Source organism: Schistocerca americana, chromosome 4 (assembly GCF_021461395.2).
Source record: "Schistocerca americana isolate TAMUIC-IGC-003095 chromosome 4, iqSchAmer2.1, whole genome shotgun sequence".
NCBI classification, from domain to species: domain Eukaryota; kingdom Metazoa; phylum Arthropoda; class Insecta; order Orthoptera; family Acrididae; genus Schistocerca; species Schistocerca americana.
In genome coordinates this window covers 281061148-282214580 of record NC_060122.1, presented here as the reverse complement: position 1 = coordinate 282214580, position 1153433 = coordinate 281061148, and the positions used below count along the sequence as shown (strand labels likewise).

Below are 1153433 nucleotides of genomic sequence, written 5' to 3'. Positions count from 1 at the left end.
TGTTGCTATGGACGCTTTTATATATGTGCTCTTTTTTGTTATTTTTCATTTTGTGTCTGTGTTACCTTCATTCTGTGAATTACAATGAAGAGCCAAAGAAACTGGTACACCTGCCTAATATCTTGTAGGGCCCCCGCAAGCATGCAGAAGTGCCCCAACACAATGTGACATGGACTCGGCTAATGTCTGAAGTACTGCTGGAGGGAAATGACACCATGAATTCTGTAGGGCTGTCCATAAATCCATAAGAGAACAAAGGGGAGGAGGTCTCTTCTGAACAGTATATTGCAAGGCATCCCAGATATGCTCAATAATATTCATCTCTGGGGAGTTTGATGGCCAACGGAAGAGTTCAAACTCAGAAGAGTGTTCCTGGAGCCATTCTGTAGCAATTCTGGACGTGCGGGGTGTCACATTGTCCTGCTGGACATTTCCCCAAGTCTGCCCGAATGCACAATGGACATGAATGGATGTAGGTGATCAGACAGGATGCTTACATACATGGCACCTGCCAGAGTTGTATCTAGATGTATCAGGGGTCCCATGTCACTCCGACTGCACACACCCCACACCATTACAGAGCCTCCTCCAGCTTGAACAGTCCCCTGCTGCCATGCAGAGTCCATGGATTCATGAGGTTGCCTCCATACCCGTATACGTCCATCTGCTCGATATGACACGAGACTCTTCTGACCAGGCAACATGTTTCCAGTCATCAACAGTCCAATGTCAGTGTTGACGGTTGCACTTCTGTTACATTGAACAGTTCTCTTCAGTCATTGTTAGTCCCATTTGTGCAGGATCTTTTTCCAGCCGCAACAATGTCACAGATTTGATGTTTTACCTGATTCTTGATATTCATGGTATACTCGTGAAATGGCGCTACGGGAAAATCCCCAATTCATCACTACCTCAGAGATGCTGTGTCCCATCGCTCATGCACTGACTATAACACCACAGTCAACCACACTTAAATCTTGATAACCTGCCATTGTAGCTGCAGTAACCAATCTGACAACTGCGCCAGACACTTGTTGTCTTACATAGGCACTGCCAACCACTTTGCCATGTTCTGCCTGTTTACATATCTCTGTATTTGAATACCTATACCAGTTTCTTTGCTGCTTCAGTATAGTAAAAGTTTGTTATTTAGATTCAAACTGGTATTGCATTTTCATTTAAAGCTCAAACCATAACTTTTTTTTGCTATTGAAAGGAAAATTTCATGTGGTGCTTCAATAACTTGTTTTCCTGCTGAAAAATACCTGTAGAGTTTTATACAGTTTAAAAAATTTCCTATTCCAACAAAAATCTCTGTTGGTTTATTGTTCAATGCTGGTTGAGCTGTTGTTAGACGATGGTCCTGAAGCAAAGGTCGCAATGAGTTATTACTGAGGACATTGTGTGACACAACACACTGCAGCAGGTTGACATTGTCTTTCTCACTGAAAATGTGAATCCATACTTACTTCTACAGAACACAACAGGTGTAATATTCAGATAAGACTGCAGAGCACAGGGTGAAGATTGTGTTGTGTTGGCAGTCACTTGCTGAGATGTGATAAAGCTGATGGTGCCAACTTTACTAAACTTGGACTCGATAACTATAATAACAATATACAATGTTTGACATGTCTTACTGTGTGTTTCTGTTTTCTTCTTACTCTTCTGAGCTGTCTTTACATCTCCCCATTTAAATCTCCCCCACCCCCCACCCCTGAGTTATGATCCCTAGGTGGGGAACCACTGCATTGTGCTAACATCCACAAGACCCAAGGCCTTGCTGCTATTCAACACTATGTTTCCCAATGCCCCACTGACTCCAAACCTACAACCTACTCCTGGTCACCATAATGAACTATATCCTCTTCCACAATCACGTCTCTTTTAAAGGCATCACCTACAAATATATCCACAGTACAGCAATGGAAATCCCCAGGGCACCATCCTATGCCAGTTTGTTCATGGACCATCTAGAGGAATCCTTCCTAACCACCCAGAATCTCAAACACTTCACCTGGCTGAGATTCTTTGATGACATCTTTGTGAGCTGGATTGAGGCTAAGAACACACTTTCTGCATTCCTCCAGAACCTCAACACCTTCTGCCCCATTCAATTTGCCTGGTCCTTCTCAACCAAACAAGCCACCTTCCTCAATATTCACCTCCACATTTGGGATGGCTGCATCAGTATCTCCACCAAATGACACCTACCAACCAACAGCAGAGGCCTTTACAGACTGAAATTATCCTCCCAATCTTGAACAGAAATAGATCTCTAGTGCCTACAATGGAGCACTCTCTTCACGATTAACTACCACCAAAGACCTGAGCAACTGAGTCACATTCTCCTCCTGGATTCTGACTACCTCTCATTGTACTTGAAATGAGTAATATTCTATACACTATCCTTCCCCACACCCACCACCTCAGCCCCCACTGAACCTACGCAGTATCCTTGTCCATCTTACTCCAATCCTGACACCAACAACTTGCCTCATGGCTCACATCCCTGCAATAGACCTAGATACAAGTGTCCCAGACATCCTCCTACCACCATCTACTCCATTACAGTCACAGGTACCATCTATCCCATCAAAGGCTGGCGGGGCACCTGTAAAAGCAGTCATGTAATCTGCAAACTAAGATGTAATCACTATGCTGCTTTCTATTATGCGGGCATGACAACCAACAAGCTGTCTGTGTGTATGAGTGGCCACTGACAAACTGTGACCAGGAGGTAGCTGGAGCACTCAGTTGCTGAACATCCTGCCCAACACAATGCGCATCAGTTCAATGACTGCTTCACAGAATGCGCCATCTGGATCCTACCTACCAATACCAACTTTTGTTAATTGTGCAGGCGGGAACTCTCCTTGGAATATATTCTATAAGTACATTTTGTAACCCTCCTGGCCCCATCCTTTCCTAGTTCCTACCCTTCACCTAACTATCCCCTTCCCAACTCCCATTCCAGCACTACACAGTTTTCTATTCCACCAGCATGTTCACTAGTCCTTTTCCCCCCTCTGCCCCTGGTCTCCACCCCAACCCCATGTCAAACTTTCTGAGTGCACACAGCAGCACAGCCCAATTCCATCATGTCCCTACATGCTCCACAAGCAGTGCTACACCTTCCTGCATCCCTACCCTGCTATACCTCCCCCTCCCGGTCCATACTTCATCCTTAACCACTCCAACCAAAGATTGCTTCTTGTATCAAACACAGCTGCTGTATGCAGACGAGCCTCAACTGCCAGAGACAGTTATTATTTGTGTGTGAGTTGTGTTTATGTGAATTTGGTTTGTCTTCTTTGTTGGAAGAAGGCCGTTTAACAGAAAAATCAATTGTGTTGCAGTCTTTTTGTTGCATGTGCCTTCAACTCAACATCTCCTCTATATGGCGAAAACTTTATTATTATTATTATTATTATTATTATTATTAATGCTGAAATGTATCTGTGATACCTGTACCAGAGGTACCTCAATCACTGTCCTCTCCTGTGGATCCTGTCTCATCTGCAGATTGCAAGTGGTGTGTCAATGGTAAATTAAGGTATTCTGTACAGGTTGGTGGGGACTCAGGATGTTGTACTGATCCACCTAAACAACAAGTTGGAGGTGTCATCTTTCACTGAAACTGAAACTGTTCCAGTGGGACTCACTTCACCTGTTGTGGGGAAACCTGTTTTGTCCGGTGTCGAGGAGGCATTAATTATCAGCAGTTCAAATATATGGCAAATGATAGTATCCCATAGGAAAACAGCAACAAGGGACAGTAAAGGACACCAGATGCCCTCAGTGTGTATGCCTGGGGGCCCCATTCAGCATGTTGAAGAGGCTTTTCCAGCAGCCATTGAGCGAATAGGGTGCAACAAAATGCAGATTGTGGTGCACATTGGAACATGTAATGCCTGTCATCTGAGCTCTGAAGTCATTCTTGGGTCATTCCAGTGACTGGCAGAGACCAGCCTTGCACGTGGAGTTTCAACAAATCTCATAATTTGCAGCATTGTTGCCAGAACTGATCATGGTCCTTTAGGTTCTGAGTTGAGTGGAAGGACTGAACCAGAGACTTCAAAAGTGCTGTGAAAAGCTTGGCTGCAACTTCTTGGACTTGTGCCATGGGGTTGAGAACTGTAGGGTCTCACTAAATAGGTCAGATGTGCACTACACATCAGAGGCTGCTACTCAGGTAGCTGACGGTGTGTGGGGTGCACATGAGAATGTTTTTAGGTTAGGTAACTCTCAATCCAATTCAGATAATGAAATCTGTAGGAAACCCAGAAGTATCAGTGTAAGATCAAAAGAAATGCCTCCCACAGATGAGAGCCTTAAAATCCTCATGGTAAACTGCTGAAGCATTTGCAAATACTAGGCACAGAAAGCTGATTGAAACCTGAAATTGATAGCAGTTAGAGTCTTGGGGAAAATTTTAAGTGTATATCAAAAGGATTAGCAAACGTGTAATGGGTGATATATCTGTCGCAGTAGACAAGAAACTCAAATCCACCAAGATACAAACTGAAGCTGCATGTGAGATTCTTTGGGCATGACTCAGTATAAGGGGTGGGCATAAGTGGTTACTGGATCCTTCTACTGTTCACCAGACTCATCTTCTGATGTAACCAAAAATTTTAGAGAAACCTCATTTCACTTGTACATAAGTTCCCCAATCATTCTGTAATCATTAGTGGGGACTTTAATCATCCAACAATTAATTGGGAAAATATCAGTTTTGTTAGTGGTTCACCTGATAAGACATCCTATGAAACTTTACTAAATCCTTCTGTGAAAACTACCTAGAACAGACAGTTATGTTGCTGGAGAACTGCAGAATACTTGTGGACTACTTCAAAGAAATACATAACTGTCATCCACCAAGAGAAGAATTCCATTTTGATAATGTAATCTGAATACAACTAGACTCAAAGCCACACACAACAGAGGAAATCAGAGAAATCATAAAAAACTTAAAAATAACAAAGCGTCAGGATTAGACAATACAGTTGCTCTAGTGACAACATTATTCTATGTCTAATAGAGATTATTAATGAACTTTGGATAACAAACATCTTACCATCAGAATGGACAACACCGTTAATACATCCACTACACAGAAAAGGAAAGAAAACTGACCATAATAATTATAGAGGGATATCCTCTTTCCAGTGACATATCAGATCTTGTCCACGGCAAGCTGAAGGAATGCTCAAAAATTAAAGGAACTTCAACAAATACAACACCACTATTAAAATTTATGAAGGAATGTCAAAACCTTTTGAGATAAATCAGGAGTAAGACAGAGAGATAGTTTATCACCCCTAATTATTTTAATGCACATTAAAGAAGGTAGTGGGAGAATTAAGGAAATCCATCAATCCATTTGAGTGAGGCAGGGTTGTGAAGCGGAAGCATTAAAGGTGCAAGAAAACTAATTAATGAGTTGACATTGTAGGCAGTCTAAGAAATTAACAGGTAGTGACCACCAGACACTAAGAATATTAAATGATCTCAGGGAGATCTCTTTGTGAACTATTGCAAGAGTCATCTACTTCATTTCAGTAACATAAGTTAATGACTGAATTGTGTATTAGTAAACTATGGGACAGTTGTTGCAGTTGTGTTGCTGCCCAGAAGCTAGTGATCACAAAAATAAATGTAAAAAGTTACTTAGAATGTTGCAGATTGTGCCAATATAGGTCTGTGGTACAACAGAAGGATTTATGGATGGATGTGTCATGCTATACTCCTAATAAATGATATTTGTGTGATTGTGTCATAGTGACAAATATATTTTGGTAGAGAAGATCTCATGGTATGGGGCTGTTTTTGCTGTTTAGGACTTCTGTTATAAGTTTTGCTTGAAGAGAGTGTCAGCACAGTATTATGCTTCCCTTACTTTGTCAGTGGTGTGGAATGAACCTTTCCTAGAGCTGCATGATTTCTTGTTCCAGGCCATAAACCAAAGACCATGTAATTGTGCTGTGAAGTAGTCTTGTGGATTTCTGAATTGCCCTGTTCAAAGACTGACCAAAATTTCATTGAACGTGCTCAAGGTGAAATAGGGCTTTGGTGATGTGCCAGATCATGCATCCAGAAATGAGGCAACAACAATGCATCTGAAAATATGGAAATGAATTGTGCCTTCACTGTACCATAAACTAATTAAAAGCCTTTCTTGAAGAATAAATTCTCCAATAATATTAAAACAAGGGCCTCCATCCTATTATTTACTGCTCAGCATTGTGAAGTGGGTACTTGGCTGGGGTGGCAGCATTGTGATGTTTACACACAAACCCGGAGGGGAGACAGTAACAGCATATACTCCAGCACCCTTACCTAGAGCACATTACAGGCTACTCATCTGTATGCACAAGTGAATGAAGTGCCTATCTAGCTCAAGAGGAGAGACATTACATAAAATATATCACATTCTTGCTGCTCACAATGCGTCATTTTGAGTATCCATAAAACTGGCTTCCTTGGTGGTGCCACTATTTTCCATGGCTGTGTCAATTGGTTCGTCATCTGCTGTTCGAGTCACGAACAATGCCATGTCTTCTTTTGACTCTGTGCTGACTGATTTTATTATATTTTCACTTTCACCATTCGTCAAACGATCTCTCCTCCAGTAGACATCACACACATTTTGGCCATTGCCACAACAACAGCACAAAATTGACTGCATGATCTAGTATTTAGTATTGTTGGCTAGCAACATAGATGCCCTGGCTTCACTTCACAGTGACCATCGAATATTTTTCTTTGGTGAAAATGTCTGGGAGGAGGTCCACTCAACTGAAAAGCAGCTTGACTATAAAAGCAATAAAATTAATGCTCAGTTCAGTGAAATAGTGTTACCTTGAAAACCTTGTATCAGGCCAGGTGGTAGACATGTTGTAAGATTAAGGACTGTTTCTATACAATTTAGATCTAATGGTGGCTAACAGTTGGAATAGAACCAGTTTTTTGAAAAATTTAATAAGTGAAAAAAAGAGGGATAGAATGGTGTGCCTTAAAAATACCAAAAGTTCAGCTTTCTATGTATCTATGTATTTTAAAATTTTTTGTCCATTTCCACATGAAAGTTCACCATTTTCTTGTTATCGTCAAATAGAGGAAGTGTATATGAAATGAAGCTCTGCATTCTCAGTAATAAAATGTCATCTGGCAATGTTTCATGGCAGCACTCTTCACATGCTGTCATTTTGCACAGTTATTTACAGTGTAGTATGTGTGAATTGATAGTTGCCTAAATAAGCCAGTGGCTACTTTAATTCTGATGCTTCTTTTTGCAGTCAGCACACAATGACCTTTTCATTCTGGCACCTTTTAAAGTGAAATTCCATAGATGGAACAGCCTTTTTGAGAGTTTCATTGCTAGTCTGGAAAAACAGTTCTCTACAACAAAAAGCATGAAATTTTTACAAAGACAATATCACCTTTTATTGTTCATAACTTCAAAGAAATTGCTGTGTAGTAACACCTTTATCTTCACTATAAATGAAATAGTATAACGAAAAGGATAGTTGCTACTCACCATATAGTGGAGATGCTGAGTCACAGAAATGAACAACAAAAAGGCTGTCACACAAAGCTTTCAGCCAACAGGGCCTTTGCCAGAATTAGAGAACATACACACACTTATGCAAACACTCCAGCTGCAAGAGACAGTGTTTATGTGTGCATGAGTTGCATTTGTGTGAGTGGTGCAGTTGTGTATGTTGTTTAATTTTGGCAAAGACCTTGTGGCCAAAAGCTAATTGTGTGACCGTCCTTGCAAAGTATGCCTCATGCAATCTTATTCCAGTTTTTGCTCTTCAAATAGCTTGTAAGTGTATGTCCTTCTGTTCAAAAAAATGGCTCTGAGCACTATGGGACTCAACATCTTAGGTCATAAGTCCCCTAGAACTTAGAACTACTTAAACCTAACTAACCTAAGGACATCCCACACACCCATGCCTGAGGCAGGATTCGAACCTGCGACCGTAGCAGTCCCACGGTTCCGGACTGCAGCGCCAGAACTGCACGGCCACCGTGGCCGGCTGTCCTTCTGTTGTCTCACATTTATTGACACATCTGTTGTCACTATTATATGTGTATTTGTATGCGTATGAGCACTTACAGAGATAAATAGTTACTAAATTTGAATTATTTTTTTTTTCAGAAAGTGGATAACATGTACAAAATTGTATTAACAGTGGCACAAAGGGAGCCACAAGTTACAGCATCAGCAGATATAACCAGTGTTTTTGAAACATTAGACCATTGTCTTCCCATTCTTGATGACCTGCTGAAGGGAGTCAATGAGTTTTTTGAAAGGAGAAGAATTTTGTTTCCAAGGCAACTATATCAATTTCTTATGTAGTTCATATTTTCAGCCTTACATTTTATTTTGCTGTGTCACTTCTAAAGAACAAAATATTCTAGAAAACAGTTTATGTGTTTCTTTTGATTATATTTGAAAGAAGTGAATCATAAATTGTACTATTTGTTGTGGATTTAAAGACAAAAATATAAACAAAAGTACGTTAGTCAATTCCGTGGTAATTTATCTCCACCACTGTAATTAAATCTATTTCTGTCAAGTAAATAACACAACTCACCATTCCATATTAGGTAAAATATTCTTTGTTTAGATTTCCTGATCACATTTTTATAACTAGTTCCCATTGAGGAAAGCCAACAGCCAATGATAGCCAACAGTAAATCAGTGTCAGTTGCGAGCAAGCACTGAATATAGGAAATTTGTTCCCAAATCAGCAGTTATCTGATGAACTGTAATATGCAAAATGTTTTATACAATATTCCTCTTTGATATGTTATTGTAATAATTGTTGAGTCAGAGGTCTCTGATCTGTCAGAATCAGTCAATGTTGTACTAATGTGTCATACAAGGTTGGTGCATTATCATTTAATTGAACATTCTTACTAGTTGGTTTTGTAAACAGCAGCAGGACTTATCTAGTCCCATATCATATTCATCACTAATGTTGATACAGAAAATGAACTGCAAAATGCTGTTAATTCCTGGTAACACCATATTGATGTCTAGAGCAGCAGTAAGACTAGATTTTGTGCTAAAACTACTGGGATATCTTGATTTCTAGGTTATGCAGCTTTAAAATTTCTTTGTCTCAAAGAGTACCATTACTCTTTACATAGTTTTCTAAATATGTCGTATCAATACACTGTAGACAGATACTCTTTATGTGCAGGATGTATATTCCTAATTCAATGTTCTTTCAACATGTAATAGTTCATTATGGTGCAACCAGTACCAGAGGGGTTGAGACCTATTCTTCCAGTTGTTAGGTTATACTACTTTAAAATTTCTGTGGCTCAGAAAGTACCATTACTTTTGACATAGTTTTCTAAATATGTCACATCACTATATCATGGACTGATACGCTTTTTGTGCAGGACTTACATTCCTGATTCAGTGTTCTTCCTTCGTATAGCAGTACATTGTACAGCTTCTAACAGAGGGAGGAGGTCCTGTGCTTCCTACTGTCAGGATTGCGCAGCTACTCTCCCACCCAGGTATTGCAGGTTTGATAGAGGATGGAGAGTTCTGGAACCAGTCAACAAAATGCCAAACAGCTGAGCTCACTGTCTGATGGCAGTGGCCCTTACAGGTTCACTGGTTCTGGCAGCAGCATTACTGAATTGCTGCTCCGGTGGCCACAAATGCCACAAATTTGACATTCACGTGGTAGGCTGAAAATGAATGAAGGCTGTCCAGCTGATGCCGGAGGATCCAGCAGCATGCAGGCTGTCTGGTTATGGCTGCCAGCTCGAACATGCCTGGTGGCTGGGGTGTGTATAGATAGCACTGTTTGGCTGCTGCAGGTGTAGCAACATGTAGTAAAGTTGATCCAACATTGACTCAACACCACCCTGACAGTCAAATTGCTGGAAGGCTCCTGTGTTATGGGCAATCAGCTGCTTTGGAGATGTCAGCTATGGAGTAACACCCTGTGGCAGGCACTGAAAGTATGACTTGCTTTATTGTTGCAACATTCACAAGGACCACAAGAGATGGCAGAACTTGATAGGTTTTTTTTATGGTTCTGAATGCAATTTATGGATATTTTAACTCTTTCACAGATTAGCGATGCCCAGCACACAATTATTGACCATGCTTAATAGCATTGTACAGCACAGTGACTGCTCATTTATAAATTGTATAGACCTTCCACAAATTTTTATGTGGTGTTGAGATAGGGTAGAGAGTGTAGCTTCCTTACGATGTTGGAGAATTGGGTAAGCATGGCTAGGTAAGGGTTTGGCACACCTGGAATTCTTGAGCTGGTCAGCACTGCTGCTTAAACTATCAGCTGCTTCTGCAGGCATCATTAGATGTAATTAAAAACCATTAACTTCCAGGTTTGCAGTGCACTTGTGGGATGCATGTTGTTAAGGCTAAACAGTCAGTAGCAGTCAACCTCTATGGCATATGTTGAACCCCTGTAGCTTTAGAATTGCCCTGATAAGCAGAGTTGTGTGTATTGACCTCTATTATGCTAGTGGCTCACAGGCCTTCTATGGAGCCTATAAATTCTGCCACAAACGATCACAATGATATAAGTGATCTCTTGTAGAGTGTTCACCCCAGTCGAAGATACGAGTGCAAGATTCCAGCCTTTCTATGTAATCTTCTGTAATAAGTCAGAGTAAATGTAAATAAGAGGACTCAGTGGTGTGTTGTGATACACAGATGAAGCAAATTATGAAATTGTCTCCTTTTTGTATACTGAATGATTTAGAAGGCATAATAAGTGATTTGAAAGTAGTACAAAGATTATGGAAAGAAATGTATTTTTTATGATTGTGAGAGAAGAAGAGCTTGTGATTTTAAGATGTTCTATTTTTATGTCAAGAAAGCTTTGGAAAATACAGTTCAAAGAATATTATGATTTAAAATCTGTGAGTTCAGGAAGCTTGGAGAATACTGTATACGGACTGAGTTACACAAAACACATCACTGTACCTGTAGAGAAGTATCATATTGATGTATAATGCTCCAACATACTATTGAGTTATGCCGAGAATGGGAAAATTACAGTGTTGCTGAGTTGTACTAGTAGTACAAGATCTTCCTGTAGATGCATTCAAATGAATAACGCATGACTAGTTTGTACCTACCCATTCTGTGAGTTGCAGAAATTCATTAATTGTCATATAACATTGTAATATCAGTAGGTGACTGTAGGTTGTAAATATTATCTAGTGTACTATGAGACGAGTATATGTAAAACCTGGTGCCTCTATTTTGTTATTTAACTGTCCTGTAGTAGCTTAACATATAAAGACTAGTTTTATTTGCTTGGTATTTTACCCATACACATTAAATGTAAGAGGTATGGCCCAATTCTAATGTCATGTAAAGGCCATGCTATGTACTACACATGTACAGGATGCACACAAACAGGGAGAGAATATGCCTTCATGCCAGGTTGTGTTAATTGTTCAGGACTCTATCCAGCTTGGAGCAAAGAATATTGTATTTATGAAACGGAGAAGAAAATCCATAAAATTGCGGTAACAAAGGAGGTATTATATGGTACTACTAAATAGAAATTCAAAGCTTATAAATTGGCAATTCAATGTATTTACACAGAAATCAGCAGCAGAAACCTCGAAAGCCATATGATCATTGTCCTCTTGTCCTAACAGAAGAATAAGATGAAGAGCAAATTCCAGATGATGTTCACTTTAAAGACTGCTTGGGGCAACCATCTACCTCTAACCAAACCTTCAAAATAACTTAGTTATCTCATCTTAGTAGAAAGGAAAAGTACAAGGCAAAACAAAATTTCGCTAATAAGATTGCTCACATAATCCACTGAGACCTACATTGATTCAGTTTTCATGTGTCAGAAGTAAAACACTGAGAATACATCCCTAGTTCCAGTACAAGAAAAGAATTGACTTGTGTGTATATATAACCATAGATCATCAAGATTAACAGCTATGAAGCCATTTGGCATAAATTATTCTATAACTGCTACTAGTAGTACAAGATATTTCTGTAGATGCATTCAAATGAATAACACATGACTAGTTTTTGCCTACCCATTCTGTGAGTTGCATAAATTCATTATTGTCATAGAACATTGTAATATCAGTAGCTGAGTGTAGATTGTAAATATTATCTAGTGTACTACGTGTTCGACATAACACATTTATAACCTATGTCCTGGGTAGTGAATGTGTTGTCAAGCAAAACATAACAGCTGCATGAATATTAGGGACACTGAATATGCTAGACTCATATATAGAGCAGAAACCACAGTGAGAGTTGCAAAACTAAATGCAACAGTGGAATGTACAGTGTATTCCTGCCTTCAATGTGTGTGTGTGTGTGTGTGTGTGTGTGTGTGTGTGTGTGTGTGTGTGAGGGGGGAGGGGGATTGCTACATTTATTTGAATAGGGCATTAAGGGCATTAAGGAGAAGAGCAGATCATCTAAAGTCTGCAGAATCAGAGAAACAAAACTGAAGAAAAAAAAAGAATCTGTAAAACTTTGGAAAGTCCTAATAATAAACTTAGCCACCACTAATTATGGAAAAAGAATAGAAAACAGAACTCAGCTGATAGCTGATCTACTCTTAAATTTAGAACAGGAAAAAGTTATTGATATTTATGTGACAAAAATGTTGCCAGGCATGAAGAAGAGACTAGTCTACTAAAGATGGTTGTGTAATGTAAATGGAGAGAAAAAAATCTACTCACCAAGCAGCAGTAGGAGAACACACATACAAAAGGATTTAACTTTCACAAGCTTTCAGAGCTAGTGGCTCTTCCTTCTGTTGGAAGAGTTGAAGGGAAAGGAATTGGAGTGAAGGAAAAGGACTGGGGAGATTTAGGGAAAGGGGTACAGTTCAGAAAAGTCACCCAGAACACTGGGTCAGGGACGACTTATCAGACGGGATGAGTAGGAAAGTACTTCCTTCTCGTCCCATCCAGTAAGTCTCCCTAATCCTTGGAATCTAGGTGACATTTCTGAACTGTACCCCTTTCCCTAAACCTCTCCAGTCCTTTTCCTTCACTCCTCTTCCTTCCTTTCAACTCTTATGCCAGAAGAAGGAGCCACTGTATCCAATAGCTTATAAAAGTTAAATCCTTCTGTATGTGTGTTCCCCTGCAGCTGCTTGGTGAGTAAATTTTTTTATCTGTCCATTTACATTATATTATCAGTAAAAGATGGTTGTGTGTAGCACTACATACAATACTGTATAAAGATTATTTCATGCTAAGTTGTTCAGATTCTTTCATTTGAGACATGTGCAAAATTTGTACATCTGACTTGTCAGTGTGAAGAAATTCAATGATGAAATGAATAGTTTCTCAAAGAAACATGTTTATTGGTATTGTATTTCCTGCAAAGGTACTTCTGTTATTACACAGCTTTTTAATTAGCATTTTGATCTATGGGTAAACTGGCAAATATAGGAAATACTACATTTATATCAACAAAAATAATCAATTTTTAAAAATATAAGTAATTGGTGAAATAAAAAGTCTACTCACCAAGCAGTGGCAGGAGAACTCACATATAAAATGTATTACAGTTTGCTAGCTTTTGCAGTCAACGGCTCCTTCTTCTCGCAGAAGGGTTGAAGGGGAAGCAAGGAGGCTGAATGAAAAGTACTGGTGAGGTTTGGGAAAAGGGGTAGAGTTCAGAAAATTCACCCAGAACTACAGGTTGGGGGAGACTTGCTGAACAGGATAAGAAGGATGCAAGAAAGACATAAAGAGTTGTTTTCATGTATAATGAATTAGGAATGAGACATGGGCAGAAAAAGTCAAACAAGTGAGAAAGGCATAATGTTGATTTTATCATTTAACCACTGCTTACACAATTTATTCAATATGGACATGGGAGATATCGATGAGATGATGTGCAGCACCGCATTTGGACTGTTGGTCAAAATTGGATGTACTTTCTTCCAGTCTAAATTAGTTCCTCGTTAGTGCATTAATGTACTACCAAGTTTCACTGCCATACAATAATTACATCCTACACTGGACATCAATGAGTAGCTGCAGTTTAATTGTAAGTAACTGGTACACCAGTATACTCAGATCACAAGCAGACCCATCATAACATGAACAGTCTGAAGAATAGCCTGTCTAATGCACAGTTAACTTCAGTACAACATTTGGCCTTTGAAAGGAACACATGGCTGGCAGACAGAAATGAGAGTGAGTCTGTGGCTATTTGACCTTCAATGAGGTTGCTTGTGAGCCCATGTGATATGCTGGCTGGAGATGCTGCTCATAACAACCCTGAGAGGTGATAATGTAATATGTAATGGGGCATATCAATAGGATGGCATCACCTGTTGATAGGTCTTGCAGGATTACAAGTACAGTAATATTTACACCTGGATGTGCTTCTACCATTATTCACTTAGATAGAAGAAAATGGCTATTATCTTGGAGGTTGGAACTATGTAACTAACAAAATCTGTGGTTCTGGTGTAATTTAAGGTCTGAAATTTGTTTGTGTTCTTCCTAAACAGTATTAGAGTATGAACTGCCTAGTTAAAAATAGGTGATTTTTTTCTTATTCCTTATGATGACTTTGGCCACGGGAGTGTGCATTTGTGTGTGTGTGATTGTGTCATGAATGTGTGTACTATTGCTAGAAAAAGAGTTAGTGCTCAAAAGCTAGTGTGAATGCTGTTTTCTGTTATGTCTTCCTCTACTCCATGAATCAATCCACTGTAGGTGAGTGGTTGCCTCACTTGTATTTTATGTATTGCTCCATTCTATGCTTTGCTATGGTAAAGAAATTCATATGCATTTATTTTGTTGCAGGTTATTTTTCTTATCAAATGATGAGTTGGTGGAACTGATTTCTGAATCAAATGACCGGGAGGTGGTTGAACGTTATATAAACAGGCTTTTCTGTGGATTGAAGACATTGATTTTTGATAAACATTTGAACATTGAAGCTATGCAGAGTGCGGAAGGCGAGACTGTAAAATTAATAGAAATCATACCAACAACCAGTGCTGGAAGTAATGTTGACATTTGGCTTACAGCTGTAAGTTTGCACAACATAATATTATAGAACAGGGTGGATGAAATTAAACATATCATAAAAAGTAATTTGGTGGAAATCTGCATACAGCCATCATAAGATACTATAAATGAATTGCAAAAATATACCATGAGAAACAAAGAAAAATACATAGCATATCAATGATGTGACTCATACCAAATGCTCTCAAATCAGGAGAGTACTATCAATGTCATAGATTAGCAATAAATACCAATAAAGCAACCTGAACTGAAAACACAAACAAAATGTCTAGTGGATGGCATTAATCAAATGACTACCTGTACTTGCCCACTCTTTATGCATATTGTATTCTTTCTAACGTAAAAATACAACATGCTAACTGTAAAGCTTTAGTGAAGGTCCAGTACAAAATATAAGAAACAGAATAATAAAAAAAAGAAATGCAAACAATTCCTTGCATATTTTCTACAGTACATGAAAATATATGAAAAACGATTGCATTGTATGGTCATGAGTAAAAAGAAATAAAATCACAAAACTAAGACATAATGCATCTATACATTTTTATCCTTATCAGTATTATATGAGGAATTGATGGGACTGTTTTGTCATGAGAGTATGCAACGACTGCTGTCTTTAGTTTATATGGTGATGCTAGCAATTGTTTTCTTGGCTTTCAGTTTATGCTATTTCATTCTTTTACATTAACTGATGATTGTTGTGTCTGTATACATCTGCAACTACAACCATAATACACAGACTGCTGTGAAGAACATGTCAGAGGCTAATTCCCATTGCATCTCATATTAGTGTTTGTTCCCTTTCCATTCTCATGTTGAGCAAAGGAAGAATGACTGTGCAAATACTGCTATAATTATTCTAATCTTGTCTTTTCAGTCCCCACTGTCATTACAGGTAGGGAACTGTAATATATTCCCAGAGTCCTGTATTAATACTTGTTTTTTAAATTTTGCACTTCAGCGGTAGTGGGATGGTCGATGTCCATCTTGAAGCATATGGCAGTTCAGGTTTTCCAGAATTACTCTTCTTCCTTTTATACATTTGGTCCCCTCTGCTGTTCCTATCTGGTATGGAATCCAAATATTTTGTAGTCCATCTCTTTTGTAGATTGACTTCATTTCCCTAGTATCCTACTTGCGAACCGAAGAGTGCCACAACCTTACCTACAATTGAGTCTATGTTGTCTTTCCGTTTCATATCCCCGTAAACCGTTACAACCATGTGTTCATATAAGTTGACACATTCCAATTGTGACTCATTGATGTGGTGGTCATAGTGAAAAAGTACCACTTGATTGTACACGTGTCACCACAGAACGAAAATGTACCATGACAACAACAGCTATCAAGACTTTTGTGGCTTTGTTTACCAATAAAATGTTACTAAACCATCTTTTCTTTGGTATTGTGCCAATAATAAATTGTAGTTAGTAGCATTCTTCACCAGCAATCCTTAATGTCCAAGGAGTTCAACAAGATTCAGCATGAATAAAATAACATTAATAATTTATCAAGTGGACTTCTTCGTATTATGGTATTTTGTCAGATACAATAATGTAATACTCCCACCATCATAACTATAAAGTTATTGGCCAGGAAGAAAAACAGAGTTTTCGTAGTCTGATGACATAATAAATTCCTGCGGGGTGCAGTCCTTCAGTTGTTAAACTAGTTCTTCAATTGTAAAACTGTGGCCAAAATATTAACTTCCACTGGTGTCAAGTGGTAGATGACCTTGAAAGCCCTCCTTAAGTTCCCAGTTGAACGAGGACTGACCAGTAACAGTAGCAGCTCCAAGCCAGTGTGCAATTGCTTACGGTTGACTAAAGCATAAAACATGGATTTGTCACAATAGAAACTTCCTAAGCATTTATTCCACCACTCCAGATTGACTCAAGCACCAGACGACATTGCAAAACTCTTGGAAGATGTTACACACATATACTGATAGAAAAAAAAGAAAGAAATCATTCACAATTCTATGGAAGAAAATTAACATTAAATAAATGTGCCTCAGCTGTAAGATAATAATTAATGTGAGAGACTTATCCTAATCTGAAAAAGCAGTAAAAAGTAATGAAAGGACTCCAAACTCATTCATTTTGCAGTGTTGTGATGGTATGAGACGTGAATTACTTTCTGATGTCATCTTAAGACTGTGTTTGGCAGGTCAAATCCAGAAGATAGCTTAATTGCTCAATGTTCTCCATTACCTAATTCCTTTTTGAATGGGAGTTCAGAAAGAAGTGGCAATCTTAATCATAGTGTTTGACTCATGACATAGATTAGAGTCTCATCGATTTCTTTTGGTGGTGCAAAGTCAATTAAATTCAAAAAAATTCACAAGTGACAGTAGTATGAGTATGAATCATTGCTACACAGCTGTTTGTAATTGAAATGTCCCTCTGCAATCATAGTCACTGATAAACTAGAGTGACATCCTAAGATTTTGTCATTTAAGATGTAAATGTTAACTGTCTGCCATATGTTTTCATTTTTCATCCTGAGCCTCTTTGGCACCCCCTTTCCTCTCTCCCATAAACCAATAGAAGAAATCATATATGGAGATTTTGATTCTACATTTATCCTTGATAATGAGGACCACATAGAAATGTGTCAACAAGGATCTTCGCTACCCCTCCTCCTCACAACATGTGGGTCCCACTTGTCCTGGCATCTTCACACCATACCCTCCCTCTTCTCTGAGGAAGAAACAACTAGTTCTGAAAGCTAGGATAGTGCATTACTCTTAAATGTGTATGTTGGCATTATTTGTGTTTCCCCTGGAGGTAAGTACTGGATAGCAATTTAGTACATCAGGATAGATGCTGAACGGTTTTTGAGTGTTGCATTGTTTGGTGTTGTGGAAACAGCATGATATTTCTGAGAGGCATCTGATCCCTGTTTTCAGGTGCAACTGTGGTGAGCTGTAGTGGCGAGCCTATTTTTGCAATGGTTCACTAGAATAGCAAAAGCACTGGACAGTGGAACTATAATGTCATCGCAGTTGACATTGATACCCATAGCTCCCTACCAGAGAAATGAGTCCCAGACTCCACATATGTGATACGGAGAAAGCCCTGCTGAATAGCATGCATTGCAGTATACGGGCAAAGATGTTGCTGTCCTGACTTCTACCCCTCAGTAGGGTTATACAGTTGAATTTTCTTATGTGCCTTAGTGCCACCAGTGCAGGTTGCTGTAATAGATTTTATGTTGGTTTAGCTGTAAAGTATATGCCATTTAATAAGCACTGGAACACTGTGTGGGGCAAAGATGCAATATAGATGTGTCTGCTCCAAAAAGAGATTTGTACAAAGAGAAAGATGAACTTATATCTGTATTCTAATGTTTCCTTAAGCCTATACCAAATTTTCCACTCTTCAACCACCTGTCTCCTCCCACCTGTGATTCTGGGTGGATGTGTTGCTTGTCTGTTGGGCAGGTATGTGTTTTTGTGTAAAATCTTTTACAATATAACCTTTGGAAAGAGAGGCAGTTTCTTTCACTTCTAAGCTACTTATCCCGAAAATGATACCTAGATACACCACAGCCTGCAATCTTTGTATAGAATGGTGACATTATTTGTGAATAGAATGGTGACATTATTTATGAATAGAATGGTGACATTATTTATGATTGTATTATACTGTAATCATTTACTACGGAGAGGAACGGCACAGCCTTTTCTTCAAGAAAGAATATGTAAATATTATTCTGTTAAAAGGAAAACTAATATATCAATCAATTTAGACTTTTTCAGTAGTAATTGTAGTGAGAGACTATGGAGGTGTGAACTTAGATGTGTGAATTGCTGCTGATGAAAGCATCCACCAGCCACACACCTTGAAATAATCCACATTATTCACATCTCCTTAAGGTGCCAGTATGTAAGCAGCAGTATATTTCCATGCTTTGCCTTGCTGAAGTTCAATGTCTCTGTTGACTAAGTCATTTGGTGTGTGTTTTAACTGCTTCCATAGTATTGGAATTCCAGAAGGTAGAGTTGAATGAAAAGATCTTGGTGTCTCTGAAATTTGCGGTATGTCCTGCATCATTGTTAACAAAAGCACATTTTTCTGGCTGCCATAGTTTGATGGGTCATTTGTGTTCATTGAATTTGTCTAACAGTGCGATATGTCTGACCATTTTATGATTTCCCACTCACAAACAGTATCTTTTATATTTCTGATCTTCTTAGATCTAAATAATCAGTTTTAGACCCCATCATTGTTTGCATTTTTGTTGAGGGACAGAAGACACTTTTTTTTGTGATGTTTGAAGAAAATGCTGATCTAGAATCAAATGCTGCCAACATAATGCAGGGAAGCCATCCTAGTGGAGTTCTGTGTATCTTCTGGCTGCTCTTGATGTTTAATATGTGCTGATCAACATGGATGATGAAGCTGCTTTTTTTGAGTATCTGATTCAGATAAAAATATAACAGATGTGGCAAAGGTCTGTCGATAATCTCCTTGGATCTGAGATAACTCATTAGGATTTCTAATGACAGGTAGTAGCTCATAAATACAGGTCAGTGTATGTTGTTTTACAAAATGAACTTTTGCCCAAGCAGCTATCTTCTTTCTGTGAGTTGTGACGTCCAGAAAAGAGAGGTCTATTTTCTCCACTTCCAAGGTAAAACAAATCCTAGGTTTGAGAGAGTTACAAGTTTTCTAAAAAATGGAGGAAATGTTGCAGTTCAATGTGCTCATACAACAAAGGTATCATATAGACATATTTAAATCATTCAGGCCTGGGAATTGATATTTGAAGTGTTTGACCCATGAAGTCTTTCATAAAAATCTTTGTTGCTATGAGAGACAGAGGCCTATTCATAGCAACACTGCCAATTTGCTCAAAATTTTGGTGTTCAGTATAGGTGAATATCTGAAGAGACATATGATGTCCACTTTCAGTTTAGTTCTTATGAGTTCTTACCGACATCCCGACTCAGCAGCATTAGTGGCAGAACAACTGAGAGAAAATTTGGAATACATTTCACATAAATTTTCTCAGCATGTTATAGTCTTAGGTGGAGATTTCAATTTACCAGATATAGACTGGGACACTCAGATGTTTAGGACGGGTGGTCGGGACAGAGCATCGAGTGACATTATACTGAGTGCACTATCCGAAAATTACCTCGAGCAATTAAACAGAGAACCGACTCGTGGAGATAACATCTTGGACCTACTGATAACAAACAGACCCGAACTTTTCGACTCTGTATGTACAGATCAGGGAATCAGTGATCATAAGGCCGTTGCAGCATCCCTGAATATGGAAGTTAATAGGAATATAAAAAAAGGGAGGAAGGTTTATCTGTTTAGCAAGAGTAATAGAAGGCAGATTTCAGACTGCCTAACAAATCAAAACGAAAATTTCTGTTCCGACACTGACAATGTTGAGTGTTTATGGAAAAAGTTCAAGGCAATCGTAAAATGCGTTTTAGACAGGTACGTGCCGAGTAAAACTGTGAGGGACGGGAAAAATCCACCGTGGTACAACAACAAAGTTAGGAAACTACTGCGAAAGCAAAGAGAGCTCCACTCCAAGTTTAAACGCAGCCAAAACCTCTCAGACAAACAGAAGCTAAACGATGTCAAAGTTAGCGTAAGGAGGGCTATGCGTGAAGCGTTCAGCGAATTCGAAAGTAAAATTCTATGTACCGACTTGACAGAAAATCCTAGGAAGTTCTGGTCTTACGTTAAATCAGTAAGTGGCTCGAAACAGCATATCCAGACACTACGGGATGATGATGGCATTGAAACAGAGGATGACACGCGTAAAGCTGAAATACTAAACACCTTTTTCCAAAGCTGTTTCACAGAGGAAGACCGCACTGCAGTTCCTTCTCTAAATCCTCGCACAAACGAAAAAATGGCTGACATCGAAATAAGTGTCCAAGGAATAGAAAAGCAACTGGAATCACTCAATAGAGGAAAGTCCACTAGACCTGACGGGATACCAATTCGATTCTACACAGAGTACGCGAAAGAACTTGCCCCCCTTCTAACAGTCGTGTACCGCAAGTCTCTAGAGGAACGGAGGGTTCCAAATGATTGGAAAAGAGCACAGATAGTCCCAGTCTTCAAGAAGGGTCGTCAAGCAGATGCGCAAAACTATAGACCTATATCTCTGACGTCGATCTGTTGTAGAATTTTAGAACATGTTTTTTGCTCGAGTATCATGTCGTTTTTGGAAACCCAGAATCTACTATGTGGGAATCAACATGGATTCCGGAAACAGCGATCGTGTGAGACCCAACTCGCTTTATTTGTTCATGGGATCCAGAAAATATTAGAGACAGGCTCCCAGGTAGATGCTATTTTTCTTGACTTCCGGAAGGCATTCGATACAGTTCCGCACTGTCGCCTGATAAACAAAGTAAGAGCCTACGGAATATCAGACCAGCTGTGTGGCTGGATTGAAGAGTTTTTAGCAAACAGAACACAGCATGTTGTTATCAATGGAGAGACGTCTACAGACGTTAAAGTAACCTCTGGCGTGCCACAGGGGATTGTTATGGGACCATTGCTTTTCACAATATATATAAATGACCTAGTAGATAGTGTCGGAAGTTCCATGCGGCTTTTCGCGGATGATGCTGTAGTATACAGAGAAGTTGCAGCATTAGAAAATTGTAGCGAAATGAAGGAAGATCTGCAGCGGATAGGCACTTGGTGCAGGGAGTGGCAACTGATCCTTAACATAGACAAATGTAATGTATTGCGAATACATAGAAAGAAGGATCCTTTATTGTATGATTATATGATAGCGGAACAAACACTGGTAGCAGTTACTTCTGTAAAATATCTGGGAGTATGCATGCGGAACGATTTGAAGTGGAATGATTATATAAAATTAATTGTTGGTAAGGCGGGTACCAGGTTGAGATTCATTGGGAGAGTGCTTAGAAAATGTAGTCCATCAACAAAGGAGGTGGCTTACAAAACACTCGTTCGACCTATACTTGAGTATTGCTCATCAGTGTGGGATCTGTACCAGATCGATCTGACGGAGGAGATAGAGAAGATCCAAAGAAGAGCGGCGCGTTTCGTCACAGGGTTATTTGGTAACCGTGATAGCGTTACGGAGATGTTTAATAAACTCAAGTGGCAGACTCTGCAAGAGAGGCGCTCTGCATCGCGGTGTAGCTTGCTCGCCAGGTTTCGAGAGGGTGCGTTTGTGGATGAGGTATTGAATATATTGCTTCCCCCTACTTATACCTCCCGAGGAGATCACGAATGTAAAATTAGAGAGATTAGAGCGCGCACGGAGGCTTTCAGACAGTCCTTCTTCCCGCGAACCATACGCGACTGGAACAGGAAAGGGGGGTAATGACAGTGGCACGTAAAGTGCCCTCCGCCACACACCGTTGGATGGCTTGCAGAGTATAAATGTAGATGTAGATGTAGACCATTGCTTTTCACAATATATATAAATGACCTAGCAGATAGTGTCGGAAGTTCCATGCGGCTTTTCGCGGATGATGCTGTAGTATACAGAGAAGTTGCAGCATTAGAATATTGTAGCGAAATGCAGGAAGATCTGCAGCGGATAGGCACTTGGTGCAGGGAGTGGCAACTGACCCTTAACATAGACAAATGTAATGTATTGCGAATACATAGAAAGAAGGATCCTTTATTGTATGATTATATGATAGCGGAACAAACACTGGTAGCAGTTACTTCTGTAAAATATCTGGGAGTATGCGTGCGGAACGATTTGAAGTGGAATGATCATATAAAATTAATTGTTGGTAAGGCGGGTACCAGGTTGAGATTCATTGGGAGAGTGCTTAGAAAATGTAGTCCATCAACAAAGGAGGTGGCTTACAAAACACTCGTTCGACCTATACTTGAGTATTGCTCATCAGTGTGGGATCTGTACCAGATCGGTTTGACGGAGGAGATAGAGAAGATCCAAAGAAGAGCGGCACGTTTCGTCACAGGGTTATTTGGTAACCGTGATAGCGTTACGGAGATGTTTAATAAACTCAAGTGGCAGACTCTGCAAGAGAGGCGCTCTGCATCGCGGTGTAGCTTGCTCGCCAGGTTTCGAGAGGGTGCGTTTGTGGATGAGGTATTGAATATATTGCTTCCCCCTACTTATACCTCCCGAGGAGATCATGAATGTAAAATTAGTGGTATTAGAGCGCGCACGGAGGCTTTCAGACAGTCGTTCTTCCCGCGAACCATACGCGACTGGAACAGGAAAGGGAGGTAATGACAGTGGCACGTAAAGTGCCCTCCGCCACACACCGTTGGGTGGCTTGCTGAGTATAAATGTAGATGTAGTTGTAGATGTAGCTGCAATGTGCAGCATGCCAGGGGAGTTGCATGCACTATAAGAAATCCCTATTGTGCCTCCAAACTGAAATAAGACAGAGGAACCTATGCTAAAATCCCACCAAAGGGGCAAGTAAACAACCTAAATGTTGGTAGATGGTTCATCTACTAAGGGGAGCAGTGTCCACTATAGCATTTATGCCCTTATGTGCATGTTTTAATTTTAAACAAGCAGCCAGTGAAGTTCAATGATTGAGGAAAACTACATGTGAACAGGCCTTGGAAGACCAGACGATACCAACCAACTGCCGTGACATCCTCTGCTGACAAACTTCACTGGATGCAGATATGGAGGGGCACATGGTCAGCACTCAACTCTCCACACAGTCCTGTCCTTTGCCACACTCTTCTCATAATTGTTTCCTATCGTTATACTATCCAACATCTGGTATCTTCTGTGTCCTCTTCTTCTCATCATTCCTTCCACAGTATTCATTAGTAATCAAACTCTTCTCATCCTGTTGCCAAGCCAATTGTGTTTTCTCTTCTGGATTATCTTTAAAATTTCTCTCTTTTTTCCCCAATCTTCTCAACACTTTCTCATTTCTCTCTTTGTCTGCCTATTTTATCCCTTCCATCCTCCTCCAAATCCACATCTCAAATGCTTTGATTCTTCTTTCTTCCTCTGTTCTCAGCTTCCATGTCTCAGCTCTTATAATGCCACACTACATATGAAGCACTCTGCCAGTTTCCTCCTCATATCTCTGCCCATGCACCCACATAGAAGCCTTCTTTCCTTGTTAAATGCATCCTTCACAATTGCTGTAGGTGTTTTCACCTCCTTATTACATCTCATGTCATCCATAATAATGCTTCCCATGTATTTAAAAGTACTAACTGTTTCTATATCTTCCTGTCCTAACATTGTAGTGGTTCTCACTTTTCTTGCACTTATCACCATACATTTTGTCTTTTTCTTATTAATTCTCATTCCAAATACCTCACTGGTCTTATTTAGTTCTTTTAACATTCCAATCACATTTCTTTAGCTCTTTGCCAATAACACCATATCATCCACAAACTGAATCCTCCTGCAACTGACCTACACTCCTCTAATCTGTTTCAAACATTTCTGAACAATACGTTCCAAATCTACAGGGTGTTCCAAAATAATGTATACACTCTTCGAAACTGAACCTCTCTTTAACGAAAGGGACGAGAAATACAATTTTAGTGGTGTTAGGTGCCTCATGGTCCAACTTAAAGTGGTGAATGTTGAAACTGGTGTCCGTACATCGCAATACACCATCAAAAATGACTTATGACTAAACTACATGCTAGCTTTGTTGTTTCCAATTGAATAGCATCACAGGCTTGCTCAATTTGCTCTCTAAGATCACCCAGTGTGTGTGGTCTCGCAGCATTAACTGTGTTCTTGAGGGTACCCCGCAGAAAGAAGTCTAGAGGAGTTAAATCTGTAGATTGAGCAGGATACTCTACACTCACTCAGTGTCCTATCCACCTGCCAGGGAATCTATGATTGAGAAATGCCCTCACATCCAGGTGAAAGTAAGGTTGTGGCCCATCCTGTTGAAAGTAATAATCTTCATTTCCAATCGCAATGCTAAGACCAGGAGTTATCATTTCCAACGTTTCCAAGTACGAGTGTCCTGTGACAGTGTTGTCAAAGAAGTACGGCCCGATTAACCCACTGGATGACAGAGCACACCAAACCATTACTCCTGGTAGATTAATGTGCCTTTGCTTGGTTACGTATGAATCCTTCCTGGCCCGGTACATGCAATTATGGCAGTTAATTGTTCCATCAAGTTTAAACGTTGGTTCATCTGACCAAAGAATTTGATCTTGGAAATGTTGCACTTCTTCACATCTATTAATGAAGCACTCACAAAATCTGCTTTGCCTATCAGGATCATCCTCATTTAGAGCATGGAGAAGTCTTGGATTGTAAGGCTTAAAGTTCTGAGACCACAAAATTCTATGAACACTTCTTCTGCAGATCCCCGTCTCATGAGATCAATGCCTAACAGATTTCTCAGGGATCATGTGTATGCCTGGATTGCTGAATCAACACTCTCATTGTCTGTTGAACTTCTCTTTCATCTAGTATGTCCCTTCTTCATATTGTGCACCCTTCCTTCGACTTCAAACTTATCTCTGATTCTTGTAATTGTTACTCTTGTCAGTGGTGGTGTTCCAAATTCAATTCTCTCATGTCGGTATACCACACTCACATTCTCTGTTCTGCAATAACACTTTAGCACCCATTTCTGTTGTTCAAATGATAATGTCATGTTTGCTGACAATCCTGGAACAAAAGAAAACATTGTTATGTTTTTCACTGTCTTCTAAATTATTTCCCATATAAATTGCATTTCTGTCTCCTTTAATTAAAGAGATATTCTGTTTTAAAGAATGTATACATTATTTTGGAACACCCTGTATGTTTAAGGGTATTGGGGTGAGGCAGCAGCATTGTGTCACTCCCCTTCCAAATGTGCTTTCCTCTGTCATCTCATTCCCAATCTGTACTTGTATTTTCTCTTTTAGGTAAAGGTTTTTAATCAGGCTTCTATCCCTCCAGTGGATGCAATTCTTCCTTAGAATGTCCATTAATTTATTCCACTGCACTCTATCAAAGGCTTTCTACATGTCAATGAAAACAGTATAAACTTCTATTCCTCTTTCAATGTATCTGTTGCATACAATTTTAAACAGCCCAATTGCCTCTCTTGTACCTTTCCGTCTTCTAAATACATACTTTCCTCTGCAGTACTTTTTTCTGGTCTTCCATGAAGTCTTCTATTTATCATCCTTAATAAAACTTTTGCTGCATGAGGAATCAAAATTAGAGTTGTAAAATCCTCACATTTCTTGGCATTGCTTTACTTCTCAATTGGTATTATTACTGCCGACAGAAAGTCATCTTGCCATTTATCTTTTCCTTATATCTTATTACATAGGTATGATAATTCTTTCACATCACTACTCCCAAGGTGCTTAATCAACTCTTCTGGTAATTCATCAGTTCTTTGTCTTGCTTAAAGCTTTTTCTACTTAATCTTCCAAAAACCAGCATCCCTTGTTTTCTTGTATAATTCTCATCTCTTCTTCTAATTCAGTAACTTATGGTTTTTGATCAGCCTCATATAGGCACCCTACATATCCTTGCCAGCTTCCCAACTCATACTCTGCTTTATGAACCATAGTACCAACACTTCTTTCTATTTCCAACCTTTCCCTTCTTGTCTTTTCTTCACAGACTAGGTCAGCAGCTAACCTATAAATAATTTCATATTTTCCTTCCTTTTCTAATTTTTCTTTTTCTTTACATCTGTCTTTCATCCATGTCTTCCTTGTCTGGTCTGTTCCTTCTTTAATTCATTATTCAGCTTTCTGTATGTTCTTTTTCCTTCCTCAGTTCCTACTGACTTTCATTTCCTTCTTCTTTCCATCTTATCCACCACTGTCTTTGTTGACCATAATTTCCTTACTTTTTTGAAGTTCCTTATGCCTACAATTTCTTCTGTGGATTCCTTAAGGTTTTGTCTCATCGTCTTCCATTCCTCATTCGCACTCTCTTCATTTGGCCGTCTCTCCCAATTGGCATAAATGCTCTGGCATTCTTTAGGCAGATTTTGTACCTATTCCGATTTATGATATGTATTAGATATCCTTGTATATCTTTGTCTTCTGTGGTCTTCAAACAATGTTTCCAATCACAAGAGAATTTTCTTTGCAGAAATTAATGAGCCTTTCACTCCTGTTGTTCCTATTATCCAATTCAAAGTTTTGCTCTTCTTTTCCCTCTGCTACCACTGCATACAATGATGCAAGCATTTCTTGTTTTGTTATCCATAATTTCTTCAATCTTTTCATGATATTCCTCAACTTCTCATCAGCGTGTTGACTTGGTGGCATGTGTATCTGAATTAAAGTGTCATTCTTTGTCTCACCTCTTTAATCTCGTCATCAGTCTTTCGGTACGTTTTTCATCAGCCGCTTTCCTATCACAATTGCTATGCCATAGTGGCCACTTTTCTTCCTGCCTCAGTAAAACAATTTGAACTCTCCACTATCCAACTCTCCTTTTCTCTGCCCTCTCACTTCACACATATATAATACATTCAGTCTATTCTTTATCATTTCCTGTTTGGCACTTTACAATTTGAGAGCCTACAATAGTGTGAGCACATTCCAAGTGCCAGTCCTTGACTTCCCCTCCTTCTTCCTACTTATTTCCTCTTTTCTTCTTCTACATCAACATCTACATTACATCTGCATAGATACTCCACAAGCCAGTATACGGTGCATGGTGAAGGGTACCCTGCACCACTATTTGTCATTTCCTTTCCTGTTCCACTTGCAAATAGAGCAACAGAAAAACAACTGTCTGTATGGCTCCATATGAGCCCTAATTTCTCATATCTTACCTACATGGTCCTTACGCACAATGTATGATGGCAGCAGTTGAATCATTTGGCAGTCAGCCTCAAATGCCAGTTCTCTAAATTTACTCAATAGTGTTTCTTAAAAAGAATGTTGCCTTCCCTCCAGGAATTCCCATTTTAGTTGCCGAAGCAACTTCATAACACTTAGGTGTTGTTCGAATGTACTGGTAACTAATCTAACAGCCCGCCTCTAAATTTCTTTGATGTCTTCTTTCTATTGACCTGGTATGGATCCTAAACACTCAAGCACTACTCAAGTGTAGGTCACACCAGTGTCCTATATGTGGTCTCCTTCACAGATGAATCACTCATTCCTAAAATTCTCCCAACAAATCAAAGTTCCCTACAACAGTTCTCATATGCTTGTTCCACCTCATGTCGCTTTGCCCAGATATTTGAATGACTTGAGTGTGTTGAGCAGGACACTGGTAATACATTACAGGTTTGATCTCCCAACTCATCTGCATTAACTTACATTTTTCCACATTTAGGGCTAGCTGCCATTCATCACACCAACTGGAAATTTTGTCTAAGTTGTCTTGTATCTTCCAACAGTCTCTCAACCGTACTCCACAGCATCATCAGCAAACAATCACAGATTGCTGCCCATCCTGTCAGCCAAATAATATGTGTATAAAGAGAACAACAGCAGTTCTATAACACTCCCTTGGGCACTCCTGATTATACCCCTGTCTCTGATGAACACCCCCCATCAAGGACAACATACTGGGTTCTATATTCAAGAAGTCTTCGAGCCACTCACATATCTGTGAACTTATTCCAGATGCTCATACCTTCATTAACAGCCTGCAATGAGGCACTGTGTGAAGTGCTTTCCAGAAATCTAGAAATATTGAATCTGCCTGTTGCCTGTTCATCCATAGTTCTCAGTATATCAAGTGAGAAAAGGACAAGCTAAGTTTCACACGAGCGATGCATTCTAAAACCATGCTGACTTGTGCACATAAGCTTCTCAGTGCCAAGAAAGTTTATTATATTTGAACTGAAAATATGTTCAAGGATTCTGCAGCAAACAGAAGAAGATTTTGCAGATCTGTTTTTTCACCTTTATTATATACTGGAGTCACCTGAGCTTTTTTCAGTCACTTGGGAATGTCCATTGGGCAAGGGATTCACTATAAATGCAAGTTAAGTAAGGGTCCAATGCCATAAAGTACTCTTTATAAAATCAAACTGGGATTCCTTTCAAATCTTTTAGTTGTTTCTGTATGCCAGTGTGCTTATTACTGTGTCATCCACATGGGAGCCTGTCCAATGTTCAAATGATGGTATATTTTATGATCCTCCTCCAGTGCTTCTGTATTTGATTTCAATGTAATCCTCTCTGAGAGATCTGATTGACGGGAAATTTTGTGTGTACATTCTTTTACGAAGAGAACCATACCATGTGTTTCCTGGGGAAAAAGTAATGTGATAGTATCTCATTCCTTTCCACATAGGCAGATGGCTGCCCAGCTGAATTCAGTTGCTCAATATGAGTCAGATGCTGTTTGTAGCTGCCTCTCTGAGAACAGATGATGGAGGTTCCCCTTTCCATCCTTAACGTCCAACCAAAGTCCTTCCTCTCCACTGTCTCCTGTGTTAGAGATATAATTGTAAAATGAAAGACACCCTAGGCCTCAAAACCTAATACCTTTGGGGTCAAAGCAGTCACAGTTCAATGAGAAAGAGAATGCACAGCTTCCTTGAGATATGCAAAACACAGCTGGAGGCACTCATTGATGATTAGATCCTTTAGATCTGTGAAACTGTGGGGATGTTTATTGCTTGCTGCTCCAAAAACCCCAGGCACTTTGTACAGGATTACAGTTGGGTTATTTAGTGGTCAGTCAAGGTGTGATAGTGTCCCTGAGTGTTAGTCAAAGCAGGAATGTATGTGTGCTACCGTGTGAACATTACTTATCCTCTTGCAAGACAGGAGTGTCCACATCATACTCATTGTGAAGATCTAGAAGAAAAGGCAACATTTGCTCATACAGAATGTTGAAATAAACATCCTGGCTCATATCTGATGGTGAGTAAATGAGCGCCTGCATGTGCAATAACATTAGCTGCACTCACTTGTATGCCTGTTTGGGTAGACACAGCTCATGATGTGCACTCCACTTTCCCCCCTCTCATGCTGTCCCAATGCATGATGTGTCAGCATACACAGCATTGCTGCTGAGCAGTGCATATAGAAGGACAAAGTTAGAAGTGCACATTTGTGCATCATGGTATTGAAGTAGCTACCTTATACAACACGTACATAATGCAATAAATAGTGTGGAAGTACAGATTAAACACGCTGAAGAATGTTAAAGCATTGTATTTATTACTTTGTATCATATCACCTGGTACATATCAAACAAGCATTTTCTCAAACATGATAAAGACTAGAAGTCAAAGAGTGAAAACCTTCTTCAGACAGTAAATATTTTTCCCTAATTCCAGTATTATGCATCAAATAAATAAATATCTTGTACTACATGCCTTCTGAAGTAGTCTGTGTTCATCCTCAGGGTTCAAGCTAACTCCACACCTTTCATCAAAATTGGTTCAGTGGGTTAGTTGTGAAAATTAAACATACATAGTTATTTCCACATTTATAATATCAGTGTGGATAAAACTTTCAATTACAATGTTTTTTTCCCTTGATCTGATTTTGATGAAATAACACCTGCACATTGTCCCATGCATTATGGGATGCACTAGCTCCAGAGTAACGTGCAAAGTGTTGTTCGCTCTTAGCCTGAGTAATTTTCACAGTTTCACAATTTTTTGCTATTGATGTGTTGTCAATTTATCACACTTTTTAAAAATAGGTTTTGAATTCATAAGTATTGCTTCTTTGCATCAGTAACGTAGGGTGTAATGGAAAATACCTAAAGAGTGTTTTAGATAAAACTTTAAATCATAATGTCTATTTTTTTACGTGATCTGATTTTTACAAAATAAAGCCTATATGGTGTCCCAAGCTAAGCTCAAGTTACCTTTGAAACCCCATGAAAATTCATCTAATAGTTTTGGAGATTAGTTCATTCAAATGGGTGTCTGTATATGTGTGGATGGATATGTGTGCGTGTGTGTGTGTGTGTGTGTGTGTGTGTGTGTGTGTGTGTGTGTGTGTGTGTGTGTGCGAGTGTATACCCGTCCTTTTTTCCCCCTCAGGTAAGTCTTTCCGCTCCCGGGATTGGAATGACTCCTTACCCTCTCCCTTAAAACCCACATCCTTTCATCTTTCCCTCTCCTTCCCTCTTTCCTGATGAGGCAACAGTTTGTTGCGAAAGCTAGAATTTTGTGTGTATGTTTGTGTTTGTTTGTGTGTCTTTCGACCTGCCAGTGCTTTCGTTTGGTAAGTCACATCATCTTTGTTTTTTGATAAATGAAGAAACGGATAGATATGGCAGTTTTAGGTAAAATTTTAAGTAACAATATCACTTTCCATGATCTGATTCTGATGAACTAAAGCCTATATGGTGCCCCAGGCTATACTCAAGATATTTGCAAAAAGACTGTGAAAATTCATCCAGCAGTTTTGGAGAAGTGTGTTCAACCTGACAAACAAACAGACAGACACAACAGTTTTACAGATTCTTGCTACATGTAATCTGAATGAGTGTGCCCAAGTCATGCTTTGAGAAGCACCCTCAAAATAAAATGTCACATAAACCACTGTGACCTGAACTTTCCTCCATTGAGTGTGTGTTAAATGCCTCACTAGTCAGTGCAATTAGCACCCTGGATTATTTGTAAAGAAAACTCTTTCTTGACATACCACACTATGAGCTTCCAGTCAACTGCTGTCTTGTTTCTGTGTTGTTTGACTACTGAAGACAATGCAACTTTATGTCTTGCTGTGAGCAATAGCCATTTGCTAGGTACCTTCCTCCAAATATCCATTGTAAGCAGTTCCCTCGAGAATCTTCATTTGGAAACTGTTTGAAATAACTTACATTCACTGACAGAAATTTCTGTTGCAGTTGAAACCTGTAATCATTGATAATGTGAAATAACTTACTTGGTTGTAGGTTGAAGTTTCGGTGTGGCATGAACAGAATTGAAGACTCATAATCTGAAATTGCTTATTTTAGTAGTCAAGCAGTTCAATGACTAACACAACATGCTTGACTTAAATTGTTCATGAGTTTATGTTTATTCACATCATCAGACTTTTTTATTGGAGTGATGACCAGTCTCCATCTGGTAAATTTTGCAAAACTCTCCAACTAATTTTCATTCAAAACAATGTCATTAAACAACTAACTAAAGCACTCTTACTTCTCGACATTATAAACAACAGTAGCATGTAGTGATTGCTCATCTGAACAGTCCATTCTTGTTGTCTATACTTATTTCACTTTTATATAACATTAGTTTGCAGTCTACTGAATTCACTCTCAATAAGATAATCATAATAAGCCATTAACAGAGGTTCAGTAATTAGTGATAGCAAGCCTATTTATCTTTTGCATCACAGTTCATCAAAGTAATACAACACATGAGTCCTATTCACTATAGAATAGTTAATAAGTTACTAGCCACAAACGAGCTGTAATAAACATTACTGCTAGTAATGAGTCATTGTTTCCATTAAAATAAATACCACAAAATTGTAAAAGTGGTCATGATTGTAAGCACACTTTCACAGAGCTGTTAGATTGATTATAATGGTATGTGGACTCTCAGTAGATGTTACTGAGTGTGCTGCTGGCATGAACACATGGTACATATATCTTACTGTAAACATAATAATCAATTATTGACCATATAATGTAAATTGATAGATAAAAAATCTACTCACCAAGTGGTGGCAGGGGAACATACACACAAATGGGTTTAACATCTACAAGCTTTCAGAGCCAGTGGCTCTTCCTTCTGGTAGAAGAATTGAAGAGGAAGGAAGAGTGATGAAGGAAAAGGACTGGAGAGGTTTAGGGAAAAGGGGTACAGTTCAGAAATGTCACCTAGAATCCCAGGGCCAGAGAGACTTACTCTGTGGGATGATAAGCAAAGATTTATTGTCGGGGACTGCACTGGACAAGATTTGAAACCCTGAGAGCTTAAAAGTGGAAGACAGGATAATATGCAACACAGAGATTACTACTAAAAAACTGTGCACAAGTTAATAAGAGTGAGGAGCTAAGTCCATTGTATGTAACAGAGGTGAGAGAGGGGATGGTGAAAAATAGACAGGTTGGAAAATGAAAGATGTAGAAAACTAAAATGGAGTGAAGAAAAAAATAGTACTGAGACGGAAAAAATTAACGTAAATTAAGGCCAGGTGGGTGGCGAGAACCAAGGACGTGTTGTAGTCCTAGTGTACAGCAGTAAACCACCACTCTGACTTCAGCCTTTACTGGACATAATTACCCCAACAGTCTAGTTCAAAAAGCAGATTTCCCAGTCATCACATCCAATCGTCGTGCTGCTGAGCCCTCCAAAAAAACAAATTCGGAGCACACCACTTGTTACCCAGTATTATCCTGGTCTTGAATGTATTAATCAGCTACTTCAACTAGGCCATGTCTTCCTAAAATCATGCCCTGAAATGAGATCCATTCTATCTGAGATTTTGCTCACCACACCTAGAATAGCTTTTGTCGTCCTCCCAATCTCTGCAATATCTTTTTCAGATGCAATGCTCCTTCTGTACCCATCTCCCTACCTTATGGCTACTACCCTTGCAACTGTCCCCACTGCAAGACTTGGCCCTATGCTCCTTCCTACCGCCACCTATTCCAGCCCTGTAACTGGCAAAACAGGGATAGCCACCTGTGAAATGACACATGTCATATTGTTCGGCCTTTTACATCAGCATGGCAGTTATCAATCAGGGTGGATGGACAGATGCAGAGGGTGTATACAGGCAACACACCATATCTTGTTGCAGAACATGCTGTACAACATGACAGATACGACCTTGGTTCCTGTTTCACCATATGCATTAACGGATTCTTTCCTCAGACACCAGTGTCTCAGAACCCAGCGGGTGGGAACTAGCACTACAACATGTCCTTGGTTCTCACCACCTACCTGGCCTGAATTTAATTTTTTCCATCTCAGTACTACTCCTTTCTTTGCTCCATTTTAGTTTTCTACATCTTTCATTTCCTGACCTGTCTATTTTTTACTGTCCCCTCTCCCACCTCTGTTACATACAGTGGACTTAGCTTTTCACTCTTAATTACTTGTGAACAATGTTTTAGTAGTAATCTCTGTCTTCTACATTATCCTGCCTTCCACTTTCAAGCTCTCAGGGTTTCAAATCTTGTCCCTTACAGTCTCCAACAATCAGTCTTTCCTTCTTGTCACATCTACTAAGTCTCCTCAGACCTGGGATTCTAGGTGACATTTCTGAACTGTAACCCTTTGCCTAGACCTATCCAGGTGTTTTCCGTCACCCCTCTTCCTTCCCCTTCAACTCTTCTACCAGAAGAAAGAACCACTGGCTCCGAAAGCTTGTAAATGCTCAATCCGTTTGTGTGTGTGTGTTCCCCTATCACCACTTGGTGAGGATTTTTATCTACCCACTTACATTATAGATCTTATTGTGTCAGAAGCTACCCACTGACTGATGCATAGGTCTTATTCTTGTGATTTCTGGGCACAGACTGAAAATTTTTGGGAAAGGAGGGTTACTTATAAACTTTTGTAATGATATTTTTTGATCTTGGAAATAACATTGCATTCCATATTGGGAATGAAGCTGAATAATGTTGACTTACCATGATATTTTGTTTGACAACCATTCATCCATCTTCAGTTGAGTGCTTTGAACTGGGGATTGCTAGTTCACGTCACTATCTTTATACCAAAAATTGGTGCAAAAATGCAGGTGCAAAGGCAGCTGCTATGTGCGTGACCCCTTGTCAAGTTTCACACCCTCTTCGAATATTGTTCCACCTATAGCACACAGCCACCTGTGTAATGTGATACTGCTTATGCATTCATGGAGTTAAAATTCAGATGTCAGAGTTTTGACTTAGAAGTGTCATTGCTCATAAAATGTTTTCTTTTGGAAGAAATTAAATAAACCACCAGATCCCATGCCTTATACAGTTCAAAGCCACTATGACAATTAATAGGATCTCATACCAAATGTATTTCCACTGATCCCTTAATAAATAAATCCCAGAATGATCTCATCGAGATCAAGATTTCTGTGGCAGAATAATCCATGGAATGTCCTGTGGAGAAATAATGCTCAGCTATGGGTGACTTACTGCACTGCAAAAGGCGAGTGTGGTAATATGTTCAGTGCATATTTCATGTAGTGTGCATGTGTCTGACCAACCTAGGCTTTGTCAAACTGGCAAGAGATTCTGTAGATTACAGTCTTCTGCAGTCCAAGATCATCCTTTGCTGAACTGAGAAGAGCGCAAGTCTATGTAGGTGGGTACAAGATTACTTTGACATGACGTTTCCTTAAGATTCTTCCTAATTTCGACGATATATTGCCTATGTATGGGAGGAAAGCCCTGATGGGATACAATGCTACAATGGACTAGAGTATTGTGGATGTTGGGTGGGTGATGGAATACCACTTTAGGAGGAAATGGAAGTATCTTGGTTAGGATGTACCTCATTTTAGGCTATGATAATAGGCAATCAAAGCCCTGGAAAAGGATGTGGTTCAGTTGTTCCAGGCCAGGCTGGTACTGGGTGATGAAGGGGACACTCTTTTGTGGCTGGTACTCTGGCGATTTCTGGCGACTAGAGGGAGCAGTGTGGTGCTGGTCTGCCAGGCTCACACTCCCACTTTATTATTGAGCTTACGTGGAGTTGTGTTGCCGATCTTCTTTTCAGGATAGCCGGCTGCGATTGTCTGCCCAACTTCTTCTCCGAAGATAAGATGCTGTTTGGGAGGAATTTTTTATACTCTTAAAATAACTCCATACACTCAGGATACTTTTAAACAAATCTTGCTATATTTTCACTTCCACAAACAAGACACCATATAAATGATTCATTTTTTGTAAGCCCAACAATGACCGGTCCGACAGATACTCTTACGTACTTTATAACAAATACAATCTAGAAAGCTCTAGCAAATCCACCATCCGGACCTCATGAAAGTAAGTGAATAAGTAAGTGTCTTTTCTTTTCTTTAACAACATTCATCTGTTCTCAATAATGACTGACGTAGCTTTGCCACGGAGTCTGGTGCATTTGCTCCTTGTGCTGGGCATGTAACTTCTGAAGCGAGCACTGCGACTACCTGCTCTCGCTGATCGACCATCCGATACACGCCAGTCCTGCACACACATAATTGTGGCGCAGTAGACACAGTTTCACTTTCACCCACTCATCTTTAAAATAATGCGTGTTTGAGATGGTGGAAATATGGGTGTCTCTAGAATTTACCCCAAAATTTTTGAGGGACTACATATCCCTCCCCTTAGCTCAAACACCCAATATTTTATACATGTTTATAATGTACATCAATATCGTATTCATATAACACTAATTTATAGTTCAATCAGTTTTCATGACATTTCTTTTAACAATTGTGTACTTAATCTATAGCTCTCCTTTTTTTCCACTTTACTACTATTATAAAACTTGAGCCTTTTGATCAATATTGGAGTCAGCTCTTTCAAAATCTAAAATTTGTGAGGACATGAATGTTTTTGTTTTCTGTTCCCTTTTCCAATCGTAAATTCAAGTGTGCATGACCTATGGATATTCTGTTGTTTGCTCTTACTTTGCTTACTGCTTTTTCTAAGTATGTATTTATACCTTACTTATTACAATCTGGAGGAACTCTGGGTAAATAAAGGTGCTCTTTTTGAGCCTTGTAACTTCACACAACAAATAACAATGCAAGTGGAAAAGAGAATTCAAGCATACCAGAATAATCTCTACAAAATGTGTGACTTTTGTCACGATACTGCCCTTTTCCTTTTAGGCGCAGTACACATACCTTACATACGAGTTGATACCATAAATGCACTTCCTCCTTCCATTTTGATAGATATGCCCCTGTAAACAAATTCCTAATACGCTCTGGTACAGGTCAATCCCCTTCTTGGTGCCCCTGCCCTTTTTGGGTCTGTCTGCCTCCCCTTTTCCATCCAATCAATGCTGGGTGTGTCCTCCTTCTCCTTCCTGTGTCGGCTTCTCAATACTTTCTTTAACCCCTTAGAGTCCTCTCTTACTCTTCCAGTCCCAAGATTCCAATAGACACCACACTTGGAGGGAAACATTCCACGTGGGAAAAATATATCTAAAAACAAAGATGATGTGACTTACCAAACGAAAGCACTGGCAGGTTGATAGACACACAAACATACACACAAAATTCAAGCTTTCGCAACCAATGGTTGCTTCATCAGGAAAGAGGGAAGGAGAGGGAAAGACGAAAGGATGTGGGTTTTAAGGGAGAGGGACATTTTCTTGCTTGTGACGGTGTATGTGCGGATGGATATGTGTGTGTGTGCGAGTGTATACCTGTCCTTTTTCCCCCCTAAGGTAAGTCTTTCCGCTCCCGGGATTGGAATGACTCCTTACCCTCTCCCTTTCGTTTGGTAAGTTACATCATCTTTGTTTTTAGATATATTTTTCCCACGTGGAATGTTTCCCTCTATAATATTCACATCTTTGTTTATATATATATTAAAAAAACACCACACTTGGTAGCATATATAGATACATCCCTGTACATACCTGTACGTGATGTGGAACTGTCACCTCACATAACCATGTGCGCATACCCATCATTATATGCACAATTTTCACCCTCCAACACATGATGGTTCTCACACACATTGTCTTTTCTGTTTGTGTCTTTGTGTTTCATTGTGTGTATGCGTGTGGGTAGTTGTGTAGCCTGACTCTTCGGACTGCTTATTTAAAATAAGATGAAGGTTATAGAAAATCACAGAAATTGTGGACTTCAGAATTAGAAGTGTATGCATATGGAAAGAGGGAAAGATAGACTGGTACTCAGATGAGAAGTAAGAAAGAAAGAGATAGAAATGGTTGCTAAGATCAAAGAAGTGAAAGAAGATAGCCCCAAAGACAGGAAACCCTTCCCACCCCCCTACTTTGTCGGTACTTGAGTGAGAAGACGGAGGAGGTATGATGTTAAACATCTCCTGCAGAACAGACATTTTCACCTTCACATTTGAAGTCCCCGAAGAAAGATCTTAGCAACTCCTATGGAACAGCAAATGGTGAAGAATCAGTCACACTTGTATGCGAGGGTTGTCTGAAAGGTGGGGTGTGTTAGTAATGTTAGCCATGTTTGTGAGTACAATACACACCACTTTCAAAATTTATGTGAACTCTCCCCATTCACTTCACATCCACAAAAGGTATAAAACATTCAGTAGTAAGTATAAAATCCCCGCCCCCCTCCCCTCCCCCATGAACCATGGACCTTGCCGTTGGTGGGGAGGCTTGCGTGCCTCAGCGATACAGATAGCCATACCATAGGTGCAACCACAATGGAGGGGTATCTGTTGAGAGGCCAGACAAACATGTGGGGCAGCAGCCTTTTCAGTTGTTGCAGGGGCAACAGTCTGGATGATTGACTGATCTGGCCCTGTAAAACTAACCAAAACGGCCTTGCTTTGCTGGTACTGTGAATGGCTGAAAGCAAGGGGAAACTACAGCCGTAATTTTTCCCGAGAGCATGCATCTTTGCTGTATGGTTAAATGATGATGGCGTCCTCTTGGGTAAAATATTTCGGAGGTAAAATAGTCCCCCATTCGGATCTCCGGGCGGGGACTACTCAGGAGGACATATAGAAAGAAAACTGGCATTCTACGGATTGGAGTGTGGAATGTCAGATCCCTTAATCGGGCAGGTAGGTTAGAAAATTTAAAAAGGGAAATGGATAGGTTGAAGTTAGATATAGTGGGAATTAGTGAAGTTCAGTGGCAGGGGGAACAAGACTTTTGGTCAGGCGAATACAGGCTTATAAATAAAAAATCAAATAGGGGTAATGCAGGAGTAGGTTTAATAATGAATAAAAAAATAGGAGTGCGGGTAAGTTACTACAAACAGCATAGTGAATGCATTATTGTGGTGAAGACAGACACGAAGCCCACGCCTACTACAGTAGTACAAGTTTATATGCCAACTAGCTCTGTAGATGGCGAAGAAATTGAAGGAATGTATGATGAAATAAAAGAAATTATTCAGATAGTGAAGGGAGACGAAAATTTAATAGCCAAGGGTGACTGGAATTCGTCAGTAGGAAAAAGGAGAGAAGGAAATGTAGTAGGTGTATATGGATTGGGGGTAAGAAATGAAAGAGGAAGTCGCCTGGTAGAATTTTGCGCAGAGCTCAATTTAATCATAGCTAACACATGGTTCAAGAATCATAAAAGAAGGTTGTATACATGGAAGAAGCCTGGAGATACTGACAGGTTTCAGATAGATTTTATAATGGTAAGACTGACATTTAGGAACCAGGTTTTAAATTGTAAGACATTTCCAGGGGCAGATGTGGACTCTGACCACAATCTGTTGGTTATGAACCGTAGATTCAAACTGAAAACACTGCAAAAAGGTGGGAATTTAAGGAAGTGGGACCTGGATAAAATGAAAGAACCAGAGGTTGTAGAGAGCTTCAGGGAGAGCATTAGGGAATGATTGACAGGAATGGGGGAAAGAAATACAGTAGAAAAAGAATGGGTAGCTCTGAGGGATGAAGTAGTGAAGGCAGCAGAGGATCAAGTAGGTAAAAAGACGAGGGCTAGTAGAAATCCTTGGGTAACAGAAAAAATATTGAATTTAACTGATGAAAGGAGAAAATATAAAAATGCAGTAAATGAAGCAGGCAAAAAGGAATAAAAACGTCTCAAAAATAAGATCCACAGGAAGTGCAAACTGGCTAAGCAGAGATGGCCAGAGGACAAATGTAAGGATGTAGAGGCTTATCTCACTAGGGGTAAGATAGATACTGCCTACAGATAAATTAAAGAGACCTTTGGAGAAAAGAGAACCACTTGTATGATTATCAAGAGCTCAGGTGGAAAGCCAGTTCTAAGGGAAAGCAGAAAGGTGTAAGGAGTATATAGAGGGTCTATACAAGGGCGATGTACTTGAGGACAATATTATGGAAATGGAAGAGGATGTAGATGAAAATGAAATGGGAGATATGATACTGCGTGAAGAGTTTGACAGAGCACTGAAAGACCTGAGTCAAAACAAGGCCCCGGGAGTAGACAACATTCCATTAGAACTACTGACAGCCTTGGGAGAGCCAGTTCTGACAAAACTCTACCACCTGGTGAGTCAGATATATGAGACAGGCGAAATACCCTCAGGCTTCAAGAAGAATATAATAATTCCAATCCCAAAGAAAGCAGGTGTTGACAGATGTGAAAATTTCTGAACTATCAGTTTAATAAGTCACGGCTGCAAAATACTAACGCGAATTCTTTACAGACGAGTGGAAAAACTAGTAGATGCTGACCTTGGGGAAGATCAGTTTGGATTCCATAGAAATATCAGAACTTGTGAGGCAATACTGACCCTATGACTTATCTTAGAAGCTAGATTAAGGAAAGGCAAACCTATGTTTCTAGTATTTGTAGACTTAGAGAAAGCTTTTGACAATGTTGACTGGAATACTCTCTTTCAAATTCTGAAGGTGGCATGGGTAAAATACAGGGAGTGAAAGGTTATTTACAATTTGTACAGAAACCAGATGGCAGTTATAAGAGTCGAGGGACATGAAAGGGAAGCAGTGGTTGGGAAGGGAGTGAGACGGGGTTGTAGCCTCTCCCCGATGTTATTCAATCTGTATATTGAGCAAGCAGTAAAGGAAACAAAAGAAAGTTTCGGATTAGGAATTAAAATCCATGGAGAAGAAATAAAAACTTTGAGGTTCGCCCATGACATTGTAATTGTGTCAGAGACAGCAAAGGGCTTGGAAGAGCAGTTGAACAGAATGGATAATGCCTTGAAAGGAGGATATAAGATGAATATCAACAAAAGCAAAACAAGGATATTGGAATGTAGTTGAATTAAGTCGGGTGATGCTGAAGGAATTAGATTAGGAAATGAGACACTTAAAGTAGTAAAGGAATTTTGCTATTTGGGGAGCGAAATGACTGATGATGGTCGAAGAAGAGAGGATATAAAATGCAAACTGGCAATGGCAAGGAAAGCATTTCTGAAGAAGAGAAATTTGTTAACATTGAGTGTAGATTTAATTGTCAGAAAGTTGTTTCTGAAAGTATTTGTATGGAGTGTAGCCATGTATGGAAATGAAACATGGACAATAAATAGTTTGGACAAGAGGAGAATAGAAGCTTTTGAAATGTGGTGCTACAGAAGAATGCCGAAGATTAGATGGGTAGATAACATAACTAATGAGGAGGTATTGAATAGGACTGGGGAGAAGAGTGGTGCAATTTGACTAGAAGAAGGGATCAGTTGGTAGGACATGTTCTGAGGCATCAAGGGATCACCAATTTAGTATTGGAGGGCAGCATGGAGGGTAAAAATCATAGAGGGAGACCAAGAGATGAATACACTAAGCAGATTCAGAAGGATGTAGGTTGCAGTAGGTACTAGAAGATGAAGAAGCTTGCACAAGATAGAGTAGCATGGAGAGCTGCATCAAACCAGTCTCAGGACTGAAGACCACAACAACAAGTAGAAAATATGTATCACATCATCACAAATATATAAATATTCATATTATATCATATCCTTAAATATTTTAGGCCCGAATCAGACCTAACTGTACGTTGGTTGGCTAGGCAAAAATATGACCTAAATATACACAGATGGCGGGAGAGACTGGCTGGTTAGGCAATAATTTGACCTAACAATCTGCGGAGCCTGCGTCAGCTGCTGTTGACACTACAATTGAGACCATAGGACAAGTCACAAAGTCCAGCAATGGCACCCCTGGAATAACTGAGAAGGATGTCATAAAATGTTCCAGCAGGTATATATTTTTTTATCCGTTGCCATCCGTGAATACCTCTGCACAGTGGTTCGTATGGAAAACTGGTAAAGAGATTATGTTCAAAGACTACTTTTGGCAAAAATAAAACCTAACTATGATTGGATTCGAGATCCTTGAAGGCTTACACCTCAAAAAACTATCCAATTTCCTGGTTTCCCACCTCCGGAAAGGCAACTCACTCACCCTCCACAAGCATTCCAGCAAACCTCAACCTCCTCTCATTGCACACAAACCCAGTGACTCCCATCTACTCAGTCTCCCACTTCCAGCTCCACTCCCCCCAAAACCTCAAAATTCTAATCAACACAATCTGGAACCACGACATCCAAATTCAGTAGTTAACCTTTCATCCAAATCTCTCTCCCAATCCGAAACCTCTGTCCTATCCAAAGGCCTCACCTTCAGCCCTACTCCCAGATTCAACCAAACAGCCCTTGTCAAAGATTTATTGTCCTTCACCTGTACTCTCTGCTGGAAATATCACTTTGCCATGAAGAAAAATAACCCTGATCCTACTCCTAATGATCCAACTCCCCAAGACACTATCCAAATTGAACCCTCCCTGGAACAGTTCCGTCCTCCATCACAGCCGGACCCACCTCCTCTTTCTCAAAATCACCCTCTCCAAACCTTCCAGAAATTTCTCACTTCCAACCTTGCCTCTCAAGCCTTCTTGAAAAACCTTAATCCTATTCCCAACATCACCACAGCTGAAGCCCAGGCTATCCGTGATCTGAAGGCTGACTGGTCCATCGTCATCCTTCCGGCGGACAAGGTTTCCACGACCGTGGTACTTGATCGTCGGGAGTATGTGGCTGAGGGACTATGTCAGCTTTCGGACAAAACTACATACAAAGTTTGCCAAGATAATCCCATTCCTGATGTCCAGGCAGAGCTTCAAGGAAACCTCCGAACCTTAGGCCCCCTACAAAACCTTTCAGCTGACTCCATCAACCTCCTGACCCCACTGACACCACGCACCCCTACCTTCTACCTACTTCCTAAAATTCACAAACCCAAACATCCCGGCCACCCCATTGTAGCTGTTTACCAAGCGCCCACAGAACGTATCTCTGCCTACGTAGATCAACGCCTTCAACCCATTACATGCAGTCTCCCATCCTTCATCAAAGACACCAACCACTTTCTCGAATGCCTGAAATCCTTACCCAATCTTACCATCCTTGTAACCATTCATGCCACTTCCTTATACACAACTATCCTGCACGTCCAGGGCCTCGCTGCGATGGAGCACTTCCTTTCACGCCGATCACCTGCCACCCTACCTAAAACCTTTTTCCTCATTACCTTAGCCAGCTTCATCCTAACTCACAACTTCTTCACTTTCGAAGGACAGACATACCAACAATTAAAGTGAACAGCCATGGGTACCAGGATGGCCCCCTCGTACACCAACCTATTTATGGGTCACTTAGAGGAAGCCTTCTTGGTTACCCAGTCCTGCCAACCCAAAGTTTGGTACAGATTTATTGATGACATCTTCATGATCTGGACTCACAGTGAAGAAGAACTCCAGAATTTCCTCTCCAACCTCAACACCTTTGTTTCCATCAGATTCACCTGGTCCTACTCCAAATCCCATGCCACTTTCCTCGACATTGACCTCCATCTGTCCAGTGGCCAGCTTCACACATCCGTCCACATCAAACCCACCAACAAGAAACAGTACCTCCATTATGACAGCTGCCACCCATTCCATATCAGACAGTCCCTTCCCTACAGCCTAGGTCTTCGTGGCAAACGAATCTGCTCCAGTCCTGAATCCCTGAACCATTACACCAACAACCTGAAAACAGCTTTCGCATCCCGCAACTACCCTCCCGACCTGGTGCAGAAGCAAAAAACCAGAACCACTTCCTCATCCCCCCAATCCCAGAACATCCCACAGAAGAATCCCAAAAGTGCCCCACTTCTGACAGGATACTTTCCGGGACTGGATCAGACTCTGAATGTGGCTCTCCAGCAGGGATACGACTTCCTCAAATCCTGCCCCGAAATGAGATCCATCCTTCACGAAATCCTCCCCACTCCACCAAGAGTGTCTTTCCGCTGTCCACCTAACCTTTGTAACCTCTTGGTTCATCCCTATGAAATCCCCAAACCACCTTCCCTACCCTCTGGCTCCTACCCTTGTAACTGCCCCCGGTGTAAAACCTGTCCCATACACCCTTCCACCACCACCTAATCCAGTCCTGTAACTCGGAAGGTGTACACAATCAAAGGCAGAGCCATGTGTGACAGCACCCACGTGATTTACCAACTGACCTACCTACACTGTGAAGCTTTCTATGTGGGAGTGACCAGCAACAAACTGTCCATTTGCATGAATGGACACAGGCAGATAGTGTTTGTTGGTAATGAGGATCACCTTGTGGCTAAACATGTCTTGGTGCCAGCACATCTTGGCACAGTGTTACACCATCCGGGTTATCTGGACACTTCCCACTGACACCAACCTATCAGAACTCCGGAGATGGCAACTTGCCCTTCAGTATATCCTCCCTTCCCGTTACCCACCAGGCCTCAACCTCCACTAATTTCAAGTTGCTGCCTCTCATACCTCACCTGTCATTCAATAACATCTTCGCCTCTGTACGTCCGCCTCAACTGACATCTCTACCCAAACTCTTTGCCTTTACATATGTCTGCTGGTGTCTGTTATGTGCGGATGGATATGTGTGTGTGTGCGAGTGTATACCCGTCCCTTTTTCCCCCCAAGATAAGTCTTTCCGCTCCCGGGATTGGAATGACTCCTTACCCTCTCCCTTAAAACCCACATCCTTTTGTCTTTCCCTCTCCTTTCCTCTTTCCTGATGAAACAACCGTGTATTGCGAAAGCTTGAAATTTGTGTGTGTGTTTGTGTTTGTTATTGTTTCTATCAACGTACCAACACTTCCGTTTGGTGTGTGTGAGTTGTAAACTGTGGTTGGTCTTATCCATGCATAATTCGGTTACTAAGCACATACTTCTACGGAGTGGAATTTTAATCACTTTAACCTTTGCCTGTAATTCCTATTTGTCCATCATGTTGGAACTAAATCACATTCATTCACCGTCTTAAGTAAGACTCTTGTATGGTCCTCCCTGCCTGAAACCTCTCCTAGACTTCTTGATCATGGCTATGATAACATTGTGACTACTCCCTTTATCTCTACCGACAATGTTGACAAGTTAGGCCTATCTTTAACTAAAGGCCTTGGATAAAAATATGTAAACACCATGAGAAATGCATGCTTCAACATAAACGCAGATGCTAGCCGAGCCTGCAGGTTGTGCCGATATTTGAACATGAACAGTATCTGTGTGATGTCCTTAATATGTTGCAAGTGTCTGTCATTATCAAAACATTGTTCTGTACAGTTGTGAATGCATTAAATCAGACCTCTGTGATTTCAAACATGAGCAAATGGTTGGTGCTCGCCGGGTGGGAGCTTCTGTAACCAAGATAGCCAAAGTGTTTGGTGTTTTGAGAAGCACTATTTCAAATATTTATATCACATACAGGGAAAGAAGAAACAAAATCATCATCCGCTAAGTCACAATGTGAGTGAAAGTGTGTGTTGAGTGATAGGGACAGATAATCATTGAAGAGGATTGTGATGAAAAATAGGAGGACTACCACTGCAGAAGTCATTGCAGAACTGAATGAAGGACCTGCAAACCATGCCAGCACCAAAACAACATGAAAGGCGCTTCATAAATGGGAATTGCAGGATGAGCTGGAACTCAGAAACCACTCATCTTTGATGCACATGCCCTTAACAGGAAAATGTGAAGCCAAAGCCATAAAACATGGGCTGTGGGGTAATCGAAGACTGTCAGATGAGTCTTGTTTCACACTGTTGCCAATAGCTGGCCAAATTTGCACTTCAAGAGTCAAGAATGGTGGGAGTTCAGTGATGATTTGGGTAGCTGTATCTCAGTATTCTATAGGCCTCATGATTTCTCTGCAAGATCGCAACACTGCCAAATATGATGTAATCATTTTGGCTGATCAGGTCACAAGGGTAAATTGTTGCATCTCCCCTGGCCACCACAGTCCCCAGATCTCAATGTTGTTGAACCTTTGTGGTCTCCTTTGGAGAGAATGGTGCATGATAACTACCCATCTCCATCATTATTACCCGAACGTATCACCTTTTTACAGGAAAAATGGTGTAAGGACCTGTATTTATTGATTCTGAGGTGACTGGACATGTGTTTTGAATACTGACAGTTTTCCTACACTGTATTAGGCATGGTAATGTGTTGGATTTTCGGTTTTTCCATATTTTTGTCCACCCCCTGTTAAGGATAGTCTTAGGAGAATGTGTTCAGAGCTTCTTCACAAGACAGACTGTCCATGATGCCTGCACTGAATCTGTAGATGGCCCAGTCAATACTCAATAGTAAAAGTCACCTCCAAGTAATATTGCATTACAAGGGTGCTTCTACACTACTGAGTGAAGGCTTTCTTTGATAGATTCAACTGTTGTATTGGAATCAGATGGACGGTAAAAAAATCTAATGACTGATTTGAGTGAACATAATGTAGTTAGTCATATCCACCTAACTTTGCAGTCAGACTTTATTTCAAACTTGCCAGATGTAATTAATATCTCAAACCTTTGCCACAAGGATCACTTCCTGTGGAAGACCCAGGTGCAACACCTGCCCAATCCATCCATCCAACACTTCCTATTCCAGTCCTGTCACAGGGTTATCTTACCCTATCAGGGGACAGGCCATCTGTGAAAGCAGCCATGCTGCAATCATTGTACAGCTTTTTATATTGATGTGACTACTAAGCAGCTGTCCATCAGGATGAATGAACACCTCTATGGGGGATGCTTCGGGATGAAATTTGGATACTAAAATGTGTTTGATTTGGTTGGAATCTACAAACTCTTTCTATTTACATCCCACAAAATATGAGGCATTATCTGTTAACATGACTTCTGGTTTTCCTACTCCTGCAAAATAATCCTCTTTAATTCATCTTATAATTGAACTGGCTGTAACTTTCTGTATAGCATACAGTTTCACATATTTTTATGAAAATATCATACGGGCCTACTATATATTTTACTCCCCCTTTACCTCTTTGATAGGGTCCCGCCACATCTAATGATACCTTTTCTACAGGTTTCTTAATCACAATGGGATGTAGTTCTGTCTGTTTGGAGATGTTAGAATGTTTTACTTTCTGGCAACCAGTACACTGTCTTACCACCTGTAGTACTCTTCGTCTAAGGGGAAACAACAATATTTAGCTATTTTATCAGTGCATTTTGCAATGCCATAATGGCCCCAACCATTGTGTGTGTAAAAGATAAAATCATCCACATATTCCTCTGGCAAACACATGTGCCATTGTTCTAGTTTGGGAGGGTTACTATTGAACAGCACACCTTTGTGAATAGCAAAAAAACTTTTTAATTTTTCATCTCTGTTATGTGTAAGTTTTGCTCTTACCTTATTCCAGCGTGTGTCTTGCTGCTGTAATTGCTCCAAATGTTTACACATGTGGACACAGTATGGCCAGAGTCTTTTGTCCTCCATCAGCGTAGCTCTTATTTCACCTTACTGCTCTAAAAGATCGCTGAATTAAGCCTTGTGGTAGTTAAGAAAGAGCATCAGCTATTGAATTTTGATTTCCTTTTGTGTATACTATTTCAAAGTCGAATTCTTGAAGATACATACACCATCTGGCTATCAGTCAGTGTAGCAACTTACAATTTAACAAAAATGACAGGGACTGATTGTCGCAATACACTGTTGTGTGTTTACCCGAAAGGAAATATTGAAACTTTTTAAAGGACCAAATTACAGTCGAACCCTCTAACTCCATGACTGAATATGAATGTTCAGTTTCAGATAAGGTGTGACTGGTGAAGCTAATTACTTTAGGGATGAGATTTCCTTCTTCTTCTACCACTTGAAAAAGGCATGCACCCAGACCGTGAGAAGACACGTCGGTGCATAAACAAAAAACTTTTTTCATGCCTGGTTGGAGATAAAATATTAGCATTAATTAAGGCTCGCTTAATGTTTTCGAAATTGGTTTGACATTGCTTGTCCCATACCCAAGGGTATGAAAAGGTCTGTTTTTCCAGAGAAGATTGAGTAAAGCATCACTGTTCACAGTGATGAATTCAGGGGGTGGCCCGGGGGGGAAAGTACCCCCCCAGAAATTGGAAACTGCCCCCCCCCCTCCCCCCCCCCCCCCCCCCCCCCCCGAGAAATTCATATCTATAGTTGTGGTGAAACATAAAAATTATCAACTGGTCTGTTAAGTTGTACTGTTGTGACAAAATTTAAACTACGCCAGCTGCTGTTGCTAACGAAGTTTGGAGTCAACTATGGAGAAGTCGTGGTGACATGTAGTTTTTACAAGCAAAATGAATGTGTAACACAATAGGTGGCGGCTGGGTCCCTATAGTTTGGTTTTGTTACTTATCAGTTTGGTTTGGATCACTTAGCGTAAATTGTTCTGTTTTTATTATTATTGTTATTGCCAACACCAACAAATTAGCAGTTGCTGTATAATAAGTGTGTGGTAAAGCTAAGCACTGGAAGGTGTGCTGGCAACGCTGATTGTGGAATAAGTCAGCCTTTCCTCTCTCATGTCTTCCCTCAGCGCACCTCCAATTGGCCTAACATGTAAGCCCACCCTTGCTGCGAACTTTATTCTTACCCGCCACTTGTATCTATCCTTTATTTGCCCTTAGAATAAACCTGATGTCGTAAAACACGTTCCTGGGTATTGCTACGGAAATGGAAGTAGCATCTGACATTATAAAAGATTGTTTTAATTTTTTATTGCATTACTGGGAATATTTCCAAGATTTAATAGCAATATAGATTTTTCCTAATCAATGAGTCCAAAGCTCAAACCAAATATCTGTGTACACATGACAATGATTTTCACAGTGTCAATGGGGATATACAATTTTTGCCTAAAGAAGCGGTACATTCCACCATGAGTGGGACGTTTGGCAACACTGCTCTACAAGTATAATCTAAGCTTTCATTGTTGTATAAAAACTCAATGCATTGTTGAAACAGTTGTAACAGTCAGTTGACAGGTTACTATGGAAGTGTGATGTGATTATGTAGTGTACTACATGCAGTCTTCATCAGTTTATAACATAAAAAGAAGTGATAGTGCTGAAATACAATGTCAAAACAATAAACTTTAATTTCTTTCTTTTCTAATAAAAGACAGTGTGTGGTAAAAGACAAAGACGAGTGTGAGTATACTGAAAGAAGTGCTCGTGATTGTGATGATGAATTGTGTAGGTCTACCAAGTCTTCAGTTTCCCTTCCACAGTTAGCAAACGATAAATGTGCTAATTCTGGGGGACTGATGACCACAGATGTTAAGTCCCATAGTGCTCAGAGCCATTTTGCTATTTCTGGCCCATCCGTAAATTGCAGTTCTAAACAAAGTATTGAACGCAAGATTAAGTATCAGCAAAAATGGGAGTGTAAGTACAATTGGTTGTACTTTGATCACAAGCAGGGTGGGACTTTCTGCAAATTGTGTGAAACGCATTTAAAAAATATCGAAGCTCTACAGGAGTAGTGTTCATTTCTGTACCTTTAACTAAATTTAGAAAAGCTACCGGAAGCACGGGAAAACTAGGAAAGCATGCCAACTCAGAAAAACATGCAAGAGCCATTGCACTTGAAAATTGTAGGTTACAGGGATTAAGCACTCCAATTCATACACAGATATTTAAACAAAACAAAAATGTAAAAGCTTTAAACTGCCAAGCATTGTCATCGTTAATTCGAAGTCAGTATTTCCTTGGTAAGGAAGACATACTCCACACAACAAAATATGAACCTCTAATTCATAAGGTGGTACTGAAAAGCAACATTAATCTTGAAAAGTGGTTAAAATTTCAGAGCAAAAGGTCCACATATCTTAGTAAGTATACTGCGTCAGAACTGTTGACTTGTTTGGGAAAGTCTTTAGCCTTTCGAGATGAAACACTTCTCCATGACAAATATTTTTCATTAATAGCAGACGAATCTACAAATGTTTCCAACCAAAGTGAACTGTCTTTAGTAGTTCGATATGTTGCACCGTCTCCATCGTTTGAAATGAAGGAAAGGTTTTTATGTCTTGTTGAGTTGAAAAGCACTTCAGCTGAATCCATATTTACAGCAATTGATACTGAACTAAAGAAAAGAAAACTTTCTTATGATAGATTATTTTCTTATTCTTTTGACAGTGCTGCTAATTTTAGTGGTTCTATCTCAGGAGTCCGCGCTTGGTTGTCAGAGAGGAAGGGCCATAAGCTGCCATACATTCACTGTAGAGCACATGTTTTGTCAATTGCTGCCACCAACTCTAGGAATAAACACCCCATTATAAAATGCACATTACATGTTGTTAAAGACATTTACAAAGTTTTTCATGGTACTTCCAAATGAGAAAATGTTTTGCATGAAATTCAGTGTGCTTTAGAGCAACCTGTTTTAAAAATACCCAAGCTGTTGACATCTGATGGTTAAGTACCTATCACACAGTTCATGCTATTTTACTAACCTACAAGTCCATTATAATGGCATGTGAACATATACACAAGGATGGCATGGATTTAACAAGTTTAGCTGGAGGAATCTTGTTAGAAATGATGAATTCCAATTTCATTGTAGGTTTAGTGATTTTAGACGATATGTTAAATGCAGTCTCAAACATATGTAAAGTTTTGCAGAGACAATCAGTTAAAATTTCGCAAATCCCTCTACTTGTTTCCGGAACTCTGGAACATTTAAGACACATCAATTGTCTTTGTGACTGCGATGGACATTAAAAAACTGCAGGAGGACACAACAGAAGTTAAAGGTGTGCTATTCATGAGTGTAGAGGAGTAGATTCAAGCTATGAAAAGTGCAAGGAAATTTGTTAAAAGTATGATTGATGAAATTGAGCAACGGTTTGATGAGAAGACAATAAAAGTGATAGAACTAAGTGCATATTTTGAAAGTTTTAAAAAATTTCTAGAGTTTAGCAATAATTATTGTAAGGAACTGTGCTTGATTTTGGGACTTACAAAAGTTGACGCTGTTATTGCAGACTTGCATTCTTTTAGGTACGTTGTTAGTAATAAATTAGATGATATGTCTTCTGATGTTGCTTCTTTCATTCTGAGAGCCGACATCAGCTACAAAGCACTACGGACAATCACTGAATGTGTACTGTGCATTCCCATTTCGACTTGCAGTTTGGAAAGGTCATTTAGTACAATGAACAGGGTGATGATAAAATTAAGGAATAGGATGGGTCAGGAAACGCTCCAAGCTTGTGCGAAGATTTCAACTGAAGGGGACGATGAGCCAACAGAAGGAGTTATTGAAGACATCATCAAGAGATATGCTGTAAAAGAGCCTCAACGTATTAGTTTGATGTAAATGTGAGTTTTTTTGCATGCAATAAAATTATTTTATTATTTAATATAATTAATAAGTGCTGCTGCATCTTTAGAACACTATCACTTAAATTATAAGCCTATAACTTTGTTGTCCCCCCCCCGCACTGTCAAGCTATATATCCCCCCCGGGGGAAAGTGGCTGTATTCATCACTGACTGTTCATAAGTTGGTTGGGGATGAATTTCCTGAAAAATGACACTAGGCCTAAGTATACCTTTAATTATTTCTTGTTTGTCGGAACAGGGCATTTCCTAATGGCATCAAGTTTTTTAGGATCTGGCAATATGCCTTCCGTAGAGATTATTGTGTCCTAAAAATTTTACCTTATCTCCTCCGAAATTACATTTCTGTTACATTGCTGTTACTCCATATTCGGAAAATGGCTCAATACTTGTTCAATTAATTTTAAATGTTCTATCCAAGTGGGTGTAGCAACTAAAAGGTTGTCCACTATACTGTTACCTTTCTCAAAAGTTTGGCCCCTAGTACTCTGTCAAGTGCAGAGATAAATACCTGCACTTACATTCAGTCCAAACGGTAATACTTGAAATTCGAAGCTCCAACCCCACATACAAAAGTGGTACACTTCCGACTTTCTTCATGTAGTTTTATTTGCCAACATGAAGACTGGAGGTCGATTATAGTAAGAAATTTAGCATTGTGCAATTTCATAAGCTGTTCCTCTAAATTATCTGGACATGTTTGGACTGGTACAATAATCTTATTAATGTTATGTGTGCCAAAGACCAAGCACACGTTGCCATCTGGCTTACTCACAGCCAAGATAGGACTACAATTAGGGGAAAATGATGTTTGTACTATGTTCCATCCAAGCATTCTGTAATCTCTTTTCTTACTGCTTCCCTCTTTGTCCATGATATAGAGTATGAGCTAGAACAAAAAGTTTCGTGAGAATACACTTCCATTTTGTATTTGAAATCCTTAATAATAGGTGGTTGGTTTTCAAATACATTTACATAAGCAAGTATCAGTTCCCTAAGTTCCACTTGCTGTTCTTCAGAAAGGGACTTTGATTCACTCGCTTTTGTGCTTATTGTGTCAATGTTTATTTCTTCTGCTGATGACTGTTCATTATTGTATGTGTTGACAAACATAACTATGGGATTTACCAATTGAACTTCAAAATCATGAGTGACTTCAGTTTTACATTTATTAGAACTTCCCCTGATTAGGTCTCTTACAAATAATTGGTTATTTACAGTGAAATGACATTGGTCTTTTCTACAAAAAATGAGTTGCGTGAGCAAACGTTTCAATTAAGCTTTATTCCTAGAAACTCCTGTAGCATATTAATAAACTGTCAGAACTGTATGCTTAAATCATTTTACCAATCAAATCACTAAATCATTTTAGCAATCAAATCACTGATAATTTATTTTACTAATAAACTACATCATGTCAGAAATTCCCATAATAAAATCATATGCGAGAAAATGTCATCACCGAATAATTGACCCTATCAGCCTGCTGGCCTGAAGGAAAATTACAGGTACCAAACTAAACATTTTACTTGCTCCCTCCATTTTACACATAGTATATAGAAAGATTAAGCCTCAGTTGTTCTTCTATCAAGTTACAGAACAACATTTTTCAGCCATAACTTTGTGACACCAAAAACATATCAAACTGAATACAGTTGTCTTCAAAATGATTGTGTGCTTAATAGACCAAACACAATGAAATGAAATGAAACAACCATCTCCTTTGATATTGAATAACCACTGGTACCTTACATAGATAACTCCTCTCCTTCCTCATAATTCTTTCACAATAAAATAACTTCTCCTTGTGCAAATTATATAATACCCTCCTCAGTATTATCTCAGAAACGTCAGAGCACATGAGAATTCATAATCTTCTACACTCAACTGCAACAAAAATCTTATAAAGAAATTATTCATTTTTTCCTCATAATTTATTCAAGACTGGTAAACAGTTCAAGAATTTATTCAAGACTGGTAAACAATTTATGTCTTGCCCCTATTATCAGTAACAGTGAACCATTTACTTATAAAGAGGGCATTTCCTTAAATTATATATGAGTTGTACAAAGATTAGTTATGAAATTTATACCTCAGAAATAACATATTTGCATTTTTTCTGTTGTGGACAAGTGAGTTATTGATTTATAGGTTACAACAGCTCCAAAATCTGTGATGTCAGAGAAAATTCAAATTTCAGGCTTGTTGTTGATTGCCATTAACTACAATATAAGTTACTTCGACTTCATCTTCAGGTGAGCGATTGAAGACTGAAGAAGGCTTCCCCCATCCCACAGTATGTTAGCACACTGTGTGTATTCTTTGCATGCATTAAGGTAATGATGGCTGACTGACCAGGCCACCTTTGGGCAGTGTTCTTGGTGGTGGATTTGCAGAACTTGGGTTTGTCTCACTGTGCTGATCAATGTGCTGTGTCTTCTTTGTCCTTAGTAAATCATGGAAATGATGGGCCTCCATGCATTATTCAACTGATAACTGCTGTAACAGTTTGTCACATTTTCTGTCATGCACATTTCCTTGGATTCTTTAATTATAGAGTCCCAAAATGGCATCATTTTGACAAAAATTACTGTTTTATCACACACTGTTGAATGTCTGCTGCAGATACAATGTTAAGCAATAGCAGAGTTGGTTGTTTGCACAATGGCAGTGCAGCATTGATGTTTAGTGCAGTCTGCATGGTCTGGCCTCTGTAAGCCATACCGCACTGGCAAGGAATTTTGTAGATTCTAGCCTTCTGCAATGACAGATTGTACTTCACTGATCCCCTGAAGTATGGAAATTTGATGCTGAGTGGAAAACCACTTTAGCTTGAAATTTCTGGAGGGTTTTGGCGATTGTGAATGAAATATTGCCAAGAAAGGAAGAAGGAAGAAAAGCAATGGATTTAGTTCTCCATTTGTGTGGCCATAGTGTCCGTAGTTGCTTTATAATTCTAAAAGGTATTTTTGTTCTGTTGTTTCAACTACAAATATGTGTAATTTTTTTCATCAGATGTGTTTCACTTTATTGGTGCTCCTTCATATGATTTATGTAAACATTCTGCTGCCTTGTTGACCATTAGTGGGTAAACGCTCACATCATATTCATAACTTGACTGATTTTATGAATAGATTGGGAGCTGTTTGTCTAATCAATTCAGACTGTTTAGTTAGTTTTGATGTAGTATCCCTCTGCAGAGTCCTTGGGCAATTTTTTTCCTTCATCTATTTCATCTTCAACCAAGAATGTTTTGAACAACCTGACGAGGTCATCATGGATAGCCCTCTTTCTCCACTGGTGGCAAACTCTTTTTTTTTTTTTTTTTTTTTTTTTTTTTTTTTTTTTTTTTTTTTTTTTTTTTTTTTTTTTTTGCTGGCTTTGAAGAGAGAGCGCTGGAATCAGCAACCCTTAAACCAACTGTATTTTATACACTGATCAGCCAAAACATTATGACCACACTGACCTACTATCAATATAAATCCATCCAGGCAATAGCAGTGTCATCTGTCAAGGAATCACTGCTGGTCAGACACACACATGGTAGTACTGTCTGTATGTAGAATGGGGAAGATGTGGGATCTATATGAGTTTGACCAATCTGAGTTTGACTGAGGGCAGATTATGACAGCTCAGAAGCTCAGCACAAACATTTCAGAAACTGCACAACTTGTCGGGTGTTCTAGGAGTGCAGTGGTGAGTGTCTTCAACACATGATGAAACCAGCGTGAAATCATGTCCAGATGTCGTGGGGTTGGGCAGCCAACCGTCAAACACATGCCAGACATCATAGGCTGGGCAGAGTAATAAAACAGGAAACATGTGAATAATGATGGAACTAACATCAGACTTTAATGCTGGCCGGAGTACAAGTGAATCAGAGCACACAGTGCACCAAACACTCCTAACAAGTAACCTCTGCAGTCAACCATCCGTGCTTGTGCCAAAGTTAAGATCACAACCTTGGCAACTGTGACTGAAATGGGCACATGACCATTGGCATAGGATGTTGGCTTAGTGTTGGAGCATTACATGGTCTGATGATTCCTGATACCTTCATCATCATGCCAATGTGAGGGTGCAAATCTGTCATCTTCCAGGGGAACAGTTCCTTGACATCTATACTGTGGGACAGAGACAAGGTGGTAGTGGCTCCATTAAGCTCTTGGAAACATTCACGTGGGTGTATACGGGTCCAGTGGAGCTTGTGCAAGGTGACCAAGATGGCTGAGGAGTACTATACACTGGTTGCAGTCCACCACATCATGGCCGCTTCATGACGATCATGTTTCCCGATGACAGTGGCATTTATCAACAATATAATGCACTATGCCACAAGGCCAGGAGTCTGATGGAGTGGTTCAAGTAACACAGTGGTAAGACCCAATAGATCTGCTGGCCCCCAGCTCACCAGATCTGAACCTGATTGAACACATACTGGATATGACTGAATGAGGTATCAGAGCTCATCACTCCTCTCCTGACCTGCCAAGGCCTCATTGCTACCATGCCATGATAAGCTGCTGCTGTTTTCCATGCCAAAGGTGGACATACTGGCTATTAGGTAGGTGGTCACAACATTCTGGCTGATCAGTATAGGTGGCAGTCCTATAATTTGCTCTCATGGAGGAAATAAATTAACTGAGTTTGACATCTCAACTCCATAAGAGCATTCAGTTCACTATGGAAATAGGAAGATAGTTGTCTATCTTTCCTGATTCTTTCTGTTAGACAGAAGAATTATGGCTCTTTGTGGCATTCAGTTGATTGTGGACCCACTAATACGGACTTTTATTTGCAGTCATCAAGTTGTCACCACTAGTTGCAAATCATGAGTGTGCTCAAAATACTTGGAAACAGTGTACATTGTCTCAGGCCTGATTTGTTTGCCTAAAGGACTCGCCAATCAGAAGGCAGTGTTCAGAGAATATGGATGTTCCAGACAGCAGATTAAAAGGGCACAGTATTTTAAAGGCGTAAACCAAGAAGTGTATAAAGAAGATAGCACTTGAGCTAAATTCCTAGGTTTTCTTCTGTTTGTTGGCAGTGCTTCATTCAAGATAGCCAGAATCCTCCATAAATTTCAAGCTAAAGTGATTTTTCCAGGCAGATTTTAATATTCCAGACTTCATGGATTCAGTGAAGTGTGATTTGTCATTGCAGAAGGCCAGAATCTACAAATTACCTTGCCATGCATGCTGTGGAAGAAAAGTGCACTGAACATCATTTCTGCATTCACCCTATACAAACAATGAAATCTGTTATTGCTCATATCATATCTACACTGGACATTCCATGAAATACATTAAAACAATAATTTTGGCCTGAGCAACATCATTTTCAGACTCTATTATTAAACAGTTAATGGAAATATACATGGCAGAAAATCTAATGAACAATTCATGGAAATATACTTGGTGGAAAATCTAATGAACCGCAATAGTGACTACCAGTTGGGTAGTGAATGGAACCCCAGTATTTCCATGATTTGTTCCAGATGTAGGACACAGAGTACACTGACAACCCTGAGGACTGCTGAGTTCAGAATTCACCACTGGGGCCAATGTCTGGAGGTAAAGGGGTCGTCTTCCACTGCTGTATTAATGCATGTGCAGAATACTCGTGTCATGCTAGTAAACTGCATGACAGAGAAATATTCTTCAGTTTTCAATGGTGCACGAGAAGGTGAATGTGAAGGTGAAATATAATGAAGACCAGCTGCAAGCCTGAAACTTCTGTGAATATTCAGTGTGGTTGGAAGATTTTAAAATTCACATTATGTCATGTCATATGGCACCTATGACACTGCTTAAATTAATTGAAATTGACAGCAAGAGGGCTGGACTGCTTGTACCAGTTATACACTAATGGGATCCTGGCATTGTGAGCTCCCACAGTGTTGCCGCTGTTGCTGCCCAAAGCATGGAACCTACTAAAAAAATAGAGAAAGAATTTATTTTCAGCTGTATTCACTTCCCATAGTTATAAAATTATGAGAAAGAAAGACTGGTCAGTACTTGGCTTCTGAGCAAAGTTCTTAGTGTTGACAACAGACACCCTCTCCTATCTTTCAGAGACATTGGTCCAGCAAAGAGTGAAAAGTTTGAGAAATATATAAAGCAGAAGCATAGCATCTGTGTAAAATTGTAAGATTGATTGTGTGTTATTTTGTTATGGACTACTCAAATAACTTGACACCATTTCCATTTCACAGCTGCAGACACAAATGGTGAAGACAATGAAACAATTGATAAAGGACAATATTGATCCTCCTGATAAATTATCACCACAGGAATTACTTAATAGTGCTCCAGGGCAGATTGCCCTTGTTGTTAGCAGGCTAATGTGGACCAGTAAAGTACATACTTGCCTGGAGGCACATCGTAAACTCCAAGAGCACTTGATAGCCATACAGGTGTGTATTAATTAATGTCTGGGGTGTTTTTACTGTAATGTGTTTTGTGTATGAGAAATTCACTAAAGGTGCATAACAATGTTTCATTCTGACAGTGTATTAATTCTGTAAATATTAGCAGTTCCAGTCTACTGTAATATATTTGCCTATTTTTGAAGTCTCCTGACAAATGATTAGGATAGTAATTATTGTATTCAAAGGTTGTAATTTTTTTTATATCATTCTTTCTGGACATGCTCCAAACCTACAAGAATCATCTCATTTTTGGGCCTATGAAATGAAAACTGAATCTAATGTAATCTAATCTAAGTCAGTTATGTGGTGTTCATTCAATGTATTTTTCTACTTTTTAATTGTAGCATTTACGTATTTAGCCAAAATCACTAAAGGCAGTGACAAAACATTACATAACCTTTGAAAAAAAATCTACTCACCAAACGACTGCATGGGAACACACCAATAAAGGATTTAACATTTACAAGCTTTTGGAGCCAGTGGCTTCTTCTTCTGGCAGAAGAGTTGAAGAGGAAGGATGTGGGATGAAGGTAAAGGGCTGGTGAGGTTTAGGGAAAGCGGCGCAATTCAGAAAAGTGACCCAGAACCCCGGGTTGGGACAGATTTACCAGATGGTATGAGAAGGAAAGACTAATTGTTTGGGACAGCACTGGATGATATTTGAAGACCTGAGAGCTTAAAGGTGGAAGACAAGGCAATATGCAAAACAGAGATTACTACTAAAACATTGTGCACGAGTTAATAAGAGCGAAAAGCAAGATGCGTTGTATGTAACAGTGGTGGGAGGGGAATGGCAAAAAATAGACAGGTCAGAAAATGAATGCTGTAGAAAACTAAAATGGAGAGAAGAAAGAAGTAGTTACTGTGAATAAATGCTGAGACAGAAGGAATTAATGTAAATTAAGGCCAGGTGGGTGATGAGAACCAGGGACATGTTGTAGTGGTAGTTCCCACACACGGAGTTCTGAGAAACTGGTGTCTGGGGGAAGAATCCAGATGGTGGATATACTGAAACAGGCACCAAGATCATGACAGTCATATTGTACAGCACGCTCTGCAACAATATATTGTGTGTTGCTGTATGCACCCTCTGCCTGTGCCCATTCATCGTGACTGATAACTGGGTGGTAGTCATGCCAATGTAAAAGGATGAACAGTGTCTACACAGGGAGCATATGCAGACAAGGGAGAAAAATTCCTGGGTTTTTCGCAAATTTCCCAGTTAAAAATACAGTTTCTCCTGGGTGAAAACACTTTTTCTGTGTTAGGTGACAGTATTTTTTCCTCGGATCTGTAATATGTATCATTTCTTTGAATGGTTATGGTTGTATACACAGAATAGAGTTTTCCAGCATTATAGAAAATGAAACTAAGGGAGAAAAACATATTTTGGGGAGATCTTTGATGTGCAGCAACATTTACACTGCATACTTTTATATTACAAAAGTGTAAATTTGAATTCCTTCAAAAAGTGCATGTTACTTTCTGAAGCATTGAAATCGAGATTGCGTTGCACTTTTGTAAGGCAGTCATAGCTCATATGTGATCTGGCCAGCCAATAACAGTGGATGTTCAGAACATAGGACATGTGATGTAGTCAGCCAATACCAAAATCACCGCTAACACACAAACAGGAAAAGTTAATGACTTAAATTACTTTTCATAGTGTTGCTACAAGAAAAGCAAAGCTTTCACATATAATATAGGTCTCTAAGATTAGTACGCTGCAAGAGAAGCTAATCTTTCATGCAAGAGAAGCTAATCTTTCACATATAATGTTTATCTTTTTTGTGTGTATTAGTCTTTAAGATATATCACACAAATGTGCCAGCAAAATTTTTAATAACAACATAAATGTCTGATCTTCTGGGCTCATCATCAACAAGTTGATTTTTAAATGAGAATCAAATGCTCTGTGATTTAAGAAATTCATCATACATTCTCACAAACAACTCAACATGCGTAAAAGGAAATGTACTTTGAAAGTAATGCTTTTCAAAACATCATTCACAATATTTTCCTGCAACCTGATAGAAACAGGTTTGTTTCTGCAGTTACCAGAGAATGCCAGACAGGTGCCATCGCACTTGCACAGCTACAATGATGTAGAAGGCCCATATGTTCGTACATGTAAAACATTAAAAGATCTTACATTATATCATAAAAGAAACAAAACATCAGGGGATACTCAAAGATCATCAGAATTTTGTGAACCATACTAAAATGTGCACACTTGAAGTGCACATTTGTATGTCCAGATTCCAAGTGAAGTAGGCCTCAAACTGATATTAAGCTATTCAGTGTGGTTTTCGGGATCTAAATTTTCTTGCAGTACCAGTACTGTATTATCTCATATTTGTTTCTTTGTTATGGTATAATGCCATACATCCTATGAGATGAAATCATGCGCTTGAAATGCAGCAAACAGTTGAAACTAGCGAGTAGTGTGGAATTAGACACTTTGTTCCAAATACACTGACTGCCTCAGTAGCAAGATTAATAAAATTCAAAGTTCTTTAGCAAACCGACAAAAATAACTTCATTGTTCTGCAAGGTGATTAATGCTTGACTGTCAGAAAGGTGGGAATAAAATAAAATCTGAAACTAATAATATATATTAGCCTTCTGAAAATATGTGAATATATTTTCATTCACTTGATAGCTCTTGGCCACAGAAATCCATTTTGTTTTCATTTGACGTAAGAGCAGTAAACAAAGAGAAAACAGCAAAATCACTAAATGTGAACATGGGTCACTTGAAGACTACCCACTTCCCCCCTATAACTCAGGCTGCTCTGTGCATCAGCCCCAGATCTACGATATTTCTGAACTGGGGCAATACTAGATATTGCCAAATTCTTATTCTTGAAGGAAAAACCTTGTATCACAAAGCTCTTTGCATCCAGCACATGTTGGCCTATCAATTATTCATATGATTTTGAAATGCATCCCTATTGGTTTTTTAACATTTTTGCACACATTCTAAGTTGATATCTGAATGAATTATAAGTTGACTTGTGAATGCATGCATAGTGTGCATGATGACTGTCAGGGGAATCCTCGTTACATCTACAAATAAACTTTCCTGGAGACAAAATGGGCTATATGAGTGGAGCGGAGTAAAGGTCAACGGATGAATGCCAATCACTGTCTGACTTTATGTTTGATTGGGTTTGCAAATGATCTGTGTTAATAATAATTACTGGCGGAATCCACAGATTCAGTCTACCAGAGTGGAGATAAATGACTAACAGGAATAACAAAGGATTATGTATTATCTTCTCTGTGTATCCAAGAAAATGAAATTTTGACAAAAATTGTTTGACCAGATTGCTGTACTAGTAAGGGCCATTGCACAGTTCCCAGTTAGCAGCCACTTGAGTTGTATTCTGGAGGTAGTGCAGAAAACACGTTGTGCGAACATGTAACAACACGTAACCAGAGAATAATCGTGGGATAACTAAACTGGTAATTCTGGCAGGTGTAGTGTAGTGAACTGGTGAAGAAGTTTTGACAATGGGAAGAATAGTTACAGAATTAGTGATGACAAGATTGTTAAAATGAGGAAGGAGGAGAAATTGAGACATCACCCAAATTATGGAAGACTATGACAATTCCAAATTTATAAAAAAAATTTTGTACTACTACATTTCAATCTCATGCTTGAGAAACTGGAGCATTTGTATGAAATGTGACTCTTTTTCCCAATGTAAAGCTTTCTGCTTGTAGCAGGCCTAAGAGGCATTTGCTATTGGTACTTCGAGAATTATATTCTGTCACGTTATAAAACTGACCATTTGTGCCAAAAAAGTCTCATTTTTTGATGTGTGTTACAATTTCTGCAATATTAGAATGGCCAGTTTCATTTTATCTAGCAGACAGTGACAAAATAGACATAATCAGCTCTAGAAACCACTCCAGTCTTGGGTCCTATTTGTACTAACAGCTTTTTCAGTATTACACAATGATTTTTCATGTAGCAAAATGTCTGAAAAAACTTTGATGAGGTAATAGATTCTTTCACACAAAGGAAAGCACACCATGTAAAGCTGTAGCGAAATTTGAGAGAAAAAAAATGCTAGGGGCTAAGGATTGAAGAAATTTGTACAGTCTTGCTCGTCTCTTGTCCTTGATGGTTTTATGTATCCTTCTTTAATTTTATGTCACGCAGAACAGCAAATTATTAGCTAATCGGCAATAAGGAGTGAAAATTTTCTGAAGAGTTCTTGTTCTCCCAATTACAAATAATCCCATCCAGTATTAATTGCTGTGGGGCAAGATGTCAAACCAGCTGACATGGAACAGGAGAGGCACCACAGGACATTTTAATTTCCACTGTCCTGAATGTAGTTTGGTGGCATTCATTACAAAATATACATGTTTCAGTTCCACAGAGCAAAATACAGTGACATGCAATAGAAGAATGCTATGTGAAGAGGCATGGCACTGCACTTTGGCACATATAATGTGTCTTAACATTTCCTTGAACACATGCACTATGTGATCAAAAGTATCTAGACACTGGCTGAAAAGGACTTACGAGTTTGTGGCACCCTCCATTGGTAATGCTGGAATTCAGTATGGTGGTGGCCCAACAATAGCCTTGATGACAGCTTCCACTCTCACAGGTATATGTTCAATCAGGTGCTGGAAGGTTTCTTGAGGAATGGCAGCACATTCTTCATGGAATAATGCACTGACGAAAGGTATCGATGTCGGTCGGTGAGGCCTGGCATGAAGTCAGCATTCCAAAACATCCCAAAGGTGCTCTGTAGGGTTCAGGTCAGAACTCTGTGTAGACCAGTCCATTACAGAGATGTTACTGTCATGTAACCAGTCTGCCACAGGCCATGCATTATGAACATGTGCTCGATCCTGTTGAAAGATGCAATCGCCTTCCTTGAATGCTCTCTAACAGTGGGAAGCAAGAAGGTGCTTAAAACATCAATGTAGGCCTGTGCTGTGATACTGTCATGCAAAACAATAAGGGGTGCAAGCCCCCTCCATGAGAAACATGGCCACACCATAACACCACTACTTCCAAATTTTACTGTTGGCACCATACATGCTGGCAGATGACGTTCACCAGGCATTCGCCATACCCACACCCTGCCATCAGATCACCACATTGTGTACTGATTTGTCACTCCACACATTATTTTTCCACTGTTCAATTGTCCAATGTTTACACTCCTTATGCCAGGCAAGGCTTTGTTTAACATTTACTAGCATGATTTGTGACTTATGAGCAGCATGTGGACATAAGTGTGTAACTGGCCTTTGGTGAGGATGAGATCAGCATCACAGAAAGTGGCTTGGGATTTAGAATAGGACCATTTGAAATTTAATTGGGAGATGGTATTTAGAGATTGCAGGAATTTTAACAGATCAGCATGACCCTGAGTCCATACAGCAAAGATGTCATCAATGTATCTAAACCAAACCAGGAGCTGAAGGCTTACAGATCCCAGGAAAGCCCCCTCCATACAGCAAAGATGTCATCAATGTATCTAAACCAAACCAGGAGCTGAAGGCTTACAGATCCCAGGAAAGCCCCCTCCAAGTGACCAATGAAAAGGTTGGCATAGGAAGGAGCCATCCTGGTTCCCATCAAACCTACTAACAAAGCACAGTACTTACTTGCACGTAATGGACAATACCTTTAGATTCCAACCAAAGATGCTCAATAACTTCATGTCTCGCAGTGAACTCTTCTTTCTCAGCAACTTCCTAATATGTTTGTTGTACCAAGGTGGATCCTTTCCCTCCCTTATATTTTTGCTAGGCACATATTTCTCTAGCTCATGGTGGGCAAAACCTTTAAATTCTGACCAAACATGCTCAATAGCTTTGTGTCCCACGGTGAAGGCTTGGAGCTGACTATGAAGATATTTATTAATGACACTTTTATTTGCTTTTCCAAACAAGAAAACTCTATGCTGTGTATTTGGTTTTTCTGCAACTTCCACTGACATGGAAACCACAGTGACATTATGGTTGCTAATACCTTCTTCTAGATTAACTTCCTCAAAAAGATCAGGTCTGTTTGTCGTCAAGATATCTAAGATGTTCCCATCTCGAGTTGGTTTCCTAACCAATTACTCAAGGTTGTATGTTGAGAGTGCTTCTAGAATAACTTCACATGAGCCTTTGCTTCTGCCCCCTGTGATAAACGTGTAATTTTCCCAGTCAATGGCCACCAGATTAAAATCTTGACATATAACTAACGGATAATTTGGATATTTATTTCCCATGTGCTCAAGACTTTCCCTGAAACATTCTGCGATGTTTGACGCAGGTGCTGGTTGTCTATAAAAACATCCTTATACAATGGTCACTTCTTGTCTGATTGACAGCTTTATCCAGACCCAGTATCAACCTCAACTGCATTTAAACAGCTTCTAATGTTTTTCGGATGACAAGAGACAGTGTGGTATTGGGTTGCAAGGCACACACATCTCTCAATTCAATTACCTTGCACATTGTGTGTAGCCGATCCTCTTCTCTGGGTAATCAGCTACTTTGATCTCCCAAAAGCTTCTTCTCCGAAGACTATGGCTGGTTAAAGGGATTTATTAAAATACTTCTCTATCCTTGAAATAATTTTGGTACTTGAAAAATACTTTTCAGTTCAATCACTATATATTTTCAACTTTCACAGACAATAACTTCTGCAAGCTAACTTATTCTTTAAACATTAGACTCATTTGCACATACTCAAATAGCATACATGTATCTTGCTTCGTTCACAGTCAAGACCTGAAGTAATTCAAAAGTCTCTAGTCACAAGCAAGACCAGTACATGAATGAACCTAGAAGTCTATATTCAATTGTTCATTAGTCTTTTTACAATCAACAGAGACACTAAAGAGCACAGAATACTACATAAAGTTTCCATGTTCTTCTTCACCTGTGCACGGAGACTCTGTGGACTGTACAGCAGGCACTTGTCTGTGGTAACGGGTGTGTGTGTGGTAAGCAATGCGCAGCAGGGCGTCTTCATTTCTCCCACTAACCTCTGAAACATCAGGTGTTTGAAACAGTGGAAGGCCTAGTGGTTCTAGAATTTACTCCGAAATTCTAGAAGCACTAGAAGCTTTTAACTGCAATGAACACAAAACCTCCAATAGCATCAGTCCTATCCTTCCTAAACATTGTCCAAATCCAAGTTCAAAATATCACTGCTGTTTATGTCTGGTTTCAACCAGCTTTCAGTACCTGATACAATATTGGCATTACTACTGTTTATTTCGGAGAGTAACTCAGAGATCTTGCTACAGACGCTTCGAGATTTAGCATATTTAAATCCTTTGGAATGACCTGTTTAGGTGAACTAACAATTTTTACAGTTGGCAAACCCACATCAGTGTCATGAACTGGTAATTTCTCAGGCCAATGGTTTGTTTCCCATGGGGAGGAACCTAATCTAAAAAACCCTGATATGCACGCCACAACAACTGGGCTACCCATGCAGCTGCTTCCTGTGGGTAGTGCACTCCTGATCTATCGAGGGGCGTCTTACAACCTTCCTCCCCGTAGTGTAGGTCGAGGAATCTACAACCATTTTCCTCACAGGGTTGACGTAGCCTCTGGTTTAGATTCTCCACTCGACTCCAAACCATCGGACCCTGGTCTACCCTGGGTATAATACCAAAGCAGGAATTATATCAAAATGTTAGAAGTAGTCACAATCAAGCTATAGTAGCCCATTACAAACAGTATTGTAAGGTGCTTAAAAATGTTATTAGGAAGGCAAAGAGTATGTGGTGCACAAATAGAATAGTTAAATCACAGGATAAAATTAAAACCATATGGTCAGTTGTGCAGGAAGTGTCTGGTCAACAGCGCAAGGTTCATGATATAAAGTCAGTTCATAGCAAAAATATTTCTGTTACTGATAAATCAGATATATGTACAGTATTTAACAGTTATTTTCTGAGAATTGCTGGTGAATTAAATAAAAATTTAGTTTCTACAGGGAATCATAAAACTTTCTTGATAAATGCATTTCTGAGATTGATGTCTGAAATACTCCTCTGTGATACAGACTAGGGGGAGATTGAGTCAATAATTAAATCACTGAAGACCAAGGACTCTCATGGATATGATGGAGTGCCTAGCAGAATAAAAGTACTGTGCTACACATGTTAGCCCTGTATTTAGCCATATTTGTAATTTTTCCTTTAGAAATGGTCAGTTTCCTGAATGATTAAAGTACTCAGTAGTAAAGCCACTTTATAAAAAGGGAGAAAGTGATAATGTAGACAATTTTAGACCTATTTCTGTGTCATCACTGTTTGCCAAAGTTATTGAAAAAGCTGTATATGTAAGGATAATTGATCATTTTGTATCACATGATTTGCTATCAAATGTACAGTTCAGCTTTAGAGGTCATTTAACAACTGAAAATGCTATATTCTCTTTTCTCTGTGAGGTACTGGATGGCTTAAACAAAAGGTTTCAAATGCTAGGCATATATTTTGATTTACCTAAGGCATTTGTTTGTGTTGGCCACAAAATACTGCTCCAGATGTTGGACCATTACGGAATACAGGGAGTAGCTCACAATTAGTTCATCTCTTACTTTATCAACAGACAGCAAAATGTCATTATTCACAGTGTTGAGAATGGCTGTGATGTGTGATCTGAGTGGGGTATAGTCAAGTGGGGGGTGCCCTAGGGATCATCATTGGGGCCACTCCTGTTCCTTATTTATATAAATGATATGCCCTCTAGTATTACGGGTAACTCTAAAATATTTCTGTTTGCTGATGACACTAGCTTGGTAGTGAAGGATGTTGTGTGCAACATTGGTCCCTTTTCAAATAGAGCAATTCATGGCTTGTAGAAAATAAACTAACACTAAATCACAGTATGACTCAGTTTTTACAGTTTCTAACACCCAATTCAACAAAACCTGACATTTTAATTTCACAGAATGGGCATATGATTAGTGAAACAGAACAGTTAAAATTTATAGGTGTTCAATTAGACAGTAAATTGTCATGGAAAGTTCATGTTCAGGATCTTGTTCAAAGTCTTAATGCTGCCATTTTTACTATTCGAACGGTATCACAAGTGAGTGATCGTTGCCACAAAAATTAGTCTACTTTGCCTATTTTCATTTGCTTATGTCATATGATATTATATTTTGGGGTAACTCTTCCCAATCTAAAAGGATATTTTTGTCTCAGAAACAGGCGGTTGGGGCAATAAGTGGTGTAAGTTCATGAATTCCTTGTCGACTCCTGTTCACGAGCGTGAGTATATTGACATTGGCCTCTCAATATATGTATTCCTTACTGTCATTTCTTGTTAACGATATTAGCTTATTCCCAAGAATAAGCAGCTTTCACTTAGTTAAAACCTGGCAGAAATCAAACCTGCATTTGGATTGGACTTCCTTAACTCTTATGCAGGAGGGTGTGCAGTACACTGCTGCATCTATTTTCAATAAGCTACCGCTCGAATGCAAGAATCTTAGCAGTAATCCATGCGCTTTCAAATTGAAACTGAAGAGCTAACTCATGGGTCATTCCTATTCTGTCGAGGAGTTCCTTGAAAAATTAAGCTGATTCTTGTAGTATTGTTGATTGCATTTACTTAAACTTACGGATTGAGATTGTTTGGGTTCATAAATATTTTGTTTTTATCTGTTCTTTTATGTTGTAATTTCATGTACTGACATGTTCCATGACCTTGGACTTTTGCTCCTCAAATTGGTCCTATGGAACTTGTAAATAAAAATAAATATATAACAAGGCACATGTCTCTATGAACAGCCTGAATGATACTGAATTACTCTGATGGCCAGCAGTAACCCAAGTTCTGCTCTGACAGAACACATATGGGAGCAGCTCAGATGTCAACTTCATGCTAGTACCCAGGGTACCAAGGAGAAGTTATAACAGTTGTGGGCCACATTGCCTCAGGACGGGATCCAATAGTTTTATGTCATCCTTCTCAACCAAACCAGTACTTTTCCAGCCCAGAGGGGTTCAACATCATACTGATAAGTGGGTTCGTACAACAAGTTCTTTGTAAATTTGACTCAATATTTAATCTCTGCAATAACAATACATAAACTCTCCACCAGTGACATTTCAATTCTTTTCCTCCTGCCCATCTGGGTGCTTCACTTTTTTGTCAGGCAGTTTATTTTTCGTTCTTAGTACACTCTTTGATGAACAAAAAGGGAAAATAAATGCTTTGCTGGACACAGATCTCACAATAACCATGTTTTTTGGATGAACCTGTGTTTTTATAGTTTGTGGATGCAACACCTCAACTATAAAATGTTCTTGTATGTTGTCATTCCAAATTCATGTTTTAGATTCATATATAATTTTCTACTCTTTTTGTTCTAGGGTCAAATGGATATATTGACAGTTGCTGTGACTGAAAATCTTACGAGACTCAAAATGCTGAATCTTCATTGTCTAATCATTCAGACATTACAGCAAAGAGATATAATTCAGCAGCTCCTGGATATAGGTGTTACATCAGATTCAGACTTCCTATGGATAGCACAAATAAGGTTGGTGTGCCATTGTTCACCAGTTTGATTTACAATTGTAATAATTGTTTGTATAACAGAGTTCAACTGAACATTTTGATGTAAGTAAATTTGCATACAAGGAACAAATAGTAAAAGTATGAGAGGTAGTTACACTTAATGGTCATAGTACGTCATGGATGTGTAATGTTACACTAAACATGTAATATATAACATGTGGACTCAAATTTCAAAACCACTAGACATTCACTTCAGAATAAAGTCTTTAAATTACTAGAAGAGAGTGATCCATTCTCCCTTATTAAATACATTAAGTCCCAGTTGTTTCATCTAACACACATAACCTGGATCTATTTGCACCTTTCTTGAAAGTCATACATAATTAATACATTATTTTAAAGCTAATATTCATTCTTTACCCATTCAAAAAGGCTGCTGTAATTCTCTTGTCAGTGGTAGTGTTACTACATGCTGGACCTGATGCTTGCTTCCTGGACCCCACATGTAACTCTAAGCTGTGCCTATTCCAACAACACTGAGGTAAGCTAACATAAATAATAGCCAGTCTCACCTCACAATATTGTTGTCAAATGATGCCTAAACTGAGGATGCCTCCATGCCAGCCTTTAACCCACTGTGTTCCATCCATTCTCATCTTCAGCTAGTTACTGCCTCTGCTAGCTGTTGTATGGACTGCGCCTAGTCCTGATGGTCACAGAGCCTAAAATGGTGCCTTCCAGCTGGTGACTAGTGCAAGCTGACATCAACCAACTCTGGGGTGCCTCCAAAGCATGCACCTCACTCCAATATTCAAACAATTAAGTATTATGAGTTTTAACCAATGCCAAGACAGGAAATCGTGGGAACAACTGAAATAGTGCATCACTTCACTACAATTTGCATTTATTGTAATACTTGATAACAGATCAATGAAATGTCGCATGTCACACTTGACAGATAGTAGCACTAAAACAATAATAAACATCTGGTTCAGTTTTCTGGACTTTAGTTAAAGTTAAACAGGGGAACACCCTTGAAGTTCTCCCATAAATACAAATATGTGTGCATGCACACAAAAGAACTGGTTATGAAACAGTCACTTACAACATCAAGACAGGCACACTCCATATAAAAAGATAATAATTAGCAAGTTTACACATTGACTAGAACGTTAAAATGAATAACAGGAAAGTACACCATCCACATCACCTTACGGTGACAGTTAACCTCCAATAAGTTCCTTTCTTTATGATATGATATTAACTACAGCTCAATAGTAATAAAAAATTTAATATGTATATATATATATATATATAATAGAGGGAAACATTCCACGTGGGAAAAATATATCTAAAAACAAAGATGATGTGACTTACCAAACGAAAGTGCTGGCAGGTCGATAGACACACAAACAAACACAAACATACACACAAAATTCAAGCTTTCGCAACCAACGGTTGCTTCATCAGGAAAGAGGGAAGGAGAAGGAAAGACAAAAGGATGTGGGTTTTAAGGGAGAGGGTAAGGAGTCATTCCAATCCCGGGAGCAGAAAGACTTACCTTAGGGGGAAAAAAGGACAGGTATACACTCGCACACACACACATATCCATCCGCACATACACAGACACAAGCTTGTGTCTGTGTATGTGTGGATGGATATGTGTGTGTGTGTGCGAGTGTATACCTGTCCTTTTCTCCCCCTAAGGTAAGTCTTTCCGCTCCTGGGATTGGAATGACTCCTTACCCTATGTGCTAGCTGTGCACCAAGGCATGTTTAGCCACAGGGTGATCCTCATTACCAACAAACGCTGTCTGCCTGTGTCCATTCATACAAACAGACAGTTTGTTGCTGGTCATTCCCACATAGAAAGCTTCACAGTGTAGGCAGGTCAGTTGGTAAATCACGTGGGTGCTTTCACATGTGGCTCTGCCTTTGATCGTGTACACCTTCCGTGTTACAGGATTGGAGTAGGTGGTGGTGTGATGGTGTATGGGACAGGTTTTACACCAGGAGAGGTTACAAGGGTAGGAGCCAGAGGGTAGGGAAGGTGGTTTGGGGATTTCATAGGGATGAACCAAGAGGTTACGAAGGTTAGGTGTACAGCGGAAAGACACTCTTGGTGGAGTGGGGAGGATTTCATGAAGGATGGATCTCATTTCAGGGCAGGATTTGAGGAAGTCGTATCCCTGCTGGAGAGCCACATTCAGAGTCTGATCCAGTCCCGGAAAGTATCCTGTCACAAGTGCCTCATCGAACCCCTGCACTCGCCAATAATATTGGACTCTAAATGCTGACGAACCCTTGGTGAAAGTTTACGCTTAATGATCAAGTCTCTTAATTCACCTGAGGTAGCTTGTACACGCAAGGCCTCAGAAAGAATTACACTAAGAAGCCCCTTACATAACGGATACAACAGACATTACACAAGCACTTGGGGAAAGTGCAGGGCAATAGTATGTATTTCAAGGCTAACAGTAAGCCACAAAACTGTTTGAACTTGACTTAAGTCATCAATCATTAACTCTGAAATCCCTTGCAATAAATTCATAATAGGATTGGGCAATTTTGCAAATACCTCTGATCCCTGACCCTTAAACACGTGACTACTAAAACCCTGATTATTGTTACCCAGGAAAGCCAAACTCTTGTCACCTTCATCATGAACATCTTCCAATCCTAATACACTGGCCTTAACCTGCAGTTCCTTTACTCTTTGGGTAACTTGGCTAACCGATCCCTGCTGTTCTTCATTCATAGTCAATAATTGTAAGTCCTGTAAACGAGATTGCCAATAGCACAACTGGGCCTGCAACCGTCCCCTCTGTCTTGAGGTAACATGAGTTCCATGAAGAAAATTAATATTCTGATTTAATTCATAGACAGCACTGCTAATGACATGTAGGGCATTTGCTGACCTGCTCAATCAGTTCACTGGAAATGACTACTGGATTGTTCAGTGCACCACGCAACCTAATGAAAAGTCCGCCACCATACCCTGCATATGCTGCTGACAAATGAGCAATTCGTAGACTATCTTATCCTTCTTTAAGAAGGTCAGACCAGGGCAGTCATGTTGCCCCATCACAACACATGTCAAATTTACAAGTGACATATGAAATTGAAACTCTGTACAGTAAATGCAAGACAGTGAAGCAAATCTAAACCTCCCCCCTTAACTAGGAATGGAAGCAACCACGCTCTGCTACCATTGGGACACACGCACCTCCTTCCAATATTTAAACAATTAAATATTATAAGTTTAGATTAACCAATGCAGAGATAGGAAATCATGGGAACAACTGAAATAGCACATCACTTCACTGCAATTTGTATTTATTGTAAAACTTGATAACAGACCAAGAGAATGTCACATTACACTTGACAGATAATAGCACTAGAACAATAATAAACACCTGATTCAGTTTTCTGCACTTTAGTTAAAGTTCAACAGGGGAACACACTTTAAGTTCTCCCACAAATGTAAGTATGTGTGTAGGCACATTAAAGAACTGGTTATGAAACAGTCGCATATAACATCAAGGCAGGCACACTCCATGTAAAGAGAAAATAATTAGCAAGCTTACACATTGACTAGAACATTAAAATGAATAACAGGAAAGTGCACCATCCACAACACCTTACGGCAACAGTTAACCTCCAATAAATTCCTTTCTTTACGATATGACATTAAGTACAGTTCAATAGTAATAAAAAATTTAGATTCCACCTATATATCTATAAATATATATATCTAAAAACAAAGATGATGTGACTTACCAAACGAAAGTGCTTGCGGGTCGATAGACACACAAACAAACACAAACATACACACAAAATTCAAGCTTTCACAACAAGCGGTTGCTTCATCAGGAAAGAGGGAAGGAGAGGGAAAGACGAAAGGATGTGGATCTTAAGGGAGAGGGTAAGGAGTCATTCCAATCCCGGGAGCGGAAAGACTTACCTTAGGGGGAAAAAGGACAGGTATACACTCGCACACACACACATATCCATCAGCACATACACAGACACAAGCAGACAACTGGGAAAGGTCTTTAAATATGTCTGCTTGTGTCTGTATATGTGTGGATGGATATGTGTGTGTGTGCGAGTGTATACCCGTCCTTTTTTCCCCCTAAGGTAAGTCTTTCCACTCCCGGGATTGGAATGACTCCTTACCCTCTCCCTTAAAACCCACATCCTTTCGTCTTTCCCTCTCCTTCCCTCTTCCCTGATGAGGCAACAGTTTGTTGTGAAAGCTTGAATTTTGTGTGTATGTTTGTGTCTGTTTGTGTGTCTCTCGACCTGCCAACACTTTCATTTGGTAAGTCACATCATCTTTGTTTTTAGATATATTTTTCCTACATGGAATGTTTCCCTCTATTATAACCAATCTATAAATATATATACGCACATAAGCACAATTAAAAACTGGTGGAAAAAACAATAAATTGGAAACTGACAAATCTATACTGAAAGGAGCCACGCTCCATCTAAACCCCCAAAAATGGCAACTTAATGGCTAGAGTAACAAATTAAGAGTAACATGCTTATAGATTGACTAGAATAAAGGAAAAAATAACACGTACATGACTTCTGATGGCCAACTAACTGTGTTGGGCTATTGATTAGTGATTAATTTAAAATAGCCACAACATACGCTAACCAGGTTAGCAGCATATTTAAAGACAAGTGTCAAACAAGAACCTTGGTCAGAAGGTAATCAAAACTAGCAGGATTCCCTTACACAGCAGATGTGCCAACACATCTATTCATACCCCAGAATCAACTAGTGCAACATAAATCATTGACACATTTCAGATTCTACTTAGCCATTTAACACATGTCGTGAGAAGGAAAAGGAAGAATCCAGCTAATTAATTGAAAGTCACTACTTGGATCCAGTATTAGACGACGTGCTAGAAATCAACAGACAAAGGTGAGAGTCAAGTTTACACTCGCAAACAGCACACCCAGAACATGAGCATAAGGTGATCATTAAATAAACTGCTCCTTGTTCAGTCATTTACACACCAATGAAAGAAATAATCTTCGCCAAATTACTGTACATGCTGGGAGGCCCAGTTGCTTGCAAATAACACAAAATAATGCTCAAAATGTCTTACTTTAAGTCCGATGACATCTGTAGGATAGGAGTTTCAATGGACAACCAGGCCTCAACCCCTTTGATCCATCTGCAACCAGGACAGTAAAATTGGTTGCTATCATGGCCTTAATGATGCAACATACCTGACACTTTCATGCCAAACATCAACAAAATGGCATGGCCTCTTGTACACTCCTAGACGTCCACGATTAGAGTTCCTACTGCAGACTGACATGGTCTCACAAACACATCATTCAGCCTGCCTCAGCAATGCCACAGCACCCCCTGGCTAGGGTTAGGGAACAACAGAGCACGAAGGGGGAATTTCAAAAGGAACACACTCCAGACAAGGAGGAAATGCAGAGAACCAACCGTGACATTTCATCACAGTTCAGCCTCGATGCCAGCCTTTAACCCAATTTTTGCCATCCTTTCTCATCTTCAGTTAGTTACTGCCTATGCTAGCTGTTGTATGGACTGTGCCTAGTCCTGATTCTGACAGAGCCTGAACTGGTGCCTTCCACCTTTTCCAATTTTCATGGAATACAGTTGCATTTATGAGCAAAATACTTCAGTACAAAATTAAGGTCTTATGTAGTGTTTTCATGGGATTAACAGTTCAGCTTCGAAACTGTGTTTAGAAATATGTTCTGGCTGTATAATATTGGGAATTCCATTTCTGATTTCAGGTGTCAGTGTTATTGTTTTAGAAAGATCAAGAGATGATACGTAACAAAGGTTTAATTAACATTTATTGATTAAATGTTCATTGTTAGTATCTTATGTAACATTATGTACATAAGATAGGCTGGTTATCTTCTTGCACCTCACTATTGTAAACTTCTTGAGCATTGGGATCTTGGTCTGTTGTAATGCCGCTACTATCAGGTGCAAGTGTTTCAGTGTCTTCTTCTTGCATTGCAGTAGCGGTGCAGGGTAAATCAGATCTGGAGGTCAGAGTTTAAGGTGAAATTTGTGAGGGTTAACAAGGGCATAAACAGGAGCGAGTGCAGAGGGGAACAAGAGAAACTTATATTGGAAATTGTGCTTTAGATGCATGCAGTGGAACTTACTGTGGCATAGTGCCCCTTGTACTCAGTCCACATCTGTAAAGTGATTCAGTGTAGACGATATGGGTATTATGCCAGGGAATGTGATGAGTGCACATTGTTAGCAGTCAGGCAGAGGCACTGAGTTGTATCAAGAGTTGTTATGATAGTCATAAGATGAAGTGTGACTGTGTTTATCCTACTGTGTTTATGCTAGTGTGTTAGATAAAGGGCTTTACAGTGAGTGAATCATAGGCATGGGTTGTTACCACTTAGAAGCAGTTCAGTCTTTATTAGATTAAGTAGCTTAGATGAGAGCAGATAATACAGGTTGTGAAGATTGTTAGCTGCTTTGAAGGAGGACAGAGCCTTGTCCAGTTTAATGGTACTCATTTTAGATGCTGCTACAATTATCCTAGTTGATACTTTTTCAGGAAAAGCAGGAGAGGATGTCGTAACAGGAGACGATGTCATAGCCTTTGTGGATAACCTGTTGACACCCTCAAAACTGGGTTTTTGGACAGACAGACATTTGTTGCAGATGGCCAAATTATGTTTAACAGAGGACACAAAAACTTGTGTAATGCACCACGAGCACCTGAAAAAGGCTCAGACATTGATATGATAAAGAGAGGTTCTGCACAACAATATAGAAGGCAGAATAGCTGTAGGTACTATTGCAAGCATTTAAATGCAGTCAGGGAAATTCCATTAAATGTTTCATGGATGGAACAAAACATGCTCAATGTCAATACCTATGCGTTAATATGCAGTGACAATTCACTTCTGCAGGAAGCAGATCAGAAGGTACTGGAGGCATTTTTATGGTGGTTGCTACCTGATGTGTCAAGGAAAGCATGCATGGATTTTCCAGGGAACTTAGCTGGAGCTGCAGACACAGATGGCTATAGATGAAATAGATGGGTTAACTCAACTCTGTGATAGAAATATGTTTTTGGCTGGCAAAAAGTGTTATCGTTGTGGTTGTTAGTACCACATATGTTGAAGTTGTTATCAACCACAGAATAGAAAATATAGTCAAGTTGGACATTGAGGCTGTGACTATAGACAAAGTAAAGACAAGAAGAACAAGTAAAATGGGATTAACAAGCCATTAAATGGCAATGGGAGGCCCAGGTCTGCCAGGCAGTGCTCCCAGTAAATTTTAACACTACAGAAATGTATGCAGAGGTGAATTTTGCTTGATTGGCATAGTGGGCAGTAGCAAACACAATTTTTTATTGAGCACAGATGTGCACATGTCTGTGGCAATTTTGAAAAGGTACGGTTAAACCATGCATGGTATATATTATGTGGAGTAGGGGATAATGAATTGCTTTCACTGAATTCAGTAACATTAAATTACAGATGGGAGCAAAATATTTCTGGCAGTATATGGACGTTTTTCTCCTTGTATTTGATAGTCCGTGCACAATCCTAGTGTTAGATTTCCTAATAATCATCATGCTAAAATTTACCTAGGAATACTTGTAGTAGAACTTGGTGGAACATTGTTCCATCTGGGGAAAGCATTGTCAGTGACATACTGCTGCAAGTCTGGATGAAAGCTGACCAATTAAGCTGCATGCAAGAGCATTAAGGACCTGGCCCCTTGATGAAGCACCACATGGTACAGAGAAATTGCTATGGATGAGTGTAAGATCAGAGCTACCTTTAAACGTGTTGTGGGTGATTGAAGATGGAAGGAAGGAACTTTAGGGTTTAACATCCCATTGACATCAGGACCATTAGAGATGGGTGTGAGATTGAGACACTGGGAGAAAATGATGAGTTAGATAAGGCATCGTGTTTTGTGTGCAAGAGTATTGTACACATACAGGAGATAGATGGTGAGCATGTATTGCCCATTCCTCTTAGCTGTATTTAAGTAATGTTTATGTAATGAATGTATTAACAGAAGTCAGCAAACACTAATGATGTTTACGTAGCTCTAGATACTTGACTAGTATATGATGGTACATCAGAAAAAAAAGAAGAAGAAGAAGAAGGGGAAAAAAAGCAGAGGTGGAGAGGGGGGGCAAGGAAGGAGAGTGGAGAGAGAATGGGTTGTGGGATACTGCCTTGATTGTTAATCTTCCTTTACAGTAAAAGTATGTAAATAGACAGTCCTTCAGTGGTGGAGGGAGGAGGTCATTACAAAAATATTAATGGAGTTAATTATTTAATGGGACTAATGTATAAACATTCTTAGGTTCTGAACATATTGCTTTAATCATGAATTATGCTTGTTAGCAGAAACATTGTAAGATGCCTGGGGGATAAAACAACAAAAATGACTGGTATTTCTCATTTAATGACTGAGTTACGAAAGGTTGCCAGAAAAAGAAAGAAAAACCATTTAAGTATGCATATTAGCAGTAAGCCTAGAACTTAGCAAAATATGTATAGTGCAAGTTGCTTTTGTCAGTCCATTAAGAGGTCACACACATTGGGAAACCACTAATTTTAGACTGTGATGAATAATTGAACCTAACGGTTTGATTAGAGCAATAGAATCTCTCTCTTCCATGGTTCATGGTCTGTAGTAATGTATGTTACTGTGTGTACCCGAGTCTTGGTGAAGTTATAGGTCAGGATGGCCACTTGCTCTGGTAACTGATTGGAGAATCTAGTAAACCTCACATATGTTTTACACTTAAGTTAAGAACTAGTGTTTGTATTCTTCTACATGTTAAATGCAAACATGTGAAGAAGCTATAAAAACGTATCAGTAAGGCAACCCAGAGATTCATTTCCTTATCATTGACATATCTACCTCCTTAGCTTAATGTCCAAGTCATTCTGTAGTAGTGTCTCCAACTACAGAGACCTGAAAAACCCGAGCTTGATGCTGCCACCTTTTCACTCCTGTCTGCAACTGCTCAGGTACCAAGAAACGGAGAATGTAAAATTGCACACCATCTGTGATCTGAGTATGAACTTCTAAGTAAGTATGTTGTGACCCACATCAGATTATGCCACTTGGAATACTGTGCAAGGTAATGCAAACTTAGAACCAGGGCTATGTTTATCATTTTATAGATTCCAAAAAATGACAAGATCCAAGTATGTTCTGATTATCAAATACTTTAAATTTTGGGCTGCAGTGTTCACAAATAATACATCATATCAACAGTGTACTCATTTATTGACACTTCGCCATTGCAGGCAAAATAAACCAAAGTCTACTATCAACAGGTTCATCACTCAGTTCAAATGTATGGAGCATGAACACATGAAATCCACTGTTTAAACAGGCTGTTACAAGTTTAGATGAGTGACGCTGATCAAGCAATTGGCATTAATGATTTCTAGTGCCAAAACAGATTATTTTCATGAGCAATACATGACCAATCACAATGTGGTTGTTTGTAGATTCGGCAGTATGAAATTCAAACAGAAAGTATCTATGGTCTCAATATTTGATCAACAAATCAATTATATATCTACCTCTCCCCCCACCCCCCCCCCTCTCTCTCTCTCTTCTCTCTCTATATCTCTCTCTCTCTCTCTCTCTCTCTCTCTCTCTCTCTCTCTCTCTCTCTCTCTCTCTCTCACACACACACACACACACACATACATACGCTTTTAACACTTACACAGATAATTGTTCAGTACAAGTTACTTACCCATAACCATCCCAACACAGCTGAGTGCTATTCTCAAGACATGACAGACTATTTTGGAATCTCATTCTCAAATAAATTGTCAATACTGATATGAAATACACAACTTCGGTGACAAGAATTTTAATTATTTTGACAAATTTACTGTAAATTGCTTCCTGTAGCTACAGCTCATGCATCACAGAAGCTAAGCCATGACTCATCTATAATTTCACATTGCACTTGCCATAGGGATAACTTGTCGATATCAGCATGCAGGATAGGCAGTGACAGTACAATATGCTTACAAAATGCAACCTTAATTTGATTAAAATATATACAAATCTGTACAGGAAAGGGAAATGATGTAAACTACAACCAAGTTGACTTTGAATCCTAATATACTGAGAGTTACTAATATTAAATGCTTTTTTGAAAAGGGATGAAGATTGTTTTGAAATAGGATTGACTTAGATATGAGTTAGCTACACGCATGGCTCTCTCAGTTATAGGGGTGCCATGTGTATTGGAAAGGGAAAAAAAGGAGGATGTATAATTTGATCACAACTACTGTTGCAAAGTACAATTTGGTCACAAGTACTGTTGCAGTTCCTGTAATTCAGATTATTCAGTGAGCAATGCATTATCATGAATGCATATATGTGTGTATTCATTATGTTTATTAACTTTTACTAGTATACTATTTTTCCTTTGGAGTCTCTTGTGTAGTAAAAACAGTAACACATGACACGTGACATGTTGGATGTATTGTAATTACAAAACATCAAACTGAAGAGAGATCACTATGGAAGACATCCACAAGCTTTCCTTAACAACTGCAATTAATAGATGAACTTTAAGGACATACCATGCCAGTGACATTTATTTTAACCTTCTGTGCTTAATCCAACATTAGGTTCGTGTGTTAGTGTTGCACAATTAGGTGCATGAATGTTAATGAAATGGACTTTTTTTCGTGACCGCTGGACTAGTTCCAAGCATGTTACACAAATGTCTTTTTATAAACACTCTCCACACATCCGTCTCTTACATTTCAAGCAGTATTTCTTTGTAGGACACTAGAAGTGGATTAGTTGCACACATATATTTTAAATGTCAAATATATCACCTTGGGTCATTTCCTTGTGGTCCTAGAAACATCTCTTTATTTTTGTTTATTTTTTTTTACACAATTAATCTACCAGATCAATTCCAATTTTTTGCCATTAAAGAGACATTTGGAGAAAAGAGAGCCACTTGTATGAATATCAAGAGCTTAGATGGAAACCCAGTTCTAAGCAAAGAAGGGAAAGCAGAAAGGTGGAAGGAGTATATAGAGGTTCTATACAAGGGTGATGTACTTGAGGACAATATTATGGAAAGGGAAGAGGATGTAGATGAAGATGAAATGGGAGATACGATACTGCGTGAAGAGTTTGACAGAGCACTGAAAGACTTGAGTCGAAACAAGGCCCCGGGAGTAGACAACATTCCATTAAAACTACTGACGGCCTTGGGAGAGCCAGTCCTGACAAAACTCTACCGTCTGGTGTGCAAGATGTATGGTACAGGCGAAATACCCTCAGACTTCAAGAAGAATATAATAATTCCAATCCCAAAGAAAGCAGGTGTTGACAGATGTGAAAATTACCAAACTATCAGTTTAATATGTCACAGCTACAAAATACTAACACAAATTCTTTACAGACGAATGGAAAAATTGGTAGAAGCTGACCTCGGGGAAGATCAGTTTCGATTCCATAGAAATATTGGAACACGTGAGGCAATACTGACCGTACGTATTATCTTAGAAGAAAGATTAAGGAAAGGCAAACCTACGTTTCTAGCATTTGTAGACTTAGAGAAATCTTCTGACAATGTTGACTGGAATACTCTCTTTCAAATTCTGAAAGTGGCAGGGTAAAATACAGGGGGCGAAAGGCTATTTACAATTTGTACAGAAACCAGATGGCAGTTATAATAGTCAAGGGGAATGAAAGAGAAGCAGTGGTTGGGAAGGGAGTGAGACAGGGTTGTAGCCTATCCCCGATATTCAGTCTGTATATTGAGTAAGCAGTAAAGGAAGCAAAAAAAAAATTCGGAGTAGGTATTAAAATCCATGGAGAAGAAATAAAAACTTTGAGGTTCGCCAATGACACCGTAATTCTGTCAGGGACAGTAAAGGACATGGAAGAGCAGTTGAACGGAATGGACAGTGTCTTGAAAGGAGGATATAAGATGAACATCAACAAAAGCAAAACGAGAATAATGGAATGTAGTCGAATTAAGTCGGGTGATGCTGAGGGAATTAGATTAGGAAATGAGACACTTAAAGTAGTAAAGGAGTTTTGCTATTTGGGAAGCAAAATAACTGATGATGGTTGAAGTAGAGAGGATATAAAATGTAGACTGGCAATGGCAAGGAAAGCGTTTGTGAAGAAGAGAAATTTGTTAACATCGAGTATAGATTTAAGTGTCAGGAAGTCGTTTCTGAATGTATTTGTATCGAGTGTAGCCATGTATGGAAATGAAACATGGACGATAAATAGTTTGGACAAGAAGAGAATAGAAGCTTTCGAAATGTGGTGCTACAGAAGAATGCTGAAGATTAGATGGGTAGATCACAGAACTAATGAGGAGGTACTGAGCAGAATTGAGGAGAAGAGGAGTTTGTGGCACAACTTGACAAGAAGAGGGGACCAGTTGGTAGGACATGTTCTGAGGCATCAAGGAGTCACAAATTTAGCATTGCATGGCAAAAATTGTAGAGGGAGGCCAGTAGATGAATACACTATGGAGATTCAGAAGGATGTAGGATGCAGTAAGTGCTGGGAGATGAAGAAACTTGCACAGAATAGGGTAACATGGAGAGCTGCATTAAACCAGTCTCAACACTGAAGACCACAACAACAACAACATCTTATTTTAGATCAATTCCATAGTAAAATGTAGATGAACAAGATGCAGCCATATTACCAACTTCAGAGGAGCTGGATCTACTTTCCACATCAATCACCCCTTCTACCAATTCAGTGTTGTGTTCAGTTTGCGATGCGGTGGTTATATAATGAAGAAGAAGTGTGGTTGCAGAGTTCTCACACGAAATGTGCATATACAAATGTTGGTTAAAAAAATGTTATTGCAAATTTTGGCTCTCACGTAAGTCTCAGGGGATGATTTCCACACTTGGTGCATTAGTACACTTCCACACACACGCATTTGTTACAGTTTTTTAATTAATTATTCACTCAGACACAAGTACAGATTATACTAGGGAACAAAAAATAGGAGATTATTATAGCAAAAATCTCTTTTTCATGACACAGTTCAATCACTATTTATTGGCATTGTCCTTTTCTTTCACACAATGAAATTAGCACTGGTGAGACAGTTTACAGGTTTTTTTAAATAATAATTTGACTCAGAGCTCCCAATAGCAGTAATGTAGGCTGCTATAATCTAAAGTTATTCAATCAATTCGAACAGAACCACAAGTCCCACTGTCATCTTTGTTCTAACAGTTTTGGCGTGAAATCACAGACCACCACATGTTCACTTACGACGATGTGTACCTCGTAAATCATACTCACACAAATAATCATAGCAGTTCTAGTTCACCAAATATATGCTTGCACATTTTCACTATTAAACAATACTCATTGTCTCAATAAATCGGTGCAAAAAATTCTTACTCAAATGGCCACATGGGCCACCCTCACAGGGGGCTTGCTCGCCACCCACCCTCCGAAATTACTGACCAATGACAATTTTTTTTTTTTTTTTCATCTATCATTCCTTTCCCAGATGGTGGAAGGCAGGCATATGGAGAGCCTATTGCTCTTTGGTGCCTTATCTTAGCTTATGTTGTTCTGTTGGGACAACATTTATTTGTTGGGCTCGGGAAATTTTCTCTTTAGGTTCCTGTTAATTCCTTTGTTTTCTGGTGAGAGGAAGTGACGACCCTGGCATTTACCCAAGTGCTAAGGGAAACCTCCTGAAAACCTTAGCAATGGTCCTTGTGTTTGCTGTTGTTATCTTCTGCCTTTGTTCTTCTACTTACTATATGTGTTAATCTTCTATGAGGTGGCTGATTAGGTTCGCTCTGTTGTTGTTGTCATTGCTCTCATCATTGTAAGCAATGCATTCTTTTATTGTTTTAGGTGGGAAAGCACTGGACGTATAAACGCTTTATAAGTGTGGATTAGAGTGTCATTGTTGGCACCATTTACTCTGCCCCTTATAAGTTTGATGAGCTTACATCTATTGTTTGCTTTATGGGTAATTTTATGAGTGTGCGGGATCCATGACATCATGTAATCAAGGGTCGTTCCTAGGTATGTAGCTGTGTCTTGTGGTTTGATGGTCTCTCCCCATAGGCTTATTTTGAGTTTTTGTTGTTGTTGTTCTCTCCGTCTTGAGAATTGTTTGTGGTTGAATAGTACCAGCTGTGTTTTTTGGGTGTTTGGTTTTATTCGCCATTTTTTGAGCCATGTTTCTAATTGCGTGATGCAATTGTTGTTCTTCCAATTGATCTCCTCTATTGTTTGTGCTTGGCACCTGTATCATCAGTGTAGAGGGCCAGCTCTTCATTCCAACTTGTTGGGTGCGGTATATCTGAAGTATATAGACTGTATAGGAGAGGTGACAGAATTGCTATTATCACCACAAAAAACCTGACCCAAAAAATTCAGATATTGAAAGGCATGGTTCTGAATATCAACATGCATTAACTTGTGACAAGTACTGCTGGGGGACAACTGTCACCCACGCACTTAATTGAGGGTTAAGAAGTGAATATGAATGATTGACCAGTCTCTTAATCCATATCTTCATGTGAGGATCTTGATCCATATTGTGTGTTCTTTGGTAATGAAGAGTAATATTTTTATTTTTTATTTTTTCATGTTTCACTGTCTGTTCAGTAGCCCAAAAATTGAAGAGAAAGAGAACAACACTGATGCTAAAGTTCTGCAGTGGAGCTCCTAATTTGTGTTGGTGTTTTCTAAAAGTTCACTAAAGGAGTCCAGACCTGGTGGCAATTCCCACTGCACTTCCTCTGTTTATATGTTTGTTAGACTTCCAGTGATTACTTCTTAGTCAGATGTTAATATGGTGGTAGTTTTTTCCATTACATGTACTGTTATCTGTGGGATTAACTTACACACATCCTATTTATAAATAGATTGCTAATTACTTCATTTTTCATAGTAAAATTATTATGAACTTCACTAACTATGTAATTCATGTGTACATAGCACTATCGGAACTTATGCTGTAATATTATGTCAAGTCATTGTCAAAACTAAAATGTTGATAATTATTTCTGTTAAATATAGGTACTACTGGCAAAACGATGTTATAATTAACTGCTTGGCTGCCGTTATAAAATATTGTTATGAGTATCTGGGAAATTCCTCTCGTCTTGTGGTTACTCCTTTGACAGAGAGAAGTTACAGAGCATTACTTATTGGTTATACACAACACTTATTTGGTGCAACAATAGGAGCAACAGGTACTGGAAAGACTGAAATAATAAGAAACCTAGCAAAAGAAATAGCAGTACATCACATAGTATTTAACTGTACTGGATCTTTGGATGCTGCATCAGTGACAAAAGTAAGTATTCTGAAAGTCCCATGGCCATTTTTGCTTTTATATTCTATTAATATTTAACCACCTGATTGGTGGACTGATAGCAGGATTACTTGAACATTACAGTTGTTGTTAACAGTAACTGCAAGCATTACCAAATGTGATAATGGTTAAATTTCTTGTTTTAAATTATGTGTACATTTTTAACGAAAGGAGATCTTGAAATAAAAATAGTCTTAACAAATGAGTTTCACTATAAATTTAGGGTGAGTTTGGTTTCTTGCTTCTATCACTCATGGTCACAAAACTTTATAGCCAAAATTTTAACAGTATTCAAAAATCACTCTATAGCATTCATTATAAGCTTGCACTTGCAAATGAGAAATTTCATTTAGAGCCACAGAAGTGCAGCCTGTTATTAATGCAATACAGTTGTACAACTTTTAATACATTTGAAGTCATCATAATATAAACTTTTGTTGAAGATTTAATCATTATAAAACATTCTTGTGACTTTTGCTGCACCTCTCATATACGTTGACTGTGCTACATGAAGTCACTTGCCAGACACCCTTCATCAACATGATCATACACCTTGTTCCTAAACCATATTACTGTCCAGTGGTGACAGTATCGAAACTCATACTAGCTGTGTGGCAGTTTAGAGGGAACTGCCTTGGCCAAACATAAGAATCCAAAGTACACGTGCAGGATACAAAATAAAAAAAATTGTAAGTAACTCTTTTTTTGTGTAGTGCCAGTTGCAGATAGCTTTATCCTGGAGCACTTATAAGAAAATTGGCATGAATAAAAGTTTTTTAGGTAAGAATGGAAGCTGTAGGCAATTAACAATCCTATTCTTAAGTTGAAATCCCTAATAAACATTATGTTTCTTTCTTTTTTTCTTTTTATTTGTTCCTGTAGCTCATAAAATACAAATACATTTTTTGATTATCACAAAGTGAATAAGAAAATGAGTAGTCTTGGATAGAATATCCCATGTGATTGTACCTTTTCATATTGATTGAAACTGTTAGACCTAAGTATTTTTATAAGGTGACTGACTCCAATTGTTACTGATTAATAATGTAGTGATAGGATACTACATCATTTTCTTTTTGTGAAGTGCACACTTTTACATTTCTGAAAATTTAAAGCAAGTTGCCAGTCCTTGCAGCACTTTTAAATCTTTTCAAGATCTACCTGAAAATTTGTGCAGCTCTTTATCAGACAATGCTTTGTTATAATCACATCATCTGCAGAATGTCTAAGGTTACTACTATTAATATACAACATGAACAGCAGGGATCACTAGATATTTTCCTGGGTGTCACCCGACATTACTTCTGCACCTGATGATAAATCTTCATTGAAGATAACATGCTGCATCCTTCCAAGAAATCTTCAACCTAGTCATAAATTTAACTTGATACTTCATATGATCATACTTTCATTAATACATGGAGGTGTGGTACTAATTGTGAGTCAAATATATTTTGGAAGTCGAGAATACAGTATCTACCACACTGCCTCGATTCACGAGTTTCAGGATATGTTGTGATAAAAGTATGAGCTGGGTTTTACATAATCAGTGTACTTAGAACACATTTGGCATGGAGGAAATCATTCTTTACAAAATATCTGATTACACTTAGCTCAGAATATGTTCTAAGATTCTGCAACAAATGGATGCCAAAGATATTGGATGGTAGTTCTGTGAGTCAATTCTGTATCCTTCCTGTAGGCAGTTGTGATCTTTACTTTCCTTGAACTATTAGGCTGACTTTTTGTTCAAGAAATCTATGGTGTACTATTATTAATAGAGTGGTTAACTCAGTGCAGTTTGATATGGAATGTGATGTGCATTTCACAAGGCCCAAGTGCTGAATTCAGTTTTAGTCATTTCAACAGTTTGTTAACACTACTAACACTAATATTTATATCACTTATCTTTGCAGTGATGAGAGGTTTCGATTTAGCTAGTACTTCTGGATAAGTCTTTGTAAAGGAAAATCTGAAATTTGAATTCAGCGTATTTACTTTTGCTTTATTACTCTCAACTTCAGTTCCTGTCTCATCCATGAGTGTCTGGACGCTGCCTGCCTGTCTGTCTGTCTGTCTATCTGTTAGTACCACTAACAGCATTTACATCTGACAAGAATTTCTTTTGACCAATTGCAAACTAAGAGGCATTTTTCAAGACCTAAAAGCTGGACCCCCTCACTTGGTAAAGGTGTATTGATATTTATGTGATCTGGACTCATACTAGAAATGAACTCATCCTCTCGATGCAACAACTTTCCCATCTCAAATTCACAAGTCCTTTTGTGTAGCAAAAGTCACCTATCATGATGTTGGTCCCTACCTCATTGAAGTTTATGTTAGTTCAACAGTTACTATAAAACCAACCAATAAACAAAAATAACTACACTCTGATAGCTGGCAGCACTTCTATGATAAACAATCCCTTCCTTCCAGCCTAGGTAGCCACAGAAAAAGTATCCATCCCATCAGTGAATTCATCAACACCTACACCAAAAACCTCTTGCACAGAAATTTATTTGCTGTGTGTTGTTTTTTAAAAGACCAAATGTTCACCATTGACTGTACATTCATTAGAATGTCCATTATTGCAATTTCGATCTTTAGGTCATTTTCAAGCGATTAACAGGTGCAGAAATTACAGCATTAGTCAGGATTTAAAGAATGAAAGTGATGTGAGCCTCCGTAGCTTGCGACAGACTTTGTCACATACACTACCATTATGTGACAGATAGGATAACAATGCATGAAACTAAACACATGCTTACTGGATGTTCAGCAAGCATGATTTTAATTTCCTGTATGTTTATCTTATCTGTTACATAGAGATGGTGTATGTGACAAGGCTGTGTTTCCAGCACCTGTTAACTACTTGAAAATGACCAAAAGGGCAAAATTGCAGTAGTGGCCTTGTAATTAATGTACAGTGAATGGCAAACATGAAGTCTTTTAAAACACTGCCCACTACTTTCCTGTTCTGCAATCCATTATATCCCTGATCTTCTTTACATTACTCTGTCATGTGCAGTATCGATAATGATTATACACTGATCAGCCAGAACATTATGACCACTGATCTACAGTCGATATATACTCATCTAGGCAATAGCAGTGCCATGTGGTGAGGGATGACTGCTAGTCAGACACATGCACAGTGCATGTAGTATCAATGAAAGTATTGCCCATGTATAGAATGGGGAAGGTGCACGATCTATCTGAGTTTGGCTGAGGGCAAATTGTAATGGCCTGAAGGCTTGGCATGAGCTCTTCAGAAACTGTGTGATGTGTTGGGTCTTTAAGGAGTGCTGTGGTGAGTGTCATCAACATGTGGCAAACCCAAGGTGAAGCCACATCCAGTTGTCACAGGGTTGGATGGCCACCCCTCAATATAGATGTCGGACATTGTAGGCTAGGCAGACTGGTAAAACAGGACAGGTGGCGAGCTGTGACAGAACTAACATCAGAATTTAATACTAGACAGAGTACATGTGTGTCTGAACACACAGTGCACTGAACTCTCCTAACGGTGGGACTCCGCAGCTGATAACCTATTCATGTGCCGATGTTAACACCACCACATCGGCAACTACAACTGAAATTAGCATGTGGCCATCAGTGCTGGACATTGGTGCAGTGGCAGAGGCATTGCATGGTTTGATTAATCTCAATACCTTCTTAATCAAGTTGATGGGAGTGCGTGAATCTGTCATCTTCCAGGGGAACAGCTCCTTGACACCTGTACTGCGGGACAGAGACAATTTGGTGGCAGCACTATTATACTCTGGGGAACATTCATGTGGATGTGGGTCCAGAGGAGCTTGTGCAAGGAACCATGCTGGCCAAGGATTATTGTACACTGGTTGCAGACCTTGTGCATCCCTTCATGATGACCATGTTTCTTGGTGGCAGTGACATTTTTCAGCAAGATAATGGGCCATTTCAGAAGACAAGGAGTGTGATGGAGGCGTTTGAGGAACACAGTGGCGAGTTGCAGTTGATGTGCTGGCCCCGTAACTTGTCAGTTCTGAACCCAACTGAACACAGATGGGGTATCAAAGAATGTGGCTTCAGAGCTCATTGACCCCACACAGGAGTTTATGGAAATCAGGTGACTTGTTTGTGCAGATGTGGTGCCAACTCCCTCCAGTGACTTACCAAGGCCTCATTACTTCCATGCCGTAACACGTAGCTATTGTTATCTGTGCCAGAGGTGGTCATACCTGTTATTAGGTGCGTGGTCATAATGTTCTGGCTGATCAATGAATGCATAGAGTATCTGTAATTCATCAGTCTTGTTTTAAACAATGGAAAATCCACAATGTAAAAATAATGGTCTTATGAAAAGGATAGATTGCTACTCACCATATCAGGATATCCTGAGATTCAGACAGGCACAATGAATTGGCTGCTTTACTTTTTAGCTTTCAGCAAAAGGCCTCCTTATGAAGTAGAAAACACACAAACATTCACACAAGCAAAACTCACTCACCCATGAACACTATGGCTGGACTGAGTCATTACTGCACCTGATGGGAGCAGCAATCAGGTGGTGCAGATAAGGAGGTGGCATGAGGAGGGGGGAGGGGGGGTATAGCAGGGTGGGGTGTGGGAAGGTGTAGTGTTGCTAGTGGGAATGGGAGTGTGCAGGGACATGGTAGGGCAGCTATGTGCAGTCAGATAGCTTTCTTTTGGGAGGAGTGGGGCGTGGAAATGAAGAGAAGTAGAGAAGGGGAAAAGGATTAGTGGGTAAATTGGTGAAATAGCAAGCTGTGTTGTGCTAGAGGGAGACCAGAGAAGAAGACAGGTAAGGTAAGTGGAGGGCAGGGTTTAGCAAAGGTTGTGGCTGGGGGGGGGGGAGGTAAAAAAGCATCTCACTTGCATGATTCAGCTGGTGTCAGTAGGAAGGATCAAGAAGGAGCACACTGATTACAGCGTAGTTTGAAGACAAGATGACTGCTCTTGTGGGATAGAAAATGCCTATGACTGGACTGGAGTATGTGGTGGTGAGAGGATGTATGGGACAGTTCTTAGATCTAGGCGTATTGCAAGGATATGACTCATATATTCATATATACAGTGGAATACCACTGTAGGAGTCATGGGAAGGATATTCCTCATTTCAGGGAATGATGACAGGTAGTCAAAACCCTGTTGGAAAATGTGATTCAGTTGTCCCAGTACTGAGTCATGAGGGAAGTGCTCCTGTATAACCAGTCAGTGGGTATGTGGGAGGTGATAGATGACTGGAGAGGCAAGGCATGTGAGATCTGTTTATGTACAAATTTGGGAGGATTGTTTTGGTCTGTGAAGGGCTCAGTACATACAGAGAGAGACTGCTTCTAACTGCAGATGTGATGATCATGGGTGGCTACTCTGTATCAAAGGAACTTCTTGATGTGGAATGGGTGGCAGCTATTGAAGTGGAGGTATTGTCCTGGAGTGGAGAGTATCCTGCCCACTATCCCTCCCATCCCTCCCACATGGTACTCCACTGCCCACCAAACCTACAAAATGTCCTTGTACATCCTTACAGTCCAGTCACAGGCCTCTCCTATCCCATCAGAGGTGGGAGCATCTGTGAAAGTAGTTATGTGTTGTACAAACTAAGCTGCAGCCACTGTACTGCTTTCCACATGGGCATGACAACTAACAGCTGTCTGTCCACATGAATGGCCGAACTAACAGCTGTCTGTCCACATGAATGGCCGCTGACAAACTGTGACCAAAAGGCAGCTGGATGAACTTGCTGCTGAACATGCTGCCCAACAGATTCAGTGACTACTTTGCAGCTTGGTCATTTGGATCCTTCTTACCAATGATAGCTTTTATGAACTGCATAGATGGGAGTTCTCACAGTGGCCAGAGAGTAGTCGTGTATGTGTTTGTTGTACTTGTGTGAATGTGGGTTTTCTATTTCAGAAAAAGACCTTTCAGTCAAAAGATAAAATTTATGGCAGTCTTTTGTTGATCATTTCTGTGATTCAGTCTTTTATTATTTGTATTTATTTAGTTTAGATTTATTTATCAATTGCCCCATGTCATCTTGCAAATCTGATGCTAGTGTTGTTTTAATCTTTCTCAAATTTCCTCTATTGCCTTAATCTCACTTAACAAATCCGCTTTCATTTTCATAGTTTTCATTAATTTGTATGACAGTTCATCTATTAGTTTCACAGCTATTTGTACTTATAGTATTATACGAGGGTTGGAACTTAAATAGTGGCAACTATTTATTCACAACCGATACAAAAGAGTTACATGTTTGCACCTGTTATTGTCCTTCAAAGTAATCACTAGCGTTGTGTAGAACCCATTGCCAGCAATGTTGAAGGCATAGTATACTGTTAGCAGAGCCTGTTCTGTTGATGGTGCGAATGGAGCGGTCTACTGCCTAAAGAATCTCTGGAACAGTTCTGAAGTGAATGCCACGAACTGATTCCTTTACCTTTGGAATCAAATCAAAGTCACAAGGACTTAAGTCTGGGTAGTATTGTGGATGGTACAGTACTTTCCAGTCCCATCGACCAAAAAGAGTAGCCACAGCTTGCGCGGTATGTGCCCACGCATTGTCGTGCAAAATGATGGGTGGGTTGCGCAGAAAGTATTGCCGCTTCTTTTGCAAAGCTGGTTGCAGATGATGCTCCAAAAATGCACAGTAATAATGTGCATTGATGGTCTGACATGGAGGAATGTAATGTGTTAGCATAACACCATCACAGTTATAGATGAGAATCACCATAACTTTCACCATACAGGGGCTCTGATGCCCTTTTGACTTTCGCGGCGACCCATAATGATGCCATTTGTTGGATTGGTGTTTCAATTTTGGATTGTATGATGTGGCCCATGTCTCATCCAGTGTTATGATATGGCGTAAGAAAGCCTCTCCTTTGTGCTCATAGCACTCCAAGTGCGTCTTAGCAGCGTCATAACGCATCCATTTCTACATTTCCATCAAGCCATGTGGAACCCTTTGTAATACAATTTTTTGCATGCCCAGGCCTTCCTTCAGAATGTGAAGGACAGTCATATGTGCTAATCTGGTTTCGTGGGTGAGCTCACAAATCGTATGGCGTTGATCACTGTCCACTAATGTGGCAACAGCATGCACTTCTTCTTCAGAGATGCTAGGATGACCTGCCTGATTCATGTTTGCCACAGTGTGCCGACCTTAGTTGAAGGCTTTTACCCAACATGCCACTGTTCTGTATCACAATGCTGATTCCCCACATGCCTCTTGAAGTCCTTGATGACACTGTCATCCTGTATCGCCTTTGGCACATTCAATCTTGATCCAACTCTGTTCTTCCTGTTTCAAAAACATAGTGACACAATTACGTTAGACCACTTGCTCACAAGTGACTGTAATTCCCTCAATTGTGAACACACTGGTGATGTGGAACGGGTGAGTTCATTTGCTCAGAGATTAGGTAGGTATGTCAACAACGTGTGGTATCAGTGACAATAGTACATTCCATTGCATAGTGTCTCCACATTTGTGATGCCACTATTTTTAAGTTCAAACTAATGTATAAATGTTCCTCTCCCCATCCTCCCCAATAATTTGTGTAAATAATTTTCTTCAACTTAAATTTTTGTTGGTAATAATATCCTAAATGCTTTACCCAAATTTAATACAGTAAGAATCAGGGCATCCATTCAGCGTTGTGGTTCATTTAGAAAATTTATGGCATTGTAATTTAGTCCCTGTTTCATTTACACCAAAGAGAGTTGTGCAGAAGGGTTTGAGTAATGCTACCAAGCACAGGATCTACATAGTAAGGCTGTACTCTGCTCCTTGACAATAAGCCTACCCTAAGCATGTATGGACAAATGGATATGAGAGGTATCTGTTACATGGGAAGCTATGTGTTTCTAGAATGTTCTAGAAGCTTCATGGCATATGTAAACACTCCATAAAACAATAAATGTTTGATGTGGCATAGCGATAGGGAAATCCCAGTTGGAGATCTGTTGGCTCAGGTACTGAGGCATTGAATTATGTGATGAAGTTTAATTAACTTTCAAGTTAATTAACATTTCTTTATTCCTATAGTAAGCCACGAAATGTAGAAAAATGACTTAGTATGTTGCTCGGCACCAAAGCATCCAAGTTATTGAACAACTAAAGTGAGCTGATATTCGAGTTCTGTCCCACTCAGGTTAGTGGCAGTTAGAAACTGAGCATCATACCAGTAACTGTGGTAGCTATTTTTAAGCCTGTTTGCTCCAAGCACCATTGAGGAGACACAACATGTTATCTTGGATGGAGAGTAGGTGTAAATTCACATGTGCTACAGAGAAGTGTGTTGGCACCTATGTTGTTCATGTTGTGTATTTATGACCTGGCTGACAATATCAATAGTAATCCCAGATGTTTTGCAGTTGATGCAGCTAACTACAACAAAGTGGTGTCTGAGAAAAGCTGTCTAAATATTCAGTCCTTTTTTGATAATACAGGGTGCGTCAAAAAAATGTATACACACTTTGAAGCGTCATAGAAAATTTATTTCCCATTCTACAAAGTTAAATTTCTGGAAATGGAAAGCTTAAAGTCCAATTGGAAAAATAAATGTGCTTTGCAAATGTGATTAATGTTCAAACTGGTGGCCTTCAGCATCAATACATTTCTGAGTACGAGTCACCACTGATTCTGTACATTGTACCAAAGTGTCCAATGAGATTTCTGCGCACAACACCTGAATCTCATTCCAAAGTGTGTCCAGGTTACGTGATTTACGTTTGTACACCTCATCTCTTTTACTGTGCCCCATAAGAAGAAATCCAGTGGCGTGAGGTCTGGAGAGCATGCAGGAAACTCCATTGGTCCCCTGTGTCCTATCCACTGGCCAGGCACATTGTGATCCAGGTATTCTCGTACGTCACTATGATAGTGTGCCGGGGTGCCATCTTGTTGGAAATAAAACTCATCATTACCATATAATGCATGAATGGCAAGGCATATGGAGTCAGCAAGCACTGTTAGGTACGTTTCTCCAGTAACAGTACCTTTAAAGCAGAAAGGCCCAATGAGTCCCCTTGCAGACAAACCACACCACACATTTACACCAGGCAAATTCACAGCCTTTTCAACTGTAATGTGAGGATTATCTTCAGCTCAGCACACACAATTGTGCCTATTGACAGTTCCATTGAGTTTGAATTGGGCTTCATCTGACCAAATTATGCTACCCATAAGTCCCGGTTCACATCTCACCATCTCCTGAACCCATTCAGAAAATTCTAACCTTCGATCTGGATTGTCGTCACTTAGCTGTTGCACCAGCCTTGGAATGTACACACGTAACTTGCCTTTCTTCAGAATGTGTAGCGCACTACTAGCACTTACATTACTCTCACATGCCGCTTGCTTGGAGATTTTTGAGGCAAACGCTGAAACAGTTACAAGACCGCAGTTGTGGAATCATCACTTATACCTGCACAAGGTTGCCCTGATCGACCTTTATGCACATCACACACTATTCCATGAATTTCGAATTTGTCTCGTAGACGTGTAATTGTTAACCTTGAAGGTGGTTCTGTACCATACTCACTTCTCCACTGTCTTCGAACCGCAGCTACATTCTCAAACTTCCAGTACCACTTATCTGCTTCCGCACTTCAAAGCTTAAACGCACGTCCGGCATGTTGCAGTTACTTGCTTTCCACTGCTGCCACCTGTTGAAGAAACATAACATTGCTTTCTCACAGATATTTAACCTTGTAGAATGGGAAATAAATTGTATATGACAGTTCAGATTGTGTATACATTTTTTTTGACACACCCTGTATTTCAAAGGGATGCTGATATCGGAAATGTGCTTTTATGTTCAGTATTGCAAAAATGTGTACTTTACAGGACACAAATATGGATTACACAATAAGTACAATGTCAATGTGTCCCAATTGTAACTGATCAACTCAGGGGAGGTGGGAGTCAGATATGAATGTGTAGATACATTGCCCCTCACTCATTCGCTTCACACATGGCATGGTTTGTCACCGGAATGCTTCTGAACAGAGGCTACTTCCATAACTGATTGCCAGAAGCATCCAGTCTGACCAAAGCATTAGACATTCTATCCCACTTATTCCAGTGTGTTTTCCTAGGCATTTTTTATTGTAATTTCATCTGAAAGACAGACTAGCAAAAATAATGTAGTTACAGTGACAAGAGCTACTAGCAAAACGAAATACTGCACCTTGGGCAAAACCAAATCAAAGCAACTGCATTTGGTTGTCACCATCATAACACCAAAGGCCTCGTGAACAAGCAGGATGTGCTACTCAAATCTACACAGGAAAATGAAAGACTGAAAGGATCGATTGAATATTGATGTTCAGAGATGGATTGTTTACCACAGTAAAATATCCTGCAATGATTAAAGGGCAGAACAACTCAAACTGCATCACCAGAGTTCCCCAAGGCCACTCCAAAGAACAATGAGTCCCAAAGACCATTTACTCTGCACTTCACAGGTGGCAGTTACTGAGGTGGTTGATTTACGTTCAGCCATAGATAGCTTTTTGGGGGAAAAAATGAAGTGGCTGAGATGTGCTGTTGGAGGACTGCATCTATTGAGAGTGAGACCATATGCTAATGCTGATTTAAGGTCTTTGTAAGCTCCCACCATGTTGCCAGATGACTGTACCTGATGATTGCCTAAAGTTTGTTTCCTGGCCAATGCGTCAGTCAGAGAGGCTTGAATTACTACGACCATTGACTGGCTATGATGGTAGAAACTGATAGTTCCTAAAAACAGGCGTAATTCACAAAATGACACTGGCAGAGGTAGATCATGAATGCAGTCAACCCACTCCCGAGGGGAGCATATACCTCGATGGAGACGGTGTACCCCACAAAAGTGACAGCAGTGCATCAAAGTGGTGACTTAATATAATTGATCTCGACTCAGTTATGTGTCAATAGGTCCTGTATAGTGGCCAGGTGGAGTCCGTGTTCTCCATCAGAAGAGGAAAAAATGAGTATGTCCTCGAGGTATGCGTAACAATATGTGCAGTTAACAAAAGTGAGTCTATAAAATGGTGCCAAGTTTGGGCCGTGTTTATGAGACCATAAGGCATGTAACAAAATTTGTACAGGCCGAAGGGTATGATCAATGCTGTCTTTGGTATGTTACACGATTCCATGGGTATCTGTAAATATTCCTTGCGGCAGTCTAAGAAATTGAAGATATGTGCTCCACTAAGTACTTGCATGAAGTCAAGTATATAGGGTATAGGATAATAGCCTTATAAACTCTGTGCATTGAGACAGTTGATAGTTGCTGCAGAGGTGCATGGTGCCATCCTTTTCAGGAACTAAATGTATGGGTGAAGACCAGTTACTGTCTGATGGATGGACAATACCTGCCTGCAGAAGTTCCTCCACTGCGGCCTTACCAAGGCGTAGTTTATGTGGTAGCAGTTGGTGCGCTTTGTAACGTACTGGTGGCACGTCTGTTGTGACAGTTTTTTTTGTCATTCCATTCATGATAGCGTTCAGCTAGGCTGGAAAATTCGCTTGGGGGCTGTTGTGAAAGAGAATCAGTAGCACAAAAGAGTCACTAACCTGATGTGCTGGGGGGAGCTGTCCGCATTGTTGGTGACAAAGTTCCATGAGGTGTGTCTCCAATGTCAGGGGTTGGTGGTGTCAAAGTTCCACATGATGTGATGTGGGTGATGGGGGGTGGCAGTGTTGGCAGGCATTGTACGAGGCATCGTGCCTCAGCAAGGGCTTGTGTAGCTGATGATATGGTGCTGTTCAGTTCAGCATTGCAAGCGCAGAGATAATTGACTGCAGAGCACTCAGACTGAAGCTGGGCGATGGAAATTGTGAGGATGTCTGCCAATGAAGAGCATTTGATGAGAGCCATGTCAAAATTATCTGGAAGCTGAGAGGGAGGGGGAGCCGAGGAGGAAACTGAACACACAATGTGAGTAGATGAGGTGTGGTGCAATAATGTGGCCAACTGTAAGTCTGGAGACAGACCTATGTGAAAGAGGAAGTCAATGCTTAATACTGGGTCTTCTATGTCAGCCATGTAGAAGGACCAAGTGGAACATTTGCCAGGTATGGGTTCAATAGTTAATTCAGCAACACCGTTGACACAAAGTGGCAATTTATTTGCTGCTCAAAGAAACAGGTGTTGTGTCCTTTACAATAAATGAGGGAGGTATGACACTATTGTGTGCTCTGGTGTCGATGAGAAAATACCAGTGCAAACCTAAGTCCAAGGTGCACAGACGTCCTTGTGAGGTGGGGGATCTGACATGATGCGATGTCTTTGGGTGCCCTTCCATGTACCCGCAAGCTGTGGCACCCACTGCGGCCCCTCGTGCGGCATTTGGGAATGCGCAAAGTGGGCAGCAGTTGCAAGCGGCATCCCTGTAAGTGGAGTGGAACCAGCATATGCGTGAGTCAGCTGTACTTGTCCCGCCAGCCGAAGCATCAGGTGAGGGGAAGGTGAGGTGGGCAGGCGCTAGCGGTTCACTAAACACACAGAACGAGTGCTGTCATTCGCAATACTGTGTATGTCCAACATTTTGTCCACAAAGGGAAACCACATCAGTGGGTTGTCCAGTTGTGATGGCAGCAGCTTCAGAAAATGACCAGGGACCAGTGCTTGCGGGGTTGTAGGAAAGGCATGAATTGTACAGGAATCCTGCACAGTGTTCACTGACATGAACTGTGCCTCAGTGACAGGTGATGTGGTGTGTCGGATGTCCGGTAGTTGTGCAGGCGAGACGTGATATCCAGTCCTTGTAGGTGGGAAATCTGTACGGGCGCACAACAAGCACGGCACAGTAGGCACGGAAGGATCAATGGCTGATGCAGACAAAATCTCGAGCACAGGCGTTAAATCATGATTGAGCACCGAGGACAGGGTGGAACTGTGGCAGGTGAATCGCCTGAGGTGTGCACAGGGTGGCAGGGCGGATAGGCCTATACATGGCCTATACATGGCGTAGATGTCCCATCGACTGGCACAGAGGGAGACACATTAAATAACGGGCTGCTCTGAGGAGGGGGTGGCCATGCGTGGGGACCATAAAACTGGGCAGCCGGATGGTCTCCTGTTTTAGAGGCCAGAAAGATAGTACAGTCTTCTTTATATGGCAGTTTACTGGAACACAACCTCTTTGCTGCAGCTATCAGAGTAAATGTAAAGTAGAGACCAGTATTCTTATCTGACAGCATGATAATAGCTCATTACTTATTGACGTTGATGATTAATTTGTCTGTGAGTAATTCAACTAATTGTTGATACTCCCCATGCTAACAGCACATGAGCTTTAGCTTCACTGTGATGTGACAGTGGCACAGGTTTGCAAAACTAATTTCCGCCACTAACCTAAACAGTGATGCTATATTAGTATATAATTTAGAGCAATGTGTTCAGAAGTCATTCTGAGCTATGTTAAAGAGTAATCACTTCATAATAACCTATTTCATGTAATTGGCTCTTTATAATTTAAAAATGAAGTTATACTCAGAGTGGTACTGTACATAACTGGAAATGCTAATTTACAATATTCTTTGATGAGCAGCAGTTCTTCTCCATTTCAAAAAGAGGGAATTACTGCCTCTTTTTTCCCATTAACCGACATCTACCCTTACTCAACTCTATAATGATGAACTTATGGTGTATTATTCTCATTAAAATTACATCCCCTAAAAAGTATGTGAACCCAACCAGAAAACTGAAAAAATTACCACAACACACATGTCAGTTTTTGTATCTTCTTCATCTATCACTTTGTCTATTGTAGTGAAGCAAACATCAGAAATTGTTTGGGGATTGGTGAAACTTAATACAAGGTTGATTCTCACAGCAGATAAACTCTGCACCGTAGCCTGTTTCATTCACTTATAGTGATACTATCATTGATAACTATTCTCTGCACCAGAATTTCTCTAATCAAGACCACCAGTTTTACCAGTATATAGTTATTTAACTGTTTAGGGCACTTCATTGCATGTTGGCTCTTTCCTAGAGGTCAATAGTCATTAGACTAAAAAAACGAAGTAGGTATAAACATAAATCTGCCATTTATGAGTCAACTACAACCCACTAAGAATCGTTACCATGCTGCTGTTCTCTTAGTCCTATCTCCTTAAGTTACTCAAAAGAAAACATATAGTATACTCATATACATATCGTGTATCTCAGTTGTGATTAAACAAACTCAAACATTTCTGATCTCCCTCTGTGCCATGAATAGGTCTCCAGAACACACTTCCATTTTCAATTTATTAGTATATTATTTATTTATTTAGCCTGATTTGATTAGGCCCATCAGGCCCTCTCTTACATCGGACTAAGGTTTCACACTTACAGTATCCTTTTTGATATCATAGTTAACTAAGAAATAACAATTTTAATCTGACAAATAGTGTTAAAATGATTTGGGTGTTGTTAGAGACAATGTGAGTAAATAGTAATGTTTATAAACTGATATTAGCAGTACTTCCACTACTGCTGCTGCTGCTACTAATAATGATGATGATAATAATAATAATTATACTATGTCAATGCCAATAATAATAATAATAATAATAATAATAATGATCCCCGTGGAAGCCCGGGAAAAGAATAGGCCTCCGGTATGTTCTGCCAGTCGTAAAAGGCGACGAAAAGAACAAACCACTAATAGGGCTAACCCCCCTTTTAGTGTGATTAGTTGGTTCAGGACAGAACTAAAGAAGCCTCGGACAAGCGCCGTCATGGTCGGGGATGACGCTTGAACCCTATGCCCGCCCACAATGGTAACGACACTGCTAGCCAACTGGAAAATGATTCAAATCCAAATAGAGGTGTTTTGCAGGGTATGCTTCCTGCAACCACCCTAGAAGGAAAACAAAGACAGAGGATGAGATGGTCAGATGAAGTTAATCGACACCTCATGTTCTGTTATTACCAAGCAACAAACCTAGGAACCAACACAACTGGATACAGATCACAAGTATACACAACATTTATTACCAGATACTCAGAATTAAAATTTTTAACAGAACAACGACTAGCTGATCAGATCCGTGTAATAATAAAAAATAACAGGATACCCCAGTCAGAATTAGAAAACATCAAACAACAAGTACAACAAATACTGGAACAAAATAATGTGCAATCAGAAGAAGACGAAAATACAGTAATGGACTCAAACATCCCAGAGCAAACAAACAAAGAACAACACGCACCAATTAAACAATCAGAGGAAAACGAAATCTTAAGACAGCCACCAGAACAAGCACAAATAGAACACGAAGTGACACAAATGTTAGATATAGAAGAAAAATTTCAGCTAACATATATAGAATACAAAGACACAAATACAGACATTAGACCATTCTTGCATAGACCACCAAATAACCCACAAGTCGAAACAACAATAAAAACTATCAACACAATCATACACAACAAAATAAATGAAAACACAACTATGGAAGAGTTACAACTACTGGTTTATATAGGAGCACTCACTACACTAAATATACACACTAGGCAAAGATCAGAACCAACCAACACACAGAAGAAACCCACAAAACCAGCATGGCAACACAGGCTATAGATCAAAATAGGAAAACTGAGAAAAGACATCGGACAGCTAACACAATTTATAAGAAATGAAATCTCGGAAAAAAACGAAAAAGGTTAGCTAAAACCTCACAACAAGAAGCGACAGAGCAATTAGACAAAAAGAAGCAGAAATTACAAGCATTAGCCAAACGACTCAGAAGATACAAAAAATGTGAAAATAGAAGGAAACAAAACCAAACATTCAACACAAACCAAAAGAAATTTTACCAGACAATAGATAACACACACATTAAAATAAACAATCCACCAAACATAACAGACATGGAACACTTCTGGAGCAACATATGGTCAAACCCAGTACAACATAACAGGCATGCACGATGGATAAAAGCAGAAACAGACACATACAAGATGAACCACAAATGCCTGAAGTGATAATTTTGCAACATGAAGTCACCCAAGCAATTAATTCTACTCACAATTGGAAAGCCCCTGGAAATGATAAAATAGCAAATTTCTGGTTAAAGAAGTTCACCCCAACACATTCACATCTAACTAAATTATTTAACAGTTACATTGCAGACCCATACACATTCCCTGATACACTTACACACGGAATAACATATCTGAAACCTAAAGATCAAGCATACACAGCGAACCCAGCTAAATATCGCCCCATAACATGCCTACCAATAATATACAAAATATTAACTTCATTCATTAAACAGAAATTAATGACACATACAACACAGAACAAAATTATAAATGAAGAACAAAAAGGCTGTTGCAAAGGAGCACGAGGATGTAAAGAGCAACTGATAATAGATGCAGAGGTGACATATCAAGCTAAAACTAAACAAAGGTCGCTACACTACGCATACATTGATTACCAAAAAGCTTTTGATAGTGTACCCCACTCATGGTTACTACAAATATTGGAAATATACAAAGCAGATCCTAAATTGATACAGTTCCTAAACATAGTAATGAAAAATTGGAAAACCACACTTAATATCCAAACAAATTCAAATAATATCACATCACAGATTAAGTGTGGAATATACCAAGGAGACTCATTAAGTCCTTTCTGGTTCTGCCTTGCTCTGAACCCACTATCCAACATGCTAAATAATACAAATTATGGATACAATATTACTGGAACATACCCACACAAAATCACACATTTGCTATACATGGATGATATAAAACTACTGGCAGCAACAAATCAACAACTCAACCAATTACTAAAGATAACAGAAGGATTCAGCAATGATATAAGTATGGCTTTTGGAACAGACAAATGTAAGAGAAATAGCATAGTCAAGGGAAAACACACTAAACAAGAAGATTACATATTGGATAACCACAGCGACTGCATAGAAGCAATGGAAAAAACGGATGCCTATAAATATCTAGGATACAGACAAAAAATAGGAATAGATAATACAAATATTAAAGAAGAACTAAAAGAAAAATATGGACAAAGACTAACAAAAATACTGAAAACAGAATTGACAGCAAGAGACAAGACAAAAGCTATAAATACTTATGCCATACCAATATTGACCTACTCATTTGGAGTAGTGAAATGGAGTAACACAGACCTAGAAGCACTCAATACACTTACACGATCACAATGCCACAAATATAGAATACATCACATACATTCAGCAACAGAAAGATTCAAATTAAGCAGAAAGGAAGGAGGAAGGGGATTTATCGACATAAAAAACCTACATTATGGACAGGTAGACAATTTAAGAAAATTCTTTCTAGAACGAGCAGAAACTAGCAAAATACACAAGGCAATCACTCATATAAATACATCGGCTACACCACTGCAATTTCATAACCACTTCTACAACCCTTTAGATCACATAACATCAACAGATACGAAGAAAGTAAATTGGAAAAAGAAAACACTTCATGGCAAGCACCCGTATCATCTAACACAGCCACACATCGATCAAGACACATCCAACACATGGCTAAGAAAAGGCAATATATACAGTGAGACAGAAGGATTCATGATTGCAATACAGGATCAAACAATAAACACCAGGTATTACAGCAAGCATATTATTAAAGATCCCAATACCACAACGGATAAATGCAGACTTTGTAAACAACAAATAGAAACAGTAGATCACATCACAAGCAGACGTACAATACTAGCAAATACAGAATACCCCAGAAGACATGACAATGTCGCAAAAATAATACATCAACAGATTGCCTTACAACATAAACTTTTAAAACAACACGTTCCTACATACAAGTATACACCAAAAAATGTACTGGAGAATGATGAATACAAATTATACTGGAACAGAACCATTATAACAGATAAAACAACGCCACATAACAAACCTGACATCATACTCACCAATAAAAAGAAGAAATTAACACAACTAATCGAAATATCCATACCCAATACAACAAATATACAAAAGAAAACAGGAGAAAAAATTGAAAAATACATCCAACTGGCTGAGGAAGTGAAAGACATGTGGTATCAGGATGAAGTTGACATCATACCAATTATACTATCAACTACAGGAGTCATACCACACAATATCCACCAGTACATCAATGCAATACAGCTACATCCAAACATATATATACAACTACAGAAATCCGTAATTATTGATACATGTTCAATTACCCGAAAGTTCCTAAATGCAATATAACACATACCGTACAGTTAAAAGGAAGTGACGCTTGATCAAGGTCCGCATCACTCCATTTTTAATCGGACTTAACGTCTGAGAAAGTGAAGGAAATAATAATGATAGGGGCAGATATAAAAAGCTAAGAATACTAGGAAATGAGGAAGATATGCTTGGAAAGAGGAGTTAAGAGAGGTAATGAGTGTGTACAGAGACAATGGTAATCATTACTGTTGCTTCAGTAGGTATGTCATTTACTGTTTCTGAAGGTGGAGTTGTTATTCAGTTCTAGTATGTTGTTGTTGTTGTGGTCTTCAGTCTGGAGACTGGTTTGATGCAGTTGTCCATGTTACTCTATCCTGTGCAAGCTTCTTCATCTTCGAGTAACTACTGTAACCTACATCCTTCTGAATCTGTTTAGTGTATTCATGTTTTAGTCTCCCTCTACAATTTTTACAGTCTGCGCTTCCATCCAATAATAAATTGATGATTCCTTGATGCCTTAGAACGTGTCCTACCAACTAATCCCTTCTTCTAGTCAAGTTGTGCCACAAATACCTCTTCTCCTTAATTCTATTCAGTACCCCCTCATTAGTCACATGATCTACCCATCTAATCTTCAACATTCTTCTGTAGCATCACATTTCAAAAGCTTCTATTCTCTTCTTGCCCAAACTGTTTATTGTCCATGTCTCACTTCCACACATGGCTACACTCCATACAAATACTTTCAGAAAAGATTTCCTGACACTTAAATCTATACTCAATGTTAATGAATTTCTCTTCTTCAGAAACACTTTTCTTGCCATTGCCAGTCTACATTTTATATCCTCTCTACTTTGGCCATCATTAGTTATTTTGCTCCCCAAATAGCAAAACTCATCTACTACTTTAAGTGACTCATTTCCTAATTTAATTCCCTCAGCATCACCTGATTCGACTGTGTTCCATCATCTCTGAATGTCATCTGCATCAACCAGGATAGCTGTGAATTTGAAGATGAAATGTGATCAAAGAGTTGAACACCACACATATAACGAACACAGGTATTCATATCCAGTGCCAGGTGCCATGAGCTTTCCTGAGAAAGACATTGGAGGATTACATCACACTAATCAGTGATTGAAAGTATAAGTGCTTGTAGGAGTTTTTTTCAGTTCAAGAGGGAAGATTCTTTTATATTTTTCTAGGGCTTGGAGAATTTCTCATGCCTTTTTGCACATTGCAGTTAGGTGCTCAGTCCAATTTAGATTTTCATCTATTATTACTCCTACAGTCTTTGCTGAAGGACACATGCTGATATTGGTTCCATTTAGAATTAAACGTTATAGGATTTCCCAAATTTTCAGGCTAGTTGGCCTAGAATGACCAAACAGTACTGCTTCAGTTTTGGATGGGTTGAGCCGTAACCCTATATTCTGTTCCCATTTTGATAATGCACACAGGTTGTTGTTGACAGTTGTCTGCAGGCGTACTGATTTTGGACTTAGATACAACTGAAGGTCATCAAAGTATGATGGTTGGGAATTAAATGGTGCCACCTATTTATTCACAACTGATACAAAAGAGTTACATATTTGCACCTTTTACTGTCCTTCAGAGTAGTCACCAGCTTTGTTTAGAACCCTTTGCCAGCAATGTGGAAGACGTAGTATTCCGTTAGCATAGCCTATTCTGTTGATGGTGCGAATGGAGCAGTCTACTGCCTATCGAATCTCTGGAACAGTTCTGAAGCCAATGCTATGAAGTGGTTCCTTCATCTTCAGAATCAAATCAAAGTTACAAAAACTTAAGTTCAGGGAGTATGGTAAATGAATGCCGTGTGGCTAGGGCCTCCCGTCGTGTAGACCATTCACCTGTTGCAAGTCTTTTGAGTTGACACCTCTTTGGCGACTTGCGTGTCGATGGGGATGAAATGATGATGATAAGGACAACACAACACCCAGTCCCTGAGCAGAGAAAATCTCCGACCCAGCCGGGAATCGAAACCGGGCCGTTGGGTATGACATTCCGTTGCACTGATCATTCAGCTACCAGGGGCAGATAGGGAGTATGGTGGATGGTACAGTACTTCCCAGCCCCATCAACTGAACAGAGCAGCCACAACTTGTGCTGTGTGCATCCATGCATTGTCATGCAGAATGATGGGTGGGTTGTGCAGAAAGTGTCGCCGCTTCTTTCGCAAAGCTGGTCGCATGTGATGCTCCAAAAACAAACAGTGACACTGCACATTGACAGTCTGCTGAGGAGGAATGTAATGTGTTAGGATAACACCATCACAGTCATACGTGAGACCATAACTTTCACCATACTGGGACTCTTGACCCACTTTCAACTTTTGCAGCGACCCATAATGAGGCCACTCATTGGATTGGCGTTTCAGTTTTGGTTCATACGATGTGGCCCATGTGTCATTCATTGTTACGATATAGCATAAGAAAGCCTCTCCTTTGCACTTATAGCGCTCCAAGTGCATCTGAGCGGTGTTGTAGCGCATCCATTTCTGCAATTCCATCAAGTCATGCGGAACCCATCGTGATGCAATTTTTTGCATGCCCAGGCATTCCTTCAGGAAGCAAAGCACAGTTGTATGTGTTAATCTGGTTCTGTGGGAGAGCTTATGAATCGTATGGCATCAATCGCTGTCAACTAATGCGGCAACAGCATGCACTTCTTCTTCAGAGATGCTAGGATGACCTGCCCAATGCATGTCTGCCACAATTTTCCCAACCTTTGTTTAAGTCTTTTACCTGATGTGCCACTGTTATGTACGGCAATGCTGATTCCCCGCATGCCTCTTGAAGACCTTGACGATACTGTCGTGCTGTATGACCTCTGGCACATTCAATCTTGAACCAACTCTGTTGTTCCTTTTTCAAAAATGTAGTGACACCGTTACGTTAGACCGCTCGCTCACGAGTGACTGTGTTTCCTTTGATTGTGTGCATGCCAGTGACGTGGGATGGGCAAGTCCATTTGCTTGGAGGTAAGGTAGGTATGTTGACAATATGTGCTATCAGTGACAATAGTAGATTCCATTGCATAGTGTCTCCACAGCAGTGTTGCCACTGTTTAAGTTCCAACCTATGTACATGTGGTATTTGCAGTAGGACAAAACAGATGACACATTGTGAGGTACAATGGAAATGCTGAACGCAGGGGATACCTGATACTACTTACCCTCACTGTGGCTTTATGGTGTCAGAAATGACACATTGCTGGTGACACATCAGGTATGAGCAAAATCGTAGCATTTCTATTGGCAACAAATTTAGGCTCCAATGTTTCGCAAATAAGATGTCGGAGTTGACAGTCTGGAAGGCTTTGTTTGAATCTAAGCAGCATCTATGGCAAGCTCCAGCTCTTCTATTACCTTTATTAAACCTAACATTGTGCTACAATATTTACAGAAACATGACTGGTATTAGCCTAGTGGTTTGTAGGTATGTAGTTTGTTGGCCGGTTGTGGGCTATGTTTTATATGTCCTTGGATAGTGCAAGAAGAATGCAAATGAATCAGCAATCGAAAGATGCTGTGGCAATGTCCCTATTAGGTAGTGATTTAACTGGTCATTGTTTCCAGGCATTGGGGTAAACACTTGGAGTTAAAGGCTTGGTTGAAGGTGTTTCTTAGAGTGGGCAGTAGTGGGGTCAATGGGGTCAATAATAAGCTTCGTCATTTTGACTGTTACCTCGACATTTCCAGTAGATGCTGATCTGATATACGCAATGGCTCTTTTGAAAGTATTGCAAGTAACATGATTTAGATAGAATTTTTTGTAGTTATAGTCATTTACCCTCATCAAGTAATCAACAAGCCTCTGTTTCGTTTGTGGCCCAGTTGTGATTGTAAGTGATGTGACATAGTGATTCAGTCCTTTAGCTAGGACTTTGGATTCAGCTCATCTTTTACTTTGCCTATACCAAAACCACACAGGCTTTGGCCTATTTCAGTTGTCGGCTGATGTATGGGCAGGCCTGAGTTTAGTGTTTCTCATAGCTTGACTGACCTGTAAGCAATTTGATTTTCAGGCATAAGACATAGTTTGTATGACCAGTGTGCAGCATCTCTGAGATTCATGAGCTGTTTTAGTAATTCAGTTAGACAAGGTGCAGGTTTACTTCTTAATTTTCTGGTTTTTAAGGGAGCATATTTGTCATGTAGTTGAGCAGTTTTGTCCGTATATCCTTGAAGTTTTTCATTTATGTCTCAGAAGGGAATAGAAGATGTACCCCAACCATTTTTTGCACCTCAGTTTTAAGTTCAGATAAATTAATAAGAAGGTATGTGTTAAAATATGTTTTGCTATGCACAGTCTTAAATCTTGAGTACTGAATATATCCATTCTTCTGGTTATAGGGTCAGATAGTACCGTTACTTTGGTGTGTCTCATTTTATTTCCAAAAAGGGTCCATTATACAATGGACAATCTTGCATATTGCCTTTTCAGTCTTTGAACTTTTCTATTGGTTCTTAGCACTGTAGGAAACCACCCATTTATGCCATTCCTTCAAAGCTTACTGTCATATGTGTAACTGATGCATCTTCAGGAGTAATACATACCAAAATGGGCCAAGCCTCAAGATTTATTTTTCATATTTACTTTAGTTTTTTGATAGATTACAAATTTTAAAATAATGATGACAGAATGTATAAGTATGCTCCCAAGAAAAAAGTGTGAGTAAGTTATTGAGAATTTCTTCCTCTTGAGTGTTCAAAATTTCTTCCTCACTCAACATATGTGACAGATTTGTAACAGAATTACAGAAAACTGTGAAGCCTGATGAGCATATGCAGAAAATTATGTCACTGCAACCATATTGGTTCAGGCATTCACAACATCAGCTCTTATGTTCACTAATTTTCTTTCCAAAATAAGTATAGGAATTGATAGCAAGTAGCAGGTCTAGTCAATGGGCAGATTGCGAAATGTCCAGATGTTGTTCTCATATGAACTGAATCAAGTTTTCAAGCAATAGATGGCTTGTGTGTTGAGAAAATAGTGCCTCAGCCTGTACTTGGGCAAGGTCTCTATAACACGAAGTTACAGCCCAAGCTGTGCTAAGGCTTGGACTCCAAAGTGTTAAATAAGTCTACATTATCTGCCTTTAATTGCACAAGAGCGTCTTTCCCCCAAGTCATTATTCTCTTTTCTGCTTGTCTGTGTAGCAATTCATTGATGTTATTTGCCCCTGGGTCAAGGAGTAGGGAATAATCCACAGGTGGCAGGATTGTGTACTCTTACCCTCCCACACATCACCATTAAAGTTCTCATTCTTTGCACAAATTTTGAAAACTTTGAGAGGAGTAAGAATGAAACTCCTTTATAATTAACGCTAAGCTACACATGAATTGAAGTAAACAGCATTAGTGCATAAATAAACATGATAGTACATGAATGATTAGTCAGTACACATCGTGCCCTTGAAATAAGAGTTCCTTGGCAATTAGTCCATGATTACACAAGTAACATTTCCTCATGAATCCTTGAACCAGTAAATTAGTATTTCCTTCCTTCCCTCCCATGCAAAGGAGGCAGTGCCAAATGTAGTTAGGCCAACAATGGGTAATGTTTTAGTCCTATTTTAAATGTTTTTCTCACTTCTCTACCTGAAGAAGAAATGAGCTCCCATAACTGATAAAAGCCTATCTGTAAAATGACGTATAAATAGGTTACATGCATGTATTGTATCATAATGTAATTAATTTGTATATGTGAAGTGAACAAAGATAAGTTAAAACTACAAAAAAAAAAAAAAAACTGTAGTAACAGAAATCAGTTAATGAAAAATGAAAAGTTTTAAAACTTAAGAAATGTATGTTCATAGTATAAGTGATGGATGGAATGTCAGACATAGGCATAAGCTATCCTGTTATATGTTATTGTAACTCAATAATCGTATGAATTTTCGTTGGAAACCAAACTCCATGTAAAGGAGTGAATTTTAATGACAAACAATTTGTACAATGTTTTGGATGGCAATGTGAGTCTTTCAACATTGTGGACAGTAAGTGTTGTGCCATTAACATAGGTGTGCAATGAAGTAATCTCTGAGTATTGTGTCTCACCACACCTGATACATTAATAAGTGATCTATAGTTGTTCGAGCCACTACTTACCTTGTCGATGGATGCTGTTGGCTAGGGTTCTCTTCGCTAAAAATGCAAGTACAACAGATAATAGTGGAGATGTTCTGCCACAGCGTCAGATTTTGAACAACAAGCGCACACACACTGCACTCAGAATGAAGACAAATGCCACGGCAATTCTTTAATATTGAATGGTGAAAGTGTGACTCTCAATGTGAAATGAAGAAATGAGTGCACGCACATACAATGGTAGCAACTAGCATGTTGACCATTAGTGACTTGTGCTTAGCCCCAAACCTACTAGTGTGCAGGCAAAAAACCTGGCAGTGAGGCCAAAGCAATCTGAACATTTTTGTCAGCGCATTACATTCGAATATGTAAATTCGAATATGTAATGAACTATCATATTATGTAAGTAACCTTTTAATTTCCTGTAGAACTCGAACATACATAGGATAAGCTGACATATCCATTCCCTTAAATAAAAGAGAAGCTGACAAAGGGTATCAACCCCTATTGGCAAATGTAAATATAAGTTATATACCTGCAAAAACACTGTACGTCTCCATACTATGTCAACCTAAAGTGTGCGGGAAATTGTGTAGGTACATAATGAAAGACCCCCCCCCATATGGTAAACTTAAAATTTATTAAAAAATGAAACAGTAATAATGACAGAATCAAAGACCAAATGTTGGCAAAGACAAAAATTATGAATGTGCAATAAGGTGCATACAAATGAACAAAAAGAACATTCACTTTTTCATACATGATTTTTGTTTCACTATCTCGTATGTAAAATGATGGTTAAGATGTATTGCTCAGAGTATGATGTGCTTTGAGTGTTTTGTTTTATATGTGATTTTTAATAAGAGTAGACTTAATAACAGTGTTAAGTATTTTTACTGAAGTGAAGTGAAGGCCAAGTTGGGGTGAATTCCTTCATGTTTTATATCATCTTGAGAGGCACTGTGTTCCGTGGAGTTTGCTGCCACCATCTATAATTGAAATGTAGGAAAGGGAGGCCACGGACATATTTTCACACGATTACCAAGAATCAGAAGCTTTCAGAGGATGACAAATATAATTTAAATATATATAGTGATGGACACAGAAGAAAGAAAAGAGGAACAATGCAAGGTGAAGTGAATGAATAATAGCACAATTTCGTACACACAGAAAATTTAATAATAATGGAATTGCACTGTCCTTTAATTTTTCCATTTTAATGATGTACGTATCCATTTTTTATTATTGTAATACAGGTAGCAGATGGATGTAATAGAAGTATCTGATACATAACATATTATAGAGAACATACGAAAAATATCCACTATAAAAATCATAATCTATACATATATCAGGAAATGGCATTCAGATTTTCATATCTGTGGAACATAATGTCACAACAGAAATAATACAACTACAACATTACATCACTAAACTATAGAGATAATTATAGAAAGAATGTAAATTACTGGAATTTATAAATTTAAAGTTAAGATCTATACAATCAAACCTTCAAAAGAGAAGAGAAAAAATTTCAGAGCCTAAGTGTACAACGAGTGAGCCGACTCAAGAAACTCACAATGATGGGCGCAGACAAGATGAATATACTCAATCATGAGTAGGCATATTGTACAAAATCAATCAGCCACATCAACCAGAGTACCTACAGATGTGTTGACTCATAAAAGAACAAAATAATGGAAAAATGAATCCAAACTACACCAGGTACAAACCAGCAAAAAATGCTTTGACACAACAAAATGAATAAAGTTCGTAATCCTATCAGTAAGTTCAATCATATGCAAAGGCTAACTGTGAAAAGCATCTACCTTCAATCAGTGGTTGTACGCTCTCCTTGAGTACACACTCCCCCAGTTGCGATGACCAGGGGTACCCAAAACAGAGTCCACAACTCAAGATCCAATCAGATACAATACTGCAATACTCAGAATAAATTCAGGTAAAGATAGTCATAAATTAGCTTTGAATGATGATACAAGCCAGTAGCTTGGGAACCAAAATCAGAGTACGAAAGCAGACATGTATACATCTTATTATATTGTCCGTATTAGTAAATTCCTTCCACAGTAACTTAACATACACAAAGAGCCAGAAAATTCATTTACAGCTGATAAAAAAAAAATACGTACTGAGTTGAAGTTACATAATGATTGGAGAGTCAATCCCCCCCCCCCCCCCCCCCCCCTCCAAAACAAAAAGAGACCAAAAAAAAATGCATTTATGGTGAATAACACTGTCTTTAGCAGTTTTGGATAACAATTAACTAATATCAGTCACAATACACATTCCATTTCAGCTTTCTCCTTAGAGTTATAGAGTTATCATCACATTCTCCAACAATTAGGTAACGTCCTGTCTAGCATTCACATCATATCCTGAAATGTTGTTTTTTGTATAAATATGTTGTTCAATACCTCCTTCACATCACACTTGATATGTTCTCCTTGGATATTTTCCATAGTCAGTTATGTGGGATTTATGTCAGGAGCAATTAAAAATTGTTCACATATGAAACATTAATAAACAGAGTAAAATGCAATAAAAATGGACTAATAGGGTAATACACACAGAAATGCTCAGATACTATTCCTAATTTCTACAGTCCAAATTACGAATATTTTCCCATTTTAAAATTGCAAAAGGATCTACTCATGTAGTCTCATGTGATATATGTATTAAATTCTAAAGAACAAATCTATTGCAGAGCATAATTAAATAATGTATCATAGATTTCAACCCACTCAACAGATAAGACAAAACTTTAAAAATCACAACATCTTACGTACTAAATTCCAGACAAACAAAATGAAGTTATATAGTCTTATGAATCTATAGTTAGATTTAAGTTCAGTCAATGGATAAAATAGAACTCTAAAAATCACATCATCTTACACACTAAATTCATGGCAATGGAAAAAAGAACAAACAAACAAAAATCAGATACTTATGGATCATGTATATCAACACTTTCGCTTTCACCAACACAAGATCTCGTAATTCAAATTTAGAAAATCTACCTTTACAATCCTGTCTCTACTTCCTCCTATCCCCCTGTTTTTTCATCATCTGCCTCAATCAATAGATAAAACTACATGATCTTACACATTAAATTCATGGCAAATAAAACACAATCACATAGTGTGATAAATCTACAAACCAAGTGAATACTTCCTTCTAAACTAGGTGTCATTAAGCATCCATGTTCATATATCTTGACCTCTATACTAAATGTTAACAGTACTTGACATTTAACATATTTGCTTTGCTTAGCGGTAGCTCCTCTTATCTTTACATGTGCAATGGAGATTTCCACAAGATTCTTACTATACCAGATCTCATCTCTAAATTGTTCAGATATACAACAAATCAGGTTACCTGTATCAATCAAACAGTTGCCTTCCCACTGATCAATCTTAATCTTAATGTAAAGACATCGAAAATCTGAATTATCATCTCTGTTATTAGACACTTCGTGTAAAAGATCACTTTCAATTTCATCAAATTCTATGTATACACTCCTTTTGCAGAGTTTCATCAACTTTATTGGTATCATAACATTACTTTGGTTACACATGCTGTCAGGTAAATATTGAAGACACTGAATGGAGTCCATAGCACAATAAACATCATGCATTACAGAAGGAACACAAAATACCTTACTGTCAAAAGCACAATTTCTACTTAGATCTTCTTTCACTTCATTCCGCCAATTTGGATACAGATTTTGACTAACGACAGCTAAATTATTCCAGAATTATTCCAGAATTACCATCAATTTGGTCCCAAACAAATTTCAAAAAATTTTCTCCTTTATTTTCTCGGCTTACAGATAACTCACATTTACTGTTTGAATCATTACTCTGCATGACATTATTGAAAAATTGCTTTGACTGGACTGGTATTCCATGACTCTCACTTACATCACCACAAACATCACTTACCTTACCTGTATTCGCAAATAACTCTGAAACTTCATTATTCTTAAACTCCACAAAAACCTAATACTCACCACCACCACCATCATCATCATCACCACCATCACAATATTCTTCCAAACCTACTTCACCAATAGCATCATTAACAACACAAGTCTCATTACCATCAAAGTCACACACATCACCTACATTCATTTGCAATAAGCTACCAGTCTCAAACTTACCAACCTCAGTCATTTCACAGTTCTAATTCAATCTACATAAAAAGAAAATACTACCTAATTCAGATCCAATACAGTTATTACCTGTTTTACGTATATCAACAACACTGTTTTTTGATCAAGAGAAGAAATCATTAGTACACACTATGTCAAAATTCTCATTACTCTCACATTCTGGTATATTATTAGTATCTACATCATTATAATTAAACATAGTATTCCAATCCTTTTCATCAAAACATAAATGAGAAATCTGACGTTCCATTGTTCAACTTCAGATACCTGTGCTACATTGCTAGTACTATTATTATTGTCTAAATGTACGTGTAAATTGGGGGGTCCTGTACTTCTTGTGTCTCCTCGCCCCAAAACTGTGGACAACCGTTTTCCCAATAGTTGCCTCTATGATTGTTTCTCCTATTATATTTCCCATGGTTATCCCCAATATTCCTGTTTTGTTGAGATTCAAAATTTCTGTCTCTATTACCATTTTGACCCTGATTAAGTTACCAGTATTTCTGTTTCTGTAGTTGTTACCATTTTGGTCTCTCATCATTTCAGTTATTATGTACATGTTTCTTTCTGCTGTCCTATCCAGCCTGTCAACTCCAACACCTGAGCAATTACCAACTGGGGTTACAGGTAACTACAATAACATAAATACAACAGAAAATTACTCGTGTTCTATCAACTATTTTTGTTGACGAAGGTTTGATGAGATATCGACAGTTTCCTACATCTGGTGGCAGAAGTTTCGAATTCCATGTTCTACCTTTTGGACTGAACATTGGCACAGGCATGTTTATATCTGCATTCGACAAGGTCTTAGGACCAGAATTATTTAGCAAAGTCACTATTTATGTAGACAACATGCTAATAGCCACCTCGGTTAGAGCATATCAGGCTGATTGAACAGGTAGTTCAATGATTTGCAGAATACAGAGTAACAGCCAATTTTTAAAAAAAAGTCTAGTTTTGGCAAGGAACAAGTCAAATTTTTACGACAAGTTATGTCAGAACAAGGTACCTAACCTGATCTGAAAAAAACTTGATGTACCCAATTGTCCATCTCCAAGGCATCAAAAACAAATAAAAGCTTATTTAGGACTAGCATCCTTTTTTCATAAATTTGTACCACAGAAACTGATGAACAGTGATGCATTACTCAACTTGCTACGAAAAAATAGGCCTTGGCTATGGGATGATAAGTGTCAGGAGGACATTAATAACATTAAGTAGACATTAGTCAATGTAAACATTCTTAGCCACCCTGACATGTCCAAGGATTTTTGTCTATGCACAGATGCCTCATCACAGGGGCTGGGGGCATGCTTATTCCAGATGCGAGAAGAAGAAGGTAAAGAACTACCCAAGGTCATCAATTTTGCTAGTCAAACATTATCAGAAGCAAGAAGATCTTACTCTGTGTCGGAATTGAAATGTTTAGCTGTAATATGGGCATTTAAAAAGTTTGGATATTTTTTGTGGTGTAAGAATACCAAAGTTTACTGTGACCTTCAGTCACTGTAATTTCTTTTAACATGAAAACTATTGCACTTTACATCATTTCTGTTAAAGGAAGTCAAATGTTATTCCAAATGTCGTATCTAGGTTACCATTAGGTTTAGAGGTATTCATTGAACAGAACAAGATGCAGAAATCAAAACATTATTAATGCAAGCTACAGCACAACAGTCTGATTACCATACTTTTGTAAGCAAATCAAAATTATACAACAGCAAGAGCACAGTTGAAATCAAGTCATGCAACACTTTAAGCAAAATGAAGGTATGTAAATGGTATTAGGAGTACAAGGGCATTTTATTTCATAGGAAACATGAAAAACCTGATCAATGGCATATGTGTGTATTCCTGAAGATTATATTGATGAATTTATAAGACTCACACATGAAATATTGTGACATTGTTTTGTTGTTGTTGTTGTGGTCTTCAGTCCTGAGACTGGTTTGATGCAGCTCTCCATGCTACTCTATCCTGTGCAAGCTTTTTCACCTCCCAGTACTTACTGCAACCTACATCCTTCTGAATCTGCTTAGTGTATTCATCTCTTGGTCTCCCTCTACGATTTTTACCCTCCACGCTGCCCTCCAATACTAAATTGGTGATCCCTTGATGCCTCAGAACATGTCCTACCAACCGATCCCTTCTTCTGGTCAAGTTGCGCCACAAACTTCTCTTCTCCCCAATCCTATTCAATACTTCCTCATTAGTTATGTGATCTACCCATCTAATCTTCAGCATTCTTCTGTAGCACCACATTTCGAAAGCTTCTATTCTCTTCTTGTCCAAACTATTTATCGTCCATGTTTCACTTCCATACTTTCAGAAATGACTTCCTAACACTTAAATCAATACTGGATGTTAACAAATTTCTCTTCTTCAGAAACGCTTTCCTTGCCATTGCCAGCCTAGATTTTATATCCTCTCTACTTCGACCATCATCAGTTATTTTGCTCCCCAAATAGCAAAACTCCTTTACTACTTCAAGTGCCTCATTTCCTAATCTAATTCCCTCAGCATCACCCGACTTAATTAGACTACATTCCATTATCCTTGTTTTGCTTTTGTTGATGTTCATCTTATATCCTCCTTTCAAGACACTGTCCATTCCGTTCAACTGCTCTTCCAAGTCCTTTGCTGTCTCTGACAGAATTACAATGTCATCAGCAAACCTCAAAGTTTTTACTTCTTCTCCATGAATTTTAATACCTACTCCGAATTTTTCTTTTGTTTTCTTTACTGCTTGCTCAATATACAGATTGAACAACATCGGGGAGAGGCTACAACCCTGTCTTACTCCCTTCCCAACCACTGCTTCCCTTTCATATCCCTCGACTCTTATAACTGCCATCTGGTTTCTGTACAAATTGTAAATAGCCTTTCGCTCCCTGTATTTTACCCCTGCCACCTTTAGAATTTGAAAGAGAGTATTCCAGTCAACATTGTCAAAAGCTTTCTCTAAGTCTACAAATGCTAGAAATGTAGGTTTGCCTTTCCTTAATCTTTCTTCTAAGATAAGTCGTAAGGTCAGTATTGCCTCACGTGTTCCAGTGTTTCTACGGAATCCAAACTGATCTTCCCCGAGGTTGGCTTCTACTAGTTTTTCCATTCGTCTGTAAAGAATTCGTGTTAGTATTTTGCAGCTGTGACTTATTAAGCTGATAGTTCGGTAATTTTCACATCTGTCAACACCTGCTTTCTTTGGGATTGGAATTATTATATTCTTCTTGAAGTCTGAGGGTATTTCGCCTGTTTCATACATCTTGTCAGGACTGGCTCTCCCACGGCCGTCAGTAGTTCCAATGGAATATTGTCTACTCCGGGGACCTTGTTTCGACTCAGGTCTTTCAGTGCTCTGTCAAACTCTTCACGCAGTATCATATCTCCCATTTCATCTTCATCTACATCCTCTTCATTTCCATAATATTGTCCTCAAGTACATCGCCCTTGTATTGACCCTCTATATACTCCTTCCACCTTTCTGCTTTCCCTTCTTTGCTTAGAACTGGGTTTCCATCTGAGCTCTTGATATTCATACAAGTCGTTCTCTTATCTCCAAAGGTCTCTTTAATTTTCCTGTAGGCGTTATCTATCTTACCCCTAGTGAGATAGGCCTCTACATCCTTACATTTGTCCTCTAGCCATCCCTGCTTAGCCATTTTGCACTTCCTGTCGATCTCATTTTTGAGACGTTTGTATTCCTTTTTGCCTGTTTCACTTACTGCATTTTTATATTTTCTCCTTTCATCAATTAAATTCAATATTTCTTCTGTTACCCAAGAATTTCTACTAGCCCTCATCTTTTTACCTACTTGATCCTCTGCTGCCTTCACTACTTCATCCCTCAAAGCTACCCATTCTTCTTCTACTGTATTTATTTCCCCCATTCCTGTCAATTGCTCCCTTATGCTCTCCCTGAATCTCTGTACAACCTCTGGTTCTTTTAGTTTATCCAGGTCCTATCTCCTTAAATTCCCACCTTTTTGCAGTTTCTTCAGTTTTAATCTACAGGTCATAACCAATAGATTGTGGTCAGAGTCCACATCTGCCCCTGGAAATGTCTTAAAATTTAAAACCTGGTTCCTAAATCTCTGTCTTACCATTATATAATCTATCTGATACCTTTTAGTATCTCCAGGGTTCTTCCATGTATACAACCTTCTTTCATGATTCTTAAACCAAGTGTTAGTTATGATTATGTTGTGCTCTGTGCAAAATTCTACCAGGCGGCTTCCTCCTTCATTTCTGTCCCCCAATCCATATTCACCTACTATGTTTCCTTCTCTCCCTTTTCCTACACTCAAATTCCAGTCACCCATGACTATTAAATTTTCATCTCCCTTCACAATCTGAATAATTTATTTTATTTCATCATACATTTCTTCAATTTCTTCGTCATCTGCAGAGCTAGTTGGCATATAAACTTGTACTACTGTAGTAGGTGTGGGCTTTGTATCTATCTTGGCCACAATAATGCGTTCACTATGCTGTTGGTAGTAGCTTACCCGCATTCCTATTCTTTTATTCATTATTAAACCTACTCCTGCATTACCCCTATTTGATTTTGTGTTTATAACCCTGTAGTCACCTGACCAGAAGTCTTGTTCCTCCTGCCACCGAACTTCACTAATTCCCACTATATCTAACTTCAACCTATCCATTTCCCTTTTTCAATTTTCTAACCTACATTCCACGCTCCGATCCGTAGAACGCCAGTTTTCTTTCTCCTGATAACGACATCCTCTTGAGTAGTCCCCGCTCGGAGATCCGAATGGGGGACTATTTTACCTCCGGAATATTTTACCCAAGAGGACGCCATCATCATGTAATCATACAGTAAAGCTGCATGCCCTCGGGAAAAATTACGGCTGTAGTTTCCCCTTGCTTTCAGCCGTTCGCAGTACCAGCACAGCAAGGCCGTTTTGGTTATTGTTACAAGGCCAGATCAGTCAATCATCCAGACTGTTGCCCTTGCAACTACTGAAAAGGCTGCTGCCCCTCTTCAGGAACCACACATTTGTCTGGCCTCTCAACAGATACCCCTCCGTTGTGGTTGCACCTACGGTACGGCTATCTGTATCGCTGAGGCACGCAAGCCTCCCCACCAACGGCAAGGTCCATGGTTCATGTCATTGTGACATTATGGAGTAGCAAATGTACTGAAAAAATTGCAACACTTTGTACATATATCAGTAGGTCCCTTAGTTCTTAGACAGTAGATGTATTTAAGTTAGGTACTTGTACATATCGCCTCTGCCAGTCTGTTGTGTATGTGCACAGGTCAATGCCTCCTCTCCTACTACTGTCTTCAGTGCATATTGCTGAGCATGCGGAGCTGAGCCATAAGTTAATTCTGTTTATACTTTCGTGGTGTAATACTTCTCATTCCTGTTGATTTTATGCTTATGTGTATAAATCAAAAGAATTACTTATACCTTTACAAAAAAAATGATGTTAGAGGAAGGTGACTCGTTATAATTGTAAGTGGGATTGGCCTAGGGATGGACAAGGATATTCTGTAGGTTGGGTGTGCAGCGGACACTAACTTTAGATGATATGGGTATGATTTTGTGTACAACATCACTCATATTAGCACAGGATGGAATATAATCCGAGTCCTGGTGAAAGATGTAGCTGTACTTTTCAAGGCCAGAGTGATACTGGGCGATTAGAGGAATGCTGGTTGGTGGATGTTTAACAGGGTTATTGGTGTCAGAGGAGGGGATAGTGTGGGAGATCTATTTATGGATGAGCTGGATAGAATATTGCCTATAAGCAAAGGCTCTGGTAAGGTTATCAGTATATGTAGACAACTCCTGATTTCCATTGCAGATGGTGCATCCATTGGTGGTGAAGCTGTCAGGAAGAGACCCTTTGACATAACATGGATGACAGCTCTCAAAGTGGGGTTGGTGGGTGGTGCATTGAATACGTACAGATGTTCTTATGGAACCATCTGAGAGGTTATGATCAACGTTCATGAAGGTGGCTTTTTGAGTTCAGAATGATTGAGTGAAAGAGATTTGGGAGTAGGTGTTAAGGTTATGAAGGAAGAAGCAAAAGTTGTGCCTGTCATGAGCCCAGATCATGAAAATGTTACCAATGAGTGTGAACAAGACAAGAATTTTAGGTGTTGGTTGGATGGGAAAGATTCCTTCAAATGAACCAGAAATAAGTTGAGTTAGGCTGGTGCCGTACAAGTACTCAGGGTAGTACCTTGGATCTGTTTATAGATCTGGCATTTGAAAGTGAAATAACTGTGAATCAGTGTGTAGTTGGGTAGGAATATTAGGAGATCTGTAATGGATTTGTATTAGTAGGTCATTGGAAAAGGTAGTGTTCCATAGCCACAAGGCCATGAGAATGGGGGACGTTGGTGTATAATGACATCACATTCACTGTAACCAACAAGGAGTATGGTGGTCATGGAACAAGAACAATGGAAAGGTGGCGAAGGAAGAGTGCAGTGTCTTGAATGTAGGACTGGAGTTCTGCACAATAGTTTGGAGCCGTTGGTCAACAAATCCAGACGTTCATTCAGTGGGAGCATTGTACCCAGTCACAATGGGATGACCAGAGCTGGTACATGTTGGGCAGGGTTTATTGGAGTTTAGGGTGTAGATAAAAGGCAGGAGTGTGAAGGATTGCTGTTGTGAGGCAGTGATGGGATGGCGAGGCATGGCGACTCGAGTGCACCGAGAATTCCTCGAGCCTCTAGTTCTCCAGCAATATTCGAGAAGCTCATAAGAAACAGCTTGGCGGTGTGTGCTGCTGCACGCCGCTGTTGTTTTATTAATTGAATACCACCGCTAGACAAACATGCTCGCTGCTTGCTGTGCTCGTAACTAGTATGTCTCAGGTTTCATTTGACTAAAGTTGTTTTTCAAATCAATATGGACATTCAAAAACGAACATCATGGTACTGGCAATACTTTACGGAGGGTGGGGATAATGTTACTTGCAACATTTGTTCTTAAAACCACCATAATGTATCAAAAAATACAATGGGCATGATTAGACATCTTAAACTGCACAATTTATCGAGCAATAAAACAGTGATATCCGTGGATACAGAGGCTCATTCTTCCAATAGTGCGAGGCAGACAATATATCCAGGTACATATGGTACAAATGGTGAATTCCATGCAAAAGTTCAGATAGTGTCCGAAGCAGTCTGCCATGCTTAAAAAACATTGATTTTTTCTTAATCATACTCCGATAACATACAACATACCACAAAATCAAACCCATACTATCCTAGCTTTTGCACGATTTTATATGTAATTTTATTGGACTAGCTGTCGAGCATAATGTATCCCCTTGCAGGAGCCCTGATCTAAATCTTACGTTTCTCTTCATAGAGGGAAGTAAATGGCAACAACAGCTAGATGAAGCACTATAGTTCAATTCTTTTATCTTGGTGGTTCGCGCATGCCCGCCCAGACGTGGGAGATTGCTGCGTTGCCAGTTGTATGCGCCAAGAGAAGCAGTGCCATAGTATAGTTCGCAAACCTATGTTTAGGGGGGAGCACGCAGTTTATGAAGTAAAGCCACCACGGCCGCATCAACCCTTTCGCTGCTACAGAGACGTGCTCCCCACATTCTGCGCTGTGCGCGATTTTGTCATCACTGCTTTGCTCACCTGTGCAAACACATGGTGTTTCGACTGCTTTGACACACTTTATCATTCAATTTCACAAAAACTATTTGGCTCAAAAATATGATTTTTACACATCTTGTTGACTGCTACCTTCCCCCCATAAATGACTTAATTTTGTTTCGATGTTCAATGCAGTTACTGTGCAGCATTAGATGTAGTAAACCATTGCATGAAAGTCTGAAGAGTTTGCAGAGGTAAAAGTCCATAGCGTGTACTTTCTGTATGGTCGATTTTAGTTGCCACTAGAAATTTAAAAAAATTACATTCAAATGAATAAAATTAATGAAGTAAGAGACTTCAATATTATTTTTAAATAAAGAAAATATTAGGCACCAAACAAGGTTTGAAATCTGAACCTTTCGTTTAGCAGCCATACACTATAACCATTACGCTAACACAGCTCATCATTTATGAGACCTCATGGAGGTCTTCAAAACATAATGCAAAACACCGACAAACACTGTTGGTATGACTATGAATTACTCATGTTTTGTCGAAGTACAATAGGAAATGAACAATTACCGCTGTTCTTTATTGCGAAAAAGTGGTTAGTGAGAATGATACAGACACCTTTCCTTGCTATCGCCTGAATTAGGAGGCTTATTGCTTGTTTGGTTTAATTAATTAATAGAATATGAAGCAGTTGGTATAAAGAATGCTTTTTCCAAACTTTCTATAAAAGAAAGTCTGCTATCAAGATATTGCTTTTGTTCAATTACTTTATTTGTGACTGAATGTTTCTAAAACTGGTGACACTTGTCCGTGCTGTGCACTGTAGTCGAGCTCTGGCAACGTCGTTCTCTGTTCATTGGCTGACTGTGTTTTGTGATGTCAGATGCGCAGAACGAACCTAAACTCAGCCGCCGTTGTAAATGACGCTGACTTCAGTGGCCATGATAACAGATGATTTTTAACCGCTTTCAGTCATCAAGGACACTGGTTTTCGATGTTTTGTTTCACTGTCGGACCCACAATACTCGATACCAAATCGAAAAAAGTTGCGTCTCATGATGGAGGACGATTACCATAAACAGAAAGAGGCTGTAAACTTGGCCGTGGAACACTCTACTTTTGTTTCTTTAACAACCGATATTTGGACCTCACTCAATAGTGAGGCATATATTGCTGTAACTGGTCATTTAATTAACAATAATTGGTGCCTGAAAGCTTTAGCTCTCGAGACATTCCGTTTCCCGGAAAAGCATACAGCGCTAAATATTAGTGAGGCATTAGATAATGTGATTTCAAAATGGAACATTGAAAACAAAGTTGTAAGCATCACAACTGACAATGCCAGTAACATGACAGCAGCCGTTCAACTTATTCACAGTGGCAACATTTAGATGCAACATGTGCCTTGTTTAGCACACACCATCAATTTAGTTGTGAAAAGTTCTTTGAACAGCAACAGTGAGCTCTGCATAATGTGGGAAAAGGCCAGAGAAATTGTTAGCCATTTTAAAACATGTTGCAATGCTAATGAAAAACTCCATGAGATCCAGGATCTAATGAAAAAACCTGTTCATAAATTGATTCAGGAAACTGAAACCCAATGGAACAATATGTTTTATATGCTACAACATCTAGTGCAGCAAAAGAAATGCAGTGCAGCCTGTTTATCATTTTAGTATTCAGGTGTAGAGAACCTCACAGCTGACGAGTGGCGAATTTTGAACTAATGTTTATGTTTACTGGAGTCATTTGAAGTGGTAACAAGTGAAATTTCAACTGAAAACTATACCTCTCTTTCGAAAGCTATTCCAATAATCAGACAGCTAATCCTAACCATATGCAATGGGAAGTGGGCTATCACGACAGCGCAAGAGCTAGAGCAACATCTGCACAACTCACTAATATCCTGGCTACAATTAATATAAACAAACAAAGTACATGCCTTTGCCACAGGTCTTGACCCAAGATTCTAAACGTTACCATTTACGAATCTCATTCATTCAAAACATGCCGTTGCAAGCCTAATTGCAGAGTGCACAAATGTGGTAGAGACCGTACAATCTAATCATTTGCCTGCTAATGACACTAGCCATGAGTACCATTTCGTACAAAATGCCAGGAGTTCCTTATGGGCTTCTTTCGATGAAGAGGTTTCCAGTAAAAATCTAATGAAAAGCAGTTGTGATAGCATAGACCTGAAGGTACAACAATATTTGGAAGAACCGTACCTATAACGCACAGATAATCCTTTACACTACTGGAAAAAAAAAATAAAAACAACTACCCAGGTCTAGCTGTCGTGGCAAAATAAGTCTTGTAATACCTGCAACTTCTGTTCCCAGTGAAAGAATATTTTCGAAAACAGGACTACTTACAAACAAACAAAGAAGCAGACTAAAAGGCCAATTGGTTAATAAGATCATATTTCCAAACAAAAATCGACGGCAGTGCAGCAATGGGATGTAAAAATGCCTTCTGCTGAACAACTTTTGTTTCCCTTCTTTCTTCAGTAAGGTCTAGATTGGTTTTTATGTTATGTACAGCTGCGTGTTCTAGAGAAATCTTGTTGGATTTACTAGTGATCAATTTAGGAAAGGAAGGTGAGCGCACATTGGAAGTGAAGAATTCTTATAAGGTAACCAGGGGATGTCTGTGGAAGGGGGAAGGGGAGGAGGTTCACCGTTGTTGGGGTGTTGGGACAGTTTAACACATTTTTTTTTTTGGGGGGGGGGGGGGGGGAGGATTTGATTGGCTGCTGCAGTGGGATGTGTGGGAAAGAACTGTTTCCACTGCATAGAAAGGTAAAGGAAAGAAGGCCCTTTGCAAGTTAAGTATTGTTGAATTTAGGTTTTTGGCTAGAGGGGAAGCCTTTTGAAAGTGCTGAGACTTCTGCAGGGGTCAGAGTTTTGTCAGACATGTTGCCATCTGTGTTATGGACCCTTCTCTCTTCAGTCAACATCACTCCATCCCCATCTCCAGATCATCTGCTTCCTTCTGCCTGCACCACAAGCCCGCCCCCCCCCCCCCCCCCCCCATGGAGGCACTCTCTCTCCTCCTCCCTCTCTCTCCCTCCTTCTCTCTCTCCCTCCCTTGCTCCCCCTTATCTCTCTCTCTCACCCTCCCTCTCTCTCCCTTCCTCCCTCCCTCCCTCTCTCCCCCTTTTTTCCACCCCTCCCCCTTACCATCTCCCCTGTTTCTCTCTGTCTCCCTCTTGATCACCTCCTTCCTCTCCCTTTTTCCCTTCTCTCTCCCATCCTCTTCCTTTCTCTGTCTCTTATATGCTCTATGTTCTGAATCCCTTTTCTGTTATTCGGCAGCTGTGCTGAGTCATCTGCAGAAGATCTACCCCCCTCCTTGCCCCAAGCATCCGTCCCTACCCTGTACCTTTTCCCCACCTCCATCTGTCCAGGCAGTTGCTGTTAATAATCGATAGTCAATAATCACCCTTGCTGCAATCACAAATCCACAGATGTGTATGTTTGGGTGTCTGTGTGGTTGTATGTTTGTATGTGTGTGCTCTTGAAAAAAAAGGGGGGGGGGGGTGGTTAGGTTGCCTCTCCTTATTTAAGTATTTTTCCATTCTGGAGGTTCTATGATTATGTATTATCAAGCTGAATTGAGGTCTCCAGCAGCAGCATGTTGTCACAGGAGGACATCAAATGTAATAGCACCAATACCCACAGAATTGTTTCAACAACCTTAACCAGTAATTGCTTTATTTCAGTAGTTTATTATTGAATTGTAGCACACTTTCTCATTTATGCCCAACTTTGAGTGTACCCTGTACCTTCACATATCCTGGCCCCATAAATGAGTAAGTGTGAGAACGATTTATCTACTTAAGTAATCAATAAGCTGGTGCAAGACCACAGCCACTTAGTCACCTAGTTCATACCACATCACGACATAACTTATTGAACATTAAGTATACGTAAAATCTTATCAGTCAATAACCTGGAATAAAGGTCCTACAAGGCTAATTAAAATAACTCAGACTCTCACTTTGGGAATACTTCGAATATAACAAGAATCTATTGGAAAGGAGCTTTTCTTCAGTGCTAATACCATACACTGGTGAGCAATAAGGATGAAAGTAACTTACACGTGATGTGTCATCGTCAAGTAACATAGCTTGGTGAAACTTGGACCATGCATAACAAGAAATGCTACAGTACACTACACTACATACAGAAGGTAACAGAAAGAAATAAGCAATCTGATGAACATGAATGAGTCTTATTTTTAAAGATAATAACTACAGTAATATTATTGTGATGGTCCCCTGGACATTACAAAAGGTAAGACATGGTACTTGATAGGGTTTTTGTTCACCACGGATGGAAATGCTCTGAAATGTGCTCCCAGGCTGGCCATGATGTTGATAAGTTCATATTGTAGGGCATTCCATTCCCCCACCAGCACTGTTGTCACCTGATAGGATCATTGGTGCATGTGGACATGCTGCAAATACATTTCCCCAATGCATCCCATACATGTTCAGTGGGATTTAAGTTGGGGTAATGGGCAGGCAAGTCCAGTTGCTGAGGATCCTCTCATTCCAAGAGCTCCTCAACCTGCACAGTTTGATGTGGCCATCAATTTTATGTGGCCATCAATCAGTGTCAAATCACAAAAAGGTTTAAAACCAATAGGCCAGAAAGTAAGATTCAAGCTGGGAAACAAACTCAAATTACGAAATGGTTCAAGGCAAAAAGGAATGAAGCACAAATTTTGGAAGCTCCAAAAATACTGAAAGACAAACAAGCTGCTGTACGTGTGTCATCCAGAACAAGGAAAGCTCCAGAGAGGAGCAGTGATTTTTTATGCCTGGCACCAGGGAAATCACTTCAGCACCATCCAGATCCAGTGCCATCAAGAATGTAACTATGGATGTAAGTACACAATATCAAAGTGACAAAGAAATGTACAAGCCCAGTGAGCAAGCTGATCAGCTGCTACAGATGAATCCAGACCTACTCTTTTGTGAGGATGGCTCATTATTGAATATTAGATCTTTAAAAAATAAAACTGATGATCTTAGTAGTAACTATATAATGCATTGTAATATAAATGGTTTAAGTGCTGAATACTCATGTGACAGAAGCTCTAAGTTAGATGAACTACAAGTTTTTTATCTGAATTTCTAAATGTTAATGTAATTTGTTTATATGAACACTGGCTTAGTAGTGAGACCATAAAAATCTTAAATAAAATTGAAAACTTCAAGGTAGCTACCAGCTTTGGTAGGATAAATAAGTCATGAGGAGGTTCATGCACACTCATTCATTCTGATTTAGACTACCATGTAAGATGTGACTTCAGTTGTTTTAATGAAGAATGTTGAGGGCTGCTGTGTTGAATTAAAGGACTTAAATGTCGTTATAATATCAATTTATAGAATCCCAGGGAAGGTGACAACATGAGCATTTCCTATGTAAATTTCAGCGTTTGTTAGACTACCTCAGTAAAGAAAAGAGGAACAAAATTGTAGTTGCTGCTGATTTCAACATCAATGTGTTGAATGAAACATGTGAGGTATTAAAATTTACAGACTTAATAAAAAATATGACTTCAAATTAAATTTTTCTGAATCTACAAGAGAAAATGCTCAGTCAGCTACATGAATTGACAATATTTTAACAAATTACATATTTGAAGATGGATATAAAGTTTGTCTATATCTAGGAATTTCTTACATTCAGAGTTCTTCATTGAGCTACCCAGAGCAGGCAGAGAAGTCCCATGTAAAAAAGCTTATGTAAAAAGGATCTTCACCCAAGAAACTTTGACTCTGTTCCATGATAAGCTGAAGGAGACAGAATGGCACTTTGATAAAAATATTTCATGCACAGCAAGTTTTGAAGCATTTCTAAGGGATTTTCTAAGTGTTTTCAATGAAATGTTTCCACAAAAAACTTATTTTAATAAAATCACAAAATTAAAATGGATCACTAAAGGTATAAAAATCCCCAGTGCTAAGAAAAGGCAGCTACATAAGGAACTAAAACATAATAAAAAAAATTGAATTTATTGAGTATGTTAAACGATACAAAAGTACATTTAAGAAAGTTGTGAAAGCAGCAAAGCAAATGACAAATAATAAATTAATCTTAAAACATGAGAATAAATCAAAGGCAGTGTGGTCAGTTGTAAAACACGAATTAGGTATCAAAGCCTCTAGACATGGAATTAGTACAATTAAGCTTGAAGACAAGATCATTGTAAATCTGGCTCAAATTTCAGAATGCTTCAATGAGTTCTTCATTAATGTAGTGAAACCAGAGGTTAATGTTACAGATTATGAGAACAGTGTATGTTCCTTTGGACTAAATCTTAATTCTGAATGCCTCACAAAATTCAAAACAGCTTTAACAATAGATGTAGAAAAAATTATATTAAAACTAAAAAACAAAAATTCTGCAGGTTGGAATGGAGTACCATCAAAAGTTCTTAAATTTGTGTGTAAAATAATAGGATACCCACTATCTAAAATAATAAACCAATCCTTTGAATAAGGAAGCTTCCCAGAGGTGCTGAAGTATGCAGAAGTAAAACCGTTGCTCAAAAAAGGGTCAAGAGAGGATATGGGGAACTATCATCCCATCTCTCTCCTTCCAGTCCTATCAAAAATATTTGAAAATGCTGCTGCTATGCAGATTCGAAATTTTATGGAGAAATATGATATTATTACGGAAATCCAATTTGGTTTCCAGCGTGGCAAAAGTACTACTGATGCAATTAACAAGTTTATCGACAAGATCAGGAATCTTTTGCGATCTCACAAAAGCCTTTGACTTTGTAAATCATGCAAAGCTCATCTATAAGCTTGACAAGTATGGGATCAAGGGTAATGTTCTAAATTGACTTACTTCATTCTTATCAAATAGGAAACAAAGAGTGAGTGTCTCATAAAATGGAGCAAAGCAAATTACTATTCAAAATGGAAAACAGTAGCCCAAGGTGTCCCTCAAGGCTTGATTCTAGGGCCTATTTTGGTTTTGTTCTATGTTAATGATTTACCGAACAATATAAATGCTTCATTGATTTTATTTGCAGATGACACATCTGTATTAATCAAAAACCAGGAGCCAGAAAACATCCCTCTTTACATAATAAACACAACGAACAAACTAGAAACATGGTTTCAACTGAATGGATTCAGACTGAACATCCACAAAACCCACATGGTCCAGTTCAGAATAAAACAGTCAAAGCCCCAAGAAATGAAAATAGCTCATAAAAATCAGGATATAAAAGAAGTAGATTCTGTGAAGTTTTTAGGGTTAAACCTAGATAAAAAATTTAAATTGGAATAAACGTGTTGACTACCTGTTAAACAAATTATGTAGCTTTGCATTTGCTATGCAAATATTAGCTGATGCAACAGATGTGACTACAAGGAAAATTGCATACCACAGATACTTTCAATCAATTGTAAGGTATAGTATTATTTTTTGGGGACATTCAAGCAATATATTGTGCATACTAAAGTTACAGAAAAGAATAATAAGGAACATGTGTACTGCCCATCCAAGGACATCATGTCGCCCACTATTGGAAAAACAACAGTTATTAACAGTTCCCTCCTTATACATCTATGATATTATCATCTTTCTGCATAGCAATTTAGAGTTATTCGAGAAAAACTGTTTCAATCACTCTTATAACACAAGAAACAAAGACAATTTTATGCTTCCCACTCATCGCTTAAACCTATATGCGCAGTCTCCTGAGTATATGGCAATGAAAATTCAAGCTAAAAGGAAAGAATGTTCTGAGTATGGACCTAGAGACACTGAAAACAAAGTTATATGATATACTTTTCAAACGCTGCTACTACACTGTTGAGTAGTTCGTGAAAGATGAACTGAACATTTGAGCAGGATAAATTTACATATAGTCTTGTGTGTATATGTAGCTGTCCTTCACAAAAGGGAGGAAAGAAAAATAAAAGTTTATATTAATGTTAAATTCTTTGTAACAATTAGGCCTAAGTTGTGTTATCCATTTTTTTAACGTGTCTCCTGTACACTAATCATATGATTAGAAATTGTATGTTATGAGATGAATAAAACACTATTCACTAATCGCTATTGTCATCCATAAAAATGAGCTCAGGATTTATTGCACCCTTTTAAAAGACAGACTTGGGGAAGGAGTACAGCGTCATAACAATACTGATCAGTGTGTGTACTGTGTTCCAAGGTATGGAGGTCAGTACCTTCATGCAACTTTATGCTTCCTCACAACATGATGCCTAGACCACAGGAACGATAATGTTCAATAGTGTTCCTGGGTACACTATGTTTTCCCCCCTCTCACTATGTGAGGGTACATAAAAAATCGCTACTCAGACAGGATTTACTCATATCCAAGAACAGCATATGACTTCACTCCTCATTAGTCCAGTCACTATAGTCTGGGTACCATTGCAGTCAGTGCTACTGATGTATTGGTGTCGGTACAACACAATGTGCTGGTCATCAGACAGAATGTGATTGTCACACATTTTTGCTGTTGCTGTGCCACTGTCCAGGTGAGATTCTGTGCCTTGTAGTCTTGTTGACTGTGGCTGCAATTGGACTCACTATTTGATGTGAAGCCTTTATTGCCTGTTGCACAAAGTAGTGGACACCTGCCACTGTAGTTGACTGTGGTTGACAAAATCCTCTCCTTTGCACTGAAGTGCCTGTGGTTCAAAGTACTCCCTACACACAGGAAACAATGCTGTGAGCAATAGCAAACCCCAGGCTACGTTTGTCACACTTCATCCTTCTTCCAGCTTCCCAATATTTCTTTTCCATGTGATGTCATCCAGACATTGTCTCTGGACCATGTTGCAATGAGGAATACCACCACAGTGCTCTGTAACCTACCTGCTGATTGTCACACACTTTTTTAGCCTGTATCTTCTCCTGGCTTATGTTGCAGGGTGAGCCCCATTTGGTGCTATCATCATGGTGACCTCACACCATGTGAGATCCAATTTCTGGTGCACAACTTGAAGAATTCTGGCAACAACTTCTCCCATCCTCTTTTATTTCCAAGAAGTTATGTTACTTTATCTGTCTCATCTGCAAGTATACGGAGAGGTGTATATACACTTATATTGTAGTCTACAGTCCAGACACTATTTTGATGCAACTCTCCATGCTTCTCTCTCCTGTGCAAGCCTCTTCATCTCCGAATAACTACCGCAACCTGCATCCTTCTGAATCTGCATAGTGCTCTACGATTTTTGCCCTCCACGCTTCCCACCAATACTAAATTGGTGATTCCTTGATGCCTCAGAATGTGTCCTACCAACCGATCCCTTCATCTAGTCAAGTTGTCCCATGAATCCCTCTTCTCCCCAATTCTATTCAGTACCTCCTCATTAGTTACATGATCTACCCAATAATCTTCATCATTCTTCTGTAGCACCACATTTCAAAAGCTTCTATTCTCTTCTTGTCTAAACTGTTTATCGTCCATGTTTCACTTCCATACATGACTACACTCCATAAAAATTCTTTCAGAAAGGACTTCCTGACACTTAAATCTGTACTTGATGTTAACAAATTTCTCTTCTTCAGAAACGCTTTTCTTGCCATTGCCAATCTACATTGTATATCCTCTCTACTTTGACCATCATCAGTTATTTTGCTTCCCAAATAGCAAAACTCATTTAATTCTTTAAGTATCTCATTTCCTAATCTAATTCCCTCTGCACCTGATCTAACTTGACTACATTCTATTATCCTTTTTTTCTTTTGTTGATGTTTATCTTATTTCTCCTTTCAAGATGCTGTCCATTCCGTTCAGCTGCTCTTCCAAGTCCTTTGCTGTCTCGGACAGAATTACAATGTCATAGGCAAACATGAAGGCTTTTATTTCTTCTCCCTGGACTTCAATTTCTACTCCAAATTTTTCCTTTATTTCCTTTACTGCTTGCTCAATATACAGATTGAACAGCATCAGGGATAGGGTACAACCCTGTCTCACTCCCTTCTCAACCACTGCTTCCCCAAAGTGCTCCTCAACTCTTGTAACTGTCATCTCGTTTCTGTATACATAGCCTTTCTCCCCCTTTATTTTTCCGCTGCCATCTTTAGAATTTGAAAGAGAGTATTCCAGTCAACAATGCTAAAAGCTTTCTCTAAGTCTACAAATGCTATAAACATAGGCTTGCCTTTCCTTAAGCTATCTTCTATGAGAAGTTGTAGGGTCAGTATTGCCTCGCATCTTCGTACATTTCTCCAGCATCCAAACTGATCTTCAATGAGGTCCACTTGTACCAGTTTTTCTATTCTTCTGTAACGGATTTGTGTTAGTATTTTGCAGCCGTGACTTATGATAGTTCAGTAATTTTCACACCTGTCAGCACCTGCTTTCTTTGGAATTGAAATTGTTATTTTCTTATTGAAGTCTGCGGGGATTTCACCTGTCTCAAACATCTTGCTTGCCAGATGGAAGAGTTTTGTCATGACTGGCTCTCCCAAGCTATCAGCATTAATAATGGAATACTGTCTTCTGCTGGGGCCTTGTTTCAACTTAGGTCTTTCACTGCTTTGTCAAATTCTTCATACAGTATCATATCTCCCTTCTCCTCTTCCTCTCTCTCCTCTTCCATTTCCATAATATTTCCCTCAAGTACATCTCCCTTGTAAGATCCTCTAGATACTCCTTCCATTTTTCTGCTTTGTCTTCTTTGCTTAGGACTGGTTTTCCATCTGAGCTCTTGATATTCGTACAGATGGTTCTCTTTTCTCCAAAAGTCTCCTTAATTGTCCTGTAGTATCTATCTTACTCCTAGCGACATAGCTTCTACATCCTCAAATTTGTCCTCTAGCCATTCCTGCATAGCCATTTTGCACTTCCTGTCGATCTCATTTTTCAGACATTTGTATTCACCTTCACCTGCTTTATTTATTGCGTTTTTGTATTTTCTTCTTTAATTGATTAAATTCAATATCTCTTGTGTTACCCAAGGATTTCTACTAGGCCTCATCTTTTTACCTACATGATCCTCTGCTACCTTCACTATTTGATCTCTCAAAGCTAACCATTCTTCTTCTACTGTATTCCTTTCTCCTGTTCTTGTCAATTGTCCCCTCCCTCTGTAACCCTCTACAACCTCTGGTTCTTTCAGTTTATCTAGGTCCCATCTCCTTAAATTCCTTCCTTTTTGCAGTTTCTTCAATTTTAATCTGCACTTCATATCCAATAAATTGAGGTCAGAGGCCACATCTGCCCCTAGAAATGTCTTACAACTTATAATCTGGTTCCTAAATCTGAGTCTTACAATTATACAATCAATCTGAAACCTTTCAGTGTCTCCAGGTCTCTTCCACATATACAAACATTTTTCATTATTCTTAAACCAAGTGTTAGCTGTGATTAAATTACTCTCTGTGCAAAATTCTAGCAGGCAGCTTCCTCGTTCATTCCTTTCCCTCAGACCACTACTTTTCCTTCTCTTCCTTTTTCTGCTATCGAATTCCAGTCCCACATGACAATCAATTTTTCAGCTCCATTAGCTATCTGAAAAATTTCTTTTATCTCCTCAATCTCTGTGGAGTCAATTGGCATATAAACTTGTACTGCTGTGATGGGTGTGGGCTTCATGTCTGTCTTGGCTACAATAATGCATTCACTATGCTGTTCATGGTGTAACTCATCTGCATTCCTAATTTTTTAATCATTATTAAACCTACTGTTGCATTATGCTTAATTGATTTTGTATTTATAACCCTGTATTCACCTGATTAGAAGCCCTGTTTCTCCTGCCAATGAACTTCACTTTTTCCCACTATTTCTGTTATCCCATTTATATATATCAAAAGGTCCTAATACCAAGAAGGAGTTGTGTGAGATGACCAGAGATTAGCATGTGTGTTTCTATGTCTGAAAGATGATGTCTATTCAAATTTTGGTGGAGCTGAATAAGAGTTGCACTAGTAGTGCCTCTGTGAGGATGCAAATCAGGTTTGCTTTAAATATGCCCTGCATTGGTCGTGAGTGTTAGTTACCTTTGAGACTGGGCATAGTGAGTTTATGGTAGTCAAGATGATGAAGACACCTTAATCAACAGCTCACTGTGTTTGAACGAGGTCATGAAATAGGGCTACGAGAAACTGATTCCTTCTGCAATAGTGCAGATAGACATGGCAGGATTGTACCCACTGTACATGAGTGCTGGCAGCAGAAGTCGCACAAGGTACTTTCACAAGAAGACCAGGCTTCAGATGGACACATTGCACTACCAAGAGGGATAACTGTCATATTAGACTTATGGATGTGATATATCATGTTGCTTCTGTAGCAGCAATTGTAGCAGCAGGGGCACCACAATGACACAACAAATCAGTTACTTCAATGACAGCTCCAAGTCAGAAACCCTGTAGCATGCAGTTCACTGATCCCAAACCATCACCATTTGTGACTTCACTGTTGTGCTGCCATTCATGAACAGCATTCAATGGGGTGTTTTGCAAAAGCATAACACTTTCCCACATACTGCTGAAGTAATTCAAAATTCTCCACAGTGTATTGACATGTTGCCTTCGCCTTCTCAAGCAGCAGATCTGTCTCCAGTTAAGAACATATGGGACATCATTGGACAACAGCTCCAGCTTCATCCACAAACAGCATTAATCATCCTTGTATTATGATTAGTTGCAACAGGCATTGAACTCCATCCCATAAACTGACATACAGCACCTGTATGACACTATTCGTGTATGTCTGCATGCTTGCATGCAACCTTCTGGCAATTACACCAGTTATTAAGGTATCAGCATTTCACATTTGGATTGGCTTTTCTTGGGCTTGTGAACTTGCAACGTCAAATCATTTAATGTTACCTAGACAAATGTATTCCCTAAATTTTATTACTCTACATTAATTATTTCTTGGTATTGGGACTTTTTTCACTTCATACTAGATATCATGCATACTTTTAGACACTAGCAAAATAATACAGTCTTCTCATATGGAAATTGTTGTCTCACTCAAAGTGCGTTTAGTGAAACGTAACCACTTTGATGCATCTACCATATTTATGCAAATCGATCACCATGCAAATAGCTCTTTACTTATTTTACTTATTTATTTATTTATTGTTCTGTTGGGACCAAATTAAGGAGAAGTCTCCATGGTCATGGAACGAGTCAATACATGAAATTATAACACGATAGTAGAAACAGATAAAATGAAATATAAAAAAACATATTCAGGTGACAAGTCGTAAGTTTAAATAAAGAAAATCATCAATGTAACACTGGAATTTGCTTAATTTTTTAGCTCTTCCAGCAGCTCCTCGACAGAATAGAAGGAGTGAGCCATGAGGAAACTCTTCAGTTTAGACTTAAAAGAGTTTGGGCTACTGCTAAGATTTTTGAGTTCTTGTGGTAGTTTATTGAAAATGGATGCAGCAGAATACTGCACTCCTTCCTGCACAAGAGTCAAGGAAGTGCATTCCACATGCAGATTTGATTTCTGCCTAGTATTAACTGAGTGAAAGCTGGTAATTCTTGGGAATAGGCTAATATTGCTAACAACAAATGATATTAAAGAAAATATATACTGTGAAGGCAATGTCAGAATTCCCAGACTATTGAATAGGGGTCGACAAGAGGTTCTCAAACTTACACCACATATAGCTTGAACAGCCTGTTTTTGAGCCAAAAATACCCTTTTTGAATCAGAAGAATTACCCCAAAAAATAATACCATATGACATAAGCGTATGAAAATATGCGAAGTAGACTACTTTTTGTGTTGAACTGTCACTTATTTCAGATACTGTTCTAATGGTAAATAAAGCGGCATTTAGTTTCTGAACAAGATCCTGGACATGGGCTTTCCACAACAGCTTACTATCTATCCAAACACCTAGGAACTTGAACAGTTCTGTCTCGCTTATAATATGCCCATTCTGTCTGATCAAAATATCAGTTCTTGTTGAATTGTGAGTTAGAAACTGCAAAAACTGAGTCTTACTGTGATTTAGCATCAAATTATTTTCCACAAGCCATGAACTTATTTCATGAACTACATTATTTGATACTGTTTCAATATTACACACAAGATCCTTCACTACCAAGCTGGTGTCATCAGCAAACAGAAATATTTTTGAATCATCTGTAATACTAGAAGGCATATCATTTATATAAATAAGAAACAGCAGTGTCCCCAGCATCGACCCTTGGGGAATGCCCCACTTAACAGTGCCCCTTTGGGACTGAACATCACAACCACTCTCAATATTGCTGAGAATTACCTTCTGCTTTCTGTTCTTAAAGTAAGAGGCGAACCAATTGTAAGCTACTCCATAATGGTCCACCTTCTGCAGTAATATTTTGTGGTCAACACAGTCAAAAGCCTTCGTTATATCAAAGAAAACACCTAGTGTTCACAACCTTTTATTTAATCCATCCAAAACCTCACAGAGAAGGGAGAATATAGTATTTTCAGTTGTTAAACCATTTCTAAAACCAAACTACATGTGACAGCAAATTATGTCAATTTAAATGCTCCAGTAACTTTGTATATACTACCTTCTCGATAACTTTAGCAAACATCGATGGCATTGAAATATGTCTAAAATTGTCAACATTATCCCTGTCTCCCTTTTTGTAAAGTGGCTTCACTACCGAGTACTTTAATCCGTCAGGAAACCGACCACTGCTAAAGGAAAAGTTACAGATATGGCTAAGTACTGGGCTAACATACATAGAACAATACTTCAGTATTTTGCTAGATACCCTGTCATTTCCATGAGAGTTCTTGGTCTTTAGTGATTTAATTATTAACTCAATTTCCCTCTTGTCAGTATCATGGACGAGCATTTCAGGTAACAGTCTCGGAACACTTTTTCTAAGAGTGCTATATGATTCCCTGTTGGGGCTAGGTTTCTATTTAGTTCACCTGCTATATTCAGAAACTGATTATTAAGTACTGTACATATATGCAACTTATCAGTAACATGGACATTCCCACTATGCACTGATTGTATATCCTTGACCTGTCTCTGCAGACCAGCCACTTCCTTTACAACTGACCATATGGTTTTAATTTTATCCTGAGACTTAGCTATTCTATCTGCATACCACATACTTTTTGCCTTCCTAAAACATTTTTAAGCACCTTACAATACTGTTTGTAATGGGCTGCTGCATTTAGATTTTGCCTGTTTCTAACATTTTTATATAATTGCCCCTTTGTTCTACAAGATATTCTTATCCCTCTAGTCAGCCACCCAGGCTGCCTGTTTGTACTAGTACCCTGTTTTGAATGTTCTAACGGAAAGCAACTTTCAAAGAGCACGAGAAAAGTCTTGAGAAAAGCATTATATTTATCACCTACTGTATCAGTGCTATAAACATCTTGCCACTCTTGTTCCTAAGGTTTACAAAGGTCTCTACAGCAACTGGATCAGATTTCCTAAACAGTTGATAACTATATTTAACATGTGTTGCAGTGCAAAAATCTTTTAGAGTTAAAATTTGTGCATCATGATCTGAAAGGCCATTCACCTTTTTGCTAACAGAATGCCCTTCTAGTAATGACGCTAATGAGAGATTCAGCTACTTATAGATATGTCTTACAGCGTCAACATCTGAGCATTATGTTCATTCCAATCTGACTGTTGCACAGATTTTGTGAATACTAATTTCCACTACTACTCCAAACACTGATTCTATCTCTGTATAGGTTTCAGAAAGATGTGTTTGAAAATCATCCTGAGCTGCATTAAAGAGAAACTTGCTTCATAATAATCTGTTCCATTTGAATCATTCATTTCATTTAAAAATTTAATGACAAAGTAAGTTTATAGTATACTTTGATAGGCAGGATTTCCTCTCCATTTAATAGGTGATAGGATTCCCCCTTCGTTTTTCATCAACTACATATATCCTTACTTGGCTTTTAAAGCCATACTTACAGTTAATTGTTTTCATTATAATTCCTTGCAATATGTAGAGAAACATTTAAATTTAACTTAAACAGAAATGTAACTTTGAAACAAAAATAGTGAATTTGTTTGTTGAGCTGTAGGAGTAATTGATAGTATGCTGTGAATAAAGATAACTGTTTTGTACTTTTTTGTTTCTGAAATTATGTGTTCACCTGTCATCACACTACATTAAACCTTGCAACTTTTATCACTGTATCATCTTTCTGAATCCTTAACATCACCATTTGGTGTGTCCTGTAACATGCTTTTCCTTTTGTACTAAAAATGGTTTACAAACCAATTAAGCACATTACTCACTAAAGTGTGTGTATCTATATTGGCAGAAGAGATTCTCTGTATTTTGGTTAAATAAAAATGTGAGGGTGCCACTTTTATTCGGAATGAGCTCCTATCTCATGGTTAAACTGTTACAGATTAAGTGTTTACAATTCATCAGGCTGACCATAACAATCTAAGAAGCAAATTTTGGTGTACCTGTGTATAGGACAATGCAAAAGACTTTAAAGAATTTTGTGACCACAGGAGTGACTTATGAGCTAACAGATTTCTAATTTCTGAGTTCCACTTGGAGCTATAGAAGTAGATGTTTTCTGTTACTGTTTAGTATTTACTGAAATTTACTGAAAATTATTACTGTAAATGGTTTATGATTGATAGTACAGGGTGGCATATGGGAGACAGACACTTTTTAAATATGAATACTTCGTCAATCTTAAAATTAATGTATGTTTATCAACATTAAATCCAAGCTTACTACTTACCTTTTAATGTAAGCCAGAATTATTTGCGAAAAATAATGTTGTCAAGCTGATGTCCATTGTTTCAAATGCACAATTCCCCAAATCCTCCTTTACACAGATCATTGTCTCTTCAGAGATGGCAGCAATTTCTTGAATGATTGCATTCTTCAGCTGGTCAAAATTTCTTAGTTTGTGGTTAAAGACATAGCTCTTGATGTATTGCCACAGAAAAGAGTCACCCGCCAATAAGTCTAAGAGATCTGGGAGGCCAAGAAACATTGCCAAAACGTTAGATAATCTGTCCAGGAAACGTGTCGAAGAAATGCCATTGAAGTGTTCATGGTGTGTGATGTATGGCCTTCCTGTTAGACCCAAACACATTTTAAAGTGCCGACTGTCGGCAAGACTCACCGGAGGAGAAACACCCCTCTGAAGATGTCCAGCGAAGCACTGGACGAAACGTTAGGAGCTGAAGAGTTTCATGGACCACGACCTTACATCCCGCAAGGTTTACCAGAAGATATGTCATCCGGTCGTGAAAGCCTTCATACTATGATTCTTCACTGTCTCAGTTTGGGTTTCAAGGATGTTTCAAGCATATGAAAGTACTGAGTGGAATTATCAGAGACTGTGGCTTGGTTTTCTTTGTGAAAAAAAAGAAGAAAAAATCATCCAATAATGATGAAAGAGGCAAGAGCACACCAGACTCTGACTTTTTTGGCAGTGTAAAGGACACTGGTGGATAAGATGTGGATGCTCAGAAGCCCAGTAATGCAGATTCTGTTTTAAATGAAAATTATCTTCATCACTCATCAATAAAACCACATTATCACTTAAAATCACTTTTATCCTACAAGCAAAGTCTTCAGGTACAGCAAAATCATTTGGCTTTGTTTTTGCATAATAATGGAATTTTAATGTATGCAAAATTCATCTAAGAAATTCACATCTGATTCCTGGCTCACTAGCGTGACATCTAGCTGGTCATACTGGACATCTGACTATCACTTTACTGGGCATCTGGCATCATTGCACCATGTCTTAGGCTTGTATGCTTCTTATCCATTATTTTCCCAGTGAAGTGTCCACCCATCTGTGGCCTGTGTTATGGCTCAGAACAACTCTGTGTTGATTGAGATTAAACTGTATACAAAACATTTTCTGCCTAGTTGTAAAAGACTGTCGTAGATGAATAAACGGTATTGCAAGTCCCACTGCTCCATTGTAATTGAAACAGCATCTTGTGTGGAAAGGAACCATCCCCACCATGATGTTTTCCCATCACCGCATTCTCAGAACTACGCAGTTCAAAGCTGACTGTCTTCTGTGTGTCACCCTGTACCACTACTAACACTTCTTCTTCCATAAGACATGTAGTTTGTCAGATCTGTAGTTTTGCTCCAGAAAGGTGACACTTGTGACAAAAGAAAATGAACAGACATAAAATTATTGAATCCTAAACTCACATTCAATTGAGTTGTGTGATTAGCCATGAATTGGGTTATTACATTTTATTTTTTTATACACCTCACTATTTACTGGGTGTATAGTTTTCCTTTGTTATTGGTCATTAATGTCAGTATCTCCAGTGTAAAATAATAAGCTGATCACCTAAAGTTTTAGTGTTTTAACAGGTGTATCTCTGGAAAAAACTTATATTTCTGGGTTTGAACTGTAAGCTTTGTATTTGTGGTGTTTTACTTATCTGCTAAGCCATCAAACTGCATCTCAGCAAAGTGTATTTTTTGTGTTTTGTGACTGTCTTTTTAGATATAGTTATTTTCAGATGTTATTGACAATGGGACTTTGATATTTGGTGTTAACCAACTGAAATTGTACTTCATGTATGTTGTCAGTAAGATGCCAACACTACCATAGTACACAAATCACTCTGACAAAAACTCGAATTCACAGTTGTCCTTTAGATTGATTTATGTGTGAAATCATTGCTTGCACTGTAGTGTAATCTGTCTAATACTTCAAAATAACACATCTATAGTACAGTCCTGAAACTTGAATTTCACTGAAGCAGAATCTGTGTAGCACTCTTGCAAACAGAATTTACTGGATGTTATATGACCAAGGACACTTTTTTAGGATTTTTGTTGCTCATATTCATTAAGATAACCATCAGCAATGTTATTAGATTCCATTTAATACTCTGATATTCTTCTTTCAGTTTTTCAAGGGTGTGGCAGTATCAGGTGCTTGGATATGTTTGGATAACTATAACACAATTGCTGTAGAAGTAATATCTGTTCTGGCTCAGCACACAAGTGCAGTTATCCATGCTCTTCAATCAAATATGAAAGCGGTCATTTTTGAAGGTCTTGAACTTCCTTTGAAAACCACTGGATTTCTGTGCATTACTGTGGATGTACAGTGTGAAACATGCTCTGCATTACCTGCAAACTTGAGGGTATTGTATGATTTGTAATGCCTCATATTAACTTTTAGTATCTGAGATTTGTAAATAAGTGTCTATGAAAAATTGTAGTTGTAATTTATGTTCTTATCTTTCAGTAAACTAATGAATACTTTTACAGGTTTCACACATAGCTGTATAATTTATATTGTTGGAGCGTGAATTATTTGTTTCTTGTAATTTTCAGTCCCAAATAATTTATGATAATAGAGTACTTGAAGACTGTGAAGCATACAGCTCAAATTTCATAAGAAGATATTCGAGTAACTTATGTTTTCAGTTTCATACTCCTTACTAATGCTGTGCTGGTAGAAATTCATGAACACTGTTAAAGCCTTTTTGAAAAGATACAATGTTGTCTTCTTTGTCTGTCTGTGTTGTGAATTAGTTGAGTGGGGTACAGAGATCTTAATTTTTTACAAATGTATTAGTTGTAAATTAAGTGGAATAAATTTCAGTACATACCATAGCATCATTCATAGTTACGGTTGTGAACTAACAACATTTCTTCACTTCTCAATCCTTTCCTTAATACTCGAGAGAGAGAAATCTGAAACTGCAAAACATGAAGGTTTTCTACCATTCCTCATTTTCCTCTATTCATTGTGCTTGTAGCTTTGTTATCTGTTTTCAGTGATATTTGCTGAATTTATCTCTAAGATTCGTACATAACTTTTATTTTATTTACATTTCCTTGTCTTGTATTGATCAGTTTTTTGCTTTGTCATCCCCATTGTTTCATCATGTTCTTTTTTCTGTTTCTGTTTATTTTTCTTATTTACATAGTATTCACAACATAAGTTAATATACACTTATGCATTGACCCAAATGCTATAGATGTATGTTTAGAAGTGAAAAAGTGATTATTAGGACATAGAAACTTTAGGTAATCAACATCACTGAAAAAATTATCTTAATAAAACTCATATGTATTCATTAGCGAACACCTGGTGACCTTAAAATTTAAAGATTGATGCTAGTGCTTTGTAGACACTCACTGCACTATATGCTACAATGTTATTGCAACAAGCAGATAACGTTTACGAAACCTCCAGGCCATCCATTAATGCATATCTGTTCTTTTATTGTCACATTGCATGAATCAAATTCCATAGATCCATGGAAAGGGAACTCAGATTCAAAGATGTATGTTTTATGGTAAACTGACATTGGCAGCAGGAGAGTGATTTATGAATTTCAGAAATGTAATCTTCTTACTAGAGAACTTTTATTTGCCAAGATCGCAATAAATACATACATAGATAACTAGTTTCATCAATTTAAACTGCCATTTTCAAATTTGAAAAAGTAATAAAATTTTCTTTTTTAAATATTGAATCAGTCTAATAATCAATATTCTTTATGGAAAATCCAATATCACTATAACAAACAGAACATGCCAGAGGTGTTGAAGAAGATGCACCAGTGTAATGCAATATATTGTGCAATAAAAAATTTGTGGTACAAACTCAGAAAAATTCTGACAAAATAAATGGACTGTAGGTTATTAGGGTGTAATACCAGATGGCAGCAGTCTTTTACACAGTAACATAAGACTATAATACATACATACTGTGCTTGTCTGTATTATACATCCAAAGATGACATTAGTCTAAAAGTGGAATTTAAAACAATTGGAGTGCAGTTTCTTATGTTAAAAAACAGGAAATGACAGTGCTGATCAGCTGCGGCAAGAGTATAACTTAGGAGCATTGCAACATATAATGCAAGTTAATCAGAACATTTTTCAAAACAATATATAAACTTTGACAAAATTCTATGATTAAAAGCAAGAAATAAAGGTGTACTACACTGTGGAGCCTTTCAGGAGGTGGTTTGCCTCAGTTGTTGAGACAATATTGTCCTATATTTGAGCATAACATATACAAACATTTGCAGTGTTTTTACATACATCAATAGAACAGCAGTAAAATACAAATAGTATTCATGCTTTTTGACGAGTTCCATACAGTATGGAGCACACCTATGATCCAAACCTGCCAACGGAGGGCTACAGATTTACAGAGAATATGCCTATACAACATAACAATATGAGAGAGGGAAAGTTGCTACTCACCATATAGTGAAGATGCTGAGCCATGATAGGCACAATAAAAAGATTCACACAATCATAGCTTTGTTGCCCATTAAGGCCCTTGTCAGCAGTAGACACAACAGACACACACACACACACACACACACACACACACACACACACAAATGCGTGCAAGTGCCCACACACACACACACACACACACACACACACACACACACACACACACACACACAATGCAAGCGCAACTTGCACACATATCTGCAGTCTCAGAGAGCTGAAACTACACTGCGAGCAGCAACACCAGTGCATGATGGGAGTGGCGACTGGGTGGGGGTAAGGAGGAGGCTGGGGCGGGGAGAGGTAGTATGGTGGGAGTGGCGGACAGTGAAGTGTTGCAGTTTAGACGGAGGGTAGGAGAGAAGGTGCAGAGTGGGGAGGGGGTAAGTAGCGGAAATGAGAGAAATAAAAATAAAGGAAATTAAAAGACTGGGTGTGGCGGTGAAATGACAGCTGTGTAGTGCTGGAAAGGGAACAGGGAGGGGGCTGCATGGGTGAGGACAGTGACTAACAAAGCTTGAGGCCAGGAGGGTTATGGGAACGTAGGATGTATTGCAGGGAAAGTTTCCACCTGCGCAATTCAGAAAATCTGGTGTTGGTGGGCTGTGAAGCAGTCGTTGAGATGAGGGGTGTCATGTTTGGCAGCATGTTCAGCTACAGGGTGGTCCACTTGTTTTTTTGCCACAGTTTGTCGGTGGCCATTCATATGGACAGAAGCTTGTTGGTTGTCATGCCTACATAGAATGCAGCACAGTGGTTTCAGCTTAGCTTGTAAATCACATGACTGGTTTCACAGGTAGCCCTGCCTTTGATGTGACAGGTGATGTTAGTGACCGGACTGGAGTAGGTGGTGGTAGGAGGATGTATGGGACAGGTCTTGCATCGAGGTCTATTACAGGGGTATGAGTCATGAGGTAAGCGATTAGGAGCAGGGGTTGTGTAAGGATAGACAAGTACACTCCTGGAAATTGAAATAAGAACACCGTGAATTCATTGTCCCAGGAAGGGGAAACTTTATTGACACATTCCTGGGGTCAGATACATCACATGATCACACTGACAGAACCACAGGCACATAGACACAGGCAACAGAGCATGCACAATGTCGGCACTAGTACAGTGTATATCCACCTTTCGCAGCAATGCAGGCTGCTATTCTCCCATGGAGACGATCGTAGAGATGCTGGATGTAGTCCTGTGGAACGGCTTGCCATGCCATTTCCACCTGGCGCCTCAGTTGGACCAGCGTTCGTGCTGGACGTGCAGACCGCGTGAGACGACGCTTCCCCCAGTCCCAAACATGCTCAATGGGGGACAGATCCGGAGATCTTGCTGGCCAGGGTAGTTGACTTACACCTTCTAGAGCACGTTGGGTGGCACGGGATACATGCGGACGTGCATTGTCCTGTTGGAACAGCAAGTTCCCTTGCCGGTCTAGGAATGGTAGAACGATGGGTTCGATGACGGTTTGGATGTACCGTGCACTATTCAGTGTCCCCTCGACGATCACCAGTGGTGTATGGCCAGTGTAGGAGATCGCTCCCCACACCATGATGCCTGGTGTTAGCCCTGTGTGCCTCGGTCGTATGCAGTCCTGATTGTGGCGCTCACCTGCACGGCGCCAAACACGCATACGACCATCATTGGCACCAAGGCAGAAGCGACTCTCATCGCTGAAGACGACACGTCTCCATTCGTCCCTCCATTCACGCCTGTCGTGACACCACTGGAGGCGGGCTGCACGATGTTGGGGCGTGAGCGGAAGATGGCCTAACGGTGTGCGGGACCGTAGCCCAGCTTCATGGAGACGGTTGCGAATGGTCCTCGCCGATACCCCAGGAGCAACAGTGTCCCTAATTTGCTGGGAAGTGGCGGTGCGACCCCCTACGGCACTGCGTAGGGTCCTACGGTCTTGGCGTGCATCCGTGCGTCGCTGCGGTCCGGTCCCAGGTCGACGGGTACGTGCACCTTCCGCCGACCACTGGCGACAACATCGATCTACTGTGGAGACCTCACGCCCCACGTGTTGAGCAATTCGGCGGTACGTCCACCCGGCCTCCCGCATGCCCACTATACGCCCTCGCTCAAAGTCCGTCAACTGCACATACGGTTCACGTCCACGCTGTCGCGGCATGCTACCAGTGTTAAAGACTGCGATGGAGCTCCGTATGCCACGGCAAACTGGCTGACACTGACGGCGGCGGTGCACAAATGCTGCGCAGCTAGCGCCATTCGACGGCCAACACCGCGGTTCCTGGTGTGTCCGCTGTGCCGTGCGTGTGATCATTGCTTGTACAGCCCTCTCGCAGTGTCCGGAGCAAGTATGGTGGGTCTGACACACCGGTGTCAATGTGTTCTTTTTTCCATTTCCAGGAGTGTATATTGTGTACCACCATCTGAAATTCCACCGTCTCAGCCATCCAGTTTGTCCCTAGGCAGACTATGTAAGTCTGCCTAGATTTTATAGAGCTGTGGTGACAGTATACAACTTTGTCTGACTCCTTTTTTCACATCAAAAAACTCAAGAGTATTCTCCATCCACCTATTTGGTTGCAGTATGACTGTTAATGAAGACCATTTACTAATGATATTAGGTGTTCTGGAACTGAAAATTCATTGAGCACATGGAAAAATTGTCCCTCATGATGTAATCAAAGGAATTTTGTATAATCTAGACAACAAATGCAGACAGGGGCACAAAAATAAAAAAGATGCAGTTATCTGTGGCAAATTCCTGTGTCCCTCTCAGGCACCTATACCTGTCACAAAACCAGCAGAAATCTAAGATTGCAGAAATTTCTTTAGCTATTGACTAATAATATACAGGGAAACTCTGCTAGCATGCGATATTAATGCTGTGGCTCATTAACTGGAGCATGTATCTTCTTTCGTGAAGAGGAATTGGAACAGATGTAGTCCAGTCTTTAGGCCATTCACCACTGTTTCATGCCATATTACACATTAATTGCAAAGCACGTATGCCTTCCTCCATATATCAGTCAGCATTTCTCTGGAAATGCCATCTATACCTGAGGCTTTTTTGCTTTCAAAAGCTTTATGGCAGGTTCGATTTCACTGAATTGAGTATTAGGTTCTCTTCCTCAGTGTTATTTCCTTTGCAATACAAGGTTTCATAGTGTTGTTTTCCACCTAAATATTGACTCAATAAGAATATGTTATGACATAAATAAACTACAGTTCACTATTTTCAAAAAGAGTTATTTGGAAATCCTTAATATCTTAACCAAACCAAAAAGACTACCTAAAGGAAGAGTGAGGAGAGGACACTGGAAGACATGCAGGAGCAACATAGAGGCATGTAGCTTAATATGATAATGCATGTAAAAGCCAGTAGTAGTTCTTTATACATTAGTGAATGTCAAATTCCAGATGATGATGATGACCTATACATTAACATCTCTTTCCCTGTGTGCCTCAGCCCAATCTACCTTTTGTATGTACGGTAGTGTTTTAGTAAAACTTATAGAGGGAGACCAAGGCTTGAATCTTGACTATAGTAAGCAGCTGCAAATGAATGTAGTTTTTGGTAGTTATACATAGATGGAGAGAGTTGCACGGGATAGAGTAGTGTGATGAGCTGCATCAAACCACTCTTCAGACTAAACAACAACAACTACAACAATAACAGTGATAACACAGCTGAAAGAGTTTTGTGCGGGAGTAGGATGGCTTTGATGTATGTTAAACTTTCAGTGTTATCCTCCGCAAACAGCAAAAATCTGGAAGTGTTAGTTAATATGTTACAAAAATTAATTTGCAGCCAGGGTGAGTGAGTTGGTCATGACAATTGTGGTATGAAATACAGGAGTGTGAAGGCTTATGGTACCAAAACTTGTGAGACAACTTATCTGAAATGTACCTTGTGAATATGGTCAGGGAATTGTAACAGCAACATTCTTTGACAGATGAGTTTGAGGGCTATGTTAACTTTGTTTTGTTTTCCTACCATTCATACATAGACTAATAACATGGCTTTCTTTATGTAAGAATACTGGTAATTTTTCCAGTCATATGTATATTAATTTTGTTGTGGGCATCACAGTCTAATAGCATTAAACAATAGTGTGTTAGGACACATTCAGACTACTTAATATATTGAATTTAATTGTAAGTGAAAATTGTAATTCAGGTATTACTAATTTTTCAGGTTTTCCTCCGAGGTGTAGCAACAGTTATTCCTGAATGGTCACAAATTGCACAAATATTGTTATTTTCGTATGGCTATAAGGAAGCAGGAAGTTTGGCACTGAAGTTAACAACTGTGTATAAGTTGTGTGATGAAATATTTTCATCACAAAAACATTATGACTTTGGTTTGTATTTCTGTCTAGTATAATGCAGTAATCTTTGAAATATCAACTTATTTGCTATTTTTGTATAAATTAGGTGTGATGTTTATGAAACATCTGTTGTTTCCTGTAACTGTTGTTAACTTTGCATTATAGGTTACAGATGTTACCCTATGAGCTTTGTCAATAATATTAATTAGTGAGTCTAATTGAAATGACTATATAGGTGAATGCTGATGACAGTTTTCCCTGTTTATGTCTTTTTATTTTTTTCTGGCATCATGTGAAAAAAATGAAGGAACAGAAGTGCCACAGGATGACAATTATGTGCCTGATGTAAGGATGTCACTGCTGAAATTTGTGTCACATAGAAGATATGTGGCATGAGATATATGTCTGTCTCAGCTGCTGAAACTAGTGGTTTTTTACTGGACAGAGGTGTCTAGTGTTTATGTAGGTCAAAAATGTTCTGTTTACTGCATCAGTGCAGCATATCTTGAATGTAATATTTAATGAAAGGGCGTTACTGTAAGTCTATTCTACCAAACTGGTCTACAGTTGTTTGACTCATTTCTCCTATGTGTACAATACTTCAACACCATTAATTTACTTGTATCAGGCCATCAGTTTCTGTTAGCAGACAAACAACATTAAAAGTGTCATATAAAAGAGAAATGCAGTTGATGAACCTAATAAATTTGAGACAGGTTTGATAACCTGTACTTACCTCTAGTTGGGGAATGTGCAATAAAGTGGCCAGTTTAAGGGAAACTGAATTTTTACCAACCATTGTTTAGTGACACGAGTTTGCCACTTAAATTTTTTGGATCTACTCATCTAACATTTCACACTGATGAAAAAATATGTATTGAATAGGACCTATAATAATTTTTCTGAAACCTTGTATAGTGGCCACTATCTGAAGCTTATGGGGTGAAGTGACCAGTACACACATATGTACTCCAAAAGTGAATAGCAAACCTCTTTCTACTTGCCATCTTCCTTTAAGTGCAAATACAATTGTGTCCTTAGTCTGCAGTGTTAATGATTCATCTACATTACAGATGCACTGTCTTAAGAATATCAGAGAACTTGTCTGTGCTGGCCTTATTAAAAACTAATTGGTAATCCATTTAGGTAGGTTACCAGATATTAATATTAGAATCTTGTTTTTGCTTGCCATCTCCAACTCTTTGCTAAAATGATGTAATATTTTGTGCCAACTGGAATGCCAATCTGTAAATTCATAAAATCACTTTTCCATTTCAAAAACATAATTGAGATTTCTTGTTCTTGTTTTTTGCTGAAGACACTCCATAAGCTTCCCATGATTTTTTTTTTTTGCCACCTATTGCATCACTATTTTTTTCCCTAGAGCTCTTCTTAATAATCATCAAAAAGATATAGAATGACAGACAATAGCTGTGTATGTGAAGGGATTAGAAGTAAATCAGTAGTATAATGTGTAATATGTGGAAGTAACTAGTTGATTTGTGTTAAGTACCTCAGTTACTTTTCTCAATGATTAGTGCAGCCACTTTTCTCAATTGGATGCTATGTCAGCATTAATGGTTGACAGACTATCAAACTGAAAGAAATAACAAGAAACTGTGAATGTAAGCAACAAGATGTTGTTTAAACATTGATATCGTAAAAAGTATTACATTATGTATGTGATTGTAAGACAAGTCTTTTTTCAAAATTCGTCATTCAAAAAATATGAGGTCATCTTATATTCACAGGTTAAACTATTGCTGCTGATGTTAACATTTTTATGTTGTTTAATAGAGTATATAGGGGTCATCTTTCATTTACAAATGAAGCTTTGCATATTGACATCCATGCATATTTATTTTGAAGAATTTGGAGGGACAAATGATACTTGTATTCGAACAGGTTTAACATTTTCTGATACTCTATAGTGCTCGATACAGTATCGACATTGCTTGAACAATAATGTGACATCTGACATGTGCCGTGCTAGTGCAAAGGATATACGAGAAACTATGAACTAGTCACTACAGCAGTCTATTGCTCTGCTTAAAATTTGACAATTTTGTGAAGCACAGGAGAAAATCGCACTAAATTCTGTCATCTTACAAACTGTTGTTGCATTTGAACCGGTTTCTGATAAAAATTCTCATACATTTATGGATATCATGTATGAACATCACTGTTGATTTTTAACTAAAAGGTAACATGCAAAAATGGATGTGTTGTCCTTCAAAAAATATTACTTTATTCTGAACCCAGATCAGTATTTTATTTGATTATGAGAGACTGTAATGATTCACTAAGTGTGTTGTAAATGAGAAATTCAGTCATGGTTCACATATTAGAATACTGGGTAAATACATCACCAGCTTTTAATCAGCTTTAGAACATGATGGTGACATTCAGGTGAAACAAGAAGGAAAGTTAATGCAGAATGAAATGTCTGACAAATTAAATCATTTGTATTAAACTGACTGTAATTATTGTGAGAATAAATTACAGCAGCAAGACACACCCGTAGAGATAGAGTAGTACCGTAGGACATCAGTAGATTACGGGAGGAGCAGATGTTTGAGAACTGGACTGAACAATGATTATGAACTTGTATTTATCTATTAGTTGCTGCTGTTATGTATATTGGAGTCTGTGCTTCACAGTTGCTCAAGCAAAGCACTACAGAAGGGTTGGAGAGGGATTACTCATACCAGCTTGGCTGAGATCTAGATGAGAATGGGGAGGGCAGTAACTGAGTGTGGGAGTGCAGTAATGAGTGGTCAGCACATTACATCATGTTTCCGGCCACAGGCATGTACACCATGTACCTGGGCTTTTAAGAGCATCTACCAAATTAGAGCTGCAGTTTGCCTGAGTCCATTTATAGTCGGAAGGAATTGAATTTGAAATTAGACAAAGACTCGGAACATTAGTAATCATTTCTGCAGGAGACAGTAGAAGTCTACATAGTGGCCAGTGGTGTACTTACATGCTCCATGCAGTAATGTTGTTGATGGTTACCATTACATATGACAGGAATGAAAGAGAGTGTGTCAACTGCTGTTTCTATGTAGCCAATGAGATAGCGGCTGCCAGATGATATATTTGGAAGCAGGTGATATTGTAACATTATCACATCAGTACAGAAGTGAAATCCAATATGTAAACAATAAAAACAACTGTATTCTCTGGTCCCACAGTAACTATAACATATTCAAAAGAAACAACCAAGTATTTGTGACAAAGAAGACACAAATTTCACAGCTGTTCAGTTAGGATGATGATAATGAATAAAAATAGTCTCACCACAGATGACAGGGTTAGTAAGCAAAAATGTAGAAAAGAAAATGATACACAAATTATTGTAAACCATTTATTTTCACTTATTTTTCCTTGTTTTATCAAAATGTAGACAACCAATAAATGGTATAAGTTTAGAATAGGTATAATGTTAACTTTTTAGTCAGATACTTTATGTCCGTAGAACAGTAGTTTGTAATTTTGATTGGTCAGAATATGTTAAAAACATTTTTCTCAAGTAACCCCTTGAAAAAAAGAGGAGGTCTTATAATCGAGGTCATCTTAAACTGGGGTACGTATGGTGCTGTGTGTTTAAGTGATGTGGCAAGAATAATATGATGACTTATCTTACATCAGATATCTGAAATTCAGAAAAGTTTGTATGAAAAAATAATGGGACAAGCTTCCTCTGTCAAACTCACTGATTATAATGAAGGTGTATTAGAAATAGTTTGTCCAATTCTCGATAGTCAGCAACAGTGTCCAGAGTAAAAAAATATGCAGTGACCACTTTTCTCACCCTGGCCAATTTACCCTTACTTCCCATACTGCCAATAGACATACAAAAGTAAAAGTGACACACTGCGTAACTTTCAGAACTAACAGTTCCTTTCGTAGAGAGAAGAGAGGGATATGCTACTAAAGGTTAAAAGCAAGGGACATTTGACTCAGATTTCAGAATGAGAGGGTCAAAACTTCCACATCATGCATGACCTTTCTGTTTATTCTTCTGTGCTACGAACTCTATTCACAATAAATTTTGCAGACAGTATCCAAATATGGTACTAGATGCATGTCATGGTACCACACATAGCTCAGTAGGTATGACATCATTAAGATTGAGATGCATGAAAAACTGCTGCATTGTGCGTGAGATTTCAATTTATTACTTCTTTGCTGCTAACTCTACTTGCAACACATTTTGGAGATAATATCCACATTTTCTGGTGAATTTACCTACAAAATTACATCACTGTATGGTTCATAGATCTGGAGATATGACATCCTAAACACTGGGAAACATGAAAAACTGCTGCATCATGCATGATGTTTCAGTTTATTACATCTTTGCTACACAATGTCATAAACATTGAGATGTGTGAAGAAAAATGCTGTATCCAGCATGAAGTTTTATTGAATTTATTCTTCACTGCTAAAAGTCTTCTGCATTTGAATCAACTCGAGAAAATCCCTGACACTTGGCAGCACTTTTGACTGTTTCCAACTGCAAAGCATAAACAGCTTTATTCAAAGACAATAGCCGTCTATAGAGCTATGAAGAGACATTGCCATAGAGATGTATACAAAATCATGTTGTAAACATGCAAAGTGACTGTGCCCTGTACAAAAACTGTCTGGTATCTTTGTGTGACTGTTTCATAATTCCAAATGTGTTTTCATGAATATATGAAAACAATTCTTTAATATTATACCACAAACACAATTCGTTTTTTGTTTTTATTTCTAATAGAAACTCATCAAAATGAATACCCAGGCAATCCATATAGTTATATATTTAAAAGGTTGCTTATTTGGCATACTCTTCATCATTTGTATTGTTTCTCAGAAAACATTTTAGGTGTTTGTATGCAAAACTTTTCATTTTTCAGACCTTGAACAGATTTATTTGTTATCCAGAGCAAACTTATATCAGGCATTCTCAGATCTGTTTTACTTTGTTTTTGGTTTTATAATGTCTTTCAAAGCAACTATCAGGGATGTCTAGATTTTTTTCATGTCTATCCCAACCCTCAAGTGCGGTAATGATGGAATTATATTCTCTCTTCATTTGAGGAGTAAAGGAGCTCATCCTTTGTGTGGGACCACTGTTGTTGTGCTAGTTAAAATGTTAAACAGAACATCATAGAATTACCATGATTTGAAAACTGTTGTTAATGTCTAAGGAGTTATGTATTGCTGTTTCACATTGTCTGATCCCGAAGACATGCTACTTTCCTTGATGTTGATTTCTTCCTTTCTGGGGGACAGTTAAACACTTCTGCTCACAATAAACCTACTAACAAGCAACAGTACTTAATTTTGAGAATTGCCATCCTTTCTGTATGAACCATTCCCTCCCATACAGCCTTGGCAACCAAGATGCACACTCATTACAGCTATGTACCGTTGTTTTCACCTTTTCATCTATATCTACATTTACATCATTACTCTGCAATTCACAATTAAGTGCCTGGCAGAAGGTTCATTGAACCACCATCAAACTATTTCTCTTGAAAAATATGCCGAAATAACAAGCAATTAAATCTTTCCATGTGAGCTTTGATTTCTCTTACTTTCTTATGATGATCATTTCTTCCTATGTAGGTAAACAGCACCAAAATATTTTCACACTCTGTGGAAAAAGTTGGCGATTAAATGTTCATGAGAAAACAATGCTGCAGCAAAAATCGTCCTTGCTTTAATGTTTTCCACCCCTATTCACACTTCATGACCATGGAATCTTCTTCTCTAGTTTGTGATAATACAGAACAAGCTGCCCTGCTATGAAGTTTTTCAATCTTGGCTGTCAATCGTGTCTAATGCAGGTCCTGCACGAGGCAGCACAACTCAAGAAGAGGGTGGACAAGTGTAGTGTAAGCAGTCTCTTTAGTAAACAGTTGCATTTTGTAAGAGTTCTCTGAATAAATTGCAGTCTTTGGTTTGCTTTCCCCACAACATTATCTAGGTGATCATTCCAGTTTAAGTTATTTGTAACTGTAATCCATAAGTGTTTTGTTGAATTTACAGCCTTTAGATTCTCTGTTTTATCCTGTAACCAAAATTTTTGCAGATGTTTTGTAGTATGACTTCACACTTCTCATTATTTAAGAGTTTTGTCTGGATGTATTTACTCCACCAGCCTAGTTGAAAAGCAGATTTCGTGGACCATCACACCCAATCCTTTTACTGCTGTTCCTTCCAAAAATTGACTTAGGTGTGCACGTCTTGTTACTCAAATGTACCATGGTCATGAATGTATTAATCAACTGTCCATGGCTCGTGATCTTGCGGTAGCGTTCTCACTTCCCGAGCATTCGGTCGGGGGTTCGATTCCTGGCAGGGTCAGGGATTTTTCCCTGCCTTGAGATGACTGGGTGTTGTGTGTCTTTCATCATCATTTCATCCTCATTCACTCGCAAGTTGCTGTTGTGGCGTTAAAGAACTTGTGGAGCAGCGGTCGAACTGCCCCACAAGGGGTCTCCCAGCCACCAATGCCTTACGCTGATTACCATTATTTATTAATCAACTATTTTGACATGGTTATGACTTCCTAAAATCATGCCTTCAATTTAGGTCCAATTAAGTTGATATTTTTCCCACCACACTTGGGATAGCTGGCCTTCTATATTGGTATGGCAACCACCAAGTTATCAGTGAGGATGAATGGGCATAGACAGAGGGTGTATACTGGCAGGACACAATATGATAGACCTTTGTTACTTAGGAATCAGATAAACCAAAAATTGAGTTAATTTGTACTAGCTATTTGGTCCCTGCCAAATTACATTGAAAACTCTACCGCTTGACCTGAATTTTGGATAATTCATCCTAGTTCCATATCTTATTCTTTATCCAAACTACACCAAGCGCCAAAGAAACTGATATAGGCTTGTGTATTCAAGTGCAGAGATATGTAAACAGGCAAAATATGGCACTGCGGTCGGCAGTGCCTATATAAGACAACAAGTGTCTGGCACAGTTGTTAGATTGGTTACTGCTTCTACAATGTCAGCTTATCAAGATTTAAATAAGTTTGAACATAGTGCTACTGATGAAGTGGGGATTTTCCCATACAACCATTTCACGAGTGCACATTGAATATAAGGAATTCGGTAAAACATCAAATCACCAAAATTGCTGCACCAGAAAAAGTTACTGCAAGAATGAGACCAATGATGACTGAAGAGAATCATTCAACATGACAGAAGTGCAACCCTTCTGCAAATTGCTGCAGCTTTCAATGATGTGTCAGGGTGCAAACCGTTCAACGAAACATAATTGATATGGGCCCATTCGTATACCTTTGATGACTGCACGACACAAAGATTTACAACTCACCTGGGCCTGTCAACACAGACACTGGACTGTTTATGACCGGAAACATTTGCCTGGTCGTTTTATTTATTCACTTTTGCAAATCGATTTCAACTGATTAACAGCCATAATCGGTGCTTTCAACCAATATGTGCCCTGAGCAGTAATACTGTCTTAAGCAGAGGTAAAACTTTACGTTTGACCTCTGAATAGTGAAAAAGTGAATAAATAAAACATTATTTTGTGACTGGTTGCTGCATATTTGGTAATTTTATTGTTTACGGTCACTGCACAACTTGGGAACTGCATGGAGCCCACCATTCACATTGTGTTGTGGCAATTCTGTGTGCTTGCGGGGGCCCTACATGATATTAGACAATGTAAAACTGTAGTGCTATGGTATTTTCCATTATACGTTTCACTTAATGTTTCTCAATAATTTACTGTCCTGTAGTTTTGCAACAATGGCCTGATCACTTGCTTCCTGGTCGCATGTCACCTTCACAGCGTCAAATGCAATGGCAGAGGAAAAGATGCACTTCGTCAGCAGACGGCACACAATCTGTGACACACAACAATCCAGAGAGCTCTGTGTCTCTGTTTGTATGTGAATAGTGAATGTGTTTTTCCTTTTTACATCTACATTTACAACTATACTCTGCAAACCACCATGAAGTGCATGGCAGAGGATGCATCCCATTGTACCAGTTATTAGAGTTTCTTCCCATTCCATTCAGTTTGAAGAGCAAGAAGAATGACTGTTTCAATGTTTCTGTGCATGCAGGAATTATGCTAATCTTATCCTCACAATCCCTATGTGACCAATACCATGCGGGTTATCATATGTTTGTAGAGTCATCATTTAAAGCTAGTTCTTGAATTTTGTTAATAGACTTTCTTGGGATATTTAAGAGTCTTCCAGAGATATGTAAGAATATCCAAGAGTCTTCCAATTCAGTTCCTTCAGTGTATCTGTAACGCTCTCCCATGGACCAAACAAATCTGTGATCTTTTGTGGTACCCTTCTGTGTATACATTCAATATCTCCTGTTAGTCCTATTTGATATGGATCCCACAGACTTGAGTAATATTCTAGAGCTGATCATACAAGTGATTTGTAAGCAGTCTCCTATGTAGACTGATTGCACTTTCCCAGTATTCTACCAATAAACCAAAGTCAACCACCTGATTTACAAATGACTGAGCCCATGTGATCATTCCAGTTCATATTGCAACCAAGTGTTACAACCAAATATTTGTACAAGTTGGACAATTCGAACAGTGATTAACTGATATTATAGTCATAGGATAATACATTTTTTCACTTTGTGAAGTGCCCAATAATACATTTGTGAACATATAAAGCAAGCTGTCAGTCTTTACATCCCTTTGTAATTTTATCCAGATCTGACTGAATATTTATGCAGCTTCTTTCAGACAGTACTTTCTACCACTGTGGGACTATAAGAAGCAGCGTAACTTCAGATTGCAAGAAAAATCCACACCTCTCTCACATCAGTTAACTTACTTGATATGCACAGCTGATCTTCTTCTCTAGATAGCTGGCTACATGGATCTCTAAAACCTCCTTCTTCAAAGAATAATGCTGGTTATAGGAATTTATCAGAGTCTCTCTCTCTCTCTCTCTACTCTTAAAATAAGCGGATACTCACAGAATACTTTTAGTTTAGGGTTTGCAAGTCAACCGATTCATCTAGCATTAGATTTGATTGTTGTTGTTGTTGTTGTTGTTGTTGTTGTGGTCTTCAGTCCTGAGACTGGTTTGATGCAGCTCTCCATGCTACTCTATCCTGCGCAAGCTGCTTCATGTCCCAGTATGTACTGCAGTCTACATCCTTCTGAATCTGCTTAGTGTATTCATCTCTTGGTCTCCCGCTATGATATTTACCCTCCACGCTGCCCTTCAATACTAAATTGGTGATCCCTTAATGCCTCAGAACACGTCCCTTCTTCTAGTCAAGTTGTGCCACAAACTCCTCTTCTCCCCAATTCTATTTAATATCTCTTCATTAGTTCTGTGATCTACCCATCTAATCTTCAGCATTCTTCTGTAGCACCACATTTCAAAAGTTTCTATTCTCTTCATGTTTCATTTCCATACATGGCTACACTCCATACAAATACTTTCAGAAACGACTTCCTGACACTTAAATCTATACTCGATGTTAACAAATTTCTCTTCTTCAGAAACGCCTTCCTTGCCATTGCCAGTCTACATTTTATATCCTCTCTACTTCGACCATCATCAGTTATTTTGCTCCACAAATAGCAAAACTCCTTTACTACTTTAAGTGTCTCATTTCCTAATCTAATTCCCTCAGCATCAGCCGAGTTAACTTGACTACATTCCATTATCCTCGTTTCGCTTTTGTTGATGTTCACCTTATATCCTTCTTTCAAGACACTTCCATTCCCTTCAACTGCTCTTCCAAATCCTTTGCTGTCTCTGACAGAATTACAATGTCATTGGTGAACCTTAAAGTTTTAATTTCTTCTCCATGGAATTTAATACCTACTCCAAATTTTTCTTTCGTTTACTTTACTGCTTGCACAATATACAGATTGAATGACATTGGGGAGCAGCTACAACCCTGTCCCACTCCCTTCCCAACCACTGCTTCACTTTCATGTCCCTCGACAATTATAACTTCCATCTGGTTTCTGTACAAATTGTAAATAGCCTTTCGCTTCCTGTATTTTACCCCTGCCACCTTCAGAATTTGAAAGAGGGTATTCTAGTCAACATTGTCAAAAGCTTTCTCCAAGTCTACAAATGCTAGAAATGTAGGTTTGCCTTTCCTTAATCTATTTTCTAAGATACGTCATAGGGTCAGTATTGCCTCATGTGTTCCAACATTTCTACGGAATCCATTTCCTGTAACAAAGTGTTTGAAGTCACGCTGGTACGTTCTGCTGCTGTGTGTTTCCATTCCATGATTAATGTGATTTGAAGAGACATAGTAAAATGAGCTCTAACATGGAAATTAAGCATTTCCGGACACATGTCCACATAACATCTTTTCTTTATTTGTGTGTGAGGAATGTTTCCTGAAAGTTTGGCCGTACCTTTTTGTAACACCCCGTATGCTTATTCATGGAAAGAAAAGACAGGCGTATTGCACCTGTGTACAAGAAAATATAAGTGCTTCTTCTCTTGCTGCTGGAATTCTACAAATTTATCATCGTTTCTTGAACAAGTTATTATTATTATTATTATTATCAGTGGTGGTGGTAGTGGTAGTAGTAGCTGTTATTGTTGTTTTATTTGATGCATTTTGATTAATTTGTTTAAATTATTGTTTTATTTGATGCATTTTGTTTCATTTGTTTAAATTATTGTTTATTGTACTATTTTGTCTCCCTAAAATAACTGTAGAGTCTCCCCAAACTTTACAACCACGCTACGCCACTGATATTCACCTACTACGTTTCCTTCTCTTCCTTTTCCTACTATCGAATTCCAGTCACCCATGACTATTAAATTTTACGTCTCCCTTCACTATCTGAATAATTTCTTTTATCTCATACATTTCATCAATTAATCTACAGTTCATAACCAAGAGATTGTGTTGGGAGTCCTCATCTGTTCCTGGAAATGCCTTACGATTTAAAACCTGGTTCCTAAATCTCTGCCTTACCATTATATAATCTATCTGATACCTTATAGTATCTCCAGGCTTCTTCCATGTATACAACCTTCTTTCCTGATTTTTGAACCAAGTGTTAGCTATGATTAAGTTATGCTCTGTGCAAAATTCTACCAGGCGGCTCCCGCTTTCATTTCTTAACCCCAATCCATATTCTCCTACTTCGTTTCCTTCTCTTCCTTTTCCTACTACCGAATTCCAGTCACCCATGACTATTAATGTACTGACATCAATACTTTAATTGGTTTGTGCTGATCAAGTACAAGCTATGCCTAAGATGGCGGCTCGAGTAAAAGTTAAACAAGTGTCCTTCGAGAAAAACATAAATTTTGCAATGAAAAGAAATCATGTGAAAACTGTAAGGTCGAAATTACGAAACTGAATGAACACATAACGAGCTTACAGTTCATAATCGGCAGTTTGAAAATGGATATTTCGAAAACACAACAATAAAATGGTGAACACGCTAACACTTGTGCGAGATAGTTCGTCCGTTACGGAAAAGTGGTCAAATGTAAAGCACAATAATAGCAATACCAAAGTGCGAAAGTTACGCAAGCTTTGTGCACGAAAACACATTTCAAGTACTTTCAACCGCCGATAGTGAAAATGCAACTTAAAGTTCGCATGAACGATGGGCAAAGCAAAAAGGCGCTGTGACTAAGGTAAGAGAAGAAAATTCATCGACGCAAACAAGCGTGAATGAGGTTAATGTAAATGTGCCAACCAAAAATTGTGACGAAGTGTTTAGTGAATCAATAGAAAACGCTTCGCACATTATGAACTCCAATAACAGCAAACTGTTTGTGTTTTCAGACAGCCAAGGTCGTGGTCTTGCGATTAAACTAAAAGAAACAACTAAAACATATTCATGTGGTATAGTGAAAGCGGGGAGCCCCACTTAGAGAAATTTAAAAAAATGACTGCATCTGCAGAGGCAAAAAATCTGCACGATAAACACTTCGTTGTACTTCTGGGAGGCGCAAACGACATCTACAAAAAGATGGCGGCAAGTAGTAGTGAAACAGTTCTTAGCTCGTGTAAAAATACTTCTTTAGTCGATAAAAAGTGTAGAAAGTGCGAAAAACTGTTGAAAACTGAAATTACATGCAACGAATACAACAATTCGTTTCCTTTTTGATGTGCAAAAATTGACTCATCAGTGAAAGAAAACAATGAATTTACTACAAGCTGGAACTGTATTTAGTGCTGCCTTAAAAACTCAGGCAAAATTACAAACGCAAAAAGATGTGACTGTAAGTGCCAATTCTCAGCATTAGTGGAAGATTTATTAAGTGATATCAGTGTTTAAAAGCTGAGGTTACATTACTACATAAAAAGGTAAACGAAATTAATCGGCAGCGCCTGTTGAACGAGAAGTAGGCCTAAATCAAAAACCAAGGAGTGCCTTCCGACTATCATGACTCAAATCAGGTATCAGATTCTTGACGAAATACCGATAGCGGAAGTTGCAGCATTGAAACCCGTGCAAACTAAAAATAACCATTCAAACTGTAAAAAAATTGCCAGTGATAATTTCAAAAAACGTCAAGTCCCAAACACATGTATTAATGCTAACTTAGTGAGTGAACATAAACAAAATGTTCAGTGTAACGACAGTGAAATCCGTGAAAGAAATGACAGTGTAATCTACGAAAGTGTGTGCAAGAAACTGTTCCAAACCGGCAGTAGAAGAAGCGAGAAGTACAAGAAGGGCCGGATTCTTATATATGGAGACAGTCATGGTGGCGAAATAGCTCAAAACATCGCAAATAGCCCATCCAAGGTGACTTCACAGCTGTGGCTCACATTCAACCTTGTGCACCTCTTTCTGCTGTAGTGAAGCCGTGTGTGCAAGATAGTGAATCGTTCTCAGTAAATGGTTATGTCGTTATCATTGGTGGTAGAAATGATGTGGCTAAAAACGAAGCAAATGACGCTATCAAGCACATGAAAGCAACACTCGGTAAGTTGACCAGGACTAAAGTAATTGTCGTTAACATTCCACAGAGACATGATCTATTAGACCAATCTATTGTGAACTTGGAAGTGCATAAAACAAATGCTAGGCTTAAAACAATATGTAACAAATTTCGCAATGCGCCTTTGGTAAACGTCAGAACCCTAGATAGAAACCTGCACACAACTCATGGTATGCATGTGAACAAGAGAGGTAAAAAGATTGTGAGTAAATTTATTATTGATGAAATCAGATGAAACATCACACAAAGTAGTGTAAATAAGTGCAATGCTATAGAATGGCACAACCCACCCAAACAGGACTTGCCACACAAAGAGCTACAGCTGACAAACCAGGGAAACTTGTAAACCCTCCTGGACAGCCTGGTAGCTCTAAATCTCCCTGTACGGTCCAGCAGGAGAAACTTAGCCCTAATATCATACATCGGAACCCTTGTACTCTTAAAAACAACCAGTCTGTTAGGGTGACACGTCCATCAAGTGTTCAACAATCCAAACTCACTTTCAAATTAATTCAGCAGAACTTTCAGAGCCTTGGTAATAAGCACAACGTGTTGGATACCATTGCAGCAATTGATAACCCTGATGTTTTAGTTATAAGTGAACACTGGTACACAGATGAGCTAATTAGTGTATGTAAGCCACTCTCCATCATCTTTTTTTTTGCCTTCAGTAGAAAAGAGAAACGTGGTGGTGGGGTAGCTATCTTTGCAGCCAGTGGTAGTAATTATAGTCTAATAGATGTAAGTGCTTTCAGCATTGAGGGTGTAATAGAACTAGCTGCAATTAATTTTAAGTGGGAGAAAGAGAACTTAATTATCATAGGCCAATGCAGACCTCCCATCTGGTAGCCCAGATAGTTTCTTCGATGTTATTATGACCAGCTTGTTGACATTGACAGTAAACACTGCAATAAAAATGGCTGGGTTAACATAATACTAACTGGAGATATAAACGTTGACTTGCTGTCCAATGACTCTGTATCTAAAAAAACTAATGCTAATACTAGCTCAATTTAACTTAACATTTCTGATAAACGAGCCCACTAGACAAATCTAAACTTACTGATATCAAATATGGAGTGCCTCAAGGTTCTGTCTTGGGATCCTTTCTTTTCTTGAATTATTTTACTGATATACGTACAGTGTTGTTCTCCTAACTGTACAAAAATATTGTATGCAGATGACACATCAATAGTGTGTAAACCAAAGACTATGAGAGTCTGGAGGTGCTGTGCAACAGTGTAACTAATGAAATAGTCAAAATATATCTAAAAACAAAGATGATGTGACTTACCAAATGAAAGTGCTGGCAGGTCGACAGACACACAAACAAACATACACATAAAATTCAAGCTTTCACAACAAACTGTTGCCTCATCAGGAAAGAGGGAAGGAGAGGGAAAGACGAAAGGATGTGGGTTTTAAGGGAACGTGGAATGTTTCCCTCTGTTATAACCATATCATTAATGAAATAGTCAAGTATTTTAATGAAAGCCATCTAAATGTAAGTGATTCAAAGACTGCATTGATGGAATTTAACACAAGGAAACAAATAGAATTTGACATGAAATTATCCATAGGAAATGACATTGTAAAAAAGGAAAAATGGACAAGGTTCTTGGGAATTACAATCCAATGTAAAATGGGACATGCATATCGATTCCTTAGCATGTAAGCTGTCAAAGAGTGTGTGTCACTATAAATGTGATTAGCAAATATTGTAAGGACATGTGTGTACTAAAAACTGCTTACCATGGCCTATTCTCATCAAATTTAAACTATGCTGTAGAAATATGGGGTGCAACAACTGAAGCCAACCTAAGCACATTATTAATACTACAGAAAAAAGTTATCAGAATTATTTGTGGTGCAAACATCGAGAATCATGTCGGAATCTGTTCCCAAAATTAGGTGTGCTTACCATTATAGGTGTATACATATTGAAAGTTTATTGCTTGTGAAAACAATAAATCCAAATTTCAGCTGTGACGTACACCAGTACGATAAAAGGCAAAAGTTCAGATACCATGTAAATAGCCTCATAACAGCTTTATATGAAAAAAAAAAGCGCTTCATGCTGGTCTGAAGCTAGCCAATTCCCTACCAAAAAGTCTCACAACCCTTCCTACTAACAAATTAAAAGATCAGCTAAAAAGAATTATAATTGAAAACCCTTTTTATTCCCTAGACGAGTATTATATCTGTATTAAAAGTGCTTCATAAATATGTCAAGCTCATAGTTTTAAGTAACCTACAACTAATATAATGTTGATAACTACAATATTTGTAATATTGTGATTGTATACTACCAAATGTAAAATGCATCAAAATGTAAAATTTATTAATACAAACAAATCTTTAGTTTGTAATTTATAAACTGACGTACTCAGAAGAATAATCTGTATGATGTCCTGAAACTGTATTATTTCTAGGGATTGTATTTGAATATTCGATGTTGAATAAATATTATTATTATTATTATTATTATGAAACACCAAGTGCAACGCGCGATCTTAAACAGTGTCTGAGGAACCTCACTCACAGTAACGTAATAATGATCAATATTCCACATCGCTATGATCTTGTAAGATGGTCATGTGTTAACAGGGAAATAAAAAGTTCCAACAATCAGTCTGCAAAAATCTGCAGACATTTTAAACACATGAAATGCGTTGATATAAGCAATACTGGATGTAGATTCCACACGCAACACGGACTTCACCTGAATTGCATGGGGAAAGGATATCTGGCAAACCTGATAACCAAGGTAATAAAAAACAACCAAAATAAATTAAAAAACAAGACGATAATTGCATCGCCATTGCCTGACTCCATAACCAAAACACGTCGAGGTAAAAGCATTAGAACCATCGTCAGCACCAGCAAAACAAGTAGAAAAAGATGAAATGTTAACAGAAAGAACAGTGGACAGCGATTTCAACGACAAAAGAACTATAGTTCCTCATCATCTAAATATTATTTGAGGCGAAAACAAGAAAAACGAGAAGACTGAAAGTTCACAAAAAAACAGAGCAGTAGTGGCAGAACCAACATTTGAAGTGTCAGACAGCATCACCATCGACAACAACAATGAGAAGGCTGTTGAGCAGAAGAAATGATGAGCCTCCTCCTCAACTCAATGATTTTTTATGTGTGGGCCTGAAGAAAAAGAAGGGACAACAGTAGATAGTGTCAACTGTCTTCTCCTTCCTGTCTCAAGACAGACTCTAGTGTCAGGTACCAGTACTAATAGAATGAAAAAGCAAGAGGAAGGCATCTGTTTCTTTCATCAAAATATAAGGGACCTCTTAAACAAAACAGATCAACTTCTTATTAACATTAATGAAAAGGACAGTGTAAATAATGCTCAGATGTTGTGCTTAACTGAGCACCATCAAAATATAAGGGACCTCTTAAAGAAAACAGATCAACTTCTTATTAACATTAATGAAAAGGACAGTGTAAATAATGCTCAGATGTTGTGCTTAACTGAGCACCATGTTACTGGTAAATGTGCCTTGCCATCTATACTAAGTTATAGTTTAGTAACATACTACTGTAGGGAAAGTAAAGACAAAGTTGGAGTAGCAAATTTATGTTAAGGGTAGTGTAGCATACAGAGCGATAGATATTAAGAAATATTGTGTGGAACAACAATTTGAGGCATGTGCAACAGAAATAATAACTGAATTCTACACGATAATAGTGTTGGCTGTCTACAGAGTTCCTTCAGGTGACACATAAACTTTTCTACATTTAGTGGAACTCCTTCTGTCAGGGTTACTTTCAAAAGCAAAGGATATTGTAGTTTTAGGTGATTTCAATATAAACTTTATGACAGAAAATAAGAATAAAATTGACTTTGAGATTATGATGACCATACATCATCTGACATCAGTAATAAACTTCCCAACAAGAATTACATCCAAGTCCCAAACTATGATTGATAACATTTCTTTAGATGTAAGTAGACATCAGAATTATACTGTCAGGCAGGTTATAAGTGGGCTTTCAAACCATGTTGGACAAATTCTCACTCTTTATGATGTTAATCTGTTCAAAAAAGAATTTCCTCAATGGAAATTCATAAGAGTAGTGAATGAAGAGGCAAAAGAAACTTTCAACCATAGGTTGCAGCAAATGGATTGGTCTTTAGTATATAGCCATGATAATGTTGATACTAAATTTAACTGTTTTATAAATGAATTCTGTGCTCTTTTTGAAGAAATATGTCCCAAGAAATGGGTCAGAAACAGTGCTTCCAATTGTGTAAGTAAGCCTTGGATGACAAAAGGTATAAAACAGTCATGCAAAACCAAAAGGGAAACTTATGCCGCAATAAGATTATGTAAAGATGTAGAAAGATGGGTACACTATAGATTATACTGTAAAATTTTAAAGAAACTAATACAGAAACCAAAAGCCCTTTATTATGAGAAGAAAATAGATAAATCTAATAATAAAATAAAAACAATTTGGAGCATTGTAAAAAACAAAACAGGAAGAGATACAACAAGCAAAGAAGATGTAAATAAAATCAGATATGATGGTTCCCTAGTAGATAACCCCAAAACTGTGACTGAGTTTTTTAATAAACACTTCCTATCAGTAACTCAACAGATTGGTTGCAAGCCCAATGTTGATGAAGCTATAACTCTTTGCCAAGCAGTACATTCAAACACAATTTCAGAAATGCACCTTAATCCTGTCACTGTAGAAGAAATTCGAAAAATCATCATGTCTCTAAAAAGTAAGGACTCTGCAGGGGTTGATAATATATCTAGTAATTTATTAAAATATTCTAGTGTGTGGATAAGGGACGTTCTCTGTCATATTTTCAATGCTTTCCGTCAGAAAAGTGTTGTTCACAGTAGACTTAAGTATGCTACTGTGAAGTCCCTATCCAAAAAGGGTGATAAAGCTGAACTAACTAACTATCGACCTATCTCTTTGCTGATGGCTTTCTCCAAAAATCTAGAAAAGCTAATACATGTAAGAATTACTGATCATCTCATGAAGAACGGAGTTCTCAGCAAGAGCCAATTTGGCTTTCAAAAGGGCCGTTCAACAGAAGACGGAGTCTATGCACTTGCAAATGAAGTCCTAGAAACCCTTAATGAAAAAATGCTATCACTTGGTGTCTTCTGTGATTTATCCAAAGCGTTGACTGTGTTGATCACCAGATTGTCTAGCAAAAAGCAAAATTAGTAGGAATAAGTGATGTTGCAGGCAATTGGCTACTGTCATACTTCCAAGACAGAAAACAAAAAGTTGTCTTGAACAGCTCGGCTGGAGTATGTGATGTTTCCTTACATTCTGAATGGAGTTCCATTACATGTGGAGTGCCTCAGGGCTCAATTCTTGGGCCACTATTATTGCTGATTTTTATAAATGATCTACCATCAAACACAAGCCTGCCGTGAACATTTACATTATTTGCTGATGATACCACAATTTTTATGAGGAGTAGAACAGACAGTAATCTTGAGGAACTCAATAATCACATACTCTCAGATGTGGTTAATTGGTTCAAGGTGAATGGTCTCTCATTAAATTGCACTAAGACTAGCTTTATTCAGTTCTGTACAAAAACAGAAAAAGAGAGAGAGATAAGTGTGACATGCGGTAATCAGCGAATAGAAAAAATGGAAACAACAAAATTTCTTGGACTGCACATTGACAAGAAAATGAACTGGTCTTCACATATTATAGAGCTCTGTAAGAGGCTCAGCTGTGCTACATATGCTTTACGGGTTGTCAGTACATGTGTTGAACCTAACACTGCAAAAGTGGCATACTACAGCTATTTACACTCACTCATTGAATACGGCATTATTTTTTGGGTCAGCAAGCCTCTAGAAAGGAAAGCATTAATTGCACAGAAGCGAGCTTTAAGAATTATATGTGGATTGTGCCCAAAAGTCTCGTGTAGAAATAGCTTTCAAAAATTTAGAATATACACAACTACATGCCAACGTATCTTTTCTCTCATGTGTTTTGTTTGTAAAAATATAGAGATATTTCAACCAAACAGTAATTATCATGAGCATAACACATGGAGGAAGAATGACATACACAGCGAGCATAGAAATTTGAGCTTAACGTCCACTACACTGGAACAAAACTCTTCAATGCTCTTCCTTCTGAAATAAAGATGGATTCATAACAAGGGTAAGTTTAAGAAAGCACTAAAAATATTTCTGCTAGAAAAAGCTTTTTACAGTCCAGATGAATTTTTAACTAAATAAATTGTAAAATTTTAATATTTATTTATTTATTTATTTTTTGCCCATGGAATCCAGCTGAGAGTATTGGGTGTGCCATACAATAGGCTATTAACATCAAACTTGATTTCGTTATATATAAATGCAACAAATAATTAAAAAGAAATAGTCCATAATCATACAAAGGTATTACATGTTTCTCATTATATGTACACACAAATCCAAACAACAAACAGAAATGACAATTTTTAAAGGTACATTTCAGTAACGATATAACATATTTAAACACCATCTTAGTATTCACTGAAACTGTATATACATTTCTCTGTGAGATATAGTATCAAATGATTTTTAAAACATTTTAGGTCTGTTTCTTTTTTAATGATTTTGGGGAGTTTGCCTGCTTCTTCTGGGGCAGTCATAGACAGTTTTATATTTCTGTTTATCATCTAGTAATTTTCATTTCCTCTTGTACCGTGTTTGTGTACATCTTTATTTAGGAGGTTTTTATCGCTTGACCTTGCCGCCATTATGCTTTGGTATATCTACAGTGAATTTACTGTCATAATATTATAGTGTACAAAAGCTTGCCTACAGGTCTGTCTTGGTGGTATTTTTGCAATTCATCTCACTACCCTTTTCTGAGTTGTGAATATTCTTTTTAGGTAGCCAGCTTGTGCACTTCCCCATATATGAACTGAATAAGACAAATGTGGGAAGACAAGTCCATAATGCATTGATTTGAGGACTTTACCATCCACAGTCTTAGCTGTTTTATGCATGATGAAGATCTGTGTGTTTATCTTTTTACACAGTGGATCTATGTGCCCCCCCATGCCAAATGTTTGTTTATTATAGTTCCTAGAAAATTTGTGCTGGTTACTTCTTTAACAGTCTTTCCATTTATATTAACATTTATATTATAGTTTTCACTATGCTTGGTCTGAAATACTACATTCATTGTTTTAGACTGATTCATAAACAGGTTGTTTAGTGTTAAATATTTATTTGCATTTTCGATAGTCAGGAGTGCTTCCCTCTCAAGCTCCTCCTTTGTGTCAGCTGTGCAAATGATTGTTGTGTCATCAGCATACATTATAAGTTTCTGATTTATATAGCTAGGGAAGTCATTTACGAAGAGTATAAATAGTATTGGTCCAAGCACAGACCCTTGCGGCACACCGTGTTTAACTGTTTGTAATTCTGATCTGTAGTTTGTTATACTTCCCCCACTAGTATGTCTGATTTCTGTGCATTGTTTCCTATTTGTAATGTATGATTTAAGTATGTCATAGCATTTTCCTCTAATTCCATACTGATATAATTTCATCATTAAATTTGAGTGGTTCACACAATCAAATGCCTTAGATAGGTCCATAAAAATCCCACAAGTCTTTTGTTGCCCGTCAAGTAAATTAAGAATGTGCTCAATTATATCTGTTGATGCTGTTTGTGTTGACTTCCCTCCTTTGAAACCATGTTAAGATGAATGCAGTATACTGTACTTTGTTATAAAACTTACAATTCTATTCTATATTATCATTTCATAGATTTTAGCAAATGTTGAGATCAATGATATTGGCCTGTAATTTCCTAATACATCCCTGTTCCCTTTCTTAAATATTGGCTTCACTTTACTTACTTTCAGTGAATCTGAAAATATACCTTCTTCTATCGCAGCATTCAGCATGTGTGTCAATGGTTTTAATATACATTCCCTGCATTCCTTTATGAGATGTGATGTGACACAATCCAAGCCAGATGAATGTTTAATTTTAAGTTGTTTTATTAGGTTTGACACTTCTGTATTTGTTGTAGGTATGAAAACCATAGTATGATTTGTATGTGTGGGTTCAACAATTTACTTACTGCATTTGTTTTATTTTGTCTAATTAATTTGTCTGCTACAGTAATATAATATCTGTTAAAAGTATTGGCTATTTCTAGAGGGTTTGTGTTGCTTTTCCCACTCATCAGTGGGCAGATGTCCTCTGCCCGATTTGTTACTTTTCCTCTCTCTTCATTAATGAACGACCATAAACCTTTTGAGTAGTTATTTCCCTTATGTATAGACATCTTGATGAATGATGCTTTAGTTTCTCTGATAAAACTACAGTACTCTTTCTTTTTTATTTTATACAGTGTGTTGTAGGCCTCAGTATTTTTTTGTTTGGAGAGGTCATAATACACTCTCACATTATTTCTGGCATGGATTACTTCCCCAGTCACCCAGCTTTACTTTTTTTGTTGCTGTTTGACAAGCCTTTTACTAACAGGACATGTAACATCATAATAATAATTGAATAAAGAAAAAAACTGGTTCCATTTGTTGTTTGCATCTTTAGCTGCATATATTGTTTCCCAGTCTTCTGCCTCAAACATCTTTTTTAGCAGATTTATGTTATGTGGATAGTTCTGTCTTCTCATCTCCCATATCTTCTCCACTGAATCACTAGTCTTTATATTTATGTCTATCATGATTGGAAAATGGTCTGCTAATATGGAGTTTATTATCTGTGTGTCACAATAGCATGTAGGAATATTTGTTATTACATGATCAATTATAGTTTAACTATGCTTTGTTACTCTGGTTGGTTTATCTATTTTTATTTTTAGATTGTATATGCATGCTTAGTATTGTCTGTATTTTTACTCGTGTCTATGTTCAGATCTCCTATAATGATCAAATAAGCATATGTTTTTGAGAGGTGCTGGATTATATCTTCCAGTTGTTCAAAGAAGATTTTAATTGCACCATTTGGTAATCGATACAAACCTAATATTATATAGTACAAGTTGACATAATGCCACTAAGAATGTTATTTAACTTGAGCTCTGTATCTGTGTGTGTTCTGTATCTGTTTTCTGTAGTGCTTTAATGTATTTTCTTTTTACTGTATTGCTGCTCAAAGAATTCACTGTATAAATTTTTATTTAATTAATATAATAGAGGGAAACATTCCACGTGGGAAAAATAGATCTAAAAACAAAGATGATGTGACTTACCAAACGAAAGCGCTGGCAGGGCGATAGACACACAAACAAACACAAACATACACACAAAATTCAGGCTTTCGCAACAAACTGTTGCCTCATCAGGAAAGAGGGAAGGAGAGGGAAAGACGAAAGGATGTGGGTTTTAAGGGAGAGGGTAAGGAGTCATTCCAATCCCGGGAGCAGAAAGACTTACCTTAGGGGGGAAAAAGGACAGGTGCGAGTGTCTTTGTTTTTAGATATATTTTTATATAATTATGTACTCAAATGTCTGTATATCCTATAAGATTATCATATTGTATTTGTAAAAAAACTGACTCATTCCGCGTCCTTGTGAACCCAACACAGTTGGACCTATGGAACATGAAATAAATCAGATCAAATCAACAGTTCGACAGACTCAAATGCTCCTTGTGTCCTGAGGTACTTCATTTGGTGAGAACACATGTTCTACATTTTTCATCTGCTTTACATGTAATTACTGACATTTGTGACCCCATGTGTCTTATATTAAATTACTTATCTCAGCATCATCTACGTAGTTTTGGAGGTTTTTAAATGTTAATATGAATCACCCTTTAAACATACACTTTCCAATTGAACTAATTCTAGAGATAGTACTATCTATATACAATGTAGCTGTTTTTATTTTTTCTTAGATGTCATGAGAATAGAGCAGCATCATTCATTGGTACCCATAACAAGAGATAAAGTAAACTCAACAGTAGTATATTTTCACAAAAAACTTTGTTAGTCTGAACTTCATTAAACAGAATAAGCTGTTTTTTTGCTGCATTGAAATTTGTTTAAGTGAGAGTCTGCTGTATCCTGTGGCAGACCAAGATCAGGGCAGGATTTGAGGAAGTCGTATCCCTGCTGGAGAGCCACATTCAGAGTCTGATCCAGTCCCGGAAAGTATCCTGTCACAAGTGGGAACTTTTGTGGTTCTTCTGTGGGATGTTCTGGGTTTGAGAGGATGAGGAAGTGGCTCTGGTTATTTGCTTCTGTACCAGGTCGGGAGGGTAGTTGCGGGAAGCGAAAGCTGTTTTCAGGTTGTTGGTGTAATGGTTCAGGGATTCGGGACTGGAGCAGATTCGTTTGCCATGAAGACCTAGGATGTAAGGAAGGGACCGTTTGATGTGGAATGGGTGGCAGCTGTCATAATGGACGTACTGTTGCTTGTTGGTGGGTTTGATGTGGACGGACGTGTGAAGCTGGCCATTGGACAGATGGAGGTCAACGTCAAGGAAAGGGGAATGGGATTTGGAGTAGGACCATGTGAATCTAATGGAACCAAAGGAGTTGAGATTGGAGAGGAAATTATGGAGTTCTTCTTCACTGTGAGTCCAGATCATGGAGATGTCATCAATAAATCTGTACCAAACTTTGGGTTCGCAGGCCTGGGTAACCAAGAAGGCTTCCTCTAAGGGCCCATGAACAGGTTGGCGTACAAGGGGGCCATCCTGGTACCCATGGCTGTTCCCTTTAATTGTTGGTATGTCTGGCCTTCGAAAGTGAAGTAGTTGTGGGTCAGGATGAAGCTGGCTAAGGTGATGAGGAAAGAGATTTTAGGTAGGATGGCAGGTGATCGGCGTGAAAGGAAGTGCTCCATTGCAGCGAGGCCCTGGACGTGTGGAATATTTGTGTATAAGGAAGTGGCATCAATGGTTTCCAGGGGTAACAGACTGGGTAAGGATTCCAGGCGTTCAAGAAAGTGGTTGGTGTCTTTGATGAAGTATAGGAGACTGCATGTAATGGGTTGAAGGTGTTGATCTACGTAGGCAGAGATACGTTCTGTGGGGGCTTGGTAACCAGCTACAATGGAGCGGCCAGGATGATTGGGTTTGTGAATTTTAGGAAGAAGGTAGAAGGTAGGGGTGCAGGGTGTTGGTGGGGTCAGGAGGTTGATTGAGTCAGGTGAAAGGTTTTGTAGGGGGCTTAAGTTTCTGAGGATTCCTTGAAGCTCTGACTGGACACCACAAATGGGATTACCTTGGCAAACTTTGTATGTAGTGTTGTCTGGAAGCTGACGCAGTCCCTCAGCCACATACTCCCGACGATCAAGTACCACCGTTGTGGAACCCTTGTCCACCGGAAGAGTAACGATGGATCCTTCAGATCACGGATAGCCTGGGCTTCAGCAGTGGTGATGTTGGGTGCAGGATTAAGGTTTTTTTAAGAAGGATTGAGAGGCAAGGTTGGAAGTCAGAAATTCCTGGAAGGTTTGGAGAGGTCTCTGCCCAAACTCTCTTCGTTTACAAATGTCTGCTTGTGACTGTGTATGTGCGGATGGATATGTGTGTGTGTGTGTGTGTGTGAGTGTATACCTATCCTTTTTTCCCCCTAAGGTAAGTCTTTCCGCTCCCGGGATTGGAATGAATCCTTACCCTCTCCCTTAAAACCCACATCCTTTCGTCTTTCCCTCTCCTTCCCCCTTTCCTGATGAAGCAACCGTTGGTTGCGAAAGCTTGAATTTTGTGTGTATGTTTGTGGTTGTTTGTGTATCTATCAACCTGGCAGCGCTTTCGTTTGGTAAGTCACATCATCTTTGTTTTTAGACATTTTCCCACGTGGAATGTTTCCCTCTATTTATATATATATATATATATATATATATATATATATATATATATATATATATATATAAAAAACAAAGATGATGTGACTTACCATACGAAAGCGCTGGCACATCGATAGACACACAAACATACACACAAAATTCTATCTTTCGCAACCAACGGTTGCTTCGTCAGGAAAGTGGGAAGGAGAGGGAAAGATGAAAGGATGTGGGTTTTAAGGGAGAGGGTAAGGAGTCATTCCAATCCCGGGTGCGGAAAGACTTACCTTAGGGGGAAAAAAGGATGGGTATACACTCGCACACACACACATATCCATCCACACATATACAGACACTAGCAGACACATACAGAGGCAAAGAGGCCCCAAACTCTTTGCCTCTGTATATGTCTGCTTGTGTCTGTATATGTGTGGATGGATAAGTGTGTGTGTGTGAGTGTATACCCGTCCTTTTTCCCCCTAAGGTAAGTCTTTCTGCTCCCGGGATTGGAATGACTCCTTACCCTCTCCCTTAAAACCCACACCCTTTCGTCTTTCCCTCTCCTTCCCTCTTTCCTGACGAAGCAACCATTGGTTACGAAAGCTAGAATTTTAATTGTATGTTTGTGTTTGTTTGTGTGTCTATCGATGTGCCAGTGCTTTCGTTTAGTAAGTCACATCATCTTTGTTTTTAGATATATTTTTCCCACGTGGAATGTTTCTCTCTATTATATTCATATCATTAATATGAACCCAACAATTACGTTTGTTATTGTCTCTGTTGCATTTCGAAATCTTTTCTGTCGTCTTATTTTTTCTGTCGTCTTATTTTCCCTTTTTGTTTTTGCCAGTAGTTTCACTTTGTATTCACCTTCTCCTTTTTACCGCAATCTACTATACAATTTTATCCCGCCTATATATACTCAATAATACGTCACCCACTTCCAAACCACAACGAAAAAAATTTTTTCCGCTTTCAACAATACCGCTGCTATATAATCCACCGTTTCTAGTTGAAAAACAGTTCCTTTCACCTATCAAACAACCATTTCGGCTAGTTCTGATAACTTTCGCTTTATTTCCATTTCCGTTTTTCCCACATCACTGATAATTTTTAGCCGCTTCCCACAGGTTTTAACGTCATTATTTCTTCGCCAGACAATTGTTAGCCTCATTTTCATAATCTGCCACCAGAAAACCACTCCTTTTAATACATTGACACGCAGTTATTTCGAAATTTTCCCGAATTTTTCCATCCTTTAACGTTTTTGGCGTCAACACAACCACCTAACCTTTTAGCACATCGTTGTCTACCAACCCAACCAACACTTTTTCGTCTTTTTTCACAACAGATCTCCAGTTACTTTCTAGTTCACCTTTATCTCTCCCCATATATTTTTATTTTCATTTTCATTTCAACCTCATGTTACACTTTCCACCTTCTAATACCATGTCACCCTTACAACACCCCCACAATGACCCCATTAAGTTTTATTTACATTCCCTCTGCAAACATGCCTTCACCCTAGCCAGATAACGCTCGCATATTTTATTTTCTCAGGCTTGTCTGATATTTGGCATTACCCCCAAAGGCCTCACACTTAAAGTTCCCATCTCTGGCTGCAACCCTTCTTTCCATCAGTCCATATACCAGTTCCAAACTGAACAATCCATTGCCCTCACCCACCTAATCCTTCACCTACACAGCCCCAAACTCTTTGCCTCTGTATATGTCTGCTTGTGTCTGTATATGTGTGGATGGATATGTGTGTGTGTGTGCAAGTGTATACCCGTCCTTTTTTCCTCCTAAGGTAAGTCTTTCCGCTCCCGGGATTGGAATGACTCCTTACCCTCTCCCTTAAAACCCACATCCTTTCGTCTTTCCCTCTCCTTCCCTCTTTCCTGACGAAGCAACCGTTGGTTGCGAAAGCTAGAATTTTGTGTGTATGTTTGTGTTTGTTTGTGTGTCTGTCGACCTGCCAGCACTTTCATTTGGTAAGTCACATCATCTTTGTTTTTAGATATATTTTTCCTACGTGGAATGTTTCCCTCTGTTATATATATATATATATATATATATATATATATATATATATATATATATGTGTGTGTGTGTGTGTGTGTGGATGGATATGTGTGTGTGTGCGAGTGTATACCCGTCCTTTTTTCCCCCTAAGGTAAGTCTTTCCGCTCCCGGGATATATATATATATATATATATATATATATATATATATATATATATATATATATATATATATATATATATATCTGTGTGTGTGTGTGTGTGTGTGTGTGTGTGTGTGCGATGTAGAACCATTACAGTAAACAACAATGTGTGCATATTTTCCAATGTACACATACCTTCCCCCCACAAAACTTGATGGTTCTCAGCTTTTTACAGGTTTCTAGTCAGTAGTTTATTGTTTGCATACCCGTGTATCTTTGTGTGTATGCTGATGTGTGTTTGTGCAGCCTGATCCTTCAGCCTTCTTATCTGAAGATAAGTTGTAGGTTATTGGAAACCACAGAAACCAGGAAGGAATTCTGTAATAGAAGTAGATGATATGGGAAAGAAATAGATAGGTCCTCAAATGAGAAGTGAGAAAGGTTGGGGGGTGGGGGGGGGGGGGGGGGGAATGTGGTTGTTAAGCTCGAAGAAGAGATAGAAGGTAGCCCCAAATACAGGAAACCCTTAAACCCTTCACCCCCACCCCCCCCCACCCCCAACCCCCCACTCCCTTTCCCTGGACCCCTAACTTGCCGATACTTGAGTGAGAAGCCGGGAAGGTATGTTGTTAAATCGTCTCCATTCCCACCTTCACCTTTGAGGTCCCCGAAGAAAATCTTAGCAACCCTATGAAAATGGCAAATGGTGAAGAATCAGACACACTTGTTTGTGAGGGTTGTTTGAAAGGTTTGATGTGTGTTTTGTGTTAGTCCTGATTTATCTGTTAGTGTAAATCGTGCTTTTACCTACACTACCCGCCCCCTTTCAAAATCGATACAAACGCTCCCATCTATGTCACATCCCATAAAAGGTATAAATTATTCTGTATGAAGTATAAAATTATATATTCAATTATCACAGTAATTTAACTAGTCATATAATACTATGTTTTCCAAAAATATAATATTCCATTAAGTTTACGAGGAAAATTATGCTTCAATTACTTTAACTCGATCACCTACAATCAGTGTGAGAATGGTATTCTCATGAATTCGGAAATTATTTCAAAAGTTATGTGCTAGGTATGGTTCTCCCTATTTACTTAGGACTAGGATTACCAGGCAGCTTACATGAAAATTATTTTTTGGAATCATTCATATTAATAGATTTACTGACGTTGACTTCACCCAGACCTCTTCCCACAGATCTGCACTGATTCTGGTGAATCAATTACTTACAAAGACTAATTCTGGCAAAAATAAAACCTAACTATACATGAAGAGTGGGAGAGACTGGCTGGCTAGATAGATTTAGTCTATCTTGCCTCAGCATTAATGTGCGCACCAATTTCCATCTCATGTCACTGCCAAGCAAGTCAAAATAAGTTTGGGGAAGACAGGGCGAGTCATGAGGACAGGTAGGGGCACCCCTGGAATAACCGAGGACAACGCAATCAAAATTCGTAGCAGGCACAACTGACTTAACAGCCAAGGAGATGCAGTCACGTACCAGGAGCAGTTTTGGGTGACGTAATCACAATTACTGGCTGGTATGTTTCTCTAATAAACGGTAAACGGGGGATGACAGAATAGTATAAGAAGTAGGGGGGTAGTGTAAGAAGTTGGGGGAATTCGGTGCAGGAAAATTTTATTACTGAAGAAACACTGAAAACAACTCGGGATCCGATGGTCGTCACTCCACCCCTTAACACAGAATGTTATCATCCTTGGGAGAAAGATGCGACTCCACCCGGATCCCATGGATCTGACATTAACCTCACTTGAGCAAGTGCAGACCAGTCCTTCTCATTAAATTTTGTGTGGAAGTCTCCCCACAGCAAAACAATCACCATTTTACTAAGTAACACAACATCAGGTAAAGTTATTCTATTTTCTACTGTATCCTGGATAAATCTGAATCCTTTACCACAAGTCGCCTATAACATTGCTGGTATTATTAAGTTTGGAAGAAGCAATAGTTGAAACGTTTCTGGTCACTCTCGTGACAACTCTTCGATGTATCATTTCTTCAAATTGTTCCTCCAAGCTACACACACTTTTAATATCAAAGATGCATATATTCTCTTTGAAATTGCATCCTACATTATTTACTTGTGTGTTAATGCCTGCAATTTGCAATTGGACTATTGGCACTAATTCCATAGACTGATTTACACTCTCTTTCAAAGTAATCATTTCCTGTCTTACATTATTGTATTTAACATTACACACATTTTCACAAGATTTTAACTTTTCGTTAAGATCGGGTTCTTCGTTATTATATTTGACGTCACATTCAGTCTCCAAAGTAACTATCCTTTGCATCGATTACTAGATTCTTTGTTTTGAGCATATATTTTGACAGGCAACAAACCTATACTTGTTTTTGAATATCTAAAGTTGTATTCTGAGGTGTTAATCTAGAATTCATTGAGTTTATTAAGTCTAGGTTTTTATTCAAAATCTCATCTCAAGCATCCAATTTAAAATTTATTGAGTTTATCACCGTGTATTTCTCTACTTAAATTAGTGCTCTGTGCATCGAGTTTTTCACTTAAAGTTGCACTTAATTCATTTCTCAAAGAAGCAACCTGGTCATCTATTTTATCATTTAATTGAGTATTTACTGAGTCTAAGAGTTTCAGCATTTAAAGTTGTATTTAGTTCCTTTCTTAAGGAAGTATTTTGAGCAGTTAGTTCCTTTCCTAAAGCTGCTGAATCTGCAATTTGGTTATCTATTTTATCATTTAAAGTCTTGATCAAATTTACTAGTTCAGACCAGTCTGCCACCTCATTACTCACTTTCATTGCCATGGCTACTTCTGAAGTTTCCCCAGTTCTCTGTGTATTATTCATATTTCTCTTAGTTTTTGATCTAGTGATCATTTAATGAATTAACTCTAAGTATTATAACTACAGTAATACAGTCTAGTGGTATGTTTCCTTGACTTTATACTCGAACAATTAATGTTTTTTGCTCATCCAGCGTAGAGTTTTAGGCTGCTTCAGTGAGCAGGTGTGGAATGATCACCTGTGAACAGTAACTGGTGCCGGTGGTGTCGGTTGCTGCTCTCCACGTTGGCGTCGGTGTGCAGATGTTGAATCAGCGCTGGTTAGCAGCAACTGGTGCCGGTGGTATCAGATGTTGTCTCCACATCTGTGTCCCCTCGATGCAAGTGAGAGCTGTTCGCTCCCCACACTGGATCGTCTTAGTTGAATTATATTTCATCGTATCTCCTATTAGTCTAATATGCCGAGGTCTTCTTTCTGTTTTATTAACGTTATTACTTTTGAACATCTTTCACTGTGTTGCATTCACAATTTTTTTTATTTAATTTCTGGACTTAATCCAATTACGTAAAACAGTTCTCTTGTATTGTTATACCTGGTTGCTATGGCAACACATCATATCTTCTGCTTCAATTTCCTCTCAAAATTCCCATTTTTTTCGAGTCCTTTTCACTGACCGCCACGTTCTAACACTGTAGATGACCCGAAGCAGTATGAAGTTGGATTGCAAAATTCGCACCTCTCTCGCATCTGATCGTCTTCCCTGGATTACTAGCTTGGTTGGTCTCCAAAACCTTCTTCTCTGAAGAATACTGCTGGTTAACAGGAATTTATAAGACACTCTCTCTCTCTCTCTCTCTCTCTCTCTCTCTCTCTCTCTCTCTCTGCTTTTGAAGTAATTTAGTACATGAAGAATACTTTTAGTTCAGTCTTGATGTATTTCAATTTCCACAAATAACATGTTCACCATTTCTCACATCAATATTCAAATGTATACAAGTCAACCAATTCGTCTCGTGTTAGACTCGATAAAATACGTCTGCAATAAAGTTGGTTTAACAACCACATAATTTATGAACTTGTCTTGCCTCTATCGAATTCAATACATCAATTACAATTAACAGTGTTTCAACCGTTCTTCTTTTTTCTTGTTACAATAGTAAACGACATTAACACTCCTTGTTCCTACAATACGGCTTCTGTGGCGTGAGTGGCAAACACTTGTCGATGCTGTTTGACCATCGCGACTACCTTGTGCTCGTGACTCCTTTCCAGCCTGCACGTGCAAACATGTGTTGCACAGTATGTACATTCTCTCACACTTATTTTTAAAATATCAAGTGCTTGAAATGGTAGAAGGGTGAGTGGTTCTAGAATTTATGAGGAAATTCTCGAATCACTACAATTTGTATAATCAATCTCTTATCAAGGGAACATTTCCATACTGGGTAAAATATACTGAAGTCAAGCCTCTTTACAAGAAGGAGGGTAAAGGGATACTGTCAAACTATTGATCAGTTTCACTTTTGAGGGATTTTCCAAAAATATTTAGAAAGGCTGTGTTCAAGCATCTTCTTAAGCATCTGACTGCAAATAATATAGTGTCCAAGTCACAATTTGGGTTCCTTAAGGATTCTGGTATTGAGGAGGCTGTTTGCACATAGAATGAGAATGTACTTAATTCATAAGATAACAAATTAGAGGCCGCTGGCATTTTTTGTAACCTGTCAAAAGCCTTTTACTGTGTGCATCACAGCATTCTCTTAAGTAATCAAATTTCAAATTTTCACTGTCATTAATAAATGGTTTAAACTGAATTATCTATCCTTAAACTTTGAGAAGACCATTATATGCTGCTCAGAACCTGTAAGACATTTCCTTCCAGCATGTATACAGCACGCTAAGACATGCAGATCAAAGTGATTGATAGGGTTAAATTTCTAGATTACAACTCAATAATAAATTTGGTTGGGAATTGCATACTATAGAATTGCTGAAGCACCTAAACACGTCTGTATTTGCAATGTGAATGATGTCAGGTGTAGGAGATATAAATATAAAAATCTTGCATACTTCACTTACTTTCGTTGTATAATTTCATAGGGGATCATATTCTGGGGTAACTCGTCCACCTGAGCTAAAGTGTGTAATAAGATTCATTTGTAGTGAAAATTCAATAACATCGTGTAGAAACCTGTTCAAGGAACTGGTTATTCTAACCATTGCTTGACATTATATTTATTCCGTAATGAAATTTGTTGCAAATAATATGTCTCTATTTCCAACAAATAGCTCAATACATAGTATCAATAGAAAGAGTAAGTGCAGTCTAGATGAAGACCTAAAATCACTTACCTTGGTCAAAAAAGGGGTCCAATATTCAGGAACATCCATTTTCAATAAATACTTGGTTTCGGGTAAACAAAATTTAAACAGAGTTTGAAAGACTTTTTGATAGGCAACTCCTTCTATACTATAGATGAATATCTTCACAGGGATTGCAAGACCAACTTCAGTAAAAAAAGTCTGTTATATTTCAGTTTTGACATCACTTGGTCACAATGATCAAGATTAGGCATTTTGTTTGTGGTAACTTTATTATAAATGCATAACTGTGTTTCTTTTTGACAACATATTAATTCTGTAAACATTATCAGTTCCAGTTTACTATAATGTATTCACATGTTTTGGCAATCTCCTGACAAATGATCAAGGAACTCAGTATTAAATTCCAATGTTTCATGTTCTTTTTTATGTTATACTTTCTCACTTGTTCCACACCCATGAGAATGGTCTCATTTTTTGGATCTATGGAATGAAAGCTGAATCTAATCTAATCTAATTATGAGATGCCACTGCAGGTCACTGTCCATTTGTAATGAAAGGGAAAGTACTCATCCAACAATTCCATCTTCTGTGTAAATGTCAAACTACTACAAATTTTGCAAATGTATAATTTGAAATTTATAGAGCTGATAGGTTTGTATATAATGTCAAACTATTGAAAATTTTATGGTAGATGACCAACTTCAGTAAAAAAGTCTGTTAGATTTCAGTTTTGATATCACTGTGCCATAAATGCCATAGTTCCGCAGTTTGGCCAGCAATGTGGTCATATCAGCGCAGTCAAATGCTTTTTGTACGTCTAGAAAGATGGCACATCCTTTATTGTCTATTGGCTTCTTCAATTAAGTTAGATGCTGCTTGTAAAGGTGGTTGACCCCTTGACAAACCCATACTGTCCCTTACAAGTCACTTTTTGGTTTCCAGGAAGTTTCTGATTTTTACATGTATTACTTCTCTCAAAGATTTCCGATTTTAGTGGAAGAACAGATATGGGTCAAAAGTTTTCTATTTGATTTCTGTTTCCCCTGATAAAAGTGATTCAATTTCGTGAATACAATTCTTAAGAGTGTCCAGACTAAGACCATTTTACCCTGCTGCATGAGAATTCTGCAAGCTACTCACTATTTTAATTATTTCTTCTTCACTTGTTGGTGTCAAAATGTACTTCCTGACACTGGCGATCCTTTGAATTTATATTTGGGATTTTTGAGCTGATTGTTTATGCTGGAACCAACAGAGGCAAAATAATTGTTAAATAGATCTGCTATCTTATTCTGATTAGTTTCTATTGTACTGTTTATAAACAAGTGATTTTCTATTTTATATTTTCCAGATTTACCCATTTCTCTATTTACTAGTTGCCATGATTATTTGAGTTTTGAAAGACATTTTCAAAATGTTTCTGTTTTTCAGAATTTAGGAGGTCTGTATAGTATTTCTAATGCTTTTTGAACTCTTCTTTAATTTTTTATTGCTCAAGTCATTTAACATAGCATACCCGCACTATCTTAGATTTTTCTACCCTCACTGACTGAACTTGATTTCCAGTTTTGGGCTACAACATGTGACTGAATTCCCTTTTTTATTAATGGACAGGCTTGGTTGAGAATTTAGTATAATTTATTTGAGAATTTGCCATAATGCGTTGTTATAATATTGTTCCAATCTACTGTGCTTAGCATATTATTCAGATGAGCTATATTTTGGTCTGTATTCATCCTAACATATTTATAGCAGCTGTGTGTGGGGGCCTGTTTTATGTTCACACCTTGTTCTACAGCATGATCGTCTGACAAAGCACTTATAACAACAGTAGATGTAAGAACATAAAGACGAATACCAATGATTATGCTATCTATTGCAGACTGGCATGTTTCTGTCTCCCTGGTTGCAGTGTTTATCATGTATCACAATATATTCAAGCAGAGTATATTTCAGTATTCCAGTGTATAACTTATCTGCTAATACATTAAAGTAGAAACCTCCTATAATTACTAACTTACTCATATGTGACATAAAACTATTCTCTATCACGTCACAAAACTTCGTTGAAAAAACTTCAGTTTCCAATTGGGGTCTATATAAAAATACCATCACTTGATATCTTTATACATGCTGGACATAATTCAGTTCTCCCTTCTAATGAATACTTACTTATATTTACAGAATTAATGAATATTTACTTAATTTACAGGATTAAAATTGTTTTTCTAACAGTTATTTCTCAGTACAATCTCCCCTGCAACACCCTTACAGCCTTTTCAGACTTTCTCTGACAACCTTGTTGTTTATTCATCTATAGGTCATTAAAAATGACAGACATACCAACTTAATTGAAAAAGGAAACAGTTTTTAGAAAATTAACAAATTTAAGCATTTTCAACAACATATTATCAAAAAATACTCTTTAAGGTCACTTATTAGTGAATCTGCTTTATAAATTCGAATTTTTTTCCCATCTTAAATCAATATTTAGAGTTTTGTGCACAAACTGGTGGTTAAATGAATCGATTCGGACATCAGAAACAAAAACAAATTTAAATATATATCAGTATGTGAAGCATCTTGGAGACAGAGACTGCAAAAGGTTTGCAAATGTGTTGGAAAATGTGCCTTATGGAAGTACTGTAAAAATTGAAAAGTTAGTGTGTGTTGGTCATGTCCAAAAGAGGATGGGCACACCTTTTTGTAAGCTAATAAATCATATGAAGGGGAAAAAGCTAAGTGATGGCAAACAAATTGGTGGTCTTGGTCATCTTACTAAGAAAGAGGTGGACAAGCTGCAGCTCTATTATGGTGTAGCCATAAGAAGGAATCGAGACAATATTAAGGTCATGAAGAAAGCGGTATGTTCTACCTGCTTCTGTGGATGAGCATCCAAAACATGCTCTCTTCGACAGTGGTGTAGACACATGGTGTGGATACAAAAAAGCAATAGCAAATGGTGAGACTTATGTACACTATCACTCCCTGACATTTGAGATATTGGAAGCAATTAAGCCCATAAACTATTAAGCCACTAAACTATTGTCATGGTGCTTACATGGTAAGACACAAAATGTTAATGAATGTTTCAACCATGTGTTTATTGATTTCAATACCATGAGATTAGGTGTATTAGATGCAGTTGTTTGCTTTAATGATGGGGCAGTTAGCAGATGTGATGTTTTAGAGTTGTTGGGAGTAACTCCTGGTTTCAATATGAGACAAGCACTGATGGCAATTGATTCCTTGAAAATAGGAAGGAAAAAATGGGTTCTCGAGTTTTAAGCATCTAAGAAAAGTAGTTAATAAGTCTATAGACTTCAAACAAGGACAGGCGGGAAAAATTTTAAATTACTGAAGGACATAAATGTTTATATAATAAAGTTTATATCAAAGCTATTCTGATTATTCTTATACCAAAATACTCATCCTTAAAACACTTTCATTGTCCTAAAATTTCTTTGTATTCAGAGTTCACATTATGTAGTTAGACCCTCATAAACTTTATGAAAATTCTTACTGTTTTTCCAGCTGTTCCCTGGCAAGTTACCTTAACACTACTCATTTATATCACACCACTGATCACTGCCCACATTACACTCAAACATACCCTTCATTACACTACACTACACTTCACAGTACAATATAGCAATGCACTACCAACACATACTTGGCTGGCAATCATTGCCATTTGCCAGCATATATCTGAATCTATGAAGCACTTCTTTAGAAGAAAGTGTGTAACTGAAGTAGATGCAGTGAATATATCAAAATGAATTAGTGTATTTATGAATTACACTCTATTGAGTCTAGAAGTAATAAGTTTGATTTAACATCTTTCAAAATAAGTCCAAATACCTGATGCACTGACATCATATGGAGGTGCACAGGGTCTGAGCTTATTTCCCTTTTTGAGAGTTGACAATACGGGCTGGTATTGGCATAGACTTTATTTTCAGCCATTGGAGTTATCCTGTATAGTTATCAATTTATATGAGCATGTCAGCTTCTTTTAACACATTTGTACATAAGTTTCCTTTGCTAACAAAGTGCTTGCTGTAACCGCATAATCCCATTGTTGTCATTCAGCATCTACCCAATGTTTAGCTTGCGAAGCTTGCACGCAGCTCAGTATCCATTATCGTCCCAGTTTGTGCTCACATGTTCAATGTGAGGCCCAGAGTGTCCATGTCATGCATTTTCACTGCAAAATGGAAATGAAAATGAGTCTGTGGCATCGTTGGCTGGGAGGCACCTAGCTGGGGAAGTTCGGCCGCCAAGTGCAAGTCTTATTTCAGTTGATGCCACATTGGGTGACTTGCACGCTGGTGATGATGATGAAATAATGATGAGGACAACACAGCACCCAGTCTCTGAGTGGAGAAAATCTCCAACCCATCCGGGAATTGAACCTGGGCCCGCTTGCATGGGAGATGAGCATATTACCACCCAGTTTAGCAAGTGGACGTTCACTGCAAAAATTTGTGAAGCTCGTGTTCAGCGGCGTGATCCCTCATGAAATCTTCTGTCCAGTGTCAACTGGTTTCCATATCAGTGGCCCAAGGAATTTATTTCATCTCATCACTCTCACTTATTCAGTGGGGTCGCCAGCCATACATAGGACATCCGTTGACAAGGTAAGTTTCTTGCTGCCTTTACAACATTGTCAAGCATGGAAAATTCATGTTTTTACAACACTGTCAAGCACAGAAAATTCATGTTACATGAAGTATTACCGTCTTTAGTTTATTGTGCCCACACCCACGTATATCACTTGCACACTTAACACTTTGCAGCCACATTTGGTATATTTTTTAGTGTCTTTCACACAGTTGCATTACATAAAGTTTCTGTCATGTCTTTTCCACATACTATACACATAACATAAAAAAATACAAATACAATTACAAAATACACTTATCCTATTCATTTGCTGACATGCCATTATTGTAGCTTATATACATTATAGTCTGCTTGTCGTTTTGTTTTAGTACATTTTTTTAAATTACGCTTTTGTTACATTGTTCGATTCCAATTATATGAGTACACATATTAGTCTCATTTGGTTATACATTCTTCCTGTAACTTTCATACAGTAATAGATTCTGTTTTCCTTTATGGTATAAATAGACATACATTTCATTTCAATTTACAATGACTTTTTGTCGGAGCATATTTATTAATTCCAAGGAATTAAATAAGTAAACAATAGATACCACATGCCACTCAGAGAACTACGCATGGCCTCACATCTCTAGCTTTTCTCAGGAAGGATCTACATACTACAGGGTTGAGGAAATTCCATAGAGGGCATTTATATGCTCAGTTACATGTCATTACTAAACTGTGATCTCAAGAGCAAAATAATTGTTATTTATAAAGACAACTCAAATCTGGCAATACTGATCATATCAAATACTTATTCAGTGTTTAAAAGTGCAGCTCAGTATTTACTTGTGATTTTCATTGTATCAAGGATAACCATTTAATATGCTGAGGTATACAGAGTTGTATCATCAATACTATATGTTACGTACAATGAGCATAAAATAGTGTTTATATAAGTAACAAACATGCATAAAAATTTAAATGTAAATCAGGTGTGTGATGATTTCACGGATAGTCAAGGCTTACAATAGTTTGGTTTCAACCCCCCCTTGATTATTTGGTAGTGCTCAACCTTAGTTCAGCATCGTGATATGTGATGTACTGCAACTGTTTTTCTCTTCACATACTTTCACACTATCACATTCATACGTATCATAAACTTATAACTATATTTATCTTGCTCTGCAGTCCTTCTTATTTTTATATTGTACCTAACACACTACAAGCATTTATGTTTCTTCACTTTAGGATGTGTTGATGCATCATTCCCTGGAAGAAAAACCTAATACTAACTTAAAAGTAAATCTTCATAGATAAGTGTACAGTGGCTTGATGGCTACTAATACCATTTCCATACATTCAAACATGTATTCATTCAATTCAGTGTGGAGTCATGCTATCACAAAACTTATTTAGTGGCATATGGATGTCTTAACTTACCTTGTAAATCTGAAAAATAAAGTGTATTATAGGCATAGTGTGCTCTCGTATTCAGTTTGCCATTTATACTGGACTCGCTTGTTTACCTGCAGCAAAACTTTCGTGGCCCATCAAATATAATTAATGTGTGTACTTTCATTACTTGAATTTGTAAATATTGTACATATGTAGATATAATATATATAGTAGTGTAACTTCAAGATGTAGTTTAGGGTCTGTTTCCATGTATATGATTCATTAGCTTATGTTTAAACGTGTGTATTGTGTAGATAGTCGTAGTTGCATTATAGACTCTCCCTTAATTTTCTTTGTTTCCACAAAAATCAGTAAGAATAAATAATAATAATAATAATAGAAACAAGAGTTGGATTACACCAGCTACAAAATCTCTTGCAAACATAAAAGAATACTCCACATGTTATGTAAACAAAGTAGTGACTCCCCCCCAACTAACAGAATACTATAAAAACTACACATGTATCCTAAGAATAGTGATAAGACAAGCAAAAAGGATGCAGAATGATGAGTTCATTAACAAATCCAGCAATAAAGTAAAAACAATGTGGAATATCTTAAAAAGGGAAAGAGGGGAAATGAAAGCTTCACACACTGACATAGAAATCAAACTCAACAATGAATCTATATCTAATCCTGAAGTTGAGGTGAACTCTTTCAACAATTTCCTTTATGAGCATAGCTGAAAAATTGGTCCAAAATAATCCTAACACAAATTACCAACCAGCAAACCAAAAATATCACACATGTGCAGAGTCAATTTTCATTATCAAATGATGTTGCAAAAGCCCTCAGAGAGTTAAAAAATTCATATTCAGCTGGAATTGATGGTATCCCAGCAGCTGTAATCAAAAAATGTGAACGCACAATTGCTGAGCCATTAACTCACCTCTGTGACTGTTCTTTCCAGGCAGGTATCTTCCCTGAAGCTCTGAAACGTTCTAAAGTAATACCTGTCTTCAAAAAAGGTGATAATAAAGATATGAATAACTACAGGCCTATCTCAATTTCATCCTGCTTTTCTAAAGTTTTTGAAAAAATAATGTACAAAAAAAATGATTGACTTCATTGGAAAAAAAAAAGATTTACTAAGTTTAGCTCAACATGGGTTCAGAAGCAACAGATCTACTGAAACTGCAGTATATGATTGCATAAATACGCTAAGAACTGTTAGATAGAAAACAACCCATAACAGGCATATTTCTGGATCTGTCAAAGGCTTTTGACACTGTTGACCACAAAATATTACTGGAAAAATTAGAGCACTATGGTATCAGAGGAATTGCAAACAACTGGATTGCTACATTCCTAACCAATCAGATGAAGAGAGTCAGCATGAGATATACTAATAGACAAAGCAACTCAATAACCAAAATACTATTAAGTAATAAAACTGTAAAGGAAGGTGTTCCACAGGGCTCAGTATTGGGACCCCTACTTTTCCTCCTGTATATTAATGACTTGAGCCTGAATGTTGATGCACACAAAACAATAATATTTGCTGATGACACAACTGTACTCCTCAAAGGGGGGAATACAGAGGCTGTGCAAAAAGCTGTGAACCTGGCCACTGAACAACTCAGCAACTGGGCTAAAATCAACAGATTAACTATCAACACCAAAAAGACAGCTTCCATGAACATTCACACAACAAAAAATGCAAATTCCTCTCAGCCATTTGTCACTGTAAATAACCAGTCAATAGATACCGACACTGTTTTCAAATTCCTGGGTCTGTGGGTGCAAGATAACCTGAAATGAAATGCACATACAGGAAAGGTAAATGCCAGGATTTGTACTGGCTGTTATGCATTGAGTGTACTGAAAACATGTGCTAGCCTGAAAACATTAACCAGTGCGTACTACGCCTACATACAAGCCCACCTAAAATATTGTGTAATATTCTGGGGAAATTCTCCAACTGCTCTGAGCACATTCAGAATCCAGAAGAGAGCAATGAGGATTATTACTGGGAGCAAATCCAGAGACTCCTGCAAACCCATCTTCAAAAAGTTGGAAATCCTTACACTGCCTTGCCTCTACATTCTTGAGACTCTAAAATTTTTCAGAAACCACATAGTGCCAACTGACTCCAAAGTCGTAAAAAATAATGAAATACATGAACACAACACTAGGAAAAATGCAAACCTGCATCTTATACGTACAAACACTCAACTGTGTAAAAAGGGAGCTTTCCACGTGGGCCTCCAACTGTTCGACAATCTTCCCACTAGTATTAAGTCCATCAGAGACAACATAAAATTTAGCAAAGCCGTGAATTCATATTTGTTGTGTCACTGTTTAGTAATCTTTCTGTTTGTGTTAAATTGAAGACATTGAACAATATAATACATTAGGATACTATAGGCCTATGTTAATATATGCTAACAATGTTAAATGATATTTTCCGACATCTGCAACACACTGCGTACCATCAGACCACATGGAATAAATAAATAAATAAATAAATATGCAATAGGCTCTACAAATGGTAGTGCAGGCTATAACTCATAGGGTTTGTTTGTTTTGGGTGCTCCAGCACTCTCAGCTGTCTGTCTGGTGTGCACGCGTTTGCGGTTTATTGACTAGTTTGCTACCCAATGAGCATATGCTGCGATGTGCTGCATCGAACTGATACCACTTATGTTGCAGTGAGATGTGTATTGCATTGCCTGCTACTGTGCATTTCACAAGTTCATGTATTTGTTTACAACTGAGTCACGCACAAGGCAAAGCACTGTATTTAGAGTATCGTCATATCTAGGCACTTAAAAGTAAAATTCTTCCTTGTTACATAAATTCATCTTAACATTTACACATTAGACATATAGGAAAAAACACAAACAAAAATTTCCCTTATCAACTAAAACATAACTTCTGTAATGTGATTTTCCAGCATCCTAAATTGAATATTATTATACATATATACAACTTAGAGGGTATGCCTAATTCGATAATATCTAATAAAGGAATTATCAATCAAGTTTGTGCCCCCACTCTCCTCCGATGGGCCTACAGTGACCGGTTAAAGTTTTCTGGCAATGCAGTGGCATCGGTCTCTCAGTTAGGCATAACTTCCACTATATGTACTGTCGGTGTTTGATTACACCAAAGAGTATCCTGGGAAGCTCTCAACTGAAATTTCTTTGCCTTTGCATGTTATTCGGCATATTTGTGTTATTTTGATGTCAGTGGATTATTTGACTGGTTTGGTATTGTTTTGCGCTTGCCAAGCAATTGGCTGATTATTGCCAGTAGCTTGTGTCTATACATATTGTATAGGCTGGCCATACGCTGCTTGCCCATTGTAGTTGTTTTTATTAAATTTTTGCCCATTTCTTTTATATCTACTTTTGAATTTATGGCTTTCCCCATTGCCATCGTGATTACCATTACTGTTACCATAGGTCTGTGTGGAGTAAGGTTGCCATCCATGTTGTATTATGAATCTATTGTTTACATGTTGGTCCATAAATCTTTGTGGCACTATCTGCAAATTAACAGGCTTGGGTTGTACTGGTTTCTCTTTGTATATCAAGTCAATTGAGTCCAGTACAGGTAGGAAGTATTTGGGGTCGTGTTCTGGAATGGTAATGAGTTTTTCCCTAATGTGAGCAGGAAGATGCCTCTTTAAAATTTTCAGCACATCTGTTTGATATACTGGGTTCATCCAGTATCCGATTTTATTCAAATATTTTTTGAAATAGCCCCTTAAGCTTCCATGTTTGCTATTGAATGGAGCTGGGTTGAAAATGCTTCACATCTGAGCCTCTCTCGTATGGCCTCAGACCAATATTTATCCAGAAAGGCTCTCTCAAACTGTTCATAGTAGCGGCAATGTTCTGCCATGTCTGTAGCATATAGCAGAATGTCACCCTGAGTGTATCCAACAGCACATCTAATTTTCTGGGATTCATTCCAGGTTTGAAGTAAGACATTTCAAAATGCTCTGATAAAGAAGATGGGGCCTGCTCTTTTTCCTTCGGAGGTAAATGTAAGAAATTGTCAGTGCCTAAGTAATCCCACATCTGCAAGTAATGTTGACAAACATGCTGCGCTGTCAGTGTCACGTGTGTTTATGTTTGTTGTGTAGCACATGGCAACAGTGCTTGTTCAACAGTTATAGCTGCTGGTAAGTGTTGCTGCATTCTCTATCCTTCGCTGTTTTCCTTTGATGGGCAACTCACATATTGTGGGTAACCAGTGAAAGTATCTAACTTCTCTAAAAGCATGGATTTGTTTTCTGTCAAGTGTTTTTTTGAAGTGGCTGTAGTTTTAGCAACCTTTCCTCTACATCCTTCAAACCTGAAACTATTTTAGCTGGAAGTTGAATTTCTTTCTCTTTTAGAGCTGCTTCTACAGTATCTACATAAGTTTTGCTGACACTACCTTTTCAGCAAGGATGCTGCCCTTATCCAGCATCCCAGCTTCAGCTTCTTCAGTTATTTCCTATACATCTGCACGTAACTTATCTCTCTGTTTTTTTTGGCAAATTTTGACTCCAAACTTTACTGGTCTACTCTTAGACCCAACTTTTGTACTTCTGTAGGTAAGTTTTGCATATGTCTACCTGGGATGGCATCTACTGAATTTGAGAATATGCTTGACTAATGTTTTGTAACTCACCTGCAAGTTGTCCCATTTATTGTCTATGGATGACTTTTTCTGTTAACATATTTATATTGCGGGACATGTCAGTAATTATAATGAGATTTTCACTCTGCAGCAGAGTGTGTGCTGATATGAAACTTTGTGGCAGATTAAAACTGTGTGCCAGACCGAGTTCGAGTCTCAGTCTGGCACACAATTTTAATCTGCCAGGAAGTTTCATGACGGTAATTATTTCTTGTTTTAGTAGTTTACCTAGCATTGTCAACTTCCCAGATAGTTCATCCGATAATTCACTTTGTATGGTTTTAATCACCTCCCTGAACTGGTGACTAGTACTATTCCTGAAATTGTGAAATTCCTGATTTTGATGTATAAACTGTTGTCTTATACCCTTAAGTTGTTGTGTTACACATTGCTGAAATCCTGTTGATTTGTAAACTGCTGTGTTACAATTTTTGGAAATTGCTGTTGTTTTGTAAAATGTTGTGTTGTTAGTTGCATGAGTTGTGTCAAATTGTGTGTCTCATAGTATTTACATTGCTTTTGTGAACTGTTTCCTGTTCTTGTGTTCATGACATCATGAAGAAATAATCAAAGGAATTTTGACTGTCACTTCAGTTTTGCTATTTGGAAAAATGATTCCTGGTGTGAACTGAGGAATAGTCTCATCGAGTATCATAAAAGTGACATCATGTTTAGTTATATTACCAGTGTCATCATTTTTTGATAGTGGAATGCCAACCTCTTTGTTTTGGTTGTCATTGGCCAGTTCACAAGGTGGCGCATTAACTGCAACTTTTGCCAAGCTCGGATTTCCGACACCTTGGCATATTGCATTTTGTAATGAATTTTCAACACTGGCCATTTCCTTTAACGCCAATGTGAATAGTTCTTAACAAAATTATGAGCAAAATTTTTCAAAAATGAAATTTTTTTGTATCAGTACTTTTCTACCAGATTTATCTGTGGGTTCACTAATGAATCCGATTATTCTCTGACACGGTCTCATGGAATTTGAATGACTTATCTTGCACTTTAATGATAACTTTATACAATTTTTTGTCTTTTCTGTAGAAATGTACTTTCTGTAAAGGATATTAATTGGAAGGAAATGAGATTATCTACTGGAAGAGAGGTGGCATCAAGCCCATAAGCATACATTGTAGCAGCTGCCTCCCTGTACTGTTGAAATCAGCATTCCTGGTGCATCTCATTTGTAGGCAGAATTTAATTTTTATCTGCAGTTTCTAGTTTTTATTGGTCCCAATCTCATGGATATGTAACAAATACAACAAAAGTCTCATTAGTTTCTTGTAACAATAAAATGAATTAGTAGTTATCTCAAAAAATTATTTTATCTCAACAATTGAAAGGTCTGTTCATATTCTGCTTTGCACAGACCTTTAAATGGTCACCATTGAATAATGTCATATGAGTGGGGAGACAAAATAATGGAGACAGTTTAATAATTGCTGCTTGAATAATTAAAAAAAAAATTGGAAAGAATAATTGAAAAAATTGGAATTTACACATATCCTGAGTGAACCTTAACTGGTATTAATATCAATAGCCTTCAGTGTCAATACATTTAAGATCAATATTCATTATTTAAAATTACAAAGTTCTTCTCATTAGTTCCATGTGCATACAGCTGATTTTGGCAATGCTGAATCACCCCTCCACTGCTCACACAAATTCCTTTCATCTGCTTCAAACCTCCTCATGTGGGATTCTCAGTGCGGGCAAAATGATGAACATACAAACAAAGATGATGTGACTTACCAAATGAAAGTGCTGGCAGGTCGACAGACACACAAACGAACACAAACATACACACAAAATTCAAGCTTTCGCAACAAACTGTTGCCTCATCAGGAAAGAGAGAAGGAGAGGGAAAGACGAAAGGATGTGGGTTTTAAGGGAGAGGGCAAGGAGTCATTCCAATCCCGGGAGTGGAAAGACTTACCTTAGGGGAAAAAAAGGACGGGTATACACTCGCACACACACACACATATCCATCCACACATATACAGACACAAGCAGACATATTTAAAGACAAAGAGTTTGGGCAGAGATGTCAGTCGAGGCAGAAGTGCAGAGGCAAAGATGATGTTGAATGACAGGTGAGGTATGAGTGGCAGCAACTTGAAATTAGCGGCAATTGAGGCCAAGTGGATAACGGGAAGAGAGGATATATTGAAGAGCAAGTTCCCATCTCCGGAGTTCGGATAGGTTGGTGTTAGTGGGAAGTATCCAGATAACCCGGACGGTGTAACACTGTGCCAAGATGTGCTGGCCATGCACCAAGGCACGTTTAGCCACAGGGTGATCCTCATTACCAACAAACACTGTCTGCCTGTGTCCATTCATGCGAATGGACAGTTTGTTGCTGGTCATTCCCACATAGAATGCATCACAGTGTAGGCAGGTCAGTTGGTAGATCACGTGGGTGGTTTCACACGTGGTTCTGCCTTTGATCGTGTACACCTTCCGGGTTACAGGACTGGAGTAGGTGGTGGTGGGAGGGTGCATGTGACAGGTTTTACACCGGGGGTGGTTACAAGGGTAGGAGCCAGAGGGTAGGGAAGGTGGTTTGGGGATTTCATAGGGATGAACTAAGAGGTTACGAAGGTTAGGTGGACAGCGGAAAGACACTCTTGGTGGAGTGGGGAGGATTTCATAAAGGATGGATCTCATTTCAGGGCAGGATTTGAGGAAGTCGTATCCCTGCTGGAGAGCCACATTCAGAATCTGATCCAGTCCCGGAAAGTATCCTGTCACAAGTTGGGCACTTTTGTGGTTCTTCTGTGGGAGGTTCTGGGTTTGAGAGGATGAGGAAGTGGCTCTGGTTATTTGCTTCTGTACCAGGTCGGGAGGGTAGTTGCGGGATGCGAAAGCTGTTGTCAGGTTGTTGGTGTAATGCTTCAGGAATTCCGGACTGGAGCAGATTCGTGTGCCACGAAGACCTATGCTGTAGGGAAGGGACCGTTTGATGTGGAATGGGTGGCAGCTGTCGTAATGGCGGTACTGTTGTTTGTTGGTGGGTTTGATGTGGACGGACGTGTGAAGTTGGCCATTGGACAGGTGGAAGTCAACATCAAGGAAAGTGGCATGGGATTTGGAGTAGGACCAGGTGAATCTGATGGAACCAAAGGAGTTGAGGTTGGAGAGGAAATTCTGGAGTTCTTCTTCACTGTGAGTCCAGATCATCAAGATGTCAGCAAAAAATCTGTACCAAACTTTGGGTTGGCAGGCCTGGGTAACCAAGAAGGCTTCCTCTAAGCGACCCATGAATAGGTTGGCGTACGTAGGGGCCATCCTGTTACCCATGGCTGTTCCCTTTAATTGTTGGTATGTCTGGTCATCAAAAGTGAAGAAGTTGTGGGGCAGGATGAAGCTGGCTAAGGTAATGAGGAAAGAGGTTTTAGGTAGGGTGGCAGGTGATCGGCGTGAAAGGAAGTGCTCCATCGCAGCGAGGCCCTGGACGTGCAGGATATTTGTGTATAAGGAAGTGGCATCAATGGTTACAAGGATGGTTTCTGGGGGTAACGGATTGGGTAAGGATTCCAGGCGTTCGAGAAAGTAGTTGGTGTCTTTGATGAAGGATGGGAGACTGCATGTAATGGGTTGAAGGTGTTGATCTACGTAGGCAGAGATACGTTCCGTGGGGGCTTGGTAACCAGCTACAATGGGGCGGCCGGGATGATTGGGTTTGTGAATTTTAGGAAGAAGGTAGAAGGTAGGGGTGCGGGGTGTCGGTGGGGTCAGGAGGTTGATGGAGTCAGGTGAAAGGTTTTGTAGGGGGCCTAAGGTTCTGAGGATTCCTTGAAGCTCCGCCTGGACATCAGGAATGGGATTACCTTGGCAAACTTTGTATGTGGTGGTGTCTGAAAGCTGATGCAGTCCCTCAGCCACATACTCCCGATGATCAAGTACCACGGTCGTGGAACCCTTGCCCACCGGAAGAATGACGATGGACCGGTCAGCCTTCAGACCACGGATAGCCTGGGCTTCAGCAGAGGTGATGTTGGGAGTAGGATTAAGGTTTTTAAAGAAGGACTGAGAGGCAAGGCTGGAAGTCAGAAATTCTTGGAAGGTTTGGAGAGGATGATTTTGAGGAAGAGGAGGTGGGTCCCGCTATGACGGAGGACGGAACTGTTCCAGGCAGGGTTCAATTTGGATAGTGTCTTGGGGAGTTGGATCATTAGGGGTAGGATTAGGATCACTTTTCTTCGTGGCAAAGTGATACTTCCAGCAGAGAGAACGAGTGTAGGACAGTAAATCTTTGACGAGGGCTGTTTGGTTGAATCTGGGAGTGGGGCTGAAGGTGAGGCCTTTGGATAGGACAGAGGTTTCGGATTGGGAGAGAGGTTTGGAGGAAAGGTTAACTACTGAATTAGGGTGTTGTGGTACCAGATTGTGTTGATTGGAATTTTGAGGTTTTGGAGGGAGTGGAGCTGGAAGTGGGAGATTGAGTAGATGGGAGAGACTGGGTTTGTGTGCAATGAGAGGTGGTTGAGGTTTGCTGGAAAGGTTGTGAAGGGTGAGTGAGTTGCCTTTCCGGAGGTGGGAAACCAGGAGATTGGATAGTTTTTTGAGGTGAAGGGTGGCATGCTGTTCTAATTTGCGGTTGGCCTGTAGGAGGATGCTCTGAATAGCCGGTGTGGATGTGGGAGAGGAAAGATTGAGGACTTTTATTAAGGATAGGAGTTGATGGGTGTGTTCATTGGCTGAGTTGATGTGTAGGTGAAGGATTAGGTGGGTGAGGGCAATGGATTGTTCAGTTTGGAACTGGTATAGGGACTGATGGAAAGAAGGGTTGCAGCCAGAGATAGGAACTTTAAGTGTGAGGCCTTTGGGGTTTATGCCAAATGTCAGACAAGCCTGAGAAAATAAGATATGCGAGCGTAATCTGGCTAGGGTGAAGGCATGATTGCGGAGGGAACGTAAATAAAACTTAATGGGGTCGTTGTGGGGGTGTTGTGAGGGTGACATGGTATTAGAAGGTGGAAAGTTTAACATGAGGTTGAAATGAAAATGAAAGATAAAAATATATGGGGAGAGATAAAGGTGAACTAGAAAGCAACTGGAGATCTGGTATGAAAAGAGGCGAAAAAGTGTTAGTTAAGTTGATCCTGTGGTGAACTTGGGTTGGTAGACAGCGATGTGCATAAATGTTAGGTGGTTGTGTTGCCGCTAAAACACGTTAAAGGACGGAGAAATTCGGGAAAATTTCGAAAAAAACGTATTAAAAGGAGTGGTGTTGTGGTGAAAGATTACGAAAATGGGGCTAACAATTGTCTGACGAAGAAATAATGACGTTAAAACCTGTGGGGAGCGGCTAAAATGATCAGTGATGTGCGAAAAACGGAAGTGGAAATAAAGTGAAAGTTATTAGAACTAGCGGAAATGGTTGTTTAATACGTGAAAGCAGCTGTTATTGAACTAGAAACGGTGGATTTTATGGCAGCGGTAGTGTTGAAAGTGGACAATAAAACGGACAATAAACACTACTACATTTTCATTTCAACCTCATGTTAAACTTTCCACCTTCTAATACCATGTCACCCTCACAACACCCCCACAACGACCCCATTAAGTTTTATTTACATTCCCTCCGCAATCATGCCTTCACCCTAGCCAGATTACGCTCGCATATTTTATTTTCTCAGGCTTGTCTGACATTTGGCATAAACCCCAAAGGCCTCACACTTAAAGTTCCCATCTCTGGCTGCAACCCTTCTTTCCATCAGTCCCTATACCAGTTCCAAACTGAACAATCCATTGCCCTCACCCACCTAATCCTTCACCTACACATCAACTCAGCCAATGAACACACCCATCAACTCCTATCCTTAATAAAAGTCCTCAATCTTTCCTCTCCCACATCCACACCGGCTGTTCAGAGCATCCTCCTACAGGCCAACCGCAAATTAGAACAGCATGCCACCCTTCACCTCAAAAAACTATCCAATCTCCTGGTTTCCCACCTCCGGAAAGGCAACTCACTCACCCTTCACAACCTTTCCAGCAAACCTCAACCACCTCTCATTGCACACAAACCCAGTCTCTCCCATCTACTCAATCTCCCACTTCCAGCTCCACTCCCTCCAAAACCTCAAAATTCCAATCAACACAATCTGGTACCACAAAACCCTAATTCAGTAGTTAACCTTTCCTCCAAACCTCTCTCCCAATCCGAAACCTCTGTCCTATCCAAAGGCCTCACCTTCAGCCCCACTCCCAGATTCAACCAAACAGCCCTCGTCAAAGATTTACTGTCCTACACTCGTTCTCTCTGCTGGAAGTATCACTTTGCCACGAAGAAAAGTGATCCTAATCCTACCCCTAATGATCCAACTCCCCAAGACACTATCCAAATTGAACCCTGCCTGGAACAGTTCCGTCCTCCGTCACAGCGGGACCCACCTCCTCTTCCTCAAAATCACCCTCTCCAAACCTTCCAGGAATTTCTGACTTCCAGCCTTGCCTCTCAGTCCTTCTTAAAAAACCTTAATCCTACTCCCAACATCACCTCTGCTGAAGCCCAGGCTATCCGTGATCTGAAGGCTGACCGGTCCATCATCATTCTTCCGGCAGACAAGGGTTCCACGTCCGTGGTACTTGATCGTCGGGAGTATGTGGCTGAGGGACTGCATCAGCTTTCAGACACCACCACATACAAAGTTTGCCAAGGTAATCCCATTCCTGATGTCCAGGCGGAGCTTCAAGGAATCCTCAGAACCTTAGGCCCCCTACAAAACCTTTCACCTGACTCCATCAACCTCCTGACCCCACCGACACCCCGCACCCCTACCTTCTACCTTCTTCCTAATATTCACAAACCCAATCATCCCGGCCACCCCATTGTAGCTGGTTACCAAGCCCCCACGGAACGTATCTCTGCCTACATAGATCAACACCTTCAACCCATTACATGCAGTCTCCCATCCTTCATCAAAGACACCAACCACTTTCTCGAACGCCTGGAATCCTTACCCAATCCGTTACCCCCAGAAACCATCCTTGTAACCATTGATGCCACTTCCTTATACACAAATATCCTGCACGTCCAGGGCCTCGCTGCGATGGAGCACTTCCTTTCACGCCGATCACCTGCCACCCTACCTAAAACCTCTTTCCTCATTACCTTAGCCAGCTTCATCCTGACCCACAACTTCTTCACTTTTGAAGACCAGACATACCAACAATTAAAGGGAACAGCCATGGGTACCAGGATGGCCCCCTCGTACGCCAACCTATTCATGGGTCGCTTAGAGGAAGCCTTCTTGGTTACCCAGGCCTGCCAACCCAAAGTTTGGTAAAGATTTATTGATGACATCTTCATGATCTGGACTCACAGTGAAGAAGAACTCCAGAATTTCCTCTCCAACCTCAACTCCTTTGGTTCCATCAGATTCACCTGGTCCTACTCCAAATCCCATGCCACTTTCCTTGATGTTGACCTCCACCTGTCCAATGGCCAGCTTCATACGTCCGTCCACATCAAACCCACCAACAAACAACAGTACCTCCATTACGACAGCTGCCACCCATTCCACATCAAACGGTCCCTTCCCTACAGCCTAGGTCTTCGTGGCAAACGAATCTGCTCCAGTCCGGAATCCCTGAAGCAGTACACCAACAACCTGACAACAGCTTTCGCATCCCGCAACTACCCTCCCGACCTGGTACAGAAGCAAATAACCAGAGCCACTTCCTCATCCTCTCAAACCCAGAACCTCCCACAGAAGAACCACAAAAGTGCCCCACTTGTGACAGGATACTTTCCGGGACTGGATCAGATTCTGAATGTGGCTCTCCAGCAGGGATACGACTTCCTCAAATCCTGCCCTGAAATGAGATCCATCCTTCATGAAATCCTCCCCACTCCACCAAGAGTGTCTTTCCGCCGTCCACCTAACCTTCGTAACCTCTTAGTTCATCCCTATGGAATCCCCAAACCACCTTCCCTACCCTCTGGCTCCTACCCTTGTAACCACCCCCGGTGTAAAGCCTGTCCCATGCACCCTCCCACCACCACCTACTCCAGTCCTGTAACCCGGAAGGTGTACACGATCAAAGGCAGAGCCACGTGTGAAAGCACCCACGTGATCTACCAACTGACCTGCCTACACTGTGATGCATTCTATGTGGGAATGACCAGCAACAAACTGTCCATTCGCATGAATGGACACAGGCAGACAGTGTTTGTTGGTAATGAGGATCACCCTGTGGCTAAACATGCCTTGGTGCATGGCCAGCACATCTTGGCACAGTGTTGCACCGTCCGGATTATCTGGATACTTCCCACTAACACCAACCTATCCGAACTCCGGAGATGGGAACTTGCTCTTCAATATATCCTCTCTTCCCGTTATCCACTTGGCCTCAATCTCCGCTAATTTCAAGTTGCCGCCACTCATACCTCATCTGTCATTCAACATCATCTTTGCCTCTGCACTTCTGCCTCGACTGACATCTCTGCCCAAACTCTTTGTCTTTAAATATGTCTGCTTGTGTCTGTATATGTGTGGATGGATATGTGTGTGTGTGTGCGAGTGTATACCCGTCCTTTTTTTCCCCTAAGGTAAGTCTTTCCACTCCCGGGATTGGAATGACTCCTTGCCCTCTCCCTTAAAACCCACATCCTTTCGTCTTTCCCTCTCCTTCTCTCTTTCCTGATGAGGCAACAGTTTGTTGCAAAAGCTTGAATTTTGTGTTTATGTTTGTGTTCGTTTGTGTGTCTGTCGACCTGCCAGCACTTTCATTTGGTAAGTCACATCATCTTTGTTTTTAGATATATTTTTCCTACGTGGAATGTTTCCCTCTATATATATATATATATATATATATATATATATATATATATATATATATATATATATATATATATATATATATGAATAAAGTTGCCTTCCTAATAAGTTTTACAACACCTTTTAATTTGCAGTTGAAATACCCATTTCTAAAGAAAATTGGCACAGCGGAGCTTGTCAAAGGTCCGCCCGCTACCACTTATAGAGACAACACAGTTGAACGTACAGAAATTAATCAACTGATGAGTGTGTCTATTCTCTTTGTATAAAAAAAATTATCTCTGGCACAAAGCCATTCGTTAATTCACATTTTGTTTTAGATGTATAAAAAGTAAAGAATGAAGAAAAAATAGAAAATGATATGATCCATTACACTGTCCACTATATCTGACTTCAAATGCAGGGCACCGGGGTTCAATCCTTGTAATTTAGATTGGAAATTAGTGGATCATTCAACATATGAGTAGTGAAAAGTTAACAGTCATACTGTTGGAGTGTTTCATAAATGAAATTGTGACCTTTCAGTGACTACTACAAACTACAGATGGATGCCCATTTTTGTATAATTGATTGTGTCCATTTTGTTAGTCATGCTACAAAACTATTTAAGTGTCATATTTGCATGGCACCAATTGTCAGCAAAAAAACCTGAATATGTCAACAACGCTGTGAAGCACACTACTGTAAGCAGCAAAATGCATAAATGCTGTGTTATATGCTGTAGCCATTTTTAATGCTCTTAAAAACTGATATTCATGGGCCAATGTGTTTATTAATTTTATACTGCCTTACACATTTTGTCATTACACCATTCTCAAAGACTCTACAAAAGAAATGCATTAAACGGTATTGGTGAAAATACATTGGTACAATCACATAAAATGTGCATCATGAAAATGGAAGAAGCAAGCCCTCAGTGAAAAAAAAACCTGATAAAATACATAAAATGCACATTGCAAAAATGAAGGAAAATAGATCTCAGCAAACACTAAGTCACACAACTGAAACGGAATTTCTCTCTCCTAAACTACTGGTTCAAATGGCTCCAAGCATTATGGGACTTAACAGCTGAGGTCATCAGTCCCCTAGAACTTAGAACTACTTAAACCTAACTAACCTAAGGACATTACACACATCCATGCCTGAGGCAGGATTCGAAACTGCAACCGGAGCGGTTGCGCGGTTCCAGACTGAAGCACCTAGAACTGCCCGGCCACACTGGCCGGCTCCTAAACTACTGTCACACATCTTTCAATAAGAATCACTTTAGAGCCATCCCAGATCATTTAGTAATAGTCACTACATCAAAACATAAATGCAACACATTTATTAATTCTAGGCACCTGTCAGTACTTTACAAAGCCATGTCATGTGAGAGGCTTTTGAAACTGTCGTTATTTATATTCCCTTCTATTTGCCACTAGATAGTACAGTAGGGATGCATTTGCTAATTATGTTGAGCTGTTTGTGACAGCATTTTCATTTAATCATATTCATTTAATTGAATTTCAACTTGTTTAACTTGGGAAGTGACATCATTGTGAAAAGTGGGTGTGGAAGTACCAGCTTGTTTTCATCCCAGAATTATGGACTGGAATTTACAATATTCCTTCTTGTACTGTACAAACCTTATTGATGTATCAAGGGTATTCATTGACTAGAGGACATTTCCTGCAGTGCTGCCCTGGCATGCTATTCTAACATGATAATGCTTACCACAAGGTCTCTCACCTTTTATCTTTATTTGCACACCATGCATTATTATTTGTCCCATGACCTCACTGTTCACCTAGAATGTCTCCAGTTGAAAATCTGTGGACCATATTTCTCATATTTTAGTCTGTCAAAACATGTGCCAATTTGCGCCAGTGATTGAGTAGTCATAATAAAGTAATCACAGGTCCTGCCCCAGATATATATTCCAAGAAAGTTTATAATTAAGGGTATATTCTGTAGGACTCACTTATTTCATTTTATTTATACTCTTGTACAAAGAGGCTTTAACACCAATAATTTTCTTATAACAACTCTTGTGCAGTACAAAAAGTAATAAGTGCATTTTCAGTTGTAAGTAACACATCTTTCACCATAGTAGATTATAACTGGATACTACAGATTTACAGTCAGTAATTCAAAAAACAGTGTAACAATTGACATATGTCAAAATGTATAAGTTCTACGTGGTGCTACATTGTCTATTCCCCAGCTTGATGTTCTGTTTTCACTTACCTATGAAAATGTCAGATACAGTCTACTTGAAGCGAAGTTTCATTGATAGTGTACTGCAGGTCTTCTATAATTATTTTACCTCAGGAATTTATGAGGAATAATTGTATTCTAATTAGAATGTATTTCATTTGAAACATATTGTTATTTGTCTACAGGTCTGTGTGCCCTGCGAACAACTTTATTACTAGCTCAGCAACAAAAAATAAATTTCCCTGATGAAGAAGAGAATATACTGCTTGTAGAAGCATTGAAAACAGAAAATAGTTCAAAGCTGCTTCCAAGAGATGTATATTTATTTGAAGATATTATTAGAAACATTTTTGGTGACGTGACACAAAAACCAGTTTCTGATTGTATACTAAATGCAGCATCTGAGGTGAGAAGTCTCATAAGTCTTTCTTGAAACTAAGAAAGAAAAAAAAATAGTAAGCTGAAGTGTCAGTTCTTCCAATAAATCTATGATTGGGAAAATTTCTTCCTTCAGGCCTGTAAGATGCTAAATCTTCAGAGCTGTGATGTTTTTATGAAGAAGCTTGTGCAGATGTACAGTACAATGCAAGTGCACAATGGAGTTATATTAATTGGAGAATCTCTCACTGGAAAGAGCAGCATGATTAAAGTAAGCCTACAAAGCTTTTGATACAAAAGTCTTTTTTACATGGTGATTAAGAAGGGTACGTGATATTTCAGATAGTACATATAAACTGCAGCTCTTATTTTTCTCTTTGCTTGTTACTGATAGTCTGAAGTTTACCAGTGATGATAATTATTTGCATAAATGGACTGCTTTGACCATATTTTCACAAATGATATGACAACTGTAGTGATATTTCTGCTTGGCCAAATTTCACAAATCTAACATTTCCACTCAGCACGTTGAAGAGGCTATTCCAGCTGCTACTGAGGGAGGAGGATGCAACCACCTGCAGATTTTGCTGCACATTGGAACAAATTATACCAGTCATTTCAACTCTGAGGTCATACTTTGATGGTTCCAGTGACTAGCAGAGTGGGTTGAGAATACCAGCCTTGCTCATGGAGTTGCAATGGAGTTCACAATCTGCAGCATTATTCCCAGAACATATAGTGGCCCTCTGGGTCTTGATTGTATGGAAGGCTTGAACCAGAGTCTCTGAGGCTTCTGTGATGAGCTAGGCTGTGACTTAGTGGACTTGCACCATAGGGTTGAGAGATGCAGGGCTACCTAAGCAAGTCAGATATTCACCACATGTCAGAGGCAGCTACCCAAGTAACTGTGTGTGTGTGTGTGTGTGTGTGTGTGTGTGTGTGTGTGTGTGTGTGTGTGTGTGTGTGTGTATGTGTGTGTGTGTGTGTGTGAGAGAGAGAGAGAGAGAGAGAGAGAGAGAGAGAGAGAGAGATTATTAGTATTCTAATCGTTAACAGCCAAAGCGTTCATACAAAGTGCCTCCTCAAAATCAGTGAAGCTCAGGTAATACTAGGTACAGAAAGCTTTTTGAAACTCAAAACCACTTAGATAACAGTTGAAGCTGCATGCGCAATTGTTTGGACAAGAGTCAGTGTCAAGGTTGGGCAAAATATTATAACAACATTCTTTTGACCACCAGATTCTCCTCCTGATGTAACCAGAAACCCTCAGTTCATAGAAGCCACAGTTGCCTGAGACAGTTGTGTGTGTGTGTGTGTGTGTGTGTGTGTGTGTGTGTGTGCCTATTGTTGATGAAGGTGAATGGCCGAAAGATTTAATTTTGAGAGTCTTTTTGGTGTGCCTATCTGCGACTCAGAATCTCCACTATATGGTGAGTAGCAACTTTCCTTCTCGTAATACTTTTACATCATGCATAACAATATTTAAATACAAGTGAACAACATCTAAGAGGTTGTTGTTGCATTCAGAATTCACAAGGCAACATTTCTGTGACAAGGTCTTTTTTATTAATGTTCATCAGAAATAAATCATTTATGTTTACAACTTTTGTGCTGGGCTAGTACTCCCTTTAACTTTTAAACTCATGGTGTAGTCTTTGTTTCATAAATAAGTAGCAGACTGTGTTACATGCCAGGACTGAAAAAACAGTATACATATATGCAATCTGATGGTGTGCATGAACTACTACCATCATTTAATTTAACTCAAGTATTTGTAGTTCCAGATTGCTAAAAAAAGGAATAGAGAACTTCACTCTTGTGTTTAAAACTCAAGTAACCATAACTATGTTTAGGTACACCTCTCTCACTTCTACCAGAAGATGGTCTATGAATCTACAGGGAGCTATGATAAGGAATGGAAAGAAGTATTTATCATCTCCTGCTGAAATACAATATTTGAACATCACTCAGTAATTGACCAAATTCTCTGTGAATGCTTCTTTGTGTTTTGTGACAAACTCTTTACTCAGTGCTCCATTAAATTTTGGGAATGCAGCCGCATAAATTCTGCTTCTTCAGGATTTCTGCTTCTGCAGAATTTATGCGGCTGCATTCCCGAAATTTAATGGAGCAGTCTTTGCGCCGCGAAAACCTGAAGATTCACATCTTTACTCAGTATCTGCAGCATTATAGATAAAATTCTAACATCAATGTGTTGTCCAAGTTTATTAGTGTCTCTTGCTTAAAAGTACCTATCATGATTGTACTTCAGTGTACTTAATTTATAATTTTCCCAGTAGGATACACCTCTTGTGTACTATAATATCAGTATATGTAAATACAAAAGTTGTGTCAAAAGAAATTTTCATACAAGGACATTCAGCATGAGCATATCCATAGAACTGTTCATTTTTTATGGTATTCACAGATTTCCTATACTAAAGATCGTATTTTATCTTATATATAACCATAATGTAGATTTTTGTGTATATGTTGCAAATAGTTACCTAGTGTGTAGATATCTTCCTGTAGTTAGTTCATTTTCTTTCCTTCCATGTAAATATTTCCTTATGTTAGTTGTCCTTTGTTCTATTTGTTTTATTCTTGTTAGTGTAGGCCTCAGTATTTATTTTAATAATCAATTTATATTCTTAATTTTTCGGGTATACTCTACTTGGTGTACAGACACTAATGTTAGCTGAGTGCCTGATGTCTTAAGCAGCATGTTGGATACATTTTGTCTTCATACACGCACTGAGGTCACTGTCCAGTGATGCAAATTTCTACTGCACTTGCGCATTGCCTCTCATCATAATGCTACATCACTTATTTCTCCCCACCACATTTATCAATTTGTGGTTGGAAAGTGTATATATTTTAGAAGTGAATTCACAGCATCACAATTAAACTCCACTTATTACTTATTTCACAACTTGCTTTTGTCAGTGAACAAAATCTTAACTAATGACTTATCTTATTTTTAGCTACACATATATAATCAACAACAGAGAAACTTAACTTAAAACTAAGTGAGCATCTTTCGTAATTTCTAGTGAAATATTTTCACTATACTTAAGCACAATAACTTCATGAGTCTGTTTAACCTTTCATCAAACCCAAAAATGTACAAATTACTTTAGACCCTCATCCTTTCCACTTATAGGGTAAGCTATTCTATACGATCCTGGATGAGGAATTAATGTAATTAAAAATGGGTCAGTGTATAAGAGTTGCCACTTGTGGTTAAGTTTTCCAAGTTTGGTAGACTTTGGGTGCATTCACAACAGTACTTCTTGCCCTATATGGTATTGTACATTGTGCCCTAATCTTCTGTTGTAAGCCCATATTCTCTGCTTGGCCTTTTCTGCTACATTAATCAAGGTTTGGCATATTTTTCTGCAGATGATGTATCTCACTTGGGTGTTTTCGGTAGTGGTTTTTCCCACTTGTCCATACTTCATTTCTTAAACATTAATGCAGTAGGTGCAATACCTGTCAAAGTATGTGGTAAGTTATTAATGATTTGCTGAAGTTGTGAAATAACTTGATCCATTTTGTATGTTTCTGTGGTGTATAGCAGCATATAAATCTATTAAATTCCTTACTCGTTCTTTCTATTGGGGTTTACTTCATGGTGGAATCATGATGCGAGTATATGTTTTATTTTATTTCTGCTCATTAATTCCTTCCTTCATTACCTGTGGAGTATGATGCATTATCAGTTTACAGTATCTGCAACTTAATAACAGAACTGGCAGACACTGACTTCACTGCATACAACTTAACATACTTGGAAAAAAATAATATAAGGCAATAAAGAATAGAAGCTTTCAAAATGTGGTGCTACAGAAGAATGCTTAAGATAAGATGGGTAGATCACATAACTAATGAGGAGGTACTGAATAGAATTGGGGAGAAGAGAAGTTTGTGGCACAACTTGACAAAAAGAAGGGACCGATTGGTAGGACATATTCTGAGGCATCAAGGGATCACAAATTTAGCATTGGAGGGCAGTGTGGAGTGTAAAAATTGTAGAGGGAGACCAAGAGATGAATACACTAAGCAGATCCAGAAGGATGTAGGTTGCAGTAAGTTCTGGGAGATGAAGAAGCTTGCACAGGATAGAGTAGCATGGAGAGCTGCATCAAACCAATCTCAGGACTGAAGACCACAACAACAACAAGGCAATAAAATACTTAATCCTCTTTTCCTTTTGGATAACGACTGGCAACGTCCAATGATACTAATTCTAAAGGTTTTGTGCGAACTACTGGATGTAGTTCAAGTAATTTTGATTTGTTGGAGTGTTCGGTCTTCTGACAAGTAGTACATTTTCAAATAATTTGGAGGATTCGGCACTGCCTGTTATGAAAGTAGCAGTACGCGTTTATCTTATAGTATAAAACTTTTTTAAGTTATTATCGTCATCTGCTTCACATAGTTTGAGTCGTACCTTTTTCCAGTGCGGATCTTCTTGCAATTGTGCAAGGTTATTACACATTTTTATATAATAGGGTTGGTGTGTTTTGTCTTGCGTAAGTGGGACATGGATTTTAGAATTCTATTTGGTGAGTTCTAAAAATTTGTTTAACCCTAGGGATAGCCTCAACAAGGGGCAAGAATTTTGTTTTGTTTGTCTTTAATATACACTACCTCAAAACTGAATTCCTGCAAGTAAAGACACCCCCTGGCTGTCCTGTGCAGCAGTTTTCAAATCAAGAGAAAAGAAAGTGTTTAGTGGTCACAGTAGACTTTGGTGTATTTCCTCACAAATAATATTCAATTTTTTTTTTAAAAAAAGACCACAATATAGAGAGAGCTTTGAGCTCCATTACTAAATCTGATTGCTTACATTCAGTAACAGTTCTGCTTGCAAAGATGGTTATCTTGGGTATTTGTGGTCCATCTGTCTGTGATTAGGAATAGGCATGCTTCCAGACCCTGCGAAGATGCATCAGTGCTTAAACAAAACTCTTGTGACATGTCCAGGTGATGCATTGATTAGGGCTTCTTTCATGTTTTCAAAGTTTGTTTGACACTGATTGGTCCATATCCATGAGTTATTCTTCTGTAACAAGTTTAACAGGGCATCACTTTTCAGCAACTGGTCAGGAATAAATTTTCTAAAGAAAGACACTAAGCTCAGATAACCTTTGAGTTGTTTTTTCTTCTGAGGCACGAGTAAATGACTGATTGCATCTAGTTACACTGGAACTGGCAAAATATCTTGGAGTGATATGATGTGTCCTAGGAATCTGGCCTTTTCCTTCCTAAATTCAGACTTCTTTAAATTTGATGTAATACCATATTCTGACAATTGGTATAGTACATGTTCCAAAAGTCACAAATGCTCTTTCCAGGCAAATGTTGCTGTTAGAAAGTTATCTATGTAGACAGTGACATTATCAAGTAGTTCTAGACCTAAAACTTTGCCTAATGAGCTAATGAAGACTCCTGCACTCACATTTAACCCAAAAGTCAAGACACTAAATTCATAGCTACTGTCCGCACATACAAAGGCTGCTTACTCCTTGTTTCCTTCAGGAGAATAGACAGACAGGAGGTACCATCCACTACTGCAGTTGCATTGTTCAGCAACACATGGGTATGCTCCACATATGCAGGTGCAGATGATATTGATGTTGACAGTGCCCATTGCATTTTATACTCCCCTCCCTCTCCACCTGAACGTCCAGTGGTAATCATTGGATAGGCATTTCAGCTCTCTATTGTGCCTGACTGTACCTGATAGTTAGCAATTAGTGGGTCCTATGTGATATCAATACCACTGGTTAAACTGTTCTGCAATTTTTCTTATGCTAACTTTAAACCTGATTCAGTCCCAGCAATTAATTCATTTTCATTCTCCTTGACTACCTCTCTGACCCCTTCTACATAGGTCTTCTGCTCTTATACTACCTTCTGTTCTAGTACTCCTAAATCGGGTCTCTCCATTAAATTGTTTACATCCTTATTAATTCTTTCTTGGTTTTTCTGTACAAACTTACTGCTCAGTTTTAAATTATTCAGTTCTATGGACAGTTCCTGTACTTCCTCAGGCAAATCTTTACATATAGTTTGCAGCTTGGTAATGGTATCTTGGGCCTCCATTCCACTTGTATTAATTTGTGAGTGAGTCACCTGCTTTTTAACCTGTGTCACTCACATTTTTCAGCTTATCTTTCATTTCCTCCTGTGCCTTGTCAACATATGATACATTTTTACCTAGATTATCTATCTCCATAGACAGGCCTGTGAATAACTCCACTTTTAACTCATTTTCCATTTTGGACAACTTACATATTAAATGATTTGACATGTCAGTGTGCAACTTTTTACTTAAGTCATCAAATTTTTCCATTTGTTCGTTTGAAAGTTTCTCAAATTTTTGTGTCACATGATTCATTAAGTCATTAAATGTTTGTGTTTGTTTTTTTGAAGAATCTTCAACTTTTTGTGTTAAATTATTAAATTTTTGTGTTAGATCCACTAAAGTTTTGTATTTGTTCATTAATTTTTTGTGTTTGTTCATGCCTAAAATCATTAAGAGTTTTCATCATCCATTTCATAAGTTGTATCAATGTTGGGCTTTAATTTAGAACACCTACTGAGTTGTATCTGATTACATTTGGATCCGTTTCACCCAAAACAAATTTTAGACCTACTAGAATCTGGACTATTGCACCTTTCACTAGTCTTATGTGAAAAAATGCTTCCCGGTCGTATTTGTGAACTTATTTTGTCTACTGTAAGTAAAGTCATGTCATTAATCACGACTCTGCTAACCTCAGTCATAGGTGAGCTTAAATAATACTCACGGTTGTTGTCTGACTCACCAACATGTTCCTCCTCATTATGATTTGTTATCACATTAGTTGTGGCAAAATTTTGTGCTTGTACATTAATTACTGAATTGGTGACAATGGTTTTATCTGCTGTATCCATTTCTGTCCTTGTGAATATCTCTTTATCAATTAACTCTGAGAAAAGTTTCTACATTACAATATTGTGAAAAGGAAAGTTGCTATTCACCAACTAGTGGGGATGCTAAGTTGCAGTTAGGCACAACAAAAAGACAGTCGCAACAAATATAGCTGCAGTTGGGAGGTTAGACGGATGGCAGTGGAGAGATGGGGAGGGGGGGGGGGGGGGGGGTGTTAGCAGAAAAGGAGAGAAGTAAAAAGACTGGGTGCAATGGAGGAATGAGAGCTGTGTAGCGCTGGAACGGGAACAGAGAAGGGGCTGGATGGGAGAGAACAATGAGTAGGGAAAGTTGAGGCCAGGAAGGTTATGAGAACATAGGATATATTGCAGGGAAAGGTCCTGCCTGCGCAATTCAGAAAAGCTGATGTTGCTGGGGTGGTTCCATATGGCACAGGCTGTGAAGCAGTCATTGTAATGAAAGATGTCATGTTTGGATGTGTGGTCAGCAACAGGGTGGTCCACTTGTTTCTTGGCTACAGTTTGCTGGTGGTCATTCATGCGGACAGACAGCTTGTGGGTTGTTGTGCCCACATAGAATGTAGCACAGTGGTTGCAGCTTAGCTCACATGACTAGTTTCACAGGTATCCCTGCCTTTGATGGGATAGGTGATGTCTGTGACCAGACTGGAGTAGTTGGTAGTGGGAGGATGTGTAGGACAGGTCTTGCATTTAGGTCTATTACTGGGGTACGAGCCATTAAGTAAAAGCTTGGGAGCAGAGGTTGTGTAGAGATGGACAAATACAGGGTGTTACAAAAAGGTACGGCCAAACTTTCAGGAAACATTCCTCACACACAAATAAAGAAAAGATGTTATGTGGACATGTGTCCAAAAACGCTTAATTTCCATGTTGGAGCTCATTTTAGTTTCGTCAGTATGTACTGTACTTCCTCGATTCACCGCCAGTTGGCCCAATTGAAGGAAGGTAATGTTGACTTTGGTGCTTGTGTTGACATGCGACTCATTGCTCTACAGTACTAGCATCAAGCACATCAGTATGTAGCATCAACAGGTTAGTGTTCATCACGAACGTGGTTTTGCAGTCAGTGCAATGTTTACAAATGCAGAGTTGGCAGATGCCCATTTGATGTATGGATTAGCACGGGGCAATAGCTGTGGCATGGTACGTTTGTATAGAGACAGATTTCCAGAACGAAGGTGTCCCGACAGGAAGACGTTCAAGCAATTGATTGGCGTCTTAGGGAGCACGGAACATTCCAGCCTATGACTCGCGACTGGGGAAGACCTAGAACGATGAGGACACTTGCAATGGACGATGCAATTCTTCATGCAGTTGACAATAACCCTAATTTCAGCGTCAGAGAAGTTGCTGCTGTACAAGGTAACGTTGACCACGTCACTGGAGAGTGCTAAGGGAAAACTAGTTGTTTCTGTACCATGTACAGCGTGTGCAGGCACTATAAGCAGCTGATTGGCCTCCATGGGTACACTTCTGCGAATGGTTCATCCAACAATGTGTCAATCCTCATTTCAGTGCAAATGTTATGGATGAGGCTTCATTCCAACGCGATTGAATTGCAAATTTTCATAATCAACATGTGTGGGCTGACGAGAATCCACACACAATTGTGCAATCACGTCATCAACTCAGATTTTCTGTGAACATTTGGGCAGGCATTGTTGGTGATGTCTTGATTGGGCCCCATGTTCTTCCACTTACGCTCAATGGAGCACGTTATCATAATTTCATACGGGATACTCTACCTGTGCTGCTAGAACATGTGCCTTTACAAGTACGACACAACATGTGGTTCATGCACAATGGAGCTCCTGCACATTTCAGTCAAAGTGTTCGTACGCTTCTCAACAACAGATTCGGTGACCGATGGATTGGTAGGGGCGGACCAATTCTATGGCCTCCATGCTCTCCTGACCTCAAACCTCTTGACTTTCATTTATGGGGGCATTTGAAAGCTCTTGTCTACATAACCCCGGTACCAAACGTAGAGACTCTTTGTGCTCATATTGTGGACGGCTGTGATACAATACGCCATTCTCCAGGGCGGCATCAGCGCATCAGGGATTCCATGCGATGGAGGGTGGATGCATGTATCCTCGCTAACGGAGGACATTTTGAACATTTACTGTAACAAAGTGTTTGAAGTCACGCTGGTACGTTCTGTTGCTTTGTGTTTCCATTCCATGATTAATGTGATTTGAAGAGAAGTAATAAAATGAGCTCTAACATGGAAAGTAAGTGTTTCCGGACACATGTCCACATAACATATTTTCTTTCTTTGTGTGTTTCCTGAAAGTTTGGCCATACCTTTTTGTGACACCCTGTATACTGCATACATTCTGTGGATGGCGGAATACCATGGTACATGGTAGGAGGGGTGGGAAGGTTAGTGGGCACACAATTCTCATTTCAGGGCACGACAAGAGGTAATCGAAACCCGTGTGTTATTGAGATATGAGGGGAATCCTCTTCTGTGGCCAGACAGTGGGACTTGGTGAGGTGGTGGGGGACTGGAAAGGTAAGGCACAGGAGATCGGTTTTGTACAAGGTTGGGAGGATAATTACAGTTTGTGAATGCTTCAGTCAGACCTTCGGTGTATTTTGAGAGGGACTGTTCACCATGAGTGGCTAGGCTGTAAGGAAGGGACTTGTTGGTATGGAATGGGTGGCATCTATCAAAGTGGTGGTATTTCTGGTGGTTAGTAGGTTTGATATGGATGGAGGCACTGCTGAAGCAATATTTGAGGTGGCTTTTTGGGTTGAGTATGACCAGGCAAAACAAATGGGGGAGAAGTTGTTGAGGTTCTGGAGGAATGCGGGTAGGGTGCCATCACTCTCAATCCAGAACACAAAGATATCATCAATGAATCTGAACCAGGTGAGGAGTTTAGGATTCTGGGTGTTTAGGAAGGATTACTCTAGATGGCCCATGAGTAGGTGCCATGCAGGTGGCCATAGCCGTAGGTAATGCCTCCAAAGGAGAAGTAATTAGTTGGTCATGGCGACTAGGAAGGAGGTTGTTGATTTGGAATCTGTCAGGCATTGGGAAAGGTGGTGTTCAATAGTGGTAAAGCCGTAGGCATTAGGGATGTTAGTGTAAAGGGAGGTGGCATCAATAGTGATGAGCAGGGCACCATGTTGTAAAGTGACAGGAACTGTGAAGAGTCAGTTGAGGAAATGGTTGGTATCTTTTATATAGGAGGGTAGGTACTGGGCAATAGATTGAAGGTGCTGGTCTATGAGAGCAGAGATTCTGTCAATGGGGACATAGCAACTGACCACAGTGGGGTGTCCCCAGTGGCTGGTCCTACTCAACCCAACAAGCCACCTTCCTAGATGTTGACCTCCACCTCAAAGATGGCTACATCAGTACCTTTGTCCATATCAAACCTATTAACCACCAGAAGTACTTCCACTTTGACAGCTGCCACCTATTCCATACCAACAAGTTATTCCATACAGCCTAGCCACCTATGGTCGTCGCATCTGTAGTGATGAGCAGTTCCTCTCAAAATATACTGAGGGTCTCACTGAAGCTTTCACAAACTGTAATTATCCTCCCAACCTTGTACAAAACAAATATCCTGTGCCTTACTTTTTCCAGTCTCCCACCACCTCACATAGTCCCACTGTCTGGCTGGCCACAGACGAGCAGTCTCCTTGTAACTCACCACCCAGGTTTGGTCCAACTGATTTACATTCTCCGCCAGGGTTTCAACTACCTCTTGTCATGCCCTACAATGAGAAATGTCCTGCCCCTATCCTTCCTGCCCCCCCCCCCCCCCCCCCCCCCCCACAGTGGTATTCTGCCATCCACCAAACCTACACAATATACTTTTCCATCCCCACACAACACCTGCTCCCAACCCCTTACCTCATGGCTCATGCCCTGTAATAGATCTAGATGTAAGACCTGTGCTATACATCCTCCCATCACCACTAACTCCAGTCTGGTCACCTATCCCATCAAAGGCAGAGCTACATGGAGAACCAGTCATGTGATCTACAAGCTAAGCTGCAACCACTGTGCTGCATTCTGTGTGATCATGGCAACCAACAAACTGTCTGTCCACATGAATGACCACTGACAAACTGTGGCCAAAAAACAAGTGGAACATCCTGTTGCTGAGCACACTGCCAAACATGACACCCTTCATTTCAATAACTGCTTCACAGTCTGTACCATTTAGTTCCTTCCCAATAACACCAGCTTTGCTGAATTAGGCGGATGGGAGCTGTACCTGCAATATATCATATGTTCCCGTGACCCTCCTGGCCTCAACCTTTTTTTGTCCTCTCCCATCCAGCCCCTTCTCTGTTCCCATTCCAGCACTACACAACCCTCATTCCTCCATTGCACCTAGTCTTTTTACTCTCTCCTTTTTTGCTATCCCCCCTCCCAGCCCCCCCCCCCCCCTCCTCCCTCTTGGCTGCCCACAATCTAACCTCCTAACTGCACATAGCTGCCCTACCCTCTTTCCACCTCATCCCTGCTCATTCTCCAACAGCCCGTCACTGTCCGCCATCCTTACCCTACTATCTCTTCTGATCCCTGCTCAGCCTCCTCCTTAACCCCACCTAGTCACCACTCCCATCGTGTACTGATGTTGCTGCTCAGAGTGTGGCTTCAGTTGCTTGAGACTGCAGTCACATGCATGTGAGTTGCGTCTGTGTGAGTGTGTATGTGTGTGTTTGTCGTTGAACTTTGACAAAGGCCTTACTGGATGAAAGCTATATTTGTGACAGTCTTTTTGTTGTACCTATCTGCAACTCAGCATCACTGCTATATGGTGAATAGCAACTTTCCTTTTCACAATACTGTTACATTCCATTGTGGATTTTCCATTGTTTGATTTTCTAAATTATCCTGTAATGTTAAACCAGGATTCAGGCACACTGCTTTGGAAGAAATTAAAATAACAGAAGAGCCCCACAAAATGCTTAAGAATGCACAGAAGAATAAGATTTGCTTATTTCATCAGAAAGTCAGAGTATTGAGTAACAGGATAGGAAAGCTTGTCTGTTTGGAAAATTTAGAGAACTCTGACAAAATAGGCATCTTTTGCCTGTCTGAGCAGCACATTACCACAGGGCTATATAAGTTACATGTAAAAGATTACTCTATTGCAGCTTGCTCATGCAGAACTAGTATGGGAAAAGGAGGAGTTTTTGCATATACACTCCTGGAAATGGAAAAAAGAACACATTGACACCGGTGTGTCAGACCCACCATACTTGCTCCGGACACTGCGAGAGGGCTGTACAAGCAATGATCACACGCACGGCACAGCGGACGCACCAGGAACCGCGGTGTTGGCCGTCGAATGGCGCTAGCTGCGCAGCATTTGTGCACCGCCGCCGTCAGTGTCAGCCAGTTTGCCGTGGCAGTCTTTAACACTGGTAGCATGCCGCGACTGCGTGGACGTGAACCGTATGTGCAGTTGACGGACGTTGAGCGAGGGCGTATAGTGGGCATGCGGGAGGCCGGGTGGATGTACCGCCGAATTGCTCAACACGTGGGGCGTGAGGTCTCCACAGTACATCGATGTTGTCGCCAGTGGTCGGCGGAAGGTGCACGTGCCCGTCGACCTGGGACCGGACCGCAGCGACGCACGGATGCACGCCAAGACCGTAGGATCCTACGCAGTGCCGCAGTGCCGCAGTGCCGCCACTTCCCAGCAAATTAGGGACACTGTTGCTCCTGGGGTATCGGCGAGGACCATTTGCAACCGTCTCCATGAAGCTGGGCTACGGTCCCGCACACCGTTAGGCCATCTTCCACTCACGCCCCAACATCGTGCAGCCCGCCTCCAGTGGTGTCGCGACAGTCGTGAATGGAGGGACGAATGGAGACGTGTCGTCTTCAGCGATAAGAGTCGCTTCTGCCTTGGTGCCAATGATGGTCGTATGCGTGTTTGGCGCCGTGCAGGTGAGTGCCACAATCAGGACTGCATACGACCGAGGCACACAGGGCCAACACCCGGCATCATGGTGTGGGGAGCGATCTCCTACAGTGGCCGTACACCACTGGTGATCATCGAGGGGACACTGAATAGTGCACGGTACATCCAAACCGTCATCGAACCCATCGTTCTACCATTCCTAGACCGGCGAGGGAACTTGCTGTTCCAACAGGACAATGCATGTCCGCATGTATCCCGTGCCACCCAACCTGCTCTAGAAGGTGTAAGTCAACTACCCTGGCCAGCAAGATCTCCGGATCTGTCCCCCATTGAGCATGTTTGGGACTGGATGAAGCGTCGTCTCACGCGGTCTGCACGTCCAGCACGAACGCTGGTCCAACTGAGGCGCCAGGTGGAAATGGCATGGCAAGCCGTTCCACAGGACTACATCCAGCACCTCTACGATCGTCTCCATGGGAGAATAGCAGCCTGCATTGCTGCGAAAGGTGGATATACACTGTACTAGTGCCGACATTGTGCATGCTCTGTTTCCTGTGTCTATGTGCCTGTGGTTCTGTCAGTGTGATCATGTGATGTATCTGACCCCAGGAATGTGCCAATAAAGTTTCCCCTTCCTGGGACAATGAATTCACGGTGTTCTTATTTCAATTTCCAGGAGTGTATTTAGACAGAACACAAAGTCAAAAACACTGAGACAAGTAGGTTTTGCAGTGATCAACACAAAGAAGAATGTGCTTGTGAAGTAATATTGAAAAATAGTTCACTATTAATTGTAACTATGTAGATCCCTACTGGGAAATTTTGAACTGTTTATGAGAATCTGGATTCCTTACTGTGCTATATGTCAGACAGCTACTTAAAGGATTCTGATAGGAAAGATGATCTGGAAACTTTATTTAGATCCTACAATTTGATCTCAGTAATTAGCTCTCCAGCATGAGTGGATAAAGGCAGTAGAACCCTAATTGATCATGTTTTCTTTGGTGAAGCTCAGAGGAAGAAAGTAACTGTTCACCCAGTAACAACTGCTCTCTCAGATCATGATGCACAATTGTAAATCAATTGGAATAATTAATGACTCCAGCACAAATGTTTCTAAGAACAGTTTACAGGAGCTGAACTGGGATGAAATTTATAATGAACCATATGCTAATGTGAAATTTAATCTGTTCCATGATAAATTCATATCATTGTTTGAAAACAGGTTTCCACATGAGCTAATCATAAAGAACACTAAATAGCTATGTAAAAATGCATGGATCATTAGAGGGATTAATGTATTTTGTGAAAGGAGAAGGAAGATGTAGCCTGTGGCAAGAACAAGTGGTGATGCTGCAGTAATTGCACACTCCAGAAACTACACACAGTTACTAAGAAAGGTATAAAAAAAAAAAAAGAAAAAAACACCCAGGAACATGCACATAATGTCAAAAAATGGTAATTCCAACAACAGACTTAATGCCATAAGATATGTAGTGAAATGAGAGACAGGACAATCAGCCACAGAACAGAATAACTTCATGATTACACTGAATGGAAGGGCTATAAAAAGGGCTATAAATGATGATTCAGCAGTAGCAAATGCATCTACTAACCATTTCTTAAATACAGTAGAAAGAATAGGGACAAACAGCACAAGAGGTAACTCACAGCAGTATGTTGGAAAAGGTATTGTCATAGAATTCACTCATGTGAATGTATCACCAACTTTTCTTTCTGAAATTAAGAGAATTGTACATTCTCTCAGAAATAAAAGCTTATCTTGTTTGATGCTATTTCCAGTAGAGTACTAAAGATTTTTTCCCATATAAAAAGCCCAGTTTTATATGAAATATGTAACACATCACTAATTCAAGGCATTGCCATTGTTCAGCCTCTCTTCAAGAGAGGTGATAAGAGAGATATGAATAACTACTGACCTTTTTCACTGCTGACAAAATTTTCCAAAATTTTTGAGGTGATATATTCTATAGTATCTCACCTTAGCAGCAACAATATCTGCAGAAAATTGCAGTTTGGGTTTCAGAAGGGTTGCTCTACTCAGGATGTCATTTACTTGTTCACTCATGAGATTTTACAATCATTAAATAATAAAATAGTGCTGGTTGGTATTTTCTGTGACCTATCTAAGGCATCTGACTGTGTGGTTCACAGTATTCTCCTAAGTAAATTATTTTATGGGAGTGATGATACAGCCAACCAATGGATACTGTTGTATCTCACAAAAAGCAGAAAGTTGTTCTTAGTAACTTGACTAATACAGTTTGGGGCCATAATTCTGACTGGGGACAGATCACTTGTGGAGCTCCCCAAGAATCAGTCTTTGGTTCACTATTGTTCCTAATGTCTGTAAACAATCTTCCTTCTGATATAAAAAAAGTGCATATGACACTAGTATTGTAATCAGGTGACACTAATACTGTAATCAGTCCAAGGATATGTAAAGAAGCAGAAGAAATGGTAAACAAAGCTATTGAAAGTATGATTGACCAGTTTCCTGTGAATGGTCTGACCCCCAGTTTTTTAAAAAGACTCAACATATTCAGCTCTGGACATCTAGGAGTACTACACAATGATAATTGTAATACATGCTGAGGAAATAATAAATGTGGTGGAAACTTCAAAGTTCTTAGGTATCCATATTGATGATAATTTAAATTGGAAAAAGCACATTTTGGAACACCTAAAACAAATTAGATCAGCCACATTTGCACTTATAATCATGTCAAATCATGGTGAGAGATATATTACTAAGTTGACATATTTTACAATTTCCATTCAGTAGTGTCGTGGAATAATGTTCTGAAGTAACTCATCTTTAAGAAAGAAAGTCTTCATTGTGCAAAAATGTACTGTAAGAATAATATGTGGTGCTCACTCACAATCATCCTGTAGACATCTGTTTAAGGAGTTGGGCACTATGACTACTGCTTCACAGTATATTTAGTCCCTCAAGCAGTTTGTTGTAAATAATCCACTATGGTTCAAAAGGGACAATGATGAACATAAATACAAATCAGAAAGAAAAATGACATTCATTACTCCACATAAAGGTTGTCTATCACAAAAAGATGTGCACAATGCCATAACAAAACTTTGTGATATAAAATGCCTGATAGAAACCAAAGTAAAATTTGAAAACAAACTAAGAAAATTTCTCCTTGACAACTCCTTCCATTCTATGCAAGAATATCTATTATTGAAATGTGAAAAGTAAGTGGCTAGGTCTTACTAACTCACAACATCTTTGTACAGTATCCATTTTCTTTTTGGGGAAGGAAAGAAACCATGCACATGTTCAAAACCCACTGAAGAGCCAAAGAAACCGGTATACCTGCCTAATATTGTGTAGAGTCTTCACGAGCATGCAGAAGTGTCGCAGCATGATGTGTCATGGGCTGGACTAATGTTGGAAATAGGACTGGAGGCAACTGACACCATGAATCCTGCAGGGCTGTCCTTAAATCCAGAAGAGTATGAGGGGATGGAGATCTCTTCTGAACAGCACTTTGCAAGACATCCCAGATATGCTCAATAATGTTCGTGTGCGCAGAGTTTCATGAGCAGTGGAAGTGTTTAAACTGAGAAGAGTGTTCCTGGAGCCACTCTGTAGCAATTCTGGATGTGTGAGGTGTTGCATTGTCGTGTTGGATTTGCCCAAGACTGTTGGAATGTACAAAGAACATGAATGGATACAGGTGATCAGACAGGATGCTTAGGTACATGTCACCTGTCAGAGCCATATCTAGACATATCAGGGGTTGCATATCACACCAACTGCACACACCCCACACCATTACAGACCCTCCACCAGCTTCATCAATCCCTTGCTGACATGCAGGGTCCATGGATTCTAGAAGTTGTCTCCATACCCGTACATGTCCAACCGCTCGATACAATTTGAAACAAGACTCGTCCAACCAGACAACATGTTTCCAGTCATCAACAATAGAATGTCAGTGTTGATGAGTCTAGGCCAGGCATAGAGATTTGTGTTATGCAGCCATCAGGGGTACATGAGTGGGCCTTCAGCTCTGAAAGCCCATATCGATGATGTTTCATTGAATGGTTCTCAGCTGACTCTTGTTGATGGCCCAGCATCATTGAAGTATGCAGAAGTTTGTGGAAGGGTTGCTCTTCTGTCACACTGAATGATTCTCTTCAGTTGTCATTGGTCTCATTCTTGCAGGATCTTTTTCCAGCCACAGCAATGTCAGATATTTGATGTTTTACCGGATTCCTGATATTCATGGTTCACTCATGAAATGGTCGTATGGGAAAATCCCCACTTCATCACTACCTCGGAGATACTGTGTCCCATCACTTGCTTTCTGACTATAACACCAAGTTCAAACCCACTTAAATCTTGATAACCTGCCATTGTAGCAGCAGTAAACAACCTAACAACTGTGCCAGATACTTGTTGTCTTATATAGGCATTGCTGATTGCAGTGCCATAAGCTGCCTGTTTACATATCACTGTATTTGAAAATGCAGGCTCATACCAGTTCCTTTGGCACTTCAGTGTCTAACCATGCACACAAATTAGCTTGTAATGTAAATGTAAAGTGACTTGTCCACATCACTAAGGTCTCTCATGCAAAGTGATCTGTGGAACTTTAAACTAACTACCTAACTACCACAGAACCCAAAGAAATTCTGGTCACGTGTGAAGACTGTTGGTGGCGCCAAAGTTAGTGCCCACATGTGAGGGGAAATGGCACAGGATATCTGTTTCTGGAGATCCCCCCACATACCCAATCCTCCAACCACCCCCAAAAACCAGCCACAAAGGAGTGTCCCCTTCATCACCCAGGACTGCCCTGAACGGGAACAACTGAACTAAATCCTCTGCCATGGCTTAGATTACCTATCATCATGCCCTATAATGTGGCAACTCCTCCTTTCTCCATCTTTTGTCTACAGAAGTAGGAGGCTAACTTAAATTCTGTAAAGTTTAACATATCTATATCAGTTGTCACATGATGTTCAGAGAGGCAGATTATATTAACTGGGTTCGATGACTCTAATTTTTCAATGCACATAAGTAGTTCATTAATTTTACTTCTAAGCCATTCACTATTTTGATGCACTAAAGATAGTTGGCATTTCACATTTACCAAGATGAAATTTGGTGGAAATAAAATTTCTGCCTATTGCTATAAATTTTTAACCAACAGCTGTGTTCACTCATCCATTGTGCTAGGATAATGCTGTTCAATTTCTTTATCAAACTGAAGGTTTGTTTCAATCTTTACTTCTCTCAGAACTTGACTTTGTTCTATCCTATCCATCCTAAAAAATGTGCTGCTCCAACACCTATGACCACTGGTATATTACTGTTCATGGCAGTGCCTGCCCCCCTTACATTTCCTGCTATTAGCCCAGCCAGTTTACCCTTCCCTTTCCTGTTGAGGTGTAGGCCATGTTTGGTATAATCCCACCTACTGAGAGAATCAACAGGAACCAAACCAATATGTGATCCCACACCCGACCCAAGCAGCCATTCCAACTCCAAATTAACTCTACTGACAGAAGAGTTTAAATGAGGTCGGTTATGGCATCTCAGAACAGACACAAACTCAACACCAGTATATCTTGTTGCTGATGCAGCCTTTGCCAGGTCACACTCTATATTGTACCCAGGATATCTGTCAGTACTATTGCCCGGCCCACCCAGAATAACCACGGTGTCTTCCTTGGTAAAATCCTTTGTCACCTGACCCAGACCAGCACTTGGTTTAAAAAAAAATTGTGATCTGGTATTCTGATCCTAACTGGTCCTGCAAAAGTTGGCCTACACCTCTGGCATGTGAACTACCTAACCACAAAACTTTCTTTCTCTTTGCTGACTTCCCTACATTCTTATTCAACTTTCTACTGAAAGTTTGTTGTGCCCTCTCTACACCACCAGAAAATATAAACATGTCTTGCTTCTAGCAGGTCCAACACATGAATTACTTAAAAGTCTAATCTCAGTTCTTCATTTGTTCTTAACAATCATCACACTCACTAAACCAGCAAAGAATAGCATGAGTACTTCTCTACACATACACTGAAACTCTATGGAGCATACAACAGGTACTTGTCAGCCTCCATTCGGCCGCCGCAACCACATTTTGCTCGTGACTGTTTTTAGACCTGCACACACAAACATGCAATGCGCAGTAGGTCAGATTCATCTCTCTCACACATCTATTTAAATTATCGTGGGTTCGAGATGGAGGAAGGCCAAGTGGTTCTAGAATTTATGTGGAAATTCTTGAAGTAGTATTTATCCCCCCCCCCCCCCCACTCAGATTGAACACACTCTATTTTATATACCATCATTATGTACATTCATTTCACATATAATAACATTTCGTATTTCAACAGTATACCTTGTTCTTTTAATAACCATGAATACCCATCTTCTTATTATTTATCTATTCCTTATTTTTTCCACTTTACTCAAATTATAAAACATGAATATTTCAATCAATGTTGGAGTTAGCTCTTTCAGTATCTAAAAATTGTGAGGGCCAATTTTTTTTTTTTCATTTTCTTTTCATTTTTTCTGCTCTTTATCCAATCATAAATTCCAGGTGTTCATGACACTTGAGTACTTTATTCTAGTTCCTTGTACTATTTTTTCCTTCATACATGTTAGTATCACTATTTATAGTAGTCTGTAGTCTGGGGGAGCTCTGGGAAAAATAAAACTGTCTCCTTTTCAACCCTTGTAAACTCACATATAACATGATAAAGCTAGTCGTATATAGAATTCAAACTTACCAGAATAATTCCTATTAAATGTGGGACTTCTGTTACAATACTGTCCTTTTCCTCTAGGATCAGGTTGACCCTATGAGTGCACTTCCTCCTTCTGTTGTGGTAGGTATACCCCTTTATAAAACATCCCTATTCATTAGGCCACAGGTCGTCCTATCTCTATGTAGGTACACCTGCCCTATATCCTTAGCAAATGCCAGGTACTCTAAAGCTTTCTTGAATGACAAGAGACAGTGCTGTTTTGGGTTGCACGACTCACATGTCTCTTCCAGTTGACTCACGCATTGTGCGTGCAGCCGATCCTCTTCTTCAGGTCATCAGCTACATCGCTCTCATGGTTTAATTCTTCTCCGAAGACTGTATCAGGTTAAAGGGAAGAACATTAATCAACTCTCTATTCTTGAAATACATCATGTACTCGTAGAATCTTTTCAGTTCAACAACAATATATTTTCAACTCTCATCCCCAAAATAAGAATTATTCCGTACAAGCTCCAGCAAGCCAACTGGTTCCAAGATAATCTCAGCATCGACAAAACACCCATACAAATACATATGTGCTGACTCATGCAGTGTGAAAACATGAAGTAAGAGTCTCTATACAATACACACTTCATCTGTCTCTGTAATAATCCTCATGACACCACAAACCATGGAACATTATACAAACACTCTTTGACTTTTTGATATAAATTCCAAGGCACTGCTGGTAACCGCTTGTCGGGGCCGCTCGTCTGACAGAGCTCCTGGCTTCTCTTGACAGCTGTCCCTCCTGCACACACAGATATGTGTGGTGCAGTAAAAAGGCTCTCTCACCCTCATCATTAAAATATGGGGTGTTTGAGATGGTGGAGAGCTAAGTGTTTCTACTATTTACCCCGAAATTCTCGAAGCAGTACATATCCCCCCCCTTAGCTCGAAAACATTATATTTTACACATATTCATCATGTACATTAATATCTGTCACAACACTAATTTATATTTCATCAATATAGAATATATCTCTTTTAGTCCTTGTGTACTTAATTTCTAGATTTTCCTTTTCTTGGTTTTGTTTTTTCGACAATAACTATCTGAGCATGTCACCCGATGTAGGAGTTAGTACTTTTACATCTAGGAATTGTGCGGACAACATTTTTGGTTTCCAATCACAAACTCCAAGTGATGTAGACTTTTGATTTACCCTTTCTGTAGTATAATTCTCTAAACTATATTTCTTCAGTCTCATTTCCTATAGTAACATATGGTCGGGAGGAAACTCTGGTGAAAAAAATGAACGTTTTCTTTCAGGCACTCATAACTCCTAATAATGCTGTTGATGTAAAGAAACCAAACTTACCGGAATAATCCCTATAAAACTGTGTGACTTCTATCACGATACTGTCCTTCCCTTTAGGCACAGTACCTATACTTTACCTCCAGGTTACTCCTATGGATGCACTACCTTCTTCCGTTTTGGTAGGTGTGCCCCTTACTTATTCTTATATTCTATGGTACAGGTCAATCAATCCCCTTCTTGGTTCCTCTGCCTGCACAGTATAGGTCAGCCTCTCTTCGGTCTGCCTATCTGCCCTTTTCTTTATTCAATAAAAGCTGGGTGTGCCCTCCTTATCCTTTGTGAGAAGGCAAAATTCAATTCTACTTCACACTTCACTCTTACCTCTGGGTACCTTATTTGATCCCCTAGAGTCCTCCACTACTATTCAACTTCTACGCTTTCAGCAAACCTCATATTTATATATAACTCAATATATCATACCTTTCTTTGTTCTATACTTGTCCCACTAACCTACAAATCATCAGAACAAATATTCAACTGATGTTCCTAAATATTTATCACCACTAGTTCCTCCCTGGCTTATGCTAATTAGTTCTTCCTTAGTTTCTAATCTTCTTCATTTCTCACACTTCCTCGTGCAATATAGAACCGTCTCTGTTCTTATACCTATGTATAAATATATAAGAAACGAAAAAAGAAAAAAAAGAGGCGATGCAGAACTGTCATATATCAACCATACAACATGTGCATCTACCCAGATGTACATATGTCTTTATTCCCTTGCATCCCTCGGTGGTTCTGACATCACTTAAGGTTTCTAGCTTGTAATTTTCATGTTTGTATCTAAGAGTAATTTTGTGTGTATGTCGCTGTGTGTTTGTGCAGCCTGATTCTTCAGCCTACTTATTTGAAATAAGTTGAAGGTTATAGGAAACCACGGAGAATGAGAAGGACTTCAGTGATAGAAGTATATGCATATGTAAAGAGGGAGAGAGAGACTGGTACTCAGATGAGAAGTAATAAAGGAAAAAATAGAGATAGTTCCTAAGATCGAAGGAGAAAATGAAGATAGCCTGACAGACAGGAAAACCCTTCCCACCCCCCTTCCCCAGGATCCCTACTTCACCAGTACTTGAGTGAGAAGCCGGAGGAGGTATGATGTTAAACATCTGCTGCAGAATGGACGCTCTCACCTCCATCTTTGAAGCCCCCAAAGAAAAATCTTAGCAACACCTATGGAACAGCAAATATGGTGAGTTTGGATGTGTGTGTGTGTGTGTGTGTGTGTGTGTGTGTGTGTTTGTGTGTGTGTGTGTGTGTGTGTGTGTAGTGTTGGTCATGTCTTTACCTACTTTCAAGATTGATACAGACCCTCCCATCTACATCACATCTCATTAAAGGTATAAATGTTCTATAGAAATAGAAAATAATACATTAGGACAAGATAGTTATTTCATTATTCACTTCATATTATATTATTCTTAAATATAATGCTCTATTCTCTTCCTTCCATCTTAAAGTCACTCTGTTTACACAGTATCATCATGATATACTTTCTACCAGAATATTATTCTGTTCGTGCCATTTTATGTTTAGCGATCATTGTTTATTCGTGATTCTATTAAATTAATCACAATCTTGTAGTCATATTTGGTCATTTAAATACTAACATGATAGGATAGTTTAAGAGGTTATGAATAGATTACAGAATAGTTGAAGATCTGAAGGGAATTTGGTGTAGGAAAACTAATGTGGAAGTAACACTGAAAACAACTCGGGAACAGACGGTCGTCACTCCGCCCATTAACACAGAATGTTAATGTGCCTGGGGAATATATGTGACCCTGCCCGGATGCCATGGTTCTGATAACTTCACTTGAGCAAGCACAGATCAGTATGTGTCATTAAATTTTGTGTGAAAAATTCCCAACAGCAAAATAATCACCACTTTACTAGGTAACACAACATCAGGTAAAGTTATTCTGTTTTTTACTCTATCCTGGATAAATTTGAATCCTTTCCACAAATTATCCATACATCTCCTGGTATTGTTAAGTTCAGAAAACAAATTTGGAGACATGTTGTCAGAGGTTACTCTCGTGGCCACTTTTTGGTCTATCATTTCCTCTACCTGTTCCTCCATCCTTATATTTAGGATGTCTGAAGTTGCCAGTTTTTCTTTAAAATTTCTCTCTACATCATCAACTCGAGTGTTGACACCTGCAATTTGTGATTTGACAATAGGGATCATCCTGTCCTGTCTTTCTATGCTGTCTTTTAAGGCATGCAGCCTTTGCTTTACTGCATCGAATGTAACATTGCATACATTTTGAAATGATCCATTTTTTTCAACAAGTCCAATTTCTACATTATTACATTTATCTTCAATGTTAAATTCTAATTTTTTAGTTAAATCCTGAAATTGCTCATCCTGTCTTTGGTTAAACTCAGTAAATAGTTGTTCAGTGTGAGTATTCAAAGAACTGGTGAGTTCATTCTCTAAATCTAATTTCAGATTTTCTGCCTTATTATTTAAAGAGTCAAATTCAGTCTTTATCAAAACTATATTAACTGCTTGACTGTTCAAGGTTTTGCTTTGGCTACTTAAAACCTCACTCTAAGCATCTAATTTGATGTTCAATTGTGTATTTACTGAATCTAACTTAAGACTTTGATCACTTAGTTCTTGGTTTGAAGAGGCATTTTTAGCATTTAAATCTGTTCTTTGATCATCTAACTTAGCATTTAGTTCTTTTCTTAAAGAAGCATTTTGATAACTTTGTTCTTTTCTTAGAGCTGCTGAATCTGCTGTCTGGGCTTTAAGTAAATTCACTACCTCGGACCAGTCTGGTGCCTCCTTACTCACTGTCATAGCCATGACTGGTTCTGAAATTTCCTCTGTTTTTTGACTGCTATCCATATCCCTATTAATTTTCGGTGTAGTGATCATCTAAAACAACTTCCCATCTAAATGTACTAGCTACAGTACTATAGTCCTTGAAAAGTTTCTTCTTTTTTATTTTTTTTAAATTGTCTACTCGAACAATTATTGTTGTTTGCTCACCTAGCGTGGAGTTTTATGCTGTGTTGGCAAGCAGGTGTAGAATCGGCACCAGTGAATAGTACAGGTGCCGGCAGCATGGAACGTAGGTTGCGGCATCAGCGAGCGGACACGAAGTCAGCAACAGTGAACAGCAGCCATTACAGTCAGCAACGGTGGTGGGTTACTGCATTGGTGGCAGTTTACTGCATCAGCGTCATTGGTTGGTTACTGCTTTGACATCGGTGGCTGGTTACTGCGGGTGCAAGAATTGCTTTCTCCCCACATCCAAATCTCCTTAATCGAAAAGTTGAGATCTTCCCTTCGTTCTTTCGATGTTATTATCTTCTCCTGTCTTATATTGTGTTGCACTCAGAACTTTTTTCCTTTGGTTCAGTAGACACAATGCAGTTACTCGAAACAGTTTCTCAGTCTTGTTATGCCTGGTTGCTATGGCAATCAAATATCTTCTTCCCATCTTTGGCTTACAATTTCGCTTTTTTCTTTGAGTCCTGTCATTTGGTCACCACATTCTAATGCTTTCTTCGATGACAAGAGACACTGCTGTGTTGGGTTGCATGACTCACATGTCTCTTCCAGTCAACTCGTGCGTTGTGCGTGCAGCTGATCCTCTTCTTTGGGTCATCAGCTATGTCACTCTCATGGTTTAATTCTTCTCTGAAGACTGTATCAGGTTAAAGGGAGTAATATTAACCAACTCTCTATTCTTGAAATAAATCATGTACCCGTAGAATCTTTTCAGTTCAACAGCAATATATTTTCAACTCTCATCTCCAAATTAACAATTATTCTGTACAAGCTCCAGCAAGCCAACTGGTTCCAAGATAAATGTCAGAATTGACAAAACACCCATACAAATACATACTTGCTGCCTCATGCAGAGCCATGACATGAAGTAAGAGTCTCTATACATTACAAACTTCATCTGTCTCTGTAACAATCCTCATGACACCACAAACACGGAACATTATACAAACACTCTTTGACTTTTTGATATAAATTCCAAGGCAGTGCTGGTAACCACTTGTCGGGGCCACTCATGAGATGCAGCTCCTGGCTTCTCATGACAGCTGTCCCTCCTGCACACGCAGATATGTGTGGCGCAGTAAAGAGGCTCTCTCACCCTCATCATGCAAATATCGGGTGTTCAAGATGGTGGAGAGCCGAGTGTTTCTAGAATTTACCCTGAAATTCTCAAAGCACTACAGTACATCCCCTTTATCCTTTATGAATAGGCCTCATGGTTCATTGCCCTAGTATGCATCTCTGTGTACACTATAATTAAGTATTTCCTGGTAAAAATAAAATCTATTTTACACTTCACTCTCACTTCTTAGTACCTCCCCTAGTACCCTAGAGTCCTCTTCCACTTCTCAAGTTCTATAATATTAGTAGATACTATGTCTACACATAACGATCAAGTCCCACTACTCTATGACTCATCACTTCATCAGAGTGTTTGCTACCCTGACCTTTCTTAAATGATTATCATGATTAACTGCAACCTTGCTTATCACTGTTTTATAATTATTCCACAAGCTCTCCTGCTCCTATCTCTGTCAGTGCATGAGTTGATTGCTTCCATTCTTTCTTCATATATACATTTACCTCTGTATAAATGTGTATATACACAAAAAAAAAAGAAAAAAAAGGAACGATGTAGAACTGTCACTTAAAAAACAATGTGTACACATATCTTTTTCCCCTTCAACGCTTGGTGGTTCTTACATCCTTACATCCTTTCATTCTGTAACTTCATTGTTTGTGTATTCGTATTTCTTTGTGCATATGCAGAAGTGTTTTCTTGTAGTCTGATTCTTTGTCCTTCTTATCTGAAGACAAGTTGTAGGTTATTGTAAACCATGGAAACTAGGAACGACTTCTGTGATATAAGTAGATGAATATGGAAAGAGGGAAAAATAGATGGGTCCTCAAACAAGAAGTAAGAAAGGAAAAAAGGTAGATGGGGTTGCTAAGATCGAAAAAGAGAAAGAAGACAGCCCCAAAGACAGGAAACCCTCCCAACATCCCTTCCCCAGGGTTCCTAGCTCGCCAGTACTTGAGTGAGAAGCCAGAGGGGGTATGGTGTTAAATCATCTCCTACAGAATGGACATTTCCCACCTTCACCCTTGAGATCCTTGAAGAAAATCTTAGCAACCCTATGAAAATGGTGAAGAATCATGCACACTTGTTTGTGAGGGTTGTTTGAAAGGTGTGATGAGTGTTTTGTGTTAGTCATGATTTATCTGTTGTGCCAGGTATGGTTCTCCCTAATTACTTGGAACTATGTGACCAAAATAGGATTACAAGGTAGCTTTCAAGAAAACCATTTTTGGAATCATTGTAATTATGATTCATATTAATAGAATATACAAATTTAATGATGTTGATTTCACCCAGACTTCTGCCTAAATATTTGCACAGAAAACTGGTGAAGAGATTACTTACAAGGACTAATTCAGGCAAAAATAAAACCTAACTATACATGGAGACCACATCAGCTGCTGTCAACACTACAATCGAAACTGTGCGAGAAAATGGCTGGTTAAACAGATTTAATCTATATTATTTCAGGGATAGTATGCATACCAGTTCTCACCTCATGTTGATGCCTAGTAAAGTCAGGATAAGTTGGGGCTAGCCGGGACGAGTCTTGAGGACTGGTAGGGGCACCCCTGGAATATCTGAGGAAGACACAATCAAGATTCCTAGTGGACACAACCCTCTAACAACCGAGGATGATGCAGTCAAAGTTCCTAGCAGGCACAACCCTCTAATAACCAAGGATGACGCAGTCACATACCAGGAGCAATATTGGATCACATAATCACAATTTCTCTCTGGTATGTTTCTCTAATAACCTCTAAGCGTGGGATGATAGAATAGTGTAAGAAGTTGGGGGAATTTGGTGAAGGAAAATTTTATTACAGAAGAAACACCAAAAACAACTCGGGATCCGACAGTCATCACTCTGCCTGTTAACACAGAACGTTAATGTCCCTGGGAGATAGATGACTCCACCCAGATCCCATGGCTCTGATAGTAACTTCACACTGAGTAAGTGCATACCAATACTTCTCTTTACATTTGTTTGGACATTTTTCCCTTTGCAAAACAATCACCACTTGACTACGTAACACCACATTAGGTGAAGTTATTCTGTGTTCTACTCTATCTTGGATAAGTTTGAATTCTCTCCATAGGTCATCCATACCTCTCTTGCTATCACTAAGTTCAGAAGATAAAATTGGTGATATGTTCCCAGATGTTTCTTTCTCTTAAACTTTCCAATCTATTAGTTCTTCCACCTGTCCCTCCAAACTATTTATATTTATAATGTCGGAGTTCACTAGTTTCTCTCTGAAATTTCTTTCCACAATATCTACTCATGCATTCACACCTGTAATTTGCGATTGGATAATTGGTATCAACTTCTCTTGATTATCGACGCTCTCTCTTACAGTATGTAATCTCTGCTTTACAGCATCAAACTTAACACTGCATACATTTTCAAATGATCTTAATTTTTCATTGATTTTGGTTTCTACCTTATTACATTTTTCCTCAATGTCAAATTCTAACCTTGTTACTAAATCTTGCATTTGATCATTCTGTTTCTGACTAAAGTCAGTGAATAGTTGATTTATATGAACGTTTAAAGAACTCGTTAATTCTTTCTTTAAATCTAATTTCAAATTTTCAGCTTTACTATTTTGTGTCTCAAATTCAGTCTGTAGTAAACCTATATTTGTTGTTTGACTATTCGAGGTTTCACTCTGGTCATTTAGAACTTAATTTTGAGCTTTTAAACTAGAATATACCAAACCTATATCTTTCCTTAGAGTTTTGTTCTGAGCATTTAATCTAGAATTTAAAGTTTCACTAAATTATTTTCTTAAAGCTGCTGAATCTGCCCTCTGAGCATCTAGTTCTTCACTTAAAGTCACAATTTGAGCATTTGAAGCTGCACTTCGTGCTTTAATTAAATTTGCTATCTCAGTCCAGTCTGTTATTTCTCTACTGATTCTCATAGCCATGGCTTGTTCTGAAGTTTCTCCAACTAACTGTACGTTTTCCATGGTTTTACCTATCTTAGATCTAGTAAGCATTAAAAAAAATTCTAAGTATAATAAATACACAAATATAGCCTATTGAACAGTTTCTTCAACTTTATACTCAAACAGTCATTGTTTTATGCTTACCCGGTCTAGAGTTTTAGGCTGTGTTGGTGAGCGGGTGTGGCATCAGCCCCAGTGAACAGCAACTAGTGCTGGTGTCGTCGGTTGCTGGTTTCTGCATCGGCATCAGCGTGATGTAGAATCAGCACCGGTCAACAGCAATTGGTCTGGTTGGCGTCAGTTGTTGGTTTCTACGTGGGCATCACTGCGATGTGTGTGAGAGCTGTAAACTCCCCACACTGTATCTTCTTACTTGAATTATTCTCATTGTATATCTTCTTAGTCAAATATGTTGAGGTCTTCTTTCTCTTCTTTTAATGTCATTACTTCCTTACATATTTCCCTTTGCTGCATTCACAAATTTTCTTTTTCATTTGATTTCTTGGCTAAATCAAGTTCCTCGTAACGGTTTTCTTGTCTTGTTATACACAGTTGCTATGGCAACATGCAACATCCAGTTTTCTTGTTTTCATCTCTAATTCCCATTTTTTTGGGTCCTCTTTCACCGGTCACCACATTCTAATGCTTTTTGAAGCTAGAACGTGTGGAGTAAATATACAAACTTTATGTTTTCACCAATTAACGATGTATTGGATTATGCAGAATAACATTCTCACATTTCACATGTACATACGTCCATCTTCTCATATTTCACTCATATTTGGAGCTTTAGATACACATTAAATTAACATTCATAAGTGAGTTGGTTTAAGAACCACTCGGAATTTATGAATATTACTTGCTTCTAGCAAGTCCAACACATCAATTACTTAAAAGTCTAATCTCATTTCTTTATTTGTTCTTAACAATCATCACAGTCATTAAACCAGCAAAGAGTAGCACAGGCTCTTCTCTACACATACACTGAAACACTATGGATCGCACAGCAGGTACTTGTCGACTGCTGCTTGGCCACTGCGTCCACATTTTGCTCGTGACTGTTTTTATACCTGCACATAAAAACATGCAATGCGCAGTAGGTCAGATTCATCTCACTCACACTTCTATTTAAAATATCGTGGGTTTGAGATGGAGGAAGGCCAAGTGGTTCTAGAATTTACATGGAAATTCTTGAAGTACTACAACATCCGACCCATTTCTTAAAAAGATTTAATCCAGCTTTGCCAAAAATTGGGAAGATTCCAAGAATACCGAATTTGCTGTGGGGTACCTTCTAGGGGAAGCCTCAGAATGGGGAGCAGTAAATATTGAGAAATTTTCTTCTTGGGGAAACTTTCAAAAGAAATTTAAAGAGAAGTACTGGTCTGACAGTGCTCAGGAAAAGTTAATATTAGATCTATGGGACCCAAAACATTCTAATAATACTTGGGGTACTATAATGAAATATTTCAATTGGCATTTAAAATGAGCAGGGAAAAAAATGGTAAATATAATGTAAAGGATGTAAAATTGTAGATCCCCCAGGGACATTAACATTCTAAGTTGACGGGCGGAGTAATGACCATCGCATCCCAAGTTGTTTACGGTGTTTTTTCCAAATAGTTTCCTGCATTGACTTCCTTTAAAATCTAGAACTATTCTGTAATCTTATTGCCTAGAATACTGGATATAACTATGAAATGGAGAACAACTTAAGAGAATCACAGAAAAAAGTGATATCTAGACGAAAGAAACTAAACAGAGTATTGTATTTGTGGAAAATATAACAAGATGTCACTAGCAAAACAACTGTTATACCATAGTGTATAGATTTTCAATTTTGTATAGAGTATTTGATACCTTTTATGAGATGTGTTGTAGATTGGAGGGTTGGTATAAATTTTGATAGGGGTGGGTATTGTAGCTAAAAGCATGATTTACGAGAACAGATAAATCATGATTAACACAAAACACCCATCATACCCTTCAAACAACCCTTACATCAGGTGTGCCTGATTTTTCATCATTTGCCATTTCCATAGGATTGCTAGGATTTCCTTCGGGGACCTCAAAGGGTGAAGGTGGGACAAGTCCATTCTGTAGGAGACAATTTAACACCAAACCTCCTCTGGCATCTCACTCAAGTACCTGAATGGTAGGGATCCTTGGGAAGGGGGCTGAGAAGGGTTTCCTGTCTTTGGGGCTGTCTTCTTTCTCTTCTTTGATCTTAGCATCCATATCTATTTTTTTTTTCCTTTCTTACTTCTCATTTGAGGACCTGTCTATTTTTTCCCTCTTTCCATATGCACAAATTTCTATCGCTGAAGTCCTTCCTTATTTCCATGGTTACTAAAAACCTAAATCTTAACTTGAGATAAGAAGGCTGAAGAATCAGACTACACAAACACACATCCACATATACATAAATATACACTTCTACACAACCATTAAATCACATAAGAGGAAGCCTGTCATGATACATCATGACAGGCTTCCTCTTATGTGATTTAACTGCCAGGTGTTGTAGGGAAAATGTGTGTACATATGGAAATATGCACACATATATAGGAAGCTATGACGATTCTACATTGAATATGCATAAGAAGAGGTGTACATATATAATGAACAACTATGAAGTAATAATGAGTAATGGATAAATAAGAGAGAGGTATGAACAAAGAAAGAAAACGTAAGTAGGAGCAGAATTAGTCATCTTGATCATTAAGAAATGTCAATGTAATAACTACTCTGATGAATTGAAGGATAGTGAGATGTAAATAGTATATGTAGACATAGTATCAATTGAAAATAGAGAAGTTGATAAGTAGAGGAAGACTCTAGGAAGTAAATGATACAGTAAAGAATGAATGTGAAGTTTAAAATAGATTTATATTTTTACCAGAAGATACTTAGTTATGGTGTACATAGAAATATATGCCAGGCTAATGAACCATGAGGCCTACTCAGAAAGGATAAGGGGGGCATACTAGGCATTCACTAAGTATAAAGGGCATGCGTACCTGCATGGAGATAGGACTATCAGTGACCTAAAACAAAGGAATGTTTTGTAAGGGGCATACCTACCAGAATGGAAAGAGGAAGTCGTCTCATATGGTCAACCCACAAGCAAGGAATAGGTGCTGATCCTAGGAGAAGGGAACAGTATCATGACAAAAGTCACAAATTTTATAGGGATTATTCTGGGAAGTGTGAATTCTATGAACAACTATCATTATTGTGTTTTGTGGAACTAAATAAGAGTCAAAAGATCACTTTCATTCCATTCAGAGTTCCTCCAAGCTACAAATAATGAAAATAGTACATACTAAGAAAAACATAGTACAAAAGATAAGAATAGAAAATAGTTTGTTCGCGTTTCATAAGCACCTGGAGTTTACGATTTTTTTTTTTTGTGGTGGGTGGAGGGGTGGGGGTTGGGGGGGGGGGGGGGGGTGCGAGGAAATAAAGAAAAGGAAAAGAGTCCTCATAATTCCTGAAAATTTGTAAAGCTGACTAAAACCATGAGTAAACGCTCATGTCTTAATGACAAAGTAAAATAAGAAAAGAGTTGAGGAACGGTATGCAAAAGATTATTCAAGATAGGACAGACAATTGTTATGGAAAGCAAAGATATGTACATTAACATATGTAAGAAATGTATACTGTTAAGACATGAAATGTTATTATTAGTGATATTATTTGCATAATGATTATGTATAAAATATCACGTGTTCGTTCTGAGGGGTCCCCATGTTCTAACATTCTGATGACTGTGACTGTGGATCTGGTTTATATCAGCTTATTCCCCCAAACCACCTTCCACTTCTTTATGGGGTGACTTACTTGAAATTTGCAGCCACTCTTCTTTACTGAATAGCTGGCTGCTGGAAACCCTCTTGACTTCTTCTCCGTCGAATAATACTAGGTAAAGGAATTTTCAGACTCTTTCTACTTATGAAATATGTAGACATACAAAATTTACTTTTCATCAACTATTGATGTATTTTACCTGCAGACACAATAAAAATTTCACTTTCCACATGAATATGTAACTTCGTGCGACTCTCTCGTACAGTCGGACATTAGAAACAAATTGAGTTACAGTTAAAAGAAAGTTTGCTTGGGTACCATGACCTTCATAACACGAATCATAAAATGAGTCTTGCCTCTAACAAAGTTGCATCAAGAGTCTACAAGAGTACTTTTCAACTGTTCTTGTTTTAATAACAATATTCAGTGAAAAAATAAGCACAGAGCTGCATATAAACTCTATGGTTCTTCCTTACACACTCACTAAAACATCTATGGATTGCGCGACAGGTACTTGTTGGTGCCGTCCAACCGCCGCATCTCCTTTCTTCCCGCAACTGATTTTAAACCTGCACACACAAACATGTGACGCACAGTAGGTAGGATTCTACCATCCCACACTCATATCTAGAATATAGTGTGTTCGAGACGGTAGAAGGCTGAGTGGTTCTAGAATTTACACAGATATTGTTGAATCACTACAGTGTGCTTGTTTGTGTAAATATGTGTGTGTGTGTGTGTGTGTGTGTGTGTGTGTGTGTGTGTGTGTGCGCGTGTGTTTGTTGTGTTTGTCTACAACTCGATGTGTCATCTTTGTGTTGAGTCACAGTCTATCCATTTCCTAATATTGTTAATATTCCAGCCTGGAGTTTCCATTGTTTAAGTGTAAATAAAACAAATTACATGTGGTTTGGGAAAATAAGTCAAAATGTAAATCTTGCTCTGGTGTTGGCTGACAAAGCCATAGACAGAATGACATCACAAAAATCACTGGGGTTCATGTTGATGAAAACTTTTAATGATGAAGTAATAAAACTTGGACAGAAACTCAATTCAGCCTGTTTTCTCTTAGAAATCTTGAAAATGTTTGTACCTCGGAGGGTGCTGGGGTTGCATACTTTGGCTGTTTTCAATCTCCGAGAACATATATAATAATATTTTATGGTTTCACACTTGCTGCCTAAAATAAATCTTTTGTTACAGAAGAGGGCTGTCCAAATACCAATATACAGTCCTCCACAGACACACTGCAAACCCATATTCAAAATGCTTAAAATAATAACAATATTTTGTTTTATGTTTATGTAAATGTGTTTTATATGTGACTGTGGATCTGGTTTATATCAGCTTATTCCCCCAAACCACCTTCCACTTCTTTATGGGGTGACTTACTTGAAATTTGCAGCCACTCTTCTTTACTGAATAGCTGGCTGCTGGAAACCCTCTTGACTTCTTCTCCGTCGAATAATACTAGGTAAAGGAATTTTCAGACTCTTTCTACTTATGAAATATGTAGACATACAAACTTTACTTTTCATCAACTATTGATGTATTTTACCTGCAGACACAATAAAAATTTCACTTTCCACATGAATATGTAACTTCGTGCGACTCTCTCGTACAGTCGGACATTAGAAACAAATTGAGTTACAGTTAAAAGAAAGTTTGCTTGGGTACCATGACCTTCATAACATGAATCATAAAATGAGTCTTGCCTCTAACAAAGTTGCATCAAGAGTCTACAAGAGTACTTTTCAACTGTTCTTGTTTTAATAACAATATTCAGTGAAAAAATAAGCACAGAGCTGCATATAAACTCTATGGTTCTTCCTTACACACTCACTAAAACATCTATGGATTGCGCGACAGGTACTTGTTGGTGCCGTCCAACCGCCGCATCTCCTTTCTTCCCGCAACTGATTTTAAACCTGCACACACAAACATGTGACGCACAGTAGGTAGGATTCTACCATCCCACACTCATATCTAGAATATAGTGTGTTCGAGACGGTAGAAGGCTGAGTGGTTCTAGAATTTACACAGATATTGTTGAATCACTACAGTGTGCTTGTTTGTGTAAATATGTGTGTGTGTGTGTGTGTGTGTGTGTGTGTGTGTGTGTGTGTGTGTGTGTGTGTGTGTGCGCGTGTGTTTGTTGTGTTTGTCTACAACTCGATGTGTCATCTTTGGGTTGAGTCACAGTCTATCCATTTCCTAATATTGTTAATATTCCAGCCTGTAGTTTCCATTGTTTAAGTGTAAATAAAACAAATTACATGTGGTTTGGGAAAATAAGTCAAGCCTTGGAAGATATTTCATTTTATGTTTATGTAAATGTGTTTTATATGTGACTGTGGATCTGGTTTATATCAGCTTATTCCCCCAAACCACCTTCCACTTCTTTATGGGGTGACTTACTTGAAATTTGCAGCCACTCTTCTTTACTGAATAGCTGGCTGGAAGATGTGTAATGTACATTTCTGAGACTTTACAGAAGTTACCATAGCCTTGTGCGCAGACTAATTCATAGTAAATTGGATTTTGTGATTTATTTACTGTAGTACATATCATAACTAACATATTGTGTTACATCTACTTTTCCCTTTCAAGAGGAGTATATATTGTCTGCATTTATTGTAAATTAGCTCCTTTCTCGAGGTTGTTAGCAACTATAACTATAAGTGATCTCAAAAAGTTTTAGGAATCTAGTAATTTTTACTAAATATGTTTTGTTTTCTTAACAGAAGTTTCATTCTGTATATTTTTGTCAGTTCTAATAGGAAATTAGTAATTTTTCAACTCAGCAGATTAAAAGATAGACTGTAGACTTAGTTAAAGTTATTTGTCCACTCTCCTGTAAAACAGTGCAATGTAGACAATGAATAGCCACAATGCAGCCCTGCTGTTGATGCTGTTCTTGAACACAGGATGAGTTAGTTAATAGCCTAGTATAAAGCTGAAAGTGATTACAGTGATGAACCAGTCCTAGGCAAGAGCGGAGGGGCCAGGTCTTCCCAAGGTGGGGGGTACTGTAGTGCCTTTATCAAGTTTTAGTAGAACTTGGAATAATTCATGAGAAGCCACAGCATAGCATAGCATCAAGCTACAGCTGAGCAGTAAACATAATGTGGCATCATATGGGCCATAGTAACAGCTAAACAAATTATTGTGGAATGGGTCTGCTGTACTCAGTGGAAAACTGCATCGCACAGCAGCAATAGGCAGAGCAGGCAGGATGGAGTCACCACACCAGAGCAAGACCCTTGTTAAAAGCTATGTGACTGTGTGCAGGATTTTAGTGTAACAGAGCCATATAAATAGTAGTGGATTTTGAGGCAGAGGCATTTTGTGTCCAGCAGCACCACCACACCTCCAGGGCCATGCCAGACAACAAGACAATTGGGCATTGCCCACTGCAGCCATTGGCTCGCAACTGAGCTGGGCCGGCCTCCTCCTGCACTGAGTATGCGTGCAGGACATGGCAGTGCAGCACTGATGACCTGTTGTATAAATCCTGCCAGGAGTAGCAAGTTGTGTCCTGCACGAAACAATCTTCCTTCACTTTTGCAATGGTTGTCGCTGGGCATGAGCCACTTAAGTGTAGTTCTCTGTGACTGCAGAATGCTTTTGAAGCACAACATGGAGTGTCACTCATATCAAGGCTCTGGGCCGCTGTCAATTAATTGACTGTCACTCTGCCTGATGTCACCATCACTGGGTGCTGACGCTGTTCTTTCTTGACTGGGTGGAAGCTGCCACTTGTGAGCCTTCACTGGCCTGGGCCGCTGGAGTGGGACATGTCTACCTCACATTTACTAACAATGTATTGCACATCTGAAGGTAGTAAAATATTGTTTCTGGATCATCAGTGTGTCTACTGTGTCCCACCAGCCTGTCACCATCACCACTCACCCTACCAAGTGCCTTGAATACTCATCAATAGCGACAAAACCACAATGTAAATATCCTATTAACCTATCAGTTTGAAATATGCATACATTTTCCCCAAAAATCTCAGTGCTATCAATTTCAGTTTTTAACCAGCTTCTTGCACTTAGTATTATGTGACCTTCACTGCTTTTCAGGAATGTTTCAATTTTTTGCATTTTTTTTGTGAATGCTTCAGCAGTTAACTACTAGGATTTTAACACTCTTGCCTGCAGGGGGCATTTTTTAGTATCTTTCATCTATACTTCTAAGTCTTCTACAGCTGTCATTGTCTAGACTGGATGAAGAGTAAGATGATCTAAAAGGTGCTTGTGCTCACCCCAGACACAGTTGCTACCAGAATCAGTTCTGACCCATTATGGGGACCATACAGTTCTCAATCCTGTGTTACAAGTTCAGGCAGTCACAGTACCTTTAATGTCTCTGGTTCAGTTTCTCCACTTGACTCAGAAAAAGGGGGCCACAATCAGTTTTGGGGACTATGCTGGAAACTGCGAGCTTTCTTGGAACTCTGTGTGCAATGTTGGTGTTCTCAACATTCTCTGCCAGTTGCTTCAATGATCTAAGTATGACCTAAGACCCTAGATGACAGGCATCATTTGTTCCAACATACACCACAATCTGCAGTTGGCTGTAACTTGTTCCCTCAGTGGCTGCCAGAATAGTCTCTTCGACAAGTTGAGCAAAGCCTGTAGGGGTACAAACTGAGTGCACCTTGTTTTCATTCCTGTTCATTGCTGCCATTTTCTGAAGGGATACACTTATATGCCATATGTTTGAACTGCCAACAAATAAGTGATGCCTATCCTTTTTGCATTTGCCTCCTCTTGACACGTGACAGCACTGATATCCCAATAACAGGTTAAGTGAGTCCCACTGGCTCAGTTTCACTTTCAGTGACAGGCAGCAACTCAAAATTGTTGGTTAGGGGGATCAGCATAACACTCTGAGGCTTCCCTGATCTCTTGATCTCTGTCTATTACATACAGAATGTTTAGATCTACCATTTACGCATCACATGAAGTGAAGTGGATTAGTTATGACAGATCCCAGACCTTTGACAAAGGAGTCAGAATACACAGGAGAAGATAGAATTTGAGGTACCTTTTGTAGCACATACATGACTCTCAGGAGCTCTTCCAACACTCCAATGCCAACTTTTGAAAGTAGGCAGACGATTTTCAACTGCTTACAAACATCAACTAACTCATCCTTTATTCAAGAACAGCTTTAACAGTGGGCTGCATTGTGACTATGCATTATCTACATTAAAATTATAAGGCTACTTTTCATATACTTTAAGCTCTATCAACTTTGTGTTTCCTTAATATTTGCACTACAATATTCCTCCTGTGGTTGTCATCGCCTTGGAATCCCTCCTCATATGGCTTAATCTCACGACATCTCTCAAGGGCCCCTTTTCCTAATCATTACATCAAATACTATGAAATGTGTGTGACTGCTAGGTGTGTTGCCATGCTTATACATTTGTGACTTCTGTCTCTTCATTCCACATTTACGAAGTATAAATGACAGTCTTTCTTTCTCAATAAATTATGCTTAACATATCAGTCTTAACAGTATATGGTCTTTCTCCATTAAACTCTTATGCATGGAATCCCATCTGTCTGTCCAGTGATTTCTTAACCCGTTAATTTGGAACAACTGTCAGAACTTGTTCTTGGGACAACAGTCGATGGGACTCATACCAAGCAGAATTAGCAGGGAATAATGAATGCATACAGACAAGGCCAACATGAATGGTCACTGGTTGGCTGGACCTGTTGGAGTGTGTCACAAAGACGCTGAAGAAACTGAACTGGCAGACTCTTTGAAGACAGATGTAAACTATCCTGAGAAAGCCTACTTAAAAAGATTCAAGAACCAGTTTTAAATGAAGGCTCTATACTACAACCCCCTACATATCACTCACATAGAGATTGTGAGGACAAAATCAGATTAATTACAGCACACACAGAGCCTTGTAAATGATCATTCTTTCTGTGCTCTATAAGTGACTGGATCAGGAAAAAAACCTAATCACTGGTGCAATGGGATGTACCCTCTGCAATGTACTTCACAGTGGTCTGGAAGGTATAGAGGTAGATGTTTGGAAGGTATGGAGGTAGTAGTAGATCACAGGATGAACACATACAGGTCATGTATCTGATCATGTAATGGTAGTACAGGGTGTTTCAAAAAGGACTTTACAACTTTGAAAATTAGTATAAATTAATTCGCAGTACCTACAGAGGTTATTGTAGTGTCAATTTGTGTGGAGATGGTGAGGCTATGCTACCAACTACTTATTTGTGAAGGCTAATATTTAATGAAAAAAATATAATTACAGATAATGACTGGAATCTGAGAATGAGAGGTAATATGTGATTCTCAACCTATGTTTGGTATTCAGTGGCACCAAATTAACAAAGTTTAAGTGATTTTGTTTCAGTAACATTTTGTGTTTTGATCAGCGTAAAAGAATAATGTTATGAGGTTATAGATATCTCAGCTTTATTCTTCTGGATGTAGTATTTATTTCACATCTCTACTTTATCAGCTTCATACGCAGCTTCAACGTCCACAGTAACGTCAGTGCCAACTGTAGTTCAAGATTTAAACGAAAATACAGTTTCAGCAAAAGTTCCAGTGTCAATTGGAACATCACTTACAAAACCAGACTCAGCATCAAAACTGGCAGCATCTCCAACATCCACTGAATCATCAGCTTCAGAAACACCTCCAGCATCCACTGAAACAGCAGCTACAACTACAGATACAAGAAGTATGGTGGCACGTCCAGGGGTAAGAAATACAAGGAGCAGGAAACGTGTAATTCTTAAGGATTTTTGGTACCCAGCCTCAGCAAGGAACAGCCATTAACATTGGGAAACATGAGTACAAACTCCTCTCAATCTAATTTCAATAATTTAAAAATAATGAACCTTAACATACAATGCATTAAAAATAATATATTAGAACTTGAGATTGCAGTAAGTGAAGCTAGTATAGATTGTATTTGCATTCAAGAACATTGGTGCATGAGTTATGAACTAGAAAATATTTGCATTTCCCCATACAAATTAGTAACCCATTTCTGCAGGAAGGAAACAAGACATGGTGGTGTTTGCATTTATGTAAAACCTGGAGTAAAGGTTAAAAATATGACTGTAACTGAATCCTTGAATGAAGAAAAACATTTTGTGGCTGCAGAAATACAGTTGAATATGCAAAAGAGTAAATTAATAATAATGTCAGTGTACAGATCACCATGTGGTGATCCTGAAATTTTTAGAAATAAGTTAGAGGCATTGCTCAAAATATTACATCATAAAAAATCAACAGTAATTATAAGTGGAGATTTTAATGTCAACTTATTGACTGAAGGTGCATCCAAAGATCAGTTCCTGAATGTTTTACATAGCTTTAATTTGTATCCACATATAACTAACCCTACAAGAATAACAAACTCTTCAAAAAGTCTCATAGATAATATCTTCACAAATATAGATGTCATAGATATAGATGTAATAAATGTTGACCTAGGAATATCTGATCACAATGCACTTATCCTTAAATTTCCCATAGCCCCTGTGACCAAAAATACTTCATGCCAAATGTACAAAAGAACCTTCTCCACAAATAGTTGCAGTCACTTCATAAATACACTGACTAACCAATCATGGGCAGAAGTACTGATACAAACTAGCACAAACACTGCATATAATGTTTTTTCTTCCCTGTTTATGTTGAATTTTGAAATGTGTTTTCCTAAGAAACTTGTCAAAACAAACACATATGGACATACACATGCTAACTCCTGGATCACAACAGGTATTAGAAATTCCTCCAGGACCATGAAAATGCTTAACTATAGACTGAAAAGTTGGACTGACCCCAAATTTAAAGAATATGTAACAAATTACAAAAAAATGTATAGAAAAGTAATTACAAAAGCAAAATTACTAAGTAATGATAAATTAATAAGAAAATCAGGCAATAAATCAAAAACTATTTGGGAAATTGTGAAAAGGGAAACAGGTAAGGGCCTCAAGGATCAGGAAATAGTACTCAGAAATAGTGAAAATATTGAATTAAAAGATGAAACTCTCTCAAATTACATTAACAATTACTTTTTAAGTGTACCAGTGTCATTAAATAAAAACTTTACTAAACATGAGAAATTACCAGCCCCAAAAGTAGACAGTAGTATGTTGTTAACTCCCACAAATGATAACGAAATATTAAAGGTGAAAAAGAGTCTAAAATCAAAAATGTCTGCAGGTGTGGATGAATTGCCTGTGTCAATAATAAAAAAAGTTGCCCAACAAATTATAAAGCCCCTGGTACATATTGCCAATTTGTCTTTCAGCGAAGGTGTGTTTCCTGAGAGGTTGAAAATCTCTAACGTTAGACCTCTGTTTAAAAAAGGAGATCCATACAAGGTAGAAAATTATAAACCAATATCCCTTCTCCAATCATTTTCAAAAATTCTAGAGAAATTAATGAAAACCAGACTCATAAATTACTTAGATGCTCACAAACTTCTAAACTGCAATCAACATGGCTTTCGCTCGGGCTACAGCACAGAATCAGCTATCCATGCCTATACCAAAGAGATTGTCAGGAGTCTCGACACTAAAAAATGTGTAGTGGGAATTAACTTAGATTTGTCTAAAGCTTTTGATACAGTAAATCACAAAATTCTGTTAAACAAGATGGAGGCAATAGGTGTAAGGGGAGATGTGAAGCAGTGGTTCGAATCTTACCTTCAAGATAGAACTCAGGTGCTAGAAATCATCGCAGAGCATAAAAATCAGAAAATCAAGTGGGTCTCATATGCAAAGCAATTGGAAATAGGTGTCCCACAGGGCAGTGTTCTTGGTCCCTTATTATTCTTGCTTTATATAAATGACATAAAAAAATCCTAATATTTCTACCAAAATAATGTTGTTCGCAGATGACACTAGCATAATTGTAAGTGATGATAAAAAATCATTAACCACCACAACTGATATAGTCCTGAAATATATTCAACATTGGTTTAATGCTAATGAGTTAACACTTAATCTAAGTAAAACAAATTATATACAGTATGGCAAAGCAACTCAAGATATGGACCTCCAGTTAAAACTAATGAATAAGAAGATAGAGAGTGTACAATCCACAAAGTTTTGGGCATGCACATTGATCAAAACTTAAGCTGGAAAGACCATCTCAAGTTTGTATAAAGCGTTTTTGTACTTATTTGCTGCGCTTAGCTTTTAAATAGTTTTTCTGGGAAAACCTAGCGTAGTTTTCGCGTCTCGTATTTCAGTGAGTGTTTCTTGATTATCAGAGTAGCTCATCAGAAGATTATCTTGGGAATTTGTCACCGTATAGAGTAGGGTAAACATAGTCATGTGTAGGGACTGTGGTTATTGTGAGCGGACGCAAGGAGAATTGGCCACTCTTCGGGGGCAGGTGGAGGCTTTGTCTGTTAGGCTCATCGAGCTCGAGGCGCAGGCGTCGGCTCGTAGTGGCGTTGGGGCAACTGTGGTGAGACCTATGCCTACTTCGGTGGCCTTGGAATCACATGGAACCCCTGATGTCGCTGCGTCTTCCGGCAGTGAGCATCTTACCGGTCAGCCATCACTCCAGGGTGAATGGCGGACAGTGGTGGGCTCGTGCGTGCCTGGCCGAAAGGCAAAGGTGGGATCTGGCCGCGTGGCAGCTGCCTTACCCCTTTCCAACAGGTACGGGGTGCTTCCTAGTGGTGATGACATCGTTTCCGAGCCACCACAGGATGCCTCGCCTGTTGGGCCAGTGGCCGATTCTCCGGCAAGGTCCCGACAGTCACAGAGGGCGGGCCTATTAGTTATAGGGAGCTCCAACGTTAGGCGGGTTATGGAGCCCCTCAGGAAAATAGCAGGTAGGTCGGGGAAGAATGCCAGTGTGCACTCGGTGTGCTTGCCGGGGGGTCTCGTCCGTAATGTGGAGGAGGCCCTTCCGGCAGCTATTGAACGCACTGGGTGTGACTGGCTGCAGATAGTAGCACATGTCGGAACAAATGACGCCTGCCGTTTGGGTTCTGAGGCCATCCTTGGTTCCTTCCGGCGGCTGGCTGATTTGGTGAAGACAACCAGCATCGCACGCGGAGTGCAAGCTGAGCTTAATATCTGCAGCATAGTGCCCAGAGTCGATCGCGGTCCTCTGGTTTGGAGCCGTGTGGAGGGTCTAAACCAGAGGCTCAGACGACTCTGCGACTATAATGGTTGCAAATTCATCGACCTCCGTTATTGGGTGGAGAACTGTAGGGCCCCCCTAGACAGGTCAGGCGTGCACTACACACCGGAAGCAGCTACTAGGGTAGCAGAGTACGTGTGGCGTGCACACGGGGGTTTTTTAGGTTAGAGGGACCCCCCCTTGGGCGAAACGATAAAATACCTGACGGCTTACCAGAGAGGACATTATCATCGTTGATAAAGAACGTCCGTCCTCAGAGACCAAAAACAGGAAAAGTTAACGTAATATTGGTAAACTGCAGGAGTATCCAGGGCAAGGTTCCTGAATTAGTATCTCTTATTGAAGGAAATAGTGCGCATATAGTATTAGGAACGGAAAGTTGGTTAAAACCGGAAGTGAACAGTAACGAAATCCTAGACACAGAATGGAATATATACCGCAAGGATAGGATAAACGACAATGGTGGATGAGTATTTATAGCAGTAAAGAATTCAATAATATCCAGTCAAGTTATTAGCGAATGCGAATGTGAAATAATCTGGGTTAAGTTAAGTATCAAAGGTGGGTCAGATATGATAGTCGGATGCTTCTATAGACCACCTGCATCAGCAACCGTAGTAGTTGAGCGCCTCAGAGAGAACCTGCAGAACGTCGTGAAGAAGTTTCGTGATCATACTATTGTAATAGGGGGAGACTTCAATCTACCAGGTATAGAATGGGATAGTCACACAATCAGAACTGGAGCCAGGGACAGAGACTCTTGTGACATTATCCTGACTGCCTTGTCCGAGAATTACTTCGAGCAGATAGTTAGAGAACCAACTCGTGAAGCTAACGTTTTAGACCTCATAGCAACAAATAGACCGGAACTTTTCGACTCCGTGAATGTAGAAGAGGGTATCAGTGATCATAAGTCAGTGGTTGCATCAATGACTACAAGTGTAATAAGAAATGCCAAGAAAGGAAGGAAAATATATTTGCTTAACAAGAGTGATAGGGCACAAATCGCAGAATACCTGAGTGACCACCATCAAACGTTCATTTCTGAGGAAGAGGATGTGGAACAAAAATGGAAAAAATTCAGAAACATCGTCCAGTACGCCTTAGATAAGTTCGTACCGACTAAGGTCCAAAGCGAGGGGAAAGATCCACCGTGGTATAACAATCATGTACGAAAGGTACTACGGAAGCAAAGAAAGCTTCATCATAGGTTTAAGAGTAGTCGAATCATAGCTGATAAGGAAAAGCTGAACGAAGCGAAAAAGAGCGTAAAGAGAGCAATGAGAGAAGCATTCAATGAATTTGAACATAAAACATTGGCAAACAATCTAAACAAGAACCCTAAAAAGTTTTGGTCATATGTAAAATCGGTAAGCGGATCTAAATCCCCTATTCAGTCACTCGTTGACCACGATGGCACCGAAACAGAGGACGACTGAAGAAAGGCAGAAATACTGAATTTAGTGTTCCGAAACTGTTTCACTGCAGAAAATCGTAACACGGTCCCTGACTTCAGCCGTCGCACGGACGCCAAAATGGAAAATATTGAAATAAACGATATCGGAATTGAAAAACAACTGCTATCACTTAGTAGTGGAAAAGCATCCGGACCAGACGAGATACCCTTAAGATTCTACAGTGATTATGCTAAAGAACTTGCCCCCTTTCTATCAGCAATTTATCGTAGATCGCTGGAAGAACGTAAAGTACCTAGCGACTGGAAGAAAGCGCAGGTCGTTCCCATTTTCAAGAAGGGTCATAAATCAGATGCGAATAATTATAGGCCTATTTCGCTTACGTCAATCTGTTGTAGAATAATGGAACATGTTTTGTGTTCTCGTATTATGACATTCTTAGATAATACAAATCTCCTTCATCATAACCAACATGGATTCCGCAAACAGAGATCATGTGAAACTCAGCTCGCCCTATTTGCCCAAGAAATTCACAGTGCCGTAGACACTGGCGAGCAGATTGATGCCGTATTCCTGGACTTCAGGAAGGCATTTGATATGGTTCCGCACTTACGTTTAGTGAAAAAAATACGAGCTTACGGAATATCGGACCAGGTTTGTGATTGGATTCAGGATTTCCTAGAAGAAAGAACACAACATGTCATTCTTAACGGTTCAAAATCTGCAGATGTAGAGGTAATTTCGGGAGTACCGCAGGGAAGCGTGATAGGACCTTTATTGTTTACAATATACATAAATGACTTAGTTGACAACATCGGTAGCTCCGTGAGGCTATTTGCAGATGACACGGTTGTCTACAAGAAAGTAGCAACATCAGAAGACTCGTACGTACTCCAGGAGGACCTGCAGAGGATTAATGCATGGTGCGACAGCTGGCAGCTTTCCCTAAACGTAGATAAATGTAATATAATGCGCATACATAGGGGCAGAAATCCATTCCAGTACGATTATGCCATAGGTGGTAAATCATTGGAAGCGGTAACGACCGTAAAATACTTAGGAGTTACTATCCGGAGCGATCTGAAGTGGAATGATCACATAAAACAAATAGTGGGAAAAGCAGGCGCCAGGTTGAGATTCATAGGAAGAATTCTAAGAAAATGTGACTCATCGACGAAAGAAGTAGCTTACAAAACGCTTGTTCGTCCGATTCTTGAGTATTGCTCATCAGTATGGGACCCTTACCAGGTTGGATTAATAGAAGAGATAGACATGATCCAGCGAAAAGCAGCGCGATTCGTCATGGGGACATTTAGTCAGCGCGAGAGCGTTACGGAGATGCTGAACAAGCTCCAGTGGCGGACACTTCAAGAAAGGCGTTACGCAATACGGAGAGGTTTATTATCGAAATTACGAGAGAGCACATTCCGGGAAGAGATGGGCAACATATTACTACCGCCCACATATATCTCGCGTAATGATCACAACGAAAAGATCCGAGAAATTAGAGCAAATACGGAGACTTACAAGCAGTCGTTCTTCCCACGCACAATTCGTGAATGGAACAGGGAAGGGGGGATCAGATAGTGGTACAATAAGTACCCTCCGCCACACACCGTAAGGTGGCTCGCGGAGTATAGATGTAGATGTAGATGTAGATGTACTTATCCCACAGGCTCAATTTGCCATGTTTTGCATTGAGGATATTATCTAGAGTATGCAGCACAGACTGTGCTAGACTAGTGTATTTTGCTTACTTTCAGTCCATTGTGTCTTATGGCATAGTGTTCTGGGGTAAAACTAAATCAAGCTTAACAGATATCTTCAAATTTCAGAAAACAGCTATACGAATCATAACACATAACTCTCCAAGAACTCATTGTAGGCCCCTTTTCAAAGAACTGCAAATACTCACAATACCATCACTGTATATTTTTAAAAGCATTCTGTGTACAAGAGCACATATGAAAAATCTACATACAAATGAGGACTGCCATAATTATAATACCAGAACTCGTAAGAATTTGTATGTAGAAAAGGTAAGGACAACACAAACCCAAAAGCATGTAAGTTATTTTGGAATAAAACTCTACAATGCTCTGCCAGTGTACATGAGGGCAATAATAGATGAAGTAAAATTTAAGACTGAGCTTAAAAATTACTTTTTAAGCAAAACTTTCTATGACGTAGATGAGTACTTCGATTGTATGTAAATTTATTGCCAAAAATTTTAATTTATATGTCTAAATTTATACTTTTAAAAAATGCCTTGAAAGTGATATTCTATTATTATGTCTGTAGTACTTGTACTAGTATGATAACTTTGTTGTGAGAATTCCTACATCATGTAAATGATGTACAGGAAGATAATAAAATGAAATGAAATGAATGAAATGAAATGAAATTTATCATGATGAATTTTATACCATTTAATTTTTTGTGGGAGGTAAATGAATACAATATATTAGAGCAACATTGTATTCAATGACATTACAGCCACTTTGTTATGTTATGAATAGTGATTTATTCATCTTATAACATACATATAGTTATCATAAAAGCACAGTACAGCAGACATGTTAACTACACTGATTAACAACTGTTTATAACATACACAAACCTTCTAAAAGTGACACAGATGTTCTCAAAAATACCCATGTTGTTGTATTTAATAATGAAAGCCTATGTTAATAATAAAAACTATTATTATCAACAACTGCATCAAGACATATTTGGTGTCATGCGTATGAATGAAACAACTGAAAGCAAATTTTGACACATTTGATTGGACAGAATGAAGACATATAATTTATGATACACAAATCTATTTATTCATTATGGGTAATTTGACTGGGCAGAATGAATACATAATGTATAGTACATACATCTATTTATTTGTTCTGTGTAATTTTTTTACTGCAGGCTCTAGCACAAACAGTTGTTCAAATTTCTAATGAATCTGGCAAAAATGTTGATGTGGAAATAAGGATAATCAACCCAAAGTCATTAACAATTGAACAGTTATATGGCCATACTAACCCAGTTACATACAGATGGGAAGATGGAACTATTTCTGCAATGTTTAGGTATGTGTGTTCCATAAATGGACTCAAAATTATAGTTGTTGCTACTTTCTCTTTTAGTATTACACATAACCATAATATTTTATCCATATATCTCCTTTACCATACCCTGTTATAGTAGACAAGATACCAATGCATTTTTCCACCTGAAGTGAAGGAATGTAAGGGAACCTTGATGAATGTTTCATTTGTCTAGTGAGATATATCAGATCATCATCTGTTTTGAGAAGATTACCAACAGTTGCCACATTATACTATGAGGGCCAATGAGGAAGGAATGATCTCTTGTTTATTTCTCTTCTAATAAAAGAGAGAAATTTTTACAGAACAAAGTTACAGCATTCTTGGATAATTCTTCATTTTTTAATGTATTGTCTTTCATTTTCAGAGTTTTTTACCATTTTCAGGCAATGGTGTAACTTACTACCTCTGCTCTCTTCCATTGAAGAGTTTTTTATGTGGACTTCCCATCTTCAAAGTGACAGTCCAGTGAGCTTCCATTGGTCTAGGCATATCACAGTCTAATGTACTAAGTCTGGGCTCAGTTGTAGAAAAAGCAAGACTCCTCATTCAAGTTTAACTGATTTACAAGCTGGTTTATTGACACTTGTCATTCGATGGCCTTGAGTTTTGGGTGTGTAAATGATTAGCAGCTGCTCAGAGATGGGGCATGTAATGTTCTGCAACCACCTGCTCATAGTCTTTAATGGAACTTGCAGTGTCACTGTGCTCAGCAGACTATCATTATTTCCATAATATCATCCTCATTAGATCCATTAAGCATCACTCCCCCTCAAATTGAGCACATGGGGTGGATGGCATTGACCCAGTTTTGCCTGGTCTTGTATCAAGAATGCACTGCAAATGACAGATGCAGTGCAATCTCCATCAGGCTGGCAAACTTTGAAGGCACCTGTGCTGATGGTGGGGTGTTGATTGTCAGAAGCCCCCAAAAGAGACTGTGCTGCTGGTGCATTGGCAGTGGCAACATGGAGGCTGTAGAGGCTGCTGCTGGTCAGAGCTAGGAGACATGCCAGGCTGGGATAGTTGGCTGTAGAACTTATGGTGGTTGTGCCAGCAGCCACTGAAGTTCAAAAGGTGGACATGGCAGTGGCAACAATGGCATGGCTGTGGTGGTGGTTATGGCAGGTGATGGTTGTACCTGACACCAGGCATGCTTTGTGTCATCTCAAAGAACCTCTGTCTGACTCAGTGGTGAACATGTGGTGACCAAGCATTTGAGTGACAACTGCTTCACGACAGTCTAAGTGCTAACCAAAGGTTCAGGCTCAGAATGGTGCTTTTCTGTAGAACACCCTGCTGTGGTGCTAAACAGTCATCTGAGGTGCTGGTCTTTGTAGGAGTGGTAAGATTGTGGTCACCAACCATGTGGCCACATTGCAGGAAAGTCCATTGGTTTTGCCCTGTAAATACTGAGAAATATGAATGTACAGGCAACTGCCATACACACCTGTTCATTGTTCTCCATTCATTGGATGATGGGAGGAATAGCATGGTAAGTAAATGTTTATTGTTGCTCTGGGCACAAAATGACTGAAAGTCTAGGGTTATGAATTATGACCCTTTGTTGGGTACTATTGCTTGCAAAAACCCTTCAGTAGAAAAAATATTAGAAATTACTGACATCACAGCCTACATAAGATTACTACGCAACAGTACCACTAAAGGAAATTTGAAGATGGTGTCATCTGCTAGCAGTCACATTTCATTTAAGAATGAGGCTGCAAAATTGATGCTGTGTCTCCTGTAAGGTTCAGTGGTGTTTGGCTGTGGTGAAAATATCTAAATTGAGTCTAATTGTTGATGGATGCATTCAGAGCAAAAGTGAACACATTGTATGGTTTCAGCATTTGTGCTCAGACAGTAGATTTGGTGCTAGCAAAATTTATTCTAGCAATTCCCACATGTATCTGTGGAGAAGCTGTAGAATCTGGAAGTGAAGTGGTGGCTGTATGATCATCCAGTGTTATTTTCCTTCTGACCTTAACTGAAGCTGAGGTCAGGTAGTAGCAGATGGCAAAAAAGGCCCAAAAAGCTGAGTTGGTGGTTCTATGAAATTGCTCTTGCTACCTGCAAGTAACAATGCACATTATGTAGGCCACAGGTGGACCCCTAACTGTCAAAGTGATTACCCATGACACAGTGACTGTGAAACCTAGCACAGATTGGGCAAGTTCCTCAGCCAGTTAGAAGAAGAAACTGTTGGCATGCTTGATAATATGTTACCATTCTCATGTTTGACAGTAAACTGGAACAGAATTTGATAATGGTATTGGCTTAAGAGTATTAATCACTGCAGTCTTTAGGACATCCTCTTGGACAACTGATTCTTTGGACTTATAACCAGTGCAGAAAACTGTAGTATCTGGACATAGAATGGTTGCAGTATGACCATGCAATATTTCTTTCCTCCTGACCTTAAAATATATATGTTATTTCAATGACAGCATGTAATGTAGTCAGATTGTGTGAGATAAATGAATAGTAATTTACAGGGAGATGACAAAAAATTCTTTTGAATAGTTCTAAATGACTGTAGTTCCCCACAAAGGAAAAAATCATTAACTGTACAAATATGTTTATCAGAAGATATTATCAACTGTGACGGTGCCTTCCAGCTAGATAGGCATGAGACCCACTCATTTCTTTAATTTATTCATTTAGAAGATATTTTATGCCCACTGACACATCCAGCGAATATCAGTATTTTTCAGTTTCAACTGTGAAATTTAACTCTTTGAGCCACAGTTTTACTAATGAGTATAAATGTTATAACGTTGGTACCAGTGTGCCCCAGATGGAATAGTTTTTGACAGACGACAATTCACAAGATGCCAATCACCAGTTTATGAGGGTACAAAAATTTTGCATAGTTGAATTTGGGATATTTACATTCTACATCAGAGTTGTGAACTCTTCTATAGCCTGGTTGTCACATGTAAATGAGTAATCATATGGCTTATTGATGCTGTACTAAAGCATATGCTACACTGAAGTATAGGTCTTGGAGTATGTCATGGAGTTTCCAACACTGCATAGTCACTGAAGGGGCCCTTTGGAGATGGCAGCAGTGAGAATAACCTTGGAAAGTGTATATCAAAGAAAAGATGTACTGATAAAATGAGGAGGAGTCCACTTTGTTAGAGTCTTACTACATATCCACAATGAAAGTGCACTTGTGAAAGCTCCTCCAATGAATGAAAACTGTTGTACAGCTCAGTGAAAATTCATTGGATGAAGTGAGTAGAAAAATAAACTAATTAATATATTACAAGGGAATATAATTCAAGAACAACTTTTCGTGATTTCGTCACACAGAACCTTCTCACATGGCAGCCCCAGAGTTAGATACAAATTTGGATCAAATTGAAACTCAAATTACAAGATGAAAGTAACTGTGAATAATCTTGATGTGGGAATTTAATATGTTATTGTATCAAGAATTTAGAACATTTTTATATTCATGAGCCCTGTCACATCGTAATCTGGAGTTAGATACAAAAGCAAGAAGTTTGAGTTGAGGAATACAATAGAAAATGAAAATTACAAAGAAGAAGTTTACTGCAAGAATTTATTACCCTTTTGCATCCAGACTTTGATCCTATTACAGGCTTAAGACTGAAGATTATTTCATTATTTGTGGAAGGCAACTGAGTACAAAAAACATCTCTGTGTGTCTGAGAACTTTGATACAGTAAGCAACCTTAGACAAGTGCACCCAGTAAGAAAACTAAAGACTTACCAATATCTTTTTGGTGGAAAGTACAATCTAATATTGTACTTAAGGTCTCATCTGAAGTGATTTAAGAGCTTACTTAACATATATACTGGAAATCTATGATTATGTGCTGTAGTTTATGTGTATTTAATATTTAGGCCTATAGCTCAGAAGGAAAAGTGATATAAATGTTTACTTATTGCCTCAAGAAGTTATTAAGTGCTGTATTTCTGAAATGAAAATAATTTTAAATATGTGTTATTTGTAAAGAAGAAATACAAATGAAATTTTCTTTATAACATAAATCAACAACTGGCTGAAAGAAGTAAAAGAAGACATTGCAGAAATGAACATTATACCAGAGACAGTTTACAACAGAATGGAATATAGGAATGCCGTCAACAAAATACAGGGATTCAAAGACCGAACGCAATCAAAGAAGACGGGAACAACCTGGTCGCAAGAACGTAAAGAAGCCCACTCAGAAAAAATGAAGAAGTACTGGGAAGAACGCAAGAAAAAGCACAAGAAATGACTGATGCTTAGCGTAGTCCAAAGTTGACTGTAACGAATAATAATAATAATAATAATAAATCAACAAGCTCTTGTCAGGAAACTAAACAAGATGGTAAAAACACCATTAAAAGTTATCAAACACGTAACAGTTGTGAAGAACATTTAAAATATAATAACACAATTATACATATTTGTCAAGAATATTTTATTCTTACATTGCTTGTGGAAACCAAATAACAGAAGATCTGCATGCATTACAAGATCTGTGACTGTGAGCTCAATGTGCCAGAAGATTAGTTTGTAGAAGAAGCAGTAAAGTATGCAATAGCGACACTCTGTCAAATGTAATGAAGATTGGTGGCTTGCAACCCACAATAGACTTTTCCATATAAAGTGGTCAGGCACCATTGTCAGCAGTCAAAGCAGCAACTACACTATAAGCATCTAGACAATAAATAGCAATGGCGACCAGAGTCAAGTTGGCAATGCAGGCAATATGCAGAGGCAACAGCTGGATGTAGATGCTATTGGTGTCTTGCAAACTATATTCAGCAGCGGCAATTTTATTAAAATGTGATGAGTTTGGACCTTTTAAGATACAATATAATGTGAAGTTATTTCTCAGTTAATTTTGTTGGTTGTAAGAGTGGAGTACTTACATGAACACCCAGTTACAAAGTCAATTTGTCAAACACTGTTCAGTTAGAAAGAAAACTATTGGAGCGAATTTAATTTGTTAACAAAGGATATGAGAAAATAGAAAATAATTTATTATCATATAGTGTAAAATACCAATTTTGTGACTTTTATGTTTATATCTGCTAGGAGTTTTACACAGGGGCTCTTAGAAGGGAAAATATTATTTTACGAACAATGGTGCAGATGATTGCACACAATCAACAAAATTAATACAAGTAATTTCACAGTAGGCAGCACATATGAACGAAATATTTTCTCACATGGAACAAAAGAAGCAGATATGAACAAAAAATATAAACAAATAGGTGACAAACATTCTCAAATAGATAACAGAATGACATTTTCGTTGGAGCTATCCAAGATAGTGATTATGTGTGCATAAGGTGTGCCTGCTTCTGTGATTGTGTCTGTTTTCTTTCCTGAAGAAGACTTTAGCCAAAAGCTAAATGTGTGACAGTTTTTTCATTGTGCCTGCCTGCAAGCCAGTGTATCTCCTTTATAGTAAGCAGTGATCTAAGTATTTCGTAGATTTAATTAACTAAACAACAAACTTGGCTAAGGGTTTATACCATTCTCTACTCATTGGTACTACTGTTAGGTAGTGTGGGTTTTTTTAAAAAAGGAATTTTATACTGCTGTGAATTTACTGAAGGTTAGGGGTGGTCTATATATGAGGGGCATTCAATAATTAGAGAGACCAACTTATGTAGAAATGAAACAGTTTGTAGGAGGAATTTTGTGCTTTTATGACTTAAGGTTGGGCATCACTGGGATGAACTGTGAATAAAAGACAGATACGAATTGGTTTTTCTTACATATAAGCTCAATATTGCATTATTTCAGTGATTTCCTGCCAACTTGATGTTTCCACATTAGTTAAACAACATTCAGTAATCAGTTTTTTGCTTTATGAGGATAAAATATTTTCTTGAATGATTTTATAGTATGCTGAAAGTTTTGTGAACAGTGAAAATTGTTATAAAAAATGTTCACTTGAAATACTCATTGATGACATTATTCATGACGATCAACAAGTTACAGTTGAACATATTGCAAAAACAGTTGCAGTAAATGTTGGTGCAGTTCATAACATTAGCAGAAAAAAACTCAGATTCAGCAAAACAAGTGCAAGGTGGGTCATGAAAGAGTTAAAACAACTACACAATGAAACAAGGCTCAGATGTGTACAGACTTCAAAAAACACTACAAAAGGGAAGGTGATTCTTTTCTCAGGGTGTATATGTCCCGGGACAACTGGGAGATCCAGGAAAAACCCAGGAATTTTTTCATCTGGGAGAAAACGGGAAAACCCTGGGAATTGTGTAGAATTCTGGAAATTTTTCATTGTTGTAGTTTTCAGTTAATTTTTTGTAATTTTGGCTGGTGAGAACTGATACTCTAACAGAGGATATTACTGTATCCTGCTACTGCAGAATAATTCTCCAGTAACAAAATGTGAACGAGAGAAAAAAAGGAAATGGAAATGAAACTTAAGTTGCAAGGGAAATGCACCATATACAACAACAAAACACAGTGCTCAGACGAGTGTCTGCCAACAGCAAAGTGTGTCAAAGGCTTTAGAAAGACTATGCAATGCTTCATAAGTTCATAACAACAAATTGCCTCCGATGAGCGTGACGTGACAACTAATTAGATCCGTTTGAGGAGTTGCAGGCAGGCTCTAGGACATGCGCAGTTTCATCTGGTTACATAAGTGTGGCTGGGTGCCACTATCTAGTATTGTCCTACTTTGGCAATATCGTAGATCTGGGGCTGATGCACAGAGCAGATTGAGTTGTGGGTCGTCTCCACGTGACCTGTGTTTACGTTCAGTGGTTTTGTTATTTCCTCCTTGTTTCTTACTCTCACGTTAAATGAAAACAAAACAGATGTTTGTGGCCGGGAGCTTGCAAATGATTTAAAATACGTTCACATAATTACAGAAGGCTAAAATATGTTATTAGTTTCAGATTTTATGTCCACCTTTCTGACAGTCAAACATTAATCGTCTTGCAGAACAGTGAAGTTATTTTTGTCGGTTTGCTAAAGAGATTTGGCTTTTATTAAATCTTTTCTGCTGAGGCACTCAATTTATTTGAAACAAAGTGTTTATTTCACACTGTTGGCTGGTTTCAACTGTCCGCTGCATTTCAAATGCACGTATGGCATTATGCCACAATAAAGAACCAAACATGAGATAATACAGTACTGGTACTCCAAGAAAATTTGCATTTGAATCTGGACATACGACTGTGCACTTTACGCCGAATTATGCATTTTAGTATGGTTCACGAAATTCCGATGCTCTTGAAGTATCCTCTGATGTCTTATTTCTTTTATGTCATAATGTAAGATCTTTTAATGTTTTACACGAAGGAACATTGGGTTACCTGTGTCATCATAGCTGCGCAAGCGTGCTGACATCCATTATCTGGTGCTCTCTGGCAACTGCTGAAACGAACCTATTTCTAATAGGTTGCGGGAAAATGTTGCGATTGGCGGTTTGAAAAGCATTGCATTCAAAGTAAATTTCAGTTTATGCAAGATGAACTATGTGCGAGAATGTACGATGAATTTCTTAAATCACAAAAACATTTGACTCTCATTTAAAAATCAACTTTATGAGGACGACCATCTAGAAGAATTTCAAGCCTGGAAGATCAGACATTTACATCATTATTAAAAATTTACTTGCACATTTGTGTGATGTATCTTAAAGTGTAACATGTGCAGAATAGATCAACATTATGTGTGGAAGCTTAGCTTCTCTTCCAGCTTATTAATATTCTTATGTGAATGCTATGTATATAAATGTAAACCATTAACTTTCCTTATTTGTGTGTTCACGCTACTTAAGAGTGATCTTGCTATTGACTGACTGCATCACCTGTCTTACGCTGTCGTCAGCTGGCGAGATCACGTGACATGAGTTGTGACAGGCAATCTCGATTTCAATGCTTCGGAAAGCGACATGCGGTGTTTGTTGGAATTCAGATTTATACTTTCATAATATGAAAATGTGCAGTGTACATGTTGCTGCACATCAAAGGTCTTTCAAAACGTGTTTTTCGCCCCTGAGTTTTGTGCCGGGAAGTTCTAAGTCAGTATATAAAACCATAAAAGTCAATGGATTGATGAGTTTTACTGTGCTGAGGAAGAGTATACTGTCACTTAACAGAGGAAAAGTGTATTTTCACCTGGGAGAAAGTGGATTTTTAACCAGGAAATCCGCGAATTTTTTTCCTTGTCCACGTATACACCCTGTTTTCTAAACAAGATTCTAATGTGTGATTAACTGATAATAATTGCTGTGACTCTCTACTGAGTGTCAACTACAGGTATTTATCCAACAAGTCTATGTGAGAAATGCATTCACTGTCTGTTAGTGTGGTAAACAAATCCTCTTGCCACAAAAGTAGTGAGGAACCCACAAAAGACTACAAATTCTCTGTGGCCTTAAAACCACCAAGAGATAGAGTTTTCAACTACTTTTGCGAATGACTTCCAGTGACATACTTCATGAACTACCCGTTACTGGTGTGATAAAAATAACTCCTGCAGCTTCCTCTCTAGTTCATCCTTTATTTCCTCCTTAACAGGTGCGGGACCGAACAGACTCAGAAGAAACAGTGAAGCAGATGGGAGCAGTTGTATTTGAATTTTAACAAATGTGTTCTACATAAAACCTGTTGAATCCTCTGCAAAAGATGTCTGTACCTTGAAAAGAAATGGCTTGAGATATCAGGCTAATATTATCCTAGACCAAGAGCTCAAATGTGATAAAAGCATCCAGATCAAAAGTATTTCTCATGTTGCAGAGGTGAGAGGCTTGGACACCCTAGTTTGCATGGATATGTTTCATTTCACCAAAGATATTGAAGAAAAGTTATAGGCTTCTATCAACCATTGAATCACCAGCTTCTGTGACACTCCTGCCACTGGGTTTGAAGTAACTTCAATCTAGGGAATTAGAGCTGTTAATGTTTTTATAGCCACACCCTGGCTTACACTATGCAAATATCCTCTTCTCTGACATAAGCAACACTGTCTTCTGTTAAATGGATTATTTTGCTAAGAAAGAGTGTGAAAAAGTCAGTCGATAAAGGCAATTTCCAGTCAAGGTCTGGACCCTAAAAAGAATTTGATGCTGGATACAGATAATGAGTTCATTGTCTGTTGCCTTGGTGGTAAACTGTTTGTTTATGTAAGCAGTGGAATTACTTGCTGTATGATCCTGATGCAGGACAGCCTGCTGCTTGTTTTGATTTTTCAGAGATAAGAAATGAATGAAAATATGATTTGTAGACTGTTATGATGTACTTTGTGAACTATCTTACAAGTTTCATTTCACTGTCATGAATACCTTATATCCCTGAGACAAAGCAACTTCTTTTAAAACTTTCATCAGACAATTTTAGAGCTGCTGATCTGACCTCATTATTTATGGACAAGTGAATTATGACATTTTGTGATAGTGAATCTGTTAACAGTTGCCTGTGTGGAGGATTGTCACACTCAGATTGACAATGGCAGCTTAAACCTTTTAAATCTGCCATCTTGTAAGCCTGGACATGACTACACATTTCTACTTAATGGTATAAGCTGACAATAAATCACAAATTTCAGCGGGATTCAAGATCCTGGGATCATCTAAAGTCTCAGTTTACATAACAATCAGAAAATATTGGTAGAAATCCAGGAGAAAAATGATGAGTATTTCTGCTCAGGTAAATTTACTTTAAAAGCTGAAAAGTAATGCTGAAGATGAGACAGGTAAATTTCCCTCTCCAGAGCTTTAGCCAGAGACTGCAGAATCTGGTGAAACTACAAGCTGAGATGTGGCTGCAAGCAGTAATTGGAACTGCTTGTGATGTTTGGCTTCCTGCTGCTATTGATACTAGGGTGCAACTGTTGCTGATGATATTGAAACAGTTGTTGCTATCTGTGTTGTAGTTCTGGGTCCATAAGCACATCACAAGCCCAAAAATTCATCTTGTCAAAGCTATATCATAGCAAGCTGAATTTATTGAACTCAGTAAACATGCAATTACAAAGTACTGGGAAACTTGTGCTAGGGGATTTAATATTACACAGTTGTGAGCGTCCAAGAATGTCCTGTCTCATCAATAGCTGGCAGGAGCAGAGTACAGATTGTAGTTCAAATCAGAAGTCAATAGGCAGAGTGTGGTGGTATCTACACTACTGGCCATTAAAATTGCTACACCATGAAGATGATGTGCTACAGGCATGAAATTTAACCAACAGGAAGATAAGATGATGCTGTGATATGCAAATGATTAGCTTTTCAGAGCATTCACACAAGGTTGGCTCTGGCGGTGACACCTACAATTTGCTGACATGAGGAAAGCTTCCAACCGATTTCTCATACACAAACAGCAGTTGACTGGCATTGCCTGGTGTAATGTTGTTGTGATGCCTCATGTAAGGAGGAGAAACACATACCATCACGATTCCGACTTTGATAGAGGTCGGATTGTAGCCTATCACGATTGTGGTTTATCGTATCGTGACATTGCTGCTCTCGTTGCTCAAGATCCAATGACCATTAACAGAATATGGAATCGGTGGGTTCTTGAGGGTAATACAAAATGCCGTACTGGATCCCAATGGCCTCGTATCACTAGCAGTCGAGATGACAGGCATCTTATCCACATGGCTGTAACGGATCATGCAGCCATGTCTCGATCCCTGAATCAACAGATGGGGACATTTGCAAGACAACAGCCATCTGCACGAACAGTTCGATGACATCTGCAACACAATGGATTATCAGCTTGGAGACCACGGCTGCGGTTACCCTTGATGCTGCATCACAGACAGGAGTGCCTGCAATGATGTACTCAATGACGAACCTGGGTGCACTAATGGCAAAACATCATTTTTACGGATGAATCCAGGTTCTGTTTACAGTATCATGATGGTCGCATCCATGTTTGGCAACATCACAGTGAACGCACATTGGAAGCATGTATTTGCCATCGCCATACTGGAGTATCACCCAGCGTGATGGTATGGGGTGCCATTGGTTACACGTCTCAGTCACCTCTTGTTCCCATTGACGACACTTTGAACAGTAGACATTACATTTCAGATGTGTTATGACCCGTGGCTCTATCCTTCATTCGATCCCTGTGAAACCCTACATTTCACCAGGATAAAGCACAATCGCATGCTGCAGGTCCTGTATGGGCCTTTCTGGATACAGAAAATGTTCGGCTGCTGCCCTGTCCAGCACATTCTGCAGATCTCTCACCAACTGAAAACTTGTGGTCAATGGTGGCCAAGCAACTGGCTCATCATGATACGCCAGTCGCTACTCTTGATGACCTGTGGTATCATTGTGAAGCTGCATGGCCAGCTGTACCTGTACACACCATCCAAGTTCTGTTTGACTCAATGCCCAGGTGTATCATGGCCGTTATTACAGTCAGAGGTGGTTGTTCTGGTTACTGATTTCTCAGGATCTATGCACCCAAACTGCATGAAAATGTAATCACATGTCAGTTTTAGTATAATATATTTGTACAATGAATACCTGTTTATCATCTGCCTTTCTTCTTGGTGTAGCAATTTTAATGGCCAGTAGTGTAAGATGAGAGCTTTAAGGTAGGTAATGACAATGGCATGCAGATTTCATTTAAATGCTGTCTATGGCAGCTCAGATATAGGCAGTGGTTGGTAAGTCAGGGTGTATACGCCCCAGGACAACCGGGAGATCCGGGAAAAACCCGGGAATTTTTCATCCAGAAGAAAATCGGTAAAAATCTGGGTATTTTTTAGAATTCCGGGAATTTTTCATTGTTTTAGTTTTCAGTTAAATTTTCGTAATTTTGATGGGTAAGAACCGATACTATAACAAAGGATGTTACTGTATCCTGCTACTGCAGAATAATACTTCAACAATAAAACATAAACGAGAAAAAAAAAACGAAAATAACTTAATTTGCAAAGGAAATGCGCCATATACGACGATGACACACAGTGCTCATACAAGCATCTGCTAACATCAAAATGTGCCAAAGGCTTTAGGAAGACCATGCAGTCACAACTGTTTACATTAGATTCATTTTAGATTTACGAGCGGGCTCATGCGTATGCGCAGTTGAGCCGCGTTTGAGTTGTAGATTCTCTCACTTCTGGCTACAGGAATGTGGCTGTTGGTTGTGCAAGCAGTCACAGCAAGCAGCTAGATGCTACTGGGAAAAGGATGCGCCAAATTCATATTCCAGAGGAAAAGAACTTGTTTCACAAAGCGCCTGGCGTCCAGCGGACATTTATTCATATGATTTTGAAACACTTCCCTGTTGGTTTTTAACTTTTTGAACACATTTTAAGTTGATTTCTGAATGAATCATAAATTTATTTTTGATTGCGTGATGTCTCTGTCAGGAGAATACTCGTCGCATCTAGAAATAAACTTTCCACAGACAAAAGGGGACGGGGCTATACGAGCTGAGCGGAGTAAAGCTGAATGGATGAATGCCAATAGCTGTCTGATTATGTGGTTGATTGGGTTTGCGAATGATCAGCATTGTTACAATTACTAGCAAAATCTATAGATTCAGACTACCAGAATGGAAATAAACCACTGACAGGAATAACAGTGTATGCAAGAAAATGAAATTTTGACAGAAAATTTTAGGCCAGATCACTATACTAGTAAGGAGCAGTTGTACAGTCCCCAGCTAGCAGCCGCATAAGTTCTATTTTGGAAGTAAAGCGGCAAACGTGTTGTACGAAAACGTAATAGCACCTAACAGGAAAATACTCGCCTGATAACTAAACCTGTGATTCTGGCAAGGTTAATGAAGTTAATCGGCGAACAAATTTTGACAATGGTAGGAATAGCTACAGAATTGATGACAAGATTGCTTGTTAGAACAAGGAAGGAGAAGAAATGGGGAAATCACACAAATTATGGAAGAATAAGACGATTCCAAATTTATATAAAAATTTCGCAATATTACTTTTGGATCTCATGCTTGAGAAACTGATGCGTATCAATGAATTAGGACACTTTTTTCTAACATAAAGCTTTTTGCTTGTAGTAGGCCTAATAGCCATTTGATATTGATACTTCATGAATTATATTCTGTTGTGTTACAAAAATGGCCGTTTGTGCGAAAACAGTTTTATTTATTTGGTGTGTGTTACAAAATTGCTACAACATTAGAAAGGCCTATTTTGTTTTATGTAGCAGACAGTGACAAAAAACAAGCAATCAGATTGAGAAACCACACCAGTCTTGGATATTACTTGTGTTAACAGATTTTTCAGTATTAGATAACAACATTTCGATTATTCATGTAGCTAAACATTTGACAAACCTTGATGAGGTAATAGATTGTTTCGCAGAAAGGAAAGCATGCATGTAAAGCTGTAGTAAGATGAGAGAGAAAAAATGCTAGGAGCTAAGGACTGAAGAAATGTGTAATGTCTTGCTTATCTCTTGTCTTTATTGGTTTTATGTATCCCATATTTAATTTTATATCACACAAAACAGCAAGTTATTAGCTCATAGGCAATAAATAGTTCAAATTTTATGAAGAGTTCTTGTTCTCTCAATTACAAATAATCCCATCTGCTATTAATGAGTTTTTTTTTAAGAGGGGCAGGCTGTCAAACTGGCCAACTGGGAGTAGGAGAGGCACCACAGGACGTTTCATTTTCCACTCTCCTGAATATAGTTTGATGACTCCATTACAAAATACACACATTTCAACTCCACAGAGTGTAAGACCAAATAATACATCTTAACATTTCCTCGAACACATGTTTTATGTTTCAGACTTTTCAGAATGATATGTGCTACAAGATGAACAAATTTTTGAAAATTCGATTTTTTTAGTATTGACCCGGTTCGCAAATATCGTAGATCCGGGGCTGATGCACAGAGCAGTCTGAGTTACAGTGAGGAAGTGTGTAGTCTCCAAGTGACCCGTGTTTACGTATAGTCATTTTGCTGTTTCCCCCTCGTTTACTCTCATGTCAAATGAAAACAAAACGGATATCTGTGGCCGGGAGCTATCAAGTGAATTAAAATGCATTCATGTAATTACGCAAGGCTGAAATGTGCCATTAGTTTCAGATTTAATTTATTTCCATGTTTCTGACAGTCAAGCATTAATCGCCTTGCAGAACAATGAAGTTATTTTTGTCTGTTTGCTAAAGAAATTTGACTTTTATAAACATTTTCCACAGAGGCAGTCAATGTATTTGAAACGAAATGTTTAATTCCACAGTACTGGCTAGTTTCAGCTGTTCACTGCATTTCAAGTGCATGTTTTAATCTTCTAGCAGATATGGCATTTTGCCATAATAAAGAACGAAACATGATATAATACAGTACTGGTGCTCCAAGAAAATTTACATCCCGAAACCCACACTGAAAAGCTTAATGTCAGGTCGAGATCTACTTCATTGGGAATCTGGACATACGAATGTGCACTTAAGTATGCACTTTAAATGTGCTCATTTTAGTATGGTTCACGAAATTCCGATGCTCTTGGAGTATCCTCTGATGTCTTGGTTCTTTTATGACATAATGTATGTTCTGTTAATATTTTACACTTACATACATACAGGTTTCCTACATCATGGTAGTTGCGCGAGCGCGGTGTCGCCTATTACTGTGCGCTCTGGCAACTGCTGAAACGAACCTATTTCTTAACAGGTTGTGGGAAAATATTGCAAATGGTAGTTTGAAAAGTATTACTTTCAAAGTAAATTTCTTTTACGTAAGTTGAACTTGTGCAAGAATGTACCATGAATTTATTAAATCACAGAGCATTTGACTCTCATTTAAAAATCAACTCTTTGATGACCAGCCATTTAGAAGAATTTTGAACCCAGAAGATCAGACATTTATGCCATTATGAAAAATTTTACTGGCTCATTTGTGTGATATATCTTAAGTGTAACACGCGCAAAAAAGATCAAAATTATATGGGAAAGCTTAACTTCTCTTGCAGCTTATTAACCTTAGAGACCAATATTATATGTGGAAGCTTTGCTTTTATTGTAGCAACACCATGTATATTAATTTAAACTATTAACTTTCCCTGTTTGTGTGTTCGTGCTACTTAACAGTGATGTTGCTGTTGGCTGACTACATCACGTGTTCTAGGCTCTGAATATCCACTGCCATCAGCTGGTGAGATCACATGGCATGAGCTATGACTGGTTTTCAAATGCGCATTGCAATCTTGATTTCAATGATTCGGAAAGTAACATGCGGTAGAATTCCAATGTATACTTTCGTAATATGAAAATACGCAGCTGACATGTTGCTGCACATCAAAGATGTTTCCAAACGTGTCTTTTCTCCCAAGTTTCGTTTTCTAAAGTGCTGGGAAATTCTACGCTCATGTATAAAACCATAACCATTCAAAGGATTGATACGGGAAAATATACTGTCACTTAACACAGAAAATACATATTTTCATCTGGGAGAAAGTGTATTTTTAACTGGGAAATCTGGGAAAAATCCGGGGATTTTTTTTCCTTGTCCACTTATACACGCTGTCAGTGGAGAGGGGCAGTGCCACTTGAACTGCACATGTAGTGACACCATTGAACATCAGTACTCAGCATGGAATCTTTTAATATTAGATCCACTATATACATCTCTTTTGTAAGTACAATAAAGTTTCCCAGTACCCGGCAATGAATTACAGCCTGCCACTTACTTTACGTACAACTGAGTCTAAAGGATCATTTCACTACAAATCTCTACACATTGTTCCTGTCACATATTTGTCTCATGTGACTGCAATTGTGAGTCATTAATTCTGCAGTCAAACAATACAACACTTTTACATTTTTTTAAAGTGCACAACTTTGTGAATAGGCTTAATTCTTGTAACGTCTTTTTTGATTTTCGGTAATTTAATTGATTTATTCTAGCTGAAGTATTATTTTTGCCATGAGTGAGAAGTGCCTGACTTGCCGTAGAATTGTTAGTTCCGGGGTTTGGTGTGATGGTTGCAGTAGTTTTTTTCACTGGGGGGACTGCAGTGGCGTGGGTGTTGGGAAAGTGGATCAGGCTCATCAGTGGTTATGTAGGATTTGCAGCAGAGATAGGAAGATAGTGGAACAGGAGGGGAAAATTGCTGCCCTTCAGGCTGAGCTGGATCAGGCTAGGGAAGATCTGGACAGGTTAAGGAGGGAGAAGGGCAAAGAGAGGTAGGAAGTGGCAACAGGTAGCAGAAGGAACAGGCCTAGAACTAAGTCTGACAGTTTTTTGGTGAATGTCAAAAATAAGTTTGACCTGTTGCTTCAGTTAGAAACTGATGAGCCTCAAGCAGAGGTAGGTGTAGACAGGACACAACAAACTTTCAATAGGAAATTGAAAAAGAATGTAGGAAAGTCATTGAAAAGGAAGAAAGTTTTGTTGTTAGGCAGTTCTCATGCCAGAGGTGTAGGCCAACTTCTGCAGGAGGAATTAGGACCAGAATACCAGGTCACAAATTTTTTCAAACCAAGTGCTAGTCTGGATCCTGTGACAGAGGATTTAGGTTCACTCTGTAAAGGATTTACCAGGGAAGACACCGTGGTTATTGTGGGAGGGCCAGGGAACAACATCGACAGAGATCCTGGATACAGTATAGAGTGTGACCTGGTAAAGATTGCGTCGGCATCGAGACACACCAATGTTGAGTTTGTATCTGTCCTGAGACGCCATGACCGGCCTCATTTGGACTCTTCTGTTGGGAGAGTTAATTTGGAGTTGGAACGGCTGCTTGGGTCGGGTGCGGGGACTCATATTGGTGTGGTTCCTGTTGATTATCTCAATAGGTGGGACTATACCAGGCACGGCCTACATCTCAACAGGAAAGGGAAGGGGAAACTGGCTGGGGTAATAGCAGGAAATTTAAGGGGGGGAGGCACTGCCATGAATGGTAAAATACCAGTGGTTACAGGTGTTGGAGCAGTACCTTTTTTAGGATAGGTAAGACAGAAAGATGTCAAGTTCTACGAGAGGTCAGGATTGAAACAAATCTTCAGTTTAGGAAAGAAATTAAACAGCACAATTCTAGCACATTGGATCACCAATCACAGCTATCAATTATAAATTTTCACCAATCACCAGAAATTTTATCTCCACCAAGTTGTATCTCAGTCCTAGGTAATTGCATTGATGAAATAAAGTCACCCAACCCAGTTGACATAATCTGCCTCTCTGAACACCATGTGACCACTGATATAGAAACTAGGCCTAAGCACAATGAGAAACTCAGACAGGAGAGTACTGCAAATGTTAGAATAAGGAAAGGTTCTCATAAAAGTATAATTAAAAATAATGTAAGTATATTTCATCAAAATATTGGGAGTTTAAAGAATAAAGTAGATGAGCTTCTGGTTTGTTTAGAAGATTTAGAAGCTGAGAATGAAATAGATATACTATGCCTGTCTGAGCATCACATTGTTACTGATATGGATAAGGTAAATGTAAGTGGTTATAAGCTCTCTGCACATGTAAAGAGAGAAAATATGGAGAAAGGAGGAGTTGCCATATATGTCAAAAGTTATCATTGTGCAAAAAGTATAGAAACAAAAAAGTTTTGTGTAGAGAAACATATAGAAGCATGTGCCTGTGAGCTTAAATTAAATAAAGGCACATTTATATTTGTAAATGTATATAGGTCCCCATCAGGAAATTTTCATCTATTTCTGAAAAATTTGGACTCCTTGTTGTGCTATCTGTCAGACAGGGGGAAGCAAACTATTATTTGTGGGGACTTCAATGTAGATTCTCTGAAAGAGGGTAATAGGAAAAATGACCTTGAAGTATTACTCGGTTCTTTCAATTTGACACCCGTCATTGATTTTCCTACTCGGGTGGTAAAGGATAGCAGCTCACTGATAGATAACTTCTTTATAGACCAAGATAAGTTTAACCAGATAAATGCTCAGCCTGTTGAGAATGGTCTTTCTGATCATGGTGCACACCTAGTTACAATATATGACATAGCTCCATTCAGCAATACTAAACAGTCCTCCAAAGTAGTACGTTCAGTCAACGATTTAACAATTGCAAATTTCAGGGAAAGCCTACAGCAGTTAGACTGGGATGAGGTGTACTGTGAACCTGATGCCAATTTAAAATATAATTTATTTCATGACATTTTTGTAAATGCATTTGAAAATTGCTTCCCCAAAAAAATAGTTAAATATATTCGTAAGAAACCTTGTAACAAACCATGGCTTACTAAGGGTATAAAAATATCTTGTAACCGGAAAAGGGAAATGTATCTGACGGCAAGAAAGAGTAGTGACCCAGAAACTATCAAAAATTATAAAAACTACTGTGTTATATTAAGAAAAGTTATTAAAAAATCCAGGAGTATGTGTATCATGTCTGAAATCAGCAACTCTGATAATAAAATTAAAACAATTTGGAATATTATTAAAAGAGAAACAGGTCAACTAAGAGCACAGGAAGACAGTATTACCATCAAATTGAATGAAAACTTTACGAACAAAAAGTCACAAGTTGAATATATTTTTAATAATCATTTTCTAAATGTTGTGGATATAGTAGGATCCAGGTGTTCATTAGAAGATACTAGGCTGTTAATGGAAGAGGCCATACCTATGCAATTTGATACAATTGAAATCTCACCCACTTCTCCCTCTGAAATTAGGAAAATAATAAACTTACTTAAAAGCAAAAACTCACATGGAATTGATGGCATTTCCAGCAAAATACTAAAAGCTTGTTCTCAACAGATAAGTAAGATTCTCAGCCACCTGTGTAATAGCTCTCTGGAACAGGGCATTTTCCCTGATAGACTGAAATATGCTATTGTTATACCTTTGCATAAAAAGGGGGATAGATCTGATGTCAACAATTACCGTCCAATCTCCCTTCTAACAGCTTTATCCAAAATTTTTGAGAAAGTAATGTATTCAAGAGTAGCTTCACATATCTGTAAAAATGAAGTACTAACAAAATGTCAGTTTGGTTTCCAGAAAGGTTTTTCAACAGAAAATGCCATATATGCTTTCACCAATCAAATTTTGAATGATCTGAATAACTGAACACCACCCATTGGGATTTTTTGTGATCTCTCAAAGGCTTTTGGTTGTGTAAATCATGAAATTCTGCTAGACAAGCTCAAGTATTGTGGCATGAGTGGGACAGTGCACAAATGGTTTAATTCGTACCTAACTGGAAGAGTGCAGAAAGTTGAAATAAGTAGTTCTCGTAACACGCAAAGATCAGCACATTCCTCAAACTGGGGAACTATCAAGAATGGGGTTCCACAAGGGTCAGTCTTGGGCCCTTTGTTGTTCTTATTATATATTAATGACCTGCCATTCTATATTCATGAAGAGGCAAAGTTAGTTCTCTTTGCTGATGATACAAGTATAGTAATCACACCTGAGAAACAAGAATTAACTGATGAAATTGTCAATACTGTCTTTCAGAAAATTACTAAGTGGTTCCTTGTAAACGGACTCTCACTGAATTTTGATAAGACACAGTACATACAGTTCCGTACAGTGAATGGTATGACGCCATTAATAAATATAGACCTTAATCAGAAGCATATAGCTAAGGTAGAATATTCCAAATTTTTAGGTATGTCCATTGATGAGAGATTAAATTGGAAGAAACACATTGATGGTCTGCTGAAACGTTTGAGTTCAGCTACTTATGCAATAAGGGTCATTGCAAATTTTGGTGATAAACATCTTAGTAAATTAGCTTACTACGCCTATTTTCACTCATTGCTTTCATATGGCATCATATTTTGGGGTAATTCATCACTGAGGAAGAAAGTATTTATTGCATAAAAGCGTGTAATCAGAATAATAGCTGGAGTCCACCCAAGATCATCCTGCAGACATTTATTTAAGGATCTAGGGATATTCACAGTAGCTTCTCAGTATATATACTCTCTTATGAAATTTGTTATTAACAACCAAACCCAATTCAAAAGTAATAGCAGTGTGCATAACTACAATACCAGGAGAAAGGACGATCTTCACTATTCAAGATTAAATCTAACTTTGGCACAGAAAGGGGTGAATTATACTGGCACTAAAGTCTTTGGTCACTTACCAAATAGTATCAAAAGTCTGACAGATAACCAACAAGTATTTAAGAAGAAATTAAAAGAATTTCTGAATGACAACTCCTTCTATTCCATAGAGGAATTTTTAGTTATAAATTAAGAATAAAAAATTTAAAAAAATAAATAAAAAAATAAAAAAAATAAAAAATAAAGAAAAACAAAAAACACAAAAAATAAAGTTGTTATATTAACTTAAGTATGTTGTTAAATTAACCTAATTATGTCATGTATTGGAAAATTCGACTCGTTCCACATCATTACGAAATATCGTATTCATGATCCATGGAACTAGTATTAATCTAATCTAATCTAATCTAATCTCTGTATTAAAAGATAGGTACCAGTCTGTGCAGTATATCTACATCTACATAAATACTCTGCAAGCCACTGTAAGGGGCATGGCAGACGGTACCCTGTACCACTACTTGTCATTTCCCATCTGGTTCCACTCGCAAATACAGCGAGGGAAAAACGACTGTCTGTGCACTTCCATATGAGCCCTAATTTCTCGTATCTTATTTTCATGGCCCTTACGCATGATGTGTGTTGGCAGGAATAGAACTGTTCGGCAATCAGCTTCAAATGCCGGTTCTCTAAATTTTCTCCATAGTGTTTCCATAAAAGAGTGCTGACTTCCCTCCAGGGATTCCCATTTGCATTCCCAAAGCATCTCCGTAACACTCACATTTTGTTCATACCTACTGGTAACAGATCTAGCAGTCCTTCTCCTAACTGCTCCGATTTCTTCCTTCAATCTGACCTGGTACGGATCCAAAACACTTGAGCAATACTCATGAATAGGTTGCACCAGAATCCTGTATGTGGTCTCCTTTACAGGTGGACCACTCTTTTCTAAAACTCTCCCAGTAAATTGAAGTTGACCATTTGCCTTCTGTACCACAGTTTTCACATTCTTGTTCCACTTCAAATCGCTTTGCAATGTTGCACCCAGATATCTGAACGGCTTGACTGTGTCAAGCTAGACATTAGTAATACTGTATCTGAACATTTAAGATTAGTCCCTCCCACTCATCTGCATTAACTTACATTTTTCCTCACTTAGGGCTAGCTGCCATTTGTCTAAGTCATCTTGTATCTTCCTACAGTCACTCAACTTTGACCCCTTTCCGTACTCCATGGCATCATCAACAAGCAACCATAGACTCCTGCCCACCCTGTCCACCAAATCATTTATGCATATAGAGAACAATAGTGGTCCTATCACATTTCCTGGAGACACTACTGACGATATCCTTGCCCCTGATGAACACTTGCAGTCGAGAATAACATATTGGGTTCTATTATTTAAGAAGTCTTCAAGCCACTCACACATCTGTGAACTTATTCCATGTGCTCATACCTTTGTTAACAGCCTGCAATGGGGCACTGTGTCAAAATCTTCCTGGAAATCTAGAAAGAGGAAATCTGCCTGTTGTCCTTCCTCAATAGTTCTCAGTAGATCATGTGAGAAAAGGGCAAGCTGAGTTTTGCACGAGCAATACTTTCTAAAACCGTGCTGATTCAGGGACATAAGCAGCTTAGCCTTAAGAAAGTTTATTATATTCAAACTGAGAATGTGTTCAAGGGTTGTGCAACAAACAGAACTTACGTATATTGGTCTGTAATTTTGTAGGTCCATTCTTTTACCCTTCTTATATACTGGAGTCACCTGCTCTTTTTTCCAGTGGCTTGTGACTTAGTGCTGTAGTGTACTCTTTGTAAAATTGAACTGGTATTCCGTCCAGACCTGATGATTTATTTGTTTTCAAATATTTAAGTTGGTTCTTTACACAGGTATGCTTACTACTATATTGTCCATACAGGAGTCTGTCCCATGGTCAAATGACGGTATGTTTGTACAGTTCTCCTGCATGAATGACTTCTTAAATGCAAGATTTAAAACTCTTTTTTTTGTTTTGCTATCTTCAACTGCCACACCGCACTGGTCAACAATGGACTTGGAAGCCTTAGAATCACTTAGTGATTTTACATATGACCAGAATTTTCTTTAGTTCTCTGCCAGATCTTCTGCTAAGGTGTGATGGTGTTAGTCATTATATGCATCTTGCAAAGATCTTTCCACAGATGCACAGATCTCTACTAACCTTTGCTTGTCTTCACTTCTTGGCAGATTAAAACTGTGTGCAGACTGAGACTCAAACTCAGGTCCTGAGTTCGAATCTCCATCTGGCACAACATTTTAATCTGCCAAGTTTCACATTAATGCATACTCTGCTGCAGGGTGAAAATTTCATTCTTTCGCTTGTTGCTATTTGTGTGTCCCCTTTTGAACCCAGAGTACAACAGCCTCTGCTTCCTCAGCATCTTACAAATTTCATTATTAAACCTTGATGGGTCTTTTCCATACTTTATCCACTTACTAGGTATATAGCTCTCCAAACCATGATTTACAGTCTACTTAAACTTTACCCATAATTCCTTCACATCCCTCTTATTGGTACTTAGTGATGCCAGTTCACTGTCTAAATAAGATGTTAATAACTGCTAATCTGCTCTGTCTAGCAGAAACACTCTGCTAGCCTTCTTGACTGATTTATTAACTTTTGTAATCATAGTTGCTATAATGACATCATGATTGCTAATCCCTGTTCTTGATAAGGTCTGGCCTGTCTGTAGCTACTAGGTCTGTGATATTTCCATTGCATGTGGGCTGCCATGCTAGCTGCTCAAGACAATTGTTACTCCCCATAATGAAACCATAGACATCCAAGACTACACTTGGCAGGTGAAAGTCACCTCCAACTAGTATTGCATGATCTGAGTATTTACCTGCTATTGACCATAGATTTTCTTTTAATGACTCTAGAACTGCCACAGTGGAATCTGATGGCTGATGATAACATCCAACAATTAACTTAGTTTCACTTGTACCTGGTACACATGACCAGACAACTTCACTGTCACATTAAACTTTGACCTCCATAGAGACAATATATTGGTAAACTGGGCGGCCTCTAATCTGTCTTTCCAATATTTGTCCCATGACTTGCTAAATATCTCAGAGCTTTCCACTTTGGGTTGCAGCCAGCTCTCGGTCCCAATAATAATTTGAGCATGAGAACTTTCTTGGAGGGCAATAAATTTTGGAACTTTATTACAAATACTTTGATAGTCTACTGATAAAATTGTGACAGTTGAGGTGTCTTTATTTTGATTTCCATATGACTTCCCTTGCTGCAAATTGAGTGGCAAGTGTTCATCAGAGCACCTCCAACTACCGCCTTGCCTAAAAAACCCTCATGAGCACTCCTCAAGTACTTTGCTACCTGAATAGCTGCTTCCTTTGTACAGTGCACCCTTGGCCTATCAAGGGAAGTCCTACAAATCCCCACATGATAATACAGATTCAGAAATCTGCGGCCAAGACCATCACAGATTCAATGAAGCCTTTGGTTGAGACCCTCCACTAGTCTCCAAAATGAAGGACCCCAATCAACTCTGGGAATGATGCTGGAAATTGTGAGCTCTGTTTGCTTCCAGTAGGCAAGGCCAGCAGTGTTCATCACCTCCACCAGCCATCTGTATGAATGGAGGATCGCCTCAGAACCTGTGCAACAGTCATCGTTGGTGTCGATGTGAGCCACAACTTGCAGACGACTGCACCCTGCACACTCGATGGCCACCAGCAAGTCTGCTTCCACATCTTAGATGAGGCCCTCTGGTAGACATATAAAGTTCACATTGGCTTTCTTTCCCAAGTTGATATTATTGCAACCTTTAGCAGATGGAATTATCATGTAGATAACTCCATTACATGCGGAAAAAAGAGCCTGAGATTTAGTACTGGTTGCTATATCACACTTCTTAGGAGTGTTGTGGCCTTTGAATGGTGTCATAATCTCTTGATTTTCCTCTCTGAAGGCACATCTGCCTACCTGTATATTTATGATTTGTTTTCAACCTTTTGTAGGTTTTATTTCTTCAGAAGCTTCGAGGCAGAGATAACAAAACTGGTGTTCAACAATTGGCTTGTGTGAAGTGAAGATATGGTGTTTTAAGCACCCCTCCCTCCACACAAACAAACACACACACACACACACACACACACACACACACACACACACACACACACACACACACACAAACACAAACAGAATGCCTTATTTGTGAGTATAAGCCAATACATACAGCCTTGGCAGTTTAGGAGACCATGTGTGCAGATTCTTTACCACATTGTCTAGTAAAGGAGAATTCTTTGGACTCTGACACATGTGTGACAATACTCTCAGTGCGCTATATGAGGTGGAGCAGAGAACATCTTTGTCAATCTTCGATGGCTGACCTGAAGTGATTGATAGGTGTCCATTTGAAATATCATGTAGTGAAGTTTACGATGACTGGCTGCAATCCCAAAATCTCTTAAACATTTAATTCGCTGGGAAAATTTTAAATTTCACGTCAAATGCCTTTATGGGGAGGAGATTGCCTCACATGTAAGAAGTTTCAAAGTTTCAACAAGCTATGTGACAAGAGAGAATAACTTTTAAGTTCTCTAAGTTTTTTAAAGAGACTTAGGGACCATGGCATAATACCAGAATTTGGCAGAGTGACACATTTTATTAAAACTTCCACTACACAGAAGATAACAGAGAAGGCTAGTCGTGTATTATTAAGGAGAGCATTTGTTATAATACGAGACAAAGGCTGGATACCATTTTAGAACAGCTGAAAATTTAGTACTTATTTCTCCTGTATCACGGGATTGGGTTGGTGGAGTGATTTCAGCCAAGTTTGATTGGGTATATAAGGATGCAAGTTTTTGGTAGATGTCAAAATTTGATCATTTGGTACTGCAGCTGCCATCACCGCAGGGAATAACTGCATGACGTTCCATTGTTAACTTCGCAGAGAAGAATTTGGATGATGCTACAGGGTCAGTTTTGGGTAAAGGACTCAATTTTCTTCCTACACCAAGAGCACTACCTTTGGTAGTGTGAGTGGTGTTGAAGAAGCTGTGCGACACCTGCCTATGGATGCTGCCAAAGAAATAAGAAGGGAAACTTAGCATGCTCTCATGAAAGCTTCTCCTCAATGTACTGATGTAACCTGTGAAGAAAGGGCTCCAGTATGAAATCTCCAAGAGGATCCGGACGTAGTGGTGCTGTAGGCTGATAAAGGTAACTTAACTGTTCTGTTACCTCATGGTTCATGTTTGGAGAAGATGTATGGTGTACATAGTGATACTATGTACAGGGAGATTCATCATGATCGTACAGCATGTGTGCAACAGAAGACGTGTACACTCCTGAATTCTTCCTCGTTGCTTTCAGAGACCATCAAGTGGTTATGACCACATTGCAGTGTACCATCAAGACTTAAGGAAGTCCTTCCTTAAGTGCACCAAGAAGGTCTTCCTTTAAAGCCTGTAGTGAGTGATATTGACCCCCCCACATTCGCTATGTGATCAAAAGTATCCAGACACCTGGCTGAAAATGACTTACAAGTTTGTGGTGCCCTTCTTTGGTAATGCTGGAATTCAGTATGGTGTTGGCCCACCTGTAGCCTTGATGACAGCTTCCACTCTCATGGGCATACATTCAATCATGTGCTGGAAGGTTTCTTGGGGAATGGCAGCCCATTCTTCATGGAATGCTGCACTGAGGAGAGGTATTGATGTTGGTCGGTGAGGCCTGGCATGAAGTCGGGATTCCAAAACATCCCAAAGGTGTTCTATAGGATTCAGATGAGGACTCTGTTCAGGCCAGTCAGTTACACAGATGTTTTGCCGTGTAACCACTCAGCTGTGAATTATGAACAGGTGCTTGATCATGTTGAAATATGCAGTCGCCTACCCCGAACTGCTCTTCAACCGTGGGAAGCAAGAAGATGCTTAAAACATCAGTGTAGGTCTGTGCCATTATAGTGCCATGCAAAACAACAAGGGGTGCAAGACCCCTCCATGGAAAGCATGACCACACCATAACACCACTGCCTCTGAATTTTTCTGTTGGCACTACACACGCTGGCAGATGACGTTCACCAGGCATTCGCCGTACCCACACCCTATCATCAGATTGCCACATCGTGTACCATGATTCGTCACTCCACACAATGTTTTCCCACTGCTCAGTCATCCAATGTTTATGCTCCGTACACAAAGAGAGCCATCGTTTGGCATTTACAGGCATGATGTGTGGCTTATGAACAGCTGCTCAACCATGAAATCCAAGTTTTGACCTAGGAATGTTTAGGAGTGTAGAAATCTCACATACATACAAACTTATGAAACAAATGACACTCAATCACCTGACCACATTCAAAGTCCGTGATCTCCGTGGTGTGCCCCATTCTGCTCTCTCACGATGTCTAATGATTACTGACGTTGCTGATATGGGGTACCTGGCAGTAGGTGGCAGAATAATCCACCTAATATGAAAAATGTATGTTTTTGGTGGTGTCCAGATACTTTTGATCACCTAGTGTGCATTTAGCCAAACATCTTGATTGCTTGCTGAGACCATTGGTTGGCAAATGTCCACATCATGTACAGAACTCTGCTGCTGAATTTATCAACAGACTTTTAGTGAGTTTTGATGTTAAATCTCTTTTTACAATATGATTCCTTGGTACTAATTGATAAGCAGTTTCAGTCGGACATCACTGCTTTGTTTCTGTATGCTCTTTCCTTTATGTTTAACCAACAATATTTTGAACATGTGCCAGTGCTTGACCATTTTTATTTCTTCATTTGTTGTCCTCGGTGTCAACGTACTGTGTTGCTATACTGGCTGAAAAATTGTGTTTGTAATTTGGACACTGACTACGGTAGATAATGTAGCCGACAGGTACACAGTTGCATTTCACAGATGTTTACTTTCACTTTTCACAACCCCCCATATACACATTTAATATGGCCAGTGCACTATTGTTTAACTTTCCATAAGCCTCATTAATAGTTGGCAAGTGAACATCCACATATTGTTACAATAGTTTACTGTTGGATATCTATATGCAGTAAAAACATAACCACAAGGTTCACAGTTCTTGAAGAATAGAAAAGTACATATGGGGCAGGTACTGTCACTATTTTAACACATGGCCTAATTGTGTAACACTTATTTCACTATTAAGTTGATGCATTGTTGTTGTTCTAACCAGCACAGGTTCCTCGTCTGAAAGTTGGCCATGAGCTAACTGTCTTGTGACCAAAAATGGGGCCCTTATATATTCTCACAATAATAGGTACTGAAACTACACATTGTTCAATGCTTAATTTACAAAAATTACAATAAAACTTAACTCTTTAAATTAACTGAATACATTGAAAAATTTGTTCCTTTTTAACAGTTTCTCCTACTACAAGGATTAAGCCAACTTATTTATTAAAATCATGAAATTAACAAATATAGCTACACAAACAATACTTTTGATGATGAAACAGTTAATTACTTTGGAGTTAATTAAGGGCTGACTTTGCTAACATGTTTTCGAAGATTACCAAATAGATAATTTAAGATTACTAGCATTTCATCTTCCAAATGTTTACAATTATTACAGAATTTATATTTGTTTATAAGTCAACAATAGGATTTAAGTTACAAAAACAATCGCTGATTTCACCCTATAACAAAAGATACTTGCTAGGCATAGTTAAAATAAATTAGAAAATCAATTACATTCATAAAACAAAGCACAAGATTAGATCCTGTGTTATATTCTTTAAAACTAAGGGCCAACCTTTCTCTTTTATGAAAATGCAGATTATATTCACGTATGTTAATAGCAAATAGTTAAAAGTGAGAAAATTAATTTTTAGGAGGCAGATGGCAAAACAAGGGGGTGGGGGGGTGGGGGTGGGGGGGAAGTAAAAATATCCCAGCTTGCTTTGTCACAAGTAGACTGTCAGCATCAACATGGACAGACCCTTGTCTCCCCTGGTGGCTAACATATTTTTGGAGGATTTTGAGGACAGAGCACTTGAATCTGCAGTTCTTAAACCAACTGTTCTTCGGAGGTATGTGTATGATACTTACATAATGTGGCCCCACAGGGGAGATAGGTTAATGGAGATTTTACATCTTAACTCCATTCATGAGAACATTCAATTTGCTATGGAATTAGAGAAAGATGGTTGTCTCCCATTCCTGGATATTTTAGTCAGAGGCAAGAGTGAAGACTCTCTGGGACACACTGTTTACTGTAAGCCCACTCACACTGATTTGTGATTGCTCTATTAAAGCTGCCATCACCTTTTTCAAACCATGAGAGTACTTAAAACCCTTGTATACAATGTGAGTTGCAGATAGTTTACCTAAAGAGCTTGCACATTCCAGGCCAGTGTTCAGTTACAATGGATACTCGGCCTGGCAAATTAACAGGTCATTCTTAGCTGAAACCAAGGACCAGGAAGTGTATAAAGAGGAAAACTTTGTGACCTCCGCTCTCCTTCTTTCTCTCTCTTGCTTCATCATCATTGTCCTCAGCTGTCCAAACCTAACAGGATTTGCCCATTAAATAAACCACAAATGTCATGAGATATGTCCAAATTTTTCATAACAAAATATCACACTTTCACTTCACTGCACTAATTTCACAACACTATTAGTTGAGAAGCCCATTTTTTTAACTAACTGCACAAGGCAGGGATGGCAGCCAGTTCAGATGAAAAAAATGACCAAGGCAGTGGCTGCCACTGAGCTGTTCAGGCTGCTAAAGACAGCTCAGTCATCTTCTTCAGCTCTTCATCATTCGAAGATTTTGGTACTGCTGCTCATTGATCAGTGATTCCAAATTTTAAACAGGCCGATTATAATGCCGGGTTATCTAATAGTTTGGCTGATTGGGACATCTCTGTTTCCCAATAGTGCATCTTCTGGCACTCTTTGGTGTCAGCATTGGATCTTTGACACTTCATGTTTATCAACAAGTTGTTGCATGTGCTAAAATAATCTGTTCTAATATTCCTTTACAATTATTCAATGATAATATCTGAAATTAATTCAATAAAAGATATCCTCATTATTAATGAATTTCAGCACTGTACCTTCCACTGTTCTAAATTACTTTGGTGAACCATTCCAGTATTTCCATCATTCTCATGTTTACATGATGCTCGTCCTCCCATTTCCCACTGTACTGATGATTATTTTACCAGAACAATCATAAAAATATCTTAATGTAGTTTGTGTCCAGATTCACTAAAGTTGATAATGAATTCACCGATGTGATCTTTTGCAGGTCATCTTCTCATCAATGATGATCTCCTTTCCTTTTTCTATATACATGTTCCTTCTTATCATTCCTGTCCTTTTTCTCTTTAGAACCACTACACACACATATGTAATTATTTTTCATCTTAATACTATTATTAATAACACATTCTTCACAATGTATAAAAATCTAAGAAAAATATTTACAGATTTTAAATCAATTCTTCATTGTTCTGAGTAACACTCTTGAAGTCCATCAGCATTTCTTCTCTTCTTAACAGAAAATCTGTGATCCAATTAACTGTATACTACCAATATACAACAGCATTCATGATATGCTTGTGTCCTACTTGTGTGGCTCCATTCCACTAATGGTGTCCCAGTATCAAATTCCTTCTTTATTCTTCTTTCTTGCAGTTTATTTCCAAATTACTGTCCATCTCTTCTTACTGAAAGTACTTCTTAATTTCTGTATGGCGAAACAGACACTTTATGGTATCTGAGTCACAATCAGCTAATATGCAACTCCTTTCATGTGGTATCTGCATTATCTTGTATGGCCTTGTATACAAATACTCCCACTTTTTGTTAAGTTTCTTCTTGCTGGATGGTTTTGGATGATTTCTTAATAGTGTTTTCTAACCAACTGTATATGTGATTACTATCTTTACACTTTTGTCAAACTTTGCTTTCCATAGTTTAGCCTGATGCTGGAGGTTCTCATAAACTTTTTGCAGAATGTCCCCTTGCATATGATCATCTTCTTGAATTCTGGGCCAGTTCCCTAACCAATGTTGAGATTCATTTCTTCCATGCATTATTTGATTTGGTGAATATCCAGTAGAACCATGTGGTAGGTCATTGTAGATCCTTTCAAATTCTGGCAGCCAATCAATCCATTGGTAGTGTCACTGTGGTACACGTGCACGCAGAAATCAGTTTAATTCTCAAAATAGTCTCTCGATCAGATTCCCACAAGGATAGAACTGCGATATGTATATATGTTTGATATGGTGTTCCTTCATAGTCCTTTTCCACAATCCACTAGTATAATATGCTGCATTATCAGTTAGAATAATTTTTGTTTTTCCATAGTCAGTAATGAAGTTGATGATGAACTTCCTTAACATTGTCCAGACATTTAGACTCTGCAAAGGATATAATTTGACATATTTTGAAAAAAATGCGTTTCTTCAGAATATTATTCACTACCCACTCTAGGTTCGGATAATAGCAATATTGACCCAACTTAGTTTTGCATTTAGAAGCCACTTCAGCTGAGTATACTAAAGTAATGGTTCTATATAAACTTTTGGGACACAAACTTTCCAGCTATCATCATTATTTTCTTTCCTAAATAATACCTCAGATTGTAAAGTATATTGATATTTGGCATTAGTAGGATTTTTATGTTTGACTTTATCCCTAATAGTCTTCCAACGTAGGTCTTCTTCTTGCAACTGTGGCAGCTTTCGACACAGTTCTGAAACTTGTCCTTCACAGTAATTTACTGATACATCCATTATTCTAAAATTTAAAGACAGCTCATCCTCTTCTTCATTCACTCTCCTTTTTGGTAATCGAGAGAAAGCATCAGAAATTATGTTGTCTTTTCCCCTTATGTATTGCAAAGAAATGTTGTATTCTTGTAACAACAGGGCCCATCAGTTTAACTTTGAATGAAACATTTGACCCATCAAGATATTGGATAAAGCGTTATGATCACAGTATATTGTAATCCTCTTCTCATAAACAAAATATCTGAACTTCTTGAGTCCACAAATTCTGTGGTACAGTATGCTCTCTTGCATTTAGGCAGTGTTCTTCTTGCAAACCCTATAATTTTAGTGATGTTCCTGTCATGCGGATCATCTATTTGAAACAATGTGGCACCTAAGCCTATTTCTGAGGCATCTGTTGCAATACTAAAGTATTGTTCAACTTTTGGATGGTGTAGGAGTTGTGCATTAGTCAAAGCGCAACAGATTTTATCAAATGCTTGGCTGCATTCCTGGGTCCATTCCCAAGTAACATTCTTTCATGATAGTTGTAATAAGCAATCTTGGCTAATTATTTGATCTGGCAGAAATCGACGGAAGAATGAAGTGAGGCCCAAAAAAGACTTTAATTCTTTTTTACTTCTAGGATACGGGCACTCTTTGATGGCATTCATCTTCTTGGGGTCGGGCATAATTCTGTCCGGTGTAATTATGTGTTGGAGAAACTTTAGTTGATTATTGGTGAATTTTGACTTTGTTAGATTCGCCGTCACTCTGAGAACTTCATGAATACTTTCTCTAACAAATCAAGATGCTCCTCCCAAGTCGTAGTTGCCATCAAAAGGTCATCTACTTACACAGTAACTCTGTCAAGTAGATCTCATCCTAGTATGGTATCTAATGCAAAAATAAACACTTCTCTGCTGATGTTTAAGCTGGCATAACCGTGAATTGATAGCTTCTTCCAAGAAAGGTAAAAGCAGCATACTTCCGTGATTCAGGTGATATTCTCGTCTGCCAATAGGAACTCCTCATATCCAGGGATGTCAAAAAGCTGGTACCATTAAACTTATAAATAAGTTCTTTTTGAGTTCTCTGGTCTCGTTTGTACTGAAAAAATAGTGTTAATTTCCCTGGTGTCAAGAACCAGTCTTACATCACCATTCAACTTCAAGACAGCCAAGAGAGGGCTCAAATATGGAGAATTAGAGGGCTCTATTATTCCCCACTCTAACATCTTAGTGATTTCTTCTTTTACTGCCTCTCTCTTACACCATGGAACAGAGTAGGAAGTGTGACAAAAAGCTTCATGAGGATATGTTTGAATATCTAACTCAAACTCCTAGATGATTCCTGGACGTTTACTAAATTCTGGTGCATAATTAGTTAACAAGCAGAGTGTCTTCCCTCTGATCTGACATCAGATATTTGGATTCAGAGGCTTTGTCTCATATTGTGTCTTGATCTATCTCTTCTTCAAAAGATTCAAAAAAATAAATTTCATTTGCTATATCACACTTAACACCAATATAGCTAACCATTTGCTTTATACAACATCACTCCGGGACTACTTGGCCCTTCATCATAGGAATTGTTATGATCTTGCTTCCGGTGTCCAGCATACACATTCCTTCCTTTAAATTAATTACTGCTCCAGCTCCACACAAAGAATCCAAACTTCAAACATAAAGCATAGCCATTTTTGAAATGATCAGGAAGGTAATTTCTATAGAAGCCCCCTGCATCATAATGTTGACTCGTGCCTGTTTTGAGACTCTCTGTGCTTCCGCACCAAATGCACCAGATACAGTGCATCCAGTAACAGGAAACGTTAACACTCTCCCTTCTCAGCTGATCTCTTTGTAACAATCTTGCATCATTATGATAATGATTGCACCTGTGTCGATCAAGACTTCAGTATCAATACCATTTACTACTGCTTGCACCACAGCTTGTAAAATTTGGCCACATTTGTTGGAAATGTTCAGCACTTCTTCACTCAACTCTTCCCTTAAGTCCAAATCATTAATATATCTCAATACTTTTATTGAAAAAGATGCCTGCCCTCCTTTTCATCCCCAGTCATCCTAGGAAGGCTTTTGGAGACTGGTTTCAGTTTAACCTTTTGGAAGATGTCTTCATCAGTGGTTCATTAACTTCAACTATACGAACATTTTAGTTCCCTCCATAATTATGGTGGTCTGTCATTTATTGGTATCGGTCTTTGTGGTTGTGATGCTGGTGTGGCTCCTTGCAGATGATCTGCCCACAGTTGTATCCTATCAGGAACTTCTTCTGGATACCTATCACGTCTGGGTTTATGACTAGGCTTTCCTGTATTGATATACGAGTAATTTATGCGATTACCATTATTCCCACAGATTTTCTTAGTATAATAAGCACCGTGTTTATATTGATTTCATTGTTAGTTTTATGATAGCCATAAGACGTCATTTGCTTTCTTTCTGGTAGTGTAGGCTTAGCTTTCCTAACTCTGTTGTCATCATTACAACCACCACCATGATTATTAATACCCACATCATTACACTGTGTACCAGACTATTGATTATTATTCCAAACTTTGGCATCTTCCAAAATCATATCAATAGAATCAACTAGAGATGAAAATTTTTCCACATCACAATCAGGAACATTTGTCAGTTTTTCATGAATATGAGTTGACAAACTTACATTTGGAATGCTTATAACTTCCCGATGTGAGATAAGCTCGCTCCAGTATCTCATTTTGTTAATGTATTTTTCGAAAGACTGTTGCAGTGAGCTGCACTTACTGTTATAATATTCGTGCTGGTACACTTCCTTACACAGCCGTTCCTTCCTCTTGGACCAGTATTTTGACAGGAAAAGCTGGCCAAATTCTGCGCAAGTACTACAGTTCTCGCTTGCTTCTGCAGCCCACAGTGCTGCTTCACCTGTGATTTTGGATACGATGAACTGGAGCTTATATTGTTCCAACCAACTACGTGGGAAAGTACGCTTGAAGTTATTTATGAAAATTTTTGGATGGATGTTGTCCTTTTCTGTCGAAAAGGTCGGAAACTGCCTGATTTTAAATATGCTGATTTCAACTTTTAGGGACAATAGATACCCTTTCTGTTCAAATGGATCATGTTCATCTCGTTACCTTCATAGAATTTGTCAGGTACCACGGCATCATAGTTACATTTACTCTCACTGCAGTGTCAACTGCTTTCCGATTTGTCAACTGAATGGTTATCATCAGTCAAAACATTTTGTTATGACCTCTGAACTAACTCGGACATTTTAAAGTTAGTGTCCCTTTGCCCCTTTGGCAATTCTTCAATTACCCTTCCTTTAATTGCCTGAAATTCATCTGTAAACAATTTCACAAGTTCGTCATGTTCTGATTGTTTCCTTTCGATAAGCTCAGATCGTTTCACATCGAGGGCATTATTAAATTTCTCCTCGATTTCCTTATTTTTAACCTCAATCATTTCATTAAGATCTTCCTCCAATTTTGAAGTCAGTTCCTTTAAACACTTGTCAATACCCTTACAGGTATCTTTTTCAAAATCTGTCATTTTTGCAGGCAGATTCTTGATCTGCACACTGGTTTTCAGACAACTACTTTCGCAATTACCAACTCTGTTTGATAAATTGATATGCCCTTATGAAGTAGTATCACATTCATTGTCTACTTCATTGATTTTTCCCACAAGTTCAAAATGTAAATCATTGATATTCTTAGATACCTTTGTTTCAAATTCTTCGAACTTAGCATTTAATTGTCCATCTCAGTTAAAGTGGTAATTTCTCAAACTTCTCATTTAGGGAACTCATTTCCATTTTCAGTGAACCCATGTCTGTGTTCAGTGAATCCACATGTGTTTTCAATGAACTCATGTCTATTTTCAGTGAAGTCATGTCTGTGTTTAGTGCCACCAACAAATCCAATATCTTGATGTCCCTGTCTGTTATCACACCAGTGGGTACCTTTACTTCACTTGGGCCACCAGCTGTTGTAACTGTCTTCCTATCTGTTTCAGTATCATGCACATCACTTTCACCCAAACCTTGTGCTTGTGGTACTCTCTCCCCCACATCTGATATTTCATAGCTCCCCCTCTTAGCTCATGCAATGTCTGTCCCACATTTAGTTCCTGAAAAGCCTCACCCTGTTTCATTATCACTATACCCTACATCCATATTTTTCATACTCTTATTCAAACCTCTTTCTCTTTGAGTAAACATTTTCACAAATTAAATCTTCCAACACACTGCTGCTAGCGAAGTTGTGACAACACACACAAATGAATACAATAACAGGTTTCAGTTCACTACTCTACTCGTAACTGTGGTCCGCATTTCAGTAGCGAGTACTCATTTGGTCGGTCCGTGCGAAGTTGAACGTTATGACCAGATGTCTCCTGTGCTGCAATGTACTCAGGTCCCATGTTGGGTGCCAGATGTGACCTCCCCTCTCCTTCTTTCTCTCTCTTGCTCCATCATCGTCATTTTCTTCTTTTCTCCTCAGCTGTTGAAACCCTCTTCCTTCTTCCTTCTTTCTTCATCGTACCATGGCTATATCTCAGGGGTTTTGACAAAAGGGAGAGAGAAGGGGGCACATATGTGGTACACTACATCATCATCATGATATGTGAGTGTCAGCCTTATCTCCGTTTTGGGAAAATTGATGACTAAAGCTGAAACATTTCTCTATAAAAGTAAGTGCTCACTTTTTCAAAAGGTGAAAATTGTAGTGTAGCCTATAATTTTTATTGATCTACTAAATTGAAGGAATACGACACAGTTTACAAAGTTCCAACTTTGGATGAAGTTTATTGATCCCAAGGAGCTGAAACAAAACTCATCCATTCCTAATGTCATTCACAATGAGAGTAGTTAGTTTTCTGGTGTGCATGTAGTGGTCATCAATAATTGAAATGATCATTCCAGTAATCCCATTACAATTTGTTTATTGGTTACTAACCAATGTATCACTCAATTGACTATTCTGTGATTAATATATGTTGTATTCAAACAGTAAGTATATGTCGTATTCAAACAGTAAATCAAACCCCATTTTTCTGTAAGCACCAAGAATGATTACTATAACTTTCAATAATAATTATTCAATAATTATTCAATAATTATTCAATAATTATTCAATAATTCAATAATAATTATTACCAAGTTAATGTCAAGAAATTATGGGGAGTATCAATTAATCCTTCACATGACTATAACTGTGCGATAGCCTACTGCATATCTCGTACTTCGCACCGTTATTTCAAAGTCAATGTGCGATCTGTTTATAACAAAGTTTGGCCGTGGCTCTCTAGAATGTTTTCCAAACCAACTCCGGATAATGGATTATCAGTTTTAGGTCAATTCTTTAAAATTAAAGAGGACCAACATTCGATTACAACTTGTCTGCGCACTTGAGCAACTCAGAAGTTATTATCTTTTTCAAAGAAAAAAAAAAAAAAAAAATCATGCATAACGCAGCATTGTGATCTGCTATGTCAAAAAAAAAAAAAAAAAAGAACTCTTTACCTATTGATTCTTACACAGTGTCAATCGCTCAGCAAAGATTGCATTACAAGAAAATCTCAACTTGAGATGATGTCACGCATTACTACCTGTTTTGACTCTCCTACTCTCACGTGACACAAAGTATATCTGACTTTAATGGACATCCTGACAAGATTATTGCTTAAAAATTTCATGGGCTACTCGGATGATTACCCATGTAACGCTACAACGTGGCAGCAAAGTCCCTAGGTTTTCTTCCTTTCGTTGCAAATATTTCCTTCAAAATAGCAATAATCCTTAGTAATTATCAGGTGAAAGTGATTTTCCACCCACCATCTAAGATTTTGGACCTGCTGGGATCGGTGAAGGATAATTCATTATTGCAGAATGTGGGAATTTACAAAATACCTTGCCAATGCAGTATGGTCTATATAGGACAAACAAAACGCATAGTGGAGGAATGTTGCACAGAACATAAATGTTGCACTTGCCTTCTGCAACCCAGCAAGTCTGCAGTTGTGAAACATTGTATCTCCAACATACATTTAATAGAATATGATAAAACATTAAGTATGGCCACAGCAACATCATTTTGGGGCTTCATTATAAAAGAATCCATTGAAACACGCATCACGGAAAATCTGATGAAAATTGACAGCGGCTGCCTGCTGGATAATGCATGGAATCCCATCACCTCAGAGATTTGCTCCAGACAAAGATGCCAGAATACTCTGATGAGTGCAGCCAGTGCCAATGCTTAAGACAGCTGATCCTGGAAGTTCCACCAGCCAGGGCACTGCAACCGGGCAGTGTTGTGGTCCTGCTGTCACTGTGACACTAATGCATGCACGACAATACTATCAGTGCGCTATATAAGGCAGAGCGGAAAATGTCTTTGTCAGTCTTTCATGGCTCACCTGAAGATGACTGGCAGGTGTCCAGTTGAAATATCGTGCAGTGTAGTTTACAACAGCTGGCTGCAATCCCAAAATCTCTTCGAACATCATTACTAATCATTTCTGCCTTTGACTCCCTTTTTATTACTGTTCAATTTTTTTTTTAGATTACAGTTATATGCTATATTGTTATTAATGCCAGACTAGTAATAGTAGTACCCCCCCCCCCCCCCCCCCCCCCCGTGCTATCTACATCCTCTTCCCTCAGTCCCTTTTCCATTTTATTTTCATTTAATTCTCTTGATTCTTTTACAGATATTGTTTATTAACCAAGAATCATCACACCTGTACACACACTGCATTAATATCTCTAATTTTTATGTATCTTTTCCTAATTCCATTTTATAACAATTTTTATGAACATCACTTTTGCAACAAGCATTGCTATATTTGCACTCCATGGCATTAGCACTAATGGTTTATTGCCAGTTTATCACTATTAATCTTTTTTACAATATCAGTAACTTAATTATGACACTATAATTTACTACTTTTTTTTGTTTTTTTGTATTCTCACCCTAATTTCAATTTTATTTATGTGTTTGGGACCTGTCAGTTCTCATAGTTCTTTATTTCCCTCTCCTGCCACTTGATGGATCTTCTTTCTGAGCACTTATACTGGATGCTGCTTTACCTTTTGTGGCATGTTGCCTGCCCATACCACTCAGTACCACACCATCACATCCACCTGTTCCACAGCACGTGACCACCTTGCAGCTGACTACACGAGTTCCTCCTTCTATTGTTCAATTTTAGTGCTTTCAAATTTTACTTAGTTTTTCACTTACATAGTTTGAGGCACCCATACATTTCATTTCCCTTTCTGGGTTTCCACTTTTCTAACTGTCTAACTTGATTGCACTTTCTTGGTTATGTTTCTAAGTGAATAAGCACTGGTAGTTACTTTTTTTAAATTCTATGTATACTACACAGATGTATGCTATATTTCCTCCCATATTTCAGTAATTTTGTACACCTGAAGATGGGAATATAGTTTTCTCAAAACCAGTCATGTTTATAATAAAACAAAACCACAACTGAAGTGGATATTTCCAGTCTTATCATGTGGCCCAGTTGTGGCTGTTCTGTAAACAAAATGCTATACTAATCATTTAAAGTGATTCAACTGTGACCTTTCTTTAGAAACATTGACATAATCTCTGGTAGCATGTGTAAGTTCCATGACTTCATGATATATCTATGATATAATTTGACCAACTAAGTAAAATGTCAGACAGCGTAAGGATAACTCAACATGATGATTATAATGATGGAGGAAATAGTCAAAATCTTGGGAGTGCATATAAAACTGATTGAGAAGAACTCCATAAAGCATTTATTCAATAAAAAATGTGTTTATCATTAAAACTTGTAATTTCTTATCTTGAAATTATTTTAATCACAAACAGTTGCAGTGTGTGTCAAATGAAATTCAGTTTCATATTTGTAATTCCATAATAAAATTTACTGTATTTTCCAGGGAATTTTGTAATCTGTCTGATGACACTCAGAAATGGATTGTACTTGATGGGCCACTTGATGCACTGTGGATGGAAAGTATGAACAGTGTTGTAGATTGCAACAAGAATTTTTGCTTGATTTCTGGTGAAGTCATTACTGTGAATCCAAACATATCTGTAATTTTTGAAGTTGGAGATCTCTTCCAGGTATTCGAAGCTACCTTCTTATAAACATCATAGATATTTGAAACAGTGACATGAGACAACTGTTCATTGTTGAAGGTGTGATTGGAAAGTTTTAAGAATGAATCCACTACTGCTTACTGGTTTGGCAGGCAGGAACACAGAGCATGGAGAGTGAGTCATTGCCTTGTCCTTGAATGCCCTCTGACAGGAAACTGTGTTTCCTTTATGCAGTTTGTTGTGGCAGATGGTTGAGAGTGGGTATGTTGGACTTGTTGCCAGATTCTGTCTGCATGAAAATAGACGTAAAAATGGAGCAATGATTTTGTGTGAAATTTTGTTTTAAAACCAGAAAATCAGCTTCTGTGACTTATGAACTATTAAAAACCGTTTTTCGAGATAATTGTATGAGTCAGTCAAATATTTTTGCCTGGTTCAACAGATTTAAAAATGGCTGTGAATCATTTGAAGATGAACCATGGGGCGGCTGTCCTTCCACCTCAAAAACAAATGAAAATGTTGTGAAAGTTCATGACTTAGTGCACTGTAATTGTAGACCTACAACTAGGGAGATGGCTGATGAACTTAATTTAAATTTCTATGCAGCTCAGTCAATTTTAACTGAAGATCTGAACATGCATTGAGTGTCCACAAAATTCCAAAAGTGTTGTCAATTGACCAGAGGCACTACCGACTTGAAGTGTGCCAAGAACTGATTAATCGGACTAATGCCATGCGGGGTAGCTGCTCGGTCTAAGGCATCTTGTCATGGTCCGCGCGGCTCTTCCCATCGGACGTTTAAGTCCTCTCTTTGGCATGAGTGTGTGTGTTGTCCATAGTGTAAGGTAGTTTAAGTTAGATTAATTAGTGCGTAAGCTTACGGACCGGTGACCTAAGCAGTTTGGTCCCATAAGATCTTCCCACAAATTTACAATTTACAATTGGACTAAAAATGACTCATATTTGTTAAATAGGATAATTACAGGTGATGAGTTGTGGGTACATGGATATGATTCTGAAACCAAAGTGCAGTCTTACCAGTGGAAGACTCCAGGTTCACCACGACCGAAAAACGCACGGCAGAGTCGGTCGAAGGTGAAGACAATGTTGGTGATTTTTTTCAATTCTACCAGTATTGTGCATCATGAATTTACCCCTGGAAGACATACAACTAACCACGAATACCACAAATGTGTCCTTGAGTGTTTGCTCAAAAAGGTGCAGAAGAAAAGGTCTGCATTGTGGAAAGACAGGAGTTGGCTGCTATAACATGACATTGGCTCATTGTGCTTTCTCCATCATTGAATTTTCGACCAAATTCAAAATTCCTGTTTCCACAATTGCCATATTCCCCTGATTTGGCCCCTGTGGACTCCTACCCATTTCCTAAACTGAAATTTTCACTGAAAGGGAAGCGATTTGGCTCGATTGAAGACTACCAGGCAAATACGCAGAGCGTCCTTAACGCACTTCAGGAAAAAAATTTCCAGGAATGATTCCAAAAGTGGAAACACCATTGAAGTCAGTGTGTTCAGTCAGAAGGGGAATATTTTGAAGGAGATGCATCACAGTGGCATGTAAATACAACCATTGTACAATTACAAGCCCATTCTTAAAACTTTCCAATCACACTTCGTATATGTGTGTTGTTGGATGGTAGCAGATGGTCACACAAACAAAACTTTAAACTCTAAGGGGCAATCAAGAAGTTTCCATCTGAGAACATTACTGCAGCATGTCTGCAATCCAGTGTGACTGTGATGTAGATATATAAGCACCAACAACCAGGCAAGGGAGTAATGTGGCATTCGTGCCTTCCCAGCATGCGTGCGATAAATGCGGAAATATGACCTTTGTCAACATTATTACCAAATGCACTCAAACAGGACCAACATGCTGTTATTCTTTTCTTAGCTGCTGAGAGAGAAACACTGGTAGACACCCATCAGGGGATGTAGAATATGTATGGGGCAGCATGTCTGTCCAAAACCACCATCGTAGAATAATGTGCTAATTTCTGTGTTGATTGTGATTCAACACAAGACATTGTTTGATCTGGGAGATCATCCTCATCCATTATGGCCACAATAAGTGGTAGGCTGATGATGCAGTTAGGGTGGACCAGTGCTTAACCATTCGTTTGATAGCAAAGGATCTTGACATGACCTTTGGTACCAACACATTATCTGTTAGGAGTTAGTCTACCATAATGTCTGTAGCCAGTGGACACCTGATGTGTTGAATACTAAACACCCCGCAGGCTACATGATGAAATGGTTTACTTGATCCACTTTATAGAGCCCTCTGACATGACTAATGGTAGATGCACTAACAAATGATTGAGGTAGATCAAGATTCTGATTAGATCCTTCAATCTGATGGCAAAACTTTTTTTTTTTGAGCTCTACCTATGACATTTTACTAACACTAATTCTCTTATTTTAAAATCAGGAATCACGGCTTTTATACAGGGTGTGTCAACAAGAATAATCCAATTTTAAAAAAAGCACAATTATTATGTTATTTGAGATACGTTTGTTGGAAAGAGCAAACTCTCAAGTTATACATGGTTCCTGCTAGGTAGCAGCAGTGCGTGCCCACTTCAGGTCTAGTACAACTGGTGTTGGGACAACAGAAAGCATTTTGTGTTCTAATTTTTGTGCAGTTCATCTCAGTAATAACTGTTCAGTGTCACTTTTGTACTAGATATGGTGCAGATACTTGTACAGCACAGAGCATTATGCAACGGCATGAACAATTCTGAGAAACAGATTGTTTGTGTAAAGGCAAATCACTGGTTCATCCCCAAGTGTCTGACTCAGACATCAAATGCTTCTGCCATAGTTTCACAAGGAGTCCACAAAAATCCATTTGCCAAGAAGTTTTGACAGCTCAACATACCCCCTATGTCTGACTGGCATTTGTTGCATTGACATTTACACATGATACCATACAAAATTCAGCTACTGCAAGCCCTTTGTGAAGGTGACAAACAACAACATGTGGTGTTCTATAATTTTGTTCTTGGCAAGATGGAGGATGACAGTTTTCTTCCACGCTTAGTGTTTAGAGCCGAGGCAACACTCCACTTAAATGGAAAGATGAACCGTCGTAATCTGTGAATATGGGGTGTGGAACAGTCATTTCATGGGAAAAGCTGTATGGTCCATTTTCTTTGTCGAGAACATTGTTACAGGAAGCACATATCTTGATATGCTTGAGAACTTTCTTTTCCCACAGTTGGAGACTGATTCGAATGACTTTATTTACGAGCAGTATGGGGTTCCACCACACTGGCATCTGGAAGTGCAGGAGTTTTTAAATCAAAGAATTACTGAACAATGGAGCAGTCACACTGGACCAAATTATTCAGACTTACATTAGTGGCCTCCAAGGTCACTGGACCTGACTATATGTGATTATTTCTTGTGGGAATTTATAAAAGACTGTTTAGGTGCCTCCATTATGAACAACTGAGACATCGCATAACACCAGCTGTGGAAGCTGTAACTCAAGACATGCTCGCTGTGGCATTGGAAAAATTTGAATACTGCACTGACATATTCTGTGAATCTCAGGAGGGGCATATTGAACACCTGTGAAACGGTATGAAAAAAACTTTTTGAGTTTCCCGTTCATCTTCTTCCCAGTGGACCTCATGCTGCTACAAGTTACCTCCTCCACTGTATTCTGTCGTTTGCTGCTATCTGCCATCCTTCCACATCTATTGATGCTTGGTTTAAATCTTCATGGGGCCATCCCTCCAATGCTTCTTGGGTCTCCCTGGGGATCTCTTTCCTGTAGATGTGAAATCCAGGAGATTCCAAGGCACATCTGTGATTTTCCATCCAGGCCACATGGCCAGCCCACTGCATTCGTTTGGCTTTGACAGTTCCTGCTGTGTTGGGCTGCTGGTATAGTTCCTCAAGCTCTTGGTTGTGTCTGATCCTCCCTTCCCCTGTGTCTGTGTCCAGAACTGGACTGAAGATCTTCCAAAGCACTTTTCTCTCATAATGATGAGCTTATGGAAGTCCTGTTTCTGGACACTCCATGTCTCACAGTCATATAGAACAACAGGCTGGATCAGGGTTCTGTACAGTTGAATCTTGAACCATCTGGACAGATATCAGAACTGAAGCAGTAGTGCTAGGCTGTGGTAAGATTGGTTTCCTGCTTATATTCTGGCATTGATCTCTGCTTCACATGACGAGTTCTCAGTGAAAAGTACCCCTAGATATTTAAATTCATGCACTCTCTTGTAGGACTGGTCTCTGACCTGCAGTGATTGTAGATGACCAGCAGTCTGACTTAGACCATGCGTCATGACTAGGTACTCTGTCTTGGCTTTGCTTATGTTTAGCCCAAATTTGCTGGCAGCTTCCTTTAGTGCTCTGGTCATTTGCTCCAACTCCTCTTCAGACCTAAAGAGTAAACAGATTTTGTCCACATAGGCCAAGTATGCCAGTCTCTTTCCTTTGATTTCAATCCCTTCATTCTCTTGGAAGGTCTTGTGTACAATCTTATCAAGGGCAAAGTTGAACAGGATAGAGGACAACCCATCTCCTTGCCTGCATCCTGTCTCAACTTCAAATTTCTCAGATACACGATTTCCCATTTTCATCTTTGCACGCGTTTTGCTCAGACAGATCTTTATCATATTGATGAGTTCCTCTGCCATACCAAACTCCCTTAAACAGCTGAGCAGGCTCTTGTGATGTATACAATCACAGTCCTTCTTAAAATCAGTGAATAAAATATGCAAAGTTTTAAGTACTGGAAAGCATGCAGATACAAGACACAAGATTTTATTTCTATCTGATAATCATGGATGACACTGTGCTAGTTTATTAAAACAGACACTTCCACCAAGATATTCTGTGATGGCCATTGTCAAACCAAATGCACAGTTGAAATATGTTGTTAATAAGATTGAAGAAAAGTTAAAGGATTTCAGTAAATTTGACTGTGTTATTGTGCTGGCTGGAACAAATGATGTAGTATCTGATATCAAAATTACCATCGCACTGTGAACATGATACTCACAAAATCTACGAACACTTAAGTTATTCTGTCTACAGTACCCTACAGATATGACAGGGCAGCCTGGAACAACAAAATACACAAAATGAACACTTTCATGATGGAATATTCTAATGGTTTTGGTGACAAGAAAAGCGGTGAAAAGCTGAATTGCAAACTTCATGCATCTCTTACTACAGTTGACTTACTTGAAGCTTTTAGCTGATCCTCTTCTCTGGATATGTGACTGCGTCAAACTCCACAATTTCTTCTCCAAAGAAATAATGCTGATTAGAGGAACTCACAAATACTGTCTCTCTCACTAGAAATAACTTGGTAACCTCACACTTTCAGTTCAGTTCAGGTATATTTTCATTTCCATAAGTTTCACATAAACATACAAATTCTTGTAAGTAGACTATGATGACACTCGTTAGATACAATTAAACATAATCACAGTTGCCTGGTTTTAAAAACCAAATAATTTATAGACGTCCCCTGCGTATTGCTTCGTTCAGTGCTAAGATATGAAGTAAGTTAAAAGTCTATATTCAGAATCATTTTTTTGTCTTTTTCTTTTTTTACAGCAACCACATTCATTAACACATCAACGAATACTACTTAATTATTCTTTGTGCTTTTCATCATGGCTTCTGTGGCGCTGGTGGCAAACACTTGTCAGTGCCGTTCGTCTGACACAGATCCTGACTTCCCACATAACCATCAGTCCTGCACACACAGACACTTGCACAATAAATAGTCTCTCTCTCACATACTCATCTTTAAACTTTAAAATATTGAGTGTTCAAGGTGGCAGAAGGTCGAGTGGTTCAGGAATTTACATGTAAATTCTTGAAGCACTACATATCCCCCTCCTCAGGTCGAAGAAGTGGTATTTTATACATAACATTTATGTACATTAATATCGTACCTAATAATAATCCACATTTGAAACTAATAATTTGCTGCATATATTTATATACATAAATTCCTTTCCCCCCCCCCCCCCCCCCCCCCCCCCCCATAAATCTTTGTACTCTATAAAGCAGACTTCTGATTGTTGTCTTTCCAGTAATTCTTTACTCTACTTTGTTTTTAGAACAAAAGCCTCTATTTATGATATCATTCCACATTACTCTTACTTATAAATGAGGAGGACTTTCTCTTCAGCTCCAATCATAAATTCCAGGTGTCATGGACATTTAAATATTTCATCCTGTATTCTAATTTTTTTGTACTATTTTTCCTCAGTATAGACTAGTATCATTATTATAGTAGTTTGTATTCTGGAGGAACTCTGGGCAAATGAAATTGTTCATTCTGACACTCATGAAACATAATAATGCTAGTGGTATATAAAATTCAAGCTTACCAGAATAATCCCTATAAAATGTGACTTCTGTCACAATATTGTCCATTTCCCCTTTTGGAACAGTACCTATATGTTACATATGGGTTGATGCTATCAGTACACTCCCTCCTTCCGTTTCTGTTGGTACGCCCCTCTTGATTCCTATTTTCCTATGGTACAGGCCAATCCCCTTCTTGTTGCCCCTATCTGCATGGTATAATTCAGCCTTACTTAGGTCTGCCTACCTACCCTTTTATATCCACTACTAGCTGGGTGCATTCCCTTATCCTTTATGAGTAGGCCTCATAGGTCATTTCCCTAGTACACACCTTTATGTACACTATAATTAAGTATTGTCTGGAAACTAAATCTGTTTCACACTTAACACTCACTTCTTAATACTTCATTTAATCCCCTAGAGTCCTCCAATATGCTTCCACTCCTACACTTCCAATATATATATAATACTTATGCTATACTTGTCCCACTATCCTACAAATTGTCAGAACAAATGTTCAACTGACATTTGTGAATAATTATAACAATTAGTTTCTCCCTGGCTTATGCTCATTAGTTCATCCTTGGCTTATGCTCATTAGTTCCTCCTCGGCTTATGCTCTCCTTAACTACTCACACTTCCTTCTTATGTATCCCTGATGTGGAATTATCATAGTTTTTATATCCTCTTGTACATATGTGATACAGAATCGTCATTGTTGTTATACATATATTTCCTATGTATACATATTAATAAATATCTATATAATTTTCTCAAGTAACTAGGCGATGTAGAACTGTCACAATAAACTGCCATGTGTGCATATTTCCCTATGTGCACATTCTTCCCCCCTACAACACTTGATGGTCCTTACATCATTTTTATCTGTACTTTCATTATTTGTGTCTTCGTGTTTCATTGTGTGTATGCATGAGTGTGTCTGTGTATCCTGATTCTTCAGCCTACTTATATGAAATAAGTTGAAGGTTGTTGGAAACCATGAGGGAAAGATAGACTGGTACTGAGTTGAGAAGTAAGAAAGGAAAAAGTAGAAATGGTTGCTAAGAGAAAGAAAATAACCCCAAAGACAGGAAACCCTTCCCACTCACCTTCCCCAACATCCCTACTTCGCCAGTACTTGAGAGAGAAGCCGGAGGAGGTATGGTGTTAAACATCTCCTACAGAATGATGGACATTCTCACCTTCACCTTTGACCCCCCTCCCCCAAAAAAGAAAAAACATCTTAGCAAACCCTATGGAATGGCAAATGGTGAAGAAGCAGTCACACTTGTTTGTGAGGGTCATTTGGAAGGTGTGGTGTGTGTTCTGTGTTTGCCATGTTTGTACTTACACTACCTACCCCTTCCAAAAACTAATATAAACCCTCCCCTACACATCACATCTCATAAAGTTAAAATTAATTATCATTTTATCACAAATGTGTAATGATCCAAAAAAATCCCATTTTCTATTAATGTAATATTATTTACAGTTTCTTAATCTGCATCCAGGTTTGCATAGACCCAACTGACATAATCTGCCTCTCTGAACATCATGTGACCACTGGTAAAGAACTTAAGTGTTACAGGGTTTAGGTTAGCCTCTCACTTTTGTAGATCAGAAATGGAGAAAGGAGGAGTTGTCACATTAATCAGGAACTGTCATAAATTTAAGAACATAGACGTTCATAAATTTTGCCTAGAACAACATATGGAAGCATGTGCAACAGAAGTAGAATTTCACAAAAAATCCTTCATAATATTAAGAGTATATTAAGCACCTGCAGGTAATTTTAATCTGTTCGTAAACCACCTTGAAGCTGTACTGGCCCATTTAACAACCAAAAACAAAGAAATAGTGGTTGGTGGTGATTTCAATGTAGATTTCTTTAAAGACTCTCCCAATAAGAACTTATTTGAGTTAGTAAGACTATCATTCAACTTAATTCCCACTGTAAAGTTCCCCAGTAGGGTAGACAATTGCTCACAAACAGCCATTGATAATATCTTTATAGAAAAGTCCAATGATCAAAATTATATTACAAAACCAATAGTCAATGGCCTCTTAGACCTTGACATGCAGTTCCTTCTGTTAAATGTTAATACTGAACAGGGTATAAAATCTGTTAAATCTGAGCTCAAGAGGGTAATCAATAAGCCACAAATTGATTATTTTAGGACACTCCTCAGAGACATTCACTGGACTTATGTTTACAGTGCTCATGACATGAATGAAAAATATAACATTTTTGCTAATAAAGTGCTTACCTTATTTGAACACTGTTTCCCCCCCAAAACTTACCAAGGTTAGAGCAAAGTCTACAAAGAAGCCATGGATTACTCAAGGAATAGGGGTATCTTGTAAAACAAAAAGAAAACTGTATCTCTCAATCCGAAACAGTTCCGATGTTGATGCTATACTGCAAAATATTAAAGACTGTAATACACACATCAATGCAAATGTATTACAAGGAAAAGATAGTCATATCAGACAACAAAATAAAGACAATATGGGATATAGTGAAGGAGGAGACTGGTAGAACCAGACATGAAGAGGAACAAATAGCATTAAGAGTAAGTGATACATTGGTGACAGATGTGTATAGTGTTGCAGAACTTTTGAACAAACATTTTATAATTGTTACTGAAGAGATGGAGTTGTCAGGTTCAGTAGATGCTGCTATGGAATACCTCAGACCAGACATTTCAAGTAACTTCCATAATATGAATTTGACCCTCACTACCCCAGCAAAAATAATGTCCATCACAAAAACTTTGAAATCAAAAACATCTAATGGGTATGATGAAATATCAACAAAGTAAATTAAAGCTTATGATTCTGAGCTAAGTAACATATTAAGCTATCTGTGTAACCAGTCGTTTATCAGTGGAATATTTCCTGAATGGTTGAAATATGGTGAAGTTAAGCCACAGTTTAAGAAGGGAGATAAAGAAATAGCATCAAATTTCCATCCAATTTCACTGTTGCCAGCATTCTCAAAAATTTTCTAAAAAGTAATGTACAATCAGCTTTATAACCACCTTATCTCAAATAACGTACTGTCAAAGTCACATTTTGGGTTTCTAAAGGGTTCTGATATTGAGAAGGCTATCTACACTTACAGTGAAAATGTGCTTAATTCATTAGACAAAAAATTGCAGGCAACTGGTATATTTTGTGATCTGTCAAAGGCATTTGACTGTGTAAATCACAATATCCTTTTAAATAAATTAGAATATTATAGTGTAACAGGAAATACTGCAAAATGGTTCAAATCTTATATCTCTTGCAGGAAACAAAGGGTGTTATTAAGAAAGAGACATGTATCAAGCTATGAGGCATCATCCAACTGGGAACTAATTACATGTGGAGTCCCACAAGGTTCCATTTTGGGGCCCTTATTTTTTCTTGTGTATGTCAATGACATTTCATCAGTAACATTACCAGATGCCAAGTTCGTTTTGTTTGCCGATGATACAAACATTGCAATAAATAGCATATCAAGTGTAGTCTTAGAAAGATCAGGTAATAAAGTATTTGTGGACATTAATTACTGGTTCCTAGCGAATTCTTTGTCAGTAAACTTTGTAAAAACACACTACATGCAGTTCAGAACTTGTAAGGGGTGTCCCACAAGTATATGCCTAACATACGATGACAAGCAGATAGAAGAAGTGGACAGTGTTAAATTCTTTGGGATTACAGCTTGATAAGACATTCAACTAGGAGGAGCACACCACAGAACTGCTGAAGCATCTTAACAAATCTCTATTTGCAAGGCGAATTGAGTCAGACATAGGGGATATAAAAATGAAAAAGCTGGCATACTATGCTTACTTTCATTCCAAAGTGTTATATGGGATTAGTTTTTGGGGTAATTCATCAAGCCAAGCTAAAGTTTTCCAGGCACAAAAATGTGCAATAAGAGTTATAAGTGGTGTGAACTCAAGAACATCCTGCAGAAGCCTGTTTAGGGAACTAGGGATACTAACTACTGCTTCCCAATATATTTATCCCTTCATTAAAAATATATCACTTTTTCAATCTTACAGCTCAATTCATGGAATAAATACTAGAAATAAGAATAAAGGGTTTAAAACCACTTAGTCTTGCACAAAAATGTGTGCATTATTCAGGAACACACATTTTCAATAACTTGCCAGCAGCCATAAAAATGTTAACAACCAATGAAATCCAGTTTAAGAAAAGCCTAAAGGATTTATTGGTGGCCAATTCCTTCTACTCCATTGATGAATTTCTCAGTAGAACCAACTGATTCGTGTGTGTATATATATAGGTACAATATAACTTCTGCACAATTTCAGTGCAGTAATGTGTTCATTGTAAATGTGTGTGTGTGTGTGTGTGTGTGTGTGTGTGTGTGTGTGTGTGTGTGTGTGTAAGTACAATCTAACTTCTGCACCATTTCAGTGCAGTAATGTGTTTATTGTAAATAAGTATTGTAGTAGTTGTATTACACATTATTACCTTATAAAAAAGAAAGAAAACTTTTTTATTTTAAGTTCAGTGCACTAGTATTTGTAAAATGACTCTTTCATATGGTGCTCATTAAAAAATGATGATCATTCCACTTGGGACCTGTGGAATGGTACATTACCTTATTTGTTTTAGTTGTAAATATTTGTCATGTATTATTGTTTTTCAGACATGTTCTACATCCTGGAGGACCTCCTCACTACGGATCAATTGGAATGAAAGTAAAATCCATCCATTACTTTCAAAGAATAGCTTAGGCAAAAATAAGACCTAACTATACACTGATGGTGGGAGAGACTGGCTGGCTAGGCAAAAGTAGGACCTAACTATATGCAAATGGTGGGAAAGACTAGCTGCCTAGGCATTACAATCGAGACCACCGATGACTAGAGCAGAGTGTGAAGGTCACTTAAATACTTATCGGGCATGATCGTCTAACAGCTGAGTACTGAGAACATAGACTGTTTTGGATGTAACTGCAGATATATCAAATTGGGATCCAATTGCTTCTAATAAGCATATTATTAAACCAGTAATAAGAGCTTCAGTCCTGACTTGATATAACAACAAAATTTATTGAGTTGATGATGTAGCATGCAACAGAAGCCCATGTGACATATTTGAGACAACGAGTGGTGATACGATCACTTATTGCTATTACTACAAGGATCAGTATGGCCTTGATATCAATGACTTGCAGCAGCCATTGCCTGTCAGCCAAGTAAAAAAAAAAAAAGGATGCAGAATCAAGAGAAAACTGAACAACTTATATGTCTCATACCTGACTTGTGCTTCATGACTGGACTTACTAATGAAGTGAGAAATGATTTTAGAGTGATGAAAGATCTTGCAACATACACATGTGTAACACCAAATCAAATACAGGCATCGGGTGATGTTATCACACGTCCACATGGGTGTGTTTTTCTAAAGGTGGATAATATTATAGTATAAGAATTCAAGAATAGATTACAGGATAATTTAAGATTTGAAGGGAATTCGGTGCATGAAAAAATGGCACAGAAGAAACAACGAAAACAACTTGGGATCTGATGGACGTCAGTCTGCCCATTAACACAGAACGTTAATGTCCCTGGGGGATATAGAGCTTTATGCCTTTTACATTGTATTTTCCATTTTCTGATCCTGTTATAGGATCTACTAAAAGCAAGGCTTTGGAATGTATTACCCCTTGTACTTGGTAAGGTCCTTCATACTTTTGGAAAAATTTATGTGTCTCCTTCTTCAGGGCAGAACTCTGAAGATGCTGTATTAGAGAACTAGCTCATCAACCTTGTATTGAGGTTCAATAGCTTTCTCATTATGTCTACTTACTCGTTGTTGTGCCCTTTCAACTAAGTTCTTAGAAACTATTGTCTGATTAAGTTGGTAATCAACAGTAGTTCGTTCCAGCCAAGTAAAACATTTAATAAGGGGTTCTCCCACAAAGGGTTTACCTATTACTTCCAAAGGTGTTAATCCAGTTGATAAATGTGGTAATTCATTTAAAATAAGTTCAAGGTCTTTAACTTTCATTGCCCATGATGTATGTATTTCATAGCAGTAGGTGCAGCATAATTTCCCAATTTCTTTCATAATTGTTTCACACAGGTTAGGAGATGGATTATAGTTGGAGATTAATACTTGATGAATATCTTCCCAAGATAGGAGTTCTTTAAAATCATTACTAACAAACTGAGGTCCATTATTGGTGAGACACCATTTTGGTTTTCCTACATCCAGAAAGTATTGTGGCAGACAGTGGATCACGGTTAGTGTATTTGCTTTCTTAATTGGATACAATTTAACATACTTCAACCAACACTCCATGAGGACAAGAATGTATGACAATCCTCCCTTTCCTTACAGAATTGGTACAAAGAAATCTGCTGCTGTAAGATCGTGTAATTCTTTAGGTCTGATTGGAAACATTTTGTATTTAACATGAGTGTTGCTTATTTTTACCTTCTGACAGATTTTGCAAGTCCTAATTGAAGATGATACCTTCTGTTTTAGCTTCTTAAAATAATAAAAATTATTCATATGAGCTATACATTTCCTTATTCCAAAGTGTCCATATCCCGTATGAACATACCACACAATCTCATCATCCATTAACTTCAGAATACATATGCGCCAATGTTGAGATTTTATACTGTGTCTCCAAAATAAATTATGCCCTATAATTTTACACCTACCTACTTGATTAAGAGGTAAGGAATTCTTGTTACACATAGCATATATTTCTCTAAAGTAGGTATCATGATGGATGTTTTCGGTTATTCTTCGAGCCATATCTTGCACCCTATTATGTGGATATTCTACTGTCAAAAAATTAATTGCAAAAATTACGCCATCCCTTCCATATGTTTTAACTCTTTAATGTGTACAGGTAACCTAGACAAAGCGTCAGGTATAATGTTTTCAGAAGCTTTTATATACTGTATTTTAATGTCATATTCCTGTAGGAACAACATCCACTGCATTAATCTACTATGTAATAAGCAACTACTCATTAAAAAGGATAGGGCTTGGTGATCCATATATACAGGGTGACACACGGGAGGTGGACGGTTTTTAATGAAATAATACTCAGCCAACTTTAAAATTAATGCATATTTATTTTACAGAATCAAAGCTCATTATTTGCCATTTTAGTTAACAAAGTTATTTGTGAAAAATAATGTCATCAAGGTGATGTCCATCATTTCGAATGCAGGACTCAGGTCTCTTCTCAAAATCCTCCATCATGCGGACTAAAATCTCTGCAGGGATGGCAGCAATTTCTTGAATGATTGCATTCTTCAACTTGTCCAAATTTCATGGTTTGTGGTTATAGACAGAGTTCTTAAGGTACCCCCACAGAAAAAAGTCACACACTGACAAATTGGGAGACCTGGGAGGCCAAGGAACATTGCCAAAATGTGAGATAATACGGCCAGGAAACATGCATCTAAGAACTGTCATTGAACTGTTTGCGTTGTGTGATGTTGTTCCATCCTGCTGGAACCAAATGCATTTTAAAGGGATTCATCATCTTCTTAGTTCTCGTTTCGAGAATGTTTCAAGCATATGAATGTAATGAACCGAACTAACAGTAACTGTGGACCGTTATCTCCAAAAAAATAAAGTCCAATAATGCCAACAGAGCCAAGAGCACACCAGACTGTTACTTTTTGTGAGTGTAGAGGGCACTGGTGGATAAGGTGTGGATGCTCTGGAGCCCAGTAATGTAGGTTTTGCTTATTCACGGTCCCATTTAAATGAAAATGAGCTTCATCACTCATCAATAAAATTTCATTTTCATTTGATCTGAAAATCACTTGCATTCTGTAAGTGAAGTCTTCTCGTACAGCAAAATCAGTTTCCTGAAGTTATTGGACAATGAGCATTTCTTTTAATGATTTCCAGGCCAAATCCTGTATCATTTCTGTGACACTCTCTCCCATATTTCGTGATAATAAAAAATGTGCTGCCTTTCTTTGAACTTTTTTTATGTACTCTGTCATTCCTGTCTGGTAAAGATCCCACACTGTGCAGCAGTATTCTAAAAGAGGATGGACAAGTGTAGTGTAGGCAGTCTCCTTAGTAGGTCATGTGGATGACCTCACACTTTTTGTTATTTTGGGTCAACTGCCACTTTTTGCACCATTCAGATATTTTTTCTAAATCGTTTTGCAGTTTGTTTTGATCTTCCGATGACTTTATTAGTCGATAAATGACAGCGTCATCTGCAAACAACCGAAGATGGCTGCTCAGATTGTCTCCCAAATTGTTTATATAGATAAGGAACAGCAAAGGGCCTATAACATTACCTTGGGGAATGCCCAAAATCACTTCTGTTGAACTCTATGACTTTCCATCAATTACAAGAACTGTGACCCCTCTGACAGGAAATTGCAAATCCAGTCACATAACTGAGATGATATTCCATAAGCACGCAATTTCACTATGAGCTGCTTGTGTGGTACAGTGTCAAAAGCCTTGTGGTACAGGAAATCCAGGAATATGGAAATCCAGGAATATGGAATCGATCAGAAATCCCTTGTCAATAGCACTCAGCACTTCATGTGAATAAAGAGTTAGTTGTGTTTCACAGGAATGATGTTTTCTAAACCCATGTTGACTGCGTGTCAATAGACCATTTCCTTCGAGGTAATTCATAATGTTCGAACACAATATATGTTCTAAAATCCTGCTGCATATTGACGTTAATGACATGGGGCTGTAATTTAGTGGATTACTCCTACTACCTTTCTTGAATATTGGTGTGTCCTGTGTAGCTTTCCAGTCTTTGGGTACAGATCTTTCATCAAGCAAACAGTTGTATATGATTTTTAAGTATGGAGGTAATGCATCAGCATACTCAGAAAGAAACCTAATTTGTATACAGTCTGTACCAGAAGACTTGCTTTTATTAAGTGATTTTAGTTGCTTCACTTCTCCGAGGATATTTACTTCTAGGTTACTCATGTTGGCAGCTGTTCTTGATTCAAATTCTGGAATGTTTACTTCATCTTCTCTTGTGAAGGCATTTTGGAAGGCTGTGTTTAGTAACTCTGCTTTGGCAGCACTGTCTTCTATAGTATCTCCATTGTTATCATGCAGAGAAAGTATTGATTGTTTCTTGCTACTAACATACTTCACATACTTCACATACAACCAGAATATCTTTGGATTTTCTACCAGGTTGCGAGACAAAGTTTGACTGCGGAAACTGTTATAGATGTCTCGCATTGAACTCCGCGCTAAATTTTGAGCATCTGTAGAGGATTGCCAATCTTGAGGATTTTGCATCTGTTTAAATTTGGCATGTTTATTTCGTTGTTTCTGCAACAGTGTTCTAACCCTTTTTGTGTACCAAGGAGGATTAGCTCTCTCATTTGATAGTTTATTTGGTATAAATCTCTCAATTGCTGCTGATACTATCTCTCTTAATTTAAGCCACATCTGGTCTACACTTATATTATTAATTTAGAATGAGTGGAGATTGTCTGTCAGGAAGGTGTCAAGTAATTTTTATCTGCTTTTTTGAATAGGTATATTTTTCGCAAATTTTTTGATGATTTGGGGATTACAATATTCAGTCTCATTATGACAACCCTGTGTTCACTAATCCCTATATTAGTTTTGATGCTCATTATTAACTCAGGATTATTTGTTATTAAGAGGTCAAGTGTGTTTTCAGAACCGTTTACTATTCGCGTGGGTTCATGAACTAATTGCTCTAAATAATTTTCAGAGAATGTGTTTAGCACAATTTCGGATAATATTTTATGCATACCTCCAGAATTAAACATGTATTTTCGTCAACATATCGAGGGTAAATTAAGGTCACCATCAACTATTATCGTATGAGTTGGGTATGTGTTTGAAATCAAACTCAAGTTTTCTTTGAACCTTTCAGCAACTGTGTCATCTGAAATGGGAGGTCAGTAGAAGGATTCAATTATTATTTTATTCTGGTTGCCTACAATGACCTCTGCCCATACTAACTCAAACTACTTCTGACACCAACAAACAAGCCACCGCCAACCGTGTTTAGCCCATATTTTTGGAACACCATTAGGTTCTTCGCATAAATTTTGGCTGAGCTTATATCCAGCTTTAGCCAGCTTTCAGTACCTACAACAATTTGAGCATCAGCGCTTTCTATTAGCACTTGGAGCTCTGGTACTTTCCTAACACAGCTATGACAATTTACAACTCTTATACCAATGGTTCCTGTATCTATGTTCTTCCTGGGTTCAGCCTGCACTCTTTGTGACTGAAGCCCTTCTTGTGTTTTCCCGATACCCTCAAACCTAAAAAACCACCAGGTCCACACCACACAGCCCTTGATACCCATGTAGCCACCTTCTGCGTATAGTGGACACCTCACCTATTCAGCTGCACCGAAAACCCAACCACCCTTTGCCGCAAGTCGAGGAATCTGCAGCCTACACGGTCGCAGAACTGGCTGAGTCTCTGATTCAGACCCTCCACTCGGCTCTGTACCAGAGGTCCGCAATTGGTCCTGTCGACTATGCTGCAAATGGTCAGATCTGCTTTTATCTTGCAAGCGAGAATGGCTGTCTTTACCACTTCTGTTAGCTGCTCGAAACCAGAGAGAATTTCTTCTGATCCAAAGTGACACTCATCATTGGTACTGATGTGAGCAACCACCTGCAGTTGGCAGCACCCCATGCTCTTTATGGCATCCGGCAGGACCCTTTCCACATCTGGAATGACTCCACCCGGTACGCACATGGAGTGCACACTGGTTTTCTTACCCTCCTTGCCAAAGTCCCTAAGGGGCCCCATAAAGCGCCTAACATTGGAACTCCCAACTATCAATAATCCCACCCTTTGTGACTGCCCGGATCTTGCAGGCTGAATGGTTTCCTCTGGAACAGGACTGGTGACAGCATCCAGCTTAGCGGCAGTGTCAGCCACAGACAGCACTTGGAACCTGTTTGTCAGACAAACCGAGGAGGCATTACGTGCGGCCGCCTGGGAAGTCTTTCGCCGCCTGCTTCGCCCTGGGATGACTTTCCAATTGGCCACAGGTGAGGGGTCAGCCTCAGTGCGAGCAGTAACTGGGGTTTGTCACTGGTGAGGACTGATTGGAGGACTCTGGCGTGCTGGACGTCCATTGGATCCCAACGGCCTGCCCAAAACAGTGACGCCCATCCACTGCAGCCTCAAGCTGTAACAGAAGCCACCACAGCCTGAAACTGAGAGTGAAGTTTCACCAACTCGGCTCGCATCCACACAAAACAATCGCAGTCCCTGTCCATATTGAAGACCATGGGAAACTAAACTATTCAGATGAATGGACTATCGGCATGTGCTGCACAACTCTCCTGTAGACCCTGACAAAAACGCACGAACTGTGTCTAGTAATATGCAGATATTCAAAAACGTAACTACTGAAGAACTCAAGTGAAACTAAATAATTTGCCCCTGATTAGGAACTTTTAATATATCACAAAATCAGTTTACTTTCTGACACAAACAAAAACGTGAGAACTGTGGCTATTAGATGTTAAAGTTATATGCAGATACTCAAGAAACTAAACTATTAAAGCACACAGATGATACCTGGTTAGGAACTCTTAAATGACACAAAAGTGTTTACTTCCCTGTTACTGCATCTGTCTCAGTTGGCTACTGCTGCCTGACTGACTGGCTGACTTATTCTTTGTGCTTTTCATCTCAGCTTCTGTGGTGCTGACGGCAAACACTTGTCGGTGCTGCTTGTCTCACACAGCTCCTGTCTTCCCACGATAAACGTCAATCCTGCACACACTGCAGTAAATAGGCTCTCTCTCACATACTCATCCTTTAAAAAGTCTTGTGCTCAAGGCAGCAGAAGGTCAAGTGGTTCCAGAATTTATGTGTAAATTCTCGAAGCACTACAGTATGTTGCCCAGTACATTCATGCTAAGGTACTGGATGTAAATCTCTTTTTAAGGAGGACTGATTATACAAAGCATAGGCTACATTTGGTGCTGAAAGGGAAGGAAAAACTATGAAGGAACTTTCATTATTCAGCCATGATTCAGCCCACCATACCATCATTGATCTCTGTTAATTGCTTGCAACAGGCAGATCAGTCACTCAAGGAAACTATATGCTTACAATATGGGAAAATATCAGAAGGCGAAACCAAAAAATTGATGGTAAATATGCATACCATGGAATGAACAAGTGACAAGGAAGCAACACAGAAGACAGTATCACCACCGTATACGAAAATAACAGAAGAAGAAACCAAAAAGTTACAGTAAATATGCCTTCAGTGAAATGAACAAATGGCAGGGAACCAGCACAAAAGACAATATCAGCATGTAAAAAGACTGAGGAGGAAGCCATACCAGAGTGGACAGAAGTTAAAATCAACATGGCGAAGCAGCAGGCAGAAGTTAGCATGCAAACAACATATGAACAATATTTTATGGTCCAATCCACTGCAGAAGGAAACAACCAAGAAGAAGTTCAGGACCACCAGGAGGTGAAAATTCAGGTCAGAAATGAAAAGCCTAGAGCCTACTCTTCAAAGAAGTAACCAAGCAAGAAACATACCTCACATAGAACTGAATAATTCTTTAATTCTCTTTTATCAGGTCCTTTTGAATGGTTTACTCAAGGAGATTTCTATCTTGTATATAACTGAACACTGGCTACAAGAACTACAAAAATATGCAGTTGGGATTTCAGACTTCCAGTTGGTCAGCAGCTTTTGCAGGGAAACATACAGAGGGGGTGGAACATGTATACATGTAAGAACAGGTATTAAATCAAAGGTAATTAGGCTTATAAATGTCTGCTATATTGAAAAAGAGTTTGGATATTGTGTATGTGAACTAACAGATAGTAAAATTACAATTCCATGTATATATGGGGCCCTATCTGGCAATTTTGAATTATTCTCTGAAAATCTGGAAAGTCTTCTGAACTATCTAAACAGTCAGTCAAAATACAAAATTGTGCTTGGGGATTTCAATATTAATTTCAAGTAGAACTGTAAAAATTGCAAAAATTTGTTAATATGCTAAAAACATACAATATGTACATGTGCTTAGAAGATACCACCAGATACAGCAACAAAGGTGAAAGTACTGTAGATCTAATATTCATTGACAAATCAAAATGTGGCTTTAAATCTGAGGTATTGGATACAGTTTTCTCTGATCACCAAGCAGTTGAATTGACTTTAGAGAAATCTCATGAGAAAGCAACAACAGGTGATATATTGAGAGAAGGTTAGTTAATGATGACAGCATTAGGGTCTTTAATTCAATGTTAAAAATTGTGAACTGGGACATGGAAAGCAATAGTTCTGTAGATATAAAATTCAACAAGTTCTTTTCATATTATAAATACCACTATATTTCATTCCCTCTGAAGAGAATGAAAATAAACAAAAAATCAAATTCATGGATAACAAGTGAAATCAAAGAGTCATCAGAAAGTCTTAGAATGCTATATAAGTGTGCAAAGCAAAATACTATCTTGAAACCATATGCCAAGCGTTAAATGAAAAAGCACAGGGAAGTTATAATTGCTGCATAAAGGAAGCACAATGATTCATATATCAGAAAGGGTAACAACAAAATGAAATCTATGTGGAAAGTTATTAATAATCATACAGGCAAACATGAAAGTGCAAGTAAAAAAATCATTATAAAACACAAAAATGAAACTGTTGACGATCCACTTCTAATAGCTAATATATTTAATGATCATTATATTAATGTAGCCCAAAACCTGATCACCACTAAATATAATCCAAACACAAAGGTAACAATGAGTGGTGACAAATTTGACATTAAAAATTTTAGACCTCTATCATTATTACTGTATTTTCTAAAATAATTGAAAGAGTGATGTATGACAGATTGCTAGACTTCCTGAACAAAAATGCACAGAATGGTTTCAGAAAAGGCAAATATACACAAATAACTCTCTTCAGTTTCCCAAAACTTGTTTACAGAGCTATTGAGGACAAGGAACAGATCTGTGGGTTGTTTTTGGACCTTTCCAAAGCATTCAGTCTTATAAATCACAATCTACTGCTGTTAAAACTGTACAATTATGGTGTCAGTGGTATTTCCTGCAAGTGGTTCAAGTCATATTTAACTGATAGGAAACAAAGATACAAATTTCTCAGGATGGAAATGTGTACCATTCTGAATACAAAAATGTTAATTATGGGGTGCCCCAGTGCTCAGTATTGGAACCATTGTTTTTCTTTGAACACCATGTGACGATTGGTATAGGAACTAGGCCTAAACACAATGAGAAACTCAGACAGGAGAGTACTGTAAATGTTAGAATAAGGAAAGGTTCTCATAAAAGTATAATTAAAAATAATGTAAGCATATTTCATCAAAATATTGGGAGTTTAAAGATTAAATAGATGAGCTTCTGGTTTGTTTAGAAGATTTAGAAGCTGAGGATGAAATAGATATACTATGCCTGTCTGAGCATCACATTGTTACTGATATGGATAAGGAAAATGTAAGTGGATATGAGCTCTTGGCACATGTAATGAGAGAAAATATGGAGAAAAGAGGAGTTGCCATATACCGTATTTACTCGAATCTACGCCGCACTCGAATCTAAGCCGCACCTGAAAAATGAGACTCGAAATAAAGGAAAAAAAAATCCCGAATCTAAGCCGCACCTGAAATTTGAGACTCGAAATTCAAGGGGAGAGAAAAGTTTTAGGCCGCACCTCCAAAACGAAACAAAGTTGGTCCATTGCGATATGAGACACAATTTAGTTCGAATGAATGACGATACAGCTACAGTAGTTCGGTTCGAGTCGTAACCTTAGCAGTTAAGCTTTGCCACGTGGCCATTGCTATGCGTCAGGCGCTCCGTCCGTATTTATACGGGCACCCTTCCTTTTTCACGTGCTTCGTCTGGTTTGAATCGATTGCTTATTTTGCTTTGATCTGATAAGTGCCGTTTTCTTTGCTATAGGTGTTTGCGTCACTCTTAAGCTGAAAATGCATTACTGCACTGTGTCATGCATTGTTTGTCGCATTCTGATAGTGCGTGTTTACGGCCTGTCGCGACTCGCGGCATGGCTTGCTTCTGTGCGCGCTACCGCCGCGCAAAAAAAAAAAAAAAAAAAAAAAAAAAAAAAAAAAAAAAAAAAAAAAAAAAAAAAAAGAAGAGAGAGAGAGAGAGAGAGAGAGGAATCGTCTCATTAGCGAAACAATGGCAAGAGACGTTACTTACACTGCTGCTTTCTTTGATAATGATCAACAAGAATCAAATAATAGACTGCGAGACTGCGTATGATAGAACATGTTCTGAACGAGGGTTAGGCGAAAATTTTCTCCGTTTGAAAATCTTTGCGGCCGCTTCTTTATTACATCAAATTCTGCACAGAAATTAGAGTCATCTTAGATTTAAAAATCTAGTCACTTGCCGTGCTTCATTTCTGACTGTATCACTATTAGGCATAAGAATAATACGTGTATAAACATGACACGATACGTATATTCTTCCGCGTTTGCTGTTGTCTCACTCTAGTTTCGTAGTTTATTAGGCAGACAGGATTTAAATGAGATAGCAGCAAACACGAAAGAATACATGGCAAAATGTTTATATTCGTATTATTCTTATGGTGAAGAGAATACTGTATGTGATTCAAATTTCATCAGGTTCCTATTAGCAACCATCTCTTCTCACAGATAGGAAAAAATTCAGAACGTAGAGTTGGCCATATTGACAAACATCCCAAACAGTCTTGCCAGTCAGATTTTCGTAGTACACTGAAGTTGTGCTACATTCGAAGATGAACAATACGGAATTTGTATTTACTTCGTTGGATAATGTATGAAAATGCAGTGGTCGAAACTCGCGGCGGAGAAAAAAAGCTCGTCTTCCACTTTAAAAAAAAAAAAATTATTTACTGACGCAGAGGTTTTGGCGCCAGTATTTATCATTGTGCCTACAAAGCATGCCCACGTAGCGCTACATATATTCGACGGTAGAAGTTAGTTGTGGTGGCACGTACCAACATTTTTCATAACTTCCGCTTGCTTTGCACTCGATTCTAAGCCGCAGGCGGTTTTTTGGATTACGAAAACCGGAAAAAAAGTGCGGCTTAGATTCGAGTAAATACGGTATGTCAAAAGTTATCATTGTGCAAAAAGTATAGAAACAAAAAAGTTTTGTGTAGAGAAACATATAGAAGCATGTGCCTGTGAGCTTAAACTAAATAAAGGCACATTTATAATTGTAACTGTATATAGGTCCCCATCGGGAAATTTTCATCTGTTTCTGAAAATTTTGGACTCCTTGTTGTGCTATCTGTCAGACAGGGGGAAGCAAATTATTATTTGTGGGGACTTCAATGTAGATTCTCTAAAAGAGGGTAATAGGAAAAATGATCTTGAAGTATTGCTCGGTTCTTTCAATTTGACACCCGTTATTGATTTACCTACTTGGGTGGTAAAGGATAGCAGCTCACTGATAGATAACTTCTTTATAGACCAAGATAAGTTTAACCAGATAAATGCTCAGCCTGTTGAGAATGGTCTTTCTGATCATGGTGCACACCTAGTTACAATATATGACATAGCTCCATTCAGCAGTACTAAACAGTCCTCCAAAGTAGTACGTTCAGCCAACATTTTAACAATTGCAAATTTCAGGGAAAGCCTACAGCAGTTAGACTGGGATGAGGTGTGCCATGAACCTGATGCCAATTTAAAATATAATTTATTTCATGATACTTTTGTAAATGAATTTGAAAACTGCTTCCCCAAGAAAATAGTTAAATATACTCGTAAGAAACCATGTAACAAACCATGGCTTACTAAGGGTATAAAAATATCTTGTAACTGGAAAAGGGAAATGTATCTGACAGCAAGGAATAGTAGTGACCCAGAAACTAACAAACATTATAAAAACTACTGTGCTATATTAAGAAAAGTTATTAAAAAATCCAGAAGTATGTGTATCATGTCTGAAATCAGCAGCTCTGATAATAAAATTAAAACAATTTGGAATATTATTAAAAGAGAAACAGGTCAACCAAGAGCACAGGAAGACAGTATTACCATAAAATTGAATGAAAACTTTATGAACAAAAAGTGAGAAGTTGAAAATATTTTTAATAATCATTTTATAAATGTTGTGGATATAGTAGGATCCAGGTGTTCATTAGAAGATGCTAGGCTGTTAATGGAAGAGGCCATACCTATGCAATTTGATACAATTGAAATCTCACCCACTTCTCCCTCTGAAATTAGGAAAATAATAAACTTGCTTAAAAGCAAAAACTCACATGGAATTGATGGCATTTCCAGCAAAATACTAAAAGCTTGTTCTCAACAGATAAGTAAGATTCTCAGCCACCTGTGTAATAGCTCTCTGGAACAGGGCATTTTCCCTGATAGACTGAAATATGCTATTGTTATACCTTTGCATAAAAAGGGGATAGATCTGCTGTCAACAATTACTTTCCAATCTCTCTTCTAACAGCTTTATCCAAAGTTTTTGAGAAATTAATTTATTCAAGAGTAGCTTAACATATCTGTAAAAATGAAGTACTAACAAAATGTCAGTTTGGTTTCCAGAAAGGTTTTTCAACAGAAAATGCCATATATGCTTTCACCAATCAAATTTTGAATGATCTGAATAACTGAACACCACCCATTGGGATTTTTTGTGATCTCTCAAAGGCTTTTGGTTGTGTAAATCATGAAATTCTGCTAGACAAGCTCAAGTATTGTGGCATGAGTGGGACAGTGCACAAATGGTTTAATTCGTACCTAACTGGAAGAGTGCAGAAAGTTGAAATAAGTAGTTCTCATAATATGCAAAGATCAGCACATTCCTCAAACTGGGGAACTATCAAGGATGAGGTACCACAAGGGTCGGTCTTGGGTCCTTTGTTGTTCTTAATATATATTAATGACTTGCCATTCTATATTCATGGCGAGGTAAAGTTAGTTCTCTTTGCTGATGATACAAGTATAGTAATCACACCTGACAAGCAAGAATTAACTGATGAAATTGTCAATAATGTCTTTCAGAAAATTACTAAGTGGTTCCTTGTGAACGGACTCTCACTGAATTTTGATAAGGCACAATACATACAGTTCAGTACAGTAAATGGTATGACGCCATTAATAAATATAGACCTTAATCAGAAGCATATAGCTAAGGTAGAATATTCAAAATTTTTAGTTATGTCCATTGATGAGAGGTTAAATTGGAAGAAACAAATTGATGATCTGCTGAAACGTTTGAGTTCAGCTACTTATGCAATAAGGGTCATTGCAAATTTTGGTGATAAACATCTTAGTAAATTAGCTTACTACGCCTATTTTCACTCATTGCTTTCATATGGCATCATATTTTGGGGTAATTCATCACTGAGGTATAAAGTATTTATTGCACAAAAGCGTGTAATCAGAATAATAGCTGGAGTCCACCCAAGATCATCCTGCAGACATTTATTTAAGGATCTAGGGATATTCACAGTAGCTTCTCGGTATATATCCTTATGAAATTTGTTATTAACAACCAAACCCAATTCAAAAGTAATACCAGTGTGCATAAGTACAATACTAGGAGAAAGGATGATCTTCACTATTCAAGATTAAATCTAACTTTGGCACACAAGGGGTGAATTATACTTCCACTAAAGTCTTTGGTCACTTACCAAGTAGTATCAGAAGTCTGACAGATACCCAACAAGTATTTAAGAAGGAATTAAAATAATTTCTGAATGACAACTCCTCCTACTCCATAGAGGAATTTTTAGATATAAATTAAGAAAAAAAAGAAAAAAAAAACAAACAAAAATTTTTTTAAAAAAACAATAAAATAGTTATTATATTAACTTAATTATGTTGTTAAATTAACTTAATTATGTCATATATTGGAAAATTTGACTCTTTCCACATCATTACGAAATATCGTATTCATGATCCATGGAACTAGTGTTAATCTAATCTAATCTAATCTAATGACCTACCTCAACAGTTTTCATCAGCTGATTCCATATTATTTGCTGATGATACCAGTTTCATTATAAAACGGAAGAATGATTATGAGATGCAGCAAAAAATTGATAAAACAGCGGAAGTGGCAGAAAAATAGTTTAAACACAACTGTCTAGTCATCAATCACAAGAAAACTGTGTGGATGAACTTCAACCATACAAGGAACAAAAGTAGGACAAATGTTAAATTCACAGTATCGAATAGCCAAATTCAACAAAAGAATCACATAAATTTTTTAGGATTATGGGTGGATTAGCATCTAAGATGGCAGAAATATGTAGAAATGCTTAACAAAAAAATTAAGCAAGTACTATTACATATTAAGAGTGCTTAAAGATTGCTGCAATACTGAAACAGTGTTAAGTGCTTATTACACATACATGCATAGCCTACTGAAGTATGGAATAGTGTTCTGGGGAAATACCTCTTTTGCAAAGCAGTATTTTAAGCTCCAAAAGAAAGCTTTAAGATTAATAAGTGATGTTGTATACAGAGCAGCATATAGAGGTATCTTTAAGGAATTAAAAATCATGACTTTACCATCTATATTTATATTTGAAAGCATATGCTTCATTAAAAACCATCAAGTTTCACCTTTGAATAGTGAGATCCACCATTATCAAACAAGGAACAGGGATGTGCACGGAAAATCAATATATCAGGACAGTGCTGTTTATGAATCAAAAATATGCCAAACAGAAATACATTCAAAAAAGAACTAAAAATTCTACTAACAAACAACAGCTTCTACAGCATTAATGAATACCTGGAACTTTGTTCAAATCTGTAGATCTACTTCATAACTCTCTAAACAAAAATACATAGTAATAAACCATACCTAGATAAAACCAAACTTCTTTCATTTATGTATGTATGTAATTGTGCACCTAGCTTTTGTGCTGTATGTTACTATGCCTAGTTAACTAAAGTACTGGTATTTAATAGTTTACTAAAATCAACTGAGGGGTTACGCAAGATTTTCCTCTATGTGTATATATGTAAGCAGAATAATGTTTTTGTTATAAAGATGTGTACATGATGCAAATATGTAATATTTTATGCTGTTCTATACTTTGTCAAGTCCAATATCATGAATATGATACTATGGGTGCTAAATAAATAAATAAAATAAAATAAATAAATCTTTACCATATTCACCCAGTTTCTCAGTGAGCTGCTAAAGACTGACCTGGCTAGAAACCTCCCTGTCACTGACTAAATGCCATGTGTGAGGCAACTGGACAGGATCTGTAACATTTTTCAGATGTCAGGAGACAGTGTGGTATTGAGTTGCAAGGCTCACACATCTCTCATATCAGTTAACTTGCATGTTGTATGTAGCCAATCCTCTTCTCTGGGTAATCAGCTACGTCGATCTTCCAAGACTATAGCTGGTTAGAGGAATTTATTAAACTACTGCCCTATTCTTGAAATAATTTGGGTACTCGTACATTACTTTTCAGTTCAGTCACTTTATATTTTCAACTTTCACAGACAATAACCTCTGCAAGCTAACATATTCCTTGCTTCGTTCATAGCCAAGACATGAAGTAATTCAAAAGTCTCTAGTCTCAATCAAGTCCAATACATGAATCGACATAGAAATCTATATTCAGTTCTTCATTAGTCTCTTTACAATCAACTCAGACGCTAAAGAGCACAGAATAATACATAAATTTTTCTTGTTCTTCTCTACCCATACACGGAAACCCTGTCGACCATACAGCTGGTACTTGTCTACCACCATTCAGCCACTGGGTCCATCTTTTTCTCATAACTTTTTTTTGACCTGCACATACAAATAGGCAATGCACAGTAGGGCACATTCGCTTCTCCCACTCACCTCTAAAATATCAGGTGTTCGAAATGGTGGAGGGCCAAGTGGTTCTAGAATTTACTCCAAAATTCAATTCTCGAAGCACTACATATGCCCCCCCTCCCCCCCTCCCCCCTTAAATCGAACTCACAATATTTTATACAATCATTACCTAAATTAATATCATATACTGTTCTAATGGTATACATACCAACATAGATCTTTTTGCTCATTTAGAATAAACTCTTGATAATCTTTCATTTATTCTATTGTCACTCTATTTTGACATCAAACTCGATTATTTGATGGTGACCTGGTTAAGTTTTCCTAATATGTAGGATTCATTAGGATTCTGTTTCCAGTATCTACGTTTCCAGTATCTACTTCATGCCTACATACATCAATATATAGTGTGCTAACTTATGTTATAAGAGTCCCACTATCCTACAAGTCATCAGAATATTTGTTAGACTGACCTCTCTGGCTTATGTTCTCTTTCCTTATTCACGCTTCCTATTTAGGTATACTCAATGTAAAATTATCATAGTTTTTATATCCTTGTGTACCCATGTGATGTAGAATTGTCATTGTTCTTATACATATATTTCCTATATATACATATTAATAAATATCTACATGATAGTTTTTCCAAGTAACTAGGCATTGTAGAACTGTCATAATAATCAACCACGAGTGCATATTTCTCTATGTGCGCATTCTTTCCCCCTACAACACTTGATGGTTCTCACATCCTTTTAATCTGTACTTTCATTGTTTGCACCTTTGTGTTATGGTGTGTGCATGTGGAAGTGTGTTTCTGTAGCCTGATTCTTCGGCCTACTTATATGAAATAAATTGAAGGTTATTGGAATTCATGGAAACTAAGAAGGACTTCAGCAATAGAAGTATATGCATATGGAAAGAGGGAAAGATAGACTGATACTCAGATCGGAAGTAAGAAAGGAAAAAGTGGAAATGGTTGCTAAGATTGAAGAAGAGAAAGAAGATAGCCCCAATGACAGGAAATCCTTCCCATCCCCCTGCCCCGGATCCCTTCTTCTCCGGTACTTGAGTGAGAAGCCAGAGGAGGTATGATGTTAAACTTCTCCTACAGAACGAACATTCTCACCTTCACCTTTGAAGTCCCCGAAGAAAAATCTTAGCAGCCCCTATGGAATGGCAAATGGTGAAGAATCAGTCACACTTGTATACGAGGATTGTCTGAAAGGTGTGGTGTGTGTTTAGTGTTAGTCATGCTTGTACTTACACTACCCACCCCTTCCAAAACTAATACAAACCCTCCCATCCACTCACAAAACGTATAAAGTGTTATATAAAAAATAGAAAATTATACACTACGATAACATAGCTGGTTAGTCATTCAGTTTATACCATACTTTTATACACACATAAAAATTCTGTATTCAATTTATGTCATCTCAACATCACTCAGTTTAAATAGTACCATCATATTATACTTTCCATTAATATAACATTCTATTCATTTCACTTCATGTCTAGAGATCACTTTTCATCTGTTTTTCTCTTAAATTGGTCTCAATCTTATAGTCATATCCAGTTTCCTGCATACTAAAATTATAGGATAGTTAATGAATTCAAGAACAGAGTAGAGAATAGTTTAAGGTTTGAAGGGAATTAGGTGCTGGAAAAATAGTACAGAAGAAACACAGAAAACAGTTAGGGATCCGACAGTTGACACTCCACTTGTTAACACAGAAAGTTAATGTCCCTGGGGGACATACAATTTTATGTCTTTTACCTTGTATTTTCCTTTACTGATCCTGTTTAAGATCTACCAAAACTAAGGCTTTGGGATGTACCACCATTTGCACTTGGTAACGTCCCTCATACTTTTGAAAAAAATTGTGTTCTTTCTTCAGGGCAGAGCTCTGAAGATGCTGTTTTACTAGAACTAGGTCATTAATGTTATACTGAGGTTTCACAGCCTTCTCGTTACATTTACTAACTCGTTGTTGTGCTCTTTCAACCAAGTTCCTAGAAACTTTTGTTTGGTTATGTTGGTAATCTGCAGTAGGTTGTTCTGGCCAAGTAAAACATTTAATAAGGAGTTCTCCCATGAAAAGTTTACCTGTTACTTCCAAAAGTGTTAATACATTTGATAAATGTGGTAATTTATTTAAAATAAGCGCAAAGTCTTTAACTTTCATTGTCCATGACGTATGTTTTTCGTGGCAGTATGCACGGCATACTTCCCAATTTTTTTCATAACTCTTTCACACTGGTTGGAAGGCGGATTATAGTTGGAAATTAATACTTGACGAATGTCTTCCCATGCTAAGAATTCTTCAAAGTCGTTACTAAAAATTGTGATCCATTATCGGAGAGGAATTGTTTTGGTTTGCCTACCTCGAGAAAGTATTGTTGCAAACAGTGGATCACTGTTGGTGTATTTGTTTTCTTAATAGGATACAACTTAGCATACTTAGACCAACACCCTATGAGGACAAAAATGTATAATACTCCTCCCTTCCGTTTTGGCATTGGTCCAAAGGAATCTGCTTCTGTAAGATCATGTAATGCCTGAGGAGTGATTGGATACATTTTGTATCTAACATGATTGTTACTCTCTTTTACTTTATGACACCTTTCATAAGTTCTAATTAAAGATGCTACCTTATGTCCTAGCTTCTTGAAATAATAAAACTTGTTCATGTGTGCTATACACTTTTTTATTCCAAATTGTCCATACCCTGTATGGACATACCACACAATTTCGTCCTCCATCAACCACCGTTGAGATGTTATACTGTCTCTCCAAAATAAATTATTCCGTATAACCTTCCATTTCTCTGCTTGATTAGGAGGTAAAGACTTTCTAATACACATAGCATATATTTCTGTGAAGTAGGCATCATGGTGAGTGTTGAGCCATTTCTTGTACCCTGTTGTGTGGATATTCTACTGTCATAAAATTAATTGCAAAAATTACGCCAGATATTTCTGTACATTTTAACTCTTTCATATCTACAGGTAATCTAGCCAAAGTGTCAGGTACAATATTTTCGGAACCTTTTACATACTGTATTTTAATGCCATATTCCTGTAGGAACAACATCCACCACATTAATCTACTATCTAATAAGCAACTACGCGTTAAAAAAGGATCTCTGACCCCCATACTAATGTTTGGAATTTTTGGATACTCCATACTACTGCTAATAGTTCTTTCACATGGCTGTATTGTTTAATTCATGTTTGTTAACACTTCAGCTAGCAAAAGCTATAGTTCAGTGATTTGTACTTTCCAGACCCCACTCCCCTTGAAAAAGTTCTGTTGCTGTACCATAGTGTGACACATCTGTTGAAATTTTAAATGGCTCACCCATAACCGGATGGTGATTCTACCAGTCTTTTTTCACATTTTCAAATGCATCATTGGCCTCTTAGTCCCAAACCCACGGTATTCCCTTCCTTAATAAACGTAAGAATCTTGGGTCATTCAGCTCACGATTCATATACATCTTTTATACTGTCCGGCCATGCCAATGAATCCCTTTAATTGTCTTATGTTTTTAGGTGGTAGACATTCCTTAATAGCTTCTATGCATTCTGACTCTTGTCTGATCCCTTGCACCCCTACAATATGCCCTAAAACTTTAACTCTTGCCTCGCAAAGTTTTGGATACTTTTACTGTAATACCTTTTTCTTTAAACCTTTTCAGGGTTTTACACAAGGTCAGGCAATGCTCTTCCCAGGTGGATGAGATTATGAGTATTTCATCCATGTATATTATTAAATCCTTTAACATCTACCTTCCGATGTAGAAACATGGATACCGAGATATTTAGTTTTGTATCCCACCTGGAAGGTGTTGCGTGGGTCTCCTCCTGAAATCTGACAAAGAGGTTGAAAGAAAGGAAGTGAGTAGGAGCAGGTGAGGTAAAGCACATCAGTACTGCGAGTAAAGTAAAAGAGGTTTTTTACTGGTGTATGGACACATACAACTGACTACGTATCTTTGTGTAGATGAGCATGTAGGTGTGCAGCAAAAGTCCAGATAAGAAAGTCTCAATAGCAAGTTAAGCTAAAGCAGTTGTTCTCAGCCATCTGCTCTTCATGAACTGGGCAAAATTGGAGCAGCGCTCGTAGAGCTGCACAGTCTCGGCTAGAGGGCGTTGTGGTCAGCAAAGATTTTCCACTCTCGTAGTGCCAACCTACACTGTGGAATCAGAACTACCAATACCACATCCCTCCCCCCTCCTCCTGAAACTGCACACCATCATGGAATAGGGCTTCCGACAGCCGGTGGAGAGACCCAGGGGCAGCGCAACTGAGGGGGCAGGCATGAGAGCTGCCAGGGCGTGCTGCACACCCACATCCCTGAATTGCTCGTGAGGGGTGAGGAAAATGCCCCGTTGAAAACCTGCCCAGGACACGCACCACCACTGGGTATACTTGGATGAGTAGGTGGACCAACAACCTCCATGAGTGACATTGACAGCTGTGGTAGAGTGACGGCAGCCTCAGTGTCCATTAGTTCCGGCACCGTGGAGGAACACAGTGGCAGTGGCAACGGCAGCAGCCGGAAGTGGGACCGTGGCGGCATCAAGAGTTGTTCGCCCAGTGCAGGAGACTGGATCAGCGCGGAGGCAGGAGCGCCCGCAGTAGAGTGGTGGTACCACCGGTGGAGTTGTGGGCTGAGGCGGCAGAAGCTGCAAGGCATCCAGTACTGCCGGAAAAGAACCAGTGTCAGAAAACTGAGGACGGCAAGAATGGATCTGGTTCCAGTGTCGCTTGACAGTGCCGGAGGGACCAGAAATCAAAAGCAAGGCACGGCCAATCTGGAAAACAGTGTGCTCCTACTCCCAGTTCTGCCTGCCAGAGAAAATGCGATAGAACATCAAAGCATGCAGCACCAAGCCAGAACGAGGTGAAGCAGTGGGTGCGCACAGAAGTTGGAGCAATAGCTGCAGGAGCTACTGATGGTCACGGCCATGTAGCAATTCTGCTGGGGAAAGGGTGCCACGGGGCTGGGAGCGATAGGAGGCAAGGAAATTCCATGTCACGCACTCATGAGAGTGCAGCATGTGCAGCTTGTTCATCTGCGATTTAAAGGTACACACAAAGCATTCAGCCTCAGTGTTTGACTGGGGGTGGAATGGGGCTGAGGTCAGATGGAAAATGCCATTAGCAGCACAGAACACTTCAAACTTGGATGAAGCAAATTGGGGACCATTGTCTGAGACAATAACTTCAGGAAAGCCCTCAATGCAAAAAACAGATGTCAAAGTCCGAATAGTACTGGCAGATGTAGTAGAAGACATAGGCACAACAAAAGGGAAATTGCTCTATGCATCAATAACAATCAACCAGCGGGTGTCCCAGAAAGGACCTGCAAAATCAATATGAATTCACTGCCAAGGTGCAGTAGGAGTCATCCACGCAAAGAAGCACTGGTGGGGAACAGATTGATGCTCTGCAGAAGAGCGACAATTAGCAAGCAAATTCTCAATTTGTTTATCAATACCAACCTAAGTGCAGTGATGAAACACTAATTGCTTCATCCGCACTATACCCCAATGACCAGCCTGCAGTAATTGGAGAATTTCTGACTGCAACAAATGAGGTACAACCACATGAGACTGATCATTGTCAGTTCGTAACAAAATAACACTGTGGTGTACAGGCAAGTTGTGACATTGCACAAAGTAATGTCGCACAAGGGGATCATGAACCTGCATAGTGGATGGAGGCTATTGAGTATGAAATACTGCAAAAGAATCTGCAAAGAAGCACCGGTGGCTGTCGTGGAAGCAGTGCGACGAAAATCCACCAGACAACCATCAGCTAATTCCTTATCCTGCAAATCAATAAACATGCATGGCAAGTGGAAAGAATCAAACTCATCGTCAGGACCAATAGGGAGACGAGACAAAGCATCGGCACTGCCATACTGGGCCATAGGCAGAAACAAAATTTTGTAATTGTGGTTAGACAAAAACATACACAAATGTTGTAACTTTTGTGCAGTACAGGCTGGAACTGTATGTGATTTGTGAAACAACTACGTTAAAGACTTATGGTCAGTGACCAAATAGAACTTGCAACAGTAAAGAAAATCATGAAACTTGGCCACTCAATAGACAATAGCTAAAGCTTCTTTCTCAATTTGAGAATAGTTTTGCTGGGCATAATTGAGCAACTTAGACACAAAAGCGATCAGGTGATTGACAGAATTAATGCATTGCAAGAGAACCGCTCCAATGCCATGAGAAGATGCATTGACAGCGCAGCAGAGACAGGTTCAATGACACCACTGTCTTGCAAATGCTTGAGTTTAGCAGCTACGGTGTCGTGCAGTGCGTGAGGTACAAGGCGTGTGCGCCGGAAAATAGGCAAGGCATTGTCTTTAACTACAACCTGCAGTGTAAAGTCTGTGGCACAAACAAGGCCATCAGAAAAGAGTTCAGCAAAATCATCGCATAATGTGGCAACACTGTCTGGATGGTCACTAGCTTTGATGCAAAAGTACATTGTCCTGAATTGCGAGGCCAAATGTTCAATTGCGTCCATGCCAAAAATGTTCGTAGCATCACTAGAGTGGAGCACATGGAAAGACACTGTACGTGTTGTTGCACCATACATGGCTTGCAAACTACACACACCGAGCGCTGAGATTTCCTGTCCAGTAAATGCAGTCAGCATGGAATGTGAACGACAAAGTGGGGGTGAACCAAACAACTCATATGTTGATCTGTTCAGTAAAGAAACGGATGCATGTGAACAGGACATCCACAAATGTTCAGAGTCACAAAAAGTTTCCTCGTATCATGTTGAATGCAAGAGAAAGTGTCTGGCAAAACTTGTTTATTCACACGACAAGCTTTAGAAGTGTGGAAAGCATAAGGCTGTAAATAAATGGCATTAATGCCCATAGGCTGATGATGTGAATCATGATCATGGTGGTTGCCATTGTGGTGATGCCCATGCGAGTCACGCGAATAGGAGACAGGTTGTGAATTAGAGTTTCACTTACTACACAGCTTGCACATCTCCTTTCTTATTACAAAGATAACACTGTGCTTGATGGGATGGGCAACTGCCCTGTGGGTGGGCAAAAAAGCGGTTTGGACATGATTTCAGTTTCTTAGTGGGTGCCTGGCTTGAAACTTGTTTACTTGCATACGAGAGGCGTCACATGGCTCGCTGTGCCGGGGCAGGGTGGGAGGGCATAGTACACACACCCAGTGTCATGTCGAATGTGGAAGTAGCCATATCTAAGGTATCCTGTTTGTCTAGCCAGTCCACTACTGCCTGCAAAGATGGGTTTTTAAATCGTGAGATCTGTTTGTGGATGCGGTGGTCCACCACATTCTGCACAATAGTGCCTCTGATCATGATATCCACATATGTGCATCCACAGGAGCAATTAAAGTCACAATCAGATGTTAGTCCCTGAAGGTCTGTTAACCAAGATTTAGTAGACCATGCCGGAGATGAAAGATATTGTAGGGTGGAGTACCACATTTACACTGTCACGGAAGTGTGTGTTCAATGCATCAATCACTTCATCGTAAGTTTTAGTTTATGGGCAGGTGGTGGGAAACAATTATATGAGCACATTGTATAATACACTGCACATATTGTCAATGAAAAATGCAAGCCACTCTGTACCTGGTATGTTGTATGCTGCGAAGTGTGCCTCAAGCTGGGCAATGTATTGTGGCCAGCCTTCAACATCCGGATTGAAGGTACGAAATGGCAGCATCGGAGGCGTCGGCATCAGTGGTACAGGCGGAGGCATCGGAGTCACTGTAGTAGTTGCAGTTTGTAGTGTGACCAGTCCATTTACAACAGCAAGCAGCTGCGTCATTTGCTGAGCCTGACACTGTAAAAGATTGGACAGTGAAGCCTGTTCCAATGGCGAAGCCGTCATTGATACAAACTTAAATCTTATAGCGAAGGGTGGAAGCACTCATACACTGATTCACACAGGGAAATTGACAAAGTTAAAGCAGTACCGACCAAAAAACACATAGAGAAAAAAAAAACAGCATCCTCGTCGGCAATTGTTTTGTATCCCACCTGGAAGGCGGCGCATGGGTCTGCTCCTGAAATCTGACAAAGAGGGCCAATGAAAGGAAGCAAGTAGGAGCAGGTGAGGTAAAGCACCTAAGTACTTCAAGTAAAGTAAAAGAGGTTTCTTACTGGTGTATGGGCATATGCAACTGATTACGTATCTTTGTACAGATGAGCTTGTAGGTCTGCAGCCAAAGTCCAGATAAGGAAGTCTCAAGAGCAAGTTAAGCTAAAGTTATGGTTCTTGGCTGCCTACTCTTCATGAACTGGCTGAAATAGGAGCAGCGCTCATAGATCCGCACAGTGTCAGCTAGACGGTGCTGTGGTCAGCAAAGGTCTTCCTCTCTTGTAGTGCCAACCTATGCTGTGGCATTGGCACTATCAATACCACATTTAGTCCAAATGGTAACACATTAGGATGGTGTGATTTCCCATCAAATAGAGATGCTGTAGTTTCTTTGATTCAGGGTGTAACCTAATTTGCCAATATCCAGCAGTCAGGTCCATTGTGCTGAAATACTTTGCTTTCTCAAATTTTGGGATTGGGGAGTGTTCGGGATATGGCATGGGAAATCTATTTTTGGACTAGGTCTGGGAAGACCTTCAGCATACTGTGCAGTGGATTTTTCCTCTCTGCAGATATGCTGTATGAGCAGGATTTTTTGATGTGGAAGGGGTGGCACCTGTCAAAATGCAGGTACTGTTGGTGGTTGGTACATTTAACTGAACAGTGTGGAAAGAGGTGTGGTTGGTGCCACCAGAGAGGAAGAGGTTAATGTCCAGGAACGTGGTATGCTGTCTTGAGGAGAACCAGGTGGAGCAGCTGGGAAAGAAGATGTTGAGGTTGTGAAGGAATGAGGATGGAGTGGCTTGGCCCTGAGTCCAGATCATGGAGATATCATCAAAGTACCTGAACGAGACCAGAGGTTTGGGGTTTTGGAAGGCTAGGAAGACTTCCTCTAGATGACTCATAAACAGGTTAGTGTTTGAGAGTGAAATGCTGTGCCCATGGCCGTGCTGCAGATTTGTTTGTATGGATTTCCTTCAGAGGAGAAGTAGCTGTGTGTCAGGATATAGTTAGTAAGATGTATGAGGAATGAGGTAGTGGATGTGGAGACTGAAGGACTTTGGGAGAGGTAGTGTTCAATAGCAAGAAGACCATGGGCATGAGGGATGTTGCTGTAAAAGGATGTGATGTCAACAGTAAGAAGTAGGGCTCCAAGAGATAAAAGGGAGGGGATGATGGAGATTTGGTAAAGAAAGTAGCTATTATGTTTGATGTGAGCAGCTAGATTTTGGGCAATTGGTTGGACATGTTTGTCAGCGAGGGACAAAATTCTTTCAGTGGGAGCACAATGACCAGCTACAAAGGGCAGTCCTAGAATCTTGGGTTTGTGGATTTTGGGGAGCACGTAGAAGGTGGGTGTATGGGTTGTCATAGACTTGGGCAGGGAAATAGGTTCAGAGTGGGGTGAGGGTTTCTTGGAAGGGTCTAAGGCTTTTAGCAAGAATTGGAGGTTATGATTCCAAAATGGTGTCACTGTGGTAGAGTTTATAGGTGGAGGAGTCAGACAATTTTCATAGGCTTTCCACCAGGTAGTCACTGGGATTCATAATGACAGTGGTGCAGGGATCAGGAGAAGGAGAGTAAGTCTTTGATAAGTCCAACATGGTTAAATTTTGGTGTAGGGCTGCAGGTGAGACTTCTGAATTGCACTGAAATTCCTTTAGGGTTGGGGCTTTAGGTGGAGAGGTTAACAATATAGTTCTGGAATTATTTTGGCTCTGGATTTAGTGAAGTGTTAGTAGGGAGTTTTGGGAATGTGGCAAGTTGGAAAGGTCAGTTAGGCAGGGTCTGGGTGATATGGAGTGTTGATGAGAGGAAAACTGTGAGTGGGATAAGGGTTGGATAGTGATGGCCCCAGGTGGCTGTAGGATGTCAGCAGGCTGGATAACTTATGGAGGTGGTGTTAGAATGCTCTTCCAGGTGGTGGAGTGCAAGGGATTCAGTTTCAGAGATATGATGTATGTAGTAGGGATTGCACAGCAGCAGTATCTTGCAGAGGGACCAGAGGTTGTTCTGAGATGCCTGTGCCATAGAGATGTGTTTCTGCAGTACCAAATTTGCGAAGGACAAGGACTGATGAAAGCTGAAAAGGTGAAAGTCATTGTGAAAGGAGGGATGGGATCCAGAAAATGGAATTTTTATGGTTAGGCTGTTAGGGAGGGTTCCATAGTTTATGCACCATTTAAGGAAGAGGATGTGAAACTGGATTTTAGCCAGGGAAAGGGATACTTTTCTCAACTTGTGCTGAAAGATTGAGCAGGGGCCCATTGTGGCATGGAGGATGTAGCAGAAACAGGAAATGACATAGGAAATGGGCTAAAGAAGGCTTTAGGTAGGTGTGGAGTGAGCTGGTTAACAGAAATACGCATAAAAATATGTACAGATATGTAAAAATAATTAAAAATATGTGTTAATGGTAACATGGGAAAAACGATGGAATGGGTGAAGTATGGGAGTTTGCATGTTGGGTTAAGGGAAAAGAGAGGGGTATTTGTTAGGTTCTACCTCATCAAAGACAGAGACGTCTGTGAAAGCAGCCATTATATACCAACCAACAATCATTGCACAGATATAACAACCAAACAGCTGATCACTAGGATGGGCAACCACTGCCAAACCATGACCAAGGGAAAAGCAGACCCCTTGTTGCACAACATTTAGCTGAATATAACATGATTTATTTTGTAGGTGCTTTATAACACAAGACATCTGGATCTCCCCTTCATCACCAGCTTTCCTCAATTGGGCAGATGAGAATTATCCTTGGAGTACATCCTCCACACCTGAAATCATCCTGGGCTCAGTGTATTTTCCCCATACTCTTCATTCAACAGTTTCTAACCCCTCTGTTGTATTACCTCCTCACAATTCATGTCCCCTCAACCCCATTGTGCACAGCTCTCTACCAACACATCAACTGGTCTTTTCCCTTTCTCTGGTCCTCTCCTTTTCTGCTTCTCATTCCTCATCCCCTCCCTTCGTTACAGCCTCATGATACTGTCCTTAGCAGCTTTGTCCTGCTGCTATCTGATCCCTGCAAACACTGACAGATATTGCTGATTTCTCTCCTGTGACCCGTATCCTGCTGTCCCTCCACCTTCTCCACCCCACTCTGGATTGACGCTTCTCTTCAAAGCGAGTTGTATTCTGGCCAGAGTGGGCAGAGGTAGCAGTCATGAGTGCCTGAAGTGTGCTTGATTGTGTGATGTACATGTGTTTTCCTTTCTGAAGAAGGCTTGCCAAAAACTCAATGCAACAATCTCTTCGTCATGCATGTCTGCTACTCCCCGTGCTGTCTTTGTGGTGAGTAGCAATCTAGCCTTTCCATGACACACACACACACACACACACACACACACACACACACACACACACACACACACCAATCAGTCCCAGTTAGTCTAATGCAATATTTGCTTTAGTGTCATGTATTAACAGGAACAGTAAAACACGAAGAAGAACCAGTACTTCAGCAGTGACAGCATCTCTCTTGCCTCACACTGACTACTACCACTACTTCCATCACGCAACAGTGCTTCTCAGTTGATGCTGAAATACTAGATTATTCTTTGTGTTTTGTTCTCCAAATTAATTAATATCAGTAAAACAAATATTGCACTAGACTAATGTGGGACCACTCTATCAAATGGTCATGTAAAATTCCAATTTAAAAATCATTTTACTCGTAAAGGGAAACAAACTGAGACCTTCTCTTGAAACTGGGATTCACACAAGAGATGTAATGATCAGTATTTGTTTGGACTGACTCAAGCTATACAATGCGAGAATGAAATTGCAGATACCTGCCAGTTCCATTCAGCACTACTTCAGGCATTAGTCAAAACCATGGCAATGTGCCACACACACACACACACACACACACACTGAAGAGCCAAAGAAACTGGTACACTTGCCTAATATTGTATAGGGCCCCTGCTAGCTCGCAGAAGTGCCACAACATGACATTGCAGTGGTTTTGATTAATGCCTGAAGTAGTGCTGAAGGGAATTGACACCATGAATTCTGCAGGGCCGTCTGTAAATCCATAAGAGCACGAGGGGTTGCAGATCTCAGCTGAACAGCATGTAGCAAGGCATCCCCTCATGCTCAATAATGCTTAGCTCTGAGGAGTTTATTGGCCAGTGGAAGTGTTTAAACTCAGAAGAGTGTTCCTGGAGCCACTCTGTAGTAATGCTGGACATTCGGGGTGTCACATTGTCCCGTTGGAATTACCCAAGTCCATTGGATGCACAATGGACAGTAATGAATGTAGGTGATCAGACATGATGCTTACATACATGTCACCTGTCAGAGTTGTATCTGGATGTATCAGGTGTCCCATATTACTTCAACTGCACATGCCCATAAAATATAACTTTCTATTTATATTACTTGAAAGAATGTTAAATCTTGTTAAATAGAGAGAATATTTTATAATTGGGATGACTTCTATTGGTAGTAAATAGTAACTTTTATTAGTTAAGTTAGCAACATGAGATTTACCTTTTGTAGTTTCTGTAGCAAAAGTTCTGGAAGCAGTCATTCAGCGGTAAATATATCATTTTTGGTTTGTATGATGTCTAGCTTTTAAAGAGCAAGGTAAAACTTTGCAAAGAAAAGTATTTTTTCTTATTAGTGTCCAGAAGTGGGGTCGACTAATGATGAAATATAGAATATCTGAGACACTGGAGATCTAACTACGAAATAATTTTGCGAAAACCCTTTTTTTTTTTTTATTTTTTTTTTTTTCAACAATTCAGGTTATTATTTAGAAAAATTATTTCATACATTTACAAGTTTCATGGCAGACATCTTCTGCAAAGAAAACACAATGGAATTTGCCAACTTACAGCAAAAATTAGTTATCATTAATAAAGTTTAATATTTCCTGTTTAGAACTTAGAATGCTCATCAGCAGAGCAAATCCTTGTGGGAAATAATAATATCACAGTAACTGCGATGAATAATACGTCATAAGACAAAAATAATAATTAACTATTAAGAAATAGTGCTCACTACAGCTAAAATGTCTGATAAGATAGAATCTGATAGTTCAAGAGGCTAACAGAAAAGCACTAGAACAATAGAGGGCGCAAAATCGGTCCCACATCATAATTTATAGTAGTAACAGAGATGTTAATACCATTCTGATCACAGTAAATTTGGCATTAAGATCAGACAATCAGCGTTACCTGATTGATGCAGTTAACACAAAATATGTCTTTCCTTTGATATAAATAATTAATTATTTCTACTGAGTCACGAGAGGCATTATTTCACACCCACACTGTTACAGAGCCTCCATCAGCTTGAGCAGTCCCCTGCTGACACACAGGATCCATGGATTCAAGAGTTTGTCACCATACCTGCACATGTCCATCCTCTTAATGCAATTTGAAATGATACTCATCCGACCATAAACATGTTTCCAGTCATCAACAGTCCAATGTCAGTGTCGAAGGTCCCAGTCAAGTTGTAAAGCTTTGTGTTGTGCAGTCATCAAGGGCACATAAGTGGGCCTTTGGCTCCAAAAGCACAAATTGATGATGTTTCGTTGAATGGTTCCCACGCTGACCCTTGTTGATGGCCCAGCATTGAAATCTGTAGCAATTTGTGGAAGGATTGCCACATTGAACAATTCTCTTCATTTGTTGTTGCTCCCGTTCTTGCAGGATCTTTTCCTGGCTGCAGCGATGTCAGAGATTTTATGTTTTACAGGATTCCTGATATTCACGGTACATTCGTGAAGTGATCGTATGGGAAAATCACCACTTCATCACTACCTCGGAGATGCTGTGTTCAATCACTCATATGCTGATTATAGCACTACATTAAAACACATTTAAATATTGATAACCTGCCATTCTAGCAGCAGTAACTGATCTAACAACTGCACCAGACACTTGTGTTATATAGACGTTTCCAACTGCAGAGCCATATTCTGCCTGCTTACATATGTCTGTATTTGAATAAACATGTCTATACCAGTTTCTTTTGCACTTCCATTATGAATTACAGCACAAAGGAATTACAGAACTTGGTTGTGAGTGAGCATTGATTCAAACCAATGGGGAAAGTTGAAAATGGTATCCGAGCAGTTGTGATGACCACTGTGTCTGGATGGCTCAGTGATCAGAACATCTACCTAGTAAGCAGGAGACCCAGGTTCAAATCCTTGTCTGGCACAAATTTTCAACTTTCCCCATTGATTACAATCAGTGTTTGATTGCAACCAATGTTAGTAATTCCTATATCTGTCAATATACGTTGTTGATCCCATAGTCAAGAACAACCTGTTTATTTATCCTCAGCTGTTTTGTCAAAAATACTTCATTTTTTCCCAATTTTCATGTAATTTTTTTTCTTTAAATGAAGTTTAGTCTCTTACACAAAATTTTGTTGTGTTCTGCTCATAACTACCACTATGAGAGTGAGTTTCTTGCTGTCACACTTCAGTTCTTAGGTACTGCACCATAACTTTTCTGCAGTCTTGTTTTCTTTCTCGTTATTCCCTGCCTCTTTTCTGTCTTGCAGGTTTCATGTTATTCAACATGGTTGCCATATATGAAGTGTTACCTATGTTCTGCCTTAGGTGCTTTGTAGTTAGTTTAGGAATGTGAGCTGAAAAGATACAGGAACCATAATACAATCACTTGAGGTCCCTTTCTTTTAGATACAGTGCTTAGGCACTGTGCTTATCCTTGTCATTGGCTTCATCTCCAATGGCTGAGATCTTAAGGTTGAAAACACAGGTCCAAACTATCTGAGGACTATACAAAATAAGAGAGATTACTTCTTGTCGAAACAAAATATATTGACTCAATATTACAACAGGAAACAGTTCTTGTAATGCTATTTGCTCATAAAACATTAACATTCAATACATTAACTGAGCAATCTTTTCACATCACAGGATAGAGGCAGGATGAATCCCTCTACTGTCCTCGTGGTGTTACTGTTCATTGTCACCAACCTTAGAATTCTTTGGAGCGCTGCATGTCTCTAAGAAACGGCACATCTCCATGAATCATCCACTAACCCAACAAGTGTCATATGGTAGGAACCAGCTTCTTTGGAGAAATGCAGTGTCCAGCTTATCAATTCCAAGCACCTAAAAATGAATTTTTGGACAATATGTGTATACACATTTATTTATCAACTAGTGAAATTTCTTGTTGCAGATGACAAAGATTATTTTTTAGTAAGAGAGACATCTGTTAACTTATCATTATTATGAAGTAACTTGTTATACTTCAGAATAGTGTTCATGGTCCTTTGGAAATCTACCACCATTTGTACCCACATATATCTGTTAGTGCAGTGTGTGCGGCGCAGGTGCCCTATTCATTTGTTAATTTGTTATTTACTTGTCCAGATTAGGAGATGTGTGAATTTCAAGGTGGCAATGTGTTTCATTCCTTCCCATCTTACAAATTCTTTGAATAAGTTGCTAACAAACTGAACATCATTGTCTGCTTATGTTGTCTCCCCAGATTTTGAAAATAATCCTTTAGACAGTTTATAATGGTGATTGTATTTGCAGTTTTTAAGACCTTTGTCTTTCCTTGTCCTCAGAACAGACAGGTCCCTGTCATTGTGAAGTCTGAGTGACCTATCCTTCCATTTTAACCTCACCAAGCAATCATTTTTGTCTCTCCAAGGAAGAATCTGGTAGTTCTGAAAGGCTGGAGAGTCCCTCCCAAGGATTACCACCTTACCAAAGGCACCTTCTGAAGCATCCCAGCTTGAGGCACTTTCACAGTAAGTCAGTTGATTACACTCAAAAATCAATTTATTGACACAAGCACTTTATGTTCAAAAATATAAGTTCTCCAATCCATTACCAGTTCAAAACAAATAAGAAAATTCATTATTGAAAATAAAAGAATGAGTTCTTTGACGACATAAAGTTCTTCGAAAACAACACAAGTAAATCTCTGTGTGAAGTTTGGCCGACTTCAGCCAGTACACCTGCAGAGCTGGAGCAATGATCCATATAGCAATGCTACGTTGCGGGTTGGCAGCATTGCAGAAGACCTGGGAAACATGCCACTGTGAGTACCAGACAGGAGGATTGTGTGCTTTGATGAGGTCAAGTGCTCTGCCAGAGGTAGCATAGATACTAGCAGGGTCATCCAAGCAAGAGTTGTCTCAACAGAGGTGCCAAACAATGTGTGTCCTACAGCATTGAGTAGGGAGGGCTCCAGAGGTGTGATGGAGCTAGATTACATAAAGGAGACAAGCCCGAAATAAAATCATGCAAGTTGCGATACCTAAAGGTGGCAGTCCCATTATGTGCTTTAACCCATGCTGTACTCTTGACACAGCTGGGGTATTGCAAAGTTTTTTGAAGGTTCACAAAAGCTTCAAGTACAGGACTGGTTCAACAGAGATAGTTAAATCAATTACTGAAAGAAAGAAAAATAGACATTGCAGTAATAATACACTAAAAGGAAGAAAAGATTTGAAAGAGTATTGGATTGCTTACAGTGGTGCTCTACAAAGGAAATGAGCCAGTAGAGTGCACCATTATCAAGATTTATGATTTATTACACGCTAGTAACCATAAAATGAAGAATTTCATTGAAGATATATGTGTTTATAGAGGAAGTGACATGGATAGGGACCATTTCCTTTTACGCAATAGGATGGAGCTACTGTCAAAATGGAAGAAAACGAAGAAACTTAAAAAAACCGCAACCCAAGTTGTTGAAAGTACACTTCCTGTTGGAATTTAGTGTTACGAAAAAGACAGCACAGACTCCAAGAAAAGCTTACATCACTACCAATCAATAAAGACAAGTTATAGAATGAAATGTTATTAAAGGACTGCATCATCAAAGCATCTTCAGAAGCACTTTTTAAAAGGAAGGAAATAGACAGGAAAAGATGACTCAGAATTTTGAATGCAGGAATTAAAGAGGCCATTAAAGGAAAACAGGTACCATATTTACTTGAATCTAAGCCACACTCAAATCTAAGCCACACCTGAAAAATGAGACTCAAAAACAAGGAAAAAAAATTTTCCTGAATCGAAACTGCACTTGGAATTCGAGGCTCAAAATTCAAGGGGCGAGAAAGGTTTTAGACCACACCTCCAAATTGAAACAAAGTTGGTCATTTGGGACATGAGACACAGTTTAGGTCAAATGGCTGAAGATACAGGTACAGTAGTTTGGTTCGAGTTGTAAGCTTGGCATTTAAGCTTCACCAGGTAGACATTGCTATGCATCAGGTGCTCCATCCATATTTATATGGGTATCCTTCCTTTTTCGTGTTTCTTCATCTGGTTTGAATCGATTGCTTATTATCCTTTGATCTGATAAGTGCTGTTCTCTTTGTTATATGTGTTTACGTTACTCTAAGCTGAAGATGCATTATTGTACTGTGTCATGCATTGTTTGTCGCATTCTGATAATGAGTGTTTGTGACCAGTCACCACTCGTGGTATGGCTTGCTTTTGTGTGCGCTACCACCACTTACAATAAAAAAAAAGAAATGAATTATCTCATAGTGAAACAATGGCAAGAGACTGCTATTTGTTGTTACACTGCTGCTTTTTTTGATAATGATCAACAAGGTCCAAATAATAGATTGCGTATGATAGAAGATGTTCTGAACGAGAGTTTAGCAAAAATTTTTCTCTGTTTGAAAATCTTTGCAGATGACTCTTTACTACATTACATTCTGCACAGAAATTAGAGTCATCTTGGATTTAAAAATCTAGTCAGTTGGCATGCTTCATTTCTGACTGTGTCACTATTCAGCATAAGAATAATATGAATATAAACATGACGTGATATGTATATTCTTCCGCATTTGCTGTTGTCTCTCTCTAGTTTTGTAGTTTATTAGGCAGACAGGATTTAAATGAGATAGCAGCAAACATGAAAGAATACGTGGCATAATGTTTACATTCATATTATTCTTATGGTGAAGAGAACACTGCATGTGATTCACAATTCATAATAGTTCCTATTAGCAACCATCTCTGGTCACAGGTAGGAAAAAATTCAGAATGTAGAGTTGGTCATATTGACATACATCCCAATCAGTCTTGCCAGTCAGATTTTCGTAGTAGATTTTTAGTGATCAGTTCAAGTGCAGAGTGTGATGTTGTCTTCAGTCCGTAGACTGGTTTGAGGCAACTCTCCAATCTTTTCTATCCTGTGCAATGCAGAGTAGCAACACTTATAAAATAACAATGAAAATAACTTACAAATTAAACGCTGAAATTTAAAACAAAATTTTATTAGGTTTGTAATACATTTTATATGAAATGTTTAAAATGTCAGTCATGATTCTGAATCACTATCACTTGATTCTTTGTTGCTCATTTCTTCTTACAGAGCATCGTCCTCCATACCATCTAGTGCATGAGGTATAAAACATTTTTTAGATGTTTGTTGCACAGTCTGATTTGGAACACACTTCCATGCATCATAAATCCATTGGCACACTTGCAACAAACTTGCGTATTTTACATGTCCTGTTGGCGTCAGTTGTCTGTCGCTTTTCAAAAGCCAGTCTGTGTACATGCGTTTAAGCTTATCCTTAAATGGTTTATTCAAACAGATGTTAAGTGGTTGCAGAATTGACATCATCCCACTTGGAATTACTGCCAAGTTCATTTTGCTTTCCTCTAATTTTCATTTTACTGCAGGTGTTGTATGGCCTGCATATGCGTCTAATAGCAACAGACTGCGTAAACCGAGCAATAACTCCCCTCTTGAATTTGGCCTTATAATGAAAGCACTTCATTGTGGTTCACTAATATCAGCAAACACTTCTCAAAATTCCACAAAGCAATTGGTGCCGCTACGTGAAATCTTAATGAGCCCCAGCATATCAACTCATTCAACAATCCTAAAGCCTTGTGCATTGTTGGTATTTTTGTGTAAAGAAATTTATTTTTGTTGCTACATATATTTGGAAGGCTGCTACATTTGAATATTAACAATACGGAATTTCTATTACTTCATTGGATATTGGATAATGTATGAAAATGCAGTGGTCAAAACTCAGGGTGGAGAAAAAAGCTCATCTTCTACCCCCCCCCCCTCCCCCCCCCCCTCCTTTTTTGTTGACTCAGAGGTTTTGGCAGCAGTATTTATCTTTGTGCCTGCAAAGCATGCCTGTATAGCACTAATAGCACTACATATATTTGATGGCAGATGTTAGTTGTGGCGGCACCTACCAACATTTTTCAAATCTTCTGCTTATTTTGCACTCGATTCTAAGCCACAGGTATTTTTATGGATTTCGAAAACTGGAAAAAAGAGCAGCTTAGATTCAAGTAAATTCAGTAGCTTATTTGAAGTTTCTACAAATGACAACATCAGAGAGTTGCGAAACATACAAAATAAAAAGGAAGACTGCTCATCAAACAGCATGCAAGGCAGACCAAGACACTTTAGTTGTGTCTTAGAACACAACATACATGGTATACAGCAAGGCACACACAGACTCATGAAAGGCCTGAATAAGGAAGAAGAAGAGATTGCCTCACTGAACTTCATACACAGTGGCAATGGATAAACAATTAAAGGGACTTAGGCGTCTTGCAATAGTCTCTGAAACATTGGAATTTTATAGTTGACAATGCGGTCACAAACACATAAGGATTGTATTGACAATAAAGCAATAGATACGATTACTATGGAGGTGATACAAGGGGATTTGAAAGGTATGAAGAACAGTAAAGGTACTGGAATGGTTGGGATAAATGCCATAATAATTAATTAAAGGAATTTATCACTAGATGAAAGACTTCTAATTAATAAATGAATGTAGTAAGAATTGCAAGATCCCAGACCCTTGGTGCAAAGCAGAAGTAGTTTCTCTCTTCAAGAAAGATTAATGCAGTTACCATAAAAACTACTGTGGCATCAGTCTTACAGAGTCTGACTGCAAACTATACTCGAAAATAGTCAATAACCACAAGAAGAATATCACAGAGGCTGTTATTTCTGGGGAATAAAATAGATTTAGATCAGGTTGTTCATTCATGGACAATGTGTTTGTAATTAAGAACGTTATAGAAAAACACAGAGAAGTTAATTTATAAACTCATACAACCTTTCTAGAGCTCAAGAAGGCTTTTGATCATGTGAGCCATGACAGCCTATTGAAGATTATGCCTGAATGTAGACATCCATATCACCTAACAGAGGTAGTGAAAAGATGTTGTAAGAACACTTGCATTGTAGTAAACACAGGTATAAATCTATTAGAAAAAATAGCTATTAACCAGGCAATTAGATAAGGGTGTTGAGAATTGCCTCCTCATTTTAATGTTTATATTGACTTCTTTCTTCTTTGAGAATTGTAAGAGCAATAGAAAATGCTGCATCAAAAATCTCATGCAAGCACTTATTCAAGCAACTACATATCCTTCCACTACCATCTCTGTACATTTTACAAGTAAGGAAAATCTTAGAAAATAGCAACTATCTTGTGTCAACCAACCTGTATAACACAAGGAGAAAGCAGGACATACATATTCAACAAGCACACACAACACTAAAACAGAATGGACCACTGCAAACAGGGAACAGACTATACAATAAGCTACCTACAAACATTAAAACAATAAAAGACACTTCAAAATTTAAAACTGCTGTCCATAAATATTTATTGCAAAAATGTTATTATAGTATAGATGAATATCTCGAAACATAAAAATTTATTGCCAACGTTAAATATAATGTATGGAAGGTGAACCTTCAGTTGTGATAATATTAACCCTAAATCAATGTAAATATTCTTGTATGATTTAAAAACATGTACTGTAAATCACAATGACTTGTCCAATATCATATTGTATACCTTGTACAACAAATGATCAAAAGTACCAATAAAAATGTAATGTAATGTAATGTAATTAATGGAGATTTAAAGTAAACAAAGCAGTTAAGATAGTGAGTGATGTGTACCTGATTGCGCTCCTGTTTGCAGATATTTTTGTTACTCAAAGAATGAAGATGACCTGCAAAGATCAGTATACTGACTGATTGAAATATGCAAATAATACAGTTTGAAACTTTCTAGTAAAAGGAAAATAACCAATCAGTTAAAAAATTGTTTTAGATAATGCATTTTTAGAACAAGTTTCTCACATGTCTTACTTAGCCTCTGATAGAAGTTTTTATTTTGACTCAGATATGGAAAACAAAATACACAAATTCCAAGCTGTTTGTGCTACCATTAACAAAACTTTGAGTCATATAGTTAAAAAAAGACGTCACTATGAAATTCTATAACGTGATGGCAGTTCCTGTCCTATCCAATGGAAGTGAAGGCTGCATTACCACAAAGAAACAAAGTAAATTCAGCCAATAGAAATGAGGTTCTTGCAGAGTATGAAGGGCTACACAAGAAGAGGCATGACTAGAAATGAAGATATTACAACATAATTACATTTTTTCAGGATCAGTGAAAAATTTGGAAGTTTCATGAAAATGAAAGACAACATCTCATGGAATGCCAGGTGATGATCATGATGATCAAACTAGGATTACATATGTACTTTTAGATATGTCTGTCAGAAGCACAAACATTTCTCTTGATGGTAAGCACTGGTCAGTAATTCTGCCTTAGGATCTTATATTTTTATCTAGAAAAATATCCATTGAAACAAATTTTTGTTTGCAATGAAGATGTTGTCAGAGGTAGATGGCATAAAAATAAAAAAGCTAGCACACATCACTTACTTTCATTTCATAATGTCATATGGGGCTATTATTATTATTATTATTATCAAGCAAAAATAAAGCTTCTACAGGCCTAAAGCATGTAATATGAATTATTTGTGCTGTGAAATCAGGAACACCATTCAGTGGCCTATTCTAGAAACGGGATACTAACTACTTCCTCTTGATACACTCCTGGAAATGGAAAAAAGAACACATTGACACCGGTGTGTCAGACCCACCATACTTGCTCCGGACACTGCGAGAGGGCTGTACAAGCAATGATCACACGCACGGCACAGCGGACACACCAGGAACCGCCTTGTTGGCCGTCGAATGGCGCTAGCTGCGCAGCATTTGTGCACCGCCGCCGTCAGTGTCAGCCAGTTTGCCGTGGCATACGGAGCTCCATCGCAGTCTTTAACACTGGTAGCATGCCGCGACAGCGTGGACGTGAACCGTATGTGCAGTTGACGGACTTTGAGCGAGGGCGTATAGTGGGCATGCGGGAGGCCGGGTGGACGTACCGCCGAATTGCTCAACACGTGGGGCGTGAGGTCTCCACAGTACATCGATGTTGTCGCCAGTGGTCGGCAGAAGGTGCACGTGCCCGTCGACCTGGGACCGGACCGCAGCGACGCACGGATGCACGCCAAGACCGTAGGATCCTACACAGTGCCGGAGGGGACCGCACCGCCACTTCCCAGCAAATTAGGGACACTGTTGCTCCTGGGGTATTGGCGAGGACCATTCGCAACCGTCTCCATGAAGCTGGGCTACGGTCCCGCACACCGTTAGGCCGTCTTCCGCTCACGCCCCAACATCGTGCAGCCCGCCTCCAGTGGTGTCGCGACAGGCGTGAATGCAGGGACGAATGGAGACGTGTCGTCTTCAGCGATGAGAGTCGCTTCTGCCTTGGTGCCAATGATGGTCGTATGCGTGTTTGGCGCCGTGCAGGTGAGCACCACAATCAGGACTGCATACGACCGAGGCACACAGGGCCAACACCCGGCATCATGGTGTGGGGAGCGATCTCCTACACTGGCCGTACACCACTGGTGATCGTCGAGGGGACACTGAATAGTGCACGGTACATCCAAACCGTCATCGAACCCATCGTTCTACCATTCCTAGACCGGCAAGGGAACTTGCTGTTCCAACAGGACAATGCACGTTCGCATGTATCCCGTGCCACCCAACGTGCTCTAGAAGGTGTAAGTCAACTACCCTGGCCAGCAAGATCTCCGGATCTGTCCCCCATTGAGCATGTTTGGGACTGGATGAAGCGTCGTCTCACGCGGTCTGCACGTCCAGCACGAACGCTGATCCAACTGAGGCGCCAGGCGGAAATGGCATGGCAAGCCGTTCCACAGGACTACATCCAGCATCTCTACGATCGTCTCCATGGGAGAATAGCAGCCTGCATTGCTGCGAAATGTGGATATACACTGTACTAGTGCCGACATTGTGCATGCTCTGTTGCCTGTGTCTATGTGCCTGTGGTTCTGTCAGTGTTATCATGTGATGTATCTGACCCCAGGAATGTGTCAATAGAGTTTCCCCTTCCTGGGACAATGAATTCACGGTGTTCTTATTTCAATTTCCAGGAGTGTACATTTATTCCTTAAATGCCTGAGGAACCCTGCATTCCCTGTGTATTTATTTATAGCTGTGCCTGAGACTTCAAATGCATATAATTTATTTTTGACTTAGAAAGCTTTTTTTTTACACAAACTTAAAGTAATATGATTGGGGACATGAACGAAGAATTTGGTTGTTTCATTGATGGGACAGAGCCATGTTGTAAAATGCAACTAACACTAAGGTCCATGAGCACAGCACACAGCATATGGCCTTGTGCTTTGTTTGTGGTCGTGGCACAATATGGTCTCAATATTAGCTGTACACATTTGAAGTGAAATTTTAAACTGTTAGGAATAAGCAGGATTCACAGTGTAAAAATTTGCTCGACTCCACCTTTTCCTATCAAAATTTCTGTTTCTGTGATGCTACATTGAATAGAAGTATCCTCTGTGAGTGAGATAATGCATGACACTCTTGATCAGAATTATGTTTTGCCTCACTTTCAGAAGGAGTTTCCAAAGAGCAAGTTAAAGCCTTATGTTCTTGAGCCACAGCCAGTCTCATCACACAATATTCATTGGATTTTTGAGATAGCATAGTTGTCAGTCTTTGAGTCATTCCCGTGTATCCTGATCATTTCATAACCAGTTTAAAGCCAACAAAGCCCAACCTACTACTGAAATTAAAGTTTGCACATAACAGAGGTCTCTTGTTTATTGCCTTTATGTGGTTTTTGCACTTGAAACTGAACATTTTTCTGTCTGCTACTTTGTGCCACAACCTATGCTTGTTACAATTTCATCATATGTGACTAAAGTAGTGCCAGTGGGTAATTTATTAGAACAATCAAAAAGTATAGCTAACAAGGGTTAGATGCATTCCATCCACCACAGACAAGAACTATGGCTCAACTTATCCAATCTCATGCACAAAATCATCAGAAGGTTATCACTAAGAGTGTTGTTCAAAGTACTGAACAGTAATAATAAGTTACGTAGATACCTCTGAAGATGAACTAGTCTGACTTCAAAGTAGTCATGGAAAAATGTGTAAATATAATGATAAAAAAAATTGGCTTGTGGAGTTTCATTTACTTTTTCTTCATTGAAAATAGCAGTCACAGTAACAGTGTTTTTCTGCATAGTTGTCTCCACAATAAAATGTAGACTGTGTTCCAGCCTTAAGAATTCATATTTGAGTATTAAAACATACATGCAAAATTTGAATGTCACCCATTTACAGGCAATAATTCAGCTTATTATCAGTACTGAAAATAATGTATTTTCATAACAATAGAGAAAAACTAACTCTTAGACAGCTTAAATTATGATGAAATTAATATTAATTGATTATTTTTGCAGGCTTCACCTTCAGTAGTGACACGTTGTGGATTAATTCATATTGACCATAAAGAATTTGGTTACAAACCACTTGTAGATTCTTGGATAGAAAGGCAGAATCCTCGATGGATGGCAGACAATGAGAAGCTATTTGCTGATATGTTTGACTGGCTGGTTCCTCCGTGTATGAAGTTTTTGCATAATGAAGCTACCCACATCCTGATGCATTTAGGTGAAACACAGCTTGTTAAGTGAGTTTCAATCAGAATATGACAAAACATAATTTGATTTGGATTGTAAAGCGCTATTTAATTTGAGTGATGTTTTTGTGCTTCCAGCATTTGACTCATTAGGAAGGTCATAATGTAATTTGGTCAGTACTTTTCTTTTCCTAGGATTAATCTATCACTTTGACTTGAAATGAGTGTTATTATCAATCTTTATGAAAGCTGAAATGAAAATCATGGGCTAAGAATCAAACTTTTCCAGTTGTGGATAATGGTCTTACCAGATGAGCTATCCAGGCATGACTCATGGTCCATGTATGTCTTCCATATGGGAGAACTGCAGGAAAGAATTACAGCATCAGCAAAGTGCTTGTTTCCAGAATGAAGAGAAGTTTGTGAGAGATTAAAACTTTTCTAGGTTAGGCTTTGAACCCAGTTGATGTTCCTGCATCTGTAACCTTACTTGCCCAAAGTGTCAAAGGTTCACAAGCAGGATTGCGATCTCACTGTGTTAACAGCACTGACCACCACTCAAAAACTTTTTCTCTTCATTAACAGCTGTTTGAATCAATTAGGCAGTTTTAAGGAATTTTATCACATTAGCTGACCTTGGTCAGAGATCATAAAATATTTTCATAAAAAAGTGATGGAACAAGAAATTACTTACTTTTCTTATTACTGTGTGAATGTTTACATGAAAAGAAAATATTTGTCATACACAAAATGTTTAACAAGTGAAACATATTTATCACAATCATGTCCCTTGTGGCTACATAACGTAGGGCTACTCTTAGAGAATCACAGTTTGAAAAACCATCCATCATTTACGTTGTATCAAACTTTATGCTGCATACAAATTTAGTGGGGCTTCAATATTTATAAAGATGAGCAATGAGGTACACTAAGATTGTGATAACTGTAAAGTCTCTTAACAGATCTAGAATTTGGAAAAGAAAAAGTAATCATCACCATAGAATTACTGTAGCACGTCACTGATCTAAGCTTGCATTGACAAAAATCAGAAAAATTAAAACAGTGTAACAAAACTTTTTAAATGTCTCTTATAGTCCAGCCAGGAAAAATTTTTCACTGCACTTGTGTTTTTTGGATCCTATTCTATTCCATCTTGGGTAACATTGAATCCCAGAAGTTTATCTCTTGACAACTGAATGTTGGTAGTGATGCCTGCATTCTTTAATATTTCAGTACACAGTGCAGTAGATCCATGTGCCATTCTCAGTTTGGAATAGGAGACAATAACCACCAGTGCACTTAATGATTCTAACAATAGCTCATGTCCCAAAGCTTTCTTCTAGTGTAGCAATAAATACTGCAGCACTGACATTTAAGCCAAATGGAGGATGCAAAATTGATAATTGCATTTAGCAGACATGACTATTGTGCATTTTCAGGACTTTTCCTGTAATGGTATCTGCCAACAGGATGATAGACATTCTATGCAGGACAAACATTTCACTCTTAAATTTTTGCAGTTACACTTTGAGATTTTCAGGTCACATTGTGGCTAGAAGTAGCACTCTGTTTATAGCCCTTGCACCTAGTCTCACTCGTGCATCTTGCATGTTTCTTTGCTGAGTGTTGCATATTGAATAGCTTATTGGGCTATGCATATAGCCTATGTTAATGTCCATGGATGATTCCAGGTTTCTCTTCAAATACAACAGTGTAGCAGCATGACATTGTATAAATCCACTTTGCTTGCTTCGTCTAAACATGATTTATCCAAAACTTTGTTCTGACTGATGCCACTCTTGTAACTTTTGTCATTTCATTTTATGACACTTCTTATTTGGTGCCTGCTACCATAGGCTGCACTTGTCCACAAAATCTTTCATGCTCTGGTGTAATTTCTGTCAAGCTGATTTGTGTCTCTTCCTTGTCCACACAAAAAATAAGTTTCTCTGTGGTAAAATCGATCTTGGCTCCATATTCACAAAAAAATTGATGCTGAGTATACAGTCAACAAGAAGATTTACACAACCAGGATTGATCTTCAGTTCCAACCAGATGTAATAAGTTTATGGGCTATTGATATCACAGGCTTTGTTTTCACACCATTTGTCCCAACTCTCTTTACATTTCTAATTTCAAGCGACAGAACTGCTTTGTCTCTCTTTACCTTGAAAAATAATTCAGATGAAAACAATTAATTCTGCACTTGCAGCAGTTATGGTTAATGATATTACACCATGCACCTTCAGAGGTACTGTCTTGTTATTTGTCTTATGCTGTTCTTTTTGCTTCATGCTGCCCAGTATTTAGTAGTTCAGGTATCAGTTCTATAGTGTTCTACCCTATTAGATTCAAACTCTGCTAGATCCTTAACTAAGAAAGCAGGACAAAACTGATTTTAGTTTGTCAGTGGTATTTTTCCAACAAGTTGTTGTGGGTTATTTGCTGGAATACTGTTTCTTCTTTGTTTGTTCTCCTGAGTCTATTGTTGCCTTTGTCTGTTACCATTTGGTAATTGATTTTGTTTTTAAACTGGATGGTATGATTTTGCCTGTTTTGTCAGATACATTGGGAATAACCATTTCCATCTTTGTTATTATGTTTGTAGTGTATCCTTAGCAGGTGACTGTTTTCCCTTGGCACACTGCTGTAGTATGGTGTCTTATAATTTTCAGCAAGTGTACTGTGCACTTTGATCATTTCTTGTCTTGTTGTTCATGTATTGTGGTGACCTGTAGTGGCCCTTGATTTTTCATCAAACATCAATACAATCCAAATAGGACATGAAAGTCTTTTGATTATAATCCAGAACTGCCAGATTTCTATTGTAAATTTCATCTTCAGAATTTTAATAATGTGAACTTCTGCTACCAAAATTATAACTTATTGAGATGCTTCTGAAAGTATTGTGTATGATTTCCAGTGTCAGCATCCAAAATTTCAGGATTAAAAATTATTTTTGCACCTATTCCCGCACGTCTTCACTCCAGTATGTATTGAGAAAGCCTCATTTGAGCTAATTACAATTTTAAATATGTTCCTACAATTTTTATTTCCCATACAACTGCATCACCTTACATATAACACTAGTGCAGCCCATTCTTGAGCACTGCTTGAGAGTCTGGGATCTCCACCAGGCAGATTAAAGCCAGACATCAAAGCAATTCATAGCTGTTCTGCTAGATTTGTGACTGATGGGTTCGATGTACAAGTGAGTCTTTCAAAGATGCATTGTAAACACAAATGGGAATCCCTGGAGGGAAGATAATGTTCTTTTTGTGTAACACTAATGAAAAAATTTAGAGAACTGGCTTTGCTGCTAACTGCAGAATGATTCTACCACTGCCAGTGTACATTTGGTGTAAGGACAGCAAAGACAATATAAGAGAAATTAGGTATCTTATGGAAGAATACAGACAGCCTCTTTTCCCTCACTCCATTTGCAAGTGGATCAGACAAGGAAATGGCTAGTTGTGTTACAAGGTACCCTCCAACATGCACCATGTGGCTTGTGGAGTTTGTATGTAGATGTAGATGTAACTGCCTACTGATTTTATCCTTGACATTTCAGTCCAGATAATTGTACGTGTAGCCTACCAGCGAGCTGGATAAGACTTTTGTGGACAATATGCTCTCCATCTGTTTCTACTATTATAAATGTTTCTCTTTTTATAACTTGCAAAGTTAAAGCTTTGTGGTGAAAGTTTACATATATTTGGTTGAGCCACCTTATTCTGGTATGTCCAACAAGTTTCCTACAGTGTACTGTCATTTCCAAGTAATGTCTAGGAGTTCTAATATCTTGCATCCTTTGCACATGCCCAAACCATTTCAGCTGTGCAGTGAGTGGGTAGTTTCTAATGCAGTCATTTATAACTCAGTCTCATTTTTTCTTTTGCATAACATATTGTAAAAATTGCTTTTTGCACGCTTGTAGTATACTAATGCCATGGTTGTCACAGGGTATGATTTGAATATTATTTGTTCGGCGTTTATGGAAATTACTGTATCCCACACTGGACTTTCTGCTTGTTAGAAGAGCATGGAACCTTGCCACAATCTCTTTGGGCTTCTAACTTAGCACTGCCCTGGTTGTTACAATAATTCCATTACAACTTAAGTTTTCTACATTCTGCTCATTCATTGCTACTAATGTGTACTTATTGAATTTGTTAGTCCAGCAATCTAATTTCCTTTAAACCACTTGCTCTGTCCCTCCCCAGATGGGAGTATCATCTGCAAAAAATAAAGATTCAAATTTTCATATTCTACTGCTTCAATTTCTTTAATAATTACATCTATGAATATTGTGAAAAGTAGGGAAGAAAGTACACTACCATGTTGTATGCTTTTTTTTTGTTGAGAACCAGTCAGATCTATCATTTCCTACTTGTACTCAATTTTTGCAGTATTTATACAGCAGTTGGAGATCTTTTGCATTAGAGAACTTGAAACTCTAGTTTATGCAGACTCTCCCGTATTTTGCTCCTAGGAAAACCATCATAGTTTTTTTCTATTTCTAAAAAAAATGGTTATCAGATCTTTTCCTTTTTCCTAGCACTTTTTCATTAGTTGTTCAATGGCATAAACTAGATCAGTTGTCCTCTGTTGCCTCCGATAGCATGTCTATCTTCTTCAAAGTGATGTCTTGTCATTATTCTTAGTCTCTTCCATCTGATCATTTGTAATATCTTCAGATGGTGTGGTAATAATGTAATTTTTCCCTGCCCCCATTCTTGAACACTGATATGACCATTCCTTTCTTCCAGTCATCTGGTGTCATATTATCTTTCCTTTTTTTCACCATCAACATCATCATTATCCTTTTTGTCTGATCTCCCACTCTTTGATATTCCATATTCGCTTTAGAGTTCTCTTCTGGATTTTATATGAGTTTTTCCCAACTCTTATCCTTCTTTTCCTTGACAATTCTCTTTGCTAATAATTTCTTATCTCTCTGTTTTTACTCTATTTCAACTACTTTTCTGTTGTCTTACATCTGTTTTTTTTTCTCAGCATTTTTATCTTTCTTTGCTTGATTTTGATCTTTAATAGCTGCATTTACGTTTTCATTCAACTAGTTTCTTTCTTGTTTACTCATCCTCTCATTTTGCCACACACTTCAGCTTCACAATTCATTAATGTTGTTTTGAACAAGTTCCATTCCTGGGTAAATTATTGATCTTGAAAAGCTTCTTTATTTTCCTTGTCTTTTAGTTTCGACTCCTTTATTCTTGGTGCATTGTGTGTACTTGGTGTTCATGCTGCCTGTTGGCACTATCTAAACATTCACTGAGAATAACTTTTGCATCACTCACTTTTCTCCAATTTGTCCATCTGTCAACTCATAGTCAGTAACTGTTTTAGATATTCCGTCCCATCTTACTTAGTTTTTTATGGCTGCCTTTTTTTCTTGAAGAAGGGTTTTTTTACTATACAGTTATTTCTGGCACAGAAATCTAGGACATTCTCACCTTCAATATTCCTTTCCCCATATCTGAAGGCCCCCATCACTTCTTTATAGCCAGATCCATCAACTCCAACTTGGGCATTTAGATCCCCCGTTATCATAATATTGTCCTCTTGTAGTTGGTCTACGAAACTGTTGAGGAACTTTCTTTTCTCATCATCATTAAATCCTTTCTGTGGAGCATATGAGGTGGGTTCCATAAGTAATGTGGCCAACTTTTTCCTTATGTGGAAGTACACCACAGTACTTTCTAACCTAATGAGCTAGTGTGAGCTTCAAAATGTTCCAGTTTCAGCCAGTTCTGAGATGCTGAGAGTCAGGGCATGTGTTCCTGTGAACTCCATTTTGCGTTTATGTAACACATGATGGTGGATGTTCTATGAAGCAGAATTACACTATAAAATTTCACACTAAATCTGCCACTGAAATTTTTCCATTAATTCCACAGCCCTTTTGGACTGATTGATTGTCCAAAACACAATTTATGTTATGGCCCAAGCCTTTCAAGGAGGTCTGAGAGGAGGTCGCCGATGAACCTTGAATTTCCATCAGCCTTCCTAATCAACAAAAATGTGATGTGTTTGCGTGATTTTTTGAATTCTGACCATCAGTTGAGTCATCAGTTGATAATAGGAACTCTAAACATGATGAAAACAACCATTTATAGCATTGTAGCCAAAGACTTCAACTTGAAAAAGGTATATGCCAAAGTGGTGCCTAAAAATGTTGCCTGATGAACAAAATTATGTGAGAGTGCTCTGGTACCAAGAACTATTGGAAATATCTGAAAATGATCCTGATTTTAAAACTCCTTTGTCTTTACTGATGAGTCATGGATTTTTGAGTATGACCTTGAGATGGAAATACATATTTCTGAGTGGCAAATCCCAGAATCCCCCCCCCCCAAAGAAGGAATGAAGGAATGCATGAGTAACTGCATGATCAAAATATCGAAATGATGCTTATTGTTCACTTTATGTCAGAGGCTTCATCCACCATGATGTATATGTACCGGAACCGCTGTGAATATTGGGAAAAAAGACCTCCAGGTGTGAAACACCATCTCCAGAACTGTATCAACGCAGCAGGGTGCTGTTTCAAAAATGTTTGACCAGTTGTTTGAATATGTTCAATAATTGATATTTTATGAATTTGGACACATTGCTTATGGAACCCAGTTTGCATTCCTGAATTACTGTCAGACTGTTATTGCCTCATTTCACTCTGGCTTTGATGATTCTTTCACATACATATGCAATATCTACCTTGGCTTCAGTACCTTCATGCATCACAAAACCACTCCATTCCTTGCTTCCATCTTGTTAGTATTCTAGTGTAACTTGTAACCTTTCCTCAGTTTCTTTGATGTCACTTCAAGACTGTGACAAAAGTTATTTGGATGAGCAAGTGAACACCATGGGATTTCCTTTTGCCTGCCAAATAGGTATTGAAATTTCTGTAGCACAACATTCTGTGTGATAGCATATAAGGAACCAGATAATGTTCTGCCCTCTTAGTATTCTGACTCATCACAGGTGAAGTTGGAACATAATTATGCCTTACATTCATGTTGGAGCCAATACTCAAGTGAAAATCTGGAAGTGATTCCAAACATAGAACTCTGTTCTCTTGACAGCATCCTCTGTTCACATTCCCATGTTTGCTTCTTCAGTTCTGTAAGTACTTCACATGCTGTCCCCATATCAATGCATATTTGAGGAACAAAATCTCTTTTCTCCTCAACCTTTGCAGTTACTTTGTGAGCTTGCAAACCTATTTCAGTTTACACCTCAGTCAGGCCATGCCCCACAGCTGGTTGCATGATTTCTAGCTTTTGTGAAACTTTGTTGAACCTTTGTTCATTCTTGACACTGAACTCCTGATATTTCAATGATAGCACTCCTTGCTTTGCTGCCTGTTGCAACATCTCATGTTAGCTTCCATAAGAAAATTTTTCATGCAGTGTCTTCTCCATCTGCTTATCTTTTTCATTCACTTATTTAAAAAAATTATTGGCCCAGTTTATCTAAAACTTTATTAACATTTTCCTAAATTTCCACAATCCTTGGTTATTTTTACAGACATCCAGTTTAAAAAAAAAATTATAGACAGTTTTTCCACTTTTCTACAATCACTGTTAATTTCTCCAGAGATGTGATTTTTTCTGTAATTTCACACAATTTATCCATTTGCCAGGATTAATGTATTGAGTATTTGTAACATTTTGTTAGCTTTCATTAGGGTTCAGATTTCCATGTTTTCAACTTCAATGCTTGCTAACTGGTACTCAGTCATTTCTACCCATAAAAAACGCTGCCCTGAGATATGCTGATTGTCCTGCCTCTAAAATCCAAAAAATGTATTTTAGCATGGTTGCAAAATGTAATGGAAATCTTCAAACTTCATTGACTACACCATTAGTGTAATGATATTGCATTTTGCCATTGCTGAAAAGTGTTCTGATTTGCTCTACTATATTGCATTTGGTGCATTTAATGTTAATTCTACTCACTCCTTGTACTCCCTGTCCTCTGAAATTTTGCAAAGTGGCTGCTTTGCATGCAAAAAGCTGGTACTCTATTTAAAATTACTGTAAAATTGATAGATGACAGTGGTGGGGAGCAGAGCTGCCAGCTTGAACTCGCTGTACCATATCCTCCTGCAGCTGATAGTTGTATGCACACTATTTGTATACTTACTGACTGTCAACAACGTCTTTGCAGGCAGTAGGGAGGGCAGTGCTGCTGCTGCTGCTGCTGCTGTAGTGACACTGATGTGTTACAATATCATAATCAGAAATTATATGCTAAGACATGCACTCAATCACACACATGTTGAAAAGTAACATATTATCTAAATAAGCGGAGAAAACGGTAGCAGTTTAGCACAAATGAATTTTTGGTAACACACTATACCACTGACGGAAGAATTCCTGTTATTCTGAATCACTTTCACTGTTGTCTATGAAGCCACAACAGTTACATTTGAATTGCAACCATAATCACCTGTGTAGTCACTGGAATTGTTGTCAGACTGTAATGTAATAATAAGTTGTTCTGTGTTGTTTATTCTACATTACTTTTCGCTATACAGTCCTTTGTTTACCTTATGACATTATGCTAACCTGATGATGAAGTTTGACTTATAGTGCCCTTTGTCATTCTTTTCATTTCTGCCTGGAAAGTATCAATCTAATACTCTGTAACTGCATAACTTTTTATAGAATGGGGTTTCATGTACTCATCGTACAAATGTGCAGATCCATATTCGCTATCATCCTGGGTTTCTCTGTATAAACTGTGAAATTTAAGTTAAATTAATGTCAAAATCAAAGTTGATTTGAGTAAGCTACTTATTAACATCTTGAGAAATATTAGAATAGTTCACAACATACTTACACGAAGCAGCTACGTGCTTACTACTCAAACACCAAAACGAGACTGCCACCTCTGCCAATATGGCTGACACTATATATACCTTTTAAACAATTCCGAACAATCCTCAGCATTGTTTAAAATGGTTTTTTGATTAAATAACAATTAAAATAAGCATTTAAAAACTGATAATAAGTATATAAATGTATGTTTGCTCCTGTACAGCAAGTACATTACTTAGTCTGTGTCTGTGATTTGATTCGAGCATAACTTCTTGAATACATAATTACAATAATGTATTTACATACTTTATTAATTACTAGAGGCTCCATTCATAGAAAGTATTCCTATCATTTACATTGCTTCTGTACTTTAACATAATTGCAATGTAATAGTTAGTTTTGTTGCTATAATTTTTTCGGGCATATTACATATTGACATTTTGTTTACATGTGTGATCCCGTATTAGACTGGAGAATGTACATTTTAAGTGGGTTTTTATTGACTGTTATGTTTCAACATCCCCAAAAGGATTTGTGCAACTGAAAGTAGGAACAAAACCTTTTCTAACAAATCTACATAACAGTACACATTTTAATTGGAAGAACAATCATTTTACTTATGGTATGAGATAAATCCTGTGTTTGGTTAAATATGTAAATTAATATGAAGCATTATGCAAAAATTATTACGCAATACTACAAGGAAAGAACAAATAATTTCTTAACTGTATGAGATAACATGCAACTTTGAGTCTCAAAACTAGTATAAAATTCCTAAGTGTAAATTCACTAATCTCACTACATAAAATATCAGGTTACAGTACACAGGCTGTCTCAAGGCTGTTTGGTTTATCCGAGACAATATTGTAACAAAGTGTAGATTAATTCTTGAAACATAATTCTTTACAGTATGCAGACTGTCTTGTAAAAAATCTTGAGGATTGCAGTACGCAGACTGCTTTATGGATAATCTTGAGATTTGCAATATGCTGACTGCTTTGTAGAATGAAATGTCTGACCAATGACCAATCTTACTATTTTTCATTTGGCAAGACACTTCTGATGCTTCATGTACGTTCTTACAAACATATAATGATTACTTCCAATACAATACAGTCACTGCCTCTTCCTTCACAGTATGTGTCAATACATAGTGGTGTTGAGACATCAAGAGTGTGGTTGCATACTGCTAATATTCTCAGTGAGTCATTCCTTATGACAATTATAAGGCATTATACATGAAACAAATGTCAGATGTTAGTGTGAGTGAGTCATTCCTCACGACAATTATATGTTTAAATGAATATATTTACATGACAGAGCATACTTGCATATAAGTAAGTGTTCACAACTTTGAGTGCTAGTATATGGCAGAAAAATAGATAAGTATGTGTTCACAACTTTTAGTGCTAGTATATAGTAGAAAAAATTCATAAATAAATGTTTACCACTTGGGTGACAACACACAACAAAATCAGACATAAATAAATAATATAGTATGACAGAGCATAGTTACATTTAATAACACAGGAACACTAGCTTGTTTCCCGGATCCTCCTATAAAATAGGCTTTAGTCACTTAATTAAAGCTGACACAGTAAATGCGGAGGGCCTCAACAATACAGACATATACATATGGATAGAGAGGTGGACAGTTTGGTGTTCTGCTGAGAAGTAAGAAATGAAATTGAAGATTTGGAATGTTGGCGCTGAAGAAGGAAAGATGACAGACCCCAAAGATTGGAATACCCCCCCACCACCTCCCCAGGACACGTACTGTTCTAGTACTTCACTGTGGTGCCGGAGGGAGAAGTGTGCGCGGCATACCCTACAGAACAGACTTGCCACAGCTTCACCTTCCCAGTCCCTGAAAATTAACACCCAACACTCCCTATTAACTGATCAACAAAGGGTAAACAATAGCACTCTGCGAGACAAGGTAACTGGAAATTTTAACATTAAGTTCAAAGTTCCTCTGATATCTATATCAGACTCAACATAATTGATACATAAACATGAATATATAGAAATAAGGGACACAAGTATCATATCAAGTTATTGCATATTCCATATTAATAAATAAACAAAGTAGAATGTCTCTTTGGACCAATCATATAAGTGTGACGACGTGCACCTCATGATGAGAAATTCCTTTCACATCAATGTATTTGCTAAATACCAGAAAGTTAAGTGTGGAAATGACAAAGACAATGATGTAACAAATTTTAAATTAAGTTTGATACATGTCTGAGATATACAAGTTTAATTTTCTGGATTCTCATTCAAGTATCATATATGTTCTCTTCTCAACTGACAAGGCATATGAAAAGTATTAGTTTTTTTATATATAAAAGTCCAAGGACTATTTCATAAAGTATATGCAACAGAATTATTTCAAGTGGCAGCTTATATAAATAAACAGAAGTAAGTTTGAGAATACCTTGACAATGAGTGATTACAGAGAATTATGTTGCATGTGACAGTATATCATGATATAATATATTCTAATATGTTGCTAGTTCTCACTTTGTTCCTATAAGTTGTAAATTTAATTAAAGTAAATATATTTCTTTTGAAAGGGAGAGAACATTGATAATGAGTGGTTACTGAGAACCATGTTGCATGTGACAGTATAACATTGTACAAAATTTTATGTAAGTCTAGTTTCCAATCAATTTAATACAATATGTTCCTTAGTCAAAGGAAGCAAATTTTGGCAAAAAACAGTGTTCATGTCCTAATCCACCTAACTGTCTATTGCATTCATTTACTCATTAAAAAAAGTAATTAACCCAGATTCAATTTTCATACCAGACAAGAATTAGTTGTCAGCTTTGCACTCATCAACTTTCGTGGATAAATCGTGTCAGTTTTCAACTGTTAAATTACATCAAGACATAACCACTATATCACCTGAGTGACCAATGTTCTTACTTCCTTAGAAGGTAACTGAACTTGAGTATTTCTGGTCAGGAAACTACAAGGATGGATGGAAGGATTTACCCACAACAACTGTCAAAAACATCATGTCCTTGTAACTTATATGTAGTTATTTATGTAGTTATTTCTAAAATTTTCTTTTGCATCATCTAGCTGTGACAGTGAGCCACATGGCCATATGTATCCATACAATCCAAATTTGGGCGCTAATGACCATAGAAGTTTTGCGCCCTAAAACCACAAAAAAAAAAAAAAAAAAAAAAAAAAAAAAAAAAAAAAAAAAAAAAAAAAAAAAAAAAAAAAAAACAATCCAAATTTCATTGGAAATTTAAGTAACAACAGGTTCTCCCCAGAACAGATACTGCACATTCATCAGTTGATATACTTCTTGTTGATCATCACCTCATTAGACATGATGTAGCAACAACAGATGAGACAACATAGGTTGAGACAAGGGCTGGAGTACCACAGGTTACATTTGAACGGATCAAGAGTTGAGACAAAATAGTTAGTTCAGTTATTCGAAAGGTATGATATATACTTTTCCTTGCCAGGTAATAAATAATGAATAATCCAGATTCCATTTGAGAACAGATGTCTGCAAGAATAACAGCTCTACTTGTGAATATCAATTATCATGAGCTTCAGACAAGCATCAAATTTTTACTCATTACATGGTATTTGTTTGTGACCATTGGCATACAAGTGATATAACAACATAAAATTAAATCAGTTATCATTGAGTATTTAAATATCAGACTACAGGCTAAAATTTGCCTAGAGAAGTCTCAGATTAAAATATTTAGAACCCAAATGGATTTGCCTATAAACACATGGAGAGAAGAATTATATGCTTGCTGCAATCTGCAGTGTCTCTTAGCAAACATTTTGTAATACATGAGGTATATCTATAACTAAGCAGTTTTCAGATTTGTGTAGATATAACATTAAAAGTAATATGCATAACATCGTAAATTTACCGGGTGATCAAAAAGTCAGTATAAATTTGAAAAGTTAATAAACCATGGAATAATGTAGATAGAGAGGTAAAAATTGACACACATGCTTGGAATGACATGGGGTTTTATTAGAACACTCTCACACACACACACACACACACACACACACACACACACACACACACACACAAATCCGGAGTTCACAAAATGTTCAACAGATGGCACTGGCGCTGGACACCAAAAAATCAATGACTGCGCATGACAATTGTGTTACAGAATCGCATCATCCCCAGCATGGCTGATAAACACCTATTGGAATGTACGATGTTTATGCAGGATGGCGCTCCACCCCATATTGCTAGACGCGTGAAAGATCTCTTGCGCGCGTCGTTTGGTGATGATCGTGTGCTCAGCTGCCACTTTCGTCATGCTTGACCTCCCAGGTCCCCAGACCTCAGTCAATGCGATTATTGGCTTTGGGGTTACCTGAAGTCGCAAGTGTATCATGATCGACTGACATCTCTAGGGAAGACAACATCCGACGCCAATGCCTCACCATAACTCCGGACACGCTTTACAGTGCTGTTCACAACATTATTCCTCGACTACAGCTATTGTTGAGGAATGATGGTGGACATTTCCTGTAAAGAACATCATCTTTGCTTTGTCTTACTTTGTTATGCTAATTATTGCTATTCTGATCAGATGAAGCACCATCTGTTGGACATTTTTTGAACGTTTGTATTTTTTTGGTTCTAATAAAAGCCCATGTCATTCCAAGCATGTGTGTCAGTTTTTACCTCTCTATCTACATCATTCCGTGATTTATTCAGTTTTCAAATTTATACTGTAGATAGTATAGTTTACACTGATACCAGACAAGTAGCAAATATTATCTCTGTTTCATTGTATTAAAGGTAAGAAAATTATTTAAACAACTTTTAAAATGACTGACCATAATGTCCATTTAGGCATTAGAAATAACATTAAAAGAAAAATTGTATGAATTTCAGAACCTGGGAATCAGAAACTCTTCTGCCCCATTACTTTTGCCAAGTATTCAATAATTCCATTGAGTAATAGAGACAAGATCATAACATAGAGTATTTTCATATTTAACAGCCAATCAGTATTGTTACATTTTCTAGCCAGCCATAGCAAAAAAAATTTTGGAGATGACCAATATTTCTTTTTGTTTGTCAACCTTTTACAAAGTTATCAGCATAATGAGAATATAAAGTCACCACCACAATGAGATTATCCATATATTCATTAAGCAGTGACGTATCAATTTCTTGGATGGTATGGATAGTGGAAGGTAATTAGTTTGTACAGAAAAGTAAGAGAAAATGTGACATGAAAAAGAAAATAGTCACACCAGCTCAGAGCCTTGGGTTCGCCACCCCCAAATAACAAAAAGAGATTGCAACCTCCTGAGGAATAACAGTTCTTGTGATGTTATATGAGTGATCAAGGCTGTCTGTATAATTTCAGCTGTGTAACATTCCTGAGTCCATATAAACTGTTAGACTTAGAATATACAGGTCCGTATGCATTTGTATGTGGGTTTTCAACAATTTCATATGGTCCTATATAAATATAAAAAATTTCTTTATTTCTATGTTTAATGCTTTAGATTTGGTATAACTTTTTGTCGAAACTAAATCTCCAACTTTGAATTCTGTGTTTTTTATTTGTTTGTCATTCCATTTCTTTCTTATTTCATAATAACCTTTCATGGTCATTCTAACTACTTCCTCTCTTTCAGTTGCTATTATACTTTTATGTGCTGGAAACACTGTAAGTTATTAGATTATGTAAGGTGGTTTTTGGTCAAACATGATCTCATAAGGAGAGTATCCAGTGGGAGTATGTTGTAAGCTATTCATAATATCTTTAAAATCATTGATATCATTTAACCAATTGGTATGATCTTTCTGACAGTAAGTTCTATATAGTCTTCCAATTTCTCTCATATACCATTCAGTTGGGTTACATTTAGGTGAAAAGGATGATATTAAGATATGTCTGGTGTTATATTCTTCTAAAAATTCCTTTCAAAATTTTGAAGTAAATTGTCTCCCACTATCAGATAAAATTGCTTTTGGTATACCGGTACCTATTTTAATAAAGTAATCTTTCACAAATTTAGTAGCTATTTTCTTGCTAGTTGCTTTCTTTAAAGGATAAAATTTCACATATTTAGAAAATAAATCCACAATGACAAAAATATATTGAAACCCTCCTTTAGCTCTTGGAAGTTGACCATACAAATCTAACTGCACCAAGTCCAACTGATTATGTCATACCACATTTTGTAAAAGTCCTTTTTTGGTTTTGTTTCTAACTTTTCTTCTTTGACATCTATCACAATGAGCAAGTAAGGTCCTAAGTCTCCTAGACAAATTATGAAAATATATACATTCATGTATCTTTTGAATACATTTCAATGCACCACAGTGTCTGAAGCTTTCATGTGTGTATTTTATCAAAGTATTTGTATGAGAATCTGGCCAGCAAACTTTCCGAGTGTCACTGTCTGGGCTGTGTCTATAAAATAGAGTACCTTTGAAGACCTGGTGGTACATTTGTACTTTCTCACGCCCTTTCTTCCCTAGATAACTCGAAACAAGCTTCCAATGATCACCACCATTTTGATATCTTCTCAATTGATTACAGATTTTCCTAATTTCACTTTCCTTTTTGACATCTTTAAAATACATTATTTTAAATTTTCTCCATTAACCATTGTTTTCACTATGATTTCCATTCCCCACTGCCATTCTTAGAGGACATCAGCAATTACATTGACCTTTGCATTTAGAAAATGAACTGTATATTTGAACTGCTGTAAGAACATTGACCACCTGGTAGTTCTCCCATGATACAATTTGCACTCTTGTAGGTACGTTAATGCTTTATGATCTGTATAAAATTTGACTTAATGCCCAAACAAATAATTTTTAAATTTTTTGAATCCCCATACAATTGTCAAATCTCATTTTCAGTTATCGCGTAATTTCTCTCATCTTTTTGTAAGGTTCTACTTGAAAATGCTATAGAATGATGTTCTATTTCCCCATTAACTTCCTTTTCTTGGAATAAGTGTACCTCCAGCCTATAATCACAACTGCCTGTCATCAAACGAAATGATAATGATAAATCAGGTCTATAAAGTATTTCACTTTCTACCAACTCTTTCTTAATTTTGTCAAAAGCTAATTGGCATTCATCAGACCAATCCCACAATGCACTGTCCCAAATTTTTCATATCAACTTCATTATCTGAGTACACACTTTGAAAAATTTCACTTAATACTTTACACTTTTGATCACCATACTGACATTTGCTACAATAGTCACTAACTACACTTAATACTTTATCACTAATCAGATCTTCTTTGTCATTTTCACCAATACATTCAGACATGACATCACTAACATCAACTGGCAACATTAAACTATCAGCCCCCAGGCGCTCGCCATTCAGGTGCCGGGTACGGGCTTGGTGACCCCGGGGTTCCTGAGCTGGGGACTGATAAGTGCCGCCAGTCCCCTGCCACCGTAAGCTCTGAGCATACTTCAGCAACCATGGTGCGGCGTGGCAGTAGAATGTTGTGTGTCTCAGGGAATGGGGATCTTGGCTTGACCGCCCAGATCGCGAGGATGGAATAAACGTCTATAAACAACCCCTCAATCTCAAGGTGTGCTGCGCGCTGATGAGATGCATGGCTGTTGAGGCGGAACAGTCGTTAGCAGGCAACCTCTGGGGAACCTGCCGCACCTCAGTTATATAAGGCTTACCTAGGCATGCGGGGCTCTGTCTAGGTGGACTTCTAGATCCCTGGTTGCTCCTGGGACCGAGATGGATCCTTCAGAGTCCTCTTTTCTTCCTCCCAGCGGAAAGGGTGGGCTGCTGGAAGGTTCTAACACCCATTCTCTTAAGAGGGCTCGTGCAGTCAGTCCCACTGACTCCGGCACTTCTTTGACAAGACCAGTCTTAGGTAACAGAATGCATTCTGGTAATCCGAATGTGTTTCTCATTGTGAAACAGAAGGAGGGTCGTTTCGAGAAGGTTTCAACCTTCTATATACAAAAGGGTTTGGATGGAATCTGTGGCTCCTTAAAATCGGTGAAGCACTTACATAATGGGACCCTGCTAGTGGAAACTTCCACTTCCCAGCAAGCAACTAACCTCCAATCTGCTAAATGCCTTGGAGAGTATGCCATAGACACTAAACTGCACAGCACCTTGAACTACAGCAAAGATGTTGTGACATGCCGGGATCTAGTTGACATTCCCAAGGAAGAACTGCAACCTGAGTGGGCTCTGGAAGTTATCGTTGATGTCCAACATATCATGAAGAGAGTTGATGGCAATCTTGTCAAATCCGACTCCTTTATTCTGACCTTCAGTAGCACCAAACTTCCTGAACATGTTAAAGCTGGCTTCCTTCGCCTTAGTGCGAGGCCTTATTTCCCAACCCCAATGCGCTGTTTTAAATGCCAGTGTTTTGCGCATACCAGCTTAGGATGTAAAGGTGAAGTGACTTGTGGCAACTGTGGTAAGGCTGCTCATGAAGGAGTTGGTTGCTCGTCTCCAGCCAAATGTATCAATTGCTCTGTTAAGCACCCTGTTTGGTGTAGGGACTGCCAAATATTTTTAGAGGAGCGCAAAGTCCAGGAAGTAAAAACAACCAAGCATATCCCCTATGGTGAGGCGAAAATGATCTATAAGCCGATGCAACCTCCCACATTTGCTATGTATTTTGCATCCCTGGTTCAGACGCCTACTCCAAAAGTCGATGCCTCAATGCAGACCGAGGTGGTGAGTGTTGGCACTAATACCTGCAGCTGCCAGTGCACTTGCAATGCAGCCAGTGTTTCAGAGCCAGTAGCCCCTACTCGAACGGCAGACAAAGGTACAGTGGCAAACTTGGGCCAGCCCATGGCGCCTCCAACAGCTGAGGATGTTCCGAAGCCTAGTACAGCCATTACCACTCCCACTTTGGCTCCCCCAAAGCCCACCAAACTGCAGAAAGCTCCCATACAGCAGCCACAGTGGGTCAAATCCCATGGTAAACCGCCTGACCATTCAGATGTTGTTTTATGTGAGGCTTCATCTGACTCTTCCCCAGAGTTGATGGAATTCGATGTATGTGTGGGGCAATCATCTCGCCCCACACCTGCCCCTCCACATGCTGCAGTCTCCCTGCCCTGTAGGAGAGACAGGATGAAGGTGCTATCCCAATCATAGATGGTTCCCATCCTTCAGTGGAACTTGTAAGGGTTCAGGACGCATGTGGAGGAACTTCGTCTACTCTCTCAGGGTAGACCACTCTGTCTCTGTCTCCAAGAGACTTATTTCCAGCCATCATTTGTTTGAGTATAATGGAATAAGTTGAAGTAAATCAGGAAAGAACATTTTGAGGTTTTTACTAATAAAGTTTCCTGTTTGCTTGTCCAAGTAAACCAGTCAAGAACTTTTAGAGATTTTTTCTAATGATGTTTCCTCTTTATACATTATAATGTAGATATTTACATAAAATATGCAGCTTACATCCATTTGTTAGGGTACCATTTCTTCCCTCCATCTCTCTATATCCATTTCTTCTGCAATCCCTTTTGTCCATTTCCACTTCTTCCCTCTTTAATCTTGAGCTTCGTTTATTGCTATTGCGAAAAAATTAAATTCCCTAAAAATGATTGGATAAATCCCCCCCCCCCCCCTACCCTCCCTTTTGTCCATCTTGCTGTGAAGATAGTAGCTTCAGTAACATTAACTCACATAGGTTTAATCTGCAAGTAGGTAGGATTATGAAGTTCGGATGATTCAGATTCTGTAATTGTATTCTAATCATGAGCCAATAAGCCAGAAATACAACTTTCCTGTTTTCTATCAAAACTGACTCCATTTATTATAGTATTATGTGAAAATCTGGAATAAATTGTTTAGGAACTTTTCAAAGATTTTGCTAACAACTTCAAACACTGACTTCACTTTATGCAATAGTTTAGATAGCCTCCCAAGCTTTTCTCTAACTTCATCATTTATTGATCTGGAATAAATTCTGAAATATTCTTTTGAAATTTTATATGATAACATCCTGCACATCAAATGTTACGGAGCTATATGTATACCTTTTCACCTTCATAATAAGAAATATTGTTGAAAAACATATTTTTGTTCACAGGACAATGTCTGAAATTATAGAGATGCTTATGGATGATGCTTTAGTTCTGAATGGTAATAACAATAACTATGTAAGGTTTTGGTTGCAAGCAGCATTTGTCTTTGGTGGCTCTTGGACATTCGCAAGTGTACTTGATGATGAAGGAAGAGTAATGTTTGATGAATTTTACAAAGGCATTTGGAAAGGTAATATGTCCTCAACAATTTTTTGTCCTTTGATTTCTTTCAATCGTGCTGTGCACCAAACTACACACTGATGAGCCAAAGTAAAATGACCCCTGCCATCCACAGGATTGCATGCCGCCTGGTGGCATTGCAAGCACATGGTGTGGAAAGGGATGTGCAGGGTGGTTATAATTATCTTTCACTCATTAGGGCCCTGTTGATGGATAACTATTTAAAATATGGTATCGAACCGTGTAGGAATGATGTCCAGACATGTGCTGCAGAATTTGTATTGTTAGTGGTGTTAGTCTCATGACTTGCCACTAGGCACTGGTACTGATACAGCAACAAAGGATTGAAGTGCAAGCATCACTGTGCATTGCAATTGCAGATAGTCAACACTCATCTGGACAAGGTAAGCAGGGCTGTATTAGTAAAGCTGTTGTATTAAAACAATGGCAATAGTACTGCACTGTCTGTGAATACTGACGCATTAAAGGAATATTGACAGGTCCTCTTTCTGCACCAGAATTGAAGAATGATTCAGAAGTTCAAATTAATTGGCAGTTTGGGAATCGCTCCTGGAAGAAGCCAACAGCTAATTGTGCCACATATTTTTATTGAAGAAGTTACTGTTGTCATCAGCGAGAATGCTGGATGCAATGTGCCATCTTCAAGCAGTGCAAGAACTGTGTCATGACAGCTAAAAGCACTTCAAACCATTGTGAAACGATGTTTGTAGTGTGGTTCCTGCAGATGGTCATCACAATGAGCAACATTTGTCAAATGGGATGTAGACATGGTACACAACTGACAAATGTTACCCTTTTATATCAAAATTAAAATGTGTTCGTTTCAATGGTTTATTCTCTATTTCCCTTCTGTATGTCCTTACAAATGTTTGCAAAAAGTTACATTGTCCTACAATCCCTCATTTTTCATGGGGGATCTCTTGCACAGCAGGGTGAATGGAAAATTGTTACTGATGATCTGGAATACAAATGGTTACATCCACTGACATAAACAACTTTTACAAAGAGCAAAATCAAGTAGGAAAATCCCGGCTGAAATAATGACAGTAGCTTTCAGCCTCAAGACAACACACACACAAACACACACACACACACACACACACACACACACACACACACATTTGTACAGTGACAGGTTAAGCACAGGAACGAAGAAAAAGAAAAGGATGGACATGATTAAAGTAATGCCTTAGAAAATTGTAACTGAGGAAAACAGCACTGGATTTTGGGGTGGAAGAAAAGCTATTAGGCAAAATCAAACAGTTCAGAATCCCAAATGGAATAAAATCATATTATGAACAGGATTTATTGCTACTCACAGTACAGAGGAGACACTGAGTCACAGACAGCCATGGCAAAAAGACTGCTAAACATGTGAGCTTTCAGAGAAAAGGTCTTCTTCTAAAGTAGACAACACACACCCATGTTTGATACCTTTCCTGTCAGAATGGCATCTAGCAACAGGATAATTGCCAATCTCACAAGCTCAGAACTATCCCACTATCATTTCAGGAGCATGATAATGATCTTGAACTAACAGTGATGCCTTAGCCACTAAATATGTCTCACGTAAGCCTGATGGAATATACCTGGTACACTTGTGGGTGGCAGATCCACATATACAAACAACCAACCAAAAATTGCGTAACACATGAATAGATGTCTGGTGCCATCACATCTATGTCATGCAGAATTGCTGCTATATTGTGTTCCAGACTTGGCTCAACAATTTATTAAGCAGGTGGTCATAATAGTTTGGCTCATCAATGTATATGGAAATACAATGTTCCACTGTCACTATACTCACTTGAGACCTTAATAGTGACATTGACAGTAATGAGTGCATATATAGTATCACCCAGTGCTTACCTTCTTGTTGGAAATAATGGAAATGAATTGGAAGGAAAGAATCTAAACAGTCGTATGTTGTTGCTATGTAAATCACTAAAAGTGTGTTATATTTAATATCATCATCCATGAAAAATATGATGAACTCCATCATTATGATACTTTATACCAGTCTAATATGATAAGATGTGAATTCTCACTGTTACAGTCATTTGAACATGATGGTTTATTGAAACCAGTGTAAGAAACTCATGTAATTCATACAGCACGTAAACTGATATTGGACTGCATTATTCTTTTTCTGTATTTTTTATTTTCACCATTGTTGTGTCTTTGTATTCCAAAAGGAACTAGAGGCAAAAAACAGAGGAAGTATGTGTCTGCAGTAGTAAATTTAAAGATAATATCCACAAAAAAGCTACTTTCGGCAACCAAAGAACAACTACAAACATTTACCACTCTATATGATATATACGTGCTTTGATCTGCTACAGTCGTCTGTATAGTCACCATGGAGAAACAGCTCAATTAAATAACGATATTTATGCTCTAAAACATTACCTCTATACTGATTATGATTGACTTTGAGTGTTTTGCCTCTTAGTTACATGTTCTGTAGATGATAATCATAATAAACTTGATGATGTGGAATGTGTCAACTAAACAAAGATAGAACACATAAGTTGAAAACATATTTATATTGCTACATTCTGGCCATTTACAATCTTTTTCTATATATAGCAGCATCTACTCATAATAAGTGGTATGCTCAAATACTTAATGAAATTAGATCTACCGTCTTCCCGGCTACAATGCTCTGGCTTGACAAGTATTGTTCACCTTTAAGGATATTAGCAATGCTCTCCTGTTGAAATTCTATCTTGAATAATTAATCATTGAGTTATACTATGACTTAACAACATGCTTATCCAGTTACATAACGTAGAATAATAACAGCAGTTTTCATAATAATTCATATTTTTATGAAAACTCATGGTAAAAACCAAACCTTGTGACTGATAGTTCCAGTCAAATGCTGTGTACAAAAATGTAAAAATAAATGAAGCCTTTTGTCTTGACAATGGACTTAGTAATGTTGTTCAGTATATTAAAACTTCGAGGAAGATTTTAATACTTTGGGAAGTCATTCAGCATTTTTTAAGATAAATTTGATTTTTTTCCAGATTCATGCTACACTATTCTTTAAAATATAACTAACTGTATAATAATTTACCTTTATTATTTTGTTAATATTATTTACATTTTACTCCCTTCACTGGACCACATTAGTCAGTTTCATAGAAATGGTTTCTCAGTTTCCAGCTACCTCAGTACTCGCTCATTTTGACAGGCCTTTCTTTCTTCATATGAAATCATCATTTCCATTATTTATTTGTTTCTCTTTGTCTCCCCTCTGGTTTGTTTGTTTCTCTGTTCCTTGATTTTGTCTGTTTTGTTTTTTAAGTCATTAATAGTAACTTGTAGTTTCTCTATATCTTCCTTGATTTCCATCATCCATTTAATGTTATTCTTACTGTTCCATAATTTTTGTATTACTTTCCAGATGAGAGTGTTTTCTGGCCTCCTGATCAGTTGTCCATAAAACGAAATGAATTTTTTCCTGAGTATGCTCATTACTGGTTCCATTTCCTTGATCAAGGTTGCATTAGGAGCTAGTCATGACTGTCCAACTTTTTGGCAGTTATTGTTTATTTGATTTGATTTGATTTATTTCGTGTTCCATAGGTCAACTGTGTTGAATACACAAGGACGTGGAACGAGTCAGTTTTTTACAAATACAGTCTGATAATCTTATAGCATATACAGAAATTTGAGTACATAATTATATAAAAACTTATACAGTAAATTCTTTGGGCAGCAAAATAGAAAAAGAAAATACATATTTTCTTAGAATTATTAAAACACTACAGAAAACAGATACGGAGCACACACAGATACAGATCTCAGGTTAAATAAAATTCGTAGTGGCATTATGTCAACTTGTATTATATAATATTAAAATACTACAATTTATTTAGTTAAAAATTCATCTAGACTGTAAAAAGCTTTTTCTAGCAGAAATATTTTTAGTGCTTTCTTAAACTTGCTGTTGTTATGAATCTTTGTCTTTATTTCGGGAGGAAGAGCATTGAAGAGTTTTGCTCCAGTGTAATGGACACCCTTTTGTGCCAAGCTCAAATTTCTGAGTTCACTGTGTATGTCATTCTTCCTCCGTGTGTTATGCTCATGATAATTACTATTTGGTTGAAATATATCTATATTTTTACAAACAAAACACATGAGAGAAAAAATATATTGGCATGTAGTTGTGTATATTTTAAGATTACGAAAACTATTTCTACAAGAGTCTCTTGGGCGCAATCTACATATAATTCTTAAAGCTCGCTTCTGTGCAATGAACACTTTCCTTGCTAATGGCTGGTTGCCCCAAAAAATAATTCCGTACTCAATGAGACAATGAAAATAGCCATAATAGGCCACTTTTGCAGTGTTAGGTTCAACACATGTAGTGACAACCCGTAAAGCATAGGTAGCAGAGCTAAGCCTCTTACAGAGATCAATAATATGTGAAGACCAGTTCATTTTCTTGTCAATGTGCACTCCAAGAAATTTTGTTGTTTCCATTCTGACTATTGGTTGATTACCACATGTCACACTTATCTCTCTCTCTTTTTCTGTTTTTGTACAGAATTGAATAAAGCTGGTCTTACTGGAATTTAATGAGAGACCATTCACCTTGAACCAATTAACCATATCTGAGAGTATGTGATTACTGAGTTCCTCAAGATTGTTGTCTGTTCTACTGCTCATAAAAATTGTGGTATCATCAGCAAATAATGTAAATTTACACGGCAGGCTTGTACATGATGGTAGATCATTTATAAAAATCAGGAATAATAGTGGCCCAAGAATTGAGCCCTGGGGCACTCCACATGTAATGGAACGCCATTCAGAATCTGAGGAAGTGTCACATACTCCACCCGAGCTATTCAACACAACTTTTTGTTTTCTGTCTTGGAGGTACGACTGTAGCCAATTGCCTGCAACACCACTTATGCCTACTAATTTTGCTTTTTGCAAGAGAATCTGGTGAGATCAACACAGTCAAACGCTTTGGATAAATCGCAGAAGACACCAAGTGCTAGCATTTTTTCATTAAAGGTTTCTAGAACTTCATTTGCAAGTGCGTAGACTGCGTCTTCTGTTGAACGGCCCTTTTGAAAGCCAAACTGGCTTTTACTGAGAACTCCATTCTTCATGAGATGATCAGTAATTCTTACATGTATTAGCTTTTCTAGAATTTTGGAGAAAGCTGTCAGCAAAGAGATAGGTCGATAGTTAGTTAGTTCAGCTTTATCCTCCTTTTTGTACAGGGGCTTCACAATGGCATACTTAAGTCTACTGGGAACAACACCTTTCTGAAGGGAAGCATTGAAAATATGACAGAGAATGTCCCTTATCCACACACAAGAATATTTCAATAAATTACTAGATATATTATCAACCCCTGCAGAATTCGTACTTTTTAGAGACATGATGATTTTTTGAATTTCTTCTACAGTGACAGGATTAAGGTGCATTTCTGAAATTGTGTTAGAATATACAGCTTGACAAAGAGTTACAGCTTCATCAACATCGGGCTTGCAACCAATCTGTTGAGATACTGATAGGAAGTGTTTATTAAAAATCTCAGCCACCCTTTTGGGGTTATCTATTAGGATACCTTCATATCTGATATTATTTATATCTTCTTTACTTGTTGCATCTCTTCCTGTTTCTTTTTTTACAATGCTCCAAATTGCTTTTATTTTATTATTAGAATTATCTATTTTCTTCTCATAATAAAGGGCTTTTGATTTCTGTATTAGTTTCTTCAAAATTTTACAGTATATTCTATAGTGTTCCCATTTTTCTACATCTTTACAGAATCTTATTGCAGCATAAGTTTCCCTTTTGGTTTTACATGACTGTTTTATACCTTTTGTAATCCAAGGCTTGCTTACAGAATTGGAAGCACTGTTTCTGACCCATTTCTTGGGAAATATTTCTTCAAAAAGAGCACAGAATTCATTTATAAAACAGTTAAATTTAGTATCAACATCATCATGGCTATATACTAAAGACCAATCCATTTGCTGCAACCTGTGGTTGAAAGTTCCTTTCGCCTTTTCATTAATTACTCTTATGACTTTCCATCGAGGAAATTCTTTTTTGAACAGATTAACGCCATAAATAGTGAGAATTTGTCCATCATGATCTGAAAGCCCACTTATAACCTGCCTGACAATATAATTCTGATGTCTATTTACATCTAAAAAAACGTTGTCTATCATAGTTTGGCACTCGGATGTAATTCTTGTTGGGAAATTTATTACTGAAGTCAGATTGAGTAAGGTCATCACAATCTCAAAGTCTATTTTATTCTTATTTTCTGTCAAAAAGTTTATATTAAAATCACCTAATACTACAATATCCTTCGCTTTTGAAAGTAACCATGACAGAAGGAGTTCCATTGAATGCAGAAAAGTTTTTATGTCACCTGAAGGAGCCCTGTAGACAGCCAACACTATTATTGGATAGAATTTAGTTGTTATTTCTGTGGCACATGCCTCAAATTGTTGTTCCACACAATATTTCTTAATATCTATAGCTTTGTATGCTACACTATCCTTAACATAAATTGCTACTCCACCTTTATCTTTACTTTCCCTACAGTAGTATGTTACTAAAGTATAACTTGCTATAGATGGCAAGGCACATTTATCAGTAACATGGTGCTCAGTTAAGCACAAAATCTGGGCATTATTTATACTGTCCTTTTCACTAATGTTAATAAGGAGTTGATCTATTTTGTTTAAGAGGCCCCTTATATTTTGATGAAAGAAAGAGATGCCTTCCTCTTGCTTTTTCATTCTATTAGTGCTGTTACCTGACTGAGAATCCATTGGAGCCTGCCTTGAGACAGGAGAGAGGAGACACCTGACACTACCTACTGTTGTCCCTTCTTTTTCTTCGGGCCCACACATAAAAAATCGTTGAGATGAGAAGGAGGCTCAGCATTTCTTCTGTCCAACAGCCTTCTATTTGTTGTTGTTGATGGTGGTGCTGTTTCTGACACTTCAAATGTTGGTTCTACCACTACTGCTGTGTTTCCTTGTGAACTTGGAGTCTTCTCGTTTTTGTTATTTTCGTCTAAAATAATACTTGGCTGATGAGGAACAGTAGTTCTTTTGTTGTTGAAATCGATGTCCACTGTTCTTTCTGTTAAAATTTGGTCTTTTTTTACATGTTTTGCTGCTGCTGATGAAGTTTCTAATGAATTTTTTTGAAGTGTTTTCGTAATGGAGTCAGGCGATGGCAATGCAATTATCGTTTTGGTTTTGAATTTGTTTTGGTGGTTTTTTATTACCCTGGTTATCAGGCTTGTCAGATATTCTTTCCCCAAGCCATTCAGGTGAAGTCCGTGTTGCGTGTGGAATCTACGTCCAATACTGCTTTATATCAACGCACTTCACATTTTTAAAATGTTTGCAGATTTTTGCAAACTGACTGTTGGCACTTTCTATTTTCCTGTTAACACATGACCATCTTACAAGATCATAGCGATGCGGAATATTGACAAGTATTACGTTAGTGTGAGTGAGGTTCCTCAGACACTGTTTAAGATCGCACGTTGCACTCAATGTTTCATTTTTGTAGACATCGTTTGCGCCTCCCATAAGTACAACGAAGTCTTTATCATGCAGATTTTTTGCCTCTGCGGATTCGGTCATTTTTTTAATTTCGCTAAGTGGGGCTCCCGGTTTCACTATACCACACGAAAATGTTTCAGTTGTTTCTTTTAGTTTACTAGGAAGTCCACGACCATGGCTGTCTGAAAACACAAACAGTTTCCTGTTATTGGAGTTCACAATTTGCAAATCGTTTTGTATTGTTTTACCACACACTTCGACACAATTTTTGGTCGGCACATTTATATTGACCTCCTTCACAGTTGTTTGCGTCAGTAAATTTTCTTCTCTTACCTTATTCCCCAAAGTGCCATTTTGCTTTTCCCAACGTTCATGCGAACTGTAAGTTGCATTTTCACTATCGGCGATCGAAAGTGCTTGAAATGTGTTTTCGTGCACAAAGCTTGCGTAACTTTCGCAGGTTTTCCGAATTTGCACTTTGGACTTGCTGTTTTTGCACTTTACATTTGACCACTTTTCCGTAACGGACGAACTATCTCGCACAAGTTTTAGCGTGTTCAGTTCACTATTTTCTTGTTGTATTTTCGAAATGTCCGTTTTCAAACTGCCGATTATGAACTGTAAGCTCGTTATGCGTTCATTCAGTTTCTTGATTTCGTCTTTACAATTTTCACACGATTTCTTTTTTACGGCAAAATTTAAGTTTTTCTGGAAGGACACTTGCTTAACTTTTACTGTAGCCGCCATCTTAAAAGTTGGTTCCTCTTCATCACACTCTCCTGATTATTCTTCTATCTGTCTTGAGTATTCCGTATACCTTCATCCCAAAAGACAACTTCAAACATTGACTGGAAAATCTCTCTCTCTCTTCTCTCTCCTCTGCCTCTCTCTCCAAATTTCTGTGTATGCGTTGTTGCCTTCTTCTTCTTTTTGATGTGCTGCTCAAAAACTCAACAACAGATCATTTCTCTTCACACTACTACATGAGAGAATTATCTTCTTTCATAAGCTGATGGTACAGCCAAGTGCTAGATAATGTCATATCTAGCCAAAAGAATGCAAGAAGTTCTACTTCATAATTCAACCAATTTAGTTCAGAGACATTATTCTGATTAGGGAGAAATCACATATGGGATTCCCCAAGGTTCAGTTATAGGTCCACTGTTGTTCCTCATATGTATATATATATATATATATATATAAATATATATATATATATATATATATATATATATAAAAAATGGCCTACCATCTCATATAAAACAAACAGAATTTGCTCTTTTTGTGTATGAAACTAGTATTGTTATCAACCCAAGCATACTTCAGCAACAGAAGAAATGGCAAAACAGATTTCTCCAAAGTAGCATTGTTTTTTGTGAACGGTCCCCCTTCAATTTTAAAAGGACACAACATATTTCTTTCTTCATATCTAGAGGTATAACACCAGTGATACATGTAACATGTGGTGGGGAAATAATAACTAGGGAAGGAATAACAAAATTCATGGATGTCCATATTGATGAGAATTTTAACTGGAAAATGATGTAACTCCAAAGGTAGTTGAGCCACATTTACACTGAGAATCATTGCAAATCTTGGGAGAGACAAATCAGTAAGCTAATGTATTTTGTGTTGTTTCATTCAATAATGTCATATGGAATAAAGTTGCGGGGTAATTCATCTTTAAGAAAGAAGGTCTTCATTGAACAAGAATGTGCTGCAAGAATAATGTGTGATGCTCACCCATGATTATCTTGTAGACATTTGTTTTGAGATTTACGTATTTTGACTTCTGCTTCACAGTATATTTTTTCCATCGTGAAGTAAATGATCCAGTGCAGTTTAAAAGGAACAATGATGTACATAATAACAATACTAGTAGAAAAATTATTTTTGTTATGCTGCATTATTCATCTAATGTTGTCTTTAAATAGGGTGCATGATGGAGCAACCAAGATTTTTATTGTGTACCAAGTGATTTGAAGTGTGTGGCAGACAGCAAAGAAAAATTTGAAAACAAACTGAAAAATAATTCTCCTTGACAACTCCTTCTGTGTCATACAAGATTTTTTTGTTGCAATGTGTAAAAGGTGGCAGGGAGGAGTTACTAAATTACATCTGTATGTCCTTAAAAAATAAACACTTGCAGATGATTCATAAAACTTGAAAATAAGGAACTGACTAAATAACTATGTTAATGCACCTTGCCACTTGATCACTTTGCGTCATCAGGCAACTGGCCACTATGCCCATCTGGATACCATCAAGCTAAATGTTCTCTGAATACAAAATTGCATAACTTAGGCAATCCATAAACATAAACATATGCACATGGTTTTGAAGACTAAAATATAATGTTTTACCAGCATTGTATGAATTAGCTGTCAAATTTTTTTGGCGGAGGTTGGGGGGGGGGGGGGACACTTTCGGTGTTGTTATCTGCCTTACATCAGAAAAAATTTTCACTGCGGAGGAGTGCAAGTATCAAGTATCTATGTCTCAAAAGTCAATGACAAAGACAAAGAAGTCTCCTTGAATAATTTTAAATGTTCACAACTAGGCGGCAACAATCTCCAAGAGAATAAAATGGAGCAGCCACTGCACCTGTCCTGGTCATTACAGCTATCCTAACACTATAATCTGTACTGATATATAGCTGGTGTGTAGGGCTTTTATAAAGTTTGACCTAACACATATGAAATTCAGGCAGTGAAAATGGCTTTCCATGTGGATTAGTGTAACAGAAATTCTCAAATTTTCAGCTGAATGACCATAGAAATAATAAATGTAGTATATCATAAAAATCTGCTTGAAAAATTCCTACAAACAATTTTTATGATAGAATCTGTAAATACTTTGAATAACCTGCATGTTGATTCTGAAGATAACATTAGACTACTACAAGCCAGCATAAATTTGCTTATGTAATCATTCTACCCACTGTCCATTTAAGAGAAGAATATAAAGAATCACAATATGTGATACAACCACTTTGTTATTATTTATGGAGTATAGATGTAGATATTTATATAGACAATTGTTTTTAATAAATTGAGCTTGATGAGGAAATTATTTTTGAGAAAGCTTTTAAATTTTAATTACTTTTGCTCAGTTTTCTTAGACTTTTTAAGTCTGAGCACAACAAAAATATTACTCTTATTATCAGTGAAAAAATTTTGGTATAAATTTTGTATAGTATCCTTTATCTGAAATAAGGATTGGACAAAAATATGGACACACCAAACACATAATACATTACTATGCCTAATAAGCAATAGGAAGCTTGTTGGCATTCAAAACTGCTTCCAGTCATCATGGTGTAGATAAATATGGCTGCTACTTGGTTTCCAAGGGAACCTTATAACATTCTTTCTCCAAAACAGTGGCAAGTTCAGGTAACGATGGTGGACATGGAAAGAAATTACACACTCTTCTCTGGTGGCTGTGGTGGCCAGAGGAGATATGATAGTTGTCATCTTGGGACCTTGTTTACTATTGGGCTACAAACATTGTACCATGAGGTTGACCTGATCAGCAAGAATGTTCACATAATCCTTAGCAGTAATGCAACTTTGCAGATGAAACATGAGGCTCTTGCAATACCATGATATGGCTGTTCAAACTGTCAACAAATCCGTACTATGTTTCACTTTTGGGGCATAAAGTTCATCAGTAATTGGAAACAATGTGAAGCAAAATGCATCCAACCAAATTGCTTTCTTCCATAACTCCTTGGTCCAGGTTTTGTTGCCACCAACGCTCACCATGTAACTTCATTTCTATTTGCAGAAAGTTGAGGGCAGTAAGAAAGCTGTAACCTTCATTCAAACTATGAAATCATGTAACTGCCCTTTAAAGAACTCTTCTGTATTTTAGTATGAAGGCTTTCACGACCGGATGACATATCTTCTGGTAAACCTTCCGGGATGTAAGGTCGTGGTCCATGCTGAAGAGTTTCATGGACCACGACCTTACATCCCGGAAGGTTTACCAGAAGATCTTCTGTATTTTGTTGCTTTTAAGAAACATTTACATACATTGGGTGGTCAGATCTCATGTTAACCATAACACGAAAGAGTGTCACATTTCTCTTCAGCTTCATTCAACTTTTTCTGGGTATTGATATTGTAGGCTGGACTTCTTCCTCTCTGCCTTCCAACAAGCCCCCAAACCAAGATGCCAAAGCATAAGCAGCCCCTTCAAGGCACAGGGAGTTGCTCAGTCACCATCCGCTTTGTCGATTTCCTGTTCCCACACTCCTTGTGTGATGTATTCACTTACATCAACATAAAACATGCACAGTGGAGATTCTCTAGATACTAACTACCTAAAGAAAGTTTTTAAATGTACATCGTTCATCTGATTGTGAGGAATATTCAGAATAGACTATTACACCACAAATCCCCACATTAAGATTGGAGATGACATGTAAATTATCTTAATAATTAATTACAGCTTTACTATAACACTACATTTGTAATAAATCATTAACACTTTTAAAATAAATGTCTCATGAGCCTGAACTTGATTTTTTCACTAAGCAAAACGTGAATGATCATACAGTTTATATCAGTCAGTTTCAATTTATATTCTCTTGGTTTACCAGTGATAAGATCATAGTTTGCATTCTCATTTTTTGATAAACATTCATTATTCAGTTTAATTGAGAAAGGGTATCATATCCTTTTGATATCTTCATTTGTTCTTGATATACCTTCTTTAAATTAACAGAAGATGTTGACTTAAAAACCACGGTGTTTTCTTTATTACATTCTAGTAAACAGTTTTCTCTTTATCTATTTTATTACATTATTATTAACAGCCAATGACTTTGCTTATACATCTTTGCATTGTCGAAACCTGTGAGAAGATTCTTTCATTATTTCATTATTCTTAATCAGTAGTAGTCACATATGATTAGCTCCTAACAACCAAATCGTCTCAATTTTATTGAGACGAAGAAGGTTTAATCTTTTTTTACCATAAGGAGATGCATGCTGATATTTTACTCAGTTCCACAATTCCAAAACCCAGTTTTGTGGTAAGTCAACAATACATGGAAACAAAGGCTCAAATCATCAGTCATAGTCCGTGTAAGTACATTTGGTTTTGACTACTTTGGAAAACACTTCAACAGTGTGACTAACTGTCACTGTACAGTTTCATCCTTATGCAAGAATTGCACTTGCATCTCATCCTTTGGGCTGATGCTGTGAACTTACAATGTCATGTTTGTGATGTTGGTTTCCTTCTCTTAATTGTTCTGTGTAAAGAAATGGTGCTGGCCTTTCTATCTGTGGATTTTCCTGACCTAAGCATAGTCCATCCCTCCTACAGGTCTGCCTAACCTTTACTCCCCAAAAAACAAAACAAAAAAACATACAAAATTGGGGCCATCCCACCTTAAAATTTGAAATTGTTTGCACAGCTTATGATCCTTGCTTCTATAATTCACTGCATCAACATTTCTCTGTAGCCTAGTAATTTTTACCTGGCTAATTAAAACATATATATCCTTTCTTTATGCTTTTTACAGTACCATAACTCACATATATGTTATGAGAGTATTTTATTGTTCTCAGTGTTACTTCCTGCTTACCTTATAATATCATGGAGAAATACAGACAAATGTAGGCCTACCTTTGATTTATTATTTTTCTTTTCAGTTATATGGGCGTATACGAGCTACATATATTAAAGCATGTAGGCCAAGATCCTATGAGGCAAACCTCTTTGTTAGCTGTAGATCTCTATTTCTTCTTTTTTCATTCTTGTGATGTATGAAACATTTACTTAGCAGCCCACCAGTTTTTGTTTCTTATGTTAAAAATCACAATATATCCATAATTCTTCTTCTTCTTCTTCTTCTTCTTCTTGTGATCGGCCTCTGTAGGACCACGGGTACCCCTTCATGGACTGCATTTTCCTCTTCTTCTCCCAGAACCTCTTCATTCTATCTCTTCTTCTCTCCCACTCTTCTTCCAAGATCTTTAGTTTCCATTTCTCCTGGCGGCCATGCTGGTGACATTCTAATATTTTCCTGTATTCTTCTCTGTCATTGATCTCCGGCATATTTGTCAGTGTATATTTGTTCCTTCAATTTTTCTTTCCTTCAACCTTGATCCCCAATTCCAACCTGTCCCTCCAAAGTTGAACAACCCACTTGGTTCCTGTCTTTCCCCTTGTCCTCCCTGTTGTTTCCCACACTCTCTTCGTCATTCTGTCTATACTCCTCCTAACTACATGCCCAGAAAACCTTGCCCTTTTGAGTCTGATTTACCCAGATATTGTTCTCATGTTCCAGTACAATTCTTCCCTAGGTCTTCACATCCATCTCTCTCCACCTCTTTTGGGACCTATTATTTTTCTCAGTATTTTTCTCTCTTCTTTCTCTAGTTGTTCTGCCCCATTTCTTCCTAGTGTCATCGTCTCAGCAACATATAATACTGCATTCCTCAGTGTTGTCTTGTAGTGGCTTACCTTTGCCTCTGTGGATATTTTCTTTTTATTGTATATCTCTCTCGTCATGCAGAAGGCTGACCTCATCTTCTTTATCCTCTCTGTTATTCTCCCTGCTCCTGTTCGTTCCTGTTATAAATTCTTCCAGGTGTTTAAATTTGTCCACCATTTGCACAGTGCCTTCTGGTATTTCCCAGTCTGCAGTGGTGTTTAATGTCTTTGTCATGTTATAGGGGATCCTCAGTCCCACCTTTATGGCTACCTTACTTAAGTTGTCGAGTTGTGTCTTTGCGTCTTTTTCCGTCCCACTTACCATTGCTATGTCATCTGCAAATGCTAGGCAGTCCACTTGAGCCCTGTTGTCCTTTTTGTCCCCCACATGGGTCTTTGGTATTCCCATTTCCTCATTTATTGTTCTCCACTGCCTGATCTTTTCGTCCAGTGCTATATTGAACAACAATGGTGACAATCCATCTCCCTGTTTAACACCAATCTTGATCTCAAATTCTTCTGACAGTGCTCCTCTGAATCTCACCCTTGCTTTTGTGTCTGTCAGAATTTCTGTTATGAGTTCTTGTGTAGTTCCTTCAAGTCCTCTGTTCTTCAGGATCAAAACAAGAGTCTGTCTGTTGATGGAGTCATACGCCTTTGTGAAGTCCACGAAGGTTATTATTTTTTGTTTTTGTTTTTTAAGGCCCTATGTTCTATCAGTTGCTTCAGGATAAATATCTGTTCTACATAACCTCTTCCCTTCCTGAATCCCACTTGGTAGTCGCCAGCTGTACATTCTACCTGTTCTTCTACTCTCCTGAGCAATAGTTTTGAGAGCACCTTGTATCTGACCTCTAGTACCAATATTCCTCTGTAGTTATTTGCATCTCTGTTGTCCCCCTTCTTGTGTATTGGTACTACAATTGCATTCTTCCATCCTTCTGGCAACTTCTTTGTTCTCCATATCTGGTGAATTATGTTGGTCATGTTGTCTATTGCTTTGTTGCCTCCCCACTTTATCATCTCAGCTGCTATACCATCATCTCCAGTTGCAGCAATTGCACACTCTCCTGAGATAACATAAGTCTTTTAGATTAATTTCACTCCTCTTCTGTTATACAAGTAATCTATGTTTTCTTATTGATGATAATGCTAATGTGGTGTATTGTGGCCTCAGCAAAACAGTTCATGTTCCTTGCCATCCCATTTATGCTTTCTTGTCACCTTCCACTTTTTGTGTTACTATTGCCAACCTTCCTTCTCTCGCTGTGTAATTGATGTTACTAACAAGTGTGTCATAATACCCACAGCCTTCTCACCCAGGTATCCAAAAGAAAGAAACAATTGCCTTCATCAATATGTCTTTTGTGCATTACCCTTTGCCATCCCTCAGCTCTGTGAAATGTACTTATTTGATTACAAGTATCTCTGTACATATTTAACACATTATATGACCAAACCACCCATATAAAATATATACAAAATGCAAACATTGTTTATAAGAGAAAGTCAAGGGTAGAAAATCCCATTTACTCAGATAGAGCTTACAATCGTTATTTCATTAGGAGTACTCTTTATGTATAAAGAACAGGCTTTGCCTTCTACTTTCATGATGTAAGGTAGAACAATAAGAGAGGGTTATAAATTATAGACAATAGGATAATTGAAGAGGAAGAAATTGCTCCCTGGGAAACTAAATAAGAAGTAATGAAGCAATTAATTCAGAACCTCATGGTCATGAGTTCACCTAATCTGCAAAGTAGCAGAGTCTCCTGAGTGTTAATGTGTATATGACATCTTTTTTCCTCTCTTTACTTAACTAAAAGTAGTACATAAATTTTATTATCTGCTAACATCATTCAGTTCAATCTACACTCTCTTAACATTTCAATTTCTAGTGATGCTAAGAACCCACATAAAGGGTGCCATATGCATCACAAAAATAAATCTTCAATACTTCTAATATTCGTTTAATATTTAGCTCTAGTAATGTGAATACTTGTCAGTGCATTAATGCTCAAGTTTTTATTTTTTTATTTTTTAACATTGAGTTTATGCTCTATCAATTGACCAATAATTACAGTTAACACATAGCTTTCAACTAGAGCAGACAAAAATGAATGGATCTCAGTAATATTCCTTAAATTCTGGAAATACTTAAACTTTTGATTTAAATTGTGTATGAGATCTGTTCAAATAATTCCAGAACATCCATAATTTCGTGCCAATGGTGTGCTGGAGTGAAATGCTGTTGGCATCCCTGCACATGCATGAGTTTAATATGTAATGGCTGGAAGTTTCATTGTTGTATGTCTGTTAGTTATTGCTCAGTCCTATTGTTGTGTCACATGGACTGTGAATTTAGAGATGGCAGAGTTAGAGGAGTAATGCGTGTGCATTAAATTTGGCATGAAACTCAGGAAAACGTTTACAGAGACACAGTGAATGATGCAGTAAGCCTTCTTTGATGAGTGCTTAAGCCATGCTCAGTGTTAAAAATGGTTCATGCAGTTTAAAAATGCTCATGTCAGCAAAATTGTGCATACCAATTGAAGACAGAAGAGTTATCATTTCAGTTAGATCATGTCATGAAACCCTGACACAGCATCTTGGAATGCATCATGTTGCCACCAAGTCTGTCCCACTGCTCATGAGTCAAGTCCACCAAGACCTTTGCCTCGCAATCTATGAGGAGCTTTTGGATCATGCAAATGAGAATGAGAGGTTCTGTAAGGAAATCATAACTGGTGATGAGACTTGGGTCCAGAGTTACAATGTTGAAACCAAGGCTCAATTTTCATAATGGGTGAGGAAAGGTTTTACAAGACCAAAAACAGCTTGTCTGGTCAGGTAAAATATCAAAGCCATGCTGATAGCTTTCTTTGACTTTGGAGGATTAGTTCATTATGAATTCATGCCACAGGGAGAGACTGTTAATCGATGGTACTATCAGGACATGTTGCAATGCTTGCAAGAGAATGTGAGAAGGAATTGGCCTGAGATGTGGCAAGACAATTCATGGCTCTTGTATCACAACAACATATAACGTTCTTAGGGGTTTCACAGCTTAAGTCCTGAAACAGTAACTGTAAAAAAATAACTATAAAGTTATTTTTTTAAATAATTAATCCTGTTTTTTATTTCTACTGAACATTTATTATAATTTAAAATTAATTAAAAGCATCTTTACAAATCTGAAACAAGTTGTAATATACTTCCAATAATGAAATAAATCATGCACAACAAGCTACATGCTTTCTGTCTAAAATCCAAAACCAGACACAATCCTCGGCATTGTTTAGAACCATTTTTCAATTAGCACTCCGTCGTCAGGCCACAAGTGGCCCATCGGGATCATCCGACTGCCGTGTCATCCTCAGCTGAGGATGCGGATAGGAGGGGCATGTGGTCATCACACCGCTCTCCCAGTCATTATAATGGTTTTCTTTGACCGGATCCGCTACTATTCGGTCGAGTAGCTCCTCAATTGGCATCACGACGCTGAGTGCACCCCGAAAAATGGCAACAGCGCATGACGGCCCCGATGGTCACCCATCCAAGTGCCGGCCACGCCCGACAGCGCTTATCTTCGGTGATTTGATGGGAACCGGTGTATCCACTGCGGCAAGGCCGTTGCATTTTTTTTTTTTCTACAATTAATTAACAATTAAAGCTCTCAGCCTAAAACAAATGCTACATTTTAAAGATTACATAGATTCTTATATATTAAATATATGAGTGAATTCTAATCTTTATATAAGTTGAAGCAAGTATAAACACTTAGGTATCAAATGTTAACAATACACTTGCTATATTTACTATTTACAGGAGATTCATATCGTATAAAACGTTCCTACCAATTAACAGACTTCTACACATTAGTGCAATTAACATTCTGTAATCATTTCCTTCATAACTTTTTCACAAGTACATATTTCCATATACCTCTATGTCAGAAACTACTGTTTATGGTTAATATTTATGCACTATTAATTGGACTGTCACATTTCAAACACACCTGCACATTCATCCCTGTGGGTGCATCGCTATTGCACAAAAAACAGATCACTGTGCTGCCTCATCCTCTATACTCTCCAGACCTGGCCCCTGCAGACTTTTTTTATTTCCAAAGTTGAAGACCCTATGGAAAGGATGAATATTTGCAATGGTAGACAAGATAAAAAAATCCGAAGCCCTGCTTCATGCAGTTCAGTGAGCGATATACCAAGACAGTTGCTGGAAATGTATACAGCATTGAGAGCAGTTTATCAATCATAGAGGAGAGTATTTTGAAGGAGGCCATACACAATAAGTAAAAGGTAACCACAGAAAAGTTTTGTGGACAAAGTTCCAGAATTTTAGAACAGACATTGTAAATATATAAATTTTTGCATCTTTTCATTTAAGAATTAATAATAATAATAATAATAATAATAATAATAGTAATTACAATTATTAAATCAGTAACACTTAATTATTAACTTATGAAGCAAACAAAAGCCTTTTCCATTCAGACACAGATTATTTGAGTATCATTACAATTGCAATGCCTCTATGTGTACTCAATTAGAAGGTCACCTAACCACCACTGGGTTTTGGGCTCTAAAAATATATCAAATGTTTATCTCCCCTCAATGTGTTAAACAACGCATTTCTCACTGTTGGGTTCAGAACAGCTACGTACCGTAAGATGGCTGATATAGTACAGAGTCATCCATCAACCTTACTTTCCCAATAAACATTAAATGACCTGTTAATTTACATAATTTGTATTCATGGCTTAATAATCCATCTATATCCATATTCCTGTGCTTGTTGCCATAAAACTTAAAATTTTGTGAATTGTCCCACATTTTTAACAAGATTTTGGGGAGATGTTTTTAATGTGGCAACTGGGTGGCTGGCTCACCCAAGTTTTTTGTAAGTGGTCAGCCAGTCACGTTTCCCTGTACTGTTCTTTTAGCTCTTCCGTATTTTGTTTTCCCTCTGTTTTAATTTCTCGGTTAGCTATCTTGCCTCCTCACTGGTTTTAGTGCATGTGAAAATGCCTGTGCAATAGACTAATTCCGTAGTCATTTCATGTGCATGCATGTACGACAGTTTCTGTTCTTATACATTCGTTTATTTTAATCATTGTTAGAGCACTGATAACCTTGCAATTGAGCACCCATAAGATCCTCAAACCACACACACACACACACACACACACACACACACACACAAAACTTAAAATATTATATCCTTGAATATCTCCACTCATAGTTCTACTTTCCAGAGCTACAGAGCTATACTGCAGTCAAAACTGACACTTTCCTTGTAAAACTCATTATTGACTTAAGCTTACTTTAAATATTCACTTGCTTTCCAAAACTATTGCCATGAAATTTAAATTTAGTGTGGTAATTTTAATATCTTTATGAATAAGCCTACCTTCTTAACATGTGGCAAAATCATAAATCAGTCTGTCATTTAACAGACAACATAAATATCTTTCATTCATAGGTTTATGATAATTGTATACTCACTGTGACACGTAAATTTTATTTGGCTTTCTATGGTACTCCACTAAGAACTAGGTGTGCTACAGATTTATCTTTAAATTGTACTTTCTTTCCCACTAATGCAGTTTTCCATCCCTCCAAATTAGTTAAAGCATTACTCTCACTAACTACTTCATTAAATTCTACAGGGTGTTTCAGAAGTAATGGTCAATATTCAGAGATATGACAGGAACGATCATTCAAAACAAAAATTTCAAGTAAACATGGGCTCTATAACGCATACCTTAAGAGCTGTGAGCAATTCTTGATCTTTGATACTGTGAAACAAATCTCTTCTACTGCAAGTTCTTTGCTTTCCATATTTTGGGAAGTGGTATTATGGACTAAAATAAGAAAAAAATGTCCAGTAAACATGTGCTCTAAAATGCATACCTTAAAGGTTACAAGCACTTGATCATTAGAAGAGCTGTGTTTCAAAGTAACAAAGATGAACAAGTGCTCTTAGCTCTTAAAGAATACATTTTAGAACACATGTTTTCTGCACTTTTTTTCTTGTTTTGGTCCATACTACCATTTCCCAAAATATGAAAAGCAAAGAACTTGCAGTAGAAGAGATTTGTTTCACAGTATTGAAGATCAAGAATTGCTTATAGCTCTTACAGTATGTGTTTTAGAGCCCATGTTTACTTGACTTTTTTGTTTCAAATGATCATTCCTGTCATATCCCTGAATATTGACCATCACTTCTGAAACATCCTTTATACAATGTTCAGGTGTCTCTACATATCCATGTGTATCTGAGATTTGGTTACTTATACTTTTGCCTTCCAAAACAGAAGATTTGTCTAGCTCAGTATGTAACTTCTTAGTTAAATTTACTAAATGTGTTTCTATATTGGAGATTTTATGTTTCTGGAGAGTTTACGTTTTAGCTAACTCTTCCCTTTGTGTTTTTAATTTGTAGTACTGTTTGACAGCTCGTCTAAATGTTCTAACTTTTCCAGTTTTTCTAATACTTTGTTTAAAGTATTTTCCATGATGCTTCTAGTAATTGGTGTCTAGTAATATTAATACTCTCTACTCTTAAGGACTTTGATATTCTATGATTTTGTATTGAAACAAACACAAAAAGTCAGTCATACATTTATCTAAAACACTTCTGCAACTAATTACTCCAAAAAAGTTTTCCTCTTGGGGCTGGTACAGCTCACCTAATGAGTTGCACTGCTAACCACCAAACTGCTGATACATCATGTGTGTGTATGCAGTGATGTCTTGATGAGTGACTATGTAGCTGCTACTGTAGTCACCTGCCTGGCTGCTACCTTTCAAAGTGAAGTTTTCTACTTGGAGCTGCACTGCTAACTGCACCACATGACTTATGCATCATTTGTGTGTGCAGAAATGTTTTGATGAGCCACTATATACCTGTTACTATCACCAGGTGACTGGCTGCCACCATGCAAAGTGAAACTGCACTGCTGTTGTGTTGGTTGACTGCCATGTAGGTGCTGCTCTCAGCAGTCACAACTGACCTAGTAGACTTGTTCTTATGTTATTTCTTGAAAGTCTTCTTTTATTACCACTATCACAAAGGACCTCTTATTTCAGCCCCTCTTATCTGAATCCTTCACCTTGGAAGCCAAAACGAAGTGTTAAAAGGCTCTCGTTGTATGTTAACTGATCCAACAACTTCACTAATGATCTGTCACCTGATGTTGTTCATGAGCTTTTACCTTGACCATTTTCTTGTAGTTACCTTCTCATAGTTTCTTTGTGCTGTGTGACTTGCTTTCTGTTACAGAGGAACATGGGCTGTAAGAGAGCTCTACAATTTTCAGCTACAAAATGACACAAATATCCTTTACAGAGCTCTTCTGTATTATTTTGCTGTTATGAAACATTTCTGTGCATTGGGTGAACAAATCTCATATTAACTAGAACAATATTTTCATAGTGAATCACATAACATCCCAGAATAGTGTGACATTTCCCTTAAGCTTCATTCAACTGTTTCTTGGAACAACTTGTTAACATCACAGATCCCCACTCTAAGATGAAAGATGATGTGTAAATTATCTTAATTAACTACTTACAACTTTACTATAACATTGTGCTTTTTAGTAAATTGTTAACATTACTAAAATAAATTTGTTGTGAGACTATACTGGATTTCTTCACTCAACAAAACCTGAATGATCATACATCTTGTCAGTCAGTTTCAGTTTATACTTTCTTGGTTTACAAGTGATGAGTATCATAGTTTACATTCTCATTTTATGATAAATATTTATTATTCAGATTAATTGATAAAGGGTACTGCATCCTTTTGGTATCTTCTTTCTTTGTTAATGTAACTTCTTTAAATTGATAGCAAATATTAATTTAAATGCCAAGTTGTTTTCAATGTTTCATGCTAGTAAACATTTCTCTCATCATACATTTTATTACAGTATTATTAACAGCCAGCTACTTTTCTTATAAATCATTGCATTATTAAAACCCAGGTGAAGTTTTCGTCATGACTGATCAGGCTCTATCATGATATTATTCTTAATCAACATTAGTCACATATGATTCTCAAGAGGCTATCACTCTAAACAATATTTTTAAAGAAACATCTTTCATCTGATTGCGTAAAGGTGTTTGTTACACCACAGATGGTATTAGACTATATAGACTATATGAAAAAGAAAGCTTTGTGCCATTGAGAAGAAACTATAGCAAGATTGATGGACAGTGGTGTGAAAGACTTACAATCTAACATTTGTACGCTTGCCTGAAGAAAGCTGTTTGCTGCTGGAGATTGGGATGCAGATACCATAAATGAAGCAGAAGCTATCCAATATCATTGCAGTCAGATCCAAGGGACTTGCTAATGTCACCATATCAGAGGCATTTACTTTGTTTTTGTGATTTTTTTTTAAAAAAAAAAATTTACTATATCCATTGTTTATAAGAGGTTAAAAAGATTGTGGGAGTTTGGAAAAGAACATTTTTTGGTACTATTTAATCCCAACTCGTGGACAAGGAGCAGACTGTATTTAAAGGATAAGGTGTATGGGTTTCACTGTAGTCTAAAAGTAACATAATGCGCTCTTATTAAAAAAAAAAAAATTGGGAAGTCTCTCTGAACATTATGGATCTAAAAGACCTACATGAACTGTGATGCTGCAGCAAATACCATAAAGAAATCAATCTCAGGAAAACTGAAGAGTCTTAACATGTCAATAGCTTGCATAAACCAGTGACCACTTTCAAGTAGTAAGTGAGGCCAGTGCCTTTCTGAGGACTTTTAATATTTTCTCTGAAGTAAAATACCACACAAATACAAAATAAACATATGTTGACCTGCAACTGTTAACTTGCTAGATTTACAATGTTAATCAGTTCTATGAAGGACTACCCAGATTCCTGCTGGTATAAATTATAACTTCACTCCAGTTGGGTTAATTGCTTAAATAGCACATGACATCATTGCAGGAAGTCTGCAGTGATTGCTAAACAAGTGTGATGCTGATAACAGTTGATAATTATTCGATAGTCAAAAGTATTTCTTCCATGCTTTTATGGTCAACACATGGTAATTAATCAGTCTACAGCATGGCACTTTGAGTCAGTCTTTCAATTACCCATGAAAATACTGTATTTCTACTTGATGTCTACAGAGATATTCAGTGGAAGAGAAGCAGTGGCCAAGAATGGAGTGTGACAGGGTTTAGCTTATCCTATCCTATAGGTTATTGAATGTGTATGTTGAGCCCTTTGTGAAGGGAACCAAGTAGAAGTTTGGAAAGAGAAGAGGGAGAAGAATTTAAAACTTTGAGTTTGTCGATGATAAAATAGTTGTGTCAACGATGCACTTGGAACAGCAGTTGAATGGAATGGATAGTGTCTTGAAAAGAGGTCAAAAGCTGACTATAAATTAAAGGAGAAGAGATGCACCTAGATACATATTTGTATCAGATTGCTGCAGGCTTGGTACAAGGAAAAGCAGAGTGGCTACAAACATAAACTGGAATGACGTCTCATGTCATAGGTCTCAGTGAATACTGCATTGACCAGCTCTTTGAGTTATGTACTTCGACAACAGATGTAAATACACAAGATTGCAGTTCTTACACTCCTCAGGCAAACAACAGGAAAATTCATTATCCATTTGGAGGTGGTACTAGTAACATTTGGTAGAAATAACTGGGGAATGACTGTATGTAAAGATTTCAATACAGATTTCATCTTGAATAGGGCCAGTTAAAAGAATTTTGAGATATTGATGTTACAAATTTGACTTCCCCGAGACAGTATGATTTACTACAAGAACAGGTGGACATAGTACAAAAGTGATTGATAATTTATTTCTGAGCCCAATTACCTTTAATGAAATACATGTGAGCCCATAATAAATGGTTTATCTGACTGCAAAATTCAAATAACAGCAATAATACATCCCCATCAATGGGTTTCAATTAAGAAAGAAAAATTAAATTTTACAGAACTGTAAATACTGACTGAGTTACACTATTCTGGAAACAAACAGTGGATGAGAAATTTAACTATGAATCTGGTTTTTCTTTGCATAGATCAGTGGAAATTATTGTAGAAAGCAAGAGAAACAGTGGCTAAACAGAATGCTGGTCTGAGCTGCTGGAGATGGCAGTCATGTGTATGTGAGGTGTGCTTGCTTGTGTTAATCAATGTTACTGTGTTCTTTTTCTTATGAAGGCATGTCTGCTTGTGTCTGTGTATGTGCGGTTGGATATGGGTGTGTGTGCGAGTGTATACCTGTCCTTTTCTCCCCCTAAGGTAAGTCTTTCCGCTCCCGGGATTGGAATGACTCCTTACCCTCTCCCTTAAAACCCACATCCTTTCATCTTTCCCTCTCCTTCCCTCTTTCCTGACGAAGCAACTGTGGGTTTCAAAAGCTTGAATTTTGTATGTATGTTTGTGTTTGTTTGTGTGTCTATCGACCTGCCAGTGCTTTCGTTTGGTAAGTCACATCATCTTTGTTTTTAGATATATTTTTCCCACGTGGAATGTTTCCCTCTTCATCAGGAAAGAGGGAAGGAGAGGGAAAGACGAAAGGATGTGGGTTTTAAGGGAGTCATTCCAATCCTGGGAGTGGAAAGACTTACCTTAGGGGGAGAAAAGGACAGGTGTACACTCGCGTGCACACACACACACACACACATATCCATCCACACATCCTTTCGTCTTTCCCTCTCCTTCCCTCTTTCTTGATGAAGCAACCATTGGTTGCGAAAGCTTGAATTTTGTGTATATGTTTGTGTTTGTTTGTGTGTCTATCAACATGCCAGCACTTTCATTTGGTAAGTTACATCATCTTTGTTTTTAGATATATTTTTCCCATATATGTATATATTCTTCCACTTTTCAGCTTCCCCTTCTTTCCTTACTATTGGGCTGCCATCCGAACTCTTGTTATTCATACAGTTGCTTCTTTTTTATTCTGAATATCTGTTTTATGTTCTTGTAGGTAGCATCTATCTCTCCCCTAGTTTTATATGCTTCTACAGCCTTGCATTTGTCCTCTAGCCATTTACTGCTTAGCTATTTTGCACTTTCTGTCTATCTCATTTTTAAGACATTAGTATTCTCCTCCACTCGCTTCATTTTGCTGCATTTCGACAGTTTTTCCTTCCATCAATTAACTTCACTGTCTTATCCAGGGATTTCTGCTAGGCCTTGCCTTTTTACCATTGCGATCCTCTGGTGCATTCCCGTTTTCATCTCTCAATTCTTAGAAGTAAAAATTATTGTCATATAGACTGTGAATCCCTCTCTAGGATTCAAAATGTTTTATACCCTGATGCAGAAGTGTATAACAAGTTGCTGATGGACATTAAATGCAGAAATCAAAAAATCCTCAAATGTTCAGAAACAAAGTTTAGGAATACCTCATTAGTCTCTATTTCTACAATTTGTTACAATTTTTGTACCCTAGGCTGTAAATTCTGTATACTATTAATATTTGTATTTCATTGCTGGCTATCTCCTGGTGCTCAGTGTTCCTGTAGAGGAAGAAAGCTATAAGAGTAATCGCAGGAATTACAAGCAAAGTATCATGTCAAAAGCATTTTAAAGAAAGACTTCAACATCTTGACTGTACATTCCCTTTATATTACAACATGTCTTTTTTCCAAATTAGCTTGCATAATAGCTATCCATTCCCATGAAACTAGAAACAGAAGTACTAGATGTGGAATTTACAAGACCCTGCAAAATCCGAAGTAGTTTTAAACACACAAGATTGTAGCTATGTAACAAGCTACTGCCATCAATGACAAATTTACCAAATGATACTTTCAAGCAGCACCTCCATAAATTGTTAGTTGATAAGTGTTTCAATAGTATTAAGGAATTTGAATAAACACAGTAAATCTTCTTATTCCCATGTATTGTTCAAACCCACCACTTATTGTAATAATTAAGGTAAGAAGTGAATAGTGGCATATGGGGTGGGGCAGGTAAATAATGAAAACTGATTCATAATTGCTGCTTGAATAATCAAAAAATGAATTGGAAAGAATAACTGAAAGAAATTGAACCATAGACATATCCTGGATGAACTTTAACTGGTACTATTATCAACAGACCTTGAATTTCAATACATTTAAGATCAATACTGCTCATTTAAAGTTACCTACTTATTCTCATTAGTTCCATTGGGCATGGAGCTGATTATGACAATGCTGTTACTGGATCACCCCTCCACTGCTCGTGCAAATTCCTCATGTCTGCTTCAAATCTCCTGATGCAGGATTCTTGTTGTGTGTGAAATGATGAACAGACAGGTGCCAAGGCATAAATATATACATGGATAATCTTGGCTTCTTAATAACTTTAATATACAGTTGGAATACATGTTTTTAAACAATACTGGCATGGTGGAGCTAGCCATACGTCCCCCCACTACCACTTACAGAAACAAACAGTTGGAGATACAGAAATTAATCAAGTGAAGAGCGTATCTCTTCTCTTTTTTTGTATGAAAATATTATCTCTGGCACAAAGCAGTTCATTAATTCATGTTTGGATTTACATGTACTGTGCACCAACATAATTTGCAGGTGCAAAGTGTCTGAGATTATTTCTTTTTTTGTGGGTTGATAACCTCAGGCCGGTTTGGGCCTAGCCTTTATTTTTGGCCATTGGAGCTATCCTATATTCTAACACTTTAGATGACAAGAATCAATGTGTAGTTGGATTCACACCTCTGTCACATCAGTTCACTTACTTGATAAGCACTGCCAAGTTTCTTCTCTGGATTGCTGGCTACGTCAATCTCCAAAAACTTTTTCTCCAAAGAGTACTGCTGGTTAAGGGAATTTACCAGACTCTCTCGCTCTCTCTCTCTCTCTCTCTCTCTCTCTCTCTCTCTCTCTCTATATATATATATATATATATATATATATATATATATATATATATCTAAAAAGAAAGATGATGAAACTTACCAAACAAAAGCGCTGGCAGGTCGATAGACACACAAACAAACACAAACATACACACAAAATTCTAGCTTTCGCAACCAATGGTTGCCTCGTCAGGAAAGAGGGAAGGAGAAGGAAAGACAAAAGGATATGGGTTTTAAGGGAGAGGGTAAGGAGTCATTCCAATCCCGGGATTGGAATGACTCCTTACCCTCTCCCTTAAAACCCATATCCTTTTGTCTTTCCTTCTCCTTCCCTCTTTCCTGACGAGGCAACCATTGGTTGCGAAAGCTAGAATTTTGTGTGTATGTTTGTGTTTGTTTGTGTGTCTATCGACCTGCCAGCGCTTTTGTTTGGTAAGTTTCATCATCTTTCTTTTTAGATATATTTTTCCCACGTGGAATGTTTCCCTCTATTATATTCATATATATATATATATATATATATATATATATATATATATATATATATATATATATATATATATATATGTATATATCTCCTAATGAAAAAAGTGGATACTCACAGAATACTTTTAGTTTAGTCTTGGTGTATTTCAACTTGCACAAAGGACAAATTCATGATTGAAAGTATGCAAATCAACCAATTCATCTTGTATTAGACTCGATTAAATACATGTACAATAGCATTAGTTTAACAACCACATACTTTATGAACATATCTTTCTTCTAGCAAGTCTAACACATGAATTACTTTAAAGTCTAATTTCATTTCTTAATTTGTCCTTAACAATCATCACAGTCACTAAAAGCACAGAATAAACTCTCCTTGTTCTTCTCTACACATACACTGAAACTCTGTGGATCGTACAGCAGGTACTTGTTGGCCGCCGTTTGGCCACCACGTCCACAATTTGCTTGTGCCTGTTTTTAGACCTGCACACACAAACATGCAATGTGCAGTAGGTTGGATTCATCTCTCTCTCACTTCTGTTTAAAATACCATGTGTTCGAGATGGAGGAAGGCCAAGTGGTTCTAGAATTTATACAGAAATTCTCAAAGCACTACAGTATGGTTTCTATTTATATGCGCAAGTCAGCTTCTTTTAACACATACACACATAAGTTTTCTTTTATAACAAAGTGCTTACTGTAACTGCATAGTCCATTTGTTGTCAATCAGTATCTGCCCAGCATTCAGCTTGTGAAGCATGTGCACACAGCACAACAGACATTATTGTCCCAGCTCACACTCACATGTTTCATACTAGACCAGAGTGTCAATGTTGTGCAGTTACAGTAGCTTTCACTGCACAAATTCATGAAGTTCATGTTCAGCAATATGATCCTTTGTGAAATCATCGATGCTGTGACAACTGGTTTCCATATCAGTGGACCGAGGAATTTATTTTATCTTGTTGTTCTCACTTATTCAGTGGGGACACCAGCTGTACATCCAACATCCGTCAACAAGGTAAGTTTCTTGCCACTTTTATGACATTGTAGATCACAGAAAATTCATATTTTTTATGATGTTGTCAAGCACAGAAAGTTCATGTTATATGAAGTATTGTCATCTTTAGTTTATAGTGCTCACACCAATGTATATCATACGCACACTTAACACTTTGCAGTGAGGTTTTTTATGTTTTTGCACTCTGTTTTTGAGCATATTTCATACAATTATGTTACATAAAATTTCTGTTGTGTTCTTAACACATACTATACACATAACATAAAAAAATATAAATACAATTACGAAATACGATTATCCTATTCATTTGTTGGCATGCCATTATCATCATCTATATACATTGTATTTTGCAACATATTCTCTTCCCTTTCCATTGCTCATTGTTTTGTTTTAGTAGATATTGTCAAATTACAATTTCGTTACATTGTTTAATTCCAATTATATGAGTACACATATTACTCTCATTCTTTACATAACATTCATACAGTAGATCCTGTTTTCCTTTATGACATAAGTTGGTGTATGTTTCATTTCGATTTACAGTGACTTCTTGTCGAAGCATATTTATCAGTTCCAAAGAATTAAAGGAGTAAACAGTAGTCGTTGCAATAGATACTACATGCTGCTCAGATAAATACTTATGGCCTCGCCTCTCTAACATTCTCCAGGAAGGATCTGCACACTACCAGGGTTGAGGAAATTCCAAGGAATGGAATAAATGTGCTCAGTTACATCTTGTTACTAAACTTAACTGTGATCCCAAGAACAAAATACTTTGTTGTTTACAAACACAACTCAAATCTGGTGATACTGATCATATCAAATACTTATTCAGTCTTTAAAAGTGCAACGCAGTATTTATTTGCTATCTTCATTGTGTAAAGGATAACCATTTCATATTCTGAGGTTTACAGAGTTGTATCAACAATACAACATGTTACGTACAACAAGTGTAAAACAGTGTTTACATGAGTAACAAATTTGCATACAAATTTCAATATAAATCAGGTGTTTGACTCTTTCAGGGGTAGTCAGCACTCACAGCAGTTAGGTTTCAACCCTTTGATTATTTGGTAGCGCTCAACCTTAGTTCAGCATCTTGATATGTGAATTACTGCAACTGTTTTCTTCTTGCCATACATACACACTATCACATTCATACATATCATAAACTTATAACTGTATTTGTCTTGCTGTGTGGGCCTTCTTATTTTTATGTGGTACCTAAAACTCTACAAGCATTTATCTTTCTTCACTTTAGGACAGGTTGATGCATCGTTGCAGACTTTATCATCATCAGCATTTCCTTCCAGTGGTCTGGGTAGGAACTTTGTGAACGATATACCTCCATTGGTTTCTGTTCTGAAATAGCTTTTCCCTCTCCACTACATCCCATGTTACTTCTCTCCTTCTGTCCATCTCTTTCTAGGCCATCCAACTGGTCTTCTTCCTGGTACCTCCGTCTCCAAATTCTGGCGTGGAGTTCGATTTGGGTGCATTCCTTCACATGACCAAACCGCTCCAATCTCAAAGTACTCGTTCTCTCCTCTGTAGTCAATGTCACCTGCTGGTCTCTCCTTACATAATCATTCCTGACTTTGTCTCTTCTAGTTTTTTGTAGAGCTGACCTAAGGAACTTAATTTCACATGCTTGTATTTGACTCTCTTCTCTCTTATTTATGACACAGGCCTCTAGACTATACAACATGACTGGCAGGAGATAAGTTTTATACATGGTCTGTTTGGCTCTTTGAGGGACTTCCTTGTCCCAGATTAGGTTTCATACTTGGTGGAAGAAGCTAGATCGTTTTGTTATTCTGTTTAAGACTTCTAGTTTGGAACTTCCATCGTATGATATGATGCTACCCAGATAATTGAAGCTTTTCACACATTCAACCTTCTCCCCCTCCAGTTGATGTGACAAGGTATGGTTGTCCTGGTCATCTTCATTGACACTATCTTGTTACTACTCACAGCTAACTTGAATTTTTAAAATTTTGTGTTCCAGTAATCTAGTCTCATGTGAACCTCCATTTCCATCTCTCCGAAATGGCGATGTCATCAGCAAAAACAAAAGTGTTGAGATCTTCATTTTCTTCTTCCTTGATTTCTTTCATGATTGTGTCCATAAGTGTAATGACAAGTAAAGGGGAGAGTGAACTGCCTTGCTGAACACCTCTGTTTGTCTTAAACCATTTTGATCTTCCACCTCCTATTTGTACACTGTTCTCATGACCATCATACAGCATCTGGACATTTTAATTAATGACTCAGGAACATTATTTTTTTCTCAAGCATTCCCATATATTATCCCTTGGTACAGTGTCATATGATTTTTCCAAATCCGCAAATACTACTATCAAGTCCTTTCCTTTTCCCAATATTTCTCCATTAACTGATGGAGGGAGAAAATGAGATCTATTGTTCCCCTATTACTTCTGAACGCATCCTGTTGTTCCTCTAATTGGTGTTCTAGAATTTTCTGCAATCTTATTTCTATGACCTTTTCCATTATGTTAAGGTAGTGTGATAACAGTGTGATTCCTCAGTAGTTGGCGCATTTCTTTCTACTACCTTCCTTGAACAGTGGTATTATAATTCCTTTTTTCCATTCATCTGACACTTTGTTTTCTTTTCATATCACCCCCAGCACCCAGTGTAACCATTGTATTCCATGGATTCCTGTAGCTTTAATCATATCTGCCGTCAGCTCATCTACTCCGGCCACCTTCCCACTTTTCATCTGTTTCAGGGAGTTCTCAGTTTCTAACCAAGAGATTGGTGCCAGCTTTTCCTCTAATTCAATGACTTTGGTGTCACATTCTTGTGCACCTTCCCCATTCAGTAATATTTCAAAATATTTCTTCATCTCTTCTCTGATAACTTCTATGTCCTTGATAATATCCCCATCCTCTGTTTTAATCATTTTTATGTTTTCTCTGTCAGATCTTTTAGTTTTCAATAACCAATATAGCAGTTTTTGGTTCCCTTTGCTATACTGCTCTAGTTTCTGGGTGAATATTTCCCAACTCTTCTCCTTTTCTTTTTTCACAATTCTCTTTGCTTGGAGTTTCTTTTGTCGGTATTCCTTTTCCAGTGTTGCCATCTTGTGTTCATCTTTTGGTACCAGCTCCTGGTTCTGATTTCTTTTTTCAAATTCCATGTTTTTACTTAACATTAACTTAAAACTAAATCTTCATAAATAAATGTATAGTGACTCAGTGGCTACTAATAGTTTTTCATATGTTCAACCATGTATTCATTCTCTTTGGTGTGCAGTCATGCTATCACAAAACTTTTTTAATGTCATGTGTGCATCTCTACTTGCCTTATAACTCTGAAAGACATAGTGTATTATAGGCATGGTGTGACCTCTTATTCTTATTCAGTTTACCATTTATATTGTATTCATTTGTTTACCTGCAGCAAGACTTTCTGGTCCATCAAATATAATTAGTGCATGTACTTAAAATACTTAAATTTGTAAATATTGTGTGTATATAGATATAATGTATATGGTAGTGTAACTTCAGTAAATATGTCATAGTTTAGGGTCCCTTTCTGTGTACATAATCTCTTAGTTTATCTTTGTATGTGTGTATTGTATAGATAGTCACAGTTGTAGTATAGACTCTCCCTTAATTTTCTGTGTCCCTGTTTATGCAATAGGGTTTACAAGTACTAGTGAAGCCTATGGCTCATAAGGCTTGTTTGTTTTTGTTGCTCCAACACTTCCAGCTGTGTCTGTCTGACATGCAAGAGCTTCGCTGCATCACTCTGATACCACTTATGCCATGGTGAGTGGGCTACCATGTATTTCACAAGCTCATTTGTGTTTAAAACTGGGTCATGCACAAGATGAAGCATTGTATTTAGAGTATCATCATCTTTAATCACATAAAAGTAAAATTCTTCCTTGTTACATCCAAACATCTTATTGTTTACACATTTAACATATAAGAAAACAATAAAAACAAAGAATTTTCCTTATCAACCAACATTTAAATACTGGAATGTGATTTCCAACATCCTAAATCTAATATTATTATACATTATACAACTTAGAGAGTATACCTGCTTTGATTGTATCTGATAAAACAAGTGCCGATCAATCTCGTGCCCCCACTCTCCTCCATGGTCACAGAATTGGGGCCTACTATGACTGGTTCATGTTTTCTGGCATTGTGGTGGCATTGGTCTCTGAGTTATGCGTAACTTCCGCTATATGGACTGTTGGTGTTTGATTATGTCTTGTGAGGCTCTCAACTGAAATTCTCTTTGCTTTGCGTGTTATTTGGCATATATGCATTATTTTTCTGGCCGAATTCCACTGTTTGTGGATTATTCAGCTGTCTGGTATTGTTTTGCATTTGCCAAGTGATCAGATGATTATTGCCTGTATCTGCACAAATTGTACAGGCCGGCCATTTGCTACTTGCTATTGTAGCTGTGTTTGTTAAATTTTTGCCCATTTCTTTTACATTTGCTGTTGAATTTACGGATGTTGGTGTTGTGATTACCATTACCATTTCAATTGTTCTGTGTGGTTAAGGTTGCCATCTGTATTGCATTATCTGTGTATTAACAGACTTGTACTGGTCTCTCTTCGTATATCAAATCTATTGAGTCCAGTACAGATTGAAAGTATTCAGTGTCATGTTCCGGACTGGTAATGAGTTTTTCCCTAATGTGGGCAGGAAGATGGCTCTTTAAAATCTTCAGCATGTCTACTTGAGATACTGGGTTCATCCAGTATTAGGTTTTATTCAAAGATTTTTCTAAATACCCCTTTAAGGTTCCATGTTTGCTAGTGAACGGAGCTGAGTTGAATACTTCATGTCTAAGTCTCTCTTGTATGGTCTCAGACCAATATTTATCCAGAAAGACTCTCTCAAACTATTCATAGTAGTGGCAATGTTCTGCCATGTCCATAGCCCATAGCAAAACGTCACCCTCCATGTATCCAACAACAAATCTAATTTTCTGGTCTTTCGTCCAGGTATGAGATAAAACATTTTGATGTGCTCTGATAAAGGCCATGGGGCATGTTCTTTTCCCTCCAGAGGTAAATATCGGAAATTGTCAAAGCCTAAGTAATCCCTCATCTGCAAGTAATGTTGACAAATACCTCATGCTGTCAGTGTCAGGTATGTTTATGTTTGCTTGTGGCATAGCACATGGCAATTGTGCCTGCTTGACACTTACAGCTGCTGGCAAGTGCTGCTGCATTCTGCATCCTTCACTATGTTCCTTCCGTGGGCAACCCACATATTGTGGTAACCAGTCTAAAAGCATTGGTTTGTTTTCTGTCAAATGTTGTTTTGAAATGTCAGTAGTTTTAGCAACACTGCCTTGTAACCTTTCCTCGGATTCCTTGAGACCTGAATCTATTTTAGCTGTAAGTTGACTTTCTTTCTCTTTTAGAGCTTCTTCTGCAGTATCTATATAAATTTTGCAATCTGACACTACCTTTTCATCAAGGGTGCTGCCCTTATCCAGCATCCTGGCTTCAGCTTTTCAGTTATTTCCTTTACATCTGCACATAGTTTATCTCTCTGTTTTTCGACAAATTTTGTCTTTTAACCAAACTGGTCTACTCTTCGACTTAACTTTTATACTTCTGTAGGTAAGTTTTTGCATACATCTTGCACCTTACTGACTGCATCCATCACAATTTGTACCTATGCATCCATTTGGGATTTCGTTCTCCTGAATTTGAGAATATGCTTCACTAAGGTTTTTTAACTCACCTGCAATTTGTTCCTGTTTATTGTCTATGGATGATACTTTTTCCATTAACAAATCTATACTGTGGGATATGTCAATAATTATTTCTTGTTGTAGTTGCTTACCTAGCTCTATCAACTTTCTGGATAGTTTGTCCAGTAATTCAGTGCATATAATTTTGCTCACCTCACTAAAATTTTTACTAATACTATTCTCCAAATCATTAAATTCCTGATTTTGCAGTGTAAACTGTTGTCCTATATCCATAATTTGTTGTGTTATGCTTTCATGAAATTCCTGTTGCCTCGTAAACTGTTGTGTTACACTTTCCTGAAAGTCCTTTTTTGTAAACTGTTGTGTTATTAGTTGTATGAGTTGTGTGAAACTGTGTGTGTCACTAGTATTTACATCATTTTTATGAACTGTTTCCTGTTCTTGCATTCACAATGTTGTGAGCTAATAATCAAAGGAATTTGCTGTCACATGCTTCAGTTTCACTATTTGGAAAAATGTTTACTGGTGAGAACTGACAAATTGTCTCACTGAGTGTCATAAAAGTGACATTGTGATTAATTATATTACCAGTGTTATCATTTTTTGATAGCCATCGCCCAGTTCACAAGTTGGCACATTGCCTCCAACTGTTGCCAAGCTCAGATTTCTGACAGCTTGGCATTTTACATTTTGTAATGGATTTTCAACAATAGCCATTTCCTTTGACCCCATGATGAATAGTTTTTAACAAAATTGTGAACAAAATTTTTCAAAAAGGAAAGTTTGTATGTACTGGTACTTTTCAACTAAAGTAGATTTATCTGCATATTCAGTAATGAACCTGATTATTCTGTGACACAGTCTTACTGAATTTGATGACTTATCTTCTTGCATGTTAATGTTGGCTTTATACAAATTTTTGTCTTTTGTTTAGAAATGCGCTTTCTGTAAAGGATATTAATTGGTTAGGAAACTATTTACTGCCAGAGAGACAGTGCCAAGCACAGCCATATAAGCATACAGCGTAGGAGCTTCCTACATTAACTGCTGAAATCAGCATTCCAGCACATCTTGTATGTAGGCAGAATTTTAATTTTAATTTGCTCATTCAATGTTTTTTTCAAAATAAATGATTTATCTCATTTTTTTTTATCTCAACAATTGAAAGATCTGTTCATATTCTGCTTGGCACCCTCCTTTAAACCGTTGCCATTGAATAGTGTCATATGAATGGGGGGGCAAATAATGTAATGGAAACTCATTAATAATTTGCTGCTTGAATAAGCAAAAAAATTAATTGGAGAGAATAATTGAAAGAATATGGATGGTACACATATCCTGGGTGAACATTAACTGGTACTAATAGCAACAGACTTCAAGGGCTATACATTTAAGATCAATACTAATCATATAAAGTTATGTACTCATTCTCATTAGTTTCATTGGGCATAGAGCTGATTATGACAATGCTGTTACCAGATCGCCCCTCTGCTGCTCATGCAAATTCCTCTTGTCTGCTTCAAACCTCATGATGAAGGATTCTCGGTGCAGGCAAAATGATGAACAGATGACTGTAATTGGCATAAATATATATATGAAAAAATTTGCATTCATGATAACTTTTATAACACTTTTTAATATGCGGTTGGAGTACACATTTTCAAACAAAATTGGCATGGCGGAGATAGTCATATGTCCACCCGTTACCACTTATACAAACAAACAGGTAAACATACAGAAATTAATCAGCTGAAGGATGTATTCTTCCCTTTTTTGTATGAAAACATTATCTTTGGCACAAAGAAATTTGTTAATTCATGTCTGGCTTTATGTGTATAAAAATCAGAGAATGAAGAAAAAAAAGAAAGAAAAAATAATATGATCCATTACAGAAGGAAATTAAAAAAAAATATTTTTTATTCCTGAAACTGTGAAGTGCCTGCAAAAAACTACAGAATCATATAACAGAGTGTATACAGTCCTCCTTACCAGTTCCAAGTGTGCCACATCAATATGACAGTACTAAGCAAATTTCTGGTGACAGGGTAGTAAAATATTAAACCTGATGTAAAACTGGAAATTTAAAATTGTCTACTTTGGTTAATGACAAATAAATAAATATTAAAATTAAAATACCAAGAAAGATAGAAAATGATGAAATATTACTTACCGCGTGTTTTCAGTATATTATGAAGAACTTTTGATAAAATTTGTAGATAATTTGGTGGCTTACTCAGTGCAGCGTTTTGACACACAGCTACAAATTCTGGCAGCAACAATAGCTTTAAACATGCTGGGTATTGAGTCTGACTGATCTTTGATCACATATATGGATTAGTCATACTATGATGCTTTGGTTCAGTCCCAGAATTCATCATAGTTGTTGGTGTGTGGTAGTGAGCCAGACTATCAATTAGCCATGACCATATGTATTGCATTGAGATATTTGGAGAACCAGGGCAACTGTATCATTGTATCAAGATGAGTCAGAACAGCAAGGCCAGGATGCATCTTGCATATGTCATGGAGGCTTGGAAGCTAAGACACAGCCACTAGAATTAACAGCCAGAAATGTGTCGAGTGCACTGCCATTGGCAAACCTCTTTCTGCTGCCATGTCAAGGGGAGCCTCAACAGTAGATGCTATACTGACAGTCACTGGACCTCCAGACATCATTACATGGTCTGTGTGGATTCTGGTCTTGCTGCAAACAGGCCTGTTTCCTGACTCAAGGTCTGTGATGTGGCTGCACAGTCCTTCAAGGTCACAATGTGATGTGTCTGCACAGTCCTTCAAGGTCACAACAAACTGTTTGGTTGTTCTTCCGCTAGCTTTATGAGGCTGTTGAGATCCTGCATGGAATTGAGCATGGTCATCCTGAACTCGTTGACCCCATACTCTGATTCTCATGTTGGGATTCTAGCCAACATGAGCAGCAGGCATTATATGTCTTATAAATGTGAGAGTTTTTGTGTAAGTTTGTTACTCCGTCATGCCGAAACATCTGGGCGAATTTGGAAGAAATCTGGAATGGAATTAGCTTATACCCTGGATTAACACATTAGCTTCATTTAAAAGTGTGTAGTAGAATCTATTATTGATTTGAAGAATATAACACAGAATGTGGAACAGTAATTACCAAATTAAAAATTGGTTATTTTCTTTCTTTATTGAGTTGGTACGTTTGTTAATCCTTCATGCTGAATTGGCTGGATGAATCTGGATGCATGCTGGAATGGAAATAGTCAATACCCTGAATTAACACATGCACTAACTTTCATTCCAAAACAATCACTTTTCCTGTGGGCTGACTATTGATGTGGGGTGGTTAACATGACTCAGAAGCTATCCATGAAAGATAACAACCGAATTAAGTTTAGGACAGAGATATTGGCACCCAAAAGTCTGAGAATAGCCCTGCAGGAGGTGGTAAAACTTCACTTTCTCTGTAGAATAAGAACAAAAACTGAATTGTTATACAGTTCTTACCGTAGACTAATTGGGATGATTTATACATGAGTATTAGTTGCTCTTTTTACAGTTCATCAGCATATTTGTATTCAGAGACATACATTCCTTGTAACTGTAATACTGTTTTGCATAAAGTACTGATAATTAAAATTACAACATTATGTAGGGTAACAAATAATGACAATTTATTATTGTTCATAAACAGTCTTGTATGAAGGAAATGTTAGTAAATTTGAGGTTGATTCTGTGAGATACAGAGTGTAAAATGTAGTAGGCAGAACTGGTATCTCTGCAGCAATAATGGTTCTAGTGTGGCTGGGTATTGCGTTAAACTGAGCTTACATGACACATATGGGTCTGTCATTGCATGCTCATTCAGCTACATGCCAGGGTTTTCTGTTATGGTTCAAGTTTAAGATGCAGATTGCTAGTTTCTGCTAGTTGCAAATATTTCAGTGCTGGAGAGGAGTTGTATGTGTAATATATTTACTAGTATTACTTACATTGTGAATTTCACAAAGAAAGAGTGGCTGAATCACTAGGGTGAAGAATGTGTAAGGCATTTACAGTATGATGAATTAAAGCATTTAGGAATTGTTAAACTGGTAAGAGAGAGAGAGAGAGAGAGAGAGAGAGAGAGAGAGAGAGGGAGTGTGTGTGCACGCGCGCCTGTGTGTGTGTGTGTGTGTGTGTGTGTGTGTGTGTGTGTGTGTGTGTGTCTGTGTGTGTGTGTGTGTGTGTGTGTGTGGAGGGCGGGTGCGATTATAGGTGGCAATCAAGCCTTGGCTAAAGTTAACCATTACATGTTGCAGTACTTACGCAGAGATGAGCTGACTTTTGTTGGGTGGTGTAGCATAGAGAACTACATCAAACCACTCTTTGAAACTGAACAGTCAGTTTAGTTTGTAATTATGTATGAAATATTTTGGAATTTAATATCATGACTTTAGGTAAATTTCATTATCAAATTTGTGTGTATTTCATTGTAGTCTACATTCCCTTTGTATGACATAATGCATTGTTTTACATTGCTGGCCAAAGCTATGTACAAATGCATCATTATACACATCCACCCAGACAACTTCTATTGAGTAAAGCTAGGATGTAGCCAGTATTTTGTCAATTGGGGGGATGGGATCCAATATGTTAAAGTGCACCTTAAGAAGTCTCATGTTTTTCATTTATTCTGAAACATTCCTTAAAGAACGATAAACCACTTTATTCCAAAATAATCTTAGAGTTTTCACCAATCGGAGATATAATTTGATTACTTAGGAGTGTTGCATTTAGTGAAACAGTAAGAAGCAGTCATGGTCCAATCTCCCTTCACCTTCCGAGGTCATTTTACACTCTTCTTCTTTCAATCTGGATTTGAGCTGAGGAAGTGATCAGGAATGTACAAGTGCTAATTTTTTTGGGACACTGTGATTATTTCCAACAAGGCTTTTGGAATAAAGGTACCTGTGTTCAACAGAGAAGACAGAATAATTTTTAATGGCTAAGATGGCCTTACTCTTTACCAGATTTCCTCATTTAAGTATGCATCTCTCAGTTCTTGCAATGTAAGAAAGATCATGTTTTGCATCAAAGAATGTCACAGCAGACAAATGGATGAGACTAAATGAGGAGAATTTGGATTATTATTTATCGCATGGCATTGCCTATCAATACTGGGAGACTCCAAAGAGATGCTCGGCATGCCTTCGATTCACCGATGTCCATTTAAGCAGAAGGGCTGCATCTTCAAAGGAATTGGAGTCTCTCAGGTAAGAAATATTTCAGAAGGAACTGGCTGTGGCCTATAATAAGGGACCAATCCTGGTGTTCACCTAAATTAAAAATGGGAAACCACAGAAAACCATTTTCAAGATTGCTGGCAGATGGGTTGCACCATCTCTCCTCCCTAATCCAGAGATTCCTAGCTCACCAGACTACCTCAAAGCAGTGGAGAATTTGAAAAAAGTGGTTTTTGTACATTGTTTGAAAATAAAGTAAAATGCATCACAACAAATATTTGAATTCTGACATGTTTTTTCCTAGTGCATGTTCAGTCATTTGATAATACATGAAAGCAAACATATATTAAGATTTAATTATGCATCGAATAGCTAGCTTCAATTATTATAGTATTACAAAAGTGTAAACAGATCCTGAATGAAAGGACAAGGGAGGAATGCAGTGTGTAGTCAGCTCAGACAAATTCAAGCAGCCCGCTGAGAAAATCTTTTATAAATGATCAAACTATAGAATGTGCTGTCGCCACATACCCCTCCCCCATTCCACAAACTCCTCCCCATCATTCCACATTCCATATTGGAACTGTTTTTCATAACTGAGTACCGCTCTTGTGAACAAATTGGGCAATATTTTGCCATTTAGGCTATTAATAATAGAATATTGAACAATTTAATCACCACTTAAGTGATATTTTTGTTGGTCAACACAATTTTTGGCTGGCTCAGATGAATCCAAGTGTACTTTTATACACTGATTTTAATCTAATGTTATTTTTAATGATATTTACCTCTCCAACGCCTTGTGAAATACTGAGATATGGCAACCACAGAGTTCTACCAGCCTCCAAATGATGTCACCAGTGCTGACATTTAACTGCTGTAGATATGTAATTAGGCTATTATAGTAGTGCCTACATGTTTTTAACTTACCTTAATGCTAGTCGAAGAATCAGAATCAGATTTCCTCTCCTTTCTTTTTAGAAATACATCCATAATAGAAAATATCTTGACAGTACATAACACAACAAAATAAATGGTAGCACTTATATTAAACTCAACTGCAGGTAAGAACTGAACTGATTAACAAAACAACTACTGAACTCAAGCAAGGCCAGCAACTGCTGTTAGTAAAAATAGAGATGGGCAATAACCAGTAGTGCTATGGATGTATACATTGTCAAATTTATCATTTCCCTTGCTGACTGTTGATAGTGCATATCCCTTTTTCACTGTATGACTGAAAATCGAAATGTTTTTCAATTTCAGTACACAGGAGCTAACTCGTGTGCAATTTCATCTAGGTGATAAGGGAGGGTCCGGAACCCCTGCCACCCCCCCCCTCCCCTGCCCTCCCCTCTTTGCCTCTTTGGCTGTGTCCTTGCGTAAAGATTACATTATTCATGTCAAGCACACAGGCATGTAACACATATCTTTGGAAGTAATAATTGTGTTTCTTTTGCAATCTTTTTGTGACATATGTGAAAACACTTTAATACATGTGTAAAAGCCATCATCACCTACATTTTAATATAAAACAAACCTTAATAACTATTTGCAGTATATATAAGTTCATCTTAAGCCCCTAGCATAAATTTATGTATGAGAACGGAATGTAGATGCACTATGAGTATTAGTGTTACTTTTGATCTTTTTCCTGCACTAGTTCTGTGACTAAGGGACTAGTGTGCATCCCCCCTCCCCCATCAACTGTGTTACATTTTCTCCTTTTTTCTGATTTTTCTCTATTTGTTTCCTGGCTCATTCTTTTGAATAAGACACTGAGTGAAAAGTTATCGAAGCTAGGGAAGATTTGATATCTGCTGCACACTTTTAAGTTCATCAGAAAAACAGCTCAGTGTTTGATAATTAGCAAACTGATGCTTCTCTTTTGTCCTCCATAGAATAAGTGCTGAAATTTGTAGAATAATTCTTTTCTGTGTGAAAGATTAAAACTGTCAATAGCAATTGCAGACTTTTCTCACTACCGTACGCGAAATACATGTCTTAAACAAACACTTTCCTGTATAGGATTGGAAAGTGATCACCCAGTTCCAAGGTCTCTGGAGATAGTTGACATATCAATACCAAAGGAAGGATTATTAATTGATCTAGTATACACATTTAAAGGCAAAGGAGCATGGAATTATTGGAGTGAAGTTGTCAGAACAGCAGAAATCAAGGAAAGAATTAGCCTCCAACAGACTCTAATACCAACTATGGATTCCGTGAGGTAAGCAGAAACCATATAACTAACAAAAACAGTCATTATTCCTCATGACAGACACAGTACATGCCTATTACAATAAGTAGGCTGTGAAATATTTTTTAAAAAATCTAGATTTGTATCCATTTTCACCATCATTACCATAATTATCAGGATACCTTAGCTGATAGAGAAAGCATGCTATACCCCATATTATCTGAAAACTTGAAAATTTTAAGAAACAAATGTTTGTATCCAGTAGAACTGACACTAACCAATTTTTTTAATACAAACTCAGAAAAATTGTTAATGTATTTCACTTACTGACATCAGGATTACATGGTCACCAGACAGCTCATTGTGTGACGTTTCAAAGACACTGTCCTGTTAGGAACCATCATATGGAGAACAGATAGAACTAATTCTGTTAAAATATAAATGACTATATCTGTTATCTTTTCCATTATGTTTATCAAGAGAGGTAAAACTAATAACTGGAGCCTGCTTTGAAACAGTATGTATTTGAGAAATATGAAAATGATTCAATAGTGCACAATTACAGCATCATTTGTAAATCTTTCAATTCTGTTACATATATAAAGTACTTGTGAACTGCTGAAACATAGTTATGTAGCCCAATAAACACAAATTATTTGGTAATGTTGGAAATTGGAAGAAATTATAAAAGTACATTCGGAATTCTGCTGTGATTTGTTCTTCATATTTTATTGTTGGAAATCATCACAAGTGTGACTAGGAATATCTAAAAGAAATACTGCATCTACATAATAATCCGTTACATTAGAGTGCATGATAATGTTACCAAAGTGCTTGGAGAAATTAAATATTAATTCATGGAGCAAAGGAAAAATGTTCACATACTTTTGAGTGAATTTAGAGAATGAGTGTTAATGATAGGGTGGGAAACAATACTATTTCCTGAGTTGTATATTTAATATCAGGATATAAGTGCAAGATGGCAGAGCTTAGGGGACATATGGAAACATTACTCTCACTCCACCTGTGAGTGAAGTAAATCAAGGAATGACTAACAGTTACTTGAAGTGAGTCTTATCACATACAGTACAACAATTCATGAGGCATATGTGATGAGACATGGTACACTTCTCATTTATTGAACACATTTCATTTACTGAAGACATTTCACAAGAACACTTTACATTAATTATGAGTCCAGTATTAGTGTGAGCACAGATTCTTTTGTTGTGTGACAGACCTGATCATTGTTGCAGTTGCTAATAGATACAGCATCTTCCCACCCCTCTATCACCCCTCCCCCAAGATGGTATATGGGGTCAGAATCAGCTGACTTGGACAGATCTGACATGGAAAAAGGGACAATACATCAAATATGATGGGTTGATGTTTGTCTTTCTCATTGCCCTTTGGAAGCAAAGTTTGGCTCTGAAAAGCTACATGTGAATCTGCCTCCCAGCTCCATGATGATATCTTAAGGAGCAACGAGGTCTAGAAGCTTTGATCATCAGAATTGGCAGATTCAGCCAAGGAGTCAGTGAAAGATGCAGCTGCCTGCTGTGGAGGTGGTGCAGCATGCCAATCTATAAAACCTGCAGAGTACGCGTGATTGCATGATTGTCAGTGCTGTTGCTGCTGCTAGTGAGGGAAGATGATGATGGTAATAGATGAGAAATCTGTTGTCTGAGTCAAAGAATATAATGAAAGAGTGTTCCTGAGAAGTGTGTAATGTATGGCAACTAGTCTTTGTGACTTCAGCATTGGTGGCCATGCCTTGACTGACCATGGTAGGTACCTAATTTGGCTGCTGGCTGGATGTTTGCACCCATACTACAGTACACATATGGAAACAATGTCAATATGATACTCATGCTGATACTAATTCATGGTGAGCCTGCTAGAGGATTGTCCATGGCTGTCTGTCATGTAAGATTTTGTGGATTATTCCCAGTGACCAATGTGGCCCTGTAAGCACTTCAGATATTGTTACGGCATCCTCTGTGAATGCTGAGTACATCACTGATGTAATTCTCTCCTTGAAAGTGGAGACCGTCCACTCTACTCCCACCACTGGATTACGGTTGTAAGGGAAATGGATGCTACATTGTTGACAAAACTCTGTTCTGGAGACAGAAATGAATTAAGGGCCATGATCAATTACTATTGCCTTTGATAGACATTTTATGGTGAAGACTTTGAGTTAATCCCTTAATTGTGGTCTTTGCTTCTGTAGAATGCCTCTGCTTGATGTGGATTGGGACCGTTACTTGCTACTACTGCCGAAGGTAGACTTTTGCTGGCAAAGACTTGAATAAATGCCTTAAATGTGGTGTGTACCATTGTAAAATGTGTTTCACTCACATATGAAAATTTAATCCATCACTACAAGTCACATGGTTTTCAATGTAAACTCAGTCCCAAGGATGAATGAACCCACAGTGAGAAAACTTTTGTGGGAGAGGTTTGTTGAGGAGCACAATCCAAACATGAGTGGGCCATCTTCTCCTTATCTATTTTGTATGACTAATCAGGCTTTCCCAGGAGTTTTGCTCATTGTATGGCCAGATCACATTTCATGCATTACTCAAAATATCTTTGAGACAACTGCTCAACATTTTCAGGTGATGGCTTTTTGTTACATGTCTGGGCCAAGTGGATAAATCTGCAGTAGCAGAACACTGCCTTTCTACCAGACACTACATGGTTTATGAAGAGACAGAGATTGTATTTGCAGTTTCATCATTCTGGAACTGTGTGAAGCAATACAAATCTGTGCTGCATGTAGCATAATAATTATGGGCTCAGGAATTTAACTAAGTACAGCTGCACCTGCGTTTGCCAGAAAAATATGAAATTCAGATGGGTTACACCACAACACAGAGGAGGTTTGACTTAGAAACAATTTTTGTTTGACTCCAGGCCACAGCGACATTCAATGGCAACACTGGTTACCTGGCGCATATGCGGAACACAACATCTTGACTCCCACTCTGAAAACACTTCTGTCATCTATCTACAAGCTACTCTTATCATACATGCTGGACTTCCAAATAATGGCTCTGTACAGACATCACAGCATGGACACCACAGTTGTTACTTGCGAGCAGTAATAAATAACCACTAGCTGACAATGTCCAGCAGTTTCATTGAGGAAATATTGTGGAACACACAAAACATTATGCTATAGCAAAAGTGGGACCATTATATATTACTGACCAAGAAATATGGCATCTGGCAAGAACTTTCATTTGGATGGCACCACAATACCACAAATGTAGCAAAGGAAGCAGCTTATTGCAAGTAATTAGTCGAACAAACACCCAGTATGACTCATTTTTCGTGCCATGTAGTAGCACAACATGTTGAACTGTTCAGCAGTGCCATAAAGCAATGTAGCCTTTCAACACCAGATCAACTTGTGCTTGTAGGTGGCTGTCTAACCAGCTGAACTTCACTCAATTCAAGACTTGCAGAAGTGTATCAGCTGTCTTATCTCTGGTGCAATTGTGGAGAAAGTAACAGAAAATTTTTCCAACATGTGGCATGCCAATAAGTCATTCTTAAAACACACAACCACCTATTTTTCAGAAATGTGATGTGAACCAGCCAGAAGCCTAGAGAGTCAATCAGCATTTGTGTGTTGCCTTGTAGGTTCATATCCAATGTGATACATAATAATAATTAGGACAGATGTCACCACTGTAAGCGATGAGCTTTCTTATCTGGTAAGAAATATTGAGTACTGAACAACACCATCATAAGTTTGTGGTCCATCATGAGATGAAAATTGGTACAATTTACATTGGCATGGAATTTTTGTGCAGTATAAATAATTGTCAGGGCCTGTTTTTGTATTTTTATATGATTCAGCTGGGTGAATTTTAAGTCCTGGACACGTATGCAGTGCAGTGTTCAGAACTATACTGTTCATGGTGGGAGAAGACTACCCCGATGCCATGTTGAGACAAGCACACTTTGGTATGAATGGATTCCATGGGAAGTACAAGACTATCAAGGTGTAGACAGTAATTCTTACTTGAGGATGTGGAATGCTTTGTCACACTCTTCTGAGCAAACGAACTCTTTTCCCTTCCTTTGGAGTACATTGTGAAGCTGTGATATCTGTGCTATATTCGCAGTGGACGTACTATAATATTTTAGTTTTCACACTAAGGATTGCAGTTTCAACAGACTGCAAGGAGGGCAGTCAATGGTATGTGCATGCTGTCTGGTGAGAAGAATACTCATTTTACCAACTTTGGAACCTAGATATTCTGCAGTTTGTTGGAAAAATTACATTTCCTTAAATTGTATTTGAGGCTTATATTCTACAGTACAGTGAATAGCATGTGAGTGTTCTGCAGATGTTCACGTATGTAAGCACGTTCTAGATAAAAGATGTTGCCAAAAGATGGTTGTAGCACAGGAAGTTGCAAATTCAAGTCTCTGGTATTGATATAAACTGAATGGAGTCTTTAAAACTAAAGACTATTGAGATTTCAGATGCAATGGAGCTGTCAATTATTACTGGACAGACTGAACATAGTGAAGCATTTGCTCCAGTTTAGTCTGGAAAATAAAACTTGGGATGAGTGATGGAAATGTGTCTAAAACTTGAGAATTGACTGTCTTGCAGTCCACACACAATTGGAGGAAACCATTTGCCATTTTCTTAACAATAAATACTAAAGGAGACACTCGGGAGCTAGATGAGACATACGATAATATTTCATTCCCGTGTGCAGAATTTCCACTCTAAATCTGACACAGAGGATGTGAAGTAGAGGTCGGGCTTGGACAAAATAGGTAACGGCTGTTGGCTTGACATGAACATTAACCTGTATATCTTTTTGCTTGGCTTAACTCAGAGGACAACAGGTCTCAGAACTTTTTACATATTTCATTAAATACTTGGACTGAAATCTGGTAGATGCTTAAGAGGATTTTCTAGTTAACTGAGAATCCAAACTGAGTTAAAGCACCTAGACAAAACATATGGTCTGTATTTAATAAACTAAAGAGTGAAAATAAATTTGTGTCACTAAATTATACTTCAACTTAAAATGTTCCTTTTATTAATAGCTCATGTGCACCATATGTCATAACTTTATCATGAAATAGTTTAATAACAGTGTTTATGTATTCTAGTTCATAACTGATGCAAATGATTCTGTGTCCACTTGAAATACTATTGTTTCATATACGATTTGAAACATTATGTACCACATAATTGTGCATACTGTGGAAAATGTAGAGTGTTTTCCAGTGATTTTTAGTCTTAGACATATTACAAAATAGTAAAATGCAAAATCTTATTTCCCTAAAAATTTTCAATTATATTTTTATAGTCCAATCATCCATTCCATGCAATAAATCTCTTTGCTATCTATGTTATAACTTGCAGCCTAGAGTTCTTCCATTACATACCAAGGCATGACCCCTCCCCCAGAATGTTCAGTGTTTTCTGTCATCCATCTCCTATTATCCTCAATCTACACTTCATTGTTGCACTGCCTGACCTAACTAGTCTGCCTTTATTCTTATGTTGACACACATCTTACTACCAGGTTGCCTCCATAATTTACAATATCTTGTTTCATCCTGACAATGAAATTGAAGATATTCCCGCTGTTCCATCTCTAGACAATCCTCCAGACCTTTATTTAAGGTATCCAGACTATGAATGTTAATAATTCATTTGCATTTGAATGACCCCATTATAAAAATTTCTTTTCTAGCCTGGTAAGGCAAGTAGGGAATTAAACTTTTCACTATGTGACTTTTCATTTATCCAATCATCTAAATATTTTGATCTTGAGAAGTGCAGCACTATATATTTCTTAAACCTTACCAACTTATGCTACTCTTGTTGTTAGGAAAGTTCCAGGACAGTTTTTTTTTTACTTTTATTTCTGAGCTTGCAATACTAATAAGGAACAAATGTTGTTTTTATGTTACCTGGTGTGTGTACGTCCTTGAAATGGACTTGGCCATTTGAAAATTTATGTACCACTTAACTGTGTACTAGGTGGAAAATTTATAGTGTTTCCCAGTGATTTTTAGTCTATTTTTTGTCTTGGACATATTACAAAATAGTACAATGCAAAATCTTATTTCCCGAAAAATTTTCTGCACAAACTCACTAAGTGGAAGGCTGTGCTTAGCAACACACTGAACAGGTATGTGTGGCAATGGAAATGGATTAATAATTACTTGAATAATGGGGAAAAAGGAGTGGAAAGAATAATTGAAAGAAATTTTCAGGGTAATTTATGAATCTCTGCTCAATCCTGGGTGACTTTAACTGATACCAATATAAACAGACCTTTAATGTCAGTACACTCGAGGTCAATAAATATAAATTGCAATATGGACTGCTTCACATTAATTCCATTGTGTTTAGTCTTGATTGTGACAATGTCGATGCAGGAATGCTCCTCCGAATACCGTATAAATTATTCTTTACCATACCAAACCTCTTGATTCAGGATCTTGGTGGCAAGTGAAATGATGTACAGATAGTAGTTGACCTCTTAACCATGTTAATAATATTCCTTTTCTAATAACATTTTATACTACTTTTAATGAATGTTTAAAATACACTTCTTTAACAATGCTGGTAAGATGGATCCAATCATATGTCCATAAGCTACTGCTTTCCGAAACAAAAAGATGAAGATACATGTCTTAATAAATTGAAGAGCGTATTTCTTTCTTTGTTTCATACCAATATTTAATAATGTATCAAAATATTATACTTGCCATAAAACAACCCATTAATTTACCTTTGGTGGTGTCTGTAACTGATTCAGTTTACATGTTGTTGTTGTTGTTGTTGTTGTTGTGGTCTTCAGTCCAGAGACAGGTCTGATGCAGCTCTCCATGCTATTCTATCCTCTGCAAGCTTCTTCATCTCTGAACAACTACCACAGCTTGCATCCTTCTGAATCTCCTTAGAGTATTCTTCTCTTGGTCTCCATCTATGATTTTTACCCTCCACGCTTCCCTGCAGCACTAAATTGGTGATCCCTTTATGCCTCAGAAAAAGTCCTACCAACCATTCCCTTCTTTTTGTCAAGTTGTACCACAAATTCCTCTTCTCCCCAATTTATTCAGTACCTCCTCATTTGTTATGTGATCTACCGATTTAACCTTGAGCATGCTGCTGTAGCACCACATTCGGAAGCTTCTACTCTTTTCTTGTCCAAACTGTTTATTGTCCTTGTTTCACTTCCGTACATACCTCACTCCATACAAGTACTTTCAGGAAAGACTTCCTGACAGTTAAACCCATATTCGATGTTAACAAATTTCTCTTCATCTGAAACTCTTTCCTTGCCATAACTAGTCTACATTTTATATCATCTCTACTTCGACCATCATCAGTTATTTTGCTCCCCAGATTACTACTTTAAGTGTCTCATTTCCTAATCTAATACCCTCAGCAGCAATTTAATTTGACTATATTCCATTATCCTTGTTTTGCTTTTGTTGATATTCATCTTAAATCCTTCTTTCAAGACACTGTCCATTCCATACAGCTGCTCTTCCAGGTCCTTTGCTGCCTCTGACAGAATTACAGTGTCGTCGGCAAATTTCAAAGTTTTATTTTTTCTCCATGGATTTTAACTCCTACTCCAAATTTTTATTTTGTTTTCTTTACTGCTTGCTCAATATACATATTGAATAACATTGGGGATAGGCTACAATGCTGTCTCACTCCCTTCTCAACCACTGCTTCCTTTTTATGCCCCTCAACTCTTATGACTGCCATCTGGTCTCTGTACAAATTGTAAATAGCCTTTTGCTCCCTGTATTTGACCCCTGGCACCTTCAGAATCTGAAAGAGAGTATTCCAGTCAAGATTTTCAAAAGCTTTCTCTAAGTCTACAAATGTTAGAAATGTAGGTTTGCCTTTTCTTGACCTATCTTCGAAGATAAGTCCTAGGGTCAGTATTGCCTTGAGTGTTCCCACATTTCTATGGAATCCAAACTGATCTTCCCTGAGGTCAGCTTCTACCTGTTTTTCCATTCATTTGTAAAGAATTCGTGTTAATTCCTTGCAGTTGTGACTTATTAAATTGATAGTTTGGTAATTTTCACACCTGTTGACACCTATTTTCTTTGGGATTGGAATTATTGTGTTCTTATTGAAGTCTATAGGTATTTTGCTTGTCTCATACATCTTGCTCACCAGATGGTAGAGTTTTGTCATGACTGGCTCTCCAAAGGCTATCAGTAGTTTTAATTGAATGTTGTCTACTCCCAGGACCTTGTTTCGACTTAGGTCATTCAGTGCCCTGTCAAATTCTTCACACAGTATCACATCTTCCATTTCATCTTCATCTACATCCTCTTCCATTTCCATAATATTTCCCTCAAGTACACTGCCCTTGTATAGAGCCTCAGTATACTCCTTACACCTCTCTGCTTTCCCTTCTTTGCTTAGAACAGGTTTTCCATCTGAGCTCTTGATATTCATACAGGTGGTTCTCTTTTCTCAAGAGGTCGCTTTAATTTTCCTGTAGGTACTATCTATCTTACCCCACGCTGCTACATCCTTACATTTGTCCTCTAGCCATCCCTGTTTAGCCATTTTGCACTTCCTGTCAATCTCATTTTTGAGATGTTTGTATTCCTTTTTGCCTACTTCATGTACTGCACTTTTATATTTTCTCCTTTCATCGATTAAATTCAATATTTCTTCTGTTACCCAAGGATTTCTACTAGCCCTCGTCTTTTTACCTATGTGATCGTCTGCTGCCTTCACTACTTCATCCCTCAGAGCTACCCATTCTTCTTCTACTGTATTTCTTTCCCCCATTCTTGTCACATATTCCCTAATGCTCTTCCTGAAATTCTCTACAATCTCTGGTTCTGTCAGTTGATCTAGTCCCCGTCTCCTTAAATTCCCACCTTTTTTCTATTTTTTCAGTTTTAATCTACAGTTCATAACCAATAGACTGTGGTCAGAGTCGACATCTGCCCCTGGAAATGTCTTACAATTTAAAACACAGTTCCTAAATCTCTGTCTTACCATTATATAATCTATCTGAGACCTTCCAGTGTCTCCAGAAACACACACACACACACACACACACACACAGATATATATATATATATATATATATATATATATATATATATATATATATATATATATATATATATATATATATATATATATATATAAAAAAAAACAAAGATGATGTGACTTACCAAATGAAAGCGCTGGCACGTCGATAGACACACTAACATACACACAAAATTCTAGCTTTCACAACAAACTGTTGCCTCATCAGGAAAGAGGGAACGAGAGGGAAAGACAAAAGGATGTGGGTTTTAAGGGAGAGGGTAAGGAGTCATTCCAGTCCCGGGAGCGGAAAGACTTACCTTAGGGGGAAAAAAGGACAGGTATACACTAGCACACACACACACATATCCATCCGCACATACACAGACACAAGCAGACATTTGTAAAGGCAAAGAGTTTGGGCAGAGATGTCAGTCGAGGCGGAAGTACAGAGGCAAAGATGTTGTTGAAAGACAGGTGGGTATGAGCGGCGGCAAATTGAAATTAGAAATTAGCAGAGATTGAGGCCGGGTGGATAACGAGAAGAGAGGATATACTGAAGGGCAAGTTCCCATCTCCGGAGTTCTGACAGGTTGGTGTTAGTGGGAAGTATCCAGATACCCCGGAAGGTGTAACACTGTGCCAAGATGTGCTGGCCATGCACCAAGGCATGTTTAGCCACAGGGTGATCCTCATTACCAACAAACACTGTCTGCCTGTGTCCATTCATGCGAATGGACAGTTTGTTGCTGGTCATTCCCACATAGAAAGCTTCACAGTGTAGGCAGGTCAGTTGGTAAATCACGTGGGTGCTTTCACACGTGGCTCTGCCTTTGATCGTGTACACCTTCCGGGTTACAGGACTGGAGTAAGTGGTAGTGGGAGGGTGCATGGGACAGGTTTTACACCGGGGGCAGTTACGAGGGTAGGAGCCAGAGGGAATGGAAGGTGGTTTGGGGATTTCATAGGGATGAACTAAGAGGTTACGAAGGTTAGGTGGATGACGGAAAGACACTCTTGGTGGAGTGGGGAGGATTTCATGAAGGATGGATCTCATTTCAGGGCAGGATTTGAGGAAGTCGTATCCCTGCTGGAGAGCCACATTCAGAGTCTGATCCAGTCCCGGAAAGTATCCTGTCACGAGTGGGGCACTTTTGGGGTTCTTCTGTGGGAGGTTCTGGGTTTGAGGAGATGAGGAAGTGGCTCTGGTTATTTGCTTCTGTACCAGGTCGGGAGGGTAGTTGCGATATGCGAAAGCTGTTTTCAGGTTTTTGGTGTAATGGTTCAGGGATTCCGGACTGGAGCAGATTCGTTTGCCATGAAGACCTAGACTGTAGTGAAGGGACCGTTTGATGTGGAATGGGTGGCAGCTGTCATAATGGAGGTACTGTTGCTTGTTGGTGGGTTTGGTGTGGACGGACATGTGAAACTGGCCATTAGACAGGTGGAGGTCAACATCAAGGAAAGTGGCATGGGATTTGGAGTAGGACCAGGTGAATCTGACGGAACCAAAGGAGTTGAAGTTGGAGAGGAAATTCTGGAGTTCTTCTTCACTGTGAGTCCAGATCATGAAAATATCATCAATAAATCTGTACCAAACTTTGGGTTGGCAGGCCTGGGTAACCAAGAAGGCTTCCCCTAAGCGACTCATGAACAGGTTGGCATATGAGGGGGCCATCCTGGTATTCATGGCTGTTCCCTTTAATTGTTGGTATGTCTGGCCTTCAAAAGTGAAGAAGTTGTGGGTCAGGATGAAGCTGGCTAAGGTTTTAGGTAGGGTGGCAGGTGATTGGCGTGAAAGGAAGTGCTCCATCGCAGCGAGGCCCTGGATGTGTGGAATATTTGTGTATAAGGAAGTGGCATCAATGGTTACAAGGATGGTTTCCAGGGGTAACAGACTGGGTAAGGATTCCAGGCATTCGAGAAAGTGGTTGTGTCTTTGATGAAGGATGGGAGACTGCATGTAATGGGTTGAAGGTGTTGATCTACATAGGCAGAGATACGATCTGTGGGGGCTTGGTATCCAGCTACAGTGGGACGTCCGGGATGATTGGGTGTGTGAATTTTAGGAAGAAGGTAGAAGGTAGGGGTGCGGGGTGTTGGTGGGATCAGGAGGTTGATGGAGTCAGGCGAAAGGTTTTGTAGGGGGCCTAAGGTTCTGAGGATTCCTTGAAGCTCCGCCTGGACATCGGAAATGGGATTACCTTGGCAAACTTTGTATGTGGTCCAGAATGAGATTTTCACTCTGCAGCGGAGTGTGCGCTGATATGAAACTTCCTGGCAGATTAAAACTGTGTGCCCGACCGAGACTCGAACTCGGGACCTTTGCCTTTCGCGGGCAAGTGCTCTACCATCTGAGCTACCGAAGCACGACTCACGCCCGGTACTCACAGCTTTACTTCTGCCAGTATCTCGTCTCCTACCTTCCAAACTTTACAGAAGCTTTCATGAAGGATGGATCTCATTTCAGGGCAGGATTTGAGGAAGTCGTATCCCTGCTGGAGAGCCACATTCAGAGTCTGATCCAGTCCCGGAAAGTATCCTGTCACGAGTGGGGTAAAGTTTGGAAGGTAGGAGACGAGATACTGGCAGAAGTAAAGCTGTGAGTACCGGGCGTGAGTCGTGCTTCGGTAGCTCAGATGGTAGAGCACTTGCCCGCGAAAGGCAAAGGTCCCGAGTTCGAGTCTCGGTCGGGCACACAGTTTTAATCTGCCAGGAAGTTTTGTATGTGGTGTTGTCTGAAAGCTGATGCAGTCCCTCAGCCACATACTTCCGACGATCAAGTACCACGGTCGTGGAACCCTTGTCTGCCGGAAGAATGACGATGGATCGGTCTGCCTTCAGATCACAGATAGCCTGGGCTTCAGCAGTGGTGATGTTGGGAGTATGGTTAAGGTTTTTTAAGAAGGATTGAGAGGCAAGGCTGGAAGTCAGAAATTCCTCGAAGGTTTGGAGAGGGTGATTTTGAGGAAGAGGAGGTGGGTCCCACTGTGACGGGGGATGGAACTGTTCCAGGCAGGGTTCAATTTGGATAGTGTCCTGGGGAGTTGGATCATTAGGAGTAGGATTAGGATTATTTTTCTTTGTGGCAAAGTGATACTTCCAGCAGAGAGTACGAGAGTAGGACAGTAAATCGTTGACAACGGCTGTTTGGTTGAATCTGGGAGTGGGGCTGAAGGTGAGGCCTTTGGATAGGACAGAGGTTTCGGATTGGGAGAGAGGTTTGGAGGAAAGGTCAACTACTGAATTAGGGTGTTGTGGTTCCAGATTGTGTTGATTGGAATTTTGAGGTTTTGGAGGGAGTGGAGCTGGAAGTGGGAGATTGAGTAGATGGGAGAGACTGGGTTTGTGTGCAATGAGAGGTGGTTGGGGTTTGCTGGAAAGGTTGTGAAGGGTGAGTGAGTTGCCTTTCCGGAGGTGGGAAACCAGGAGATTGGATAGTTTTTTGAGGTGGAGGGTGGCATCCTGTTCTAATTTGCGGTTGGCCTGTAGGAGGATGCTTTGAACAGCCGGTGTGGATGTGGGAGAGGAAAGATTAAGGACCTTTATTACGGATATGAGTTGACGGGTGTGTTCATTGGCTAAGTTGATGTGTAGGTGAAGGATTAGGTGGGTGAGGGCAATGGATTGTTCAGTTTGGAACTGGTATAGGGACTGATGGAAAGAAGGGTTGCCGCCAGAGATGGGAACTTTAAGTGTGAGGCCTTTGTGGGTTATGGCAAATGTCAGACAAGCCTGAGAAAATAAAATATGGGAGTGTAATCTGGCTAGGGCGAAGGCATGTTTACGGAGGGAATGTACAGAAAACTTAATGGGGTCGTTGTGGGGATGGTGTGAAGGTGACATGGTATTAGAAGGTGGAAAGTGTACCATGAGACTGAAATGAAAATGAAAATAAAAATATAAAAATATAAATATATGGGGAGAGATAAAGGTGAACTGGAAAGCAACTGGAGATCTGGTGTGAAGAAAGGTGAAAAAGTGTTGGTTATAGCTGGGGTTGTTGATTCTGTGGTGAACTTGGGTTGGTAGACAACGATGTGCACAAAGGTTAGGTGGTTGTGTTGCCGTCAAAACACGTTAAAGGGTGGAGCAACGCGGGAAAATTTCGAAAAAATTGTGTGCAAATGTATTAAAAGGAGTGGTTTTGTGGTGGCAGATTATGAAAATGAGGCGAACAATTGTCTGACGAAGAACTAATGACGTTAAAACCTGTGAGAAGCGGCTAAAAAAGATCAGTGACATGGGAAAAACAGAAATGGAAAAAAAGGCGACAGTTATTAGAACTAACCGAAATGGCTGTTTAATAGCTGAAAAGAACTGTTTGTGAACTGGAAATGGTGGATTTTATAGCAGCGGTAGTGTTGAAAGCGGAAAAAATTGTTTGGTTCTGGTTTGGAAGTGAGTTATGTATTATTGAGTATATATAGGCGGGATAAAATTGTATGGCAGATTCCTAATCCTACTCCTAATGATCCAACTCCCCAAGACACTATTCAATTTGGACACTACCTGGAAGAGTTCTGTCCTCCGTCACAGCGGGACCCACCTCCTCTTCCTCAATATCGCCCTCTCCAAACCTTCGAGGAATTTCTGACTTCCAGCCTTGCCTCTCAATCCTTCTTAAAAAACTTTAATCCTACTCCCAACATCACCACTGCTGAAGCCCAGGCTATCCGTGATCTGAAGGCTGACTGGTCCATCGTCATTCTTCCGGCTGACAAGGGTTCCACGACCGTGGTACTTGATCGTCGGGAGTATGTGGCTGAGGGACTGCGTCAGCTTTCAGACAACACCACATACAAAGTTTGCCAAGGTAATCCCATTCCCGATGTCCAGGTGGAGCTTCAAGAAATCCTCAGAACCTTAGGCCCCCTACAAAACCTTTCACCTGACTCCATCAACCTCCTGACCCCACCAACAACCCACACCCCTACCTTCTACCTTCTTCCTAAAATTCACACACCCAATCATCCCAGCTGTCCCATTGTAGCTGGTTACCAAACCCCCACAGAACGTGTCTCTGCCTATGTAGATCAACACCTTCAACCCATTACATGCAGTCTCCCATCCTTCATCAAAGACACAACCACTTTCTCGAATGCCTGGAATCCTTACCCAGTCTGTTACCCCCGGAAACCATCCTTGTAACCATTGATCCCACTTCCTTATGCACCAATATTCCGCACATCCAGGGCCTTGCTGTGATGGAGCACTTCCTTTCACGCCAATCACCTGCCACCCTACCTAAAACCTCTACCTAAAACCTTAGCCAGCTTCATCCTGACCCACAACTTCTTCACTTTTGAAGGTCAGACATACCAACAATTAAAGTGAACAGCCATGGGTACAAGGATGGCCCCCTTGTATGCCAACCTATTCATGGGTTGCCTAGAGGAAGCCTTCTTGGTTACCCAGGCCTGCCAACCCAAAGTTTGGTACAGATTTATTGATGACATTTTCATGATCTGGACTCACAGTGAAGAAGAACTCCAAAATTTCCTCTCCAACCTCAACTCCTTTGGTTCCATCAGATTCACCTGGTCCTACTCCAAATCCCATGCCACTTTCCTTGATGTTGACCTCCACCTGTCTAATGGCCAGCTTCACACGTCCGTCCACATCAAACCCACCAACAAGCAACAGTACCTCTACTATGACAGCTGCCACCCTTTCCACATCAAACGGTCCCTTCCCTACAGCCTAGGTCTTCATGGCAAATGAATCTGCTCCAGTCCGAAATCCCTGAACCATTACACCAAAAACCTGAAAACAGCTTTCGCATCCCGCAACTACCCTCCCGACCTGGAACAGAAGCAAATAACCAGAGCCACTTCCTCATCTCCTCATACCCAGAACCTGCCACAGAAGAACCCCAAAAGTGCCCCACTTGTGACAGGATACTTTCCGGGACTGGATCAGACTCAGAATATGGCTCTCCAGCAGGGATACGACTTCCTCAAATCCAGCCCTGAAATGAGATCCATCCTTCATGAAATCCTCCCCACTCCACCAAGAGTGTCTTTCCGCCATCCACCTAACCTTCGTAACCTCTTAGTTCATCCCTATGAAATCCCCAAACCACCTTCCATACCCTCTGGCTCCTACCCTTGTAACCGCCCCCGGTGTAAAACCTGTCCCATGCACCCTCCCACCACCACTTACTCCAGTCCTGTAACCCGGAAGGTGTACACAATCAAAGGCAGAGTCGCATGTGAAAGCACCCACGTGATTTACCAACTGACCTGCCTACACTGTGAAGCTTTCTATGTGGGAATGACCAGCAACAAACTGTCCATTCACATGAATGGACACAGGCAGACAGTGTTTGTTGGTAATGAGGATCACCCTGTGGCTAAACATGCCTTGGTGCACGGCCAGCACATCTTGGCACAGTGTTACACCGTCCGGGGTATCTGGATACTTCCCACTAACACCAACCTGTCAGAACTCCGGAGATGGGAACTTGCCCTTCAGTATATCCTCTCTTCTCGTTATCCACCCGGCCTCAATCTCCGCTAATTTCTAATTTCAATTTGCCGCCGCTCATACCTCACCTGTCTTTCAACAACATCTTTGCCTCTGTACTTCCGCCTCGACTGACATCTCTGCCCAAACTCTTTGCCTTTACAAATGTCTGCTTGTGTCTGTGTATGTGCGGATGGATATGTGTGTGTGTGCTAGTGTATACCTGTCCTTTTTTCCCCCTAAGGTAAGTCTTTCCGCTCCCGGGATTGGAATGACTGCTTACCCTCTCCCTGAAAACCCACATCCTTTCGTCTTTCCCTCTCCTCCCCTCTTTCCTGACGAAGCATCCGTTGGTTGTGAAAGCTTGAATTTTGTGTGTATGTTTGTGTTTGTGGGAAAAATATATCTAAAAACAAAGATGATGTGACTTACCAAGCGAAAGCGCTGGCACGTCGATAAACACACAAACATACACGCAAAATTCAAGCTTTCGCAACAAACTGTTGCCTCAGTGGGAAAGAGGGAAGGAGAGGGAAAGACGAAAGGATGTGGGTTTTAAGGGAGAGGATAAGGAGTCATTCCAATCCCGGGAGTGGAAAGACTTACCTTAGGGGGAAAAAAGGACGGGTATACACTCGCACACACACACATATCCATCCACACATATACAGACACAAGCAGACATTGTTTTATAGGAGCAGTAATTTCTTCCATCCTGCAAGGCATCTAAAAATATACATCTGCTAATCATCAAGATTGGTATGTTGCATTGTATTCTTCTTCCATTGTGAGGAAGAGTGTTCAGGGCACCAATATAGTTTCAACAAGAATTCGTGCTTTAATTCCAATACTGCAAGTAGGAATTATCTCTCTTTATGTAAATATCATGCCGATTCATACTCTTTGTGTTAGCTATTAGCTGTTGAGCTGTCTCCCATCACTATTATTCCAAAATCAACCAACAGACCTAACACGATTTCCACCCAGATTTATGGAATTATCAGTAGTGATTCTTACTGCTTGACAATGCAAGACCCCATACCGCTTTATCTGTTACCGCATGTCTGGCCAGACATTCTGTTATTGTGACCTCACCTCCACCATATTTACCTGGCCTCTTGATTTCTGATTTTTTCTTCTTTCTGCAAATGGAAAGGTCATTGAAAGGAAAGCTTCATCTAGATATCACAGACATCCAATGGGCTGTGACAAATTGGTGTTTAGACAACCACGGGGACTATTTTGCTAGGAGTTAGGATAATTACTTGGTAAGTGCAATTTTATATTATTACGAAGACCAGTACTGGAACTTCTCTGACAAACGGTGTATAATAGTGATGATTTAATAATTGTAGCACTAAGTTTTCCTGTTTAATAGATAAGCAGTATTACTTTTCAAACTTTTAAATTTTTCTTCAAAGCCACTTCATGACTTCACTCTTTTGAGTGTGTAGTTCCCCTCCTGTTGCATTTTCTTCCAAATCTACTTTTTAACTGTCATCCCATCAATTTGATGATGATTTTCAAAAATCTCTAAGAAAATAATTTTCAGTTTTTAATGTTGGGAACCACTTTGTTAAATTTCTCCCTGTCTCCATCCAAAATTTCACTAGAAATTCTTTTTATTATTTGTTTTCTAACTATGTCTTTAGTCTTTTCCAATTCATCCCAAATTTTCCTAAATTCCTCTTCTGTTATCTATTAAATGAGTTTTGTCTTTTGTGTTATGTTACACTGTGTCATTCAGTCATGCTTCTAATCTTGTAAAAGAGGAATCTGAAATAATTATCCCATCTAATTGCTGCAATAGGCCAACACATTTAATCTTACAAGGAACTGCTTTAGTGTGTGTTCGCAAGTTCAGTGTTTAGTGAGGCTCATTCAAAAATGTTGTGTTAATAATTATGGCAGAAAAAATATAATCTGCTTATGACTCACCATGTACTCTGGAGGGTGGAGAGAAAATGAGTGTCTGGTATATGCAGAGATCAAACTTCTGTGTGGTGTACGTATTACAGTTTACAAAATGGACATTACCAACATTCAAGAAATGTTCAAAGCAAATCGTTAACTTGCACCATGAACACCAAATGAAAAATCGCATGCCTTAGTGCTCACGAGGGAACCTCCCCATCGCACCCCCCTCAGATTTAATTCTAAGTTGGCACAGTGGATAGACCTTGAAAAACTGAACACAGGTCAATCGAGAAAACAGGAAGAAGTTGTGTGGAACTATGAAATAATAAGCAAAATATACAAACTGAGTAGTCCATGCGCAAAATAAGCAATATCAAGGAGAAGGTGGGTGCAGGAGCATCTTGGTTCTGTGGTTAGCGTGAGCAGATGCAGAGCGAGAGGTCCTTGGTCCAAGTCTTCCCTTGGGTGGAAATTTCAATTTTTTGTTTTCAGTTTATGTCACAAACTCTTATGTTTTCATCACTTTTTTGGGAGTGATTTTCACATCCACAAGGAAACCTAAATCGGGAAAGGTAGAAGAATCTTTTTACCCATTCGCCAAGCGTACAAGTTAGGTGGGTCGACAACATATTCCTGTCAGGTGACGCACATGCCGTCACCAGTGTCGTATAGAATATATCAGACGTGTTTTCCTGTGGAGGAATCGTTTGACCTATGACCTTGCGATCAAATGTTTTCGGTTCCCATTGAAGAGGCACGTCCTTTCGTCGACTAATCGCACAGTTTTGTGGTGCGGTCGCAAAACACAGACACTAAACTTACTACAGTGAACAGAGACGTCAATGAACGAATGGACAGATCACAACTTTGCGAAAATAAAGAAAGTAATACTTTCACTCGGGGGAAGACTTGAACCAAGGACCTCTTGTTCCACAGCTGCTCACGCTAACCACGGGACCAACGCGCTCCTGAGCTCACGCTATCCTTGATGTTGCTTATCTTGCGCATGGACTACTCAGTTTGTAAATTTTACTTATTTTTTCATAGTTCCACACAACTTCTTCCTGTTTTCTCAATTGATCTGTGTTCAGTTTTTCAAGGCCTATCCACTGTGCCAACTTATAACTAAATCTGAGGGGGGTGCGATGGGGAGGTTCCCTTGTCAGAAAGGTTTTGCACCATCAAGATTGAAGGCAATTTACATGTGAGCTACAAACCATGCAGGACATTCAGCTAGGTATCCACTCTTAAAAAATGCTTATTGTATTGTGTTGGTGTAAAGGGGTGATGATAACTGATGCAACATTATAGCACGCAACTAAATTTGAAACAGTCTGTCATGAAACTTATTGTAAAATTGGCTATCCTTTAAGGTGTAGCTGAGAATAGTGTGATAATATGTTTTATAGACACAGAAAAAACAACATTCAGAGGCTGAATTTGTTCAGTGGTTTCAGGTGTATAAACTGCAATGTCACACACTTTTCAGGAGGGATTTATTGTTCTAAAGGAGTATGATTTTTATATTCAACCAGGAATCAAGCGAAAGCAAGTTATTTTCACCAGCTATAGGCCAAAAGTAGTGCTCATATCATAGTCCACACTCTTGCTTGCTCTGACATAAATATTCCATACTGCCCTTGCAAAATCAGGTACATGAAAAAGAATCATAGGGGACAGAGCACCTATAACTTCTTGCACCACAATAAATAACTTTCCAGCCAATTTACCATCCAGATTAACAATTGGCATAATTATATGCAAATGCATTAAGGCATTGATGTTAGCTGACCTTCATACAGCTCTCTTTGTACCACTAATTTCCAGGGTTCCTTTCATACACATTTCCTCTTCAAATCCCAAATCCCAGAATTTTTAAAAATCTTACTGAACAATGTGATAAGTTTATTTATGTCATCTATACATCTTTTAGCCAATTCTGCAGTTTTATGTGCATTGTCAAGTTGACACTTTATTTGAAATTGTGTTATTTTATGTCCTCCAGTTCTGTAGCCCCGATTGAAGTTATGTAACCATCCACTGTTTCCCTTGATATCACTGTAATCCATACCATGCACAATTTAATGGACATGATATAGTAGGTCACTATCATACACATCCCATAAATTGTATCTAGCATCCTTGAAATGCACAAACACCCATTGTTGTAACAAGTGTGCCTTGTCCTCCTATGAGTATCTGCAGTTTTTTTCATGCACTATGTGGTCATATTGTGCAGACTTACTTGAAATTTGATCATAAATGTTTTTACTATGCTGTCTATGATCTTCCATCTACATAATTATGTTTAGTGTCCACTCCTTGGACAACAATTGCCCTTTACTATGTTTCACTGGAGACAGGATTTGTGGCTCCCTGTCTGACAAGGATGATGAACTACATGGTTGGACACCTGTTTCAGCATCATTTTCACTTCTTAAGTGCCTATCTTCATCACTGTATACCTCATGTATGTTGTCTGCACAGTTGAGTGACAACACACATCCCACTGATTCACTTGCAGAAACACTAATATTTCATCTGCCACTTCTTTCTCACTCAGTAAAATCCATTGGGTTCCTTTCTAATGAAATGTCAATTTCAGCAACTGCTGTTTTAGATATAATGCAAAATTTGCTTTGTTTATCATTGCCATTGTTCTTTTTTTTATCAACACCACTAGCCCTGTAGCGCTGTTGAGAGTTACTCATTGACTAAGCAGTTAAGCTATGCTCCATAGCCTCATGCTGGGCTCACCATAGGATACCTCCAGTCCTGCCCCCTGTTGCCATTAGCAACCTACATTGTGCTTACATGACAGACAATGTATGGAGTGTCAGATGCCATAAATATCATTGCCCATTGTGCTTACATGGCAGACAATATATGGAGTGTCAGATGCCATAAATATCGTTGGCCTTTTCTGACCTCAGACACAAGGGGTTCCTAGTTAGATTCTGAAATTTACAGTTCAATTCTAGCAAATTCCTGCTCAGCAGACTCTTGGAATTGTCTCAAGTTAGTGGTCACTTCAGTAAATTGCACTACATCCCACCTAACTAAATTCCATTTTTTACTCACTTATGAATCTAATTTTCCATTTATGATTTATACTTGTTCATTTAATGAAATTATTCTTGGAATCAGTTCAGTCTTTACTTGGCCTGATTCTGTAATATATTCCTCATATTTTCAAGCTTGCTGATGTGTTTAAACTTGTTTCTTTCAATTAATAATCATTTTTCTTATTTCAACATTTATTTATTCAGTTTTGTAATTATTTTTACAAGCATATATTTATTTAATTTCATCATCATTTTTTCAGTTTTTAGCATCTATACTTTCAGCATTAATGTGTAAGTCATCAAATAATGGAAAATCCAGGATGTAATAATGACAGTTTTCTGAAAAGGATAAACTGATACTCACAATTAGAGGAGATATTAAGTCACAGAGAGGTACAAAAAAAGTCTGCTAAAAATGTGAGCTTTTAACCAAAAGGCCTTCTTCTAAAGTAGACAACACACACATTCATGCAAGCACAACTCATAAACACATGACCACTGTGTCTGGCCTCTGTGGCCAGAGCCAGTGGCCATGTGTGTATGAGTTGTGCTTGCTTGAATGTGTGTTTTTTTATCTATGTTAGAAGAAGGTCTTTTAACTGAAAGCTCACATGTTTAGCAGTCTTTTTGTTAGGCCTGTCTGTGATCCAGTGTCTCCTCTATAATGTGAGTAGCAGTCCATACTTTTCATAATATTAAAATCATTCATAGCATGAAGTTGTAAAAGGCAACAAAACCACTGAATTTAAGATGAATAAGGTGTGTCCCAACAATTGTGGCATGAAACTGAAAAGTTGTCATGATGGTCACTCTATTGGCAAAAGATTATGAATTAGTCCCCCATTTGGATGTACTGAAGGCATCTCCCAAATGGGAGGTAACCATGAGAAAAGATTGAGTAACAAACATCAAGGTAACATTCTATGACTCAGAGTGTGCAGTGTCAGAAGTTTGAACTTAGTAAGAAAGCTAGGAAATCTGAAAAGGAAAAAAGGATATGTTTACTACTTAATCTAAGTTAAGCTAACCTCCCCTATGAAATTTCATATCTGTCCAACCATAAAACCTAACCAACCACAGCAGATATAAAAATCCCTAATACAAAATACTTTGCATACCATGTTTCAACTAACCAATTGAACAGTGTACAAAACTCTGCAAAATATCGACAGGTGTACTAGCCCACTACATCTGCATGAGGAATCATAGGAAATACACTGCAGCATGTATAGATACGTAATATTTTTATCACTTTTATCTAACAGCAGTCACATCCTTAGAACAACTAGCAAATTTCACTTTGTTGCATACTCTTACTTATTCACTTATTGTTCCCTGTATCATGAAAACCACATAAAACTCAGGCACTTGTGTCCTTACCTTTCATTTATTAAATCTATACAAACAATACACAGCAGAACTTAGCTAGATTCAAATGCTGAACGTGGGCATATGATATTTTCAATATCTTATGAACAAGTAACATGTTCATAAGATATTGAAAATATCACATGCCAATGTTCAGCATTTTGAATTGGTTAGTTAATTCTGTAGTGTTGGTTCTGATTGTTACTGTATTTGTATTTTCTGCCTGTAAAAATACCTGCAAGACATAGTCACAAATGGCTAGATGGATGTTAATTTGCATTTTACCATTTGAGCAATTTAATTATGGACATGACATTTCTCATATATTTTGCTAACTAAGCATAAATGTAAGTAGTAATCATGGTAGTTATGGTATTTATTATATTAAGTTATTATCACAAGATATCATTTTTCTGTTAGAGAAATGGCCACTTTTGTGTTGTTATGAACACAGGATTGTTAAAGATAACATGGTTTTAAAAGATTATAGTATGAAGAATAAGAGACTGCTACATGGAAATGCAGATAGGACATTGTATAACAGACAACTGGGTGCCTTGAGGACATTGCTACACATATTTCATGTAGAACATGGACTTTCCTTAGGTGTATATTCTAGCCTCATATCTTTTTATCATGTCTTTAAAGCCCAATCTCTTTTTCTTTGCTATTTGATGAATCTACAAGAAACGCTATCTTCTGGTGTGGAATACATATTATTTTAAATGGGTCTTCCTAACTGTGAAAAAATGTACTCATCTTTTTCTTTAGGTGGGGACTTGGATGTACATATTTGACTAGCACTATATTGTCCACATGAAAATTTCGCGGAATTAGTTTATGATTATGTTCCCGTACCTTACAGTATTTTGTTTCATTCTTTTGCGGAAACATGATGGATAACAATTTCAATTGTTATTATGAAACTGTGAGTTTTCCTCCTAAATATAGTTACCTCTTTTTTGTTTGATTTATCCCAGGCTGTCAATAAATATCAATAAATGTTTCACCATTGTCCATCCAAGATACCATATTTATTACCTTACATGATTGGGTAGCCTACATACCAATACCTTAACCAAATGAGTCTCCTCTACAGGATCATCCAAGTATTTAGATTTAGTTAGGGGCCACTCAGTGTACTTATTATAGCCACCCCAACTATGATTATAGTACCTGGGGTCTAGCAAATTCAGCATTAACTTTTCTGATGGACTTTTCAGCCAATATTTCAATTTTAAATTTCTCCTGAAAATCATCCCATAGGGGGAATTCTTTTTGATGAATAGTTCCCCATTCAGTGGCACCCCTTCCAAATAACTTAGGCAAAATCAAATTCTTGTCTGAATCATCACACTGCTTTCATAGGGATTTAGAATACACCCCTAAAAAGATAGGTAGCATGAACATCAGTTTCCAGTTTAAGTTTTGAAAGTAGTTTGGATAAGTCCATTCCACACCCCAGGTTCAATTCCACCATTAACTCTACCAGACACTTCTCCTTTTTTTTTGTTCAGTTCATCCCAGTGTTACTGAAATTCACCCTCAGTTCTACCTATCTCTGCCATGGAATCAGATGATTCAGATATATCTTGTACTTTTTCTTCAATTAAGTCACTGACTCACTCTTCCAAAGCTGCCACAGTAGACTCTGCGATGGCAATTACATCACAACCTTTACTGCAGTTGTATGTGTGTGAGTTGTGTTTTCGTGAGTGAGTGAGTGTGTGTGTGTGTGTGTGTGTGTGTGTGTGGTCTATTTTTGATGAAGACCATATTGGCTGAAAACTAATGTGTGACAGTCTTTTTGTTGTGCCTATCTGTGACTCAGCATCTCCACTATACAGTGAGTGCAAGTTCCCTTTTCATAATTTGTTACATTCCATCCTGGATTTTACATTGTTTGATAATATTTAATTCAATTTTTATATCTGAGATCTTTTTACACACTTTCAAAAATTCCTGTTTAGCAAAATGTTTACTCTCTTTCAGATCCTTATTTACATACTTCTTCTGCTCACTAACTTCATGCCTCTTCTAGTCACATTGTTTAGTTAAGTCAGAATGTAACTCCTGTGCTAGAGCAGATATTATGGCTTGTAATTTGGAAACCTCATTGTTAATTTCTACTTTTTCTCTTTGAGGCTCAGTAATATGTCCTTCAAGTTTCCGTACCTGCTTATCTATTAAATCAGTGCTAGTAATTTCTAGTTTATTGTTTAATTTGGCAATTATTTGTTCCTTTGTCTTACTCAATGTCTTTTTGAAATTAATATCATGAGCTTTTACTCATACCACTAATTCAGTTTTAGTTCCTTCTAGCTTGGTATCTAGTTTATTTAGTTTAGTGTCTATTTGCCTAATAAACTCTTTGCTCCAGCTTGTCAAAGATTACTCCATATAATCCTCGACGATTCTTTTCACTATAGGAATACAATCACAGTAATAAGAGATTTATGATTAATCATAGTATGTTCTCAACTGTTAAAGTACTGGGAAAACTTTGTTGAAAAAGTGTAAGAACTCTGATTTTCAAACCCACTCCTGGCTACCAACACAGTACATACACCACCACCACTACAATCAGTGAGTATCACCTTGGATTAAATAGGGCTCACCAAATAATACTTGAGCAACTTGCTGCATCACAATGCCAATGGGTTATTGGATAATTTCCCTATACGAATTGTGATGCTGTAGGAATTAGCATGGTTGAAGGTACCAATGCCGTAGATGGATGCGTAGCAGACATGATTAGCGTTAGCTGCTGGGGAAACATCATGGACATGATGACCCAATTACAGCCCTTAGAAGTTAGAGTTGCTGATTTTCCAACTAGTGGGTGTATTACATTCTGTTTTGACATAATTGTAGTCAGTGGAGCTAATGATTGCGCATAACTATGAATTTTTTTGTTCCTTTTCACTACAGTGCTGCTACTGACTTGTGCAGTGTGATATAATCTTGGATGTTGACCCCATTACGAAGGGCAATAGCTCTGTTTAAGAAAACTTTTTCTGATGTTACTGATTATTAATTTAATTTCTTTTCACCTCAATCATGTTGATTTTCCAGAATATAAATATCCTATTTTTGAGTCGATGTAAGTTGATTCCTGACAGTTTCAGTGGACAGGTGCAGCAGAATTGCAGGCCCATCTCAAACAAGTATGTAATGGGATTATGTAAATGTCTTTATGGAGTACCTCAGTGTTGCCAGAGCCCTCTAGGCAGCTACTGTATTTGATTGTAGTAATTATCACTTCACAGTTGAAAGGTAGCAACAGTGCTGTGAGCAGTCAGGGAGCTTCTTACGCTGTCTCAGCTATAGGTTCTGTGCTTGGTTGTCAAGATGAAGCATTTCATTTTTTGTGGAGTCGAGTATGAGTTTAGGTTATGTTCTTATATGCTGTTAAATTCTGAACCAATACCTCTTGATTTATCGTTCTCCTACATCATGTAATTCTTCTGATGGATGCCTTCTTGTCTGCTGCAGCGGTACCTGTGCTGAAAATCCAGAAGTACTTTTCCATTTCTTCCACTTTCTACCGATTTAATAGAAAGCACTCCTAATCATATAAAATTATATTGATCCATCAGTTACAATATACAAACACTTCATTCAGTGTTCACCTTTGAACATGATTTATGACATCACATGCTCTCAGTACAACATGATTGATGGTTCTCTTTAGAATAACTGCTCAGCTTGATCTCTTGTTCCCATAATGTATGCCAAATGTCATGGTACTCATTGCTGAAATGCATTTGATGTGTGTCTGAGCTGAGGTGAGACTGCAGGGAAATAAATAGCCCAAACAGCACATACAGCAAAGCATGATACAGCTGCTATTGCCATATCTTCTCAAAGAAATGCTGCATCCATTCCAGAAACCATTTACATGCACAGATAACAAAAGGTTATCCATGCAGTATGCAATTCTAAATGAATTAACTAAAAGAAAATGTACTTTCTTGAGTGGCGATTATTCATCGGAACTGTAGACGTTCTGCAACACATCCCTTTACCAAAGTAAAATGTTACAACACACTCCATTGATGAATTTCTTAATAGAACATAGATCTGATACATGTATATGTTATTAATAATATCAAATAAAGCAAGTGTTTCACAAAGTATGGCCTCTGTACGTATTCAGTGCTCTTATGTGATAAATATAAATAACTGCTGCAAACTGCTTTCTGTCTGATAATATATGGCTACTGTAACCAATGAATTAACTTTTGCATCTCTGTGTACATACATTTTGAAGTTTGTAACAAATTATCATTACCAATTAAGTGGAAAAATCTTTCAGGTTTTTTTATTTATTCCACACCATTGTGGGCCAGTTCACTTAAGATCTATTGAAAGAACATTCACATATCACTTTCTCTCTCTCTCTCTCTCTCTCTCTCTCTCTCTCTCTCTCTCGCTCTCTCTCTCTCTCTCTCACCATATATTCTAGTTTTATGACATGTGCATCTTTGGAGGTCTCTGTGTATGTATGGAACAAAATACAAATTTATTCTAATCTTCTTCACTTTGGTTTGCTGATTGCATTATCAGCATCTCTAGTCTAGAAATCACAACTGTAAAAGTAACACATTTTTCTTGTCTGTGTGTTACAACTATTAAGGTCTTTGACTGATTTCATAAGGTGGTTTACTAAGTCCCATATTTCACAACACCTTACATCCTAGAATTAAAAGTCTGGTCATGTTGTGCTGTGGTAGTGCCATCTGTGGTTTTGTTACTCAGCCTTAACTTGTGACAAGTGCTACGAATGATACATACAGAATACGTTTTAATAACTTAGCCTAGCAATGTTTTTTGGCACTATTTCTTTGAATTTAATTTTAGCTCAAGTATTTAATAGTTTGTTGTTCTCATTCTAAATTGAAACTTTAAGTAAAAGTCATATATTTAGTGATATATGATATTGCTGATTTTATTAAAGACAGGACAATGAATACAAAGAAAGAATTACATGATATTAACATACCTTGTATTTTAGAAACTTTATGAAGAGCAAACGAGAAAAGTAACTTTGAAATTCTTTTTGTTTCAGAATGCATTACTTTATGGAGTTACATATAAATCACAAAGTGCCAATGTTGCTTGTGGGTCCTGCAGGGACTGGTAAAAGTTTTCTCTATCAGAATATGCTGCTATTTAAATTGCCCAAGGATGACTATGCTGTGGACTTCATAACATTATCTTCCAAGATAACAGCAAATGAACTTCAGGTAATGGTAGTGAGTGTGTATAAGATGCACTATATTTACAACAAAATATGAGTACTGGATAAGAGGAGAATACATGCCATCAATAGGCTGAAATTAATTAGTCATAGGAAATCAAATAAATTGCACCCAGCAGTATTACATTCAGATACAGTAAGCATGAAGGGATTCACGGATTTCTATGTTATCCTTTTTATTACATAGTGACACACATACTACTGATGCTTACAGGCCTTTTATCTCTAATTGAAATAAGTAATCCACTCCTCCCTCACAACATTTGTTCATTTTCACTATCTGTATGGTTCACTCTTTTAATAAGTTGTGAGAGGAGTAAGATTTACAATAAACTTTTTACTTACCTACTTTTCTCATAGTTGGATCCAGTCCTTCACGTATAGGGGCTGATTCTTGAAGTTGTAATTTTTGACATTATAGGTTCTCATGCTTCCAGTTGACATAATAAGTTTTAAAGTAAGCATTTTCAGATAATTTATTCTCTCATATTTCTCTGTATCACACTGTCTATTGAATTTTCACATTAGCAAAGCCAAAATTACATTGTTATTCCAAATTACAAAAACATGTCCAATCACATCAGAAGCATGGCCACTACTACTTCTCTCTGCAGTAATAACAGTATTCCAAAGGGCTTACAAATTGTCTTGACAAATGAATTTATATTAATTTATATTACTATTTTATAAATGAATCCAAAAATAAATGTAATAAATAGGATCAGATTGCATAATTAATAACAGAAATTTTAAGTGTGTCAAATATTTTGTAATGTCAAATATTTTAAAAAAATAATTTTTTTTTTACATTGGCAGCTAGTACAGACCTGTGGAACATACTGTCACAAGACAAATAATACAAAGTTAAAACTACAACATTACAACACTAAACTAAAGAAATAAGTGTAGAGATGATGTAAATTACTAGAATTACAAATTTCAACTTCACATAAGGTCACACTTTTAAAATCTTAAAAAGAGAAGAGAAAAAATTCAGAGCCTAAATGTACTATGAGTGAGGCAACTCGAAAAAACTCACAACGATGAGTATAGACCAGAAGAATATACTCATCATGAGTAGGAATATATCACAAAACCAATCAGCCACAGAAACCAGAGTATTTAAGGATATGTTGATTCATGAAAGGACAAAATAATAAAAAAAAATATTAGAGCCTAAGCTTACGATATGGGTACCAACCCATGAATCCAAACCACATTGCGTACAGAGCAGCAAAAAATGTTTCGACACAACAAAATGAATAAAGTTCATAATCATATCAATAATTTCAATCATATGTAAAGAGTAATTATAGGAAGCATCTAGCCTCAATCAATAGTTGTACACTCTTCTTGAGCACACATACACAGTCACGATGACCAGGGGTTCCCAAATCAGAGTTAAGCATGAATTTGCCAACAACTCAAGCTCCATTCAGATACAATATTGCAATACTCAGTATAAATACAGGTAATCAGAGTTATAAATAGCTTTGAGCGGTGCCATAATCGAGTAGCTTGAGTACCAAAATCAGTGTATGAAATGAGACATGTGTACATCTTGTTATACTGTCTATACTAGTAATGTCTTCCAGTCTATTTGCTAATTGTTCATACAAACTAACCTACATACATAGTGGCCTAGAAGATTCATTTACAATTGAAAAAAAAATGCTCTGATTTAAAGTTACATAATGTATTGGGAATTTAAACCCCCAACTTGAAAAAACATACATTTATGTGGATTAACACCATCCATGCCAGTGATGTGTTCCATGAATTCTTCATACAGGATGATTTCTTGTCTAATAATTTACAAACCTCTGTCACAACTCTGATGTAGTTGACAGATGCTTGAGTACATTAACCAGTGCCTGTGATCTCTTGTATCTTGGCTGGTCCAGCAGGGTACAGCTGTACAGTAGTGTGGGAGTGGATCTATCCACACCTTTCAGTTTCCTCCCTAGATTTCTCATCACACGGTCCAACAGATAGGTAACTTCCTGTCTAGCATTCACATCAAATCCTAAACATTGTTTTGTGTACTAAATATTCTGTTCAATACCTTCATGACATCACATGGCATATACTGTCTATATTTATATTGCAAAAGCAAGAATATAGGATTTATGTCAGATAGGATTAAAAAGCGTTCATATATGAAACTCTAATAAACAGAGTTAAATGCAATGGGAAAATGAACTAGTAAGGTGATAAAACACAAATCTATTACAAAACATAATTCAGTAGTTGTATGAACTTATAAATATAGTATGTCATAGACTTGAACTCAGTCAATATATAAGACAGAACATTAGAAATCACATGATGTTACATACTAAATTCCTGACCAACAAAACACAATTATATAGTCACATGAATCTGCAAACACATTGTATATTTTCTTCCAGACTAGGGATCATTATGCATCCATGTTCGAAGGTCTTGATACTAAAAGTTAAATGTACTTGACATTTTACAAACTTGCTTTGCTTACCAGTAGCTCCTCTTGTCTTCACACGTACAATGGACATTGTCACAAAATTCTCACAATAGCTGATCTTGTCTCTAAATTATTCAGATATACTTCAGATTGGACTACCTGTTCAACCAAACAGTTACCTTCCCACTGATCAATGCTAATCTTAATATAAGGACACCAAAAATCTGAATCATCTTCTCTGTTGTTAGATACTTCATGTAAAAGATCACTTTCAGTTTCATCAAATGCTACATCCACACTGTCTTTACATGGTTTTATCAACTGTACTGGTATCGTAGCATTACTTTGTTACTCATGTTATCAGGTAAAGACTGAACACAATGAATCGATTCCACTGCACAACTAACATAACTTATTACAGAAGGAACACAAAATATATCACTGTCAAATTTACACTTCCTGCTTAGATCTTCTTTCACTTCATTCCACCAATTTGGGTATAAATTTTGACTAACCACAGCTAACTTATTCGAGAATGCACATTTATCTATGTTATCATAAATCCGGTGCCAAAAAAACTTCAAAAAGTTTTCACCTTTGTTATCTAGGCACACAGATAACTCACCTTTACTGCTTAGATCATTACTCTGCACTACATTAATGAAAAACTGTTTTGACTGGACTGATATTCCATGACTCACACTTACAGCATAACATACATGATTTACCTTACCTGTATTGTCCACATCATTCACAAGTAACTCTGAAACTTTTTAATCTTAAACTCCACAAATACCTGATACTCATCATTATCATATTCCTCCAAAATTCCTAATCATCAACATCTCTAACAATACAAGTTTCATCTCTATCAAAGCCACTTACCTCACCTACTTTCATTTGCAATAAGGTACCAGTCTCAGACTTACCAGCCCAAGTTATTTCACAGTTCTCATTCACATCTGCATAAAAAATACCACCTAGTCCACATCAAATTCAGTCAGCACCAGATTTACATACATCAATAACACTGTTTTATGACTAAGAGAAGAATTCATTAGTACATACTGCATCAAAATTCTCACTATTCTCACATTCTGGTTTATGATTAGCACCTACATCACCATAATTAAACAAAATGCCCCAAAACTTCTGATCAAAACATAAACAATAAAGCTGATATTCCTTCTGTTCAGTTTGAGGTACATGTGCCATATCATTAACACCGTTATTATTGTGTAATTGCAAGTGTAACTTGGGTTTCCTGTGCTTGTTGTTTTTCCCCTCCCCCAAAACTGTGGACCTTCATGAAGTGAACTGTCATTTCCTGAGTAGTTACCTTTATGTTTGTGTGTTGTATTAAAATGCCCATGGTTAGCTGTGTTACCCTGCTGGTGTTCAAAATTTCTCTCTCTATTGACACTTTGATCCTGATAGAAGTTACCATTATCTCTGTTTCTGAGTCGTGTGAAGTTAGCACCCCTTTTTCGAGAAATATACATTTTTTTCAGAGTTCTTGATAGATATGGCATAGTTCTAGAGTTCTTTGTACAAAATTTCAATAGTTCTGCAGAATTTAGCGAAGAAAACAACAATATTCGAAAAAATTTTCGTATCGAAAACGTTCTTTGGCAATTTCCGCAAAATGTAAATAAGTACAAGAGTTCTGAGCACAGTTCTGAATAGAGCTCCAAGAGTTCTTTCGAAAATCCAAGTAACATTTTTTTGTGCAGCTAATAGTTTACGAGATAATTGCATTTTAATGAGAAAATCTTTTCACTTACTGTGAAGTTGGCACCCTTTTTTTCAGAAATATATTTTTTTTTCAGAGTTCTTGATAGATATGGCATAGTTCTAGAGTTCTTTGTACAAAATTTCAATAGTTCTGCAGAATTTAGCGAAGAAAACAACAAAATTCGAAAAAATTTTCGTATCGAAAACGTTCTTTGGCAATTTCCGCAATATGTAAATAAGTACAAGAGTTCTGAGCACAGTTCTGAACAGAGCTCCAAGAGTTCTTTCGAAAATCCAAGTAACATTTTTTTGTGCAGCTAATAGTTTACGAGATAATTGCATTTTAATGAGAAAATCTTTTCACTTACTGTGAAGTTGGCACCCTTTTTTTTAGAAATATATATTTTTTTCAGAGTTCTTGATAGATATGGCATAGTTCTGGAGTTCTTTGTACAAAATTTCAATAGTTCTGCAGAATTTAGCGAAGAAAACAACAAAATTCGAAAAAAATTTCGTATCGAAAACGTTCTTTGGCAATTTCCGCAAAATGTAAATAAGTACAAGAGTTCAGAACACAGTTCTGAACAGAGCTCCAAGAGTTCTTTCGAAAATCCAAGTAACATTTTTTTGTGCAGCTAATAGTTTACGAGATAATTGCATTTTAATGAGAAAATCTTTTCACTTACTGTGAAGTTGGCACCCTTTTTTTCAGAAATATATTTTTTTTCAGAGTTCTTGATAGATATGGCATAGTTCTAGAGTTCTTTGTACAAAATTTCAATAGTTCTGCAGAATTTAGCGAAGAAAACAACAAAATTCGAAAAAATTTTCGTATCGAAAACGTTCTTTGGCAATTTCCGCAAAATGTAAATAAGTACAAGAGTTCTGAGCACAGTTCTGAACAGAGCTCCAAGAGTTCTTTCGAAAATCCAAGTAACATTTTTTTGTGCAGCTAATAGTTTACGAGATAATTGCATTTTAATGAGAAAATCTTTTCACTTACTGTGAAGTTGGCACCCTTTTTTTCAGAAATATATATTTTTTTCAGAGTTCTTGATAGATATGGCATAGTTCTGGAGTTCTTTGTACAAAATTTCAATAGTTCTGCAGAATTTAGCGAAGAAAACAACAAAATTCGAAAAAAATTTCGTATCGAAAACATTTTTTGTCAATTTTCGTAAAAATTAAACTTGTACAACAGTTTTGAGGACAGTTCTGAACAGAACCCCAAGAGCTCTATCGAAAATCCCAACAACATTTTTCTATGGCGATAATGGTTTGAGATAAATTGATTTAATATGGGACACACTTTCTTTACGGAAAATATAAATATATTCGTACAACAGTTCTGATGACAGTTCTGGACACCACGTGAAGAGTTCTATCGAAAATCCTAGTGAAATTTTTTTGTGCAGGTAATAGTTTAAGAGGTAATTGCAACTTAATTAAGAATTCCTTAAGAGCTCCTACTGTGAAGCTGGCACCCTTTTTTTCACAAATGTATACTTTTTTCAGATTTCTTGATAGATATGCCATAGTTCTAGAGTTCTTTGTACAAAATTTCAATAGTTCTGCAGAATTTAGCGACGAAAACAATATTCGAAAAAATTTTCGTATCGAAAATATTCTTTGTCAATTTTCGCAAATTGTAAATAAGTACAACAGTTCTGAGCACAGTTCTGAACAGAACTCCAAGAGTTCTATCGAAAACCCAAGTAACATTTTTTTGCGCAGCTAATAGTTTACGAGATAATTGCAATTTAAGGAGAAAATCTTTTCACTTTCTGTGAAGTTGGCACCCTTTTTTTCACAAATGTATACTTTTTTCTGATTTCTTGATAGATATGCCATAGTTCTAGAGTTCTTTGTACAAAATTTCAATAGTTCTGCAGAATTTAGCGACGAAAACAATATTCGAAAAAATTTTCGTATCGAAAACATTCTTCGTCAATTTTCGCAAATTGTAAATAAGTACAACAGTTCTGAGCACAGTTCTGAACAGAACTCCAAGAGTTCTATCGAAAACCCAAGTAACATTTTTTTGTGCAGCTAATAGTTTACGAGATAATTGCAATTTAAGGAGAAAATCTTTTCACTTACTGTGAAGTTGGCACCCTTTTTTACAGAAATGTATATTATTTTCAGAGTTCTTGATATATATGGCATAGTTCTAGAGTTCTTTGTACAAAATTTCAATAGTTCTGCAGAATTTAACGAAGAAAACAACAATACTCGAAAAAAATTTCGTATAGCAAACATTCGTTATTAATTTTCGCAAAAAGTAAATTCGGACAACAGTTCTGAGGGCAGTTCTGAACAGAACCCCAATAGTTCTATAGAATATCCTAATTACAATTTTTTGTGCAGCTAACACGTTACGATATAATTGCAATTTAATTAGGGAACCTCTTCACTTACTGTGAAGTTGGAATCCTTTTCTTCAGAAATATATATATATTTTCAGAGTTCTCGATAGAAATGTCATAGTTCTAGAGTTATTTGTACAAAATTTGAATAGTCCTGCATAATTTAGCGAAAAAAACAACAATACTCGAAAAATTTTTCGTATCGAATACATTCTTTGTCAATTTTCGCAAAAAGTAAATTCGTACAACAGTTCTGAACAGAACACCAAGAGCTCTATCGAAAATCCTAATAACATCTTTTTGTGGCGATGATAGTTTATACGGTAACTGCTTTGATGTTAGACCCACTTTCTCGACAGAAAAAGTAAATTCGTTCAACAGTTTTGATGAACAGTTCTGGTTAACACGTCAAGACTTCTATCTATAATCATAATAACATTTTTTGTGGTTGTAATAGTTTGTATGGTAATTGATTAATTGTGGGGCACTCTTACTCAAAAAAAAAAAATTATGTCTGTTCGTATGCTCTGATGCCAGCTCTGGATAGCATTGTAAGAGTTCTATCGAAAAAACTAGTAACATATTCTGTGCAGGTAATTGTTTACGTAGTAACTGCCATTATTAAGGAATGCTTATGAGCATTTCCCGTGAAGTTTGAACTCCTTTTACGATAACTATAAATTTTTTTCACAGTTCTTGATATATATGCAATAGTTCTAGATTTCCCTGCTCAAAACACGAATAGTTCTACAGAATTTCGGGAAGAAAACAATAACACGGCAAAATTTTGGTATGGTAAAAAATTATTTGTCAGTTTGGAAAAAATAAACTTGTATAACAGATTTGTTGGCAGTTCTGGATAGCACCGGAAGAGTTGCATTGGAAATGATAAGAACATTTTTGTGGTGATAATAGTTTATACAATAATTGTATTAATCTGATACTCACTTTATCTAATATAGCAAAATTCGTAGAATAGTTCTGATGACAGTTCTGAATATCACCCACAGAGTTCTACCAAAAACTATAATAACATTATTTGTGACGATGACATTATATGAGATAATTAATGTGGGACTCACTTTTGTCATGTAAAAGTAATAAATTCGTACAAAAGATCTGACGGCATTTCTTAATACGACCCTAAGAGTTCTACCGACAACTGTAATAACATTTTTTGTGGGGATAACAGTTAATGAGATAATAGCATTTTCGAGAGACCTACTTGGTCTACATTATAATAAATTGGCACAACCCTTTTGCTGCCAGTTCTGGATAGCACCGAAAGAGTTCTTTTAAAAACCCTCATAACATTTTTATGGTGCCAGTAGATTATGAAATAGATTGTGTGTTCACTCTGCAGTGGGTGTGCGCCGATGTGAAACTTACTGGCAGATAAAAACTGTGTGCCGGACCGGGTCTCTAACCCCAGGCTGTGACCAAAGAATATCGTCACAATATCCTTTCGTCCAGGAGTGCTCCTTCTGCAATTTTCGTAGGACAACTTCTACGAAATTGGGAACGCAGGAGATGAAGTACTGCTGGAAGTACAGCTATGAGTACGATCGTAAATTCTCACTTTTATTTTGGAAAACCGAAAATCGAAAACCGGATGTATATTCCTCTAAATACAAAAAGTCTAAATGTTCAGCACTATACAAATGCCAGTATACCTTCTTAAGACTGACTGTAGTAACTGTAGGTGGAAGCGTGGGATGTGCACGCTTAGATGATTCAAGGAGAGAAGGCTCGTCAGTGCAAAACAAACAGATGGCTGAGAGAGCAGATACATTCACATGCGCCACTAACCAGATGGTGTCACACCTGTCGAGAATCGCACCAGAGGTACAATGAGCTGTGGTGGAGTGCTGTTGGCGTGGTTACTATGCAACTTACTTGATGGGCATCAATACACCGTTGTATTAATGTACAATACTTGAGAAACAATGTCATTCACACACTCCGAGTTCCTTATCACTCAGTACTAGACTAAATTACCAGCCTGGTGATAAGCAGCCTATGTACCTCACCGACTACACATCTTCGTGTTATAAGAAAAAAAAGAGAAAAATACCAAGGGACACAAAATATGAATTCGGATAAACCGGAAATCCGGATTATTGAGGACCAAATAAACGAGGTTCTTATTTACAAATTTCGAACTTCTTATTAACTTTAATACTGTATCCCCTCAACATTATAACACCTCTATCAGTCATGTATTGAATTAGGATTTAAACATACTACTTAGTTCGTTTGTACGATATATTCAGTAAATATACTTACGTTTCTATACATTGTAAAGACTTTTAACTCTCGCTGTAGTGTAACTCATCAAACTTCCACACTTCCTTTCTAACTAGAACAAATGTTTGCAACAATATTAACGACATCAATTTCAAATTTATTCGTTACACACAGCACATGTTTTTATGTATCCTAGCGGCTTGTGATGTTGCAATATAACTTTCATCCATGAGGGTCATGGGCATATTTTTAGCTGTTAGTGGGTCCTGGATGTCATGAGAGTTCAAAACAATTACTGTTTTACGTGATAAAATTAATCTGGTTCTTCCTGATTCTAAAAATATACACTTCATGTGTGCCTTTCATTGTTGTATGTATGAGTCAGTATCGACACTAATGCTCTCTTGATGAGATATGAGCCGATTGCTCGTTTTTATCCACTGTGCCCTTTCGTATTTCATTTCAGCGATTAGTTTATTTGTTTATCAACGTAGTAAGTAGTACAAAGCTAATCCAGAATGAAAACTGCACTTAAATTCTGTTTGAACTGTTTAATAGTCAGTGTCCGCTGTCTGAACGTCAAATATCAGATTAATACACTGCGCCTGGTTGCGTTATTTTATAGGAATTTTATTATTTTAAGTGGGAAGTACTAGATAATGTTGAAGAAATTCGAAGCGTATTGTTCGAAGAGCATAATATTATTCGAAATTTACCTGTACCAATAGGTGCAGCCAAAGCAGCATTTGTGATGCTGTAATTACCTCATAGATAACGATATTTGTCTATTGTAGTTTTGTATTCCAATCAGAATTTTGAGAGCATCAAAGCCTCATTTCAGCGTGAGAGAGGGGTAAAATCAATAGATGATATTGAATTGAAAGCCTTCATCAGTCTCTTGTTTTTAATTGTTGTTAACAAAAGTAACAGATAAAGCCTGGAAGATCTGTGTGGAACTGATGGTGATGGCATTGAAAAATTTCACCTCGCAAACGAACATAAAACGTTTCAAATTTATTCTGGAGAGCCTTAGATTTTACAGTCGCGCTATTCGTGATGAAAGGAGACAATTAGACAAGCTAACAGCTATTCGGGAAATATTTACTGTGTTTGTACGCAACTACCACAAATCTTACACCCTTGGAGAAAATGTTACAGTAGGCAAGAAGCTGGAAGGATTCTGTGGAAGGTACAGTTTTCGCCAATATGTATCAATCAAAACAAACGAGTATGGATTCTTAAGTGTGGATTCTTAAGTATTTTACCTGTACAATTTGGAAATATACGCTGTGTTGCAACCAGACGGATTTACCAACTGAGCAATAAACAATTTGATGTTGTTCTGTGACTGTGTAAACCTATATATCAGTCAGGTCGAAATGTGAAAGCGGACAACTAGTTTACTAGTACTGGAATGATAATAGAGCTATGAAGGGAGAGTTTTTCTTTTGTTGGCATGATGAAGAAAAACAAGTGTGGAGATTTCTCTAGAGTTTGCTATCAGTAAAAGAAGGGCTGCCCACATTTCCTTTTTTGGCTTCCACAAGACTGAACTCTAGTTTCCTCCGTACCTAAAAGGGGAAGTGAGTGATCCAGGCATCATGTTTGCATGAAGATAATTCGATAGATGCTGACATTGTAGATAAACGGAAGCCATCCACCGTAAATTTTAAAATAGCGTTAAGTGTAGTATTTTCACAGCGGATAATCCGAATGCTTTGTACAACGCTGCAAGAAATGTGCGCCGCTGGTCAATGGTTGTATTTTTGTAATGATCAGTACAGTTGGAATCTATGCACAAGTGATTTATTGTGGCAACAGGAAGAATTGTATCAAAAGGAAAGGGTTCCTGAATCAGCTTTGTTATACAATGTTGTTTTCTTCGCTAAATTCTGCATAACTATTGAAATTTTGTACCGAGAACTCTATAACTATGACTTATCTATCAAGAACTCTGAAAAAAATATATATTTCGAAAAAAAGGGTGCCAGCTTCACAGTAGGAGCTCTTATGGGGTTCTTAATTAAGTTGCAATTACCTCTTAAACTATTACCTGCACTAAAAAATTCTACTAGGAATTTCGATAGAACTCTTCACGTGGTGTCCAGAACTGTCATCAGAACTGTTGTGCGAATATATTTATATTTTCTGTAGAGAAAGTGTGTCCCACATTAAATCAATTTATCACAAACTATTATCGCCATAGAAAAATGTTATTAGGATTTTCGATAGAGCTCTTGGGGTTCTGCTCAGAACTGTCCTCAGAACTGTTGTACCAGTTTAATTTTTGCGAAAATTGACAAAAAATGATTTCGATAGAAAAAGTTTTTCGAGTATTGTTGTTTTCTTCCCTAAATTCTGCAGAACTACTGAAATTTTGTACAAAGAACTCTAGAACTATGGCATACCTGTCAAGAACTGTGAAAGAAATATACATTTCTGAAGAAAAGGGTGCCAACTTCACAGTAAATGAAAAGATTTTCTCCTTAAATTGCAATTATTTCGTAAACTATTAGCTGCACAAAAAAATGTTGATTGGGTTTTCGATAGAACTCTTGGAGTTCTGTTCAGAACTGTGCTCAGAACTGTTGTACTTATTTACAATTTGCGAAAATTGACGAAGAATGTTTTCGATACGAAAATTTTTTCGAATATTGTTTACGTCTCTAAATTTTGCAGAACTATTGAAATTTTTTACAAAGAACTCTAGAACTATGGCATATCTATCAAGAAATCTGAAAAAAGTATACATTTCTGAAAAAAAGGGTGCCAACTTCACAGTAAGTGAAAAGATTTTCTCCTTAAATTGCAATTATCTCGTAAACTATTAGCTGCACAAAAAAAATGTTAATAGGGTTTTCGATAGAACTCTTGGAGTTCTGTTCAGAACTGTGCTCAGAACTGTTGTACTTATTTACAATTTGCGAAAATTGATGAAGAATGTCTTCGATACGAAAATTTTTTCGAATATTGTTTTCGTCACTAAATTTTGCAGAACTATTGAAATTTTGTACAAAGAACTCTAGAACTATGGCATATCTATCAAGAAATCTGAAAAAAGTATACATTTGTGAAAAAAAGGGTGCCAACTTCACAGTAAGTGAAAAGATTTTCTCATTAAAATGCAATTATCTCGTAAACTATTAGCTGCACAAAAAAATGTTACTTGGATTTTCGAAAGAACTCTTGGAGCTCTGTTCAGAACTGTGTTCTGAACTCTTGTACTTATTTACATTTTGCGGAAATTGCCAAAGAACGTTTTCGATACGAAAATTTTTTCGAGTATTGTTGTTTTCGTCGCTAAATTCTGCAGAACTATTGAAATTTTGTACAAAGAACTCTAGAACTATGCCATATCTATCGAGAACTCTGAAAAAAATATATCTTTCTGAAAAAAAGGGTGCCAACTTCACAGTAAGTGAAAAGATTTTCTCATTAAAATGCGATTATCTCGTGAACTATTAGCTGCACGAAAAAACGTTACTTGGATTTTCGAAAGAACTCTTGGAGCTCTGTTCAGAACTGTGCTCAGAACTCTTGTACTTATTTACATTTTGCGGAAATTGCCAAAGAACGTTTTCGATACGAAAATTTTTTCGAATATTGTTGTTTTCTTCGCTAAATTCTGCAGAACTATTGAAATTTTGTACAAAGAACTCTAGAACTATGCCATATCTATCAAGAACTCTGAAAAAAATGTATATTTCTCGAAAAAGGGGTGCTAACTTCACACGACTCTGTTTCTGTAATTATTTCTATTGTAATTTCTATCATTCTGATTATTATGGTACGTATTTCTTTCTACTGCCCTATTCAGCCTGTCAATATATCGTACAAATTTTTCAAGACAATCATCAGGTCCATGTACTAGATCCCACTTCAAACTTTCTGGTAACCTCCTTTTAAGTGCATCAATCAAGGTCATTTTGTCAAATGGTTTGTCAAGGTGTGTTAATTTTTTAAGTTGATTCTTACAAAACTCTTTCAAAGTACCTCCATATTCCTATAATTGGGTCCATTCCAAAATTCAATTTTCATTCTCCCCTGTTCAGCTTCCGACCAAAACTTATTTAACCCTGTTCCGCTTCTGACCAAAATTTATTTAAAAAAAAACTTTTCTTTAAACTTTGATATGTTTCCCACTGACTTAATTTAAACATATCCATGATAGAGCATTGCCTTCAAGACATATTTTAACAAATTCAATATATTGATTGTCATTCATGCCTGATAAAAACTGTCTCTACAGTGATGCAGAATATCCACTGGATGTAAATTGTCTGATGGAAAAGTTTTGATTGGAGTGTTGGACCACACAATATCATTGTTTGCACACAGACTTTGGTTCTTACACATTTCCTGAACTGCCGAAATTTTTTGTTCTGAAACATTTAGGTTAGTTTACGTATTGTTTTCAACATTTAAAATTTTTTGGTCTAAACTGATGATGTTTTGTTCCATTTTTTCTGCTACAGCCTTCTGTTCATCGCTGATCTCATTAACATTCTTTGATTTCCTTGCTGATTTGACTACTAGCTCATTTTCCAAAACAATAAAGTTATTTTCTAAACATCAACCTTTCATTCACACTTTCTAACCCCTCTGACAACCTATTTTTATCTCTGTATCTTGATTACAAAGTTGGTCCATTTGATATTGTACCCTGTCCATTTTATTATTGTTTTGAGTTTTCATGAAATTTAATTGTCCTTGTAGTAAAGTAAATTTGCTGTCATTATCTGTTCTTATTTCAGTTAACTGATCATTAACTGCACTAAATCTGCTATTTTTATCTGTTCTTATTTCAGTTAGTTGATCATTAACTGCACTAAATTTGTTATTAGCTGTCTTAATTCCCTCTAGTTTTGTCAAAATGAACTACAAAATATCAGTTTTTACTGTTTCTTTGCTGACTACAATTTCACTTGGCTCGGACATGTCCTGACTGGATCGTACACTTTCACTTCTACATCACTTTTACCCTTGTCTCTATTCATATTGTTAACAAGCACAAGTCCACAAACAAACTAACTTCACAAATAGTTTGTACTTATCTTTCTTTTTTGATGTCCCTGGTTGTAGTTGTAAAGTCCTCTTTCATTCGACTCAGTCCATTATTGTTGGTAGCACCTCTTTGCTGTTGATACTATTTACTTTGTTGGGCAGCCCTCGGTCTTCTTTCTTCATGTGATCAGATATCCATTCATATATTAACTGCAAATGACACAAATCACTCTCCCTTCATCTGCAACAGACAAAACTTAATTATTAGTCATTGATCCCAAACAACGCCACCACTTGTAATCTACCCCTCCATCACATCATTTGTTGATTGTCGCCGTCTTTATGGTTAACTCTTTTAATAAGTTTTGAGAGAAGTAAGATTTACAATAACCTTTTTACTTATCTTCTTTTCTCATAGTTGGCTCCAGTTCTTCACGTTTAGGGGCTGATTCTTGAAGTTGAAATTTTTGAAATTTAGGTTATCATGGTTCCAATTGACATAATAAGTTTCAAAGTAAGCATGTTCAGAGTTTTTGTTTTCTTCATGATAATTTATTCTCTCACATTTTCTGTATCACACTGTCTATTAAATGTTCACCTTAACAAAGCTGAAATTACGTTGTTATTTCAAATTACAAAAACATGTCTGATCACATCAGAAGCATGCCCACTATTACTTCACTCTGCAGTAATAACAGTATTCCAAAGGGTTTGCAAATTATCTTGACAAATGACTTTCTATTAATTTATATTATTATTTTGTAAATGAATAGCAAAATAAATGTAATAAATAGGGTTAGATTGCATAATTAATAATGGAAACTTTAAGTGTGCCAAATATTTTATAATTTCAAATATATATTTTTTTTTTATAAAAGTAATTTTTGCTTTACATTGAGACCTATTACATATCAATTGTAACAAAGAAAATTAATTAATTTCCTTTTACAGATTTTAGCCTGAAATATAATACATTGTGTACAAAATCATATGAAATTCTTTTTGGAAAAACAGCTGAAATAATATTAACTATTCAAAATTCATGGATATTTCTGGTATCAATTGCTTCTGTAGAGGAAAAGTAATACTAGAGGAGGGTCTCCATATACAAGTATTTAAGAAAAAAAAAGTTAACCATACTGAGATGTATAGCATTTTGTTGGTACCAATTTGCGGATTCCTTATTCAAAGGAAGTTTAGTCTCAGAATTTCTAAATGTGAACTCTATTTTTTCCTAAGAATTATTTACATAAGTGCAGTATGTTATTGAATGTTCTTTTTTGTGTGACAAGTAACAAAATAGTTTCTTAAATTTTCCAACTCTTATCTCTTCTTCACTGCAGTACATCTACAGCAGTAATTTTATTGAATGACAGTGGCACTAAAACAGTGTAAATGACCAATTTTGGCCATTGGGCCATTTTAAAGTGTTTCACAACTTACCAACAGGGGCCCTTTTGTCAAATAGGACACTTGTACATACTAAAAGGCTCCTGTTATTCTGTTCTGAACACATGGGACTTAGTCTAAGCACCGAAACTAGTTATGTACCATTTTTTATTGCAACTAGATATGCAGTTCAGTAAATGAAAAAACAAAGGAATATACAATACTTCACTCTTGAGAACCTCTTGCAGGTAGGTATTTTATGTCATTTTTGTCACTTTTGTCAACTGCCAATCAATTTGTCTAATAACTATTTAGTAATACAGGTGAATTGTTTCTTAACTTGTAAGTGTAATGTTCACTGCAGCTGGATGTTGGTCATCTGCCTCTAGTCTCCTGAGCCTGTTATTTAGCAAATTTGTGTAAAGCACATTTTATAAAAGACAGTATACACCCACAAACATAGATTTTAGACACAAGAAGAGATATAAATCCAAGTTGCTCTTTGCATACCTGCTTGTACTTGATCTTAAGTCTGTATTTCCGAGGAAAGTCCAACCCAAGTTATATCACATTTCAGTCTATTACAAGTAGAATAATACCACAGGCAATTTAACAACACCCTCCCTCTCCCTCACCAACCTCATCATTGCACTTCCCACACAGTGATCACCAGAGGAGACAATGAAGATAGTCTGTCGCCCAGAGGAGCAGCCAGAAAAGAAGGCAGCAGTTCATTGTCCATGGGCATCAGTGTAGAAGGCTGATGGAAAACAAGGCTCAATAATAGCTGATTGGAACCACAGATCAGACATCTGCCAAGGACAAAGAAAAAAGTGGCAGCTAACTAGGCTAGTGGAGACAAAGTTGGGTTAGACAGCACCGCAGAATTCCATAGGTGGAGGCCACACTACACTTCATGGACCTGTGGCAATGGAGATTGTCCCACAGATCTGTCTGGGAGGTTTAGCATCTGTATAGTCCAAAGAACATTGTGTACATACAACCCTTAGTTGGAACCCTTTTAATAAATTCTCAAATTAATGTGCATCAAATGTAGGAACTTCTGTGAGTGAAATTCCAATAACTATAGTGACAGTACAATTGAACCACACTTCAAACATCTATGAGCTAATAAGCACCACTATTCTAGCCACAGTTGGGCTAATTGGGTCCTACCAACTGCCTTGTCATCCATCAGCCAGTGAAGTCATATGGATGCAGTATGGGAGGGTAGTGGCCATTGTTGGATAACAGACCTGGTGCCACTACCACACAGCATGTAGCTCCTCAACTGGTATCACAAGGGTGAGTGTAGCTCCTCAACTGATATCACAAGGGTGAGTGTCATATTTGCACGATATTTCGATGGTGTAACTTGCTGTCATCTTCAGGTGCTACCCGAGAATGATCCTTGGGTGGATCGCCCCCAGGGGCTCAGCATTCATTTGCTGGGTACGGGCTTGGCGACCCCGGGGTTCCTGAGCTGGGGACTGGTAAGCGCCGCCAGTCCCCTGTCACCGTAACCTCTAAGCATACTTCAACGACCACCGTGCGGCGCGGCGGTGGAATGTTGTGTGTCTCAGGGAATGGGGATCTTGGCTTGACCGCCCGGATCGCGAGGATGGAATAAACCTCTATAAAAAAACCCTCAATCTCAAGGTGTGCTGCGCGCTGATGAGATGCATGGCTGTTGAGGTGGAACAGTCGATAGCGGGCAACCTCTGGGGAACCTGCCGCACCTCAGTTGTATAAGGCTTACCTAGGCACGTGGGGCTCTGTCTAGGTGGACTTCTAGTTCCCTAGCTGCTCGTGGGACCGAGATGGATCCTTCGAAATTCTCTTTTCTCCCTCCCAGCGGAAAGGGTGGGCCGCTGGAAGGTTCTAACACCCAGTCTCTTAAGAGGGCCCGTGCCGTCAGTCCCCCTGACTCCGGCGCTTCTTTGAAAAGTCCTGTCTTAGGTAACAGAATGCATTCTGGTAATCCGAATGTGTTTCTCATTGTGAAACGGAAGGAGGGTAGTTTCGAGAAGGTTTCGCCCTTCTATATACAAAAGGGATTGGAGGGAATCTGTGGCTCCTTAAAATCGGTGAAGCGCTTACGTAATGGGACCTTGCTAGTGGAAACGTCCACTTCCCAGCAAGCAACTAACCTCCAATCTGCTAAATGCCTTGGAGAGTATGCCATAGACACCGAACTGCACAGCACCTTGAACTATAGCAAAGGTGTGACATGCCGGGATCTAGCTGATATTCCCAAGGAAGAACTGCAACGTGAGTGGGCTCCGGAAGGTATCGTTGATGTCCAACACATCATGAAGAGGGTTTATGGCACTCTTGTCAAATCCGACTCCTTTATTCTGACCTTCAGTAGCACAACACTTCCTGAACATGTTAAAGCTGGCTTCCTTCGCCTTAGTGTGAGGCCTTATTTCCCGGCCCCAATGCGCTGTTTCAAATGCCAGCGTTTTGGGCATACCACGTTAGGCTGTAAAGGCGATGCGACTTGTGGAAACTGTGGTCAGGCTGCTCATGAAGGAGTTGGTTGCTCGTCTCCGGCTAAATGTCTTAATTGCTCTGGGAACCACCCTGTTTGGAGTAGGGACTGCCGCATATTTTTAGAGGAACGCAAGGTCCAGGAAATAAAAACAACCAAGCGTATCCCCTATGGTGAGGCCAAGAAGATTTATAAGTCGATGCAACCTCCCACATTTGCTACATCTTTTGCATCCCTGGTACAGAAGCCTACTCCAAAAGTCGATGCCTCAACGCAGACTGAGGTGGTGAGTGTTGGCACTAACACCTGTAGCTGTCAGTGCACTTTCAACGCAGCCAATGTTCCAGAGCCAGTAGCCCCTACTCGAACGGCAGACAAAAGTACAGTGGCGGACTTGGTCCAGCCCCTCGCACCTCCAACAGCTGAGGTTGTCCCCAAGCCCAGTGCGCCACTTACCACTCCCACATCCGCTCCCCCAAAGTCCACCAAGCCACAGAAAGCTACTATGCAGCAGCACCAGTGGGTCAAATCCCGTGGTAAACCATCTGACCATGCGGATGTTGTTTTACGCGAGGCTTCATCTGACTCTTCCCCAGAGTTGATGGAGTACGATGTATGTGTGGGGCAATCATCTCGTCCCACGCCTGCCCCTCCACCTGCTGCGGTCTCCCCACCCCGTCGGAGAGACAGGATGAAGGTGCTACCCCCAACATAGATGGCTCCCATACTCCAGTGGAACTTGCAAGGGTTCAGGACGCATGTGGAGGAACTTCGTCTACTTTCTCAGGGTAGACCACTGTGTCTCTGTCTCCAGGAGACGTATTTCCATCCATCATACTCCCCTGAGATACGAGGCTATACACTCCACAAAAAGGACGACCTGCGTGGAGAGAGAGTTAGAGGAGGCGTTGGTATTTTCGTCAGGACGGACTACCATTCCTCGCCTCTCTCACTTACGACGACTCTACAGGCCGTCGCTGTGTCCGTGCACGAGCGTCATCCATTGACTGTATGTTCACTTTACTTGCCCCCACATGATGCTCTTGATGAAGCGGCCCTCACCGACCTTCTTACACAGCTCCCCCAGCCATTCATTATTTGTGGTGATTTTAATGCCCACAATGTGCTTTGGGGCTCTGCAATTACCTGTCCCTGGGGTAGAGCAATTGAGAGGCTTCTCCTGTCATCCTGTGCCTACTTGCTCAATGGAGGACAGAGTACTCATTTCTGCACGGCGACTGGGTCGTTCTCTGCCATTGATCTCTCGCTTTGCTCTCCAGCTCTTGCCGCTAGTGCTCACTGGGAAGTGGTCGCTGACTTGCACGGCAGTGATCATTTCCCGATCTGGATTCACCTGCCAGATGGCGTGGGCCCCAAAAGGAGACCACCACGATGGGTACTCAGTGGAGCTGACTGGACACTTTATAGCCAGTTGGCCCAATTCGAACACTGTGCGAATGTTGAGGTGTGGGTGGATCATATTACCAAAACGGTCCACCATGCCGCTGCGGCATCCATTCCACAGTCCACAGGCCACCGGAAAAAGCCACCTGTGCCTTGGTGGAGTGACGAATGCCGCTCTGCAATCAGGACCAGGCATGCGGCTCTGCGGCGGTTCAAGTGTTGGCCAACTGCTGAGAATCTTGCAGCCTTTCGGGTGGCGAGGGCGAGATGTCGCCGCATTATTCGTGAGAGCAAGAAGAGGTCGTGGCAAAAGTTCGTGAACACCATTAATCGTTCCACCAAAAGTTCCATTGTGTGGGAGACCATTAGGAGAATTTCTGGCAGAGGAGGGAGGTGCCCCATAGCTGCTGTAATGAATAACGGCACTCTCCACACAGATCCGCGAGACATTGCCCAGACTATGGCAGCATATTTTGCGACAGTTACTGCCACAACTAGTCAGGATCCAGGTTTCCAGCGCCATAGAGCGGTTGCTGAGAGGTGTAGTCTGAACTTCCAGCTCACCTCTCATGAAGTTTACAACTGCCCTTTTTCTATGTGGGAGCTGGATTCTGCATTGTCTGGAGCTCGTGACACTTCCCCTGGTCACGACAGGATCCATTACAGTATGCTATGGCACCTCACAATGCGCAACAAAGAAATCCTCCTCGCACTTTTTAATGCCATTTGGGCGTCGGGTCACTTTCCTGACGCGTGGCGTGAGGCAGTTTTAATCCCTTTTTTAAAACCTGGGAAAGACCGCTCGAGCCCAAGTAGCTACCGTAGTATTGCCCTCACTAGTTGCATAGGGAAGACCTTGGAGCGGATGGTCAACCGCCGCCTTGTCTGGATGTTAGAATCCCGGCAACTACTTAGTCGCTATCAGTGTGGCTTCAGGAGGTTTCGTTCCACCTTCGATAACCTTGCCCTCCTGGAGGCGGCTATCCAACAAGCTTTCCTACGCCGTCATCACCTTATAGGCGTATTTTTCGACATCGAGAAGGCCTACGATACCACTTGGCGGCGTCTCATCCTGGAGCAGCTTCACGAATGGGGTTTTCGTGGTTGTCTTCCTCTTTTTATTCAGTCTTTCCTCTCGCCACGATATTTTAGATACCGAATTGGTGACGTCCTGTCTGATTGCTTTGAGCAGGAGAACGGTGTCCCTCAGTGTAGCATTTTAAGTGTGACTCTGTTTGCCATCGCTATTAATCGCATTACGTCCATGGTGAAAAGTCCTGTCCAGTGTTCTTTGTTTGTGGATGATTTCTCTTTGTTCTGCTCTTCTTCAAGCCTTGCAACGACAACTCGTCAGTTGCAACTTACGATTAGGCGTTTGGATGACTGGGCGCTGAAGAGTGGATTTAAGTTTTCCACCGAGAAGTCTGTATGTGTTCTTTTTAACCGTTCTCGTTCGATTTTCACCTTTCCTGAGTTGCGCTTGAGGGACACTATTCTTTCTTTTAAAAACACGGTGAGATTTCTGGGGCTCATTTTTGACTTGAGGCTCACGTGGTTACCTCATCTTAAAGACCTGAAACGGCGGTCGCTTCAGGCTTTAAGCATTTTAAAATGTCTTAGCCACAGTACATGGGGAGCTGACAGGACTTGTCTGCTCCATTTTTACAGGGCGTTTGTGCGATCTCGGCTCGATTATGGGTGCACGGTGTATGGGTCTGCGAGGCCTTCGTACTTAAAGATTTTGGGCGTTGTCCACCATGAAGGGCTGCGGTTGGCCACTGGGGCATTCCGAACTAGCCCCATACCAAGCCTCTGTGTAGAGGCTGGTGAACCGCCACTTCATATGCGGCGACGGCTACTTACGGTACGCCAGGCGTATAAAACTTTGTCCACACCGTACACACCTGCATACCATACCGTTGCTCAGCCTCCTCTGGCATGGTTATTTCATAACCGGCAACGTGCGACGCAGCCCTATGGGATTCGCGCACAGGATTGCCTCGCTGCAATGTCTATGGCTGGTCTTCGTGTTTTACGTCACGGTTGGAGCAGATCTCCACCTTGGCTCCTCCGGAGACCCAAACTTATTTTAGATTTGACTCGTTTTAAGAAGGATGGCACGCCAGATTTTACATTCCAGTCACTTTTTTTTAACATTTTAGATGTGCATCACGGTTTCACTGTCGTTTACACTGATGGCTCCAAACAGGAGAATTTCCTTGGCTGTTCTGTGGTGTTCCCTGACCATGTTACCCGGATTCGCCTCCCTGCTGAATATACCGTTTTCGCAGCGGAGCTCCACGCGATCCTGACGGCACTGGAGCAGATGCATCGTGTTTGGGGCGATCGATTTCTTCTCTGCTCCGATTCTCTTAGTGCCTTACAATCGCTGCAGAACCTGTACCCGACTGAAGAGATGGTCCAGCTGATACATAGCCAACTGTACTTGCTCCAACAGCGGGGTAAAGAGGTATCCTTCTGCTGGGTGCCTGGTCATGTCGGCATCTGGGGCAATGAACAGGCTGATAGGGCTGCCAAGGAGGCCTGCAGAGAGCAGGATGTGGTCCAGTGTCCTATCCCCTTGCAGTCAGTCATCGCTGCACTCCACAGGAAGTGCATGGAGTTGTGGGAGGACGAATGGCTGGCGGTGACGGCCAATAAACTGCGGTCGGTAAAGTCAACCACTCGGCCGTGGCGTTCCTCCTGTCGGTTGCTCAGGCGGGAAGAGGTGGCCCTCACACGTCTTCGGATCGGGCACTGTCCTCTGACGCATAGCTATTTATTACGGCGGGAGGATCCTCCGTTTTGTGATGCTTGTGGCGTGCACATCTCTGTGTATTGCAGAGTGGCTGACACCTCCCTTTTTTTCCTTGCGGTCAGCCGGCCACTTCCATCTGCTACATTGTTTTACCCCCTCTCTCGTTTTCTTCCTGTGTTGTCCATGTTTTACTGCTGACGCCCTGCTTCATCCCACGCTTCGGTGTGGGTGAGCACATCTTTTCCGATGATTGTTTCCCGTGTTTTATGTTCCGTTTTATGTAAATATTCTGAGCTTTTTTTTTTTTCCTTGACACCCGTCTCACTATGATACTGAACGGGCGCTGAAGACCTTGCTGTCGTGCGCCCACAAAACCCCTCTACCCTACCCCCCTTGGGTGGATCAAGTCCAGTATTTATGCCTGTAAAGTACTGGGCCCTCCCTGGTTGGTCTGCAATACATCGGGTGTTCACTCCATAGTCTGTGCCTGCCAGACACAGCTCCCATGCTTCTCCTTGGTGTTCCCACTACTGTCCATGCCCGGCTCGGCCACTCTCTGGGGTCACAGTGCTCTGTAGTGTCTGGTGCTCTATATCATCAGCAAAGACATTAATTATCAATGTGTGGTAAAGTGCGGACAAATGAAAAAAAAATCATTCATTTTTCTTTGTACATGTTTCATTTCTCACTCTCTCATATGTAGAAGTTCTGGTAAGATGTGCAGTTTGGAGAACTGCAAAATCAAAGAAGTATTAAGTATTTTTTATTGAAGTGAAGTGGAACCAAGTAAGGAGTATTTTCTTATTTCTGACATGCACTGGTGTCCTTGAAGTCTACTGCCTGCATCTACAATTGAAATGTAAGGGAGGAAGTCCGATTTGCCAAAAATTGTACAGGCACAAATTTGTAGTAATGCAATTGTAATGTACCTTAAATTATTTTTTTTTTTCATTCATATGTATTATTATTTTTTTTATTATAACAGAATGTGTACAGTGGTCAACATGAGTTACAAGTAGCTTGATAAGACCACCTTAAAAGTACTCAGCAAGGGCCTCAACTGTGCAATGACACCTAGGAACATACCTGTTGCAACTTTCATCAGTGCAGTTTAGTAGGTGACCAACAGGCTGCTATCCAGTTTGGCTGTAGAGATCCATAGAGAGACATGCAGGACACTCTCCTAGACCAAGCCATCCAAATCCAAGATCTCAAGTGATAAAGGTTGGCACTCAGGCAACTCTGGGAGGATGACAGCATTGGGGTGATGCCAGCAGACAAGGGAACTCCATAGTCACCCTACAGAAGACAGAGTGTCACAGAAAAGTGCAACAACTTCTGGAGGATCCTTCATACAAACAAACAAGTGACCCCACGGACAAAGTGTACAAAATGACCAGGGCCCTGCTAGAGGAGATGGGCCTGCCTGAACAAGTCATCCAACAGCTGCTTTCCAAAGCGCCAATACCATCTAGACAGTATGGACTCCACAAAGTTCACAAAAATGGCATTTCTCTTCGACAAATTGTTAGCAACATCGGCACTGCCACCTATCCTACCTAAAGAAGATGCTGGCACCACACTTGGGCAAATGTGTGCACCACATTTGTAATTCAGTGGACTTCCTACAATGACTGATGCCGCTACACATTGTGGACTCTGACATAATGATCAGTTATGATGTTGTGGCTCTTCACATGAGTACCACTGAATGACTTACTTGATCTTATTGGAGAGTGGTTTGATGGAGCTCTCCTCACCTTATTCTGGCATGTACTAACCTCAGTATTCAGTATTCAGTTTCAGTTTCAGCACAGAAGTATGGAGTGCTCAGAACTCGTACTTCCTATATGGGGGTCAATTTTATGAGCAAATGGAAGGGGTGGCAATGAGCAGCCCTCTATTTCCAGTGGTTGACAACCTAATCATGGAAAGATTTCAAGGGGAGGCACTAACATCCGCCACATATCAACCCAAGTCGTTTTTTTAGATATGTGGATGATACCTTTGTCATTTGGCCCCATGGCAGGGAGAAGCTAGATGATTTTCTGGAACATCTGAATTCCTGCCACCTGAATATAACATTCACAATGGAACTGGAGAAGGATGGACAACTCCCATTCCTGGATGTATTAATCAAGAGGAAGGCTGATGGCACATTTGGGCACAGTGTGTACAGTGCAAACTGACACACACTAACTTATACCTACAAGTCATCAGCTGCCACCATCCAGCACAGAAGTATGGAGTGCTCAAAACTCTAGTCCACAGACCATATACTCTGTCACACCCCAAAAGTTTCACGATAGAAAAAGAACACTTACAGTCAGTGTTCACCAAGAATGGATTCTCATCTAGAGACATCCAGAAGGCACTTTGACCCACCCAGGCTAATACGGGATCCAGTAGAAGAACCAGAAGAGACGAAGAGTGTGGCATACTTGCCATATGCTGGACCAATCTCTGCTAAGATCAGCAGAATACCTATGAAACATGATATCAAGAGCATATTTTGCTCGCCCACTAAGATTGGGACAATGTTGGGGAATGTAAATGACGACCAGGGGTTATGGAAGCCAGGCATTCACAATACACCATGTGAATGTGGGATGTCATACATTGGCCAGACAACCAGGACTGTGGACATCAGGTGTAAAGAACACCAGAGGCACACCAGACTCAGACAGGCAACGAAATCAGCCATAGCAGAACACTGTCTATATCTCGGTTACTCGGTGAACTTCAATGACACCAAGATTGTCACACAGACCCCTAGATATTGGGACAGTGACATGAAAGAGTCTATTGAGATCAAGACCATGGAGAATCTCAAAATTGTGATACTGGTTACGAGCTCAGCACAGCCTGGGATCTGGCTCTTGAACTTCTGAAAACTCAATGCAAAACACATCGAGATTTCACAAGTAACAGGAGTGGTGCCCAAGAAAAAAGCCAGGAGACAGAGCAACAGACACTACTGATTTGTCCTGAGACTCCTTAGATGATGGCCAGCCACATGGAGATCAAAAATGGGCCTTCAAAATCTAAGTGGATACACTTCCATGGCTCCACAGCATCAGCCAGAGAGAAAAGTGCCAGTCAGGTGCAGCTTATGCCAGATGTGCAGACCATTGATGGACCACATCTGCAATGACGGAGTCAATATTTGATCAGACTGCATGTTATCATGCCAAACTATTCATCTGGTATATCCCCTGTAGGCCGTATGCAGGAGGTACAGCACTCATTGCACCATAAAGGAGGAATTAAGAGGTGGTAGTGGTCCTTCTAACAGACACACCAGAGTACACCTTGATTTCAGTGTAGCTGATGGTGCAATGTTAAATAACTGTGAAATTTGGTCCCAAGCATAATGTCCTGCCATCCGCATTGTATAAAGTCAACAATGTGACATAACATTGGTTTCTTGTGGGTGTTAGTCACAACATAAGGTGATGTTATGGGAAAGGTGGAAATGACCAAATCCAGATCAGTATATCAAGCAGGAAGCATACCAATTTATATTGGTTGAAGTCTGGGTTTGGTCACATGGTGAATTGGGACTGCTTGTTTGTGTCTGCATGTAATGTCCCTGTTTGATAGTGGACAGAATAATGAAAATTAGACAAATACTGTACCCAGTGCTGGAGGTGGTTTGGTCTGGTAAGCAATGATTGGGCTCAAAGACAATGAACAACCTAAGATTATGCATGACAATGTGAATTTTCTAAGTAAATGAATGAGTCAAAATTTTGAACTGTGTAAATAATAGTGACGGCCTTCTTCTCAATTAGAGAATAGTGTTGCTGAGAAACAGACTAAGTTTAGAAACACATGTCATAGTATACTTGGTGCTGTCAAAGTATTTATGCTACAGGACTCTGCTAATAATGAGTGAGGATGTCTCCATTGTTATTACCAGAGGCAAAGCAGGAGCATACGTCATACACAGTGCCCACTCAAGGCAGTCTTTCAAATCCTAGAAAGCTTGTTACTAGCAATGTATCCACTCAAAACATATTCTTTGGTGCTGTAGATGGTTCAGTGGTTAAGAGTTGTGCTAGATTTGCAATAAATGTTTCATAATAAGAGATCTTTGACATTCATGAGAGGCTGCATATTATCAATTGCCACAACATAATACTTCATTGGTTGTAGTCCATTTACTGAGAGTTTAAACCCCAAATATGGAAAGGAAGGTTGCGTAAAAGAATGCTTACACATGTTGCAATTAAGTGCTCTTGTTGCCAGTCTTTGGAACAAGAGCTCAAGGCTGTGAAGCTGATGCTCTGGCATTGCACCTGTGACCAAAACAAAATACCATTGAGGTATGCAGCACAGTTAGGAATGCACTGTATTAATTGAACCACAAAATGCTGAAATACACCAAGAACTGAAGAGTTCCCATTTATAATGCTACCATTTGTTGTGGTAAAGGCCAGTGACATGTTGAGCCCTACGTAAATTTGGGTGCTTCATCCAAACAGATATAAAAATACATCTCTGGATTGTGAGTTGTAACTGAATAAAATGGCATGGCATAATTTAGTGCAGAATTCATCCAGGATTGATGAAGGGTAAATTTCCACTTCAGCTTGTGTGTTGATTGTTGGTGTGAAATCACCAGGAAATCTTAAGGTGCCATTGCTGTTGTATACTGTTAACAAGGAAGTGGCCCATTGTCTACTGAGAATAGATGTTAACACATCTTCATGAGTGAACTTACCCAACTGTGTTTTGAGAGTGTCCTCATGAGCCAAGAGCACTGGTTGGGCTTTGAATAAACACAGTAAGAGTGACATGAGTTTTGAAATCAGTGATAAGTGGCCTTTTTACCACAGTCAGTTTTTGAGCTGACACAAGGCCCTTTGAATAGCATGATGTGCAAAGTTTCAAGTATCATAAATCCAAAAATGTGGAAAGAGTCTACCCCAAAATCATTGTTCGGGCCAAGGACCACCAGAAAATTTACTAAACAAGTTACTTGGTTATGAGTAAGTACAAATGGATAATATCCTAGAAAAGGCACATTGTGACATCCAAAGGTCAAAACATGTTTCTTGGCTCTCAGCAATGGAGGCAAACCTAAACTTAAGTAAGTATATTGGTTTAGCAATGACACATAACGCTTGTGTCCAAATGTGACCTCACAGGATGTTTGTTAGTGAGTGCCTCAAGTATATTTCTGGTTTGGATTTGAGAAGCCACCACTTTTTTAGGTTGCTCACTCGCTTTGTTTATTTCCATAGGTTAGGACACACTGGAACTGCTGTAATACACTTTTTGCAAGTGTCCTGCACCTATGTCATGTTATGCACCAGTGGGGGCACAAGCTATATGCATGGTGAAGGAAACAATGTTTGAATCTGGGCAATGGTGTGGAAGTCCCCTGTCAACAGAGGTGTGGTTTTTCACAAGGTCATTCAGGCTGTGCAGTAGTTTTGGCCCCCACTGGAGGTGGTGTGACATCACGCATAGCCGGTGTTGGAGAACTGACTGCTGCCACATTTAATTTGATTGAAAATGAACTCTCAGCTGTTTGGCCAGTTTTTTGGGCTTGAGCTATTTTGTGTAACTTCCATCTGAGGTGGATCTGATTTCTTCAATATGTAGTTCATCACTTTCAAGCCACGTGTAACTGAGCTACAATGTCCTTGATAAGACAGTCCATGAAGTCTTGTCCACACAGAATTTAAAATTTCATTCCTACTTAACATCTGTAGGTTAATGGCCTAGGCCATATTTGTTCAAACATATTTTGGGTTTGCATCCAGTTGTCATTCAGTACATTCCACAATATTTAACCTGCCATCTGCTAGTCATCCTCAGGTGAGCCACTGAAGACTGATGTAGGTGGCCTCCATTTTGTGGTATATATTGCACTGTGAGTACTCCACACTTGTCAAAACCAAGTTGACTGATGTAGGTGGCCTCCATTTTGTGGTATATATTGCACTGTGAGTACTCCACACTTGTCAAAACCAAGTTGACTGATAGACATCACTACCCAGCAGCAGGAGACTCACTGGTGGAACAGTGGGGCTCAGCTGTCCATTGCATTACGACTCGGTGTGGCCATTGTCACACTCTGACATCTTCAATTACAGCAAACCATGGAGATGATAGGATTCCAGACACTGTCCAATTAGTAGCTGCTATCAAGCTCATCATCATTTTTCCAGGTGTATTTCCATGGATTCTTTGATAATGGACTCCCAAAATGATGTTGCTGTGGTCAGAATAACTGTTTTATCACCCTCCATTGAATGTCCAATGGAAATACAATGTTCAGACCAGCAGGTTTGCTTGGCTGGAAAAGGTGAGTGCAGCATTAATGATCAGAGCAGCACTTTTTCTCAGTCGTGTGGTCTGAGCTATGTAAGGGAAGGAGAGGGGAAGACGAAAGGAAGTGGGTTTTAAGGGAGAGGGTAAGGAGTCATTCCAATCCCGGGAGCGGAAAGACTTACCTTAGGGGGAAAAAAGGACAGGTATACACTCGCACACACGCACATATCCATCCACACATACAGACACAAGCAGACATATTTAAAGACAAAGAGTTTGGGCAGAGATGTCAGTCGAGGCAGAAGTGTAGAGGCAAAGAAGTTGTTGAAAGACAGGTGAGGTATGAGTGGCGGCAACTTGAAATTAGCGGAGATTGAGGCCTGGCGGATGACGAGAAGAGAGGATATACTGAAGGGCAAGTTCCCATCTCCGGAGTTCGGATAGGTTGGTGTTGGTGGGAAGTATCCAGATAACCCGGACGGTGTAACACTGTGCCAAGATGTGCTGGCTGTGCACCAAGGCATGTTTAGCCACAGGGTGATCCTCATTACCAACAAACACTGTCTGCCTGTGTCCATTCATGCGAATGGACAGTTTGTTGCTGGTCATTCCCACATAGAATGCATCACAGTGTAGGCAGGTCAGTTGGTAAATCACGTGGGTGCTTTCACACGTGGCTCTGCCTCTGATCGTGTACACCTTCCGGGTTACAGGACTGGAGTAGGTGGTGGTGGGAGGGTGCATGGGACAGGTTTTGCATCGGGGGCGGTTACAAGGATAGGAGCCAGAGGGTAGGGAAGGTGGTTTGGGGATTTCATAGGGATGAACTAACAGGTTACGAAGGTTAGGTGGACGGCGGAAAGACACTCTTGGCGGAGTGGGGAGGATTTCATGAAGGATGGATCTCATTTCAGGGCAGGATTTGAGGAAGTCGTATCCCTGCTGGAGAGCCGCATTCAGAGTCTGGTCCAGTCCCGGAAAGTATCCTGTCACAAGTGGGGCACTTTTGTGGTTCTTCTGTGGGGGATTTTGGGTTTGAGGGGACGAGGAAGTGGCTCTGGTTATTTGCTCCCGGGATTGGAATGACTCCTTACCCTCTCCCTTAAAACCCACTTCCTTTCGTCTTCCCCTCTCCTTCCCTCTTTCCTGACGAGGCAACAGTTTGTTGCGAAAGCTTGAATTTTGTGTGTATGTTTGTGTTTGTTTGTGTGTCTATCGACCTGCCAGCGCTTTTGTTCGGTAAGTCACCTCATCTTTGTTTTTTACATATAATTTTTCCCACGTGGAATGTTTCCTTCCATTATACTGATATCATTAATTTGAATCCAACAATCACGTTTGTTATTGTCACTGTTGCATTTCGAAATCTTTTCTGTCGTCTTATTTTCCTCTTTCTGTTTTTGCCAGTAGTTTCACTTTGTATTCACCTTCTCCTTTTTACCGTAATCTGCTATACTATTTTATCCCGCCTATATATATACTCAATAATACGTAACCCACTTCCAAACCATAACCAAAAAAATTTTTTTGCCGCTTTCAGCACTACCGCCGCTATAATATCCACCGTTTCTAGTTCACAAACAGCTCCTTTCACCTTTTAAACAACCATTTCGGCCAGTTCTAATAACTTTCGCTTTATTTCCATTTCCGTTTTTCCCACATCACTGATCATTTTTAGCCGCTTCCCACAGGTTTTAACGCCATTATTTCTTCGTCAGACAATTGTTAGCCTCATTTTCATAATCTGCCACCACAATACCACTCCTTTTAATATACTACACGCAGTTTTTTCGAAATTTTCCCGAATTTCTCCGTCCTTTAACGTGTTTTGGCGGCAACACAACCAACTAACCTTTATGCACATCGTTGTCTACCAACCCAAGTCCAACATAGCCCAGCTGTAACCAACACCTTTTCGCCTTTTTTCATTCCAGATCTCCAGTTTCTTTCCGGTTCACCTTTATCTCTCCCCATATATTTTTATTTTCATTTTCATTTCACCTCATGTTACACTTTCCACCTTCTAATACCATGTCACCCTCACAACACCCCCACAATGACCCCATTAAGTTTTATTTACATTCCCTCCGCAAACATGCCTTCGCCCTAGCCAGATTACGCTCGCATATTTTATTTTCTCAGGCTTGTCTGACATTTGGCATTACCCCCAAAGGCCTCACACTCAAAGTTCCCATCTCTGGCTGCAACCCTTCCTTCCATCAGTCCCTATACCAGTTCCAAACTGAACAATCCATTGCCCTCACCCACCTAATCCTTCACCTACACATCAACTCAGCCAATGAACACACCCGTCAACTCCTATCCTTAATAAAAGTCCTTAATCTTTCCTCACCCACATCCACACCGGCTGTTCAGAGCATCCTCCTACAGGCCAACCGTAAATTAGAACAGCATGCCACCCTCCACCTCAAAAAACTATCCAATCTCCTGGTTTCCCACCTCCGGAAAGGCAACTCACTCACCCTTCACAACCTTTCCAGCAAACCTCAACCTCCTCTCATTGCACACAAACCCAGTCTCTCCCATCTACTCAATCTCCCACTTCCAGCTCCACTCCCTCCAAAACCTCAAAATTCCGATCAACACAATCTGGAACCACAACACCCTAATTCAGTAGTTAACCTTTCCTCCAAACCTCTCTCCCAACCCGAAACCTCTGTCCTATCCAAAGGCCTCACCTTCAGCCCCACTCCCAGATTCAACCAAACAGCCCTCGTCAAAGATTTACTGTCCTACACTCGTACTCTCTGCTGGAAGTATCACTTTGCCACGAAGAAAAATGATCCTAATCCTACTCCTAATGATCCGACTCCTCAAGACACCATCCAAATTGAACCCTGCTTGGAACAGTTCCGTCCTCCGTCAGAGTGGGACCCACCTCCTCTTCCTCAAAATCACCCTCTCCAAACCTTCCAGGAATTTCTGACTTCCAGCCTTGCATCTCAATCCTTCTTAAAAAACCTTAATCCTACACCCAACATCACCACTGCTGAAGCCCAGGCTATCCGTGATCTGAAGGCTGACCGATCCATCGTCATTCTTCCGGCGGACAAGGGTTCCACGACCGTGGTACTTGATCGTCGGGAGTATGTGGCTGAGGGACTGCGTCAGCTTTCAGACAACACCACATACAAAGTTTGCCAAGGTAACCCCATTCCCGATGTCCAGGCGGAGCTTCAAGGAATCCTCAGAACCTTAGGCCCCCTGCAAAACCTTTCACCTGACTCCATCAACCTTCTGACCCCACCGACACCCCGCACCCCTACCTTCTACCTTCTTCCTAAAATCCACAAACCCAATCATCCCGGCCGCCCCATTGTAGCTGGTTACCAAGCCCCCACAGAGCGTATCTCTGCCTACGTAGATCAACACCTTCAACCCATTACATGCAGTCTCCCATCCTTCATCAAGCACACCAACCACTTCCTTGAACGCCTGGAATCCTTACCCAATCTGTTACCCCCGGAAACCATCCTTGTAACCATTGATGCCACGTCCTTATACACAAATATTCCGCACGTCCAGGGCCTCGCTGCGATGGAGCATTTCCTTTCACGCCGAGCACCTGCCACCCTACCTAAAACCTCTTTCCTCATCACCTTAGCCAGCTTCATCCTGACCCACAACTTCTTCACTTTTGAGGGCCAGACATACCAACAATTAAAGGGAACAGCCATGGGCACCAGGATGGCCCCCTCGTACGCCAACCTATTCATGGGTCGCTTAGAGGAAGCCTTCTTGGTTACCCAAGTCTGCCAACCCAAAGTTTGGTACAGATTTATTGATGACATCTTCATGATCTGGACTCACAGTGAAGAAGAACTCCAGAATTTCCTCTCCAACCTCAACTCCTTTGGTTCCATCACTTTCACCTGGTCCTACTCCAAATCCCATGCCACTTTCCTTGACGTTGACCTCCACCTGTCCAATGGCCAACTTCACACGTCCGTCCACATCAAACCCACCAACAAGCAACAGTACCTCCATTATGACAGCTGCCACCCATTCCACATCAAACGGTCCCTTCCCTACAGCCTAGGTCTTCGTGGCAAATGAATCTGCTCCAGTCCGGAATCCCTGAGTCATTACACCAACAACCTGAAAACAGCTTTCGCATCCCGCAACTACCCTCCCGACCTGGTACAGAAGCAAATAACCAGAGCCACTTCCTCGTCCCCTCAAACCCAAAATCCCCCACAGAAGAACCACAAAAGTGCCCCACTTGTGACAGGATACTTTCCGGGACTGGACCAGACTCTGAATGCGGCTCTCCAGCAGGGATACGACTTCCTCAAATCCTGCCCTGAAATGAGATCCATCCTTCATGAAATCCTCCCCACTCCGCCAAGAGTGTCTTTCCGCCGTCCACCTAACCTTCGTAACCTGTTAGTTCATCCCTATGAAATCCCCAAACCACCTTCCCTACCCTCTGGCTCCTATCCTTGTAACCGCCCCCGATGCAAAACCTGTCCCATGCACCCTCCCACCACCACCTACTCCAGTCCTGTAACCCGGAAGGTGTACACGATCAGAGGCAGAGCCACGTGTGAAAGCACCCACGTGATTTACCAACTGACCTGCCTACACTGTGATGCATTCTATGTGGGAATGACCAGCAACAAACTGTCCATTCGCATGAATGGACACAGGCAGACAGTGTTTGTTGGTAATGAGGATCACCCTGTGGCTAAACATGCCTTGGTGCACAGCCAGCACATCTTGGCACAGTGTTACACCGTCCGGGTTATCTGGATACTTCCCACCAACACCAACCTATCCGAACTCCGGAGATGGGAACTTGCCCTTCAGTATATCCTCTCTTCTCGTCATCCGCCAGGCCTCAATCTCCGCTAATTTCAAGTTGCCGCCACTCATACCTCGCCTGTCTTTCAACAACTTCTTTGCCTCTACACTTCTGCCTCGAATGACATCTCTGCCCAAACTCTTTGTCTTTAAATATGTCTGCTTGTGTCTGTATGTGTGGATGGATATGTGCGTGTGTGCGAGTGTATACCTGTCCTTTTTTCCCCCTAAGGTAAGTCTTTCCGCTCCCGGGATTGGAATGACTCCTTACCCTCTCCCTTAAAACCCACTTCCTTTCGTCTTCCCCTCTCCTTCCCTCTTTCCTGATGAGGCAACAGTTTGTTGCGAAAGCTTGAATTTTGTGTGTATGTTTGTGTTTGTTTGTGTGTCTATCGACCTGCCAGCGCTTTTGTTCGGTAAGTCACCTCATCTTTGTTTTTTACATATATAAAAAACAAAGATGATGTGACTTACCAAATGAATGCGCTGGCAGGTCGATAGACACACAAACAAACACAAACATACACACAAAATTCAAGCTTCCTGCTTCGTCAGCAAAGAGGGAAGGAGAGGGAAAGACGAAAGGATGTGGGTTTTATGGGAGAGGGTAAGGAGTCATTCCAATCCCGGGAGCGGAAAGACTTACCTTAGGGGGAAAAGGGGACAGGTATACACTCGCACACACACACATATCCATCCGCACATATACAGACACAAGCAGACATATTTATTGTGTCTGTCTACCAGTACTTTCTCATTTGGTAAGTCACAGTATCTTTTTTAATATATTTTTCCCATGTGGAATGTTTCTTTCTGGGAAACATTCCAGGTGGGAAAAATATATCTAAAAACAAAGATAATTTAACTTACCAAACGAAAGCATTGGTATGTTGATAGAGACACTGACAAACACAAACACAAAAAAATATATGAAGTTTATTTATTATTTCGTCACCATTAGTGTAGTACCCCTATATGTACAGAACTGAATATATTGTGTCTCCTTAAGAAAGAGGGTAAACTGTAAATGTCATGTGACTAGGGCCTCCTGTCAGGTAGGCCATTCGCCAGGTGCAAGTCTTTCGATTTGATGCCACTTCGGTGACTTGTGTCTTGATGGGGATGAAATGATGATGATTAGGACAAAATAACACCCAGTCCCTGACCAGAGAAATCTCCGACCCAGCCGGGAATCAAACCTAGGCCCTTCGAATTGACAATCTGTCGCACTGACCACTCAGCTACTGTGGGGGGTGGGGGGGGGGACAAAATGGAGGGTGAGACCATTTGTAGAAAATCAGTCAATGACACTTTTAAGAACCTCATTTACCATTTCTTCTGTTTCTGTGTATATGCTTGAATTGATTACAGTGCTAGTGTCATCTGCAAAATAGAACTAATTCTGTGTGTTGTATATTAATCAGATGATCATTCATGTACATGAGGAACAATAGTGGACCTAAGTTTGAGGCTCGGGGAATCCCCTATATGACTTCTTCTTAGACAAAATAATGTCCCTGTGCTACATTGACTTAGTTGCTAAGTACAAATTTTTGCATTCTTTTGGTTAGATCTGATGTTATACATTGATGGGCTATACCATCAACCAGTCCCCTAAAACTTATCTCAGGGAATACTGTGATGCACACAGTCAATTGCCTTAGATAGGTCGCAGAAAACACCAACCAGTGTTATCTAATTATTTAAGGTCTGTAGAATATGGTGAGTGAACATGTAAATGGCATCCTCAGTAGAGAAACTTTTCTGAAATCAAAACTATGAGTAGCTGAGAATTTAATTGTTGCTTGAATGAGGTTATATTCTAGAATACATCACAATCTCAAAAATTTTGGAAAATGGTGTCAACAGTGACACATGTTAGTAGTTGTTGGCATCTCTTGTGTCACCCTCCTTAAATAGGACTGACAATGGCATGTTTCAGTCTCTCTGTAAAAATGCCTTGAGTTAGTGATGCATTACATATTTCATATAAAACCAAGCTTCTTATATGAGAATAAATCTTTTGTGCACTTCCATACTGATGTTATCTTCTTCTGCGACTGGTTGTCTTCTCTCTCATTTCATACATTCCATATAGCATTAATTAAGTCTGCTTTTGGAATTAATGACTTCTGACATGTTCATGTTCCTCAATTTTTTTAGACTTTTCTTATTAATTTTGGGTACTATTTGTAGTGTGCAGCTACTGTAGGATCCTTACTTGTTCTTGCCAACAGATGCTTACCCTTTTCATTTCACAAGATACTTTAATCCCTATAGTACACCATGGTTTTCTATATGGATGTTTAATGCCCTTTATGGTTATCTTATGTGGAAATCCATTTTCAAATAATGATAGGAATTTATCATGGAACAGATTAAATTTTATGTTAGCATTTGGATCATTTTAAATTCATCCCAGGTCATCTCTTGTAAATTATTCTTAAAAACGTATGTCCGGGAGTCATTAATTACTCTTAACTGATTTCCACTGAGGAGTGTTCACACTGTAGGACTTTACATTACGTATCCTAACTGATTTTCTCTGCCTCGTGATGACTGGGTGTTGTGTGATGTCCTTAGGTTAGTTAGGTTTAAGTAGTCCTACGTTCTAGGGGACTGATGACCATCGCTGTTAAGTCCCATAGTGCTCAGAGCCATTTGAACCATTTTGAACCTATCCTAACTAACTGTGCATTATGATCAGTGAGAGCATTGGTACTGGGTAAACAGTTATTTTCTTGTTTTTAGCTTCCCAAAGAAAACATTATCAACTGGAATCCTACTGTATGGTGATGGAAAGTCAGTTATTGAGATCAAATTGTAGGATCCAAATAAAGTTTCCAGATCATTTCTCATATCAGGATCCTTTAAATAATTGACATTGAAGCCAGTGCAGACTATTAACTGTTTTCTGCTATCTGACAGTAGCATAATAAGGAATCAAGATTACTCAGTGGGGATCTGTATACAGTTACATTTAAAAGAACTATTTTTCAGTATTAATTCACCACACACTTCTGTGTCCTGATCACTACAAAATCTATTTGTCTCAACATTTGCGAACTTGTGTTCTGTCTTTATATATGTAACAACTCCATCAGTTATCCTATGTCAGTTATTTGTGTAAGTGTCTTCCTGTCATATGTGTCTTACTACCCCATGCAATCCTACTCCAGTAGATTGTAGTTGCCATGATGTGGTCTGCAGAATAGAAGGGTATCAGTGATAGAAATGTTTGAATGTGCAAACACGGAGGATAGAATTGGCATTTCTAGTGGAGAAGTTGGAAAATAAAAAGTAAGACGGAAGTTACATTAGGTTTGAAGAAAGAAAGACAGAGCCCCAAAGATAGAATCCCATACCATCCCTCTACCCAGGCTCCCTTCCCTGATGGGTTCTTGATTGAGAGCTGGAAGATGAAGTGTGGTTGGCACACCCTATAGAATGAACTTGTCTCAGCTTTACCCAGACAGGCCCTGAAAATTGATCCTAACATAACCCTATTGTAAGGATTGTGGTATGGAGTAATAACAAACTGCCGTTCCTCCAGCAGTCCTCATAACAAGTAAATCAGTCTATTGTCATCATCCTCGTAAGCTGCTACTAGCTTATAATATGTAACCTTAAATTAAAAAAATCAGGCAAAACCAAATTATACTATTTCATAGCATAGAAAAGATATAAAATTGCCATTTTCTGTAACATACATAATACATGCTTTACTTGCAGACCTAGAATTTTCAAGTATCATAACTGTAACAGATTTTGTTGATGGTATCTGAATTTATAAGAGAAATCTTGTAAGTTACTCTGTAAAGGAATAGTAATCATCACCCTGTCACTTTTCACCTAAAATTATGGTATGAGAGTGTTGGATATAATTAAGATAAGGATCAGGACTAGAAAGAGAAGGAGAAACTGTTTCAAAGAAAATGATTGAAATACTAAAACAGCTAACTCAGACACCTAACAGCTGTAAATCTGTGCAAAGGTCACAGATTCACTTGGCGGTTTCAATTTCTTTAACATGTCAATATTATACAATCCCTTTTTTTTACCATTGTCTGGTTCTCCTAAATATGTCACTTTTGGGTGAGGGAGACCCAACACTTTGACGGGTCCTCTGTACTGTGAAAAAAATTTGCTTGTTTGTTTACTCAAATTTGAACTAGGATGGGAGTCCATAACCAACACAAGGTCATCACCCTGAAATGCTGGTGTAATTCCTTGTAACCTTAACAGGTGAAATTGTGCACAGAGAATGGAGTCATCCACAAATACGTAAACCTATTAGCCTCTGTGGGGACAATTTGTACCAATGTTTCATTTTCATATGTTTATTTAACAACAAAGTTATGCATTAATCATTGTAGAAGGATCTGAATAAATAACGCAAAATTGGCAAGAAAGAATAAAGTAGTTGTTTTGATGAGCAATTGCTGCTCAGGTTCATGCAATATATTAAAATGAAAATAATTGTAACAAGAAGATATAATACTATGTGATAGAATAAGTACATACTGAACTGTGTAATGTATTTGGTTTAAATATTTGTATATTGTGACAAGTGCTTGTAAATGTTTGGCGGTAAGGTATATGGATGTTAATTTGACAAGAGCAGTGTGTCACATGACAAAATGCAGGACAAAGATGAAAGGTAGAGATCATGGTCTTTTGTGTGCTGGTGAGCTAGAACAGCCTGGGCACACACGTGTTTTAGTTCAGAAGTAGGATCACACCTATAAGATTATTCAGAAGCTAGTCATCAGTTTATCAGTTTTTGACCTGTGAACATAGTGGAATTTACAGAGACGGTGATGTGGTGAACTGTTTGTTGCATGCAACTGTGATGCTGAAACTATTTTGAGATTCTATTGGAACATTGTGTGTAGGACCATCATTCACAGCTAAGCTTGTTTCATGAATAAAATAATTATATAAATCCAACATGTGCTAAACATACATTAATATCCTTAATTCTTGATTTCACTGCTCAGTTTACTCTTATGCACCTGTATTTCTCTGACTGACGTCATAAGCCATTTCACTGACTGACCTCATAAGCCGCCTTAATAAACATTAAAATAATTAATGGAATATCTCATGTAAAGCCGTGAAACAAATATTAATGAAGAGATAGAGGGGCTGGCCAGTACTTACCTCAGCTCAGTACAGATGATAGATACACAAAACAGAACAGAAAATTTATGTTTCCTAGCTTTCGCAACTTTGTTCCTTTGTCAGGGAGGAGAGACGGGAAAAATAGGGGAAGAAGGGAAAGTGGATTCAGTTACTCACAACCCAGGTTATGAAGCAACATGGGAAAGGTAAACCTCTGTAACATCCTTGTCAAACCCTACAATATTCCCAGACCACCTTCTCTACCCAGCAGTTCCTACCCCTGTAACCGACCCCGCTGCAAAACATGCCCCATGCATCCCCACACAACCACCTACTCCAGCCCTGCTACTGGTAAAACATACACAATTCAAGGCAGGGCCACATGTGAAACAACACATGTCATTTATCAGCTGACATGCCTGCACTGCACAGCCTTTTACATTGGTATGATGACAACTAAACTGGCTGAGTGCATGAACGGGCACAGACGAACTGTCTGCCTAGGAGATGCCCAATACCCAGTAGCAGAGCAAGCCCTCCAGCATAATTCTAGGGACCTAGGAACATGCTACACCGTACGTGCCACTTGGCTTCCCCCACTCAACACCAGTCCCTCGGAATTGCGGAGATGGGAACTTGCACTCCAACACATCCTTTCATCGCGCCATCCCCCTAGACTGAACCTACATCAACCAACCTCACTCCCATTATTCTTCAGTCTTCTCCTATTTACCTTTCCTCTTTAGCCATTCATGCATCTTTTCATCCTACATAGTTGTGTTTGTCTTTATACTATATACCTCTTTGCTTCTGTATGCTACCCCTTTGGTTTGAAGCTGGCACAGTACTTACAGTAGAATATCTTTGGCTTCCCTCTGACACCCACATTTGCCTTTCCCCTATTGCTTCATAACCTGGGTTGTGAGTAACTGAATCCACTTTCCCTTGTTCCCCTTTTTTCCTCTCTCTCCTCCCTGATGAAGGAACAAAGTTCCAAAATCTAGGAAACACAAATTTTCTGTTCTGTTTTGTGTATATATCAACTGTAATGAGCTGAGGTAAGTACTTAATAAACATTATTCATTTGTGTAAGGGCATAAAGCAATGGTGTGCAATGAAACCCCTGTGCAGATGAGCCATTTAACAGGTTGTGCACTCACCCCCTGCTGGATTGCTAGCAGCATGAGTTACCGCTAACCATTGATATCATTGCATGCTTTTTCATTGTTGTCCTGTATCCTAAATTGTGCTTGTTTCTGGAGATTTGACTCAACAATATCATGTAATTCTTCCTACTTAATTTTATTAAAAGTGGCCACTTGAATAACTTTAAAGAGTGGTTCACCAATAAAAGTTGTATTCATACTCTCTGCCAGTGATAAACCTGTGGACATATGTGATAACTGATTCAAAATAGTTTGGAATTCAGGAATCTTCTGAACCCATGTAGTATGCCATATCAAATAATATGTTCTACACAGATGCCCAGTCTCTTTCACTACCCAATCACCAGGGTAGATTCAGGATTATATTTTGAAATGCCTACATGTATCACTCTCTTCCTCACAAAGTGTTCTTTAAAGTCTGTGATTAATTGTCCATAAGTAGATGACAAGGCCTACCTTCATCTTTAAAATAGTTCCTTATACATTTGATTTCTGTGTGTGAGTTGGCTTGTTTAATGGCATATAGTTTTATTTATTTGGACCAACATTGTATTAGTACAAAGATGTAAGTTACCCATCCTTGACCAGTAGGTGATTTTCCAAAATATCAGCCAAAGTTAAAGCATGTAACCCTTTTTGTGGCCTCATACTGGGCGTGCTGGTCATGCAGTGACAGGTGGGCCAGTGGTTTGTGAGTGGAACAGAGCGACGACGATGATATCTCCGTTGGGCATGGCGAACACACGAAGCCTGTTCAGGTTGACATCGAGTGAGAGGGGAACACATTTCACCAGGTGGCAGGGATTGGCAGAGGTTGCGTCACAAGCACCGGATGAAGGGAAACACACGACAAACAGTGTATCATCATGTAGTATTATAGAGATATTGTGGATAATGTACGGGGAACAGGCACAAACATCTCGAGCGAGGGCACGTTCAAGATGGGGAATGGGGGGGGGGGGGGGGGGGGGGGAGGCCATGAGAAACCTCGACAGGGTGAGGCAGGTGACATGTGAGAGGTCAAAGGGATCGGCAAAGGGCCCGGTGGCGAGGGCATGATCGTAGGTAAGCTCAATGTGAGGAGCATGGGGTCACTCGGTGGAGTGCGTGAGACCGGAGTAGGGAGCGAGGTCAGAGGAGAGCTCGGCAAATGGAGCTGGAGGTCACTCAATTGAGTGTGTAAGTCAGACCTGGAGAGAGTGGTCGGAGGGTCGTGAGCCACAACAGTGAGTGGCATGGTCGTGGCCTGAAGGGGGGTAGAAGAAGGCTTGACATGAGCTGGCTTAAGTCTGTTGAGAGAGACTGTGACAGCTGAATCTTTCATCTGAATGTCATAGGTGTTGGCTGAGCACCGGAGAACTCGGTACGGGCTGGTATAAGGAGGTTGGAGGGGAGCACGGACAGTGTCATCTTGGAGCATGACATACTCGCAATTGTCCAGAGATTTCGGGACATGAACCTTAGGGTGGGAATGGCTGGCGGGCAGAGTGATGTGGAAGTTGTTGAAGTGGCACCTGATGCGGTCCACGAAGGAAGAGAAGCAGAAGGGCTCATGAGTTCACCAGGGAGAGCAATGTTCTGGCCATATACGAACTCTGTTATTATGCCTTTGAGGTCCTCTTTATAGATCGCATCAATGATGAGTAGCACCAGGGGAATGGCCTCTGTCCAAAGAGAGTCATGGCATCGAAGAGCCGCCTTGAAAGTACAGTGCCAGCACTTAACTAGCCCATTACCTTGCAGGCGATATGCTGTCGTATGGATGTGCCGGATGCTGCAAATGTTATAAATCTTGTTGAACAGGGCTGACTCATATTGTCTGCCCTGGTCAGTCGTGATTATAGCTGGACATCTGAAATGCGATACCCATGACTCAACGAAAGCTCGAGCAACAGTTTCTGCCATAATATTGGGGAGGGGGACAGCTTCGACCCAGCGAGTTGTTCAGTCAATAGACGAGAGAACGTAACGAGAGCTGTTAGTGGGGGGTAGAGGGCCGACGATGTCAATATGAATATGCTGGAAACGCCCAGGAGAGATCAAAAAGGTGCTGGGGGGGGGGGGGGGGGGATGAAGTGTGCTTGTGTACTTTGCATCATTGGCATGTGACACAGCAGTGTGTCCATTGCTGGCAATCCTTGTTGACATTTCTCCACACAATGCGCTCCGCTACGAGGCGGGTGGACGCACTAACACCAGGGAGGGCTAAATCATGCAATGCATTGAAGACGGCTCGACAGAGTGTGGTTGGGATGAGGGGGGTGTAACGTGCCCATACTTTCGTCACACTAGATCTCACCAGAAATGTCAGGGAAGGTGGTGCGGACGAAATGTAGTAAAGAGGTAGAGTCTGAGATCAGCTTTTGTGTGTCCTCATTGGCAGGTTGGTAGTTAGGCAGTTGAGAGAGGTCTAACAGTGAATGGATGTCGTCGACTCATGAAAGGAAATCAGCAAATCTATCATCAGCACCCTTTATGTGTCTGACATCAGTGGTGAGCTGAGATATGAATTCCATGTATCTGAAGCGGTGAGGAGGCAGGTCCGCTGGCGGATTTGTAATGGCTGCAGCCAGGGGTTTGTGGTGCATTAAAACATAGAAAGTGCATCCCTCAACGTCAGTCTTAAAATGCTTGATCACTTCATAGACTGCGAGCAACTCCCTGTCAAACGTGGAATATTTCTGTTCACCTCTTTACACAAGCAAGGCTTACAAAGAAGTAACTATTGCGGAAGAAAGTAAAGATAATCTTAGCTTAGTGTCCAAAGACGATGCTCTGAGTCTAGAGATAAGCATATATCAATGCTGGTGTCGACCTCATCGGCACCACAATGTAAACAATTTATTGTCATTTCTTCTCTGTTTTACACATAATGTTATCTTTGTATATTTTTGACTACAATCGTGGGTAAACAGATCTATCTAACTTCATAGCTCAATGACAGATTACAGTATATGTAGCTTGCTTTGAAATCAGATAACAAGTTCAGTTAGTCAATAAATGATATTTTTATGCAACCAATTTTCAACTGTTTTTAAAATCATTCACATTCTGGCATTTGCTGCTTTGCTCCTTGGCCTTCAAGGCATTAACAACCCATGACACCCAAAGATCAAGTGCTCTGGCATAGCAGGTGGAGTGTTTTACTTAACGTCGCAATGTGTGGAACTGACATGACTTACAAATCACCAGCACACTCATAAAACAAGAGTGTGCACTGTGGGTTGTCCTACACTTAACAACTACCTAAGGCTACATTAGCAACCTGCAAGAACATCTCTTGTCAGTCTAAGAGGATAAAAGAGGAACATGTTGTTCCATCCTATGTTATGGTACACAGTTTGATAGTGTGTGTAACTCCACCATCCTAACAATTTACTATAGCCAAAGACAACACAGAGTACTGACAGCCACAGTGGACAATAATGCAGAGGATAGATGAGTTTCACAGTTCCATCAGTGAGGATGCTGCCTCTGAGTAGTGTGGTCTGCCTGTCAACATGAGTTTGACGCCTGTATAGAATACTTACAGTGTGCAGTATATGGTGGAATGAAGGACATCTTTATAAGTCTTTGATGGCTCACGTGAGGATGACTGGCAGCTACCTGGATGAAATATCACGGAATGTATTGAATGATGAACAACTGCAAGCCCAAAATTTGGTTGAGAACTCTGTTCATTGGGAAAATTGTAAAATTTACATTAGTTCCCAAATGTTTAATTGGGACCTTTTCTTCACTGCCAAAATTCCAATCTGGCTGGAATCATATGTTTCTTCTTTAAAAAAACATTCTCTCAATGAAGGATAGATTCTAGGCATCTCAGGTTATTCTGGATTCATAAAAAGTTCTAGTTTTTGTATCAGATGATACAGTTTGTTATTTCCTAACAAGAACATAGCCTTTTGTCTTTTTGTATTGGAAATTCGAAAACACCAAAAATATAACTGCAGTTGTCAGCAGTAAGTGCCCCCCTCCTTACGATTATTTATTAAGTGGTTGAAAGGCTGTAAACATGGGTGGTGTGGGAGACATTACTATTTCATTTGATAGCACTGCTTGTAATATAGCTGTCATTAGCTACTGATAACTGCGCAAAGTTTATTTAGAAGCTGTTCTAAACATTCTATGGTTCAAAATCCACACTGTCGCCCAATTGCAAAATTGTTCAAAATCATATTTGCACATCACAGGTCCCTGTGCATCATCACTTTTATAAAAGGTAGTCTACACTTGCAAACACTGAGCTTATTCAGAATAATAGATATATGGAGAAGATGCCACTAAGGGTGGTGTAAGCTATCTGAAGTCCATATGCCCAAGGAAAGTCTGATCCAAGCACTGCCAGGTTTCTATCTACTACAAATAGATTTCAACAGAACAACACAATAGGAAATATAACAACACTTATAATGTGCACTCTAATATTTGCATCAACACTGGTTTAGGCCAGCCCTCAGCTGTCTTATTTTCTTGAGTCTGGTGTGATCCCATCAGAGCCATCACAGCATGTGCCTGACGATCAGCAGCAAACTAGTAGTGGTACTACAGCAATTGACGGCAATGTTGCACCAACTACTCAGTTTCTATTGTTACATCAGGTGGCACCACTACAGCACATACATTTATTTTTTTTGTATTTAAATGACATACTATTTCATTTTTTCACTTCTACCCAAGCTGCAATATGGCTTGAACCATCTAAGTGACTTGTGGTTTCCAGAAATGGCATGTTGGAGGAAGATATATATATATCAGTTTCAGAGAGTGTGTATTGTTAATGATGGATGCACTCCAAGCCTATAAAATTGTAACACCATGAAGGTGGCATACAGCAAATGTCAAGGTAGCACGAAGAGTACTAAATGTTTGGATATGCAAATGCTTAATATTTCAGCAGAACCACACAAATAAGTAAAAGTAACGTCATTTATGTTCTGTATACAAGGAAAAATTATGCAGTTTATATCCCATTAAGAAATCACATTTGAATGTCAGTTGTTTATCAGATCAATGTATGCCTGAAATAAGAAGGAGAAATAGCTACCAGCATTTCTCAGAATTCATCATCTACAGCATAGTTCCTTATTGAGAATGAGGTATATTATTGTATGATATTGAGTCTTGCATTATTTGAGATCTCATGACAGTAAGATGGTTATGAAACTGATGGCTTCAGAAGACTCATACTCAATGCCATGCAGGACCTCAATGGCCCAATATGGTTATCACCCAAGAAAGGAGACATTGTTCACTCAGCCATGCAGATTGTTCAGTCATGTCACATATCTCGAGGCAAGGAATAGGCTTGTTTGCTGTAAGTAAAATATTTGCATGGACAGTACAGTGATGTCTGGAGCACCACTGACTGTCATTACAGCTACATTTGTTGCTGCTTCCCTTGGTGGGACACCAGAGAGAGGAAAGCCAGCAGTAGTTTGCCCAATGACCATTGTTGCTACTTCTCTTGAAATGACAGCAGAGAGAGACATGACAACAATGGTGTAACCAGTGAGAATACAGGACACTGCAGTGGCACAGGGTTGTTGGCACAGGGTTGTCTTTTCAGATGAGTCATGTTTCTGTTTTAAACATTGCAATAAACATTTTTGTGTGAGCAGACTCCAGGGAGAATTAATGCTGCCAGATTGCATTCATCACTGTTGTATGTGCAAGCATCTGGTGTGATGCTGTGGAATGCCACTGGATACAGAACATAATCACCTTTGAGTCAAAAAGCCAGTAATGTAGATAGCAGTCATTACATTTGTGATGTGTTAAGTTCAGTGGCTGTGCCCTGTCTCTGATTTGTGAGTTGCTAATACACATTTTATTGTAAATAAGTACTTAGAAATGTAACTCATCCATGACTGGCTATGAAACGTAACAGTCCAATCAAAACTAATAAAAACATATAAATTTTAACCATAAACAGTAGTTTCTGACATAGAGGTGTATGGAAATATATACTTGTGAAAAAGTTACAAAGGAAATAATTACGGAATCTTAATTACACTAATGTGTAGAAGTCTTTATTGGTAGGAACATTTTATATGATATGAATCTTCTGTAATTAGTAAAGATAACAAGTGCATTGTTGACATTTGATACCTAAGCATTTATACTTGCTTCAACTTATATAGAGATTAGAATTCGCTCATGTGTTGAATATATAAGAATCTAGGTAATCAATGAAATGTGCAATTTGTTTTAGGATGAGAGTTTTAATTGTTAATTAATGAAATAATAATTTTAAACAATGCCAAGGATTGTTCAGGATAGTTAACAAATTATAAATAGTGACTGCCATGTTGGCTTAGTCAGTCAGTCTTGTTTCGGGTTTTGAGCAGTGAGCATGTAGCTGCTCCTTTTGTGTTGTAAGCATTGCTTGTCTTTGTAATATACGTTAATTTTGTTTTGAAAGTATAATAAATGTGTTTAAAAAACATAATACAAGATTGATTTTTTAATTTTAACTTTCACGAAGTTAAAATTCTTTACAGTTTCTGAGAACTCAGGACTTCATCTGCAACAGATCTGCAGAAAGGAAGAGTACACAAAAACCCCAGTATAAATGCTTAACCTAAGAATAGTTATGTTTTATAGTTATGTTATAGCTAGCAGAGCCCTGAGTAGCCACATGTGCCTACTGTGCTGAGTATTGACAGAGTTTGTCGAAGATTATCAGTGCTAGTCACAGCTGCATGAGTGCTTGTACAGCATGCCATGCGGCCAACACAGCCACATAAGGGCTTGTTCACAGCCATGTGGATTTCATGTGACTGCACTCACTTCCACATGGGCTTCAAATTTGCAGTGTGAGCATGCATAATGCACTTCACTTCACAGAGTGCTGGGCAAAATTTATGTGAATGGTGAATAAAGACTACAGACATAAATTATTATCTGTTATTTATGAATAACAAATATTATTTGAAACAGTATTTATTTACACAAACAAAAACATTCATCATCTGTAAATAAATGGCGTTCATAACAAAATATAAATCTGAAATGCACTGCCATTTATTGCTCCAGTTCTTTGTAATTTATTAAAAGTATGCACTTCTTGTTTCTTTTAGATTAGTGTTCACTACAACTGGTTTTTTATTTTTTTATTTTATTTCATTTTATTTTACTTATTTTTTTTACACCTCACCAGAAATGTCTGATTTTTGCAGATTTTCCAGTGTGACACAGACGTGGTCTGCACCCATATAATGCACTTCTTAATTTTTCTTTAATCATAGTAATGGTATATAACTTTCAGCTCACAATCTTCATCCGCAAAAATTGAGAAAACATCAGTTCTGCTGCAGGTTTTGGCAAATAATTCATTGTGATTCCACTTTAAATTCAATTGCTCACCATAATATCATTGAAAACGCATGATCCAATTTCTTACACATCTCTTTGGCTATTACACTGTCCAGTCACATTTACATGAGCCTGAGTAACCATCTTTTGCAGTGCAGGAAGAGAGTCAATGATATTCTGGAAGGTACTGACAGTGATGTAGAACCATTCCAACTCCAGTGCTGTGCCCATCTGTACTAGGTTTCTTAGCTGAGTATCCAGCCCAACTGAGGTGGTCCCACAGATTCTTGATTGGGCATGAATATGGGAAGTTTGATGGAATTTTTGTCCATTTGCTCAGTAGTCAGAAAATAAGGGATTTTTTACAAAGCCGTGAACCCATTGGAACTTCCACATCCATCTTGGAAGTTACATGTGAGAAAATGATTTCTGCTTTTGGTTGATTGGTTTATTGGGGCAGGAGGGTGTGTGAGGAACCAAACAACAAGGTCATCAGTTCCTCGATCCAAGACTGGTGTATGCAGAAGTAGTGACATCCTCCCACCTCTGCAGAGACTTATGCAGCCAGTTAGTGAGGAGAACACCATTTTGGCATGTACTCCAAAATAAGGTGCAACTTGACTTAGCATTTTCATCATTGTTATAGGTGAAAGATGTTATAAGCAACAGAGAAACTCATAGCACCAACTGGGCATTGAACAGTAAGCCTTTAGTTTCATAGTCTCGAACGCAAGCCACTGAGCCACAAAGGGACATTTGTGGACAAACGATTAATAATTTATCTATCAAACAAAAACTGCACTGAACCATGGGAACAAATACTAATTCTGTACAAGATGTAAACAAAGAAACTATTGTGGCATTATATGTTATACATTATTAAAGTTATAGAAAATTAATTTGTGAATAAATTTGTTTTAAATGAACTATTTATTTTAAGTATTATCCAGATAGAGATTTATTCAAATAACACCCATCTCTTTTCACCACACACCTTATGCTTCCTTTCTCTCTCCATTCATATTATCAATTATAACAAGTCTTATTAGTTCATTTGCTCAGTTTACTCATAAAGAGCTATTGTGTAGCTGGATTGAAGTTCTTTTTGTTAATTACAAACAGAGTTAGCTATTATAGTCCATTGTCATGCTCTTCAATTAAAATCTCATGATTTATTCTTTTCAAAATGTATCTCAATGTCCAGGTAATTTTAATAGCTGACTGAAATCAAGCATTATTTCATCAGCTATTCTTTTACATGCATATATATTTCCACAGCTAAAACAATGATCTTCAATAACATTCAACTAAAAATAAATTGTAATAGTAAATGCATTTGAATGATTTCTGGCACCATTAATGTGGCTACACTGTGACGAAGCTGTGTAGAGTCTGTGTTGCCTTATCCAGGTGGCAGGACACTGCAGCTGTTGCACATCACATGATCAGCGACAAAAGCGTGATACCTAGTGAGTGAACTGCTAGGCATGTGCTTTCACACGCATGCGTGAGTGATGTAGATGAGCATTAGTCATGTGGATTCACCATGCAGATCCAGTGCTTTTTTGGCTACTGTGTGGTATATTTTCATATAGTGATACTGAAACATTAACTTTCAAGAGGCTGCTAAATATCAGTAAATAATTATGTATCACAATATCTTCATAAATATTATAATTACCCAGTGCAAGATGACCTTGTCTGTAAGACAACAATTTTTGTGAGGAGCTCTGGGGGAATATTGTATCTTTAACTCATTACGTCTAATCAAAATTACAAACTTTATTACTGATATAAAATATTTGCCTAACTAACATTGTGTCTATTATAAACTTATGCCACTGATTACTTAAATTTTAATAATACAAGGAGAAATAAAATATATGAAATAAAATGGTTTATATTAATTTTTATCTTTGCTTCCTCATTTTCTTACTATCTAAACTAGTAGTTTGTAGTAACATTGTTTTTAATAATAACCATCATCACTATATTTTGAGGCTTACTAGTATTTCTTCCTTCCTGACACTCCTCTCATAGTATGACATCTTTTGAGCCATCCACCATACTTGCAATACTTTCTGAATACTTTCATAACTGATTTGCTGGACATTCTGCCCCAGGCAGTAAAGATCCACTGCCTTGGCATGTATATTGAGGGTTTCTTTGAGATCACTCCCTGGAGTGAGAATATGGACCCCTTGACAAAGTCACTCACTGTAGTACTGTCATGGATGAACCTTAAAAGATCTTTTCACAACACCATCAATTATTTCAAGTAGTGTGAGGTACTGGCACCAGTAATTGTTATCAGGTTTGTCATGTTCTTTGCTGTCAGATTATTAACTTACTGGCTTAGATATCCCTCGAAAAAACCCAGCACCAATCATTTGCTTCTGTTAATCAAGGAGCATGGTGACGTGTCCCAAATGATCTTCAACCAGTCTATCATCAGGTCATTTGTAATCATCCCTTTTCTTAGCATCTAAAAATAAAAGGGAACTTTTCATTTGGCATCATTTTCGTGTGAAGAATCACATATGGTGGCAGCCTCCTTCCATCTGCTAGTGCATTACTGTTACACTTGCCTTTTCATTGTCTAAACTTCTTATAGGAACACTTTTAATGCCCTTTACAAAAACAGTAATATTTGATGGCACATCAAAGTAAACCAGTGTCTGATTGCATTCAAACCAGCAGATGTTATTCAGTGCCTCCAGTTTTCTGAGTGGCTGTTCACTGAGATAAAAATAAATGGCATGGGCATGGATCTGTTCTTTATGTCTGATGAAGTCTGATTTCACCTGAGTGGTTATGTCAGCTCACAGATTCACAGGTTCTGGGCAGTGCAGATTCTGCACAACTTCCATGAAATCCCATTACTTGATCAGAAGATTAGGGTTTGGTGTGCAGTGCCTGCATGCCACAGTAATGCTCCCATCTGCTTTCATCAGATGCTGACTTTGATGCATTACATTGCCAATATTGAGAAACCATTTGTGGCAACATTAACAGAAAAAGAAAAGGCCTAAAGTTACTTCCAACAGGATGGAGCAACTGCCCATGCATCTGGTCAAACCCTGGAGAACATTTACATAATCATCATGCCTGATGATGATGTTCACAGGGGTCAGCCCCTCAGGTCAAAAAGCCAAATAATGGTTTATCACACTCAATGATGTTACTTCCTACAACACAGGAAGAAGTCTACAAAGCAGCCAGCAAACTGAAAAACAAAAACTCAGCTGGTCTGGATGAAGTCCCCATTTTTATAATTAAGGACTGTGTCAAGAGCCTACTTCCACCTTTAGTTGATATTATAAATCAATCTTTCAAGCAGGGCTACTTTCCAGACTATTTAAAATATGCTAAATTGCTACCTCTCTCCAAAAAAGGTGATGCAGGAAAAATTGAAAATTATAGGTCAATTTCTCTTCTCTCATGCTTTGCAAAAATATTAGAAACTATTATGAAAGATAGGCTAATGAATTATTTAAATAAATAAAACTTACTGTCTGTTGACCAGTTTGGATTTCGATCAGGGAAAAGCACAGAATCAACAACAGCACACCTCACAACACACATTCTAGAAGCATTGAATAAAGAGAAATACACAACAGGTATATTTCTTGATCTAACTAAAGCATTTGATATGGTAGACCACAACATATTGTTAAATAAGTTAGATGAACTTGGAATAAGGGAACTTGTGAAAAAGCGGTTCCAGTCATATCCAAAATATAGAAAACAGATAACTGAAATCTCACATATTTCAAGTTGCTCAAACTATATTGCAAAGTATACTTCAGACCCAAATTATGTAAATATAGGCGTCCCATAGAGTAGTGTCCTTGGTGTCCTTGGCCCAATACTATTCCTCATTTACACAAATGACTTCCCACAGAGCATCAAGCATGGAGTAACAACATTGTTTGCTTTTAACTTCTACGTCTGCAAAAAACCACACTATAACGTCTTTAAGTTAAACGATTAAACTATAGAATGTGCAGACTACACAAAATTTCTTGGTATGCATGTTGACAGTCAGTTAAAGTGGGAAGAACATATTAAAATACTTAGTAACAGAATCGCTACAGCATGCTATGCTCTTAGAATTCTGACTACGGTGTGTGATACTACATGTGTCAGATCTGTATATTTTTCTTATATCCACTCTTTTATTACAAAAATATTCAAATAGTTTTCAAATTACAGAAAAGAGCAATTCATATAATAACCAGGAGTGGCAGTAGGGCTCACTGCCTTGAACATTTCCAAAAGCTGGAAATCCTAACTGTCCCCTGTGAATACATTTTTCAAAGTATTATGTATGTAAAAAAAAAAATATTGACTGCTATGTTAAAAATTCCTTAGTACACAGCTATGAAACTAGAAACCAATATAATTTGCATCTAGACAGGAAAAATAAAGTTAAAACTCAGCAGAGCTTGTTGTACAATGCCGTTAAATTATCTAATAAATTACCTCAAAATATAAAAGATATTGACACAATTGGACAGTTCAAAACAAAACTAAAAAAAAAAAATTATTACATAAAAGTTATTACACAGTAATGGACTATCTAAATTAAGACATGTAGTGTAATTAAAGTAGCCTGCATTGTAAGACATGAGGAAATAAATATAATATAAAATTGAGAATTGTACAGTACTATAAGAAAATTGCAAAAGGATGTAAAACTAATGTAAGATACCTTAAAATGTGTGTAAATATTAATTTTATGTGTATAAATTGTAGATATATTGTATTTTATATGATTTTGCTGACAAAATCCACACAATGTAAATTGTTATATGGATTAATAAAGAAATCAATCAATCAGTCTGGTCACAGCTCTAGCTGGCCACCCAGATCCCTGATGTCAGTGTGCAGGCCCCCAAGTCTAAGGTGTAAGGCAACAATCCTTATAGTCTTCCAAAACTGCAGCAGAACATTGTGGATGAGATTGCAGCAATTCCAGTGTCCAGATTTGATCCACCTTCATCAACTTGCTGACCGGGACCCAAAAGTCCTGGTCACTTTTAACATCTGCTGTAGTCAGGTTAGTACTGCATTTGCTTTCCACTGCTCTGTTTCTTTGTACCCTGGACCAATGTTCTCCAGGCCAGTTTTATTTGCCCCATCCCGTATGATGCTGACATGCAAGTAATTTTTCATCATACATCTTGAAAAGTCACTGAGATAGAGTTTTTCTGCATGACAATGTAAGCTCTGGCCATCCTCATGCACCACCCAGTGTTTGCTTTGAGTTCCATGATGCATGCAGTTAAAAAATATTTCTCCAGAGGCTTCATGCAGATAGTTTCTTGAATAATCAGCAAGCCTTAATTTTGTTTTTCTTGCCCATATTGAATGACCTGCTGCTCCAATTCATGAAACCTTCCATGCATTGGTCCCTCCTTCTGTAACTTATTCCTTATCTGGTGCTACCTAATGATGTTCACATTTATGACTCCAAATTTTCTTACTGCTGTGCAACTGTTAGTGGCCTCTGCTTCATGAATCAATAATAAATTTAAATTAGCACTCTGTAGTCTGCATGAACCAACTACAAACTCATAGGTCCTTGTTTTTCAACAAGTCACTACTGTAATTGATATCTGTTATCAGTTGCTAAAATTTATATTTCTTAGAGTATTGACAAAATAACCAAACTGAATGACAACAATACATCATCGTCTCGGATCCCTTTACAGCTGAAATCAGCAGAGATCATACAACTTCAGATTAACACTGTAGCCAGCCTTGAAAATAAACAATCTATAGAGCAACAGCAGCTTTAGTGACAATGTTGAGGCTAATGTTTCATTTGTTGTGCTGTTTTTCAAGTGTTCCCTATAAACATATTTTTATTTTCCTTAATTTGTCTCCTGGGCTAAAATCTATATCAGGGCTACAGTCAGTCATGTAGGTGTAGGTTGGTAATGCATCAGTTGCACGGGGGCCCTGGGATGATACTTCCACCTAACCAGTGAGAGGTGAGAAAAGTGGAAATGTATTTCTATATACAAGGAGCAATGAAATTTACAATCTTGGTTGTCACAAATATTTGGTTGTTTCTTTGGGGTGGTTTGCAATTTCAGAGGTGGAGGTTAGGGTGGGATCTATTAGGATAGCTTAAATGGCTGTGAATCACTCACCTACAAATATAATCTAGTTTGTCACAAATATTTGGTTGGTTGTCATAAATATTTGGCTCTTTCTTCTGAATATGTTGTCATTCCTAAGACTGTGGTTACAGTGCAACATAAGAAAGCGGCTATTTTTTTCTGAATGCGCAGAAGGTTTTACGTCTACTAAGGAACATGACAGTATTCCTTCATGTCTTACTTCCAAACATGGCATCTGATTCTTGCTTTCGTATTGGCTGCATAGAACCAGCAACTGACAGATACACCTCCTTTAATTGCTCTCATATCTTATGGTGACTGTTGACAACATCGCTACAAAAACATTTCAGTGTGCTATTGGCTCCTATCTAGACTTTTAAATGTGTACTATTGCTAAAATTCAGTCATAACCACAAATGGATTCATTCAAACTGCCGTATAAAAATGTTAGATGTTCATAAAAAGCCAAGGTACATGGTACACATTCCCATTGTTGTCAGCACAATGAAATTCACTGCCCACTCAGTACACCCCTCCCAACCCACCACTCCCCTCCCCACATTCTTAGTAATTCTTAACCTAGCTGGCATCACTGATCCCTTTCCGGCCCTTCTGAATTCTTCAAAATAAATCTGACTTTGCTGTATGTGACCTCAGTTGCCAAAGCATCATCTGCAAAAGTAAAATGACCCTTATTTTTTTGGATAATGAGTTCAGGAAAAAGCCTTGTTTTATATTTGGGTAAATAAGACAATGAAAAAAAGGTTTTTCATAAGCTTGATGGAATAATAGTACATAAAGTTGGTAAACCTGTTCAACTTGTAACCATTCACATTCCGTATTCCTGAGAGCTCTCCTTCAAGATGGTAGGTATCGAACACGATGTGTGAAAATATGATTGAATGTCAGTTCACACTGTAGAATCATGCTACATTTAACTAATTGTGACAGTTTAAGAAATCAAAATTAATAATTTTGATAACAGTTGTTCAGAACAATGCATGTTACTGAATAATATCCAGTTGATATGATGTAAGAACATTTTGTACTTCAGTTAAATTAACTATATAGCTGTGCAGAATTTAAAGATGAAAGTATCTTTCACAAGAACTGTCACTGGCAGGTAAAATAGCTCAGTGAAACTAGAATCATACTTAGAAAGAACTGATACAATTCAGAATGTAACTGAAGAAAGTGCACAATAAGACAATCAGAAATGACGCATTTATTCAAAGACAATAATTACACTGAAGTCACTGTGATCTGTGATGATCCCCACAACATTACAAAAGGCAGAACATGGCTCTTAATAGGTTGTGTGATCACCATGGATGACAATACGTACCATGAAATGTGCTCCAGTGCTGGTCACGATGTTCGTAAGGAGTTCTTGTGGTAAACCAGATCAGTTGACAACTGCTGGGGGGATGGGGGGTTGCAAGTATGTTTGTTTGGTGAATATCCTCTCATTTAATGAGCTCTTCCAATTGCATTATTCAGTGCAGTGCCACATTGTCACTAATTAGAATGAAGTCAGGGTCAAATGTATGCCTGAAAAAAATGCACACAATAACATTGTCACAATAACATTGACTGGTGTGTGTTCCATGTTCAAAGATTTTGTCAATACTCCATTGCAATGTTTTGCCTCCCCACACTAAAATACGTGGATCACCAAAATGATCATTCTTGCATTATGTCGTTCTACTTCTTGTCATACGAGGGGATGTAACGCACCCAGGAACATTGATGAATATGATCATTTTGGTGATCCTGGTGGTATGGTGTTGGAGGTATAATGTTCTGTAGGTATACTCACCTCCATATCTTTGAACATGATATGCTCAACAGTCAACATTATTGTACTCCTTCCTCATGTGCACCTTTTTAGGGGTAAATTTGGCCAGGCCTTCATTTTTGTGAATGACAGTGCATGATGGTATCAAACTACAAAAGTGGAGGAGCTCTTGGAATGAAAGAATATTCAGTGAATGGATAGGTTTGCCCATTTCCCCAAGTTAAATCATGTCAAGTACAGGTGAGGTGCAGTAGGGAGATGTATTACAGCATGTCCACATGCACTGGGGGACCATTCAGTAGATCTCAACTGCAGTGATTGGAGGGGTGAAATAGAATGCGTTACCACAAGAACTTCTTACCAAACTTGTGGCCAGCAGGGAAGCACGTTGTAGAGAATACACTGCTGCATGTGGTGATCACATACCCTATGAAGAGCCATGTCCCATCTTTTGTGATGTCCGGGGTATAACTTTCTTAGGGGTTGTTTTACTCATTGTATCAGCCAATCTGTTGCAGCATAAGTCCTGGAGACAGTTTCTGTAAAATTCCGACTTCAGAAGAGTTAAAATTAAAAATCATCTTGCATAATGTTATTTAAAATACATTTATTATATTTTCAAAACATAGTTAAAGTATTATTACAAAGGCAAACAATAGTTACAATACAAGAGGAGCAGTTACATGCTCACTGTTCAAAAACTAAAACTGGACTGACCCCCAATGCCAACATGACAGCCATTATTTACAATTTCTAAACAATCCCGAACAATCCTCAGCATTGTTTAAAGTCAATTTTTGATTAATTAACAATTAAAATTAACATATAAAAACTGAAAATACATATATATGTATGTATGTCTGCTCAGAACAGTAAGTACACTATGATATTAGTATATGTCTGTTATTCCATTCGAGAATAAACTCTCAAATAAGGAATTACAATAATACATTTATATTTTTTTGTTGATTACTGGAGACTCCCTTCACAGGAATTATTCCCTTCATTTACAGAGCTTCTACACTTTGAACTGAAACAAATTCAACAGTTATTTTCTCAGTTACAAGTTTTTCTAGACGAGTTACATGTTTTGTTTACATGAGCAATCCTGAATTATACTGGCAATTGTTCATTTTAAAAGGGCCTTAATGGACTGGTATGTTTCAAGGGGAACATCGTAAATCATTGTGACATAAGTATAGTTATTGTCTTTCAATGAAAATGTCATTCCTGTTTGTCACATTGTGTATTCCTTTCAGTTGTCTTCTTCACCATACTGTAGCAATTCTTTCTATGTATGATCCAAGTGTCATTGAGGTGTTTTACATACCAGTGTCACATCACTCAAAAGTTACTTTCTGCCTTGTGTTTTGGACTGCAGTTTCTATAGTAAAATGCAATTTTTATTTTCTCAACAAACAGTGTATATTTAAAAGATCTGTGTACTAGTATAAAAAGGAGCTATTAAGTATGTCATTATATAGCATTCAACAAATCATATTGTTGTACTGAATGGGTTTAATAATATAGCTTCAAGCTAAACACCAACAATTTCATTAGAAATAATGAGTATACGGCAACTGGAACAATATTCTTCCAGATTATAAATTTGATAATGTAAACCAATATTGTGTAGATTTGAATATAACAGAAAAGGTCTGGCAGAATGTAAGTAATTGAGGAGTAAAATAGTGCACTCAACGAATAACAGGAGCAATGTATTGTTAACAGGCACACACAAGAGAGAATGAAAACTTGCTTACTTTCAGAATCAAACCTTTCTCAAGCTATATTTCAAACACACATTCATGCACACAGACTCATGCACACAGACACACACACTCACACACACACACACACACACACACACACACACACACACACACACACACACACACACACACACCTGTGCCCCTACGTAGTGTCGACTGGATAAACAGTGCCATGATTGCAGTTGGCAAGTTGAGTGAATGGGATGTGTGTTCGGTCAGTTGTGTAGAGATAGTGAGAGGGAGAGAGGGGTGGGGGGTGGGGGAGCAGTGGGCAGAAAGAGGGGTTGGGGTGGATAACTAGGTGCTCAGAGGGAGGCCACTGGATTGCTGGTCAGGCACACAGGATGGTGAAGTTGCAGGTGCACTGTTTAGGCATGAGAAGCACAGGTGATGAAGCCAGTGGGGAGCACTCAAGCTCAAGACAGAACTGATTCAGAAAGCTAGTTTGTTTTCTTTCAGTGATTCAATTATTCTGCTATTCAGTGGGTGGTCTACCTTACTCTTAAATTATTTAATTGCATAGATTGGAAAATCTTACACTCATTTTCCCTATACGCAGAAGTACCAGAAATTAACAAACACATTCACAGAATATTTGGTACAACAAGGCACTTTAACAAAAAACCATGTGGCCTTATTTGGTCATTAGTTATTTGAGATTCACTCATTAATATGGCACCTCAGAAACTTGTTTTTAATAATCCTGTCCTGCCAGATAATGCTGCAGATAAATTGAAATGGATTATCACTTGCAAGTTGCACTATAAGTGAAAACTTAAGAAAATCTAAAATTCGTTAACTATGTCAATTGCAGCAAAACAGAAATTTCATCCTAAAACATTGTAAAAAGTCCCAGCTACTGTGACTTATTTTTAAACCTGACTTTGGTATCACTGTCATCATCCTAGCAATTCCTCAAATTAAACCAGATAACAAATGGGTTGTGTTTATGATCTACATTCCCATTAGATGAATTTCTGCTGCCCTCTCAGAAGAAATTTTGTGGTATCTAACCATCAAAAATAACATTTCAGACCGCTTTTTGGATTAGCTGCCTATAGGAGAGTATATAAAGTTTATTATTTAATTGTGTAAAGTTTTACAATAAAATTTATGAGAACAACAACATATTGTAACTATAATTAAATATGTTTACAGACAAAAGCAAGATAGGAAAATGAATGTAACAACTGGTCTAATTTTAGTTTAACTCACACACAATATTTCCCACACAAGCAGCCTGGAAATGACAGTTTCAAATAATCTTACTGGATTATTGGTTTACACCTACATTTTAGTTAATGAAGCTACTTATAAAGCAATGGAAACTCCAGGGAGGAATATCAACAATGTAGGACAAGATAGATTGCTACTTATAATAATGAAGACATGCCAAGTTGCAGATGTGCAGATTTAAAAGACACTAACATATAGCTTTCAGCCACAGCCTTCGTCAGTAAAGAGATAGACACACACAACACACACATACACATGCGCACACACACAAGCAAGCACACCTCACGCACCATGAGATGCTGGATTTGGCGGTCATGTGTGTGTGAGGCACACTTGCTTTTTGTGTGTGTGTGTGTGTGTGTGTGTGTGTGTGTGTGTGTGTGAATGTTTTGTGTGTGTCTCTCTGTACTGACAAAGGCTGTGACCGAAAGCTATATGTGAGTGTCTTTTAAGCGTGCCTGTCTGCAACATGACGTGTCTCCATTATGGAAAGTAGCAATCTATCTTTTCCTACATTGCTGAGACTACTTATAACATCTTTATAATGTAGTTGTATTGAAGTATTACTTTCAATTTTCTGCTAATCCAAAGTGTTGAGGCTGTTTTCTTACATGGAGATTCAAAGGCTGTTTTTCACCAATTTAAGATTTTAAAATGATGTTTCTACACTGTTGTTTGTATCCACAAGTGGCAACTATACTCTTACACCATAGAACAATGAATACTCTTCTCTGTCATGTGACTACTCTAAACAACCCAAAGATAACAAGTATGTAGCATGACCCACACAACACTACTGCAGATATGACAGAACAAACTATAAGGAAATTTCAGCTATGCATGTTGCATAATAGATCAGATTTGATTAACTAACTGTCACGAAAACCCCAACATGAAAAACACTTCTGTGAGGGTTACTGTGTATGTAGATCTCAAACTTTAATGTCTATGTAGTTTCAAAGATGACTTTGGATGGCAAGTGATAGTGTATTATCATTGTTTTATGGATCTGCAGATGAACATAAGCAAGAACTTCACAAAATCTGTCATACAGCATCACTTAGCTGAAACTTCTTTGTTTTATAAAATCTTTCCTTAGGTACTTCTGCTTTAAAATTCCTCTTTCTCTTTCTGGCACTTAAGATGTACTTTTGGGTGGTCCATAACAGTCCAGTGTAGAAAAACAGTTGTTATTCAACAACAATAACAGGTACAGCGGTCTCAACAGTATGTGTCTTGTATCGTATAATGCTAAAATAGGGATGTTGACAAATTTGTGAAGTGAATTCCAATTGATGATAGTATAATTATTTTGATAAAAAAATTTCATAAGTGTATGTTCCAATTTTTCTTTAAAGTGCTTTTCACTATTTGACTTTGACTTTCCTGATAAAATTAGCATGTACTTGCACGACCTCTCTATTTCATCACCAGTCAGGAAGCTACTTTTCAGGCATTATGGATCTTCCAAAACTGACAGAATACTTAATAAAGGACATTGTGTCAGAGGTATAATTTTATTTAACAGAACTCTAAATTATTAATAAAAACAGTCACTGTAGTTCACAGTTGGTAGCAAAGCCATAAGAGTATAAATGGAGAGATCTTTTTCATTGACTACATACCAATTAGTTTGGAAATCAGTGTGCCTGAACTATCCAGTTCAATAATCAGAGCACAAGAAGATTAATTATACCTTTCTTAGTTTGAAATAGTTGTAAGATCTAAACTATTTTCTTGAGGAAGTTAAGTATTATCTGTTATACTATTAAAAAAATCCTAAGATACTGTGTTGTTCTTCTCTATACATTTTAACTAATTTGCATCATGCCCAAAAACATGACATTATTTAAGAAAAATTATTTCCACCATGCAAATGAAATCAGGAATAAGTAAAATGTCATACTCCTTCTCCACGGCTAAAGATACACAATCCGACGCTGCAATACATGTCTATGCTAATTTACAGAAGGTCAAGCTATAAAACCTTCACTATATTTAGATAAGAATTTGAAGAATAGTGTATGAAGTGTCTTAAATTAAGTGGTATTTTTTGATGCAAAAATACTTGGGTGACAATGTAATAACATGCGAAACAATATTGTAAGCTTAAAATTAACTTTGTTTGAAGCTTAATCACATACTTATCTTTCCACAGTCCATAGTAGTTTCAAAAATGGTGAAGGAAACAAAAGGCAAATTTAGTGCACCAGATAGTAAAAGGATGGTCATTTTAATAGACAACATGAATGTTGTAGATCCTGAGCCACTTGGTGCACAGCCTCCTCTGGAACTTTTGAGATATTTCCTGGAGTATGAATTCTGGTAAGAAATGTCCTTTAAGGAAGCTCGTACAGTTAAACTTCATATCTTAAAAGTGCACTGACTGGATTAATTGGTCATTTTTCTGTACTGATCTCATACCGGTGTCAAATCCTATGTCTTGACCCATTACTGCAGTTTGATGTTTCCTCTTTCATTTTACCTCATTGTTATTTAGCCAGAGTAGTTGATGAAAAACCATGACCCTGTGGCATAATTGTTTGATTATTATCATTTAAAGTAGAGTTTTAATTAATAAATGAAAAGCTCTAGTTTGCTTTTGTTCTAAAATATTACTTTTATTGTGTTGACTGGTTTTTGGCTTACAAGGCCACCTTCAGACATTTATTGACTATTGTCACCAAAGAAGTTATTTGTAATATATTCTGATCAATGTAGACATTAACAGGGTGCAAGAGTTGGTGGTTGTCATAGCCATCCAAGGTAAATCACTTCAGCAACAAAGTGTGTGAGCATTGCTGTATGTAGGCATTGACAAATAATTTGTTAAAAGTGACCTTGCACATCAACAGGAGTTTTGCATACTGTAAGTTGAAAACTCTAAAGATACAGGTATTTATAAGACACAGAAACTGAACAGATGAACCAAAACGGATACAAACTAGAATCACGTTACTGTTGATATAATATAAAGAAAGATACTCAAAAAGGAAATAAAGTTCCAGGTCAAAGACTTAAATGAGTACTTCACTGAGAAGCTCTTTGAGTGTTATACTTCAGTAATAGACTTGGAAGTATGTAACTAAATGGTTACAACAGTGCACAGCCCAGAAAACCCAATGTTTTAATCTTCATTAAGAAGGTAGAGATGCTATTAAAGTACATAGTAGATATAACTAGAAAGTGATTGTACATGAAGATGTGAATATTAATTTCATCTTAGACAGTTCTGTTCAATGACCTCTAGAGTTGCTGTTATTTATTTCACATGTGCTACTGTTTGACAATCATAAGCACATCAGGTGAAAGCTTCCAAGTGACAGTAAACATAAATACAACTCAGGGATAAGGTCTTAGGCATACTCCAGCTGGGTGACTGCTGAATACAAGGCAGAATGAGCCAGTAGATGAGTATTTCCTTTCTTCCCTCCCAAACAAAGAAGGCTGTGCAAGCATAGTTAGTTGTATTTTGAATGTTTTTCTCCCTCCTCTATCTAAGGAAGAAATGAGCTCCCATAAGTGATAAAAGCCTATCTATAAAATGCAGTGTAAATGTATCATATGCTTTTACTGTATCATAATAATGTGTTATGTAATTAATTTCTGTAAGTCATGTGAATGAAGATAAGTTAAAACTAACAAACAAACTGCAGTAACAGAACTGAGTTAATGAAAAATTTGTGACGTTTTTAAACTTAAGAAATCTATTTTCATAGAATAAGTGATGGATGGAATGTCAGCAATTTTCATTAACTGGGTTCTGTTACTACAGTTTGTTTGTTAGTTCTAACTTAACTTCGTTCACATCACATATTCAAATTAATTACACAGCTCATTACAAGCATATGATGTATTTATACTTAATTTTTGTCACTTATGGGAGCTTCTTTCTTCCTTAGGTACAGGATGGAGAAAAACATTTGAAATCGGACTAAACATTACCCATTGTTGGCCTAACTATGGTTGGTGCCGCCTTCTTTGTTTGGGAGGGAAGAAAGGAAATACTCATCTACTGGTTCAAGGATCTTAAGAGGGAATGTTACTCGTGTAGTCATGGACTAGTTCCCAAGGAACTTTTATTTCATGGAAGTGATGTGTACTAAGTAATCATTCATGTACTATCGTATTGTTAATGCACTAGTGCAGTTTATTTCCATTCACATATAGCTTAGTGTTAAATATGAAGTTTCAACTGTCATAGACTTATCTTTCTCACATACTTGGAAATGTCGTTATTTATGCTTTCATGTGACATGATAAAAATATAAATGGTTTTTGTAAAAGTCACATGCTTAAATGCTTACATGTAATCTGCATCAAATAGGTACTGGTAAATGTCACAGCTATATACTGCAACAATGCATATATTCATTTTTCATTTGCCTTATGACCTTTGTATAATTATCCTTATAACTAAATTGTTTAGTCGAGCTGTGGCCCAGTTCTTCATTTGGTACCTGCTACTCTTGACCTAATCCTCTTGTTCTGCACCATGACAATGCACTGGTCACTGAAAGAAAAAACTTAAAACTAACTTAAAATTGATTGCATTACATAGCTTGGTGGCCACTGATATATTTGATTATTGCTTATGTCCACAGATATTTCCATTCTTTGTTTAAATTCATAGAAATTCATTTGTTCTGTTACCCATTATGATCATTTACTCTGCAAAGAAAATTATTTGACATCTCTCATGGTATTTTGTCATTAGTTCTTAGCTTACATGTCTCATATAATGCTTCCTTTTGGTTGTAAATATGTTGTACATAGCTTAGTATTTAATTAAATCTCTGTGTACATATATCAATAGGTTCCTTAGTTTTTAGACAGTAAATGTATTTTTAAGGTATTTTCATTTACTTTGTATTTAGTTTAGGTACATATTGCATTCCTATTTTGGTTGTGCCTTTTACCAGTATATCATGCATGCACACAAGTCAATGCCTCCTCTCCTTCTAGTGACGTCAGCGTGTAGTGATTAGCATGCGACAGTTGAGCCTCAACATTTATACCTTTGCTTGGCATGAAGCAGTGTGTTACTTCTCATTACTGTTAATTTTTATGCCTAAGTGTACAAATCAAAAGAATTACTTATGTCTATACACATTACTTTATCTTAAAATATACTCCAGAAGAAAAATTACACTTAGAATTATGTACACTATGTACAATTAAATTGTGATTTAAAAAAAAAAAAAAAAAAATGTTACCACACTTAATCATTCTATAAAGGCTTTTATATATTTGTGAGGGTGGAGACCCTTGTCTCTCCCTGATTCCTCGTAGGCTAATCTGTACATCTCAGGGTATGGTATTTTGGAAATTACATATGATCCTGGATAGAGTTATTGCCACTTCTTATTCAGTTTGCCAAATTTTGCCAATTTAAGATGCAACTGTAAGAGGACTCACTGCCCTTCAAAAAATTGTGTTACGTGTTTCACTTTCTTGTTATAAATTTTCCTTCTATACTTGCCCCTGTTTTCTAGCATAAACATGGCTTGTTAGATTTTATCTTGTAGTGTCATTTCTGTAGTGGGTACCTTTGGTATGGGCGACTCACACTCATTCGTTTGTTGTGTTCAGAACATCAATTTGTTAGGTGTGAAACCTGTTGAAGAATGTGGAAGGTTCTTGACAACTTGCATGAAAGGAGTTACATGTTCTACCCATAGGGTGTGTTTGTCAGGGGTGTATGTCCTAATAAACCAGTTAAATTCTTTAAAGACTCTTTCTATGGGGCTTGCATCTGGGTGAAAATGGGTTACTAATACATGCTTTATAGGTCATAACTTGTTTGCACTTTAGTGCAATGAAATATGAAGCATTATCAGTTAGTGGTACCTCTGGTTTACCTACTCTTCTCAAATAGTCTCCTTCAATCCTCTTTGTGATATTTGTGGCTGTTGCATTTTTAATGGCATTATTATGATATGTTTCGAGGAAACTATCATATAGTGCTACAATGTATCTTATTCCACCTATACTTCTTGGATATGGACCAGCTATGCCCAGGGATACTGTATCTAGAGGGTTTTTGTGAGCATTGGGTGTAGCTCAGTATGTTTTGACACATTGGACTGTTTTGATTTTTGAGATATTGCACACTTTCTTAATACCTGCAGCAATCGGCTTTTCAAATATTGAAACTAATAAAGTATACCAAATTTTGCAATACATTTGCTCACTCAATAATGTCCCCATACTTCATGTGTATGTCTTATAAATTTGTTGTCTTCAGGAATACACACACACACACACACACACACACACACACACACACACACCATTGTTCAGATTTTTCATGTTTCCTATTAACAAAACGCCCTTCTACTCCTGATACCATTTACTTACCTTTCCACCTTCAGCTTGCATAAGGTTTTGCATGACTTTACTCCATCTATGATCTTGCTGTTGCATAATTTTCATTTGCTTGCAAAACTTATGGTAAAGAGATTGTTGTGCTGTACCTTGCATTAATAACATTTTGATTTCTGCTTCTTGCTCTGTTAATTCACTAAATTCCACTAAACATTGAGGTAGCCTAGACAAGGCATCTGCAATAACATTTTGTCTTCTTTTAATGTAAATGATTTCGAAATTGAATTCTTGTAAATACAGACACCACCTAGCTAATCTACTATGCAATAGTTTACATGTTAAAAGAAATGACAGTGACTGACGGTCACAGTAAACTTTGGTATTCTTGCCCCACAAAAAATATTTGAACTTTTTAAATGTCCATGTTACAGCTAAACTTTCCAATTCTGACACAGAGTAAGATCTTTCTGCTTCTGATAATGTCTGACTAGCAAAACTGGTGGCCTTAAGTACTTCTTCACCTTCTTCTTCTTGCATCTGGAACAAACATGCCTCCAGCCCTTGAGATGAGGCATCTGTGCATAGACAAAAATCCTTGCACATGTGAGAGTGGCTCAGAATTTTTGCATAGACTAATGCCTGCTTAATGTTATTAAAGTCCTCTTGACACTTATCATCCCATAACCAAAGCTTATTTTTTCGTAACAAGTTGAGCAATGCATCACTGTTCATCAGTTGTTGTGGATTTTTGTTTTTTTTTATCCTTTGGAGCTGGACACCCCCTATGTATGGCATAAAGTTTTTTTGGCTCAGGTAATATACCTTGTTCTGTCACAACATGTCCTAAAAGTTTGACTTGCTCCTTTCCAAAACTAGACTTTTTTAAACTGGCTGTTACTCCGTAATCTACAAATCGTTGAAGAACCTATTCAATGAGCCTGATATGTTCTAACCAAGTGGGTGGAGCTATTAGCATGTCATTTACATAAACAGTGACTTTACTAAGCAATTCTAGTCCTAAAACCTTGTCCAATGCAGATATAAACATGCCTGCACTAATGTTCAATACAAAAGGTAGAATACAGAATTCGTAATTTCTGCCACCATAAACAAGTATTGTATATTTTCTACTTTCTTAGTGGAGCTTTATTTGCTGGCAGGACATCTTGAGATTAAGTATACTGAAATATTTCATATTGTAAAACTTTAGAAGCTGTTCGTCCAAGTTGTCTGTTCTTATGTGTACTGGTACTATAATCTTACTGATACCTCTAGCATCAAGAACTAATCTTACAGAACCATCTGGTTAGCTTACTGGTAATATTGGACTACAACAGTGTGAAAATGTAGGTTCTATAATTCCCCATTTAATCATATGATTGATCTCTTCCCTTACTGCCTCTAATTTTTCCCATGAGTAGGATATGACATTACACAAAATGTCTCTTGTGTATAGACTTCAAACTTATATTCATAGTCTTTGATTACTCCTAGATGCTTACTGAAAACATTGGCAGACTTAAATAACAAGTTAAAAATTTATTGTCATTACATCTCATTTAGTACCTGTGATGTGCTTAGTTTCTTCTCTACCATTTCGTAACTAACCTCAGTGTTTGCTTCTTGCTCAGTATCAAATTTTTTTGTGAAATATACAGCTGGAAAGGAATATTGTGCTACTGCATTTGACTCTGGTTTGTTTTTGTTACTTTCATCACGTGTTTTGACTAAGTCAATAGAAAAGATGTGATCCTTAATATAAAAGTGGCATTTACCATTACCTATGTCAATCTGTGTTTTGTAAGTTCTAAACATGTCTATGCCAATAAGGCAATTAATTATAAGTTTGTCAATTAAAAGAAAGTTGCACTTCACTCTAAAATGTTCAATTTGTAATGGAAAAAGTGCCTGATGCTTAACCAATTTAGTCTTACTGCCTTTAGCAGTTTGCACCTTGCAATTTTGGACAAGAAATGTTGGCAATTTGCCTCTCTTCTTCAATTCATAAAAAATGCATTTTGCATTAGGTTGGTAGTTGAACTTGTATCTAAAGTTAAGTGTATGACAATATTAAATATTTTCACCTTAATGACTCCTTGTATTTGTTCTTCCTTGACTTTATCCACTACATGTAATTCATGCTGATACAAATCATCCTTGATGTCACCTTGTTTGTCAAACCTTATGAAACATGTTTGTAGTTTTGCTTTCCCCCCACTCCCTGAGAGGTCAATTGCCTGTGGCTTAACTACGACTGGTTGGTGTTTTCTGACAGCGTATCGTGACTTAGCTCATTACTTGGAGTAATTTCAGTGAGTTGCACTGTGTGTGTACTTCACCAACTTGTGTTGTTAGCTGCTGTGCAGTTTTTCTGGTGTCCAAAAGTTGGCAGTTGTACAGCGTAAGGCATGGCATTGTTTCCATGCATCGGCCACTGCTGTGGCTGACTGTTTCTACTCATGTTTGGCATAGGGCCTTGTGATGGTGAACTGTAATTCACTCATGCATTGAAATTGCCCCTGTTATTTTGAAAATTTCTTTTAAATTGTTTGGTTTTTTCATTCCCATTACCGTACTCATTACATCTGGGTATGTAACATTGCTTTTGTGTGTACCATATTTGCTGTTTGTTTAGATCATGTTCTACTGACTTATTTACATAAGTATGTTGTTGTTGTGCCTGATTTTCTGTTGCTCTATTTGGTAAAGCTCTTTCCTCATCAATTAAGTTGATAGAATGAAGCACTGATAGAAAATATTCAGTGTCGTGCTCTGGCATTGAGACTAATTTTTCTCTAATGTGTGATGGTGAACGACTTTTCAAAATTTCTAACACACGTACCTGTGATACTGGGTTCATCCAGTAGCACGTCTTGTTCAGATATTTTTCAAAGTATCCACGAAGAGTACTGTATTTGTTCTTGAACAGTGTAGGGTTGAAATCCTTTGTGTCTGAGTCTTTGTTGAACCACCCCAGACCAGTATTTGTCGAGAAAATATCATTCAAACTGGATATAAGTGCTGCAATGTTTGGCCACTTCAGTTGCCCATAAAAGCACATCACTTTGCATACATCCCAAGACAAATCTGATTTTCTGTTTCCATCCAGTTGCGTGGAAATACATGATGAAAAGCACTGATAAATAGTACAGGATCCATTCTTTTACCTTCATAGTGAATGTGGGAAACTGTCACTGTCTCAGCAAACCTTCATCTGCAGAAATAGTTGATAGACATGCAGTATTTTAGGTTGTATTTATTGTGTCATTGTAGTTACCTGTAATTCTGGATGTTAATTGTTCAGGTGCCGGTATTGTGGGTATGTTTATATTTGGTACTCTACAACTGTCACTTGTACCTGCAGTGGGACTTGGGACAATTTGTGGATAAATACTGACATGTTGTGGTTTGTTCACTGTAGCCTGTGTATTATTTACATACATATTTCGAGATCGTCATATTTTCTTCTAAAAGATTGCGGATCCTATCTTCCATGGCTTGTAGATTAATGTTTACCTTGTTCACGATTTCATTTCATTTTTTCTGAATACCCTATTCTACTACATCTGAGTATATCTTACAATTGGTTACTAACTTCTCTCCAACGATATTATCCTTATCTAATGTTCCTGCTTCAGCTTGACTAATAATACCAATCAGATTTTCATTGATCTTCTCTGTCTTCTTCTTAGCACATGCAGAGTCAACTTCTAATGTTGCTACCCTTAAAGTAACCTCTTCTACAGCTAGAGGCACACTTTCATAGTCTTTATTTAGTTTGTTAATGACAGTGGTCAAAACCAACTGGTTTTTTGTGGCTTCAGTGTTTGTGTTTGCATCTGTGATTTTCTTTAACTGCTGCTCTACTAGATCATGATGGTCATTTAAAGAATCTGCCTTCTGTTTTACCTCCGTAATGTTACTGTTAACTTCAGAAAGTACTTCATGCTTTACCTGGTTTTTCATATCATTCAATTTTTCTTTGATTTCAGTGTGAAAATTTTTGGCTAAGTCAATGGACTTCTGTGAGACCGTGTCTTGCAAATCATTGAATACTTGTTTTTGTTCTTGATTCATTGTATTTACATCTTGTGTAACAGTGTCTTGTTGCTGTTTACCATGTTCATATCTTGTTTCATATCACTGAAATTTGTATTGATACTGTCTAATTTCATGTTTATGTAGATAATAACTGCCATAGCAGAGAGTTAGTTGTACTATTGTGGTTGCTGCCAGCAGTACTTTCAAAGTTAATGTTTGTGTTGCAAACAAGTGATGTTTGTAACGTGTTGTCAAAATTCATATTTAAATCGCTCTCCAATGCTTCATTCATGAGTGGTATGTTGCACTGGGTGATGTGTGATATTGTCTCATCAATTTGTGTTGTCAAGGTTGTTCTGCTGTGGATCGTTGCTATCATTTGTCACACCTGCGACACTCATCTCTGATCTACTTAAACTTTCTGGAGTAGGCGTGCATGACACCTGAACTTCAATTGTTTGATCACACAGTTCTACGCCATCTTGGTTGATTGCATTTTCACTATCACTATCAACAATGGACATATATTTTTCTGCCATGTTGCATGAATAAGCAAAAAGTAGAAATTTCACAAAAATGTTAAAATTTCATATGCTAATTATTACACTTGATAAACGTAATTTATGTAATGTCAAAGCTTGTATCTATTATGATGTGCAAACTATTGTGTCACAGTTCTTTATGTTTTATTGGCAATGAGTATCACACTGAAAAATTTCTGTAAAATTTTCACAAATTAAATTAAAGGAAGGGAATAATGAGGAAAAGGTTTTTGTGTTCATCAAAACGGGTGATACCACCTGTAATGATGCAAGCAACTTGTGTAGCCATCCTACCTATGCTGCACCTAACAAAACAGCTTACTATGGAAAATTTTATGTGACCTGGGTCCAATTTTTATTCCTTTCCAAAATGTCACCTCAATTTTTGCCTTTTTGCAATACCTGCTCCCCATCATGGTTCATGCAAACAAAAAACAAAGACAATTAGTTTTATGACTCATAACAATGTCATAGAAATTTCATCTTCTAACAATAATTAACAAACACTACTCATGACCGGTGCCCTGAAGTCCTGGCAAACAGGTCAACAGTTGTGTTGAAGTAATAAAAAATGAAAAATAAATAATAAATTACTATTTCTTAAATATTATTGATAATGCCTATGAAGACACATTTTTGTGACATACAATACAATTGCATTATTGGAAATGTTCTGCGCTTATTTGAATTTTTTTTCTTGCTATCGGACTTTGCTGACATTTAAATTGTAGTTACGGGCAGTGGACACCGGGTATACTGGCACTCGCCCTAATCAAGAAAATCCTCCTTATATGATCTTCACTTCACTTCAAGAAATAAAAAAATACTTGATACTGTATTTCATGTTATTCATGCACACATATGATACATAAAACACATAATACTTCATATTTAAAAACGCGCATCTTCATCGTCCTTCTACATATGAGAGACAGTGTGTAAAAACAAAAAACTGTAGAAATAATTGAATGAATGTTTTTTTGTTTTTCTGCACCTTACAGCACATTAATAATTAACATATTTGCCAAATCTTCAGGTTGACTGGTGTTTCAATTCTTTCTTTTTTAATAAATATTATTAACTTTACGATATCCTAGGGGTCTTCCATCAAGTACTTATACATACCTCACTGGTAAAACTAATGGCCTAAAAATTATACACAAACATTAAAAACTAGAAATTATTTTTAAGAAGAAGAAAAAGCCAATAAGCTGGTTCCCATGAATAATCAATTCTGTACACAACTTCTGTATTAAGTTTCCACCATTTTGTGATTACATCCTCTCTAAGTCTCTGATTTTATGTTCAGTACAGCTCCCTTTTTATTTGATTTTAAATTGTACCATACACTGTGGCACTCACATTTTGTATATTTCATTCAATAACTGATATCATTATAGTGGGATTGACTTACACAATACATGAAAATAAATTGATATAAGGCATCTCTAGTTCCATCTTAGAAACACACTGCACTTATTTGTCACAGTTTTAGTTCATGCACTTTAAACATTGATCAAAAAATGAAAGTTTTGATTTCATCTGTTTATATGATCACATGTTTGATACACTGTGAATGTAAAAATTAATAATCTAATCTACTTTCTTTTTCACAGGTATGACTACGAAGATTCAAGCAAAATTACTTTAAATGATGTTATGTTCGTAGCTGCACAACAAAATGATGGAGCCAACAAACACAAGATATCTTCTCGTGTGCTACATCATTTCAATGTACTTTCAATTAACACTTTTAATGAAAGCACACTGTCTAGAATATTTTCAAATATTCTTCTCATTGCTCTCAAGGTATCAGAAAACAGCTGGTATGAATGTAATGGACAAAATGTTGATTGTTGACTCAATATAGACTTCTTCACTAATCTGTATAATGAAATGTAATAGAAATTGTCTATTATTTTTGTTACAGCAAAACGGTTTTACACAAGAAGTGTGGCCTACTGTGCAGAATATGATTGCAGCTACCATTGATATATGGCAAACAGCAAAATCGTGTCTCTTTGCTACTCCCAAAACACCCCATTACATATTTGATATGATGGACATCTCAAAAGTCATGTATGGTTGTTCTATGGTAAAAAGGCCTCCTACAGCTGAAAGGAACACATTTTATGGAAAGTAAGTGATTAGAGAGATGCATATTGTCAAATCGGCTTCTTAATAGAGGGTCAAAATGGTGAGACCTCCTGATTAAATTGATGATGGTTAGACTATGTCACAGAACATGTATAACCTCCAACAGGCATGACAGTTAAACACCTTTTGACACACACAGTCCATCTACAATGTGCAGTTGATGTGTATGCTATGTGTAAAGCATTTATTGGAAGAGCACACCAAATTTGCTAACAAGAGGAAACCCCAAGGTTTGGCATGGGTCTGTCTTCTGTTTGAGGAATATGACTAAAAGTGCTAAGTGTCTTAAATAAGTTTTACTTACTTATTTAACCCCTGTTGGAAGTGATGACAGGGAATTCTTAGCTGTTCCTTCAGCTGGTCCATAGTCAGTTACTGTATATTACTCATTTCAGATCATTCATATTAACTGTGCCATGTTTTTATGATATTTTCAATATTAACTAAATTATTTTTATGTTCTGTTGTTTCCACATCTAATTTACTAAGTGATTTATTTCATATGACCTCTTAGATATCAATATATTATAATTATTTTTAATTATTATTATATTAATGAAAACATATGGGCATAGTTCAGTAACATTTTCTTATACGTCATGTTTGTTTGAATTGTAAGTCTTGGTATACTATATTAGAAAGAAAATAAAATGGATATAATTGAAGCTTAACTCATCTGAGGAATGAATACATGAAAACTCAAATTCTATTGCACAGGGCAATATCTTCTTTGCAGAACAGTAAATTATATAATGACACATATCTTCTATAGTTTGAAGTTAGTGAACAAGGGCCTAAGTATCTGAAGATATTACCAAGGAAAAGGTAAAATTAGAGATAGAGCTGTCAAGTTGCTTGTTATTTGAGATACCCATTCCACTCTGCTCAATAAGTATCTCATATCACTCCATAAAGTAATTCTAAAATAGTTCTGTTTCAAGTAACTTAACGATAGTACATCAGGTTGAGTTATCTCATGTAGTAGAGTTAAGTTACAGCCTTCCACAAATGGCATCTGATATGTGTTTACTTTGACTATAAGTGACTTCAAGTAAAGCAATGATGATTATGAGGTCAAGAGCTCAAAATCAGTTTGATCCAAATAGTTCAGTGCACACTCGGCAATGTGATGCTCATAGGTTGTATTTAATGACTCATTTATATAAGCATTAAGCTGCTTTTCATAGCTAATGACAACTTATATACTAACATGTATCTACACAAAATGCATTAAGTTTGACTTTCTAACAGGCTTGAATGTGGACAGCGTAAATGTCTAAACTGCATTTTTTCACAACATGTATTTCTGCAAAATGCAGAGATATTTACCTTTCAATTCTAATCATTATAATTACAAAATATTTTTTTTAAATGAATGTGAATGCATATTTCATATAATATGTTAAGTATGAGTAGTTCCATCCCATCAATTAGTCTGTAGTTACCTGAACAATAAACTTGTAATTTCCATAACCAGAAATTATGAGTGTAATTAAAGGCTTGTGTCTTAAGTTCAATATCTTGCATTTTATGACATATGCAATAAACTTCTTAAGTGAAATGAAAACAAATTTAGTGTAATCAGTATATTGTATCCATCTAGAAACAGTAGTAAGGTATAACAGAGTAATGCTGAAGCAAATCAGGCTATAGGAATGGGACATAAATAAAGATAAGATGAAGAAAGGATGTGATACTAGAAATAAGGATTCAAAAGCTCTAGCGCATGCCACATACATAACACACAAAGTTCTTGTGCTACCCTGAGTGAAATAGTCTTTCTGACATGGTATAAATTCGTCGAGGATGTGTATATAACTAGCTTCAAAGAATTATACTTTACATATTTAGGTCTTGTTAACAGCGTTGCCTGTGTTAAGTGCTTGAGTTTTAATATATACAATGGAACAAGAAAAGAATTTGTTCTCTCATGAACACATCATGCATCAGTAAGCTCTTAGCGCAATATAGTTTATGAGGTGCTTTCTTCAGCTGCTTAATTATCACAAACTATAATACTTTTGTACTCTACTGTTAATGTATAATGTCCATTAAGCTAACTGTTCTGCCTCAGTGTAAACTTCATCACATTCAAAGAAACCCCTCTCATCTGCATGAACTATCCTCCCTGAAGTGATTGGTATAGTCTGTAGAGTTCAACATTATCATTTTGTCTGATAAGTAATCCAATTTTTTTGGTTCTGTACAAACCAGTTCTTTCTTTGCCCAGTGGAATCCTACCTTTTCTTTTATAATCCAATCATGCCCAGAATAAGATTCTTATTCAAATCTGAAATAACAAGCTAGCCCTGAATGAAAGTTATATCATTAATTTTAACTCTAATTGCAGATAATTCTACAAAACTGACTATGCTTAATTCTGTCTCTCAGTTTTCCATTAATTCCACAAATAGGACTATCAGTGTCAATTAGGACATTTATTTCCCAATTATCAGTCCGACAGAAATGTATAAACTACCCTGTATCTTGCAATCATTTTTACTCTGCGAGATATTGTAGATACTCCTCAATTTCTTTAAACCCCATATCTTTTATATCATCACTGCCAGTACATGCATCAGTTCTTGGTTGCATGGCACTAACAAGCATACCAGCTTCCTGTACATTACGGAATCTATTTTTTGTTCCTTTCTACTAGAATGAATGTAAACTCTCACAAATTTGCTGTAATTTATCTGTAACTTTATTAAATTATCAACATTACTGTTATGATTCCAAACTGCCCCCAGTAGTTCACCATCAATAAACTTAACTTCTCTCTTCTCATCCTTACACCTGTGCTCTCATCCTTACAGGTGTGCACTGCTCCACCAACATTACATGTAACATCTGACTTTCATGTACTCCTCTATGAACTTGCTGGCCTCCCTGATATTTATCGTAATTATTCCCTATATTAATTTCTTCTAATACTTGTTCTTTAATTTCGATATATATCTTCCCATCCTGTTCACAACTGTCAGTACTCGAACTTCTTACTTTACCATCAAAATGCTGAACAACATCTTTATCGTTACCTGACACAAATTCTTCACTATTCTTCTCATATGCATAACAAACATTCTTTTTTCTTCCATCATCACAGTTACTCCCCCCCCCCCCCCCCCCCCACTTCCTGCCACCCTTTTTTATTACAAGGTTGTCAGACTCACCAGTTTGTTCATCATAAATAGTAGGTTCACTTTTTATTTCCATTATTACATTGGTCTTAAACTTGTTTATATCATACGCATCAAAAATACAATCAGTCAGTTCTTTACTCCAAAACTTTATTATTCATTCCACTATACAGATTTTCTAGAGCTTCTGCATGTAGTTCAGATTTACTATTCTGTTTTTCGTTAGCTACTCCTGTTTTTCCTTAGTTGCTCCCTTTCTACATTCATCTAACTTCGTGGCTTTCTAGAATTGTGTTTTAAAATGTAAACTATTCATCTGGTATGTCCATCTGTTTCACTGCCTGTAGGATCTCACATCTCTCCCCTTCTGTTCTCTCTTTCTGTAACACTTAGCTTGATTTCTATTGCTTCTTTTCACACCAATGGGGCAATCCTTAATTTACCTGACTATTTCCTGTGCTGTTTTGTCCCTTATTTTCAAATAACCTGTTATTCCCTTCCTGTGGTCTATTCCTATTTTCAAATTCTCTATCTCCATTCTTGTTCCTATCACTCCACTGAAATTCTCTACTGTTACCTCCTCCATGATAACAGCTTTTGTAGTTAATTTTATTTCTTCTTCCATGATTCCCTTTTATAACTTAGGTTGCAAACTCCTCCCCTCTGCTGAAATCCACCATGCTCATTCTGATGCAAACTCTGGCTATTGTTTCTTTCTAATGCTCTGTCAAATGTATGCTTATATTTCAAAAACTTTTCAGTACAGTCAGCAAGTCCATAAATCAACCTCAATTGCACTTTCTCTCATAACCTCCTTTTTAAAGCATCTATTTGTGGAAGTTCATCAAAGACTTTGTCTAAATGGGCCAGTCTTCTCTATTGTTTCTCAAATAACTCAGTCATGGTTCCATGCCCTTCTCCTTCCTCATAACTGAGTCAGTTCAAAAATTCACTTTCAGTTCTAGCCTGGTCAGTTTCCACCAAATTGTACTTAGAAAACTCCTCACAAAGTCACTTTATGTCATTCCTGTGTTTGAGTGTACATTCACCTATTATACTGCCTCCACATCCAAATGTGTTTTTACCAATTTATTTTTAAGAGCCTTGGTCATACCAAAAATAAAATTATCTCAACAAGGATGTACAGAATCAACTGGGTGAGGCGTATTATCTCCAGGAAACTTTTCAAGGGAATGTTGGCTCACTACTTACTGCATTTTCTAGGAAAAATTTCTGCAACCAAATTTTCCTACAATTCTGCTCCCTTTTTGCTAATATTTCTCATGTCATTACATCACGCATCTACATTGCTAGTTCCAAAATTTTCTCCGCAACTTTTATTCATATCGGTTTCTAGTTTTGCGAATTTTTGTTCACTATCATGTTTATTTTGTTTAATTTCACAATATGAAGGGTGTTAATCTGTTTTATTACACTATATTTAATTTTTCATCTGTGAGATTTGACTCAATTTTATCAATTTTGGTGGCAACTGGGGTGACACAAGCATTGATCTGTTTGCGTTCTGTTTTAAGTGTGCGTTTAAATTTGGTTAATTCCTCTCTTGTGTCTGTAATCTATACAGTGATATTTAGAAGTTCATTTCTAAGTTCTTTCACCTCTTTGTTAGCAGCATCAATTTTCCCACACACAATCTTTTTTCAGATTACTTAAATCATTACTTGCTTGTTTGATCTTTTTACTTTTATGCTTAAATTGTTCCTCAATAAATTTCTTTAGCTGTTCAAAATGGTATGGGATCTAAAAGTTCCCCTTGACCAAAGCCTCGAAATGGACTGCAAACATTACTAACATTTACTTCTGCTCTTTGCTGATCCTCATCTTCCACCAAATAAAAGTGTGATAGCAATCAGAACACTTAACTTTGTGGCTGGATTTTGTCTTGTGCCTGTCTGTGTGTAACTCATCATCTTTGCTGCAGAAACATTGATGTGTTGGGGTTCTCCATGCCACTATCTAATCACTATCTAATTAAAGAATCAGGCTGATCACACTGACAGAACCACAGGCACATAGACACAGGCAACAGAGCATACACAATGTCGGCACTAGTACAGTGTATATCCACCTTTCGCAGCAATGCAGGCTGCTATTCTCCCATGGAGACGATCGTAGAGATGCTGGATGTAGTCCTGTGGAACGGCTTGCCATGCCATTTCCACCTGGCACCTCAGTTGGACCAGCGTTCGTGCTGGACGTGCAGACCGCGTGAGACGACGCTTCATCCAGTCCCAAACATGCTCAATGGGGGACAGATCCGGAGATCTTGCTGGCCAGGGTAGTTGACTTACACCTTCTAGAGCACGTTGGGTGGCACGGGATACATGCGGACATGCATTGTCCTGTTGGAACAGCAAGTTCTCTTGCCGGTCTAGGAATGGTAGAACGATGGGTTCGATGACGGTTTGGATGTACCGTGCACTATTCAGTGTCCCCTCGACGATCACCAGTGGTGTACGGCCAGTGTAGGAGATCGCTCCCCACACCATGATGCCGGGTGTTGGCCCTGTGTGCCTCAGTCGTATGCAGTCCTGATTGTGGCGCTCACCTGCACGGCACCAAACACGCATACGACCATCATTGGCACCAAGGCAGAAGCGACTCTCATCGCTGAAGACGACACGTCTCCATTCGTCCCTCCATTCACGCCTGTCGCGACACCACTGGAGGCGGGCTGCACGATGTTGGGGCGTGAGCGGAAGACGGCCTAACGGTGTGCGGGACCGTAGCCCAGCTTCATGGAGACAGTTGCGAATGGTCCTCGCTGATACCCCAGGAGCAACAGTGTCCCTAATTTGCTGGGAAGTGGCGGTGCGGTCCCCTACGGCACTGCGTAGGATCCTACGGTCTTGGCGTGCATCCGTGCGTCGCTGCGGTCCGGTCCCAGGTCGACGGGCACGTGCACCTTCCGCCGACCACTGGCGACAACATCGATGTACTGTGGAGACCTCACGCCCCACGTGTTGAGCAATTCGGCGGTACGTCCACCCGGCCTCCCACATGCCCACTATACGCCCTCGCTCAAAGTCCGTCAACTGCACATACGGTTCACGTCCACGCTGTCGCGGCATGCTACCAGTGTTAAAGACTGCGATGGAGCTCCGTATGCCACGGCAAACTGGTTGACACTGACGGCGGCGGTGCACAAATGCTGCGCAGCTAGCGCCATTCGACGGCCAACACCGCGGTTCCTGGTGTGTCCGCTGTGCCGTGAGTGTGATCATTGCTTGTACAGCCCTCTCACAGTGTCCGGAGCAAGTATGGTGAGTCGGACACACCGGTGTCAATGTGTTCTTTTTTCCATTTCCAGGAGTGTATTTTTGAGGCAGCATATACAACCAAATAATACAAACTTCACCACAGAAAACTGCACCAAGACTGTCGTTCATATGGCTTGAACCACTTCTTAAATATTTCAGTAGTATTAGTAGTAGTAGTTTATTCATCCAGCAACAATGTACATTGTATGGATTTTGTCAGAGAACATAGTATAACAAAAATAAGATAAGGGTGCACAGTTTCCTACATAATACAATGGTTCATTGTACCTGCCACAATATTTTTGGGCAGTACAACTTTGATTACAGTAATAATATAAAAGTATGAGAAGGATCTTTTACATGAAATACATTACAAGTAAATAATTGATTTAACGCTTTTGTTCAGAAAAATTAACATTGAGGCTGTGGCAAGCATTTGATTTATGGTACTATTAACATATAGTAAATGAATGTAGTTACTTGCTACATGGTTACTGCAGATATTCATTTATACTACAATATCAGTTGGTCATTAAGAATTTAAATATTACTTCCTTGAATGTAGAAAATGTTTTTATTTCTTTTAGCTAATTTGGAAGGTTGTACAAAATAGTACCCTGAATGTTGGTTTGTTTTTGTTTTTAAGCCTTGTTTACTCTTTTTATGTGGATGTCATTGCACATTCTTGTATTGTACGAGTGAAGATCTGACCTGAATTTATAATTATTAATGTGCATTTTTATATTGACAACACTCTTTTTATATAGAGTCTTGGTAAGGGTAGAATATTTATGTGTTGAAATAACTGTTTGGAAGGTGTTAGCCTTTTACTGTTTGAAATTATTGTAACAGCTCGTTTTTGTAAGGTGAAGATGGTTTTCATGTTTGCCTTATTATGACCCCAGAGGGTTAGGCCATAGGTGATAGCAGAATGGATGTAAGCAAAGTAGACAATTCTGCTACACTCTCTACTACTCGCAGTAGTAATTATGGGTAATGCAAAGCAAGCAGTTCTTAATTTGTTAGTGAGGTAGAGAACGTGGGCTTTCCAGTCTAAGTTTTCATCAATTTGCACATCTAAGAATTTTGTGCCAGCTACCTGTTAAGTTTGTTTATTTTGAATTTTGAGGTTCACATCATGATGAGACTTTGTTTTCCTCTAATGTATATAATTAGTTTTTGAAATATTTAAGGTTAGCCTGTTCTGTTCAAACCAGTTTTGTATATATTCCAAAACTCTGGTTGCAGATGTTGGCAATACCCTATTTATGTCTGTTACAACAATATTTGTGTCATCAGCAAACAAAGTTATGTGTGTACCACTGATTGGGATCTTGATATCATTGATAAATATAAGAAATAAGGAGAGGTACTAGAACGCTACCCTGAGGTACTCCGATTGGTTTAGTCTGCACGTCCGATCTGTACACAATGCTTTGGTTTTTATTGTTTGCTGAGGTAATTTATACTACCTGTTTTCTATTGTGTGGATATGACTGAAACCATTTTAATGCAACTCCTCATATACCTATAACTTCTAGTTTGTCTAGCAAGATATCATGATAAAAATTATCGAATGCCTTTGGTAAGTCCAACTTTATTCCTACTGTAATGTTATTTCTGTCAAGTCCTATTACAATGTTTTCGATGAATTGGGTAATTGCTGTTTTTTTAACCCATGACTTTGTGAATACCATGTTGGTTTACAGCTAAAATTGAATTTTTCAGGGTAATTTGTAATTAATTTTTCATGACAGTCTCTATTATTTTTGTAAATACAGATAAAACAGCTATTGATCTATAGTTTCCCACTTCATATATTTATACAATGGTTTTATTTTTGAAATTTTTAATCTTTGTGGGAATGCCCCTTTTGTTAATGATATGTTTATGATATGTGAAAGGGGTTCTGCTATGACACTAGCACATTTAATTATGACTGCACCTGGTAACTCGTCAGTTCCAGAGGACATTTTATTCTCCATTGTTTTTACTATCTTAAGAACTTCTAATTTATTTGTGGGACATAGCAATATTGAATTAACACTTTGCTCTCTTTGAACTGTGGTACTACTATTACTAGCAAAAATTTTACTCAGATTGAGGAGAGTGTTTATGAAACACTCATTTATGTAATTTGCTAGAGTCCCATTTCTGAGTAACACACCACGATAATCTTTTAATATAATGTCATCTTGCTTTTTAACACTTTTGTTTGTTTCCTTTTTTACTATATTCCATATTGCTTTCGACTTGTTTGCTGATGCTATGATTACTTGTCATTGTGCATTATCTTGGCTGTTTCAATTACTTTCTTATAAATTTTCTTATATGTCTTAACATATTCTGCAAAATGTTCATCTTTGTTGTCTTTTCTCAATTGATTGAGAAGTTTTAGCTTGTGACTGGATACTCTGATAGCAGGTGCTATCCACTGGCTGCTGTTTCTTGGCATGACATTAATTCTTGTCAGATTTTTGGAAAACACATCTCAAATATGGACATGAAAGTATTATAAAATGCACTGAATGATTCATCAGTTGATGATTTTGAGTACATGTCCTCCCAGGTTTCTTTTGCTGATGAATGTATAAAACTATTAACCTTTTCTGGTAGAAGTGCCTTTTATATTCCCACTTGTATTTCACTACCTCAGGTACAGAAGAATTTATGCATGTTACTAGTGTGTTGTGGTCTGAAAGACTTAAGTTTATGTTTTGTGTGTCAGTAACATCATTTTCGATATTTGTTAAGATATTATCTAATAGGGTCGAAGATGACTCTGTTATTCTAGTGGGGTCTGTGAAGTGTGATTTCATGTGAAAGCCATTTAGGATATTCAAAAGCTGCATTTTTTCTTCACTTTCAATTAACAGATTGATGTTAAAATCCCTACATAGTAATAAGTTCACTTCATTGTTGTACAATAAGTTTACCACTGCATCCAAATTTTTAAAAAAATATGTTTTTTCACCTAGTGGTGACCTGTATATTGATATGACAATTATATTTTTATGCTTCTCCTCAGATGTTAGCTCTATAATGTTTCTCAATATTTAGATAGTATGTTTCAGATCTAACTTTATACTGCAGCCCAGCTCTGATGTGTATGCATACTCCACCATTTTTACAAACACTGCGGCAATAATGAGATGCTAATTCCAAATTGCTTATAGATATCTACAAAGTTGTTTATGGTGACTTTGAATTCTAACACTTATATTCTTGACACATTGAATGTTCTGACTCATTATCTTGAAAGTTTTGCAAGTGTTTGTTATTTTGTCAATACCTAGTGAAGTGCTGCTTTTTCCTGATTTTTGACACTTATCTGCAAATTTTCAGGCTGATTTGTCACAATCTCTTCCTTTTCTTCGTTTGGTGCCGTAAAAAATCATCACTAAGTGAATCTGCTGTACCTAGCCTTTGGCTCCTCCTCAGGCAGTGTTTATCAGCTGCTACTGTTGTTGGAAGTTCAGTGGCCACTGCTGTTGGTGCTGTCAGTGACATGGTATCTCGTACAGTGATTGTGTTTGCTTTTTTTACTGACACTGTTTCTGCTGGAGGTGGCACTGCTGCTGTAACTGATATTGGTTTTTCCTCAGCTACAGACAGTTCTTCTGCTGTTGATGTAGGTTTAGTTGTTGTTGCTGTTTCTTCTGTTGTTGTTGTTGTTGTTATCATTGTTTTTGTGGATGTTGTCATTGGTGGTGATGGTGGTAGTGGTGTGGTACTACTACTGCTGCTGCTGTCATTCATGTTGTACTTGCTGCATCTGGCTTTGGTGATTTTACTGATACTGCTGTTTGTGTTGCAGATATTTGCAGGTCCTCTTGATTTTTTCCAGTAATTTCTGGGTCACAATTTTCTTCCCTAGACTGTTCAAGTGAAGGACATGTGATGTGTGAAACCTGCGGCCAATGTCGCTAATATCAACAATATCAATGTTTTTGAATTGCTTGCATATATCAGAAAGAAGGTTGTTGACAGCTCTGACATCCTTGTTTACACAAGAGCAATGTGGCAATTTGTAGTGGTGGGGAATGGTCTCAAAGAGAACGTTTGTGTGCATCATATGAACCAGTTGTTTCCTTAATTCTGAGCAAGCTGTGGATGTTTTGTTTCTGTATATATCATTTGAGCAGCCAAACAGGGCTATAAAGTCACCTGAAGATAACTCCATAATTTCTTTATAATGGATATGTAGCATTTCATGGGCAATCGTTGGTATAGCCCTCCTAATCTTTAAGAAATAATCTTGTGGGGATGTCCATTACAGTCGGATATACCGGTACCTTGTGTCCCATGAGAGTAGGAGAGTCAAAACAGGTAGTAACCCATGACGTCATCTGAACTCAAGGTTTTTTTTTGTTGTGAGATCTTTGCTGAGTGATTGACACAGTATACATGTAAATCATTTCTAAATTTTATTAGTTATTTATGGAGTAAAGAATTTAATTAAATAGAATATGTTTGAGGATCAATAGGTAATGAGTTTTTATGAGATGGATATAAATGTGTTTTGACATAGCAGATCACAATGCTGCGTTATGCATGATATTTTTTCTCTTTGAGAAGGATGATACCTTCCGAGTTGCTCAAGTGCGCATACAAGTCGTAATTGAATGTGGGTCCTCTGTAATTTTTATGAATGGACATAGAACTGATAATTCACAGCGTGCAGTTGGCTTAGAAAATATTCTAGGGAACCACCGCCAAACTTTGTTACAAACAAATCGCGTGTCAACTTTGAAATATCGGTGCGCAGTTTGAGATACCCGATAGGCTATTGCCCGTTATAGTCGCATGAAGGATTAAGTGCCACTGACCATGATTTACTGACATTACCTTACTAATAATTATCAATGAATTATTGGAAGGGATAGTAACTGTTCTTGATGCTTAAAGCACGTGTGAGTTGATTTACTGTTTGAATACGACAGATCTTAATCACAGAATAGTCAGCTAGTTGATATGTTGCTTAGCAAATCATAAACAGTTTGTGATAGGATTACCAGAACGATCATTTCCATCATTAGTAACCTCTACACGCACACCGGAAAACTAACTACTCTCATTGTGGATGACATATGGAATGGATGAGTTCTGTTTCAGCTCCTTGGGATCAATAAACTTCATCTGAAGTTGAAACATTACGAACTGTGTCATGTTCCTTCAGTTTGGTAGAATGTTAGACATTATAGCCTACACTACTCTGCTCGTCTCTTCTCTTTTTTTTCTTTTCTTTTTTTTTTTTTCAAAAAGAGGGCACTTACCTTTTTCTTTTAGAGGAAGGTTTCTGCTTCAGTCATCGATCTTCTCAAAACAGAGATAAGAGATAAGGATGACAGACATAGCACTACGTCATCGTTATCAACCACACACATGTGCCCCCTTTCTCCCTCCCTTTTTGTGTTGAAAACCCTGAGATATGAACGCAGTACAATGAAGGAAGAGGAGAAGAGAGAGAAGAAAAGGAAGAGAGGGCCAAAAAAGGGAGGTCACAGATAGTATTCATTATTTCTGAGAGGGGCGGTCCTGGCTTGACAAAGCTTGTGGTTTTCACAACTGCTGTCTCATTAACATGTGAAGTGATTCCATGTCCATGGCTATTGGCTAGAATATAAAGTTTCATCAAGTGATAACGAATTTTTTGCTGCAACATAGGTGCATGTTGTCATAGTTTGCGAGTCTTTAGGGGTGCAGAAATGGCTGGTTTATGTATCTGAATGTTTGCAGTAGCATTTTCTGATACAGAGTACCGGTAGTCACTTATTGTAAATTGTACGTTATATTGGTTTTTTAAAGGAATTGGTGAATCTGGTAACTCTCTGCTGTTACTGGTTTCACATTTCCACTCTGATATGGTGTTTTTGGCTGTCTTTTGTGACAGACTGAGTGTTTTGTACTGCAAATTGAGCTCTCTTTCACATACAATGCGTATGACATCATTTTGCCACCTCTCTCATAGTTTTTACACATGTTATAACTTGTTTTAGTGTTGGTACAAGTTCTTGTATCTGAGTGAAATTTATCATACAATTTACTTGCATTCTGTTGCATTCCTTTGTTACAGTCATGTCTTAAGACCTTTATCTCCTCCATAACACTGAGATAATTTTGTTTGAACAGTCTTTTCCGTTAAGTTTGTGAACCAAATCATCTGTGAGACATTTAGAGCAGAACTATATCTTACGTTTTGGATCTGTATTTATACATTTATAATGGATCATTGTTTTACATACTGCACACATTACACCTTTTGCTGCATGTTTCTCGCAGTTGTAGTGATCCGAACATATTATTTCACTTGATTCGTCGTAAGATGGTGTGGACGCTCGATGTGTGTGAAGTTTTCTTCATGCCTTCTTCTGCCTTCATTGTTCTTTTCCGTTACTTTTCTGATGATGCAGCATAAAAAACACAAATACTCAGGATATACCGGTACCTCGATTCTATTACACATTGTACACTTTTCCTTGTACTTTTGTTCAGACCTAGTATTCTGCCAATCTACACTCAGCACCATGTTACCTACAGTAATGAAATACACATGCATACATTATTAATTTGATACTTTTGCAAAAAAAAATACATTTACATTGTGGTTAATTATTGAATTTTGAGAGAAAGTAATGTTGACAGTTCTGAAAATTCCTTACAAGATAACAGTTTCACGAATCCATTATCATTTCACTGTTAAATTACATAAAATTAAATACAATAAAAATGACAGGCATAAAAATATGATTTACTATTACATTACAGTGAATTAAACATTATTAACAGATTCCTCCTATTTTACATCAAGTAATTTTTACTGAGCTAATTGTTTATACTTTAAAATTTCATGATATCTAGACTCTGCAGTTTGTTTATGTTCAGATAATGATCAAGCATTTTCCAGTGAGATAATTTCATGAATGTTTTATTTTTTCATTACTAAATAGTTCAATCATATCATTACCATCATCATCATCAGATCTTTCAAGGAGTTGGCTGTTGCCTGTTTAGAAATCACAAGCAAAATCATTCCCATCTTTTTCTAGGTCTTGCATTCTCTTTTCCCCTTTGGCTTGTAGTACAGGATGAGGAATTCTATGACCTGGCATTCTCATGAGGTGTTTCCTGTCTTCATGATATTTTTGAATTTTTTCATTCATGCCTAAAATATCATATCTTTCTTGGGAATCTCATCTGTGCTGGGCGTTTTTTGGTAATCCAGCTTTCATGTCTTTAGGATAGCACCAGTACTGTTGTTACTTCATAGAATTTCATGACGGTTTCTTTTTGTACCACAGACAGCTTGGAATCTGTGTGTTTTATTTTCAATATCTGGGTCCAAATCAAAACCTATAGCACAGCCTAAATAAAAGATTTGAGGCATTTGTTCTAAAATTGAACTATCCAAAACAATTTTTGATCTGACTGGATATTTTCCTCAGAATGACATTGTTTTTGTTTTTTTTACTAGAAATTTTAAAGTTGTACTTCTCACAAATTTCATTTAGCTGATACACTGATCTTTGGAGGTCATCTTCATTCTTTTGAATAATGACTACGTCATTGGCAAACAAAAGTATATTGAGGTATTCCTCATTAATTACCTTAATTCCTTTGTTTAATTTATATTTCTATTTGCAAAGAATGAAGTCAATGTAGATATTAAAATGGGTAGGTGATAGTCCACATCCTTGTCTAACACCATGGTTAATAATTATTTCTTTTAATCGATCAATACATGTCTTTATTACAGTGCATGTAGTTTTGTAAAGACTTTTCACTACCTCTGTCAGATGATAGGGATATCCACATTTAGATGTAATGTTCCATAGGTTATCATGGCTCAAACACTCACAGGGCCTTCTCAATGTCAATAAAGCCATATGGGTTTCTGTATTAAGTTCTCTGTGTTTTTCTGTGATGTTTCTAATTACAAACCCACTGTCTGTCCATGAACAACATGATCAAAAGCAGTCCATTTTGTTCTTCAGAAGTAATAGCTTCTGTAATATTCTTCATGCAGTTATTGATGATCTTTGAGTATAGTGTGTAGTGCCAGTGTTTAGTCACTTCAGTGCTGGGTGGGAGGGTTTGTGTGCTTTGATGAAGTTGAGAGCTGCATTGGTGACAGCGTAGCTGCTGGCAGGGTCACTATAGTCAGAGTGGTCTCAACTGAGGAGCCAGACAAAGACTGTCCCACAACCGAGTGCAATGAGGGCTCCGGAGGTGTGTTGAAGCCAGCTTCCCCAAGGGAGAGAACCTGACTGAAAATGAGGCAGATCACGATACGGAGAGGTGGCAGCCCCATCACATGACTTAACCTATGCAGCACTCATAATGGAACCAGGTGGTTGTAAAATTACTGGCAAACTCACAAACAGCCTTGAATGTAAGACAGGAAACAGTTGATACAAGTTCTTATGATTAAGGTATTCTGCTGTTATAAGTATATGTACACATATCAAGCTGTGAGTAAATACAGTATGTGATTTGAGTATCACTATCTCTGTTTGAATGATGCATGATAGAGTCATTTTATCCAACCACATTCTGTTGAATTTCATAGTCAATATATTTTGACCACACTGGAGTGTGAAGTGATAATAGAGTTATTTTTTGTTCTTCTTATACATTTAAGTACCTTGCCATTTCTCTCTGTAGAACTGTCAACAATGAATTGCACAGCTATGAATGCACATGAAAGAGCTCTGCATTATGGTAATCAGAGTGCATATGCTACATGTTTGAAATCAGTGTCCCGCAGATTTTGCAGTTATCAAATTGGCTGGGATGAGAAAGATAATATTGTGAAACACCTTATACCAGAGGATCATTGTGTCTGCTTGTGGGAAAATGCTCCTGCTTCTCTACAGAAGCAATTATTTATTGAAAGCTTAGATAGAACTAAAAGGAGAAAAAACAAGGAAAGACCATTTCAGGAAAAAACATTGAAGTTTTTGTGAAAGCAAATGCTACACTCAGAAAGCTCTTATTATAGAGAATAAAATCTATTTATTCTTTATTATTATTATCAGTATTGTTGTTATTATTATTATTATTATTATTATTACTTTATCTCCAATCTCTGCCTTTCGTTACTGTCAGTTTTGTCCGCAGGCATGTAGTGTAGAAACTTTTTAAATTTTATATCTAATCTTTAATGCTAAATAAATAAAATAGTAGTTTTGACAGCAACAGATGATAATTTCACCAAAAATAGATGATAGTTTCATCAAAATCAGAATTTTTGCTGCATTTGCCATTTGAAACAGTGCTTCATTCTAAAATAGTAAAGTCAAATGCATGTTTATACAGGCATCTTGCTTCTTCAGTAGGTAAACAATAGTGACCCAAGCCATTTGACTCCAGCTTTGAATCTACACCTTCATCCATATTCTGCAAACCTCTGTGAAGTGAATAGCAGAGGGTACTTCCAATTGTCATAATGACACTGTCCCATCTGGTAGCCTGAACTGAGATTTTGTTTCGCCTTAATTCATGGGGTTCTTGTATTCTGCCCAGTGTTTGCCCATAGCTTAAAGTGAAATTGGTATTTCATACATCAAACCTTCACAGTTCTGGTCATTTGGCCAGTGTATAGGATACTATATACCTGTGGAACACTGTTGCTTCCCAGCTTTTATTAAGCTCAAAATCATCGTATACCTTGTCAGACAGGCCATTTGTCTTGGTCATTGTCATATTACTTGTGTGACACCACATTTTTTGGGGATTTGCTGATCTCTGTAATAACAGCCTCTGCAAATGGTAGGTACATTAACACATCTAGCTTTTACTCTTCTGTTTCTTCTTACTACCTCAATGATGACGGATGACATCCATGTTCAGTTTGGAAAGCTGAATAACTATTTGTGTAAAAAATACGTTGTAAATGTTAAAGTGAACAACACAGATGCATCTAAATAATGATTTGTCAAATTCCTTAAGGGAATGCATAGCCCACACATGGTTAAATGTTACCAAAACACACACATGCAAAATACTGTGAACTTTGGCCAATGCCTGAATGGTCTATGTATTTTAGATACTGACATAGAATTCAGCATTGCCATGCGGGGTTGTGCTGAAAAGTAATGCCCCTGAATGTTTTATTGAAAACTCTTAAAGCTTTTTAAATAAGACAAACTTAATTAACATTCTACATTTTTATTCTCCATGTGTACATATTTATTTCTCAATATGGTCACCCTGGCTACAAACACAGTTCTCCCAAGAAGAAACTTAGTTGTTAATATTGTCATTATTGAACGTTTGACTTAGTTTACCGAGCAACAATTTTGCTTCTGCTTACACTGCTGCATCACTATCAAAGTGAAGTGCTCAAAGATATTCTTTAAGTTCTGGAAACCAATTAAAAATTTGGAGGATGATCAGTGATGGTGAACTCAAGGCTTTGGTTTGTTTCAGATGTCACAGTGCTTGTGTGTGGCCTGACATTGTCATGATGAAAGAAAGGGTGCTACTCTTGTGGATGAACTCTTCCAATTTGTACTTACAGTTTTCTGAGTTTCTTGAAGTACGTTACATAGTTTGTGGTGGTACCTTTAGGCATGAATTCCAAATGCACCACACCTTGAACATCCCAGAACACTCTGAGCATGACTTAGCCCACTGATGTCATAGTCTTGAACCTCTTTGGTGTCAGTGATACTCTGTGGGGGAACTCCTTTGGTGCTGTCTTGTTTTTTGGGTAAAAATGGTGAACAGAGCTTTCATCACCTGTCACAGTGTTATTAAAGGAACCCATCATCCACCTGCTAACACGTATTTCTGTACTGTAGTTCTGCAATGATGGCCAGTACATCCTCTCATGGTTGCCGCACTTACCTGAGAGTTACGCCCATGTTATCCAATGATTTTCTCTGAGGCATTCCTCAGCCTGAATCTGATAAGTCTCATCAGTAGCTGTATGCTGCCATCCACTCTGATCTGTGTCACACATATATTAGCACCACCATTTACTGCACTATGACCGTGGACAACCCAATCTCACACATTACTGATGTCGACTCAATCATCGCCGTACACAGCTTTCATTCTAATACAGTTTTCAGTTGGAGACATGTTAACTGCTTTTAGAAACTCAATTGCAGCACACTATTTTGCATACACTGACATAGTTCTGTTACCCACTTCCATGTTACATGCTACAGATCAGAGCCCTTTAGTGCCAGAGGCTTACATCCTGTATCAGCAAAGCAGAAAAGTTGATCACGTTATATGGATGACTTATAATCAGTACTGAGAACAGAATAATAAATTTGAGGCATTACTTTTCAGCACATCATTGTACTACCATGTTAAGCAAAGTGCAATTGAAGGATTTATAGAACCTTAGAGAAATGGGAGACTCCACATTGATGAATGATGCTAAAATGTGTTGACATTTACATTCTTCCTGTATAAGGCGCAGCATTATGAACAAACCAAGAGTGTAGCAATGGATAGTCTTTATCTTACACTCTTAGGAAAATAGGTATTACCATCTTGCTTAGAAGAGTATGTCCCATAGAACTTGGTTCAAACTTTGTGCACCATGTCAGAGAAAAAGATCTTGGCTTCTAAACTTTGAAGTTATTAGGGGTTTTCCATCAGAATGGGTATTCCATTGCCCATTAGCATCCAAGCAGAATAAGAAATATAAGTGGACAAATATGGTGTATGTACCATATGTAGGGGCCACGTGGAAAGCTCAATAGACTTCTCAAGAACATTTGTACATCTCAAATGGAGTAATGTGATTGGTGTAATCAAACATTGATAATTAAATAAATTTGATGATATGTAAGTACTTTAAATTAAGAATTATTGTGTGGTTTTCATATGTACTATTTATTAATATGTGTTAGTTTCTGAGTACCACCATTAAATCCAAAAATATTAATTCCTTTGTGCAATGTTTGTTACATACAGTGCTCTTCATACATGTTTTACATTCACAAGTAATTCCTTAATATGAATTTATGGAACAAACAATTTATTTAATCTAATCCTTGCAATAATTAAATAGTTGGCTATTATGAAGTTTTAACCTGTGGATTTAAGTCCTTTGTAATGCCAAGTGTTTTTCAGCAAATATATAGTAGAGCTCAGATAAAATGTTCTGTACTTCATTTTTATTTTGAAATTGTTTGTCCTTTAGACTGTGGATGCATGAAGCATTAAGAGTTTTCTATGATAGACTTTCAAATGGTTTGGACAGAGAGACAATATTTGCAAAAATATGCAGTGCTATAACTCAGTACTTCCCTGAACCACCTGAAATATTCCTCAATCATCTCCCATCATTCGATGGAATGGTAAGAAAAACCATTGAAAAGAAAACTGTTGAAAATTGTTCTAAATGTAAACTGTAGCCAGTGTGAACTGCCTTTTTTTAAATTTTATTGTGGCTTATTGTTTCACTTGTTACGATATAAAATAGCTATTATATGCTAACAAGTTTGCATATTCTCCTTCAAGATATCTTCAGTTTCGTAAATCTATCATCAGATAAACTAGAGTTCTGTAGCTGTTACTATTCTTTTATTCAGTGTGAATGAATTTGTCAGTTGTATTTAAAGGATTTGTGTTACTTGCTATTGCTTTTGGTGCTCCGATGCACCATTTTAGGTGAAAACATGCTGATTACGTGAATAACTGGGTAACCACCATAATACACTAAACAAAGGGCACAATCAAACTGATGTCCACAATGAAGATGCTTGCAATGGTGTTTTGCCAGCACTTTCAATTTAATAAGAAATTCAAGAGGAATTGATCATCATACATTGATTTGCTTGTACCCTCATTGAGGCTTATTAATGCGGTACCCAGTTATCTAAATAATTGTCCAGTTTTATCACAATGGTGCCTGAAGATGGTGTATTGTAGCACCAAAATTGATAGAAAATAAAGCAAGACTTTTAAATAGAGCTGAAGGATTCATTCTTGCTCACACAAAAGTAATCTACTTTGCCAAACAATGGAAAATACAGGATGGAATAAAGACAGTATTATGAAAAGATGCTGCATCACCGACAGGCACAACAAAAAGACTAGTAAGCTTTTGGCCAGAAGGTCTTCTGAAACAGACAACACACACACACACAAATTTATGTTTTAATATTGACAAATGCATAGTTCAATTGTCTTTGACATGAGACAGTTCCAGAATGTGTGCTTACATATTTATCATACTGTATTTATACCAAATAAGACAAAATTTGTACTTGTGTATGTTAAATAATATACAAAATTAAATGAATATTTTATTACATCGTTGATCAGAAAATTTTTAAAATTAATACCAAAAATACCACTGGTGTCACAGAAGGCTTCTAATAGTGTGGAAGAGAAATATTGTCTTTTGGAGGAAAAGAATATTTAATTTATGTTTTATTATTGATGAATGCATAGTTCAATTGTCTTTGACGTGATACAGTTCCAAAATGTGTGCTTACATATTTATCATACTGTATTTATACAAAGATACACTAATGGCCATTAAAATTGCAACACCAAGAAGAAATGCAGATGATAAACGGGTATTCATTGGACAAATATATTATACTAGAACTGACATGTGATTACATTTTCACGCAATTTGGGTGCATAGATCCTGAGAAATCAGTACCCAGAACAACCACCTCTAGCCGTAATAACGGTCTTAATAAGCCTGGGCATTGAGTCAAACAGAGCTTGGATGGCGTGTACAGGTACAGCTGCCTATGCAGATTCAACACGATTCCACAGTTCATCAAGAGTAGTGACTGGCGTATTGTGACCAGCCAGTTGCTCGGCCACCATTGACCAGACGTTTTCAATTGGTGAGAGATCTAGAGAATGTGCTGGCCAGGGCAGCAGCCAAACATTTTCTGTACCCAGAAAGGCCCGTACAGGACCTGCAACATGTGGACGTGCATTATCCTGCTGAAATGTAGGGTTTCGCAGGGATCGAATGAAGGGTAGAGCCATGGGTCGTAACACATCTGAAATGTAATGTCCACTGTTCAAAGTGCCGTCAGTGCAAACAAGAGGTGACCGAGACATGTAACCAATGGCACCCCATACCATCACACCGGGTGATACGCCAGTATGGCGATGACGAATACGTGCTTCCAATGTGCGTTCACCGCGATGTCGCCAAACACGGATACGACCGTCATGATGCTGTAAACAGAACCTGGATTCATCCGAAAAAGTGACATTTTGCCATTCGTGCACCCAGGTTCATCGTTGAGTACACCATCGCAGGTGTTCCTGTCTGTGATGCAGTGTCAAGGGTAACCGCAGCCTTGGCCTCCGAGCTGATAGTCCATGCTGCTGCAAATGTCGTCGAACTGTTCGTGCAGATGCTTGTTGTCTTGCAAACGTCCCCATCTGTTGACTCAGGGATCGACACGTGGCTGCACGATCCTTTACAGCCATGCGGATAAGATGCCTGTCATCTCGACTGCTAGTGATACCAGGCCATTGGGATCCAGCACGGCGTTCCGTATTACCCTTCTGAAACCACCGATTCCATATTCTGCTAACAGTCATTGGATCTCGACCAATGCAAGCAGCAATGTCGTGATACGATAAGCAGCAATCGCGATAGGCTACAATCCGACCTTTATCAAAGTCGGAAACGCGATGGTACGCATTTCTTCTCCTTACACGAGGCACCACAACAACGTTTCACCAGGCAACGCCAGTCAACTGCTGTTTGTGTATGAGAAATCGGTTGGAAACCTTCCTCATGTCAGCACGTCGTAGCTGTCGCCACTGGCGCCAACCTTGTGTGAATGCTCTAAAAAGCTAATCATTTGCATATCACACAATCTTCTTCCTCTCGGTTAAATTTCGCGTCTGTAGCACGTCATCTTCGGGGTGTTGCAATTTTAATGGCCAGTAGTGTAATATTTGGTGACAAGGGGGATGCTTCTGTGTGGTCTGGGGGTAGGAACATTGTTGTTGGATGGGGAGGAATGTATTGCTCAGGAGACCTGCTTGCAGACAAGGTCTGCAGGATAGTTGCGGGAGAGGAAAGCACTGGTCAGGTTATTGGTGTAATTGTTGAGGGATTTGTCAGTGGAGCAGATACGTATGCCACAAATACCTAGGCTGTAGGGAAGGGAGTGTTTGAGGTGGAATGGATGGCAGCTATGAAAGTGAAGGTACTGATGTTTGTTTGTGTGTTTGATGTGGACAGAGGTGTGGATGTGACCTTCATCTTGTTGAAGCTGTGACAATTTAAAATCGGTCAAGCACTCACACAATGGTACACTGTTAGTGGAAATTTCTAATTCCAAGCAAGCAATGAGCCTTCAAAAAATTAGATGCCTAGGGTTATTGCATAATCTTATTGAATATTTATTGAATTGAATTGAATTTTATTGATTTCATATAATTGAGGCAACTGCGAATAAATGTAAATGCCGTGTGGCTAGAGCCTCCCGTCGGGTAGACCGTTCGCCTGGTGCAAATCTTTCGAGTTGATGCCACTTCAGCGACTTGCATGTCGATGGGGATGAAATGATGGTGATTAGGACAACATAACACCCAGTCCCTGAGTGGAGAAAATCTCTGACCCAGCCGGTAATTGAACTTGGGCCATTAGGTATGAGAATCCATTGTGCTGACCACCCAGCTACCAGGGGCAGACAACTACAAATGATAAGATGGTGGACTGTGAAAAAATAAACAAAAGAAAAATGCCAAGGATTTCATATCTAAAATTAATATTGAAGCACATTAAATGGAAAATCTACAGCCAGTGTGCTATACTTGTTCTAGTCTATGGCAGTGAAATAGAGAATCAAAAGGAGTGTGCAGGGGATAATAGATAGGGACCGAAAGTTAAAGACATAATAAATAGAAAATAGATAAACTGCACCAATTGGAAGTTCTAGTTCATGAAATACCTAATACCAAATTCATAGAAGAGTAGACAGTGTAGGCAACTAATTAAAACCACATACAGCTTTGCCCAAAATCCTTTATTTTTCCGGCCCAGAAAAGAAAAACTATCTCAACTAACAGTCAAAGAGTAAAAACTTATATCTAACGTCTGCTGGACTTGCATGGAGTAAATGAAGCATGCATCACAGGCTACTCCCATGTTCCCACACAGCCTCCCACCCATTAAAATGCAGAGCACTCGTGATAAATGGGCACTTAAACCTGACTTGTCTTCCTGCTCTTGTATGAATGACTTGTTGCTGCAAGAGTGAGGGAGCCGGTGCAGGCTGTTGCATTGTGGTTCCATGTGCTCTTGCCATGGGTTCTTCTGCCATATCATGTGTAGTGAGTTCCAAACTTTGGTCCTTCTCATCCTGTTGAGTGTCATCACACTCCAGTACTGGTAAGACCTGTGCTGGTTTTACCCTCTCTACGGACACTCTAATAGTTTTTTTGTTCTGTGAGATGTCCATAGTATGGGTGTTGTGTCATACTATTCGATAAGGCCCAGTATATCAGTATATGGAGGTTGTAGTGGTGCTCTGACTGAATCTGTGCAGAGCATGACATGTGTACAGTTTTCCTATGCCTTATGCATGAAAACTGGTTGCTCACCATGTCTAGATACTATAGGACTTCTCATTGTTTCCACATGCTCATGGATTTCACGTATCAGTGATGATAGGTTTCTTGGTATTGGTGATGTGGCAGCAGTTAGGTAATCTGCCAGGATTCTCAGTGGTTCCTCATACACCAATTCTGCCACTGAGGCACCAATTGTCCATCTTGTATATGGTCCATCATCCAAGGAGAACCAATGGTAATGCTTATGTCCAGCTTCTATGATGACAAATGAGAGCTGCCTTCAATGTTTTGTGCCACCTCTCCACCATACCATTGCTTGCGGGATGGTAGCTTGTTGTAGGTTGGTGCTGGAACCCACATAAATTAGCTAGCTCATTGAACAGACTAGACTCAGACTGGCTGCCTAGATCTGTTGTGATATGAAGGGAGCACCCAAAGTGAGCTATCCATTGAGAGATAAATGCCTTTGCAACTGTTTCTGCCGCTATGTCAGTGATCAGAATGGCCTCTGCCCATCTCGTGTATGTGTCTACCACTGTAACAAGTATTTATAGCTATCCAAAACTGGGAGTGGTCACACTAATTCCAGATGGGCATGGGCAAATCTTGTTGGTGATCCTGTGAAATTCCCAATTTCCGCATGAATGTATTGTCCTACTTTGCAGTGCTGACATTGTAGGCATGCCTGAATCCATTCCCTGGCATCCTTTCTAATTGGTGGACAGACGAACAGGCTGTCAGTAACTTGATCATGGCATTTGCCCCTGGGTGTGCGAAGCCATGAATCCTGTCAAATGCCACCTCACAAAATTATTGTGGAAAGTATGGGCGTGGCTTCTGCCTTTATGTATCACATCATAACTTAAGCCTTCTTCCTGGCATGAGTATCGGCTATATTTACAACCCTGTTGTGTGGTCTGTCAATAACTTCTGTAGATCCAGGTCCACTTCCTCCAATGTTATGAGTTCTTCATAATTTATAGTGCTGGTCACACTGCAAACACGAGAAAAGTAATCTGCAAGCAGATTCTTGACATTTCTGATGTGCCTCATATCCGTGGTGAATTGACTGACAAATGCAGTGTCCAACAACTGCCTTGGTGTGCACTTGTCACTGATGTTGAAAGCTGACACTCTAGGTTTATGATCAGAGAAAATTGTTACTGGCCTTGCTTCAACATAAGAATGGAAATGTTTGACACTTCCATATAGTGCGAACAACTCTCTGTCATATGCACTCTTTTTTATCTGTCGGAGTTGTAGCTTCTTTGAGGAGAAACTAAGAGGCTGCCAATGTCTATCAAGCTGTTGTTGCAAGGCTGCACCAGTTGAGACCTGGCTGGTGTCTACTACAGTACTCCATGGTGCTGCAGGTATAGGGTGCATGAGTAACACTGCCTCCTCTAAACTTCTTTGCAAGTCGCCTAAAGCTTTGGTCATTTCTTGTAACCAGTGCAGCTTTCCCTTTCCTGTGGTCTTCTTACCAGCCAGTGCATTCATAATTGGTGCCTCTGTTTCAGTGGTAATTGGTAAATGACATCGGTAAAAATTTACCATACCGAGATAATTCCTAAGTTCTTTGTGGTCTGTAGGTTTGGGTAGGTTGCACAACATGTTGATTTTCTCTGGTAATGGCTGTATACCATCACCTGAGACTATAGCTGATAAAGCTAACTTGACTCTTGCCCATGACGCAGTTGCATTCATTTGAAACTACTACATACGTATCGAGCCTCTGTCGTACCTCCTGAATATATCTATCATGTGATTGCATATCCTCTAAGAATACCAAAATATCATCCAGATATGCATAACAGAAAGGTAATCCCTGTAGCACTTCATCAATGAATCTTTGCCAGGATTGGGCTGCATTTTTGAGTCCAAATGGTGTAAACAGAAATTTGAATAGCCCAAATGGTGTGATCACTGCCATCTTTGCCACATCAGCCAGAGCCACTGGAATCTGATTGTATGCTTTATGACAATCCAGTTCTGAGAATAATTTTGCACCCTCTAGAGCTTAGGTAAACTCTTGAATGTTGGTATGGGGTACTTGCCTGGGATTGTTCTCATGTTCAATCAGTGGTAGTTGCTACATGGACGACATGTGCCATCTCTCTTGAGTACTGGGTGGAGAGGTGATGCTCAAGAAGTGTCAGACCTTCTAATTACTCCAGCCTGGAGCAACTCCTCAAATATCACTTTTGTCTCCACTAATCACTCTGGGGCTAACCTGTGGATGCGTCTTGATACCAGCGGACCTGGGATGGTGCATATATAATGCACTATATTACATTTAACTACTGGAGTCTTTATGGCTTCTTGTTGGGGAGACCATATAGCTGAGCTACTGACTAATCCTAAAACATCCTCTGCTGCGCTGCACCGAAAACCTTTTATCATACCCCTATTTGAACCAATAGTAAGACAGTTATTTGCCAAGTCCACAGTGAGTGCAAAATGAGACAAGAAATCTGTGCCTAAGATCGGCTGTAAAATATCTGCCACCACAAAATTCCACTTATCAAGGGTAGATAAACCAATATCTATTGTGAGCTCTTTATAATTGTACATATTTACACTTGAATTGTTAACTGCTATCCATTTCAAAGGCTCCCATGTGTCCTTCTTAACAAAGCTCGAGGCCAGCAAAGTACTCACTTGCGAGCCAGTGTCTATCAGGAAGTTAGGTCTATCAACCACTTGTAATCTGTGTGATGTTATCTTACACTCCAAGGGTGACTCAAAGTGGCATAAAAGTATAGTATACAGGAAGTGTTCAAGTGCCTTACTTTTACTGTGCATATTGCTGCCTGCAACTGTCACCTGGTTCCTTGTTCAACGTCTGCAGCTCCAAGTTATGTAGCCAAGTAGCCATATTTTCCATCACACCTTGCAGATTCCTGATCCCCTCAGGGATGCTTGGTTTTTGTCTGTAACCTGTGTCTGCACAACTTAACTTTGATTCTTCTAATCACTCCGATGAGTCATCATTGGCTTCTGTTGCAGAGGTGGCAGATGACATTGCTACAGACCTTACAAGTGTTGACTGTAAAGTAACAAAAGCTCTGTCAGCTATTTGCAGTTGCTTGTCGAGAGACTATCTTTTGTACGCAATCAACATCAGTTGAACTTGATGAGGAAGCTGCTGTCATCAAACATGCTGTAACAACTCATTAGATATCATGCTTGTGTTGACTATAGTGCATAAATGTCTCCAAAATTCAGATGGACTTCTGTCCCCGTGTTTCTCCTGATACATCACATGGAAAAGTTGCTGTTCAGCTAATTTCGTGCAGCAAGTGATCAATGATGTTTTAAGTGTGGTGTATGATTGTTGGCATGACAGATGTATGATCATATTAGAGACTATCGCTGTTGCCCTCTGATCCAGGTTCCTAATTGTGAGAGCAAATTTTTTGCAATCTTCATTTACACATTGGTGCTCAAACATATTCTCTATTAGCACAAACCATTCGTCTGGTTGCATAGGCATGTATGGAGGCACTCTTAACTGCATCCATGGAGCGGGTAATAACGGCACGTTCATGTGTGAAAAAGTTTTGGCATGTGAGTATGTTTGTGGTATGGCAGCTATTACCAGAGTTTGCAAATTCATGGATTCCATTTTGCTATCATTCTTCAGCATTGTAAGCTCCAAAATTCCAATCTCTTGCTGTAGCCATTATATCTCATCGTTTTCTGCTTGCAGAATTTTGTTAGCTTCTTCCATCTTTGGCGAAACTGCCACACAATATTAAGTTGTGAGAGTCTTTCTACATCTACATCTACATCCATACTCTGCAAGCCACCTGACGGTGTGTGGCGGAGGGTACCTTGAGTATCTCTATCGGTTCTCCCTTCTTTTCCAATCTCGTATTATTCGTGGAAAGAAAGACTGTTGGTATGCCTCTGTGTGGACTCTAGTCTTTCTGATTTTATCCTCATGATCTCTTTGCGAGATTTACATAGGGGGGAGCAATATACTGCTTGACTCCTCGGTGAAGGTATGTTCTCGAAACTTCAACAAATGCCCGTGCCGAGTTACTGAGCGTCTCTCTAGCAGAGTCTTCCACTGGAGTTTATCTATCATCTCCATAACGCTTTCACACTTACTAAATAATACTGTAATGAAGCGCACTGCTCTCTGTTGGATTTTCTCTATCTCTTCTATCAACCCTATCTGGAACGGATCCCACACTGGTGAGCAGTATTCAAGCAATGGGCAAACAAGTGTACTGTAACCTACTTCCTTTGTTTTCAGAGTGCATTTCCTTAGGATTCTTCCAATGAATCTCAGTCTGACATCTGCTTCACTGACGATTAATTTTATATGGTCATTCCATTTTAAATCACTCCTAATGCTTACTCCCAGGTAATTTATGGAGTTAACTGCTTCCAGTTGTTGACCTGCTGTCTTGTAGCTAAATGATAAAGGATCTATCTTCCTATGTATTTGCAGCACATTACACTTGTGTATATTGAGATTCAGTTGCCATTCCCTGCACCATGTGTCAATTCGTTGCAGATCCTCCTGCATTTCAGTACAATTTTCCATTGTTACAACCTCTCGATATACTACAGCATCATCCACAAAAAGCCTCAGTGAACTTCTGATGTTATCCACAAGGTCATTTATATATACTGTGAATAGCAATGGTCCTACGACACTCCCCTGCGGCACACCTGAAGTCACTCTTACTTCGAAAGACTTCTCTCCATTGAGGATGACATGCTGCATTGTTATCTAGGAACTCTTCAATCCAATCACACAATTGGTCTGATAGTCCATATGTTCTTACTTTGTTCATTAAACAACTGTGGGGAACTATAGCAAATGCCTTGCAGAAGTCCAGAAACACGGCATCTACCTGGGAACCCGTGTCTATGGCCCTCTGAGTCTCGTGGACGAATAGCATGAGCTGGGTTTCACAGGATCGTCTATTTCAAAACCCATGCTGATTCATACAGAGTAGATTTCTAGTCTCCAGAAAAGTCATACTGGAACATAATGCGTGTTCCAAAATTCTACAACCGATCGACGTTAGAGATATAGGTCTATAGTTCTGCACATCTTAATGACATCCCTTCCTGAAAATGGAGATGACCTGTGCCCTTTTCCAATCTTTTGGAACACTATGCTCTTCTAGGGACCTATGGTACACCGCTGCAAGAAGGGGGGCAAGTTCCTTTGCATACTCTGTGTAAAATCAAACTGGAATCCCATCAGGTCCAGCGGCCTTTCCTCTTTTGAGCGATTTCAATTGTTTCTCTATCCCTCTTTCATCTATTTCAATATCTACCATTTTGTCATCTGTGCAAAACTCTAGAGAAGGAACTACAGTGCAGTGAAACAACTTTGGAAAAAGATATTTAGTATATCGGCCTTTAGTCTGTCATCCTCCGTTTCAGTACCATTTTGGTCTCAGAGTGTGTGGACATTTTGTTTTGATCCACCTACCACTTTGACATAAGACCAAAATTTCTTAGGATTTTCTGCCAAGTCAGTACATGGAACTTTACTTTCAAATTCATTGAACACCTCTTGTTTAGCCCTCTTCACACTACATTTCGCTTCATGTCATTTTTGTTTGTCTGCATGGCTTTGGCTGTGTTTATGTTTGCTGTGAAGTTCCCTTTGCTTCTGTAGCAGTTTTCTTATTTTTCCCATGGTCACCAATTATGTAGGCAACTAATTAAACCCACACAAAGCTTTGCACAAAATCCTTTATTTTTCCATCTCGGAACAGGAAAACTAACTCAACTAACAGTCAAAGAGTAAAAACTTATATCTAATGTCAAATGCACTTGCATGGTGTAAATGAAGCACGCATCACTGCCTACTCCCACATTCCCACAACACTATATATAAGTGATACACTGTAATTTTTTATTATGGTGGCATATACTGATGATTATGTTTCTATCTTCCACATGTATAAATCGTTATTTAACATAATTTGAAGTAATTTAATGATCTATAGAAGACAAAGTATGTTATTTCATTTCTTATACAAAATTACAATTTTGTACAAACAAACTCCATGTAGGCACACTTCTCTTCAGTCAGTTCATTATTTTAAATCCAGGAAGGCAGAAATTTGTTCATGTAATGGTATTTTTTAAATAAAAACGTAGAATTTACAACCAAACTTTGAAGAAAACATTGCAGGTGTTGTAGCCAATTGTTTAAAGTGTAAGTAGTTCAAATATTCATAAACTTTAATGTTGTTTTAGACACATATTAACATAAAAAGAAATAATATTTTGACATTGAAACATCTGGAAGCTGTAGTAATGAAACTGACTGATTAATTACTTCCAAAATTTGTATAACATATTATTGTTAAAAACAGAATCATATATGATTTTGGATAGGCAAGTTTTCTGTTTAACAAAAGTATTTATTTCAGGTAAGTCATTAATTTATGCAGACTTTGTTGGTTGTAGTTGTTTGATCCCTTATTTTAAATCAAGATGAATTATGAGGGTAAGTCAAATATAAACTGGAATTTTTGTTTCACATATATTTTTGTAAATGGAGAGAAACTAGATCTCTGCTCATTGTTTCTTTCATATTGTGATTGTTCTCCGCAGCTAGAATGTTGTTGTGACATTTCTTTAATTAGAATCACATTGTCAGAGCAAGAGGTATGTCGTATGTTGCATAACACCTTATAATCAAGCTTCTGACAACAAAAGGTGTAAAATGCTCTGATATTTCAAAAAAGACTTGCCTGCTCCATCAGGGGACAACACCCTGAGAAAAACTAAAGTGTATGCTTGACGCAAACAGTTTTTACAAGGATGAGAAACAGTTGTGAATATTTGCATTGTTAGCCAGCTTACTGAAGAAAATCCCTAAATAACAGTTGCTGAAATTGCGACCAAGGTTGGCATAAGCTATGGCAGTGCTCAGGTGATCATTACTGATAATATTGGATTTCAGAATGTGTCTGCAAGGTGGGTGCCTTGTCTTTTAACTGCAGATGACAAAATGTTCTGGGTCACTCTAGAACATACTCCCTACAGCCCAGACTTATTATTCTGTGATTTTGATTTGTTTGGACCACTAAAGAAAGCAGTCAGAGAACAAAGATTTTATTGTGATGGGGCTGCTGAAGTGTTTGTGCATGACAGTCTGCTGTCACAGCCATAGTCATTTTACAAAAACAGGATCATGAAACTGCCTGTCTCCTGGGAAAATGTGTTTCCTGTTCAGGAGACAATATAGAAAAATAAGTTCTTGTGTATTTTTTTAAAAGCTTAAATAAACTTGTATAAAAAAATCCCAGTTTGTATTTGATTCAAACTCACAATATTGTAATTGATAAATTATTATACATTTATGTCATATGAAAATTGTGTTTTGCTTATTCCATTTTTGTGTGATAACCAGGATCTCTCATTGACCTTGCATAATGAGAAAATTTTGGGGAGACCTTTTATTTTTAATTCAATATATTCCTCCCGTCACAACATTAGGTGGAAATATGATTATCTTAAACTGGTTCACTGTTGGACTCACATAATTGGCTGAGGTAGTGGGGGTATATTAGTAGTGGCAGATGATAAACAAACCAATTTCTTTGTTTGATTCTTCATTTTAAGAAATGAAGTAGATAGAATTTAAATGAAGATGAAATTGCATCAGGAAACAACCAAGGCATACTTGGCTGTGTAAATCTGATGATGACCAAAATATTCTGAAAGCTACAGAAAACCCAAATATTTCCAGTAGTATATGAGTTGATCATTATTATATAAACAATGTGCTAAAAATATACCTTTCACTAAGCAAAATTTAATGTTATAATAACAGTGGCAAAACAAAAAAGCTATGAAAAAATTATATCCTTTGAAAAATAATAATCACAGGAATTTCAGATATGGGGCAGAAAGGATGTATAAATACCTCTTATGTTTGATGTGCTTGCAATTAAATACTTTTCAACAGCTGTTGAATGTTAAAGTTTTTCACAGGTGATGTCACTATCATACCTTATCAAAAGCAACAAAATTATAGGCACTGAAGACCCTAGGAAACTTTTAAAACTCTTGAGAATTTTAGAACCGAATTTAAAACATTTTAGTGGAAAAATTCCAGTATTAAACAGTGTTTATGGATTAAAGATGACTGCATGCAGAATTGTTGTATACGTATAGAGGATACACTTATTGGCTTCACTAATCATCTAATTATCAACACATCACTACATGAGAAATAAGTATTTTTAAATTTAATATAATAGAAGGAAACATTCCACGTGGGAAAAATTATATATAAGAACAAAGATGAGGTGACTTACCGAACGAAAGCGCTGGCAGGTCGATAGACACACAAACAAACACAAACATACACACAAAATTCAAGCTTTCGCAACAAACTGTTGCCTCATTAGGAAAGAGGGAAGGAGAGGGGAAGATGAAAGGAAGTGGGTTTTAAGGGAGAGGGTAAGGAGTCATTCCAATCCCGGGAGCGGAAAGACTTACCTTAGGGGGAAGTCTTTCCGCTCCCGGGATTGGAATGACTCCTTACCCTCTCCCTTAAAACCCACTTCCTTTTGTCTTCCCCTCTCCTTCCCTCTTTCCTGATGAGGCAACAGTTTGTTGCGAAAGCTTGAATTTTGTGTGTATGTTTGTGTTTGTTTGTGTGTCTATCGACCTGCCAGCGCTTTCGTTCAGTAAGTCACCTCATCTTTGTTCTTATATATATTTTTAAATTTACTTTCATTACATTTTTACAAGGCAGTCACTGGTTTCCCTAAGGCAGTACACGAAAAATGAGATTTCCTTTTCACATAATTGGAGATTCCAAAAAGGATTAGATGAGGGCACTGTCATAGTAAGTGATGATTTTTATGTACCCCTAGACTTTAAAGACAGCAGCTGAGTGTTAATTTGCTGTCTGACCACCAGAAAAAGCTGGAATGTCATCACATACACTTATTTTAGTTTTATAAGTTTAACTCTGTTGATTATGCAGCTTCAGAAGCATCCAGAAACAGGGCTAGGTCATCTGGGCTTGACGCTGTAAATACATAGACTATGTAGTTGATTGGTTGTTTGTGACACATTATGCTGGACAGAACTCATCTAAATATTTAATTTTAACTTGTCTCACACTAATACGATGTTGTTGTTGTTGTGGTGTCTTCAGTCCTGAGACTGGTTTGATGCAGCTCTCCATGCTACTCTATCCTGTGCAAGCTTCTTCATCTCCCGGTACCTACTGCAACCTAAGTCCTTCTGAATCTGCTTAGTGTATTCATCTCTTGGTCTCCCTCTACAATTTTTACCCTCCACGCTGCCCTCCAATACTAAATTGGTGATCCCTTGATGCCTCAGAACATGTCCTACCAACTGATCCCATCTTCTGGTCAAGTTGTGCCACAAACTTCTCTTCTCCCCAATCCTATTCAATACTTCCTCATTAGTTATGTGATCTACCCATCTAATCTTCAGCAATCTTCTGTAGCACCACATTTCGAATGCTTCTATTCTCTTCTTGTCCAAACTATTTATCGTCCATGTTTCTTTTCCATACATGGCTACACTCCATACAAATACTTTCAGAAATGACTTCCTGACACTTAAATCTATACTTGATGTTAACAAATTTCTCTTCTTCAGAAACGCTTTCCTTGCCATTGCCAGTCTACATTTTATATCCTCTCTACTTCGACCATCTTCAGTTATTTTGCTCCCCAAATAGCAAAACTCCTTTACTACTTTAAGTGTCTCATTTCCTAATCTAATTCCCTCAGCATCACCCGACTTAATTCGACTACATTCCATTATCCTCGTTTTGCTTTTGTTGATGTTCATCTTATATCCTCCTTTCAAGACACTGTCCATTCCATTCAACTGCTCTTCCAAGTCCTTTGCTGTCTCTGACAGAATTACAATGTCATCGACGAACCTCAAAGTTTTTATTTCTTCTCCATGGATTTTAATACCTTCTCGGAATTTTTCTCTTGTTTCCTTTACTGCTTGCTCAATGTACAGATTGAACAACATCGGGGAGAGGCTACAACCCTGCCTTACTCCCTTCCGAACCACTGCTTCCCTTTCATGTCCCTCGACTCTTATAACTGCCATCTGGTTTCTGTACAAATTGTAAATAGCCTTTCGCTCCCTGTATTTTACCCCTGCCACCTTTAGAATTTGAAATAGAGTATTCCAGTCAACATTGTCAAAAGCTTTCTCTAAGTCTACAAATGCTAGAAACGTAGGTTTGCCTTTCCTTAATCTTTCTTCTAAGATAAGTCGTAAGGTCAGTATTGCCTCATGTGTTCCAGTGTTTCTACGGAATCCAAACTGATCTGCCCCGAGATTGGCTTCTACTAGTTTTTCCATTCGTCTGTAAAGAATTCATGTTAGTATTTTGCAGCTGTGACTTATTAAACTGATAGTTCAGTAATTTCCATCTGAGCTCTTGATATTCATACAAGTCATTCTCTTATCTCCAAAGGTCTCTTTAATTTTCCTGTAGGCAGTATCTATCTTACCCCTAGTTAGATAAGCCTCTACATCCTTACATTTGTCCTCTAGCCATCCCTGCTTAGCCATTTTGCACTTCCTGTCGATCTCATTTTTGAGACGTTTGTATTCCTTTTTGCCTGCTTCATTTACTGCATTTTTATATTTTCTCCTTTCATCAATTAAATTCAATGTTTCTTCTGTTACCCAAGGATTTCTACTAGCCCTCGTCTTTTTACCTACTTGATCCTCTGCTGCCTTCACTACTTCATCCCTCAAAGCTACCCATTCTTCTTCTACTGTATTTCTTTCTTCCATTCCTGGCAATTGCTCCCTTATGCTCTCCCTGAAACTCTGTACAACCTCTGGTTCTTTCAGTTTATCCAGGTCCCATCTCCTTAAATTCCCACCTTTTTGCAGTTTCTTCAGTTTTAATCTACAGGTCATAACCAATAGATTGTGGTCAGAGTCCACATCTGCCCCTGGAAATGTCTTACAATTTAAAACCTGGTTCCTAAATCTCTGTCTTACCATTATATAATCTATCTGATACCTTTTAGTATCTCCAGGCTTCTTCCATGTATACAATCTTCTTTCATGATACTTAAATCAAGTGTTAGCTATGATTATGTTATGCTCTGTGCAAAATTCTACCAGGCGGCTTCCTCTTTCATTTCTTAGCCCCAATCCATATTCACCGACTATTTTTCCTTCTCTCCCTTTTCCTACACTCGAATTCCAGTCACCCATGACTATTAAATTTTCGTCTCCCTTCACTATCTGAATAATTTCTTTTATTTCATCATACATTTCTTCAATTTCTTCGTCCTCTGCAGAGCTAGTTGGCATATAAACTTGTACTACTGTAGTAGGTGTGGGCTTCGTATCTATCTTGGCCACAATAATGCGTTCACTATGCTGTTTGTAGTAGCTTACCCGCATTCCTATTTTCCTATTCATTATTAAACCTACTCCTGCATTACCCCTGTTTGATTTTGTGTTTATAACCCTGTAGTCACCTGACCGGAAGTCTTGTTCCTCCTGCCACCGAACTTCACTAATTCCCACTATATCTAACTTCAACCTATCCATTTCCCTTTTTAAATTTTCTAAGCTACCTGCGCAATTAAGGGATCTGACATTCCACGCTCCGATCCGTAGAACGCCAGTTTTCTTTCTCCTGATAACGACGTCCTCTTGAGTAGTCCCCGCCCGGAGATCCGAATGGGGGACTATTTTATCTCCGGAATATTTTACCCAAGAGGACGCCATCATCATTTAATCATACAGTAAAGCTGCATGCCCTCGGGAAAAATTACGGCTGTAGTTTCCCCTTGCTTTCAGCCGTTCACAGTACCAGCACAGCAAGGCCGTTTTGGTTATTGTTACAAGGCCAGATCAGTCAATCATCCAGACTGTTGCCCTTGCAACTACTGAAAAGGCTGCTGCCCCTCTTCAGGAACCACACGTTTGTCTGGCCTCTCAACAGATACCCCTCCGTTGTGGTTGCACCTATGGTACGGCTATCTGTATCGCTGAGGCACGCAAGCCTCCCCACCAATGGCAAGGTCCATGGTTCATGCAATTTCACTATAATTATAATCTTTGTAGGATACCTTTTAAGCTTTGAGGCCTACATGTGTGCAGTAAATTTGAAAGTCCTAATAACTTGATCATTACAACAATTCTTCAAAAGTAATAAAATCTTCATAGGTTTCCATCTGCATCATGTGGTTATAAATCCATAAGCATTTAACTGATTTCTCCATGGCTATTATCAAGCAGTATCTGACTCCCTTATGGTAGCTTCCTGCATCCTTATATTGCTCTGGTACTGGCTGTAACATCACCACTGTTCAATCCATATCCATATAAGACAGTGTTCTCATACCAGTCTGCCACACCTGCTTTAGTTTTGTAAGTGCCAGGTTGCATTCTGTACTCAGCTGCAAATCGCTGTCTTTGTCAGAAACAGTTAGCCTTCATGATGATAGACATGCTGTTGAATGTAATTTAAAGTTATTTTCAAGTGTATTTTCAGAAACTGCCAATTTTTCTGGGTAGCCTAGTCACAATCACCTTCACTGTTTGATCTGGTGTTGTTCAATCTTGTACATTGTCTGCCTGATGTAATGTTGTCTACACTAAGATGGGATTTTTTAAAATCTAGGAACTACATTATTATTTACAGACTTTTGTGATTAAGTTTTGGTGTCAAGTCTTTGACCTCAGAGACAGCTTCCATTCAGAGAACCAAGACTATTCGAGCAGTGTGCTTTGGGGTGGAGTGGTGGTGGCTAGAAGCATGCACGTTGTTGTCCTGATGAGCTGTTTTTCTGTATACACTGTGGTTGAGACATCCATTGTGTTTTTGTCAGACAAGGACAATGAAGAAGGGTAAGCCAACATATTTTTCAATGTCAGTGATGAAATTGATGCAGGTCTACTTTTTCCACCAGTGGACCAGTGAGTGAATCGTATAAAGAATACAGATGACTTTTTCACCCAAATTAAACATTTGTGTCTTGTAGAAAGTGGTAACTGTTGTCAGCTTTTTGTAGTCTCTCATGCACAGTCCTAAGAAAGGCATGATAGATCTACTGTCTGAGGTCATGGATAGCATGGTAGTGGATTATTCATCCATACCATGATGTTCCCTTATTTTTTGTACGTAGAGAGTATTTTGAGTGACAGATAGTATTTCGACATGGAGCATAACTAACTTGTCCATTAAGAACTTTGCTTTGAGTGTATCTGCAGAGCTGAATTTTTGTTATCCCTATGTACATGATACATTCATTGATGGTCACGTGGGTGCAAAAACTCTGTAGAGTTCTTGGTATACGTCAATACCATCTTTGACCACATGCCTTGCTTTTTATTGATGTCATCATCTGCCAAAAACCCAATGACTGTCTCTGCCACAGTTTGTAAGAAAAAGTAACTCATATGGAGTGGGATCTGCACACTTTCAGGCAGCAGCACCTGGCCCAAAAGCCCACTGTTCTAAGGACGTTTGTTTATCAAGTGGAAGCTGTCTCCGATACGAAGAACTTGAAACAATAAATGAACCACCCATGAAAAATCTTCTGTGGATATAATGACAACAACAAAGAAATATTACAAGTAATGTGGAAGATGCAAGCAGAATGAGGAGGAGAAGAGTAAAGGACTTTCCTAATTGTTGTTCTATGTTTCAGCAACAGGGAGATTACCTGGCCTCTGAAGAGCCATAAGAAGTCATTGCTCAGTCTTCCATCAATTCAATGCTCAGACGTCCAGTGAAATGCTGTAATGTATGACACTTGTGAATGTTTGCATTATCTTACATCTCCTGGAGTATATTAAATCTTGGATGAGTGCAGACAGTATTATGTTAGGCAGTCCAGGATTCTGATACAATAACATCGGATTGAACATGACGGATGTCTGCAACTATGCTATTGGCAGTAACAAAATAAGTGGTGGAGAATTACATCAAATTGCATTCAACAGCACCTCTATCACAAAAAGTCTAACAGCTTGTGAGATAGCATATTTAAAGACATTGTAGAGATTTATTTATTTAATCGTATGGCTAGGGCCCCCTGTCGGGCAGACCGTACGCTGTGTGCCAGTCTTTCAATTTGACTCCACTATGGTGACCTGCAGTCAATGAGGATGATAGGATGATGATGAGAATAGCACAACAACCAGTCTCTGGGCAGAAAAAATTCCCCGAAACAGCCGGGAATCAAACCCGGGCCCAGAAGATAGACAATCCGTTGGGCTGACCATTCAGCTACCGGGGCGGACATTGTAGAGATCATAATACCTGATAAAACCTGTAAATAAATATGGCAGCTTGCATTCATAAAATTCTTCAAAAAATTGCTGATTTGGGAGATTTTGGATGAAAGTTACTTTATTGGCTTTCAATACTGTCTTCAACAACAATAAACTGCGAAGAATATTCATGTCTGAGATCTATCAAATTGTAAGTGACTTAGCACAGACATCCATCTATACTGAGTCACAAATTGCTTACAAATGATAGAAGTAGAATAAATTGTTCTGTCGCTGAAATGATGAACAGGAGCACACAACAATTGCCACAAATCTGCATTTCCATATCCTCTTTAAACATAAAAATGTGATTATTATGTAGAATAATCTTATGTAACAAAAATGAATATTATATTATGATGGTTGGTTCTCTACAAATTACTAGATAATTTTAAGGGCTCAATAAACAAGCGTCTTGCACTCATCATTCAGAAAATATAATGACCTTTCCATGAGTTATTTAATTTCGATTATTAAATGTGAATTTTGAATATTAAATGTGTTGAAAATTTCAAATGAATGTTGCAGCAAGTCAGGTAAAATCTATAAAATTTTTATTTAGTGATCTAGGCTGATAAGCAGGCATGAAATTTCATAACAATACATAAATATGAAGAACAAAAATAGAAAAAATAGAAAATGAAGTTTGGTAGATTGAGGTGTGAGATATTGCCACTGTCTGCCCTATTGTATTGTAATGATCCTTGGATCATTTCAGATTGTGATCACCTGAGGGAACTGAGCCAGTCATGGCTATGTAAATGTTTCATACACCCAGGGACTGTCAGCTGTTGACTGGTCAACATTGCCATATCTTAAGTACCATAACATCTTCTTTTGCCTAAGTGAACAACAGTTTGTGTGTCTCGGGGATAGGAAAGAAAAATACACAGAGAGGTATGTGGACTAGCCAGTACTTACTGCAGCTGTCAGACACAAAACCAATGAAAAGAAATAAAACCTAGCTTTTGGAAACTTGTTCCTTTAACAGGTAGGAGATAGTAAAGGAGAGAAAAATGGAAAAAGAAGATAAAGTGAATGCAGGTCACTCAAAACCTAGGTTCTAAGGTAACTAGAGGTAGGTGAAAAAAGATGGAATAAGGGATGTCAAAAGGCAGTCAGAGACAATGCATGATAAATAGTCTGCCAACTTCAAAGCAGAGAAGATATTCTGAGAAGGAGAGAGGTGTATGTCAGCCGAATCAGATGACTAATACCAAGTAAAAATCGAAAGATAACAAAGTGAAGAAGGGGTAAAACACACACACACACACACACACACACACACACACACACACACACACACAGGGAGAGAGACCTGGCAATAATTCACAACTGCTAAATGTTCTTGGGAATATCATGTACATTCTAATGTTCTCTCCCCCCTTTTTCTCTCCTGTCCATCTCCTCCTTCCCCCTTTCTACGTCCATTTCCTCCCACCTCTCTCTGTCCATCTCCTTATTCTCCCCTCTCATTGACCTTGAGCCTTGTTTATTGTTATTGCAAATGAAACCTTAAGTAGGAACAGAGAAAAACATAAAATGAATGGTTGAATCAGTTGACATCATTGGTATAAGAGATATGAAAGAGACTGCTCCAGCTGCTGAAACTATGAGGATAGTAGCTTGACATGACAGTATTTCACATAGTTTTAATCTGTGAAAGGGAAGGATTACAAAGTGTTGCACTACTCCAATTCTGTAGCAATATTCTAATCATAGGTCAGCAAGCCATAAAGATAGTTTTCCTGTTAAAACTGACTGTGGGGAAGAAAACAAACCAGGACATCATTTTGCATACAATTTTTCTTTAAAACTATACAGAAAGGAAAAAGAATACTCATGGAAGAAACAATTTGTCTAATGGTTTAAATTCTGTGCTATTGAAGTTAAAACTGATTGTGAGAAAGAAAACAAGTCCACACTTTTTTACAGTACACCATTTTCTTTTATACAGTTAAAATGACACCCTTAAGTGTGAGACAGTGCATTAACCATAGGATGCATGGTGCCAGAAACACATATGAATGCATATGTAGGGCCTCCAAGGTCCTGCCCTAATTTAAAATTTTCCTCTTTTCATATAATCATTATTTGGAGTTAAATCTATTTCTGTCAAATTTATTGTCATATTGAAAGATTCCTAACATACAGTAGCAGGATCTGGTGGGCCTGATTAACAGTTTATTAATTTTTTTAAAAACTCTAAGAGCGAATTTTTATTAGTTACATCCATTTACATACAGCATATACAAATAATGTTATTAATTCACTTATAAGTTGCAGTTTACATTTTATAACATTTATTACAACCAATTTCTTCAATTAAAACATACTCATTATTCACAATATTATGCATATAGGCAATATTTTAACAAAAAGTTATTATTCATTGTTCACATAAAATTGCATTTTTCTTAGTTTTCAACATGTGACAAACAAGAAGCACAAAGAATACCACTATGTTCCTTACAAATGTTGGTTTTACACTTAATGCATGTCATAGCACTTTTCCTGTGTTTATTATATGGACAATAATTGCATCTTCTTCTTTTTCCTGAAACAGGTAGTTGGTTCGGCAATATGACATCTTTTTGAACACAACATCTTTGCATGGCATCAATGATTTTCTTTGGAAGATTAGGGATCTGAATATGAAGTTCCACTAGTGGTCTTTCCATTTCCTCTGCTAAATCTCTTAGGAACAAACACCTTTTATCACTTCTTCCACTATGGTATGTCAGATGGTGGGCAGGAAATAAAATTTCACTGTTCATTGCTGCAATGTCCATCATATTCATCCATAATGCAAATGGCCATCTTCTTGTTTGTCTCTTGCAAGTGTAATAACGAATTTCCTGGTCCATTTGATGAAGTCCACCCTTTGTAGAGTTATAGAGCTTTATTATGTCTGGTTTCTTTTTTGCATGAGTTTCATCAATATTTCTGTCATGATGCATTGTGCTAATCAGAACTACAGACCCTTTCTTTTTGGGAACATAACTCACCATTGTAATGTCACCTCTAAATGCAAACAAAGAGGAATAAATCACTCTTGAGGCAGATGGTTTCATCTCATTAGGAATTTCTGATTTATTTTGTTTGATTGTTCCCACCACTGTAATTTGCTTCTGAAGCATCTCTTCTGCCAGCTGCACACTAGCAAAGAAGTTGTCAACAGTAATATTTTTTGATGATCCTTCAATGCTTTTAGCAAGATCTTTCACCACATTCAATCCAAGATTTTTCTAAATAGGTTCATGGGCTTCCTTCCCGTGTAAACAATTCCGTCTGAAGCATATGCAGATGTAGCATCACATAACCAAAATATTTTTATGCCATACTTGGCTGGTTTAGAGGGAATATACTGGGTGAAGCTGCATATTCCATGGAATGGGACTAGCTGTTCATCACCTGTGAGCAAATCATTGGGAATCATTCTATTTCTACACTTGTCAAGAAATAGTTCCCATACATAGCGAACAGCTGCAAGTTTGTCATCTGCAGATCGAGCTTCATGGGCACACCTGTCATCAAATCTAATCATTCTCCTTATATCCTTGAATCTATTTACTGACATGGTGGCCTTATATGTAGGATCTGCCTTTTCATCCAAGAATAATTCTTTAAAGGGACATCCCAACTCTTCTCAACACCAGAAAGCAGTAAAAGACCAAGAAAACCCTCCATTTCAGCAAGCAAAACGTTTTTCCACATTTTACCACATAAAGCATCTACTCTTCTGCCTTTAATATTTGTGCAGTTGACGATTTCCTCTAGTATTTCCTTGGAGATGAAATAGTCTCCGTCATCCTTAGGTTTACTGGTTTTCAAACCACAGGCTGGACTAGGTGCCTTCTTTACGATATTATTCACAGCCATACGGAAAGTTGCAGGAGGATATAATTTCCAAATCGTTACATTCCGACTAATGTATGTGTGGTCTTCTATACCTTTTTGTGGTGGTTCTTCATTTTCAGACTCTGATGAAGTAATATTATCGTAAGGACTGTCATCTGCCTCAATATTCACATCTGCAGGTTCATTGGCTGATTCTTCACTACTTGCATCTTCAAAAATATTTCCTTCCTCACAAGAATCATCTTCTACAAACCACTGAGCCACAACACTTTCAAAATTAGCTGCATTTGCATGTACTGACTCTCTTGCTTTGTGTGTCGAAGCCATGGCAAAAGGCATGTCTCTCGAACTGCAGCTTGTGCAGCACTAAACGAGTCATACTCGTAACAATATGGGCCCTGCAGCAACAAACAAACTACAGTATCAATGAGGCTGACAAGAGCAGCACAGGATAACAATACTATGCAATAATAAAACATTTGATAGCTAACACATCAATAAAACACCGACATCGCCATTATATGAAAGTAGTGTGTATTATTTTTTAGTTATACTGTTACTACTACACCTACTGCTGCTGTTAGCACTCCTGTCGCTGGAAATACCACTACAGTTATTGTTGAATTAATAACTGCTCCCAAACAAATATTGAAGACAATATAGGCTAAAGAACATTTATAAATGTGTGAGGGCTTCTAAAGCCCTGCTTATGCATTCATGGTGTATGGGTAAACATACTGAATTATCCAAAAAACTTAAAAAGGTATCTCGTTCAGACTTGATAGGAGGAATGTCACAGTGTTAGTGAAAGAGTACTGAAAAGCAGTTTGAAAACAAACCAAAAAGTTACAGAATTTTTAAAAAATGAAGACATACAAGGGCCTTGGAGGCCCTGTATATGCATCCTAGTTAATTGCCACTGATGCAGAGTGAGAAAAATATGTACAGTTTCTTTAGTTCTGACTACAGTTGGACACTGATTAATAGTGACTTCTCAGTCATACCATCAGAGCAACTTAATAGTTTAGGCCTCCACCAGTCACAAGTACGAAGATAAGTGAAAACTTGAAAATTTCAGTCACAGTAAGTGGAAGTTCAAATAGTAACTTAGCTGCTCCATGTGATGAGATACACAGCTTTGACATCCTTAGGGGTTGTTGCTTCAGAAAGTTCAGGAATCTTACATTGCTGTTATACTAATTTTTAAATAAAACACAGACTATAACACTTTCCTTGTCATATATTGTGACTGACTATCAAGTACATAGATGGAATATACATTGGCCGTCTGGTAATCTTTGAATGACTCTCACACAACAGCTTCCAAAAGACAATAATGCAGACTGATTGTGGCTCATGCTCCAAATGGTTTTATATAAAACTAAACAATAGAATATATTATTGAATGTAAGATTTCTAAAATTACAATTAAAAGTGATGAGATGATTTTAGTTACATTGAAAAATGGGTCGCATATTGTCCTACATGTTGTTGTTTTTGTTGTTGTTGTGGTCGTCAGTCCTGAGACTGGTTTGATACACCTCTCCATGCTACTCTATCCTGGGCAAGCTTCTTCATCTCCCAATACTTACTGCAACCTACATCCTTCTGAATCTGCTTAGTGTATTCATCTCTTGGTCTCCCTCTACGATTTTTACCCTCCACGCTGCCCTTCTATACTACATTTGTGATCCCTTGATGCCTCAGATTGCGTCAGCATCGAGACACACCAATGTTGAATTTGTATCTGTCCTGAGACGCCATGACCGGCCTCATTTGAACTCTTCTGTTGGGAGAGTTAATTTGGAGTTGGAACGGCTGCTTAGGTCGGGTGCGGGGGCTCATATTGGTGTGGTTCCTGTTGATTCTCTCAGTAGGTGGGACTATACCAGGCATGGCTTACATCTCAACAGGAAAGGGAAGGCGAAACTGGTTGGGGTAATAGCAGGAAATTTAAGGGGGGGAGGCACAGCCATGAATGGTAAAATACCAGTGGTTACAGGTGTTGGTGCAGCAACTTTTTTAGGATAGGTAAGACAGAAAGATGTCAAGTTCTACAAGAGGTCAGGATTGAAACAAATCTTCAGATTAGGAAAGAAATTAAACAGCACAATTCTAGCACATTGGATCACCAATCACAGCTGTCAATTATAAATTTTTACCAATCATGAGAAATTTTATCTCCACCAAGTTGTATCTCAGTCCTAGGTAATTGCATTGATGAATTAAAGTCACCCAACCCAGTTGACATAATCTGCCTCTCTGAACACCATGTGATCACTGGTATAGCAACTAGGCCTAAGCACAATGAGAAACTCAGACAGAAGAGTACTGCAAATGTTAGAATAAGGAAAGGTTCTCATAAAAGTATAATTAAAAATAATGTAAGTATATTTCATCAAAATATTGGGAGCTTAAAGAATAAAATAGATGAGCTTCTGGTTTGTTTAGAAGATTTAGAAGCTGAGGATGAAATAGATATACTATGCCTGTCTGAGCATGACATTGTTACTGATATCGATAAGGTAAATGTAAGTGAATATAAGCTCTCTGCACATGTAATGAGAGAAAATATGGAGAAAGAAGGAGTTGCCATGTATGTCAAAAGTTATCATTGTGCAAAAAGTATAGAAACAAAAAAGTTTTGTGTAGAGAAACATATAGAAGCATGTGCCTGTGAGCTTAAATTAAATAAAGGCACATTTATAATAGTAACTGTATATAGGTCCCCATCGGTAAATTTTCATCTGTTTCTGAAAAATTTGGACTCCTTGTTGTGCTATCTGTCAGACAGGGGGAAGCAAATTATTATTTGTGGGGACTTCAAAGTAGATTCTCTGAAAGAGGGTAATAGGAAAAATGACCTTGAAGTATTACTTGGTTCTTTCAAATTGACACCCGTTATTGATTTTCCTACTTGAGTGGTAAAGGATAGCAGCTCACTGATAGATAACTTCTTTATAGACCAAGATAAGTTTAACCAGATAAATGCTCAGCCTGTTGAGAGTGGTCTTTCTGATCATGGTGCACAGCTAGTTACAATATATGACATAGCTCCATTCAACAATACTAAACAGTCCTCCAAAGTAGTATGTTCAGTCAATGATTTAACAATTGCAAATTTCAGGGAAAGCCTACAGCAGGTAGACTGGGATGAGGTGTACCGTGAACCTGATGCCAATTTATATATAATTTATTTCATGACATTTTTGAAAATGCGTTTGAAAACTGCTTCCCCAAGAAAATAGTTAAATATACTCGTAAGAAACCTTGTAACAAACCATGGCTTCCTAAGGGTATAAAAATATCTTGTAACTGGAAAAGGGAAATGTAACTGACAGCAAGAAAGAGTAGAGACCCAGAAACTATCAAACATTATAAAAACTACTGTGTAATATTAAGAAAATTTATTAAAAAATTCAGAAGTATGTGTATCATGTCTGAAATCAGCAACTCTGATAATAAAATTAAAACAATTTGGAATATTATTAAAAGAGAAACAGGTCAACCAAGAGCACAGGAAGACAGTATTACCATCAAATTGAATGAAAACTTTACGAACAAAAAGTCAGAAGTTGAAATTATTTTTAATAATCATTTTCTAAATGTTGTGGATATAGTAGGATCCAGGTGTTCATTAGAAGACACTAGGCTGTTAATGGAAGAGGCCAAACCTATGCAATTTGATACAATTGAAATCTCACCCACTTCTCCCTCTGAAAATAGGAAAATAATAAACTTGCTTAAAAGAAAAAACTCACATGGAATTGATGGCATTTCCAGCAAAATACTAAAAGCTTGTTCTCAACAGATATGTAAGATTCTCAGCCACCTGTATAATAGCTCTCTGGAACGGGGCATTTTCCCTGATAGATTGAAATATGCTATTGTTATAGCTTTGCATAAAAAGGGGGATAGATCTGATGTCAACAATTACCGTCCAATCTCCCTTCTAACAGCTTTATCCAAAATTTTTGAGAAAGTGATGTATTCAAGAGTAGCTTCACATATCTGTAACAATGAAGTACTAACAAAATGTCAGTTTGGTTTCCACAAAGGTTTTTCAACAGAAAATGCCATATATGCTTTCACCAATCAAATTTTGGATGATCTGAATAACCGAACACCACCCATTGGCATTTTTTGTGATCTCTCAAAAGCTTTTGATTGTGTAAATCATGAAATTCTGCTAGACAAGCTCAAGTATTGTGGCATGAGTGGGACAGTGCACAAATGGTTTAATTCGCACCTAACTGGAAGAGTGCAGAAAGTTGAAATAAGTAGTTCTCATAATATGCAAAGATCAACACATTCCTCAAACTGGAGAACTATCAAGAATGGGGTTCCACAAGGGTCAGTCTTGGGTCCTTTGTTGTTCTTAATATATATTAATGACTTGCCATTCTATATTCATGAAGAGGCAAAGTTAGTTCTCTTTGCTGATGATACAAGTATAGTAATCACACCTGACAAAGAAGAATTAACTGATGAAATTGTTAATAGTGTCTTTCAGACAATTACTAAGTGGTTCCTTGTAAACGGACTATCACTGAATTTTGATAAGACACAGTACATACAGTTCCGTACAGTGAATGGTATGACGCCATTAATAAATATAGATCTTAATCAGAAGCATATAGCTAAGGTAGAATATTCCAAATTTTTAGGTGTGTCCATTGATGAGAGATTAAATTGGAAGAAACACATTGATGATCTGCTGAAACGTTTGAGTTCAGCTACTTATGCAATAAGGGTCATTGCAAATTTTGGTGATAAACATCTTAGTAAATTAGCTTACTACGCCTATTTTCACTCGTTGCTTTCATATGGCGTCATATTTTGGGGTAATTCATCACTGAGGAATAAAGTATTTATTGCACAAAAGCGTGTAATCAGAATAATAGCTGGATTCCACCCAAGATCATCCTGCAGACATTTATTTAAGGATCTAGGGATATTCACAGTAGCTTCTCAGTATATATACTCTCTTATGAAATTTGTTATTAACAACCAAACCCAATTCAAAAGTAATAGCAGTGTGCATAACTACAAGACTAGGAGAAAGGATGATCTTCACTATTCAAGATTAAATCTAACATTGGCACAGAAAGGGGTGAATTATACTGGCACTAAAGTCTTTGGTCACTTACCAAATACACTCCTGGAAATGGAAAAAAGAACACATTGACACCTGTGTGTCAGACCCACCATACTGGCTCCGGACACTGCGAGAGGGCTGTACAAGCAATGATCACACGCACGGCACAGCGGACACACCAGGAAACGCGGTGTTGGCCGTCGAATGGCACTAGCTGCGCAGCATTTGTGCACCGCCGCCGTCAGTGTCAGCCAGTTTGCCGTGGCATACGGAGCTCCATCGCAGTCTTTAACACTGGTAGCATGCCGCGACAGCGTGGACGTGAACCGTATGTGCAGTTGACGGACTTTGAGCGAGGGCGTATAGTGGGCATGCGGGAGGCCGGGTGGACGTACCGCCGAATTGCTCAACACGTGGGGCGTGAGGTCTCCACAGTACATCGATGTTATCGCCAGTGGTCGGCGGAAGGTGCACGTGCCCGTCGACCTGGGACCGCACCGCAGCGACGCACGGATGCACGCCAAGACCGTAGGATCCTGCACAGTGCCGTAGGGGACTGCACCGCTGCTTCCCAGCAAATTAGGGACACTGTTGCTCCTGGGGTATCGGCGAGGACCATTCGCAACCGTCTCCATGAAGCTGGGCTACGGTCCCGCACGCCGTTAGGCCGTCTTCCGCTCACGCCCCAACATCATGCAGCCCGCCTCCAGTGGTGTCGCGACAGGCATGAATGGAGGGACGAATGGAGACGTGTCGTCTTCAGCGATGAGAGTCGCTTCTGCCTTGGTGCCAATGATGGTCGTATGCGTGTTTGGCACCGTGCAGGTGAGCGCCACAATCAGGACTGCATACGACCGAGGCAAACAGGGCCAACACCCGGCATCATGGTGTGGGGAGCGATCTCCTACACTGGCCGTACACCACTGGTGATCGTCGAGGGGACACTGAATAGTACACGGTACATCCAAACCGTCATCGAACCCATCGTTCTACCATTCCTAGACCGGCAAGGGAACTTGCTGTTCCAACAGGACAATGCATGTCCGCATGTATCCCGTGCCACCCAACGTGCTCTAGAAGGTGTAAGTCAACTACCCTGGCCAGCAAGATCTCCGGATCTGTCCCCCATTGAGCATGTTTGGGACTGGATGAAGCGTCGTCTCACGCGGTCTGCACGTCCAGCACGAACGCTGGTCCAACTGAGGCGCCAGGTGGAAATGGCATGGCAAGCCGTTCCACAGGACTACATCCAGCATCTCTACAATCGTCTCCATGGGAGAATAGCAGCCTGCATTGCTGCGAAAGGTGGATATACACTGTACTAGTGCCGACATTGTGTATGCTCTGTTGCCTGTGTCTATGTGCCTGTGGTTCTGTCAGTGTGATCATGTGATGTATCTGACCCCAGGAATGCGTCAATAAAGTTTCCCCTTCCTGGGACAATGAATTCACGGTGTTCTTATTTAAATTTCCAGGAGTGTAGTATCAAAAGTCTGACAGATAACCAACAAGTATTTACGAAGAAATTAAAAGAATTTCTGAATGACAACTCCTTCTACTCCATAAAGGAATTTTTAGATATAAATTTAAAAAAAAAAAAAAAAAAAAAAAAAAAAAAAAAAAAAAAAAAAAAAAAAAGCATTAAAAAAATAAAAATAAATAAAAATAAAAAACACAAAAAAAATGAAAAAGTTGTTATATTAACTTAAGTATGTTTTTAAATTAACTTAATTATGTCATTTATTGGAAAATTTGACTCGTTCCACATCATTACGAAATAACATATTCATGATCCATGGAACTAGTATTAATCTAATCTAATCAGACTATGTCCTACCAACCGTTCTCTTCTTCTTGTCAAGTAGTGCTACAAACTCCTCTTCTCCCCTATTCTATTCAATTCCTCCTGATTAGTTACATGATCTACCCATCTAATCTTCAGCATTTTTCTGTAGCACCACACTTCGAAAGCTTCTATTCTCTTCTTGTCCAAACTATTTATCGTCCATGTTTCACCTCCATACATGGCTACACTCCATACAAATACTTTCACAAACGACTTCCTGACACTTAAATCTATACTCAATGTTAACAAATTCCTCTTCTTCAGAAACGCTTTACTTGCCATTGCCAGTCTACATTTTATATCCTCTCTACTTCAACCATCTTCAGTTATTTTGCTCCCCAAATAGTAAAACTCCTTTACTACTTTAAGTGTCTCATTTCCTAATCTAATTCCCTCAGCATCACCCGACTTAATTTGACTACATTCCATGATCCTCGTTTTGCTTTTCTTGATGTTCACCTTATATCCTCCTTTCAAGACACTGTCCATTCCATTCATCTGCTCTTCCAAGTCCTTTGCTGTCTCTGACAGCATTACAATGTCATCGGCGAACCTCAAAGTTTTTATTTCTTCTCCATGGATTTTAATACCTACTCTGAATTTTTCTTTTTTTTCCTTTACTGCTTGCTCAATATACAGATTGAATAACATTGGGGAGAGGCTACAACCCTGTCTCACTCCCTTCCCAACCACTGCTTCCCTTTCATGCCCCTCGACTCTTATAACTGCGATCTGGTTTCTGTACAAATTGTAAATAGCCTTTCGCCCCCTGTATTTTACCCCTGCCACCTTTAGAATTTGAAATAGAGTATTCCAGTCAACATTGTCAAAAGCTTTCTCTAAGTCTACAAATGCTAGAAACGTAGGTTTGCCTTTCCTTAATCTTTCTTCTAAGATAAGGCGTAAGGTCAGTATTGCCTCACGTGTTCCAACATTTCTACGGAATCCAAACTGAACATCCGCGAGGGCAGCTTCTACCAATTTTTCAATTCGTCTGTAATGAATTCACATTAGTATTTTGCAGCTGTGACTTATTAAACTGATAGTTCGGTAATTCTCACATCTGTCAACACCTGCTTTCTTTAGGATTGGAATTATTATATTCTTCTTGAAGTCTGAGGGTATTTCGCCTGTCTCATACATCTTGCTCACCAGACGGTAGAGTTTTGTCATGACTGGCTCTCCCAAGGCTGTCAGTAGTTCTAATGAAATGTTGTCTACTCCCAGGGCCTTGTTTCGACTCAGGTCTTTCAGTGCTCTGTCAAACTCTTCATGCAGTATCATATCTCCCATTTCTTCTTCATCTACATCCTCTTCCATTTCCATAATATTGTCCTCAAATACATCCCCCTTGTATAAACCCTCTACATACTCCTTCCACCTTTCTGCTTTCCCTTCTTCACTTAGAACTGGGTTTCCATCTGAGCTCTTGATATTCATACAAGCGGTTCTCTTTTCTCCAAAGGTCTCTCTAATTTTCCTGTAGGCAGTATCTATCCTACCCCTAGTGAGATAAGCCTCTACTTCTGTACATTTGTCCTCTAGCCATCCCTGCTTAGCAATTTTGCACTTCCTGTCGATCTCATTTTTGAGATGTTTGTATTCCTTTTTGCCTGCTTCATTTACTGCATTTTTATATTTTCTCCTTTCATCAGTTAAATTCAATATTTCTTCTGTTACCCATGGATTTCTACTAGTCCTCATCTTTTTACCTACTTGATTGTCTGCTGCATTCACTACTTCATCCCTCAGAGCTACCCATTCTTATTCTACTGTATTTCTTTCCTCCATTCCTGTCAATTGTTCCCTTATGCTCACCCTGAAACCCTCTACAACCTCTGGTTTAGTCAGTTTATCAAGGTCCCATCTCCTTAAATTCTCACTCTTTTGCAGTTTCTTCAGTTTTAATCTACAGTTCATAACCAATAGATTGTGGTCAGAGTCCACACCAGCCCCTGGAAATGTTTTTCAATTTAAAACCTGGTTCCTAAACCTCTGTCTTACCATTATATAATCTATCTGATACCTTTTAGTATCTCCAGGGTTCTTCCATGTATACAACCTTCTTTCCTACAAGTTCTGACATTCAATTTGGAAAAGTTTACTTAATTTAATATACAATTTAAATGAATTTACGCTACAACTACTTACATGAATTCACTTTCCTGCCCTATATATTCATGCATAATTTTGAATTCAGAGTTCCTTCTATCTAACTCAGCATGAATAACCTCTTCAACATTTACCACATGCAACCGTTCATAATCAACCTTGCCATTTACTGTTTGAGTTTCAAAGGCAATCAATTCATGTAATTGAATCAGTTTTGAAAGGGAGTTTGCCACTTGTTTCTGTGTAGCCTGAATTTTCCTTTCCATTGCCTTAATATTGTTATTTAGATTAACAATAATCTTTAATAGCTCATTGGTTTGACTAGTAATTTCATTCTTTATGTTATTCTTTAAATCATTTCTTCTGAATTGTAAGCTTGTGTCCCAAGAGTTGAGATAATCTTTCTTATAAAGCTGAGGGCTGTTCATTTGGAGAAAATCCCAAGAAATGTGATGCCTTGGATGACTGTTGCAGATTGGTGTTGACAATTGATGATGTTGAGTATATGAAACTTCTCCAATTGTATCAAGATTTTCAATGCTTGCTATACTTGAAGATAATACTGAGCACAAAAAAATGAAAATAACCCTACCTAACCAGTTTATTGTCATATGCAAATTCACAGTTATCCTGCCTATGAAAAGTCATATGACAAAAGAAAGCTGGAAAAATGACAGTCTGAGGAAAAGTAATTTAAACTTAAAAATTGCACTCATCTTAAATGTGGTCCAATGATGAGTTGCCAAACCACACTTTCTGTCTCATCCCAACAGTTGTCCAATAATTGATCGTCACATGTCACAGTTAGACTCTGAAATATAGTGCAAAAATTAGTACACAGTGTTAAACATATCCCAGCTCCTCCACTATATTAAAATTTTAGTTACCAGTAATGCAGAGTGAGAAAAAAATATACAGTTTCTCTGGTTCTGACTATAGGTGGACAGTGGTAATAGCGAATTCTCAATCATACCGTCAGAGCAACTTAATAGTTTAGGCTTCCACCTCTCACAAGCTTGAAGATGAGTCAAAACTAGAAAATTTCAATCTCAGTAAACGAAAGTTCACATAACAACTTAGCTGCTCCATGTGATGAGATATTCAATACTGATATCTTCAGGGGTGAGTGCTTCAGAAAGTCCTGGAACCTTACATTGCTGTTTTACTAATTTTTAAATAAAACACATAGTATAACACTTTCCTTGTCATATATTGTGACTGATTATCAAGTACATAGTGGAATATACATTATTCGTCTGATAGCCTCTGAAAGACTCACACACAAACAGCTTCTGAAACATAATAATGTAGACTGGGTTTTTGGCTCATGTGCCACATGCTTTTATATAACACTAAACAATAGAATATATAATTGAATGTAAGATTTATGAAATTTCAATTAACAGTCATGATATGATTTTAGTTACTTACATTGAAAAATGGGCCACATATTGTCCTAAACCTTCTGACATTCAGTTTGGAAAAGTTTACTTAATTTAATATACAATTTAAATGAATTTACAGTGCAACAACTTACATTTTAGTTAATTATAAACAAATTACTTTGAATAAAACATTAATAACAGTATTTTGGTTTGCTCTCAAATAGATTTATCATTTTAAATCATCATAATGAATAAACGTTGTAGCTTTTCGGAAATAAGGGAGCGGTAAATTTTCAAGAATATGTGGTGCAACATGACTTCACAATTAATGTCACAAAGTTTCAAAGTTGGATTATTAACAAATGGCTTATTCCCCCTAGTTGTTAATATAAATTGGATTGTATATTGATGTAAAATTTAATTTGAGAAACGTATGTGTACTTATCTTTTAAAGGGCAGTTTACTACTGGAACTGGATATAGACATAACAGTATAAAGTTCAGGAAATTAAAACTTCAATCCAAAATGGCCTCTCCAGAGGACGTTGTCATGAGGGACAAATTTCAGATAGGGATGAGAAGGTAGTCACATTTCACAGTAAAGAATTTTGCCCCTTTTATGTCTATCTGAATATATGTTAGAGCACTGTGTAAATATAAGAAGTAAGTCAGTCAAGAACATCTGGAGATTTTTGGTAACAATATTTTGCCTTTCAGTATCTATATTAAAGATATGTAGTCTGTTTCTGTCTGAATGTTTATTAGAGTGTCATGTAAAAATTTGAAGTAAATTCCTCAAGAACATCTCAAGATTTTTGGTAACACATTTCCTCTTTTATTATCAGTATTAGCTGACATCCTGGCATTGGTCAAGTATTCATTTTGCCAATTTTCCATCAGAAAAGCCAGTTTGTGCATGTTGGGGGCAGCTGCTTCACATCTTTACAATGTAATGTTGTAAACATTTCTATGGCAACAAATCTTCATAGCTCTATATGTAGCTATTGTTTTTCCCTGTAGCCATTTGTGCTTAACTGTTGAAAACTGTCAAAAGTGATGCCAGGTGTCAGAGATTTCATTAAGTTGAATTGACTGTAGGAGAGTCTTAGTAATAGAAGAACATCATTTATTATGTGACATTTTCATGTACTCAGTGTTTATGATGTCATATCTCTTGAACTATGTGGTACCAAAATATAATTTTGATGATGCATTTTAGCAGCAATTGTAGATACTACTACAAATTTTATTGTGAATAGATGTAGCACAGGAGTAATAAATCTAACAGTTTTTAACTTCAATGTGATGGGTTTATCCAATTTCCTCTTGTTCCCTTCTTCTTTTTCTCTTCCCAAATCTGTTCATACTTCAACTGTGTTCCTGTTTCCATTGCTCAGTCCATATTTTCCGTTTTCTTCCCATCTTTTACTTCAAATTTTGTCTTCATAATTTTGTTCCTGAATCTGTCCCTTTTATTTACCATTTATCGCCTGGTCTCTGCTTGTCTTAGGTCTTCTTTTGATTCTTTTATTTTTTATTTTTTTTATGAGCTCTTTACCACATCAAAAATCCTATTTCCAAGTTTGAGCTCTTCATCTGTATACCATCTCTGTGTACCACTCCAAAAAATTTTCTGAGGAGTTAATGTTCTATTATTTTTGGTCTCTGTGATGCTCTGACTGTGGTCTTTTCTGATAAGCAGAGTGCTTCTGCCAGTACAGATGTATCCTAGTGTGTGAATTTGGCCTGTCTCAAAATTTTTCTTGTATTGTATTGCATGCATGTCAGTATGTACACTTCTGAAGTTTTACTGTTCATTTTATGATGGATGTCTTGTTTGATCCTCCTATTTGTATATATTCCCAAAGTATCTGAATTTTTCCACCCTGCTCACCTTTCCGTATTTTGTTTGCATGGCTTGTGTGATGCTTTTCATTCTTTCCATGTATTACTAAACTGAAGAGCCAAAGAAACTGGTACAGCTGGCTAATATCATGTAGGGCACCCGCAAGCACACAGAAGTGCCACAACATGACATGGCATGGACTCGACTAATGTCTGAAGTAGCACTGGTGGGAATTGACACCATGAATTGTGCAGGACTGTCCATAAATATGTAAGAGTACAAGTGAGTGGAGACCTCTTAGGAACAGCACATTGCAAGGCATCCCAGACACGCTTAATAAAGTTCATGTTTGGGGAGTTTGGTGGCCAGAGGAAGTGTTTAAACTCAGAAGCATGTTCCTGGAGCCACTCTGTAGCAATTATGGATGTGTGTGGTGTTGCTTTGTCCTGCTGGAACTGTCCAAGCCCATTAGAATGCACAGTGGACATGATTGGATGCAGGTGATATGATTGGATGCTTGTGTACATGTCACCTGTCAAGAGTCATATCTAGATGTATCAGCGGTCCCATATCACTCCAACCACTCATGCCCCACACCGTTAAGAGCCTCCACCAGTTTTAACTGTCCCCTGATGACATTCAGGCTCCATGAATTCATGAGGTTGCCAATATACCCATACCTGTCTGTCCATTCGATACAATTTGAAGCGAGACTCATCAGACCAGGTAATATCTGTCCAGTCATCAACAGTCCAACGTTGGTGTTCACTGGCCCAGGCAAGGCATAAAGCTTTGTGTGGTGCAGTCATCAAGGGAACATGAGTGGGCATTCGGCTCAGAAAGCCCATATCAATGATGTTTCAGTGAATGGTTCATACACTGACACTTGTTGGTGGCCCAGCATTGAAATCTGCAGTAGTTTGTGAAAGGATTGCACTTCTGTCACATTGAAAGATTCTCTTCAGTTGTTCATGATCCCATTCTTGCAGGATCTTTTTCCAGCCGCAGCAATGTCAGAGATTTGATGTTTTATGGGATACCTAATATTCATGGTACACTCAAGAAATAGTCACATGGGAAAATCCCCACTTCATCACTACCTCGGAGATGCTGTTGCCCATTGCTCATGTGCCGACTATAATACCACATTTAAACTCACTTAAGTGTTTATAACCTGCCATTGTAGCAACAGTAACTGATCTAACAACTGCACCAGCCATTAACTGTCTTACATAGATGCTGTATTCTGCCTGTTTACATATCTCTGTATTTGTAAAAACAAAAATGATGTGACTTACCAAACGAAAGTGCTGGCAGGTCGATAGACACACAAACAGACACAAACATACACACAAAATTCAGGCTTTCGCAACAAACTGTTGCCTCATCAGGAAAGAGGGAAGGAGAGGGAAAGATGAAAGGATGTGGGCTTTAAGGGAGAGGGTAAGGAGTCATTCCAATCCCGGGAGCAGAAAGACTTACCTTAGGGGGAAAAAAGGACAGGTATACACTCGCACACACACACATATCCATCCACACATATACAGACACAAGCAGACATATTTAAAGACAAAGAGTTTGGGCAGAGATGTCAGTCGAGGCGGAAGTGCAGAGGCAAAGATGTTGTTGAATGACAGGTGAGGTATGAGTGGCGGCAACTTGAAATTAGCGGAGATTGAGGCCTGGTGGGTAACGGGAAGAGAGGATATATTGAAGAGCAAGTTCCCATCTCCGGAGTTCGGATAGGTTGGTGTTGGTGGGAAGTATCCAGATAACCCAGACGGTGTAACACTGTGCCAAGATGTGCTGGCCATGCACGAAGGCATGTTTAGCCACAGGGTGATCCTCATTACCAACAAACACTGTCTGCCTGTGTCCATTCATGCAAATGGACAGTTTGTTGCTGGTCATTCCCACATAGAATGCATCACAGTGTAGGCAGGTCAGTTGGTAAATCACGTGGGTGCTTTCACACGTGGCTCTGCCTTTGATTGTGTACACCTTCCGGGTTACAGGACTGGAGTAGGTGGTGGTGGGAGGGTGCATGGGACAGGTTTTACACCAGGGGCGGTTACAAGGGTAGGAGCCAGAGGGTAGGGAAGGTGGTTTGGGGATTTCATAGGGATGAACTAAGAGGTTACGAAGGTTAGGTGGACGGCGGAAAGACACTCTTGGTGGAGTGGGGAGGATTTCATGAAGGATGGATCACATTTCAGGGCAGGATTTGAGGAAGTCGTATCCCTGCTGGAGAGCCACATTCAGAGTCTGGTCCAGTCCCGGAAAGTATCCGGTCACAAGTGGGGTACTTTTGTGGTTCTTCTGTGGGAGGTTCTGGGTTTGAGGGGATGAGGAAGTGGCTCTGGATATTTGCTTCCGTACCAGGTCGGGAGGGTAGTTACGGGATGCGTAAGCTGTTGTGAGGTTGTTGGTGTAATGGTTCAGGGATTCTGGACTCTAGCAGATTCATTTGCCACGAAGACCTAGGCTGTAGGGAAGGGACCGTTTGATGTGGAATGGGTGGCAGCTGTCATAATGGAGGTACTGTTGCTTGTTGGTGGGTTTGATGTGGACGGACGTGTGAAGCTGGCCATTGGACATTCCCACAGAGCAAGTTAGTTGGTAATGAGGATCACCCTGTGACTAAACATGCCTCGGTGCAAGGCTATCACATCTTGGCACAGTGTTACACCGTCCGGGTTATCTGGATACTTCCCACCAACACCATCCTATCCGAACTCTGGAGATGGGAACTTGCTCTTCAATATATCCTCTCTTTCCGTTACCGACCAGGCCTCTATCTCCACTAATTTCAAGTTGCCGCCACTCACATCTCACCTGTCATTCTACAACAGCTTTGCCTCTGAACTTCCGCCTCGACTGACAGCTCTGCCCAAACTCTTTGTCTTTAAATATGTCTGCTTGTGTCTGTATATGTGTGGATGGATATGTGTGTGTGTGCGAGTGTATACCCATCCTTTTTTCCCCTAAGGTAAGTCTTTCCACTCCCGGGATTGGAATGACTCCTTACCCTCTCCCTTAAAACCCACATCCTTTCGTCTTTCCCTCCCCTTCCCTCTTTCCTGATGAGACAACAGTTTGTTGCGAAAGCGTGAATTTTGTGTGTATGTTTGTGTCTGTTTGAGTGTCTATCGACCTGCCAGCGCTTTCGTTTGGTAAGTCACATCATCTTTGTTTTTAGGTATATTTTTCCCACGTGGTATGTTTCCTTCTATTATATTAATATCATTAATTTGAACCCAACAATTACGTTTGATATTGTCACTGTTTGTTATTGTCACTGTTGCATTTCGAAATCTTTCCTGTCGTCTTATTTTGTCTTTGTGTTTTTGCCAGTAGTTTCACTTTGTAATCACCTCCTTTTTACCGTAATCTGCTATACAATTTTATTCCGCCTATATATGCTCAATAATACGTAACCCACTTGCAAACCATAACCAAAAAAATTTTTTTTGCCGCTTGCAACACTACTGCTGCTATAAAATCCACCATTTCTAGTTCACAAACAGTTCCTTTCACCTTTTAAACAACCATTTCGGCTATTTCTAATAACTTTCGATTTATTTCCATTTCCGTTCTTCCCACATCACTGATAATTTTTAGCCGCTTCCCACAGGTTTTAACGTCATTATTTCTTCGTCAGACAATAGTTAGCCGCATTTTCATAATCGGCCACCACAAAACCACTCCTTTTAATACATTACACGCAGTTTTTTCGAAATTTTCCCGAATTTCTCCGTCGTTTAACTTGTTTTGGCGGCAACACAACCACCTAACATTTGTGCACATCGCTGTCTACCAACCCAAGTCCAACATAGCCCAGCTGTAACCAACACATTTTCGCCTTTTTCACACCAGATCTCCAGTTACTTTCCAGTTCACCTTTATCTCTCCCCATATATTTTTATTTTCACTTTCATTTCAGCCTCATGTTACACTTTCCACCTTCTAATACCATGTCACCCTCACAACACCCCCACAATGACCCCACTAAGTTTTATTTACATTCCCTCCGCAAACATGCCTTCACCCTAGCCAGATTACGCTCGCATATTTTATTTTCTCAGGCTTGTCTGACATTTGCCATAACCCACAAAGGCCTCACACTTAAAGTTCCCATCTCTGGCTGCAACCCTTCTTTCCATCAGTCCCTACACCATTTCCAAACTGAACAATCCATTGCCCTCACCCACCTAATCCTTCACCTACACATCAACTTAGCCAATGAACACACCCGTCAACTCATATCCGTAATAAAGGTCCTTAATCTTTCCTCTCCCACATCCACACCGGCTGTTCAAAGCATCCTCCTACAGGCCAACCGCAAATTAGAACAGCATGCCACCCTCCACCTCAAAAAACTATCCAATCTCCTGGTTTCCCACCTCCGGAAAGGCAACTCACTCACCCTTCACAACCTTTCCAGCAAACCCCAACCACCTCTCATTGCACACAAACCCAGTCTCTCCCATCTACTCAATCTCCCACTTCCAGCTCCACTCCCTCCAAAACCTCAAAATTCCAATCAACACAATCTGGAACCACAACACCCTAATTCAGTAGTTAACCTTTCCTCCAAACCTCTCTCCCAATCCGAAACCTCTGTCCTATCCAAAGGCCTCACCTTCAGCCCCACTCCCAGATTCAACCAAACAGCCGTTGTCAAAGATTTACTGTCCTACTCTCGTACTCTCTGCTGGAAGTATCACTTTGCCACAAAGAAAAATAATCCTAATCCTACTCCTAATGATCCAACTCCCCAGGACACTATCCAAATTGAACCCTGCCTGGAACAGTTCCAACCCCCGTCACAGTGGGACCCACCTCCTCTTCCTCAAAATCACCCTCTCCAAACCTTCCAGGAATTTCTGACTTCCAGCCTTGCATTTCAATCCTTCTTAAAAAACCTTAGTCCTACTCCCAACATCACCACTGCTGAAGCCCAGGCTATCTGTGATCTGAAGGCTGACTGATCCATCGTCATTCTCCCGGCGGACAAGGGTTCCACGACCGGGGAACTTGATCATCGGGAGTATGTGGCTGAGGGACTGCATCAGCTTTCAGACAACACCACATACAAAGTCTGCCAAGGTAATCCCATTTCTGATGTCCAGGCGGAGCTTCAAGGAATCCTCAGAACCTTAGGCCCCCTGCAAAACCTTTCACCTGACTCCATCAACCTCCTGACCCCACCGACACCCCGCACCCCTACCTTCTACCTTCTTCCTAAAATTCACAAACCCAATTATCCTGACCACCCCATTGTAGCTGGTTACCAAGCCCCCACAGAACATATCTCTGCCTACCTAGATCAACACCTTCAATCCATTACATGCAGTCTCCCATCCTTCATCAAAGACACCAACCACTTTCTCGAATGCCATGAATCCTTACCCAATCTGTTACCTCCGGAAACCATCCTTGTAACCATTGATGCCACTTCCTTATACACAAATATTCCACACGTCCAGGGCCTTGCTGCGATGGAGCATTTCCTTTCACGCCGATCACCTGCCACCCTACCTAAAACCTCTTTCCTCATTACCTTAGCCAGCTTCATCCTGACCCACAACTTCTTCACTTTTGAAGGCCAGACATACCAACAATTAAAGTGAACAGCCATGGGTACCAGGATGGCCCCTTGTATGCCAACCTATTCATGGGTCACCTAGAGGAAGCCTTCTTGGTTACCCAGGCCTGCCAACCCAAAGTTTGGTACAGATTTATTGATGACATCTTCATGATCTGGACTCACAGTGAAGAAGAACTCCAGAATTTCCTCTCCAACCTCAACTCCTTTGGTTCCATCAGATTCACCTGGTCCTACTCCAAATCCCACGCCACTTTCCTTGACGTTGACCTCCATCTGTCCAATGGCCAGCTTCACACGTCCGTCCACATCAAACCCACCAACAAGCAACAGTACCTCCATTATGACAGCTGCCACCCATTCCACATCAAACGTTCTCTTCCCTACAGCCTAGGTCTTCGTGGCAAATGAATCTGCTAGAGTCCAGAATCCCTGAACCATTACACCAACAACCTGACAACAGCTTTCGCACCCCGTAACTACCCTCCCGACCTGGTACAGAAGCAAATATCCAGAGCCACTTCCTCATCCCCTCAAACCCAGAATCTCCCACAGAAGAACCACAAAAGTGCCCCACTTGTGACAGGATACTTCCCGGGACTGGACCAGACTCTGAATGTGGCTCTCCAGCAGGGATACGACTTCCTCAAATCCTGCCCTGAAATGAGATCCATCCTTCATGAAATCCTCCCCACTCCACCAAGAGTGTCTTTCCGCCGTCCACCTAACCTTCGTAACCTCTTAGTTCATCCCTACTAAATCCCCAAACCACCTTCCCTACCCTCTGGCTCCTACCCTTGTAACCGCCCCTGGTGTAAAACCTGTCCCATGCACCCTCCCACCACCACCTGCTCCATTCCTGTAACCCGGAAGGTGTACACAATCAAAGGCAGAGCCACGTGTGAAAGCACCCACGTGATTTACCAACTGACCTGCCTACACTGTGACGCATTCTATGTGGGAATGACCAGTAACAAACTGTCCATTTGCATGAATGGACACAGGCAGACAGTGTTTGTTGGTAATGAGGATCACCCTGTGGCTAAACATGCCTTCGTGCACGGCCAGCACATCTTGGCACAGTGTTACACCGTCCGGGCTATCTGGATACTTCCCACCAACACTAACCTATCCGAACTCTGGAGATGGGAACTTGCTCTTCAATATATCCTCTCTTCCCGTTACCTACCAGGCCTCAATCTCCGCTAATTTCAAGTTGCCGCCACTCATACCTCACCTGTCATTCAACAACAGCTTTGCCTCTGCACTTCCGCCTCGACTGACATCTCTGCCCAAACTCTTTGTCTTTAAATATGTCTGCTTGTATCTGTATTTGTGTGGATGGATATGTGTGTGTGTGCAAGTGTATACCTGTCCTTTTTTCCCCCTAAGGTCTTTCCGCTCCCGGGATTGGAATGACTCCTTACCCTCTCCCTTAAAGCCCACATCCTTTCGTCTTTCCCTCTCCTTCCCTCTTTCCTGATGAGGCAACAGTTTGTTGCGAAAGCTTGAATTTTGTGTGTATGTTTGTGTCTGTTTGTGTGTCTATTGACGTGCCAGCGCTTTCGTTTGGTAAGTCACATCATCTTTGTTTTTAGATATATTTTTCCCACGTGGAATGTTCCCCTCTATTATATTAATATCTCTGTATTTGAATATGCATGTCTATATCAGTTTGTTTGGCGCTTCATTGTATTTCTCTTATGATATTTGTAGACCTGACTTGGCAGAGATATCATGTAAGTATTTCAGTCCTTTTTATCTATTGTTGCAGAGCGTTGCCAGGTCATCTGAAAATGCCAGGCATTTTATGATTGTCATGTTTTTCATAATTTTAACCAAGACCATGTTGAATAAAAGTGGTGAGAGACTATCTCCTTGCCCGACTGCTGCATGCATCTCAATTGGTTCTGAGAATTCTCCCACAAATTTGATTTTGGATATGGTGTCTGTGTGTGTCCATTGCATGAGTGTCCTACTTTTCTATCTATTCCATATCCTCCTAGTGTGTCAAAGAGAGTTTACCTGTCTATGGGGTCACAGGCCTTTTCAAAGTTCCTGAATGTGATTTTACAGTGTTGTTCATCTTTCTGACCATCAGGAGCATTTGCAAGTTCAAAAACTTCCTTTTCTGAAACTTGCTTGGCATTCACCTATCTTTTTTCAGCTTGTGGTTTCAGATTGTTGAGTAATGTTCTGGAGAACATTTTGTGAGTGACCAGTAATAATGAACTACCTCAGTTATGATTAGGGTCTGTCTTGTTGCCCTTTTGTGTAGTGTGTCGATGTCGAGTTTTTTATGTAATCCATATTTCTTTGAGGATTTTATGAATTTTCTTTGTGATATCTTGGTCTTTGAGTTTCCAGATAATGCCATCTTCTCCTGGTACTTTGTTGTTTTTTGTTATTTTTGAATCGCGTCTACCACTGTGATTGTAGGCAGTTTTGATTTTGTATTTGGTACTGTTTTTGTGAAGTGCTATATTTATTTAGTCTTTTCACAATTCAAGAATTTATCAAAATACACTGAAGCGCCAAAGAATCTTGTACACCTGCCAAATATCATGTAGGGCCCCCCAAGCATGCAGAAGTACACAATGTGGCATGAACTCAACTAATGGCTCAAGTATTGCTGGAGAGAATTGACACCATGAATTGTGCAGGGCTGTCCGTCAATCTGTAAGAGTATGAGGGGATGGAGATTGCCCTGCTGGAATTGTCCAAGTCTGTCAGAATGCACAATGGACATGAATGGATCCAGGTGATCAGACAAGAGGCTTTTGTACGTGTCAACTGTCATATCTAGACATATCAGGAATCCCATATGACTCCAACTGCACATGCTCCACACCATCACAGAGTCTCCATCAGCTTGAACAGTGCCCTGCTGACATGCAGGGTCCATGAATTCATGAGGTCATCTCCATACTTGTACACGTCCATCTGCTCAATACAATTTGAAATGAGACTCGTCTGAGCAGGTAACGTGTCTAGTCATCAGCAGTCCAATGTCGATGTTGACAGACCCAGCAAGGCATAAAGCTTTGTGTGGTGCATTCATCAAGGGTACATGAGTGGACCTTCGACTCTGAAAGCCCATATTGATGATGTTTCATTGAATGGTTTGCACAATTACACTTGTTGATGGTCCAGCATTGAAATCTGCAGCAGTTTGTGAAAGGGTTGCACTTCTGTAATGTTGAATGATTCTCTTTGGTTGTCATTGGTCCCATTCTTGCAGGATCTTTTTTCCAGGTGCAGCAATGTTGGAGATCTGATGTTTTACCAGATTCCTGATATTCATGGCCCACTCATTAAATGGTCATATGGGAAAATCCACACTTCGTCATTACCTCAGAGATGCTGTCACACATCATTTGAGTGCCAACTATAACAACACCTTCAAACTCACTTAAATGTTTATAGCCTGCCATTGTAGCACCAGTAACTGATCTAATAACTGCACCAGACACTTATTGCCTTATATAGGTGCTGTATTCTGCCTGTTTACATATTGAATACGCATACCTATACCGGTTTCTTTGGTGCTTTAGTGTATGTTTCAAGAATTTTACAGTTTTCTATAGTATTTGTTTCCACAGACCATCTACTCTTTTGGAGCAGTTATTTGGAGGCTGATAACCCTTTATTTTTACTGTGGATATGCTGTAGGAATTTCTCATCATATTTCCCTTGAAGTCTTCCACAATTTCAGTTAGTCTTCTTTTATTGTATGACATTTTTGCTTTTCTAATGTCTTTGAGGATTGTTCCTGGACTTTGTGGAAGTCCTACCATATATCTGTTTTTTTGTTACTGTTAAACTTCTTACATGCATAGATTCTATGTTTAGTGGCCTGATCACAAGTTTCATTCGACCATCTGTGTTTGCGTTTCCTAGGAGATTGACTGCTATACAATTATATTCTGGATTGTCTTTGTGAGGTCTGTCCAATTTTCTGTTGTATTTTGTAATTTCTTCAATAATTTTATCTTTGCTTATCTTCAAGTATTCTAGGTCGTGTCTTATAACTTTGTTGTGTTGTCTTTCTATATGTTGAGTGGTCTAATCTTTACTTGTAGCAAGTGATGGTCAAACTCAAAGAGTTCTTTGCATGTTCTCATGTTCAGCATTTCTCTTGTAGTTCTGTTTGTAGAAGCTATGTGATCAATTTCCAATTATTCCCATATGTTTTTGGGTGTTTTTCATATTGTGAGTTTTTGTGTAGGCTTTTGAAATTGCATTAACATAATTTTAAAATTAAAATTTTGGCAGCTGATTTATGAGACATTGTTGAGTCTTGTTTGTGCATTTGTGTGGTGTGTATGGGCCTGTGATTTGCTTGTACTTCTTCTCGTTTGCCTAGTAGTCATTGAAGCTGCCTTATACAGTTTTAACATGTGTTCTGTTATGATTTGTTGATTCATGAGCATTGGTGACTGTGTGTCTTATGTTTCCTGATTTGAATGTTATTGTGGAGATTCTTTCTGACATTGAACTGAAATCTGTGATACTATCTATGATAGATTTGTGTACTGCAAATCCTGTACCAAAAATTGTCGGTGTTGCACTTCTGGCTTCAGGCTTTTCTTTGTTTATCTCGTAGTTTTCTGTATTGAAATGGTTTTCGTCTATGAAACATGAATCTTGTATTGTAAGGATTTTGACGTAAAATTATTCTCAAACATCCATAAGCTGTTGAAGTTGCCTAGCTTGAATATCATATTTGTGTTGATTATGCCAATGTAATGTTGATGAAAAGGTTTCAAGAAGCTTCAACTCTTCTCCTTTTGATGATGTTGTTGATGAAAAGGTTTCAAGAAGCTTCAACTCTTCTCCTTTTGATGATGTTCATGGTTCACTAGAATCGGATAACTAGGAAAATTCAGTTCATTTACTGTGGCCTGTGGTAGTGGATATCATTCTTGTTGCCCCATCACGATTTCTTCAAGCTGATCTCTGTTAGATACCACAAATGTTAAAGACTTGATTGTTGAGATCAAGATATATCTATAGCAGCTGCACCAATCTGGTGAACAGATGCTGACCACTGACTGCTAGAACAGACACTAATGAGTTTGGGCCTGTATTAATATTTGGTCCACCTTGGTTACTTCATTTCCCCTAGTGCCATCCATATCTGGGAGCCTTTCCCCTATCTGCCACTTGGGGAGGCTCCTGATAGGGGACTTAACAACCGCACATGTGATTTCCCCTTTTTTGCTATACAGCAGATGTTTATACATTTTACTTATTAAAATATATAGCCTAAGCCCATGCAAGTGTTTGTTAGAGCATCATGTAAAAACTTGAAGTGAATTGATGAAAAACTTTTTGAAGTTTTTAGTAACAGCATTAAATAACATCTTGTAATGTAAAAATTAAAAGTAAATCATTTAATAATTTTTTGAGGGATTTGGTGCAAACGTTATACAACATCTTGTCTCTCTCTCTCTCTCTCTCTCTCTCTCTCTCTCTCTCTCTCTCTCTGCGTGTGTGTGTGTGTGTGTGTGTGTGTGTGTGTGTGTGTGTGTGTGTGTGTGTGTGTGTGTGTGCAGGATGTACCTATTTCCCACTACAAGAAAACACATCTCTTCTATTGTAAGTTCTCTTTTCTTTCCATATTTTGGGAGGAGGTAGTACAGATCAAAAAAGAGAAAAAATATCTGTTAGACATGGGCTCTGAAATGCACATCTTAAGAGCTTTGAGCAATTTTTGAAGAGAAGAGATATATTTCAAAGGAGTGAAAATGAGCAAGTGTTCATAGCTCTTAAAGTATGCATTTTGAAGCTCATCTTTAATGGACTTCCCTTTTGGAGTAAGGAACCTGTTTTCAAAGTCTGTAAAGGGAATTTAGTTAGGCCTTGTATGTATGGTGTAATGCAGCTAAGACAGGCCACTGCAAATATTTATCAAGTTACTTAAATGGGATAATATGGTGAATTTCATTATGTTCGCAAGTGTTTTTTGTCTTTTATACTTGCCAACAACATCCACTTTGTTTCTTCTAATGGAACTATATGTCTTCTTCTGTGGGATTTGAAAGAAGCTTTGAAGAGAACTTCAATGATGTAACATAAATGGGATTTGATCAAATAGTATAAACATAACATTGCCACAAACCCCTGTCCCACCGTCAGGAGGAGAGGTTCCAGAAATGTCTGCCCTATTGTACCAAGTGTAAGCAAATGCATATGGTTCTTATGTGTACCAGTGCACTGGAAGCCCATCAATCTGTTTTCTGCTGTTACAGAAAACAGATGACTTTCAAGTAAATTTATGTTCATATGTATTACACACACACTCATGGAGGGGGGGAAAGTGTAAAATGAAATAACTGAGTGAAGAACCAAAGAGGATACTTGAGTTAAGGTTAATGTAGATTATGTTTGGCAGTGGGGGGGGGGGGGGGGGGGGGGGGGGAGGGGGGGTGCCTATCTGTGTATTTCCGAGGGACTAATGGTGGGTGGGAAAATCCAAGCAGCTCATGTTGTGTGGCAGGTGCCTAGCTCCCTAGAGTTATGCTGGAGGGCATGCTCCATCACTGAATATTGGGCATCCACAGCCAGACTCTCCACCTGTACCCATTCATGCACCCAACCAGTTTGGTGGTTGTCATACCGATATAGAAGGGTGTGCAGTGACACATGTCAGCCGATGATAAGTTAAATGTGTTGTTTCACATGAGGTATGGCAGGAGTAGGTGTTTGCGGGGTGGATAGATGCAGCCGGTTTTTCAGCAGGTTTGATAACAGAAACAGGAATCTTTAGATGGGGAAGATTGGGAATGTCATAGGATTTGATAAGGATGTTAGAGAGGTTAGGAGGGGATGAGAGGCTACTCTGGGTGGTGTGGAGGAACATTGTGGAGGGATATCTAATTTCAGGGCTCAACAAAAGAAAGTTTTATCCCTGTCAGGGTAATCTGTTGAGGCACTCAAGACCAGGATTGTAATAGGTGACAATGGGTATGTTTCCTCCCTGCACCACACAGAGTAGCCTTTTGTTGTCCTCCTAGTCTGTAACCTATGCAAGATCCTTGTCAAATCCTATGACTTTGCCAAAGCAGGTACCTTATCTAAAGGTGCCTACTGCCATGGCACCGGTTGCCCCCCTCGCCATTACCACCTAATCCAGCCCCACCACTGACAAAAAGTACCATTCAAGACACATGAAACTGCAGAGATGGGTACATGCACTCCAAGATATCATTTCGTCCCACTACCTTCATTAACACAACCTACATCAGCCTCTATTCCTATTTCCTCTCTCTTCTGTGGACCTTTGCTCATTTATTTATTTTTACACATGTTTTTCCTTCTTCGTGTGTGTGTGTGTGTGTGTGTGTGTGTGTGTGTGTGTGTGTGTGTGTGTGTGTGTATTGCTCCCCCCCCCCCCCTTTTTTTTCTTGTTTTGCATTGCCTGCTATCTTTTTCTTCTTACTTAGTATTATACATCTCACATGTATCTCTTTATTTCTAAAACTATCCTCTTTACATTGACACCCTTACTCCATATTTGATTACCTTCCCTTGTTGCATCATAACCTAGGTTATGATGACATGTATTCACTTCCCATTCTCTTCCTTTTTATTTATTTTTTTCTCTTCTCTGTCTTCTGTGATGAAAGAACAAGTTTCTGGAACCTAGACTGTATAGCTGTTGGCTGGGCTGAGCTAAGGGTAAGTACTGGCTAGCCCATCTGTCTCTTCATATATTTTTTACATTGCTCTGTGAGGTTTTTGTTTTAATCATGGATAACAGCCAGTTTCTTCATAAAGAAATACGTCAGCTTCAAGAAGTCGTACACTCCAGGCGGTTGGATAGCAGTTGAGGTGTAACAGACATTAGTAGGGAAACTGTGGGGCACCTTCTGCACCACAGTAGTGTTAAACTAGTCTGTATAATAAGAGGCTCTGTATTTTCAGCTGCCTAGAAACTAAATGGTGCTTTCTTGTGTACTGGTATCCCTATAACTACCTTTCTGAAGAATGATGCTTGTGAACTATTAATGAAATAATGATGTAATATTAGCAGAGTGCAATTGTGCTGTGCACATTTGTATGTGCTCTGCACATGAGTAGTCATTTTTAGGGATGATGAGTGTCTTCAGGATGGGATGATCATTGCATTAACTGTGCAAGGGCAAGTACCTAGTGGGGGCATTTGTCCTCACTCAGAGCATCATTGTCCCAGGTCAGAGAAGTGCATTGATCCTGGATCAAGAGGCAGAGTCAACAATGTTGACAGCAACTAAAAAAAAAGAAAGAAAAGAAAAAAAAATGAACATTTTCAATGTAAACATTTTCTGGTTATACATAGAACTGTCAAATTGATGTTTGTAGTCTTACCTCATATGTGGAGAGAAAAGTGTATGGGGATTATGTATTAACAAAGTGTTGACTAAAGAATTTCCTGTACTGTGATGAAAGAATGTGTGGAGAATATCATTAAGGAATCTTGTCTTATTTACTCACAAGAATTTGATGCTATGTTAAAGCATCTTATTTCCAGAAGTATTTCAGACTGCAGAAGAGATGATGTCTGAGATAATTGCACAGTCACTGTCAAGAACTTCATCAAACTGCATACTATTCAATAACCACAGATCAGTTGCAAACTCAAATTACAAAAAGTCAGTATTCTCCAAATCAGAAACATCAGATTCTGGCCCTGGTGACAGGACCCATTGTTTGAATTGAGTCAAACTGCTAGAGATTGTTAATAACTGTAAACCAGGAATCATTCAAAAATAATTTGTATTTTCATTGAAGATTGACTGACAAGTTATCATTCTTCTCATTCACAACCAAGTAAACAACAGAATATTACAAGAAGGGCATATATAAATACAAAAATGGGAAGCATTTAGGAGGGAATAATTTTGCTGCTAAGTAACACTTATTGTCAAAAGATAGATTTCAGAAGGATAAGTCCATGGTCCAAGAGTTGGATGAATGGTTGCTGACACTATGAGGATAACAAAAGTGTTCATTGGGTCTCTAGCATATTGCAGCAACTAACGTTATCAGCATCAGCTGATCACAAGCCTACAACAATGTGTTTCCACTGAGTGCCACTATCCAGATTGTCATCAGCCTCTCAATTTGATGAGCTGCTGAGTTTAGTTCAGTGAGATTACTGAAGCCAAATTAACTTTTTTTGAATTTTCTTATTGCTGGTGTGTGTGTAGAATAGATTAAATTGATTTTGTTTTCCTAATATTTTATTTAAGGAAATTTACGAACAATTTGTAAGTTGTTTGTGCTAAAAGAGTAACAGAAACTTACTATTGCTTTAATAATCTGCCTGTACTGACCAGAAGGGTGGAGGAAATGCTCAAGGCTGTATCTGAGATACAAACTAGAATAGGACAGTTAGTACAAGAGAAAGCTGGCTTAAAGGCCCAAGCTGACACACTGTATGAAAAGCTATGTACAACAAGCAATAAAACTGTTATTACTAATGCTAATATAAAAGCAGTGATAAAAGTAGACTTAGAGCCTCAGGCTGATAACCTAAAGATTCATGTTGATACAGCTAATTAATTAAACACAACTATAAACACTCAAGTTTTAAGGCTGATCAAGCTATAGCTGAAACAAATGTAAGTTAGAGATAACAATTACAAAGATAGATTATCACATTACTGAATCACATAAAGAAGGATTAGAAATAAATATAAATTTAGTAGAAGAAAAATCTCTGTTGTAACTCACTGGTTACTACACCTACCCCACCACAGCATATGTGAGTCAGGCCATTACAGCAAGCACAGTGCACAGCCCACCTACAGCTGCCCACGGAGGCTGCCCAAGGCAGCCCAATCACTGACTGTGGTTATCTCTTCTGACACACGAGTGCAGCATGACTTCAGCAACACCAGACAAAGGCCTACATATGCCTTTGAGCTCTCAGTTGCCAAAAGCACTTGTTACTTGTAACTACATCCAGTGTGTTCTCAGTGTTGTCACTCCATGGCCTGAAATTACTGGTTTACAGCTGTGTGTTAATAATTTTCTTAGAGTACAGGTGATTACAAAGATCAAATTTTTGTGTGTTTTGGATCTCATCATTTGTCTCCCATTAGGCTCTTCCAAGGAGGCTCTATTCTAAGCCCTCCTGCAATAACAGCAGACTAATGCAGCCACATGGAAAAGTTATTGGCTACACTGATTCAGGGTCCATTGCTGGTTATTCACCTGCTGCCATCCCTCTGCCCCCTCCCCTCTCCTCCCTACCCCCTCCTTCGAAGAATCTGCAGAAGACTGACACTTTGACACTTATAAGAAGTTTCTTCACAGACATTTCATGTCATTCTGGATGGTTGAGAAGGAGGTCTGTAAGATTCTTTTCTTACCTTGCATACATCTTCATACGAATCAATTATTGTGCCAATTAGCTCCTCTGCAAGGGCTAGCATCACTTTCTTTTGATGATATGTGTCACATGCTTTCTTTTTATCTTTGCAAGTATATGCATGTAGTTGCTGCATGTGTTGAATTCACCAATGCTGTAGACAGCCACAGCAATCATATGAAGTGTGGGTGACTGAACTTCATGGCCTCACTCATAAATGTTAGTTTGTCATGGTTAAGTCTCAAGAGCGTTATGTGTACATCATGATCTGCAACACAATCATTCATGTGGCCTAGGATAAGAAGGTGCATCAATGTGCCCTTCAGTTTGAGGACAGTACATTATTAGAAGAGGTTTTACTTATTGCACAGTTGCACGAGGTCTCCCATACTGCAAGCCACCAATTGGAGGCTTGGAACGATGTCACCATTGTTGACAGTGTACAGCCCCAGGGCATGGAGTCTAGTGCACTGGGTAAGAGGGACATCAATACTTATTGCCATTGTCTCCCGGCCAGAACAAACTTTTCTTGAACTGTGACTGATGGATCAGCCATTATACCTACAACTCAACGCAGGAATCTCCATGGCCCTACTCAGTTCCCAGACATGTGCCAGCCTTTGTTCCACACTGTTGCTATGCATTGAGTATCAGCTGATAAGCTAGAACAAACAGTAGATTCCTATTCTCAGCCAATTCATGGGTGACACAGTTCAGAAGTCAGTTGTCCATTCTATCATATACTTGGTGGTTAATGACGCGAATACTGAAAATTTATTTGGGTTAGATGCATATGCTACAATTGGTTTTTCTATTACAGATCAGTGCATCTGGTGTCAGACCAATTGCCTTATCATGAATGGATACCCCGTATTCTGCATTTTCAGATCTATTTACCCCAGGGTTATGTTGTGAAATCAGTTTTGCAGGACACATCATCTTCAAACCCTCTACCTGCCCTCACATTTTTTGAGTGTAGCTGCTGCCAATAGTTTTACACAATCAAGTCAGAATGGACCTGCATTGCTTAACATTATTATGTGTGATTATACCTATCTCCTCAAGCGAATGGGCTATGGCCGTAGTGACTGTAAAGAAGCTGTCTGTTGAACTTCAGCTTTGTGGTGACTTCAAGGTCATTATTAATGCACAGGCAGCATTAATGCACAGGCAGCATAGACATGAATGTTGGCTGGGGGTCAGTTCATTTCAAAAATTGACTTGGTTGATGTTTACCTTCAGATTTGATCACATGAGCTATTAGTTGCTTGTGGGTAATACACCTTTCAACCTCTTTCAGTATCAATGGCTATTGTTTTGGGTTGCTAATGCACCTACCACCTTTCAGAATTTGTTACGACAGGTTATGCTGGTTGTCTCTTAGTGCAGTAAGTATCTTGTTATCACTGTAACAGATGCTGCTACAAAGCTCATCTCTGTAACCTCTGTTCTTTGTTTACTGTTCCACAGGCCACAGGCATCCAATGTTGCCTCGTCAAGTCTCACTTTTTCCGGCCTTCCATTGTTTTCCTCGTAATGACACATAACAGCTATTATGTCTTTTCCCTGTGTCTAATCTATGAGAACTTTAGGCATTCTTTGGCATGGTAGCACACTATCACGAGTTCATTCCCAGGGCGGATGCTGTTGCCCACCCTTTGCATCTGTCATTGTAGAAACATGCTCCTTCTATTGGATCTCGAGTGTGTGAGTGTGCTTTTGTGCAGCTTAATGACTGACTTCACTCTCTGCCATGCCTTGCTACATTTCAACCTAGTATCTGGTCCTGAACATGGGGGTGTCCCAGTATGGGATGGGGGCAGACTTGGCCCATTGCCATTCAGATGGCTCTGAACAGCCTATTTTCTTTGCATCAAAAATGCTCGACTTGTCTCAGCAACATTATTCTCAGCTGGAAAAAAGCTATTGCTATTGTTATGGCTTTAAAAAAATTCAAAATTGTTAAGGCTTTTGTGGCCACTTGTTGACAAAGTGCCTGTTGGCTTCCGTCTCGGGTTCTTCGGCCAACATTTTTCTGACGATTTTTCTGACATTTTTCCAGCACAAGTGGCTGGCATTGTCAAAGTTTCACCCTCCATTGCTGGTGGTAGACTGGAGCCGAGCTCGTGGCCACAGGCTGGATGTACTTGGCGCACCAACACCCAAGGACTTCTCTGTGGGCATTTCTGGTGCAGTTCTCTTGCTACCTGTGATGGTCGTTCACTGCAGCATAGGTAGCCAGGATCCATTTACCCTGAGGCTTCCTTCTTTCTTGTTGAATCTATTCTTGTGTTTGTATATTTATATAGCTTCTCTGAACAAGCGGGTGTGATAATTCTTCTCCACAGCCAGAACTTCCATGTCGGCGTATTTTACTATGTGGTTGGTCTCACACAGCATGTGCTCTGCCACAGCCAATTTCTCCATCTGCCCCAACCTGCATTGTTGCTTTTGTTCTGTGATCCTTGTGTTGACTGATCGTCTAGTATTTCCAACATAAACTTTTTCATATGTGCATGGTATGCTGTATATTCCCAACATCGCAAGTGGGCCCCTTTTCTCCTTTGCTGATCTGAGATACTCTTTGATCTGCTTTGCCAGTTTGTAAATAGTCTTTATGCCATATCTGTGGCAGAGGGTGAAATTTTGACAATGCTAGCCACTAATACTGGCAAAACGTCAGAAAAATCATAATACGAACGTCAGCTGGAAAATGCAAGACAGAAGCCAACAGGCAATTTGTGTGTTCTTGTATGATACAAAAGTCCCGTAATTACCACATGTAAAACTTTGGTTTCCATGTTTAGCTTGTCAGTGTCCATACCAGACAAAGCTGCTCATTGTGTTCAGCATTGGGCTCTATTATTGTCCTGCTACAATTATGAGATTCAGTTTCATCCCATGTCATAACACCAAAATGCAGATGCTCTGTCCCTGCTTCCCCTGGGCCCTGACTCCTTGTTCAACCTGTAGCAACTGCTTTATTTTCAGATGGGTACACAGGCATGGTGTATGGCTTCCCCATCATCAGTTCTCATATTCCTTCTGCTGTAGTGGCAGATCTGGTGTCCCGGTAGGTAGTGTTGGTGATAAAATATGGGTAGCCTGACCATCTGCTGAGATAGACTTCAGCCACACTTCAGAATTTTTATCTGCTATGCCATCCTGTCTATGGAAGAGAATATTCTTCATGTCATGGTTGCAGTGACTCTCCTGTGGGTGATCCTTTGCTTATTACATTAAGGTCACTGGGGGATCTCTTGCATAAAACTGTGGGCACAGAGCAATTTTTTTTTGGTCAGACATTGATTGGGAGGTGGAATACCTTGTCACAGCCTGCTGCAAGTATAAGTCAGCATGTGGTGCCATGTTCTGTTATTTGCTCATGGGCAGCCCCTACACAACCTTGGGAATGAATCCACATTGATTTTGCTGCTCCTTTTTTTAGACGCTTTCTGGTTATTGGTCATTGATGCCTTTTCTTACTTTCCTTATTTAATACATTATCCAGCTGTGACAGTAGATACGACTGTCTAGGTCTTGTTGAAGATATTCTCCATAGAAGGCCTTGCCTTGCACCCTGGCTTTGGACAATGGTCCTCAATTTGTGGCGCAATGTTTCAAGGACTGTCTGATGCTAGGAGTGGTCAGGGACAATGAAGAACAAGGAATCACACCCACAGTCAGAGGAAGGGGCCCAGTGCCCATCTGGAATGCAACTGGACTTTTGTAGACACAATGGCATTTGCCACATCACGGTGCCTTCCTTCCATCCACAGTCAAATGGTGAGTCAGAAAACCTCATTAAAACATTTAAAAGTACAAATGTGCATGCACATTGAAGATTTTACAGCATAGTAGGCTGTCACATATTTTTTAAGCTCTTACGGAATGACGCAAATTGAGACCAAGAGTCCTGCCAAGCTGCTGCATGTCCATCAGGCACTGGTGCTGCTGACCCTCTTGCTGCTTAGCAGGTGCCCCTCAGTTGCACCAGTTTTGTTATTGCTCATTCCCAACATGCCAGTCTGGCACTGGGTTTTGGATGGCACCACCACTGGATAATGGCCATCATCCAAAACCAGTCAGTTGCTGCATCTTCATGATTCATGCTGTAGATCAACTTGTGGCATGCCACCAGAACCAGTTGAATTCCAGATGACTACTGGTCCCCTTCCTTGAGCCATGGATGTGATGCCTTGTTCTTCATTGGTCCTGGCCACTCCCAGGGTCAGGCAGACCTATCCCAGTGGTTTGGGTCTCATCAGCAGTGATGATGGGTTTGCTTCCTGTGGCCAGAGCTGATGCTGAGCTGGCACTGTCATCAGCAGAGATGAAAGTCATCTCTTCAGTCCATTGTCATCACTGCCCATAACAATGCCCCTCATCATGGACTCCGATATCCAGGTGGGTCCTCCCCCCCTGTCACAAGTCCTGTCCATCGGTCACCCTGGAACCCACAGGCAATGCAGATGCCCCTCTCCCAATAATTTTTCTCCATATGTGCTGGTAGAAGCAGATTGGAACATCTCATGCCTTTGACTGCTGACTCCCCATGCTACCTTGGGACAGCATGGATGTCTCTGCAGTCACAGCATTGTGGATGGTGATACTTGGTCCTCTCCCCCACAAAGAAGTGTATTAACCAACCAGTTACTACACCTAGTGCCCATAGCGGAGTGAGTTTGGTTACTAAGGCAAGCACACTGACAGTCAAACAGCACACTCATCAGCAGTGATGATGGGTTTGCTTCCTGTGGCCAGAGCTGATGCTGAGCTGGCATGGTCATCAGCAGAGATGAAAGTCATCTCTTTAGTCCATTGTCATCACTGCCCATAACAATGCCCCTCATCATGGACTCCGATATCCAGGTGGGTCCTCCCCCCCTGTCACAAGTCCTGTCCATCGGTCACCCTGGAACCCACAGGCAATGCAGATGCCCCTCTCCCAATAATTTTTCTCCATATGTGCTGGTAGAAGCAGATTGGAACATCTCATGCCTTTGACTGCTGACTCCCCATGCTACCTTGGGACAGCATGGATGTCTCTGCAGTCACAGCATTGTGGATGGTGATACTTGGTCCTCTCCCCCACAAAGAAGTGTATTAACCCACCAGTTACTACACCTAGTGCCCATAGCGGAGTGAGTTTGGTTACTAAGACAAGCACACTGACAGTCAAACAGCACACCCACAACAACTCAAAGCAATCACCAGGGGCAGTCATTGACTGCAGTCACCTGTTCCATCATGTGTATGCAGTACACCTCCAGCTATACCAGACAGAGACACCATCTTTATAAACCCCACAGGTGCCTTCAGGCTCTCAGTTCTCAAGTGTATTTCTTACTCATAAGTACACCCAGTGTGTTCTTGTGCTGTCACTTCATGACCTCATAAAGCATAACTGTCTTATGACTGTGTCTTTCCTCATGTTTGTAGTTACTTGATACAATTTCAAACGAAAATGAACTTCTTGATAAAGTACATAAAAGTGAAAAGTACGGTGATAGTGTGGCAGAATAATTGTAAAAAGTGATTTGGGGTCATATGAGTGCACCTTGTAAAGGTAAACTTGTATGTGTATTAAATCGGTCTATACAGTATTTATGTCCCGTTTTTTTTCTTCATTGTCCCAGGTTTTTCTCTAATTTTTTTTTAAATGTCCCCTTTTTCAATGAAAATGAAATGGACACCCTAATTTAAGATAGTGACAGTCAAACAGCACACCCACAACAACTCAAAGCAATCACCAGGGGCAGTCATTGACTGCAGTCACCTGTTCCATCATGTGTATGCAGTACACCTCCAGCTATACCAGACAGAGACACCATCTTTATAAACCCCACAGGTGCCTTCAGGCTCTCAGTTCTCAAGTGTATTTCTTACTCATAAGTACACCCAGTGTGTTCTTGTGCTGTCACTTCATGACCTCATAAAGCATAACTGTCTTATGACTGTGTCTTTCCTCATGTTTGTAGTCTAACTACAAACATGAGGAAAGACACAGTCATAAGACAGTTATGCTTTATGAGGTCATGAAGTGACAGCACAAGAACACACTGGGTGTACTTATGAGTAAGAAATACACTTGAGAACTGAGAGCCTGAAGGCACCTGTGGGGTTTATAAAGATGGTGTCTCTGTCTGGTATAGCTGGAGGTGTACTGCATACACATGATGGAACAGGTGACTGCAGTCAATGACTGCCCCTGGTGATTGCTTTGAGTTGTTGTGGGTGTGCTGTTTGACTGTCACTATCTTAAATTAGGGTGTCCATTTCATTTTCATTGAAAAAGGGGACATTTAAAAAAAAATTAGAGAAAAACCTGGGACAATGAAGAAAAAAAACGGGACATAAATACTGTATAGACCGATTTAATACACATACAAGTTTACCTTTACAAGGTGCACTCATATGACCCCAAATCACTTTTTACAATTATTCTGCCACACTATCACCGTACTTTTCACTTTTATGTACTTTATCAAGAAGTTCATTTTCGTTTGAAATTGTATCATAAAAGTCAGTGCACGATATACCATTAAAGTGTGTTTTGACAATGAGCAAGGTTCTCACTGTTTCAACTTTCATTCTGGTATTTTCATCTGACCACAAAGAGTTCACTAACGAAAACACACGTTCCACAGCAGCATTTGACCCAGGAATTGCCAGACAAAACTCCACCAAATGAATCATATTTTTCATGTTAATGTTTTTACTTTTGAAATTAGCAAATATTTTACACCACATTGTACTAAGACTTTCTTTGTCTCCTTCTTCACTTTTTATGAAGTTCTGTGTGCATGAAAATTCATCAAACAGTTCGTCTTCATCAACAGGAAAATTTGGTACAATACTTTTAACAAAAACACAACAGTCCTGAATATCCTTCCACTGTAGCTGCTCCTTTTCAGTATTAACCCAGTCAAATGCTTTAAAAGGTGTGAGAAATGGTAAACACCATTCTGTAATATACTCAGTGCAAGAGTCGTAGAAGATGTCAGCCTAATATGAAATTGTTCTACAGTAATTTCATCCTCTTCTTCCAGCTTCCTTAGAGTCTCATGTACAAAGGATGTGAGAAATCTTTCAGATTTTCTACATTGTAATTTGCCCAATAATTTGTATATTTCTTGATAAACTTCCACTATTGTAATTTCTTGTTTCTCAATCCATTTAACTGTTGTGGAGAAAGATTTTAGTTGGCTAACAAAAAAATGTAGAACATCAATAGACATAGGGTTATCAAAGAATTGTTTAAGGATAACAGGACACTTATCAATGGAAATGAAATATGATTTCAAAGCAGGAAATATCTCTACAATTCTTTCCGGCTAACAAAAAAATGTAGAAGACCAATAGACACAGGGTTATCAAAGAATTGTGTAAGGATAACAGGACACTTATCAAGGGAAATGAAATATGATTTCAAAGCAGGAAATATCTCTACAATTCTTTCCAATGCTGGTAGCAGAGATAGCCACCTTGTCTTGCTGTGCCCAAGTACAGTTTTGTATTCAGTTTCAGTAAACTTACAGAATGACTTCAGAGATTCAACCCTTACTGTATATATGTGGAAATGATGGTAGATTTTGTTTACTATTAATTGGCAGTCGATGAGTAGGCAATCTAAGCCAGTTTACAAGGAATTGAGCACCACATGTGCTGGATAGCCAACACCTACTATATTATTCACTGCGTTCTGTTGCAGTTTATAGAACAAGTTGTTTTTTCCTTTCCTCTGCTTACCACCAAAATTCGTGTTAGTGTTGTCTGCAGAAACTGCAATCACCTTTCCCTCAAGCTCATTTCTTTAAAACCTCCAGCACATATTTCTGAAATAAATCTGAAGTTTCTCCAGTTAAATTAACCAATTCAAGCACTTTCACCGTGATGCATTTTTCAGGGTGAAAATATCTTATAAGGAGAGGAACCAACTTCAAATCCAGATGATTCAATGTATCAGTCATTACAGAAATGAATCAAGCACTTTTCAGTTCATTTAAAACCTGCTGAGCTGCATACAGTGCAATAACATTTGAAATGATTGCATTACATTTCGTGTGTCCACATGTGAATTTAGGACTGAAAAGTTTTTTAACAACTTATGTAGTACAGTCCATTGACTTAAAGCTATGGTTGTGCATTGCACTGTGGTATGCAAACGTAGCTTCTTGTGTTGCCAGCTGCCTATCAATTTCTGTTACTGATTTTAAGTTTACATAGTAGTCACTCACGCATTTGTTTGCTCTTTTCGTTTCATCACTCATGCGATGTTTCTTAGTCTTAAAGTGATTCACAATGTCAGACCTTCCACCATGACCAATAGCAAATTTTGATCTGCACAATGTACATTCTACAGTTTCTTCACTACCAGTGATAAAAGGAAACTTGCTTTTTATATTGCTGTTAAAATTACGCTTCCGTTTTGGCATAATGAAACAGTGATTGCACAGTGCAAAACATTAACAGAGTGGTGATGATAGCCAGAGAGCAAGTATTAGTGGTGTAGAGTATCTCTGGATCAAAAGGACGGATTCAGTGGATCAATTTAGTAGAGAGGAATCTTCGTTGTTATTCGTAACCTATAGCCCGTTTAAAATTACTTGCGATTGTTGACAGTTCGGTACATGTTTGGGGTATGCTGAAAGTCATCACACGCTTCGTAGTGTAAATAATTGAGCAGTTAATAGCAAGTCAAACAACCAGTGGCGTAAAATACTCAAGCGAAGCAGAATCATAAATAAACGGGACACTTGAGCGTCCCCAAAAAAACTTTCGGAACAGCGGGACATTTTGGTAAAAAAATGGGACTGCCCCGGGAAAAATGGGACGAATGGACACCCGATCTTAAATATAACTTGGGAGTTACATTCTGATGTACTTGAAAAGTCTGATCTATCTATGAAGGAATGGATGCATATTCTATTAAATTAAATACATTTTTCAAACGGTTTCAAGACACTAGTGTGAGACTAGATATTGCAGAAGGAGGTTCAGATTCAGATGAATTGTAGACTTCATATTCTGCTTTAACAACATTAGAGAAATATATGAGTTATGTAACAGAACAAAAGATTGGACAAAGGATTGCATTATCTGTTGACACACCTGTTTCATCAGGTACTGTAGATGAACAATGTGTTTAGGTGAGGTTATTTACAATGAATACACAATTACAGCTGAACTGCTATGAAACATTTATAAAGGAATTTTGCTTACAACTCAGAACAAACAACAATAAATTTGGTGTCCCATTAGTAGTTGATATTTTATCTTAACTAATGATTTTCATAGAGAATATTGTAATTATAACATAGTATTAACAGTAAGTAAAATCATTACTGACAAAAATAAACGAGAGATTCAGTATATTTTTTTGGAAAATGATGTTAATTACTTCCATTAACTATTTTGGAATCTATTTTCCTTATTTACACCCACTCTCAAGTAAGAATTTTATATATCCTTGTTTATACCTGCTGCACGTGTCAGTGTGAGAAGAATATGTGGAATTACTTATAGTCCAGACAAGTAGTGGTTCATAAGATCTACTTTTTTTCATCAGTTTTGATTCACAATTTTATTTTACTTTATTTTATCCCCCCCCCCCCCCCCTTTGCATAAGTTGACCAGGATTACAAGCTCACAAAGAGAAAATTTACTGGAAAACATTTGTTTTCAGCACTACATTCATTGTGAAGAAGCCCTCCTTCAGGTTCAACGGCAGCAAAATCACCTTTTCTCTAACACCTGCCTTGTAGTCCTCCTTGAGATACACCATCATCATCATCATCATCATTTAAGACTGATTATGCCTTTCAGCGTTCAGTCTGGAGCATAGCCCCTCTTATACAGTTCCTCCATGATCCCCTATTCAGTGCTAACATTGGTGCCTCTTCTGACGTTAAACCTATTACTTCAAAATCATTCTTAACCGAATCCAGGTACCTTCTCCTCAGTCTGCCCCAACTCCTCCTACCCTCTACTGCTGAATCCATGAGTCTCTTGGGTAACCTTGCTTCTCCCATGCGTGTAACATGACCCCACCATCTAAGCCTGTACGCCCTGACTGCTACATCTATAGAGTTCATTCCCAGTTTTTCTTTGATTTCCTCATTGTGGACACCCTCCTGCCATTGTTCCCATCTACTAGTACCTGCAATCATCCTAGCTACTTTCATATCCGTAACCTCAACCTTGTTGATAAGGTAACCTGGATCCACCCAGATACCTTGAGATGCAAAAAGATTCAATTGAAACAGTAATGTTCATTCATATTTTTAAAATAGTTTCTAGTTGTTATTAATGCCCGTTCAAAGGAGCTCCACTTTTTGAACCATACACAGTGAAAATATTCACATTACATTTTAATATATACTTACATATATGTGCCATAATATATTGTAGTGTGCAGTACAATGTGCAGATATCATTAAAGTCATGTTGACAATAGGAAAATTAGGAAGGTTTTTAGTATTTGATTAGGAACATGCGTAATGAGTTGCTATAATCCAGGCTAGACAAAAAAGGTTTGTGAGCACCTGTAGCGGCATGAGTTGTCACCATCTTTGGATAATCTAATATAGGCTTTCTCTTACGTATTGCAGTGGTAATAATGACAATAACTACAATAAGATAATAGTAAGTCAATTATAACAATCATACAGTAATGTAGTGAAAAATAGTACTTAAAATGTAGACAAAAGGATAAACCAAGAAATCAAGTATGTGTTTGTTGTAATGTAGTACATTTGTCTCTAAGTCACAAGTGCAGACAAGAGAGAGGTGTCAAATTGTACACCTGATGATGTACCCTAATGTATGAGATATGGAAGAAATAATATACGTGTTCTAAGGAAGGGTGGCCTACACCTGTGATGAGGAAATGGAGAAATAGAGTCATATGGATACCTTCACTGCTAAATATGTAGAGCTAACTGTGAGAAGGCTTTCTGAGGAAAGATGTGTCATAAGTAGGTTCTGCAGAGATAGAAACTGCATCATAAATGAAACTGAGATAATTGCTAAAATCTCATGCCATCCAAACTATTACAGTTAAAGACTTCATTTCTTTTCTGAAAATAAGTGGTATTAATGGCTGAAATCTGCACTTTATATTTTAAAATATTAAGTGAAATATTGACTTAGCACTTTTTGCACCTGATTTATGCAGTTGGCAGGTTTTGCAAATTTATTTATCCAATTACGAAACAAACAATCAGTTGTAAAATTCGCTATTTGTTAATACGTTAGGAATGACAGAAAAATGGAATTTAATTATTGTGAATATAAATAGAATACATTTTATTCAAAGAGAAGTCTGAAAATTTTACAAAATTTGCATATAAAAATATGAAGGTGACATTATTTTACCAGGAAAAACTGATTTACTTAATGTCAAAAAGAGATCAAATATGAATGTTCAACATCAGGTCTTTTTTTTTTTTTTTTTTTTTTTTTTTTTAAACAAATGCACCATCACATTTTTGACACCACAAGATATTGTAGAAAATAAAATAAGCCCCAAATTGCATTTCAGTAAATCATTGACAAAATTTTAGAAAGTAATAAAATTGGCAGGAAGTTGCATCTTAGTTAAACCAGTGACAAAAAAATTCTAGTGAATGAAATCAGCTGAAAATTGCTTTTAAATGACATTGACTTCAATACTGCCCATCAACTCGAAATCTTACTTAGCTTCTTCTGATGGTTGGAATTGACAGGAGTGACTCTACAGGTGCCTTCTTGCTCATTTAACACCTCAGTATAGAATTTGGTCACCCAGTATTTACCAAAGTGGAGTTCCAAAAGCTTTTTGACATCTCCGAGTCTGTGATCAGTGTCAGGCCTGGGTGCTCTTCCATCCTCCAATTTCAAAGTTGTAGAAGGGCTCCCCATGAACTGGACAAATCTTTTCATTTTTCCTTTCCATGAACATGATCCTTTTGGCTTTTTGAATCTGGAAATACCAGTTGCCAGTAACTTTCACTAACCCTTCCACGTATGTCATAACAGTAAGTGCCAACACAGCTTTCAGTGCATAACATTGCTTTAACAATACTTTTCATGTTCTTAATTTTCTGTTCTGGAAATATTTCTTTTCCATTGATCAGGACACTGCTTCTTTTTCCGAGAGGTACCATCGCCCTCGGTCTCATTCTGGTCATTTGCAACTATAATGATAGGTTCGACTTCTTGCAGAGTTCTTACTATTTCAATTACTTCCACTTCATTTGCACTATCATCTGCATTTAAACCATCCACAAAATCACTTATTTTCTTCAAAACACTCCCACAAGTCACGTCAACAAACATCCTACTGATCAGTTGAACTATGCTTACCAGTACATATTTTGCCGGCCGGAGTGGCCGTGCGGTTCTAGGCGCTACAGTCTGGAGCCGGGCGACTGCTACGGTCGCAGGTTCGAATCCTGCCTCGGGCATGGATGTGTGTGATGTCCTTATGTTAGTTAGGTTTAATTAGTTCTAAGTTCTAGGCGACTGATGACCTAAGAAGTTAAGTCGCATAGTGCTCAGAACCAACCAACCAGCACATATTTTGACAATGTATTGGTATCAAGAGCTTCATTGTTGCTTATGCATTCACCGCAGTGCAGCAAACTTAACTCTGAATACGAAAAGTCTCCCTTCTAACCATAACAAACTGAAAGGCAACTTTTAATGTCTAGATGGGTAAGTCTGAATTCAGTTGGCACGCTTTGCATCTGGACATGGCACGGTGAGGTTCGAAGGTTCGAAGGTTCAAGTCCTCCCTCGGGCATGGGTGTATGTGTTTGTCCTTAGGATAATTTAGGTTAAGTAGTGTGTAGGACTGATGACCTTAGCAGTTAAGTCCCATAAGATTTCACACTCACTTGAACCTTCCTTATATATATATATATAAAAATAGAGGGAATCATTCCACGTAGGAAAAATATATCTAAAAACAAAGATGATGTGACTTACCAAATGAAAGTGCTGGCAGGTCGACAGACACACAAACAAACACAAACATACACACAAAATTCAAGCTTTCGCAACAAACTGTTGCCTCATCAGAAAAAGAGGGAAGGAGAGGGAAAGACGAAAGGATGTGGGTTTTAAGGGAGAGGGTAAGGAGTCATTCCAATCCCGGGAGTGGAAAGACTTACCTTAGGGGGAAAAAAGGACGGGTATACACTCGCGCACACACACACACACATCCATCCACACATATACAGACATAAGCAGACATATTTAAAGACAAAGAGTTTGGGCAGAGATATCAGTCGAGGCAGAAGTGCAGAGGCAAAGATGTTGTTGAATGACAGGTGAGGTATGAGTGGCGGCAACTTGAAATTAACAGAGATTGAGGCCTGGTGAATAACGGGAAGAGAGGATATATTGAAGAGCAAGTTCCCATCTCCGGAGTTCGGATAGCTTGGTGTTAGTGGGAAGTATCCAGATAACCCGGACGGTGTAACACTGTGCCAAGATGTGCTGGCCGTGCACCAAGGCACGTTTAGCCACAGGGTGATCCTCATTACCAACAAACAATGTCTGCCTGTGTCCATTCATGTGAATGGACAGTTTGTTGCTGGTCATTCCCACATAGAATGCGTCACAGTGTAGGCAGGTCAGTTGGTAGATCACGTGGGTGCTTTCACACGTGGCTCTGCCTTTGATTGTGTACACCTTCAGGGGTTACAGGACTGGAGTAGGTGGTGGTGGGAGGGTGCATGGGACAGGTTTTACACCAGGGGCGGTTACAAGGGTAGGAGCCGGAGGGTAGGGAAGGTGGTCTGGGGATTTCATAGGGATGAACTAAGAGCTTACGAAGGTTAGGTGGACGGCGGAGAGACACCCTTGGTGGAGTGGGGAGGATTTCATGAAGGATGGATCTCATTTCAGGGCAGAATTTGAGGAAGTCGTATCCCTGCTGGAGAGCCACATTCAGAATCTGATCCAGTCCCGGAAAGTATCCTGTCACAAGTGTGGCACTTTTGTGGTTCTTCTGTGGGAGGTTCTGGGTTTGAGAGGATGAGGAAGTGGCTCTGGTTATTTGCTTCTGTACCAGGTCGGGAGGGTAGTTGCGGGATGCGAAAGCTGTTGTCAGGTTGTTGGTGTAATGCTTCAGGGATTCCGGACTGGAGCAGATTCGTTTGTCACGAAGACCTAGGCTGTAGGGAAGGGAACGTTTGATGTGGAATGGGTGGCAGCTGTCATAATGGAGGTACTGTTGCTTGTTGGTGGGTTTGATGTGGACGGACGTGTGAAGTTGGCCATTGGACAGGTGGAGGTCAACATCAAGGAAAGTGGCATGGGATTTGGAGTAGGACCAGGTGAATCTGATGGAACCAAAGGAGAGGAGGTTGGAGAGGAAATTCTGGAGTTCTTCTTCACTGTGAGTCCAGATCATGAAGATGTCATCAATAAATCTGTACCAAACTTTGGGTTGGTAGGCCTGGGTAACCAAGAAGGCTTCCTCTAAGTGACCCATGAATAGGTTGGCGTACGAAGGGGCCATCCTGGTACCCATGGCTGTTCCCTTTAATTGTTGGTATGTCTGGCCTTCAAAAGTGAAGAAGTTGTGGGTCAGGATGAAGCTGCCTAAATTAATGAGGAAAGAGGTTTTAGGTAGGGTGGCAGGTGATCGGCGTGAAAGGAAGTGCTCCATTTGTGTATAAGGAAGTGGCATCAATGGTTACAAGGATGGTTTCTGGGGGTAACGGATTGGGTAAGGATTCCAGGCATTCGAGAAAGTGGTTGGTGTCTTTGATGAAGGATGGGAGACTGCACGTAATGGGTTGAAGGTGTTGATCTACGTAGGCAGAGATATGTTCTGTGGGGGCTTGGTAACCAGCTACAATGGGGTGGCTGGGATGATTGGGTTTGTGAATTTTAGGAAGAAGGTAGAAGGTAGGGGTGCGGGGTGTCGGTGGGGTCAGGAGGTTGATGGAGTCAGCTGAAAGGTTTTGTAGGGGGCCTAAGGTTCTGAGGATACCTTGAAGCTCCGCCTGGACATCAGGAATGGGATTACCTTGGCAAAATTTGTATGTGGTGTTGTCTGAAAGCTGACGCAGTCCCTCAGCCACATACTCCCGACGATCAAGTACCACGGTCGTGGAACCCTTGTCCGCCGGAAGAATGAAGATGGACCGGTCAGCCTTCAGATCACGGATATCCTGGGCTTCAGCAGTGGTGATGTTGGGAGTAGGATTAAGGTTTTTTAAGAAGGATTGAGAGGCAAGGCTGGAAGTCAGAAATTCCTCGAAGGTTTGGAGAGGGTGATTTTGAGGAAGAGGAGGTGGGTCCCGCTGTGACGGAGGACGTAACTGTTCCAGGCAGGGTTCAATTTGGATAGTGTCTTGGGGAGTTGGATCATTAGGGGTAGGATTAGGATCATTTTTCTTCGTGGCTAAGTGACACTTCCAGCAGAGAGTACGAGTGTAGGACAGTAAATCTTTGACGAGGGCTGTTTGGTTGAATCTGGGAGTGGGGCTGAAGGTGAGGCCTTTGGATAGGACAGAGGTTTCGGATTGGGAGAGAGGTTTGGAGGAAAGGTTAACTACTGAGTTAGGGTGTTGTGGTGCCAGATTGTGTTGACTGGAATTTTGAGGTTTTGGAGGGAGTGGAGCTGGTAGTGGGAGACTGAGTAGATGGGAGAGACTGGGTTTGTGTGCAATCAGAGATGGTTGAGGTTTGCTGGAAAGGTTGTGAAGGGTGAGTGAGTTGCCTTTCCAGAGGTGGAAAACCAGGAGATTGGATAGTTTTTTGAGGTGAAGGGTGGCATGTACACCAACAACCTGACAACAGCTTTCGCATCCCGCAACTACCCTCCCGACCTGGTACAGTAGCAAATAACCAGAGCCACTTCCTCATCCTCTCAAACCCAGAACCTCCCACAGAAGAACCACAAAAGTGCCCCACTTGTGACAGGATACTTTCCGGGACTGGATCAGATTCTGAATGTGGCTCTCCAGCAGGGATACAACTTCCTCAAATCCTGCCCTGAAATGAGATCCATCCTTCATGAAATCCTCCCCACTCCACCAAGAGTGTCTTTCCGCCACCCACCTAACCTTTGTAACCTCTTAGTTCATCCCTATGAAATCCCCAAACCACCTTCCTTACCCTCCGGCTCCTACCCTTGTAACCACCCCCGGTGTAAAACCTGTCCCATGCACCCTCCCACCACCACCTACTCCAGTCCTGTAACCCGGAAGGTGTACGCAATCAAAGGCAGAGCCACGTGTGAAACCACCCACGTGATCTACCAACTGACCTGCCTACACTGTGACGCATTCTATGTGGGAATGACCAGCAACAAACTGTCCATTCGCATAAATGGACACAGGCAGACAGTGTTTGTTGGTAATGAGGATCACCCTGTGACTAAACATGACTTGGTGCACGGCCAGCACATCTTGGCACAGGGTTACACCGTCCGGGTTATCTGGATACTTCCCACTAACACCAAGCTATCCGAACTCCGGAGATGGGAACTTGCTCTTCAATATATCCTCTCTTCCCGTTATCCACTTGGCCTCAATCTCCGCTAATTTCAAGTTGCCGCCACTCATACCTCACCTGTCATTCAACAACATCTTTGCCTCTGCACTTCTGCCTCGACTGACATCTCTGCCCAAACTCTTTGTCTTTAAATATGTCTGCTTGTGTCTGTATATGTGTGGATGGATATGTGTGTGTGTGCGAGTGTATACCCGTCCTTTTTTCCCCCTAAGGTAAGTCTTTCCGCTCCCGGGATTGGAATGACTCCTTACCCTCTCCCTTAAAACCCACTTCCTTTCGTCTTTCCCTCTCCTTCCCTCTTTCCTGATGAGGCAACAGTTTGTTGCGAAAGCTTGAATTTTGTGTGTATGTTTGTGTTTGTTTGTGTGTCTGTCGACCTGCCAGCACTTTCATTTGGTAAGTCACATCATCTTTGTTTTTAGATATATATTTCCTACGTGGAATGTTTCCCTCTATTATAACCATATATATATATATATATATATATATATATATATATATATATATATATATTAGTTAGGAGCTTTTGCAACCAAAAATGATTTTCTACAGTCAATTTCAATGGTTTATAGCAGGTTTTGCACCCTGAAACCTATTCTGTTGTGTAGGCACAGAAAAAAAAATCTTTACAGTAGTGTGCTCAGCTCAAAATCGATGAAACATGCGTTTAGCAGCTTTTGCATCTGCCCTACTCAAGTGATATGAAACATCATATCTAAACGAAACAAAATAATTACCAGATGGTTACAATTAAAATGCAGCTGCTCACAGAGGTAGGGTGAACTGTAGTTATCATATGGGAAAGAAACTTGTTAGATAATGGAGAACTGATTTACACTGGAAAAAAAATTAGTCCCAATTGTGGCCTCCAGGGCCAAGTCTTGTGCTGTATCCTGTTTGTATGACATCTATGCTGTCATTTGACAAGCCATAACATGAGTATGAGTATGACTGAAGAGAGGAGAGACCAGTCACTGTTAGTGAATGTGAGTAGCAGAAATTACAGTGCTGCATGGAGAGGGTATTACTTACTGGAAGGTCTGAGGAGAGGCCTAATATCATTAAATGGTTTCAAGAAGATGATATTAAAATTGAAAACATGAATGAACTTGGTGTGGCACTTGGAAGATTAAGACATCATATCCCAATAAAAGTTATTGATGAGGTTGCTGTTGCTGTATGTTGCTGTAACTGTCCAAGCAGCAGATGGCCTGGACAGTGTTAGTCCTCATGCAGTCTCACGAGAATTTTCCATCACGTGGTCAACAGCACAAAAAGTTTTGTGGTCTAGTTTTCTGTGGAGTGATGTGGCATATTTTACACTACAGAGTGCAGTTAATACACAGAAATACTGAATTTGGGGTACTGTGAAAATGTGTGTTGTGAACAAAGACCCACTGCACATGCCATATGTGACTGTGTGGTGTGGGTTCACAAGTACCTTTATTCTCCATCCATTCTTTTCTGAAGAGAATACAACAAGAAGGCCTGTCAAGTGTACTGTGACATCTACATGTTATCAAGGCCTCCTTTTACAGCATGTGTGATTCCTGTTTTGTAAAAGTGCAACTGTGTGGAAACTACTGTTTTCATGCCAGATGGGACAATACATCATGTTGCTCACTCTGTGAAAAATCATCTTAATGCAGCTTTCCATGAACATTTTATCTCTAGAGGTTTTCCATATGCACGGCTTGCGAGATCACGTGATATGAATCCATATGACTTTTTCTCTGAGTATATCTAAAAGAACACATTTACTGGGGACTTTTTTGGTCTGTACTTGATCTGAAAGCCAGTATACAGGAGCATGTTGCTCAGATTCCACTGGAACTGATGCAAGCAACTGTTGATACCATTGTTTTGCAGATGTCTTTGGTGATCATATTGAACAACTTGTGTAAGCAGCAGTTAATAATAAAATCAATATTATGACTTTCTCAATTGTTTGACCCTTTCTGTTTATGTCCCTTTACTAATGCATTTCATATGGAAACATCTCTATACATATTTTCTACATTCAAAGTACCAGATTTGCATCTGGTGGCCAAAATTGGAACCTAATTTTTTTCTGGCATAAATCAGTTCTACCTTAATGCATTAGAATATCTACCAAGTTTGAATGTCATATGATAATTACACCCCACATTGGACCCTGTGAATAGCTGCATTTTAATTATAATCACACAGTATTTGGACATAAGAGTAAACTATGAATTCAACTTAGATGAAGAACCTACAGTGTGCCTATGTGACACATTTTTCTTATGGACAGATCAGTGTTCTTATTAAAATATTAATAATAAGTTTGAGAGGGTTATAAAATGAAAGCAGGCAAAAACCTATTACTAAAGTCTTAAGAAGAAAATGTTAACTTTCATTATTTTGTTGAAGATAGGAGAGTATTAATTGCACTTGTTAAAAACATCCTATATGTGCGTTACTGAATATGTAAAATTTTAAATCTCTGTGACTTGTGGTGAGATCATTGTCTAAGTGCGGGAATATGTTTTGTTATGCATGTAACCCTATGTCTGCCTTGTTGACACTTGTGAACTGTTAACAAGTTAATGATTTAATATTTAGGAGAGCACAACTGTTGCAGAAATTTGTTTTGTATTCAGCTTGTAGCTAGTCATCTTCAGGGACAAGTGCGTCCAAGGTGGTGGGATGCTCACTATGCAAGGGGAATTTCCTGTGAGGACGTTTGTCCTCACTCCATCTGTTGTTGCCCCATGTCAGAGAAGTGCACCGGCCCTGGAGCAAGAGCCACAGACCACAATATTGATAGTGATTGAAGAAAACAAATGAACATTTTAAATGTATTCATTTTCTACTAGTTTACTCATGTTGAGCCCGCAGTGATGGTCTGAAGTGATTACTTAGGAAAAGAAGAACTTCTTAGCCAAGAGTTTGATGTTATGTTAAAGCACCTTACTTCCATCACTATTCCAGACTGCAGAAAAGATGTCTGAGAGATTAACACAGTCAATTCAGGAACTTCATCAAACTAAATACTATTCAATAACTATAGATCAGTAGAAAAGCAAAAATATGAAAAATCAACATTGTCAAAATTGGGAACATTGCCGTGCTTCCTAACACAAACAAACTATCTTCCAGTCATTTTGGTGGACCAACAACTTCCCAAGAAACAAGAGAATGTGGTAGTCATACTTGATGCTTTGTCAGCTATTAGTACTAACAGATCATTCCATGATCCAGAGTAAACTTATGTGAAGAAAACACTTCTGCTGGTCTTTCAAAATTTGGCAAGTTGGTGGTAAGTTGTAGCCCAAAGTTGCTTGCTATGGGGTAAGGTGGGACCCCTTCCTTATACATTTGCCAAGACCCTTTGTAGAATCGGCACCATAGTGCAAAGGCCCTATATGATCTTTGGAAGGTACTATCTCCTGGTAGAATATCATCTCACTATATTTGTGACAATTGCATTTTTTGTATTGTGATACCTCTCTTCTTCTCTCTCTCTCTCTCTCTCTCTCTCTCTCTCTCTCTCTCTCTCTCCCCCTCCACGCCTTTATTCTCCATTTCTTGCAGAGCATCCAACATTATTTGAACATCATACAGACATTTTATCAGTACTCATTTCTGCTTTCACTTGATATCTTGTTGAAACATCTCCCATAAAGAAATATTGGGGAAAACTGCACAGCCATTTGTTAGTATAGAAACAAAATACAGTAAAAGCAAAAATATGCTCTATTGTTTTCTAACTTGTTGAAGTAAAACTGGCAACAAAATCAAATTTTACAGATACATAAATGTTACAGCATGATAGATGCAGAGCTGCAGACAGGTACAGTGAAAAGACTGTTACACATTTAGCTTTCAGCCAGAGCCTTCTTTAGACAGACAACACACACACACACACACACACACACACACACACACACATTCATAAAAGCAAGGAACCCCACGTGCACATGAACATCATTTCCTTCAGCTCAGAAAACAGGCCATTAATGATGGTGGTCATCTGTGACTGAGGCATACTTGCTTGTATAAATGTGTGTGTGCTTTCTTCCTAAAGAAGGCTTTTGCTGGAAGCTAAATGTGTAACAATCTTTTCATTGTGCTTGTCTGCAGCTCAGTTTGCAACCTTTATGGTGAGTAGCAATCTACCATGTTGCTAATATTTTTGGTATTCCAAACTGTAATTTCCATGGTTTGACATTACCTTACAGCATGATACTATCTATGATTGTAACTTTTCTGCAGTTTTTAGTGTATACAGAATTCAAAATATTGTAATAATAATCTGTTCCATTACACACATTTTTCCCATTGAAGAACTATTTAAATTTCATATCTTCCTTTGTTAAAATATATGTCTCCCACATATTTTATTCAAATGAATTTTCAGGTAACTGAAGACCTAGTAAAAGGATTGTCATTTGGAAAGTATTTTAATATGCAAGATGATGAAGTTTCTCAGTGGTATGAGGAAATTTTAAACTTTGATGATATCCAAACAACTGCTGAAAGAGTGATTGAGAAATATAATGAAGAGCATGAAATAAAAATGGATATAGTCTTATTCAGGTTCTTACTCTATTTCTATTTCTAACATGTTGATTTCAGATGGCAGTAACATACATGATTTAAGGATTTTTTAATTAATTTATAACTGTTAATTAACCTCAGTGTTCATTCTATTCTATCTTTCACTTGGCTGGTCTCCTCCCTGACTATTGCATATTGTATATTCAAATGTTACTTAATTCTCAGCCACACTTATATATTTGTCTTCTGTATGGTTCAAACTCTCCTTCCCTCTTTTGTTTCTTTCCAGCCTTATTTGTCATCCTCTAAGCTGACTGCACATTTTGCAAAAAAAAAAAATTGTGGGAGAGGGGGGGGGGGGGACACTACACCATTACCACAATACAGTTTGTAATTACTCCTTTTTTATTTTGATTTACTCATTCATTTACTGTAGTATATTTGTCTCATTTACTTATAAAAATCAATTTTGCAATTGCTTTTTTTGTTAGAATGTCAATTGTTTGAGTACTACAACAATACTTTCTACTTTTTCGTCTCCTTGTTCCCTATAACTATTGTATAAAACATAATGTGGTTTTGAATCTCACTTTTCATTAATATGTTCTGTTTTTAAAATTATTTTTCATTTAAAAAGTATGTTAAACATATAAATGTAAATAACTGCTCAGGTAATTTGCTGACTATGTCATTGCTTTGTGACAGCTGTCTCGGTCACGTTATATTGTAAAAGATGAACTGATATGTGGATTCAACAGTACCATTTCCCTGCCAGTGCCTGCAACACATCTGCGATAATTATACTGTCACAATGGACAGCTGAGCACTATGCCCCAGTCATAAAAGCAGATTCTGGGGATTATGCCCATCTACTCAAACAGTTTCTGGCTGTGACGTGGCCCCCAGGAGCACTCAAAGAAGTATGTCACGATGCCTTACATTATATCAAGACCACAGATCGCCCACAAGTCTGTTGCCTCCCTCAGCATCTAGTGCCCTAATGGTTAGGTATTGCAAAAGCAGAATTTGTTGTTATCCTGAGAGAAGGGATCCTACAACCACTTAGTAGTCCTTGTTCATCTTCACTACACCACATGCCTAAGAAAAGCGGCACCTGTGTGGTAATTACTGAGCTTTCAATGTACAAACAGTATCAGATTGATATCCTTTGCCTCTACTGTGTAACTACAATTATGTGCTACAATATGTGATGATTTTTACTGTATTGGACTGTGCTAAGGCATATACACTGGTGCTTTATTTGAAAGCAAGTACACGATATCCAGCTTGAGAAATGCCACACAATCTTGGCAATGTTTTATCAACTCAGTATTGCAAGAACTGTCATGCTGTTTCGTGTATCTAGTTGATGTTTTAATATTTTTGTCAACTGCAGAACAACACGAACAACATCTGTTACAAGTTTTAGATTGGTTCAACAAATATGGGGTAGTGTTAAATGCAGCCAAATGCATGTTTGGACAGTCACTGATTGATTTTTTAGGACACAGAATCTCATCTAAAGACTCACTTCCCCTACCAGAACCATGCTGCAGATCACACACTGGTGCACAGCTCATAAGCTACATCTGTTTCTTGGTATGATCAATTTCTACCATCGACATCTGCTACACTCTGCTGAATACAAGAACCACTCACTGTGGAACCAAGAGAACTTCACTGATTCTGTGATCCAATGACATGGGTTCAGTCTCTGAAGCAGCAAAATGCAGTTAGCAGATGCAGCACTCCTCACTCACTACGAAATGGATGCGGTCCTCTTGCAATAGTAGTGGATGCGAGCCAGACAGCGATTGGAGCCATGCTGCAGCAATTACACAAAGGTGCTTGGCAGCCTTTGGCACTTCACTCACACAAGCTCTCAGCATCTCAACATATGTGGAGTGCATATGATCATGAACTCCTTGTGATATACAAGGCAGTAAAATACTTTTGACCTCAGCTGGAAGCAAGAGAATGCACTATTGTCACTGATAATATTGACGTATGCACTGATCATATTGACGTATGCATTCAGACGGAATAACAACAACCGTTCGCTGCACCAGCACAACCAACCAGTGTTTATTGCACAGTTCAGTACTGACATCAGATATGTCAACATTGTGGTAGTGGATTGTATGATGACACTTGCCTGCCTTTTTTCTTTGTTGATTGCCCTCAGTGTCGATGTAATGGCTGAAAAATTAGGGGGTGTACTGTACTACTGTAAATGATTTAGCCGACAGCAGCACAGTTGTATTATTTCACAGCAGTTTACTTTCAGTGTACTTTTCACAACCTCCCCCCCCCCCCCCCCCCCCCCCCAATCCCATGTACACGTTTAATATATGCCCAGTGCACTATTGTTTAAACTTTCTACAAGCCTCATTAATAGTTTGCAGGTGAACATCCACAACTGCTAAAATAGTTTACTGTTGAACATCTATGGGCAGTAAAAGCCTAAGCACCTGGTTGACAGTCTTTCAAATAAATTGAACAGACACACTCATTGCTTTAACACACAGGCTATTGGTGTAACACTTACTTCACTGTTAAGTTGATGCATTGCTGTCATTCTAACCAACATACATTCCTCGTCTGAAACTTGGCCATGGACTGACTGTCTCATGACCAAAACTCGGGTTCTTATATATCATCACAATAATAGGTGCTGAAACTACACATTGTTCAAAGTTAAATTTATAGAAATTACAATTAAAATTTAACACATTAAATTAACTGAATACTTCAAAAATTTGTTCCTTTTAACAGTTTCTTCTAATACAAGCCGGCCAGGGTGGCTGAGCAATTCTAGGTGCTACAGTGTGGAACTGCGCGACTGCTACGGTCAGAGGTTCAAATCCTGTCTCGGGCATGGATGTGTGTGATGTCCTTAGGCTAGCTAGGTTTAGGTAGTTCTAAGTTCTAGGGAACTGATGACCTCAGAAGTTAAATCCCATAGTGCTCAGAGCCATTTGAACCATTCTAATACAATGTTTAAGTCGAATTATTTGTTTGAATAATGAAATTAACATATATAGTTATGCAAAAAATACTTTTGACAAAACTGGAAATTACTTTGGAGTTAATGAAGGGCTGGCTTTACTAACATGTTTTCGAATAGAGGCAAATAGATACTTAAAGAATACTAGAATTTCGTCTTCCAAATGTTTACAATTATTACGGAATTTTTATTTGTTTATAAGTCAACAATAGAATTTAAGTTATGAAACAATTATTGATTTCACCCCATAACAAAAGATACTAATTAGGAATAGTCAAAACAAATTAGAAAATAAATTGCATACATAAAGCTAAGCACAAATTTAGATCTGGTGTCACATTCTTTAAAACTGAGGGCCAACCTTTCTCTTTTATGAAAATGCAGATTATACTCAGATAAGTTAATGTTAATTAGTCAAAACTGAACAAATTAATTTTAAGAAGGCAGATGGAAAAACAAGAGAGGAAGTGAAAAATATCCTAGCTTGGTTCGTCACAATTGCCTATCCCATGCTTCTGCCATTATGAACAACTCAAGCGTAATAAGACTTCATGGAACTCGCCAAGGCACAAAAAACAGATCAAAAATTTTTAACTGTCTCAACAATCCAGAGGCAACAAGTGAGCCAAAGTTAGTAGACAAATCAGGTTCCAGCGTCAAGCTTTATTAAGATTTCTCAATCAGAAAAACAAGACAGTTCTTACCTTCACAGTTTCATAATCTGCTTGTGACAAATTACACAATTTAAGTCATCCTGGTGTAAGGGCAATAGTTCACTTCATTTTGCACCAATCTGTGTGGCCTGGAGTGCAAAAAGACTGCCGAGAATGGGCATGTACTTGCATAAAATGTCAACAAAGCAAGATACATCATCGCATTTATGTGCCAATTGGAAATTGGACATCGTAGGCCCAGAGCCCCTTCTTCCAATGGACAGAGATACATTCTAACAATCATTTATTGCCTGACATACTGGCCCGAGGCAGCTCTGATAGACAATATAACAAAAGAAACTATAGCTTCCGTGTTTACTTCAGCCTGGATTGCTCACTTTGGCTGCCCATTACATGTGACGACAGATTGAGGCTGCCAGTTTGAGTCTGAACTATTCTCTCAATTAACCAAGTCCTGCAGCACAGTGCACCACTGGACTACTAGTTACCATCCACCCAGCAATGGTTTAGTTGAGCCCTAGCGTTGCACAGTCAAGGTAGTGATCATGTTCCATTGATCAGACTGGACTACTGCATTACGGATGATTTTGCTGGGTCTCCAGATGGTGTACTAACATGACTTAGAAGCTTCACCCGCAGCACCAGTGTACAGCAAAACACTGTACCTTCCTGAAGAATTTACCAAAGCACCAGTGCCACAGACACTAGTTAGGATCACAGTGACTTTAGAGATAAGCTCAGGGAACACGTCGCTCGACTTTGCCCTCCACAAGTTTTGATATGTGGCATTCCTGCTACCTATGTTCATCGTGATTTAGTGTCCTGCAGTCTCATCATGCTCTGAACAGAAAGCATCAGACCTGCCCTATAACTGCCATACACTGGGCTGCACAAGGTGCTGAAATAAGGAGCACACTTCTTTGAAATACTGCTAAATGGAAAACTGTCTACAGTGTCAATTGATAGAGTGAAACCAACCAGCTTGCATTTCACATGAGGATCCTGCTTACAACCATCCATGACCACAACTTCCTGCTCAATCACTGGCACCTCCTACTTCTGTCGCATAACTGCCCCCAGCTGTTGTAGAATCGCCTCTGATGATCACAGAACTGCCTCCTGCTGACGCAGTACCACCATCATCTCGCACATCGAGATGCGGACAGCATGTGCACCTCCATTTTGCATTACCTGGACAGTGTTCCACTTCTGCCAAGGGGGCTACTGTAGTGAAAAAAGCTCACTTTCCATCAGTGCAGTGAAGTGTTGCATGTGTTGTGCATGAGTGTGGTTTTGTTTACATCCCGACTGTCAGTGGGATTTCTGTGCCAGCCACGAAGGGTGCTGCAATCAGCACTGAATATTTCACAACCATCATGGAGTGCATATACTGTGTTGAGAAATATAGTTATGTTGTTATTTTCTAGTCATTTACTATTTTTGGTAGTTATGCTGAGTAAAGTAACATTCTTCTCAGAGATATATTTATCTATGTACAGTTGTGTACTTTTCTGATCTGTGTTCACTAATTCTTGCATGCCACCTCATTCCTCTGGTGCATACAAATAAAGTTTTGTTCTGCTATGTTCCAGTGATAATTTCTTGTGCCTTCAGGATATTAACAAATTCGTTATCACTAAAAGACTGTATTGAGTTGTTAATACTGTACTACACTGATGAGAATAAGCTTTCCATCACATGCACATGTTAAATAAATCAAAAGCTATGTCTTGGATTGTTAAATGTTACAGTGCCATGACCGATGAAAACTGTTTTTTATTTTATATGAAACATTGCATACTGATCATAAATTTCCAATTTGTTTTATAGAATTAGTTTCCTTTCAGGTCTGCACTAGAACATCTCATCCACCTGTGCCGGATTATGGTTACTCCATGCAGTAACTGTCTTCTTATTGGAGTTGGAGGCACATCTCGTCAGACCTTAGTACGTCTTGGTGCTGTCATAGTTGGAAATATTTGTTTTCAACCAACCATCTCGAAAGAATATGGTAAGTATTGTGAGCATATAAATGTTTGTAAAAAAAATTTTAAAGGGTATCAGAGAACCTGTCAAGGGACTGTGTGTAGGGATGGGGGTGTAGGGGGGGGGGGGGGGAGGGGCTGGAATGGGGTGTGGTAGCAGGGGAGGAGGGTAACAAACCAAAATAAATATTTATAAAAGTTGGGACATGTCGAAAGAATAATGAGAATGATATACGCTCATAACCACAACATTACGTGCAAATGATTATAAATTTCAATAAAAATGTGTTTACATGCAGTAGTTTCCATATTGTTCTGTGTACTGTTGCATGGCAACTATCAGCTAAAAAGTACTGAGAAGGGTAAGCAGCATGTATCATAATCAGTTAACTGTAAATTATGTAATTTATATTTTTCACTTTTTCTAATCAATGTAGTAGTGTAAAAAATAATGTGTGGAAATCTTGACTTGCAGGTGATGAAGGGCAATTACTAAATTTAACCGCAAAGGTTTTATTTGTTTGTTATAGATCTGGTGCCATATGTGTATCTGTGTAATGTAAATGAGGGTGATTGGTGTACACAGAATGGAATATCATGTTTATGATCAAGTACCGTGTCACTAAATACTTACATACTTACTTACTTTGGAGGGGTTTGTGATTTTACCTGAGACACTGGCAAGCTGTCTGGTGATCAAGAACTGTACTCCCTTGCTTTCTAATTTTCAGTGACTAAGACTGTTGATGATGGTATTTTAGACAGTTGCCTCTGGAGTGAACACTACTACACTGACTTGCATTAGTTACTTTGGCCAAAAATCCAAATAACTTGTAAACCTGCTGTCAAGAACAAAATATGGCAAATATTTGCGATGTATTATTTATTAGTTAATGCTTGAAGTTTTCCCAGTGTAATGAGCATTCCATGATATTTTTGGGAGTGCATCCAGATGTCACAATATCTAATCACGATATGTTGGCCTACAACTATTCAGCCACTTCCAGTGCCATGTTGACCAGCAATTTCCTGTGTAAAACACTCACCTGAAGATGGTTAAGTGGTTGTCAACCAAAATAATATGACAAGATATCAAGGTCATTTGTTTGCAATCTCAAAATCTCATGGTAGTGATCTACAACCATAGAGTAAGTTTCCGGAAAGAACTTTCACTCTGCAGTGGCATGTGTGCTGATTAGAATCTTCCTGGTAGATTAACAATGTGTACCCTACCAGGAGTCGAACCAGGGACCTCTGTCTTTCAACGACGAGTGCTCTGTTGACTGAGACATCCAGGGAGAATGAGAATTGCTTCTTAGTAAATGTGTGACATGGTGAAGTAGATCATTATTTGATTGGGCCTGTTGTGATAGTGGGTCACCTTATAGGAACCTGTTATCTACAGTTTCTTGAAAATGATACAATACTTCACAGTTATTGGAAGAGGTTCCTTTGGCTGCAAGGGGAGGTATGTTCTTCCACTATCTCTGGCATTGTTTCAGTCTGTAATATGCAGCTGCAAATGTTTTGCACTAAAATCAGAAAATGAATTCCATGTATAAGCTCGGCCTTTGATGTGTTGATTACAACATTCTTTTAATTTAAATGCCATGAAACAATTGATACATATAATGTTTTGCTTCATTTTTCCTATCTTTTCCTTTGCTGTATTGAAAGACCTAATTTTTGTAAGCATACATTTAATAGCCATCCTTGTTCCTGTGCCTGTCAACTCTGATCCACTTATTCTTCTTTATTTATAGAAGTTTTACCTAGCACAGCACATACACTGAGCCTTGAATTATATTTCAGAAGTATATGGTAATTGTTTGCCTGACTAAGACTCAAATACAGATAATGGCCTTCCAGAGCAAAATTCTTAGTGAGTGCTTCATGGACTCCCTGACAATTTTATCTTGCCATTGGCTTTTAATTATCCTTTTCAAATTCCTCAGAGTTTCTCACTAGAGTTTGTGGAAGTAGCAACTTCTAGAGGGTGAGTTTGATAGAAGGTGAACTGTTGCTGCCAACTCTGATCTACTTATTCTTCTTTACGAGGTCTGTTAAGAAAATTCCAGAACTTTGCTTACAAAATTCGTCTGTACTTTATCTTTCACTTATTGTGCACAGTCTCCATTGAAATACTCTCTTCCACAATTGATACACTGCTCCCAACACCGTTTCCATTTCCGCAAGGTGCCTTGGTACACGTCTTACTCTATCGCATGATGTGCCGTCCGCAAATTTTCTTTTATCTTGTCAACCATTGGAAATCTTTGTCCTTTCAACAGGATTTTCAACTTTGTAAATAAAAAGAAAGGTCCTCAGGGGCCAGGGGTGGAGAGAATGGAGGATGAGGCAGCACAGTGATTTCTTTTTTTGCACAATAGTCATGCACCAACAAGGATGAATTTGCAGATGTGTTATCATGATGTCTCGCCATATTTCAGACTGCTTTCACATCATAACACATCCTGATAGTTCCATTGATTAACGGTTTGTCCCTGTGGAACAGATTAATGAACTAATCCTTTGAAGTTAAAGAAAACTATCAGCATAGCTTTGACAATTGACCTGACCTGACTTGCTTTTTTAGGTCTTGGAGAACCTTTCCTGACTCATTGTGAAGATTGAACCTCGGTCTCAACATCATGTTATCACCAGTTATGATTCTCTTAAGGAACATCTTGTTCTCATTTGCATGATCCAAAATCTCTTCACAGATTGTGAGGTGAAGGTCTTTATGGTCTTCATTCACGAGTCATGGTACAAACTTGATGGCAATACAATGTATTCCAAGATTCTGTGTTAAGACTTCAGGACATGATCCAACTGAAATGTTACATTCTTCTGGAATCTCTCAGGCAGGCAGTCTTCAATTGGCGTGCACAGTTTTGTTGACGCTCCTGAAATGAGAGCCATCAGTAGGTGCCGAAGGGTATTCTGAAGAAGCGTCATCTTTAACTCCCACCTGGCCGTTTTTACCATGTGAACCATTCGTAATACCAAGAATAGCTTAAGCACTCATTGCCATAGGCTTTCTGCATCATTTGGTGTGTCTCTGAAAAATTTAATGCAGACACGTTGCTCCTCTAACACTGCCATCTCGAAATTCAAAAACTGAGTAACACAATGTTCTGCTCAATACAGCACTGAACAATAACTAACAAGCATCCAACGATAAAACTTCCAGCGGTTACACATTAAACACAGACATGTGCAGGGATTTACACTGTATTTGGCTCCAACATGTGAATGGTGCAAAATTACGGATGTTCAGGAATTTTTTGAACAGACCTCATATTTATAGAAGTGTTACCTAAGCACAGCACATGCCCCAAGCCCATACATTAAATTTCGAAGGCATGTGGTAATTGTTTGTCTGACTAAAACTCAAATACAGATAATTGGCTTTCAGAGCAGATTTCTTATTGAGCGCGCCACATGTGTGTGCTTCATGGACTCCCCTACAATTTTGAGTTGTCATCGGCTTTTACTTATCCTTTCCAAAATCCTCTCAATTTCTCACTGGATTTTATGGAACTAGCAACTATGAGAGTGTGAGTTTAATAGGGGGTGAATCTGATGCTGGCACATGGCCAAATCATCCCAAACAGCACTAAGAGACTAGAGTGCTTGATGACTACACCCAATGGACAGACATTATCTACAGTGTCATATGCTCCTGCTTCATGAGACACTGAAGAGAGGTTATGGATTTAATTCTGAATGGTGGCATAGAGTATGTTGATTAGTAATTGTACACTGTCACCTGCTCTCCATTTCATGCAAAACGTTGGTGAGAAAAAAAGAGAAATAATAATAATAAGTATAGCATAAGGATTTTAAACAGCTAACCACAATCAAATACAACCATATAAACATGGATTTATAATTTTACCCTCAGAAGTGAGTGTGTTTTTTTTTTAATTCATTCACGCCTCACACTCAGTAAATCCAGTCTTAGGCGAGCACTCTCTGGAGTACAAGTAGCGAAAAAGGTACATTATCACAAAGATGAACTTCTTCTGTTGAGTACAATAATCCTTCAAGCTGGTAGTTTTTGTGTTGGCACCTAAACTAGTGGCAATAGTTCATGAAGCTGGCACATACTGGAATCCAGAATTTTATTTAAATTGCTCTAGTGCAGGAATTATAAGTCAAACATTAAAGCAATTGTTAACAATTGTTCATTATTATTTTTGAAGCATACACAGCCACATAAAATATGCTTTCAGAGTGGTATATTTTAAAGAAACCTACACCACATTCACTTCCTGAGAGTTTCTAACAGTTCTATTATGAGTCCCACCCTGAAATTTATTTGAGAGTGTCCCTTTGTCTTTTCACTGGCTTGATAAATGATAAATACATTGTCCACTGAAATATTCAGTAAGCTTCTAATATTTTCACATATAACTTTATACTTGTTTTTTCTTGCCAGAAAGACATTTGCTTTTTGCTGATCTATTTGCAAGATTCTGATTTCCTCATTGCCACGAGATGATCTTATTGGTGTGTGAGTGCAGATATCTGTAAACTTGTCCATTAAATTTTGGGTCTGAAATCACATAAACCATCTTTTTACTGTCAACATTTTAGTCATATGCCTTTCAGACATCTTCAGAGTGAGCCAACAGACTAAACCTCACTCATTCCATCCTTTTAAATCTGTGTAACATGCAACTGTGTATGCAGCCACAGATACACAAACACCAGATAAGTTGATTGACTGTAAAGAAGTGTACATAAACTGAATCTGTTGCTATATGGTCAATCCATGCTGAGGTGTCTGTGTATCAATATGAGCTGGACTACAATGTTATCTTTGCAAGTTTATTAGAGTAAGTACCAGCTTTCATTGTCTGTCCAAGCCAGAAATGCTGCCTCCATTAATTACGTTCTTCACCAAACAAATTTCAGCTGCTTCTTTCGTGACCAAGTAACATAATGGTGGAGACAGAACTAGAATTTCAACATTTTCGTTCCACATAGAATGATGGTTGTTGCTTTAGTGCTGTGCCACAACTATTTATTGGCTTCAAAGAGCAGGGTCTACCTATTGTTGCCTGCATCTTTTATAGACTGTGGTTCATCTGCCAGATGTGAAAATGCCACACTCACAGGCCTCTTTTAACCCTAACCTTTTGGAGTATCAGCTCAATTTTCACAGAACCCAAAAGTCCTGCTGTCTTCAGAGAAGGGTGATAAATCACATTAACTTTGTGCTTGGTGAGGGCCCAACTTATTGTTGATGCCAGGCTTCCTGCATATGGCAGGAAGACATGGATTTAAATCTATCTATGGATTTAAATCTATCTATTCTTCCTCATTCCTTATGCCCATCTTATGTTTTATTCATAGTGCCTTATACACCTGTTGTGGAAGATGACCATTTGCTTAAAAACTCCCTTTAAAAGTTCAATTTCATCCTGACTGCTGCTTGCTTCAGCAGCACCATGTGTTCTGTGAACCAAAGTGATGAGAACATTTGTCATGTTGGAAGAATGAAATGAAATGATTGTATGAAATTGTTGGCCGGAAAGTCCCATTTGGGTTTGGCTGCCACGTGCAAGTCTTATTTAAGTCAGCGCCACATTGGGCAACTTGCAGCCAATGATGAGGATGAAATGATGATGAGGACAACACAACACCCAGTCCATGAGTGGGGAAAATCTCCAACCCGGCCAGGAATCGAACCCAGGCCCAGTGCATGGGAGGCAAGCACGTTACCACCCAGCTAAGCAGGTGGACATTTTGGAAGAATAAAAGCAGCTAATTGCAAGTAGATATAAGCCGTTATGAGTCAGCTTCTGATGAACTGCATGTCCCAAGGTGCAACAATCTTTGCAACTAACTAAAACTTCCAAAAATGGAAGTCAACCCTTCTTTTCAGTTTCTGTTGTGCACTGAATTTTCTGTGGTAGAACTTAGATGGTTTAAAAATTCTTGTATTTATCATCACCATGCATCACATTACAGAAGTTGCATCATATCTCCTAACTGCTGTGGGTTTCAAGCCAGCAAATTCCAGCACCTTTTGTACAAAGTCCTCCACAAATAAATTGGTCCTGAAGGGTGAAAAAGGAGTGCCCGTGGTGACACTGTCAGCCTGTTACAGCCCAATAAATTGGCTGACAGAGTTTTCCATCACAAGTGGTCACTATATGTGTTATAAAAATGTCAAAAATCATCATTTTAGGGTGTTATTAAAAAAAGTTAGAGTATGTTGTGTGTTTGCTGTGTTGAAGTAGTTTAAGATACAAAGATATGAAATTTCATTGTTTTGGGGCTTATGTGCAGTTTATGTGAAATTTGGGAAAGAAACTTGAATCTGCATTATGAGAAGTCAGACTAAAAAGTTGTAACTGTTCTAGTGTAATTATAGTCAGAATCTGTTATGAAATAGCATGAAAACATATATAGTTTAGTAAGCAATAAATGATGACGTGAAATGAACGTAACTGTTGTCTCATTGTGGGAGAAAGTTTCAGCTGTGGAGGATAGTTCTCAGACAAAAGGAATCAACAAATGATTAAAATGATTAAAAATGAAGGTTATATTAAGATCAGTTGCTATGAATATTGTTTCTTCATTCATAGTATGTGCTGTGTTGTTGTGGGTGAGGTATATTAATTATATGCAGAGCACATTTCCATTAGGCTTAATATAATGATCTTTATGATTCTGTGGAGTTATGTAGAGGCTATGGACAAGTAGTTTGTGAGGTTTATGGTTTTGTGATGAGGCTTACAAAGTGTATTGGAGATATAAAGATGAAGTTTTGTGATGTACAGTACTCTGTGGCATTTATGTTAATTATGATAATGTTAGGATGAAGTTGTGTTAGGGGATCACAGATATTCTGGTTTTATAATGTAAATGGAAAGAGTTGAAGGGGAAAGAAGACAAATGAAGGAAAAGGACTGGAGAGGTTTAGGGAAAGGAGTACAGTTCAGAAAAGACACCCAGAACCTCCAGTCAGGGGAGACTTCCGGACGAGTGTGTTATAATAATAAAAAAAATTTAAAGGATAATACAATTGCATTATTAGAAATGTTCTGCTTGCACAAATTTAGGCTATTTGGACTTCCTCTCTTAACATTTCAATTGTAGATGCAGGCAGCCAACTTCAAGGACACCATTGTATGTCAAAAAAAATGAAGAAAATCCTCCTTACTTGGCTCTACTTCACATCAATAAAAATACTTAATACTGTTGTTGTGTCTTCTATTATTCTTACACATGTATAATACATAACAAAACCAAGTACACCACATAAAAGTACATCAAATTTCCTACAAGATTCATGTGTTAAACATTTAATTTTCTCATAAGGGGGGAGGGAACAAAGCAAAAGTTATGGAAAATGACTTCTGCAACCTACAGTCAAGTGACCCATCCCTACCTGTCTATCTTTCATTGGCAGTATTATTACAATCTATTATGCTTAAAAGAGGTTTTGCGTGAACCAATAATAAAGCATATTTGATTAAAGCATTAGCAAACTATATTTACAACATACTAAGTACATGAGACTGAATGGAAAGATAAATACACACATCAAAAAAATTTCTGCATCACCCTAGTTCCCAGAACTCCTAAAAATAGACGTTGACTCTGGATATTGTATCATAGGCCCTTTCACTGTTCAGAGATGTCACTAGACTCTCCCAAAGATGTAAACAACCATGTATGAGCAGCACGTTTTAGATGGAGGCGGTCTGACAGCAGATCAGTTCCAGTCATTCCACCAGGAAGGAGGTACACAGCTCGTGTCGTTTGTACTTCCACCATGCCAAGACGGTCACCATGGTTCAATTGTGTCTGCATTGTTACTTTGTGCCAGGAAGGGCTCTCAACATGAGAAGAGTCCAGGCACCTTGGAGTTAACTAAAGCGATGTTATTCAGACATGGAGGAGATATAAAGAGACAGGAACTGTCAATTATATGCCTTGCACAGGCCGCCCAAGGGCTATTACTGCAGTGGATAACTGCTAACCACAGATTATGTCTTGGCAGAACCCTGACAGCAATGCCACCATCTTGAATAATGCTTTTTGTACACACACAGGACATCGTGTTACAACTCAAGCTGTGCACAATAGGCTGCATGATGCACAACTTCAGTCCCACCGTCCATGGTGAGCTTTTTCTGTGCAACCGCAACACCATGCAGCACAGTATAGATGGGCCCAATAATATGCTGATGGACTGCTCAGAATTGGCATCACGTTCTCTTCACCAGTGAGTGTCTCATATGCCTTCAACCAGACAATTGTCAGGGACGTGTATGGAGGCAATCTGGTCAGGCTGAACACCTTAGACACACTGTCCAGCGAGTACAGCAAGGTGGAGATTCCCTATTGTTTTGGGTTGGCATTATGTGGGGCTGATGTACACAACTGGTGGTTATGGAAGGTTCCGTAATGGCTGTACGATACATGAATGCCATCTTCCGACCGATAGTGCAGCCATATCGTCAATATGTTGGCGAGGCATTCATCTTGATGAATAACAATTCATGCTCACATTGTGCACATCTTGTGAATGACTTCCTTCAGGATAATGACGTCACTCGACTAGAGTGGCCAGCATGTTCTCCAGACATGAACCCTATCGTAAATGGCTGGGATAGATTGAAAAGGGCTATTGAAAGATGACGTGACCTACCAATCACTCTGAGGGATCTACAACAAATTACCATTGAGGAGTGGGACAATCTGGACCAACAGTGCCTTGATGAACTTGTGGATAGTATGCCACAATGAATAGAGGCATACATCAATGCAAGAGGATGTTCTGTTGGGTATTAGAGGTACCAGTGTGTACAGCATTCTGGATCCCCACTTCTGAAGGTCTCACTGTATGGTGGTAGAACATCAATGTGTGGTTTTCATGAGCAATAAAAATGGCGGAAATTATGTTTATGCTGATCTCTATTCCAATTTTCTGTACAGGTTCTGGAGCTCTCGGAACTGAGGTGATGCAAAACTTTCTTTGATGTGTGTATGAAATCTGTATGTAATAATGTACATGTGTCATGATATGTATGAATGTCAATTCCAGGATTGGTTCATCACTTTGAGTAGGTTCTCCATCTGGAAAAGAAAAAGCATTTTGTGATAAAATGTGGATACAGAAGACAGATAAATTGTGAAGTGAACTATTGATGTATGAAGAAATACCTGTACTGATGTCATGAACACAGTCCCTTCATTCATCTCCGTTTGGCTGTTGGTGGGCCAGCCAGTGTTTCTTGGGCACTAGAAGATCCACGCAAAGGGTCTTAGCAGTGGAAAGTCCAGAAAGAATGTCAGGGTTTGTGGAAGGACCAGGGTGAAGTTTTTACTGATCTTCAACTGAAAAAACTGTGACTCCATGTTTAACATTACTTTAGAGAAAACTTGATTAGAGAAGATGCATAATACAGTAAAACATTGCATTATCCTCTGATGCTCCTGTTGCTTCAAACAGGGTTATTGCAAGGGGGTCATCTTCATCTTCTGTATCAAAACTGTTGTAGATGTTGGAGCAGGACCTTTCACATTGCTGGTACAGTTCCTTGCAGAACAGTTGTGATCATCTACTCCCACACTGCCATTGGCAACCTATCTTGCATTTGCAGGACGGAAGATGAGAAAGCCTTTCAGGAGGTGTGTGGTATTAGTGTAGGAGACAACCCTTTTTTGTCAACTTCCACTTCCACCATGAGGCTCTTAATTGAAGTAGTATGGTATATGTGATTGATGGGGACCTTCCTTTTTTTCTTTCTTTCTTTCTTTTTTTCTTTCTTTCTTTTTTTCATTTTTTCCCCACAGATTCATGTGGTCAAGTGGGCATATCTTCATACAATATTTGTGAGTCATCTACCCATTATGTACAAAGTAAGTACAATCAAACTGCAACAACTGGTGTTCAATGCCCAAGCAACATTGCCTGGGTCACCGGCAGCCAAACTGAGACAAAAGAAGAAACTGCAATCGTTATATCAGCACAGGTATTTCTTCCTGCATTGCTAGCCCACTGTACAATTTATCTGTCTTTTGTATCCTTCTATCATGAAAAGCCTTTTCTTCTTTTCTACATGGTGAACCTACTGAAAGTGATGACCCAATCTCGGAATCAACATAACACTCATTTCATGACACATGTACATTACTACTTACAGATTTCATATTTAGCTTTCTTTTCAGTGTTTGGTACCTAATCTCTTGTAATTTTAATTTGGTGATGTTTCCATCAAACATGCTTTCCCCCAATTCATTCAAATGTCTTTTAATGCTTTTAGTCTCAACAACATAAGAAAACTAATTTTAAAATTTTTCACTAAATTGGCCTTACCATCATAGTAAGCACTTTGGAACCACTGGAACTCACAGTTTTCAAGCACCCATCATTGCATGAGATATATTTCAAAGCAATTTCACACGCTTTCTGGACACAATCTCACACCTTCAAGCTTCAATCAAGTCGTGATACCTAAAACAAATTGTAATTCTAAATAACAAGCAAAAATCAGCCAAAAATTTAATAAATTTATACAAGGGTACATACTGTTCCAGGACTTTCATTTTGAAACCATTCATAACAGCAGTAGTTACAACTCAAGTCTACATTTCAATTACTTGAGATACGCTTACTCTGAATGTCAGTGATCTCTTTAATATGATCACTATATATATAAGAAAACCTCATGTCAATCTCTTACAGTCATTTAGCAAGGCCTCCATGCTGACTGATATTTTGAATGCCGTAAGTGACTGCTTCACATTCACAGAAGTACCTTAGATTACCACTAGATGTCTCCATGTTTTGTAACAGCATCAGTGGTTTCATGCAAAAGGCACTGGTACTTAAAAAATTAATGACCAATGGTATTCAAAGGGTTAAGCATAGTACACTGAATGAATAGCACTGATAAGAGATAGGCAAGTGAGAAGGTTTTTGTTTGACTGCAGGATGCTTAAGGTATGTTTCATAATTTTCACTTTTCTCCCTCCTCCCTTATGAGGAAATTAAATGTTACAGGCGTTTCTTGCAGGAAATTTAATGTATTTCATGTGTTGTGGGCTTTTTGTAGATAACATGTATATTTCTGAAGTTGTAAGGGGTGAGAGTAGGCATTTTTGACATTTCTGCAGAAGGGCCAAAATATCACTAACTTCAGCATGCTCTAGAGCTGATACTGCAAGTCAGAACAATCCTGACTCACGTATTTTTTAGGAAACTCTGTCTAATTTTGTATAGATTAATCATCTATGAAAAACACATAGATTTTGATATATAAGAGAAAAATTGAAAAAAGTGCAAAAAATCAAGATTTTTGTGTTCTTTGTTGTGAAGTCAACTTTGTACAAGGCAGCAAACATGTAATTAGGATTCACCACCCCAGAAAACATGTAGAACTGTTGACAAATAAGCTTCCGCAGTTTTCTTATGGGAACACTAACTGACTGGAGTAATTTTCAAGTGAAACAGGAAAGGAAATGGCTAATGGAAATGGAAATGGAAGGAAATGGCTAATAGTAATATTTGATACCCCCACCTTGCATCATATGGTGGCTTGAGGCTTGTGTATGTAGATGCAGATGTAGATGTAGATTTATATGTAGTGATTATGAAGTCACATTTCTGTCCTTGAGTATACACTTGTGTTCTTGTCCTCTGAGATTATTACAATCATTAGTTATATATGATCACAGAGATCAGTTGAAACTGCCACTTTCAGTCTGATAAACCATGTCTTAAATGCAGTGGACAACCACAGAAATATCTCAGGTTTATTCTTGGACCTAACAAAAGCTTTTTATGTGATTGATCATTCTATACTCCTGAAGAAACTTGAATGGTATGGTGTAAGAGGTGTACCAAATCAATGGATTAAACTGTTTGCAGATGACACTAGTCTATTGATTGAAAGGAATAAAGAAGAAAATCTTACTGCAGCTGCAAAAGATATTACAAAAGGAGTGTCTGAATGGCTTACCAGAAACAGGCTAATAGTTAATCCCCAAAAAATGGTACTAATTAATTTCCACACTGATAAAAATAAAAATCCGGCACAACCTGTAATATGTATAGATAACCAAATGTTAGTGCTGTCAATGAAACTAAATTTCTTGGGATTCATATCCTGGAAAATCTTAAATGGAGCACTCATATCACAGCCCTAAATCCAAAATTAGCAAAAATGAGCGATGTAGTAAGAATTCTCTGCAACACTACTAGTGCAAAAACAGTTATGGCTGTATACGTTGCTCGTGTACATTCAATACTGAAGTACGGCATCATTTTCTGGGGAAATGTACATCAGGCCATAACAGTTTCACAGGAAACAAAAGGCAATTATAAGAATAACAAAACAAGTGAGCAGCAGAAAATCATGCAAACCTTTCTTTAAAGATCTAAAGATCCGACCCCTTCCCTGCATTTATAAACTGGAAGTAGTCACGCATGTCAAGAAAAGCATACTGAGAAAAGAAAACCTTTTTCCTCAAAACAAAAGTGTCCATGATTACAGTACCAGGTCAGACAGTGACATACGTGTTAATCATTGTAACACCACATTATGCCAAAAAGGTGTATATCATGCAGGAACAAAACTTTACAACAGATTACCAAGACATATAAAATCTCTTCCTGAACTACAAAGCTTTAAAAAGTTTGTGACATCCTACCATCTGAAGACTGCTACTATTCAATCTCACAGTATCTTATGCAAGAAGAAATGTAATTTGTATCTTTAATTGTAGAAATAAGCTATAAATATACAGTATTTCAAAAATTTGTAATTGTTAACTGTATATATCCAATTTGTCATAAATGTATGTTTGACATTTGAGAAACCAATAGCTAAAAAGGTTTTCTGTCCAATATCCTGTGTACAATATATGTACTGAAAAAGAGATTTATATGGACAAATAAATAAATAAAAAACATGCATTATTTGTTCAATGTCTTAAGAATTCTAACCAGTTTAACTGAACTACTACTTTTGCTTATAATGGTAGTTTGAACTAATATATATCAACTCTAAAATACAGGCCTTGAAGAGTGGAGATCTGACTTGAAATACTGTTTGGTTGAAAGTGGTGGACACAATAAAGAAGTAACCCTTATGTTCAGTGATTATCAGATAAAATATGAAGACTTTCTAGAAGACTTAAACTGTCTTGTCAGCACAGGAGAAGTTCCCAATATGTTTACAAGAATTGAAAAACAAGAGATTTTAGATGTAAGTACAGTTGAAAGTAAATTCAAATGTATTCTAAGACTGTAACATCGTTGTAACAGTTTTAGCATTTTGCATTTGGCTGTTAATGAGATTTATTGTGTAAGTAGAAAGCATACAGTGAAATGGTACAACTATTTCATTCCCAAGGTGGCTTTGTCCCCACGTAGCAGTGCCATTAACATTCACCTAAATGTACTCATTTCAGTTTTAGTACATTTTCTAGTCTTTTCACTAGTACTTCCAATTTAACCTCATAGATCCTCCTGATATTGAAGTGCATATTGTATTTTTTTCCACATCTTCTGTCTGTTTATTCTTCCTCAAAAATCATAAACTGACCTTATGACTATTTGAGCAAGCATACATACTCGCAAGATGTTTACAAATTAGTTTACATCTTTCTGAAAAGTTCTGTATTGTGTGAAATTTTAGTAACAAGTGAACTCTGATAGCAGATTTTTTTAACTGTAATGAGTGAATAAATGACTATTAACATGGGAAGATATAGCACCTGTTCAATCGTCATGCTGTAATATGTTCAAGCAAGTTGGTATAATGACTACAACATCTCAGTACATATGCACCTTGAACTGATTTTTCATAAATAACTCCACTGTATATGAAACAAGTTAACACTGCTATCTCCACTCTGAGCTGAGGCATTTGATAGTCATACAAAAGAGGATAAAAGATGCTTGTGAAGTAACAGAATGAGACAGCACATAACAAGGAGCGTGGTACAATGATGTTGTAGTAACTGATACTAACTTCTCGTAACAATATTGGTTGACAGAATTATTGAAAGTGAGGCACCTGGATTTAAATAATAATGAAACATAGTAAAATTATGACAAAATGTAGTTTTTATTTGAGAATATCTGTAATAAATGTCAAAACTTGTTTTTACAAAACTTGTAACAGAAATCTGATTATAATTATGGTACAGATATATGTAACAGTCTCTAACATTTTGACGAAATGAGGAGCGGTGCGAAACTGGATTGCATTCACAATTCAAACCTCTCTTTCATCAGTTGACTTACATGACAGATATTACCGATCCTCTTCTCTGGATAATCAGCTACATTGCTCTCCCAAAAACTTCTTCTCAGAAGGCAATTGCTGGATATAGGAATTTAAAAGACTCTGCTTTTGAAATAATTGGGTACTCGTAGAAAACTTTCAGTTCAATGATGGTATATTTTCACTTCAACAGGAAACCATTTTACCATTTCTTGCTTAAACATGTAAACTCTGTTAAGCCAACTGAGTCATCAAACATTAGACTATATTGATATACATTTATATCATGGTTGGTTTAATAACCACATCTAGTGTGTCCCATACATGAAGTAAGTAAAAGTCTCTATTCAATACATGCTTCATCTGTCTCTTTAATAATTATCACAGTACCATAAACCACAGAATGTTACACAAACACTCCTTGTCCTTTTAATACAGCTTCCAAGGCATGATTGGCAAACACCTGTCAGTGCCGCTCGTCTGACTCACCCCCTGTCCTCCCATGACAAACATCAATCCTGCACACAGAGACATGTGTTGAACAGTAAGTAGGCTCTCTTGCACTTATCTTTAAAACACCATGTGTTCAAGGCGGCAGAAGGTCGAGTGGTTCCAGAATTTATGTGGAAATTCTCAAATCATTACATATCACCCCCCTTAGATGGAACTTGCGATATTTCGTATGTAATCATTATGTACATTAATATCGTACCTAGTAACAATCCACATTTTAAAAGCAATTATTTACTACATAAGTTTATATAAACAATGTTTTTTTAATAAATCCTTGTACTTCATAGAGCAGGCTTCGGATTTTTGTCTTTCCACTGATTCTTTACTCTACTTTGTTTTTTAGAATGTAAGCGACTACTTACAATATCATTCTGCATTACTCTTACTTATGAATGGTGAGGACTCTCTCTTTCAGCTCCAATCGTAAATTCCAGGTGTCATGGACACTTAAATATTTCATTTATTATTCTAATTGTTTGTACTTTTTTTTCACAGTACTGACTAGTATCATTATTAATTGCCGTCTGCAATCTGGAGTGACTCTGGGAAAAATGAATGTGTTCTTTCCGACATTCATGAAACCTAATAATGCTAGCAGTATAAGGAATCCAAACTTACCAATATAATTCCTACCAAATGTATGACTTCTGTCATGGTACTATCCTTTTCCCTTTAGGAACAGCACCTATACCTTACATATGGGTTGACCCTATGAGTGCACTTCCTTCTTCCATTTTGGCAGGTATGCCCCTTTTAATTCCTATTCTCCTATGGTACAGGTCAATCCCCTTCTTGGTGCCCCTGTCCGCACAGTATAGGTCATCCTTTCTTAGGGTTGCCTATCTGCCTTTTATATCCAATAAATGCTGTTTCCCTCAATTATATTCATATCATCAATTTGAACCCAACAATTATGTTTGTTATTGTCACTGTTGCATTTCAAAATCTTTTCTGTCATCTTACTTCCTCTTTTTGTTTGTGCAAGTAGTTTAAGTTACATCATCTTTGTTTTTAGATATATTTTTCCCACGTGGAATGTTTCCCTCTATTATATCCATATCATCAATTTGAACCCAACAATTACGTTTGTTATTGTCACTGTTGCATTTCAAAATCTTTTCTGTCATCTTACGACAATGTGTGCATCCTTTCCTGATGTACACATTCCTTTCCCCCTACAATGCTTGACAGGTCTCCTCTTTTTGATGTGTAACTTCATTGTTTGTGTACTCATATTTCTTCATGTGTATGTGTAAGTGTGTTTGTGTAGCCTGATTCTTCAGCCTACTTATATGAAATAAGTTGTAGGTTATTGGAAACTGAGAAAATTAGGAAAGACTTCTGCAATAGAAGTAGTTGAATATGAAAAGAGGGAAAGATAGATAGGTACGCAAATGAGAAGTAAGAAAAGAAAAAGTAGAAGTGGATGCCAAGATCAAAGAAGTAGAAGAAGATAGTCCCAAAGACAGGAAACCCTTCCCACCCCCCTTCCCTAGGATCCCTACCTCACCGGTACTTGAGTGAGAAGCCGGAAGAGGTATGGTGTTAATTGTCTCCTACAGAATGGACATTCTCATCTTCACCCTTGAGGTCCCCGAAGAAAAATCTTAGCAATCTCTATGGAATGGCAAATGGTGAAGAACCAGTCACACTTGTTTGTGAGGGTTCTTTGAAAGGTGTGATGTGTATTTAGTGTTAGTCATGCTTGTACCTACAGTACCCACCCCTTTGAAAATCGATACAAACCCTCTCATCTATTGTACATTACATCTCATAAAAGGTAAAAAATATTCTGTATCAAGTATCAAATTATGTATTATATTATCATCATTATTTAATTATTTGCACAGTATTATATCTGGCGTTAACTTAATATCCTTTTCTGTTTATCAAAATTAATATTCCTCAAAAAGCATAAATTTTAACTTTTACTTGAACATATTACCTTCAGTATGAAACTAGTAATCTCATGAATTCTGAAATTATTTTAAAAGTTGTGTGCTAGCTATGGTTCTCCCTATCTACCCAGAACGCATGACAAAATAAGGGTTTACCACACAGCTTTCGTGAAATTCGTTGTTAGAGTCCTTATAACAACAGCTCATATCGATAGAACATACTCCATTAAAAATGACATTGATTCCATTAGACCTCTACAAACCAGTTTGCAAGACAAACTGGAGAAGAGATTACCTTCAAAGAATAGCTTAGGCAAAAATAAGACTTAACTATATGTGGAGGGCGGGGGAGACTGGCTGGCTAGACAAAAATAAGACCTAACTATACGGAGAGTGGAAGAGACTGGCTGGCAAGGCAGATTTAGTCTATCTTACCTCAGGGCTAATATGCACACCCATTCCCATCTCATGTTGCCGCCTACCTAGTCAAAACAAGTTGGGATAACACGAGACATGCAGGGGCACCCCAGGAATAACCGAGGATGATGCTATAAAATTTCCTAGCGGGCACAACTCTCTACTCTCTAACACTGAAGATGACTTAATGCAAATACTTAGCAGGCACAATCCTCTAACAATTGAGGATGACTCAGTCACTTACCAGGAGCAGGGTGACTTAATCACAGTTCCTCACTGGTATGTTTCTCTATTAAACTGTAATAGAAGGATAATAGGATAGTGTAAGAAGTAGGGGGAATTTGGTGCAGGGAAATTTTATGACAAAAGAAATACCAAAAACTACTAGGGATCCAATGGTTGTCACTCCACCCGGTAGCACAGAACGTTAACGTCCCTGGGAGATATTCAACTTTATGTCCTTAACATTGTATTTTCCTTTTTCTGATCCTGTTCTACATCTACATCTACATCCATACTCCACAAGTCACCTGACGGTGTGTGGCGGAGGGTACCTTGAGTACCTCTATCAGTTCTCGCTCCTATTCCAGTCTCGTATTGTTCGTGGAAAGAAGGATTGTCAGTATGCCTCTGTGTGGGCTCTAACCTCTCTGATTTTATCCTCATCGTCTCTTCGCGAGATATACGTAGGAGGCAGCAATATAATGCTTGACTCCTCGGTGAAGGTATGTTCTCAAAACTTCAACAAAAGCCCGTACTGAGCTACTGAGCATCTCTCCTGCAGAGTCTTCCACTGGAGTTTTACTATCATCTCCGTAATGCTTTCATGATTGCTGCTCTCCGTTGGATCTTCTCTATATCTTCTATCAACCCCATCTTGTATGGAGCCCACACTGGTGAGCAGTATTCAAGCAGTGGGCGAACAAGTGTACTGTAACCTACTTTCTTTGTTTTCGGATTGCATTTCCTTAGGATTCTTCCAATGAATCTCAGTCTGGCATCTGCTTTACTGACGATCAACTTTATATGATCATTCCATTTTAAATCACTCCTAATGCATACTCCCAGATAATTTATGGAATTAACTGCTTAATTTTATAGGCTTGATGTTTTAGGATCTACTAAAAATAAGGCTTTGGGATGTATTACTGCTTGTACTCAGTAAGGTCTTTCATACTTTTGGAAAAATTTATGTATCTCCTTCTTCAGGGGAGAGTTCTGAAGATGATGTTTAATGAGAACTAGGTCATCGACCTTGTACTGAGGCTCAATAGCCTTCTCCTTATGTTTACTCACTCATTGTTGTGCCTTGTCAACTAGATTTTTAGAGACTATTTCCTGTTTAAGTTGGTAATCGTCAGTAGGCTGTTCAGGCCAAATGAAACATTTAATTAGAGGTTCTCCTACAAAGTGTTTGCCTATTACTTCTTAAAGTGTCAATCCCATCGATAAATATAGTAATTCATTCAAAATAAGTTCAAAGTCTTTGATCTTCGTGGCCCATGACGTATGTTGTTCGTGGCAGAAGATGAGGCATAATTTCTCAATCTCCTTCATTACTCGTCCACATGGATTCAAAGATGGGTTATAGTTGGATATTAATACCTGACAGATATCTTCCCATGCTAGAAATTTTTTTAAATTCGTTACTGACAAATTGTGGCCCATTGACTGTAAGAAATTGTCTTGGTTTGCCTACCTCAAGAATCACAGTTGGTGTGTTTGCTTTCTTAACAGGACACAATTTAATCTACTTTGACCAACACACTTATGAGGACAAAAATGTACAATACTCCTCCCTTTCCTTTTTGAATTGGCCCAAAGAAATCTGATGCTGTAAGATCGTGTAATGCCTTAGGAATGACTGGATACATTTTGTATTTAACGTGAGTGTTACTCTCTTTTACCTTCTGACAAATTTCACAAGTCCTAATTAAATATGCTACCTTATGTCCTAGCTTCTTAAAGTAATATAACTTATTAATATGAGCTATACATTTCTTTATGTTGATGTGTCCATATCTGGTATGAACATACCACACAATCTCATCCTCACTTCAGGATGCATAAACGCCAACGTTGTGATGTTATACTGTCTATCCAAAACAAATTATTCCCTATAACCTTCCATTTCCCTGCTTGATTAGGAGGTAAAGGCTTCCTAATACTCATAGCAAATATTTCCATAAAGTAGGGATCTTAATGGATGTTTTCATTTATCTTTGTGCCATCTCTTGTAACCTGGTGTGTGAATATTCTACTGTCATAAAATTAACTGCAAAAATTATGCCGGGTCCTTCCATACATTTTAATTCGTCCATGCCCACAGGTAACATAGACAAAGTGTCAGGTACAATATTCTCAGAACCTTTTACGTACTGTATCTTAATGTTATATTTCTGTAGGAATAAAATCCATCGCATTAATCTACTATGCAACAACCGACTATTCATTAAAAAGGATAGTGTTTGATGATCTGTGTGTACATGAACTGGAATTTTTGAGTACTCCATACTATTGCCAATAGTTCTTTTTCAGGGTAGTTTAATTCATGTTTATTAAGACTATGGCCAGCAAAACTAATGATCTGTGATTTACATTATCTATGCACCACTCTCCTTGGAATAGTTCTCCTGTGATCCCATTATCAGATGTGTCAGCTGCAATCTTAAATGATTTGCCCATACTCGGATGATACAATTGGGTGCTTCTACCAGTGCTCTCTTTACATTTTCAAATGCCTCATTTGCCTCTAGGTAGCAAACCCACAGTACTCCCTTTCTTAACAAATGTAAAATTCTTGGGTCGTTCAGTTCTTTACTTCATATACATCATCTATAATATCTGGCCATCCCAATAAATCCCTTCATCTGTCTTATGTTTTTAGGAGGTGGACACTCCTTAATAGCTTTTATGGATTCTGGATCAGGTCTAATCCCCTGCACTCCTACAATATGCCCCAGAAACCTAAGTTCTTGCCTCACAAAGTGCATTTAAGACAACTTCACTGTAATACCCCTTTCTTTAAATTTTTTCAGGGTTTTACCCAAGGTTGTACAATGTTCTTCCCAGGTAGCAGAGATTATAAGGATTTTCCTCCTAACACCTCGTCCAGTTCATGTATAGACACGGATACCGAGATGTTTAGTCCAAACGGTAACACATTGAAATGATATGATTTTCAATCAAACAGAAATGCTGTATACTTCTTTGAATCAGGATGTAATCTAGTTTGCCAATATCCAGCAGTCAGGCCCATCATGCTAAAAAGACTTGCTTTCTCAAATTTGGACAACAATTCATGTTAATTGGTCTGTCTCATTCCGTCTGTCTATGCTTATTCAATGTACACGCATCTAGTACTAATTGCACACCTCCTGTAGCCTTTTTTACTACTACTAGAGGGTTATTCAGGACACTCATACTACATTCTATTATTTTATTGTCAATCATTTTATCTATTTCCTCCTTAACTGCTTCTTTCAAGCTTACCGGTATTGGATATGACTTACAGAAAAATGGAGTATTATCTTTGATTTCAGATTAACATATATAGTCAATAATACTACCCAGATGATGGGAAAATACCATTTCATACTCCAATAGAATTTTAGATAACTCTAATTTTTGGTCATTGTTTAATATTGGAGATTGGTTTACTTTGTTTTGTACATCAGCGTGGTGTGATATGTGACTTATGTTATTGATCACTGGTGACAATCTTGCTGTAGCAGTTAATCTCCGACACTGACTCTCAGTTGTTTGTTTACCAATACAGTTATGTGTCACAAAAGATACCCAATATCTTATGTCCCCCTTTTCAACACATAGAATATTTTCCTGAATGTTTAAAATGGCTTTATATTCTAACAGCCAATCTAACCCAAATAAGATATCCCTGTTAATATTTTCTACTAGTAAAAGAGTCTGATGAAATGAGATATCCCCAATGTTGCACTTTACTTGGGTTTCATGTTTTACTTTTCATTCCGGTTATACCGACTATGTACACTCCAGTTACTGGCAACAGCGGTAAGTGTTGTTTAGTCTGTAATTTGTTAAATAATGCTCTAGAAATCAGTGACACCTCACTACCAGAATCTATAAATATGTTAACTTCAACATTCTCCACTATTCCTACTATTATTGGTTGTGGATTATTGTTAGTCAAGTTTGTTTCTTCTAGTAACAACCATTCTTTTGTTGGTATCTTATGCATGAAATTAACATACTACTATATTACTACAACCTGGACCCCAACCCTGGATCCAAATCGCATTGTGTTTTCCTCATTATTGGTAATCACTGGTTGGTTACCAAAGCGGGGTATTACATTACCATTTTGTACTCTATTACTGTTCGGTGCAAATTCTTGTGAAGTAACTGGACCTATGTTCGAAGGTGGATGGATCTTCAGATAATTTTCATTATCATTATTCCAGTTACATTGGTGTACTCTAAGTTAGCCTCATGTCTTTTAAAATTACTATTACTATTATTACTACCTCTTGTGTAATTCTGATTTTCACTTTGATGTACATTCTCATTGTGATCTTTGTTTAAGGCCTCAATTGCATCCACAAAGGACAATAATTCTTCTACAGTTTTCCACCCACTACATATTATATCTTTCCTACCATAGATGGGTAAGGGTCTTATTAAAATTCGGACCAACCCTTCTTCCTCCATGGGCTTATCTAAGTACTTCACTCCTGTTAAATGCCAGTCAAAATACTTTCTCATCGTACCCCAGATACTGTTGTAATACTATGGGTTCCACAAATTGGAAATTAGTTTTTCTTGGGCACTCACTGACCACTCCTTAAACTTCTTCTGGAAGTCTGCCCAAGACGAAAAGTTTTTGATGTTTACCGTTCCCCACTCTGAGGCTTCTCCTAAAAGATACCCCACCGCAAATTCAATCTTTTTTTAATCTTCCCAAGTCTTGGGCAAGGCTTGATTAAACCTTTTCAAAAAGTGAGTAGGGTGTACTTCCCTATCCGGCTGAAACTTAGGAAACTGCCTAGATAATCCTGAATTTGATCCCCACTGTAAATCTGTCATTACTTCACTAGTTAACACTACATTAGGAAAATTCATCCTATTTTCCACTTTGTCCTCTATAAGTTTGAATTATTTTCATAGTTTGTCTACATTTCTCTTAGTGTTACTAAGATCAGAAGATAAAATCGGAGACACATTGTCAGAGGTTACTCTTTTGGCAACTTTTCTGTCTATCATCTCTTCTACCTATTCCTCCAGATTACTGATATTTATTATGTCAGAAGTGGCTAAATTCTCTTTAAAATTTCTTTCCACATTATCAACTCGAGAGTTAATGCCATCAATTTGTGATTTGACTATAGGAATTAGTTTGTCCTGCTTCTCAACACTTTCCTTTAAAGTGTGTAATCTTTGTTTTGCAGCATCAAATGTAACATTACATAAACTCTGAAATGATCCTAATTTTTCACTAAAGTCGGACTCTACACTATGACACTTATCTTCAACATTGAATTCTAACTTCTTCACTAAATCTTGGAATTGGTTATTCTGTGTCTGATTAACGTCAGTGAACAGCTGATTGACGTGACTACTTAAAGAACTAGTTAATTCACCTTTCAAATCTATTTCAACATTTTCCACTTTAGTGGTTAAAATGTCAAATTCACTCTTCAAATTTCCCATGCCTTCACATAACTGGCTAAATTCCTTATTTTGTTCATCTAATTGTGCACTTAATAATCCTAAAGTTTTATTCTGAACATCCAATTTATTATTTGCTTGAGTATTCACTGTGTCTATTTCTCTACTTAAATTAGCACTCCCTGCATCGAGCTTTTCACTTAGAGTTAATGAATCTGCTTTCTGGTCATCCAACTTAACAATCAACTGAGTATTTACTGAATCTAACTCAAGACTTTGAGCATTTAAAACTGTACTCTGTGCTTCTAAATTTTTACTTAAAGTAGTAATTTGGGCATTTTGGACTTTGATTAAATTTACTACTTCAGACCAGTCTGGCACTTCCCTACTCACTTTAATAGCTGTGGTTGGTTCTGAAGTTTCTCCTAATTGCTGTTCTTGATCCATAACTTTACGTGTTTTAGACTTTGCGAGGATTAAAAAAAAAATTCTACTCTACTTATAATGACTACAATATTACAGTCTGTTTCAACAGTTCCCTCCACTTTATACAAACAATAATTGTTTTACGCTCACCCGGCGTAGAGTTCTAGCTGCGTTGGTTAGTGGATGTGTATTCAGTGCCAGTGAACAGCACTGTTGCTGGGATCGTTGAATGTTGGTTTCAGTGTCTGAGTCAGCAAGTGGATGTGTAGTCTGCACCGGTGAGCAGCATTGACACCGGCGTCATTGGATGTAAGGCTGGTTACAGTGTCGGCATCAGTTGCGATGTATGTGATAGCTGTGTACTCTCCACACCGAATCTTCTTAGTCAAAGTATTCTTGGTGTAACTCTTCTTAGTCTAAAATGTTGAGGTCTACTCTCCATTCCTTTGACATTATTACTTTCTTAGGTCTTTTACTGTGTTGCATCCACAACTTTCATCCATTTGGTTCCATGGTCTCAATCCAATTACTCAAAACAGTTTTCTTATCTTGTTATGTCTGGTTGCTATGGCAACCCAAAATATCTTCCTCCCATTTCCGTCTTAAACTTCCCATTTTCTTCAATTCCTGTTACTTAGGTCACCACATTCTAATGTTTTGATGACACGAGGAGTGGTGCAAAATGGGATTGCATTCACAATTCACACCCCTCTCTCATCAGTTGACTTATGTAACGGGTCTAGCCGATCCTCTTCTCTGGATAATCAGCTACATCGATCTCCCAAAAGCTTCTTCTCCGAAGGCTATTGCTGGTTATAGGAATTTAAAAGACTGTACTTTTGAAATAATTGGGTACTCATAGAAAACTTTCAGTTCAATGATTGTATATTTTCACTTAAACAGGAAACCATTTTACCATTTCTTGTATAAACACTTAAACTCTTAATTATTAACATGTCTTGAATCTAGTGAGTCCCAAACGTGAAGTAAGTGAAAGTCTCTATTCAATTCATGTTCATCTGTCTCTTTAACAATTATCACAGTACCATAAACCATGGAATATTACACAAACACTCCTTGTCCTTTTAATACAGCTTCCAAGGCATGAGCGGCAAACACTTGACGGTGCCACTCATCTGATGCAGCTCCTGTCCTATGACAAACGTCAATCCTGTACACAGAGACATGTGTTGCACAGTAAATAGGCACTCTCACACTTATCTTTAAAACATCGCATGTTCAAGGTGGCAGATGGTTGAGCGGTTCCAGAATTTACGTGGAAATTCTTGAATCACTACAAGTCCTGGATTCATGTATGCATCAAAATAAAACCAGGATTTAGAAAGCACATTTCAGAATCAATCACTGTTGTCAAATAGATATTTTATGAATATTGGTAATTATAACTGTATTACTTCTGCTTGTTATTTATTCTGAAAAGATTGTAACAAATTGTAAATCCAAATTCTGTAACTTGTGCATTTATTCACAGGCTTTACAACTTTTAACGATCAGCTTTGTTCCATCTTTGTCATAAATAATTCATCTATAGCAACTAAAGTACACCTTGTATTGAGCTGAACTAGGGACTGCACTGTGCCTTCACATAGAATTTCACCACTACCAATGTGGGGACCATTATCGAAGCTGACTCCTGGCATATTATCATCAACTATCTGATGTTGCTTATGAGAGACTTGTCAGTATCATCACTGGATTTCCAGCTACTGGATTCCAATACAGTGCAGTGACACACAGCATCAAGCTCAAGCAGGTGGCAGAAAGCAAATGCAATGAGACCCTCAAAAATTTTCCAACCACAACATGATCACCATGTGCCTTGGGAGAGGAATCTCTCAATACTGTGGATTATACTCATATGAAAATGACTGATAGCCCATCAGTTTCATGCCATCCTAGGTGTTTATTTCCTGGTCATCTTGCTACAAAGCAGAATGTAACTGTATGCTCAAGGAAGGTATTATCTGCCCTTACAGCAATTTTTGCTAATCATCCCTCCATCTAGTACCAAAGAAATGAACTTGTGATGCCCACATGATGATTCTCATAGAAGGGCAATTCTGGATAGATATCCATATCCATGTTAAAGAGATTATAACTATGCTGCACATGCTGCAACTTCTGTAAACAGTCGTAATTATCACACTAAATGTATTCAGGTGTCTTCATGATACTTGAGTCATGCAAGGCTGCTTGGACTTGGCAAAGTTTTATTGACTTTGTGTAGCAATGTTTGTCATTCTGTTTTGCACTTTCTAAAACCTCTATTCTGTTTAAAACCATAAAAAGTGCCAAATTTTAATTACAGTGTTGTCAGAATGAGATTTTCACTCTGCAGCGGTACTGGCAGAAGTAAAGCAGTGAGTACCGGGTGTGAGTCGTGCTTCGGTAGCTCAGTTGGTAGAGCACTTGCCCGCAAAAGGCAAAGGTCCCGAGTTCGAGTCTCGGTCGGACACACAGTTTTAATCTGCCAGGAAGTTTCATAACAGTGTTGTCAGTTATTCCAAATATTTATGCAGTTGAGAGAGAGAGAGAGAGAGAGAGAGAGAGAGAGAGAGAGAGAGAGAGAGAGAGAGAGAGGGGGGGGGGGGTGTCAGTGACATGAAGTACAGAGAGAGAGAGAGAGAGGGGGGGAGGGGGGCGAGGGGGGGGGGGTTGTCAGTGATAAGTAGTTTGCACTTACTTGATGTCTTTAATTGTTATTGGTTCTTCTTTGGGTTGATACAATCATTGTAGGATAGTACTTCCTTCATGCTAGAGCTGCAAAGAGGTTTATCCATACATCAAATAAGTAATACTATAGACCAGGAACGTATTTTCTCTTCAAAATTATTTCATTCCTTATTTTGCAATTTTCACAAATTAACACACTTCTTGGCAAGAACTATTAACTTCCAACTGTTTTATGCTAAATTGCAACACATGCTCCAAGTGAACAAGAACAGAGATATAATAGTTTTATTACAAACATATGTGTGTTTGGTTGTATAATCAATATCCTTGACCAAAGAATTGCAGTTCATTAGCATTTCATAAAAGCAAAAAGAAATATAGTTTTATATTGATTTTATCTTTTTGAACAAGTACGGAAAACAGTAAGTATGATTGTAATTCTAAACCTAAATACTTCACTAATGAACACATCTGTCCAGTAAATACAATAATAATTTTATTTCTGATAAAATAGTTAATTTTATGTCAGTATTATGCTTCATCAATTGTCATTACCTCAAAATTCAAAAAATATACAACTTGCAATTTTGATCTCTGTGGAACATGTTCTAAATGGATAAATTCTCTGATACTTGCCAAAAAACAGCATACTGGTATTCAAATTTCAGATGGTACGCAGTGCAGCACAAGGAGGTATAAGCAGTGTTGAGATCAGTTTGGTTGAAGCTTTCCAGTTTTTTATCAGCCGATGCAAACTGAAACTGCATGTTATGTTGTCTTTTAATCACACATTCAGTGAATATCGTAGGCGTCTACACTCATATACTAACCTAGTAACTTGTTGTGACTGCATATGGTTTGAGGTAAGTCATCTGTGAGTACATATAATGAAAGTTGGCTCCTTTCTCTGTGTTTTACTTCAACAGCTTTAATCTGTAAATTTATAATACATAAAAAGTTTTCTTTACTTTAGTATTTATGCTTTAGCTGCTTGGTAAGTACTGTGGATTAATAGCATTTCCATACTCAGCTTGGCTCCATAAACAGTTTAATGTATGGTGATTAAGTGTTCTGAAAATAAACTCATTAGATAAGAGTGACAGTAGTTATATGAAAACAGAGTATTAGCAATTTTGAAACAGGAAAATTTATGAAAAGTAAGTCAGTCAGTGAATGCTTGATAAGACGGTACTTATCTTGAGTTCTTTGATTTTCCTTTATGTTCTTCTGTCAGAACTATAGTGAACATTATAACTTAACTCCATCCAAACAGGCCATGGAAGGCCCAATGGGACCGACCAGCCGTTGTGTCATCCTCATCCCACAGGCATCACTGCATGTAGATAGGGAGGGGCAGGTGGTCAGCACACCACTCTCTCAGCTGTATGTCAGTTTATGAGAACGATAATGAACATTATGTGAGTAACAAATACTGTAAGATACCTTTGAAAGTGCAGACTTACATTATGATTTAATATACTCTGTGTGGAAGTTCAGAAAATAAATATAAGTCCAGCAGAAGTGCAGAGAGACATTGATCTCAGCTTCTTCTGTTTGAAAATTTCTAATACTCTGTTTCCACTCTTATCTAATGAGTTTATTTTCACAACACCTTTAGTATTAGCAGAATAGCTAAATATAAAACTGACATGTATTTATTGAGATAAAACAAATTCCACTGGTTGATAAGAAATAACTGGCTGCATTTGATCTCAGTGATTTCCATGATGCAAATAAACTCATTAGTAGTTGATAAAAATGGAGAAAAATGCTCTGTTTAACTGCAGTGTATACAAGAGAGGTAATAACGTGAAAAATCTTTATCATTATTTTATCATTGCTAAGGAAACATGTACCATACACAGAAGATGCTATGAAGTTGCTATATAGGTCCATGCTCAGTTACATATTCTGATGGAAATAATGCATAAATTTAATCTGTGCCTTCCTTTAAAAAAATTAAAATAAAATATTCAGTATGATTATGATAGATGAATATCCTTGTTATAACTAGGACCACAAGGAAACATATGGCCATAAAGGATATACAATTTATTGGTTCATGGAATGACATCAACAAGAATATAGTGAGAGTGGTTTACACATCTTGAACACTTTAATCAACTGGGGCTCTGGTTGCCTGCACATGAATTTGTAAAGAAGCTATGCATGTCATGTGCCACTAGTGTAGTGCCACAAGTGAATGGCAGACCTTGTGAGGGAGGTAGGTACTGAGGTGCCCCTGCAACCATCTTGGGTAGTTTTGGGTGCACCGCTTAAATGTCAGCACATGTTATGCTTGCTGTAGGACCAGACTTACTTCTGGTATGGGTGTTATGTGTGGTATTCAGTGAATTACTACATTCCTCCTTCCCTGCAGGGGGAAAAACCAGGCATCACCATCTATGGTGCTGTGACTGAAGAAATGTCCTTGGCATCCATGGCAGTGCTAGAGGCTTCAGCCAAAAGGGCAAGATGTTTCCAATCCACACAGACCAGCATGTACAGTCAAAAGTAAAGGTTGAATAGCTCTGAGCACTATGGGACTTAATATCTGAGGTCATCAGTCCCCTAGAACTTAGAACTACTTAAACCTAACTAACCTAAGGACATCACACACAGCCATTCCCGAGGCAGAATTTGAACCTGCGACCGTAGCAGTCACACAGTTCCGAACCGAAGCGCCTAGAACTGCTCAGCCACCGCGGCCGGCAAAAGTAAGTGGAATGAGGGTATTTCCGCTAGCTGTGGAGCCTGGCTGACTGGTGGATATGATGGTGTCAGGAGGGTGGAATCCATCTGGATGTCAAAGTCCACAACAGGGGGCACTGGTGAGGGCAACATCAATGGCAGACTGGAGAGGAGAGGCTCTGGTGATGGAGACCTGGCTTCTGTCACTGCTGTCCATGGCACCTGCTCAACACAGTGGTATGTGTTGGCACTGGCCACAGTAAGCTAACCCAGTGTGGTGAGCAGGCCTGCTCTCCCTTCAGAGAGCACAGGTCTGCCAAAGGATGAGGCACAGGCCCATAGTGTGAAGAACGGACCCTGCACCCATCCTGGCATGCAACTGTTTCTTGTGACATGCCACAAGCCATTCTCTCTCTCTTGTGGCATGCTGCAAGCCAATCACCAATGAGATCCAAAGGGACTGTGCTGACTGTTGGTGACAGGCTGAAAAAAACCGTGAGAGCACTGTCCAACTGTTCTGGCCCAGACTTGTGTGCTGAGTGTGATTGTCATCAAAACCAGTGCCTCTGGGGATGTCAGCTGGCAACAAGAGTCTGAGCAATATCCACAGCTGAGGTCTGTGCAGGAGCTTGGTATGACTCTTGATCTAAACTGGCATTAGTTGGTATGAGCCTAAAAAATTGTGAGTGACTCCTCACCCAGGAAACCTTCTATGTCTTTGCACATTTGCATCAGACAAGGTTCAGCAAAGGTATTCTACGTTGCTGTTTGACTGTGGATGGAAGGGAGGCACTGTGTGTATAAAAGTCTTTGAGAGATTGTACCGTGAACTGAGGAACAGAGTCCAAATCCAGGGTGCAAGGCAAGCTTCTATGGAGAATATCTTTGATGTGGCTTGACAGACCTGTCTGCTGTCACAGATGGACAGTCAATGACACTAGAAAAATCCGAAAAAGCATCAACTGCCAGTAACCAGAAACACTCAAAAAGGACCAGCAAAATCAATTGGAGTCTTTCCCAAGGTTGTCTAGGGACCTGCCATTGTGAAAAAAGAGTGCATAGCGCCAACTGCTGACCTGAGCTCTTGCAGCAAACCATGTCAATGACTTCCACCTCCCAATCAATGCCCAGCCACAACACATGGTGGCATGCCAACTGTTTTGTGCATGAGATCCCCTAGAATGGTAATGTAATAAGTGAAGGACCTCGTGCCACAGAACTGCTGGAACCATGATGCAGGGAGTAAACCCTTCCATCAACAGGGGAATAAGGCCATCCGAGATGGGGGGACAATGGTGCAATGAATAAAATTCTGAAGTGGGACTGATGCCTGGCCCGACTGTCCGCCGGGCCACCCGAGATGTATCGTACGTATGACCTGCCAGAGCACCACATCCACTGTCACAATTGAGGTAATTAGGGAATTGGTGACAGGGAGACCAGCCACCATGTTTCTTGTCTTTGTATCCAGTTGAAAACAAAGCAGTTCATCCTGGTCAAACAAGGGATCAGGGTCCATGGTAAGTCAGGACAGAGCATCTACAATTGCATGTTGTGATGTGGCATGAAGGTGGATCTCATAATTGTATTCAGTCACCAAGAGAGCCCAATGCTAAAGATAATGAGTGGTGTTGTCTGATAAGCTAGCCAACTAACTAAGCAGGGAAACCATGGGCTTATGGTCAGTAATTAAATAAAATTTTGCACCATACAAGAACACGACATTTTTTAAAGGGATGGACAATAGCAAGAGCTTGTATTTCCACCTGACAATAAAGTTGCTGAACCACTCTGAGTGTTTCTGACTCAACAGCAATAGGCTGTTCGAATCCATCTGAATTTTAATGGACCAGAACCACCCTCACCCCATACTGGAACAAACCTGTGTCCAGGACCAGATATTTGCAGGATTAAATGTTGCAAGACTTGGCACAGAGTGAAGACTGTCCTTAAGCTGAATAAAAGCATGCTCACAGGCTACAGACCAAACCAAAGGCTTAATTTCTGATGCAAGGGACGGGGAATAGCTGCCAACCTGGAAATAAACTTGTGATAGTGTTCCACTTTGCAAAGGCCTGATGTTCCATAATTTCATGCAAGCGAATCATAAGTAAGCAGTGAATTAAACTTATAGGTAAACATTTCCAGTTGGTATAAATATAATATAAGTGTTGTTACATTAGTGGAAGTGTTAGTGAAGTGTTAAAGAAGATTAAACAGGGTAAGAAGTTTATTTCCCTTCTCGCACCTATAGCACGGATTTTAGGCTTAATTTTGTGCACACATATTGTAAGTAAACAGTGACTTAAACTTATATGTAATCACCAGTTATTTTATTCAGTACTCTTTCAATTTTTTATATCTCTGCCTGAATAGTTTTTAGGGCCCTTTGTTTATGTTTTAGTCAGTGCTTAAATCAGTTTATACGATTTCTGTTTTTACCATAAGTGAGAAGTGTGTGACATGCCATACGATCATTAGTTCTGGTGTGTGGTGTGATGGGTGCTGTAGTTTCTTTCACTGGGGTGAATGTAGTGGTGTGGGAAATGAAGACATAAATGAGGCTCACCAGTGGTATTGTAGGATCTGCAGTAGAGTGCAACACGTAATAGGGGGAACAGGCAAAGGAGAGCATCAGACAGCTTTGTCATAAATCTTGAAAATAGATTTGACCTGTTGCCTCAGTCAGAATCGGATGAGCCTCATGTAGCTGAAGCTGTAGAAAGGGCACAACAAGCTTTCAAGGACTTGAAAAAGGCAGGGAAATTTGTAAAGAGAAAGAAAGTTCTGTTGTTTGGTAGTTCCCATGGTAGAGGTGTTGGCCAACTACTGCAGGAAAATCTAGGTCCAGAGTACCAGGTCACAAACTTTTTCAAGCCTAGTGCAGATCTGGGTCAGATAACAGAAGATGTAGGTTCTTTATGCAAGGATTTCCCAAAGGAGGATGCCGTGGTAATAGTGGGTGGTCCGGGAAATAGCATTGACAGAGACCCTGAATATTCCATAGAGAGTGACCTGGTGGAGGCAGCATCAGCAACAAAGCATAAGGGTGTGGGATTTGTGTCTGTGTTGAGACACCATGATTGGCCTCATTTGAACTCTTCCATTGGGAGGGTGAACTTGGAGTTGGAGTGGCTGCTTAGGACGGATATAGGGTCCCATATAGATTTGATTCCTGCGGATGCTATCGACAGGTGGGACTGCACTAGGCATGGCCTTCACCTCAATAGGAAAGGGATGGGTTGATTGCAGAAAACTTAAGGGGGGACACTGCCACAAGTGGTAAAATACCAGTGGTCACAGGTGTCAGAGGGATGCCTTTTTTAGGATAGGGAAGGGGGAAAGAAAATGAGTTTTAAGAGAGATTGGCAGACACACTCAGTTTGAGAAAACAGATGAACAGGAGACAGATTTTAGCGTACAGCCTCCATTTAAACAATGTTTAACAGAAAGTAATCAGAAACTGTCAGTTCATCTTTGCCAAAGCAGTTATAATCCCATTAGTATGCAGTATCAGTTATCTTTATTACACCAGAACATTCCGGGACTCAGAAATAAAGTTGATGAACTACTCATTTGTATTGATGAAATGAATTCATCTAACCAAATTGATATAATCTGCCTCTCTGAACATCAAGTGACCACTGGTATAGATATGATAGACATTTCAGGATTTAAGCTAGCTTCCTACTTCTGCAGAGTAGATATGGATGGAGGAGGAGTTGCTACATTTATTAAAAACTGCCATAAAGTCAAGAACATTGACATTAATAAATTCTGTTTATAGCAGCATCTAGAAGCATGTGCAACAGAAGTAGAGTTCCGTAACAGATCCTATATAATAGTAACTATTTACCAAGCACCTGCAGGAAATTATAATCTCTTCATAAATCATCTAGAAGCTCTTTTGGGTTATTTAACAGGAAGAAACGAAGAAATTTTGATTGCTGGTGACTTTAATACAGATTTTCTAATGCAGTCTTCCAGTAAACATTTACTACAGTTAGTAATGTTGTCTTTCAATCTAACTCTCACTGTAAACTTTCCAACTAGGATCACTAAATCCTCATGGACAGCCATTGATAACATTTTTATAGACAAATCAAGGGAACAAAATCATATCATAAAACCTGTAATAAATGGACTATCAGACCATGACAAGCAGCTCCTTGTTTTGGATGTAAATTCTAAGCAGATTATCAAGACAGCTAAATCTGAGTACAGGAGAGTAGTCAATCAACCAAAACTTGAGTGCTTTAGAAAACTACTCAAAGATCTGAACTAGAAAGATGTTTATGGTGCTCATGGCATGAATGAAAAATATAACACATTCATGAACAATGTCAGTACCATGTTTGAAAGCTGTTTTCCTCTAAAAGTTACTCAAATTAAACAGAAGTCTATAATAAAACCATGGATTACACAAGGAATAAAGATTTCCTGTAAGACAAAAAGGAAAATGTATCTGTCAACCAAGATTAGGTCCAATGCTGATGATTTAGCTAAATACAAGGAATACTGTAAAATATTAAAAAAAGTAATCAGGCATCTAAACAAATGCACTACGAGAAGAAGATAGCAATGCCAGGGAACAAAATAAAAACAATATGGGATATAGTGAAAGAGGAGACTGGTACAACCAGAAAGGAACAGGAGCAAATAGCATTAAGGGTAGATGACACATTAGTAATCGATGGGCATAGTGTGGCAAATCTATTTAACAAGTACTTTATATCCGTTACTGATAGAATGGGATTTTCAGGATCAGTAAATAATGCCTTTGAATGTCTGAAACTAGCCTTTACAAATAGCTTCAGGTACATGAATATGTCACTCACTTCACCAAAAGAAGTAACTTCCATAATAAAATCTTTAAAAACAAAGCATTCTAGTGGTTATGATGAAATATCAACAAAGTTAATGAAGGCATGTTCTTGTGAGTTTAGTACAATTCTAAGTTACTTGTGTAACCATTCAATTACAACTGGGATATTTCCTGACTGGCTAAAATATGCAGATGTTAAGCATCTATTCAAGAAAGGGGATAAAGAGATACCATCAAACTACAGACCGATTTCACTTTTGCCAGCATTCTCAAAAATTTTAGAAACAGTAATGTACAGGCAGTTTCTCAACCATCTGACCACAAATAACATATTATCAAGAACACAGTTTGGATTTCTGAAGGGTTCTGATATCGAGAAGGCTATTTACACCTACAGTGAAAATGTACTTTATACATTAAATAACAAATTACAAGCAGCAGGTATTTCCTGTGATTTGTCAAAGGCATTTGTTTGTGTGAACCACATCCTTTTAAATAAATTAGAATTCTATGGTGTCATGGGTAGTGCTGCAAAATGGTTCAAGTCATACCTCGCTAACAGGAAACAAAGGGTGTCAGTGCAAGGGACTAGTGAATTAAGTCATCAGTCATCATCAGAATGGGAAGAAATTACATGTGGTGTTCCACAAGGATCCATCTTAGGGCCATTGCTTTTTCTTGTGTACATTAATGATATCTCATCAGTTACACTGCCAGAAGCAGAGTTCATTTTGTTTGCAGATGACACAAGTATTGCAATAAATAATACATCGAGTGTAGTTCTAGGAAGATCTGCTAATGATATTTTCATGGATATTAATAAATGGTTTAAAGCCAACTCAATGACATTAAACTTCAAAAAGACTCACTATATGCAATTCAGAATCTGTAAGAGGTTTCCACCCAGCATACGCATAAAGTATGAAGAAGAGCAGATAGAAGAGGTTGACAGTCTTAAATTCCTGGGATTACAACTTGCTAATAAATTCAGTTGGAAGGAGCACACCACAGAACTGCAGAAATGCCTTAACAAATCTGTATTTGCAATTCGAGTGTTAGCTGACATAGGCAACATAAAAATGAAAAAGCTTGCATACTTTGCCTACTTTCATTCCATAATGTCATATGGTATAATATTTTGGGATAACTCTTCAAGTCAAACGAAAGTTTACAGAGTTTAAAAGCGTGTAATATGTATTATTTGTGGAGTAAATTCACAGACGTCCTGTAGAAGCCTCTTCAAAGAACTGGGTACACTAACTACTGCCTCTCAGTATATTTACTCCTTAATGAAATTTGTCCTAAACAATATATCTCTTTTTTCCAACAAACAGCTCAGTTCATACATACAATACCAGTAACAAAAATTATCTGCACAAGGACTTAAAAGCACTTACTTTAGTTCAAAAAGGAGTCCACTACTCAGGAACACTCATCTTCAATAATTTGCCAGCAAACATAAAAAAATTAGTTACGAATAAAAATCAGTTTAAAAGGAGCCTGAATGACTTACAAGTGGCCAACTCCTTCTACTCCATTGACGTATTTTTTAATAGAAACAAATGATTTATTGTGTATATTCATACCATTAGTATTGTTATTTCAGCACAAAAAAAAAAAAAAAAAAAAAAAAAAGTGAGACTTTGTGAGATTCTATTTGAGGCTTGTGGCCTGCAGAGAGGCTCATGGCCTGTAGATCAGTAAACAAAAAATGGAGATTAAATAGGTGATCCTCCCATGGTAACACCTGTTATGACAATATCATCAGGATAGTTGATGCAGTGTGGGGCATACATTGCAACCTGTTCTAAAAATCAGTGAAAGATGCCAAGTACACTAGTGACAAACATTAGCCAATGTTACTGGTAGAGGCTGAAACATATGTTAGCCACAAGCAACTCATCAAATGTAATATGAAGCCTAATCTGAAGATAACAGCAAACATTGTGAAGAAACAGTATGAACATCGATACCCATTGATTTCTGCAATTACCGCTGGTCGTGTACAAATCGAGATACCACTCCTATGTGATATTTCCATTCAACATTTATGGTAAGAGGCCCACCACTTGGGGTAGGTTGCCCACTCAGACTGCACTAGAAAATCATGGCACAAAGGAGTAGCGTCTGTTCCTGCTGCCAATGACCCTTTTGTTCAGGTCAGCCCAGTTGGCTTGTATTTACTGTGGCCACCTCCTTTTCCACAGCATGTTCAGCTCCAAGAGTGAGAGCTGCACATGGTCAAAAACAGAAACAGCACTCCAAGCCTCTAATTAGCAGCTCATGGCAGGGGAGACCTCAAAACACTGTGCATTGTTAAAAACCTCTTCTAATGTACAGTCCTCAAACTGAAAGGCATGTGTGCACCTCCTTGTTTGCAGGCAAACAAATGATTGCATCTCTGATCATGTTGTCCACAAAAGACTTCTGAGACTTAGACATGACAAATGGAAACTTTTGACTGAGGTTGTGAACCTTGCCCACACAGGCTTGATACAATTGCTGTGACTCTTTATGACTTTGGTTGAATTCAGGACGCACAGTGGCCATATGTGTATGCTTTTGGTGGACATCAAATGTCACATATCATTGAAAGAAAGTGATTCTAGCAGAGGAGCTGACATGCACATTTAGTGATACACAAGGGGGTATCTGTCATAGGAAAAGAGCTTTATGAACACACTTAGAATGCCACAAAATGTTGGCAAAGCTGCTGTCTGGGGGTGGGGCGGGGTGGAACAGCAACTGATGGCTGAGCCTGGATCAGCGTAGCCAACAGCGATTTCAACATGCCCATATGCACCTGCTGTAGTTGCAGAAGTAATTGGAGTAAAGCCTCTATGGGTGAGTTAAACTGCAGAAAAATCACAAAATTCCAAACATATAAAAATTTGACCCTCGGCATCACCACTTGTGTTCTAACTAGGATCAGAATGTTTCTTATGGCCATAAAAGAGATGAAATTTATTGGGACATGGTGTGACATCAATAAAAATACAATAAAATAGTTTACATATCTCAAACACATTTAACAAATGAGTGCTGGAGGTCCATGTATGCCCTTATGAAGGTGCTATCCACGTCGAATGTCACTGATGTAGAGCTGTATATGCATGGTGGACCTGGTGATGGTAGTCAGTGTTTGGGCTGCCCCTGGCAGCCACCTCAGGCAATTGTGGAGGCCCCATTTGAATGCTGACATATACTATGCTTGCCGTAATGGCCTGACAGTAACCGGTGGGTTCCTGCAGTGCTGTCAGTTGTCTCTAACAGCCCCGGTCTTAGAAAAACAAATAAAATTCAGTATTGATTCAGTGCTATTAGTTGTAGCCAGCTGTGCTCTACAATCTGAGATTACTTCTTGTTAAAGTGATGAGGTATGGAAAACATAATTATTTTTAAATATTCTACTTCTTCATGATCTTGTCTCATTAATGATATATTAATTTTGCTATTTTCTTTTTATTTAATTTAGACAGGATTTTGCCTTTCCAGAATACTTGGTGGTGTGTAATACAGTGCATGCAGAGATATGAGTTTATATATTTGTTATTAACACCCAGATCAGATGCCCATGAAATTGTTTAAGGCCATTTGCAACTCATAGCCTGAAAATACTAGGTTCACATAGGTTCTTGGCACTTTTTCTTGTGGGAGGGAGATTGGAGGAGTACTTTTTATCTTGTGTCAAAGTTTTCATGTATTAATATTAGATTTTCTACACCTTTTAGCAGTGTTGTCTGTCCTGGTTGCTATACTGACCACAGATAAACTTTGCCTCTGCATAGCTCTGGGGTATATAATGAACTAATTTGTTCAGAATTTGTATCCAAAATCAGTGCCCTAATATTTTACATACACCTCAATAAAGGACTGAACAAATTATATTCAAAATATACAGTCAGTGCTTAAGCTTTTTATAGTGCTCTCTTTTTTTCAGCTCTGGCAAATAGCTGCAAGTTTCAAATATAATCAATTATGCCAAGCACTTGACTTTACCTACACTGAATGAAAGGTCTGTTTGTACATTAAACTGTCCAACTCTTGAACTTAAGAGCAAAGCAACTCTTAAGCATCACTTTACTTGATGGGTTAGACTCATCCTGTACTTTCTACAAGGTACATTTTGTATCTTCTGTTTGGCAATAACTTATATTATTTCCTCTTACTTCAAGAACAGTTTCAAATGAGCAGAGATTAGTTTTAATTTAGGTAATCTTCCTGAGATTGATCTGGAAACTGATTCTTGATTCTTCACTTACACTCAAATCACCTAAAAGCCACAATTGGAAAATGTTTCTTTCTTTTTGACTATTATGACAAAGCATCAACAGCAGCTACCATGTTAATGTCAACATATTTCTACAATTTTATTCTTCACACATAATGTTCATCTTCAAACCCTTTATAAATCATTTGTAGACATAACTTTCATATACAGTAACTAGAATAATGCAATACATTGATCTTTACATAACCAGATCTCAACATGAACTGATCTTTCTGTTTTTACAATGTACAATAAAAGACATCATATTTTATTCTCACACTTACTCTTTGTTTTTAAAAATCTTGCTTACTAAGCAGGTAAAGTACAATTTTTTTGTATCTTCTCCTTTCATTAGCCTTTGGCTAGTGGACAAATGTTAACTGTGATATCAGGTACTAGCAACATTGCAGCAATAGGTGAAGACTGATGTCAACTATGTGTTACTTGCCACACCATACATGAAACAGAGAAAACCACACTAACAAATATTACTAATCTATCTTATTATAACACCATGCAGTCATCATTTTTTGGTATTCACGGCCTACATTTCTCTCCATGAATCTTCGCTGTGGAAAACTTCAAATATGGTACCTATATGATCACACTACACTATCTAAATGTCAATAGTTCTTGTAAATGTGGTTCATGGGTCATTTTCCCTCATGTACCCCTTCCATGAGTGAACAAGCAAATCAAAATTTGAGACTTTGACAAGCACTTAGCCATTCTATGTGGAATTTACTTTTTAATCCTTATTATAGGTATTGGAAGGTTCTCCTTTGACACTTTTTGTGTTGTTTTTCTACATACATTAAAAGAAAAAATTTCAATGCCAAGAAGAAGTTTTACAACTTAAACAAAAGTTGTTATGTGTGTTTATACATATGAAGTATGATGTCTTTCATATGTACTGCCAGTTGCATAAAAGTGGTGCTAGTAGCGCCACTATGAGGATGCAAATCAGGTTTGCTTTAAATACGTGATAATGGTCATGTGCATTAGTTACCTTTGAGATTGGGTGTGGTGAGTTACTTACTCCTTGGCACTACAGCCTGTGTAGGGCTGTGGTCTCCAGGACAATGTCCAACCACTCTTCTTTGGTGGCTGCCTTGTCTCTCCAAATTCTTCTGAAGACCTCCTCCAAAATGTCTAGCCATCTGGTCATTGGTCTGCCCCTTATAAATTCTTCACCTGCTTTTCTCTTGAAAACTTTCTTGACTGTGCTGCTTTGCCATTTTTTCTGCATGTCCCAGCCAATGTAGTCTATTACTGTTTATTTCTGTCATGATTTCTGGTTTGCTATACAACTCTTTAATCTCCTTATTATTTCTGGCTCATAGATTTTCCTAGGTATCTTCCTTTCACATCTCTGCAACAACTCCTCATCATTTTGTGTCATTGTTATAGTATAATAAAATAATGGAATAGATGATAATAAAATGCGTGGCTTTTTAAAATGTATTGAATTAATGAGATTAATTTTTCGGCGTGAATGACAAGCACAATAAGCTGAGCTATGCCTGGAAATAAGTCCGTATTAGTTCATATTATTTTGCAGGGCGGAGTAGTTTCTTTCTCCGCTGTAGATTTGTGCTTACCATTCTTTATAATACTACGTTTGGTCGCCGCGTTCATCTTTGAAGTCTTGACCGTGTTCCTATTAAGCTTATCGGATCTTCGTAATTTTCCAAAGTACACAGGTGGGCTTCAGTTATTGTAATTATTGTACTATTTGAAATAACAACTCACACGACCTTTCTGTTAATAAAACAATACTGTATTTTTCTAAACAGTGCACATATGAAATCCACACTCCTCACTTATTCATAGCGACCCCAAAATGGCGGTCTACAATTACTCGCTAAAAAATTGACGTGCTTCTCACTCTTTCACTAGTTGAGCGCGAATTCCTCCTTCCTCCTACCGGTACCAGAAAAAATCCTCTGTTTATTAACAATTGAAAGTCAAAAAATACATGACGGTAGGCACAGGCTCTATGATGGGCTACCGCTTCATCTTGTCTCTTTGCCTTTAAGGAAGACGAAAACATAAAGGAAATGCAAAAGGTTTATCACATTGTCCAAGTCTCCAAACCACACATCACCAGAGGTCTCAGTACTGCATGATACACAGTCAACTACAGATTCCTACTAAGGCTTCTTTCTTTAAGTAGTTTAATCAGTGCAAAGTAACTCCTATTTCCAGCTGCAATCCTTGCGTGTATTTCTTCTCTCATATCATTATTCTCAGGTACCAGTGACACAAGATATTTAAAGCTCTTACAATGTTCATATTCTTTGTCATTTAAAGTCATGCTTTGCTTCTTTTTCCTTCATGATACCTTTGCCTAGTTGTTAACATGTACTTGGTCCTTGTCTGATTAATTGTCAGCTCAATCTCTGCTCCACATCTTTCTAATTTTTCAAGTTTTTCTTCCAGGTCCTGTTTCTTCCTGGATAACAAATCAATTTAATCTGCATATGCAAGATCCTGCATCACTTGGGGTGTATTTTTCCTTCTTTTCCTGCTGTTTATTTTGTAAGATTTGTGGTGTGTCTTATACCAACAATAGTGGGAAGTTGTGTCCCTGGCCAATATAACAGGGCAATATTTTGCCGACACCAATACACCACCAGATGAAAGTAGTATTACCTTTATCCTCTCTTCTCAGAGTAGTTTTTTGGTGGCCTGGATCCTTCCATGTCCCCTGTTTATCCAGCTGCTGTGAAAGTTCTTGGAATGCTTCCACAAATTCTCTCTATTGCCCTACTAAATAAATAGCCACACTTCTCACAATCAGGGGATATTTTGCCAACATTTTCACTTTACTTTTCACAACACAACTAACAATTGCTACGGTAATACCTCTCTCTTGTACATTCAAACATCCATTGATGTATATTGTAGGACCTAAGAGAAAAACCAGAAAAACAACTACCACTCTTCAATTGTTCATTATGCCCTTGTTGGTGCATCATTTAGTCCATGGCTCCTGGTTTCAGACACTTGGTGCACCATGGCACAAATGGCTCCTGGATGACCAGTGGTTGCAATACCAATTTTACTGGTTTCCTTCTCGTCGGATCCACCACTGCTCCACATTCACTGCATACAAGAAAGGAAAACACACTGTTTCTCTTTCCCGCTAGATTTATCCTTATTCAGTTTACTCATGAGCATCTCTTGATGACGGCTTTTCAATGGTGTGCTGGGATGTTTACAAATATCCCGAAACACTACACACTCTGTTCAACAATGTTCCCCCAGGATTTCCGCTTTCTGTCTTTCACATTACCCTCTCCAAAATGACATTAAACAGAATATTGGAGAGCACATCACTCTGGCACAGTCCTTGGTTAACTTCAAATACCTTTGATAAAGTGCCCTCTATCTTTACATTGCATACTGTTCTTCTCAAAGCCATTTGAACCAGTCATGTCAGTTTGTGTGGTACTCCTGCCTTTTGAATTGCCTTCCAGAGTTGATCCCTTTTGGTATTATCATAAGCTTGTTTGAAATCAATAAACAGCTAGTAAACATCAATGTTATACTCAAACATTTTTCAAAGATCTATCTAATAATAAAAATCTTATCTGTAATGGATGTTACTTCTGAAACCACACTGGTAGTCTCCTAATACTCTTCTACATATGTTCCGAGTTGCCCAGTCATGATTTTGGCTAATACCTTATATACTATACAGAGTACTGCAATTCCTCAATAATTTGCACAGTCAGCTTTACTGTCTTTTTTATTTATAGGGCAGAGTATTGTTGTATTCCTTTGTTCTGGGATATTTTCTTTCCACCATATTTCCACTATAATCTGATGCAAAACCATTATTACTTTTTCTGTACCCAATTTTTCCATTTACGCTGTAATATTGTCTTCTCCTGGAGATTTATTGTTTTTAAAAGTCTTGATACTAGCTTTAACTTCTTCCAACATAGGTTCTTTGATGGATTCCTGGTATTCTTCTTTTCTGTTTACTTCCTGCTCCAACCCTTTTACATACCACCATGACCCGCACCTTCATTTTCCAATTCCGTATTCACTAAAATACTCCACCCATCTGTCTAAAATGTGATCTTTTCCTCCAATCAGATTTCCCTCCTTATCTTTACAGAAAACTGCTCTGGGTTGGAATCACTGTCATATAGAATTTTCTTTTTTTCTCAGCAGTCTTTCACTATTTCAATTCATCAATCCACCATTTTTCAAATTCTCTCTTTTTTCTCCTACATTCCTTATCTGTTCCTTTCTCTTCTCCTGCTGTTCCTCTACAGTTATTCTTGTTCTCCTCTGCAGCATTCTTTTTCTGTGCCTCATTCCTTTCTTATATCTTCTTCCTACGATCTTCATGAAACAAGACCTGGGTTCTCAGTTGCTTCTTTCTACCCAGTATGGTTTCAGCTGTCTCATGTATTATACCTTTGACCACTTCCCATCGTTCTTCAATCCCCTCTCCTGCCTGACCTTCAGATTCATGAAATCCATTTGTCAAAATAGTTTTACACTGTTGTGCTGTATTTTCATCATTTTTTAACTTGGCATCATCAAACTTTGGCACACCAGGTTTCTTGTTCTGCCTGTAATTGGCTATCCTCTGTTTGTATTTGATTCTTACTAAGTAGTGATCACTGTCTCCATCTGCACCATGACAATGATCCACTTCTAATTTATCTAACGTGTGTCATCTATCTATGAGTAAGGGATCAATCTAATTTTTTTGTGATCCCATGTGGGGAGCATCATGTAACTTTCCTTAGATCCTTCCTTTGCATCCATGTGCTTTTAATAATCATGTTATTGGCAAAGTCAATTAGTGTGGTACCACTATCATTAGAAGATTCATGCTGACTTTCTTTACCAGCTGCTTTCCTGTATGGAATTTTCTTCGTACTTGACTTGAAGTGGGCTTTCATTCATAGTACAAAGATTCTTTCAGCAACAGGCTTAAAGTTCAATATGGCTGCCTTATGAACATTATCAACCAGTGCCTCCATATCCTCTGCTTCCACGGCTGTAGAACAACTTGTGTGTCCCAGGTGCTAATATTCCACTTACTTTCCATCTGAGCTCTTGTTCTGCCATCATCAACACATTATATTTCTTCATTTCCTTTTTCAGGTTCTGTAGTCCTCCAGTCTTGTTCACTGTACTCACATTCCATCTTGCTAAATACCTATTCATATGCTGTTTCCATTGCCAAGGTTGTTTATCCATTACATCCACTTCCTTTGTCCTGTGGTTCGGTAATAAGCTCCTTTTTCTGGGGTAAGGCTGTTAGCGCCACACCTAACCGTCCTCCTTCATCCAGGCTTGAGACTGGCATTGGGATTTCAATGGTATCCCCTAGTGGCAGAGATGGATGTGGTAAGTTACTGTTAGTCAAGAATGCTTTTAATACAACAAAGATGCTAATATCAGCACCTCGATGAAGTTGAATGAGATCATGTAATAGGGCTTTGAGAAGCTGGATGTTCTTTCTGTGATATCGCAGAAAGACTTGACAGGAATGTAGGCACTGCACAAGAGTGCTGACAGCAGTGGTCACAGGAACTTATGGTCATAAGATGACTGGGCTCTGTGTGGCCACATGGCGCTACTTGGAGGGAGTATGGAATGTTCAGCATATGGTGCTGGCACATTGTACTGCATCTGCAACATCAATTTGAGCAATAATTGGCACCACAGTGATGCCACGAACTGTTACAAATTGGTAACTTCAAGGACAGCTCAGAGCCAGACACAATGTAGAATGTATTCCTCTGGCCCTAAAACATTGTCATTTGTGACTTCTGTAGCATCAAGTAAGAATTCAGTGTAAGTCAGGATGGAGGTCTGTTATGTTTTCTGATGAAAGCTGGTTCTGCCTCGGTCCCAGTGATGGCCGTGTGTTAGTTAGAAGGAGGCCAGCTGAGGGCCTGATACCAACCTGTCTGTGTGACGACAGACACACTGGTCCCACACCTGGAGTTATGGTCTGTAGTGTGATTTTATAAGAAAGCAGGAGTGCTCTCATGGTTGTCCCATGCACCCTGATTGCAAATATGTACACCAGTCATGTGATTCAACCTGTTGTGCTACCCTCATGAACAGCATTCCAAGAGGTGTTTCCCAACAGGGTAATGCTCACCCACAAACCACTGCTGTAATTCAACATGTAACATTCAGTACAGAATGTCGACATGTTGCCTTGGCCTGCTCGATCACCAGATCTGTCTCCAATTGAGCACATATGTGACATCATTGGATGATGACTCCACCATCATCCACAACCACCATTAACTGTCCCTGTAGTGACCGACCAAGTGCAACAGGCATAGAACTCCATCACACAAACTGACTTCTGGCACTTGTACAACACAATACATTCACTTTTGCATGCTTTCATTTAACGTTCTGCCACTTATATGTGCACATTATCCCGAAGTCAAAAAGTTCACAAGCATAAGTCATAATTGAACTCGGAAGGATGTTCTCGTAAGACTTACCAACTGTGTAATATCTCTGCAACATTTGAATCACATTAACTTCAGTCCATTTTGTTTGTAAGCCTTTCTCACAGTATTTATGAAAATACAATCAACACATGTGTTATATTACATGTGTACATATTTATATTTTGTTTGTAAGCCTTTCTCACAATATTTATGAAAATACAATCAACACATGTGTTATATTACATGAGTACATATTTACATATTCATACACCTCATCCCCTAGCCTCTTTTCAGAAGCATAGGAATATTAATCACAGTCCCATGTGAGCCCAAGGTGAAAAGTAATTGACTTGTGAAAGTGATGGCACTACTGTCAATGAAATTTTGTTTTGGTGGTTTTAATAGGTATTGCTCAAAATAAATTGTATATAATCTTGATCTACACAATAGCTTTGCTTATGTGACTGTTCAAAATAATTTTGGGATGTATGTTTCATCCAAATGCATAAATTATATAGACAAATATTTCCAAGGATTATCACCAAACTAGCTGACAAACCTGGCATTACCTGAGCATTCCTTTTTACAATTTTCTACTAGAAATGGAAACAAGGAAATGAACTGTGTTTGTAGTGAAGTATCGAAAAAAGTTCATTTCCATCTATTTATGAAAACACCTTTGAAGTTATGAGCAATTGTACAAAGAGATATGCATAATCTACAAACATATAATTACAGTATACAAGTGAAGAAACATTAATCTGGACAGTTTTCTGTATGCTGGGCACAGTTGCTTCATGTGTCTAAAACATGATTTTGTAATCCCTACGGCAGTGCCTCTCCATAGTTCTACAGATGGCTACTGCTTTTACCTACAGTCATTTGTACTTTGCAGCTGAAAGCTGTCAAAAGAGCTGCCAGGTGTCAGGGATTCCCTTAATTTGACTCAACTGTGTGAGTGTCTTAGTAGTAAATATATGTGTATTAATACTTCGTGCATGATATGGCAATGTTTATGACATCATATCGCTTGAACTATGTGTCACACATTGATGTATTTGTGTAGGTACATTCAATGGCATATGAGGATACTCTCTGTGTAATATGTCACAAATAGAGATATTAGCACAGGGGTAATAAATTTGAATACCAAGTACCATATGCCAGTTTTTCACACATCTCAGTGTTTATGAAGTCACATGTCCTGATCTGTGTGTCATACAATGATATAATTTTGTAGCTGCATTCAGTTGCATATGTCAATACTGTCTGCAAAATGTGCTGTGAATGGAGTTAATAGAAAAGAAGTAATAAATTTAAATGCCATGCACAATGCGATAGGTCTTCATGCATCTCATTGTTTATGATACCATATCTCTTGAATTGTGTATGGTACTATGTTATAATTTTGTATGTCCATTTTGTGGCATACATGGATACTGTCTGCATAATTTATTGTGGATACAGTTTGTAGTGCAGAGGTTATACATCTAAACATCATGCATGGTGCAACAGTTTTTCAATGTTGGCTAATGAGGCATTTCATCCTTCATTTTCAGCATTTTAGAAATGGGCTACTGAATTCAGACATGGCACTATTTGTTTTGAATGTGGTTCTTATACCCATACACATACACTGAATATGTGGAATTTGTAGTTTGTTCATTAAATGGAACTTTTCATGTACTCTTATCCATATATATTGTATTTTTCATTACATAAACTCTTTGACTAACATCTCATTTTCATCTCTTCATAGCCATGGACTGATGATGCTTTAGAAAAAGTAGCACAACGGTATCTGAGCGATGCACATGTGAGTGATCAAACAAAGACAGCTGCAGTGGATGTATGCAAATATTTTCATCTCACAGCTGGGTATGCCTGAATACTCTATATTGCTACATTTTGCGACTATATTATATTTAGTCATTTACCCATTTTTAATGATTAATACGAAGTAACTGTCCACTAAAAATAACTCATAGAATATTAGAAATTAATTTTATCCTTTTAAAGCTATGGAAAAAAGATAATATTTATTGTGTATGTTGGTAGGATCATCTGCATCTACATCTACATGGCTACTCTGCAAGTGACACTTAAATGCCTGACAGAGGTTTCATCAAACCACCTTCACAATAATTCTCTATTATTCCACTCTTGAACATCATATGGAAAAAATGAACAGTTTTCCATTTGAGTTCTTTATATTCATACAAGTGGTTCTCTTTTCTCCAAAGGTCTCTTTAATTTTCCAGTAGGCTTTATGTATCTTACCCCTAGTGGTATATGCCTCTAAATTCTTACATTTGTCCCGGAACCACCCCTGCTTAGACACATTGCACTTCCTGTTGATCTCATTTTTGAGACGTTTGTATTCCTTTTTGCCTACTTCAGTTATTGCATTTTTATATATGCTCCTTTCATCTATGAAATTCAAAATCACTACTGTTTCCCAAGAATTTCTACTAGCCCTCATCTTTTTACCTACTTGCTGCCTTCACTATTTCATCTCTCAGAGCTACCCATTCTTCTTCTACTGCATTTCTTTCCCCCATTCTCATTGATTATTCCTTAATGCTCTCTCTGAAACTCTCTACAACCTCTAGTTCTTTCAGTTTATCCTGGTCCCATCTCCTTAAACTCCAACCTTTTTGCAGTTTCTTCAGTTTTAATCTACAGTTCATAAGCAATAGATTGTGGTCAGAGTCCGCATCTGGCCCTGGAAATGTCTTAAAATTTGAAACCTGGCTCCTAAATCTCTGCCTTACTATTACATAATCTATCTGAAACCTTCCAGTGTCTCAAAGCCACTTCCGTGTATACAATCTTCTTTCATGATTCTTAAGCCAAGAGTTAGCTATGATTAAGTTATGTTCTTTCAGAATTCTACCAGGCTGCTTCCTCTTTCATTCCTTACCCCCATTCCATATTCACCTAATACTTTTCCTTCTCTTCTGTTTCCTACTATTGAATTCCAGTCCCCCATGACTATTAAATTTTTGTCTCCCTTCACTATCGGAATAATTTCTTTTATCTCATCATACATTTCTTCAATCTCTTCATCATCTGCAGAACTAGTTGGTGTATACACTTCTACTACCATGGTAGGTGTGGGGTTTGGTCTGTCTTTGCTACAATAATGCATTCACTATGATGTTCTCAGTAGCTTACCCGCACTCCTATTTTTTTATTCATTATTAATCCTACTCCTGTATTACCTCTATTTGATTTTGTATTTCTATCCCTGTATTCACCTGACCAGAAGGCACGTTCCTCTTGCCACTGAACTTCACTAATTCCCATTATATCTAGCTGTAACATATCCATTTCCCTTTTTAAATTTTCTAACCTACCTGCCCGATTAAGGGATCTGGCATTCCAGGCTCCGACCCATAAAAAGCTAGTTTTTTTCTCCTGATAACAACATCCTCCTGAGTAGTCCCTGCCTGGTGATCTGAATGGGGGACTATTTTACATCTGGAATAGTTTACCCAAGAGCGCACTATCATCATTTAACCATAAAGTAAAGCTGCATGCTCTCAGGAAAAGTTATGGCCGTAGTTTCCCCTTTCTTTCAGCTGTTTGCAGTACCAGCACAGAAAGGCCATTTTGGTTTATGTCACAAGGCCAGATCAGTCAATTATCTAGACTACTGCCCCTGCAAATACCGAAGAGTCTGTTGCCCCTCTTCAGGAACCACATGTTTGTCTGACCTCTCAATAGGTACCCCTCTGTTGTGGTTGCACCTATGGTAAGGCAATCTGTATCACTGAGGCACACAAGCTTCCCCACCAGTGGCAAGGTCCGTGGTTCATGGGAGGAAACCATAACTCATAAACATCAAAATATTAATTATTAAAACTTTTTATTCAGGAGGAGGAAACACTGTGCAAGCACATGCTTTTGTTCTAGTGTCCCTCACATTGATATGTAATACACTACTGGCCATTAAAATTGCTACACCATGAAGATGACGTGCTACAGACCCAAAATTTAAACAACAGGAAGAAGATGCTGTGATGTGCAAATGATTAGCTTTTCAAAGCATTGACACAAGGTTGGTGCCAGTGGCGACACCTACAACGTGCTGACATGAGGAGCATTTCCAGCTGATTTCTCATATACAAACAGCAGTTGAATGGCATTGCCTGGTGAAAGATTGATGTGATGCCTCGTGTAAGGAGGAGAAATGCATACCATCACGTTTCCGACTTTGATATAGGTTGGATTGTAGCCTATCGTGATTGTGGTTTATCATATCGTGACATTGCTGCTCGCGTTGGTCAAGATCCAATGAGTGTTATCAGAATATAGAATCTGTGGGTTCAGGAGGGTAATATGGAATGCCATGCTGGATCCCAACGGCCTTGTATCACTAGCAGTCGAGATGACAGGCATCTTATCCACATGGCTGTAATGGATCATGCAGCCACGTCTCAATCCCTGAGTCAACAGATGGAGACATCTGCAAGACAACAACCATCTGCATGAACAGTTCGACGACATTTGCAGCAGCATGGACTATTAGCTCGAAATCCATGGCTGTGGTTACCCTTGATGCTGCATCAGACAGTAGTGCCTGCGATGGTGTACTCAACGATGAACCTGGGCGCACAAACGTCAAAACGTCATTTTTTCAGATGAATCCAGGTTCTGTTTACAGCATCATGATGGTCGCATCTGTGTTTGGTGACATCACAGCGAACGCACATTGGAAGCATGTATTCGTCATCGCCATACTGGCATATCACCCAACGTGATGGTATGGGGTGCCATTGGTTACACATCTCAGTCACCTCTTGTTCGCATTGACGTCACTTTGAACAGTGGACATTACATTTCAGATGTGTTACGACCCGTGGCTCTACCCTTCATTTGATCCCTGCGAAACCCTACATTTCAGCAGGATAATGCACGACCCCATGTTGCAGGTCCTGTGTGGGCCTTTCTGGATACAGAAAGTGTTTCACTGCTGCCCTGGCCAGCACATTCTCCAGATCTCTCACCAATTGAAAACGTCTGGTCAATGGTGGCCGAGCAACTGGCTCGTCACAAAATGCCAGTCACTACTCTTGACGAACTGTGGTATCGTGTTGAAGCTGCATGGGCAACTGTACCTGTACACACCATCCAAGCTCTGTTTGACTCAATGCCCAGTCGTATCAAGGCCGTTATTACGGCCAGAGGTGGTTGTTTTGGGGACTAATTTCTCAGGATCTATGCACCCAAATTGCGTGAAAATGTAATCACATGTCAGTTCCAGTATAATATATTTTCCAATGAAAACCTGTTTATCATCTGCATTTTTTCTTGGTGTGGCAATTTTAATGGCCAGTAGTGTATATTTCATATAATGACAAATCAGTGTTTTCAATGTGCAAATTATATGATTGATTATTAATCCATTTATATATGTCCCTACAAGTGATAACTGATATGCAAATTTTTTTCAGTCAACACCTTTTCTGATCCAACATGTTACATTACTGTAGGGCAACAACTATCCTATAACATAGCTCATCCAAAGTAACCCTCCTTTCTAATTCCCTAAAATGTGTTGCGTAAATAGCATAGATTGTGTCTGTAATACAAGTATATCTTTAACATATCATGCTGAAAGTGTACTTATGATGGTTCAATAGTAGACTTGCAATATAAGCTTACAAGTGCACCAATGAGGCTATGTGCGTTCACCATAACAAATTTGAAAAACCACTGTAGTAAAATACCATAATACACAACAAAATTCTCCAACCATCGTGGTCGCTGACCATGAACAGTGAACAACACATAAATATAAGAAAGTAGGAGTGAATGTATCTGACAACAACATAGACTAAATGGTTTCACAAACTGCTGGTGACTCACATCAGTCAGAGAATCCTCTAAGTATACTGTTCAGTATATTTTTGCATCAAATATGTGTGTGTACCACAAACACAGATATATCAAGTTTTGTCAAAAAGATATTTTCAATAACATAAGCGGCTATATACATTCAGCTAAATTAAAATCACTTTTTAGTAGTGTGTACAGCATAAACAATATAGAACCTTTCCATGTGGACATATTTGAGACATTTTATTGATAAGCTGTAATGACATCTTCATAATAATCTACTAGACACTCACCAGCTTGATGGATAGGACAACAGTGAAAAGTAGTATTTGTCATATTCATTCAGCACCACTAACTTCCTTATTCCTTTACCAGCAGCATAGAAATCATGTAAAATACCTTATAAAGGCAATATGTATCTATAAGGTAGTTTCAGGTGAAATATGTGTGCATTGGTTTAAAACACTATTCATCTCATTCTTTCTCATCTCAACTGAAGCACAAAATTATCCACAGTATTTTCATGAAGCATGTAACATAAATTTGCAGCAATATTCTCATCATAATAATACAGTACCTTGTAGAAAAGTAATTCTCACACAGTAATTATTTAAACATAGCAGCCCCCTTATCTCTTAATAAAATAAGTTAATATATCTTTCCATATCAACAAACAATGGAAAATCCAGGAGGGAATAATGACAGTATTATGAAAAGAATAGATTGCTACTCACTATGTAGTGGAGATGGTGAGTCACAGACAGGCACAACAAGGTAAGCTTTCAGCTAAAATACCTTCTTCTGAGTTAGACAAAACACACACACACTCACGTTAATGCAGCTCACACACACACGACAATTGTCTCACACATGACCATCAGAATCTAGCCTCAGCAGCCAGAGATATCTTGTTGTGCCTGTCTGCAACACAACATCTCCACTATATGGTGTGTAACAATCTATTCTTTTCATAATACTTCCATATCAACAGTAATTCATGTGATTTTTTCTTAAGATTGCTAGTACAACTGACATGATTTCAAACATAAAATTATGTATGCATAGCTGTGTGTCCATATCAAAACAACCCAGCACAGTTTATTTTTAAACAGTTCACACCTTCAACAAAATCTTCCAATTCCAAGCAAAATATGCCTCAGATAAGTAATATTACTTGTGACATAACTTTCAGTACATAGTTCTATAGCTGACAAACTCACAAAACACAAATAAAACAAACTTAATACTGAAAGCAAATAAAGTGTCAGTTGGCAGATTAAATGTAATTGGACAGATAAATAATGTACTAATGAAGCCACAGTAGGAAAAGACATATATAAAAGGTATTACAGTTTGCAAGCTTTCAGAGCCAGTGGCTCCTTCTGGCAGAAGGGTTGAGGAGGAAGGAAGAAGGATGAAGGATGAAGGAAGAGGACTGGTCAGGTATAGGGAAAGCAGTAGAGTTCCAAAAAGTTGCCCAGAACCTCAGGTCAGTGGCGGCTTACCAAGTAGGGTCTTACCATCCGGTAAGTCTCTGTTGAGCCAGGGTTCTGAGCTTTTTTCTTCCAAATATGCAAAATGACCATAATTTCACAGTGTTAGCAAAATGAAATCTGACACTCACAGGTCAGACATCAGCATCAAGGGTAGAGTAAAAGGATAGTTGAAGTCGTTGATACAGGCCTGCATCCCTAGAGATCATCACACTCTTAATGTGCAAAGAAAACACATTTCCCTTAGGGTATATTGAAATGTTGTAAAATAAAATTCTGTATCACACTTTATGTATTCAGGAAAGATTATGTAATAGATTTTTAACATTTCCAGTCCACATCATATGACAGTTCACGTTCTCTTTCCTTCTCTGTAGGCTTGTACTTGTACCACATTCCTTAACCCAAATATTCTTCGTGTTTTAGGATAAACTAATCTGTAAGCATTTGGATGAGGATTTGGTGTCACTCCAAATGGATCAATGTATATGTCAGAAAGATTTTTGATTCCTTTACTAATATCTCTAAATCTTTCATCGATCTTCAAAAGAACAGGTTGTGTTACTTTTATTTTTTGGTCACGTGTCAGTTTTCTGAATTTATACTGTTGTTCCATGGTGGTCCTAGCAATTTCTTCCCTTTCCTGAACAGTTCAGCTTTTGCATTCAGGATAATCTATTTACTGAAAATGTTGACAGGGTTTTTGTTGTATATAATTTCATAAGGAGAAAATCCACTATCAGAATGCTGTAAACTGTTTAAAATATCTTCAAAATCCCTCATATAGTCTATCCATCCACAATGATTTTTGCTGCAATATGTTCTAAACAGTCTACCTGTCTTTCTCGTGTACCTTTCTGTTGAGCTGCTACCCAGAAAATATGTAGAAGTTAGTATGTGTTTTACGTTTATCATCTCTTAGAAAGTTTTTCCATGCTTTGGAAGTGAATTGGCCCCATTCTCTGACAGTTTGTGTATGGTCAGAGTTGCAGATTTTTGCAGTAAGTTTTGTTACATTATGGAAAGCTGTTATGGAAGCCTGCAGTATAGTATCATAAAGCGACAGATGACTTGTGGCATGCTGTATGCATCATAGCCACACCTGTCGCTGAAGCAGACCGTGAGAGTGCTCACTGTGGTGCATACTAAAATCACTTACTCACCTCACCTAAGAAACTAAATAACTTTGTTAAATATTATCTGTTTTATTCCAAATTTGGTGCATGACCTTTTGTTATTCATACAAACTTTGTGTCAAAATTTGATACTGCTACCTACAATAGTTTCAGAGTTATAAAAAACCCACAAAAAAGTACTTAAGCAACACTTAAGAAAGTAAATTCAAATAGGAACAATATCAGTGTTTCGTTTGTTATTTGAAAACAATAATAGCACTCTCATTGTGCTGATTTATTTTACAAAGGTTTTCGGTTCTAAACTTTTGATAATTTTCTTTTGTAATGAAAACAACAGTTTAAAAGTGAATATTTGTATTTTGTGTTAGGGTGAGAGTAAATGAGAGTGAATGTGAGTGTGTATGTGGTACATAAGTCAAATTTCAATTCTATATTGTATTACACCTTACATAACTACCAAGTGTAATGCCACCAGGGTGTTATGAAAACTGTAAATCCCCCTAATTGGCGGATGACGTATGTCTGTGAGTGTTTGCTTTTTTAATAAGGCAGCCAGAAAGGTAATAAGAGGATAATCATTTCTAAAGTATATTTTAAGCATATTTTTCTCCTAGTTTTCATTTCATTTGGTTTGGTGGATCATTTTGTTAATATTTGCAGCATGAAATGACATAAATGCATCTGTGAATGTTGATTGGGGTAAAACAGTTTAAGTGTGAATATGATCTTAAAAGATTGATCTGATTGGTTGTGTGTTTTGATCAACCAATCAGAGTAAAGTTTTTCCCATGCATTTGAATGAGTTATATGCTCTGAAAGCAACAGCATTCAGACAATCTTGGAGTAGCTGCCGGACGAGAAGGTCATGTTAGACGTGTCTGTAAAAGTTATTTGTAAAATGAAGAAGTAACTGTTATTTTGTGTTCAGTTTATCTCACTGTGCAAGCAGATGCATTTACAGACAGTTCTGTGAAGTTTGGGAGATTTTGGAGTGTTTGTTGTAGAGAAAACCATGTGTGAAACTATCGGCCTTTGTGAATAATTCTGGGTGGCATGTTCTGTATGCATTTACAGAACACTTTTTGCTGAGCATATTCCTTTGAAGAATCCACTGAAAAGGACTGAGTGTGAAACTCATTTCGTAGCAGAGTACTAACTGTATTAATCTCATAATATTTTGAGTTGGACTTAGTACAATTCTGGCTGTCTTGTGTGTGACATAAGCTGCATGAACTAGTAGTAGATGTGCTATTGACATAAATGTGGGCTTGTTGACACCATAACTAAAAGAGAATAAAAAACATTAGTATCGAGAAGTAGACATTCTCAATGAAGAAAGGAAGCATCCACTTTTGCCTGTTATTACTAGACATTTACAGGTTTATTTCGTTACATGAGTTACATGGGCTATGCAATTGTAAGTATGGATGATGGTTTTCTTCAACGCTGCTTTTACCATTTTCTACATAGTACCTACAAATGTAGAGCAACAGATGGTGAATGAACGCTGTACTGAGGTATGTGTACATTAATTTGCAGCTTGCTTCACTCAGTGCTAGTGAACTTTTTAACACTACTCTGCCGCATATGGCTTTGCATCTCCCTACATTCTGAAAATAGTCTTTACAAATTTTACAGACAATGTTCTTGCTTATAGCTTTTCTTAATAGGTAAAGTGTGAAGAATTTTGAGAACAGATGAACTATCACAAAAATATACTATACCAACTTGTAGATTTTGATAACTTACCAAAGGAATCCACCCACATTATTTCCATTTGTGTTTTTTGTGAAACATTTTCCATATAGCCTTGCATGCCTGATTACTTACTTTTGTTCTATGACATTTGTTACAAATTGATAACAGATTTCTAACTCTTCCCGTCATGTTAAAAATTATAAATTTCTGCATACATTTTAGTGCTTTATAATTGACCATAACTTTCATGTACGTACCAAATAACTGTGTCAATAAATTCTTCTGGCTCCCATAAATTCCCCTTGTCACTATCTGGGCTATTTCTGAATAATGTGTCCCCTTGAAGGCTTTAAAGTATAATCTCATTTTCTCTTTTCCTTTATACCAATACAGCTTTCTACTAATTTCCAATTTGAATTGTTATTTTGATCTGCTGATATCCTTGTGAATCTCAGTTATCTTCTTCTCATCTCTAATTCCCTCATAAACAATAAACATAATTTTAAAATTTTTATCACATTGTCCTCTATTACACTCATTCTCACCCCCCACCCCCACCACCACCAGCCCCTCCCTCACCCTCAATGCTAGTCCGAGCAACAAATGAGCTATCACATTTTCTTTATTTTTATGTATCTAATGGTGTAATTTAAGTGTTGCAGAAAAAGTGCTGACCATGTGATCCTGTTGTAGCATAGTTTGCACTACTGTAAGTAGCTCAGTGCTTTATGATCCAAATACACAACGGTTTCATATCCTAAGTTTTGTGTCCTAACGAATAACTCCTGAATCTGAAAAATGCCCACTGAATAGCCAATAGTTCCATTTCCATAACTGTGTAATTTTTTCATGTTTCTGTGAAATTCTACTTGCAAAAACAATTGAACAGTGCTACTTTTTCACATCGATGGATTGATCTTGGAATGAGTGAGCGGAATCCCACTAGCACTGCTATCACGCATTATGCAAAAGTCTACAGAAAGATCTGGTCTGTGTAATATTTTCTGTCACAGAGTTGTTCCTTTATCTCCTCAAAGGCTTGGTAAAAATTTCATCCCAAATCCAAATATTGTCTTTCCTATCGAGATATTCAAGCATAGCGTGTCTTTATATATTTTCTACAGATATTAGACTGTTAATACAAAAAATAAGTTTAACTCTTCCTTTATTTCTAGTATGAGGAAATTTTTCTATAACTAAGGTTTTCTCTTCACTTCCCACTTCTTTCGAACTTTTCCCGGGTACAAATATATCAGCTACGTATACAGTTAGTTTATTTAACAGTTCCTTCCCCAGCACATAAGCCAAAACCCTAATAAATTCAATTACAGACACATTTAACCCATAAAATACTGTGCAATATTGGATACATCTCCCGTCATATAAAAAGAAATTGTGTTTCCTAGAATCAGGTTCAAGAGAAACTTCAGTAAAAACAGAAATAAGGTCAAGATTTGACGTATAGGGTATGTTTCCAAATTTATTTAGAATCTCATCTATGATCTCTGGATGGTCTGTTTCTCTCTGCAAATATTTATTTAAACATCTGGAATCAAGTACAATTCGCAATTCGCAACCCCCCCCCCCCCTCCCCCCTCCACAATACCTCGTCATTTTCTATAGTTTCCTCTCAATTGCAACTCTTTTGAACTTGGAATACAGTATGGCTTTATGAAAACTGTCTCATGAGGTTTCCTCACTCCTGTTGAAGTGACCTTCAGTTTCCTGATCATTGTGTCTGTTGTTTTGTCCCAAATTACAATATTCCCTATTGTCTCTCTCTCTCTCATGCTCTATTCCTGTTTTCTGTTTCTCTGTTTCTATTCCTGTCTGTGTCACTCCATTGATTATCCCTTCTATTTCCTCCAACATGATAGTCATTTCTGAAGTTAGAAGGCCTGTCTAAAAAGTAGCCAATCTTGACCAGAAAAAATATTTGGAATACCTGATTTGGTATGGACCCTAATCCTCTTCAAAGTAGGTCCCTTGTGCTTGCATACACTTAGCCCACCGATCCTTCCACTGCTGGAAACACCTCTGGAAGTCTGGTTTTGGAATGGTGTTCAACTCTGTCATCGTGTTCCACATTATCTCTTCTCTACTCTCAAAACGGGATCCTTTCAGTGGCATCTTCAATTTTGGAAACAACCAGAAGTCACAAGGCGACATGCAAATGGCTGTTTGGCCAAGAAATTTTGGATCAAGTGGGATGAATGTATGGGGGCATTACCGTGATGCAGTTGTCAGTTTTTTGCCGTCCACATGTCTGGTCTCCTGCACCGAAATGCATCACGGAGTCACCAGAGAACGTTTTCATAGTACTCCATTGTCACTTTTTGTCATTCTGGTACAAATCCATGATGCACAATTCCACATACATCAAAGAAGACAGTCACCATCACCTTGATTTTGTCACATTGATTTTGCTTTGCACCTACTGCACTTTCTTCAGCCTCGGAGACTCAGAATGCTTCCATTACGACATATGTCTTTTTGTTTCGGGGTCATACCAGTACACCCATGACTCATCTCCAGTTATCATGGTGTTCAGAAACCCAGTATCAGTGTTGGTGGTGTCCAAAATGTCCTGGGCAATGTCAAAACAAAGGTCTATTTGTTCCAGCATCAGTAACTTGGGCACAAATTTCACAGACACTTGGTACATGTTCAAATCATCATGCAAAATTGCACGTGCAGAATCTTTACTCACTCCATCCTCTTGGACAATCTCCTGCATGGTCAAACGATGATCTGCCATCATCAAATTTTGCACCCTCTCAACAACAGCTGCACTCCGAGCAGTTTGGGGCCTGCCAGAATGCTGGTCACTCTCCGCTGATGTGCTGCCATTTTTGAATCAGTTGAACCACTCCTTAATTTGTGTTATATCCATCACATCTTCTCCAAACACTTGCTGAATATTATGAATTGTTTTGCTTTGAGAATCACCAAGCTTTCAACAAAATTTGATGCAGTATCTTTGCTCAACATGCTCAGTCATCTTGAGGGAATCAGTAAACCAACAAACGCGTTGTGTAGCACCTCACTCAGCAACTGACAGGCAGTGACTGACAGACTGGAAGGTGGGGACAAAATTCATGCATGCGCATAAAGGTCTCTTCCTTTACTGTGTACAGTGGCACCACACTATCGTCTCTATTTTGCATGGGAAAATCAAAGGTCAGATAATTTTTATACAGACCTCATTACACCACCTCTCCTCACACAGTTATTCTGATTAGTGCTGTGATTCCATCCATTTGCTTTATATCCATTATTCCTACTATGGTTACTGTCTTGATTTTCAATTCGTTTTAAGGCTCTATCAAGTCTGTCTACATATTTTAGGAATTCTGTTAGATATTCATCTGGACCATATGTTAAGTATCCAATGCACTCTACTCAGAAGTCTCCATTTGAAAGTGCCAATCTGAGAAAGTTCATCAAATGATTTGTTTAAATAAATTAATCTTCTAAGCAGTTTTTTACAAAATCTTTCTTGCTTTCTTGCCTCTCTCTATAAATTGTCCCATTTATAAATTCAATCTTTATTCTTACTTATTCTGTTTCTGACCAAAATTTATTTAAAAATTTCGCTCAGATTCATCAAAAGACATTTGAATGTTAATATTTCAGTCTACCTCTGACAGTGCTTCCCCACTGAAGAACTTCTTTACAAATTTGATTTTTAGTTTATCAGCCACTCCATTACAAAGGTGTCTCTACATTGGTGTGAAAAAACCAGAAGGATGAATTTTAGTGTCACCTGGAAATTGCTTAATTGATATGTTACTCCACAAGCCTGCACTATTATTGCTAAAGCTTTTAGCTACAAAATTTTTCTGCGACTCAGGAAATTTCTTGTTCATATTCATTTCACTACTACATTCATCTGTATCGGTAGTTACAAGTTTTTGTACATTACTGATACTGTGTTGCTATAATGATCTTCTAATTTTTTGAATTTAAATTCTAAGTGTGACTTCTTGCTATTTACTGCATTTTTCAATACGTCACTACTATGTATTATGTTTTCCTGAACGACTCTGAAACTGTTTCGCACAAACAGTTTCTACATTGAGTTCTGTTTTTAGAGTACCAGCTTTGGTTTCCACAGACCCAACTCAAGCATCAATCTGTTTGTAATCTGATTCTACCTCATTTTTAAGCTTTGTGATCTCCTCTTTGGTTTTTGTGATTCTTGTCTTACTATTTCCCAATTGTACTTTGACATCCTTCTAAGTATTGTTTATTTCAGAAATTTGGCCACCTGAGGTATTAGTTATAGTAATATCAGTTTCAGCTAATAATCTTGACAACAGTTATATAACCTCAGTGTTTAAACCTACAAATCTGGTTCTGTGCTGTCTCTACATCTACATCTGCATCCATACTCCACAAGCCACCTGACAGTGTGTGGCAGAGGGTACTTTGAATACCTCTATCGGGTCTCCCTTATATTCCAGTCTCATATTGTTCATGGAAAGAAAGATTGTCGGTATGCCTCTGTGTGGGCTCTAATCTCTCTGATTTTATCCTCATGGTCTCTTTGTGAGATATATACAGGACGGAGCAATATACTGCATGACTCCTTGGTGAAGGTATGTTCTCGAAACTTCAAAGAAAGCCTGTACCGAGCTATTGAGCGTCTCTCCTGCAAAGTCTTCCACTGGAGTTTATCTATCATCTCCGTAACACTTTCGTGATTACTAAATGATCCTGTAACGAAGCCAGCTGCTCTCCATTGGATCTTCTCTATCTCTTCTATCAACCCTATCTGGTATGAATCCCACACTGTTGAGCAATATTCAAGCAGTGGGCGAACAAGTATACTGTAACCTACTTCCTTTGTTTTCGGATTGCATTTCCTTAGGATTCTTCCAATGAATATCAGTCTGGCATCTGCTTTACTGACGGTAAACTTTATATGATCATTGTAAATCACTCCTAAATATTAACAGAATCTTCCGTCGGTTCTTGGTAGAACAACATGATAATAAATGAAAAGCACCAGTTTGCTTTTTTTCTACAATATTACTTTTATTGCTAACATATCAACTAAGCTGGCTGAACATGAACGCAGCTGGAGGTTGCAGAATTTAGACTCTGCATTTGCTGAGCATGTACTGAGTGAGGGTCACAACTACCAACCAGTGTCTCATGTACTTCACTTAGCAAACAAAGGCCATAAACTCAACCTGCTGGAAGCCCTGGAAATTAACAAACATCTTGCTCACAGTCCAGATCTCATCCTAAATGACCAGACGCAACTCAACACTTCCCCTCTCCTAAACTTCATATAATCATCTTTGTTGTTCATTACTTCCCACACTCTCTCTTCCTACATACTCCCATTTTCCTCTGTTCATTAAGTTGTTTTATTTGTTGCAGTTGTCTTTGTATTCTACATAGGCTGTAGTTTCAATAGTTAAGGGTTTCCTTTTAACTTGTACTTGTATTACTGTCCATATTTAACTCCCCTTGTAGTTGTCTCACCAAATACTGTTCATATTTTACTTTGCTCATTTATTTAATGAAAACTGGTACACAGCCACTGCTTTGATTATAATGTCAATCTTAAAATGCAGTACCACCACACTCTTAAACTGTAGGTTCCCTCAAACACCTCCATTTTCCTGCATTTATTAATTTCTGTTTATCTTATTGATATTGCTTAAGTTCCTTATGTATTCTGTATTTACATTGAGAACTGTCTCTTCTTTTTTAATTGGTTGTGTATCACTCTCCATGTTTCATACCTCTTGATGCAGCCTTGTCTAGTACTAATTTTATTTTATTTTATTAGTTTTGTTTATTAATAGAAACTGTTATATGGGCATGCTATTCCTATTTTGTGCTAAAGGTTTTCCTGTCAATTCCATTGTCATTTATGTACTGTTCAGTTTTTACTATTTCATTGCAAAGATGTTACTTACTGTATGTTTCTACTTCAATCTAGATGTGTTACTTCTCTTCCAATGTGTCTGCTAACATTTAACTTCTTTGGTGATAATACTCAGTAAATGTCTGAAGATGGCCTTGTAAGCCGAAAACCGGTTAGCAATAAAAGTAATATTGTAGAACAAAAGCAAACTGGTGCTTTTCATTTATCACTCCTAAATAGTTTTAGGGCCACCATTGGGAAGCTGTTTTGTATCTTAGTAAATCAACATCTCACTGTTTACTTTGAATTTGCCTTTTTATTGTTGTTGATGTTGTTGTTTAGCACAAACAGTTACATATATTACCTTTAGTACCATTTACATATCATTCACCAGCCGTGGCTTGACAGACAACATCAAGGTTACGATAATATTACTACAACAAAATTAATAAATATTGCACTTTAAACTACAACTCTAAATTGGCTACTATAAAACATAAATTACAATATACATTACAATAATAATAAAATCATGTAATAAAAAGCACAGACGCTACTGTTTTCACTGGTGCTGAGTTGCAGCTCGGGTAGACAATCTTCTACCAGCAAAGAAGTATTCTATACTGTACAAATGTGGCTCTTGTAGTATACACAATATTTAACTCCAAATTTTTTGATTGGTAATGACTGAATATCCTTATTAGAGCATTAAATAGTTTTAGGGCCACCATTGGGAAGCTGTTTTGTATCTTAGTAAATCGACATCTTGGCCTGTCTACGCTGTTGTTATAAAGACTTCTGTGGTGATGAAGTTCATTTCTCTTTCTGTAGGTCTCATGATTTGTTTTTGTGTGAACAAGCCAATTGGTTATGTATTGGCTGAAAACTGTCAGAACACTTAATCTGGAAATTAATGGTTTGCAATGGTCATTTTTTTTGCTTGAGGTAATGATCCTCATTGCTTTCTTTCGCAATAAAAGCAAGTCCTTGTAGCCTATAGAATGACCTCACAGAAACAGCCCATAGCTGATGTGGCTGTGGAACATTGCATAGTACACTGTGAGCAGGTAGTGTTGTGATACAACACTTTTTAACTTCCTCAAGAGGTACAGAAGTCATGAGAGTTTGGAACATAGATGTTTACTGTGCTGTTGCCAGGTTAACTTGATATCAGCAAGAAAGCCCAGTAGCTTAATAGCTGCTGTGTCATCCAGTGCTCCAGTATCACTTACAGTGCATGTTATCCTCCATGTTTTGTCTTCAATGATTTTCGTCCTGTTTATAATTAACCAGGCCTTGGTCTCAACAAACAAGACTTCTGCTTGTTCTTTATTTAAAGATGGGGTCCAGTAAGAAATTACAAGTGTGTTAGCCTGAAAATATAAACATAAAGTGTGAAAAATTGTAATATGCAAAAGATTCCATGTCTATTGTGATCCAAAATTTACTGTGTGTAATAGTATCACTTAAGAAGCGAAAGAAAATGGTCCCTGTGCAGGAAGTGTGTGATGTTTCTCAGAATGAAAATACAGCCATTGGAGGTAAAAATATGCCATGCACTCAATGTGTAGCTGATATTGAACATCTAAAAGAATGTATCATAAATATGGAATCAGCAATTAATTCTTTAAAGAGACTTCAAAAGGAAAATACTGAACTTATAAACGAATTTTTTTTTCTAAAGATAACTTCACACATTTTGTTAACTGTGTAACCAATGAAAGCTGGACGGATGTGAGATCAGAATCAAGTGCAAATAATGCATATAATACCTTTTCTTCTATATTCATGTCATAATTTGAAATGAGTGTCCCTAAGAAGTTAGTGAGGTCCAAGTCTTCAGAACAAAAAGAACACAAACCTTGGATAACTACAGGCATTAGGATTTCCAGTGTAACTGTGAAAAGACTGAACCAAGAAATTAAAACTTGCTCAGATCCACAGTTTGTAGAATATGTGAAAACATACAGAAAAATATACCAAAAGGCAATAGCACAGGCAAAGTTGCTATATAATGACAATTTAGTCAGTAACTCAGACAGCAAACCACAAACTATATGGGACATTGTGAGGAATGAAACTACTACCTTGGGAGAAGAGGAAGAAATAATACTCAAAAGCAGTGAAAATTGCAATATAGAAAAGAAAGAAATGGCAACCTATATTAATAACTATTTTTTAAATGTACCACATTACAAAACAAAAAATAATACATGCTCCAAGGGTTGCCTGCAGCATGAATATTCCTTCAACAAATGAACAGGAAATAATTAGAGTGATTAGAAGCTTAAAACGAAAAATGGCAGCAGGTGTTGATAAAGTACCAGTTTCAATCATAAAAAGGACTGCAGTCCAGATTGCAAAACCTTTAGCACATATTGCAAATTTATCCTTTAGTGAAGATGTGTTCCCTCAGCAACTGAAGATCTGAAAAGTGAGGCCACTGTTAAAAAATGGAGACAGACATAAAATAGAAAACTACCCTCCCATTTCATTTCTTCCTGCTTCTTCCAATATATTAGAGAAACTGATGAAATTGAGAGTCACTAGTTATCTAGACAATAATAAACTGTGGAGTAGTAATCAACATGGTTTTCGTGCAAAACAAAGCACAGAAACTGCAGTCATAGACTACACCCAAGAAATAATTAAAAATTTGGAGAAAAACAAGAGCATAGTAGGAATCAATTTAGATCTGTCTAAAGCTTTCGATATGGTATACCATGAAATCCTCCTTGATAAGCTGGAAGCAGTAGGTATTAGAGGAAGAGTTGAAATGTGGTTTGAGTCATATCTCAAAAACAGATCTCAGATTGTAGAGCTCATCACTGTGAAATAAAATCAAAAAATCAGGTTAGTTTCAGAAGCAAAAGAAGTTATTTTAGGAGTACCCCAGCGCAGCATCATAGGGTCACTACTCCTTCTCATATGTGTCAATGATTTACAGTTACAATATGATACAGCCAAAATTTTACTACATGCAGATGACACAAGTCTGATAGTGAGTGGCTTTAAAAACTCGTTACAGTCAACTACTGATAAAATCCTAAAAAGTATGAGACTTGATTCAGTGTAAATAAACTTACACTCAATGCAAAGAAAACAAATTACATACAATTTGGTAAAATGATTCAGGATGAAAACATTAATCTAGAACTGGATGACAGACTAATAGAGAGAGTGCATTTCACAAAAGTGTTAGGGATGCATATAGATGAAGCTGTGAATTGGAAACACCATGTAAAATTTCTTACACACAGACTTAACTCAGCCTGCTTTGCACTGAGAGTTATTGCAAAAGTTTGCACTCTAGAAGGCATCAGAATGGCGTACTTTGGATACTTTCATTCTGTTGCCTCATTTGGAATAGTGTTCTGGGCCAGCTCAAAATCTAATGAAAGACATTTTTATTTTACAAAAATGGGCTGTTCGAATAATTACCCACAGTCTGACACAAGCTCACTGAAGACCTCTTTTCAAAAAGTTACGAATACTTACTCTGCCATTAGTCTATATACTTAAATGTGTACTCTTAACCAAAGCTAATATAAGCAATCTCCACACAAATGCCGACTATCACAACTAAAACACAAGGAACAAGAATGATCTCCACATAGAACAAGTAAGAAGAACACGAACTCAGAAGCATGTAAGTCACATGGGCATTAAGCTCTATAATGCGCTGCCTCATTACATTAAAGATTTAAAGGACAATACAAATTTTAAATTGGAACTTAGAAAATTTTTAAATGATAAATGTTGCTACTCAATAAATGAATATCTTGAAGACCAAGAAAATGACTTTACAAACTAACCTCCAGAATTTTCTATCTTCGTTTGTTTCAGATTTTATTATACTTTACCATCTATAGTACTAGTTATATATTGCTACTGAGAAACAAATTACTATAAACAATTTATGTGCAAAGAAACTGTAAGTTTGCTGTCATTTCTTATAGACAATTTCATTTTGTACATTCTATATTTTAATTTCTGTGTATGAAATATCCAATTGTAGACAATTTCATTTTGTGTATTCTACATGGTTAATTTCTAGTCCAATATCATTTGTACAGTGACACAGATGCTACATAAATAAAATAAAATAAAATAAATACCTTGAAATACATTCTCCCCTTTTTGAGAACAAAGTTGTGTCATGTGCAAACTGCAATATGTGCCTATAGGAGTCTTGTGTTCTTAGCAAAAAATAAAAAGAACAGGGCTCTATTAACGGTTCCCTGTGGCACACTGTGTCTGACATCATTTCACCTTACTTGGCTCCTTGCGCTGATACAGTCTGTTGTGTGTTATTTAGGTAGCATTCAAGAGTTTGTAGGACAGTTCCCCCAACGCCATATGATTTTAGCTTGATGAGCAGGGCCTTACATGGGATTCAATCAGATGGCTTACTAAGGTCACAGAATACCAGTGCTATAGACTCCTTGTCTTCAGAACCCCGACTTATATTTGTAACTAAGACAATTACTGCCATTCTGATTAATTTGCCCTTCTGAAAGCTATGCTGTGTATCATAAAAGATGTTATTTCCGTCAAAATAATTTAATAACTGATCTTTCATTGTCGACTCCATCCTTTCATTGTCGACTCCATCGCCCTAGCTATCACTGGTATTATAGATATAGGCCTGTAGTTTAACACTTCATGTGGATTACCTTTTCTGTAAACTGTGCATGCTACTTTCAAGAAGTCTGGAAATTCTCTGGCATGGAGGCATTTATTATTGCTACTGACAGTGGTTGAGCAATTTCACAGATTATAGTTTTTGATATATTACAGGACATGCTGTAAATATAAGGGCTCCCTCAGTGTTTGTAGTCTTTACTATTTTTATAATGTCTGTTGTATACACTCTCTTCTACATTACCAGGCTGCATTCATTTCCATATCTAACAGCAGCAACTCCAGGATCTGTTCTGAAATCAGGAATTTCACTTAGTATGCTTTCCACAATGTTTATAAAATATTCATTAAATTCATTTGGACTGCAATAATTACAGCAAGAGTTGGGTTTTTACCTATTAATCAGATCTCATACTACCTTGCAAGGATTGTGAGCTTCTTCAATAAATCTGGCATTGCTTTCTTCCTTTTCTTTCTCTACTTCAGTATAGTCTATCGTTAATGCCAATATATTCAGTGGGTTCAACTTTATCATTTAATAGTTGTACAATCAATTTTATTTTAGCTGATCTAGAGGTATACCAGCTCTTTACTTTGACATTTTTCTGTGTGTGTTTTGATTTGACATTTGACTACCTCTTGGGTTTTAGTGGAAAATTTTCATGAAATTTGGCTTTAAGACACTGGAATGGGAGCTGAATGTATCATTTGGTGCCAACTCTTTATACATTTGATACCAATTTGTAGAAGACACTGCAGTTTTGAAATCATCTACATTTTTCTTTGTGATGACTCTACTTTTGATGACATAATTTGAATGCCAGTTGGAAATTTGTTGAGTATTTATTGCATTTTTCTGTAACTTCATGATTACTGTACTGTGATCTGCAAGCATAGAGTCAATTACACTTACTTTATAGTTCCATCTATTTAGGTTTGTGACAACTGTATCAAGACAGACATCTGCTCTTTTTGGCAGATAACTTGCCACAAATAGTCCATAGCTACTTACTAAGATGATGAAAGCTCTTTCTTTGTCACTGTCTTTTCTGGTATGGATGTTGAACTCTCTGCATAAGGCAATTTTTATTCCTACATGCACTAGATGACACAGACAAGTTTCCAGTTTGCCGATGAAATTTTTAAAATTGCCACTTGGGAAATGGTACACAGAAACAACAATTAAGTTAGCATCTGATAGCCCCAAACCAGCCAGTTCTAGCTCCTGTCCAAACAGAAGTTATTTACACCTATGTCCTTGACAGTGATCTCACAGTTAGTGTATACAGACACACCACCATGTGTAGAAGTTTCTCCACCCCATGCATTCACCATTTCTGGATATACAGTATGCCTCTTAGTATTATATTTCTGTTTGGGCTACCAAGTATTCTCATATACATAATATATCAGGTCTCACTTCCTCAGCAAACAATGATAATGTATCAAGTTTTGTTCTAAGCACTGCACATTTGCACCAGCTAATGTTCAACAGCAGTAGTACATAAAAACAAATAAGTACTGGTCCAGCTGATACCATCATTTCCTACCACTTCCTTACCTTTTTCCCCTCCAACTTGAGTTTACATAAAATCTAGGACCCTTCCCTGTTTATCAGTAACACAGATTGCACAAAGGGTTAAAAAAAAGTCAGTGTACACAACAAGAACTAAAAATATTTCTGTTATCTAGGAATGATGCTCATGCTCTTAAGTGATGAAAAAGATATAAACCATTAGATCTTGTGTTAGGATGACACTAAGTAATTTAATGAATATATACCATATGTTGTAAATCACTACTTTGTTCTAACAGTCCTCTCCCCACTACCACATCAACAAAAAATTAATAAAACAGTTTAATTTTAGCAGTAACATTTCTTCTTCTGAACTACCAGAGAAGTAAATGCATATCAGTAATTGTTGGGGAGGCAGCACTGTGTGTAAAACTTTTATTGTTGATTGTTGCATAAGGTAAAAGATAATAACAATACTCAGCTGGATTATTCAATGAAATTTGTGTTTCTGCTCATTGTCTATTATATTTTGGGGTATGATCCTTGAAGAGGTCCAGATTTTAAATGTTTTAGAGAAGATATTGATTTGTAGATAGAAACTCATTGTAATTATTTCCCACTTTAATGTATTCAACAATTATTTTTATATGACTATCCTCTCTTCATTGCTCCCTCAACACAATTTACGCTAAACTAAACAAAGATATCTCAGCTCCTTGGTGCTTCATTCTAATGACACACTTTCTCTGTAAACTTGAGTTAACATTTATAGATACAAAATAATTACATATTTTTGGACATAATCTTGGAATGGAAATTTGGGGGGGGGGGGGCAAATCATGGAATGCTGCATTATCTGTCAACAACGTAGGTAAAAACAGATTGCTACTTACCATAAAAAAAGACGCATTAAGTTGCAGATAGGAACAATTAAAAGACACTTACGTAAAGCTTTTGGCCAGAGCCCCTATCAGTAAAAGAGAGAGATAGATCATGTACAGATGACTACCAATTCCAGCGTTTTGGGTCAGAATGGAACTATCATGTGGGGTGCAGGCAGCAACCTGGAGGGGACAGGGAATGGGAAGGAATAGACCACTCTGTGGTGGATGGAAAGACCACCTTGTGGCACAGCAAGCAGATGAACATAACATTCTGTATTTCAATGGCTGCTTAACTGCCCAAGCCATCTGGATCTTTCCATCCACCACCATCTTTTCTGAACTGCACAGATGGGAGTTATCTTTACAACAAATTCTCTGTTCCCATAATTATACCAGCCTCAACCTATGGTAACATGCTGTACCCACTCCTTCTATCCAACAGTTTCCACCCCCTCTGTCCTATCACCTCCTCCCCATTCTTGTCTCCCACCCTGTTTATTTGCCACCCTCTGCCAATGCATCCACCAGTCTTTCCCTGCTACTCTCCATTGCACACTCCAAGAGACAACATTCATCTCTCTCCACACTACTAGCCCTTCCCTTTCCCTACCCTCTCCCGATTGTTGTTTGCATCCCATGTGATATTCGCATTGTGCCCAAGGTGCTGGGTTTGGTGGTCATGTGTACATCAGTTGTACTTGTTTGTGTGTATGAATGGTGTACCTCTCTCTTTTACTGATAAGGGCTGTGGCCGAAACCTTAATGTAAGTGTCTTAATTGTGCCAGTCTGCAACTTACAGTGTCTTCTTTATGACAAGTAGCAATCAGAATAGTGAGAATACTGTAATTCCTTCTCTAGATTGTTGTGCAGATGACAAAATGGTAGATATCAAAATAGATGACAGAGGGATAGAAAAACAATTAAAATCGCTCAAAAGAGGAAAGGCTGCTGGACCTGATGGGATACATACCAGTTCGATTTTACGAGTATGTGAAGGAACTTGCCCCCCTTCTTGCAGCAGTGTACCGTAGGTTTCTAGAAGAGTGTAGTGTTGAAAAAGGTTGGAAAAGGGCACAGGTCATCCCGTTTTCAAGAAGGGACATTGAACAGATGTGCAGAACTATAGCCCTATATCTCTAACGTCGATCAGTTGTAGAATTTTGGAACACGTATTATGTTCAAGTATAATGACTTTTCTGGAGACTAGAAATCTATTCTGTATGAATCATCATAGGTTTCAAAAAAGATGATCCTGTGAAACCCAGCTCACACTATTCATCCACAAGACTCAGAGGGCCATAAACACAGGTTCCCAGGTAGATGCCAAGTTTCTTGATTTTCGCAACGCATTTGATACAGTTCCCCAAAGTCGTTTAATGAACAAAGTAGGAGAATATGGACTATCAGACCAATTATGAGATTGGATTGAAGGGTTCCTAGATAACAGAACACAGCATGTCATTCTCAATGGAAAGAAGTCTTCCAAAGTAAGAGTGATTTCAGGTGTGCTGCATTTACTTCTCTGGTAGTTCAGAAGAAGAAATGTTACTGCTAAAATTAAACTGTGCCACAGGGGAGTGTCTTAGGACTGTTGATATTCACAATATATATAAATGACCTTGTGAATAACATCGGAAGTTCACTGAGACTTTTTGCAGATGATGCTCCGTCCTGCGTATATCTCACAAAGAGGCCATGAGGATAAAATCAGAGAGATTAGAGCCCACACAGAGGTATACTGACAATCTTTCTTTCCACGAACAATGTTGTTGTTGTTGTTGTTGTTGTTGAGGTCTTCAGACCTGAGACTGGTTTGATGCAGCTCTCCATGCTACTCTAATCTGTGCAAGCTTCTTTATCTCACAGTACCTTCTGAATCAGCCTAGTGTATTCATCTCTTGGTCTCCCTCTATGATTTTTACCCTCCACAGTGCCCTCCAATACTAAACTGGTGATCCCCTTGATTCCTCAGAACATGTCCTACCAACCGATCCTTTCTTCTAGTCAAGTTGTGCTACAAACTTCTCTTCTCCCCAATTTTATTCAATACCTCCTCATTAGTTATGTGATCTACCCATCTAATCTTCAGCATTCTTCTGTAGCACCACATTTCGAAAGCTTCTATTCTCTTCTTGTCCAAACTATTTATCGTGCATGCCACTAACAATAAGAGACTGTAATAAAAGGGAGGACCGATAGAGGTACTCAAGGTACCCTCCGCTACACACCATCAGGTGGCTTGTGGTGTATGGATGTAGATGTAGATGTAGAATCTGTCTTTTCCTACATTGTTGATATTCCTACCTGGAGTTTCCATTGTTTAAATTACCTGTCAGTTACAACTGAATGAAATAAATGAAATTCATAGGATAATTAATGCTCTTAAAAGTCAAAAATAAAATAGATCACTAAAATAGTACAGATAATATGAAAAGAGAGTCAAATCCCAAATAAATATTCCCACACAATCTACTGATCCCAAAGACTCCCTTTTTGAACCCATATTTGTAATTTACTGAAACACACAGTCGAAAATCGAGTGAACCATAGATTTCATTAATCAGGATGTGTATTGTAATCTGTTACTGAACAGATGGCCCAGTAGTACAGATTTGTTATAGTGTCCACAGTATGAATACAACATACACTGCACATCAGCTTAGTTCATCATCATTAGCATATTTTTCATTGAGATTAATGTGCAAAATTATGAGAATATATGAAAATACAAATTAGCTATCTAAAACATTGCTTGAAATTCTCAAACTAGCTGAAGGAAGTATATCCACCAGACAGCATTCATCTCTCTCCCCACTACCATCCCTTCCCCTTCCCCACCCTCTCCAGAGAGGGTATTCAGAAATGTCCCTTCTGGAAACTGAGAGATGGAATCACTTGTGAGTAACGGAAAGTTGCATATTTTGGCCTCTTTCATCCACACCTTTCCAACGGCTTACTGCTATGGGAACATCCATGGTAGATCAGTAAAATTCTAAAAATTAAAAAAAAGTAAGCAGAATAATGAGAAAAGTTAAACCGAAGGACTACTGCAATCCTCTCTTTATAAGTCTCCAGGTAGTAATTGTTGTTTATCTTTGCATCTACACAGTCTTGCTTTATCTTAAAAGCAACTTAAATGAGTTCAAAACCAGAGAGACTATACATTCTCACAATACCAGGGGAAAACTGGACCTTGATATACTGAGATACAGACTCACAACGAAGAACAGCACACCAAAAACAGTACAGGTGAATGCACATCATGTAAACAAAACATCAAACTGGCAAGAGGCATCCACAATGGTTGCGTGTTGGGGAAAGGTGATAATCAAAAAAATAACAGCCACTTTTAATAATCTGGTGTAGGGGCAATACTTCCTGTGATATCAAGCACAGGTCCCCCATGAGGCAGAAAGAGAGTGGGCTTCTGAGGTGTAGGCACTGTCCAAGAGGATAGAAGACATGGATTTGCAGTCATGAATGAAAGGTGCATGGTGGTGAGGGTAGGCAAGGGAAGTGATGAACGGTGCATTGTTACTAGAGGTGTAGGGAGGGAGAGGGGAGAGACGACAAGAGGGGAGTGTGGAGCAGGTATTAACGGTGATTGACAGTGGACAGGACGACACCTTTTATGTACAGGAAATAACGGATATTAACTTTTATGAACACTGGCATGAGTTAATACAGGCATACTCAAAAACTGGAATAAACCAGCACAGTAACATCAATTTTAAACAGCAGACAAAATAAATAAGGTAACATACTGCATCTGTGATTTGAGTGATTTATGTTGACTCAGCTCCTTGTTGAATTTCAGTGAACAAAATACTCAGAATACGCTCGCCATCCATCTAAGGAATCTGCTATCTGTATAAAAGTGTCACGATGGAAAAATTACTATGCAACAAAACTTTGGTATGAAAACAACTGAGATGTGTAAAAGGATACAGTGACTTAGATCCCACATGAAATAACATTAACTGAACTAATCAAGTAGGGGTAGAGTACATACACAAGACAGTGTAACCTCTCACGGGTTAGTGAGTAGTTAAAAATGGTTTAAATACCTAAGAATATCTTGCCTTCGGTGTCCCTCATCAACTGTATAGATGAGCTAAAACATGCTTGTTCAATAAATACAGGATACCATAATGGATTTCACTACAATGATGTAGGCCACAACTGAAGTAAAGTAAGTACATAGATTTATTAACTTCAAAATGTGTATTTTATGAGCTCATGATCAGTCTTTGGTGTAATAAGCCTTGTTGTTAATACCATGGCTAACCGATGGTAGTACATACTACACTGGTGATATTAAATAGTACAGATGCAGTAATTTGATAGAAATGCATGTTTGAGGACCATTACATTGTTCAACACTAATACTCAACAAAGTACGAAGATAAAGTCACATATCATTCTGCCTTTTGTGATATGTTTAACGCTCCGAAATAATCCATCACTGCACTGTTCTAATATGCTGTTTTAGACTATGTCCAACCCAAGAGTTGCTTTATTGTAAATCCAAACCTGAATCATGCAACAAGAATTTATCTCAACTATATGCACAGATCTGTCCTCTAGTGGGTCCAACACTCATCTGCTTAACAATAGTTGAGGCCAAGTATGTATACTCTTCCTACAATGTACAGCTGGTTATAATAAAGCAAAACATAATTTATAATATGAAATAGTTTAACAACATTATAAAACACTCTAAAATATTCCCTACTTTGCTAGAACCAGTTTAAGACATTTTCTAAACACATAAAAATCACATTAATATTTAAATTGCAGAAATAAGCATTCTAACCATACTAAATGAGCAATTATCTAAATTTTGTTAATTATACTCAAGATTTAATTCCTATCATTTACAGATGATGAGAATGAAATATATTATTCTTTTATCTAAACATTTTCCATATATTAATTTCCTGAACCTGATTTTGATTGTTTATGGTACAAAGGGTATTGCAACTACTATTGTTTGGTATTGCTATTATTCTTCTAAAAGACTTTTTCCTATTATCGAAAAGTAATTGAATTTATTTACAGCTGGAGATATAAGAGAATTGATCTTGTATTACATAATGCCATGGTGGTAATCATAAGCCAGGAATGTTACAATAGAAAGTTTTATAGAGAAGCTCAGCAGAGAAACAGTCAGTTCAGCAAATAATAAAAATTAGAAATGTCAGTTTGTTGTGTTGGCAGAAGAGCCAACACCGTGTTACTAGAGGAGGCCGAAATACATGCATTTTAGCTCACGCAGGCTGGCGTGAGGAGGGAAGTACTATACTGACGTGAGGTCTGGAACATGGCAAGGAATTAGAATTCAGAAAGCGGACGTAGCCAGTTTGATACTTAATCCACCAATGATGAATGTCGGCCTTGACGGTACATGATTCACAATATCAATATTAACTGAATGTGGCGCCTTGCCAGGTCGTAGCAATTGACGCAGCTGAAGGCCATGCCAAACTGTCGTCTCGGCAAATGAGAGCACATGTAGACAGTGAACCATCACCAGCAAAGTTGGCTGTACAACTGGGGTGAGTGCTAGGGAGTCTCTCTAGACTAGACCTGCCGTGTGGCGGCGCTCGGTCCGCAATCACTGATAGTGGCAACATGCAGGTTCGACGTATAGTAATGGACCACAGCCGATTTAAAGGCTCTTCCGCAAATCAGCAGATGGTTGTGGTATAAGGCCTCTGCCCGCCACGGGAAGGACCCCATGTTGACATATGCGACGAGGTGGGGAGCCTAACAACAGGCAAGGCTATGCCACCTGCACCCTGCCATTCGGACCGCGGGGAGCTAGGAAACGCCTGAAAACCTGCTCCAAGGTGCACGCCAACATTCGGTGTATGCACCCTTAGAGAGACAGGAGGGGCCGAAGGGTCAACCTCCATCGGGCCTGGGCATCCGATGGGCGAAGACGACATATGGTCTGGAGTGGGCAAGAGTTCCATGTCAAAGGACAACTGGTCTGTATATGTGTGGATGGATATGTGTGTGTGTGCGAGTGTATACCTGTCCCGTTTTCCCCCTAAGGTAAGTCTTTCCGCTCCCGGGATTGGAATGACTCCTTACCCTCTCCCTTAAAACCCACATCCTTTCATCTTTCTCTCTCCTTCCCTCTTTCCTGATGAAGCAACCGTTGGTTGCTAAAGCTTGAATTTTGTGTGTATGTTTGTGTTTGTTTGTGTGTCTATCAACCTACCACCGCTTTTGTTTGGTAAGTCACATCATCTTTGTTTTTAGATATATTTTTCCCACGTGGAATGTTTCCCTCTATTATATTTATATATACTTATGTATATATGCGATACGAAATCACCATAGCTATCGTAAGTATAAATATATTTGCCTATATATATGTGCGATGTAGAAGCATCACAATAAATCACAATGTGTGCATATTTCCCGTTGTACACATACCTTCCACCTACAACACTTGACGGTTCATACCTCTAGACAGGTTTCTAGTTAGTAGTTTCATTGTTTGCATACTCATATATCTTTGTGTGTATGATTATGTGTGTTTGTGCAGCCCCATTCTTTGGCCTTCTTATCTGGAGATAAGTTGTAGGTTATTGGAAATCACAGAGAATATGAAGGACTTCTGCGATAGAAGTAGATGAATATGGAAAGAGGGAAAAAATAGGCAGGTACTCAAAAGAGAAGTAAGAAACGAAAAAGAAAAGAAATGGTTGTTAAGATCAAAGAAGAGAAAGAAGATAGCCCCAAAGACAGGAAACCCTTCCCACCAACCTTCCTCGGGATCCCTACCTCGCCAGTACTTGAGTGAGAAGCCAGAGGAGGTATGGTGTTAAATCGTCTCCTACAGAACAGACATTCCCACCTTCACCCTTGAGGTTCCCGAAGAAAATCTTAGGAATGCCTATGGAACGGCAAATAGTGAAGAATCAGTCACACTTTTATGCATGGGTTGTTTGAAAGGTGTGGTGTGTGTTTTGTGTTATAAATGATTTATATGTTGGTGTGAATCACGTTTTAATCTACAAAACCCACCCCTTCCAAAATTATAAAAACACTCCGATTTACAGCACATTTCGTAAAAGGTATAAAATATTCTATACCAAATAGAAAATTATACACTACAATAAAATTGTTGTCTAGTTAGTCAATTTAAATTATGTTTTATACCCACATAAAATCCTCTATTCAGTTTATGTCATCTTGACATCACTCTGTTTCAACAGTAACATCATATTATACTTTTCACTAATGTAAAATTCTATTTGTTTCATTTCTTGTCTAGAGATCACTGTTCATTCGTGATTCTCTTAAGTTTTCTACTTGACCATCATATCTGGTTTCCTACGTACTAAAATTATAGTATAGTTTAAGATTTTAGGAATAGATTATAGATTAGTTTAAGATTTGGAGAGAATTCGGTGCAGGAAGAAACACCAAAAACAGCTTGGGATCTGACAGTTGTCACTCCGCCCATTAAGTCAAAATGTTAATGTCCCTGGGGGACAGATGTGACTCCACCTGGATCCTATGGATATGACCTTAACCTCACTTGAGCAAGTGCAAACCAGTACTTCTCATTAAATTTTGTGCTAAAGTCTCCCCACAGCAAAACAATCACCACTTTACTAGGTAACACAACATCAGGTAAAGTTATTCTATTTTCTACTCTATCCTGGATAAATTTGAATCCTTTCCACAAGTCGCCTATAACCTTGCTGGTATTATTAAGTTTGGAACAAGCAATAGTCGAAATGTTTCCAGAGGTACTCTTGCCGCAACTCCTCGATCTGTCATTTCCTCAAATGGTTCCTCCAAGCTTCATACACTTGTAGTATCAAAGGTGGATATATTCTCTTTGAAATTCCATCCTACATTATTTACTCATGTGTTAATGTCTGCAATTTGCGATTGGACTATTGGCATTAATTCTATAGACTGATTTACACTCTCTTTCAAAGTATTCATTTCCTGTCTTACATTATTGTATTTAACATTACACACATTTTCATAAGATTCTAACTTTTCATTAAGATCGGGTTCTTTATTATTATATCTGACATTGCATTCATTCTCCAAAGTAACTATGCCTTCACATTGATTACTAGATTCTTTGCTTTGATCATCTATTTTGATGGGCAACAAACCTATACTTGTCTTTTGAATATATAAAGTTTCATTCTGAGCCTTTAATTTAGAATTCATTGAGTTTATTAAGTCTACATTTTTAACATGTCACCCCGAGCATCCAATTTAGAATTTATTGAGTTTACCAAGTCTAGGTTTTTCTTGAATTTATCACCTAATATTTTACTCAAGGTCACGAAGCATTCATCTAAATCTTTCCTAAAAGTATTAAAAAGCTCATTCTGGTCTTTGAATTGAGCATCTGGTTCCTTTCTTAAAGAAGCATTTTGAGCATTTGAATCTGTCCTCTGGTCATCTAATCGAGAATGTACTAAGCCTATTTCTTTTTGTAGAGTTTCTGAATCTGCGTTCTGTGCATAAAGTTTTTCACTTAAAGTTGCACTTATTTCATTTCTCAGAGAAGCACCCTGGTCATTTATTTTATCATTTAATTGTAAACTCTGAGCTTCTAGTTTGGCATCTAAATTGCAATTAGTTCCTTTCTTAAAAAAGTATTTTGAACAATTAGTTCCTTTCTTAAAGCCACTGAATCTGCACTTTGGGCTTTGATTAAATTTACTTCTTCAGACCAGTCAGGCACCTCCTTATTCACTTTCATTGCCATGGCTGGTTCTGAAGTTTCCCCAATTCTCTGTGTACTATCCATATTTCTCCTAATTTTTGATCTAGTAATCATAAAAAAAACCTCAACACTGAATATAGTAACTATACTAACAGTATATTATTCTACTATTTCTTTAATTTTATACTCAAACAAATATTGTTTTTCGCTCACCCAGCATAGAGTTCTAGCTGCGTTGGTGAGTGGATGCATTAATCACCGCCGGTGAACAGCACTGTCACTGGCGATGTCGAATGTCGGTTTCAGCATTGGCATCGGTGAGCGTATGTGGAATCAGCACCGGTGAACGAGGACTGGTGCCAACATCGTTGGACTTAGGCTGTTTTCCATGTCTGCATCACCGCGATGTGGGTGAGAGCCACTTACTCCCCACACCGGATCATCTTTGATGAATTAATGTCATCATATTTCTTCTTAGTCTAATACATTGGAATCTTCTCTCTCTTCTTTTAACATTATATCTTCCTTATGTCTTCTCTTTTATTTTGTTTATTAACTTTCACCATTTGAACTTTTGAGGCAGAATTCAGTTCCGTGAAACAGTTCTCTTGGCTTGTTATACTTGGTTGCTGTGAGAACACGTCATATCTTCTGTTTCTATTTCCTCTCAAAATTCCCAATTTTTTCAAGTCCTTTCCACCAGTCACCACATTCTAACGATGTGTGACAATTAGATGTGTGGAGTAAATATACAAACTTTATGTTTTCACCAATTAACGATGTATTGGATTATGCAGAATAACATTTTCGCATTTCACATGTAAATATCTCAGTCTTCACGTATTTCACTCATATTTTGATCTTTAGAAACGCATTAAATTTGCATTCATAAGGGAATTGGTTTAAGAACCACTCATAACTTATTAACATGTCTCCACAAATAACAAATTCATTCTTTTTCACGTAAGTATTAGAGTACTTGCAAGTCAACTGATTCGTCTAGCATTAGACTCAATTAAATACATTTACAATAGCGTAGTTTTAAAAAAAATGTAATTTATGAACATGCCTTGCTTCGAGCAAGTCCAACACATGAAGTATAATTAACAATGTTTCAACTGTTCTTCTTTTTTCTCATTACAATAGTCAATGATATAAAACACCATAAGATACATAAACACTCCCTCTTCTTCCAATACAGCTTCCGTGGCGCGAGCGGCAAACATTTGTCGATGCCGTTCGACCATCGCATCTGCCTTGTGCTCTTGACTCCTTTCCAGCCTGTGCACACAAACATGTGTCACACAGTATGTATGTTCTCTCACACTTATTTTTAAAACATCATGTGTTCGAGTGGTAGAAGGATGAGTGGTTCTAGAATTTACACGGAAATTCTCGAAGCACTACAACTGGAGTAGGTGGTGGTGAGAGGATGTATGGAACAGTTCATGCATCTGGGACTATTACAGTGGCATGAGCCATGAGGCTAGGGGTTGGGAGCAGGGGTTGTGTAAGGATGGACGAGTATATTGTGTAGGTTCAGTTTACAGTGGAATACCTTTCTGGGATGGGTGGGAAGGATAGTGGGCAGGACATTTCTCATTTCAGGGCATGAAAGATATAGTCAAAACTCTGGCAGAGAATGTAATTCAGTCGCTCCAGTACAGGATAGTAGTGAGTTACGAGGGGAATGCTCTGTGGCTGGACAGTGGGTCTTTGGAAAGTGGTAGGAGACTGGAGAGAGAATGCACAGGAGATTTGTTTTTGTACAAGGTTGGGAGGATAATTATGGTCTGTGAAGGCTTCAGTGAGACCCTGGGTATATTTCAAGAGGAACCATTCATCACTGCAGACGTGATGACCATGGGTGGCTAGGCTGTAGTTATATTCCATTCTGGATTTTCCATTGTTTGATTCTATTTTGTTTTGTGGTAGTTTTTTTTTAAATGAGTTTTTTTTTATAAATAACAATGGACGTTCACAGTAAATTCTTATGCATTTGTTGATATCTTTCATTCTTTGTGGAGAAATTCCTGTGAGTAATATTTCTCTCGTTTGTAGAAATTGTGTGCCAGACTGGCACTTTAACTTTGAATTCCTGCCTTCTGCAGGCAGAATACTACCAGTTATACTATCCATGCACTCCTTATGAATATCTCCTCAAAAGTTCTTCTCCTTAATTTCTCTTCTTTTCTTGCAGACTTCACCAACTCTCTCAGGTAATGTTAATGGATTAATATTTCTGGGACAAATAATGTAATAGGAAGAAAATTATCTTAAATAAGCAACAAACCTGAGATGTTGTTGATTTAAACTCTCTGCTATTGGATACCTTTCAAGGATGCTAATTTGGCAGTATAGTAGGAGAGCCTCAATGACCGGCAGAAACTTTGAGGTAGTTTTGTGAGGAGTATATGGTTAGTGAAACTGGTGGTGTGCAACCCCTGGAAGGAAGAAGTTGGCTCCAAATTTTGTTTACGGATGTGATACGAAGTATTTTTCTTGCTGCTTTAGATTTTCCTTAGTTCTTTTCAAAAAACACTTATAAATCTATAAGATGTGGCAAATGTAAGGTAGTTCAATTTGAACAGGTATTTTATTTAATGATTATGACTGGCAGTAACACCATTGGAACTTAATAATCAGTGGTTCAACTTAAAGTGTTTCTTACTTTTTTATGTGTTTATGTAACCCTTTTCTTAACAGGTCCCATGTTTATGTATGTGATATGAAATATTTTTCTTACTGTCTTAGATTTTCCTTACTTCGTTTCAAATAACACGTATAAATCTGTAAGATGTGGCAAATGTAAGGTAGTTCAGTTTGAACAGGTATTTTCTTTAAATGAATATGATTGACAGTAACATCATTGGCATTGAATAATCAGTTAATTTAATGTATTACTTATTATACACTTAGGATTTGAGTGATGTTGATTACAAAGTAAATTGTATAGTGGATTTCATTACTCTACTGATCTTCAGAAATATAATATTGAAATCATTTTTGCATTAATGAATTTTGCATGAAATTAGAATTTGGTGATTGTCACACAGTTGTTTAAAGTATTTAATGCTTTTTTCTTGGACTGTTATCCATTTTCAAATTTTATATCTCATGCGTAATGTATTGTAATCTCATCTATGCTCAATAACCTTATTTTCCAGACCTGTTCAGGATAATTTCTATAGAGCAGTGGGTCTCCAGACATACATTTCAGCATCAAATTTTGTTTTACTTACAAAGTCATTTACATATACTGTCAATACTAAGAAAGAAGAAACAGAGGAGGTCAGGGACCATTACTTGTCAGGTCTTGGAAAACTCCATTATGCAGATAAGGAGGTCAGTATTATTATGGTCACAGATAATATTATATTCATGTCTCTTCCATAATGCGATTCATGTATGTACTCTGAAAAGAGATGAAATGCGTGCATGTTAAAAATAGAGGAAAAATATAAACTGTCAGTTTGTCACATAATTATATGTAGTAGTTTGCAAAATCTAAATCCTCACACAATTATGCTGGAAACTTTAGTTGTAATTTTCTCGTTCAAATACAGGTACTCACACCTTAGTAAATTTCACTATTAAGTTTCTCAAATAGGTTTAATATTTTGAACATTTAGTTTGTTGTAAATGGCTTGTTTCAATACAGAAAGATATTTGCCCCTCCCTTTCATCTAGTTGCCCAGCCACCTATATACAAAAAAAATGCCATTTTTAGAAAATCTTGTTTATACATTTATGCATTTCTCCTTTCTGGCTCACTTTCATTCATTTGTTATAACTGTTAATTTTGACTTAACTTTTAATTTATTCGTCCTTGATCATAATGACTACACTATAATGCACACCATGGTAAATAACATTGCCATAAATATGTATAAATGCTACAAAAGGAAGAAAGCAAGAGAAATTAAAGTTTAAAGTACTACTGAGAAGAAAGTCATTAATGATGGACTAAGTTGTAAGCATAGTGAGATACAAGTAAATTATTCACATTTTCTCTGTGTCATTAAAATGTTTAGTAACTGGGTAATACTAGCTCTTAACAGTGTGGTATTAAGTTTTTTTTTACCTAAAACAGACTGCAGCTTAATTAAATTTGTGGGTCCCTGAAGTTTCTGTATGGCTTTGATTCATATTTTAGTTGGTTTTAGTCATACTTCGCAGAAAATGTGCCATAATTTTTATGTGTGCTGTGAGTAATGCCATATGGACATAGGTGGGCAGCTGAATAAAAATACACTCATCACTGCCATTGATGAATGTATTATTGAAAACACACGCATGCAATATACAGCATGGCACTACTGTCACACTACATTCTTCTTACAGAGATGTTTTTTTCAGGCCATAATCTCACTGCCCCAAAGAAGCAATTACAGAGAAGAGAAGCCTTTGCTAGAAACCCTTAGATTCTGAGTGGTCTGGAAATGGCACTGAATTCGAATGACGGTCACCGCATTAAGTAAACCTAATTACAACACTTCCCCCCAGTGGGCATCATAAGAAAATAACTAATCCAGTCCACATTGCAGAAATACATTATTAAACATTAGAACACAAATGAGACAAAATTTAACAGTAGGTAGTCCAGCATCAAGTAATACTTCTTTTAATCCTAACATGTCTCTGAATCTCTCAGTTTTAATACCGCTATGACCTTTAGTTAAAATGTCTGCAGTGTTGTTATTGTTTGATACATAATTAAAGTCTGCCTGAATTTATGATAGAACACACTGAAATTTTTGGTTCTTTCTGATACATCCTTTTTCTTGGTAATGTCAGTATCACCGGTGTTGTCAGCACTGACCTGCAGGAGAAGTCCACCAAATTCAGAAGAGTTGATCTCATTTGAAAAACTTCAAACCGTTCCACTTCCTTGCATGTCTTGAACATTGCAATGCATTCAGCTTTTAGTGTGGAGGTGGCTGCAATGGGTTGCCTTTTACATTTCCAGTTGATTGCTGCTCCACCTAATGATATTGTGTACTCTGTTATAGATTTACTGTCAGATGGGTCATTTGCCCAGTCAGAACCACTGAATGCACTAGGATCAGAACAACTGGCATCGAAACATAAGCTCAAACCTTTAGTTTGATGCAGGAAAGAGACACTCTTTTTACTCTGTCCCAATGAGAAACTCTTGGTTTAGAGTAAATTAATAATAATGTCAGTGTACAGATCACCATGTGGTGATCCTGAAATTTTTAGAAATAAGTTAGAGGCATTGCTCAAAATATTACATCATAAAAAATCAACAATAATTATAAGTGGAGATTTTAATGTCAACTTATTGACTGAAGGTGCATCCAAAGATCAGTTCCTGAATGTTTTACATAGCTTCAATTTGTATCCACATATAACTAACCCTACAAGAATAACAAACTCTTCAAAAAGTCTCATAGATAATATCTTCACATATATAGATGCCATAGATATAGATGTAATAAATGTTGACCTAGGAATATCCTTAAATTTCCCATAGCTCCTGTGACCAAAAATAGCTCATACCAAATGTACAAAAGAACCTTCTCCACAAATAGTAGCAGTCACTTCATAAATACACTGACTAACCAATCATGGGCAGAAGTACTGTTACAAACTAGCACAAACACTGCATATAATGTTTTATCTTCCCTGTTTACGTTGAATTTTGAAATGTGTTTTCCTAAGAAACTTGTCAAAACAAACACATATGGGCATACACATGCTAACTCCTGGATCACAACAGGTATTAGAAATTCCTCCAGGACCATGAAAATGCTTAACTATAGACTGAAAAGTTGGGCTGACCCCAAGTTTAAAGAATATGTAACAAATTACAAAAAAATATATAGAAAAGTAATTACAAAAGCAAAATTACTAAGTAATGATAAATTAATAAGAAAATCAGGCGATAAATCAAAAACTATTTGGGAAATTGTGAAAAGGGAAACAGGTAAGGGCCTCAAGGATGAGGAAATAGTACTCAAAAATAGTGAAAATATTGAATTAAAAGATGAAACTCTGGCAAATTACATTAATAATTACTTTTTAAGTGTACCAGTGTCATTAAGTAAAAACTTTACTAAACATGAGAAATTAACAGCCCCAAAAGTAGACAGTAGTATGTTGTTAACTCCCACAAATGATAATGAAATATTAAAAGTGATAAAGAGTCTGAAATCAAAAATGTCTGCAGGTGTGGATGAAGTGCCTGTGTCAATAATAAAAAAAGTTGCCCAACAAATTATAAAGCCCCTGGTACATATTGCCAATTTGTCTTTCAGCGAAGGTGTGTTTCCTGAGAGGTTGAAAATCTCTAAGGTTAGACCTCTGTTTAAAAAAGGAGATCCATACAAGGTAGAAAATTATAGACCAATATCCCTGCTCCAATCATTTTCAAAAATTCTAGAGAAATTAATGAAAATCAGACTCATTAATTACATAGATGCTCACAAACTTCTAAACTGCAATCAACATGGCTTTTGCTCGAGCCACAGCACAGAATCAACTATCCATGCCTGTACCAAAGAGATTGTCAGGAGTCTCAACACTAAAAAATGTGTAGTGGGAATTAACTTAGATTTATCTAAGGCTTTTGATACAGTAAATCACAAAATTCTGTTAAACAAGAGGGAGGAAATAGGTGTAAGGGGAGTTGTGAAGCAGTGGCTTGAACCTTACCTTCAAGATAGAACTCAGGTGGTAGAAATCATCGCAGAACATAAAAATCAGAAAATCAAGTGGGTCTCAGATGCAAAGAAATTGGAAATAGGTGTCCCACAGGGCAGTGTTCTTGGTCCCTTATTATTCTTGCGTTATATAAATGACATAAAATATTCTAATATTTCTACCAAAATAATGTTGTTCACAATGACACTAGCATAATTATAAGTGATGATAAAAAATCATTAACCACCACAACTGATATAGTCATGAAATATATTCAACATTGGTTTAATGCTAATGAGTTAACACTTAAACTAAGTAAAACAAATTATATACAGTATGGCAAAGCAACTCAAGATATGGACCTCCAGTTAAAACTAATGGATAAGAAGATAGAGAGTGTACAATCCACAAAGTTTTCGGGCATGCACATTGATCAAAACTTAAGCTGGAAAAACCATCTCAAGTACTTATCCCACAGACTCAATTCAGCATGTTTTGCATTGAGGATATTATCTAGAGTATGCAGCACAGACTGTACTAGACTAGTGTATTTTGCTTACTTTCAGTCCATCATGTCTTACGGCATAGTGTTCTGGCGTAAAACTAAATCAAGCTTAACAGATATCTTCAAATTTCAGAAAAGAGCTATACGAATCATAACACATAACTCTCCAAGAACTCATTGTAGGCCCCTTTTCAAAGAACTGCAAATACTCACAATACCATCACTGTATATTTTTAAAAGCATTCTGTGTACAAGAGCACATATGAAAAATCTATGTACAAATGAGGACTGCCGTAATTATAATACTAGAACTCATAAGAATTTTTTATGTAGAAAGGGTAAGGACAACACAAACCCAAAAGCATGTAAGTTATTTTGGAATAAAACTCTACAATGCTCTGCCAGTGTACATGAAGGCAATAATAGATGAAGTAAAATTTAAGACTGAGCTTAAAAATTACCTTTTAAGCAAAACTTTCTATGACGTAGATGAGTACTTTGATTGTGTGTAAATTTATTGCCAAAAATTTTAATTTATATGTCTAAATTTGTACTTTTAAAAAATGCCTTGAAAGTGATGTTCCATTATTATGTCTGTAGTACTTGTACTAGTATGATAACTTTGTTGTGAGAATTCCTACATCATGTAAATGATATACAGGAAGATAATGAAATGAAATGAAATAGAATTGAACTGACTCAACCTTCCTGCAGTAAAGGAAATATGAGGTCGAGTACATGTGGATATATACAACAAAGAACCCATTGTATTTTGCTACAATTTTTGCCCCATTCTCATCTTCACCAAAATGGTTCTCCTTACATGGAGTATCTATGCCCTTGAAGTTATGCATTTTAAACACTTGCAGTGTCTGCTGAATGACTGTAGATAGTTTGGTTTAATTTCACTTGCCCTTGTGATTGCTCAATCTTAAGTCCTAAAATTAACAACATCTCATCCATTTCTATAACACTTATGTGATATTTCAAAACATTCTAGAATTTTTCAATCCTCTCTTCCTCACCTATTACAACAACGTGCCTCCCAATGATCACTTGATGAGAGAAGAGTATACAAGGATCCTTTCCACATTGTTCCAAACCTAACTTTTTCATCACAAAACAGATAAAAATCGTTCCAGTCCTTTCCTGCATGGTGAAGCCCATACAAACTCTTACTAAATAAACACACTATAATCCTCACACTAAACAATTTTGGTTGCTCCATGAAAATGGTGCCACTTACTGAGATAAGGAGTTTCTACATCAGTGTATTTGGTTTTCCATTGCCCAAGTACTGTATTTGCTATCAGAATCCTCAATCTACATTGTCTCATTACTCGGCTGTAGCTTTCCCAGTAATCAACTCCAAATATTTGGATAAAACCCAAAGCTACTAATCTTACTTCATATTTAGTAATCTCACCTTCTCTGTTTCTCTTTGCAGCAAACACCCAATTACTTCCTCTGACATGATCAGCTTTTGATCTGTCAACAAGTTGCCATGTATTGTAAAGTTTTAGGCTACTCATCACCAGCTCCATGGCTGTACACCATTTGTCCCTGTGAATTGAGGCTTGTGTCTCTTCTAATGATGTTTGATCAGATGGTTTCACATTACAAATGGTTTAAAACATTTCTTCAGCTTTGCCAGACTTGAACATGGTCATAATCCTACTTCACTATTTGGATTCAGAATCATATCCATCATCTTCTCCAACCGTGAATTGGTTGCCATCTCCTTGGTCAGCTGTTGACTCAATAACATTGTCTGCTACCATTTCTGCACTCCTTGGCTGTATGTTGTTGCTGTCTGTTGATAGATCAGGAAAGCTCAACTTCACCATATAGACATTGTCTGCTATCGCTTCATTGCTGTGTGGATCAGCTGTTGCCATCTCTTTCATGATTACTTCCTCTGGAAACACATTCTTATGCCCGTTCCCCATGTTTGTCAATGTCAATGTGCTTGTCCAGACTCTGCGGTCAGACACTTTGAGCGTTATAAGGCCAACTTTAATATGTCCTTTCTGCTTCCAGATTTCATACATGATTTTTCCACCAAGGAATCGTGTTGGGCATCTATTCTGTGTGTAGCATGCCAACATCATAGCCTTTCCCCATAAATTGTTATCAAACCACCTTGGAATAATAGACCACCTTGGAATAGTAGACACCACACAATGGATATAAGGGTTTGATTCAGGTGGTCTGTTTCTCCATTGGATGCGGGAGAGTAAACCATGCTTTTCCAATGTAATATGTCCTTTTTCTTGAACAACTGTTCAAATTTTCTGTTGATGCACTCAGTCCCCTTGTACAATAGGAAACTTTGCAGTTTTCTCTCTTTCTCACACTGTGCACATGCTGTAAACTCTAAAAATGAAACAAACACATCACTTTTCAGCTTTAGCAATTTCACTGCTGAATATCTTGAGTGATCATCCAGATAACTAGCATACTAATGTGCTCCATCTAAGGAGGACTGCCTAATATAGCCCACATCCCTATATACCAATTCTAGAACATCTTCAGTAGTAGTATCGCTTGGTTTGAAAGGCTGTCTTTTCAGTTTTCCTTGCGCACATGCTTCACATTTTACTTCATACTTAGTGACTTCTCATACTTTGGGTAATACTTCTCTGTGTCCAAGTCTTTGGTGCCACAAAATTTGTGACCGTCTGGCTGCTGCTTCATTTCCCACTTGTAGATGTGTTTTGTTGTTGTGGGGCATCACCGTACTGTTATTCTCTGTGTAATATTCACCGTGCAGTAAACAGACATAACTGCCTGATGATCTTCCTCTCAACACTTCCTTCTCACCAATACATGCATTAACATCACCATTTTTAATCTAATGTACATTCATTTCTTGTCCATTTGTTTAACAGACAATAAGTTCCCATCCAGTTCTTTCATCAGAGGCACTTCTGTTAGGTGGATTGTTTACCCCAAATGACTATTCTGCTTTCAAGACAACACTTCCCTTTCCATGGAAATGTGGGCATTCCTTGGCAACATGATCTGCTTCACCACAAGAGAAACATCTGTTTCTGCTGGCTGTGTTCTTCTCATCTTTTTGGTTTTGTTTATGATTTTTATAGTGGCTTGAGCCAGACTTGTGTTGGTTATGACCTCCACCATGTACTACATGTGCTGTGGCTTCTTCTCAGCTCTTAGCAGCCTTCGAGTCTGGTTCCAGCCTCTTCTCTTCTAATTCTAGTCTGTTGATGACAAAGTCTATGGTCAATCTGTCTTCATCTCTTTCTAAACTTCTAATGAGGTCTTTATACTTCTCTAAAAGCAGTTCTAGAAGCATGAAGCATGCAACTGTTTTGTCATCAAAGGTAAAGCTCCGATGCTTCACTAATCTATTGGCAGCCAGTATCATTGTTACATAGTCATCCATAGTCATAATCAACTTCTTTCTTCATATTTGCTAAGTCCCCCATCTTGGATATAGTGTCAAGTAGGCTGTTGTTGCAGGGTATTTTGTCCAGTTTGTCCCATGCTTCCTTCACTAGTTTTAGAGTGCCAGTCATGTCTAGGTAGCAGTCTTCAACTAACATTAGAATGATGGATAAGGCCTTCTCATTTTTGTTCTTTTTCTCCATGTTTAATCGATTTTAACATGTTTAAAATCCAGGTTCTATGGTAACCCATACCTCACTATGTTGTATCAGTCAAAGAAAATTAATTTACCATGTGAAATAATTATTACTGTGCAGGCAACCAATCTTCACAGATAGTTCCATCATTGTGAATTGTTTCCTTCATCATCAGCTAGGGCAGAATGTCAGCCCCATTGTCATCATCAGTTCTTGTACCTCGTGTCTTTGAATTAAAATGCATGCATTGTCACTGTTGGTAAATGTATTACAGAAAACACACACATACAATATACAGAATGGCATTACCATCACACTACATTCTTCTCACGGAGGTGTTTTTTTTTCATGCCATACTTGCACTGCACCAAAGAAGTGCATACAGAGAAGAGAAGCATACACTAGAAACCTTTTGTTTCTGTGTACTGTGGAAACGGCACTGAATTCAAGTGATGGTCACCACATTAAGCAAACCTAACTACAAAAAAATGTGTTCTGCATCTGGTTGAAACAGGAAACTGTGGTTATCTAATTTGCATTTTGGCTACTTCAGTTGCACTACATTAAATAACTCATCATGTTACTGCAAATTTTTATTTTGAAATTGCTGCATATGTGCAGTGCCCCACATGGTTTCTTATGATAACCAGAGGGTACTGCTTGCTGTGTCTGTGGCATCTGTTAAGCCACATGTGCCCCTCGGGCTGTGCTAAATGATGAGAACCTCGGTGAGCATTCAATGCTGGGTATGGACTTGGAAAACATGTGTTTCCTGAGCTGCAGATTGGGTAGTGCCATCCATACTCTATCTGTAAACTCTGGGGATGCTTCAATGATCACCAGGCAGTTTGGAAATGGAAAGCAGTGTGTGACAGGGCACAAACCTTTATAAAGAAGCTTCATTCTCAAGGTATGCTGTGCACTGATGACATGCATGGCTGCTGAGAGGTGTATCAGTCTGCAGATGGCATCTTCTGGGGAACTTGCCACATTTAAGTTGCATGAGACTTGCTGAGGCAAGCAGGGCTCTGGGTGGATCTATGTGTCTCTAGCTGCTCATGGAAACACCATGGAAAATCCGTTTACTAACTCCATCCCAACATGATTGATGTAGCATCTGGGAGTATTCACTCTAACCCATTAAAATGATTGAATGAGGCTAGTCTTGAAAATTAGATTGTGTTTAGTAACAGAGCTCAAGGAGTCATAAAACAGAATGTGTTCCTAATGAGCAAGAGGATGGAGAGGGCATTTGAAATAGTGTCCCTTTCTACATTCATAGAGGATTGGAAGTGCTTGTTGGTAACTTAAACTCTATTAAATGGTTACAAAATGGCTATTTCCCACTTGTGATTGACAGGGAAAAGCAGGTGGAACAGGTTAGGAAGTCACAAAAACTGGTTTAATGTGACATGATGGTTAGTTGCAGAACTACATCAAATCAAGCTAAGGTGTGGTCACATGTTGTGATTTTATGGAAATAGACACCTCAGAACTCAAACAAGAATGGGCATCATAGGGGATAGTAAATTTGGAACAAAGGATGCAAAGGAATAATAGAGAGATTGAGAAGACTGCTATCTTCATTGTGGCCTTCAATTTCCTGATGCTATCTGAACATATCATGGCAAGGTTTCTCCAACTTAGAGTTAGGCTCTATATACTTAACCAGATAAGGTGTTTCAGATGCCAGCAATTTGACCAAACAATGCTGAGTTGCAGAGGTGAAGTGACTGGTGGGAAATGTGGAAAGGCAGCCATTGACACAGTCACTGACTGTTCATCTCCAGTGATATGCATCAACCACTCTTGGAGTCACCTAGTCTGTAGCTGAGACTGCCCAATTTTTGCTGAGGGATGAAAAATTCAGGAAGTAAATGTGACCAAGCAGATCCCTTACATGGAAATTGAAAAAAAAATAAGGTGATGAAATCCCCTGCCCTTGTTACATTTTTTGCTTCTTTGGTAAATAAACTAGCCAAGAGCTAGATGCTTTAGCACAGGCCGCCTTGAGTGAACTGCTATTCGCTACCAGCACCTTTGGTTGCATCTGTACAAGGCAAAACAAAGAGAGTAAAGGTGTAATGATACTGGCAGCAATGATACAGGAGAAAGGCAGCACTTCCACAGTGAACTTAGAGAAGGCACCCAAAAATCAGAGTGCCTCTCAACTGTTTCAATCACCATCACCCACTAAGGAGAAAGGGAAGGAAAAGGGTCATGACATTTAGGTCAAATGCTGTTTTGGACACCATCAGACTTCATTCTGACATGTCTGGCTGATAAGGAGGACATCATGGAGTTAGATTCCTCATCAACAGACCCTGACAGCCCCTCCATTCCCCTTGTTCTACAAGTGCCTCACTGTTGTTGTTGTGGTCTTCAGTCCTGAGACTGGTTTGATGCAGCTCTCCGTGCTACTCAATCCTGTGCAAACTTCTTCATTTCCCAGTACCTACTGCAACCTACATCCCTCTGAATCTGCTTGGTGTATTCATCTCTTGGTCTCCCTCTACGATTTTTACCCTCCACACTGCCCTTCAATACTAAATTGGTGATCCCTTGATGCCTCAGAACATGTCCTACCAACCGATCCCTTCTTCTAGTCAAGTTGTGCCACAAACTTCTCTTCTCCCCAGTCCTATTCAACACCTCCTCATTAGTTACGTGATCCCCCCATCTAATCTTCAGCATTCTTCTGTAACACCACATTTTGAAAGATTCTATTCTCTTCTTGTCTAAACTATTTATCGTCCATGTTTCACTTTCATACATGGCTACACTCCATACAAATACTTTCAGAAACGACTTCCTGACACTTAAATCTATACTTGATGTTAACAAATTTCTCTTCTTCAGAAATGCTTTCCTTCCCATTTGCAGTCTACATTTTATACCCTCTCTGCTGCGACCATCATCAGTTATTTTGCTCCCCAAATAGCAAAGCTCCTTTACTACTTTAAGTGTCTCATTTCCTAATCTAATAACCTCAGCATCACCCGACTTAATTCGACTACATTCCATTATCCTCGTTTTGCTTTTGTTCATGTTCATCTTATATCCTCCATTCAAGACACTATCCATTCCATTCAACTGCTCTTCCAAGTCCATTGCTGTCTCTGACAGAATTACAATGTCATCAGCGAACCTCAATGTTTTTATTTCTTCTCCATCGATTTTAAAAACCTACTCCGAATTTTTCTTTTGTTTCCTTCAGTGCTTGCTCAATATACAGATTGAATAACATTGAGGAGAGGCTACAACCTTGTCCCACTCCTTTCCCAACCACTGCTTCCCTTTCATGCCACTCAACTCCTATAACTGCCATTTGGTTTCTCTACAAATTGTAAATAGCCTTTCGCTCCCTATATTTAACCCCTGCCTCCTTCAGAATTTGAAAGAGAGTATTTCAGTCAACATTGTCAAAAGCCTTCTCTAAGTCTACAAATGCTAGAAACGTAGGTTTGCCTTTCCTTAATCCAGCTTCTATGACAAGTCATAGGGTCAGTATTGCCTCACATGTTCCAATATTTCTACGAAATCCAAACTGATCTTCCCCTAGGTCAGCTTCTACTAGTTTTTCCATTCGTCTGTAAAGAATTTGTATTAGTATTTTGCAGCTGTGACTTATTAAACTGATAGTTCGGTAATTTTCACATCTGTCAACACCTTCTTTCTTTGGGATTCGAATTATTATATTCTTCTTGAAGTCTGAGGGTATTTCACCTGTTTCACACATCTTGCTAACCAGGTGGTAGAGTTTTGTCAGGACTGGCTCTCCCAAGGCCATCAGTAGATCTAATGGAACGTTGTCTACTCCCAAGGCCTTGTTTCGACTCAGGTCTTTCAGTGCTCTGTCAAACCCTTCACGCAGTATCATATCTCCCATTTCATCTTCATTTACATCCTCTTCCATTTCCATAATATTGTCCCCAAGTACATCGCCCTTGTATAGACCCTCTATATACTCCTTCCACCTTTCTGCTTTCCCTTCTTTCCTTAGAACTGGGTTTTGATCTGAGCTCTTAATATTCATACAAGTGGTCCTCTTTTCTCCAAAGGTCTCTTTAATTTTCCAGTAGGCAGTATCTATCTCACCCCTAGTGAGATAAGCCTCTACAATCTTATATTTATCCTCTAGCCATCCCTGCTTAGCCATTTTGCACTTCCTGTCGATCTCATTTTTGAGATGTTTGTATTCCTTTTTGCCGGCTTCATTTACTGCATTTTTATATTTTCTCCTTTCATCCACTAAATTCAGTATTTCTTCTGTTACCCAAGGATTTCTACTAGCCCTCGTCTTTTTACCTACTTGATCCTCTGCTGCCTTCACTACTTCGTCCCTCAAAGCTACCCATTCTTCTTCTACTGTATTTCTTTCCCCCATTCCTGTCAATTGTTGCCTTATGCTCTCCCTGAAACTCTGTACAACCTCTGGTTTAGTCAGTTTATCCAGGTCCCATCTCCTTAAATTCCCACCTTTTTGCAGTTTTTTTCAGTTTTAATCTACAGTTCATAACCAGTAGATTGTGGTCAGAGTCCACATCTGCCCCTGGAAATGTCTTACAATTTAAAACCTGGTTCCTAAATCTCTGTCTTACCATTATATAATCTATCTGAAATCTGTCAGTATCTCCAGGCTTCTTCCATGTATACAACCTTCTTTTATGATTCTTGAACCAAGTGTTAGCTATGATTAAGTTGTGCTCTCTGCAAAATTCTACCAGGTGGCTTCCTCTTTCATTTCTTAGCCCCAATCCATATTCACCTACTACATTTCCTTCTCTTCCTTTTCCTGCTACCGAATTCCAGTCACCCATGACTATTAAATTTTCGTGTCCCTTCACTATCTGAATAATTTCTTTTATTTCGTCATACATTTCTTCAATTTCTTCATCATCTGCAGAGCTAGTTGACATATAAACTTGTACTACTGTAGTAGGTGTGGGTTTTGTGTCTATCTTGGCCACAATAATGTGTTCACTATGCTGTTTGTAGTAGCTTACCCGAATTCCTATTTTTTTATTCATTATTAAACCTACTCCTGCATTACCCCTATTTGACTTTGTATTTATAACCCTGTATTCGCCTGACCAAAAGTCTTGTTCCTCCTGCCACTGAACTTCACTAATTCCCACTATATCTAACTTTAACCTATCCATTTCCCTTTTTAAATTTTCTAACCTACCTCCCCGATTAAGGGATCTGACATTCCACGCTCCGATCCGTAGAACGCCAGTTTTCTTTCTCCTGATAACGACGTCCTCTTGAGTAGTCCCCGCCCGGAGATCCAAATGGGGTTCTATTTTACCTCCGGAATATTTTACCCAAGAGGACGCCATCATCATTAACCATACAGTAAAGCTGCAGGCCCTCGGGAAAAATGACGGCTGTAGTTTCCCCTTGCTTTCAACCGTTCGCAGTACCAGCACAGCAAGGCTGTGTGCCTCACTATCTTGGTGAAAAGATAAGTGTAAATTAAAACTGTCCCTCTAAAATGGCTCCCATAGTCCAGTAGCATATGAATGGATACTGGATGCACATGGAGAAATTTAGAATTCTCTTACAGAGTAGACCTATCTACCCACGTCTTCAAGAGACACATTTTAAAACTACTGATATACCTGTACTTGGATTCTGTCACCTCCACAGGAGAGACTTACTTATAAAAGGGGAAAGGTGGAGTAAGATACATTCCATTCCTCACCTGTGTCCTTAACCACAAGGCTACAAGTGGTTACTTTTGGGATAATGGCCTAAGTTAATGTCACAGTATACTCTGTGTACCTCCTATCCCATGATCCTGTTACAGTGAAATCCCAACACAGCTCATTGCTGAACTGCCCCATACCTTTGTCCTTTTAGGAGTCATTAATGTGCATAATGCACTATGGGGATCCAACACAACTTTCTCCAGGACTCAGATATCTCAGGGACCCTACAGAAGCTGCAGACATCATATTGATGAACATTGTACAAGATACGCATTTCAGCACCCCAATGAGTTTGTATAGAGCAAGAGACGGCTCATTCCGCATGCTTGCCCTTGCAGACACTGCTCATTGTGAACTGGATGATGATCTTCATGGCAACAACCACTTGCCATCTGGGCCTGTCTGCCAGATGGAGCAGGTCATGAAAGGAAGCAACTGAGATTGGTCATCAGAAACAACAACAAGTATAACAAGTTAGCTGTTTCCAAACATTGTGAAGGCATTCAGGACTGAGTCGATCAAATTACAGTAATGATTCACCAAACTGCTGATGCATCCAACTCCAGATCATCAGCAACACCAAGAAGCAGGTTGTCTCTTGGAGCAATGAATGGTGAGTGTTGTTCTGCAGTCAAGGAAAGGAGGGTGGCTTTATGAAGATTAAATCGGTGGCCTTCAGATATGAATCTTGCAACCACTCAAATTATGAAGGTGAAGGTTAGGAAAATAAAACATAAAAGTAAGCAGAGGTCTTTGCATGAGTTCCTGAACTCCATTAATATGTCCAGACCTGCAAGCAAAATATGGTAAATCACTTCAAGGATTTCCAGGCAGAACTCACAACCACCAGCAGCAGCTGTACAATGGCAGGAGTGACTCCTTCCATCACTGAGAGACGTTGCTCAGGCAATGGCTGAATTGTATAACACCATTACAGATGATTCAAGCCAGAATCCGGCTTTGTGACATTATCGGGAGACACAAGGAGGCTTTGTTTTGATTTCTGTTCTATCAGTATGGAGGCATACAACCTGACTTCCTCACTCAGGAATTGGATTGTGCATTGTCAGTAGCTCATATTACTGTGCCTGTTCACGATCTGATAATGTGCAGCATGTTGAAACAGTTGAAGGAGGTCATCTCTTTGATGTAATTTGAATGACAGGTGACTTTCCCAACTCATGGAAAGAATCTATTATAATCCTGATTTTAAAACCAGGGAAGGATCAGACTAACACCAGTAGTTATCATGGCATCAGTCTCACAAGCTGCGTAGGAAATACACTGAAGCATGTGATCAACTGGCACATTGTGTGGGCTCTTGAAACTAAGTCACTCCTGGTGTGAGTTCAGGAGGTGTTGCTCCACACTAGATAACCTGATCTGACTCAAAGCAGTGATTCAACAAGCTTTCCTTCATAAGCAATACTTTTTTGGTGTATTCTTTGATTTGGAAAAGATCTACAATACTAACTGGAGCCATAACATTTTGTTAAGCTCTACAAGTGTGGTTTCCTTGACTACATTGTTAAGAATCGCCTGTCTGACCAACTTAAGCAGGAGACATGTCATTCAATGGAGTGTTTTAAGTGTAATAGTGTTTGCAACTGTGATCAACAATATTATGTAGATAGGAAGGTGCCCTGTGCAATGTTCCTTGTTCATGGGTGACTTCTCCATCTTCTGTGCCATCTCCAACCTTGCAACAGCTACTCAGCAATTGAACTTGACGATAAGTTTACTGTAGAAATGGTCAAATACTCCAGATTTTAAATTCTGATTGTAGGAAACTGTGTGTCTTGATTTTACTTTACAGTGCACTTGTTTTAAATCTAGGAGATACTGTTCTCAGTTTTAAGAAGATGGTGTAGTATCTGAGTCTCACTTTCAATGAGAGGCTAATGTGGCTGCCCCACCATAAAGAACTGAAGATAAGATGCCTCAAGGCTTTGACCATCAATAAATGCACTAGTTACATATCTCACAAACCCTCAATGCTCATCTGCTCCATCTCTATAATGCTTATGGGTAACCCCAGGTTGAATGTGGATGCCTTCATACTTCAAACTACTGGATGCAGTTCACTATGTGGGTTCATGTGGTCCACAGGGGCTTATCACATGAATACAGTTGGTAGTTATTGTGCTAAGGCTGATGAGCCTCCAATTCCCAATGTGACCCTCTTGCTATTGGTCAGATGTACCCAGAACATCAGGTGGTGCAAGAAGCACAGGATGCTCCTCTTCTCTTGCAAAGTCAGGAAAAGGAAATGACTCTCTGTTTGCTTCCAAGGCTCATAGGGAGACAGGGATATGAAACTGCTGATGCTGGTGCCAAGGAGGCTACCTTTCTTCCAACCCTGCTCAGTGTTCAGTCTCTCTGGAGGCTCGTATCACATACGTGACCCAGAAGACCATGTGTCAGTGGGAGGCTCAGTGGCTGGTAGTGAGGAATAATAAGCTGTGTTCAGTAAAATCTTCAGTGTGCCTATGGCTACTTCCTTCTCACCATGATGACCTGAAGGAGTTGCTCTTGTAAGCCATAATTTTATTTGAAGACCTGAGGGCAGATTTGGCTCTCCCACAAGACCTGTTCTCTATTTGATAATGAAATGAGTGGGTCTTGTGTTTAAGATTTTGTGAGATTTCCATATTTACCTCAAAATATTGGATGTGACAACTAATGTGTCGCAGAGGCACTCAGTAACACATCATTTCTAAGTATTCAAGCAGCCACAGTCATCTGCCCCCTTTTTAACTATGTCTGTGCTGGTGTTTTATCTAGTTATTCTACTATGTTCTGTGTGACTTTTATTGAAAGTCTTTTATGAGGATCATCAAAGCAAGGTTACTTTTTCCATTCATGTGTGTGGATACAGCTTGGTTTTCTGATTTTTTGTTAATTCAAACCAATTTTTTACCAAGGTCATTCCCACTCAATTCAAGCCAGGGCACTGATGACCTTGGTGTTAAGTGCCCTGGCCTACAAATCATTATCATTATCATTGTTACAACAGCTATTTGCATAAACCATTGCCTGGAAGAAACAGTTATGTATAAAGATACAGTTTATCAATAAATATTAGAAAGAAAAGAATGAGATGAGTCCTGCAGAAATGAGGGGTAGTTGAGGCCTGTAGAAGTATGTAAGTTGAGTATTTCCCCTACATACATTAGCAGATAATGGAGATTCTATAGCTTAAAGAGTTACGTTCTTATAAACATTCTTATACATGGGAAACATCACAGTCCGAATCTTTAAAGGTATGCTTATGGGATTCTTTCCACAAACATTGTTTTGTAGTGGCAGCACCATTTAGGATAGGGAAAGTTAGTTTTGTGTGATATTTGGAGCACGAGTTACAGCCTGGTGCAGGCCAGATTGCAGTAAGATAGACATACCAGCTGCTGCGAAGGCAAATAGAGGCCACGGGGTGTAGAACTGCAGGAGAGGGCGCACACAGCAGTTTCGATGGCACAAGTCACAGGCAGAAGAGGGCCACTGGCCAACCTAAGTGTTATGCATACATGACATGAAGTGGTGCATTAGCAAAACAGGAACACGCAGTTGAGTATAAATAGATGTTGCTTTCTATCGAGATTCATTCAAGTGTGGCAGCTCTGCTGGACAGGAGCACATGTCACACCACCAAGTTACTCACAGCAACAGATGGGGCACAAGCATCTCAGTCCACAGTGGGTTGTTGGTTCGACCCTCTGAGGCTGATGCAGGGTTTGCAGCCAGCCAACAGCGAGCCGCTCTTTGGCTCACTACCGCAGGCAGTCGTCTTGGGTCCCGGCACATGACAGAGACTTCTGAGGCGAGGGCCACAGATACGGATGCTGGATAGTGGGCACTTGTTGGTTACCGTGATCTCAGCCACGCCGGCAAGAAGAAGGATGCAGCTGGCCACCTGCACCCCACACCGACCAGTGTTGAGTCAGCAGGGACATAGACCGCTGAGTCAACCGCGGCGAACTGACACTGACGCACTCCACCGGTGTAAAAGGCTGGCTCAACACAGCGCATAGCGCTGGGTTGCTGGGGCAGTGGCCTCAGAATAACAAAACCCTGTGATGCAGACTGAGGCAAACGGAGAATTGTAGTGGAAACAAATAAATCGTTTGAAAAGCTCAGGCAAATTTTAATACGGCACCTCCTGGCACCCAGCCACTACATTTGGTGCCTTCATGCCACATTTGGCGTCTGATACCACAACATTTGGTGTCAGAATAGCAGACATTGTCTGTCCAATATGAGATTCGAGCCCATCACCTGCAGTACAGTCACAAGATGTGGTGCACGCTGACAATTTTTTTTTTTTCCGAGTATGGATCCTGGCAAGCCAGATTTTAGATGTATTGCGTGGGCATAGTATTTTTTGTTGTCAGAGTATGTGTTAGTGTGTTTGGGGCAGTAAGATTTACTTTTCTACATGGCATTTGATTACTTTTGTATTGGTTTATGATTATAGAGAGCTGTAGGAAGTTGGATTATTCTTGTCCTTAGTCCCAAAACAAAACGACTAACTGAGAACGAAAGCAACACAATGGCAGAGTCAATGATGCAAGGTGTGTCGGAAGCAGAAGCGTTGCGGATTTTGATGGAAAAGACAGCACAATTGACAGCAGACAATATGGAGTTGAGAAGTGAATTAGCATCTAGAAGTGAGTGGGAAACAACATCTGATCAGAATGAGAATTTCACTCTGCAGCGGAGTGTGCACTGATACGAAACTTCCTGGCAGATTAAAACTGTGTACTGGACTGAGACTCGAACTCGGGACCTTTGCCTTTCGTGGGCAAGTGCTCTACCAACTGAGCTACCCAAGCACGACTCACGCCCCATCCTCACAGCTTTACTTCTGCCAGTACCTCATCTCCCACCTTCCAAACTTTACAGAAGCTCTCCTGCCAACCATGCAGAACTAGCACTCCTGAAAGAAAGGATATTGCGGAGACATGACTTAGCCACAGCCTGGGGGTGTTTCCAGAATGAGATATTCACTCTGCAGCGGAGTGTGCGCTGATATGAAACTTCCTGGCAGATTAAAACTGTGTACTGGACCGAGACTCGAACTCGGGACCATTACCTTTCGCGGGCAAGTGCTCTACCAACTGAGCTACCCAAGCATGACTCATGCCCCGTCCTCACAGCTTTACTTCTGCCAGTACCTTGTCTCCTACCTTCCAAACTTTACAGAAGCTCTCCTGCCAACCATGCAGAACTAGCACTGCTGAAAGAAAGGATCTCTGCTGTTCGTGATCTGTATAAATGACCTGGGTGTCAATCTGAACAGTTCTCTTAGGTTGTTTGCAGATGATGCTGTAATATACCGTCTAGTAAGACCAGTATCAGTTGCAAAGTGATTTAGTAAAGATTGCTGTATGGTGTGGCAGCTGGAAGTTGACGCCAAATAACGAAAAGTGTGAGGTGATCCACATGAGTTCCAAAAGAAATCCATTGGAATTCGATTACTCGATAAATAGTACAATTCTCAAGGCTGTTCAATTCAACTAAGTACCTGGGTGTTAAAATTACAAACAACTTCAGTTGGAAAGACCACATAGATAATATAGTGGGGAAGGCAAGCCAAAGGTTGTGTTTCATTGGCAGGACACTTAGAAGATGCAACAAGTCCACTAAAGAGACAGCTTACACTACACTCGCCCATTCTCTGTTAGAATATTGCTGCTCGGTGTGGGATCCTCACCAGGTGGGATTGACGGAGGACATCGAAAGAGTGCAAAAAGGGCAGCTCATTTTGTATAACCACGTAATAGGGGAGAGAGTGTGGCAGATATGATACACGAGTTGGGATGGAAGTCATTAAAGAAAAGACATTTTTCATCGCGGCAAGATCTGTTTACGAAGTTTCAGTCACCAACTTTCTCTTCCGAATGGAAAATATTTTGTTGAGCCCAACCTACGTAGGTAGGAATGATCATCAAAATAAAATAAGAGAAATCAGAGCTCGAACGGAAAGGTTTAGGTTTTCGTTTTTCCTGCGCGCTGTTTGGGAGTGGAATGGTAGAGAGATAGTATGATTGTGGTTTGATGAACCCTCTGCCAAGCACTTAAATGTGAATTGCAGAGTAATCATGTAGATGTAGATGTAGGAGATGAGGTACTGGCAGAAATAAAGCTGTGAGGACGGGGCGCGAGTTGTGCTTGGGTAGCTCAGTTGGTAGAGCACTTGCCCGCTAAAGGCAAAGGTCCCGAGTTCGAGTCTCAGCCCAGTACACAGTTTTAATCTGCCAGGAAGTTTCATATCAGCGCACACTCCGCTGCAGAATGAAAATCTCATTCTGGAAACATCCCCCAGGCTGTGGCAAAGCCATGTCTCCACAATATCCTTTCTTTCAGGAGTGCTAGTTCTGCATGGTTGGCAGGAGAGCTTCTGTAAAGTTTGGAAGGTGGGAGATGATGTACTGGCAGAAGTAAAGCTGCAAGGATGGGGCGTGAGTCATGCTTGGGCTGTAACCCTTCTTTCCATCAGTCCCTGTACCAGTTCCAAACTGAACAATCCATTGCCCTCACCCACCTAATCCTTCACCTACACATCAACTCAGCCAACGAACACACCCATCAACTCCTATCCTTAATAAAAGTCCTCAGTCTTTCCTCTCCCACATCCACACTGGCTGTTCAGAGCATCCCCCTACAGGCCAACCGCAAATTAGAACAGCATACCACCCTCCACCTCAAAAAACTATCCAATCTCCTGGTTTCCCACCTCCGGAAAGGCAACTCACTCACCCTTCACAACCTTTCCAGCAAACCTCAACCACCTCTCATTGCACACAGACACAGTCTCTCCCATCTACTCAATCTCCCACTTCCAGCTCCACTCCCCCCAAAACCTCAAAATTCCAATCAACACAATCTGGAACCACAATACCCTAATTCAGTAGTTAACCTTTCCTCCAAACCTCTTTCCCAATCTGAAACCTCTGTCCTATCCAAAGGCCTCACCTTCAGCCCCACTCCCAGATTCAACCGAACAGCCCTTGTCAAAGATTTACTGTCCTACACCCGTGCTCTCTACTGGAAATATCACTTTGCCATGAAGAAAAATAATCCTAATCCTACTCCTAATGATCCAACACCCCAAGACACTATCCAAATTGAACCCTGCCTGGAACAGTTCCATCCTCCGTCACAGCTACAAAACCTTTCACCTGACTCCATCAGCCTCCTGACCTCACCAACAACCTGCACTCCTACCTTCTACCTTCTTCCTAAAATTCACAAACCCAATCATCCCGGCCGTCCCATTGTAGCTGGTTACCAGTCTCCCATCCTTCATCAAAGACACCAACCACTTTCTCAAATGCCATGAATCCTTACCCAATCTGTTGCCTCCGGAAACCATCCTTGTAACCATTGATGCCACTTCCTTATACACAAATATTCCGCACGTCCAGGGCCTTGCTGCGATGGAGCATTTCCTTTCACGCCGATCACCAGCCACCCTACCTAAAACCTCTTTCCTCATTACCTTAGCCAGCTTCATCCTGACCCACAACTTCTTCACTTTTGAAGGCCAGACATACCAACAATTAAAGGGAACAGCTATGGGTACCAGGATGGCCCCCTCGTACACCAACCTATTCATGGGTCGCTTAGAGGAATCCTTCTTGGTTACCCAGGCCTGCCAACCCATAGTTTGGTACAGATTTATTGATGACATTTTCATGATCTAGACTCACAGTGAAGAAGAACTCCAGAATTTCCTCTCCAACCTCAACTCCTGTGGTTCCATCACATTCACCTGGTCCTACTCCAAATCCCATGCCACTTTCCTTGACATTGACCTCCACCTGTCCAATGGCCAGCTTCACACATCTGTCCACATCAAACCCATCAACAAGCAACAGTACCTCCATTATGACAGCTGCCACCCATTCCACATCAAATGGTCCCTTCCCTACAGCCTAGGTCTCCATGGCAAACGAATCAGCTCCAGTCCAGAATCCCTGAGCCATTACACCAACAACCTGAAAACAGCTTTCGCATCCCGCAACTACCCTCCCAACCTGGTACAGAAGCAAATAACCAGAGCCACTTCCTCATCTCCTCAAACCCAGAACCTCCCACAGAAGAACCACAAAAGTGCCCCACTTGTGACAGGATACTTTCCGGGACTGGGTCAGACTCTGAATGTGGCTCTCCAGCAGGGATATGACTTCCTCAAATCCTGCCCTGAAATGAGATCCATCCTTCATGAAATCCTCGCCACTCCACCAAGAGTGTCTTTCCGCCATCCAGCTAACCTTCGTAACCTCTTAGTTAATCCCTATGAAATCCCCAAACCACCTTCCCTACCCTCTGGCTCCTACCCTTGTAACTGCCCCCTGTGTTAAACCTGTCCCATGCACCCTCCCACCACCACCTACTCCAGTCCTGTAACCCGGAAGCTGTACACGATCAAAGGCAGAGCCACGTGTGAAAGCACCCACGTGATTTACCAACTGACCTGCCTACACTGTGAAGCTTTCTATGTGGGAATGACCAGCAACAAACTGTCCATTCTCATGAATGGACACAGGCAGACAGTGTTTGTTGGTAATGAGGATCACCCTGTGGCTAAACATGCCTTGGTGCACGGCCAGCACATCTTGGCACAGTGTTACACCGTCCGGGTTATCTGGATACTTCCCACTAACACCAACCTGTCAGAACTCTGGAGATGGGAACTTGCCCTTCAGCATATCCTCTCTTCTCATTATCCATCAGGCCTCAATCTCCGCTAATTTCTAATTTCAATTTGCTGCCGCTCATACCTCACCTGTCTTTCAACAACATCTTTGCCTCTGTACTTCCGCCTCGACTGACATCTCTGCCCAAACTCTTTACCTTTACAAATGTCTGCTTGTGTCTGTGTATGTGCGGATGGATATGTGTGTGTGTGCGAGTGTATACCTGTCCTTTTTTTCCTCCTAAGGTAAGTCTTTCCGCTCCCAGGATTGGAATGACTCCTTACCCTCCCCCTTTAAACCCACATCCTTTCGTCTTTCCCTCTCCTTCCCTCTTTCCTGACGAAGCAACCGTGGGTTGTGAAAGCTTGAATTTTGTGTGTATGTTTGTGTTTGTTTGTGTGTCTATCGACCTGCCAGCACTTTCGTTTTTATATATTGGGAAGCAGTAGTTAGTATCCCTAATTCCCTAAACAGGCTTCTGCAGGATGTTCTTGAATTCACGCCACGTATAACTCTTACTGCACGTTTTTGTGCCCAGAAAACTTTAGCTTGGCTTGATGAATTACCCCAAAAAATAATCCCATATGACATTATGGAATGAAAGTAAGCATAGTATGCCAGCTTTTTGCTTTTTATATTCCCTATGTCTGACAAAATTCGCATTGCAAACAGAGATTTGTTAAGACGCTTCAGCAGTTCTGTGGTGTGCTCCTCCCAGTTGAATTTATTATCAAGCCGTAATCCCAAGAATTTAACACTGTCCACTTCTTCTATCTTCTTGTCATCGTATATACTCATGGGACACCCCTTACAAGTTGTGAACTGCATGTAGTTTTTTTTTTTTTCAAAGTTTAGTGACAAAGAGTTGGCTAGGAACCAGTGATTAATATCCACAAATATTTTATTAGCTGATCTTTCTATGACTACGATTGATTTGCTATTTATTGCAATGTTTGTATCATCGGCAAACAAAACGAACTTGGCATCTGGTAATGTTACTGATGAAAGGTCATTGTTATACACAAGAGGTGGCTGAAGAGGATCGTCCAAAAACTGCTTTCTCTACACCTGGAGGCCATTACCAGTACATTAGAATACCATTCAGTTTTGAAAACACTCCGGCAACATTTCAGAGGTTGCTAGACAGTGTCTTGAGGGGTCTGAAACAATGGCAGTGTCTTATCTATTTGGATGACATTATAGTGTTTTCAAGTAGTATGGAGCAACATATACAGCGGTTAAGGGAAGTCTATATGAGGTTAAGACCAGCTCATTTGACATTGAGGCTGGAGAAGTGTCATTTCTCATTAGAAGAAGTAAAATATTTTGGTCATATTATCAGTAAGGTTGGAGTACCAACAGATCTGAGGTTGGTACAGGCTGTAAGGGATTTTCGGGTACCAAAAACAATTAAGGAAGTGCAGTCATTCATTGGACTTTGCAATTTCTGTTGAAAGTTTGTGAAGGGTTTTGCTGATTTATCACAGCCGTTGACGCAATTGTTCTGGATGGGAGTGAGATTTGAGTGGACAAAAGAGTGTCAGAAAGTGTTTGACAAACTGAAAGAAGTTTTAACATCAAGCACGGTTCTTGTGTTTCCAGATTTTGAAAAGGAGTTTATACTAGCATTCCATGCTTCAAATCAAGCATTAGGGTGTGTTCTTAGTCAGGAAATTCATGGGAAAGAGAACATTCTGCAGCCTATGCACCTAGGCAGTTGAATGCAGCGGAGAGGAATTGCTCAACAAAAGAGAGGGAGATGCTTAGCATAATCTATGGAATCACTTATTTTAAATGTTATTTGTATGGGAGAAGATTTCAGGTCATGAAAGATCATGCTGCGTTGAAGTGGTTGTTGGGTTTGAAGGATCCGTCCACTAGACTTGCTAGATTTGCTGTGAGGCTTATTGAATTTGACTACGAGGTGGTGCACAAGCCTGGGAAGAAGCACGGTAATGCGGATGCACTAAGTAGGAAGGTGGCAAAAGTAGAAGTCATCAGTTATGACCTAGCGGTATGGCAATAATTACAGGATGCTGACAACAATTGTAAATTGTATCGGACACAGCCACCGTTTAACGTGTACAGTGGTCTTCTGTGCAGGGAAATGAAGCTAGGGCCAAGAGTGGTAGTGCCAGCGAAGTTGAGGGATGAGGTTTTAAACGAAGCACATGATCACGTGTTATCTGGTCATGGAGGGTGTAGAGAGACGAATAGGAGAGTGGCAGAGAGGTATTGGTGGAGAGGTAGGAAAGGAGATGTGGATCAGTATGTGAAGAATTGTATACCATGTGCACAGAGAGCAGATTTGAGTTGGAAACAGATACAGCTATAACGATTACCAGAAGCGACATGTTCATTTTCTTTGCTTGCCATACAAATACTGGTTTCTCCATATGAAGTGGTGTATGCAGGAAAAATGCCGTCGCTGTTCGATTTAGTGAAGCTACAGAAAGAAAGGACTGGTGAATCTGTACGTCAGAGAACAATTCGGGATGTTTGGAAGTGGGTACAAAAGGTGAATACAAAGGCTTTGGAAAGGCAGGAAGATGCAGTAAAGTGGAAAGGAAGTTTACCACAGTATAAAAGGGGCAATGGGTAATGCTGTCCAGCCCCTATACACAAATATGGAAAATGAAGAAGTCCCTCACGAGGTATCAAGGGCCATACCAAGTTGTTGAAACCACATCTACTGTTAATGTTAAGCTTCACCTGCCAACTAGATCGACAATAATACACATTGGGCGGTTACGGCCATTTGAGGGTTGCCTGGATGTGATACCAGACATGTTAGAGGAAGGAAAGAGGAAGAAAGAGAGAGTGAAGAGAGGTGCTAAGCGGCTAAGCGAAGAGAAAACCAGGAAGATAAGGGTACAGCATGAAGTACCATATGCTTTGCGATCTAGAAAGTAGTAGAGTATTTGTAGCTTTCTTTCTCTTTGTTTTCATGTCACGTATCATTGGGTTAGCATAGAGTAATTGGACATTGTATTTTATATGTGTTTTTGAGTATTGGTAGCCTGCAAGGGGCAGCAGTCATTTTGATGAGGGAGGTAGGGTGATGGTGATCCCTGTCCTCAGGTCACTGAAAAGTGAAGTGTAGCATCTGACGTATGCGGAGTGCTGTTGTAAAAAAAATTGAACGCAGTTCTGGAGAAATAGATGCATTGGAGTAAATTATATGGCAAAGCCTTAATAAGTATGTGTTGAACGATGATTCCTGTTTAAATTTTTGGTTATTTTCAGTGCTGGGTCAGGAAAGACATGTTCATTTCACTAGTTCATATAATGTAAATTTAAGGATGAAAGTAGTCACACAATCGGTGTTGAGTTTGGTTCAAAAATAGTTAATGTTGGAGGAAAATCTGTGAAGCTACAAATATTGGACACATGCACTGTGCAGTTATTTTTAGCCAGAGGGGAAAGGAATAGATGTCCAAGGGAAATCGTGGAGCCAAAATTGAGCGTGCAACTGGTCTGGATGCATTGGATCTTCTCCACCTACGAGAATGGTAGTAGTAGCAAGCTGTTTTGAGCAGGGGGTATTTGCAGAAGCGAATTGTATAGAGCTCAAGGTGAGCTAAATTTTAAAAATTTTTCAAATGGCTCTGAGCACTATGGGACTTAACATCTGAGGTCATCAGTCCCCTAGAACTTAGAACTACTTAAACCTAACTAATCTAAGGACATCACACACATCCATGCCCGAGGCAGGATTTGAACCTGCGTCCGTAGCGGTCTCGCGGTTCTGGACTGATGCGCCTAGAACCACTTGGCCACACTGGCCGGCAGTGAAATTTTAATCAATGGAACTAAGTGTAACATAATAGGATCAATGTTCCATCTGCCAGCGTCAATTTCAGGAGTCACGCAATTGAATGTTACACAGCTACAGCTGTACTGGCCAGAAGCTACTTTAGAGTTTTTGCCAAGGCAGAATCTGACCTTTTTAAATCAAACTCTGGAGCCAGGTCTGTTGAGATCCATAAATCAGTTCGTTTTAGAGCAGGAGGGGTGCATATCAGCCGAACAGCTTGTTCAACATGTCGCTCAGAATAGGGAAAGGCAACAGCAAATAATGATCATTTTGAGCACATCTGTGCCAAGTGACATCGCAGCCTTAACTTTGTTATGTGTTGTTTTCTTTCTGATCACATGGAGAGCCAATTCCCAGAGGGATCTGAGGGTAGTCCAAGTCTCCATGGATTGGATACCAACGGCATGAGATGAGTAGGTAAGGGGTTGATCGAGCAGTGGTCATCCAAAATGGAGTTTTTACGTATTCGTTTCATGTCATGTGCTTTGAAGCACTAGACCACATCTAAATTTTCTAATACTAAGTAAGTGTGTCATAAGTGACATTCAAAACCAGTTTAAGAGTTAGTTAAAGATGACCTGAGGACCGTGTCTATCTGAAGAGGTGAATAATGTAGTGGCACCAGCGTTTAGGATAGGCAAAGTTAGTTTTGTGCGATATTTGGAGCTCAAGTTGAAGCCTTGTGCAGGCTGGATTGCAGTAAATTATGTATACCAGCCGTTGTGAAGGAAAAAGGAGGCCACAGGGCATGGAACTGCCAGAGAGGGGCCACACAGAAGTTTCCACGGCGCAAGTCACAGGCAGAAGCGGGCCACTGCCCAACCTAAGTGTTATGCATACATGACCTGAAGTGGTGCGTTAGCAAAACAGGGGCATGCAGCCGAGTATAAATAGTGTTGTTTTCTAACAAGATTCATTCTAGTGTGGCAGCTCTGGACGGCAGTGCGTGTCACATTGGTTCGACCCTCTGAGGCCAATGCGGGGTGCGCAGCCAGCCAGCGGTGGGTCACTCTTTGGCTCACTACTGCAGGCAGTCGTCTCGGCTCCTGACACATGTGAGAGACTTCTGAGGTGAGGGCTGCAGATACGGACGCCGGATGGTGGGCACTTGTTGGTCACCACATTCTCAGTCGTGCCAGCGAGGAGGAGGATGCAGCTGGCTGCCTTCAGCTCACACCGAGCGGCACTGAGTTGGCAGGGATGCAGACTGCTGAGTCAACCGCAGCATCCTGACAATGATGCACTCTGCTGGCATACAAGGCCGGCTCAACACAGCACATTGCATTGGGTCACTGGGGCAGTGGCCTCAGCGTTGCAGGTCCCTGTGACACAGACCGAGGTGAACGGAGCATTGTAGTGGAAACAAATAAATCATTTGTAAAGCTCGGCCGAGTTTTAATACAGCACCTCCTGCATCCATGCACTACATTTGGTGTCTTCATGCCACATTTGGTGTCTGATACCACAACAGTTTGCAGAGCACTGTGCAAGCAAGTGTATTGTGGAAAGTAATTGCCATTGTACTACATGTCAGAAACTTTCTTCCCATTCCAGTTTCATATGAAGCTTGCAAAGAATAACTGCTTAAATACCTTCAGGTACATTTTAATTAGTCTAATTTTGTCTTTACAGTCTCTGTAGGTGCTTTCTTATGTAGGGGACTAATGTATATTCTTCAATTAATAGTGATTATAGGAAAGGAAGATGTGAAAGCTTACAGAGGAATTCTGACATCCTCTCTACAGCACAGTCATTAGAGATGGAGCAGAAGCTCAGATTATGGAAGGATGGAGAGGGAAATTGGCATGCAATTTTTCAAAGCTACCATGTTACCAATTTCCTGGAGTGACTTAGAATTCTGGTTCTTGAAATTTTATAAGTAGCCTTTTGCTGGATACTTGGCATTTGTCTTCTGATGTATGCCAATTCAGGCTTTTTATCATTTCTATAATGCTCTTTCATGATTCAGACAAACATGCTGTCCTTCTTTGAATATGTAAAATAACCCAAGTAGCTCTGTTTGGTGTGGCTCCCACAGACAGCTTGATCAAGGGTTTTGTAAGCTGTCTCTTTTGTAGGCTAACTGCATTTTCCCTGTACTCTTCCAATGAACCAAAGTTTTGCACTTGCTTTACCTACATTCAGTCTTTGTGATTGTTATATTTCATTTGCATGCAAATTATTAAATTGAGGTTTTGGGGTTACTATTAACATAAAATGAACACCAAGAGACCCAGTACAACTCCCTGGGACACTCCTGATGATACTTTGCTCCTGTGGTGACCCTCCAGGCCACAAAAAACAAGCTACATTCTCCTCACCAACAGATTCTGAATTCAGTCATCAATATTGTTCAATATTCAATATGGTCTTACTTTTGTTGATAACTGTTGATGTGGTACCAAGTCAAATACTTTTTTGGAAATCAAGAAATACTGCATCCACCTGAGTGCCTTCATCCCTAATTATCAGGATATAATGTGACAAAATTTGAATTTTGTTTTGCATCACTGATATTTTTGGACTCCAAGTTGGTTGACAGGTAGCAAATCATTCAGTTGGAGTAACTTCACTATGTCTGAATTTAGAACACGTTCTAGGATTCTACAACAATTGAACATCAATGATCCTTTTAAATGACTTTTATGGGACATCGGTAAATTCTTCGAAGTCTGTGATGTGTGTCATGTACAGTAATGATTTTCAACTTCTTTTTTCCATACATTCAATTTCTCATCAACCTTTATTAATTATAGTAGCAATAACACATTACTACATAATCCATAGTGTTTCTTATTGCAGATGTTTAAATCATCACATTTTCATAAGCTGGCTGGTTAACTTAGCAGACAATTAGTGTTACTATTCCACATCTCTTTCCTCAAAAAGATGTTCACTAAATACCTCAAATGTTATTGCTTCTTCATCACACAGAAAAACCATTTTGTCCACGTTTCATGAATAATCTCCAGTACATTTCAAGATAGAAAAACCTGTAAATATAACTTCATTATCAAATTTTTCAAAATACATATTACTTCTTACAAACAATCCCTAAACTATCATCATTGTTATTTTTGCATCATCAGTATCATTACTATCCTCATTATTCACCAGTAGTCCTGTCAGTATACATCATAATTTCATTTCATAATAATCCTCATTAGATCTTAACAGTTCACTGTGTTTCATCATATTTCTCATATAATTGCTATAGCATAAAAGTAGTATAAATATCCATTACATTATAACTACACCAAAGATGCCACATTTTTCTGCTTTACTGCCAGTTTACCTAACCACATGTTATACCTTTAAAGTATCTGCTCCCATTCTACGCGAAATTTATTTTATTTCTCTGTGGTGACTCTCAACCACAATAACATGAGCTCTGTTGTTTGAATTATATTCTATATGACCAGTGGTATATGCTTCACTTCCTTTCATGGGTTTTCACATTTTTGTTCGTGATGTTATTGTCTATCATGAATAAATGTGTTCAAGGATTAAGCAGGTGTTGGTGATTTATGACTCCTTCATCACATGTCTAAGGGACTGGAATTGCCGCATTGGTGACCCCAGACTCATTTTATCTCTCAGATTTTTATTTCAGTGACTCTTTACTGCATAGCGCTGCATCTTATGAACAATAAGCCTACTGCCATTGAACTCATCACCTCCAGTATTCTTGCACCACATTCCTCCTTCAGACAGTGAAGCTCAAGTGTTTTACCCTCTACAAACTGCTGGTCAAATGGGACAAGGAGGCTTTCCTCTTCATGTGACACAACTGAGCTCTCTAATCTGACACAAACCCAGTGCTTATCTTCCAGGCTTATGTCACATCACACTGACCTCAGCACCACTCAAGTTCCACAACCTGCTGCTCATGAGTGTTTTAGACGGGGTCTCACTACTCAGTGTGAAACAAGTGTGTTTCGTACTTCACCACTGACTTTCAGTGGCTATGAAACAGTGAACTGTTTTACTGAACATACCACACAAGAGACTGTGCATCCTCTGATCATGTATTCTACACATATTCTGCTGTTACTGACTATCACAGTCACAACTGTTCCATCTGTAATGGTCGACTGCACTCCCACACCTCCCACATTGCAGTATCCACACACCCACCCACCCACACACACACACACACACACACACACACACACACACACACACACAGCAGCAGCAGCGGCAGCGGCAGCAGCAGCAGCAGCCTCAGCATCACATTACTCAGTGGGTTAACTCCACCCGTACACACTCATGGTCACATCTGGCAACATTGGTTGTCCCTGCCACACCAGCCAACTGTGTTGCTGCATCTAGTGTATTGTGTTCTGCATGTGGTCAACACCTTGCCAGTTCCGCATCGCTCATCATGCAGCTTTCATGCGTTCCAACTTAGCTTTCTCTCAAACAATAGGTGCTGATGGGCTGGTTTCTAAAATTTCTCCCCTGTCAAAATAAACCCTCAAACCTGCTTCACCCTAGCTAACACTATCTGTTCAGCCTTCATGGTATTGTGGATGGTGACTGGTCCTCCATCTGCCTCATCAGCCATCTTCGCAAACAGACAGACTCGATCAGTGATTTTTTTCTGTGACTGTTCACACACCACAAGTACTCTGTTTCAAAAACCACAATCATTGAGTGTTTATCACATTCTGCATCCGAGGTATTATATAACATCATTCATGGAGAGAACTTGGGATCATGGACCCTGACCCACTTCTGGTAACACATAACATGCATTGGTCAATGTAGAATTCATGCTGGACATTGCTCTATGGACTTTATGGCTTGTCAAACTTCTGCACAAGCTACAAATTTCAATTACTATCTCATGCCTCAGATACATTGGAGGATTACCTGTGCCTCACTGACCCAGCTTATGGCATTTTCAGCACTGGCATCCACTCTCCAACATGGGTGCAAGTGAGGATGATAGGGTTGATACCAGTGACTGTATTTCAGATGGCAGGCAAAGGCCGTGCAATAATGAGTGCTCAACTTCAAAATGACATGAAGCCATCTGGCAGCAGCCTCTGTACACTACATGCACTGAGCACACAATGCCACTGCCTTTGGATGAAGTTTATTCTGACTGCATAGCAACATCCACTCAAATCCCAACAGATGGCATGCAAGCAGCATGGAATACATCACACCCTGTGTACCATTGTGCTGGTTTCACACCACGTTTGGTGATGCAACAAAAAACTGCTGACCTCCATGCACATTCCCAAACTCTTCCTGTGGACAGGTTTATGTGCACTGGCCCATGCCCATTCCTTATTGTGCTCCAACAAGCAAGAGTCAGAGTATGCAATGTTTGTGCCACTCAATCATCTACATGTAGCAGACTGCACCTCAGACTGTAAATATCTGATTGATACTGCTGTAGAGGCCAGCATCATTCCTATCGCATTGGCCCCAGTTCCACACATCCCTGACCAACCTGACTTTCCATGCCATGAATGACTCAACCTTCAGGTTGCTGCAGACATTCAAATGCATCTCAAGCTTCGTCTCATTTTACATGGACCTTCCACATTGCAGATATTGACAAAGCCATGTTAGACATTGATTTCCTTAAACATTTTGGATTTCTCATAACATTTAGGATGTAGCATTACTACACCATGGTTTTGGCTTCCTGATCCCAGGCCCATTCAGCCCTTCTTGCTCCTCTTCCCCCCTTAAAGTACACCCTCCTCAGCTGTCTTTCTGAATGCTTCTCTCTAATGGCTGAACTTAGCACTGTATTGGTCGAGCTTACACTCAAGTGCTCTGCTTCTCACACTTTATGAGCCCTCAATGACACTCTTCACCAATAGTTCAATTCAGTGTCCCCAAAACTGGCATGTGCTCATTTGACATTACATTAGATGTCCAATGCAGATTCAGTATACACAGATGATGCTTCATCAGCCACTCTCCACGCCTGCAGTGCCACCTTCTGCTCAAGTGTCTCAGGTCAGTGTCATTTTGCCTCCCAATTTTTCTGTATAGCGCAATCTGCCGTTTTGAACAGACAGTGTCGTTAATCAAGTGGACCCATATGACACCCTGGTAGCTAGTACTACTAATGGTACTAGTCACAAGATCAATATTACATTTGACACAAGGCTTGACACCTCAACGCAAAGATCTTCCCCATACTGAGGCTATAGGCAGTGAGCTGTTATATGCAGACATCATTCACCAATTATATAGTAATTTGTCATTCCCCATTCACTTTGTTCAAAAGAAAGATGGATTATTGCGTGTCTGGCGGGATTACAGAGTCCTCAACACCCACACTATGATTGACAATAATCCAATCCCTCTATTCAACACTACTCTCAACTGCTTATTGGTGCACAAGTGTTTATCATGCTTGATTACTGGAGGGCCTATCAACAAATACCTATGTTCAAAGGTGACATTCCTACCACTGTCATAATCACCCTTTTGGAATGCTTGAATACCATCTCATTTTGTGTGGCCTCGAAAACACTACTCCGACATGTCAATAGTTTATTAATTCAATACTGTTTAACTTCCATTTGCATATGTATACCTGGATGACATTCTAATATTTTCATCCATTGTTCAGGAACCCTAACAGCACCTCACTGAAGTCATTCATGGACACACTTTGTAACAATGTTGTCGAAATCACATGTGGTAAATCCCAGTGCAGTATCAACAGTGTGACTTTCCTTGGCCATACCATATCAGCTGTAGGTATCTGATAAACACCCAGCCTCACTGAATTTATTCATAACCTCCCTCTACCCATGGACTATGATGAGCTGCATAGATTCCTAGTCATTATTAACTTCTACTGTTGACATTTGCCCATGCTGCCTCCATATGAAATCCTCTCACCGACACTCTGATTGGAAAAAAAACACCTTTAGTGTGAGAAAAAAGCCATGGATAGATAAAATGCTTCAAGCTTTTGACAACTTTAAGTCTGCACTCACTTGAGCCGTACACTATCTGATCCGATACCCAATGCCCGCATCTCAAAAACCACCAAATGAGAGATACATCCATGGGTGTGGTGCTGCAACAGTAGGTCAGTGACACCACTGAACCTCTGAGATTCTCTTTCAAGAAACTCTCACACACCTAGTGTAAATGATCAATATTCGAATATGAATTCCTTTTTTTGTAGGAAGTGGTCAAATACTTCTGTGAGGATATCAAGGCGTGTGAGTTCACCATCTGTACCAATCACAATCTACTTGCTGACACCATTTGCAGTTCTGGCAAGGAAAAACAACCCTACTCCCCATCCCCCCCCCCCCCCCTGCACCCCCCCCCCCCCCCAGCCCCCACTCCCTCTTGTGCCACCTGCACCACACGGACCTAATCTGCCAGTATTCAATGAATTCTATATATGTGGCTCTGACAGTGTGGTTGCTGATTATCTGTCCAGGGTGAACATTATGACATCCCCTACCGCCATGGATGAATTGGCAAGCCTACAAACCAATGACACCAAGTTGGCAGACATGCTCAAAGCCATGAATTGCTCATTGACTCTCAAGCCTCACCTCCTATCTGTTTCTCCCACTTTTATTGTGTATGACATCTTGACTGGTATCTTTAGTCCAGTAGCACCCCCACCTCTTTGACAGGCAGTGTTTGCTTCACTTCACAACCTAGTCCACTGCGGCATCAAAGCCACTACCAAATTGGTCACTGAACAATTCATCTGTCTGGGGGTCAATAGTGACTGCTGCAAATGGAAGCATGCTTGTGTCCCTTGCAAGCAGAGTAATGTCAGCATCCATATACTACGCCCCCTAGGAACATTTGCGAATCCAAAAGGATGCCTGCATCAAATACCCATCAATATCATTGGCCCACTGCCTCTCTCTGATGGCTGATGGTATACTTTCACTAGACGACTGAGTTACGAGGTGGGTCAAAGCTAACCAACTAACTGATATCACAGCTAACACAATCACCCATGCTTTTGTCAATGGAGGACCAACTGAAGTAAGAATTCTAGTTGCTCCTCCATTACTACTGACCAGGGCCACCAATTTGAGTCCTCGTTGTTTACCAACTTTGTGAACTCTATAGTGTTGACAAAATTCCACACCACTGCCTATCACCTACAGAGCATGGCCTCACAGAGCATTGGTGACATGTTACCGACAAATCCAATGCTGTACTAAAATGAGCATACTCAGTTGAAAATGGTCATAATGTCTTGAAATTGGTCATACTTCTTAAAAATATTTATCTTTAATTACAGTCAAGATCAACAATCTTTAAAAGTATAATTGATCATTATAATTTCTAATATTTGTCAATCTAAAACTCACTTGTAAGGCATTTGCAAAAGTCATCTTACTGATGACTCCATGAACAAAAAGTAAAACAAAATTTGCTTATTGTAGCTTATTTTCCAGTTGGACTTTACAGGACAAAACATATTTGGTACTGACCGTAATCTTTAAACATACATTTTTTCTGTTAGCAGGTCATAAATTTTATCTGATCAGAATATTACTCCAAAATAGTAGATAGACTTACACATCTTATTGAGGGAAAATAACTGAATATGTTCACTAGAAACAAAACCAGCCTCCGTTTGTCACCATGTTTTGCATTCAGTGGCTGAATTGCAGACCTATTTCACTAATGTCAATTTACAGTAGGGTTTTGAAACATATTCTGTGTTTGAACATAATGAATTATCTCAAAGAAAATGATTTATTGACTAATAGTCAGCATGGATTTAGGAAAAATTGTTCTTGTGAAGCACAACTAGCTCTCTATTCTCATGATGTAACGAGTGCTATTGACACGGGTTGTCAAATTGATTCCATATTTTTAGGTTTCCAGAAGGCTTTTTGACACTGTTCCTCACAAGGGTCTTCTAATCAAACTGTGTGCCTATAGGGTATCATTTCAATTGTGCAACTGTTTTCATGAGTTCTTGATCCATACATCATAGTTCATAGTAATTGACAAAAAGTCATTGAGTAAAATGGAAGTAATATCTGGCATTCCCCAAGGAAGTGTTATAGGCCCTCTGCAGTTCCTGATCTACATAAAAGACATAGGAGACTACATAAAAGACATAGGAGACAATCTGAACAGCCCACTTAGATTGTTTGCAGAGGATGCTGTCATTTACTGTCTTTTAAAGTCATCAAACAGTTAAAACCAAATGCAAAATGATTAGACAAGAAATCTGTACAGTGCAAAAAGTGACAATTGGCCTGAAATAATGTAAAGTGTAAAGTTATCCCCTTGAGTACTAAAAGAAATCCGTTAAATTTCAGTTACTTGACAAAGCAAACAAATCTAAAGGTCATAAAAATACAACTAAATACTTGGGGATCACAGTTACAAATAACTTCACTTGGAAAATATTCTGTTGGCTCCTACCTGCATAACGAGAATGGTCATCATGATAAAATAAGAGAAATCAGAGCTTGCATAGAAAGATTTAAGTGCTTGTTTTTCCTGTGCACTGTTTGAGAGTGAAACCACAGAGAAATAGTTCAAAGGTGGTTCAATGAACCCTCTGCCATGCACATAATTGTGAATTGTAGAGTAATCATGTAGATGTAGATGTAAGATTCCTCCACAGACAACTTCATAACTCGATTTATTTCATGATTTGTGAATTGTTTCAGTGATGGAATGTTTATCTCGTCTCATTATTTGACTACTTAAAATTGGTTTTGAATATTATGAAATGTTCAAATATAAATTTGCTTTTAACTTCATAGGTCCAAAAGCTGTTAGATAATCTCATGGACTTGCGTTCACAACTAGCTGACACCACAAAAAAATTGGAACAAACGAAGCTAAACATTATTTATACACAAAAGCAACATGCTGCTCAAACCAAGAAAGTTGAAAAGCAACGAGATATTACTGAGAAACAGAGAGAAGTTACCAAAGGGCTGCAAGATAATTGTGATGAAATAATGAGTGAAGCAACACCATTTCTTGAAGGTATTTTATCATCATGAATGTGATAATACAGTCGCTAAATAAATAAATGAAATAAGTAAATAAATCAGATTTCAAATTTTAAAGGATTTATCTCACTTTCATTGCTATTTAATTTTTATTTTGGGTAAATGTTCCATATGTCCTTTAGCACATGTAGATGCACTCATGTGCAAAGAGTCAAAATATGTTTCTACATGTTTACATCTTTTTCATTTACATTATGTTATTTACATACAAATGTCTTGTATTACATTGATTCACACAGAAATCTTTTATGATTACACACAAAGATAAAAAGCTATTTAGTGATAAATGTATTTGCAGATTTAATAATTGTAAAACTAAAATATTGCTTAAAGATGTGGCTTGCTTTATCAAGTAAGAGAGAGTAGAATTTTTTGTTGTAAAATATAAACTAAATGTGTGATATAATGTAAGGAATGTTCGAATGAAAGGTACTAAATGTCATAACAACTTAACCAGCTGAAATTTGCATATGCCACTTTGGGATAATATAATGAGACATCTAGTGACACAACTGTAGCATAATCACTTCCCACAAAAAACTTTCCCTCAGCAGGCAAGGTAAACCTCACCAATTTTTTTGTTGTCTGAGATCTGATACTCAACAAATTCCTTGAGCATAGGAAACTCATTAACAGTGAGATGTACTGTGAGACACACTGTAGCCTAGAGTCCATCAAGAGCAAATGGCCTGGGATGCTCATGGAGGGAGTTAGTCTGTTGCACCAAACATGCATCCACATTACTTTAAGGTCACACTTGGCTGCACTGTAACTGAGCTTAGCAGTGTTTTCCGATTCCAGTTGGTTGAAAATATGTACATATAGGCCATACAAATCACATTTCGTAGGATAGCAATGAATTATGTGTAAATCATTTATTCCTGGTACTTAATTTTAAAAGAAGGTAAAAAACTGCAACTACTTCCACTACTACAAAGCTACACTAAAGCCTCTAACCAATTACCCAGTCTGCAGTAATCTACTACAAACACTATAGAAGTTGTTCTCTCTTTGATCATTTACTTTGGTACATTTAGCCCATAGATGGTTGAATAGTAGAGAGGACTGGAATAGTGGTGAGTTCAGAGCCAGAGTCTACCAGGAAATGTTAGCTGCATGCTGGTCTTGTAAACAGAGTCAGCGACTGCTGATGGCAGACAATGGGACCAAACTCATTTGGCTCACACTGGTTGTTCTGCAATGCACTTTAGCAGCGTTGTGACCTCTGATGCCTAGTGAAGGTTACGGATGATGTTTGGGTATATGGAAGGAGAACGCACATATGTGCGGCTGTGCCAAGGTGTCCATGGAACCAACAGTTGTGTGCAGTCTGTTGGCCACTGTACATACTCTGAGAGGTAGGCAGTGCATGGGGGTTTGTTGTCAGCTGGTTGTGATGTGTCTGGCTGCTAGAGGGCAGTGCCCCTGTTGGCCACTGCCAGCTAAAATTGGATTCATCAACTGAATGTTCAGAATGGTAGCACACGTTGCTGTAGGAGGACTAAGGCATTGCTTTGTGCTCATATATTAGTACTGAGCTCATGTTCTCTGGATATAAAACACTCATGTTCTTTTGTCAAAGAAAACTCAATCAGGTCTGTCGAAGGTTGCATTGAATGTTGCTACGGAGCACTATCCTGTGCAAAATTACTGTTGGGAAGTTGTTTCTAGTGACTGACACTCACTTTTTTTGTACTTGAGTGATTTCATAGAGTTTTGTGTACTATTCAATTGTGGGAAATGTGGTCAAAATTGGCAAAATGCCCCAATAGCTTCTGATGCAGTTCAGTATCCATTGTCTCATTGATAAACTGTATGGTGTGTTTTATGGGACAAACAAACTTGTCAAGGGTCACATGTAGCAGTGAGTACAGATGATACTGAAGTACAGAAGCCATAAATTGTTTATCAGCTGTTCTACACAGATTATAAACATAGCATGAGATACAAAAGTAACAGTGGACTAGACGGCAAAGACTATTCTTTCCAAAGAGGCACACTTGATCGTGTGTGTCAATACTGGTGGTCAGATTATATTAGATTAGATCCTGTTTCTGTTCCATTGACCCAAAAATGAGATGATTCTTGTGGATGTGGAACATGTCAGAAAATATAACATAAAAAACATAAAACACTACCCTGATCATTTGTCAGGAGATTGTCAAAATAGGTGAATACACCACAGTAAGCTGGAACTGCTAATATTTACTGGATAAATACAGTGTCAGAACAAAACATAGTTATGCACTTTTAGTAAATTTATCATACATAAAATACCTAATCTTGACTGTTGTGACCAAGAACTGTCAAAACTGTAATCAAACAGATACTTTTACTTAAGCTGTCTAACAGTCCCTGTTAAGATATTTATCTATAGAGTAGCAGGAGTTGCCTATCCATCTTGAACTCTGTTTAAACCATGCTTTATCAGAAACCAACTTCTTAATGGTTGCTGGAAATTTATTGAAAATGTGTGTTCTTGAATACTGGACCATTTTTTGGACCAAGGTAAATTATTTTAAGTCTTTATGAAGATAGTTCTTTTTCCTAGTGTTGATACTATGTATTGAGCTATTGGTTGGAAACAGAGACACATTACTTGCAAAAATTTCATTAAGGAATAAATATACTGAGAAACAATGTTTAGACTACAAAGTTCCTTGAACAGGTTTCAACAAAATGTTCTTGAATTTATACCCCAAATGATTCTTATTACACCCTTTTGCATGCTAAAAACTTTTGCTTCATTTGATGAGTTATCCCAGAATATGATCCTGTGTGTCATAATAGAACAAAAGTAAGCAAAATATGCAAGTTTTTTAATATTTGTATCTCCTACATATGACATCATTCTCACTGCAAATACAGACTTGTTTAGGTGCTTCAGCAATTCTGTGGTTTACCCTTCCCAGCTGAATTTATTGTCGAGTTGTAATCCCAGAAATTTAACTCTGTCAATCTCTTCGATCTGCATGTCTTCATATGTTATACACATGCTGGAAGGAAATCTCTTACAGGTTCTTAACTGCATATAGTGGGTCTTTTCAAAGTTTAATGACGGTTAATTAGCTTTAAACAATTTATTAATGTCACTGAAAATTTGATTAACAGTCATTTCTAAATCTGTACTTGACTTGCTTATTACTACATTGTTTGCATCATCTGCAAACAAAACAAACTTAGCTTCTGGTGATGTAACAGATGAGAGGTCACTATGGACCCAACATGGAACAGAACATTAAGGAACACCACATGTGATTAGCACCACACCCACACGTGATTAACTCCCAGTCAGATGAAGACTGACTCCTTTCCCCCCCCCCCCCCCCCCCCCCCCCCCCCCCCCCCCCCCCGTGTATTTCGCAACACCCTTTTTTCTGGTTAGTTACGTAGGACTCAAGCCATTTTGCAGCACTGCCACTGACATCATAATTTCACTGAGCTACTTTTCATTACTGTAGAGTTTAGAAGCGTTGTGATGTCTACTTTGTTTACTGAGTACACAAGAGTAAAAATACAAAGTACATGGCAGTAGACAGACAAATATAATAAATAGTCATCTGCTATGATATATCAACAAAAAATATTCATACATTTTGATTTCCATTGCCTTCCAAATTTCATTATGCAGCTGCACACAAAATATTCCATTTTCATACAATTCCATAAACTGTCCAGTATGGCACAAACCTGGTCGTCCATGGCTGTGTGTGGATGAATTATTGTGCCAGAAAACACCCAGAAAGGATGAATATTTTGAATTATTATTTTCTTTTAACATGGGTGCACAGCTGCTACAAATCTTTTAAATGATGTCATCTTGCTTTCAGCTGTAAGTGTTTTCTTTTATGATTGCAATTTTTGTGTAAGCCATTTTCAAACCCCCAAAAACAAATTATACAATGTAATGACAATAATGTAAACTGGAATTAAAAGTATGAGCAACCAATTCTGTGTTTGTTGACTTCATATACGAGGGTAGGAACTTAAATAGTGGCAACTATTTATTCACAACCGATACAAAAGAGTTACATGTTTGCACCTGTTACTGTCCTTCAAAGTAGTCACCAGCATTGTGTAGAACCCGTTACCAGGGATGTGGAAGGCATAGTATACCATTAGCAAAGCTTTTTCTGTTGATGGTGCGAATGGAGCCATCTAATGTGTATCGAATCTCTGGAACAGTTCTGAAGGAAATGGCCTGAAGTGGGTCCTTCATCTTTGGAATCAAATCATAGTGACAAGGACTTAAGTCTGGGGAGTATGGTGGATGGTACAGTACTTCCCAGTCCAATCGACTGAACAGAGCACCCACAGCTTGCGCTGTATGCGGCCGTGCATTGTCATGCAAAATGATGGGAGGGTTGTGCAGAAAGTGTCCCTGCTTCTTTCACAAAGCTGGTCGAAGGTGATGTTCCAAAAATGAACAGTAATACTGTGCACTGATGACCTGCCATGGAGGAATGTAATGTGTTAGGATAATGCCATCACAGTTGTACATGAGAATCACCATAACTTTAGACCGCTACTTTCACACCATCAACATAACAGGCTCTGATAATGGTATACTACACCTTACACATCACTGGCAATGGGTTCTACACAATCTAGGTGACTACTTTGAAGGACAGTAACAGGTGCAAACATGTAACTCTTTTGTAATGGTTGTGAACAAATAGTTGCCACTATTTAAGTTCCAACCCTTGTACTTTCAAGATTTTGAATTATAAGATTATGTTAGGCAGAGATTACAATATAACATGCTCACCAGAGAACGACAAATCAGTGATATTTGTCAATATTCCATTTCATGTACTGCAGTGGATTGGATATATTATGATAGGCTGACACTACAAGTATGCATTTACAGAACATTAGAGTAAGTGTCTAAAACAATCAACAAAATTTTTGTTTTTGAGGTCTATTCATTCATTATGTATTGTGGTTGTTCATTGAAGAAGCTATAAATTTCAATTTCTTCTGGAATCTCCATTAGTCTGGCTTTCCATACTCTATGTAAATGTAAATTCTAGATGCAGCTGGTATTATGATTGCAGTTTCATAGATTTGCACTAAATGAAGATTTGCAGTTCTCATTTATTTTTGTTTGCTGTCTGAACTGGATGGAGAAATCAGTGTGCCCCACATCAAAATTGTCACATTCATCACATTTTTTAATTTATTTTGTTTTTTATTTATTTTTTTTATTTTTAGACTCCTGGTTGTGTAAATGGTTTTGTTTTGTGGGAGATGTGTCTGACTAATACCCCTACTTTATTGTTTATGCGGAACCCGATTTGTACATTAGTTTTACAGAAATTATCAGCTGTTCTGTCTGATATGGCACCATGTTAAGGTAAAGCAATGCATTTCTTTTTTTCTGACTGTATTTCTTTTTTTTCTGATTCTGCTTTTGTTGTTAGTGTTATTTCTTTATCTGTATTGTTACTTTTGTTGTGTCATTTTGTAGCATACATTTTGTCTGCCATAGTAGTATCACATAATGTAACTGGGCAGATAAAATATCTACTCACCAAGCGGCACCTGCTATACCTATTATTTCTTGCTGCATGTTTCAGTATACATAACTGCTTGGTAATTTTGTTTTCTTCTAATGGCTGTTTAATGATTCTATTGGTCATGCCATGAGAAAAGGCTTTCTTATGCATTTCTGAGTGGTAAAAAATGCTGTGGCTTATGACATCAGTCCAGGTTCTATTCCAAAGCATTCCAAATTTGTGGCTGTCGTTATCATTTCTTATCACCAAATTTAAAAAATTAATGTTCCATAGTGAAAACAATTTTTGGATGTACATTTTTAAATTGTGAAAGTATGCTTTCGATTTCAGCAACTGTGTTATTAAAGAGAACCACAGTATCATCTACATACCTCTTCTAATATTAAATCTTACTAGTCATATAAACATTTTTTTCGAAGAAATGTTTTTGTATGTGATTTACAAAAAATGATATCAAGTGCAGCAACTCAACAATTTCATCAGTGTCAGCTATTCCAGTTTTTTGTGTTTGAGGTCATCCTTTTTTAAAGTGTCAATGGTTTCAATTATCAGCACGTTAGGGAATAGAGTGACTAGATCACAGGAGACAAATTTTGTTTCTATAGGTATAGGTACAGCTTTAGTCTGGGTAGCTACATCAGTGGCATTTTTAACTGTGTAGTCTGTTTCAAATCTGTAATATTTTTTTAATTTTTTATTAGACTGTTAAGTTTCTTACTAATTCTCTATTCAGGACTATTAACTATCTCGATGGAGACAAATCTGAGACTGACAGAATGAAACATCACAGGAAATACTCCAGAAATATGTTACATAGGCCAAAGTAGGCCACTCAGTTAACCCAGACCCAATGCTACGTAATGTAGGTAGATGCGTTAGCTACTAATGACATAGCACTCAGCTTGGCATGTGGCAAGCATGTCAGAAGTAGCCAGATGATCAATGAATTAACCTGATGACTATACTGTTTACAAACTGACTGTCTCTTACCACAGACTCATTTATTAGTACTCTCTGAGCTGTACTACAGACTGACTCATACAACTGATGGATAAATATTGGCCTGGACATTGGTTAAGTGGTAGCTTAAATAATTTATGGTGATAAATGCTCCAGTTGACTTAATTAAACACTATTATTATAAAATACATCAGTGTCAGATGATAGCAATAATTTTCTATTTAATTACAATGTTCTAAGCATCCCATCCCTATTCATTCAAGAAACAATCCTATTCACCAGGGAATACCTCTCAAGAACAGGCAAATTAATCCAAAACAATGATATACACGCTCATTATACCAGAGAGCAATCTAATATCCATAAAATTTTTTCAAGGACATCATCATACCAAAAATACATAACTCATCTGGGCATCGTATTACACAATAAAATTCCAGAACAAATAAAAACTGCTCCAGATCCAATATTTAAAAATAAACTAAAGGCATTTCTGACAAAGCACTGTTTCTATTCAGTACAAGAATTCCTGGAAATGAAAAATTATAAAGTTCCTTTGTAAATACTGTGACTAGAGTAAAACATTCTGTAGGCAAAATAATAACCTAATTTCTACTATACACAACTATGTTTCAGTTTCACTTCCCCAAATTTTTTAACTCGCTTTTTGAATGTACAAGTACACATTCTATTAGTATTAAAACTTAATTGTCTGTGAAATCTCAATGTTAATTTCATGTTTAATGTAGTTTTTAAATGACATTGTCCTTTTCTTGTGTTTCCAGTTGACATTTTCACTATTCTGTAATCTCAGTGATTATTTGTGTAAATTTAAAGTAGCACTACATTGCCTACATGTTTCTGTTGTGTTTCCAGTTGACATTTTCACTATTTTGTAATCTCAGTGATTATTTGTGTAAATTTAAAGTAGCACTACATTGCCTATATGTTTTTTAGTTCCCCATGTAAATTGTTTGTATTCTCTGTATGTGAAGTTACTATATTCATCAATGAACAATTTTGTGTACATTTTTTTTAAATGGCAGTCCATTGCCTATTTTTTTCTCCAAACTACATATTTGTTAAGAAAAATGACTTGTCCTATATCATGTGTACTTTGTACAATATGTGATCCACAGGATAAATAAATAAATACAAATACAAATACAAATACAAATTTGACATCAGATTTACATTCTACTTAATTACTTCAAAACATCTAGTTTTACAAATTTTTACTACAAACCATACCAAGACCTTGCAATTTCTATGAAAAACAGGGCAAACAGTATTTCCTGATATCATTCATCATTAATATAATATCAATAATTCTTTTTAATGATTTATGACTAATGAACATCAAAAGACAATTAACCCAACTCATCTACTTTCACAACACACATTAGTGAAGCTGACAAAATTTTCAGTTATGAAATTTGAATTATGCAACTATCATTAAATTATTACTTTTACTCTTAAAATAGATTCATAAAGTTATAATATTCCTATTTAGGGTAATCTCATCAATAACACAAATTTACAAATTAAGAGTATGGTCCTAATATAGTTTCTTTTGGGTTAGTGTTATATTTAATTCCATTCACACACTGTACCCTTAAGAGTTGTTAGATAGTCTTAACAAAACAGCAAACATAAATTTGAGAAGAGTTTATGTAATGTGGTTATAGGTAAGGGAAGATAGGTCCATAAATTTCTACTCAAAGTGCCATAAAAAGAAGAATGGAGAGGGACATATCATGAAAAGAAAACACAAGGTTGGGAACAGCATCCTACTCCACCTCAGAGACCCCTTCTCTGTGAGGAGCTATTGTACAAATAACAGAATATCACACATGCTTATTGCTGTCACAATGTGGAGCAACATAAAGATATTTTTCTCTGATAGAATGACACTCTATAGGGCTAGTATGTCCTGTCTAAATAACTCTTATACAAATAATCTTTACAGCTTTTCAGATAATTCACTTTGTTCTAAAAAAGTGACAATATCTTTTATAATGTATCTATCAAAATACTAACCATTAAATAACCAGAACAGCCAATATAGTGGAGATGAAACTTAATTTGGAAAACAGGTAAGAAATATGTTCTATGATTTCAAACACGCAAATGGACAGAAGTATATTTAATTTTCTAGCTGTCATAATGATGGCAGCATATATATTTTTGGCTACCATATTTTATATGGAAGATATTGCCTGCTGAAGATAATTTTGTGCAACTGCTTCCTTACTTCTATGTATGTTTGTGCAGTTGTTACTAATCCTATATTGTTTCCAGATGCAAATGAAAAATTAAATGCACTAAAACCATCTGACATGACAAATCTGAAAGGAATGAAGCAACCCCCAGATGGAGTAAGAGTGGTCATGACTGCAGTTTGTCTATTGAAAGATGTGAAACCTGACAGAATTACTGATCCAGCCTCTGGAAAGAAAGTATGTCACTGCAAAAATCTATTAAGATTATGACTTTTCTTGCTATTTCTACTTACACTATTATTGTGCACATATTACTCATTGAAACCATAATAATCTGATTTTTATATTTTTAGTAATTAGTTTATCAACAAAAATAAGCAGCTTTTGAAAACATAATGTAATTGGATTAATAAAAAAACCTACTCACCAAGTGGCAGCTGGAGAACACACATATGAAGATATTAAAATTTGTAAGTTTCTGGAGCCAGTGGATTCTTGTTCTGGCAGAAGGTGTGAAGGGAAAGAAGAGGGGAGAAGGAAAATGACTGGTGAAGTGTAGGAAATGAGGAGAGATGGAAAAGTTGCCCAGAACCTCATGTCACATGAGACTTACCAGACAGGACAAGAAGGAACGACTGATTGTTGGAGACTGCACCATGTGAGATGGAAGACAGGGTAATATGCAAGACAGAGTTTACTGTCAAAATATCATACATGATTTAATAGGAGCAGAAAGCCAAGTGCAATGCATGTGATAGAGGTGGCAGGAGGGGAACTGACAGGTCAAAAATTGAAAGGTATAGAAAACCAGAAGTGAGTGAAGATAGGTATAGTTAATGTGAATAAATGCTGATACTGAAGAAATTAATGTAAATTAAGGCAAGATGAGTGGAAAGAACCAAGGACATGCTGTAATTTAGTTCCATCTGCATAGTTCTGAAAACTGGTGTTTGTGGGAAGAATCCTGATGGCACATGTTGTGAAATAGGCACCAAGATCACAACTGTCATGTTGTAGAGAATGTTCTGAACAGGATATTGCCTGCTGCCACTATGCACCCTCCACCTACGGCCATTCATCCTAATAGATAACTTTTTTGTGTTCATGTGTTTACATAACAGCTATATGTACCATGTATTGTTGCACAGGTGGATCTTCTTTCGACAGTAAATGTTTTGCCTCTTATAGGACTGGTACAGGTGCTGGTAGGACGGTACACAGGGTATATCTTATAGCAGGGACAGTCACAGCAGTAGGAGCCATAGGGTAGGGAAATGGGTGTAAAGATGCACAGGGTCTGAAAACAATAATGCAGAGATTGGGATGGCAACAAGGCTGGTATAGGTGGTGGTAGAAGGGTGCACAGGGTAAATCTTACAGCAGGGACAGTCACAGGGATAGGAGCCATAGGGTAGGGAAATAGGTGTAGAAGGTGCACAGGGTCTGACAACAATAATGCAGAGAGTGAGATAGCAATGACAAGCTATTCTAGGTGTGTTGGGCATAGTGTAGAATAGAGCGGACCTCACTTCAGGGCATGATTTTAGTAAGTCTTAGCCTTGTAACATAGTTTTTATTTATTTGTTATTCTTTCAATGAAATTGCTATTTATTCAGCTCTTTGATGTGTTGTAAAATCATAGAAGTTAGTTTGCTGTTATAACAATTGTTACACATAGGCTTACTGTCATTGTCATGCAGGACTGGTAGTACAATGTGCCACAGTTTTACTGGGTCTCACTATGATTTCCATTTGTTATATTGACTATTTACAGACTGTGTAAAATGATTGCTACTGTTAATTTCAAAATGCAATTATCTTGCTCTGAGGCTGGGGGATTGAGCGTACCCTAAATTCTTATAATAAAAATCTCACAATAGTGAAGAAAGAAGGGTGATATAAGATTCAGGGTTGTTGTAAATGATTAGAATCTAAATAAGAGTTATTGAGATAGAACATGTCTAACCAGTAGATATGAAGGATCTGCTAAACTCTCTGTGGGCCATTACCTCAGCTCCATGGGCGTCATGCCTGGATACTGTCAACCAGAAGTTCACTGAAAATTATGCCTGGACATTTCTGTCTTGTTTGAAGACAAATATTAAAATTACTTTGTACTGCCTCTAGGTACAAATATATCTGTAACTGTGTTTATAAAAGTGTTGATCACAGTACTAAGGAAACAAGTGTTATAAAGTGTTTCACAATATAGGGATATTGCATTAAAGTTCCTTAAAATTTGGAAGTATACTGCCAATTGTTACTCAATGTTTATTCAAACTGCAGAAAAAGGGACTCAAATTGATGAAACCTCTATTTGGAGGCAATGAGATTAAATTCCTTGCTCCTTATATTAAATTCATCGAAATCTGTCCAAATACTACTTTTCTGGGGGTGATTAATAAATTATACTGATTCCAGGGTAAAAAGGAGCTGAACTCTTTTATAAGATAGGTGGTTTGAGTATTGTTGCTGTTATGCATGTGCAGCACCATGCTGTTCTCCATGCATCATCATAGTCATGTTTCAGCAAGCCAATGTACCATTTCCAGAGAGGTATAATAATAATAATAATAGTAATAATAATAACCGTACAGTTAAAAGGAAGTCACGCTTGATCAAGGTCTGCATCACTTTCCATTTTTAACCAGACATAATGTCTGAGAAAGGAATGAAATAATAATGATAATAACAACAACAACAACAACACTTGACTTGTGACATAGTTTGTGAGGTGAAGTGTACAACTCCAACTCCATTTTGCTTTATTTTTCTCCTCAGGTTTATAGAAATCTCAATTCTGATATCTTGATTGTACAGAATATTTTAACTGGATAAATAAAAAATAAAAAATAAACTACTCACCAAGTGCTGGCAGGAGAACACACGTATAAACGTACTGAAATCTGCAAGCTTTAAGAGCCACTGGCTCTTCTGGCAGAAGGGTTGAACGATAAGAGAGAGGGATGAAGGAAAAGAACTGGTGAGGAAATGGGAACAGAATCTGAAAATTCTTCCGGAACATCAGGTCAGGGGAGACTTAACAGGTAGGATGAGAAGGAAAGACTAAAAAGACTAATTGTTTAGGAGTTAATGCTTCTGCCAGGAGAAGGAGCCACTGGCTCTCAAAGCTTGCAAATTTCAATATCTTTATATGTGTTTTCTGCTGCCGCCACTTGCTGAGTAGATTTTTTTGTCTATACATTTACATCATATTTTCAAATACTGATTATATTCATTGATTGTATAGAATAATATGATATGCATTGACTAAACTGTATGTATGTATGCTTTATACAATTTGACATAATTCAAGTTAAAACATTAAGAGAAAATTGCTAACATTGCTTCCAACATTTTGCACTAAGTGATTACTAAAAATATAAGCAAATGATTGCATATTTAGAAATGAATAAGTGCAAGTAAACTATTAAAAACTGAATGAAAGATAATGTATTCTGTTTTTTTTTTCTTTTTTACAATTTTGCAATATTGCAAGTACAGGGCTATTACAAATGATTGAAGCGATTTCATAAATTCACTGTAGCTCCATTCATTGACATATGGTCACGACACACTACAGATACATAGAAAAACTCATAAAGTTTCGTTTGGCTGAAGCCGCACTTCAGGTTTCTGCCGCCAGAGCGCTCGAGAGCGCATGAGACAAAATGGCGACAGGAGCCGAGAAAGCGTATGTCGTGCTTGAAATGCACTCACATCAGTCAGTCATAACAGTGCAACAACACTTCAGGACGAAGTTCAACAGAGATTCACCAACTGCTAACTCCATTCGGCGATGGTATGCGCAGTTTAAAGCTTCTGGATGCCTCTGTAAGGGGAAATCAACGGGTCGGCCTGCAGTGAGCGAAGAAACGGTTGAACGCGTGCGGGCAAGTTTCACACGTAGCCCGCGGAAGTCGACGAATAAAGCAAGCAGGGAGCTAAACGTACCACAGCCGACGGTTTGGAAAATCTTACGGAAAAGGCTAAAGCAGAAGCCTTACCGTTTGCAATTACTACAAGCCCTAACACCCGATGACAAAGTCAAACGCTTTGAATTTTCGGTGCGGTTGCAACAGCTCATGGAAGAGGATGCGTTCAGTGCGAAACTTGTTTTCAGTGATGAAGCAACATTTTTTCTTAATGGTGAAGTGAACAGACACAATGTACGAATCTGGGCGGTAGAGAATTCTCACGCATTCATGCAGCAAATTCGCAATTCACCAAAAGTTAATGTGGTTTGTGCAATCTCACGGTTTAAAGTTTACGGCCCCTTTTTCTTCTGTGAAAAAAATGTTACAGGACACGTGTATCTGGACATGCTGGAAAATTGGCTCATGTCACAACTGGAGACCGACAGCGCCGACTTCATCTTTCAACAGGATGGCGCTCCACCACACTTCCATCGTGATGTTCGGCATTTCTTAAACAGGAGATTGGAAAACCGATGGATCGGCCGTGGTGGAGATCATGATCAGCAATTCATATAATGGCCTCCACGCTCTCCCGACTTAACCCCATGCGATTTCTTTCTGTGGGGTTATGTGAAAGATTCAGTGTTTACACCTCCTCTACCAAGAAACGTGCCAGAACTGCGAGCTCGCATCAACGATGCTTTCGAACTCATTGATGGGGACATGCTGCGCCGAGTGTGGGAGGAACTTGATTATCGGCTTGATGTCTGGCGAATCACTAAAGGGGCACATATCAAACATTTGTGAATGCCTAAAAAAACTTCTTGAGTTTTTGTATGTGTGTGCAAAGCATTGTGAAAATATCTCAAATAATAATGTTATTGTAGAGCTGTGAAATCGCTTCAATCATTTGTAATAACCCTGTATTTGTTGCTAAAGATGCACAACAGCCATGTTTTGTAAATAAGAAAAGAAAAACCCATGTGTGTAATATTCACAGCTATCATTCTGTTACAAAAAAGAAAACATGAAAGTTTACTTCTCTATATGTATAGCAAACAACTCAGAGAAAAAATACAATTATTCTGTATACAGAAGAATAGATATTTTTGCAACAAGGAAAACTGCTTGCTCTTTAAAACTGCTCTGCACATTGTTAGCAAAGTTTTCTAGTGCATTCAAGACACACTGGACTTTTACACAGAAAACAAATATCAGATGTCTTCCTCTTCTTATGAAGTTCACACAAGGAGCAAGTTATCCTCTTTTCAAGCATTTCTTCTACTGTGTAAGCAACCACCTCTTCTGACACCGCCAGTAATCTTTGAATACATGTCCAGAGTTCACAATTTATTTTCATCTCATTGAGTCTTCTTTCTAGTTAAGATATGATGAGAGCTTTGACCAAGTTCTTCATGTAATCAAATCTGTTCATCTGTTGGTTATGTTTGAATGAGAAGTATGCTACATAGGAACTGACAGCATTGATGTTCAGGATTTGGTAAAAATTGCCATTGGCCATTGCCTGGTATACTGACCACTATCATATTTGGTGCATTTTTCATGCAGAGAATTTACTCCCCTCTTGGTGAGGTTATCAAATTCTGTCATCACTGCCTTGTTCTTTTTTGCCATATACAAACCAAGAGTCTTATCTTTTGTAAATCCAGATAGACAGGAACCAAATTCTCTGATTTTACTGGGGAGGAATTCACTGGGGATCTCTCTCTTGTTTTTCCCCATTGTTGCAACATAAGTCAGCCCTTTGGCTATCATTATGTTCCTTGTATTATTGTTCCTTGTATAGGTTTCAGTAAGCATATTAAAGATTGTGTTGGTTCTGAGAACTTTTGTTCTTCTTCTGAAAGCATACCCCCATCTGAATTTTTGCCTGCATACATTCAGGAAATATACATTTCTAACACAGAGCATCAGTTTTATGCCATATTTTATGTGTTTCTAAGGCATGTATAATTTGAACTTGCAGCAATCATGGAAGCCTATGAGCTTCTCATCAACACAAGATGAGGTACAAACTATGTATGCAGCTTTGCAGTTATACACTAACTTCAAAAACAATTCTGAAATTGCAGCTGTAGGATCTGTTTTCTTTCTCTTACTTCTGGTAGTAGCAGTTTCAAAGTGTACCATTGAAAGAAGTATATTGATCTGATGTTGCTCATAACACACAAAAATATCTCTACTAGAATGCTCATGATTCTAATTGAATGCTGCAGAATACAATAAAAAACCCAGCAAAGCGCAGAGCTCTGTTATGTCTATGTCATGTATATCAGTATGGAAATTTATATTTTTGTCTTTGAGTTTCCATTTTCATGTCAGTCCAGGCTACTATTTCTTGTAGCATTTCTCCTGGGTGAAAGGGGGGGGGGGTGAAAAGTTCCATACTACCTCAGATTCAGTTGAATGTTCTGGTGTTCATGCTTGATCTTTTATACCAGGTGACTGAAAAACAGTATTGTGTTTTTGTGTCCTGCTTCCTTTAACAAAAGGCACTCAAGACCATGTGAACCTGTTTTTCTTTTCCTTTTTTTCTTATTTTTCACATACCTCTAGGCAGAAGTTTTCCTCACTTGCATGATGTAGCCACAATTGAATTACAGACTCAAAGTCTGTATCATTTGGATGAATACAGCTTTGCATTGGCTTACCTCCACTTGATGTAATGTAGCTTGTGAGGTGCTTCACACAAATTGCATATGCTAATAATAATACAGCATTCTCTCAGTAACAGCTGGGAATGAACTCAGACATCAGCAATGCTCAAGGACATTAGTGCATTAGATAGACGGACGTGGTGGACAGCAAATGTAAAACAAGGTGCCAAAATAAAATTTTAGAGTTATTAATTGGTAAGGGAGACTGTATCTCACAAATTAAGTGATGATAATAAAAGTAATGTTTTTTTGTAATACTGATGGCATTTGGATGTACATGGGAGCATACTTGTTTCTCTAGTTTCAAACCACAGAACATTTGCATGTAGTACTGTTCATAATTACACATGCAATAAAACAAAAGGAGAATATGAAATGAGGAGATCCAATTTATGTAAGATCATACAGTGTTTGCTATCAAATCATTTGACAAAAGAGAAGTGTAGCTTTTGGCTTCCTATTACATGACAATTAGTAGTACATTTAAATTACACAAGCAGTACATTTACAACTACCCAAGCAGCTGATTACTCTGACGTGCTCCTAAGCTTAATTGGATGAGTGCATCGGACAGTGAAATGATACAGAAACCTCACTTTTTTTTGTCTCAGATTATGTATTTTTTGTCGTCATTATTCTCTCCATAGGACGTTAACAGAATGTAGTAGACTTACATCTGTCTGTAGATGGGGACCACCAATCAGAAGAAGGCATTGTAATGATAAGGATTCTTAACTGTATTCTGGGAAAAGTTTTCAAATATTGATGTAGACTGTTAATACATTCCTCTATTTGCTGCCACATAAATGGAAGCCATTATTGTAGCCTCATGTTAATGGTCTGTGGTGCTCTAAACATCATCATACTGTTTGTGTTAGTACTTCACTTGCTGCAAAAAAGCTCATTTTCTGACCCAAAATACATTATGTGTCTGTACAATTCAGCATAGCTGAGTGAACAATATATCTGTCCTCTCATATGCTAGTTGTGTGGGCTACCAAAATCCTGTGTGTGACACTGAATATGGCCCTTTTGAACCTATCAGTTTCATACCCATTTAATAGTCTTGGGATCCTGATAAATGCAAGCAGTTATATCACAGAACAATAAACCACAGCTTCAACAGCTGATGATACTGCTGCTGTTGAATTTTGACATCTGCTGGTAGATATTTATTCTTTTGCAGGCAGTATAACATTGTCTTCTCACAAGTATCCAACATTCAGTTTCAATTTCTGAATGGGAAAACTACTGTATAATCTTTCCTTATATGCAGAATGTAAATGGTGTTGCTCCAAACTACATCATGCAGTTGTGCTAAAATGTCAATGGTTTGCATATCCAAACATGTAGTACACTTCATACCAATTTGTTCTTTGGTTCATGCTGCCTTCACAGTCTTGCTATTTTAATGGCCAGCAGTGTAGTAAATTAATGAAAACAGGTAATAATTCTATGTGGCCACTTCACTAATGCATGTATCAAATGAGCAAATATATTGCCTAGTACTATTTTAAATCTTCAAAACAAAAGAAAACTACAATCAGTATACCCATATACTCTCTTCAGTATTACGATTCCTTGCATAGCAAAAATTCATATAATTAAAAAAGTTCTATTGAATTTTAAGTGAAATACTTCATGTATTATCTTACTTTGTCTTTTTATAAAAATAACAATTTGTTCCTGAATGGAATAAATTAATCTAGAGAAACTTTTTATGTAAATTAACTGTAAGAATGCTGTGACATATACAGAAAAATTAATTTTGAATACTGGTATGGAAAAAGTTAAGAACTTTGTTGAAAAGTGCAGTTAGTCTCATGTTTCCTTTTTTTTAATTATCCGAACATTTCATTATGCAACTTTCACTTTCACTGAATCTTTTTATTTTGCAGTCAAATGACTACTGGGGACCAGCTAAAAAGCTTCTTGCTGATTTTCGCTTTCTGTTCAACCTTAAAACATTTGACAAAGACAACATACCTCCTGCCATTATGAAGAAAGTTCGAGCTGAAATAAAAAAACCAGAGTTTAATGCTCAAGCTATAGGAAAAGCATCAAAGGCTGCTGAAGCAATATGTCTGTGGGTGACTGCAATGGACGTATATGAGCGTGTTTCCAAGGTAATAATTACAATTTTTAATATATCGTAAGAGCTGTTATTGAGCAGTTTATGTTAGGAAAAATATGCATGTAATTTGCTCCATTGTATTATTTCAGTTTATTATTATAGTGCCATATTTCCAGCAACATCAACCACCTGAAAAATAAACAACTTTCATAATTTTGTAAAAGGTTACCTAGGGTTCTGCTATTTGCTGATGTTCATTGCAGATTATTTTTGTGTTCGAGGTATTACACAAGCAGTTTAAAATGCAGCAAAAGGTGATCTTGTTACTCAGCGACAATAATTCTGTACTAAAGGAGAAATAAGGAATGTTTTAGTGACAGTCAAATATTACCCCATTAATGTTTCTCTTTAAATTATATCCACATTTAACCCCTTAACTTAACAATTTTTTTCTTCAAATATTTTTTATTAAATAAAAGCCTCCTATAATGAATGACATTACATATAGACCTATAAAGATGGCTTATAATGCTGAAAATAATGAGTTACAAAATTTTGAAAATCACCAATAATAAAATCTCAAGTATACTCTTGTACTGGACTTTGACTATAATAACCGGAGACTTGAACTCATTTATTAGTTTTGGTGTAGCTATGAGGTCTAAAAATGTATTTCACAATGGTTTCCTGTGAATATAAATCTTGGAGCAGTTGGCTGGAGCACAGTGGATGTATTAATCTTGTACCACTGGTGAGCACTTGTCACTGAAATGACGAACTACCATCACTTTCAGTCTCCAATGAATGTACATAACATTCTTCTTCACTTTCTGAGCTGCTAAATTCATTATAAAACTCAGGATCACTATCGTAATCCTTTGAAAGCATTGCCTAAACAACAATATAAAAGAGATTTCAGTTTGAAATTAACAGAATGTAGAGTGAATTGACAAACTGTGCAACACCCACTGCCCAAACTCTTTGTCTTTAAATATGTCTGCTTGTGTCTGTATATGTGTGGATGGATATGTGTGTGTGTGCGAGTGTATATCCGTCCTTTTTTCCCCCTAAGGTAAGTCTTTCCGCTCCCGGGATTGGAATGACTCCTTACCCTCTCCCTTAAAACCCACATCCTTTCGTCTTTCCCTCTCCTTCCCTCTTTCCTGACGAGGCAACCTTTGGTTGCGAAAGCTAGAATTTTGTGTGTATGTTTGTGTTTGTTTGTGTGTCTATCGACGTGCACTTTCGTTTGGCAAGTCACATCATCTTTGTTTTATATATATATATATTCATTATGTGTGTAAAAATACTGTGTGAGTATTATAGTCCTACCATGCCTAGACCTGCAGATGATAAGTTTTGATATGTAACAAACATATGACAATAACCAATACTGGTATTAAATCTGTAGTGTTTGGCACCACTAGGCTCAGTATTGACAGTCTCAATGATTTTTTACCTCTAGCCCCTAGGGTTTTGGGGGACAGTAAAGACAGTGACACAACTATGTTATGCCTGCAGCAATTTTTTCCAAGCTTGGCAGACATATCATTATCTACTCGGAGAAATTTAAAAAGGCAGCAAGACACCCCTAGCACACTTATGGCTGGGGATTGAGGTGAAGAGATGTGATATAAAAGCATAACTCAAGAAAACCAGTGATACCTATGGTTGAGGATGGAAAATAAGATCGTTGAGACCAAAATATAACTCAGGACAACCTGAAACAATTTCATCCAAACTCAGTGTATACATGATAAATGATTTGTATAAAAGTACTGTGGGAGTAATACAGATACCCTGCTACTTTTAGGGTCGGAGGTGGGCATGAGAAAGGATGACATGTAAAAATCTTTGAAAGTGATCTGTTGATAATTCTTCCCTGTATCTATTTGACTTGAAATACTGTAAGTATACTGAAGTGAATCTGTTTGTTACTTGTGTCATTTATTGCATCAGCCAGATTATGAAATATTGACTTTATTACAAATGTAAAAAGTTTTTGTTCCATTTTGACACTTAAATAGTTGAACTATTTGTGCCCAGCTGTTTTCATACTTCTTATCCAGGCAAAATTACAGGTTTCCACAGGATTAAGATAAAACAGTGGAAAGTCCTGAAACAATAGACAAGTAATGTCACTACGGAAAAGCTATCTCAAGAGAAAGAGAAAATAACAAACCCAAGTTGCAAGTATCTTCAACGACTATTTTATGACTGTAAGTGGAGAATTAATCAGTAAGGTTACTCCAACTTACCAAAATGCAACAGTGCCATCATTTAAGATCAACAGCCTGCCACCTTACTGTGTCTGTATCCAACAACTGCAGAAGAAATCTTGACTGTTATAAAAATCTTAAAAATGAAACAGTCTTTGAGAGTAGATGGTATACATGATAAAGTAATAAAAAGAATAGTGAAATGATTGAAAGCCACTAACACATTTATGCAATAGTTGACTGGCTTCAGGGGCTTTACCTTCTTGTCAAGATATTACAACATTGAAACCAATGTACAAAAAAGGAAATGCAGAAGAAGTTGGCAATGACAGACCAGTAGTCCTATTGTCTGGATTCTCAAAAATTTTAGAGAAGGTCTTCCACGAAAGACTTATAGGCTATATCCAGGCTATATGCAAAAACACCAACTCCTGTCAACAGTACAACATGAGTTTAAAAAGAACCAATCAATCAATACTACTATCTATGAATTCATAATGAAATTTGTGAGAAAATGGACAGTGCTGAATATATTACTGTTTTATGCCATGACTTGTCAAATGCATTCAGTATTATGGATCCTGAGGCACTAGTACATAACTTAAATCGACTTGGCATCAGAGGCACATCTAGTGACCAGGTCAGGACATAACTTTGTGGATGTGAACAAACAGTGGAAATACATCACACTGAATGCAACTATATTACAAACCATTCATCAGATTACCAACTGATGAAATATGTGTTCCTCAAGTATCTGTACTGGGACCAGTGCTGCTGCTTCTGTATGTAATTGACATACATTGTCAAAATACTTTCAACAAAATTTCTCATCAATTCAAAAATAGAAAACATAACAAAGATAACAGACAGTATAGCAGAGTAATTCACACACAATAAAGCCATTGCAAATGATGGAAAAATGAAGCACTCAACTTCCATAATGTCAAGGCAAAGGTCGTATAAACTATAAATATCCAGTTGTCAGACAGAGCTGTAAATGGAGTTGACCTGAAAAAGTTTCTCAGGCTCTCAGCCTGGGATAATGTCAGGTGGATAATGCATATCAACAAACTCATCAAAAAACTGACTAAATCTTGGTATGTGATGAGGATCCTAGAAAGGTGCTGAAAAAAAGACTGCCTAAAATGTGAGTACTATGCAAATATTCAGTCATAATTATAGAAGGTAATGTCTTCAAGCCACTCTTCAAAAAAATGCAAATCCCTCCACTTCCATGCCTGCATATACACTGATAGGAAAAAAATTTCAGCACCAAAAAGTAATTCATCTAGAGTAATGAAATTTTGGTAATATAGTTGTCTACATAATATATGTAAGTAACAAAAGATCCAAGATGGAATAATGACAGCTGGACCGTAGAGATGCTAAAGACTCTCCCCAACATAATGTTTTTCACTTCAGTGACTTGTTTCAAAGCCTGTGCCACCTGGATCCTTCGTACCAACACCACCTTTTCTGAACTTTGCAGGTGGGAACCCTTCCTGCAATATATTATACATTCCTGTAACTCTCTTGGCCTCAAGTTTCTCTAGTCACTGTCCTTCAGCCACCTATCCCTTTCCGTGTTTCCTCTCCAGTGCTACAGAGCCTTCCGTTCTTCAACGCACCCACAGTCTTTTTATTTCTCTCCTTTTCCATCCCCCACCCCACCCATTTAACCTCCTGACAGTACCTAGCTGCCCTCCCCTTTCCCCACCCCATATCTGTATTCTCCCATAAGGAACACTACTGTCCCTCACCCGTAACCTGCCATCCCTCCCCCTACTTGCCCCAAGCTCCTCCTTACCTTCGTCACCCAGATTACTTCTCCATCACTTACTATTGCTCACAGTCTGGCCTTGGCAGCCAGAGACAGTGGTCCTGTATCTGTGAGTATGCATTTGTATGAATGTGTGTTTATGTTGTGTAATTCAGAAGAAGGCCTTTTGGCTGACAATGTACATGCCTAGCAGTCTTCTTGTTGTGCCTGTGTGCAAATTAGTATCTCCACTATATGGTGAGCAGCAATCTATCCTCTTCATTATATAACATACTTGAGAGATTAACATTGCAAGATCACAGATTAATGTAAGCATGAGATAAGTCATTGAAAATGTGAAATGCTGGTACATTAATAACCAGTGTAAATTGTGTTGTGCAGGTGCCAGATGTCAGTTTGTGGGGTGGAGTTTCATGCCTGTTGCACCAGGTTGAGTCAATACAGGGATGGTTAATGCTGTTTGTGAATGATGCTGGAGTTGTCACCTGATGAAGTGCCATTATATACTCTATAGGAGACAGATCTGGTGATTGAGCAGGCCAGGCAATATGTTGACTTGGTGTAGAATGTGTTGGGTTATAACAGCAGTATGTGGGCAAGTATTATCCTCTTGTAAAACACACCCTGGGATGCTGCTTATAAATGGCAGCACAACATGTCAAATCACCAGATTAATATGCAAATTTGAAGTTAGGGTGCTTGGGATAACAACAAGAGTGCTCTTTCTGTTATATGAAATTGCAACTCAGACAATAACTCCAGGTATAGGTACAGTGTGTCTAGCACATGGTAGTAGGGTTACTGGCCTCCAACTGGCCTCCTCATAACCAACACACAGCTATCACTGACACTGACGCAGAACAAGCTGTCGTTAGATATCCCAACAGACTTCCTCTCTGTACTCCTATGAACTTTCACTTGACACCACTGAACTCACAAATGGCAGTGGTTTGGGTCAGTGGTATGCATGCAACTGGGCATCTGGCTTGGAGATGTCCTTGAAGTAACTGATTTTTAACAGTTCTTTTTGCACTGTGGTTTGCTGCTGCAGATGCAGTACAATGTGCCAGAACCATATGCCAAACATGATGATCTTCCCTTTTCTTACTGCCACATGGCCATCCAGAGCCTGGTCTTCTTGTGACCATATATACTCTTGACCACTGTTGCCAACAATCATGAACAGTAGCTACATTCCTGCCAAGTCTTTCTGCAGTATTGCAGAAGAAACATCTATCTTCTCATACTCAGTAAGATCTTGATAATAGCATCATTGTCACCTGAAAGGCAATCATGACTAATATCGACTCACTTCAAAATCTTAATAGCTGTCATACTTCAGGTGTATAAACTCATCTACCAACTTTCATTTATGACACACAACACCTTCTTAGAATTGCAGATTTTTCCTTCACTGTATATGAAACAGTAGTACTGATAGACAAGTATGTGATAGAAAATAACACTCTCTTCCTGAAGAATGAATATGTTCACACCCAAACTACAGGGCAAAAAAGTGGCTTCCATATGCATAAAATGAACACTAGGCTGTGCCAAAATAGAGTTCTTCATCCTGGAAAACGGATATTTAGAAAATTACCAAATAACATAAAGGCAATAAGCAGCATTCTAGGGTTCAAAGCTGCAGTGAAGGCATTTGTAATTGACCATTACTGTGATAGCATGATAGAGTTCATTGATAAATAATAGTGGACCAGTAATCTCTATTGTAATCACAAGTAATCAATGATGATGTTTTACAATAAGAGAAACAGCGTTGTGTTAAATTGTGTCCAACATCTAACTGTATCCACAAGTTATCATGTACAAATAAATAGTTATATAAACTGCATAGCAAAATTTGGTGCACATAAAGATGAAACATACGTATAATAACTGTGAAAATCTCTCTCTCTCTCTCTCTCTCTCTCTCTCTGTGTGTGTGTGTGTGTGTGTGTGTGTGTGTGTGTGTGTGTGTGAAGTAAATGTTACATATCCATAAGAGGGCAAACCTGTGGGCAGAAAGCTAGTTTATTTATAAAACTCAAACAACTCATATGATCTATGTTGCTCTCTCATACTGTAACCACACAGTAGTTCTCAGATTCTTTACCATAATTTATATCTATAACCTTAGTATCGCACTGTAAAAATCATATTTATGTAGTCAAATTTCACACAATGCTCAGTTATGGATCAAAGTAAGGGTTGAGACTTGTTTGATTACTAACTTCAGGTTCTCTGCCCAATGTATTTATACTACAGCTTATGACACACATTTGTTCCTGTAGTGAGCACTCCAGAGTGATAGGTACTGTATTTTGTACTACTTTCACACAGTGCCTTGGCAGCACAGATTAGTTTCAGATTTACAAAATACAACATAACTGAATTAGACAACTATAAATAAAACTGATTAGTGGCATTATGGAACCTTGCAACAGCCACACAATATTCATTCACTTACATATCTTTTGTAACATATTAACCCATTAGCGCCAGAATTAATTTTTTCGTGATTTTTTTAAAAAAAATTGCGTTATTATGTCTGTAAAAGGCATAAATTTACACAACAGAGTTGTTTTGACAAAAGTCACTACCTCCATTAGTGAGATATTTGTGTTGCCATATGGCAACGCCAAGCGCTTTCACTACCTAAATTTATATGGATTACAACTTCAACTAAAACAGTAGGTTATTGAAAATATATTATTACATACACAAGTTTTGTGCAAATTTATTATTCAGTCTTCATCATACAACTGATACTTTATAACACAGTACAATTAATAATCAAAAATCAAACCTTGAGCTCAGCATTAATTTACATGAAATGGAATAAAACAGTAAGTACACAATCCCACATTACACTTTGAACACATTGTTCTCACAATAGATTCACAGTCCTTGTGTGCACACCTTTTCTTCTTCTTTCCTTCTGTGTGCTGGACGAGGTGGTCAGTCTTATCAAACCTAAATGAATCTGATATGCAGTTGTCGCAATATGCTCTTGATGCAGATGGTCTCCCTGCTCCTTTTGGTAAAGCTTGGTGTCTTTGCAAGTACACTGTTGCTGCTTCTCTCTTGAAATCAAGCTGAGAAATAGTTTGGTTTCTTGCTTTATTATACAAAATCCAACTGTTTTGTATGGTGACATCTAACATCAATGTAAAGAGACCCCGGTACCATTTCTTGCTTCTTAGTGCAATGCAATAGCATGCTAGATTCTGATCCATCTGATCAGTACCTCACATATATGTATTATATTTGGCTACCAGTTTTGGTCTGGGAATCCTTTGCTTTTTTAGTTGCGAGAATCTCTTGACTTGGCCGACTTCTTGTGTACCACATGAAGAAGTGATCATTGTGACAACTGATTTATCCAGCCACCGCACATACAATAATCCATCATTCTTCTCTATTCGGATCTGGGGGCTCAACAAACACATCACCTTCAATATCATCATTAGAAAGAATCTCCAGTGCCTCAGCAAGCAAGAAACCTGTTCTAAAACAAAAAAGAAAAAATTCGTCCTTTTACTGAGTACAACGACCTAGCATTGCCATATGGCAACATAATGAACGTAATTTATTTCACAGCAACCAGTAACCTCCAAAGAATATATATTTGAGTATTTAAAGCACAACCATACTAAAAAACCAAATTATGTATTGTAAGTTACTGTATAAAACATACTTACTCGAACTTATACTCCATTTTTCTTCGTCATTCAGCAAACAGTGACTTTCAACACTGCTTATGCCGCAGAATTTAAATGTATTGTTAAAACTGTTGCACTGTAGTAATCTTTACAGTCTTGTGGAATGGAATCCAGTGCTGCCAACACTCTTGCTTCGTTGATGTCGTGTAATCAACGATTTTAAAAAAGTGTTACAAACGTTGCCATATGGCAACGCACGGCGCTAATGGGTAAAGTCTTAGTCAACTATGTATGGATCTATACATTAATATTTGTGTCTCATTTTACATGACATTATTTTTAATTTTAAACTCATCACATAACGTAGCCATATCTATGATAAAATAGTAATGCTTAGGAGTAATCATCAATATGCACTGAGGATAAAGTAAAGTCTTACCTTTTTTCTTTATAACATGATATGGTGTGTGCTGTGATTAATATTTATAGAACAATATACTTGCCATGCAACAGCAGATAATATGTGTAGTCTATAGTCTCCATGAACCATGGACCTTGCCGTTGGTGGGGAGGCTTACGTGCCTCAGCGATACAGATGGCCTTACCGTAGGTGCAACCACAACGGAGGGGTATCTGTTGAGAGGCCAGACAAACGTGTGGTTCCTGAAGAGGGCAGCAGCCTTTTCAGTAGTTGCAGGGGCAACAGTCTGGATGATTGACTGATCTGGCCTTGTAACACTAACCAAAACGGCCTTGCTGTGCTGGTACTGCGAACAGCTAAAAGCAAGGGGAAACTACAGCCGTAATTTTTCCCAAGGGCATGCAGCTTTACTGTATGGATAAATGATGGTGGCATCCTCTTGGGTTAAATATTCTGGAGGTAAAATAGTCCCCCATTCGGGTCTCCGGGCGGGGACTACTCAGGAGGACGTCGTTATCAGGAGAAAGAAAACTTGCACTCTGCGGATCAGTGTGTGGAATGTCAGATCCCTTAATCGGGCTGGTAGGTTAGAAAACGTAAAAATGGAAATGGATAGGTAAAAGTTAGATATAGTGGGAATTAGTGAAGTTCGGTGGCAGGAGGAACACGACTTTTGGTCAGGTGAATACAGGCTTATAAATTCAAAGTCAAATAGGGGTAATGCAGGAGTAGGTTTAATAATGAATAAAAAAATAGGAGTGCAGGTAAGCTACTACAACAGCATAGTGAACGCATTATTGTGGCCAAGATAGAAATGAAGCCCATGCCTACTACAGTAGTACAAGTTTATATGCCAACTAGCTCTGCAGATGATGAAGAAATTGATGAAATGTTTGATGAGATAAAAGAAATTATTCAGGTAGTGAAGGGAGACGAAAATTTAATAGTGATGGGTGACTGGAATTTGAGAGTAGGAAAAGGGAGAGAAGGAAACATAGTAGGTGAATATGGACTGGGAGAGAGAAATGAAAGAGGAAGCCGTCTGGTAGAATTTTGCACTTGGTTCAGGAGTCATAAAAGAAGGTTGTACACATGGAAGAATCCTGGAATTACTAGAAGGTATCAGATAGATTATATAATGGTAAGGCAGAGATTTAGGAACCAGGTATTAAATTGTAAGACATTTCCAGGGGCAGATGTGGACTCTGACCACAATCTATTGGTTATGAACTGTAGATTAAAACTGAAGAAACTGCAAAAAGGTGGGAATTTAAGGAGATGGGACCTGGACAAACTGATTAAACCAGAGGTTGTACAGAGTTTCAGGGAGAGCATAAGGGAACAATTGTCACAAATGGGGGAAAGAAATACACTAGAAGAAGAATGGGTAGCTGTAAGGGATGAAGTAGTGAAGGCAGCAGAGGATCAAGTAGGTAAAAAGACGAGGGCTAGTAGAAATCCTTGGGTAACAGAAGAAATATTGAATTTAATTGATGAAAGGAGAAAATATAAAAATGCAGTAAATGAAGCAGGCAAAAAGGAATACCAAAGTCTCAAAGATGAGATCGACAGGAAGTGCAAAATGGCTAAGCAGAGATGGCTAGAGGACAAATGTAAGGATGTAGAGGCTTATCTCACTAGGTGCAAGATAGATACTGCCTACAGGAAAATTAAAGAGGTCTTTGGAGAAAAGAGAACCACTTGTATGAATATCAAGAGCTGAGATGGAAACCCAGTTCTAAGCAAAGAAGGGAAAGCAGAAAGGTGGAAGGAGTATATTGAGGGTCTATACAAGGGTGATGTACTTGAGGATAATATTCTGGAAATAGAAGAGAATGTAAATGAAGATGAAATGGGAGATATGATACTGCGTGAAGAGTTTGACCAAGCACTGAAAGACCTGAGTCGAAACAAAGCCCCAGGATTAGACAACATTCCATTAGAACTACTGATGGCCTTGGGAGAGCAAGTCCTAACAAAACTCTACCATCTGGTGAGCAAGATGTATGAGACAGGCAAATTACCATCAGACTTCAAGAAGAATATAATAATTCCAATCCCAAACAAAGCAGGTGTTGACAGATGTGAAAATTACCGAACAATCAGTTTAATAAGCCACAGCTGCAAAATACTAACATGAGTTCTTTACAGACGAATGGAAAAACTGGTAGAAGCGGACCTCGGGGAAGATCAGTTTGGATTCCGTAGAAATATTGGAACACGTGAGGCAATACTGACCTTACGACTTATCTTAGAAGAAAGATCAAGGAAAGACAAACCTACATTTCTAGCATTTGTAGACTTAGAGAAAGCTTTTGACAGTGCAGAGTGGAATACTCTCTTTCAAATTCTAAACGTGGCAGGGGTAAAATACAGGGAGTGAAAGGCTATTTACAATTTGTACAGAAACCAGATGGCAGTTATAAGAGTCGAGGGACATGAGAGGGAAGCAACGGTTGGGAAGGGAGTGAGACAGGGTTGTAGCCTCTCCCCGATGTTATACAATCTGTATATTGAGCAAGCAGTAAAGGAAACAAAAGAAAAATTCGGAGTAGGTATTAAAATCCAGGGAGGAGAAGTAAAAACTTTGAGGTTCTCGATGACATTGTAATTCTGTCAGAGACGGCAAAGGACTTGGAAGAGCAGTTGAACGGAATGGAGAGTGTCTTGAAAGGAGGATATAAGATGAACATCAACAAAAGCAAAACGAGGATAATGGAATGTAGTCGAATTAAGTCGAGTGATGCTGAGGGAATTTTATTAGGAAATGAGACACTTAAAGTAGTAAAGGAGTTTTGCTGTTTGGGGAGCAAAATAACTGATGATGGTCAAAGTAAAGAGGATATAAAATGTAGACTGGCAATGGCAAGGAAAGCGTTTCTGTAGAAGAAAAATTTGTTAACATCGAATTTATATACAAGTGTCAGGAAGTCGTTTCTGAAAGTATTTGTATGGAGTGTAGCCTTGTATGGAAGTGAAAGATGGATGATAAATAGTTTGGACAAGAAGAGAATAGAAGCTTTTGAAATGTTGTGCTACAGAAGAATGCTGAAGATTAGATGGGTAGATCACATAACTAATGAGGAGGTATTGAATAGAATTGGGGAGAAGAGGTGTTTGTGGCACAGCTTGACAAGAAGAAGGGTCCGGTTGATAAGACATGATCTGAGGCATCAAGGGATCACAATTTTAGCATTGGAAGGCAGCGTGGAGGGTAAAAATCATATATGGAGACCAAGAGATGAATACACTAAGCAGATTCAGAAGGATGTAGTTTGCAGTAAATACTTGGAGATGAAGAAGCTTGCATAGGATAGAGTAGCATGGAGAGCTGCATCAAACCAGTCTTAGGACTGAAAACAACAACAACAACAACATTGATACAGACCTGAATTATTTTAACTTTTGAGAAAGAAATAGAAAGCTTTTAATAAACACTCTAAATTCATGTTGTGTAACTCTGTTTTTAAAAAGTAGTCAAAATGAACTTTTGTTCCTTTACACAGTTGTTTATTGAAAGAGTAAGTGTTTATCAGTGGGAGGCCATGCAATAAAGAGAAATATTTTAATGAATATTCTATTAGTAAATATGGATTTGATACAAGAAGATTGCAGAACAAGCACAAAAGCCCGGAAAGTGCAATATGCACATTTATTTATATATAAAAACCGACTTAACAAATTTTCCCTTGTGTGAAACGGTTTTCACAAGATCATGTGTCAAATTAAAGTTCAATATTCACATATTTGACTGTTTGTATTGCTTCTTTTGCATAATTTTTCATTGATTGCATTAGTACTCATTTACGTTGTGATATTTTGTGAAATTTTGAAAATTCGCGAGTGCCACAATAAACTGCTAATGTAATCTTCAATTGTAGGCTTAAACTAGAGTGTGCTCTTTTAAGAAATTTAAGTAGAGTAGGACTATCTGCATTCAAAAAATCTTTCTCTAATTTCATTGTACAATTTCATGAGAAATAGGTTAGCTTCAGAATTTTAAGATGCTTACAAAACTATATTTTTGTAAATTAGTGATACAATTGGTTTGGATGTATAATTTAATTTTCAACAAATCAGCATTTTTGGTTCACAGTTCAGCCAAAGTAGAGATCACCCCTCAATTTCATTGTATATCAACCTAATAAACATGTGTTTTTGAGAATTTTCAGAAGCTACCAGTACCATTGTCCTTTGTATAATCTATGATCCGTCTGTAACGAATCATGGTTTGTGATTTAGTGACTGCGTCAGATTTTCTAAATAACATTTTGTGTTACATTTAGTTTTCCCTCAGGCAGAGAAGCCCTATATATTTCTTCATTTATTGTAAATTAATTCAGCTTTTGAGTTTGCTAACAACTATAATTAACATCAAAATGTTTTAGGAAACTAGTAATTTTTACCATAGGTTTTTGTGTTGCCTTAATAGAAATCTATTTTTGTATATCTGCTTCAATTCTTGTAGGGAATTAGCAACTTTTTAGCTCTACAGATTAAAAGATAATCAGCAGGTTTAACTTAAAGTCCTTTGTTGACTGCCATGTAATACATTTGACCAACCGAAATACTGCCCCACTGTAAATGCTGTTGTCAAACATGAGATGAGTTGGTCAACTTTCATAAGCAGCTGTAAATTGCCATGATTGCTGTCAAATGATTGACAGCTGCTGCAAATTTTTGTGTTGGAAGAGCTCCCAAGAGTGATGTACCTGTGATACCTGTATCAGAGGTATCTCAAGTACTATCCTCTCCTATGGATCCTGTCTCCCTGCAGAAAGTACATGACCTGTCATTATCCATCCACTTGTCTGTGAGTGGTATATCAGTGGTAGATCTAAGCATCCTGTACAGGGTGGACAGGAACAAGGGAGGGCTCAGAGTGTTGTACCAATCCCCCTAACCAGCAAGTTTGAGGTGCTGTATTTCACTGAAACTGAAACTGACCCATGGGACACACTTCACCTGGGGGGGGGGGGGGACCTGTTTTTTCCAGTATGAGCAGGAGGCAAATGCAAAAGGATAGGGGTCTAGTAATCACCTGCAGTTCAAATATACCCTTAGGGAAATGGCAATAAGAAACAGGAAAAGACACCAAGTGCACTCAGTGTGTATGCCTGGGAGCCTCATTCAACATGTTGAAAAGGCTATTCCAGAAGCCATTGGGGGGACAGGTTGCAACCAACTGCATATTGTGGCACATGTTGGAACAAATGATACCTGTCATCTGAGGGGAGGGGGGTCAGGGGGGGGTCGGGGGGGGGGGGGAATCGGGGGGGGGGGGGGGGGGGGGGGAGTCATTCCAGTGAGTGGCACAGAATGTTGATAAGACCAGCCTTGTGTATGGAGTTTCAACAAAGCTCACAATTTGCATCATTGTCTCCAGAACTGATCGTGACTCTTTGGTACTGACTTGAGTGGAAGAACTGAACCAGAGACTTTGAAAGTTCTGTGACAAGCTAAGCTGCAACTTCCTGGGCTTGTGCCATAGGGCAGAGAACTTTAGGGTCCCTTAAATAGGTCAGGTATGCATTAAACATCAGAGGCTGCTACTTGGGTTCCTGGCTGTGTGGAGGGTGTACACAAAGGTTTTTTAGATTAAGTGACTTTCCACCTGAACCAGATAACAGTAGCTGTAGGAAACCCAAAAGTATCAGTGTAAGATTGACAGAAATGCCTCCCACGGGTGAGAGTATTGAAACCCTAATGGTAAAAGCTGAAGCATTCACAACAAAGTTCCAGAGTTTGAAGTGCTCATGAAAAGCAGTGAAGCTCACATAATGCTAGGTATAAAAAGATGGTTGAACCCTGAAATTGACAGCAGTGAAATTTTTAGAGAAAATTAAAGTGTAGCAGTACCACCGAGATAGAAATCAAAGCTGCATGTGAGATTGTTCGGGCAAGATTCAGTATCAGGGGTGAGCATAAAATGGTAACTGGATCCTTCTGTCATCCTGTTGTAACCAAAACCTTCAGAGAAAACCTCAATTAACTTACACATAATTTCCCCAATCATACTGTAATCATCTGTTTTGACTTTAATCATCCAACAATTAATTGTGAAATTTACAGTTTTGTTAGCAGTGGGAGTGATAAGACATCCTGTGGAACAATACTAAATACCTTCTCTTAAAATTACATAGAACAGATCGTTAGGAACCCTACTCATGATGGAAAAATATTGGCTAGAATAGCAACAAATAGAACTGACCTCTTTGAGGATGTCCACATCGAAATTGCTATCAGTGACCATGACCCAGTTGTGGCAACAATGATTACCAAAGTACAAAGGACAACAACTAAAACAAGCATATATATATATATATATATATATATATATATATATATATATATATATATATATATATATATAAAATGGAAGGAAACATTCCACGTGGGAAAAATTATATATAAAAAAAATAATATGTCTGCTTGTGTCTGTATGTGTGGATGGATATGTCCGTGTGTGCGAGTGTATACCTGTCCTTTTTTCCCCCTAAGGTAAGTCTTTCCGCTCCCGGGAATGGAATGACTCCTTACCCTCTCCCTTAAAACCCACTTCCTTTCGTCTTCCCCTCTCCTTCCCTCTTTCCTGATGAGGCAACAGTTTGTTGCGAAAGCTTGAATTTTGTGTGTATGTTTGTGTTTCTTTGTGTGTCTATCGACCTGCCAGCGCTTTTGTTCGGTAAGTCACCTCATCTTTGTTTTTTTATACATATATATATATACAACAAATAGAACTGACCTCTTTGAGGATGTCCACATCGAAATTGCTATCAGAGACCATGACACAGTTGTGGCAACAATGATTACCAAAGTACAAAGGACAACAACTAAAACAAGCATATATATATATATGGTTATAATAGAGGGAAACATTCCACGTAGGAAATATATATCTAAAAACAAAGATGATGTGTCTTTAAATATGTCTGCTTGTGTCTGTATATGTGTGGATGGATATGTGTGTGTGTGCGAGTGTATACCCGTCCTTTTTTCCCCCTAAGGTAAGTCTTTCCGCTCCCGGGATTGGAATGACTCCTTACCCTCTCCCTTAAAACCCACATCCTTTTGTCTTTCCCTCTCCTTCCCTCTTTCCTGATGAGGCAACAGTTTGTTGCGAAAGCTTGAATTTTGTGTGTATGTTTGTGTTTGTACACAAGCAAATAACCAGAGCCACTTCCTCATCCTCTCAAACCCAGAACCTCCCACAGAAGAACCACAAAAGTGCCCCACTTGTGACAGGATACTTTCCGGGACTGGATCAGATTCTGAATGTGGCTCTCCAGCAGGGATACGACTTCCTCAAATCCTGCCCTGAAATGAGATCCATCCTTCATGAAATTCTCCCCACTCCACCAAGAGTGTCTTTCCGCCATGCACCTAACCTTCGTACCCTCTTAGTTCATCCCTATGAAATCCCCAAACCACCTTCCCTACCCTCTGGCTCCTATCCTTGTAACCGCCCCCGGTGTAAAACCTCTCCCATGCACCCTCCCACCACCACCTACTCCAGTCCTGTAACCCGGAAGGTGTACACAATCAAAGGCAGAGCCACGTGTGAAAGCACCCACGTGATCTACCAACTGACCTGCCTACACTGTGACGCATTCTATGTGGGAATGACCAGCAACAAACTGTCCATTCGCGTGAATGGACACAGGCAGACAGTGTTTGTTGGTAATGAGGATCACCCTGTGGCTAAACATGCCTTGGTGCATGGCCAGCACATCTTGGCACAGTGTTACACCGTCCGGGTTATCTGGATACTTCCCACTAACACCAACCTATCCGAACTCCGGAGATGGGAACTTGCTCTTCAATATACCCTCTCTTCCTGTTATCCACCAGGCCTCAATCTCCGCTAATTTCAAGTTGCCGCCACTCATACCTCACCTGTCGTTCAACAACATCTTTGCCTCTGCACTTCTGCCTCGACTGACATCTCTGCCCAAACTCTTTGTCTTTAAATATGTCTGCTTGTGTCTGTATATGTGTGGATGGATGTGTGTGTGTGTGTGCAAGTGCATACCCATCCTTTTTTCCCCCTAAGGTAAGTCTTTCCGCTCCCGGGATTGGAATGACTCCTTACCCTCTCCCTTAAAACCCACATCCTTTCGTCTTTCCCTCTCCTTCCCTCTTTCCTGATGAGGCAACAGTTTGTTGCGAAAGCTTGAATTTTGTGTGTATGTTTGTGTTTGTTTGTGTGTCTGTCAACCTGCCAGCACTTTCATTTGGTAAGTCACATCATCTTTGTTTTTAGATATATTTTTCCTACGTGGAATGTGACTTACCATACGAAAGCGCTGGCAGGTCGATAGAAACACAAACAGACACATACATACACACAAAATTCAAGCTTTTGCAACAAACTGTTGCCTCATCAGAAAAGAGTGAAGGAGAGGGAAAGATGAAAGGAAGTGGGTTTTAAGGGAGAGGGCAAGGAGTCATTCCAATCCCGGGAGCGGAAAGACTTACTTTTTTTATATATATATATGTATATATATATATATATATATATATATATATATATATATATATATATATATATATATATATATATCTAAAAAGAAAGATGATGAAACTTACCAAACAAAAGCGCTGGCAGGTCGATAGACACACAAACAAACACAAACATACACACAAAATTCTAGCTTTCGCAACCAATGGTTGCCTCGTCAGGAAAGAGGGAAGGAGAAGGAAAGACAAAAGGATATGGGTTTTAAGGGAGAGGGTAAGGAGTCATTCCAATCCCGGGAGCGGAAAGACTTACCTTAGGGGGAAAAAAGGACAGGTATACACTCGCACACACCTGTCCTTTTTTTCCCCCTAAGGTAAGTCTTTCCGCTCCCGGGATTGGAATGACTCCTTACCCTCTCCCTTAAAACCCATATCCTTTTGTCTTTCCTTCTCCTTCCCTCTTTCCTGACGAGGCAACCATTGGTTGCGAAAGCTAGAATTTTGTGTGTATGTTTGTGTTTGTTTGTGTGTCTATCGACCTGCCAGCGCTTTTGTTTGGTAAGTTTCATCATCTTTCTTTTTAGATATATTTTTCCCACGTGGAATGTTTCCCTCTATATATATATATATATATATATATATATATATATATATATATATATATAGAGGCATAAAATCAGTAATGTTGTATCTCAATGAGGAACTTGAGACTTACGGCACAGGTCTCAAGCATGTAGAGTAACTCTGTCTCAAGCTTAAAAGAATAGTTTCCCACTCACTGGATAGATATATACCATGAAGAACAGATCATAAGGGGAGGGAACCTCCATGACATAGAGTCAATGTAAAGAAACTTCTAAAGAAACAGAGATTACTGCACAATAGGTGTAAAACAAGGTGCAGGGTTATAGATTGAGTGATGCTGAATAGAACATGTTTGGCTGTCAAGAGGCGATGCATGATGCCTTCAGTGACTGTCAAAGCAGAATGTTGACAATTGACATTTCACAAAATGCAAAGAAATTCTGGTCATGTGTAAAGGCTGTCAGTGGTACCAAAGTGCCGGCCGAAGTGGCCGCGCGGTTCTGGCGCTGCAGTCTGGAACCGCGAGACCGCTACGGTCGCAGGTTCGAATCCTGCCTCGGGCATGGATGTGTGTGATGTCCTTAGGTTAGTTAGGTTTAACTAGTTCTAAGTTCTAGGTGACTAATGACCTCAGTAGTTGAGTCCCATAGTGCTCAGAGCCATTTGAACCATTTGGTACCAAAGTTGGTGTCCAGTCCTTAGTGAATGAGACAGGAATGGAAAGCCGAAATGCTTAACTCCATTTTCAAATGTTGCTTTACAAAGGAAAATCCAGGAGAATAGCCCCAATTTAATCCTCATACCACTGAAGAGGTGAATCAAATAAGTATTATTGTCAGTGGTGTTGAGGTACAGCTGAAATCATTAAAATTGAACAAAGCTCCAGTCCCCAATGGTTTCCTTGTCAGATTCTGTACTGGATTTGTGGCTGAGTTAGCCCTTCTTCTCATTTTAATCTATTTTAGACTATTCAAACAAAAAACTGTGTCCACTTCTTGGAAAAAGTCACTGGTCACACCTGTCTACAAGAAGAGTAGTAGAAGTGATCCTCAATACTACTGTCCCATATCTGTTCAATATCTTTGACTACCGTCCAATATCTTTGACATCAATTGTTGCAGAATTATAGTGCATATTGTGAGTTCAAATATTAACAAGGTATCTTGAACTGGATGGCCTCATCGATGCCAACTAACATGGTTTTCAGAAACATCAATTATGTGAAATCCAACTGCACTTTTCTCACATAATGTACTGAAAGCTTTGGATCAAGGCAACCAGTTAGATGCAGTGTTTCTTGATTTCTGAAAAGCATTTGACTCAGTATCACACTTACACTATTTATCAAAGTACAATCATATGGAGCATCAAGTGAAATTTGCGACTGCATTTAAGACTTTTTGATAGGGAGGACACAGCACATTGTCTTGGATGGAGAGTCATCATCAGATATATAAGTAGCTTTGGATGTGCCCCATGGAAGTGTGTTGAGACCCTTGTTGTTCATGTTGTATATTAATGGCCTTGCAGGCGATATTAATAGCAAAATCATGCTTTTTGCAGGTGATGCCATATCTATAATGAGGTACTATTTGAGAGAAGCTGATAAATATTCAGTCTGATCTTGATAAGATTTCGATATGGTGTAGAGATTGGCAACTTGCTCTAAATGTTCAGAAATGTAAAATTTCACACTTCACAAAATGAAAAAAACATAATATCCTATGATTATAATATCAGTGAGTCACACTGTTGGAATTAGCCAACTCATACAAATACCTGGGTGTAGCACTTGTAGAGATATAAAAGGAATGATCACATAGGTTCAGTCATGGGTAGAGCAGGTGGTAGACTTAAGTTTAGTGGTATAATACTGGATATGTGCAATCAGTCTACAAAAGAGAGTGCTTACAAATCACTTGTGTGACCCATCCAAGAATATTGCTCAAGTGTCTTGGACTCGTACCAAATAGGAGTAACAGGGATTATTGAACGTATACAGAGAAGAGCAGCACAAATGGTCACAGATTTCTTTAATCCATGGAGAGTGTCACAAAGCTACTGAAGGAACTGAAATTGCAGACTCTTGAAGAAAGGCATAAACTATCCAGAGAAAATCTGTTAACAAAATTCAAGAACCAGCTTTAAACGATTACTCTAGGGGTATACTACAATGCCCTATGTGTCACTCACACAGGTATCATGAGGATAATGTTAGAATAATTACTGCATGCACAGAGGCATTCAAAAATCATTCTTCCTGTGCTCCATATGTGAATGGAACAAGAAGAAACTCTAATAATTGGTAAAATGCGATGTACCCTCTGCCATGCACCCTACATTGGTTTCCAGAGTATGGCTGTAGATATACAAGTAGATGTAAAGTCAGGAAAATAATAGTTTTTATGTTAATCTGAACTAAGATTTTGGATGTTGCTTCTAGACTGTTAGTTTATCGCTGCTTTATATCTGTCCATTAGAAAATGGGACAGGAACCACTGGTCTCTGAACAGATTGAGTTTCACTGTTGATCTTTCATTGTCTGTTTTAGGTATTAGAACCAAAAAAAGTAGTATTAGCGGAAGCTGAAGCAGTCCTACAAGAATTCAGCACTGTTTTATCTAGCGAAGAAGAGAAGCAGAAGGACCTTGAAGCCAAATTATTAGAACTGAACAGAGTGCGTGAGGAAACTGCTGATCATAAAGCTGACCTTGAAGCTAGAGAAGCTGAGGCAGACAGCAAGTGGCAGCGAGCTGACAGACTTATTCGTAAGGATTTATTTAAAATTGTACCACTTTAAAGACAAAATTATTTACTAACAGTTAAATGTAACATTATAAAGTCATAGCAAACATAGACCATTACTTTACATCAATGAGAAAACAAGAATTGTGTCAAATATTGCAAAAAGAAATGAAAACATCTACAACTAAGATAGAGGAGAGTTTGATACTCTTTCTTCTCATTCTGGAAAATGAAGTGCTTCCTTTTTTTTGTCACTGTGTCTCCAGTTTTTCTCAAGCCTTCCTTCTTACTTACAGCTTTGTCGCATTCACATTGGTAGGTTTGAAAATTCTAAACACTTGACAGATACATGATAAAGACATAATCATTAAATTTGGTTTCATTTTTTATTGCAAACTGCCGTAATATGCAACCATTACAAGTGGCAAAAAGATATCTGTCATCATAATTAAAGTGATACTCAGTGATGTAAGACACCGAACATCATGTGAATAAATTGGATAATGGGTTTAAGTAATTCCAGGATTAAATAAATTTTCATGGTCGTTTAGATATTAAAAAAAGACAATAACAACAGTAATTGAAGAGAAAGACTCATGGCATGCAGCAGTAATTGTATCATATGATTCTACAGTTTTCCTTGTGTATTTTCTGGCAAACAACAGTTGTGCAGCAACAGAATGAGTTTTTATCAACAAGTATGCTGACTGACTAATAACAGAAGTCTCCTTTTATTCCTGCAGACCCTACTTGCCCATCTCCACTATTCCTTCTGCACAACCACCATAGGGCCAGACATTCCATGTTCAATTCATGTTGTGGTGCCATACTTGCCACAGTGTCATTCCATCTAGCTTCTCCAGAGTTACTTTCCATCCTCTTCTTTGACCATTGCTTTATCATTCTCATATTCTGGCTTAGGTCTGGATTTAGGGAGATGGTAACCTGAGTGATCATTAATAAAGTAAAATTTTAATTTCACAGATTCTTTCATGATGGAATCACAGAAGTTGAAGTCTTGTGTCAGTGCCTTCATTTGATCAAAAATCATGGAATGACTTGTTTTCAAGTTGGTTGTTCTAGATATGTGTTCTATTTTGTGTTATTCTGTCAGTTTGACTTGTGGAAGACTGTTCCCATTAGCAAGAGATCTGATACAACCTGAATTTGTGGAGACCTAAATCATCTTTTACACTGCCCAACAGTGTCTTGGTGGAATATGCATCACACCTAATGATTCTTCATAATGAGACAGATCCTTCACAAAAGTGTGCAAGTGTATGAAAGTAAAGCAATCTTAAACATAGCAATGTGGAATGGCTCCACATGCTCTGATATCATACTTAGTATGTATACTTTTGTCTTTTCTATTTTCATTTACTTGCCTCATACGTATACCATATATGCATAAAATATGTAAATTCTTTGTTAAGCTGTTATTTTCCTAAACTTTAGTGTTATGAACATAATTTACATGTAGCCGATGATAACATAAATACATCATGTAGAAATATTTTGTCTAAGGAAATATTCAAAATTGAAGACTAGTAAAACACATGCACTTGAAAGTTTAAGATCACTAACAATTATTAGCTCTATGACTGACATAGCTCATTTGAAATCTCTACGTCTATAACATGTAAAGAAATGTCTCCTTTTTTTCTAAGCTTTGTAATTCGGGAAATAGTACTATTAAATATGTTGTTGCATTATCATTCTAATTTGAAAGTACAACCTTTCAGAATCAATTTCATGAAGTTTTTCTCTATCCAAAGAAGTATAATTTTAGTAGAAATAAATTTCACTTACAGAAATATTTCAGAAATAAAAATTTCGTTTTATGCAAATTCTTTGGTGAACTTTAATGAAGAGAAAAGTATGTGCTAGGAAATCTGTTGTGACTTGCCTATCATTCAAAGTGCCGCCGCTCAATTACGCACGTCCTCTACATGCAGCGCTGTCTGCCAGCCATGCAGCAGCTGTGCTACCTAAGCGGCCAGCCAGCCAGTGGCCGCTAGACTTGGACTCAGTGCTCATTCAAATGTTACCGTGTTCACATGTCTTGCTTTGTCAACTTGCTCATTGACTTATATGTGTTGTGTCGTTTCGAAATATACGTGTTCAACTTGACGTTATAACAAAATCCATTCCACGAAGAGTGAACCTAATATTAATGCTTTTTCACAAATATGTAAACAATAATTAATTGAAATAACTTGATTGTTAGTTGTTTAAGTTCACTGCTTCTGATTCCGGTCTTTTGTGTGTTTTTGAAAAGATAAAAGAAATACAGTAGAAGACAAATGAGTTGATTTGACACATGAACCAATGAAGGTAGTAGAGGATCAGATAGGTAAAAAGACAAGGCCTAGTGGAAATCCTTGGATAATGCAAGAGGTATTGAATTTAATTGATGAAAGGCAGAAATTTAAGAATGTAGTAAATAAAGCAGGTGGGAGGGAATAAAAAGATTTAAAAAATTTATTGACAGAAAATGGAGAATCGCTGAGCAGGAATGGCTGGAGGACAAATTTAATGATATACAGGCTTATTTCACTGGGGGAAGATAAATACTGCCTACAGGAAAACAAGAGGCCTTTGGGGAAAGGACAAGCAGCTGCATGAATATCAAGAGCTCAGATGGTAAATCAGTCCTAAGCAAAGAAGGGAAAGGTGGAAGAAGGAGTATATGTAGAGTGCCTATACAAGGGAGATGAACTTGAAAGCAATATTGTAGAAGGGAAAGTGGACATAGGTGAATATGAGATGGGAGATACGATACTGCAGGAAGAATTTCACAAAGCTTATAAAGATCTAAGTCGAAACAAGACCCTTGGAGGTAGATGATATCCCGTAAGAACTACTGGTAGTCTTGGGATAGCCAGAGCCATGAAAAAATCCTTCAATCTTGGATGGGGGATGTACGAGAGAGGTGAAATAACCCTCAGACTTCAAGAGGAATGTAGTAGTTCCAATTCAAAAAAATGTGTTGCAGAAAGGTGTGAAAATTACAAAACTATCAGTTTAATAAGTCATGGTTGCAAAATACCAACACGAATTCCTTACAAATGAATGGAAAACTAGTAGAAGTGGTCCTCATGGAAGATCAGTTTGGACTTGTAATGGTTAATAAAAAAGAAAAAGAGAAGAAAAGAAAAGGTTGAAAATGTGGGAAGAAATGGTGAATAAAAAGGGGGTTTTAAAATCATTAATAGGGAAAGAATGAAATGCAAAACAGACTTCGTATTACAGAAAAGTTATCGGACTTCGTGATTCAGAAAAGCTATTGTTGTGGTGGTCCTTGTGGCGTTTCTGAGCAAAAGTCAAACCAATTTCCACTAAAAAAAAAAAAAAAAAAAGAACAGAGAATAACAAAACGGGATTAACATGGAGAAATGGCGTAGATAAGAGTTCATCCTTTACCATGTTAACATGTCTTCTTTTGTGCGGCGTCCAGGTCTTCAAAAATCTCCTACTTCGTATCTCGTTTCTGCGTGAAAAGTAGTAGGTGCTCCGAAATCTTGCAATCGTCCAGGAATCACTAATTTATACAAATCAAAATCGTCTTGAGATTAAATGCAATGTATTTTATGTTGCTGCTTCCATCCTCTGAATTTCATACAAATTTCCACAATATGTCTGCACATCAATAAGTTGTTTTTCATCTTAATCAGACCAACACTAGCTAATAAGTTTTTACGTCTGCATTAAGCTTCCGCTCTCGAGAGACAAAAGACGGATAAAAAACAAAAAGGGTTACATTTTTAGTACTTTCCTTTTCTTATATATTTTCTCTGCCGTCGAGCGCTCATACAGCTGCGACGGTATAATTTACATCTGAGGGAACGAGTGTAGTGTGGCGAAATTCAAAGTCCTGCTACAGGCTCCATGGAAGTGTAGGAACACACGAGGCAATAGTGACCCTATGACTTATCTTACATGTTAGTTTAAGGAAAGACAAAACTATTTTTATAGCAGGGGTAAAATACAGGGAACAAATGGCTATTTATAACTTGTAAAGAACCCAGATGGTAGTTATAAGAGTTGAGGTGCATGAAAGGGAGGTGATAGTTGAAAAGGGAGTAAGACAGGGCTGTAGTCTACCCCCAATGTTATCCAATATGTGCACTGAACAAGCAGTAAATGAAACCAAAGAAAAATTTGGAATTCGAATTAAAACTCAGGGAGAAGAAATAAAAATGTTGAGATTTGCTGATGACATTGTAATTCTGTCAGAGACAGCAAAGGACTTAGAAGTGCATTTGAAGAGAATGGGCAGTGTCTTGGAAGGAGGGTATAAGATGAACATCAACAAAAGCAAAACAGGGATAATGGAACACGGTCAAATTAAATCAGGTAGGAAGGGAATCAGATTAGGAAATGAGACACTTAAGGTAGTAGATGAGTTTTGCTATTTGGGCAACAAAATAACTGATGATGGCTGAAGTAGAGAGGACATAAAATATAGACTGGTAATAGCAAGAAATCCATTTCTGAAGAAGAAAAATTTCTTAACTCAAATATATATTTAAGTATTAGGATGTCCTTTCTGAAAGTATTTGTACGGAGTGTAGCCACGTATGGAAGTGAAACAAGGATGATAAACAGGTTAGATAAAATGAGAATAGAAGCTTTTGTAATGTGGTGCTACAGAAGAATCCTGACGATTAGATGGGTCGATCATGTAACTAATGAGGAAGCACTGAATAATACTGAAGTTAGACTCAATGTAGTGTTTAGACTGCTGACACTTTATGTAAAACTAAGAATGAAACTTAGTATCGACAAAATAATCATCATAAATTTGACCAATGTTGATAATTGTGCTTCTCTTAAAAATGTTTCTTATTTTAAATCCTGACATGCCCCCTATACACCAAATCAAATGATTTGAAAATTGTATGTTCTAGATGAATAAATCACATTTCACAATAAATGTGCTTTAATTGGAATCTAATCTCAGCAAAGCTGTCTTTATTATTTAAAATTATTTAAGCAGCTCTCAGTTCATCTGCTAAACAAGAAGTGAAAATGACATTCAAAGCAAAGTAACATCAGTAGTCTTAAGGCTTGCTCATGGCTTTTTGCCTCCTCAAGCCCTGTGTCTTGCACTTGCAAGTACAGATTTGAGTCTGTGATAAATTTCCTGATTGATTTAACAGATGTTACTTAGACGTGTTCCATACACATGATTTCACTGACATGGAAAGAGGGCCAGTCATGGCTACCCCATCTGTTCTGCTCATTATAGTTTCTGTCTGAGAAAAAATAGGCACAAAGACATGTCTAAATAGACCCATTGTCTTGTCAATGAATTTTTCACTGATCAGCTTTAGGTTTCATTTAGGGACACCTTCATAAAGAATGAAATGTCACTGCAGCTGACAAGAATTTGAATTGGCTTTGCCACTGTACAAAGACTCTGTGTGTCAAATGTGGTATTCACATTTGCCAAGACATCTTTCAAAAATTGTGTTTCAGGCACCTAGCAAAATCATATATTGGTGTTCTAGTGTTGCTGACAATGGGAGAAGAAATTTCAGGCAAACTTCATAGCATATGCAAATTCTTTGTTGTCTCTTTCAGAAAGTCACATCCTTGGAGAAGTCATCATCTTCTCATTGAGTTTTTCATAAGATCCCTCTGTAGTCTTCTGTCTACATGGTTGGTCAGGAAGTGTTTCATCTTTTTGATATAGTGTCTTTTGAAAGCAAGTAAGGTGTTTTTTTATTTTATTTATTTATTTTTCGTCTGCTTGCAATATCACACAGTCTTTTCTTAGTTAAGATGTTGCATGGCTGCCTTCTCTTTTCCTGAAGTGTAGTTTTTTGACAGTTGTGTGTACATGTTCTCCAGTCAACATCTTTGACTGATTCCAAGGTTCCACTACACTGATGAGAGTGTAAGTAGGTGCTGCCTTTGGCACTGGAGAAGAGTTAAGATCCTTGTTGGTTAGGTTGATGAGCATCCTGCTTGGTTCTCTCAGCTGTGTAGTGTTCAGAGAACAGGGGAATTTTGGAATTTGTCCCTCTGTGACCTTATTCTTGTTAAATTCTTCTTTGGACCATGTGATGCTATCTTTTCATTTCCAGGTCCTTGGACTGAATCTTTTGACCAACCTGAATGGGCATTGATCATTTCCCTGGAATTTCTGTCATTCTCATTGCAAGTATAATGTATCCTCTCTCTCACCAGTACCTTACACATCCTCAGCTTGTTCCACCCTGCTTCTGCCGTGTCAATGTGGCATGTTGTCTTTGCAATGTGGCATGTTGTCACAAATTGTTCATCAAAGTACCTTACAAGAAAGAATAGGGCACTAAAAGATCATCCTTTCATGAAGTGGGAATTATAAGTTTCCTCACGTTGTGTATGCATCTTCCCTATAGAGATAATTTGAAGCAGGTTTGTTGGCAAATGGAAATACCACTTTCACAACTCTTGGAGCTTTGTACAACTGTTCATTCAGTTCAAAGTATGTGAACCAAAATTCTTCTTGGCTTCAGAATGATTTCATTCAGTCTGTGAAGATGATCAGCTAATACATCAATGGCAAGAGAATGGACTTATTTAGGCTTGTTAACTTCCTTACCGCCACCTACTTTCTCTTTGTTGGAGACTAATTTGAATGAAGGACGGGATAACCAAGTCTAGCTCCCTTTCAAACCTAGAAGTGTTCCCTCTGTCTGAAATAGTGCATTTATGTTCAGACTGTGAACATTATTGATTTCAAATTCTGTACTGCTGCTTCTGGAATATTCAGACAAGCCATGTAGTTATTATTAATATAGACCTCTTCACCACTGCAATTGTTCTTGTGCTGGAATCTGGAAGATTTAATCAATTCTCATATTCTGCTAAAGTATAGAAAATATTCCTTCTGACAGCTCTTATATTATGTCTTTTGTTACAGTTGATGGTATAAGGGAACACCGCATCTACAGTGTATGTTCATACATTCATGCTTAAGTTACTTGAACTCTTACCTGATAGTCCTAAAGACAATTATATAAAAACCTGATAAATAGAACAGAACTGTCATATGTTCTCCAAAATAAGCACCATTGTTAAGGCTCCCTCATTATTCTATGGCGCATCCTGCTTCTCTGATCTGAGACATCATAGCATGGAATAACTGCAAATCCAGCAACTACTGCAATATGTAGCAAAACACCATTATCATGCCAACTTGGAGATATGCAAAAACCATCTAATCCAGTGTACATGCACAAACAATGATGGAACTCCAAATAGTTTGCAATTCTAAACTAATTATATAATTTAAAAAAATACTTTCACTGTGATTATCATCATTCATCAGCTAGGTAGATTTGCCTCATCAAAAGTGATACGTTTTGCAACATATCACTTTCATCAGATGAATGATGTCATTACAACGCCATTAAATAAATAAATATAAAATATTTGTAGTTACAAACACTCTTTAGCATTTTAAGATTACAGCTTGGACAACTCATCTCTTTTTATCTTATTGATTTTAATCTGCAAGAAATGAAAGTAATCAGCATAAAGCCTTTGTACGAAGTACCAGCTTGTGTATACATTGTTTCCATTTTTCTATATGCGTGGACTGACCCTGAAGAGTGCTAGTAAGACAGTTTCACTTCTAGTTTATACTCAAGTTATATCATTATATTGGGATAAACATTCATTGCTTAATGAAATGGCTCTGAGCACTATGGGACTTAACATTCATTGCTTAAACACACCCATTGTGTACAAGTAAATTTCATTTTTTACTATCAGTTTAACACTGACTAACTTCACCCAAAGCTAGTTGTATGAGAACAATAGCTCTGTCAGTATTGTGAAAATAGGTTTAAGTATCTGGATAAGAGAAGGGTTCGACAATGGGTGAAAAGAAGTAAAATAGACAAGGTGGTCCTGGCAGAGAAGAAAGACAGATAAAGAAAGACTAGGAATGTTAGAACTGAAGATGTAAAGATGACAGACCCCCAAAAGACAGATACCCATCCCCCAAACTCCCTACTCCCTGGATCCCTCCCTGAGAGATACATCACTGGTGGCCCAGAGGACGTTGATGTTTGCTAATCCACCAAAACAGACACCACCTGCTTCACATCCACAGTCCCAATAAACTGGTTCTCACAACTTACTATTGGCATCCTATGGTGAGAGTAGCAACACCGATAGTAACCAGTTATTGACTAAAGTACCAAAGAAACTTGTGAGCTCACTTTTTATTTGGTCTACTCTTCATTTAAGTTAGGTAAGGTAGGTAAATGATTATCACGTTCATATTAACTTAAGCCCTAAGAAATCTGTGCAAACCCAACCATGGAACATATTGCATTGCAAATAGTACAAATTCCCCTTGCTCAAAATTCACCCATTCGAGAGGCATACAAAACCTATAAAAAATATACTACAGTACCCTTGCATGACATACATACAAATTGAGTCTTTAGATATACCCAATGTTTTTTTAAATGTTAATCATATTTCTCAACAAACATTTCATGTTTTACCACTGCATATAAATGTATTCTTTGTGGCACTACCATCAAGCAAGATTAGTTGCAAATTTGGAACAAGTAAGAATGTTTTGTTGACATGCATACTATATTTTCTTACTCCATGCTATCTGCATTATGAATAGCACACAAAACTGAGACTCATATCACTATTTTTCCTTTATTAAATCAATATATAAATTATACCACTACAAGTCAGGTAGTACCCCCATGTCACAGCTTTGGAGTAAACCCCAAAACCAACACTACTCAACCTCCATAGAATCTCTCAATGACACCTCCTTCCACAGAAGGCCACCTCCTAACCACCATTAAATTTCCACAGATACACTGATCAGCTAGAAAACTATAATCACCAACCTATTATTGACATAAACCCACTCAAGTGATAGGAGCATCACCTGGCGATGAATGACTGCTAGTCAGACACACACTTGGTGCATGTCATATCAATGAGCATGCTGTTCATGCGTAGAATGGGATAGGTGCATAATCAATCTGAGTTTGACTGAGAGCAGATTCTGATGGTCCAGAGGCTTGGCACAAGCATTCCAGAAACTGCACAACTTGTCAGCTGTTCAAGGAGTGCTGTGGTGAGTGTCCTCAACATGTGGGAAAACCAAAATGAAATCACATCCAGACAATGTGGGGTTGGGTGGCAACTGCTTATTACAAATATTAGATGTTGTAGGCTGGGCAGACTATTAAGAAGAGACAGGTGGCCAACTGTGGTGAACTAACATTAAACTTTAATGCTGGCAAGAGTACAAGTATGTCTGACCACACAGTGCACCAAACACTCCTAACAATGGGCCTCCACAACTGGCAACCCATGCTTGTACCAACATCATGACATCAGCAAGTGTGACTGAAATGGGCACATGACCATTGGCTCTATATGTTGGTGCAGTGGCAGAGCATTGCATGGGTTGATGAATCCTGATACCTTTTTCATCATGCCAATGGGATGGCATGAATCTATCATCTTCCAGGAGAACAGGTTCTTGAACCTGCACTGCTGAATGGGGACAAGCTGCTGGTGGCTCCATTGTGCTTTGGGGAACATTCATATGAGCATCCATGGGTCCATTGGAGCAAGCAACACACCATGATGGCCAAGGAGTAACGTACACTGGTTGCAGCCAGTGTACATCTCTTCATGACAGTCATGTTTCCCAACGGAAGTGGCATTTTTTAACAAGGTAATGTACCATGTTATAAGGCCTGGATTGTGATGGAGTGGTTCAAGTAACACAGTCATGAGCTCCAGCTAATGTGCTGGGCCTCCAACGCACCAGATTTGAACCCAATTGAAAATATCTGGGATGTGACTGGACGTGGTGTCAGAGCTCACTGCCCTCCTCCCTCGAGTTTACAGGAATTAGGTGACTTGTGTATGCAGACGTGGTGCCAAGTCCCTTCAGCAACCTACCAAGGCCCCATTGCTTCTATGCAATGATGCATCACCACCAAAGGTAGACATACAGGCTTTACACAAGAGGTCATAATGTTCTGTCCGATAGTGTATAGTGTAGCTATATCAATCTCAGTTTCATTTCATTCAAGTGTCGGTCCTCCTATCTTTGGTGTGTCTACCCTATTCCTTACACAATTTACGTATAAGGGCAGAGTATCCTGCTTATTATTACTACTCTCTTCTCATATGTTTTGAGGTAAATTACTCCTACTTCATCTAGAATCCTTGCCCAAATTCTGAGCTTCCTCCAGGTGATGTCTCACAAGTATACTACTGCACATTTTATTTGATGTGACCATATGATAATTTTTGTTTATTGCAAACATTTTGTGTTCCTCGGCTCTGAATTTCCCTACGTGGATCTCATTGGAATCTTGCTGTGATGTTAGAATGTAATTCAGTTACTTTATAAGTATACCTTTCATCTTTCCATTTTCTTTTCCTTTTCAAAATGACATTGATAATATCTAGAATCTACAATTCTGGTTCTCAATTAAAGAAATGAATTAAATAAAACAAATAAAATAAAATAAAGTTCTAGATGATGTACCTTTCTCTTGTTTTGTAGTAACCTCAACATTCTATAAGTTTATTATGTAATCTTCTCAGTTAAGCCAGATTGTTACTGTAAGTGCATCTTATAAGTCCTTATACGCATATCATTACTGCCTAGTTCAAAATACACTCTTATTATCATCACATTAGTGTATGCATTACCAGAACACTTACTCATATTCTAATAGATGCAAATATGATAACAAGATAAACACAAAAAAATTCTAATCTGAAAATATTAACTATCTTTGGCAAATTAAAAAGGTGGGCTCTGTATAGAGCAGTATGTTTAGTCATAGAAAGAAACTGGGGAACTGTTCCTCTGTAATCTTACCCTACAATAAGTACAAATTGACCTTCATTGCCATTTCTTATGTTGTATTTGTGTACATAATGGCAAGAAACATCTGAGAGAATCTGTCCAGAGCCTACAATCTTTCTGTTCACATGTTTATTGAAATAAGCATTGTGTCATCTATTTATGCTGCAATTAATTACAAGAACTTCAGTGAGTATTGAATAATTGCTCAGTTGTAAATAACATAATTTTCTCTACAGTTATCTAAATATTACTCAGAAAATATTTATTTGTACATATTACACAAATAAATTCACAGTCAGTATAAAATAGCAACTTGTATTTGTGTACATGTTGTTCATGTAAGTACATTTTCTTTATACAACAACAGACCCAATGTCATTTATTTGAGCATCTTCAAACATACTTCCAAGCTGAGACATAGTAGCTCTGAATAACTGCCAAGCTAGCAGTTGTCACAGTGCATAACACAACTCCTATTGTCATCCCAACTATGAGACACTTGGCAGCCATCCATCTAAGGATACACGCACAGACAACAGTTCGCAGATCTGAGCTAATAAGCTAATAATGAAAAAAAACACTTCCACTTCAGCTATCATCATTTGTCTCATAGGTAGACATTCGGTATGTTACACCACAACCTGTATACAGAACACCACAAAGGAGCTGCCATGATATCTGCTACTTGAAAGCCAACTGTATTCTCTTTCTATGTAGATAACACATTTGTAATTTAGCCACATAAGAAAGACAAACTATAAGAAATCATACAATGTCTAAATTCAGGAGTTTTCTACATACCTTTGTAACGGTAGTGGAAGTGGAATGAGTCTGCTTTTTTGGGATGTACTGGTTAGGAGAAAAGTAGATGACACACTGGGGTATAGTGTTCACTGTAAAACATGTGTTCTGAACATATATCTGCCTTTGGATAGTGATCATCCAAGCAGAGAAATGGTGTTCTGCAGAACACTCATGATGTACCACAGGCTGAAAACTTTAACAGCTGAATTAGAATGTCATATTTACCCCATTCAGAAAATTCAGATTTATCTTATACTCACAGATTAAACTATTCCTGCTGAGGTCAATATTTTTATGTGGTTTAGAAGGGGATATACAAGTAGTCCTACATTTATAGGGGTAGTCTGACATTTACTGGGGTCTTCTTAGATTTAGAGATGAAATTTTGGCTGTTGAAGTCACATGCAGATTTATTTGAAGAATTTGGAAGGGCAGGCCTCAGCAAATGACATTCACATTCCAAGAGGCTCATGATTTCCCAATAAGCTGAAGCACTCGATACAATATCGACATTGCTCAAACAATCACATGACATTCACTAGTGCAAGAGATACTTGAGAAACTGTGAGCTATACATCACAACAGTCTAGTGCTCTGATTAAAATTCGACAATTTGTGATACACAGGAGGAAATACATTAAATTCTATCATCTTACAAAAATTTGTTGTATTTGAACAGGTTTGCAATACATATTCTCATACATGTATGGATACTGTTTACAAAAGTTAATGCCCCTTCTTAAGTAAAAGTAACATTCAAAAGCAGAAATGTTGTCCTTCAAAACCATTACTTGATTCAGATCACAGGCCAATATTTTATTTGGTTATGAGAGACTGTAATGATTTATAAGTGGATTTCACAAGAGAAATTAGGTCATTGTTCATATGTTAGGGTAAAAACACTACCAGTTGTAGAATATGATGGTGACATTCAGTTGAAACAAGAAGGAAAATTAATACAGAATGCAGTGTCTAACAAAGGAAATAAATTATATTAAACTGTCTGTAATTGCTTTCATGAGAATAAATTATAGCAGCAAGACGTTCATGGAGATAGCACTGACACTTGTCACTAGATCACAGTACAGGCAAAAGTTCAAGAATGGGACTGAATCATAATTGCAATCTTTCGTTTATATATTAGCTGGTGTTGTTACATATGACCTACCTGCCAAAAGCTATTGCAGTCTATTTTTAACAGTTGCGCAAGCTCAGCATTATATAATGGTTGGACGGGGAACAGTGACACCAGCTTCGCTGACAGCAATAATGATTGCAGAGATGGCAGCAATGAGCAAACAGCAAATTTCATAATGTTGCCAACCATGGGAATCTATACCGCACACTTTGGCTCTTTATGAACGTCCACCACATTTAAACTGCAGCTCGACTAAATCCATTAGTAGTTGGAATCAAACTGACTTCAATGTTAGACAAATATTCAACAATAGTATTCATTTCTGGAGGAGACAGTAAAAGTCTACAGAATGGCCAGTAGTGCGCTTTCCTGTTTCTTGCTTCAATGTTGTCAGCACTCACCATGCTGTATGATGAGTATGAAAGGCAGTAGGTCAGCTGGTTCTATACAGTGAGTGACGGGTAGGATTCATGTTTGGAAGCAAGAGACATTCTGACAATCACATGTCAGTACAGAAGTTAAATCCAACATGTATTCTCAGGTCCCATCATAATGATAATCTCAGAAATAGCAACATTTTTGGGAGAAACAGCCAAGTATTTGTGATAACGAAGATATAAATTTCAATGTTGTGCTGTTATGAAGATTATGATGACAATGGTTAAAAAAATAATGATACCACAGACTACAGCATCAGTACGGAAAAAAAGTAGAAAAGAAAATGGCCTAAAAATTAATGTAAACCATTTCTTTTTGTTTATTTTGTTTCTCCTAGTATTATCAAAATGTAGACAATCAATAAATGCCACAAGTTAGAATAAACATAATGTTAACTTTTTGGCAGATACTTTATGTCAATGAAATGGTTTGTAATTTTGATTAATCAGAACAGGTTAAAAACAAATTTTTCTCATCTGAAATTGGTATTCTGCTAAAATGGTTAAACAGTGCAGCAAATTTGTCTTGATCCCAGACACGTTCTTGTGAGAAAACAGAAAGTCAAAGAGGAAATGTTTCCATTCCATATGCTGTCACTCAGTCAATATGGATCTGTCACATTATGAGAAGCATGAAGTGCAACTCATATTCTGCCCCCTACCAAAATTAAATTGCTCTTAGGCAGTATAAAAGATGATTTAGTCCTCCACAAGTGTGGAGTGTACTATTGCCTCTGCCATAGTGATTTGTTGTAAGTGGACGAAAGAGTCAGATCCCTGGATGAATGAATCTCTGAACACCAATATCATATATGTATAGGACAACTGGGGTAGGTCAGTGGTCCCTGAGTACTGCCTAGAAACAGGACACTCCATGAAATTCAACCAAAGCTGCTGAAACAGTCCTCCAACTTCCAGGAATCCACCATAAAATATTCCATTCAAGTTAATATAGCCTGCGACCTTTCACTCTATTTGCTTCAGACTGTGGAGATGTAGCCCAGAGTATGAGAATGAAGAAGCAAATGGGCAGAGTACCATTGTGGATGCCAGATGGGAAGACACTGAGTGAAATAGGGCACTAAGTTGCGAACTGAAAGAGTGGTCTTCCAATGTACTTGTAGAAGGAGTGGGTGGCAACTGTAGGTGTAAAAGGAAGGTACCACTCATATATTGTACAAGAGTCTTCATTTATTAAAACTCAGTGGGTACAGCCCATGCAGGATACAGTGACTGATGTGAGTGAACAATTTTCATCCAAAGTGCTGGGCGAGTTCAATCATTTGGTCAGAAGGGGAAGCCAACAGTATCTGATACCTTTCAGCCAGTCAGCGATGATAGAATTGACGTACACACCCTACAATCTTTCCCAAACAATTTTATAAAAACTATTCAGTAAAAAAAAAAAGTCATTTTTGCTTTACTTATAGCTTTATATTTCAGGTTCATAATGGCATTCCCATCATTTTGTTATTGTTATATTTATGTGGAAGTAAGACACAGTGGGAAATTCAAAAAAGTTTGCAATGAAAAATAGAGGTCACTATGATTTTGTGTTTGGTGCATAATGCATAATATGTTGCAGCATATGAATTTTAGGTAACATATTGAATTTTTCTTTAGACTTGGCTGGAGGTCTATATCTGTCACCAAAGTCAAGAAAACTGATATGATGTAGCATCCTCATTTGTGATCATGCCATACCAACGATATAGCCAGTGTTAAATACCCACATCCTCATATTTCGTAAATGGTTTCTGATATCAAAATGAGATTTTGGCAAATAATAGCATGCAAACAGGAGACCATTTTGTGATACAGTTATAATGCAAAACTTCATTATCCACCATGTTATTCCACTAAATACAGACTTTTTTGATGAAAGAATGCAGTTTTTAAGGGCCACCAATAGCTGGTGAAATGAGAAATGCTATGGTTTTTGGAATAACATAAATGCAGACATTATATGTTTATTTTGTACTGGGAACATGCTTTTTTGTAAGCTACTGACCTTACTTTTCCTCAGTTCCTCACTTAATAAACTTAATAAACCACTTTTTCAGAATTATTTTGCAACTGCATCTGCACAACACATTAATGATGTAAGACTGTGTAAACTCTGCTGTGTTTTGGTAAAAGAAGCAAATTTTGACATGCAACCAGGAAAATGTGTAGGTTTTACTCAAAATTTACCTCTCATGATGCTTCTCTGAAAGGTACAAATTGTTAACAAGCCAGCGAAATTGTTTTTAGATACTAATCAAAACAGAGGTGACAGTAGGTGGTTTTCAATGGTCGCCATGCAAGTGTAGGCATGGAGGGTCCCCATTTAATATTTACAGAAATTGTGAGTGTAGGCTTCACTTTAGAATGGCACTTCCCCTCCAGTGCTTAGCATTTCCCCTACAGTGCCTGCCCATATCTCCCACTTCTACTGCTCTCCCCACACGTGCCTTGCCATCTGAGCATCAAGCAGCCACAACATTCTGCATGCACTATACTAAAGGATAACAGAAAGTACAACATATTAAGCTGTGTAGCCCATCCCTGATATGTTTATTTTCAGCAGAGTAGTTTAATGCATGTGATTAGTTCAAAAAGTGACCATACCAGTTTAACCCAATGACGTAGTGATTGAGTATTTCCTAATGATATTTCTTTCCCAAAAAAAGTGACAAAATCAAGTACTGCATCTGAAGTTATAGAGCAGTTTGTTTCTGACAAATGGATACAATGCCTTAATTACATTTAAGTAAAGTGGGACAGAAACTGTATACTGGTTTGCTTCACTAAGATATATTTTTACCAAAAACAGATCTAAGATATTACTTACAGACATTATTGGGAAATTGGAGAGATACCCTGCAAAGTGTTATTGTACAAGCTTCTCATTGAAATATATGTTGTAAAGCCTATCAATTTAAACAGTGTACATGGATACATTCTAAGTGTAGTGCATTAGAAGATATTAATGTAAATTTTCATTAGTCCACAAATTTTCTTTGGCCTTTTTTTTTTTTTTTTTTTTTTTTTTTTTTTTTTTTTTTTTTTTTTTCAAAATGATCCATGTATTCAGTTTTTTCTGGATTTCCAATGTCAACAGTTACTTAAAAAGAGAGCAATACAGATGAAATTTATGTTTTTTCAGAATATAATTATAAACATTGTAATTTTCATTGCTAGGAAGCCTTGAAGGAGAGAGAATTCATTGGACAGAAGCATCTGACTCATTGCAGCTCGCACTTGATAACCTGCCTGGCAATGTTTTAGTATCTTGTGGAGTTATGGCATACCTTTCACCTTTCACATCAGTGTACAGGTACCAAATGTAAAATTTTAATTGTTTCAAGACAAACACATCAATATGCTAACATTTTGAGAGAGTTGAAATTCCCTAAGACATACACAGGGAAGCTGGCTGGGGTGGCTGAGCGGTTCTAGGCACTACAGTCTGGAACCGCATGACCGCTACGGTCGCAGGTTCGAATCCTGCGTCAGGCATGGATGTGTGTGATGTCCTTAGGTTAGTTAGCTTTAAGTAGTTCTAAGTTCTAGGGGACTGATGACCTTAGAAGTTAAGTACCATAGTGCTCAGAGCCATTTGAACCATTTGAACATAGACAGGGCATGTAGTCACATAGTGGTAACTAGTTTACTTGCATCTATAACTTTGTGGTTTGCTTTCTGCTACGAATTTCTTACATATTAAAGATGGTTCCCTTGGCCTTTCCAAGTCTGGTTTCCTCACATTAAGTGGCAAAAGTTTTGCACATATGAGGCAACACTACACAGTGTTGAACTGAATAGCAGTATGATAATAATACATGTATGTTCTTTAGATATAGTTTTATTCATGTTCTAGCTGGTTAGTTATTTGTTTTGCAGATGCTGCTGGTTAGTTATTTGTTTGTAGGTTTACCATTGTGACAAAGTAGACAACTTTTTAACAGCTGTTGATCACACCTTAGCATGTTAGGCTAATAATAATATATAATACGCTTCCTGGAAAATTTTAAAGAACCAAACTGCACCCGCACACGACATGTGTACCAGCTTACTGCATCTTGACATGTAGCAGGTATGCATATGTTAAAAAATGACAGAAGGTACATTCTGTCTGTAGAACAACACATTATCATGTAACATATAATGTTGTAAAACCCTTTTGTTCTGATTCTGTGTAATGAGTAGCTTTACTTTTCTCAATCTAAGACCACCATCCTCCAGTACTTCCATGTTTCTACACATATCTGAGAAATACTATTTATAATTACTGTCCTTCATTAGTAATATTCTATAATCTGATGTAGGCTCTAATAAATATATGAATTCTGATATACCTTGTAGTAAACAGGACAAAGTATGTGCTTTGACATTGTCCTCTCCATTAAAATGTACAATTTCAAAATGATATTTCTGTAGATAAATTGTCCAGAGAGACTGTTGAATATACATGGTGAATCACTAACTATTGCCACCAAAAATAACCCCAAAAGTATGACAGAAACTGAAAAGTTTGTCGGACAAAAGTTGTATGAGACAACGTGGGTCATAACATGACATTAGTTTTTTATTGTTAGGTAGGTTTTCTTCAGAGATAGAAATGTCAACTTAGCCTTTTTAAAAGGGATGCTATAGTTGGGCACTTATTTTCTGATATCAGCTATCGAGATGAATCCAATGATGTGTAACAGTAAGGTCTTTGAAGGTCAATGAAGGTCACAAAGGTGGCATGAAACCCCATTTACAGAAGGTGTTAGAGTGATGACCATTGGTATCGATGCAGTGCTGCAATCTTCTTATCATGGATTGTGTGGTATTCCTTATCACATCAGCACTTATCGAAGCACATACTCTGACAATTCTCTCTCGCCTATCTTCAGGTGTTGTTGGAACATCTTTATAAACAATGTCTTTTACGCATCCCCACAAGAAAAAATCCAGAGGTGTCAAGTCTGGCGAATGAGCAGCCACAACACATCTCCTCCTTGTCCAATCCAATGATTTGGGAATTGTCTCTGCAATTCATTTCAAATGTGCCAGACACCCATCATGTTGATATCGCATTCCGTTCCTTGTTCCTAAATGTATTTCTTCCAAAACAGACTTAATGTTTCTTGCAGGAATGTGGAGTACTTCCTACCATTAAGATTTTCTTTAATGAAATAGGGACCTATAATACGTTCCTCCAGAATCCCACATGACACATTCACAGACCACAGTTTTTGGTGTGCAACTTGCCACAGCCAACATAGATTTTCAATTGCCCAATAATGCATGCTATGCAAATTAACATTTCCATGGTTCATGAATGCAGCCTCATCAGTAAATAAAATCAAATTAATAAATGTGTCATCCCTCTGAATCTGAAGTTGAGGCAATCGGCAGAATTCAATGTGATGCATACAATCCATACAAGTTATTTCTTGGTGGAGACTCATATGGTAAGGATGATATTTATGGCGATGCAGAAAATGAACAACACTACTCTGGCTCATGCCAGATTCCCTTGCAATTTGATGTGAACTAACACAAGCCTCTCAAACCACAGTGGAAAGAGTACCAATTTCCATTTCCTCATTAGTAACTGTCCTTTGCTGGATATGTTTCTGATGCATTAAAGATCCAGTTGTTCTCAATTTATCATACGCATATTTAAATGTATGATGTGTAGGGTCAGTACTTTGAGGATATCTTTCAATGTATAAGTCTCTAGCTCTCACTGACTTTCGTTGGCATTCTCCATAAATGAGTAGCATATCAACTTGTTGCCTGAAGGAATACATCATTTACATTTGCTTGATTTGACGATACTAGTTTTACTGTTACTATTAGCATTATAATGTGAAACCATTGAATGGTGTTTACATGTCAATGGCACGTTAGATGGATACGCCGTATTCAGTGAATATTTACTATTTTCACAATATGTGAGAGAGAATTGTCAGAGCATGTGCTTTGATAAGTGACGTTGTGATAAGGAATACCACTCAATCCATGATAAGAAGATAGCAACACAGCATTGATACCAATGGTCATCACTTCAAACACCTTCTGTAAATGGATATTCATGCCACTTTTGTGACATTCGTTGACCTTCAAAGACCTTACTGTTACACATCATTGGATTTGTCTTGATAGCAGCTATCAGAAAATAAGCACCAAACTATAGTATCCCATTTAAAAAAAAAATAAAGGTGACCTTCATATTTTTGGTGAGACCCAACCTAGCAACAAAAACCAATGTCATATTATGGCCCCTATTTTCCCATACAACATTTGTCCTACTAACTTTTCAGTTACTATCGTACCTTTGAAGTTGATGGCAATAGTTAGTGACTCACCTTGTATAAAAACTTACAGGTCAGGATGAAACTTAATACTTGCTGGCTGCAGTAAACTTTCACATGTTTTCCATAACATAACAACACTTTCTGAGCGAGATCTACTGGCAGAACTTATTACCCATATTTCATGTTCGTCTTCCTTTCCATGGATTTGGAAAAGAAACACCCCCAACCCAGAAAATGACTCATACCTTGAAATGTAAAAATCCTTTGTCATTTTGGGAAGATGTAGAATTTCAGAGTGTACAAGTGCATGTTTAATTTCCTCAAAATCTTCCTGACAATCTTGTGTGCAAATGCACTGGGCATTCTTCTTTAACAGATTTAACAGCCTTGCTATTTTGTAGCAGATCTGGCAAGAAATGTCGAAAAGAAAGCATAACCCCAGGAAAGCCTTTAATTATTTTCTTGTCCTAGGAACAGTAAAATTCTTTATGGCACTTACATTCTCTGGGTCTGGAGCTATACCGGTAAATGTAATAATATGATCTAAAAATTTAATCTTTTCTTTGAAAAATTTTGATTTTTGTAACATGGTACGGACACTTCCAGATAGAAATTTCTGTAGTGTCTGCTTTAGTAATTCAATGTGCCCCTACCAAGTAGGGGTAGCTATCAAAATATCAACCACATATACTATCACCTATCTAACAGATCAGCTGCTGATACTGTGTCCAAGGCTGTAATAAAACTAGAGCGCATTTTCAAGCCAACTGACAGTAAGCAAAATTGGTAGCTTCTGCAGCCAAGTATAAATGTAGTATATAGCCTTGATTCTTGCAGCAGGGGTACTTGCCAGTGTGAACATTCAGCTCAGAGCTCAAAAGAAATTGATTCCATGAAATTTTTGCAACCACTCTTAAAGATTTTCTGTTCTTGTGCATACCAGAACATTATTTGAATAACTATTCTCGCATTTAACATAAGGCAGATATTTCCACCCAGTTTTGCTACTGCCTCCAATTGACTATACTAAGGAGAAACAGATGTCCTGACAATCTTCCACTCAAACATCCACATTATCTCTTGTTTGACTGCCTCTCCTTTTTGACCACAGAATGGAGCATGAGTTTCACAACAGATCTCATGTCATTTCAGCACTAGGTGATACTGATAAGTACTAATTACTCCATTTTTTCTATCAAAAACTTGCACATATATTAACAGTAACTTTCTAATTCAGCCTGTTGCAGAGAGCCAATACTTTTTGCTATCGTCAACTCCCTGAGACTTAACGTTGTTTCCCCCTTTTGCATCCACTTAATCCTTTTCACGAATTTTCACATGTATTTCTGTGTATTTTTGCAACCCTAGCCAGATCCCAGTCCCACATACAGTTCCTGTATTGTTGTTTGGCTCATAGAATCCCCCATAATGGCCTTACCATTAAATTACCTATCTCTCGCTGCCACCCCTCCTAACACAATGATCTCTATCTGTTCAGGTTCTGCCAATTCTTAGCCCTCACCAACATAGTCCTGCAAAACCATGTCAACCAAGCCCAAGCCTCCTTGTGGTACCTTCTCCTGCTACAAAATCCCAAATTCCAGGAACCCATAACACACATTGAAACTCTTGCCCTGCAGGTACTTAAGCAACATGCACAATGCCAACTCAAAAAGCTCTCCTTCCTGCTCACTTCCTACTCCTGCTTGGAGCACCACTGTCCACCAGCTCTACAACAACCGCCAAAACTCCCCCATGTCCCCTCATAACTGACAAACCTTGTCTCACAGACCTACTTCATTTACTCCATCCTACAAAACTCCCTCCCACCACCACATAGAATCCAAAACCTAAACAGACTTGAAACACAGTCATTAACCTTTCCTTCAGAAGTCTTTGCCCCACAGAAATATCAGTCCTTTCTAAAGGCCTCACCTTTAGCCCCACTCCCAAATTCAATCATGCAGGACTTGTTAAAGACGTTCTCTCTTTCTCCCAGTCCCTACAGTGGAAACCCTTTTTTGCCATGCACCCTACCAATCAGACTCAACCAGAGATCAACATGAACCTTGCCTAACACAGTTAACTCCTCTATCCAACTATGATCCACTCCCACTGCCCCCAAATCACCCCCTGTTAACTTTCCAGAATTTCTTAACCTCAGACCTTGCCTCACCATCATTCGCCAAATCTCTCAACATGCAAACTAACCTTACGTCTGCAGAACGAACTGCAGTCCACTATCTAAAAATTAATCCCAACCTTATAATCCTACCTATTGACAAAGTCTCCACCACTGTTGTTTTGAACCACAAGGATTACCTACCAGAAGAACTCCACCAACTGTCAGATACTCCCACCTACAAACATTGCCCCAGTGACCCCGTTCCAGAAATCCAGCAGGATTTCCAGTCACTACTCAAATCCTTAGGCCTATCCCATAACCTCTCCCCGGACTCCATCTCTCTACTCACCCCTACCATTCCCCACATTCCTACCTTCTAAATCCTTCCTGAAATCCATAAACCTAACCAGCCAGGATGCACCATTGTGGCCAGTACTGTGCCCCCACTGAGAGAATCTCTGCTCTCGTAGACCAGCACCTTCTACCTATTACCCACAACCTACCCTTCTATGTAAAAGATACCAACCATTTCCTCCTCCAACCCTTGACAGTTCATGTCTCTTTACCACATGGTGCCCTGCTCATTACTGTTGATGCCACCTCCTCTACACAAACATTCGTAATGCCCATGACCTTACCGTTATTGAACACAACCTTTCCTGACAACCAACAGATTCCAAACCAACAACCTCCTTCCTAGTCACCATGACCAACTATATCCTCACCCACAAGTACTACTTCTTTGAAGGCATTACCTACAAACAAATCCAGGTTACAGCTGTGGGCCAACCTATTCATGGTCCATATAGAGGAATCGTTTCAAAAAACCCAGAATCCTAAACCCCTCACCTGTTTCAGATTCACTGCTGACATCTTTGCTATCTGGATTGAAGGTGAGGACACTCTATCCACGTTCCTCCCAAACCTCAACTACTTCTCCCCCATATGCTTCACCCGGTCCTACTCAACGCAACAAGCCACCTTACCAGATGTTGTTCTCCACCTCAAAAGATAGCTACATCACTACCTCCATCCATATCAAACATACTAACCAGGAGCAATACCTCCACTTCGACAGCTGCCACCTGTTCCATACCAGGAAGTCCCTTCTGTACAGCCTTGCCACCTGTGGTCGTCACATCTGCAGAGATGAACAGTTCCTCTCAAAACATACTGAGGGTCTCACTGAAGCCTACGCTGACTGTAATTATCCTCCCAACCTTGTACAAAAATAAATCTCCTGTGCCTTATCTTTCCAGTCTCCTACCACCTCCCAAAGTCCCACCGTCCAGCCATAGAGGAGCATTCCCCTCATAACCCAGTACCACCTAGGATTGGAGCAACTGAATTTCATTCTCCGCCAGGGTTTCAATTACCTCTCATCTTGTCCTGAAATGAGAAATGTCCTGCCGACTATCCTTCCCACCCTTCCCACAGTGGTATTCCACTGTCCACCGAACCTACACAATATACTCATCCATCCTTACACAACACCTGCTCCAAACCCCCTACCTCATGGCTCATACCCCTGTAAGAGACCTAGGTGCAAGACAGGTCCCACACATCCTCCCATCACCATCTATTCCAGTCCAGTCACTAACATCACCTATTCCATCAAAGGCAGGGCCACCTGTGAAACCAGCCTTGTGATCTACAAGCTAAGCTGCAACCATTGCACTGCATTCTATGTAGGCATGACAACCAACAAGCTGTCTGTCTGCATGAATGGCCACTGACAAACTGTGGCCAAGAAACAAGTGGGTGGACCACACTGTTGCTGAACACGTGGCCAAACATGATATCCTTCATTTCAATGACTGCTTCACAGCCTGTGCCGTATGGATCCTTCCCACCAACACCAGCTTTTCTGAATTGCACAGGTGGGAACTTTCACTACAATACATCCTAAGTTCCTGTAATCCTCCTGACCTCAATCATCGTTAGTCACTGTCCTCACCAATCCAGCCCCTTCCCTGTTCCCATTCCAGTACTACACAGCCATCATTCCAATTTCACACCCAGTCTTTTTAATTCTCTCCTTTTCCTTTTCCACTACTTCGCTGCCCCCCCCTCCCCCCCCCCCCCCCCCCCCACCGCCACCACCACCACCACTCCCCTGCCCACCGTCTAACCTGCAGCACTTCTCCGTCCACCATCCCCCACCATACTATCCCTCCTCCTCCCCATCCCAGCCTCCTCCTTACCCCCCTCCAGTTGCCACTCCCATCATGCACTGGTGCTGCTGCTCGCATTGTAGTTTCAGTTTCCTGGGACTGCAGTCGTATGTGAGAGTTGCATTTGTGTCAGAGTGTTTGAGAGTCTTTTCGTTGTGCCTATCTGCATCTCAGCATCTCCACTATACGTGACTAGCAACTTTCCTTTTTACAATATTGTTACAAGTGAAGTGAAATAATACAAAATTATGTGAACATTTTATATATAATACCAATACTTATTTCCTATGATCAATTGATTGCAGACAATATTACAACTTTCATTTTACTGGTATAAGTTCAAGTGAATGCTTAAAATAGCAGATTGAATGGACGTACACATTGTTGTCCCAGTGCTGCAAAGAAATAACAAGATTTACATTTTGTCATTATGATTTAAATTAAGATGCACAATTTTTATCTTCCCCACATGAGTAAATTCAAGTGGATATTTAATAGTGTAGAATAAATGGTAGTACATATTTTAACCTATGATATAAATAAATGTACATTTATCACTATAATTTATGTTAGAAGTTAACAGTTTTGTGCTCGTGACATAAGTAAAGATTTTCTTTCCTCTATTTTTACTCAGAAGGATGCGTTATTACTCTAGGAATTCATTTCTTATTATAATTAGTTTGTTCCCTGTGGAATGTTTTTAGTTTCCTTTTGAATACCTACATGTTATCAACTTCCTTTCTTGTGCTGATGGGAAGCTTGTTATATACTTTTATTCCTGGCTCAGTTACTTCCCAATGGACTTTTGTTAGAGATGCAGGGCCTTGGTGAAAATTTTTCTCCTGTTTTGTGTTACACTTGTGAATGTCACAGATTTTCTGGAATAGCTCCTTGTTGCCGGCTACAAACATCATCAGTGAGTGTATACACTGAAGTGCCAAAGAAACTGATAAAATCATTTGTATTCAAATACAGAGATATGTAAACAGGCAGAATGTCACTGCAGTCAGCAATGCCTATAGAAGACAATAAGTGTCTAACACAGTAGTTAGATCAGTTACTGCTGCTACAAGGGCAGGTTATCAAGATTTAAGTGAGTTTGAATGTGGTGCTATAATCGGCACACAAGTGATGGGATACAACATATCTGAGGTAGCAATGAAGTGGGGATTTTCCCATATGGCCATTTCATGAGTGAGTGAACTGTGAATATCAGGAATCCGGTAAAACATCAAATCTCTGACATTGCTACGTATGGAAAAAAATCCTGCAAGAATGGGACCAATGATACCTGAAGAAAATTCTTCAGTGTGACAGAAGTGCAACCCTTCTGCAAATTTATGCAGATTTCAGTGTTGGTCCATCAACAAGCATCAGTGTGTGAACCATTCATTGAAATATCACTGATATCAGCTTTCAGAGCCGAAGGCCCACTCATGTACTCTTGATGACTGCACAACACACAGCTTTAGGCCTCACCTGTGCTCACCAACACCAAAATTGGATTGTTGATGACTGAAAACATGTTCCCTGGTTCGACAAATCTTCTTTCAAGTTGTATCAAGCAGATGGACATGTATGAGTATGCAGACAATCTCATGAATCCGAGGACCCTGCATGTCGACAGGGGACTGTTCAAGCTGGTGGAGGCTCTATAATGGGGTGGGAAACGTGCAGTTGGAGTGATATGGGACCCCTGATATGTCTAGATATGACTCTGACAAGTGACATATATGTAAGCATCCTGTCCGATCACCTGCATCCATTCGTGTTCATCGTGCATTCAGATGGACTTGGGCAACACCTCACATGTCCAGAATTGCTACAGACTGGTTCCAGGAACACTCTTCTAAGTTTAAACACTTCCGCTGTCTACCAAACTCCCCAGACGTGAACATTATTGAGCATATCTGGGATGCCTTGCAACATGCTGTTCAGAAGAGATCTCCAGCCTCTTGTGCCCTTTTGGATTTATGGACAGCTCTGCAGGATTCACTATGTCAGTTGCCTCCAGTACTACTTCAGACATCAGTCGAGTCCATATCACATCATGTTGTGGCACTTCTGCATGCTCACAGGGGCCTTACACAATATTAGACAGCTGTACAAGTTTCTTTGGCTCTTCAGTGTATACTGATTTGTAACAGTAAATATCCTGAGAGTTTTAAAGAGACCTCTGCAGGTTGTTCTGTTAGAGACCCCACATATCAACTTCACTGCTCGTTTTTGTAGTTTGAAGACTTTTCTGACCCCTGTAGCAATTCCCCAGAAGATAATACCATAGGAGATTACAGAATGGAAAAATATGACAAAAGCAATATTTCTCTGTTAACAAGGTGAGAAGTAGCTCTCTGGGCAAAACATGCTATGCTAAGTTTTCCGACCAGCTGATCAATTTGCTCTGTCCATCTTAGCTTCCTGTCTATCTGGATTCCTAGGAATTTTGTATGTTTTGTTTCATAAATATTTTGGTTTTTTCAGGAACTTGGCCTATTTTATTTACTGTCTGAAACTGTGTAATGTTAGGTTATGAAAAATTTGGGATTAGGCTATGTGTTGTGAACTATTTGTGTGCTTTATAAGTGACTTTCAAGGCTGTATTCTGCATTTCAGAGTTGGGACCCTTGATCAGAGTACTTGTATCATCCACAAACATGACTATTTTTGCTCTGTCATTCATTGTAACTGGTAGATCATTAATGTAGATTAGGAAAATCAGTGGCCCAATGCTCAAGCCCTGGGGGACTTCTTATTTTAAATTTCTCCAGTCTGAGTTTACTGTTAAACCTGCTCCATTAAGATAACTCTTCGCTTCCTATTGTGTAGATAAAATTGTAGCCACATCAATGATTTACCATAGAGTGGAAGCATTTTTGGCAATGTGTGATGATCTACACAGTCAAAAACTTTAGCAAGGTCACAAAAGATCCCCATTGGATACCTCCTGAGATTTAAATCACCTAGAGTTTCGTCAGTTAGGCTAAATATAGCTCTCTGTATGGGAAATTCCTTATGAAAGCCAACTGTGTAGATGTCAGTACGCCATTTTGTGTCATATGGCCATAAATCCTGTTATAAACTACTCTCTTGAATGCCTTTGAGAACACAGGCAGCAAAGAGATGGGCTGATAATTGGATGGTACATTTATTGCTCCACTTTTGCAGATTGGCATGACTATTGCGTGTATCAGTCTGTTTGAAAATGTCCCAGTTTTAATTGACTGGTTACATAAATAGCATAATAAGTGACTGACTAAGTCTGCACATGTTTTTAGAATCCTATTTGATGGTCCATCATATCCAGAGGGTCCAGAGCTTTTAGGTAATTTTATGTTTTTTTTTCCATTTCTTTGCAAGTTGTGATTTTGAAATGAAGTGCTGTATTTGGCGTGATTTGTATGTGATTTAGTAGCTCTATGGCTTTTGTGGAGTCTGTTTACTATGGTTCCCTGTCTAATCAGCTACAGTGAGACTGCAACTTTTTGATTACTCTTGTCGGATGACTATCAGAGTACTGTGGAGTCCCTGCTTGTTCAGATTTTATGTTCCTATTTGTCTCATTTTTATGATGTTCCATATGGTTCCCACTTTACTGTTTCACCTTCTGATTTTTTATGCATCATGCAGTTGTTTGGCCTTCCTTGTTACACATGTTAGAATTTTACAGGATTTTTTGTAATGTAGTTTCAGTTCTAGGTTTGTACCAGCTCTTTATACTATTCTTTTTAGCATATGATATTTTGATGTCAGCTATTATCTACTCTTTCCTTCCATAACAGATTTATTTCATTTTCATCTTTCTTTGGAGCAAGCAGGCTTCAAAATGTTTGAGAAGTAAGTCCAGGAATGAATTGAATTTATCATTCGTTGTAACTGTCTGGTGCACTTCCTCCCATTGTTCTTGGTGTAAACTGTTTCTAAACAAGCTAGTAAATTCTGTATTTATTATTCTAATATGTTTGACCTGGGTGTGTTCATTTACTGTTTTTCTACTGCTGAGTTTTAAGGATGTCACTTGAGCATTGTAATCAGACAGATCATTTATTAAATGGCCTATGTTTTTACAATAATGTAATGTGTGGGGTCTAGGAATAGATTATCAATCAAGGTCTTGCTGTGCCCATATTTTCTTGTTGGGCATGAAAACATCAGGAATAGCTTGAAAATTGAGAACAATGATTCTGGTTGTTTATGAAAGAAAATTGATATTAAAATTGTCACACGCTATAATCTGACTGTATTCCTATGAAGTTTTGTAAGAACTAATTCTAGCTGTGAGAGGAACATTTAAATGTTTCCCACAGGTGCCCTGTAAACTGCAGTTAATTATGAGGAACTGAGTTCCTGTTTCCAGTTTGGCAGCACAGCATTCAAAATGTTCAATACAATCTATGTTTTGTGATCTAAGAGTATTGGGCACATAAATTGCCACCACACCTTGCCTTAAATTGGTCCTGCAGTAATGAGAAACAGTTCTATAACTATTTAAATGTATTTGATTGGTTTCTGTAGTTTCCAGGTGATGTTCAGTTAGGCAGAGCACATCACCAACAGTTTCATCAGTGTCAGCTGTTTTTTGAAGGGAAAGCAGTAGTTGCTCTTCTTTATTTAAAAGGCTTCTTATATTTTAGTGAAATATTTTTAAGCTATTCAGGTAATCTGTTGTACTTCTGTCAGGTTAATTGATGTTAGATTTGACATGAGCTAAATTATTGTTAAAGTGTACAACATTTACACTGTAGCTTATCAAAGTAATTTTTTTAGTAACTTTTATTCCAATTTCATTTATGCTTGCAACATGAAAAGAAAAAAACACAGCCTTGTAATAAACAGCATAAAATAAATCTTCATAGTTAAAATAGGTAATGATATTGAATGAAAGTCCTGTCACAGGTGGCCACTGTAATCTTGTTTTTCCTACCAAAATATTTCTGTTAAGTCCTTTTGAAACTTATGCTCGCTTTAAGCTAAGCTCAAGCAGTAGCAAATCACAGAAGCAAGCAGTGTCAGTTTTTGTATAATTGCATAAATGGGTTTCAGATGTATTTTCCTCATCTAACTATAACACTGGATCTCCAGATTTAGAACTAGATTATTTCTGAAGAAGTAGGCCACAAAATGAGTGATTACAGATTAGAGAATCTGTCCCCACAAGAAAAAAGATCTATAAATTGCAAGATTATTATAGAGAAAAAAGTTACACTTATCAGATATCAGACATCATAGTTAATAAGATTCAAGTATTAAATTAAGAATGCTAAACCACAAATACAGTTTTTAACTACTGACTTACTACAGTGCTTCACCATACCTCTAAATTGCATCAACTGATTACTGGCCAAATCAGTTGTAAATTCTGAATAAATGAAATGACACTTATACTATGCTAAGAAATGAGATGTTAGAGCCAATGAAATTAATTATTATGTGGGAGGTGGGGTACCAGCTGGGTGATAGGAGAATAGAGAGCCAGTGTAGAGATATGATTTCCACATTGTTTATTAGCGAAACATACGCATAACACTTGTGAGTGTTACAGGCATACAGGGCTTACATACTAATGCCAAGCGCCTCACAGGGCAGCGATCCTCATTTACAGACTCAGAGATGTTATGACACCACAGATTCCCCCCTGCCCCCCTCTCCCTCACCCCTGTAGGGCAGAGCATATGAGGAGAGCTTGAAGTGGGGTGTTGTCTGTTTGAAGTCTGAAGTGATGTAGACGGCTGTGTGAGGGTGGATGCAATGTAATCAGTAAGGTGCACTGGGGGGTGGGGGGTAGGGACACCCAAAGTGCAGCATTATTGGTGCAACTACTAAAGGGTTGCCGCAGGTAGCATTAGTAGATAAGTAGTAGTCTTTGTGGCACCTTCAATTGTTGATGACTCAGTGGTGGCATTTGAAGAAGGATGCACGGTGCAGCATTGTCTTGCATTGTTGCATCCACAGGAGGCATTGCAGGACTCCTAGTGGTATAAGCCAGGGCAGTGATGGTGAGTGTACCATCTGCTGAAAAACAGGAGGTGAGTCTTGCCTTGTCAGCTTGGACAGAAGTGATGTGCACAAACTGTGTGTACCAGTTCTTGCACCTGACCACCTGACCATGTAGGTAGGAGTAATCATGAGGTCAGTAACACATAACATGATGGATATGTCGTCAAGCAGAAAATCATGGAGCTTCACATGCACTTGGAAACTGAGTAGTGGAGTGGGAAGTGTCTTTTGTGACAGGTTCACTAAAGTCCACCGGTTTAAGCCAGTTCACTGACACTGTTGTTTATTTTCCAGAAATTATGGTATCAAAATTGTTTGTATCATGTTTGATGCTCGGTATGGCAGTATGGCCCTATAAATGGCAGTTGTGGAGCAGGTTTCACTGTGTCTGTATGTAGCATCACATGAGAACTTTTGGCCGCTCTTTATAAATAAAAATTTATTGTGTCATATGATTGGGGGGGGGGGGGGGGGGGGGGTGGAGGGGTGGTACACAAATGATTTATATATAAGTGTGCTCGTAGGCAACTAATTCTAGTAAGTCCTGCTTTGAGGGATCATTTCATCCACTACAAATTCAGTGCATAAGGGGCTCACCGTATAACATTTCACCAAACATTGCATCTAGGTCATCTTTATGTGACACATGAACATCCAGGAGAACCCATTCAAGGGCAGCCACCCACAACTTTGAGTAACACATGAGGGCAGCTTTCATAGACCAATACCAACATTCCACAAGGCCATTGGATTGCGGATGGTGGGTGGTTTTGTGGAGCTGGTGGCATCCAAATGGGTAGCATAAGTTATTGAATAGTTAGGATTCAAACTGCCCACCCTAGTTTGATGTGAAGGACGCTGAGCAGTCAGATATGGCAATGGAACTGTTAATGAAAGTTTTCTGCTACTGTCTCTGCTGATATGTTGAAAATGAGCATGGCCTCCTCCCGTTGTGTCACGTGATCCATCATTGACAGAATGCAACGGTATCCATGGAACTCAGAGAGTGGCCCTACAATGCCAATGTGGATGTGCTAGAAACACAAATTGGGAATTTACCTACTCATATGGAATGAAAGTCTTGATCCGTGTGCCACAATATTTTTTAATGTTAGGCCAGACAAACTTTTTCAAGATGAGATGTATGGCAGGGCACATGCCCAGATGTGCAAGGTTGTGGCTAACATCAAAAATTGTCCTGCAATATGACTCTGGGATGCCTGATCAGAATCGGCCATCAAAACATCATACCAAACTTGTTTGGTAGTGCCAGGTAGCTTGCACTTTTACAATTGGAGTCTGACATCTGGTTTGTTAAACAAGCTGTGGAGATCAGCAGCTGTCACTCGACGATCTGCATTTCTGTTGTTGGCAACTCTGATGTAATGCACATCAGTAGTGAACTGTGCTATGAAATATAGGTGGTGGAATCTCATAGGTGCAGAATCCACCAATGGATTGCAGAACGTGTCCACCAATAGGCAATGGTCTCCCCTCAACATCATCTTGAAAGTGAAGAGCTGCTTCATACATGGCTAGTAGTTCAAGGTCAAATGTGGACAATTTTTTCTGGGTGTTGGTAAGTTTGCATGAGAAAAACCTGAGCAGCTGAGTGACTCCACCAACCTCTCGCTGTAAAGCAGCCCTCAACATGTTACTGCTAGCATCAGACATGACAATTATTTTGTCAAAGGCTGCCTGCATTTGCAGTTCCCATTTGAGGCCTCATTTAGTAGATCCATTCTTGCTGCTCAGTGCCTGGTGAGTGCTAGCCAAGTCTCAGTAGTGTGTGGCAATTTGTTGCTGTATAAATTTGGGACTGAAAAACCTATGCAGCTCTTGGGAGTTACTGGAAGGTGGGAGGAGACTTATCTGGACAGTTTTCTCTGGACTGAGGTGTACCCCAGATGTGTCAATGTTGTGTCTGACAAAGATCATATTGGGTTGCCAAAGTTGGCACTTGTCACTGTTCATGATGATCCTGTGAAAGGGCAGCTTACCAAGGATAATATGTAGGTGGTCATCATGGTCTTGCTCATTTTGCAAAAAGATTATGAAGTCATCTAGATAGGCATACCAAAAAGCCAAATTGAACAGTACACTATAATTGAATCTTTTCCATGTGTGTGCTATGTTGTTTAGTCTGTAGAGCTTGTGCAGGAACGCAAAGAGACTGATTGATGTGATTATCACAGTTTTGCATATATCTGTGTCTACCATCAGAATTTGCAGGTATATCGGTTTGCAATGACACAGAAAATTTTTGCCCTGGCCAACACATGGGAAAAATCATGCAAGTTCAGAACAGGGTAGCTGTTGGTGACTGTACAGGTGTTGCATTAGTGGTACTCGCCGCATAGGCACCAAGTACCATTCTTTTCAGGAACTTGTTTAATTGGGGATGCCCAAGCACTGTCTGATGGCCTGACCATGCCAGCTCACAAAAGTTTGTCCACCACAGCTTTAATTGCTTTAACTTTTTGGGGAGCTAGATGATGGGAGCAATGATGGACAGGGGGCATGGTGTGGTTGTAATGTGGTGGACTGTACCATCCCACATGACACAGATTGTATGTTGTCTAACGAGGGAGTGTGGAGCAAGTGCAGGAAGCAGGGCACAATGTGATTCACAGTTGCTGTTAACATCACATGGAATTGTCTCAAGATTATACTTAAGTAAGGGGTTGTGACACTTCACTAATCTGAGAAGTGTCTGTAGTAGCAGAGCCACAGTAGTGATCAGTGTTGAGGTGATGAAGGTCATTGAAATGCTATTGGGCTGCATTTAGTGATGTGGTTGGCATCCATGTTCTGTATTTGTAATTGTTCATTGGTGAGGCATGTGACACCATTGTCATGATTTAATGATGGGTACTTGGCTGCCTTTAAGTGTTACAGGTTGAGAAGTGCTTTGCTTTGTAACCTCACATCAAAAGGTGTGTTGAGCAGCAGCAGTGCAACTGAGGGCATTGCAGTGCAAGAAAGTAGTGTATCACTGACCATACCATGGATCGACTGCTGGCCTACCTGTCGTAATCGGTGGGCACGATTTAAATACACCCATAGTTAGTAGTGCTTGAGGAATTCAGCTCACAGGATATGTTCAGCTGCGTCTGCTGCTAGAAATGCCCGAGGTATTTGTGTATCTATGCCAAGGCCAAGCATGGTGTGCACAGTTCCAGCAAGTGCAGCTACACTGTCTTTGGCTGTGAACAGTTGCAGCAGCAATGGCAACATGTAGCAGGCATGAGAGCAAGTGGTAGAGTGCTCACATTGGCTCTGGTATTAGTGAGGAAATATGTGTGCAGGTGCCTGTCAAGGATGAATAGCCAGGGACTACCTGCCCATTAAAACACTGCATCAGTGCTGTTTTGTTGTGATGTGCAGAGGCATCTTGTTAATTAAGAGTGGCCTGGTAAGGATATGTCAGGTTGCCGTACTACTTTGAATTGGTACAGGGTTGTTTGCAGCACTGTGCATCATGCCCAAATCTGGTGTAAACCAGCAGTAACGTTGCTGTGAGTTGGGTGTGGAAGCAGGCAATGCACTTTGTCAGTCTGGCTTTTGTTCTTACACAGAGCCAGGATGTTGGTCAGCTGGGAGGGTGTCAACCTTAGCTATTGCAGTAGGTGACTGTTGCACTTGGGGTAGTAGAAGCAGAGGGCTGTGGTCCTGGTTCAGGTCAGTCCAGCCCTCATTAGGTGGTCTGCAGGTGCACAGAATGTTGAGGCAGTTTGAATAGAATCATCCAAAGTCAGTTTGCATGCAGGTGTACTGTGCACCAGCTGCAGCAAAGCACTGTTGGTTTTTGATTAGAATGTGGTTTGTAATTGTGCCTGAATTCTGTCAGCAACTCAAAGTTTAAAATCCAGTATGCCTCCTCATATGACAGCATCACTGTGAAAGTGTCCATAGCACAAGATCAGGCAAGACCTTTGGTCAATTAGAACTTGCATGTGGTCCCAGATTGAAGACAGCATACTGTTGTCTAAAGTGGTCTTAGCTGATGACGATGAGTCTGTTTTGGTACTGGGTGGTGAATTGGGACCAATTTGATTTAGTTATTTTTTTTCTTACAATTTGTATAAATAATAGTAAACATATTCTCAGAGTCCACAGTCTGTTTTGGTGCTGGGTGCTGAATTGGGGTAACACAATTTAGTTTTTTTTTTTTCCTCTTACAAGTTGTATAAATGAGGGTAAGTCTTTGAAGATACGTGGGGAGGCCAGCAGACCAAATGGCTGCTGTTGTTATGTTCACCTGTAACACTTTCAATTCTCATTAATGTCTAAAGTTATCACTTCACCTAGTTTCTTCTTAATAGCAGTACTGCTATTGTTCACCTGTTACACTACCAGTTCTCATTAATGTCTTGTGAAGTAATGTCTGTGGAAGTTATTCCTTTACTTCATTTATTCATAATAGCGGCACCTCCAGAATCTTCTTCTGAGGCCTTCCTCTTCTAGATAAATAAATTTCTTTTCCCACATCGCATTGATAAGGCATTGTCTTTGTGATATAAAATTTTGGGGGCAGGAATCATAATGGTTGTAGGTTTTTCCTTCTACTCTAAACTTTAAAATAAACACTATACTAAATAATTTTCGATACAATTTAACACTTTTTTCTTCACACAAAAGACAGAGCATCTCCACAGAACATCCTACCATGGAAACATCCGTAACAAGAGAGGTGACTAATAAAAGAAAATTGTTAACAAATATTAAAAAGTTGAAATTACTGAGATAAAATCGAGTCATGTAGTATAATTTTGTTAGCCTTATCTTTCTATTAATCTTAGTCTTTAAGGTATCCCATTAGGTACACTACAACTGTCCCCCTACTGTATACTGGCATTGAGGACTGTATACAGTAGTGATGCAACTTTTTTGGTTGTTTAGGATTTCTTTTATTCACTGCTCAGAGCAGACATTACATTACAATTTCTGTATTGGGTCCTTGGCCTAGCGAGGTTCAATAGCCTTCATTGTTTGGCCAGACTTAATAAGTTTTTTATTTATGTATATTGATTATTTAAGTTCAGTCTCCACTCCACATGGTTAGCACATAACCGTCACACAGTGTTGGAGTAAATTAGTATGTTCACATAGCATCGCGATCTCGTCTGCCTCTCATTCCTACTGGAGCTGCAACGAGGGAGCCATATAAGTTTCCTTTTACTAGTTCATAGAATACAATGAACCCTGCATCACTCCAGAGTTTGAAGAAGCCACTTCACACAATTGACACCACGATGACGGTCCTCATTTTTCTCTAATGTCACAATGAAGGAATCATATCAGTTCACATCTACTTGTTCGTAGACTATGTCAAACCCTACATCACTGCAAAATCCAAAGAAGCCACTTTGTGCAGTTGACACTGCAATGAATGTCTGTTGAGGATAAGGTAAATTTGTTACCTCCATTTCTTTCATCACTTCCATCCTATTGCCATTTTCTGCACTGTTGTGCTGCTATAGAAGGTTTATAATTGTTTTATCCTTGCTATAGGCACGCACTATATTCATGGTAGAAAACTGCACTTATCCCTTTTTGCACTTAACACAGTTCAGGTATGTCTTTCTAATATACATAAAATATTACATAGAATTACAAGGTTATATACAGCAATCATATGTTTTGTATTAGAAGATAACTTCATTCTCCTGAATATACTTGAGCTAACACATGTGAATTATTTGCAGTTTTAAAACAGAGGAAAATTAGCCTTATTTTCATTTGTTGAAATTGTGTGAACAATATATTAAGTGTGAGACAGAGACAAAGTGCATCATGTGGAATATAATAGACCTCTCTGGTGCTATTGTACACTCTGTGTTTTATGTATATAATATAGTTTTTCTATGTTGCTGTGTTTGATATATTTTACCTGAAAGTGTAAATATAGTTACTAGTGTAGCGGCACCACCGTTTAGGATAGGGAAAGTTAGTTTTCTGCGATATTCTGAGCACAAGTTACAGCCAGGTGTGAGCCGGATTGCAGTAAGTTACGCTGACCAGTGGTTGCGAAATGGAATGGAGGCCACAGGGGCCATCAAACCGCTGAAAAGCATAAATGCAGTGGTATGCATGTTGCAAGCTGTAGGCAGAAGGGGCCCACTGGTGCAACCAGGATGTGGGGCGTACATGACTCAGAGCGATGCATTAGCGAAAGAGAGCCACGAAGCCGAGTATAAATAGGTGTGGTTTTATAACGAGATTCATTCAAGTGTGGCAGTTCTCCTGGACAGCAGGGCATGTCACACTACTGGCAACACACGGCAACAGATGGGGCGACAGTGTCCCAGTCCACGGCAGGTCATTGGTTCAACCCTCTGAGGCCGCAGATGGCCAGAGCGGACCAATCTTCGGCTCGCTACCAAAGGTAGTTGTCTTGTCTCCCAACATGCGCTGGAGACTTACAGGGCGAGGGCTGCAGGTTCGGACACCGGAATGGGAGCGGTCATTGCCGCCGCATTCCCAGCTACACCAGCCGAGGAAGAAGTAGCAGCGTGGCTGGGGTACAGCTCCCAGTGGAGCAGTGCGGAGTCAATGGGGATGGTGGCCACTGATTCAGCTGCTAGCACAGCCATCCTGTCATAATTGGAACTCTGCAGCTGGCATACAAGGCTGGCCCGACACAGTGCATTGCACAGGCCGCTGGGGTGCTACTCAGCAATGTGGGGCTTTTGACACGGACCGAGGTCAATGAAGCTCTCTAGTGAAAAAAATAAATCATTTGAAAAGCTCGGATGAGTTTTAATAAGGCACCTCCTGGCACCCATCCATAATATTTGGTGTCAATACGCTGCATTGGGCATCTGATGCTGCAACACTAGACTAAATGTCTTTTACTCGCTATTATTTATTCAACTGTGTCGACGCTAATCGGTTATGGGCCCAGCAATGCATTTGGAATAACTGTATACATAATATAATAGTGAGAAGCTATTGACAAAGTTCCATGTAGCGCACTTGCGTGAAGTATGAGTTATCCTTACAAGATGAACACAACTCTTTTGTATTATTCTTCGGTATTAATCTTTACATCAGGAAATATCAGAGTTACCATTAAAATGAGCAAGGTACAAATTCTGCAGATTGAAGGATTTCTGGATCGCAAGAATTATTCAATGTGGAAATTTGCAGCAAAAGTGTATTTACGTTTGGATGACCTATGGGATGTGGTAGATGGAACAATGAAATCCACAAATCAGAATTATTCAAGTAAGGATAGGAAAGCAAAATTATATTTGGTATTACTAGTTGACCCAGTCAATTATGTTCACGTTGAAAAGCTGTAACAGTGAAAGAAGTCTGGGATAAATTATGATGTACATTTAAGGATGGAAGTCTTACAAGGAAAATAGGATTATTATGTGAGTTAATTACTATTCAGCTGGACAAATGCAAGAGTGTAGACAAATACGTCAACAAAATAATAGCCATGCCAGACCAATTGAGAAACATTGGGTTTGAGATCACTGATGAATGGATAGGGACCCTACTGTTGGCAGGACTTCCCCAAAGGTATGATTATGGGGCTGGAAAGCTCAGAGAGACCAATCACTGGTGACAGTGTTAAAACTAAAATCCTACAGGATGTAAAGAGTACTTCAAGCTGTCATGTATTGGAGAAGGAAACTGCATCTGCTCTTTATTCAAAAAACAAAAGGAAGAAATCAGTGAGGGGCTACAGATCTCAGAGGAAGGGGCATATTGCATCTCAGTGCAGAGAAAAAGCAAACCCAAGGTCAGACATGCAGCAAAAGAGGTGTGTTGCTGATAGCCCAGAGAGAGGGACCAATAAGGTAAGGCACTCTCATGTTTCTATTCTTTTGGAGATGTGGGTAATCGTCAACTAGAATGGATTGTAGACTCAGGTGCATCGGTGCTTATTGTTCTTTATGATGTTAAAGATAAGACTCATATCGGAATATCTACTGTTGATGGCAGCAAGCTCCAGTGTCATTTGGCTGGGAAACCAGACCTATGTAAGTGTAACTGGTGAACCCAACATGGTTAGAGCACATGATGTTCATTATGTAAAAAATGTTGAGACTAACCTACTGTCTGAAGGGGAAATTGTCAAGAAGGGAAATACAGTCATTTTTTATATGCATGGAGCAAGAGTAATGAATAAAAATGGTGAAGTTATAGCTACAGCAAGTAACGAAAGGGTATTTTAAAGTTGGATACAATTGACAGTAAACATAGAAATGTTAGTCATTCAGTATACTCAGCAGAAGGTTTTTTATCACACCGCAGACTTGGACACTTACATAGAGTACGTTTTTAATAAGGGTTATGGCAAGGGAATACAGAATTATAGTGTATCCAAGGACCCTTGTGAGATATGCATAAAAGGAAAACAAGTGAGGCCATGTTTTAAGATTATTAAAAGTAAATCTATAGAGGTGTTAGAGTTAACCCACACAGATGTATGTGGCTTGATGGAGTGCAAATCCATAAGTGGGAGTTGTTATTTTCTTACATTTTTGATCATTATTCACAATATACTCATATTTATTTTCTTAGCTCCAAAGACCAAGTGAGTGACACTTTTGAGGAATATTGTAATGTGGTCGAAAGATAGACACGAAAGAAGATTTAGGTCATCAGGTCTGATAGAGGGAGAGAATATGTTAACCAGAAATTGAAGACGCTTCTGGCTTAATGATGAGCCAGCAACAGCAGAAGAAGCAATGAGTGGCCCGAACTCTCAAAAATGGAAAGAAGCAATGGAGAGGGAATTGAAATCTGTATCTCAGAACGAAACCTTTGAATTGTTAAATATGCTGGCAGATCAGAAACCATTATGGGCAAGATGGGTATTCACTTTGAAGAGCCCTGAAAATTCATCACCAAGATATAAAGCATAACTTAAGGCTAGTTGCCAAAACAAGGGGTAGATTACAAAGAATCTTTTTCAGCTGTACTCAAGTTTGCCTCATTGAGATATCTTTTAGCCTTGGCAGCAAAACAAAATTTAACAATTCATCATATGGATGTAAAAACAGCATATTTAGTTGAGAAATTAGAGGAGGAGATATATGTCATTTTACCAAGAGAAGCCATGAAAATCGTATCAGAAAGGGAAAATATTTGGCATTTGCGAAAAGGTATTTATGGGCTTAGAATGGACATTGCTGTAATCAATGTCTACGTAAAACACTAATAAATATGAATATGAAGCAAACTACAGTACCAGTATATGCTACAAAATGGGAAGAGAAGGGATAATAATAATGGCAATATGGGTGAACAACTTCTTTATCCTGACTAAAAACGAAAGCTAAAAGGGAATTTTTAATAAACAGCTGCAAACCAAGTTTAAGGTGCATGATTTGGGAGAAGTTACACATTATTTTGGTATGCAGATCACAAAGGATGAAGAGAGACAAGAATTGAGTATAAATCGATCATCATATACAGAAAAAATCTTAAAGAAATTTGGCATGAGTGATTGTAAACCCATAACGTCTCCAATGGAAGTATGAGCAAAGTTAAATATAAATGAGACAGATGTGTAATGTGATAAGAATGTTCCATATTTAGAAGCAGTAGGGAGTCTGTTATATTTGTCTCAAATGTCACGACCTGATATTGCTTTTGCTACCAATTCAGTGAGCAGATATTGCAGAGACCCAAAGGAAAAGCACTGGAAATCCGTGAAACGGATAATCTGATATCTAAGAGGAACTTTGAACCACAAATTAAGATACCCTAGAGAAGGTAATGCAAAACTAGAAGGCTACAGCTATGTGGACTGGGGGAGTGAATTGGAAGATAGGCACTCTAATGCTGGTCCTATCAAAAGCAAAAAACTTGCATTGAGTACCATAGAGGCCGAGTATATGGTGCTGTTACACCACGCAGGAAGTATTGTGGCTAAGAACATTAATATGTAAAATAGAACCCAGTTTAATAATGGAACCTATAATGATATTCTGTGGCAATCAAGGAGCAATTAACCTAACTAAAAATGATGTCGCAGGTGCTAGGACAACAAATATTGATATAAGGCACCATTTTATTTGGAACCACATAGAGTGACAGAACATCGCCATGGACTACCCTTGCACAGAACACATGTTGGCTGACCTCCTGACAAAACCCTTGGACCAAGAGAAGTTTGAAAAGATTGTGGGGCTATTTGGTTTATCTTGTGAAGGCAAGCCCCAAAATACATGTTCAACAGGGGTGTTGGAATTGTGTGAAGAATATATTTCATGTGAGACAGCAACAAAGTGCATCATGTGGAATATAATAGACCTCTCTGGTGCTCTGTCGACTCTAATAGTCTTCAGCTCCTGTACCTTCTTTCCTTGAAGGTATACAGTGCAGTTGTAATGCAGACTGGTTGATCCTCAGAGTAATTGCCACACTTCGAGGAGACAAGCAAATTACTTTGTCACAGCCAACCTTATCTTATTTCCTGCAAGTAGCCTCTCTCTAATATGGTTGAGTAGTGTGACCAAAGTTTTAGTTAATTTATCAGGGATGGTGTGTAAGACCATGCATTTAGCAAACATGTTCTGCTGTTGTGTGCTCTGGGAGTGCTTTTTTATTAAATGTAACAATAAATAATGCTTTTGTTTCATTAGATGTAAGAACAAATAAGGTTTCGTAAGAGTTCACCATCCACTATTTTCATTATATTTTTGAAGATCAAGTGTACCTTTCTGTACATACTCACATTTTCTATTCCTTCATAGGTATGGCCATGATGTCTCTCCATGACGTGATCCTTTACTAGAGTTCAGAGTGTATTGCTAGGGGGAAGTATATGTCTATGCACAATGTCCTATTTTTCGTACACTTTACAAATTTTTTAGTTCCAGAAATCCTCTCTAGAAACTTCTGGATATAAAAAGATGAAACTTGTTCAAAAGTATCTTCTTGTCTTTTCATGGTTAAAAACATATACTGACAGCAGAATGTGCTCAGTTACTTATTTGTGAAGTATGAATTACAATACTTTTCTCTAGATGTTTAGTGACAAGAGCTCACTTGTTGAGTTGGATCTCCCTGTCCCCAGCTCAGGAACCCTAGGTTTGCCAGACCCTTTTCAATCCAAATATTGTCCTCCATGAGGTACTTGCTGTTTAACAAAACCCACCACATATATGTAGCTTATCAGATGCCACAAATGTAGTGCAAATTATCACATATTTCATTATTGGTTTTCCCCTAATACTCTCCTGTCATGTGTGTCATCAAGGGTGGCATTTCTCCTGAATTCTTGGTTACCCACATTTTCTCCAACCCTTGTCCACTTTCAGTTTCACAGAAAGAAAGCATTAGTACCATTTTTCATTTCTATTTGTGTATACCTGCTAACATTTGTTGAGTTAAAATCTATTCTCTAATCTGTGTAGCCTGAACCTCATATTACCAAAACAGACACACTATGAGAGTTCAGTAAATATAAGTGTTCCTACTAAGCTGCACATCAGCACTGAAGCACTCGTCAAACTTCTGACTAGATGAAATCTTCTTAACTCTTGATTCAACTACAATGTCTACTAAATTAGTGTGCTGACAACTTGGAAATACAATCAGACTTTATTACATACATCAGACAAGAGATTAGCATGCACCTTTTTGTTAAACTGACATCCAGTTAACATTATGGCATTCAACCAGCTAAAGAAAATTCTGTTACATTTAGATTCAATGTACATATTGACATTATCATTGCACACTATGTTAGAGTCATTGATATTCCTTGGAGCTGTGCATGACGCAACAGTCTTTTTGCTGTATTTGTAATGATGTCAAGCACAGTACTACAGTTCTTGTCACTGCATGAAGTCCATAAGGAATACCTCATGAAAATAAATAGTACAAGCATGATAGAAAGCACTCATTAATAAACCTTCATACACATTATAGTTCTAACTTTCCAAATGACTTTTGTACTCAACTTTACCAAACTGCACAATTATGTATTCTTGCTCATTTATATATCAAATCAGTATAGGATTTTCATATGAATCAAATGGCTCTTTGAAATTCTTACTAATAAAATAGTGGAAAACCTCATACCCCTTCAGAAATACACACACAGATACTGTGTATATATTGCATTCTATTCTCATAGTTACCCTACCAGACAGGTTCAGAAAACTGTTACCATTTCTGTATCAGCTATCTTAATAAATTGTGCATCACATACAAAACAAAAGAACTTTCCAACATTATACAATGTTACACTGGGGTTAACATACCAATCCACTTCTCTGATATGGGTGTATTATGTTGTGACAACAAATGAAACATGTCCTGCTCAGTGTTCTTGCAACATTACGTACACTGGGTTATCCTCACAATTTATGATAGGTCCTGGCAGAACTAAAATCATTTCTCAGTGCATTTCTTTGCTGTATAATGTGTACAGCATTGTGAAACTTCATTTATGCATGGAACAATGTCTATGGTAGCTTAATGCATTTTGATATACTGTGGTTCCTTTCATCTGGGTGACTAGTTCACCAATTCATTGGATAATTCTGTTCCTGCATATTAACTTCCAGTCACACAAATTAAACATGTATGCATTTTCAATGAAATTACTAATAAATTCTATTTGTGTAAATACATATCAAATAGCATATCATAGTTATTTTCAATCCATCATTAGGTATGGTATAGTTTTCTATGGAAACTCAAATAATGTATCTTGTAAAGTGAAGATGCAGAAGAAAATTGTCACTCACATGCTGCTCTGGTCACCCATTATTTTATAAATTTCATATCCTAACTCTTCCTTCCCAATATGTTTGTGAAAATATAAACTTCATATACAGCAGGAAAAAATTATGTGGAGAATCGTTTTAGCCAATTGAACAATACAAGAAACAAAAAGAATTCACAAATCAATTTCTCACTTCGCAATGGAGTGTATTCTGGTTGAAACTTCCTGACATATTAAAATTGTCTGCTGGGTCAGTACTCAAACCCAGGACCTTTGCCTTTATCGGGCCAGTGCTCTGGAGTATACTCATCCTGATGAGTGATCAGAGACACTTTAAAAGGCTAATTTTTTATTAACAAAACCAAAACTCAGTTATAATGTCCTAGGATGAATATCCACACAGCTACATACAACAGAAATACCTCTCCAGTGACATTGTCTATGAAGTGCCTATATGATGACTCCTGGTTAGTGATAGTAGGCTGGTGTTGCCAGCATGTGAGGGCTGACATGCTGCTGGCAGAGACGAGGACACAATGGGCCAGGTCTGCTGGCATAGAGTGCTGAGATGAGACTGCTGCTAGTGCCAACTAGTAGCACTGGCCATGAAAGGCTGATGCACCCAGATAGAACAGCTGCTATTGCAGATTTGAGGTGTAGGTTGTAACTGATTTTGCACAGTCTGGCAGTGGCCTAAATAGCTGGGAGCAGATTAATATCTGCATGGTAGTGTGAGGGCATGTGACCTGGTGTAGCAAAATAGCACATTGCCAACAGCACTCTTTGCTGCTACAGACATGCTGCCTGTTGGCAGGGTCATCTAGTATTCAATTTTTTATTGTATATATGTATACAAAAAAACTGTATTATTATTAGAAGACCATTATTAGCATTAGTTGTTCTGTGTTTACGGTGTTGCTGCGCCTGAATCAACTGACCTTAGATTATGCATGTTGTGAGACTAATAGATCACAATTCTTAAAAGGATATAGTTGTAATAGTATTTGCTTCTTTTGTGGTTTATCTGGTGCCATTTGGTTATTAGAAGATTACAATACTTGCTACGCTGTTAGGGGAAGGATTAATGTATAAAATATAAGATATATTACCCATAAATGAGCCAATAACACCAGCTGCCATTGTGTATACCTTCTGCAACTCTTTAATTATGTGTGAAGTTAAGAATTTATAGCTTGCACAATTGTAATTAGTAACAAGCTGTCCTTTTTTTTCATTCTTTATTTTTCCAGGACTAAATGCATTGAAGACTGGCATGCATACATTGTTAGAAGTGGCATCCCAAGTTCAACTGTCTATGATTTTGTTCAAGCCCTAGGGCTCGATCTAAAAACCCGTTCATGGATAATTGCTGGGCTTCCTCGAGACCATTTTACACTTGAAAGTGCAGTTATTGTTGATAATTCGCAAAGGTAAAGCAAAATATAGCAGCAAAACTGTTTGACCCTCTACCCTCATTTATTATTGCTGTTCATAATACAACAAAGCTATATATATTTACCGGTTTGAAAGTTCTCTATTTATTCTTCTCATGAAAACTGAATCATTTGCAACTATACAATCTCCATCATAGATAGTTTATGTACAAGGTATATTTAAATGCCAATTACAATTGTAATAACCATGTCTGTTGCTAAGGATATGTTTAGTATTAATTTCATCCAGATTCAGTGATGCAGCTTTGAAAAAATGAAATTGAGAGCTGGTGTAATACATAACGATTAATGCGCGCACTCTAAATGAAACATTATGTACGAAATGTCTAGGTATCCAGCTGAATTATCAGGTAAACATAAACTGTCAAAGAAGATCAGTTAGGCATCTTTTGCCCATAGAAATTCACTTAACTGTACTATCAATTATGCTAGGTTATTTTGCACAATGGCAATACTGTTCACCTAAGAATTATTTTGGGGGGCAGAGGAAGTAAAATAATGAAAATACTTATTGAGCAAAAGTGGATATAAAGAAAATTGTGTAAATAAGATTTCTCTATGTGTTACAGATGCCTTGTTATATATGTTGCATGCACTTCCTAGCCCATTTTCTCTTGAAGGTTATTTGTTGCTCTATATAAAAATCAATTTCAGGTTAGTTATAATTAAAGAATCATAGTAAAAACAAAAGTTAAATTGTGCAGGAATTCTGTGTTCTGGTGAATTGACCTTCAAGAAATTGCCATTGGACATATTCAAGTTATTTGAGGAGAGTGGAATGTACTGTATCACATTTTTGTTTCTGTAACATGGAAATGGTATATTTATGAACTTGAATCCCTATTCAAAATAAAATTTTTGTCCGTAACACTGTTCTTCAGACTATGCAAAGGGAATTTAGAAACATTCCATATATTCACTAGTGGAAAACAAAATATGGACACAATGAAACAATGGTGTTTCAGGAATGAAGTTTTATGCATGTATTTTACCAGTTAACAGCGTATGTGATCTTAATCACATTATTATACTTTGACTAACATATCTTTTCTTCTTGTTGCAATTGTTCGTGGTAACTTGTAGTACTACAGATAAAACATGACAATTTTTCACCTTGTACAACATGTGGTTTGGGGAGCATACATTTATTGATAACACTGAAAATATTTAGTGAATGTCTTCCTGAGTCAAAATTATTTATTAGGTATTATGTGCAATCAGCAGTGACATAGGATTAACCCTTGGGGCATTAAAATGCAGTACATAATAAGACCATTTTTATTAAAAAATCTTTAATGATAATTTCACCATAAAAAAAATTCAACTGTGAAAATTATTGAGTTGTGAGACAGAATTACTGGTCATTTTGTACCTTCAGGTGCCCAAAAAATTTAGCACTTTCAATAGCTGCATAAGAAAGTAAAAAATATTAGCCACTATCCTAGCTTTTGGAAATATTAGTTTCTTCCTTGGTGAGGAGAGAGGGAGAGATTGAGGAAGGTTAAAAAGGAACAGAAGGTCACTCACATGGGATGCGAGGGACGCATTTCTTAATCTGACTTTATCTCCCACAGTGTCTTCATCATCTCTGGACTGAAGTTGGCACACTGCTTGTCAATGTACTACCTTTGATCTCTTACTTTTTTCTTTTTTTCCTTTTTGAATCTCCTCCTTCAGCTTGGTATATTCTCCCACACATCACTGCTGTGTCCCTCACATCACCAATCTCAATACCCTCACCTTCTTTTTTAACCTTGCTGAACCAACTGCTCTCTCCTCCTCAAGGAATAATTCTAAAAGTAGTATTAAATACATTGTGTCCTGAAGATAAGTACCAGTCAGTAATTCTGTGTAATAAATTAAATGATAATTGGATAAATAAAAATATCAAATAACATTTTATTGTGGCATGTTTATTGGGATATAGTCTGTTGTATGCCTTACTTCAAAAAATTTTAGTGGCTGGGACCAAGAAGAGTTTATTAATTTATTGTACAATATTCTAAGTGGATGCACAGTGTAAGAACCTCCTATTCTTAACAGCCTATATTTTGGTACTCCAAATTTGTATTAGATCTAATAATCTCCCTCCCTCCCCCCCCCCTCTCTCTCTCTGTCTCTCTCTCCCTCATATGCTCTTCCATCTATTCCCTTTGTTCTCTCCCTTCCTCCTTCTCTTTCTCTTTCTAGCACCAATATTGATAATGAAAGGAGAACGTCTTCTTTTTATATATTCCAAAACACCTCACTTCAAGAGAATCACTGTCTATCTTATATGTTAATGTTACTTTACATGGTGCATTACTTAAGATACTTTTCACATTCATGGTTGATGTGTTCCTTGCTTTTAAGTTTAGAAGTGACATGGATACCTAAGGGCTGTAAACGTATTATGTCCCTAATCCTTTGCAGATCCACCAGGATGTCTTATGGTTGATGTCATTGAACTCTATAATAGGTAACCAGCTGAAAGCAGAGTCATAAGATTCTTCTCTTGTCTGTATCAGACCTAAAATGGCTAAATTAGTGCTTAGCAACCAAGGTGTATGGCCTGCATACCATATCACTGGGGGCAGGGTTTTCTGAAAGGGCAGTAGGTATGAAAGGAAGTCTCAAGGAGATTTTGAGAGTAATGTGTTGAGCAAGAGAATCATAAAACCTATCTCTCACTAATACAGAGATGCTTGTTACTTGTTTTTGGCCTTTACATAGAGTCACTTTTATTATACCAACACAGTGAATGCAAAGAATTTCTAGAACATACTAGGTGAGTCTAAAATGACTTTATCACTTTGGAATGATACAGAAATGTATTGAGATATCTTACAGAGCCAGTAGATGTGTAATTTTATAGCAAATGACCTCATGTTTGATTGATGTAGTGAATCAGTACCCCATTCCACCTCCAGGAGTGCCAGCATAGTGCACAGTTAAGATGGCTACTTTGGCTGGTGCAGAGTGTGCTTGCTGTGTATTTTGGTTTCATGAAACAAACTCTGCAGCAACTACTTAGAGTAAATTTCACACCAAATACACTAAAGAACCCCCAAGCAGGTCTGCAGGTTGTTCACTATGACAAGATAAATCACCAGACTGCCTATGTATTGATGGCTATGTCACACATGTTAGAGATAGCTTTACCCAGTGAAGATAACCAAGAGTGGATGGTTTACTACCACCAAGATAGTGCATCACCTCACTTCCTCACAGAAGTTGCAGGTTTCCTTGATAACTGTTTCACAGGTCAGTGGATTGGCTGTGAAGAGCTAGACACATGGCTGTCTCACACCCCTGACTTGACACCATTGGATTTCTTTCTCTGGGGTTTCATTGAAGACCATGTGTATGTTCCTCCCCTACCAAACAGTTTATCTGACCTTAAAAATTGAATCTACTCTGACATTACACAAGTTAAACCCAGTTAGCTGCAACAAGAGATATAGGTCTATAGTTCTGCACATCTGTTTGACATCCCTTCTTGAAAACAGGGATGACCTGTGCCCTTTTCGCAGTTCAGTCTGCGACAGCTCATCTGAAGATGACTGGCAGGTGCCCAGTTGAAATATCGTGCGAAGTATTGAACGACGACCGGCTGCAAGCCCGAAATTTATTTGAACAACTACAGTGCATGTGAATCTTCAGGTTTTCGCGGCGCAAAGACTGCTCCATTAAATTTCGGGAATGCAGCCGCATAAATTCTGCTTCTTCTTCTAATATTTCGGCTGTATATCTTTCAGCCATCTTCAGAGAGAGCCGTACGACTGACGCTCCAGCGCTCGCTCCATCCTTTTAAACTCGCGGACCGCGCCACTGCGCATGCGGCCACAGATGAACAAGGTGCCAGTGATGTTGATCGGCGGCAAAGACGTAACATATGCATGAGTTACGTCTGTGGCTGCGCATTCGATCCATGCTGGGAGATCGATGTATTACTGGGAGCTGAACTGTAGCGACGTCTTTGTAAGTTCAATATTGAAAGTGCCGGATTCCATGATTTATCTAATGTGAAACCGCTGTCTCTATTAATTAAATTCTTTGCCAAGCGGATTTCAATGGCCTTTTTTACTATGGAGTCCCAGAAAGATGAAACAGAAGTCAGAATTTCGACATTTTCATATACCATAGAGTGACCAGAATCATGGAATCCGGCACTTTCAATATTGAACTTACAAAGACGTCGCTACAGTTCAGCTCCCAGTAATACATCGATCTCCCAGCATGGATCGAATGCGCAGCTACAGACGTAACTCATGCATATGTTACGTCTTTGCCGCCGATCAACATCACTGGCGCCTTGTTCATCTGTGGCCGCATGCGCAGTGGCGCGGCCCGCGAGTTTAAAAGGATGGAGCGAGCGCTGGAGCGTCAGTCATATGGCTCTCTCTGAAGATGGCTGAAAGATATACAGCCGAAATATTAGAAGAAGAAGCAGAATTTATGCGGCTGCATTCCCGAAATTTAATGGAGCAACTACAGTGCAATCTTCCTCTGTGAAACAGTCTTTTTCCAAAGCTGTGCATTCAGCAGGTAAATGTTAGTTTCTAAGTGAATGACATTTTGTACAGTGCTGAAACTACTAGCATGAGTTTCTCAACAAAGAGCTTTATCTTGCTACCATTTTTGAAGTTGGTGGATTTGAGAATTTTTGCATGTTAGTAAACTGCTTTTAGTTTCCTGACCATCCCCACCCTCTTGTTTCCTATTATTGAACTTAGTGATGTTTGGAGGAAGTTAGTAATTTGGGCAGCTGGTCTTATTTTCACAGCCTTTGCCACACTGAGATAGTGACACACTGCAGTGAGTGACAGGGGCAGTCAAATTTTGATAACCACTTCTGTTAATAATAAAAACACTCATCTTGTTTCTTACTCTTCCTTGTTGTATGCTGATGCCTTGTTGCTCTCTTCCTTTCTGTGGTTCGTCTTTCTATAATTGTCTAGAGGATGATCGGGCTACTGCTTCAATAACAATGTGAAATCTGGTGAACTTTCTGCAGAATTACACATATATTTTCAGTCCTTTCACATCATAATACAAATCAATAAAAAACACATGACGCATTCTCCATCCATGCGCTTCTGACTTGTACAATCAACTTTCCAAAAAGAATAGAGATTTCCTTCTTACGACATGTAGCAAAGAAATCACTATCACACATGGATCTATTTATGCAAAATAATCTTTTGGACATACATTTCATAAAAAAATACAATTAATTGACTTTCTTTTTTAAGGAATCCATAATCATCATTGTAATTATATTAAGTATTTATAGACATTGACCGTTAAACATTTTTGCTTATCTTTGGAGTAGTTGATTTTTTATTTTTATGTCTTCACCGCAATATTGTTCACTTCATATGGTCCAACATTGGGTAATACATTTATCTCACTATAACCAGTTTTATTACAGTTTCTATATTTTAGATGTGGATTTATAGCACTTATATGAGCAAGTCTGTAGCGCATCTAGTACTTCAGTGCACAAATGTCACACCACAATACCAAAGGTTACTGATTCGAAACAGGTCGATCCTTCAAATCTTTTCCACATCTGGCAGTGCTCTGGAATTGTGAAAAACGTTGAGTATCAGCAAGGTTTGTTCCCATATTGAACTGTATGTCTCTGTGGCATGAATATGTAGATGTAGATGTAGAATTTAGAGATGTGTATTTTAGTCGTTTTGGAGGAAAAATGTATATACATGACGTACTACCTAAAAGTTCCCAAAATTTGTATGACCAGCACTTATAAATAGTAATACAACCAAATTCCACTAGGAGCAGTGTAATATATATTTCATGCGTCAGTATATCTACTGGCTTTAATCTGAGAGGACATATTTATTGTTGGCTGGCAGTTTTCTCTTGCAAAGTTTGCTTGTGTTAGTGATTTTGAGTACAGAGTCCCTGCATCAACTTCTGTTTTAAATTTGGCAAGAAACAGCCACAGAAATACTCAAAATGTTGGGTGCAAGCATTTGTTAATAACGCTTTGGGACAGACACAAACATAGGGCTGATTTAAATGTTTTAAAAATGACCGGATATCTGTTGGTGATGATGAACATTCAGGATTACCATCTGCCTGCATTACACCTGAAAATGTCAGTGTTGTTGGAATTTGGTTGTGATAGCTCTTCGACAGACTATCCACAACATTTGGTGATGCTCTAAAGTGGCTGATGGAGATGTGAAAAGGAAACATTCACAGAAGCGGCACAGGAATAACTGGGCCGTTCATCACAACAATGTGAGGCCACATATAGCTTTCATCACAAGCATTTTTGGTAAAAACACTGTATTCATCCAATATGGCTCTGTAAAATTTCTTTCTATTTCCCAAGTTGCATATGAAGATGAAGGGATGAATATTTGACTTGGTAGAGGAGATCCGAGAAGAATGGGCTTGTAATGGAAGTGATCTCTGCTCTATCTCTCTCCCTTATTGTAGTGTATGATACTTAAATTTAAAAAAAAAAAAACAGTTGCATACATGTTTGCAATAGTGCTGCAAGTAAGTGGTCAAAAATTACAAGTTCTGGTTTGCCAGTAGGTGTAAAATAAACAGTGTACACAATGTGTAACAGTAGCATTACATATATAGTAGAATCCTGTTAATCCAGACTAACTGAGACCAGACCTTGTTCAGATTAATGATTTGTTCAGATTAGATCAAATTATGGTGATGAGTTTCTAGAATGAAGTACACCAAGCAGACGAGTAGGTACACCATGGTAACAAATGGGAACAAGTGTGTCACTCCCTGCTCTTGTTGTGCGTTGTTGAGGACTTTGTAGGGTCTGAGGTCAGTACAATGCCAGTTGGTTCACAAAGCACATGGTTATGTTAGTTATTGATCGCTGGCATGCTTAACAGTTGCATTGTATTCATTCAGGTGTACTGGTGTGTGTATTTTTGACATGAGTTAACGGAAACATACAACATTAACTCTCAAAGAAAAACTGAATGGTTTGAACCAGATAGACAGTGGTGAGAATGTATCTAAACTGGCAATGGAACTGGGTGTTGGAAAAGCAACCATTTGCACTTGGGAGAAGAACCAAGTGAAACTTGAACTGTCCTTTGCAATGTCTTCGGGAAAACCATTCGAAATTTGGCAGACTTTGAAACAGTACCAGTATGATAAAGTGGATAAAGCTCTTTTCCTTTGGTTTGTGCAGGAAAGAGAAAGGGTAAGTCCTTTGAGTGGAGCACTGGTTCAGGAGAAGGCTGTTTACCTGAACAAGTTAATGAATGGTGATGAGTCTTTTAGTGGGAGTACTGGTTGGCTAGACAGATTCAAAAAATGTAATGGCATCCATCAGGTAACAATTACTGGAGAGAAGCCTTCTTCTGACCGTGATGCAGCAAAGGAATACTTGGATGAGTTTGAAAAAATTATAAGATAGGGGAATTATTCTTCCCAACAAATCTATAATGCTGACGAGACTGACCATAATTTTAGGGCATTGCCAACAAAAAGCCTGACATCAAAAGCAGAAGACCATGCTCCTGATTTTAAAATGTGCAAAGATCGTGTGACTTTATTAGCGTGCAGCAACACTGCTGGTAATCAAAAGCTGCCTTTAATGCTGATCGGCAAATCTGCTAGGCCCAGAGCTTTTAAAAAATGCAACATGAAGTCCCTGCCCATATATTATTGCAACCAGTGAAAAGCATGGATGGATGGTCCTCTTGATTGATAATGCACCATCTCACCCCAGTACTGAGGAATTATGTGATGGAGAAATTGTGGCGAAGTTTTTGCCTCCAAATGTTACACCACTCCTACAGCCAATGGACCAGGTTGTACTGCAAACATTAAAACTGATTTACAGAAAACAATTTTTAAGAATGCTGATCCAAGATGATAGTGGACAAAATAAAAAGGACCAATGTGGAGGATGTTGCTTATGGCCACAGAGGCATGGCAGAATATTTCAGGAAATACTCTGAGAAAATCCTGGAGAAAACTGTGGACATCTTTTGAATTTCAGGACAACCTAGTTGAAAATGAAGAGGAAAATCTATTACAAATGATACAGACAATCCCTAGATGTGAAGAAGTCAGTGAAGGATATGTAGGTGAGTGGATGGCAGCGGATGGGGCATGTGTGGAGAACCTTACTGACACTGATTTAGTTGCTGCTGTGACACAAGACCAGGAAGAAGTGGGCTGCTGTGACAAAAGTGACAATGAGCCTGAAAGTGACAAAGGAGAGCTGATGCTACACGGTGGCACAGCAGAAGCCTTGACCTCGTGCTACATATATTTGTAGCAACAGCCCACTGCTACACCTGTTGATTTGATGTTTATGAGGTGATGGACCAACTATGTGTCATATAACAGGCTGTCTTCATTATGCAAAAAACAATGGCTGAGGTTTTGTCATCTAAAAAGTAGGGATAAAATGTCTGCTGTATTTTAGTAAGTTTGACAGCTTTTCTTTCATTTTTATGCATTGTTTAAACCTAATGTTTTCTTACCAGTTTTTCTAATACATGTTTACTGTACTGTGTAAATTAAAATAGTGTGTATGTAGAGCAGTTTTCTGCACAGTTTTCCATACTTAGAGTAACCATTTTTCATGGTGGATTAACCAAACATTTGGATTACCGGGGTTCAGATTAGCAAGACGCTGCTGTAGGTATGGATGGTGTGACAGTAAAATTAATATTGAATTTGTATTTGAAGTGGAATTTATTAATTAAAAGGCTCAAGAAACCACCTAAAAATTGTATAGTACTGAAAAGAAAGTGATGTACATTGTCTCCACAAGTGAACAAATTTTCTTGTCTTACCTAATTTGTAATGTGGAGTTTGAGTTTTATTGATTGTGATATAGATAAGGTTAGAATATTTATTACACAATGCACTGAAGAGTTTTTCTGAGAAAGAACTATGATTTAATATCATCTTCTCTTGGCACTGATTAGTGATTTTGGACCTTTGGATATTCAATGATTTTCTGTTTTATTTGACTGTACTGTGTAGTTTTCAAATGAGTGGATGTAGTTGGCTATATACAAAGGTTGATGCTGTTCTGGAGTAGCCTAATTTGCAGAACTGTGATCATTATTGGAAAGACAGGGAGTCGGTTAGCTTGCTCTGCACTGGCCTGCTGCTGTAAGTTAGTAATAAATGAAACAGTACAAAAATTATTTGCGATGATGCTGGAAGCAGTTATATAGACATGTTTTTCATGAGTAATAATTATTTGAAGTCATTCCACATATATTGTGAAGTATTTGTCAGTCACTGTAGAGCAAAAACTTTATGAGAAATCAGTAGGCTCTTGTTCCAATTTGTGTCAGGGAGTTGATGTAGAAAATAATTATGAAGTTGCTGAAATATAATGATGAAGTGTGAATGCTATGTGACTGTTATGATGTTTCTATAAAATGAGTTTATTTCTGTTGGAGTTTTGTGGTGAACTGTAAGGCAAGGAGAACATGTTGTGAGAAGAGAGGAGTAATGGAAATGTATTAGTGTTTATGATGTCGATGATATGATGATTATAATGGTAATTATTATGTTGATGTACAGCGAAGAAATGTGATTTTGATTGAGCAAGCAATTGAATAAGGACTTTGTGTCATGAAAAAATAGGAGCTGTCTTTCGGCATCAATCCTAAATGCATAAGGCTAGAAAATTAAACAGCATGGTCTAGAGGCACTGCATAGCAGGTACATCACGGCAGTTAACTTCAAAAATGGCAACCACAAAAATTTTGAAATGTAAAATTTGGCACACACTTATCCACCTGGTGACAGATCATAGATGGAGTGGAACACATTGCAACCCACCCCACTACATTCCAGGCTTAATCGTGCGATGATTGTTAAAACTTTATTTATTTTCTGTAGTTGTGTTCTGATTAAATTGTTCTAGTGGAGACAGTCTATTAGTCCAGAAAAGACAAAGGATATGAATGGAACTGAGGAGAAGTGAGATATCATATGATGATGCTTCAAATACAAATTTTTGATTGAGTTCGTGAATTAATGGAGTGGAGAAAGGACATGCAAAAATTCATTTGTAGAAAATAAACAATCATCAGCCTTCTTTGTAATGATATGAATATAAATTAAAACTGTGCTTTATATAAGATATATATGATGATTAACAGGATAGAATTTCTCAATACTTTGTTTTACAAACAGATACAGACATTTCAGTTAATTTTTTAAAGCTGTTTCCTATTCTAGTCCAAACATGCTGTGACAAAGCTCCACCCATACTTCTTACAAGTGATACTTTGGGGATGTTTGTAATGGAACATAACCGTACAACATTGAATAAAAGCTATGATTCTGACAATAATATAGTATGTGATACTAGGCTGCAAAGTTTATGCAAATTTATGTCAATGAAAGGGCTTGTATTTGTTTCAAATCAAGTTCTCACTTTTACTTTTAAAACACTTTATTTAAAATATACACATGTTGACTTTATTAAAATAGGCGCACGAAGACTGACTAATGCGCCTCAACACACACACATATATACACAAACATCTGTCACCACAATCGATATTTCTCGAACATACTCGATATCCGATATAAATGTATTACAATTCCAACACGCCTCCTTACATTTATATCGCGATGTTTAACATATTCCTAATTTTAATGAATTTTTCTTTACATAACGACTTTGTGAATATATCTGCAACATTTTCATTCGAATCTACTTTAACAATATCAATGAGTCCCTGTAAATAATACTCATGCACAAAATGGTAATGTACTTCTATATATTTTGAATTCTTTGTGAAATTACCAAACTTCGCTATATTTAATGCTCCTGAATTATCTTCATATATGACAATAGGTTTTTCAAATTTAACATTAAAAATGTCTAAAATATCATGTACAAGTTTCACCTCGCTAACAGCTTCAGACAATGCTACATATTCTGCAAAAGTTGAAGCCTTTGTGACACTCGCTTGTTTTCTTGACTTCCAAAATACAACATTACTAAATAATCTAATTACATAACCAGAAGTTGACTTTCTATCCACACTATCACCTGCCCAATCTGAATCCACAAAACAATCTAATATCTCAGCACCTTCATTCCTACAATAGTTTAATTTCAAATCTTTAGTTAAATATAAATATTTCAAAATTCTCAAAGCATATTTAAAATGAGTACTACTGTAACAACTTTGGAATCTGCTCAAGTAATTCACACTATAGCTAATATCTGGTCTAGTACCCGAACTTATGTACAAGAGTGCACCTATCAAGTTTCTATATCTAACGTCATTACAATCTTCATACGCTGGTTCTAACTTTAAATTTACTTCCATTGGAGTTTTGTACAAGATCGAATCTTCAATTTTATATTTCGCAGCTAACGAATCAATGTATTTTTCTTGACTCAAACTCATAACTCTTGTTTCATAATCATAATTAATATCGATGCCAAGATATCTTTTTACCTCACCTAAATCTTTCATATTAAATCGCTTTGACAATAAGTTCTTAATCTTAACAATTTTTTCTTTTCTCACACAGCAAATGAGCAAATCGTCGACAAAAATAATCAAATAAATCAAGACATCTCCATCTCTCAATACATAAAGACAATAATCATATTTACTCCTTTTAAAACCTAAACTTCTTAAAAACTCGTCAAGACAATTGTACCAAGCTCGTGAGCTTTCTCGCAAACCATACAATGCTTTATACAATTTACAGACTCTACCCGTACCATCATCATATCCTCTTGGCTGCTTTACATAAACTTCAGATAAAACTTTACAATTTAGAAACGCAGTCTCTACGTCCATTTGTTCTATAACCAAACCTTCTTGACAACAGTATGACAACAAAATCTTTAATGTTTGCATATTGGTTACTGGAGAATAAATATCCTCAACGATTTCTTTTTGTTGAAACCCCCTGACAACTAATCTTGCTTTGTAAACACCCTCTGATTTCTTTGTGAAAACCCACTTTACATCAATGGCTTCTTTATCAACTGGTTTATCTACTAATTCCCATGTTTTGTTTTTGTTCAAACAATCAATTTCCTTATTCATCGCTTTTTCCCAATAATTTGATTCGGCACTGTTAATCGCCTCCTCAAAGCTTTCCGGACTATTTGCACTGCAAAAGTTTACATAAATAAAATTGCTGTAAACATAATCATTTAATATTTTTGGTTTTCTTTCTCTAGATGATCTCCTCAACTCAAGTACTTTCTCTGATTCATGATTATCAGAAAGCTTTTCATTTTTCTCAATTTCCTTCTGTTTTTCTATTAGTTCAGTTTCATTTTCTATACTTTCGTGTTCAGAATCACTAGAATATTCACTTACTGAATCATAATCTTTAAACCCAATACATTTAACACCACTTTCAACAATGTCCACATGTCTAGCAACAACTATCTTATTATTTATTAGCACTCTGTAGCCTACTTCACAATAACCCATTAAAACCCCCAAATCGGCTTTCCTATCCCATTTCGACTTTCTCAGTTGCTCAGGTACTCTTACAAAAACTCTACTCCCATACAACTTCAAATGATTAACATTAGGTTTTTTTCCCAGTAATATCTCATAAGGAGTTTTCTTTTCAATGGTGTTAGCTAAAGTTCTGTTTTTGAGGTATGCTGCTGCACAAACCACTTCAGGCCAAAATCTCTTGTCTACTCGCGCTTCGGCTAGCAGACACCGTGACATGTCCATGATGGATCTGTTATACCTTTCAGCAGTACCATTAAGCTCATGCACATAAGGTGGACAAGCATTCAATACAATTCCTTTTTGTCTCACAAATTCATAAACATTTTCATTTAAATATTCCTTCCCATTGTCACATCTTATCTTTTTAACAGTTTTCCCAGTGAGATTCTCAACTTCATTAATATACTCTACAAAACATTTGTATACTTGATCTTTAGATTTTATGGTGTAAACACGAGCTGCCTTACTGTAATCATCAATGAAAGAAAGAAAATATCTTTCCCCATGCATTCCAGTAGTTGAGTGAGGCCCATTTAGATCTGTGTGAACAATTTCTAAGATTTCTTTTGCTTTGGTTCTATTATTTTTAAAAGGAACATTATGCATTTTGTTTTCGATACAGATTTTACATTTCATAAATTCTGATTCTAGTTCTGAAGGAACCCCATCTAACAATTGATGTTTACATAAAGTATTTAGATAATTGAAATTAACATGTCCCAAAATGCGGTGCCATTTTTCCTTTGCTGTCATATTATTGTCTTTACTCATAACATTAACATTAACTTCTCCTTTATTAATAGTACTACTCATTTTATACAACCGACCCTCTTTCCATGCAATCGCAATCAATCCATTAGCTTTATCAAAAATTTTTGCATTATTCCCTACCGATACAATTTTGTGATTATCTGTAATTTTAGCATAACTGATCAAGTTTTTGTCTATGTCTTTTACAAAGAAAACATTTCGCATATTAATTGGAACCATTTGATCATAGACAGGAAAATTACTAATTACATTACCAACTTTAGTAGCTTGCAAAATTTTTCCATCAGCAATTTTTACATTTATAGGTTGTTTTAAAGTTATACTCTTAGAAAAATATTCCTCATTATTAATAACATGATCAGTACAGCCACTGTCTAATAACCAATTGATTTGAATTTGATTGTTATTACTTGACTCTACTGTTCTATTTTGACCTATCATAGAATTAACCTCTGTTATAAAACTACTCATACCATGATCACTCTGATGGTAACCTTGCTTGCTGTGATGCCGACCGCTGCTAAAACCATGCTGCTCTCCTCGACCACGTTGCCTGCTGCCATAACCTCCACGCTGCATGTTGCCGTAATATCCACGCTGTACATTGCTATAGCCTCCACGCTGCATATTTCCATTACCTCTGTCGCTGCTTTGAAAATGTACTCCACGATGCCATGTGCCTCTGTTACTTGTTCTTCCCTGGGTACAATCACGTTTGAAGTGACCTGCTTTGCTGCATCGATAACATACTTGCTCCTGATTTCTTGAATTCAATTTTCTTTCTGTGTGAAATGCATTTGATTTTACCTCTTCATTTCCAGTTTTTGCATTCAATAATTGAATCTTACTTTTAACGTATTCAACTGTCTGGTCCTCTTCCTTCAAGACGTCCACTAAGTCCCCAATATAGCTCATTGACTCTGGTAACGTTCGCAGCATATAATTTAACTTCTCCTTTTCCGTTACTTTGGCGCCTGCAGATTTCAGCTCATTTACAGTTTTTTCAAATGCACTGAAAAATGTCCCCGTATCACTGTAATCACTTAACCTCAATTTGTCCAACTTGTTTCTGCATAATATTTGAAGGGCTGTAGACTCTTTCGAATATAATTCATCAAATTTCTTCATGATCTCGAAAGCACTTTCTCTGTCACTCACGAATTCTAGTTGCTTATTTGTGATTGCACCATAAATATAGCTGATAGCCTTCAAGTCCTCTTCATCCCACGTTTCGTTGTCTGAACTCACTTTTGCCCTCGTAGTCACTGTATAGCATTTCTTCATTTTTAGGTACATGATTATCCGCTGCTTCCAGTTCCCATAGTCTTCGCCATCAAATACAGGAATAGTTATATCAGCCATGTCGAACTTTCTGAATAACACGCGACGGCCACAATATAATATTTAACTTCTACTTTTCTTTTCAAGAACCACGCTCTGCTACCATGTTTCAAATCAAGTTCTCACTTTTACTTTTAAAACACTTTATTTAAAATATACACATGTTGACTTTATTAAAATAGGCGCACGAAGACTGACTAATGCGCCTCAACACACACACATATATACACAAACATCTGTCACCACAATCGATATTTCTCGAACATACTCGATATCCGATATAAATGTATTACAATTCCAACAGTATTGTAACAATACTGGCTTACTCTATTGATGAAATTAAGTCGACGTCAGATGTATCAAGACCAGTTAAGATTAACTGCAATGAATTTATAAAGACAATAAAGTACAAATTGTAAATATGCCAAAAGCAATGTAAACGAAAGTCTAATTTATCATTCACAAAATTTGTAGATGCGATAGTCATAGTAATTATGATACAGCTAACTATAAAATCATAGGATTTATGTTATGAACAAAAGCCATTTTTTATTTATAAAACTATTAACAAAAATAATTAAAACATTTTTATGAATACATATTTCACAATGTTGCAATGATCTGTGAAGCCAAATTCCATAACCAGTTTTGTAAAAGAATGGAAATCTTAAATGTAAACTCAGAGACATAAGATTGAAACAGTGGGCAAAACAATTTTGTTTTTGTTGGAAGCAATGGCAATACCTGTGATACAACAGTATTATCACATCATTTTTTGGGTACAAAACCCATGTCAGTCTTTGTCAGTTTGTGATGCAATAAACACATTTTAAAAGATTTTTGATAGTTTTGAATTCATCATTTCTTTGATTTACTTGACACAAAGCGCCTGACATATGTGGATGCAGGTATTATTTCAGTGCAGGAAATACAAAAAATCTGTGTTACACACCTCATTAGAGATTGTTAATAATCAAAGAGTTAAGTAGCCATATAAACTGGTTATGTTTTAGGTTCCATACATGATTCTTCAAATTGTGAGACACCTATCATCATAACTGATTTATAAATTTTGGCAAGATGTCGTTCCCCATTGTCCTGGACATCAACTCTTTGATGAAATTAGCTGGGGTGTAGATATTTGTGCCATATACCATTTCCATAATAGATGCACCAGTGTTAGACTTGTAAGCAATGGAAAAGGCAATGGTAGGCCCTATGTCCAAGTGCCCCACATGACAAATTATAGCGGCCTTCAAGTTCCTGTGCCATGTCTCCACAATTTCTTTGCTTGGTGGGTAATAGCTAATAGTTTTATGGTGCTCCATCCCACACATCTTTGTTAACTGGTGTAATAGAATTTACTCAGATCATCTTCCCCTGTCAGTTGTGACATGTATCAGGCAACCAAAACATGCTACCTATGGCCTCAAAAAGGTCTCTGGTTTCTTTTTGAAAGGAATGGCCTCTGCTCAATGTGTAAACTGATAAACAACTGTAAAGAGAAAGCAGAGCTCCTGTGATGGCAGTATTGGCACCACCAAATCAACATGTACATGTGCAAATTCTTCACAACTGTCATGGAATCTTCCCAAATGAAGGTGGATGTAAAACCCCACTTAACGTCTTTGGAAGGCCAAACATTCCCATGCCCATGTTTTGCAATCTTTGATTATAACAAGCCACACAAAACAGTATTCCACTATACGTGCCCTGTTTTTAGTACCCAGATGTGCTAGAGCACAAATACTATGAAATGTCTTCCTGCAGTAGGTCACCGTGATAAGTGTCAGTGTCTTCCTGCAGAGATGTCACACCAAATTTTCCGACTAGAATTAAGAATACATACTTGCACTAGATGCAGGCCAGTCATCTCAGCAGAGAGGAAATCTTGCAACTGCATTTTGTTGCCGTGTACAATAACTTAACTCATTAAAATCAGTGCTTTGTGAATCATTACTTTTGCATGAAAGGAAGTGGGTACCAAAGTTCTCCTCTTCTGATACATGCTGTATGACAGTTCTATTTGTTAGTAATGACTTGGAGAACTGCGCTCACTGCAAACCTTAAAAACAAATGTTAGGAGCTTGTGGATGGTGAATGTAGTGAAATCCTTTGCCCCCAATAACCCCTAAATACACACATTCTCTCTCTCTCTCTCTCTCTCTCTCTCTCTCTCTCTCTCTCTCTCTCTCTTTGCAATACAGTTTCCAGTAGGGAAAAAATGCAAGGGGTTGAAATGAGAATTAATGAATTGTTGCAAGACTGTGCCTATTGGTGTGTGATTGATGCATACCACAATAGCTAAAGGTGGTGAGAGAACAGGGTGAGCTAAAAGTGTCACCTGGACTACACTTTTTCTTTCACTGCCTTGAAACACTGTTGCATTTCTGATGACAAAACAGTAACGGGCTTACTTTCGGCATTGATACCTGTGAGTGCTGCTGTGAGAGGTTCTGGTAGTTCTGCTGTCCTGGTAGCTGTTGATGGTAAAAATTTCTGATTCTCAAGAATGGTAATTCTTGGTATGTAATAGGAAGTGACACTTGCTTTATAGCCTGCATGTTTTCTACTAATGGAGGTATTCCTGATGCTGTAAGCAAATATCCCAAAAAGGCTACTTAGTTTTGCCCTAGCAGGGACGTCTCTTAACTGATGGTTGCATGACAGCCACAGTGTCATTGAAAGACCTGTCTCAAATACTCTGCATGTTTGCTTGCCGTTTCAGAAAAAATCAGTATATCATCAGTGTAAGCAAAACATAATTGAAGACTAAAAATTCAGAAGGGGCTAAGTACTATTTTTGTCAAAAACAAGATTTTGCTGTCAATAGGAGGTATGTCTCAAGGTCATTGCCTGACTAGAGGTGCTATGTCCGTATGTGCTCCTGTTAGCTTTCTAGGGCCACTCGTACATGGCATTCAACCTATTCTGCTGTTTGACAGTTAACATTTGTTAGTGTAGAAGGCTGAGGTTATGATGCATTGTGAGTCTGAATACTGTGATGGTCCAAAAGCAGTGAAGAGACAATGTGAAAATGTTAGTAAGAGAGTGGTGGAAAAGAAAAGAAGTATGTCTGGTTTATCATACAAAACAGGAAAAGGGAAAGAAAGACCTCACAAGCAACAGCCAAGCATGCAGGTATAGTATCAGTACATCAAACGGTAATGCAGCACAGGAAGAGTATCTATGTGAGACTCTTATGATTGAAAACAAATAATATAGTTTTCTAATATTATAATGTGTCACAATATTTGCATTTAAGTTACCTGTAAATGTGTTATTATTGTCACTCGTTGTCAGAAGAACATATGACAGACTTCTTTCCTACACTCTACCTCCAAGAAGAGCAGACACAACATACATTCTTAATGGGACTCATAGATGTTATCCAGTAGGACATCAGCAAAGTAGAAAGTACACCCATCCAGCATACATCAACTGTGGCAACTCGAGCCAGATTGCATTCTGGAGTTGGCCGTCTTGTGCGCATGAGGTGTGCTTGCTTGTGTGTATGAATGGTGTGTGTTTCTCTTTTGCTGATGAAGGCTGTGACTGAAAGCTTTATGTAAGTGTCTTTTAATTGTGCCTGTCTGCAACTTAACATGTCTTCTTTACAGTAAGTAGCAATCTATTTCTTCCTAGATTGTTGAGTTTATGTTAATTCAGACTGGAACCTGCAAGTGACTTGCACATCACCTAAAGCAGAGAGGTTGGCATTGTTGTGTCAGATGCTAGACTTATTATACGCCAGAGGTATTGTGACGTGGTTTTGTGTGTGATCTCTTCATGATATAATAAATGGAGAATGTGTTCTTCTACTCATCTGGAAACCATTGATTCAATGCTTACTTGCAGCTCTCATAATAGTTAGAAGTTGGTGGAGAAACAGTGATATCTTCCATTGTAGATGTAAGGTTTGAACTAGTTAGCTGACTACGTATATAAACTTCGAAGTTGGTGGAGCGACAGTGATATCTTTCACCATAGATGTAAGGTAACTGACCACATAGATGCACTTGTTTTATCATGCATTATTCCTCTACACAAAAAATTTGCTTCGACTTCTATGAAAAAAGGTTTTGGGTCCTGTGGCTGAAGTGGTGGTAAGCAGAGTGCCTCTCACCAGATCGAATGTGTGTCTCATCTGCCACTGATATGGACTGTCTCGGGTGAAATTTCGATCAGGGAGATTTATATTACACTGTATCCTCCTTCCTGTTTCAGTTGTCTGTAAATTCTCGTTTTTATTATCAGCTTAATTTATACGTGTGTACTCTATGTCCATAAAACTGATATAATATTGTGTTCATAAAATCAGTATCACCACTGAAGTTACTGTTTATGTATTGCATTTTGAAGTGTTACATGCCATTTAGGAAAACAACACTTCACACTCCTTGTGTATCGCAAGGAAAGATGCTCATGACAGAATAATATTAAGTAGGGAGTAAGTCGTAGAACATCAAAGGTGCATGGGTGTTTGTTTTTGTATATGCACACATTAAACGGGACGTGTGGAATATGATAAAACAGCAAAGGGTAGCAACAAATAAATGACTTTACCTGCTGTGGGTGGGGTCTTTCACTTTTTGGCATCATGGCTTGGTGGTGGCTTGATTACCAAAGAGCAACCACTCTCTCCAAGAATGAAAACAAAAGATAAGATGGTTTTGTGACTAACGAAATTTATTGTAATCTTGATGGTCATGTTGAGCCTTTGAGGTGTATGTCTTATAAAAAAGTTGTGTTCCACTCACATTCACAAGTTACTCTAATGATCTGTCCACCCATTCAAGGAAATACATATTTGTAAAAGGAAAGTAGTGGACACGCTTTTTCATTATATGAGTAGAAGTTTTTTTCTTTTGCTCCATCAACAGGTGCAGAATGTGAAGAAGTCAAGCCTTTCCTTGGCTACACAAGGGATTTCAGAGACAATGAAAAGCAGGACCTCTACTTAAAAAGAATCAATTACAGTGACTGGATTAAAATAAAAAGGTAAATTCATCAGATGATACATCAGGTGACAGATCTCATGTAGTGTTCTAACTCAGCTTCAGCTACAAGGAGCAATCCAGGATCTACATAAAACCCTAAACCAACATGAAAAACATTTCAGTTGGCTCCCAGTGTATAGCACACAGAGCATTGGACCAAAAGGAAGAAAATACAGCACTATAAATTTGCAAAATTTGAAATTGAATGAGTGATGAATTATGTTGTTGCAAAGAGTAACAAAGATTAAATGAAAGGGGAAACTATAAGTTAATGGACATAACTATGTTGTCTAAACTCAGTAACAATCTGTTAAGAAGAAATCAAAAGGAAGTATTGGAACAATTCACAAAACCTGGTGACAAATCATACTTACACAACTGTGGTACAAGTATTACGCAAATTCAGTTAAATTTACATGTCAAGTAAACAACATCAACATGCAAAAAAAAGAATGTTTTAACTATGTCAGAGTAATTTCTTGGTGAGTTTGGAGGAGAAGAATTTTTTGGTGGGCTTTGAGAAGAGGATTTCAAACCCTAACATGAGCAGGGATGCAGTAGTAACTGAGAAATGATGTAGGAGTGCTGCTACAACACAGTGAAGTCTACCTAGCACTTTGTTCGAGGCATCAGCTGTGCTGGGTCGTGCAAATCACCATGATAAACTGCCACATACACACAGTTGCATCAGCTACGCAATGAGAGAGTGCAGTTCATCAGAAAGGGTGAGTCGTTCAGAAAATACAAAAGTCCTCATAGAAAACTTTTTTTTCGGCTAGACAGTGACACAGTTTTTCAGTGTTTTCACATTTAAGAAAATGGTGCAGTAACAGAGGGTACATAATAGCGAATATTTGCACTATATGCCAGTCATTACTGGAAGAACAGCTGTGGAGGCTCCAGAATGGTTGAAAGATTTTTGCAACAAATGTGTGATGAAATGAATTCCAATTTCAGGGAATTAGCAGACAAAGTAGATTATAATTATAAGGAATTATCTGACAAATTAGATTAAATACTAAGGAATTATATCACAAACTAGATTCTAGTATTAAGGAACTATCTAAAAAAGCAGAGTCTAAAAGTGATGAACAGTCTATCAAGGTGTAAAATACAAAAGAAGAACCAAAATTAGAGATAACAGAACATGTCAAACAGGAAATAGAAGCTAAATTAACTAACATTGCAAGTACTTTGACTTAGTTGCATCAGGAGTTGAAGAATGAGATTAATAACCAATGTGATTTAGTTCACCAGGAAGCAAAAGACCAATTTAAAGAATGAGATGGTAAAATTAACAGAGTAGGTCTGTTTACCATTAGTGGGTTCAACCAGGTTAAACAACATATCTCAGAGACAAATGAGCATGTAACTGCTTTAGAACAATTCAAATAATTTTGAGAAATGGTTGACACACCTGAAACAATATCAAGTTTGGAGGAACAATTACATGAATTTGTAAACTCTACCATACAAGAGAAAGTAGAATCGCTTAATTTTTTTTTTTTTTTCTAAGGGACAGTGCTGAAGAACACAAAAAAGAATTAACAAGACTATGGGAGGCTACTATGAGTACTAAGCAGGGAATTCATAGGAAGGCAGGTGTAAATAACAGTGGATTATCAAGTAGTTTATTAGAGGAGTTAGAATTGGGAAGTAACATGAATTTATCAAAGCACTTTCTATAATTCAAACTTGATGGAGAAGTTCAACTCCCCCCCAATTAAGTATATTTTCTAGATCTTTACCAAAAACCTGAGAGAACAGAGAAAAGATAGATTTTGCCTTGAGTTATTTGATAGGTGATGCAGCAAAGTGGGGTACTACTCATTCTGATGACTTTTCCTCTTGGGAGGATTTTAAGCAAAAGTTTAAGAGAAAATATTGGTCTACTAATGCACAAGAGAAATTCTATAATAACTCTTGGGGAAGGTTCAAGTAATATATAGAATGGCACTTGACTTGCTCTAAATATTTAGATAAGTCAATAGAGGGGATCCATTTAGTCAAAATATTGTTATGTAGGTTTCCGCATTATGTTCAGAAGGAGGTGGGATATAGATGCCGGACAGTGGTCAATGATTTATTAACTTTTGTTGCGGATTAGATTCACTGAACAAAGAAAAATGAACATATGCCAGGGGTTAACAGGGGAAGTAATAGTGTGGATAATAAATTATTGCCAAACAAGTTCATTAAGAAACAAAATACTTATCTTTACCAACTACAAAGAGGAAACAAAAATGGGAATAAACCTATGAGTGGGCAAAACATTTCGTACCCCCAGGAGTTTCAAAACAGCAATATACCTTCACTAGTATTTGTGCCTAAAGTATTAGCTAGTAGTGAGAACACAGGGAAATCAGAGAGGAACAGAGCATACAGTGATCGCAAAGCAGTACTGTATAATAGTTACTGAAAGTGGAGAACGTCCTGGAAAAGGTGCCAACATCTAGGATGTAATTGTGCCAACTATCGACCAAGTCACATGTAAGATCTTGGTTTTGCGAAGCTCTTTGCAGCAGTCTGTAGCTGTGCGCGAAAGATTACATACATGGACAGAGAATCACGAATATATCTACTGTATATGTGTGCTTCTCAATAATAAAATAGTGTTCATTACATGTGATATAATGTGCATCATTGGATTCGGCAGTCCTACAACACTAAAACGCATATAATGAACAGCTATTAGGCCCATGCATAGAAAAGTAGTTTCCTTTACCCATAACATACCAACAAGACAATGGTTATTAGAAGGAGGAGAAACAGAAAAGGGGAGTTTTCAACCAAAACCCATAGTAACTGGGGAATTTATGGAAACTTTGTAGATATTTATATTGATTCAGATAGTAAAGTATCATTAGTTTCACAAGAACTAGGATGTACTATGTAAACCAAATCTGTATTTACAATATTACTGGTTACAGGAGTCTATTTAGTAGGCATTACTGGAATCAAAGGTAAGCCTGTGAAGCATGAACTGAGAATATCTATTACAATAGGAGAACATGAATTTTGGCAAACTTTATTAATAATGTCAAATATAAATTTACCTGTGTTACTCAGCATGAATTGGTTGTTAAGGATAAAGTGGTTGTAACCTTTGACGCCAAGACTTTATTTTGTATTTTCAATTGAAGCAATGATGAAGTACCATTTAAGTTAGATGCTGAGATAAATCAACCCTTATCTTAAACAAGAAAATACATTTAATTTCAACTGCTCAGTTAGGTTTGCAAGATAAAATGGCAAATGATGTACTAACTAGTGAAAGGTTGATATTTAAGAAAGCTGATGAATCGCCATTGATAACTACATAACAAAAGCAAGAGTTATGTAACATTAAGACGAAATATATTCACCTTTATGGGTTCAAAATGGTTATTGGCAGATCAAGTTACACAATGACTTTAAAAAATATACGACAATTTTATTAGATGGAAAATCTTAACCAATTTAGTGTATTACCATCTGGGCTGAATAGTTCAGTGCTGGTTTTCATATGGCTGCTTGATGAAGCATTAAGTAAAGAACTGTTACAAGAACTAATTATTTATGTAGATGACATTTTGTTAGTGTAAAAACTTGGGAAGACCATTGACATTTACTCATGAAAACTTTGCAGAGATTGAATGAAAAGAGGGATATCTACAAAATTGTCGAAATCACATTTTGGAAAGGAGGAATTAAAATTTTTGGGACATTTAGTTGGGGTTAGGGGCATAACACCAGACCCAGACAGATTAAGAGCTATACAGAATTGTCTGGAACCTCAAAATCTAAAATGACTGCTTTCTTTTTAGGATTAGTGGGATTCTACAATTGACATGTTCAGGGGAGAGTATCGAAAGATCCATGGTTAGTACATCTTTTAAAGCAATGGTCTGTTTGGTCATAGGATGAGGGTGCAGCAGAAGCATTTACAAATATGAAACAGGCACTGGTAGATGCCCCTATTCTCAATCATCCTGTAATGAACGAGCCATTTTAAGCTAGCTGTAGATGCCTCAGAGTATGGAATTACAGCAGAATTATTCCAAGGGGAGTGGAATGCCAAAGTGGGGGAACACAAAATGATAGTCTTTGCTAGTAGAAGTTTAACAAAGCATGAAATGAATACACAGCTACAGAGAAATAACTATAGCAATTGTGTGGAGTATTAAGAAATTCCAGGTCCAACATGGGGATCACTGATTATTATCTATTTGAACTATCAGGTATTGTCATTTTTTATGGAAAACAGGTATTGCATCAAAGACTCATGTGTTCAGATGTGTTTTTAAAAGAATATCATGTACAAATTAACAGTATAAAAGGACCACAGAGTATAGTTCCCAAAGCATTATCATGATTACCAGTAGGTATGAGTGTTATAAAAAAGTATCATTACCTCAGTTAGAAAATTCTGAATGAATGATAAATAGACATGTGATTTTGAACAGCACCATCATATCACTCAAGATAGAGGTGATGTATTCCAGTCGTGTAGAAACAGATCTTATATGGTCAAGATGTGGGCAAACCATGATTTCTATTAGGTGATAATGGCCCAAATATTTGGACAAAGGGCACAACGATTCCACAGGTTAGTGGCAGTACCCCTACAGCGTCTATTCCACATGTTAGTGGCGGCAGATCTATGAAACTCAGAAGTGGATCTCTGAGTTTAACCAGACTGAATTCTCAGTTTCAGCCACAAGCCTAGAACAAATAAATCAACATGGATACAGCATCTTCAAAGACAAATTACCCCAGTGGGTCAAATCCCACTGTTGAAAAACTGCAAGTGGTCTTTTCGGATTCTGGGGAGATGACAGAAGTGTGCATGGAGTACCGCAAAACCCTGTAATGACAAAATCAAACCAAAATCGAGAATTTGGCTAATGACATTTTATTTAAATTCTCTCTTAAAAATGGCAAAACTAAAAAACATCCTGGACAAATCCAGAGAACATAAAATAGATTTATCTCATTTCAGGAATTATGATATACATATGAAAAGCCTTTTGATTGAGAAGGCTACAGGATATACAAAGGAAAACCTGAAAATGAGCTTTGGCAAATTGTCCACAATTTGGAACTGGATTTGTAGTAGATACATCAATACTTGATTCAGTCATGACTTTCAAATCTTACTTGGGTCAGCTCTCCACAATGACAATAAAATCAACTAATAAGATATACACTCTAATCAATGAACATGCACCAACTAACATCACTAACAAAAACAAAGTAGAAGAATTCTGGAAACAATTAGATAATATTCTCCAAAAAATCCCAAATAACCCATGTCAAAATCCTTATGGGCGATTGCAATGCACAAACTGGTAAAGAAAAGAAATGTTCATACCAGGTAGGTAAATGGTCAGGGCATACACAGGCCAACCGGAATGGCATGCAACTCATTGAAATCTGCAAAAACCATTATCTATTTTTCAAATCAACATTTTTCAAGAAAAGAGGCTTGAAAACCAAAACATGGATCTCACCTAATCCATTACTAGGCAAATATCAGTTGGATCATGTAATTATCTTCCACATAAATACAGTAGAAATCATGAAACTTAAAGTTCTTAATGGACTAGACCTAGATTCTTACCATTACCCAACAAAATTCTCCCTAGATGTCATTCCAGAAAAAAGAAAATTCACTAAGAAAGCTCCACACCGTAAATATGATGTACAAAAGATAAATGGTAATGAACAATTTACAAAAGAACACAAAATTTAAAACCACAAAATTTGCAACAATTGCAAGTAGGACTTTTAAAAGCAGCTGAAACTGTAGCACTGCAAACAAGAACACATATACAACCATGGTGGACAGATGAGTGTGACGAACTGATAAATCTCAGACAATAGGCGTGGCAAAATTGGTTGTGCAACAAGAATCAAAACACCCTGGAAGATCTCAAAGATATCAGGTAAACAGTCACAAAAGCAATATGAACAGTACATAAACAAAATGAAAACAAAAATTGCAAAACATAGAAAACGATTTCAAGAAAAACAATTCCCAAAATTTCTACAGAGTATTCAAACAAAAATTAACAAACTCTTCTCCATCACTCCATTCAAAAATGAACATGGGGAAATTGCCCAAACCAACACCGAAAACTGTGAAATTCTTGCAACACAGTTTTCTAAATTACTGAATTGTGGAAAGCCTGCAGAAAAATTTGAGTTCCGTCATACACAACAAAACCCAGACTCAAAGCCACCAAGTTTACAGTAGATTAAAGAGATAATTCAGTCACTGAAAAATAACAAAGCATGATGAGAAGACCAAATCATCACAGAATTATGGACAAATGCAGGAGAAAATCTTATTGCAAAACTCAAAGAAATTATACATGAAATCTGGAAAGCTGAAAAAATCCCCACAGATTGGAAGACAGCAATCATATATCAAGGAATCTCTTTATTGTCAATAACATACAAAATTCTGTCTAAAGCCCTACCAAACCAAGCAGAAGCTCAGTTGGATTCAAAACTAGGCGAATACCAAGGTGGATTCAGAAAATGTTGATCATGTGTAGAACAAATCCTTAACTTGAAAAACTCAATGAAATATCTGCATAGTACTTCAAACAAAAGTTATGTCATCACATTTGTCAACTTTAAAAAACCAAATGACGGTACAGACCGAGATTTCCTTTTTGAAGTGTTAGCAGAATTTGGAATAGATCAAAAGACAACTAACATCATAAAAGAAACACTCACAGAGACCAAATTCAAAGTAAAATTTATGGGAGAATTGAGCACAGACTTTGAAATAGACACAGGAGTGTGACAAGGAGATGGACTGTTCCCAGTGCTCTTCAATTGTGCTCTTGAAAAAGTTGTTTGAGGATGGAGAAAAGCAGGTGCACCATCACACAGACTGGGACCAAAATGCAAGGGCATAGAATTAGCCTGTTTAGCATTTGCTGACTACATGGCACTGATCACCCAAGACATTAGCAATGTACAGAAACAGCTAGAATTATTACAAGAGCAGGCAGCAAAAATAGGATTCCAAATTTCATTTGAAAAAACAAAATTTATGACTGACATCAAAGATGCGCCTTCTGATCTTAAAATTGGTAATAACTACATTTCTCGAGTAAAAGAATTTAAATATTTAGGTGAATGGAATGCAGAAAATTGTAATGAAAAGAAATCTGTCAGATCAAGAGTCCATAAAATGGAGATAGCATTTCAGTTAACAAAAAACTTTTACAACAAAAAGAGTCTCTCGTGGAACTGCAAAATATGACACTACACAACAGTAACTAAACCCGAAGCCCTCTATCCATCTGAGACACTAAACCTTCAACACATAACACTAAAAGAGGGATTAGAAGTGAAAGAACATAAAATAATAAGGAAAATTGTAGGACCAAGAACTAAAGGTGGTGTGCATTATCCAAAACCCAATGCAGAAATATATAAAAATATCTCCAAAATAACAGACACAATGTGCATGAGAAGAATCCAATTAATGGGGCATTTAGAAAGAATGGACTCAAACAGGTTAAGGCATAAAGTCCATATATTTTTAAAGAACAAAACTACAAGACCGAATTAGTAAAAAGCAGACGGAAAAAGACATGAGAGAATTAGGGTCTCCAAATCTACATGACAGAAATGAAATCAGAAAAACCACAAACACACGGGGTTTTGAGGAAGAAGAGAGAAAAACTAACCGACTTATGTGGTCTACCCAACAAAAGCTAGTCCATTCGTTGCTTATGAAGGAATACTGGGCGAAAAGGAAGGCCAGCAAATGTTGATTACACATGGTCCTAAGTGATGCATCTGCAAAGAAGAAGAAGAAGAAGAATGGCCCAAAATTTATTATGAATAACTTTAGGAAATTCTTTGCTTGGGAAGGGCTAAGACGCATAACTATATCCAAGTATAGTCCATAAACTAATACTCGTGAATGTGTCATGAAGGAATTGGATGACTGTGGAAAATGTATTGTTCTATGAGGTATGCTACCTGGGCACAATTAGTGTTGGGATTTCAAGTGATCCTTAGTGAACTATGACATATATCAACAGGATTAAATCCTGTAGAAATAATGGATAAAACTTGTATAGGAGAGCCTTTGTTAAATTGTTAACATGGCTAAATTTACTGGTTAGTGACTTGGAAAAGTTGCAAGAGAAGGTACAAGAGAATTTAATTACATAGGCACAAGAAAGAGTCAGAGCATTTAATGACAAAGCTATTATACCAAACTTTCAAATAAATGATTTGGTATTAGTGCATGATTTTCAATATAGCTTGAATGGAAAGAAGGAAATGATCAAATTTTTTCAGCATTACAGTGGACCTTTCAAAATTCAGAATATATTGCATCCAGAAGCAGCATACATAATAGGCCCTTACACAGGGTAAGATAAAGGATTACAAAATATACATATGATTAAAAGATTTAAGGCTCCAGGAGAGTTCACGCCCTTTAGACTTCAGTGTACTGATGATCACCAGCTGTCCAAGTTAAATTGTTTCTATATCTCTATCTTAGTTTTCTTGGTGAGAATTTCTATCTTCTTCAACTGTTCTATTATCTTTTATTAATATTATACCGTCTACTGGCACTTCCAAAAATACATAAACAAATTTGACTGCAACACCTGTATGCTTGGTGTCTAATGTTTATTCAATAATAATAGTACTGGTATGTTTACGAAGATAGCTATGAGCTTCATTAATAAACTTAACTATAGATTAACATTTCAAGGAAAATTTTGGAGACGTACACTGTACACGTAGAACATGAAAAGCCAAGAATAAGAACAATTGTAGCTTTATTATCATAGATAGTAATAGAATGTAGAGGAAGTTACAGCACTGTCACTTGCAGAGAAATGCTTGAACTCACAAGGTCTTTGCATAAACTATGAGGATAATAATAAATTAAATATTCTGGAATCAACAAAAAAAAAGAAGCTGTTAGTTTTGAACATTTTTTTAGACATGAAGAATAGAATAGTTGGGTGGGTATTTGAATCTTATTAGGGTAGATTAATCAGGGGTAGTTATATCACCTCTGTCAAGTCTTGACCAATGATAGACTAACCACAGAAACCATACTGACCATTGATGATGGCTTACATGAATATAGTTGCCTTTTCCATTGCATTGCATAAGATTTGTTAGGATCAGTTTTCCGGATGTCTGCAATTGTGAAGTCCATTCTGTAGGGGATGCCAAACAACCTTTTTGTCTGGTTCCACAGTGTGGTACCGTAGCAGATGGGTTCCCTTGGGTGGGACAGTAAGGGAATCCATCTATGGGGTACTTCTTCTTTTCTTCTTCTATCCTAACATATTTGTTTCTCCATTTCATTTTCTTACTTTTCCACTAGGAGTACCAAATGTATCTTCCCTCTGTCCATATGCAAAGTTCCTACCACAACATCTCTTCTTTTTACAGAGTAGATACTAGAATTTACAAGCTGCAACAGTGGGATTGCACTGGCAGCTATTTCATGTATGACGACAACACTATCCCAACAAGGGCTTTATTTTTATATATATATATATATATATATATATATGGTTATAATAGAGGGAAACATTCCACGTAGGAAAAATATATCTAAAAACAAAGATGATGTGACTTACCAAATGAAAGTGCTGGCAGGTCGACAGACACACAAACAAACACAAACATACACACAAAATTCAAGCTTTCGCAACAAACTGTTGCCTCATCAGGAAAGAGGGAAGGAGAGGGAAAGACGAAAGGATGTTGGTTTTAAGGGAGAGGGTAAGGAGTCATTCCAATCCCGGGAGCGGAAAGACTTACCTTAGGGGGAAAAAAGGACGGGTATACACTCGCACACACACACATATCCATCCACACATATACAGACACAAGCAGACATATTTAAAGACAAAGAGTTTGGGCAGAGATGTCAGTCGAGGCAGAAGTGCAGAGGCAAAGATGTTGTTGAATGACAGGTGAGGTATGAGTGGCGGCAACTTGAAATTAGCGGAGATTGAGGCCTGGTGGATAACGGGAAGAGAGGATATATTGAAGAGCAAGTTCCCATCTCCGGAGTTCGGATAGGTTGGTGTTAGAGGGAAGTATCCAGATAACCCGGACGGTGTAACACTGTGCCAAGATGTGCTGGCCGTGCACCAAGGCATGTTTAGCCACAGGGTGATCCTCATTACCAACAAACACTGTCTGCCTGTGTCCATTCATGTGAATGGACAGTTTGTTGCTGGTCATTCCCACATAGAATGCGTCACAGTGCAGGCAGGTCAGTTGGTAGATCACGTGGGTGCTTTCACACGTGGCTCTGCCTTTGATCGTGTACACCTTCCGGGTTACAGGACTGGAGTAGGTGGTGGTGGGAGGGTGCATGGGACAGGTTTTACACCGGGGGCGGTTACAAGGGTAGGAGCCAGAGGGTAGGGAAGGTGGTTTGGGGATTTCATAGGGATGAACTAAGAGGTTACGGAGGTTAGGTGGACAGTGGAAAGACACTCTTGGTGGAGTGGGGAGGATTTCATGGAGGATGGATCTCATTTCAGGGCAGGATTTGAGGAAGTCGTATCCCCGCTGGAGAGCCACATTCAGAATCTGATCCAGTCCCGGAAAGTATCCTGTCACAAGAGGGGCACTTTTGTGGTTCTTCTGTGGGAGGTTCTGGGTTTGAGAGGATGGGGAAGTGGCTCTGGTTATTTGCTTCTGTACCAGGTCGGGAGGGTAGTTGCAGGATGCGAAAGCTGTTGTCAGGTTGTTGGTGTAATGCTTCAGGGATTCCGGACTGGAGCAGATTCATTTGCCACGAAGACCTAGGCTGTAGGGAAGGGACCGTTTGATGTGGAATGGGTGGCAGCTGTCATAATGGAGGTACTGTTGCTTGTTGGTGGGTTTGATGTGGACGGACGTGTGAAGCTGGCCATTGGACAGGTGGAGGTCAACATCAAGGAAAGTGGCATGGGATTTGGAGTAGGACCAGGTGAATCTGATGGAACCAAAGGAGTTGAGGCTGGAGAGGAAATTCTGGAGTTCTTCTTCACTGTGAGTCCAGATCATGAAGATGTCATCAATAAATCTGTACCAAACTTTGGGTTGGCAGGCCTGGGTAACCAAGAAGGCTTCCTCTAAGCGACCCATGAATAGGTTGGCGTACGAAGGGGCCATCCTGGTACCCATGGCTGTTCCCTTTAATCATTGGTATGCCTGGCCTTCAAAAGTGAAGAAGTTGTGGGTCAGGATGAAACTGGCTAAGGTAATGAGGAAAGAGGTTTTAGGTAGGGTGGCAGGTGATCGGGGTGAAAGGAAGTGCTCCATCGCAGCGAGGCCCTGGACGTGCGGGATATTTGTGTATAAGGAAGTGGCATCAATGGTTACAAGGATGGTTTCTGGGGGTAACGGATTGGGTAAGGATTCCAGGCGTTCGAGAAAGTGGTTGGTGTCTTTGAAGAAGGATGGGAGACTGCATGTAATGGGTTGAAGGTGTTGATCTACGTAGGCAGAGATACGTTCTGTGGGGGCTTGGTAACCAGCTACAATGGGGCAGCCGGGATGATTGGGTTTGTGAATTTTAGGAAGAAGGTAGAAGGTAGGGGTGCGGGGTGTCGGTGGGGTCAGGAGGTTGATGGAGTCAGGTGAAAGGTTTTGTAGGGGGCCTAAGGTTCTGAGGATTCCTTGAAGCTCCGACTGGACATCCACATACAAAGTTTGCCAAGGTAATCCCATTCCTGATGTCCAGTCGGAGCTTCAAGAAATCCTCAGAACCTTAGGCCCCCTACAAAACCTTTCACCTGACTCCATCAACCTCCTGACCCCACCGACACCCCGCACCCCTACCTTCTACCTTCTTCCTAAAATTCACAAACCCAATCATCCCGGCCGCCCCATTGTAGCTGGTTACCAAGCCCCCACAGAACGTATCTCTGCCTACGTAGATCAACACCTTCAACCCATTACATGCAGTCTCCCATCCTTCATCAAAGACACCAACCACTTTCTCGAACGCCTGGAATCCTTACCCAATCCGTTACCCCCAGAAACCATCCTTGTAACCATTGATGCCACTTCCTTATACACAAATATCCCGCACGTCCAGGGCCTCGCTGCGATGGAGCACTTCCTTTCACCCCGATCACCTGCCACCCTACCTAAAACCTCTTTCCTCATTACCTTAGCCAGTTTCATCCTGACCCACAACTTCTTCACTTTTGAAGGCCAGGCATACCAACGATTAAAGGGAACAGCCATGGGTACCAGGATGGCCCCTTCGTACGCCAACCTATTCATGGGTCGCTTAGAGGAAGCCTTCTTGGTTACCCAGGCCTGCCAACCCAAAGTTTGGTACAGATTTATTGATGACATCTTCATGATCTGGACTCACAGTGAAGAAGAACTCCAGAATTTCCTCTCCAGCCTCAACTCCTTTGGTTCCATCAGATTCACCTGGTCCTACTCCAAATCCCATGCCACTTTCCTTGATGTTGACCTCCACCTGTCCAATGGCCAGCTTCACACGTCCGTCCACATCAAACCCACCAACAAGCAACAGTATCTCCATTATGACAGCTGCCACCCATTCCACATCAAACGGTCCCTTCCCTACAGCCTAGTTCTTCGTGCAAACGAATCTGCTCCAGTCCGGAATATCTGAAGCATTACACCAACAACCTGACAACAGCTTTCGCATCCTGCAACTACCCTCCCGACCTGGTACAGAAGCAAATAACCAGAGCCACTTTCTCATCCTCTCAAACCCAGAACCTCCCACAGAAGAACCACAAAAGTGCCCCTCTTGTGACAGGATACTTTCCGGGACTGGATCAGATTCTGAATGTGGCTCTCCAGCAGGGATACGACTTCCTCAAATCCTGCCCTGAAATGAGATCCATCCTCCATGAAATCCTCCCCACTCCACCAAGAGTGTCTTTCCGCCGTCCACCTAACCTCCGTAACCTCTTAGTTCATCCCTATGGAATCCCCAAACCACCTTCCCTACCCTCTGGCTCCTACTCTTGTAACCGCCCCCGGTGTAAAACCTGTCCCATGCACCCTCCCACCACCACCTACTCCAGTCCTGTAACCCGGAAGGTGTACACGATCAAAGGCAGAGCCACGTGTGAAAGCACCCACGTGATCTACCAACTGACCTGCCTGCACTGTGACGCATTCTATGTGGGAATGACCAGCAACAAACTGTCCATTCGCATGAATGGACACAGGCAGACAGTGTTTGTTGGTAATGAGGATCACCCTGTAGCTAAACATGCCTTGGTGCACGGCCAGCACATCTTGGCACAGTGTTACACCATCCGGGTTATCTGGATACTTCCCTCTAACACCAACCTATCCGAACTCCGGAGATGGGAACTTGCTCTTCAATATATCCTCTCTTCCCGTTATCCACCAGGCCTCAATCTCCGCTAATTTCAAGTTGCCGCCACTCATACCTCACCTGTCATTCAACAACATCTTTGCCTCTGCACTTCTGCCTCGACTGACATCTCTGCCCAAACTCTTTGTCTTTAAATATGTCTGCTTGTGTCTGTATATGTGTGGATGGATATGTGTGTGTGTGCGAGTGTATACCCGTCCTTTTTTCCCCCTAAGGTAAGTCTTTCCACTCCCGGAATTGGAATGACTCCTTACCCTCTCCCTTAAAACCCACATCCTTTCGTCTTTCCCTCTCCTTCCCTCTTTCCTGATGAGGCAACAGTTTGTTGCGAAAGCTTGAATTTTGTGTGTATGTTTGTGTTTGTTTGTGTGTCTGTCGACCTGCCAGCACTTTCATTTGGTAAGTCACATATATATGTGTGAGTGTGTGTGTGTGTGTGTGTGTGTGTGTGTGTGTGTGTGTGTGTGTGGATGGATATGTGTGTGTGTGTGTGTGTGTGTGTGTGTGCGAGTGTATACCCGTCCTATTTTCCCCCTAAGGTAAGTCTTTCCACTCCCGGGATTGGAATGACTCCCTACCCTCTCCCTTAAAACCCACTTCCTTTCGTCTTTCCCTCTCCTTCCCTCTTTCCTGATGAGGCAACAGTTTGTTGTGAAAGCTTGAATTTTGTGTGTATGTTTGTGTTTGTTTGTGTGTCTATCGACGTGCCAGCACTTTCGTTTGGTAAGTCACATCATCTTTGTTTTTATGGTTATAATAGAGGGAAACATTCCATGTAAGAAAAATATATCTAAAAACAAAGATGATGTGACTTACCAAATGAAAGTGCTGGCAGGTCGACAGACACGCAAACAAACACAAACATACACACACAATTCAAGCTTTCGCAACAAACTGTTGCCTCATCAGGAAAGAGGGAAGGAGAGGGAAAGACGAAAGGAAGTGGGTTTTAAGGGAGAGGGTAAGGAGTCATTCCAATCCCGGGAGCGGAAAGACTTACCTTAGGGGGAAAAAAGGACGGGTATACACTCGCACACACACACATATCTCCATCCACACATATACAGACACAAGCAGACATATTTAAAGACCAATGTCTGTAGGAGATGGAAGGCAAGACAAACTGATGGCACGCTAACATACATAGCCAAATAAGAAGCAAGTGCTTAAGAGTTAACGAAAGTACAAGAAAGTTTGATAACTAGTATTCAACAATTAGTATGTACATCAGGAATAAATTTTAATAACAAGAGATGAAATGTTAATGTTATCCTAATTTATTCAGAAGAAAAACTTTGACTAAATTCTTTTGTATTATCTAAATCTAGTAAATATAAGACAGTAAGTAGAAGCAAGATACATAATTACGAGTAGTTTGTGTACATAGTGATGTTATATATCTTATAAACAAGAGTAAGGGAGAAAAAAGTTAGAAGAGAGGAACTAAGATATTTAGACAGAGAGCAATCAGGTAATGTCAGCAGAAAGCAACAGATATGGGAGAAACATATCATTTACAGTGAGAAAAAATAGAAAAAGAGGCCAAGTAACTGTGTTTTCAGATGAAGTTATGATGGGTCATACCCAAATAGTGGAGAAGGTGTAGGAGAGGAAGAGGCTGGTGATCTGTAGGAGGAATGGTCTGTACCTTCATCAGGTGAATCCATGGGAGACATGACCTGTACCATTTATGTAAGCAGGAAGTAGGTATGGCTAAATGGACCCATAGAAGGGATGGTCTATAAATTGGGTCAAGTGAGTCCATGGAGGTATAAGGGTACTCTCACATGTATAATGGTGTAGAGGTTTGACACAATGACTAACCTTAGATGGAGTGTAAGCGAGTGAATACAAAGTATGAAGCTGTATGACTGGTTGTTACAATATGGAAATTTTCTCTGAACAAGTTGTATAATCAAGTAGACTTACCTGATACTAGAGACAAAAATGGTTGGAGCAGGAATGTTGCATGCTTGTTCACTAAAGCCTGTACTGAAATTTGACTCTAGAGACCAGACAAGCAACTCCTTAGGTAATAATAATGTGAGAAAGTGTAAAAGGTATCTAACTGTGTAAATATACAAGAGTAAACAAGAAACCCTTGAGTATACTGGCATGAATGCAATATGTTGTTAAATAAATAAACATAAAAACCATAAGTAAGTTGCCATGATATACATTCATATATTAAAGTGATATCTTTGCTATGTAGAAAGGCTGATACACAAAGTAGATTAACACCGTTCAGCACAATTTACCTAAATTGAAACAATGAAGTAGAAAAGACTTGAATTTAAAAATAAAATTTGATTCCTGTTTAAAGAAGGAAATCATATCAAGTGTTTTAAAGTAATTTATTTGTTTATAGTTGTATGTTAATGAGATTTTTTGAGAAAGAGGTCCCAACATCTTTCCTAGAAGTGGGGGAATATAAAGCATTAACGCGCAATTTAGGCAAAAAGCATTTCACACTCCTTGTGTAGTACAAGGAAAGATGATTGTGACAGAATAATGTTAAGAAGGGGGTAAGTTGTGGAACATATACTGTGTACAGGCGTTTCATTTCATATGTGCAGACATTAAATGGGAGGTGTGGCTGAAATGCCAGCCTGAGGTGCTGGAGTTAGTGGTCATGTGTGCATGAGGTGTGCTTGCTTGTTTGTGTGAATGGTATGTGTCTCTCTTTTACTGATGAAGGTTGTGGCCGAAAGCTTTATGTAAGTGTCTTTCAATTGTGCCTGTCTGTGACTTGACGTGTCTTCTTTATGGTAAGTAGCAATCTGCCTTTTCCTACATTACAGACAATAAATTGGGTACCACCAAAACGTGAGAATGACAAAAGATTCACTAACATTGAACACAAAGTATCCCTAAATGCTGTTAATTACTGGATTAGGATTGAATCCACGCCTTGCTGGATGAAAGAGTGCAAAACACTAATGGAGGTATGTAAGAAGATCAGCAATGATGAGACTATGGAACAACTGATAACTCATATGAATAAGGAGTGCAGAAGCACATGAAAAAAGGCAATGGAAAGTTTAGAGTTTATGCATTCCATCAAGAAGAGCTGGTGGATGCTTTGGAAATTAGGCAGTGCCGCAGCTCCTGACATGCCATCTCTGGGCTTGAGTCCATCTGAAATCGTGGCTGTTCTGAAACAGACCTCCAAAATCCAACTAAATATAGCTGAAGGGATGAGATTTTCAAACACTTGAACAATATATTGCTCACATAATACAGCCAGTTTGGGAACTGTGAAAGAAGTGGAAGCAGAAGAGATTATCGAGGCCCTGAAACTAATGAAGACAGAAAAAGCAGCTGGGCCTGATGAGATACTACCAGGATTCTTCAAGGAACTGGGATTTTAGGAAGAAGGTGATTTGCCAAACGCTGCAGATGCATCAGATGGTGCACAGTCCCTAAGACATGGAAAGAAGCAAAAGTTATTGTGGTGCTCAAACCTAAAAAAAACAGAGACAACCCAAAGACGCTCAGACTGATATCCCTGATATATATCTCCTATAAATTAGTTGAAAGAATATTACTGACTAGATTAACTCTGTACATCAAAAGCAATCTTTCAACATACCAAGTGGGTTTTCAGATAGATGAAAAGTGCACTTGTAGCTAAAGTGAATATCCAACTGAAGCAGACAATGGTGATAATCTCTGAAACATTCAGGGCCTTTCCCACATGCCAGGCTTCCTGTTCTAGCAAACATAGAACTACCCAAAATTAGGTGATCACAGTTAGCCACAAGAGCATACAGGAAACCTTTAAACAACCCAGAACTTCCTATGCACCAAGACCTAGGACCTACAAATAGACTTACATCCAGGCCACTTTTATGTAAATTCAACAAAGAACTAGAAGGCTTTGGCTCAAAGATAGCTTTGAAAGAACTATGAGTTTTAAGTGAACAGAAGAACCAAAATTTGGTGGGATGGATTCAATATCCCAAAGAAATTGTCAACAACATTGAACCCTTTCAGAACAAGTGTTGGTATATGTAAAGAGCTGACAAACATATGATGATTATCAGATGGTCCTGAATGTGAGTGTGGTGAAATCCAATCAATGGACCATTTATTTGTGTGTGAATTGCAAGGCTGTGAGGGTGAACTGAAGGACATAAGCAAACACTGTAACTCGGCCATACAGTGGCTCAAGAATATTTGTGATGCAGCAGAATATAATCAGAACATATATAAGGAGTATCGTAATTCAGTATAGAGCTGTAAGAAATTTTAGTTAATATATTATGTGATGATTGCCTTTGTAAATCCTGACTGAGTAAATAAACGTAGGGTGAAGCAGCTCAAATTTTAGGAAAATGCTGCTTGTTCACGCAAAGGCAAAGCATAATAATAGAAGTATACTAAGGGCAATGGTTTTCTGTTAAAACAATACCAGTCTTTGCAAATAATCTGTTATGCAAGAAGCAGAAATGATTCTCCAGTAATTTACAGCTGATATATTTCCTATACAGTTTTTGCCAAGAACAAAATAACATATGACTGTGTACCTCACATGACCATTCATAATTATATGAATGTATATTGGTATGATGTCTACACCCAGCTAGGAAAGAGTGATTTTAAATGGTGTGTATTTTTTTTTTTGCAGGTGGTCAATTATGGTGGATCCTCAAAGTCAAGGTAACAAATGGATCAAAAATGTTGAAAAGAAAAATGGTCTTGAAGTAGTAAAGTTCACAGATGCCACTTATGTGGGTACTATTGAAAACTGCATAATGTTTGGACGACCAGCACTTCTTGAAAACATTGGAGAAACTCTTGAACCACCCTTAGATCCTGTGCTCCTGAAAAGGATATATTTAAAGGGTCAGAGATTACCTAATATACTCTTAAATTTATCAAAACAATCTTTAAGATGCAACATTTTTTACTTATGATTAAAATCATTTTCATTTGTAAATAATCTACCATCTTAAGTGTATATAATTTTTTCAATTGAAATATTTCTTCCAATGTTCCAGATGGATCACTCAAAATAATGCTCAGTAAGGAGGTTGAATATAATACAAAGTTCAGATTTTACATAACTACAAAGTTGCAAAAGCCGCGCTATTCATTCCATGACTACAACAAAATAACACTTGTGAACTTTTACCTCCCAATAGAGGGTCTACAGGAGCAGCTTCTAACAATAGTGGTGAAAAGTGAAAGGTTTGTTCATGACAATTAATTTTAATATGAACTTTTTTACAGGTTCTGTGCAGTTATATGCTGAAAATATTTAGAAATTTTATTATATTCTGTTTTGCAAGCACAGAATCATCATATAAATTTTTGTTGATCAGGTATTCAGTTACAAAGAAATCTCTCATTTGTCTGTACGTTTTTTAATGTTGTTTTTGTTGCTGTTATTGTGGCCTTCTATCAGAAATCTGGTTTCATTACTTGATGTAAATACTGAATAATTGATGCCAGCCTTTCTGCAACTTCTTCAAATACAGGCATTTGACTGTTTACAAAATTGACGTTGTATGATTTTTTTCTATACGAAATTGATTTTATATGATTTTTTCTATTGATGTCCATAGGAGTGAAATCTCACTTTGATGGTGAGCCACAGTTTTTATTTATTTTATTTTTATTTTTATTTCTTTTCATGTATAGTCATCAAATGACAGCTGTTGCAAATGTCACATTGTTTCAGAGGTACAGTACATATTGTATTTGTGTAAGAAGGTTTGATAAATAACATAATTAACTATAAAGCTTTATACATAATATATACAGCTTAGAATTATTTAAATGAACACAGACAGTTATTTACAAGAAAAGTTTTTAATGTTGCTTTAAATGGATCCCTAGGGATTATCTTATTGATTCTGGCAGTTTGTTGTAGCATACTGTACCACTGATAAATGCACTGTGGTAGGTTACTTTTTTTTTTTTTCTTTGTCTGAAGTAATTGTTCTTATCTGTTGTGTTGTGATTATGTACATCATAGCAATTGGGTATGTCATCCTGATGGCTTTCGAAACAGTGATAAATCTATATACAGGGTGGTAGGTGTGTAAGTGCAGATATTTTTATTGGTAACTGAGAACAATAAGATGTTCTTAGGTTAGTTAGTATCTCCAAGTACACATGGAAAGAACAATACTGAATTTCTCCTGGGCAGCAGGTCAGGTGGTGAAATGTGGATGTGTGGACACAAAATAGTTAGTGTATACTGATAGATATTGTCGTTTTAGTGGTGCAGTTACGACCATTCAGAATGCATCAAATAGTAAATTATGAGATGTGTTCACAGGAAGACTGTTAGATGTAGAGAAAAAGCAACTAATGCACTGAAGTGGGTGCATATTGAGGTATTAATGGTCAGAATATCTGCACTTACATCCCCAACATCTTACATAAGCAATGAGTATACAGATATTTATTTTTGATAATGGCATCATGACAGGTTTCCCTGTATCCCAGACCATATATCAGCCTAACAGCTCTCTTTTGTAGCACCAATATTATGTTCAAGTGCACATCAGTGACACACACAACCACAGCTTTATCCCATAACTTATAAATGAGAAAATTCTCCCACAGTACATGGTTTTCAGTGTTTTATTACATACAGTTTTGACAGATGGCTGAGCAAATACAGTGTACTCATTATTTTCCTGAATACATTGTTAACATGGTTTTCCCACTGAAGACTGCCATCCAAGTGCAAATGAAGGAATTTACAGTCTTCATTGTCTGTATATGATATTCCATAAATATCTTACACATCTGTGGCATGAGTTGCTTGCTTTGAACTTCATGCAATTATGTGATACTATATTCACTTTTTTTCTGAAAAATGGCCTACAAAATTCAGGTGTATCTTGTACTCGAAATTAATATAAAACTGTCCAGTGTTTGATTTGAAATTCCCACCAGTCTTAAAAATGGTCATTTATTGAATACCACAGGAAACCTTGTATCTCGCAACATTGGATTCAACTGGCAGCAGCAGTGCACAGACACAATGAACGTGAGTTTGCATGATATTGAATCTCAGTTTGAAAAAATTTGTACTTGTCTCTATTACACTAGAGTCCTGCCTGGAGAAGTACAGTAAATAAGGCATGCAAATTCTGCAAATGTTTGTCAGGGGTGTGACCTGATACAACTATGTCATCCAGATAATTTCAGAAACCAGGGACAGTGGCACACAACTACTGCAAGTAAGACTGAAAAACAGCAGGAGCCGAAGCACAACCAAACAGAAGCCAGCAAAACTTGAACAATCCAAGGTGGGTGTTGATAAAAAAATAGCGCTGCGACTGTTCAGCGAGTGGAATCTGAAAGTATGAGTCCCACAAGTCAATTGTTGAAAAGAATTTTCCCACACCAAGCTTATCAAAACTGTCTTCAGGACACAGTAAGGGAAACATAGCTACCACTGTCCAGGGATTTACTGGAGACTTAAAGTCAGCACAAATACGGAGACGACCATTTGGTTTCTTCACACACACTACAGACAAGGCCCGTGGCAAAGTAGAAACAGGTTCAATGACACCACTGTCTTGCAAATGCTTAAGTTATGCAGCTATGGCATCGCACAGTGCATGTGGTACTGGGCATGCACGCCAGAAAATAGGCAAGGCAGTGTCTTTAATTACAACATGTGGTGCAAAGCCTGTGGCATAACCAAGACCATCATGAAAGAGTTCAGCAAAATCATCGCATAATACGGCAACACTGTCTGCATGGTCACTAGCGTTGAAGCAAAGTACATTGTCCTGAATTGCGAGACCAAAATGTTCAAATGTGTCCATGCCAAAAATGTTCGTAGCATCACTAGAGTGGATCACATGGAAAGACACTGTGTTGGGTCGTTGCACCATACATAGCTAGCAAACTACATGCACCAAGCACTGAGATTTCCTGTCCAGTAAATGCAGTCAGTGTGGAATGTGAACTACAAAGTGGGGGAAAACCAAGCAAGTCATACATTTATTTGTTCAGTAAGGAAACTGATGCACCAGTGTCCAGCTGCATGCGAACAGAATCTGAAAGTATGAGTCCCACAAGTCAATTGTTGAAAAGAATTTTCCCACACCAAGCTTATCAAAACTGTCTTCAGGACACAGTAAGGGAAACATAGCTACCACTGTCCAGGGATTTACTGGAGATTTAAAGTCAGCACAAATACGGAGACGACCATTTGGTTTCTTCACACACACTACAGACAAAGCCCGTGGCAAAGTAGAAACAGGTTCAATGACACCACTGTCTTGCAAATGCTTAAGTTATGCAGCTATGGCATCGCACAGTGCATGTGGTACTGGGCATGCACGCCAGAAAATAGGCAAGGCATTGTCTTTAATTACAACATGTGGTGCAAAGCCTGTGGCATAACCAAGACCATCAGGAAAGAGTTCAGCAAAATCATCGCATAATACGGCAACACTGTCTGCATGGTCACTAGCGTTGAAGCAAAGTACATTGTCCTGAATTGCGAGACCAAAATGTTCAAATGTGTCCATGCCAAAAATGTTCGTAGCATCACTAGAGTGGATCACATGGAAAGACACTGTGTTGGGTCGTTGCACCATACATAGCTAGCAAACTACATGCACCAAGCACTGAGATTTCCTGTCCAGTAAATGCAGTCAGTGTGGAATGTGAACTACAAAGTGGGGGAAAACCAAGCAAGTCATATATTTATTTGTTCAGTAAGGAAACTGATGCACCAGTGTCCAGCTGCATGCGAACAGAACGTTCACAAATGTTAAAAGTCACAAAACGTTTTCTCGCATTGCGCTGAATGCGAGAGGAAGTGTCTGGCAAAACTTGATTCCCACAACAAGCTGTAGAAGCACGTGAAGCAGAAGGCTTTGAATAAATGGCGTTAACGTCCATAGGCTGATGTGAATCATGAGCACAGCAGTTTCTGTTGCAGTGATGCCCATGCGAGTCACACGAATGGGAGACAAGTTGTGAAGTAGAGTTTCTCTTACTGCACACAGCTTGCACATGTCCCTTCTTATTACAAAAATAATACTGTGCTTGACAGGATGGGCAACTGTCCCATGGGTGGGCACAAAAGCAGTTCAGACATGATTTCCTATTCTTAGAGGCTGCCAGGATTGAAACTTGTTTATTTGCGTGCGAGTGGCATGGCGTGGCGTGCTGTGTTGGGACCAGGCAGGAGTGCAGTGTTGTGCCACACTAACAGTACAAACACCCAGGGTCACGTTGAATGTGGAAGTAGCCATGTCTAATGTATCTTGTCTGTCTAGCAAGTCCACTACTTCCTGCAAAGACGGGTTTTTAAATTTTAGGATTTGTTCGCGGATGCGGTGATCCAGCACATTCTGCGCAATAGTGTCTTTAATCATGATATCCGCGTATGAGCTGCCACATGAGCAATTACAGTCACAATCAGATGTTAGTCCCTGAAGGTCCACTAACCATGATTTATTGGACTGAGTAGGGCCACGCCAGAGAATTTGTAGCATGCCACTACCACATTGACACTATCACAGAAGTGGAAATTCAAAGCATCAATCACTTCGTCATAAGTTTTAGTTTCTGCGCAGGTGGTGGTAAACAATTTCACGAGCACATGGTATAACACAACCCCCTTGTTGGCAATGAAGAAGGCAAGCTGCCCTGTACCTGGTATGTTGTATGCTACGAAGTGTGCCTCGAGCTGGGCAATGTATTCTGGCCAGCGTTCAATGTCTGGATTGAAGGCACGAAATGGTGGCACCATCAGTGATTGCGTTCGACAGGCGATGGCATCAGAGGTGCCGCAGTAACTGCAGTTTGTAGTGTGACCAGTCCATTTATGTATACAAGCAGCTGCGTCATTTGCTGAGCCTGAAAACATACAAGATGGACAGTGAAGCCTGTTCCTGTGGTGAAGCCATGGCTTACACAAATGAAAGTCTTATAGCGAATGGGGGAAGCGTGCAGATACAGTCACACTGTCACACGGGGATATAACAAAAAAAACTAAAGCAGTACTGAGCAAAAAAACATAGGTAAGAGAGGAAAAAAAATGTTTAGTCCCTGCTCATCACCACTGTTTTGTATCCCACCTGGTAGGCAGCGTGTGTGTCTGCTCCTGTAAACTGAAGGGTAGGCCAAATGTAGGAAGCAAGTAGGAGCAGGTGATGTGAAAATCTCAGTACTTCAGTGTGAATTTAAATCACCTACAGGTATCAACACTAATAGCTACTAGTAGTTGGACAAACTATAATTGAAGTAACTGAAGTAACAAAGTCTGTAATGGCTAGCCCCCTATGAAGTAGAAACAATGTTGCTAGGTTGTCTCCTCAGAATCAAATGGGCTGAATCCAGAGTGGCTCTTGTAGAGCTACACAGCACCTGCTAGAGGGCACTGTCGTCGGTGTTGGTGTGGTATTGCCAACCTATCAGAGCGCACCTATGTTGTGGCATCGTAGCTGTCGATACCACATCCCATGTGTTGAAAAATATATTGTATCCTTCTCGTTGTCACCATAAAACAATAGAGAGGTATCATCAGCATAATTAATTATATGAGAATTATAAGGATTTATTGTATCATTTAGATACACAAGAAAAAAACACTGTCCCAATTTTGACCCCTGCATCACACTTGCATTACTGTTTCAGTCATAGACTCAATGTTGATTTTCCTTGCCCCATTATGATAATTTACATAAAGAGACAGAAGTTCAAGAGATGTGTGTGTGTGTGTGTGTGTGTGTGTGTGTGTGTGTGTGTGTGTGTGTGGGTGTGTGGGTGGGCGGGTGTGTGTGTGTGTGTGTGTGTGTGTGTGTGTGTGTGTGTGTGTGTGTGTGTGTGGTATTGCATGCCCTCAGTTTTTGCAAGAGAAGTGCATGGCTCACCAGGTCCTTTTGTGACATCTAGAAATATGCTTACAGTATGCTTTCCTTGATCTAGATAGCTATAGACTTGGTGCAAAATTTCTGTTACAGCTGTTTTGGTGCTGTGATCTTTTTGAAATCCATGTTGAGTTTCTGCTAGGAGACTGTTTTTAGTAAAAAAGAAGGCCCTAAGCTGTGCCAGCATCACTGATTCAAAAATCTAACTAAATGTAGGAATCAGAGATAATTTCCTGTTGTCTGATGCTTCCTCCTATGATACTTTTTTATGTATTGTTCTGACAATACTCCTTTTTAATGCATTGGTGCTACCATTGATGAGATCTGTAATTGGTTTGATCACAACATTTGCACATTTTTTTTTAATTGCTGTGCTAGATAAACCATCCCAACCACTTGAATGTTTGTTTTTTAGCCATCGAATAATTTTGCTTATCTTTTGTTCTTATACTCCTATAAATTCAAAACCTTTATCTGTTGTGTAGCATTGTATTGGGATGTTGAGTAGATCTGCATCTGAAATTATTATGCCAGTTGGGGAGATAAAATGTTTGTTAAGAATGTTAGCAACGATTTTTTGGTCTCGTATTAGTTAACATTCATGTCTGATATTTACTGCTTCCTCATTCGTGTGTTTATGGCATTTGTTAATGAGATTCTAGGAGGCATGGCTTACATTTACAGACTGTGTTGTTGCCCCACTGTGGACTTGTTTCCTAATGATTTAGAAGTTCTGATTTGAAACTTTGTTTAGTACTGATATATTTTTCTTTGGAAACATGCAGCCCAGATGATTTGTGCAGCATATAGAAATCATGGATATTCTCTCCAAGCTTGACTAATTTAGCTGGTGATTTGTAACTTAACTTTTTTCCCACTTATTGATAACTGTTTTTGTTTTAATTTGACAACAAGTGTTAAAATACTTCAACTGAATGGAGTAGAATTCATATCATTTATTGTTTGATCCTTTTAACTGGTAGACATTGTCACAATTTTCTCTAGCTAGTGTCTTTTTGAATCTGGTTATGATCATGGTGCTTCAGCTTCATTTCTGCTGAATTATTTTTGCAATTTCTTGAATATTCACGTTTAAATAATCAATTGGCTGGAAATAATGATCAGGGAATTGGAATCCTACGTTACAGAACTTAATACAATCTTTATCAGATTTGCTAATTATTGAATAGTCTATCCTACTGGCAATTAAATCTATTATTCTGGTGTCTGAAGTTATCACATTCAATAAATTCAATAAATCCAATAATTTTAAATCACTAATATTACAATAATTTGTGTCGATATTTAAATCACCCAGTATTGTGTGCTTTTAGCATCGGACTTGACAAGTTGTATTGTTGAGGAAATCATCCAACTCTCCATATGGTGGGCAATAGACACCTACAACTCTGTGTTTCACAGTGCTGTTCCTGAAGCCTTAATAATGTGTCACAGTCCCAGTTAATTCAAGCGGCCAAACTCTGCAGTACCGTTCAAGAAATAGCAGTTATTTTGCTTTATTATGTTGATTAACATAAAGAACTACCTTAGCTCCTACCTGATGCATGCAGTATATAATTACAAGGTAATAGATTCTAATTTAATGTATCTGGTTTCATCATGCTTTATGTCATGTTCTGTTACCACTAGAACATCTGGATTATATTCAGCCATGAAAGTCTGAAACGCGCAATTTATTTCTTAAATATTACATTATATCTATAAATGAATCCAATGTAATGGTCTTTTCTGTTCATTTTTGCACCATTTGTTACAGCAGGAAGATTTGTTTTCATTGAATACAGACAAAGTTTGAGTCTTAGTAACATTTGTATTAAAATATTTGTTTGGTGCAAGAGCAGCTTCTTTTAGTACATATATTTGTTGCTCTGCTGTAGACACTGGGGGCTCATTTTGTATGCACATGAGATATGTTTCGCCTTGCTTGGATTGTTTTTCTCTCTTGTAACTCACAATAAAAAATGCAGTAGCTCTTTACCGTTGCATATAGTATTCTTCTGATGTGTGTGGTGATGTTGTTTTAGCTACTGGTTCTGATAACACTGTTGTTATTGGTGATGCTAATGCTTCTGCTGCTGTTCCTCTAGTCTGGGACACTTCACTATGCTTGATATGAATATGGTTTAAGCTTTGTGAAACTTCTGGAGCTTGTAAAAATTGTTCTTTAATTACCTCTGCTTTTTGGTCCAAACCAATTCATACTTTGCATCTTACTGATGACTATTTTTTTTTTTTAATTCACTTAGTAACTAGCATCTGACTGATGACTTTGTTTGCAATTTGACTAAAACACTTAGTAAACTACATTTGTTTGCTACTTATCCTATTTCATATATTGTTCCTTGAAATACAATTACATATTTTATAGGCTGATAACTCATTTCCTTGTGTATTTAAACATCGTCCATGAACTGTGTGGAATATTCATTGGTTATGTCTATAACATCAACATTCAAGTCAGTACATATTCAGTGGTACACATGTTTGCAACACTAATTTCATGGTTCACACGTGCCCAGGATGGTAAATCATAACAATGCAGGACAGTCGCAATTAGTACATTTGTGTGGATAAAATTATTTAAACATTTCCTCATTTTTGTGCTAGCTTTGTATATTTTGTTTCCGTAGATGTCATTTGATCCTATACTTTTCCATTGGCACTGTATAAATTTCATGGGCATGAATATTACTTAAAACATTGATCCCTTTCTTTTTCTTCTTTTTTTTAACATTTTCTAAGTTCTTTCAGTTTCCAAGTACAGAAAATCTTTTTTAATGGAGTTTCCTTGAGTGTGCAGATGCTCATGACATATAGGTGTGTGCGATTATTTTCAGAATTTTGATCACATTTCATGGTGAAGTATTTTCTTTACTTGATATAGTTGCAGTGAGCAACAGCATGTTTACTTTTTGGAATTTATTTACTAACTTTTTGACTTTCTCCAATACATTCTCTGAATCCACAACAGAAAGCACATGAAAAGAATGTTTATGACCAAAGTTTTATTGTGATTCTTCAGGCTTTCCTGGCAGATATGTTGTATATAGTCTTTACGGGTTTGCCGCCAGATCAAGTTGTGCAAATTCCACAATATTTCCTCGGAGCAACTGTTTGACATCTTCAGGTGGTTCAACCCTGCTGGTGGCTAGGTACGACCAAAGGTATCTGCAGATCAATGCTCTATTTCTAGAACAGCTCGTGAAGAATGTGGAGGTGAGGAAATCATGCATGCACAATCATTTGCAAATAGAAGGTGCCATACTCAAATGCCCTCTGCCAAAAATCGCAGAGCAGCTCTCCTGCACATTCACTGTATGCTGTATTTATTAACAGTGTGGCCAGATGTTACTCACTAGGATCTGTACTAGTCCAATGTTATGATAGGTCTGTGTCAAAAAATTTTGAATTTTGCGGCATCATTTCATACCAGCCAATGCAGGGTTCCAGGCTGTGGTCAGTTGAAATTCCACATCCCTGTTGATGAGATTATCAGCTGTATGGATATGTATTGCTTAATGATGCAATCCAAGAAAGATGATGCCAGGGATAAAACTTACTTCTTTTCATAAATCATGTGATGATGACCTGTATTCAGACAGTGTACTGCAATTGCCAACTTTTCCGGTTGACAAGGCGTGCATGACACTGATGTCCATCACAGCACTCTTGTATTGTGCAAAATATCTGGCCTGAAAATTCTTAGACTGCAATCGTTGGATCACTTAGTAAGTTTCAATATTGTGTCTTTATTTATAAAGGTGCCCTTGCAGGACTCTTTAGAGCTCATTAGCAACAAGTTTGAAGAGGGTATAGTAGTATTATTTAAAAATGTGCTTAATTCAACATACTTCTTATTTCATGACCAATATTTTGAACAAGAGGATGGTGTTTCCATGGGATGGCCTCTGTCTCCTGTGGTGGCCAATTATTTTATGGAGAACTTTGAAGAAAAAGCACTACAGTCAGTCACTCTCAAACCTCTTGTTTTCTGCGGTATGTGGATGATACATTTGTGGTATGGCCACATGGACTTGATATTCTACCTACATTTCTTCAGCATCTGAATTCACTCCATCCAAATATTAACTTCACAATGGAAATGGAAAAATATGGTATTTTACGTTTTCTTCGTGTTTTGGCATGAATGAAAGCAGATGGAACCTTGGGACGCAGTGTCTTCTGAAAGAGAGTGCATACAGATCTATATCTGCAGGCCACAAGCTGCTATCATCCTGCACAATGCATAGGACATTAAGTATGTTAGTTCATAGAGCATATGTGGTACCTGATGCTGAAAGCCTGTTGAGTGAAACACATTTGAAGACAGTGATCCGACAAAATGGTTATTCTGAGAGACACATCTGTAATGCATTCAGGACCAAGCGAGTTCAATCTATGGAGCAGAATGAAGATACAAAGACACTCACCATTGTGGCCTTTTTGCCATATTTTGGTGCCACATCATCAAGAATCTGAAGAGTCCTCAAAAGATATCGGATTAAGTATGTGTTTCAACCACCTGAAAAACTGAGAAACTTGTTGGGTTCAATTAAGGATTATCTCGGTCTGAGGAAATGTGGTGTGTACAAGATTCCTTGTCAGTGTGGGACAGTGTATATAGGCCAGACATGTCACACAGTAGAAGAATACTGCAATGAACATTAGCATCATACACGCCTTCGCCAACCGGAAAGTCAGCAATTGTGGAACACTGTCTGAATGTAGGACATTGCATGATTTATGAAAAAATGGAAGTTTTATCCCTGGCATCATCTTTCTGGGATTGCATCATTAAGGAAGCAATACATATATGTACAGCCATTAATCTCATGAACAGGGATGTGGGATTTCAACTGTGTGCAGCCAGGAACCCTGGATCGGCTGCTATTAAATCACAATGCAAAAATCAAAATTTTTTGACACAGACCCAACACAGCATTGGCCTAGTATGATTTTTAGTGAGTAACTTTTAGCCACACTGTTAAGAAACACAGCATACAGTGCACACACAGGAGAGCCGCTCTGCGATTTTCGGCAGAGGGCCTTAGAGTATGGCATCTTCTATCTGCAAATCACAGTGCACGTGTGATTTCCGCACCTGTGTGTTCTTCTCACGCGTGTTCTAGAAACAGGGAGTTTATGTGCAGATAGCATCAGTTGTACCTAGCCACCATCAAGGCTGAAACATCTGAAAATGTCGGACAGTTGCTCCAAGGAAATATTGTAGAATTTGCACAACAAGATCTGGCAGAAAACTAGTGAAGACTGTTTACAATGTTTCAGTGTTTTTATTTTTTTTCTGAGTACAGTTTCCTTTCAACTATTTTTCTCTTCCCTGAGACTGTATACCAGCGTCTCTGTGTAGTGCCCCTGTAGTTAAACAATTCTAACAATTTTCATTGACTAACCTAGAGATTCAACCTATTTCTGTTTATCCTGTCTGTATCACTGTAATTCAAACTGATCAACTCAATAATAATGATTACTCTGACACCAAAAGCTTACACTTAACAGGAAACTCTTTATTCAATGAAGGAAGGAGGCTGATTGAATTGTACCCAGAATGAGAGTATAGAACATAAAAAAGCATGGAACATAAAAGACACAGAAACAAACATTGAACATGGAGAAGGCTCAAGCACATGCAAAAGAACCAGTCCCCCTGGTAGCCAGGCACAGAACTCTTTGACAGCTGTGATTCACTTATTACATGCAAAAACACAGCACCTCTGGTGGCTGGTGTGGAATTACGTTGACGGCCACGATTCAGCTGTTATACCATGAGACACTACATGTACATGGACAATACACTTCACTTCTCAGCTCTGTTGCATATCAGCTGTCATTCTGGGCACTATATCAGCTCCCTCAGTATTCAGGAAATGAACGGGAAAGTGGATACAACATCTGGAGGTGGTTCTCTGTGTTGGTGGACTTTCTACAGGCATCTGTGGTGATGGTGGTGCTTGTGGCTGGGTGTCTTGTTGAGGCTGGTTCTGTTGCCTCCATTGGATAGCAAATGGTGCTGCGTCTTGAAAAATATATACAGGCTTGATTCTGTTCAGAGAAATGGTTTCTGAGTAGCTGTTCACCAGTATGTCCATCTGGTATGTAGTTCTCCATAATACACCAATGTACATAGGTCATAATGGTGGTTTTATGCCTTGAGTGTGGAGCTTGACATGTGAACAGTGATCCATTTCTTGATGTACATAACAAAGCGGTATGCCATGATATAATGGTTCTGTGCGACATGGTACTGCAGGTGACATAACAAATTCACCTGGTCTTGTGAGGAAGTTTGCAGTGTATCAGCATTGATGAATTCCCCAGGCAGATGTAATATCTGTCTGTAGACTAATTCCACAACTAAAGAATCAATGCTGGCTTATAAGTTGTTTGTAGGCCAAGCAGAACCACTGGAAGAGCTGAAGACCATGTGTTTTCATGGCACATGAGTGCCGCCTTGGAGGAACGATGCCATTGTTTGACAATGCCATTGCTAGCGGAATGGTAACTGGTGGTCTCATGGTGGACATACCCAGAAAACTTGGAAAACTGCACAAACAGATCCAACTGAAACTGTCATCCACATTCAGTATTGATATGTTGAGGCAACCCACACCTTGCTAACCACCCTGATGCAAAAGTGGAGGTTAACATTTTGGCAGCAATATTATTAATTGGCATTGCCTCTGGCCAGCAGGTAAGATGATAAATCATTGCGAAAAGGTCGTGTTGACTGTTTGATGGAGAAAGCAGTCCCACAACATCTTGATGTACATGGTTGAAACATACAGCTTTATCTGGGAATTCACCAACTGGGGCATATACATGGTGAGACACTTTACACCTTTGGCACTGCAAACATGCCATCATCCTTTCTTGACAGTGCTTTTCCATGTCTGGCCACACAAAACATTGAAAGTCAGAAAGTGGGACATACTCCTGGATGGCACAGGTTATGGATGCTATGGAAAGCTTGTCTTCTGACCGCTGATGGAAGAACCAGGCAAGGTCTTCCATGAGAGGCATCACAGTGGAGCTTGACACCTTCTCCCAGAATGTCTATGAGATGCAATTGTACTGCTAACATAGCCTTATCAATGAATGTTCAGAGATCCTCGTCTTGTTGTGCTTGGCCAGTGCAGAAAAGTCAATAGGACTCATCGTGCTGCTGATGCATGAAAGAAGATGACTGCTATGTTACCGATTCCTGAAATGTGTTTTATGTCAGTAGGGAGCTGGGCTATGAGCTCTAGATGGTTGAACTGGTGGTAATGTTCTGCTTGAATTCTAAAGTCAACAGTTAATGATCCATGGATATTGTGAATACTTTGATTCTGACTTGAAGGTGGAAGTATTTCACTGCTTCATATGCTGCCAGGAGCTCACAGTCATAGGAGCTCCACTTTCTCGGAGTTGGTGAAAGCTTTCGTGAAAAGTATGCCAATGGTTGCTATGAACTGTCTGATCACTGCTGCAGTGCCATGCCGATAGCCATCTGGCTTACATCCATTAGCGGTTCTAGGCGCTACAGTCTGGAACCGCGTGACCGCTACGGTCGCAGGTTCGAATCCTGCCTTGGGCATGGATGTGTGTGATGTCCTTAGGTTAGTTAGGTTTAAGTAGTTCTAAGTTCTAGGGGACTGATGGCCTCAGAAATTAAGTCCCATAGTGCTCATAGCCATTTTGTACATCCATTAGTAATGCAAGAGATGCATCAAGCTTAGGTTGAGCTACATGCTCTGTTTCAGTCTTGCTTGGTTTCACTTCCTTGAATGTGGGGTGCATAGTCTCAGACTTCTGCACTGGGGAGTTGCCTTTCATCTTAGGCCCAGTCAGTGATGTCGTCAATGGTTCCTGCAATTCTGTTGTGTGAGGCAGGTGATGAAGATAAAAATTCACCATACCAAGGAACTGACACAATTTCTTCATTGTGGTTGGCCTAGGTAACTGTAAAATTGTGTCAACCTTCTCTATCAGAAGTAGAAAACTCACAGTAGAGTTTCTATATCACAAGAAGGTCACTTCAGATTGTCTAAAATCACACATAGCATGTTCAATGTGACTCTGCAATGCTCCAAAAGCTAGAACATCTCCAGTGAGTGTTGTCAATGTTATTCCTCAGTCTCCACAAACATGAGCACGTCATCCAGGTAGGCAAAACAGGATGAGAGACCTCGAAGAACAGAATCAATGAATCTTTTCCATTTCGACGCTGTGTTTTGTGATCTGAAGATCATATACATACTCTCAAACAGGCCAAACAAGCCATAGTCATGGTCTTTTGAATGTCCTCTTTAGCCACAGGTATCTAAGTATAGGTTTTAGCACAGACTAAGACAATGAACATAGTCACACCATGCAATGCAAAATTTTAGTCCCCTTGTAATGGTGCAGGATATTGGTCTGGCACTCTACTTGCATTTAGTGCATGATAGTCTCCCCATGGGTGCTAGGCCCAACCTATCTTCAGCACCAAGTTTAAGGTAGAAGGCTGTGGACTGTTTGACAGTCTGATAATGCCCTCTCACATCATGGTGTTGAATTCAGCTTTTGCAATTGAAAGATGGTCTGGTGTTAAACGTGTGGGTCAGTATGACACTGGTGGACCATCCATCACATTGATGTGTTACACTATATTGCACAGAAATTGTTTATATGCACTGGGTGGCCTGGTTAAATGGGAAAACTGTTTTAACAACAAAGTGTATTCACACTCAGGTGTTTGCATGAGCTTTACAGTGTGGATGGTTGCACTGTGGTAAAAGCCATTGACAGTAAAACCAGTAATTCTGTCCACCAATTAGGCCTTTTCCTTGTCCAGAAAGAGGTTGTAATGTGCCAGGAGATTTGCACAGATGATCATTTCCTTGACATCTGCAACCATGAAATCCCATGAGAACAGACAATGTGGACCTAAATTCAGCTCCATTTGCTGGGTTTAGTCACATAGTAATAAGTGATATACAGAAGGCAGTTGTTGGTCCACAGCAACACATCAAAGAACAGTGACAGGATACTGAAGTCCAAACCAGTGTCTATGAGGAATTTCAGGCCGAAACCCCTGTTGCTGATGACCAGGCCTTGTATAGTGAGGGCAGTCAGTTGCACCTACGATTAACTGCTGCTATCATTTGGGTGGAAGCACAGTAACATACATTTTTGTACATTCTTGACAAATCTGCAGTGGAACTGAGACATATGCTGCTCACCTTGCACAGATACAGCACTGCTTGAAGACTGGCTCTCTGAACATCTACAGTAACATGCGCTGTTGTTTCTGGTGCCACCTTGCAACACAGTGTGATAACATGTATGCATAACATATTTACTTTTGCTGCAAGCGAGTCATAATTGGCATGTGTGACCTTAGCTTAGGCTGTTGTACTGCTGCTTTGTTCCATGACCACGTTAGTCTGGGCAGGTGTGATAGCTTCCTGTACATAGTCTGCCAATTCCACTATGGCTTCCAGTGGCATGTTAGTTTGTGATGCTGCTTTTGCCTAAATTTGTTGTGGTAATTACTGCTCCACAGTGTATGCAAAGTTATCTGGTACAATGATAGTGTCCACTTCACTGTACACATGCCTGAGGTATTGTGATGGCTTGCAATCAATATGTCTGCTTATATAAGAACGTGGTGAATTTTATCTTCCTGCAAAGCTGCAACTCCCATATTAGTTCTACCTTGAGTTTCTCATAGGAATTGGCCACTTGGAATACAGTAATGATGCCTTGCATCTCGGCTGTGAAATAGTGGTCCAAATGTCTTACAATGAGTGCGAACTTTGTGGTGTTGGCCATAGTTCCAGCGTAAACTTGGTTCCACCTGCATGAACAATAAGATGGGGTTATTGGGACAAAATGGTGGCAAATAGACCATTATTTATTTATTTATTTATTTATTTTATCCATCTTTCAGCACTAACATGCAATTGATGTCGTCAGAAGAGTTACAGCTATTTGTACATTATGTTTTACATACCAAAATATTACATAGTAAAAATATAGCAATGTTGTAAACTATGTGTGTCCCAAGTTAATTTTGAGTCTATGTGTATTCCTAGTAGTTTAGCAGATGATAACTCCATGTTACTGTTTGATAAACTGAAGATTATCTTGACAGTCTTTTCATGGTTCATAGATAAGTCATTAGCTTTAAACCAGATATTAGATATTTTGAGACCTCTTCACTTTCCTCCATCAATACGTTTATATCCTTTCCAGAATTAGCTAATGTTGTGTCTTCAGCATAAAGGATAGATTTACAGGGTAAGTTATTCGGAAAGTCATTTACAAACAATATAAATAGTAAAGGGCCAAGCACTGAGCCCTGAGGAACACCTCGTTTTATACTTAAAGTCTGTGACTGTTGGTCATTATGCTTTACTATTTGTTTTCTATTGCTGAGGTATGATTCAATTAGTGAAAGTTCCAAGTGTTTGATTCCATAGCAACACAGTTTATCTAATAATAATTTGTGGTTCACTGAGTCGAAAGCCTTACTCAAGTCAATTAGAATGGCTTCAGTAGATAATTCTGACTCAAATGCGCTTAGTACAAAAGAGATAAGGTTTTCAACTGCTTTGACTGTTGATAAGTTTGACCTGAATCCATACTGAGAATCATTTAATATATTTTTGTCTGATAGGTGTGTGCATATTTGCTGCAGTATGCAATGTTCTATTATTTTTGAGAGAATAGGCACAAGTGAAATTGGTCTATAATTATTGATACAGGACTTGTCACCCTTTTTGTATAATGGTATGACAACTGTTTTTTTGAGACATTCTGGAAAGTGTCCACTCGAGAGCATCCAGTTTATCAGTATGCAAAGAGGAGATGTTATGAGATCTACAACTTTTTTAATTACATAGTTTGACAGGCCATACACATCTTCAGATCTAGAGTATCCTAATTTAGAGGTTGCTTTAATTATATCAGTTACTTGTACTTCTCTCCATTTACAAGCTGACACTATGTTTGCAATGTTTTGTTGAAAATTTCTGCCAGATATGGGGTGAGAAATAGGTGTATGTGTTGAATTGGAATTCTGGTTGCTGTGGGTTGGAAGGCTAAGATTGGCAGAGTTGACAAAAAAGTGATTGAAATCATCAGCAGTGACGTTAGCAGCATTTGTGTTGCCTTTGTAGTTTATATACATACCTAGCTCTGCTTTTATTACTTTCCATGCAGCCTTACATTTATTGTGTGATTTTTTAATGAAATCACCATTTGCCTTACACTTGGCTATTTTAATTTCAGATCTATATTTTCTTTTCAGGTTTTTGTAAGTTTCTTTATCTACTGCTCCCTTTTTGACCTTATCGTGACAAGTAATTACCAATAGTCTCAGTTTTTGTAATTGGGTTGAAAACCACTTCTGTAAAGTTGAGTGGCTAGGTTTCCTAACTTTTTGGTTTTTTAACCAGTGGACAGCATGTGTGGAAGATTTCAGAAATGATTTTGAGGAATGTACTGAAGGCTTCATCAACATTTCTGGAGGAATGTATAACAGTATTCCAATCTATAGACTTAAGTTCTTCGCTATACTTGCTAATATTTGTATCTGTAGATAGTCTGACACACTGAGTTTGTTCCTCGTCTTTTTTTGGTTTTTTAGTTATTAGTTTCACCCATATACCTCTATGGTCTGACAGGTAATCGACATTAAACAAGCCTAGCTCAAAATCACATTTGTATACATTTGTTATTAGATTGTCAAGACAGGAGGAGTGCCTTGTAGAACTTTCATTGGCACAACCGAGATTATAGGATCTTAACATGTTTACTAAATTGACATTTCTGGCTGTCATTTTCCTAATGTCTATGTTTAGATCCCCAAAGATTAAAATTTTGTATTTAGTATATTTTTGTATACTGATCACAAGTTTTTCTAAACGTTCTATAAATTGTTCTACATTACTTTCAGGAGTGTGATATAAAGACACAGTTATGAGCTGTATACTAGGTATAATAGAAGCAGCTGCTTCAAAAACACCTTTAATGCATAGGTCACTAACTTCAAGAACAGAAAACTTTAAGTCTAGATCATTGCTAATATATATGGATGAACCCCCATAGGATTCACTGGGTCTGCAGAAGTATGTAGCTAATCTGAAACCTGATGGTACATACAATTTTATATCCTCTTCCATTAACCAATGTTCGTTTGTACATAAAATCATTCTTTTGTTACTTTTTAATAGTATACCAAGCTCATCAGCTTTATTTTTCAGAGACCTGACATTTAAGTGCAGAAATAAGATAGAGTTACTGTCACAGGAGGGGAGGAGTACAGTATTATGGGGCAATGGAGAACATTTAATTGTTTTTTCAGCCCTGGAATCTATGTTAGGTGGCGGTTGGACTTCCTTGGAATAAACCATAAAAAATCTTCATTTCTCTTTGGTAATTTTTTTGGTCTGTTTGAAACACGGTTGGAAGTTTGTTTCACTTTACTGTCCACAAGTCTTATAGGAACATGTTTTCCCTAATCATTTGGTATCACTTCATCATGAGACAAAGATGATACTTTACTTACTGTGACTGGTCTATTCTTTTCTGCTACTCTTGAAGGTGATGGAGGAGGAGCTGGTACTGTTTCTGCTGTTGGTGAAGTTGGTTTAGTTGCTGCTGGTGGAGGAGTTGTTTCTGCTATTACTGGTAAAGGAGTTGGTTCTGCTACTGCTGGTGTGGGAGATGGTGCTGCTGCTGTAGGAACTGGTTCTACTGCTGGAGGAGTTGCTTCTGCTGTTGCTGATGGTGTTTCTTCTGCAATTGCTGGTGAAGTAGTTTGTGCTGCTACTGCTGGTGAGGGAGATGGTGTTACTGCTGTAGGAGCTGGTTCTAATGCTGGAGGAGTTACTTCTGCTGTTACTGAACGTGGTTCTTCTGACGCTGCTGTTGATTCTACTTCTGTTAGTATTGCTTCTTTAGGTACTTCTGCTGCATTTTCTGCTACTGTATCTGATTCTGCATTAGTCACTCCTAGAGATACTTTCTGTGATGATGATACAGGTACCACTGATGAAGTTGTTGGTAAGTATTGCAGTCTCTGAATAATTCCCATTAGCTTTAATGTAACAAGTTGCTTTCCAAGGCCATTTAAGTGCAGCCCGTGAGTAGTGTGGAATCTGCGTCCAATGGTATTAATATTAACAACAGAAACATTTCTATATTGTTTGCATATACTGGAAAAAAGTTCATTGGCGGCACTAATTTCCTTGTTTACACACGACCAGAACATCAAGTCGTACCTTTGTGGTATATGTACGAGGATAACGTTTGTATGACTTAGTTCAAATAAATACTTGTTTAATTCGCAGCAGGCTTTAGATGTATCATTTTGATAAATGTCATTAGATCCACCAAAGAGGACAACAAAATCTTTCGAGGACAGCTTTTTTATTTCTTCAGAAAAAACTAGTTTTCTTATTTCTGAGAGGGGCGCCCCAGGCTTTACAAAGCTCATCAATTTCACGTTTGAGGCTTTATTTATGCGTGAGACAATACCGCGGCTGTGGCTATTGCCTAAAATGTAAAGTTTTGGAACATGGTCGGGAGTTTTAGACTGATGTTTTCTTTTGCACTCACAACAGGTTACACCACTGTTTGCATTTTTCCTGCACTTTCTACAAACATAAACAACAGAACTGTTATTAACAAAAGTTACAGTATCTTGAGGTAAAACGCTAAGCCTCTTTGCTTCTTTTTCATACTGTTCATGTTCGTGATGTTTTATAACTGAAAACTCTTCCAGTAGAGCACTGATAACTTCATCTTTGGTGTTTCTCATATTAGGTTTTTGGCCTAAGTCGCCTTTGAAACAGCTATTGCAGAACCATAGTTTCCTTTTAGGACTGACATTATTAACACACGAATAATGAAAAACCGTTTTACAATTTAAGCATATTATACCTTTTACAACATGTTTCTTGCAGTGGCATGTTGTATCAGAGTTCACCATTTCCCACGAATGAGTCGAAGTACTTGCTGAGATGCCTGATTATAACATTTTCCTGTTACCAGGTTTTTTTTGGCGTCTACTTTTGTGATAATATAACATGGCATACATGTACTGTCATAATACACACAGAATTTGTTGCATATCAAACACTTTTCCTCGTTATTTTTTGACTTTTGTACGGAACTAACATACTCCCGATCTACACTAGGCGCCATCTTTGTCTTGTCTTAGTCTCAGTGCAGTGTGTTCTTCAGACATTTCCTGAGCCCAATAGAAGAAAATATCTATAGTTCAGTTCCTTCAGCTCAAGGGTCACATCAGGGTTACCACGTGTCATGTTCAGTGTAATTTAAACTGATAAACTTAATAATACTGATTAATCTGATGCCAAAGAATTACACTTAACAACAAACTCTTTACTCAATGAGAGCAGGAAGCTATTTGAACTGTAATCCAGAGTGACACTGTAGAACATATAAAACATAATGGAACAGGAAAAACACAGGAATAAACATCACATATGGAGAAGGTACAAGCACACACAAGAAAAATCAGTGCCCCTGGCATCCGAGTGTGGAACTCACAGCTGTGACTCACTTATAACATGTGAAAACACAGCGTCTCTGTCAACCAATGTGGAACTACATTGACAGCTGTGATTCAGCTGTCATTCCATGACACTGTATGTACAAACACTACCCAAACACTTCACTTATCTGCACTATTGTGTAACAGCTGTCATGTTAGATACTGTAATCCCTACTAGTTATAATATGTAGAGGCTCCATTCCTAACTGTTTCCAACTAATGATACTGTCATTGAGATTATTCATAAGACGCTGACAAATCTACAGCCTCACAATGATTAATGCTAAAAAACACAAGGCCCTACTTTGTGAGAATCCTACCAGCCAAAATGCCTCTTGAATATTCAGGGTAAGTCCAAGAAACACTTGATTGTGTGTGGCCACTTGTCTGCAGACAGCTAACTCAACTGAATTTCAATCAATATGGCTTCTGGAAGAGAAGATCTATTGAGGACACAATAATTCAGTCATGATGACTTCTTAAAAATCTGATTTACATGACAGAAGTAATGATTGACACTCAGGGAGCTTTTGATAATTTGTGATGGTCCTCCATTTTAACCAGGCTCAATATGTTGTTAGTTCTGTGATATCTTTATTTGAGTTTACAAGATTACTGCAAAAACTGTGGGTCAAATAAATCTGTGACCAGATGTGCTGCTTTTCTTTGCACAGGTTCAATATTTCTGACATTCCTATTCGATGTAGATCACTCATAGTTGTACAAGAGTGTAAGGTATCTCACGCAGATGTTTTGTGAGCAAGCTCCATCATAGACTGGTTGCAGTTTCATAGTATCCTACGAATGAACCAAAGACTGTCACCTGTTTTACTTATAACTGTGCATATGTGACTATTCCATTTCATATCCCTACCAATTGTCACACACAGGTGTTTGTATGAGTCAGCTGATTCCAATTGTGAGTTGTTGATACTGTAGTCACAGATTACAAAGTTGTTCTTTTATGTTTTGTAAAGAGCACATTTTTATGTTCCAGAACACTTCAAGCAAATTGCCAATCTTTCTGCCCTTTACAATTTTATCAACAAAAGATTGAATATCTTTGCATCTGTTTTCAGGCAGTAATTAGTAACTCATTATCTGCTAAAATCCTGAGACTGCTGTTAATATTATCTACTATGTCAGTAATATACAACATGAATAAGGATCCTACCACAGTTCCCTAGGGCACACCTGAACTTATTTCCACTCCTTTGAACAACTTTCCATCCAAAGTTATAAGCTGCATCCTGCCTACCAATGAATAGTTAACCTTATCATAAATTTTGTTTGATATGCTGTACATTTATACTTTAGTCAGGAAACATTACTGTGACACTGAGTCAAATCATGTTTGGGAGTCAAGAAATATTGTATCTACATGATATGTTTGACCCATAGCTTACAGGATGTCATGTGGCATTAATTTTTACATTACTGTTCACTTCATAATCCATGCTGGTTGGTGTGGAAGATGTTACTTGTTTGAGATACCTCATTACATTTGAGTAGAGGAAATGTTCTAAGATTCTACAAAAGATGGATGCCAAACTTTTTTTTTTTTTTTTTTTTTCGCTATCAGACACAGATTTTTTTCCTTTGAAGGAGGGACCTTTAGTATAGAAGGGTTAAAACAGAGGATGACAAAATCATAAATTCTATATAGCTTTTGACTTGAATGCCACTAGCCCCCGGAGCTTTGTTCAGTTTTATCAGTTTCAGCTGTTTCTCCACACCAATAAAACTAATCTCAATATCACAAACCTTTCTATTCATACAAATTAAACTGGGACAGTACTCCTTGAAGTGTTAAAAAAGAAGAAGGCTTCAAATGATGGAACTGAACCAATAACTTCATGAATGATCTGTCGACCTGATGTTGTTGGTAAGCACTTTTACCTTACTTAAGATTTATGATCGCCTTCTCATGTTTTGTTGATGCAGTCTTCCTGCTATGCAGTGCCACCATTTGTACCAGGGGACTTCTTCACTGCCACCAGTTGAGGGCTATAAGAGAACTTACACTATATAAGCTAGCTATGAGATCACAGAACCACTTCTGAAGAACTCTTCTGTTTTTTGCTTCTAATATGCAACATTTACAAAGTAAGGTAACAAATCTGTTATTAACTCATGTCTGAACAGCATCCTAGTATCAAACAAAACTCGCAGTAGATTAGTACAGAGTTCAATTGACATGTTTGCAAAGGCTCTTCAACTGTTTTCTACAGGAAGTTACATTGTCAGCAGAGGTGCTTGTTCTGTACATTTTCAAAACACTGCCAAGGGCCAACAAGAAAGTATAAAATTTACCTCCACAGCACATGGAGACTCTTGACAGCATTGCACCTTGCCTATGTTCTATGCTAATGCTTCTCCAATCATCACTGCACAGACCAGAAGCAAAGTGCGCACACACTGGAAAATTCCATATTCATTAACTACCTTAACAATGTTTTTACATGAACATCTTGCAACTGATTGTGATGATGAGGTAGACCAACATGATACACTACAGATCCTCCACTAAGATGAAAGATATTTAAAATAACTTACTTAACTTATTACAATCTGTGTATAACCTTGAACTTTTAATAAATTATTATCATTACTAAAATTAATATCTCCTGAAAATTGATTCAGTGTTTTTTCTTCACACAGCAGAACCTATAAGATTAAACATCTGAAGCCATTCGTTTTAAGTTTGTGATTGCTAGGTTTAACAACAGTTTCATTTCCCTTTTGGTTTGTGTCTTAAGTACTGCACTCACACCTTATCCTAAGGTCAAATACTGTTTATATACATTATTGTCTTTGTGATGTGGGTGTCCCTTACCTTACCCCTTTACATAAAAGAAATGGTATGGATCTTTCCTCCAATGGATTCACCTGAGGAAGGATTAGACCATCCATTCTCTAGGTTATTCCATCCCTTTTTCTCCCCCATACCTATACAAAACTGGGCCCACCCCATCTTAAAAATGTGAAATTGCTTGCACAGCCTATAACTCTCATTTCTATAACTTTCAGTGAAGACGGTTTTCCATATCCTTCATCCTGCTATTCCATAAAGACTTTTCCCAACTTCTACATAATGTTCTTATGTGCATTGTCAAATGCTGTTCACATCTGGTTCACTTAATGTTATTAGATTATTATGTTTTTTCCATCACTGAAATGGTCACATTACACTCTGATGGAAACTAGGTGAACAAATGCCAGCTACAAGAAACATACTCTTTTACTATTATTGTTATTACAGTATACAGAACGTTTGTATCTTATTAGCTCTTAAATTTTTCTTTCATGTGTTAAAAAACATATTATATTCATAATTGTTTAATAGCTGTTTAATGTAATGTTAGCATGTCAAAATTTTCACCTCTCCAGACCCCACTAACATGAACTTGAGCTCACAACATCATCAATGAATATTTAGCTTCACTATGAAATGTATGTATATACTTGATGTATTAAAATACTTCTTTGCTTAATGATTTCAGTACATGTATAACATCTTACAGTACCTAACTTCTCTTATGAAAGATATACATAACCAAATGTGTTTTCATAATAGAGAACAAAAGGTAGAAAATCCCATGCACAAAATGTACAAAAACACTTTTCTTTCACTTGAATAAAGTTTATAATCATTATTCACTAAGATATGTTATTTTATGCTCAAAATAATAGGTTTTCCCTGTTACTTCCTTGCTAAGAGATAGTACAATAAGAGGGATGTAAATTATAAATTATAGGATAATTGAGGAGGAAGAAACTGCTCCATGGAAAACTAAATATGAAGCAATATTACGCAGAACCTTGCTGCTGCAAAGGTAGCAAATTCCCCCGAGGGTTTAAATTTCTTTATGGCATCAACATTTTACAATCCTTTCTCTTGCCTACTACTTTCATCAGTTGTAATATTCAGTATTAAAAAAGCAACTAAATTTTGTATGTGTTACTGCCACATGTCTTTGTAGTATATGTTCAGCTTTAAGCATATGCTCTGTTGCTGTACCAGCAATTATATTTAATGTTTGACATTCTGCTACAGCAGACAAAAATAGATGAACACATTATAACATAATTATAGCATGTAAATATGTAAACTCCTTCCAATAAATTCTTTTCATTTCCAAACCAATAAAATAGAAAAACAGATTTTATGGCTACCATCACCTCAGGTAAGTAATCAATTAAATATAATAATATAACTGAAACAAATAAAAGTCCTTTGTCCAGCACTGTGACTTGTAATGTGGGGCATGCCTCATGATAATAATATTTTGGTGCCCTCTTAACTAACTATTTTTCTTCCTTCTGGATCAGGAGTGGAAATCCATCATAAATCTTTCCTGTCTATCTTTCCATTAATTCTGTGATTTTTCTTAGGACATGCCACGCATCTATGTAACATAGGATGACTGATAGAGTGCATGGCTCACAAATAATAAATTTTCATCCTTCAATGAATGATAAGTCAACACCTTATTTAATATGTAATTATTTTGTAAAGCTTCTCTCAAATAATCTATAAAGTACACATAAATATTATTGTCAAACTTAAATAACAAACACATATTAATATTACCACATGCACTCACACAATCTTCAGATGTTGTATTTTCATAATTCAAATCTTCAGTATCACAATCTTTATACCTTAAAGATAGGTTTCCTCTCATCATAAACTTTAGTAAGCTTATTAGGAGACGACATTTCTCTTTTAAACACTATCTCTAATTGACTAACTATCTTAAACTTATTTCTGCATTTAGAACTCCAGTCTACCTCTTCTGGATGTGTGTAATTAAGAATAAAGTTAATTTTAGTTGTATCTGCCCAACCTTTTGATAATACGCCAGCCTACCTCTTCTGGTTGTATGTGTTCAACAATAAAGTTAAATTTAATTGTATCTGTCCAACCTGCTGATAACACTTCCTTAAATTGCATCAGAAATGTCATGGGATATATAGAATCATCTGATTTGAGCTTTATAAATTCCTTATTGAGTGCTCCAATACTGTAAAAAGAATTGGTGATTGCACTAGTAAACTCAGCTTACCCTTGTACCTTGGGTCTTTTACAGCTCATCTAATTAATTGCACAGCAAGCTGCCTTTCTCTGCTGACATGTGGTGCATGGGAAAAGTGATTTAGATGTGGCCCACTGCATACTCATTGTGTAGTCAGCTGGTCAGTCGCTGCACTGCAAAGTGGAGACACTCTGCTGTTGTGGCGACCAACTGCTGTAGAGTCACTCTCCAAGATTGCTGCTGCACTCATAAACTTTGAACCAGCACACTGAAATCTTCTATTTCATTGGCTTAATGTTTCTTGACTAATCTGTCAATAGCTATTTGAACATGTAACAACATTTCTACACCTCAAAGATTTAGCATATTGTCTGTCCAATGCTGATGTCCTAATACAGCAATGCTAATGTGGGTCGTGTCCATATAGTTCTTGGATGAGGCACTAAGGATGCCTTGGAGGGTTGGATGCAATATGTAAGTACATATACTCTGAATGATTTGTGTTGTACTCCACCAAATGAAATTCTGATTGTGAGACCACTTGCATCCCCATAGAACCATAGCTGTGAACTCTCAATGTTGTCCGACTGGAGAGCAACAGGTCAGTGTCCTGCAGAAGAATGCTAGAAAATTGTGCCAGTGCCATATGTCACCCATGGTCTAGGGATAGTGTCTTTGATTAGTAATCAAAACATCATAAGTCCTAGGTTCAAACTCAACCGCTGCCTAAATTCTGGATAAAAGTCATCATTATTGGTAATGAAAGACTTCTGGCATAAGAAGTCACTCTTATTCTGCCAACAGTATTGTTGAAGAGGGATCAGCAGCAGACAGAGGTTCAGGCCACTCTCTTGCCCTTGTGGTTGGAAACTGCCCTTGAAAGGTGGAAAAATCAGTAATGATCAAGGGCATGAGGATGCAGAAGGCAAGGAAATCACTGCATTAAAGACATATAATGTATATCCACAGGAATGGGCATCTATAAAAAGGGTAATCACTGAAACTGGAAAGAAAAACGTAGATACTAGAAAGATAAGAGTTAATAAATCATAGATAACACAAGAAATACTTCAGTTGATAGACAAAAGAAGGAAGTACAAAAATGTTCAGGGAAATTCAGGTGTACAGGAATATAAATCATTAGAACTGGAAACATTAGGAAGTGAACATAGGCTAAAGTGAAATGGCACATGAAAAATTAGAAGAGACCAAAAAGAAATGTTTATCATAAGGACTGACTCAGCATAAAGTCAAAACAACCTTGGGTGAAATTAAAAGCAAGAGCAGTAACATGAAGAGTGCAGTGGAAATTCCACTGATAAATGCAGAGGAGATAGTGAACAGGTGGAAGGAGTACAGTGAAAGCCTCTATCAGGGGGAAAACTTACTGATGACGTGACAGAAAAAGAAACAGGAGCCAGCAGGGAAGAGATAGGGGACCCAATATTACAATCAGAATTTAAAAGAGCTTTGGAAGACTCATGATCAAATAAGGCAGAACAGATAGATAACATTCCATTGAGAATTTATAAAATCATGGGGAAGTGGTAACAAAGTGACTATTCATGTTTGTGTGTAGAATGTATGAGATTGGCAGTATATCACCAGACTTCAGGAAAAATATCATCTACACTGTTCCAAAGATTTCGAGAGCTGACAAGTGCAAGAATTATTGCACAATCAGCTTAACAGCTCATGAAACCAAGCTGCTGAGAAAAATAATATACAGAAGAAGGGAAAAGAAAATTGAGGTCTGTTATATAATGATTGGTTCGGCTTTAGGAAAGATAAAGGCACCAGAGAGGCATTTCTGACATTGCAGTATATAATGGAAACAAGACTGAAGAAAAATCAAGACACATTCATAGGATTTGTCAAATTTGAAAAAGCATTTGGCAATGTAAAATGATGCAAGATGTTCAAAATTCTGAGAAAAATATGTATAAGAATATGTACAAGAACCAAAAATGGAACAATAAGAGTGGATAACCAAGAACAAAGTGCTCAGACTAAGTAGGGTGTAAGAAGGAGATGTAATCTTTCAACCCTACTGTACAGTCTGCAGCGACCGAAATAAAAGAGAAGTTCTAGAGGGGAATTAAAATTCAAAGTGAAAGGATATATGATAAGATTTGCTGATGACATTGCTATCCTCTGTGAAAGTGACAGAGAATTACAGGATTTGTTGAATGGAGTGAAATGAGAACAGGGAGAAACTTGACATCAAAATTGGTGAGCATGAAGTAGCGAAGTTAAGGAATTCTGCTACCTAGGCAGTAAAGTAACCCATTGTAGATGGAGCAAGGAGGATGTAAAAAGCAGACTGTAACAGGCAAAAACTGGGTCCTTGGCCAAGAGAAGTGTATTAATATGAAAGATAGATTTTAATTTAAGGAAGAAATTTCTGAGAATGTATGTTCGGAGCACAGCGTTGTATGCTAGTGAAACATGGACTGTGTTAAAACTGGAATGGGAAAAATTGAAGCATTTGAGATGTGGTGTTATAAAAGAATATTGAAAATTAGATGGCCTGATAAAGTAAGGAATGAAGAGGGTTTCCACAGAATTGGCAAGGAAATGAATATATGGAAAACACTGACAAGAAGAAGGGAAAGAATGATAGGACTTGTGTTAAGGAGGAAATAACTTCCATGGTAGTAGAGGGAGCTGTAGGGGGTAAAAACTGTAGAGGAAGACAGATTGGAATGCATCCAGAAAATAATTGAGAATGACGGCTGCAAGTGCTACTCTGAGATGGGAGGAAAAAGTCCAGTGAATGTGGTCTCACCAGATACTGCAGCAGTTGCTACAGGCTTGATATGCTGTTGTAAAGTTTGCAAGCACATAGGAGGGCAAGACTTATGGTACACTACTGTGTGGTTGTTGGCTGGAACAAATAGTTCCAGCTGAGGATACCATATTTCTCTTCCCTACAGAAGAGATAGAGGAGCTATCTAGTTGCATAGTCAGCAGCTATGATGTAGGCAACAGCTCAGGATACAGCATCCCCCCTTCCTCAAGGGAGAGTTGATAGCTTCATTGGGAAGCAGAGAACCTGAAAAACAAGGACCTAGCAGGGTCACCATTGAGGAAAGGCTGGCCTTGCCATTAAAGATAGTCAGGCCTGCTGGGGTCATGCTTGCAGTGAAACTTTTTCATTCAGAGAATAGTAGTGCTGGGGATATGCATCAGAAGAACTGTGGGAGTGCCTGAAGAGAAGAGGGAGTCAGTTTTTGTTGCTAAAATTCTTCACGATGCAACTGTCTTGGTTTACATAATTCCTGCCTATAAGGAGAAACACTTTTTTGATGAGCTGTTCCTCTGTCTTTACTATACAGGGTGATTCAAAAAGAATACCACAACTTTAAAAATGTGTATTTAATGAAAGAAACATAATATAACCTTCTGTTATACATCATTACAACGAGTATTTAAAAAGGTTTTTTTTTCACTCAAAAACAAGTTCAGAGATGTTCAATATGGCCCCCTCCAGACACTCGAGCAATATCAACACGATACTCCAACTCGTTCCACACTCTCTGTAGCATATCAGGCGTAACAGTTTGGATAGCTGCTGTTATTTCTCGTTTCAAATCATCAATGGTGGCTGGGAGAGGTGGCCAAAACACCATATCCTTAACATACCCCCATAAGAAAAAATCGCAGGGGGTAAGATCAGGGCTTCTTGGAGGCCAGTGATGAAGTGCTCTGTCACGGGCTGCCTGGCGTCCGATCCATCGCCTCGGGTAGTTGACGTTCAGGTAGTTACGGACAGATAAGTGCCGATGTGGTGGCGCTCCATCCTGCTGAAATATGAATTGTTGTGCTTCTTGTTCGAGCTGAGGGAACAGCCAATTTTCTAACATCTCCAGATACAACAACTGAATGATGATTTGAAACGAGAAATAACAGCAGCTATCCAAACTGTTACGCCTGATATGCTACAGAGAGTGTGGAACGAGTTGGAGTATCGGGTTGATATTGCTCGAGTGTCTGGAGGGGGCCATATTGAACATCTCTGAACTTGTTTTTGAGTGAAAAAAACTGAACAACTGTCGTCGATTCACTTCTGCCGTACTCAATAACACAAAAAGCTTTCTGTTGAGCGGTCGCCATCTTAGCATCAACTGACGCTGACGCCTAGTCAACAGCGCCTCAAGCAAACAAATGTACAACTAAATGAAACTTTATAGCTCCCTTAATTCGCCGACAGATAGTGCTTAGCTCTGTCTTTTGTCGTTGCAGAGTTTTAAATTCCTAAAGTTGTGGTATTCTTTTTAAATCACCCTGTATTTCACAACTCATCAGTTAAGGTAATTTTGTCAGAGTGTGGATCCTTGCAGTATTAGCCACTCCGAAATTGTATTCTACAACATTCATGAATATTATAGAATATTCAAAAACATTAATTAACAGTCTGTTATATCCTTGGAAGCTCAGGAAAACTGTAGAATAATCTCAGGTTTTTTCCTTGAAAATTAATTGATGCAAAAGAGATAGAGAAGGTCCTGGTAACCATCACAATGTTATGGTGATTACTTCAGACATTCATATCTCCACATTCACAACAGTTCCAACAACACAACCACCATAGTGCATAACTGTTGAACCAAGAGTAGGAACAGATACTAATACCAGCGATTGGCAGTGAGTAGTTTTGGGAGGTATAGTCAACTTCATCCACAAACACTTTAATGTTTATATGTATATATGGATGCTGACCATTCTTTATCACAGTAAAAATTATTGTAACACTAAGGTAATGTTCTCTATACACAAACCAAATGATATGTATATGTATGTAATGAGATAAATAAACCTCAACTCATATTTCACAATTCACCTTAAATTAATTGAGGTGCAGAGAACCTTAAGTGTCTAAAGGACACCATTGTTGATTTGAAATATGTATTTGTGCTCCTGTCACCTGTTGGTCTTATGGTGAGCCAGGTAGGCCCACATTGGGTATACGAACATTCATGAAAAGCTGTCCCATCAATTTCTTCAATATTCACCTCAGTAATTGGGCTGAGGATTGTGTACTTTAGGCCCTTATGGTTCTCAGCACCTCACTTAAGCCCTGCATATCCTATTATCAAATTCACCATGGAAAAGAAGCAAAAACCTCTTCAGTGCATTTAGATTAAACACAGAGGTGATGGATTACATGTGACTAATATGTACAGGACGCCTATGGCCACACACACACACACACACACACACACACACACACACATACACACACACACACACTTACATATCTACATGGGTGTTGTTCCCATGATGACACCCAGTAAAACAGTGTACTCGTTATCTTGGAGTACAGAGCTCACATTCTTTGAACCAGGAAAATAACCAATAGCAATTACTATACCTGAAAGGAACTATAAAGAAATGGCTGCAGTTACTAATAGACGAAATGGGACATAGAAGCAACCAACAAAAGAAATGCAGTATACTTCCATCTGGTCATATCATAGCCAAATATCCTGGAAAACTGTTTTCATTTTGAAGAAAAACAACATTAAGTATGTCAAAACAGGGACAGTTCTGAGGGCAGTTAATAATGACTTCAAAGCTTCAAATAATGGCTGTATCAAGCATTCCACTTTGTATAGCAAAAATTTGTTATATGGATGACATGAATGATGCAATGTTTGGTAAGAAGGTCTATACTAGAACAGACATCAAAACCCCAAAAAACAGCTCTCACAGACTACATTTGATGTGCAAATAGACAATAATATACAAGGACAAAGTCATCATAGAAATCCATATGAACAAGAATTTATAAATTATCACTACAGGAGTAACATTAAAAACGTGCTGAACCTTGTGTTGAAATTACTACAGACTTACATCACTGAGCCCAACTCCTGGAGAGCATGATTACCTTTTCGAATGACAGTTCATGCTTTACAGGTATGGACCATGAACAAAATCTCCACAATGTAGCACCAACACTAGAACAGAATATCCCCTCTCCATCACTTGTAGGAAGGAGGTATATCAGTGGTAGGTAATACACCACCACCTCAGTGTGTCAGAAAATCTATTGATGGAGTCATAGCCTTTTTCTGAAACACTTAGTAACTTCAACACTTAATACCTAGTAACATAACTGATTATCTTTTTTTCACCAAGAAAAACTGCTTCCACAAAGCCTTAATCATATTTTCCAGCTGGATAAACCCATGTTATACTGTTTTTGTCATATTCAGTATGAATTACATTCTCAGCTGTATGTTTCCATTGTTTTTTCATTGACAGACCTGACATGGAAGATCAGAGACAAAATCTATTACAACAAAGTGCCACACATGTCAAGAGACTTGAAGATATAGAACAGAATATATTTGAAACATTGGCAGAGTCAACAGGCAACATTTTAGAAGATGATTATGCAATAAATGTGCTTAATTCCTCCAAGGTAAAGGCTTTTGGTGTCAGTTTTCTAGGATTTGTACAATACCACATTTAAATTACATAGAATTTCTAAATAACTGATTTATATATAAAAACAAAGATGAGGTGACTTACTGAACAAAAACGCTGGCAGGTCGATAGACACACAAACAAACACAAACATACACACAAAATTCAAGCTTTCGCAACAAATTGTTGCCTCATCAGGAAAGAGGGAAGGAGAGGGGAAGACGAAAGGAAGTGGGTTTTAAAGGAGAGGGTAAGGAGTCATTCCAATCCCGGGAGCGGAAAGACTTACCTTAGGGGGAAAAAAGGACAGGTATAAGGTAAGTCTTTCCGCTCCCGGGATTGGAATGACTCCTTACCCTCTCCTTTAAAACCCACTTCCTTTCGTCTTCCCCTCTCCTTCCCTCTTTCCTGATGAGGCAACAATTTGTTGCGAAAGCTTGAATTTTGTGTGTATGTTTGTGTTTGTTTGTGTGTCTATCGACCTGCCAGCGTTTTTGTTCGGTAAGTCACCTCATCTTTGTTTTTATATATAATTTTTCCCACGTGGAATGTTTCCTTCCATTATATTAAATAACTGATTTAGCACTCTTGTAAAAATGATGGAACAACTAACACAGACTATGTAGATTGCAGTGTGTTACCTTAGATCTGCTTAAACATTTATCTTCTATACTTATAACATTTATAATCAAATACTTATTTTACAGCTTCAATCAGCCATCCTCAATAAATAATTAAATAGCTGTGCAGTTTTGGCAAAGCATGCTTTTCAGTAGGGTGTAATGGTCAATAAGGTGGTTTAATATGTTTTGTTTTGATATCCATCTTGCAGAAACATTACATTTAGGAAAGAGAAAATATTAGTGTGTCAATCTGCCCCTTGTGGTGGCCTTTTTTGCAGCAGTTGTATATAGAGTACAGCAGTTTAAAAGAACTTTAATTATTTATTTTTCTTTGCACCCAGCCACATTTTGCCTTATTTAAAAGCCATGTTCTGTGGGTGACCTCAACATTACAAGATTTTTGTTTGCACATATACTTACAATTCATCAGATCAGCTTCTAATTCATTATTTGTAAGCCAAACAGCTTTCTATCATGTGGAAAACTGGTTGCAATGTTGCAGTTTTCCTTGTGGTCACTCTGTTTTTGAAACATTGTACTGTAACTGTCATTTTCAAATGTAACACTTTAACTGCCATTTATGTGCTTGAGTGTCATTTGGTTTTGTAAGAGTTGCCAACTTTCTCAGTATTTGCTTTCAGTTATGTTTTATTTTGCTGTATGTGCATTGATGTAATTGTGTGTGTGTGTGTGTGTGTGTGTGTGTGTGTGTGTGTGTGTAATTTTTTATTTTTGTTAGCTTATTTATTGGTTTTACTATTTCTTACTATTTTTATTTAATTTTTTACTCATTTGTATACTAAGGAGAGGGATGAGATTTGTGATATCTGTTGGGATTTCTGCCTGTTGTGTGATCAGCATTATAAACAGTGAATGGCCATTTAAATTCACTTGGTCATTTAGTGGTATCTTTTTTTTCAGTCTTTCTTTTTTTGTGATAATTTTTGTGTAATGTTAGGGAATGTCTCTCATCATTTCTTCTGAGTACTAGCCATCCCCAGCAATTCATTGCTGTGTCTTAGTCTGGTTAACTGAAAACAGAAGAAAACAGTAAGCACATGTTTCAAACATGTATGGGAATTGGATATACATCCTAATCTCCTCCCCCTATCTCTGTCCATTACCTCCTCCACCTCCTATAAAAGGCACCCCCAGGCCCGAAACACAAGTAATTTTTATTATTTAAATTTTACAAACAGTCTGCCTATTCTTTCCATTGCCTTTCAGCTGATGGAGAATTGAGCATCTCATGTCGGATTAGTCTTAAGCATCATCACCGAAGCCACCTTGCCCATCAGACCACGTCACCAGATAACCTACCAAAGAGACTGAAGTTTGTCAGAGCTGTGACTTGAAAACTATCTTTCTCTCATGTTCCAATCCACCATCAGGGGCAGACACTAAACTGCTTAGTTCCTTCCTCTTTGAATTTCCTCTTCACTTTCAAGATGGCTCTGGATCTTCTAGACTTATCTTCTCTCATCCTGCTGGCAATCGTCACCATGAGCAAATAAACCAATATGGTTTCTTTTTATAAACCTGAGCTCTTTGTATTAATTATAAGCTCAGACCACTTTGCAATCCTGTCTACATCTCTGAAGGAGTATACAAACTGGTGTCAGAATTCGGATGCTGAATTCACCCTCTTTTAGGCTTTGAGATGTCCCACACACATTATTAAGCGATGAGTAGATGTGTAAAACAGTTGTGTGGGGCCATACAGCTGCAAGCTGGACCTTGCCTTTCACCTCAGCTGCCTTTGCACAAGGCTGTGTCATGGATATGGGCTGTGCTATTTGTCAGTCAACAAGTGTAAGTCACCAGCTTCGCTTGTAGGGGGTGTTTGTTTCAATGTGTTTAAAGTGGTGCTCACCACTGTATCCCAGGGATAGCTGCAGACAGACCCTGACATCTCAACAAGGCTTTGGCTACTCTGGGTGGAGAATGAAGATCTGCAGATGTATCTCAATGAAGCATAAGTAAATGCAGTCTCACATTACAGCATTTCTGTAAATTCTGTAGAAGGGCTCAGAAATACCAAGGCATTCAATGTCCTTCCAAAAGGGCTAGTGGACATAAGAGGAGATAAGCATAGCCTTAGCATTATAGAAACCACCTTTCCACTCTATGCCAAATTTCTGGAGAGGATTTAGAGCACTTTGCTGACAGAATCAGAGCTGTGTCATGTCATCCAATATACTATGGGAAAGCAATGAAAGGAATGAGTTACTAATCAGCAAAGTTTAAACTCCCTGTGTAGATGTATTTTTTCATGGGATTGACTCACTGGTAGGTGCTGAGGTAAAGTGAGCTTTACCAAGGACAATGTCATACAGCTCACATGTCTACGGGAGCAGTCTTGGCAAATCGTCCCTTCTTCCACCAGGGTAAACCCAACCATGTAAGATAAAAGGGGGCAGTGTCACATAATAATACATATTATAACTGTGATACCGGCTGCTGAAACATGTGTAGTGGGAAATTTCACAAAGAATCTTCCAACGAGAGAGAGAAGTGACTTAGCAAAAATAAGCACGGAGACAAATCATTCACAATGAAACAGCTCTACTTTAATCCATGTAAGATTTGATTGTGTTTTCATAGAGAAATTAAAAAATTGATATTAAAAACAAAAAATAACATTTGAATAACACAGTGTCAAAATGGAAGCAGTAAATATAGTAAGACTCTTGAGTAGTGAATGTGGATTCTGGTGATGTGATGATCTAAAAACAAAAAAAGTGAATTTTATAACAATTATCAATGAATTAACATTTTAAATTATGTGATAAATAAGTTTAATGAGTATGATTTAAATTTTAAATACAAATGGCTGTTTGTGACCAAATGTGGTTGGCCATGGATGGCATTTTGACTAGGAAAGTGATCACATGACAAGTGCAAGTACAAGAAGATTCAGTGCTTGGATCTCCACTGTTTTTAGTTTACAGAAATGGCTTATCCAGTATTATAACTTATGAAGAGTGCTGAAGCAAGAATCATTTAACACTATACAAGAATTTTAAACATGTGATAAAAGTTATCTTTTTTATTAAATTTGCTGCAATTGCAACTGTCAATACTATCTGTGGACTTTCAGTGTGATTATTGAGGACTTTCAGTGTGTTAATTGATCTGTGTGTGTTGCATGATCTGTGTGTGTTGACTAGCAGTGTACTCTATACCCATGCGCGCGCGCGCACACACACACACACACACACACACACACACACACACACACACCACACTTAGTTCTGTAACTGTTACATCATATCTCTCACTCACACTCCCCCACCCCCCCACCCTCCCCCCGCCCCACTCTCTCTCTCTTTTACGTCTTACAGTGCTTTCCATACCCCATTCTTAGCCTTTTGGTATTTGTCTTCATCTCTCTGCAACACGTCCTGTTATATATATTTTTTTTTTTTTTTTTTTTTTTTTTTTTTTACAGGGCACAAGGCAGTGCGTGTGTGTGGGGGTGCATGGGGGGAGGAGGGGGGGCTTTAGTCTATTATTTATGACCCCATCATTTATCTACTAGTGAGTTGTAACTTTTTTCATCTTTATTTGTAATTCCTATTTTAATTCAATTTGCTTCAGATCACAGCCCGTGACATTAATGTGAAGGAAGCAGCTGTCCAACAAGCAAATGATGAGATAGAGGAATTCAGACAAAATTATCAGACTGTGGCAAGACATTCAGCCATTCTTTATTACTGTATAACTGATCTTCGTGCTATTAACTATATGTACCAATACTCCCTGGACTGGTTCCTGAACTTGTATACATCCTCTTGTACCAAAAAGTAAGTTATCTTATGCAGCTCATCTTCAACATGACAAGTAATGAGCAACAATGCCAAAATTTCACCTTCAGCAACAGGCTTTTTAAAAATCTCCTAATGTATATTTCTACTAATCATTGGGTACTTAGGATGATGATCAAGTGATTTACCAATATAGCCATGATCAAAATAAAGAACTTGACAACATGTAGATGTTATTAATACATTAACACATAACTGACCTTTATTCACATTAAATATAGAAATATGAACTGTGAACAGTACATATTTGACTGTCCCTGACAGATGCGTTATCATATGAAGTTCTGTTTTGTGTAAGAATCTGGATCGACTGTTTGAAAATAAAACATCCTGCATAGAAAACTGTTTAAATTACTGATCAGTGAATTGGAATGCACTGGCTTACTGATCGATAAACAAAATTAATAATTGTCTGAGGACTATGAAAAGAATTACAAAATTGACCCAAATTTTCAAGCAACTTTGCAATATGAGTCTACTTATAAGTATGGTATTGTACCCTCTCTGATGTGGATGCATGCTTTGATTCAGTTGGGAGGAGTATCATAAACCCATTGTATCCTCTTGTGAGGCAAACTGGCTCACAATTGGTCCTCGATATCCTGGATAGTGGCAATGGGATGGAGGGGACATCTGAGATGGTTCCAGACATTTTCTCTTAGGAATAGATCTGGGTATCTTGCTGGACATGGGTGTTCCTGAACGTCACATACGCAGTCCATAGAGACAAATGCCATGTGTGGACAAGCATTGTCTTGTTGAAAAATGTCACCACACTGCCACCTGAAAGGTAACACGCGAGGATGCAGGCTATCAACGGCATACTATTGTGCCATCAGAGTTCTCTCAACCTCTACCAGCCATGACCTAAAGTCCTACTTGATGGCTCCCCACACCAAGACAGCAGAAGTAACATCACTGTGGCTCTTCAAAACATTGGAAGAATAGGACCTCTCCCCAGGTCACAGCCATACTCATTGATGATGGTCATTTAGGGTAGTGCAAGACTGCAATTCATCACTGAACACAATGTGATGCCATTCTTCAGCAGTCGACACTTCCTGGTCATGGCATTGTGGTGTTTATGGCAACCTACCAATGGTTCAGTAATTCCTAAATCTGGCTGCTATTTAGTTTCTGACCATCTGACCAATGGTGCAAAACGATATAGAAAATACCAGAGAGTTGATTACTTGTCTTTGTATTGCAGGTGGAGATATAAGGAGTTACAATTCCTGCACATGTGGTGGTCAGATGTGCTCAGTCAGAAATATGATTATGTATATGCCTGCCCTAAAGTTCCCATGCAGAGTAACATTGTGCCACTGTTACATCTGAATGCCTTACAAATCTGCACATTGCACAATATGCTGTCTGTCAAACGGAGACTCTGCACTGAGGCTCCTTACTCACTTTGTAATATGATGATATCACTGTCTTACATGGCTACATGTCATTTCCATGTTCTCCACAGAGATCATTCAACATCTGATGCTGTTCATGCCCATTATCTAACATAACAGGCCTGGACAAAACATTAAACATGAACAACACTAATGCACTCTGGCAGCCATTCTACCTGTCACAAGAATTGTATCTTTAAAAATTTACATACCCACCAATGTAACATGTACAAAGTTACATTAACATCTGACCATGTCTTCTCAGTACTTCAGTCTCTTTGTCAGGCAATGTATATGAGAAATATATTGAAAAAGGATGATAAGAAGGAAGAGGCAAATATGTTAATGGAAGTTAAGTCCTACAGTGCATCATGATGTAAGGATGTAGTGATAAGTAAGTTCCCATCTTCAGAGTTCAGGGATACTAGAATTGGTTGAGATAATCCAGATACCATGTGTCATGTAGCAGGCATGCAGATCTCTTGGGCTGACAGTTATTCTAAGCACATTTCTGTGCTCAGGCATTTTAATACTGGTTATTGCTATATAAAACACTGTGCAGTGACCAGAAGGTAGTTGATAAATAGCATGTGTGGTTTCATATGTTGCTTTGCCTTAGGTATTGTAAGACAATCCCATTGTGGGGCTAGAGCAGTGTTGGTGCATGGGTCAGGTTTCACAGTGAGGACAAGTGGAGTGGTAGAAGCCTTGGAGTAAAGAGAATGGTTTGAGAATGTCACATTGTTTGACTAGAATGTTACAAAGTTTAGGAGGATGACAGAAGATGACAGTGTGTGATGTGGGGAGGATACCAGGGAGAGAGAGACTAATTTACTTGGAAGAGTAATATGGTGAGGTATTTAAGGGTTGGATGATACTTGCTGTATACAAGATGTGTAGGATTATTTGGGACATATAAGCCTGGAAGAGGTCTTAAGCTGGCATGCCAGTGATGCAAGGGCTGTAGAAAAGGAAAAAAAAAACTGATATGGAAGGAGTGGCAGCTGTCAGAGTGGTGATATCATAGCATTTGGTTGGTTTTATACTGTCTGAGGTTTGGATGTGGTATTCAGTGAGACAGAGGTCAACATCAAGGAATGAAGCTGTGGATTTGGAAAAGGACAAGGTAAATTTGGGTTGGAAAGAGGATTTAAGCTATTACCAGACATGGAGGAGTTGTTCTCCATGAGTCCAGACCACAAAGATGTCACTGATAAATATGTCTTACTTTCTGGGTATTGTGCTGTGTCTCCTCCACCAAGCCCACAGAAAGGTCAGTATAAGACACGACTATCCTGTTTCTTACAGCAGACTTCCAGATTGGTTCACAGATCTAGCTCCCAAAGGGAAGTAGTTATGGGAAAGAATAAATCTAGGTAGGGTAACATTAAATGAACAAGGTCAGTGATGGTCAGTATAGATATTATCTTTAACCCTGTACTGGAGTGGTAGTCACCCTTTCCCTGCAGCCCACTAGTGGGTAGTAGGTGATTGGGGATTAAAGATATTATAATTAGATTTTCATAAAATTGTGATAAAATATTTGTTGAGTTATTATTGTTAGTGTATATGCATTAATTTGTTGCAACTCAGGTTCTTAGATTTTATAAAGTAAAATTACTTCCCTACATTATAAATCACCATTGCTGAGTGTGATGTGGCCACCTTGCTGAGGATTAATGGTGTTGATGGAATATAATTCACAGTAAATGTGTTTACAAAATATTAATTTTGTAGACAGTAGCTGAAATAAATGTTCCTAAAATTTGGTGGATGTGACTCAGTTTGTTCAAAATAACAACTGTTGACCAGAAATTATCTTCATTCCATTGCTTCACAGCAGATGATGTTTCTTGAATGAAAACATGGCAGAGAACACCACAGTTCTCAAAAGACATGAAAAACAGTTATTGTTTCAGGTGTACAATTTATTTCATCACAGAATACTCTGAAGAACTTACATCATACTGGGCCTCCCACACAATTTCTCATGTGTCTCATATGCTCTTGCTAACAATTGATGTATTGTTGTGTATAGTAAATTCACTAATTACAATTATGGAAGTTGCTGATAATTACAAACATGTTATCATCCAGTGTTTACAATTGGAAAGCATGAATGTGATACATGCTTTTCATTAGTTTAAAAACCATCAGTCTCTTCTCACTGCCAAAAGCACATACAAGTAGTTAATAATATTTACCCATTATAGATTATTTACATTCAAATACATATTTTCTTTCCACACAGAACGTATCAGTATAAGTTTCATTTTTTTCTCTATGACGGAGCATCTCAAGTATAATATCACATCTCTCTCTCCAATATGCAACAAATCATCAGTAGAAAGTGATTTGACTTGAATGATTCCAGTTTGTGTCAGTGAACATGTAATAAACAGAAGTTGCTTTAATTTATATAACAACATAAAAAGTCTAATATCAGTTTTATATGTAAGGTAAGTAATGCACATCAGTGGTGGTCATACCAATTGTGCTAGTGGATATTACAGATGTAAATAATAATTCTGCATTCAACAAATCTCATATACCTAGCTGCAGTAAAACTTCCATGTACTGATACAGTAGTTTTGATGAATACCATATTCATTTCATAAATTTCCAATTCAAGCATATACATATACACATAACACTCTAACACTTCTTACATTTAAACTTTTGGTATTGTTGTCTACTGCTAAATGTGGTGATGTGAACTGCATCTGATCTTGGTGATATTGCTGCATAGTTACATAGCCAATAAAACCTCAAGCTTCAAACATAGCACCAAAAGTAGGCCTATTCTTCTCCCCCTTCTTGCAAACATAATTCAAATAGTATGGGTGATAAAACAGCAGAGCATACATTTCCTATCTCAGTGTTCCTGTATCAGAAAAGTACAATAAAAAGTACAGAATAGTGCGAAGACATGAGTGATCAACTCTGTATCACGGAAAGAGTCAACACTACTGTGTTATACATCTGGTTTTGCATCACAGTGTCTTTCTCCTAATGTAAAAATATCTCACCACATCAAAATCAATACCCTTCTCCTCAATACTATGAATAGGCAGTAACATAGTTGATGAAAGCAAATATGTATATACATGTTTGTGATATATCAGTCCACTGAAATCACTAGTAAGTGCAGAATATGTAATGATAAACATAATGTGAAAATGTCTATATCAGTTTCATTTTCCTACTCTCTTATCATGAAACATACAATGAACATAACATAACTATAATCTGTCATCTATGTTTAGGACATAGATTGCAATTTGCAAAACAGAAGCATGTCCTTCCTTCTAACTGTGTAAAAATCAGGAATCATTGTGAAGGCAGGCAGTAGCATGAAACCTACACTCTATATCTAGACAAAAGAAATGTAAATCAATATGTACTTCAGACTAGGCCAAATGTCAACATTAGCAGTGTTGTATCATAATCCATTAGGAAATCAGGTACAGTTTTGACATGATAAGAGATTCCTACAGTGGTTAAATTTTAATTTCTCTTCCACATAACAGTAAGTATCTCAAATTATAGCAGAGTAATTCACAATTTCACTATCAGTGTGTGTTAATACTATAAGCCATAATTCATATTGTAAAGCATTTCCAGTTCTCATCATCTATGACAGTACAAGAGCTGAATGCAACAACGCTCTGAACAAATAAACAAAGCATCACCTCCTCCTTCACATAATCAAAGTACCATAGTGTGGTGTATTCATAATCATCAGTATATCATTGTGCTTGACATAGCTAAATAAAACTTTCAGTCGTAAGTAACTGTGTGATCAAGGTATATACGTAGAATCCACTCCATAGGCATTGAACTTTAAGTAGTTAAATTTGTGAGTAAGTAGTTGTCTTGAGTATCTAATATGAAGAGTTTTGAAAAAACATGGCTTAACAAGACAAAACAATAAGTCTCCATTTGTGGTTACTAGTCCATGTGTGTGTGTGTGTGTGTGTGTGTGTGTGTAACCAAAATCATCTCTTCGTAAAACAGTAGAATTACTCCTAATATAAGTGTTACAAGATCAGTATTTGTGTGTAGGGAAAACCAAATACATCCTCATAATCAAAGTTCCATCTTCTATCAAATAGTGCCTATCTAAAGATCACTGTGTCTAAATCAAATAGTCACATGTATATACATACATGTGTAAGACAGAGGTAAAGGATAGTCTAAGAAAGTATGTGACATCAGAAATGTGTTACTGTGGAAGTAAGAGTCACATTGCTGTGACCATTGTGTCTGCCAAATGCATGATGCATAAATGAATGTTCACCCCCTGAGGGAATTTACTAATTTTCCATTTCTTCATCAACTGTAGTAGTTTCCTTTCTACTGCTTTTCTTTTATAAATTGGCTTGTATTGATTATAGCTCCTTTGCACTATCCTCCACTTTGCATTTTTGGTATCGCCCTTTCAACTGCGTTTCTTTTATAAGGGCTAACGAAAAATGGCTCTTCAGGTTTCAACTTTAGTTTACACTGATAATTCTTCACTATACCTTGTCTCTTATCAGAAACATCCCTGTATTACCATAAAAAATTCTCTAGTTCCTCTTCAACCTCCATACTCAAAGCTTCAGCTTCCCCTCTCTTTTTTGATACACATTAGACTGTAAGAATCATGAGTTATTTCCCCAACATAAAATTCTTCATCTTCCACATAGTATCTTCTATCATCAAATTCCTCTACCATCTAATCTGGTTGCTATTACTATTATTTATCATCACAGTCTGTCTCTCCTGAATTTCTCATCTTAAGATCAATAAATGATCATTTCATATCGTACCAATTAAAATCCAGTTCATTCTCATTACTAAACTTTAATTCATTTCCTCAGTCACTTAACATCCCTGCACAAAAGAAACATAATTTATTTTGAAAAACAATATCATACTTGTCCGATGATCACTTTACTACTCACTCCAGTTTAATCTTGAGTCCAGTCACATGAACCTCAGCAAAATTCTCCCTATCTTTTTTCCTATTTCTCAGGTTTTTTGATATCCCACAAATAGGACTTCCAGTGTCAAGCAGGCAATCACTCCTCCAATTATCAGTCTGAACAAAAATATTTGGACTCCTCTGTATTTCACAATTACCAATGTTTTCATCTTCATTCAATAAATCCTCTTCTATCTCTTTGAAATCCATATGTTTTTCTTTCTCTAGAGGTTCTCCATTTTCCACAGGTTGTAAGATTTCCAAAACTACACTGTAATCCACTGGCACCTCAGTATGCTCAAAATTCACCCACCACTCATTGTGTATGTCCTGACAAATCCCCTTCAAAACATCATGCATTTCATTGTCATTATTAATTCTAGAATGAAATGTTTTTTCACTCTACAGCGGAGTATGCGTTGATATGAAACTTCCTGGCAGATTAAAACTATGTGCCGGACCGAGACTCACACTCAGGACCTTGCCTTTCGAGGGCAAGTGCTCTACCAACTGAGCTACCCAAGCACGACTCACGCCCTGGCCTCACAGCTTTACTTCTGGCAGTACCTTGTCTCCTACCTTCCAAACTTTACAGAAGCTCTCCTGCAAACCTGCAGAACTAGGACCCATGCAAGAAAGGATATTGCAGAGACATGGCTTAACCACAGCCTGGGGGATGTCTCTAGAATTAAATTTTCACCCTAAAGTGGAGTGTGCACTGATATGAAGCTTACTGCTGGCATTAATTCACATTAAAAAACTTGTTCCTCTTAAGTTGCGCCTGAATAGCTACTTCATGACAAATATTTTCTTTCCCTTCAGTTTTTTTCTTCTAAGTAATCTTGCATTGAATCTAGGTTATTATTTACATCCTGCACATCACTTTTAAGACTATAAATTTTGTCTAACATTTCACCTAATTATTGATAAAATTTGTCAATTTTTTAAGTTAAATTTATGTTAAAATTTGTGCATTCCTTGATTCAACTCTGTCAACATTTTTATGATTATCTTGCAATCCTCATCAGTCATCTGATGAACTCTGAACTCTTTTGTTGCTGTCTAGTGAACAGTAACATATACACTTTTATCTTTCATTCCTCCATCATTGGTTGCTCTTCCATTTTGTCACTTCTGCCAGTTCATTGGTGTTTCCATGTGACAATGCTATATTTACTAGGGGACTCCAAAGTGGTTCCACATTGACTAATGCAGCTCACATACAGTGTCAATTTCCTCAGTTTTCTCTTGGCCACAGGGGTTCCTTCCAATATGACAGAAGCATTTTTAGTTTTAGTATTTTATTCATTTTCAGCAACTGCATTTATTGAAATACTCAGCAACCATCTGAACAAAAGAAATTTTATTTCCTCTAGTAGTTTCAGACACCTAGTCCCCTTCTTCAGAAGGCTTATCAGCAATACATTCCTTATTAAAATTGAAGTGGTTGGAAGATGTGTGTGTCTTCAATTTGTTTTTCCTGTACAGGTAAATAGTTCTTTGTGTCTGGCTTGACACTAGGTTCAGTATTTTAACATCAAGCCAGAAGCAAAGTGTTACAGTGTAAAGTCAAGTACTGGCACTTCAGTTGGAAACGATAGAGAAAAGATGGCTGTGAGAAGATGTCAGCCAACCGCACGCTGACCAACCCCTCACCAGGACAACAACATGACAGCAGCAGCCCCTACAAGAAGATGACATAAGCATCACAACTGACTGGCGCTGCCCATGTTGAATAGCAGTTTGAAGACTGGTGACTTGGATAGGAGTGGCAACCCTAGTTACTTCGCTAGTACACTCTATGTAACACTGACTTCGAATAGTTTATACTGAAGAAAATTCATTATTTTGTATGTCACCCTCTGCTTGTGACACATCTGTGTAATTACAAAGTTACATATTGTCTCTTTTCTTATTGTAGTGAAACTCCTTAATATGAATTGTTTGATTTGATTGTCTAGCAAACAGAGTACATAGAATTCCTAGACTCCACATATCTGATGACAAGCATAGAGACATAACATGAAGAACCATCCATTTGTACAAGAAAATCAAACTGGGCACTTGCAAGAACTCCAGCCTCATTACTTTTAATTAGGAATGTATTGCCAATAAGCCTTATGAAGAAGGGCACTAGGTGCCTAAAACTGGCAAAGTAAGCAAAATTTCTTTTGTGCTACTGGTTGCTGGTTATTTCAGTAAGGTTTCCACTGGCTGATAGATAAAATGGCACCTTCCTAGAATTGTCCTTGTATGCTGTCTGCACGTCATTCAATTGAATCTTGATTCTGTTATTGGTATCCTGTGCAGTGTTATCACAACTGTGCCACTTTGTTTAACATATTAAAAACTTGCTCCCTCAAAGTCTTAAATCTGAATTAACATTGATTTGACTGTCAATATATTTCAATGATTCACTCTTATTTCTTACATAAACCGTTCACTACCACTGACTTTTAACATTGGTTGTGAGTTCTTTTACTGTGTGCTTCGTGTGATCTGATCTTCACCTTGGGTACCATGTATAAAAAGATTACTTACTTGGTTATAGAAATGGTCTTCAGTGGTAGCACCATTAATTCATAGCCTCTTGCTGAAAATGGTTCTGATTGCTTAATTACATTGAGGAATAATGAACATGGTACCATGTTTTTGTTTTCACTTATTAGCATTTTTTTATTAGTATCTACCTTGTGATGACCAGTTTTTCCTAACTGACATTACTTTCATTATTATTTAACCAGTAAATCTCATATGATCTGATAAGTCCACTTTCCTTCAAGACAATGTTATCCATAAACTAAGCTTAGCAACTTTACAACTTGACATTAACAAGAAATGCCACAGTCCAGTGACAGCCTTTTTACCAGTTGGTGACTGGTGTCTCTCTTTAAATCACTTGTGTATATACAGCTTTAGGAAACACTGAGTTCACAGATAACATTGTCTGTACCAGTATTCACTTACAGCAATTCATGAGATAAACATTATTTCCTTTAATAAAAATTCACTAAAAAGTCTCCAAGCAATAAGGAATTTTAGCATATAGAAAGCCAGTTAGTCACCATACAAATGTTAACAGGATGATTTCACATCACAGATCTCTATGCGTAATAGTGTACAATAACATGGAAATTTTAGTCAATTGGATTGTAGCCATGAACTTTTACCAGTACTCATATGAATTACACAGAGAGGTTCCAATGAGGTAACTAAGCATGGACTAAAGGTTATCATTCAGAATGAGGCATATAAAGACGGGCTTAGTGATATTTTGTGAATTTGGTAACTACATTTTAGTTTTTAATACTGACTAATAAGGATTTCATGCCACATATGATGTTTATGTCCTGAAAGAACTTGCATTTCAGATGCTGGGTGGTGCTCAAAATAGCTTGGTTGCATTTGATGGTTTCATTCTAGAGTGGACAATGCCCTAGTATAAACTGGATATAACTTCTGCAACATGGTTAATGGAAAATGACCACCAATACAGGAATGCCTCAGCTGGTGTACCATTGGAGACAGCACTGAATAGAACATGTGCAGTTGTTCCAACTGAGTCATGTGTATAAAGGGCTTGGAGAAAATGAAGTGAGTTAAACATTTGTTGCCAGAATATGGTGTGCATAATATTGAACACCAGGGTTGCCCCTCACTTCCAGCACTCAAACTGAAAATGCACGTTGGAAAATGTGGACTAGTGATTGGGGAGTTAACAGTGAAGTTGTTGCAACAGTGGTGGCATGATTGTCACTTGTGAGGTTTCCCATATTAAGCCAATGAGTGGAGCACACTGCACTGAACAATGAAAGAACAGTGTAAAATTGATTATAGTGAAATTTATATCAATCAGCAAAATGAACCTTATTGTTGAAGTGAAGTAAATGAAATTTTTTTTTTCCAATGTCAAAAGCTAGGCAATTTCTTTTATAATACAATATATCACTAGAATATTATTGTTTGTCCCCCCTCTGTAACATTATATAAATAATAACTTCACTTTTATACCTCATTCTGTTGAGACCTTTCTCTTGCTATTGTCTTCATTGAAGTCAATATGAAAGTTGAAATAGTTGAAGAATTGTACCACTCAGCATGTAATATTTATCTGGGGAGTGTAGTTACCAGTAAAGGAACTGATGACCTTCAGCAAGATGATTTTGTTGACCTGACTGCATGTTCCAAACACAGTTCAGATTATAAATATTTATTAAAGATAATTGATATATACTCCCAATATGCATGGGTCACTGCTGTTAAGAGTACAACTGGTGCTGAGTTTGCATGTGCTTTTAGAAAAATACACAGAGGAAGTAATAGGATTCTAATTCATTAACAGACTTAGGTGAGGAATTTTACAGTAGGTTTTTCAAAAAGCTTATCGAGAAACATGAAATTAATTACTATTTATTATTTTCGACCTTGAAAGCTATATCTTTGGAGCTATTCGGTAGAGGTGTTAAGGAAAATGTTTTTAAACATTTCAAACAATGGAAAATCCAAGATGGAATGTAACAATACCAGAGAAGTAAAGTTGCTACTCACCATATAGCGGAGATGCTGAGTTGCGATAGGCACAATAAAAAGATTCACGCAACTAAAGCTTTCGCCCATTAAGACCTTTGTCAGCAGTAGACACACACACACACACACACACACACACACACACACACACACACACACACACAAACATAAACACAACTTGCACACACATCTGGGGTCTCAGAGAGCTGAGACCACACTGCAAACAGTAGCACCAGTGCATGATGGGAGTCGTGACTGGGTGGGGGTATTGGAGGAGGCTGTGGCAGGGAGGGGGAGGGATAGTATGGTGGGAGTGGCGGACAGTCAAGTGTTGCAGTTTAGATGGAGGGCAGGAGAGGAGGTGCAGAGGGGGGAGAGGGTAAGTAGCAGAAAGGAGAGAAATAAAAGAAATTAAAAGACTGGGTGTGGCAGTGAAATGACAGCCGTGTAGTGCTGGAATGGGAACAGGGAGGGGGATGGATGGGTGAGGACAGTGACTAATGAAGGTTGAGGCCAGGAGGATCACATGAACATAGGATGTATTGCAGGGAAAGTTCCCACCTGTGCAATTCAGAAAAGCTGGTGTAGGTGGGAAGGACCCATATGGCAAAGGCTGTGAAGCAGTCATTAAGATGAGGCATACCATGTTTGGCAGCGTGTTCAGCAACAGGGTGGTCCACTTGTTTCTTGGCCACAGTTTGTAGGTGGCCGTTCATGCTGACAGACAGCTTGTTGGTTGTCATGCTTACATAGAATGCAGCACAGAGGTTGCAGCTTAGCTTGTAAATCACATGACTCGTTTCACTGGTAGCCCTGCCTTTGATGGGATAGGTGATGTTACTGACCAGACTGGAGTAGATGGTGGTAGGAGGATGTATGGGACAGGTCTTCCATCTAGGTCTATTACAGGGGTATGAGCCATGAGGTAAGGGATTGGGGTTGTGTAAGGATGGATGAGTATATTATGTAGGTTCGGTGGACGGTGGAATACCAGGGTAGGAGGGGTGGGCAGCTGTCGAAGTGGAGGTATTGCTGGTGGTTAGTAGGTTTGATATGGACTCCCTCCCACCACCACACAGAACCCAGAACCTAAACAGACCCGCAACACAGTTATGAACCTCTCCTCCAGAAGCCTTAGTCCCACAGAAATATCAGTCCTTTCCAAAGGCCCAGCTTTTGCCCCACTCCCAAATTCAACAATGCCTGACAAGTTAAAGACCTTTTCTCCTTCTCCCGGTCTCTACAGTGGAAACACTTTTTCGCTACCATCTCGACCAGTCAGACTCAACCAACGATCAATATTGAACCTTGCCTAACTCAGTTCACACCTCCATCCAACCGTGATCCACCCCCACTGCCTCCAAACCGCCCCCTGTTAACTTTCCAGAATTTCTTAACCTCGAACCTTGCCTCAACATCGTTCCCCAAATCCCTCAACATGTAAACTAACCTTACATCCACAGAAAGAACTGCAGTCCACCATCTAAAAACTGATCCCGACCTTATAATCCTACCTGCTGACAAAGGCTCCACCACCGTTGTTTTGGACCGCAAGCATTAAGTGGCAGAAGGACTCTGTCAGCTGTCAGATACTTCCACCTACAAACCATGCCACAGTGATTCCATACCAGTAATCCAGCAGGATCTCGAGTCACTGCTCAAATGCTTAGGCCCATCCCAGAACCTCTCCCCAGAGTCCATCTCTCTACTTACTCCTACCACTCCCTGCACTCCCACCTTCTACATGCTTCCTAAAGTCCATAAACCCAACCACCCAGGACACCCCATTGTGACTGGTTACTGTGCCCCACTGAGAGAATCTCTGTTCTCGTAGACCAATACCTTCAACCTATTACCCGGAACCTATCCTCGTATATAAAAGATACCAACCATTTCTTCGATCGACTCTCCACAGTTCCTGTCCCTTTATCACACGGTGCCCTGCTCGTCACTATTAATGCCACCTCCCTGTACACTAACATTCCTAATGCCCATGGCCTTACTGCTGTCGAACACTATCTTTCCAGATGCCCTATGGATTCCAAACCAACAACCTCCTTTCTAGTCTCCATGACCAACTATATCCTCACCCACAATTACTTCTCCTTTGAAGGCATTACCTACAAACAAATCTGCAGTATGGCTATGGGCACCCGCATGGCACCATCCTATGCTAACCTATTCATGGGCCATCTAGAGGAATCCTTCCTAAAAACCCAGAATCCTAAACCCCTCACCTGGTTCAGATTCATTGATGACATCTTTGCTATCTGGATTGAAGGTGAGAACACCTTATTCACATTCCTCTAGAACCTCAACAACTTCTCCCCCATTTGCTTCACTTGGTCCTACTCAACCCAACAAGCCACCTTCCTAGATGTTGGCCTTCACCTCAGAGATGGCTACATCAGTACCTCTGTCCATATCAAACCTACTAACCACCAGCAATACCACCACTTCGACAGCTGCCACCCATTCCATACCAAGAAGTCCCTTCCGTTCAGCCTAGCCACCCATGATCATCGCATCTGCAGTGATGAGCATTCCCTCTCAAAATATACTGAGGGTCTCACTGAACCCTTCACTGACCATAATTATCCTCCCATCCTTGTACAAAAACAAATTTCTCGTGCCTTATCTTTCCAGTCTCCCACCACCTCCCAAAGTCCCATAGTCTAGCCACAGAGGAGCATTCCCCTCATAACTCAGTACCATCCAAGGCTGGAGCAACTGATTTACATTCTCCGCCAGGGTTTTGAATACCTCTTGTCATGCCCTGAAATGAGAAATGTCCTGCCCACTATCTTTCCCACCCCTCCTACCTTGGTATTCCACCATCCACCGAAACTACACAATATACTCATCCATCCTTACACAACCCCCAATCCCTTACTTCATGGCTCATACCCCTGTAATAGACACAGATGTAAGACCTATCCCATGTGTTTATGTGTGTGTGTGTGTGTGTGTGTGTGTGTGTGTGTGTGTGTGTGTGTGTGTGTCTACTGCTCACGAAGGCCTTTATGGCCCAAAGCTTTAATTGTGTGAAACTTTTTATCGTGACTATCGCGACTCAGCACCTCTACTATATGGTGAGTAGCAACTTTCCTTCTCTGGTATTGTTTAAACATTTCACTGCACAAGATTCTGTCAAATAGAATTATAAGGTCCATATCTAGGAATTTATAGAGTCTAGTTGGATTTAAGTGTAATGCATAATGCCTTCCGTTTATGGTAGTCAATGGCTGCAACTTGTTGTTTGCTCTGCTAGGACAATTATTTCTTATTTCATCTGTACTACAGTGTATAATATCTAAAAGTTTCCATGTGGAGGTATGGCTGCAGTATATATGTGATGCAGCATGGCTCCGATGCAGGTATATGAGTATATAAGCACTGGCACATAGACAGGGGATTAGTGTGGCATTTGTGTCTTTCTGATGTGTCTGTGGTGAATGTAGAAATGTGAACTACAGCAATGTTACTACCAAATGCATCCAAATAGTGCCAACATCTTCTTATTCTTTTTTGGCTGATGAGGGATAAACACTGGTAGACATCCATCAGATAATGAATAATATGTATGGGGCAGCATGTCTGTCAAAAACCACCATTGTGTAATGGTGAGCAACAAGGGATGCTGCTGCTTTTTGATAACATGTGACCCCATATGTAGTTGTAGATGTAAATGCACTTTTGAAACCAATGTCTATTGGTGGTGCATGCTGTCTTCAAAAGGAAATCCAATGCATCTGGCTACAGTTGTTTACTAGTCATTGTAAAGTTAGCTGATAGTGTCAACAAGTCATAAATGAAGTGTGCCAGAGCAAATTTCCTGGGGTTTAATTCCATTTGGATTCCAATTTTTGTGTGTTTCTTTTTTAATAGTGTTCCAAATTGATTTTACTTGGTTCTTGTAGATACCTGTCCATTGTCCTTCCCATTTTTCAGTTTCACTCTTGTTCATTTAGACGGAAAATAGACCTGTAATGTGAGAATGTATTTAAAAAATAATGAAATGTTTCATTTACACTGTCTACTTTATACATCTCTACCCAGAACTCTACTCACAGTTTCTCTACAGGTTTACTTTAATGGAGTTATTTTTTGTGATTCTATGATTCAGTTATTTTCTCCTTGTATTTGTACCTAATTGGTCAGTGTATTTTATAATTAAAGTTTGATTATTGTGGTCACATAAACTATAGGATATATGTTTTACATTTAAATAACTAAAGGTTATAGGATCTAAAAACAAACTGACTGCAGCTGTTCCAACATGTCCTTCATCCCATTTAGGGAATTTTACTCTGGCAAGTAATCCTTAGCTGGGCATCAACAACTCTTATGTGTTACAAGTTAGTGCTGTGTGGCAGAAGAAAACGCAGAAGTTACCATAGCCTTATCACACTTTCTCTATCTGTTGTATGTAGCTTAAGATGTTTGCTACTGCTGACATACAGACTGTCAGTACTATAAACTTGTATAATGAATGACCCACAATTGTAGCACAGAATGCAGAGGCTTGTTCAAAACAATATCCATCTGCCTAGTGGGTATTTGAATTATCTCTGTTTCTTGCGTATATAACCTATTCCCACCTTCTTGTTACTTGTTCTCAAGTACTATGACATTGGTTGCATCTTTCGAGATGAATTTATTTAGTTCCAAAGATTTATATTGGATGTCCTGAGATGTACAGCACATCTGCTGCTGTTCTATCTCATACATCATTTTCCTTTACGTATGTGCAAAATTCACCCTCTTTATTAATGAATGTCCTGATGCTTTGAAGGAAGACACTTAAGGCCAGTCATATAAACAACACTTACTGCAGATCAGTGCTGATCTTTGTGCAAAAACTGCACCCACCACAAATTCTTTCCCCACACAAATTCTGTGTGTTGTTTAGCACAACCATGAATCAATTGTATGAGATTCAGTGTTGATCCAAGTTAGCATGAAAACACTTGTTAACACCACTAAATCAGTTACTGAAATTATTATCACTCTTTGATGGCAGATATTACATGTACATTGTAGATTCAAAGCTTTTATTATTGATGCTTCAGTTCGTAAATAAGCAAAACCAGTCTGAAACTTCTTGAAGAAACTTCTGTATAGCTGAAACAGATTGAAATAATCAGTTTCTAAGGCTTTTTTAGGCTAAGTCTTAATAGTGGTGATAATCTGAGGTGTAATAATTTTCCACACAGTCTGAGTTTAAAGGGAGATGCTAAGCTATCGAAATGTAGCAACAAACCAAGAAATACCAGTGGCAGTAAACTCTGTGTGGTCCACCAAAGCATCAATGGTCTCAGAAGCAAAGTAGAGCTTCTAAATCTTGAAATTAATGACATTGAATCTGTAAACCATGCACAAGTAATATATCTTACAGAACACCATGTGAAAAGACAAATGGAACTGAAATGCCTGAAATTGATGCATATTCATTAGCAGCTAGATATTGTAGAACTATAATGGAGAAAGGAAGGACTGAAATCTATGTTGAAACTAATGTAAAATATAAATCCCTAGATGTAAATACTTGCAGTGTAGATGCTCACTTCAAAATCTGTGGAACAGGAATTTATGCAAATAATAAGTCAGTTGTAATTCTGGCAGTTTACAGGGCTCCCACAGGGAAAATTTGTATCTTTCTAAACCATATGAAACAACTTTTGAACCAAATATATTCAAAACACAAGGATTTAATTATTTTGCGTGATTTTAATATTAACTTCTTAACTACAAATAACAGCAGAAGAGAACCAGAGAACCTGATGGAATCATTTAACCTAATTTCAGTAGTTAACTTTCCCACTAGAGTAACTAGTACTTGTAATAGCCTTACTGACTATATATTCCTGGACAGATAAAGAAGCAGCAGCATTATTGTAAGTCAAATTCTCAATGGTCTGTCAGATCATGATGGTCAGCTGCTTACAGAAAATGATATCAAACTGTATGAGAAGCTAAAACACTCCTTTGAAACTGTCAGGCCAGTCAATAATGATAACTTAGAAATCTTCAACCATCTCTTACAGCAGATTGACTGGACCCTGTATTTATGGAGAGGAATATTAATGAAAAACTTAGTCTGTTCTCTAATGAGTTTATGTCATTGTTTGAAGCTGTATTTCCAGAAATAATCTTAAGAAACAATCTTCAGGCTGCAAAATGGAAACCCTGGATTACTAGAGATCAGATTTTCCTGTAGAACAAAAAGAAATTTATATGAATCCATAACACTATCTAATGTTCCCATCAAAAAGGGGAACTATAGAGTGTATTGTAATATTTTAAAAAGGTTAATAAAATAATCCAAAACTATGTACATAATGTCTGGAATTGATAACTCAAATAATAAATCAAAAACCATCTGGCAAGCTATAAAAAGGGAGAGTGGTTAAAATGTAGAGTACATCACTGACAGAATTAATTCAGGATGGAAATACTGTAAAAAATACTGATGAAGTTACTGATGTCTTCAATAAACATTTTTTAAGAGCTGCTGAAAAAACTGACTGTGAAGGCTCAGTGAGAGATGTGATAGACCTTTTGCATAAAGCTAACAATGCTAGAGGCAGATAATCCCCATAACAAATAGTGAGATTAATAAGACAATCAGAGAGATGATGTCAAAAAACTCTTGTGGGGTTGATAATATTTTAACTAAGATACTCAAGCACTGTCATGGCTATATAAATGCAGTCTTGTGTCACATTTTTAACAAAGCCCTAAAACAAGGTACTGTTCCACTTCGATTAAAATATGCCTGTGTGTAACCAATTTTCAAGAAGGGTGAAAAAACTGATGTAACAAACTACCGCCTAGTATGCCAGCTAACAAGTTTTTCAAAGGTCCTTGAGAAACCAGTATTCAGGAGAATTGTTAATCACCTGAACAGCCGTAACGTTCTCAGTCAATGTCAGTTTGGTATCAGGCAAGGCCTATCAATTGATGATGCTATATTCCCTTTCACTGATCAAATTCTTGAATCTATTAACAGAACATTGGCACCAATTGGAGTCCTATGTGACCTATCCGAGGCTTTTGACTGTGTCAACCGTGAAATTCTGCTAAATAAAGCAAATTTCTATGGGTTAAATGGAGTAATGGGGACATGGATTAAATCCTACCTTACAGATAGAGAGACGTCTACAGACATTAAAGTAACCTCTGGTGTGCCACAGGAGAGTGTTATGGGACCATTGCTTTTCACAATATATATAAATGACCTAGTAGATAGTGTCGGAATTTCCATGCAGCTTTTCGCGGATGATGCTGTAGTATACGGAGAAGTTGCAGCACTAGAAAATTGTAGCGAAATGCAGGAAGATCTGCAGCGGATAGGCACTTGGTGCAGGGAGTGGCAATTGACCCTCAACACAGACAAATGTAACATATTGCGAATACATAGAAAGAAGGATCCTTTATTGTATGATTATATGATTGCGGAACAAACACTGGTAGCAGTTACTTCTGTAAAATATCTGGGAGTATGCATACAGAACAATTTGAAGTGGAATGATCATATAAAATTAATTGTTGGTAAGGTGGGTACCAGGTTGAGATTCATTGGGAGAGTCCTTAGAAAATGTAGTCCATCAACAAAGGAGGTGGCTTACAATACACTCGTTTGACCTATACTTGAGTATTGCTCATCAGTGTGGGATCCGTACCAGGTCGGGTTGACGGAGGAGATAGAGAACATCCAAAGAAGAGCAGCGTGTTTCGTCACAGGGTTATTTGGAAAGCGTGATAGCGTTACGGAGATGTTTAGCAAACTAAAGTGGCAGACTCTGCAAGAGAGGCACTCTTCATCGCAGTGTAGCTTGCTGTCCAGGTTTCGAGAGTGTGCGTTTCTGGATGAGGTATTGAATATATTGTTTCCCCTTACTTATACCTCCCGAGGAGATCACGAATGTAAAATTATAGAGATTTGAGCATGCGCGGAGGCTTTCCGGCAGTCGTTCTTCCCGCGAACCATACGCAACTGGAACTGGAAAGGGAGGTAATGACAGTGGCACCTAAAGTGCCCTCCACCACATACCGTTGGATGGCTTGCAGAGTATAAATGTAGATGTAGATAGGAAATAAAGGGTAATAATTACTGACAGTAATAGAATCCCAGCTTTATCCAAGTGGGATACAGTCAACACTGGAGTGCCTCAAGGCTCACTACTTTGACTCTTACTGTTTCTTATATTTATAAATGACCTCCCACACTGCACCTCTTATATTTATAAATGACCTCCCACACTGCACCACACCAGTGAGCAAGTTCACCCTATTTGCTGATGATACTTCTCTTCTGGATGATAAAGCAACAGGGAACAACCGGGTAACATATGCAAACAATGCATTTGATGACATTCTGAAATGGTTTAACTGTAGTGGACTCTCTCTGAATATAAAAAAAACTCATTATGTAGAGTTTCATATGCCACATAAAAAACTGGGTGATATAAATACAGAATGTAATGGACAACAAATGAAGCAAGTCAACTGAGCTGAGTTCCTGGGTGTGTACATAGATTGCAAACTAAATTGGTCCAACAATATCCTTGATCTAGGAAAATGCTACATTCTGCAACATCTGCCTTACGCAGAATTGCATCAACCGCACATAAGGATGCCATAAGAGCTGCTTATTACAGGTATTTCCATGCACTTTTGTCTTGCAGAATCATATTTGGGGCAACCAGCCCTTGGCAAAAAAAAGTTTTTATTGCCCAGAAGAGAGCTATATGCATCATGAGTGGTGTGGAACCAAGCATTCATGCTGGAATCTGTTTAGGAATCTACAGGTATTTACAATTGTATCTCAGTACATATACTCCCTTGTATGTTTCATTAATAAAAACCACTCACTCTTCAAAACCAATATTGAATATCATGGTCACAACACAAGGTCAAAATAGGACTTTTCATAACAATCAGTAAAACTATACCCTTGTACAAAAGGGGTAAGTTATACAGGCATCAAAATTTACAATGTTCTACCCAGTGTCATCAAAAGTCTAGCTTCTGAAAACCAAAGCTCAAGAGCAAACTGAAGGAATACCTAATAAAAAGTCATTCTATTCAATTAATGAATTTTTAGTGCACAGGAGCAAGTTTTTATTGTACAACTGAGTTAGCCATTCAATGTAAGCATAAATGTAAACTATTTGTTGCTGTTGTGTTATATTGTTGCTCAAACACTTTCATGTTGATAATTTGAAAGTGTACACATAAGTACTACTTCTGATGTACGTAATATGTTTTTATTTTCTCTAGCATTCCATGTTGTTACTATGAGTCTTGTTAGAAATAACCATATTGTGTGCTTCTCTATAGTTAACATTGTAAAAATACTGACGCGTTCCATATTGTTGCAACTCCATTGTGATCAGGGTAAACGGAACTTGCAATAAGATAAAATAAAAAATAAAGAGCCCTGTTAAGAAATGATAAAGAAACAGTATAAGTCTCAACACTTGAAACCAGAATGCTGCTCACCACAAAATGCTAGGAAAACAGCATGTGGTGTATTCAAACGATGTGGTTTGAAAATGTAGTGCTGATGATGTATTTATCTTTATAACCATTGTACTAGAACATACAATGTTCTTCAGCTGGCATTGGCCATTAGGTGGCATGACTGTGATCACAAACTGTGAATAATGGTAGTGTTATGTCAGGTTATTAGAATTTGCTGAGTTTGATGAGAACATAAACATTACAGATCATTCTATGTGGATTTTGGTGGCTTTCTGGATGGAAGTTTCAATAGTTTGCATCTTTTAAAGCCATTGTTAATATGTGATGAAGAAAGTATTGATGCTGAGAGTGGCAGTGGTATACATTTGCATTGACTACTCATGCATTCCTCAGATCTCTTAACAGACTTAACCATCCAGATACTGGGCAACTGCAGTTTAATGTGGACTCAGAAACATTACGCAACTTAGTGGTTTTCACATTCGAGAGGGTGCATTTCTGGATGAGGTATCGAATATATTGCTTCCCCCTACTTATATCACCTGAGGAGATCACAAATGTAAAATTAGAGAGATTTGAGCATGCACGGAGGCTTTCCGGCAGTCGTTCTTCCCGCGAACCATACGCAACTGGAACCGGAAAGGAAGGTAATGACAGTGGCACGTAAAGTGCCCTCCGCCACACGCCACATAGCCAAAGTAAAAAAAAAGTAATAAGGGGAAAAAATTCTTTAACTGACCTACATTTGAACCCCAGACCTCCAAAGCATTAGCCTCATATGACATCACTAGGACAAAGAGAGAGGACTACTTCTAGCATTTTCCTTGTTGACTTGCAAGTGCTTACTTTTTCTATTCATCAACACATTGGAAATCTGTCATTGCAATATAAGGACGTCTATAGTAGTTAAAAATTTAATATGAATTGTATAGTTAATGCAGTTCAAACCTAGAGAGCTTTTTTGTGAGATATATGCAGTCATTATTGGCAGTTGACAAACCTGATATACTTCACTTTTCACTACAAGTAGCTCAAATTTACTTTTCAAGTTGCAGACAGGCATGATTAAAAGACACTCTCATTTGGCTTTCAGCCACAGCAGCCTTCGTTGATAGAAAGAGACACACACACACACAACATTCACACACACACACGCACGCACGCACGCACGCACACACACACACACACACACACACACACACACACACACACACGAGCAAGCACACCTCATGCACACATGACTGCCAACTCCAGCATCTCAGGCAATTGTGTGTGGATGAAATGTGCTTGCATATGTGTGTGTGTGTGTGTGTGTGTGTGTGTGTGTGCGCGCACACGCAAATCTCTTTAATGATGAAGGCTGTGGCCAAAAGAGTATGTATATGAATGTCTTCTACTTGTGCCTGTTTGCAACTTGATGTGTCTTCTTTACAGTAAGCAGCAATCTATCTTTTCCTACATTGTTGCTATTCCTACCTGGAGTTCTGGAGTTTCCATTGCTTGATCAATTTTATCTTTCTTACTCTGCTGCTAAGTCTCTGTGAAGTACCTTTAAATTTTTTCACATTAGTTATGAATTATTTCCAAGAATTCTTATGGGAGTAATTATTATCTGCACTCAATACTTAGAGTGCCAATTATTCTCCTTAACCAAACCATACAGATTGAAAAATATTGTTTCAAACTGCAACATTTTTGGAATATTAGAAATCACCCATTGTTTTGTTGTGTCACGAGATTGCAAACTAATGACTGAAATTAAACTTGTCATGATCTGTTAAAAATATTAAAGGTTGATCTAAGTTCACTGCAAAATAATCAGAGATTAATATTTCCCCAATGCAGATTTCCAAGTTCAGCTTTATCTCAGTTCATTGTTTGTGATAATCTCAAGTCAACCACTTTGTCCAGTTGGCCATAAGTGTTTTTTATATAAAATCCACTGATCTGTCCAAGTTGCAATAGTTTAGTTTGTTTGTAGTTTTGTTTTTGCTTTAACCATATTTTACTATTCTTACCTTCAGATTTATTTACGCTAAACAAAACTGTAAAGAACACAATGTAAATTAGTGAGACAGGCTGGATTTTGCTTCTGGCATTAACCTTTGGCCAGAACCATTCAGTTGCAAACCACGCTCCTTATGATGTGACAGAGTGAGGGGTTATCTTCACTCCCACCTATGTGTAAACAGCCCTCTCCACTGCTTTATTTTCCTAATACTACATTAACTTATTCCACAGTGCACTTCATCCAGGGATTATCATAAACCTCAAAAAGTGATGCAGTCTTCCCATTAACATGAGGAACATTCTCAGCAATCTACCTAATGTCATTGACATTTGCGTAATTAAGGTTACAGACTGAACTTTTGCCTGCATCATTTCTATCATTAGATGATCTATAATTCTAAGATACTTTCCCAAAGGTATTGAACCACTGTTGACCATACGATGGTACATCACTGGAGATAACAATTTCTACCTGCTTATATTTTTATTATACAAGAGTGAGCAGTCATATAAGAGATGTAATATGGAACCATTTTGTATCAATACTACAAAAAATATTGTTATCATTATATGTAAAATTTCAGTGTAATTTTAACAATATTATAAAAGGATAGTTGCTACTCACCATATGGCAGAGATACTGAGTCACACATAGGCATAACATAAAGGGCATTCACAAAAAAAAGGTTTCGGCCAACAAGGTCTTTGGCCTTTGTCAAAAATGGACAAATGGACAACAGACACGCACACACAGACAGACAGACACACACACACACACACACACACACACACACACACACACACACACACACATGCAAATCATGCAAATACAGCTCACACACACATGACTGCAGTCTCTGGCAGCTGAAGCCTGCTGTATTTGTATGAGTGTTTGTGTGTGTGTCTGTTCTCTATTTTTGACAAAGGCCTTGTTGGTGAAAGCTTATTTTTTGACAATTGTTTGTTGTGTCCATCTGTGACTCAGCATCTCCACTACATGGTGAATAGCAACTATCCTTTTCATAATGTTGCTACATTCTAGCCTGGATTTTTCGGTATAATTTTATTTTCATTTTCATTTAATTTTCTTCTTCTCAATGCCAGTTAATTTGTGTACATAATAACAACTTATTTCTGTCTTAATTTCAATGCCATTACATTAACTCCATAAATGATGCATGGTGAATGGAGAAACTTATTATATATTATCCGATGCTTGATATCTTATTTAAAGATACTTGGAATTATCAAATTGACTCAGACCATCATATTATGTATATGTTTCTGTTCTAATAACTATTTCTGTATAGCTACGTGGTGTCTGTTCTGTCAGAAACGTTGGACAAGACAGACACCACTGCTGATACAGCAGCCATAAAGAAACTATATTATTATAAATCAGGACTTATGCTGCCGATGGGCATTGGAATAAATCAGTGGTGAAGGTTGAAAATTTGTGCCAGACTGGGACTCAAACTCTGATGCTCTGGTTCTCTAGATCAGTTGCCTTAACTGTCTCATCCATCCCGACATGCTTCCCCTGCAACCCAAATTCTCAACCTGTCAAGCACAAGCTGTTCCCCCCTCCCCTCAACCCCCCCCCCCCTCCCACACACACACACACCAATCAATTAGCCCCAGTACTCGTAGCATTCACCAAGTCCCACTGGGGTTCGTAAGATGTGGTGCATCCACACTGAAAGTACCCAGGGCTGTTCTCACTTTATGTCTGTTCTGTGGTACCATTCTAGAGAAGTGGAGCATCCAAAATTGAGTCCTGGTCCATTACAAATTTTCAACCTTCAACATTGGTTTATTCCAATGTCTGTAGGTGGATGAATCCTGATTTCTCATAATGTCATTGTATTTCTGGTACTTAAACATTTGAATTGTATGACCTTTTACAGTTTGTGTTTTAGTAGTAATTATCTCTTGTTATATTATTTCAAGTTGTTCACTGATGTATAAGCATTTAACTCAGTATATACTTGTATTCTTTCTTCTTATTTTTCTTCTTCTTCTTCTTATACTTGCTATCTAATTACATCATGGTGTTGTTATTGGTTTGCATGGGTGCACTGCTTGTAACCATTGTAGGTGAGAGCACTTGAATGTACTCATTGCCTGTTATTAATCTTTACCTTGTTTATAACATGACATCATTTTATTTATATGTAATATATGTAAAAAACTTTAGTCATGGGCATATTAGCATTATAATTGAGCTAATGTACAAATATGAAATAGATTATATTGAAAATGATGACCATTTAATTCTACTTTTATATCTTGTGATAGATTTATTTTTACAGTTACTGTTATTTTATGACAATTATTGTTGTTGTCTGCCTTCAGCTTAGGTTCAATGAGCATAGAGGAACGTCTGAAGCTGCTTACCGACACATTCACTATCAGTCTTTATCAGCAAGTATCTCAGTCTCTCTTTGAAAGAGATAAGTTGACATTTTCTTTCATTCTCTGCAGCAGAATCTTGATGTAAGTAAAAACGAAAGTTCCATATTTACCCAATGTAAGCAGTACAAGTAAGAACTAAATGTCACATGATACATATCTTTAAATGATTTATCATTGCATTGTACCTAAAGATGACTGCAGAGAGAGAGCACAGAAAATAAATTATGAATGGTAATTGTGTAAATTTCTTAAACTGGGATGTTAGAATAACTGTCTTTAAGAGGCATTACAACTATAACTTAAGACTGTAGAACACACTTGAAATGCACCATGGATGTTAATAAAAGATGAAGCATTTGCAGATAACTGTCTTAATCTATTTAATTCTGCTCCTGTTAAATGATGAATGTACTTTCTCATGTGATGATACAATATGTGTAACCTTTTTTGAAACTGGGACATAGTTTCATGTTTTTGTTTACTCATGTATGGATATATTCTGCAAAGTGAGTTGCCATTCTCATTTGAATGAATATGTATGGCCACAGGACCATGCACAAGACACAGTTCCTCCGCATTTGACCATTATGTAACGTGCTGCTATTTTGAACAAGTGCTACAGAGAAACTGTTCAAGATAATGAAACAATTTAAATGTCAAACTGAGGAGGAGAAAAAAATGAAGATTTTGTTTCTTACCTTAACTGGTTTTTATGTGATCTTTATTTGTTGCCCTGCACACATCAAAATGGTACTCAATTCCATGCCATATTTTTTGTAGCTCTGATGTTAGTCATGATGGCTGTCCAAATTTTCTCCCAGAAATGCCTCAAATTTCATTTTTTTCTGTATAGACAATGTTCTTTACAAAGCCCCAGAAAAAGAGGTCCAAAGAGGTAAGAAGAGGACTTATGGGAGGCCAGGGGACAGGTGCATCCCTGCCTACATAACCATTTGAAAATCTGTTGTTTAGTGTGTTGTGAAATTTGAGATGGTAATGTGGTTGAGTTCCATCTTGCACAAAAAGGACATGTTGACCAGTTTCTTGTACAATTTCTCTGATTGGAGAAGACATATAAATAATATATACCAAAGTTCTCTGGCTCGTGAGAGTCCAGACTTTCCATTGCCTTTGTATGGTTTCCATTCATCTCTCTTTTTAATTTCCACTGTCTTCTCTCTCTTTCTCTCCCATTGACACTGTCTCCTCTATTCACCACAACTGTCTCTCTGCTACTGCACAAGAAAATGTGAATATGTTAGCATGCCAAAATTTTTGATGAGGAAGGTGGACTTAGCATTGAGGCAGCTGGTTCCCCACTTTTTTTGTAAGTCTTTTAAAGATGAATATATTTCCATTTTTTGTGCTCTGACAGGAGTAATTTTTGTCTGGTGTCCTTTTTTATATACTTCAACATGTTTAAATACTTTAATTGGATGGATAAAAACTTTATGCACTAAGTGGCACCAGAACACACATGTAAAAGGAGGTTATAGTTAGGCAAGCTTTTGGACCCAGTGGTAAGTACCCCACCAGCTTATTCCAAAACCAGATTTTCTGGGCCATCACATCCAATCCTGCTACTGCTGTTCTCTCCAAAAAACAACTTCAGAGCACACCACTGGTCACTCAGTATTATCCTGTGGCATTCGAGGCAAACGTATTTGTTCTGATGCAGACACTTTACAGCAACGTACTACCATTATCACCTCAGCCTCCACTGGGTGTAATTACCCCACCAGCCTAGTCCAAAAGCAGATTTTCTGTGCCATCGCATCCAATCCTGCTACTGCTGACCTCTCCAAAAAACAACTTTAGAGCACACCACTGGTCACTCAATATTATCTGGTCTTGAATGAATTAATCAGGTAATGTGACAAGGCCATACTTCCAAAAAACATGTCCTGAAATGATATCCATCCTGTATGATATTTTGACCACCACACCTAGAATAATATTTCGCCGCCCCCCTGATCTCCGCAATATTCTCGTCGGACCGTATACTCCTTCGACATGAAGCTCCCTACTCTATGACAATCCCCACTGCAGGACTTGCCATATATACCCTCGTACCACCACCTATACGAGCCCTGTAACTGACAAAACATATACTATCAAAGGGAGAGCCACCTGTGAAATGATACATCATATACCAGCTTTTAAGTAAGCACTGTTTGGCCTTTTACATCAGCATGACCACGATCAAATTATCAGTTATGAGTGGGCATAGGCAGAGGGTGTATACTACCAACACACACTATCCTATTTTAGATCATGCACTACAACATAACAGTCATGACCTTGGCACTTGTTTCACCGCATGTGCCATCTGGATTCTTCCCCCAGACACCAGTTTCTCAGAACTCTGCAGGTGGCAATTAGTGCAACAATATGTCCTTCATTCACATCACACAACTGGCTTTAATTTATGCTGACTTCTTCTGTCTAAACATTTCTTCACAGTAACAACTCCTTTCTTCACTTCGTTTAGTTTTCTACATCTTTCATTTTCTTAACTGTCTATTTTTTTACCTCCCCCCCACCTCCCACCACTGTTACATAGAATGCACTTAGCTCTTAACTCTTATTAACTTGTGCATGATGTTTAAGCAGTAACCTCTGTGTTGCATATTACCCTGTCTTCTGCCTTTAAGGTCTCAGGTTTTCAAATCTCACCTGGTGCAGTTCCTAACAGTCTGTCTTTCCTTCTCATCCCATCTGGTAAGTCTCCTCTGACCCATGGTTCACTGTAACTCTCCCAAAATCTACCCCTTTTCGTAGACCTCTCTAGTCAGTTTCGTTTACCCTGGTTGCTTCACCTTCAGACCTTTTGCATGAAGAAGGAGCCACTGGCTCCAAAAGCTTACCGCTTCTTTTATGTGTGTGTTCTGCCACCAGTTAGTGAGTAGACTTTTTTAACTCCCCAGTTATACTATTTTGTTAAAAATTGATTGATCTCATTGCTACATTTAAAAACTTTGACACTACAAGCAACAAATAACCCATAATATAAGGTTAACACAAAATTGTCTCCCTTACAACACATGTTCATTTTACACTATTTTATAAGTAAAAATGAAGAATATTTTTAGGCTATACCTACAGTATAAAAAAAATTTGCTGTGTTTGATTTGCAGGTGTAAAGAATTTCACCTACAAAAATATTTTTTGTATGGCCCTTACACTGACAAATGGCACCATTGAGTAATTTCCAGATCAAGACGTACTGTAAAGGTGTGAAATTCCCATTATACACTTCATAAAGTTCTATTGGTGAAAAAATGATGACTAAAATCGTAATTTGGTGACCACAGAACCCTTGCAGTGACGCCAGAACCCTTACCATGTGTTCACTATGGCAGTTAAAACTACATTTACACCTCAGACCAGATATTATGTGCACTTTTCATGTGTGCAAGTAAAGTTACATTGAACCTCTGGCCCTCAGTAATGCTTAATGATAAAAAAGTTTCAGGGTTCCCCAAGAACATCACCTTATGAACATATGGTAAAAATGTTGATGATTTGCATTGAACAGAAATTATAGAAGTGGCCATCCCCTCAGTTGGTACTTTTGGTATCCAATAATCATGGTTTTTTGGGTTTTCTCAAGAATCACTTATGAACAAATGGTACTTTCATAAGCCATCTAAGGCCCACCATAGACCACACCTAATACAAAAGAACCAACTGAAACGCTCAATTTGTATGGGCTGGAGGAAGCATGTACTGTTTCAATTTTAACCTTGTACTACAGGATAGCTCCAGTATCCCCATTCTTGCAATAGGTATACAAATGGTCATTAAGCCAAGAGCTATCCAAATCACTTACCCATTTATCTCTGTGCTCAACAGACCTCAAAATATAGGCACCTGAAAAATCACATTATTGCATACGGCTTTTTGAAACACAGTGGTACTGTGCTCTGTCCTACATGGTCCAATCTTCCACTTTTAATGATTGCTCACTTGATATCAAGCCTTTATAAAAGGTTGAAGCTGGTTGATGATATTTCTCTTCCAAATGTGGAAATACCTGATGAATAATGTGAAGTAATGTACACCACCCTCCACCTTTCATTTTTACTTACAGTTAGGTGTTACCTAAGGCTGCAGTCCCATATCAGTAGTTTTGTTATGGTGAGTGATGGTGAGTAACTAAGGTATTGTGCAGTCAATACCTCACATATCTGCCATGTTGGGTAAGCATAGCTCATGATTCATGGTGCCACCACCAACCATCCCCCCCCCCCCTCCCCCCCCCCCTCCCCCACCAGCCACTCCTAGCTGAATTAATACACGATGATGCAGCACATCACAGCCAAGCAGAGCAGTGCAGAAGGACATGGGGAGAAGTGAGCTGAGCTATTGAAGTAGCTATATATTATACAAGGTGTACATTATGCAAAATGTTGAATAATTATTTAACATGGTTTTGTTCACTGATGGAAAAACAGATTCCATTCCCTACTTCTCCTCACGTTTCTTCTTTTTACTTTCTAGAGAAGCTTATGTTCTTCCTCATGGTTCAAATCTTCTCCATATACATTTCATCCAAATCGGTTCAGGGCTTTAGTCATGAAGACATAAATGTAGAAGATTGTATAAGAATTGTATTTATTATGTTGAACTGTGTTATGTGGAATATATCAACCAATAAAAGAATTTTCGCAAATGTGATGAAGTTTAAAAGTTAAGGAGTAAATAGCTTTTTCAAAATGTAAAAAAATTTTCCCTAATTCACATAATATTCCTCAAATCAGTAACTATTTTGCACTACTCCTTGTATACAGTAAGCTATGCTCTTCCTAGAATTCAGGTTATCACCATACAAAATTTCAGCAAAATTGGTTCAGTAGTTTAATCCTGAAAAAGACAAGAGTTACTTTCACATTGAAGTATTATTATAGAGCAATAATCTTTGTCTAATTATCAACTTTGTCCCAACCAATAGTCTAAACGTATAAACCATGTGAAAAGTCACAGTCATAGACAATATGTATTGAATAGTTATCTTCTAGTATATGTGGAGTCAAACTAGTTGGACACAAAATGTACATTTTTCATGGCTAACATTTTAATTGTTTGAGACACATTAACTGACTAGTAGAGACACATAGATGTTGCCACTTTGACTACTTACTTATAATGTGGTGTTTTATGTTCTGGTAGCTAAGAGGGATTACATGCTGTTGAAGAAATGAATGCCAACTGGTGACTGAATATATACTTTAATCAAAACCAAGTACATAATGTTTACTTAATTACTGTAATCCTCCAACTGATCGTACCTTTTGCTGTAACACCCATTTACAGATGCGCCTAATACTAGAAAACAAAATTTGTTATCGCATGTTTAATACAGGGTAACGCAGAATAACGGGAATGTTTGAAATGACTAGGGGCAACCATGGCCAGGTGGCAGCACTGTGGTTCGTGACAGTTAGTGAGTAAACAGTCTGCCATTTCAGTAATCATGGATCAGTGGAATGGACAACAGTGTGCATCAGCCATAAAAATGTTTTATAAAAACAACGATAGTTTGGTAGTGGCACACAGGGAGTTTTGACATTTTTATAAATTAGGACGTCATTTTGCCGTTACTTTGAAACATGCGATAAAATGTTGGATTAATAAATTTGAAGAGACTGCATCTGCCCTCAAGAAGCAACCAACAGGACTACCAAAAAGTGTGCATTCTCCAGTAAACATTGATGTTATATGTGAGTCTGTCTTATGGAACCCACAGCATTCATTCAATTCATAAGCAAGCAGCAGTGGTTGGAATGTCCCAGGAGAGTGTTTGCAGAATTCTTCATCTTGATTTAAAATTTCATCCATAGAAACTACAGTTGGTGCAACAATTTCTTTTGTTCATCACTTCTAGTTTTATTGGATTATGGAAATGTTCCTCTTTTTCTGTGTTACCCTGTATCATCTTAAAAGATAGCGAAACTGGAGTAAACAAAATTACAATGGACAAAAAATCAAGTCTGTTTAACTATTAGCTGTATAATTAAAAAAAAAAAGGAAAAATTATAGGTACTACTTTTTGAAAATAGCTTCTTCCCAAAGACGCCAAAAAGTTATGAGGAAGTAATGTAACTGTGGTGAATGGAAGCAGTAATCCAGAATGGCGGCAGGGAAGGGGGTGGGACAGCAGCATACATGGGGAGGGAGAGAAGTGAGTGCTGTCTGATGGAGCGTGCAGGGCCTTGATGGTGGTAAGACAAGGCTGCTAGGTGCAGTGTCAGAATGCTGTGGAGGATAGGAGGGGGGGAAGGGGGTGGGATATGGAGCAGTAAAAGAGAGGAGCAGAGAAGGGTAAAGACCAAAGGTTGCATTATCAGCAAGAAGCACACAATGAGGGTGAGGGGATATTAATTGGAAGGTGGTGATTTGACAGAGTGGATGGAAACTGTTTGGTGGAGGGTTTAGTGTGAGTTAGTAGGTTAACACTGGTTGAGTCCAGGATGATTTTGGGAGCAGATAACATATTGTAAGGCTAACTGCCATCTTTGCAGATCAGAAAAGATGGTGGTGTAGGAGAGGATCCAGATTGTGAAGCAGCTATTGAAATCAAGCATGTTATGTTTAGTTGCATGTTGGAACACATCATGGTCCACTCTGCTCTTGGCCACAATTTGGCAATGGCCATTCATCCTAGTGGACAGTTGGTTGGCAGTCATACTAATGCAAAAGCTGTGCAATGATTGCAGCAGAGCAGGTACATGACATGACTGCTTTCACATGTGGCCAACCTTTTATGGGATAGGATAAGCCTGTGATAGGACTGGAATAGGAAATGCCAGATGGATAGATTGGGTAGGTCTTGTACCTGGGTCTTCCACATGGATATTGCCCCTGTGGCATGGGTTTGGATTTGGGAGTGGCATAGGGATGGACTATAATGATGTGGAGGTTGGGTGGATGACAGAACAAACTTTAAGAGGGATGGGAAGGATCTCCAATAGGATGTCACTTATTTCAAGACCTGATGATACATAATCAAAGCCCTGTGATGGATGCTGTTCAGTTGTTCAAGGTACTGCATGATGAATGCAGTGCTCCATTGTTCCTGATTCCTGGGAATAATGAGAAGATTGGGGATGTGTGGGGATATGGTACATGCAACATGTTTCCGGACTAGGCCTGGAGTCAGGTGCTTGTCTGCAAAGGCCTTTGTGAGACCTACAGCTTACTGGGGAAGGAAGGTCTTGTCACCACAGATATGCCATCCCCAGGTGGCCAGGCTGTACGGGAGGGATTTTTTGGTCTGGAAGGGATGGCAGCTGTTAAAATGCAGGTGCTGTAGGTGGTTGTTGGGTTTAGTGTGGGCAGAGGTGTGGGTGGAACCATCAGACAGAAGGAGGTCAATGTCCAGGAATGTGGCATGCTGGCTTAAGGACGACCAGGTGAGGCAGATGGGAGAGGTGTTGAGTTTGTGAAGGAATGAAGATAGGTTTCTTGGCCTTGAATCCAGATCATGAAGATATTGTTGAAGTACCTGAACCAGAACATGCATTTGAGGTTTTGTGAGGCTAGGAAGGATTTTCTCTAGATGACCTGTAAACAGGGTGGTATAGAAGGGTGCCATGTGGATGCCCATGACTATGCTGTGGATTTGTTTGTATACCTTCCCTTCAAAGGAAAAGTAGTTCTGTGTTAGGATAATGTTAATAAGGTGTAAGGTGTATGAAGAACATTGGGAGAGAGAGTGTTCAATAGTGACAAGGCCATGGGCATGAGGGATGATGTAGTATATGAAAGTGGCATCAACAATTACAAGTACAAATCCAGAAGGTAAAGGGGTGGGGATGGTGGCGAATTGATGAAGGAAGTGTTTGGTGTTTTTGAATTTTCCCCAATGCCATCTTTGCCACAATGTACTCCAGCTCCATCTTTCTGTGCCACTTCACAAAGGTATCCATTCCCAGATAATGTTACTGTAAATCTCTACTACATGCAACATGTCAATGAAATTTAATCGCTTGCACTCCAGCACCTGGAAGAGCATTCCAGGTACTGCCTCCATAAGTTATCCTGCCTGCTGACACCATACTGCTATCTTGGGGAATCATTATCCAATCCCTATCCCACTCCAATCCCCCATCCTACTCCTCATCAAGCCCTCTATCCTGTTATTAACGTTCCCAACAATATCCTCAACCCCAGGGAAGTTTCAGTGCTATTGAAAGACGTCACCTTCAGCTCTAAACTCAAATCTAATCATGTTAGATTTGTAAAAGATGTACTCTCATTCTCCTGATCCCTACAATGGAAAGACTTCTTTGCCACAAAACCCATCAAACCAAAGTTAACCTAATCCAAACATTGAACCTCCCACCCTCAGTTTATACCATGATCCAATTGTGATACTTCCCCCTCACATGTAACCAACCTCTTGGTCACATCCCAGGAATTCCTTACCTCCAACTAGTTCTCACCATCCTTCCCTAGGTTCCTTCTTGAGGACACCAAACTTTCAGCAGAAGAATGGACAGTCATACACAGTCCCTAAACAGATCCTGACCTAATCATCCTACCTGCAGACAAAGGTTCCACCACTTTCATTATGAATCATAGTGACTACCTGGAGGAAGCACTCTGCCAATTGTCTTACACCTCTAAACTCTGCTAGAGTGATCCAATCCCAGAAGTCCAACATAACCTCCAGTCCCTGCTTAGAATCTGAAGACCTTCCTAGAACCTCTCCCCCAAATCCATTTCGTTCCTTACTCCTGTGACATCCCACAGACCCACCTTCTGTATGCTCTCCAAAATTCACAAACCCAACAATCTTGAGCACCCCATTGAAGCTGGTTATTGTGCTCCCACTGAAAGAATTTTGACCCTCATTGACAAATCCTCCAATCAATGTGCCTGAATTCTAACCTCCCATGCCAAAGATATCCTTCACCAACCCTCTACTGTCCCCACCCCTTTACCTTCTTGATCACTACACATCACTGTTGATGCCACTTTCCTATACACTAACATCCATCATGTCACTTGTCTTGTCACTATTGAACACTGCCTCTCCTGAAGTCCTTCACACTCCAAACCCACTACTTCATTCCTCAAAATCCTACTAACTTTATATCCTCACACACAACTCCTTTGAAGGGAAGGTTTACAAATAAATCCATGACACAGATGTGGACATCCACATGGCACCCTCCTACACCATCCTGATTATGGGTCTTCTAGAAGAAACCTTTCTAGCCCCAATACCCCAAACCCATAGTCTGGTTCAGGTTCATTGATGATATCTTCACAATCTGGACTCAGGAACAAGACATCCTATCATCATTCCTTCATAAAATCAACAACTCTCCATCTGCCTCACCTGGTACTCCTTAACCCAGCATGACACATTCTTGCATGATCCAAACCACAAACAGATCTTCCATGCATTTACCCACACACAATCAACCCTTGAGCCACACCCAAGTTCCAACTACAAAGGAGTACCCTCTATGTCAACCAGTACCACCCTTTACTGAAACAACTGAACCCTGTCCTTCATCAGGATTTCAATTATCTATTGTCACCCCTGAAATGAGGGATGGCCTACCCAAGACCCTTCCCATCCCTCCTAAAGTTATGTTCAATCACCCACCCAACCACCACAACATCCTACTCCGTCACTAGGCCATTCCCAATCCCAGCCCCTTGCCACAGGGATTGTATCGCTGTAGAGGACCCAAGTACAAGACCACTCCCTGTCGAAGAGACCCAGGTACAAGACCTGCCCAATCCACCCAATTAAGACTGTGTTGTTCGCCTGCTTTATTTCTTCTTTGATAGCCCTTGGTATCGATGTACTGCATTGTTATACTGGCTGAAAAATGAAGGGTGGAAGTTTAACACTGACTACTGTAAATGATGTAGCTGACAGTTGCACAATTGTGTTTCACAGTTCTTTACTTTCACTGTTCACAATCCCCCAACATTACACAATTATATGGCCTGTTCACTATTGGTAAATGTTGATAAGCCTCATTAACAGGTTCCAGGTAACATCAGCATACTGCTACAATAGTTTACTGTTAAACATCTATGAGCAGTAAAAAACCTAACCACACAGTTCTTGCAGAATAATATGGTACATTTAACCCTATTTTTCAAAATAATTAAACAGGCATTGTTATTAATCATTCTAACACAGGGCCTATTTTTGTTACACTTATTCCACTGTTAAGTTGATGCATTGTTGTTAATCTAACCAATACATGTTTCACATCTGAAAATCGGCTGTGGACTGACTGTCTCAGGACCAAAAATTGGACCTTTATATATCCAAACGATAATAGCACTGCAACTATACATTGTTTGAAGTTTAAGTTACAGAAATTACAGTTAGAACATAACTCATTCAATTAACTGAATACATCAAAAAATTCCTTTTTTTTAACTGTTAGGCCGAATTTTTTGTTTAAATAATGAACTTAACAGATATAGTTATACAGACAATAATGTTTACAAACCTGGTAATTATTTTGGAATTAATTAAGGGCTGGCTTTGCTAATATGTTTTTGAATAGAGCCAAATAAATACTGTAAGAATCCTAGTAGTTCTTCTAAATGTTTATAATTAGTACAGAATGTATATTTGTTTATAAGTTGAAAACAGAATCTTAGTCACGAAACAATTACTGATTTCACCATATAATGATCTGTAGCAAAAGATATTAATTAGGAATGGTCAAAATAAATTAGGAAATTAGTTACATACACAAAACTAAGCACAAAATTAACCTGGTGCTATATTCCTTAAGACTGAGAGCTAACCTTTCCCTTTTATGGACATTCAGATTATATTCATGCATGTTAATGGTAATTAGGGAACAATGAAAGTAAAATGAATTTAAGGAGGTAGATGGCAAAACAAGAGAGGAAGTAAAGAGATCCCAGTTTGTCACAACTTCCTATTCCCATCCTATCACAAGCTTATCCTGTCCCCATAAGAGGCCAGACCATCTGCAAAAGCAACTGTGTCATAGAGCAGCTCTTCTTCCGTCATTGCACTTTTTTTGTGTTGGTATGACTATGAAACAGCTGTCCACCAGAATGAATGGCCACTGACAAATGGTGGCCAAGAGCAAAGTAGACCACCCTGTGGCCCAACACGCAGCTGAACATAATGAGCTTGATTTCAATGGCTACATCACAAACCAGGCCACCTGGGTCGTCACCTCCACCACCAGCTTTTCTGAACTAATTTCGAGATGGCACAGAGTAAAATTGTAACATATTCAAAGCTCACAAAAACTGATATAAATACGAGACTATTATGTGCGAAATGTGTAAAAAATGGTGGCGATAAGAACAGTCTGTGCTACTCGTGTGCTGTAAAAGTAAATAACTGTAAAGGTATGTTTACACGATTAAAAACGAAGAACTGTGTTTTGATGCTACAAGGCAATCACAAACTCGTTACGGACTCAACATCGAAAGACGAAATAATTAAAGTGTTGCAAAAGGATAGAAACGTTCTGCTAGTGAGAATCAGTGAGTTAGAACAAGAACTAAGCAAATATGTAAGCAGTGAAAAGTGGAGTACCGTAAAAAGTGCGTCGAACATACACAATTTTAAATCGCAACTAAAAATGCACTCGTGTTATAATGTATCTGTAACGCCAACGATATCCAGAAGAAGTGTGTCTAAACAAGTAAGTGCACCTTCAGATATAGAAACTGTTCTGATGTCAGCTGGTAAAGAGCCAATGCAATGTGTAAGTGTAACTGAAGGCAGTGTTTACATGGCAATCAGTGAAAATGAAACTGTAATGAATGATACCAATAGTGTTCCAGAAGATAAAGCACTTGAACATATGAAACAAAGTTACAAGTTAAGGAATGCAGTACAGAATCTGAAAGTTTTAATAGTGAGTGACAGCCAAGGCTGGTACTGCAGAAACATTCTGGAGACAAAACTATACACAAAATATGACAGTCAAAGGTTTATTAAACCAAATGCTCCTCTCCATGAAGTTTTTAATCGAATTGACAAATTAGCAGAAGACTTGAATGCGAGTGATACTCTTATCTTAATGGCTGGGTCGAACGATACTAAAGACTCCTACAACAACATTGTGGAAAGCATTGATAACGTGTTACCAAGTGTTCTCCAACTCAGTAACAAGACAAATATCATTTTGCATCCAATTCCCCAAAGATTCGACAAAGAATATATAAACAAAAAAATTGACATGGTTAATTGTCATTTAGTCCAAACAGTGAACTGTTCAAAATTTTGCAACAAAAGTAGAATATCCATAAACTTTGAAATGGAAAGACTGTCTCATGATAAATTCACATGTCACAGATTCCACTTGAACAGACACGGGAAGGAGCAAGTATGCAATAGACTGTCTTCATTAATTAAAATTAAGAATTGTACAAACCAGATGCATGTATCTCTGAATCAACCAGTCTACCTGAAGAAATCAGTGTTTCACCAAAATAAATACAATGTGAAAACCAGTGCAATACAAGTGCCTAAAATGAAACAAATGCTACTTGACAAGTGGATTACCATTAGAAGCACCACAGCACATGAAAGGTAGGGCCCAGAATCCAGGGAACCAGCTAGCAAGAAGACACAACCCACACCTCAAATCAAGGAGGATCTTTTACAGCTAACAATACTAGATGTAAAAAAAAAGGTAAGTGGTCAAGCAAGACACAAAATAGTCCCTGCTTCATACTTTAAATTGTTCCATCAGAATGTTCCATCTCTTTCCAATAAACTGAATGAAATACAAATCTTGTTAAATTATATGAGTGATATTTCTGTTTTATGCTTTACTGAGCACTGGCTAAATAAAGACATGATAGAACTAGCATACCTACCTCAGTTTAAATTAGCTGCCACATTTTGTACAGAAGTACTCAGGCATGGTGGTAGCTGCATATATGTTTGAGAAGATATAGACTTCACTAACATAACCAAATTTGACAGCTTATCTAAAGAAAGAGACATAGAATTCTCAATAGTAGAACTGCCAACTAGCAATTCTCTAATCAGCTGTGTATATAGGTCACCAGATGGCGATAAAAAAGTTTTTTATAATCATATGGAGGAGCTGTTAGAGGACTTCAACACCCTTAAAAAAATATTATCATATGTGGAGATTTCAATGTTGATTTCTCCAAAGCCAGTAAATTTAAAGATGAAATCAAAGACTTACTAAAGTCCTTTAACCTAAAACCAACTATAACCAACCCAACTCGTATAACCACTACTTCTGCAACAACCATAGATCAGGTGTTTGTAAACACAGATAAATATATCTGCAACACACAGACTGCAAACACCGGTTTTAGTGATCACAATGCCCAAATACTAACAATCGCTATTCCAGGAAACACGAAAGCCCAGAAAACTAGAACTATTGTGAGGAAGTTTAATAATGAAAACATAGATTACTTTTGTTCTCTCTTGAGAAGAGAAATCTGGGCTGATGTTTACAGTTCAAGCAGCACAGATGACAAGTTTGACAAATTTATGGCCACATACAAACATTTTTTTGAAGTAGCCTTTCCTAAACAAACGTCACTTATAAATTCTGTCCACAAACCAAATAAATGGATCACAACAGGAATAAAAATATCATGCCAGAATAAAAGGAACTTATATTAATACTCAAAGCAAACCACAAATCCTGTCTTTATCAACTACTTTAAACAATATAAACAAATACTTAGACAAGTTATAACAAAAGCAAAGAAAATGGAAAATGACAAACAAATAAAAAATTCCAGGAATAAGACTAAAGCAACCTGGAGTATCATAAAAAGAGAAACAGGTACTACATCATTAGCCCACAAAAATATAGAACTTCATGAAAACAACAATAAAATAATCAACCCCACAGTAGTGGCTAATAAATTTAACAACTACTTTTTAATGTAGCACACCACCTGACTACCAAACATTACAACTCACAACCTGACAGCAATACACTCCAGTCAGATACAAAAATTCTTACAAGAACCCTATTCATGTCTCCAACAACACCTGAGGAATTATCTGTCATTATAAAAAGGTTACCCAATAAGTATTCAGCAGGTACTGATGAAATACCAGTGTAACATCTATTGTAGAACCATTAACGGATATTTTCAATTCATCTTTCATGAGTGGTATATTCCCCAAAAAATCTGAAAATGGCAAAAGTGACACCTCTGTACAAGAAAGGGGACAAACATGAAGCTGCAAATTATAGATCTGTATCAGTATTGTCAGGCTTTGGTAAAATTCTTGAAAAACTATTTCTTAGAAGGCTAAATAAAGAAAACATAATAAGTGATGAGCGACACGTATTCAGAACTGGCAGATCAACACAGTCAGCTATGAAATTCTAACTGCAGTAGATAATAAGCAACATATGTCTGGCATATTTCTTGACCTTAGTAAAGCATTCGATGTAATTAATCATAATACTCTGTTGCTGAAGCTAGGTAATTATGGAATACGAGGCCTGCCAAACAAGTGGATACATTCCTACCTTCATGACAGTCAGCTGATCACTCAGATAAAATACAAAGACATAAAAACACAAAAAATTTGTAATTTTTACAGTAATGCACAAAACATTGGATATGGAGTTCCTCAAGGGTCAGTTCTTGGGCCAATTCTTTTCATTCTTTATGTTAATGATTTGTCAGAAAAAATAACTAAAGGGACAACAGTACTTTTTGCAGATGACACAAATATCCTAATCAAATCAAGTGATGAGGAAAGCCTACAATAAACAGCTACAGGTATAATACAAAATTTGCCACAATGGTTCAGAACAAACAAGCTAATAATAAATAGTGAAAAAACAGCGACAGTCAATTTCCACAATTCACAGAAACTACATCCTGCAAGACCAATTTTTAAAATTGATGGAAAAACTGTCTCATCAGTGAGCAACACAAAATTTTTAGGTATACATATTCAGCAAAACCTAAAATGGGAGACACATCTTAACCATGTAAATAAAAAGCTAAACACACTTACGTAAGCAGTAAGAATCCTTGCACAAAATACAAGCCGTGCGTCTGTGATCACAATGTACCATGGCAGTATTCAGTCACTGCTGATGTACGGCATTATCTTTTGGGGGAACTCCGTAGGTACAAACAAAACATTTAGGCTTCAGAAAAAGATTGTTAGAATAATAAACCATGCTAAGTACAGAGACCCCTGTACACAAATATTTAAAAATCTCAGTATACTGCCTCTTCCTTGCTTATATATGCATGAAATATTAAATTTCACAAAAGGAAGTATTTTAAAAGATGGAAATATCTTCAAGCATAACTGTGATTACCACCCTCACGATACTAGGCAGAAGCATTATTTGCATGTCAATACAGTAAGTACAAACATTTGTAAGAGAGGAGTGTATCATACTGGCATAATGCTGTACAATCACATGCCATCCTATTTGAAACAGATGCAAAATTTACAAAAGTTTAAAGTGAAACTGAAAGAGTACTTGCTTGACCACTGCTTCTATTCTGTTTCTGAGTTTTTAGAGTACCAGAAAAGTGTAGTGTAATTGCTCAAATATTCTTAATAAGTCTACATTTTATTTTATTATATTAAATTGTCATCAATATTCAACATGTATTGAATAATTTTTAATTATTTATCCTTTCAAAATAACAATATGTATGATGTTGTATATACTGTACCAACCTGACTTGTCCTACATTGTTTGTGCAAAATATGTATCTAAACACGATTTACAGGACCAATAAAGGAATACAGATACAAACACAAATACAAATCATTATAGCAAATTCTCCTCTCCCAAAATTGTCCTCTACCCAATAGTTTCCAACCCCTTTGTCCTACCACCTCTTCCCGATTCTTGTCCCCTCATCCTCATTGTGCGCCACTCTCTGCCAATGCACCCGCCTGTGTTTGCTGATATGAAACTAAACTTTGATTCCAAATGTGTCACAAGATGATCAGTGTCCCTCTTTACACTATCTTGTTGGTTACCCAGAAATATTATTGAGCTGTCATTTCACAGTGAAAGCACGTAAATTAAGCTTTCTGTAATTTTCATTTTCATGAAAATGTTCATGATTGTTTTGTGTTGTATTTCATCTTGTGCCCTATATTTAAATATTTTACCAGAAGTAGTTGGGGTAGGTCTGATTATATATGATACTACTTACTCAATGTTGTTGCATCACTACAGAGCACAAGATGAACTACCAAGGGAGGAATTCATGTTTCTTGTCATGAGCATTGTTGATGTTGAAAGTTTAGAGCCTAACCCTGCTCCTGAGTGGTTAAGAAATGAGGCATGGAGTATGCTCTGCCAGATAGAAGTATTGCCCGCTTTCAGTGGTGAGTGAAATTGCAGTGGCTCAAGTAAAATAACTCTCTTAGAAAGTTAACTTAAATATCATAGCATCAGACATTCAAAATGCAACATGTATTACCTATTTGCTTAAAATGAATTACATTTACATCTTTGTTCAGGTTTCAAAGAACATTTCAAGAAGCAAATAAGTGGGTGGAAGCAGTATTCTACTGATGTGGATGCCTCATTGGCTAAGTTGCCTTCTCCTTGGGCACAGCGTCTCTCTCAGTTTGAAGCACTGATCCTTATTCGGATATTCCATCCAGATAAGGTATCTGGTAAAGATAACTTCAATGACAGAACAGTCAATGCATGCACATGTGTGTGCACATGGACACTTACACAGACTCATACACACACAAATAACCGAATCACTTGTCATAAAGCACTTTAGATGATTAACAACTGGCTATCCAAGTATTGTTTCTTCATTTTATTGCTGTCACTCTCCTGAACTTATCTGGTAGATATGAGGGTAAGTAAAGATATTATTACCTAAATATGGATGTAATTAAAATGGAAATCACTATTTATTAATGTGTAGAAGCCACAGGTCACTTTGAGTTGTGAGATATGAAGGGATTTGTAGCATGCATTGCTCCTGGCTCCTGGCTAGTGAAACTGCTTCATCTGTTCAAGACACTGAGTCTGCACATCCTTGATATGATGCCAGAGATTGATGATGCCAGTTGATGACAATCCTCAGATCAAGCAGTTGTGCATTTTTAAGAAGTGATTTATTTACTCTCACCTGATAACTGATTGCATCACAGATGTCTTTAATGAGGTTTATAGGTGTTGAATTTTGTGAACATACCATCAAAAGAAATGCCCTATCGTTATTTTCAAACCACTATCATACCATTATGGCATGTTGACAGTGACAGATTGGTAGTAACAATGTTGAGGTTGTCCATTGCACTTTTGCTATGAATTAAGAGGTTGTATTCCCTTCATATATATTGGACAAGGTTAATTTTATTAATCTCAATTAGACTGATAGCCACATGCTACTTTGTAGCAACACTAAATACCTAGTAGTGCCCTTTACTTTCCTATTTCTCTTGATGTTTTTATGATTTAATTCTTGATATTCCACTAAATTACACTACAATTGCAAGCTCATTTTTCCAAGTGCAAAGAGAATGGAAGCTATTTTCTGTAACTTTCTAAAATTTTCCATCAAAATTGTTCATAATTGCTAAACAAACAATTGTCCTGTTATATGTCAATAACAATCACTTCTCAAAGATATTATTGTTCATTAGTCTTTGTATAATTACAAATGCTATTAACTCTGCTTATTACTTGATATCAGTCACAACAGTATAGTTATTTCCTTTTCATCTGGTTATGCTCTACAAATATGATTGTGTGGGTATAAAGTAAAGTCTGACTATACCTACGGTCAATAATATTCAGTTCAGTATTTGCACATGTTACTGTTTCACACTGATAAGAAATAATGTGCATGATACCATTTATATTTCACACATGTTTAATGTACACACATTGAGATCAGATACAGGAGTATAACAATTTCAGTATACATTCATTTAATTTTACTCTATGGCATTATCAGTGGGGTTCATGAGAACATTCTCTTCTATTTACCCCTGGAATTGGCCAGCCTGTGCTGCCCCTTTCCACACTAATGGATGATACTGGACCACTCTGTCAGAAACTTGTGCACTGAACATGAACAAACAAAAGGGACACCTTGCTTTAAGACAACAATTCACAATACAACATTATATTTTTAGAATTAAATATTTTCAGATTACCTGATGTTGCATAGGTGGGAGAAGATTACTATTTTAGTGAACAAATTTGAAACATTACACTATGTCTTTGGAAACTATCACAGAGTTAACAGTCATTCATATGGATGTCTCATGCAGCAGTATAATGCACTCATGAATGGTGTATATTCGTTATATCGTTTGCAAGTAACACTGCATGACATAATCACAGAAATCAACAAAACCAATGTGGAATGTACAACAAATGTATCTGTTAGGACAGTGTGGCAAAATTTGGTGTTAATGGGCTATGGCAGTAGATGAGTGCCTTTGCTAACAGCATGACACCACCTGCAGTGTCTCTCCTGAACTATGACCATATCAGTTGGACCTTAGACTACTGGAGAACCATGACCTAGTCAGACGACTCCCAATGTCAGTTTGTAAGAGCTGATGGTAGGATTCACGTGTGGCACAGACCCATGATACCATGGACCCAAGTTGTCAACAAGACACTGTGCAAGATGGTGTTGACTCCATATGGTGTGGGACATGTTTATGTGGAATGGACTGGGTCCTCTGAGGTTTTGGCAATCTGAGACCATTTGAAGCCATTCATGGATGTCATATTACCAAACAACAATGGATTTTTTATGGATGACAATGCACCATGTCACTGGGCCACATTTGTTCATGATTGGTTTGAAAATTGAGCAGACAGTTTGGCCACCCAGATCACCCAACATGAATCTCATCAAACATTTATGGAACATAATTGAGAAGTCAGTTCATGCACAAAGTCCTGCACTGGCAACTCTTTTACAATTGTGGATGGCTATAGAGACATGACTTCCAATGACTTGCTGAGTCACTGCTGTATCAAGTTGCTGCATTACTCTGGGCAAAAGGAAGTCTGACATATTAGGAGGTATCCCATTTCTTTTTGTCACCTCAGTGTGTGCATCCTTACAAGGTCATCAACACAATGTAATATGGAGAATGTTTATCTGACCAACTAACTCACTTGCATTGTCCCTCCCTAGCATTCACTTCAGATACAATCATAAGTGAAAATAATCTTGACTCAAAAAACAAACATATCCAGGTCACTGACAACAAAGACTCAGTTTAACAATTCCAAAAACATGCAATGGCATGGTATTCTTACTTGCCATTGTACGTTATTATCAGTAATGTAGTCTTGATGACAAACCACTATTTCTTACGTAATAAATTTTGCCAATTATATCCTGACTCCAAATTAGTCCTTTTTCAAAGACAAAACCTACAAACAAATCTGCAGCATTGCCATGAGCTCTTATATAGCCCTTCTACAGTAACATGGTATTCACAAAATTAGAGGAATCCTTTGTATCTATTCAACATCAAAAACTTCTTGTCTGATTTAAATTCATGGATAACTTCTTCATGACTGGAGAGGTGGCAATGATACCTCTGATCTTTCCTTCAGAATCCTCTCATTCCAATTAGCTACATTCCTAAATGTTGATCTGCACCTTTTAGGTGGATCTACAAAAATCAATATTGAAAGCACTAACCACCAATGATACCCATGTTTTGATTGATATCACCTCCCTCCTTTACAACCTTGGAATAATAGATTTTGTAGAAGACAGTCTGCTCATAGTGACAATGAAGTCTATTCACAATGAAAGATTTGTATCAAACAATGGAAAATCCAAGATGGAATGTAACAATACCAGAGAAGGAAAGTTACTACTCACCATATAGTGGAGATGCTGAGTCGAGATAGGCACAACAAAAACATTCACACAATTATAGCTTTCGGCCATTAAGGCCTTTGTCAGCAGTAGACACACATACACACATGCACACACATGCACACACTCATGCAAATGCAACTTGCACATATGTCTGCAGTCTCAGAGAGCTGAAACTACACTGCAAGCAGCAGCACCAGTGCATGATGGGAGTCGTAACTGGGTGGGGGTAAGGAGGAGGCTGGGGCAGGCAGGGGGAGGCATAGTATGGTGGGAGTGGTGGACAATGAAGTATTGCAGTTTAGACAGAGGGCAGAAGAGAAGGTGCAGAGGGGGGAGGGGGTAAGTAGTGGAAAGGAGAGAAATGAAGAGAAATTAAAAGACTGGATGTGGCGGTGAAATGACAGCTGTGTAGTGCTGGAATGGGAACAAGGAGAGGCCTGGATGGGTGAGGACAGTGACTAACGAAGGTTGAGGCCAGAAGGGTTACGGGAACATAGGATGTATTGCAGGGAAAATTCCCACCTGTGCAATTCAGAAAAGCTGGTGTTAGTGGGAAGGATCCACATGGTACAGGGCATGTAGCAGTCATTGAGATGAGGGATATCATATTTGGCAGCGTGTTCAGCAACAGAGTGGTCCACTCGTTTTCGGGCCACAGTTTGTCGGTGGCCGTTCATGTGGACAGCAGCTTGTTGACAAAAACAAATCTCTCGTGCCTTATCTTTCCCCAAGTCCCACAGTCTGGCCACAGAGGAGCATTCCCCTTGTAACTCAGTACCCTCCGGGACTGGAGCAACTGAATCACATTCCCTGCCAGGGTTTTGATTAACTCTCGTCGTGCCCTGAAATGACAAATGTCCTACACACTATCCTTCCCACCTCTCCTACCGTGGTATTCCGCCATTCACTGAACCTACACAGTATACTTGTCCATCCTTGCACAACCCATGCTCCCAATCCCTTACCTCATGGTTCATACCCCTGTAATAAACATAGGTGCAAGACCTGCCCCACACATCCTCCTACCACCACCTACTCCAGTCTGGTCACTAACGTCACCTATCCCACCAAAGGCAGGGCTACCAATGAAACCAGTCATATGATTTATAAGCTAAGCTGCAACCTCTGTGCTGCATTCTATGTAAGCATGACAACCAACAAGCTGCCTGTCCACATGAATGGCCACCTACAAACTGTGGCCAAGAAACAAGTGGACCACCCTGTTGCTGAACACGCTGCCAAACATGATATCCCTTATCTCAATGACTGATTCACACCCTGTGCCTTATTGATCCTTCCCACCAACACAAGCTTTTCTGAATTGCACAGGTGTGAACTTTCCCTGCAATACATCCTATGTTCCCATAAACCTCCTGGCCTCAACCTTCGTTAGTCACTGTCCTCATCCATCCAGCCCCCTCCCAGTTTCCATTCCAGCACTACACAGCTGTCATTATACCACCACATCTAGTCTTTTAATTTCTTTTCATTTCTCTCCTATCCGCTACTTACCCTCTCCCCCCTCCACACCTTCTCTTCTTCCCTCTGTCTAAACTGCAACACTTCATTGTCCACCACTCCCACCACACTATCCCTCCCCCTCCCCATTCCAGCCTCCTCCTTACCCCCACCGACTCACGACTCCCATCATGCACTGGTGCTGCTGCTCGCAGTGTGGTCTCAGCTCTGAGACTGCAGATGTGTGTGCAAGTTGCGTTTATGTGTGTGTGTGTGTGTGTGTGTGTGTGTGTGTGTGTGTGTGTGTGTATGTGTGTCAACTGCTGACAAAGGCCTTAATGGCCGAAAGCTATAATTGTGTGAAGCTCTTTGTTGTGCCTATCTCAACTCAGCATCTCTGCTATATGGTGAGTAGTAACTTTCCTTCTCTGGTATTGTTGAAAGATATGTATGCAAGATGTGACTAGCAATAATGCAAACTAACCTAAGTCCATATTCCCAAACTAGTTAAATCCAAGCCATATCAGAGTTCCATGTATTACAAATAGAATGCACCAGAATCACCCCACAACCTATATGGTACAGCACTCCAATGCTTGCACCATCATTCCTCAGCTTGGCCGTGGGCCAGCTTATGTGCCAGAGCCTGGTATAATCCCATAAAAGAGTGTGCTTGAGGAATAGTGACATCTGAGTAGTGGTGCCATAGAGTTTGATAATAATGTTGCATCAGCAACTGGGTTTCCATGGTACTGTGAATGGCATTACCAAGTCCACTCCCCATCCCAAACAGAAAGTGCCAGGGAAGACGACACAGGCAGTGCATGGTCCACAGGAGTTGTCACAAGGAACAGCAGCATCTTGGTATCCATGTGGACTGCTGTGGGAGGCCAAGGCAGGATGAAGCTTGATGTAATATGCTCAAACTGCCACAGGACTAGATGGTCTGCCAAGGCTGTAGAAGTAGGTGGCTGCTGACTGGGATGGTGAAGGGGAAGCTGCTTTCAATGTCACTGCAGAGGTCTGTGGAGAAAGGCCATGGTGTATAACATGGATCTGTGGCATACAGTGATCAAAAACAGGAGTGGGGGGGGGGGGGGGGGAGGAAGTTGGGGGGGGGGGGGCAACCTGCAACCTGTAACCTGTAAGAGACTGGTGTTGATGATGACATGCAGTGGTAGTGGGCATAGCACATCAAAGAGGGTGTTTTGAGGATGGTCATGAAGCTGCTACACCAGTCTTCATAAATTTGGGATGACCCTGTAACTTTCTAGAAAACTACAGGGGAATGAGGTGAAGTGTTGGACATCGTTTTCTTGCAGATCTGAGTTCTGAAGGTGCAGATAAAGCTTTCCACATAACTGTTGGAGGCCATGTGAGAAGTGCAGTGCAAAGGGGTTGAATCCTATTATAGGCACAAAACTGTTTGAGTCATTGCAGTTAAATCCTGTCTCATTATGAGAACCCAAGGTGTTTGTTGCCTTCAAGGGCAAAGACTTTTTCCAAGACCATAATCAAAATGGCTCTGAGCACTATGGGACTTAACATCTTAGGTCATCAGTCCCCTAGAACTTAGAACTACTTAAACCTAACTAACCTAAGGACATCACACAACACCCAGCCATCACGAGGCAGAGAAAATCCCTGACCCCGCCGGGAATCGAACCCGGAAACCCGAGACCATAATCATAGGAGCAATAGGGACATGAGACACAGTGAACACAATAGGGAAATAAGAATGGGAATCAGTCATGACCAACCACATGGAGCCCGAAAGTGTTCAACCAACATGAAAGTGTGGATACAGTTCTGTAGCATCTGGGCAAGAAGAGAACCATCGGGGAGGTGCAACAAGGAGGGGTCTAACAGGCATAATTTTGGTCAACCATGTCTGTGATGGAGTCAATATTTAGCCAGAACACATACTGTGTTACCAAAATTTTCATTCCCAATGAGCACATAGGTTTTGCAGCATTTTCCACCAAAGAGAAGGAGATATTATGATCCAACAATGGTTCTTGTCCAAGACCCACAACAGAACCCCTTGATTTAGATGTAGTTGATGCTACCATTGCCAGAAGAGAGAAATTTGGTCCCAGGAGGCATGTCTGGCCACCCATGTTGTGCAAAGCCAACAAGGTGACATGATGATGGATTCTTGGGGGTGATGGCTACAACGTTGTGTGATGTTAAGGGAAAGGTGGAAACAGCTCAATCCCAATAGTAATTGAGGTGGAAAGCACTAATTCATGTTGAAGGCTGGGTCAGGCCCATGGGAACTCAGGGCAGTTTGTCCACATTTGCGTGTAATGTTGCTATTAAAAAGTGGACAGAATAGTGAGTATTAGAGAAGTACAGTATCCAGTGGTTTAATACACATTTTCCAGTTGAAGCAATATTTCAGCACAGGTAGGACATTTTTTCAGCCAAAACCAGTCCACTCAGCACTTTCTTTATACAGTTGTGTAAACCCAGAGCTTGTTAAAGCACTGCAAAACCTCTGCAAACCCCACACAAATGTGTGCTGTTGCTGCTCCTATTTCATCCAGATCATGTTTAGTATTATACTCTAAGTTGGTGGCCAGGCTCCTCTCATGCTCTTTGTACTATAAGTACATAATAGTTTTCATCAAAATCTCTGGACAAAGCCCCTATGTTCTCTCTCATCTAGAAAACTTTGGCATTATTTTTCCTGACTCTTATAGCGTATTCTACATCTACTTTTCTGTAGCATTTGACCTATACCCATCCCATAGCTGCAAGCTATATGCAGAATTCTTTTGTTTTTACTTGACCTAGTCTCATTGATGCTTTTCTTTTATTTCCAGGAACAAATTATACTTATTGATAATTGGAATTTGAAATGTGATTTCTGAGGTTTTCTTCTTTTGCTTGTAACTTGTCACATTTTCCCGGTTCTTTCTCCTGTCAACCAGTTTAATTCAAAGTATGCCATTTCTAATTCTGTTTGAAGAGCACAGATCTTTCTTACCAATTCAATGATTCTCTTGTCTCAACAACATAATCTACAACTCCATGGAAGTGCCATATCTGCTACTTTAAAGGACTCCCTGCTATAATCACCCTAATGAAATATCAGCTCACAGTCCTGACACATTTCTCACAGAATGACTAACCTGCAGCAACATTCACATTTATCACACAGGACCCAAAAGTTAAAAACCTAAATACCCTAACATACTTACACTATAATAAAGTAAGAACTAATTAATATGTATATTGCAGTGAGTTGCAGAGCTAACTTTCTGGGAAGTAGGCATACTTAAACTCAAGAACATTCACTGAACAGAAGTTCTGATTGCGTAACACACAAAATGGATGAATAGTAAAAAGCATGATATATTTTAATAACAATCTTAAAGAGACACTACCAGGAAAATATGAAAAGATCTGTAATGTGTCCAAAGTAACATGTACCACTTCACACAGTTGGTGCTGATGTCAGAGCACTTAGAGTGTAGTTTGAATGGTGCATGCCGATGTTGCAGGCACATAACATCCAAAGGAAATTATGTGAGTGGAGCAGGGACGTGAGGAATAATTCTAGTATGGTATGGGCTGTTATGGAAAAAGAAGTTGCCATAAGTTCCTTTGACAAAGGGCAGACTGATACCACCCATGACCAGGAATGTCTCATAAATGACAATGCTGATCAGCTGTTTCAGTGCTACTGCTGTGAGGACTACAGAAAGTCATTGAAGCACAGTAAAACCACTAATAGGCAACACGGTTTTTGATGTGCATTCTTAATCACAGAATGTGAAGATCAGATTGTTGACCACTCTGTAAAGCAGGATAAGTAGTCAGGTCTGATGATAGAGTACATTGCTGGAGTAGGCACAAATCTTTCAGCACACTTTGCAACCTGTTCACCCATGTTGATCCAGTGACATCATTAGTAACAATTGCTGTGGTCACAGTATCATAGAATTGGAATTGTGGAACAGTGGAAAAGTGACCTGTTCAGATAAACCACTTCTCTTGTTGCACCAGGTCACAGCTGCTTGAAGCATGCACCACAATACAAACACAGGGCTGGGGGACAGTGCGGAGGGGGGGGGGGGGGGGGGGGGGGGTTGCCTGATCTTCCATCAGACATGTTGTAGTAATTGGAGGCACCATAAAAGTTGTAGACAGTGGGAACATTATTGTCCATGTCATTATTGTGGACCACTTGCACCCCCTACATGCTTTATCTCTTTCTTGATAGTAATGATAGTAATGACATCTCCCAACATATTGCTATAAGGAACACGATAGTGAGCCAAATTTGACTGATCTGAACCCACTGGGGTACATCTGAGATGCTGTTGTGTATCAGCTCTGCACCCACAAACCATTGCTCTATAAATTATTGATTTATGTGACCTATCTATGAACATGTGATGCTTCTTACCTCCATACCTCCATACCTACATATATTTAAATCTACACCACACAGAATTGCTGCTGTGCTGCATTCCAGAGGTGAAGCAACACATTATTAAGCATGTAGTCATAATGTTTTTGGCTCCTCAGTGAATATAAATAGCTGTTATATATCTTTTATGTTTTCTCATCATTATATAATATGTTCAATACTTTACAAGTTCTTACATATGACTTGAACATACATTTTAATTATCATTACATATATTTTAATGATTCATAGTTGCAGACTCACTTGATACTGTTGGGTTAATTTTTAACAAGAGCAAAAAGCTGCTGATTTTGTATTCACACATACAAATACCATTTTTCATCTATTTAATTATATTATGTAATTGTATATTATTATAGCATGACTCATTTTACACCCCAACATTTAATTTGTTCTCTGGCTCCATTAGTCCATTAGTATAAATGACAACAATTTAAACATTTATTTTTTCTGTTGCAGTTATTATATTTTGTGAGAGACTTCATACAGTCTAAAATGGGGATGAAGTTTGTGAAACCACCACATTTTGATATAGAAAAAGCTTATGAGGATTCTGATGTGATGTGTCCTCTTATATTTATCTCAGAACCACAGTATAATCCTATTACAGATTTATATAGATTTGCTCAGCGCAAAGAATATGGATCCAAATTTATCCCAATATCACTTGGAGAAGGACAGGTATGTCCTTCACATAGATATTATTACAGTATGGGTGGTAACAATTTAATTTCTGTGCAAGTTATCTCAGAACACATATCTTGAGGATTATTGATTTAGAGCCTTAGTAATTATCAACTGTACTGGCAGAATAATTTTCTGTAACTTACTACAGCTAGTCACAATTTTTAGAATTATTAATCTCATTAATTTATTAGTGACATATTTGAGCTACCAGTAGTCATCATCAGGCATTGGGCATACTGATCACTTAAACATTATTTCAGCTGGTATTACTATTAACTAAATTATTGTTAATTTCTTGTGGTTCCAGGTTCTTCATTAGGTTGAGAACAAACAGTCTATGTACAGAAAATGAAAGTACATACTGTGTATTTCTTGCAAAAACACGTACTTTCACATAAATATTTTTCATGATATTACACTGGTGATTTACAGCTGTGGAGATCAAGCATCATCCCCCCGTTTTGTAGCATTTTAAGCATTGTTTTTGGTCATGGTTTTACTTAACACAATGTTAGTAAAGTGAAGCTAACACACACACTGCACTTGCATACAAAGTCTTTGTCTGCAATTAATATGTTATATTTGCACAGATCATCAGGATACTCTGTGTACACAAGATGGCCAATATACTAACACCAGCTCTGAAAAGTTTTTGGTATCTTTGAGTGTTGACCAATGGAATTTTCTAAAAATTATGTAGAATAATGATTACAAATTTCTTATTTGGTTGCATAAAAGAGTAAGGATTGCAATTTATTTTATGACATATTGGCACTATCTGAACTTTTTCCTTCGTGTTGCAAGTTTTGAATATGAAACTGATTATTAAGTTGTGTACTAGGACTTTAAAAAAACAGTTATACATTTATCTGAAAAATACTATGTAATGTTGGTGAATAACTAACACAACCACAAGTAATTATAAATGCTTTTATTTTACAGTGATAACTAGTTTCAGGCATTCATACCCCTCTTCAGATGGCTAATGTTTCAAGTTACATGTGTTGTCTATAGCAGTATTGTAGTGATTTGGGATTTTCCGTGTAAATTCTAGAACCACTCATCCTTCTACTGTCTCAAACACATGATATTCTAGATATGAGTGTGGGATGGTAAAATCCTACCTACTGTGTGTCACATGTCTGTGTGAGAAGGTTTCAAATCAGTTGCGAGAAGAAGGTATACGTGCTGGTCGAACAGCACCAAGAAGTACCTGTCAGACAATCCATAGACGGGTTAGTGAGTGTGTAATGAAGAACCATGGAGTTTACATGCCACTCTGTGTTTATTGTGTCACTGACTATTGCTAATTATAACAAGAACAATTGAAAAAGAACTATTGTAGACTCTTGACTTAGCCTTGTTAGAGGCAAGACGTATTTTCTGATTTGTTTTAAGAAATTCATGGTAGTCAAGCCAACTTTCTTTTAACTGTAACTCATTTTGTTTCTAATGTTCAACGGTACAAGGTACTTACCGAAAGTTACATTCGTATCATGATTTTGGACAACGGGGTGAAGTTACATTCGTATCATGATTTTGGACAACGGGGCGAATTCGGACAGTATGACTTATTTGCTTTTTGTTACTGCATAGAAACAAAGAGTTACTTATTTTAACATCTGTGCACCAGTTATTTTAAGCACAAGATTGCATTTATCACTTTTCACAACTTTTATTTTGCGTCAGTTGTTTCCCTAGGTGAATAATTGACGAACAGTCTCAGTGTTAAAAATCCATGCATTACCGTAAAGTGGAAACTTTCTATTGTTGCGCTGAGTGGGAAGTTATTGTAACCATAATTGTTGATGTGCTCAGTAGGAAATAGCATTGAGACAATTTCTGAACAAGTTTGTTGAGTTTCTCATGCAAGGTTATAAAATAACGACGGTTTTTGTAAAACTGTGTACTGTGTGGGGTGATTTCGGATAATGCCAAGAACGTATAAGAGCAGGAGAGGTGCTACAGTATGGTGTAATTATGACCTGTAACTTTCAGATAAAGCTGTTTGTGATATTCAGAGTGGTACATAATTGTACAGAAAAGCATATGATTTGTATGGTATACTTAAATCAACCCTACAAAATAAAGTGCAGGAAGCACATCCGAAAAAAATGGAAGGACAGCCAGTGCTTAATAAAGAAGAAGAAGAAATGTTGAAGCAAGGTATCTTGAGGGCTGCACATTGGGGATTTCCCTTCACTAAATTTGATATTAGATATTTAGTTAAAGGCTACCTTGATAAATATAGCCGAAAAGAGAAGAAATTTCATAACAATTTGCCAGGAGAAGAATGGGTGCATTTATTCCTCAAATGACAGTTAGAAGATGTTTCCATTTGCTCAAGTGAAAATATTAAATGGCTTGTGCAGAAGTAAACAGAGATACTGTTTATTTAAATTCTTGCAAAACAAATACTTATCTGTAATATATAAAATTCATTATATCATTCCATATCACTTATTCGTAACAAAGGGCTGCCTTAAAATGTGTAAAATATCACCAAAATCAAATAAAAAGCATGTAGAATTTTTTTTAAAGGCAGTAACTGTCCGAATTCGCCCTCTATATACTGTAACTTTGGACAGAGATTTAAAAAACACGTGTCCGAAATCACCCCAATCCATGGGGTAACTTTGGACACTTTATTTAACTCTCTCGGATAAATATACCTACACATACACTTTCTGGTTCTGGGACATTTTATTTGCTACACATATACACTACCATTTCCATAACAATCAATTTAATCTAATAATTTATATGGAAGTTACAATCAAAATAACGACAAAACCATCCGAAATCACCCCATTTGATGGTATGTTGAAAGTGTAAATTATATTGTGCATGAAAGTTAAATACATTGTTGATTGACGAAAAGAAAAGTTTGTATGTCTACTTTCACACTTTACGTCGGCAAAACACACTTTTGTGAAAGGATTGAAAAACAGGAATTTTCATTCAAAAATGAGAAAAGAATCTGTTGTGTGTTGCCATAGCATTCAAATATAATACAACAAGGAATTTACTCTGAGATGTTGGAAAATGTTCAAGTATCTAATGGAGCAAACTTTCAATGGAAAATGGTGAAGACATGAAAAATTCACGATTAAAACATCAAAGAAGATTTCATCGTATTTGTCTAAGAAGAAATACGCATAGAACACTTCAACCAAGAAGATCCAGTGTGGGGAGTATACAGCTTTCACACATGTTGCCGGGACGCAGACACGGGAACCAACGTACATCTGATACCGCTGGCACCAGCTACTGTTCACCAGTGCTGACCTGCCTCTACATCGGCTCACCTATGCTATGAGAATCCTACACCGGGAGAGCATGAAACAAAACTTCATTACTTTAGCACGAAGTGGAACAAGATACCGTTGAGTGAAATTTATTTGTGTAGTTATCATATTTAAAGTTAGTTTTAAATGTTTACAAGAGCTAAAGCATACAAGAGTGTAGAAAATATACAACATGTTGGAGAAACTCAAGACCCAGCTATGGCCATGAAAATTAGCAAATAAGTGCCTGACTGGGCTGAGTTGATAAATTTCATCAAAGCTCAGAGTGCAACTCTAAGTAAAGAACCAGGTTTGGTAAATTCTCAATTAAATGCTCAGAGGGAGAATCTAAATATTCAAACGACTAATTTAGGTTTGTTAAACACCAAAGTCAACTCTCAAAGCAAGGAATTTAGTAATCTATGCAAAGACATGGGTCCTTTGAAGATTGAATTTGATGCTATAAGTACTAAAGTAGAGATTTTAAAAATAGATTTAAAGAACGAGTTGACCAATTCTTTAACCACACATATAAATCATATGTTTACTGACCTTAGTCAGAAACAGAATGAGTCTCTTAAAGAGTCACTGAACAGGTTAGAACTTAACATTAAGAACAAATATAGTAATGTAGAATCCGAACTGACTGAAAAGTTAGGATCTTTTGAAAATTGTACAATATTAAGTATAATGATGTAAGACATGGGTTGTATACTTTGCAAGAGAGTGTAGATAAGCAGAATGAGTTAATACCAGTCATTCAGTTGCAAATTACAGGTGTAAATACACAAGTAGATAATGTAGAAGGAAATTTCAAAGAGAAAATAGGTAACTCTGATATTATAAATGAAATTAGTTTGGAGGAACAATTTTTGGAAATTATAGATCGAAAAGTTACTGACAGAATAACATCCGGGACGTATCACCTATTCCTTCTTCTGAACCTAATGATACCAGCGGATGACCTGTGGAAAGAGATTAAGCTTATCCAAGTTAAAGTAGAAAAAAAGGTATCTTCACCTAACGTTGTATTAACTAGTGAAGCTGTGACGGATTTACAATAGGAAGCTAATTCAGGGTTATCCAGACAATTCAATAAGTTTCAGCCGGATGGGGAGATACATCCGACCCATTTCTTAAAAAGATTTAACCAAGCTTTGCCAAAAAATTGGGAAGATTCCAAGACTATTGAATTTATGGTGGGGTACCTTCTAGGCGGTACAGTAAATATTGAGAATTTTACTTCTTGGGAATGTAACAATTCATGTTGAATGTTACTTAACTTAAGTTTCTTCTGCCTGGTTCATTGATGAATGAATGGGAAATTTAGTATGTGTATTACTTAATTTAGTATATGTACATAATTTTAACAATGACAAGCAGACATATCATATGTCTGCTTGTGTCTGTATATGTGCGGATGGATATGTGTGTGTGCGCGCGAGTGTGTACCTGTCCTTTTTTCCCCCTAAGGTAAGTCTTTCCACTCCCAGGATTGGAATGACTCCTTACCCTCTCCCTTAAAACCCACATCCTTTCGTCTTTCCCTCTCCTTCCCTCTTTCCTGATGAAGCAACCGTTGGTTGCGAAAGTTTGAATTTTGTGTTTGTGTTTGTTTGTGTGTCTATCAACATACCAATGCTTTCGTTTCGTAAGTTACATCATATTTGTTTTTAGATATATTTTTCCCACATGGAATGTTTCCCTCTATTATAAAAACAAATAAGGTGTAACTTACCAAACGAAAGTTTTGGTATGTTGATAGAGACAATAAAAACAATAAAAAACACACACACAAATTTCAAACTTTCGCAAACCCAAGGTTGCTTCATCAGGAAAGAGGGAGGGAGAGGGAAAGACAAAAGGATGTGGGTTTTAAGGGAGAGGGTAAGGAGTCATTCCAATCCCGGGAGCAGAAAGACTTATCTTAGGGGGAAAAGAGGACACGTATACACTCGCACACACACACACACACACACACACACACACACACACACACACACACACACACACACACACACATATACATCCGCACATATCTAAAAACAAAGAAGCTGTAACTTACCAAATGAAAGCATTGGTATGGTGTGTATATGTGCGGATGGATATGTGTGTGTGTGCGCGAGTGTATACCTGTCCTTTTTTCCCCCTAAGGTAAGTCTTTATGCTCCCAGGATTGGAATGACTCCTTACCCTCTCCCTTAAAACCCACATCCTTTTGTCTTTCCCTCTCCTTCCCTCTTTCCTGATGAAGCAACCTCAGGTTGCGAAAGCTTGAAATTTGTGTGTGTGTTTTTTATTGTTTATATTGTCTCTATCAACATACCAACGCTTTCGTTTGGTAAGTTACAGCTTCTTTGTTTTTAGGTTTTTATATATATTTTTCCCATGTGGAATGTTTCCCTCTATTGTATATAAGGCCTTAGGAAGCACTGAATTGTCTGACAAGTATCCAGATGCACACAAAAAAAGGTGTTATCCGACATTTCATATGAGTCCTGGTGGAAGCTGTACCGTTATTGGAAGACTTTCAAAAGAAATTTAAAGAATATTACTGGTCTTCCAGTGCACAAGAAAAGTTAATATCAAATCCATGGGACCCCGGCAGAGTCACCTATACCCCAGGGACGTTAACAGTCTGAGTTAACGGGTGGAGTAATGACTGTTGGATCCCGAGTTGTTTTTGGTGATTTTTCCAAATAGTTTCCTGGACCAAATTCGTTTATGATATAGAACTATCCAGTAATTTTATTAAAAAGCTGGATATGACCATAATATAGAGACAGACTTGAGAGAATCACAGGAAAAAGTGATATCTATATGAAATAAACTAAATAGAGTATTGTATTTGTGGAAAATGTAATTGTGACTAATTGAACAATTGTTATATCGAAGTGTATAGCTTTTCTATTTTGTATAGAGTATTTTATACCTTTTATGAGATGTGAAGGGTTTGTATAAATTTTGAAAGGACTGGGTATTGTAGCTAAAAGCTTGATTTACAAGAACAGATAAATCATGACTAACACAAAACACACATCAAACCTTTCAAGCAACCCTCACAAACAAGTGTGCCTGATTCTTCTTCATTTTCCATTTCTATAGGGTTGCTTGGATTTCCTTCAGGGACCTTTAATGGTGAAGGAGGGATAAGTCCGTTCTGTAGGAGCCGATTTAACACCAAACCTCCTCCAGCATCTCGCTCAACTACCTGACAGGTAATGATCCTGGAGAAGGGGGTCGGAAGGGTTTTTCTGTCTTTGGGGCTATCTTCTTTCTCTTCTTTGATCCTAGCAACCACATCTATTTTTTCCTTTCTTACTTCTCATCATGAGAATCTGTCTATTTTTTCCCTCTTTCCATATTCATAAACCTCTACCACTTAAGTCCTCCTTTATTTCTGTGGTTACTAATAACCTACATCTTATCTTTAGAGAAGAAGGCCGAAGAATAAGACTACATGAACTCACATCCACATATACTCAAATATACACTTCCAGGCAAACATTAAATTATATAAGACAAAGCCTGTCACAATGTGAGAACTGCCAGGTGCTGTAGGTTAAAAGGTGTGTACATGGGAATTATGCCCACATATATGGGGAGTTATGACAGTTCTACATCAGATATACATAAGGAAAGGTGCCCATACATAACGAACAACTATAAAATAGTAACGAGTAATGGATAAATAAGAAAAAGGCATGAACAATGTGATTTGAAGGATAGGGGGACGTAAGTCATATATATAGACATAATATCTACTGAGAGTATAGAAGGAGGACTCTAGGGAGTGAATGATATATTAAAGAATGAATGTGAAGTTTAAAATAGTTTTATAGCTTCACCAGAAGATACTTAATTATGGTATACATAGAAATGTATATTAGAGTAAAGAACCGTGAGGCCTACTCAGAAAGGATGGAGGGGGAGGTACCTGGCATTCACTAAGTATAAATGACAGGCGTACCTATGAGGAGATAGGATGATCTGTGGCCTAAAAAATAGAGATGTTTTGTAAGAAGCATACCTATCAGAATGGAAAGAGGAAGTACTCTCATAAGGACAACCCACAAGTAAGGAATAGGTGCTGATCCTAGGAGAAGGGGACAGTACGGTGACAAAAGTCACAAATTTTATAGGAATTATTCCAGAAAGTATAAATTCTATGAATGACTAACATTATTATGTTTCATGAAAGTAAATGGGTGTCAAAAGAACACTTTATTTTCACCCAGAGTTCCTCCGATCTACAACTGATGAAAATAGTACATACTAGGAAAAAGGTAGTACAAAAGATAAGAATAGAAAATAGATTACTCATGTGTCATAAACACCTGAAGTTTTCGATTGAAAAAGAAAATAAAGGAAAGAAAAAGCATCCTCACAATTCCTAAATATTAGTAAAGCTGACTAAAACCATGAGTAAATGCTCATGTATTAATAACAAAGTAAAGTAAGAAAAGAGTAGAGAAAAAGTAAGCATAAGATAGTTCCAGAGAGGAAGAGAACTGTTATGGAAAGGAGAGATATGTATGTAAAAAATGTAAACTGTTAACATATGAAATGCTATTATGAGTGATATTACTTGCATAAAGATTATGTATAACATAATGCGTGTTCGATCTGAAGGGGGAAAGGGGGGAGAGGGATATGTAGTGATTTGAGAATTTCTGTGTAAATTCTAGAACCACTCAACCTTCTACCATCTCAAACTCACAATATTCTGGATATGAGTGTGGGATGGTAAACTCCTACCTATTGTGCGTCACATGTCTGTGTGTGAAGGTTTAAAATCAGTCGCGGGAAGAAGGTACATGTGGCGGTCGAACGGCACCGACAAGTACCTGTCAGACAATCCATAGATGGGTTAGTGAGTGTGTAAAGAAGAACCATGGAGTTTACATGCCACTCTATGCTTATTTTGTCATTGCCTATTGTTAATTACAACAAGAACAGTTGAAAAAATACTATTGTAGACTCTTGACTCAGCCTTGTTAGAGGTAAGAGGTATTTTCAGACTCTTTTTCTGAAAGTCATGGTGTCTAAGCAGACATTCTTTTGAATGTAAAACAATATGTTTCTAACATATGACTGTACGAGAGACTTGCTGGAAGTTACATGTTTTGTTGAAAGTGAGAAATTGTTATTGTGCTTGAAAGTCAAATACATCGCTGATTGACAAAACATAAAGTTTGTATGGCTACTTATTTCACAAGTAGAAAGAGGCTTGAAAGTTCCTGTTCCTAGAGTTATTCGATGGAGAAGAAGTCAAGAGAGTTTCTAGCAGCCAGCTATCCAGTAAAGAAGAGTGGCTGCAAACCCCAAGTAAATCATCTCATTAAGAAGTGGACGTGGTTTGGGGAAATAACTCATTATTACCCAGACCCACACTCACACTTTAAGACATCAGAGTGTTAGAGTATGTCATCAGCTACATATTTGAATATTTACTGACACTTTTATGTTGTTTTCATAGAAAAAAACATACTTTTATAACAACTTTGATTTAGATATTAGATGATACAGTAGTGTACACCTACATACTATGTTCCAGTGAATAGTGGTTCATCTTACTATGGACCCTACACTCCTACAGAGCAATGTACAAGTTCTTGTGGTGTAAAAAGCAGTCGTATTTCACACAAACTACTGTGATGTGTAAAATATCCTTCAAAATATTCATTATGTCAGTCTGGGGTTCACACATGTGTTTTACAGAAATTTTTAATTCATTTGTGGCTGTTTGTGTTACTCATCAACATTCATTAGTGGCTGCTCTGTTCACATGATCCAACATGGATAAAATGACAGTATGTATTGTGCTGACTGTTAGACGCATTTTATACCTTGGTAACATTGGCTGTCAGAGGAGTCTCAGTTTAGCAGTAGATCATGCCCTGGAATGAGGTCCATTCTGTCTGATATTGTGTCCACCACACCAAGAATGGCTTCTCATCCCCCCCCCTTCTCCTACACAATCACCGTAATATCCTGCTGATCAGTGCAATCCCCAACAATTGGTCTTTCCTTCTCATCCCATCTGGTAAGTTTCTTCTGACCCAGGATTCTGGCAACTTTTCCATAGCTCTCCCCATTTTTTAAGCCTTGTTATTCCTCTTCCTTCACACCTCTTCCTTCTCCTTTGGCTCTTCTGCCAGAAGATGGAGCCAATGGCTGCTAAAACTTGCACATTTCCTTAACTTTTCTATATTTGTTTGTTTTTTCTTGCTGCCACTTGATGGATAGATTATTTATCTATCCCATTATATTCTCAAAAATTGATTATTTTTGTTGACATTTTAGTGCTTAAGAATTGTTTGTTGAAAGAATAAAAAGATGTTAATCTTCTTTTAAAACCAATATACACACAGGCAAAGATTTCAACTTTACAAAATATAAACAGTTCAAAGATCACATCACCATCCTATCCAGGTCCTTGATTCCCATTACCTACCAATTCTTATAACATTATTTGAATTTTTTAATTCAATTGCTGCATGGTTTAACTGAAATTCTTGCACCTGAACTTAAATTTATGTGAATCTCATTCATTCCTTTGTAGATAAATGATCAAGATAGTCAAACAAAAATTTCTCTTCCTGTTTACCACTATCTGTCATTTTCTTATTGAATTTAAAATTTTGGCATTTGAACATAATAAATATTTTATTCATTATGCCAATTTAGATTTATGTAGATCATCTTCCAAATGACTTCCAAATGAATCCTTACCCTCTCCCTTAAAACCCACATCATTTCGTCTTTCCCTCTCCTACCCTCTTTCCTGATGAAGCAACTGTGGGTTGCGAAAGCTTGAATTTTGTTTGTGTGTTTGTGTTTATTAGTGTCTCTATCAACATACCAACACTTTCGATGGTAAATTTTATCATCTTTGTTTTTAGATATATTTTTCCCATGTGGAATGTTTCCCTACGAAAGTGCTGGCAAGTTGATGACAAACACAAACATACACACAAAATTCAAGTTTTTGCAACCAACGGTTGCTTCATCAGGAAAGAGGGAAGGAGAGGGAAAGACGAAAGGATGTGGGTTTTAAGGGAGAGGGTAAGGAGTCATTCCAATCCTGGGAGTGAAAAGACTTACCTTAGGGGGGAAAAAAGGACAGGTATACACTCGCACACACACACATATATCCATCCACACATACTTAGTCACAAGCAGATATTTGTAAACGCAAAGAGTTTGGCCAGAGATGTCAGTTGAGGCGGAAGTACAGAGGCAAAGCTGTTGTTGAAAGACAGGTGAGGTATGAGCGGCGGTAACTTGAAATTAGAAATTAGCGGAGGTTGAGGCCTGGCAGATAACGAGAAGAGAGGATATACTGAAGGGCAAGTTCCCATCTCCGGAGTTCTGACAGGTTGGTGTTAGTGGGAAGTATCCAGATAAACCAGATGGTGTAACACTGTGCCAAGATGTGCTGGCCGTGCACCAAGGCATGTTTAGCCACAGGGTGATCCTCATTACCAACAAACACTGTCTGCCTGTGTCCATTCATGCGAATGGACAGTTTCTTGCTGGTCATTCCCACATAGAAAGCTTCACCGTGTAGGCAGGTCAGTTGGTAAATCACGTGGGTGCTTTCACACGTGGCTCTGCCTTCGATCGTGTACATCTTCCGGGTTACAGGACTGGAGTAGATGGTGGTGGGAGGGTGCATGGGACAGGCTTTGCACCTGGGGCGGTTACAAGGGTAGGAGCCAGAGGATAGGGAAGGTGGTTTGGGGATTTCATAGAGATGAACTAAGAGGTTACGAAGGTTAGGTGGATGGCGGAAAAACACTCTTGGTGGAGTGGGGAGGATTTCATGAAGGATGGATCTCATTTCAGGGCAGGATTTGAGGAAGTCGTATCCCTGCTGGAGAGCCACATTCAGAGTCTGATCCAGTCCCAGAAAGTATCCTGTCACAAGTGGGGCACTTTTGGGGTTCTTCTGTGGGTGGTTCTGGGTTTGAGAGGATGAGGAAGTGGCTCTGGTTATTTGCTTCTGTACCAGGTCGGGAGGGTAGTTGCGCGATGCGAAAGCTGTTTTCAGGTTGTTGGTATAATGGTTCAGGGATTCCGGACTGGAGCAGATTCGTTTGCCACGAAGACCTAGGCTGTAAGGAAGGGACCGTTTGATGTGGAATGGGTGGCAGCTGTCATAATGGAGGTACTGTTGCTTGTTGGTGGGTTTGATGTGGACAGACGTGTGGAGCTGGCCATTGGACAGATGGAGGTCAATGTTAAGGAAAGTGGCATGGGATTTGGAGTAGGACCAAGTGAATCTGATGGAACCAAAGGAGTTGAGGTTGGAGAGGAAATTCTGGAGATCTTCTTCACTGTGAGTCCAGATCATGAAGATGTCATCAATAAATCTGTACCAAACTTTGGGTTCGCAGGCTTGGGTAACCTAGAAGGCTTTCTCTATGCGACCCATGAATAGGTTGGCGTACGAGGGGGCCATCCTGATACCCATGGCTGTTCCCTTTAATTGTTGGTATGTCTGGCCTTCGAAAGTGAAGTAGTTGTGGGTCAGGATGAAGCTGGCTAAGGTAATGAGGAAAGAGGTTTTAGGTAGGGTGGCAGGTGATCGGCGTGAAAGGAAGTGCTCCATTGCAGCGAGGCCCTGGACGTGCAGAATATTTGTGTATAAGGAAGTGGCATCAATGGTTACAAGGATGGTTTCTGGGGGTAACAGATTGGGTAAGGATTCCAGGCGTTCGAGAAAGTGGTTGGTGTCTTTGATGAAGGATGGGAGACTGCATGTAATGGGTTGAAGGTGTTGATCTACGTAGGCAGAGATACGTTCTGTGGGGGCTTGGTTACCAGATACAATGGGGCGGCCGGGATGATTGGGTTTGTAAATTTTAGGAAGAAGGTAGAAGGTAGGGGTGCGGGGTGTCGGTGGGGTCAGGAGGCTGATGGAGTCAGGTGAAAGGTTTTGTAGGGGGCCTAAGGTTCTGAGGATTCCTTGAAGCTCTGCCTGGACATCAGGAATGGGATTACCTTGGCGAACTTTGTATGTAGTGTTGTCTGAAAGCTGACGCAGTCCCTCAGCCACATACTCCCAACGATCAAGTACCACGGTCGTGGAACCCTTGTCCGCCAGAAGAATGACGATGGATCAGTCAGCCTTCATATCACGGATAGCCTGGGCTTCAGTAGTGGTGATGTTGGGAGTAGGATTAAGGTTTTTTAAGAAGGATTGAGAGGCAAGGCTGGAAGTCAGAAATTCCTGGAAGGCTTGGAGAGGGTGATTTTGAGGAAGAGTATGTGGGTCCCGCTGTGACGGAGGACGGAACTGTTCCAGGCAGGGTTCAATTTGGATAGTGTCTTGGGGAGTTGGGTCATTAGGAGTAGGATTAGGATCATTTTTCTTCATGGCAAAGTGATATTTCCAGCAGAGAGTACGAGTGTAGGACAGTAAATCTTTGACGAGGGCTGTTTCGTTGAATCTGGGAGTGGGGCTGAAGGTGAGGCCTTTGGATAGGACAGAGGTTTCGGATTGGGAGAGAGGTTTGGAGGAAAGGTTAACTACTGAATTAGGGTGTTGTGGTTCCAGATTGTGTTGATTGGAATTTTGAGGTTTTGGAGGGAGTGGAGCTGGAAGTGGGAGATTGAGTAGATGGGAGAGACTGGGTTTGTGTGCAATGAGAGGAGGTTGAGGTTTGCTGGAAAGGTTGTGAAGGGTGAGTGAGTTGCCTTTCCGGAGGTGGGAAACCAGGAGATTGGATAGTTTTTTGAGGTGAAGGGTGGCATGCTGTTCTAATTTGCAGTTGGCCTGTAGGAGGATGTTGTGAACAGCCGGTGTGGATGTGGGAGAGGAAAGATTGAGGACTTTTATTAAGGATAGGAGTTGAAGGGTGTGTTCATTGGCTGAGTTGATGTGTAGGTGAAGGATTAGGTGAGTGAGGGCAATGGATTGTTCAGTTTGGAACTGGTATAGGGACTGATGGAATGTATTGCGAATACATAGAAAGAAGGATCCTTTATTGTATGATTATATGATAGCGGAACAAAGACTGGTAGCAGTTACTTCTGTAAAATATCTGGGAGTATGCGTGCGGAATGATTTGAAGTAGAACGATCATATAAAATTAATTGTTGGTAAGGCGGGTACCAGGTTGAGATTCATTGGGAGAGTCCTTAGAAAATGTAGTCCATCAACAAAGGAGGTGGCTTACAAAACACTCGTTCGACCTATACTTGAGTATTGCTCATCAGTGTGGGATCCGTACCAGATCGGGTTGACGAAGGAAATAGAGAAGATCCAAAGAAGAGTGGCGCGTTTCATCACAGGGTTATTTGGTAACCGTGATAGCGTTACGGAGATGTTTAACAAACACAAGTGGCAGACTCTGCAAGAGAGGCGCTCTGCATCCCGGTGTAGCTTGCTCGCCAGGTTTCGAGAGGGTGCGTTTCTGGATGAGGAGATCACGAATGTAAAATTAGAGAGATTAGAGCGCGCATGGAGGCTTTCAGACAGTCGTTCTTCCCGCGAACCATACGCGACTGGAACAGGAAAGGGAGGTAATGACAGTGGCACGTAAAGTGCCCTCCGACACACACCATTGGGTGGCTTGCGGAGTATAAATGTAGATGTAGATGTAGATGAAGGAATAGAGCATGCTTGCTCTTTGTACTGAACATACAGCTCCTCAGGCACGCGCTGCAAACATTTGTCCACACCGATCGACTGTCCCTATTGCCATATTCTCCCAATACATGTCCATCCTGCACACACAGATAACAGCGGCAAGGTAGACACATCTCCATTCTCTCACCCTTGTACTTAAGATACTGGGTGTTTGAGATTGTGAAAAGCCAAATGTCTCTAGAATTTACACTAAAATTCTTGAGGCACTACATATCCCTCTCCTTAGCTTGAACACACGATATTTTATACATATTCATTATGTACAATTACACAAGATAATTTCTTAACTTTTAACAATGCCTCTCTTTCTACTAATAACCATGCATATTTTATCACAATTATAATACATGACCCTTTCAATCCATATTGGAGTTATCTCTGTTTTCTATTCCTCTTACAATCATAAATTACAGGTGTACATAACTCATGAATACTCTGCTGCTTTGTTCTTACGTCCTGTACTACTTTTTCTAAGTATGTACTTATTCATTATCCATTGTGATCTGGAGGAACTCTGGGTAGAATAAAAGTGTTCCCTTCTTGGATATTTGTAAACTCAAAACTTAATGAGGCTATTTATGCATAGAGTTCAAACTTACCAGACTCATCCCTTTAAAAGTGCGACTTCTGTCATGATACTGCCCTTTTTCCCTTTAGGAACAGTACCCATATCTTACATGGCTTGGTCCTAGGGGTACCCTTTCTCCTTCTGTTTTGGTAGGTATGCCCCTTTCTTATTCCTATCTCCCTATGGTACAGGTCAATCCCCTTCTTGGTGCCCCTGTCCACGTAGTATAGGTCAGCTTTTAACAGGTCTGCCTATCCACCCTTTTTCTCATACACTAAATGTCGAGTGTGCCCTACATATCCTTCTTGAGTAGGCCTCCTGGTTCATTGCCCTAGCCTACAGCTTTATGTATACTATACTTAAATATTCTCTGGTAAAATTACTCTACTTTACACCTTAACTCCATTTTCCAATACTCCATCTAACACCCTAGAGGACCCCCTCATCGAGCATGATTGGTACCTTGTCATATCACAGTATCAAGTACCTAAAAAAAGGCAAATTAAGAGTCTTTTTATACATTTTCTATTTTTGGTACTTAGAAAAAACATTGACATATTCATTATTGAAAAAATTGAGCTTAAAACTTTTTCAATTTAGCCATCATTGTTATTGTTAAATTTTTGATTATTGCTCAAAATCTTTGTCTTCAAATCTGGGTGTTTAGTATAACAAACTCCTTAAAAAAATAAAAATTGAGTATGAACTGAAAATGGCAGGAAAAAATTAAAACTGAGTGTATTGGTTTTTCAAGTATACTACACTTGAGATTGCATTTACAAGTAATCAGAGTTATATTTTCTAATTTTTCTGGTAAGCTTAACACTGATCTTGGATGGGTTAGGTTCAAGGGACGCTGATGATTTAGATTGAATGGACACTGACAACTTCGGTTCGTGAGTCACTGACTTACTTGCTTGATCATCAAAAGCATTACCTTCCTCTTCATCTGTAGGCCTTTCTCATTTTAACGAACCACTTTTTAACCAACAGTCCATTTTTAACTACGCAAATTGTAGCTTCTGTGAAAAACTATGCTTTGCAAACACTACTGTTTTAATACAGAATATTGAATATGTAAACAACACGGTCTGTGAAAGCACTGGCAATAAATTAACAATGGCCAATTGTCATCTGAAATGCGAATTTCTGTGTAAAGTGACTGTCAGTTGTCAGCTGCAAAGAGGCAGCGAGTGCAGTCTAATGGCATACAGCAGAACTATTTGCATCTATCTAATTCTAGTTTTGTGATAGAGTGTGCTAGTCTCAGTTGGCTCTAGGAAGACGCTAGACGCAGAAAGCATTCACTAAAGTTCTGATCATGAAGGAAGTAGCCAAAAAAATATCTGTTATCATACGAAATATATTTAATATATTTTTTATTCTAATAGCATCTTGTGGACTCCTCTGGCATAGTGTGCGGACCCCTGGAGGTCCGCGAACCACCTGTTGGGAACCACTGCCCTAGAGTCCTCTTTCACCCTTCCCTTTCACCACATAAACAGATATCATGCACACACATAGTAGATGCTATGTCTACCTGTATTTACCAACTCCCATTAGTTACTATGCCTTTTCTCCAAGGACTTGCACGGCACATGTAAATATATATTTGAGAGCTGCAAAAAAAAAGATGCACAACCGTCACATTTCAACAATGTAATATGTGCATCGACTCAGATGTACATATATCTTTATTCCTCTACATCCCTTGACAATTCTGGCACCACTTTAGGTTCCTAATTTGTAATTCTCCTGTTTGTGTTTAAGTATCTTTGCATGAATGTAGATGTGTGTTCATGTATCCTGATTCTTCAGCCTACTTATACAAGTTGAAGGTTATTAGAAGCCACAGAAAAAAGAAGGACTTCAGTGGTAGAAGTATGTACATATGGAAAGAGGGAAAGATAGACTGGTACTGAGATGAGAAGTAAGAAAGGAAAAAGTGGAGATGGTTGCTAAGATCGAAGACGTGAAAGAAGATAGCCCCCAAAGACAGGAAACCCTTCCCACCCCCCTTCCCCAGGATCCCTACTTCGCTGGTACTTGAGAGAGAAGCCAGAGGAGGTATGATGTTAAATGTCTCCTACAGAATAGACATTCTCACCTTCACCTTTGAAGCCCCCGAAGAAAAATCTTAGCAACACCTATGGAATGCCGAATGGTGAAGAATCAGTTACACTTGTCTGTGAGGGTTGTCTGAAAGGTGGGGTGTGTGATTAGTGTTAGTCATGTTTGTACTTGCACTACCCACCCCTTCCCAAAAGTGATACAAACCCTCCCATTTACATTACATCTCACAAAAGGTATAAAATATTCTCTAAAAATACAAAATTATACACAACAATCAAATAGTGGTTTAGCTAATCACTTTACTAATATTATACACACATAAAATATTCTTTTCAGTTTCTGACATCTATATATTGTTTTGTTTGAATAGTACCCTGATATTACCTTTATAATAGTACTATATTCTATTTGACTCATTTCATGTCTAGAGATCAGTGTTCGATTCTCTTAAATTGGTCCCAATCTTGTAGTCATATCTGGTTTCCTAACTACTAACATTATAGGAGAGTTTAAGAATTCAAGAACAGATTACAGAATAGTTTAAGAATTGAAGGGAATTCAGTGCAGGAAAACTAATCCTGGAAGGAACACCAAAAACAACTCGGGAGCCGGCGGTCGTCACTCCGCCCATTAACACAGAATGTTTACGTACCTGGGGGGAACATGTGACTCTGCCCTAATCCCATGGATATGACATTAACCTCACTTGATTGCTTACGGACCAATACTTCTCGTTAAATTTTATGTGAAAGCCCCCCCCCCCCCCCCCCCCCGCCCAACAAAACAATTACCATTCTACTAGGAAGCACTACATTAAGTAAAGTTATTTTATGTTCTAACCTGTTCTGGACAGGTCTGAATTCTCTCCATGAGTTGTCTAGTTGTCTATAACCTTGTTAGTGTCATTAGGTTTGTAATAAGAAACAGTTGCAACATTTCTGGAGGTTGTACTCCCAGTAATTTCTCGATCTATAATTAGCTCAAAAGGTTCTGCCAGACTTCTTACATTTATGTCAAGGTTGACTATTTTTTCTTTGAAATTTTTTTCTACATTATTTACTCGCAAACTGGCATCTTGTGTAGTAACAGCTCATATACTAATGATTGAATAATCAATATTAATTCCTTAGGTCGAACTGTGCTCTCTTTCAAAATATCCATTTCCTGTCTTACAGAATGAGATTTAAGATTACATACATTTTCACAAAATTTTAATTTTTCACTAAATTCAGATTCTACATTATTACATTTATCCTCAATATCAAATGCTAGTTTTTTAGCTAAATTCTGAAATCGCTCATCCAGTCTCTGGTTAAATTAAGTAAATAGTTGATTAACATGAGTATTCAAAGAACTAGTGATTTCTGTCTTTAAATCTAACTTCAGATCTTCTACCTTATTATTTAAAGAGTCAAATTCAGTCTTTAATAAAACTATATTTGCTGCTTGACTGTCAAGGTTTCACTTTGATTACTTAAAATTTCACTCTGAGCATCTAATATCTTACTTCAAGCCAGTCAGGCCCTTCTTTAGCAATTCTCATAGCCATGGCTGGTTCTGATGCCTCTCCAACTTGTTGTATACTGTCCATGCTTCTTTAGGCCGTAGCTCTTGTGAGCATCTAATACTAATTTCAATTATACCAATTACACAGTTAAAGTCCCCCCCCCCCCCCCCCTTGTATTTTGTAACATGTCTTACTAGAAGAATAAAGTTTTTATTTCACGCTCACCCAGCGTAGAATTCTCACTGTGTGGGTGAGCGAATGTGTAATTAGCGCCGGTGGACATCACTGGTGCCGGCAACATTGAACATGGGTTTCTGTGACATCAGCAAGCAGACACAGAGTCAGCACTGGTGAGCAGCAGCTGGTGCAGTCGGTGTCGGTGACTGCTAACTGCGTCAGCATCAGTGCAATGTAAATGTGTGAAGACTGCTTACTCTCCACACCCGATCTTCTTAGTCGAAAAATTGAGGTTTTCTCTCCAGTTTTCTTCACTATTACTTTCCCAAGTCTTTTACTGGAATGCACCCGCAACTTTCTTCCACTGGTTTATTGGACTCAATACAACTATTTTAAACAGTTCTGGTAACTTGTTATGTCCGGTAGCTATAGCAACTTATAATATCTTCTTCTCTTTTCTGTCGTAAAATTCCCATTTTCTTCAGGTCCTGTCACTTAGGTAACCATGTTCTAATGGTCTTCGAACAACAAGAGACTGTGTGATACTGGGGTGAAAGACTCACACGTTTCTCGGAGTTGACTCACGTATTGTGTGCAGCCAATCTTCTTCTCGGGTCAGATGGCTGCATCAATCTTCACAAACTCTTCTTCTCTGAAGACTCTAGCTGGTTAAGGGAATTTCAAAATAGACTTCTTTTCTACACTTGAAATGATTCTGTACTCTCAGGGTACTTTTGTTCAACTCTGTTACATTTTCATCTCCACAATAAAACAACTTCACAAATTTCACATAAGCATTAAACTCTCATGAGTCAGCCCTGTCTTGGGTCCATTAGAAACTAACAGATACAAGTATAATGTGTCTGGTTTAATAACCACTATAAAACCAGTTCTTGCTGCTAGCAAGTCCATCACCCGAAAGTCAAATGTAAAAGTCTTTTTTTCAATACATAATTCATTTGTTCACAACAATACAGCTGTTACACCATCAAGGAATAGAGCATGCTTGCTCTTGGTACTGGACATACAGCTTCTCAGGCGCATGCTGCAAACACTTGTCCGTGCCGATCGACCATCACTATTGCCGTATTCTCCCAACACACCTCCATCTTGCACACACAGAAACTGGTGGCAAGGTAGACACATATCCATTCTCTCACCCTCATACATTAAGATACTGGGTGTTTGAGACAGTGGAAAGCCAAGTGTCTCTAGAATTTACACTGAAATTCTTGAGGCACTACACTTATGCCATCATCAGATATAAACTGACGTCTTTCAAGGTTTACTGATTTTTTTTTCCGGCAGTGTATATATAATACATATGTATGTATGTAGGATACAAAGGGGAAATGTTGGTGCCAAAAATCTCAAAAATTTCATGACCGATTTACTTCAGGTTTTTACTTGTCAAAAAAATACAGGTTTTCCGTTAAAACCAACTGCAAAAAAGAAAATGCTGTGCCATGCTCTGCTGTAAATATATGCAGTTCTGTTTTCTTTCTCACAATAAATTATAACTACAAAAGCAGTTGCATTTAAATAAATAGAAAAACTGATCAGTCCTTCTGTTACTCCTTTATTACTCACCTGAGAGACTTATATTAAAGACACTTGATATCCTTAACATGCAATATAATGTTCAAGTTGAGTGATTGTCAACCACATTTTTCTGATGTAGATACATATACAAACATTCATAAGCTATACTTAGTAGAAATACCAACTGCAAACCACCCTTACTGTCTCTTCACATTCAGTGAACGTCACTGTTAGAGAACGGAATTTTACAGTTTTAAAAATTAAAGTATCTCAAACCTAAATTCCAGGGTTTAAATTTGCACATAAACAATGCAGTCAATAGGACAAAAAGAAAGTATGCAAAACTGACATTCTCTGATGGGATCCACTTTTTCTTTTACACCACTCAGAGCACATTTGATGTTAATTAACACTGTAAGTATTATATTGGAGAAACAAGGTTCACAACACCATTGCCCTTGAAGTTTTTCCTCTGAATGATATGATACTCTCATTCATCAGCAGAATTGTGATCAGTGGCTATTGCTAAATTGTTGTCTTTTTTATCTAATTCTTCATCTATATGAGTGATGTCTGTCTTTATTCAGCAACTACTAACTTCATCAAACTTAGGATCATTAAGATTGACACATTTCTACAAATACATTTTGTGCTACTAAGAAAACAGGTACAGAGTTCACAAAACATGGTCTAAGAGATCCCAACATGTGTCAGCAACGCAAGTTGGCAACATATGAAGAATGCTATAGTGAGCCGCCGACAAAATGTTATGTAGTTTGTGATTTAAGGAGGGTAGTTTGAGTATAGAAACACTCCACCAAAATTTACATTAGAGAGTGAGATCAGAAATTCACTTGCAGTCTGAGAGACCACATCTCATAACTTGAGGGTTGAACCATTGTGGGTCTTCCTCATCCCTTAAGACCTTGCACAGAACATATTTGTCTAAGGCGTATTGCATGATGCTTTTGAATTTGTTTCCATTTGTGCTTCAAATCTTCATCCTCAGCATAGAAATTTCGTGTTGATGACAGTCACTCTGCAATTCAACGTCATTTGGCAAAATATAGCTTAGTGGCATAGCTACCAGAGCATCATCTGTGTCTACCCTTTAACAGGGAATGCTCACAGCCATAAAGCTCAGTATGGTGCAGTCATGTGAAGCAAGCCGGTAACCATGCCATGCTCATGTTTCCATGCCATGCTCATGTTTCCTACAGCCAACTGAGAAAGTTTGAAAGGGTTCAAATTGTGACCTTCTGAGTGGCAGGATATCCTTTTCAGAATTGCCACACAAGTTGGACATGCTGCATCAGTTGTGCAACAATGCTAGTATCAGTGGTTGCATGAACATTCTCACACTCGTAGATGAGTTTCCGGAGTACACACAGAATAGATGCCCAGCAGGATCATCATATTGTAAGGGCAGTAGTGGCAGATGGTACCGCTACCACAGCACAGATAAGAGGATGATGTGTCAGCATGTGTCAACCTTCTTAAATTGGTTCTCAAACAAAATAAAATGTGCAATTAATGCTGTGTACATGAAAATAAACCCATTTGGAGAGTCAGGTATATTAGAGCACTCACTTCTGGGACATGGGGAGGTGTGCTAGCCCCACATCACACCTGCTTTGCAGAGTAACGGTATGGGCTAGTATGCTGACCAGTCTGGATGTGGTTTGTAGAGGGTTTTCCACATCATTCTAGGTAAATACTAGGCTGGTTTTCACATTGCACCTCAGTTACACTATATGCTTACAGTTTGAAAACTGTGCCACATTTGCCCATGCAGTACACACTAGCAGTAGACAGAAGGGGTACAAGGATTCTCCTCCATGGGAAGCTAGCTGAAGCTTTAAATTGTCTTTGTGAGTAGCAGCTCCATTGTAGTAATAATGTGTATACAACATTTGTTGGTTTGCAATGAAACTGGAAAGAAGGAAGATTAGTGTTTAATATCTCATCAGCAATGAGGTTGTTGGAGATGGAGAACAAGTTCTGATTAGGGAAGGATGAGGGAGGAGATCATCGGTGCCCTTTCAAAGGAACCATCCCAGCATTTGCTTTGAGTAGTGTAGGGAAATCATGGAAAATTTGAATCTGGATGGCTGGATGGGGATTTGAACCATTGTCCTGCCAAATACAAGGCCAGTGTGCTAACCACATTGCTCTGTGTGACGTTCGAGAAGCCTGAAACAAGACCTGATTCAGCACTCGCTGGATAAATGGCACTGCAAAGGAAGCACATAAAAATAAAAAAAATGTTTCTGTACCTATGTCCTAATCAGTAACTGTGCTATATAGTGAGTGGTTCCAAAGTTTTTATTCCACTCATGTTTTTCAAGTGTCATATTAAACTGGAAGTTGGGGACAAAAAACATGTGATCTCCAATGTCTTAGGTTCTTTTAGTATATGTAATGGTTAACTGCAAAAAAAGAATTCATTGGTGATACTAATATTCTAATAAAGGATCTGAAAACAATCATTACAGACCATAAAATGTTACCTTTATGCAAAAGAAATCAGTTTACTTCCTTTATTATGTAGCTATTGGTGATAGTATATTACTGCATGGCTATCTTCAATCTTGAACTGATTGCCTGTAATGTGTTATACCACTCTATTGGAAAATAAGTTTATTTATTATTTTTGAAACAAAAGAAAAAACACTGAATCTGCAAAGTTGTCTACTTATTAAATATGTTGAGTAACTTTGGTTGTTTTTAAATTAGGACCCACTTAAGTCCACATATGTCTGCATTGTGATCACATATATACAACTATGGTTGGTTCACCACGAAACTCATTAACAACGAGGTTGAGCAGCCAGAAACACTGGTAATGTGTGCATCAGCTGCATTTGTATGACAGTGTGTATGTGTGTGTGTATGTTGTCTAGTTCAGGAGAAGGCCTTTTGGTTGAAAGCTTACTTGTTTGACAATATTTTTTGTTGTGACTGTGACTCAACACCTCCTCTATATGGTGAATAGCAATCTACCCTTTTTATAATATTATCATTATTCCATCCTGAATTTTCCAATTTAAATCATTTTTACATATTGTTTTCCACGAGACTGATAAAATATGTTATTTTTGCCTTCTGGTGGAGTGCAATAACATGCCTGTAGTAAGTAGAACCCCTAACCCACATAATAAATGTATCCTTTACAAATGGAGTTTTCCCTGACCTACTGAAGACTTCTAAAATTACCCCACTTCACAAAAAGGGCCCTAAAAATGATGTAGCCAATTACAGGCCCTTATCGCAACTCAGCTCATTCTCAAAAACATTTGAAAAATTATTTTACACCAGACTGGAAGACTTTACTAATAAACTATCCTTATTAACAAAACACCAGCATGGTTTTAGAAAGCAGACGACAGCTACCACAGTTATTTATGAGTATCTCAACAAAACCTTAAAAGCACTGTATAATAAGGAAATCACTACTGGAATCTTTTTAGATTCATCCAAAGCCTTTGATGTAACTAACCATACCATACTTCTTAAGAAGTTAGCAAATAAAGGTATAAGAGGAATTGCAAACAAATGGTTAGAATCTTACCTGTCAAACAGATTTAAAAAAGTTGAAATAAATTTTGAAAAAAAGAATACAACCACCCATCAATCTACTGTCCACTCCTCTGACACAATGCCTATTAGATATGGTGTGCCACAAGACTCAATCCTGGGACCCATACTGTTTCTGCTATACATTGATGACATAAGCACGAAGCTTGCTACAGGACATACCACACTATTTGCCGATAACACTAGTATACTAATAAAAGGTACTGATACAGAGGACCACAACCAAAAAATTAAACCGCTTATGTCGTCACTCTGCAAATGGTTCAACGAGAACAAACTGATTATAAATATACAGATAACAATATACATCAACTTCAGACTCTCATCCCAAAAACAAGAAATGCCCAATGGGATTCTAAATAACCAAGAGCTTATGTGTGTGGACTCGGTCAAGTTTCTTGGCATATGGCTTGAAGAAAATCTTAAGTGGGAGACTCACACAAATTATATCTTAAAAAAACTATCAACTGTTTGTTACATTTTAAGGACACTCAAAAAACCAGTCACAAAATCTGTTCTCATACATGTATATTATGCTTACTTCCACTCTACATTACAGTATGTAATCATATTTTGGGGGAACTCACCTGGAGGTAGATATATTTTCAAAATGCAAAAAAAGGCAATACGCATAATATGTAACCTAAGACATAACGAATCATGCAGACAACATTTCAAAACAAATGGCATTATGACACTGCCCTCTGCTTACATTTATAATATTGTCTCATTTGTCAAGTCATACCTGTTAAACAATGACTGCACATTAAAATTCAATGGAGATATTCATAACTATGCAACAAGGCAGCAATCTGACCAACATATGATTCAGTCCAGAACTACCTGCTACCATAAAAGTGTTTTAAATGTTGGGATAGAAATGTATAATAATTTACCAAATGAAATCAAAGCAACAAAGAACCCAAGAGCCATCACAAACAAATTTTAAAAAAATATCTCTTGGACCATTGCTATTATGCAGTTGATCATTTTTTTGAAAGGGGTTAAAATTAGGTCTGAAAATTATGTACTGTGCATGTCTATGAAATATACTGGATTATAGGAAATAGGAAACCACGAATCACCAAAATGGTAAGATAAATTAAAATTATACTTTATTGGATGATACCTCTCTAAATTCTTTGTACGTATGGATTTTGGAATCCTGCATCCCTGATATCATGTAATATAAGACAATCTACCATGAAACATGATACAATGAATTTTCCTTTGACAGATGTGTGCAGTATTCACTGTTAGATAAACAACAACAGTTCACCATGACTTGAAAATTAGTTATTTTTCAGCAATTTTTGCTAATTCAGTGTGCTGAGCAAGATATATGTTTATGCCCATAGTAAAAAGATGGTATAGCTGCCCATAGAGATACAGATGAAAAAAATGATAATTATGTTTCTGTACTATGGAGTCTCTTCTTTCAGTCCACTTCTCAGAAGAGTCTACTTCATTGAGAGAGCATCACCATTTGTACTTCATTAAACAGGGTCAATTTATTTTTAGTGTTCTCATTTGTTTTATTAATACACCATTGAATAAAGACGCGTTTCAAATGCTTTCACCCATTTAGTGTCATATTGTAGCATACTAAACAACCTTATTAGATCTTTATTTAATATCTCATAGCATGGAGGTGGTTGCAAAGTGAAGATTTGCCATGTGTTTTCAGCAGAATATCTTTAAATGTAGTACTGATGGTGCAGGTGTGTGAATCACATAACTATGAATCACTTTAAAAAAATAAACTATTTCTCTCTCTCTCCTTCATGAATGGTATGTCCATAGCTACTGAAAGCTTCATCAATTACTTTAATTATCAGGATAAGTTCATTAGATTTACTGCGGAAGATAAAGATAACTGTCTTTTGTTCCAGGGTGAAATTGCTCAGAATACAATACGAGCAGCACAAGCTGATGGCAGCTGGGTCTGCTTACAAAATTGCCATCTTGCATGCTCCTGGATGCCAACACTGCAGAGGATATGGGAAACAATAGACAACAACAATTCTAGTCCTGGATTTAGGCTCTGGCTCACAACTGAACCTTCAGAGGGGGTAACTATTTTTCATTTATACATTCATGATTTATGGACGTCAATTATGTAGAGAATGTAAGGGATTTCTGACTGTAGTTCCACAAAGGAAATTTTTACATTGCTATTATAGATGCTGGTAAAGCACTTAATTTGAAATAGAAACTGTAGGTATAACTATTATGTGAATAATATCAAATAATCATTTTACATCATAAAAAAATTGGGGGAGGGGGGGAGGCGGGTGAACTCTATTGGCTTAAAATGTACTACGGACCAATCCACTGTATAACTACGTAATTATACAAATAGTGGTTCACATAATTTTCTTCCTCTTCTTCTTATTCTAGTACCTAGCCATTCCAGATCTTTATGACCATACTTTTGCTTGCTTGGAAAAGTTCTTCATTTTTGTGTGAATTCCATGTTCTTAAGTTTCTGAGCAAAGATGTTATTCTTCTTCCTTGTCCTCTTTTACCCAGTATTTTTCCTTGAAGAATGTTCTGCAGCAGTTTATTATATTTGTTTCCATTCAATGGTCAAGATATTGTTGTTTTCTGCATTTTTCTGTGTATAGGGCTTCCTTTTATTTCTTCTGTTTTCGTAGAGTGCCAGTGTTATGTGTATTTCATGTGTCCATGGCACTCCTACCATTCTCCTGTGCAGCCACATATCAAACGCCTCAACTTGTTTGCCCATAATCTCTGTCAAAGTTCAGGTCTCAGATTCATAGAAAAGTATGGAAAATATGTTTTAACACAGAACTCTTAATTTTGTTTTGACAGAGAGGTGATGGCACTTTGCAGCTATGGTTTCCTCAATGGGAAAATTAATATCTTGCAAATGATCCCATTGTTTGTTAATGTTACTACCCAGATATGTATATAATGTTTCACTTGTTTTGATTTCTCAAACATAGAGCTCAGTACTTTCGCTGATTCAGGATACAAGATGATGAAGACTATTTAAGCTGCCAGCAAATATTACAGTATCACCATTGTAGCAGATATTGTTCAGCTTCACTCAGTTCAAGATGACTCCTTCTTTGACATTTTCAAGGACTTCTTTTAAGGTCAAAATAAAGATTACATATCAGTGATGATAAAATACAGCAGTGTCTCACTCCTCGGCATATCTCTAATGTGTCAGGTTTCTCATTTTCTACTTTCACAGAAACATATTGATTTCAATATAGATTAATTACGATCCAGAGGTCTTTGTCACCCACCATACTTTTTTAGTACCGCAACGATCTTGTAATGTTATACTGTATCAAAAACTTTTTGATAGCCAATAAAACAACCATAGGCATATCAGTTCATGTCTTTACACTGCTGGAATAAGATTTGAAAGTATATTAGAGACTCATGAGTAGTGAAATCACTTAAGCCAAACTGTGTAGGTTGTTCTTCACAAATTTTGTAAATAGTGTTACAAAAATACAACGGCTATCCACAAAGTACATTACGTTTTGGAATTAAAAATAAATAAAGTATTGAAATTTTTTTTTATTATATACAGATGAAAGCCACACTTAAATACTACTTTTCTACATAGTTGCCATTTAAATTAAGGCACTTATCGTAGCGATGGACGAGCTTGGAAATTCCTTCGTCGTAAAATTCGGCCGCCTTCGCCTTCAATCACGTGGCAACTGTCTTTTGGGACAGAAAAGGTGTGATTTTTGTGGATTTCCTGGAAAGAAGCACTACAATAAACTCTCAAAGGTATTGCCAAACTCTGCACAACCTCAGAAGAGCAATACAAAACAAGCACAGTGGAAAGTTGGGCTCCAAGATCTTGCCGATTCACGACAACGATCGGGCCCACACGGCAAATGCCACTCGTGAAGTTCTCGAATCTTTTAAGTGGGAGGTGTTTCCTCATCCGCCGTACAGTGCCGACCTGGCACTGAGCGACTTCCACTTATTCCCAGCAATGAAGAAGTGGTTGGCTATGCAGCGTTTTGATGACGACGCACAGCTTCAAGAAGAGGTAACCACGTGGTTGAAGGCGCAGGCGGCCGAATTTTACGACGAAAGAATTTCCAAGCTTGTCCATCGCTACGATAAGTGCCTTAATTTAAATGGCAACTATGTAGAAAAGTAGTATTTGAGTGTGGCTTTCATCTGTATATAATTAAAAAAAAATTCAATACTTTATTTATTTTTAATTCCAAAACGTAATTTACTTTGTGGATAGCCCTCGTAGTTTCAGATCACTCATCAGACTTATTCTTTTGAAATCACTATTTTTTCAGCTCCTCCTGCTTTTTAACATGATTACAGCCTCTCACTGATGTCATTTTTGAGGAATAGTAACCTAATTATAAATTTTATTGAAAAGTTTTGTCAAGAATTCTACCTATTCTTCATAGAACAATTAAAGGGACTGAGAATGCATCCTATCTGGTCCTTCTGTTTTCCCATCAAGAATTTATCCAGATTACTCAGGTGGCATTGATAACTTTTTTATTTTAAGGCTGAATATCTGTACTAAGGATTTTAATTGTTTAACCAGTTTAATGAGTAACAAAGTTAATTTTTGGTTGCTGTAAATTTCATCAATATTGCAAACAAATAGAGCAAGGCAGTTGGAAAATAATGCTAGTGATTGTTTCATTAACCCAATGGCATGTGTGTTGCAATTATGAATAGGTAATGGACCATATCTTGGATAATAATGACAAGAGGACAGTGACACAACTTAACTACAATATTATGGCCACAATAACATAAATGTATCATAAATGTATCGTTACACTTAAATAAAACTTGCGCTGGAACTACTTTTTACATGTCTAGCTGATTTTCCTCACAAGTTATTGACTTTTTGATTGTAATGGTTTGGGACAATGAGGTCTTCACTAATCCAATGGAGTTCCGTATACATCTCTCAGGATTGTGCACATGGCATAAGGTAATTGATATCTACATCTACATATATACTGTGCAAACTACTCTGAAGTGCATAGTATAGGACACTTCCAAATTTACCAGTTAGTACTGTAGGTCCTCATACATTCTATTTATGTATGGAGTCCAGGAAAAATGGCTGCTTAAATGCATTTTGTGAACTGTAATCAGCCTAATCTTGTCTTCATGATCTCTCAAGAGCAATATGTTAGGGGCTATAGTATATGCCTTTATTCTTTGCTTAAAAATGTTTCTTGAAACTTTGTGAGGAGGTTTTCAAGAATAATTGGTGCCTGTCTTCAAGCATTAGCCAGCTGAGGTTTATCAGCATCTCTGTAATATTCTCCTATTCATCAGACAAACCTTTGACCATTTGTATTAGTATTCTTTGTATACATTCAATATACCCAATTAGTCTTATTTGGTATGTGTCCCACACATGTCAGAAGTTTTCTAGAAAGGGTTTCACATATGTTGTATGAGTAATCTCTTTTGTATTTGAATTATATTTTCCATGTATCCCACCAGTATTGAAAAATGTGCCACCTGCTTTACTACAACTGAGCCTGTGTGATCACTCCAATTTGTATCCCAAAAAAATGCTATACCCAGGTATTTGTATGAGTTGAGCAAACCCAATTGCGACTCATTGTTTCTCCAGGCATAGAATACAATTTTTTTTCATATTTTGAATTGCACAGTTTTACCTTTATGAATGTTTGAATCACTGAAATCACTGAAATCTTACTGAAATCTAAATGAATATTTGTGCAACTTTTATCAGACAGTATCTCTTCGTTGACAACTGCATATCTGCAAAAGTCTGTATTTACTATTAATATTGCCTGTTTGGTTATTAACTGTAAACACCCAGTAACAAGGCAGTGATGGTGTTAGGATGTCAATACAGGAACAGGCTAGACTGTCACTTCTCGGGCATGAGTGAGCTGTGGCTTGGTGGGAGATGGCCTGCTCTGCAGTTAAAGCTGCTGATAAAACTGTAGCGGGACTTTGAATTTCGCCCCCGCGCTGCACTCGTTCCCTCAGACATGAATTGTGCCGTCGCAGCAGTATGAGCGCTCGACGGCAGAGAAAATACTAAAATTGTAACTCTTTGTTTTTCTATCCATTTCATTATTGTCTCTCGAGAGCGGAAGCTTAATGCAGACGTTATCTGATTAAAACGAAAAAACTTATTAATGTGTAGTTATTGTGGAAGTTGTTATGAAATTCAGAGGATGAAGAGAAGCAACTAAAATAAATTGGATTTAATATCAAGATGGTTTTGGATACATTAGAAATCCCTGGACAATGAAACTTATTGCAAGATTTCGGAGCAGACTTTTCACGCAGAAATGAAGGAGATTTTTGAAGACCTGGACGCCACACGAAAGAAGACATGTTAACCTGGTAAAGGATGAACTGTTATCTACACCATTTCACCCTGTTAGTTACATTTGTTATTATCTGTCTTTTTTCAAATAATTCTTGTAGTGGAAATTGGTTTGACTTTTGCTCAGAAACGCCACAAGGACCACCCCAGCAATAGCCTTTCCGAATCACGAAGTCCGATATCTTTTCTGTAATACGAAGTCCGATTTGCATTTCTTTCTTTCTTTCCCTTCTTTCACGGTCATTAACGATTTTTTTAAAAAAAAAAAAAAAAAAAAAAAAAAAAAAAAAAAAAAAAAAAAAAAAAAAAAAAAAAAAGAAAAAAAAAAAGAAAAAAAAAACTTTTCGCTTACGATTTCTTCACACATTTTCAACCTTTTTTTTCTTTTTCTTTTATTCTCTCTTTCTTTTTTTATTAACCACTACAACTGGCTCCCGCGACAGGACGCAATTTTCGGATGTGTCGTTTTTGAGCAAATTTGAAACTTTAATTTGTATTTTTTCCCAACAGAGAATAAACAAAAATCCTGAAGTTTAAAGGGTAATGAAAACAGCAACTTTATTGTACCTAAGCAAATGATTATACAACAATATTGTAAAGAATTTTTGTAACTAATTCAATCTATTTTCTTTTCATGGCATATATTGATGCAAAACTGTTATTTTGAGACCTTTTGGTGATTATCCGATGGAGATGTATTAAGAAAATCCATATTTTGAGGAACATAATTTACGCATAAGTGTTTGACCAGCCGCTGCAGGACAGAAAATTTAATGGTGAGTCACACAATTATGTTTCATTCAAACATTCAATAGCCAACTGCAGAATCCATTTTTCCTGTTCCACACATCCTGTAGTTTTCTTTTAGATTTTTCCAAAATTATCTATCTCTATTGTAGTTTGTGGTAATTATAGTATTGTTGTAGCATATGAAGATCGTGAATTTGACCGCCAAACAGTCATTTGTTATGAAAAATTTTGTCCGCCCTGCTGCATCTTTCTCAACCATTGTTTGCAATAGAGCTATCATTTACATTGACGAGAAAATATTTCATCCTAAATTTGAGTCAAATCTTTATTAATCAGACTTATATTATTCCCTTTTTGACTTACGATTATACATGCTATTACAATGGAACGTGGTAAGGTAGAGATAGTTTCGGCAGATGAGTTAAGTGAAGTAGATTCATCTTTCAACCAACAAGAAAGTCCGCGTTTCCCTCCATGGACGAGTTCACAGATCAATGCAATGATTTTGCCTCAAACTCGCAACATTTGTGATAATACACAGATGGCAACTTTGAATGATGAAATGTGGAATGGGCGCGAGACTAGATCGTCAGCGCCATTGTTAACATCAATGTCAGAACCGAATATGAGACAAATTCAGCAATGTGACACAAATCGAAAACAAGAAACTGACAAACTGGACCGACTATTAGAGTTACTTGCAGACATGAAACTAGACATTAGTCAGAAAATTTATGCAAAACTGGACGCACTTGGTCAGGACTTTAAACAAAGGCTACATAAAAGCGACAAAAAATTTGACATATTAAACCGTACTATGACCGAAAATTTTGAACGAACCACAAAACAGATGGCAGAATTAAATAACATCACTCAATAGCTCAGCCAGCGATTTGAGACATTGTCCGACCGAGTCACTACACAGGAAGAAACTTTGGTTACATTCACACATGTAACAAAAAAACAATATCACCCGATGTGAGAATCAGATAACTCAAATAGTTAATGTGCAGCAGGAAGTGAACACCCGTGTGGAAGAGTTTGCTCAGGCCCACACTTCAGCTAGCTCCACCCAAGCAAAGCTGACTGAAGAAGTGGGAAATATTACCCAACAGCTCACAATATTAGTTCTTGAACAAACCCACCTCAAAGAAAAGACAGAAAAATTAGAAGACCGAGCGGACCTCGCGTCACTAAACAACGACACCAACATGGCCGAAAGAATTGTACATGAATGTAAATTGTGTGACGACTATCTGGACAAAAAACTTGAAACAATTACATGGGAAATACTTTCAAAAACAAAGACACATGTTAAAGACGAGACAAAACACATAGAAGACGAAGTGACAAAATTACAAGACAATGTTGTGCCGTGTTTGGCGATTGGTGCAAACGCATCGTCAGGGAACGACAAAACAGCTAAAACCATGGCTAATGACACAGACAGAACACCTATTGTGGAATCACCTATTACAAGTCAAAATTACAATGTGCTGCTTTCTTTTACACCAAACGAGCAATATTACGGTGCGACACCTAGAGTAGCAAGTGACACAAACCACATCAATAGTGCTATACCAACCGGCATGGCCGATGACACGTTTGTAAGGCATGGGTATTTCCAGACATTTTCCAGTGAGGACAAGCACAAAGTCCACCCTATTGTGTTTATTAGATCATTTGACAGTGTTTTTCCACGTAGTTGGTCAGAAGTCGATAAAATCAGATACGTCACCAATCTCATGAGAGGACGAGCAGCTAAGTGGGGTGCCGCTATGAAGCGGCGGTGCCTTATGTTTGAAAAGTTCGAACAAGCCTTCTTGGACGAATTCTGGTCAGAGAATGAGCAACAGAGTCTAAGGAGAGAAGTGTGCAACCCCGAGGCCTATGACCCTAAAAAAGAGACATTAAGACATTACTTTGAGAGGTACCTAGACAAGACACTGTACTGGACCAAACCAGCCGACTTGTCAGCGATAATTGACACTTTAAAGAGCCACTTACCCCTTCCATAGGGAGACAGATTAATAGGAGTACCAGAGAATGACGTCAAGACTTTCTTAAACTTCTTAGATCAAATGGACGTAGTTTACAGAGGCGATTCACGCCATTCAAATTTTACTCATATTGGTAACCAAAATCAGTACCCACCCCAAAGGAACCGAAGTGACGGTGGTTGGTGGAACCATCCCTCCGCTCCGCGACACAGTACGATGCCTGCGCGCAAAACATATTCAAATGGAAACGTGTATGATGGTAGGAACAACCGCAGAAATTTGTGGAATAATAATAACAAAAATAATTATCACCCATATCAAAATGGTAACTACATGCAAAATGAAAATCACAGACAGTACAACAACAACCGCAATGGGAGACATGGGAATAACCAGTACAACCCGGGCTACTTTGACAAGAACATGCCATATAACAGACATAATTACCATCAAAACAATAACAATCCCAACAATCACCGACCGAATATGTGGAACACACAACATTTACGCATGACAAATCATAACCCTCCACGGAATCCGCCGCCGCTCCCCAGTACAGTCATGCACTCCCCGTCACGAAGTAGCAATAACAATTGTGGCGCACCATCAGCTGACGCGTGGGCGCCAACCGGCCGGAGTGTAAACATAGTGGAGCTGGTCAATGAACCCGGCCAAACACAGCAGACGACGGAAAACAGTCGACGACCGAGCTAAGCGCACGTGCTTCGGTCGTGAGGTGTTGTAAGAGCGCAACGGCTGAGACGGTTTGTTTCCTCAGGTACGATGACAAAATGACAACAGAACAGGAATTAGCCAACGAGATAAACATTAAATCAGACAGTTATGTTAAAGAATTCATACAAGCTACGGCATGGGTTAAGTTTAACGATTATGATGTACAAATTTTATTCGATACTGGTGCTGCTGCAAGTGTGATGTCAACCACATTCTATAAGGAATTGAAACAAATTATAAACATACCTACATTACCTGTACAGAATTGCCACGTGGTTAGTGCCACAGGTGCTAAATCTAAGAACATACACATGCAAGCCCTTGTTAACTTCACATTTTCCAATACACAGTTCAAGTGTAATTTTCTGATTGTAGACAAGCTTATCGTATACTGCATCCTAGGGATGGATTTCTTGAATGAACACAAAGAAATCATAGATTTAAGTAACGGCATATGTCAATTATCTGTAGGAGAACAACTAATTAATGTTGAACTTAATAAGACGATTGAACCACGACCAAAACATTACGAAGTAAGTCAATTTCAATTGGTATATCCTACCATAGTTAGTGTATGTAATTTAACACCTGAAGATTCAGACTACCGGGAGACTGAGCAAGATTTATTGTATCAGAAATGTGTCGAATCTGACTAACGAAACAACAGCAAGAAGAATTGTACAAATTATTATGTGATTATGCACAAGTTTTCAGTGAGAGGCCTGGTGTAATCAGAGGTTATAGCTACAAAATGGATGTTAAGCCACAAAAGACTTATTGTAGGACACATTATAATATTCCATGGGCGAAGAAACCTGCAGTTTTACGTGAAATCGAGTGTATGTTGACCTGGGGTGTCATAGAAAAATCACATTCCCCTTATTGCAGTCCTATCCTGGCGGTAGGCAAGCAAGATGGCAATGTCAGATTGGTGCTAGACGCACGTGAAATCAACAAAATTATTATACCTGTTAACACAAGACCCGTCAACTTGGACGAACAGTTGCTAAAATTTTATAATGTACAATACCTAACTAATATTGACCTCCGCTTATCGTACTGGCAGGTGTCCCTTCACAATGACAGTCGTAAATACACTGCTTTCCTTTGTGAAGGACGCAGTTATCAGTTTTGTGTGTTGCATTTTGGTTTGCGCGTAAGCGCGGGCGTGTTCATCGACGCGCTTGACGCCGTTCTCGGCCTGTGTTTGTTGTCACGTATCACGGCGTACATCGATGATATTGTCGTGGCAACAAATACGTGGGAGGAACATATTGATCTGTTACAGCAAATTTTATTTAAATTTTCACAAGCTGGAGTCACAGTAAATCTTTCAAAGTCCAAAGTAGGAAGGCGTGAAATCGAGTTTTTAGGCCATATTGTCTCGCTGGAAGGCATTCGTCCCAATTCTAAGAAGATTGATGCTATTCGTAATTTCCCTCCTCCACAAAACCGCAAAAAGTTGAAAGCATTCTTAGGATTATCTTCTTTCTTTTGGAAGTTTGTTTCAAAACGGCTTCTGAACAGCTCTCACCTGCTAACTCTACTGAAAAAGAACGCAATTTGGAGATGGACAGAGTTTTGCCAAGCTGATTTTCAGGCTATTAAAGATGCATTGGCAAACGCACCCCTCCTCTGCCACCCTGACATGACGTCAGATTTTTGCCTAGTCATGGATTCGTCATCGTACGGCCTTGGAGCTTTTCTATTTCGAATTCAATCCGAATCAAGACGATCTGTCATCAAACCGATAAGTTTTGCGAGCCGCACACTCACTGAGTGCGAGAGGCCGTACTCGGTGACGGAACGGGAGGCTCTTACCATTATTTGGGCATTCCGTAAGTTTCGCTACTTTCTTTGGGGTAAACATACTCGCATATACACAGACAACCAAGCCCTTTCTTTCTTGCTATCATGCAAACTGCTTCATTCACGGCTCACCCGGTGGTGCCTTTCACTCCAAGAATACAGCTTCGAAATTATTTACATTAAAGGTAAATCAAACGTAGTAGCCGATGCCCTGTCCCGTTTACCCCAAGGCATACAGGATTTTTTGGAACTTTCCGAGCAAACATCAGACTTTAACATCTTACTTATGTATGATGGTACATACGCCCCATACTACCGCAATATGTGCAAGAACTTTGCTTCACTTCAGGACAGCGACCCCAGGTGGTCAAATATCAAAAAGAAATTATGTACAGGTCCTTCTTCACATTTACAAAAATATTACACAATACACAAAAATGTACTTTTTCACAGGTGTACCCCAGACTTGCACCATTGGTGTGTTTGTCTACCTGACGAGCATGTTGACGATTTTATTCTGTTCACACACAAAACTTGAGGACACTACGGAGTCACCAAATGCACTGATAAAATAGTATAGTACTGTTATTTTCCCAATCTGCGTCGGAGAGTGTTGCAAATTGTTTGTAAATGTATCATCTGCCAAAAAGCAAAATTTTCCAACCGATCATCTTTGAATGAATTACATCCTATTGTACCAACCCGACCTTTGGAGTTAGTATCGTTGGATATCGCCGGACCTTATCCCAGAGCTTGTGGACGTGTGAAATACATCATTGCTGTATTTGATGTCTTCTCAAAATACTTAAAATTGTATGCTATCCGCACTGTCAATGCATCTGCTATTGCTAGACGTTTGATTAACAGTTACTTTACAAGATTTGGCAAACCCCACAGCATTATCATGGATAACGTACCCTATTTTACGGGAAGAAAATGGAAATCTTTTGTTGCCGCACATAACATCAAACATATTCTTACATCAGCATTTCACCCGGAAGGGAACCCCGTAGAAAGGATTTTTAGAGAGTTTGGTCAATTCATGAGAATACATTCACCTCGCAAACACACAAAGTGGATCGAATTTTTAGCACCCTTTGAGCAGATAGTAAACAATTTGCCTCATGCCTCAACAGGATACCCACCACAGGAATTATTATTAAACAAACCTGAACAGAACAAGTGGGCTATGCCCATTCCAAAGCTAACAGCATCCGCAACACCTACACCTTTGGAAGAGAAAGTAAGACAGGCATACACTACGTTGTGCAATAAAGCCAAGATCGGGAAAGAGAAGTATGACAAACATGTTACAAATACACAAACCTATCAGGTTGATGACCTTGTTCTGTTGCGTTCACATCCCAAGTCTACAAAATTAAAACAACTGAACAGAAAATGGCTGCTATTATATTCAGGTCCTTTCAGAATAGCAAGCATACCTCACCCAGGTTGTTACTCCCTAGAATACCCGTTATCTCACAAGCCGAGGGGGCTGCATCCCCACAGACATTTGAAACCCTTTGTGCACTAAAACAAAATAATATAATGATAACTAAGTTGAACATGAGCAAGTTGCTGTGAAAACGAGATCATAAATATTTGTATTGAATACACGAACATTAAGCTATACAGCCCAAGAACACAAACATTCATTTATGGAAATTATATACTGCAGTTACACTTGTACACATAATTATGAAGGGGATGTAAACCCAGGTGAGTACACTTACTGAATGAGGAAAGATATTCATATAGGAATGAGATCTACACAGGTTACATTTGATGTTAATTGTAAATTATAAGGTGAATCAACAATTAGTTAGTTATTTCAAGGCACTCTAATGACAGGAGATAATAGCTATTGAGATCAGTAATGACATAGGTATGTAGCAGAATGAATGAGGATGTAAGAATGAATGATCAGTATGAATGAGTTGATATTTAGGTTAATATAAGAAGGTAAGTTACTGTTGATGGAGACAAGAGATTATTTGAGGAAGATGATATTGGAGTTTTATGAGAATGGAAGTGCCAGATGGCCCCACGTATGTGATATATTAATGTTTGATGAGGAATATGTTTAATGTATAAGAATATATATATATATATATATATATATATATATATAAAAACAAAGATGATGTGACTTACCAAACGAAAGCGCTGGCACGTCGATAGACACACAAACATACACACAAAATTCAAGCTTCGGCAACAAACTGTTGCCTCATCAGGAAAGAGGGAAGGAGAGGGAAAGACGAAAGGATGTGGGTTTTAAGGGAGAGGGTAAGGAGTCATTCCAATCCCGGGAGTGGAAAGACTTACCTTAGGGGGAAAAAAGGACGGGTATACACTCGCACACACACACATATCCATCCACACATACACAGACACAAGCAGACATATTTAAAGACCGTGGTTTGTGTGTCTATCGACGTGCCAGCGCTTTCGTTTGGTAAGTCACATCATCTTTGTTTTTAGATATATTTTTCCCACATGGAATGTTTCCCTCTATTAATTCATATCATTAAAGAATATATATATTCTTTAATGATATGAATTTTTATATATATATATATATATATATATATATATATATATATATATATATATATATATATATACAATGAATATGTGAGTAAGGAATGAGTGAGAATGTTTTGGTAATATTGTGCTACATAGAGAAGTGAGTAAACAGTCTACATCTTTAAGATTACGTAAGAATTTCAGTTTGTTGAAAGAAAACATTTGTGATGAGTTAGAACACGTGAGTACAAGACGTTAAATGTGAATCTATTTTCAGTGCTCTTGAAAATGAACGAATGCAAGAAAAGCAGAGTGAACATAATGATGATTACAGCTGTTGAAAAAATTTTATAAGAATGTAACTTGGAAACACATTAGCTTTAATTTATTTCAGAAGTGTAACTTGGTAACCTTTTGTTAAGTTTTGTTAAGCCACTGTGTGGAAGAAAACATTTATTGTTCATGTTCAGACAGGAGAATGATATTTTAAGGAACTTAAGTTGAAATATAGTTTTTACACAGCCCTCATGTGAATACATTTGTGTATATGAAAGTGAAATTTAGTGCCATGTTAGCCTTTATTGTACTTACACATGACAGAAAACCCTGAGGAAGCAAAAGATGGGAGAGTTATTAAGGCCGTTTTTTGCAACTCGTACAACACCTCCACTTAAGCGAACAGATGACAAAATTACATCTGCTTTGAAGACAACATTTGACTTTTCAGGTAATGCAAGGTAAGTGCAAAGGAGCAGGGACCACCCGTGCAACTTATTTATGTTTTATAGAAAGAAATGATATATATACACAACATACATGATGTTTAACCTTCACTAAAGTAGAAGAAAGTTCATGGTTGAACTCTTGAGAGTAAATTTGATATGTTATCATATAATACACATTATGAGAGAGACAATCTCTGTGAGATATATTTTCCATTTGTATAGACAGTATCCACAAGAAGTGGAGATATCGAGGAAGTAACTGAGCAGATATGCGATTTACTCATGCAAGGATTTGTTAGGGTATAATACATTTAGTCATACGAACAGTCAGAACACAAAAAGAGAATCTGTCATGATGTTACACTACACAGACTTGACGTAAGGACACTTACATTTACCCATGATTTGGTAAATTGTAAGCACCTCCTTTCACACACCCCTTGAAGGTGATGCAAACGTTATAATGTATGGTGTTCTCTTTTTATGTAGTAGCTGTAGGATTTGGTAGTTTATAGGTAGTGAATAGTTTCTTCCAGTCTATCTTTCTTTCTTTCTCCATTATCCTACCACCTCCTGCAGCTGGGTATTGTTTGTTTATCAATGTAAGAATATATTGTGTGACAGTAAACTTTCAGGTATGAATAAAAAGACATGAATATTGATGGCATTACAAGCCTGGTCAATGACTAGCCAAGATATGGAATCAAAAGAAAGAAATGAATAATAAATGAAGGAAAGCTCGTGCTTTAAATATTATGTCTGATATCCCTTGGCATGCCCAAACCTGAATAAAAAAAAGTAATACCCCAATAAAAGAAAGCCAATGGGACATAGTATAATTTTTTTAGTGTAAATATTTCACATGCATATTCTTGTAAATTTATATGTATTTGTATATGTGTTAAAACTTTGCATATTGTCAACACATTCTGAAATGTGACCACGAAGTGTAAGCTTTCATAATTAACGATGTAAACATGCTGGGACACAGTGAACTTTGTTAAAATGTATATATGGCAAAATAGTGTTGCAAACTGTGTTAAACTGTGAACGTTATAAACGACGAATTTTGTGTTATTTGTGAAACTTATGGTGCATAAACCAAATAACTGTTTGTAAATCAATATAAACTGCAATTTACTTCGACGATAATGAGGATTTTCACACTGCAAATGAACGTTTGTTGGCGAGTGTAAACAACGTGATGATACACCTACCTTTGCGAACATTGACGCCGTTGTTCCTGGCCGGCCTTCAAATGCTTTGGGGACAATAAACTCAGCACCTGTCGTAGGCAATGTGGAGGCTAAAAACTACATCGACCATATATGCCCCGGGAACAAGTCATGAAAACGCACAAGGACCTGGAGTGTTGTGTCGTAACAGAAGACATGGACATTGCTTCAGATCACGCACACGCTCAATCTTATGGTGTCACCGGACTTAACACGCCATTTATGCTGGAATAACACCTTGTAATGAACACTATGTGAAAGTGAATACTGTGCAAGATTGTCATAACACAGCGATTTTGAAACTGCCGCACGCGAAATTCAGTGATGCTCTTGCGCATGCGCAAAGACTACGTGCTGCCAGAGAGGGAGTGTCTCCCGACAGTACGCACTTGGCTGTTTTGACGTTTACTGACCGGAAGTTGGTCTCACGTGACGAGGCATCCTGTTCGAAGACGCCATTCATGTTGATGTATATTGTGCTGATAACCAATGTTTACACAGACACAGTAAAATTGGCTTCACTTCTATAAAGAGTGATAACACACTTAGTTCTAAGACACAGGCACTGCTTGCTATTATGGGAGTAACTTTCTGAGCAGTATGTGATCCGTTTACACTTAATTCTTCTTTGTGTTTGTCACAGAAAAGATTCTTCAGTCTTCACGGTTGCAACTGCATGAAAACCGTTCTCGCAGCCAAGTCACGTGACTTCCGGCAGCCAAACGTCAAAACAGCCAAGTGCATACTGTCGGGAGACACTCCCGGTAAGAATAAGGGGAGATGGCACTACGTATCCCAGCTGTACTACGTTTTGAAGCCATGAGGGCGTGGCTCACTGCCATGATACTCTGACCAAAACATTGCCAGTGTGCTATAGCGCTGCGTGTATTACAGTCGCTAATTTCACCATATACGCATGTAACATCATCAGATTGGTTGTTTCAAAGTTTTTGTTTAAAATAAAATCTCGTAAAGGCAAAATTCTGCGTTTCTTCTGATTAAAAATAGTTTTTAATGTAATATTACGAATAACTAGCCTTCAATGTAAATGATACAATTTTGTTAATTCAGTAATAAACGTGTATCACAATCTAAATAATAGAAACTGAAAACTAAGTTAGCTATACCCTCCCTCCAAAGCCCCATAAATACATCTTGATTGTAATACATACTGGGACATTTCAGTTACGTTACACTACTGGGAAACACTGTTCATTACCACCAATATTTACTGAAATACGGTACATAGAATGGCAAATCTACACAGTGTCCTGTTTAGGCCTATACTTTACGCCAGTTAATGTAGTGTTAGCTTTTAATTTGGTACATGATGAAGACAAAGTGAGTTACTCAACACTTCGATTATCGACGATACATATGTATTATACTGAAACATGAACTTGAAAACTAAGAATTTAATTCTATGAATTAGCATACCTTTTGCAAATGTTTTGGGTGTGTAGGGAAAACTGATGGTACAGCATTTTCTCGGAGCCTTACTGTTGAAAGGGAAGTTCGGTCTATGTTCTCTTCTCCATTTAGAAGCACGCCAATTCTTCCTCCTCACGGCATTCTCCCACAGAGCTTTCCGACTTTTATTTTTAGGAAATCTAAAATCATACAGGAAAAAAACACGCTATAATACAATTACCGATGTAGCATACGTTCATTCACAATGAAGTTGTAAAATCACACTTAACGATACAACTTACACATTAAATGTTATTCCCTTCGAGTTCGCATCACAATCAGAACGATTCGTACATCCGAACACCACACAAGTCACCATAATAGCGCAAAATCCTTCCAAAAGCGAGCGACAAGCCTATGCACACAAGCTTACAGCAGCAATGTTTTGGTTGGATTGAGATGGCTACCCTCGGCTTCACATAGCTTCACAGCTGTGATGTCACGGCATCTCCCTCTATTCTTACCTCCATGGGGAAACCAACGCTGGAAGCGCACAACATTAACTGCGCTGGCAAGCAGCTAGCTCAAACACACACTATGTAAATATATGTATATTAATTTTGTAAAAGGGATCCAAACTGTAATAATTGTATTTAGTATATAGGTTTAGAAAGTAAGTGTTGGCAAAGATTATCCCCTATGGATGCACGTGGCCTTTCCAATGAAAATATGCATATATTGACTTTTAGGTTTGCTAGCCTGCCACGCTAAATGTTTTAGCGTGACAATCGAGGGGGCGATGTAGCGGGACTTTGAAGTTCGCCGCCGCACTGCACTCGTTCCCTCAGACATGAATTGTGCCATCGCAGCAGTATGAGTGCTCGACGGCAGAGAAAATACTAAAATTGTAACTCTTTTTTGTTTTTCTATCCATTTCATTATTGTCTCTCGAGAGCGGAAGCTTAATGCAGACGTGATCTGATTAAAACGAAAAAACTGATTAATGTGCAGACATTGTGGAAGTTGTTATGAAATTCGGAGGATGGAGAGAAGCAACTAAAATAAATTGCATTTAATATCAAGACGGTTTTGGATACATTAGAAATCCCTGGACAATGAAACTTATTGCAAGATTTCGGAGCAGACTTTTCACGCAGAAACGAAGGAGATTTTTGAAGACCTGGACGCCGCACGAAAGAAGATATGTTAACCTGGTAAAGGATGAACTGTTATCTACGCCATTTCCCCCTGTTAGTTACATTTGTTATTATCTGTCTTTTTTGAAATAAATCTTGTAGTGGAAATTGGTTTGACTTTTGCTCAGAAACGCCACAAGACCACCCCAGCAATAGCCTTTCCGAACCACGAAGTCCGATAGCTTTTCTGTAGTACGAAGTCAGATTTGCTTTTCATTCTTTCCCTTTTTCACGGTCATTTACGATTTTATAACCCCCTTTTTATTCACCATTTCTTCCCATATTTTCAACCTTTTTTTTTTCTTTTCTTCTCTCTTTTCCTTTTTTTTATTAATCACTACAAAACACTGTTGACAAACAAGCATTTATTGTTCCAAAGTACACTGTTTCTTCATTCATGGGTGTCAGCAATGGAGGCAAACAGCAGTGTGCTAGCCATGCTGGAATGTGCTGACACACACACATGCCCCACCCTCTCGGTTATTGCAATTGTGGGGGGCTTGTTCTCTCAGCACCATACTACTATGTGGCACATTGGACACAGCTGAGCTAGTATTGTCTGCATTGTCTGGTGTTATCAGTGTTGTGCAGTGAGTTATCAGAGCACTCTTGTTGACCTCGTAGCAAATACGCACCCACTTGTCCTGCTCAAAGTGTATGACTTTGGACTGGATCACACTGTGGCTTCTGAGATAGAGTAAGGCCCACGGCATTTGAGTATGTCTACAGGAATGGAAGGTAGGTGGCAGTTGTAGCACATCCCTCCATGTTGATGATTTTGCCCGCTCCATGGCCCCCAGTTAGGCTTCAATAAGGCCTAACGGTGAATGTTGCCCAAAGCTACACGTCAGTCTTCACTTGAATGCCAGCACTGTAGCTAGCAGTGACAAAGCCCTCTTGATAGGACTCACCATTCCATCAGAGTTCAGATGGCCTCCACAAATATGGGATGGACCAACACAGGTCCTACCCTCAGGTTGATCAGTTGCAAAATGAGTACAAGTAGATCAAGCCACTGGATAGGATTAATATTTGTACTGGAACTGACTCACCTGTGTTGCTATTGTAAGGTGAGTGATTTAACTTAGCATGTTTGTCTTGACTGATTGGCTCTCTGGATGCTTTGACTGTAGCTGAAAGATGTCTTAATTTCTCCTGTGAGAAGCAGTGTTGGACATATTCTGCAACATCAGTTCTGTGAATAATCATTCTGTGTCCATTTTATGGTTCATTACTTAACTCAAATTACTTAACTCAAAACAACCTTGGCGTGATGTAGGCTGGTCCTCACATCAACAATGTTTCAGCTATGCCTGCAGAAGCCCTCACACATCCTCCATACATTCCTCATTTGAATTCCATGTTTTTGGAGGTCCAAATAAAGACATTAATGGCTGTCAATTTGCATCAGATGAAGAGATGCACACCTAAGTGCAATCTTCTTTCTCCTGACAGCTGCAAACATTTTTCCATGATGGCATTGACTATCTAAATGTATTAACAGTTACTGTGATTACTTTACCAATGGAACATTTCCATGCCTATGATTTTGGGGTTCTTCATAATATACAAGGCGAACAGCAAGGGTCTCAACAGTGTCCCATGGGATACTCCCGAAGTTACTTCTACATTTTTTGATGAATTTCCACCCAAGATAACATACTATGTCCTCTCTACCAAGAAATCCTCAATCCAGTCACAAATTTCACTTGATATTGCATAGGACCATAGTTACATTAATACCATATGTGTGATACTGAGTCAATTTCATTTCATAAATCAAAATAACTCAAATTGGGTTTTGTATGGCCAGTGTTTTTAGTATCCATGCTCAGAGGTGTGGAGGAGGTTATTCTGTTCAAGATACCTCATTACATTTGAGCTCAAAATATTTTATGAGTTTTTGCAACAGACTGATCTGTAGGAGACTTAATGGTAATTTTGTGGATCACTTCTGCTGTACTGTTTGTAGACAGGTGGGACCTATGATTTCTTCAAACCATGGGCCACAGTTTTTGTTGAAAACATCAATGATACTTTATAGTTAAAGGAGGGTCTAACTCAGCCCTGCAAATTCTGCATAGAATCTGAAAGGGATTCCATCAGTGACAGGATCTTTGTGCAACTTTATTGATTTTACCTGTTTCGCAATTCCACTGATATTAATATCTATATCACTCACCTGTAAATTACATTGTGGCAGTGCTCCAGGATTTTCCATTGTAAAGGAACATTTGAAAATGGAGCTCAGAATTTCTGATTTTGCTTTGCTCCCCCTTCCTCTCTCATCCATGACACTAAATTTGGTGCCACTAACAACCTATAGTTGTGACCAGAATTTTTTGCTTTTATTAGGGATCCTGAATTAGAGTCTGCTACATAATCATTGAAATATTGTCACATATTGCCCTCTTGACACCTAAACATGTTTCAGTCATCATCTCTATATCTATAGCCTTATATTCTGTTTTACACCTACTGGATCACACTGATTCACAATTTTTCCAGAGTGTCTTACCCTCAGTGGTGAGCACTATGGATCTATAGCCTCACATTCTGTTTTGCACCTACTACGCAGAAAGCAGTCTTTTGTTAGGAGTTTCTTCAAGTGATAGTATATCACGGATGCTCCCTCCTCTCATGAACTGTTCTACAATGTTGATATCTATCCAGCGCATGGTCACATTTTTTTTAAAACCTGAGTCACAGTTCTTCTCCTTGCTCCTGTCCTGAGCCAAATGTTATAAGTTGCTCAATAAGATGTAAAATTACTGCCTCTTTATCGATTTTGCTGGACAAATTGCTAATCACTCTTGCTACAACAGCCTCATGGCCACTTAGATCAGTTTCAACAAGGAATTCATCAAAGTGGTCAGGTCTGTTTGTTGCTGTTAGATCCAACACATTTCTATCATAATTGGGTTATTATGTCTGAAACTCATGCCTGCTAGCACCTGGCTAACTGCTGTCCACAGACATGTCTAATCTTACATATTTATATCATTAAACAACTAAAAACATCTAGCCCCAATTTCAGGTTGGCTATCTATTGGCTTCCAAGTATTTCATATAATTATTGATTGAATTTAAAAAAATTAAATACCTTCATTATCTGCACATTAAGAGCTATAATCTTACATTAAAGGTTTTACACATTAAGTCAAATAATTAAGTTCGAAACTGTGTGTATGTCTTGAGGCAATGTAACTCATAGTGGGCAAATTACCCAGTCAGTATTTGAAAGTAAGAGCACATAGTGACTTGCATCAAACTTCACAAACGTTTTCAAAACTTTTTCTCACTAGCACCTCCTCCCCCCCCCCCCCTTGCCCCCAATACATGAAAAAGTTATAATAAAAGGAAAAATCAATGCAGTCAGACATTTGATATTGCTTTGTGCGTGGGAGTTCAGTTCTGTGAGGAATCCAGGTGGGGGGTGATAGTGGGTTCACTGGTATTAACTGATTTGCAATTATTCTAGAGCATCTTACCCTCCTCAGTGGTGAGCACTATGTATCTACATCCCACTTCTTCCGAATCAACAGGAAAGAGTATTGGAGTAAGTTTCATGTGGCCATTTTCTTCTGTTTCCAATTAACTATGAACCACGTTTTTATTCTTTTTCCTGGCCTTACCTTGTATCTTAATGGGGTCAGCTTGTTAATCAAGATTTGGCAATGTTAGTTGTAGAGGGTGTCCAGATACTCTTCTCGTCATCACCCCTTTGGCCCCGGGATGGAATTTCTGTACCCCATCTGTTTGTGTCTAGAATTACCCCATATGAAAGTGTGAGAACATTGTCAAAATGTTTAACAGAGATGGGACATGGGTATCAGATGTGGGAAATTGCCTGAAACCACATCAAGGCTGGCCAGCACACCAGCTCTCATTAATCTGCCCATCAGATTTGATCTGGGGCTGACATATCTTCCCAATTTTCAGAAACAGTATGCTAATGTATGTGGCTATCTGGGTGCATCTAACTATGAATCACAATACATTCCTAAAAACATTATTTCACAATTCTGTGTCCTGACAAGTCCCAGTGTATCAATTTATTTACAACTTGTAGAGATTCAGAACACAGCATAAATTGAAAGTCAACATTAATTTTTACAACATTCATATAAAAGCATTATTTACACACAAAGATTACTATAAGATAAATCTACGAGAAAATATTGAGGTATATTCACAAAGATTGAGATAATTTATTTTGTTATTTTAGTTATTTGGAATGCATGTCATGCAATAGAACAAGTAATCAACAGTATCTCAAGTATTTTATTAACACACTGCAGAATTAGAAAATTTTTTGTTGCCTAAAAATCATTGTTTTGACTCTCACAAGATAAGTGCTTGCATATGATGTTCCGACTTGTTTCAGGGTTGCACCTATAATAAATAAAACACTACTAGCATTTACATATACTTACACTGTAAAATAACTGATACTCTTTTCCAGTATTGTGCTAAATGCTTATTAATTATATAAACATGAAATATCTGTTTCAGTTCCCAGAATCTGTTTTGCAGAATGGAATTAAACTCACATATGATCCTCCAGTGGGTGTTAAACGAAATCTTTATCACTTATATATGTCAGAAATGTTAAGAGACCCACATGTATTTGAGAGTTCTGGTGGTCGGTACAAAGAATTCAGCAGGTTGTTGTATGCGCTGTGCTTTTTTCATGTGGTATTGCAGGAGAGAAGCTCATATGGCCCTGTTGGCTGGACAAGTCCTCATGAGCATGATGACTCAGAATTGTTTACATCAATACAAACTTTACAGGTAAGTCTAACTTCTTGTAAGATTAATTATGTACTAACCACAACCAACAGCGGGAATGCCTTGCGCTGCGGATCGGAGCCGCCATGCGGGGAAGCTGGCGGCGGTGGAGCACGCACTACCGGATAAACACAGGACAAGTCGGACGACAGACCAACGACAACTGACAGCAACCGACCATGACTGACTATGAGCGACACAACGAGGAAGAGATAAACAATGGAGGCTTGTGGAAACCACAACACCAAACACCAAACGTAAATCCACTCGGAACCAGAGCCAGGCAAATGACAACAACAAGCAACGACCAGAACGCAGTACCGCCGAGATAGAAATGAAATCCAGAGCGAGTACCAGACTGGCTCGACTAGGGCAGAGCAGGTCCCTATATACGAAACGTGAGGGAGCGGCTATTGGCCGCTGTCTGCACGTGGCTTAGCGGTCGCAACCTTGCTGCGCAAGAGCCGCTGCGCGGAATAGTCGCCGCGGAGGCGGAGCCCTCCATGGGCTGACCACGTCCATTTGTTCTGCCACGTGTTCGACTTCCGCGGCGGAAGGTACTAGAAATTAAATACAAACAAAATTACTATTATTGAATCACAAAAGATAAACTGAAAAATTGCCTCTTATTATGAAAGACAGGGTACCAAATACATATGGTTAGAAATATAGATTTTCCATGAATGACTGAAAAGTTACACAGATTTCTGTAATTAAAGGGTACTTTAAAGAGTCATGACTCTATTGAAGAGGGAAGCTTAAAAATAATATGCATGCCATTTTTCTCATAGACTGAGGATATTAATAACCAATAGTACTCCCAAATTAAATGTAAATATAGCGACGTAAAATCGTGGCTGGAGATAAAAAAATGGGAAAAGACTTATACTCTTTTTTTGCCTAACCTATGTCTCCTCTTCTTCTCATTGTAGCACGTGTACCCTACATCTTCAATTATATGTTGAATATATTCAATGATGTATACAGGGTGGTCCATTGATCATGACCTGGCCAAATATCTAACAAAATAAGTGTCAAACAAAAAAACTAAAAAGAGCGAAAATTGTCTAGCTTGAAGGGGGAAACCATATGGCGCTATGGTTGGCCCACAAGATGGCACTGCCTTAGGTCAAATGGATATCATCTTCTTGTTGTTGTTGTTGTTGTGGTCTTCAGTCCTGAGATTGGTTTGATGCAGCTCTCCATCCTAATTTATCCTGTGCAAGCTTCTTCATCTCCCAGTACCTACTGCAGCCTACATCCTTCTGAATCTGCTTAGTGTATTCATCTCTTGGTCTCCCTCTACGATTTTTACCCTCCACGCTGCCCTCCAATGCTAAATTTGGGATCCCTTGATGCCTCAGGACATGTCCTACCAACCGATCCCTTCTTCTAGTCAAGTTGTGACACAAACTTCTCTTTTCCCCAATCCTATTCAATACCTCCTCATTAGTTACGTGATCTACCCACCTAATCTTCAACATTCTTCTGTAGCACCACATTTAGAAAGCTTCTATTCTCTTCTTCTCCAAACTATTTACTGTCCATGTTTCACTTCCATACATGGCAACACTCCATACAAATACTTTCACAAACGACTTCCTGACACTTAAATCTATACTCAATGTTAACAAATTTCTCTTCTTCAGAGATACTTTCCTTGCCATTGCCAGTCTACATTTTATATCCTCTCTACTTTGACCATCATGAGTTATTTTGCTCCCCAAATAGCAAAACTTACTACATGAAGCGTCTCAATTCTTAATCTAATTTCCGCAGCATAGCCCAATTTAATTCGACTACATTCCATTATCCTTGTTTTGCTTTTGTTGATGTTCATCTTATATCCTCCTTTCAAGACACTGTCCATTCCGTTCAACTGCTCTTCCAAGTCCTTTGCTGTCTCTGACAGAATTACAATGTCATCGGCGAACCTCAAAGTTTTTATTTCTTCTCCCTGGATTTTAATACCTACTCCAAATTTTTCTTTTGTTTCCTTTACTGCCTGCTCAATATACAGATTGAATAACATCAGGGAGAGGCTACAACCCTGTCTCACTCCCTTCCCAACCACTGCTTCCCTTTCATGTCCCTAGACTCTTATAACTGCCATCTGGTTTCTGTACAAATTGTAAATAACCTTTAACTCCCTGTATTTTACCCCTGCCACCTTTAGAATTTGAAAGAGAATATTCCAGTCAACATTGTCAAAAGCTTTCTCTAAGTCTACAAATGCTAGAAATGTAGGTTTGCCTTTCCTTAATCTTTCTTCTAACATAAGTCGTAAGGTCAGTATTGCCTCACGTGTTCCAACATTTCTACAGAAACCAAACTGATCTTCCCTGAGGTCGGCTTCTACCAGTTTTTCCATTCATCTGTAAAGAATTCACGTTAGTATTGTGCAGCTGTGACTTATTAAACTGATAGTTCGGTAATTTTCACATCTGTCAACTCCTGCTTTCTTTGGGATTGGAATTATTATATTCTTCTTGAAGTCTGAGGGTATTTCACCTGTCTCATACATCTTGCTCACCAGACGGTAGAGTTTTGTCAGGACTGGCTCTCCCAAGGCCATCAGTAGTTCTAATGGAATGTTGTCTACTTCCGGGGCCTTGTTTCGACTCAGGTCTTTCAGTGCTCTGTCAAACTCTTCATGCAGTATCGTATCTCCCATTTCATCTTCATCTACATCCTCTCCCATTTCCGTAATATTGTCCTCAAGTACATTGCCCTTGTATAGACCCTCTATATACTCCTTCCACCTTTCTGCTTTCCCCTCTTTGCTTAGAACTGGGTTTCCGTCAGAGCTCTTGATATTCATACAAGTGGCTCTCTTTTCTCCAAAGGTCTCTTTAATTTTCCTGTAGGCTGTATCTATCTTACCCCTAGTGATATAAGCCGCTACTTCCTTACATTTGTCCTCTAGCCATGCCTGCTTAGCCATTTTGCACTTCCTGTTGATCTCATTTTTGAGACGTTTGTATTCCTTTTTGCCTGCTTCATTTACTGCATTTTTGTATTTTCTCCTTTCATCAATTAAATTTAATATTTCTTCTGTTACCCAAGGATTTCTACTAGCCCTCGTCTTTTTACCTACTTGATCCTCTGCTGCCTTCACTGCCTCAGAGCTAACCATTCTTCTTCTACTGTATTTCTTTCCCCCATTCCTGTCAATTGTTCTCTTATGGTCTCCCTGAAACTCTCTACAACCTCTGGTTCTTTCAGTTTATCCAGGTCCCATCTCCTTAAATTCCCACCTTTTTGCAGTTTCTTCAGTTTTAATCTACAGTTCATAACCAATAGATTGTGATCAGAGTCCACATCTGCCCCTGGAAATGTCCTACAATTTAAAACCTGGTTCCTAAATCTCTGTCTTACCATTATATAATCTATCTGATACCTTTTAGTATCTCCAGGATTCTTCCATGTATACAACCTTCTTTTATGATTCTTGAATCAGGTGTTAGCTATGATTAAGTTATGCTCTGTGCAGAATTCTAACAGACGGCTTCCTCTTTCATTTCTTAGGGCCAATCCATATTCACCTACTACGTTTCCTTCTCTCCCTTTTCCTACTGTCGAATTCCAGTCACCCATGGCTATTAAATTGTCGTCTCCCTTCACTACCTGAATAATTTCTTTTATCTCATACATTTCTTCAATTTCTTCGTCATCTGCAGAGCTTGTTGGCATATAAACTTGTACTACTGTGGTAGGCATGGGCTTCGTGTCTATTTTGGCCACTATAATACATTCACTGTGCTGTTTGTAGTAGCTTACCTGCACTCCAATTTTTTTATTCATTATTAAACCCACTCCTGCATTACCCCTATTTGATTTTGTATTTATAACCCTGTATTCACCTGACCAGAAGTCTTGCTCCTCCTGCCACCGAACTTCACTAATTCCCTATCTGACTTTAACCTATCCATTTCCCTTTTTAAATTTTCTAACCTACCTGCCCGATTAAGGGATCTGACATTCCACGCTCCGATCCGTAGAACACCAGTTTTCTTTCTCCTGATAACGACGTCCTCTTGAGTAGTCCCCGCCCGGAGATCCAAATGGGGGACTATTTTACCTCCAGAATATTTTACCCAAGAGGACGCCATCATCATTTAACCATACAGTAAAGCTGCATGCCCTCGGGAAAAATATCACCTGTGTTTTTTTAAATAGGAACCCCGATTTTTATTACATATTCATGTAGTACGTAAAGAAATATGAATGTTGTAGTTGTTCCACTTTTTTCGCTTTGTGATAGATGGCGCTGTAATAGTCACAAACATATGGCTCACAATTTTAGTTGAACAGTTGGTAACAGGTAGGTTTTTTAAATTAAAATACAGAACATAGGTAAATTTGAACATTTTATTTCGGTTGTTCCAATGTGATACATGTACCTTTGTGAACTTATCATTTCTGAGAATGCATGCTGTTACAGTGTGATTACCTGTAAATGCCACATTAATGCAATAAATGCTCAAAATTATGTCCGTCAACCTCAATGCATTTGGCAATATGTGTAATGACATTCCTCTCAGCAGCGAGTAGTTTGCCTTCCGTAATGTTCACACATGCATTGACAATGTGCTGACGCATGTTGTCAGGTGTTGTCAGTGGATCACGATAGCAAATATCCTTCAACTTTCCCCGCAGAAAGAAATCCGGGGATGTCAGATCCAGTGAACATGCGGGCCATGGTATGGTGCTTCGATAAGCAATCCACCTGCCATGAAATATGCTATTCAATACCGCTTCAACCACATGCGAGTTATTTGCCGGACGTCCATCATGTTGGAAGTACATCGCCTATCTGTCATGCAGTGAAACATCTTGTAGTAACATCAGTAGAATATTTCGTAGGAAATCAGCATACATTGCACCATTTAGATTTCCATCGATAAAATGGGGGCCAATTATCCTTCCTTCCATAATGCTGCACCATACATTAACCTGCTAAGGTCGCTGATGTTCCACTTGTTGCAGCCATCATGGATTTTCCGTTGCCCAATAGTGCATATTATGCTAGTTTACGTTACCGCTGTTGGTGAATGACGCTTCATCACTAAATAGAACACATGCAAAAAATCTGTCATTGTCCCGTAATTTCTCTTGTGCCTAGTGGCAGAACTCTACACGACATTCAAAGTCATCGCCATGCAATTTCTGGTGCATAGAAATATGGTACAGGTGCAATCGATGTTGATGTAGCATTCTCAACACTGATATTTTTGAGATTCCCGATTCTTGTGCAATTTGTCTGCTACTGATGTGCGGATTAGCTACAATGGCAGCTTAAGCACCTATTTGGGCATCATCATTTGTTGTAAGTCATGGTTAACATTTCACATGGTGCTGAACACTTCCTGTTTCCTAAAATAATGATGTCATCCAGGATACAGAGCAGCATACACAGCACATGCCAGTTGGGCATTTTGATCACAATAGCCATACAGCAACACGATATCAACCTTTTCCGCAATTGGTGAACGGTCCATTTTAACATGCATAATGTATCACGAAGCAAATACTGTCCACACTGGCGGAATGTTACATGATACATTTACTTATATGTTTGTGGCTATTACAGCGCCATCAATCACAAAGCGAAAAAAGTGGTCCAACCAAAACATTCATATTTCTTTACGTACTACATGAATATGTAATAAAAAATGGGGGTTCCTACTTAAAAAAAACGCAGGTGATATCCATTGGCCTATGGCAGTGGCATTTAGCGGGCCAAACATAGCGCCATCTGGTTTCCCCCTTCAAGCTAGAAGAGTTTCGTTCTTTGTAGTTTTTTCGTTTGATGCTTATTTCATGAGATATTTGGCCTGGTCACTATCAATGGACCACTCTGTATATGAAGATTGAAGTAATGAACAAAAATTTGTACTAAAGGCAGGATTAGAACCCGGATCTCCTTCTCACTAGGCAGATGCACTAACCAATTCACCTCCCTGGCACAGTAGCATCACACAACTACATGGACTATCCTAGCATGCCTCCTTGCTCTATCCAACTTCCCATTCACACCTCAGCCCATTTGGTATTCCCCTTAAACTTCAACTGGATTGCAGAGGCTCTCGAGCTATATTGGAATAGCACCATGACATCAAACAAAATGGGGACACCTGGCTGAAACCCAGGCGTAGGTGCTTTAATCAATGAAACTATATAGTTCCAAGGATCTTTATAAGTCTCAAACATCTATGATGTGTATGTGCAGACTGGTGCAATGAATGAGAATTTGTACAAAGTCCAGGATTAGAACCCAGGTCTCCTGCTCACATGGGAGATGCACAGACCACTAAGCCACCCTGGTCAGTGGCTTTACACAACTACTATGGACTACCATAGCACATCTCCCTACTCAACCAAACTTCCCATTCATGCCTCAGCCCACTGGGTATTCCTCCTAAACTCGAACAGCATTGCAGAGGCTCTCCAATGGTTTAGGGGAAATATCAAATGGACAGAGGCATGAATGGGAACTTGGACTGAGGAGGGAGGCTTGACAGTGTAGTCCATCTAGTTGTGCAAAGCCATTGAGCCAGGGTGGCTTAGTGTTTAGTCCTCCTGCCTAGTCAGCAGAGGTAGGTTTGAATCCCATTTTCATTTGTCACTTCAGTCTGCATATATACATCGTAGATGTTTGAGACTTTAAAGGGTCTCATGAACCTTATGGTTCCATTTTATTACAGCAACTATGCCTGGGTTTCAGACAGGATCCCCTATCTCATTAAACGCTGCAGTGATGTTCCAACACAGTTGAAGAGCCTCTGCAGTCCTATTCAAGTTTAGGTGGAATACTGAGTGAGCCAAGGTGTGAATGGGAATTTGGTTTGAGGAGGGGGGCGTGTTAGGGCAGTTTGTTTAGTTGTCAAAAGCGACTGAGCTAAGGTGGTGCAGTAGTTAACACATCTGCCTAATGAGCAGGAAACCCAGGTTCAAATACCAGCCTTGGTATAAATTTTCATTCATCGCATATATATTCCAAACTGTGTCTTCCCCCACAATTTTTACCCTCTCTGTAACTCCTTCCAGTTCTATTTTTTGATGTCCTAACATATGCCATATCACCCTCTCCCAGCTTCTTGTCATTCCACATGAACACTTCTCACTGATTTTTTGGAAAACTTCCTCATTTTTTATCTTATCATTTCCCACCTAATTTTTCAGTATGTGTGCTGAAGACTGAAGGTTCTTTCTTCAAGGCTCTAAACAATGTAAAGTACCTGAGGAGATACTGAGACTTAATGAAGGGTGTGTAAGGGCCTTCCAGCAAACTTCTGCAGCATACTCAAAACAACCTTGGCGTGATGTAGGCTGGTCCTCACATCAACAATGTTTCAGCTATGCCTGCAGAAGCCCTCACACATCCTCCATACATTCCTCATTTGAATTCCATGTTTTTGGAGGTCCAAATAAAGACATTAATGGCTGTCAATTTGCATCAGATGAAGAGATGCACACCTAAGTGCAATCTTCTTTCTCCTGACAGCTGCAAACATTTTTCCATGATGGCATTGACTATCTAAATGTATTAACAGTTACTGTGATTACTTTTGGAAAAATAAACTGATCTCTTACTTTTCTCCATCTGTGTCATTTCCATTTGACTGCCTGTTATGTTACCACATACAACATTTTACCAGTGGTTCTGCTTATTCCCCTTACTTCAGAGCTTATTACAGATTGAATCCTTCTTACAATGCTGTACTTCTTTGTCCCTTCCAGCACTACATCACACAAATTAATTGTTAAAGACTTTGTACAAAGGTTAATTGTTTCACCCATTTTGATAGGAGAAGTTTGTGACAGTACATCATTGGCAGCTGTCTCCCCAGGCAGAAGAATGTCCCACTAAGTTCCACTGCACACTGAGAAAAATCAATTTTCACAACACATTTTCTCTTATGTTCTCATATAGTAAAGGCAGTCAAATGATAACTGAACACCCACCACTACAGGACATCCCATTCAAAAGTAATCACCACATATGTTAGGACATTTATCTCACTTTGAGATAAGATGATCAATCATTCTTTCACAGTACACTGTTAGCTGCTGATGGATCCAAATCTGTACCCACTCTTGTATTTCCTTGTCCAACTTAAACTGATGTCTATGTATGTCTTTCTTCAAGTCACCGAAGATGTGAAAATTGCATCGAGAAAGACCTGGGCTGTAAGAGAATGTTGCATTGTATCCCAAACAAATCACTGGAGTGTAGCCTTTACCTGATTAGTAGTGTGGGAGTGGGCATTATCGTGAAACAGGATGATTAAATCCAACAGCCATTTTTAGGTATTCTGACTTCATGTTGCATCACATCTTCTGCTTTTTCAAAGCACTGTGCACTGATTATGGTTCCATGCTCAAGGAACTCAATGAGTAGAGGCACTTGCAGTGAAAGAAGAAGGTCATCAAGACCTTACTGGAACTTGTGTGCATAGCTTTGACTTTCTTTGGTGGGGGAAATGTGGAAAGTGTCTATCATTGGCTCTGCCATTTGACCTTAGGCTGTTGGAGTGCTGGTGGACAAAATCATCCTGTTGCCAATAATGCCTGTCCCCAGACTGCCAATCAGACAGAAGCTGCACATTAGCAGTTTGGTTGGGAAACATTGCAACATCCTCCACACAGCTCAAATCTTTCACCATGTGATTTTCACATCTTTGACAACCTGAAGTAAGACATGTGCAGACATCAGTTTCAGTTGGATGACAAAGAGGAAGAGAGGGTGCAGTTGTGAATCCGTCAATGCCTGATTGCGTTCTATGAAACAGGAATTGATCATCTCATCTTCCATTGGGATAAATGTCTTAACATGTGTGGTGATTAATTTTGAATGTAACCATTCCATGGTCCCGTTGTGGTGGGTGTTGGTTTTCATTTGACTGTGCCTCATATGTTGCAAGTATCATCAACTTTCTGCTAGCACACATTCCTGAAATGATTTATCCTTTTCAGACATCACTAGTCTTCCAAGCATTTTTCTTCTTTCTTGTCTTACCCCCTCTCCCTTTCAGAAGGAATGACATCATGACAGTTGGTGACAAATCTGTATCCATCAGGAATAAATGCACCTGTACCAATTTATTATCCACAATATTTGGAACATAATTAACATCATCAGAAATTTCCTGTGCATCCATCATAGTATCCACACGAAAATTTCTCTCTGCAACTACACTCTGCATAACACAAAAATCGTTCGTACATTTACTTTCTTGTAGATGCCAAACCAAGGTCACATGTGGCATGTATATAGTATCCATTATCCCTTAATGGGATAGGTACTACTGAACCTAAATCAGTACCACCCCTTTTGCTACTCACACTGTCATTTACTTTAGTATGGCACATACTTCATTTGGCACTACAGCTGATTCAGACTGTGAATATTTGCAAGATACTGAAGCTGATAATCCCACAATCTTCATAATCTTACTATCTCTGCATCAATTAAATTCACACTATTAACTTATTTCCTCTGACTTCCTGCTTCCACACAGATATTACTATGATTTAATCTTTCAAGCCTCTGTACATGCTTAATATTTCTTATCCCTTGACCAACAAGTTATTCTTTGTGTCCAGTAAACTACTCGTCCCATTTTTTGTCTCATCTTTATGTAAGCAGGAACAGGTTCACTGCAAACAGGCCTGTTACATTCCATAGCATTCATCTGGTCGTGCATGTTTGTATTGTCTACTCAGTTAATTAAATTGCTAAATTCCACATCATTTTCTCAAGAGTAACTATCTGTGTTTCTGACTCAGACTTGGTGCATCATGTATCAAGTACACAAAAAACAAAGAATATCAAGAGAACAAAATACAACAGAAAATACATTTAAATGTAATACCACATAATACTTCTTATTAATTCCTCTTCTCATAATCACAACTTCACACACTTAATAACAAGCTATCATACTCCTGTTCACAACAGCAAAGAAAGCCTGTACCAAATACCATAAATTACCATACTTTTTTTCTTACAATCCTCAGCACACCACCTTAGTTTACTTTTGCAAACTTTGCACAAAAACACGATATAACTCTGGTAGAAAACCAGGTTATTTGCCATGACATTTGCTATAAATACAAGGTCAGTGCACTCACCTTACTGCATGTTGATGCTGTAAGTTGTGGCTCGCAAAACAGAGATGTTAGCAACCACTTCCCTCACTACTTATAGTGGTAAGAGAGTACAGCCACTATGGTGACAGGTGGGTCTAATAGGCAATGTGGTCAGGAAGTCTGCAATTCACCACCCATAGTGTGGCTGCAGGGGTGTGGTAGTGGCCATGGTGATCTATCATGGAAACAGAACTGGTTGCAAACTGATTGAATGCCTCTGTGTGTGTAGTAATTATTCTAATTTTATCCTCATGATCCTCATTTGAGCAATATGTAGGGGGTTGTAGTATATTCCTAGAGTAATCATTTAACACCAATTCTTGAAAAATTTTTAATAGATTTTCTCAGGATAGTTTACATCTATCTTCAAGAGTGTTTCAGTTCAGTTCCTTCAGTATCTCTGTGACACTCTCCCATGGATTAAACAGTCTTGTGAACATTCATGCTACCCTTCTCTGTATATATTCAATATCACCTGTTAGCCCTATCTGGTATGGTTCCCACACACTTGAGCAATAGTCTAGAACCGGTCGCATGAGTGATTTGTAAGCAATCTCCTTTGTACATTTATTACACTTCCCCAGTATTCCACCAATAAATCAAAGTCTACCACCTGCTTTATCCATGACTGAACCTATGTGATTATTCCATTTAATATCCCTACAAAGTGTTACACCTAGGTATTTGTACAAGCTTGCCAATTCCAACAGTGAGTCATTGATGTTATAGTCATACAATACTACATTTTTTCAATTTGTGAAGTGCAAAATTTTACATTTCTGAGCATTTAGAACAAGTTGCCAATCTCTGCACCACTTTGAAATCTTATCAAGATCTGACTGAATATTTATGCAACTTCATTAAGATAGTACTTCATTATAGATAACTGCATTATCTGTAAAAAGCCTGATTTTATTATTAATATTATCTGCAAGGTCATTAATATACAACATCAACAGCAAGGGTCCCAACACATTACCCTGGGGAACATCTGAAGTTACTTCTAAATCTGATGATGACTTTCCATCAAAGATAACATGCTATGTCCTCCCTACCAAAAAGGCCTGAATCCAGTCTGACATTTCACTTAATACCTCTTATGATCACACTTTTGACAATAAGCTTAGGTGTGGTACTGAGTCAAATGCTTTTTGGAAATCAAGAAATACAGCATCCACCTCATTGCATTGATTCAACACTTTCAGTATGTCATGTGAGAAAAGTGCAAGTTGGGTTTCACATGATCGATGTTTCCAAAATCCATGCTGGTTGGCATTGAGGAGGTCATTCTGTTCAAGATATCTCATTATGTTTGAGCTCAAAATATGTTCTAAGATTCTACATCAAATTTCTGTCAAGGATACTGGACAGTAGTTTTGTGGATCACTTCTACTACCCTTCTTGTAGACAGGCATGATCTGTGCTTTTTTCCAAGAGCTCGGCACAGTTTTTTGTTTGAGGGACCTACAGTAGATTATAGTTAGAAGAGGCGCTAACTCTGACACAAGTTCAATATAGATTCTCACAGGGATTCCATCAGGCCCTGGAGCTTTGCTCAATTTTAATGATTTCAGCTGCTTCTAGACACCACTGACACTAATAATTGTTTCATACCAAGTGAGGTGGCGCAGTGAGATGGTTCCTTTGAAAGGGCACAGCCAACTTCTTTTCCCATCCTTCCCTGATCTGATGGGACTGATGACCTCGCTGTTTGGTCCCCTCCCCCAAACCAACCAGCTTATTTCACTTATCTTTTCAGTGGTACGAAGATTAAACTGGGGCAGTTCTCCTCAGTTTTCTTTTGTAAGGGAACATTTGGAAATGGAATTAAGCATTTGAGCTTTTGCTTTGCTACCCTCAATTTCTGTTCCTGTGTCATTCTCTGCAGACTGGACACTAACTTTGGTACCACTAACAGCCTTTACGTATGACCAGAATTTCTTTGTGTCATGTGAAGTGTGTCATGTGTGACAGTATTCTTCTACAGTAGTCATTAAAGGCCTCATGCATTGCTCTCTTGACAGCCCAAAACATTTCATTCAACATCTCTCTCTCTATAGCCTTACAAGTTATTTTACGTCTGTTATGCAGTAATCTCTGTTTCTCTAGGAATTTCTTTACACTGACTGTATACCATGGAGGTTCCATCCCATTATGAACTGTTCTACTGGGTACATATCTATCCAGTACATGGTCAATTATTTTTTTAAGCTTTAGCCAGAGCTCCATGCTCCTGACCTGTGCTGAAAGTTTCAAGTTCCTCATTGAGATATGACACTACTGATTTTTTTTTATCTAGTTTACTGAACATATATATTTTTCTGCTTGTTTTAGTTGTCCTTTGTATTTTGGTAATTATTGTTGCCACAACCATGACATGGTCACTGATACCAATTTCAATATGGACTTACTCAAAGAGGTCAGGTCTACTTGTTGCCATTAGATCCAATATATTTCCATCATGTAGAGTTACTAACTATATGTCCTAGGTTGTTTTCAGAGAAGGTATTTAGTAAAGTTTCACAGGATGTCTTGTCATGCTCACCACTAACAAAACTGTAATTTTACTAATTAATTGTTGGATGATTTAATTCTTCACCAATGATTCAGTATGATTGCAGAACTTATGTACAAATGAGCTGAGGTATTCTCTAAAGCTTTTTTTTTTTTTTCTTTTTTTTCCGTCAGGATATGAGTCTGTTGGGTGATAGAAGGATGCAGTTATCGTTTTATGCCCACGCCCTGATACTGAGTCTTGCCCAAACAAACTCACAAGCAGCTTCTATGTCTAACTCATTGGAGTTTCTTGTCTATGCGACAAATACACCACATGCATTTTCCATTTGCCTCTCCATTCAATATACAGACAGTTAAATTTTCACAGAAAATCTCATTGCTATCAAGTTTAGGTTTCAGCCAGCTTTCTGTGCCTATTATTATGTGAGCTTTGGTCTTTTCATGAGTGCTTCAAACTCTGGCACTCTGTTGCAATGCTTTGGCAGTTTGCCATTAGGATTACTCTCACCTGTAGGAGGCATTTCTTTTGATCTTACACTGATACTTCTGCATTTTCTGCAGCTGTTGTTATCTGGACTGGATGGAGAGTCACCTAATTCAAGAAAGCCTCATGTGCACCACACATAAGTCAGCTACCTGAGTATCAGCCTCTGATGTGTAATACATACCTGACCCATTTAGGGGGAACCTACAGTTCTCAAACCTATGGTGTAAGTCCAGGAAGTCATATTCTAGCTTGTCATAGAACCTTCAAAGTCTTTGGTTCAGTCCTTCCACTTGACTCAGAACCAAAGGGCCTTAATTAGTTCCAGGGACAATGGTGAAAATTGTGAGCTTCATTTAAACTCCATGTGCAAGGCTGGTTTTCTCAACCTCCTCTGCCAGTTGCTGGAGTGACCCAAGAATGACCTTGAAACCCAGGTGATAGGCTTCATTTGTTCCACCATGTGACTTAATCTGCAGTTGGTTGTACCCTGTTGCCTCAATGGCTGCTGGAATAGCATCTTCAACATGTTGAATGAGGTGCACAGGCATATATACACTGAGTGCACCTGCTATCCTTTCCTGGCCCTTGCTGCCATCTACCTAAGGAGTACTATCATTCACCATGTGTTTGAACTGCCAATGATTAATAGACTTCAGTAGTGACAGAATTTGCCCACATATTGCCGAGGTTGTTTTGACTATATTACAGAAGTTTTTCTGGGAAGCCTTCACACACATTCTTCCACACAGTCTTGATCTCTCTCCATGAGACTTCCATATTTTTTGAGCTCTGACGAAAGACATTTGCAGCCATTTATTTGCTTCAGATGAAGAAATGCGTGATTGTGTACAGTCGTGATTCTGTAGGCAATCACATACGTGTTTCCAGGAAGACATTGGCTGTCATTGTCTCCTAGGGGAGTTAAATGAACTGTTGAAATAATAAACAGTTTATGGTCTTGTGAGCATAGTGTTACGGATTTGTTTTCTGGGAAAACATAAGGTGAACTTTTACATGTAGGACAAAGTTCCAGATGATCTACCAAAGCAGCTAGTTAAGAAACTACTGCATAAACAAGGAGAAACGCTGTCCATGAGAAATCAGTTGAGTTGGGACATTTCCTGTTTAAGGTCAGTTTATTAAGACATTTTGTCAAAAAGAAGAGTTTCCAATATTATTTTTAGTTTGTATAGTGGTTAGCAAGAGAGGGTGAATTGTTCAGAGCTGACACAGTTATGCTAATGCACATTTAGCTGCACCAGAAATTGTAAGTCCAGAAATGCACTTGGGTATCAATGTGTGTGGGTTAAGAAATGTTGTGGCAGTTCTGGAAAATTGAAGATTAATTCCTTAGAGTTTTGGCGCATGGCTTGATATTTCTATCATCTCCCCAATGGTGTACAGCAGTACCAGCATGGCTGCATTGGCTGTTCTCTCTCCATGTTGACTTATTCCCCAACAATTCCATTTAAAAATGCAAGTCTTCATCACATCAGGATGTGGAGATTAGGATGGTAGCTCGGTAGAAGAATGAAAACTTCTCATTTCCGCATATTCTAACTTTTAATTAATGCAATATTGGGATGGTGCAAGCAAACATGTCTTTATCACATCAGCTCAAAAGACTGACAGGCAGCAAGAACAATGAAAATTGAGATACCTAAAAAGATAGATAATATAGCTTTCAGTTTTCTGTCCGCTTCTCAGATATAATCATACCTCCCCATGATATCCTTGTTACACGAGGGCAGGTGGAATAAGTCATTACAAATGTTTATTTATATGTGTAGGCCATTTAAATAATCTACACATTTGTTCTTTGTATTTGTTACATAATGTTTCATTATAGTCCATGTGTGAAAAATGAGGTAGATTCCGTGAGCTAATAGTAATGAAAAGGAATGCATTTCCATAGAGCAGATGTTCCAGAGCATAAAGCGATACCCTGAGGAACTATGCAGTAGAGTCATGACAATGAGTGTCTGAATTTCTGGTGTCATTGTGGTTCTGGTTTTACTTTATGTAATCTATATCTTTAAGCAGAAAACTACCTGATCACTAAAGCTCCCAATGCACCAGTTGCCAGCAGACTGGACTGAATTAATATTAGGAACTTGTAATTAATTTAATAAACCGCCAGTGAACATTATGATTCATGCTGGATTAGGATAAGAGATTCAGAGTATATTTACATACATGTCAAACTCTGAAATATGTCATTAAGAATTTATCCAGAGATGTAAGCAGACATTGGTCTGATGGATGACTCCCAAAGGGGAGAGGAGGGTTGCACTATCATTCTGCCTGGTGAAGCAGATAACTCTTGTGACCAATTCAACAAAACAACAGCATAAGGAAAGTGTCACAATACATCTCTGCAATCAGCTGCACTGACACATGAACATGTATTCAGCAAACTTACTTCATGGAACTCGCCATCCCAGGGTCCTGAAAGGAGAAACTGTGACATTATTACAGTAGAACAGGACTATGGAGTTGCTAATATGATGTTTGGAGTAATGATAACACGGTTGCTCAATGGTCTAGCCTCGTGCCTTAACTCAGAAGTCAAAACTGCTACCATTTCAAAAATTATTCTGGAACAAGACTAGCATAACACTGCCAAATTTATACTTTTAGTCTCAGTCATTGCTGTTATAGTCACTAGTGACTGGCAATCGATGCACAGCAGAGAATGGAGATGTGAAGCTGCCATGTGGGGAGCTGCTGCAGCTACTGTTAATTATGAACAGACAGAACAAACAAACAAGGAGGGAAGACAAACACTATGACTGACCAGGACACAAAACAAGGCAAACAAGCAAGAACTGAGCGTATAAACATAGCCATGCAGCCATGTAAATACCTGACCATGGGAAACATGATTGGCTGCAGACTTCACATGGTACAGGGAGTGGCGCACTCACTAGGTGAGGCTTGTTGCACAGGCAAGCACCGGAGCACAGAGACCCCTAGGGGGTATCCAGGTTGATACCCTCTGGCGTGCATTCAACTTCTGTGCCTTTCAACACCAGAATTGCCAGCGAGGGGAGCTCACCACTAGTCATCAAAACTAGATGACTCAGAAAGCTGCTGCCACCAGATGCTATCTTCACTAGCCATAGGCTATTACCTGCACAAAGTCTGGATGCTGCTGACTTGGTGCCTTCCTGCTGGTAGCCCCACCACTGGATGACTAACATCTACTGCTGGCCACTTTCCTTGTGGTCCATGGCTCGTGCCTGGACCCTTTAGCTGCCCAGCCATTACCACTCAAGTGAGAAAGTGGATGGACATGGACATGGACATCCACCAAGCCACAGTTGAGACCAGCTCACTTCACCATAAGAGGAAGGCCTTGGTCACAACGGGCAGCGGCCACCTTTCCAGTGCTGTCTTTGCTCCTCTAACTTTTAGCGCCAGTTGGAGAACAATTTTTCACATAACAAATTTATCATTTGGTGTCCCTCCTTCCCCTTTTCCCTCATGTACTTTCTCTCATGACAGTTAGCACTACTAACTGTGACGTGCACTGTAAACAAATCTTGCACTTGAGTACACCTCTCAGCTTGATGCTCCTAGCAGCTGTTGCTAATTGTGTTACATCTTGTAAGGGAATCTTACAGTTGTGGCACCTCCAGAATCTCTCTTATCTCTTCACCTCAGGTATTGGCTTGTGTCATTTGTGCCTTAAAACAGTCCTGGTAGCTTGTTTGAATTGAGGGATTTTTCTTAACTAGTACTGTTTCCATGGTGAGTCTCCACCTGTCACCTGTGACCACACTACTACAGCCATGCCAAGGGTGGTGAATTAGGCATCCTGGCCTAACATGAGAATAGCAAGTTCCTTATTTAGCTTTCTCTGTGTGTTTTTGTTAATTCTTAAATTGCTTGCTTGTTTTTCCACTTCAGGGGGGTAGTCTCATATTTTAGTAACTGTTTAAAATTCTTTTGTTCATTATTTCAGACATTTTATGACTATCAGACCTATCTGTGGGAGCTTTACAGAGTGAAAACCTGACCATTTACCTAATATGAAAGTGAATCTCTTACTCTCTTACAACTTTCAAATTTTAAAGTCTCTCAGTTAAAAGATGAAAACCGTCATTTTGAAGAAATAATAATACAAACTAATATTACTTTGATTTGTTATTTTTTGGCACATGCCCAAATTCATCCAGTCCTGTATTAACTGTTAAGCTCATTTCATTTCACACTCATGCAATAGTAATCGTTGGTGTATTGCATTTCCATATTAATTTACCAGATTATCACAGAAGCCTTTTTCAATTTTGTACTGATAGGAATGTGGTCCACCATGGAAGTTACTGGTAAAAAGATACAATGCTGTTTCAACTACAGTTTTTGTAGATAATTCCACACACCTTTCCATGAATAAACCAAATGACTGAAAGACTTTCTTCCTATGAACTGAATCAGTGTTTTCTATTTATAATTATACTTTCTAGCAAAGTCTTCAGACAACTTATCCACATCACAGTTGTGCGTGATCACCACATGTGTAATCTCAGCAACATCTCTCTGCACAGTACCTCGGTATGTAACAAGTAATGCTTCGGCATTGTTGATATAAAAAGCAAGACAATGCCCCAGCTAGTGAAAAAGCATACACATCTTCAAAAATTCCACAAGCCGGTGATGAGCAAAGAATACAATATTACTACTTAATGACACCAAAGATAGCAGTATTCTTTACGTCTTCTCAATAGAATTTTTTCAAGAGCTCCAGAAAAAATTGTTTGAAAACCCAAAAAGAAACTAGGAATCACGAAAAAGTATGAATCAGCAACAAGATTCCCAGAGAAACAAATAACCTGTGACAGAGCAGGTGGATTCCTTTCAGTCATTAAATTTTTCTTCCCCCAAAATTATCATTATTTTTTTCCAAATTTAGTTATGTTTTCAATACTGTGATTTATAAGGCATGTGCACAGAACCTTAAAAATTCCAAATATTGACCCAGGGCTTAGCCAACTGAATTTCAGTGTCTGTTAAATCTTTTTGGTTTTCAGGAGTTAATGAGTTAGCTAGTTTACCCAAAAACAGTGATAATTACAAAACATCAGTAATTTAAGATTTCATTATCATTGTTTATATGTAACCATATACCTGATTAATAACTTATTAGTAAAGTAGATAACAAAGATATATAAATAAGGAAAGTATTCTTACAATCAATGACAAAAATATGTTGGCAACACTTACATACATTTAATCCAGAACAATTAAGATCCTTAGTAAAAAAAAAACGCTGTTACTGAAATAGAATCTCATATTAAGCAAAGTAACCAGCATTTTAGTATTTGAAAATTCACATTCAAATGCATATTCTTCGACTATTCAGTTACTCAAAATCATAAACCTTAAATTGTAATTTATGAAAATCCAGGAAAGATCAGTAGCTATATTGAGTTCTAATTATTATAAACTTATAAAAGAGGCAAGTTGGGAGCCATTTTAAGTTAGTCTGCAATGACTATGAAAGGAGAAAGATCCATGTCTGCCAATATGGGGAAATATGTCACACATGATTTAGTGCAGATAACAAGATAGAAAATGTACCATGATTTACAAAAATTTAATGTGTGAGAGTTTAATAATTATGTTTTAAATTATTAATTGGACTGTGAATGCATAATTGTTATCATGGACTGTGTCAAACTTCAATAATGTTTATTTGTGACAATGGGATCAGAGTGTGAATTATGTTATTTCGAAATGATGAGTAGTGTGCACATTGTCTCCACACCACTGATTGATTGATTGATTTCTTTATTAATCCATGTAACAATTTACATTGTGTGGATTTCATCAGCAAAATCATATACAATACAATATACCTACAATTTATACACATAAAATTAATATTTACACACATTTTTAAACTATCTTACATTAGTTTTATATCCTTATGTAATTTTCTTATAGTATTGTACAATTCTGGATTTCATATTATAATTATTTCCTCAAGTATTAAAATGCAGGCTACTTTAATTACACTACATGTTTTAATTCAGATAGTCCGTTACTGCGTTATTTAATAAAAAAATTTAAGTTTTGTTTTGAACTGTCCAATTGTGTCAATATCTTTTATATTTTGGGGTAATTTATTACTTGTCTGTTAGATCTGAAAGGCAGGTAAGAGTGTAATTCTGTGACTGTATTAAATATCTGTTTGACACACTTCAACTTTTGTGAATAATTATGTTTATGTTAGGTTACTGCATCTGAACAATGGTATTATACGATGTCAACCAAGTGTAGTATGTGGCGATCCACTTATTTGTGCCAAATTGAAAGAAATGAAGCTTGAACTGGCCATAAACATTAATTCATTCAGCAATCCAAGTGCAATTAAAGTGTTTAAATTGTAATCCTGGTGTGAACCATATTATTTACAATAGCCTAGTTTCAACAAGCAACTTTTCAAACAGATTTGACAGAGGCACAGTTACTGAGGACATAATTGTGCAGGTAATGGCTAGGCTACAAACCAAATACTATCAGGCAACCCAGAAGTGGCTCCCTCCTGAGTCATACTGTAGTACAATTAAAATATCAGGCACACTTCACACTCTCTCAGTCCTACACCAAAAATTACAGTCATTTACACTATATTATTGTAGGTGATACATAGGCAATGAAAATACATAGAAATCAAATTGTTCAAATAACTACATAAAACAGCAGTAAAAATATACAAATTCCCTCAAACAGATGTCCTTGAATATCGTGCTAAAACCGCTTAATGCAGTCCATTCAAATCTCTGAACTATACATATCATCCCAAATATGAACTTTTGCTAATAATAATAATAATTACTATTATTACTAATATTTTATTATTATCTTATATTACACCTATAGAAGTTATCTGCACAGGCTGCACAGGAAAAACACTTACATTACTAAATCATCGTCTCTTATACAAACTACAAACGATTGCATGATTTTTTTTTGTCTAGTTCAACACAGCTGAAATTGCTTTCTGATGGCGTAATGATGTGTGACTTTTACCTCCTTCAAACATATTTCCACAAATTTAGTAATTATGATACCTAAAAGTCCTCTATATGTGAACATTGTTCAATTTGTGCAAAAATAATCTTCCTTTCTTGTCAGTTACACATTTACTGTATCAAACATAATGTCATTAATCCAGTGAAAATCAAGTTAATTTATTCTGTTGACGCAGTGCCCCATTGGAGACTGTTAACAAAGGTCCTAGCATATGGATTAGGTCCCCAGATATGTGAGCAGCTTGATCACTTCTTAAGTGATAGAAGCCAGAACGTTGTCCTTGATGGTGAGCCTTCATCAGAGACAGGAGCACACAAGGGAAGTGTAACAGGACCACTCTTGTTCTCCATATACATAAATTATCTGACAGACAAGTTGATCAGCAATCTGCAGCTGTTTGCTGATGATGCTGTGGTTTACAGAAACATGCCGTTGTTATGGTTGTAGCAGAATACAAGATGACTTATACCAAATTTCTAATTAGCATAATCAATGGAAACTTGCTAAATGAAGAAAAATATAAGTTAAGGTAGATGAATAGGAAAAACAATCTCATAAGACAAATACAGCAATAGTAATGTGCAGCTTAGCACAGTCATATTGATTAAATATATAGGCATAATGCTGCAAATTGATATGAAATAGAACACATACATAAGGATGGTAATAGGGAAGGTGAATGTTTGACTCCAATTTCTTGGGAGAATTTCAGGAAAGTGTAGCTCGCCTACAGAGGAGACTGTGTATAGAACACTAGTTCAACCAATTCTTGAGTACTGCTTGAGTGTTTGGGATATCCATCACATCACATTAGAGGAACACACTTAAGCAGTTGAGATGCATGTAGCAAGATTTGTTATTGGAAAGGCTGATCAGTACATGAGTTTTACAGAGATGCTTCAAAATTCAAATGACAATACCTGGAGGGAAGACAAAGCTCTTTTCAAGAAACACTGTTGAGGTAATTTAGAGAATTGGCTTTTGAAGGTGATTGCAGAATAATTCTGTTGTCACCAACATACATTTGAAATGACCACAAAGGTAAGAGAAATTGGGAGTCATGTGAAGTCATACACATAGTTGTCTTTCCCTTACTCTATTTGTGGGTGGAACAGTAAAGGAAATTACTAGTAGTGGCAGAAGGTACACTCTCCATTGTACCATACGATGGCTTGTGGAGTATGTACATAGATGTAGATACAAATTACAGCTGGCCTCCCCACCCAGTGTAGGAGTCTATCATCCGAACCACTATATATCTTTGCCTCCCACCTTATTTGATCACAGGTATTCCAAACCTTTGTTAATCTCTTACTCAAATACTGGATTCCCTGTATCTTCCATATTGACTCCCATTTCTTCTTCTATCATGTCATCAGCCAATTCCTCTCCCTTATAGAGGCCTGTAATGTAATTTTTTCCACCTGTAAGCTCTCTCTGCTGTATTGAACACTGGAATTTATTTGATAATTTTAATGTTTATGACTTTGCTTTTAATTTCACCAAAGGTTTTTTTTTACTTTCCTATATGCCGAAATAGTTCTTTCAGTGACAATTTTTTTTTTTTTTTTTTTTTTTTTTTTTTTTTTTTTTTTCAATTTCTTCACACTTCTCCTACAACTGTTTCGCTTTGGCACTTACCCTACACTTCTTATTTATTTCGTCCCAAGTGTCTTGTTTGCTGTATTCCTGTGTTTTACTGAATGTTTTTGTATGCCCTTCTTTCATCAAACAATTGAAGGCATCCCCACAGCCTCCCATCAATCCATCTTGCATCTGTGTCATGTGCCTTCTAGCCCTGCATGCTTTTCCAGTAGCACTCTTTTCTCTCCCCACTCATACCCTGCTATCCTTTCCCCTTCCCTACTCTACATCATATTCCTGTTTTCATTCAACATAACAGTTGCTGTCTGGCCAGAGAGGTCAGAGATAGTGGTCATGTTGTGTCAGGTATGCCTGCTTGTATGAATAGGTGTGTGTTTTCCTTTCTTTACTGAGTAAGCCTTTAGTGGAAAGCATTTACAATGTGTTATAATGATAAACCTGATCTATATGTTACAAGGGGGTATGGGAGCGGGTGGGGAAAGTGAGTTGGATCCCTATGGGAGAGGTTGTGAAGGAGTCATTGAAATTCAGAATGTTGCACTCAGCAATATGCTTTGCTCCGGATGGTCAACTTTACACTTGGCCAGATGTTGGCATTTAACTTGAGTGAATAGTTGATTGGTGCTTGTGCGCACATAAAAGGCTGTCAGAAGTTAAAGTAGAGTTGACATTTGACATTACTGCTCTCCTAAGAAGTAGGGTAGAATATGTGGATATGCCTGTGATGATACTGGAATAGGATGTGCTGGTGGGTGCCTAGGACAGCACTTGCACCTAGTTCTTCCATGATGATATAACACATACAACATAGTTTGAGAGTAATTGTAGTATAAGAATGAATCAGAATATTTTATTTATGTGGGTTACATAACATGATATAAAAAGATCTGGGAAGGGATTTTGGGAAATATATTCTGCATATCCTGACATCATGACAGGAGGTCAACACTTTGGTGGAATTTGTACTAAGTTCATGCTGAAGGTTGACAACAGTGTTCTGGGTTAATTTTTGTTCTGAGTTTTTTGGGATGTTCAGAAGCAGTTTTGAGGAAGTGACAGATGAAAGGGTCAATGAGACAAGGCCTTGACTTTGAAAGAAGAATCTTGGCTCTCATTGGCCAAAACCTCTAACCCACATCAGGACACAAAGCATTTCCTTCACTGCCTCTCAGCCACACCCATTCAGTTACCACCTAAAACACTGCTCATCACTGTTGATGTCAGTTCCTTTTATGAAATCTTCACCCATGTTCATCTCCTTGGTGCTGTCAAACACTACCTCTTCCAGTGTCTTTCTTTATTTTTTTTCTTTCTTTACACACTTCATGAACCTTAACCTTACCCTTAACTATTTCTCCTTCAGGGAGAAGATATAAACATTCCAAATTTAATTTTCCTATTCTGAATATCATATTCTGTTTCTTTTTTTTTTTTTTTTTTTTTTTTTTTTTTTTTTTTTTTTTTTTTCCCAAGGAAAATGCTTTGCCCTCTGTTAGTCTGACAGTAGTCTAACCAAGTACATAGTGCAATATTTCTGTGATCTCATAGAATAGTAACAAATTTCATTGGATGAAAGAAGATAAAAACAATTTATGATGGAAAATTGTATTCAAAAAAACTAACAGCTTTGGAGGATTCTTGTGTTGTGAAATTATCTATAAACAAACACTTTCACGATATTTCTTGGGACATACATCCTAGATTACCAAATTTTTTCTTGTTTGTATCAAGTATTTAGTCATAATAAATAAGTAGACAATGTTAATTTATAAAACATAGAACTCATTAGCATGTTTATTAGTTAATGTTATTGTGTAGCTGAAGAAGTATCAAGCAATTATTGTTTTCTATTTTTTTGACTGGGCTTCAATGATTATAGCTGCCCTTGCATATTATTTTTTAAAGTCACAAACTGATATGTATACTCCATTTCCTATTAAAGATAATTAAATCATCAAGTGAACTGAAACTATATGATTTTTTCAGGCTTTCCTCAACACTGACAAGGAAGTATCATATGAAGCCATCCAATACACAATTGGTGAATGCATATATGGTGCTCAACTAACTGATGAGTGGGATCACCGAATATTAATAACAATTTTACATGACTTTATAAATGAAGAACTTGTTGTTTCTCAAAACTATATCTTTACAGAGATAAATAAGGTGTACAGTGTTCCATCAGACATCACACATTCAGCATGTTTGCAGAAGATTGAAGTAAGATAATTTATATAAACTGAATAAAAGGATTCTGAAGTGTTATTACAGTATGACAGAAACTAAGCTATATTCTAAGATTTTAATTTATAAGTATGCTGAACCAGAATTATCACCTTTAATTACAATGTCAAAGTTAATTCTTCTACTATGACACAAAACACAGCTCACATATACATGAAATAGTCACAGTTCACACGTAGCACAGTGCTGTAGTAATTATTACAATGGACAACAGGTTAGTGATTCATTTAAATCAGTTCAAAATGAGTTTCACTATGTCCAACAATCACTAGTTTCAATGAAAATATCATTCGACACTTTCTAATCAGAACACAGTTCTATTACAATATGTCTCAATATGACGTGATGTAATCGCTCAAAAGTTGTCAAACATTAAAGTTCCTGAGTTCCACAGTTGTTGGTGCAAATATTTTTGCATGCAAAACATGCATAATTGTGGTGTTAGTCAACATGGTGAGCACACTCAACACAGGTGTACTCATGAGGTTTCAAACCACTAACTACAAATTTTGAGTGATGTCTGACTACTTATAGATGGGCAAAAAAATAAACTGTTATTCTGTAAACCACATAATATTTTGAAAATTTTTACCAGGCTGGATTTTACTGTTCAGAAATTTAAAAAAAAAAATGCATGGACCCTATTACATCAATGTGAGTCCCCTTGTTTACATGCATGAATGCCACATTGCAAATTATAGTAAATTACATGTAATCATTAATTGGTGAATTCATTAATTAGTGCTGTACACCATATTGTACAGAAAAATTAAGGCAACAAAATCAAAACCATAATCCAACAGTAGTTATTGCAAAATCTGCAGTAGAAAATGGGACTGCTTGTGGACTTGAATACTTATTATCTCTTCATTTAATTAATTTCTGATGGTTTGAAGTACTTCACAAGAAAGTCAGAATGCTTAGCTTTCTGTTGGTGTGGGTCATTATAGGGAATTATGTTGATTAGCCCATTAAGTTTTGCAAGTATTGAAGTGTAATGCTAACTTTAATTAAATGTAACATTTAATTCACATGCTCTACAGCCAAACTAGTGGTATCAATGGAATCAGTACAGTGAGAAGCATAAACTGAGCAATAAATCTAAATGAGGGAGAGCTTAATTACAATTTTGAAATATAAATACATATGCCACATATAACCTATATAATGATATTGAAAGTAAAGTTGAAATGAAATAGAGACACCATGCTATCTCACAAGCTCTCTCCAGATAGTGCCCTAAAACCTCCCTGTGGTATATCTACTGTCTGTTGAAACAACTAGATATACAAAATTTTTGTGTGTTTGGAGGAGATAAGAAGAAACGCATGTTGTGTGACAAAAATGCCGTAAGTGCATCATTTCCCCACTAGGGATCCATGAAGGTATTGACAATTTTAGTGTGTTTAGAGGAGATAAGAAAAAACACATTTTGTGTGACAAAAATGCCATAAGTGCACCATTTCCCTACTAGGGGTCCATGAAGGTATTGACACTAGTGATGTTCAGAGACAGTGTTCACACTGTCATGTGGTTACTGCTTTTGTGTTGCTGAAAATGTCATGCTTTTACATTAATTTGGGAATGGTTTCTGCTTGCTAATTAGTGTGTAACATGCTCAAAACAATCCAGTTTTTCACAAATATTGGCTCTCAGCATCAACCAAACACGCAACTAGCTCTTCTGGAGTGTCTGTTGGTGTGTCACATAGTTCTCTTGATGACATTTAATAGGTTGCAGCTTTATATCTTTCATAGATATACTACAGGGAGGTTTTAGGGCACTATCTGGAGTCAGCTTGTGACATATCATGGTGTCTCTACCTCATCCCAACTTTACTTTCAATATCATTATATAGGTTATATGTGGCTTATGAATTTATATTTCAAAAGTGTAATTAAGCTCTCCCTCATTTAGATTTATTGCTCAGTTTATGCTTCTCACTGTACTGATTCCACTGATACCATTAGTTTGGCTATAGAGCATGTTAATTAAATGTTACAGTTAATTAAAGTTAGCACTACAGTTCAATACATGCAAACTAATCTCCCCAAACAAAATGAAATCCATAGGAGTGATGTCAGGAGGATGTGGTGACCATGGTACTGGCCAACCCCTTCCAACTCACCAACTGGGGTAGTATTGTCTAAATGTTCTCTGACATCAACAGCAAAGCATGGTGGGACCCCTACATGCTGGAACTAAATTATTGCCTGACTGCTAGAGGGACATTTTCCTACATTTCCAGTAGTACTTCACTGAGAAAAATATGATGGTTTCCTCCACCAAGCATGTAGGGAGAAGAAACACCCTAATCAGGTGGTGATGAACAATTCAAGCTCATGCAGCTATGGTAAAGCTCTGTTGACTGTACAAATCATGAGTTGTCTTAGACGTTTCCAGTTCCCAGACACGGCTATTGTGGCTGTTGAATATTCCTGCCATTCAGAAGTAAACAAAACACATGTTAAGGAGTCAGGAATTTTGACCAATAGTGTAGATACCATTGGCAGAATTCCACACTGTAGTGATAATTATTAGCTGATAGGTCTTGTACTTTCTGATACCTGAAAGGACACATGCCTGTCTTGTGCGGCATGTTCCACACATTGACACTGGAAGTATTTAGTTCCTTGGCAATGAGTCATGTGTTGTTGCAGGGGTTGCCCTCTGTTCATTGTAACACAGGTTTCTCATATTGCGCAGGCTGCATACTGTGATGTCTACCAATTTTCTGGCAGTCTGATCTAAGGGATCCTGTTTCATGAAGATGACCATCAAGTCTTTGAAATGTGACTTGATTTTGAAACTTCCCCCCTCCAGGTATCATTTTGCATACAAGTGCCTTACAGCTTGGCTGTTGTAACGTGTTTCCCTATGAATGAGATGTATGTCAACTCTCAGTCAGAGTGTAATCAGCCATCAAGAATGTGTAAATATTGGTAGACACATTCATGAAAACACAACGTAACATAAACAAAAATAATGTGAATGTTTTTCTAGGGACATTGCTAGCAGTAATGAAAAGTTACTCTTCTTAGCACTAAGATATGACTGAAAAGATTGGCAGAAGATGCTGCAAACATTCAAACTAATAAGAATTGGCCTGATAACATTTGTTTCCAAGTGCATCACTTTGTGGTAACAAGTATTTTGATATGTACCACAAGAAAGAAATGTCTTGGTTTATTATGTCTATGTTCTTGTTTTTTAATAAATTTAATCACACAGGTAACATATATCTACTCAAAATACGGTATTGTGGATTACCACTTTCTTCCACCAATCCCTCCTGCTGTGTTACAAATATGATTCTAATGTCAACATTTTGTATACAGTATAGGCAAACAACTGTAAATGTTGGTCTAAGGGAAATCCAGCGTCAAACCCTTCAAGGACTGCTAGTGGGAAAATGGAACAAAAGTGTTTACAGATTTGTCTACATAATATGTTTAAACACACACACACACACACACACACACAGATATTCTTTGTCTACTGACTCCCCCATCCCCAAGACCCCTAGAAGCCTGTAAAATAAACTGTGAATACCCTGTATATAAAGGCCACCAGTACTACAAATTATTTCATGTTGTTTGATGATGATTGTTAAGATCAAAACACATTGAGAGTAAAGATTTATTTTATCAGCAGATCTTGGCATGTTCAAAAACATGAATTTCTGTAAGCAGCATAAGTTCCCAGTATCTTGATTTGCAAAGAATTTGGACAAGAGTAGCCTGGAATGGAACCTCATTCAGTGGTGTCAGGTTTATATCATTACATCTACATCTTGACAGATACTCCACAACTCACACTTAAATGCAGAGGGTTCATAAAATCACATTCACAATAATTTTCTATTATTGCAATCTCAAACAGAGCATGAAAAAAAATGAACACTTCCATGCAAGCTCTGATTTCCTTTCTTTTCTTATGATGATCATTTTTTGCTATATAAGTTGGCCTCAACAACATATTTTTGCATTTGGAGGAGAAAGTTGGTAACTGTAGTTTCGTGAGAAGATTCCGCCCCAATGAAAAATGCATTTGTATCATGTCAGTGACACTCACTCCCCTATTTTGCTATAATGCTAAATGTGCTGCTCTCCTTTGTTCTTTCTCGAATTACTCCATTAATCCTATCTGGTAAGCAGTACTCCAAAACAGGATGGACACACATAGTGTAAGTAGTTTCTTTAGTATATCTGTTACATTTTCTGATAGTTCTCCCAATAAAACTTAGTCTTTGGTTTGGGAAACCGCTTCCCCCACCACCTCCAGTAGCCACCGCGCCAGCCGCACCAAAGACACCAGGAGAGGAACAGTGGAGGGGGTAATGGCTAGTATACATAGGGCGCTGAGAGGAACAGCACAGCATTCATTAGGAACCACCTGAAGATGGCAGTGTGTACATCTGCCGAAATATTGTGGAGAAATTATGACACTACCTGGTGGGATACCCGAGAACTGTTCAAATTGATTTGTACATGATTTTCATATTTAATTGTTCTAGATGCCTTGCTGCCATAAATTTACAATGTTCATTCCATTTTTACACAACACCAGAAAACTTTTACATCTCTCCTTCCTTTGTTCCCACCACACACATGCAAGCCGACCACACCCTGTTACCAGTTCCAAAGTACATCAGTAGAGATATAGTCATATTAAGATCGAAAATAATTTACAAAAAAATGAAATTCACTCAACAGTACAATACAACAATTGCTGTTACTGTTGTGGTCTTCAGTCCAGAGACTGGTTTGATGCAGCTCTCCATGCTACTCTATCCTGTCCAAGCTTCTTCATCTCCCAGTACCTACTGCAACCTGCATCCTTCTGAATCTGCTTAGTGTATTTATCTCTACGATTTTTACCCTTCACGCTGCCCTCCAGTACGAAATTGGTGATTCCTTGATGCCTCAGAACATATCCTACCAACCGATCCCTTCTGCTAGTCAAGCTGTGCACAAACTCTTCTTTTCCCCAATTCTATTCAGTACCTCCTCATTAGTTATTGATGTACCCATCTAATCTTCAGCACTCTTCAGCTCTGGGACGTTCCCAACACAGCTACAACAATTTACAACTGTTATATCAATGGTTCCTGTCTCTACACTCTTCCTGTGTTTGACCTGTGCCCTTTGAGACTGAAGGCCATTTGTGTTTCCCCAAGACCCTCTAACCTACAAAAACTGCTCAGTCCACACCACACAGCCCCTGCTACCCATGTGACCATCTGCATGTAGTGGACTCCTGACCTATTCAGTGGAACCCGAAACCCGACCACCATATGGTGCAACTCGAGGAATCTGCAGCCTACATGGTTGTCTGAGCTTCTCATTCAGACCCTCCACTCAGCTCTGTACCAAAGATCTGAAGTCAGTCCTGTTGATATGCTGCAGATGGTGAGCTCTGGTTTTATCTTGCAAGCAAGACTGGCAGTCTTTAGTACTTCTATTAGCCACTCAAAACTACAGAGAATTTCTTCCAGTCAATGCCAAGTATTCTAGAGACCAACTGAAACTTGCAATCCACTGTTGCAGGAAACTTCCTCACACTCTGTACAATGTCAGGAAGACCGCATATTTCAGGCATGCAGTCACACTGGATCATCAGGCAGATCCTGGTAGCTGAGAGGTCAGCGTGACAGAATGTCAATCCTAAGGGCCCAGGTTCGATTCCCAGCTGGATCAGAGATTTTCTCCACTCAGGGACTGGGTGTTGAGTCATTTCATCCCCATTGATGCACAAGTCACTGAAGTGGCATCAAATCGAAAGACTTGCACCCGGCAAAAACTCTATCTGATGGGAGGCCCTAGTCACACAACATTTACATAATCAGGCAGATGGGTCAATCTTGTTTTGGGCTAGTATCATGTACACAAGTAATATGTCTTCACCATCAATGGTAATTTGAGGGTCATGCAATATAAGGACTAGATATTCACACTGATTGCACAGCTCTGCAGAACCATCTGACCTCTGATTCTGGCCTTCCACTCAGCTCTGTATCAGAGATGCGCAGTCTGTCCTGTTCACTATGCTGCAATATTTTTGCAATAGGTCTGTCTTTTAAGGTGATAATGCATGAGTACACTGCACCCACCTTGTGAACACATTCCTCCAGGAGCTAGATATCAACGGAATTGACTGGCCTGAACTATCTCCTGATGAAGTGTTCTAGAGACCAAACAAAACTTGTGAAACACTGTCACAGGAAACCTCCTCACACTCTTCCTGACATCAGGAAGAGCAGTGGAGGGTTGAGCAACAAAGTTTCAGTCACCTTATTGACAGTATGCCAAGAAGGATCCAAACATCTTACAGTGAAATCAGTGTAGCAACCTGATATTAAATGTTACACAGCAGCAAGAATTTATTTCACAGATGTTTAAAGTCATACACTTTCAAACATACTTTCATTATTTTGTTTTTTTTCTGTTTTGTTATTTCATAGTAAATATACTTTTTTTAGTTTCAGAGCTATCTGTTTTATTGTCTGGTCCTCTTGAATCTAAGACAACATGTGTTCAAAGATATGCAGGTGGTACAAAACTTTTTTTCAGCGGTTTATAGGCCCTTAGTAATAACAATAGTATAGTTTTCCTAGAAGGAGCCAAAGGACTAACTCTAGACACAAAATTTAAATTGGAATACGCATGTTGAGTAACTATCAAGTGATTAAGCTTCGAATTTGCAATGCTGATGATGCCACTAGCCTGTACATATGGAAACTTGCATACCACTATTATTTTATGTCAGTAATAATAAAGTAAGTCTGGTTCCCTAGCTATGTGCTCAGTATGTCTGTCTGCTAAGCAGAGGACCCAGGTTTAATTCCCAGAAGAACTAGGAATTTTTTCATGGACAGGAATGAGGTGCACTCAGCCTCATAGTGTTGACTGAGGAGCTGCTTGAGTGATAAGTAAAGATTCCAAGGTCTGGGAACCTAACAGTGGCCAGGAGCGTGGTGTGTGATCCCATGCCCCTACATACCCCATCAAAATGACTCCATTGGCAGAGGATAATATGATGGGCAGTTGGTGGTGAATGGCCTTACAGGACCAACAGAGGTTGCCTTAGTTTTTATAGTGAGATAATGCAATGTTAGCTAGGGCAGTCTAGTAAAATAACATTTATATTGTAGCTCCGTCTGCCTCCGTAGCGTAGCGGTAATGTTACCACCTACCACACAGGAGGGTTTGATTCCCAGTAGGGGGCTGGGTGTTGTGTGTCCTTCATCATCATTTTCATCATCCTTTACTCGCAAGTTGCTGATGTGGCATCACCTAAAAAGAACTTGCAATACAGAGGCTGAACTCCCCCGAATGGGGCCTCCTGGCCAACAATGTCATATAATCATTTCCATTTCCATTGTAACTCCAAAAAAAGTCATCCAAACCTGTGTTTCACATCCATGAGAATCATGTTAGCTGGTACTAATAATATGGAAAGTGAAGAGGTAATGGAAGAAGATGAGATGAGAAATGTAATGCAAGGAATACAATGAGGAATGATGCAAGGAGATGAGGAATGAGGAATGATGCATGAAGATGAGGAATGCAATGAAGAATGCAAGAATAATGTAACAGGACAATGAAAGATCTAATTTGAAATAAGGCACCTGGAGTAAATGACATTCCATGAGGCTTACTCATAACAATGTAAACTCCAGATTGGAATATCGACAATATAAGGAAAAGATAGATCACTACTCACTCTAAAGATGAAACATTGAGTTGCACATGGGCACAATCAAAAGACAGTACATATTTAACTTCAGGCCAAAGGCTTCTTCAGAAAAGTAAACATACACACATTCATTCACAAAAGCAAGTACACCTCACACACACATGACTGCCATCTATGGCACCTTAGACTTGAATTAAGATGTCATGTAGAATGGAAGCAGCAATCTGGAGGGAGCCTAGAGCAAAGTAAATCATCCTGTGGCACAACATGGAGCTGTACATAACATGCTTTATTTCAATGACTGCTTCACAATCCAGATCATCCAGATTCTCCCCTCCACCACCAGCTTCTCTGAACTGCGCAAATGGGAGTTTCTTCCAACACATTATCCACTCCAAAAATTATCACAACCTCAGACTACAGTAACATACTGTCTCCACTCCCTCCAACCAACAGTTTCTCAGTCCTGTGTCCTATGACCTCCTCCCTATTCTCATCCCCTCATCCTCTGTGTGTGCTACTCTCTGCCAATGGCCCTACACTTCTTTACCCTTCTCCATTCATCTCCTTTTTCACCTTCCATTCCCTCCTCCCCCCATTCCACCTCCCTGCCCCACAGCATCCCAACTCTGCACCTGCTGACAGTCTAGTCCTTGCATGTTCCTCCAGGTAGTGCACTTTTCTCTCCTCACCCATACCCTGCTATCCCTTCCTCTTACTCATCCCCTGCAGATTGCTGCTTCCTTTCTATATGACAGTTTCATTCCTGTCCGAGTTGCCAGAAATGGTAGACATATGTGTGTGGTTGTGCTTGCCTGTGTGAATTAAGGCGTGTATATTTCCTTATTTAAAGAAAGCTTTAGCCAAAAGCTAAATTTTAAACTGTCTTTTCATTGTGCCTGTTTGCAACTCAACATGTCATCTTCATGGTGAATAGCAATCCATTTTTCTTTATATTATTTCATGAGGTTTGTCAAGGTCCTTGGGAGAACCAACCTCAACAGAAACGTTCTACCTGTATGTTGGATTTGTGAGACAAATGAAATACCCTCAGATGGCAGGAAGAATTTAACAGTTCCAGTAAAGTGAAAGCAAGTGTTTAGGCAGGTGTGAGTATGACTATACCACCAGTTTAATGGATAATTATTTCAAAATACCGACATGAATTAGTTGCAGAAGTCAGGAATAACTTAAAACGTCCATCTGGGGGAAGACTGGTTTGAGTTCCACAGAAATAATGAAGGAATTTAGGAATTTATGAAGCACTACTGACTCTACAACTTAACACAAAATATATTTTACAGAAAGCCAAACCCTCGCCTATAGCATTTAAAAAAAAAAAACTCCATACTGACTGGAGTAAACTCATTGATATTTTGAAGTTAAGGATAAAATACAGTGTGCACAAGGCTACATACATCTTCTACAGAAGCCAAAATACATAATACATGTTTAAGAGTTGATAGAGATTAAATGAAGACAGTACCTATGAAGGTAGAGAGACAGGATTGCAACATATTCCCCCTGTTCTTCAGTCTGTGCCTAAAGCAAGCATTAAAGTTAACCAAGCAGAAATTTGGAAAAGGCATTAATGTTCACGGAGAAGACATAAAAGCTTTCAGTTTGCTAATGACATTATAATTCTGTTACATACAGGAAATGATTTGGAAGGTCAGTTGAATGGAATACGTTAAGTCTAGAAAAGAGGTTACAAGGTGAGCTTCAACAAAAGTGAAACATGGCTAATGTAATGTATTCAAATTAAATTCAGCAATACTGAGAGACTTAGATTGGAAACAGAGATGCTAAAAGCAGTAGATGACTTTTGTTATTTTAGAAATAAAACAACTAACAACAACCAAAATAAAGAGAGTGTATAATGTTAGCTTGAAATACCAAGAAAAGCTTTTCTGAAAAAGAAACCTTTTTAACATTATATATAAATAAATGATCAGAAAGTTTTTTTTTTAAATTATTGTCTAGAATGAAATTTTGTACGGAACTAAATGTGGACAGTAAGCAGTACTGACAAGAAGACACAATAAGCTTTTGGAATATAATGCCACAGAAGAAAACTCAAGGTGAGATAGGTAGATAGAATAACTAATGAAGACATATGACATTGAGTTGTATAGAAAAATGCTTTATGGCATAGCTTTACTAAAAGAACAAGCAATCTGAGACATAAGAGAATAGTTAATTTGCCATTGTAGGTAAGATGCAGAGGAAGACCAACAATACACTACAGTAAGCAGGTTAAAGTCGATGTAGTTTGCAATAGTTATGTACAGGCAAAAAGCATTTCATAGGGTAATTCTCATGGTGAGCTGCATCAAACCAGTCTTTGAACTGAAGGCCAAAACAACAACTGCTCAGTGGAAGTGTTCATGAAGAACTGATAATTTAAGCAGTGTGTCACTGAATTTATTGTGCAAATACAACTGCTCATTCTCAGGAAAAAGTAGAATAATGCTCCATGTCATTAGTAAAAATTTTACATAAGCAAGTTATATTATTAAAGACAGTGTTATGAAAAAGATAGATTGCTACTCACCATGTAACACAGATGCTGAGTCACAGACAGGGACAAAAAAAGGCTGGCAAGCAAGTAAGCTTTCAACCAAAAAGGCCACCAACAGAATTAGACAGCACACACACACACACACACACACACACACACACACACACACACACACTTATGCAAATGCAACTCCCACACACACACATGACCACAGTCTCTAGCCACAGAGGCCTAACTGTGGGCAACAGCGCATTATGGGACAAGCGTCTAGATTGTAATGGTATGGAGGGGGGTGTGGTGGGAAGGGGATGGGACAGCAGAGTAGGGATGGGCAAAACAGTAAAGTGCTGCTTGTGGGAGCATACAGGGGCAAGGTTGGGAGGAGGTAGGGCAGCTAGGTGCAATCGACAGGTTAGACAGAAGGCAGAGAGGGATATGGGGGAGGGGGGAGCAGCAGAAAAGAAGACAAAATACTGTGGGTTCATTGGTGAAATAGAGGGTTGTGTAGTGCTGGAATGGGAATAGGGAAGGTGAAAGGTGGGTAAAGGACAAGACTAATGAAGGCTGAGGCCAGGAGCATTATGGGAATGTACACTATACTACAGGGAGAGTTCCCACCGGCACAATTCAGAAAGCTGGTGTTGGTGGGAAGAATCCAGATGGGACAGGCTGTGAAGCAGTCACTGAAACGAAGAATGTCATGTTGGGTAACATGCTCAGCAATTGGGTGGACCAGCTGTTTCATGGCCAAAGTTTGTCAGTGGCCATTCATGCGGACAGACAGCTTGTCGGTTGTCGTGCTTACGCAAGATGCAGCATAGTGATTGCAGCTTAGCTTGTAGATCACATGACTGGTTTCACAGGTAGACCTGCCTTTGATGGGATAGGTGATGCTTGTGACCAGAGGTGGGAGGATGTATGGGTCTAGTCTTGCATCTAGATCTGTTACAGGGATATAAGCCATGAGGCAAGCCATTGGGAGCAAGATTGGTGCAGGGATGGATGATGATATTGTGTAGGTTCATTGGGCAATGGAACACCACTGTGGGAGGGGTGGGAAGGATAGTGAGTAGGACATTCCTAATTTCAGGGTACGATGAGAGGTAGTCAGAACACTCATGGAGAATGTGATTCAGTTTCTCCAGTCCTATGTGGTACTGAGTCATGAGAGGAGTGTTCCCTTGTTGCCGAGAGTGTGACTTTGGAAGGTTGGGTGACTGGAGAGGTAAAGTGCAGGAGATCTATTTTTGAACAAGGTTGTGAGGGTAATTATGGTATGTGAAGCCTCTGTGAGAAACTGGGTATGTTTCAATGGGCACTGCTTGTCACTACAGATGAGACAGCCACAGGTGGCTAGGCTATATGTGAGGGACTTCTTGGTATCAAAGGGTAGCGGCTGTCAAAGTGGTGGTAATGCTGACGGTTGGAGGTTTGATACAAATGGACCTACTTATGTAACCTTCTTTGCATGGAGCTCAATATCGAAGAAGGTGGTTTGTTGGGTTAAGGACAAGCAGGTGAAGTGAATCTGGGAGAAAGTGTTGAGGTTCTGGAGGAATGTGGATAGGCCAGCCTCATCCTTTATCCAGACCATGAAAATGTCATCAATGAATTTGAAGTTGGGATTCTGGGTGGTTAGAAAGGATTCCTCTTGATGGCCTATGAACAGGTTGGCATAAGACAGTGCCATGCAGGTGGCCATTGTCATACCCCAGATTTGCTTGTAGGTGGTGCCATCAAAGGAGAAGTAACTGTGGGTGAGGACATAGTTGGTCATAGTGACTAGGAAGGAGGTTGTAGGTTTTGAATCTGCTAAATGTTGGAAAAGGTAGTGTTCAATAGCAGCAAGGATTTTGGCATTATGGATGTTAGTGTAAAGGAAGGTGGCATCAATAATGACAAGCAGAGGACCATATGGTAACAGAACAGGAACTGTGGATAGTCAGTGAGGGAAATGGTAGTTCTCTTTTACATAGGAGGGTAGGATGCAGGTAATAGGCTGAAGGTGTTGGCCTACAAAAGCAGAGATTCTCTCAGTGGGGGCACAGGTACCATCCACAATAGGGTATCACAGGCGGTTTGGTTTACAGATTTTGTTAAGCACATACAAGGTAGGAGTGGGGGGAGTGGTAGGGGTGGGGCGAGTTCATTGACTCCAGGTAGTGGTTCTAGGATGAGCCTAAGGATTTGAGGAGAAACTGGAGACCTACTGGATTCCTGGAGTGGGGCAGAGTTTGTAGGCGGATGAATCTGACAGCTGGTGTAGTCCTGCGAGGTAATCTTTGCAGTTCTAACCACTGTGGCATAGCCTCAGTCAGCAGGGAGGATTACAATATTTGGGATCTGTTTTTAGTTGGTGGATTTCGGTTCTTTCTATAGATTGAAGGTTAACTTGCATGTTGAAGGATTTGGAGAATGATGGTGAGGCTAGGTTTGAGGTTAAGAGATTCTGGAAAGTTAACTGTGGGTGATATGGAGCAGTGGTGTTGGATCACGGTTGGTTGGAGGAGTGAACTCAGTCAGGCAGGGTTCAACATTGGTCTCTTGTTGAGTCTGACTGGTTCATGCAAGAAAGTGTTTCCATTGTAGGGGTCAGGAGAAGGAGAGAAGGTCTTTAACAAGTTTTGCATGATTGAATTTGGGAGTGGGCAAAACATGAAGTGTTTGGAAAAGACTGATACGTCTGTGGGGATAAGGCTTTTGAAGGAAAAGTTTGTGACTGTGCTTCAAGTCTGTTTAGGTTCTAGATTCAGTATGGTGGTGGGAGGGAATTTTTGAGGGTGGGGTAAGCGTAGTAAGTCTGCAAGGCAGCATTTGTTAGCTATGGGGGGATGTGGGGGAGGCTTGGAGGTTGTTGTAGAGGTGGTGCATAATGGTAGTTCAAGGTAGGAGTAGGAAATGAACATTGTGGACAATTTTTAGGTGGCATTGTGTATGCTGCTCTTTTTCCTGGAGGACATGAGTTTCAGTGTGTGGTATGGGATCCAGGAATTTGGGACTGCATAGCAGGAAATTTTAGTTATTGAGAGGAGGTGCTGCATGGAGGTTAGGGCCTGAGGGCATGGCTTTGGTGAGGGTTAAGGACTGGAGGAATCTGAACAGATGGAGGTTATTGTGGAAGTAGGGGTTGCAGCTGGAGATGAGTAATTTGTTGGTAAAGCCATTTGGGGGATTCCATCAATGGAGGAACAGTATGTGTGACTGGATTCTGGCTGGGGATACAGAAACTTTTCTGGAAGCAGCAAGGATCAGTGGTGGAGGATTAGAATGTGTAAAATAAATAAATAATGTAGAAATAAGTGCGAAAAAATTCGCAAAAATACACACAAATACATGCAAAAAATCACAAAAAGAATGAAATGAATGAAGTATGGGGAAACAAAATGCAACATAAGGGAGCAGAACGATAGTGAAAGGCGAAAACCAACTGCAATCAATGTGAAAACACAAAGAGATCAAAGGAAAAAATAAATAAGAAGATTGTAATGTGGGTTGTAGGTCTGGGGGTCAATATGTGTGAAGAAGGGGGACAGCAGATATGACTATATTAGGTGAAGTTAGTATGTGCTAATTGGAATCAGAGAGAAGAAGGTGTGCAGGGTGGGGAGGAGTCAGTAGGCTGCAGTTCAAGTTGGTGTGGCACAGAAAGGTATGGAAAATAACACATGAACATACATAAGAGTGATGCAGGAAGGGTGATCAATTTGAAGATCTAGGATTAATGATATTGATGGGAGTAATGTGGATCATGAGGTGCTGCACCAATAATCAGCATGATCTCGTAGCCATCTGTTGTGCATGGCAGACTATGTTGATACAGTGTGGTTCATAAGTAGAGCATGCTGTGTGATTTGGAATGTGACAAGTAAAACACAGGAAAGCAGAGAAAAGAGGACAGACACTGATTACTGTAATGCATTAGAAAATAGTAACAAATGAAAACAGTACTGAGTTATGGGATGAAAGAGAAACCATTAGGCAACATCAAAGAATGGAAAATTCATGATGGAATAATGACAATACTATGAAAATAATATATTGCTACACACCATATAGCACAGATGCTGAGTCACAGATAGGCCCAACAAAAAGACTGTCAAACAAGTAAGCTTTGCGCCAAAAAGGTCTTCACTGGAACTAGACAAAATACACACACACTCATGCAAACACAACTCACACACACATGAGCACAGTCTATGGCTGCTGAGGCCAGAGTGCAAGTAGCAGTACATGATGGGGGAAGCAATCTTGCTGGTAAGGGTAAGGAGGAGGCTAGCGCAGGGATGGGGAGGGATAGCAGGGTTGGCGTGGGGAATAGTGAAGAGCTTGTGGGAACATACTGGGATGAGGTGTAGAGAGGGTAGTGTAGCTAAGTGCAGTCAAGAAGTCAGGCAGAGGGCAAAGTGGGGGAGGGGGGGGGGGGGGGGAGCAGAGGAAAATGAGAGAAGGAAAAATACTGTGGATGTGTTGGTGGACTAGCGGGCTGTGGTGGAATGAGAACAAGGAAGGGAACAGGTGAGTGAATGACAATGACTAACAAGGGTTGAGAGCAGTAGGGTTATGGGAACATAGGCTATAGTGCAGGGGGAGTTCCCACCAGCATAATTCAGAAATGCTGGTGTTGATAGGAAGCATCCAGATAGAACAGACTGTGAAGCAGTCATTAATATGAAGTATGTTATGTTGGGCAGTATACTCAGCTACTGGCTGACCCAACTATCCTTTAGCTACAGTTTTCAGTTGTCATTCATGCTTACAGACAGCTTGTGATCCACATAGGACGCAGCATATTGGTTGCAGCTTAGCTTGTAGATCACATGACTGGTTTCACAGGTAGCCCTGCCTTTGATGGGGGTAGGTAATGCTTGTGACCAGGCTGGAGTAGGTGACAGTGGGAGGGTGTATGCAATAGGTCTTGCATCTAAATCTGTTACAGGGATACGATTTGTGAGGCAAGAGGCTGGGAATAGAGGTTGTGCAGGGATGGACTAGGATATTGCATAGCTTCAATGGCCAGCAGAATACCACTGAAGGAGGGGTGGGAAGGATAGTGGGTAGGACATTCTTCATTTCAGGGTGTGACGAGAGGTAGCCAAAACCCTGGCAAAGAATGTTATTCTGTTGCTCCACTCCTGGGTACTACTGAGTCACAAGAGCAGTGTTCCTCTGTGGTGGGACTTTGGAGGTGGTGTGTGACTGGAAAGTAAGGCATGAGACATCTGTTTTTCTGCAGGCTTGGGAGGGTAATTACAGTCTGTGAAGGCCTCAGTGAGACCCTTGTTATATTTAGAGATGAATTGCTCATCACTACAGGTGTGATGGTCATGGGTGGTTAGGCTCTACGGAAGGGACTTCTTGGTATCGAATTGTTGGCATCTGTCTCGGTGGCATCTGTCAAAGTGGAGATATTACTGGTGGTTGATAGGTTTGATATGGATGGTGGTACTGATATAACTATCCTTAAGGTAGAGGTCAAAATTGAGGAAGGTGGCTTGTTGGGTTGAGGAGGACCAGGTGAAGCAAATGGGGGAGAATGTGTTGAGGTTCAGGAGGAATTTGGATAGGGTGTCCTCACCCTCGATCCAGATCAAGAAGATTTCATCAGAGAATCTGAAGTAGTTGAGGGGTTTGGGATTCAGGGTGGTTAGAAAGGAATTTTCTAGATTACCCACAAATAGGTTGGTATAGGATGGTGCCATGCAGGAACTGTAGAGAGTTGGTTGGAATCTTTTCTGTAGGAAAGTAGGTTGCTCCATGGCCAACAATATTCTCACCCACAATTACTTCTCCTTTTAAGGCATCATGTGCAATAAATCCGGGGTACAGCAATTTGCACCCACATGGCTCCAGTCTATGCCAACCTATCGTGGGCCATCTAGATAACAACCCCAAATCTCACACCTCTCACCTGCTTCATATTTGCTGATGACTTCCTCACCACCTCAAAAATTGTTACATTAGTACCTCCACTCAGATCATCAGCAATACCTCCAGTCTGACAGCTGCTACCCATTCCATACCAAGAAGTTCCTTCCATACAGCCAAGCTGCGCCTGGTCATCACGTCTGTAGTGATGAGCAATATGCCAAGAGTCTAACTGAGGCCTTCACAGACTGTAATTACCCCCCCCCCCCCAACCTTATACAAAAACAGATCTCACTCACCACCACCCAAAGTCCCACCATCCAGCTACGGAGGAGCCACTGACACACCACGGCCAAGAAACAGCTAGACCACCTAGTTGCTGATCACGCTGCCCAATATGTTGTTCTTCTTTTCAGTGACTGCTTCACAGCCTGTGCTGTCTGGATCTTTCCTACCAACACCATCTTCTCTTAATTATGCCAGTCAGAACTCTCTCTGCATTATAGCATATGTTCCTCTAAATCTCTTGGCCTCAACCTTCATTAGTCACTGTTGTCCTTCACCCACCTATCCCCTTCCCTATTCCAGCACTACACTCTCCGTTTTCTGCTGCCCCCTTTCATCCCTGCCTTCTGCCTAACATCCCAACTGCACCTAGCTGCCCTACCTTCTCCCAACCTCAATTGTGTATGCTCCCACAAGCAGCACTTTACCGTTCCCATCCCTATCCTGCTATCCCTCCCCATCGTTGTCCTCCTTACCCCTAACATCCACATTGCTTCTCCCATCTTCCATAATGTGCATTCTGGCCTTGGCAGCCAGAGCCTGTGGTCATCTGTGCTATTGCGCACACGTGCACGCACGTGTGTGTGTGTGTGTGTGTGTGTGTGTGTGTGTGTGTGTGTGTGTGTGTGTGTGTGTGTGTGTTTGAGAGAGAAAGAGGGGGGGGGGGAGGGAGGGAGAAGTGCATTTGCATGACAGTTGGTGTTTGTTGTCTACTTCCGATGAAAATCCTTTTGGTTGAAAGCCTACTTGTTTGACAGTCTTTTTGTTGTGCATATCGACAACTCAACATCTCCACCATATCGTGAGTAGCAATCTATCCTTTTCATACTACTGTCATTATTCCATCCTGGATTTTTCCATCATATTGTTAATTTTAAATATATCTCATGTACCCTAATCAGATGATTAACAAATATTAACAAGGAAAATAAATCACTGTTGTCTATCCTTATGCAACTCCATTGCTGCAGCCAGGTTACTGTTGTCAGAAAATGGAGTTATTACTGCAAGATCCAATATGCAAGCAAGTGAGAAAGGCTTTTAAATCATGTATTGTAAAGAAAACCAGGAACTACTGGTGCTGAATGCCCTAAACTCATAATCATTATCATCCAACAATGAGAAACTCTGCAGCACATTGCACAACAGCTATGGAAATTGACTGAAACCATAACTTCTGAAAGTATATGGATGTATTTTCGAGATTTGACTGTGTGGTGAGGAAAACCTGTGACAGATCAATAAGCCAAATTTAAGTCATCATTCAGAAGGAACTGATGTCTATCATTCTTGTACTTTCTTCTAAAGTTTAATCTGGGAGACAACATGGACTATGTCTGCATGAAGAAAAACCTCATGACCATGTACCTAAATGTTACAATTTGCAGGTTGGTATTTTGCTCACCAAACTAGCATTCATCAACAACCATAAGAAGTTACCTGCAATAATATGTTGATAAAGTCACACTGTCAAACAATATAAGATAATTTTTGTCTGTGGGATAGCTTTTATAAATGAACAGAAATTTATTTGTAATATGTGTTTAGCTCTCTGAACTATCTGGATCTAATTGAAATACAATTTTTATTTAACTTTTAAATTAATTTACATTTTCCATTAAGTTTTGCTTATTAGATTTGAGAAACAAAAATGTACTAAAAAGACCTTTTAATCTTCCACTTGGGATCTGTTTCTTAATGAACATACATTCATTTGCCCATGAAGGGGCAATTTTTGATGCGAGGCATTTTCAGATGGGCATAAATGTCAAGTATCAAAGTGTTCATGACATTCTTTCCTGGCCCACATGCAGACAGCTCGTAATGGACATGGGGCTGTGAAACTAAAATTTTGAATCCTCATGAAATGAGAAAATATTTTGTTCTCATCAGTAACTAAAGGTAATAATACCAAGTGACAAGCAGTCATAAAGTATATAATCCCAAGAGAAGCTCACCCATCTTGTTATTTTTTTTTATTTCAGTTACTGAATAGCATAAAATATTACTCTCATTTTGTAATGTCATTAAATTTTACTTTTATTTTGACATCACCATTACACATTTATCCACATGGGCAGTGAGAATGACATCCCAGTTACGACTGACATGTTTCTCCAGCCACTTAAAAATTACTTATGTTAGGATTGGTCAGTCATGGATATATAAACAGATGTTCACCAATAAATATAGCTAAATGATTAATGGAAAATCTCATATAAGATGTGAAACAAATACTAACAAAGAGATAGAGGGGCTGGCCAGTACTTACCTCAGCTCAGTACAGCCGATAGATACACATAAAACAGAACTGAAAATTTACATTCCTAGCTTTCGGAACTTTGTTCCTTCATCAGGGAGGAGAGAGGGGAAAAAAGGGAAGAAGGGAAAGTGGATTCAGTTACTCACAACCCAGGTTATGAAGCAACAGGGAAAGGTAAACAGGGAGGGTGGCAAGGATGGAGGCATGGTTGTCTGACAACCATGCCTCCATCCTTGCCACCCTCCCTGTTTACCTTTCCCTGTTGCTTCATAACCTGGGTTGTGAGTAACTGAATCCACTTTCCCTTCTTCCCTTTTTTCCCCTCTCTCCTCCCTGATGAAGGAACAAAGTTCCGAAAGCTAGGAATGTAAATTTTCAGTTCTGTTTTATGTGTATCTATCGGCTGTACTGAATAAATATAGCTAAACAGTTTTACTGTTCACAGTTTTTCTACATGCAACTGGAAATGACAAATCATTCTGGGTTCTATTTGATTTGATTTGATTTGATTTTTATTGGTCCAGTTTTATCATACAGCACAAATTGTACAATTGATATTGGACATGTCAAAGATAAGTTATAATAATACATAGTATTAGCAAAATAGTAGTCAAATTAAAAATAGGGCCCATTCCAATTAATTTTGTTATGTATTCAGAAATTCTCTGGCAGAATAGAAACAGTGCTTTATTGTAAATGCCTTTAGTTTAGCTTTAAATATTGAATGACTAGAATTTTTTTATTTCCTCTGGTATCTTATTGTGTAGTATTACACCAATGTTAATTACACTCCTCTGATTGATGGTTGTTCTGTGATATTTTTGATGTGTATTTGATTTCCCTCTGGTACTATAGTTGTGTACATTTTTGTTCTGTAGCAGTTTGCCTGTTTTCAGGAGGTAGTCCCTAGTGAACAAGATAGTTTCATAAATGATTAATCTTGGAACATTTAGAACACCAAGCTCATTAAAATGGGATTTACAGGGCTCCATGTTTTTAAAGCCACAAATTATTCTTAGAGCTCTTTTTTTGCATTCTAAAAACCTTTAGACTGTGAGTTGAGTATCCCCAGAAAACGATCCCATATCGGACTAGTGAGTGGAACTGTGCATAGTGTGCCTGCAGTACTGTTGCTTTGCTTGTTGTAGCCTTTAAAATTCTTAGGCCATAGCACACAGATGATAGTTTTCTAGACAAGTTATTTCTATGTGTGTCCCACTTTACGTCTTGCTGGACCCATAGACCTAAAAATTTTGTGACACTTACATTTTGTAGGGGGTCATTTACTAATTGTGCTTGAATAGACATTTGATTAGTTGGAGGAATTAAATGAAAATCAACACACACAGTTTTTTCAGTATTTATAATGTGTTTGTTTTTTGTGAACCACACAGAAAGTCTTTTCATTGAACTTTCTGCTGTGGACTGCAAAGTTTCTGGATTGTATCCAGTGAGCAATATGCTGATGTCACCAGCAAACAAGATAGTTTTTAGAATGAGATTTTCACTCTGCAGTGGAGTGTGCATTGATACGAAACTTCCTGCCAGATTAAAACTGTATGCCGGACTGAGACTCAAACTCAGGACCTTTGCCTTTCATGGGCAAGTGCTCTGCCAACTGAGCTACCCAAGCACGACTCACAGAGCTTCTGTGAACCTTGGAAGGTAGGAGACGAGGTACTGGCAGAATTGAAGCTGTGAGGATGGGTCGTGAGTCATGCTTGGGTAGCTCAGTTGGTGAAGCACATGCCCACAAAAGGCAAAGGTCCCGAGTTTGAGTCTCGGTCTGGCACACAGTTTTAATCTGCCGGGAAGTTTCAGGATAGTTTTTGTGGGACTCATATATTCAACTAAGTCGTCTACATAAATCAAGAATAGTAGTGGACCTAAGATTGAGCCCTTTGGTTCACCATCTTTTATTGGTAATTCACTAGAAAGAAAGGAGTTGTTTTATTCATTTTGCTGAATTCATAGTGAAGTGATACTTTCTGCCTGAAGTTTTTTAGGTGTGAACACAACCATCCATTTGCTACACCTCTTACTCCTCATCTTTCTAATTTTTTGAGCAGAATGTTATGGTCCAGGACATCAAAGGCTTTTGATAGATCTAGAAAATACCTGCAGCTAATTTATGTTGATCAAGGGATTTTAAAGTGCAGTCTAAGAATTCGAAAATTGCTGTCTGTGTAGATTTAGACTTCCTAAAACCGTGTTGCTGTACTGTAAGATGGGCATATTTATTTGTGATACTTAAAAGCCTGTCATAGAAGAGCAAACTGGTGCTTTTCATTTATTATACATAGAAGCAGTCAAGATCACTGAGTTGCTGGAGAAAATTGGGACTGGTCCTTGACAGTGTACTTGAATGAGGTCTTCAGCTAGTGAAGTGAAGTATTCATCGAATTTTTCCACAACTGAATTTGGGTCTGTGACTTTTGAGCCTTCTAGTGTTAATGATACATTCTTTTTCTTTTGAGCTGAACTACAAGTTTCTTTCTTTATAATTCTCCACATGGATCTCATTTTGTTAGATGAGTTTCTTATCAAATTGTCATTCCACATAATTTTTGCATCTTTGACTACTATGTCATAGATTCTTTTGTAGCCTATGAATAATATGTGAATTCTTGGGTTACTCCATATTTCTTACAACAGTACTACAGAAATCTGTTTCTCTCACTGGAAATTTTTATGCCTTTAGTTACCCATTGCTTATTATTGTTAGGCTTTACTGTTTTTACTACTTTTGGAAATGCTACATTAAAATAGTGAAGAAAGGGGCTCTGAAAACTCATGTACATGCTATCAACATTGTCCTGAGTGGCGATGCTTTCCCAGCTTTCCTTCGCCAGTAATAGATTAAAAATCTTCAGAAAAGGTTCTTTTTTGAACTACTTTTTCAGAACTGCTACTACTTGTTGCCTTTCTATACACAGCAGCTGTGCCTCATGATCACTATAACCCACTCTCAGTACTCTGCTTGTGAATCTGTAATTTGCTTCTGAGATGAATATTTGGTCAATAATGGAATTTGTGCTTTCTGTTAATCTTGTTGGGCAGTCTATTGTGGGGATCATATTGAATGTGTTGGTCATATTTATCAAAGCATCTCTGGTGCTGCTGTCTTTTGAAAAATCAATATTGAAATCCCCACAAAGCACTATCTTCACATTTAGTGTACTGATCCTGTTCAGCAGAACCTCTAGTTTATTTATGAAGACTGGCAGGTTTCCACTTGGTGCTCTATAAATGTTAATATAAATGTTAATGACTATGAAATTAAGCTCTGGCAGTTCAGTAATGGAAAGTTCAAAGTCTTTTTCAATTAATTCAGTATAACTTTATTTGTTTTTTCAAAAAGATAGCAGAGCCACCATGTTTGGAAAAACTCTTGGCTAAAATGACTTGCTAATCTATATCCTGAGATTGAGGTTAATTTTACTGCGTCATTTCGTAGCCAATGTTCAGTAATGCAAATTATGTCATTTAGAGCATACTGGAGTAGTGCTTCCAACATTGAAATTTTATTTGTTAGTGACTGAACGTTATGTTGTAGTATCGCAAAATCTGGGTATTTAGCAACTTTAGTTGAAACAGTTTCTGATTCTTTATCTAATGGCATTTCTAATACAGCACTTCTGTTTGCTGGTGGCAATCATCAAGTGAGTTAACTTCTGGAGCTTGTACAAATTTTGCTTCATCCACATCTGTCCTCTATGGTTTAAACCATTTCGTAATTTTTGTTTGGCTGACGACTTGATTGTTTGTTTCTCACCTAATCGGTTTAAACAACTTGGTAATTTGCGTTTGGCCAATGGCACAGTTTGTAACTTGTCTGAAGCACTGCTTAATCTCCATTTGTTTCTCACTTATTCTCTTTTTCTTCTCTCTTCTTCGAAATGTGAGTACATATTTTTTCAGCTAGTAATTTCTTTCATGGCATATTTAAATGAAGTCCATGGACTGTATGGAACCTTCGCTCCAATCTGTTTGTATCGACAGTATCAACATTCTTAAAGTTAGCGCATATTTCAGTGATACACTCGTTTGCAACATTAATTTCGCGGTTCACACACAACCAGGGTGGTAAATTGTGACGATGTGGGATGTTCACAATGAGTACATTTGTTTGGGTTAAATTATTTAAACATTTCTTCATTTCTGTAATAACCTTGTATGTCTCATTTCTATAGATGTCATTTGATCCTCCTATTAACACAGCAAAATTGTCTTTATTCAAACTAGCTACCCCAGTTGAAGTTGTTAGGTCCGTTATTTCCCTCAATGGGGCCCCTGTCTTTAAGAAACCAGACGCATTGAAACTACATGTTCTCATCAACATTGCAGAAATTTCACTGCCGTCACTATCACGTAACACATAGATTGTTTTGGGCTTCTGGTGGATTTAAGGTTCTTCTTCTCACCTGACTAATGTTGTATTTTGCTGCACGTATACTAAATGTTCTTCAGTTTGCAGTTTTGCCGGAGATATGTTTTTTAACACAGTTCCCTTTGTTGCATTGAAGTCTGTGGCAGCATTGGTGTGTGCACTTACTTTCGGAGTATTTTGACTGTTTCACCTACTTACAACAAGCAACAGTTTGCCTACTTTGTTTTTCCAACTTTTCAACTCTTTCCAACGTATTCACTGAATCCACGGCAGAAAGCACTTCAAAAGAGTTTTTTTGCACTAAATTTTCACTGTCTTTCAGATCTTTTACCTGCTGAGTACAACTTCTTCAGTCATTATCTTCTATTTTCCCCGAGACCGAGTTCTCTTCCTTCATTAGCGTCTCACGTACGTTTTTCAGATTGTAGTTTACTTATTTCCACCATTTGAGTGGCGATTGTAAACTGTAGACTGGATATTCATTCATTCAGCTTCAGTTTTTCACTCTTACAACTTGCACACGTTTTCCTTCCAATGTAATTAAAATGTGAATATAGTAGGTCTTTATATATGTCTGAATTTGCATGCTTCATCAAACGGTATGTAGAGACACCATCAGTTAAGTGCATTGTAAGTAGTAGGTAGAGCTAGTATGTTTGATGTTTAATAAACACAGCTATTCAACAGTTTTAAGTTTTATTTTGTAAGATATTGACATTTCCTCTATCACTCCCACTTCTGCAAAATTAATACTGTACTTGTCACTCCCCCCCCCCCCCCCCCCTTCCCGAGCGCGCATACACACACACACACACACACACACACACACACACACACACACACGGCCCTCCTGCAGCTCAGATTGTGAGTACAGTCTTGTTGTTATCTTAAGGTTTCCTTACAACTTCTCCATAATTATCAACCCATTTTCGATGAGTGTGGACGCCGATTTGACATTGAATTCTAGAAATATTTGATATTTGCAATCCTTCATCTATTTTTACAATGAATTTTTTGCATAATTAAACAACACCTTCTACTTCTTTTCTAGCTGTATATTTATTATTTATGTTCTCTACAACAAATCTTTTCATTTTCATAATTGCTCTGTACATCAATTAATCATTTGTTTGCTCTTGAAGCAAGTTGTATCTGTTTTATGTAATCATACAGTACGTTTATTTACTGTGCATAAGGAGAACTTATTTTTCTTTTTTAATTTTATTTTCTCAAACTGCTTATCTATATGTACTGACTAAGATGTTAAGGAAACTGGTTGTCATAGTTCATAAGACTGAGACTCCACTTATTAACTTATATATCTGTCATATGTGACACAAAAAAACTACTTAAACTTTTCTTTTACCTGTAGAGTTTGCCACAAGATACAGAGGCTGAAATATATGGTATGCATCCTAATGTTGACGTAATTCAGAAAATAAATAATACAAGTTTGTTTATTGATGCCTTGTACCTCGTTCATGGGCCAGCTGTACCAACTAAAATATCAGACATTGAAGATGTTCTTATCGACACATGTACTATTTTGCTAGAACAGGTACGTAATTTAATCTTAAATATAATTCAAATTAATCAGTTGTGTGCTAATTATTTTATAAAATACTAGAAATATGAGGTGTGTCTGAAAAGTAAGTGCTGTTTTGTTCTACCATAACTGCAGTGCAAGTTTCACAGCTCTGCACATCTGCTCTCATCCCTCTGGTTCTTGCTAGTGACTGTCGATAATATCTAAGACACTCTCCGAGCCCACTTACCATGAAGTGTGTTCTGTAATATGATTTTTGAAAGCAAAGAATATTAAGTCATCTGAAATTCTTCATCAACTTGTAGAGATTTGTAATGAAAACGTAATGATTGATGGAGGGGTGAGAAAATGGGCGAGCCAATTCAGTACGGGTGAAGCAATATTGCATGGAGTAGGTAGCCTTCTGTTGTCAATGATAGTTTGATTGAGAAGTGAATGAGGAAATTCATGAAAACAGATGTTTCACAATAAGAAAGCTTTTTCATGAGTTTTTACAAATTTCAACAACTGCTTTGCCAGAGATTGTCACAAACTGCATTCCCATTGGGTTGCACAAATGCTTATGAATGTCCTCAAAATGAAGCGAATTGGCAGTGCTTTGATATTTCTTACCTGATACAGTGATGAGGGAGATGAATTGTTAAATGGAATTGTGAGTGGGGATGAACTTGAGTTTTTCATGTCATTCCAGAATGAAAACAACAGTCACTTGAGTGGAGATGCTCACATAGCTCCAAAACACAAAAATTCAAAATAACATATCAGCACAAAATCCCAGGTGCACTGTATTCTGGGACAAACTGGGCATTCTGCTTGTTGAGTTCCTTCCCAGATGTGGAAATGTCAGTGCTGTACAATACTGTGAAACACTGAGCAACCATCAACATGCAATTTAGAACAAAAGGTGTGAAATGCTGAATCAAGGCAATGTGTTGCTTCAAGACACTGCACATCCCCATTCTGTCAGTTTCACTCAAAAGCTTATTCAACAATTTGGTTGGGAGCAGTTTGATAACCCACCGTACAGCCGCAAACTCATACCTTCTGACTACCAGTTGTTCTTGAACATGAAAAGTGATTTTACAGGAGGGCACTTTGACTGTGACAATGATGCAAAAAATGGTGTTCAACAGAGACTGTCTTCCCTGGCAGTATCTTTGTATGAAGAGGACATAGAAAAGTTGGTTTCCCAGTATGATAAATGTCAGAACAATGGTGGAAACTATGTAGAAAAATACTCTGAGAAATGCTCTTCCTCGTAAAAACAAATTTTGCTTTGAAAAAAATGTTTTTAACAGTTATTTTCCAAAATGGTATTTACTTTATGGACATGCCTCATGTCCCTATATATTATAAAAATGGGTGTAGGTATATGTGCATGCATCTCTGTATGTTCCACATCTCCTCCTGAACCAATGGACTGATTTCAACCACACTTGGTACATGTACACCTTACTGTCAGGCATCAATTGTTGTGGTGGTAAGAACCACCTGATATCATACTTCAGGAGAAATGACGTCACAAACAATGAGATGCATGATATTTAAATTTATTACTTCTGTATTAGTAATTCTATTCACAATAAATTTTGTAGATAGTATCCACATATGCTGCTACATGCACCTACAAATTTACATTGTGATACTACACATAGTTCAGGAGAGATGATGTCATAAACACTGAGACACATGAAAAACTGCAACGCCATGCCTGATGTTTAAATTGCTTCTCTGCTACTAACTCTATTCACAATATATTTTGCAGGCACTTTCCACATAGTTTGATAAATGTACCTATACAAATATATTATTGTGCAAAGCAGAGCTCAAGAGATACATTGTCAGAAACGCAGAAATGTATGAAAAAATGTGGCAACCAGCATGCAGTTTTGATAAATTTATTCTTTACTACTATGACACCCCCATGAACCATGGACCTCGCCGTTGGTGGGGAGGCTTGTGAGCCTCAGTGATACAGATGGCCGTACTGTAGGTGCAACCACAACAGAGGGGTATCTGTTGAGAGACCAGACAAACGTGTGGTTCCTGAAGAGGGGCAGCAGCCTTTTCAGTAGTTGCAGGGGCAACAGTCTGGATGACTGACTGATCTGGCCTTGTAACACTTACCAAAACAGCCTTGCTGTGCTGGTACTGTGAATGGCTGAAAGCAAGGGGAAACTACAGACGTAATTTTTCCCGAGGGCATGCAGCTTTACTGTATGGTTAAATGATGATAGCGTCCTCTTCGGTAAAACATTCCAGAGGTAAAATAGTCCCCCATTCGGATCTCCGGGTGGGGGCTACTCAAGAGGACATCGTTATCAGGAGAAAGAAAACTGGCGTTCTACGGATTGGAGTGTGGAATGTCAGATCTCTTAATTGGGCAGGTAGGTTAGAAAATTTAAAAAGGGAAATGGATAGGTTAAAGTTAGATATAGTAGGCATTAGTGACGTTCAATGGCAGGAGGAACAAGACTTCTGGTCAGGTGAATACAGGGTTATAAACACAAAATCAAATAGGGGTAATGCAGGAGTAGGTTTAATAATAAATTAAAAAAATAGGAGTGCGGGTAAGCCACTGCAAACAGCATAGTGAACACATTATTGTGGCCTAGGTAGACACGAAGCCCATGCCTACTACAGTAGTACAAGTTTATATGCCAACTAGCTCTGCAGATGATGAAGAAATTGATGAAATGTATGATGAGATAAAAGAAATTATTCAGGTAGTGAAGGGAATCGAAAATTTAATAGTCATGGATGACTGGAATTCGAGAGTAGGAAAAGGGAGAGAAGGAAACATAGTAGGTGAATATGGATTGGGGCTAAGAAATGAAAGAGGAAGCTGCCTGGTAGAGTTTTGCACAGAGCATAACTTAATCATAACTAACACTTGGTTCAAAAATCATGAAAGAAGGTTGTATACATGGAAGAATCCTGAAGATACTAGAAGGTATCAGATAGATTATATAATGGTAAGACAGTGATTTAGGAACCAGGTTTTAAATTGTAAGACATTTCCAGGGGCAGATGTGGACTCTGATCACAATCTATTGGTTATGAATTGTAGATTAAAACTGAAGAAACTGCAAAAAGGTGGGAATTTAAGGAGATGGGATCTGGATAAACAAAAGAACCACGGGTTGTACAGAGTTTCAGGGAGAGTATAAGGGAACAATTGACAGGAGTAGGGGAAAGAAATACAGTAGAAGAAGAATGGGTAGCTCTGAGGGATGAAGTAGTGAAGGCAGCAGAGGATCAAGTAGGTAAAAAGACAAGGGCTAGTAGAAATCCTTGGGTAACAGAAGAAATATTGACTGTCTGCTTGTGTCTGTATGTGTGGATGGATATGTGCGTGTGTGCTAGTGTATACCTGTCCCTTTTTCCCCCTAAGGTAAGTCTTTCCGCTCCCGGGATTGGAATGACTCCTTACCCTCTCCCTTAAAACCCACTTCCTTTCGTCTTCCCCTCTCCTTCCCTCTTTCCTGATGAGGCAACAGTTTGTTGCGAAAGCTTGAATTTTGTGTGTATGTTTGTGTTTGTTTGTGTATCTATCGACCTGCCAGCGCTTTTGTTCGGTAAGTCACCTCATCTTTGTTTTTATATATAATTTTTCCCACGTGGAATGTTTCCTTCCATTATATAGAAATATTGACTTTAATTGATGAAAGAAGAAAATATAAAAATTCAGTAAATCAATTAGGCAAAAAGGAATACAAACAATCTCAAAAATGAGATTGACAGGAAGTGCATAATGGCTAAGCAGGGATGGCTAGAGCACAAATGTAAGGATGTAGAGGTATATATCGTTAGGGGCAAGATAGATACTGCCTACAGGAAAATTAAAGAGACCTTTGGAGAAAAGAGAGCCACTTGTATGAATATCAAGAGCTCAGATGGAAACCCAGTTCTAAGCAAAGAAAGGAAAGCAGAAAGGTGGAAGGAGTATATAGAGGGTCTACACAAGGGTGATGTACTTGAGGACAATATTATGGAAAGTGAAGAGGATGTAGATGAAGATGAAATGAGAGATACGATACTGCATGAAGAGTTTGACAGAGCACTGAAAGACCTGAGTCGAAACAAGTCCCCGGAAGTAGACAACATTCCATTAGAACTACTGATGGCCTTGGGAGAGCCAGTCCTGACAAAACTCTACCGTCTGGTGAGCAAGATGTATGAGACAGGTGAAATACCCTCAGACTTCAAGAAGAATATAATAATTCCAATCCCAAAGAAAGCAGGAGTTGACAGATGTGAAAATTACCGAACTATCAGTTTAATAAGTCACAGCTGCACAATACTAACGTGAATTCTTTACAGATGAATGAAAAAACTGTTAGAAGCCGACCTCAGGGAAGATCAGTTTGGTTTCTGTAGAAATGTTGGAACACTTGAGGCAATACTGATCCTACGACTTATCTTAGAAGATAGATTAAGGAAAGGCAAACCTACGCTTCTAGCATTTGTAGACTTAGAGAAAGCTTTTGACAATGTTGACTGGAATATTCTCTTTCAAATTCTAAAGGTGGCAGGGGTAAAATACAGGGAGTTAAAGGTTATTTACAATTTGTACAGAAACCAGATGGCAGTTACAAGAGTCGAGGGGCACGAAAGGGAAGCAGTGGTTGGGAAGGGAGTGAGATAGGGTTGTAGCCTCTCCCCGATGTTATTCAATCTGTATATTGAGCAAGCAGTAAAGGAAACAAAAGAAAAATTCAGAGTAAGTATTAAAATCCACAGGGAAGAAATAAAAACTTTGAGGTTTACCGAAGACATTGTAATTCTGTCAGAGACAGCAAAGGACTTGGAAGAGCAGTTGAACGGAATGGACAGTGTCTTGAAAGGAGGATGTGAGATGAACATCAACAAAAGCAAAATGAGGATAATGGAATGTAATCGAATTAAGTCAGGTGATGCTGAGGGAATTAGATTAGGAAATGAGACACTTAAAGTAGTAAAGGAGTTTTGCTATTTGGGGAGCCAAATTACTGATGATGATCAAAGTAGAGAGGATATAAAATGTAGACTGGCAATGGCAAGGAAAGCATTTCTGAAGAAGAGAAATTTGTTAACATCGAGTATAGATTTAAGTGTCAGGAAGTCGTTTCTGAAAGTATTTGTATGGACTGTAGCCATTTATGGAAGTGAAACATGGACGATAAATAGTTTGGACAAGAAGAGAATAGAAGCTTCCAAAATGTGGTGCTACAGAAGAATGCTGAAGATTAGATTGGTGGATCACATAACTAATGAGGAGGTATTGAATATAATTGGGGAGAAGAGAAGTTTTTGGCACAACTTGACAAGAAGAAGGGACCGGTTGGTAGGACATGTTCTGAGGCGTCAGGGGATCACAAATTTAGCATTGGAGGGCAGGGTGGACGGTAAAAATCATAGAGGGAGACCAAGAGATGAATACACTAAGCAGATTCAGAAGTATATAGGTTGCAGTAATTACTGGGAGATGAAGAAGCTTGCACGGGATAGAGTAGCATGGAGAGGTGCATCAAACCAGTCTCAAGACTGAAGACCACAACAACAACTATGACATACCTACAGCTGAGTCAACTTAAGGAAATTCCTGACCCTGGCAGCACTTTTGAAAACATTCAACTCCAAAGCATAGACTGCTGTAGGCAAAAACAATAGCCATCTATAGAGCTATAAAGAGGCACTGCCATACAGTTGTTCATGAAATCATGTTATACACATGTGAAGCAGTTGCATCCAGCATTCAGAAACTGTCCAGAATACTGCACTTATACACCTGTGCATTATGCATATTTCTTTGTATGACTTTTCGTAATTTCAAAGTTTTTTTCACAACTACATGGAAATGATTTTTTTAATGTTACATACAAACATATTTCCTTTTTTGTTTTCATTTATAAAAGAAAATTAGCAAAATGAATTCCCTGGCAGTGCCAGGTTTGTCAACCAGTTTATAATAAAAATCAGGTAAAACTGTAGTAATCACAAAAATCAATAAAAAGCAGACATTTATGACATCATGCAAAGTCTGTTTTAATTCAAAATAAGAGTAAAATGACAATTTTAGGTGAGTGTGGTGATTTTAATTGAGAGAATCATAATTTATAGACTGAAATGTGATAGCTTAAGCGCTGAAAATTTTAAGTAGGTACTGAAATGACAGAACTGTAAACAATTTGCAGCCTTAAGTAATTGAAAGATTTGAACAATATAAGGAAAAGATTGATTGCTACTCACCATAAAGGTGACACGTTGAGTTGCCGATAGGTACAATGAAAAGATACTTACACATTAGCTTTCAGCCAAAGCCTTCTTCCACAAACAACCACACCTCACACATGCATGACCACCATCTCCAGCAATTCAGACTAGAATTATGTTGTCACGTAGAATGAATCAACAAACTTGAGGGGGTGGGATGGGGAAAGGGGGTGAGAGAAGAGCACTGACTCGAGGAGCATGCAGGGCTTACACTGTCAACAGGCACAGAATCAGGAGCCTGCAGAGCAGGGAGCTAGGGAGGAGGAAGGCGGGCAACAGACAGCGAAAGATGAGATGAGTAGGGAAGGGGAAAGACAGGCTGGTGCATTGGCAGATACCAGCAAACAAAGAGAATGAGATGACAAGAATAGTGAAGAGGTGATAGGATAGAGGGAGTGGAAATGTTTGGTGGAGAGTGTGGGGACAGTAGGTTACCATAGACCAAGGCTGAGATAATTTTGGGAGTGGAGAGGGTGCTTTAAGGATAACTCCCACCTGTGCAGTTCAGGCAAGTTGGTGGTGGAGGAGAGAATCCCCATGGCTTGAGTTATGAAGCAGCCATTGAAATTGAGAATGTTATGTTCAGCAGCATATTGTGCCAGAGGGGTGGCCTAGAAGGCCTTGAACCAGGGTGAAGATTGTTTGGAAGATGTCGGCCAGAGTCTCCATCAGAGGTCTGCAAGCAACATATCAGCGAAATCAACATCTTCCTCCTCTGAATCACTTACAGCATCTAATGCTTCACCACAACGTACACTTCTGAATAATGGCGTATTAATGCAAAACATACACCAATGGCCATACGTAGTTATATGCGGTGGGCAAACTACCCCATTTACAAAATGTGGTCTGTTAGTAACTAAATGAATTTCCATGTTTGCAAGTTTCGATGTTCTCCATCTACACATCATTGACGTTAAACAATTTTCACAAATATGAAATATTAAGTGTTTGTATTCTATTTCATAAAAACACACTTTAATTTTAAATCTTGATTGCCAGACATTGCATTTACCAAATTTGGCAAGTGTCATTAAGCATAATGTAGACCATGGAATTGGTACACCATTTTTAATTTTACCAGCTGCTTGAATAGTGTCGGCTACAATATCAGGTATCATTGGAACATTTATACTACTACCAAAAATATAACATTCTGGCAATCTATAATTGGTAAGGATATAATTCATTTTAGATACTCTATATGTTAACAGTATATCATCTTCAACAATAGATGGCAATTCTAATTTTAAAGCATCTAATGCATTTTCCAGTTGACCACATACTGCTACTTTGGCCAAATTATATAGTGTCTCCATTATTCAGAAATGTACTTACAAATGTGGTGTTGCTGCTGCTGCTCGTAGATGTCGACATTATCAGTTCAGAGGACATGATGTGCTGTGCTCCTAATCATCCTCCTTATATACTAAAATTCGGGTACAGCCGGTTAAAACAAATCCTGTTATCAACACGTATCGGGCAACCTTTTGCTGGCGTGGGTGCTTGCTCAGATAATTGTCCTAAAAGGACAAATTATCTCGGCGGGACAGTGACGCTGCCATCGCGACCTTGGGACCCCGGGGGGCCCCATTTTTTTTATCAGTTGCTCACTCTCGAATCATGAAACGACGCAGTCATGTTTTTGATTCATGAGGGTCAGCAACTGATAAAAAAAATGGGGCCCCCCGGGGTCCCAAGGTCGCGATGGCAGCGTCACTGTCCCACCGAGATAATTTGTCCTTTTAGGACAATTATCTGAGCAAGCACCCACGCCAGCAAAAGGTTGCCCGATACGTGTTGATAACAGGATTTGTTTTAACCGGCTGTACCCGAATTTTAGTATATAAGGAGGATGATTAGGAGCACAGCACATCATGTCCTCTGAACCGATAATGTCGACATCTACGAGCAGCAGCAGCAACACCACATTTGTAAGTACATTTCTGAATAATGGAGACGCTATATAATTTGGCCAAAGTAGCAGTATGTGGTCAACTGGAAAATGCATTAGATGCTTTAAAATTAGAATTGCCATCTACTGTTGAAGATGATATACTGTTAACATATAGAGTATCTAAAATGAATTATATCCTTACCAATTATAGATTGCCAGAATGTTATATTTTTGGTAGTAGTATAAATGTTCCAATGATACCTGATATTGTAGCCGACACTATTCAAGCAGCTGGTAAAATTAAAAATGGTGTACCAATTCCATGGTCTACATTATGCTTAATGACACTTGCCAAATTTGGTAAATGCAATGTCTGGCAATCGAGATTTAAAATTAAAGTGTGTTTTTATGAAATAGAATACAAACACTTAATATTTCATATTTGTGAAAATTGTTTAACGTCAATGATGTGTAGATGGAGAACATCGAAACCGTCTGATATTATTGCAAACATGGAAATTCATTTAGTTACTAACAGACCACATTTTGTAAATGGGGTAGTTTGCCCACCGCATATAACTACATATGGCCATTGGTGTATGTTTTGCGTTAATACGCCATTATTCAGAAGTGTACGTTGTGGTGGAGCATTAGATGCTGTAAGTGATTCAGAGGAGGAAGATGTTGATTTCGCTGATATGCTGCTTGTAGACCTCTGATGGAGACCCTGGCCGACATCTTCCAAACGATCTTCACCCTTGCCACAATTTGGTGATGACCTTTCATCTTAATGGACAGTTGGTTGGTAGTTATACCAATATAAGAAGTTGTGCCTCTGCTGGAATAGGATAACCCTATGGCAGGACCGGAACAGGAAGTGTTGGATGGCTGAATTGGGCAGGTCTTCCATGCAGATATGATTCCTGTGGCAAGGGGTTAGGACTGGGAGTGGCATAAGAATGGACCAGGATGTTGTGGAGATTGGGCTGGTGATAGAATAGCACTTTAGGTGGGGTGGGAAGGATCTTGGATAGAATGTCCCTCATTTCAGAGAACAATGATCAGTGATCAGAGCCAGTGTTTCATTTGTTCCAGTCTGGGGTGGTACTGGATGACGAAGAGATCACTCCTTTATGGCTGGATTTTGGGATTGGTTGGAGGTGTGTGGGGAAATGGCATGGAAGGTTTGTTTGTGGACTAGAGCTGGGGGTTAGCGCCTGTCTGTGAAAGTCTTGGTTAGACCCTCAGCGTATTAGGCAGGGGAGTTCTTTTTACTGTGGATATACTATCCATGGGTGGCCAGGCTGTATGTGAGGTGTTTTTTTGTTGTTGAAGGGATGGCATCTGTGAAAACGCAGGTGTTGTTGGTGGTTGGTGCATTTAATGTGGATAGAAGTGTGGATAGAGCCGTAAGAGAGAAGGATATCAACATCCAGTAGTTGCCATTCTGGGATGAGGAGGACCAGGTGAAGTAGATGTGAGAAAGGGTGTTGTGGTTATGAAGGAATGAAGATAGGGTGTTCTGACTATCCTCTAGACCTAGACCACAATCAGATCTTCTGTGCCATTTCCCCTCACACCTTAATCCTGCCTCCACCTTCATGAACCAGCTACAAATGAGTATCCCCTTTATCACCCAGTACCACCCCAGACTGGAACAACTGGACCACATTCTTGTCGAGGCATTAATTATCTATCAGCAACTCCTAAAATGAGGAATATCCCACCCAAGATCGTTCCCACACCTCCTAAAGCGGTGTTCTGTAATGTACCCAACCTCCACTACATCTTAGTCCATCCCTAAGCCACTCCCAATCCTAACGCCTTGTTACAGGGGTCATATCTCTGTGGAAGACCCATGTGCAAGATCTGCCCAATCCACCCACCCAGCACTTCCTATTCCAGCCCTGTCACTGGCTTATCCAACCCTATCAGAGGCTGGGCCACCTGTGAAAGCAGCCATGTCATGTACCAACTCTGCTGAAATCATTAAACAGCTTTTTATATTGGTATGACTACCAACCAGCTATCCACCAGGATAAGCAGTCACAGTCAAACTGTGGCCAAAAGCAAATTAGACTGCTCTGTAGTACAACATGTAGCTATTCTTGATTTGAAGGCTGTTTCCCTATCTGAGCCATCTAGTTCCTTTCTCCCACCACCGGCTTTTCTGAACTGCACATATAGGAGTTATCTGTACAACACATTCTCTATCCCCAAAATTATCCTGGCCTCAACCTACAGTAACCTACTGTCCTAACACTCTCCACACAGCAGTTCCCACCTCTTCTGTCCTATCATCTCTCCCTAATCTCATCCCATCATCTCTGTGTGCCGCCCTCTGACAATGCATCGCTCCCACCCCATGTCCCTGACGCAGAGCCTCACATCACTGCACCTGTTGGCAGTCTAGTCCCTGCATGATCCTCCAAACAGCACTCTTCCCTCCCCACACATGTACCCTGCTATCCTTTCCTCTCCCCCATACCCTCCAGACTGCAGTTTCTATGCAACATCTGCATTCTGCACTGAACTGCCAGAGACAGCAATCATGTGTGCGTGAGGTGTGCTTGGTTGCATGAATGAATGTGTGTGTGTGTTTCCTTTTGTGAAGAAGGCTTTGGCTGGAAGCTAACCTGTAAGACTATTTTTGTTGTGCCTGTCTGCAACTCCACATGTCATGTTTATGCTGAGTAGCTATCTATCTTTTCCTTATGCTGTTATATTTCAACTTGGAGATTCCCTTTCCTAGATTTTAAGACATTTTATAAATCTTAACAACATAAAAATATTGTGTCTGCTGATTTAACCTTCTTAGCATGAATTATGAGCTCCTGGTATTTGTTCTGTATTAGCATTGACTGCCTCCTCTCAGGGGCACCAACATATAGTTGTGTGTATTCATGTTCAAATTGGAAGTTAGATGTACAAATTCTAATGAGGGGGGACAATATTGTTGTCAACATTTAAAAGAGAAAGGGAGGACAGAGATGTGTCATATTCCTGATCATTAGTTTTTGTGCCAATTTCCTGTGTTAAAATTCAAACCTCTCTGAGTCGTGGCATGTCACACTATTGATAGTAATCTATAAGTCAGGTAGTGTGTTTGGTTTTGTGGCCTCACGACACTATATGAGGTGACAGGCTATGTCCCAGCAATAGTTTTTAATCACAACTTCTCTCATCATTATCATCATCATCATCATCATGGCACAGTTATGCATTAGAAGAAGTAGTCAGCTACATTTTCCATAAGTCAAACTCACGATAAATGTTACTGTGTTGAATATATCAACATAACAAACATATAACAGTTATATACAACTAAAGGAGTAAAAATTAAAAATAATATTTACATGGCCACATTCTGGGCTAAGGTGTATGTACTTATTTATTAATTAAATGATTAATTATTGCTACTCAAGAAGTATTCTGTGGCATAGAAGGAGTTGCCAAGAAGAAGGATCTGCAAACTACAGTTGAAAAGACTTCTGCTGTATATCAGGTATTTTACCTCCATCAGTAGATTATCAAATGGTTTTGCAACTGCATATTTACACAATTTCTGTGCCAAAGTTGCATTCATTACAGAATAATGCAGATCTTGTTTCCTTCTAGTGTTGTACTTGTGAATATCTCTGTTGGTCTCAAACTTAGATGAATTGTAGATAAATTACGTAAGTGGATATTCATAACTGCTTAAGAGGTGCCTGCAAAATATACATGTGTGAGCTCCACAGATAATTGTAATTCCTTTCTTCAGCTCAACAAATACTTTTCACCTAAGTGAGGATTTATCCAGAATATTTCCCGCAAGACATCAGTGAATGAAAATAAGAAAATATTTTAACTTACTGACTTCTATGTACCAAAGTTGGCAATTATTCTTATGGCACAAGTGGCCAGACATAAATGTTTTACGTCTACCATATGGTTTTTCAAGCTTAAGTTTCCATCAGTGCCTATCCCCAAGAACGTCTATCCTGTTTATTATTTCTTGTTGGTATACTGGGTTAATAGGAGGTAGGAGATTTTTGACAGTACAAAACTGGATGAAATTTTTCCAAAATTTAAAGCTAGTCCATTTGTGCAGAACCATTCAGTAACTTCCACAAAAACATAATTTACTATTTTCTCTGTTGATGCTTCTTTGCCTAGCTTCACAACAATGTTTGTCTTCCTGAAAACAGGATTAATACTGCCTTCTGATTCAAATAAAATGGCAGATCATTAACATAAACGAGAACAGTAGTGGACCAGTGATCAAATCCTGTGGGACACCCATTGTAATTTACCCAAATGCAGATGATATTGCACCCTCTTTTTATTACACAAATAGCCTAAAGTAACTTTGCGCATTCTATTTCTTAAATAAGAACTAAGCCAGGAATTTGATGAACTACTTATTCCATTAATACTTAACTTCTGTAATTCAATATTATGACTGACACAATCAAATGCCTTTGATAAGTCACAGTTTTGTGTTGTCTCATTGTCACTGTATGCTTGTACCACGGGAAGCAAGGAGGGGATGTTGTTTGGTAGCTGGTATCCTCTTTCTATAACACAACTGCATGCATATATTAACAGAGTTCATTATTGACTTAACACGAAGCTACTTAACTTAACATAGGCCAGGTGTTGTGGTACAAGCTCTTCCTACTAGTCCTCATTAGCCTCACAGCTGCTGAAGTACAACTTCTGCTATCCACACTACTCTGGTCACTATTTGCTGCCTGAGACTGAGACTCTGATTGTGACTGCGACTTCTGCATCCTGTCGGTGACTCACTGGGTGACTGACTGGGTCCTCCGGTCCATGATGTCGATCTAAATACTGGCAGTTGAGAGGGCTTTGGCAGCACATTGTTTGCAAGTCTGTCGTTGACCTCTCTCCTGATAGGTTCGCCTGCTCCTGTGCATACTATTGGTCTTCTCGCAGTCTGGTGACAGCTTATGCCAGCACACACACAATATCTCAGCAGGTGATATGTTATCATTTATAGAGTTTATTCAGTGCTCAGTAAATGTATAAGTAACTGACTCAGTAGAACAGCCAGTTTGAAATCCAAACCTAGACTAGATAAGTATGTCATTACTATACAGTTATGAGACAGCCGTGGAGTACTTTATCTATGCAAAAAATTTAGAAAATTGTGTAGAAATGTCTAAGAACACTACACATTATGGGGTCACAACTGTTTAGTGTCTTATTGGAAATGTTACCCACTTCATTAGGATTTTCACATTTTCAATTCATGATGATATTTCTTATTTCAAATGAGGCTGTGAGATTAATTTCTATTTCACTAAATGGCCTCTGTATTGCTTCTTCTGTTCTCTTTTGCCTTTTCTTGTGAACTATTTGCACCAATTTTGCCCTCTATTTTTAAAAATTAATTATTAAAAATGTCAACTATGCATGAAACATCTTTCACAATGTCTCTATTCTCTTTAATAGAAATAATGTCATCTCCTGTGTCTTCTTTGCCTGTCTCTGTTTTAATGATATTCAATACTGATTTGTTTTGTTATCTGATCTGTCAGTTTCATATCTAATATACATACCCCAACTTTCCTTAATGTGTTACAGTTCTATCTACAATAAGAAAGTATTTCTGGGTCGTTATTTGTTCTAGCTATTTTGTACAAGTCCTTTTTTGGTGTGAAGAGACTGATACCTATAGTGATCAAGGATTTTTAAATGAGTTGCCATTGTTACATTTAATTATCTTTTAGGAAAACTACTTTCAAAAATAGATAAATAATTACCTTGAATTTAGAGTTAGCATTATGTTAATTGTAACTGTAACTCCAGTCAGTACCTTTTTAAGTTTTGTTAAAATATTCAGTAGTTTCTCATTACTCAGCCTCACTGTTTTCTTAGAGTGCTTCCAAACTATACGTGGAACTAAGTTATGTAATGTGACTAACTGCCCCTTGTGATCTGACCATCTGTTTTCCATTATACAGGCATGTGTCTCTATTGCCTGCTGGTTGAATGAATGCAATATGTATAAGAGCACTAATATCTTGAGCAGCTCTGGTAGGAACATTTATAGCTGACACCAAATAATTATTCATTAAAGCACCTCTAAGTGGCTTTTCCTGTCACATTCCTTCAATAAATTTACATTAAAATCACTAAAATTAAATAGATCTCTTCTGCTGTCTGCCAGACAGCACAATAATTCCTCAGTTAACAGCAACAAATATTACATCACCTATATTGTCTCATGAGCACATGCTTCTATATCCTGAACTTCACAGATTTTACTTATTTCTACATTTTTGTATTTATGTTCATTTTTCATAAATATGACAGTTCCTCACTTACCTGAATTCAGATATGGTGTTTTTTTATCAGTAGTATCAACAGTGTCTAGGAGACTTTCAACAGTGAGTATATATCTGTTTACTCCACAACAGTTAGTTCTGTGCTTTGTGTGTGTTCACTGTATATAGAGAGATATATATTTTATTTACTCTGTCATTAAAAAAATTCTTTACATGGTAGCTGTTAATGGTTATTAAATAAAAAGAAGATTCTTATTCAGAAAGTAGACAACTAAAATGGAAGAGTGTGCAAACTGTGTGTACAATCGAGTTGGACAAACTGAGGTTAAAAGGCTATAGTGATTTGTCAACATTCTTCTGTATTTTTATAAACGAAATGAGTGTAGAAATTAAAATTAGCAGGTTCAAAGGTGACAGAAAAGGAGAAGATAAACTAATTTTTCCCGAGGGCATGCAGCTCGACTGTTTGGTTAAATAATGGCACCCTCTTAGGTAAAATATTTCAGAGGTGAAACAGTCCCCCATTCAGATCTCCAGGTGGAGACTACTTAGGAGGATGCCACCATCAGGAAAAAAAATGGCACTCTGCACGTCAGAACATGGGATGTCGGATCCCTTAATCAGGCATGTAGGTTAGGAAATTTAAAAAGGGAAATAGATACATTGAAGTAGATATAGTGAGAATTAGTGAATTTTGGTGACAGGACTCCTTGTCAGTTGAATAAAAGGTTATAAGTACAAAATCAAGTAGGGATAATGCCAGAGTTGACCTAATTATGAATAAGAAAACAGGAATGCGGATCAGCTAGTATGAACAGTATTGTGAAAGTAATGTCATAGCCAAAATAGATGTGAAGCCATCACTCCCACAGCAGTACAAGTTTATATACCAATTAGCTCTACAGATGATGAATAGATTGAAAAAAAATGTATTGTGATGGTTATTCAGATAGTTAAGGGAGAGGAAAGTTTACTTCTGCTGGGGGAATGGAAATCAGTAGTAGGAAAAAGAAGCAAAAGAAAAGTAGTAGGTGAATATGGCATGAGGAAAATGACTGAAAGAGGATGCTGCCTGGTAGAAATTTGAACAGAGCATAATTCAATGATTGCTTACAGTTGGATTAAGAATCTTGAAAGAAGGTTGTTTATGTGGAAGAGACGTGGAGGTACTGAAAGTTTCAGACTGAGATTTTGGAACTAGATTTTAAACATCAGTTTGGGTTCTGAAGAAATGTTGGAACATGTGAACCAACACTGACTCCATGACTTATCTCAGAAGATAGGTTAAGCAAAGGCAAACCTACATTTGTAGCATTTGTAGACTTTTGACAAAGGAATTCTAAAGGTAGCAGAGGTAAAATACAGAGAGCAGAAGGCTATTTAGTACTTTTGTAGAAACTAGACTGCAGTTGTAAGAGTCAAGGGGCATGAAAGAGAAGCAGTGGTTGATAAGGGAGAGGGACAGGGTTGTAGCTTATCCCCAATGTTATTCAACCTGCACACTGAGCAAGCAGTAAAAGATACTAATTAAAAATTTGGAGAAAGAATTTAAGTTCTAGGAAAAGAAATAAAAACTTTGAGGTTTGCCAACAACATTGTAATTTTGTCAGACAGCATAGCACTTGGAAGAGCAGCTGAACAGAATCGATAGTGTCTTGAAAAGGGGACATAAGAAGTGCATCAACAAAAGCAAATTAATTTTAATTAATTCAGGTGATGTTGAGAAAATCAGATTAGGAAATAATACACTTAAAGTACTAGATACGTTTTGCTGTTTGGGCAGTAAAATAACTAATGATATAAAACATAGACTGGCAATGGCAGGAAAAGTGTTTCTGAAGATGAGAAATTTATTAATGTCGAATATAGATTTGAGCGTTAAGAAGTGTTTTCTGATGGTATTTGTATGGAGTGTGGCCTTGTACAATAGTGAAATGGACAATAAGCAATTCATACATGATGAGAATGAAAGCTTTTGAGATGTGTTACTACAGAGGAGTGCTGAAATTAGATGGGTAAGCACATAAATAATCAGAATGTACTGAACAGAATTGAGGAGAAAAGAAATTTGTAACACAACTTGACTAAAAGAGGGGATCAGTTGATAGTACGCTTTCTGAGACATCAAGATATCATCAGTTTAGCACTGGAAGGAAAAATGGGAGATAAAAGTTGTGAGGGAGACCAAGAGATGAAAACAGATAGGAGGTTCAAAGGGATGCAGCTTGCAGTAGTTATTTAGCCATGAAGGCTTGCAAAGGACAGAGTAATATGGTTTTTGTACATGTACCAGAACAATTGAGAAACTCAAAGTAGAACTGTAAAGCAGAGTTTGCTACTGTGAAGTTGTATATAGAATATTGATTATTGATAAAGTTATCATTGCCATACATGTTGATATTGTGGAAGAGGATGATAGGTGTATTGATCTAAAGGCCTCTGATTCAGGGAGAAAAGATTTTAGTGATTATGAGTCCAAAGGCAGACAATGAATCTGTAAATAAGAAGATGGAAGAAAGGTATCAAACGGACATGGAGAAAGACAAAAATTCAAGCTGAGAAAGTGAACTAGACAACAAAGAGTGTCTGATAGTTTTAATGATTGTGTCATGAGTAACTTCATTTATAAAAACTTCTGCAGTGACAGTAGTCCAGAAACTTAACAGTAATGAGTGAAAAGTTTGGAAACAATCAATAGATAAAGAAATCTGATGCTTAAATAAAAATAAAATGTGAGAACTAATAATTAAACCACATTTTTGAAGTCAAGTAGGTTTTTAGGAAAAAATCAGATACCACATGTACAGCAAAATTATTTGTAAGGGGCTTTCAACAAAAAATTGTTTATTTATTTATGATGATATTTAGTCTCCAGTTGCTAAGATACCGACTAAGTGACTTTTGTTGTCATACTCTTGTCGAAAGGGCTTAAATGCAGAATTGAAATTTCTTGTAATTAGATATTGGATGGTGCAATCTGTTTGCTTTGGAGAAATTTTTAATTAGGCAAGATCACATTCAACATTAGACCAAATGGATGTACAGACTGCAGTTCTTAATGGAAAAGTTTCCCCAGAATTTTATGTGTAGCAACCTTGAGGATATTAGGATGACACCAGAAGAGTTTGTTAAATTATTTAAGGCTTGAGAGAAAGCGCTCAAGCACCATACAATTGCTTGGATGAGTTTTTAAGATCTCTGTGTTTTAAAAGAAGTAAATGTGATTGTTGTCTGTATGTATTAATAACTGCAAATTATGGAATATTCTGGGAGGAATAATATCTGTGAATTATGTGATATATATAACCATGTTTGTTGATGATTGCTAATTTATGATAAAGGTAAAGAGAAAATGCAAGACATCAATATACATTATCCAAATTATTTCTAATAAAAGACTTAGGTGAAGTAAAGAATTATCTCGAGATAACTATTGACTATAATTAAGCAAAGAACTTAAAGACTCATAATCAGAAAAGATATATTAAATCTCTATTCTATGAAATATCAAACTGAACATTCAAAGTTGTACAGTACACTAATACAAGTTAGTTTGAAATTAGAACCAACTGGTTCTAGCCATTAGCCTGTCTGACAAACTTAAAGAAATATTTCAAATGTGCCAAAAAAAGTGTAAAGTAATCCCTATACACAAAAAAGACCCAGGAAATTACAGACCTACTACTATTACATCTGTACTCTCTAAAATAGTAGAAACCATAATAAAAGACAGAGCATTAAATTTTACGCAAACATGCAACATTCTCAACGATGAACAATATGGGTTCAGAAAGAGTAAATCTACCAAAACAGCAGTAGCTGAATTCATAACACTTGTAACAAAAGCACTTGATGGACAGAAGAAAGCCTGCTGTATGTTCCTGGACATATCTAAAGCATTTGACTGTATACACCATGACATCCTACTAGAAAGGCTTCATTGTTACGGTATAAGGGAGAAAATAATAGATATCATTAAATCATTTTTGGAAAATAGAAAGCAGGGTGTAGAAATAAAGCCAAAAATGAAAAATAATATTACACGTGTCTTTTCACATTTTGAAATTGTGAAATATGGGTTCCTCAACGATCCATCCTTGGTCCACTCCTTTTCATTCTGTACGTCAGTGATATGACCAAAACAGTAGATAATAGTGTAGTCATGTGTGTAGATGACACTTCACATGTTACCAGTTCTACAACAGATGACCTGCAAGAGAAGACTTCGCTGAATATGAAAAGTTGAAACAATTATTTCAGGGAAAACAATCTTTTTATAAAAGGTAACAAAACAACATAGATGCAGGCACATGCAAACAAAAAACACACCTTGGACAACATTACTGTCAGATTTGGAGACCTAGAACTAAAGAAGACAGACAGCTATAAATTTCTAGCTGTAACATTGGATAGTTATATGACATGGGAAAATCACATAAATAATATTTGCAGCAAAACAGGTGCAAATAAATTTCTGATGAGAAAAATGTCAAAGCCAGTAAATAGACACACTCTACAAACAATGTACTATTGACTAGTCCATTTACACCTCTCATATGGCAACCTGGTTTGGAGAAATGCTGCAAATGTGCGCACACAAAGAGTATTAAGATAACAAAAGAGAGCCATATGATGCAGTGCAAAAGTATTACCTAGAGAATCCTGCAGAAATAAATTCAAGGAGGTAAAAATATTCACTGTAGCATCCTGTATATGTGTATGAAACAATTATCTACTTAAAATCTAAATGCACTGCATTGCTAAATGGAGAATATCATGAACGTAATACAAGAAGAAGAAATGACTATCATATAGAAGGAAGAGGGCTAAAAATAACAGATAAAGAACCTGTAAATGCTGGATGCATCCTGTACAACAGTTTACTGCAATGTATCAAGATGATATAAAGTATGTCTCTTTTTAAAAGAAAATTAAAAAGAAATCTGATCAATATTTGCCCTCACAGTGTTAAAGAATATCTTGAAATAAAAAAATTAAATAGTGTGTCAGTATACATTGCAAAGGGAAACTGCAACAAATGTAAAACTGTTTATAGAATCAGTTCCAGTATGTAAGATGTATGAAATAATATTTTTGTCAAAACTCCAATGTTATTGTCCTCTACTTTCTCTCCGTTTTTCTCGGCAGTGCTGAGTGAAGACCAAGAAATTACAGAGAAATGAACTATATTATCATTGGTGCCTTTTATAATGTACTTTTAATGACTTTTTTGTGAAAATTCTATAAAATATATGTATATTTGCTATCTTTTTGTAACAAGCAAATGTATGAAACAGTCAGACTATAAACACAATCATACATAAATTAATATATATCGTATTTTTGCTATGTATATGTAAGCTTTATGTAAACATGACATGCCCAATATCATTGCAAGAGCTGATCCACTGACAAATAAAGAACAAGAACCTATTGTCCCTGTAGCTGCTGGCCTACACACTTTGCATGACTACTATCTAGCACCAGGACTCTTCTTTTACTGTTATTTTTTTTTATTTCACCTGATTTATCTGTAATTTTCTTAGCACTGTTCTTTTGCACCCTACCTTTCTTTACATTTGAATAAGGTTCTACCTTCTGTAATTGAGGTACCAAGCGATATCTGTTGCTTACCTGAATTCTGAATTTGCTAACAAAATATTCCCATGTCTGCCTTTTGCTTGCTACCTTCTCTAGCACACTATCTCTTGTTGCCCCTTTCAGCTGTTGTAATTCAGTTTTTGTGATTTTAACTTCGCCTGGAGAGCACAAATTTTCATCTCTTGTTCCACGATATTCCAGTTTTTCTACATAATCTACAATTCAATCAAAGAGCCCCACCAATCATCCCACTGTCTTCTCAATTGCAGTTGCACCAGTGAATGCATAATCTACAATTTTTGCAAACCACTCCCTGTCTAACTAAGTTATTGCAACATCCACACTTATCACACATCATTGATTGATTTTAAAGCTAGATACAATAAAACAGATGGGAAAGAAATGTTTGTTACTTTTTCATACAATTATCGTGCGTAAACATAGGCCTTGAATAAGGCCTTTATTAGAAAGAATCAAATAGTGATAGGGGAAGAGGCTGGGGACAGTTCTGCTCACTCCTTGTTTCATTTTATAGATATTAAATCAACAGGACTGCTCTTCAGACACACAACTCTAATGTTCACTTTTTACAGTTAGGTGAACATTACTGTATCACAACAACCTTCTTGACAAGGCTGCAACACAAGGTGATATGGGGCTTGAAATGGCACTGAAAACTACCGAGAAGGCTTACAGTTTTTTACATATGCCAGTTGAGAATATACGAAGCCCCAAATGGAACAAGCTTGGTCCAAAGCTGATGGGCACCACAACTTTAAGATTTCTATATAAGACATGTCACAATTAGTAGCATCTGCCTGTGATGCCAAGCTAAGGGGGGCACCAGGGACACCCAAGTGCAAGATTTGTATACGATATGTATCACAAGCAGTAGCAAAAACTGATACACATGAAAGTGTATGAGGAAAAAGAGGGGGATGAGTGAGCCAAATGATAAGTCACTTGTGTGGAAAAGTGTTCTCAAACCAGCCCTGACACAACTACACCTAAATAAGACTTGAAGTGTTAGTTTGTTGTTTATAGATGATAAGATGATTAGTGAATTTGAGCCCACTGAACACCAAATGCAGTGATTCCTTTCAAAATGGTTAGATCTTTTTAGAATTAAGCCAAATTAGAAATACCCTTCCTTTACCATTGTTCCCTTAATGACTGAAATTAGTTTCATTGATAGTGAATGTCAGTGGGTGCATTAAATTCACAATGGTCATTCATGTAAAATCAGAGTCAAATGTACAACCTTAAACTGTACACACAAGTGATTTTTTCCTGTTACTAAATGTTGAAATACAGTAAGTCATTTTACATTGAAATGTGACATACGCATTTATTAAAAGAAGAAGTGAGTTCTATTTCTTCATAATAGGTTGAAATTGCTTGTAGGCTCTAAGATTTCAACACAAGAATAATTGCAGCAGTGACGAAGTCATTTGAGCTGTGCTGATGCAGTCAACATAGACAGTTCTTTTACAAGTGCAGCGTAACAACAAATATGAATCTGAACAAAGATATGTTTTAAGGTGAACATTGCAGCAGGGTCATTCAATGTCAACTTACCTAGCCTTCCCTGCTCGACCATTTCAGATTTCATTGAAATTTTATGATGACATTTGCACATGGCCCCAATTAACATTGGTACTGTTTACGTTCATTGAAGCAATACTGATCTAGATATAGACAATTGCTTGACTTCATGCGTGACGTGCAGAGAAAGCATGAATTTCTGGTGGCTTTGCGCTGTTATATTTCAGGCATTACTTTTTGAAAGAAATCAAATTTGTTCATCTTGTACAAATTTGTGCATTGTCATAAGAATAATAATGTTAAGAATTTTATGAATGATAATCAGCCAGACAATTTTAGGTGAAATCTCCCAAAAAAATCAGTGCCAGAAAAAATTTCAAAGTTTAGCCTCACATCTCAGGGACTAAAGGTATGACAAACGTGAAACTTGGCATTTAGTAACCTAACAATGCAATGTTGTCAAATTAAAGTTTCATTTATCTACCACTTTCCAAATACTGAATAAGTGCAAGATTTTGTAAAAAGGTAGAAAAAGCAAATAAATGTGTTCTAAAAATGCTCTAAACTGAGCTCATTAGAAAGACCTTCATGTGAACCACTAAACAAAGTGTATTTGACTAACCAACACAGGCTAACAATGCTGGATAATTTGACTCAAAGTCGGACATGAAAACTGCAGCATGAAAAAAAAGTATTGTAAACATTGGATACTTATATAGGAGAGTAAACTCTTGCTGAAAATTAAACTTAATATGCAATATCTCAGCAGCTCAACAATGTGGAACACAAAATTTTGTTCACCTGCAATTTTAATCAACAAATTCAAAGGCAATATGATGTTTTTTTTTTGAAACAGCGAAAGCAGTGTTTATTTGAAACTTCTTTAACAAATACCATTTTCTATTAATGCTGCACTCAAAATTACATTTTAGCCCCCTCCCACCCAGAACAGTGGGTTTAATTCCCAACATGGGCTGACAATGCTACATAAACTTTGGTAAAATAGCCAGATAAATTGTGTTGTGAATAATGCTTTAACTTTGGCTTCTTATACCACGTTGATTGAAGGCGTGATAAACATGAAGCCTTACACACAACAACATAAGGTGTTCCAATATACAATATCATTCATTTATTGCTTTCTAAATTTCTACAAAATGAGTTCAATCCTGATTTCAATAAAAATTACAAAAAATAGAGTACATTCAGTTTACTTTTAGAAAATTTGTTTCCCATAATTTATTTCAGACTTACCATAGTCAGAAAGAGCATGTTTTTAAGTATCCAGAAAATCACATTTGCGATCATATATGGTGCGCTAATACCATGACGACAGCCTACATTACAGCAACATGTTTTCTCAGTTTTGTTGCATGTTTTTTCTGTTTTTAATTTGACAAGTAATATCTCACTATATTGTAATGGTGCACGGTGACATTGGCACTGTAAGTTCAACAATGTGAATGGGTCACCCCATCACCACGGGGGTAATGCAATACCAGCCACAAGTAGTTGCTTCATCCAGGCTTCCAATCCTGTAATTTGGTTTCTTGATGTAGGTTTCAAACCCTTGTGGTGGTAGTCTTTGACTCTCAAATCTGTAGGGGTATCTTCATGGGTTGCAAGTACCAAGTAGTATCAATTTTTATTCTAATCTTCTCAACATTGCAGTTTACAGTTTTCAAAATTTCTGGGCCACTTTCTGCAGTTTGTTTTCTGGAAACTGATACTGTTGGCCAGATCATAGTATCAAGGGAAAATAGCTTGGAATTGAAATGTTGTTCCGGCACACAACAATCATCTTATCTTTGAGGCCAATGAAATGAATGAGCTGAGCCTTGAGGATGCATAAATTTTATCAGAGTGTCACGTTGTTCTGTTGATGTGTTAATAATGTTGTTGATCCTCCATTCATTATCATGTATACAGGCAATGTAACAGCTAGGCAACAACTCTGCCAATTTCAGTCTTAGCATAGTTGTGCTAGATAATGTGGCAACAAAATTTATTTTGTTATTAGAAACTTTGCTGGTATGAACTGAGGTCAAGTCAAGAGGTATGATGATGATCTTTCATAGCAGCAACCATGCTGCTTTTGGCCACCTTATTTCTTGAATCTTTTGGCTTTCTTAGATTTCTTGTTTTCATACATACGTTATTCAGTGCAGTCTATGTTTTGGTTGCAAAAGTTGAATAAATCTTTTGATGTCAATATTTGATTTGATGATGGCCTTTGTAGGCTTGTATGGGTAGGTAATCGCTTGGTAGTGCCACCAAGCACCAAAAATTTTCCAGTCTGTTTCAATGTTGACAAAACTCTTAAAATTTTTTATATTGTTGAGCAGAGACATCACTCAAATAACATATTTCAGTTATCTTTGTTTTAGTCGACAAAAAGTAGATCAATTTTCGAATAAACATTTGTACAGATACCATATTATGTTGCAGCTGATCTGAAATGATGCAACAATGAACAGTTTGTGACATGTCCTTGTTGACATAATAAGTTACAATTGTGAAACCATGAGCAGCATCTTGAACAACTAGCTAACAGTTTTTAATAACCTAAATTTAATAAACCAAGTTACAGGATCGGGAACCTGGGTGAAGAAATCCCCTTGTGGCTGGTACTGCATGACCCTTATGGTGATGGGGTTACCAGTTCATATTCTTTAAAGTGACAATATCACCATGAGCCAACACCATTTAGTGAGATATTACTTGTCAATTTAAAAATATAAACCATGTGCAACGAAGCTCAGATGGTACAGCACTTGGAATCGCTTCACAGAAATGTAGACTGCCACACATATGACACCAGAAATAAAACCCAATTACAAATCATAGCTCATGACACAAAATTATATGCTAATGAAGGTAAGCATATGGGCATTAAAATATACAGCCACTCCCATCAAACTTTGAAACAAGCAAAGATCAGAAAATAATGAGAATTAAATTAAAAGGAAATATTACTAAGTCAGTGATTCTATTCTGCACATGAAGTTCTTGAAGCAAAATTTTAATTACTTTTAACAGGCTGGATTCAGTCTTAACTATAATGTATGGCATGTAATTTATATCGTTGTGAGCAATAGATGAACAAAATTTGGTATTATAATTATAATATATTCCCATCATTATGGAATATTCTTGATAATGATAACTACACAGAACATATGGATTATTTCTTAGTTATGTACATTTTCATTTGTTATTCGTTTGTATGTATTTCTACTTAGTAAGATAATTTGAGCTATTGTACCTTAAAGCTTTATGTTTTTGTCTATATCTCTTATACGTATTCTGCTGTGTGAAGTATGCACCACCAACGTCTCTCATCATACACCATCTGACCACAATTTTTAATTGACTTTCCTATATCATTCTGGTCGTATGTGAAGTATGTTAGCAGCAAGAAACAATCAATGCCTTCTCTGGACGACAGCAATGGAGATATTATCGAAGACAGTGCTGCCAAAGAAGAGTTACTAAACACAGCCTTCCGAAATGCCTTTACAAAAGAAGATGAAGTAAATATTCCAGAATTCGAATCGAGAACAGCTGCCAACAGGAGTAACGTAAAAGTAAATATCCTCGGAGTAGTGAAGCAACTCAAATCATTTAATAAAAGCAAGTCTTCTGGTCCAGACTGTATACCAATTAGGTTCCTTTCTGAGTATGCTGATGCATTAGCTCCATAATTAACCATCATATACAACTGTTCGCTCGACAAAAGATTCATAGCCAAAGATTGGAAAGTTGCACTGTTCACACCAATATTCAAGAAAGGTAGTAGGAGTAATACACTAAATTACAGGCCCATATTGTTAACATCGATATGCAGCAGGATTTTAGAACATTATTATGTTCAAACATCATGAATTACATTGAAGGAAACAGTCTATTGACACGTAGTCAACATGGGTTTAGAAAACATCATTCCTGTGAAACACGACTAGCTCTTTATTCACATGAAGTGCTGAGTGTTATTGACAAGGTATTTCAGATCGATTCCGTATTCCTGGAGTTCCGGAAGGCTTTTGACACTGTATCACACAAGTGTCTCATAGTAACACTGCGTGCTTATGGAATATCATCTCAGTTATGTGACTGGATTTGTGATATCCTATCAGAGAGGTCACAGTTCGTAGTAATTGATGGAAAGTCATTGAGTAAAACAGAAGTGAATTCTGGTGTTCCCCAAGGTAGTGTTATAGGCCCTTTGCTGTTCCTTATCTATATAAACAATTTTGGAGACAATCTGAGCAGCCGTCTTTGGTTGTTTGCAGATGACACTGTTGTTTATCAACTAATAAAGTCATCAGAAGATCAAAACGAACTGCAAAAGGATTTGGAAAAGATATCTGAGTAGTCTGAAAAGTGGCAGTTGACACTAAATCGCAAAAAGTGTGAGGTCATCCACATGAGTACTAAAAGGAATTCATTAAACTCATTAAGAGCTCATTAAACTTTGGTTGCACGATAAATCAGTCTAATCTAAAAGCCATAAATTCAAGTAAATACCTAGGTATTACAATTATGAACAACTTAAATTGGAAAGAACACAGAGAAAATGTTGTGGGGAAGGCTAACCAAAGATTGCGTTTTATTGGCAGGACACTTAGAAAATGTAACAGACTTACTAAGGAGACTGCCTACACTATGCTTGTCCGTCCTCTTTTAGAATACTGCTGTGCAGTGTGGGATCCTTACCAGATAGGACTGATGTAGTACATCGAAAAAGTTCAAAGAAAGGCAGCACATTACGTATTATTGTGAAATATGGGAGAGAGTGTCACAGAAATGATACAGAATTTGGGCTGGAAATTATTAAAAGAAATGCATTTTTTGTTGCGACAGAACCTTCTCACGAAATTCCAATCACTAACTTTCTCCTCCGAATGCGAAAATATTTTGTTGACACCGACCTACATTGGGAGGAATGATCACCACGATAAAATAAGGGAAATCAGAGCTCATACGAAAAGATATAGATGTTCATTCTTTCCATGCACTATACGAGATTGGAATAATAGGGAATTGTGAAGGTGGTTCGATGAACCCACTGCCAAGCGCTTAAATGTGATTTGCAGAGTATCCATGTAGATGTAGATGCTTCACTGTACAAATTGTATGATTTACAGGACTAAAAAAAAATCAACAGGTTGCTGCAATGTAGTCTTTTGCCATGGTACATAATTTTCAGCTATTGTTAGTGCACATCAGAAAATTGAACGAGATCTTGTGGATGCTTGGAAACATGCTCTTTCCAGTTGTCATTAGTTTGAAACTGATTATGGAAAACAAATTTTCCAAAAGCATATTGAATATAACTACTTTAAAAAAAATCAAGTTTTAACTCATTCAGTAGAAATTTAGAAAGCAATATGTGAATGACATTTTATATTGGAAAACCTTTTGTTGCTCAGTTATTGTGCCCAAACCTTCATGTTCACCATGATATAAGAAGCTTTTAAAGCTTTAAAACTTTTTTTGCAACACAATATTTTTGGCTATTTTGCCTCAGTTTATGCAGCGTAGTCAGCCCATATTGTTAATTAAACACACTGTTCTGGGGGGAAGTGGGCTAAGACATGTTGTTTCGAATGAAGCTTTAATAGAAAACAGCATTTGTAAAAGAAGTAACGAATAAACCATATTTTCACAGTTTCACAAAAAAACATAATTTTTCCATCAAATTTGTAGATTATTGGAAAATAGCAGGTGAATGAAATTTTGTATTTCACATCCATGAGCTACCGAGATATTCCATATTAAGTTTCATGTTCAGCATGTGTTTACTGTCCGACATAAGAATCCAATGTTTACGACATTTTTTTCGTGTCACCGTTTGCATGCCAACTTTGATTACAGTTATCCAGCATACTTAGCCTGCATTGGATAATCAAATACACTTTATCTAGTGGTTCACACCAAGGTTTTTCTAATGAGCCCAGTTTGGAGAGTTTTATAGAAGATACTTTTTTGCAAACTCAGGTCGAAAATGTGAGATTTTTTACCTTTTTTGCTCATTGTTTCAACTAAATGACATTATACGACAATAATATTTAAGCAAACACTAAACTAATGACACAGGGGTCCTGCAAGAGAGGAGGCTGTATGTACTTTTTCCATTGTGTTGGTATGGACATCCTCCATGTTGTTATTGTTTTATTCCTTGCTAGGTAATGATGTAATTTCAAACAAAATGGAAAACAAAGTGTTTTTTTTAATATTATTCAAGAAGATAAACTAGATAAACAAAAAAGTAATAATAACATGTTTGTGTGCCTTTTGCAACTCAAAGTTACTATACTTCCATTATTTTGAACAAAGCTTCAAATATGTTATGAAAAAATGGAGATCAGAATAATTGTATTTCTAAACCTGATTTTTTATCAAAACAGATTAAAGAGGACGGTGGGAGACTAAATACTGTTTCATTTATTACAGTATTTGTTATATTAGTGTGCAGAGAAACTAATGTTTCTGTTGCTTTTACCATGAGCTATGCTGGCTAAAAGAAATGTGTATCTCAAAGGTATTCTGCATGCAATTTATTTGCAAGATAAGAAAACATGTTAATCAACTTCATACCATTAGTGACATTATTTGCAGTTGTTTCAAGTTTCTTGAATTATACCACATTGCTATAGTAATAAAGAAGTTCCTCAATGAAAATTGTCATAGACCAAGCAAAAGATTAGACTCCCACATAAAATTATTAGTTTCAGAACCTATTTAATATTAGTATATTGAATGAATCATATACAGCCCTAGGCAAAAATCAACATACTTTTTTAGGTTATTCAAAAAAATTAATAGATTTTTTTATGTGCCATTAGCAGTGTAAAGGAACCCTAAAATTAATTATCAATTGTTTCACAGCTTCCAGAGAAAGAGTTTGATGAAAAAGCTGCAAGAAAAAAGTATCCACTCTCACAGAAGGAAAGCTTGAATAATGTTCTCATACTGGAAATTGATAAATATAACAAACTTCTCAAGACAATTAGAATGACGCTAGAAACAATAATCAGAACAATGAAAGGCCAAGAAATTATTATCTCCCCTGAAGTAGAAGACTCAGTATCTTCCATACTGAAAAACAAGATACCTGCCTCTTGGTGGAAGGTATCATATCCAAGTACCAAAATGCTGGGGGCTTATATTGCTGATTTCTCCAAAAGATTTCAATATATAATGGTAAGACTCATGATTTATTTCTCACTTAGCGTCTTCTGTTCTCAAACTCTGGAGGAAATGTATACATCTTTTACTTTACTGATGGTGCTGTAATTGTAAACAGTTGACATCACCATCCAAAAATAATTTGACATTTAAAGTAATAGACAATTTGTAAATAAAAATAAAGTGTTTGAGTTCCCACACAGATTCATGCTGGAGGTCTGCATGCTTTATGTGAATGCTGAGCATGTCTTTTTTCACTGCTTTATTTAGTTCTTAATAACAACAGTTCACTTGTTAGAAATTTATTTATTTTTAGTGTTTTAGCCATAGTACATCATTCAAACATCTGCCAAAAAACATTGCAGTTGTCAGGAAAGTACAAGCACTACTTGTAGATGACATATTAACACATACTCACATTCATTAACAACTCAGTTTACAGTTTACATAACTTACAACAGGGGTCAACTCAGTTTAGACTGCCATTACAAGGCCTAGTCTATGTCATTACATAATGCTAGGTGTCACAGCAGCAGTGATGATGAGATTTTGCTTTTAAAGTCAATGGATAAAGTATTAATAGAGGAAGTATCAGAGACAAATGTAAAAACAATAGCAGTATATCCTTTTATGAAAAATTAAAAGTTACAGTTAAAAGTGTGCAAATAAGAGTACACCATTAAATCATGTGATTTGAGTGAGACCTGGTGGTAATAGGAGAAAAGAAAGACAGAAAATGTTTAGGTGGGCACAAACCAACACTGTCTCCTACAAATGAAAGCTAGTAGCATCAATGATTGACATTTCTATAATGAAACTGCATAGGAAAGACCCACTGAAAGTCAGTTATGTAATACACATGCACAAGATTGGGAAGAAGGAGTTAGGAAGCATCATGTATGGTGAATTAAAGTCTTTATTGACTTATAGTGCTACTGCACTAACTAAAATCCAGTGTAATGATTCAGTTTAAAAATATATGTATATAAAAACAAAGAAGCAGTGGAAAATATCCGTAATGTTTAACATGGCTTATAAAAGAGTGTTTATAGCAGGTTACATAAAGGAATGGAAATAACAAGCAGTTACCTCTGAAAGAATGCTAACAGTGTAAAGCTACAACTAAAGTACAGAGGTAAGATTGGCTGTGTATCTATTCAGTAATCCACCAACATATGTAAGATGAATGTCAGAGTGGGGGAAGAGGAGGCAAGGAGGGGGGCATAAGCCACTATGCCATTTCCCTGCACTTATCTATGGAATAGAAGTTCTCTCATAAGACCTATTGAACATTGTCTTTCTACATTGCTGCTTTGTTCCTAAGTTAATTTATTGTACAGTGACTTTGTCAGTGGAATGGCATCTAAGTGAATAAAGATATTTCTCCACATGCTTTGTACCCCACCCTTCTCCCTATTATTACGCATTTTTGCCTGTGCCTCTTCCTATCTTGACTAAAATTAACGAAATTTCACTTTAATCGTATATATGCGATGGTGTATTACCTAACAGATTAACGGTGGCTCTCTCCTCTGTACTTTAGTTACAGGTTAAAAATGTGAGTATTCTTTTAATTCATGTCATTTCCCTATGTTTATGTTCTCTCATAAGGCCTGTTAAACATTGTCAGGCTGGCACATAGTTTTAATCTTTCAGGAAGGCTCATATGAGTGCACGCTCTTTTACAAAGTGAAAAATTCATTCTGGAAACAATCCCTCCAGGTTATGGCTAATCCAGATCTCCTCAGAATTGTTTCTTTCAAGATTGATAGTCCCATGAGTTATGCGGGTGAAGTTTGGAAGGCAGGAGATGTACTGGAAGGATTTAAACTGTGAGCGCACATCACGAGATGCTCGAATAGCTCTGTCCACAGAGCAGTTGCCTGTGGAAGCAAAGGTCTCAGGTTTGAGTCCCAGTCCAGCATACAGTTGTAATCTGCCAGGAAGTTTTGTATCAGCACACACTCCACTGAAGGAAGAAAAATTCATTCTAAATTAGTGGGTTTCTCCATTGCTTCTTTGTTTTTTATAGAAAAGTTAATTTATTGTAATCTTTAAAATATTTTTAAGATGATTTATTGTAGTTTATTTTTGTTAGTGCAGTAGCACTGTAAAATAATAAGATAAATCTCCTCACACCTGATCCCTCCCCTCCCCTCTCCTCCCCTCCCCACCCCACCCTTGTACTGTTCTGGTGCGTGTGCATTGCCTAACAAACTTACAGCAGGCTTCGCCACAGTAGTTTAGTTAGAGATATGTCAGTGCTGTCTGTCACTGGCTTTCATAAAAAAATTTTGTAGTCTCCTATTTAGAGTGTAGAACTTATTTACTAACATTTGCTGAATACATTGAAACACAGGATAAATGACACATAGTTCCTAAAAGTTGCTGAGTGTGTAAACTATTTGGATTACAAATGAAAACAGTCAGGGTGGATTCAGTTTGAATGATAGTGGTGGTGGAGACTGATATGAATCATGTAACCAAATATGGAATGGTAACAAAGTTCACTGAAGTAGAACTCAGTAGCAGTACATGTACATCCCTATACTCAGATCACAAGCAGATCAGTCATAACATGAACAATCTAAAGAACAACTTGTGTAGTGCAGAGTCATCTTCAATACTCCAGTTGACCTTGGAAAAGAACACATAGTTGGTGAGCAGAAAAGAAAGCCTGTGTCCACTTGAACTTAAATCAGCTGGCTTTTGAGCTCATGTGACATGGTGGCTGGAGATGCTACTCACGAAAACTCCAACAGATGTCAACATAATATTTAATGAGGCATGTCATTAGTATGGCATCACCTGTTGATATGCCTGGCAGTATTAAAACTAGTGTGTAGGAATGAACCTTACAAACGTAACTGCTTCTACTACTTTTGACTTAGAGACAAAAAAAATTTGCCATCTAAATACCATAATCTGTGGTTTTCATAAAATTTGGGGTGTAAATTGATGTGTAATCTACCTAAGCATTATTAGAGTTTAAACTGTGGAATTTATTATTCCATATGATGGCTGTGGTCATAGGAGCATGTGTTTTGGTGTCTGTATTGTTGTGTGCACGAATGTGCATACCATTGCTAGAAAAAGAGCTAGTGCTCAAAACCTCTGTTATGTATTTCTATGCCCCCTGCATTCATTCACTATAGGTGAATGGCTGCCTTTCCCTTACTTTATGTATGAACTTTAGTTTTATTTAACTAACAGTATAAGTGATTGGCTACTCAGTATGGCCCCCCACAAACCATGAACCTCACACATATCAGAAGAGTACGGTGCCTGCGGAGAGGCCAGAGCCAACTTAGCTATGGTAGCTTTACTGTATGGTTAAACAATGATGGCATTATCTTTGATAAAATATTCTAAAGGTAAAATACTCTTCCATTTGGATCTTCAGGTTGGGACTAGTTGGGACTATTTGCATAGGTAAATTAGTGAACATGTACAGTGAAACTGATTGTTTGAAGTTAGATGTAGTGGGAGATTACAGAGTTGGATGGCAGGAAGAACAAGTTTCAATATGAAATGAAACAAGGCTGTTGCAGGAGTAAGACTACCAATGAACTAGAAAACAGAAATGTAGGTGAACTTCTATCAAGGGTGGTTCATGCCAAACATCACCTCGTCCCTTTCTCCAGTGGACATGTTGCTCCATCCTCCGTTAAAACCCAGTGATATGTGCTGATGACATCTTTGCTATTGCTCTGCCTCACGCCAAAGTCAGTTTGTTGTGCAACACCTCCTTCCATGTCTTAATCAGACTAAGTGAGTTCTCAAGACTTACTAACAAGGGAACCTCCCCATCGCACCCCCCTCAGATTTAGTTATAAGTTGACACAGTGGATAGGCCTTGAGAAACTGAACACAGATCAATCGAGAAAACAGGAAGAAGTTGTGTGGAACTATGAAAAAAATAAGTAAAATATACAAACTGAGTAGTCCATGCCAACATAGGCAACATCAAGGACAGTGGGAGTCTAGGAGCGCCGTGGTCCCATGGTTAGCGAGAGCAGCTACGGAACGAGAGGTCCTAGGCTCAAGTCTTCCCTCGAGTGAGAAGATTAAGTTTTTATTTTCAGTTTATGTGACAAACTCTTATGTTTTCATCACTTTTTTGGGAGTGATTATCGCATCCACAAGAAAACCTTAATCGGGCAAGGTAGAAGAATCTTTTTACCCATTCGCTAAGTGTACAAGTTAGTTGGGTCGACAACACATTCCTGTCATGTGACGCACATGCCGTCACCAGTGTCGTGTAGAATATATCAGACGTGTTTTCCTGTGGAGGAATCGGTTGACCTATGACCTTGTGATCAAATGTTTTCGGTTCCGATTGGAGAGGCACGTCCTTTCGTCTACTAATCGCACGGTTTTGCGGTGCGGTCGCAAAACACAGACACTAAACTTATTACAGTGAACAGAGACGTCAATGAACGAACGGACAGATCATAACTTTGCGAAAATAAAGAATGTAAAATTTTCAGTCGAAGGAAGACTTGAACCAAGGACCTCTCATTCCGCAGTTCCTCACGCTAACCACAGGACCACAGCACTCCTGCGCTTAGATTCTCCTTGATGTTGCTTATGTTCCGCATGGACTACTCAGTTTGTATACTTTGCTTATTTTTTTCATAGTTCCACACAACTTCTTCCTGTTTTCTCGATTGATCTGTGTTCAGTTTTTCAAGGCCTATCCACTGTGCCAACTTATAACTAAATCTGAGGGGGGTGCGATGGGGAGGTTCCGTTGTAAGTAATGTAGCCACTATCATGATTGATGAAATCTTGATAGATTCTTTAATGACACAGTCTCAGAAGTTTGATGTCTGTGTCAGAAACTTAGTATGGTTGTAATCTGTTCAATTTAATTCTGACAAGCAATATTCCATTACTTCCAATGTGGCAAGACATATATAGGTCAGACAGTGCTTACTGTTGAAGGTAGTTGCAAGAACACTGACACCATACCAGACTGCAGTAGCATACTATCCTAACACATCGGCAGTTGCAGAACATTGTCTGTCACAATTACATGGAATGGGTTACAATAATAATAAGGTTCTGACACTTCTCAGACTGTGTCATTAAAGAAGCTATTGAGATTTGAGTAAGGAACCTTTGATCAGTCATGATAGTGGCTACATTGTTAGTAAGGGCTAGGAACCTGTGCTTAGTCCAATTAAAAAGATGAAAGAGATATCTCATATGAACTGACTTTGAGGGAAGGTAGAGCAGCAGCAGAAATGCCACTAGCTTGTGTCCCTGGGCAGGAACTGAGGATAGAGCACTGTGTTGCTGGGAGGAGGGGAGAGTGGCTGGTTGGTGGGAAGACAGGGGGAGGGGGGGAGGGGAGAGATGGGCCATGTCACAACAGGCCCTAAGCAGTCAGTTCATCAGTGCACCTGATGATGATATGATGGTGACATGGCTGATTGCCAAAATATAGTGGCTGTTAGATACAGCCATTCATCCATGAACTATCTCATCAACTTACTGAATAGTTTGTCATAGCCATGATAAAAAGTCTTGATCCACCACAATTACCCATATTTGTACGCCAAAAATGTCCACAGATGATGAAGAGATAGAAAGAAATGTACGATAAAATAAAAGAAATTATTTAATATATTAAGGAACATGAAAATTTAATCATGATAGCTGACTGAAATCCATTAGTAAGAAAAGGAAAAGAAGGAAAAAAGGAGGACATTGACTGATGAAAAGAAGCAAAAGGGGAAGCTGCACGAAATGTTTGTTTAAATTTCATGAAAGAAGATTGTGTTTTGGAAGAGATGTGTAGGCACATGAAGGTTTCAAACAGATTATATAATGGTAGGATACGGAAAAGACTTTAAACTGTAAAGCATTCCCAAGTGCAAATGTGGACTTTGACTAGAATTTATTCATTATGGATACAATTAAAACTGAAGAAACAGTGAAAAGGTAAGAAATTAAGGAAATGGAACATAGATAAATTGAAAGAACCATAGGCTAAAGTTTCCAAGGGATCATTAGAGAATGACTAATTGAAATGGGGAAGCAAATGAAGCAGAAGATGAATGGGTAGAGAAGAGGTAGCAAAGACAGTAGAAGAACAACTATCCATCAAAAAGAAATGAGATTGACAGAAAGTGCAAAATGGTGAAGCAAGAATGGTTGGAGGAGAATGCAATAATGGGAGACTGTTTTACCTTCAGAATATTTTTCCCAAGATTAATCCGTCATTGTTTAACCATACAGTAAAGCTACCATAGCTAAGTTGGATAATGTTATAAGGCCAGACTCTTGCCCCTTCAACTATCTACAATAGAACTATCCATATTTGTGAGATGTGCAGGCCACCCTATTACAGCATGGTTCCTGGTTTGTGGGAGGCTATACTCAATAGCCAAACACTTATTTTGTTAGTTAACATGCAAAATAATGGAAAGGCCACCACTCACCTATACTGGTTTGATGTATAGAGCACAGAAACATGTAACAGAAAACAGAAATACCAACAGCTTTTGAGCATTAACTACTTTTCTAGAAATAATATGAACATTCACACAATCACACAGACACCTGAATGCTCATTCCCCTGGCCACAACCATCATATGGAAGAAGGGAAAAAACACTTATTTTCAGCTGCATGGAAGAAACACACATGACAGTAGGAATAATAGATGCTATACATAGAGAAATTAAAAAAACCCTTGAGAAAAGGGACACAGTTTTATGAATATCAAGTGCTAAGATGGCAAGCCAGCACTGAGCCAAGAAGAGAAAGCTGTAAGGTAGAAGGAACATATAGAAGACTATACAAAAGAAACAAACTTAAGAAAATATCATGGAAAGAAAAGAGGAAATGGCTGAATATGAGATAGGGATGCGAAACTATGAGAAGAAATTGATAGAGCACAGCAAGATGTATTTCACAACAAGCTGTCTTGAGTGTACATAGAATTATTAATGAGGATCCTTAGTATAATCAATTATGCCAAAACTGTTCCACATGATGTGTATCATACATGAGACAGATGAAATAACTTCATGATTCAAGAAGAGTATGAAACTCCAAATACCAAAGAAGGCATGTTCTGACAAGCATTAGTATTTTTGAACCATTAATTTAAACACGTAGTCCAGTCACATTATTTGACCACCACCTATGTTGGCATCAATGTGCAATAACCACTCACAGGCAGCAGGTGGCACCACTTGCAGTGGAAGGTATATACAGTGCATTGATGTGACAGGGAAAACATGCAGTCATTGCCATAATGCAGAAACAGAGAAATTTATCTGATGTCCAAAAGGGCATGGTCACTGGCTTTCAGGCCAAGTGTGGAAGCATTTTTGAAATGGCTACATCTCTAAATTGTTTGTGTGCTACTGTGATTAAAGTATACCTTGCCTGGGAAAATGGCATTATCCAAACCCAATGCCGATATAACTGTAATGCACCATGGACCACAGATGACTGGGATGAACAATGGCTGCAGAGATATGTACAGATGAACAGACAAGCAACTGACCACCCAGATGAACCAAGGGGCTGCCAACAGTGTCTCCTCAATAACTGTTCAGCAAACATTACTGCATATGGGCCTCTGTATGGGAGAAAACTACAGGAGAACTTGGGGCAGAAGTCAGAGCCTGGACCTAATACAAGACTGAGCCAGACAGCAGATTCTGGTCATTGAACTGCACTATCAGCTCCCGTGTCAGATCTCAAGAGCTGAAATCAGGGCACAAGCTATGGACATTGGCCACAGCCGGCCATTGCTCCTGCTTGATCAGCGTCTCTCAGAAGCACCAAGACTTTGGTGACATTGTCCTGTGTGTCAGTGCCCTGGGCCAGCCTTCAAGAAGGCACGCTGGCTGGACTGCCTTCTGCGTCATTGACGATTACGCCAAACCCTAGTCATTGCGTTGTTCCACATGGTTCAATGATGCCAACAAATGCAGCCCTTCCATGAATTCAGTGCCGGGAAGCAGCATTTAAATGCTGGCCAAGCTGAGTATATCATGTTTGGCACATCAGGATGACATCTGGCGCCTGCTGTGTGTTTGCAGGGCATCCTTGCTGTGAACTCTGCCACCACCAGTCAGTGAAGAAGGGACCTCTGCCTGTCTGCCCAGCCAAGGCAGGCAACACAGCACCATTCGCCCATCCCTGCTCCTCACCATTGGTTGAGACTTCAGATCCGGCCACCAGCATTGCTGTGCCACTGGAACGATACGACCTTCCACATTAGAGACCACACAGGGCTGCATCTTGCCGCCTCAGCTTGCCTCAAATACTGGACATGCTAGCACAGTGCTCGGTCTCCCAAGCAGCAAATGCATGCTGCCTGCCATGCATCAGCGTCTGAAGCTACATATTCAGGATGTTATGATGGAATCTGAACAGTGCCAGGGAATGGAGCACCATCATAAGAGTGTCTGAATTGCATGAATTTGTAAAGAACTAATAAAGAGTTGTTGTATCTTTACCACGGCCTGCCTCTGCTGTTTCTACATCCCCCATCTTTGACAGGGAACACAACCCATGCCCAGAGAGCCAACCTCCTTTGCCTTTACACTGGTGTCAGAAGTGTCTCCTACCTTTACATTGGTGTCAGATGGACTGTTGAAGATGGACATGAAGTTTCAGAGGAAGCCACTCAGCCTGCAAGATCCAGGCAATCGCAGAGGGTGGGATTATTGGTAGTTGGGAGCTCCAATGTTAGGCGCGTTACGGGGCCCCGTAGGGACTTGGCTGACAAGAAGGATAAGGAAACCAATGTGCACTGCGTGTCATACTGGGTGGAGTCAATCCAAATGTGGAAAGGGTCCTCCTGGATGCCATGAAGAGCACAGGGTGCAGCCAACTGCAGGTGGTTGCTCACGTCGGTACCAGAGATTCTCTCTGGTTTCGAGGGGCCAACAGAAGTGGTAAAGGCTGCCAATCTTGCTTGCAAGATGAAAGCAGAGCTGACCATTTGCAGCAGTCGACAGGACCGATTGTGGACCTCTTGTATAGAGCCGAGTGGAGGGTCTGAATCAGAGGCTCGGACAGTTCTACAACCATGTAGGCTGCAGATTCCTCGACTAAGCCAAAGAGTGGTTGGGTTTCAGGTTCAGCTGAATAGGTCAGGTGTCCACTATATGCAGGAGGCAGCTACACAGGTAGCAGGGGCTGTGTGGCATGGACTGGGCGGTTTCTTAGGTTAGAGGGTCTCGGGAAAACACAAGAGGGGCTTAAGTCACAAAGGGTACAGGCTGAGCACAGGAAGAACGTAGATACAGGAACCATTGGTATAACAGTAGTAAAATGTCGTAGCTGCGTTGGGAGAGTACCAGAGCTCCAAGCACTAATGAAAAGCACTGATGCTCAAATCATTATAGGCACTGAAAGCTGGCTAAAGCTGGATATACCATAAGCTCAGCCAAAATTTTTGAGAAGAACCTAACTGTGTTCCGAAAGGATAGGCTAAACAGGGTTGGCGGTGGCGTGTTTGTTGCTGTCAGAAGTAGTTTATCTTGTCGCCAAATTGAAGTAGAAACTTCCTGTGAGTTAGTATGTGCAGAGGTCATTGTTGGCAACCAGAATAAAATAATAATTGGATCCTTTCATCGACTTTCCAATTCAGATGATTCAGTTGCTGAAATGTTCAAAGAAAACTTAAGTTTGATTTCAAACATGTACCCGACTCATAGAATAATAGTTGGTGGTGACTTTAATTTACCCTCGATATGTTGACGAAAATACATGTTTAATTCTGGAGGTATGCATAAAATATCATCTGAAATTGTGCTAAATGCATTCTCTGAAAATAATTTCAAGCAGTTAGTTCATGAGCCCACGCAAATAGTGAATGGTTGTAAAAACACACTTGACCTCTTAGCAACAAATAATCCTGAGTTAATAACAAGCATCAAAACCGATTCAGGGATTAGTGAACACAGAGTTGTCGTAGCGAGATTGAACATTGCAATCACCAAATCCTCGAAAAATAAGTGAAAAATACACCTATTCAAAAAAGCAGATAAAAATTCACTTGACGCCTCCCAGAGAGACAATCTCCAGTCATTTCAAATTAATAATATAAGTGTAGACAAAATGTGGCTTAAATTCAAAGAAATAGTATCAGCAGCAATTGAGAGCTTTATACCGAATAAATTAACAAACAACAGAGCTGATCCTCCTTGGTACACAAAATGGGTTAGAACACTGTTGCAGAAACAACGAAACAAATGAGCCAAATTCAAACAGTTGCAAAATCCCCAAAATTTGCGATCTTTTACAGAAGCACAAAATATAGCACGGACTTCAATGTAAGATGCCTATAACAGTTTCCACAACAAACGTTTGTCTCAAAATCTGGCAGAAAATACAAAGAGATTCTGGTCATATGTGAAGTATGTTAGTGGCAAGAAACAATCAATGCCTTCTCTGCACAATAGCAATGGAGATATTATCAAAGACAGTGTTGCCAAAGCAGAGTTACTAAACACAGCCTTCCAAAATGCCTTCACAAAAGAAGACGAAGTAAATATTCCAGAACTCGAATTGACAACAGCTGCCAACATGAGTAACTTAGAAGTAAATATCCTTGCAGCGCGGGATTTACCGAGTGGTCTAGGCACTGCTGTCATGGACTGTGCGGATGGTCCCGGCGGAGGTTCGAGTCCTCCCTCGGGCATGGGTGTGTGTGTTTGTCCTTGGGATAATTTAGGTTAAGTAGTGTGTAAGGTTAAGGACTGATGGCCTTAGCAGTTAAGTCCCATAAGATTTCAGACAGATTTGAACATTTAGCCAGCTGGAGTGGCCGAGCGGTTCTAGGCACTTCAGTCTGGAACCGCACGACCGCTATGGTCACAGGTTCGAATCCTGCCTCAGGCATGGATGTGTGTGATGTCCTTAGGTTAGTTAGGTTTAAGTAGTTCTAAGTTCTAGGGCACTGATGATCTCAGAAGTTAAGTCCCATAGTGCTCAGAGCCAAATATCCCCGGAGTAGTGAAGCAACTTAAATCACTTAATAAAAGCAAGTCTTCTCGTCCAGACTGTATACCAATTAGGTTCCTTTCCAAGTATGCTGATGTAAAAGCTCCATACTTAACAATCATATACAACTCTTTGATCAATGAAAGATCCGTACCCAAAGACTGGAAAGTTGCACAGGTCACACCAATATTCAAGAAAGGTAGTAGGAGTAATACACTAAATTACAGGCCCAAATCATTAATGACAATATGCAGCAGGATTTTAGAACATATATTCTGTTCGAAAATTATGAATTACCTTGAAGAAAACAGTCTATTGACACACAGTCAACATGGGTTTAGAAAACATCGTTCCTGTGAAACACGACTAGCTCTTTATTCACATGAAGTGCTGAGTGTTATTGACAAGGTATTTCAGATCAATTCCGTATTCCTGGAGTTTCCGAAGGCTTTTGACACTGTACCACACAAGCGTCTCATAGTGAAATTGCGTGCTTATGGAATATCATCTCAGTTATGTGACTGGATTTGTGATTTCCTATCAGAGAGGTCACAGTTCGTAGTAAATGATGAAAAGTCATTGAGTAAAACAGAAGTGAATTCTGGTGTTCCCCAAGGTAGTGTTATAGGCCCTTTGCTGTTCCTTATTTATATAAACAATTTTGGAGACAATCTGATCAGCTGTCTTCGGTTGTTTGCAGATGACACTGTTGTTTATCAACTAATTAAGTCATCAGAAGATCAAAACGAACTGCAAAAGGATTTAGAAAAGATATCTGAATGGTGCGAAAAGTGGCAGTCGACCCTAAATAGCAAAAAGTGTGAGGTCATCCACATGAGTACTAAAAGGAATTCATTAAACTTCGGTTACACGATAAATCAGTCTAATCTAGAAGCTGTAAATTCAACTAAATTCCTAGGTATTACAATTACAAACAATTTAATTTGGAAGGAACACAGAGAAAATGTTGTGGGGAAGGCTAACCAAAGATTGTGTTTTATTGACAGGACACTTAGAAAATATAACAGACCTACTAAGGAGACTGCCTACACTACACTTGTACGTCCTCTTTTAGAATACTGCTATGCGGTGTGGGATCCTTACCAGTTAGGACTGATGGAGTACATCGAAAAAGTTCAAAGAAAGGCAGCACATTACGTATTATTGTGAAATATAGGAGAGAATGTCACAGAAATGATACAGGATTTGGGCTGGAAATCATTAAAAGAAAGGCATTTTTCGTTGCGAAGGAATCTTCCCATGAAATTCCAATCACCAACCTTCTCCTCCGAATGCAAAAATATTTTGTTGACATCGACCTACATAGGGAGGAATGATCACCACAATAAAATAAGGGAAACCAGAGCTTGTACAGAAAGATATACGTGTTTATTCTTTCCATGCGCTATATGAGATTGGAATAATAGAGAATTGTGAAGGTGGTTTGATGAACCCTCTGCCAGGCACTTAAATGTGATTTGCAGAGTATCCATGTAGATGTAGCTGTAGATGTAGATGAAGATGGACAACTTTAAAGACAGCAGTTAGTGCCATAGTTTATAGCAGCAGCTTTCTGAAGGGGACAGGGAAGTTGTCAGATGGAAGACAGAGATCGCAGGAAGGTGGGACAGCAAGAGATGTAAGTAGCGACACAAAACTTTTTACATTCGCTCATGGGATTCCCCACATCTTTTGGTTTGCCCTATCGCTACTTTTTTTCATAATATCGGAGCCAGATACCACTTTGGTGTTCAGTAAGGGACCGAGGGCTTAACCATTAACTCCAGTAATATGCACCCAGAGCAATTTACCAGGGCACTCCGCCAGGTGCACTGATCTACATCCCATAGTATATTGGGCTTGTCATAAAAAAGGACATTATGCCATGCAGTGCAGAAACTGTGCCTGGCTGAGGTATGGAAAACTTTGGGTACCCCATAAACAACAGTGATTTTTTTAGGTTAAGCCAGAAGAGGCATAAGAATTATTGCTGTAAATATAGAATTATATAGAGTAAATATTTTATGATGAGGAAGGATGATGTATGCATGTATACTAGTATTTAGAGATAGGCATAATGTAAGACTCAAGTTCACGGCTAAGCCAGGAATATTAGGAGATGTAATCAGGAGAAAGTGATGCGCAAGGAAAACAGTTAGCTACGTAGTTCATTAAGATAGGATGAAGCCATGGTACCGTGCTGATGGATTAGGACCAGATTAAAGAGTCACAGTGGTATTATTTGGTTAGTTTTCATTGATTTCACATCATGCGTTTATTGTCTCAAAACTGCCGAAGTGCTGAGATACCACGCAGATGTGAGATGTTTCATTGGCCATGATGTTATCAGTTAAACTGCACCTGGCACCTCGAGAAGCAATGTTCATGAAGAAGTGACATTGTGGGACAATCTACCCAATGTTGGAAGAGATGTGCATATTAAGGAATTAAAGGGATTTTTTATTCTATGACACAGGTGAGGCTGATATAGTGCCTGAGGCTGGGAAAATGTCAAGTTTGTGTACAGCACAGATGCATCCATTATACTACCTGTAGCTGGGTCAGTGGATTTGGAGAGCTCTTGAAGTGAGGCCACTGGATTACTTGTTTGTGGAGCTGTTGAGATTTTTTTGTGAAGTATTGGAGATGTAAGTTAGAATTAACTATAATGGGGTATCACGTACTTTTATTGATGTATTGTAAGGATGTAAGTTCAGAAAGATTCCCAGGCCATGGTGTCCTGAAGCCACAACCAAAGCTATGTTGTCATAGATCTCCAACTATTATAAATAAATTTTTCCGAATAGCCAAAGTATAAGAATGTACCACAAAAGGACAGTGTGCAAACCACAGAGTTCACACAGGCCAGTATTGCTAAGCAATATGGCAGTGCAAAAATCATTCTGTTTGCATAGGTCACTTTGTTCCACCTAGGTTAGATTTGATTATTTGCTGGGTCACAGTGATAAAGTAGCAGTATAATTAAAGGAAAGAGAATTGTACAGGTCTTCATGTATGTGTTTTTTTATGTTTGTCCTGGATAATGGGTCTATTGTCTATGTACTTTGTACTATAGCTGAATGTAATGTAACTAATAAGCAAATGTGGGATATGTATATTTAATATGCAGAAAATAAAAAGTTTAGGACACCTCCCTGATTCCCATTATCCCCCCATGAGAGGAATGACATAGCTGTAGCTCCTAATAGGACTGAAGGTGAACTAAAGTAACCAGTGTGCAAATGAGAACACATCACCTCAGAGGTGATGAAACGGTGAAGATAGTGCTAGTGAAGACAGACAAGTAGTGTACCACAAGATACTGTTAGAGGAGAAGCAAATACAAATTGTAAAAGTGTAAATTATCTGGTTATTTTATTTCAGTAAAATTTCAACACACAGGGTAGGAGATCATAACAGGAGAAAATTATAGGAGAACTTGGAGCAGAAGTCAGAGCCCAGAACTGCAATGAGGCCACAGCCAGACAACAGATTCTAGTCACTGAACTGCATGATTGTCTGGCATAGTACCAGTCCACAAACACCAAAATCAGGCCATCACTCCTGCATTATCAGCATCCCTCAGCAGCAGCAAGACTTCTGTGACACTGTCCTGGGTGTCAATGCAATGCCCTGGGACAGCCCTCAAGAAGCCATGCTGCCTCGACTGACTTCCATGTCACTGATCATTATGCCAGACCCTAATCATTGTACCGTTCCAGATGATTCACTATGTCCCACAAATGCAACCTTCCCGTGACTTCAGCACCAGGAACCAGCATTCAAACACTGGTCCAACTGAGTACGTCACATTTGCCACAGCAGGGCCATACTAGGCACCTGCTGTGTGTCAGCCAGGGATCCTCGCTGGGAATTCTGCCTCTAACGGTCCATGAAGGAGGGATCTGTGCCTATCTGCCCACCTGTGCTCCTCACCATCAGTTCAGACTTTGACTCCAGGCACTGCCAACACTATGCTGCTGGGATGACATCACCTTCTGCATTAGAGGAGACCAGGTTGATGGCCTTGACCGCAGAGCGGCCACATCTCACTGCCTCAGCTCACCTCAGATACTGAAGACACGTGTGCAGCACTCTGTCTCCCAAGTAGTGCATGCTTGACACCTGCCATGCGTCAACGTCTACAGCTGTGAGTCCAGAATATTGCAAGGGAACTCTGGACCATGCCAGAGAACGAAGCACCATCAGATGAGTGTATGAACTGTATGAATTAGTGAAGAACTAATAAACAGTTGTCGTATCTATACCAGGACCTGCCCGTGCTGCTGTCCACAGGCCTCATCTTCGACAGAGAATTCAGCCCACGCCCAGACAGCATACTACCTCTCTCGCCTTTACACCTCCTCAACAGGCATCTGGTTCATGCACCCATCCTGACTGCTGTTCATTGGCTGGAAATTTCAGATCAGTGCCGTGACTGGACATCCATAGGGTGGTGACAAATGGTCTCTTCAGATAAATCACGTTTTATGTTCCATCAGTCAGATGGCCATTGGCATGTAACATGTGAAAGAAACAATTGTCAGAAGAGACCTGGCCAGAGGATAGAGTGCCGTTCACTGGGGAATGTTTTTGTTGCATTCCCTGGGTGATTTTATCATTCTGGAAGGCACACTGGATCAACACAAGAATGTATCTATCCTTGGGGACCAAATTCACCCCTCCTTGCAATTTGTTTTTTTGTGGCATGATGGTATCTGCTAGCAGGACAATGCAACATGTCACATAGCCTGCAGTGTATGTTTGCAGTTTCAAGAGCACCAGGTTGAGCTTACTGTGGTTCTCTGGCCAACAAACTTCTAGATTGAACCCAAATGAGAATATGTGGACCATCTCAGTTGGGCTGTGTACACCATAGATCCTCAACCAAGAAACAGCACAACTGGCCACAGCAATGGAATTAGCATGGCTCCACATCCCTGTCCGTACCATCCAGAACCTCTGTCTCTCTATTCTTGCTTGTCTCACAGTGATGCACACTGCAAAATGTGTTTTCATGCTTTTGACAGGTGGTCACATTAATATGACTGGACAGTGTACCAACATAAATCATTTATGGAAGAGTGGAAAATTGGTAGAAGCTGACCTGAGGGAAGATCAGTTAGGGTTCAGGACAAATGTATGAACACACAAGGCTGTACTAATACAGTGACGTATCTTAGAAGATTTGAAAGAAGCAAACCTATATTTATATCATTTGTAGAACCTGCATGTACATCCATTCTCCACATGTCATCGCACAGTATTTGGCGGTGGTACCCTGTACCAGTTTCCTGTCCCACTCAAAAATAGAGCGAGGGAAAAAAGACCGTCTATATGCCTCAGCATTAGCCCTAATTTCTCATATCTTATCTTCATGATCCTTACATGGAACATTTGTTGGTGGCGGTAGAATTGTTCTGCTTCAAGTACTGGTTCTCCAAATTTTCTCAACAGTATTCCTTGAAAAAATGTGACCTTCCCTCCATGGGTTCCCATTTGACTTCCCAAAGCATCTCCATAATAGTTGCATGTTTTTAAAAGCTGTCGGTAACAAGCTAGTAGCCTAGTGTTTAAATGTCTTCCTTTAATCCAACCTGGTGTGTATCCCAAACACTCAAGCAGTACTCAAGAACAGGTCACACTGGTGTCTTGTATGCTGTCTTCTTTCCAGATGAACCACACTTATCTAAAATACTCCCAATAAAGTGAAGCTGGCCATTTGCCTACCACACCATAATCCTCACATGCTTGTTCCATTTCACATCACTTTGAAACATTATGCCCAGATATTTAAATGATGTGACTATGTCAAGCATGACACTAATAAAGCTGTATCAATATATTATGGGTTTGTTTTTCCTACTCACCTGCATTAACTTACATTTTTATACATTTAGAGCTAGCTGCCATTCATCAAACACTACAGGAAGATGAGTTGCAGAAAGAACTAGGTATTACTGAGCAAGCAGCAGCAGCTAATGGATACAGGACACAAGATGTTACACGTATGTTTAACAAGATCAAAAACAAATCTGCGGGCATCAGTAGCGATTCTAGGAAAATTAAAGTTAAGAAGAAGTTTGTCACCCTGACATACAAAGGGCGTGTGTCGGAAAGAATTGCTTAATGCTTTCCAAAAAACATCGCAGTGGCATTTCAGAACGAAGGGCAAATGGCACATAGATTAAGGCATAAACCAGCAATGACGAAACAAATGAAATACAATAATTCTGGAGTATATAAGATTAAATGTGCTGAATGTGACAGTTATTATATAGGACAAACAGGGTGAAATTTTGAAATTTGATACAGGGAACATTGCAGTCATAGCAATCGAACAGCATTTGGAACACATGTAAAAGAGAGTAGACATGAAGTGAGTAATATAAATGAACAAATGGAGGTGCTACATAAAGATGCAAAAAGTCTCTATCTCAACATGCTTGAAGAGATTGAAAAATACGCACATCAAAGAAAAACCCCAGGCCTACTACTTAATGAGCAAAATGATTTTATGCACAGGAATTATGAGATTTTTAAAGACCTGTTTTAGGCTTACTCTTGAATGCAACAGCATGCCCCAGTAAGAAACAGCTACAGCGGAACGGCCCTCAGCGTACTGGCGGCGAGGTGAATTGGGCGCGGCGCAAGACGACTTGCCATGGCGTTGTATACATTCTGACATAGGGAAATCCACTCCACCACCAATCAAAAACAAAGAAGAGCAAATGCACATTTTCGGAAGAATATCTACATTTTAATTATATTTTATGTTTCTTTATAAAGAAATTTTAAATTAATGTAAAAATTTTTCGTTTCATGGTCCACTCAAAAAGATTATTAATATGTTATTACCTTAAAAATTGTTTTATTAAAAAGAATATTCGCCATTAATATATACGGCGAAATAATAACAGATGCACAATTGTTATAGGTAGAGGGCACTTTTTACTGTTACCAATCAGTTTACTCTTAAATACTGCGGTATAATGTTTTAACAGATTGAAATTTACTTTACTTATGACAGTGAACTGTGTGTTCTGTACGGACAAGTTACTCTGTAACTACATCATATGGTATGTTGGCATTTAATACGTTCCAAAATTTCTTTTTGTAAACTAAGATATTTTTATCACTAACTGTATCTCTCTTATTAATTACATTTTTAACATTGTCTAACAGATCTGAAGATGGACAGCTAGCCCGAAACCGATAATTGAAAATAAAGAATAGCGATCGAAGACTGAAATGCCATATTTTACTCTTGTCTCTGATGAACGCTTGCTGTTGATGACAGCATACTGGGTTCTATTACTTAAGAAGTCTTTGAGACACTAACATATCTGAGAACCTATTCAGCGCGCACATACCTTCATTAACAGTCTACAGTGGTGCAGCATGCCAAATGCTTAGGGTTGGAAAACACTTTTGACAGTGTTGACTGGATACACTCTTCAAAATTATGAAGTTATATGGAGTAAATTACAGGTAACGAGTTGTTAACTTGTACAGAAACCAAACTGAATTTGTAACAGCTGAAAGACATGACAGAAAGGAAGCAACTGAGAATGGAATGAGATTTTAACTTATCCAATTTTGTTTTTAATTTGATAGTAGAGAAAAATGTAATAGACACAAAGAAGACTTTTGGAAAAGAAAATTATTGGAGAAGAAATAAAAATTTTGAAGTGTATGCTTATGAAACAGTAAGTCTGTTAGAAATGGAAAATGACGCAGAAAAACAGTTGAAAGGAAAAAGTGGTTATAAAATGAACATCAAAAAAAGCAGAACAGTGACAGTCGAAAGGAAAAAGTGGTTATAAAATGAACATCAAAAAAATCAGAACAGTGATACACAAGTGTAGTAAAATTACACTGAGTGATGCCGAGGGAAATAAATCAGTAACTGGAACACTAAAATAATAGATAAGTTTTGCTATTTGGCCAGAAAAACAACTAACCATAGTCAGAGCAAAGAGGACATGAAATGCAACCTGACAATAGCAAGAAAAGCTTTTCTGAAAAAGAAAAATATATTAACATCTGATACAAACTAAACTATTAGAAAAACTGCTCTAATACTTTTGGAATGCACCCTTATATAGAAGTGAAACACAGATGATAAACAGTACAAACTGGAATACAACAGACAATTTTGAAATACAATACCACAGAGGAATGATAAGGACTGTAAAGGTAGATTGGATAAAAAATGAGCATTGAATCAAATTGGGTGGGGGGGGGGGGGGGGGGGAAGGAAATTACAGCACTTCTTGACTAAAAGGTGTGGTAGTTTTGTAGGACACATCCTGAAGCACCAGGAAATAGTTAATTTGGTAATGACAGAATTTGTGGAGGGTAAAAGTTGTAGGAAGAGACAATAGCTTGACAACAGTAAGCAGATTCAAGTGCATGTAGGTTGCAATAGTTATGCAAAGATAAAGAGACTAGTACAGGAAAGACTTGTGTGAAGAGCTGCACCAAACAAGCTTTCAGGCCAAAGACCACAGGAACACATTGACTGTAACATATGACAGTGTTTTTTTTACATATATGGTCCCTTAAACACAAACATATCAGTTTCACAACTATTAATTTTTATGCCATTTCAAACACCTGATGTTCTTTATCTATTTACACTTTTCCATACTGTACCTTCCTCAAGGTTCTCTTTCATGATGGGTACTATGTAATGTGATGAACAAATTAAGAAGAAGCATTTTCCATTGAAAATAAAATGTTATTTTAATAATTAATACTGACTGCGGTGTATTTCAGAAATGGTACAATGATGGGCCACCAAAAGTTTTCTGGATGTCAGCACTGTTTTCTACACATCGCTTTCTCAGTACGCTGACATGGAATTATTCATGTAAAAATGACATTCCATTCAATAAGTTGTCAATTGATTGTTCACTTACACCACAGTCAGATGTAGATGAATCTCATTCTGATGGCGTCCGCATATCTGGCCTGTTTCTAGAAGGAGCAAAGTGGGACAGTGAGAAGTAAGGATAAAATTACTTTTCTTTCAAGTTTTGTCTTTTATATTTTTTGTGCTTTATATTAATTTATATTTCACACGCAGGTGCCACTATTATTAGCATATATACAGGGCTATTACAAATGATTGAAGCTTGTAATGTGGTCTACTGTTTCTATTTGTTGTTTGCAAAGTCTGCATTTATCTGTTGTGAGATTGGGATCTTTAATAATATGCTTGCTGTAATATCTGGTGTTTATTGTTTGATCCTGTATTGCAATCATGAATCCTTCCATCTCACTGTATATATTGCCTTTTCTTAGCCATGCGTTGGATGCGTCTTGATCGATGTGTGGCTGTGTTAGATGATATGGGTGCTTACCATGTAGTGTTTTCTTTTTCCAGTTTCCTTTCTTTGTATCTCTTGATGTTATGTGATCTAAAGGGTTGTAGAAGTGGTTATGAAATTGCAATGGAGTAGCCGATGTATTTATATGAGTGATTGCTTTGTGTATTTTGCTAGTTTCTGCTCGTTCCGTAAAGAATTTTCTTAAATTGTCTACCTGTCCATAATGTAGTCAATATAATAGAGGGAAACATTCCACGTGGGAAAAATTATATATAAAAACAAAGATGAGGTGACTTACCGAACGAAAGCACTGGCAGGTCGATAGACACACAAGCAAACACAAACATACACACAAAATTCTAGCTTTTGCAACCAACGGTTGCCTCATCAGGAAAGAGGGAAGGAGAGGGAAAGATGAAAGGATGTGGGTTTTAAGGGAGAGGGTAAGGAGTCATTCCAATCCCGGGAGCGGAAAGACTTACCTTAGTGGGAAAAAAGGACAGGTATACACTCGCACACACACACATATCCATCCACACATACAGACACGTATGTGTGGATGGATATGTGTGTGTGTGTGCGAGTGTATACCTGTCCTTTTTTCCCACTAAGGTAAGTCTTTCCGCTCCCGGGATTGGAATGACTCCTTACCCTCTCCCTTAAAACCCACATCCTTTCGTCTTTCCCTCTCCTTCTCTCTTTCCTGATGAGGCAACCGTTGGTTGTGAAAGCTAGAATTTTGTGTGTATGTTTGTGTTTGCTTGTGTGTCTATCGACCTGTCAGCGCTTTCGTTCGGTAAGTCACCTCATCTTTGTTTTTATATATAATTTGTCCATAATGTAGGTTTTTTATGTCGATAAATCCCCTTCCTCCTTCCTTTCTGCTTAATGTGAATCTTTCTGTTGCTGAATGTATGTGATGTATTCTATATTTGTGGCATTGTGATCGTGTAAGTGTATTGAGTGCTTCTAGGTCTGTGTTCCTCCATTTCACTACTCCAAATGAGTAGGTCAATATTGGTATAGCATAGGTATTTATAGCTTTTGTCTTGTTTCTTGCTGTCAATTCTGTTTTCAGTATTTTTGTTAGTCTTTGTCTATATTTTTCTTTTAGTTCTTCTTTAATATTTGTATTATCTATTCCTATTTTTTGTCTGTATCCTAGATATTTATAGGCATCTGTTTTTTCCATCGCTTCTATGCAGTCGCTGTGGTTATCCAATATGTAATCTTCTTGTTTAGTGTGTTTTCCCTTGACTATGCTATTTTTCTTACATTTGTCTGTTCAAAAGCCATATTTATATCATTGCTGAATATTTCTGTTATCTTTAGTAATTGGTTGAGTTGTTGATTTGTTGCTGCCAGTAGTTTTAAATCATCCATGTATAGCAAATGTGTGATTTTGTGTGGGTATGTTCCAGTAATATTGTATCCATAATTTGTATTATTTAGCATGTTGGATAGTGGGTTCAGAGCAAGGCAGAACCAGAAAGGACTTAATGAGTCTCCTTGGTATATTCCACGCTTAATCTGTATTGGCTGTGATGTGATATTATCTGAATTTGTTTGGATATTAAGTGTGCTTTTCCAATTTTTCATTACTATGTTTAGGAACTGTATTAATTTAGGATTTACTTTGTATATTTTCAATATCTGTAGTAACCATGAGTGGGGTACACTATCAAAAGCTTTTTGGTAATCAATGTATGCATAGTGCAGCGACCTTTGTTTTGTTTTAGCTTGATATGTCACCTCTGTATCTATTATCAGTTGCTCTTTACATCCTCGTGCTCCTTTGCAGCAGCCTTTTTGTTCTTCATTTATAATTTTGTTCTGTGTTGTATGTGTCATTAATTTCTGTGTAATGACTGAAGTTAATATATTGTAGATTGTTGGCAGGCATGTTATGGTGCGATATTTTGCTGGGTTTGCTGTGTCTGCTTGATCTTTAGGTTTCAGATAAGTTATTCCTTGTGTAAGTGTATCAGGGACTGTGTATGGGTCTGCAATGTAATTGTTAAATAATTTAGTTAGATGTGAATGTGTTGAGGTGAACTTCTTTAGCCAGAAATTTGCTATTTTATCGTTTCCAGGGGCTTTCCAATTATGCATAGAATTATTTGCTCGGGTGACTTCATGTTGCAAAATTATCACTTCAGGCATTTGTGGTATCATCTTGTATGAGTCTGTTTCTGCTTGTATCCACCGTGCATGTCTGTTATGTTGTACCGGGTTTGACCATATGTTGCTCCAGAAGTATTCCATGTCTGTTATGTTTGGTGGATTGTCTATTTTATTGTGTGTGTTATCTATTGTCTGGTAAAATTTGGTTTGTGTTGAATGTTTGGTTTTGTTCCCTTATATTATCACTTTTTTTGTATCTTCTAAGTCGTTTGGCCAATGCTTGTAATTTCTGCTTCTTTTCATCTAATTGCTCTATTGCTTCTTGTTGTGAGATTTTGCCTAACCTTTTTCATTTTTTGTCTGATATTTCATTTCTTATAAATTGTGGAAAAACTATTCTGTGCAAAGAAATTTTGGAAAAATTTGACAAACTACAAGGGCAGACACACATACCCATAACACTACCAGTGAAGGAAGAGACAGGAAAGTCTCCACTGTGCCACATAAAAGAAAGAGAAACAACCCCATCACCAACAGAAGCAGACCCACAAACCTCACCATGCCCGATAGAGGAAAAAGAAGCAACATCATCAGCAACAGAAGAGGACCCACTACCCCCACCCCCAAAAGAGGAACAGATAACGCAAACAACAGGAAAAGAAGTAAGGTCATCAGAGACCCGACAGATAAGATATAGGAGGGGAGAAAGAAAAAAGAAACCTATCAGGGATCAGGACTTCCTATATAATGAAGCCGGAAACCGGCCAACCTACAAGAGGCTGTCATCGAAGGAAACTCAGGATTTTCACTCGCCCAAGACCAGCAATGCCACAACATAGCAGACAATATGAGAAGCACACCAGTACTAGAGTGTCAAAACCAGATGTACCCGGAGACGACAAAACCTGGAGAAAATGAAGGGAGAAAAAACATGAAGATAATGTTATGGAATGTAGAAGGATTGAAAAACGCAGCATGCATAGCTCCAACAGACTTTCTCGAAGGTTATGACGTAGCAATATTCACAGAAACTTTTCTCACAGATCATTGGCAACACCCTAAATTCTATAGCATAAATATGCTGGCAAAGCAAGGAGAAAGGGGGCGACCCCAAGGGGGAATAAGAGTCCTACTGAAACTGTGGATAACACCAATTATAGCGACAATAGAACTAAATCACTCCATTCTAATAGAAGTAAAACACATCACAATATTAGCAACCTACTTCCAGCCAAGCGAATCGGCCATAGACATAATCAATGAACTGGGCCAACAAATAAGACGGAGTAAGAAAGACATCCCTTTACTTATCACAGGGGATTTAAACTGTCAGTTGAATGTACAGAATCACAAAACAAAATTAGTAATCGAATCACTACAAGAAGAAGGCCTCATCCTGCTAAATGACACAAATGTTCCTACGTACTTCTGCCATAATGGCAAAAGTACTATTGATATCGCCCTCATAAGAGGAAATAAAAAAGGGGACATAAGCCCACTTTGGAATGCACACCACACACCTATAAGAAAACACATCCCGATGAACATAGTCATACAAAGTGATTGGAAGACAAGAGAGAACCAAGAGAAGAGACTGCTCTCAAGGAGACTGGATCCAAGGAAAGTGGAAGAATACCACGACCAGATAGAACAAATTGAGTCCTTAATCGACAACTCAAAAGTAGAAGAGGCAGCACTTGAACTGTAGAAACTCTTAAAGCAAGCAACTACCCCCAGGAAAGTGAGAAGAGCTAAACCATGGTTCGATCAAGAGTGTTATCAGCAAAGAAAAGAAGTACTCCAAGCTTTACACCAACTAAAAACGGACACAGATAATCACTCACTACTACAAACATATGCTGAGAAAAGAAGACCCTACAAAACACTAACAAGGGAGAAGAGAAAGGCACACAGGGAAGAAGACTAGCTGAAGAAGCCAGGAGAGACCCATTCATTGCAATCCGCCCCCGAAAGCAGGCACAGCCACACTGTATAAGCATGGAAGAATGGACGAGACATTTCAAAGACATTCTCAACAAAGATGGTAGAGAAGGAGCACAGGTAGCAAGTCAAGAGCTCACACGGCAAGAGATGGCAGCCTGGTCCCCACTCACTCCAAATAAGGTCCGAAACATCATTGAATCAACAAAAAGGAAGGAAGCAGCCAGACCGGACATGCTTTACAATGAATACCTTAAAGACACAGCCCATCTGCTAGCACCAACCTGGACAAAACTTTATAACAAATGTATTGAAACAGCAAAAATCCCAGGCCAGTGGAGAAAATCAATAGTAAGGGTAATGTACAAAGGGAAGGACGACCCAAAGGACACAAACAAATACAGAGGAATAGCCTTGGAGAACAACCCTTTTAAGATATTCACAAAACTAATCACAGGAAGAATAAGACACACTATGGAAGACCACCTCCCAGAATCTCAATTCGGGTTCAGGGAAAATGATCCACTATCACAGCAGTGGAGCTGCTTTTAAAAAACACATGGGAAACCATCGATAAGAAGCAAAAATATTATGCTGTATTCATAGACTTCACAAAGGCCTTTGACCTCCTCGACCGATCATTAGTAAAAAGGATGCTCAACGAAACCCTGGGAAGAGACAGCGTCTGGACGAGGATTATAAACTCCATAAATGAATGGAATGAGATAAGGATCTCGGACAACCTCGACCTGTCTGAACCAATAAGGCAAACAAACGGAGTACTCCAAGCAGACCCACTAAGCTCGCTCCTGTTCATTCTGGCAGCAAAGGACGTTATGGAAATCGCTAATGATGAAGATGTCGAAGCATATGCCTACGCGGACGACATCGTGATAGGCTCAAAAAACCTAAAGAAACTATGGGAGACTATAGAAGACGTGGAAAAATGGTGCAGAAAACACAAGTTTGTAATCAACACCGACAAAACGGAAATGATGGTATTCAGACCAGGCGGGCAAATCCCAAAAACGACAAGAATTGCACTACAAGGAAAGCAAATATCTATCACAAAAGATTACAAATATCTAGGGATAACACTCCAGCTGTCCGCAAAGTGCTTCACTAAACACACAACATAGAAAGCGACACAGGCCATCAGAGTGATAAACGAAATAAGTTCCATCAGAACACTAAATCTAGACACAGCTATGGCACTCTTCAAATCAAAAATAATACCGATACTGGCTTATGGGATAGGAATCATACGGATACACCTAAATGAAAAGAACTTAGAAACACTGGAAAGAATAAAAGCGATCTATATCAAAAGAGCATTACGGGTAGCAAAAACCACAAAATCAAGCTTAGTTTTCCCTTCTCGCCCGAGAATCTTTCCTCATCGAGGATCTAAGGACAATGTTCTTGCTTCCCAACACATCAGCATTGGAGAACCTACTAAGATCACTACTCAAGGAAAGAGAGGAAGTACCAACGAAATTCTATGGATCCGGGGCCATGATCGAGCGCACTTGGACAGCAGCAAATTTTGAGATGAGACACGTACTTACAAGACTCGCAGTACACGGATTCCACCATGAAATTTTTGCAAATACAACATACCACGAACCGTCAAACCTTTGCAAGTGTACACTATGTGGACAGTCTTGTGAGAGATGCCATATAGAAACATGCAACAAGAGGACCAGATCAATTAGAGACTATGCAATAAATGGTTCAAATGATAATCTGTTATAATACCTGCACTGAATGTAATCTACTAAGAATTATGCAGACACTCAATACATCCTTGTAATTCACTCTCAAATGATTGTAATCTAATGTAAAACTATAATGGCTATTTTGCTGCAATAAATCGTTTAATAAATTGTGTTAGCTGTCCAATGTATTTTCTCAGTTTTTCTATTCTGATCTGTAGCCTGTGTTGCCATGCTGGTTTTGTGGGTTTCTTCTGTGTGTTGGTTGGTTCTGATCTCTGCCTAGTGTGTATATTTAGTGTAGTGAGTGCTCCTACATAAACCAGTAGTTGTAACTCTTCCATAGTTGCATTTTCATTTATTTTGTTGTGTATGATTGTGTTGATAGTTGTTATTGTTGTTTCGACTTGTCGGTTATTTGGTGGTCTATGCAAGAATGGTCTAATGTCTGTATTTGTGTCTTTGTATTCTATTTATGTCAGCTGAAATTTTTCTTCTATATCTAACGTGTGTTCTATTTGTGCTTGTTCTGGTGGCTCTCTTAAGATTTCGTTTTCCTCTGATTCTTTAATTGATGCATGTTGTTCTTTGTTTGTTTGCTCTGGGATGTTTGAGTCCATTACTGTATTTTCTTCTTCATCTGATTGCACATTATTTTGTTCCAGTATTTGTTGTACTTGTTGTTTGATGTTTTCTAATTCTGACTGGGGTATCCTGTTATTTTTTATTATTACACGAATCTGATCAGCTAGTTGTTGTTCTGCTAAAAATTTTAATTCTGGGTATCTGGTAATAAATGTTGTGTATGTTTGTGATCTGTATCCAGTTGTGTTGGTTCCTAAGTTTGTTGCTTGGTAATAACAGAACACGAGGTGTCGGTTTACTTCATCTGACCTTTGTCTTTGTTTTCCTTCTAGAGTGGTTGCAGCAAGCACATCCTGCAAAACATATCTATTTGGATTTAAATCATTTGCCGTGTGGCTAGCAGTGTCGTTACCATTGTGGACGGGCATAGGGTTCAAGCATCATCCCCGACCATGACAGCGCTTGTCCGAGGCTTCATTAGTTCTGTCCTGAACCAACTAATCACACTAATAGAGGGGTTAGCCCTACTAGTGGTTTGTTCTTTTCGTCGCCTTTTATGACTGGCAGAACATACCAGAGGCCTATTCTTTTCCCGGGCCTACACGGGGTTTATTATTATTATTATTATTATTAACTTTATTGGTCACATCAGACCACTTGAATCATTCCATGTTCACTTTCTCTTTGAAGATTGGACTACTTGCTTCTTGCGCTCAGCCCAGTACTGATTCAGTTGTTCCGAACGCAATTTTCTTAACTCGTCTACAATCTCTACCAGTCTTCTGTGCCTCATTTCAGCTGAAAATTTATGACTCACAAGGAGAGTATTAATTTTATTTTTGTTCTCTATATCAGTAATTCTAAGTCCGACTGCTTCAAGATCTTGCTGAATTTCTTTGACTCACTGTCCTCCTGTCTTCTTTCCAAGACTTCTCATCATTAGTTGTTTTAAAATCCTATTGTCAGGCAGTTGTAAGACATGAAAGAAATATGAGATTCTTTTCTTCTTCATTGTTCTGGTGGTTGGTTCAATCTCACAATAGACAGTTTCATTAGCGAGGATTCTCCAGACTCCATCAATCTGGTATTATTTATTGATGCATGTTCTGATAATTCTTCATTCAGTTTTGAGGAGCTGATTGGTTCTTCTTTCATTTTTAATTTGGAACAGAGTTTCACAAGAATAAGTTGCTTCCGGGAGAGTTACAGTTTTGTAATGTTGGATCTTAGTGTCTATTGACAGCCATTTCTTATTATATGTTGACCAGGTTAGAAATTGTGCTTTTTTCGTTTTGATGGTTCTATTTATCCATGTTGCTTTCTCACCCAAGTTGTGCAAAATAGATTCTCCAAGGTATTTAAATTGTTGAACTATGTTAACTACTTGATCATTTATGAAGATTTTATCTATGCAAAGAGGTTTCATGTGCATGATTTCAGTTTTCTCAAATGATATTTGTAATCCTATTTTTGAAGCAATTTTTCCGGAAACTTGTGATCTGAGCATGAACTTCTTCCATGTTAAGAATATTGAACATATTTCTTTCTTTCTATAGTTTGATATTTTCGAAATTTTTGTTCATAAGATACATTTATTATTGTTGTTGTTATTGAATGTTTCAATAATCAATAACAACAACAGTAATACATTTATTATAATAATACATTTATTATTGTTAGTGTTATTGAATGTTTCAAAAGTCTGTAGTACAAGATATTTATTGATTTGAAGAATATAACATGACCCCCCTCCCCTTCAGAGGTTCGAGTCCTCCCTCGGGCATGGGTGTATGTGTTGCCTTCAGCATAAGTTAGTTTAAGCTAGATTAAGTAGTAGTGTGTAAGCCTAGGGACTGATGACCTCAGCAGTTTGGTCCCATAGTACCTTACCACCAAAAATATAACATGAAAGGTGGAACAATAATTACTTTTAGAAAAAGCTATTAACTCTTTGACTTTTGAATTGTATCATGTTTGCGAAAATGCTTTTATTGCTTACTATGTCCTACATAATATGATTAAATGAAATGAATTCAATGCTTATACAACCCTCAAAGTGTTAATCCTTACTTCCATATAAGCCTGTAACATTTTAGCTGCTGAGTGTCAGGCATATCTTATAGCTTCTGAGACACTTGAAGACTTGCAATATTGGTGTCATTTAAATTCTGTACCACAGAGAAACTTTATGTCTTTACATGTAGAATGTAGCAGGCTTTTAGTGAGACTGGATGTGATTATGACATGCAAACATATCCACTGGTAACAGTAACACTCAGGAGGGCAGGTGACATTGTTGCTTCTACAAATATTATAAAATTCCCACTGCACTGAGCTAGAAATTGTTTATTTTCTTTCTGCATTGAGTTAATATGTTTGATACTCCTTCACAATGAACTGGCTGGACAGATCTGGATGATCTTTGGGATGGTGGTAGCCTATACCCTGAATTAACACAGAGCCTACCTTTTAATTAAAAGAAAAAGCACTCTTCCTGTAGAACAGTCAATGTGACAACTGTTCCCATAGGCTGGGTAATATGACTATTGACTATTGATACCACAAATTTGTATCAACCCAACAAACTTGCCTTTCCAGTTCAAATGTTCGCAGTTCCCTTTGAAAGTGGCCAACTGGATTGCTATAAATAAGAATCAAGCACAAACATTAAAAGTGGCATGCATTCATATGATGATATCATGTTTTTCACTCAGACAGTTCTACATTGACAGCTTGCATGTAGCATCAGCCAGAAATTTCTCCATAAATGCAGACAACAAGAAGTCTTGGAACATTGTCTACAGGGAGTGGATTTCTGGTTCACCATACACCAAGACAATTCTAATCCTTTCCAGTCTAGACATGTCACAGAAAGTCATGAAATTATGTACTCCCTTTCCTGGCACATTATGTAGTACTCTATTGTGTAAAGATTTTTTTCCTGAAGTGAGTTGTGAGGAACATGTCTTCTGTCAGCTTCTCCCATCGTCTCAAAATTGGTGACTTCCACACATACAATACACTATCCTCCCACCCCACACCCCCAACATATATCACAGTTTGCAGTGTCTTGTAGTTCAATATAAAAGATAACTTTTTTTGTGGCACATATGCATGGATAGTGAGTTGTAGGAGTAACATATTTTACCATATCTTGTTGCTTATTAGACAGTGACACTGTAGCACAATTTCATTACAATACACCCCCAAGAGTTTTGCTTGCATTACATGTCAATAAACTTCTAACAGCAGCATAATGAAACTCCCAAATGTTCTGTTTCGACTAAACAATGCAGGGTTTTTGTGAAGATGCACTCTCCAAATTTAAAACCTTCTTTTCAGATGGGAGTGTTTTGAAACCAATAAATCTTCTCTGTTAATGCTAAATTATACAAAGAGTAAAGTATATATACTTTTAAATTGTAAAGAAAATGAGAATTTCTCAAAAATATAATTCTTTTATGGCATTTCATTGGTGTAGCAAAACTTAAGTCAGTTACAGATAAATTCATATTTTATCACCTGTTTCTGGTGGACACATGAAAATTGTTGCTTCATTGCCAAGCAGACAGGAGAGCCCATCATTGGGTGACATTAATCACTTTATGGTCTGTTTTGTTGCATATCTCATAAAACACAGTAGTTGTTACACCATCAGAGTCCTGTTCTGTTCAGTGTTTCATGTCCTAGACTCCATCACTTACACATTCTGATGCATATCAGACATTTCACTACTCAGACCATCACTACAAAAGATACTGTCAAATTGTTTTTCACATAAGTAATCATTCAGAATTTCATGTTAATTTATAATTGGTGTTGGAGAAGAGTATTTACAGATGACTAAGCATGTACAGCATTTTAAACAGAGGATGGGATTATTGATAGTTGGGAGCTCCAACATCGGGTGCGTTATGGGACCTCTTAGGGACATGGCTACCAAGAAGGGAAAGAAAACCAATGTGCACTCTGTGTGCATACCGGGTGGAGTCATTCCAGATGTGGAACGGGTCCTCCCGGATGCCATGAAGAGCACAGGGTGCAGCCAACTGCAGGTGGTTGCTCACCTTGGTACCAATGATGTGTGTCACTTTGGATCAGAAGAGATTCTCTCTGGTTTCGAGCGGCTAACAGAAATGGTAAAGGCAGCCAGTCTTGCTTGCAAGATGAAAGCAGAGCTGACCATTTGCAGCATAGTTGACAGGACTGATTGTGGACCTCCAGTACAGAGCCGAGTGGAGGGTCTGAATCAGAGGCTCAGACAGTTCTGCGACCGTGTAGGCTGCAGATTCCTCGACTTGCGCCAAAGAGTGGCTGGGTTTTGGGTTCCACTGAATTGGTCAGGTGTCCACTATATCCAGGAGATAGGCTACATGGGTAGCAGTAGCTGTGAAGTGTGGACTGGGTAGTTTTTTAGGTTATAGGGTCTCGGGAAAACACAAGAAGGGCTACAGTCACAAAGGATGCAGGCCGAACACAAGAAGAACGTAGGTACAGGAACTATCAGTATAAGTGTTGTAAATTGTCGTAGCTGTATTGGGAAAGTACCAGAGCTAAAAGCGCTAATAGAACGTACTGATGCTCAAATCATTATAGGCTCTGAAAGCTGGCTAAAGCCAGAGATAAGCAAAGAACCTAAGTGTGTTCCAAAAGGATGGCTAAACATGGTTCGTGGTGGCATGTTTGTTGCTGTTAGAAGTAGTGTCATGAGATTGAGGTGGATAGTTCCTGTGCGTTAGTATGGGCAGAGGTCATTGCTGGCAACAAGAATAAAATAATAACTGGATCCTTTTACCAACCTCCCAATTCAAATGATACAGTAGCAAAGAAAACTTGAGTTTGATTTCAAACACATACCTGATTCATACAATTACAGTAGGTGGTGACTTTAATTTACTCTCGATATGTTGGTCAAAATACACGATTAATTCTGGAGGTACACATAAAACATCATCCAACATTGTGCTAAATGCATTCTATGAAAATTATTTCTAGCAGTTAGTTCATGACCCCACGTGAATTGCAAACAGTTGTAAAAACACACTTGACCTCTAAGCAACAAATAATCCTGAGTTAATAATGAGCAACAAAATGGATACAGGGATTAGTGAACACTGGGTTGGCGTAGCGAGATTGAATAGTGTAATCCACAAATCCTCCAAACTAAACAAAAAAATATACATACCTATTCAAAAAAGCAGCTAAAAATTCCCTTGACACCTTCCTGAGAGACAATCTGCACTTCTTCCAAGTTAATATTATAAGTGTAGACAAGAAGTGGCTTAAATTCAAAGAAACAGTATCAGCAGCAATTGAGAGATTTATACCAAATAAGTTAACAAACGACAGAGCTGATCCTCTGAGGTACCCAAAATGGGTCAAAACACTGTTGCAGAAACAACGAAAAAAACATGCCAAATTTAAACAGATGCAAAATCCCCAAGATTGGCAGTCTTTTACAGAAGCTCGAAATTTAGCTCAAACTTCAATGCGAGATGCTTATAACAGTTTCCACAACAAAACTTTGGCTCAAAACCTGGCAGAAAATCCAAAGAGATTATGTCATATGTAGAGTATGTTAGCGGCAAGAAACAATCAATGCCTTATGTGCGTCATAGCAATGGAGTGACTATCGAAGATAGTGCTGCCAAAGCAGAGTTACTAAACACAGCCTTCCAAAATTACCTTGAAGACAAAGGTTTATTGACACATAGTCAACGTGGGTTTAGCACAAAATATGGGAGAGAGTGTCACTGAAATGATACAGGATTTGGGATGGACATCATTAAAAGAAAGGTGTTTTGTGTTGCGACAGAATCTTCTCACGAAATTCCAATTACCAACTTTCTCTTCTGAATGCAAAAATATTTTGTTGACACCAACCTACATAGGGAGGAACGATCACCACATTAAAATAAGAGAAATCAGAGCTCACATGGAAAGAAATAGGTGTTTGTTCTTTCCACTCGCTATACAAGATTAGAATAACAGAGAACTGTGAAGGTGGTTTGATGAACCCTCTGCCAGGCACTTAAACGTGATTTGCAGAGTATTCATGTAGATGTCGATGAAAAAGTTAATATATCAAAGGTTCATAACATGTATGTTGTACACAAATTATATCATGAATTCAAGTCCAAAAAATATTCGCAATTTACGAAAATTACTGCTTCTATAAAAACATAAAAGACAATGTGTGTCATACAAAGTTATGCATAATTCTCCATTCCCCATATAGACCATGCACACAGATGTTAACACCCGCTCATCTCCCTGTTCCCAACATCACAACTCTTTGTGTTGGCAGATGCAGCTTCACTAACTTTGTAAATTATTGCTTCATAAGTGTTTCTTATTTAAATAGTGTTGTAAACATAAATACTATTCACTTTAGCTTAACTGTCCAGTAAAAACTTATGGATAATATAACTGTTGGGTAATTTCATGTGAAATCAACCAGTGGTCATTGCCCTTATGTCACAGATTTTTCTGAAAATTTGGTGTAAGAATGTACATAATGAGTTAGGGATAAAATATTTTTTCTGGAATTTTTTGACCAAAATTGTAATTAGGAGGCCATTTTGAAATGTGGGCCCCTTCTGTGAACTGGCATTGAGAAACGAAGTGCCTTGTAAGTTTGTAACCACTGTAACCTTTATATTTATGAATCAATTTTATTCAATTTGGTGTCATTGGAAAGTAAAAGTATAGAGCTATAATATAAAAAATATTAAAGTGCTGTGTCTAAGCAACAAATGTTTGAAAATTTGTGATTAACGTATTTTCTTTTGCAAATTTCAGGATTTTTTTTTTTTTTTTTTTTTTCAGCAGAATCACAAGTTTCACCATCTGCATTTTTGTTTCAAATAATTCCTACTGCCGTACTTTTCAACATAAAGAAATAAGAAGGGCGTTTGTCCTCTATCATTAGATCTTATACTTTTTCAGTAATGCTGTAATAATTAATTGCTTCAGATAGCTAATCAACAATACATGAAACAACAATGAAAAATTCAGTCTAGCAGCAACACTCACATGCAACAAAGGCTGTGTGTGTTATGTTTTTGTGTGTCTGTGCACTTTATATATCTGAAGGACTTTTCTTGTCTTGATTTTGTGCTTCTTACATAAGCAGTCATTCTGCCTGGTAAGTTATTTGATAGTACAGTCAAACCCCTCAATATGATAATGTTCTGGAAATAGAGCCCCTCAATATGAGATAGTGAAAAGGAACGATTGAAATTAAAAAGAGAAAGAATTCATCCAACTATTCATAGTTGAGCACTAACGTATAACCAGGGAGACTTAATTTAACTTCCATAAGCACAACAGGTTGCATTTTTTCAACATAATACAGTGCCCTCTGAGGTGTATAATTTTTATGAAGCGACGCTAGACCACCCAATCATATTATAACCTAAAAACGGTTGTTGCAGTGTATGGTTTGTTTAATTATGGCTTGTTGTCAGATGTTTTAGTGAATTTTTTTTGTCAAATATTATACTGAGTGGAAAAAGATCACGTATTTTATCTAGCATTGTTTTTTTCACGTATTTTTTATATCAATTATCAATATTAATAATAATATATTCAATATAACAGAGGGAAACATTCCACGTGGGAAAAAATATATATAAAAACAAAGATGAGGTGACTTACCGAACGAAAGCGCTGGCAGTTCGATAGACACACAAACAAACACAAACATGCACACAAAATTCTAGCTTTCGCAACCAACGGTTGCCTCATCAGGAAAGAGGGAAGGAGAGGGAAAGACGAAAGGATGTGGGTTTTAAGGGAGAGGGTAAGGAGTCATTCCAATCCCGGGAGCGGGATTGGAAAGACTCCTTACCCTCTCCCTTAAAACCCACATCCTTTCGTCTTTCCCTCTCCTTCCCTCTTTCCTGATGAGGCAACCATTGGTTGCGAAAGCTAGAATTTTGTGTGTATGTTTGTGTTTGTTTGTGTGTCTATCGACCTGCCAGCGCTTTCGTTCAGTAAGTCACCTCATCTTTGTTTTTATATATAATAATATATTCATATAAATATTATTATTATTATTGTTTCATACAAAATTATATTATGATCGATGATAGTTCATTTAAAAATACAGTAAATTAAAATTTACTCATATTTATAACTCCATTTTGAAGGTTTTTTTATAATCAGTTATTACTCTAAATGATTATTTAATCACTATATGATATCATCAATTTAATTATAAATTTAAAAAAATCGAGATTTATATATTAATTTATTCATTAAACATAATTTATATACTTGAAATATGTATTACCTTCAAACCAAATAATTATTAATTATTTTTGTCACCGATTTTGTTATTGAGACTTGAAAGTTAATTTTTAGGTATTTCGTTTTAAAGGCTGTTAAGACATTATCAATACTACATTTTTAAGGTTATAAGTATTTTACATATTTTCACGGAATTGAAACAAAAAATATTTTCTTTATTTATGTAAAATTTATTACTTATACATGATAATTCAAATAAAAAAAATAAAAGAAATTATAATAAACATAATTCAATTCCACAATCAAAGCATTTATGTATTATGAATCTTACTACGCTTCTATAGTAGCTTCTGATTGACTGTCATAAAATATGTCACACTATCAAGGTGAGGGGTTCTAGAATATCATATTGAGGGTTTTACATATCGAGGGGTTCCATATTGTGGGGTCTGACTGTAATACAAAGTTGTTGCATAATGTGAATATTAGAGATCACTTAATGAAGTGGTCATTAACTCTTTCTCATTTACTCCTTACAGATTCTTCATAGTACATTCTTGACTAATTAGAGAACAAGAAAAAGTTCCAAACCATCCAGTTCTTTTCTGCAACATACACAGTTGATTAAAAATCACAATGGAAAACAAATGTTCTTAAGGTTTTGTGTGAGCAGTTGTGTGTCAGAAGAAAAGTAATAGCAGTGAAGAGCTTGATTTAATAGATATGCCAAGCCTGAATCATGCTGACGTTGAATTACTGAAGCTAAGAAGCACTTGTGAGAATATTGAGAATGTTCGTTCTTCTCACAAAAGGCTCTATTTGTGAGCATTTGAAGACAGACAAAGAATTTGCTGTGACCCTTTTAAGAAGCATGGTAAAAAGACTGCTAAGAAATCTTGGAAACCTATTTCTTTAGCCATGGCAAGGAAAGAGAAAACCCTTGGACTTATCCCAGGTACCAAGCTGTACATAACATGCCATAAGAACATTTTATCTTGTATGGGGGACAACCTTCCAGGGATGGATGATTGTGAAGTTGAAGATCAACAATATACACCAGATCCATGTACAGCTCTTCAAAAACTTAATGAAAGTTGTGAATTACTTGAAATTTCAATTTAAGGTTACCAAGAGAGAATAAGACAGGCATCCAGAACACATTCCATCAAAGCCTCATCGCTTAGCTTTAAAATTCAGCAAACAGCATCAGAAATGCTACATGTTCCAGTGAAAAATGTGTCTGAAGAAACTGGCAGTGCTGAATGTACAGGCTGTAATATTTTAATGCAGAAACTTAAAGAGAAATTCAGCAGAAATTCTGTTAAAGAAAAACTACAAATACTTACCTTAGCACCAGCTTCATGGAGTGAAGAAAAAATCCAAATGTTTTTTATCACTACCGAATACATGGTAAAGAAATCGAGGGTATTGCCAAAAGAAGATGGTATTTTGTCAAAAGGGAGTTATAAAGTGGGAAACAGATAGGTAAGGATGTGGAAAAACATGTCCAGAATTTTTACTGTGAAGATGATATAAGTCGCATTTCTGCTAATAAAAAAGACTGTCTGTCAATTCATAAAATGGCAAAAGAGTGTACAAGACGAAAAGACTAATATGTAAAATTAGATGTGAAAGATGTATTTTTAGCTTTCAGAGAAAAATACCCTGGGGATAAAATTGGTTTTACTAAATTTTGTGAACTTAGGCCAAAATAATGTGTTACTGTAAACAGTCATGGAATGCATAATGTATGTGTATGCACATATCACCAAAACATAAAACTGTTACTCCATGCTGCACATATGAAAGAACCATACACTGAACTTCTACAGAAACTTGTGTGCAATCTGGAAAATGAGGAGTGCATGCTGCATCGCTGTTCTCGGTGTCCTGACGAATATGAACTGCGCAATTTTTTAATGGAGCTGGAGTCCTTACAAGACTGTAGAAATGTTGTATTCAAACAATGGATGCAAACTGATCAACCTACACTGGAGACATTAATGAAGACGACCAATGAATTTGTTGGGTATCTCATGCAAAAACTTCAAAACTTAACACTATATCATTATGTATCAAAATCTCAGAGTCACTACTTGAAATCAAGCAAAGAAACCCTCCCTGATACTACATGGATCATCATAGTGGATTTTGCAGAGAACTATACCTGTTTGCTTCAGGATGCTGCACAAGGATTTCACTGGCAGAACATTCAAGTCACCCTTCATCCTTTTGTGGTGTACTTTAAAACAGATGATTGCATTAAGTCAATGTCATTGTATTGTAAAAGTGACTGTTTGCAACATGATACAAACACATTCTATGTTTTCCAGAAAACTGCTCTCACGTATGTATTGGAACAATTACCACACATCCAGAATGTTATGTACTTCAGCAATGGCAGTTCTGCACAATATAAAAACTTTAAGAACTTTTTAAATTTGTGCCATCACAAGCAAGATCATGGAGTAACTGCAGAATGGAGTTTTTTTGCTACTAGTCATGGCAAAAATGCATGTGATGGAGTTGGTGGTACTATTAAACGTTTAGCGACAAGAGCAAGTTTACAGTGTCCATATGGCAGTCACATTTTAAGTACAAAAGCTCTGTTTACATTTGCCAAAACTCATGTTCCAGGAATAGAAACATTTTATGTTACAACAGAGGAGATAACAAAGTTCACAAAAATTTTACAAAAACAATATGACACTGGTGCTACCATCCCTGGGACAAGAGTGAATCACTTTTTCAAACCACTGAATGAAAACAAGTTGCTGATAAAGTTTGTTTCATCATCTATTAAATTCATTCAAGTCCCTCTAGGAATTCAAAACACTGCCTCTAACACAATTAAAGAAGACACATTTTTATCAGCTATCTGTGATAACCAGAGGTGGCTTGGAAAAATTCTAAAGATAAGTGAAGAACACAGAGATGCAAAAGTCAAGTTCATGATTCCAAGTTACCCTTCCTCAAGTTATTCATGGCCACTTCACACTGATGTTTGCTGGATACCTTATGAACACATTTTAATGACTTTGCCTGCTCCTAGTGCAAGCACAAGTACTGGTCGTTTATATACTTTTGAATCAGACATAATATAGTCCATTGAAGACTTATTTGAAAGAATGAGTGCTTTTTAGAATTTTATGAATATGTTTTATGAGAACTGATCATCATTTGTGACCACTAGGTAAGAGTCATAAAATGAAACATGTATATTATTATTTAAGTTCTTTCTGTTTTAAATGATTAAACAGAACAAACACCCTTCTGATTTTTTTAATGTTGAAATGTATGACAATAGGAATTAGGAATTCTATGAGACAAAATTTAAAATGGTGAAACTTGTGATTTTGATGAAAAAAATTTATGAAGTTTGTAAAAAAAAAATGAAAAATTACTTTAATTACAGATTTGCACATATTTATATGCATAGTTGCAGAATTTTTTAGTTTAGTTATATAGGTGGTCCTTTTATCTTTCTAATGACACCAAATTGAATAAAATTGATTTATAAATAAGGGAGTTATAGTAGTTAAAAATTTTCAACCTACCTTTCATACTGACGCCAAAGGAGAAAATGCTAGACATTTCAAAATGGCCCCCTGACTACAGTTTTGATCTAAAAAAATCCGAAAAAAATTATTTTATCACTTTCTATTTATGTACTTTCTTACACCAAATTTTCACAAATATCTGTGACAAGATGGCAACGAGATTTCTTTATTTTGGGTGATTTTAAATGAAATGAGCCTGTTACTAAATTCGATTTGGCTATGGGTTCTTAACTGTTTACATTTCTTGACAACTATTACTTACTTCAATCATTACCATTTCTCCACAAAAATTACAAATAAAAAATATTTCCATAAACTTCAATATATTTGAAGAAATTCATGTCGCCCCTATAAGGTGCTTTATTGATCACTAGTTTCATTAGAAAGTACTATTACTATTATTACTAGTGTAAAAATAAATTATAAAGAAACGTCTTGGTAGTACAAGTTAACCTGTAAAATGCCATATCCATATTAACAGTTGTCTTTGTCAAAATTTGCATCAAAACTTTCTGTACCAGTGCTCAGCATCACATATCAGCACAGGTCTGTCACAACTGTACAATGTACCTTCAGTACTGCTGTCATATTTGCCACATCACATATCAGCACAGGTCTGTCACAGATTTATGTTGTGCATCAATAGGTCTAACATATGCAAAAAGCAGTGCTTTTGCATCTGATGCATCACACTTTTTGATGTTCAGCTGTTCTGATGGGACTGTATTAATAGAACTGCTATACTGGTATGACATGATATGGAAATAATATGAACTTTTTACTCTGATGATTGTTATCAGCCCAAATTGATAGTGATAATACAGGAAAATGTAGATATACGCATGGCATGCATGCCATAAAATACACATGAGAGTATTTTATTGGAAAGCAGTTAATCATAAAGAGCAGATTTGTGATAACAAGGTAACATTCATTGCATTTGTAGATTTTTGGAAGGCTTTTGATAATGTGAAACGTGATGAAATGGGTTTTTATTTGTCATTGTAATGTCAACTAGATGGACAGATGGGCAATCCAGTCTCTTTAACTGAAGCAGTCCGGCATAGTCAGCAATGAGGCAATGCGACACGAAGCCAGATTCAGGAAGTATGTAAAGCAGGTTTGTTCACTGCCATCACTGATATTTGAATTTGTATATCATGAACCATGGACCTTGCCCTTTGTGGGGAGGCTTGCATGCCTCAGCGATACAGATGGCCGTACCGTAGGTGCAACCACAATGAAGGGGTATCTGTTGAGAGGCCAGACAAACATGTGGTTCCTGAAGAGGGGCAGCAGCCTTTTCAGTAGTTGCAGGGGCAACAGTCTGGATGATTGACTGATCTGGCCTTGAAACATTAACCAAAACAGCCTTGCTGTGCTGGTACTGCGAAAGGCTGAAAGCAAGGGGAAACTACAGCCGTAATTTTTCCCAAGGACATGCAGCTTTACTGTATGATTAAATGATGATGATGGCATCCTCTTGGGTAAAATATTCCGGAGGTAAAATAGTCCCCCATTCGGATCTCCGGGCGGGGATTACTCAAGAGGACGTCGTTATCATGAGAAAGAAAACTGGCATTCTACGGATCGGAGCATGGAATGTCAGATCCCTTAATCGGGCAGGTAGGTTAGGAAATTTAAAAAGGGAAATGGATAGGTTAAAGTTAGATATAGTGGGAATTAGTGAAGTTCGGTGGCAGGAGGAACAAGACTTTTGGTCAGGTGATTACAGGGTTATAAATACAAAATCAAATAGCGGTAATGCAGGAGTAGGTTTAATAATGAATAAAAAAATAGGAGTGCGGGTTAGCTACTACAAACAGCATAGTGAACGCATTATTGTGGCCAAGATAGACACAAAGCCCATGCCTACTACAGTAGTACAAGTTTATATGCCAACTAGCTCTGCAGATGATGAAGAAATTGATGAAATGTATGACGATATAAAAGAAATTATTCAGGTAGTGAAGGGAGACGAAAATTTAATAGTGATGGGTGACTGGAATTCGTCAGTAGGAAAAGGGAGAGAAGGAAACATAGTAGGTGAATATGGACTGGGGGGAAGAAATGAAAGAGGAAGCCGCCTTGTAGAATTTTGCACAGAGCATAACTTAATCATAGCTAACACTTGGTTCAAGAATCATGAAAGAAGGTTGTATACCTGGAAGAATCCTGGAGATACTAATAGGTATCAGATAGATTATATAATGGTAAGACAGAGATTTAGGAACCAGGTTTTAAATTGTAAGACATTTCCAGGGGCAGATGTGGATTCTGACCACAATCTATTGGTTATGAACTGCAGATTGAAACTGAAGGAAGTGCAAAAAGGTGGGAATTTAAGGAGATGGGACCTGGATAAACTGAAAGAACCAGAGGTTGTAGAGAGTTTCAGGGAGAGCATAAGGGAACAATTGACAGGAATGGGGGAAAGAAATACAGTAGAAGAAGAATGGGTAGCTCTGAAGGATGAAGTAGTGAAGGCAGCAGAGGATCAAGTACGTAAAAAGACGAGGGCTAGTAGAAATCCTTGGGTAACAGAAGAAATATTGAATTTAATTGATGAGAGGAGAAAATATAAAAATGCAGTAAATGAAGCAGGCAAAAGGGAATACAAACGTCTCAAAAATGAGATCGACAGAAAGTGCAAAATGGCTAAGCAGGGATGGCTAGAGGACAAATGTAAGGTTGTAGAGGCTTATCTCACTAGGGGTAAGATAGATACTGCCTACAGGAAAATTAAAGAGACCTTTGGAGAGAAGAGAACCACTTGTATGAATATCAAGAACTCAGATGGCAACCCAGTTCTAAGCAAAGAAGGGAAGGCAGAAAGGTGAAAGGAGTATATAGAGGGTCTATACAAGGGCGATGTACTTGAGGACAGTATTATGGAAATGGAAGAGGATGTAGATGAAGATGAAATGGGAGATACAATACTGCGTGAAGAGTTTGACAGAGCACTGAAAGACCTGAGTCAAAACAAGGCCCCGGGAGTAGACGACATTCCATTAGAACTACTGATGGCCTTGGGAGAGCCAGTCATGACAAAACTCTACCATCTGGTGTGCAAGATGTATGAGACAGGCGAAATACCCACAGACTTCAAGAAGAATATAATAATTCCAATCCCAAAGAAAGCAGGTGTTGACAGATGTGAAAATTACAGAACTATCAGTTTAATAAGTCACAGCTGCAAAATACTAACGCGAATTCTTTACAGACGAATGGAAAAACTGGTAGAAGCGGACCTCGGGGAGGATCAGTTTGGATTCCGTAGAAATGTTGGAACACATGAGGCAATACTAACCTTACGACTTATCTTAGAAGAAGGATTAAGAAAAGGCAAACCTACGTTTCTAGCATTTGTAGACTTAGAGAAAGCTTTTGACAACGTTAACTGGAATACTCTCTTTCAAATTCTGAAGATGGCAGGGGTAAAATACAGGGAGCGAAAGGCTATTTACAATTTGTACAGAAACAAGATGGCAGTTATAAGAGTCGAGGGGCATGAAAGGGAAGCAGTGGTTGGGAAAGGAGTGAGACAGGGTTGTAGCCTCTCCCCGATGTTATTCAATCTGTATATTGAGCAAGCAGTAAAGGAAACAAAAGAAAAATTTGGAGTAGGTATTAAAATTCATGGAGAAGAAGTAAAAACTTTGAGGTTCGCCGATGACATTGTAATTCTGTCAGAGACAGCAAAGGACTTGGAAGAGCAGTTGAACGGAATGGACAGTGTCTTGAAAGGAGGATATAAGATGAACATCAACAAAAGCAAAACGAGGATAATGGAATGTAGTCAAATTAAATCGGGTGATGCTGAGGGGATTAGATTAGGAAATGAGACACTTAAAGTAGTAAAGGAGTTTTGCTATTTAGGGAGTAAAATAACTGATGATGGTCGAAGTAGAGAGGATATAAAATGTAGACTGGCAATGGCAAGGAAATCGTTTCTGAATGTTAACATCGAGTATAGATTTAAGTGTCAGGAAGTCGTTTCTGAAAGTATTTGTATGGAGTGTAGCCATGTATGGAAGTGAAACATGGACGATAACCAGTTTGGACAAGAAGAGAATAGAAGCTTTCGAAATGTGGTGCTACAGAAGAATGCTGAAGATAAGGTGGGTAGATCACGTAACTAATGAGGAGGTATTGAATAGGATTGGGGAGAAGAGAAGTTTGTGGAACAACTTGACTAGAAGAAGAGATCGGTTGGTAGGACATGTTTTGAGGCATCAAAACAGTAGGTACTGGGAGTTGAAGAAGCTTGCACAGGATAGAGTAGCATGGAGAGCTGCATCAAACCAGTCTCAGGACTGAAGACCACAACAACAACAACAACATATCAAAGTAGCAATGAGAGGAGGAAAGAACTCTCCATATGCTATTATTTTATTCCTTTAGATCACATATTTGTTTTTCTCTGTCTTCTGCTTTCCATTGTATACGTAATCCATACATCTTGTGTTCACCAAAATTTCCAAGTAATTATTAATGTAGTATTTTACAAAATCTTATTATTCACATTATATTTTACCAACTGCTAATACCAAGTGCATAATTTGCCATGAAATATATCTTTTTTCTAAATAAATCTGTAATTGAAAATGTTCCCATGCCAAGTGGTCATGAAAATGTTATGAGATAGTAACTGTTTATTCACAGAAAGACCCAGCTTACTGGATAGCCTTAATTTCACTTTTTTCAGTAATCAGCTTACTTTCTTTTAAAAGTCATTAAGTAAGAAATTATTCATAACCAAAAACTCTTTTGTTATTTGAGCCTTTAAGCTTTTTTTATACTGAGATCTGATGTCATACTTTTGTTGCCCTAATTTTTCTGAATCAGATAGTACTTTTGGTTTTTCAAATGAGCCAGTAATTGAGTGAATAAAACAGATAAATTATAAACCTGAGGATTTTACATGAAACACGATCCACCGAGAAGCTATACAGTGCATCAGTCAACTAGTACCTTGGATTTTAATACTTCTATATATATCTAGCATACAGTTAAACAGAACAGGTTGGCACCACTATCAACTTTGGGTGTTTCAAAATGAGTTGAGGTTTGTAGCATTTATTACATTCATCTTAAAGTTATACATAATACATCAAATCAAAGAGCAACTCAAATAGTTTTCCTTAGAAGTGTTCAATGTGACCACGATTCATCACACAGCACACATTGAGTCGACAGGTGAGTTTTTCCCAAATCTTGATCAGTGTGTCTGGTATAATTGTCATAACAACTGCTTACATACTTTTTCTTAAGTCAAGTTGATCAACTGGTAGTGGAGGCATATAAACATGATCCTTTAGGAACCCCCAAAGGTAACAATCACATAGCATCAAATCAGGGAAACATGGAGGCCATGTGAAACAGGCTCCGTTGTCTGGCCCTTGTGGCCTATCCATTGGTCAGGTACAATGTAATTTAACTAATCATGTACTGAGTATCATTTCAGTGATACCATCTCTGGGGGATTTGCTGACTCTCAGATGCACACTTTATGTGTTTTCACATTTTCACATAGGCAAAATGTCAATTCATCGCATCAAAAAATTTGGAACATAAACCATAGTCTGTAGGCTTTATAGCTTGTAACAGTAAGCATCTCCCTAAAAATCTCCACACAGATGTCACTGGAACTACTAATTCACTATCTTTCCAATCATTTTGAAAACCTGATATATTGCTATAAAATAAAATATAATTGATGTGCATCTTCATATTTTCACAGTGCAAAGATTGTTCCACAAAATTTCAGGCATGCAGTTGCATAAAATCGAATTTAGGTGGCTGCATGCCCAAAATTATAAAATATAATTACTGCTTTCAAAAATTATTCATATGTCTATCTTTATATACCACCTCTGGAGAATTAGTTGGCAGACCATAGGCAGAATTCTTTCAAATAATATTTGCTTTAGTCACATCTCGTGTGGCCTAACACCACTGTCTAAATGTTATTGCAAGTGGTAACTTACTTGGTGTAATAGTTTTCACATGAAGGAAAGTAGACCGGTTATAACTCAGTAATCCCTTATAAACAATTAAGAACATGAAGAGGTCTGCCAGAACTAGCCATCATCAGAATGTGCTTTAAAGTTACATAAAGGTGGAGAAATATCCAGCTTAAAATAATGGAGTTGCGTCTATTACTGAACTGAGAGATCAACAATTGAAATAATGAGATTTTCACTCTGCAGCAGAGTGTGCGCTGATATGAAACTTCTTGGCAGATTAAAACTGTGTGCCAGATTGAGACTCGAACTCAGGACCTTTGCCTTTTGCGGGCAAGTGCTCTACCACTAATAATAATGGTGAGTGGCTAGGGCCTCCTGTTGGGTAGACCGTGCGGCTGGTGCAAGTCTTGCGATTTGACGCCACTTCGGTGACTTGCGCATCGATGGGGATGAAATGATGATGATTAGGACAACACAACACCCAGTCTCTGAGCGGAGAAAATCTCCGACCCAGCCGGGAATCAAACCCAAGCCCTTAGGGTTGACAGTCTGTCGCACTGACCACTCAGCTACCGGGGGAGGACGCTCTACCACTGAGCTACCCAACCACGACTCACACCCCGTCCTCACAGCTTTACTTCTGCCAGATCCCGATTTCAAGTCTCAGTCCGGCACACAGTTTTAATCAGCCAGGAAGTTTCATATCAGCGCACACTCCACCGTAGAGTGAAAATCTCATTCTGGAAACATCCCCTAGGCTGTGGCTAAGCCATGTCTCTGCAATATCCTTTCTTTCACGAGTGCTAGTCCTGCGAGTTTCGCAGGAGAGTTTTGTAAAATTTGGAAGGTAGGAGACAAGGTACCGGCAGAAGTAAAACTGTGAGGATGGGGCGAGAGTTGTGCTTGGGTAGCTCAGTTGGTGGAGCACTTGCCCGTGAAAGGCAAAGGTCCTGAGTTCGAGTCTTAGTCTGGCACATGGTTTTAATCTGCCAGGAAGTTTCAATTAAAATAATGTCAGGCTATGAGACTTCAATTGTGTGAGCACTGCAGTGGATTTACTTTTTACCATTTTTGGTGAGGTGGTATGATCTTACACCAATGACTACTCTTTTATCTCTTAGTTATCATAGGAAACCCATGCCTTATCATTGTTTATGATTCTGTGCAGTAGATCTTCTCCTTCCACACTGCAATAAAGAAAATTTTTAAAAAAATTAAAAAAGCAGAAAATCACTCACCCATTAAGTATTGTGGTCTTCTGCAAGTAGTTTGGAACCAAATGAGTACAGAACTAATGGTACTATAATCTATAATTGTTCAGTCATGATTTCATGCAAAACATTGAAAAAATTCTGTAGAAAATTATTGAACAATCAAGATGTCATGAAACCTTGTAATCTACCCCTCCCTCACATCATTTGTTGATTGTCACTCACTTCATAATTAACTCTTTTAATAAGCTTCAAGAGGAGTAAGATTTACAATAAACTTTTTACTTATATTCTTTTCTCATAGTTGGCTCTAGTTCTTCACATCTAGGAGTTGATCTTCAAGCTGAAATTCTTTGATATTATAGGTTCTCATGGTTCCAATTGAGATGATAACTTTTGAAAGATTTGCCTGAGAAGTAATTTCTGTTTCTGTCATTTTCATTCTTTCACTTTTTTCTATATCACACTGTAGTTACAATTTCCACTTCAAAATCGAAAATTACATTGTTATTACCAAACATAAAAACTTGTCCGATCACATCAGAGGCATGCCCACTACTACTCCATTCTGTGGTACTAACAATATTCCCAAGAGTTTACAAATTTTCTTGACAAATGACTTTCTGTTAATGTATACCATTATTTTACAAATGAATTCAGAAGTAAACATAATAAATATCATCTGAATGCATAATTAATAATATGAATTTTAAGTGTGCCAGAATTTCGTAATTTCAAATGTTTCTAAAAGAAAAGTAATTTTAACTGTTAATACAGAGCTAGTACATAAGAAAAGTAATTTTAACTGTTAATACAGGGCTAGTACATATTGACTGCAACAACAAAAATAAAGTAATTTCTTCTTATGGATTATAGCCTGAAATATACCACATTGTGTACAAAACATATGATATTCTTTTAGTTAAATAGCTGAGAGAATATTAACCTAATTAAAAAGGTAAAAAGTATTTTTTGTATTGCCTACTTCTGTTGAGGAAAAGTAATGCTAGAGGACGGTGGCCCCTTTACAACATCACTTTTTTTAATCTTTTTGTGAATTTTCTGTAACAATTCATTGCTGACTGCAAACAAATGGCATCTGTGCATGAAATTGCAACAAACATAAAAGCAGGAATTTCTTCAAATGCAAATGAATGCAGTGGGGAGAGTCAATGATGTTTACAGAAACAAATTATCGAATACCTTCAAAAACTTGAAGGTATTACTGGATACTAATCAGAACAAAACAATGGTCGTCATTGATATACTGCATAAACATGACCTCACAAATGATTCACATGTGAATAAGGAAAGAAATCAAAAATTACAGCAACAAAAAAAAACACCATCAATATCAGAAACAAAACCAACATCATCAGTTGATACAGCGCAGCCATCACCGGCAGCAGAAAAACCATCATCAGCTGAAGCAAAACAATCCTATTCAGATGTGGCAGGAACTACAGAAGCAGCAATATCATCTCAATCAACAGCAGAACCACCACTATCAGTGACAACAAAAGAGCCACTGTCACCATTGGCAGCAGCATCAACATCGCCAGAATCAGGACCATTATCACAAGAACAAGCAACAGGGGAAGAAGCAACAACAACAGAAGATCCAACAATATTAACAGAAGAAACAACAGCAGAAGAATCAACAGGAACCACTCATCCACATAACAAGAGAAAAATTTCAACACCATGTCATCTTAATGATTTTTTGGTAGTAACTGGGATGAATGAATCAGTAAGATAAGTAACCTACAAAAAGTTGTGCCAGGCCAGCTTAGAACAGATAATTTTGATGACTTCACATCTAGAATAGCAAATAATAATACTATCATGCATTTAAATTTGAAAGCTTATCAAATAATCTGGTCAGTAAGCTTCATGACTTAGAAATATTTCTAGAGAGAACAAAGTGGTCTGTAAAGATTATTTGCTTATGTGAACATTGGCTTAGCAATGTAAATGTATATTTATTGAAGAAACTTATAGTTTATGAAATAGCAGCTAGCTTCTGTAGAGACAATGGGTATGGTGGCTCATAATTCTGATTCGTTCATAAGCAAAATAACAAATCAGACAAAATTTCAACAATGGTCATCATTGAAATACTGCATAGACATGACCTCACAAATGATTCACATGTGAATAAGGAAAGAAACCAAAAATGGTCTGGTTACTCAATCTCCTGCAGTTTTCTGAAAATTTACTTCACCAACTCAAAACTGAAAAGTTATGTTAAAAAATTGTTGTTCGTGCTGATTTTAATACAGAGATAGAAAAAAATTTCAAATTTCCCTTTAATATGAAGAAGCTGATGTCCACACACGGTTTTATTCTAACCTTTGTGAAAATGACAAGGATAACTGCTTCATCTGCATCGTACGTAGATAACATTGCTAGCAGCTTAAATTACAAACCAACAGAAAAATGTGGAGTAAAGTTAGGGGTATCAGTCCACAGGGCTCAATTAGTGCCATTACCTTGTGTTAGCCCAAAGCATACAAACAGGAACATCAGAAATTTTAGACAAGAGGATATAGAAATGTTTCTCAATAAAATCAGCCTCATCTCATAGCTCAGTCCTCAATAAATGAAAATTTCAATAACTTTGTGGAGGCGTTCTTCATGGTGTTCAATGAATGCTTTCCTTTTATAACTATAAAAACTGACCCACCTGAGAAGGGTTTATGGGTAACAAGGTGTATTCAGATTTCAAGCATGAGGAAAAGAGAACTCCATGTGGAGGCAAAAGTCATTCAAGACCCAGAATTCTTAAACTGTGTAGGACAGTATAAAAAAAATCTTCGATGAAGTAGTCAGACAAGCCAAAAAAACTGGCAAATAATAACTAAATTTCAACTCTAAAAAAATCCAAGGCAATATGGTCCATTGTAAACAATGAAATAGGTATCAAAAAAGGCAGACAACCAAAACTTGAACTAGTAGCTACAGGTGACACTGTTTTGGACCCTACACAGATCTGTGAAGCTTTTAATGGCTACTTCAGAAATCCATGTAAAACCGAGGAACTTTCACCTCCAAACATGTATACTGTTTCTAATTTATGTAACTTCACTGAATTCAGATTCAGTCATATATCCTATTCTGAAGTAACTGATATCATAAAGTCCTTGAAGAATTTAAATTCTGTAGGCTGGGATGAAATTCGTACAAAAATAATAAAGGCAGTCACCCATAGTATTGTATATCAGTCACTTATAATCAGTCAATCTTTTGAGGAAGAACGTTTTTCTGACAGACTGAAGTCTGCTGAAATATGACTCATTTATAAAAAAAGGCAAACAAAATGAATCAAAATGATCAATCTCACTGTTATCAATATTTTCCAAAATATTTGAGAAAGTAGCATGTAACCAGATAGTTGACAGTAATAATCTGCATAATATTATCCAGAACAATTGGCATTGTTTCCAAGGAGGACACTGCACTGAACAAGCCACCAATGAACTTACTACAAAAATTAGTAGTAGTTTAGATAATAAAATTAATGTATCGGGCATCTCTTGTGGCCTAATTAAAGCCTTCCACACAGTACACTGCAAACTACTACTTTGAAAGCTACAAGCATATGGCTTTAGTGGAAACTTACTGAGTTGGACCTCATCTTACCTATTGAACAGGAATCAAAGAGTATCAATAGAACAAAATGGGAAGAAGTTCTTTTCAAGTTGTAGAAAAATAGAACAAAATGTGCCACATGGATTCATTCTTGGGCCAATACTGTTTTTGGATTGGAAAATGACATGCTGACTAACATGAATTCAGACATGATGCTTTGTGCAGATGACTCAACAGAGATTGTATATTTGCAAGAAAAGTGAAAATTTAATCAGCCATCTTCGGCAGATTCTTGCGCTGAAATTGAGAATTGGGTAAGAAATAATGATCTGAAACTAAATCTAACAAAGATGCAAATCATTCACATTACCACAAAACAAGCTGTAGAAGATATACTTGAAATACCATCACAAACTGTATCAAATTTCTAGGTGTAATGCTGAACAAGAATTTGTCATGGTCAGACCATGTAGATGCCATGTGTTGCCATCCAAGTAGTCTAATATTTGCAATGAATGTTATAAGTAGTACAGAATCAAAAAAATTGTACATCACACATATTTTGTATCTGTGATTAGATATGGCATAATTTTTTTGGGATCAGAGAAAACAAACATACAGAGTGTCTTTAGGCTACAGCAAAAATCATTAGAGCCATGGCAGATGCAGAAAAAGACAATCATGCAGACCTCTGTTCAAAGCCCTTGACCTTGTGATTGTTCCTGGTCTCCATATCTATGAGACAATTAAGTTACCTAAACAAAACCCACAACTTTTTGAGACTAACTTGGTTAAGTATAATTACGAAACAAGAAACAAATCTCAGTATAAGCTAACAACTCATCAGCCAAAACTGCTGGAGAAGATGCCTTATTATATGGGAATGAGGATGGGAAATAACATGTGTGAAAAATTTTAAAATTGTGAACCAGAAGAATTTCGACTTCCTTCAAAAAAATACCTAGCAAGTAAATATTATTACAGTGTAGAAGAATTTATGACTGATTGTCACAAATAACTATGCCTGATGTACAATTTTATTCTGTTTCATGCTAAAGAAGTACTCTAAGTAAATATTTATTTTTAATTTGCAACATGAACATATTAAATCATTTTGTTGCAGGTACACACATACAGTTTTCAGCCACAGCCTTCATCAGCAAAAGAGGCACACAGATGCACCGTTCACACACACACACACACACACACACACACACACACACACATACACACACACACACACACACACACAAGAAAGCACAAAGCTATATATGAGTGTCTTTTAATGCAACTGCAACTTGACATGTGTTCTTTACGGTAAGTAGCAATCTGTCTTCTTCTATATTGTTGGCATTCCTACATGGAGTTTCCATTCAATCATTGCATGTACTTAAATTTACAAAACAGCTGTAAATTATTCTGTATACTTATAATTAAAAAGTAGCTTCAAACTAACAACTCACCTATGTCCCAATCATTTGACTATATATGACATGTTATGAGACAATAAAGTTTCTTTTCTATTCTGTTCTCAGTCACCATTGTAAATATTCATCCTTCAACTCTTAAACAGTCTCACCTCAACACACAATCCCATCAGACATGCATTTGGTCTATCTTCCGCACAAAAATGTCATGATGAATGTCAACAACATGAAGGTTGTTTCCCCATAAAAAAAATTACAGGATTCTTAATTGCACCACTCATATTTAAGGAGTATTCTAGGCAAATGTGAAGCAATGTGGGTTACTTGCAGTCACGGCTCTATGCAAACTGCCCTATGCACAAGACAGTATAGTACCTGTTCTGCTCCCTAGAAAACAGTGGTTATTGTCTGGATATCACTCATCACAACTTGTCTGTGATCAGCACATAATGAATTACTAATGTGTGTTATGAATAAAATAAATTATAAACTCTGATTATCTTGAGGGCCTCATGTCCTTTCATCTTTTATTTCAGAAATTCTCTTGAAGAACAAGACATGAATGTTATTTGGCAAAAGTTGCCTGACATATTTCTTTATCCAAAGCAATCCTCCAGAATAAAAGAAGAAGGAAAATATAGATGTCCTTGCTACAAAACATCAGCTAGATTTTCTCCACAGGCATCAGGAAAAGAAACAATTAACTATGTTATGTCATTGTTACTCCCTACCAAAGAGAAGCCAGCAAAACATTGGATAGAGAGGGGTGTAGCAATTGTTTTCCAGGAAGAAGCCTAATAACCTTAGTACCATATTCATTTACGTTATAAGATAGATGTATCATACTGACTATAAATAAAAATTGTTCTCATTGTATGTTTGTGTACTGTCTTTCTCCACATTTAAGGAGCTCAATCATTAATTGTTGCACGATTTCAGTTTCTTGTCTTTTACAATTATACTGTTTAATTTATGGTAACTATTATGAACAAGTGTTGTAGCTTATGCTTAGAAATACCATTTCTTTTAACTAACAAAAATATGTAATATTGAGAGTAAAGGTTCCAATTAAAAACATTTAAATGAATCACACATTCAAAATAACTGACATGTTTTTATTGTATCTTAAAAATTAACAGCTATTAAGCTTATACTACACATTCGATCCTATGGCAAATTTGGGTAATATCTTTTTATATTTGCAGATAGCAATGAAAAAAGTAAAAACGACTAGCAGTGAAATTTCCTGGCAGATTAAAACTGAATGGTGAACCAAGACTTGAACTTGGGACCTTTGCCTTTCATGGGAGCATTTGCTGTGAAAGGCAAAGGTCCCAAGTTCAAGTGTCAGTCTGGCCACAAAGTTTCACATCAGTGCACAGTCCACTGCAGAGCGAAAATTTCATTCCAGAAACATCCCCCAGGCTTTGGCTAAGCCACGTTTCCGCAATGTCCTTGCTTCAAGGAGTGCTGGTCTTAAAAGTTTTGCAGATCAGCTTCTGCAAAGTTAGGAAGATAGGAGATGAGGTACTGGAGGAAGTAAAGGTGTGAGGACAGATTGTAAGTCACACTTTAGCAGCACAGATGGTGAAGCACTTGGTCGCAAAGGGCAAAGGTCCCAAGTTTGAGTCTCGGTCCAGCACAAAATATTAACCTCCCATGAAGGTCCTTATCAGCACACACTCTGCTGGAAAGAGAAAATTTCATTCTGAAAGACTAATAATACTGAAAGCAAGAGCTCTGTTCTGGCGCTATTTCACAGCTCTTTGTTGTTCCTATCTGGACAGAATATGCATGACATATGTGATGTGATCTTTCCAGAAGGCACATCATAATGCTGCAGGGGATTCATATGTTCTCTCACATAATTTTCTGTGCCATTACATCATATTCATATTAGTAAAGGCCTAACTGGTTTTATGATTCATGGCCCCACCTGCAGGTTGTCTATCTAATGGCTTCCAAGGGAAACAAAAATTTTATTTTCAGTATTTCATATAATTACTGACTGATTTTAAAATTTAAATGCTGCCACAATCTACTCATCAATAGATATAATGTTCTGTTAAGGATTTAATGTAATAAAATAAATATTACAGTTAGAAACAGTATACCTGGGCGGTGTAAATCAAGACACGCGAATACCCAGGCTGTGTCTGAGAATGAGAGCACTTACTGACTTGCAACAAACTTTGCATGTAATGTCAAGCCTTTACAAAATGTCTTTTCACTAATGTTCCTAACAAAATGATGAAAAGAACAAAGTTTTTCACTTACTACATTTTTGTTGTTCATGCAGTAAAACTGCAGCATCAAGCTTTAAATTTTAATTTATTTCTTCTTTAGTACTGACTTCATTCATAATTCATCTTGCAGACAGCATCCTTGTAAACAACTGAATATATGTGCAAAATTATATTAATGTATGACACATAGTTCAGGATATATGACATCATAAATATTGAGACACATGGAAACTACCTTTCGCTTAAAATAGAGAACAAATAACCCAGACTATACCCATCATGTATGTAATAATTAGAGCACTTAGTGACTTCCAACAAACTTTAAACATAATTTGAAACCTTTTCTAAACTTCTCTCACCTATATGATAATGTCAAATATTTAAGACATTAACTCATTTTTTAAATTAAATAGAAGCTTGAAGCTGTTTTATCCATGGAAGTTTGATTTGTTATACAGTCAGCACCTTACAGGTATACTCTATGACAGTTGTATTTCCAGCTGGTTTGAAATTTCTGTGAGTACTGTCATTCAAAATTAGTGAGTGCTAAGCTGATTCTCAGCACAATGTGTACTTTCAAAGACAAACAACTTTTTTTCTTTGGGTGTGGCTCACTGTTAATGAAATATTACCAAATCGACAGCAACCACGGACATACATTTTGAACACCTTCTGAGATGCATTTGGAGGATTTTTCAACCTCAGCAAAGTCAGAGATTGCATTTAAGTAGTGCAGTGGAGAAGCTCAAAAGAATCGTGGAATGGGTCTCATTAGATCTTAGCCATTATGAGCCCATTTGGAACAGCTGTCACCACTTTTTCAAAGATACCAGTACCTAAACAAGGCTAAATATCTAGATGAACCAATACAAGAAGAGCTTTTCTAGGAAGCCATGATCCAAATTTTCAAAGTATAAATAGGACTGATGATGGAGAACATTGTCATACAGCTTTTGTACGCAATACACGTCAAATAAAAATGAAAGACATTAAAGATTCACCAAGATGAAGCCCTCTCTATGATATGATGTTTTAAGAAATTAAATTATGTGTTAGCAAGACAAGAACCTGATGTTTTCACACTGTGCTTTTTCCATTCTTCTTAAGGGAGTATTATTGCACAGACAGCTTCACAGTGGGCGTTATTGTTGTAGGAGTTTTATTCCAAAATAAAATGCATTAAACATATGGAGAAATGTGAATCTGAATGATAAGTAGTAGTGTATTGTAAATAGGCTTCTGTTGTTATAGATGTACCAAATTAATTTATTTGAAAAATACCATGTAATCTAGTAAACATTAAGGTATCACTAGAAGATTAACAACAGCTATTCAGCTACACCTTTTTTTCGATCCTTCTAGTCCAACAACTCAGCACAGACTGAGATTTTTACTGCCAATTGTTTTCTGGGAGGGCTGGGGGGAGGGGAGGAGGAGGAGTGAGAGACATTGGAGATTTCCCAGAGGGAGTGGGGGAAGGTACCCCATAATGGGCGGAAGATTTCCAGAGTGGGTAATTGATTGATCAACTTAATTAGTTAATTAGATAATTTGATATTGGACCTTTACCCCGTTACCTAGTACTACGTCATTTGTTCTGTCTCTTAGTGTACAATACTGTTTTACTGAAAAGAGTTATTTAATAATATGAAACGTTAGTACTACATTGTTCATTCTTTAGTCTATCACAGTCACTACATACACCAAACACACACTGTTTCCTGATGTTATACTATACACACTGTCAGCTGATGTCAGGACCATAGTGACGATGTGTGGTTTCCATTTTGTATGCTGTAACCTTCCATTTGCTAGTCTGAAAAACTGAGTCAGAATCCTGCTGTAACAAGTAAGATACTGCGCTCAGAAAGAGAATCAGGTATTTGTATTATACATTGCACAGCTTTGGGGCTATGTTTTTCCAGAAAAGGAAAAAAGAATGAAAAACATAATTCAGAAGTGTTGTGTGAAATGAAAGATGTTTTGCTCTCACTGTTAGCATGTGTGTTACATTTTTTACTAAACTCCTATTCTACATTATTTAAGTAATCCTTCAATGTGTAGAAAGTGTTGCTTAACACATGTATTTAAATGTCTTTTTAAATAATTTTGTTTTAGTAATCTCATTAATCTTCTTGGACAATTTATTGTACATTTTTATATTTTGTTTGCTGTGTATGCATGATTTCAGCGCACACATTGGTACTTCATATATGACTATTTACTTTTTATTTTTTAGGTTTTGTACAGTTTTACTGACTAGAGGATCGGTGGTAACAGTGTTGTACTTAATGCACAACTATTTACAGATGAAATGTTGGTTTTTGGAAATTTCTGTTGTAATTTCTCTGTGACACTTGAAAAATGCTCATTTGTAATGTTTGCTGGATGATGTGGAACATTTATTACTTTAACCCTCTCCCTTACCTGTACGTTATCATATCTTTGTGTCTCCCCACTTCCTTTTTAATGGCTTCCCACACTGATTTGCTTTATTTCTGTGCAGTCCATATTATTTTGTCATCAAATTACTTTTTGCAATAATCAGCAGTTTACTAAAAATGTTTTTGTGTCTACAACAGAAATTTAAGAACTCTTGCTCATTGTGATTCTTTTTATGGAAATGAGACAGTTAAGGTTTTTTTCCATAACTGATTTTACTGTTGTTATTTGGCAGGAGTGGTCTGATAGTCAAAGATCTTTTACAGGTGCATCACACTTTCCCTTGTCTAAGTTTGTGCCCACATGGTCGATTACTGATTCAGTCATTGCATTGGTTTGGTGCATAAGTTCATTCGGAAGTTCCTTGAAGGTTGTTCGATAGGGAGCGGAAAAGGTGAAAAAACATGTGGACACAAGATGAGGTGAATAAGATAGGTGTAGAATGACTTCCCAATCCAAGTCCAGTATAGTGTTTTTTGTCAGTCTAGTAGAAGAACTCGGATGGGTGTTATCATGGAGCAGCATCATTTCACGCAGTCTTCCTGGTCGTTGTTCTTGGACTGCATCTGCAAGACGTTTCAATTGTTGACAACAAATGTCAGCAGTGATGATAACACTTGGGAAAGCATTTGGTAATGCACCACACAGTCACTGTTCCACCAGACGCATAACATTATCTTTCTTGAATGCGCACAGGTCTTTTTACAGGGAACTGCTACTTTGTTCGGACTTAACCATTGCTTTATTTGCCTTGTGTTCATAAAGACACTATTTCTCATCACCAGCAAAAATTTAAGATAGGATGGTTGGTATTGTTCATGAGGCAATTCATAACAAGCAAGCAGAGCTGCACATATGGAAAGCCGCTGATTTTTGTGATTTTGGCTTAGAACATGCGGTGCCCATACACTTAATTTTTAAAAATTTTCCATTGCATGTAAATGTCGCACAGGGGCCGAATGATCACAGTTCATCACATTTGCCATTTCTCAAGTACACTAACATGGTGCATTGGGATTAATGTGTTTAAATCAGTGGCTCCCAACCTTTCTGAGACCATTACCCCTGAGTGCAGTCAAATATTAACTAGTACCCCGACCTCTCCCTCCACTATCATCAGCACCTAACTAAATCTTTAATGAAAAAGAATTTTTTTGAACAACTTCTTTTTTAAAATGATGAAAGGTAAATGATATTTAGTTTTTGTTGGAGTTTTCTTAAAGCACAAGCTAATGACTGTGAGACAACTGATAAGGCAAATTTCTAAAAAAAAAAAAAAAAAAAAAAATGAAAGGATGATGCAATTCTCAGACCGTTGCAAGTGTTACCTAAAACTACTTCTCAGAAAAGAAAGCTAACTGTCCACAGTGAGGGTAGATACCTGTTACAAAACATGCTTCCTCTACACCCTAGCGACACTAGGTTCACCCACACCCTGCGTCGTAATTCAATATCAACGAAATTAAAATATGTGCACTAAACAGGACGTTTCACAGTGAATATACGGGTTTTAAATCTTTGTAGCTTTTATTGCATTCAAATTACAATTGTAAATAGTACATCAAGTGAAAGAGCAACTCGAACGTTTTGTTTGTATACTTGTGCACAAGAGTGACTGAAGAACGTGTTGAATGGCTGAGTGTGTTTCATTTGTAGCTACAGGAAATCATTTCGGAATGCTAGTCGTGAATTAGTAATTTCAATTCTAAATCCTACAGACCCTACGGGTTACGAGCCAACTGTACAAACGAAATGTTGCTGTGTGAGGATGAAGATTCTCTGGGCCGTGCTGTCCTCACAGTGATGTATCAACATTTCACCTAAGTGGAAATGTGTCAAAAAATAATGTTTGCTGGGGGTCAGCAAATCCTCTTGAGATAGTACAGTTGCAAAGACACTCCAAAATTGAATGTTTTTTGTGCCATACTCTGGCAGAAAGTTCATGGGACTTTATTTTTCAGCGAAGCAACTGTAACTTGAAACACTACAACTACGGTTCTTTCCTCAATTGGAAGAAGCTCAACAAAGGAGCTTTAATTTGGCAGCAATATGGTGTGCTACCTCACTGGCATAAATAAGTATGTAATTGTATCTGATCACTGAATTGGCCACAAGAAGTTGGATGAGAGAACTCGTTTTGTGTGACCTCCATGTTCACACACGATCTGACGCCGTGTGATCTTTACATTTGCGGGTTCGTAAAGAATCAAGTGTATGTGCTTCGGCTACCAAACTGATCTTCCTGACTTTAGAAACAGCGCTGTTGCAACATTACTACAGATGCGCTGATCAAGGGTTCACAAGCACTTGCCTATCGACTCAATGGGTGATGAATGGTGCTCAGATTGAACACTGGGGTAAGAAAAATTGTTTGAGTTGCTCTTTCATTTGAATGCTATAACGAGTTAAAACCTGTCTATTCATTTTGAAACACCCTGTACTTAGGCCTAATGTTCGTAAAATCACTTGTCTGACCACTGCTACTACTACTAACTAATTTTAATAATACTAATAAAAACAGTGTCGGGCCTACAGCAGTGTAGTAGTCATTTCACAGTTACTGTTGTGCTGTGAATTAGTTTGTTTCTTGAAGCGAATTAATTAATGAAGCAATTTCGATTTTGTTGTGGGAACTACCTACAGTTTGGAGAAAATGCATTTTCACGATACTTTCAAGCATATGTGATGTATATGATCAATTTTACTGTCGTAGATGCGTGGTACAGTATGTGTGTAGTTGGTGGGCTATGTGAGAAAGATTTTCATATACTGATTTAACTAGTTCTACCCCCACAACATTTTCATGAGTTGATGCTAGTATTTGAAGAAATGTAGTTATTGGCAACTTATGTAACCAGCAGAACGATCTTACGGAACAGTGATAATATAGTAATGTTTTAAAAACAATGCAGTTTCGTGACTGAAACACAGTTCCACCCTTTTGTTTTTAGCGCTCAGAATTATTGTATTTTACCCTGAGGGGGTAATTACCCGCAGGTTGGGAATCAGTGGTTTAAATGATCTTCATCCAACCCCAAAGGCCTTCCTGAATGTGGAGTATCACGAATGCCAAAACAATCGGCCTTAAAACTAGAAAACCGTTTTCCTGCTGTGCTCTGTGCAATGGCATTATCCCATACACAGCGTAAACGTTTCCGGTTGCCACCGCTGCTGTCACCGCTCTGTTGAATTCAAATAGAAGAGTATGCCGGAAACGTTCCGATTTCTCCACTTGGCAGTCTATTCTCTAGCGTCCACAGTACCGCTCACTATCTCAAAATGACAATATCTAAAGTCAAACAGCAACAGTGAACTATAAATACAAAATGACAATTGGTAATTAAACCCATTGCAAACGTAACACCAGCTTGAAAAACAAAAAGATTGTGAACTTATGCACCAACTTAATACACACATCAAAAAAAGTTTTGCATCACCCCAGTTCCAAGAACTCCTGAAGATAGATGCTGATTGTGGATATTGTATCACAGACACAGTCCCTTCGACTGTTCAAGAGCTGTCACTAAACCCGCCAAAAAATGTAAACAACCATGCATGAGCAGCGCCTATTAGATGGAGGGGGTTTGACTCTGACAGTCGATCAGTTCCAGTCATTCCACCAGGAAGGAGGTACACGGTTCGTGTTGTCTGTAGTTCAACAACGCCTAGACGGTCAATACCGCGGTTCGATCTCGTCCACATTGTTACTTTGTGCCAGGAAGTGCTCTCCACAAGGGAAGTGTCGAGGCATCTCAGAGTGAACTAAAGCGATGTTGTTCGGACATGGAGGCGAACCAGAGAGACAGGAACTGTCGATGACATGCTTCGCTCAGGCCGCCCAAGGACTACTACTGCAGTGGATGACCGCTACCTACGGAGTATGGATCGGAGGAACCATGACAGCAACGCCACTATGTTGAATAATGGTTTTTGTGCAGCCACAGGACGTTGTGTTATGACTCAATCTGTGTGCAACACGCTGCATGATGCGCAACTTCACTCCCGACGTCCATGGCGATTCCCATCTTTGCAACCACGACACCATGCAGTGCGGTACAAATGGGCCCAACAACATGCCATATGGACTGCTCAGGATTGTCATCAAGTTCTCTTCACCGATGAATGTGACATATGCGTGCAACCAGACAATTGTTGGAGACGTATTTGGAGACAACCCAGTAAGGCTGAACGCCGTAGACACACTGTCCAGCGAGTGCAGCAAGGTGAAAGTTCCCTGCTGTTTTGGGTTGGCATTATGTGGGGCCACCGTACGCCACCGGTGGTCGTGGAAGGCGCCGTAATGGCTGTATGATACGTGAATGTCATCCTCCGATCGATAGTGCAACCATATCGGCAGCATATTAGCGAGGCATTCGTCTTCATGGACGACTTCGCGCCCCCATTGTGCACATCTTGTGAATGGCTTCCTTCAGGATAATGACATCACTCGACTAGAGTGGTCAGCATGATCTCCAGATATGAACCCTATCGAACATGCCTGGGACAAATTGAAAAGGGCTCTTTATGGACTACATGACCCATCAACCACACTGAGGGATCTACGCAAAATCGCCATTGAGGAGTGGGTTAATATGTAATATGAGCTTGTGTATAGTATGCCATGACGAATACAGGAATGCATCAATGCAAGAGGGCGTGCTACTGGGCATTAAAGGTGCCAGTGTTTACATAAATCTGGATCACCACCTCTGAAGGTCTTGCTGTATGGTGGTAAAACATGCAATGTGTGGTTTTCATGAGCAATAAAAAGGTCGGAAATGGTGTTTATGTTGATCTCTATTCCAATTTTCTGTACAGGTTCCAGAACTCTCGGAACTGACGTGATGCAAACTTTTTTTGATGTGTGTAGTAAAATCCTCACAGGATACGAGGATGCTGTGGCAATGCACAGTGATCAGTTTTCGTCCAAACCGGTGGCCTTCGGTCGATTAGCGACATACTGCAATGACTCAATCGAAGCACACGCCCTGTAATCTTTGAAACGATTTTACAGAAACTACTAGTTTTAAAAAAATTCATTTTTGCATTACTTATAGCTTTGTATGTCAGTATGATGAAGGCGTACCCATCATTTCGTTAATGGTCATAGTTATTGTGGTATTTGCAATTAAGTAAGACACTACGTGAAATTCGAAAAAGTTTTCAATGATTATGTAAGAAATTTAACTAACCTATTGAATTTTTCTTTAGACTTGGGTGAAGTCACCCTGTCACCACAAAATTGGTCTTATGTAGCTCCTGTGTGCCAGCAATAAAACCAGAATGAAATATCCATTGCATTCCTCATATTTCATAAACAGTTTGAGATACCAGAACGAGATTTTGACAAATGATAGTATGCAAAGAGGAGAGTATTTACCATATGGTTATTATGCAAAACTTCATTATCTACTGTATTGTTCCACTAACTACAAACATTTTCGACAAAATAATATAATTTCTAAGAGTCATCGATAGCTGGTGAAACAAGAAATGCTGTTGGTTTTCGACAAACGCAAGTGAAGACATCACACTTTAATTTTTGTTCTGAGAATGAGCTTTTTCATAAACTATTGATCTTGCTTGTTCTCAGTTCCATCGTTTCTGAATTCTCTTTAAATGCCGTACTAATCAAAGCACCGGTGACAGTGGATGGTCACCTTGCAAGTGCGGCCGTGGAGAATCCACTTAATATTTACAAAAAGTGTGAGCATAGGCTTCAGTTTAGAACGGCACTTCCGCTCCAGCACTAGGCGTTCCCCTACGGTGCGCTGACCGCCTGCCTGCAACCCTCATCAGTTCTATTCTCCCCATATTTGGCCTGCTGACAGAGCATCTACTGAGCACGTTATTCTGCGTACACTCTAACCCTTATTAACTAACAGGATATTTCAAAACTCTCAAGGATTTTTATGAGGGTGCTACCACACTGAAGAGCCAAAGAAACTGGTACACCTGCCTAATATCGTGTAGGGCAACCACGAGCACGCAGAAGTGACGCTACAATCCTTGGCATGAACTCGATTAATGTCTGAAGTAGTGCTGGAGGTAACTGACACCATGAATCCTGCAGGGCTGTCCATAAATCCGTAAGAGTACGAGGGGACGGAGATGTCTTCTGAACAGCAGGCAACCAGATACGCTCAGTAATGTTCATATCTGGGAAGCATGGTGGACAGTGGAAGTGTTTAAACCCAGAAGAGTGTTCCTGGAGCCACTCTGTAGCAATTCCGGACATGTCAGGTGTCGCATTGTTCTGCTGGAATTGCACAAGTCCGTCGGAATGCACAGTGGATATGTATGAATGCAGGTGATCAGCCAGGATACTTACGTACCGTGTCACCGTCAGAGTCGTATCTAGGCATATCAGGAGTCCCATATCACTCCAACTGCACACGCCCCACGTCATTACAGAGCCTCCATCAGCTTGAACAGTCCCCTGCTGATATGCAGGGTCCATAGATACGTGAGGTTGTCTCCATACCTGTACACATTCATCCACTTGATACAATTTGAACGAGACTCATCAGAGCAGACGACATGTTTCCAGTCATCAACAGCCCAATGTTGGTGCTGACACCGAGCGAGGTGGCGCAGTGGTCAGCACACTGGACTCGCATTCGGGAGGACGACGGTTCAATCCCGCGTCCGGCCATCCTGATTTAGGTTTTCCGTGATTTCCCTAAATCGCTTCAGGCAAATGCCGGGATGGTTCCTTAGAAAGAGCACGGCCGATTTCCTTCCCCATCCTTCCCTAAACCGAGCTTGTGCTCCGTCTCTAATGACCTCGTTGTCGACGGGATGTTAAACAGTAATCTCTTCCTCTTCTTCTCTCGGTGCTGACGGGCTCAGGCGAGGCATAAAGCTTTGTGTCGTGCAGAGATCAAGGGTACATGAGTGGACCTTTGGCGCCGAAAGCCCATATGGATAATGTTTCGTTGAATGGTTCAGACACTGACACTTGTCCGAGCACTGAAATCTGCAGCAATTTGCGAAAGGGTTGCACTTCTGTCACGCTGAACGATTCTCTTCAGTCGCCGTTGGTCCCGTTCTTGCAGGATCTTTTTCCGGGCGCAGCGATGTCGAATATCTGATGTTTTACCGGATTGCTGATATTCACGGTACACTCGTGAAATGGTCGTATGGGAAAATATCACTTCATCGCTGCCTCAGAGATGCTGCGTCCAATCGGTCGTGCGCCGACTATAACTCCAGGTTCAAACTCATTTAAATCTTGATAACCTGTCATTGTAACAGCAGTAACCGATCTAACAACTACGCCAAACACTTGTTGTCTTATATATGCGTTACCGACCTCAGAGCCGTATTCTGCCTGTCGCATATCTCTGTATTTGAATACGCATGCCTATACCAGTTCCTTTGGCACTTCAGTGTAGTTTCATTTATGACATTCTTGTTTTTGTTTATGTCTCCACACAAAATCAGGTTGACTTTTGTACTTGAGACTTTATCTAGAACGTCTGTTACTTTAATCTATTGAAAAAATTATCCACATTACCATTGAGTTATGTTCGCTTTGATCGTCTGTTGATATGTCAGTTCCCCACTCCTGAACAGCAAGAATAGTACTCAGACAATGGGTGCCTTCATTCTGATATATAATGTAATCCAAAATAGTAATAAGCCAAAACCAGAAGTACATTCTGCGTTGCTGGGTGAGAGAGTTGTTTCGCCAACATATACAAAGTGGAAATAGATTAATGCAGTACATATTATTTGACACAGTGAATGACACTATTAGTAACTTTACCCAAATGTCATTATCTGATTTCAAACTCTTAACTTCAGTGATGGAAACACTCTTAAAGAATATGGATACCCCATTTAGATTTGGCACCTGCATATCTTCACTATGTAATACTTTTCCATGAGTCCTCTTACATACTTTTATTGTGATATTGAACGTTTGTTTGGATTACACAGCATTTCTTCGCACTTCTACAACTGTATCAGAGCTACACACACCATGTTCATCTTGCTGTGGAAAAAATGTTATAGCACTCGTCTACACTACACGAACAGAGTACATTGAACGTCTGTTGGTTTGCTTATCGATGAATTGTTCCAAATACTTTCCATTTCAGCGATATCTGTGAAAGAAATTGCACCAACAGTGTGCACCAAGTAATGTATTATGTTATGGAGAAACAAGTTATTTTGCTATAAAAACAGGTTTTTCATTAAAGGTTTTTGGAACAGATGCCTTTCTAATCTCCTGGGTTCCTATTCTGATGTATATTTTCTGAGATAATATTATTTTTCAACGACATTAAATCCATTTTGATTTTTGTCGATTAAAGCGCTAACTAACACGCACCGAAAGAAATGTTAAATATAAAAGTAACGTATTTTTTCCCGAAGATTTCGAATCCGCAATAAAAATTTGTCGTTCCTGTTTAAGATTTAAACATGAATCCCTCCCGCCCCCTGGGGGTGGGGCAGGGGAATCAAGTTTGATGTCACTGAATATCGTCCTTCCAGATGAACAACTTTTAATACAACCTTTCTTTAATCTGATTTGTAGTTTTCCAGATATTTCCAAAAATATTTCTAAATGCCTCGCCCTGTTCGACTCTGGACAGTCCTGAAAGGGCATGTATCTCCGATAATGTTGAAGCCACTGAGAACAACAGGGTGGGAAAGTAGTATTAACACAGTCGTCTCTCTTAAGTATGACATAGGCGAGGTCTGTGATGCACTAGCTGAAACACCGAAGACGAAAATATGGACAGAATGCACATGGGGCTGGCAGTTTGGCGAACCTTATCCGTGATTTCACGTTCCTTTATGCAGTGGTGATACGGTATGATGTATTACTCCACATTACTGTTGTCAGCAGAAAGCTACAAAATATTACCACATACATATCGAAAGGTATGGATTTATTGGAAAAGACAACAGTGTTTCACAATGTGCACAGAGAATCTCAATTTCCAATATTATCTAATAAATGCAAAGGCACTGAAAACCCAACTCGATATGTAGAAAACTCGACCATAGTTGGTACAAGGCATTTACAAAAGAGAATGAAGAAGAAGCGATTCAAGTATGTGGGAGACGTTGAGAAAACAAGATCCAGAAATGCAGTACAAAATAATTTTTACTTTAAAATACTGGGGGCTATAATAATGCGTGCACTGCATAGTCGATGTCTTCTTCGTTTTCTTTGGCCAAACCAATGGCAGGAACCAGTGAATCGTAGGATGCTTGAGAATCGGAATTGGTCAAGAACTTTTTTAAACGAATTAGACCCTTCAATTTTGCGAGTTTAAGGGGCAGTTTCCCATTGTGAAGTTCTCTCACTAATTTTGGGTCACTTTGGTTGTTAGGCATTCTTAATATCTTGTTTTCTGTGTCTTGATTCCCAACAAAGACTGCTTTCAAATAGCTTCCAAAGTCGTTTGCCTTGTGAAACACGAATCTTGCTTCCTTTAGTCAACTCTTAAAATTGTAATTGGTAGTGTAGCCATAGGGCAGCTTGTAACATAAACCCCAAATAAAAACTCTGTCCAAGTTCCAAATTTGACGTCTACGGCACAGTTGATGTCAGTGAAAGGTGATGATTTGATCCTGCTATTTCTGATGACGTCCCTCAAGCCATCAGATGCCTTGGTGTAAGATTTTGCATTGACAGAACTCATATCCTTGTCTCCCTCCATGTAAGACGGGCCTCTTATAAGGAAAACCACTTTTACAGTTGCAGATCGTTTCAGCGTATGAATTGTCCAGTGCAGAAAATGCGTAACTGTGAAATTCTTATTCTGGCCCAGGCATGCGTCACAAAAAAAGGAAGGACGTGTTTTACTCTTGGGCTGAGAATATTTTCAAAGAAGTGTTTAAGCATCCAGCAAAAGTCATCTGCCCCCTTCAGCACGACCCTTTCATTCTACATGTAAAATACTGAGGTAGAGTCTGACAAGACGTGTGTATTAAAAAAGATATGAACTTTAATTGACGAAGATAGTATACGTAAAATGTGGTTATATTAGAAGCAGGCAGTAATTGCCTCAATTTCTTTAAGTTTTCTGGATTGTTTACGACAGTTTCTTGATTGAATAAAACTTCGCGCGTCTCACCAAATATTCTTTTCTTTCCTTCTCCCTTATAAATAGATCCCGTGCTAATGATGCTTCGGCTTCTTTGCCATTAGTCTTAGTACTTTTTCTTCTAACACTGATATATCACAACAACTACACGTGTCTTTTCGAGGTTATCCAAAAGAAATATTGCACTTTCCATAAAAAACTTGACGCGAAGTTGTCAAAATAACAGTATAATCTCCTTTGTATATTTTGTATGGTTTGGCTTTATCTAACCCTTCAGGTAAGTACATCCTTGATGTATCCCTTAAAGGATAGTGAGTTATGCGTGGTGGGGAGCAAATGGGACCTTGATCTCTGAAAACGCAAAGAGGGGGAAAGGGGGAGGGCAGCTCTTGAAATTTTAGTACGTGGCAGGAAGATACTTACATGTTGAGTGATAAGACATGATTCAGATCAAGTGTCACTACTGTGTCGTTCGGTTGCTGCACGTTTCTAGCACCCCTATTACACTTCACACATTTTCCTTTTATGACTCGTATCTGTAATACAAGTAATACACGAATTATTTTGTATTCTTCTGTGTAGAAACAAAGTAATATCTGCATCTAGTGGTAATTCCAACCAAACAAAAGGTGCCTTGACGATTATTGCCTTCCCAGTAACCTCTCTGCATTTCTGTGGAATGCTAGCACTGGGTACTGCAACTCACACTGTCTTCGTTGTTGGCAGGGACTTCGCGATTCTGAAACGACTCCACAAGGATTTCTCCCTGTGTTCGTCTCCCTCCCACTAGTAACATTGATCACCTCTATGCCTGGAAATCTTTTAAGGGGTCCACACTACGTGCCGACCAAGCTCTGGAGTCGAATGAATACGAGCGTTGTCTGTTTCCTAAAGGCGATAAATTAGGGCGTCTGCACCCAAGTCTATAGCCAGGTCAGCCCCTTTTCACTAACACTCGGGAGAGCCTGAGCTTTTGTTTGGGGTACGTGTTCCGTCCAGGGTTTGGAGCGACAGTTGTGAGGAGCGACATTTGTGGGGAGACCAGGCCGAACAGGTAGCAGGCGGTCTACAGGGACACCAAACAGGTGGTGCACCGCAGTTCAGTTCTGCTGTGGACACCAAAAATGTAGCGCACTGCAGTTCAGTACTGCTGTTGTAAAGATGGAATTCACTACGACAACGAAAGGGAAGCCTCTACTGATATAACGGTTACCAGTATATAGTGGAATATACGAACAATGAAGGTATAAGTTATTGGCGGTACGTAAACAAGAACTGTAAAGGAGACTATCCACCAGAACCAACTTTGTTTTAGGCGAAGGCAGCCACACATGTATTCCGGACTTCGCAGCTAATGAAGTGCGAAACCACGTGGCAAACACCAAAAGGCGTGCAAAAGAAATGGACAGTTCAGTTTCCTCTGTTTACGCCTAAGAAGTAGGGCCGCTGTTCAATCAAGGATACGACACCGTCACATCACTGCCGTCACACAGTAGTGCAAAACGATCGCTGCAACGCAACAGGCAAAAAAGCATGGGATCTACACAAGATCCGACCGATGCTGCAGGAATATTTCTGCAAGAACATCATTTGCTAATGAATGATGGGAGCAAATTTTTACTTGCAGATGACGACAGAGGACCAAATGATAGGATATTGGTTCAAAAATGGTTCAAATGGCTCTGAGCACTATGCGACTTAACTTCTGAGGTCATCAGTCGCCTAGAACTTAGAACTAATTAAACCTAACTAACCTAAGGACATCACACACATCCATGCCCGAGGCAGGATTCGAACCTGCGACCGTAGCGGTCGCTCGGCTCCAGACTGTAGCGCCTAGAACCGCACGGCCACACCGGCCGGCTAGGATATTGGTGTTCGCCAGCGAAAGGGGAAAATCCTGTTTAACAGACTGCAATTCGTTCTTTGTCGATGGAACGTTCAAAAGCTCCAGCTAGCAGTTTGGACAGTTATTTGTTGTTCATGCCGATATTTCTAGTTCTGAGGAGGAAACAAACACAGTTCCAACCGTGTACGCCTTGCTACCAATAAAAAGCGAGAAACGTACGATCGCTTTTTCACAGCTGTTAAGAGCAACGTACCTGGATGGAATCCTACAGCTGTCATGATGGATTTTCAAGCTGTAATCATCCAATCAGTAACACATTTGTTTCCTGATGCTAATATTAATGGCTGCAACTACCATTTCAATCAGTGCTTGTGGAGGCATGTGCAGAATTGCGGCCTTGTTGCTGCCTACAAGGAAAACGAAGAAATTCGTTTTCAGATAAGATTGTGTTCCGCTTTGGCTCACATTCCCCGGGACATGTTAGACGATGGGTGGCTATGCATTCAGGAGAGCACGCCAGATAATGAAAAACTGCAGGATTTTTACGACTATTTTGTTGAACAATGGCTCGATAATGAAGACATGCCAAGGGATATATGGAACTGCGCAGGAAGGCGTCACCGCACCAACTATGCTTCAGAAGGATGCAATAGGAGGATAAATACATTAATTTCGAAGGTTGATCCAAATTTTTACTCCTTAGTAAAAATTCTCAGAGAGGACGAGAATATCATGGGTACCAATTTGAACGACTAGTTTTAAATCTAAGTCCGCAATTAAGACAGATGAGATAGTTTCTAAGGCCCTTACAAGACTCCAAGTTGACGGCAATATAAAATCATTTCTTACTTGCGTGGCCTATGCACAGAAATTGCAATGAAAAGGAAATGACTGAAGCTACAGCAACACTCGATCGCTCTATTGTAAAAATTGTAAATAAGTAATCATCCTGTAAATGTTGGAAATAAATATAATGGGAGACGAAGAGAGACTACTTCCTCGTGGTGTTCCCTGGAAACAACGCAAAGTCAGCTAAATGTCTCTTGCAAATGAAGTCTGAAAAGTCATAGCTTTTCTAACAATCGCAATCAGCATTTTTGTGTAGAGAATTTTAGAAACAATGTCTGTTTGAGTGGACGATGAATACATCTTGTTTCAATACATAAATTGCATTCCTTAACGGTAATTGCTAGCAGGATTCACATTAGACCTCAGTACACTTCTCTGCGTGGTGCGGGAAAATTGAGCTTTATTTCGACATAATTAAAGAAAAAAGTTTCTACCGACAACCAAATTCTTTAGTTGGCCCCTCTTAATATAAGGTAAAAGTTTGCCACTCCTATCATACCAAATTTTGGGTGAGGGGTTGAAAGATGGAAAACATTTTCGGTTTTTATAGTTTCTGTAAAATACATCGCTAAGTATGAGGTTGAGGGAAAGCTATGCCCTGTGTAAGATTAATCAGAACAAAAATTCCAATGAAAAAAGTCTTAAGCATAACTGTGCTGCAACTAATGGTTGACATCGTGTGGGCAAAATCGGCTGCAATTTCTAATTTGACTAAGGCCACTCTTCCTTGCCCAAACAAATTGTGAAATAATGTAACCTGGCTGCACTGGAGGAGTGTGAATGTCCCTCGGGAGCTGCCCAGGCTGGCACAAGCCAAGCGCTCAGTCACACCAAGCGGCAGTAGGTAGTGGCCGAGCAGGGGGGAGAATTTTAAGACCGTGTGGTTCATAAGCAAAGGAGACCATATACAGGGTGTTACAAAAAGGTACGGCCAAACTTTCTGGAAACATTCCTCACACACAAAGAAAGAAAATATGTTATGTGGACATGTGTCTGGAAACGCTTACTTTCCATGTCAGAGATCATTTTATTACTTTTCATCAAATCATATTAATCATGGAATGGAAACACACAGCAACAGAACGTACCAGCGTGATTTCAAACACTTTGTTACAGGAAATGTTCAAAATGTCCTCCGTTACCGAGGATTCATGAATCCACCCTCCGTCGCATGGAATCTCTGATGCACTGATGCAGCCCTGGAGAATGGCGTATTGTATCACAGCTGTCCACAATACGGGCACGAAGAGTCTTTACATTTGGTACCGGGGTTGCGTAGACAAGAGCTTTCAAATGCCCCCATAAATGAAAGTCAAGAGGGTTGAGGTCAGGAGAGCGTAGAGGCCATGGAATTGGTCCGCCTCTACCAATCCATCGGTCACCGAATCTGTTGTTGAGAAGCGTACGAACACTTCGACTGAAATGTGCAGGAGCTCCATCGTGCATGAACCACATGTTGTGTCGTACTTGTAAAGGCACATGTTCTAGCAGCACAGGTAGAGTATTCCGTATGAAATCATGATAACGTGCTCCATTGAGCGTAGGTGGAAGAGCATGGGACCCAATCAAGACATCACCAACAATGCCTGCCCATACGTTCACAGAAAATCTGTGTTGATGACGTGATTGCACAATTGCGTGCGGATTCTCAGCCCACACATGTTGATTGTGAAAATTTACAATTTGATCACGTTGGAATGAAGCCTCACTCATAAAGAGAACATTTGCACTGAAATAAGGACTGACACATTGTCGGATGAACCATTCGCAGAAGTGTACCCGTGGAGGCCAATCAGCTGCTAATACTGCCTGCACACGCTGTACATGGTACGGAAACTGGTTCTCCCGTAGCACTCTCCATACAGTGCCGTGGTCAACGTTACCTTGTACAGCAGCAACTTCTCTGACGCTGACATTAGGGTTATCGTCAACTGCACGAAGAATTCCACCGTCCATTGCAGGTGTCCTCGTCGTTCTAGGTCTTCCCCAGTCGCGAGTCATAGGCTGGAATGTTCCGTGCTCCCTAAGGCGCCGATCAATTGCTTCGAACGTCTTCAAGTCGGGACACCTTCGCTCTGGAAATCTGTCTCGATACAATCGTACCGCGCCACGGCTATTGCCCCGTGCTAATCCATACATCAAATGGGCATCTGCCAACTCCGCATTTGCAAATATTGCACTGACTGCAAAACCACGTTCGTGATGAACACTAACCTGTTGACGCTACGTACTGATGTGCTTGATGCTAGTACTGTAGAGCAATGAGTCGCATGTCAACAGAAGCACCGAAGTCAACATTACCTTCGTTCAACTGGGCCAACTGGCGGTGAATCGAGGAGGTACAGTACATACTGACGAAACCAAAATGAGCTCTAACATGAAAATTAAGCGTTTCCGGACACATGTCCACATAAAATCTTTTCTTTATTTGTGTGTGAGGAATGTTTCCTGAAAGTTTGGCCGTACCTTTTTGTAACACCCTGTATAGGACGAGCGCAGCCTCGAATCCAACCGAAACCAGGTAGGTAAGCAGGTAACAGGACCGAATCCTCTCAAACTCACACGTTGTATGTTCTATTACAGACAATAATATAATTATCTCTGCCATGTTCCTTATCTCCTTCCCCTACCCCTCCCATGTTTTAAACAAAAAATATTGATTCACTTATGCACGCTTTGCGCGGGACCTTGAGCGGGACTTACTCGCTGGCGCTGTGCCGGCTGGACTTTATCTCAATAAGATAAAACATAAAACTTTTAAACATACATGTTACGATACACGGGAAAATTTTTTACATGTTCTACTGTAACTTCATATGCTTTCCTTTACCTTCTTGGAGTATTCATAACGTTTAGAACTGCTACCTGTTTCAAACGGGAGGATTCGGTCCCATAGTTTTTCGACCCTTGCGGGCTTGGGAAGATTCGGTACCATTTTTCAGACCGCTGGAGGATTCGGGGCTGCACCCTATAGGAAACAAGACCCATTGTTGAGTACTGGGCTCGAATGGAGGCATACAGACAGTCGATTCTCCCTCGTTCTATTTGCGAGTGGAACAGGAAAGAAAATGACTAGTAGTGGTACAGGGTACCCTCCGCCATGCACCATACGGTGGCTTGTGGAGTATGTATGTAAATGTAGATGTACCTTTCCATCAGCGTAGGACTGCGGAGTACCTCGTTCCTCTAATGTTCCTGTTTCGTACTTATTGGTGCTTTCATCGATTATTAATTGGAGTGTTTTTCCATCAAACCCCTTTATTTATACCACATGCTGGTTGGCCTTCTACAGAGCTGATATATTATACACTACTGGCCATTAAAATCGCTACACCAAGAAGAAAAGCAGATGATAAACGGGTATTCATTGCCGCGCGGGATTAGCCGAGCGGTCTGGGGCACTGCAGTCATGGACGGTGCGGCTGATCCCGGCGGAGGTTCGAGTCCTCCCTCGGGCATGGGTGTGTGTGTTCGTCCTTAGGATAATTTAGTTTAAGTAGTGTGTAAGCTTAGGGACTGATGACCTTAGCAGTTAAGTCCCATAAGATTTCACACACATTTGAACATTTTTTTTTTTTTTTTTTTGTATTCATTGTACAAATATATTATACTAGAACTGACATGTGATTACATTTTCACGCAATTTGGGGGCATAGATCCTGAGAAATCAGTACCCAGCACAACCACCTCTGGCCGTAATAACGGCCTTGATACACCTGGGCATTGAGTCAAACAGAGCTTGGATGGCGTGTACAGGTACAGCGCTCCATGCAGCTTCAACACGATACCACAGTTCATCAAGAGTAGCGACTGGCGTATTGTGATGAGCCAGTTGCTCGGCCACCATTGACCAGACGTTTTCAGTTGGTGAGAGATCTGGAGAATGTGCTGGCCAGGGCAGCAGTCGAACATTTTCTGTATCCAGAAAGGCCAGTACAGGACCTGCAACAAGCGGTCGTGCATTATCCTGCTGAAATGTAGTGTTTCGCAGGGATCGAATGAAGGGTAGAGCCACGGGTCGTAACACATCTGAAATGTAACGTCCACTGTTCAAAGTGCCTTCATTGCGAACAAGAGGTGACCTAGACGTGTAACCAATGGCGCCCCATACCATCACGCTGGGTGATACGCCAGTATGGCGATGACGAATACACGCTTCCAACGTGCGTTCACCGCTATGTCGCCAAACATGGATGCGACCATAATGATGCTGTAAAGAGAACCTGGATTTATCCGAAAAAATGACGTTTTGCCATTCGTGCACCCAGGTTCGTCGTTGAGTACACCATCGCAGGCGCTCCTGTCTGTGATGCAGCGTCAAGGGTAACTGCAGCCATGGTCTCCGAGCTGATAGTCCATGCTGCTGTAAACGTCGTCGAACTGTTCGTGCAGATGGTTGTTGTCTTGCAAACGTCCCCATCTGTTGACTCAGGGATCGAGACGTGGATGCACGATCCGTTCAAGCCATGTGGATAATATGCTTGTCATCTCGACTGCTAGTGATACGAGGCCGTTGGGATCCAGCACGGCGTTCCGTATTACCCTCCTGAACCCACCGTTTCCATATTCTGCTAACAGTCATTGGATCTCGACCAACGCGAGCAGCAGTGTCGCGATATGATAAACCGCAATCGCGATGGGCTACAATCCTACCTTTATCAAAGTCGAAAACGTGATGGTACGCATTTCTCCTCCTTACACGAGGTATCACAACAACGTTTCACCAGGCAACGCCGGTCAACTGCTGTTTGTGTATGAGAAATCGGTTGGAAACTTTCCTCATGTCAGCACGTTGTAGGTGTCGCCACCTTGTGTGAATGCTCTGAAAAGCTAATCATTTGCGTATCGCAGCATCATCTTGCTGTCGGTTAAATTTCGCGTCTGTAGCACGTCATCTTCGTGGTGTAGCAATTGTAATGGCCAATACTGCACATTGTTACCAAAAACTTAAGGATGATAGTGACTTTTGCGTGATGTGTCAGTGTCAGGTAACACAACTCGATGAAACTTGGACCATACATAGAAAGAACTGCAACAGTACAGGACGGAATGTAACTGAAACAAATACGCAATGAGATCAGAAATGGCACTTTTATTCAAAGACAATAATTGCACTGAAGCCAACGTGATTTAGAATGAACTCTTGGATATTACAAAAGACAATAAATGGTTCTTAAAATAATGTGTGATCGCCACAGACGGCAGTGCATCCTCTGCAAGGTGCTGGCTACAAGGTTGGCAGGGAGTTCTTGTGGTAGGGCGTTCCATTCCTCCGCCAGTTACGTTGATAACTGCTGGATGGTCTCTGGTGCACGTGGGCCTGCTGCAGTATGTGTCCACAACGCAATCACACAAGTGCTCGATGAGATTTAAGCCGGCAGAGCAAGCAAGCCAGTCCGTTCGCTGGGTATCCTCCTATTCCAAGGGCTCCTCCACCCACACAGTTCGATACAGTCACACACTGTAATTCATAAAAGTGAAGACAGGGCTGTTGACCGGTGAGTGTACCGCATTCTACGATTTGCAGGTCAGTACGCTCAAGCAACATTATGCCTCCATACTCCGTAACACCTGGGGCACCAAAACGACCATGGTTGACAGTGTTCCTAGGTATATTACGTGTTCACACCTCCTGCCGTATGAGAATATGAAATGCGCCCAGGGACGTTGTCGACCGTGATAGTTTTGGTGGTCCAGGTGTTACGGTGTGAGAAGGCATAATGTTGCTTGGGCACGTGCAAATCTTTGAGCATGACACACTCACCTACCAGCGTTATTGCGGACTGTACTGTTTCCCTTGTGCATCTTTTCAGAGGTACATTCAGCCTCGGCTTCGCTTTTATGGATGACAATACCCGATCGCACTGAACAGTGCAGGTGGGGGAGCTTTTGAAACGATAGGCTATTCGGTGGATGAACTGCCCTGCCCGTTCCCCCGACTTAAATCCTATCGAACACGTATGAGATGCGTTGGACAGACGTACTGCAGCACGACCACATGCACCAACGATCATCCACCACTTGGCAGCCGCGCAGGTGGAGGAATGAAATGTCCTGTCACAAGAACCATGGCAGCCAACGTGAGGGCATCTTGCAGAGAACCTACTGTCGCCCGTTGTGATCACTCAACCTATTAAGGACCATGTTCAGTCCGTTTTGATGTTCAGGGGACCTTCATAAATTACACTGACTTCAGTCCAATTATTGTCTTTCAGTATAAGTGTCATTTCCGTTCGTCTCATTGAGTATTCGTTTCAGTTACCTTCTGTACTATTCTGCAGCAGTTATTTCCATGCGCATTTCAAGTTCCAACGATCTATGTTACTTGGCGGTGACATACCAAGGACGTTCAAAAAGTTTTGCACAGTCGTCTCTATTTTTTTTAATTTTTGCAGGAGGAGAATGAAATTTCTTTGTGAACATACTTGGAACATTTAGCTATACATTGAGCCTACTCAGTGTAGCCTCCATCAGCTGTGACGCATCTGGTCCAACGTTTTTTCCATGATGTAAATGCACTTTGGTAAAATTCTGGAGATTGACTTTCACACTATCGCTAGACACAGGAGAAAAAAGTTCAAATGTGTGTGAAATCTTATGGGACTTAGCTGCTAAGGTTATCAGTCCCTAAGCTTACACACTACTTAACCTAAAGTATCCTAAGGACAAACACACACACCCATGCCCGAGGGAGGACTCGAACCTCTGCCGGGACCAGCCGCACAGTCCAGACTGCAGCGCACTAGACCGCTCGGCAGGAAATAAGGTCTTTCTCACTATCAGACGTTTTACCGCATAGGTAGGCCTTCAGACGACCAAGGAGATAAAAATCAGACGGAGGCAAGTGCGGATTGTAGGGACGATGAGGAACAATTTTCCAACTCATTTTCCTGATTTTCGCCTGCGTCGTGAGGGCTGCATGGGGTTTGGCATTGTCGCGGTGTATTCTGATGAGCTGAGCCTCAAGCTGTGGTCTGTGGGTCTTAATGGCACGTCGCAGCTTGTCCAAAGACAAACAGTAGCGGTCCCGGTTAACTGTGGAGCCAGGTTCCAAAAAGTCAATGGTCTCCTTATTCACATCACTCACTGCCGTCGATCGCCTACCGCATCGTCGATTGTCCAGTAGAGAGAAATCACCTTCTTTAAACCTCTGAAACCACCGCTGGATACTGCTGCGATCCACTGTGTCCTCCCCATAAACAGGGAACAACTTCCTGTGAATCAAAGTGGCAGAGTCATAGCCGGTCTTGAAGAGGAATTCCATCACCGACCGTTGTCGCAACCCGACATCTACTTCACGGTCCATTATGGCTCACCTGCAAATAAAGGAAAATACTTTTATATACCAACTTATAGCTAAATGTATGTTCACAAAAAAATTCTTTCTCCTCCTGCAAAAAATAAAAAAACTAGAGACGACTGTGCAAAATTTTTTGAACAACCTTTGTATCATACGAGAGTTTCTTTCTTAAGTTTTGCCCGCCACTCTGCTGTCACTCTTACAACACTGCTGATATCACAAAAAACTAAACGCCTCCAGCACGGTAATCAGACATTGCTATGCATTTCTATAAATAACTTATTGAAACTTGAGTTCTCTCTCTAGACACACATAAAGTACTAACTGCAACCACAATCCATATTTTACTTAAACAGGCATCCAGAGCAAAGAAGTGGGTGCTTAATAGACCCCAGATTTCCATGTGAATGCATGTTGCATGTATCTTTTGGTCATGTGAGGAGTAAATACATACTTCGAAGATTTCATCAATATAACTACATGAATTTAGTTATTTATAATGCATATTACATCTTTTTTCCAGTCTCAGTGCACATATCGCAATAACGTCCCTGAAAGAACTTTTTGCCGGCCGCGGTGGTCTAGCGGTTCTAGGCGCTCAACCCGGAACCGCGCGACTGCTACGGTCGCAGGTTCGAATCCTGCCTCGGGCATGGATGTGTGTCATGTCCTTAGGTTAGTTAGGTTTAAGTAGTTCTAAGTTCTAGGGGACTGATGACCACAGATGTTAAGTCCCATAGTGCTCAGAGCCATTTGAACCATTTGAAGAACTTTTTACTGATGTTTTTTTCTTACGAATTTCGCCAAAAGTGCTGAACATGAGTAATTTCGCGAATTTTGTTGCAGCCTCACTTCTTAGTGAGTTGAAGCGTCACGGTTTGGGTCGCTAGATGTCAGTAGACGTCAACATACAGGGTGGTCATAAAGTGTCGATCCATTTCTACGAAATAAAGGATGCATTGGCATAATGCTCATTTGTGTTTATTGTCAATCTGGGTATTCATTTTTATCACACTTCAGCATGACGTCCGTCGGATTCGAAGCATTGTTGCAGGGCAGACCTGAATACATTATGAAGCATATTTTGTGAAACAGCCTACGTACACGTTCCATTCGAACACTAAGATCACGGAGATCCTTTATCTCTGTTCTGTATACCCAAGGATATCAAATTAGATGAAAGTGATGGCTAGTCTTGTTGAACCTACGTCTATCAATCTGTTGGCGAATCTTCGATTTAGGGGCCCCCTTACTTGAGAGCAAACTTAGGATGCCCCATATTGTTCGAAGGCAAAAGCGTCAGCATTGCCTTCTTGTTGAAGCTGTGGTTCCAGGAACTGCGTGAGTGACATCGTGAACTGGCTCCTTATTCCATATGCGGCAGTTACCTATGTTAACCTTTCCTCAGATATCAAATGTAGCTGCATAAGTAAAAAAAAAAGTGATCCACAAATTGTTCGCTGTGTGCTGTTTCTTTCAAATCGTTACACACATCTTGGCGAGCTGCGTAATCTTTGTGGTATAATTTGTGAAGCACCTGAATGTGGTTCGCTTTTTTGTATAGCATAATGTGTGTAATTTTCGATGTTGTTGATTTTGGCATATCTAACTCGTTGTTTAGACGTCGAGGTGATGCATTCGCGCTTCTTTCGATTGCCTCTGATTCACTGAACGGATTGTTGTGTTACAGGAGGTCTCCCAGAGCGAGATTCGTCGGTAACATTTCCAGTTTCTTGGAACTTATTGATAAATTTGCTCTTTTTGGTTCTGTCTAGTGAAATTTCTGAGTGTACACCTGTCGCACCTCCAGATAAGATAAACCGTGTAATCGCGCACAAACGATAGCCACGAGTTGTTCTATCGTAAGCATTCACCTTGATTGTCCTGGAAAAAGCAATCGGCCAACGTTACCATACAAATTGATTATACTTATGTATTACGTAAATCCGTCAATTATTTCTTAGAAATGGATCGAGACTTTACGAGCTTCCTGTACTTCGTGCAAGTAAATATAAATAAAATAGGGTCCTATTGCTGGTAGGCGATGCTGACCTGCATATAAAATACAAACGTTTGGTTTCTACGACTCCACTAATTAAGTCATACACTATGCTGACTCTTTTTCCTACTGAAGGCATTTTTGAAAGCACCTGTCCATGTTATCACATCTAACTTTACTGTTAGATTTAGCTTTGAACTACCACCTATTTTAAGAAGATGGGGTACCTGGATAAATGTTGCCATCTTTCACTGTGGTCATTGGTAAGACAGCGCAAATTCCCGCAAATGTATTGAGGTTAACATCTGTTTGCTGCATCCTTTTGAAAATCAGCAAGTTACTGCCGCGTAATTGTTTTTCTTCCGCCTTTGGGCAGCAGACGCTTTCGAAGCCACTAAAGCAGCTTCACGAAAACAGATTCGAAGAAAACCCCGATTTATATCAAATCAAATTCTGCGCATTTGCCTGCAGCAATGACGAGGTTGGAAGGCAAATGTAACTTCTGGAATCTATGATAATTAGTGAGGTGGTTAAAAAATCTATGCTACCTTCCTATGGAGGGATGTTGCAGCAAAAAATAAGATGAACCAAATTATCGGATATAATCCTGATTCTGAGTTTATGAAGTTGACAAAAACATTTTGTGGTAAAATTATAAAAGACTTTTAACTTGAGCTGACTTGGGGAGAAATTTATTTACTTAAGTATGTACTTTTCACTTCTCGGGACGCTGAAATGTCAATTTCGAGGTAAAAAAGGGTTTTGTCCGATAAACGCAAGAGCCAAAGTGAAGAAAATTAGGAGAGTCGACTGTTGTGTTTTTCTTTAGAAGAAAAAAGGTGTAATTATAAAACTGATTTTGATACCGCGTAGCCGGCCGAGGTGGCCGAGCGGTTCTAGTCGCTACAGTCTGGAACCGTGCGACCGCTATGGTCGCAGATTCGAATCCTGCCTCGGGCATGGGTATGTGTGATGTCCTTCGGTTAGTTAGGTTTAAGTAGTTCTAAGTTCTAGGGGACAGATGACCTCAGAAGTTAAGTCCCATAGTGCTCAGAGCCTTTTTTTTTTATACCGCGTATTTGTACTGTTCTGGTACCGCATTGTGCGTGTTTAATGATATGATACTGTATACACATGTATATGCATGTTTTACAACTTGGTAGTGCATGAAAATCCGCGGTCTGGTCATTATCCTGTGTTGTCTGTGAACCTGTACGACTATATGAACAAGGTAAACTTGATACATTCCCTCGGTTTCAAGGGAACAGATAACAATATATAAAGGATACTCTGTTAATGTTGTATATTAACGACCTTGCAGACAATATTAATAGTAAAAATCAGGCTTTTTGCAGATGATGTAGTATCTGAGAGAAGCTGAATAAATATTCAACCACATCTTGATAAGATTTCAACGTGGTGCAGAGACTGATTGGAAACTTGCTTTAAATGTTCAGAAATGTAAAACTTTGCGCTTCACAAAACGAAGTAACGTAGTATCCTATGACTGCAATATCAGTGAGTCATTGTTGGAATTGGCCAACTCTTACATACTGGGTGTAACACTTTGTAGGACTATGAAATTGAATGATCACATAAGTTCAGTCAAGGGTAATGCAGTTGGTAGACTTCTGTTTATTGGTTGAATGATGGGGAAGTGCAATCAGTCCACTAAAGAGATTGCTTACAAATTACTCGCGTGACCCATACTAGAATATTGCTCTTAAGTGTTTGGCACTCATACCAAATACCACTAACAGGCGCTATTGAACGTATACAGACAAGGGCAGCACGAATAGCCACAGGTTTATTTAATCCGTGGGAGAGTGTCATCGAGCTACTGAAGGAACTGAACTGGCAGACTCTTGAAGACAGATGTAAACTATCACGAGAAGGTCTATTAACGAAGTTTCAAGAACCGGTTTTAAGTGATTACTCTAAGGCTGAAACAGGGGTCGTGGGGATAAGATTAGAACAATTACTGCACGCACAGAGACCTTCAAACAATCATTCTTCCCGCACTCTGTACGTAAATGGAACAGGAAGAAACCCTAATAACTGGTAAAGCGGTACGAAACTTCTGCCATGCACCTCACGATGGTTTGCAGGGTACAGATAGAGATGTACAGGTGATTATAATTAAAGTTAAACTTTCAAAACGCTGTAGAAATAACACCACTGGTCAGAATGACGTCAAATTGCAACGGAATATTATCGGAGAAGGGGGAAAACTTACGGCAGAAGAAAAAAATAGTCTGAAAATTGAGCAAGAGATGGCGCTACATGTGTCAGAATATGTAAATGAAAACGACTGTCATGCGCTTTTCGTCCTATCGCGTCTGCGACGTCCGCCATGACTGTCTCAATGCAGGACCCCGCTCTGCATGTAAACAAGAATGATGACTGTGCACACGTCGCTCTGCAGAAGTTCCGGACACTGAAGGTTTTGAAAAAAGGGGTTGGTCCAACGGCTGCCGCGGGTCTGGAGAAAATGATTCGTAAATTCGAAAAGACGGGTTATTTTGGTGTGCAACTTGGTAAAGGGATGAAACGAGTTGATTCGATGTCAATGGAGGCAGTGGCCACAGCAATGCAGGAGGAGACGAGTGTTGGTGTGCAGGCGTGTAGTGAACGGAGAATTTCCCGAACATTGCGCATACCCGTGAGCACGGTGCGTAAAATCCTACGAGACATCCTTCTTTGCTATCCATTCAAAACTACCCATGTGCACGAGTTGCTTCCTGTTGACCTCCCAGCATGAAAGACCTTTGCTTTGGAATTTCTTGCTCGCATGGAAGTGGACAGTGATTAGTCGTGGATGATTTTGTGGACAGACGAAGCCCACTTCCATCTGTCAGGATATGTCAATACACAGAACTGTGGAATATGGGCTACGGAAAATCCACACGCAAATCAACCAGTACCACTCCATCCTGAAAAGGTCACAGAGTGGTGCGGGTTTATGGCATAATTTATCATATGGCCATATTTCTTCGAAGAGACAGGTGCTTCCCCTTCTGATACCTGTACCGTCACTGGTAAGCGATATGAGTGCCTTTTGCACGTCATTCCAGACCTCCAACAGCGTGGATGTGTGGATGGGATCATTTTTATGCAAGACGGCGCACCTCCGCACATTGCAGACTCAGTTAAGCAGCTGCTGAAGCGCCATTTCGGAAATACTAGAATTTCAGTCGCCATTTCCCTACGGTCTGGCCGTCCCAATCACCTGATCCTAATCCGTGTGACCTCTGGCTGTGGGGCTATCTGAAAGATGTTGTGTTTTGTGTTCCGATGGCAAACTTAGCTGCATTGAAGGCACGCATTGTCACAACACATTCTGAACGTGATCCCAGAAACACTTTGATCAGTTGTGGAACATGCTGTTTCTCGATTTCAGCTTGTTGCAGAAACCGGTGGACGGCTTATTGAACATGTTCTGTGCCAGTTACACGGAAATTAATAATTCGATTTTATTTTGATTGATACTTTTTATGCGGTTTTTTGCCTCAGGACAACTAAAAACAGATTTTTCCCATCTGATGTGATATGTCATAGCCATGGCGGAAGGGCTTACATAACTAACAGTATCACACCTGTATACCCATGCACATTGAGTCAAACGTACACCTTAGACATTGTTGTACGATTCATTTGTCATTTGTAGTCGACCACAGTTAAATTATGATGCTTACAGCGCCATCTATTGCTACATTTTGTAACTATTTATTTTTCTTCTGCCATACGTTTTCCCCCTTCTCCGATAATATTCCATTGCAATTTAACGTCATTCTGACCAGTGATTTGAAAGTTTAAATTTAATTATAATCACCCTGTAGATGCTATATGAGAAGCTGGAATGGGGTTGCACAGTGCCGATTCGAGAATATTCCACAGAAGCTACTTACCATATGGCGCTCTCCCCGTCCCTGCTTTTCCACAGTACATTTTTACTCATTCAGCAGTTTTCGCTGCTAATTGTGATACTCATGGTATACAAATGTTGCACTTGGGTGCCCCTCTGAGCTTGGCGCCCCAAGCAACCACTACTAATCGTGATAGAACTGTATAGGGATCTTAAAGTCGACAGTCGTGGTGGCTGTAGCACCTTTCTGAGCTTCGCGCCTTAAGCAGCGGCTTATGTCGCTTCTTCCTTAACCCTAGGATGCATGGTGGAGAAAACACGGATGTACGCCATGTATCCATCACCTACCACACTTGAAATATGAATGTATCAGACTGCGCAGAGGCAAAGACTGTGCCACGACAAGACCAAAGATTGTTAACAGTAATATAACATGCTCTCTCTGCGTGCACATCGATGACGTACAAATATTGTAAGACATGTATATTTCTATTGTCTATTGTGAAACCACAATTTATGAATGGTATTTATATTTTATTAATAGGATTAAGTAGGAATAATTAATATTTGTCATGTTGGAAATAATTGTGGTAGCAGGGAATGTCTGCACCAAAGTATTGTTGGCAGGAGAGACCGCACATTGATATAATTTTAAAAAGGGCGGGAGAGACCGCGTATGGATACATTTTAAGAAAAGAGCGGGAAAGACCCCGCACTGATACATTTTGTAATGGTAGCAGGGATTGTCTGCACCAGAAAGCATTGTTGGTGGGAAAGACCGCACTTCAGCGTTCGTAGGAAGTCAGTAGTAAGCGAGAAGTGAAGCGAGTCAGTAGCAGGTCTGAAGCGAGAGGTTGAGAGGAGCGGTGTGCCTGCCAGCCACCAGCTATGATTTACAAGAAATTATAAACGAATGTAGAGACATCAGCTAACTATTATCATAAGAGGAACTAATATTATTGAGTTTTTTAATTTTTTTTTTTTTTTTTTTTTTTTTTTTTTTTTTTTTTTTTTGAGAAACTCAAGACTACTGAAGCTAGTTGTAAGCTGGGCCTCCAGGCCCTGCGCTAATTTAAAATTTTCCTCTTTTCATATAATCATTCTTTGGAGTTAAATTTATTTCTGTCAAATTTATTGTCATATTGAAAGATTCCTAAAATACAGTAACAGGATCTGATGGGCCTGATTAACGTTTTATTAATTTTTTTAAAAAACTCTAAGAGTGAATTTTTATTAGTTACATCCATTTACATACAACATATACAAATAATTTTATTAATTCACTTATAAGTTGCTATTTACATTTTATAACATTTATTACAACCAATTTCTTCAATTAGAACATACTCATTATTAACAATATTATGTATATAGGCAATATTTTGATAAAAAGTTATTATTCATTGTTCATATAAAATTGCATTTTTCTTAGTTTTCAACATGTGACAAACAAGAAGCACAAAGAACGCCACTATGTTCCTTACAAATGTTGGTTTTACACTTAATGCATGTCATAGCACTTTTCCTCTGTTTATTATATGGACAATAATTGCATCTTCTTCTTCTTCCTGAAACAGGTAGTTGGTTCAGCAATATGACATCTTTTTGAACACCACATCTTTGCATGGCATCAACGATTTTCTTTGGAAGATTAGGGATCTGAATACGAAGTTCCACTAGTGGTCTTACCATTTCCTCTGCTAAATTTCTTAGGAACAAACGCCTTTTATCACTTCTTCCACTATGGTATGTCAGATGTTGGGCGGAAAATAATATTTTACTGTTCATTGCTGTGACGTCCATCATATTCATCCATAATGCAAATAGCCATCTTCTTGTTTGTCTCTTGCAAGTGTAATAACGAATTTCCTGGTCCATTTGATCTACTCCATCCATCGTAGAGTTATAGAACTTTATTATATATGGTTTCTTTTTTGCATGAGTTTCATCAATGTTTCTGTCATGATGCACTGTGCTAATGAGAACTACAGACTTTTTCTTTTTGGGAACATAACTCACCATTGTAATGTCACCTCTAAATGCCAACAAAGAGGTATGAATCGCTTTTGAAGCAGATGGTTTCATCACATTAGGAATTTCTGGTTTATTTTGTTTGATTGTTCCCACCACTGTAATTTGCTTCTGAAGCATCTCTTCTGCCAGCTGCACACTAGTAAAGAAGTTGTCAACAGTAATATTTTTTGATGATCCTTCAATGCTTTTAGCAAGATCTTTCCCCACATTCAACCCAAGATTTTTCTGAATAGATTCATGGGGCTTCCTTCCCGTGTAAACAATTCCGTCTAAAGTATATTCAGATGTAGCATCACATAACCAAAATATTTTTATGCCATACTTGGCTGGTTTAGAGGGAATATACTGGGTGAAGCTGCATCTTCCACGGAATGGAACTAGCTGGTCGTCAACTGTGAGCCAATCATTGGGAATCATTCTATTTCTACACTTGTCAAGAAATAATTCACATACATAGCGAACAGCTGCAAGTTAGTCGTCTGCAGATCGAGCTTCACGGGTACGCCTGTCATGAAATCTAATCATTCTCCTTATATCCTCGAATTTATTTACTGACATGGTGGCCTTATATGTAGGATTTGCCTTTTCATCCAAGAATAATTCTCTAATAGGGACATCCCAACTCTTCTCAACACCAGAAAGCAGTAAAAGACCAAGAAAACCCTCCATTTCAGCAAGCGAAACGTTTTTCCACGTTTTACCACGTAAAGCAGCCACTCTTCTGCCTTCAATATTTGTGCAGTTGATGATTTCCTCTAGTATTTCCTCGGAGATGAAATAGTCTCAGGCATCCCTAGGTTTACAGGTTTGCAAACCATGGGCTGAACCAGGTGCCTTCTTTACGATATTATGGACAGGCGTACGAGAAGTTGCAGGAGGATCTAATTTCCAAATCGTTCCATTCCGACTAATGTATGTGTGGTCTTCTATACCTTTTTGTGGTGGTTCTTCATTTTCAGACCCTGATGAAGTAATATTATCGTAAGGACTGTCATCTGCCTCAATATTCACATCTGCAGGTTCATTGGCTGATTCTTCACTACTTGCATCTTCAAAATATTTCCTTTCTCGCAAGAATCATCATCTTCAAACCACTGAGCCACAACACTTTCAAAATAAGCTGCATTTGCACGTGCTGGCTCTCTTGCTTTGCGTGCCGAAGCCATAGAAAAAGGCGTGTATCTCGAACAGCAGCTTGTGCAGCACTAAACGAGTGATACTCGTAACAATATGGGCCTTGCAGCAACAAACAAATTACCGTAACAATTAGGCTGACAAGAGCAGCACAGGATAACAATAGTATGCAGTAATAAAACATTTGATAACAAAAAGATCAATAATACACCGACATCGCCAATATGTGAAAGTAGTGCGTATTATTTTTTAGTTATACTATTACTACTACAGCTACTGCTGCTGTTGGCACTCCTGTTGCTGGAAATACCACTACAGTTACTGTTGAATTAATAACTGCTCCCAAACAAATGTTGAAGACAATATAGGCTAAAGAACATTTATAAATGTGTGAGGGCTTCTGAAGCCCTGCTTATGCATTCACGGCGTATGGGTAAACGTATTGAATTACACAAAAAATTTAAAAAGGTATCTCGTTCAGACCTGATATGGGGAATGTTACAGTGTTAGTGAAAGAGTACTGGTAAGGTCCGCAGCTCGTGGTCGTGCGGTAGCGTTCTCGCTTCCCGCGCCCGGGATCCCGAGTTCGATTCCCGGTGGGGTCAGGGATTTTCTCTGCCTCGTGATGACTGGGTGTTGTGTGATGTCCTTAGGTTAGTTAGGTTTAAGTAGTTCTAAGTTCTAGGGGACTGATGACCATAGCTGTTAAGTCCCATAGTGCTCAGAGCCATTTGAACCATTTGAAGTACTGGAAAGCAGTTTGAAATTAAACAAAAAATTACAGAATTTAAAAAAGAAATGAAAACATACAAGGGCCTCGGAGGCCCTGTATATGCATCCTAGGGCTAAACCGGCTCTGGGGTTACATACACAACTGTGAACAAAATGGTATGCGAGAGCAAAGGCATTGTTTCGGGAAGGTTGTATGCGAGAATTCGTTACGTAAATAGACTAACATTGAAGCTATCTTTGTGAAGACTTTGGAGAATGTTTATTAGTAAATGGGTAAGACTGCTTGCATTAACCCACGACCACTAAGTGTTAGAATAATTTCTATAGAAATGACTTTCGGGAAAGCAATTGGGATTAATAGATCCTAGTGAAGCAGCCCTGCTTAAGGTGTAGGTTCGACAGGAACGCGGCGCGCCTGCCAGAACGTTAAAACTAATTCTTAAGACTTTTCCGAAGATACGTTGACATCTTGAGGTGTCCAGTTCATGCCAGATTTCAGCGTAGTTCTTGCACGAAAGTTCGACAACGTGACTCGTTATCTTCAACAGATGTTAGCTCAGACCGTCTCAGGCAGCACCTGATAAGATACGATTCACATTGTCGAAACATCGTGCAAGAACGAAACCGACAGATACCCGACACATCAATATCTTAATGTTAAAACTGTCATGTAGGTTAACGTAAGTATGGTATGAAACGTACATACGTCTAGATCTTCATTTTCTCAGTACATATTCACACCAACAACATACAAAACACAGTCCACTACGATTACGCTTCATTTTTTCCTCCTTTTTTTATCCTGTGTGAAGATTTAGCATCGATTGTCCAAAAGCAGATGACAGAATTAAGACAACGTAGGGCACCCAATTATAGCCTTTGATTGTGTGCTAGAAAAACTCTGTGCTGATTTACCGCGACCACAAGGATTAACTTTTTTTTGTCAAAGATAGTTTAATGGAATTCTTCAAAGTTGATCAGGTTCAGGTGTGGAAAATATGCTTCACTGAATCATGCAGTGAACATACGATGCTCTGTATTTCTTACTACACGACCACAATTACACACCAGCGTACAGACCCAGTACACCAAACTCTCGTTACATTTATTGTCGTTCTCCTTCCTGTTCAATGCCAAACCGCTACCTACGGCATTTTAAGACTGTAGTTTTCCTGCCCATTAACGAAAAAATTCCTACAGAGACGGTAAAATTTTCAGAAGTGACTCGTTTTGTTTGACGTCTGTGAATTGGCCTTCAGCTAATTCAAGGTGACCGCTTACGTCAGCGACAGAGGAATAGCGCGTGGCCGCTGCACTGTACGAGTGGGTAGGGGAGGGGGGGGGGGGGGGGGGGGGAGCGGATTTTAATTGCTTATCTTCCAGTGCTCACTACTCATGGACGTGTATAACTAGTATCGATCAGCTGCTATGGTACAAATTTCAAATGGAAATAATGCGCATTATGGAGACGGCCATCCTCAAATACGGTCCATATTTGTAGCAAAGAATGTGAAATTAAACTAAGTGTACTGTAATACAGCGCAATGAGTAGAAGAAAAACAACATTCAAAAAACTTACAGACATAGATGATTATAAGTCTGCAGTCTTTCGTGGCCGTTGTCACTAAAGATAAAATCTTCCGCGCTCTTAGGCCGCGTCATTTTTCCTTCGAAAATAATCGACATTTCGACCCTCTAACAATAGCGGACACCGATACATCCTGAAGAAGATCCCAGCAGAGGGGTAGAAACGTCGATTATTTTAGAAGGAGTTATGACACGGCCTAACAACTAGAAGATTTTATCATTTGTGATTGTGCCGCATACTGCATAATGCTTTTAAATGTAACTACTATTACGAATCAATTAGTCGTTCGCTCACACTTATAACACGATAACACAACAACATTGCGCCAGGTAATTACAGTATCACCACTTTTAGGTTGTTGAGGTGGGCGGCAATCTGACGCAAAGAACTATCGGCACGAAGTGTTTGAATGGTGCGGACTTTTAACAATTAATACTTCTTGGGACGGCGGCCAACTTACCGCGTCCTTACTACAACTAGTCTGTTGGGGACCCATAATAAGCTAATTTATATAGCTGATCTATTAGTAATAATATCGATACATATACGAGCCGAGGTGCTGCCCCAAAATGTCAGTAGTGGCTCTTGAGGAAAGACGTTTCACAACTACTGCTTTAGGGATTTACCGATACCAAGCATTTTCCTGGTCCAACCAGGGATGGCGCACCCGTGGGTATGAATAGCCAACTCGCACAGGGAACTACTGACACTTGTCATATACTATTTTACAAAAGAGATCAGCCTTAAGTACGAGGGGCGTACAATAAGTAATGCAACACTTTTTTTTTTCTCGGGCAATTTTGGTGGAAAAAATGTTACATTTTTGAGGGACATAATGGAATGTTCCCGCTTCAGCCGATACCGCTTCAGGAAGTTCTGATAGGTGGTACACTATACGTAGCCTTCAAAACAAAACAAAAATGTTCAAATGTGTGTGAAATCTTACGGGACTTAACTGCTAAGGTCATCAGTCCCTAAGCTTACACACTACTTAACCTAAATCATCCTAAGGACAAACACACACACCCATGCCCGAGGGAGGACTCTAACCTCCGCCGGGACCAGCCGCACAGTCCATGACCGCAGCGCCCAAGACCGCTCGGCTCATGCCATGCGGCCTTCAAAATAGCCTCTGTAGCTGAGGTGCGTTCAAAACAGAGCTGTCATTGAGTTTCTTTTGGTGAAAAACCAGAGCATAGCAGATATTCTTAGGCTCTTGCAGAATGTCTACGGAGACCTGGCAATGAACAAAAGCACTGCGAGCCGTTGGACGAGGCATCTGTCTTCGCAACAAGGTCGCGCAAACCTGTTCGATCTCCCGCGTGCTGGCCAGCCGCACAGAGCTATGACACCTGCATTGTTGGACACTGTTGGAACGTACGGACACACTCATTCGAGATGACTGACGGATCACAATCCGACACCCCACTGCACAACTGGACGTCTCTGTTGGTAGCCCTGGAACACGTCCACCAGCTGGGGTACTCACAGGTGTGTGCCTGCTGGGTTCCTAGCCGCCTAACACATGACCACAAAGAGCAACGAAAGACCATCTGCGCGGAATTGCTTGCGCGTTACGAGGCTGATCGTGGCAATATTTTGTGGTACAGCGTCACAGGTGATGAAACATGGGTTCATCAGTTCGAATCGGAGACAAAACTGCAATCGATGGAATGGCGCCACACCACCTTTCCTCGGAAGGAAAAGTTCAAAGCCACACCCCAGCCGGTAATGTCATGGCGACGGTCTTCTCCGACTCTGAACGGTTATTCTGTTTGATGTCTTCCCTCAAGCTGCAACGATCAACTCTGAAGTGTATTGTGCTGCCCTCAGGAAAATCAAGAAACGACTTCAGTATGTTCGTCGTCAGAAAAATGCAATGGAATTGACGAATGACAGCACAAAAGCCACAGTAATCTGCACACCCGAGAGGAGCTCACAAAACTTCACTGTACTCTTTCTTACCCACCCACGTACAGCACGGATCTCGCACGTTCCGACTTCCATTTGTTTGGTCCAATGAAAGATTAAGTCCACGAGAAACACATGGATTATAGGGAGCTTAGTGATGCAGCAAGACGTTGGCTCCAACGTCTCCTAGTAGAATGGTAAATGCAGGCATATATGCTCAGTAAGGTGGCTTAAGTCCGCGCAATGAACGAAGATGTGAAAATTAGAGATTTGTAGCCAAAAGAGTGAGGAATAACATTGGTCATTGGAATCCTGAATAAAACCAACCTGCTTTCAGAAAAAAAAAGTGTTACAGTATTTATTGAACTCCCCTCGTATAATACACTTGCACACGAACCACACAAACAACACACTATAATGCAGTATATCTCATCAGTGGTCTCCTTTTTTTACTGTACGCAATATGCACGACGTCTTGATTCTTACTTGTCTAACCATCTTGTTCAGCAAGCTACTTATGACAACTAATCCCTATACCGGCTCGTTATAATTAAACTCTCGTTACCTGAGCCAGTGTAGACGGAAAACTCTTTACCGTGAAGGTATTCAGCTCTATAAGAATGATGTTCAGACTGAGCACTGCAGGATTTGCGTCATTGGTAGTGGTAATGGCATGACTTGCCGTTCGGTGCAAATAGTGGTACAGCGACGGAGACATGAAACACAAGTAACATGCAGTCAACATAGGTCTGAAGAAGGTGAGCAGGGCTACACTCGTAAAGCTATTTTATCAAAACAACAGCAATAGTGCTGCTGCTCTTTGGGAGTGTCGACGCAGTAAAGGAATACCAAGAGGTCCCCTTTCCGCAACGGGGCTGAAGAACATGATTCGGAAGTTCGAATCAATTGGCGATTTGGAATTTCTTCTTTGAGAGGCCTACGGCCAATTGCGCCACAAATTGTTGAAGAAGTCCGTTACCGTGGCTGAGAATGCTGGACGCAATGTGCGGTCTTCAATCAGTATACGACGTATCTCACGATAGCTGAACATTCGGGGGAAAATTGCTGCAAACAACTGTGAAATGTTATCTCTTGTGCGGTTTTAGGCTGTCGTGGATGTAGATGGTCGACACATTGAACATTTGTCATCTGGAATGTAAACATGGTATGCAATTAACAAATGTTACCCTCTCATGTGGAAATTAAAATGTGTTTCTTTCATTATTTCTCTTCTGCATGTCCTTACAGATGTTTGCATAAAGTTTCATTGTCCTATGATCACTTGTTATTCATGGTGGGCCTCTCAAGTAGCGAAAGTTTAATTATAACCCCCCTGAACAATCGTTTCAAAGGATAAGAGGTACGCAGAGCCCTCTCTTGACTCGTACACGCTCTAAAGGCGTTAAAACCAGTGAACCGTGCCCACTCCCAACTATGCGTTTTCGTGAACTTCGCTGTCTATCTGTGTTTGGTTTCCCGACCTTGTTGCGATTACGTCGTGGTTCTTCTTCCTTCTATGTGTGGCAGCAGTGATGTGTATCGATATTTGCGCCGTCTACCATCTTTGGTTTGGTACAATTAGTTTCCGGCTAGGGGGTCTGCAGGCTGTCGGTCGGTTGTTGCGGACGAGGGAAGTTATTTCCGCGCGGTGCAGGCGGCTGTGGCCGCTGGCAGCCCCTGCGCAATGTCAGAGCGTATGTGGAGCTGTCCGATCGCTACGTGTTTCGTGGTTCACTGACTCAGGACGTCGAAGTTGAGTAGTGGTTTCAACTACCCAAGCCACATCCATTCATGTTGTGGTGATTCGTTTCGGTGGTTTGCTGTTGGGAAGGTTTTCCTGTGAGCAACACGAGTGTTTCTACTGCTGAAATTTAGCCGCCATGTGGTGCAATTAACTATTTTGGTTGATTACAATTGGAGTGCACCCGCGGAATTTTCTGAAGTGTGTCGGTTACGTGCCCTGGCCACTAGCGTAATTTCAGGCAGCGTCCTTTCCTCACCCGTTGTCGCTGTCCAACATGGTGTGTAATTTTGACAGCTAATACATACTCCATTGTGGATTATCACGTTTGTAACCTTTTCTGTTGGAGTTCTCATGCACTGATTGACGGGAAGCAAGTCGTTGTGTCGGTCGGTCCGTGGCTGTCCCCTGGTTGGGTTCCGACGTATCAAGTGTAGTTGGGCTCACCACCTGTCTCGCCTAAGTGAACGAGAGCCAACCGACCTCCCTGGAGGCTTCTGAGTGCCACCAGTGTTTAATTATCTGTTTTCAGCTACTTAAAATTTAAGGCTTATGACTATTTTTTTTCTTAAAAATTATGCAAAATTAATTCTTAAATTTATCTTTCAAGCTTAAACATTGCGGCCTTCTGCCTTTAAAGATTGTGGTAATATATTTTTAAATTTTGAAACTTAATTGTGGCCTTCAGCCATTGGTATTGCACCTTGCATACGTTTGTTCTATCTGCTTTGGCTTGAGGCTTTCCACTTAGCCGTGATGTTTTTTAATTTATTTGCCTCCTTAATTGCATTTTTATCTTTTTGATTTTTAAGATCTCTTGTTTTTAAACATTCTGGCCTTCGTCTTTTAAAAGTCTATGGTAATACATTCTGAAATTTTGAAATTTAATTGTGGCCTTCAGCCATTTGTAGTTCACCTTGCATATGTTTGTTGTGTGTACTTTGCTGTGATGTTTTTGTAATTATTTTATTGCTGTCTTAATTGGATTTTTATCTTGTTGATTTGTTAAGATTTCTTGTTTGGAGGCCTTCAGCCGTGAAAGAGTTGCATTCGGTAAAGGTCCGGCTATGTGCCGCTTTGGTTGTAAAAGTTATTTTATTACAATTAGAAGGTGAAACTGACCTCAACCTATTTGGCCCTTTCCGCAATCCTATTACCTGTTCTGCCCATCAGGTTTAGCGGATGCATCATTCAGGAACAAAATACCGACTCTTATTAACAACAGCTAGCGTAATTGAGGTAATAGATCTCGATCTAATGATAAAAGCTCTGTTCGAGCCACCTCAGGCCCATTCTGCCATGGGATAATTGGTGTTGTTGCCTTTGACATATTATCGTACTTGTGACCTGTGTACTGACTGCTAACATTTAATAGTCCTTCGAGCTCCCACAAAGCCACTCACCAGAATACTCTGATGCCGTTGTGTAAGGAGTTAAATGTGCTTGGGCTGCTCGTTGTATGATGTAGGGGGTCATCTCACGCCGCCTTGTTGAGCTCCATCCTCTGTGTCTCCCAGTGCCACTGAATTGTTAGGCAACAAGGATTGCTGTTAGGCAACAAGGATTTCCTGAACTCCCTACGGCCTGTTCGAGGAGATAGATTTTTTCAGCAAACAGTTTCTTTTCTCCCAAACTTGATAAGGGATGTTTGCAGTAACCAACTGCTTCTTACATGTCCTCACGAATCCTGTACATGTGCCAATGCCTCTCCATCAAAGACGCTTCTAATATGCATCTGAATCGAGCATATTGGTGTAAAACGTCAGTAACTGTAACTGCGAACGTTCATACAGACTTGCCTGTTGTGATAAAAGCATGGGATTTTCTATTCGAACCACTATATGATCAGCAGAGTTATATCTACGTACACAGGTTACAAAATTATATGGCCAGACTTTCATAAAACGTTCCTCACGCTCAGAGGAATTAAAAAGTGTTGTATGGACATGGGTCCAGAAACGCTTTATTTCCACGTCAGAGCTTATTTCCTACTTGCCTTCACAACTGTATTAATCACGGGAAACACAAAGAAACAGTACGCACCAGCTTTACATGAAACGCTTTCTCCAATGAAATGTTCAAAGCATCCTCTTGGTTACATCTGGTTAGAATGTACAGTAGGCCGAAATTCTTAGGTTCACCGCCAGTTTTGTTTGTTCCAATTGAGCGAAGGTAATGTTGACATGTGACTCACTTCATTGCTTGTGTTCACATCCTAGTAACAACAGCTTCTCCACGATATACACGGGTGCTGCCGAGGGGCGAGGAAAGGTGAGGGGAGGGCAGAGTCGGCCGCTTGCAGCGGTGCTGGTACCACAGAGCAACTACCCGCCTTTTGTGCTTGACACGAAATTGCGGGCGGCACTCGCGGAAATATTGCCCCTTAAGTGACACTTCTATCGCATTGAAAATCACTTAATTTTCTGACATATTCGTACTTGAGTTTTATATACAACTTAATGTATTATTTATTTACCGCAAACAATAAAAAATAAAAGTAGATGAATGTACAACTTACGAGACAATCAAGCAAAAGTGAAAAACTGATTTTTGGAATCTATTTGCACATTGAATTTATTAAACACAGCTGGTGTAACCTGAAAAAGAGAAAGACACACTCTGTTAATCTCGCAACAGAGTGTGTCTTTCTCTTTTTCAGGTTACACCAGCTAGGACCAATCAACAAGAGTGGTAATATATCTTTCTCGCTCTTACAGGAACCGCAGGAATGACAAATTTTGTCTAAACTGCACCACCTCGAGCCAAGGATAGGCTCGTCTTTTCAGCGTCAGCGTCAGCACAGCAGTAATGTTTTAAATTGTAATGAACTGTACCTCAAAGAATTGTCTAAATGTTGTTCACAAAAGATCACTGTATTTGTGTTTGATTAAAGATCATCATCGTCATACCTCGAGGGCGTGGTATTGATGATAGCTTCATCGATGGCCATCTCCATTATTCCATCTCGTGTCCGATGCTCCTGCTCCAGGTGCTGCGTTTACCTGCAGTAACCTTGCCAGTCCTGTGCAGTCACTAAAGAAAAGCGGCATTAACGAGATTGTGCAATCTGTCATCCGATATGTCACCAATGACGTTGTTCTCCCTGAAATTGTGTTTTTATTTTGGCCCATGCCTGTTCTATTGGATTTAGATCACAGTTGTTGGGCGTTAAATGGACTATTTTGTGGCCGCTGCTCGCGGTGATTTTACCCATGATGTACGTAACTTTCACGGCTGGTTTGTTTTCCTGTCCAGACAACAGTTCAGTCTTCCTCGCTGAGTAGTTGCAGTTTATTTGCCTGTTTTGCAATCACGCTAACATCGTAATCCCAAACTCATTTTTATTAGGCGTTCTGTCGAACTTCCTGCTAGGGAAGGCGCATTATCCATACAAGCACAGAACTGGGTGGCAGTTTCGTTAACTGCAAGAAATTCGGAAGTTAGTGAAAACAATACTTGAGCGGAACTTCCTGACAAACTAAAACTGTGTGCTAGACCGGGTTCCCAGCTTCGAGTCCCTGTCTGGTACACATTTTTAATTTGTCAGGAAGTTTCAAATCAGTGCACACTCCGCTGTAGCGGCAAAATTCGTTCTAGTTTCTTGTATCTTGCTGCAAGTACCTGCTGAATTTCTTATATTGAAGTTTTTCTCAGACCTACAGAAGTTGTGTGTGTTCAGTACCGATGCGAAAATGTCAGTGTCGAAAATGACAATGTTGCAAACACAGATGGGCGGAAACAAATGTACCATTGGAACCCTCAAACACATGTAACTGTCACCACCAGTCAAGCAAGTGCGAAATGAGTTTACCAATCAATTTGTTTCATCAGAAGCGGAAGCAGAATAGCAGTATAGACGTCTTTAAATTTTATTTGATTTTTTAATGTTACCGTAAACATAAATGCATTACATTTATGATACAGTAAATACTGCTTGCAAAAATCTGAGTATTTAAAAGACAATCTCGTGGTGAGGTACCACGCCGCAATTTTGTTTCCTGTTATAGAATATTTGAGTATACAATAGACAAGGAATTTGCGTGTGACATCCTCAATGTTTTTAATCTCAGTGAAATGGTTTGATTTTAGTTAACTGAATAGAGTTTCTTGGTAACATTAATATGTACTCCTCCAACTTTATTTCTGTTTTGTATTTTTATAATTCGTCACGATTTTTATTCGTTAATAATAATGCAACAACAGTTAAGACTATTTTGGTTTTTAAGAATAACTGCATTTCTGCAACAACTACTTGCAGAAACTTCCTGAAATAAACTTACTCCAGTAACCTGAACAAGTAAACCCGAGTACGATTTTGTTCTAATGCAAACACGTCAGCAAGTGCTTACGGAAATGACTTGTTACAACCCAAGCCTTTCGTAATACTTCGCGTCTAGTGGCAGCTTGGCGTTGTCACACAAATGAATATCTTTCAAGTGGTGTCGATTTTCTCTGCTTCTAGCAGCACTAGCGCTATTGTCAAGTCATCAGATTGAAAATTTGCTGTCAGCTCGTATAATCTGTCGAGAATCCTCACAAAACTGTGCATTCACGTCGTCCACGACGATGTTCTGTCAACATATGGGATGACAGTTTTTTTTATTGTTTAGTAGGGCCTCATTTCCCTCCACCAAGGCTCAATGGAGAAACTTACTATGCTTTCTTAGAGAATACTCTACCTTTTCTGCTACAACATGTGCCTTTGCGAATGCGACGAAACATGATACACGATGGAGCAGCTCCTCATTTCGGTGTTCATGTTAGTAGGTTTTGTAAAGTGTTTCATACTGTACTGATGGGTTCTATTCCTGTATCTTTCCCGCCATTAATGTATGGAAGAGTTGTATAAACTGAGCTCTAACACGGAAATAAAGCATTTCCGGATCCACGTCCGTATAATATATTTCATTCATCAACGTGTGAGGAATGTTTCCTGAAAGTTTGGTCATACATTTTTTATACCCTGTGTAAAATCCTCAAGTAAGTCAGATATGTTGAACGTGCTATATCTTACTTTTAGTGTTTCCCATTTTATTAGTATACCAAGTGACTTTATGCTTACTAAATACTCGTTGTCTTCTGGAAACTTTGAAAAGATCACTGTCACTGAGCGTTTGAATTTAACTTGGCTGTATGCACTTGCGTCCTTAACTGCTCTAACTTCTCTGTGATGTCTACACATTTTTGACATACACAGTTCTGAGTATAGGGTGATGCCAGTCGGAGGCATAGCCCTTAGATTAGTGCAAAAGCTGTACAGTTTGTTCCACTTGGCTAGGATAGTCATCTTAAAGCTTAAGTATTGTCAGGAAACTGACTGACACCCATGGCAAACAGGGATGTGTGTGAGTGATCTTTCCATGGCACTGTTTGATATGCTGCTGAGGTGGTGATACCATCATTGACGGTACTGCCGATATCGATATGTGGTGGGCTCTGGCACTACTGAGCTAATTTAGAGTCCACTCCTGTTTATTTCTTCCCTTCTGCTGTGCTAATGAAGATATCCTTTAATGGTTCAAATGGCTCTGAGCACTATGGGACTAAACATCTATGGTCATCAGTCCCCTAGAACTTAGAACTACTTAAACCTAACTAACCGAAGGACATCACACAACACCCAGCCATCACGAGGCAGAGAAAGTCCTTGACCCCGCCGGGAATCGAACTCGGGAACCCGGGCGTGGGAAGCGAGAACGCTACCGCACGACCACGAGATGCGGGCAGATATCCTTTATTTCTTCTTCTGATTGAGGGGTTTACTCGTATATAGAATCCTGCCTGTGCTGGAGTAAGCTGTCGCCAGCACACTGGGTGGCAAAGACGTAGCAATAAGATCGATTGTAGGCGCTGGATCAAGTGCGCCCATCAGGAGAGAGGCCAAAGACAGACTCACAAGCAACAGACCGCCAACGCCCCCTCGAACACAAGTACGAGTATTTAGATTGCCGCCACGGACCGGAGGGCAAGTCTCAGTCAGTCTCAGTCACTAGTGCAGTCGCTCAGTCACTAGCTCAGTCGCTGATGCACAAACTCGCACTCCAGTTTGGCGCCTGTCATTCATCGAGTAGCGGAACATGTACTTCATCAGCAGTGAGGCTAATGTGGACTAATATTGAAGAGCCTGTACCACAACACATGGGTGCTGTTAAAACTAAGCAGCAGCTATCTGTTTAAGTAAATAAAGAACCCCTTGTGCAGTTGTGTTGTAGAAAGAGGATACCGGCCACCAAACAACATCGTCTCCCTTGAGTCCTATGGTACAAGACTCATCAGTGGTGACGAGAATACAACAGTGGCGACGAGGATAATTCAGTGGCGATCGAAATTAAACAAGTTGGCTGAAGACTTGCTTGCTTGTGTTTTAGCTTGCAGGGGTGCTCATTTCTATTTGCTCAATTGTTTTTGTGTTCTTGCATGTATTCCAGGAGGGGATCCGCAGAATTAATCAAATTTCTTTTTTCAGAGGCTTTGCTTGCTTTTTTGCTGTAACGTATTTGTGTAAACCATGGTTACCCCACCCCCTCCACCCACGGTCTCCGCGCCTCAGCCGCAGACAGCCAATGTGATGGATCTAACACAAGTTTTTCAGTTTCAGAACCGACAAACTGCTGCCCTACTAACGACCGTACAACTACTACTAGCTGCACAAGCTGCATCGGCCGCAGAACAGACAAACTGACCAGCCCTGCAATTGCCGCCGACCAGCGTACCACTGTTTCGGCAATTTAATGGCACGGAAGAGGAATGGCTTGAATACCTGCCACAGTTCCAAGCACATTGTCCAGTTCATCATGTTCAAGTTAATACAAAAACTATTGCCAACTGCGTCTCCCGATGCTATAACGAAGCTATGATGAAGTAATCGCTGAATGAACTCAGTACTGTGATCAGCAAGTTCAAGTAGCTGCAGCCTGATATTAGTTTTTTCACTTGCAAAAAAATCCGGAACAGACTTACCGTCAGTGGTACACAGAATTAACGGGAATAGCTAGGAAGTGTAAATTTAAGTGTAGCTGTGGCAACTTTTACAGTGATTTAATGATAAGGGACGCAATAACATTCAAAGCCCAGATAGTAGAATACGGGAACAGATCATAAAGTACTCTGATCCATCACTTCCTCAAGTATTGCAAATCTTAGATCAATATGATTCGGGTGCCATAGCGTTTGACCAAGCCCGATTTGTCGGATCGAGTCGCCCCTTGGTCGCGACTGCCCCAAGCAGCCACAACGAGCGCGTATACAGCTGCGCGGACAGCCACGTAGACAGATAAACAGGCCTGTGAATTTAGTGAAGTATTGACCTAGGTGTTTTGCTCGCCATAAAAGATTGCTCATCACGTAACACAATGTGTTACACGTCTGGAAAAAACGTCGATGTCCAAATATTTTGTTTGCTACGGCACAAAAACGCCGATTTTGCCCTCCCCCATAAAAAAACTGGCTTGTGCACATGCAGTGAACGCTGTGTTTTCAAAACCTACAACAGGTTCTGACAAAAGTAATATTAAGGTTGTGCCTCCGTCTCGCCCTAGTGCTGTGCAACGATGTTCTAAAAACCATTTGTTTCATTACGAACTTCTGGCCATCGTGTGAACTTTCACTTAGACGCAGGTGCATCAGTCACTTTGCTTAATCTTGCCACATACCAGCAGTCAGGCTCACCACACCTTTGTAATCTAGTAAGCACCTCACTGCTTACAACGGACAGGATATTCCAGTACTTGAACAGTGTAGTTTGCCTGCCACTAGGACATTGAATTCTACTGTGTTGAAATCAAGAGACAGTGAGAATATATTCGGTTTAGATGCCTTTGATTCGTTTGGGCTTAGCATCCAAGACAATGTACTTGCAGTATCGGCGTTTGATCCTGAATTATTTTCAGAAGGAATGGGAAAAGCTAATGACTTTGTAGCGCCTGTTACATTGAAAGACAATCCACAGCCTAAGTTTTTCCTGGCCCGCTACATCCCAATTGCTTTAAGAGACAAAGTAGCCAGTGAATTGAAAGAATTGCAAATGGTTCAAATGGCTCTGAGCACTATGGGACTCAACTGCTGATGTCATTAGTCCCCTATAACTTAGAACTAGTTAAACCTAACTAACCTAAGGACATCACAAACATCCATGCCCGAGGCAGGATTCGAACCTGCGACCGTAGCGGTCTTGCGGTTCCAGGCTGCAGCGCCTTTAACCACACGGCCACTTCGGCCGGCAAAGAATTGCAAGATAATGGTGTAATTGTTCCTGTTCAAGCTGGTCAATTTGCAGTCTTCTTGTTTTGTTGCCTGAGCCTTCTCGTCGCATTCGCATTTGTGTTGACTTCAAGCCTACAGTCAACCCACAGACAGTAGCTGACACTTATCCGTTACCTCGCCCTGAGGAACTCACGTACAGGATTGGTGCAAGACGTTACTTTTCTACGATAGATTTGCATGATGCCTACTTGCAAATTCCATTGGATGAAGCAAGATGACATACTACAATCGGTTCATACCGAATGCCGCTCACATCGCGACACCGTTGCATCGCTTGCGTTGTAAAAATGTACCTTTTGTGTGGACTAAAGGCTGTCAAGACGCATTTCAGAAACTCAAAAACGCCTTGCTCAGTAACAAATGTTACTGAGTAGTTTTGCAAGTCGTCGCTTCTTCTTACGGAATCGGCGCTGCGCTTTCACGCATAATTGGTGCTCAAGACAGACCTATTGCTTTGGCCCGCCGGGCGGAATTCTTGGATGAGCCTGGTTTATGGCAACTGAGGGGGCTGGGAAAGAGGCGTGATCCAGGAGCTCATTGGCTCTTTCATGTACTTAATTGCAGGTCGCGATGGTTTGCAGCACCGCCACCAGAACCAAATTCGCGCGTGTCATTTGCCCCGTGATTCTGCTGGTTTTCTTCCCCCAAATTCACGGCTTCAGGGGACTGCGCGGCCTTCATAGCCGCCGTCTGGTGGCACCAGGGCACCCCAGGAGAAGCAAATGGACGAGGCGCCCTCGTCCCTCCCTCCCCCCTCGCCCTCCGGTGCTCGCTAACCCGATAGACTTGGACCCGACATCGTCGTCGCCATCGCCGTTGCCGTCACCGTCTTCGCCCCAACACACGCCCTCAGGCCTGGACGTGTGCCGTGGCAGCATTTTCCGGAGGAAGTTCCTCGTGTCCCGCAAGCCAGATGGCGGGGTACGGTCGGGAGTACGCTGTCCTCCACAGTCACGGCTCCCAGCTCACCTCTGCGTCCAGCATTCTGCAGAGATGTAGCAAGAAGAATCAAGCGCGCCTATCAGGAGAGAGGCCAAAGACAGACTCACAAGCAACACACCGCCAACGCCGTCTCGACCTCAAGTGTTTAGACTGTCGCCATGGACCGGAGAGTTCGGTCTCAGTCAGTCTCAGTCACCAGCGCAGTCGCTCAGTCACTAGCTCAGTCAGTGACGATCAAATTCGCACTCCAGTTTGGTGTCTGTCATTCATCGAGTAGCGGAACATGTACTTCAGCAGTGAGACTAAGGTGGACTAATATTGAAGAGCCTGTACCACAGCACATGGAAGCTGCTAAACTTAAGCAGCAGCTATCTGTTTAAGTAAATAAAGAACTCTGTTAATGTGTGCAGTTGTGTTGTAGACAGAGGATAACGGACACTAAACAACATCGTCTCCCTTGATTCCTATGGTACAAGACACAACATTGGCGACGAGAATACAACACTGCCAGCAGTACCTGTTTTTTTGTATCACCTTTGCACCCATGAATAATCATGGGCATTGCACCTCCCTTGTTTCAGTGTCTGATTAGCATTCATCTCCTGTGGTCTTTCCATCGAGTGTGACCTTTCTATTCCTACATAACAAAGTAAGTGATCATTACTGTCAACTTGTTGCTGAATGACATATACGCTATGTGGTCAAAAGTATCCGGACACCCCCAAAAACATGTGTGTTTAATATCAGCGAACTCAGTAGTCATTAGACATCATGAGATAGCAGAAAGAGGCGCTCCGCGGACCTCACGGACTTCGAACGTGGTCAGGTGATTGCGTGTCACTTGTGTCATACGTCTGTACGCAAGATTTCCAGACTCCTAAACATCCCTAGGTCCACTGTTTCCGGTGTGATAATGAAGTGGAAACGTGAATGGACATGTACAGCACAAAAGCGTACAGGCCGACCTCGTCTATTGACTGACAGAAACTGCCGACAGTTGAAGAGAGTCGTAATGTATAGTAGGCAGACATCTACCCAGGCCATCACACAGGAATTCGAAACTGCATCATAATCCACACAAGTACTATGACAGTTAGGTGAGAGATGAGAAAACTTGGGTTTCATGGTCGAGCGGCTTCTCATAAGCCACATATCACGCCGGTAAATACCAAACGACGCCTCGCTTGGTATAAAGAGCGTGAACATTAGACGATTGAACAGTGAAAAAACGTTTGTGGAGTGACGAATGACGATACTCAATGTGGCAATCCAGTGGCTGGGTGTGGGTACGGTGAATGCCTGGTGAATGTCATCTGTCAGCGTGTGTAGTGCCAACAGTAAAATTCTGAGGCGATGGTGTTATGGTGTGGGCGTGTTTTTCATAGAGGGGGCTTGTTTTGCGAGGCACTATCACAGCGCCGGTCGTGGTAGCCGAGCGCTTCTAGGCGCTTCAGTTCGGAACCGCGCGACTGCTACGGTCGCAGGTTCGAATCCTGCTTCGGGCATGGATGTGTGTGATGTCCTTAGGTTAGTTAGATTTAAGTAGTTCTAAGTTCTAGGGGACTGACGACCTCAGTTGTTAAGTCCCATAGTGCTCAGAGCCATTTTTGAACTATCACAGCATAGGCCTAAATTGATGTTTTAAGCTCCTTCTTGCTTCCCACTGTTGAAGAGCAATTCGGGGATGGCGACTGCATCTTTCAACACGCTCGAGCACCTGCTCATAGTGCACGGCTTGTGGCGTAGTGGTTACTCGACAATAACATCTCTATAACGGACTGGCCTGCACAGAGTCCTGACCTGAACCCTATATTTTGGGACGCCGACTTGTGCCAGGCCTCACCGACCGACATCGATACCTCTCCTCAGTGTAGCGCTCCGTGAAGAATGGGCTCCCATTCCCCAAGAAACCCTCCAGCACCTGAATGAATGTATGCCTGCGAGAGTTGAAGCTGTCATCAAGGCTAAGGGTGGGCCAACACCATACTGAATTCCAGCGTTACCGGTGGAAGGCTCCACGAACTTTTAAGTCATTTTCAGCCAGGTGTTCGGATACTTTTGATCACATAGTGTATCAAAGACGCTGATTCTCCTTTGGGCTGAGACGCTTGAGTACACATTCAATATGTTGTGCATCCTTCTCGGCAATTGCCCCTGCACGTGTTTTGAGCTTTCACCCCAGTTCATGATTTAAGAGCAGGCTTAGCGTATCCCGTCTTGCAGGAAACTATTACGTACCTCTGTTCCATTCCCTAATTTTGGATGGGTAACAGACACCCATTTTCTACTGCTACTAGGAGCCAGTATGGCTAAAAGTTGCCCATGCTGCAGCCCGCCCATCCCTCTCTCGTGAACCCGTGTCTCAACTGGGTGCAGAGCAGACAGTCCTACTAGTGCACAATAAATTGGATTGCCTGGGAGACAATTAGCTAGACTGGTGTTCATGCTTTCCAGCCTTATACAGAATATCCCTTCAAGTTTATTCACAAAATCCTTCACGTGTTGACTTAAATGGTACAACTCCCTTTGGCATGAGCCTAGAGTAGAACTGTTTTGCACTATCCTTCATCTAAGTTGTGTCGAGGCGCCGGTTTCGTATTTCCCTTGTTTCTTTCCCAACCTGTGGTGCTGAAATTAAGCCTTACGCTGTAAGCATATCAGGTTACGTGCACAGATTCTGGGTTCTCATGAGAACCGGAATTTAGTGCTGATGACCTATGAACATCTATTCCTGCTTTACTGAAACCAACAGAAATCGAATGCCCCAATGCTCAGCAAAAGCGATCTAGCCTGTGCTTGTCGGCAACTTGAAATCGACATCACCACCTCTTACCACCTCACCCCTCTACTCCCATCGTTTGCTATGAGCCATAAATGGTTTATTGAATCAGCTGAATGCTGATGAGTCTGTGCCAATGTGAGTGTACTGTTGTCAAGTTATCTCCTCATCTACATCTAGCAGTTTATGCAGTTAACATCTTATATCTCCTCTCATTTCCCATGTGAATTGTGTGAACTACAAAACCTTCAGCATTCTAGTTTTGTCGACGTATAACGTTATAGGTTAGCTCTGATCCTACTGTGGTATTATCATGCCAACCCTTAAATTACCGGCCCACGTGGGACTCAATTTCAACGTAAAACTGGACCTATTTCTTGTATATCTGCCGGAGCAACTCTGAGAAACCCCCTGCATGCCCAAAGTTACCCACACCCAGAAAACTAATTGTGAACTGCCACACCTTTAGAATCCAAGCTATAAATTTTAAAGCACAACTTCAATATGTAACGCTATTTTTGAGGTCCTAGCTGTCGATCCTAAAGTGGAGATTTACACAACGAGTATTTTAATATGAATGGAAGGTGTCTAACAAACAGTGTTGAGTTAGCCCATTACTTTATTCAACAAACATATTCATATCGAACTCATTATGAAAGACTTTGGGATGATTTACAAACTCTATAAATATAAGTTCTACTTAGCGGATTTCTATTGATTCGCAGATATGCTTGACTAAAAGATAAAAGTATGCCCTCCTAATTACTGTATCTATGTGAACATGAAACTCGAAGTTCATTAACCCCAAACGAAAGCAGTGACTGTAAACTTGCTGGTTAATCAAGAAGCTGAAACATTCTGTACAGCAATAGTGGACCCGAGACATGCGATCGCACAGATGACTGCAAGTGAGGACCAAGGAATGTCCTATCACGCGGATGCTGTTACTTACGCTCACTGTAGTTAATTACAGACAGCCGTGATGGATGCAGCTGTCGTGCGAACTGCCATACAGAAGCCATAGCTTCTACGAGAAGAAGGGGCGCTCCCGCAACCGGCTCATCCGTGGACTGGGCCAACAGCCTCATCAAAGGCCAACCACGCGTTGGCCTGACCTGCTGAACGATTAAGTTTTACTAATCTCGCAACAGAGTGTGTCTTTCTCTTTTTCAGGTTACACCAGCTAGGACCAATCAACAAGAGTGGTAATATATCTTTCTCGCTCTTACAGGAACCGCAGGAATGACAAATTTTGTCTAAACTGCAGCCAAGGGCAGGCTCGTCATTCCAGCGTCAGCGTCAACAGAAGCCATGGCAGCATTGCTGGCGCCGCAAATCTAGACGCCGTTTGTTTCCTATGATGCACACTGATCTCTGTCTCCAACATACGTACTGATATGCACAAGCTGAGCACAGCTTTACGTCTCTTCTGGTCTGCTCTCCTACACATGTAACCATCGACCACAATTTTTCACTGATTCCTTCGCCTTGCTATCAGTTCCCGCGAGCGCTGCAACAGCGAAAACCGCGTACACGCTGGCCCAGTAGTGTACATCCTCCCATTATAAACTTCCAGGACTTGAGGAGGTGACAGAGTACATAATATTTTGAACAGAGACCCATTCAATAATGATTTCAATTCAAATGTTTAAGTCATCCACTTCCGCTTGACCAATTGAATTAGGCGTGATGCAGCGCCAAGTATTAGGTAACAATTAGAAAGGAAACATAATGGAACATCCATTTATCACCTAAGCACATTTGCGTAAGGAGCATGTCCGTGTATTCCGAAAACGTGTATCCAGACTTGTTTACTGTATCGGACTGCGTGTTTAGTTAATTTGGAAAAGTAACCAAAAACATTTTAAAAAATAAGCGGTTACAATGCCTTCTGCACATGCTTCTTAAAATCTAGGATTAGGAGCTTACTATTTTTGCACTTTTTTTAAAGCCTCCATTAGTAGGCCGGCCGGGGTGGCCGAGCGGTTCTAGGCGCTACAGTCTGGAACCGCGCGACCGCTACGGTCGCAGGTTCGAATCCTGTCACGGGCATGGATGTGTGTGATGTCCTTAGGTTAGTTACGTTTAAGTAGTTCTAAGTTCTAGGGGACTGATGACTTCAGAAGTTAAGTCCCATAGTGTTCAGAGCTATTTGAACCTTCATTAGTAAATCGATTTCCGAGATACCAGGAGTGAATAGTGACCATTCGGCCTCATAACAAACTTCAATATTCTCATTTGGATTCGCATAAAACACTGCTTACATATTGGGCATTACGTAAGTGTTGCTGGGCGGGGTAGCCGCGCGGTCTTGGGCGTCTTGTCGCGGTCCTCCTCGCGGCTCCCCCCGGAGGTTCGAGTCCTCCCTCGGGCATGGGTGTGTGTGTCGTCTTTAGCGGAAGTTAGTTTAAGTAGTGTGTAAGCTTAGGAACCGATGACCTCAGTAGTTTGGTCCCATAAGACCTCACCACAAATTTCCAAAATTTACATAAGTGTTGGGTTCTCAAAAGCAATGAAACGTGACACAATGCTATCGACATTCTCTTCAGACTGGATTCGAGATTAGTCGGCTTGAGCCATGTTTCAGCAGATTCCAACTAATGAATTTTGCGGGAAAGCCAAGCTTCTACTGTAATAGTATTCTTCAGGCTGTACTAGTTACAAGGCTTACCTCATTATACCCCATCCTTTGGGTATAACTTGGGTAGAACTGTAAACTCAAACCTTTCGCACTCTTCAGTTGAGCCCCACATCATCATTAAATTACTTTTTAATCTAGTAAAAAGGCTCCCCTACATTATGCCCTTCTCTCGCTTAAAACGTCTTCCTCAGCCCAACCAGGACTGGGATGCACATTTATAGCAGCTGAAAAAGCACTTTACTGCCTTTCGAGTCTCTGATTGCGCTCTCCAGTGGTTTGTGTTCCTGTGTTCCTGTCTTGGCCGTCATCGATTTCCTTTCTGAAGAATTGGCTCCCCCTCAATTCCACTTGCACCCTATATCACCAATTACTTGCTGCATGTATTCCAATCTCTGTCTTCTTCTACAGTTTTTATCCTCTACTGCTCCCTGTAGTACTATGGAGGTTATTCGCTGATGGCTTAACAGATGTCCCATAATCCTGTCTCTTCTTCTTATCAATGTTTTCCTCGACGATTTTGCGGAGAACCTCCTCATTCCTTACCTTATCAGTCCACCTAGTTTTCAACATTCTTCTGTAGCACCACATCTCAAATTCTTCGATTCTCTTATGTACTGATTTTCCTGCAGACCGTATCTCACTACCACACATCGCTACCAAACAATGCTGTGCTTCAAACGTACATTCTCAGAAATTTCTTCCTCACATTAAAGCCGATGTTTGACACCAGTAGGTTTGTCTTGGCCAGGAATGCCATTTTTCCAGTGATGGTAGTAGGTTTCCTTAACTTCATCTACTTCGTGATCAACAATTCTAATGTTAAGTTTCTCGCTGTTCTCACTCCTGCTACTTCTCATTACTTTCGTATTTCTTCGAGTTACTCTCAATCTACATCCTATACCCATTAGACTGTTAATTCCGTTCCCTTTCACTGAGTACAACAATGTCACCAGCGAATTTTATCATTGATATCCTTTCATCCCGAGTTTGAATGCCACTCTTTAATCTGTCTTTTATTTCCGTCGTTGCTTCTAAGATGTCCAGATTGAACAGTAGGTGCGAAAGACTACATCCCTGTCTTACACCTTTTTTAATCCGAGCAATTTGATCTTGGTCTTCCAGTCTTATTGCTGCCTCTTACTTCTTGTACATACTGTATATTACCTGTCTTTTCCTGTAGCTTACCTCTACTTTTCTCATAATTTGGACAACTTGCACCATTTTACATTATCGAACACTTTTTCCAGGTCGATAAATCCTATGACTATGTCTTGATTTATTTTCAGTCTTGCTCCCATTACCCTCAGAACTGCCTCTCTGGTGCCTTTACCTTTCTTAAAGCCTGAAGCCAAACTGATCGTCATCTAACAGATCCTTAATTTTCTTTTACGTTCTTCTGTATATTAATCTTGTCAGGAACTTAATTGTATGAACTTTGAAGCTGGTAGTGCGACAACGCTCACTCTTGTAGGAAATATGCGGGTGATGTTTTTTTTTGAAAGTCTGATGGTATATCACCAGTCTCAAATATTCTACATACCAACTTAAATATTCGTTTTGTTGCCACTTCCTCTAATGATTTTAAAAATTCCGATGGAATATCATCTATCCCTTTTGCCTCATTCCAACTTAAGTCGTCTAAAACACTTTTAAATTCTGATTATAATACTGGATCCCCTATCTCTTGCCGGTCGACTCCTGTTTCTTCCGTTATTATTCATAGCGATACCATGTGGTCGCATCGCGAATCGAATTTCATCAGTATCACAAGCAGTCTGGTCAGTCATATCGCTTATGAGTAACCTATTTACAAGGACTGAGTCGGCATTGCTAGCATTGCTATCACTTTTGTTAACTCAACATGCAAGGGGTCATATGCTATCTCTTTCATACTAGAAGTGATGGTCCCATGAACTCCCGATCCAAAAGTATGCATGGCGGCCCCCCAGGATGGACAACCCTTCCAGCAGTGTAACATGGAGAGAATGAGGACAGAGTACATCACTTGTGGTGTCGTCGATGATTTATCGAATTTCTCCACCTCTCCCCCTCTCCTGTCTGAAAAAGGCCAATCGCCCTATGAATAAAAGGTCGAAAAATTCAAATTTTGGAGTTAAATTCACCAAGGGATGTCCTGGCCCGGTTAAGTTATCGCTGGTGTCATCAATAACATCATAGATGAGTCATTGGATTTCCCCGCTTCTCCCCCATCTGACTAAGGCCAATTGCCTTATGTATAAAATCGTGGGAAATTCAAAACACAGAGTTTTTCTCAAGTATAAATTAGTCGCAAATTCAAAAATCCAAGATGGCGCATTGTCATGCTGCGAAAAATAAGTCACATGTGCTAAGAGTAGAATCCCCTGGGATACTGGTGTCAACCTGCTACGACGTCGGAATCCAAGATGGCGATCCAACGTGGTGTCCAGAGCATCCTGGTGAAGCTCAATGATATCGAAATCCAAGATGATAGGACAGTGGGTAGTAACTTGTCTGTAGAGACCTGTAGGGCTGTTTTTAGCAGTTTGGTCACTGTCTTATTCCATCCTGTCTGCCCTAAGTCAAACAATTCCGCCCCCCAGCACTTATACAGTTGTTTATATTTGGCCAAAACTTTAGTCACACAGCTTCCATCGTAAGTTAAAGTTCAAACTGTATATTGTGTAGTAGGAATAACTGCGTCTTTATTTAAACAAACACCTGGCGAGGGAAATGGCTTCACCTCACTGCCCTCCCCCCTGACCATACTGGCCCACAGTAGCTGACAGGGTGCGAAGACCCTGAATTGGATCGCTGAGGTCGCTGTGCTGCGTAAGGCTTCCAAGGCCGACAGCTGGGATTTTGCCCGCCATCCAAGGTGACAGCTCTATGACTTGAATAGTAGGGCAGTGCTGGTATGGGTGGAGAATGTGCTGACACCAGCGTCAGCACTTTCTTACCTGTGGTGAAATATTACAACTGAGTCAGTTGTCCATGTCATAGTCCACTGAAAACAGCATCAGCACATCCTTATCTAATAAAAAAAATGTTCAAATGTGCGTGAAATCTTATGGGACTTGACTGCTAAGATCATCACTCCCTAAGCTTACACACTACTTAAACTAAATTATCCTAAGGACAAACATACACACCAATGCCGGAGGGAGGACTCGAACCTCCGCCGGTTCAGCCGCACAGTCCATGACTGCAGCGCCTAAGACCGCTCGGCTAATCCCGCGCGGCCTTATCTAACAGGCCATACTGGGAACTCCATGCCAAGGCCAAGGTGGAGAGGAGAGGGAATGGGAGAGATGGGGAGCGGCTGGGAATCCTGTATAATATAATGTCATGTGACTAGGGCCTCCCGTCGGGTAGACCGTTCGCATGGTGCAAGTCTTTCGATTTGACGCCACTTCGGCGACTTGCGCGTCGATGGGGATGAAATTATGATGATTAGGACAACACAACACCCAGTCCCTGAGCGGAGAAAATCTCCGACCCAGCCGGCAATCGAATCCGGGCCCTTAGGATTGACAGTCCGTCGCGCTGACCACTACCGGGGGCGGACGGAATCCTGTCATATCACCACTACCTTATCTCCACGACCATTCCAGGAAATCATGACATGCCAAAGACATGGAGGAGGAGAGGAGAAGGGAAGGCCCCACCCATGCCGCCGCCACCCCCCCCCCCCCCCCGGACCCACCTGTTCAGCAGCCAAATAAGAGAAAGTATCCAAACTGCCTAAAACACCTAAAATTTTGTCAAATATGTTTCGATTAATTTGTTTAAGATCTGGCTCACCAGTCACATTGGTAAATTTCATTTGAAGCTGTATATCACTCACCATGGAATATTGAAACAAGTAGACAGCAGATTTCAGGTACCAATGCCACCTCACGAATGGTAACAGACAGATTTGTGTGGCCACATGTAAAGTGTGATTGTCAGTGGCATGCGTAGCTTGCCTGTCAGCTACGGTGGGGCGCCATGTCCATACTCCCATTGGTACATTGAAGGGGTCTATGCAGCATTTTTCTCATATACTACACATATCAAAAAATGTTTGCATCACCTCAGTTCCGAGAGTTCCGGAACGAGTACAGGAAATTGGAATAGAGATCAAAATAAACATCATTTCTGCCCTTTTTATTGTTCTCCGAAGAGGCCGAACGGTTCTAGGTGCTACAGTCTAGAACCAGGCGACCGCTACGGTCGCAGGTTCGAATCCTGCCTCGGGCATGTATGTGTGTTCTGTCCTTAGGTTAGTTAGGTTTAAGTAGTTCTAAGTTCTAGGGGACTGATGACCTCAGAAGTTAAGTCCCATAATGCTCAGAGCCATTTGAACCATTTTGCCCTTTTTATTGCTCATGAAAACCATACATTGCGTGTTGTACCACCATAGAGAGACCTTCAGAGGTGGTGGTGCAGATTTCTGTACACACCGGTACCTCTAATGCCCAGTAGCATGTCCTCTTGCATTGATGCATTCCTGTATTCGTCATGGCGTACTATCTACAAGTTCATCAAGGCACTGTTGGTTCAGATTGTCCCACTCCTCAACGACGATTCGGTCTAGATCCCTCAGAGTGGTTGATGGGTCACGTCATCCATAAACAGCCCTTTTCAATCTATCCCAGGCATGTTCAATAAGGTTCATGTCTGGAGAATATGCTGGCCACTAGTCGACCGATATAGTAAGGTTGTAACAAAATCTTTAATAATTTTCCGTACACGAAAAAATTGATTGAGAGAGTAACTTGTCCTCTCTCAATGTGTCATAAATTCTCGTGGTTGACAGCCTAACCTTTAGTGGTACTGGGGTTGTGCACACTATACAATCCTCACCATAATGCATCAGTGGCTGAATTCGTGTTCGGCGAGCTTATCAGGCTTCATCGGGATTTTTTGGACAGATACAGGCTTACTCTTCTCGGGATCCCTCCAACCTAATCCAACAAATCAAAGATTGTTTAACCAGTTTTTCGCCCTATATCTGTTTCACGCCAATTGGATCCTTCTGTTTTTATTCACAAAGATTTGACGTCATGCTAGCCTCCTTGTATGAATCCACATCGTATGAATCCACATCCAATATTGAACTTTATTATCCATACTGTGACTATCTCATTTGTTAAGTAAACCTCTTCAATTTTCTACTGAGCATGTCAAACTGGCTCAGACAATGCAGAGCACCGACTCCACTGCCGTCTCCCGACGCCACTGTTGCCTCCTCCAACAGTCGTCCAGCTGGCGCTGTCACCTGACATGTCTTCTTCGCTTATACCTACGTCGTCTGATGCAGGTACCAGCAAGGACGGTGGGGCAGTGGGGGTAGTTGCCCGTAGTGAGGATTCATATATTTTACGAATGTGAAAAAAATACCCATTAACCACAGGACCCAAAACTGGAGCATCACCACTAAAATGAGTGCGAGGAAATGTGTGCCAGTGCTTAGCAATAAAATCTTCCAACATCTGATGAAACAGGTGGAGTCTGCATTTTGATCTTTTCCTTTAGTTTCAAAAACAAATTTAAAAAGTCAATAAACGAAAATTGAAATTTCAAAAATGGTCATTTGTTTGGTGCAATATCGATACAAAATATTGTAATTTTTGTTTCAGAACCCATACCTAGTACAAGTTGACAATAATTAGTAACGCGACAATGATTAGTAAATGAACAATCAATTTATTTTCAACATGTACGAATGCATTCTTGAGTGTGTTGTGTGATGTCCTTAGGTTAGTTAGGTTTAAGTAGTTCTAAGTTCTAGGGGACTGATGACCATAGCTGTTAAGTCCCATAGTGCTCAGAGCCATTTTTTTTTTTTTTTTTTTGCATTCTTGAGCAACATTGTTGACTTTTTACCATAGGCACACGCATCATTCATTATTAACAACATTAAACGAATGAATAGTTCTGTCTTAAATGCACCTTAAACACAAACGTGATGGGCTTTAGGTACAAACATGTAAAAAAGGAAGTCATGCTTAAAAGTAACATCATCATTGAAGAATTAAAATAATATGGTATGATACATGAATGATGAAAAATGCAACGTTAAATTCACATTTCTATAGCCAGAATTTTCGCGATTTTAGTACCTGTGAACGGTTTTTAGCGCATAAGGAAAGATTACATGTCAACAAATTCCGGACATCACTAACGTGCTATAATAAAATGAAATGAAGCTGCGATCGACTAAGCGACTACATGTGTATGATGACGAGACGCAAACTTATAAAAAAGAGGACAAAGAGCTTCAAAAAGGAGGGCAAAGTTAGAAAAAAAAGAACAGATGGAAACATACGCTCAAGCTAATAAACGAATTAATTAATAGACATAACATACAATCTTTGACTTTTATTGGTACTTCTCTGAAGATCAAATTTTCTGTAGAAGTGTAGACTTGCTTAGCAGATAGTTGTAAAAAGATACATAGGAAAATTATTTTAAATTGTACTGGGCCATCAACATACCTTTAAAAGATTTAAGATTCAACCTATTCCTATCATCTGTCCACTATGTTGTAGTGAGCGAAAATACTCTTTCGGCATTTGCATTGTGCCCTGATATACCGAAAAAATATTCGGCAAGTTTTAACAGTCCTGAATGACAATGACGGATTTACTTGCACAGAAATTCTTGGCCCATTTTTTATTAGAAAACAGCCTAGTAAATTCAGGATCATTACTTTATGTCTCAGAAACTGCCTAAAATTACAGAATTGGTCAAAATATTTTACATCTTCAATTTCAGAAGCTTTACATTTATCTTGTAAACGCAAAAGCCTTTTTTCAACGTCACTGTAGTTATCTTTTTTAAGAGACATCCATTTGAAACAGGGAAGTCCTCAAATATACAGAGCCTTCGCTTTACGTATTCATGGCGATGCCGCATAAAAAGTTTACCCACTTTCTCAAAGCCTTCTTCAGTCGCAATTTCCGGCTTCTGTATAACCTTTAGGAAAATGAATTTTTTCATTGAATCTGTCCTCAGGCACCTTACATTCAGAATCTAAAATGTCAATCACTTCACGCACACAATTGTCCTTTTCTAATTTCAGAATATTTGAATTGAGCACAGACATCAATGAATGCAAAAGCTATAAGCAGGCTTCACTTAACCTATTCTCAAAAAACTGAAACAAAACCTTTGGTGGCTTGCTTTCCGACAGAAAGTAAGATTTCAGAACAGGTTATATTTCCAGTATCCTTCCAACGGCTGGGAAAAGATACAGCCACCTAGTTTTCACACGAGATAGGACTTGTTTGTAATTTACCTCAACAAATTCATAGAACTGTTCCGTTCTATCCTTGCAAATAGAAGAATAATTATGAATTTTCACAATGAAATACTTTACCTCGAATTTTGCTCATTCGGTAACTGAATAACAAAGAAACCATGAATCAAAACCACGATAATAAGGAAATCTCTCGACCCATTTCTTACCTTTATTGGCCACTGAGACGTAAATTCTAGCTCCACATGTTTTATATTCTGCTTCGAATTCAGTTCTCCCTTTCTTGAAGGCAGAATATTTGTAATAAGGAACATCTGAGAATGTACACTTGCAGTTAGGCACTGCGAATTTTATAAAACTCACTCCGTTACAGTAAACAACAAATCACACTCATACATCAGTACTGAGTACATGACATGAAACCTACAGTGAAGAGCCAAAGAAACTGGTACACCTGCCTAATATCGTGTAGGGTCTCCGTGAGCACACGGAAGTGTCGCAACACGACGTGTACTCGACTAATGTATGAAGTAGTGCTGGAGGGAATTGACACCATGAATCCTGCAGGATTGTCCATAAATCCGTATGCGTACGAGCGGGTGGAGATTTCTTCTGAACAGCACGTTGCAAGGCATCCCAGACATGCTCAATAATGTTCATGTCTGGGGAGTTTGGTGGCCAGCGAGAGTGTTTAAACTTAGACAAGTGTTCCTGGAGCCACTCTACACCAATTCTGGACGTGTGGGCTGTCGTACAGTACTGCTGGAATTGCCCAATTCTGTCGGAATGCACAATGGGCATGAATGGATGCAGCTGATGCTTACGAACGTGTTACCTGTCAGAGTCGTATCTAGACGTACCAGGGGTCCCATATCACTCCAGCTGCACACGCCCCCCTGCATTACAGAGCCTCCACCAGCTTGAACAGTCCCCCACTGACATGCAGGGTCCATGGATTCATGAGATTGTCTCCATACCTAGACACGTCCATACACTAGATACAATTTGAAACGAGACTCGTCCGACCAGGCAACATGTTTCTAGTCATGAAGAGTCTCCAACGTCAGTGTTGACGGGCCCAGGCGAGGCGTAAAGCTTTGTGTCGTGCAGTCATCAAATGCACACGAGTGGGGCTTCGGCTCCGAAAGCCCATATCGATTATGTTTCGTTGAAATGTTCACACGCTGACACTTCTTAATGGCCCAGCATTGAAATCTGCAACAATTTGCACTTCTGCACGTTGAACGATTCTCTTCAGTCGTCGTTGGTCCCGTTCTTGCAGGATCAGATTTTATGTATTACCGAATTACCGATATTCACGGTACACTCGTGAAACGATCGCACGGGGAAATCCCCTCTTTATCGTCGCTCATGCGCTGACTATACACCACGTTTAAACTCACTTGAATCTTGGTAACCTGCCATTGTAGAAGCAATAATCGATCTTTCTCTTTTCATTACCTCTTACAAGGTTGGGTTATAGCTAGAGCTTAGCCCATTTCAGCCATAGGTGGTTTAGTACTATTGGGACTCCATTTATTTATATTATTTGGGAAAAACTAATATTTCTTGTTTTACTTAAAATATTGATTATCCAATTCAATAACAATAATTCTTCAATAATATCTTATGTCTTCTATTCCTATCCGTTATTACTTTCTTCCTTTTTCCTACTTAATCTGCTTCTTTCTCTTTTCTTCTTGTTTCTGAGGGTAAATGATGTTATCTCCCGGCATTCGCCTTATGGGTAGGGAAAACCCCTCAAAAACTCCATCTGGGATAATGTACCTTATATAATGTTTTAATTTATATCGTGTTTTTCTCTAGCATCTCACTTTCTTTATTTAATTTTTATTATAGAACTGACACTTACACTTCAGCTATCATTAACTAAATGGCTAGTATTATTAGAAGGTCCAAGTGGAATTGTTCTGTCAGATTTTTCATTAGTCTCCCTAATACGATGTGCAATAATGTGTGATGGAAATTTATAATGGTAGCGTGGAAAATTAAAATGCATAAATTCTTCTTTTAATGTTTTGGTTGTTAACGTATCCGAGTGGAGTCTATTCATTCCTATATTACTTACAAGCTCAATAAGTCGGCGCTGTAGCAGTAATATATTTGTTGAATTGTATATGTCTTGATTTGAGTATGGAGACTTGACCTGGTAACAATTCGTAGGATTCTTCTTTCTGTACTTAAAACTCTTTCTGTTTTCTGTTTCCTTGCAATCCATACTGGTGCCCCATATTCCAAGACTGGTCTTATAAACTTTTTATAAGTATAAATTAATGTACTATTGGGTGCAACTGCGCCAGACACTTGTTGTCTTATATAGGCTTTGCGAACTGCAGCACTGTATTCTGCGTGTTTACATACCTGTACCTCTGTAGTTGAAAACGCATGCCTATACCAGTTTCTTTGGCGCTTCAGTGTATAATGCCAAACGAAAACAATGAGAATCCGGAACTGAAAATACCGATCGAAATTTTTAAATAATCGATATTTGCACTTGTTAATTGATCGATCCACCAGCAGTAGTGAAAAAGTCGATAAAAGCGACGATCCTCCTAACATCTGTAGATAAGGTATATAAGAAAAGAGCAATACAACGGGAATATTTGAAAATATAAATTTATTACGGTCGACTTAGCGAAAAAGGAGGACAGTGTAAAAACCCTGCAGGGCACCGGAAGAAAAGATAAAAATGAGGACATATCTGGCCACCCTATACAAGTGTACATGCGGTCCCATTAAGAATGACAAGCATGATGACAGTTCCTCCTGGAAATGTTGCATTCCTAGAGAACGAAAAAGTCACCAGCAAGTTCCCACGTCAATGACTGCACACATCTTCATAAACCTCAAATGGCTATTGCCAGTTGTTATTTAATTCAATATCGAACCCCAAGCAAATTCGTTAACTATTCAGGCACTGATCGATATAGTATGCCAGTGTTGATTAGTGGCTGATGTTTAGTGACATAATGGTGGCTTGGATGAAAGAGCCAGGATTTTTTTGGAATCATCAGTCCTCTGCATCGTTTGATACGACCCATCACGGTCTCCTCCTGCACCAATCTGTTCATTTCAGAGTAACACTTCACCTTACCACGTCAGTGATTATTGAATGTATTCCAATCTTTGTCTTCCCCTACAGTTTTTAACCTCTACAGTTTCCTCTAGTACCATGGATGTTATTCCCTGCTATCTTAAACACACGTTCTGTCATCCTGTCAGTTCTTCTTGTCAGTGTTTTCCATACGTTCTTTTATTCACCAGTTCTGCGGCGAACCACCTCATTCAATATCTCAATAGACAACCTAATTTTCAACACTCTTCAGTGGCACAACTGAAGCGCTTCGATTCTCTTCTATTCTGGTTCCCCTACTGTCCATGGTTCACTACCATACAGTGTTGTGCACCAAACGTACGTTCTCAGAAATTTCATCCTCTAATTATATTTGATACAAATTTATATTTCTCCTTACCACGAATGCCCTCGCTGCCTATGCTTGTCTTCTTTTTATGTCCTCCTTGCTTCGTCTGCCATGAGTTATTTTGCTTCCAAGTTAGCAGAATTCCATAACTTCGTCTACTTCGTGATCATCAACTTTGATGTTAAGTTTCTCACTATTCTCATTTCTTAAACTTTTCGTTACTTTTGTCTTTTTCCAGTATACTCTCATTCCATAGTCTG

At 38.6% G+C, this 1153433-nt stretch overlaps 2 protein-coding genes, 1 non-coding gene and 1 pseudogene across 3 annotated transcripts; 3 read left to right on the top strand and 1 right to left on the bottom strand.

The window, feature by feature from the left end:
• Window positions 1-307166: 307166 nt before the first annotated feature.
• On the top strand, window positions 307167-311111 carry LOC124614056. The gene is made up of 2 exons (XM_047142890.1): window positions 307167-307201; window positions 310074-311111. The coding sequence occupies exon 2, from the start codon at window positions 310474-310476 to the stop codon at window positions 310813-310815; it is 342 nt and encodes a 113-aa protein (XP_046998846.1). The 5' UTR covers window positions 307167-307201; window positions 310074-310473; the 3' UTR covers window positions 310816-311111.
• Window positions 311112-333515: 22404 nt separating this feature from the next.
• On the top strand, window positions 333516-1088984 carry LOC124613409 (dynein axonemal heavy chain 7-like). The gene is made up of 38 exons (XM_047142112.1): window positions 333516-333527; window positions 333573-333608; window positions 336675-336904; window positions 355793-355977; window positions 397343-397544; window positions 424477-424654; window positions 484319-484485; window positions 494687-494879; window positions 495001-495209; window positions 513815-513971; window positions 585506-585684; window positions 591174-591337; window positions 604359-604549; window positions 617835-618029; window positions 637161-637279; window positions 670385-670562; window positions 705982-706210; window positions 715017-715174; window positions 723431-723658; window positions 743288-743504; window positions 759914-760049; window positions 787270-787449; window positions 825079-825296; window positions 825452-825641; window positions 857204-857363; window positions 861592-861797; window positions 881408-881530; window positions 886572-886712; window positions 902840-902991; window positions 903127-903278; window positions 912853-913074; window positions 938384-938563; window positions 959754-960032; window positions 983821-984057; window positions 1008476-1008661; window positions 1037135-1037449; window positions 1057195-1057424; window positions 1088661-1088984. Exons 1-38 carry the CDS (start codon window positions 333516-333518, stop codon window positions 1088920-1088922), a joined length of 6996 nt encoding a protein of 2331 aa, XP_046998068.1. The 3' UTR covers window positions 1088923-1088984.
• Window positions 373521-373638, bottom strand: LOC124614122 (annotated as a pseudogene).
• Trnal-caa lies at window positions 616876-616950 on the top strand. Its single transcript has one exon. It is a non-coding gene; the product is annotated as a tRNA-Leu (tRNA).
• Window positions 1088985-1153433: the final 64449 nt, after the last annotated feature.

Bases quoted from the DNA above. Each gene is read 5' to 3' on its own strand.
- LOC124614056 (XM_047142890.1), top strand. From the start codon at position 310,474: ATGCATAGCCTACTGAAGTATGGAATAGTGTTCTGGGGAAATACCTCT.
- LOC124613409 (XM_047142112.1), top strand. The intron at 618,030-637,160 runs GTAAGTCATCTG...ATCTCTTCATAG, and splicing joins GTGACTGCATATGGTTTGAG to CCATGGACTGATGATGCTTT. The intron at 857,364-861,591 runs GTAAAGGCTTTT...AATTTGCTTCAG, and splicing joins ATGTGCTTAATTCCTCCAAG to ATCACAGCCCGTGACATTAA.